This window comes from Sarcophilus harrisii, chromosome 1 (assembly GCF_902635505.1).
Source record: "Sarcophilus harrisii chromosome 1, mSarHar1.11, whole genome shotgun sequence".
Lineage (NCBI taxonomy): Eukaryota > Metazoa > Chordata > Mammalia > Dasyuromorphia > Dasyuridae > Sarcophilus > Sarcophilus harrisii.
In genome coordinates this window covers 544757582-545911014 of record NC_045426.1, presented here as the reverse complement: position 1 = coordinate 545911014, position 1153433 = coordinate 544757582, and the positions used below count along the sequence as shown (strand labels likewise).

General features: G+C 35.4%; 4 protein-coding genes and 1 long non-coding RNA gene across 14 annotated transcripts; 2 read left to right on the top strand and 3 right to left on the bottom strand.

The window, feature by feature from the left end:
• Positions 1-242407: 242407 nt before the first annotated feature.
• Positions 242408-242905, bottom strand: LOC116420649 (classical arabinogalactan protein 4-like). The gene has a single exon (XM_031946930.1). It carries the CDS (start codon positions 242903-242905, stop codon positions 242408-242410), a length of 498 nt encoding a protein of 165 aa, XP_031802790.1.
• On the top strand, positions 242693-267547 carry MYLIP (myosin regulatory light chain interacting protein). Its single transcript, XM_031946822.1, has 7 exons — positions 242693-242990; positions 244096-244286; positions 262058-262243; positions 262528-262725; positions 263206-263370; positions 264329-264749; positions 265996-267547. The coding sequence occupies exons 1-7, from the start codon at positions 242904-242906 to the stop codon at positions 266083-266085; spliced, it is 1338 nt and encodes a 445-aa protein (XP_031802682.1). The 5' UTR covers positions 242693-242903; the 3' UTR covers positions 266086-267547.
• Positions 267548-284119: 16572 nt separating this feature from the next.
• On the bottom strand, positions 284120-386139 carry LOC116420636. 2 transcript variants are annotated; one of them, XR_004231012.1, is made up of 3 exons: positions 385833-386137; positions 369517-369574; positions 284120-284630 (listed from the first exon to the last, which is right to left on the bottom strand). It is a non-coding gene; the product is annotated as an uncharacterized LOC116420636 (long non-coding RNA). The 2 variants fall into 2 exon arrangements; XR_004231013.1 differs by lacking the exon at positions 284120-284630 and adding an exon at positions 362097-362364 and having other exon boundaries at positions 385833-386139.
• An 18326-nt stretch (positions 386140-404465) lies between these two features.
• Positions 404466-494887, top strand: GMPR (guanosine monophosphate reductase). 5 transcript variants are annotated; one of them, XM_031946817.1, is made up of 9 exons: positions 404466-404872; positions 412412-412531; positions 416635-416718; positions 422903-423076; positions 453490-453571; positions 463161-463267; positions 477360-477402; positions 480408-480567; positions 490181-494887. In XM_031946817.1, exons 1-9 carry the CDS (start codon positions 404786-404788, stop codon positions 490359-490361), a joined length of 1038 nt encoding a protein of 345 aa, XP_031802677.1. In that variant the 5' UTR covers positions 404466-404785; the 3' UTR covers positions 490362-494887. The 5 variants fall into 5 exon arrangements, with proteins under 5 accessions (XP_031802677.1, XP_031802678.1, XP_031802680.1 ...); XM_031946818.1 differs by having other exon boundaries at positions 404863-404940; XM_031946820.1 differs by lacking the exon at positions 404466-404872 and adding an exon at positions 404883-404901.
• Positions 494888-496410: 1523 nt separating this feature from the next.
• ATXN1 (ataxin 1) lies at positions 496411-1004611 on the bottom strand. Of its 5 annotated transcripts, none has more exons than XM_031946815.1 (11): positions 1004396-1004611; positions 995258-995372; positions 953054-953118; positions 941069-941212; positions 879925-880049; positions 811354-811497; positions 735075-735135; positions 681331-681455; positions 624640-624729; positions 518445-520494; positions 496411-502472 (listed from the first exon to the last, which is right to left on the bottom strand). In XM_031946815.1, the coding sequence occupies exons 10-11, from the start codon at positions 520332-520334 to the stop codon at positions 501942-501944; spliced, it is 2421 nt and encodes an 806-aa protein (XP_031802675.1). In that variant the 5' UTR covers positions 520335-520494; positions 624640-624729; positions 681331-681455; positions 735075-735135; positions 811354-811497; positions 879925-880049; positions 941069-941212; positions 953054-953118; positions 995258-995372; positions 1004396-1004611; the 3' UTR covers positions 496411-501941. The 5 variants fall into 5 exon arrangements, with proteins under 5 accessions (XP_031802675.1, XP_031802676.1, XP_031802672.1 ...); XM_031946816.1 differs by lacking the exon at positions 1004396-1004611 and adding an exon at positions 1002836-1003861; XM_031946812.1 differs by lacking the exon at positions 941069-941212 and having other exon boundaries at positions 1004396-1004610.
• Between the last annotated feature and the right edge of the window lie 148822 nt (positions 1004612-1153433).

The window sequence follows — 1153433 nt, the reverse complement described above, 5'->3', positions numbered from 1 at the left end:
TACATACCTGTCATATTGGCTAAGATGACAAGAAAAGATAATGATGAATGTTGTAGGGGATGTGGGAAAACTGGGACACTGATGTATTGTTGGTGAAGTTGTGAACGAATTCAACCATTCTTGAGAGCAATTTGGAACTATACTCAAAAAGTTATCAAACTGTGCATTACCCTTTGATCCAGCAGTGTTTCTACTGGGAGTATATCCCAAAGAGATCTTAAAGGAGGGAAAGGGACCCACATGTACAAAAATGTTTGTGGGAGCCCTTTTTGTAGTGGAAAGAAACTGGAAACTGAGTGGATGCCCATCAATTGAAAAATGGCTGAATAAATTATGGTATATGAATGTTATGGAATATTATTGTTCTATAAGAAACAAGCAGCAGGATGATTTCAGAAAGCCTTGGAAAGACCTACATGAACTGATGCAAAGTGAAATGAGCAGAACCAGGAGATCATTATGCATGGCAATAGGACTTTACAATGATCAGTTCTGATGGACATGGTTCTCTTCAATAATGAGATGATTCAAACCAGTGCTACATGTTCAGTGATGAAGAGAGCCATCTATACCCAGAGAGAGGATCATGGGAACTGAGCATGGACCACAACATAGCATTCTCACTCTCTCTGTTGTTGTTTTCTTGCATTTTGTTTTCTTTCTCAGTTTTTTTTCTTCCTTCTTGATCTGATTTTTCTTGTGCAGCAAGATAATTGTATAAATATGTATACATATATTGGATTTCACACATTTTTTTTAACATATTTAATATATATTAGACTATCTGCCAGCTAGGGGAGGGGAATGGGGGGAAGGAGGGGAAAATTTGGAACAAAAGGGTTTTGCAAAAGTCATTGTTGAAAAATTACCCATGCATATGTTTTGTAAATAAAAAGCTTTAATAAAAAAAAAAAAGATAATCCACTGTGATGTAAGAAGAAAATGTTAAAATGTCTATTCCTACTTACTTTTATTTAAAATAAAAAAATATATATTCTACTAATATATAAAAAAATAAAAATAAAAAATATAATCTGTGTCATTAAGTTTGACCTTTACCCTAAGGACTAAGAAGACTTTCCTTTTCCCCATGATTTTCTAACAAATTGGGGTGTTCTATTTGTCCTTGGGATACATGTTTATTGCCATTTCTATTCATTTGACCTTGGATCTTTGAACTGCTCCATCCTTCATCCTTAAATAGTCCCCTCCTCAACATCTATTCAATACCATCCATCCTTCAGAGACGAATTCATCCATAATCTTTTACAAAGCATAGTTTAACTATCTAAGGCCACACTTTTCCTCTTCTAAAATCATCTGGTTTAAGATACTCATTTTGCATCAAACCATGTACCCCAGTATGTTTATACTGAACTTTTCATATGTTTATATTATGTCTGTCCAAGAAGATTTAAGATCCTTGAAAATAAGAATTTTGTATTATAGTTGTTCTTATTACTAACAAGGAATGTACAGGAATAGAATGATGATATATACAGATTATGAATTTGCTAGATATTATTACTTATTTTATTCTGAACTTAAGAGATAAACAAGTATTTCCATAACATAGTAAAATAGGAAAAAGATTAGGGGACATCAAACTTCAAATATCTGAGTAGAACTTGCTATTCTTTTTTAATATGTATTAAATTTATGGTGTAACTTTCCCCCACCCTTTCCCCTTCTCTTTCCCCTATCATATAATAGCTATCAATAAACACAAATATGTACATTATGTATTATCTTTCAACTTCTTGGCACCTATAAATTTAACTCATTAAATATTTATTCATATCCATTGATAAATGGACAAAAGATATGAATAGATGATTATTGAGTTCAATATTTAGATGCCAAGAAGTTGAAAGACCACAGATTATTTTCCCTCACAGGCAAATAATGAACAACTCTGTACAATGGAGTCAATTCTTACTATATGAAAAAAAAGAAAAATGTCTCTTTATAGAGATAATTGGGGACTTCACAAAGCAAAGTATAAAGGGTTGTTTAGATTCAAGTTTGGAAGATGAAAGTCTCAACTAAATAGTGAAAGGTTAAAAAAAAGCTTCAAAGAGATATCAAATTTCAAAGTTTAATGTATAAATGGAAGGTGCTGGTGACCAGAATCAGTTTCTACTATTTATCTACTAAACCAAGAAGACTTAGTCCTTTACTCTTCCTAAGAGAAGAAGAGCAGCAGAAGAAGTCATGAAATTATGGAGGCTGCCTCTAAAGAGAAGAAAAAATCTCCTTTAACGCAATTGCCAGCATTAACAACTTCCATCATGATGATCTAACAGAAGAGAGAGAAAAGACTGAGCTGGACTGTGCATCAACTGCTGAGTAATTGTTATCATTCTTGCCAAAGACAACAACAGCAACAGCTATCATTTATATCACTTTTTAAAATTAGCAAAATATTTTACAAATATTCTCTTGTTTGATAGACCAAACTGATGCTCCTTCTGGAGTGCACTGAGCTATATGCCCAATTGTCATTCTTCAGGTTATAAGAAGGAATGGAAAGATGGACAGGAACAGAATTCCTCCAATTCCTTTCTGAGGTCATTTACTTCAGACACTACTTTTAGTCCTTTGGTTCTTCCTAAGAAAGTTTAGTTTAACTAATCAATCAGCAAACATTTATTACATGCTTATTATGTGCTAGGCACTTTGCTAAGTATCATGAATACAGAGAAAGTAAAAAATGCTTCCTCCAAGAAGTATATATAAGAAAGACAAATTGTAAACAAGTAGGTGCATTCAAGATAAACAAAGGAGATGATGGGAACCTGAAAGGGGAAGGAAATCATAGACTCAAAGAGAGAACCAAAATTTAGGAATAGAAAGAAAGTCATGTATGAGTGTCACATAAGTATAGAAACCACTAAGAGGAAGTAACTAGTTTTCCTGTAAAGCACTATCATGTAGTACATCTGTACAACTGATAAAGATATTTGAGTAACAAACCAAATAAGCAGTCTATTTGAAGTCCTTCCATGATGAGCAACACATTCCACTTATGAACAGCCTTGTTAGGAAACTGTTGGGTTTTTTTTTTTTTTCCTTAGATTCAGTTGAAATTGGTGGTCCTTGTAACTTTCATTCATTTGTCTTCCTGGGACCAAATAAAACAAGAAAGACCTATCCATCTTCTACATGACAGCCCTTTAAATATTTGCATACAAGGATCATGTCCTTTCTCCCTCCCAGTCTTCTCCTATTTATTCCTTAGCCCCTTCAAGGATCCATCTAATTTGTGATTGTAAGATCTCCTTTCATATTGACATCAGTCTATTAAGCATAACTCAATGGGTCCAGTTATAGGGTCAGTATTGATCTAACTACAATCATTCAGTTTACATTTCTTCATCTTGTCCATAAGGAGAATGTTAGAGATTTGTCAAATATTCTTCTGAAATCTGGGCATATTATATTGATGGCAACACCCTAATCAGCACCTGAGGACATCTAGACCAATTGCCTCATTTTCCGGAAGAGGAGACTGATGAAGCTCAAGAGAGTTTAAATGACTTGCTAATATCATATAGGTAATAAGTGACAGTCAGGATTAGAACCAATGTATTCAGACTCTAATCTTGGAATCTCGGTAATACATCAAATTAGGAACTCTGTGAAATGAGAAAACAAGATTAATCTCCTATGATTAGTTCTCAGTCAACTCATGCTGCCACTTAATGGTTAATGCTTCCTTTTCTTCTTCTTCTTAAATATGCATTTATTTTAAATTTAAATACAAAATAAAAAAGGAAAAAAGAAATATAGAAAAAGACAAAAACAGAAAAAAAAAAAGCATTGCCACATACACAGCACAACATAAAAGTATTCAAAATATGAACCAATAAATTTCCCTTTCAAGAAAGCCTTTTTACTTTATTCCCCCCCGCCAGATGGCTATAATTAAGCATGGATATATTTATATATAGGGACACACATATACACATATATACTTTATAGATATAAATACACATACATATTGATAATCATACATACATATTACACATACATATTCATAAGTATCTATGTAAGGTCATACTATACTTGTATGTCTTCTGTTTCTCTGTAGGTAGATAACATCCTTTATAAGTCCAAGCCTTTCAATATTTTTCTAAATCTACTAACTCATCATTCTCTACAATACAGCAATATTTATTCCAACCTTATATCACTTAATTATTTTAAATAGTCTAAAACAATATTGATTAATGACTGTCTATTTTAGCTTTAACTCTATTTGAGATAAATGATTACTACCCATTTTTTCTAAAAAATTCTACTCCTGATCATTATTATTATGTGTATTACTTCTTATTTCTTATCCCTGCTGACTCCTCTGCTTTACTTCTACCTGCTACCTTGACTTCCTATCATTTAATTTACTACCTTATCCTTTCCCCCTACTCTTTCCCTCCCTCTTTATCTATCACATTCCCATTACTCTATACTCTTCCCCCTTTCCTACCTTCTTAAACTTTTATTCCTTTTTAAATCTAGGTTTTTTATACCCTTCCATATATATACATATATATATATATGTATGTATGCATGTATGTATCTATGTATGCATATATCATTCCCTCTTTAACCCATTCCTGATGAGAGTAGGGTTCCAGAACTACCGATCCTCCTTCATCTAATTCCTCAGTGTTTCCTATATATTTTACTTTCTAAAATTATATTACCCTTAGTTCTACCTCAGTCTTTCTTTTGAACTACCCAATTATTACTGAAAATCTTAAATATATGGTTTATAATTCCATGCATAAAACATAAAATGTTTGTCCTTATTGAGTCCCTTGTAATTAGCCTTTGATGTCTACTTTTTATTTCTCTTGAATCTTATATATCAAAATTTCTATAAAATTCAAATCATTTTGCAACAAAATCCTAAAAGTCTGGAAATTCACTGATTATCCATTTTTTTTCATTCAGGATTATGTATAACTTTCCTTGGTATGAAATTTTTGGCCGCAAGTCTAATTCTTTTGCTCTTTGATATATAGGGTTCCAAGATCTATAATCTTTTAATATAGCTGCTGCTAGGTCTTATGGGATTCTAATTGTGTTTCCACCATATTGCATCTGTTGTTTTTCTTGTTGCTTGTAATATTTTTTCATTGACCTGAGGGTTTCTAAAATTGGCTATGATGTTCCTGTAGATTTTCATCATAGACTTTTTCAGGTTATGATTAGAAGCTTTTTTTTTCCTATTTATAGTTTTTCCTCTTGTTTTAATACTTCAAGATAATTTTCTTTATTTCTTATATTATTGTATCAAGATTTTTTTTTTATCATAGCTTTCAGGTAGTCCTATTATTCTTATGTTTCTCTTGATCTGTTCTCCAAATCCACTGTTTTTCTTATGTAATTTATTGTTTTCATTTCTATTTTTCATTCTTTATATTTTATTTTGTTATTTTTTGGTCTCTTATAATTTCACTGACTTCTCCTTACACAATTCTAGTTTTCAAAAAGTCATTTTCTTCCTTAAGATTATGGATCTCCTTTTCTAGTCATTTAGCCTTCCTTGCATAGTTTTCTTATTTTTATTGAATTATTCTTATTTTTTAAAGTTTTCTCTCAATTTCTCTTATTTGACTTTTAAAGTCTTTTTTGAGTTCTTCTATGAATTCTTTTTTGAATACATGACATTTGACATTACTCTTTGGGGTATGAGGGGCTTTATTTTTTGCTTCCATATTTTCATCTGAAGATGACCCTTGGGCTTTCGTATTCCCATAATAATTTTTTATGGTTGTGTTCTTTCTCCTTTGCCTGATCATTTAAAAAATGTGTGCTTGTTAGCGTATTAATATGACTTGTAGTGCTTAATATGACTGAGCCTAGTCCTGGAGTATGGGAGATGATGCATCTGGCTTCAGTTCCTCCTTCAGTTCTTTCCTCTGATCTGGAATCTGAAAATAAGAATTCTGCCTGCCTTCCTGTAGCCATCAGTGTCTCTGCTCCACTGCTTCCACACTCACTGGTATGTGATGGTTTCTTCTTATCCAGTACCATGTCTAGGCAATACTGCTAGGCTTTTATCAACAGGGGCTTCCGATTTTTCCACACTCAGACTCTCGGTTCCCCAGCTTTCTGAGAGGTAAAAAGTCCTGGGTCTGGAGCTGAGGCTACTTTCCAATACACTTAGCCCCAGAGCTAGCTTCTTGCCTCGGCCTTCGAGGCAAAGTGTGTGGACCCTGGAAGAAAAGAGATAAGGGCAAGAGAGAGGGGACGTGCAAAATGGAGGCAAAACAAATCCATCTGATCAAGCCTCATTTTAATGGGTGCAATAGTACAGATATATATAGCAGTAGGAAAGAAGGCAGGGTTGTACAAACACAGTACAGGGTGGGGGTCCTACACAAAGGGTTGGTTTCCCACCCAAGGATGAGCTGCTCAGGTGTTTCTGGTGGTAGGAAGCTCTATGATGTAATTAGGGGATGCCTAGATATCTGCCTATTCAAAGTTAGGGCAGTGCTTGGATGTGATTAGGAGATTCCTATTCAGGAAGTCTTTGGTATGATGTGCTTAGGAGATTCCTATTCAAGGTTAGGAATGTGGCCTTATGTGGCCGTAGATTAGTGCCGGCTCCCCACAGCTTCTTACAGTTTCAATGGAACTATCCTCGAGGTGTTAACATTTCACAAGGGCTAGACCTCAGTCCTGGTATCTTTCTGTATCTTCTCCCATTGTCCAAGGAGGACTGCTGTTCTGCCCCCAGCTCTTGTTATTTTTATTGCTCTTCATTTGTCCTAAGGTACAATTGTGGGTTCTATATGGAGGAAATCTGGAGAGTTTGGAATTTTCTGACCTCTTTTGCCATCTTCTGAGAATCTTCTCTACTTCCTTTTCTAAGTAGTCAAACAATCACATTTCAATGAAGTCATTCAAGAATGTCTATAGTTTTGCCAAGAACAAATCTTAAGCTCATATATGTAGTTGGGAAAATCCATCTTCCTCTCCTACCCCTTTGAAAAACAATTGTCCAGAAAAAAATCATTCAATAAATACATTATGTACAAAAAGAAAAACAATTGTCCATTTCTGGTATTGTGGCACCAAGAATACTAACAATGGGGGCAGGAGTCAGAAGGACTTGAGTTAAATTTGGTTTTAGACACTTACTACTAGCTATGTGATCCTGGACAAGTCACTTAATCCCAATTGCCTCCAAAAATCAAAACAAGCAAAAAGAACACAATAATGATTCAGCAGTTATATACCTTCCTTCATTATCCTACATTGGGGGTCTATTTAGGCCAGAAAGTTAACTCACTGAGATTAATTAAATGCTCTTTCACCATCTTTATACTTTTGGAGAGTTTTAATTTAACTAATTATTTTGTGTTGTTTTTCCTAATCAAAGATCATTGTCCTTGGGGGAGAAAATAGAAGCAAATAGATATTGTCATTTTGCCTTCTTTTCACAGTTAATCATCATTTTTCCAAATGCTCCAAGTGGCAATTATATTAACTTTAATTTTTATCTTATCCTCAGCAAAGTTAAAAAGAAAACCATAGTATAGTTTATTTTCCATAGCATTCATAGCCTACTTATGTTGCTTTGAAGTTTAATGCTTCTGACATTATACTTACAGGCCTATGCAGATCTTTTGCATTGTGTATTAATCTTTAGTGCCCTTGTTTCTGCAGGCTAAACTCTTTCCCCCTACCACATTTGTGATTTCATTGGTATAAGGTGATCTCAATGAGAAACTTTCTCTACTAAATGTTGGTTGGCTTTTTCTCTGTGATTTGCAGTTTTAAAAAATTAATAGTTTTTTATTTCTCAAAATACATGCAAAAATCATTTTTAACATTCACCCTTGCAAAACCTTATGTTCCAAACTTTTCTTCCCCTCTCCCTTCTTCTCTCCTTCTCCTCTCCCCTAGATAATAATTAATCCAATGATTTGCAGTTTTAGAGAATACCCTGTGAGCATCAAGAGGTTGAATGGCTTGAGAAGAGTCACATTGCCAATAAATGACAGAAAAAGTCCTTGAATCCAGGTTTCACCTCTGAGGCCAGTTTATTTTCCATTATACCACATTCTCTATTCTTTATAAACTTTTCAGTCATCTGAGTTTACTCCATGAGTTCCCTAAATAACTACATTAATTTTTTAAGCTAGTTCTTCCCTCACTCAAGAGTCCTTTCCCATACTCATAATACAAATACTTCCAGAGTATTTGTATTAATCATTAGAATTATATTCTTGAAAGTATCTCATCTTTAATTGGCTGACTGCTCCTGTGCAGTCTTATTCTTTGGCATTTTACCTATTTTTTATCTGAATTCTTGAAATTATCAGGTTATGCTTTATATTCTACTGTCCTTTTCCATCATGAAGTTTAGATGAAGTGATCTTTTTCTCCCTTGGTTCTGTTTTCTCTTCATTAACAAATTCTTCCATATAGGTCAGAACAGTAGTGTGCTTTCTGAAAAGTAAAGATGATCATCTAGGAAATCAAATTATATATGGCAGAAGAGGATTTTGCTTTCACCTCTCTGCTTTTCTTACACCCTACAGTGCAGATGTTGCTATTTTCCATGGCAAAAAAAAAAAAAAAAAATGAATTCTACTATAGAGTTTGGAATTAGTTGGATTGGACAAGCTCTAAAACAAACTGATGTCAAGAAAAAATGTCAAATATGTATGATTTGGGGCTGGGTTTCATGTGATGAGGAGAATTTCAGATTGAAAACCAAAAATTGATTACCACCCAAGCTCAGCTTCTCAAGAGAATAATTCTTGTTAGAACAAACCAAATCTATCCATTAGAAATCTGTCTTCAGCACACATCTAGGTTTTATAAAAACTTTCTATGAAGAGGGCATCATTTCTGGTAATGTGGTCTAGTTACCAGGCTCTCCTCCAATCAGTTGCTAGTATGGACTTCAGCATTGTTTATCCTTCCTGTTATTTTCAAGCCCTTTCCTGTTCCCTTGATCTCTTTTCTAACCACTCTGCTATTAATTTCAGTACACTCATGGCTTTAATAAAACATGACTTTCAAATCCAGAGATGCCATTTGGAAACCTCTGGTGTTATTTTTGACCCCTCCCTCCCTGCTTCCCTGTGACATTCTGGAAAATTACCTCTCCAAATTAGTTTTCCCATTTGCCAGATTTGAGGATGAAAGGCCTTATGTTGGTTGAGTCTACTGAAAAACAACTCTTTTTAGCCTCTTGGGACCAATAAAACCCTGAATTTCTTCACTGGATTGCAAATAGTAAATAGCCTAAAGGAGTTATAAAAGTTCATAGACTTAGAAAGTCTGGAGGATATGAGTCCAAAGGTCATTGTATCCTTTCTTTTGTCTTTTGTGTGTCACAAATATAATCCCTAAGAAACTGGGGTCTGTTCTTAAACCTATCCAAGGAAAATGTAGCCTCCTTTGTTTTTTTATTTCCAGAGTTTTAGCATTTTTGAAATTAAGCAACCTTTAAGTCACACTCCTTAGTGCTCTAACAGTAGCCTAAGCCTTTCTTTCTGTTTTTGTCTCCACTGGAGATTCAACTTTATATATTATTGGTGATTTAGGTCTAAGTGGATAAGGAGAAGCAGGAATTAAAAAAATTCTTGTATGTTTGGTCTCCATTTGAAGATGAAAATAACTGTCCAAATTTCTACACAATTCATATTATTGTTTTTCAGTTATATCCTACTTTTTGTGACCCCATTGGGAGTTTTCTTGGCAAAGATACTAGAGTGGTTTGCCATTTTTTTTCTCCAGCTCATTTTACTAATGAGGAAACTGAGGCACACAGGATTAGGTGACTTGCTCAGGGTCACATAGCTATTAAGTGTGAGGCCAGATTTAAACTCAGGAAAATAAGTCTTTCTGACTCCAGGTCCAATATTGTATTCACTGTGCCACCTAGCTACCCTCTAAATGAAAAGACTAGATTATTTCTAAGGTCCTTCCAGCTCTAAATCCTACAAGGAAATGATAGGCCTACTATATTCTGCTCTGGGTCAAACCATCTCTGGAGCTGCTTAGTTCTTGGTTCCATAATTTGGGAATACAGAAAACAGAACCTGGAATGAAGGATGGAAGTTGAAGAGAGACAAATTTAAGCTTGCTGTTAGGAAAATTTTCTAAATGGAGCTTCCAAATAGTTTGGGATGTGGTAGGTTCTCCTCACTGGAGGTCATTAAGCAAAGAATGAATAACAGTTTAATTACAGAGGTTGTTTGTTCTTCATTCTTGAAGAGGTGACATTAAGGAGGTGATACCTTAACATGCAGGTAAATTGGATTTGAGTGAGGGAGGGCTGTGCAAGATCATCTGCCTCACTTTCCCCTCCAGAGCCATCTGGGTCCAGCAGCAAGATACAGGATAACTAGAGATGGCCCTGGATGAAATGGGGGACCTTGGTAATTATTTGTTTACAGTGACTGAACAACTGCAACAGATTTAAATAGGCACCAAAAAGCCTTCTAACTATAAAATTCTGGGATTCTGGGATTTTAGTATGATTGTACATTTGGGGAGATAAGTATAACTAACCTCTGTCAGGCAGGTCGGTGTTCTAGTACCGTTTTTAAAAGAAGAAATCCTCACAAAACATGGGACCACTCATCTCTGTCATTCTCTGCTATAGGTAGTGGGAGAGAATAGATGAGCAATTTGCCATAGCCACAGAAGCATGGTGGGGAAATGTTACCCCTGAGAGCACTTTCATCTGAAATTTTACACTGCCTACTACAAATGAGGTAATTTTTCAGTGACAGTCAGGACTATGGGTGGAAAGTTCCAGTTTGAAGACAGGAAGAAATATCATTTTTAAGAATATAAGTCCTCTGTAGCCATTTTAATAATACAGTAAGCCATATTTTGTGATCTCTCTTACAAATTTTTTGATCTGAGCATCTCAGAGCCCATCCATCAGGATCTGTTCTTAACTATTGTAATGGGGAATAACTCCATGTGACTGACCAAGGAGACCTTCACTTCATCGAGCAATTTTCCTGTAGTCATCAGAGCTACCTTTCTTCCCTTTAACCCTCACTGAGATAGTGTGTAAAGTGGATACCAAATGCTTGTTTTACCTGTCAAAATTTTGATTATGGTGGAAAGAAGGCCTGAGGTTCTTAACTTTTCCAAGCTCAATGAAAGTAGAATGCTAAGGGACAGTCTACACATCTCATCAACATAACTACAGAGTCATGGAATCATTGATCTAGTGTGGAAAGGGGTCTAATATTTAGTCCAATCCCCTCATTTTTACAGGAAAAAAAAACTTTGGGGAAGGCCCAAAGATGTTAAGTAATATGCCTAATGTCATACAAGTAGTAAATGGCCAAGCAAGGATTCATGCTCATAGATGACCTGAGTTGTTTTTTTTTTTAAACCATAATTCATGGTATTAGGAAGCATGGAAAATCTCATTATATTTGATGCTGATCCAGGTTATAAAAGTAATCTAGTTTTGCATGTTCCTTTTAAAGATAAAGAAGTTGAGGTTAGAGAGGAAAGTGATTGACACATTGTCAGGAAATAGCAAAAAGGGATTTTAACCCAAGTTAAACCATTTCTAAACTGACTCATACCAAGCTTCTTCATTCCATTATGTTACAGAGCAATATAGAAGGGTCTCTGTTGAGGAATAGTCAATAGAGGTTTTTTTTTTAAGAAGTAGAGCAGCAAAGGAGCTTAGAGATCATCCAATTCTACTTTTTCATTTTGAAAATGAGGAAATTAGGTCACAGAGATGTTAACTATATTTGCCTAGGATCCCACAATTAGTAACTAGCAGAGTTAGAAAGAGGAAATACACAAGAAAAGTTTCCCCTACCCTGCCTTTAAATATCTACCACTAAGAATCTGGATTAAATTTCTCTCTCTCTGTCTCTCTGTCTCTGTCTCTCTTTCTGTGTCTTTATCTCTGTGTGTGTGTGTCTCTGTCTGTCTCTCTGTCTCTCTCTTTTTCTCTGTCTCTGTCTCTGTCTCTCTCTCACTATCTGTCTCTGTGTGTCATCTCCCTCTGTCTCTGTCTCTGTCTCTGTCTGTCTCTGTCTCTCCCTCTCTCTCTTGATTCATACAGTGCCCAGCATATACTACTTAATAAACACTTTTAAACTTCAGGCATTAGCTTCATCATTTTGACTCTCATTACATTTGACTTCCAGAAGGTGTTGAGAGCAGAATACTTCATCCTAAATCTTTCATAGATAAATCCAGGCATAGAAAGAACTAGCTGATTAAAAAAAGGAAAGACTCTCCATCTCCTTGCCTGTGGGGCTCTGGTCAATTCTGTCTTCTACTTGTTCTCCAAAATGGAAAGATCCTTCTGGTGCTTCTAAAAATTGTGTTTTCTTCACACCCAATTTATGTACTAAGTTTAATCAAGCTGAGTATTCTTGTATCCGCTATTATACCACATGCTGCAGACATGTTCTTAATCTTGCAGTCAGTCAGCCTGCTATAATGGATACCACAACTAGGGAGGAAGAAAAATAATTTCTTCAGGGCTCGCAATAGTCACTGTTCAAACACCCTGACAATTCAGGGAAGTCTGCATCATTGACTATGTCCTTTGGAAAGCTTTATACATATACAAACATAGAATACCAATTCATTTTAAAGCTACACTGTACCACACACACACACACACACACACACACATACACACACACAAACACACACGTATAGTACCAAGTCATTTTAAAGCTGTATTTTACCTTAGACATAGATGTTACAATTAAAAAATAACTCATTGTTTTCTGGTTCCCCTTTCTTTCTGATTGATGGAAGAATTAATTAAAATTTATGGAGAGGTATTTCTTCAATCTTTATATTATTTTAAAAGAGTCAAAATCTCTCTGAAAAAGGAGAGATAGAAGAAAGAGGGGATTCTGGATATATTCCTTAGCCTCAATCCTTCCTCTATTTCTCTGTAAGTCAAACCAATCTGTGCTGACCACCTTCTCTGATCCTTTATTTATTTCTCTGGAAGGTCCTAGGTATCTGGTACAATCTATGAAGTATAATGCTCATTTATTAATTTGTGCATCTCTCTAGGAATGTCCAGAAGGGGGCTTATTAAGTTCAAAGAATCATTCAATACCAAATGGATATACCTACAGGCTTTGAAAAATACATCCTCTAAATGTAAATACCAAGTTAACTTTGACCTGAGAGAAATATCAAGCTCAATCTGCTGAATGTGCCATTTGATGTAAGGGTCATAAAGAAGATAACCCTGCATGAAAATGTTGCTCTAGGTCTGACTCAGCCAATATGAAATGCAGCCTCTTTTCAAGGTCAATCATGAGAAAAAAAATTACAAAGACCTATTCAATAAGAACAAATTAATGAACCCCAGAAGACTTAAAGAGATACATAAGGGCCTAGAATTTTTGGTCTTGTTAGTAATTTGTACTACTGAACTCAAGTCAGAGGTAAATTGCTTAATTTGTGTGTGTGTGTGTGTGTGTGTGTGTGTGTGTGTGTGTATGGCCCTAAATGATTGTTCTTCCTTTCAAGGCCACAGGGCCATTTATAGATTAATCAATCAAGTGTTTAGTAAAATCCTACCATGTATCAGGCACTTTAACAGGTGCTGGGGACAGAAAGACAAAAAAATAAGCTCCTAATGGATTTTGTACTCTACCAGGTGAGTGCTAAGATGTATATTCTACATGACAGCTTTTTAAACATTCAACAGCAAACTTCGATTACCCCTTAAGGCTACTCTTTTCTAAGACAAGCGTCATTAATTTCAGACTGCTTTCACCCTGTATATCTGAATTGTATCCTTTCTTCAAGGTTTTACTCAATTACTATCACATCTATCCAAGAGGGCCTTGCCTTTAGCAGTCTAATAGGACCTATTTCAAACTATATTACAAGACATTAATTATCCCAACAGTCTCATACTGGCTAAGAAATAGAATTGTGGATCAATGGATATACAAGAAACAGCAGTATAAATCCAAAGATCCAAGATTTTAAAGTAAAAAGTCATCATTTGACAAAAATTGCTTGGAAAACTAGAAAGCAGATTGGAAGAAACTAGGAATAGACCAATATCTTATACCATACACCAAAATAAGTATAAAATGGATAAATATTTTAGCCATAAAAATGATATGTAAATTAGGGGAGCATGTAAAATGGACCTGTAATATCTGTAGACAAGAATCAAACAAGAGATAGAGAAAATCATGGGAAATAAAATGGATAATTTTGATGAAATGAAATTAATAAGCTTCTGCACAATCAAATTAATGTAGCCCAAATTAGAAAGAATACAGGAAATGGGAAAATTTTACAAGTTCTTTGATAAAGTCCTCATTTCTCAAACATATGAGGAATGTGATCAAGATAATGATCCAAGATATTTCCAAAAGTCTCATAATGAAAAATGCTATCCACCTCCAAAGAGAGAATCAATAAACTGAGAATTGATAAACTCTAAATGCATAATTTTTTACTTTCCTTCTTTTTCTTTTTTGTCTGTTTTTTCTTTTGCTATATGATTAATATGGAAATATGTTTTTCATGACTTCACATATATAATAAATATCAAATTGCTTGCCTTCTTAAGGGATGAGCAGGAGAGGAGAGAATTTTTAACTCAAAATTTTAAAAAATCAATATTATTTTTACATATATTTGAGAAATATTTAATGAAATAAATGAAAACATATTAAAAATATTTCCTTGCCTTCAGCCTTAAAAATGCCACCTTTCTTTGAAGTCCTATACAATTTATTTTCTTTCCTGATCTATTTGGAACTTACCATATGCTGTTTTGTAGTGTTAGTTATCTCTTAGCTTATATGTCTGTCTCCTTAAGTAAATTCTAAGCCTCTTGGACGCAAGCATTGAATGAAACAGGCCTAATTTTCCATAGTTGTACTTGTTGAAAAAAGAAAGATAGAGAGATATGGGTGAAAGTCCAGTGATCTTGGAATCCCAACTCTATTCCACTCCAGCTCTGTAGTAGTATGTAAATCATTTAACTTCTGAGTCTTAGTGTCTGAATTTGCAAAATGAGGACAATAATATTTGTATCATTTATAGTCACATTTATTAGTCTGTTATTAAGGAATCAGTGCTACTACTGAGCAGATTAGGTTCACTATAATCATTCTTTTTATCAGCCTTTTTTCATGTGATCTGAACAAGTTTAGTTCTAGAGGAACCTGGCTTATAATGAAGATTAGATTCCTCTTTATCATACCTTTAGACTTGCTAAACCACTTCTTCAATGTTCTGGAGAATAATGATTTAAAGTTTAGATTTTTTTTGGTTAGTATAGGTCTCTACAAAATGGAGAGTCAAAAAAAGATACTCATTACATTGTATAAATCAGGAATAGGAGAGGTATTTATTTATTACTTATGAAAAAAGGCAAGAGTGTCATAAGTACACATGGTTACCTGAGCTAGAATTTGAACCACAGATTTCACTTTGCCAAGCCAATGTTATTCTCACCGCACCATACTATCTCAAGGGAATAATAATTCCCATTTCTATTGCATTTTAAAGGGTTTTATAAAGTACTTTCCTCAAAATGCCCTTATGAGGCAGAAAATAGGCAACTAGATGGTACAGTGGATAAAATGCTCTACTTGGAGTTAAGAAGACCTGAATTCAAATATTGCCTCAGACATTTAATAACTGTGTAAGCCTGGGCAGGGGACTTAACATAAAATGAAGATAATAATAGCATTGACATTAAAATGTGGTGAGGGGCAAAAGACCTTTGTAAACCTAAAGTGGTATAGAAATGTTTTTAATATTATTATCATTATTTTTATATCATTATGCAGAACTGAGTCCCTGATGGTAAGTGTGCCCAGGGTCACAGAATTTAGTGTAAGACACAGTCTAGATTACCTGGCTCTGGAGCCAACTTCTCATCACCTTTCAGTCAATACGAGTTGATGATGACAGTGATCATTAGACTGCTTCATCTAATGCTATTTAGTTTTCTTCGTGGACTTTATGCTCTGACTAAGCTCCATTATTCATACTCTCTGATTCTGTGTTTTCTGGCCTTTCTTGCTGTTGCTTATACTTGGAGTGCTCTTCCTCTCCATAAGATCTGCAGTAAAAGCAGCCTCAGAGGCTATTTGCTCCAACCCTCTCGTATTATAAATGTAGTAAGCATCAGAGATGGCATTTGAACCCTGATCCCCTGACTCCCCAATAGTGTTCCCTCCACTGACCATACTACCAGTCACCTTTTCCTGTTGAAACATTATTTTGTTCAGCTCAAGTGGTATCTACTCCTTGAAGTCCCCCTATCCCCTGACCCCTTTGAATATAATCTTCTCCATTCCTCCATTCTACTTTGGGATCCTTGATTACTCTCTTCTAGCACTTATCTAATTCTTCATGCTATAAAAAGGCTTTTGAAGGGGAAGGATAGAAAAGGAAGGAGAAGTTGGTTTCTGATCTCCTAGTATACAAGTTCATCTTTGCCCTTCACCCACATTTAGTAGATTGCTTTGTATGCAACAGGTTCTTGAGAATAGGGCAAGTCCATTGCCAATGCACTTGTTCCCAGATGGCTTATAGTTCTTTCAATGGATTTTTCTCTTCGTGCAGAATAAAAATAACTGTATCATGAATGGAATCCAGATTCATGGTTTATATTTATAGCGTATTTTAAGGTTTGCATAGTATATTCCTCGTGGAAGCTCTCCTGAGACTGGGCAGGTATTACCACAGCCCATTGTACAGAGAAGGAAACTGAAGCTTAGTGTTGTTGGGAAATTAGCGTTGTTGGGAAATAGGACTCAAGCCCGGGCTTCCAACTCCAAAACTATTGGTCTCTCCACTGTACCACACTGCCTACAGAATGGTGGATCCATGGATGTGATGCTTAGAGGCTTCTCTTCCTCAAGAGAAAACCAGGAGTTAATTGCTCCAGGGGAAGGGATACCCAGTTCTTAAGTGGCATATATCCCCCACTGGTATAAGTACCGTAATTTCTACATTAGTCATCTGGCTTCTACATTTAGCTGAGCCCTTGTGGACATTTGCATGCCCTTAACATTCTTCTGTCAATTTTTGTTATGTTTGTGGTATACCCCATGAGAGCCCCCTTTTAAAATAAACATATGCCTAGTGACAGCAGGGGCCATGCTTTTATACATTCTGTGCTATGAATTTCAGTAAATAACCACTTCAGTATTTATAGAGTAATATGACCCAGATCTTCACAAGCCAAAAAAGCTGGGCCTTGTGCTTATGTTTAAATTAAAATAAGATTCAGAGCACACTGACGTTTTTTTTTCTTTCAATTCTTAATTTTTTTTTTACCTTGGTTTTATTCTTTTTTTTTTTTTTACCCTGAAGTTTCTTCCCTCTTCCACACTTCCCTTCCTTTTCCCTTTACCCCTTCTCTACCACCTCTGAGAAATAATTATTTTTTTCAAGGGAACTAATGCAGAAACTTCTTTAGAGCTGCTATATTTTTCCTTAACCATCTCTCTCATCAGGCATTTTGCAATGCAATACCAAATGTGCTTTTGGGGTTTGATGCCAAGTTCTGTCTTGTTGTATTTATTCTATGATATATGAAAAGTTCAAGAGACATAGTTTCTTTGTAATTAATCATTTCATTAATAATTACTAGTGGATAATTACTAAAAAGGGATCAGTGATACCAAATATCCTCATGGAACCCACTCAATACTTATATGCCCTTGGAAGCATGGGTGTTCCTGAGGGTAGCAATCAATTCTGATTGATTAACAACTAAAGAGAAGAATGAATATTATGGATGAGAAGTGGACTAATTCTAATGAAAGGCTGGCCATTGTGACTTTGATTAGTCTCCCTCCAGAGAAGTGAGATTTCCTGAGCAATGACCACTATAATTTGTGTCCTTATGGGTAATCCCAAATTCCATAGCTGACTTCAATCTAAGCTCCCACTGCTTTCCTTCATAGATTGTGTGCTCTAAGTACCATTACTCATATTCCCTTACACTTTGCTTTCCTTTCTCTCTGCCTTTGTGCCACCAAAATCCTTGGCTCTATCAAATAAATAGTTCATCACCAGAAACTGATGTGATTTTTATTAGTAAAAATAACATTAAAAAAAAAGCATTATCATTGGTTTTGCAGTTGTAAGCCAAGGATCATGGGATCTTTGTATCTGACTTGCAGCTGAAATTTTCCATCTTATGTTGTCTCTCCACTATAATATGCACTCCTTGAGAACAAAGCTTGTTTTATTTTTCTATTTGCACTCCCAGTAATGATCATAGTACTTTGCACATAGCACATACATATACTTTTGTGGGGAGCCGGCACTAATCTACAGCCACATAAGGCCAACCTTGAATAGGTTGAATCTCCTAATCACATTATACCAAAGACTTCCTGAATAGGAATCTCCTAATCACATCCTAACTTTGAATAGGCAGATATCTAGGCATCCCCTAATCACATCATAGAGCTTCCTGCCACCAGAAACATCTGAGCAGTTCATCCTTGGGCGGGATACCAACCCTTTGTCATGGACCCCCACCCTGTACTGTGTTTGAACAACCCTGCCTTCTTTTATACTGCTATATATATCTGTACTATTGCACCCATTAAAATGAGGCTTGATCAGAATGATTTGACTTGCCTCCATTTTGCGCGTCCCCTCTCTCTTGCCCTTATCTCTTTTCTTCCAGGGTCCACACACTCTGCCTCGAAGGCCGAGGCATACTTTAGTTTATGTATACATATATAATATATATATATTATACATAGTATTATTAAGGGACAAATTAATTCTCCGAGAGCCTCCACAGCTGTGGATCATAGTATCTGAAGGTGTTGCAGGGCAGCTTTTGCTGACACAGGTGCTGCGGATTGGGAATGAGATAAATTGGAGGCAGAGGGAAGAGGAGGGAGGTCAGACAATGCAACAGCCTCAGTCAGAGAGGTCAGAGAACAGCAGCTGCCTCAGTCTCCTTGTATCATTCTCTCACAAGAGAATATCCATTCTGGGTTGGATCTCCAAGCAGCCACTCCAAGCAGGCTCCTGTGTATTCCAAAATAGTATATACATACTTTGCACTTAACTAATGCTTTATCCATCTATTCATTCTTTCTATGCTTCTCAGGCACTGATAATAAACACAATGACAAGAACAGAACAGTCCCAATTCTCAAGATGCTTCCCTGGGGATTGGGGGGGGGGGGGGAAATCCAATATATACACAGATCAGCATAATGCAGAGAAAGGAACCAAAGCGACATAAGACAAAATGTTCTGGAAAAAAATTGAGGCAGCAGAGTCCCCTAACAAATTCTGTTCTCTCTGAATACTGGAATAATTCTCTAGTTCTCTTATATCTTGCCATAGAAGGGTGGGAGTTAGAATTCTTAGATGAACTAAAGATTTTTATGGCTTTCCTGGAGAAGACAAGATTCAAAGTATCCATTTGCCCTTTTATTTTCGATTTTCAATCATGAGAACAATCCTTTTTTTTGTGCATGGGTAATTTTTCAACATTATTCTTGCAATCACTTCTGTTCCAACTTTTCCCTTCATTCCCGCAGTCCCCTTTCCTAGATGATAAGCAGTCTCATATTAAACATGTTAAAGAATATCTTATATACAATATATGTGTACATATTTGTACAGTTCTCTTGTTGCACAAGAAAAATCGGAGAAAGAAAAAAAAGATGCAAATAGTCCACATTCATTTCCCAGGGTTCTTTCTCTGAGTGTAGCTGATTCTGTGCATCATTGATCAATTGAAACTGAGTTAGATCTTCTCTTTGTCGAAGAAATCCACTTCCATCAGAATTTATCCTCATATAGTATTGTTGTTGCTGTATATAATAATGATCTCCTGGTTCTGTTCATTTCACTTAGCATCAGTTTATGTAAATCTCTCCAGGACTCTCTGAAATCATCCTGCTGGTTGTTTCTTTAGAACAATAATATTCTATAACATTAATATACCACAATTTATTCAGCCATTCTCCAATTGATGGGCATCCACTCAGTTTCCAGTTTCTGGCCACTACAAATATGACTGCCAGAAACATTTTTGCCCATGTGGGTCCCTTTCCCTTCTTTAAGATCTCTTAGGGATATAAGCCCAGTAGTAGCACTGCTGCATCAAAGGGTATGCACAGTTTGATAACTTTTTAAGCATAGTTCCAAATCACTCTCCAGAATGGTTCTATCAGTTCATAACTCCACCAACAATGTATCAGTGTCCCAGTTTTTCCATATCCCCTCCAACGTTTATCATTATTTTTCCTGTCATCTTAGCTGATCTGAGAGGTGTGTAGTGTGGTATCTCAGAGTTGTCTTAATTTGCATGAGGACAATCCTTTTAGACAGACCTTTCTAGCCAAATGACCTGTGATTCTGTGCTCATTTACTGAACTGTGGGTAAACAAAAATGAGAACGAAGTTCAGTTCATCAGTTGTTACTGAAACCATCAGCAAACCTGAGATTAGGGACTAGAATATGAAAAAATCACTCCTCAGTCTAGCCTTGTTTACTACTGGACAAATTAATTCTGTCACTTAGCTTTGGAACTAAGGCTTCCTTAAAGATGATCAAATATTAGGCACCCACCTTCAGTGGAGCATGGGATCAGAGGCCTTGAGAACCTGAAGGTCCCTTAGCAAAACCTTGGCTCTGTCCTATCCTTTTACAAGTGAGATGCAGAGCAACCAAGTTATTTCCCCAATAATACAAGGCTAATAAGGAGCAGATTTACAGTCATCCTCATCTTCTGATTCTAAATTCTTTCAAGTGTATTTTTGTGTATTAGTGATGGACTTGTGCTTATTCATCTATAGTCTCAACTAGCTTTTGTAAGACTGCTCATTAATATAAAAATTCTGCAGAACTCAGAAACACAGTCCCCTGGCCTTCCAAAGCTTACTTGTTTAACATAGTCTTAACCAACTGCTTCTATTATACTTCAAGGTCCAATCTAAATGCAACTATTTTTTCTGAAAATCCTCTATTTCTGGGTAAGTTTCTCCCTTCTGCTTTCTATTGCAAATGAATTACAATAATGATGAATTACTTGCTTTAAAAGGACATTCCAATCCAACAAAAGGAGTCATTTATTTTTATTTTGGTGGTGTGCTTGAAAAGAATGGATTTTTAACATGGTATTCAAGCAAATAGCAACATATTCCTTCAATGGATTAGAGTAAGAGGTAATGTTCAAAACAGACAAAACTACATCTCTCAAAATGGGATTGGCTCAGTGTGGAGTGTGTCAGACAAAATGATATCATTTGGAACTAAAAAGAATCTCAAAATCAAGGAGTCACCTGTAACTTTGACCACCATGCAACCTGAAAGGGAATCTCTGGGGGGATTTTGCACATAGGCTGGGTAAAGAGAAAAAAAAATAGAGAAATTGTTTAGGGGAAGCAAAACCAAGACAATAACACTCAACACTTTCCTAATAAAAGACAAGATAAGGGTCTATGGTCAGAATGTATTTCCTTTTCAGCACTGCCCTTTGGTATCTTTTGCCTCCTTTACTCATTTCATTCAGTCATGTCTGATTCTTCATGACCCCGTTTGGGGATTTTCTTGGCAAAGATACTAGGATGGTTTGCCATTTCCTTTCTTCTTGTCATATAATGTCATAATCAAACAAGAAAAGGATGTTTATTAAAGCCCCTAAATTTAAAAAAAAAAAAAAAGTTTGTTAACTGGAGAGACAGAAAAATGTAGAGACTATGTCTATTTGGTTGTGGTTGTTTGTCCTTTGTCTTAAAGATGCCCTTGATGTTAGGGAGATGATACCATGGCATGCAAATTTGGATTTGTGAGATTAAATTGGATTTAAGTAAGAGAAGGGTATGCAAAGTTACCAGCCTGGCTAAGGAAGGTGGGAAGTATTAAATTTGTTCCCTGCCTGTTCTGAAAAACAGAATGGGAAGAGAAAAACCCTAAGGAAAATACAACTCTATTCATATATATGTTATCTACATATTACATGCTGATTCAACCCAGCCTACTCAGCAAGGGTTGGCCCTCAGAAAGATGAATTGTGTTTTTTTACTCTGTTAATCATTAAGGTATGCTCCCAATGAAGCTTCTTATCAATAAAGCATATTTGAAATGATGATGGTAGACAATGAACTATTAAACAATTGGATGCTAGGGACTAACAGTTTACTTTCCAGACTCCAAGAGAACAATTAAAATAGAATGTTTCACTTCTCCTGAGGTGGTAAGAGTTCCCACCAAGCTAAACACTCTCAACAAATCACATTGCACATATATCTTGTACAAAGGGAAAAAAAGATCTTGCTTATTTGGACTAGTAAATAAAGATGCAAACTAAAAACAGGTAAATCTATAAATTTCAATAGGTCTGGTTATCCTTAGGTAGCACAGAAATCCTCTTCATTCAATACGTTTATATGTTGCCTATTACCTATTCCCCATTCCTGGAAGTAATCTCTTTCCATCTCTGCCTCAAGTAATCCTTAGTTTCAGAAAAGTTTCAGTTCAAGCATGACTTTCAGCAGGAAGTTTTTGCTGATGCCAAAGGAAAAATTCTTGAGGTTCTGTTCTTCCTTCCCTTTCCCTTGTCTTCCTTTTCTTCTTCTTCCTTCTCTTCCCCTCTTCTTCCTTCCCCTTCCCTTCTCCCTCTATACACTTTGCCTCACCAGTCTTATTCATTTTTGGAGTTCTGGCCATCTCTTCTTTAATATTGACTTCCCACTTTTCATCTTCAGCTCCCACCCTTTTTCAGAACTGCCTTTTTGAATGCCTGCTGGAAATCTTAAGAAGGTCATAGTGGACCTGAAATTACTAGTGCTCAAAATTAAGTTAATCACTTTTTCTCTTTAGAAATGGCTCTTTTTCTTGGGTGTTCAAAGGATATTCTAATGACCCATGCCCCACATCTCAGAGTGACTTTTGATTTATTCCTTTTATTTATCCTCTTTATCCAATAAGAAGGGAATAAAAAGAAAGGCACTTACTATGCACAGGCACTGTGCTAACTTTTACAAACATTACAAACTTTTACAAACTTTATCTCAAGTTTGTAAAACTTTTACAAACATTATCTCAATTGATTTTCACAATAACTCTATGAGGTAGGTGCTTTTATTATTCCCATTTTACAGATGAAGCAAATAGAGGTTAGAGATTAGAAAGCATCTGAGGCTGAATTGAACTTGTCTTCTTGATTCAGGGCCCAGAGCTCTATCTACTGAATTGTTTAGCTGCCTCAGTGGTGCCAAGTTTTTTAGATTCTACTATAAAAATTAATCTTAGATTTGTCCCTTATTTCCCATAATCATTACTATCATCTAGTTCAGGCTTCCACTTATTGCTTTTCTTCTGTATAAATGATTTTCTAACTGATCTCTCCATCTCCAGTGATTTCCCTCTCCTATCCTCTCATTTAACCTGTACATTATTAACTTTCCCAGCTCTTTGATTAAACCACACTCTACTTCAAGAGGTTTACATTTCATTCAGAATAAAGTCTAAATTCCAAGGGTTTTTTTTGGCTCAATTTCACAATGAAATTGCAAAGAGCCCCAGAATTTGATTCTGAAGATTTTGTTTCAAATTCTAGCTCAAGGGGCAGTTAGTTGGTGCAGTGGATAGAGCACCAGCTCTGAAGTCAGGAGGACCTGAGTTCAGATCTGGCCTCAGACACTTAACTGTGTGACCCTGGGCAAGTCACTTAACCCCAATTGCCTAAGAAAGAAAGAAAGAAAGAAAGAAAAAGAGAAAAAATATTCTAGCTTGACCATTTACTCCCTGTGCATTTCTGGGCAAGTCACTTAACTATCTGGGCTGCAAACTCTGGACCTATCATATGATGATCTGAATATTATTCAGTTTATTTTATTTATAAAAGTTATATTATAATGTATTTAATAAACATTTAATAAAATATATTGTTATATCTGTAACATTAATATAATATATAATTATATGCAATTTATTTTATTATTCATTAAATATATGCAGTTGGATATTACATATTGATGTGATATATAATTATTTTAAAATTATATACAGTTATTTTAATATGTGCTTAATAAATATATGTCATGTATTATTTTATTTTCATTTAATGTTAATACAATATAATATACAATTACATATTATATGCTGTTATATACAATTTATTATATTATTATTTATTTAATTATTTCTTCATGTTCTAATATTCCTAATGCATATGCCAGAATCTATCTTCTTATAGATTCAACTTATACCCTAGCCAAACTGGGCAACTCAGGGTTTCCTAAATATGTTCCATGTCACTTGCCTTCTTGAAATTTTGCCCATATAGTTCCCATTGCTTGGAATGCTCTTCTCGACATACGTGTGTTATGAAATCTATCTATTACTCAAGGGCTAGGTCAAATGCACTTCCAGAAAGTCTTCCCTCATTATACCCAACCAAATGTAATCTCTCTCTATCAATCAGATAATATTTATAAAGTGCTTAGCACCATGCCTGGAATGTAGTAGGTGCTATCAAAATGTTTGCTCCATTTCTTCCCTCCCTTCCTATGAAATTACATAGTATTTAGGGACTAACACAAAACTAGGAGGAATGATTAATGAACTATATAATACTCCACTATCAGATCCAGGAGACTTGACAAGTTAGAAAATGCATTGGACTGAATTTAATAAAATGAAATTCAAATAATTTATAATAAGAGCTCTTCTGTGACATGTCATCTTTGTATTGTTGTTATTTGTGTACAATTTTATTTTTCCCACTAGATGAATAGATTTTTAAAAGCAGGGAATATATGTATCTTTTATCTCCTGCATTGTTGTCTTGCACATAGAAGTTACTCAGTAACTACGTATTCTGAATTGAAGTAACATGATTCAGGAATGTCTCCCTCAACTGAGGATCTGACCAATATATGTAGGTAAAATCTCTATTTGTTACACTTCCACAGAAGGTCTTCTCTGGATACAAAAAGGGGCTTATCGCAGTCTTGGCTTCTCTCCCCCCATAACTTCAACATATGTAAGACAACATGTTTTTTCTTCATGGTTCCCAAAGGTTAGAAGGCAAAGATACCAAATTTCCATATCTAATAATGAGAAGTAATATTCTACAAATATAGTAAACAGCTTGACACTGTAGACTCCTGCATTGCTGACGATAAGTTAGTCTAAAGTGGACCAATTTTTTGTCCTTAATCTCTATTGAGAATCAGGTGCTATGGCAGAGATTCATAATAAACTAATAAATTTCAGTTAATGTAACTAAGATGCCTTTGTTCAAATAAGAGTTAGAATATTGAGTGAATTAAAGTGGACTATTTTAAGCATAGTGCAAATCCATAATAAGTGCTTAATAAATGCTGAAGTTTTTATTCTACTATTCTACAACCTTGTCAACCCCTGTAACCTAGTCTCAAAATTTTTTCATGCTTGAAAGAGTTTAAGCATGAAAAGGTAAGTTGTGATTATAAATGTGAATTATTATAATGCCCTAAAATATCATACTTATTGATCACTTATTGAGTGATTCATGACTTCTTGCTTGTCAATCCTCTGTGCAAAATAAAACAGAACAAAACAAAGCAGAAAAGAGCAGAAATTTGATAGCAGGAAAATACTGGCTTGGGGAAAGAGAGAAAACTAAATCTACTTCCAGCCTCAATTTGCTGGAGGAGCATCCTGTTCCCAAGAAGTTCATGGACTCCTTGACTAGGTTGGACTAGGTTCTCGAATCTCTGGAAATCTATCTCTGTGGCTCTCTCCACACACATCCTTTCCCTCAACCTAGTTTCATCCATCCATATTTAGAGTTGGAGGGGACTTTAGACATTGTTTATAAAGCTGAAGATGTCCAGAACACAAGCATGTTAGAAAACCATGGATGTCTGACCAACCATGCACAGGACAATAGTGTAGTAGAAAGATAGATAGATTTAGGGTTACAAGTTCTGAGTCTGAATTTGGGCTCTACTACCTGTATGATCTTAGGGAATTTACTCTGAGTCTCAGTCTCTTCATTAATTAAATAAGGGGATACAGTATGGTGAAAATATTTTAAAAATTGGATTTAAGGTCAGAGGGAATGCATTCAAATTTAGGATCTGCATCACTCAAGTCATCTTAGACAAATTAAATGATTTGTCTTAGATTCTTTTTCCTCATCTGTAAAGCAAAGGAGTTAGAATAAATAATGTGTAAAGTTCCTTGCAACTCTATGACCTGAGGACTCAGATGAGTTTGTAGTTTAAATCTAAGATTCTTTAATCCCAAATGAGGTTTGTAGACACTGACAGATAATTCAACATATCTAGCTTTCTTTTTTAATTTTTTTCAAATTTGGGGGTTTTAGATAAGTCTCCAAAGAGCAGGGTGTTTTTGTTTCATTTGCCTAGCCAGCATGGTGAGCATGCAGGCAATGAAGTTATTTATAGCATGGCATAGTGCTGATGATTACTCTTGGAGAAAGATCAGATGTGGGATTGGAAAATGTTTTTGTAGGCTGATTTGAACTACTTGAAAATTTTCAAAAAGTGTTTACAGAATATCCTAGTTCATATCAACAATAAGAGAAATGCTAGAGATTTGGCTTGCTGCTGCTGTTCCAATATTTTAATTGGCAAACATGTGTTTCCAATATGCCAGTGATTGGCTTAATTATACTTAATTAATTCTGGGCTTACGTACATTGCAGGAGATAGCAGATCCTGAAGCTTTATTTATTGACACCATATGGTATTTTGGCTTTAAAGATGGACAAACAGAGATTCTAATGAAGGACACAAAATGATTTGCTCCCGTATTTGCAAAATGGACTCTCAGGAGCTAACCACCCTGACTGGGGTTAATGGACCATGGTGTTGAATATTCTGCAGAAGTATTCACCTTCAAACCTGCATGCCCTTCATGCAGAGGCTGTGGGTAACCTCAATGTATAAAAACAGGGGTTAAGAGAGGGCAGAAGGATAGGGTGACTTTTCATTGTCTTGTGTAAAAGCATCAAATAAGGGTCTTCTCTGATGCCTTATTGTGGTTTGAAGGTCACCCTGATTTCTTAGAAGTTATCTTAATGAAGCACAATCTCCAACAGATTCTATTGTGCTGGAAATTTTAGGCCCCAAAACATTCCAAAAAATAAAAAAAGAATCCATATGTAGACAATATCAATATCATCTCTTTTTTGTGGTGGCAAAGTATTAGAAATGGGGTGGGGGTAGGGGTGGAGTTAGAGTAAAGCACCAGTTGGGGAATAGATACGTAAGTTATGATATGTGTGCATAATGTAATACTATTAAAATGATTAAAAGAATGATTCCAGAGAAATCTGGAAAAACTTCTATAAACTGATGCAGAATAAAGTAAGCAGAATCAAGAGAATAATTTACAGAATAACAACAGCATTGTAAAGATAAAAACTTTGAAAGATTTAACCCTGATTAATAAGAGAATTAATCACATAACAGATGATACAGCAGGCACTACTCACTCCTAAGAGTGATCTCAGCATGCAAACTGGGATATATATTTTTGGGAATATAGCCAATTTGGAAATTCATTTTGCCTCACTACATATATATATTAGAGAGAGAGAGAGACAGAGAGAGACAGAGAGAGCGAGAGAGAGAGCGCAAAGAGCTTTTTCCCCAATGAGGAGAAGAGAGAGAAGAAAAAATATATATAAATGTTTAATTGAAAAAAATTAACTTAGAAGAGAAGAAAGTATTAAAATACAGGAAGGAAGGAAAGAAGGATAAAAGGAAAGATGAATGGAAAGAAGGATTTTAGTTATAGGATCAAAAATAGCTTGTATTCTGCTGTCTAAGGATCAACCTTGCTAAACAAACTCATCAAGCTTAAAACTGCTATTCAGGTGATAAATTCTTTTCAGTCATAATAACTCATGTAATGAATAAAATCATGCATCCTTGAAGTACTAAAATATGATACACTGTTCATTAAATCACATAAATACCATATGCAGTATCAGTGTCCTTAGAAGCCTGGAGGCCTTCTGGTCTTCCAGAACAGATTTAATATATTATTCTTGGGGTTCCATTTATCATTGTGGATCAACTAACTGCCTGGTAAGCTGGTGCTTTCTTCACATCTACATGGTTAAGAGAAGGTCAGATATGATTGGGTTAAACAAAATTGGAGTTCTGTTGCATGCTTTGATTTTAGTGCAAAGATCAAGGGAAGCCATAATAGTGTCTTTTCACAAATTTTACCCATTGTTCCTAGTTTCTGTACTCAGGGACCAAACAAAAGAAACCTAATCCCTCCTCTAAATTGACAGCTCTTCAGATACTTTAAAGACAGGTATCATATCCTCCTTTGCCCCAGTCTTCTCCAGGCTAAACATTCTGAATTTCTTCAACTAATCCTTCAGTGATCTATACTCAAGCCCTTCTCTGTTCTGGATGCTCTGCAATCGTTTATCTCAATCCTTCCTAAATGGGGCTTTGCAATTGAACACAAAACCATCAATAAGGGGAACAGAGGGACTATCACACCCTCATTTCTGGTAGTGATGGCTCTCTTATCACAGCCTAAGATTATATTAGCCTTTATACCTGTTACTTCACACTGCTGACTTACTTTGAGTTTACGAGCCCCTAAAACATCCAGTTCTTTGGTATATAAACTATTCTCTAAACATTCCTACACCATCTTGAACTTGTAAGAAGGATTTTTACAGCTTACATTGATTTCTATTAAATTTAGCCTAGCATCCTAACCTTGTCAAGTCACTGTGAATCTCATAGCCAGTGTGTTAGCTGCCTTTCCTAGCTTTGTGTCATTTGTAAATTTGCTGATCTTTGCCTTTATGCTAAATAACTGTTAAAATACTATAAACAGCACAGGGCCCTGGGGTAACACAGGCAGGTATTATTACAAGTAGGCAGATTACCTACCCTATTCATATCAAACCAATAGGTTTCTGATTATATCCAGTCATCCAAGAAGTTCTGAATTCAACTGATTTTATTATCATTTAGTTTAGTGGAATAAAATTTAAATAGAAATGGGAGCCACTAAGTCATATACAAGGACCATTTATCCCTGCCAACTACATATTGACTTAGAAAATTGTTTATTAATGTTGTCTATGTTCTATTTTTTGTCTATGTTCTAATGTATTTTTATTTATTTTATTAAATACCTCCCATTTACATTTTAATCTGGTTTGGGCCACAGTTGGCAGTGTTGAATCTTGTGTTACATAACTGCTGATTTAATTCACATCTGTCTAACTTCTGTCACCATAGTAGTATAAGATACTTTATCAAAAGCTTTGCTAAAATCAAGGCACACAGTATCTACTGCATTCCTTTCATATACAAGTTCAGTAACCTTGTTTAAAAAAAAAGACCTATTCTTGATGATGTTTTATTGGGCTTTAATTATCACAACTTCTTATTTTAAATAATCACCAACTATCTCTTTACTAATTTGTTCTAGAATTTTCCCAGAAATTCAAGTCAAGCTCATCAACATATTATGAAAATCAGTTTATTTGCCAAACTCCAATCTCATGATACTTCTTTCTATTTTCAGCTGTCATTATTCTATCTACTCCAAATATAGGTTTTACTCCTTCTTTGAACTTCCCTTTTCTCTCAATATAGTTTAAAAATAAAATAACCACCACTTTCCAGGCAGCACACAGCACTTCCTTTTTCATGCCCCAGCTCTTCATCCTGAAGCCTCACTCCAGCCTTAGAATTCACATGTTGGAAATACTCTGCTCCTGGGGGCTTCTTTCTCTGACTGAATGGTTCCTTTCAGAATCTCCATTTAAGGAATGTCTCATTCTTCTCCATGTTGCACATTGGAGACTTTTGCACACTTTTTGCACACTTTTTACCAAATCTCTTGGCTTTTTCTCCCTTATGTCTTCTTCTATTAGAATATAAGTTCCTTAATGTCAAGGACCATGATTCCTTCTAATTCTATGTGTATTCCCAGGGCTTAACACAGTACCCGTAAGAGAGTAAATACTTAATGCTTGTGAACCTACTCAAAACCTACCAAACAAAAGCCTGACATTATTTTTACAGGTCATTGTCATGTTCTCATATTCATTCTCTACTACCTGGCCTTGCTTTCACATTTCATTTATATGATTGTTTTTAGAAATATAAACCCCCTCTCTTAGGGGGTTCACCACATATTCTGGACTTAGTAGACACCCAATCAGGTTGGTCCAATGAAACTCAGCATTCAAGAGCCCAAGCAATCTATCAGCCTCAGCCTCCTCCAGTAGTAAAAATCACAAGTGTACATCACCACACCTGGCTCATTGTGTATTCAAAAATGTCATGATTTAACATTTTCCAGTCCTGCTAAGCTGACTGTCTCTGTATCATTTTAGTCCATAGGATCCTGCCTATCCTTTCTCTGAACTCCTTGAAGTGTGCTTTCCAAAATCTAGGGTGCATGTCAAACTGTGCCTACATTTCCTTCCCTCTACCACAAATGCTAGAAGAAAATGATCACCCTCCCTTCATTATTTCCACCTTAGCAGCCAGTTCCTCCTTATTAGTGAAAGTCAGATCCAGAATAGAATTCCCCAGGTTGGTTTCTCTACCTTTTAGAGGATGAAGTCATGATTAAGACAAGTAAAAAAGTTGTTTGCTACAAGCCTTTTGGAACTTATCAGAGCATGTTGCACATAATGCACGCTTAATTAATAATTGTTGGGTTAGTGAGTGAATCAAATGAATGAATAATAGTTTCCCAAGAGACAACTGCATTTTGACAGGAATCTTGTTATCTTAACTCAATTTTTTAAATTCACGGTCTAATATTTTTCTTTACCATGAGAAATGCTTAAGACTGGGAGAATTGGGAGATGCATCTATGTATGGGTGTATGATTTCAGTATGAGTCCCATTCAATTCAAGATTCATTTTTGAGTGATACTTCCTTACCCCAAAGGAATGAGGATATAACAAGTCTTGGGTTTTATTATAGGGACAGTGATGGAGTTATTTTTTATCTAGGGGGCCTTTTTGCACTGTTCAGATCATATCACATGGATGGTCAACTGTCTGCTCTTCCTAAGCGCTCCTGGATAGATTCTGAATAAAGATCATCCAAATAAATTGGAAAACATGAGCCTTGTATGTTTAAATCCTAATTTTGTGTTAATCCAGAATGATTTGAAAGTAATTTCTGAACCACCTTCTTTAATAATATCTTACTGTTTTTTGTGTCAATCAAAAGCATTTATTATGTAATAATAATAGTAGCTAGTATTTATATAGCATCTACTATATACCAGGCACTGTTTGAAGTGCTTTCTAAATATCTCACATCAACCCTGGGAGATAGGTGATATTATTATTCCTATTTTACAGTTGAGGAAATTGACTTGCTCAAGATTCCACAATTAATAAGTGTCTGAGGATGGATTTGAATTCATATATTTTTTAAAATTATTATATCTTTTTATTTACAAGTTATATGCATGGGTAATTTTACAGCATTGACAATTGCCAAACCTTTTGTTCCAATTTTTCCCCTCCTTCCCCCCCACCCTTCCCCCAGATGGCAGATTGACTAATACATGTTAAATATGTTAAAGTATAAATTAAATACAATATAAGTATACATGTCCAAACAGTTATTTTGCTTTGAAAGAATCGGACTTTGAAATAGTATACAATTAGCCTGTGAAGGAAATCAAAAATGCAGACAGACAAGAATATAGGGATTGGGAATTCTATGTAGTGGTTCGTAGTCATCTCCCAGAATTCTTTCACTGGGTGTACCTGGTTCAATTCATTACTGCTCTATTGGAACTGATTTGGTTCATCTCATTGCTGAAGATGGTCATGTCCATCAGAATTGATCATCATATTGTATTGTTGTTGAAGTATATAATGATCTCCTGATCCTGCTCATTTCACTTAGCATCATGAACTCATATATTTTAAATTCCAAATCCAAGGCTCTATTCAATGTGTGACCTCTCTCATAGAACTTAAATTGTTCTAAGTACTATAATAATTACTGGAGTAAATTCTTGATCTTTTAAATTTTTATTCAGACTTTTGATTTCATTACGATCACAGAGTCCTGGTGGGGGAAACTCCCTCCACCAGTGAAGATTGGCACCTGTTCCCTAATTTAATTTTAGAGAATGGCCTGGAGCACTGATGGGTTAACTAATCTCCTGAATTGGCAAATCTCTTTCTATTTTGCAAAGCATTTTCATGCTTTATTGATTTGATCTTCACTTCAAAACTGTGTCTATGGTCCAAGAAAAAGCCTAATTATGTGCAGAGAGAGAGAGAGACCCACACCAGCTTATCTATAGACCAAAGAGTTTTTGATCAGAACACATCTCAATATTTTAAATCAGATTAGATAAGCATTTATTAAGCACTTATTATTTGTCGGGCATTTTGATAAATATAAGGAATACTAATATTAGAAAAAATACAAATAGCCTTGGCTTTCAAGGACCTTCATTCTAATGGAGAGAGAAAGCATAAAAAAGGGGGGCTGAAAAGGGGAAGAGGGGCCTATTATCCCCAGGGGAATAAGGGAGCCATCAGACTCAGAAGCTGAACCAGTTTAAAAGTGACTATAGCTGTCATGGGCACTTCTTCAAATGGAGGTTCTGAGTAAGAATACACAAATCAGAGGAAGAGGCAGAATGGGAGGAATGGCAGCATTGTTAATGTGAGGTCACAGGGCAAGGTGGAAAAGGGGTCTGTAGAATAAGGGAAATAGCCATTAAGTTGTAGGGAAGTCATTAGCTCCAATGCTAGAGAATCCTCACACATGAAATGACAAGTCTTTCAAATATGAAGTGTGTAAATATAGGTAGGTTAGCTAATAATAGCTAGCATTTCTGTAGCATTTAAGATTTGCAAAGTTCTTTGTTATTGTTTAGTCATTTTTTTCAGTTATGTCCAATTCTTCATGACCCCATTTGGGTTTTTCTTGACAAAGATACTGCAATAATTTACCATTTCCTTCTCCTGCTCTTTTTACAGATGAGGAAACTTAAGGCAAACAAGGTTAAGTTAAGACTTGACCAGGGTCACACAAGCAGTAAATGTTTGAAGCTAGATTTGAATTCAGGAAGATGAGCCATCCTGACTCCCAGACCTGATAGCCTATGCATTGAGTCACTTAGTTGTTCAGCAAAATACTTTACACATCTTCTCATTTGATCCTTGTAACTACTCAGTGAGATAAGTATTATCATTATTCCCATTTTACAGATGAGATAACAGAGGCTAAAAGCAATTATGACTTTTCCATAGTTGTCTGGGGAGGATTTGAACTCCTGATCCTAGATCTAGCACTCTATCCATTGCAATACCTGGCTTACAGGCAAGACACCTTGCACATAGTGAAGGATTGCGTTTAACCAAAAGTTACACATACTCAGGAGTCAGGTCTCATGACCCCTAATCTATTGCTTTTTTTGTTGTGTTGGGTCATTTCTCTCTTCCCATACACACCTACCAGGAAAAACATATGCTAAAAAGGGGAAGAAAACAGCTTCCCCAAATTAAGCAATACTTTCACCTGAGCTTTCTGATGCTTCATGACCCATAAATGACTGAATTCTCAGGCTCTCATGATCCCATCACGTTGGAAAGACTTCAGATAGAGCTCTGGCCATGCGTTGTTCTGCTGCCCAAGACGCAGCCTTGCTGCACATGTAGAACTACATCACCAGTGGGTGGGCTGTCAGATGGTGACTTCTTTGGTCAGGGTAACTCAGGAATCAATCCTGATTTTGTATTTATTTTGTGTATACTATTTTACAACTACTACAGTAACCACTGGGAATACAAAGGCAAAAGTGAAGCAGTCCCTGCCCTCGAGCAGCTTTAATTCTAGTGGGAAAGACAACTTGCATCTTTATATAAATACACAATCACACACACACACACACACACACACACACACACACATACGTATATGTATATATGAATGTATGCAATAATACAAGGGCAACTAAGTAGGACAGTTAATAGAGTACATGGCTAGGAATTAGGAAGACTCATCTTCCTGAATTCAAACCTGGCCTCAGATACTTAGTAGCTGTGAAACCCCGGGCAAATCCCTTAACCCTGTTTGAGTCAATTTTCTCATCTGTAAAATGAGCTGGAGAAAGAAATGATAAAACACTCCTGTGTCTTTGCCACGATGTTTCCAAATGGAATCATGAAGAGTTGGACATGACTGAAATGCAGCCAAAAAGCAGGAATATGTGCAAAATGAATACAAGATAGATTAGCTGCTGAGATGGGAAAAGTGTGTAGGAGGAGAAAAAGTCATGAAGAACATGGTATTTGAGCTGAGTCAAAGTTTTTATAGTCAAAGAATTTATAAAAAGTAGAGTATGAGGAATGGACAATACAAAGATTGTACATCCACAATTTCTCTCTCTCGTGTGTGTGTGTGTGTGTGTGTGTGTGTGTGAGAGAGAGAGAGAGAGAGAGAGAGAGAGAGAGAGAGAGAGAGTGAGAGTGTTGACAATATATTGGCCTTTGTGATCCATGTAAAAACATTATTTTGAAAAGGGATATAAATGTTTCACCACTTTTCCAAGGACTTCTGCTTTAGAGCAACTTAAGGAAATAAGTATCCATTAAATAAATATAACCTTCTTTATTTCCTAACCCTTATTCTTATCTTATTATTGAAAAAAATTAAAGCAACTTACTCATAAAAAGAGGCTGTAAACAAAATGGAGTTAATTAGATAAGAGATTCCTATTTTCTTATTAAAGTTCTAAAACTTATTTTTGCTATAGACTTGGATTCAAATCCAGCATTAGTTTATTCATATCTTAATGTAGATGAGTTCAATCATATTGATTTTCTCTGAAAATAAATCTGATATTGGTCAGATCCTGAGAAGATTGGAGTTCTGAGTGGGGAAGGAGTAGGTAGATAACTTTGGATCACAGGGAGTCTTAGGAACTAAGGTAGATATAAATGAAACTAAAGGTACTTGATATCTGTTTAGACTAGATGGTTACCAATTCTTGAATTCTGTGATTCTTTGAAATGCATTTGAAAGTAGAGAAGAGATTAAAAAAAGGAGAGTTTGAGAGAATTCCATTTTTTCTTCTAGAGATATAAACGTTTATTAAATTGAATTGATTTACTTAAAGAGAGATAATGTGCTCTTCCTCTCTTTATCTTCTTGCCCTCTACTCTTCCTTTTTACTCCTTGATCTCTTCCTCTCAGTCTTTTTTTTTTCTTCCTTTTCTTTTCCTTCCTGTTCATGCTCCCTATTACATAGTGGGATTTTTCTGCTTTCAGGACCCACAGCTCAAAGTACTAGTAGTACTCTATTATGACTATAATTCCAGTTTAAAAGCCTACTATGGCCTGGTCTGGGAACCTAATCACTGTCTACAATATAGCATCTATGGGATAATACACTCTGAGTTATAAACATTCTGTTCAGAAGTTGAGAGTTGTTTGTATAAAGCTTTGGTTCCATCTCTGGGTTTTTCCACTAAGATATTTCACCCCCCAAAAAGAATATATTTGCATGCATCTGTTTAAAAGAATTTTATTTAGCAGGATAATTCCAAAGAATTTATGATAAAAAATGCTGTCCACCTCCAGTGAAAGAATTGATGAAGTTTGAATGCAGATCAAAACATACTTTTTAAATTTTATTTTTCTTGTGTTTTTTTTTTTTTCTGGTCTGTGTTCTCTTTTGCAACATGACTAATATGGAAATATGTTTTGCTTGACTGCACATGTTTAATCTATATCAAAGTGCTTGCTTTCTCAAAGAGGGGGAAGGGAATGAAGGAGGCAATTTGAAACTCAAAAATTATTTTTTAAATGAATGTTAAAATTGTCTTTACATGTAATTGAGAAAAAATTCTTTTAAAAATTATATCTAAATAGGCCAGTCAGATTCTTTTTTCTAATGAACTCATGTGATTGTAGAGGTTAGATCAAACATTTTTATTTAAACTTTGAGTTTCAAATTCTATCTTTGTCTCCCTTTCCCTTCCCCTTCTCCCCCACCTTTTTTTGGTAAAGTAAAACATGCCTTAAATTCTCTTATCTTAGCATCTTATTATCTTGTATTATCTCTTATCTTGTATCTAATGATACAATTAATAAGGTAGCACCTATCTAGTTTGAACTATTAACTCTGTCTGACTTCCCTGAATTCCTTTAAGTTCCAACTAAAATCCCATCTTTTAGAAAGTCTTTCCCAAACTCTTTTAATTCTAATGCCTTCCCTTTGTGAATTATTTTTTCCCTAAATATAGCCTTTCTCCTTAGATTGTAAGCTTTTGGAGGGAAGGGTTTTTTTGTTTTGTTTTGTTTTGTTTGTTTTTGTCTCTTTTGTATCCTTAGTATTTAGCACAATGCCTGGCACAAAGTAAGTATTTAATAAATGTTTTTGATTAATTGATAAGCAATCTAGAAGGCTAGAGCCTTTAAAAGATTTTTTAGAACTTTTAGAATTTAGAATTTCATCTAAAAAGCATTTAGTAAGAAAGTGCTAATTTAGCCTCAGACAAATGGGGGGTTCGGTGAGGGAGGAGAAGGTGCTTAATACATACCTACTGTGTATGCACTCAAAATTCTCAGGATTAAGATCACCTCTAGTCTCTTACTAGTCCCCATGTTACCTTTGCCGTGGTGCAAAGGTCTGGGCGTGCTTCCCTTGAGAGGCAGTATGATGTTGGAATAGCAACTGCTCATCTTTAATAATTCTTTTTTTACAATAATACTGAAAAAACTGGAGATGGAAAGGTAAGTAGAGTAGTGCAGAAATTGAAACTCAGAGAGTTAAAATAAGTACTCAAGATTATACAGCTAAGAAATGTTGCAGTCAGGTCTTAGAGACTTTGCTTTTTTGTATTATGCTTGTCTCTGAATTAGTTATAAAGAGAATTGGGTTCCAGTCTTAATTTGGAACTGGTTAGCTATATAAGACCTCCTCCTTCACTTTTTCAAATCCTAATTATAAGGACCCTTTTCCATTAAGCCTTTTCTTACTACTCCCACTCTGATCTACCTTTCTGTTCTCTGTCTGTCTCTCTCTCTCTCTGTCTCTGTTTCTGTCTCTCTGTCTGTCTCTGTCTCTCTCTGTCTGTCTCTCTCTCTGTCACTTTGTGTATGTCTCTCTGTTTCTGTCTCTCTGTCTCTTTCTGTCTCTATTTCTCTGTTTGTCTCTTTGTCTTTGTTGGTCTATGTCTTTCTTTGTCTGTCTCTGTCTATCTCTCTCCATGTGTCTCTCTTTCTCTGAATTCATATCCCGGTTATGGTAAGTATTATGTGTAATTGGGTCAGCTAGGTGGTCTAATGGATCGAGTGCCAAATCTGGAATCAGTACAATTTGATTTCAAATCTGGCCTCAGATATTTATTAGCAATGTAACCCTGGGCAAGTCACTTAACCTGATTTGCCTTAGCTTCCTTCTCTATAAAATGAGCTGGGAAAAGAAATGACAAACCACTCCAGTATCTTTGCCAAGAAAACCCCAAATGGGGTCATGAAGGGTTAGATATGACTGAAAAAGGACTCAGCAACAATAACAATAACAACAACAAATGTGTTACTAACAATAGCAGAATCCTACCCACGCATTTAAAATTTTCCAGTTTCATAGGCAGTTTCATTATTTCAAGTATGTCATAAGCTCCCTGAAGGCAGAGACTGTGCTGTCCTAATTCCTCATAGCCCCTAGCTAAATATCAGGGCTATAATTAGGCATTCTTGTACTAGGGATACATTCAGTGGAGCACCAGAAGAGGGGAGGAGGAAGAAGGTCTAAGGACATGATTAAAGTAGACTAAACCTAAAGGTCGTGAGAGTGAAGAAAATGGAGAAAATGAGAGAGCAGAGTATTCACGGGATCAAAAAATTACAAAAGAGCCTGAGGTCCATTAAGTTTATTGGTGAGAAGGTAGCTGTGCCACATATCTGCATGGCTATAGAGATGACATTAAGGGCCCATCAGTGAGAGAAAAATAGATATGAATAGGATAGAATGAACTTTAAAGGAGCAGAGGTAGTTGATAAGTGATGGTAGCAGAAGAAAGATCTGAAAATGGCAGTGGTGAGCAAGGAATATATCAGCTCTTCTCAGCTTTGTGAGTCAAGATTAAGAGAAGTAGCCAGATCTTTAGGATCATGGGCAGGATAACAAGCTAGATAATGTTGTCCAAAGAAAACTAAGCTACATAGAGCACCAGAAGATGGAAGAAATACAAAAGAAAGAGATTTACTATGAAAGGAAAGTTTGTTAATAGTAGAGGAGGGGGGAGGCACAGAAGAAAGTGAAGGAAGAATTTTGGCCACTAAATGGGGAGAAGTGATCCTAACTCAATGGATCTTAAAAGGAGTAACTACTCTTTCTTGATTTCTTTATCTACCATTCAAGTCAGTACTCTTCAAACTTCTTTCTGTGAAGGTTAAGGAAAACACTGCTTTCCTTTACCTTGGCAGGAATATGGGACTATGGGGACATGGTAGCTAAAGTCTATGTACTGACTTAGGTGAGCTTAAGCTAAGGCTTTGGCATCCTGGCTTCCTTTTCAGCTTTGTGACTCTTTCCTGGGTATAGATGAGTAAGCAGCAATCCTGGGATACACATTTCCAGCTCTGAAGGAAGTCTTTCAAGTTCAAGAGTTCTGGAAAACTTTAGTCCTTCATTTAGGGCTAACTGGTAGAAGGAGGAGTTTCTATATGGTACGGCATGATCACTGGCAAAACAAGCTGACTTTCTAGAAGGCATAAATCTGGAAGGACTTGTTTGAATGATATAGAATCAAAGGAAAAGTGAAATGTCAGAAGTCCTGTAGTATGTTTCATGTTTTGGAGTTTTAGATATCAAATTTCTGAGGTGAATGCAATAATTATAAACTATTTTTACTGCCTTTGTGGATATATGATTGTGAGTCTCTTGTGTTAAGCATTTCTTTCATGTGGAGAAAAATAAATGCTTGTCTTATATCTGATTTACATTGTATATTTTTAAACTTTGTTTTGTTTTCATGAACAATTTTAATTTAACAAAGCAGCCAAACATAAATTTGCAAATTTTACTTCCTGAAAACAAATGAGCAAACTAACTCTGATGGTACTGTTCAATAAAAGAAATGAAAATTGTGCTTTTACCATAACAAAGTAATACCATTGTACAATTGTGGTGAAACCTTCCAAGCTCATATGTTCTAATCAGCCACAGTCAGACACACTATACCTTGACTTTGACATAAGGGTGTTACTTTGGTTCTCTTAAAGAATGAAGGACAACAATTAACTAACTATTTGTATTCAGAGTGCCTTTTTACTTCTTCCTTTTGGAGAGATCCTCAACATGAACTTGAATGTTAATCACTTTCCTAAGGTTCTGAGGTGGGAACATGAAAAGTCAGACTGTGAGAAAAACCCTGACTTCTCTCTTTAAAGATGCTCTCATCCCTATTCCAGCTTCAAGACTGAACCCTGTTCACAAAATGGATCTGAATGTTTCAAGGGCCCTTTAGAATTTTTTTAAATGAAATTCCAAAGCTAATACTTCTAAAATTAGATAAATATTGTATTTGTGGGTGTGATATAGGTCTAGCTTCAAATCCCAGATCTGCTACTTGGTAATTGTATAATGTTAGGCTAATTATTTTGCTTCTAGTTTCCTTGTTTATAAAATGAGGAAGACTAAATGATCTCTAGAGTCCTTTCTTTAAATCTGGGTTCCAATGTTTTCTCAATAAGGAAAAAAAATTCTTTAAATACCATATCACTTATACATGATCATTCTTCATTTCCAGTGGTGATGTTACTTGAAGGTACACAATGTGACAGTGGAAAGAATGTAGATTTGGAATATGATTTGGGTTCAAATCCTGAATCTATTAATTATTTTCTGTGTAAATTGGATGAATCATTTATCTCATCTGTGAAACCAGGCAATCGTATCAGCTAATTACCAAAGTCTTCTCTCTAATTCTAAATTCTATGATCTTATGATTGACTTTGGAAAAATTATTAAATTTTTTGTGCTTCAGCATCTTCATCTCTAAAATGAGGGTGCCAAAATCTGTTCTGCTTATATAGAGTTGTGAAGAGCAAATGGAATAATCCTAGTACCTAATGGCTGAGGGCAAGAGAAAAAAACAAATTTGTCTATCCATACTTGATGGAATTATTACATTTGACATAATTACTTCTCAGTAAACAAAGCAAAACAAAATCTTCTATATTATTCTCCCCCATTTTCTACCTTCAAACAAAGAAACAACAATAAAACCCCAATTAAATCAGTTAGGTCCATATTACTTTAGATTCCCCTATATGCATTCCTTGTTCAAAGAACAAACTCAATATGTGTCTGCTCTGAATTCTGGGCCATTTTCAGTTAGATACTGTACTACTGTCAGAATTTTCATTGGGATTTTAGACTAGAGTAAACTAGACTATTATATACAACCATATCATTTGATTCCCTGTGTCTTAATCCTAGTTTTACATAGGCAAAGCTCATTTTATTGCCCTTATTATTACACTTTACAGATATTGTGTTGTTGTTGTGGTTGTTGTTTACAAATTGAAGGTTCATGATAATCCTGCATCAATTAAGTCTATTGACATCACATCTCTGTGCCGCATTTTGGTCATTCTTGAACTATTATATTAAATAATTTTAAATTACAGTGTGTACAGCTTTTTTAAAGATGTAATACTATTGCATATGTAATAGACTACAGTAGAGTGTAAACATAACTTTTATATGCATTGGGAAACCAGAACAAATATATGTGACTTGTTTTATTACTATATTCACCTTATTGCAGTGGTCTGGAATCAACCCCACAATTTCTCCAAGGTATGGCTACCTGAAATGGAAGCTTTTCTAAGAACCAAGAAATTCAAAAGCACAATTTATAGCATTGACTGGTATTTATGGTCCAGCCAGGCTGGAGTATGAGGCCTGGTGTGGGGGTAGGGAAGGGGAGCCTGGAGCAGAGCAGAAGGGAATAATTCCACTCCTGTCAATCCCTCTTAGTCAGATCATTCAGAACCTATGAAATATCAGTCAACATAATTGAATTGGGAATGAGTTGTGTCCACTGTGAGCACGGAAATGCTGAAGGCAGCACATAAAAACCTCAAAAAAGAGAAATGAAGTCTGTTTTCAGCAATTTAAGGTGGAGCAGCACTCTCTTGGCTCCCCCTCCTCCATTTAGAAAAAAAAAAAACTTCAAGTAAATAAATCATAATTCTCTGTTTGTTTTTGTCTCTCTCTGTCTCTGTCTATTTGTTTTCCTTCTCTCTCCATCTCTCATCACCTATAATAGACAGCTTTTGCAGTGGATAAAAGCACCACAAAGAAATCTGAAATGCTGTTCTCCAAAGAGGCCCTGCTAAGGGACTGGCTATAGATTCAGCTGCCGAGAGTTGTCACACAGTGTGCAAGGAGACTGACATGCCCGCCCTGAAACTCTCTCAAGTGCCATCATTTACCCTGACTTGCACCATTGCCTGGAATCCAGCCTCCTAAAGATTGACAAGCCTTCTTGCAGCCTCCTGCCCATCCCCTCCTCCCTCTGGCTCCCTTAAGTTACCAGTTTGACTTTTTGGATTTCACACACTTGAACACCAATTACTGCCACTTGAAGCAGCAAATGGGGCTTGAAGCTGTTGGAAAGTCTTTTTAATTAGAACTAAGGAAAAAGTAACAGGTCAGGATTCCCATAGCTGTTTATTCAGGAAGTCATACATTTGACAGAATCAATCTAGCGAATATAAAATGGGCATGAAAGGGGGTTGATCTCCAAGAGAGAGGTACAGTTATGAGTGTTGTTCATTCATAGAATCATAGACCTAGAGCTGGGGGTGGGGTGGGCAGGGAAGGCAGACTCATAGGGAAATTAGTTCATCATTTTGTAGGTAAGGAAACTAGTCAAGTGACTTGTCAAGATCAGAGGTGGGATTTGAATCCGGATCTCCTCACTGAAAAGCCAGAATCCTTTCCACTGTACCCCATTGCATGACATGATCTTTATACTCCTATTGATTGACAATCAAGTACAGTAAACAAAATAATTTTATTTAACTACATTTCAAGATCCTTGGGATAGATACAAGTAGAATTTGAAAGAATCTCTGTTCCAAGCTCCTTAAGCAACACACCTACCATGGTCAAAATGAAAAGCACCCCCCAAATAACTGAAGAAGTGGTTTTCAAATACTTCATTTCAACTGCTAGTTGTGCTATGATAGAATGAAAGGAAGAAAGGAGGGAAAAAAGGAAGGAAAGGAAAGAAGGAAGGAAAAAAAGGAAGAACTGTCATAAATTTTAATTATAATATTAATTGTAATTATGTTATATTATGTAATATGTAATATTATGCTATAATATATAATCATTACTATTGATAATATTTCTTGATTAATATTAATAAATTTGAAGAAAATTTCTGATACAATGGTTAAGTGATTTGCTTAGGGTCATATAGTTGTTAAGTGTCAGAGGCCAAAATTCAAGTCTTCCTAAAGCTCAGTTGTATTCCCACTGTATAACTTAGCTGTCTCTTGGCAGCAAGTGTCTAGATGACTCTGACATAAGATTTTAACTTTCCTATCTGGTTCATTTGATGTTTGGGGGTAATTTCCCATCTGTATAGTATTTAATGGATTTAATATGATAATTAAATAGTTTCACAGTTTTAGAATTGAAAGGGATCTTCAAGGTCATCTAGTCCAATTCCCACATTTTAGAGATAAGGAAATGTGGCCCAGAGTTAAGTGACTTGGCCTAAATCCAGGTACTTTGATTACATATGGAATGATCTTTCCCCTATACCATACTAAGGACAAAACATAGTCTGACTAAGATTTCATTAGATTAAACATGTCCTGAAATCACAACTTCTGCTTCAAAATGGTGGTACCTCTCCTTTAGCAAATAAATCATTCTCAGTTTGAAAACCTAGAGGGTAAAGCTTTGGCAGATTAGAAAGGGACTGAAGCCACCATGGGTCAATGGTATTTTATTTCATTTGAGGCATACAATCACAAGTGAAGAGCAGATGTGTCAAATAGGAGGCCCACAGGTCCACAAAACTCTTAGTAGAGCCAGAACTAGATTAAAACATAATCTGAAGATATTTAACAAAATTAATAAAATATATTAAATATAAATAATTTGCATTTTAAAATTAAATCAACATGCAGCTTTAGGTTATTCAGAGATATGAAGATAATGGCTCCAATATCAAAGAATCTAAATTTCTTAGGTAAAATTACTTCGCATACACTGGGTGAGATAAAGTCTGCATTCAGGTAGGTTCAGTTGCTACAAAAATAAGTTATGATTTAATAGATGACTCCAATATTACTGTTTGAATCTCTAGAATCTGTTTTAGAATGTAATTTTTGGTGGCTCTTATTCTTACCCTTCTTTAGAGATAAGGTAGGGCATTTCAGGTGATCTCAAAGGTATATTAAAAACAATAGCTTTTCTATTCTATTTTTGGGAATAAATTTGTAGCACTTGTGTTTCTGAAGTTAAGTTTAAAACTGCACTAAGGCTTCAAGAACACTATGCATAGAAGAGAAAGCTAGATATAAAAGAAAACTTTTTAGAGTACATTTTAATAAAAACAGACATGAGTTAAGGGAATTAACAGACTCATCTTTCATTCAACCACAACCATTCAACAAACAATTATTCAATTTTATGTTACTGCGAGATATAAAGGTAAAGAAGTCATTGTTCTGGCCTTCAAAGGGCCTAAATTTCTTAGGTAAAATAACATTCAATGACAAGGGCAAAGTCTACTTCAGGGAGGTTCAGATCCTTTAAAAATTAGTCTTCATTACTCCATTTAAATCCTGCAGTCTGTTTTAGAACATCTCATACGGTTAAGAGCTAGCCCAGTGTTTCTCCAGTGACTATATTGTAAAATTCTCTAAAGAAAAAGAATTTTTATCTACATGACTTTTTAAAAAATAGATCTAGTCATGCAGAACCTTTCAGAGTGAGGTGGCCTGAGAATAATATAACACATTGCAAAATCAAGGCTTTGAATTAGGATACTATGAAAGAACAAAAGAATATAAAAACTCTAAAAAGTTTGGGACTCACTGCCCTATAGTCTGGGATTATATATTTTATTTTGCATAGCACCTGACCCTTGAGGGGAGGAGAGAGGCATATTCAGTGAGTCATTGAAAAAAAAAAGGTTTTGTGGAGGTAGTATTTGCTTCCTGTGAATAATACCTCCATGGCTCTAAGATCTATCTTTTTCCCAATATTTTTGTGCTATTTGAGGCTAGCATTTACTGGGTTCTTTACCTTTGAGCCCCAAATGCTAGATAAATAATAAAATATTATACACCCAGGTATAAAGGGTCATTATCCCTTACAGATTCTTAGGCCACTGGTGGAAGAACACTTCTGATCCCAGGGTTTCTCACTATCATTCCTAGCAACCAGTTCTACCTAGCTGCTGTTCTAGTCCATTTTAGAAACTACTGCTTTCTGTTTTTCTGAAGAGCTTCTGCTTCCCTGCTTCTCTGCTCCTGGGATCTGCTGGTAGGCTGCTTCTCCACTGAGCTGTTGCTGGCTTTTATTGTTGTTTTTCTTGCCCCTTAGTTGTTACTGGGAGAGCGAAGGAAGGAAGGAAGGAAGGAAAAGAGGGAGGAAGGGAGGAAGGAAAAAAAGAAAGAGGGAAGGAAGGAAGGAAAGAAAAAGGAAGGTGTTGGGGATGGAAGGAATAAGACATGAAGCACATTTAAGTTTAACTTGCATTGTGAGCATTTTGTTCACTCACTTAAGTCTAGAAATTGACAAAACTTTAAATTGAGATCTAATTTGTTTTTTTGTTTTTGTTTTTGTTTTTGTTTTTTTATTTAATAGCCTTTTATTTACAGGTTATATGCATGGGTAACTTTACAGCGTTAACAATTGCCAAACCTCTTGTTCCAATTTTTCACCTCTTACCCCCCCACCCCCTCCCCTAGATGGCAGGATGACCAGTAGATGTTAAATATATTAAAATATAAATTAGATACACAATAAGTATACATGACCAAAACGTTATTTTGCTGTACAAAAAGAATCAGACTCTGAAATATTGTACAATTAGCTTGTGAAGGAAATCAAAAATGCAGGTGGGCATAAATATAGGGATTGGGAATTCAATGTAATGGTTTTTAGTCATCTCCCAGAGTTCTTTCTCTGGGCGTAGCTGGTTCAGTTCATTACTGCTCCATTGGAAATGATTTGGTTGATCTCGTTGCTGAGGATGGCCAGGTCCATCAGAACTGGTCATCATATAGTATTGTTGTTGAAGTATATAATGATCTCCTGGTCCTGCTCATTTCACTCAGCATCAGTTCGTGTAAGTCTCTCCAGGCCTTTCTGAAATCATCCTGTTGGTCATTTCTTACAGAACAGTAATATTCCATAATATTCATATACCACAAATTTATTCAGCCATTCTCCAACTGATGGGCATCCATTCAGTTTCCAGTTTCTAGCCACTACAAAAAGGGCTGCCACAAACATTCGTGCACATACAGGTCCCTTTCCCTTCTTTATAATGAGATCTAATTTGTAGTGTTAGTCAAATTCATCAGCTTCCAAGGGTCTAGTGGTAACACACCACTAGTTGTTAATGATGGGGAGACTCAGGCAAACAGGGTTAAGTGACCTGTCCAGAATCATCCAGCATTTAAGTGTCTGAGGCTATATTTGAACTCAGGAGGATGGGTCTTTCCAACTTTAGGCCCAGCACTCTATCCACTGAGCCACTTTGCCCTGATAACTTTTAGAAATCTACTAATTACATTTTGAAATCTTATCAAGATCATAGAATCTCAAGAGTTGGAAGAGACCCCCTCGTCTAAACTAACTTGTATCTAGGAGGGAAGCTCCTCTGCAATATCCCCACAATGTATCCCCCAGGTACATTTAAAGACTCCTGGTGACATGGAACATAGTTCTTTGATGTGGTTATTTGGATGGGATGTGTATGTGGGCAAATATGTATGTGTTTTCATGCATGTATTAGATATAAGGAGGTCATTCATAGTGCAGAAGAGATAGGCAGGGGCCAAGATGGGAAGGGTTTTTTAAAGGTAACAATAATAATAGTAAAAGCTAATATTTATTTATCACTTACTTTGTAGGCAGCTAGGTGAAGGCCATAGTGTACAGAGTGCTGGGCCTAGAGTTAGAATGACTCATCTTCTTAAGTTCAAATCTGACCTCAGACATGTAACAGCTGTGTGACCCTGGACAAGTCACTTAACCCTGTTTGCCTTCGTTTCCTCATCTGTAAAATTAGCTGGAGAAAGAAATGACAAATCACTACAAAAATCATTGCCAAGAAATTCCCAAATGGGGTCACAAAGAATTGGACACAACTGAAATAACTCAATAATAACAACATGTGCTTGACATTATTTGATTCTTAAATTCTTAAAATGACACCGATAGACTGATAGACACAATTATTCCCATTTTACAGATAAGGAAATATAGGTAAACAGAAATTAAGTGATTTACCCAGTGTCACATGACCAATAAATGTCTAAACTTGGGTCTTTCTGACTCCAAGCATGGCACTCTATTCACTATGCCTTCTAGGATTTGATCCAATAGGCAACGGGGATTTTATTAAGTTTATTAAGTAGAAATAGGACAAGATTAGACTTGTACTTTAGGGAAAATATTTTGGTGGCTATAAGAAGGATTGGACTGAGTTGAGGTAGAAAGACCAAATAAAAGGTTATTGTACCTACCCAGGTAAGAGATGAGGCTTTGAATGTGAGAGATATATATGAATGGGGAGAAGTCATAAGTAAGAGATATTATGGAGCTAGAAATGATATGATTTGGCAAATGTATTGGATAACTTGTTTGGGAAAGAATGATACTAAGATTTGTGACCTCACATAATTAGAAAGCAGTAACTTGATAGTAGTAGGGATGATTGGAAGAGGGGTAGGTTTGGTGGGAAAGACAATGAGAACGATCACATCTATTTTGGATGTGAATAGTTTGGGGTACTTGTGGGACATCCAGTTCAAAATGTCCAATCCATACTTCATCATCTGCAATGAGAGCTTGGGAGAGAGATTAGATCAGCACAAAGACTGGAATCACAACCAGGAAAGGACATGAGGTTGTCAAGCATATAAGAAGAAGAAAAAATAACTCGGGACAGAAGTTGATGCACACTCTCAGGATGGGCATGACAAACCAAAAAAAAGCTAGAGAGTGTTTCATTAAGTAGAAGAGCCAAGAGAGGAGAATGTCATGGAAACCTAGACAGGAGGGAATATCCAGAAGGAGAGTGTCCACTTGTTTCAAATGCTGCAAAGAGATCAAGATTTTAAGATACATGGTATCATACCTCAGATTCTCACAACCTATAAAAGGGGGTAAGGTGGGGAAGGAGACTTTATTTCAGATGCTTTATTTATGCTAAAGTGTAAGTGTCTACTTTTAACTTTAAAACTTTAGCTTTAAACTATTATTCCCCTACAAATGTTTGCATTTGAATAAAAGGACATCTTAAACTGAGAAGTTAGAGTTGTGATGATGGGATTTAGACATAAAAAGTTGAGGAGAATCTGGGGAAGCTTTCATACCTTCCCAATGTCACTGCAATGACAATATTTAAATAAATCATTGTTTACTTCACTTTTGGGTAAGGGTGATATCATTTTGATTTTCTCCAAAATCAAATGACTTTTCTAAATGTATGTCTTAATTCTTATGTGGTATTGAGTAGAAACATTTCCTTAGAATTTTACACATCAGGACTCCTGTGTTCATTGGTGAGGATATCATGAGAGATATAGAATGCCTAGGAAAAAATGGTTTTCTACAAAGAGAAAAAGGAGTTCATAGGATAAAATCTCCTTCTGAATTGTTGGGTCTTTTATTGCAAAGTAGAATGCAAATGAGACATAGAAGGAAAAAAAAAGGTTTTGTAAAGTCTTCTTGATAAGGGAGAGGCAGCTAGATTGCTGAGTTTGAAGTCAGGAAGATTCATCTTCTTGAATTTAAATCTGGCCTTAGATACTATCATTGTGACCCTGGGCAAGTCACTTAATCCTGTATGCCTCAGTTTCTTCAGATATAAAATGAACTAGAGAAGGAAATGACAAACTACTTCATTATCTCTGCCAAGAAAACCCCAAATGGGGTCATGAAGAGTCAGATATGACTTAACAACAGTGGTAAGGGAACACAAATATTTCTGCGACTTGGCAAATCACATTCTCTTTTGGTGGCTCTATCTATAAATTAAAGATGATAATATCTATTCTACCTCCCCACCCAAGGGTGGGGTTAATGGCAGGTCTAGGGAAGGTGTAAGGAAGGGCTGAGAGCCTATCTTGAAGTAAACTATAATACCCACTGGATGGTCTGGTTCAGGTGCTACTGTTGGTGATACTAATAATTCTGATGGTATGGACCAGAAGAAGTGAAGGAGATATTGGAGGCAAAAAGGTCAGGTATTTTAAGGGAGTAAATAGGCAGAGTCAGTTGGGGCATTCACTACTTAAGACTACAGGTGAATTACATGGACTAAGGCCAGGCTAAGATCCAAGGTACCAGGAGTTCAAATCAGCTTACACTAATATAATACATATGTTTTCAATTTAAATTGCTCAGTGTGGTCACTGTCCCAATGTTCTTTTGCACCTTACCCCATAGAACCAATTCTGCCTTTTGGTATGAACAGTTGGCTTCCCAAGCCACAACTTAAGGAAGATGGGGAAAAAATTATGCTTTTCTGTGGACAAAGGCTTGTCTTTCCTTTGAAATTAAGTAAAGGAAATTTACGATTTCAATAAATTTAAGAAATATTTTCAAGGATGAAAATTTCAATTTCATAATTAAGAAATGTATGGAGGGGAAGGCAAAGAATGAATAACCATGGAATAAAAGGAGAGGCATAGGGGAAGGAAAGAAGAAGGCTGAAAAGGAAGAAGGAGGTAAGAGTGAGTAATGTGGTGTTTAAAAAGTTCAATGGACATAATTTCTGAGTAATTTAATCAATTTATTAATAATGCCAGCTTTTTAATAAAAGGACGGTCTTAGACCAAAGACCCTTCATTGGGGTGGGTTTCTAGTTTATATGTCCATAGAAGAGTAAATGTTCCTCAGGATGACAATCAATACTGATTGGTTAGAAATTAATGAGAAAATGAATATTATAATGAAACAGTAGGCTATATTACAGTGAGGGTATTGGGGTACATGCCTTGAGTCACCCACATCTTGGTCAGAGATATACCAATTTCCATATCACCTATCTGATAAAACACTTCTCCAGATCTGTCTGAGCAAATAGAAGGGGCAGGAATGCACCCATTAGCCCAAACTTAGAATTTTTTTTACTACTTGATTAAATCTTGGCCTGGCTAAAACACTGCCTAAGATTTCCCACATTGGTTTCTGGTTAAGAAAATAGAAAAGGGGGAAAACCTTGGTTCTAATACAATAATTAGCTATTAAATATAAGAGAGAAATATTAAATTCTCACAATAAAAAGAAAGGTATACCCAGAGAAGTAGTTAGCCATGATAAAGGAAGCAAAACAGTAGAGCTGTGGGATAGTAATACACACTAATCAGAGAGAAATATTATGTTCTATCTCAATGCATATCCTGATTCGTTTCTGGGCTTTTGGAATTGGGAGTCTGAGCTGACCCTCTCTTTATTTGCCTTCTCTCCAAGGACTTCTGGGTCCACTCCAGGTAATGGATAACCTAAACCATAGCATTAACTTCTATGAAATGTTGCTCTTTTTTTAAAAAAATTTTGTTTTTATTTATGTGGGCTGCTCATGCTCTTCTCTGGGCCACTGAGGGAGCCTATAATTTGTGACAAACCTCTCTAGGACCATTATCTATAATCTCTGATAGGGCTGCTCAGCTTCCTCACTTTAGTCCTACCACTAGGCCTGGGATTCTCCTGAAAATAATGCCTTTTTATGGTTCTGTGGACATTCTCCTATTTTGGCCTAGGAATGAGTGACAGTTGGAATTCAGCCAAGTTCCCAAGCGTTAAGCTTAAAGCACAGATCTGTTCTCTGTACAGTCTAAATCAAATCCCAATTCGATCAGAGATACTTTTAGAAGAACTTTATTGGTAGAGGTCATTGAATCCTACCAGCAACATTAGTATTACACAATGGGAATTGCCTGTTTTCCCTATAACCACAGAAGAACTGATGAAAATCATGCATAGGATGGGACAACAATTATAAAAACTGGCTTGTGCATAATGTGCAAGACTGAACCTTAATGAGACTGTGGCAATCTTACCAAATCCACTAACTTTAGTGACCCACTGTTTCCCTACCAAAACCTCAGGGGCAAATCAATTAATAAATATTTGTTAAGCATCTACTCTGGGCTACTACTGTGGGTAAACTCTCTGATGAGAAAAAAATAAACAAAGCAAAATAACTTCAGTATCTGTTTTCAAGAGTCATAAAATCTAATAGAGAAGACAATTTGCAGGATTCTATATGCACACATGATTTATACTGGATAAATTACCATAAATGTCTCTGGTCCTTTTAACACACATCAATCAATATTACCTGTAAGATTAAATAGCAAAATCATCAGTCATTCAAAGCCCCTCATAAACTAGTCCCCTCTACTTTTCCTTCCTCCACTTCGACAGCTGACCTACCTGGCTTCCTTTTAAGTCCAAACTAAAATCCCACTTTATACAGGAAGCCCTCCTAATACCTCTTAAGTATCTTCTCTCTATTATGACTTCCTAGTTGTTCTGTATATAGCTTGTTTTGTATATATTTAATATGCATGTTGCCTCTCTTTATATCCCCAATACTTGACACAGTGCTTGACATATAATAGGCACTTAACAAATGTTTATTGATTAATCAATTAATCTACAGGATCTAATATTAAATATTATTTCAATGAATCTATGATTTTTACTGATATGGGGATTCTCTTCAACAATTCAGAATGCAAACCTTCTCTGCCTTCCTACCCTATGAAATCCTTGTTCATGTTATCCTATCCCATGTGCTAGGGGTCTTTCCTCTTGATCTCTTGATATTTCATTGGTTCCAGTGAAGAACTTGAACTATTGATCATTTATTTTCTAGTTCGTATGTATCTACTCCATTTCTTCCCACAGTCACATATATCTCTGGCAATATCCCTAAATAATTTGTGTTTTGTTATATATTGTGATCTGATTACACCCTATGTCATCTCTCTTTTGCCATTTGGATGATTTCCCAAATTAATTTCTTTATAGACTACAGTATTCTCTAATTGACAATCATAAAATTTCTCCCCTTATCCAATCTGCTGCTAAGTCCTGCTAATTTTACCTTGTTTTAATGAAAAGCTTCGGGGTCACTATAAGAACACTCCAATTTCCCAAAGGTAATCTAGTCTGTTCTGTTCAATTCTAAGCCCAGTTTACTACTCATATGCAGGATTTATCCAAGCTATATGAAATGATGGACTAGGTTTAGGAATCATCCATCCAACTACATATCATAATTTGGATCACAGGCATTCTTTATTTATCTGGTTTTTCATATGGGAATAATTATGTCAAACTCTTTTGAATGACTATCTCACTTAAGTGCTCTGCAAAGCTCTAGGACTTGCTATGATCAGCACAATGTTATCCACAAATAGTAGGATCTGTGAGTCTATCACCTTAGGGAATACATCTTCCAAGATGGTGGCAAACTTCTCTAGTGAAAATATATCTTCCTGTTTATGCTTTATTTAATGTCATCTGATCGAGGATCATTAAACAATTTTTTTCTATTACATCTTTTCACATCTTGTGAAATTTTGTTATATTCGTGGAAGACATCTTATTGAAGGAAGCTATTTTGCTATACTGAATGAGATTCTTTTAAAAATAATCAACAAACAATAAATAAAATTGTATCTTTTATTCTCTATTTTTAGTCAATAGTAATATGACTGGAAAGAAGTGGTTTGCTGTAGAATGTTATTTCAGAAAGCTTTCTTGTTCCCTTTTCATATAAAATTTTCTCCTTGGCGTTTAAAAGCCTTTATAATCTGATCCTTTCCTAACTATCTCTCTTAATTCACAAACTCTACAATCCAGTTACACAAGTCTATTTACTGGACCTCACACATGACAATATGTATATCCTCCAATTCCATACCTTTTTATTGGATACTCCCAGGCCCAGAATGCTCTCATTCCTCACCTCTACATTCCCTGCCTTCCTTCAAGACTCAGCTCAAATCCCATCTTCTACAGGAGGACTTCTCAATCCAGCATCTGGAACCTCCTCTTTGAAATTACTTCTCATTTATACTATCTATGTGAATATGTCTTTATTTATATGCAGGTATATATATATATATATATGTGTGTGTATGCATATATAAATATGATATTTTAAATATAGCTATATTTATTTTTTATAAATGTAAAAAGATAATTCTTGCTTTATGTGAGTGGATCATTCCACATAATTCTGCAGTCATTTTTATCCTACATAAAATGAACTAATCCCTACCCATCCATTTCACTTAGCCTATACAACAAAAGTATACATGAAATATCTTTATGCAAGTCACAAAATAGAGACCTGTTAAATACTGCACCATAATAATAAACAGAATTATGAAATTAAAGTTAAAGGTCTAATAAAGTTAAGTACAATATTGTAAGCAAAGTTAACATGGATATACAATGTGTTGGCCCTTCTATACCTAACTGCATGCACCACTTATCAAAGATGGTCAACAGGGTAGTTTTCTTTTCTTTTTTTTTGAATAATAATTTTTTATTTTCAAATTACATGCAAAAGTAGTTTTTTAACATTCACCCTTATAAAATCTTATATTCTAAACTTTTCTCCCTTCCTTCCTCCCACCATCTTCCCTAGACAGCAAGTAATCCAATATAAGTTAAACATGTGCAATTTTTCTAAACAAATTTCTACTTTTAACATGCTACACAAGAAACATCAGATCAAAAAAGAAAAAAAAGTAAGCAAACAACAACAAAAAGATGAAAATACTATGTTGTAATCTACATTCAGTCCCATGGTCCTCTTTCTGGATGCAGGTGGCTCTCTTCATCACAAGTCTGTTGGAATTGGCCTGAATCACCTCACTGCTGAAAAGAGCCAAGTCCATCAGATTTGATTGTCACATAATTTTGTTGTTGCTGCGCACAATGTTCTTTTGGTTCTATTCACTTTACTTAGCATCAGTTCACGTAAGACTCTCCAGATCTTTCTGAAATCATCCTGTTGATTATTTCTTACAGAACAATACTATTCCATAATATACACATACCATAACTTATTTAGCCATTCCTTAATTGATGGACATCCACTTAGTTTCCACTTCCTTGCTACTACAAAAAGGGCTGCTACAAACATTTTTGCACATGTAGGTCCTTTTCCCTTTTTTATGATCTATTTGAGATACAAACCCAGTAGAGACACTGCTCGATCAAAAGGTATACACAGATTGATAGCCCTTTGGCCACAGTTCCAAATTGCTGATTGGATCAGGTCACAACTCTACCACAATGTATTAGCGTAGTCCAAGTTTTTCCACATCCCCTCCAGCATTTATCATTATTTTTCCTTTCATCTTAGCCAATCTGAAAGGTGTATAGAGGTGTATCTCAGAGTTGTCTTAATTTGCATTATTCTTAGCAATAATGATTTAGAGATATTTTCATATGACTAGAAATGGCTTTATTTTCTCTCCGTATCCTTTGACCATTTATCAATTGGATAATGGCTTGTATTCTTATAAATTTGAGTCAATTCTTCATATATTTTAGAAATGAGGCCTTTATCAGAGCACTTGGATGTAGATTTTTTTCCCCAGTTTTTGGCTTTCCTCCTGATCTTGTCTGCATTGGTTTTGTTTGTATAAAAACTTTTAAAATTTAATATAATCAAAATTATCCATTTTGCATTTCATAATATTCTCTAGTTCTTTTTTTTTTTTTTTGACCATAAATTCCTACCTTTTTTACAGATCTGAGAGGTAGACTATCCCATGTTCTTCTAATTTGCTTATATTATCATTATAAATCTTGAACCCATTTCAACCTTATCTTGGTATAGAGTGTTGGTGTTGGTCAATGCCTAGTTTCTGCCATATTGTTTTCCAATTTTCCCAGCAATTTTTGTCAAATTGTGAGTTCTTATTCCAGAAACTGGAATCTTTGGGTTTACCAAGCCTAGATTATTATTGTCATTGACTATTGTTACTATTGTCATTAACTATTGTGTCTTGTGGACCTAACCTATTCCATTGATCCACTACTCTATTTCTTAGCCAATACCAAAGGGTTTTGATGACCACTGCTTTATAATATAGTTTTATGTCTGGTAAAGCTAGGCCATCTTTGTTTGCATTTTTTCATTAATTCCCTTGAAATTCTTGAACTTTTATTAACAGTGCAATTTTCTAATTAAACTATGGGGACATGCTTGGATGGTGACTCTCATTTTTCCCTCATATATCTGACAAAAAAATCTTTGATTTATTTTTAGAAATTCCTTACATTTTTTGGTAAATTTATGTAAATTTACATAAAGCAAGAATTGTCTGTATATAGCTCTATGTGTGTATATGTATATGTATGTGTAGTTATACATATCTGTGTGTATTTGTTTGTTCAATGGTTTCAATGCCTGGCTCTTTACAATCTCATTTGAGGTTTTCTTGACAAAGACACTAGAGAGATTTGCCATTTTTTTCTCCTGCTAAGTTTACAGATGAGGAAACCGAGGCAAACAGGGTTAAATGACTAGCCAAGACCACACAGATAGCAAGTACTTGAGTCCATGTTTGAATTCAGGACTATGCGTCTTCCTGCATCATCACCTATCCACTATCCACTGTACCAACTAGCTGCCCCATGTATACAACTGCATAAATATAGCCACATATAAAATATCAGTTACATATAATATATATATATATATATATATATCAATTATATTTAATTATATAAGAGATAAAGATTGAGATAGAGGTGAGATATGATCTTATGAGATATAAATATATCTATATATACAGATATTTTATTTTTATATAGATCATATATTATATAATAGTATGCACATATATGCATACACAGATATATTAATACACATACACATATCTTACATAAGTATTTCTTTAATTCCCTCATTAGAATGTGAGCATTTGAGAGTAAGGAGCATGTTTTTATCTTTCTTTTTATATTTTCAGAGCTTGGCATAGTGCCTGGAACCAATAAGAATTTAATAAATGCCTGTTGACTGACTGACTCTACCAAGAAGATCCTTGACATATGTACTTTAGTCTCTTAAAATAATTTTAGTGATGGAAAAAAGGGGGGAAAATGGAATATATCCCCTCCTTGCATCATCTTACCTGAATGCATTTTGTTATTTTTCCTTTAGAATATTTGTTAGAATCATGACATTAAATATTAGTATTATTTGTTATCATTAATGCATAGCATGATTAATATTAAACATATTACATAAATATGATAAAATCAATTACCTTCTTGCTTAATGAAGTAAACCACCAAATTTCTCTCTTACACAATTAAGATGCATAAGGTCCTCACTTTACCTTTTTAAATTAAGAGATCTTGATCCTCATTCTGATAGCCATTTCTGAACTCATAACCACTTTTAGGAAAGAAAGAGGCAATTTGCCAGAATTGGGAGAGAAGAAAGGTAGACGGGAAGAGACACAGAAGAGAGGTTCAATAGTGTTTGCCATGTTAATGAACTGATTTTGTACTATGTCATTATCTCTTTGTATTGATTGAAACTTCAATCTAGGTATTGAATATGGATCTAATTTTAAGAAAGTTAACACTAATAATCTCATAAGCAAAGAAATTTTTTTAAAGGTTCAATCTTATAAGTATGTGCCCCATTGTTTTGTTATTATAAATCTATAGAGGCAATCTGACATCCTGGATCTTGCTGCTTTTACATCCAAGACATCTCTTGTGTAAGTCTTTTAATCAATTACCAAGGTACCATTTTAGTTCAGGTCTTCATCATCTCTGCCTAGGCCATTTTAGCAATAAACTCTTATTCATTTGCCTACCTACTTTCTTTCTACTCCAATTCATCCAAAACATAACCTAAAGGCTATGAGGCCCTAAAGTACATGTCATCCCTTTACTAAAGAAAAATTTTTTTGTGGTCTGTTTCTCCATGACTTCATTTTGTTTTGTTTTGTTTTTGCCAAAGATACTTGAGTAATGTATCATTTCCTTCTCCAGATAATTTTGCAGATGAGGAAACTGAGGCAAACAGGGTTAAATGGCTTGTCCATGGTCACATATCTAATGTTTGAGGCTGGATTTGAACTCAAGATGAGTCTTGTGCTCTATTCACTGTGCCAAGTGGATAGAGAGCCAAACCTGGAGTCAGGAGAACTTGAATTCAAATTTAGCCTCAGAACTGTGTGTCCCTAAATAAGTCACTTTACCTGTTTGCCCCAGTTCCTTATCTGTAAAATGAGTTAGAGAAGGAAATGATAAACTACTCCAGTATCTTTGCCAAGAAATCCCAACTGGGATCAAGAAGAATCAGACATGAATGGGGTCAAGAAGAATCAGACATGAATGAAACAACTCCATGAGAACAACTCTGAGGTGGCTACTATTATTATAATCCCTGTTTTATAGTTGAAGAAAATAAGACTAATAGAGATTAAGTTATTTGGGAGGTCACATAACAGATAAGTACCTGGTCAGATTCAAATTATTTCTACCAATAATGGCCAACATTTATATAGTGTTTACTGTGTGCCAGGCCCTGTGCTAAGGGCTTTATGATAATTATCTCATTTGATCTTCACAACAACCCTGAGAGAAGGTAGGTGCTATTAGTATCTTCATTTACAGATGAGGAAACTGAGGCAAACAGAAGTTAAATGAATTGCCTAAAGTCACACAACTAGTAAGTATCTGAGGATACTTACAGATCCTAGACCTATCATTCCACCTACTACATCACCTAGCTGCCTTGCTAGGACAGATATTATTATTCCTATTTTACAGATAACAAAATTGAACTTTAGAGAGGCTCAATCGCTTATCTTTACTCAAACAGCTAAGAAGTATTCAGGCTGGATTTAACTCTCAAAAGAACAAGGAAAGCAAGTCTAGTCCTGTTATTCTATTCTCTTCCTCAATAAACCATGCTTTTGCCCTCTATGGCAGTTGTGGAGGTCTGTTTTTCAGCACCATTTAAGAAATTCTCCTATTCCTTAGTTCCCTGAATAACTTTCATGTACCAGCAATTTCAAACATCAGGGTGTTTTCCTTCCTATTTATTAAAGTGCTATGGGCTGAGATGATTTCCTTTTGTTTCTCATTTCTTATTGTTTCCATGGCCTCAAAAATGAGAACAACAAATGCTTTGATAAATGGTTTGAAAGTAGACTGGTTTCACTGCAGTTTCTGTAATTACCTTGACATCCTCTGCAGAAAAGCAATTGGGTAACTTCTTCCACAGGGCTTTGGAAGGGGGGAGTGATGGGAGAATTTTAGTTGTTTTCCCTGTGACTGCTACAGAACAGTCAGTGAGTCTTGCTCTTATTTATTGTTCAGACAGGTAGATAAGGCCCACTACCAAGCAGAAGGCTCAGGCTCTGTTGAGGGAAACTTTAAGGGTAAGAATGGCGGACCCATTCATTTAGGCTGTCCCTGCGGGCCAACTATATTTCAGAAACTTGTGTGTAAATCTTTTAGTTCCTGACATTTATTTGGGGAATAGTTAGTCTTGTCCCTTCCCCAATAAGGAATCCCATATAAGCAATCAGATTATCAAATCATATGTTTTTTCTATCCCTTTCAATTTTTTTTGAGTGTTTTCATATAATGTTTCACTTAATTACTTGATTACTCATAATAATCTTGTGGCATCCAATATGACCTTGGGCGGGTAAATCTCTTAAATTGTTTGGGCTTAAGTTTCCTCATCTGTAAAATGAAGAGATGGTTATCAGAAGTCTTCTGGAATCCCTTACACATTTCACTAGAAATATCAGCCTATAGCAGTTTTATTCTCATTATTGAGTTGATCTGTAATTTTCTTGGCAAAGACATTTCAGTGGTTTGCCATTTCCTTTTCCAGTTCATTTTACAAAAGAGGAAAGTGAGGTAAACAGGTTTATGTGACTTGCTCAGGGTCACAACAAGTAAGTATCTGTGGCTATTTGTGAATTCATGAAGGTGAGTCTTCCTGATTCCAAACCTAATGTTCTATCCATTGTGTTACCTAGTTGCCCATAGCATAGTTAGGGCAGATATGATCCACCTTTTATGGATGAGGAAATTGGAGAATTAAGATTAAACAGAGATTGACTGGCAGAGAAGGATCAGAATCCAAATCACCTGACTTTTCAGCCCAGAATTAAAAGAGAGAGGAAGAGCAATCCATAATGAGTACAAGGATTTTGGGGGGAAATTTTTTTTTTTTAATTTTAAATGGTGTTTGCTTCTGACAGGCATATTGTTACAAGTCCTTCCTTCACTGGGAAACACTGTAGTGGAGATTAAGCTCTAGAAACAGTATTCTACTTGAGCTGAGTTTCAGTTCTTCTGTTGCTACATTTATCATAGATTTGGAGGTAGAAGGTATTTTAGACACCATTTAGTCCCATCCCCTGATTTCACAGATGAAAAAACTGGGATTCAGAATGGCTAAATTACTTTTGCAAGACCACGCACAGGAGAAATATGTGTTTCTGACTGGAAATCCACTGTTCTACCCATAGTTCTGCTTCAATAGCAGCTGGTAGTATACTAGACAGAGCACTGTTTGGAGTTAGGAAGTTCAACTTTAGCTTTAGACAATTACTAGCTAGTGACTCTATGAAGGTCACTTAATTTCTATTTGTCTCAGTTTCCTCAACTGTAAAATGGGGATTTTACAACCCCCATTTACATCCCAATGGGGGAAGAGTACCTCCCAGTGTTGTTATAAGGGTCAAATGACATAAAGTTCTTAGCCTAGTATCTGGCACATAGTGTTCTTCAGTTATGTCCAACTCTTCAGGATCTCATCTGGAATTTTCTTGACAAAGATATTTTTCCAGCTCATTTTTTACAGATGAACTTTTTTTTTTACAGGATGAACTGACTTGCCAGAGTCACACAGCCACTAAGTGTCTGAAACTGGATTTGAAACTCATGAGGAGGAGCCCTCCTGATTCCAAGACCAATAGTCTATCCACTGTGCCAGATACAATAGAAATGCTGATTATCCTCCTTTTCCTTTCCCTAAAAGAACTCACTTACAGTCCTGAGCTGTCACTGTTACTTCATGTCTCTAACAGCAGTTCTCCATCTTTGAAAATTCAGTCCTTTTGTAATGAATTCCTGCACTGACCTATATCCCCTTCTTTACTAGCCCTCCTTTATGGTTAGCAAAGGCATTTTCTTTTGACTGTTGAGCCCCTTGAGGCAGGGACTCTTACCTCTCTTTGTATCCTCAATATTTAGCACAGTGCCTGGCACATCATAAGTACTTAGGAAAAGCTAGTTGACTGATTGGTTTATTGGAGATTTCATATCTTATGGTGACATGTAAATAACTGAGAATTACAGAAATTTTGAGGTGACTGGTTGTGTTTATCCCCTGCACTGTCAACCTTCATTATATCCTGTATCCTCATCTCAAATCATTCCGTGGGAATTTAGCTCATTTTAAAAAAACCAAACTTATAATCCTCCCCCACCACCATATTAACTATAATAAAGCAGTTCTAAATTTTGGCTAATTAGGCTGAAAATTAAACTCTGATCTCATTGTGAATACAGGTTTCAGCCTGCTGAAAACTATTTCTTTTATAACAGCTAAATTAATTGAATATTGAATTGGGAGGAGTCTAGTTAATTTATCAAGGGAAATTTAATTTTTTGTTGATTAGAAATACTTTATCTTAGAAGAAAATCTAACCACCTCAGGTAAGAATAAAACTTCCAATAGGAGGGTGAAATTTAATTTTTTTTTGTAAGATGAAAATAGACAGAGCTGTATGTTGTTTACTCAATTAAATGAGGTGAATGTAACCATCTCCATAGAAACATGTTGTATGGAAAGGTTCAGAGTTAGGGAAGATTAACAGTCTCATGTAATGGAAGGTTTGTGTGTAGGTTACTTTTCTTATCATACCTACATAGTCCTATATATACCCAAAGTATTCTAATACTCCCTTAATACTGCTCATTAAACCCAAACCTGTAATTTTCTTTGAAATCCAAATGCAAAGAGAAGAAAAGGAGACAGATTATGAGAAGAAATAGATATACCAGAGAAGCATACTTTTTCAAAGATGCAAATCATATTATTTTATATAAATTATTTTTGCACTTATTGTCCCCTTGTGGCTAGGCTAGTGAGAGATCATTGATGGAAGGCATTGTGCTTCCACAAAAAAACTGAGGTCAAAATCTAGTTCTATTGCTTTCTATCTATGCTGCCTTAGGCTTATTTATATATGACTTATTTAACCTCTCTTGCCTTAATTTCCCTGTCTGTAAAATAAAAAGTTGTGCTGGACGACCTCTAAGGGTCCTTCCAGATTTAGATCTGAGACTCTATGTTTCATTAGGCCAAATGTTTTTTAATAGCAATAACTGAACCCTAATAGAATATGAGATGATCATGGAGGGTAGGAGGAGAGGGCAGTCTTATATGTCTACAGAAGTTTTGTCTAAACCCATAAAGGGTCTCTGACGATAAGTATTTCATTTACCAGAATCATTCGACCATCAATAACAAGTCAGAGCCAGGCAGAGGATGCTGGTTCTACCACTTATTGGAGGTCCTCAGTCAATAAATATTTAATAAATACCTACTATGTATCAGGCACTGTATTAAATACTTGGCATATATTTGTTGTTATCTGGTCATTTTTAAGTCATCCAAATCTTTGTGACATCTTTTGGGGTTTTCTTGGCAAAGACACTGGCGTGGTTTGCCTTTTCTTTTTGAAGCTAATTTTGCAAATGAGGAAACAGAAACCAGCACAGTTAAGTGAATTTCCAAGGGTCACATAGCTAGTAAGCATTTGAGACTGGATTAGAACTCAGATTTTTTTGACTCCAGTACTACATCTACTGCAGGCTTTGGCTACCTCAACTGGCATATAAAGAAAAGGAAAAAACAGTCCCTACTCTAATGGGGGAATCAATATGCAAAAAACTAAGTACAAAAAAGCTATATACAGTATAGTTTGAAAATAATCAACAAGGGAGGGCACTAAGATTAAAGAAGATCAAGAAAGATTTATTGTAGAAGGGGGATTTTAGCTGGAACTTGAAGAAGGGGGGTAGGGAGAGCAATAGGCAGAGATAAGCAGAGGGAATTGTTGTGAAAGTGAAAGGCTTTCAAATCATCTCTGATTCCTTCTAACTCTATGAACTTGGAACCTATAAACAGTTAGGGTTGGCTTTGCTGGATTTCTCTAAGTCCCTTCTACTGGAAGTCTTTTCTCCTTCCTAATTCTAGTGCTTTTCCTTTTAGTTATTGCTATTTCTCTTGTACCAAACTTACTATATACAAATTTTCATTCATTTGTTTATCTATTTACATTCATGTCAACTTTCCCATTAGATTGTCATTTTTTTTTTTTTTTTTTTTTTGGCTGAGGCAATTTAGGTTAAGTGACCTTGCCCAGCGCCAGGAAGTGTTAAGTGTCTGAGGTCAAATCTGAACTCATGTCTTCCTGATTTCAGGGCTGGTGCTCTATCCACTGCACCAACTAGCTGCCCCATTCCCATTAGATTGTAAACTTCTTGAAGGCAAGAACTGCCTTTTGCCTCTTTTTGTATCCTCAAGTGCTTAGTATAGTTCAATGTCTGGCATGTAGTAGGTGCTAAATAAGTGTTTTTTTGATTGATTTTTTTTTAAAGGAAAAGGAAGATTGTGACTAAATCAAAGAAGAAAATCTGAATTTGTTAGGTTCAACATGCTAGCTACCTCCAGGACTTAAAAGCCAGGGTACTCAGCTCTTTGTTCTTCTGGAAGAACCATATATGTGGGCAGCTTTTATCTTCCTTACATAAAAGAAGACATAGCTGTATCAAGATGGCAATGGACAACTGGCTAGAGTAGACTTCTCTTTCTCAAAATATGCACTGATTCAATAGCTAATCTTGTATTGTTTATGACTTTATTCAGTAGTATCACTTCTGATTTGGGATTCCACTCAAGATAAAGAACCAAATTTTGAAAGGTTAAGGGAAAGAAGAATGAGATTATGAAGGGTGATGTCAATATTTGCTGCCATTGGCTCTCCAGAAGGGGTAACCTAGGCTCATAGCCATGATAATCCATGGAATAGCTAGCCATATTTATAACCCTTTTGTTGAGAGGATACCAGATCCTAGACATTAAGAATCAACCAGTCAATTAGTAAACATTGTCTGCTATGTGCCAGGGACTGTGTCAAGTGCTGGGAATACAAAGAAAGCAAAAAAGAGCTCCTACCCATAAGAAGCTTATGATTTCATGGGGGGAGACAAAAATGAAAGCAAATATGAACAAAACAAGCTTATATACAGGATAAATAGTAACTGATGAATAGGCAATAAAATTAAGGCAATAAAAATTAAGAATAAGTAATAAAATTAATAAATAAATTAAGAATAAATAATAAAATTAAGAAGGATTGGAGAATACTTACTGTCAAAGGTGAGATTTTAACAGATGTAAAAAAAGCAAGAAATGTCATTAGTCAGATAAAGAATAGCCAGAGAGAATACTCACAGTCAAAAGATGGAGTTCTTAGAATAACCAAGAATACTTGTTGGAATTAAAGTATAAAAAAGACTGGAAAGGTATTCTGGCAGACCTCTCTGGGCAATGCAGAGGCAGGAAATTTTATTCAGTTGAGTCAATTTTTGATGCCCTTAATGTGTGTGTGTATGTATACACATTTATATATATGTATATATGTATGTTTGTATGTGTATATGTAGTTAGATAGATACATTATCTTTGTTGAAAAAACTTCTCTTACTATTGCTAAGTATTTTTTTTAATTAATGATTTGATGACCCATGAGTGCCTTTTTTTCATTTTATAATATGATGTAAACTACCAGAAGATTGATTTGATTTAGGTCTAATTCAGGACCCATGAACAAGATATTCATGTTCACTTCATGATCCTGAAGCCTCTTTTTCTTCATCTGTTAAAAAAAAAAAAGAGGGGAGTAGAAGGTAGAGTTTTGGGCTAGGTGACTTCTAAAAATCTTTCAGTTCTAATAGTCTATGATTTATGACATGATTTTTTAAACATAAAATTTATGATTTTAAGCCAAGAACCAGGCACCATAGAAGATGCATCTTAATATTTAGAATTATACATTATTATTATATTGAATTATTTAAAATCTATTGTTGATGTGGTCACTTGATAAAGTTAAGCTCTAATTAGCTTAATGAAATGATCCTAAATTTTCCTGGGGCTATTTCATCAAAGTTCTGTAAGAGAGGGCCATTTTAGACCTTTAAATAAGAGATGGGGGAAAGAAATAAAGAACATAAAAACAAAAAAAAAAATCTTAATAAAATTTGAAAAGAAAACAAAGGGGAGAGGCAATGATATTTAATCCCCCCCACACTGAATAAAATATTTATACAAAAGATCATTACACAAAACAGAGTACTTTCCAAAATTGTAAGTCATTAGAGAGGACGAAACATCTGATTTAAAATAATGAATATTTGAGGTCAGTTTTTCTTTTCATTTTTAGCCACAGTCAATGTGTGTACCTGTATGACCTTTTGACATTGCTAATTACTTGGGAACTTTGTACAGAGGTTTGAACTGACATACCAGGCACAAGAGAGAAATAGGGCTACCAGCTAATGTCTGGGCTGTTCATCTGCTCTCACTATCCTTTTTCCATTACATTGATTCTGAGTTCTAAAACTTGTTTCTACTAAAAGGATAACTCAAGCTGAAATCTACATCTTCCCTACCTAAGCAATAAGTAGGCTGAGCCTCTCTGTATCAATGCCCTCAGTTAAAAGAAATGGAAGTTCTTTTTCAATGTTTAATGGGCTCTCCACATACTATTTCATGCACCATTAACATAAGTGAATAATAAAATTGATTTTTCAAAAAAAATACTAACCCCCTCATCCGTGTAAAGTATGTATAAGTAGTAACACAGGAGAATGTGGCAAGAGAGGACAAAAGAGCAACAAAGGTCATGTTTGGAATGTCAAACCAACCCCCCCACTTTTCTCAGAGCAATGATGACTCCAAGAGATCCAGATTGCTTCACCATATTCTAAGACTTAGGTCCTTCCTTTCCTTTCCCTTTCTTTATGACATTGCTCTTATCATAGCCTTTTCCCCCTCTGTCCACAACTTTCAAAGTTTATTCTCATTCTTTGTAAATTCACAATACTGATAAAATTATTAAAAAGAACCTGGAATGGGAAAAAAAAGACCTTTTCCCATGTTTACATCAATCAATACCTTTTGTGGTATGATACTTCAGTCCTTTTCTCCATCTGCCTAATTTTATTTTCTTACATTCATCCAAATCTGCTGCCGGCATCCACAACCAGACCAACTAACTGCCCAGAGTTATAGAAGAAATCTTACTGAGATCAGTTAGTCTAACCCTTCCTCTCTACCTTTCCTACTTTTACATTACACCTTTAAGAATCTTCTTAGCTTTAAAACTAAACTACATTGGATTTACAGATAGAAGTGAATTCTGAGTAGTGTCAAGCTCAATTAGAAACAAATAGCCACAGGCCATATTTTGACTTAGAAACCCATAAATAAACATCTATGTCTTGTATTTTTATTTATTTTGTTAACCATTTCCCAATTACATTTTAATTTTTTAAATTTCTTTTTTATTTTTATTTTCCTCAGTTATATGTAAAAAACTTTTTGTTATACATGTATAGTCATTTTTTACATATTTGCACATGAATTATATTGGAAGAGAAAAATCAAAACAAAAGGGGAAAACTATGAGGAAAAAAATGGTGAAAATAATTATGTGTTGATCCATATTCAATCTCCATACTTCCCATTCTAGATGTGGATGGTGTTTTCCATCCAAACTTTATTGGGATTTCCTTGGATCAATGAACTGCTGAGAAGAACCAATTCTATCATAGCTGATCATTGAACAATCTTACTGTGCTGTATAAACGTTTTCCTGACTATGCTTGTTTTGCTCAGCATCAGTTCATGTGAATCTTTCTAGGTTTTTCTAAAATCAGTCTGATCATTTTTTATGAAACAATAGTATTCCATTACTTTCATTTATCATAACTTATTCAGCCTTTCCTCAGTTGATAGGAATTCAATTGTTTTCCAATTCTTTGCCACCAGAAAAAGAGCTGCTACAAACATTTTTGCACATCCTTTTCCCTCTTTTATGATTTCTTTGGGATATAGACCCAATAGTGACCTTGCTGGATCATAGAGTATGTATAGTTTTATAACCCTTTGGCCATAGTTCCAAATTACTCTCCAGAATGGTTGGATCATTTTCACAATTCTACCAATAATGCATTGGTGTTCCAATTTTTCCACATCCCCTCCAACATTTATCATTATTTTTTCCTGTCATCTTAGCCAATCTGAGGGGTATGAGATGGTACCTCAGAGTTATTTTAATTTGTATTTCTCTAATCAAAAGTGATTTAGAGCTTTTAAAATATGACTATAGATGGTTTTAATTTCTTCATTTGAAAATTGTCTGTTCATATCCTTTGATCATTTATCATTTGGGGAACCCAATTACATTTTCATCTGATTTAGATGCATTGGTAAGTTTTGCCTACATGCAGGTAGACTGGGAGCTTGACATTAATTAAGTACACATTCTTTGTAGATAAGGAAAATGAGTGCCCAAGAGTTTAAATGACTTACTTGCCCAAGATCCTACAGGTAATAAGTGGCAGAGATAGTATTTGAATCCAAGTTCCTTCTAACTTTAACCTCCTTGATTTTAATAGTCCCCTCTATAGAAAATTAACCACATTTGGCATGGTCACACAGAAGGAAGAAAGGAAGGGCAGAAGAAAAAAAGATAAGAAAAGAAGGAAGGAAGGAAGGAAGGAAGGAAGGAAGGAAGGAAGGAAGGAAGGAAGGAAGGAAGGAAGGAAGGAAGGAAGGAAGGAGATGAGGAAAGCAAGCAAGGAAGAAAAGAAATGAAAGAAGGAAGGAAGGAAAGAAAGAAGGGGGAAAAGAAGGGAAGGAGGAAGCACTAGATACTATGTTAAACACTGGGGAGACAAATACAAGCAAAAAAAGAAAAAACTGTCCTTGCCCTCAAGGAGCTTATGCTCTAATGGAGAAAGCTAGGCAACAAAAAGGAGCTAAAATTGGGGAAAGGAATTGAAAGTACCCCATTGTGGGGCATGATTCTGAAGTGCAGAATGTCAGTAACAGGACCAGGACAAGAATGTAAGCAGACTCTCTTGGGATCCTTCACAAAATGGAGACTCTAGGAAGAACTGACCAATGGGAGGCTGAGAGACTGACCTTATTTTAAACCTTATTGTGATTTTGTCTACTTTAAAATCTAGAATTTTGAATTTCCACTCTTTGAATAAAGCTCTTATCTTTCAATGCAATTCAACAAATATTTTATAAATAGCTACTATCTGCAATGTTGGAGATACAATATAAAAATAAAATAATCCCTGCCCTAAGAAGCTTACATTCTCCCCTTTCTACTCTCTCAGTCACACTAAACCTATTCTTTGTCCCTACTGTGACCCATGATCTCTTGACCCATTTGCAATATTCCAGTCCATCTGTCATGCCCCCCAGCTTGGTTCCATATGCAGAAAAGCCCCCGTGATCTTACACTTTAATGATCTACTATATTCTACCCTAGGACTCTTACCACCTGAACTTTTAACATTTCTGCCTGACCTGTTCATTCTTAATTTGGGAACTATCATGCATCAGTCTCTCAAAAATAAATGTATTACTTATTACACTTAGCACACTTATTACTACAAATTTATACTGTATAATTTCTGCTGAATATCACTGTCACCTCATTTATTAACATTAACAACAACAAAAAGAAGCTTTTATGTAGTACTTTAAGCCCTTTTGCATGTAGTATCTCATTTGATCTTCACAACTCTGTATAGTAGATGCTATTATTATCCCCATTTTATAGATGAGGAAACTGAGACAGAGAAATTAAGTTATCTGAGTCACACAGCTAGTCAGTATCTGAAGTAAGACAACAGCTTGTTACCTTCATATGACAGCTGTGCCTTATAATGTGTTGTTTAATCTTATGCATCTGGCCAGATAAATATTTTCTGCTTTACATTTTTACTGGGGACCATGTCTATCTGACTCATTGAATAAAGTATAGTGACAAATATAAGAGATAAATGAGAGTTAATAGAATTTATTTCATAGAATCAAAGTATTTGAGGTAAAAAGAGACCTTAAAAATCATTTAATCAAGTGGTGTCAAAGTCAAATAGAAACTGATCTTTGAAGCAGCATATTGACTTAGAAAATGATGAATCAACATTATCTATATTGTACTTTTTTGTTTATTTTGTTAAACTATTGCATTTTAATCTGGTTGGGGAGTACTGGGGAGTTTTGCAGGTGTTTATTCTATGTCTTTCAAGTTTGACACTTCTGATTCAGCCTAATCTCTCATTATTTTGTTGTTGTTCAGTCAATTCAGTAAGAGTCCACCTCTTCATAACCTCATTTGGGTTTTTTTTGGAAAACATACTGGAGTGATTTCCATTTCCTTCTCCAGCTCATTTGACAGATAAAGAAATTTAGGGTAACAGGGTTAAGTGACATGCCTAGACTCAAGCAGCTACTCGGTGTCTGAAGCTGTATTTCAACTCAGAAAGATGGATCTTCCTGACTCTAGGCTCAGTACTCTATCCACTATGCCATCTAACTACTTCTCTTATTACAGCTGGGGAAACTGAAGTTTTAGAAGGTAAAATAACTTGCTCAAAGTCATACAGCTTATTAGTAAAGTAATCCTACCATAATATATCTTAAGCTCTAAATTTAGGGTTCTTTCTTGTGTGTTTAATTGTAGTCCTTACATGTGTCCTTGATTAAATTAGTCCTTGATTATTCAAAAGACTATTTACTACTAATCCAGAGCTTCTTAAACTTTTTCCATTTATCACTCCTTTTCACCCAAGAAATTCTTATGCATTACTCAGGGTATATAGGTATATAAAATAGGCATACGTAGCAAGCATTTACTGATAACGAATCATAAAGAAACTTATTTTAAAACAATTCTTTGCCATACATTTAATTTTACCATTTATTAAAGATGAAAGCAAATTTGCATACTAATGAGATGGATTGCTTATTTTTTTAATATAAATAATTGAATCTTGGTGGAATTGACATAGTAAGATGTAAAGCATTCAGAAACCTTTTATTGTTGCCAAAATTTTTGCAACCTTACCTTGTTATGTAACCTATATGGAAACAGGACCCATAGTTTAAGAAGTTTTGTCTTAAACCATGTCAGCACACTGGTACAGTGTAACAACCTAGGGTTTGTCCATTCTCTTTGGATACTTTTGACTCAGATGGTTGTGGTAAACATTATTACAGAGAGAGGAAGTGTACTTGCTAATGTGCTTACATGTATACATGTATATATGTGTAATGTGGTTGGAAGAAATGAAAATATACAATTATATTCATTCAATCAACAACTCCCTTTTTTTTGTTCTAGCTCCTTAGGGGTTTCATAGATGGCAAAAAGTTCTGAAATATAACAGTAGAATGTGCAGTAAAATATGAATCCGAAATTAGAACTCTTTTCACTTTTTCTATCCATTTTGCTTAGAGAGAGAGAGAGTCCATTAATTAACAAGTTTCCTGCTTTGGGGAATGAATTTAGTGCACTTCATACAGACTGAGAAGTATTTCTTGACCCAAGTACACAAAAATATTGTCCAAAATGGTAATAGAGTATGATGATGAGGATGATAATAAAGAAGAAGAAGGGGTCATTGAGAGGCCTTTCCTAGTTATCTCTATCTCATACTGAATGAAGCCCAGCCCATGCCTCAGAAGGAGATGCCTTGAAGCAATCCATGGTGATTCCATCAAGAAAACTGATCAGCACAAGTCCCTGGAGGGAGTATGTCACCATCATGTCTCAGGATCTCTACAAACAACCCAGTGGACCTGACAGTGACTGCATGCTGCCTGCAATGAGGCCGTCTGGGAGGAGATTGTTTTGATTGCAAGTCAAAGCTGGAATGCCATGAATAAAGTTGCTGTTTTCCCTGAAGGCTGTTCCCAGCCTGATTATTCCTTCAGAGACATTTTGAATCAGGTCCCAGGAATATGCTTTGAGATTATTAAAAAGGCTTCTCACAAAAACTAGCAGGGAGGATAGTGATCAGTAAGTCCCCAGAGTGAGCACACTGAGTGGCTTTGTGCAGGGCAGAATACAGGCACTACAGGAAAACTCTGCTCAGAAGCCAATGATTTCAGAAGAAAATAACCCCAAGGAGGAGAGCATTTTATAGGGGAAGTGTTACGTCAGTTCTAACATGCACAGTACAAGTTTTGACATCAAATGAATCTGTTGTTTCAGAAATAATAGTACCAGTGGGTTAGTCCTGTTGCTTTCTCTGTGTGATAAGGAGGAAAAGGAGGGAAATAACAGACATTGAGGCAGAGAGAGATAAATACAAAGACAGCAAGAGGTTTATTAAGAAGTGTGAAAGAAAGAAGTCTGATGCAAAGGTTAATATTCTACATTATTCTTCAAGGGATGCATAACTCTTTGATGAGGCCATTTTACTTTGATGGATTAAATCTAAACTGTAATTACCCCGCTGTCATTGTGTATGACTAGCATACTAGTTATCACCACACAGTTGTGTCAGTAACTAGGTGGTAGGGGGTGAGAAAAGGCCTGTCAGGAAGAAAAGGCATATTGTGTGTGTGAACACATAAATGTGCACAAAATAAGTTCATACATATATGCGTATGTGTATGCATAGTTCTTGAAAACTCTGGGGGTTGTTAGTTTGATTCCACTCTCACTGGCAAGTGCTTATCTCAACTCCCTTTCTTACTGGCAAATGGGGTTTCCAGAGTAAGATTATCTATATGTCCCACTAAGAGTTCTATTCATAGTTTGGAAGGGTGAGTATCTTCCTAAGTCATCAGTTTAAGACCCCTTTCCAGTGTGTTCTCTCCAATATCAACAGCTAGTATCTATATCTCCATTATATCATTGAATGATCCACTATTTAGTATCCTAGTCATATTTATTTTGTACCCTAGTGTTAAATCTAATTTGCTTTAAAAAAAAAAATAATTCCATTTTATTTTCAATTTATGGAATAAAACAAGCATTGCAATAACATTGTACAATGCAAAAAAAAAAGATAATTATATATGAAACTGCAAATCTACTATATACAAGCTGCTATTCCTTTCAGATATACAACAAAATTTTAATGTATGTTTCATTTTTTTCCTTTCCCATTCCCATCCTAAAGGTGGCTAGTATTAGATACAAAAAAGGTGTGTGTGTGTGTGTGTGTGTGTGTGTGTATGTGTGTGTGTGTGTAAAATTATTCTATATATACTTCCATTTAGTAGTATTTTCTGTGGATGCAGAGAGTATCTTTCTTTATAACTCTTTATAGTTAAATTGGGTATTTATAAGAGATAAAATGACTTATTTGGTCAGTCGTTCTTGAAACAATATTGCTGTTACTGTCTATAATGTTCTCTTGATTTTGTTCATCTCACTTTTCATTGTTTTATGCAATCTTTCCATGTTTTTCTAAGATCATTGAACTCATCATTTCTTAAGGCACAGTAGTAATCCATCATTATCATATACAACAACTTTTTCAGCTATTCCCTAGTTGATGGGTATCTTCTCAGCTTCCAGTTCTTCGCCACCCCAAAGAGAGCTGCTATAAAGAATTTGGAACATGTAGGTTCTTTTTCTTTTCCCCTAACCATTTAATTTGATTTTGCAAAAGACTGAGAATATATATATAGCAAAACCAGAGGTAGAAAATACCCCCGCCCCCATTACCTGAAATTTCCTCACTGGGCATTTCCAAGCCCAATAAAATCATAGGTTGTATTATATACACACACATACACCTCTGTGTGTGTGTATAATACATATATATATATAACACATATACATGCACATATATGTACATATATACATTAATGAAATTATATATTTCATAATATTATAAAACCATAGGATTATATGAAATACATAATCATGTACATAAACTATATAATTTTATGATTATGTTGTTATTTAGTTACTTTTCAACCATGTTTGACTCTTCCTGACTCCATTTATGATTTTTTTGATACAGAAATGATTTGCCATTTCCTTGCCCAAATCATTTTACAGATAAGGCAACCAAGGCAAAGAAGGTCATGAAATGTGCCAGCTGAGGTCAGATTTGAACTCAGGAAAATGAATCATCCTGATTTCAGGTCATTGTTCTCTCTACTGGATTACTAGCTATCCACTAGTTGCCCTATATGATAATATAATTAGATATATATTTTAAATAAATTTTAAATTTAAATATTTAAATTTAAATAAATATTTTAAATAGATATAAATTTTAAATATAAATTAAATAAATTTTAAATTAAAAATAAAGCCTTTTTTTTTCCAAAATACAAACCAAGATAATTCCCAACATTTACCTTTGTAACATTCACCCAATTTTTCTCCCTTCTTTTTCCCTTCCCTCTCCCCTAAATAGCAAGCAATCCAATATACGTTAAATATGTACAATTCTTCTTTATACATTTTCATATTTAACATGCACAAAAAAAATCAGATCAAAAAGGGGAAAAAAACTAAGAAAGAAAACAAAAACTAAGCAAATAACAACAAAAAAGTGAAAATACTATGTTGTGATCCACATTCAGTTCTCACAATCCTTTTTCTGGATGCAGATTGCTGTCTCCATCACAAGTCTTTAGGAATTGGCCTGAAATACCTCATTGTTGAAAAGAGTCAAGTCCATCACAGTTGATCATCATTTGTTATTTCTATGTACAATGTTTTCTTGGTTTTACTCACGTCACTTAGCATCAGTTCATGCAAGTCTCTCCAGGATTTTCTGAAATCATCTTGCTGATTGTTTCTTATAGAACAATAATATTCCATACATACATATAGCACAATTTATTTAACCATTCTCCAGCTGATGGGCATCCACTCTCTTTCCAGTTCCCTGCCTGTAATGTTTTCTCTAAAAATGTAATGTTCTCTGTTGAGGTTTTCTTGGGGTCTCTGGGAGCAACCTTTGTTTCAGTTCAGTAATCACCACAAGTACAGCCAGGTATTAAAGTCTAAATCCTTTATTATCTCCAAGTCCTATCTCCTTCACTTGGGGCTCAGCTAATTTTCTGGATGCCTTTCGGAGTCTTGGTTTCAGTGGGGAAGTGAAGGAGGAGAGCCTGCCACCAAGGTGGTGTGAAATGGGATGAATCTGTCTGAGTCCAAAGGTTTGTGCTCTAACCTTCAGCCTCCAGCCTTCTGTCTGCTTGTCTCTGAATTTCTGAATCTCCTTGGCTGAGGTGTCTAGCTTATATGCTACACACTGAGTACAAACCAACCATTATATCACTAGGAAACCATTATTTATTGTAGAATTAAATCAATGCTAAACTAGATTTAACCATTGTCTCCTCAATTCCACTTAGTACCTTGTTTCAAGTTCTGGCCCATAACTTCTCCTTGTAGCATTAAATCTATCATACTGAACCATGCTAAATTAACTATTGTCTCTATCAATTCCACTGAGTTAATACCGTGTATGAATCCTTTGTTTCAAGTTCAGAGTTCTGGCCCATAACACCTGCCACTACAAAAAGGACTGCCACATTTTCCTCCTTTTTATGATCTCTTTGGAATACTGGCCCTACAGTAGATTCACTGCTGCATCAAAGGGTATGCACAGTTTGATAACCCTTTGGGCATAGTTCCAAATTGCTCTCCAGAATGTTTGCATCAGTTCACAACTCCACCAGGTTTCCCACATCCCCTCCAACAACTATCATTATTTTTTCCTGTCATCTTAGCTAATCTGAAAGGTGTGTAGTAGTACCTTGGAGTTGTCTTAATTTTCATTTCTCTCATCAATAATTACTTAGACCATTTTTTCATTTGACCAGAAATAGTTTTAATTTCTTTGCCTGAAAATTTTCTGTTCATATCCTTTGACCATTTATCAATTGGAGAATGGCTTGTATTCCTATAAATTTGAGTCAATTCTCTCTATATTTTAGAAATGAGACCTTTATCAGAACCCTTGGATATAAAATATTTTCCCACTTTTCAGCTTCCTTTCTAATCTTATCTGCATTGGTTTTGTTTGTACCTTTTTAATTTAATATAATCAAAATTATCCAGTTTGCATTTTATAATATTTCCTAGTTCTTCATTGGCCATAAATTCCTATTTGTCCATAAATTACAAATCTGAAAGGTAGACTATCCCTTGTTCTTCTAATTTGCTTATATTATCACTCTTTTTTCCCCCAGTATATTATCACTCTTTATATCTAAATCTTGAACCCATTTCTACCTTATCTTGGTATAGGGTGTTAGGTGTTGGTCAGTGCCTACTGACCATACTTATTTCAGTTTTTCCAGCAATTTTTGTGAAATTGTGAGTTCTTATTCCAGAAACAGCAGTCTTTGGATTTAGCAAACACTAGATTACTATAGTCATTGACTAATGTGTCTTGGGAACCTAACCTATTCCAGTGATCCACTACTCTATTTCTTAGACAGTACCAAATGGTTTTAATGATTGCAAGGCCACTTTTGTCTGCCTTTTTCCCCCCATTAATTCCTTTGAAATTCTTGATCTTTTTTTCTTCCATTTGAACTTTGTTATTAGTTTTTCTAGCTCTGAAAAATAATTTCTTGGCAGTTTGATTAGAATGACACTTAATAATAAGTAGATTAATTTAGGTAGAATTTTTATTATGTGGCCTACCCCTGAGCACTTGATATTCTTTTGTTTTGTTTAGACAAAACTTTATTTGTGTGACTTTATTTGTGTGAAAAGTGTTTTGTAATTGTGTTCATATAGTTCCTGACTTTTTCTTGGCAGGTAGATTTCCAAATATTTTAGATAATATAATTATATATATATATATATATATATATATATATATATATATATGTATATAGTTATATGAATAGACAAACAAGGACTGTTTGGAAGATATTATAAATAAACTGCTACTTTTTAAAAAATCAGTAGTTGCTCCCATAAGCAGCATTAAATATCTTGTATTTTTGAGTGGTTTTTGTTGTTGTCATATTCACAATAAACAAATTTTTTTCAAAAACTTGCAAAGGTGATAAAATACCATTATGAAATGTTAGCTTCTGTCTTATCTAAATCAGAAGGCTATTGCTCCTTTAGAAAAGGTTTTATAGATGATTTTGTTTTACTCACATAACTGTGATTTATGCCTTTCAGCATTCAAAGCTCTGGTTCCTGCAAAGCCATGCATAGAACACAGTGTTGAGCAAGATATGGTGTCCTATCCCCACAGAACTTACAGACTAGAAGAAGTGTGACAAGCTCACAAAATGCTGGAAGAGGAGAGAGGCTGTAATAAATACCATAGGAGATCACAGCCTCAGAGACCATTAGAGCTGGAAACTAATGCAACCTGCCTCTAGGGGTTTTGTAAAGAAAAGCTGTTTATAAGATATTGAAGGCAGCATGATGTATTACAAAAGAGAAATGGGAGCCACTAATCTGTATATAAGGATCTCAGCTGGCCGCATATTGAAAGTTTTAAAATAGAATAACTACATTGTATTGTATTTTTGTTTTGTTAAATATTTCCCAATCACATTTTAGTCTGATTCTGGCTACATTGGGAGTATTCTAGGCTGCATGTGGCTGCAATGCTTGTCAGATGCCTCTGGTATAATGGACAGTGCACAAAACCTAAAGTCAGGATAGAACTGGATTCAACTCCTGCTTCAATCTTCCTCACTCTGTTATACGGAGCAAGTCACTTGACCTCCCTATAAAATGAGGGTATTGTGCTTAATGATTTCTAAAGGTCACTTTCACCTCTAAAACTATGATCCTGGGTTTTGGAAGGATGAGTTATTATTATCCTGGAGACCATTTCTTTCATACAGTGACTTGCTCAGCAAGTTGACAGCAGAGTTGGAACTAGCATTCTGGTCTCTGGCATTCTGGAAGGTCTCTTTGCACCTTTCGTCACTTCTTTATAAGCAAAGCATGATAGAAGTTGAAGGGAAGAAAAGGTTTTTAGCTGAAGCTTCCTGGAAAAAGCAGCAACCTTGAAGAATAGGCAAAACTTTGATATATGGAGGCAATCATACTTTTAGCATGGAGATATTTTATGCCATTCAATTTGAAGTCACCAATTTGCATGAGATTCTTGAGTGGCTTGTTTACTGATTGCAAAAAATGATCTGCAAAATGCACCTGTGAACTGAAATTGGACATTATTCCTTCATGCAAAAAATAGGTAAGAAAAAAGTCTGGGTGGAAGCATAGTTCAATGTAGGGATTCTTAACTTGCTTTCTGTCCTGAATCCTTCTGGCAATCTTTTGAGGCTTAGGTACCCCTTAGTTTACAAATGCATACAATAAAATAGCTAGGATTAAAAATGGAACAATGCTATTGAATACAATTATTAAATATATATATATTTAAATACACTTCACAGATCTTAGGAAAAAAATGAATGTACACTAATGAAGGTACACTAGACTGGAAGTTAGAAATCACTATAAGATCTAGTGCCAGTTGTTCCACTAATTATGAGTCCTTGTGCAAATCCTTTTCCCTCTTTCCTAGTCTCAGTTGGCCCTACAAGACTGAGCCAAGATAATTTCTAAGCTTTTTTCCCAGAGATTCTGGCATTAGAATTCTAGTCTTCAGATCTCAGTATGGTGCCTTTCTTTACCTCAGGGAGATTTGGAATAAAAATAAATGTATGTATATAATTCATATACCCAGGATAACTGGAGACATAGAAGATGTACAATAAACAGATGCTGGTCTATTGAGAGAGTTACATGGTGCAGTGGACCTGAAGTCTAAAAGACCTGAATTCAAATCTGATCTCAGACACTTTCTAACTGTGAAACCTGTTGTCTTCCTCAGTTTCCTCAACTATAATTTTTTTAATTAAAGCTTTTTATTTTCAAAACATATGCATGGATAATTTTTCAACATTAACCCTTGCAAAATTTTGTGTTCCAGTTTCGCTCCCCCTTCTCTAACTCCCTCCCCTAGATGGCAGTTAATGCAAAAATGTTAAACATGGTAAAATATATGTTAAATTTAATATATGCATACATATTTATATAATTATCTTGCTGCACAAGGAAAAAAATGAGAAAAAATAAAATGCAAACAAACAACAACAAAAAGAGACCATTTCATACAGTGACTTGCTCAGTAAGTTGACAGCAGAGTTGGGTGTAGTTTTCTCTCTGGTTGTAGATGGCTCTCTTCATCACAAGATCATTGGAACTGGCTTAATAAATCATCTCATTTCCTCAACTATAAAACAGAGATACCAGCATCTATCTCACAAGGTTATTGTGAGGATCAAATGATTTAAAAATCTTTTAGCTCAGTATTTGGTAAATAGGGATAGCTAGAGAAGAACACTGGGACTGGAGTCAGGAAGACCAGCTCAAATTCAGCCTTGGACACTAGCTTTGTGACCCCAGACAAGTCACTTTTCTCCTATTTGCCTTAATCCTCCAGAGAAAGAAATGGTAAACCATTTTCATATCTTTGCCAAGAAAACCCAATGTATACTATGACACACAGAAGTACAAACATGACTTAATAATAGAACAATAAATACATAAATGCTTCTTCCCTTCACTCTTGAATAATCTATTGGTTGGCTATTGCCCTTTGTGCATGAAGAGGAACAAAATGACATCACTACATAATGGTCAAAGTCTGACTGGCTGATCAGACCAAAATAAACTAGAAATATTGTACCACAGGTCAAGCACAAATAGTCCATGTAAACATTTGGAGTGGAGGTGGATCTAAATTTCCACATCTCATGTTTCTTTTGAGCTACTGAAATTCTGCTCTGCTTTTAGAGCACAGTGCTTCTTTGTTCTGGGCGCATTATTCTGGGGAGGTTCTGTGCCAGTTTCTCCCATTTCTCACAATTGATTCCAAAGTTCTTTGGAAAGACCATCAGAGTGTCCTTGTACCACTTCTTTTGACCTCCATTTGAGTGCTTGCCTTGAATGAGTGCACAATAGTCTCAAGCAAAGGTACATTTGGCATTAGGACAATGTGGTCAGTCTATCAAAGTTGAGCTCTCAGCAAAGTTTGAGCACTTCAGCTCCAGAAAGGACCTCAGTGTCTGGCACCTTATCTTGCCAGATGATATTCAGAATCTTCCTAGGACAATGCAAATGGAAGCATTCAGTTTCCTGGCATGGTACCAATAGAAAGTCCAGGTCTCAAAGGCAACAATGAGATCAGCAGTGTAGCCATACCTGCTGCTTCATCACTTACCTATCACTACAGGACTATGAGGTAGGCAAAACTGTTAAATGATATGGATTATGTCTTTTGATTTATGTACAAATTGAATTTAATTGAGACTGAGTACATGAAGTCATTGGACTCACTCTTTCTTCCAGTCTAATGAAAAGATAAAAGTCAAGATGATCAGTGATGGTCTAGAAAACAGTGGATGACCTTGGGATCTTTACTATCTAACCGAGTTCTATGTGCTCTACTGTACTCCCACCTTCATGGCAAATGGAACAAATTGATCTCATCTGCACATTTGAGCAGGGGACGTCTTCACCTTCTTAGGGCAGATACCTTCTTAATTTACCAATGGGTATGAGGCCCCTCAGCTACCCTCAAACTAGGTTAGCCCATCTGCCAAAATGTTTTACTGGGCTGTGGCTGCTGAGCATATTACAACTTTTTTGAAGCCACAAATGAAAGTGGGGTGAAGGTGGAAAGCAGCCCTGAGAAGCTCCAAGCAGCCCTCACACCAGAGGTACTGATCTTCCCTGAACACCTATATACCCCAGTTAAAATGTGCCCTGGTTTCCTTATGATACATTTAGCATTCATTTCTTCTTAGGTGTATAGAGGAAAATGGTGATTCCCCATATTTTCTATTCCCAGGATCTAAAATTCCCCTATGGAGCTCTAACTATAGACTCCTGGGTGGTATACCAAGATAGTACATGTTATCTTTGGTAAGGAAAACTGTCCAAAGAATTAGAGTTTCACAGAAGTAGAATGGCTGGCCAGGGAGATAAGAGATTTTTATCACTGGAGATCTTCCAAGGAAGACTCAGTAACCACATGTTGGGAATGTTGTAAAAGGGAAAATATTGAGTACATTGAGGCAGTGAGTTGGTACAATCGATAGCATGTAGGAGCTGATGTCAGGTACTGATCTCAAATTCAACCTCAGACATTAATTATCTGTGCGATTCTAGGAAAGTCATTTTTTTTTGTCTGCCTTGGTTTTCTCATCTGTAAAATGGAGATAATTATAGCGCCTCTCTCCCTGAGTTGTAAAGATAAAAACAAAGTAGTATTTGTAAAGTGCTTTGTAAACCTTATACGATTAAATAAATGCTAGGTGTTATTATTAATTGTACCCCCGTCTTGAAACTCTACTAAACTATATATTTCTGAAGGTCAGGAACTTTCCTTCTTTCCATTCCCTGCTGCCTTGAACATAGCAGGCAATTACAAAATTTTACCAAATTGAATGGAACTGAAACATTTTAAGAAGCAAGTCAAGTCACTATACTGGGGCCTGACTGTGTCCAGAAAATATCCTTCATGAGTGCAAATCTCCATTGCCAGGAAGAACTAATTCACTGAGAATTAGGAAGGAACCCTGAGAACCTTTTTTCTCTTGTGAGCAAAGCCTGTGCTTGTACTGTGTCTCCAGAGGAAAAGGCTGCTTATGTATTAGTTTCATAATTAAAGGATCCCAGTAAACTAGGCTTCATTATTCAGCTGGGGAGCTGATGAGACAACATCTGGCATAGTGTCAGGTGTCTGTCTGCTACTGTAAAGCTGAGCCTCCCCAGGCATCCCATCCCTGTTGGGGAGGAGGGGAAAGAGAGGAAAAAAAGCTCTGAAGACACAGGCCTGTCTTTACTATAACAAGGCATTTTGCCCAGATGTTGCTTCCAGCTCTCCCCAATGTTCTTCTTTCATAATGATGACTGAAAGCAAATAGCTTAGCCACATGTCTCCTACTTTGTTTCCTCTTCTAACCAAACATTTAAATGGTGTTTCAGAAATAGACAGATCAGCTGCCTAATCCCAGGATCATTAGGACTGTTTCAAGGGCTGAGCTTTTAATAATTCCATTCAGTTAATGTATTGGTCCCATTGTGTCCAGTGTATGCTTCTAAGCACTAGATGAGGGAAAAAGTTATGATGAGATGTGTTTCCTACCTTCATGGAACAACAGAATGTCTTAATAGGGAAGTAAAATACAAGTCCAAAGGGTAAATGCCATAGACCCCAGTGGAAAAGAGGCCAGGTATCTTGTTCCCCTTAGAATATGAGTTTAACAGGAATAAGAAATATCTTTTTGATCCTATTTATACCATTTTAGTGTGGCAAGGTAGAAATAAAATTGACCTAAGAAGCCTAAGTTCTAGGTCTAGATTAGAAAAGAGCTAACTATAAGACCTTGGTCTGGTTATTTAAATTCTTAGGACCTTTGAGGAGATAAACTAATTTTCTTAAAAATTTCTTTGCATCCTGTGCAGGGTAATAGGAGATGTGCTCAATAAACGTTTGACCAAAGATCCATGAAGTCCAAGAACTAAACGGGAGCTCAGGGAACATATAGTCTTATTTATACCTGAAATAGGCATCCCTTATCGATCATCAATGACAATTAGACATTAAGCCTCCCTTGGAAGAACACCAATGAGGACAAATTCACTGCCTCTGATGAGGAGAAACTCATTGCCTCCCAAGTTAGGCTATTCCATTTATTCATCATTTTAATTATTTGGAAACCTTTCCTTATGTTGATCTGATATTTGTCTTTGCTATTCTCATTCATTGCTCTTAATTCTAGGGGGGGCTATGTTTTGCAACAGATAAAGCTCTGGGATTCAGGAACACATCTTCCTGAGTTCAAATCTAGCCTCTGCCACTTAATAGCTATGTAATCCTGGGCAAGTCACTTAATTCAGTTTGCCTCAGTTTGTTCATCTGTCAAATGAGCTGGAGAAGGAAATGGCAAATCACTCCATGATCTTTGCCAAGAAAAACCCAAAAGGGGTCATGAAAACATGACTGAAAACAACTGAACATCAAGAATATACCCTCATTCATTGTTCCTTTGGAACTAGGCAGAATTAGTGGAAAATCTTTTTCTAAATGGTAATTCTTCAAATGTTTGAAGGCAACTATCACATTCCCCTCAAGGCTTCTCTGATCCGAATTAAACCAAACAGTCACTTTCCAAGGATGATGCCCCAGAGCCACCAAAAGTAGAACAGAGACCCTCGGCTCAGAAATATAAGACTGGAAGGGACATTAGAAGCCATGTAGTCCTAAATTCTCATTTAATAGTCAAGGAAATAGAGGCCCAGGTTAGTTAAGCTACTTGCTTAAAAATCACATAGCAAACTAATGTCACAGGTGAGAATTGAGTCCAAGTCTTCTGACTCTTGGGATGAGGTTTTTTTTTTTTCTTCCCCATTGTACTGTTCTGACTCTCCATTTTCCAGATAAGGAAACTGAAACTCAAAGAAGTTAAAGACATATTCATGAGTACACAGTAACAGATCTCAGATTCAAAACCAGGCATTCTTGTCTAGAAGCCCAAAGCTCTATCTTTTCAGCAGAAAGGGAATGAAAATGGTATTTCTAGCAGAAAGCCTCTTTCCTTTTAATTTTTTCATCTATTCATAGGATTTTACATAACCTTTTTAGGTATCAAATACATGATTTATTTCTATTCTTCCTGCAACTGTTGTTTTCTACTTAAAGAAAAATGAAGAAATAAGCATCACAGCAGAGTTTCTTAACTTTTTCTGAAGCTTTTCAGTGTAGCACAGCCTGGGATTCTTTCTCAGAATAATATTTTTAAATGCTTGAGGTTACAAAGGAAATAAATTACATTCAAATGAATTTCTCAGAATATTATTTTTTCAAAAAGTCCACAGCCCCCAAGTTAAAAACTCTTGCTTTGAGAGTTGGTTTGATTCTCACATGGGGGTAGTCAGCTGGACCCCCCATGCCTCTTTTGTGCACTCAACTGCAGAGATCAGAGGCCATGGTTCTATATCACAGTACCTGTTTATCCCATATCTTTCTTGCCTTTCTTTCTGGACCAGGTGATAAATGTTTTTTATATATATACAATATACAATATAAAAGGGAGAAGCAGGGAATGGAGAAAAAGGAATGGAGGTACAGCAGATCCTATGATAGGTTGTCCTATCTTTCCTGCCCTGCCTCATTCAGGAAGACACAGTTTGGGGCAATAAAATGAAATGCATTATTACACCTGCACCACATAATGATAATTGGATGAATGCTCTTATTTTTTTCCATAATGAGACATTTCCTACATTCAGGAGAAACTGCTCACCCTGAGGCCTCCTGGTTAGCTCCCATGGAAATTGAATTATTGCCTTATAAAAAAGACTATCCCTAGAATTATCCCTTAGATGGTTTAACCATTTGCTGGACAATGATTCTCTCCTGGTTCTTAGGTCACATCCTACTTGGGGTCATCTACAATGCCTTTTGATTGCCTTCTAACCTCTCACTTGTTTGCCAGTTTCCTTTATTGAAGAGATTTGTCAGTAATTCAGGTTGGGAAAAAGCTAATTCCAAGTACTATGCATTCACCTGAAATGGAAGCATTCCTTCATTCTCTAATATTAATTGAGTACTCTATGATAGGGGGTGGGCTAACAGAATGGAAAGATCAATCACCAAGCATTTATTAAGCTTCATTATCTATACTCATCATTGTGTTTTTGTTAATGTTGATCAGTTCTTTTAGTCATGCCTGAGTCTTCATGACCCTACTTGGGGTATTCTTGACAAAAATAAAATGGCTTGCCATTTTCTTCTTCGGCTCATTTGGCAGACGAGGGAATTGAGGCAAAAGGGAGTAAGTGACTTATCAGGGTCACATAGATAATAAGTCACTGAACATTATGTAGTCAGGGAAAAAAGAAATACAAAAGCAAAACAGTCTATGTAGGGGATGACAATCTAACTGGGGAGCCATGTATGGAAATATATTTGTCCAAAATAGGGGTTTTGAAGAGAGAACACTAGCAGGTGGATCACTGGGAAAAGAGTCATGTAGAAGGAAACACTTGGGGTACACGATGAATGAAAGTCGGAATGCAGAGAGATAGAGATGAGCAGAGAGTTACAGACAAGGCAGAGGGGACAGTGCATATAAAACTTCAGGAGCAGATGGAGTAAGGGGTATGAGGAGCACCAAGAAAGTCAGTTTGACGGGACCACAGTATATGTGGCAGGTCAGGTCCATTTTGTGAAGGGCTTTAACTACCAAACAATTTCATATTTGATCCCTGGAGACAACAAGAAGGTTTTGGAATCTCTGAATCACATCATTAAATCCACACTTTAGAAAAATCAGTTTGGTAGTTGTGTGAAAAATGCATTAGAAAGACAGATTTGAGGCAATTAAGGAAGCTATTACAATAGCCCAGGCAAGAGATGATAAAAGCTGCAACTAATATCTAACATTTGTCTGGCACTTTAAGTTTTGTAAAGTATTTTAAAATGCCCATTTTGATTTTCACAAAAATTATGAGGGAAAATAATAACAGTAACTACCATTTGTATTGTACTTACTATGTGCTGAGCCAAGCATTTTTCAAATACTATATCTCATTTGATCTTCACAACAATCCTAGGAAGTAGGGGTTATTATTATTCCCATTTTATAGATGAGGAAACTGAATAGAAGACACCCACTTAAGTGTCTAAGGTCAAATTTGAATTTAGGCCTTTTGGACTCCAGCTCTCCATTTACTCCATTGACTATACCACCAGCCCATGGATAAGATACACATCCCCCAAAGTCATATGCAGCTCCTAGCTTGGCCCCTTACCTCAAAGGCCTTGAATTTTGGTCCCATACGTCTTCATAGGTCCCAAAAACATTGTGAGGTGATCCATCACGGTGTGATTCATTTTCCTGGAATACCTGATGAAAAATATTTGTGAATAGTTAGGAGGATGGGTGGGGGAATTCATGCTTTAACATAACTGGTTTCACTTCTTTAGAATTTTAATGAGAGTAGTTGAGTGGATTATTACTGTAATCCATATAGGTTTGAGTATTTATCAGCAGCATAGCTAATATGAACTAATTAATGCTAATTCAAAGATTTTTTTATAAAGCAGAAATATCAGAAAAGGTATTATGCAGCTCGGGCCAAATCTATATAATTTTTTTTTTTTTTTTTACAAAAACAACATAAAGCCTGGATTGCAATAATTATCTGCATGACCACTAAGGAGTTCATAGCATTCATAATTTCATAATTCAGTGTTAGCTGTACATGTCCAGATTATCCAAGATGGAGTTTCACGGCTTTCTAGAAGACCTTTTGCATCTTCCCACCACATGGGTGGAAACAAACCTTTTCCATGTAGCTAGAGTGGGATGTGTATTTGTAACTGAGACATTCTCCTTTTCTCTAGGCATCCAGAAAAGGTCAATGTCTTATTTATCCTCAGCGTGGGCATCATGAACAGAAGTAGGGGAAAGGACTGATTTTTCCCCTTTCTCTTTTACCTTGTAGTACAGAAGAATTAGGCTTGGAGCTCTGTTTGAGACTATTTTGTTTGTCCTTTTCAGTTGTAGACTCAGGGGGCGAAATCTTTGGACCTGGAATAGAGCTGCGGTGACCTTACAGTCAAGCCAACAAATACTACTCATCTAAAGCACATTTATACACACCTGTATTTATATTTGATACTCTTATTAATTTAGTAATATGCATTAGCACAATGAACAGTATGCCAGAAGCAAGGACAGGAAAATCCATAAGGCAGACCAATATCATAAGGTTATATTACTGTGCAACTGGTGATCAATATGTTTGATAGGATTTCTGGATGAGTTTTCTTTTTTTTTTTTTTTTTTAGGTTTTTTTTTTATTAAAGCATTTTATTTTCAAAACATACACATAGATAATTTTCAACAACTTGCAAAACCTTATGTTCCAATCTTTTTTCTCCCCTTGTCCCCCACTCCCACTCCTAGACAGCAAATAAGCCAATATATGTAAAATATGTGCAATTCTTCTATACGTATTTCCACAATTATCTTGCTGTACAAGAAAAATCAGATCAAAAAGGGAAAAATGAGAAAGAAAACAAAATACAAGCAAACTACAACAAAAAAGTGAAACACAGTCCATCCCCACGTTCCTCCCTCTGGGTGCAGATGACTCTCTCCATCACAAGATCATTGGAACTGGCCTGAATCACCTTACTGTTGAAAAGAGTCAAGTCCATCAGAATTGATCATTGCATAATCTTGTTACTGTGTACTATGATCTCTAGTTCTGCTCATTTCACTCAGCATCAGTTCATGTAAGTTTCTCTGAGTCTCTCTGAAATCATCCTGCTGATTGTTTCTTATATAACAATAATATTCCATAACATTCATATACTATAATTTATTCAGCCATTCTCCAACTGATGGCCATCCACTCAGTTTCCCATTCCTTACCGCTACAAAAAGGGCTTCCACAAACATTTTTGCATAAGTGGGTTCTTTCCCCTTTTTTATGATCTCTTTTGGACACAGGCTCTGTTTTCATGAATACACAAAGTCCTCTTGAAACATCATTGTGCCCACATTTTGTTTTGGGGGGTATTTTTTGGTGGGGAGGGAGTTAAGGAAATAGGATTTATTTTACCTTTTCAAAAAAGTCCAGGAATACTATGCTCAAAAAGTTATCAAACTTGTCCATACCTTTTGATCCAACAATGTTTCTATTAGGCTTATATCCTAAAGAGATCTTAAAGGAAGGAAAGGAACCTACATGGGCAAAAATAGTTTGTGGAAGCCCTTTTTGTAGTGGATGCCCATCAGTTGGAGAATGGCAGAATAAGTTATGGCATATGAATATTATGGAATACTATTGTTCTGTAAGAAATGACCAGCAGGATGATTTCAGAGAGACCTGGAGAGACCTACGTGAACTGATGTTGAGTAAAGTGAGCAGAACCAGGAGATCGTTGTATGCGGCAACAACAAAATAATATGATGATCAATTCTGATGGACATGGTTCTTTCCAAAAATGAGATGATTGAGGCCAGTTCCAATGATCTTGTGATGAAGGGAACATTTACACTCAGAGAGAGGACTGGGGGAACTGAGTGTGGATCACAACATCGTATTTTCACTCTTTTTGTTGTTATTCACTTGCATGTTGTTTTCTTTCCCATTTTTTTCTTGTTTGATCTGATTTTTCTTGTGCAGCAAGATAACTGTATAAATATGTATATATATTTTGGGGATTTAGCACATATTTTTAACATGTATAACATATATTGGATTATCTACCATTTAGGGGAGGGGATGGGGAGAAGGAGGGGAAAATTTGGAGCACAAGGTTTTGCAAGGGTCAATGTTGAAAAATTATCCATGCATATGTTTTGAAAATAAAAAAGCTTTCATTAACAAAAAAATCCAGGGATTTAGCTTTTGTCAATAATGATATTCATATTTTTGGCTGTCTCCTCACAAAGTCACATGGCACAAAACACTACTTTAGATTTAGTTTAATGTAAATGTATAGTGAGTGGGAAATATAACCAAAATCCTTTCTTACCAAATCATTTTCTTAGCACAACCCTCTTTCTGTTCAAATATGAGACCAAAATCACTTGATCTCTGTTCTTCTTTATGGTTGCCTCTAAAATAAGGGACAATTTACAGTCTGAGAAAGTTTTTTGTTTGTTTTTCAAAATTACATCCCACTGTCCCCCCCAAAACAAGACTAGGCTAAAAAAAATCATCTAGTTAAAAATACAGGCAACAGTGAAATAGTTGCTGCATTTAGTTGATCATCACACTATATTGTTGACACTGTGTACAATGTTTTCATGATTTTTCTTGTTTCATCAGTTCATACAAGTCTTTTCAGGTCTTTCTGAAATCTTCCTGTTTATCATTTCTTATTGCACAATAGGATTGTACCATCTAGTGCTGAGTTGGGGTTCTAATGCTGGTATTTGGTAGGTCTTGAAGTCAATGGAGTGTTTCTGCGTTGCCCCAGAGGTACTTTGAGATGCTTGGCTGCCTGGCCACTGAAGGTTGCCTGTTTGCCCCAAGTGAAACACCTGGCAGTTCATAGAGTTAGAGTCTACTATTCCCCCAACTGTGCAGAGACACAAGGGAGGTCCTCATGTTGAGATATGTCTGCTCCAACACACTGGAGCTTAAGATCTCCCACTGGTTTACTAAGGTGACTTGCTGCTGGCTTACTGGGACACTTTCTGTCCTGGATGGCATTGCCCTTTGCCAGAGTACCAGAGTGATCATCTTTCTTGATGATCTCCCAAGTTTCTTGGGTTAAAAGATTGTTTCACCCATATTTTTGCTGGTTCTGCTGTTCCAGAATTTGCTTCGGGATGCTCTTTTATGGTTTGAGGTGAATATGGGAGAGTTACTGTGATTTACTACTTACTCTGCCATCTTGGATCTTGGAATCATCTTCTGTTTTTAAGAAAGGAATCCAGAAATGTAGAATTCTTTCCCTATCCAGGGATAGTAGAGAAGGAGGCTTTGTTTTATTATTCTAAATTAATCCACAATACTCAGGAGCCAAATTAACAATAAATTTAACTCCTTAGGAGGGATACTGAAATCATTACCTAAAAATTAGATAGATCAGCATATTTATATTCCCTCAACTGAGGTGCACATGGAATCAGGCAATTTACCTAACCATAACAGGAAAACACACACACACACACACACACACACACACACACAAGTGCCACAGTGATTTATGGAGCACAGTGATGGAAGGTGAATCAGGAATTAACATGTTCCAACTGTTGTCAAAACAAATAAACTCCTGAGCATCTCTGTCTCAGCTTGAAATATCCCCAATTCTCAAGGCAAGACTGTGGGGCTGTTCCTCCCCACAACCCAAACTGAAGTTTGCACTTCTTCAAGATTACCCCTAATGCTCATTGTAACCTGATTCCAGTGGAGGAGAGAAAGGAGCCCAGAGTGTGATTCATCCCAACCAGCACTCCACCCAGAAATGGTCTTTGACCCTACGCTGTCACCCTTATGAATAACTCCCACATTTGACCCTCCATTTTACCCACTCACAGCCCACAGGTGGCTGCTATGTTTATATATATATATATATATATCAAAAGAAACTTAAAATTTAATAGAAAAAGAACTAGTATTATTTAACTATATAATATATATGTTAAAAAAAAAAAAAAAGGATACTGCATTTTGATTCAGATAGTGTGGGTTCAAATACTGGTCCTGCAACTCCATGGGGTTGGTTCATTCTTTCTGGATTCTAATATGCTGAAGAAGGAAGAAGGCATTTGTGTAGAGTAAAATAGACTAAGCCTAGGGTAGAGTGTCTATCTGTCCCTAGAAGTTTCAGGAAAATATTCTGTTTCTAACTGATCTTGAAGTTCTCAAGGAGAATCTAAATATTGGCAGGCCCAACACCAATTACAGGCATAGGGGCTGAGCCAGGAGGGATATTTGGTCTGGGACTCACATTCAAAAGAAACTTAAAATTTAATAGAAAAAGAACTAGTATTATTTAACTATAAGAGAAAAGCAACTAAGGCAGCTAGTAGTACAGTGGATAACCTGCTGGCCTGGAGTGAAGAAAAACTCATCTGCCTGAGTTCCAATGTGTGACCCTAGGCAAGTCACTTAATCCTGTCAACCTCAGTTTCCCCATCTGTAGAACAAGCTGGCAAAGGACATGGAAAACCATTCCAGTCTCTTTGCCAAGAAAACAAAAAATGGAGCCCTCTATCTATCTATTCATATCCCTATTGAGATTTACAAAATTCTTCCCCCACTACATTACTAAATTCTGTCCCCTGACAGAATAGCCTTCCTGAAAGAAAGGACTGTTTCATTTTCTGTCTTTGCATAACCAGTGCCTAACAAAGTGTCAGGAACATAGTAGGTACTCAGTAAATATCTATTAATTTATGGATAGTATTAATCTTCCTCTATACCCCAGTAGACTTGTCTCTTGTCTATTGTTTGAGACTTCCTCACTCTTTGCTTCTATTATTTAAGGCAGTTTCCCTAGCTACCCTTTCTAGCTCTGATCACCCTGATCACCTTCAGTGGGGATTAGATTATTCTTGGCTTTTAATGTCACTTCCAGGCATTAAGAACCTCTCCTATTATCAATCAGTAACCTTCTCCTCCTTTACAATTAATTACAATTACATTCAATTACAATTAATTCAATCTGTATTTATCATCCATTCAGGATTCTGGTGACTCTTGTCTACAGATTATAGGACGGTCTTCTTCCTTCTTCAGAGTTCCCTGGTTTCCTTCAAGTCTCAGCTAAAGTCTTACTTTCTGAAAGAAGCCTTTCCCAGTTCTGGTAAATCTTAAATCTCAGGATAACTTAATTTATCCTTATATATCTTGTGTGTATATGTATATGTGTATACATACATACATGTGTATGTACATACATATATACGTATATAGATTTTTTTTTTTTTTTTTTGCATTTTGCAATGTAGTTCCCATTAGACTGTGAGCTCCTTTTAGTAAGGATTGTTTTTCTTTGTATCCCCAAAGCCTGGTCCATAATAGGAGCCTAATAAATATTTATTAATTAACTGACCATACCAGGATTTCCAAGCAAGACTCTTCCCTACCTAGAGCCTATGTGGTTTGCATAATTTTACTGAGAAAAGTCTCCTGAATCTCCCCTTTGGGATTTGACTAATTAGGTGACAGTTCTCACATGTGTTAGAGAGCAAGCTAGAAATTCATTGTCATTGTTTTCTTTTTGAAAGTATACTGGGGATGCAGGAAAGGCTAAAGGGTGGGAAGAAGATGCAGGAAGAGAATGGCAGGGCTGAGGTAGGCACCCTGCCACGGCTTGTCACATTACATTCCCAAAGAAAACACTCAAATGCAACTGCAGAGAGATTATCTTCCAGGCACCCACAGGGCCAGAAATCTTGCTCTGTTTTTTGGCATCCAGATTTCAGGTTAAGGGGAACTGGGGGGAGGGACTTGAAAGCTTTCCGGCTAAACTTGTCGTGAATGTTCTGGGAATCTGGTTAGTTCTTCCCACCAAGAGACCTTATTGGAATTGTGGACAAGAGCTATTTCTTGCACATTTGTCTACGAATCCCCAAGGTTTAACACAGGACCTGACACACAGTAAGCATTTGACCAGTACTTATCAGGTGACTGAAAGATTGGTAAATCCTTTTTATGTACCAAATACTATGCTAATTAAACCCTGGGGAAACAAACAAAAAAAAAGTGTGTGGTGGGGGAGAAGGGGCAAAAAGTAGTCTATATTCTCTAGGAGCTCAGTCTAATGAGGGAGAAAATAGCAACCAACTACCAAAAAAACCTCATACAGGATAAATTGGAAATAATCCATAAAGGGAAGGCAGGCAATTAAGGAGTATTGGGAAGACTTCCTGTAGAAGGTGAGATTTTTAGCTGCAACTTGAAGGTAGCTAGAGAAGTCAGGAGGTGGAGTTGAAGAGGGAGAACATTCCAGGCATGGCAAAGAGCCAATGAAAATGCTGGGAGTCAGGAGATAAGAGTATCTTATTCCAGGAACTAGAAGACTAGAGACCCAGGTTATGACTGGCTTTGGATGTCAAACAGATTTTATACTTGATGGAAGTGATAAGGAGCTACTGGAATTTACTGGGGGAGGTGGAAAAGAGAAGGGAGGAGGAGGAGGGAGAAAAGAGCAGAAGGAGAGAGGGGAAAGAGAGAGAGGGGAGAAAGAGGAAAAAAGAAGGAAGAGAGAGAAGAGAAGAAAGAGACAGTGTAGGAGAGAGAGAGGGAAGGAAAAAGAGAGGAGAGAAAAAAGGGAGGAGGAGAGAGAGAAGCAGGAAAAAAGAAGAAGAAGAGAGAAGGACAGAAATGGAGGAGTAGGAGATGAGAAAGAGGAGAGAGAAAAAAGAGAGAGAGGTGAGAAGGAGAAGAAGAAGAAGAGAAAGTGGCATAGAGAGGGAGGAAGAAAAGGAAGAAAGAGAGAGACAAAGACAGAGAGGAGAAGGAGGGAAGAGAGAGAAAGACACAGAGACAGACAGACAGAGGCAGAGAGAGAGACAGACAGAGACAAAGAGAGAGAGAAGAGAGAAAGAGAGAGACAGAGTTAGAGAGACAAAGACAGAGAAATAGATCTTTACTTTAGAAACATTGCTGACAACTGAATGGAGGATAGACCAGAGTGGGGAAAGACAAACTGATTCTTGGGTAAATCAAGTCATCTCTCTGTCTTATACTCATCATCTATAAAACAAAGGGTTAAACTACTGAATTCAAAACTCCCCTCTAGTTCAAATATGTTAAAAAAATTCAAAATGAATTTTATATCAGATCTAGTCTAATTGCTATTTTACAGATGAGGAAAATGCAGCCCAAAGAATGAGAAGTGACCTGCCTAAGGTAACTGAGGTAGAAAATGTCAGAGTTAAGTAGCATTCACACATTCACAACTCAACTAAAAATCCTCCCTAAGAAGGATTATAAAGAAATTAATCACAACTATCAGAAGCGACAAGTTATTATATTTTAACTCTTGGTCAAGACACACTAAATCACAGGATAATAGGATGGCAGATACCAGGCTGGGAAGGATTATTTTAGAGATCTAATTTGTGTGTCATGGACCCCTTTGACAATCTGGTGAAGTTATAGACTCTCTCAGAATCATATTTTAAATGAATAAAATAAAATAATGGTATGATTACAAATAAATAATTATGATACAATTATCAAATTATTTTTTTTTAAGTTTATAGACTCCAAGTTACAATGTCCTGTTCTAATGCAACTCCTCTCATTTTGCAGAGAAGTAAACTGAGGTCCAGAGAGCTGAAGCTACTTACCTAAAATCACACAGGCTAAATAATTAAGGTATGCTGAATGAGCACCCCTGAACTTATTATTTTAGGGAGATATCTCCAGCAGGCCACTGCAAAATAATCAAAACATGCTCTGGTGCAAACTAGGAATTCAGAGTTTGGATTAACGATAAGATAAATTTCAAGCAATTGACATGGGATTGACAGGGAAGAATTTTATCCAAAGTATATTGGGGGAGAAGAAATCCACATTGGAGAAGACCATACACATTTCATGGAAGAAAAAAGCCAAGACTGAGAGATTTGCTTATCTGTAGGAAGTCTCCAAAAGGAAATATCTCACAGATAAAGCTGAGGCCCCCATGTTTCCTTAGCCCTTGTGATTTTTTCAGGGAAGAGTTGAGGAGTAGTACTTGCCACTGGATGAGTTTCCATTCTTTCATTCACATAGTATCGATCAATATACAGTTATAATCCATATATTATATACTGGGCTTTGTACTAAGTACTGGGAATTTTAAAAAGGCAAAAGACAGACCCTGCTTCTTAAGGAGTTTACAACGAAATGGGAGAGATAGCATGAAATCAAATGTATACAAAGCAAGTTTTATATAAAATAAATAGGATATAATTAAGGCACTGGAAGGCTTGAATTAAAAGGCACTGGAGGAAGGGACTGGAATTAAAAATTGTTAGGGAGGGCTTCCTGTAGAAGGTGAGATTTTAGTTGGGATTTAAAGGAAGCCTGGGAAATAGATAGTCAGAATAGAGGAAAGTGTTCTACTGTGGGGGACAGCCAGAGAAAATGTCCAGAGCTGAGAGACAGAGTGTCTTGTTCATGAAATAGCCTGGAGGAGGCCAGTATTACTACATCAAATAATCCTTGTTGGGAAATAAAGCATAAGAAGAGGAGGTCAGGTTATGAATGGCTTTGAACACCAAATAGAGAATTTTGTGTTTGCTCTTAGAAGCAATAGGAAGCCACTGGAGCTTATTAAAGTGTGTGTGTGTGTGTGTGTGTGTGTGTGTGTGTGTGTATGTGTGTGTGTGTGTGTATGTGTGTGTGTGTGTGTGTGTGGTGATGATGATGATGATGATAATGATGATGATGATATCTTTGTTTTAGAAGAATTGATCTAGTGGCTAAGTAGACAATGTATTAGAGTGAGGAGAAACTTCAAGCAAAGATGAAATTGGAAGGGCTTGGTAATACCTTGGCTATTGAGGGTGAAAGAGGGTAAGAGTGAGAAATTCTGAATAACTAAGTTTTGAATCTGAGCAATTGGGAGGTTGGTGATTGATTGATTGATTAGTGGGTGGGTATGAGAAACCTGTCACCATTAACTTCTTTTATGTGATTAAAAAATCATAGAAACCACAAATCATGGAGTACTTTTCTCAGAAAAGAGGTGTGTCAATAATATTGAAAGAATGAGAGACAACAGTGATCAACCCATTCAATAAATGGGTCATGTTCCCAATTTATAAGCTCTTGCTTCCCCTTCAGTCCCTTTTAGAGTGTGTTGTGGCAAGCCTCCTGTCTTTTTTAGTCTACAAATTCCCACTGTTACACAATCATATATAACATATTGTATAGCTTTGAGGAAGGACTTCAAAAAGTCATCTGGTCTAATCTCTTGCCTTCTATTTTGGATAAGAGAAAAAAGATTAGGGACATAGTTTCAGGCCACTGCTAAAATATAAACATATAGGCTCATAGAATGTTAAAGATAGAAAGGATTCCAGCATAATGTATAATTTACGATAGAGGTATAGTCCCAGGAAGAAAATTATAGGTTGCCTAAGGTCACACAGCTAGTAAATTGCAGAGTCAAAACTTGAACCCAAGACTTTATGCTTTGCACTTTCAAGAAAGTGTCTGGATACTTCTTCAGACCTTAATCCATCAACAAAGATCAATTCAACAGATTAGATAGTTATCATAGAAAGTGAGTTTCAAATCCTGAGGAGATGAGATACAAGAAAGGTAAGTTTTAATGGCAGATAAAAGTTAGAGGAGAATCTTACACAGACTAAACTACTTGAGTAGTTGGGACTAGGAGGGCATGCTCACCTATTAGATAGGTTAGGTTTGAGTGAGTTGCCTCATGTTATTTTGAGTCTCAAGGTCTTTGTACAGGATGAGTGTACCCATGTACAGAGGGATATATGTCCTAATTTTAAGAATTCTTATAACATAAGTGTATATATTGAACTTAAGATATAGTTGTCAGAAGTCTCATCAGTTACTAAGTCCGGTGACTACCCGAATCATGAATTCTATCCAAATACTCCCAATAAAAGGTCATCCAGCCTCTACTTGAAGACCTTCAGTAACACATTCCCAAGTTGGGTCATTCCACTTTGGGACAACTAATTGTTAACAGGGTTTCCCTATTGATGAGTTAAAAATCTAGCTCCTTGTAATTTCAGCCCATGGCTTCCCATGTGCCCTTTGGAACTCAAGAAGAACATGTATAATTCCTCTTCTATATGGGATTACTATATTTCATAACTGCTAACATGACATCCCTGAGTTTTCTTACAGAAAAATCCAGAGTCACTTAAAATGAACCATAATCAGAAATGTCTAGAGCAAAGTCTTGGGTTAGTGAATTTGGTCTTTTAGTATTTTGATATTGCTATTCCAACATAATTTATTTCCTTTACAGTCATTTATATTTTATGCATTTAAAAAATATGATTTTGAGATGTCCCTAGGCATCATTCACCAGAGAAGGGATCCACAACACAAAACCTGGCAAGAACACCTTATATAGAACCAAATGATAACCTTGTCCTACTGCCTTGTTTTTATAGCTGTGTTGGACTCCTCACTTTATAAGGCTTTATGTTATATAAGGCCAGATGTTTTTGTTTTACTGGAACATAAACAGGAATGAAGTAAATATGAGAAAGATAAATTAAAGTTAATTTTCCATTTTCATCATCTTATCTACCCATAATATATATATATATATATATATATATATATATATACTTCCCTGCACCGTCATTGCCATTTCTAAATGTATACAACTTCAATTTTCTGCATCCTAAATTTAGAAATATTTTTGTATTTCTGAAATAATATCTTTGAACATATTTTTGAATTCACCTTACTAATTCCCCCTTGCATTTGTTAAATTAATAACAAAATAGCTGGAATTTATGCAGTGCTTAAAAGTTTGCTTAAAGGACATTAAAGCAATTAGTTCATTTCCTCCTGATAATAACATGTGAGATCAGATTGAAAAGACCACACTGGCTTTGTTTTTTTTTTTTTTTCTTAATAGTATTTTATTTTTCCAAATATGCAAAGATAGTTTTCAACATTCACCTTTGCAAACTCTTGGAACACACTGACTTTGGGATCAGAACATGAGTCCAAATTCAAGTTCTACCATAGTACCTCTGTAGCCATGAGCAAATCACTTCCTCTCCCTAGGCCTCATCTGAAAACTAAGGGTTTGCAAAAATAAATTGAATTAAATCAGTTAAGAGATTGCTTTAAATGATCTTTGAAGTCCTTTCTAAATACTACAGCGTTCAGTTACTTCTTGGAATAAATAAACAGGTCCTCTCAATTCTACAAGTCTGTGTGTGTGAGAGTTTATATGCAGGCAAAACCTTTTTATTTTCCAGGGAGAGGATAAGGGAGGGATCCTGGCAGGGGAGATAAGTTAAAGAATAACAAGGTCTGGTAGAGGGTAGAAGCAAAGCAGTCATCCGGGAGAGGAAATAACAGAAATAACACACACATAATAATAACCATCAGGTATAGAACTTATTAGAAAAAAAAGCAAGGAAGGGTAGTAATTATTGATCTCAGACAAAGCTAAGCTAAAATAGATTTATTTAAAAGAGAAAAATAGGAAAACTATTATATGTGAGTCATATTAATCAATATTATTTTAGACTATTTAAAATAACCAGATACTATAAAGTTGGAATGCTGCTGCAATGTAGGAAAAGATGAATTAGTGGATCTAGAAAAATATGGAAAGAATTGGACTTATAAAGGATGATGTCATCCACCTTCAGAGAAATAGAGAAAAAACAAGCATAGATGTTTATTAATGTATATATGAATATGTATTTGATTATAAATACCTATGTATAGGTATGTATATATGTGTATATATGTATGTGCATGTATATGTATATCTAAATATAGCAACACTTAATTGTAGTTTTCTGGGAGGACACGGGGATGGATGGGGGGGAGTGGAAAAAGAATGAATAAAGAGTGCACAGAAGAAAACTAAAAAAAATCTTTAAGGAAGCATAGAAAAGATGGTCAGCTCTGAACAACATTATTTTCTTGAAATGGAAATTTATTATTTCAGATTTTGAATGTTCTTATGTTCTGCTGTGCACATAGCAATTTTTAAATTCTTTTTGAGGTTTTTTCTTTTTCTATTTTGTATTTGTTTTAAATAAATAAAATTTTAAAAGTAAACTTTACAGCTTTCAAATGACTAAGCAGTGAAGGTGTCAAGGACATCTTGAGCCATGGTCCTAATTATTGGCAGGGCCAATAGGCTATTTGGTTTTAGAATCTCAGTCAAAGGATATCTCAGATTTACTAGATAAAGAACTATTATAATTCAGTTATGGGCTCAGAATATCTGAATGATCCTGCAACTTGTTCAGTCATTTTCAGTCCTGTTCAACTCTTCATGGTCCCATCTGTGGTTTTCTTGCAAAGATATAGGAGTAGCTTGCCATTTCCTTCTCCAGATCATTTTATAGATGAGGAAACTTATCTATGAAGGGACTTGTCCAGAAACACACAGCTAATAAGTGTCTGAGGCTAGATTTGAACTCAGGAAGATGTCTCCCTAACTCCAAGCCCAGCATTCTATCCACTGTACCACTTAGCTTCCTTCCTTCTATAAGAATTGGATGAGAGCTTATTTTTTACAGAGTTAAATAAAAAATCAGAGAAACGAAACAAGCCTAAAAATTGAAATCTAAAGGTTAGGCTTATGTGGAACAAAGGAAATGAAATTTATAGCGGAAGCCATAAATTAGATAAGAAACACACCATAGGTAGATGCAGAGGGGGTATATAAAATAAGAGTAAAAGAAAATAAGGGGTAGGGTCCCAAAAATGTGGGGAATAAGGAATTATAGTTAGGGGAGGGACTTCCAATTTAGTCACTCACAGAGAACTATGACCAAATAAGGTGAAGTCCAATGGGAGATGTAATCAGGAGTGGGGACTTAACGTTCAAATAAGGCACTTCAGATGATAGGTTGTAACCTCTTTTATATCCAGCCAATGGGAAATCAGGGAAGGTACTTGCATTTTTGAGGGGAATAAGGGGACTCAGGGATTAAAAGGCTGTGCTTTTGCACTTCAAGAGTTTACCTATTAGCCTAGACACCTGTTCTGGCAAGAATGTAAAATAAGATCTTTCCTAGACTCATCAATGAGTCAGTGGAGTTCTTGGTAAGGTGATTATCTTTTACACTTCTCATTACTCACTCATTATGTCTAAACTGGACTCCCAGGCTAAGTATTCTATTTATAAGAATGGGAACTGCCAAGACAGTTTCTGATTTGTGCTAGTTGTGTATCTTTGAGGAGGTCATTTATTCTCTCTGTTGACTCATCTATAAACGGGGATAATGATACTTATACTACCTAGCTCTTACGATTGTAGAGAAATATTTCATAAAGCCTTAAAGGGCTATCTAAATTTGTTATTCTTATTATCATACATCATTAGTACATTTATGTCTTTAATTTTCTAACATAGATTATGATTTATACCTCAAAGACCTGATATTTTCATGTAATTCTGTCCCCAATGGAAAATGTATTGTTGCTTTAATGCTAATATTGACTCTGTTAGAACATGGCAGGTATTTAGAGAAATTTTCCTTTTGTTCTGGTTGGCCAAACTCATACAAAACTCAAAGGGTCAGGATCTAGTCCCTTTCATTCAGGTGACCTAAAAGATGTGGATGGACTCAATTCTTCTTACTGGTTAATTGCTTTGACCCCTTGATTTTCCTTTTGTCCAGGAAATTTGTAACCCTGGAACAGCTTGAAGATTGCCTCACTGAGCAAACATTGACTTAACCTTTCCTGTCCCTTGACCCTATTGGGGTATTCACTTTATAAGATAAAAGCTTTTTTTTGAAAGCAACACACTTTGATTAGTCTGCTGTGGTTGAAAGACTTTGTCTGTAAAAGGAATCCCTACTATTACTGTTAACAGAACTTACCAGATCTCTCAATATGCCATTTGACTTTCACAGCATAGATGTAGAAAATGTTTTTTTTTTTTTTTTTTTTTTTTTATGCCTCTTCCAGGGCTTTTATACTTCCTGGCACAAAGCTGTTGCTGATCAGTCATTTCAATTATATCCAACTCTTTTGACCAACTCCCCTTAGGGTTTTCTTGGCAAGGATATTGGAATGATTTGCCATTTCCTTCTTCAGCTCATCTTACAGATGAAGAACTGAGGCAAACCAGGTTAAATGACTGGTCCAATATCACACAGAGTGGCTAAGGCCATATTTGAGCTCTTGGTTCCACGTCCAATGCTATAACCATTGCACATTGTCCCTGGTACGTGGTATGTTTTTAATAAATGCTTGTTGACTTAACTGACAAGTAAGCTCGGTAAATGACTACTTTGGGACAGTGTCAATAATAGTCTCAATGGCATGGAAGACAGGTCCTTCAGCCTGTTCCCATTTGGTTCATATTTTTCTTCTAGATCCCTTGATATTTTGAAAGCTTTTTATTTCACATAGTGGAGAAATTATGAATATTGAAATATTGTTGTTCAGTTTATATAATGACAAAATAACGTTGTGCAGAAAAACAACTTTGAAAGATTTGAAAACTAATCAATGCCGTAATAAGCAATAATCTCAAAGGACCAAAATGACCCCCTCAGTCTACCTTATGCCAGAGAGGTGATAATCTTCAAATGAAGACATACTTAGAAGCTTAGGCAATGTGGGGACATGTTTTTTTGGACTATGCATGTTTATTATTAGGGTTTTATGATGAGGATTTGTTTGGGGTTTTGGTGTTATTATTCAGTTGAAGGCATATGTTATAAATCCATGTAGAATAATTATTTTTAATTTGCTCTTAAATTTTTATGGGTTGGTGTTGTGTCCAGGTAATTGGTTTGATGATAAACTACTCTTAGGATACTTTATTTACTGAATTCTCAGGATATTTGGGGTTCGTTTTTATACTATGGGGAGTTGTCTTTTTTTAATGAATCCTACTTGGGCAATTCTAGCCACCTAATCATGTCTTTCTAAGTACCTTATAAATGTTAAATTATTATTATTGTACTATAGTTGAAAGAGATGGTCGATTAAAAATCATCTTGCATAATCCTCTAATTTTATAGGTGAAGAGATTGTAGTCCAGGGAATGGCTCTCAAGAAAGGAGAAGTCTGGTTTATAGATTTTTTCCCCCCATATATCTCATTTGTCTTTACCAAATTTATTTGTATAAGACATCTACAATGATGCTGGCAAGGTCCAAATGGAAGAAGAATTCCCTACTGATATGGAAGTTCTGGATAATTTCTCCTATTTGTAGATTATTTCACCTATCTGTAGATGACATTATCTTGACTGAAAGCTTCATGACATTACGGGGCCTCTTCAGTGAGATCCATAATAATTCAAAATCAATTAGCTCACCATCCACATGGGAAAAACAATTTTTTTTTGTTTTTTTTTTGTTTGAGTGAATGAAGAGTGGGTATTATCCAGATTATGAAATACAATTAAATGAACAGTCCATTGAGTTCATGCATTAACATATCACAACTAGACATTGCAAACAGATGATAAAGTGGACATAGAATTGAAAAGGAGGAAGAGATCAAGCTAAGTCATATTTGGAAAATCACAACACATTTTTAATTGTCCCAAAATTCTCATTGATAGAAAAAGTATGCTACTAGATGACTATGAATAATACCAATAATAATAAATATTATTTACATAAGGCTTTAATATTCTAAAAGTACTTTATATAAATTATCTCATTTGGACATCATAATGACCTGTGAGGTAGGTGTTTATTATTTTTTTACAGATTTATTATTATTATAGCTGAGGAACCAGAGGCTAAGAGGGATTAAGAAATTATCTTGTAAATATCTTAGGCGGCATTTCAAGTAAAATCATCTTGATTCCAAGTGTGATGTTGACACCTTTTTGCTACTTTAGGGCAAAGGCAACAAGATGGGAAATGGTTCTATGTATGAAGAATAGCAAGAAAGACAGATTGACTGGACCATAGCAGGCATGGAAAGGAAAAGTAAGTAATTAATTTGGACCTAGAAAAAAATTAAAACTAGCACTTTTTCACACACATGTGCACATGCATATGCATGCACACATGCACACACACAGACGCACACATGCAAGGCTGAAATTTCCTGTAAAGAATCACCCTCCAGAAGAAGATCTGGCAGGTACTGGAAGCAACAAAGACAGAAGAGCTATTACTTCCAGAAATTCTTAGTATGGACTTCTCAAGGAGTAAGGAAAATGATCTGTGGGTTACCTAAGAATTCTTTCATGTTTCCTTTGGCACAGGGGAAAAATTAACCTGTCTTTTATACTTCGGTGCCTCCCATTCAGAATATAGACTTGATTGTAAAGGGGAATTGAATTAGAGAAAATCTTGGTGGTTTGTTTTTTATTTTAACATAACATTTTAGCTTTTTTTTTTTTTTTTTTAACAATGTAGTGATTTTTATTTTCAGTGGTTGAGAGATATCTGAAACAGGTTTGATCAGCTGTTGAGATTCTTAAATGAAATTTGTTTTCACCTGAAACAAAGATAGGTGAATAGTATTCTTAGTAATCAGAAGCGCTAAGAATGTATAAGTCTAGTTGTGAATAATAAGCTGCAGCTTCTAAAGGACTAATCTATAGCCAACTCTACAATCACTTGCTAATAGAGGTCTAAGAGTGAAAGTCAACTGAAAGGTCATGGGCTGTGAAGGAGAAGGCTCCTAAACCCTGCAAGGATTCCATTTTCTACCTTTGTTGATTATTCATAGCTATGTCTTTGGAGTCTCTTATAAGGCTCAGGGACATGGAAAAGATATTGTTTCCCCAGGACTCATGGTAAAGTAATGTCATAGGAAATAGAAGAAAATCATTTAAACATTGTACTTTCCCCAGTCAGTATGAATCACAAAATGTTAGAATTAGAAGGGATATTGGAGATCATCTGGTCCTGCCATTAAATTTTACAGATGAGAAAACTGAAGCCCAGGGACATTAAATAAATTGTCCAAAGTTGCAAAATAAAGTAATGTATAGTTGGGACTGGGATCCAGTGCCCTACTAAATTCTTTCTGCTTAAACTTCTCACAGACTTTTTCCCCCCTTTTCCTCTTTATAATGATTTCCTTTTTCTCTTTGGAATCATTCTGAAACAATGCAGGGCAAGGCTTTTAGATTCCTTTGTATTCTTTTGACCTTTGACTCAGATACATGTTTCTAGGGTTCCCATGAGGAAAGAATGTACTTGCTGATTTGTTTACAGAAGCCCTTAGAAACTAGTGCAGGGAAAGGAAGTATTGTGCTGGGCCATGGGATATGTACTTATATATGCACAGAGAACAATTGTAAGATAGAGGATAGATCCAATTATCTTCATAAGGTCACAGATTTGTAGACTATTAGACCTAAAAGAGATCTTAGAGATCATCTAGTAAATAAAAGATCGGGATCACCAAAGGTGACATGTGTATGGTAAGTCCTGGCTGGGGGATGAATATTGGGTATGGTGTGACTGAAAAAAAAGGCATGAAAATCAAAGCTCAGTCCTTACTATAGATCCTGGGTAACTTTGTGGTATCAAAGAAACACCAAATACCAGGTGTAGTACACTTGGTTGTCATTTCTGAGCTTGACAGCACCAAAGTAACAATGATGTTAACAATTACAAAAACAACAACACAGAACTATGAAAATGGTGTATGCTTCAATCTTTTTAGGGTGAAAACAGAGAAAGAATATTATAGCCCAATTTCCCTAATAAATATTAATGCAAAAATCTTAATAAAATATTAGCAAAAAGATTACAGAAAGTCATCTCCAGGATAATACACCATGGCCAAGTAGATTTTATACCAGGAATGCAGGGCTGGTTCAATATTAGGAAAACTATTACCATAAGTGTCTCAATAACCAAACTAACAAAAATCATATGATTATATCAGTAGAAGCAAAAAAAAAGCATTTGATAAAATGCAACACCCAATCCTATCAAAACCACTAGAGAGTATAGGAATAAATGGAGTTTTCCTTAAAATGATCAGTAGTATCTATTTAAAACCATCATATGTAATGGGGACAAACTAGAACCATTCCCAATAAGATCAGGAGTGAAACAAGATTGCCCACTATGACCATTACTATTCAATATTGTATTAGAAATGCTAGCTTTGGCAATAAGTGTTGAGAAAGAGATTAAAGGAATTAGAGTAGGTAACGAGGAAACCAAATTATCACTCTTTGCCAATGATATGATGGTATACTTAGAGAGCCCTAGAGAATCAACTAAAAAACTAGTAGAAATAATTCACAACTTTAGCAAAGTTGCAGAATACAAAATAAATCCACATAAATCATCAGTATTTTTATAGATTACCAACAAAGTCCAGCAGCAAGAGATACAGAGAGAAATTCTATTTAAAATAATTGTTAATAATTTAAAATATTTGGGAGTCTATCTGCCAAGGCAAAGTCAGAACACATGAACACAACTACGAAATATTTTCCATACAAATAAAGTCAGATCTAATCAATTGGAAAAAAATCAAGTGCTCAGGGATAGGCTGAGCTAATATAATAAAAATGGCAATCCTACCTAAATTAATTTATTTATTTAGTGCCATACCAAATAAAGTCCCAAGAAATTATTTTACAGATCAAGAAAAAATAATTAAAAAGTTCATCAGGAAAAACAAAAGGTCAAGAATTTCAATGGAATTAGTGAAAAAAAAACTGTAAATGAAGATAGTCTGGCTGTGCCAGACCTAAAATTATATTATAAAGTAGCAGTCATTAAAACCATTTGGTACTGGTTAAAAAACAAAGTAGTCAATCAGTGGAATAGGTTAATGTCACAGGGCAAAATTGTCAATGACTATAGTAATCTAGTATTTCACAAACCCAAAGACCCCAGATTTTGGGATAAGAACACACTATTTGACAAAAACTGCTGGGGAAATTGGAAACTAGTGCGGCAGAAACTAGGCATTGACTCATACCTAACACCACATACCAAGAGAAGATAAAAATGGGTTCATGATTTAGACATAAAGGGTGATATTATAAGCAAATTAGAATAACAAAGAATAATTTACCTCTCAGATCTGTGAAGGAAGGAATTTGTGACCAAAGAAGAAATGGAGTCCGTAATTGAACACAAAATAGATAAGTTTGATTATTTTAAGTTAAAAAGTTTTTGTACAAATAAAACTAATACAAGATTAAAAAGGAAGCAATAAACTGGAAAAACATTTTTACAATCAAGGGTTCTGATAAAGGCCTCATTTCTAAAATATATAGAAAATTGACTCAAATTTATAAAAATTCAAGCCATTCTCCAATTGAAAATTGGTCAAAGGATATGAACAATTTTCAGATGAAGAAATTGAAACCATTTCTAGTCATATGAAAGGGGCTCTAAATCACTATTGATCAGAGAAATGCAAATTAAGATAACTCTGAGATATCATTATACATCTCTCAGACTGGGCTAAGATGACAGGAAAAAATAATGCCAAATGTTAGAGGAGATGTAGGAAAACTGGGACACTGATGCATTGTTGGTGGAGTTGTGAATGGATCCAACCATTCTGGAGGGCAATTTGGAACTATGCTCAAAACATTATAAAATTGTGCATACCCTTTGATCCAGCAGGGTTACTACTGGGCTTATATCCCAAAAAGATCTAAAAGGAGGGAAAAGGACCCACATGTGCAAAAATGTTTGTGCAGCCCTTATTGTAGTGGAAAGAAACTGGAAACTGAGTGGATGACCATCAATTAGAGAATGGCTGAATAAGTTATAGTATATGAATGTTATGGAATATTATTGTTCTGTAAGAAATAACCAGCAGGATGAATACAGAGAGGCTTGGAGAAATTTACATGAACTGATGCTAAGTGAAATGAGCAGAAGCAGGAGATCATTATACATGGCAACAACAAGACTATACGAAGATCAATTTTGATGGATGTGGCTCTCTTCAACAATGAGATGATTTAGACCAGTTCCAATGATCTTGTGATGATGAGAGCACTGTGGGAACTGAGGGTGAATCACAACATAGCATTTTCACTCTTTTTGTTGTGGTTTGCTTAAATTTTATTTTTTTCCTCATTTTTTTCCTCATTTTTTTCCCCTTTAGATCTGATTTTTCTTAATCTTCTTCTTATAAAGATAATTGTATAAATATGCATGTCTATATTAGATTTAACATATATTTTTATCTTGTTCAACATATATTGGATTATTTGTCATATTGGCAAGAGGATAAGAGAGGGGAGGAAAATTGGAACACAAGGTTTTTCAAGGGTCAAGGTTGAAAAATTATCCTTATATATGTTTTGAAAATAAAAAAAACTTGAATAAAAATACAAAAAGAATAAATGTCACTGTTTGTTTTGGTTTATATATTAGGGATTTTCAGTTGGACAATCCATGCCTACCCAATGAGACTTCTCTAGTAACAAAGAAAAACTAAGCAAAACCAAAACATGATATTTGCTACATTCTGTACCTTAGTCCACCAGGTCTTTATCCCTAGGAGATTTTTGCATCTCTTCTACGTGATCAATTACCATAATTACTCAGTATTCAATGTCATTTGGGTGATCTTTCTCTTTACATTGCTGAAAGCACAGGAAAACCAGTTTTCTTGATTATGGCTCATTCTTGCTATGTCAGTTCAAACTAGTCTTCCCAGATTTCTCTGAATTTCTTATGGTCTTCCTTTCTCGTGGCACAATAATATTCCTTTACATTCCTACACATAGTTTGACTTTTTCTAAAGTCAGGAGAATATACTCCAATCTTGAAAAGATCAGTTAATGATTTTTGCCTTCACTGTGAGTAAAAAGAAGTCCACCCTTGCTGGAGTCAAACTGCTTCATTCAAGGAAGCATACCATGATTAAAATAGCAGAAGGATCTAAATTGGGCCAAACTATACTCTTTTAGAGGAAAAAGGATCTTTAAGATCTATTTCATCTCCATTTTACAGATGAGACTGAGACATAGAAAGATGAATTTACTTATTCAAATTCAAAGGGATAGCTAGTAGTATAGGGTTAAGTACAGCTTTCTTGAATCATCTATTCATCCATTCAATTGACATTGTGTATTGCCTGTATAAGAGACATTGCACTGGCTTTTAAGATCTCTAGAAAGAACTAGGTCAGTGTTCTTTCCCCTATATAATTCTGAATCCAAGCCCAGTTTTTAATGCATATGGGGTTTAGGGTGTTCTAGCTTATAGGAGATGGGATGAAGAAATATCTGTTTATTTGGCATATAGGATAGAATGATTTAATGCCTTGATTTTTCAGCATTTAAGCCTTAGGGGAAAAAAGGGAGGCTTTTAAGGACAGGTTTTAGGTGGGTGGGAAAAATATGCTTAATTAATTTCTCTGATTCCATCACAAAATATGAGCTGCCTGGGATTTCATCCACATTAGGAACCCAAAGAAATTGAAAGTGATTTGCCACTTTAATATAAATCTGAGTCAACCTACCATCTTATAAATTTTGCTGCTGCCTCTTCAAAATATGTCTTTTTGAACAAAAACCTAGCTGTTGTTGTCACTGAACTTGGACTCTCTTGGTCTCTATAGCAACAATGGAAAAATTCCCATAAGTCACAGGAAAAGGATACTTGACTTTTTAGAACACAATTGACAGAACCTTCACATCCTATCCCTTACTCTTCCTTCAATAACAACAATGAGGAGAGAGCTCTTTATCAAATGTGTGCCCCAGCCACAGAAAGAATGAACCTTTCCAATTCAGCTTGCTTCTCCAGCTTAGAACTGAATAAAAGATTACTTAAGAGTGCCACTCCATAGTGACAAACTCAAACTACTCAGGGAAAGAGAGGTAGACATAAATTGTGAACCTGATTGTCATGTAAATGATCTTTACTAATAAGTATTTGTTAGAAACAAAACTCATGAAACTTAATGCTGTATAATCATAATGTTCAAATGTATCCCATGAAGGGATAAGAAAATGTGCATTCCCTTCTTTCTTTATTAAGGAAAGGGACTATGTGGTTTTTTTTCTTCATAATTTTTTATTTTTGCTAAAAAGGTAGGTAGTCTCCAAAGTCCTAGGAATAATAACATCCACCAGATCACCAACCCTGCCTACTAGCCTGGTGAGTGCAGCTGACATAGGCAACAATCCTTGTAGACAAGGGACTGACCATCCCCACCAATTACCCACCAAGAGCCATCTATGGGGCAGGCAAGCCAGCCTTGATGCAGCAAAGAACTCTGAGAGAGAGCCAGAAAGCTGCATATTCCAGGTAAAAGGCTACATTATTTTTAAGTAGACATAGGGTTACAAAACATGAGAAAAATGATCACCACAACCTCCCTTCAGACCCTGATTGAGACAAACCAAGATTCTAAGTCTGAGAGTTCTAGGATTGTTATATACCCCAGCCTACCATCTTTATTTCCAGCCTGACCACTACAGTTATAGTTGAAAGTAGCAACCTCTATGGAAAAGAAGCCCACCATCCTTACCACTGTCATCAATTGCTGACCCACTGATTCAAAAAGGCAGGAGCCTTAGTAATAGCAGTGTATCAAGCCCTTGTGCCTGCTTCTAGCCTGGACCTGGTAGCCATCATTCAGAAATACAATCCTGACTCTTGCTCCTGCAGGCCCTACTTTCTCAGCAGACTTGGCTATTGAACTGGGAAAAGTAGTTATATTGCTCCCAAAGTCTTTAGCATTATCAAATCCTTCAACATCAAAACAGATATAGTTGAATCAGTGGAAATAAGATTAAAGGAAATGTATTACCCTCTGCTTTTCCTCTAAACCCTATGGAGCATGGGATCTTTTCATCTGACTTATTTTTGAAAAGTGAGCTTTCTGTCAAATCAGAGACTGTCCATATCCCTAATGCTCAGCAAAGTACTTTGCTTCGAGAAAATGCTGAATAAATCCTTTTTCAGCCATTCATTAAATTCATTCAAGAGATGGCCACTGGATAGATGAAAGAGAGAACTGACCATATTCACAGATAAAGGTAACATGAAAGCAGAAGGTTTTAACACATAAATAAAAACAAATAATGTTCTGAAATGAAAATGATGGCAATAATCATCACTAAAAGAATGATCACTAGGTGATGAATTGTTTGTCCCTGGAAATTCATAAAGCAAATAGAAATATAAACTGTCTCTTAGTCATGGGTTCCAAATTTTCTTCTCTAATATGGTGGCAGAGTTGTAGAAAGGAACAAAGTATACAAGGATTTATTGTTCCTACTCCTTGTGCAATCATTCACTTAAATTTCAGCTTTCTAATGTCAGGGATATATTTAACTGCCACCTATGGTGCAGGCAAGCCAGCCTTGGAGCAGCAAAGCATTCTGAGAGAGATACAGGTGATCAGTTACCAGAGGAACAAAACAACATCCATAGTCAGATTTTCAATGTGAACAGAACCAGAGCTATAATAAATTATAGGTAAATGGAAGGGGAGTTCTCTGGTTCTTTTAATAGGAGCAAAATGGAATTGAGAGTCAATTTCATGGTGCTGCCCAAAGGCAGCAAGAAACATGATTCAGGTGATACTTATATGTGTCATCTTGTAGTGTTTATGAAGATTCCATGAAGAAGAGAATACGATTTTGAGAACAATATAGCCTGGGCTATATACTGATAGGCACAAGGGAAGCTGCACAGACTATGCTGGGAAATATGGTTAGGGATCAAGACAAGAAATAGAACAAAGGTTTATAAAACATTTGCTGTTACAAGATGGATATTTCCTTCAAGAATACAGATGCTCTTCACTTGGGGAATGGCTAGACAAGTTATGAAATACTGCGATGGAATACTGTTGTGCTATAAGAAAGGGTGATCTCAATGACTTTTAGGAAAAAAATGGAAAGACTTGCAAGAAATAATGAAGAATGAAATGAGCAGAAGCAAGAGAATATTGTATATGGTAACAGCAATATTGTTTTAAGAATGACTTTAAGACTTTCAGTGCCACATGTAAAAAAATTGCCTTCAAATTGATCTAGGAGTAGGGAAGCAGCTTGCTAACACAACAGGAAAGGTCTGTTTCACTTGGGTGGGAGGAAATCAAGGTCCAAGAGCAGCAGCCAGCCTCATAGCAAGGGCCCTGCAGCAAGGCGCAAGCCTGGGGAAATCCTGCAAACCAGTAGCCCCCAAGGCAAGGGAGCAGTCAGTAAAGCACAGCAAGACCCCAACCCAGTGACTCACCCATAGCACAAGCCATCAGCAAGGCTTTGACCTTACTGCTGACTACTAGTAAAGCTCCACCCTGGGATTGGCTAGCAGCAAGATCGCATCCCAGTTGCAGGGCAGCCCCCATGGGAGGCCAACAGGAAGGCCCCACCTCTCAGTACAGGCCAGAAGGGAAGCCCACCCTCCAGTGAAAGCCAGCAGTAAGATCCTGAGCCCCAGGAGAAAAAGCTTTGGACTGTGCAAAACCAGAGCCCAACTCTCACCAAGTCACAAGAAAAGTAAGTAAAAATGAGGGAAAAAATGCCAAATCAAAAAAGCAACGAAAAAGGAGTTGACTATAGAAAGCTTCTATGGTGATAGGGAGGGTCAAGGAATAAATTTAGAAGAGAAAAACTATCAAAATGATAACATGAGAAGTCTCAAAGAAAAACGTAATTTGTTCTCAAACTGAAAAAGAATTCCTGAAAGAGCTTAAAAAGCAAATTAGAGAAGTAGAAATAAAATTGGGAAAAGAAAGGAGAGAAATGCAAGAGATTCATGAAAAAAAAGTAAACAGCATGAGAAAAGATATACAATAATTTACTGAGGAAAATAATTTCCTAAAAATAGAATTGGCTGAATGAAAAAGGAAATACAAAATCTCACTGAAAAAAAAATCATTAAAAATAAGAATTGAGCAAGTGGAAGCTAATGACTATGAGCCAACAAGATATAAAACAAAATCAAAAAAGTAAGAAAAAAGAAGAAAATGTGAAATTTTCTTTGGGGGAAAAAAACAACTGACCTAAAAAATAGATCCAGAAGAGATGATATAAGCATTATTAGATTACCTGAAAGCCAGGATCAGAAAAAAAAAATTTGACTGGATAATATTTTTCAAGAAATTATCAAAGAAAATTATTCTGATATATTAGAACCAATAGGCAAAATAAAAATGGAAAGAATTCACTGGCCACTGCCTAAAAGAGATCCCGAAATGAAATTCCTAGATCATGATAGGTTAAATTTCAGAGATCACAGATCAAGGAAAAAGTACTCCAAGAAGTCACAAAGAAACAATCCAAATGTTGCAGAACTGTCATCAAGGTTACCCAAGATTTGAAAGCTTCATTAAAGATGTGGAGAGCTTTGAATATAATATACTGGAAGGCAAAGGAGTTGGGATTATAATCAAGAATGACACCCAGCAAAACTTTATATAATCTTTCAGAGGAAAAAATTAACAATTAATGAAATAGAAATTTTTCTAACATTCCTAATTAAAAAATCAGAGCTGAATAAAAATTTTGACCTCCAAATATAAGACAAGGGAAACATAAAAGATAAAAAAGAATAAGAAAAAGGAAAGTGCAAGAAATTCAATAAGGTTAAATTGTTTATATGCTTAAGAACATCATTAAAATATATCATGTTCTGGATTTCAATTGTGATCTCAGAAAAAGCAAAAACAAAAATAGATCTAATTTTAAAAGCTAAAGAAAGAAGTTATATCTTACTGAAATGTATCATAGACAATGAACTCATATCAGTACTAAATATATATACACCACATAGTATAGCATCTAAATTTTTGAAAAAGAAGCTGAATGAGTTTATAAAGAAATGGATAGTAAAACAATACTAATGGAGGGCTTCAAATTTCCCCTCTCAGAACTACATAAATTTAAACAAAAAAGAAGTTAAGAAGGTTAATAAAATTCTGGAAAAGTTAGATATGATAGACTTTTGAAGAAAATTTAATGGGGAGAGGAAAGAATATACCCACACAAAAATTGACCATGTATTAGGATATAAAAACCTGACAACCAAATGCAAAAAAGCAGAAACAGTAAATGTATTCTTTTCAAATCATAATAAAATAAAAATATATTTAATGATGGATAATGTCTCATATATATAATGGAAATTAAATAATCTAATCCTCCCAAAAACAAACTAGGTCAAAGAACAAATCATAGAAACAATGATAATTTCATTAAAGAAAATAACAATGAGAAAACTTATTAAAATTTATAAAATGCAGCCAAAGAGGTACTACCAAATTCCTTTTATTCCACAAATATGCTAATACCTAAACCAGGAAGAGACAAAAACAAAGAAAATTATAGACCGATTTTCTTAATGAATGTTGGTGCAAAAATTTTAAATAAAATACTAGCAAAGAGATTACAGCAATTTTACATTATGACCAGGTGAGATTTGTATCAAGAATTCAGAATTTGTTCAATTATAGGAAAACTCTCAGCATAATTGATATATCAATAACAAAACCAACAGAAATATCATCCTAGAAATATTAGCTATAACAAATAGGGAATAAAAAGAAATGAATTACAATAGGCAATCAGAAAATTAAACTATCATTCTTTGTAGATGATATAATGCTACATTTAGAGAATCTTAGAGAAACAATAAAAAAAACTACTTGAAATTATTAACAATTTAAGCAAATTTGCAGGATATGACAAACTCACTTAAATCATCATCCTTTCCACATGTTAGTAACAAAGTTCAGAAGTAAGAGATAGGAAGGGACATTCTATTTTTAAAAACTGTAGATAATATAAAATACTTGAGAATCTACCTACCAAAAGAAACCCAAGACTTATATGATACCTATATGATATTTTCACAAAAATAAAGTCAGATCTAATCAATGGGAGAAAAATATTAGTTGACTAGATCAATATAATGAAAATTACAACACTAAATTAATCTATTCAGTAGCATACCAATCAAACTTTCAAAAAAAATAAAAACTATCTATAGTCATATCACTACTGATCAGAGAAATGGAATTAAAACAACTCTGTGGTTCCCCCTCACACCTATCAGAGTGGCTAATATAACATGAAAATGTTAGGTTTTGGAAATGCTATGGGAAAACTAGAAGGCTATTGTACTATTAGTGATTATGATCTGATCCAACCGTTCTGGAGAACAATTTGCTACCTCATGGAAATTACTGAAAATAGCACAAAATCAACTATATCTTAATAGAATGTTTTTGTATGAAATGTTTTCATAGAATCATAGAAGTCCCAGATTTTCAAATTTGGAATGCATCTCAATAACCAACCCTACTCTGAAATGTACTTGAACATGAATTTCCTTTACAAAATACAATTCTCATCTAGCCCATGTTTGCAGACCTTCCTTGGAGAGGAAGGCCCATTCCATCTTACATAGTCTCTTTACAACTTTACAACTTCCCCCTGTGATTCCCCTTTCTTTCCTCCAACAACAAAATTCAGGTCCCATGACATCAAATTTATTTCCCCCTCCCCCCAATTGTACCATAACATTTCCAAAATAACCTGTTGGATGGACCATTTTTCTGTGTAATTTTCACATAAACATTTCCATAAAAAGTTCTTTCAATCAATCAAGCCTGAAGATTATGGCCAAAGAAACAATACAGTAATGGTGCCTTTGGAACATTGCTTTAAACTCTTGTTTCTGGCTCACGTAGTTTCTAGACTGTTGCTAAATAGTATTTCCATCACTCTTGACATATTTTCTAGGATTTTGTCTTGGTTAGCACTGGGTACCATCGTCTTGTATTTGTTGTTTATATATTTGGAATGTGGGATGGGATGTGGCTATCTCATCTAAAAAAGAATGGCATGTATAGATAAATAACTACAATGGCTCTACCTGTGTATATCTCCAATGAAGGAATGGAATGTTATAGAGATTTGTCAACCTTAGTCTTTCCATCATTTTATAGATCGAGAAAGAAGGGTAATAGATCAACAATCCAAGACAATTGTGAATGATAGTTCATAAGACAGAGTCAAATGCACTAGAGATATCATATTAACTAAATATGTCTTTCTTATGATTTACAGATAATTGATATGTTGATATAAATAGGACAGCTTCCATACTTCAAACTGGTGCCTCCAGAAAGTGTCAGTTTTTCTTTGGCTACTTATAAGCATGAAATATTGCAATATCCTAACTAACCCCAGTTACAGTGGTTTATATTGATATTCCCTAATCAATCTGTGGGTAATTAGATGGCATAATAGATAGAACATTGGACTTCTAATCAGGAAGATTTGTCTTCCTGGATTCAAATCAAGTCTCAGACATTTACTAGCTTTGTGACACTGGACAAGTCATTTAATCCCATTTCTCTCAGTTCCTCATCTATAAAATGAGCAAGAGAAGGAAATGGCAAACGATTCCAGGATCTTTGCCAAGAAAATGGGGTCACAAAGAGTTGTACACAACTAGAAAATGATTGAACAATAACAACAACCAACTTGTAGTTCTTGGAAGAACTGGTCTTTCCTGGTTCATTTCTTTCAAGACCAGAATAGGACAACTAGGATCCTAAATGGCGAAAGCCAAATGGGGCCCATTTCTCTTATATTCTTTTCATCCATTTAGGATGATCTGCTTATTTTCAATGAATGTAATGGATCGAAAGTGTAAGTGAGGGCTCTGCTTCCATTTCTTGCAATTCTTGTTTAGACTAGATCTTATGGGATCTCTGAACTTTTGACTTTACTTGAACAGGATTTCTGAGAAGCTTCTGAAGGAAGAAGAAACTTGAAACTAGTGACTGTAAATAAATCACAGGAAGCCTAATTGGCCCAAAAGTTGCTATTGTTTTATAATCATTCCTAGGATAAGAATTGTTAAATTGTGGGACACATCATTAACTTCATGCCAAACAACAGATTAGAATTAATATTCTTAATGAATTTTTATTATACCTTTTTAAAAAGGCATAATATCAAAAAGAATTGCTTTCAGGAAATTCCAAAGTTCTTTTATTGACCTTAAACTTTCCATGTCAGCAAAGGCCCATTTTTTCAATATTAAAATTTCCTGTCATTGCTCTTTTGTAGTGAGACATGGAATGCCACTTTTAGTTCCAAAAAACTAAAAATGAATTGTCTTCTATAGGGCAATGGAAAGACACATGGCTGGGAGTCACATGGGAAGATGGGCAGGTGTGGATGGCTGGTGATTTGTTTGCTCACTGGAGACAACTTTCAAATCAATGAGATCATAGATCAATTTAAGTCTCATATTCAGAACCAGAATCAGGGAGTAGGCTATGGAAAAAATAAATGCTTCATAATTTTAAAAAATTAAAATAATGAGAAGATTTCCCATAATGCCAGAGAGATAAAAACATAGACCCATAAAGACAGCAAAAAAAAAAAAAAAAAAAAAAATACAGAAAATAAAATAAGAACAAAAAAAAAAAAGAAAGAAAGAAATTGGAAGAATGAGGGTTCAACAGAGAAATACACATGAGGGGAATAGACTAGCACAAACATACCTGCCTATAACAGTAAATACACACATAGGGATACAGTTGTATGTCAAGAAATAAACTTTACTATATTACTTTTCCTGTTTTGTTACCTCTGGTGATAACATTACTAAAGTCAACCATAGGCACAAATGTAATTAAATTTCCATCTTGACCCAAATAAAAAAATTAATATATAAAAACAATTTATTTAAACATAAAAAAGTTAGTGGCATCAATGAGGTATAAGTGCCTTGTGCTCCTACATTCATACCTTTCATTCTGAGCATGGTTCTATTTCAGTTTTTCCCTTTTGGCTCTGCCTTTCTCTGTCTCTTTGGCTGTCTTTTATCCCCTGTCCTCTATCTTCCCCATCTCGCTCTCCCTTACCAAATAAAATTAACCAAGTTTAACCAAATAAAAATTTTAAAATAAAGCTCCTCCTATATTGACAGTTATAGATTACAGTGCCAGGGTTGTGTGTAGAAAAACTTCCTCTTTAGCTAGCATTTTTTTTAGCATCTAGGATTATTCTTCTTATATAGCCATTGTTACAAAGACCTCACAAATCACAAATAGTCAACAAACATTTATTATTATTATTTTTATTATTGACTAACTAGGAAATAAAGGGAGAGATATTCATATGCCTACAAAACAAGAGTAAGGACACATGGAATGTAATGCAGCTCTTCAAATCTGTTTAAAAACATAGTTGTTTTTCTGTATTTTAATGCCTTTTCTGGTCATTAAAAACAAGCACACAAAAGCAAGATCTGGGGACAGAGATCTGTAACAGGAAACTAGATATAAAAAGGGGTTGTAGACTCCTGATATTATCAGGATAGGCACTCCCAACAATAGTGACTATTTTAGCCCTTCCATACCTCTTCATGCTGGGAAATCTTTGTCCATGGGTTTCCATAAACCATCCCTTCATAGAGGTTCTACTCAAAGTTATTTGAATTGGTCTTTTATTTTTAAATAAATCCTTTAAGGGTTACCCATTCAACACTAATCTCTCCTGTTCTCACTTTCACTGAATGAATTGTTATTTTGATATCTCTTTTTCAACACAATTGGTTTCCTTTGAAATCCTATGTATTTTATTTTATTTTTTAAAACTAAATACAAATTTTAATAAAGAGAAAAAGAAAGACAGAAAAAGGAAAAAAATACCAAACATTATTATATGCCTACCAGAACATTAGATTCAAAATATGTAACCAATTTCCCTTTCAAGAAAGTCTATATAACAATAGAACACATTATATTTATGACTATCCATCTTTTCTTTGCTTCCTTGTAAATTATTCTTTTGTTCTCTGCTGTGTACTTTTTACTTTATTCTTTTTTCCCCTTTTCATTCCTTTCTTATATATGTACATATACATGTGCATATATGTATGTGTACATGTATACATACCAACCCAGATACATACTTATTCAAATACATAAATGACATATATACTTACATGCATAACACACATAGATACCCACACCACACACATTATATATATATATATATATATATATATATATATATACATACACGTATATATATATATACACACACATACACATTTACACATACATAGATATGCATATAAAACAATATTAATATGGCTGACATATAATGTAGATTTACTTCTTGATTAAATCTTTAATTTTTACTTTGAGATCAATGATTACTAGCCCTACTTTTTTTTCCTAATAAATTCTACTCCTAGTCCTTATTGTATTTATGTATAGTTCTTATTTCCTATTTCTGCTTAACTATTCTACTTTAATCCTATTCCTTAATGTTCCGCCACCCATGGATCTCTTTCTAATCTTCTCTTCTCACCTTTTCCCTCCTTCTTTATCCCATTCTTATTAATCTACACACCTTATTCCACTCCCATTAATCTAAACACTCTTCTGTACTCCACCTTGTCTTATACCACCCTTTCTGTCTCACTTCATCCCTTCCCAATTAATCTAAATAGCTTGCTTAATACAACACACCCTTCTATACCCCACCTTACCCCTATTCCCTTCCCCCATATTTCTTTATTGAATTTGGGAGGTGATATACCCTTCTTGGTATACACACACACATTTATATACATATAGAGAGAGATGTGTGCTTTTGCATGTATATATCTATAGATATATATATAGAGAGATATTTCCTTATTTAAACCATTCTTGATTTGAGTAGGTTTTCAAAGCTACCAATCCTTCTCCCCTAATTAATAACTCTATGTCATTTTTTTTTCTCTGTAACTCATTAGGGTAACATAACTGCTATTTTTACCTTTTCCTAGACAATTTTGCTTTTTACAGTCAAATCATACTCAGCTCTGCCCCAATATTTCTTTTGAACTACCCAATTACTGATGTCAGTTTTTGATTTTTTTTTTGTTTGTTTGTTTAAAAGAAAGTTTGTCCTTGTTGGGTTCCTTGAAATTAGCCTTGATATTGGCTCTGATATATTAAATTTTCTATTGAATTCAAGTTTAGTTGAGACAAAATTTTGAAAATCTGTGAGTTCATTAAATATCCACTTTTTTCATTCAATATTATGCTTACTTTTGTTGGACATAATATTTTTGGCTACTGGCTCTTTTTATCTTCAATATATAATATTCCAAAACTTGAGATCTTTTATTGTAACTGCTGATAAATTCTGTACAATTATACTTGTAGCCCCAACATATTTAAATTGTTTTTTTCTTTGTACAATTTTGTAAAATTTGTAAAATTTTCTCTTTGATCTGGGGGTTTTGAAATTCAGCAAAAAGGTTCCCATGTGTTTTCCTTACAAGATCTCTTTGAAGTAGAAATTGGTGGATTTTTTTTCTATTTCTACTTTCCCCTCATGTTCTGTCATTTTAGGACAACTTTCTTTAATTATTTCTTGTAATATTGTGTCAAGGTTCTTTTTTGGTTATAACTTCATTCCAATTACTCTTATGTTTTCCCTTCTTGATTTGTTCTCCAGATCTTTTGTTATTCTTATGTTTCACATTCTCTTCTATTTTTTCATTCTTTATATTTCGTTTTGTTATTTCTTGTTCCCATAACTTAATCGCTTTCCCTTGCCCAATTCTAATTTTCTTTTAAAAAATTTTTTTTGCCAATTCTAATTTTCAAAGAATTATTTTCTTCCTTAAGACTCTGGGTTATCCCTTTCCCTTTGGTTGACTTCTTTTTCATAATCTTTTTGTTTTCTTTTATAGGTTTTTTTTAGTTTTTCCTCACTCTTTCTAATTTGTTTTTTAAAATCTTTTTTGAGTTCTATAAATTCTTTTTGGGTAGGTAGTCATTTAACATTTTTCTGTGGGATATGAGACTTTTTTTTTTTTACTTCACTGTCCTTCTCTGAACATGAACTCAAGTTTTCTGTATTCTCATAGTAATTTTCTATTTTGGGGTTCTTTTTCCTTTGCCTGGTCATTTTTTTTTTTTTTAATTTCTTATTAGTGTAAACACCTCTATTCCTGGAGTGGGTGGAATGATGCCTCTAGCTTCACTTCAGCTCTCCTCTCTGAAATGGAACCCCAGACGAAAAACTTCATTTTACTGAAAGTGCCAGCAGCATCCCTGCCTCACTGCTCCTGCACTCACCAGGTATGCTGATTCCTTTTGGCCCAGGGTGGAATCTCTGCAGCACAAATGGGCCCCACTTTCCTAATCAGCTGAGATTTTTTTCAGTCCTCCCAGACTCAGCATCCCATTCCCCTCACTCTCCAGGAAGTAAAAGTTCTGATTTGGGGCTGAGGCTCCCTCCAAACCCAGCTAGCTCCGGAACTCCCTCTTGCTGTTTCAGGGGTTCTAGCCTGGAGGCATTTATACGTCACACAGGTTAAAAGTCTATCCCCGGTCTTTATATAGGTTTTCTCAGGTTATTCCAGGAGGACCACTTTTCTGCCCCAAGTTTTCTTTGTTTTTCACCACTCTATGTTTGCTCTGAGGCACAATTTGGTTTTGTTTATGGGGTAAATCTGGAAAGCTTAGAATTTTCTGAACTACTCTTAATGTCTTTCCAGAATCTTTCTCAGTATTTTATTTTATGGTTTTAAAAGCATTACTCTGAGAAGGATTCATTGGGCTGCCAATGATGTTTGGTTCATCACACAAAAAAGATGAAAAACCCTAGACTAGATGCAATAGGGAGTCTCTGAAAAGTCCTAAGTGGACACTTTATTATTATTGGACTTAGAGAACAGTCATTTTGGTCACTTTGTGGAGGATGGATTAGAGAGGGGCTGATCAGAAACTAAAGGTACAACTAGAAAGTTATTGAAATAGCCCAGATGAAATATAAGGTTATTTGAATGAAAAGAAGAAAATAAGTAGAAGACATTTAATGAAGATAAAACAGTTAAGACCTGGCATCTGATTTAAGGATGTGGGGGAGAGTCTTGAAAAAGAAGAAAGAATCAAGGATCAATTAATATACATTTATTAAGGACCTTTGATGTGCTAAGGCACTGTGCTATGAGGATTCAAAAAGAAAAGGCAAAAGACATTCCCTGTCCCCAAGGAGCTTATAATCCAATAGAGAAGAGTAAGAACAGAGTAAGGCATTGGAATCAACAAATATTGGGAAAAGCTTCCAATAAGAGAAAGATTTTTTTAGCTAGGACTTGAAGAAAGCCAAGATAGAACAGAGAAGAAAGAACACTCTAGGCATGGGAGCCAACTAGAAAAAAATGCCTGGAACCAAGAGATGGAGTATCTTGTTCATTCAAAAGCCTGGAGGTCAGTGTCACTGAATCAAAAAGTATGTGATGGAAAGTAAGGTAAAAGAAAACTAGAAACATAGGAGGGGGCTAGATTATGAAGGAGGATACAACTTTCCTTGATTTTTAATCCAATTTTTCATGTACAGGTCATCACTAGTAACATAGTAACCTGATTGTATTCACTGTCTATATTATAGTTATCATATATACAATATTTTAAGATTTACAAAGTGTTTTATATATATTAACCCATTTGTCTCTCATCTGGGGTAGATGATCTCATTACCCCTATTTTACAGATGAATGAATTGAGGGACAGAGTATACTCAGCTAGGGAGTGTCTGTGGCAGGTCTTCCTAGCTTCAAGTCCTGAACTCTTATCTACTGTGCCACCTAGCTACCTATTTCCATTGTCTCTTTCATTACACACCATTTTTATTCTTCTAATCCCATCAAATGTTTTGATTTCTGAGGATACAGCATTAGTAGAAGAATAGTGGTTTTAAAAAATTTAGCTACTCATATCAAACAGGTTGACATTATTGAAAAATATAAACCTATACTGCTTTGCAAGTACAATGCAGCCAAATCAATCAATCAGAATCAAACGATCATTTATTAAGTGCTTATTCCTCCTCTGTTTAATTATGGACCTAACTCATAGCCCTAAATTCTGCCAGCATCTCATATACTAGTAGATTGACTTAATGAGGCACCTGTCCAAAGGATAGACAGGTTACTATATAGCAATCTGCAGTTGTTTTTCAAGTGAAGGTAATTCTGTTTTGAAAAACTATGAATTTAATTGAAGAGGATTTTTAGTATCCTGTGGCTCAATGCAATTAGAACAATGCTAAGAAATTGCTACAGAATCACTGTACTCAAATTATAGTATCATTAGCATAATCTTCAGACTCAGAAGGCAGAAAGTAAAGGAAAGAAGGGGAACTATTTACTCTTCTAAAGGGAAAAAGAATGGAGTTTTTCATCAAATAGAGTAAATAATTTTTTGTAATTTAAACTGTTTTTCTTCTTGGTCTGGCATTTTCTGTTATATTTAGGGCAATACAATAAGCTTAAATAGTTGGATTAAGCTTCTAAACTAGAGGTTTTTCACATCTATTTTGACATACAGAACCCAAACTAGCAATTCTTATGCCTAGGATTGGTATCAGGAAGAGTGCCTTCAAATCAACTTTTGAGATAAATTTAATTGTAAGGTACTAAAGAAAGGGAAATAGAGAAAGACCTCAAGTCTCAGGACACAAGACCCAGTTTTGAGAGAGATTCTGAGACACTGCCCCATGGATAGAAGACAGAGATCCCCATGATACAGCAAAGACACTGTTGCAGAGGATTCTACCAAGGGAGCAAACATGAGGCATGGTCAGGAGGCAGCCTAATGAATGGCTAAGGAAATGGGGAAATGTGACTGGGTTTAGAGGAGGACATTTGTTATCTGGTAGCTTCTTAATTTATCTGCTAACTAGTATCAAGCTAACGAGGTACTAGCTTTTAGTCATTTCTATCAGCTGAAGAAGTATAAGAACTGATAACATCCTCTAAATTTTGATGCCCTAGGAGAAATACTTGCTTGTATCACCTTAGTTAAGACTCCACTGGTACCTGTGTTCTCAAATTCATTCTTAACTATTTCAAGTAAATGATTAGGATAATAAGATCATGGATTTGGAGCTAAAGTGAACCTCAGAGAACAATGAATCCAATCTGGGATGTGTTGAAGCCAGTTCTAACCAGCTTCTAAGAGGCCTCTGTTTAATTTTCAGTGTTGAGCATTTATACCTCAGAAATAGGTCAATGGTTACAAATCAGGGCTTTATTTATTGTTTTATTCATTGTCTAGAGTTTTAAAAGGGCAATGCAATAATTCGAATGCCAAACCTAGAGTTAAAAAGACTCTTCTTCATGAGTTCAGATCTAAACTCAGACACTTACCTATTGTGTGACTCTTGGCAAGTCATTAACCCTATTTACCTCCATTTCCTCATCTGGAAAATAAGCCAGAGAAGGAAAGGACAAACCACTCTAAGATCTTTGCCAAGAAAACCTCAAATGGGATCACAGATCAGATACAACTGAAAAAACAACTAAACAACAACAACAACAAAGAAAATGTCAATAAAGTATATTAGATTTAATAATATTCATAATCCAGTTTTATTTGTCTGGAGAATACTGTTGATAATTTACCAGCTTCTGTTTTGCCCGGTAAATATTGCTTGAGTTCAGCAAGAGTATAGTAGAAGGCTCAGAAAATGAATTCATCACCAGACTGGAGGCTAATAATAATAATAATATGTGATTTTCATAAATATCATTATCATTCTATATATACTATATGTAATAATAATAACATCTAGCATGTATCTCATCTGAGACTCACAACAACTCTGGGAGATAAACTATTATTAGTCCCATTTTACAGATAAAAAAATAGACAAACAGCAATTAAATGACTTTTCTAGAGTTGTAAGCCAGTAAGTATCAGACTTGAACTCAGGTGTTTCTGATTGCAGGTCCAGAGTTCTATTCATTGGGCTATCATGTACTATCATATTAATTGTTACTGAAATTATTATATTGCAATAATTATTACTTTGCAAATAATTATTACTATTATTATTATTATTGCAATAATAATTATTATAACTGACATCTATATAGAACTTTGATATTTGCAAAGTACTTTCCCCCTTTATTTCACTTCTCACAGCCCCTCTGGGCTTACACCCCTTGTTTTATAAATAAAAAAGTAGACTCAGTGAAGTTCGTCAGGATCACACAGCCTAGCAGTTTCTTTATTGTATTTATATAAAAGTCCTCAAAATGGTTCTGATCATTTTACTCAACATCAGTTTATACAACTCTCCACATCTTTTAAAATTATCTTTTTCTTCATTTCTCACAGTACAATAGCTCTCTATCACATTTATATATCACAACTTATTAAGCAATTCCTTAACAACCAAGACATCACTTTAGTTTCCAGGGTTTGTTTGTTTTTTTGCTACTTTTGCCACTATAAATGTGTTTGCAGATAAGGAAACTTTTCCTTCTTAGAATTCTTTTGTATATGGGCCTACTAGCTACTGCTAGTTGGGTCATGGACAAGAACATTTTTGTAACTTTTTATGCATAATTTGTGCAATAATAATTTGTGCAAACACATAATTTATGTAACATTTTGTACAAATTTCTTTCCAGAATGATTATACTTATTCATAGCTCAACAAAACCATATATCAATATGCTTATTTTCCCACAGTCTCTCCAATATTTATCATTTTCCCTTTTCATTATCTTTGTCCTTCTGATGGTACAAGGTAGCACCTTAGATAATTTAATTTGCATTTCTATAATTAGCAAAGATTTGGAGTATTTTTTCATATGATTATAAGTAACCTATGTTTTTTTTCTTTTAAAGACTTTCTATTCATATCCTACACCATTTATCAACTAATTTTGAATCAATTTTTCACATATTTTAGAAATGAGATTATTATCAGAGAAATTATAATAAAGATTTTTTCCTAGTTGTTTTTCTTTTAATCTCAAATTTATTGGATTTGTTTGTGTAAAAACTTCAAGTAATGATAATTATCTATTTTATCCTTTGTGATCTTTTCTATTCCTTGTTTGATCATGAAATTTTTTCACATGCATAGATATGATTGATAATTTATTTCACATTTCTTTAATTTGTTTATGATATGAATTTTTATATCTAAATCAATATGGAACTTTTCTTGGTTTAAGGTGTGAGGTATTGGTCTAAATCCAATTTCTTCCAGATTTCTTTGCAAGTTTCCTAGCAGTTTTTTCAAGTAGGATATCCTTGTTCCAGCAGATGGAACAAAATAGACTAATAATCCATTGAGAGACCCCTCTATTTTTTAACCAGTACCAAATTATCTTAATTATTATGACTTTGTTGTATAATTTGAGATTTGGCATTATTTGGCCGCCTCTGTTACTATCCCTTTTCATTATTTCTTCTGAGATTCTTGACCTTTTTTTATTCCACATGAATTTTGTTTTTTATAGTTCTAGACAGTAATTCTTTAGTCCTTTGGTTGGTATGACATTGATAAAAAGAATTCATTTCATAGTATTTTTTAAGCTCCACTTTGAGAGTCTTTTGGGTAACTTTTAACTTTTCTGTCACCATGAATTATTAACTAGACTTCCCAAATAAGATCAAGGAAAGGATCACATCAAAAGGGTCAAGTAATTTATTCCTTCACCTCCCAAAATAAAGACAAACAAAATAAGAGGGTAAAATCCATATATCAACTAAATGTTTTTTTCTATAATGTCTTGAGAATGTTTCTAAACCCTAGAAGGAAAATGCATTTTTGGTGCCAAAGTAGGATCAATAAGAAAGAAGTTCATATACATATCAAGACATTTACAGCAGCATTTTTGGAGGCTCAAAACTAGGAAGACAAAGACTGAATGAATTATGGTATGTAAGTTGAACAAATAACATATCACTGCCCTGTTTAAAAAAAAAATGGGTCTGAGGAATTTGGAGAAATAATGGGGGAAAAAAACCTCTCTGAACTGATACAGAGTTAAAGGAGCAGAACTAGGTAAATCATGTATACAATAACTTCGTAATATTGATGAAAAGAACACTTAAAGGAAGTGAAGAACTCTTGAGTAATTATAATGACTGATCTTGGCCCAAAAAAATAGATGATGACATGAACCTCTCTTCTTTCAGTAGAATGATGGGGAACTACAGATGTGGAATGCTACACACACCGAATGGATATGGCTTTAGTCAAACTGAAATCTGTTAACGACTTTAGCTTAAAAAGGCCATAGTTGACCACTGCATCCAGGGCCTGGTCTATATCTGGCTACTAGGCCCAGATAACTCCAGAGGAAAAAGTGAGGCTGGTGACTTTGCACAGCCCTTTCTCATTTAAATCCAATTCACTTGCATATCACAGAATCTGATGTCATAGTCCTCTTCAAGAACAAAGGACAAATAACAGTAACAACAACAGATATGGTCACTGCTTAACAAGGAGAGCTCTAGGATGGGCCTAAGTTATACATATCCAAACTGATTGTGATATTAAAACAAAAGGCAATGATAAAACTTACTTTGCTGAGTTTTTTTTTTAAGAACACTATCAAAAAAAGCTGAATACCCACAATTGTATAAATCACTATCTCTTTCTAGGCATCTATTTCCTTTTCGGAAAAATTAGGGCATTTCTAAAGCTCTTCCCAACTTCTAAGAGTTCATAATTATGTATCATGGCTTCCCATAGCAAAACTTATTTGTCCAACTTCATTGCAACAGTTAAAAAAAAATAGGATATTGTCATTTTAAAATATTTTCCCCCTATCTATTGTACTCATATGACTTAAGGCAAAGGTGTTATAAAATGTTCCCACTTTTTCTAAATCCCCATAAGATAGGGAACAATGCAGAGTTCTAGTCATATAGCATCTGGGTCCAAGAAATAGAAACAGTTATCTATAGAAATCTCCTTTAGGATGTCTCCAGGTAAATGGAGACTCAGTGGTAAGATCACTCTGTTATGGTTTTCAGTAACAAGTGGTTTTATCATTAACACCATCCCCAGCTTACTATGGGAGTCCTACTCTTCCAAATTAAATTATAATAGTCATTTGGAAATTAGCCCAATAGATTTTTTGTTTGTTTGAGGAGATTTCTATTATGGTATTGACCTTTGTCCTGAACTAGTGGAAGGAAACCATCTAACTAAACAAAGCCTTAGCTAGTGATAGCATTTTCAGTGGATTGTTTAGAAATCTGAGGGAAATTTTGAGCCAAAAAAGGAAATGTATTTACGTACAATCAGACGTTGGCTATTTCCTTTCTAAACAAAGAAAGGTAGGTTTGTTTGGAATAGATTTTGAATGTTTTGTTCTCTGAACATATTATTTGTGAAAGCTTGATTTTTAGCACTTATATCTTGTGTCATGTTGGCATATGTCCATAGTAGAGGGTCATGCTAGACAACTTGTATAACAGTATATATATCTGCAACAGATAGTACAGCTGGACAACGAGCTAGGTCCAGAGTTGGAAAGGAGACTAGACAGGACTGTTTTCTAGAACCGGCAAGGCTCTTTTACTGACCCCAAGTTTTCCATGAAAGCAAAACCCATCTCTATCAGGAAAAATAGGAGTGAAACATGGGATATTACTGCCACTAAAGCAGTAAAGATCACATAAAGAAAAAATGGAAAAGCATATGGTGGGTTTGAGCAGGCTGCAATATGCAACCAATGAGGTATTTAAAAGGAGAATAGGACATGATGAATTATATGATAGAAAAAATAAGATAGTGCTTAGTGATTCCTTAGCAATAAAGACAGGGTACTCAAAACATTCCCTACCTCTGGATAACTTCCTGATGGGCTAAGAATGAACTTATGTAGAATAGGTAAATAAATTCAATCTTCTCTACCCAGATAGGTGAATCCTAAAATTAGCACAGGAATGTATGGGGGAATGGGCCATTCTTATTTGGAGCCATAAGAGATTTGGACATTGTGATATAGGGCTCTTAACCTGGGAAGAATTGTGAGTTGTTAGTCTTGGAGAATTCTAGCCAAGGTAATGATTTTCATACTTTATTCAGTGATGTGTTCCTTTTTCACCAAAAAAAGTTGTCCCATATAATCCATATTTGTCATAAAAAATAGAAAATCATTTCAATAACTATAGAGAGTACCAATGTGAGACTTTTTACACTTAGCAATATATGTCAAGTCATTTTCTTGATATCATAGACAGTTTCTGGAAAAAAGTTTGTTTTTGCTTATTAAAAAGCATCTAATTTTCTCTAGAAAATTTCTTATCTTGCTAACATTCTGTACTATACTTTCAGAGTGTCATTTCAATTTCCTAAGTTTTATGCTTTCTGCAATTAAAGCATTTGTACAAAGCCAAAAAAAAAAAAAAAATTGTCTTTCCTCTTTCCTTTTCCTGTGAATTTTAATGTTATATACAGTCCAGGAGTAGAAGCAGCAGCAAAAGAAAATAAATATCTTCAAAGTGACCTTATGAATGACCTATGACCTAGGTATATGAATAGGGGGCTATGCCTTGATGTGAGTAAGGATGATTTCCTCAACTTTGAAGAGTGAGACACACTCCTAGGCTACCATGTTTCTATTGTAAGGATGAGACAAACACAATTTATTCAAGCTTTATTGTGGTTTAAAATATTTATGTGGGCTAACCTGGACACAAAACCACTATGTACAACATTGTTCTCTCTGAGATTGCATTCTTCAATCTCCAGCAGTCAGTTTACAAATGAACTTTTGCAATATAACCCATTCATAAATTGATAAATCCAGTAATGAAAAATTCTGCACAGAAACAATATTAAGAAACCCAGAAATATGAAGATAGAACATTTGCTGAGGAAGGATGAAATGCAAATTATGTGTTTGCTTTAAGCAACTTGCAAACCTGAAAAGATTTCATCCAGGTATTCACTCAGGCATTTTTGCCTACCCACCTTTGCTCAGATTTTTTTGCTTGTCATATGTCTTTCTTCACTGCTTATGTAACTTAATCTGAGAAAATGGAATTTTATTCCTAGTTGATCCATAAATACCTGCAAAATTTGGGACAGGGAATAGCTAGTGTGGAAGTAAAAAAAAAAGAAAAAAATTAATTTCCTTTAAAACTTGTTGCCTGAATTAATTATATATAACTAGTCCGTGGATTGGTTTCCATAAAGCCCATGGACCTCTGTGAGCAGACATGGCTAATAGTTATTGTTGTCCTTTGTTTTCAAAGGGTACCATGATATTGGGGAGGTGATGTAAGTGAATTGGAATTAAGTGAAGGAGGGCTGTGCAAAGTCACCAGTCTCAGTTTCTCCTCCATAATTATCTGGGTCCAGTGGCAAGATATAGATTAGAACCACTGGAGCTGGCCAAGGGTACTTAATGTAAGAAAGGGAAGCATTTAAATGTTGTGCTAATTTTAACGTTGGTAGGAAAGTAGTTGGTGACTATCCTAGAGGCGTTTGGAATTTTAGGAGAGTGCCAAAGATGTCAACCCTCATTCCACAGAGTGAGACCATGTGGGAAGTTTAAAAGAGAACATTTAACAGTTTTCTCAGCTTTTCAATTAGCTTCTTGAAGGCAAGGACAATTCTGTTTTTGTCTTTATATTCTTAGACTGGCACACAAGAAGTGCTTAATAACTTAACATCATTGGGTCATGGGATCATAGCTGAAAGAGACCTTAGGAATCATGTAGTCCAATTCCTTTATTTTGCAGATAAGGGAACTGATTTTTCTGAAACTTTAAGTGATTTAAGCTCACATAGGCACTTAGTGGCAGATTCAGACTTTGAAATGAGGCAGGGTGATACAAAGGTCAGCTGTCCCTGAATCACTTAATCTCTCTGAGACTTTGTTTGCTCATCTGTCAAGTGGGAATAATTCCTATACTACCTCTCTATCTCAGAAGACTGTTAAAAGGAGCAAATGAGATGGTGTCAAGTGGTTTTACAAACTTTGAAATACTACATAAATGTCAGCCATCATTAAAATAAAGAAAGGACTCAGATGCTTCTAAACCAAGATCATATGTAGGATTTATGCAATAATGATGTCATAGAAGTAGGGAACTCATCAAAACGTAGGAGAAGAGGACTACTCCCTGTCCTTCTTTCTACCAATATCATTAGCTGGCTGAGCTGTCACTTAGAATCAGTGACTATTTTATTTCTATATTATATTGTTCTGGCTCTCCTGGTTGGCAGTGTAGCCAGCCTATACCAGGGGATGCAGGAATGCTGGAGGATGCAGGAGCCATACATCCAACCTCTCCCCTCCCATTCCCTGTCTGCAAATTCAGTACAAGAAAGCCTTCATGTTAAGGATTCAGAGTTGTTTTTTTACTTCTCAGGAAATGTTGAAGCAGCTCAGGGGATCTTGTCTTATCCATGCATGAACTGCTGTTACTCTATCTCTTGGCACCTTTTAAGTATTTGATTAGGGGAGGAAATTTCAGCTAGGGGTCTCTTACATGCCCAAATGAGACAATGTGCTATACCCAAGTCTAAATTATAAAACCTCCTCAAAGCTTAAGAGTGACTTGGTGGTCTTTTGTATTAGATTTAGAGCATTGGGGTTTTTTGTTGTTGTTTTTTAGATAGCAAGATACTGATTCTAATGAAAGATCTTTGCAGCAACAGCAGGAGAGGCAGTTGCCTGCCAGCTCTCAGCCTCGGCTGCCCTAATCCCAGGCCTCAGGGAGCATTGCTTTGTGACTAGAGTTTCAGTGACCCAATAATCTCCTCTACCTTTCATGATTGTGTAATGCTAAAGGCAGCATAGTCTGGCCCAGTCTCCTTGAGAGCAAAAACAACTATTCCCTATACAAAGTGAGGAGAATAACGTAAGAATAATTTATTAGTTGGACAATTGATCACAGATACACAAGGGATAAATGTTTCAATAGAAAAAGCTCTTTTTTGGACTTTTTTGGACCTGATTCCTCAGGTCTCTTCCAACTCCTCTTTCCCTTCTGAATAAAACTGGTAAGAGTCCCAAATATAATTTCTTCTTATTTCAATATTCTTTTGTTTCAAAAAGGCCAGATGGAGACTGATGGGCAATTGAAGGGGCAAAAAACAACAAAGTAAAGCCATGGAAAGGTGGATAAGTATTCTCTATGCACAATACCCTGATTCAGGAATAATCATAGTCATGGTAATGGGAATTACCAGAAGAGGATAGAAATTTAGAGATCAGTCCAATTCCTTTGTTTTATAGATAAGGAAGCTAAGATAAAGAGGTTAATTTGTCCTGGGTTATATAGCTAGTAGTATCATTAAAATTTGAACTCAAGTCTTTCTGATTCCAAGTGCAACTCTATCCACTATACCACACTAAATCAAGAAGAGTAAATAGCAATCAATCAAAAAATAAGAGCTAGAAATCCATAAGCTATAGACCCAAAGAGCCATGCCAGAGACTGTGGACTGAGTGTAAAGGGCTTTGGATCTAAAGCTGGGAGACACAAGAAAGGTGAATCAGAGGAAATAATAAATTGATTTAATTCATGACAATTTGCTTTTACAAAGAATTAGGCCATACTGGTGTGATTTTATGGTTGCTAGAGGGAAGCTTCCTGGAACTTATAAGTCATGCCTTTGTTGGGATATCATTAAGGGAAAGCCTCCCATCGATTTTACATAGAAGCCCACATGTTTATCTTAAGTTTACAGCCCTGGTTATCAGCTAAATACCAGAGGCAATCTCAGGAGGCTCTTTCTGTGAGACCAAGATCAGTTGGATTCCATATTCTTATCAACTAATTGATTAACAAGTAATGAGAAAATGACTATTATGAGAGATGGGCAGATTCTAGTGAAGGTCTAGGGATGGGATTCTGATCATTCGATCTTGCTCAAAGAAACCTGTCCATACCCACATCACCACATCAGATAATCTAGAAAAAGAAAGAATTCACCTTTTCCCAGATCTGACTAAAACTAAAATTATTATATGCCAGGGTAAACTAAGTGGCAAAGAGGATAGAATACCATATCTGAGTCAGGAAGACTTGAGTTCAAATCTACCTTTAGGTACTTACTGGTCATATGATCCTAGGCAGGTCATTTAACATCTTTTTGCCTCAGTTTCCTTATTGGTAAAATTAGCTGGAGAAGGAAAAAGAAAAACACTCTAGTATCTTTTTTTAAAAACTTTTTGTTTTCAAAACATATGAATAGATAGTTTTCAACATTCATCCTTGTAAAACCTTGTGTTCCAAATTTTTTTCTCCCTTTTCTTCCCCACTCCTCCTCCCCTAGACAGTAAGTAATCCAATATATGTTAAACATGTGTGATTCTTCTATACATATTTCCACAATTATCATGCTGCACAAGAAAAATCAGAAAAAAAAGAAACAAAATGCAAGCAAACAACAACAAAAAAATGAAAATACTATGTTGTGATCTACACTCAGTCCCCACAATCCTCTCTCTGGGTGAAGCTGGCTCTCTCCATCATAAGACCACTGGAACTGACCTGCGTCATTTTGCTGTTGAAAAGAGCTATGTTTATCAGAATTGATCATCATATAATCTTGCTGCTGTGTACAGTGTTCTCTTGTTTCTACTCATTTCACTTAGCATCAGTTCCTGTAAGTCTCTTCAGGCCTCTCTGAAATCATCCTGCTTATCGATTTTTATAGAACAATAATATTCCATAATATGGAATCTCTAGTATCCCCATTCTCCCCACAAGCACATTTTGATCCAGAAAAGTGGTCCCCTTTTTCTTCCCACTGTGTGGGATGCCCACTCTAGTATCTTTACCTAGAAAATCCCAAATGGGGTCAGGAAGAGTCAGACAACACACATACAAAAGTGAAAAAAGAGATAATAATAGTATATACTTCCCAGGAATATTGAAATGTTCAAATGAGATAATTATAAGGTGTTAGACACAGTACCTGCAATCAAGTCTCCAATCTTGCAATAACATCATTCTCTGAGGCTTCTAATGTACTACTGCTGAACTTCAGCAATGTTTATAGAGCAAAACAGAAGTATATTGTTTAACAGCAGGGATTTCCAGGGGGAAAATATTTGCACACATACTTTTAATTTTAAAAGGCATTATTAACACTGTAAGCCTAAACAATTAACAAAACAATAAATCAAACCCTGACGTAGCAATTGTCCAGTTTCTGAGGTGTAAATATTTACAATAAAAATTTTTAAATAGCCTCTCAGAAATGAAGTAGAACTGGTTTCAGCATACCCTTGAAGCCAGATGGTGATGATTCTTAAAAACCAAAGAGCATGTTAAATAAGCATAATGTACAGATTTTTAGCTGTCACCAGAATTGATCACCTATGCTTATGGATACTCTGAGAGGTGAGATAGTGACAGGGAAGCACTGAATAGTGATGGGTTTGGAGTCAAGAAAGCTCATCTTCTTGAGTTCAAATCTAGCCCCAGATACTTACTACCTGTGTGACTTTGGGCATGTTCCTTCCCCCTGAAGTTCCCAGTCTAATGAGGGAGAAACATATAAATAATTACATAGAAACAAGCTATTTAAAGGATAAACTGGAAAAAATTATGGGAAAATTATGAGAAATTAGGAAAGGCTTCCTCTAGAAGGTTGGATTTTAGTTGGGAATTGAAAGAAGCCAGAAATTGGAGAAGAGAAGGGAGAACATTTGAGGTATAGGGGACAGGCCAGCAAAAATGCCCAGAAATGGAAAATAGAGTATCTTGTTCATGGAAGAAAAAGGGGACCACTCTTCTGGATCAAAATGTGCTTGTGGGGAGAATGGGGAATTGATATGAGGTATAAGAAGAATCTAAAAGTAGGAGCTATGCAGGTACTTTTGTATTTGACCCTGGAGGTGATGGAGAACCATTGGAGTTTATTGAGTAGGAAAATGATATGTGCTTTAGGAAGATCACTTTGACAATTGAGTGGAAGATGGCCTAGGGAGGGGGGAAACGTGAAAATTAGCAGGCTGTTGTTGTAATACAGGTGTGGAGATGATGACAATATCAGAGGGGAAAAGGGGGTCATATCTGAGATTGCAAAAGTGAAATTGGCAATCCTTGGTATCAGCCTAGATTTGGGGGGGGGGTGATGATAACTAGGTTGTGAGCATGAGGAACTGGAATGATGAGGGTAGTCTGGATAGTAACAGAGAAATTTGAAAGCAGGGAAGATTTAGGGCAAAAGTCAATGATTTCCATTTTAAACAAGTGAAGTTTAAGATGTCAATAGGACACCCGGTTCAGAATGTCTAATAGGCAGGTGAAAATGTGAAACTGAAGGTCAGCATAAAGATTAGGACTGGAAAAATCGATTTGATCAGCATAGAAATAAAAATTTAATCCATGGGAGCTAATGAGATCATCAAGTGAAACATGTATAAAAGGAGAAGAGCAACAGGTCCAAGACAGACCTCTGTGGGACATCTAGGGTTTTACTGATAAATAGAATAAATAGATAAATAGAAATAGATATATTTCTATCTGATAAATAGATAGATAAATAGACCAGATAAATAGAAATAGTGATACTTTTCTTTTTTTAATATAGAGAAGAATGCATGATATAGGGAGTATATAATCATATACCTATATCATATTATATTACAGTACATACATGTCATATATATGATATACTATATGTATATATACTTGTATACATATATCACATGTGGTATATGCATATATGTATACAGGATATATACTCCACATTTATATACATATATCATATCTAGTATATGCACATGTATATACTACATATATACTACATACTACTACATATATATGCATACTATATATATACTACAATTGATATTTATATACATGTATCACATATAGTATATATATGTATCATATACTATATACTGCATATATATGGGGATATACACTTAAATACATACAATATACCATATATGCTATATACACTATATACATATATAATTACATACAATATTATATAGAACAATTATGTTAAAATCATATACAACCATGCACAATATTGTATACAATTATCTATATATAATATATACATACACACATATATACTATATACAGCATATATATACACTTATATATGGATGTCACATATAGCATATACATGTGTGTACATACTACATATACTTTGTATATATCTGGGGTGTATGCATTTCCATACATGCAATATGCATATATGCTATATATAGAATATACATGTATATGTATCTATCTTTATCAGATGGCCTTCTCTAGAGTGGATGGAGGGAGGAAGACAGTACAGAACTTCAGATAACAAAACTTTTAATTTAATTTAAAAATAAAAAGGAATGTTAAAATTCTTTTTAAAAGAACTGAGAAAAATAAAATATTAATCAAAAAATAATATAGGCAATGAATAGAGCAAGAGAATACCAAATATCTGAAATGAGAAAGTCCCAACCAAAAAGGGGAAAGCATAAAGGGGACAACACCAGGGATTATTTCCAGTTTTGCTCAGAATTGGACTTTAGTGGCAGGAAAGGAAAATAAACATTTATGTAGTACCTACTGTGTATAAATAATATCTTACTTGGTCCTTTCAACCTTGTGAAGTAGGTATAATTTTCATCCTTATTTTATAGTTGAGGAAATTGAACAAGACAAAGACTAAGTGATTTGCCCAGGGTCACATTGTTAGGAAGTATGTGAAATCACATTTGAACTCAGATTTTCCCTACTCCAGGCCAGAGCTCTATTCTCAGCAGTGGGGAAGCAGGGAAATTTCATGGAGAAATTCTCACGCCTACATATGTTGGCAGCACTGCTTCATACCATTTAAGAAGGTTGGTATTTTTATTGCAAGGATTTCAACTCTTACACTCCAGGTGATTAACATGAGTTCTGCCCTTAGACTGGGTTTATTTGGCAAGCCTAGAATCTGGCAGGAGGCTCTGTTTTAGAGAGAATGGGACACACTACTGATTAAAAACCACAAACATTTATTCAACACTTTCTCTGTTCAAGGCACCGTTGGATCCTGAAGATAACAAAGACAAAATAATAATAACCCCTAAATTTTACTCCAGGAATTAAAAAAAAAACTGAGTTTAGTAACAAATTAAAAAGAATAATTTATTAAACTAAAATGTTTCAAGATAGTAGCTATTATATATTCCCATCTTTGAGCTATAGAGTAACTAATTCCCTATCCCACTCAAGTAAATTTGTTTTAATTAGTTACTTGTACATCATGAATTACAAAGTGATTTGAAGTTATACTTCAAGCTTCTTGACAAGACACATTCTGTGCTAATTGTCCAAGGCACCAAAATTGCTAGTTACACTTCCAGATTCATATGACTCACTTCTCACCAGAGATTGTCCTAATTTATTCCTCTGAACCCAGTCATAATGTGCTCTGTGCACCAATTCAACATACCTCAGGACCTATGTCTAGCATTACATCCTTTCTAAAACCAGAGTAAGAAATAAGCCTTGCCACTTGCACAATATCCTGGTATCATTAGAAATTGTGAGCAACTGTGTGCTTCTTTTACCTTCTAAAAAAACAGCTGTTTACCTTTCATTGGCATGAAAATACTGTTTGGCATTCAAAGCCCCTACTTAGCCACCTTTCCAGTCTTCTTACACTTTACTCCTTAACACATCATCTTCAATCCAGTGATACTGGCCTCCTGGTTGTTCCACAAACAAAACACTCAACCTCTCAGCTCCAGGCATTTTCTCTGTCTGCTTCACATTCCTGGAAATGTTGACCCTTCTCTGCTTCACCTTCTAACCTCCTTGGCCTTTGTCAAGTTCTAAGTAAAATTCCATCTTTACTGGAAGCCTTTCCCAACTTTTTTTTTTTTAATTCCGGTGCCTTCCTATTATTAATTAAGCTTGCTATGTATATATTTGTTTGCATGTTGTCTCCCCCATTAGACTCCAAGCTACTTGAAGGCAGGGACTATCCTTTGCCTGTTTTTTGTAAACCCAACACTTAGCACAACACCTGGTATGTAGTAGATGTTTAATAAATGTTTATTGAAAGAAAGGTAAATATACTAGCTTGGCAGAGTAGTGGGAAACAGGAAACAGCAAAATTTTAGTTGCATTAAAATTTTCCTCTTAGAACATTTATGATTTGTAGTATTCTCAGTAATTCTATTGTTGTTCAGTCAGTCCATGTCTGACTCTATGAATTTTGACCATGAGGTTTTCTTGGCAAAAATATGAGAGCAGTTTACCATTTCCTTCCACAGTGTGTCCCCATTTTATATTGAGGAACTGAGGTAAACAAGAGTTCAATTAGTTCCTCAGGGTCACACAGCTATTAAATATCTCTAGTCATATTTGAATTCACATCTTCCTGACTCCAGGCCTGGTGTTCCAATCACTGCACCACTTAGCTGCCTACCTATACTTTACACACACACACACACACACACACACACACACACACACTCATCTATATATCTTCTGTGATTCTAGTTGTCAGCCCCCCAAACCAAACATATTTCTTAGATTAAGATAGGTAGTCAATTTTCTTTACCTTTCATTATTACTAATCAAAAAGTCAGTATCCATATAAATTTCTACTACCTATTAGAAAGGAATAAATCAATAATCATGAAATTAATAAGGAGAAATATACATTTCTTCTTAGGTTCAAAAAATCAATTCTACAAATGCAAGATGAAAAATCTACAGTTATATGACAGTTCATGTGAAAAACCAAACCAAACTCTGGGGGTTTTGGAGGAATTAAACTCAATATTCCTCCACAAAGCTTTCCTCCAGTCTCTCAATGTGACATAAAAATAATCTTGAATACTTAGCGGCCATAATTATGTAGTGCAAAATCAAGTGGCTTCTGTAATGCTGGGAAGGCTCCAAGAATGTTCCAGATGGCAATTCACAGTGTCTGCTTCTGGAAACCAGTCTATGTTGATGTGAAGACTCATCCCAGTAGTCTGGTCACTTGATAATGAAATGTTTTGGTCATAGAAACCCATGTTAAAGAGAAAATTATAAAATAACCTTCAGTTGCATAGAGTGCCCTTCCACTTCTGTAGTAACAGCAAGTCAATAGAGGAAAAGTGGCTATTGAGTGCTAAGAATTACCCACTTTTTTAGGCCCTCCATAAACATTAACTCACATCTTGTTAATTTAAATGGGAAATATTTGCCCACTGACCAAGTGAACATACTATTAAAAGGGGAGTGAAATATATCAACCTTGACATTCAAAGAGAAAAGACAAAAAGAAGTCACCGATAAATGGGAGAGTGACTTATAGGTCCTTCTAGGAGAAGCAAATAAAGGAGTGAATGGAATTCATTTTATAGCTTGCCCAACAGCAATAAGAAATGTCATTTCATGGGACATTTAGTTATCTTGTGTTTCAGTGCTCATGAAAAAGCATTTACAACAGCAAGATTATGTGATGATCAACTATGATAGACTTAGCTCTTCTCAGCAATGCGATGATCCAAGACAATTCCAATAAACTTGGGATGGAAAATGCCATCCGCATATAGAGAGAGAACTATGGAGACTGAATATAAATTGAAACATAGTATTGTCACCTTTTATTTGTTTGCCTTTTCTTTCTTATGATTTTTCTCTGTTTTGTACATGACAAGAATGGAAATATATTTTAAAGTATTGTATATGTATAACCTATATCAGATTGCTGTCTCGAGGAGAGGGGAAGTAAAGGAAGGAGGGAGAAAAAAAATTTGGAATACAAAAACTTACAAAAATGAATGTATTTGCATGTATTTAGGAAAATAAAATACTATTAAGAAAAAAGAAAGGAAAAAGTATGTGTAAAAAACAAACAAAAAAAATTTTTTAATAAATTATGACTAAGAGGCCAAAATCTTTTTCAGAGGATTAAGAGATAAAGAGATTCTATGAAGAAGTCAATAAGATCCTTCAAATTAAATCAATATATTTGTTAAGGTTCTGTGAGCTCAATTTAAAAATTTGTCTATGTGAGGATAGTCAAAATAAAAAAGATTTTGGAAGATTTGGGTCAAATATAAGGAAAGAAGGAACAGCTAGGTAGCACAATGAGTAGAACACCAGCCCTGAGTTCAGGGAGTCCTGAGTTCAATTCTGGCCTCAGATACTTATTAATTCCTAGCAGTGTGACTCTTGACAAGTCATTTAACCCCAATTGCCTCACAAAAAAAAGAAAGAAAGGAAAAAAAAATGAGACCAAACCCTCACAGGATACACAGAAGCCTCACTCTTATATATTATGAATATTTTTTTTTCAACAACAAAAAAAAAAAAATCAGAATTGATCAACCTGAGTCAGTGGGGTAACATGGGGATCAGAAAAAGTTTATGTGAATTTTGACTGCATTGAGAATTAGAACATCCACAGTAAAGGAGGTTATATCTCTATTACCCTAATCAAATCACATCAAGAGCCTAACTTCTTAAGCTATGGGTCATGACCCCATATGGGGTCTCATAACTGAATATGGGGGTCTCAAAATTTTGATTTATTATCAGTAAATGTTTGATTTGCATAACTATTTTACATTTTTACATGCCTGGGGTCACATGAAATTTCTTGGGTGAAAGGGATCATAAGTGGAAAAAAGTATAAGAAGCCCTGATTTAGAGTATTAAAAAAAGAATGAGACCAAACCCTCAGAGGGTTTGATCAACCTGATCAATGCTAAGCACTATTTTTCAGGAAGAACATGAAAAAACTGGAGTCCAGGAGAGCCAGCACTGAATGTCAAAACTGCAGACCATCCCATATGAGATTCAATTAAAGGAATGGGGGATTCTTAGCCTAGAGAAAGAAGGGCTCACAGGGAAATCTGATAGTTGTCTTCAACAGTTGATTAGAAAGGCTATTATACATGAAAAGGATTAGACTTATTCTGATTAGTCTCCAAAAAGCAGAATTAGGAGCAACAAGTGGAAGCTTTAGGGACAAATTAAGTCTTCAGACAAACTTTTCTTTTGATTAAAACTATCTAAAAGTGAAATGGGCTGCTTTGAAAGATCCTCAATCACTGAAAATTTCCAACTAGATCATGGTTTGATGAAGACTCATTGTAAGGCAGTTGCAGTGGGAATTTTTGCTTAGATATGAATGAGAAAAGCTGGCTTATCATATCCTTGTAAGTGCGAGTATTCTGTAAAGGAAGGAAGGACATATCCTCTGAGTCCCTAAGGTCTCAAGACTTGGATAACTTCCTATTCAGAGGAGGTACTGAACAAGGATATCTAGACTAGCCACAAATGTCATTCATAATTCATGTGGCATCAGTAAGACAGTCAGAAGCCAGGATAAAGTCTGGTCACCTCTTTTTCAACAAGCCCCAGAACAAAGGCTCCATCAGTAGGGTAACAAGATCTAGGAATTAGATTTAGAGCTGGAAGAGACTTTATAAGTAGTTTAGTCCACTTCAGCTGAAGTGGAGAAGCTTGAATGACTTGGTTTGAACAACTAGAAAATGGTCAAGAGAGAAACTGAAGCCAATGTCTTCTTGTCATCATTTCCAGTGCTCTATGGACTACACTATGTTACCTCTCATGATACAGAGAATTTAAACTTTATTAAGGAATTACCAGGGAAAACATTAGAAGGAGGGAGGATCTACCTGATAGGTTTATGCATTCCAATTTTGAGAAAAGGAAATCATTAATAAAAAATAGACAGTCACAGGACACCTAAAGATGTTCTCCCTCTCTCTATCTCCCCCAATCTCTGAGTGTCTTCCCTTCTCTCCTTCCTTTCCCTTCTTTTTTCCCATCATTTCCTCTCTCCCCTCCCCTTCTCTTGATTCTTCTCTCTTTTGATTTTAATGCTATTTATAAACCAGAACATTTCCTTAATTAATGCTGATATGCATGAGAATAGTGCTAAGGAGATATTTATATACATATATACATATACATAAATAACCTTATGTAGGAGAATGAAAATTATGTCTTGAAATTAAATTTAACATAAGAACCATTGTAACATCAAACCCCCCTCTCCCCAAAAATGTGATCAAAGAATCTTCAATATGTCTAAATGTGTCCATCTAGTTCCTCTAATCCCATTTGCCTTCTCTGTAATTTCATCATCTGGGCAATAGGTATGGTTTAAGTCTTTTTTTTTTTTTGGTATGTGTATGAGGTAATTGGGGTTAAGTGATTTGCCCAGAGTCATACTGCTAGGATGTATTAAGTATCTGAGGTCAGATCTGAATTCAGTTCTTCCTGATTTCAGGGTCAGTGATCTATCCACTATGTCATCTAGCTGCCCCATGTGTGGGTTTAAAATAGGGTGTCAAAGTGAAATAGAAATAGAGGTCACAAAACTATGAATAAAGATCCCTGTGGGCCACATATTGATTTAGAAAACCACATATTAATATTATCTATGGCCTATAGTATTTTTATTTATTTTGTTACCTATTTCCCAATTATATTTTAATTTGGTTTGAGCTGCATTCAAGAGTATTGTAGACTGCATGCAAGTTGCAAGGTGTTTGATACCTCTGGTTTAGAAGATAACTTCTAGAGAAACGGCTCAGATAAATATAAGTTAAGTGTCTAAAGTAGTACAGCTAAAGTCATAGGCAAAATTTGAATCCAGGTCTTCCTGACTATAAATTCTTTCTACTACTCCATATTGTCTCTCATTTTTTCCCTTAAGCAACAGTATTTAAAATTTTTTAATGTTATTTATTTTTTCCATTTTAATTGCTAATATTGCTATTTTCTACTTTTTTGTGGAAATGAGCTTTTCCCTATATTATGAGTTAACTAGATTCTCAAGAGGTTACTCTGGGAGCATAACCACCATGTATAATCTTGTTCCAACAGAAAATATTTATCTAGCTTATAATTTAGGGGTTGTGAAATGGGAAAGGAAGAATAGTCATCCCATTATATCAGTATTACTAGTAAGTATGAATAAATTCACTAGATACAGGCAGAAGTTTTCCTAAGAAAATCTTGCTTTATTTTCCCTGCATTAAATATTATCTTCACCCTAGTATCCATATCACTGGAAAGTCACAATATAACTTGAATTTGATTCGTGACTCTGTTATTTGTTACTGCCAATGTGATCTTAGATAAGTTTCTACCTCTCTTTCTCTCTCTCTCTCTCTCTCTCTCTTTCTCTCTCTCTCTCTCTCTCTCTCTCTCTCTCTCTCTCTCTCTCTCTCTCTCTCTCTCTCTCTCTCTCTCTATCTCAATTTCCTCATCTATAAAAATGAATTCATGGGATTAAGATGATCTCTACATTTCTTCCAACTCCAAAGTCCATAATATTCCATGAACATTTTAACAGTTTCATAGAATACACTAATTAATATATTTAAAGGTAAAGTTATGTCCTTAGCTCATTTCAATGAACCAAAGGTTTCAAAATATCTTGTGGGAGATTAAACTTCATTTGGCAGCCCACCAAGTAATCAAATCCAATAGGGATAGCTAAAAGGAAGAGAGCCAGGTGTGCATTATATTGTGTTTGCTGTGTTGGATTTAAAGCCAACCCCAAAATCTTCTATATGTCTAATTTTCACAACAACCTTTCCCAGGAGAAATGTTCCACTGCCATGTGACTAGGCTTGCCATGGTTGCTTAAGAATTTGATATTGTTTAAGAGGATTTATCAAGAGCAGCTACCTTGGCTCTATTTTGCAGCCTAATAGGCATTCATTGCATGGTAGTTCTTTACTCATTGCATTGTAGATTTTTCAGTATAGCTTGTGAATGTCGAATACTGAGGACACATGCTGGGCATTCTGGGACCACAGTAGGAAATTAATTGATTTGAGTAGGAATTTTCTTTATAGCACCATTTCTCCAAGGGTTATAAAAGCCTGTGTTATCAGCATATGTTTATGCAAATATTTTATGGCAGTACCTACAAGGGGTCGTGATTATAGATGAATTTTGAAACATGCAAGAAATCTGTATCTCTATCGATGCTTAAAATAATTTCATGTCTCTTTTCTGTATTAATAGTGCTCATTAATTACTTTAAAAACTGAAATGAATCTTTAAAAGAGGAACTGTATGATATGTAATAGGGGCATCTAGGTGGCAAGTAGATAGAATGCCAGGCTTAGAGTCAGGAAGACTCATCAAATGGGCCCAGACACTTAGTAGCTATATGACCCTAATTATGTCACTAATCCTTCTTGCCTCTGTTTCCTCAACTGTGAAATGATCTGGAGAAAGAAATACCTAACTACTACAGTATTTTTGCAAAGAAAATTTCAAATAGGGTCATGAATAATGGGAAATGATTGAAACTACTACAGTGCTACTGCAGTAGAATGCTAGCTATATATGTGAATTAGACATATGCTATAAGAATCATGTGACATTTTTGTTTGGTTTTTTCTTTCTTGTGTTTTTTCCATTGTGTTCTGATTTTTCTTTCCCAACATAACAATAGGAAAATGGTTTTTTAAAATTTTCAATAGTATTTTATTTTTCCAAATACATGAAAAAATATTTTCAACATTCATTTTTATGACTTTGTGTTCCAATTTTTTTTCTTTCCCTCCCTTATCTTCCCCTTCCCCAAGAAAGCAAGCAATCCGATATAAATTAAGCGTGTGATTCTTTTAAACATATTTCAATATTTGTCATTTTGTGCAAGAAAAATCAAACCAAAAGGAGAAAAACCAAAGAAAGAAAAAAAATAAAGGAAAAAATACCATACTTTGATCCATATTCAGTCTTCATAGTTCTCTCTCTGGATGCAGATGGCAACCAACGCCTATTGGAATTGCTTTGAATCATCACCTTATTGAGAAGAACCAAGTACATCACAGTTGATCATCACATAATCTTGTTACTATGTACAATGTTTTCCTGGTTCTGTTCACTTCACTCAGCATCAGTTGATGTAAGTCTTTAATATGGAAATATGTTAAAAATGATAGTATAACTATAATCAAAAAAAAAAAAAAAAGAAAGAGAGAAAGAAATCAGGTAAGCCCTTCACTACCACTCACCATCCTGACAAAGGAGGAATTCCAGGGTACATAAGAAGGATCACAAGGACCTTAAGAGGGAGACCCAGAGGGAAAGTTATACTACATAGACTGGGAGCTACTCCAGGTTTACAAATGGGAGTCAACATAAGATGCTGAGTTACAGAAGGATTGAGATTTGTGCTGAAAGTCACTATATGAATGTGGACTCTACCAAAAAAAAATCATCCAGCACAAGTTAGGAAAGTCAAACTGGAAACAAAGGGATGAAACATCAAAGGGGAAAAAGAAAGAAAAGGGAAAGGAATAAGCATTTATTAAGCATCTACTATGTGCCAAGTACTATCCTGAACCCTTTACAAAAAGGAGAAAGACAGGTTGATGCATCAAGGAATCATGGAACCAAGTACTAAAAGAGGGACCCAAGCCAAGTAGCAAAGAGTCTCAGAGCCAACTTAGATTTTCCACTCCTTGGTATTATGACTTTCTGTTATTTCAGGCTCAGACAAGGTAAAAAGGTGCTCCTCTCCAATGCTCTAGTGACCCCATAAAACATGGGGCACAAGGGAAAGCTACCAGTCAGAAGGGCTATAAGTCTCTTAGGAATCAAGGAGAATTTTCTTTTCTGTCTTAAACCTTAAATATCAGCTGCTCATCCCATCCTTCTTTCCTTCTTCTTAGTTCTGAGTCATTTAATCATCAAATCCAATGACTGTTTCTTTATCTTCATCCTTTTTAATCTTTCTGCAGCCTTTGACACTATTATCTTCTTTTTCTTAATACTCCTTTCTTAGGTTTTCATGGCACTTCTCTCTTCTGGTTCTGCTCTTGTCTCAATTTCTGATCCTCAGGTATCTTTAATAAATCTTTGGCAGGGTTTTGGTATTTTCTTTTTTTTTTTTTTTTTTTAGGCAATGGGGATTAAGTGACTTTTTCAGGATAATCACACAGCTAGTAAGTGTTGTGTCTGAGCTCAGATATGAATTCAGATTCTCCTGATTCCAGAGTCAGTGCTCTGTCCACTGCACCATCTAGCTGCCCCACCTTTGATGAATCTTGATCCAAGTCACAACTACTAATCAAGGCTCTCTCCTAGACTCTCTTCTTGATAATCTTAATATTATTTCATTTGGACTTCCATAGATTCACTTGTCAGTTATAGATAGATGATTCTAATATCTATTTGTCTGGTCCTAAAATTTGACCTATAGTCTCACATTTTTTAAGTGTCTTTTAGACCTCTTCAATTAGATATTCCATAGCTATCTTAAACTCATCATAAATCTCAACATTAGCATGAGACTCCTTTTTTTCTCTAAACCCGTTCCTCCTCCTAATTCCCCATTACTATCAAGAATACTACCATTCTTCCAGTTACCCAGGATCATTGGGTGTCATTCTTGACTCTTCATGCTCAATTACCAAACCCTGTCATTGCTATCTTGTTTGTTAATCAGTAGTTTCAGCTATGTCCAATTTTGTGACCCTATTTGGAGTCTTGGCAAATATACTACATTGATTTGCCATTTCCTTCTCCAGCTTATTTTATAGTTGAGGAAACTGAGGCAAAAAAATTAAATGACTTGCCCAGGATCACACGCAGATTTGAACTCAGGAAAATGAGTCCTCCTGGTTCCAGCCTCTGTACTCTATCCACTGTGCCACTTAGCTGACCCTTTTACCTCTCAGCACTTCTCACATATAATCTCTTTTCTCCTTTAACTCTTGCATTGCCCTGGTGAAGCCCTGATCACTTCACATATGAACAGCTGCACTATCCTGCTGTTACTCATCCTGATGTTAGTTATTCTATCTAAAATTTCTCCCTATTGCAGTCTTCCCTCCACTGAGCTGTCAAACTGTTCTTTCCTAAATTGCAATTCCTACCAAATTAACACGCTATTCAATCAATTGCTCCAACTTTCCATCACCTCCAAAATCAGGTACAAAATCTGTTTGGCTTTTAAAACCCTCCATGCACTGGCCCCTTCCTACCTTTCTAGTTTTCTTGTACTTTACACTTCCCCTACCCCTTGCATACATTGCAATCCAGGAATATCTTGCCTTCTGGCTCTTCAGTTGTTTGTATGCTACCTTCCTCATTAGACTATGAGCTCCGTAAGAGCAGGTACTAATTGTTTTATTTTTAAATTAAATTTATTTTATTCTGAATTTAAGCAGTAGCAAGCATTTCCATAACATAGTAGAATTAAATAAAAAGATGATTGAACATGAAACTGCAAAGCTATTATGTTTTTTGACTTTCTTTGTATCTCAAGTGCTTAGCACAATGCCTGGCACAGAGTAGGTATTTAATAAATACTTGTTGACTATGGGGTATGCAAAGCTGAAAATTGGAGAAAGCAAAAAAGACAAAATATTGAAATATAAAGGGAAAAATTATTTTAGATAAATGTAAAAAAAACCTGTACATCTTATGAAAGATTTAATGTTTGAATTGTTCAACTGCATATTAAATAGGCATCAGAAACAATGAAACTGACTAAGGGTACAAGCATCCTTCATACCTTTGTGTCCAGCCACTCTCATATGCCCAACTCAACAGGACCCTGAGAAATATAAATGCATCAATTGTTTTAATATAGGAAGAGTCTCTCCATGAAGGGTACCACCTCTGAAACTGAAAAGATCGTACCAGCTGATGCTAGACTTCTGTTTCTTGCCTGGAGGTGACAAACCTCAGAGCTGAGATCCTGAAAGTAAAAGAGATTTCTGCCAATTCTAGGCTAAGGATTGCTTTCCTTGATGAAAAAGCATAATTGTAGCTGAAAGGAGACCTGTAATACCCAGTGGAGTCAAAGGCTGGGGTTACTGAAAACTGCAGCTGCCTGTTGAAGACTGAGCCCAGGAATATCTGTGGATTATGTTACTCACCATTTCAATTCTGTGAAAAGTCCAATCACTGAGAAATCTACCCAGTCCAGTATGATCACAGCTGCCTAACAGTTGATCAGCTTTTTTGGTCCAGTCCAGTATGTGCCACAGCTAGTGAAGAGACTGTCTAAGCAATCAACCCACCTGCTCAGCCTAGGCTAGCAACAGATATATCCATTTAGCAAAGATACTGTACCAGAGAACCAAGCCCAGCTGAGGAGCAGAGTAACTTGTACAATGCCACTGTGTCATGTCACTCCACCATGAACTCTGTGTGGATTCTCACTGAAGAGGACATTAAAACCCTAAAGTGGTGAGATTCCTTAGCCAGGTGTGTTTCCTAGTATGTCTCAGTACAATTATACTATAAATTTGTGCTAGTTCTTGCCCCTTTGACTCAATTTGTATTTGTGGGAGAACCTACTTTAGGTTTTGGAGGAAATTTTTTGTAAATACTACTGTATTTACTGTAAAAAAAATACTATGCTTCCTGATTGATTTGAATAAATGACTATTTTTTTTTTTAACGAAACAAAAACCAAAAATAACCCAAGTAGTTGATCTATTGACTGATTATTAAGGGGAAGCAGACTAATGGGAGTTTGGCCACACCTAAATCTGAGGTATCATACATCCTTCTAGAGATTCAACTTGCCACAGCAAATTGGAGGAGTGAATCCAGAGGAGTTGTTGTATGTGAAAAAAAATTTTCTTTGTTTTATGCCTTTGTTAGCCTGAATGCTCACATTCAGAAACCAAGGGCAGTTTTTTAGATGAGTAAAGGTTATCAAATACTAAAATTTCTAGTATTTTTCTGGGAGATCTTGTGAGAAGCACCTCCATGGCTAGCTTTTTTTCTTGAATAATAAAGAATGTTCTTGGAAGCACCAACTTTGGGGACTGTATCCTTAGAAAGCTCAAGAGTTCCTGAAGGGAGACATGACTAGGGTCTGTTTTGAGATCTATGTTAACCTTTCAGAGACAAAGTGAAATGGACAAGAAGAGATTGTTTTCAATGGAGACTCCCTTTTTAGACCAGCACAAAGTACAACCAATTTCATGGTGCCATCCCAAAGGAGCCTGAACTATTCAGTTCATCTCTAATTACCAAGGCTCATCCTCCAAGAATTATTAAGAGCTATACCAAGTCTTCCATAGGAGGAAGTTACTCATCTCTCCATCAAATTGACCATGGAATTCCTTTCTATCAACTTGCTACAAACACAGAATGAGGCATGAAGTTCAATATCCCACACTTCTGATTCTTTCTCAACATTTAGTATCGGTCTGCCATATGTTCACTTAACAAATAAATACAGCTCAACATATTTAACATGTATAGGACTGCTTGCCATCTCGGGGAGGGGGGTGGAGGGAGGGAGGGAAAAAGTCAGAACAGAAGTGAGTGCAAGGATAATGTTGTAAAGAAATTTTTTTCAAAATAAAAAAAATCAAATAAATACAGCTCACATTTATATAGCAATTTACAGTTTACAAAGTTTTAGCTCCACAACACCTTTGTGAGGTATGGAATATGTGTATTATTGTCCATACTTTAGAGATGGGCTGTTGCAGTTTAGAGCTGTGTCTTTAAAAAAAAAAAAATGCTGTGAGACAATTAGGGCTGAATGATTTGCCCAGGATCACACAGCTGGGATGTATTAATTGTATGAGACTGGATTTTAACCCAGGTCTTCCTGACTCCAAGGCCAGCGTTCTATCTATTGTACCAACTAGCTACCCATAGAGCTATGTCTTAAACATTAGGTTTTCTGATTTCAAGCTCACTCTTTTTCCTCTTTATGTCACTTTCACCCTCTTTGAGGAACTGTCAATGACGGAATGATTTCTCATTATTATTTCTTTTTTTCCTATATTGGCTATCTCTTGATAACCATGCTATATAATTCATTAATGAAATAATTTTTTTTTCCAAAGCTAAAATATGATGTGATCAAGAGAGAGAGAGAATCACTTTGGTTCTTCTTGCAATGTCTTTATTCAGCTCCCAGAAATCTTAGTGATGTTTTTCACAACCTTCTCTTCCCTCTTCTTTGACTTTTTCTTCTTCAAAACTAACAGACAGGTGGTTTCTGAGGAGAAAGGAGAAAAATATTCAGGGTTGGACCAGAGTTTAGTTCTTTTTGTTACCTCAAGCCCTACTATAGGAATGTTAGAATTTCTATCTCTATCAAAGGCATTTAAGTACTAGTTAAAGGTAACTTACTAAGCTATTAGCTAGGCAATGAGGTGGTGTAATATACAAATTTCTAGACATGGCAAAAGGACTAATTCACTTCAACTATAGCTTCAGACACTTGCTATCTGTGTGATCCTAAGCAAATCATTTAATGTCTGACTGAAGTTTTTTCAGTTGTACAATGGGAATTGCAATAGTGCCTACCTCCCAGGTTGTTTAGAGGATCAAAAATATAATATTTATAAAGTGCTTTGAAGACCTTAAAGCTGAAAAAAAGATAATAACTATGTAAATACTAGCTATTGTTACTATAAATTAGTATAAATGATACCTTAGTGATTCAAAAATTTTAATACCTTCTGAATTAAGCTACTATACTCCTTTCAGCTAATAGAAAAAGGTTCCAGAAATGATACATCTTAAGTGTTTTGCCACCACAAACTTCTGGTTGCTTAATAAAGTCAGAATTAGGTGGGAAAGACCTTGATTTGGGAAAGATTGAAGAAAAAAGGAAAAGGGGACAGCAGAAGATAAGATGAACATATTATCATAGAAGCACCTTAGACAGACTTTGGGTGATAGTAGAGAGTAGAAGGGCCAGGTGTGCTATGGTCCATTGGGTAATGACTCAACAACAAGTAGCCAGGGGAAATAACATAAAAACTCAGTTCCATAGCTCAGTCCTATTTGTAGAATTAATTTCTAATTTATCCTTTCAGTGTCCTATCTGCCCTGGCATTTTAAAGTAAATAGAAGGCATATTGGTTTACTGATTCATAGGCAAATTCACAATCCAAGTTGTGAACAACAATAACAAATTCAAAACATAAGCATTGGTAACAAGGTTCTTGATTCTAGTGTAGTGACTGGTTACCCCCAACAGGCAGCACTGACAAAATTTTAATTGGCCAAATTCAAGTATTATCTTTTATGTCATTCATAGCAGCTTTAACAGTTGCCAACAAACACCTCTATCAGGCCAGATAACACTTAAGGTGTATGGCATGAAGTGTTAGCAGTAGGGAAGAATAGGGGAAAATGAAAGGCCTGCTATTGATTTAACTTGGAAGCAGAAAAATGGAAGGTTTATAGGGACAGGATCAACTGTAAAGATTTGAATACAAAACCACAGTCCTATGGCCAATGTTTCCTCTGATTTTTAAAAGTAAGTTGTCAACAGACAAACTTATGACACAAGGTACAAACTATGAAAGCTGACAATACATGGTATGACTAAAAGTAATAAATCTGGGCCCCAAATAGGCCATCTATAATTTGCTTCATTATTTTATGTCACACCTTGGTGTGACGTTCAGTGGTAAAATCAGATAAAGCATACAACAAAGATAAACTTACACAAATTCAATGCCTAATGAATATACTCCAAACTCCTTAGCATGATGTTCAAGACCCTCCATAATTTATGACTCCAACTTATCTTTCTAGTCCTGACTACCATTCTTCTCTCATTGAATAATTTATACCCTTGTTAAGTAGCTCTTTAAATATGTTCCCCTAGGCATTCCTGGCTCCATTATTTGCTCTGTTCTGTCGAAAATATTCTCCCTCCTCACTTGTAGAATGCCAGCTCCTATGCCATCTCCTTCACAAAGTTTTTCCTGTTGATCCTGGAGCATATGTTGATTATTTTGGTTCATAATCTCTATACCACTTGTCTATTATAGCATCCTAGCTATTCTGTGATATGGGCCTTTGTGTACTTTGTATGCTTACTCACTGACTGAATGGTCATCTCACCACTAGTACCCAACTGTAGGCATCCTAAGGACTGGTTTTGTTTCTCCAATTCATTTAATTGTCTCTTCATAAGACCCCTGAATTGAAAGAAAATTAGTAACATACAACACAAGCTCAACTTGATATGGTAGCTCAGACAAAGACAAATAAAAGCAATCTTAGACAGCAGAAAAGGGACTTTTTCTCAGAATGGGGAAGAGACTAGTTTGACTCTCACCTGATCAGACCAAATCTAGAATATTGCACTCAATTCCAGACATCATATTTTAGGAAGGGCGCTTGACAAGATTAAAACCATCCAGAAGAAGGCAGCCAGAATGGTCAAGGGTCTCAAGATCATACTGTTAGAGAACTAGGATATTTAGTTCAGAAACTGAACTAGGGATATTTAGTTCAGAAAAGAGTTCATGTGGTGAATATGATAATTGCCTTCAAATATTTGAAAAGCAATCATGTGGAAGATGAACAAGAGTTGTTTTAGTTGGCTCAGGAGGACAGAACTAGGAGCAGGAGTTGAAAATTGCTGTTGCAGCTGCTGCTACTATAGAACAACAACAAAAAAATAGAACATCTAGGTAGTACAGCAGATAGAACACTGGGCTGGAGTCAGGATATACCTTAATTCAAATCCAATCCTTAAACGTTTATTAGCTAAGTGACCCTGGGCAGCCACTTAACATCTGTTTGCCTCAGTTTACTCAATTGTAAAAATGGGAGTGATAATAATGCCTGCCTCCTATGGTTATTGTAAAAATCAAATGAGATAATAATCATAAAAGATGATAAAAGCTCTTAGCATAGTATTTGGCAGAGTAAACACTATATAAATGTTAGCTTTTATTTCTTTCATCATCATTATAATGATAATGGTAAGATAGTTCAAATCAGTATTTCCCAAACTGGAATACATATAGCTTCAAGAAGCACACAAGGTTTGTTGAGTTTGAGATGGGGAATATTTGGCAAAAAAAAAACAAAAAAAAAAAAAACCAACTAGTTATCCTATTGAAATATTCCAAAAATAGTAGTGCTTTTTAAAAGATTTGTGGATTGGAGAGAGAACAGTGAGAAGACTGGGTGGGAAGTAGAGCATATTAAAAAATAGCACATCTAAAAATTTTGGAAGAAAGTCGAAGATTTAATTCCTACTGACCAAAATGAAATGAATGAGTTCTTGATATGAAATCTTTCTCATATTGAGCTGAAAAAAATGGGCAAAGACCTAGTGAAATATGAGCCAATTGATTCCATGATAGCTAGAAACTTTAAACAGAGTACTGATCAATAAGGTTATCAATCAGTCAAGTACTTACTGAGAACTTACTCTATGCCAGGTATTATGATATGAATCATATTAGAGGATATGAATCCAATGACTGGAGAAGCTCAGTGCATTCTTAATAAATATAAGACTTAATTCTATTTGGCATAGAGCTGGAGAAGCTGGAGAAGCTGGAGAAGGAAATGGCAAAATATTTCAGTATCTCTGTCAAGAAAACCCCAAATGGAGGCCACAAAAAATTAGAAATGACTGAAAATGACTAACCAGCAACAAAGCTTGATAATAAAGAGCAAGCCCAAACTAAGGAAATAGTTTGTTCAACTACAGCTTATCAATTCAAAATAAGCTCAGAAGATTCTCTCTCAGGTTAGGCACAAATAGTCCACTTGAACATTTGAGCTGGAACTGTCTCTAGATTTGCAAACATCACATTTCCTTTGTGCTAATATAATTTTGCTTTACTAGAGAGTAGAGCACCTTCTTTGATGTGGACATGCCATAGTGGGAGCTCCTGTGACAGTGTCTCCCATGTCTCACAATTGATTACAAAGTTCTTCATAGAGACCTGGAGAGTCTTCTTTCTGACTTCCATATAAGAGTTTGCCTTGTGTGAGTTCTCCATAAAATAGTCTTTTGGGCAAGCATAGGTTTGGCATTTGAACAACATGGCGGGCATGTCAAAGTTGCACTTTCTGCATTACAGTTTGAATGCTTGGCAGTTCAGCTTGAGAAAGAACCTCTGTGTCCAGTTTATTTTGCCAGGTAATCTTCACAATCTTCCTAAAAAATCTGAAATGGAAGTGGTTCAGTTTTATAACATGGAACTAGTAGACTATCTAGGTTTCAAAAGCATACAACAATGAGGTTGGCACAATGGCTGTGTGGACCTTGAGTTTGGTAAGCAGCCTAATACAGCTTTTTTCCTCACATCTTCTTTCTCAAACACTAAACTTGTTATGGAAATTTGTTCCTCGACCTCATCATCTATGTGTACAACTCTGGGAAGTATACTGTCAAGCTAAGTAAATTTATCATCCAAAATTCAAAATTTCTCCATTTGCCGTATACAGTGGTTTCACAATTAGGCAGAGAATTTCACTTTCCTAGTGTTGATTGTCAGGTCAAAATTAGCACAAGCAGCTGAGAATTGATCCATAGTGTGCTTCATCTCAGCTTTAGAGGATGCATTAAGTATACAAAACAAACAAAAAGTTGCCCATGAAATCTCTCTCCACTTTAATTGTGGCTTGTAGCCTTTTCAAGTTAAGTAGTTTACCAATAGTGTAGTGACTATCCTTGATGTTTTTCATTCTCACTGAAGAACAATGCTGCAGAAAACATCATACTAAAAAGTATAATAGCAAACTCAGAGACCTGCTTCATTCCACTGGTGCCTGGGAAAGTATGAGAGCATCGTCCATTATCCAGAACTCAAGGAAACAGGCCTTCACAGAACTGGCATACAATACCAATGAACTTCTCTAGGCAACCAGTTTTCTTCCATAAGTCCTACAATTGACAATATCAAAGGCTTGGTCAAGTCAACAAACATTGTGTACAGACTTCTGTTCTGCTGCTGGCATTTCTCCTGGAGTTGTCAGGCAACAGACACCATGCCAACTGTTCTTTGCTTCTTTCTAAAGCTACATTGATCCATTCTGAAGCTAGAAGGATCAGCTGATTAAGGAGGACTCTGGCAAGAAATTTTGGGGCAATCTAGAAGATTTTAGTCACCTTTTTTATGAGCAGTATAACCCCTACCTTGTAGGTCTCTACTAGCATCCTGTTGACAATAATCTTAAGTCAAGGGTGTTTATACCTGATATTTTGGTGGAGGCTCTAGTCTTTCTCTCCTCTTTACTCCAGTTTCTAAATATGCAGCATGAGATGGCTGAGTTCCTACTCAAAAACCTCCATAATGTAGTTCTAGTTTATCTTTCTAGCCTTGTCTCCTATTATTTTTCTAATTCATAACAAACTGTCCATTGGGCCAATAAAAAGGATATCAGACTAGAAGTCAAACTGACTTGGGCTTAAAAATCTGGCTCTGCCATATTCTGTGTGGCCATAAATAAGTTAAACCTTTCTTCATATTTTATTTCCTCCATACTTACCTCATAGAGATTAAGATAATTGATCATTATATAAATGCAAGTTATTATTTTTTGTATATTCACTAATCCTCCCATTGTTGCCCCCATTCATAAATAATCAGTATGTGTTAATATTAGTATAGTGTCCAGAATGGGGAAGATAATATTCCCATTTGTTTCTATTCTGGTCAAGCTATATGCAAAGTCTTGTTTCAAGTACCACATTTTAGGAGGCACATTGGCAAATTGAAAAAGCCCAGAGAAGGGGCAACTCTATTGGTGAAGAGACTTGAAACTATGTCATATGATGATTAGTTAGAAGAATGAAAATGATTAAACTGGGGGAAAGAAGACTGAAATAAGGGAGAAGAGGGCAGTTTTAAAATATTTAAATAGATGCATGGGGAAGAGGGTGTATTCTGCCTGGCACAACTAGGAGTAATGGATAGATGGTAACAGAGAAGTGGCTTTCAGCTCAAAATGACAAATAAAATTGTCCCAAAATTAGAATAGGCCACCTCAAGTAGTGAAGAAGTAAGTTCTCCATTATTGAAATGTATCACATGAAGGCTTGGGGTAGTCATTTGCTGAAGATATTTTTGGACAATATTCATATTGGAAGGTTGGATTAAAATAGATGCTCTCTGTTGTCTCCTCCATCCGATCCAGTTATTTTTTCTAGGAGAAAGAAATCAAACTTGGTGTTTGGGAAAGTTCACCAATAAAGGTAATATGCTTTTCTTCTGCATTGAAATCCTAATTTCCAAGTTTCATCTAGAAAGTTTTTCTGAAATCAATCTCCTGGTGAATATTAAATTATCATAATGAATGTGTTTAGCAAGAAAGTGTTTAGTTTCAAGATACAAAGAAGTCAGGATGGTGCTGATCTCTTTAGAGCTCTTGACATTATACCAAGGAAGAAAAATAAATTATGGCATCTAGTACTACTAGGCTAGTACTAGTACTACTAGGTTGGCAATAGATTTTTACTATTTATTTTAGTTGACCTATTTGCATTGGTCCCTTTTATATATATCTGATGTCCCTCCCTTCTAAACACACACACACATATACACACACACACACACACATATACACATCTCTTCATCTTTTGGTGACCTCTGCTTCCTTCTAATGTCCACCTTGAACCATAGGTAAAGTATATTTTTGAAAACAATACATTTGGAATCTTCTTCCTCCTGTCTATATCCTATCCCAGAAAAAGGCATTTGAATAAAAGCTAAGTGGAAGAGAAAAAAGAACTGACGTGTTTAGTTTTTTTAATCCAAGTGGCCTTAATATTTTAAAGGACCTAAAAGGCTACTGCTGTGATCTCAATCACAGTTCTCTCATAAGATGATTTTCTTTTTAGATTTTATATTTGTAGACATATAAATGAAAGATAGAACTATTCTGGACTTGATTCTATTCAGGAACTAGAAATGACAGGAACTTTGAGATAAAAGGGTCATGCTGTGTATGTGATAAATAAATCATAAACATTGATTATAATGTAGATAGGAAGCATGAGACAGAACAATTTGAGTCCTAAATTCATGACTCAGGAAGATCTGAGTTCAAAATGGGTCATTGATATTGTGTAAGTATAGAAAGCTGTTTATCCTCTCTAATTCATTTTCATCTTCTATAAGATAATAATTGAAATTTCTAACTCATAAAATTATTATAAGGACTACATGTGTGTAAAATGATTTGCAAATCTTAGCATATTATTTGAATGTTAGTGTCATGATTATTTAATATGTTCCTAGATTTTAGGAGAGCAATTTCAGAGAATTCAAGTTAGAATAGACAGGATTCTTCAGCCTGAGTTTATAAAAGGGAAGCTTTTCCTTTAAAAGGAATAAGAGGCTCTCAAGAACAAAATTCTAGTGATTCAGTCTAAACTAGCTTCACTGAGGAACAAAAGAGGAAAAGTACATAGAAAGAAGCTGAGATGTCTGTACAGACATCTCTGTACAGAGAACTCATCAAAACAAATTAGATACTTTAAAAATTATGTATCAAATGTAGGCAATTATAAGTAATAAAAGAAAAGTTTGGGGAGGATTTTAAGAGTTTAAGGAATGCTAAAGCAATGGAGAAAATGTTAATAATGCAAATTAGATTTAAAAGTATGTCATATATATCTTATTTTTCAGAGAACTGGTTGTTAAACATTTATCAGCACACCAATAGCTATCTCCCAAGTTATTGAATGAAAGCAAACAAAAAAACTTGTAAATATGATTAGTGAACTAATATCAATAACTTCTGAAAGATCAGAGATAACGGGAGAGGTAACACTGAATTGCAGATAAACAAAATCCCTATCTTCAAAAAGTAAGAAAGAAGATATTTAAAATGCTATAAATTTATGAGCCTAAAATCAAGACTAGCTATAACTCTAGAATAGATCTTAGATAGTTTTTGAGTCCTTAGAAAAGTAAAAAGTAATTACTTCACAATAAAATATTTTCATTAAGAATGACTCCTACACGATGCTCAAAAAGCTATCAAACTGTGCATACCCTTTGACCCAGCAGTGCTACTACTGGGCTTATATCCCAAAGAGATTTTAAAGAAGGGAAAGGGACCAGTATGTGTAAGAATGTTTGTGGCAGGTCTCTTTGTAGTGGCCAGAAACTGGAAACTGAGTGGATGCCCATCAATTGGAGAATGGCTGAATAAATTGTGGTATATGAATGTTATGGAATATTATTGTTCTGTAAGAAATAACCAGCAGGATGATTTCAAAAAGGCCTGGAGATACTTACATGAAATGATGCTGAGTGAAATGAGCAGGACCAGGAGATCATTATATACTTCAACAACAATACTATATGATGATCAATTCTGATGGACGTGGCCATCTTCAACAATGTGATGAACCAAATCAGTTCCAATAGAGCAGTAATGAACTGAACCAGCTACACCCAGCAAAAGAACTCTGGAAGATGACTGTGAACCACTACATAGAATTCCCAATCCCTATATTTTTGCCCACCTGCATTTTTGATTTCCCTCACAGGCTAATTGTACAATATTTCAAAGTCTGACTCTTTTTGTACAGCAAAATAACTGTTTGTACATGTATACATATATTGTATTTAACTTACACTCCAAGTTTTAACTTATTTAATTTATACTTATACTTTAATTTAACTTATATTGGTCAACCTGCCATCTGAGGGAAGGGGTGGGAGGAAGGAGAGGAAAAGTTGGAACAAAAGGTTTTGCAAATGTCAATGCTGAAAAATTACCCATGCATATAGCTTGTAAATAAAAAGCTATAATAAAAAAAAAAGAATGAGTCCTAAAAGAATTATCCCCATTTCCTCTTTTGGAAAGAGATACTAGACTAGATCAGGGGAATATTACATGTTTTATGTATATTATGTCCTTTTTTTTATAAATATGTATATATGGATTTTGTATTTTTGGTAGGGAACTAGATAAACAGAATGTCATGGGCATATATGTATTTTGGCAAAGAACTTGACAAAGTTTCTTTCTTTCATTGAGGACAAGATGGAGAGTGGGAACATTAAAGAGGTGAGTGACTTTGGAATTAATTATACAGCAAAAACCAAAATGTACAAATTTTTTAAAATTCATTCATATTCAGCCTGTAAGTTAGTCTCTAAAGGAGAGTTATAGAAATCTGCCTATGGTCCTGTTCTGTCCAGAATTTTTATCAATGACTTTAATGATGATATTTTAAAATCAGATTTGATAATGATATAAAGCTGAAAGGGAAAGCTATTAACCTTGAATTATAGAATCAGAATCCAAAAAGATCTTGATAGGCTGGATAGGTGGGATAATGCTAACAAGATAAAACTTAATAGCAATAAATGTAAAGTTCTACACTTGGGTTTAGAAAATAAACTGCACAAATTGGGACATAAGAAATATAGCTAGAAATAAATTTTTCTGGTGAAATCCTAGGCCATTTATGCTTATTTATTACATTCAACTCGACAAAGTTGTAGTAGAGTGCCAACCTAAAATGCTTTAGTTCAAAAAGCAATATGGTAGTCAAAAAAGTGAATATAAGCCTACTTTGCATCAATAGAAGAGGTTTCTTGCTATATATTCTGTCCTAATCAGAACTCCCCATTGGGAATGTGATGTTCTATTCTGGGTATCCTATTTAAGGAAGGATTTTGACAAGCGCGAGCTTTTCTAAAGGAAGCCAACCACAATAAGAAGACTCTAAATCATTCCACAGGAGAATCAGTTAAAGAAACTAAAAATGGCCAGCAGAAAGAAGAATAAATTAAGTGGGGAAATGATTGCAGTCTTCAAATATTTGAAAGGTAAAATATGGAAGTAGGAAGAAGCTTTTTTTCTGCTTAGCTCTTTTTTGTTGTTGTTCAGTCATTTCAGTCGTGTCTGATTCTTCATGATGCTCATTGGGATTTTCTTGGCAAAGACTCTGGTTTGCCCTTTCCTTTAGCAGCTCATTTTTATGGATGAGGAAACTGAAGCAAGTGGTATCAAGTGATGTCCCAGGGTCATGCATTTTGTCTAATGCCAGATTTGAAGTCAAGTCTTCCTGACTCCAAACCTAGCACTGTCCTCTGTGCTACCTAGCTGTCAGCACAGAATTAGGAGCTATTAATAGATTGTTGTTTGTTGTTTATGTTGTTGCTGTTAATCCTTTATTCTCAAAGAGGACCCTTATGTTAGGAAGGTAATATCATGACTTGAAAGTGAATTGGACTTAAGTGAGGGACGACTGTCCAAAGTCATGAGCCTCCCTCTCTTGTTCAGAACCATCTGGGTCCAGTGGCAAGATATAAATTAGACTAGAGATATCCCCAGACACAGTGGGAGACCCTAACCTTTTAAAGCTAAGGTCTTTCCTAGGTCTCAGTTTTTCTGAATTAATGCCCAATCAGTGATTAGGGCTAAGTAAGAAATGAGGCAAAGAATGGCCTCTTTTAAATAATTTTTAAAAAATCAATTCAGGAGGGGAAGATCCTCAGGATTTATGGCCAAAAATAGAAATAACTGCTCTTTACACTTATTTTGAGGTTTCTGAGCTCAAATAATGACTAAATTCGCGCTTACACTGGGACCTATTGTTGGCCAATCAATGAGACCTAGAGTGATATGGATATAAGGCATGGTTCTTTTTTAAAAAATCTAGCCTGTAAGTCCCAACATATCTTGTGAAATTTTAGCAATCAAAATTTATATTCCTTTGGATAGAGCACCTGCAGGTAAGGCTATGTTTCTCTGTGTGAACACAGGGAAAGGAAGAAGGAAATAAGGAAGGAAAGATAAAAGGAAGAAAGGAAGGAAAGAAGGAAGAAAGGAAAGAAGGAAGGAAGGAAAAAAGGAGGAAGGAAGGAAGGAAGGAAAGAAGGAAAAAAGGAGGAAGGAAGGAAGGAAGGAATGAAGGAAGGAAGGGAGGGAGGGAGGGAGGAAGAAACAAAGAAAGAAGGAATGAGTGAGTTGTATTGTCCAACTGGACTACTATTCACATATGTTTTTCTTTTGTTCCCAAAGAGGACCATGATATAATGGTAATGACATAACTTGTAAGTGAATTGGATTTAAGTGAGGGAGAGCTGTGCAAAGCTGCCAGCCTCCTTCTCTCTCTGTTATTCATCTGGTGGAACAAGAAGTAAAAAGTCTAAGGCAAGATCTTAAGTATATTATGGCTCAATGTAAGAGAAAACTTCTTAGTCATTTGAATTGACTTCCCCCCCCCCCAAAAAGTGCAAAGAAATGTCTTCAGAGATGAAGATCTTTTCACTAGAGGTTTTCAAAAGAAAGTTACATGGCTTTGTCAGAGATTTTTGTATATAGGATTCATGATTTGCATAGCATTTGGATGGTGTCTTATGTTCTTTCTAACTCTTTTATTCCCTGATTCTTATTCTCATAAATGTTTCACACAACAAGTTTGCATAATGAAGAAGTACCTTGTCCTAGCCAGAATATTTTTCATAGTTAGAAACAACAACCCTGAAATGACTTTGAGAATATGATATAAAGTTCAACAAATGTATTAAATTCTTCTTATGAACCCTCAAACACACATAAAATCTGCACCATTAATTAGAACTTAAAATGGGGCAAGTTAAAGGATTATGATGAAATTTGGGTTTAATTTGTTTGGTTCAAAAAATGACAAGTTACTTTTAGACTTCTTGTTTTGATTCTTGTAAATCAGATCATTGACTGATGTTCATTGAATCACAATTGATTTTCCTTGTAGAAACATAACTTTCTAACTTGGTTTTTCCTGCCTCAAGCTTCTCCAGAATGTGAAATCAGAAGTGATATAAATTTAATTCTTTCTAGGGGTCCTTGGTTTTGTGTGAACAGACAAAAGGTCTTGTGCTATAATCTGATACCTGTCATAATTTATCTTTAGTCAGTGCTGGAAATGTTGGAACATAGTCTCCTAGAGACAGTTAGACATATTAAATTAAGGCACAAGAAGAGAAGCTGTCTCTCCAATGTTGATTTAGTTTTAGCATCAGCCAAAAACATGCTCAATATGTCCTCCTTACATCTTGTGGGATCAATCTCATGTAGAGGTCAACAGATTTTAGAACAATTATAATTGACTCCTTCTTGATGACATAAAATAAAAAGGTCACTTACTGAATATCATTAATCAGAAGAATGGTGAAGTTTTCACATCTAAAATAACTCTGAAGAGCAAGGTTCCTAATATTTTTGTGAATAAGAATTACCTTTTATTTTCCTGAAAACTTGAAATCATCAATGGGATTGGACAGTCTTTGGAGATAGGCAACAGTGATTTACAGTAGTCTCCTTGGAGACTTAAGAAAAGCTTTTCAGTACTCTTCAGAGATCCCAGAGTCTCTTAGTAGGGATTTCAGTAGTTGTTCAGTCCAGCCTATACCTCATTAACAACCTATTTTATGATACATTCAAAAAGAAGTCACCAGTCTTTGCATGAATGCCTCCATTATCAGGGAGACTTCTACCTTCTGAAGCCCCCTGTTCTCTGTGAGGAGCTAAATGGCACAATGAATAGAGCACTGGGACCCAAACTCAAGAAGAGCGGACTTCAAATCTGGCCTCAGATATTTACTAAATAAATGACTTAAATCTGTTTGTCTCAGCTTCCTCATCTATAAAATGAGCTGGAAAAGAAAATGGCAAACCACTCCAGTATCTTTGGTAAGAAAATCCCAAATGAACAACAACAAACTGTTCTTTGTGGATAGTTCTGATTGTTAAAGAAAATCCTCCGATATTAAGTCTAATAAAACCTGCCATCTTGTCACTTCCTTTTCTCACTTCTACTGTTGATAATGATGATCTTTCTAAGATCTATAGTACAGGGTTCTAATCAATGGGAGAATCTTTGTTTTGCTGATGCTTAATGAATAGACAAATGAGTGCCTCCAAAGAGATGTGTGAAAGCCTCTTAATGACAATATGCTGTATTGATTAAAAGTTAGATTGCAAATAGAAAAGATACCTTGCAGCTTACCCTATGGATGGCAGACAAGTCTCCCAAATATAAATACAAGAAATTATTTGAAGAGGATGGAAGGGAAGGAAGAGTAGTACTTCTTCCTCTCTGTCCTCACTGAAAATGAAAAGAAATATTCCATAGACCACTAAATAGATATAAAGATAATTCACAAACTAACTCTGGTTTGAACTTATTTTATATTGCCAAAGAATAATGGAAGTGGAAGGAGAATATGCTTTCTTGGAAATATTACAATAGAACACTTGATTTTGAATCAGAGTTCAAAATCTATGCTATGCTATGACTCTATCTATGAGATCTTGGGAAAATCATAATCTTTCTTGGTCTCAGTATTCTCATCTGTAAAATGAAAGTCTGAAGAGGAAGGGAGAGCTTGGAAACTGAAGAAGTTGAGGATGGAAAAGCCATCATCCCTCAGTCACTTTCACCAACTCTGGGATGGCAACAGAAACAGCAGAAACAGTTGGGCTGGTGATAAAGAAATAGATGAGCTGAAATCTGACTGTATGTTTTTTTTTTTCCTGAGTATAAAATTTCCCAGTTTCTCCTATTATAAATTGTGTCTCCCACATCAGGTGATACTGTTCACTCTATTCACCAGACAGAAGTGAGAAAATAGGACTCAGTATATTCTGGGTATTATAATAGCAGAACTGTTTTGGAAGTGTGAAATTGATAATACTATAGGCAAGTAGTCTGTGGAATGCCGATGTCATGGTTGAGTGGCTTGGGCATTCAGGTCTTAACTGCATTTCTCTTGAACTTCTTACCTTATAAAAGCAAACATCACTATATATCTTATCCAAGGACTCTGTTATTTAACAACCAAGACTAACTACTGCATCATTTTTGTGTGTGCCAGACATCCATCCCCCATCAGTTAAAGGCTGGAATGAACAGTAATTATTTATTAATACCATTAACTCTGTTGTCTCCTGTTATTATGTACACTCAAGCATAACTACAGCAAGTAATAACTCCATATCTAAAAATAGAAATAACACAGTAGAGGGGGTGTTCAATTTAGAGCCAAGAAGAGTAAGCTTGAATCCTACTACCCATAACTATGAGTAAATCATTTTTCTTTTCTGAGTCTCTTTCCTTATCTATAAAAATGTGGACCATGATACTTAAAATTCTGATCTCACTGGCTTGTTAAACTCTGTATCAATGTGAATTACTACAAACAATATATAGAAAAGAGACAGTACTAAATATTTTTCCTTGTGTTTTAAGATGAATAAGTATTTTATTACTTAGAAAATCTATTCCCTTTATATTGGAAATTATTATAGTTTCTTTTTTTTAATACTCAAGCTGTTTTCTAATTTTTTTATTCTACACTTGAACGTTTTTTCATTGATTCTCAAATCTTCAGCTTTTATGAAGGACTTCAGAAATTACCCAATTCTACTTATATATGTGCAGGAATTCCCTTTACAACATACCTGAGAATCCATTAGCCTTCCATTAGATCTCCATTGATGAATGACTCATTAATTCCCAAGTCATTACATCCAATTTGAAACAGTTCTAATTGTTAGGCAGTCTTTCCTTGTATCCTTTTAAAAATACATTTTTATTGATACTTTTGATTTTTTGCATCATCATAATTTCCTCCAGCATCTCCTTGTCTTCCACCCCCAGACATGGCATATAATAAAAGAATAGAGTAGGAATGATTTCACCTATCTCTTCTTTAGAGCCATGCTTGTTCTTAATAATTTTGCAACATTCACTTATTGTAGCTTAAATAATGTTAGAAAAGTAGTAAATAGTTTGGGGTTACTAAATTACAAACCGCACTATGGATTGACTTGCCTAACTTGGTTCCAATAAAATGTTCTCAATGGCCTGAAACCCTGAATGTTTATTCTGATTTTGTATTCATATATATATATATATATATATATATATATATATATATATATATATAATGGTATCTGTATCTCTTAGACCTAAAATTGGTTCACATGGAAATGGGGGAAAAACAAAGACTCTAGTCATCTCTTGAAAGGATAGACAATTACTTTCTGGCGACACAGCAAATTTAGAGTCATAAATAATACTCCAAAAAGGTAGTTTTTAAGTACTCATAAAAGAGAATGCTAAAGATATTCATATGGGGATTAAAGGAAAGCCTGGCAAGAATCCTCTTAAATTTAGGGGAACATTGGAAAATAAAAGTACCAATTATCCTCCATTAGTCAACCATTTCTCAGATCTTTTCCATCCATAAAATGGGGGAGGATATATGATTGCCCTTGCCTTGCCCATGTGAACACGGATGTTAGGAGGAAATACAAAGCCTGAAAAAAAATCAAAAATAGTCTGTTATTTGAATGAAATATGATTTGTAGGTCAAAATATTATTACTGTTCTTTTTCATATATAATTCTATTTCTATCTCTGAAGCAATAGGCCTGCTGATGACTTGATATTTCTATCAATCACATTTGACAAATAATCTTATTTCTTAAAACCAACTATTTTTAAAAAGATATTCCAAAATTTTCAGCCCTCTGTTTTACATTTAACAACTAAATATCTGTTTATTTGGTCTCCTATAAAATGCATTATTCATTATGGATAGAACATTAATAAAATATAATGGTAGTTAGTATTTACATTACATTCTAAGATTTGCAAAATGCAAAATATTTCATTTGATCCTTATAACAACCCTAGAAAGTAGATGCTATTATTATCTCCAAGAATAGATGGAGGAAAATATTAGATGAGGAAATTGACATAGACAGATTAAGTGACTTGACCAGGATCACACAGATAATTAAATGTCTGAGGCTGGATTTTAACTTACTTTCTACTCTTCCACCTCTCTGTTACCACTGGAACTCTTAGTAATTTAAAGAAGGTCAATCCTGAGTTTCTGTTCACACACCCCAGAATGATATTAAGCCCCAACAACTGAAAACATCATATAAGTGAATTGTCCATGGAATTGTTCTATAGTTATAGTATACAAATGAATTTTGCAAAAGGGTCAGTAAAAATGAGATTTGTTGGTACAGGAGATGAAAGGACAATCAATTGTCCAAAAATAATAGCTTCTCAAAGTTGGAAGAGGGAAGCTGGGTGGTACAGTGGATACACTATCAGCCTGGAGTAAGGAAGTTTTTTTCCTGAATTCAAATACAGCCTCTGACACTGAATAGCTGTGTGACTCTGAAAAGACACTTAATTCCATTTACCTCAGTTTCTCCATCTGAAAAATGAGCTAGGAAGGAAGTAGCAGACCAAGAAAACCCAAATGGTATCCTAAAGAGTCAGACATGACTGAAAAAACAAACAAACAAGAAAGTTTGAAGAAGCTTCAAAGGTTATTTAGTCCGCACTCTCACACATTGCAGTCATCCTTCCTTCTACCAAATAGTCAATAGGCTGTCATCTAAACTGGGTTGATCACTTACAATAATGGGCAGTCTGTTATCCAGCAAAATAGCCCATTGCACTGTGGAGTAACAGTAATTATTGGGAAAATATTTCTAAACTGAACCCAAGTATTCCATGTTACTTTATTTGCCCTCATACATGTGCCATCCTTTGGAACTACACAGAGTATCTGTTCCTTTTTCTATATAACAGTTTTTCCTTCATTTTCTCTGATAGTGTTGGTGTATCCAAACCTAATTAACTACATCTTCAAGTCCCTCCAAATCTTCTTCAGAATAACCATTTCCAATGACAAATGTTATCCATCCCTCGAGAAAGAATGGATGGTATCTGAATACAAACTGAAACATATTTTAAACTTTCTTTTTCTTGGGGTTTCTTTTTTGGTCTATGTTTTTTTTCAATATAATAATGTTGAAATGATGTTTTGCATGACTCTATATGTATAACCCATGTTAAATTGCTTGCCTTTTCAATGGGGGGATTTGGAACTCAAAAAAAATTTTAATTATAGCTTTTTATTTACAAGTTATATGCATGGGGAATGTTATGACATTGGCAATTGCCAAACCTTTTGTTCCAATTTTTCCCCTCCTTCTCCCTCCCCCTCCCCCAGATGGCAGGTTGACCAATACATATTAAATATGTTAAAGTATAAATTAAATACAATATAAGTATACATGTCCAAACCGTTATTTTGCTGTACAAAAAGAATCGGACTTTGAAATAGTGTACAATTAGCCTGTGAAGGAAATAAAAAATGCAGACAGACAAAAATATAGGGATTGGGAATTCTACGTAGTGGTTCATAGTCATCTCCCAGAGTTCTTTCCCTGGGTGTAGCTGGTTCAGTTCATTACTGCTCCATTGGAACTGATTTGGTTCATCTCATTGCTGAAGAGGGCCACGTCCATCAGAATTGTTGTTGTTCAAGTAAAGTATATAATGATCTCTTGGCCCTGCTGGTTTCACTCAGCATCAGTTCATGTAAGTCTCTCCAGGCCTTTCTGAAATCATCCTGCTGATCCTTTCTTACAGAACAATAATATTCCATAATATTCATATACCACAATTTATTCAGCCATTCTCCACCTGATGGGCTTCCACTCAGTTTCCAGTTTTTGGCCACTACAAAGAGACTTGCCACAAATATTCTTGCACGTACAGGTCCCTTTCCCTCCTTTAAGCTCTCTTTGGGATATAAGCCCAGTAGTAACACTGCTGGGTCAAAGGGTATGCACAGTTTGATAACTTTTTGAGCAGAGGAACTCAAAAATTTTTAAATGAATGTTAAAAATTGTTTTTACATGTTGTTGGGGAAAAAGAAAATACAAAATAAATAATAAGCAACAAATAAACAAAAACAATTTCCCCAGCTGAATGACCTTGGACAAGGCTTAATTCTCTAAATCTCAGCATCCTTAATCAATGAGTCAGTCATACTTTTTCTACATGTTCAGGCAGGTACTTGTGCTAATCACCAAAGATAGAAGTATAAGCAAAAAAGAAGATAGCCCCTATCTTTAAAGAGCTTACATTCTAGTAAGGGGAGAAAAACACATAAAAGGGAGTTCAAAAATGGGGGAAATGGAGCACATAGAATTACACAAAAGGAGGCATGGTTATAAAGTCTGGAAATTCAAAGTCAGAGCTGGTATAGCAATAAAGAATGGCTGACCTGGGTCCCCTCCTAAAAAGTTCTAGAAGAAATTCAGCAATAAGAAATGGGGTAGCGAGATGTTCCAGAGTGAGAAGGCAGTTAAGGATTGTAGAGAAATCCAGGGACTTATCTGTAAAAACGATGGGTTGGATGGATCCAGATGTAACATCACTTTCAATTACAAACTCAACAATATGATGTTATTAGAAAATAATCCTTCAGAAGTCAAATTAAATAATGCACTGGTCTGAGTGGTCAGTTAGTCAGTTCACCAGAGAGAGATGAGAGAAACTCCATAATATACCCAGAGATCTAAGGAAGGGGAGAAAGGAGCTACCACTACCAAAAATAGGGGGAAAGCCCAATTATATTAAGGCCTAGGGGAAGTAGAAGGACTTTTCCAAGGATGAAGTTTCACTGCAATATTAAACACCAATCATTTTTCTTCCATGGAAGACTTACTTCAAGGTTTCATGCTGTCACTTGTGTTTCTTGCCAGCTTTTATTTGGATGGGATAAAGTGGGACCACCCCAGGATTTGAGAGCTACCCTCTATTTTTCTGAGAAATGTTACCATTCTATTTCAGCTTCCTTGGGGCTCTTTGAGGCTGTAATTAGAAAGCTGCTTGGTGGATTTTAGTTCTTGGAGGACAATGTGGTCCCCTCTGAGGCGATTAACAAGCACAAAGAATGAGCCCCGCAATGGCCAATATGGCTTCTGGAATTCTCTCCACTTCACTGGGAGGTGAATTTGATCCTCTAAAGCAGTTAGTTAAAAGTAGAAGAGCTAATATTAGACCAGAATCTATCTCAACTAATTTGGTGCATGTTACCTTGCACCAAAAGCTTGGGCCAGGGTCATGATGCTAAGTAATTGTCTAACAATTGACTCTCTGATCACATGTGTGTGTATACATATATGACAAACTTCTAAGTTTAATCTTCATTATTTATATTTCACTATCACTTTCTTAAATCTAAGCAATCATTTAAACAATATATTGAACCCTGATTTGCAGTAATCTCTGAAATGCAAATATTCAGAACCAGCTCTAACACACACTTAACTTGAGCTCAAATCAGACCATCCATACCCTCAGATAATATGAGAATTACAAAAGAGTAGAGATCACCTGTTATAGCTATTCTTATTCCTTTTTATGTCCCAGACCTCTTTGACAGGAAAAAAAAAAAAGGTTTTTTTGATTCATGCCATATGTAAGATTACAAAGGACAACAATTATATAGAAGTATAGTTATTAAAATACCGTTTTAAAAAGTTCACAGACCCCAGCTCTGTGCTTTATCTAGCACAATCCCCTGATTTCACAAGTGAGCAAGCTAAGATCCAGAGTGGAGAATTTTTTCTTTTATTAGTTTCAGCTGAAAACAAAAGAGAAAAAATAAGGGCTGGGGAGGAGAATAATTCCCTTGTAATCATGGCTTATGTATATGCCAGTACAATGAACATGTGATTGACTTAGTGGTACATGGAAGAGAAGGGATTAGGGAATAGAAAAGAATGTTTAGCTCCCTTTAGGACATGGGTTATTAGGGAAAGTAAGAAAATGAGCTTGACATTAGTGGCTGATGAAAAGAGAAAAAAGATAAGCTCTAAAAACAGATATTTATAAATATATTGAACTGGATCTATGATCTCATCAAGGTTGGTATTCCTTCTACCAACACAGATCACAATTCCCTACCTTCCATCTCACTCTGCACAATTTCATTTATGGATTTCCATAGAAGACCCACTATATGTGCTGGAGATATTCCTTGGGGCTTTTTGTGGGGGAGAAATTGTTAATAGCCAATAATTTCAGGAGATTCAAAGTTCCTCCTCCTTCTAAAGTCTTATTTCAAAAATTCATTCTCTGAAGATTGAAACTAACTTTCTCTTCTATCATACTCAACCCAACTTTCTAGGGAATCTCTAATCTAAGGTGAATTCTTTATGATCAAGATCGGGGAGATCCTTTGTCTAGATTGCTCAACAGTGGGGGTGATCCAGGTATAGGGATAGTCTCTGTCCAAGAGTGACATGAAATCACTCTCAACCCCTCATTGTAATATTCATTATCTTATTAATTGTTAACCAATCAGAGATGATCACCATCCTGAAGAACATCCCTCTTCCAAATCACTACATTTTCTTTGCCAGGAAAACCCCAAATGGGGTTATGATGAGTCAGACACTAATTAAAAAAGGCTCAACCACAACAACAGCTGCTATCACCCAACTCAGTTTGAGCCCAATTCAATGAGTTGCTTCAATGGCTAGCACCATGTAAAAACTGAAATAAAATGTGTTTTATATTTACTTTGCTTTTGTTCCTTCTCTGAAGTGAATGATTAAATTGACCTTTTTCTAATAACAATGGATTTCACTAAGAATGCTTTGTAGTCTTATTGGATCAAATGCAATTCATACATAAATGATCACTAGCTTTCTTTTGCCCTCATTGTTTTCTAAGAGGTTTTGGCAGGCACAGCTTCCTGTAATTCCTCAGAAGAAGAGTTGGGAGGATTTTGGAAAAAGATGATAGCATAATTGCCATAACTGGGCAGGGCTTTTTCCTCCAATGCTTTTACCATAATCTTATAGCTATTTATCTTTATTATTTATTAATAATGTTAACATTATGCATGAATATAATTTAGTGCGATATACTATTTTAACTGTATTACAATTTTAATATAATTTGTTATTATATATGACATTTATTCTCTAGTGTTATATTTCATATGCTTAAAGATACAACAGCCAAAAATAATAATAAGTTTTATCTGCATTGTATTCAGTACTACACTTTCTGAATTTTGTATCTAAGGCATTATTCAACTCAACTGAACCAGAAAAAGAAAATGGCATAAACATAGAATAGTATTGCCAGTTTGTTTGGGGTATTTTTTCCCTTTAGAGATCTGGGCTTAGAAATTTGTTATAAGGTACAAAAAAGGTATACAAAGAAAAAAACTGCAAGCACTTCACATATTAAACAATAGAAACATTTTTAAAAAGAAATGTATAAGCAAATTTTGTAAATTGGTCATTTATAGTCTATTAAAGTAATTACTGCTTAAAAGTCCTATGATACCATTGCAAAATTTTTCTAAATTCAGTAAATATAGACTTTCATATATCATATTGACTTGAACTGGGAGACATTTAGATTTCCACTTAACAAAGGAGTAGACCAATTCCTGTGGTATTTTGTACTGAAATGACACTTGACCCTTTCTCTCTTTTGCCATCCTTTCATGAATTATGCATACTTGAAACATACTTGTTTTATCATATAGCATGAAGTACTTCTAAAACAGAATCAGGAAGGCCTGGAGTCAGGAAAAATTGAGTTCAAAATTCAGCCTCAGACACTTATTAGATATATGACTCTGGGCAAGTCACTTAAACCTATTTTCCTCAGTTTCCTCATCTGTAAATATGCAAGAGAGTGAGTAGAAGCAACTGACAAACTCTGCCAGTTCTTTTCTAAGAAAATCTCAAATAGAGTCATGAAGAGTTGAATGTGACTGAAACAACTGAATAACAATAATTGCCCTGTCATATAATAATCCATTGTGCTTTCAAAATACAAAATTAAAATAAATAGAGCCTCTAATGCTTATGTACCAAGACTAGACTTATAGTGGTATAAGTTAAAAGCATCTTGCAGCCAACTTACCTGCACTCTCTCTATTATCAAACTATCATGAATCTTTTTTCTATCTTGGCTTCTGCTGTCTTGAGTCTGAAGACAGCTTTCATTCTACTCTTCCTATTTCCTATATGTAAAGATTATCCATAGGCTCTAAGCATGCAATGCTCACAGTCTTCTATTTGGAAAGACCTTTTTGCCCCTATCGAAAATATGTGAGAAGACAGGGGAAAAGCTATTCCTATTTGCAAAGAACAAAGAATTCTCTTTCTGGTGCAAGCATTTCATATAAAAGGCTCTTAAAGTTCAGGTTCCTTTGATTGTAATGAAATACAAACTTAAAAAAAAGTTTCGGTGTTTTCAAAAATGCTAGAAGTAATACTCATAAATTCCATGAGTTTTACACAGCTGTGTCTGTTAATTTGCCCTACCTTCCTAGGCAAAGATCAATTTTGGAACCTTTGAGTTTGAATTAGAAAGAAAATAAGTCAAAATATAGGAACAATAGAAACCTCCATATAACTATCATTAACACTTAAAGCTGATCTAAATTTTAAAATCTTTTTCCATCTCTATGATGTTATCAACATGAGTACTCCCTCCAGTTGTGCTAATTTTAAGCAGTTTACAACTTTTGTGCTATTTGACTCTTTCAAGTCTCTTCCTTTAGAATGTGAGCTCACTAGGGGTAGGGATAGTTTTTTACCTTGCTTTCTATATCCAGAACTTAGCATGTGCCTCACATATTGTAAGTTAATAATTAATAATTATTATTAATTTTTAAGATTACTTAAATTTTTAATTAATTTAATTGATAAAATTTAATAATTTAAATATTTAAGATTAATTAAAAATAATAATAAAATAATAATTGCTTGTTGATTTGCTGATCTTCTCAAATCTAGCAAAAATCAGGAGAAGGAGTCTGTGGTCTTTAGTCAATTGGTTGGTCTTGTTTTAGAATTCCAATTTGGTATTTGTTGTAGTCAAGAACATTATACTCTGCTTTTGTCACCATGACTCAACTTCCTACTCACTCTATAATTTCCCTCAGGGATTGAGGTCTTCTCAGTCTAGAGAATATCCCTGTACCATGCTGACCCCTTCTACTGTTGAGTTTCTTCCAGGGGCCTCCATTTTAGTCACTGATATTTTTGTCTCTTTTCCCCTCTGAGCTGTGTTTTTTACCTCAGGACTTCAACCCCATGGCTCCCCCTTTATCCCACCTAACTTCTTCCCCACCCTTTAGAATGTTAGGCTCCTTAGAACAGGAATTGTCTCTTCATACTTGCATAAGTATCCCCAGGGCTTAGCACAATGCCTGGACACATAGCAAGTACTTAGTAAATGTGTGTTTACTAACTGTCTGTGTTACTTCTTGGTGACAGTTGCTATTAACAATTAGGATAATTAAATTTTACTTTTTTAATGTATACTGAGATGTCTTAATCACTTTACAAATGATTTAATACATAGTAATAGATCAGAGAAAGAGAATTGATTCACCATCAACATAAACCAGATATGCTTACTTTCTATTAAGTAACAGAATCTTGACTGGTTTTTATAAATCATCCAAACTAATCTAATTACTAGCTGAGCGACTCTGGGCAAGTCATTTAACCCCATTGCCTTGCAAAAAATAAATTAATGGATAAATAAATAAACAAACAAAAAAAACTAATCTAGTGGTTTTTCAAGGGTGAATGTTGAAAATTATCTTTGCATGAATTTTGAAAAATAAAAGCTATTATTATAAAAATAAAAATAAATTAAACTAGTAAGTGACTGAATAAATAGAAGGCTGAAGGCCTGGTGGCTAAACCAACAAAATAGAATGGGTAAGAGAAAAACAAAGGCATTGTAAATGCTTCAGTACCATGGTTTTACTGAGAAAATTTAATAGGTATGTAGAAGCCACATAAACTTACAGGCTTTTTATTATCAAATTCTCCCAGCAACTATTCCCTTAATATTTAATAAGAAAGTACTAAAAATCTATCAGTGCTCTAGTATATTTTTAGGGTCCCTTAATTATTACTATCCAAGAGAAAAACCAAAAAGATCATGCATCTGTAAGAACTGTCTTTGGACAAGAAATAGTTATTTTCTTGCTCCATAGGTAAAGCATATTCCCTCCCTAGGTTTAAATTCCCTCATTGTTAATTTAGAAAGTTGGATTAAAAGACCAATAATGTTTCCTTCAGCTTTAAAGGGTTAACTTTATGAATTTTAGAAAAAAAGAGTCAGAGTAGATCTATCTATACAGACTATCCCAATGAATATTACATGTACCCTAGGGCCCTCTTCATGTGTTAGGCAAACATGAGTCTAAATAATTTTGTAGCTTGGGTTAAGTTTAAAAAAAAAAAAAAAGCTTTGTTAGTGTAACTAATTTCTAACTAGTTTTTGTTAGTCAGAACAGTTGGGGTCTTATTAAAGACTTCTGGACTAGGATGGTGAGGTAGATGTAGGGGAAGGGGTCAAAGTTAGGAGAAGTTATCATCCTCCTGAAAAATCAGACTCTTGGCTAGATTTACAAATGAAAACTAAACTTTAAAAATATCCAGGAAAGTGGAGGGAAAAAAGAATATTCATGTTGTTGGGAAACTTTGGGATTTATTTTTCATTTTTTTTATTTAGTCATTTTTTTTGCTATTTGAAAGCTAATATTGTTAAAGTGATCTATATCTTAAGCAAATTTTATCAATTTATAGTCCTCAGTGTTTCTCAGATATGATATTCTGTTCCTAATATGCATCTATATCACTTAATACCTGAATTATTGTAATAGTCTAACTGATTTCTCTGCCTACAGTCTTGTCCTCTAGTGTATACTGTAAATGAAAGCCACATTTGTCCTTCCAAAATGCTTTAATCATTTCCCTCTGCTGTTTAAAAATCCAGTAGTTCACTTCCAAGAAGAGAATTCAATCCCAAATGTGTGCAACCAAAGTGTTCCCAGTTCTAATCCTACCTAAAGAGTCCAACTTTATTTCTTAGTACTCACTAATAAGAGCTGTCTAATCTAGTCAAGTTAGTCTCTTCATTGTTCTCCATTTTGGTCCCTAACCCTTTGCTCTTGTAATTCCCCTATATCAGAATGTCATTCTCTCTCTTCTCTGCTCACCAAATAAGTACTTGTTGAAATTAATTGCATTAACTCTTATTTTGGGTCCCCAAAGCAGTGACAGTATAATTTCAGTTCTTCAAATAGATAAACTTAAAAAAAATAAATCTTGGCATTTGATCAACTTTGAAACACAGTATACAAATCTATAAGCAGTAACTCAACTACAGTTTGGGTTTTTTTGGGTTTTTTGCCAGGGATAAGGTGGTTGCTGGTTTATTTTGCATTCTGCATCAGCAGTTAGTATCTTGGCTTTGTAGCCAAGTACAAAGCCAAGAGGGCTTTGTACTTTTTTGCTTGAACTGAAAAAAGAGTTTCTCTATATCAATAAGCTATAGTGAGAGAGATAAATAGATAAATAGCTAGATAGATTTGTGTACACACACACACACACACACACATATATTAAATAATCAAATTGATTCAGTAATATTGGCTCCTTGAGTTCTTGGGCTAGTTCAGACATATCAGAGACAATTAGATTAGATTTCTTATTTTCATTTGGCTTTGTTCTTTTGCAGAATATGGGATGAAATGCCTAGATAGAGAATAATTTCCTATATACTGTGCCTTCTGATATTGGATAGAATCTCAAAGTTCTCCCCCTCCCCGCTTTTTCAGTTTCTATAAAAAGAAGGGGTTGGGAGATACTTTGAGGCTGACAAAGACAATGCTCAACAGACTCCCATGATCTATAGTCAAATCTGCAAATTTAGACTCCTAGTTTGCACATGTTTTTTGGTTTGAAGGGGTTTTTTTTAGGGGAGGGGGGAGGCAGAGCTCTAAGTTAATGCCACTTTATTAAGGAGTTCAAGTTTCCCTTTAATGAAGTAATCCTCAGTTCTTATTCACAGTCTGAGATGCCTCCTCCTTTTAGAGCCCTATTTTTATTGGTCATATGTCCAGTCCTTCTGCAATAGCTGTACCAAATACAGAATAATTTCATTTAATAAGCAAAATAATATCAAGAGGGCCACATGTTGAGTGAAACAAGGAATATCTCCACACAAGGTGGACAGACTTCTCCTTAGATTAGGCAAGAAGAAGTGGTATAATGTATCTAGTGACCTAAGTGGTCATAATATGGTCATCTGCTCCTATTGGATTGATCCAGAGGTACAAACATATTTGGGGGGACTTTCCATGTAGTTGTGATCTCTACCATACTGAGTTGGTCACAATGAAAAGGCAAAACAAGAGTGGAAGACCTTTAGTTAACTTCCCATAATTAAGCAAATGAACTTGAAACCAGCAGCTCACAACTCTGGGGCCTTATATACAGAACTTTGACTTGATTCTATTAAATTGATTAATACTGATTGGAATAGAGATCTAAATGAAATATTTTTTTCAGGGCCATGTTTTACTCTAGAACTCTTGTTCTGATCTAAAAAAAAAATTATTGATTAGAATTCAGTTACTGTGAAGATTATCACAGTGTTGCTTTCCTTACCTCAGGGTACACCAACAGCTTTCAGAGTAACAAAATGTATACTTACTGTGCAATACAACTCTGGTATCTTTGAGCAGGGAAGGAATTTCACCAGAAAAAGCAAAAACGTTGGCATTTTAATTTAATGAGTCTTTTTATGTCACTGGCAATTTGTTTCATTGCACTAATAACTGGAGTGGTCTCTGCTGCAATATCTAACTGTTTCCACCTAATGCAAACATGAGCAAAATGCACAGACTTAACTAATTTGTGTGTGTATGTGTGTGTGTGTGTGTGTATAGACTAGAATTACAAATACTATTTGTCATTTCTACATGTCATTTCTACAATGGAATAAAAGGTTTCTTGATTTTATTTCTTTCTAACATTTAAGCTTTTTGTGGGAGAGTCAAAGTGGTAGAGTGAATTGTGGAATGGTATTAGAGTTACTGTTAGGCAAAGAATGATAGGAAGAAATCTGATTTAGATTGATAAATTTTCTTGATCTGCTCATTTCATATACATGCATACATACATACATACATACAAATACATATATATGTGTGTGTATATTATATATGTATACACCCATATGGTATCTGTAGATAAATAAATATGTGTATATTTATATATACATATATGTAAAGAGAAAGAGAGAGAATTTTATACACACATACATACATATATGAGGAAGAACTAAGTTCAAGACCTACCTTAATCACCTACTGGCTGTGTGACCAGCAGTCACTGAGCAGACAGACTGGGCAAGTCACTTATCTGCTCATGGCTCTAAGAACAATGAGTATAAACTACAGATTGTTAATTTGATGGATTTGCAAAAAAAAAAGTTTTCATACTGGAAATTCTTTATTCCAATGAAAAATCAGGTACTGCCATCTTTTCCTCCCATCCCACTTCCCAAACAATGTAACACTAAGAAAAATGTCATTTAGGAATTCTTCACTATTCATTTTATGTAGTGCCATTTCATATCAAGAATCCTTTCATTTACTTATTTATTTTTAGAATTTATCTTTGGTTTGAAATCACTCTTAAACAGCCACTGTCTAAATGAATCCTGGATAGAGCTGTATTTTTCATTTTCATTTTTCTTTGTTTCTTTGTATAATACAGGGTGAGATGTCCAGCTATAAAGTTATTTCTCATATACTGTGACTTAAGGTCCTGGGTAGAAGCTTAAAGTGCCCTCTTTTTCAGTTTCTGTACAAAGAAGGGGTTGGTATTGGGGTAGCTTTCCCTTCAAATTCATAGTTACTTTCAAGGTAATTTGAATTTAATTGAATGCATTTTTCATTTCTACTAAAACCCATATTTAGTTATATAGTACTTTTAGGTCTTATTTCTATCAGCCTTTCAGTTTCTTGACTTATGCCAATTTGTATGGACACATTGAAGGACTTCAGAACTTTTATATGTATAGAAAATGTCCACTAGCAGATTATATTTAGTTAATATTTCTATCTCCAAGATAAACTAGCATCAAAACACAGCTATAATTGTCTCCTCCTGTGTAAGACCTTTCTTGATTCCCCCAATTGTTAATACTATCTACTTCTTCAATTTACTTGATATTTCTTTAAAAATACTTTGCATTTATATATATATATATGTATATATATAAAATGCATATATATATATATATTATATATATATATGTATGTATGTATTACAAATCCTTAGTAAAATGTAAATTTCTTAAGGGGCAGGAACTGCTTCATTTTTGTCTTTGCCCAATGTAATAGGAAGTGTTCATTAAATGCCTTTTGAATCAAATTAAATTGAATAAATGATTAGTTATTTTTCTATAAACTGAGTTCCTTGTGTTGCAAGTCTCAGAGTCAGATGAACTCTAAATATAAAGAAAGGGTTAACTGGAGATAATGTCAGAAAGAAGAATAAAATCAAGGAAGATACACTTCTTTAACTGATGCCAACAAGAACCCACACATTATACATGGGACTAACAATTTTCCTCAAAAAAAGAAACTAGATTTTGCTCCATACTCTTATTTTGACTTTGCTTACATCTTTGAAATGTATTTCTCTTTTTAACAATCTTGTTAAAATCTACTTTTGAATCTAGTCTCTTTTCCTCTTACCTTTTATGGGTAAATTCATCCCATTTACATTCATGATTGTAAATTATATATTTCCCTCTATCCTATTCTCCCATACTTCTCTCTCTTTAAGATTTTGTTTTGCTTAAGCCTAGTTTGTAGGCTTATTTAATCACAAGGAAACATCCTACAAATCATTTCTAATGTATTTTGCTTTAGTCTACTGATGAGTTGAATGAGCTTTTCTCTATATCTTCTGGAAGCAGTCATCTTCAATTAATATAAAGTAATCTGTGTTGAAATAAAATCACATCCTTTTTGTTAGAAATAATAATGATAATAGTAATAATAGCTAGCATTGAAATAGAGCTTTAAGGTTTTTATGTGTTTTATACTCATTTGTATAAATTTCTTATTTTCACTACTGTATTATAAGTTTCTTAAAGATAAAGATTCTATTTTGTATAAGTTTATAGTTCTTCATAGTGCAGACTACAGTGAGTTCAATAAAGTAAATATAAAATTAATAATATTTATTCATATGAGGAAAAAGAAGGAAAGAAGGAAGGAAGGGTAAGGAAAGAAGGAAGAGTAACAATGTTTTGATCAAAGCAAACATAAGAGTAATATTCTATTAGAGAATGAATGAAGAATTTGTTGGTATGTTTTCAGCTATGTCAAGGGGAAAAGGCTCATAAAAATGTCTCATCCTCATTTCCTAGAAATTAAAGAAAGCATGGGAATATATATAATTTTTCTAAAAACAAAAGTTGGGTTAAACATCAAAATAATATATCCTGAAAAACTGAGCCTAATATCTAATTGTCAGTGAAAAAAACTGGATATTTAACAAACTACAGTAAAACCAAGGGCATTCCTTTAAAAGGAATTAGAATTGAGTAGGGTATATAATATGCAAATTGATTAAAAAGACAAAAGAAATTCAGATAGTGATGAAAAACTAAACAGTGAAATAATGCTTCTATGCATCTGGGACAAAATAAGGCTTTATGTTAATATCTACCCACCAACATTAAAAGTGCTTCTTGTTTTAAATGCATCTTTGCATTTACTTTATTTATCATTTAGAACTAGAAGGAACTTCAGAGGTCTTCTGGTACAGATCCCTCACTTTACAAATGAATGGATGAATAAATGAATGATGCATTTATTTTGCATTTACCATGTATCAAGCATTATGCTAAGGCCTGAAGATACAAATAGAAAAGTAAAACAATCTTACTCTCAAAGAACTCATGTTTTAATGAAGGAGAAAACACAGAAAATTTTGGCTGAAGGCCAGACGGTCACATAATCCTTAGAGAGCAGCATTAAAGCAGATGGTGATGCCTCTTCTTTAATGTCACTTCCACTGATGGGTTTGGTGACAAACCTCTTTGGGGATGCTCCCCAGACAATAGCTGCAGATTCTAGGCTCGAAGCATCGCTGTTCCAAAGGCTCTTGGGCTTAGTGTCCTGTGCTGTATCAATCAGTATCTGAAAGGCTATGGGGTAAAGGTGGTGATACGGGGAAAACTGGCTGTTTTTTCCATGTGAGATCCTTTCCAAGATGATGGCTAAGAGGCCTTGGCTGGAAACAGGATCATTAGTCTGATAGATGCTACCACTCCCAAAGCTCTTGCTTCTAAACACCTTTTGATGGTAGTTAGCCTTAAATTATTTCTAGTGGTGATGAATAAGGTAGACTCCTAAAGCTTCACAATGATTGCTCTCCCTTAATGATAGATTTGAGGACTGATCTGAAAATGGATCTCATTGATAATACCAAAACTCTTGAGTTCAGGATCCTAGGGTATCCCTATCAATAGTCAATAAGACATGATGATCAAGACAGTAGTGGAGGTAGTGATTTGGCTTGCCTGGAACATGCTGTCTCCTATCTCCCCCTCAGGGTATCCTGGTGCTTCAGCTAGACTGGCATGATGAAAAAACTTAATTCCAGGAAGACTGAGAAATCTGCCCAAAGTCAAAATAGAACTCAGGTCAATTGACTTCAGAACCAGTGATTATCACTCTCTACTCTATTGTCTCCTTTATCCAAATTGTCTCCCCCAAGTAGATCTTAAGCTCTTTGAAGGCAGGAGGTAGGTTATTCGAATTGAATTAGACTCCAAAGTAAAAAAAAAGCTGTTTCCCCAACCCAAGTCAAGGTCACAGAAACTCATAGAAACCATTTACTAAGCCATGGCCATGACTGGCAAGAGTAGAAATTGCAATTGTTGAGCTTTTATTTCATTTTATTTTATTGTTCAGTCCTGAAGTATAGATTGAGGCATCATAATGGGCTCTAGGAATACAAAGATAAGTTGAGCCAGATGCTGACCTCCAAAAAAGCCCTCCCTCTCTTCCACCCTAACAGCACAATCTCTATCCCCGTTTTTAATGTCCATGTCATTCCTGTGATGGTGAATTTCTGAATGTCAGTCTGTGAGTATTTGTGTGCATCTGCCTCTCATAATCTGTGATGCTATTAAATTGGGTGGTATTGCATATATCAATATGCAAATTTATTCAACAGCTAATGTATAACTTAGCATTTTACTTTGGAGCCAAGAGACTAAACAGTACAGCTCACAATGATTTTTTTTTATCCCAGTAAATTATGGCTATGCCCAGAACATCTAAATTCCCTCTGTGAATTTAAAGCATCTCTGCTTTATCTGTTTTCCCCATTGCTGTTTTAGTGTTCAGGAGAAGGAAATCTCTAAATAAATTATACCAAGAACCCCAAGATAAACAAAACAAAAATGAGAGATCCTTTAACTGTTGCTATGTGTATACAAAGAAGAAAAATCGTAAACCATATGTTATTCTCTATTTTAAACTACATTGATATGTCATAAAGCTGAAAGGGACTTTACTAATCATCTTATCCAAGCTCTTCATTGTACAGATGAGAAAACTGAGTCTCAGAGAAGGTTAAACAATTTGCCCAAAGTTTCAAGAGTCATAAGCCTCGAAAGCAAGATTCAAAAACAAGTTCTTTGATCCCAGAACCAGCAGTATTTCCACTGAAACATCCTAAATGCACTAAGAAGTATTTTGCTAACCAATCTCCAGAAAAGCAAATTTTATGCACAACAAAGATGGAATCAATATCTTCAATGGCCTAAAAATAGCATCATATGCTTGATAACACCCTAGAGAATGAAAGACTAAACTGCAAGCTAGAGCTTGCTGAATATTTCACAAAAGAAATAAGTTCTGCCATTGGTAATTTATTCCATTACAAAAGAAATCCATAGGTATCAAATGAACATGAGTAGGAATATTTATGACTTTACTTTTAAAAATCATTTCCCTATTCCTTATCAAAGGATAATCCAGGACAGCCTTCACTAATAAGAAATTTCCCCATGGGATGTATGGATATCCTAGACACAGAGAGTTGTCATATGATTTTAAAACTCAAAATCTTGTTAAAGTATTTCTGAAAGAAACTATAGGCCTGGTCAATCATTGGGTACAGACACAAAACAGGAGCAAATGATATAGAGGCATTTGTCAGTATAATCAGACTAGAAACTACTCAGATGAGAACAGATGCTAAATAAGAACTAGAAGAGGCAGCCTCTAAAATTTATATTATTTAAAATTCTGCTACCCTCGTTGATTTTGTATGGCCAGGATCTCGTATCTGTCTCTTTTTTCCCCTCCTTTCAACTTCATTTATTCAAGATTCCCATCAACATATTTTTATGGCTTCCACATTACCAATTTGACTACTAAATATCTAGGAAAGACCTATCATAACCATTTCACTGTAACATGTACAGTAGTTATATGCGAAGTACTTTGGGAAGAACCAAGCAGAAAGATTTTTCGCTGTCCTCAAGGACATTATAGTCTAGTTGGGGAACAAAGACATGCATATAAAAAACAATCAATAAAAGGACCAAGTGAGTTATAATAATAGTATTTACATAGAACTCTAAGGTTTGCAAAGCACATTACAAATGTTATCCCATCTTATTCTCACAGGGAGATAGATGGTATTATTAACTTCATAGTATGGATTAGGAAACTGAGACCAACAGAAAGTAAAGGACTTGCCCAGGATTGCAGAGCTAGTGATAGCTAAGGTAAGATTTGAAGTTGGGACTTTCTAATTCCAAGTCCAATACTGTATTCAACATATCCCCCAAAAAACTCATTTTCCCCCAAACTCAGTCTTTTAATGAACTTCCCTCCTATCAATAAGAATACCACCATTCTTACATTTACCCAAATTGTTAACTTGTAGTTATTATCCACTTTTCATTATCTCTTACTTCATATATTCAACCAATTCCCAAATCTTGTCTTTCTAAAACCATAAAGTGTTTTACACATTATTTTCTCTAAACTCACACAAACAAAATCCTATTTCCAGCTTTCATCATCTCTGATTTGGACTTTTCATAATAACCTCTTTTTTGGTATGTTTACCTTATTTATATTTATGAAAAGGTAAACTAGACACCAGGAATGGTATTGTGAAATGGATTTGGGAGAACATAATTGTAAAGAATTGTAAAGAATCTATTATAAAAAAATAGAATAATAGAGACTCAGTTCACAACCTAAAGAAATTACATAATAGGCATCCGTCACAGGTTACATAGGGGTGCTATTTTATTTAAATGAAAATAGCTTAATGGACTCCAGCTATATCAACCATAATCAAGTCCCAAACTGTCCTGTTTGAATAGCCATTAATTTATTTTTATATCACCTACATTTTCCAATCTCTTTTTATTCCCTCTCCCATGTAGGAAGTTATCAGATAACAAAGAATAAAAATAGGAAAAAAAATTAGTTTAGTAAACTGACCAACACCTCAAAAAAGTCTGGCACTTGTTTTTTTTTTTTTTTTTTCCAAGACATAGCCCCTATCTCTAAAACCAAAGGAAGAGATTGTCATCTCATATCATAATCCCTTCTTTCTCCTTGACCTCTTCTTGGGGCCAGCCTTGCTTACAAGAAATGCACTGCATTCAGTATCAATTGTTTTGTTGTTAGTGTTCTATTTATATTGTTGTAAACATTCTGTTTATTGTTTTCCTGGGTTTTCTTATTTCTCTCTGCATCAGTTCATATGCCTTCCCATGCTTTTCTGCATTCATATTCCTAGCATCTTAAAGTTCAGTAACATTCCATTTCATGCATGTGCTACAATTTAAGCAATTCCAAATAGACAAGAATCTACTTTGTTTCTAATTCTTTCTTATTATAAAAAGTGCTACCAGGCTGCCAAAAATATTTTTGTGTGTATGGAATCTTTATTAACTGACAGATTAGATCAACTGAACTGCCCCAGGAACTAAAAGTAATAGCAGTGGCTCTAGAATTTGAGTGCTAATAAGCACAAGGATTATAGAAGACATTCCAGGTGGAAGCATTGGTGAGAGCTATGGTTAGCTAAACTCCTTTGCCTTTAGCTCTCATGGTTTAAATTGCTTACTTTCAGTTACCTCTATGCCAAAAGCAAAGGGGTTACTCATAAAATACACATATGACTATGCTGTGACATTGCCCAATCCATCCCCAATATGATGTTGAACAATCATATTTTAGAAAAAGTTTCTGGATGTGATTCTCATACTTATGACTTTTGTAACTGTGGGCAAGTCCTACCTGTACTTTCATGTCCTCTTCTGGAGAATGAAGCAGTTGAACCAGAAATGTCCAAGATCCCATCTAGACTTAAATCTACAAGCTTATAAATTTCCATTGGATGTATTCATCTTGTAGCTCAGGTGTGGCAAAATCTTTATTAAAGGAAGAAAGAGTCTAATGGGGAAACATTTAAGCCTCAAAAAGTAGAGCCTCAAAAAAATTTCAGTACAAGAGGTCATCAGATAATAGATTTAGAGTTGAAAAGGACAGATAATATATTCTATTCTTCACAACCATCTTTCAATTTGCAGATAAAAAAATTGAGATCTTCCAAGGTTAAATAAATTATGTATCCAAGGCTATATGAGCAATAGGTAGGAAAGCTAAGGCAAGAATCTAGATATTTCTGACTTCACATGAAGTACTCTATCCAAGCAGCCTCTAATTTTGAATAACTGTTTTTCAGTGTTTATATATATGGATAAATATAGTTTTAATCTATAGCTTATTGAGCTATATGGGTGTGTGTGTTTGTACTAATTTTACCCTCAATAATCTATAGATTAAAACCATATTCCTTTTTAAAATATTTTAATTCTGCAAAAGATCCATATATACCTGGTATGAGCATTCCCTCCATGGATGCAGATTATACTTCTGCCATGCCATAGTAGGCAGTCTTCATGAATAGTGTGCTATTTCCCCTTCTGTGTCCCCCCCAAATTATCACCTAGTGATGAACTCTTTCCAAATTTAACTAGGGTGGCTCTTGGACAAAAATCATACAGTCCACCAGACCTTTATTTAAATAATCAAAATATTCCAATTTAGTGGGATTTTCTAGAACTTGGATTTCGCTGACATTGACAAGCTTAAATTTCCCTCCAAACCATAATAAAGTATTTGAGTACTTATGTGAGTAGAGGTTTGAGATATTAGATTATATAATCCAGGTCTTTCCCTAAATTAGCTTGTTCTTATGATCAATTTATTTTGAGTTTGCAAGTTTCTGGTTATTTTTATGCAGTTTTTAACTCCAAGATGATGCTTTCCTCTATAAAAGAATCTTATTTTTGAATAATTTTAGTAATGGCAAACAGGTTATAATGCATTATAGTTCTATCTTGTCCCTAGTCACCCACCCTAGGAAAGATGCCTCAATTCCCTTACACATCTTTGAAAATTGCTCATCAAAAGCTGACATGTGGCATCTGCCAGGCTGCTGTTTGAATTTCTGCTCCCTGGACATTTGAAGCCGCTTTTAACCAGGTTTGCACGTTTTTCACTAATAAATTACTCCTGCAGTCCTGCTGCTCTGCTGTAACTCATCAGTTTTACTGAGCAGGGCCCAAACGAAGGCATTTGTTCTTGTCATAAATCTGCCTGAGCAGCTTGGCCTCCCTCTGTGGGATACTGTCTCAGAAGCATCAGGATTTCTTTTGTGTGCAGGCAGACTCGAAAGCACCTTGCTTGAGACCCCAGGATCTATTTAAGGAGACCTGGAGGGTTAATCAGTTATTGACACTTTTAAATAATATTTTCTCACCCGTAACCCTTCCCAGAATTCTTTTTCTCTCTAGTTGGCTTACTAATAGTTGACTGGTGCCTGACCCTCATGCCAGTGCTAGAAAAGAAGAGAATAAAAAAAAATGGGAACAAGAAATAATTGAAGAATATTAGGCCTTATTGAAAAGAAGTAGGAACACATTCTGTTTAATGAATACCTGAACTATTGCTTTAAAAAAAGGCTGATTTTCTCTCAAGCATACTCCTTGCTTATAAACATAAAAAACCTAACATTGAAAAGATTTCTTTTCTCTCTAATTTGAGAATGTGTTATCCTAGATGAGTAAATAAAATGAGGATTTCTCTTCCTTTCTCTTCTACCTTTAAATTATTTTTTCAGGTAATTTTCTCTTTCATTCATTTTCTCTCCTTTCCTCCCCCCTCCTGTTATAGAAAAAAAGAAAGAAAGAAAAGAAAGAATGAGAAAAAGGAAAGAAGGAAGGAAGAGAGAGAAGGAGGGAAAGAGGGAGGAAGGAAGGAGATTAGGAAGGAAGGAAGGGGGAAGGGAGGAAGGGAATAAGGGGAAAGGAGGAAGGGAAGAAGGGAGGGAGGGAGGGAGGGAGGGAGGGAGGGAGGAAGAAAAAAAGACAATAGCTTTGTAACAAATATGCATAATCAAGCAAAACAAATTCCCACATTGGTCACATCCAAAAATATGAGTCCATAATTTCTTAGACAGACGGTGGGGAACATGCAGCATGATTTCCCTGGAATTAAATGACTGAATTTAACTCAGAATGTGGTTAACTTTCAAAATCATTCCTAAGAATTTAGTAGTATGTTTTCTCATATCTGATGAAAACAGGTAAGAATGATTGATTAAATAAGACTGATTAGATAAGAAACTGATCAAATAAATGTACTCATTCTGTTTTTTCCAACTCATACAATTAATAACATTAGCTAATATTTGAATAGTGCTTACTACATGTCAGACATTGCTCATTAAAAGTATGTTTTTTTATTTATATTACAGCAGTAATAAACAGATTCACAGACTTTAAGAGCTGGAGGCGACTTTAAAGATCATTAACATTTTGAGAGATGAAAAAAATGAGTAGGAATTCTTTCCAAAAAAAGTTAAGAAAATCTTTTAACCACATTGATTGATTGATTGCATCAAGCCTCAGAACATAATGAAGTCTTCTCTCTGAGATCCATGACTATTCAAATAAACATTTATATAGTTCCTACCATGTACCAGGCACTGAGTTAAGTACTTTTTACAAATATTTTTTTTTTTGGTCCTCACAGCAACCCAATGAGATTGGTTCTAGCATTATACATATTTTATAGATGAAGAAAATTAACTTGCCCAGGGTTATGTGGCTGATAAGTGTCTGAACTTGGATCTGAGTTCAGACCTATCTGACTCCAGGCTCAGCACTCTATCCATTGTATCATCAATTGCTACCAAATGAGATAAAACTAACCATTCATAAAAAGAAATTCAAAAGGATGAAAAAGTGCTATTGTCTAGACAATAGTCAAAAGGACAGTCCTTCAATTTAGCAAGTGAATATACATATTTAAGGACAACGAACTTGACCCAAAATTGAAAAGGAGAATAGGTTGGATTACAAATGGGAAATTGTGCTGGGCTTTTGATGGCTCTGAACTATTCCCTAGCCAAAACAAAGAAAAAATATTTTAATATAAATGTTCTCTTGGTTGTTCTTTGGTTTCAAATGTTAAAGAGTCCCACAATCTGAGAAGAATCAGAGTCACAGATAACTCAGACATTGGAGAGATGAATGATGGATGCCAGTACCCAAAGGCCCTTGGAGAGAGGTTCATGGTGGATACCAACACCTAAAGGACACTGGAGAGGTACATGATGGATACCCAACAAACTGTAGCCTATTCCTCATGACATGTATGTAAGGTATGGTAGTAGGAATATCATAAGGAAATTTATCACCATAAAACCCAGCAGGTTTGTCACAGAGCATGAGTGATGGTGCAGCTAATAGATAGAGGCAAAATGGACAAAGCCCTTCAGGGAGGGAGCAGATCATTTGTAGAGGATCTCTGGAGGACCTGAGAAGAATGGCATAGGATGGAAAGGGGAAGGGCTGCCATCTGCCATTGGTTGTAGAATTTCCATCAGTGAGATCACAAATACATCAAAGCACTGAAGCATAGTTTCTTAAAAAAGAATTTTCAAATAAATTGATCAATTCCTTTTTATGTATACAGCTGTCAGAGGTACTTAGGTGGCCCAGTGAATAGAGTATCCAGCCTACAATCAGAAAGACCAAATCTGACCTGGATGCATGGCCCTTGGCAAGTCACTAGACCCTATTTGCCTTAATTTCCTCATTTGTCAAGTGACCTGGGGAAGGAAATGGCAAACTACCCCAGAGTCTTTGCTAAGAAAACCTCAAATGTGGTCATGAAGAGTAGACTGAATTGAAAAAACAACTAGAGAACAACATACAGCTGTGACTTACTATAGGACAAGAAATCTGGGTTCTCTTCCATCTCTATAAAGATGAATGTCTAAGAAGTAATATGCTGAAGTAGATGGAGCTCTGGAAGAGCAGGGTTTGCATCCTGCTTCATATACTAGCTGGGTAATTCATTCAACCTCTCTGGGCAGATTTCCTTATCAGTCAAGTAAGGGGAAAAGATATTGGTTAACTTATTGACATACAAATTCTTTCCTTCTTCTAAATTTGATCCTATGAATTATAGAAGGGGCAACTAGTTGGCTCAGTGGATAGAGCACTGGCCCTGGAATCAAGACTCGTAAGTTCAAATGGAGCCTCAGATACTTAATTCTTCCTAGCTGTTTGACTCTGGACAAGTCACTTAACCCTTAAAAAAGGGATTATCCAAGTGTGTTTCACCTTGTTTGAAGTCTAAGCATAGCTCACAAGCAATCTTAGGATACAGAAGGATATGTAGGTTCTTTCAGGGCTATGAATGGGTTTCTCTCCAGTGTTCTCACTGCCAGTTTGTATAAACTGAAATCAAAAACGCTCAAGAGTTTCACAAACTGAGGGAATTCAACCAAGAATTTTCACATGACATCAGCTTTATAAGCTAGTTCTTATCAGAACAATTCTTCTTGCCAGACAATTTCACCTTACTAAATTCAATAACCTTTAAAATTCCCATTAAAAGCCTCAGCAAAATTAAACTATTTCTTTTGTCTCCAAGCTGCACAGCAGATTTCACACTGAGCTTTCTGTCAGCATCAGCAACAAGGTAGTGTTCTTGTCCCCACTATTATTTGGCCCTCTGGCTACAAGGTGATTTTGATTTTATTTATTTTTGGCAGGAATTTAAATGGCCAACCCTTTTTAAAAAATGACTTTAATCCACAGTCCCCATAGCTACCCTTTCCATTTTTTATTTTACTATTTTGCTGACGACTATGATAGTTTTTTCTTCCATTGTCTGACTTTTCATGACCCCATTGGGGGTTTTCTTTGCAGAGGTACTTCAGTGCTCAACATTTCCTTCTTCAGCTCATTTGACAGATGAACAAACTGAGGCAAAGTTTAAGTGACTTATCCAGAGTCACACACCTAGTAAGTATCCAAGGCCACATTTGAACTCAGGACAATGAGTCTTCCTAATTTCAGGCCCAGCACTTTATCCACTGTTAGAGAGAGTTCAAATATAAAGGAGATCAAGCAGAAATTTACATTATTAACACTGTTAGACCAAATGGACAAAATGATTTACAAGTCAGGGATGTGAGCAAATCCATTTAAACCCAGATAGTTTGATTGTTGGCCTAGTATATATAGTGTGCCAGACTTGGTATCAGGAAAACCTGAGTTAGATTCCTGCCTCAAATACTTAACTAGCTGTATGAACCTGGAGGTTGAACTGGGTGACCACCAAGGGTCTTTTAGCTATCAATCTATGATCCTGACATTTTGAGGTTGGGCAATAGGAATTATGAGAGAAGGGGTTTCCATGTTGGAGGAACAGAAGGAGAAAACTTGTGTTTCTGAAATGTGAAATAAAAAAGATACCTACTTTCAAGGGTTGTTATAAACATTACACAAGAAAATGTATGTAAAGTGTTTGGCGAGCCCAAATTGCTACATAAATGTAGTTATCATCATCATCATCATCATCATTATCATTATTATTATTATGAATCCAGACTCTCTCACATTCTAGTGTTACCATAGGAATGTCAAATTAGTAAATTAGGCCATAATATCCTTATCTGTTAAGTGAGGGGGATTGTTCTAGTTGATCTCCAGAGTAAAGATGACCTCTCGTTTAGCTCTAGATCTATGAAACTAAGGTAGTGAGCAAATCATCCTTTTTCATTAATAGATTTAGTCATCTTTGGCTATTGCTAATTAAAAAACTAAAAGTAGTCAGGTTATCTGGAATTTTGCTAGATTGAAAGTTTTGACCATAAAATACATACAGACAGTAACGTGGCTGTCAACCATTTTTCATATGTAGTTATTTCCCTCATGGGAAATTCAAGCACTGAGCAGAATTTATCTTTACAGCTAAAGTCCTTTTGGAGAAACAAGGAAAGCAATATTACTTTGAGAAGACTAAGCTTATATAGACACAGATGCATTCATCTATTTGAAAGTGACAGATTATACATGAATTCACTTTGCCCAAATCTGAACTTGATAAACAATGTTTCTTTTACCTAAAACCTGATTTTATACTCTGTTTTCTACTTCTCCTTTGGTTCCCATTGATACCCTATAATTGACCCACCATCTTGGAGAGTTCTCAAATTCACAAATCTCAGGTTTCTAATTGGTAATTGGTAATAAGCAGTGTTAGAAGTCATGCTACCTGCCTCTTGTTTCTGGTCTTTAAAAAAGAAGTTTTTTCTCTTTCTGCCCCATCTTGAAGACACTGAAGTATGACTTCAATTGGAGCTCTCAAGGACCCTTCAGTACAGCTCTTGGCTAAACCTGTCCCTCCTTTCATGTCTGCAGAACAGCACAGATCCCAGGTTTGCAATGTACTAATCCCACTGAGACCACCAACCTGCTCTCTATTCTTGCCTCCCCAGACACTAGTTTTATCTCAGATTTCCTTCCCAATCAGAAAGGGTTGTTTCAGAAGCACAGGGATATCTGTGAGGGGAGAGTGGATGTGAAATATCAGGAAAAAACACTAGGAATCTCAGGGGAGGCAGGTGACTTATTACTCACAGACATGTGGCTCCCTATTCTCTCAGTCTTGAAGAGCTGCTTGGCAAGCAGTTACTACAGCGCTGGGATGTAGTCAAGAGTCCAGAATTCTGGGTCTCTTTCCTTATATCTGATGGCAATTCCTGGGCAGATTTATAGGGACCAAGAGGAAGGAGTAGCTCAGGGTACTGGTCTCAATTCCCTGCTGCTGACCGTTTACCACAGCTCTGCATACCTAGCCTAGAAAAAGTCTTCATGAGTTCGATCCAGGGGTTCTCAAACTTTTTAAATAAGGGGCCAGTTCACTGTCCCTCAGACTGTTGGAGGGCCGGACTATAGTAAAAACAAAAACTTTGTTTTGTGGGCCTTTAAATAAAGAAACTTCATAACCCTGGGTGAGGGGGATAATAGTCCTCAGCTGCTGCATCTGGCCCACAGGCCGTAGTTTGAGGACCCCTGTGACTAGTCCATAGGAACTTCCCTGTACATAGACCAGTCAGTCAGTGGTCAAATATGGAGTCGTGTCTGTCTAGTAGGACCTCAGCCTCTCTCCTGGCAATGCTCCTCTGCTCGGTTAAGAAGAGCATTATTCCCAGGCCTATTTGCTCAGCTGATCTAGAGCCCTCAGGAATAGGGGGCTGTGAAAAGGCCATGTATTTTGAACACAATGGGCTCTGGATCTGGAAAGGCTAATAATAATTATTATAGTAGCTTACATTTATAGAACAGGGTAATCAGGGAACCAGACTGATCCACAGGATTGGGTAACTTCCCATAGAGCTGCACACAAGTTCTGATTCTTTGGCTAACCATCTTCAAGGTGTTGTGACCTTTGGGAATGGAAGGACTCTCTTCCTTACCATGTTACATTTATATAACTGTAAGAGGAGAAGGATTTTGCTTTCTCTGTCCTCATCCCCCTCACCTACCATTAGTCAACCCATCTGAGGCAGCTGGGGATAATGCAATAAATGTCATTCTCAGACATTTACTAGGTACGTAACACTGGGCAAGATACTTAATCTCTGTCTCAGTTTCCCCAACTGTATAATGGGGATAATAATAATAATAATACCTAATACTGACGATCATATGAGATAATATTTGTAAAGTGCTTAGCACAATTACTTGACAGAATAGGAGCTATGTAAATGCTTATTCCCTTTCCTATTCTCATTAGTCATAGCATTAGTAGAAGCACTTCTTATGCAAGCTGTTGTCTATACAATGGAATATCTCATAAACATTTTGTATTATAAATCCTCGTGTGTATTTTTATTTTTCATATATTATAATATCAGCTGGTTAAAAAAAAAAGTGGAAATGTTTTGGGTTAAATAACAGCACTATTATGAGAAACTTCAGAGGGCAAATCTCCAATGGATCAAGAAAGTGGGTTTGTGTAGCAACTCTGTGGAATGTTCAAGGTATCTCCTCAATGATCATTTCCATCACCTGCTGCTAGGATTAATGGGAAGTGTGATAGGAAGTTGAATCATAATAACATCAAGGATATTTGGCAGTGTGTGGGAAAAGGTGAAGGATTTACAGATTAAGCACATATTGATCAGAGGCTGTTAGCTAAAGTAGATCAAGCCTATAGGCCTCAGATTTGGCTTCTCTGGAGTCACATGATTTTAGAGAAGGCCTGGACTACATTCCATTGTCCAACGAAGGGATTACGTGGCCAAAGAAGCTGTACATCACCTTCTCTACTACATTCCACTGACCAACTGGGGAACAGACTTATGTGACCAATCACAACATATACAGGGTGGGATTTTGGAGGTTCTTTGTCTAAAATGTATAAAAACTATAAGCATTTTCATGGCTCTGGCCCTATCCTGCTGTGAAATTTGGCTCGCAGACCAGGATGGGGTCTGCTTCTCGAGATTCTAATAAATAATTCTGCTTTCTATGAGTGATCTCTGTAGTAGTCAATTTGAGTAGGTCTTTTTGTCCCAAAAAGCAGGAAAACGCTTAGAAATCAGGTAATCTAAGTTATGGGATATGATAACAGATTTTCAGGTCCCTAATATACTCACATTGACCCCAAAAACCTATAATTTAATCATTTAATTGGAAGGCTCTCCTAATATTGACAGAAAGATAATTCTCTGTTTACTAGATGTTTGGTAAATGTCTTAGTCAACATCTCTTTTACCAAATAAATGAATTTGTTTTTAAAAAGGCATAAATCATGAAGATCCATTTGTCATATTACAAGAAGCTAGGTGATACAGTGGAGAAAGTGCTGGGCCTGGAATCAGGAACATCTTCCTGAATTCAAATCTGACCTCAGAAACTAGCTATTCACACAGCTGAGCAAATCATTAAACCTTGTTTGCCATTTTTCTCATCAGCAAATTGTAAACTGGAGAAGGAAATAACAAACTACTACTGCATCTTTGCCAAGAAAACCCCAAGTAGGGTCACAAAGAGTCAGACACACTTGATACTTCTGAACAACAACAAAAATTTGTCATATTAAGAGAGTATAATATGAATTTTTTTCCTTGTAATAATATTAGTCTGTGGTAATCAGCTAATATCATCATCATCATGTAAATAGTGTCTCATATCAATATTAATTGGGCAGTTGTGTATGTCCTTTGAGGATACTGAAATGTTAATTAAGGAATTGGGGTTACAGGACTGAAAAAGCCGATCAGAAAGACTTGTGGAAGCAGTCACAAGACAGGTGCCTGTGCCTTGGAGATTCCCGAGGGTGATTTTTGGTTGTTCCCAAGAATATGTAGATTGGAAAGTGGTCCCAGGAACTGGGTCTGTTGGGCAAGTCCATTAAAATAAGAGGGTTCAGAGTTAAAGCAGAGCCAGAAATCACAGCCCAGCTGGAGTTGTGCAGGGTTTTAAAATGAATATACTATTGGTAATAAACCAAGCAAGGAGTAAAGACAAAAAGGACTGCAGGGAGACTTCTAAAGTGAACAGGAACTGGTGGTACTAGGAGTGGAACAGGTTGAGCTGCAGATACTTTAAAAAAATTTTTTTACCTCTTTTTTACCTCCCCAATATATATAATATCTCCCCAAAATATCTTGGAGTTTGTTGATGAGATTTCTTCCTTAAAGACCAAGCCTTAAACCTAAATCATTCGGACTTTCATTGATTGGACAACAATAGGTCCCAGACCAAGCCCCAATAGGTCATTGTTTGCATCCGGTTTGACTCAGAGTGAATGTAAACAGCAATTATTTTTGTTTTGGCCAGAAACCCAAAGGATTTTTCCCTCCTGGATTGATTTTTTTCTGGGTAGGAAAAGAGGCCATTCTTTACCTCATTTCTTACCTAGCCCTAATCACTGAATGGGCATTGCCTCAGACAAACTAAAAACAAACTTAAAAAGGCCATGGTTCCCATTGCATCCAGGGCCATTTTCAGTCATCCTGACCTACATCTGGCCACTGGACCCAGATGGCTCTGGAGGGGAAAGTAAGGCAGATGACCTTGCACAGCCCTCCCTCACTTAAACCCAATTCACTTACATGTCATGGCATTAACTCCCAGATGTCATGGTCCACTTTGACAATGAAGGAAAACAACAACAAGAACAATCTTTTATACTAGTGTAGTTTTATTTAATTTTCAAAAAAAAAAAATAGTGAGGATCTTTATAAATATTCTTTGTAATATCAAATGAGATTAAGAACCTTCACAATTGATAGAAATTGCTACAGAGTTTGACTGTTCTATCCCCCTACTATGATCACTTAACTCAAGCTAAGTTTTAATTAATTCATTAGAATACATAAAACACAACAGGCCAGGTAATTTGGGAGCCAGAAGCTTGGCTGGGGGAGGTATGAGCCTCTGGGTGTTATGGAGCAGGGGGGCCTTAAGTGCAAGAAACACTAGGGCTACAAGAAATGGGAAGTGTCCAGGAGCAAACATTCTTGCAAGAGATGCTGATGGGTATCTCATGGCAGGGGGAATCTATAAAAAAAAAAAAAAAAGGCCACCTGCACCAGCAGTTTACCTCTACTTCCAGGAAACTTTGAGTTGTTGCTATAAATAAGACATTTTCTAGGGGTAAATTACTCTCGACACTTTGTTCTTTTGTAGAGAGTGCATGGCCATGGGGGCATATTTTTGTTCAGTTTCACTCTGAATTCTATTTGAGGCAGGGGTACAGAGGACATTAATATAATTTTTTAAATGGAAACCTTTCTTGTAAATTGCAGTTTGATCTTTGAGTGACAGCTGAGTAGATTTTCATAATTCTTCTTTTTCCCTCCACTATGAAAATTATATCTGTCACAGAAGTGATTCCTTCCACTTGACTACTAACAAAAAAAGACTCAGTTTCATCATCTGACAGAACAAGTTGAATATATGAATATGCACCATTTTCTAATCAAGAACCGTCTGGTTGGGGAAAAATCCAATCTCATCCCAAGAAAGTACACCCAACAAAGAAGGAGCACTAACCAAGGAAAAAAAGTATTTTAAGAAACCCAACCATCATTAGTTATTATGTGAAGTCCCCACCATGAGCAAGGGGTCATGAACTTACATGGATTATAGAACAAATAGACCACAAAAACTAAATAGACAAGTCATTTCTGCTGGCTTCCTTTTTGTGTGTTCCTATGTGGAAACTGTGCTCCATTTTCATGCCCCACAAAAACTCTCTAGTAAAGCTAGATTTTATTAGGGAAAAAAAGCCATACACACAAACACAATTGCCTACTTTCCCTGTATCCAGTCTTATTTCAGCTTTTATAATAGCCCCTTACCCTTCTGTGCTTTGTCCTAATTCTTGCAAAACCAAGATTTGGCTCTTTTGCGATTCATAGCATGTGATGCCTGAGGCTCTTTTATTTTCTTTAGAAAAATGAAGTGATTATACAGTTCAGTTCTATTACATGGGACAAAGTCTATTTTTTTTTTTTTTTTTTTTAGTGAGAACAGAGACTGAGACTCTTGCTGCTCAGTCATTGCCTACGTGCTGATTATTGTTCAGTTGTTTTGCCTGATTCTTCATGACCTAATTTGGGGTTTTCTCAACAAAGATACTGGAATGTTTTGCTATTTCCTTTTCCAACATTTTACAGGTGAGTAAACCGAGGCAAACAGGATGAAGTAACTTGCTCAGGGTCACTGGGAAGTGTTCTGAGACCAGATTTGAATTCAGGAAGATGAGTCTTTCTGACCCCAAGCCTGGAAGCTCTCCACCATGCCATCTAGATGCCCTCTATATGTTGATAGTTCCAAATAAAACTCTATAATAATAAAGTCTCCTTTATTTCAGTTAATTGAAAGAAAAATTATGCTAATTTTTAAAGATGTTATAACACTTTCATTTATTGATCATAGCAAATGATGATATAGTCTCATATCATAGACTTTCTAATAGAAAAAAGCTAATGTAAAATTAGCACCACACAGCCTCAGGTAAGTCACTGCTATTATTATTGTATTGTTTGTATCATAATAGTTAGTTCTCAAGTATTTAAATTTTTTTCCATCATTAACTTTGCATTATTAAAAAGCAAGATTTGTTAAACAAAATTAGACTTTAATCTCACCCCTGGACAAATGGTCAAAATTCAGACTTTAAAAAGTCCAGATTAATGAGGTTCTATGAAGAGCATCCTTGAGCCATATTCTTCTGTTTATGACGGTCCTTGGGAGTTAATGAGGCTCTCTGAAAAGTGTATTCTTTCTATCAACTTGCTTGAATGCTGTAGTGAACATTAAATGGTATCCATGTTACCTTGAAAAACACCTATCCAACAAAGACCAGCTAAAGTTCCGAGACATGTTCCCTGACCATTCCATCCCACAATAATTTCTTCTTTCCCAGAACTCCTGCATCATTTGGCCATTTACTATTTTGTGACCTTTTGTCTCTATAGGGCAGCTCAGTGGTGCAGTGGATAGAGTCTCTGACCTTCAGTTGAGAAGATTCATTTTCCTGAATTCAAATCTGGCCTCATACACTTAATAGTTGTGTGACCCTAGGCAAATCACTTAACCCTATTTGCCCCAGTTTCCCCATCTGCAAAATGATTTGCAAAAGGAAATGATGAATCATTCCAGTATATCTGCCAAGAAAACCCAAATAATCAGACTGAAAGACTGAACAACTGACATTCTTATAAAATGCTATTTTATAATGTTAGTTAACTCTTCATTTGGATATGTCTTTTCTTCTCAACGAAATGATATGCTCTTGTATCCAGAGAAAGAATTGATAAATAGTATATATAGAATAATAAATAGAAAATAGACACACACCTCTGTGTCTAATGGGGGGGGGGGGGGGGAAGAAAAAAAAAGGGAAAAAAAAGAAATGTACATGATAATTTTATTGTGTATTTGAAAGGAATTGCAATTTTATTTGCAATCATCTTTTGTTATGTTGTAGAAATGCTAAAAATAAAATAAATTTAAAATATAAATTGCATGTTCCATGAACAAACGTTTACTTCAATTCTTGAAGAATCCATTTCTTTGATGTGGATGCTCCAACATAGGTTTCAACCTTCTGTGTCTCAATAAGTAATCTTGGAGAATATTTGGGCCAAAAAGAAGTTATCATATCTGATAAACATTTGCAAACTAAGTTAGGGTCATCCCTAAATGATTCTGTTGCTAGGATTATATTAAAAGATTTTATAGCTTGGAAAACCCGGTTGATCAATTTTGTTAAGTCATAAACTTCAGAAAGATTTTGGCACTTCTATACTAAAATAAGGCAGTAGAATAGTATTTTAATGAAGGAACCTATGGAAGATTTTATTGTTTGTTTTTTTGGAGGACCAATAGGGGTCAAGTGGCTTGCCTAGGATCACACAACAAGTAAGTGTCAAATGTCTAAAAGGAGTTTGAACTCAGGTTGTCCTAATTCCAGCACCAATGTACCACTTAGCTATTCCTTTATGTGTTCTTCAAAAGGCCATGCTGCCTTTTATGATAACACATTTCTTTTCTAAATGTTCACCCACCATCTCTTAAGTAACAAGTTCTAGGATTTAGTCATGAATCAGTCAAGCTTCACTGGCTTACAATTCACAGGCTCCCAATCTTCAGTAGTTCTTCAAGTCTCTGTGATTTTTCAAAAATCATTTTCTATGGCTCAGTGATTGAATTCAATTCAACTACTATGTTCTAGGTATAAGATACATTAGCCAGTTCTTTTGGTACCCTAGTTTGCCTGGGTGTGATAACTTTAACTCTAAAGGACAAGTGTCTTTTACTATCTTCTTGCTTATCTTGAGTATTAATACTCCACCCGTCATTTTTGTTCTCTCCTTTCCAGTTTAAAAATCATTCTGTTCAGGGGAAGAGAAAAAGAAAACCAGAAATGTGATAATAATTAAGTTGCTCTATTTTGAGTTATTATCATCTTGAGCTGTGGTCCTGTCCCTTCTTTAATTGTCTCTTTCTGTAACAGGGCTTTTCAAAAGCCCTCTTTCTTTGTTCATCTCAAACTTTTAGACTACTGACACTAATCTTACAAGGTAATGTCATATTTGGGGTGTTCATCCATTACCTGTCTTTGCTTCCATCTTTTGTACATCTTTATAAATCTGTATTAGTTGTGAACTTCCATGTTCACAAAAATCTCGTTAGACTCTTCCTTTGTCACATGAATAGATTCATTGGTATCATTTGAATTTCATTATTTATAGCTTCCTCTCCCTCCTTGATGGACATCCATTAATTCCTATTTATCCTTTCTCTTAATCCTTTGGAATATGATTTCCCAAAATCTAGGATGCGGATCAGACTACTCTAGACTTTTTTTCCTTCTTTATTAGAATTTCTCAAATAAAGTGATCCATTCCCTGAAAAGTTCCAATCATTTTCACCTCATAGCCATTTACTCCTTGTTGATGAAAATCATATCCCAAAGAAAATTTTTTCCCTTATTGGATCCTCCATCTTTGAAGGATGGAATTATTAACAAGGAAACACAAAAAATTATTAGATAGAGAAAGAGAGAGAAAAGCCCAACGGATTCCAGATAATTGTAACCATCCATAATTATTGTCATGCTTCTATATCAGGCATTCTATCTTTTGTGAACTCATTAATTTTCTCTTTTTGTCCAAATGGTCTATAATATATATCAGTGACAGTATCACTACTGCTTCACTGATCTTCATACAAAAATTATCTCTTCTCAACTGTAATTCCTATATTTTCCTTCATGATTATATATACCAAAGTACAATACACTCTTCCATTCACCCTTCCATTTGCAGAACCATATTCTGATCATGGGTCTCCTCCAGCCAGATTTCAGTGATAACTGGAAGGTCAAATTAACACTCCTGACTCAGGATATCTAGATTTTTTTTTTTTTTTTTGTTATCCATACTTTCTGTTTTTCTATATGGATATTTGTGACCATGGTTTTTCTGACACATTTTTAAAAATTCTGTCTCCTATGAAATTCTTAGTACACAATGTTAATCTTTCTCTTATATTTTTCTCTACAGTGTCTTTCTTGGTGATTATAAATAGAACATTTTTTCTTCCCCTTTTCTTTTCGGTTTAAAGCTTTTTTGATGAGATTTACAAGACTTAGGACAAATAAATTCTATCCTCATTTAGGATAGTCCATTCATAGCCGGGACCCTGTCAGTCCTAAATCAGAGAATCAAAGAGTTTCAGTTAAAAGGAATCTCAGCAGCAAAAAGGAATTCTAGCACAACACACCTGACATGTTATCATCATGCCTCTACTTGAAGACCTCCAAGGAAGGAGGAACTCATCATCTCCCAAGTCTGGCCCATTCCACTGTTATACAGTTCTAACTACTAAAAGATGTTTCTTTGACATGAAGTCTAAATTACTTCTTTGCAATTTATACTGATTGCTTCTGGTTCTATACTCTAGGGCCAAACAGAACAAATTTCATGTCTCCTCCACATGACAGTCCTTCAAATACCTGAATATATCTATCATGCTCTGAGTCTTCTTCCAGCCAAATATTCTCAGTTCCTTAAACTGATCCTCACATATATCACTCAAGGCCTTTCACCTCCTAATTGCCTTCCTTCTTATACACAGAATATGATACTCCAAATGTGTTGTGACAATGGCAAGGTACAAAGGAATTTGATAAGGATACTTTCTATGATTTTTACTCAAACCACCAATAAAATACTAAGCAAAGAGAGATGAAACACAAGTCTCTGGGATACTCTATTGGATTACTTCAAACTAATATTGAAACAGTAATGACCATAGTTAAGTAGTTTAATTGTTAAGTAGTTTTAATCGAGGCATCTTCCTCTACTCAAAGGGCAATGAAGCACACTACATCCTATGCCTTTAAAGATTAGTGAAAAACAATACTTAATCTGTCAGAGTAAAGTAATTCCTCTCAACCAAGTCAAAACATAAAGATTATGTGCCAGCTGGAGAGACTTATATGAATTGATGCTGAGTGAAATGAGCAGGACCAGGAGATCATTATATACTTCAACAACAATACTGTATGATGATCAATTCTGATGGATCTGGCCTTCTTCAGCAATGAGATGAACCAAATCAGTTCCAAAAGAGCAGTAATGAATTGAACCAGCTACGCCCAGCCAAAGAACTCCGGGAGATGACTATGAACCATTATATAGAATTTCCAATCCCTATATTTTTGTCTGCCTGCATTTTTGATTTCCTTCCCAGGCTAATAGTATATCATTTCAAACTCCGATTCTTTTTGTACAGCAAAATAACTGTTAGGACATGTATGCTTATATTGTATTTAATTTATACTTTAATATATTTAACATATATTGGTCAACCTGCTATCGGGGTGGGGGAGGAAATGGGGGGAAGGAGGGGGAAAAGTGGGACAAAAGGTTTGGCATTTATTTGGCATTTAAAATTACCCATGCATATAACTTGTAAATAAAAAGCTATTTAAATAATTATATGCCAGGTTGAGGTTAACTAATGAATGACAAATTTGTCAAGGAGTTGGGGGGGGGGGGGCTACTCCACACATATGAAGAATCTCCCAAATGGAATATATGGACGAAAGCAATTTGTTCCAAAGGCCATGAAAGTAGCTAAAGCAAGTTCTATGGAGTGTTTAGAGCTTGGTCAGACACTGAAGATGCTAAGGTCATCCACTGAATTCCATCCCATCACCAGTCATCCTGACTTTTGTCCTGCCACTTATGATTCTGAAAGGGTAAGACTGATGAGAGTGTGCAAACCACATTTATATCCCTTTCCCACATGAGCCAAGACATCACCCTGTGATGTCATTAACCCACTTCAAAAACAAAGAACAAACAACAACGACCAATTCCAAATCCATATAATTATATTACCTACCTATTTCTACAAATTAGTGTGATACTTTATGAAATACTTAGCCAATAGTTAGACAAGTTATTTCAAAAGGTTACTTTTATCTGGTAGTATCATTTGTAATCATACAAATCATTGGTAGCTTGAAGCCATACATTGTGACAAGTCTTAAAAGGTCCTCTGTCACATACTGGGTACATGTCCCAGAAAGGCAGCAGATTTTCCTGCTGTTGTATCTGATAGACAAAAAAGTACCCAACTGCCCCTTAACAAAGAGTCAATAACCACTGCTACTTATCTTTTCTTCCTATCATCTTTATGTGACAATAACTGGAAATCAATATTTCTTTGAGGGCAAGCAGCTTAGTCCCCCACCGTAGCATACAACATTAGACTCTGAAAAAAGTTTCATAGTTGTTTTTTAGTTTGAAATGTTTGTTAGTATTTTCTTCCCTTTTTTCTCTGAGACAATTTTTTTCATTTTCTAACCACCTGACACAGGTCAGAATTATCCTTTGCCTCTTCAGAGCCTTTTTCTTTGTTTTTATATCAAAACCCTTCGATTTTTATCATGTTGTTCTTGTCAGTGTGAGGAGCACTTCAGTCTCCTTAATAATCTTAAAAGGAGAGAAGCATTGAAGTTGGTCTAACATGAGCATAAAGGGAAACCTGAGGGGAAAATAGGGAAATATCACCCAAAAAAACCAACCTACTATCTGAAGGATATATGTATGGAAGTCAGGAGAAGGGTATGCATACTAGAAAGGCAGCAACCCTACTGTTTCCCTTTCTCATTTCTCCTTTGTCATTTATGGTTATATCTTATGTTTCTGAGAATGTTTGTAGGGCCATATCTTCTCCCCACACCATTGTCTCTTAGCAAATGCAACTGTTTCACCACTATAATAGCAAAGCAATCTCCCAAAACTCAGGGTACAGTCCTATATTGGCTATACACTAATAATTAAATGCCTTTACTATACTCAAGGCATCTATTTAGACTCAAAGAAGGAGAATTAAGCCCACTTCATTCTATGCCTTAAAAAAATAAAAGGCAATTCTTAATCTGTCAAAGTAAAGTGACTCCTTTTAACCAAGTCAAACAGAAAATTTATGTGCCTTCTATCCTTTCCTACATATCCCTACCCCATTCCAAATATACACTCTCTTGGAACTCCCCAGGAATTTAAATTTGACAGAAACACAGGAAATTTTTGGCAAGCTTAGACAGAAATGTTCATTTTCCACAAACATTCTCAGTCCCTAAGAGACTATCTTATCTATGCAGAGTAAGCTTTACTTTATTGCTGTCATTTGCTATGAGCTCCCTTTTCTCATCTATATCTCAAAATCCCTTATCATCATTCACCATTCTCTCCTTTACTCTAATCACTAATAAAAATGTGGCCCTCTGCTCTATCAAATTCAACTTTTCATTTGTGTCCATCATCCCAGCCTCTCAAATCTTATTCCCTCACAAATCATCTTCCCTTCTTCTAGTATTTCCTATCTACTGGCTCCTTCTTTCCCTGCTATCTACAAATGTGTCAAAAGTTATAAAAGGAAAGAGAGAGAAAGACAAAGAAAGACAAACAGAAAGATAGAAAAAGAGAAGGAAGGAAGGAAGGAAGGAAGGAAGGAAGGAAGGAAGGAAGGAAGGAAGGAAGGAAGGAAGGAAGGAAGGAAGGAAGGAAATCGGAAGGAAGGAAGGAAGGAAGGAAGGAAGGAAATAGGAAGGAAGGAAGGAAGGAAATAGGAAGGAAGGAAGGAAGGAAGGAAGGAAGGAAGGAAGGAAGGAAGGAAAAATCAGACCAAAGGGGAAAAATCATGAGAAGAAAAGCAAGCAAACAAAAAAGGGTGAAAACAGTATGCTTTGATCTACATTTATGCTCCATAGTTCTCTCTCTGGATGCATCTGGCATTTTCTATCACAAGTCTATTGGAATTGTCTTGAATCACCACTTTGCTGAGAAGAGCTAAGTCTATCATAGTTGATCATCACATAATCTTCCTATTACAATGTACAATGTTCTCCTGGTTCCAGTTAACTCCATTTAACTCAGCATCAGTTCATGCAAGTCTTTCCAGGTTTTTCTGAAATCTGCCTGTTTATCATTTCTTATGGAATAATAATCAATTACATCCATATACCATAACTTAATTTAGCCAATCCCCATTTGTTGGGTATCCACTCAAATTCCAGTTCCTTACCATTATAAAAAGAGCTCTTGTACACATTTTTGTACATGGTCCTTTTCCCTCTTTTATGATTTCTTTGGAATATAGACTTAGGAATGACACTGCTGGATCAAAGGGTGTGCACAGTTTTGCAGTTTTATGGGCATATAGAGCTTAAATTTCTAAGAAAGAAAAAATTCAACCTGGATTTCAAGTGCCAGAGGATCTTCTAACTTTAATTAGGAAGTCCTGCAAAAAGAGGTTTTAATGCCCTTTTTTAGATCTTGAAAATTGTCATACTCAGAAGCTACAGCCATCAATACCTTCCAGATCTTATGATTAAATTTTTTTAGTGATTTTTGGTGATTAAATAAGAAAGCATGGATAACTAAAGATGTTTTTAAAGCTTAGTTTTCAAGCTAATTATAGGGGTAGTGAGATGGCACAGTGCATAGAGTGCTTGGCCTAGAGTCAGGAATATTCATCTTCCCTAGTTCACATCTGGTCTCAGATACTTACTAACCTGAGCAAGTTACTTAACTCTGTTTTCCTTAGTTTCATCTATAAAATGAACTGTATAAAGAAATGACCAAATCACTCCAAGATATTTTGCAAGAAAAGTCCAAAAGGGGTCAAGAAGAATCAGACAAAACTGAATAACAATAGAACCTTTCAAATTATTTTAGCTTGACTGTTGAAAAATAATGCAAGGACAACAATATCGTTTGTGGTTAAAGTATTATTGATTTTAGGTAATGTTTCAGGTTATCCAATTACATTTGACTCATTATATGAGAAATGTGAGCTTGCAAATTTTCCAAAATGTTTTTAAGCTCTCTGACGTTAACCAGCATGTATATAGGGATTTAAATAAAGAGAAGAATTTTCAGTCTTCACTGATAAAATATTTTAAATAGCAGTAATGACAATTTTCATTATGTAATCATTATAAACTTATCCTTAAGGTACAATATACAGTGATTTTTAAACCGTGCTTTCTATAGCTAAACAAATCAGAAATGGCTTTTCTTATCCATTGTTGTTATATTAATAAACACCTTAAAAACTTATTTTTAAACATTTTCATTGCATATTTCCATGAGGCTGCAATCAATGATCACATTTTATATACATACATATATATCTTTAAAAAATGAAAATTAAAATAATGCAACTACTCTGTAGAATTCATTATTCACACTAATCAGGACCCAGCCTTACTCATTTTGCATATTGTTTTCTTGGTTCTATTTTCTTTATTCTTCATCCATTCATGAAAGTCTTCATATTTCTCAAATGTGGCCTTAACTTTTCAAATAACAAAGTAAAAATAAAGTATGATACTTGTTCCCTTCTTGTTAAGAAATTTTGAAGTATGAATTAAATAATTGAGCTCCATCCTTCTAAAAACACAACAAGAATCTGATAACCACTAGGCTTATAAGGTATAAGGCCCTGAGGTGATATGGTAGAAATATCAAATCTTTTGTTCAACAAGAATAACTTATATTATCTAGCTTTTCAAGATTTAATAAGAATAATTGGCATTTATCTATCATTGTGCATCCAATTTCTCATGTGATTCTCAAAACAACCCAGTAAGGCAGGTACTGCCTTTTTAGTATTTTAATACCCATTTTAGATATATGGAAACAGAGGTTCATGGAGATAACTTAACTTTCCAAGAGTTATATAGCTGGTAACAGAGGAAGAATTTGAACCCAAATTTCTCCTGATTCAAGTTTAATAATAACTATCTCATTGCTTTTTTCACCTACCTTTTCCCACCACCTCCTACCCTTTGTTTAGCCTTAATATTCCAGGACATACCTCTAGGCTACTTCAGGTAGCAAGTATATAGACACTTATTAGCTGTATGACCCTTGGTAAGTCACTTAACCCTACTTGCCTCAGTTTCCTCATCTGTCAAATGAGCTAGAAAAGGAAATGGCAAACCAATCCAAATGAGGTCACAAAGAATTAGATACAATTGAAAACAACAGACTAACAACAGCAAAAGCTATGTAAACCTGGGCAAGTGATTTAACATCTATTTGCCTAAATTTCTTTATCTGTAAGATGAGATTAGTAATAACGCCTACTTCCCATGGTTATAGGAGGATCAAATGAGATACCAATTGTAAAATCCTTAGCACAGTGCTTTCCAAGTGACCTTGAGTTACACACATAATCTGTCCACCCCCAATGGTAAAATTGAAATAATAGTAGTACCTATCTCACAGGATTGTTATAAAAATCAAATATTATAATATTTGTAAAACATTCATCACAGAACTGTTCTATTAAGCACTTAATAAATGTTTATTGCCTTCTCCTTCTCCAAAATGAAGAGACTTGACCAATTAATCAATTAATTCAATAAATACAGACAGCAACCTTGAATAATTCAAGTTTTACAAAAAGGTCTCTAGGGCCAGATATTCTAGTATGATTCTCAAAATCAATCAAACCGAACAAATTTCCACCTTAATTTATATTATGAAGAAATTGCCTCAAAGTAGGCATAAATGAAATCTCTTTTCTCCATTACCTCCAGTAAAATCCTTTTAGCTTAGTGCAATTGTGCAAACAATATCATTGAGCAACTAACATGACCTCATAGTTATTTTTTGATTTGATTAAAAGAACTCTATTTTTATTTCACTAAACATTAGAACATATAATATTCAAAATCCACTTTGATACATGCGCAAAGTCAAAAAGCTAATTAATAGAACTGTTAATTTTATAGTGGAAGTAAAATGACATTTCACCATTCTGGCCTTGAGAGTGCATCTGACCCAGAAAACTAGAATCCTCTCCTTCTGTGGTAATGACAGGCTGTCTTTTTGGCAGACAAAACTACCAAGTAATTCCCTGATTTCCTTTTTCCAATTAAAAAAATATGAATAGGATATTAAATCAAGCACAGTACAAAGGCAAGAAAAACACCAGTGTTACATTAGTATACAGCTCAAAGAGTGGTTTTCCATATCAATATCTATAAAAATAAAGAAATATTTACTTATATTGGATGCCTACAAGGGACAAAGCACAGTTCAAATTCCATCGATACACCATCTTTATTCATTCTTCCAATTGTTAGTGCTCCTCTATATCCAAATCCCTTTTGTATATATTTTGTATTTGTTTATTTATGTTCCCTTCCCCACCTCTAAAAAAAAAAAAAATGAAAACAACCAACAACAGAATGTAAGCTTTTTGAAGATAGGGGCTGGTTTTATTTTTATCTTTTTTTATGCCAGTTTCCACAAAAGCCCTGGAAGAAAGTGGTACTACAGAATATTTAATAAATGTTTAATTAATCTAATAATAATATTATACACAAATTTTAGGAGTTGTCTAGGTGACTCAGTGGAAAGAGTTGGGCCTGAAGACAGGAATCTGAGTTTATATCTGGCCTCAGACACCAGCTGTGTGACTCTGGGCAAGTCACTTAACCCTGTTTACCTCAGTTTTTTTAATCTATAAAATGATCAGAAAACGGAAATGGCAAGCCATTTCAGAATTTTTACCAAGAAAAATCCATAGATTGTTGGTCTATGGGTTCATAGAGTCAGATCTGATTGAACAAGAAAATAAATTTTAGCTATTATTATTATTTCTATAATGCTTACAATTATTCTATTAACAAGTTTGTCGACTATCTACCATTATTACCATTTTATAGATCTGGAAACTGAAAAGCAAAACATAATAAGGGTTGCAATCAGGTTGGAAACCAGGCTTCTTAATTTCAAATCTAGTGCTCTCTGTACTATACCACATCTACCCATCATTCAGGTTAATTTTATGTCTTCACATTAGAACACTTTCTACAAATACAGAATAAATCATGAGTAAGTAATTTTCAAGGTAATTAAATTTCAGATGTCTGGATGTTTTAAGCAATGATGTATTTGATAAAATAAGAAATACTCCCAAATTTACAATTTTTCTTAAATTGCCATTAAAAATGAATTCAGTTTACCTCCTAGGGCAGATACAGGTTAGGATATGTCCAGTTATTTTCTTGACCAACTCCTGTTAATGATTATTAAGTGAGAGTTAAAGGAGAAATCTGAAGCTCCAGACCAGAATAGAAAAACCTAATTCAAAAGGAAACCAGTTGTTTAGTCAATAAGTATCTATTAAGTGTATGCTTGGCACTGTGTTGAGTTTTTTGGATGAAAAAAAAGTTTTTAAAAAATAAACAAGATACAATCTCTTCCCTCAAAGAACTTACATATTAAAATGTAATATTAAAAAAGATAATACATCTCTCTCGTTGTATTAAAAAAAAACTAGGCTGGTAGAAAGTGCATATAAAGTAGATGGAAGGCACTTTGAGACTGGAAAGCATGAATATTTTAAAACAATATTTGATACATGTCAAGTGCTTACTAAATTTTGCTCCTTGACTGACCAGTTGAGAAACTATTGTGATTTGTTCTTCAGTCTCCAAGAGGAGCGATGACATTAGGAATTGTTGTCTTGACTTGCAAATGAATTAGACTTAAGTAAAGGGTGGCTGTGCGAAGTCATGGGCTTCTCTGTCTTCTCCAGAATCACCTAAGATGTAGATCATGTAGATGTAGATCAACCAGAGATGGTCCTGGATTTAATGGAAAGCCTTGACCTTTTTAAGTTAAGGTCTTTCTCAGGTCTCAGTTTATCTAAGGCAATACCCATTCGGTGATTAGGATTAAGCAAGAAAGATCCCTTTTACTTAGTAAAACAAACAAACAAAAAAAAAAAAAACAGTCTGGGAGGGGAAAACCCTCAAAGTTTCTAGGCATAATAAAAATAATTGCTATTTATACTTACTTTGAACCATAAAAGCCAAAGCAAAGATCAAGTGAGACTGGATGAGACCTATTGTTGACCAATCAGTGAGAGTCAGAGTTATTTGGGGTTAAAGCATGTTTTTTTAATAAGTAGGGAAGAGGGGGAAAAAAACCTAGTCTGTAAACCCCAAGATATTTTGTGAAGCTTCATTGATCACAATTTATATTCCTTTGGGCAGATAACACACAGGTAAAGATATGATTCCCTACGTGGGCAGAGGGAAATGAAGAAGGTGAGGAGAAAGGGAAAGAAGGAAGGCAGCAGGAAAGGAAGGAAGGGTAGGGAGACTAGAAAAGGCCTCCAGGTGGGATTTCAACAGAGTCTTGAAGGAAGTGAGAGAAGCTAAGAGGAAGAAATGAGGAATGTTATTCCAAAGTTTTGGAAACAACTGCAAAAGCTCAGAAATGGAAGAGGGAATATTGTGCTGGAAGAATGGCAAGCAAGTCAGTGTGGCTGAGGCATGAGTGAGTGGATGGGAGTAAAGTATAGCAAGACTGGAAAGGCAAGAAGGGGTTCACCTGAAAAGGTGTGCTGACCAAACTCCAGGGGAGGATGCTTCCTTCTCAGTATTGCCTCAATATTACATTTATAAAGGTTTCAGGCCAAAGATCCTCCTGGGTGAATTACAATTCTCTGCATATTTCAGGGCAAAAATGAACAAACCTATCTGTGTGCCGTGGACAGCACCCTGAGCCTGGAATCGGGAAAATCTGAGTTCAGATGTGACCTCAGATACTAGCTATGTGACCTTTGTCAAATCACTTAACCCTGTTTGCCTCAGGTTCCTCATCTGTCAAATGAGTTGGAGAAGGAAATGGTAAGCCATTGCAGTATCTCTGCCAGGAGAACCCCAAAAGGGATCACAGAGTCAGGCACAAGTGGAATGGTTGGACAACAAGTCAAAATGTTCAATTTTATTTCTTACTAACATGGAACTCTAAAAAATTGCAAGGCTTTCTCCTGTGTTATTGCTAAAACCAAGTAGGGCAAGTGTTGGCTTGAGCAGGGACACAGAAATGTATTACCATTGCTAGTACCATTTAGTCTCCCTATAGTCAACAGTTGGATTAATGTTGTTGAGAACAAATGTACACACATACATGGATGAGAGTTGCTGTCTGAGTTTGAAAAACTTTATAAACATCAAAAGTGGATGAGGGGAAGGAAGAGAGGAAGGGAGGAGGGAAGGAAAAGAAAGGAAAGGGAAGGGAGAGTATAGAAAAGGAGGGGGGAGTTGTTATAAGGCTTTAAGCATTAAAGATCATTCATTTAAATGTAAATACTAAGCAACTTTTATTGTCTGTATTTATGTTCAATAATAAGTTTTCAATAAAACATTTCATATAAATAAATAATCCATCTGGCTCACTATTTATGGACATAAACCTGTCACTTATGCACACAGACACTGTAAGCTTTTTATGCTCAGGCCATTTGGAATCTTTGGGAATCAAAAGAGCACTCTGAGAATAATGCAAACATACTTTGGGAGACTTAGCTCTGGGCAGCAAGCTAGGTTGTGTCTGATACATTGAACCAGAAGTTGGTGGGAGGAATGAGGCCAGAAAAAGCAAAGAGAAGAGAGAATATTAAATATGCTCTGGGCCTTTGGACACACCGCAGCTTGAGCCAATTTGTTCATTTCAAGTGCTGCAGTTAAATCATTCATATTTCATCATTTAGTAAGAAGAATTTAAAATGTCACTGAAAATGAAAGGTAAAAAAATTGTTGATGCTTGTTGTCTCCTCTTTATTCCTTTCCCCAACTCCTCTCAGATCAGCTGCAGTGATTAAAGTAGGAATAAAGATTATATAGTAGGGTGCAATTCATTTTGGAGTCTCTCTTCAATTAGGGTAGTAGCACCTCTTCCCCTCTCAAACTGAAACGTTTAACATATTACTTGTTCAAAATCTGCAATGTGATTGAATTCAGGATAATTGAGGTTTCTAGATTAAGGATATGGACAGGGACTGGATTTATGATTTCATTGGTATAAGCAATTCCCAGGTGAGGGAATTTCCTCAACCAATTCAGGTTGAATCATCACCTGCTCTGCAACTTAATGTTTTAGAGTGCTGCCTGGAGTAATGAAATATCTAATGACTTGCTCAAGGTATTAAATATGTCGGACCTGGAACTGGCCTTTCTGAGATTAGATCACTACCTGCTATGTTACTCTGCTTCTCTTCTAGACTATACATTAACTAATCTAATACGGCTACTTCTAACTCAATTACTGTGTTTTGGAATGATTGGGTTAATCAGAGTTTTGGGGAGAGAGGGGGGGATTTTTTCATAACTATTTGTTTCTGTGCATATTTCTAAGTATTTTTTTAACATTTTTCTGATTAAACCTTTTTATTTTCAAAATGAATGCATAGATAATTTTCAACATTCACCTTTGCAAAACCTTGTGTTCCAAATTTTTTTTCTTCCCTTTCCCCACCCCGTCTCCAAAATGGCAAGAAATTCAAGATGTTAAACATGTGCAATTCTTCTAGGAAGATTTCCACAATTATGCTTCACAAAAAAAATTAGATCAAAAAAGGAAAAAATGAGAAAGAAAACACAATTCAAGCAAATAACAATAAAAAAGGTGAAAATACTAAGATGTGATCCACAACTCAGTCCCCACAGTCCTCTCTCTGAGTGAAATGACTCTTTATCACAAAACGTTTGGAATTTATCTGAATCATGTCATTGTTAAAAAGAGCCATGTCCTTTAGAATTGATCATTGTGAAATCTTTTTGTTGCTATGTACAACATTCTCCTGATTTTACTCACTTTACTTAGCATCAGTTCATGTAGGTCTCTCCAGGCCTCTCTGAAATCATCTTCCTGATTGTTTCTTACAGAACAATAATATTCCATACCATTCATATACCTTAGCTTATTCAACCATTCTCCAACTGATGGGCATCCACTCAATTTCCAATTTCTAGCCCCTACAAAAAGGGCTGCCACAAACATTTTTGTACACATAGGTTCCTTTCCTTTTTTATGACCTCTTTGGGATATAGGCGCAATAGAAACACTGCTGGATCAAAAGGTATGCACAGTTTGATAGTTCTTTGGGCATAGTCCCAAATTGCTCTCCAGAATGGCTGGATTTGTTCACAACTCCACCAACAATGTATCAGTGTCCCAGTTTTCCCACATCCCCTCCAACACTCATCATTATTTTTTCCTTTCATCTTTCCCAATCTGAGAGGTGTGTAGGTAATTTGTATTTCTGATCAATAATAGATATAGAGCATTTTTTCATATGACTATAAATGGTTTTAATTTCTTTATCTGAATATTGTCTGTTCATATCCTTTATCTATTGGAGAATAGCTTAAATTCTTTTAAGTGTGTTTTAAAAATAAACTATTTGGAAAGGAAATATGTAGATTTAAAATATCAGTGGTTTTGGCACTCAAAAGGAAAAATTAGCAGTTCTAAGTCATTCCAATACACATGGTCCACGTAGCAGGGACCTGGAACTGAACAGAGCCCTAATGCAGTATTCTGCTGAAGCCAATCAGCAAAAATTGTCAGCAAGTTATTCAGCCCGTTTCCTTCTAGAAAATAATCCATTCTTAGACAAATTAATAAGGGAAACCATTCCATTTGTTAGTGTGGTTTTTGTTTTAGGGAAACCCAGTGTAATATAGAGACCTAAACTACCTGGAGTTCTGCTGGCCTGAGATTATGTCAACAGAAGAATTTATCTGTTAATCTCAATCATAAAAAATTATGCAGAATAAACATCTTTGGAATATCATTCAATAGAATTCTGTTTCCTTAAACATTGTCAAATAATTTTTTAAATGTTCAAAATTCCAAGATTCATACAAAGTAAAATTAAAAAAAAAAAACATTCAGTAGATACTTTGGCAAAATTAAAGAATAAATAATTCTGTTCTGATTTCAGTTCCTGAAAATTTGGGCATTTTTAATATGCTAAGTCCAGACTACAGAGCTTCTGAAAGAAAGGATTGAATGTATTTGACAGATGACTGCAATTGACTTATCAGACCAAGCACTAACAAGAAATCGTAGGTAAAGACAGGTAGTAAATACGGTCCAAACCAACCCAGGACATTTCGATTGTCATTGAAAATGAAGAATGTGTAATAAATTGCAACTTTGGCCCTTTAAATTCATAGTCCTTACACATCAAAGTAAAACATAAATGTCTGGGGTAATGTAGTCGAATTAGTTATATGGGCTTCTAAACTTCTTTCTTTGGACGTGGAGGTAGGTATGAAAGAAAGTGGTATGAAAACTCAAGGCTTCGTTTGACAGTTGAATTTGAATGAAGTTTAATATGGAGACAAATGGAAGTGAATGATACAGAGGATAAAAATATTAGTCTCCAATGAATATTTAAAGCAAATATTGGCTGCAGATACTGAGTGAAAACTAATGTGGAGATATTGCACGCAGTGTATTTTGGGACAGTTTAAAACTACAAATCACCATTTGGAATTTGAAAAGGGAAAACTTCCATTTGCTCTTTAATAGGATATTTTTCTACCTTGTTGTTGTTTAGTTGTTTTCAGTCTTGTATGACTCTTTATGATCTCATTTGAGATTTTCTTGGCAAAAATACTGGTGTAGTTTGCCATTTCTTTCTCTAGTTCATGAAGAAATGAGGCAAACACAATTAAATGACTTGGCCAGAGTCATACAGCTTGTGTCTGAGGCCAGAACTGAATTCACAAAGTTCAGTTTTCCTGATTCTAGGCCTGGCACCCTATCCAGTGTACTACCTAGTTGCCTCTCTTGAAACAGAGGGGAAACTTTTTTTTTTTTTTAATTTCATTGATTCATTTATACAATTACTATCCAAATGGAATACTACGGTGCTGTAGGTAATGGCAAGCTGGTTAATCTTAGAAAAATGCTGAAAGACTTGCATGAAATAATGAAGAGTGAAATAAGTAGAACCAAGAGAAGAGAATATTGTACACAGTAACGCAATATTGTTCTAAAAGCAACTTTGAATGACTAAGTCATTTTGAATGTTATAAATACCCAAATCAATTACAAAGGACCTGTGAAAGAAAATGCTATCTACATCCAAAGAACTGATAAATAGAAGCACTATAGTATAGTTTTACATTGATAGATAAATATAGATAAATAAAAATATAAACACATTTCTTTCTAAAGGTAGCCTTTTCCATAGTGGGGTAGAGAGGGATGGAGAAAAAAAATAAGTTCACAGGACAGAACAAAAGAAAACTTAGAAGCCATCCCAGAAAAGCAGAGTACCTTTAGAAATGATGTGTAGTTTTATTAAAGTTTTTCAAAAACGGTAAATAATGTGAAATGGAAATCATGATTTTGTAGTGTATCTTTTTATATCATGCTGTGTATGTGGGAAATGAATAAAAGTTAAAAGAAAAATATGAAGAAATGAATGAATAAATAAACATTTTTTTTAAAAACCAAACACTCCCCACCAAAATTTTACTCATCCTAAATATAATACCTTCCATAGCCAAAAATAAAATATTAAACAAAACCATCTGGTACTTTGCCTACCAATGCAACTAGTTGGTGTAATAGAAAGAGCCCTGGGCCTAGAGTCAAGACGATCTGAGTTCAAATTCAGTCTCAAACATTTTCTAGTTACTAGACTTACAGGTACAAATCATTCAACACTGTTTGTCTTAGATTCCTCATACCTAAAACGAGCTGAAGAAGGAAATGTTTAATCACTCTGTTATTTTTGCCAAGAAAACCCAAAATGGAATCACAAACAGCTGGACATAATTGAAAAACCGTTGAGGCAGAAGACACTCCAATAATATTAGGGACCCCAGGTCAGTGTCACAGATATGGCAGAAGAATTCGCAAGCTCTATTTGTCTCCCAGTTAAGGGGCAAAGATTTATTCCACTGTTGACAGCAAGCTAAATTCCAAAGGAATTTAGCAAAGAGCCAGAAGCAAAATGATTTTATAGGAAAGAAAAACATACATCAGGTTTGAATCACTGATATGTTCATTTTATGGCTTAGAGGTATAATGGAGGAGTGGTAAGGTTGGAGTTGCACCCATTATTGAGTTCTTGAAGAGTATGGAATAGAGGTGGAGCAGCTCCCATCATTGAATTCTATGGCTTACTGACCAACATATTATTCTCTGAGACCCAGCACTCACAAGCCCAGGAAGCTTTAGGCTTTCTCAGAAATTGCTACATTCTCCCTGGGAGCTTCTATCCATCAACAACAACAAACCTAGCCTGCCCCTGTCAGAGGGTACAATGGTCTGCACAGTGATGTACCTGAGGGCAGCAAGATCAGGTACTCTCTTACAGATCTCCTAAGTTTTCTCAGACTGAGAAAATGTTTCACCATGACCTTTTGTTGGTTCTGTTATGCCAGAATTTGATTTTAAACATTACTTAAAAGTTGTTTGGAAGACAATGTTGAGAGTTCAGCTGAGCTGCTGCCTTTAATCCATCATCTTGACTCCTTTCCCTCCAGTTTCTTTCAAAGTTCCATTTAACCATTATCTTCTACCTGAGGCTTTTTATGATTCACCAGATGTCAGCACATTGCCCTCTTAATTATCTTACACTTATGATACACTAATTGAGAGAGAGAGAGAGAGAGAGAGAGAGAGAGAGAGAGAGAGAGAGAGAGATAGTTGGATAGATGGATAGAATGAAAGCTCATTGAAATAAATAACTATTTACTATTTTATTTATTTTTTATCCAAAGTTCTTAATATACTGCCTGACACATAGTAGACACTGAATAAGTATTTTTAATTAATAAAAATGGGAAAAAAAAGCTATAAACAGTTTTTGTAACGTTCTTCATATCATTAAGGACAAGGGAGTTGCCATATTTGGAAACTTAGACTACAATCTTGTAAGTGTTTCTCAAAGACAAGGAAATGTCACTGAAATAAACTACAATGGGAAAAGCAGTTGGACTGGAGATATAGAGGTCTGTGCTAAATACCACAAAATTGAAGGTACATGATTGTCATTAGGTGTAGAGAAAATCTTGGATTTATATATATATCCCCAACCCTATCCGAAAAGGGAATAAAAAAGTATTAATAGCTATTAACCTCTATGTCCCCTTCCTCATCTATTTAACATTTTTGTGAGCATAATCTACCTATGTATTCTTAATGGTGGAATGTGAAAAATACAAGATGACTTCTGCAATTAACACTCTATAATATATCATATCAGTACCAGCATATAAATTTCTGAAAGGTATAAACTACAAGATCCTACTGCTTCTGAAAAAAAGCATTTGATTTGGGAGAGCAAAAAACTGCCTCAACAGCTCTTTTTCCAATAAGGTGTTCTTGATGAATGTCAAAATTACACGAGACCCCTTAAAATATTTAACAAAAAGAATAAAATTAAAAGAAAAATATAACTAAATGAATAAATGAACATTTTTTTAAAAACCAAAGATACTCCCAATAACACTTTACTCATCCTAAGCATACTACCTTTTATAACCAAAAAGAAAATATATAAATTCTATTTTGAAACTATATAATTATTCCTATAAATTCAGAAATGAAATAATGTATCTCAAAATTCTGTCAGATTTTGTTTTTAGAAAACTGAAATGATAGTTAACATTGTAATGGTTGACAGGAATCTTTTTATTCTTGTCACTAGTTATTCTAGCTTCAACAAATGTTCATTTCTTTAAGCAATTTAAGAATACTTGATAGAAAGAAACAATAGCAAAGATAGTTTTCTTATGTCCTAGAACTATACAGGAAATCAGGCATATGTAATTATTCTATCATTAATCAGTGAATGGTTGAGTAGGCATCATTTTACACAAACATTTAGGGGAAGAAAAAACAGTTCCTTGAAGAAATTGTCCTCTCTTGTTCCTATTTTATGTTTAATTCCATAACACATGATAATCTTTGAGTGAAACTATGCCAGTCCATTTTGGAGAAAAATAAAATTTTACACTCAAGTTAGTAAACATTTATTAAATGCCTACAATGTGCCAAGCACACAGGCAACTGATAATACAGAGAATAAAGTGCACAGACAAAATCAAGACATTTAAAATTAGGTGGGAAAGTTAACTAATGAAAAATATTTGGAATAAGTTTCTCTGATCAAGATATCATTTGCAAGATAAATAAGGAAGTAGTTCAAATGTCTAAAAATGAAAGTCATTCTCCAATAGATAAATGGTCAAAGGGTATGGATAAGCAATTTTCAAAGTTAGAAACCCAAGCCAGCATCAATCATATGAGATAATGTTCCAAATTACTAATAATAGAGAAATGCAAAATAAAACAGAGCTTCCATTTCAGATTAGCAAAAATTACAAAAATGGAAAACAGGAACACAGATATGCTAATGATAAAGCTGTGCATTGGTACAGACATTCTGGAAAGTAATTTGTACAAAATTGTGCATACTCTTTTACCCAGCAATATCATTACCAGATTTATAATCCCAATGAAATCAAAGAAAGAGGAAAAGGGCATCAAGGAAGATAAGGATAAGAACACAAGCACAAATATATTTATAGCAAAGTTATAGCAAAGAATTGGAGCCTATAAAAAGTTATCATCAGTTAGGGAATGACTGAAAAAAAATATGTTGCATGAATGTAATACATTATGGTGCAGTAAGAAATAACAATAAGAATTTTGGGGGAAAAACCTAGGAAAACATTAAGAACTGATACATAGTTTAGTGAGCAGAATCAAGATTATAATTTATGCAATAAAAACAACATTGTAAAGACTACTCTGATCAATGTAATGAATATTGTGTGGTACCACAAACCCCAATTTAAAAATACTCAGAGATATCTCAAAATGAAGAATAGAAGTTTTATTAGGAACTTGAGAGAAATGGACAATCCACTCACTGGAGTTCTCCAGTGAGGGGAGGCTGTGGTGACAAAAATTAAAGGCGATTATATAGTCATAACCCACAAGAATCCATGATCTCCCCTCCTCTTATCCAATTAATTTTCACTGCCTGTTTAGATGGAAATAGCACAGGTTTGTTAAATTCTAGCCAAGCTGATATAATTAGTTTATTGCAGATATGTTTACCTGAGTTTAGAATGGTCATTTTCACAAGGTTTACAAATATTTGCACGTGTATTTGCCTAAATTTAAACTAAATTCAGGTTATAGGTTCAATCTACCTTAGTTAATATAAGAGAAACCATATTTAGAGGTAAGTAATCCATTAAACTAGAATAACCAAGGAGATCTAGTTTACCTAAAACTTCTTCAATCAACAAATAGAGATTAGCCAGTTTGTTGACTTCTGAATATCTCCAGGCCATTAAATAGTTAGTCAGATTCTTCTCTAAGCAGTTAAATAAAGGTCCCAGGAGATTATCTCAGAGAGTTCTTCTGGAAGAGCAAGTCTTTTGTTTTTCTTTCCAGAGCCTAAATGATTAACAGATTTTTGAAAATGAGTCTGGAATTATCAAGTGATTATTTTGAGAAGTCCTCAGTTTTCCATTTCACTCAATATCCACAATTCTAGAATACTGATTATAAAGTATGCTACCCGTCTCTTGACAGAGAAGAAATAGACTCTACAGGCATAAAGAGATAGACTCTTCATACATGCAATTTTTTGACATGAAAAATATGAGAACTTGTTTTGCATGACTGTGCATATTTATATGTGCACAAGAATTTTATCTTTTTTTCTTTATAACTGATAAGTATAGGGTAGGAAGCAAGAGAAGTATTGATGATAAAGTTACCCCCCCAAATGAGAGAACATATGGAAGACCACAAGGAATCAATCAGGATAGGCTTGACAATTACATTTTAATTGTAATTTGAAAAGCAAAAATCTGCATGATGGAGATTCATTGTTGTTGTGGTTTATCCTTTGTCCTGGAAAATGACTGTGATATCAGGGAGATGATAGGGTGACATGCAAATAAACTGAAATTAAGTGAGGGAGGACCATGCAAAATCACTAGCTTTATTTTCTCCTCTGGAATTATCTGGGTTCTGTGGCCAGAATGAATGGAGAGAGACTCAGCTTAATGTACAATTTCCTCTTGTTCTACAGTGTGTATGAAAATATTCATTTTATTTAGTTATTATTGATGTTAGAATTTTAACAATTAAATGTGTTTTCTTTGAAAATAAAGCATCTTGTGATGAAATTGAAACTATTTCTACCCATATATACCCAAATCACTATTGATCAGAGAAATGCAAGTTAAAACAACTCTGAGACACCACTATACACCTGTCAGATTGGCTAAAATGACAGGAAAAGATAACGAAGAATGTTGGAGGGGATGCGGGAAAACTGGGACACTGATGCATTGTTGGTGGAGTTGTGACCAAATCCAGCCATTCGGGAGAGCAATCTGGAATTATGCACAAAGAGTTATCAAAATGTGCATACACTTTGATCCAGAAGTGTTACTACTGGGCTTATATCCCAAAGAAATATTAAAGAAGGGAAAGGGACCTGTATGTGCCAAAATGTTTGTGCCGGCCCTTTTTGTAGTGGCTAGAAACTGGAAAATGAATGTATGCCCATCAATTGGAGAATGGTTGGGTAAATTGTGGTATATGGATGTTATGGAATATTATTGTTCTGTAAGAAATGACCAGCAGGATGAATATAGAGAGGATCAGTGAGACTTACATGAACTGATGCTAAGTGAAATGAGCAGAATCAGGAGATCATTATATACTTCAACAATGATATTGTATGAGGATGTATTCTGATGGAAGTGGATATCTTCGACAAAGAGAACATCTAATTCAGTTCCAATTCATCAGTGATGGACAGAAGCAGCTACACCCAGAGAAGGAACACTGGGAAATGAGTGTGAACTGTGTGCATTTTTTATTTTTCTTCCCAGATTATTTTTACCTTCTGAATCCAGTTCTTGTGCAACAAGAAAACTGTTCGGTTCTGCACACATATATTGTACCTAGGATATACTGTGACATATTTAACATGTATAAAATTGCCTCCCATCTAGAAGAGGGGGTGGAGGGAAGGAAGGGAAAAGTCAGAACAGAAGTGAGTGCAAGGGATAATGTTGTAAAAAAAATTACCCATGCATATGTTCTGTCAATAAAAAGTTATAATAATAAAAGAAAAGAAAGCATCTTGAAACCATCCAAAAAATCACTAACTATATATCTTTGTTATGACAGAGAACTGAAAGCATGAGTTACTGATCAATTGGGGAATGGTTAGACAAATTTTGATATGTTAATGTAATAGAATATTCTTATATTCCCCCAATACTTTCAAGGTAATATTGGAAAATTTGTAAGAACTGTTGCAAAATAAACAGAACCAGGAAAACAAGACATTCAGTATTCAAAATCTTAAGAACTCTGATCAATGCAATGACTAGTCCAGACTAGACCAATGCAATGACTAGACCAGAGGACCTGTAATGAAACATGTTATTTACCCCCTGGCAGAGAGATAAGTCCTCAAGTTATAGAAAGAGACAAACATTTCATTCATGTTTTCAGAATCTGTTTTGCTTGACTATCCATATTCAAAATTAACATGGAAATTTGTTTTGCTTAACTGTGCATAGTTGTTACACAGGTTTGAGGAGTTTGTTGTTGTTGTTGTTGTTCTTTTTTCTTATTTAGGGTGAGAGGAGGAAAAAGGAAGTTATGAATAGGATTGCCAAAAAAGAAAGGAAAAAAAAAAAGAAATAAAGCCTGTTTTTTTAAAATATAGAGAACAGAAGGAAAGCCAGAAATGATCATAGAGAAGGTTAGATTTGAAAGTAACATTTTAAATTCATTATATACTCTAAATAAAAAATAAATAAGCAACACATATCAATTGTTCACCTACATATCTAAATGAACTACAAGAACCAAAAAATATATTGACTGTTTTGCCAAAGAGATACACGTGTCTGCAGTGCACAACCACAAATTCTATAAATCAATTGATCATGATTTCAGCATCTGTCAAGAGTTGCATTAGGTATTAAAATGGCCCAAATCCCATTATGTCTCCCCAATGCTTTTTTTTTACACAATTGTATTATTCACAAATTGTAATAAATCATCCATCCTAATGGTGTACTCTCTCCACCTAGACTTACTGTTCTCATTAAAAGTTACTTCAAGAACAGAGGCTAAGAAGGCTATAAACCATTCCAATTGTAGGATTCTGGTCATTATTTCCTTCTATGCCACACTGCTCTAGCTTTATAAATAGAATCTATGTTTTTTGTGTCTCCCAATTTTTGTAATTTATGTTACTTACTTTCCCTCTTTTCTTTGTAATATTCCTTTATACCTAGCTTTCTAGCCTTGTTATACCTCAATCCCCTCTCCTCAGCTTTCTCAGAGCCTCTCTGCAAAGTGACCTTCTTATTGTTCCCCATACATGATACTCTATGTCCTACCTCCATATCTTTGCACTTGTTGTACCTTCTGCCTATAATTCCCCTCCTCACTTCCACCTTTCAGAATCCCTAGTTTTCCCTCAAAGATAAATTCAAGTGTCACCTTTTATAGGAAACCTTTTTTGTTTTTAATCCACAATTCCAGACCTAGGGTCTTTTCTCTCAAAATTAACTTGATTTATTTTGTAGGTATTTTGAATATAATATTCAAATGCTTGAGTGTTTTTTTTTATTTTCTTCTTTTCATTCAGTCATATTCAACTCTTTGTGACCTCATTTGAGATTTTCTTGGCAAGGATTCTGGAGTGGTTTATCTTTACCTCTTCCAGCTCAGTGAGTAACTGAGACAGAGAATGAATTGCCCTGGGTTACACAGCTAATAAGTGTCAGAGGCCACATTTGAACTCAGGTCTTCTTGACTCCAGACCCAGATCTCTAAACACTGAATCACTTAGTTGCAGTATAAACAATGTGTTTACCTCTTATGTCAAATACTGACAATTTAAATTTTATACTAAAAGCAGATAAAGCTATTTTAAAATATTTTGCATGCATATTTGCATGCACCCAAAAATCTTGTGATTATAAGAGTGAAAATTACCATAAAATTAATTATCTGACAAAAGCCGTGAACAAAATATTTTAGAGATTATTTATCCAAACATGCAGGTGTACATGTAATAATAATATTAATTATCATTTTCATTTTCATATGTACTGTGGCTTAGTGATTTGAGAACTAGTCTTGGAATCATGAAGACCAGTGATTCAAGGAAATACCAATCGTCTGTGGATGGAAAAGGCAAATGCATCCGGAGAGAGAACAATGAAGACTGAATGTGAATAGAAACGTAGCATTTTCACCCTTTTGTGCTTGTTTTTTTTTTTTCTTTCTTGTATTATTTTCCCTTTTGGTCTGATTTTTCTTATACAACATGACAAATATGGAAATATGTTTAAAAGAATTGCATATAACCTACATCAGATTATTTGCTTTCTTGGGGAGGAGAAAGGGGAGAAAGAGAGGGGAAAATATTTTGAACACAAAGTCTTAGAAAAATTAATGTTGCTAGCATTTTCACTTTTTGTTGTTGTTTGCTTATATTTTGTTTTCTTTCTCATTTTTTCCCTTTTTGATCTTTTTTTTTTCTTGTGCAGCAAGATAACTGTATAAATATGTATACATATATTGAATTTAACATGTATTTTAATATATTTAACATGTATTGGACTGCCTGCCATCTGGGGGGAGGGGGGGAGTGTGGAAGGAGGGAGAGGAAAATTTGGAACAGAAGGTTTTGTCAATGTTAAAAAATTATTCATGCATATGTTTTGAAAATAAAAAGCTTTAATAAAAAAGAAAGTATTATGTAAAAAATTAGTGTCCAAAATTATCTTTACATGTTTTGAAAAATAATTTTTTTTTTATTTTTGAGCAAAAAAAATTCTTCCTCTAATAAAAAAAAGGGAAGAAATAAAAAAGGAAGGAAGGAAGAGAGGGAGAAAGGAGGAAGGAAGAAGGAAGGAGGGAGGGAGGAAGGAGGAAGGGAGGGAAAGAGGAAGGAAAGGAGGAAGGAAGGAATAGAGGAACAGAAAAAGGAAGGGAGGAAGAAAGGAATGAAAAGAGGAAGGGAGGTAGGGAGAGAAGGAGGGAGGGAGGAAGCATAATTTCTCCCCTTAAAAAGTTTCAATTAGAAATAGCAGTGCCAAAGTAAAGAATAGTACTCTTGCTTTTCTTATGTTTAATAAACAGGCAAAAGTGGGACAGAGAGAATAAATTGTATTTTTTTAAAAGGTAGAAATACAGCCTAAGGTAGACTTTTTGAAGTGGAAAGAGTGGTAAATTTAGAATCAGAGGACCTGTGTTCAAATCCGAAGCTGCTATTTACTCTCCCATGTGACCTTGGGCAAAATCACAACTTCTATGCACCTCAATTTTTTAATTTGTAAAATGAATAGATTGGATTAGTCAAGTCCTTTCCAGCTCAAAATGCATGATTCTTTTATATTAAGTTAAATATCTACTTTGTCCTCTACAAAATTAAAGGTATTAGATTAAATGCAATTATCTTTATGATAATATTTTAGAAGTTTGAGGATCTTATATGAGACCATATAATGATAACTGAACTAGATAGAATGAAATGACCCAGATATTGAAGGCTAAATCCTTTGGGTTCCTTGGCTAAAATAAATATGCTATTTCAAATTTTACATGATGCATTTTTTTAAACCAGCATAATGTCAAAAATGTTTATTTCATGTCTTTTTATAAGAGAGGTTGAGGCTGTATTTGCAGTTCATTTTAAATTCAGGTGGAGAGCAGAAATGCGTGGTATTATGATGAAAAGGACACTGAATCTCTTGAGAATCTTAAGAATTATAGAAACTATTTGATTACACTGTCAGAGCTCTCTGTGCCTTTAATCTTGAACTACTTGTTCAAGTGTATAAGTAAATGTTTTTAAATTTTTCATTTTTTTTGGTGCAGACCTAGAGGCAATGGGAGGTGGGAGGAAGAGAGAACTCCCAGTGTGGTTGCAGACTGGTAACTCATCTGTAACTTGTCCTTCATTTTCTTTCCTTTTCTTTTCTTTTTTTACTTAATAGTATTTTATTTTTTTTAATTACATATGTAGTTTTCAACACTCATTTTTGAATTCCAAATTTTTCTCCTTCCCTCCTTAAGACAGCAATTCAATATATGTTATTTAGGTACAATCATGTTAAATACATTTTCATATAAGTCATGTTGTAAAAGAAAAACCAATATGGGAAAAACCACAAGAAAGAAAAAACAATAAAAAAGTTAAAATACTATGCTTCAATCCATATTCAGTCTCCTTAGTTCTCTCTCTGGATGTATATGGCTTTTTTCCATCATAAGTCTATTGGAATTGACTTGGATCATCATATTGCTGAGATGAGTGAAGTCTGTCATAGTAGATCATCACACAATGTTGCTGTTACTGTGTACAAAATTCTCTTGGTTCTACTTATTTCACTCAGCATCATTTCATTAAAGTCTTTCCAAGATTTTCTGAAATCAGCCTGATCATCATTTCTGATAGTAAAATAGTATGCCATTATATTCATATACCATAACATATTTAGTCATTCCCCAACTGATAGGTATCTCCTCAGTTTCCAATTCTTTGCCACCATAAAAAAAGCTGCTACAGACATTTTTGTACATATGAGTTCTTTTCCCTTTTTAATGATATCTCTAGGATACAGACTCAGTAGTGACATCTACCCATGGGGAAAGTCTTCACATGTTCAAGGTAAACATTGCCCTAATTCACCAATGAAATGGGTTTGAAGTCTGTCAGTTCCCCTCTGGTTTAAGTCCATCTGCCTAGATGGTTTTAACTGGGTGTAGCCTCTGAGTATGCTACAATTTCTTGGAATTACAGGTGAAAGTTGGGTTTCATGGGTGGACACCAAAAGTGGATGAGCAAGTCCTGAAAAGAACTCAGCAAGCCTTGACACCAAAAGTGCCAATCCCCTAGGCAGTGAAAGATTAATGACTACATAATCGTGTGGTAATATGTATAGAAGGCAGGATTTACATTTAGATCTTTGTTACTCTACTGGGCACTTTCTATAATTTAATTCAACAAATTAAGTTATATGTCAGGAGCAAAGGCATTGTGCTAGGGTCTAGAAATACAAAGGCAAAAGATAAAATAATCCTACATTCAATGAATAAATTTAATGGAAATGGGAAGTGAAAATGGGAGTTATAAGAAGTCCCCAAGTAAATTCCAAATGTATCCAAAATAACTAGGGAAGGGTAATATGCTAGTAACTATAGATATTAGGGGGAGTCTGGGGAGATACCTGAGCTATGCTTTAAAGAATCAATTGGGAAGAGGTTAAAAAAATACATTGGAGTCTTGGGGAACTAAAAAAAAACAACACTTCATATAAAATACTCAGAGAGACAGTTGTAAAAACTGAGTTTATCAAGAGACCTTGAATTAGAAATGAAGAATTATCTTTTAATATTCATTTGTGGTTCTTTAGTTTTTTTCATTCATGCCCAATTCTTCATCATCCCATTTGGGGTTTTCTTAGAGCAATTTGGCATTTCTTTCTCTAATTCCTTTTATAGACGAGGAAAATAAGGCAAACATGGTTAAGTGACTTGCACAGGTTCACACAGCTAGAAAGTATCTGAGATTAGATTTGAACTCAGGAAGAAGAGTCTCCCTAACTCCAAGCTTTGGGTCTCTGTTAACTTAGGCTTAAAACTAACGGCTAATCTTAACAAATTGAACTGAAGCAAAATTATCACATTAGTTGTAGTGTTCTGGTTGGTTTTCTGGAGGTCTCTGGACCAGCCTTCATTTCAGTTCAGTAATCACCATGAGAATAGCCAGGGATAGAGTCCAAATTCTTTATTGACTCCTTGTCTGTGACTGAGCTGTCTGTGACAGCTTTCTGAAGAGTCTTTCAGATCGGCCTTGGTCTCGGTGGGAGAAGTGCCGGAAGCCAGCCACCAAGATGGTGTGAGATGAAGTAAATGAATCAAGCTCTCCTTGGGTCCTAGAGCTTGAGCTCCCGCCTCCAGTCCACTTGTCTTCTCTGGCTCTGAGCCTAGCTGAGTTTGTCCCAGCTTACATGCTCTCTTATAATTACATCATCATAGGTGTGAATCTTGTGGAACTATATTAAGTACTAAGTACATGTACTGAACTTGAGAACTATTAATCAACCATGTTAAACTAGATAACCATTGTCTCATCAATTCCACTGAGTTAGCACCTAGTAAGAATCTTTGTTTTAAGTACAGAGTTCTGGCCCATAACAATTAGTGATCTGGGAATGTTTTCTATGGTACCTAATTTTTACATATATAGGAGCAAGGGTATGACCAAAATACTTCCATAAAGGAGAACACTCTACCCCATTTTAGATACTTTGTGTTTATCTGATTGGAATGATACATTGTACATTGAAGCCAATGTCCTAGCTATAAAGCTAGATATGTTTTAAAGCAGTTTTCCAACTACTGAGAACTGGGATTAAAATGATGTATCTGGTAGAATACCCAAATGCACATACTTCTAGACCTGTTCCTATCTTACACAAATTCCTACTGCCATATGTAACTATGCTTGTGGAAAATGATGAGAGACCTAACTAAGCTTCCTTCCTTAACTACCTTATATTTAACTACCATGTGAGTATGTAGCGATAGCATTTATGCTGCATCTATTTATTCTGTTGCATACATTATGTCTCCTCCAATACAATGTTTACTCCTTGTGAGAAGAAAATGTTTTATTTTTTCATTGTATTCCCATTTTATGGCACATAATAGGAGCTAAATAAAAGTCTGTTAATTGATTGACTGAGATATTTGTCTCAACAGGTAAATCTAATGATTTTTTATGAATTTACATGAATATCTACAGTCACACAAAAAGTGAAGAATTATATTTATATTAACATGCACCATCTATAAAACAAAAGTATGAGCATTTTAAATGTAATTATTTTGCTTGTTTGATTTTTGAAATATTTCATGATATATTATTATAGCATAGAAGCCATCTTAGCAGGGAGACTGTATATAGAAATATTCTTCTGGGTGCAAGGAACCTGCTAACAACTTGCAAGATGCATATAGCTTTCTTTACAAAATGTTTAGGGCAGCAAATATATATTGTTATATATAAATTGATAGTTATGTTTATTACGTTATTATGTCATACTTATGTTTATTATGTTATTATATACTTAATGTTGGGATTAACAGTTCACTACTTATGAAAGATTAGACTGATGATGATCTTCTAAAACTTTTATTTGCCTAGAAGTTGCAATGGATGGTAAGATGGTTTGGGTTTGGGGTTTGAGAATAATACCCAAATTACTACTAAGATTATCAAAAAATTTAACTTCCTTTGAAATTTGACCACAGATAGAATTTAAATTTGTCTCAGTGAACAAAGAATGAGACTTCATAAAAATTCATATGATTTTAACAAAAAATATTAGGTACCATCTAGCCTTTCTTTTTTTTAAATTTTATTAAAGCTTTTTATTTATAAAACATATGCGTGGTAATTTTTCAACATTACCCTTGCAAAACATTCTGTTCCAAATTTTTCCTTCCTTTCCCCCACCCTCTCCCCTAGATGGCAGGTAGTTCAAATCATGTTAAATAGGTTAAAATATACACCATCTAGCCTTTCAGTACTAGGAGATAAAAATTTTGAAAGTTTTGCTCTGAAATTAAAGGAATCAAATCATGATACTGCAGATACAAAAATAACAATCAGTGATGCTTTTGTACTAACTGAGCTTACTAAAGAATACAAAATGTTAATTGAATTGATGACCTGGAAAATAACCTCCCATTAGGAAAAATACCATTCTACAGGTACTCTTTTTTTTTTTTAAACAGAAATGAGGAAGAAATGCCAATTTCCCCTCAACATGTAAAGAGGAAGCACTTTGAAATGTCTCTGAACTATTGGCTGGTGGAATCTATAGTATTCCCTATAGGGAACCCATGTAATGTGTTATTCAAGTTGCAATCAAATAGGGGGAGACTAAAGACCCTGGAGAACTGTCATCTACTGCATTGAAAATGTTCATCTGAATAAAAATAGAAGGATTCCCTCTGTGCCTCCTTCCCCACTCCCAAACCCTACAAAGATATAACTTTTGAAATGCAGGGTATATTTAAAATACTGAATTTGTTCTTAAGATTAGTTTTGACAGTTTAAAATCCTTTTCTCAAAGACCTATTTTGCTTTTATGCCAGAAGATTTAAATATTTTTTAAAAATCACATTCTGTCTACTTTTATCTATGCCAAACAGAGATGAAATTGTTAATATCACCTAGATCAGGGGATTTTTATTGTTGTTAATAATCACATATGCCTGGGAAAAAAAGAACCTAAAGGTAGCCACTGATTAAAACTCTAGTCAGCTCTTGAATATCTGCCATTATCTTAACAGATTTTCAGGACATGCTCTAAGAATGTAGTCCCGTTATAACCAGCTGCCACATTATCTGAGATTGTGATAGCAGTTTGATGCTGTGAAAGAATTATAGTGTCCATGCCAGAAAATGCTGATAGGACACAAATCCATGAGGCAAAGGTTACATAGGTGAGTCATAGTTGAGGACAACAATGAATATTGAATAGTAGTTGCTAATCAAAAATCAAGACAAGCCAACTAACATTTGTTAAGCATCTACTATGTTCCAAACTCCATGCTAAGTGCTAAGTATACAAAGAAAGACAAAATACAGTCTCTTCTCTTAAAGAGCTCACAGCCTCACAGGGAATACAATGTGTAAACCACCGTGTACAAATAAGACATATACAAGATAAACTGAAATTAGTCTCAGAAGGCAAGAAACTAAGATTAAAGAGGCCTGAAGAAAGCTTCTTGCAGAAAGTGAGACTTGCTGAGATCGAAAGGAATCCGAGAAAATTGGGAGACAAAAATGAAGAGGGAAAACATTCTAGTCTTGAGGGATAGCCAGTGTAAAATCATAGAGTTGTGACATGGAGTATTGTGCTTGAGGAACAGCAGAGACCAATATAACAGGCTGCAGAGTCCTTGGAGGGAAGTGAGTTGTAAGAATTCTGGAAAGGTAAGAAGAGGCTAGCAAGGTTATGAAAGGCTTCAAAAATCAGACAGGATATTTCATTTGATACTGGAGGCAACAGAAAAAAAGGATTTATAAGTTTTTATTTTTAATATATCCAAGAAAATATGTTAGAAACAAAATGGAATTCATTTGTGGCACCCAGACAATAGATTTTTTGAAAACACCAATAAAATTTTGTTTTCATCATTTCTCAAGAAATTACCACTACATTACGAATATATTGGGGAAAAAAAGACTTCTCCTAGAATGGTATTCTATGATAGAAGGGATTTTAGAGGTCAAACTAGTTCAACCTTCTCATTTCACAGACATGGGAGTTGAGATTCAGAGAGTTAAGTGATTTCCCAGGGTCAAATGGTCAACTAGGACTAGAAATCAAATTTTTTGGTCATTTCTACTATACACTGCAACCTCTCTTTTCTTTCAAATCCTAAATAATTCTGATGTACATTCACCCTTATTCAATCCCAGTTTATTTTATAGCTGATGATCCCTCTTAACCACTAGAATTTGAATATGACTTGAGACATCACTATAATTAAATTTCATTGCTTTTGTACACCAGGAAAAAGTGACCAATTTTCCACACAATTTGAATCTGAAACAATTAAAAACTAGATCATTTTAATCCTATCAAATATACAACTATATAATTTTCTAAAGATACAACAATTTGCTGATGTTACTTATTTAGCATTTGTAACTTCCCTATTTGTTCAAAAAAAAAGATTTGAAGCAGCTATCTTGTTAATTATATATTAAAATATTCTAAACTCTTTTTAGCTTTGAATTAAAGGGGTCTGAATAATCAAATATAGCATCTTATATTAAGGAACATAAAGCACTTTGCAAACTTTGGACCAACCTTACTTATTTGTAGGGGGCAATTAGGAGGTAAAATGGAAAGAGTGCCAGGTCTGAAGTCAGGAAGTTGTTTTTTGTTGTTCTGTCATTCAGATTTTTTTTAACTCCATTTGGATTCTTGGGAAAGACACTGAAGTATTTTTTTCTTCAGCTCATTTTATAGATGTGGAAACTGAGGCCATCAGGGTTAAGTGATTTGCCCAGGGTTACACAGCTAACAAGTATCTAAGAGGCCTGATTTGAACTTAGTCTTTCTGACTCTAGGCCCAGAACTCCGTCCACTAGGACATGTATCTGCCCTGAAGTTAGGAACACCTGAGTTCAAATCTGGGTCATTAAACCCTGTTTGCCTCAGTTTCCTCATCTATAAAATAAGCTGGAAAAAGAAATGGAAACCACTCTGGTATCTTTGCCAAGAAAACTCCAAATAGGGTCAGAAAGAGTTGGACACAATTGAAAAACTGAACGACTTATTTGCCAGTGGGGAAAAGGAAGTAATAAGAGAGAAAGGATCTATTTACAATTTATCTATTCCACTGATAAGAAATCTAAGTTATTTATCAATAGTTGATTGACTCCAGAGTAAATACTTTCCTTTGAGTTTCTTATTGGTAGAGTTGATTCTTGGTAACCATCCATTTTTTGAGAATGGACATACCTTTGGAACTACCTAGGGTCATCCATTCTCATTTTAAACACTTTTAGTGAGAAGGAACAACTAGCCTTCCAAAGCAATCCATTTATTTCACTTTTGCCTAGTTCTAATTATTAGTAAGTTTTTAGTTACATCAAGCTTAAATCTGCCTCTCTTCAAATTCCACACTATGTTCTTTGTTGTCCCCAATGAGGTTAAACTGAACAAGTCTAATCCTTTTCATACATCTTGGCCTTTTAAATATTTAAAGACAATTATCATAGTTTCTCTCAGTTTTCTCTATTTCAGATTCCACAATTAATCTTCATATGACATGATCTTGGAGCCCTTCACTATACTGATCACCTTCCTCTAAATGTATCTTTCCCAAAACTTAGCACCCCAAACTGAACACAGATATGGTCTTTGCAGAAGAATGTATAATGGAAATATCACCTGACCCATATCTATCCTTCAAGGTCTAGGCTTATTGCAATGCAACTTAGGATTTTTGTGTGTATGTGTGTGTGTGTCTAATATATCACGCTGATTTCTCATGCCCAAAACATTTTTTATTCAAACTGCTATCTAGTTACATAGTGTTTTTGTGAAGTTGATTTTTTAACCCAACTCTGTGACTTTATATTTATCTTTCCTTATTAATTTCAGACTATCATAATCTACTGAAATATTTTTGAATCCAGACTCTGCCTTCCAGGTTGCTAGATGTCTCTTCAAGGTTAATGTCGTCTGAAATTTGATGAACATGTCATCTATGCCTTCATCAAAGTAAATGAAAAATATATTGAACTAGCCTAGAGCCAAGAATAGATTATTTTTTCCAAGCTGACATTAAATAATTGGTGACTATTCACTGGGTCTGGCCATTTGACCAATTATAAATTCACCTGTTATCTAGTCCATATATTGCTAGATTGTCTATGACAGGAACATGAGGTAGTTGCCAAATATTTTGCAAAACTGTAGGTAAATTATATCCATAGCATTCCTCAATCTACCATTTTATATTTGGTTGAATTTGCCTACTTAAAGAGAATTTACATTCTGTACTTGACTTGGCCAATTTTTCAAATATCAGAAATTAGAATTTTTTTCTTCAAAATATGATAGAGCCATACTGACTCACTGACAGCTATCTCCTTTTCTAGAGATACATTAATCATACTTTTAATAATATATTTTAAATTTTTACTAGAAATTGATATTGAGTTCACTAGCCTATAATTTATAGATTATGATCTCTCCATTTTTTTTAAACCTGGGAAAACACTTATCTTTTCCACTATCGTGTATACCTCTCTGGTTACTAAATGTTATCACTAATAATAACAATAGCTAATATACATATAACATTTCTATGCTATATAAATATACTATCTGCCAGGTACTATGTTAAGCATTTCACAAATATTATCTCATTTGTTTATTGCAAAATTCTGGGAAGTAGATGCTATTATTATCTCCATTTTACAGGTGAAGTTAAATGACTTGCCCAAAATTACATAACAAGTATCTATGGTCTGAATCTTAATTTGGGTTCTCCCTGGCCCTAGGGCCTGTGCTCTGTCCAATGGGCCATGCCATTGCTTCAAATCATTTCTAGTTGATTTTTTTCAAGATCACCAAGAGTAGCTCAACAACCAGATCAGTTAGTTCTTTTAATAACTTGGGATGTAGTTTGTCTGGACCTAATGAATTGAACTCATGAAGCATTTGAAAAAAAGTTGTTTGTGCCTGTGTGTGTGTGTATGTGTTGTGTGTGTGTGTGCTTTTGTAAGAAATGGTCTGATATGTCTTTATTCTAAACAAATTTAAATTTTCTTTACCTTCTTCTATATTTAAAACTGAATGTGATGCCCTAAGAAGAAAAAAAAGTCAATGATTTAGCTTTAATATCTGTTGCTAGAGCGGTATGATATTACTGCTATTATAGTTAACTAGATTCCAAAGATCTTCAGATAATGAAAAGGTGTTTGTTTGTTTTAATCATCATAATTGTCTGGCAGGTCATAAAGACAACTAGAATTTTCTGTAATTTTTACTTGAACCTGATAAATATTATTTTGAGACTCAATCTGGATTGTTACTTGACACCAATACAGTCCTTAATTACTTCTTTGTGTCCTTTGCTATTAATTCTGGAGGTTTATGAAAATCCTTTGCTTCTTTCCTTTAAAATGCCTTTCCCCCTTCCAAACTGCAATCCATTTTAATAAGGTTCTTCAAATTCATTCAGTTGCTCAAGTTAAATTTATAGATTAAATAAAGAGAACATTATCTCCAAAGCAATCTTGCCTTTATGGTGCCTTGACCAGCACCTGCACTCAATTGTGTGTCTCTCATAGACATCTTTCTGGCTCTCTATGATTAGCACCTAAAGGCTCAGAACATCAAATACCCAGGCACAGCATAAAATAGAGCAAAACACAAGCCACCTTTTGTAACAGGAATCTAACCTTTTTGTTAGTTGGTTCATTGATCTCCTATATTTTGGATTCTGTTTGTTTCTATTTTTCATAAGCTTCATTTTGTTGTTCTTCATAGTGATATATAGCATTATTTCTGAAATAATCTCCAAGTTTCTAGGTCTCTGACTGTATAGTTCAACTAATAGTTTCAATGTGGTCTTCATGAAAACAATTTGGAAAGATGTGTTGCTGATTTTATATGTTCTCTCCTTCCTCTTTCAAAAGACATCCATTGTCTTTTGAAATCAACATCAAGACATACATTGGATATAAGAAATAATGAATCTAGCATGAAAATCTATATGACATAGTTCATCACTGCTTTTGGCACAACGCATTTCAGAATGCTATGTTATATGAATAGGATAGGAGTCATATCAAAATTGAAATTGCAATCGGGGAAGATAGGTGGTACATGAGATAGAGTGCCAGGTTTGAACTCTTCCTGAGTTTAAATCTGGACTTAGAATCTTGCTCTATGAATTTGGGCAAGCCATTTAACTTGGTTTGTCTCAGTTTCCTCATCTGTAAAATGAAGTGGAGAAGTAATTGGCAAACTAATCCAATATCTTTTTCAAGATGGGGTCATGAAGCATCAGAGATAATTGAAAACAACTGAATAGTAACAAAGAACAGCAATAGTAATAAACCAGCAGTTAACTTAAATCCTTCCACTGAATTTTTCACAAGAATGCACAACAGCAGAGATGTAGCTAAGAGAGGTCTCTGTGCAAGAAAGCTTCATTTGGAAAAATAGAGAGGGAGCCAACAAATGTATGATTGGCATAGGTGAACCACCAGCCACCTTTTTGAATTTGAAAAGAGTAGCATTCAATCATTTGTGAGTACTATTCTAGAGCAGTGCTGCTTTCTAAGAAGAAAAACATGATGCAGTGAAAAGAGTAGGAAAAGCCATTATAAAGTTCCTGCCAGCTCCAAATCTTATGAACTAGGGCAAAGCAATTATTGAAGTTACTATAGCAAGTAGACTGACCATAAAGCCAGCAATAGATCACCAATGCTGTCAGTTTGCTAACATTTTTTCAAAAGAAATGTTCTGCTTTGAGGGAGAGTCCATAGTTGAAGGACCTGGCCTCCAAAACACAGAATCACATGACCAATAAAGTTGCTTCTAAAGTAAAATCCATAATCCTATGACCTCCTTCCTGACCCTAACTCATCCCCAGCTGTATTGTGTGGTTTTCAGCCTAATGTAGGATTATGGTTAAGGATGTGTATATTGTCTTTTGTGTGTTCTAGAGAATGGAGTCTCTTGGGGGAGGAGGGACAGGTTCCTTTTGGACTGTGTGTGCTTTTCAGGATTGGAGAGATCTGGATTGATTCTGTATTAATCAGTCTTTACCAGTGGGTTGGTGGCTTAGAACAAAAGTACTCAACTTAGACTGTTTGTCTAAGACACACTGGGCTGAATTCTCACTTTTTCAAGAAATCAATAAACATTTATTAAGCACCTACTAAGATCCAGGAACTAAGATAAGCCCTGGGGACACAAAAGAAATAGAAAGATAGTCACTGCCCTCAAAGAATTTACAATCTAATATGCAGGACAACTTGCAAACAGATATATACAAGCAACCTATAGAAAAGATTAAAAAGGAAATAATGAACAGAAGGAAGAATTGGAATTCAAAGTGGTTGAGTAAAGTTTGCTGTAGGTGGGATTTTAGTTGGGATTAAAGGAAGCCAGGGTAGTCAATAGTAGGAGTGGAGGAGAGAGAGCGTTTCAGGCAGGGTGGACAAATGGAGAAAATGCTCAAGAAAGAGGGGGTCTTATCCATGGGACAGCCAGAAGGCTGTTCAAAGTGTATGTATTAGAAAATAAAGTATAAAATTGATGAGTTAATGGCAATCAGAAAGTTGTGGAAATCTCCTTTTGGTCGGAGGTGCAGGTTCTTCTTGAAAGAATTCACAAACCTGAAATATTAATGGCAAAAATGGAGATTTATTGTTGGATAGAAGCCAGCTTTGGTAAGAGACTGACTTCCTCAGTGGCAGAGTCCTATTAGGGAAATGGAGGGTGGCACTGAGAAGAGAAAGGTAGGAAGGGGCTACATTATAAAGGACTCTGAATATCCAGAACCTATCAGAAGCTACAGAATGATTGTGAAATAAGGGAGCTGGTGTGTTAAAAACAGACAATGTTGCTTGAAGAACCCAGACAATCTTTAAGAGCCTATCAAATTTGAAGTAAGTGGGTCTGACACTGCAACAGATATCCCCAGATAGCCTACAGTAAGGTAGTATTATCACCAGTGAAGTGGCCCCAAATAGTAAAAGTTCTTTGGCAATCGTATTACACAGAAATGGGAATTAACTAAGAAAGAAGAATTTAACAAATTCCATGGGTCTAGACAGATAATTGACAGAGTCATTTATTCTAGGAAAGAAAAAGTCAGCATGAGATTCCAAAGGTAAAGAAATGAGTCCAGTAAGCAAATAAGTACAAGGTCCAGGAAGCCTGCTAAGGTAGTGGAAAGAAGTAATTGATCCAAAGTCTAGAGAAGAATAAGAGTTAACAGAGTACAAGAGATCAACATTATGATCCTTGATCTCAGGGCAGAGGCCTTATAAGCTTTAGAGCTGGAAGATCCCTTAAAGATGACCCTCATTCAATCCTTTTATTATACATAGATCAATCAACAAGTATTTTATTAAATACCTACTGTATGCCAGACACTGAGGCAACTGAAAGAAGGCAAAATTAAATGATTTAATCAGTCATACAGGGAGTAAATATCAGAACTCCTTTGTCTTCTGCCCTAAATAAGTAAGCAGGCAAGGCCATGCAGATGAGTGGGTAGAAGTGGAATCCCAGAAATGCATAGATTATAGCAAAGACAGGTGTTTTTAGGGGATTCTGTGTAACCTAAATTCTTTCACTGCCATTATTGGCCTTGTAATCTAACCAAAGGAGTTTCCTTGGGGTTCCTGAAATGTATATAACACATTTAGGTACATACCAGGTACTCAGTTTATTGTGAAATGATTTCCCTGACTTTATTTATTCCCTTCCACCAACACAAACATTATATTTCTATAAAAAGCCCATGTCAAGACTCAGAAATCTCAAACAGTTCTTGATGTTCTACTTCACACATACTTTGAATTTGTATTATACTATTCTTATTTATTTATTGCATTAGAATTATTATTTCAAAAATATATTTGGTTACTCAGCTAAGATATAAATCCCTCAAAGTCAGGGACTGTGCTTATTACCTATTACAGTTACTTTTAAACATATTAAAGAAAAATCAGATGAATTACTAATCTTTGGTGATGAAAAAATGTTTTGAAATTGCTTAGTTTGAGAACCTTGGCTGTTAAAGATAGGCAAGGAGAGGGTAGAAATAACATTAGAGACAGAATTTGATTTGAATTCTGATGACTATTTGCTACTGTTGGGGTCTTGAATACATCACTTGATCACATTGAGCCTTAGGTTCTTCACATGAGCATTATCCTTGATGACTTCTAATATTCCTTCTAGGTTATAATCCTATAATCATAAATGAAAGTATATAACCAAATGTATTGATATGAAACTAAGCAATGTTATCAGCTTTTAGTAGGCTGGAATTGTTAGAGATGACCAAAGGTTATTAAAAGAAAGAAGTCATGGGAACTGAATTATTATAGGTATAGGAGTAGGGGAAAAGGGAGGAAAAAATGTGATTCCATTTTTTTTGTGAAAGGATATACTTAGGCCATTAATGAAATGTTTAATAAAGCATAGGTTAATTTCATCCATTCTAAAAGCACCCAAAGGTTAGATTTTCATCTATCATTAAGCAGACTCTCATGTTAACCAAAAAGATGCTAGGTCTGATCATTTATGTACTATCTGACATATATCACCTACAAAGTAGAGCATTTTTTGGTCTTTATTAACTACTTGATATTTTTTCTATGATGTATTATATTTCTAAAATATTTGACTTCACAATGTATTTAAAGCATGGCCTTCATTTTTTTAAAAACTGCATCAATGCATACAATGTATATATAAGATCTATAAATAAGTAATTTTTTGACCAATATAATGACATATTCTAAAAAATTGAAGAATAAAACTGCATATATAATAAGGAAATAATTCCAGTCATATTTACCTGACATCACTAAAAAACAAGTTCTGTCAGTTGTTAGCAACAATTGTATTAGTGTTAAGTGAACAAAACAGGACATTTTTTTTGATAAGGCAACTTGATAGAGGTAAAATAACATACACTCTTTATTTAATGCTTCTGTTTTAGGAGCACATGTAATTTTAAAAATGTTTTTGAAAAAATAAAACCTAATCAAAGATTTCTTGCTAATAATAGTAAGAATAGATGAGGAAAAAGAAGAAAGGTTTATTTTACCTTCAAAGTACCTACCCAAAGGGTTTATTCTCAACCTGTTATTATACAATAATCTAATGATTAAATAGAAGTTCCTCTAACTTTTTGGTAGAAGGGCCTCTTCACACTGTTAAAAATTATTGAACTCCTTTCCCTTGCCTCTTCATCCCACTCCCACCTGTTCTCCTGCCAAAAGCTTTTGTTTATATGGGTTATATCCATGGATATTTGCCATATTAGAAATTAAAACATTTTAGTATTATTATAGAAATAGTTTTGACTTTGATGATGCCATGAAAGGTCTTGGGGATCCCTTGTAGACTACACTCTGAGAATCACTGAAATGGACTACTTCCTTTAAACAAAGTACAAGATGATTGGCAATCATTTAATAAAAATCTCGTTCCCATTAGTAGAAACATTTTGTTCATGTAATATAGAATAAATCTGATTAGGATCTTGTAATACTAATAACTTATAACTATAAAGAGCTTAAAGATTTTCAAAGTACTTTCCTCACAAATATTGAGGCAAAAAGTACAAACATTATTACTCCCATTTTATAAGCAAAGAAACTCAGTTTGAAAGGTTATTTGACTTATACATGATCAAACAGCTAGTGTCTGAAATAGGATTCCAGCCTTGGTTTCAGACTTAAAGTGAGTAGCACTCTATTATACCACATTGCATATCCTAGTCTATATCCTTCTAAATTAGATACAAGGATATAATATTTTACATTAACCTTAGTTATCTTCTGTAGTTGATGACCCAGCTTTGAAAGTGAAGAGTGCAAATGGGATGACGTGATAAGAAACTAGATAATGATTTTTAAAGATGGGATCTAATTTCCATTATTCTAAAGGAAATGTAAATTTCCATATGGAGAAGCTGGAAGGGAAAGCTGCCAAATAAGAACACTGCCAGCATTTCCCCTTTGTAATTATTCCATGGTGCTTAAAATCAAAATATTGGGTAATAGAACCAAATATCTTACTTTCAAAGTCTTTAACAGCATGTCTCAAATACTAGCTAGAGAGCTTATCTGCAGCAGTTCATTTCTTCATTATAAAGCTAATCATTGACTTAGTTAAAATTATTTAATTGAACTACTGTTGTCCATAAGTTTTTAAAATGTGAATTGCACACTCATATTTAACAGCTTACATTTTTCTGACGTCTAATTACTTGGGCAAGTCACTCCCTGTGCCTCAGTTTTCTGATTTACAAAATGAAGAGTTTAGACTGGATACCTCTGAGGTTTCCTTCAGTCTATAATCCTATGCTCCTAAAGAAGCATTTATATAGATGTTTCTTTTTCTTTTCCTCCTCCTTCTCCTCATCGTTTTTTCCTTTTTTTAACTTCTTTAACAGCAAGGAATTCAGACTCAGCTGATAACTTAATATATTAATAACATATTATTGTTGATGTCTAGATTCAAGGAACTAAATAATGGGATTAGGGTTCCTGGTGGTCAGGGAGTTAAATGATGAGGTTAGTGGTAGGTTCAGGGTTCTGGGAACCAAATGGAGAGGTTTGGCTCCTCTAAATCCCCTTAGGATTTGGTGCATGGCAGGGAGTTGTGGGAACCCCTTTCTGGCAGCTTAGAGGTCCTTCATAAAGGAATTTATGAACCCAAAAAGCTAGACTAATAAAAAGTTTATTATTGGCACTGGGAAATCAACCTTTGCTATGCATGAACAGAAAGACTAAATTCCTTAGTGGCAAGGTCCTGGCAGAGAGATATGTTTCTAGTGGAGAAATCCTGACAGAGAGGTATAAAGTCTTGTTAGGGAAATAGGTGGGGAAGATAAAGAGAAGGTAATGCTGAAAGAGAATATCATTTCAGAGGGCAGAGGGTTCCTTGGCATAGCATGCCATGGCATGTTAGGTCCTCTTGACTCTTTTTATAATAGAAGCCTTGGCTACAAGCTGGGGTTTGCTCTTGATGGGGGCAGAGTTTGATCTGGAATCAGAATAGACAATCTTGGAGTTGAATGAGTGTTTCTTAAATTCAATAAAGTTGGAATCTCCAGCTCCTGACTCAACTAGTCCTACCTAGATAAAACACTTTACTTGATTCCCTGGGGTGGGTCTCTCACAGAGGCAGGTTCAAGGAGAATCTCTCCTTCAGGGAGCTTCAAGTGCTTTATCTCATGGCTCATTCCCAAAGTCAGAGAGAGAGAAAGAGAAAGAGTTTCAGGGCTCCCTTCTCATAAGTAATGGTCATAATTTCTCTAAGATCAAATCTTTATATTTCATAAAGAAATATTGTTATTTAGTCATTTTTCAATCATGCCCAACTCTTTACAACCCCATTTGGGGTTTTCTTGGCAAAGATATTGGAATGGTTTGCCATTTCCTTCTCCAGCTCATTTTTTCAGATGAGGAACAGGGTTAAGTGGCTTGTCCCAGGGTCACATAGATTGTTGTTCATTTTTTGTTCTCCAAGAGGACAAATGACAGTAGCCTCATTCTCTCTTCCAGAATTATCAGAGTCCAGTGGCAAGAAAAAAATCAAAATGACTGGCAATGGTTCAGGTGGCAAGGAATAACCTTGGCTTTTTTCAATTAAGGTTTTCTCCAGGTCTCAGTTTGTCTGAAGCAATACCTAAGTTTGTCTGAATCAATGACTAAGAACTACTTAAGAAATGAGACAAAAGATGGCCTAGCATCACAAAAATATAGATCTAGGAGGGGAAGACCTTCAGAATTTCTGTTCAGACCAGAAAACAATTGCTAATACAAATAATGAGCAACAGAGGCTTGGGCTCTGGCCTATTATTGGCCATTCAATGAAAGTCAGAGTAATTTGTGTTTAAAGGCATAGTCAAAGAGAATGACATATTTGTGTTTAAAGGCATAGTCAAAGAATTTGAATCACAATGGGACTTTTTAAAGCCTGTTTCTTCAGAGCTATATTTCAAGAAATCATAAATGAAAACTGCACAGAATGAAGTAAATTATTCCAGTTTTGTTTTTGCTTTTTAAACAATGGTAACTAAATAAAATTGATTTTTAAAAAATCTAGTTCCCCAAACCACATCTTACAAAAAAGTGATTAAAAGTGATAAAAAGCTAAATTTCTTTGGACAGAGCATCCACATGTGTGGTTATGACACCCCAAATGGAGAAAGGGATCTCATGTGGCAAGAGAAGAAGATGAAAAGAAGAACAAGAAAAAGAACAAAAACAAGAAGGAAGAAGAGGAGGAAGTGGAGGAGGAGAGGGAGAGGAAGAAAGAGAATGAAGAGGAGGAGGAAGAAGAGGAAGAGGAGAGAAAGAGGGAGAGAGAGAGAGAGAGAGAGAGAGAGAGAGAGAGAGAGAGAGAGAGAGAAGGAGGGAGGGAAGACAAAAAAGAAAGAAAGAAAAAGACAGCAAGTAGCATTCAAAAAGCTTCTCTCTCTGCTCCAGAGTTGAGTATCATACTCCAGGGTGGGTCATACAACTAGTGTGTGAGGCCAAATTCCAGACTTGGTACTCTAGTTCAACCTTTCTACTCATAGAGAAGTATAATAAAATATATTTTTAAAAAATATAAAAAGACTAATTTTTCTAGTCATAATCTACATTATCATATGCTACTCAAAAAAATAGTATGGTAGTTCACTTTATAGTGACATTCCTTTTCACTTGAATGGTGTGTTAAATTTTCTAAGTATTTTAATGACAAATTCATGGATTTGATATCTTTAATTCCTTGACCACAGATTTTCTTCTCAAAATTATTGAGCCTCCTATAATGAATGGTAATTACTGAAGGGGAGTATGAATGGATCATCACAAATCAATTACAACTACTGAAAAAAAAAAATAAGGCCCATGACATATTTTTGATATCAGTAGTAACTGTGGCCAGCAGAAGGCATGGTAAACCCCTCCATGTATTGAACTAAAAACAGGCAGGAAATTATTGTGTTCTCTCTATATGAGCATTATGAAGGGTCAATCCAAACTTGCTATGAAAACTGAGCCCTCATTGCCAGTTCCCATAATATGATGTTTAGTTGTTGTTCAGTCATTTTAATCAAGTCCACCTCTTTTTGACCTTATTTGGGGTTTTCTTGGCAAAGATACAGAAGTGGTTTGTCATTTCTTTCTCCAGCTCATTTTACAGATGAGGAACTGAGACAAATAGGGTTATATGACTAGCATAGACTCACATGACTAATAAATGTCTGAGACCAGGTTTGAATTCATGAAGAAAAGTTCAAGGCCAGGTGTTCTATTCATTGTGCCATCTTGCTGCCCCTCACAATACATTATCTTCATATTAAAACACACACACACACACACACACACACACACACACACATAGAATTACTTATTACATAAAATATACCTAATTGGAAATGTTGTCCTGATTACCTCTGCCTTGAGGATCTCACAACCAAGTGGCAAACCATATGGTATTGTGTAAAGAGAAACAAAATAAGCTACCTTGTAGTAGTATATTGAAAAACTAATGAGGGTAAAGGAGAGAAAGAAGAAAGCAAATCTTAAAAAATGTATTTTTGAAGGAAATAGAGATGGAGAGACACCAATGTGGTTATTCTTTCCACACTGAGATTTTCCTCATCACAGTTTTGACATATCTCATGTTGGCAAAAGAAATTAAATGGAATTTTGGGGGGAGTTCTGTGGAAGTTGCAGGCAATGTGAAGACCAACAAGTGACAGAAAAAATACATTAAATATATTCATATAGTATTGTATAATATCAACATATTTTACCTGTAAATACATAATACTTTACATTTTCTTCTCTGGTATGAAGGGCGGGCCAAAAATTTTACTTAGATTTTCTAGTTTGCTGAGGGGTAGGTGAGTAAGTGCCCTGTTTCTACCCTCTGAAATGTGGAAGGGTTAACAAAACTAAGATATCAGCAATGGCCTCAAAAGGATTTTTTGGATTTTTTTCGGTATGACTTTACTGATTAGCCTTTTATGACAACATTTAGATGAGTTTACTAACAGTCTCTTGAAACTCCAAAATGCTGCCAAAGAATTAATATATAATATTTAATTACCAACAAATTGTTGCAACTCTAACAGATGTAAATAGAAACTTCAAAGAGCTAAGAGAAAGATTTAATTGAAATAAACAGTCTTAGCTCTGAGGTTGTTTACTGTCTAGATGCAATAAAGACAGGCTGATTCATGAATTATCCTTACTCCTTATCTGTACCCTTTAAACAATCTGCTTATTTTTGAAGCTACCAGGTTCTAACTTGGTCATAGACCATGAGTAAATGAAATTATTTGACCTTCCCAAGTGTGTTTGGATTTCAGAATTCTCATTTCAAACCAAAACCCTCAAGTCAATTATACTTTCAGTGATGACATTTTTGATTAAGACATAAACCATAAATTTAAGCAATTGACTTTGGGGACTTTGGAGGAGTATAAACAGGAAAGCATTTAACAATATTGATAATTGTTATTTTTCTTTCACAACAGTATAAACATCACAGTACATTTTAGAAAGGGAGAGGTTTTACGGGTAGAGGAAAGGGTAGAGGAAAAAACATGCTATGTGGTATGTCTCAGAAAAACTCAAAGCAGTTTCACATTTTACTTACCTTATATTTTTGTGAGGTTAAAAACGGCATAGGGAAGTTAAGTGAATAATGGAATCATAACTATACCCTGCCCTATACTCCCAATTCTAAATAAGAGATCAACAATATGGTAGAGGTTTACCAGTTGTATGACCAGGAGATGTGTAGGCTTAACAAATGGCTGCTGCAATGGTGGGTGTTTACCTGAACATTTTTATATCACACTTTCAGTTTGACAAATGCTTTCATCACAAGAGCCTTGTGAGGTAAAGAGTACAAGAATTCATTTTACAGCTGAAGAAAATAAGATCCAAAGAAACTACACTAGTACACATTGGAGCTAGTATTCAAACCTAAGTGTCATGCCTTCAAATCAAACACTTCCCATCATATCACAATTGTCATAATTATATAGATTATGTTTACATGACCATCATTTAAGAAATTTTTTTTCTAAGTACTCTGCAATAATTATACTTCACCAATTTATGTAGTGTAGGATGCCTTGATATGATTACATAGTCATGGATAACTGGGTCTACCAGAGATAAGATTATTCTATTCTTCTAAACAATCATATTTTTCAATATAACAATTCTTGAAAGGGCTAAGGTTAAGCATTTAAAATAGCATTTAATGATTCTAGTTAAAGATAATATGATGGAAAATTCAGAGAAAGATTTAATCTAAGTCTTAATCTAGGTGGTTTCTCAGGTCTTAACTATCATTAGTCACTGTTTAATCCAATTTCCAGTGTCTTATCTTCAGAAGACCTAACTCACCCATGATCTGATAACTTGGAGCCAGCATTTGAAGATTTTATAAAATGTTGAAGTTTCAGCTTACAAGTTTACCTCTATACTCTTTCTTCTAAAATATTGGCTTTATGTTTTCTAAGTATAGTCACACTAAGTGCTTTCTCGCTTATCTAGACATTAGGTAATAATACTCTCTCCCTTTGTCTTTCCCAAGGAGAAAATACCCTTTCTAAACTACAGAAAACAGAATAGAGATTATACTAAACATACAAGCCATGTTTGTCAAATGCTTAGTATATTGTAGGTGTTTAATAAATGCTTATTTCCTTCCCTTCCTCCCAGTGAAAATTATTCTTTTCTAACAACAACAGCAATGATAATGACAACAGACTCTTTTAAAATTTCTTCTTGGAGAAAAGAGAAACATTTATGTTATGTTATGTTATGTTACTATGTTCTAGACACTTTATAAATATCTTGTTTGAGCCTCATTACAACCCTAATAGGAGCTATTATTGCACCCATTTCACTATTGAGGAAACTGAGGCAGACAGAGGGTCGGTGATTTTCCCAGCTTTCATAGCCATTGTGTCTAAGGCTAGATTTGAACTAAGGTTTTCCTGAGGTCCAGTGTTCTATCTCCTGTATCGTCTGGCTGCCCTTAGGTGAATTCCACCTCAGTGCTTATCCCATTTGATGTTGGCCTTGCATTTATACACATTTGCATGGAAATATCTGTCCTAAATATGTATTGCTTTCTCAAAAAGAGTCTGGAGCTTCAAAATCCTAGCCTATAGCATTACATAGTTTGTTTTGAAAATGGTTTCCCAACACCAAAGTAAAAACAAAAAACTGAAAGACTGGAGATATCTGACCAATGTAATAACTATCCATGATTCCATTATACTGATGATGAATTACTCTAACCACCTCCTGGCACAGAGATGATGAATGATGATACAGAATATCAACAGTTTTAGGCCATGACCAATATGGGAATTTGTTTTGCTTGACTCTATTTGTTACAAGGGTTTGTCTTTCCTTTTTTTTTTTTTTTTTAAATTGGTGTTTCAAAATGAGGAGAAAAGGGATAGACAGAATTTCAAAAAAAAAAATGTGGAGAGAATAACAAGAAGGATAAAAGGAATCACTGGCAAATAGGACAGCTCTGAAAGTTACACATTGAGTTTATATACTTAATATAAATAAAATACATATAAACAAGCTCTATATTTTAGAGATTCATATGCCATCAAATAAAACCCCTTTCCCCCTTTTCTACAATGCATAGGGAAATGATCTTCTACTTGATGTTTTTTAGTTGATTTTTTTTAAGCGTCTTTGGGTAATTTAAAATACAAATCACCCCTGCCACTACAATTCTTAAATCGTCTTTCCAGGATAATAGGAAGATGAGGAAGATGGGAGTCAAGCACCATTTTAAAACCTCCATTAAAATGTGGAAATTACTTGAGTCTGAAAGAAAAACAATAGAGCTATTACCTTTCCATTAATATTTGTTATACCATACTTAGAGAACCCCAGAGATTCTGCTAAAAAGTTATTAGAAATAATCCACAACTTTAGCAAAGTTGCTGGTTATAAAATAAACCCACATAAGTCATCAGCATTCTTATATATCACTAACAAAATCCAACAGTCAGAGTTACAAAGAGAAATTCCATTTAAAGTAACTACTGATAATATAAAATATTTAGGAATCTATCTGCCAAGGGAAAATCAGAAACTTTATGAGCAAAATTACAGACCACTTTTCACACAAATTAAGTCTGATCTAACCAATTGGAAAAATATTAAATGCTCTTGGATAGGGAGCAAATATAATAAAGATGACAATATTACCTAAACTAATCTATTTATTTAGCGCTATACCAATCAGACTCCAAAAACTATTTTAATGACCTAGAAAAATAACAACAAAGTTCATATGGAAAACAAAAGGTCAAGAATTTCAAGGGAATTAATGAAAAAAATCAAATGATGGTGAGCTTAGCTGTACCAGATCTAAAATTATATTATAGAGCAGCAGTTACCAAAACTATTTGGTATTGGCTAAGGAACAGATTAGTTGATCAGTGGAATAGATTAGGTTCAAGGATAAAACAGTCAAGAAATATAGCAACCTAGTCTTTGACAAACCCAAAGATCCCAGCTTTGGGATAAGAACTTACTGTTTGATAAAAATTGCTGGGAAAATTGGAAACTAATATGGCAGAAACTAGGCATTGATCCATACTTAACGCGACACCAAGATAAGGTCAAAATGGGTTCATGACCTAGGCATAAAGAATGAAATCATTAATAAATTAGAGGAACATAGGATAGTTTACCTCTCAGACCTGTGGAAGGGGAAGGTCTTTATGACCAAAGCAGAACTAGAGATCATTACTGATCACAAAATAGAAAATTTCGATTATACTAAACTGAAAAGTTTTTGTACAAACAAAACTAATGCAGACAAGATTAGAAGGAAGCAATAAACTGGGAAAATATTTTTACAGTCAAAGGTTCTGATAAAGGCCTCATTTCCAAAATATATAGAGAATTAACTCTAATTTATAAAAAATCAAGCCATTCTCCAATTGAAAATGGTCAAAGGATATGAACAGACAATTCTCAGATGAAGAAATTGAAACTATTTCTAGTCATATGAAAAGATGCTCCAAGTCATTATTAATCAGAGAAATGCAAATTAAGACAACTCTAAGATACCACTACACACCTGTCAGATTGGCTAAGATGACAGGAAAAATAATGATGATTGTTGAGGGGATGCGGAAAACTGGGACATTGATGCATTGTTGGTGGAGTTGTGAACTAATCCAACCATTTTGGAGAGTAGTTTGAACTATGCTCAAAAAGTTATCAAACTGTGCATACCCTTTGATCCAGCAGTGTTACTACTGGGATTATATCCCAAAGAGATTATAAAGAAGGGAAAGGGACCTGTATGTGCACGAATGTTTGTGGCAGCCCTTTTTTGTAGTGGCTAAAAACTGGAAACTGAATGGATGTCCATCAGTTGGAGAATGGTTGAATAAATTGTGGTATATGAAAATTATGGAATATTACTGTTCTGTAAGAAATGACCAACAGGATAATTTCAGAAAGGCCTGGAGAGACTTACATGAAGTGATGCTGAGTGAAATGAGCAGGACCAGGAGATCATTATATACTTCAACAACAATACTAGATGATGACCAGTTCTGATGGATCAGGCCATCCTCAGCAACGAGATCAACCAAATCATTTCTAATGGAGCAGTAATGAACTGAACTAGCTATGCCCAGAAAAAGAACTCTGGGAGATGACTAAAAACCATTACATTGAATTCCCAATCCCTATATTTATGCACACCTGCATTTTTGATTTCCTTCACAAGCTAATTGTACAATATTTCAGAGTCTGATTCTTTTCCACAGCAAAATAACGCTTTGGTCGGGTATACTTTTGTGTATCTAATTTATATTTTAATATATTTAACATCTACTGGTCATCCTGCCATCTAGGGAGGGGTGGGGGATAAGAGGTGAAAAATTGGAACAAGAGGTTTGGCAATTGTTAATGCTGTAAAATTACCCATGTATATATCCTGTAAATAAAAGGCTATTAAATAAAAAAAATCTTTGTAGAAGTACTAAACTAAGGTTATACAAGTCAATTAAACTATTTTTTATTAAATAACCTTAAATGAAAAAAAAAATATTTGTTATACCAATATCATTCATTAAGTTACTTCTTGAGAGGAAAGCTTGTCTTAGTATATGGAGAATTAGCTCTCCAGCCAGAAAGACCTCAGTTTAACTCCTGCCTTCTGACCCATGCACCAACCAAGCCTTTAACCTCTCAGCCCTCTCGGCAACTAACTCTAACATTGCATATTGCACTGGTAGAAGGAGTTTTTTTCTCACTGGGGAGTTCTGACTTCAATAAAACTAAGTCTTGCCTAACTCTTGACATTTAATCTTGTCTACAGGAAAATGCAGAAGGACTAGAGGTATTGACTGGGTTAATAAATTTTGATGGAATAATAGAGATTCAATAGGGTAGAAGTACTTCAGTGGGTAGGATTGCCATATTAAATAAATCAGCATCAGCAAGAGGGGCAGGGCCTGAGAAAGAGCAGACCAGGAGCTGATGCAGTTTAGTGGTGGTGGCAATCCATCAGGCCTAGTTGACATAAAATAGTGTTGTCCTGACCTTGATAGTATGATAGCTGGGATGTTAATGTCATGGGAATTGAGCAAAGAGTTGAGTGTTCACAACCTGGAATATCTCTTAAATTCTGGGGAAAAAAAGTGGTGTAAAAGAAAGACAGGAAGAATATCTGCTTGATTCAAGTAAAGGATATTGGCAGGACGCTAGCAATAAGGCCAATTAGGTCGGGTAGGCTGACAGCCTTAAAGTACGGAGGAAAATATTTCGTATTTTAGGAACAGCAATGACCAAGGTGCTGCAAAGTATGAAGGATTCATTTGCCAATCTGCAAAAACTTTTTAAAACACCCAGGCCCGAAGATAACCTCTGGCTACGTAAGGAGCTGGGGAAAAGCACTGCAGTTTCCTCCAGGGCTTGGCGCTACCCTTTTCCCTTCGTGTTGGAAATGGTTGCTAGAGTGGCCTATTAGAAACCCTGGGTTAGGCTCGGCGCAAACCCCCGACTTGTGCGGTTCTAATTCATTGCTCTTGCAGAAAGAGCTCCGCCTCCGAGCCAGGGGATACTGTATCTCCAGACTCGCCCTCTCTGCCTCCCTTTGGCTGCCCGGGAGGCGCCCCGGAGCAGGCAGCCCGGGGCGAGCGCCCCGGCTCGCTCAGGCTCGGGCCTGGAGACGCGGCCAGCCTTCGCGATTGGCCGATCGGGGCCGAGGACCAAGGGAATGGAGCCCCGTGATTGGCCGGCACCCCATCCGGAGGAGGCGGGGCCGCTATATCAGAGGGAGTCGCTGACGGGGGGCAGGCAGTTAAGCTGCTGGAGTGCGGCGGAGCTGGGGCCCGGGGGGGAAAGCGGGGGAGAGAGGGCGGGCGGGCGGGCGCGCGGGCGCGGAGAGGGGCCGCCGGAGTTGTTCGCTGCGCTGAGCTGCTGCAGCCCAGGCCGGGCCGGGCGCCGAGCCTCTGTGGCGGAGGCATCGGCTGAGCCGCACATCCCAAGCGGAGCTCGCCGCGGGCCCCCACCATGCTGTGCTATGTGACGAGGCCGGACGCTGTGCTGATGGAGGTGGAGGTGGAGGCGAAAGCCAACGGCGAAGACTGTCTCAACCAGGTGAGTGCGGGGCGGGAGGGGCCCTGGGAGGGGGGCGGCCAGGCGGCGCCGCCGCCGCCGCCGCCGCCCCGGGGAACGCGCGGGAGCCTCCTGGCCGCGCGCCCCGCGTGCGGCGCGGTTCCCCTGCGGGCGTGCGGCCGCCGCCGCCCCCTCCTCCCCCTGCCGTGCGGCGCGGGCGGAGAGCTGGGGGCAGCGCGCCCGGGAGGTCTGTGCGCCGGCGAGCCGGCCCCCCGCGATGGGGGCGCACCTGCTTCAGGTGTCCGCCGGATTCGGCCCCCACCTCCCCGCTGCCAGACCCCGCAAGCTCGTTTGGGGCCAGTTGTCCCGTAGTCCTCTTGTTGTCCTTGAGATGCCCAGGAAGGATCCTTTGTTGAACGTGTCCTGCTTCCCAAACATCTGCCGTCGGGTTTAATGTTTTGCAGAACTGTCAGTGGTTTGAGGAACCTCCTGGCCCTCACACAACCCCACCATCTCCCGGCCCTAACCGTTGTCCATTTGGCATCTTTGCTTTTGGAACTTGTAAAAAGAAATTAAAAAAAAAAAAAAAAAGGAAGATTTGCAAAAAAATATGGGTTACAGTTTATCCCAAACAGCAAGTTTGGCTCCTATTAAAAATCACAACTACATCCAGATCCTAAGATCTGAGAGGTCTGAAAAACCTCTTGGAGAGCTTTGCTGACACTTGTGGAGTGTTTGTTTCCCCGGCTTGTTTTTTTCTAAGTGTCCATATGGCTAAAATCACCCAGATACTGAATTGAAAATTCCTCTGTACAGATTGTGCTGGTGCAGAGAGTTCCAGTGATTGGAGTCAAATGGAAAATAGCCAGTGATTGGCTTCAGTGACTTTTCAGCTGCTTTTGAAGGTTATTGGCAAGCTTGCTAAGATATTAGATCAAGCACAGTTAAGTTCGAGCACCGTACCTGAAATCTCCAGAGTCTTTGAGCTTTGTTTCCTGGGTTAGCATAGGAAATTTTCCATGCTGCAAAACATGCTAGAGTGGCTAGAGTCTGGATTTGTTTTTACATATAATCTATACATTTAATGACGTTGATCTAGCAGTATTACACATCCCGCTTAAGTGATGCGCACATCTTTTTGTTTTAGGTTTGCAGAAGATTGGGAATTATAGAAGTTGATTATTTTGGACTGCAATTTACGGGTAGCAAAGGCGAAAGTTTATGGTTGAATCTGAGAAACCGAATCTCCCAGCAGATGGATGGGCTGGCCCCTTACAGACTTAAACTAAGAGTCAAGTTCTTCGTGGAGCCACATCTCATCTTACAGGAACAGACTAGGTAAAATGAAGCCAAAATAAACTAATGTAAAATGTGACTGTGGTGCTTTTGTACTAAAACTCTTCTACCTCCTCCAGACGAGATATGTTATATCTTACATGTTTCTGGACAAGATGTAGCCAGTAAAAAAGTAGTTTAAAAAATTAGCTTGAAGTCCACAATTATCCAACTTTTTGTTGAGGTTAGAAAGGGGTTGCTGAATATATTGATCTGTTTTAGAAAATCTGAAAGGGGAGCTTAGAGACTTTGTAGTTCTTTGAAAACTTACTGAAGAGCAGGATTGAATTCATATGAAACGCTAGTGTTTAGTGTTATAGAGTTCTGGGTGGCTAGGACTTCTTCCTCCTAAACCTCTGAATGTCCGATAGTAACCTCTGGCTCAGCAGTGTTACTCTAGGTCATTGTAAGCTGTTCTAACTGAAAAACTGGAAACAGTTCCTCTTAGGTTACTTAAACTTGGTCAACTTCTTCAGTCTAGTCTCAAGTTACAGTGGCCATGAGTCTGACTGAAAAAAACAAAATAAAAACTTCTAACAATTCTGTCTGGCAAGCATTATAAGAATTCTCTGAGTTTTTCCTGATTCTAAAGATCATCATTAAGCTAGATTGTTATATTTGGAGATTAAAAAAAAAAATCTATAATGTGCATGAATGTTTTACATTCACGTAGTGTACAACACAAAATGTCGTTTTGGATTGGTTGTAATGCTTTCCTTCACAGTAGCCCAAACTAGGGCTGCTGCTTTTAAGTATTTGTTGATTGAAATTCAAGAGACTTCCCCTCTCTGTGTAACTGGAATCCTACCCTGATAATTAGTTTAAAAATAGTACATTGAAAAAATTATTATTTTCAAACACAGTAAAACTTGGCTAAAAATTATTAATACTTTCCCCAGTATCTTACATTTCAGCTTACTCTCTTGCCAGATACATAAAGGTGTATTGTGTAGTAAAAATCAGTTTCCAAAATGGCACTTTTTTTTTTTATCAATAATCCTGATATTTTCAGCCCACAAAAAATTTATCAAAATTTTTTAAACGAATAAGTTTAAAGTAAGATTGCATTGTGATGTAGTGAACTGAAGTTAGTGGGGCCTCTGTTCTGTTCTACTTATTTTTTGACCTGGAGCAAGTCAATTAGCCTTTGTGTACTTAATTTTTTTTTTCTTAAAAAAAAATATGGAAGGGAGTTGAATTAAGAGGCATCTTAGATCTTACCAGTTGTAAAGCTTATAAATTCTCAAGTTTATAGAAATAGACGTGTACAATATTCAAATCCTATTTCAGTCCCATTAATTTAAATGCTATTTACATGATTTTAACTTGCAGATGCTTTGTGAAAGCTTAATTTAGCAATTAATAACTTGGAGGTCAGTAGAAAATCAATATTTGAGATTTTTGGTTGCATTTATTTTGTTGTTGGGTTTTATTTTTTTTTGGGGGGGGGGGGGGAGTTAGATTTGCTTTTAATATTCCTCCAGACCTTTCTGGGCTTCTGGATGGAAAAATAAATTCCAGCAAAATCAAATGTATTTTTGAATCTGTAGAAATATGGATGAGTACTTTAATAATTTAATTGTGTGATGAGAGTATTTTTATTTCACCTTATTTTCACAGAATTCTAGCTTAAATTATTTCTTAGATGGTTGTTACCACCATTTCTGTATTAAGAATTATAATATAAAACATCAAATTCATTTTACACATGAAAAAATGTGGAGACTTTTTGCCAAATAATTTAACTTTAGAATTATAATTAAACCATTTTGTAATCTGCTAATGACAATGTTAATATTCAACTGAGAGAACAGAACTAAAAACAAGGATTTACCTAGGAGCAGCTTGTTCATTTTCATTGAGCATCTTTTTAGAAGCTCTTTTGAAACGAATAAACATTAGTTATGTTATTTGTTTACACTGGAATTTATTCTATTTATAATCCAATGATTAGTCAATCCTGCTCCTTCTTGACCTTTCTGAAGCCTTTGACACTGTCACTTACTCTTTTCTCCTTTTACTCTCTCTTCTCCTGATTCTCCTCCTACCTATTAGACCTCTGACATTCTTCTCAGGCTCCTTTGCTGTATCTTCATCCAGATCATTTCTTTCAGATGGGGATGCCCCACACTCAGGCCTTCTTCTACCTCTGTACTATTTGGCTTGATGATCTCATCAGCCCCCTTGGATTCATTTGTCATCTCTCTGCTAAGAATTCTCAAATCTACCAATCCTGCCCAGCCTTTCTAGTTTCCTATCTCCATGTGCCTTTTAGATCTTGAACTGGATGTCTTTAATCATGAACTCAATATGCCCACCACTGAACTCACTGTCTTTTCCAGACCTTCTCTGCTTTCTGCTTTTTCCCACTATTGTTACACCATCTTCTTGAGTTCCTCAAGTTCTCAATGTAGGTGTCATTCTAACTCCCAAGTCTCTTTTCATATCCATCCAATCTGTAGATAATGCCAGCCAATTTTACCTTGGTAATATCTTTCAAATTCATTCCCCTTTTCTCCTCTTATACTGCCATCAATTTAGTGCAAGCTCTCATTTCTTCACTCCTGGACTTTTGCAGTGTCCTCCTGGGTGTTTGGCTATTCAAGCCATATATATTTTCCCTTCAGTTCATTCTCCACTCAGACACTAAAATAATTTTCTTAAAGAGCAGGTCCAACTGTGTCTCCCTTCACTCAGTAAACTCTAATGGGTTGGCTCCCTGTGACCTGCAGGATCAAATAAAAAAGACTGTTTTCTCAAATCCAGCCCAAATTTCTTGTCTTTTTGCATTCCACACCCCAGTGTCATTAGCCTTCTTGCAGTTCTTCAGCTCTATCCAACTCCATCTCTCTTTCTCAGTTCCAAGTATTTTCTCTGGCTGAGCATCATGTCTGGAACTCTCTCCTTCCTTATCCCTGTTTACTAGCTTCTCTGACTTCAAGTCCCAGCAAAAATCTCATTTTCTATAGGAAGCCTTTTCCAATCCCTTTTAAATCTAGGGGAAGTCCCTAGGGACTTCCCTGTGTTGATTATTTCTTATTTATTCTTTATGTAGCTCATTTGTGCATAGTGGTTTGTATGTTATAATTCCTCCCACCCCAAGATTGTGAACTTCTAGGGGTTGGGAGAAGTGAGGCTATCTTTTGTCTTTCTTTGTATCCTTTGTATAGTGTAAACTCTATCCTTAGAGTTTATCATAGTGGTGGCACATTGTAGGTGCTTTAATAAATGTTTTTGACTGAATTAATGATTAACTTCTATTGTCCTTTCCTTACCTTCCTCCTTACCACTCTCTACCCTTAAAGAGATTTTCAAAATCCATTTCAATACATTTGAAACTGGGCTGATAAATCTATATTTGTATTTTGGTGGCAGAGGAAATTTTGGTCAGGCATTTATTTATATTCCTAATCAGCCCAGTTTGAAAGTCTTGGCATGTTTCATGTCTTCCAATGCAAATGATAAAAGAAAATTTCTGAGGGAAATCTGGCATATTTCTTAGAATGGGTGTTCCAAAGACAAACTGTTAACATACCTCCAAATTCTGCCTACAAACTTAAATTCTGCCTGTAAAGTTACATTTTAAATTTTTAATTTTTTTTGTTGTTGTTATTTTTCATTCAGCTGTATTTTAGAGAAGCAGTATGATACAATGCAAAAACACATTATTTGAAAGGGAGTTCTACCACTTAGGTAAACTATTTGAGCTTTTTTTCATTTGTAAAATGAAAATACTTGCTCTACAAGTTGTTTGTGAGAATCCAATGAGATATTTAGGAAAGCATTTCTTAAATGATTATATACATGTAATTTATTTTTAAAAATCTTTGTAGCTTTATGCCTTACTAGTTTTTATTGATCCCTTTTGCTTTTATATCACATTCATTCTTGAATGTATTCCATCTTGCACAACTCTTCACTCAAATCCTTAGCATATTTGCTCTGATTTAAAACTTGATGTTCTAGAGACTTTATAATAGTTTTGTTAATGGCTTCACTTATAGCATATTTAATGCTAGAAATCATATTGTTTTACACTAAAATCTCATTTAAATGACATCATTCTAATTGTGGATTCATAGTCATTTGAACAGGGTTGAACTGAAGTTTACTTACAACCTTTTTGGGAGGAGGGTCGGGAGAAGAATGGCTTGCCAAGCAAATGAATAATGTGGAAAAAGATGCAGAGGGGTCTGATTTTCTGTGCTTATGAAAAGAAAGTGTTTTTAAGGACTTGAAGTATCCATTTACACATAAGTATATAATTACAGTGTCAAAAGCCAGAACTGCTTTGTTTTATCAATTACAAGTTACAAATTATAATTACAAATTTATCTAGTCAGTAAAGCAAGACTATATTCTTGGAAATAAAACTGTTTTTCTCATTTAAAAAAAAAAACAACTACTATGCTTTTTAAAAACTTAAGTTCATGTAGTCTTCTTCCATGTTATTCTAAATCACCACTCTATATTATTGAGATTTTAGTATTAATTACATTCATTTTGGAAAAGGTTTGGCTGTAAATACTTAAGTATTGTAAAAGTTTAGGAATATATAATTTCTGTGGGGAATCTTTGATTGTTTTGAACTTTTAAAAAATGTTTTGATTCTAGGCTTGTTGCTAATTTTTACATAATATACTAAATGTGTTGTCTGTTAGAATCTAAATTAGTGGATGAAACCTGACATTTTATTAGACTGTAAACTAATCATAAAGTATTTTATATATAAAATAATGTAATTTTATTATAGTAACAATTCTGATTGTGTGTGAAGTCATCTTTGACTTATACTTATCATTTATAATAAATAAGTGCTTATTTCCTCTTTTAGAATAATAAAGAACTATTAAGATTGTTTACTACAAAGTAATTTAAAGCCCTAGATGATCATAGGATCATATATTTAGAAGTAGAATAGATATCAAAAGATTATCATCATTTTACAGACTGGGAGGGTTCTAGTTGTTAAGTGACTTTTTCCTAAGTTACATCAGTATTATTCAAACCCAGCTTGTCTGACTGAGTTGTTCCCTGTGGACTAAACTTAGTCTACTTAAAATGACAATAATAATGGGCAGCTAGGTAACTCAGTGAATGGAGTACTGGGCCTGGAGTCCATAAAGACTCACCTTCCTGGACTCAGATACTGTGTGACCCTGACCATGTCATTTAACCTTGTTTGGTTCAGGTCTCCATCTGTAAGTAGCTGCAGAAAGAAAATGGCAAATCCCTCTAGTATCTCTGCTAAGAAAACCCCAGATGTGGTCATGTACAATGGACTGAACAACAACAAAAACATAATAAACCAATAGTTAATTTATATCCTTCTTTTGAATTTCATCATTTTTACCTGATATTTCTTCATTGAATTTCTTCATTTTCACAGGTCTTTTAAGGATGAATGATGGGATGGGAAGAACTCCTAATGGACTTTGGAAAATTTGGATCTGTAGCTAGATCCCTGAATGACTTTGGTCACATTATTTCAGCTTTCTGTAAAATGAAGGAGCCTCTTTGCTCCAAACTTCTATTGTAAATTCTTCTGTGTCACTATTACTTTCTGTGGGTATTAATACAGAATAGAATATAACTGTTTTAAATATATTTCATTGAAACAAAAGGAAGGTTCATAGGGAAGATTACTGATGTAGTTCTTGCTTGACTTTGGTTTGGGGTAGAGTAATGTCTAAGTATTACAGTGTTCTTCATAATTTAGCTTAAGTAAAATATTAAGACCCACATGCAGAATTCAAAAATACTAAATAATCCTCCTCATAAAAAAAAAATTTACAATGTAGTATGAAGTAGAACAGGTAGATATAAGGGTAAATGTCTTCAGGAAATAGAATGACTCAGCGAGCTTCATTGAGAAATCAAAGTAAGATCAGGGAAGAGAAGAAAATATAGCTTTGGAGCTAGGTCTTAAAGAAATTAAATTTCAGTAAACACAATGGGATGAAGAGGTCATTTACTGGCACAAAATATATATATTTTCATAGTCGAATTTAGAACATGTTGTAGGAGCAATGAAATCCAGTTTGTATGGAACATAGTGTAGTGAAAAAAGGCTAGAAAAATATTTTAAATTTGGAAGAGGGGGCACCTAGATGACAGAGTAGATTGTGCACCTGCCCTAGAATCTGGAGGACCTGAGTTCCACAGGGGTTTCACACAGTTTAATTAAGCTGTGTGACCCTAGGCAAACCATTTACCCTTGATTGTCTTCAAAACAAAACAAACAAACAAAAAAACTGTGGAGTGGTCCTATAATTTCCTTAATAAATAAATGTTCTATCCTCTTCTTTAGGAAATTTCTTCTTGAAGTATTGAATTTTGGAGTAGATCTGTTAGGATACAAATTATATCTTCTTGTTGGTCCTAAATGTTGCTCTTTGGAACAAAGTAGAGCCAGATATATGAAATGGTTGTGACTTGCCCATGCAACTAGTAAATGTCAGAATTGGAAATGGAATTTATGTTCTCTTAGTTCAGCACTCTCCCCACCACCATGTTATGGAACAACTAGTATATCACTGGAAAGTGGCTAACTCTATATAGGGCCTATTAGATGCCATGCACTTTACAAATGCCATCTCATTTGATCCTCAAAAACATTCCCACAAGGTAGGTCCTATTATTACATCCATTTTACATTTGTTAAGTTTCTATTAGGTGCCAGGCAGTGTGCTGAGTCCTGGGGAGAGAAAGAACAGTCAAAGACAGTACTTGACCTCATGACAGTTAAGTGACTTGCTCAGTATCACATAGCTAGTAAGTGTCTGAGGCTGGATTTCAATTCAGATCTGGAGATCAATTCGGGGTGGGGGGGGTCCGGGGGGGGGAGTGACATTGGGAATGAAAAGAATGAGACTTAGTTGACAGATTCAATTCCCCTGTTTTTATGATGTTTTCATAAGAATCATTGCTGCTGTTTGAAATTCAAACTTGAAAGCTGGAATTAATATAATAGATATGTATTTTAAATTATAAGGACCATAATAGGTGTTTTGAGACTTTGAGAGTTTCTAATGTAAAAACAATTCATCAGATTTAATTGCTGACAACATTTAGGAAAAAAGGTATCAGAAGATTAGTACATTTTATCTATCAAGTCTATATTATAGTAGAGACTGAATAATTTGTGTTTTTCTTCACTCCTTTACAGTTAAGGATGTCCTGGTGTTTTTCCTTCTAGTTAGATTAACCCAACACTCTTGGCTAAACCTCTAATAGTTTAATCTTCATTTTTAGATGATTCAGCTTTGTCATGAATTCAAAGTATTCAAAAAGAGAACAATAGCAACCAAAAAATTGGAGCAGTGAGCCTAAATACTTCAATTCCTTGCTTGAGGTGTAGTGATAAATTATCATGAATACATGACTAGGAACTAACATGAACCCTATTTTTGTTATTTGGTGTGTAGTCTGAAGGTTGATTCAGTTATCACAATTTTTGGCCATAATTTTCACGGAGAATGTTTTACATTTCTTTTTGTATGAATGAATGAGAAAACCTTTATTAATTGTACACTGTGTGCCAGATATTGTGGTAAGTGCTAGGGATAGAAATCCAAACTAATAAGGCAGTCCTTGCCTTTAAAGGAGCTTACGTTTCTGATAAAACAGGAGGAGGCAATTGGAGCATGGTTTGGAAACAGCCTGAAAATAAGTGATGAGTTCTCCAGAAAGTTAAGGCAAAGGCTCACCTAGAGCAGAGTCCAATACTTAAGAAAGGAGAATGAGCTTGCTGACCAGGATAGAGGAGATATATAGTTTGGAAATGGCTCAGAATGGGAGCAGGTTCTCCATTAATGTGTATATAGTTTAAAATTTTTTTTGAATAATAAGTAAATTAAATCTTAACTATTCTAAGTGGGCATTGTATACTAAGTGTTGGGGATACAAAGAACAGCAAAAGACAAGCCCTGGCCTCAAGGAATTCTGAATCTACTGGGTAAGACAACTAGCAAAAATATACAGAGAAGCTATATACAGGAAGAATAGGAAATCTCTAAAAGAGGGAAAGCAATGGAATTAAGAAGAGCAAAGGAAGACTTCCTCTAAACTTGAAGAAAACCAGGGAAGTCTGTAGACAGAAATTAGGAAGGAGAGAGGTCCAGGGCTAGAGTACTAAGGAAGAAAATGCCTAAAGCTACAAGGAGTCTCTTATTTGTGGAAGAAGTGGGAGGCCAGTGATTTAAAGAGTACATTATAGGGGTAGTAAGGTACCAGAAGATTGGAAAGGTAGAAAGAGCTATATTTTGAAGGGTTTTAAATGTCAAACAGAACATTTTGCATTTGATTATGGAGGTAACAGGGAGTTATTATGGTTGATTGGAGAGTGAATTGAAGAACAGACAGGCAGACCCTATCAGTTGACTATTATAGTAATCTGAGTATGAACCGATGAGGGGTGTCCAGATGATGGCAGTACCTAATGTACCTGGTAATATACTTAGTCTTTCTGTGACTTTCACAGATTAGTGATAATAAAGAGCTCAGAAAAATATCTGTTTAATTCATATTGAATGTGATATGGTATTTAACTTTGTTTCTTTTCTTGGGGGAAAAAATTAGCAGTAAAAATTTATTTAAATCTGTATTTCCCCACTGTATATTACTCCTTCCCCCATCACAAAGAGCCTTCCCAATATAACAGGGGTATTTATCTTAGAATTCATAGTTCCCATGGTTAAATGTCATGGAGACCATGAACCTGAATAGAAAAAAGATTTCTGGCATTTTTTTTTTTTTTTTTATGAAAATAGGCAAGAAATAGTATTCTGAAAAAGGGTTTATAGACTTCATCAGTCTGACAAGGAGAAAAGAGATGGGAAGTTTCTTGACATAAGAAAGGTTAAAAACCTCATCTTGCTGCATAACAGTGAAATAAAAAATGGGGAGAGGACAGTTCATCAAAACTAAATCATTGTGTTGAAGTCTTAGCATTCAGGTTTCTATACTCAGACTTTCCTTCTCATCTCTGCAAAGAAGTTCTTATATCTCTTCTTAGCAGCCAGTCATTATTATTTTGTAGCATTCTCTTTCATTGTTTTCATTTACATTGTTTTTATTGTATGTGTTGTTTTCCCCATTTCATGAATCTTTTTATGCTTTTCTGTGTTTGTCATTTTCTTAGTTTCTTACCATAACATTCCATAATTCATCTACCACTTGTTTAGCCAGTTCCCCAATTGATGGGCATCTACTTTGTTTCCTGTTCTTTTCTTCTCCAAAAAGAGCTGCTATAAATACCTTGGTAACTTTTTGTCCTTAACTGCCTTTTGGTATATCCCTGAAATTGGCATCTGTGGTTCAAAAGAGATGAATATTTTATTCATTTTGCTAAATTTCATATCACTTTTCAGAATAGCTGGTCCACTTCACAGTTCCATTGAAGAGTACGTTGCAATACCTATCTTTCCTCAGCCTCTTTAATATTGACTACTCCCATCTTTTGCCAACTTTGTCATTGTGCTGGACATGAAGTAAAGCCTCAGTAATTTTAATTTGCATTTATCTTATTAATGATTTGTGACATTCTTTCATACTATTATTGATACTTTGCATTCTTTTTGAAAACTAGTTGTTCATTTCCCTGTCCAATTTAATGTGTTAGAGAGTGGCTTTTGTTTAGTTTTATGTGTAATTTATTGTTTATATATCTTAGATATTAGATCCTTATCAGAAATATTTAATACAAGGTTTCTTTTATCCTAGATGAATCAATTTAAAAACCTTTTTAGTTCCATATAATCAAAATTATCTGTCTCATTTTTTGTAATCACTGCTATCTCTTCTTGGGTTCAGAATTCATCCTCTGGCTATGAAAGGAGGTTCCTGGTAAAATTTTCTTTTAATTTTTTTTTAATAGTATGGTCTTTAACTTTCAAGACATGTATCCATTTTAAATTTATTGTGGCATGTGATCTGAGCCTAATAGCCTATTCTAATATTCTATTAATAGTCTATGCTAATTTCTGCCACACTTCTGGTTTTCTCAGCAGTTCTTATAGAATAGGGGAGTTCCTTCTTAAGTAATTTGTTTTTTCAAGTTTATGATTCTCTAGGTCATATCTAGTTAGTTCTGGTTCTTCTTTGTCTAGTATGTTTCATTGATCTCTCTAAACAATTATTTTGAAAATAATTACTTTTTCTTTTTGAGTCTAGAATTATTATTCATCATTCATTCTTCTGTTATTTTCCTTGTTACTCAAGTTTTTATGCACAGTCATGGTTTTGTCGATTTGTTTTTTTAAAAAAATTAGAAATTTTTGGACATGTTTTCTTTTCTCCAATTAATCATCTACACAGTCGTCAGTAGCTTTCCCAAAGCACAGTTCAAATGTGTTATTCCATTACTCAATAAACACCAGTGTCTGTCTCTTACTTCCAGGGTCAGATGCAAGCTCCTCTGTCAGCCTAGCTCCTATCTTTTCATATCTTACTCCCCTTCACAATCCCTATACTTTAGCCAAATTAACCTTTTTACTACTCAGGCCTCTTTCATGTTCCTCTATCTTATTATTGTCTCCACATTTTTGTATACGCTAACTCTTATCCCCAAGAATACGCCCTACTGTCATTCCTTTACTTCTGAGAAGTGTCTTAAAAGTACATTGAAAGCTTATCACATCACCTTTGCTGATTGTGTTTATTTCACATATGCTTAACTATGCATATTATTCCTTTATAGATTATAAATCTCTTGAGAGTGCTGCCTCCTTAAAAGAGTCTAGTGATGAAGATTGCCATTTATATCATCTTACCTTTTAGAATTCTTATATCCTTCTAGAAATCTCAATCTTGACCATCAGTGTATCTCTCTTATTCCTTCCTTTGCTCCATTACTGGTCCACTTCTCTAGTCATGTAGTTCTGATAACTTTTTACATCACTCCCTAATATACCTTTTATCCTGTTAACATACTGCCATCAATTTACTGTTTCTCTTCCTTGTCCTTTGGGCAACTCAATGATTTGATTTTCTATGAAGATTGTTTTATTCTGTGATTCACAAAAATATAACACCACCAAAAGGATATTTAAATTTTTATCATCAAAAGAATATTGATTTTAAAGGGCTGCTTTCTGTTTTGGAGAGAAGCTTGAAATCCTTAAAAATGCCAAGCAGTTTTCTAACTGTAGTCCCATCTCCCATCTTGCTATTGAGTTGTTGTTGTCTGTTTGCATTATATATCTGTGATAGATGTAAAGATGCAAGATAGCTTTGGGATTTACACATCTAATTATATATATCACATCTTTTTCATCTACTGGCATCCTTCCTACAAACCCTTGAATGGTCTTAGACCTTATTGAGCAGATTCAGTCATACTCCTTACAAGAGTCCTAATGTTGGAAGTATGAAGGATCTTAATTCTAAGGAGCTGCTCCTCCAGTTGGAGTCATTACTCAGTATCCACATGGCAATAACTAAAACTCTGGAGAACATACATCTTATAACAAAATTCTCTATTGTGTCTGTCAGGATTACTTTGTACGTTCTTAAAACTACAACATAGTAGTCTGTAGAATATCTCTTTCAAAAAGATTACCTATTTCCATCAAAAATGGCCTTGATAATATGTTAAGATTATTTACATAAAGATGAAAAATTAAGCATATGGTCCATGTCTACTTACATTTGTTAACTCTTCTATTTCTGTATTTTTTTTTTTTAATTAATGCTTCAACCACCTTAAAATTGAATTGTCAATGGCACAGAGTTCCTCTGTGAATACTTGGTCTGATGCAGCTCTTCTTCCCAATTTTATTTTCTTTGCTAGTATTTCTGCTCCTTAAATGTTTGTCATATTCCATCAGGAACTACATCTCAATGTGGCTTCCTAGTCATTGTAAAGAAATAGCTTGGAAAAGCCATATCAGCATTTTGATAACATTTTTTTTGTTTGTTTGTTCCTTTGTGTTGTCATTACTCCCAATTTCATTTTAACTGTTTTTAAAATAATCTAGCATAATTGAGTCTCAGGTTAAGCCTTCATAACATTTTTGTTTTTCCCTCTTCTCCCTTTTGCTGTATTGAGGCAATATTGCTCTTAAATTTCAGTATCGTCCTCTATAAATTAGTTTATATTTTAGATAGCACAGTGAATATATCTCCTAACCTAGAATGAGGAAGATTCTAGTTAACTTCTGATACTTCCTAGCTATGTGAACCTGGACAAATTAACTTCAGCTCTGTTTGCTTTAACTTCCTCAACTGTAAATTGAAGATAATAGCACCACCTATCTCATCTGAGTTATTGTGAGAATCAAATGAGATCTGTTTCTTAAGTGCTTAGAACATTGCCTGACATCTAGTAGGTTTTATATAAATGTTTATTCCTTTCTCTCTTTGTTTGCCAGGTTGGAGCTGTTTTAATTGTATGCCATGACTTCTTCATTTTGATTTTTCTAATTGATTTTTGTTGTGATGTTATTTGACTCTTGCTAGGTTCAGCATCTCCCAACTCTTTTCTTAAGGAACATGTTCATAATACACAGGAGTTTTATCAAAGATGACTACTGAATGTCTCGGGGCATGGACTCTGGCAGCATTCAAGAGAAAGAAAACATAAAAAACATTTGAAGATCTCTTCAAAAGAAATAGTCATTTCTCTCCAACCTTTTATGAACTGGGGGTGAAAGTTTCCTCCACAAGAGTCCTCTGTCTTTGACACAGTTGCCCAATCATGGGAATCAGTCAGGAATTTAGCTCCTTAATATGGGCAAAACATTAGTGAATGTAAAGGGCAAGTTGCCTTCATTGTGGTCTTTTCAGAACCTTTAAGAGCACTGTGTTTGAGGGGAAGGAATGATGACCAAGAGCTTGCTCACTGTCCCAACAATACCTTCCAAGAGTCCTGGATTATGTCTACCATTTCTTTATGAAACACTAGAATAATAGGACTTTTGTCTGTGTTTACATTATTAATGTGTCTTAGCTAAGACAGCAATAAACAGTAAATATAATGTATTCTTTAGCTGCAGGATGAAAATTAATTGCCTTTGTTTAGTATCATCTTAATAATTTTTGATCTTTATGAAAACTAAGTAATTTAGTAATCTCTATTTTTGTCTTAGGCATGTCTTAGCCAGGTTCATTGAAAAAATTAGAGACTAAATTCATGATTTGATCATGTAAAACTCTTGCATCAACAGTACTGCAATATTGTTTTTTAAAGTATTACAGAATGTTTTCATAGTCTTCTTTATTTGATTAAACAACTGGGAATAGAGTAAAATAGTTATTTTGGATGCCAAACACAAAGTCAACACCAAAGAAAGAATATATAAAGTAATGACTTAGTTTAAGGTTTTTGTGAATTAGTGGATTTAGTGTGGTGTTGTAAGTGATTTTTATTCACTTGATTATGACTTTATTGAAGACGGGCTGTGTTTTTCCTCTTTTTGTATCCCCATTGCTTTGCTTATTAGTATCTGGCACAGAGTATTTAATAAATATTTATTGACTGACTGACTGACTTATCTTCATTGATCAACAAATACTGGCAGGTTTGTATTCTGGTTGGCTTTGTATTCTTGGTATCCTGTACCAGTGACCTTGTTGGCTTTTGATAACACCTCATAAGTGGATATATCGCAGCACTAGGTTAAAAACTAAAGGAAGCCCTAAAAAGAAGATACAGGAACATTAATTTAATGCAATATGCATTAAAGAAATGAGTCATTCCATTGTACAAAACAGCTCCATCTAAACAAAGCACAATTAGTTTTAAGATAATTTATGGTTAAGTAGGCTTAATATAATTAGAGATAGGTTGTTGAATGGAATAGTTGATGAAAAAGTTACATTCATATATTCTTGGAATATATACTATTTTATTTAATTTTATCCAACACTCTGTTGACTCCATTTGAGGTTCTCTTAGCAAAGATATTTGGAGTGGTTTGCCATTTCCTTCTCCAACTAAATTGATAGATGAGGAAACTGAGGCAAAAAGAGTTAAGTGACTTGCCCAGAATCACACAATTTATAAGTGTCTGAGGTTGTAATTGAACTCAGGAAGATGAGTCTTCCTGACTCCAGTCCTGGCACAGTCCATAGAGGAGTTTTTATGTCATTTTATGAGCAACAGGAAGTCACTAGAGAAGATTGAGTTGGAGAATAAGATGGTCCGATATGTACTGAAGGAAAATTACTGGCAGCAGTGTTGTGGATGGACCGAAGGAATGAAGGACTTGATTTTTCAATAATTTAGTGAGTCATAATGAGAACCTGACTAAGATGGCAAGTGTGAGATAAGTGACAAGTAGAGGCAGAAATAACAAGATTTGTTAAGTGAATTACTGTGTGGGCTGAGAGAAATCGAAGATAAGTACAAGATTATGAATCTAGTAGACTTGAAGAAAGATGGTAGTTTCAACAGAAATAGAGAAGTTTTAGAAGGGGAATGATTTGGTAGGAAAGACATAGTGAGTTCTGATTTGGACATGATGAATTTGTGATATCTCTAGGACATTGGTTTTCATATGCTTTGAAGTTGTAGAACAGGGTCTCTGTCATTAATAAAATGACATGTCTTGCCCCCCCCAAAAAAAAAAAAAAACCCAAAACACATATGTATCTTTTATTATCAATGAATCAGTTTTGATCTATAGTCTAGAGAACTGTACATTTTGAATTATTTAAACCTCCATCCTAGGTGATAATCAAACCTTATCTAAGAGGAATTTATTTGTTCAGTACATTGAACAGTGTAGCTCAGTTAATTTTAACTATATTAATTCTTTCATGTATCTTTGGTCTTGCCAGTTTCACAATATTGGGTCACAAGGAGACTGATTAAGACCACAAAGTCTTAAGGCACAAGTGGCCCTGGAAATCCAGTTTTCTATCATGTAACCTGCTTATAGTTGTTTAGTATCTTCATAAATGGACAGTATTGGGTTAATTACTTCTTCAAGACTTAAGTTCAGCTTAGACTTTATGAGTTAAAAAAAAAAATTGTTTTCAGAGTTAGTCATTATAGGAACATTGGCAAGTGCAATTTAACATTTAGTTTTAAGTGAATCTTGGTGTGGCTGTGGATGATATAAGATCCTTAGTAATTGGGAAGTGTAACTTTAGGTCAATGACTGAGAGTAACCCCTTAGTAATAAACCTGGCATTTGGCAAATTAGCAACTACTATCCCAGAAGATTTCCAGATATCAAAAGAAATCTAACTCCTAATTAGTCTGTGAGTCTCTTCTTTTAAGCAAAAGGGGGCTTTATTAAAAAAAAAAAAAAATGTGAAAGAAGTCAATAGAATTGAGAAATGTTTTAAATTTTAACAATAGCATTTGTGCCAAGCTTTATAAAGGGACATTGTGGAAGTAAGTGTAAAATGGAGGAATTCTCGTTGTCTTACATTCTCAGCTTTGTTTTTCAAAAAAAAAAATGCTCATTTTACAATTAAATTTTTTGCCATTAAAAATAACTGCCTTTGAAATACCTCCAGTAATTTGAAATTTTTATTGTTCTTTTGTTATAAGAAAATCTTTGTAGTGAAACTGTGAATTAAGTAGTACCATGAATCAAGTAATTTAATGAACTGAAAATTAATGTTTATTAAGTTTGGCCGGAAAATGTAGCTCTGAGTTTTCCAATATCACTTTTGAGAAACATTTACAGACGTAAGAGAATTTCATATTTCAAGGTTTAACTAGCATAATGTTTAGAGTAATATTTCTCAAACTGTTTTCTAATGAATCCTGAAGATTTTTAACAAATCCTGATGGCATTTTTAGGGCATTAGGAGAATATCTATACTGATAATATTTTTCCCTTCTAAAATATCAAATACTTAATTTTGCATTGGAAACAGAATTAGTTTCTTTCTCTCACTTAAGCATTAAAATTTGGGGGAATATTGTGTTTTAAGGAATACAATTTTTTAAGTTTTGTCTAGAAAGTTTGCACTATCTTTCTGGGCGTTTATTTAAGAATAAAGAACTAGCAAATGCTTTGCAGTTTTCTCTTTGTGGTTCCAGGATATCTCTAGGACCAGAGTAGATATATTGTCTGCTATCTTCTGTGAAAAGAAACACCCACTGCAGGCATGAAACAGTTGTTTGAATACAGCTGCTTGTTTTGATAGTGTTCAGTGAACAGCCTTGAGTAACCTTTCACCTGCTTTACTCAGGACAAAAACAAAGAGTTGCCATTCCAGATGGTTAGAAGGAAACATAATTGGGAAAAACACTTCTCCATTACACTGAGTGATCACTGAATCACCTTATTGAAAAATATTTTTAGATTAAAAAACAACAGTGTGTTCTCACAAGTCACATACTTCTTTCTCTTAGTTAAAAGAATATAATATCTAGAGAAAGGGCCAATGTTAGGAACACTGCTGAGTTTTGTTAATAGAATTATTTTATACTTGGTGGTACTTTTTCTCTTCTTCCTTCCCCCCATCTAAAAATTTGAATCCCTTCACTTAGTAACCTGAATGATAATATGATTTTGGCAGGAAAATGCTTGGGAAACTGTAAAAACTATATCGTACCCTTTTGGGAAGTCTAAACACAAAGTGTGTTTTCCCCCTTATTTACTTTGAGGGGAAGTAACCAAAAATTATTTCAGATCCAATCTAGAAGGTGGACATATCGAATGGTGAACTACAGATTTTTTACTCAAATGCACACAGGGGGTCAGCATTAGTGACTATTGACCACCTGTTGGGCTTGACAGCTGCCTGTCTAGACATATGCATAGATTATCTGTGTGAAGTTGATGATATTGTTTGAAAGCTCCTTGCTGCCTGGTGACCAGGATCTGATTACCAATTTAAACTTTAAAAGTCAGTTCTGAAAGATTTTACATTGAGACAATAAAACATTTAATGATTTATTCTTTCCTTATGACTTTAAGCAATAGTTCTCTCCTTCAAAGCTATTTTAAATTATTTACTACCTAATAGTTTTTCTCTTTGAGGGTTGGGACTGAGAAGCAAACAAGCAGGGTGGAGCTTCCCTAATCTTTGTCTAAGGCTGTGTCATAATGTGGTTTTTATGGAATTGCTGCTAGAGCAGGGCCCTACAGTCACTATTACAAAACTAGTTTTTAATGGGTTCGTTTTTCAGATTTAGCATCATTCTCAACAAGCACTAAAGACTAGCAGATGTCTGCGTTAATAGAAACCATATTTACCTTCTTTGAGCACAGTTTTCCTGTGGCTTATTTACAGGAGCTTGTGAGTGAAGGAGCTTTGCTGTTCTAACTTTGAGGCAGCTTTCTTTGGCAGTATTCAGTAACATTTTTTCATCATAGAAGTCACAAAATTGAATTAAATAATGAAAAATTAATTCTCAGAGAAATGATTTAATAGAATTGGGATGCAAACCTAGAACTTGACTCCAAATTCTTTCTGCTCCAACTGATTGATTTTCTACATATCCAAAACACTCTTATTTAGAATAAACATGACTATCTTATAATGCTTATCAAGTGGCAGTAAATCTTTTGTTCTAGCTATTTGAGAAATAACTTCCATATGTGTTTTAAATAGCAGGGTATGTAAAGTTGTGTTACTAAGAATAATTGATGTAAAATATCACAGGGATTTTTAAATTGTATCAGAAAGAAACTTTTTGTTTTACTGTGATTTAATCTAGTTTAAATTGTCTGTGTTTCAGTTTCAATATTAAGAACTTTCACTTATTTTAATTACTCAAAATTTTGCTTGTGTAAAGTTTTCATGTTAAAATGTCTTTACAGTGTTTTTAACTTGGGATTTTTAAAACTAAATTCATTCTTTTGTAGGCATATATTTTTCTTGCATATAAAAGAGGATCTTTTGGCTGGCAATCTTCAGTGTTCCTCAGAACATGCTGTTGAACTCAGTGCACTCTTGGCACAGACAAAGTTTGGTGACTATAATCAAAACACCGCCAAGTATAACTATGAGGAACTGTGTTCGAAAGAGCTCTCGGGTGCTGCCTTAAACAGGTAATTATGGGCTTCTACTTTCATAGACTATTGATATAATCTATTGGTCTATCAAAAACTGTTGAATATTTTATTGTAGCTTTCAAAAGAAGTGGAAATTCAGCTTTAAAGCAACAATTCATTTAAATCATGTCAGATTTCTGTTAGTGATGCATTAATATAGTTTATCAGTAATCATTCATGTAATGCCTAGAACTTATTATCTTCAAGTTTAGAATATCATAAAATGGTGTTTCTGGATAATTCTTTGCTGATAGAGCTTAATTTTTTTTTTTCTTCTATAGTATTACTGCGAAGCACAAGGAGCTGGAAGGGATGAGTCAGGCTTCAGCTGAATACCAAGTTTTGCGAATTGTATCAGCAATGGAGAACTATGGTGTGGAATGGCATTCTGTTAGAGACAGTGAAGGGCAAAAACTGCTCATTGGTGTAGGACCTGAAGGAATCTCAATTTGTAAAGATGATCTTAGCCCAATTAACAGGTAACCAAAGTCTTTAAAGTTCTGAGCTGTATTAGTATAGCCTTGATTATAAAAATAGAAAAAAAAAGACTTGATCTAAAAAATTATCACCCATTGAATAAAATGCATTCTTTTGGATACACATTAACATTTTCAGTCATCTGTTACTATTTAATGTACTTTAGAAAGTGGACATTCACTGGCCTGGTATTAGTAAAGTATGTGGTTCACTGCTAAGGAGACACCTTACTTACCCATAAATAGAATTAGATTATTTTTCAGTCTGAATCTATTTTGGGTAAATGCAAGGATATACTTATATGTTCATAAACTTTTTTTCTTATTTACCTTAACATATTAGTGGGTTGTTTGTCGTTGGCATGTTAAGTAACTATGTTTTATTCGTGACTAAAGTGTTTTTGCCAAAATTTAAGAAAATATTTATGGCTCTTAAATAAGCCATGAGTTTCATATGTTCATATTATTTTCTCCTTCTTTTAGGATTGCATATCCTGTTGTTCAGATGGCAACTCAGTCGGGAAAAAATGTGTACCTGACAGTCACTAAGGAATCTGGTAATAGCATCGTTCTTCTCTTTAAAATGATCAGCACCAGAGCAGCAAGTGGACTTTACCGGGCAATTACTGAAACACACGCTTTTTACAGGTATATATGGCTGTATATGTGATGGTAGGGCCCTGCTCTACACACGCTTTTTACAGGTATAAATGTCTACTTATATGAATAAATCCTTCATAACAAGGTTAGTTGTTGGGTGGCGCAGCCAGGTTGCTTAGTGGTTAGAGTGTGGACCTGTAGTTGGAAAGACTTGTGTTTCAAATGCAACTTCAGACACTTAGTGTAATCCTGGGCAAATCACTTAACCCTATTTATCTCAGTTTCATTATCTATAAAATGAGCTAGAGAAGGAAATGGAAAACCACTCTTATTATCTTTGCCAAGTAAACCCAAAAATTGGGCCACAAAGAGTTAGACATGACACAAGAACAAACTTATCAGTAGCAGTACACCAAAAATCAAAATTCCACAGAATTCTCCATTTTCATAGAATGTTCTTCCCATTATTCTCTAATATAATTTGAGAAAAGTTTGCTCTGTGGGAATGTTTTACTCTCATGGCAGCAGAACCACATAAGATCAACATAGTTATCAGTTTGGTTCTGTTTCCCCTTCCCCCCCTCCAAGAAATACATGTGTATGAATTATAGAAATATGTTTTCTTTTTTTTTTTTTTAACTTTATTTTGGGTTATCCCTTCTCCCTCTGAACTTGAATCATTGGGCTAATATAGCTGCTACCTTTATAACGTTTAAAAATTCAATTATCTTTTCTTCAGCATGTGATAGTTCTTTAAAAATTCAGAAAATTAAATATTTTTCAGTTTTGTGGGACTACTGAGGACCCCTTCATTTTAAAATCCTTACAAAGTAGAACTATCAAAACCATTTTCAGACCAATATAAAACATAAAGAATCCCTTAGTAAAAGTAAAAACCTAAAGTTTTAAATGTCTGTCTTATAGCATTTAGTTGTCTGAATTCTGGAAAAGCACATATAGTATCTTTAAGGACCAAAGTAGACTTTTGTTCACTCTGTTGTTGCAGGTGTGACACAGTTACCAGTGCTGTCATGATGCAGTACAGTCGAGACTTAAAGGGGCATCTGGCATCTCTGTTTCTCAATGAAAACATTAATCTTGGTAAAAAGTATGTCTTTGACATTAAACGAACATCCAAGGAGGTGTATGACCACGCAAGGAGGGCTCTTTATAATGCCGGGGTCGTGGACCTTGTTTCAAGAAGTGACCAGAGCCCACCCAATTCTCCCCTGAAATCTTCAGAGAGTAGCATGAACTGTGGGAGCTGTGAAGGGCTCAGCTGCCAGCAAAGCAAAGCACTCCAGGAAAAATTACGGAAACTGAAGGAAGCCATGTTGTGCATGGTGTGCTGTGAAGAAGAAATAAACTCAACATTTTGTCCTTGTGGTCATACTGTATGCTGTGAAGGTTGTGCTGCCCGGTTACAGGTATGTGAAATGTCAAGTCATCTATGATGGTTATGACATTGCATGATTTATGCTTTTTCCCAAATTAAATATGGCCTTCTCCAGCTACAGAAATAAATGACTGACATATGTCTCTTAGTAAGTTATTGTTTAATATTTCTTGTATTGGCAAAATATTTGAATTTACATATTGATGTTTATTTGGCAATTATGAAAATAAGGGAAAGTACCTTTATCCTATACTTGAAATTTGAAGTCAGACAGGATTTTTAATTTATGTAACAATTGTTTCATTGAACTAGAATCTTTCTGCTCTCCAGTATGCTTAAGGGGTCACCTCTGTGTGTTTAAAAGAATTTACATTAATTTTCATATCTAATCAAACTTCAAAAATTCTTTGTAGTAATTTGTGGTATTTTTATGGCTTTTCTTGCTACTTTTTGACATTGGGTACAAACTGTTGAAAATTGTGCTCACTTTTCAGTGGTGGATCATCAATTTTATGTAAACTTGCCATGAAGAGCAAATAATATTCCCTTCCCAGGCTACTGATCAGTGGTGGGATCCATAGCTTTGTGATGGAAATCTAATCAACAGAGTTGTCTTCTAATGTGTGAAGATGCCGTTATTATTGAGGGACACACTTGATTTGTTTTCTGATACTGAGAATATGTGTGTGCATATTCAATTCACTCACTTCTTCTTGTAATCAAGAGCACAGATTTGCAAAACTCTTGGCCAGGTCTAGGGATGTGCAGCCCAATCATTGATCAAATAAAACTGAGCCAACTGATTTACATAATCATCCAAATATTGGCTTTGGACTCATTTAGCATTTTATATTTACCTCCTCTATTACTTGCCTTAGCAAAGATTAGAGGATGGATCTGCAATATTTCTGTATTTTCCTACACGTCTCCAATACATTGGAGGAGAAAGGTCTATAATGGTCACTCATTGACTACAGCATTTATTTATTTATTTATTTTTTTTTGAAGTTTGATAGAAATCCTGGTTAGTTTATTTCCTAAATTTTAGGATTTTTATAAAGATCTTCTGTTTGTAACATTTCTATCCAGGCTCCAGGAAAGCATAAAAGAACTAGACTATGATTGAATCAACTATTTTTGAATTATTTATTTGCTAACTACCATGGATAATTGATTATACTTTTCTGAAAAAGAAATGTGTTATATATGTCTACTCCAAAGAAAAAGCCAGAGCATAATAAAAAGGTGTTCTAACAGATATTCTTTATTTTTTTTAGTCATGTCCAGTCTGCAGATCCCGAATAGAACATGTTCAGCATGTGTATCTTCCCACCCATACAAGCCTCCTCAATCTTACAGTCATCTGATATGTTGTACTGATACATTTACTTTATAAGCCACATTTCTAAAAACTGCACTATTATGAACTAGGAAAAAAAAAACCTGTGGGGAAAAATGGTTACTCCAATGCCTACCTGCGATGAAGAATGTTCCCCTGAAGGAAACATTTCTGAATACACAACCGTGTTTTAAACCAACTCCATTTGTGGTACCCAAGGAAAAGAGAATATGAAAGTCTCAATGAACTTTGCTATCATCTTAAAGAGCAAACCTATAAGAAAAAGTTTTCTTCAGTGACAGATAAAGTGATACTAGTGCCAAAAATTGGGCACTTGTAGGGGATTGATTATATTGGAAACATGTTTAATATCTCTGAAGAAAATTTCCTACCCAGAGCAAATTGTTTAAGAATTGATTTTAAAGATTTATTTTGTTTTCCTTTTATGTGGTCATTCCAGACATTTATAATAGGAATTTTTTTGTAAGTATACATTGTTTTGTCAGTTTTTGCTTTTATAAGTTGTTTAAGGATTGGAGGGTTAATTAATAGATTCTAAAAATCTGTTTTGTGACTTTTAAAAAAAGTAATTGCTGGTTAGTGTCAGATTCTGATCTGTCTATTAGAAAACAGATGATTCAATTCAGTGTGAGGTAGTTATTTTTTTTCCTTAACAATACTTCCCTCCCCCCTTCCATGTTTTAGAAAGGTAACTTCTGAAAAGTAAAATTCTTGGTTAAATAATTTCCTGATCATTGTTAACCACTCCTTTGGGTCCTTGGTTTTGTGGAAAGTCATTTCTTCTGAGTAAAGGGAGAACATTTTCCCTAGAAAGACTAAATTACACAAGCCTAGACTATTCCTTGGTTGGTATAAACTATGATGGTGGTTATAGTTCTTTCTAGCTATTTTCTCCAGCCTCATCGAGGTGGTGGTTATTTTTGCTTGAACTTATCAAGCCTTACTTAAGATCTTATCCTAAGTATCATAAGCATTGTATAAGCTTTTTTTTTTTAAGTGCTTGAGTATTAACCTTTTGTTGTCCTCTTTTTATATTGGGGGTGCAGGGACTGTTTTGTCTTTGTCTTCTTAAGCCTACCTTCCACTCCCCATTTGGGCATTTTGGATTCTGATCAACTAGTGGGTTTTTCTAGGACATAGGGAAACCTAGATTACCTTCTTGGGTGCAATACTAGCTAAATTCAAGCTAGAAAACCACACTGTCACTTTACTGAGATTTTTCTGAGTATACTTTTCATATTGCCTTAATGTAGCAGTGATGTGTTTATGCATTTGTTTCTTTGCACAGACATTTTGTCAAAATATTAAAATTCTACTTTTTTATGGCACATTAGCATATAAACCTTTATTGCAAGAGGTATTTATTTTTTCACTTGTAAAAAATTGTTTCCACATAAAGAACTCTGTTATATCTTAGATTACATTTCTGTCTTTTTATATTCAGGTTAATAAAGACTTTAAAGCAAATACATAGTTTCTTTTCTATCTTTGTCCTTAAAATAGGTTTTACTTTATAGAACACCTGATGAAAATTGTCATAAATAATGTAATGTTATTTTATCTTACTAAAACTTTTAAGTATATCTGGTTCTAATAGGCAATTTTTTTCTTTTTAAACAGTATTTTATTTTTCCAAATACATGCAAAGATAATTTCCAACATTCACCTTTGCAAAATCTTGTGTTGCAAATTTTTGTACCTCTCTTCCTCCTTCTCAAGACAGTAAACAATATAGGTTAAACACATGCAGTTTTTCTAAATATGGCTGATATTTCCATATCCTTCTTACTCCACAAGAAACATTGGATCAAAAGGAAAACAAAAAACAAACAAACAAACAAAAAACCCAAGAAAACAACAATAACCCCAAAAAGATAAACACTATGTTTTGAACCACATTCAGTCTCTACAGATCTTTCTCTGGAGGCACATGGCATTTTTCACCACAAATCTGTTGGAATTGAATAGACAAAAATTTAAAGCATTTATACAATGATTGTTTATTTGCCTCTTCAAATTACCCAGCTTCCCTTTAGAATGCAAGTTGAAAATAGAAGTTTTTTTCTCCCCAGTTAATTTTCATGTTTTGAAAAGATTTATATGATGAAAAAAATATAGAAGGGATCTTTAAAATGAAGACAGAATAGTAGTTACCCTTAAAGAAGAAAACTTGATCCCAAGCTAGAATTTAAATTGGCCCACAAAAGAAACATATCTTGCCCAAAGGATAATAAAGCCAGGATTTCAGTCCTAGTCCTCTTCTCTGGAACTACCTAGTGTTTCTTCCTATTGTATCCAGCTTAAGGTCCTCACTGCTCCAGATAAAACTGCATATTATGCTAATTTGTGAGGTTCTAGAACTACCTCTAGGATTAGAGAAATGTAGTCAACTGTAATCAATGGAAGTTGTCAGGTAAGATTAAAAGATGCTTCTTTATTTTTTCTATTAGAGTGCTTTACAGATTTGGTAATCTACTTTTTTGAAGCTATGTTTTACATAATTAACTTTCCTTAATTATGAGTAGCTAAATGGTAAGAGGAAATTGAACAGCCTACTAAGTTCAAAAAAAAAGTAAGAATAGCTATTAATGAAGTCATTGAGAGTTAAAACTACTTTCATTAAATAAAATTTTATTTTATATTTTTATTTATTATTTATATTTTATATTCATTTGTTTATAATATCTTGGAAAATAAGAGAAAATTATACAAAATAGTCAAATATGAATTTCAGCCTTAATTAGGATTCATCCAGCACAGTTTAAATGTTATTATGTAATACTTTCCTCCAAAAAAGTTTTACTGAATTTGCAGAGCATTTTTAGTTTTTCTTTTAAATTGAAATGGAATACATTAAAACAATTTTTGAACTAGGTCTGTGTCTCCTAGATCCACTAATTATTTTAAGTTATATTTGGAATTTAAGAATAAAGAATTAAGAATAAAACTCGTTTAATTATGAAGTATGTAGTTTCTAAAACACTGTATAAATGAGTTAAATGTATTTCTTTGTCACAGAATTACTAAGGTTTTGAACTGGCACTGACTCTCAGAGGTCATACAGTTAAGTGGCACAGTACATAGAGCATTAGACTAGAGTCAGGAAGACGTAAGTTTAAATTCTGACTCAGATGCTTGATAGCTTCGACTTATATTTGCCTCAGTTTCTTCATTTATAAAATGAGGATCATAATCCCTACTTCCTAGGATTGTGAGAGCAAAATGGAAAAAAAAAAAAAAAAAAGCACTTTGCAAAGTTTGAAATACTGTATAAATGCTAGTTATTTATAATCCAATTCCTTTAGGTTTACATAAAGTTCAGTCAACAGAATTTGCTTCTGGCTTTTCAATTTAAAGTTGCAAAAGTTAACCACCAAACTGCAGGTTCTTCTTTCTGATTTCAACATGATGTTTGATGAGATTAATTTCAGGTTCAATAATTATATCCTATAATTTGGTAATATCTCACTCCAGAACAATCATTAGGCTCAAGTCAGTTTTGAAGCCTTTGCTTATGTGTGCCAGTAAAAATACCAAAAGAGAAAAATCTGACTAAAACATGAACTCTTCTAAGAAATGAAATGAGAAAATCTCTGGATGGTGATTTGGGCAGCCAAGTTCAAGTATAAAAGATCAATATGTACAAGTTGGAACTAGCAAAGGGGAAAAGGGGAGAAATCTATTTTACTTCAAATTTAGCTTGTAATAGGAAAGTAAAGAAATACAACAAAGTTTTGCTTAGCCATCCCAGTTTGTGTAAAAATATCCCAAAGATTCTAATAAATTTTTAGAACATTAATAATACAGGATTAGTCATAAGTATAATAACACTTGGTGTTCCGGTCGGATCTCACGGCAGTGTTATCTCCCCAAAAATATCAAATACTGCAAATTCTCTTAGTTCATCTTGGTAGTACTTTGATTGAAATGAAGAAAACTATTCAGAAGGAAAGAAGTAACAAACCTACAGCATAATGTTGCAGGCCTGAAGAATGGGGAAAAAAATGAAAAAATGGGTCATTAAAAGAACTTTGCAACTTGCCAAAAATCCATCCAATCTGCTCTCTCTTTCCCCTAAGCAATTTTGGGCTCAGTTTCTAACCATTTGGAGAATCTGTATTATAGTCCATATGACAAGATTTCTAGGTTGCCCAACCAATTGCAATGAACAATCTAAACAATAGATATTCTTCACTGTTTTTCTCCTATGTATCCGATTAGGCTAAACTTTTTTGAATGGGTTTAGATTTCATTTAGGAGATTCTGAAATGTTACATGCCTTGATAAAATCATAGTATCTGCAAACAGGAACATATGGAAAACCTCACAATCTACAAAGAATACCTCTAATTTGGATCCAGTATTTGATTTCTTAATGGTAATAAGCATCTTGTGTAAAAAATCTGTTTTATGCTTGTTTTATGAAGTTAACCTCTTGACTCTGTTAACCTTTGTTGTCAAAAATCATTCTTCCACTGCTTGTTACTCTCCCCACTCCCCTTTGTCACTTGATGTCTTTCTTAAGGACCAGACCTTAAACCAAATCCAATAGGTATGAGAGATAACAATATGGTAGAAAGAATTGAAATATTTGAAATTAGTAAAGACCCTCTTCTTATATGACCAAGGAAAAATTATTTTTATACCCCAACATAAGTTTATTTTTCTTTATTATACATTAACAAGTGCCACAAAATCACAAAAAGTATTACTAAGGCTTTGACATTTCCTTGTCTATTAGTCAAGATCCATCCTGTTACTTATTTTCATTTTTTAAAGCATCCTCTCTCAAAAATACAACTGTCAGTAAATAATCCTAAGGAGCTCAGATATGAGTTATCAGCTGGGTTACTGGCCTTGCCAAGTTTCCTAAAGTCCTCCCAGCTGCCACACCTTCCAAAGGACTTACAGCTGGTTCCTGTTTTTAATCCATTCTACTATCCACTTCAATTTTATAAATGAGTTTATCCCATTCCCATTTATATTTATTATAACTGTATTTATCTCCATCCTATTTTTATCTCATTTATTTTCCTTTCTTTTTCTTACTTTTACCCTATTCCTTCTTACAAGTGTTTTACCTCTGATCACAACATTCCCCTACCAATCCACCCTCCCTTCTATCAGTCCTCACGTCCCCTTCTCTTATTACTATCACTTTTTATTTCCCTGAAGAATTAGATAGATTTCTGTACCCAGCTGAGTGTGTGTATTATTCTTTGAGCCAATTCTGACGAGAATAAAGTTCAAACTTAACCCACTTCCATTATAGTAGCTCTTTAACATTTCTTTTATGTCACATAATTTACGCCAGTCTGACTTCCCCTTCCCTCTTTTAACAGTGTAATGTTTTTTCTTATCTTTTAATTTTATTTTTGTTGGGGAGTTTTTGGGGAAGAGAGCATAATCCCATCAAAGCCATCTTGTATCTATATCCCCTGGCTATGTATACGTCTTCTAATTTTCCTTGGATTAATAAAATTTTTAAGAGTTATGAATATTATCTTGATGTATAAAAATATAAGCAGTTTACCCTTATTGAATCTCTTGTTTTTCTTTCCTTCCTTCCTCCCTCCCTACCTCCCTCTTTCTCTTTCTCTCTCACTTTTCTTTTTTCTTTTTTTCTTTCTCTTTCTTTTTTTCTTTCTCTCTCTTTCTTTCTTTCTTTCCCTTTTTATGTTTCCCTTGAGATTTAAGAGATAAAAATTTCAGCCTTGGTGTTTTAACTAGGAATTCTTGAAAGTCTTCGATTTCATTAAATATCTACATTCTCCCCCTGAAGGATTATATCTAGTTTTTCCTAGTATGATGATTCTTGATTGTAATCCTAACCTCCTTGATTACCAGAATATCATATTCCAAATATTTTTTGGCTTATATTATAAATTTGATCAGTTCTCCATATATTTTAGAAATGAGACCTTTATCAGAAACGTTTGATATAACTTTTTTTTAAATGTGAGAGCCCCTAAACTGTGTAATCCTGATTATATCTTCATGATATTTGAGTTGTTTATTTCTGGCAGCTTGCAGTATTTTCTCACATACTCAGATGCTCTAAAATTTGACTATGATGTCCTGGGAGTTTTTATTACAGAATCTCAGGTGGTGATTGGGGGATTCCTTCAATTTCTATTTTGCCTTCTGGTTATAGGATATCGGGGAAGTTTTCCTTGATGATTTTTTGAAAGATGTTTTCCAGATCAAGATGGCAAAGTAAGCAGCAAATCACTGCAACTCTCCCAGATTCACTTCCAGACAATCATAAAATAGCCCCTCTAAGTGAATTCTAGAAGAGCAGTGCCAGCAAAAAGAAAGGTTGAAACAATCTCTTAGGTCAAGAAACTTGGAAGGTTGGAAGGAAAGGTCTGTCTTGCATTTGCTAAGGACAGGAAGCATCCCAGTAAGACAGCCACAAACCAGCAGGAGATGCTCAGTGTGATGGAGCAGGCAAATGCCAACACCAAATTTTTGCATGTTCTAGTCCAGGACATGGGCATTTGTTCTGAGAACCATCAAGTTCTTCAGGGTAGCCTCAGGAAAACAGGTAACCTCAAGCAGCCAGACTGCCACTTGCTTCAGCCTAGCCCTGGGCAGAGAAATAAATGCCTAAGAAAATGGGCAGATGCCAGCACTGGGTCCCATCTCTCTCTTCAGTGTAACCCTGGGCAAAAAAGCCAGGGACCACATGTTTCAGTGTAGCTCAAGGAAATAGGAAGAACACCCCTCTGGCCTCAAGATATATACCAGACACCAGCACTGGGACCTGGACTCAGTACTAAATAGTCAGATGTCTCCAGCCTCCAGCAGCACCAGACATCCATCACTCACCCTCTTAACACAGCATCAGACTCTGGGGTCCCCTGTGAGCCTCAAGGCACACCAAGTAAACAGCTAGGGCTTGAGGCCTCTGGCACAGGAAGCCTGTGATAATGTTCCTTCCACCATAGGATCTGAGATCAAATTTAAAAGGGAAAAAGTCAAAAGAAGATAGACAAAACCAATACCAAAAAAAAAAAAAAAGGATCTGACCATATAAAGTTATGGTGACATACAAGATCAAGATACAAACTCAGAGGAGGACAACAGTATCAAAACATTTATGGCAAAACCTCAAAGAAAAACAGTAAGTGGTCTCAAGTCTAGAAATAACTTAACGGAAGAAAAAAGGAGCTTAAAAATCAAGAGAGGTAGAATAAAAATTGAGGGGAAAATGAAAATGATGCAAGAGAATTATAAAAAAGTCAATAGTTTGGAAAAAGAAAACTGCTTAAAAAGGAGAATTGGTCAAGAAGAACTAGAGAATATTATGAAATTCAAAATGGATCATTTTGATTATATTAATTTTTTGTAGAAAAAACTAATGCAGCCAAAATTAGAAGGGAAGCAGAAAACTGGGGGAAAAATTTATATCCAAGGTTTCTGATAAAGGTCTCATTTCTAAAATATATGGAGAACTAGCTCAAATTTATAATAATATAAGCCATTCCCCAATTTTTAAAAAGTTGAAGGATATGACCAGACAATTTTTCAGATGAAGAAATTAAAGCCATTTCTAGTCATATGAAAAAAATGCTCTAAATCACTATTGATTATAGAAATGCAAATTAAGACAACTCTGAGGTAACACTACACATTTCTCAGATTGGCTAAGATGACAAGAAAAGATACTGATAAATGTTGAAGAGGATGTGGGAAAACTGGGACACTAATACGTTGTTAATGGAAACTGATCCAACCATTCTGGAAAACAATTTGAAACTATACCCAAAGGGCTATAAAACTGTGCATACCCTTTGATCCAGCAGTATCTTACTGGATCTGTATCCCAAAAAAATCATAGAAAAAAGAAAATAATCTACATATGCAAAAATATTTGTAGCATCCCTTTTTGTAGTGGTAGGGAATTAGAAACTGAATGAATGCTCATTAGTTGGGGAGCAGCTAAATAAATTATGGTGTATGAATGTAATGGAATATTATTGTTCTTTTTTTTTTTTTTTTTTAATAGCCTTTTATTTACAGGATATATACATGGGTAACTTTACAGCATTAACAATTGCCAAACCTCTTGTTCCAATTTTCACCTCTTACCCCCACCCCTCCCTAGATGGCAGGATGACCAGTAGATGTTAAATATATTAAAATATAACTTAGATACACAATAAGTATACATGACCAAAAGCGTTATTTTGCTGTACAAAAGAATCAGACTCTGAAATATTGTACAATTAGCTTGTGAAGGAAATCAAAATGCATGTGTGCATAAATATAGGGATTAGAATTCAATGTAATGGTTTTAGTCATCTCCCAGAGTTCTTTTTCTGGGCATAGCTAGTTCAGTTCATTACTGCTCCATTAGAAATGATTTGGTTGATCTCGTTGCTGAGGATGGCCTGATCCATCAGAATTGGTCATCATATAGTATTGTTGTTGAAGTATATAATGATCTCCTGGTCCTGCTCATTTCACTCAACATCAGTTCATGTAAGTCTCTCCAGGCCTTTCTGAAATTATCCTGTTGGTCATTTCTTACAGAACAGTAATATTCCATAATTTTCATATACCACAATTTATTCAACCATTCTCCAACTGATGGACATCCATTCAGTTTCAGTTTTAGCCACTACAAAAGGGCTGCCACAAACATTCGTGCACATACAGGTCCCTTTCCCTTCTTTATAATCTCTTTGGGATATAATCCCAGTAGTAACACTCTGGATCAAAGGGTATGCACAGTTTGATAACTTTTTGAGCATAGTTCAAACTACTCTCCAAAATGGTTGGATTGTTCACAACTCCACCAACAATGCATCAATGTCCCAGTTTTCCGCATCCCTCCAACAATCATCATTATTTTTCCTGTCATCTTAGCCAATCTGACAGGTGTGTAGTGGTATCTTAGAGTTGTCTTAATTTGCATTTCTCTGATTAATAATGACTTGGAGCATCTTTTCATATGACTAGAAATAGTTTCAATTTCTTCATCTGAGAATTGTCTGTTCATATCCTTTGACCATTTTGCAATTGGAGAATGGCTTGATTTTTTATAAATTAGAGTTAATTCTCTATATATTTTGGAAATGAGGCCTTTATCAGAACCTTTGACTGTAAAAATATTTTCCCAGTTTATTGCTTCCCTTCTAATCTTGTCTGCATTAGTTTTGTTTGTACAAAACTTTTCAGTTTGGTATAATCGAAATTTTCTATTTTGTGATCAGTAATGATCTCTAGTTCTGCTTTGGTCATAAAGACCTTCCCCTTCCACAGGTCTGAGAGGTAAACTATCCTATGTTCCTCTAATTTATTAATAATTTCATTCTTTATGCCTAGGTCATGAACCCATTTTGACCTTATCTTGGTGTCTGCGTTAAGTATGGATCAATGCCTAGTTTCTGCCATATTAGTTTCCAATTTTCCCAGCAATTTTTATCAAACAGTAAGTTCTTATCCCAAAAGCTGGGATCTTTGGGTTTGTCAAAGACTAGGTTGCTATATTTCTTGACTGTTTTGTCCCTTGAACCTAATCTATTCCACTGATCAACTAATCTATTCCTTAGCCAATACCAAATAGTTTTGGTAACTGCTGCTCTATAATATAATTTTAGATCTGGTACAGCTAAGCCACCATCATTTGATTTTTTTTCATTAATTCCCTTGAAATTCTTGACCTTTTGTTTTCCATATGAACTTTGTTTTATTTTTCTAGGTCATTAAAATAGTTTTTGGGAGTCTGATTGGTACAGCGCTAAATAAATAGATTAGTTTAGGTAATATTGTCATCTTTATTATATTTGCTCAGCCCTATCCAAGAGCATTTAATATTTTCAATTGGTTAGATCAGACTTAATTTGTGTGAAAAGTGGTCTGTAATTTTGCTCATAAAGTTTCTGATTTTCCCTTGGCAGATAGATTCCTAAATATTTTATATTATCAGTAGTTACTTTAAATGGAATTTCTCTTTGTAACTCTGACTGTTGGATTTGTTAGTGATATATAAGAATGCTGATGACTTATGTGGGTTTATTTTATAACCAGCAACTTTGCTAAAGTTGTGGATTATTTCTAATAACTTTTTAGCAGAATCTCTGGGGTTCTCTAAGTATACCATCATGTCATCGGCAAAGAGTGATAATTTGGCTTCCTCATTGCCTATTCTTATTCCTTTAATCTTTTCTCAGCTCTTATTGCTATAGCTAGTGTTTCTAATACAATATTAAATAGTACGGTGATAGTGGGCAACCTTGTTTCACTCCAGATCTTATTGGGAATGGTTGCAGTTTGTCTCCATTACATATGATGCTTACTGATGGTTTTAAATAGATGCTGCTGATTATTTTAAGGAAAAGTCCATTTATTCCTATGCTCTCAAGTGTTTTTAATAGGAATGGATGTTGGATTTTATCAAATGCTTTTTCTGCATCTATTGAGATGATCATATGGTTTTTGTTAATTTGGTTATTAACATGGCCAATTATATTGATAGTTTTCCTAATATTGAACCAGCCCTGCATTCCTGGTATAAATCCTACTTGATCATAGTGTATTATCTTGGAGATGATTTTCTGTAGTCTTTTTGCTAATATCTTATTTAAGATTTTAGCATCAATATTCATTAGGGAGATTGGTCTATAATTTTCTTTCTCTGTTTTCAGCCTACCTGGTTTAGGTGAATATTATTGTTCTTTAAGAAATAATCTGCAGAGTGAATTCAGAAAGGCCTGGAAAGAATTACATGAACTGATGCTAAGTGAAATGAGTAGAACCAAGAGAACATTGTACACAGTAACAAGGTTATGTAATGATCAACTGTAATGGGCTTGATTCTTTTCAACAATGAGGTGATAAAGGCAATTCCAATAGATTTGTGATGAACAGAGCCATCTGCATCCAGAGAGAGAACTATGGGGACTGAATGTGGATCACAACATAGTATTTTTGTCTTTTTTTTTGGTTGTTGTTTGCTTGCTTTTTTTTTTTTATTTCTCCTTTTTACCTTTTCATTTGTTTTTTGTCTTGTTCACATGATAAAGGTGGAAATTTGTTTAGAAAAACTGCACATGTTTAACCTATATTGAATTACTTGCTGATTAGGGGAGGAGGGAGAGAAGGAAGGAAGGAGAAAATTATGGAATACAAGGTTTTACAAGAGTGAATTTTGAAAACCATCTTTGCCATATTTTGAAAAAATAAAAAAACTGTTTTTTTAAAAAGCCCATCTTGCTAAAAGTAAACAGCTCATTCTAGTGATAACTAGAAAAGCACAAGAACTTCATTCTTTATCCAGAACCTGTGCAAGCAGGCAGTCATGGAAGTGGTGTATAAAACTGATAGCCTTCTCTAGGCAACCAAATTTTGCTAAGATCTTCTATATGCCCTCACAATTGACAATATGAGGCCTTGGTCAGCTCAATGAAAGCTGGATATATACTTCACATTTCTCAGATTGGGTAAGATAATGGAAAAAGATGATAAATGTTGAAGAGGATGTGGTAAAACTGGCATTGAAAGAATCCACCAATAACCTCAGGAAAAAAGATCCCAAAATAAAAAGTACAAGGAACATTTTAACCAAATTACAGAACTATAAAGTCAAGGAAAAATTGCTGCAAATGGCCAGAAAAAAACAATTCAAATATTAGGGAGAGGCCAAATGGGGTAAATTATTTCACATAAAGAGGCAAGAAAGATCTCTTACAGTGGAGGGCAATGGACATACTAATTTCATTCACATTGGATCAAAGAGGGAATAATGTGCATAGTTAGCTGAATATAAAAATTTATCTTACCTGAAATAAAAAATAGGAGAGGAAGAGATTAAGTAAAAAGGGGAGGAACAAAAGGGAGAGCTGATCATGAAAGGTGGTAGAAGAAGCAAAACACTATTGAGAATGGAAAGGGTGAAAGGAGAAAGAGCAAAAACTAGGATAGAAGAAAATACACAGTAATTATAACTGTGAATGTGAACTTTCCTATAAATCAGAAGTATGGCAGAATGAAAAAAAAAAAAAAAACCAAAATCCTACAACGTGTTTATAAGACACACTTGAAACAAAGAGATAAATAGGGAGTAAAGGTAAGGGATTTCAGGAAAATTTATTTTTCTTCAGCTGATGTGAAAAAGTCGGAGTAGCAATCCTGATCTCAAGCAAAGTAAAAGCAAAAACAAACCTAATTAAAAGAGAGGAGTAAGGAAACTGCATCTTGCTAAAAGGTACCATAGTCAATGAAGCAATATCAATACTAAATATATATGTACTGAGTGGTATAGCATTCGGATTTCAGAGAAGTTAAGGAAGAGGAGAGAAGTTACAGGAAAAAACAAAAAGCAAAACTATACTAGTAGGAGATCTCAATCTCCCCTTCTCAAAACTAGATAAATCTAACCACAAAATAAATAAGCAATACCTTTACTAAGTCTGGATCCCAAAGAGATTATAAAAAAGGAAAAAAGACCTACATATGCAAATATATTTATAGTAGCCTTTTTTGTGATGGCAATGTACTCGAAACTGAGGGGATGCCTGTTAGTTGGGAATTGACTGAACATACTCTGGTATGAATGCAATGAAATACTATTGTGTAATAAGAAATGATGAGCAGGCAGTTTTCAGAAAAATCTGGAAAGATTGTAAAAATTGATGCAAGGTGAAATGAGCAGAACAGGAAAATATTGTATTCAGCATCAGCAACATTGTGTGATATCAACTTTAAATGACTTTGCTTTTCTCAACAACACAATGATTCAAGACAAGTATAAAGAACCCAAGATGGATAATACTATTTACTTCCAGATAAAGAACTGATAGATTCTGAATGCAGATAGAAGCATACTTTTTTGCAGTATTTTTTTCTTTTGATTTTTTCTTCCTTTACAACTGTGACTAATATGGAAATATGTTTTATACAACTGCATATATATAACCTACAAATTGCCTAATATTTTCGAAATTGGAGAAGGAAAGGAAGGAGGGAAAAAAATTGGAACTCAAAATCTTGTAAAAATTAATGATAAAGATTGTCTTGACATATAATTGTGGAAAAAATACAATTACATTAAAAAACATTTTAAGCTCTTCCAGGAATTCTTTTTGGGCCTGAGAACAAATTACAATTTTCTTTGAGACTTAACATGTAACCATTTTGATAGTGTTGTTCTCTTCTAATTTGCTACCATTTTAATTTTCTATTATCAGGGGGTTTTTTGTTTGTTTTCTTGTTTATCATTTTTTTTCTGTCTATTTTATGATTGGTATTTTTATGTAAGGGTCTGGCTTTGGTCTTGGATTGTCCCAAGCTTTTTGTACTGGGGGTCTAAGCCTTGCTGCTAGTTTTCACTGAGCCCCAGGGCCTACCTACTGAATTGTCCTGGGCAGGAGGAACATCCCTGTGCACCTTCCTTGGATATAAGGTTTTGCTACTGTTCTGTGCCGGGGGGTATAGTCTTACTGCTATTAGGTTACAGAAGCAGGACTTCACTTGGTCAGCAATAGGGATGATGTCTTGCTGATGGCCCTGGTATGACACCTTGCTATGTTGCACAGGTTTGTCTCCTGGATTGCTGACTTGCACAAATATGGGGAACTGATGATGGATTTCCCTGGGGCTTGGAGCTTCACTGCAGATACCTTACTGTCCAGTTTGCAGATACTTCTCTTGGACCTTGCTCCCCTTTAACCCCAGTGACACAGACCTTTCCTGCTAAGCTAATAAGCTGCTTTCCATTCCTAAATCAGTTCAAGGGCAATTTTCAAGTCTTTTGAATAGGAATGTGGGAGGGCTCTGGGGATTCTTGCCCCATACTACCATCCTGGTACAGAAAGACCTATGTTTTCTTTCAAATATGATTAATGTAGAGATTTGTTTTGTATAACTGCCATGTATAATGTATATCAAATTGCTTACTATCTCATGGAAGTGGGAGAAAAGGGTTGGAGGAATAGTATTTGAAACTCAAAATCCCATAAATGTTAAAAATTGTTTTAACATAATTGGGGAAAATATATATATATACATATATATATATATATTTTAAAAATAAGCTAGGATCTCTTTTACAGCATAGGAAGACATTGCAGTAGGTGTCTATGAAGTTCTTGGGATTCAAAATGTAATATTTGTTGGTAAAGTAACCTGTAAGTGATGTGGATGAGTTTATCCTAGTGATAAACTCTTAATTTCAAAGATAGCTAAATGGCAAAGTGGATAACATGGGGGTCTGAAGTAAGAAAAATTTTACCTTCTTGAGTTCAAATCTGGTTTCAGATACTTACTAGCAGTGTAACTCTGGGCAAATCACTTAACTGTATTTGCCTCAGTTTTTTCCTCTCTCAGTATCTTTGTCAAAAAACAAACACCAAATGTAATAAAAAAGAATTGAACAAGATTGGGAGATAACTAAGAACCATTACATAGAATTCCCAATCCCTCTATTTTTGTCTGCCTGCATTTTTTATTTCCTTCACAGGCTAATAGTACACTATTTCAGAGTCTGATTCTTTTTGTACAGCAAAATAACTGTTTGGACATGTATACTTATTTTGTATTTAATTTATACCTTAACATATTTAACATGTATTGATCAACCTGCATCTAGGGGAAGGGTTGGGGGAAGGAGGGGAAAAATTGGAACAAAAGGTTTGGCAATTGTCAATGCTGTAAAATTACCCATGTATATAACTTGTAAATAAAAAGCTATTTTAAAAAAAAGAATTGAACAAGGTTGAAAAACAGCTCAACAACAACTTAGACTTCAAGTGATTATCTTAATGTTCCAGCAGAGCAGAGGTCCTCTGGGTTCAGAATAGATTTCAGTGGCTCTGTGAACTTGTATAGAAAAAAAATTACATTTTCCCCTAATATAATTGGTTTCTTTGTAATCCTATTTATTTTATTTTATCCATTTAAAAACAAAAGGATTCATAGGCTTCACCAGACTGCCAAAAAGATCCATTCCCCATTAAAGATTAAGAACCCTTGTCATAGAAAGGAATGGAAAGAAATCAGCTGAGGCATGAATATAGTGTCACTTATTAGTAGTATCTTTCCCAGTTTTTCCTAAATGGTTAGAACATGCCCTATTCTCCTATTCTTTATATCACTGTTCCTTTTATTAAAGCTGTCTATTTTTCTGTTCTAAATCCTATGAGGATTTTTTCCCCATGAATTTAACATGACTTAGAAAATTTGCTCTAGGGCAAAACTTTGCATAAATTGTCTGAATAAAAAGTCTGAATAGACCGTTTAATAAAGAGACCAGTGTGAATCATGTCCTTTTCTTGCTTTGAAATTTATAGTTACCCAACTCCATCCTTATCCTCTTAATTATTCAAATTATTCATAATGGAACCCTTTCCAAAGTTATCCTGTGTGGATAGCCACTACTGATGCCCTCCATACATTTATGACTGCGCAAATAGACTGTCATAATCTCTGAGGCCTTTTTCTTTTTTCTTTTTTTGGTCACTTCATTCTAATTTTAATTTACCTGGCCAAAAGCTGTAATTTCTCTTCCTGGCAGCATCCCTCCCTTTCTTCAAAGTTCAGTTCAAGTGCTACCTCTACAATAGGGCATTCCCTATCCCTTTAAGCTCTACTGCTCTTCTCTCCAAAATGTTATTTTACTTATCTATCTATTTTGTATTTACTTATTTGTATACATATTTCTTCCCAAGAAAAATGTAAACTATTTGAGGGCAGAGATTGTAGTCCTATTTTTTTGTCTTTTCATTCTTAGAACCCAGTCTTGTTCCTGACACAATACATGCTTATTAATGAATGAATAAATGAACATTCAAATGAATGGATATAATGATAAATGTCCATGTGATTGAGGTTATGTATCTCGGAGTATCATATCTTGACTTTTTGCTCAGGTTCCCATAGCTTTCTCCCTATAAATTCTAATAATTCATCAAAAATACCTCTTGTTAATTAACTAAATTTAAATGAATATTAATCAAAATATTTAAAGACTAAGCAAACAGACAATCTTTGTTACAATTAGATATTCTCTATCTCACTGCTATAATTCATAATACACCCTTATTTCGTCTCATGTTCAGATTAAGAAGGGATAAGTTTATTACTATATCTTCTATCAAAGATTTCCATAGGCTTGTAATGCCTTTCAGGATTTTGATTGATCTTACTTACAAAGCTTCTTCCGGTTTTTCCTCTTAGGTGTCAACAACTTTAAGGTATAGTGGAGAAAGCAGTATACTAAAAAGCAAGATACCCAGGTTCTTGTCCTGGTTCTGCTGGGTGATTTAAGAAAAATCACTTTACCTTTCTGTGCTTTGGCTTCCTTGACTAGATTTGGATCAGATGGTCCTTCCTGTCTCAAAAATTCCATAAACCCTTTCTAATGGCTGCTTCTCATTAAGTTTCTTTCTCTCAGAATAAAAAAGTCTCACTAATTGCCACAAATCTCCTTGCTTAATCAATGGTTTTTCAGCTCTCTTGTTTCCTTAGTGAGGAATTATATTCTCCTAAGAGTCAAGAAATATTTCTTTTGTAAGATCTGAGAAAGATGTATCACCAGGACCCTTTCCTGGGGAGTTTTAAATTTTTCCTGAACTAGTCTGATCAGTTATAAGTCTTTTTCAATAAACCATCTCTTTGGTTTTCCTTTTCCTTTTCTTTTTTTTGGGGGGGATGGAGGCGGTGGTGAGTAACAAAAAAGCACTGCCAGATTCCTTGGTTCTGGTTTTGCGTTATCCCCTGTAATCCTTAAATGTTATTGTATAAAACAATATTATTTTTTAAATGATACTTTCCTTTAAATGATGTGGAAGAAGGTAGTCATGGGGACTTGTGACCTTCTGGTTGGGGCCAGGCCTTCTGTAGCTTAAAAGCTTTTTAAAAAAATACATTTGAGACAGTAAAATCTCTGGGACCATGAGTGAAAAAGGGATAAGGTTGGCAAATATTCCCTTACTTTCTCTTACACATATTTTAAGCCTACATAATTCTACTGTAAAAAGAGAGACGTTGACATAAGCACTGTAGAAAGAAGATAACAAGTGGGACTGGAAAAAAATTAAAAATTAAATAAAAAAGAGGAACCAGGTAACAACCTTCAATGGCATTCTGAAGATATGTTCTTAAATGAATTTCCTGCCTGTTTCAGCAACAATTATTTCAGCAATAACAAAAACAGCATAAGTATTGCTGTTAGAATTGAAAATAACAACTTGTGAATAAAGTGTTTATCAAGATGGGTGTTGTTCCTATTTCTCAATCTGACCATCAGATTGAGATTTTAGGCTCATAGTGCCTGATTACTTTTACTTTCTCAATTCTACCATAGCTCTTCAATGCTTTTTTCACAAAGGAAGCCCAGAGACTTAGCTCAATAGTGTAGATTATTTGTTTGGGTACCCCTGTCCATCTATCCCCCTGTATTCCAGGCAACCCGATTCAATAAACACAAAAAAGGTGCTTCCGGTCACCTTTCTGCTCTTTTGCTCATTTTCTCTCCTTTTCCCCCAAGCAGCCCATGAAGCATGATTAGCTGCAACAATGCCCATCCTAATCAACGTCCTCATTACTCAAAAAACATCCAGTTCCGATGTTGCTACCATTTGTGACTCAGTACCCTAAAGTGAAGGTCCCAGAGCCTCTTCTGATTGCCCTTGTAATACTAGATATGGGTTCAGTAGTAGAGCAAAGCAACAGTTTTTTGTTTTTGTTTTTTTTTTAATGCTTACTATGTGCAAGGCTCTGGCCATAATAAATACCCAATAAAAATAGCCTTGGAGAAACTTACATTCAATTCCAGGGAGGGAGAAGAGACAGTATGTTCCTGACTTCAGGCCTGGTATTCTTGCCACTGATTTAGAATTGGAAAGGATCTGAGAGTTCACTTAGTTAAATATTCTTCATTTGGAGATGAAGAGCCAAGATCTCAAGTGAAAATACCAAAAAAAAAAAAGGCAGGGGGTCAGCCCTTGCTCTCCAGAAGCTCACATTGTAAACGAGGGATTTAGAAAAGGTCTGAAAAAAAATTTTTTGACAACTATGTTTCAACATAACTGGTTTCCTTTATTATCCTATGTTTGATTTATATTTGATTTCTGCATTTAGAAACGTTCTTCTAAGAAGAGGTCCATAGGCATCTCTAGACTTCCCAAAAGATACAGGAGACAGATAGATTAGGAGCTATTAAATAGGAGGAGACAACTGAAATAAGAGGTTTCATTTGCAACTCAAATAAAAGAGCCCCACGGTTCTTAGGATAACATAGCAAAGCCTCTTCTATACAGTTACTTTTGCTGACAAAATTAACATCTATTTCAGATAATCCACCATTTGACAGGCCCAGGGAGTTTGATGTTCAGAGTCCCCCACATTTTCAATAGCTCTGATGGCTGAGGGGTCAGAGTCTGCATTGCTTCCAGAGCCTTGCTTCTCCTCATGATGCCCTCAGTGATGACTGGATACTGGCCATATGGTCTGTGGGGATGCAGGGATGCAGTTGTTAGCAGGTCCCTTAGCCTTGGAGAGCTGGGCTGTCTCCAGTTAGGTCTGGTGGTGAAGGTAGTAAAGTGACTGTAGAAACAAGCCAAATATTATTTTAAAAAACAAAAAACTCTACATTTATAGAATGTTTTTATAATTACCTCAAAAACACCTGAAACATACTGGGGTTCAAAGCTGATTTTAAGTGACTGGTCCAGGTCACCTAACAGCAGGCAGGAGCCTGGTCTTGACTTCATATTCAATTTTCTTTCTCTGTCTCTGTCTCTCTTTTCTCTCTCTCTCTCTCTCTATCTCTCTCTCTATCTCTCTCTCTCTCTCTCTCTCTCTCCCTCTCTCTCTCTCTCTCTCTCTCTCTCTCTCTCTCTCTCTCTCTCTCTCTCTCTCTCTCTCTCTCTCTCTCTTTCTCTGCCTCTCTTTTTTTCTCCGTCTCTCTCTGATTCTCTGTCTCTATCTTATCCATGTCTCTCTCTCTGCCTTTTTCTGTCTCTCTGTCTCTTTCTCTCTTACTCTTTGTCTCTCTCTCTCTCTCCGTGTCTCTTTGTCCCTGTCTCTCTCCATCTCTGATTCTTATTCTGTCTGTCTCTTTCTGTCTCTCTGTCTTTTTTGGTCACTGTCTCTGTCTCTCTGTCTCTGTTTCTGTCTCCCTTTCTCTCTGTCTCCCCCTCTCTGTCTCTATTTGTCTTTCTGTCTCTCTCTGTCTCTGTCTCTTTCTGTCTCTGTCTCTGTCTGTCTGTCTCTCTGTCTCTCTCTGTCTCTCTGTCTCTGTCTCTCTCTCGATGCCATTACAAAAGCAGAAAAAAGGAGCCCAAAATATGGAAAAGAAACAAAAAAAGACAACATAAAAATGCTTCAGAAAAACAAACATTCAAAGCAATTCTTTTCTTGGGATAATTATAGAGGTAATTAAGCTTTGATGATAGTGGTTTTCAAAATCTCTTGAGAAAAGTAGGTTTATAGGAAAATTATGAGATAAAAGCAACTGAAACACTAAAACATTCTTAGTGTTTCTCTTTAACTTTTGATCATGTTCTGCAGGGGTTAGAATTGAAAAAGTAAGGGCAAAGGAAAGTTGCCTAATAGAGAGCTTTAAGCTATATAATCCACTCCTTTCAAAAATTCATTGGAAATTCTGAGTTTTTTTTTTCAAGGAGAATGCAAGCCTCATCCCCATATAAAAGCCTTTCCTGAGGCCTTGTTTAATAAAATATGTTGAAAGATGGAATTCAAGTATTTCCTCCCATGTATCCCCTCTCTACTACCCTTATATGTTCAACTACAGCTGTCCTGATGTGCATCTTTGGTCTATTCTCTCACTCCTGTACAGACCTTGATTATGTGCCTTGAGCCCCTAGAATCTGGGGGGCTCACTGCTGAAGAAAAAGCAAGAAATTCCTGGAGAGTCTAAATATTCAAGACAATACTACCAGTTTGTTAATGCATCCTACTTATTGCTCCTCCTTGTACCCAGTTAGGCAAGTATCGATTTAGCTTTGATAGTCGCATTTAAGACAAACAGAAAGAGAAAAAAACCCTTCATTTTACAAATGAGAAAAATGAGGCTAATTTAAGTCAGGGCTTCTTAAACTTTTTCCATTTATGATCCTTTTTTACCCAAGAAATTTTTACATGACAGATACAGAGAGAGACAAAGAGACAGAGACAGAAAAAGAGAGACACAGATACAGACACAGAGAAACGGAGAGACAGAGACAGAAAGAAGGAGAGAAATAGAGAGAGAAGAAGAAAGGAGAGACAGACACAGACACAAACAGAACCAGAGAAAGACATAGAGACAGAAGCAGAGAGCCACCAAATGCCTCTGCAATAGCCACCTGTGTTTTAATTCTACATATCTCCTCTGCTTTGAATAGATGCCATTCTAACTCTTAATTACACAGCTGTAAGGCACCAAACCATGTGGACATGTTTGTAGATGAGAACCTTAAAGGAAAACTCTAGGTTCATAGCCATCCTAATTGCTAAATCTAATTAGAAAGAGTAAATCAGTTAAATTAAGGGTTCTTCATCTAAGAGGACCAAACAGGAAGCTGTTAGGCAAAGTTTTTCATTCCTCATTTGCTTCAATCAGCTTTCTCAGTAGGAAACACTGGCTCTCAAAGATGCTATGTTGTGTGGTTTATTTTTGTGAGAGCTTTTATTTCCAAGCTGGAGACCTCACCAATTGGCTTCCAATAGAATGCTAATTCTGTTTCAGAATAAGAGGAATCAGACCCCTTCCTGATGCACCTGAGAGGGGGAGTAAACTCATCCTGATCACCCCATTATGAAAGACCTGACGTGCATACAATAATATGGGAGCCTGGATTTAGAGCTGAAGGGAATTTAGAAATCATGATATCATAAATCTAGAGTCAGAAGGCTCCTTAGAAGATGATTAACCCCTTTATTTTACAAATGAGAAAACCGAGGCTAATTTAAATCAGGGCTTCTTAAAATTTTTTCCATTAGTGATTCCTTTTCACCCAAGAAATTTTTACATGACCCCAGATATATAGGTTTATAAAATAGGCATACAAATCAAATATTTATCAATAAGAAATGATAATTCTACAACCCCACATTCAGTTATGAGATCCCACGTGGGGTTGTGAGTTTACAGTTTAATAAGCTGGGGTTTAAATGACATCCAGTATCATCCAGTCAATGAGGATCTGACCCAGGTATTGAACCAGGATTTGTCACAGTGATTGACAAATAGTAAGAACTCAATGTGCTTGTTCATGCTGAACACTTCACATTTCTAAAAATTCAGCACTACATACCACCTCACTAAATGAACTTTCCTGGAAATTCTGTGAATTTTCCTTTAATTCTTCTGTTTTTCTTTCCCTCTTTCTTTTTTTAAAACTATATGTATCTTCATTCTTATCTAACTCCTGTTTAACTTGAAATGTCAACTGATGCTGGGCAGCAGAGAGTTGTACTGTAGCTGAAAAGTGTTGCTCAACTGTCCCTGGGAAATGCCATTTATATATGGGACAAAGGATATCAATAACTTTAGTAGCTTGTTTTTGTTGTTCTTGTTTGTTTTTGTAAGGCAGTTGGGATTAAGTGACTTGCCTAGGGTCACATAGCTAGGCAGTATTTCGTGTCTGAGCCAAATTAGAACTCAAATCCTCCTGTCTCCAGGGCTGGTGTTCTATCCACCCTTCCCATCTAGCTGCCCCTAACTTTAGTATCTTGTAATGATAAATAATTCCATAAACATACAATGAGAAACAAGCTGGGATGGTTGATACCATAACACTGGTATTATATTATTTTATTATTATTGATCAGAAAACAACAAAAATCAAAATTTTGTTTTTGATCTGAAACATATGAAATGTACCCTTTTCTGTAAAATAGCTTAGTCCCAAAGGTGACAGAGTGCCGGATTTAAAGCTAAGAAGATTCCTTGTAATGCGTTCAAATCTAGCCTCAGATTATTTACTTACTAGCAATGTGAACCTGGGAAAACCCCTTACTCCATTTTACCTCAGTTTCCTCATCTGTAAAACAAGGTGAAGAAGGTAAAGGCAAACCACTTCTGTCAATTTGCTAAGAAAACCTCAAATGAGTTCTCAAAGGGTCACATAAGACTGAAACTACCGAACAATAACAACAGCAACTAAGGCCAGAAAGAATATTTGCCCTATAGAGAAAAAGTGAGGTTTAGTTACATGACAGTTATTTCAGATAAAACCTTGTTTTATCTACAGAGTTTTAAACATGATCATTGAACAGCAGGCATCTGTCTGATAAGATGGCAGAATAGCAGTATTTTTGAACTGGCAAGGATCTTTAGAGTCCCTCTAATTTGACAGGCAAGAAAAATGAAGTCTGTTGAGATGAACACTCCTCTGTGATGGAACCAATGATAGAGCTCTGGTTCTATGTTCCAATGCAGCCTTGGACACTTCTTAGCTGTGTGACGCTGTTTGTCACAATTTCTTCATCTGTAAATGAGCTGGAGAAGGAAATGGCAAAACTCCAGTATCTTTGTCAAGAAAGGCCCAATGGGGGCACAAAGAATTGGACATGACTGAAGGGACCGAACAACAATATTATCCATGTGCTTAACTGAATGCATGATCCGTGACAGGCACAATGCCTTCGTTATGTTTGTTTCTCTCCCAGAGCATGGCATGGAGTTGTTGGGTGTGTTTTTTTCAGTCAGCACTTTTACCAAAAGATTCTTGAATAAATGAATATAAAGCTCCCAGAATTGTCACACTAAAGAATAGCCAGCCCATCAGCGTGTCAGCTGGCCAGCTGGGTCATAATGGAATTATGTATAACACTATAATGCCCAGAGGATGAATGTAGGACTCCTGACTGACAAAGAAGAGTGGGAAAAATGCTTTATGATTTCACATATGGAAGACACTCAAGCTCGTATATACATCCACACACACAAACACAAACACATAGATATCTCTTTTATCAGCACGTCTTGCTGGTATCTTGGCACAAATATCTTGGATAGAGGGCTAGACTTGGAGTCCAGAAGTTCTGGATTTTTTGTTTGTTTTTTGCTGAGGAAACTGGGGTTAAGTGACTTGCCCAGGATCACACAGCTAGGACGTGTTAAAGTGTCTGAGATCACATTTGAACTCAGGTCCTCTTGACTTCAGGGTTGGTGCTCTATCTACTGTACCATCTAGCTGCCCCCAAGTCCTGGATTTCAATTCCACTTTTACCATTTACTAGTCAATCAGTCAACTTTTAGTACTTATTTATATGGGATATTTTATTTTGTTACTTATGTTAATTATCATTATTTATAATAACAAGTATATATTACCTCATAGTAGGTCCTTAATAAATGTACTCTGAGAAATCTGCCTCCATTTTTTTTTATGCTTTGTCTTTCCCCATTAGAATGTAAGCCCCCTGAGGATAAGATCTATTTTCCCTTCTACTTGTATTTGGATTCTCAGCATTTTGTAGTGTCTGGCACATATTAGGGCCTTAACAACTGCCTGTTGATATGTTTGACTCAAAAAAAGAAAGTTCTACAAGGTTTTGCAATGGTGAGTGTTGAAAACTATCTTTGCACATATTTTAAAAATAAAAAGTTATTATTAAAACTTTTTTTAAATTGGAAAGTAGCAAAAAAAAAAAAAAAAAAAGAAAGAAAGTTTTTATCACTAAAAGTCTTGGCATTATCAAATCATCCAATATAAAAAAAAACCTGATATAATTTTTATCAATGGCATGATATTAAGGAAAAAGAATTGCCATCTTCTCTGCCATTGCACTCCAAGGTTCATTTGTTGTTCATTCATTCAGTTATGTCTGACTCTTCATGGCCCCACATACCATTCTATTATCTACTGTCTCCCCGTAGCTGTCCAAGGTCATGTTCAATACTTCCATGACACTATCTGTCTCACCCTCTGCTGTCTCCTCTTTTTGCCTTCAGTCTTTCCCAGAATCACAGTCTTTTTCAATGAGTCCTGTCCAATCACAAAGTATTTAAGTTTCAGCTTCAGTATTTGCTCTTTGAATTAGTAGTTTGAATTAATTTCTTAGAGTATTGACTGGTTTGAACTCATCCTCTAAGGGATTCTCCAGTCTTCATTCAAAATTCAACAATTTGAATTATTCAAATAATTCTTAAGCAGCAATGAATCTTTATTTTTGACTTGTAGCTGGAACGTTCCATATGTATATTGTCCCATATTAGAATGTGAGCTGCTCAGAATTCTCTAACCTTTCTATCTATATCCCCAGTGTTTAGCACAGTGCTTTATATATAGTAAGCACCTAATAAATGCTTTGTTCATTTATTCACTATTTCATTCACTGTATTTGAATCCCTAAGACAGTATATAATGGGAGTTTAAGAAATATTTGTTAATCTATAGATATATAGAATTTAAAATTTTTATGTCAGAGAAGGCTAATGATGGACCAAAGGGGAAAAAATGATAATCCAAAAATGTTAGCAATAGTTTCAAACTCTTAATTTTTAAAAGTTCATTTATTTTTACAATTTCTGAATGCAATAAGATGATAAAACAGCACCCCTGAAAAACTTTTGCGATGATTTTATGGTACATAGTTTAAAAGATTTTCATTTTTAATTTCTTTTAATAAATTTTGTTGTTGCTATTCATTCTAGAAAGATCATTGTGTTAGAACCATTGAATGCTTGTCTTGGAAAGCTCCTGCATTCCATGGCAAAATGTAAAGGAGAAGGAAAAAAGCATTCTTGGTATTTCTAGGCTTTTGGAGCTTATTTGAATTCAAAGTATTCTATGAACAATATAATATAAATCATGATGACATTTTGGGGATATCTGCACAATGGTCATTCGTATCTTTCTCCAGTTGACAATGTGTATCTAAAAGATACAAACTTTAAAAGCTTGAAGCTAATAATCACTTATAATCCTGTTTTCAGATTTGGATGGAGAGGAAAGGTTATTTATATAAATATAAAATAAAGAATACAGAAGTGAAAATGGAAAAATCATTTCCTGAAACTTTGAGGATATTTGCAGCTACATTAGATTATCTCTGAAAGAAGATCTCAAGGGGGAAAAAGGTTCTTCAAAGTATCTTTTTTAAGGGTTAAATCAGCATTCTGTGAAAAAAGAAGAAGGAGAAGGAACCTTGTATCCAATGTGCTTTATTGTTGTTAATATTGTTGTTCCTCAGCTAAATTCCACAGGTAATAATTTCTTTGGGGTAACTTCATTCATGTTACTATTCCTACCTCCGGCTTCAAAGGAACCCTGACTATTATTTGGCCTTTGGAGGAAAAAAAAACTCTTGGTTAATGAGTCTGGCTGTAATTACACAAATGCTTAACTAATAGCTACTTTTAATTTAATTTAAAGGAAAACAACATTTAGCTCATTTGTACCTTACATTTAGTAAATTCAGTTGCTCTTACTATGGGCATGAATAGTACTCATGTTTCAGATGAGCATCTGCTTCTTAATCATTTCTGATATATGTGCATGTGCCGTGTGTGTGTGTGTGTGTGTGTGTGTGTGTGTGTGTGTTGAGACATTCTCTAGCACTAGAATCTCTGAAGAACAAATTAATTTTTTAAAAATTACGATTTTCCTTCATTTATCAATTCCAAATTCCAAGTCCCAATCTCAATTCCAAATGAAATAATATCTGTATTTAAAAGAAATGGTTGGAAGAAGGCCAGGTGGATGAAGGTTAGGTATCACATTTCTAAACTGGGTTGATTTCAGGGCAAGTTTGAAATGTCCATGAAACCATTTATTTCAAATCCACAGAGCATTTTGCAAGCGTAGCTCATTTAATCCTCACAACAGCTCTATGAGGTAGATGTTATTATTTTCCTATTTTACAGAAGAGGAAACTGAGGCTGGGAGAAGTTCAAATGATCACATAGCTAGTAAATGCCTGAGATGGAAACCATTCCTGGATCTTTCTGATGCCAGATCTACAGCTCTTCCATTATCCTAATGTCTCCATTCTCTCCTGTTATAAAATGCCCTCTTCTTCCTCATTCCCTTCTGTCTCTCTGACCCCTTATTTCTGGGTTATTATAATTCACATCCACTGTAATGGGCTGAAGGGTCTCATTATGCACAAACCTCAGCATGGGAGGTATTACACAAGTACATAGCAATAACACAGAGGCTATTAGGGATGACTCTCCCCACAGTCAGTGCAGGCTCGATGTGGTGTAACAAACATGAATTGTACATGCAAGTAGCGGAATAGCAAACAATATAAATCAACATGGTGTTGGAAAAGATCACCAGAAGTCCTAGAAGGAGGGTATGTAAACAGTCACACATACAACTTCTTCAGCAGCCAAGAGATAGTCTAAAACCAATCTATTGTCCATTGCTTCATGTGTCAGGGAATCCAATAATCCCCCTGAGTTTTTGAAGTTCTGTAAAAGTCTTTTTATGTGTTAGGGAATCCAATGATTCCAGAAGATTTTGAAGTCCTGTAACAGCCTTATCATTTCTCAGAGAATCCAATGATTCCTGAGAGTTTTCAAGTCCTATGTCTCAGAGAATCCAATGATTCCTGAGGGTTTTCAAGTCCTATGTCTCAGAGAATCCAATGATTCCTGAGGGTTTTCAAGTCTTATGTCTCAGAGAATCCAATGATTCCTGAGGGTTTTGAAGTCCAATAATCTTTGATGTGCATGAGTCAAATGGCTTAACTGCCACACTCTTTCAATGGTGAGCACAATCAGCAACAGAACCACCCGATATTTCTTGGGTCGTCTCCTTTGTTTCAAGGGTCTGCTCCGTCTCTCTGCGAAGGACAAGGTGAATACAGCTCATTGGCACCCATCTGATTCCTTCTTTACCTGTAGAGATACAAGCAAACCCTCTCCCCAAAGCAGTTAGCCTATCTGGTCCATTCCATTCACCACTTTCTGGGTCTCTCCACATCACCTGGCGATTATCTAAAGATAGTGGAGCTGCTCACACTGGACACTGCCCTTCCGGTGGCTTATAAAACCTGTCTGCCAGGTGCATCTTTGTCAGAAATCAAGAAGTTAATAGTATAAAGGGCTAGATTTAGAAGTTCTCTAGGATTACCTGTGGCTCCCCCTTTCTTTTGTTTTTGGAGGAGCGTCTTAATATCTCTGTTTCTCCTCTCTACTATTGCCTGTCCTTGAGGATTAAAAGGTATGCCCGTGGTGTGTAAAATCTTATACTGTGCACAAAAGTGTGCAAAATGTTTCGAAGTATAAGCAGGACCATTGTCTGTTTTTATTGCTTGTGGCACACCCATAATGGCAAATGCTTGTATGAGGAATTCAGTGACCACTCGGGCTGTCTCTTTTGCTGCTGGTATTGCAAAAGTGAATCCTGAAAAGGTGTCTACTACAATATGGATAAAAGATAGATGACCAAAAGATTTATAATGGGTCACATCCATTTGCCAGATTTCATTGGGTCTCAAACCACAAGGGTTCTTTCCTGGAGGCAGTGTAGGAGCATGGAAAGGAAGGCAAGCTGTACAGGCTTTTACTATGCTCCTCGCTTCCTCTCTTGTTATTCCAAATTGTAAATGTAAAGCTCGAGCAGTCTGGTGATATTTAGAATGAGATGCCTAGGCTTCTTGGAATAAAGGGGTATTGACCAACATAGTTAAAAGGCTATCTGCCTTTGAATTGACATCAAAAATGGGACCTAGAAGTCCACTATGAGAGTGGACATGTAATATATAGATCTTACCTGGATGCTTTCTCACTTGCTCTTGAAGTTTCTTAAAGAGCTGATATATATTAGAGGCTACAAATTTTATTTGGGCTGTGGCAATTCTTTGTACCACACCTACTGAATAGGCCGAATCAGATATTATATTTATGTCTCCTGGATAATAAGTAAGAGCTAGAATGATCGCGTACAATTCATTCTGCTGAGTGGACTGAAAAGGAGTTCTGACTACTCTCTTTATAGTTAGATCATGAGAGTACACAGCACAAATATTATGCTTGGATGCATTCATGAAGATAGTTGGTCCTTTAAGAGGAACTTTAGAAACTTTTTCTTCAAGAATCCATCGCCAATTATGTAATAGTCTGGTTATCTTTAATGGAGACCCATGTGTAAAATTTGGAGCCATGGCTAATAAAATTTGCCACTCTGGGATGGTCTCACAACACACATTAATTTGTGTGTTGGTATAAAAGATATATATCTTGTCAGGTCTTGTCCCAGATAATTGTACTGCTTGCTTAGTGGCCTTTAATAAAATTCTAGCCACAAGCACTGGGTAGGGAGTAAGGCTTTGTTCTGGTTGTGCTGGGAGGTTCACCCACTCTATCACACTGTCTCCTTGATGAAGGACTGCTGTGGGTGCCTCTTGTGTGGCAAAAACTGATATTTCCAAGGGTTTTTGAGTGACTCTTTCAACCACATTGGATAAAGCCAGTTCAACTTCTCTCAAAGCCTCTTGAGCTTCTTTTGTAAGCTGGCGTGGTGAATTTAAAGCACTGTCTCCCCTTAAAATGTCATATAACAGTTGTAACTGATAGGTAGTCAAGCCTAACACTGGTTGCATCCATTGGATATCTCCTATCAATTTCTGAAAATCATTCAATGTGTTTAGCTTCTCTGTTCTTAAGGACAGTTTTTGAATTGTAAGCACCTTAGGGTATACTTCATATCCTAAATATTGAAAAGGAGCATGTCTTTGAATTTTTTCTGGTGCTATGTATAATTTGTAATTCCTTAGTGTTTCTATGGTCTTTTGTAGACATGCTTCTAACATTTGTTCCTCAGGTGCACATCCCAATATATCATCCATATAATGTAATAGCATAACTTTTGGGAATGCTTTTCTTACTGGAGCAAGAGCAGCAGCAACATACATTTGACACATAGTAGGGCTGTTTTTCATTCCCTGTGGCAAAACTGTCCATTCATATCTTTTATAAGGCTCAGCTAAGTTAACGCTGGGCACTGAAAAGGCAAATCTTTTCATATCCTCCTTATCCAGAGGGATAGAATAGAAACAATCCTTAATATCTATGACCCAAAGAGGCCATTCTCTAGGCAATTGAGTAGGAGATGGAAGTCCAGGCTGAAGAGTTCCCATAGTTTCCATCTGTTCATTCACCTTTCTTAAATCTGTTAACATCCTCCATTTTCCAGATTTCTTTTTTACAACAAACACTGGGGAATTCCAAGGACTTAGAGAAGGTTGTAAGTGTCCTTGGTCAAGCTGCTCCTGTACTATATCTAATAAGGCCTGAATTTTATCACTACCTAAGGGCCACTGTTCTATCCACACTGGTGTATCAGTTTTCCATTGGATAGGAACAGGTGAAAGTGTTGGCAGGCCTTCAACAGCAGCCCTGCTTAAAAAACCGAAGTACTCATTTTTAACCCTAATTGCTGTAAAACATCTCTTCCCCACAGATTGATGGGGATTTTTTCCACTATAAAAGGATGATCCACTTCCTGTGCAGCCAGGACATTAAAACAAACACAGAAGTACCTAATAAATTTCCCCCAGGAATATACTCTTTTGCTCAGTTAGCTAGATCTTGCTTTCAGATAACCTCCAGAAGTAACTAAATAAACAGGAAGAATTCAAATAAACTATACCAAAAGAAATGTACAAAATATACAAAATCCCAGATTGGGAGCCCTTTTAAAAAACAGGCATCCCTGGGTTTGATTCCCTTTGGTGTCCATTGGCTAAGAGGAACAAATCAGAAGACCTCAGTATTTGCATATGGAGTGACCCAGAAGACCTTTAAATATCAGTAGAGTAGGGGTACTGAGAAATCAGCCTTGAACAGTCTCTTTCCTCTGTTTATTTATTTAATGAAAACTCGGAAGTCTCAGCGGAGTCACAATTCTCCCAGGGAGGGAGTATGATCCAACTGAGAGCAAGGAAGAGCATGGGAAAATGTGCTGGGTGGACAATCCCTTCACAAGTAGCCCAGCAGAAGATAGCCCCATTCCCCATCCTTCCAACCCCTGGCCAATCACTATGTGCTGGGCTTTGAGGGCCCTCATAAATCTCCTGTGCAAGGGTCGGCTTGGCCTAGGACAGGCAACAAGGGGCCTATGTGTTTACCTGACCTTTTTGACCTACAGGCACTTCAGAAACTGTGCTCTGCTGGAGGGATGGAGTAATATTTAAAATAAAGCTGAAGGCAGCTGCAGTTTGAGATTAAATAAAATGGGCAGAGTTTGGGAATTTTTTCCCTAAAAAGTAGCACTGAGCCATCAAGATTCATGTTTTGATAAGAAAATAAGTTTGTAATCTACCCCACTCACATGCATTTCTCAGTAGTATGTTTCTTTTCCTTTTTTAATTTTTTCCATATCAGTGATTGGCTATGTGATGTTGAGGAAGTTGTTTCATGAGTGTCATTATGAAATGAGAGTGATGGACTGTATTTTCTTTAAGGTCCTTTCTAGAGTAGAATTAACATAATTTTAGTAGAATAATTAGAATTAAATTTTTGTTAACTATATTTATGTAGCACAGAGTAAAGATTGTATTTCCTTTTATATCTTTAAAAGTCTTGTATCTCTTTTTTTAATCTGTTTTTTCTTGTACAGCAAGAGAATTATATAAATATGTTTATACATATTGGATTTAATATATATTTTAACATATTTAACATATATTGAATTGCTTGCCATCTAGGGGAGGGGATGAGGGGAAGGAGAAGAGAATCTGAAACACAAGGCTATGCAAGAGTCAATGTTGTCAATTTATACGTGCATATGTTTTGAAAATAAAAAGCTTTATTTTAAAAAAAAAGAGTTGTATCTTTTTAGTTGCTATAGTTGCATGTCGTTGTGGTCTCTAGAGTAGTTGTTCAGCAAAAAGTTCATTCATGTGTGCTGTCTTGCTAGTCACTATTCAGGAAATGCTGCTCAACTACTATTAAGGCCAAACAAATCTTGGCTATGTCTTAAGTGCTATAGATAAATAGCCTACACTGTCTTAAACTTTGGAATATACCGTAGAGATTTGTGTTGTTCATCCAGCATATTGGGATGCAAAGGAATTAAGGAATCTGTGAAAAACATTTAGTATGCATTTACTGCATACAAAGTGCTGTGTCAAATGCTGGGAGGTTATTTAAAAAAAAAAAAAAAAAAAAAAAAAAAAAGCAAAATACTCAGACCCGGCTCTTGTGGAGCTTACATTCTCATCGGGGGAGACAACATAAGAGAGTCCAGCTCCAGTGTGATTCTGAGGCTGCTGTCACAGGAGAAATGATGAAGCCCGGGGGACCTCAAGGTACAGTGACAAGAAAGATGGCAGCAAATCTTCTTTAGATCATTTTTACTCATTTAAAAGCTAAATGCATTTCTGAGGTGGAATCATTTGACTTTGGAGATTTGATGCTGAGAACATTCTTCAGGAACTGTGGTTGCTAAAGGGCCAAGGTCTGAGGGATCAACAGAGACAATGACCAGATCTTTATAGGGTTCCTCCCCTGGACAATAACTATAGAAAAAGGTTGGTGATTTGGTGGTGTGAGAAGGATGGAACTGCTATTCCTGTGGCTCTCAGGCATGGAGTTCTAAACTGTCCTTGCTAAGGTCTGAGGAGGAATGGTAATCAGGGTGGTTTGGATGGAAGTAGTTTGATTCGCCCGGAATAATTTGCCTCCAGTCTCTCTCCCATGCTGGACAACTTCCTTGTCTTGAAACAAAATAAGCTTTGCTGTTAAGAAGATTTCTACCTACTTCAGCTTGCCTGAGATATTTTATTTTTTGTAGCCAACTATAAGTGAATTATTAGCCTTCCATCCAGATTCATTCTGAGTAATGCCTTCTCCTTCAGAATTTCTGTAGACACTGGATTTTCCCAGAACTTCATTGAGGCTCTTTAGGATAGGATCTTAGGAGTGGTAAGTGCAATAATACAATGAATTCCTGAACACAAGGTCAATGGAGGATGAATTTATAAAAATATTTTAGCAAGTTCTAGATAATACATAACTATCTAAAAGAGAAAAAGAAGATGGAAACATCCAGTATACATTGAAATTTTCTAAAAGAATCTGTCCCCATGTCGCTGGTCCATCTTACCCAAAGTTAGGTATGAGAGAGAACAATATGGTAGAAAGAATTGAAATATTTGGAATTAGTAAAAATCAAGTTTGAGACTTTCGTCTTTTTCTTATATGACTAAGGGAAAAATTACTTAATATCTTTGAGTCTTGTTTCCTTTTCTATAAACAAGAATGATATCTGTAGTATTGATCTGATTGAGAACCAAAATACATAATATGTGTATATGTGTACAAAACTGATCTAAGATAGACCAAATCCAATTCCTCCTTAATGCTAGTGCCTTCTCTTTATTGATTATGTCTAATAATCCTGTTTATATCTTGTTTGTGCATAGAGATTTACATGTTGTCTTCCCATTAAACTGTGAGTTCCTTAAGAGCAGGGATTAGTTTTTTTCTTCCTTTCTTTGTACCCTATACATGTAACACTTAGCAATGTCTGGTACATAGTAAGTGATTAATAAATGCTTGTTGGCAGTTTGGCAATGGGGAAATCATAAGATATATACATTTTCTGAACTCACAGGGAACTTATATGAAATTATTTTTATATGACTCATTAAATCAAAAAGATAAAAATATAGGAGGGTAGCTATTTTATATTCTACGTTTATTGGTCATATTGGAAGAAAGCTAGTAACAAATAATAACAAAAAAGTATATGGGAACTAAATATATAAATCAATAATCTTTGGATAAAAGAGGAAGTTATAAAAATTAGCCTGACTGGATAAAAGTTAATGCCATTAAAATCTATAGTACATAGCAAAATGCTAAGCAAAGGTAAATTTGCAACCCAGAGCATTTCTTTCTGAAAATAGAAGAGAAAGCTAAAGAGATGAATCTGCTCTTTGAAAACTTTATAAAAGAATGAGACCATACAACAAAAGAAAATAAAAAAAGAAAAACTAAGATAATAGATGGAGGAATAAGGATCGGACTTGTGATTTCACTGGTATTTAGAAATCCCAGAGGAAGAACCTCCATTTACTATTGCTGCTATAGGGGCAATTCACAGTTTTAAAGACATCCTTTCAATAATCAAGATAATAGATGAGCTGGATTAAATTTTTTATAAAAATTAAAATAATAAATCCATGTATTTATTTTTTCAAAAAGTTAGTAATTAGTACATTAATAAACAAAAGAAGAAAAAGTCTATTACCAAATCAGAAATGAGAGAGATCATAATAAGGGCAAAGGAAATCAGGAAAATCATAAGGGATTACTACAAACATCTATAAGTCAATCAATTTGAGAATCTGAAAGAAATGGATGATTATTTTCTTTTTTATTGAAGTTTTTTTATTTTCAAAACATATGTAAGGATAATTTTTCAACATTGACCCTTGAAAAAACCTTATGTTCCCATTTCACTCCCTTTCCCTCCACCCTCTCCCCTATATGGCATGTAATCCAATATATTTTAAATGTGGTAAAAATATATGTTAAATCCAACACAGGCATACATATTTATACAATTATCTTGCTACACAAGAAAAATCAGATCAAAAAGGAAAAAAAATGAGAAAGAAAATAAAATTCAAGCAAACAACAATAAAAGTGAGAATGCTATGTTGTAATCCACCCCAAGGCTCCCATAGTCCTCTCTCTGAGAATAGATGGCTCTCTTTATCACAGGTTTATTGGAACTGACTTGAATCATCTCATTGTTGAAAAGAGCCATGTCCATCAGACTTGATCCTCATATAATCTTCTTGTTGCCTTGTATAATGATCTCCTGGTTCTGCTCATTTCATTTAGCATCATTTATGCAAGTCTCTCCAAGCCTCTTTGAAGTCATCCTGCTCCTTTCTTAATATTCATTAATATTCATACACCACAACTTATTCAGCCCGTCTCCAATTAATGAGCATCCACTCAGTTTCCAGTTTCTGGCCACTACAAAGGTGGCTGCCACAAACATTTTTGGCACATACAGGTCCCTTACCCTCCTTTAAGATATCTTTGGGATATAAGCCCAGTAGAAACACTGCTGGGTCAAAGGGTATGCACAGTTTGATAACCCTTTGGGCATAGTTCCAAATTGCTCTCCAGAATGATTAGATCCAATCACAGTTCCACCAACAATGTATTAGGTCCCAGTTTCTCACATCCTTTTCAACATTTGTCATCTTTTCCTGGCATTTTAGCCAATCTGACAGGTGTGTAGTGGTATCTCAGAGTTGTCTTAATTTGCATTTCTCTGATCAGTAATGATTTAGAGCACCTTTTCATATGAATATCAAATAGTTTCAATTTCTTCATCTGAAAATTATTCATATCCTTTGGATATGAATCCACTTAATCAATTGGAGAATGGCTTAAGTTCTTATAAATTTAAGTCAATTCTGTATGTTTTAGAAATGAGGTCTTTATCAAAACCCTTGAATGTAAAAATGTTTTCCCAGTTTATTGCTTCTCTTCTAATCTTGTCTGCATTAGTTTTGTTTGTACATAAACCTTTTAACTTAATATAGTCAAAATTATCTACTTTGTGTTCAGTAATGATCTCCAGTTCTTCTCTGATCACAAATTCCCTCTTTCTCCACAGATCTAAGAGATAAACTATCCTATATTCTTTAACTTTGCTTATAATATCACTATGTCTGAATAATTAAGCCATTTTGACCTTCTCTTGGTATATAGTGCTAGGTATGGGTCAATGCCTGGTTTCTGTCAAAGTAGTTTCCAATTTTCCCAGCAGTTTTTGTCAAATAGTGACTTCTTAAAATGATTATTTTCAAATATATAAAGTGCCAACATGAAGAATAGATAATCTAAATAGATCAAACTCCAAAGGAGAAATCAGGAAAGTCATTAAAGATGTGTGTCACAGAATGACATTGAGATACTGGACTTGATGGTCCATACCTATAAATTCTGCTACCAGGGAAGCTGAAGCTTGTAAATCTCTCAGGTTTAAGAGTTTCTGAGCTTCGGTGCACTAAGCTGATAGGATAGCCACATCAAGTTCTGCATCAGTATGAGGAGCATCTAAGGGTGTGTGTGTGTGGCTGTGTGGTGGGGAGACTCGCAGGTTGCTCACAGAGGGTCAAAATCATCCAGATCTGAAGCAGAATAGCTCAGTATATGTCTTAGTAGAATGATCAGACCTCACAATATCCACTGCACTTCCTGTCTAGGCAAGATAAGAGAGACTCAGTTAAAACAAGCAAAGAAACAAACACTAATTTCAGACAGATTCACAAGCAAATCCTTCCAGATTTTAAGAACAAGCCACTTCTATATTATATAGACTGTTTCTAAACAGAACAGACTGATTATGCGCAAATTAATAAGGAAGCCCTTTATGTTATTCCAGAAGAAGTTTTTCATCCATGGCACATTGTACCATTATAGTTTTTATTGAATCATAAGTCTCTTATAGAATGTTTTTTTTAATGACAGCTTTTAACATTCTTTTTTTTCAAATTTGAGTTCCAAATTAGGATTCTTTTTATAAAGTAGTTACACCTTTAATTGTGCTATCACATATGCTGTTTTCCTCTCTCAGATTACGACTATATTGTTGTTTTTTCAGTCATTTCTGACTCTCTGTGACCCCACTTGTATTTTTCTTGGCAAAGGTACTGGATTGATTTGCCATTTCCTTCTCCAGCTCATTTTACAGATGAGGAAACTGAGACAAACCGGGCTAAGTGACTTGCCCAGGATCACACAGTAATATGTATCTGAGGTCAGATTTGAACTCAGTTATTCCTGACTCCAGGCCTTGCACTCTCTCCACTGCACTATTTAACTATTCTTGCCTGTATATTTGTCTGCAATTATAATATCACATTTATAATCTTTATCATTAATTTTGATATTATTTGGTGCCGTTTACAAATACTGGAAGTTTTAATGTTAGGAAACTTCTGTGATTCACTACTGATCTTCAAGTATTTGCAAGGTTATTGTGTGGAAAAAGAATTATACTAATTCTGCTTGGTCTAAGACTAGAAGCAGTAGGAAATGTCACAAGAAAGCAAATGTTATCTTGATGCAAGGAAAAGCATCCTTTTTGTTAGAGGTAGAAAGTGGGATGGGTTGCTTTGCGAAGTAGTGATGCTCCTTCACTAAAGGTGTTTAAGCAAAGGTTGGGTGAATCATCGGTTGGGATTTTGTGGCAGGGATTTTTGGTTAGACCCAGGATGGTCCAAATGGCCTCTAACGTCCCTGTAATTCAGTCACATGACCATATCCCACCCCTTTCCTGTCCCAGCTAGGTCAGAGCAGAGTCTAAATCCAGAAAGGCTGCTATTTGTCAGTGTTAAACCGGGACCCCATCAGAGAAGGTCCTGTGTTCTACAAGCAAACCAGAATTGGAGTTGCTCAGAAGAAACATGAGATGCACAGTTAGAAAAAAACACTCCAAATGTTCATAGGGACTGTTTGCATCCAATCTGTCATAAAGCATTCCAAATTCATATTAGTCTGATCAGCCACAGATGGACACAACAACCTGACTCTAATATAATGATGTCATTTTGGTCCTCTTCAAGAACAAAGGACAACAGCCAGACTGAACTTGGACTCCTACACAGGATAATCAAAATAACATTCTCATGGTATTTTATACTGTCTTACCTCATCCTCATCAGAATACTCTTAGGTTAAAAAAAAAAAAAAAGTATCACTATCCTTATTCTATGAAGAAAAAATGAGAAATTTAGTTAAAGATACCAAGGGTCTTACTCCTGATAAGACTACAATCAGAACTAGAGCCAAGGTAACCTGAGAGTATTTTTTTCAACTACAATTCAAAGATAATACATGTGATAGAGAGCTACTACCATGATAGATATGCTAAGGTTGAAAAGGATATTGGACATCAACATGCTTAAAACATTATTATTAGGGCTTGTACCTCAGAGCTTATTTTTAAAAGTTTCTAAAGGTGAAAAATTATTAAGTTATTGTTGTTCACCTATTTTTGACTCTTCATTCATTTAGAGGGTTTTTTGGCAAAGATAACAACCGTGGTTTGCATTTCTTTCTTCAGCTCATTTTATAGATGAGGAAACTGAAACTAAAAGAGTTAGGTGACTTTTCAAGGTTCACATAGCTACTCAATGTCTGAAGTCAGATTTGAACTCTAGAAGAGTCTTCCTGACTTCAGGCTTGGTACTCTATTCACTGTACCACACAGCTTTCCCTAGAGCGTTGTTTTATTCATCAAACTAAATAAACTAAACTTAACTTTTAATTGATTTAAACTTTCCTTTAAAATATAAACTTAAAAAATAAGGCACAAGTCCTCCCCACCCCAAGACTGAGATATTGGGGTGTACCAGGGCATACTTGACACTCCCAGAATTTACACTTAGTGCTGAATTTGGAGTCAGACGACCTGAGTTCAAATAAACCTATTTCTGCATCCTGTGTCAAGTTATTTAAACTTTATGGATCCCTGTCAATCCGCAAATATTTATCAAAGCACTCACCATATGTGAGACACTCTGCAAGGTACTAGTACAAAACCAAAAGCAAAATAGTGCCTGCCCTCAAAGAATTTACATTCTAAAAAGAGAGACAGAATGCACATAATAGGTACAATATGTTTTTAAATAACTGTGTTTTGTGTATAATACAAGAAGTTGCATAGGTTATGTGGGGCACTCCAATCTCTTAGCCTGCTACCTGACACATTTTCCTGTTAATCTTACCTGGGGACCTGAACTACTCACATAATGCACCTTGCCCTCCAGAGTTCAGAAGGATCTTCCCTTCCCAACAATGTGCTTCAAGGACACTTGGGGCCTTGCCATCCTCCTGACAGCTGAACCCTCCTACTATAATAGGTCTGCTATCTCTCCCAGGTAGAATGTGAGCTCGTTGAGAGTAGGGACCATCCACTTTTCTCGTTCTATCCCTAGTGCTTGGCTCAGTAATTGGCACAAAGTAAGGGTTTAACAAATAGTTTTCTATTCCATTCCAGGAAAAAGAATAGGACCCAGGAGTCATCTACATAGAAATGATAAATAAGCCCAATTCTTCCTCAATAAATGTAAAGGGTTGTCTAGGTAAAGGAAAATGGTAGATAGAAGGAAAGAGGAAGAACAAAGCAATGATTTGTGGATGTGAAAAAAAAGCTAGTGCACAAAGTCAGTTATCCCTGGAGGAAGACTTTGTATAATGTGCTTTATTCTAAATTGTACGGTTGGGGAGGCTTTTAAAAGAAAGGCAACACAACCTTTTAGGCAGCATTTCACATACTATTTCTGGATCAAACCGTCTCCCACAAGCAGTCTGGGCTCTGATCACTCTGTAACAACTGGGACTAGATCTGTGGATATGTTCTGTCCTCCCTGTGCCTCATTAGCCTCTGTTTTCAGCAACCTGTCCTCAGAAACCAAACCTGCCCACTCTTTCTTTACAGGTCAATTAAGCAATTACCAGAACCTATTCCCTTCCCCAAATCAACTGAGACTGTCCCTGTTTTTATTGCTCTATTATCCTGACAGCCTTAACAGAATAGTAAAATCCTTTTCTTTTTCTTTTCTTTTTTTTCACCAGCAGCAAAAGCCAAGCTCTGAAAAAAGCAGGACTGATGGTCTTCATATATCTACCCACGCCTAGGTTTTATTCAATCGAACAATTTAGGTGCCAGGAAGTCAATTTATCAGTGCTGGCTACAGATAAGGGGAGACTGAAAAAGCTGTTCTAGGCTTAGATTTAAAATTGGGTATCAGAAAATGAGATGGGGGATGGGGAGAAACAAAACCATAATTAATAATTATTATTTTAAATTTTTATTAAATTTATTATATATATAATTGTAAATAACATCTATTTATTAAATCCATTAAGCATTTAATTTTTGATGGAAAATTCTGGTCCTGAGCAGCATGGAGAAGCAACTATTCTCCCAAATGTTACCCAAAATACAAAGCCTTCCTTTTGCCCTAGTTTTTTATGTTGTCTTTGTCCAGTTATTTCCGTCCTGTCTGATTGTGACCACATTTGGAATTTTCTTGGCAAAGATATTGTCTCTTTTTATGTATAGTCTCCAGCCCCTCAACCCCCATCAGATTGTAAATTCCTTGAGGGCAGGTGTTGTCTTTCTTTTTATCAACTTGTATCCCTAGTGCTTAGCAAGATATTTGGCTCTTAGTAGATATTTAATAAATATTTATGGAATCAGGAATGAAAGTGAATGTGTTGGAATGCTGGGATCTATGTACCCAGTCCTAGTCTTCCTTATGGAATGGAATAGAAAATTATTTGTTAAACCCTTACTTTGTGCCAGTTACTCAGACAAGATACAAGATTGGCTTGCCATTTCCTTCTCCAATTCATTTTATAGATGAAGAAACTGAGACAAACAAGGTTAAGTGGCTTGTCCAGTCATACAGCTAGTAAATGTCTGAGACCAGATTTGAACTAAGGAAGATGAGTCTTCCTGATGCCAAGCCTGACATTCTGTTCTCTGTGACACGTAGCTTCCTAGAGCTTTTAGTACTCCCCTCGATTTGTATATTTATTGCCTCAGAGATATATATATATACAGATATATGTATATTCTCTCTTTCCCTCCCTCTCCCTCCTTCTCTCTCTTTTCCCCCCTTTCTCTCTCTCTCTCTCTCTCTCTCTCTCTTTCTCCTTCCTTCTCTCTCCTTCACTCTCTAATTCACTCTGCTTCAGTTTTCTGAATAAATTCATCCCATTCCCACTCAGTTATGATTAGTAATTGTTTATTTTCCTCTATCCCATTTTCTTCTAATTTATATTTTTCTCTCTCCTTTCACTCTGTCCCTTCTTCCTAGTATTTTGCTTCTCCCGTCTCCTTCAAATTAGCTCTCTTGTATAATTCCCTTCTTCTCTCTCTCTCTCTCTCTCTCTCTCTCTCTCTCTCTCTCTCTCTCTCTCTCTCTGTCTGTCTCTCTCTCTCTCCCCTTCCCCTCCAGAAAAATATAAGCTTCTTGTAGCAAGAACTATTTCATTTCATATAACAGGCCACTTAAAAAATGCTTGTGGAATTTAATTTAGGAGGCTTTCTTTTTGTGATTTGCCCAACATACTACAGAAAAAAATACTAAGAAAGCCACAATACATTTTCTTTCCAATCTCTTTATGTCTGTCTTTGTGTGTATGCTTCTGTAGGCTGCTGGAGACGGCTCCTACTCTGAGAGCTGACTGAATTTCTACACTTTGACCTTGGTTATAGATATTTACATATTCTGGCATATTCAAATCAAATCAAATAAATAAACACTTATTAAGGTTTACTAAGAGTCAGGGAGCTAGATGGCATGGTTCCATCCAGTACCTGGAGTTGGGAGGACCTGAGTTCATATCTAAACTCAGATGCTTACTAGCTGTGTGACCGTGGGCAAATCACTTAATCATGTTTGCTTCAGTTTCCTCATCTGTAAAAGGAACTGGAAAAGAAAATGGCAAATCATTCCAGTGTCTTTGCCAAGAATGTCCCAAATGGAGTCTCTGAAGAGTCAGTCATGATGGAAACTAACTGAACAATGACTAGGCCGGGCGCTGTAGCTAGGGATATTAATGTGAGAAATACTGAAAAGTTAGGTTTCCACAGAGTGGCAAGCTTTGAGATAGTGTAGGATAGTGGATACCACTGACCAATAGGTTTTCAAAGTGTGAGAGGTTAAGGAAGGCTAAAATTCCACAGAACAATGAAGTTTCAATCTCTCAGAAGCCTTGAGCAAACAAGGAATTGGGGAGATAGCCAGGTGCAGATGGATTCAGCCAATCAGAAAGACATGGTTTTGAGAAAACTACAAGCTTAAGATAATAACCTTCCAGCCCAAACTAGTCGGGTGACAATGATCTGACTTGGCCAAATTGCTATTGTCCTTGCTTACAGGGCTAACTGAACATTAAACAATACACCCAGGGAAGAGTTTTGCACCGTTTTTGAACATGGGATGTATGACAAGGTAGGGGGACATGCTTATTCATATTTGGGGTAGAACAAACATATAGTGGATAAATCAGAACAATTGTAACTGGGAAGGGAACCCACCAGTCCTTGCTCAGGGCTCCCTCTTCTCTAAGAGGAGCAGAGCCTGTTGTTGGACAGAAACATTACAATTCCTTAAGATTCTTCTTTAATAAATTTTTCTCCCTATCAGATTTTCAGTGTCAGGAATGTGTTTTCTAACACTAAGAAAGACAAAAACAATTCCCTGCCCTCAAGGAATTCACATTCTAATAGTGAGGTCTAATTCAAGTAATGTAATTCCAACATATTCAATTTCATTCCTAATCCAATAAACATTTATTAAATTTCTACAAAGAGCCAAATACCTTGCTAAGCACTAGGGATACACTCGATAAAAAGAAAGTACCTGCCTTCAAGAAACTTACAGTTTAATGGGGGTTGGAAGCTGGACATTACACACAGAGACAGGAAAGCTGGGGGTGGAAGGGAACACCTGGAGGATCTTTTCCCATAAAGTTGAAACCAGATGAAAAATGGAGTGAACTGGAAGTGGGAAAGGAATGAAGAGGCTGAGAGAAGTAGTATCCAATTAGAAGTGATGAGCATATCTTCAAAGGGCCATCTTGTTCCCTGGAGTTAAAACCAGGCAAAGCAGCAGATGCCAAGTGGAATCACATGCTATCATGATTCAATTAAGAAAAAAGAATAATGTCAAGCATGTGGTAGATTTTTAATAAATGGTTATTGACTGATCAATTAATTTGTTTTAATTCCAGTGAGAATGTGAGATTTTTTTTTAAGTAATTTGAATCAATTTTGATGGCAATAGAGAGATCATGTCTGATCTGGAGTATCTGGAGGAACAGCTCATTGATTTGGAGCATTAGTTTCTTTGTTTTACGAAAAACCCACAGAAAACCAAAAATCATATATATATATTTATTTTTTATTTATTTTTTTTTTTTTTGCTTAATGGTATGAGGACATCAAAGAAGGAGGGAATATTAAAACTGTGGATTGCCAACTGTCTGATGACACTGATATGTCTGTGAGTGTGTATATAGGTTACATACAATATACATATATTAAAAGTAATAATACTCAGATGCTATCCATGTTGCTAGTTTTTTTCCCCCCAAAGTCCTAGTACAATGATTAAGTAAGCTCCTCACAACACCCTTGTAAGGTAATGGATAAAACCCCATAAATACTATTACCTGAAGCCAGAGCTACTACTTGAGAGCCAGTTTTGAGGGAATGAACCTTGAACTCACTTCCAGACAAATTCTCTACCTTCCCTTCTATTACACTATACCATACCTTCCTCTCCTCTTGGGTAAGTTTGTATATTTTGCTTTGTCAAAGGACAAGGCCAAAAGAAATGGTCAAGCAGGATTTAGTGGTAAGGAAATAAACTGTTTCCCTTCATTTCTAGAAAGGTCACTTTTTCTGTAATAGGGAGGTTGGTTTGCTCTTCTCCATAAATATTGAAATCTTACAAAATAGCATCTATTGAAGGGTTTGAAAGGAAAGGAGTTTGAAAGGAAAGAAGTAAGTACCATAGCACTGACACTAAAGCCAACCCTCAAACTGTCCAATATCAAATTTTGAATCAAGATCGAAAGTCAAGTTTTACATCATTTTTCATTTTTCTTCCTCCAGGCACAAATGACTTTTAGCTTGTATATGTCAAGAAATTTAATTCAACAGCCATTTCACTTCATGTTATATGCAGAGCATTGTGCTTAGTTGTGAGAGGAGATATTTCAGTTCCTACCTTCATGGGGTTTATCGACCAGTATTTCATTCCACTTCACAATTGTATGATGGGCTTCCAGATGGGTTGCCTGTGTATGTGGTATGAGTTGAGGAAATTCCTTCCCAAAATGTTTGCCCCAACCAACCTGGCACAGTGCTTGCTATCCCATTCCACTGCAGTGAAAAATCAATGATTCACAAAACAATGGAAACACAAAGTCAAAGAATACCAAAGCTGAAAAGAAGCACAATCATTCTCATTTTAGTGAAGCCCAGAAAAAGCATCTAGGTGACATACTGGATAGAGTGCCACCAGCTAAATGACCCTGGACAAGGCACCTAACTTGTTTGCCTCAGTTTCCTCATCTGTAAAATGAGCTGGAGAAGGAAATGGCAAACCACTCCAGCATCTCTGCCAAGAAATCCCCAAATGAGGTCACAGAGACTGGGACGTGACTGAAATAAATGAATGTCAACAGCAAAAGGGAAAGCAAGGGATTTGTTCAATGTGATACTAAGTTCAAGGAAGATCCAGGGCTACAGCCCAGTCTCATATTTCTAGGTCATCTTACCTCTTTATCCAAGGATACTGCCCCTCATGAATGGGAAGATAGATCTTCTTCTTTAGTGGAAGAATTAATCCACTAAAGCTAATGTTATTCATTAAGTGAACTAGTTTCACTTATTACTTTATTAGTTCATTTCCAATAGGAGAAAAGATGAAAACATCAATACATTTTAATAGAGGGAAAGCTGACAGATAGGGACAGGGTGTCAAAGAGCAGATTTCATATTGGAATTCCATATTGGAGTGTCAATCAGGAACTTTGGCCAGCTAAGAATTGGAGACTGGATACTGAGCAAAGAAAAGAGATGTGGAATAATTCTGTTTACTTCAAAACTTTTTTCTAAGATTGACTTGATTTCAACATCTCTCTGATATCTAATATTATGACTAACTTTAGCTTACTACAATGTGACAGGCAAAGAAAAGAAGAAAAAAACACACCATAGAATATAGATTTTCCTAGCATTGATATATAGGAAGTTTAGCATTTTTAAAGATAGATTTTATTGATTGTTTTTGCCTCACAATCCTTTGTATAACAAAGATTTTTTTAAAAAAAGAAAAATAGCAAAAGAAAAAAAATTGTCAATCAATACATAAAAAAATTTAAGATCATATATGTGTTCTACATATGAATTGTGCCCCCTGTGGCATTTACAAAGCTTTGAGAGACATTATTCTGGGAATTTAATCATTTTATTAATAATGCCATGGTCATTTAATAAAAGGATGGTCATTTGGCCATCTCTTTCTTAGACTAAAGAGAATCATGACATGGGCTCAGTCTTACATATGTGGCCCATTGGAAGAGAATTGTTCCCAAGGGTGGCAATCAAGTCTGATTGATTAGGAATAATGAGAAAAAGAATTTTATAGTGAGGGACTTTTTGATTATGTCACATGATTACCAGCCTTGGGCAGTCTATTCAAAGAATTTATCCCCTTCCAAATCTGAGTGGAACACAATGGCTCTCATATCTGGGTGGGGTCTGAATAGAGGTTAGTTCAACTTTAAGAGACTGAAATCTTGAAATTAGGATAAAAGAAAAAGGGAGACATTTGAACTTCCCAATTCATTAGTTATTAATAAATCATTGGTAATTAATTAATAATATTGGTTATTAATAATTTCTCTCACCCTCTACTTTGGCAAAAGTGGAAGGAAATAAGACCTAGGTTTTAAAAGCTCCCAGGCAATTTCCTGTAGGTGTTAAGAATCCTTGTTCAAATGGTCACATCAAAGCCCTGTGAGTTGTGGTTGCTATGCCTACTAAAAAATATCATTTCTCCTGGGAAAACCAAACTCACTTTGCCATTTCAAATGGCCCAGCTAATACCTGACAGTAGGCATTGTCTTGCTGCTAGCTTGCTGACAAAAAAAGTCTCCAATCTCAGGACACAGGATTCACAGGCACAAAATATCTAGATATTCAGAGCTCAGGCTGATATTGACATTCCTATTGGAGATGAGGTATGAATCACTTTTCTACTGAAATGCTTTTAAAATTCAGTTTGGTTGGATAGCTGCTAAACTCCTTTTTGAGCCTAGGAATCAATAAATTAACAAACAAAAACATTTAGTAGTTAAGCTTGACTTTCCTCATCAATACTTTTAATGAGATTAAACAAATCAGCTTCTGCCCCCCCCCCCATGTTTTTTTAATCATAATTGTACTGTATGTAAGGACAATATTTAATTAAAAGAAAAATCAAAGCAAGGTGCTTTGACCAGCTTCTGTAGTATCTGAAATGGAACCATTACAACAAATAACAGCAGCAAATAGCTAAATAAACAATATAGCAAGAAAGCTAATTGCATCTAAGTAGCCCTTAGAGTTAATGGCATGATTGTGTAGGGAAAATAAGGATTATAAAGTCAAAGAAAGGATAGAAAACAATTACGTTTGGAGAACTGATTGAGGAAAGCAGGAATGAATGGGGAAGAAGAGAGATGGAGAAGATTTAAACGTGACTCTATATAACTAGGTGATCTAATGCAAAGCTTCTTAGCTTAGTCTAGCTTCTTAGACTGGCGACCCCATATAGTATCCTGTATCTGAATGTAGGGGTTGTAAAAAATTTAATAACAGTAAAAGGTTTCTGAATGCTTTACATCCTGCAGTATCAAATATCTTTATGTAAAAATAAACAAGCATATCCATCTAATTTGCTTTAAAATTATTTTAAAATAAATTTCTTTATGATTTATTATCAGTAAATGTTATTTGATTTGTATATTGTTTTATATACCCATATGCTCTTGGTCACATTAAAATTTCTTGGGCAAAAAGGTATTGTAAGTGAAAGAAGTTTATGAAACCCCAAGCCAGTGGATAGAGTTCTAGATGTGAAGTCAAAAAGATTCATCTTCCTGATTTCAAATCTGATCTCAGACATTTACTAGTAGTGTGACCTCAGACAAAGCACTTAATCCTGTCTGCCTCAGTTCCTAGGAGAAAGAAATAGCAAACCACTCCAGAATCTTTACCAAGAAAATCCTAAATGGAGTTACAAAGAGTCATAAATAGCTGAATAAAAGTAGTTTCCAAATTTTTTTTATTGTATCTCCCTTTTAGAAAAAAAAAATGAGCATGCAAAACTAATATGTATATTTACTAGAAATTCCTAAATATACATGTTAGTTATGCATGCTCATTTTTTCTAAATATACTATGATTATAATAATATATTCTTATAATATATTGATATCAATATATTATATAATAATGATTATAATAATATAATTTCCTATGATTATAATAGTATAATTTTCTAAATATATTATGATTATAATAATTACATATACTATAAAGCTTTTTACATACATAGAAATTATATACATTATAAAATTGACATTTTTCAAAGGACGAAGTTGAAATAATATTTGATTTTAGAAATAATAGAGAACAAATGGTTCTTTTTTTAAAAAGCAGAGTAGTGACCAGATCTGACTTGCACCTTAGGAAAAATCACTTAGACTTTTGTGTCTAACCTTTGTGTCAGATTGGAAAGAGAAGGGACATTTGAAGCAGAGAGCCCAAGCAGAAGGTAATTGCAATAGCCTACAGGAGAAGTGATGTGGGTCGGAACTAAGGTGCTGACTGGGTGATGTGTGGGAGGGGTGCTTGACCCTCTTTCCCAAATTAACTAATCAGAGACATCTTCAGGTACAAAGAGAAAGCATTTATTTAGTCCCTGCAGGGAGAGATCCAACTCCCACCATGTGCCCTTGGAACCTGAGAGCCAGAAATAACAGCCAGTTAAACAGGAAAAGAACCAAGACTTTTCATTGGATAGACTAAAAGGACTTAACCTTCCTTGACCAATGGTCACCAAGGGCTTATTAGAATCTTAGAATCTCATGAGAAGCAGGATGTCCACTAACTGTAATCACAAAGAGCCAAGATTGAATCCACAGAGGTTGAAGGGGGTTATATCGTCACAAACACAAAAATCCATGACATCCCCCTTTCCCTAATGGATCAGTTCTCACTTCCCTGCTTAATGGCACGAATTTGCCAAATTCCAGTCAGGATCTATGCTCAGTTTTACTGTCTGCAGGTGTGTTTTCCTAAACTTATAGATTTATGGTGGTCAGTTTCACAAGGTTTACAATTGTTTACTTGAGCCAGTATGAGCACCCTATTTCATTTTCCCAAACCCCTCAGATAATACTGAATCCAAGTTATAGGTTCAATTTACTTTAGTTAATAATTTTATAAGAAATCATATAATCCCCCCTAATAAGGAGATGTGTTCAGAGGTGAGTAATCCATTAAACTAGAATCACCAAGGAGACTCAGTTTACCTCAGGCTTCCTCAGTCAACAAATAGAGATTAACCAGACTATCTCAGGCCATTAAATAGTTAGCTTCTTCTCTAAGCAGTTAAGTAAAGGTACAGGAGATCACCTCAGATATTTCTACTGGAAGAGCAAGTTTTTTGTTCTTCTTCCCAGAGCCTTAATAATTAACAGACCTTTGAAATTGAGACTGGAATTACCAAGTGACTATTCTGAGAAGTCCTCAGTTTCGCTTTACATTCAGTTGGGAGATTAGGAGAGAAAAGGGTTAAAGAGATCTTGAGTTAGGTCCTGAAACAAAAGAGGGTGGGATCCTTTCTCAGTACTTGCAGATGAATCAGGGAGTGAGATGTGGGGTTGCTGAGCTAGTGGCAGGAAATTTGACCTGCACACCTGCTGCTGCTACAGATGCCTGGGTCACAGTTAGGTTATAACCACCTGAGGAGCTTGTTTCTGGCCCAGCCATCAAAGGTCTGCAGTGGGAGGGAGTGGAGGGGGAGGAGTGTTGAGCTACAAACAATAAAAGGTATAGTTACTTTGGAGACAGGTTAGTTAATGGCTCTTTTGGGAAGGGTGGGATACGATGCAACTTCCAAATCTCTTATTGGTTGACTACAGACCCCTTGGTATTATTCTATGTTGTATTAGACCTCCACTTTGGGGAATACTGCTCTGTTCATGAATAAAGATGACAACATGGCTAGAGGGCTTATTCATTGGAGACACTCAATAAATATTATTGTTGAATTATCTGTTTATTCATCCCAACAATTAATATAGATAGCCCTTCATCTAGTTCATTCTGCTGCAGCAATTGCTGTTAATTGTGAAGACATAGCAAGCAGACTTGAGTTTCCCCGTTCCATTATTCAATACCTGTGTGATCTTAAATAAAAGTCATTTTACCTGGCTGACCTTCATTTTCATCATCTGAAAATCGAAAGGGTTTAAGTTCCCTCTAAAGTTACAAATTTATGATCATGTGAATTGAACACTGACTACATTTTGGTTTGGCTCAGGAAACGCAAAAAAGACATCAAATTTGACCCAATAATTATGTTAGTTTTTCAGGAATTTGGCAGTTATGATATTGAGAAGAAGCCTATTGTACCTTGTATAAAGTAAGGTTGACTGGGAAATCTAAGGGACTCTATCCTCCCTCCCCCTAGACTTGTCCCTAACCTATAATAATCATTTCAGTCTTTTCAGTCTTGATTCTGAGTTTAAGGGGAAAATAGTTTTAGTCTTCTTTGTCCTATCCATTCCTTTGGTCGAGCCCATTCTTTTGTCATTATTTGGTTGGTCATAAATATTAGAAAGGAGTCTGGGCTGAAAGTTTCCAGGTCTTCTCATGTGTGCCAGTATAGCCTGGTATATATAAAAACGTTTTTTCTTGCTTTTTCCCTCAAAAGTGAATGTGTTCATCATGTAGCTGCTTAAAGGGTAGGCCAGGGATTCCTAATATGGGGTCCTTTAATAGATTTTAGGAGGTCCCTGAACTTGATTGGGGGGGTGTTACATTTTTATTTCAATATAATTGGTTTTTGTTATAATCTTTTATTTTATTTTATGCATTAAAAACATTATTCTGGAAGGGGTTCATTGACTTCAACAGGTTCTTCAAGGGGTCCAGGATACAAAAGAGTTGAGAATCTAGTTGTAGTATAGAATTGTAATGGAATTCTACTATGCTAAAAGAAATTATGAGGCCAGCGGTCTTAAAAATGGATACATGCACAAAATAATAAAAAGCAAATTGAGCAGAATCAAGAGAACATTGTATATAGTAACAGCAATATTGTTTTAAGAATACCTTTGAGTGAAGAAGTCATTTTGATTATTATAAATATCCAAATTATCTACAAAGGACACATGAAGGAAGACACTATCTGCATCCAGAGAAAAAACTGATAAATAGATGTATAGAATGATTTTACAAACACATACATACATACATACATACACACACCCTACATATATATCCATATATTTGTGTCAAAAAGTAATTATCCCTAGGGTGAGGAAGGAGAGGAAAAAATAAAAGAAAACAAGAAATCTACATGATAACTTTCTTATATATTTAAAAGAAATAGCAAGATATACATGATAAATTTATAGTTTTATGTGAAATCATCTTTTTTGTATTGTCCAATGTTATAGAAATGCTTGTTTTATTCCATAAGTTGAAAATTTTAAAAAAAATTTTTCAAAGAAACTCTAGTTTGGGGAGATAATTTCACTCAATTGCCTCAGTATATTTTTGCAGCTTAATAGAACTAATTAGGGAGAAACGGGTTCTTTGTCAGGGTTGAAAAAGCAGAGAAGTTTCACACAGGTGGGGAAAGCATCATTTCTGAGATACGCAAATGGTATTCTGGTATGTATTTAACAATCTTCTTATGGTTGTATTAGAAGTACACTCGTGACACTGAAAATCAGATATTGAGGAAAATTTATTCAAGAAGAATCTTAAGGAATCATCTTAACAGGATCAAGGAAAAAGGGAACACAGAGCACAGAAGTAAGGATACTTTATAATTGCTAGTGTGGCGCAGCCCCTCCCTTCAGAGAACCCATTGGTCCATTTCATCCAGATTACAATATTTCTGATATTCCCACTATATGCCTCCTCTTAATATGTATAAAACATGTTTTCCCTCCTCATCATAGATCCCATGTTCAAAAATGGCAGAAAACTCCTACTCTGGGGTTTGTTGTTTAATATTCAATTAGCTTATTAAGCATCAATAGTGATTTGGTTAAATTCTGTCATTGACCCCAACGAGTTTGGGTTGGATGGGCTATTATCTTAAATTTGTGGTTTTCTGAAAACCATAAGATCCTGTCTGATTGGCTGAATCCATCAGTGCCTTCCTATCCTCCTCCCCCCCAATTCCTTGTTTGCTCAAGGCTTCTATTGATCACTTAATTGCTCTGTGAATCCTAACCTTCTTTAACCTCTCAAATTCTAAAAACCTTAGTCAGAGGTACATACTACCTCAAAATTTGCAACACTGTGGAAACCCAACTTTTCAGCATTTCTCACAGTTGTTATAGGAAGGAGGGGAGGATATACAGCACTATTTTAAAATATAATCTGCATTATTAATATTTTCTTCATCACTTCTTAAGACTAGATAATCAACAAAACCATAAATCAAGTCCTGATATGTAGCACTTGTTGATTTCTGGGGTGTGAATGGTCATACTGAAAGTTTAACCCTGGGTTCTTAGAACCTATTCCTGTTAGTCCTGGAACACGGAGAAAGAGACTTTAGGATTTGTATTGATCCTCTCTGAATCTGATGCTGGTGACTGAAATCCTTAGAATTTTAGAATGGCAATAGTCCCATTCCTGGACATGGTTTTGTAAGACCAGGCATTAGCAGACTCAGATAAAAGAGAGAAGATGGCTGCACTTCCCTACATCAACCATTACTGTATTAAATGTTATGCAAGGAGAACCGGGTTTCCTGTCCAGTGGGGAACACCCTGGGGAAGTTACCCTCTATATGTCCCAAAATAGAAATTTACTCCAGATGAATGTAAATTATAGAGTTTAGCAATCACACTAGTGCCACTTTGATGGAGAGTAATTCCAGAATTAAGGAGATGCCATATACACATTTTTCCAGATTTCTTGGTTGGGGAGCTAAAAGAGAAGTAAGACTTTCCCAAAGAGTACTAGGTCATGAGAATGTCTGACAAAGATTCAAAGGAAATTCCATGGAAGACTTTATTTTAGTTTTATTTCCTTTCTAAATCCAAGTTAGAGATCAGAAATTGCTTTGTGTGATTATTTGCAAACTCTCTTTTTTTCCAGAAGTTGGGCTTTTTCTGGGTCCAGTTTTCCTCTGACATGAAACAGAAACAACAGCTTTTTACATTTCTGAAAGAAATTTAATCTAAGTGTTTGGTTCATTTTGCTATCAAAATGCTATTTGCTTGCTGATATTTAATGTCTACAAACCTTTCCATTGTAAACAAGTTAAAATTACAAGACTGGAATTTGGCAGCAATTTAGTTCTGTGTTAAAGGTTCAAGTGAGGTCTAAGCTAAATTGAACATTCTCTAAGCCTCACCTTCAATCCTATGCTTGAGCTGTGTTGTTGGCACTGAAAAGCCTCCCAGTTTCTGAGAATCAAGAGGAAAAAATGCAGACACTTTGCCCCAAGTGATACTGAAACCACAAGGAAATGAGTCAACTTCTCGTGAGTCCTTGCAATACTCGGAGACCCTGCTGTTTACCTTCTTTGTGGGCAGACTTGCTTGTATAGTGCTAAAAGCTGGTTTAAACTTATACCACCACTAAAAAGGCACAGAACGAAATTGCAAAGAGGATAAAATATTTTAGGGTCGGTCATTTACTGTCAGAGATGAGCTCTCACCCTCCAAAGAGCCTTCTGTCTCTTGCCTCTCCACATTGCCAATTCAGGTTAGGGCAGAGGCCAAGGGAGATTTCCCAAAAAAGGTTGGAAGAGGTAGATGTTGAGTGATCAGGAATAAAGGTCAGCTTCAAGATCAGCACTTTCTTCAGCCTTAAAAACAGCAAAAATGAAAATGATAGTTCCTGAGCCAATCAATAACACCCTTTCCCAAGAGATGGCCATGTTATTCCCTCCTTGTTCTTGGGGAGAATTGATAGGGAGATTGAATTAGGGAAATGAAAGAAGGAATTGAAAAAAAGGTATGTGGGGGGGGGGGGTAGTTTGAAATAAACTGTCGTTCACTCAGAAGGTTAAATGCATGTTTTGCATGGTAATTTTAAAAATCAGAAAAGAGAATTCCCCAGTGAAAAACTTTACCAAAGTAGAGAGGCAACTGATTTTCCTAGAGCACTAAATTAAGTGACTTGTACAGGGTTACACAGCTAGTATATGTCAGAGTTGAATTGGACTTTCTTTTTTTTTTTTTTTGATAATAGTTTTTTATCTTCAAAATACATGCAAAGATGGTTTTCAACATTCACTCTTGCAAAACCTTGTGCTCCAATTTTTTTCTCTCCCTTCCCCAACTTCCCTCTCCTAGACAGCAAGAAATCCATGTAGGTTAAATGTGCAATCCTTCTAAACATATTTCTACATTTATCATGCTGCACAAGAAAAAACAGATCAAAAAGGGGGAAAATGAGAAAGAAAAAAAACCAAGCAAACAACTGCAAAAAAAGGTAAAAATATTATATTGTAATTCACATTCAGTTCCCATTAGTCCTCCTTCTGGATGTAGATGGCTCTCTCCATCATAAGACTATTGGAATTGGCAAGGTGTCAACTTTCTAGCCACTGTATTGCACTCCCTCTTTTATGCTGTATTAACCATTATTATATGTAAAATCCAACAGAGACAAAAGTGGGGGTTCTGTAAAGTGGAGCCAGGGAGCATGAAACTCTGGAGAGATCAAGAGGCCTGTTGTAGGAGAGAAACAGGGTAGACAAGCCAGGGAGGAACTTGCCATAAAATGAGAAATCCCCTAAGATCTCACCTTGAGGGCCTATCAGATTTAACCACTTGTTGATAGATAGGTTTATTGTTTGAATTTTGGGGAGAGGACTTTCCAGGGCATGTAACCTGTTCCACAATGAAATTTTCTAGTACTCTAGAGTATTTAAGTTCTGAAGAGACTTAGGTCTCTTTTTCCCTAAGTAGGTAGAGAATATTGAAGAAATACAAAGAGGGAAAACCTGGATATCATCTCCCTCGATCCATAAATACACCAAGAACCTGCAGCAGACAGACTGGATGGCAGACCCCTTGGTGCCAAAATATCAGCCTGGCCCTGAGAAGAGAAGTCAGGGTCTTTCTGGTGGATGCCTTCATCCAGGTCAGGCAGGAGATGTGAGGGGCTGGGACAGCTAAGATATTGAGACTTTAGCTTCTGCACCAAGACCTTAGTACCCTCCTCCATTTCCCCTTCTTATCCACCCACCTCATGTTCTTCAAACTCTGTTTACCTGTCTACAGGTTCTTATGGTAACCATCCTCTTGCTGAAGTATCTTGAGCACACTAAAACTGAAGCTTTCTGAAACAGTCTGGAAATTTTCCTTTCAGAAAGGGATTTGTTTCTTACTAGAAGCATCTGTGCCTTGCTAAGGGTTCATTAGGAGCTAAGGCCCAAACTCATCACAATTATTTTTATACCTCAGAGGATTCCCCCAAAGGCCCAGTTGATAGGGTGAATATGGTAGTAACTTTTCAACACAACCCTTTGGAGTTGTTTACAGCGTAGATACCAAGTATTTGTTGAGGTATTGCTTTCAAAAAGTCTTCTTGGAATGTTTAAGAATAAACAGGGCTTTTAGTTAATGTTGACTTGTCAGATTAGAGGAGATGAGTGGATAATAAATTCTCATGAGTATTGAAAGTAGAAAAATTTAGCACCAAGTATGAGGAAATGTCATGCTCTTTAGACTAGTAGTTTAGGGAACAGAAAGATAATGTTTCTATTAGTCTGATCCCTTTAATATCTATTGTTAGTAACTAACTAGTCTGTGACCTTCATCCAGCGGAGGTAGAGACAGGGAGGGAGAAAAGTGGGACACTTCTAAATTTTGGTGTTTGCAGCAGCCCTAAGGTGGTACAGGGGATAGAGTCCACATCCTGAAATCAGGACTCATCTTCCTGGGTTCAAGTCTAGCCTCAGTCACTTACTAGCTGTGTGACACTGGGGATGTCACTTAACCCTATTTGCCTCAGTTCCCCATCTGTAAAATGAATTGGAAAAGGAAATGACAAACTACTTCTTTGTCAAGAAAACTGAAAGAGGACCATGAAGAGTCAAACAAAATGATGACTTTATTTGCTCAACCTTGGTTCCCTCTGGATTTTATTCTACAAGGTTTTGTGCTGACAAATTCTTACGAGGATTCATGTTAAGTTACAGAATTTCAGAGTTTGGATAACAATATAGTGAGAAAATATTGGCTCCCACATATAAAGAGGTGATTCAAATCTTTCCTCTGACACTTAATAGCTTTATGATCTTGGACTAGTTCTCTGAGTCTCAGTTTGTTGATCTGTAAAATTAGGAATTGGACTAGATCCCAGCTTCTTAAATTGTGATTTGCACCTCTATGTGGGGGCTTATAACTGAATGTAGGGGTTGCAAAATTATGACTTACAGTAAATTTTTGGTTTGTATGCCTATTTTATATACTTATAAACTTGGAATCATGTAAAAGTTTCTTGGGTGAAAAAGGGTCATTAGAAGAAAAAGGTTAAGACGTCCTTCACTATATGAGCTCTGAATTCATCAGAGGGTAGTTAACTCCTGCCTAAAGATCTCCAAATGAGGGGAAATACAGTGTGATTTAAAAAAAAATAGAACATATCATATGGATAGTTCTAAATATTGAGAGTTTTTGTCTGTTCCAAGCCTAATTTTTTTTTTTTATTTCTAGCATCTATCCATTGCTTTTAGATCTGCTTTCTGGGGCCAAGTACAAGGAGTTTAAACATTTGTCTCCAAGACACTACTTGAATACTTGCAACTATCATGCCCTCCTCCTAAGTTTTGTCTTCTCAAGGCTAAACATCCCTAGTTCCTGCAACCTATTTTCAAATAACACCATCTCTATTTTAACCATCATGATTAACTCTCCTTTTAGATTCTCCTATTAATCTGTCCTTCCTAAATCGGAGCGCTCTAAACTTCCCATGGCACTCCAGATTTGCTATGATCACAGGACCCTACCACTTGAGCTAGCCCTAGGGGACTATACTATTATTCCTTCCATACATCTCAGAGGTTAGGGGCACAGTGCCCTCATGATCTGGAAAATCCATGTAAAATTTTTTGGCTCCTCCTTCATGCCAGGAAAAATGTCTGAATTTTTATTTTATATTTTTATGGAATGTTTACAGTACTTTATTGTAAAATCTGGGTGAAGTACTTGACTGGACTCTATATCCTCTTCTGGCCATCATATTCATCTGGGGCTTCCATAAAAATCCCCCAAAATTCCCATATAATTTCTTATGAACTTGTGATATATTGAAACTGTGAGGGAGAAAGTGAAGGGATAATTGTAGTTTTTTTGTTCCTGGCCTGGGTAGTCACTTAAAATAGTAAATACTAACTAGGGAAGAAAAACTTGTGAGTTGTTATGCTAGAAACTAGTTACATATTACCCCTTAGGAATGAAGAGGAATCCTTTTGCATTATTTTTATTCCTATATCCCCAATTCTTGGCTTATTGTTAGACTGGGAGTGTAGATCACGAAGTGGCCACAGAGTTTCTTTTTTATTTCTCTTTTTAAAAAATTTTGTGTGTAAAAAAGACATGTAAAACAATTTTTACATTGATTTTAAAATTTTGAATTCTAGATTTTCCCCCCTACTCCCTATACCCCTGCCCCCACATTGAGAAGTCCCATGTGAAGTTATACAAAGCATTTCTATAAAAGTTTTATTGCAAAAGAAAATACATATCTCTCTCCAAAAAAACCCTCAAGAAAAAAAATGTTTTTTAAAAAGTGTGCTTCAGTCTGTATTCAGACACAATTAGTTCTTTCTCTGGTTATTTGTGCATTTTCATCATAAATCTTTCAAAGTAGTCCTGGATCATCACACAGCTTTGCTATTATATTTCACTTTGCTTGAACTCATGGAGACTTTCTGAGTTTCTCTCACAGCATCCTGCTCTTCATTTTTCAAAGAACAATAATATTCCTTCACAACCACATACCATAACTTCTTCAGTCATTTCCCAATTGAGAGGAATTCACCCAAATTCTAATTCCCTTTCCTGAAAAAAAGAGCTTCTAAAAACAATTTTAAACTCATAGGTTCCTCTCCTTTTTAAAAATCTCTTTGGGATTCAAGCCTAGAAATGATACTGCTAGATCAAAGAATATGCATGATTTTACAACCCTTTGGACATAGATCATACTTTTTAGTCATTTATCAATTGGGAAATGGCTCTTTTGTATTTTTATAAATTTAACTCAGTTTCCTATACATTTGTAAAATGAGGCCTTCATCAGAGAAACTTGCTTCAAAATTATTTTCATAATTACTCTTGCTAACTGTATATCTTCCTCTGTTTATTCTATTCTCTCTTTCCTTTCACTCTATCCCTTTTCAAAAGTATTTTGCGTCTTACTAGTCCCTTTCCCAATGTGCTTCTTTTCTATCATCCTCCCCCCTTCTTGGATCCCCTTCCTCTCCTACTTTCCTGCACAGTAAGATAAATTTCTATACCCATACTGAGTGTGTATGTTATTTCCTCTTTGAGCCAATTCTGATGAGAGTAAGGTTTACTCATTCCTTTTCTCCTTCTCTCCTTCCCCTCCATTGTAAAAGCTTTTTTCTTTTCTTTTTTATGGTAGACAATTTATACCATTTTTTTTTTTTTTTTGATCAAGGTTTTCAAGTAGACCAGTAATGTTTCAATTATTCAACTATTTTCCAGGTCAGTTGTTTTTTTCAATGAGAAGCTTCACATTATTTTCTATTTCTTTTCATTTTGTTAGTTTTGTTTTATTGTATCTTGATTTCTTGTAGTCATTAGCTTCCATTTTCTCTATGTTAATTTTTAAGGAATTATTTTTCTCAGTGAGTTTTTTTAAGCCAATTTGCTTTTTAAATCATTCTTTTCCTTATTAGCTTTTTATATTTCTTTTTTCATAACTCTCATTTTTCTTCCCAATTTTTCCTCTGCCTCTCTTACTTGATTTTCAAAAATCTCTTTTAAGCTTTTCCACAGTCTGAGATCAATTCTTATTTTTCTTGGAGGCTTCACATATAGGAGTCTTGATTTTGTTATTTTCTTCTGAGTGTGTTTTGATCTTCCTTGTCACCATAGTAGTTTTCTATTTTCTGTTCTTTACTCATTTTTTTTGTGTGTGTGCATTACTTGGCTTTTAACTCTTTGTTAAAGTAGGACTCTATTTCCAGGGTGAGGGTTCAATGTCTCAAGTTTCAGGAGATTTGTGCAGCTGTTTTCAGAGATCCTTCTAGGGACCTACATTGTGAGACAGCATTGCTACTCAGATTTGAGTATGGGAAAATCAGCAGAATCTTGCCTCAGTGCCAGCGAAGCAGGATCTCTGAAAACAGCTGCACAAAAACAACCCAAATATTAAAAAAAAAAAAATTATTCTAAGATATAATCTGGGAAAATGTGTTAAATTGGCAACCTCTAATATTTCCAGGAATTTGTATGTGTGTGGGTGAAACTATTAAAATGTGCCACTGATTTGGTAAGATTGCTTATCGTATCAAAGTAAAAATAAAATTAATGTTTTCTCAACCATCAATTTCAGTGACTGAAGTGATTATCAAGAATTTGAAGCTACCTCAGAAGATATACTCTAAGTTTGGCTTAGCTTCCATTCTAAGGTACCCTAGGAAAGGAATGATGTATATTGGTTCAGTATATCTCCTGACAAAAGGTTTTGCAATTGTCAATACTGAAAAATTACCCATGCATATATCATGTAAATAAAAAGTAGTAATAATAATAATAATAATAATAATAAGGATATCTCCTGGAGAAGCTTCAGGGGCTCCAGATTCAAGATGCATTCCCAAGAATTTTTATATAACATGTAGAAATTGCTTAGAGATTGTTAAACTGGATAGTATTTGGAACTTTGAATATTTTGATGAATGTATTTCAGTGTAATTATTTCCTTTGTAATCCTATACATTTTATTTTGTGCATTGAAAAACTGTATTCTAAGAGGGGATACAATCTTTATCAGATTACCAAGGAGATCCATGACACACACAAACACACACACACACACACACAAAAAATGATATTAAAAAAAAAAAAAACCTCATATTTTGGAGTTTTATGTCAGTTACCTAAATGCTTCTTGCGCCTCATTGGTCCATTAATTTTAACATTTAGTACCCCCTACAGGGTACTGAGACCTGTGCTCCCACAGCCTGGTCTGATAAAAATCTAGCTTCTCAATGACTCTTGTGTGGGCTTGTGTATGTGCATGTATACCCATGGAATATATAGCGTGCACACCAGTGAGCCTCTGGCTTTCTCATATGTTTCTGGGTGGTGTTGAGCCAGCAACTCTGTCTCCAGCGTAATTTAAGGTTTAGAGAGAAAAATTAACTAAACTTCAAGAAACTCTTTCTTTCTTCTAAATGGAAAATTTCTAAATGAATATCTTGCAGATGGTTTCCATTCACATTTAACTGGAAAATGGATGTTTTTTGCCGAAGTTGCCCGTTTTGATTCAGAGAGTGTGGGTACAACCCTGAATAATCATCTGCAGGGAAGCAACACGCTCGTTTGTAATGGTGCCAGAGGCAGAGTTGGCTTGAGAGATTTAAGAACATTTCATCTTTCCACTGAAGTAAAACTTCATTAGCTCCATATTCTGCTTTGAAATATAAAGACTAGGAAGTTTACCAAGGCGCTCTGCTAGTAATTAACTGCCTTGGGGCCAGGAGTCTGCAGACTTGTCCTTCTTTCATTTCCAGGAAAACCATTTCAGCCCCTTCAGATACAAGTGACTGAGGCTACCCTTGGGAAAGATGGGTGCCCTTTGGTACCAGGAGCAGAAAGTACCCGATGAAAGTGCTTCAGAAGTCCTTTTCTGTTGATAAGGCCAGCAGAAGGAGCTTGGGAAGTGTTTTATGTGAAGGAAATCCTATCTTAGTGTATCTCAGCAAAATATGGAAAAAAATGTGTTATTCTCGGGGTTTTGTTTAAATGCTAAATGCATTGATTTAGCTTAGGACGACACTCTTGGAATCAAATTTTATGTTTTTAAGTTTCAATCTAGTATAATAATCCATAGTATGGTAAGCTGTTTGAATTCTGAAGTGGCAGCTCTTAGCAGCTAGGTCTGAAAGTGGTCCAAAAATTCCAAGATAAGGGTGGGGGGGTGGGGGAGTAACTTGGTTGGAGTAGGGAGGAGGCAGAACTTCTTGCCTGGGCAAGATGATGATGACTGGGCAAACAAAGAGGGGTGAGGGCTGAATTAAAGTGGAGCAGAGACTGGAGGCAAATCCTGATGAGTAGAAGACTAGAATAGGAAGGGGATTCTCCTTTTAAGGTCAATTACCTGCAGTCTCTTATGCCATCCAGAGGGATAGGGGTGGGGAGTTGGTTCAAGAACACGTTTTTGCTTCAACATAAATACCTTTTTATCATTCCCATAGTATTACTTACTTTTATTACTATGTTCCTTGCAGGATCTAGCTTTAGACTTCTGTAGAGTCTTTGCTGGAAGAGTATAATTAGAAGTCAGGCGGCCACTTGTCTGAGAGATTGTCAAGAGGATTCAACTAGAGGTCTTTCCAATTCTATTAAGATTCTGAGTCTAAAACCAAAGATACTGGCAAGACAATCAAAACCAGGGCCTAAGGTGAGGTTGTGCTGTATAGGAACTGATATAAGTTATAAACCTCATTCTCCTCCTATCCCAAAAAGCTGAAATGATGTAAAGGGAAGGATTATGTTCCCTAGGTATTTTTGTATATTTGTTCTTGCTGTGTTTTTGAAGTACATATTCTTTTGGGGGGAAAAAAAAAGCATATGCTAAGTGGTTAAATAGAACTGGAGTGCTAACTTCTCTGTCCCTAAAATTGGGTGAATACAATTTTGACCCAATTGCATCCTACGGCAGCTAGGTGGCAAAGTGAATAGAGCACTGGGCTTGAAATCAGAAAAACTTGTCTTTGTGAGTTCAAATTTGACCTGACACTCACTAGCTATGTGACCCTGGGGGAGTTACTTTAACTGCGTTGTCTATAAAATGAGCTGGTGAAGGAAAGGGCAAACCACTCCAGTATCTTTGCCAAAAGCAAAACAAACAAACAAACAAAAAAACCCACCCTGAATGGGTCACAAAGAATTAATTGGACAGGAATGAAAATAACTAAACAATGACAAGATACCTCCAAGGTGCTTAAGAATACTTAAAGATACTGAAAAATCTTGATTTGTATAGGACAGAGATTCGATTTTACATGTTGGCTCAGATTGTTGCTAGAATCATTAGTTTGAGGACCCATTTCCAAGTATGACTTTTTAATTGGATGCTTCAGGCTTTTGTTGGTAATCCCCATTCTTTGAAGTAGTTTCTTTAATAACGGAAAACTTTTCTTGGAACAATATTCTATTGGTGTTGTGCAGCTTCAAGCCTGGGAACACAAACCATCTCCAAAGAATCATAATGATTGGAGCACAAAGGACAGAGGAGAAGTAGGTATGTGGTGAGTGTTAGCAGACCTCCACATAAAATGTTCCAGTGAGGAATTTGGAAGAAGAGGAGTGAGAGGTGCCTTCAAGGAAATGTATGAGAGGAAGAAAAGATGGGCTGGACATGTGACAAAGGTAAGAGAGATGTAGGTAAAAAGTCAGAGTGCCCAATTAGTATCCCTCAGGTGTCACAAATAGCAAAGAAGTCCTCCAGCATATCAGGAGGATGGAAGGCCAGAGTCAAAGAGTCATCCAAAATGGGCAGGCATGGATAGATGGCCATCTTACTCTAAAGGCACTTCAAGAGGCAGCTAAGTGGTTCCGTAGAGAGAACACTGGAAGCAGAAGGACCTGATTCAAATATGATCTCTTTAAATTATGTGATCATGGACAAATCAAACTTCTTAGTTTCCTTATCTCCTAGAATAAGGGTCAAATAAAATATTTATAAAGTGCTTAACACAGTGAATGGTGAGTAGTAGATACTTAATAAACACTCATTTCCTTTCTTCCAAATTGATAAGATTATAAATCCATTTGCATGCTTACTTATAAGTAAGAATTTACTGTGATTAATATTCTCATAAGATCACAGGATTCTGGCCCTAACCTTGGGAGAAAGATTAGACTATATCATAGATTTTTTGGTGCTTTAAAGAAGGAAGGGACCTTAGACGCCTACAAGGTCAGTGCTCTTATTTTATAAAGGAGAAAACTGAGACTCGTAGGTTGAATGTTTTACCCAAGATCATGTAGAGAACAAATAGCAGATTCAGGATTTGAATTAAAATGTAGTGTTTTTTCCATTGTCAGTTAATAAACATTTATTAATCACCAACTATGTCAGACACTGTGCTAATCACTGGGAATACAAAGAAAGGAAAAAAGTGTTCCACTTTTTCAAGATCTCATGATATAGTCACAGGAGATGACATACTGGGACAATATGAAAACAACTATCTACAGACAGGCTAAATTGAATATAAGGAAGAGAATGCACTGGCACTAAGAGGGATCAAGAAAGGTGTCCTGTATTGTTATTGTTGTTGTTTGCTCATTTTTCAATGGGGTCTTTGTGACCCCATTTAGGATTTTCTTGGCAAAGATATTACAGTAGTTTGCCATTTCCTTCTCTAGATCTTGAGGAAACTGAGGCAAACAGGGTCAAGTGACTTTCCTAAAGTCATACAGCTAGTAAGGATTCGAACTCAGGAAGAGGAATCTTCCTGACTCTAGGCCTTAGCTGCCCCCCAAAACAAAGGAGGCTTTCTCTAGAAGGTGGAGTTTTATGTAGGTCTTAAAAGAAGTCAGGAAAGCCAGGAGATGGAGAAAGGAGGGAAACTATTACGGGCATGAGGGACAGCTCTGAAAATGCCCAGAGTCTGGAGGAGAAATGTCTTATGCAAAGAATAGCAATGAGCCTAATGTCATTGGGTCACAGAGGATGTGGGAGGGAATAAGGTATGAGAAACCTGGAAAAGAGGGGACTAGATTGTGAAGGGCTTTCAATGCCATACAGAGGGTTTCATAGGCAATCCTAGAGGTGATGGGGAGTCCCTGGAGTTTGCTGAGTAAAGGAGATGGCAGGATCAGGTCTGTGCTTTAGGAAGATTAATTTGAGAGCTGAGTAGAAGATGGACTTGAAGAGAATTGAGCCCAACCATCTACCAGGCTGAACCTGAGCAATGGTAGTGCCGGAGGAGAGAAGGGGGTATGCTAGAAGTAGTGTGAAGGTCAGATGATCTGGACATGGCAAGAGATTGTGTTTATCATTCTGCTTCCCCTAAAGTCCATGTGGTTGTCTCTGCTGTCTATATTTATATTATTCTCTTAATCTCCCTATCCTTTAATGTTCTTCTCTTCCAAATATTTTAAGTATTTTTAGTAGGAAAAAATTATAAATCCATTTAAACTGGTGTGAAAATTATTTTTCAGGATTTTTTCCTTAAAGATCTTTATGACTACCCCTTAATGAAGTACATAATGGAAGATTCCAGAAGAGCAATTTCTTCTGGGTTTCATAAACCCTATGGGATTTCAGGAAGGAAATATTAATCCTTGCCTTTCTCTGATGGCAGAATGGTCCGTGAACTTCACTGTACATAGACTCACTTCTTTCCCAGAGTTCCAGATAGACTTTTTGGCCTTCTGTGGCAGCAGTGATTGATGGTAGCTATTATTACAAATTGATTACAAACATTCATTGCAAGCTTATAATGTAGAAGGCCATGATATAAAGCATAAGGCCCATGGGATTCACCATTTATCATTTCTATGGAAGATTTGAAGGGAGCTTTATTTCCCCTAAAGATCTCATAGTGTTTTACAGTGACTGTGTCAACCTCCAAACACCTCCCTTAAAGCCTTAATAATACTTTACAGGCATATGACACCAACAGTTTACAAAGTTCATTATCTCATTTGATCTTCACAATAAATTATTCTGTGAGAGATATAGAACAAATATTTTTAGCTTCATTTTGCAGATAATAGTAGAATTTATATGGAGTTTTAAGGTTTGCAAACTGCTTTACAGTATTATCTCATTTTAATCTTAGAGGCAGGTTACCATTAGTAAGTGGTGGACACAAACCTCAAATCCAGGTCTTGTGACTCCAAGGAATCCCTGAGTTTTTCTATCTGATTCATTATAGAAACTGCCAGTGTGTGCTGTCCTTCCTATTAGAATATCAACTTGTTGATATTTCTATTTGCATGCCCAGCTTTTAGCACCATACTTTGCTCATAGTAAGCATTTAATAAGGTTTTTTTTTCATAAATGTATTTTCATTTTATCATGTCACCCTTATAAGCATTATTTCTCTTACAGACAAGCAAGCCTGTTATTTCATCAATATATGTGATTTCAAGTAAAGGAACTTTATCAATATAAATCAACATCTGCTTTTCAACTGAGTTTTAAAGAATTGGCACCAAGGCACCAAGGTGATGAAAGACACCAAGAAGAGAAGTAGCTCTTTAGGTGTCACACGGCTAGTATTAGATAACTGGACTCAGACATGGTTCTTCCTGACTTCAAGGTCACTTTTCTATCCACTATTCCAGTGGTTCCTATTTCTGTGTGTATGTGTATGTGATAATCTGTGGAACTGTTACAAATATGTTACTTTTTCTTTGACCAAAAAATGTGCATGTTAAAAATATTCTAGGTTTGTTTCTGCAGTGATTTGGAACCATCCTGATTATAAATACAATAATTGTAATATTCATGTGGTAATTACATCAAATTCTGACCATTTGTCATTAAACACAATTTTTTATTATACTTTCTTAACCTGTGATCAAACTGTTCCCAAATTAACATAAAAGCTGAATATTTGACAACAAATCAATTCCCAATGAATGGGTAGATGCATGCACATACACTCCTTTCTTTTAGGTAAAATGTATAATTCCCTTGTTTTCTTCTGTTATCTTATAATTTTACCTCATTAACTATTTTATCACCTGATCAAGACATTACCAATCTAACATGTCTAATTAGCTTTACTCCCCAGACTAGACTCCACCATCATAATGCTTTCAAGAGATTTTCACCAAAAAATTAATGATATTACAAAACTGTATGGTTTTGGTACTCATACTTCTTCAGTATTTTCAGAATCTCATACCCCTCTGATTGGAGTGTTGGAAGGCAGGGCAAAGAACTCCTCCCAAAACTTCCATTGAAAGAGGGCTCATAGATCAATCAATTCTTCATTTCCCACAAGTTGTACTCAGTGAACTGGATTCCATTTTGTCTCTGTGTCAGTTCCCTTTTTCTCCTGTCACACCCTCCACTAATATTTTTGAACTTTATTTTGTGTTGTCCTCCTTCATTAAACTGTAAGCTCCTTGAGAGCAGGAACTATCTTTAAAAAAAAATCATATCCTTACCATTTAGCACTAACTGTATCTGGAACATAGAAGGTGCTTATCTAATGTTTATTAACTGACTGACAAGTGAGTTCTTGCAGCACAAATGTAAGCTGATTTAAAACCATTATGTCTGAGCACATGCATTACAAGTCATCTTGAAATCATCATAGACTGTAACAAATGCTTTACAGAAAAAAATTTTATATTGCCTGTAATTGAAGGATTAAGACTATTTTTCCATTTAAACTTATCTTCCAGTTGGGTTGCTATTTTTGTATTTTCAAATGAACTGGTTGGCAACACTGGATAGTCATTTAGTAAAGTTTCTGCAACAATGTGGCTAGAGTTACAGTGGTAGAAGAGACATGTTTGAAGGTATTCTTTTCTTACAAAGAGAGTTTATATAGAAATGTCACTGAATATATAAATCGATGTATGCAATAGAACTTTAAGTACTTCATCTTTTAATGAAGAGCTTGTAAATAGTCATTAGAAAAGTAAATATTTTAGATCATAACTAGATACTCATTTTCACTGATTGGTTTGGTGGCTAAAAAAAATTTCCTCCACCTTTTTTATTATTATTTTTTCACCAATTACATGTAAAGCTAGTTTTCAACACTCATTTTGACAAGATTTTGAATTCCAATTTCCCCTCCTTGCTTTTGTCTCACTCCCCTCCCCAAGACAGCAAACAATCTGATATAGGTTATGCCCGTTCAATCACTTTAAACATATTTCCATATTAGTTATGTCGTAAAAGAAAAATTGAAACAAAAGGGAAAAAATCATAAGAAAGAAAAAAACAATGAAAAAAGTGAAAATAGTAAGCTTTGATTCTCCTTCAGTCGCCATGGTTTTTTCTCTGGATATAAATGGCATTTTCCACCACAAATCCAGTGAAATTGTTTTAGATTACTGTATTGCTGAGAAGAGCTAAAGTCTATCATAGCAGATCATCATACAATCTTGCTGTTACTTTGTACAATGTTCTTCTTGTTCTGTTTACTTCACTCAGCATCAGTTTATGTAAGTCTTTCCAGGTTTTTCTGAAATCCACTTGTTCATCATTTCTTATAGGATAATAGTATTCCATTACATTCATATACCACAATTTATTCAGCCATTCCCCATTCATGGGCAAGCTTTCAATATTCCTTGCTACTACAAAGGAGAGCTGTTAAAACATTTTTGCACATGTGGGTTCTTTTATCTTAAAAAAAAAAATTAGTTTTCATTTCTCAGCTGTAAGCTTATAAAACTTTCCTGCCATTTTCTACTTTATGTTTATGTGAATAAGCATTTTTGTTTTATTCTTGTTTTTAATTAAAATACAGAAATAACTTTGGAACAGACAAGATTTAAGACTGAATTTAGTGGTGAACAAAATATTGCAAACCTTTAAATAAAAATAGTCCAAAATACAAATCAAGTTCATATATTATTATTATTTTATCCTTAAGCATCTTCTAGGTTATATTTATTTCATTAAAATGTCATTTTTATTCTATGAAATTTGTAAAATAAGGAAATCAAATATGAAATTTTATAGACAATAGTAAGCATATGAACTCTTACTAGATTTCTTTCTTTTAATTCTTACAGACTGTAACACATAAAATATTTGTAATTATTAGAGTTTTATAATGTTATACTCAGTTTTGGGGTCCTATATTTTATAATTACTATTATATAATGTAAACTTGGGGGGGGGGCAAAAGCTGTTACTGTGTTATTGTAAGTACTTATTGAATAAATCTAAAAGAATATTGTCCATAATATATTAAATTACCTGGGGATTTATACATACCTTCTTTTTTTGGTTAGAAGTAGTTCATAGAATTTTTTAAAAAGAGATCTACTGTACTATGTTATTTAGGAGCACTATTATTTACATTAGATGACCACAGGGAAAAGACAGAGATGAGAGGAAAAGGCAGGTAAGTGTCATAGCTATATCTTGGGAGAGTGACAGAACATTTTGGAACAAAGTAAACTCAAAGATGGGGATAAAAATACTGATGGAATCCCAGAGAAAGAAGAGTATGAGATGTCGAACTTTAGGTGGGGAAGAATGCAATCTATTTTGGCATCTGAGACAAAACCCTGATCATTCTTCCTGGTTATTGCACTGTGGATAAGCTGAAGAAGTCTTGTGTTTGGCTGTGCAATCAATGAATCTATGATTATAAATTTCTGACCCTTTGAAAAGGAATTTCTGCATTACCTTAACTCTTTCAGAGAAAATTTGAGGTAATATAAAAAGTATTCAATTTGAGCTCAAAAGACCTAAATTTCAAAACCTACTTCCTAAATATATGACCCTGAGCAAGTCATTTAAATTCTCTGAGTTTCAGTTTCCACATTTGTAAATGGAGATAATAATATTTTCATGTCCTTCTTTATAAGCTCATAAGAAAAATATATTGCAAACCTTAAAAGACTATGTTAATATCTTCTTATTGATTATTATTAATATTATCATTTAGCCTTCCATTCTAAACTCATCTTACTCTAGCCATTAGAAAATATTTAAAAAAAAGACTTTCAATTAAAAAATTAATAACTTAAAACAAATCTTTAAATGTGCTAAAAATTTTTTTTCATGTGCTCCCAGTTTCAAGCTAATCCATCCCATTCCATATTCTATGCCAGAAAATTAATCTTAGATTTAGGGCTGAAGAAATCTTAACTGTCCTCTAGTCAATTTCAACATCTTAAAAGGAGGAAAATGAAATTCAAAAAATTAGGTGACTTGCCCATGGTCACAAAGCTAATAATACTTAGTTTTTAGGAATAGACCTCTTGTCTTATCTTTAGCAAAGGCCTACCCACCCTGCCCTGGTTGATTGATATCAGAACAGATAGAATGGTTTGTAATATCTTTCTATCACCACTAGTCTTTAGTTTGGACTCCCTTGATTGATTAATGTTTCTGTGGCAAAAAAGCTTTCAAAAAAGATTTTTCTAGTCTGGTTGCTGTGTGGATGGGATATAAATCAAACTATTTTGTAAGTATGACAGGAGCCACATGGACTGCTAGAAATGATAAAGGGAATCATGTTGGGTTTGGACAAAAAAAGATACATTTGAAATATAGTGCCTTTTTTTCCTCTTCTGGGGTAGGAGGCATTATTTATATTTTAATAAGAGATTGTAGAAGAGAGACTCACAAAAGAAATTTTTTTTTTTTTTTTAATGGGCTTTTTAGAAAGTCAGTGTATGAGCTATAGAGCAGCCTGCTCTTTTTTGGTTCCTGGCAAAAATCACTTCGAGAAATATAAACCATCTGAGTTCACAAAACAAAAGCTTGAGTTCCAATATTAGGGGCTTTGAGCAGATTTCACTGCTTTCTCTAGAACAGAGATTTGAATGGAAACAAACAAAGGTTCAGACACAACTGAAGAGAAGTCCCATCATGCCTGAGGCCCCCAGGAGCCTCCAGTCAGGAAGTCTGAAATATCAGCCATAAGAAGAGGGACATTTTCCTCTGTTCCTTTCCTCATTAGGCAATGGAATGTATGCTTAAATTGTCAGAGGATTTACTAAACCTTGGCAGACTCTAGAAGTCCAAAGGAACAACTGTGTTTTAGTTTAGATGGCAGTAAAAAATAATTAAGTAAATAAGTTGGCCCTGCTTTGATATTCAGATGTTTTCTTTTTGCTAACTTCAGTAGGAGGGAAGGAAATTGTAGCTGAATAAAAATCATTTCACATATATTAAGTCTTCTGTTTGTGGTGGTTATTGGTCTAATGACCAACAGAATTTACATTGACAGCCCTATTGGCAGAGCTTACTCTGAAACCGTTAAATTTTTTAAAAATCGTGAGCATTTATTTAGTTGTTCTTTCTTCTTTAGCTTCATAACAAACTTTCGTTGGACCCCATTTCTTTCCTACGTCCCACAAGCATACTTGAATCCTATCACAGACATCTTTCCTCAATCCTGGGGAGTGGTGGATGGGCATCACAGAACTTCAAATTAATTTGATCATCCCCTCTGAAGCAGGACCTGCTAACCTCCAACTGCCAAAATTCATCCTGTGATGTCTGGTTTCTGACTGTTTTGTTATGCTTTCCCATAATGTGTTGGAAGTGCTATGTTTTTTAACCTACCCTTCAATTTCATTGGTTTAGAGAGCTCTCATTCAGAATTCTCCTCTGCCAATGTAAATCAGCATCTTTCTCTGCAATTTATAGTCCTGGAGAATTGCCTGGAGACTTTGAGGTCAAGTGACTAGCCTGGGGTGAATGTGTAAATTTGTGGCAGAGGAGAGATGTGAACAACATGTCTTACTGTCTCATAGGTCAACTCTATCCATTCTGCCAGGATGCAGCTGTGTTTTCTATTTAAGATATAGGCCATTGCAAGTTCCACCCTCCTTTTGTGAATGTAAACAAACTGACATTTTCCTATAAGGAAATGTTCTCGTTTAATATTGGCTTAGGAAAACAGTTGAGAAAACATGTCTCCCTCCCTTCATTCCAGAAGAGAGGGAGTATAGGTGTGGAATATTGCATGTATTGTCAGATGAAGTTGATGAGTTTTCCTTAAGTGTTCTTCTTTTTCTCTTTTTAAAAATAGTGTTCTAAGGTGAGGGAGAAAGATAAATATCTGGAATGAAGGAGATCTAAAGAGCAAATGGCATCAATAACGTTAAGATTAAACTTTTGAGAAAGAAATATATGGATACATTTACAAATGAGCAATTGCCAGCTGTCCCAAATTTAAGATAGCTTAGCATATGAAGTAATGAATAAAATTCCTGAATGAATATTATGGTATAGATAATATTACAATTTAGGTTTATTGATTCTATTGCATATTTTAGAATATAAAAGCTGGTTTGGGAAAGTTGAAGTAAATCAGAAAAATGAAAAAACTTACTGATAATTTTGTTCTTTATTATACCATGAAGCCTCTAATATATTTTGGTGACCTGTGAAAAAGGATGAGCTCCTGGGCTCTGCACATACTATGCAGAGAGTAGGTGCCAAGTATATGTGAATGTGTTAGCATTGCCACGCTATTGTTTATGTCTACTTATAGCTTTAAGAAATTTACAGATAATTGGTTTTTGTTTTTTTTTAGAATCCACCCAAGGCAAAAAAAAAGACTTATCTTTATGAGAACAGGTCTCTCCAACTTCCCACTTTGTCAGGGAGTATAATCAGTTGTCTCTCTACTTCCTCTTTTCCCTCCATTGTACTCTTTACCATTTAAATGCCCCAAAGATGGATTCTATGAGAGCAGAAGAACCATGTTAATGTCTTTTTTTTCCTATCAATTACTCCTCAGTTGGTTGACTGAAAAACTAGAATGGAAAGTTTCATGTTAATAACCATAGCACAAGATAATTTTGAAGTACATGCTCCAGCCACATGGACTTATTTGTCATTCCCTGAACACATTTTTGCTGTCTCCCATCATTTCTCCACCTAAGACACCTTACCCCTTGCCTTTCTCACCTTTTGCTGTTGAAATCCTATTTGTCATGAGCAAATTACCCATCACCCCTTCCATGAAGCTTTCCCTGATCATCCCAGATGCAAATGATTTCCACTTTCCTTTGAGCTCCTGGAATGCTTTGGATAATTCTCAGATGACATTTATCATCTTTTGTTTGCATTTACAATTATTTGTGTACAGTCTTTAATTGTCTTATTAGATAATAAGCTCTTTGAAACAGTAAGATTTTTGCTCAGAATAAGAGTTTACTTAATAAGTGTTTTTTTCATTCATTTATTGAAGGTAAGGACTTATTTTTATTATTTGTCTTTATCTGTCACAAATATCTTTATATCCTACACACCAATATCAAACACAAAGACTTTTATTTAATATACGTCCACTATTGTTGAATGAATTAAATAATCAAAGTGGTTTGCACCGAGAACATAAATGAAACACAAGAGACTCAAGGAAGGAAGGGCTGAGTCAACTTTCTTCCAAATACTTAATTAGAGCTAAGTAACCAGCCAGTTCAGCATGCCTATTATCTGCCATTTGGAAAAATCTGCAATATTCTCCTGTCTAAAAGACCTTCTCTTCATATTTTCAGAATCCCTGGAGTCTGACTTGATCTGAACTTTCCTTCTTGGCTTTTTAGTGCTGATTTTTCAGGCTTCTGATTCTTAGCACCAAGTTCCATTTCTTTAGGAGGAGCTTTCCCATCTATATTGGATCCAGTGTTGATCTTTGCATTGCCTAAGAACATCTTCAAACAACAAGGTATATAAGCTCCTATGCTGATATCATTAGTGATGGATTGGAGTTCCCTCTTTCTAGGACTTGAGAATCTGATTTCCAGGTCACTTATTAGTTTGCTGTGGAATATTGGCCAGGGCATTTTGCTTCAATTCTGTTTCTAAAAGAGGTCTTATAATTAATCAGATGAAATCTGTGATTCACTGAATATGAGAATATAAGATTTGTTGGGGGGTGGAAACCTACCTAGGGGTGGCTAAGGGATGTTGTGGCAGAGGTGAGGGCTGCTAGTATAGATGATTTCTCCAGAACAGGGACATTCTCTTGGCTTCAGGGAACATCTATCTGAGAGATAGAATTAATCTATAGCCCTGATTCATCTGCTTAGCTCTATGCTTAGCTTTTTGCTTTCACTCTGATCATTAAATCTTCTTATTGACCAAATCTTCTCTGAAGATTTAGAGGTAGATGATGGCATAGTGGATAGTGTTGGGCCTGGAGAGGAAAGGCATGCTTCTAAATATGGATTTGGATACTTACTATTTGATCCTGAGGAAGTCACTTAACTGTAATTTCCTCAAGTGTAAAATATCTCAATGAGAAGAATTTTTTTAAAAATTTAATTTATAGAATAAAACAAGCATTTCTATAACACAGTGTAATTAAAAAGGTGATGGTACATGAAACTGCAAATCTTTTTTATTGTACTGTTACAGAAATGCTTGTATTATTCCAAAAATTAAAACTTAAATTGAAAAATCTACTATGCTCAATAAGTTATTCCTTCCAAATATACAACAAAATTATCATGTAAATTTCTTTTTTTTTCCCCCCATATGGTTACCATTAGTCACAAATAGGTTTTATATATATATATATATATATATATATATATGTATGTATATGTTTGTATACATACACATAAATGCATACATATATGTATATAAATACATATATGTATCAATATAAAATTATTCTATATACACCTCTATATTCCCTTCTGTGTATTAGTTCTTTCTCTGGATGCAGGTAATGTCTTTCTTCATATGTCCTTTAAAGTTAATTTAGGTATTTATAATAGACAAAATATGCTCAAAGTCATTCTTAAAATGATTTTTATTAAAAGAAAGTACATGCTTATTCCTTCTCCTTCCTTTGCTTATTACATCTTCAACCATCTACTTTTACTGTCTTTGTTTGCCACATTTATTCCTTATCCATTACCACCATATACATCTGTGCTGCTGGAACTAACTCTGATGCATTTTGGAATGGGTAGGGAAAATAATACATTCAGGAATGGTGTAAAGGAATTTCCATACTTGGAAAAGTTATCTACTCAATCTTAGATACTGGTTGTTCTGGAAGTTTACCAAGTGGAATCTAATTCTAAGCAAAATAGCTTTTCCAATTGTCATGGGAATGGTTTTAGTCTTGGTTTCACCAATCAATCGATGAATCAATGAAAAAGCACTTATCAAGTGTCTGTTATATGCCAGACACTGTGCATTTTCTGGAGATACAAAAGCAAAAATGAAAGCATTCCTGCTAGGAGCTTACTTTCATAGGGAGAGGTAATGCATATACCCAAATATGGCCAAAATAAATACAAGGTAATTTGTAAGATGAGGCAGGTTGGGGTCATTAGGAAAGCTTCAGATAGAAAGTGATCCTTATACTAAGCTTTGAAAAAAAGAACAAGAGTTTCTAGGAAGCGGAGGTGAGGTGGGACTGCACCGGCCATCTGCCATGTTCTAATTAGGTTCCCTAAATTCTGGCCACAAACTCCTTTTTTTTCTCCATTCCCCATGTGGAAGCAACAACAAAAGACAACATTTCTATATGATAGAGTTTACAGCTTTCCAGGACTTGGTTACAGCTTTGCATTTTTTCCTCTGTTTATCGAGCAAGATTTTTTTCTCATCCAGATTCTTTTGCCAACTTGCAAACTCTTCTCATACCACTACAACCCAAACTTGCCAGACAGGCTGATGGAAAGGCAATATGTCATGGGGTGCCACTAATTCTTTATTCTTTTACTATAGAAAAGGACAACACAATCATTATAAGCCTCATACAACCTTTGTACAATTGAGAAAACTAAAGATCTAAAAGACAGTTAAGATATTGACCACTGAAAGGTATTATGTATTTTCTTTGATAATTAAGAATCCAAGCATTTTAAACTATTTTAAAAAAAAAACAGCATAACTCTCCAGTATCAAGAACAAACTTTCAGGTTTAATAGATTCAAATAACACACACACACACACACGTGTGTGTGTGTATATTTACACATATTATACATACACACATATACATATGTATTTGTATATTTACACATATATATACACACACATACACACATATATACTGTCATTTTATCCTCATAACAATTCTGGGAGGTAGGTGAAATTCTTATCTTCATTTTGCAATTGGGAAAAACAAATCTGATCAAAGTTAAATGATAAGATCACAGAATCATAAGTGTCTTAGGATGGATTTGACTAACAGTGTCTGACTCTACCACGAATTTACATAGTGACCTTGGACAAATTATTTCACAAGTAAAAGATGGGAGAAGAGTGGCTAGACAGCAGTTCACCTGAAAAATAGTGTTTTGGGTAAAGAGGATGCTTCATATAAATGAATGGAATACTAAGAATGAATGATAATGCATTTATTAAGCACTTACCATGTGCCAAGAACTTTACTAAGTGCTTGACGTACAAATAAATGCAGCAAGATAATCTCTGCTCTTAAATCAAATCCACGAGCATTTATTAAGGGCCTGCTATGACCCAAACACTGTGCGGGAGATATAATAAAAGGGAAAAAAAAACAATCTCTACTCTCAAGTAGCGCATATTCTAGTATAATTAGCAACGAGGAGCCACAGTGAATAGAGTGTTGGAGTTAGGAAAATCTGAGTTCAAATCCAACCTCAGATACTTATTAGATATGTAATTCTGGTCTTGTCACTTAATTTTAATCAGCCTTATTTTCCTCAGTTGTAAAATGGAGATAATAATTATACCTATATATAATCCAAATCACTCCAAATCACTATTAATCAGAGAAATGCAAATTAAGACAACTCTGAGATAACACTCTACACCTCTCAGATTGGCTAAGATGACAGGAAAAGATAATGATAAACATTGGAGGGGATGTGGGAAAACTGGGACACTGATACATTGTTGGTGGAATTGTGAATGAATCAAACCATTCTGGAGAGCAATTTGGAACTATGCTCAACAAGTTATCAAACTGTGCATACCCTTTGATCCAGCTGTGTGTCTACTGGGCTTATATCCCAAAGAGATCTTAAAGGAGGGAAAGGGACCCACATGTGCAAAAATGTTTGTGGCAACCCTTTTTGTAGTGTCCAGAAACTGAAAACTGAGTGGATGCTCATCAACTGGAGAATCACTGAAAAATTATGGTATATAAATGTTATGGAATATTATTGTTCTATTAGTAACGACCAGCAGGATGATTTCAGAGAAGCCTGGAGAGACAAGAAGTGATGCTGAGTCAATGAGCAGGACCAGGAGATCATCGTACATGGCAACAACAAGACTATAAGATGATCAATTCTGATGGACGTGGCTCTCTTCAACAATGAGATGATTCAAACCAGTTCCAATTGTTCAGTGAGGAAGAGAGCCATCTATTCCCAGAGAAAGGATTGAGGGAACTGAGTGTGGACCACAACATAGTATTTTCACTCTTTCTGTTATTGTTTGCTTGTATTTTTATTTTCCTTCTCAGTTTTTTTTCTTTCTAGATCCGATTTTTCTTGTGCATCAAGATAACTGTATAAATGTATATACATATATTGGATTTAACATATAATTTAACATATTTAACATGTATTGGACTACCTGCCATTTAGGGGAGGTACTGGGGGAAAATTTGCAACAGAAGGTTTTGTAAGAGTCAATGTTGAAAAAATTACCCATGCATATGTTTTGTAAATAAATAGTATAATAAAAAAGATGATTGCACATGAAAATGAAAATCTACTATATATAACTAGCTATATTTTTAAATAAAAAGTTATCATGTAAATTTCTTTTTCTTCTTTTTTTCCCCTTTTTTCCTTCCTTTCCCTCCTCCTCTCGTAGAGATGCCATCATTAGAAACAATATCTGTATCTATATCTACACATACATATGTAAATGTATATAATAATTTTACATATATACATACACATACGTATTTGTATAGAATAAATTATCATATCTACATATACATATGTGTATACAAACGTATAAGTAGATAATATAAACATATGTATATTCTGCATATAACTATCTCAGTTCTTTCTCTGGATTCAGAATGTCTATATATTTAATCTCTTTATTTTTAACTGTCAAAATAACTTATTTGTTTTCTTAACAATAATATTATATTATTGAAAATATTCTCTTGGTTTTGGTCATTTTGCTTTACATTATTTCAGGCAAATTTTTCCATGTTTTTCTAAGGTCATTGAGTTCATCTTTTCTTATAGCACTATAGTAGTACTCTATCAAAATCATATACTACAACTTATTCAGTCATTCGCCAATTGATGAGCATCCCTGAAATTTTCAGTTTCTTGCCACCACAAATAGAGATGCTATAAATATTTCAGAACATTCTAATGGGGGAAAACAAGAGGCAAAAAGCTCATCTCCCTGGTGTAGAATAGTTCCAGGGACAGAGTTTAAGATATGAGTGGGGAAAAGATGTAGAAGTTAAAGGCCCATGGCCAGAATGAAGACATTATCATTTGGCAATGGCTTGTAAACTGGATGTCTGATTCTGGTCAAGGTAAAGTAAAGAAAGGAAGATGAGAAATGAATGAAAAGGAAGATGAGAATGATAGAAGGAGTTAAGATAGAATGATTTGGAAATGGTTGGCAATTGATAAGAAGATATGACAAATCTCCCTTTCCCCCCACAAAAATCTACTGGGAATTTTAGTTGCAATAAAAACGGGATTTATTTTTCAGTCATTTCAATCATGTCTGACCCTTCATGATCCCACTGAGGGTTTTCTTGGAAAGGTTTGCCATTTCTTTCTCCATGTTGAACTTGTAAAAAATAGAGGCTTTATGTAAGGAAAGACTAAAATGAAAAGGCTGCTTCTGGTCAAAGTAGATCCTCACACAAAGACTAGGTAAGCATTTGTCAAGTATATTATAATCAAATACATAAGTATATTATATATCAAGTATAATATCATATAAAATATATATATGAATATATATATATATATTCAGGGGAAACTTGATGGATCTTGGTTCTTTATGACTCTTATATCTATGACTTCCTAAGCCTCAGTTTCTTTATATACAAAAAGAAGATCTTAGATTAGATGATCTCTGAGCAGTAAAACTTGTGATTCCACAAATAAAATTCATATTCTTTATCTTGGCATTCAAATCTTTCCACAAATTTAACTTTTGCCTACATTTTTTAGCCTAAGTTCACAGCATCCCCCTTTGCTCTAATTATGCTGAATTCCTCATTGTGAGAATGTCTATTTCACCCTTGAAATAGAAATAGTAACCTTTTCTTTAATGTGGATAACGTCACATTTTTCTGATTCTTTCAAAGTATCTTGATATTTCTTGTGATACTGAATAAACTTTCCTTTTTCCCTTCTCTCATTTCCCCCCAGCCATGATAAAGGAAATGAGCAGATTTGCCTATGGGCAGTTTGGGGTAGCTATTGTTGACACAATCTCTTCCACCTTCTCCCCAGTTCTTTGAATAAATCAAAATTGTTCTCAGATGACTTGATTTGGTAACCGCCTCTTAGCAAAGATACCCACTTTGAGTATTGCTGGCTTCAGTCTCTATCTTCAACATCAAAAAAGTGAAGGAAAATATTTGGAAATGCTAGTATTTCACGTGTGCCAAGAACATACAAAGCTTAGGAAAACAAACTTGTTCCCTAGCATTTCTCTCAGAACCCTGGCATGTGGACCCTTGTATTTTCTCAATTAATTGAAACATTTTGTTTACAAAGTAGGCATACTATAACCTGCATTGACCATTTGGAATTTAAAATTAGCACAGTAATTATATTTGCTAGGCCACTGATTGAATGGAAATTGCATTCTGCTGGTGAATTTGCATATTGTGAAATAGGTCATGGCAGCAGATGGCCTTCCAAGAAGCAAAAAATAACTTTGGGGTTGGCTGCTCTTTTTCTTTGGCTTGCTTAATTAAACCCCAAATGACAGTAGGAGTGTTGAAATCAGGTTTAGGTGATCTAGGGAGGAGGGAGGCTGGAGATAATCAGGGGGACTTGGGAATTTTCAAGGGAGATAATTTTGCTTCTCAGAATAAATCATCGTCAAATAAAAGCAGAATACTTGGTATTTTACCAAGCTTTTCATCTAAATTGAGCTTTTTCTCCAATAGCTTTTATCTTTCTTGGCAGATAAGGGCAGATAATATGATAAGACCAGCAAAACACACAAATAGCAATGCAAATATATACTTATAGTAAAAGACCTGAGACCACTTGACAAATCCCAGAAAAGGGTTTATTTATTATTTCTGATGCCACAATCTGGACTCCTGAGTCATAGATGTTAAAGAAACTAGATTCCTTTTCAAAGTCTTGCTCCACTATTTGTTATCTATGGACCTTTAAGCAACTCACTAATTAAAATGAGAATAGCCCACAAAATTATGTGGCTCTTATACATCTAAATCATTTGGTTCTTTGATGAAGATGGGTTTGATGACTGAAAGTCTTAGAATGCTCAAGAGTTGGATTAAATTTGTAATTTAATGCAATTATCTTTAACTTCTAGTATTTTGTGCCTCATCAAAGTATGTTGAAAATCCCTAAATGCATAAAAGTAGATAGAATCTCAAAAAGTACCTACCCAATTTATTTATGAATAGAAATTCTTTTTTACTACTCTCAGACAAACAGTTATCAAACCTCTGCTTGAACACCTATAGTGACAAGGAACTCACCATCTATTGAGGAAACTTATTTCATGGGAATATCTAAAGAAATTCCAAGAATTTCTTTCTTATCCTGAAACTCACCCTGCTTCCATATAATTTCCACCAACTGAAACTAATTTCCCCCTATTCTCTTGATATTTTGGATTACAGTACCACTGTGAGTTATTTCTGGGTTTGAAAATCTGCCATAAAATACATAGTAAGATAATCTTGGAATAATACAATACATGGTTTCTTCTATCAAACCAACTTTGCTAAGGCAGAAAATCAAGGGTAAATGTTTATTCTTAGTCATCAAAGGTATGAAGGTGTCCTGATCCAAAACTAAAGTGCGATCTGTTCCACGATTACAGTTGTATTCATTTTAAAAATCTAATTATATAAGCTTATAATTCTAATAATATTCATTATATAATTCTAATTATATTTGTTATATAATTATATAATTCTCCCATTGTTTTTATTGTCATCCCTTGAGAATTATTTAAAAAAAACAATTGTTTGGTTTGCATAAGATAAAATTTTACTGAAAATGTTAAAATTAATGAGAACAGATTTTATTTTTGGTTGGTTAGAGTAGTATCACTTGATTTCCTGAATTTTTATAGTTCTGCCTTTTTAATGGCAGAATCCAAACTTGCCCATGGCCTCTAAGATAAAATATTAACTCTTCTATTTAGCATTTAGAGTCACTTTCTCATGGTGTTTGCTACAGGATTCAAGCTTATAATGATTTCAAGTCAATACTCCATTCATTGGGTCAACTAGCCTTCCAGAAACAAGTAATTATAATTACCTAACTTATTATCATCCAAGTAATTATAATTATGTTGATTTGTTTTACATGAGTGGTTTCTTCAACTGGAAGTTGTTTTTATGGATTCCCCATCTCCTTTCCTTTTTAGACAAGAATTTCTTGTCTTTTTCTATTAGGGACCCCTTTGGAGACACCAACAAATCATGTTTTGGAATTTTTCTTTATTATAGCTTTTTATTTACAAGATACATGCATGGGTAATTTTTCAGCATTGATCCTTGCAAAACCTTCCATTCCAACTTTTCCCCTCCTTCCTCCCACCCCTTCCCCTAGATGGCAGGTAGACCAATGCATGTTAAATATGTTAAAGTATATGTTAATGTTTTGAAATGTTTTAAAGTTTTTTAAAATATCAGAATCATGTTTTTAAGCATATAAAAGAAAAAAACATAGGATTACAAAAGAAATCAAGTATATTGGTTTATTTATTAATTTTTATTTATTAAATTTTTATTTATTTATTAAAATATTTATTTTATTTTTTATTATTTATTTATTTTTATTAATATTTATTAAAATATTTATTATTTATTGAAATCTATTTTTATTTATTCTTTTTTAAATTATTTGTTAAAATATTCATTAAATTTATTTATTAAAACCTTGCGGATCACAGGTTAAGAACTCTCATTTTAGATTATTATATACCACTGGACTCATTTGGACAGTTTATTAGACAGCATCAAATTGCTGAGTAACCACAGTGAGGATCAGGGAGAAGAACGTGGTAAATATATTGGTATGGAACACAAACCAAGAGACCTCTTTCTTAGATTCTTCTCTATGTTCACAAGGATAGTATGGCCAAAGAGGGGTGAGGTGGTGGGGAAGGTGGAAGAACAAAGAAACAACCTATGTTATGACATGTTAAATGACAGTGATATATAGAAAAATTCAATAGGTTCTAACACTAAAAGACTCGGGTTCACATTCTATCTGATTACAAGTGTGATCTCAGTTTCCTCATTTGTAATGAGGTGATTGCCTCAGACATCTTTGCTAGCTCCAAAATCATGACTCTATATGTAGTTCTAGTCATCTTTTGGCTTCCAACATCTAACATCAAATGTGCAGGAGGCCTATGAACCAGTGCTGGATATAAATTGTTGAGGGGCTTATTGAGAAAGGGGTAGCCTCTGTATACCCTATGCTGAGTGGGGCATGGAACTGCTAGCTATTTCCTGGTCATTTCTCATTCAACTGCACTCCTTTGGACTTATCCATCATGCCCCAAATTGAGTATCTTCTCTTCTTCTCTCTCCCCTCTTTTTAGCTTCCTCTTATATATTGTCTTCCTCCATTAGATTGTCTGTTCCTTGAAGGCAGATATCTTTCTTTAAGAAAAAAAAATTCATATTCACAGAGCTAAACACAGTGCCTGGCACATAGCCAATTGTTAATAAATGTTTATTGAATGAATAACAAACTCTTTAAGGGTACCATTAAGTAATCTTCAACCATTATGTATGTTTCTGAAGTTTTCTTAAAACATCCCCCTTCCCCAGTTTAATATACTGTTACTGTAAGTTTTTCTTGGGGGAAGAAATAGAAAGAGGAAACAAAATAGATTAACAGTTGCCAAAATACTCTCCGAGCTAGAATTTTCTCTGGTTACTTTTACCTTTATCATCCCACATTCATTTTGCCATAGTTTAATTCTGAGCTTTCCATTTAATGGTACCATGATTCAACCTTGTCTGTTGCTATAGCAGCCAGCTCCACTTAGGGGCAGGTCTGGACATTTTTGGTTCTTATTTATTAGCTGCTACTTCAGCAAGCATAAAGTATTAAATGCAACAACATAAATCTGATCAATTTGACTAGGAAAACCACTTAGCCAAAAGTCCATCTTATCAAACTTATTTAATACACTGGCTAGTTCTTGAGGCACCCCCCAGGATGCAAACAGCCTCATCTCATATTTAGTTAATTTGCATTCAATCAATCAGGATTTAGGTTTTTTACTATTATCTCAAAATGTGCATATGAGAGGTTATCTATTTAATCTTACTAGGCAAATAAAAAAGTCCTGACTTGTATCATTCACTCAAAAAGCCTTCTCACTCCTGCTCTGAACATATGCTTCCTTCTCCATTGGCAGCCTATGTCATCCCCAGGGCATTCTCACATGTCCTTGGAGATTTGTATCTGGAGATGACAGCAGCACCAAATGGCTTCTTCCTGTCGTCCCTGATTCTGTCACTGTTCCTTTCCTCATGTGGCCTTTGGTGACTGTGTGGATTCATTATCCAGGACTTGGGGGATGTTTTTGCCCTCCTTAAACTGGCTTTTCAATGGTGATAGTGTCATTTGTTCTGACAAAAATTTTACCAAAAAAAAAAAAAAAAAGGAGTTGGATATCTCCCTAAATGATCTTCCATTTCCTTGGGGCTTGTAGAGCTAAACTAGGAATTACTAATAATGAATTTCATACTTTCCAATGTGTCATTAAAGAATGACCCCAATATTTTTTCCCCAGTAATTTTTGCTTCTTTCCCACTCATCTCCTGATTGTTTTCCTCTCTCAGTTTCACACTCCACTCCTCCATTCTTTTCTGAAATTCCTTTCTTTTTTTTTGGCTTTAATTATTCATGTCATCTCCCCCTTTAGATTGTAAGCTTCTTGGAGGCTGCAACTGTCTTTAGCTTCACTTTGTAGCTCCAGAACTTTAGCTCAGTGCCTAGTACAAAGTAAGCACCTAATAAATATTGATTAATTAGTTGGTTGATTAGGGGAAGGAACCTCCAATTTCCTTCTTGAGTTGAAAATCTAAAAGGATGAGACTTGAAGATTGTGATTTATGTTGAGGGCAAAGGGAGTTAGTTGCTAGTGAGAATTAGTCTAACTTGGAATTGAACCATTACTTTAGGGGCTATCTAGCTCGTTCAGTAAAATGATTACAAATTCCTACTGAAACAGAATGGGAGTGAAAGATTGAAAGAAGAGTTAGGGCTGGAATTGGTCTCCTAAATCCCAAAGTCAGCTATAGCTCACTAATTCAGTATTAGGTTAATGGGAGATTAATGGGAAAAGAAATAGAAATTGGGTGCAGAAGAGCCTTAGGTAGAAAATTAGTCACTTATTACAGTTTTAATTATAAATAATCTTTAAAGAAACTTTATCTATATAACAAGATGGTTAATGTCAGGGATCATCTGATGATGGGAGTTCTATGTCTGGAACTGGACCCGCCTACAAAACTAAAAAGCTAGGAGAACTGAAAGAACAGAGGTAATGGGATAATTCTTTTGGCTCCTGAAAATTGAGATTGAGAATCTCAGTATTAGACTCGCAATAGAGACCAAGAATGAAATACTCTCTCTGTTTGGCTTGCTACTGTTCACATTTATCCCAGATTATATTTTCAGATGATGAGCTAGCCTAGATGAGAATCAGTCAGAGATTTCAGTTCCTAAACGTACTAGCAATCAAAGGTTGTACTTCATACTATTCCTCCATTCCCAGGATGGGAAAAGTTCCAAGTATAGCTACTTTAGCACTATTGAATCTTCATCTGATGACCAAGTCTATTGACAACATAAATTGTGCATCAGTTTCAAACTAGTTGGATTAGCTAAAATCTTAGCTAATCTCAAAAAAGGAGCACCCACGGGAATTAAGCAAGCTGACTCTGTATTTCCTAAAACCACTGTGTTCAGGACAACTATCTCTCTGGGAACAACTAGAAGAAGCTAGTATTCAATGTTCTATTATAATTTTTTTTAGTATTATATATTGTTTATTTGCTTTTATTGATTCTGTGCCAAGGATAAAATACTGGGTACAGTTAACCATATTTTCTCTATTCATGTTGGGAATCAATTCCATCATGAAACTAGGTCTCTGTGAAATATTGCAAAGACAAGTAAGAGTTAGGGTTTACTAGAGGTAAGGGCTGAATTTGATGCGGATTGGATAAATACATTAGAGACAAGCTCTCCATAGCAAATCAAAACTGACCTACAGAAAGAGGTGGAGTTGGATGATAGAGAATTGTCCATTCTTGCAGAATTATAGAAAGGTTAGTACTTCTACCAATGAAAGTATACCTATATAAATGCCAGTATGAGCATGCAATATCAGCTCAGATCCTAACCCTACCTTGTGAACAAAACCAGGAAGTGACTAGCTATGTCATCTGGGTGTTAAATAAAATATAATTGTACATTGTTTAGATAAATGGAGTTTTGTTACCATTAGCTATGATACTTATCACAAAAATATAGTAGAAACTCATAAGTGTCATACAAGGTAGTTTGTCAGAGAGCGTAGAGAATAAGACTTGAAGTCAGAAAGTAATCTTGGTTCATGCTCTTGCTTGACACAAACTCTTGAATATAGGCAAGTCCTAAATACCACAAGTATCTCTGGAAGGAAGGAAAAAAGCATTAAGCACCTATTATATGTCAGGTACTGTAAGAAATAACTTTACAAAATCGTATCTCAATTGGTTCTCACAATAATTCTGTAAGGTATTATGATTACTACCACACCCATTTTGTAGTTGAGGAAACTGAGGCAGATGAATATAAATTGACTTGCCCAACATCATACAGCCAGTAAACATCTGAGGTAGAATTTAAACTCTTCTTCCTGATTCCAAGTCCAGTGCCCTATCTATCACACCACCCAAGTTGCCCCTATTTAGTCTCTGGGACTATCAAAGAAAAAGGTTTCTAGCATAAGATGGATTTGTGCAGAATCTTAGAGAAGCTAAGTGGCTAAATTGAGAGGCAGAGTATTCCAGGTCTGGGGCAAAGGCAAAGAGAACAAAATGGAGAGTTAGTTTCATGTGAAGAAAAGCAAGTAAACAGCAACAATAAGATTATGATGCTCAACTAGGATGTACTTGGCTCTTTTAAACAATGAATTGATTCAGAGCAATTCCAATGGACTTGTGATGGAGAGAGCATCCAGAGAGAAAACTATGGAGAGTAAATGTGAATCAAAACATGGTATTTTCACCTTTTTTTTTTTTTTTTTTTTTTTTTTGTTTGCTTGCTTGTTTTTTTTCTTTTTCATTTGTTCCATTTTGATCTGGTTTTTCTTGTGCAATAAGATAATATGTGGAAATATGTTTAGAAGAATTGAAAGTTTAACCTATATTGGATTACATGCTGTCTAGAGGAGGGAAGGAGAAAAATTTGGAACACAAGGTTTTTCAAGGTGAATGTTAAAAACTATTTTGGCATGTATTTTGAAAAATAAAAAGCTATAAGTATTATAAAAAACAAAATAGGAAAAAAAGGAAATCAACTAAAAAGGGCCCAGGAGTCTTGATTCCTAATTTAAGTACATTTCTTTGTATTATACTATATATATAGTTGGGAGAGTTCTGAGTTAATACTTTCACAATTGACAATATTAACCATGAAAGATGCTGGATTGGTCTTAGATAGTCCAGATTCTCAAAGTATGGTTCAGGGATCCCTGGTGAGGTCGTTTCAAGGGGTCCAAGATGTCAAAACTATTTTCATAATAATAGGAAGATATGTTCATTTTAAATATGATAAATATGGATAGATTTTAATTCATATTAGCAAAAAAGCTTTGAAGAGTACTTAATTTCTTAAGTGTTACATCAGGAGGTCAAACAATTTGAAAAGTGTCAACCTAGGAAAACCTAGGTATCAGAATGATTTTACTATTAATTAGCAGGATGATCTTGGACAAATTACTCAAATGTTATGTGCCTCAGTTTCCTCATCTGTAAAATAAGGGGGTTGGATAAGTTGAATTCTAAAGTCCCTTACACCTCTAAAATCCTATATTCTAAATAGGAATAGGATGGAAAAATTATGATTTACAGGATAAAAGGTTTTCCCCTAATACTTTGATATATCTAGCACATTTCATCTTTTTTTCTTGTTTCATTTTTATGGTATATCCAACAACAAATGCCTTCATCCCTCTGAGCTGACTTCCTTTGTCTCTAAGTTAAGGCTTGCCACTAATCCAGATCTTGGGTGAGGCTAACAGAAGGAAGTCACACATTTATTACCAGGAAAGTGTTTTGAGGCCCTAGAGTTAAGGCTGTAGGAGGAATCTTAATGACTGGAACAACCTATGCTTGTTTTTATGATGAAGAGTCTTTCAAGCTGAGTGATTCAGGATCCCTTTTAGTGTTGGCCCAGGCGCTGCCTACTTTTCCTGAGGTCTCTGTAGATGATTGCCTCTTTCCATGTTCAGAATTATTGATGGTGTGCCAAGATCTCCTTTTTATAAGCAATACATTATTTGAGGCCCCTGCAGTCTGGCTTCCACCTATCTTTCTTGACTTATTTCATATTTCTCCTCTTCATGTACTCTCCGTTCCAGCCAAACTAGACTGCTGATTACTCTCGGAATGCAGCATAACTATCTCCCATCTCCATGCTTTTGTATGAATTGCTGCCCTTCCTGGAACGTCCTCTCTCCTCCCCTATTTTTTTGAATCCTCAATTTCCTTCAAGATTCAGCTCAGGGGCTATCTCTTACTAATAGGAAGCTTTTATCGATTCCTCTTATGTTGGTGTTTTCTCCCTTCTGAAATTACTTGAATTTATTATATTTGCATACGTATTACATACTTATACATTATATCTTAGAACAGTAGTTCCCATTTACTTCACAGGACAATACACTAAATAATTGTAAATATTAAAAGCTACTAGTATCTTGTTACCCTATGGATTCACAACACATTTATTTTTTGTTGTTATTGCTGAAAGGGGTTTGAAGAACAACAATAAAAAACAGAAGTTGGGAACCACTGTTTTTGGAAAGAAGATTCTTGAGGATAGAGAACAGATTTCCATTATTTGCCCTTGTATCCCCAAAACCTAGTACAGTGCCTGGTTAATAACAAGGAATTTAATAGACCCTTGTTGTTGAGATTTAATTAGAGTCCCTACACTCTGCAACTGTGCAACCTAATCATTAAGGTCAAAGGAGTTTAGCAATTCCTATGGTAAAAAAATAGAGGTGAGGCTCTGACAGCTGGCATTTCTCCTCCTAAATCAGACCTTTTACCAGAACTGTGATCAGGGTACAAAACATGTAGGTTTGAATTTCTCTTTAGATTCCTTTCTTCCTCTTCACTAGACAACTCAGACATGAAGGGATAAACGGCCAGGAAACTCTAAAGGAGGAAGAGGAGGAAAACCCCCAAAACACCAACAACAACCCAGGTCACCAAACAACCAGTACTTCACTGTATAATAAACACCTTTTACCACAGGGAGCCTCAGGAGGACCAAACAACTTCAAAATCTCAGCAAAGATTTTCTCTGGGCCCGCATTCCCTATTCAGGGTTCTCAACAACCCTCTTTCAGTTCAAACGTCTTTTCTCACAAGGAACTGAATGTGAAGGGGACTGGCTCAGATAACAAGAGCCCCCTCCTAGGTCTGGGTGTTTGCTTCAATGAAAACAAATTTCTGCCTTGGCTGGCAGAGAGCTGAGCCCCAGCATTGGAAGCAGGGGGTTCTTGAAACCACATTTTTTGGCTCATTAAAGCCATTCTACCCTTGTTCCCCGCATCATCTAACCTCTTTTCCAGCCATTTTGTCAGTGTGTACTTCAGGGAGTTTGGAAATGGATGTTTGCAAAGGACTGGATCCCATCCACCAGCTTTGCCAGAGCTGGTCTATTTTGACTGTTGGCAGCCTTTGAATGGCCCTCTCACCTTTTTAGTCTCAAGCACAAAAGCCCCCTTTGCTCGGTTTGTCTATACCCTGGGATGCTTATTTATCTATTTTCTGAAGTTGTTGGTACCACTTGATGCCGTTCCAAGATTCAGAATCATGGCAGTTTCTACCGAACAATGGAAGGTCATGGCAAATGTGTCCAAACTTTGAGAAGTCCCCAGACCTTTTCCTGGGAAGGCCAGAGAAGAAATTGTAGAAGTCACAATCAAGAATGATTTTAAAGAGCCTACAAAGATAGGCTTTGTAGGTTGCTGGAGGCTTTTTTTTCCTGAAAAGAAGGGAGCCCAAACCACACAACCCAATCTTTGAAATACATAAGAGAAATTATTTTGTAAACTCCAGAGTCCAGCTGGTTTTGGGTGGTTTGGCAAAAGCCATGAATCTTATTCATCCCACAGTGGAAAATATTGATAAACAAAACTTCTAATAAAAGCTGACACTTTAATAGTGTCATATAATCTGCAAGAGTATCCCCTCCCCTTTGAGATAAGTATTACAAATATCATTACCCTCATTTAATGATGAGGAAACTGAGGCTCAGAGCCAGGTCACACAGCTTCCAAATCTAGTCTGTGAACTCCAGTCTTGATATAGTGGAAAGAGCACTGGGTCTGGAGTCAGATCACCTGGATTCAATTCTGTTTCTGTCCCCAATTCCCTGTATATTTTGGAGCAGTCAATTAACCTCTGGCTTTCACGTTCCTTACCTGTACTAGGACAAGTTGTCTAATTCAAGGCAATTCCTAGTCTAATTCAAGGCAATTCCAACAGACTTCAGATGGAAAGAGCCATGTGCATCCAGAGAGAGAAGTATGAAGACTGAATATGGATCAAAGCATAGTGTTTTCATCTTTTTGTTGTTGTATTTGTTTGCTTAGTGGTTATTTTTTTTTAATCATGGTTTTTTTCTTTTTGATCTGATTTTTCTTGCACAACATGATGAATATTGATGTTTAGAAAAATTGCATATGTTTAACCCATATTGGATTGCTTGCAGTCTTGGGGAGGGATAAGGAAAAAAGGAAGAAAATTTTGCTGAAGTGAATGTGTTTGCATGTATTTGGAAAAATAGATAATCCACAACATAGATGTCAAACACATGAAATAGATCACATTGCAACAACATTTGAAAGCAGCTGAAATGGATTAAAATGTAATTGGGAAATATTTAGCCAAAAAAAAAAAATACAATAGAATTTAAATAATGTTAATATGTGGTTTTTTTTGAGTCAATATGCAGTACAGCAGGGATCATGAATAATTTATTCCAGATTTATATTAAAGTTTATTTACATATTCCAGATATAGAAATGAAAATGTTTTTGTAAACTACAGAGCACAGTGGGAATGGAGAAACACTGTTGTGATGAGATTCATTATTGAAGGGTTTTAAGTTGTTGGGGTTTTTTTTATTTTAGGATAAGAAATTAGCATTTCTTTAATTGTTCAGTACAAGTTATATTCCCACACCCTTGCTCCTCTCCACCCTGCCCCTGGATTGGAGGGGACATCCAGGCCACCACATGGTGGAAATCATAGTAAGTCCTAGAACTAGGACTGAGAGGAAGGAAAGATGTGGAAATAGAAAAGTTAGGACATTTGGGGACACTGAACCTTTTCCCCAAAATAATTAAATACTTCATCTTCATAATCATATCCCACATTGAATTATGTAACATTTTAGATATATAACATTTAGGAATATAACATTTGACTGTCAAAATAACTTCAGGAAGTAGCTAGGAATAATATTAGTAGCCACATTTTACAGATTAGGGAAAGGTAACTCAGAGAATTTAACTGTAACCCCAGTTTCTTGACTTTTACTCAAATGTCTAATTAATATTTTTAAAATGCATTGATTTTAGGGGGAGAATTGTTGTGGGGGGAGTGAGACTTATTGATAAATATTTAGAAAAGTAATTGTTATACTATGTTACAGAAACATTGAACTATATAACACTTTGGTACACAATCTTATTTGATTGTCAAAATAACTTCAGGAAGTTATTTTGTATTTAATTAATTAAGATTTTAAAAGTTATTTTAATGCATTTTATGCATAATGCATTTAATGTATAAAATAATAATTTTAAAATGCATTGATTTTAGGGGGAGAATTGTTGTGGGGAGAGTGAGTGAGACCTATTGATGAAGATTTGGAAAAACAATTGTTATGCTCTATTACAGAAATACTTGTTTTATTCCATAAATTAAAAAGATAAAAAAAAGTAAATCAACAAAACATTTATAAGAAATGGGAGTAGAAGGGCCTTCAGAAAACAAACAGGGCATAGCTTAAAAAACCCAAGTTGTATATATGTATGTATATATATGTGTGTGTGTGTGTGTGTGATATATATTTATACGTATACATACATATGTACAACTTGGGTTTAGATATATGTGTGTATACACACACTATATATATATGCATATATATACCCATATATAACCTATACACATATATGTATATATAAATATACATGTACATATATGTGTATGAATGAATATATACACACAGAGACATATACATGTATAAATACATATATATTATATATATATATATATATATATGGTTTCCCATTTTTTTCTGTTCTTGTTTTTATATTAAAATGTTCATGTTTGTTGATCAGCTTTTTAAAATGGGGGAAGTGCATTGAGCCTCTGTTATGCTTTTTTTTTATTATAATAACTTTTTATTGACAGAACCCATGCCAGGGTAATTTTTTTACAACGTTATTATCCCTTGCACTCACTTCTGTTCCGACTTTTCCCCTCTCTCCCTCCACCCCCTCCCACAGATGGCAAGCAGTCCTATATGTGTTAAATATGTCACAGTATATCCTAGATACAATATATGTGTGCAGAACCAAACTATTCTCTTGTTGCACGCCTCTGTTATGTTTTAGCTACCTTTTTTCTCTTCCCCTACAGTCATCTTCTCCCATTGGAAAGTTACTCTCAGATTTTTCATTTGAATGAAGAGCCCAGATCAGCCATCCTTCCTAACTTGTGGCTATCACACTTCTCCCCTTTTCAGATTCCCTCATGAGAATGTAAACTCCTGGATGGTAGGAACTGTCCTTTTTGTTTGTATCTATATCTATACCCTTAGGACTTGAAATGTGATAAGGACTTAATAAATGCTTGTTGACTGAAAGACTAGGGGTATGGAATATTTCATATGCTCTAGAGTTGGATGATGTCTTGGTCAGTTTTGCTGAATGAATGGCTTTTTTTCTTTCTCTTATTAATTCTTTGTTGCAAAGGATGATTGGAAGAAGAGAAATATTTGGAAATGAAGATGACGTAAAAACAAGACATCAGTAAAATATTAAGAAAAAAGTTCACTGAAGTCTGGGTGGGAAGGGGAACTGCATCTAAATTGCCCCTTTATGCTCATGCCTTTTCTCTCCAAGTAGATTGTAAGCTCTTTGAGGGCAGGGTTGTGTTTAATTCCTTTATATTTCAGAATTCTAGCACTAATGCTAGAAGTTAATCCTGTGTGCCCAATATGCCCATACAACATCTTTCATTCTCACCAAAGTTCAGTAGCACATAAATACACCCTAACCTCTATAGCATTTAGTACAAGAAGAACCTTTCTACTTCACCTCACAATTAGGATTGCCCAATATTATTAAGAAATCGTACTCAGCTATAATTCCTGCTGACATTACCAAATGCCCTCAAAAGGATCAGAAAATCTGAGGGTTACCTGGGCTCATCTTGTCATTTTGCAAATAACAAGTAAACTGATACCCAGAAAGATCAGAGATATTTATTTGCCTGAGGTCTCTCAGGGAGGCAGGGACAAAGTTGGGTCTGTATCAAGGTCTCCAAGCCTCAGGCCAGAATTCTCTTCACTCCTGCTTCGGGTAAGTATTGTATTTGGGCCAATAGGAATTCCATCTCTTTGTTTATCCATGTTGATGGTTTCTTTTCTAGAAAATTGCCTGAGGCTAAGGAAAAAGCAGGCCCTCATTGGTAGTTTGCAAAGGCACAAGTAAATCACATTTTTTATTAAACTCCTTCTTACCTTCACATGGAGACAACTAATACTTTCTGAACCCTACTTCCTGTATGGATCCCTAGCTCCCCGGAGAATCAAATCTCAAATAAATGTTTCAGTCAGAAGGCTGCATTCCCAGCTGTGCAAATTGGTCACAGATGTAATTGCATTTGCCCTATGCCCTGGAGAAAAATATGACTGTGGTTGGAAGTATGGGCTTCTTCCCGCTTTCTCCCACCAGTGAAAGGCCCAGCTTCTGACTGTGTGTAATATCCGTGAAGGCTAAAATAAGCTAACAGAGAGGAGCCCAGCACTGCCAGATGTACTGTACGTACCGTTGCTAGCCAGAACCAAGCCTGGACAACCAGTTCTGGAACCGCGGCCACTCATAGGCCACATTGGCCCAGGCAAAAACCCACAAGCTTTGTCATTGGCTCCCGACATTTCTGAAATTCATCCCCAACCTTCCCCCACCCCCTCGTTCTCTCATCCTTACCTAATGGCCCCAGGACAACAGTGAACTCTGCCAAGTCTGTCTGTCGAACTACAAACAACAGCGGTTACTGCATATCATATAAAAAGTCAGCCAAGCTACAACTGGCAGGAGAGTAATAAAGCAAACTTTAAAAAAGAACTAAAGAACTCCACCCAGTACTGTGAAAGCCCAGACACATTGTCTTATTTTTTTTTTTAAAGGCATTTCTGTAAGAAGTATGATGACAGGAAAGATGATATGGTGGAAAGTATCTAGAGGCAAATCCTGGCTCCACAATCAGGGCAAATTATTTAACTTCCATGAACTTTAGAGCTTTCATTTGTAAAAAGAAAAAAAGATCAGGAGAAATCAGGGCTTCTTAAGTCAAATTGTCAAATATTTATTAAATATCAATTACATTCTAGATATTGTGCTAAGTCCTGGGGATATGAAGAAAGGTCAAAAATAATAATCCTTAACTTGGGGTGTCGTATTTTTTCAAGGGCTAATGAAATTGCGAAATGATAGTAGGGAAGGGGGGAGTTGATGATTATGCCAGACATCTGACTAGTCTTAGAAGTTAGATTGTAGATTGTGTTAGAAGTAGATTGTGTGTTAGAAGTAGATTGTGATTGACTTGTTGGGAACCCATTAAATAACCCATTCCCTAATTCAAGACTTCCCCTTATGATAGAATGCTATAATTGTGAGCACCAATTTCATAATTCAGATGATAATATCAATTCATTTCAACAAATAACTTTTAAGTACCTACTGTGTGTAAAGTACTGTATTAGATGATGGGTATATATAGATGAAAAACCAAAAAGATTCCTGTCTTTCAGAAACTTCGCAATCTATAAAGACAGATCTGAAATATACACAAATAATTATAGTAGAAGTTAGGATATGATGGAACAAACAAGGGATCTACATAAAGTGTTTTAGGAAAAACAGAGGAGGGAGAATATTATTTTTTGCTGTAGGATCAGAAGTTTAACTTTTTAAATTAAGGGAAGAATTTCAATAGATGAGATTTTTTTCTATTTCTTCTTTACTTTCTTGTCCTAGAACTTCAGAATAATTTTCCTTAATAATTTCTTGTAATATGGTATAAAGATTCTTTTTTTAAATTTTAATTTTCAGGTAGTGCAACAAATTTTATATTGTCCCTCCTCGATCTTTTCTCTACATAAATTGATTTTCTGACGACATTTAACATTTTCTTTTATTCTTTTCATTCTTTTGACTTTGTTTTATTATTTCTTAGTGTCTTATAATATCATTAGCTTTTCCTTTCCCAATTATAGTTTTCAGAGTTATTTCTTTAAGGTTTTTTTTTTTTTAATTTTCTTCTAGTTGATTGACTTTCTTTTCACAATTTTCTTATTTTTTTTGTATTGCTTTTATATTCCCCTAATTTTTCCATGATCTCTCTTATTTGATTTTTAAGATCTTTTAAAAGTTCTTCAGGGAACTCATTTTGGGCTTGTGACCCTTTGACATTTCTCATTTAAAAAGGAATGTCTTTTCTTTTTTACTTCTACTATTTTTGAACCCAGAGCCTTTTTATTCCCATAGTAGCTATCTATGGTTGGGTTCTTTTTCCTGTGATTACTCATTTTTGTTTTGTTTTGTTTTGTTTTTAGAAACTTATTTTTGTAATTTGTTTCCAATCCTAAGATATGGGAATGATATCCCAGGCGTCTGAGCTAGGCATGCTATCCAGCAAATGCTCTTGCTCCCTGTGGTCCTCCTACAAATTTTAATTGTCCTCTGCCCTGAAAACTGAAGCCAAGACTCGGGTCTCCTGTAAATGCTCACATCAGGTCCCCATACTTCTGCTACCATACTCACCATGTTCCAATAGATCTTACTCTTTTTGCACAGCCCAAGACTGTGTCTGATCAGCACAACTCTGGTTGTGTCCCTTGTCAGTGGAAAGTTCTTCAGTTTTCTCCTACTCAATTCAACCATCCCACCCCCACAATATCCATGTGGTGGAAATTCTTGAGTCTGAAGCTCCCTTCCCAACCCAGCTGCCCCCAGAGCTCACTATTTCTTGATTCCATGGAGTAAGCCTGGAGGTATTTGTACTTCAGCAGCCAAAATACCACCCTGAGGTCAAATCTTTCCTATGGGGTTCTCAAGTTGTCTTAAAAGGACCATCACTTCACCCTGACTTTTATTCCTGCTCTACATTCACTTTGAGATGATATTTCTTTTTGTGGAGAAAATTTGGAGACCCTGAGGTTTTCTGACTTATTCCATCATCTTCTCAGATTCCTCTTCTTAAGACTCAGAGTAGAGAAACTGCAGAAGTCCATTCATACCTTGAATATTTCCCCTTCCTTTTATTCTCACCAGGAACCTGATTGTATTTTGCCTTCAGTTTTGGGTCTAGAACCAAAGAAGAACTGAAAATGCCCTTCTTTATGTTCATCTATTTAGATTTGATTTGTCTTGTAGAGAAAAATATTGGGTTGGGTTTAAGCAGTTGTACCTTCAGCATTGATACTCTAATTGTAAGAAGTGAGATTTCCAGCTTTCCAACTATCAATTAAACTAAGAGCAGGTGGTGAACTAAGCAGTTTTTAAGCAACATTTAACCATTGCTGGAAGTTGTATTTAAATCTTACTAAAAACTTCCCTTCTGAAGCTCAACTTTGCTTTTCAGTACTTCACAACAAAAACTCAGCACTCCAGCTAGATCATTTTACTTTGGGTCCCCTAAACATATCACCATACATTTTTGCCTTTGCCTAAATGCTCCCTCCTACCTGACATGACTTTTCTCCTCCCTCCCAAATGCCCATATTCTATCAATTCTTTAATGTCCAACACAGATCCCCATCTACCATGACACATTTTCCCATCTTTCTCTGAGCTGACATTGATTTACTCCTGTGGACATATAATACCAATATCAACACCATGCTGTCATATTAGTGAAAAATAATGAATTAAACAGTTTTATTTGGGTTGTATTTGGAAGGACATGTAAACAAGAGAAACCTTGAAGAATAGTATTAAAATACTCTTTCAACTAACCAAATATAGTATCTTGTAGGGAGTGATATGGAAAGAGCATAGAGGTGATTAGCCAGAGAAGGCTTGTGGAATGATCAATGGAGTCTGGAGCTCATGAATATTGCTCCCTTGCTTATGTGTTGTGTATGTAACTTCTCAATGATTCCTGGAAGAATAAATATGGTTTGTGTTTGTTTTCTTTATATGTATAAGGGACCAATGACTGTGTGATTGTGCTCTTCCAGGAGACAGATAAATCATCCTCACTAGGGGAGTTAGGAGAGGACAAATTCCTTAGATTTATCATAAGAGCTGTATATCTGAATATATTAGCTGAATTTGTCTCCATCTTCCAACCCTGAGGAGGAATGCTCTGTTCTGGGACCTGTGTTAGAATAAGTTTGCACTGAATAATAAGTTGCCTTGTGATATCTCTTGTCAATCAGTCAACAAGCATTTATCAAATTCCTATATCTGGCAGGTACTATGTTAAATTCTGAAGATACAAAAAAAAAAAGTGTCAGTCCTTCCTTATAAGGAATTCATATTCTAATGAAGTGAGACAATATGTAAACTGCCATATACAAATATCAACAGAGAGAAAGCCCTAGCATTAAGGGGTATTAGGATTTTATCTGAGACTTGTATCATACTTGTGTGTATTATGACCTAACTTATAACATATATAACTTTGCCTATTCCTGTGTAATTTTTTTGATAATTATAAGCAACTTGTGACTACCTAATAACTCTCCTTTGCTCTTCAGATCGCCTGCAATTTTAATTCTTTGGATAAAAAAATTGTTGTTTTCCATTATTTGCACTTATATAGCACAACTGGAATACTTTTTTTAGGGGGTGGAGTTTTGGCTGCAGTGAAGTGCAAGCTTACTCTATGGAATCAATAAATAACAAACCCTGGAGGCAGCTGGATTGGGAAGGGAGCTTCAGCTTCAAAAACTTTCACATCATGGATATTATGGAGCTGGGATAGTTGAATTGAGTAGGAGAAATATCAATGTAGGAAATGCCCAGGCACTTAATAAGCCAGCATTAAAGTCCCTATTATATGCTAGACACAGAATGCTATATGCTGTGATTATTAAAAACAAAAATGGGGAAGACAACACATTATATAATTATATGTAAAATAATATATGAAATAAATATAAGGTGCTTGGTAGAGGACACTAGTAGCTGAAATAGTCAGGAGAGGCATCCTGGAGATGATAGTATTTGAATTTTTAAGAAAATAATGGATTCTAAGGGGCAGAGGTAATAAGCATGAGAAAGAGTCAATACAAAGGCAATTGACTCAGGAAATGGAATGTCATGTGAAGAACAACAAATAGCATCTTAGCCACATTTACTTCAGCTTCCTCATCTAGAAAACAGGTATGATTAAAAATACCACCTAACTCTCAGAATAATTCTGGGGAAAGAATAAGATAATATTTTAATTACATTGCAGATTTCCTTTAATAAGGGGCTGAAATTAGATCCCCAGCTCACTCTGTTTTGTACCTACTGTTCTACCTCATTTTCAACTCCAGGAAACAATATGGTTCTTCCTCACTTGATTGATCTCCCTTCTCTCAATTATTTCTCTCCTCTGTCCAGAAGGATGAAAAACCAGAGTACCAAATTCCTCCCAATGGCATCTCAACTCACTCCATTTTGCAAATGATTTTCATCTTGGTTTCATCTCCATTGAACAAGATGTTCCTTCTTTCCTTTCCTGCCTCCTTTTGTGTTATCTCACCTCTCATTAGATTGTAGGGACTATATTGTTTTTATTGATTGTATCCCCAGTACTGAGCACAGTGCTAGGCAAATAGTAGGCACATAATATTTCTAGTTTGCTTATTCTTTTCACTTTCTTATTGTAGTAACTGACTTAAACAATGGTTTGAACTTCCTTAGAAATAGTAAAAATCTATGTTAATATTTGTCCTTTTATCCATTTCCTAATTTTTAACTTCAATAATTGTATTCAAATAGTCAAATTGGAATTGTTTTAACTGCACACCATTATTTCTCATTTTTATTCTTTCTTCAAATGGGATATTTATTTTGATCTTTGCTCTAATAAGATAATAGATTGAATGTATGTAGTTATCTAATTTGGAAATGACTTCCAGACTGGATTAAATTGAATTTCTACATGTTAGAAAATAGTTTAATTTCTGTGATTTAATTAGAGTTCACTATTTTTGACATCTTCCAATCAACCACTTACCTCTAAATTTAGAGATATATTTTCAAACATCCTCCCTTACACTCATCTTTGAATCAAAATAATTGATTATTAAAATATATTTTTTTATTTAATTTGGATGGTGCTATCAAAGTTTTTAGGATTTTTTAACTTTTCCATCCTCTGCATAGATGTTGATTATGTGAGTTGCAATAAATATCATGATGGTCTTTCTGTAAATGCTCATTATGTATACTGCAAGGTGAGATATTTTTCTTTTTTAAAAAATAATAGATTATTATTTTCAAAATACATACAAAGATAGTTTTCAACATCCACCCTTGCAAATTCTTGTATTCCAAATTTTTCTCCCTCTTATCCCCCATCCCTTCCCCTAGACAGCAAGTAATCCAATATATGTTAAACATGTATAATTCTTCTATATATATTTCTACTTTTATCATGTTGCACAAGAAAAATTAGACCAAAAAAGAGGGGGAAATGAGAAAGAAAATAAAAAGCAAGCAAACAACAATAAAAAAAGGTGAAAATACTATTTTGTGATCTATATTTAGTTCCGATAGTCCTCTTTTTGGATCCTCTCCATCACAAGTCTATTGAAGTTGGCTGAATCAGTGAGATATTTTTTTCATATAATCAGGATCCTTATTTCCTTCTGACATAAAATGCTTCCAGTTTCTTTCTTTGTTTATCCATGATGAATTCATAGGTCATTTTTTCATTTCATTGCAACTTCTTTTTGTCTTCTTTTCTATTTGTAAAGCAAAAAGAAAAAAAAAAAAAAAGAAAACCCAAACTCTCAATACTTTTAACAAAAGTTTGGAAGAATATGTTGCTATGAATATAGTAAGGTCAATTATTCAGTTTGATAATCTTCTGTGTTTGGATATTTCCCCAATGACTGCAGTTTTTTGGACTTTATTATCATGCCTCTGGGAAACTGAGTGTCCTATAAGATCTCTTCAGCCCTGGAACTCATACTTCATTGATTCCCCCTACCCCTGGGGTCCCTCCTTTTGATTGGAGAGAGTAGAAATAGAGTCAGTACCTCATTTTAAGGAGGGTACTCCACTAACTAATGCTCTTCATTTCCCAGCTGGCTGTACTACTCAGGAATTCATTATCATGCTTCTGGTCCTTTCCTCTTCCTCTTTCAGCTTCTTTTTGCCTGTTGTTTTCCCTCATTTGATTGTAAGCTCCTTGAAGACAGGCATTATCTTTTTCATCCTTTTTTATTTCCATTGCTAAGTCCAGTACTAGCACATAGTAGGTACTTAAATAAAATGTTTGTTGGCTGACTGAGCACATAGCCTTTTAACTTATGGTATTCATGAATTGCTATAAAATAAATCACCTTAAAACCTTTAAAGCATTTTTGGTTTAATAGGACCTGCCAAAACTGGTGCTCTGCTCCAAAAGCCTTGCAGTACTCAAAAGTTTCCTCAAAAGCACAATGTTGTATCCAAAGCAGGACATAGCTCAGGACAGAGAAAGACAACTCATTATACACAAATTAATCATCTAAAGAAAGGAGGATGTGAGTACAGAACTTGAACTTTTACTTCTCCTAATCATTGAGATGAATAGCAAGCAATATAACTGGGTAAGATATACTTTGGGAGGTTGTTTTTCATACTCAATACTTTATTTTATTTGCAATATACAACAATCAACCTTCATTTTTTATCATTCTATTCTATCCTTCTTTTCCATCTTTCCATACAAATCACAAAGCATCATTGTTTTAATGGAGCTTCATTTATGGAGCTCTTTGAGGCTATGTTTTGTTTATACTCTTTCTAGATCATATTATTCAACTTTATTCAACAATTATCAATTAAATATCTAATAGAGAGACACATTTTTTAAATGATAGTTACTGAGCCCAAAGTATCTATTTCCTTCAGGAAAAAGGGATGGGAGATAATATATGCATACAGACAAAGAGTTTGGATTTGGAGTCAAAGCACTATCATTTGAGTGTTGGTTGCGATTTTTACAGTCTGAACCTTTCTGGAACTCAGTTTCTTCATCTATAAAATGGGAAGGTTGAAATGGGTGACCTGGAAGGTCCATTCTAATGCCAAACCTATGATCCTTTGAAATATGCCAATAATTAGGGACTGATGAAGATCAAGATGAGATTTAGAAAACTCAAGGAGGGAGCAAAGATGAAATTGGGCATTATTCAGTAATGACTTCACAAGGAAGTGATTAGCTAAAACCTAAAGTTTACAAACTATTGGAGGCAAAGTCTATTATCTTTAGAAGTATTTATGTTAGATAATAAGAGCATTTTGGTATTCTGAAAGCAATCATCTCATTTTCCACTAATTCCCTTTCTGGATCTGTGTGGCTCTTATGGTGGATAATTAAATAGATTTACAGTTACAATTCCTACTCTTTACTATTTCACATATTAAATACCACTGCCTGAAGTCATAAAGTACATCTTGATGCTCCTGATGTTTCTTCACATTCAGTTTTGTTTTCAGCATATTAACCTTTTGATTATTTTGGGTGGCTCACTGCTATCCATGCCATTGAGCTAAGAAGGGAGGAAGTCAGCAGTTGTTACTAATATACCTAAGAAAGCCTTAAGCCTCTTTCCTAGTCTGATGATGCTTCTAGCCAGCATATGAAAGCAATCACCATGACTAGATAATGCTATAAGGTGACACTGTAACAAAGACAAGGTACCAGAATGATGGTAACAGAGGGAAAATGGGAACGATAATATGGGAATATAGTGATAGTGATGATATAATGATAGTGATGTGGTGAATAAGAAAAGTTGCCACAGTGATGGAGACATATTGGTCATCACCCCAGTAATAATAACAAGGTTATAAAGCAAATATAAAATGGTGATGTGATAGAGTGATGGTAATTATGTGCCATGAAAATAGTGACATCAGGGTATGATGTCATTGACACAGTTACATGATGATGATAACAAAAACTGTGCACACTCTTTGATCCAGCAGTGTTACTATGGGCTTATAGCCCAAAGAGATTTTAAAGAAGGGAAAGGGACCTATATGTGCAAGAATGCTTGTGGCGGGTCTCTTTGTAGTGGCCAGAAACTGGAAACTAAGTGGATGCCCATCAATTGAAGAATGGCTGAATAAATTGTGGTATATGAATGTTATGGAATATTATTCTATAAAAAACGACCAGCAGGATGATGTCAGAGAGGCTTGGAAAGACTTACATGAACTGATGCTGAGTGAAATGAGCAGAACCAGGAGATCATTATACACTTCAACAACAATACTGTTTGAAGATCATTTCTGATGGATGTGGCTTTCTTCAACAATGAGATGAACCAAATCAATTCTAATTGATCAGTAATGAACAGAACCAACTACAACCAGTGAAAGAACACTGGGAAATGACTGTTGACCACAACATAGCATTTACACTCTTTCTGTTATTGTTTGCTTGCATTTTTGTTTTCCTTCTCAGGAAATTTTCTTTCTTTCTAAATCCGATGTTTCTTGTGCATCAAGATAACTGTATAAATATATATATACATATATTGTATTTAACATATACTTTAACATATTTAACATGTATTGCTCTACCTGCCATCTAAGAAAGGGGGTGGGGGGATGAAGGGGAAAAGTTAGAACAGAAGGTTTTTCAAGAGTCAATGCTGAAAAATTATCCATGCATATGTTTTGTAAATAAAAAGCTATAATAAAAAAAAAAAATCAAAACTCAGGACTATTAGAAAGAATGAAGGAGAGGGAAAGACCTGGCTACAAAATCACAATGAGTAATGTAGCGATAGTGATGAGGAAATAAAATAATGAGGTGATAGCTACATCATGAACAGGTAACTTCGTGTAGGTGACATCGTTACAGTGACATGATGACAGAGACAGAGGCATCACCATGGTGATGATAACATGGGATGGTGATAGGAGAAAATGATGATGGTGACAAATGGGCACAATGCTGGTGAGTCAATGGTAGGTACCCAGTCACAATGACAAGGTTACACAGTGACCAAGTGACGGAGCATAATGACAGGAACTCTGGGACATGATTGTGGTGACACAGAAACAATGACAGGGAATGGTGCCATTGAAACAGAGATACAGTGATGGTGACAAGGTGACAGTGACACAGGACCATGACGACAGTGACTAGTTTCTCTTCCCAAATGGAAACAGATTTAAGCTCAGGAAGATGACATCATGCTCAACATTCTATCCACCTTCCCTGTCTATAAACTGAATAGGAAGGAGAAAGAACAACAGAGCAGAAAAGTACGGTTCTGGGAAGTCTTAATATTGTGATGAAGTTGCATTTACACATGATGATTGCACTTGTTATTTTATGTCCTAAAGAAAGATGTTGTGTCTAGGCTGGGCTATGAGCTTGCTTAGCTTTTAGGCTTTTAAAGAGGGATAAGCAGTGACTATTTCATAAAATTAATGCATCGTTGACAATATCTTTTGAGCCATTTATATTCTCTTGGTTGAACTTATGTCAATGATCTTGTAGTAGTCAGTAGTTTGATTCAGTAGTCAATGGTTGTGGATACTCCAGTGGTTCTCAAAGTATGGTCTAGAGAATCCTGGGGATCTCTGAAATCCTTTTAGAGGGTCTACAAATTCAAAAATAGTTTTTATTTCCAATACGGTAAATGTCTATAAATTTAATCCAGATAAACAAAAACGTTTTGGAGAGATCCTCAATAATTTTTAATAGGATAAAGATACTGAAAACAAAAATTTGAGAACCACTGCTCTAAATTGTTTAGAATATAGTATCTTCCCTCAACCCCTAAAGAATCAAAAGATTTATTCCCTCTAATCTCTCCCAATCATTTTAACCCTGGATAATTAATCACTCTTGTTATATTTTTATCTGATTTGTCCATTTTCCTCTTATCCTTTCTATTCTAACACATTCAAATTGATAGTTAAATGAGTCCCATACTTGTCTTTCCGGGGGTTTATTCTATTCCTTTATCAATCAACATTCTAATTTTGTTTTTCTTATCAATGCAGAAAGCTAGTGAGCACTATTGATTCCAAACACTATTGTAATTAGTATTTTATGACTTGTCACCTTGAGCAACAGTTTTATGCTTTTGTCCATGTCATAGGTAGTATAACAGTATCACCTACTGATGACGTTTCTACCAAGAGCTTAGCTTAGCTAAAGCTTAGCTAGACTGAACATATAGACTCTGACAAATAAGGCTTCCCACCTAGGTAGACTCCTGGTGTGGTAGTACTGGAAAGAAGCTGAGAGATCATTTATTCCTTCATTTTACAAAAATAATCTCAAATCCAAAGAAGTTTAGTGACACATTTAACTTTGTGCAGCTAGTACATGGAAGAGCTTTATCCTGAACTCAGGCTTCCTTAACTCTAGGGCCAACAACCTGACCACTGCACTGGTATAACCTGTGAGAATCCAGAATTGACATCAAAGGTCCCTGGAGGAGGACTTTGGTAGCATTTCATCTCTCTGAAGGTGAGCTACAGTTATATTCCCAGATCAATCCCCATTTGAATTTTCTTCTTGCAGAGATCTCACAAGACAATTGTCTTCCACAATTGCACAGATCCCACACTCAGAAACTAGTCCTTCCCGGTAAAATTTATGCCTGCTATCAGCCCACCTACAGCTTCTTGACTTTTTTGATGATGTGGGAAGGGAAGAGAATAAGCATTTATATAACAAGGTAGTGAACCAGGATTTTGTTTTCATTTTTGTGAAGGTGTTTTAAAATTACCTCCTAAAATCCTCATAATAACTCTATGAAGTAGTTACTCTTATCACTCCTATTTTACAACTAAGGAAACTTAGGAAAATTGAAATTAAATTTCTTACTCAGGATCACACACCTATTATCTGAGGCTGGATTTGAACACAGAGCTTCCCGATTCCAAGCCCAACACTGACTCTCTAGCTGCTCTCATGACTTCAAAGAATCTAGGTTCACCAGATTTCTATGATTTCATTGATAATAAAGGATTTTTATTCTGGCTGCTTATTGTAAGTTAATACTCAATTAACTACTAAATACACATTTTTTCTGGTTATTTCACCAGAGGCATTATCAGCCCAGTAATTCATGAATGGCTTTCCCTGTGTATCCAGTTTACCAGTGCCCTTCCTAATATGTGGACTACACAATAATTCCAGTTGCCATCTTCTCCTTTATACACTAGTAACCCATTTTCATGGGCATGACTGAGTATGTAGGAAGGCACTAAGACCAATAGCATTACCATCAATATTAGAAACCAATATCTATCATTTTTGGTGAAGGTCTTGTGCAACTTAATGAATTTCATCAGAACCAGAAGAAAGTTCTGTTGATTCCTGGGCATTTTGATAATCGACATATACTCATAGTAATGATCTTAAACTCTAGTTTAAGTCTCAGACTTCAGCTTCAATATCAAGTGTCAAAGTGCCCTCTAGTGGTATAACAGGGCAGTGTAATTAGCAAGGTATCTGCAAAGAGTAATTGGGAGAAATGATAATAAGGTAGTATTGAAGATGCTTTGTGAATTCTATTTTTAACTTACCTATTTTATTTTTATCATTATATATTATATTTTATTATTTTATTTATTATCTATTTCTATTTCCAGCTTGCCTGAAGGGCTGTCTCAGAATTGTTGTAGCCTTGCCTTTCTGGGTGTTGGTAAAATTTTGCTTTTAAAGAATCTGCCTGAAATCTAAAAAGTAGAGATCAAAATATTTGAGCCTTGTGCAGTAAAATGAAGCATATACTTCCTCCATTATGTGCTAAGTCTGGCTGGCTATTTCATTTCTGAGAACTTAAGATAAATCATACTTTGGGATCTGCTGCTCAACTAGGAAAGATTCACACCACTGGAATGGCTAACGGCATCCTTAAGGTAGGTAGGTAGGGGGTAGAGCAGGTTTAGAGTTAGAAAGACTCAACTTTCTGAGTTCAAATCCAGCCTCGGCTGAATTCACTAGCTGCGGGACCCTGGGCTGGTCACTTAACCCTATTTATCTCGGTTTCCTCATCTATAAAAATGAGCCAGAGAAAGAAATGCTAAACTACTCTATTATCTTTGCCAAGAAAACCCCCAAAAGAGGTCATGAAGCATCAGATGCAACTGAAAAAAACCAACAGAACAAAAAAAGAGACATATATGTTGTTTAGTAATGTGTTAGTCTGGACAGACTGTTTGTCCTCCCCAAATTTGTTCATTGGTGATCAGCAGCCAACTGCCATCAATGACCAAGTAATGACTTGCAAAAAAAATCCTTCTAGGAAACAAGAATTTCTTTTTCAGAATTGGGGATTTTCTGTTCAAAGTAATCAGATTGTATAAGTGGCAACCAGAATCAGGAAGCCAGCACATAACATCTGCATGTGTACTTTTTAAGAACCACAGTCCTTCCAATTGGAACCCAGTGCTAATCAGGGTCAGTGTAGCACAATAAAGGGAGCAACGCCTGGGAGTCAGAAGGTCTGGGTCCTAGCTAACTAGCTCTGTGATTTAAGCATCCCTCAGTTTCCTCACCTGTAAAATGAAAAGGGTAGACTAGAAGTACCTTTCAACTTTAATATTTATGCATAATCATACTTATTGTGTATCTAAGTTATATTTTAATATATTTAACATCTACTGGTCATCCTGACATTTAGGGGAGGGGGTGGGGGGTAAGAGGTGAAAAATTGGAACAAGAGGTTTGGCAATTTTTAATGCTGTAAAGTTACCCATGTATATATCCTGTAAATAAAAGGCTATTAAATAATATATATATATATATATATATATATATATATATATATATATATATATATATATATATTTATGCATAATACAATGGAAAGAACACAAGTTTGGGCTGCCTATGACATGAGCTCAAATCCAGAATCTGTACTTACTTCCTGTATAACCCTGGCAAATCAGAAAGTTGGGTTCCCTAGTCTTCTGTTTCCCCATCTGGAAGAAAACAAAAAGGGAGGTTGAATAGGCTAGTTGACTTCTAATGTTCTTAACTGACTTCTAACAACCTGACAGCTGTTTCTATAAAAGCTGTTCAAGAAGGTCAGAAGTGCTGCTTATACAGATGTCCTTCATTTGTTTTATGATATAACTGGGTTCTCCAAAGATCATGTGTGTTCTGAATCAAATTTTAGGAAAGTTAAAAGTACCTAATTTTTTTTCTGCCATCTTTTTGGCTGTAAACTTCCACAGCTCTGTAGATATCATGGAACTGATGGCTAAGAAGGGAGACACTTGCCTTCCTCTGTATACCTGTTTTCCTTGGCTTACCATCTCTGAGAAATGGACCTGATGGTGGTTGTTTCTGTGCCATGATATTTGTCCCCAGTTCTTGTTGTTGTTTGTCCTTTGTTCTGGAAGAGGGCATGATGTCAGGGAGGTGATACCATGCATGCAAATGAATTGGATTTACGTGAGAGAGGGCTGTGCAAGGGCACCTGCCTCACTTTCCCCTCCAGAGCCAACTGGGTCTAGTGACAAGATATAGATTAGGTCGACTGGAGATGGTCCTAGATGAAATGAGAGATTTTGGTCTTTTTAAGCTAAGGTCTTCAACAGGTCTCAGTTTGTCTGAAGCTGCACCCATTCAGATAGCAATTGAGGCAAAAAAATCTCTTTCCCCTAGTCCAAAAAAAAAATCTAAATAAATAAATGATAGATAGTTAGATAGATATTTAGATACTTAGATAAAGGTGTAAGGGGAAGACTGAGGATTTCTGGCCAAAGCAGAAATAACTGCTATTTACATTCAATCTGAGTCAATCAGCACCCAAACAATGATCAAATGGGACAAGACCTAGGACCTGTTGGTGGCCAATGAAAATCAGCTTGGTTTTGGTTTAGGGCGTGGTCTCAGTTCTAGATGCTAGAGATCATCCTTACAGGATTTAGAGTTTGAGCCATGGTGACCTTGGAGCTAAGATTACAATAGAATAATGCAGCAGCCCAACCCTATCTATGTAAACCTTGAGGTATCAGGGTGCTTGAGGCTCAAACCTGGTATTGGAAGTCAAGCTAAACTATGCACTTAATCCCCACATAGAGACTGAGGAGTTCGTGGGGAGAATATTTATTGGAGGGGAATATATAGATAGGTGACTATACCTGAAGTAAATCATTCCTTTATACATATATGACATTCCATTATACATATATGACAAAAGAGAAATGATCAAAAGATATGGACAAACAGTTCTCAAAAAAGAATTACAAAGTATTCACAACCACACGAAAGAATGCTTCTAAATACTAAAAACAGGAGAAATATAAATGAAAACAATCCTGAAGTTTGCTTTATGTCCTACAAATTGGCAAAAATGGCAAAAAAAATGACAACAGTCAATACTAGAGGGATTGTGGAAAGATAGACACCCTGATACTTGGTTGATGGAGCTGTTAAATGATATAACCATTTTGGAAAACAATTTGGCATTGGGCAAATAAAGTGGCCAAATTATTTATAGCTTTTGAAACGGAGACTCCATTACTGGGATTTCCCCCTAAGGAAGTCATTGATTAAAAATAAAGTCCTATATACTCCAAAATAAAGTAGATGTCCATGAATGTGTTGTAAGAAACGAAATGTAATAAATCCAGAGAAATATGGAAAGATATATATGAACTGATGTGGAGTGAAGCAAGCAGAGCCAAGAAAACAATATTCACAGTAGCTACAATAATGTAAATGAAGAAGGAGGGGGGAGGGGGGGGGAAACTATACACCAAAATGTAGAGGGCTGAAACTATTGGGTTGATGCACTGAGGTCGGGACTGCCGAGCACTTGAGGCTAACTACCAATTGGACCATACTCTATGGGCATATGCTTGGAAAATGGTCCTTCCCACTATCAGGAGGGACTAGGGAGTGGAGTAAGACCAGCCAGGGACACACTCTTGGCCATAGAGGAGGGAGAAGGCGGTGGCCGAGATTTTGCTTCTATCCTGTTCAATCCTGCGTCTGGGGACCAAGAATAAAGATTGAGGACTTTTGCTTATCCTAACTCCGGCTAATTCTGAGGTGTTCTGGGTGCTAGTGTGGTCGTTACAATAAATGATTAAAAGGTATGAGTAGGCAGTTTTCAGGCAAAGAAATTAAAGCTATTTATAGTCATGCAAAAATGCTCTAAATCACTATTGATTAAAAAATGCAAATTAAACTAATTCTGAGGTACTCTGAGGGAAAAAAATGATAAATTTTGGAGATGGGAAAATTGAGAGACTGATGCATTATTGGTAGTTGTGAACTGATCCAACCATTCTGGAGAATAATTTGTAACTATGCCCAAATAGCTATCAAATATGCATACCATTTGATCCAGCAACACCAGCAAAAATTAAATAGATCAGTATCCCAAAGATCATAAAAAAGGGAAAAGGACCCACATGTGCAGAAATATTTGTCACTCTTTTTGTAGTGTCAAAGAATGGGAAATTGAAGGAATGACCATCAAATGGGGAACAAGTTGTGGTATATAAATGTAATGGAATACTAGTGTTGATGAAGAGTAAGCTGGAAAGATTTATATGAACTGATGTTGAGTGTAGTGAACAGAACCAGGAGAACATTGTGCACAATAACAGCTACACTGTGTGATAATCAGCTATGATAAATTTAGCTCTTCTCAGTAACACAATGATCCAAGACAATTCCAAGGGATTCACAAAGGAAAATGCTGACCACATATAAAGAAAACTATGGCATCTGAAGCCCTTTATTCTCACTTGTGTTGTTACTCTTTCTTTCTTATGCTTTTTCTCTTTTGTTCTGATTCTTCTTTTACAACATGAGTAATATGGAAACATGTTTTACATGACTATACATCTATAATCCATATGCTTATTGTTTTGGGAAGGGAAAGGACGGATGGAGAAAACTTTGTGACTCAAAATCTTACAAAGATGAATGTAGAAAATTTTATTTACACATGATTAGAAAAATATTACTAGAGGGGGCAGCTAGGTGGCACAGTGGATGGAGCACCATTTCTGAAGTCAGGTGAACCTGAGTTCAAATCTGATTCAGACATTTAACGCTTCCTAGCTGTGTGACCCTGGGCAAGTCATTTAACTCCAACTGCCTGAGCAAGAAAAAGAAAAATACTATTAGGTAAAAATTAAATTGAATTAAAAAAAGAAGACCAGTCCAAATCAGAGCTCTAATATTTACTAACTCTATAACTTTGGGTAAATTGCTAAAATTCTCTGTCTCACTTTCCTCTTCACTAAAATGGAGATGATAATACTTGCACTGTCCATTTTATGGAGTTGTTTTGAGGAGTCTTCTAAGGTTGCTGCATCTAAGTGGCACAGCAGATAGAGCATTCTCTTTGGATCAAGAAGAGCTTAGTTCAAATATGACTTCAGACATAAAATAGCCCCAAACATTTACCTTCTGTTGGCCTCTATTCCCTCATTTGTAAAATGAATACAGCATTGTAGAGGACCAGTATTGAATAAGCCCATGAACAGCAAGAGTCTGGTCCAGATATTACTTGAGACCTGCTCTCTGTTAGAGCAAGCCATTCAAACTATTGGCTCATCATCTTCCTAAAAATGACTTATAAAGACATATTTAGAATAATCTTGATGGAGAATGCATGTGAGAGGAACAAAGCTTCACCACTATGCTATTTGCAAGTCTGTTTTAACAAATACCTTGCCATTGATAATTTCTCCTATTTACAATCTGTTTTGACAAATACCTTGCCATTGATAATTTCTGCTATTGACAAGCCTGTTACAATAGATATCTTATCATTGCTAGTGAAGGTGAATTGAAATGTCAAAGTTTGGTATATGTATGAACCCTGGTGTGGGGAGCCCGCACTAATCTACAGCCACATAAGGCCACATTCCTAACCTTGAATAGGAATCTCCTAAGCACATCATACCAAAGACTTCCTGAATAGGAATCTCCTAATCACATCCAAGCACTGCCCTAACTTTAAATAGGCAGATATCTAGGCATCCCCTAATCACATCATAGAGCTTCCTACCACCAGAAACACCTGAGCAGCTCATCCTTGGGCAGGATACCAACCCTTTGTCTAGGACCCCTACCCTGTACTGTGTTTGTATAACCCTGCCTTCTTTCCTACTGCTATATATATATCTGTACTATTGCACCCATTAAAATGAGGCTTGATCAGGTGGATTTGTCTTGCCTCCATTTTGTGTGTCCCCTCTCTCTTGCCCTTATCTCTTTTCTTCCAGGGTCCACACACTCTGCCTCGCAGGCCGAGGCACCCTGGAAGGTATATAGTGTCACCTGGAGGTAGCTGTTGTTAATGTAACACTAGTCTAAAGAGTTTATTAACACTGGTGCTCAGATTAATAAACAAAGATTACAAAAGATATCTTCCACCTGGCCTTGGATATTCTCATTCACCCTCTTGGTATTCACTGGAGCTGGAATCCAACATAGCACATAACTCCTAGAGGTTTTTATGAGGACTAGATGTAATAATATTTAGAAAACACTTTATAAACTACAAAACAGTACATACTTTCTATTATTTAATCATTGGAAAAGTACTCTGTAAACCTTAAAATACTAGAAAAATTCAAGCTATTATTACTAGACATCTGAGTTGGAAAGGACCTTGGAGGTTATCTCTTACAATATCTTTCTAAAGTACAAACTCTCTCAGAAATATTCCTAATAAATTGTCATCCAACTTCTGCTTGAATATTTTCTACGATGGGCAACTCATTAATGAGGCATCTCATTTTATTTGTGGACAACTTTAATTTAATTCAGATCTTTCACATAGAACTGTGGTTTGGTGCAGAGGAGACTCTCTCTGCCAGAGCAGATCAACAGCTTTCCTACCACTGGAGTCTTGAGTCATATGAAGCCCTGATGCCTTTAGTGACTTATTTCAGAGTCACATGGCCAGTATGTGTTAGAATCAGGAGTTAAACCCACGTCTACTTGATTTTGAGACTGCCCCTCTACCCCTTTGTCATACCACCTATCATCATTTTGATTTGCACAATCTTGTTCGACAAGTTGAATGAGTTTGACAGTTGAATTCCTTACTTGCTCACCCTTGGAGAATAGAGCTCAAATTTAAAAGAAAGGGGAAAAGCTCCTCCACCACCCACCTGAGCAAAAAGTTGCAGAAAAAAAAAATATGATCACAGAAAATTTTTAGGGTGACAGGTAAGACCAAGAACCAAATTCACAAGAGGACAACAATGTCGAACATCTATGGGCAAAACCCTAAGCCCAGAAAGAACGCATGGAAGAGCTCAGAAAGGAGTTTTAAAATCATATAAGAGAAGTAGGAAAACTATTCAGAGGAGAAATGAGAGTGATGCAAGAGAATTGTGGGAAAACAGTCAATAGCTTGGAAAACTGTTTTAAAAGAATTGGTTAAATAAGTAAAATTGTCCAAATGGAAAAGAAAGTATAACAGCTATTTGAAGAAAATAAGATCTTAAAAGTTAGAATTAGACATGTAGAGGTAAATAACTATTGGACATCAAGAATCAATCAAACAGATATAACTGAATGATGCAATGGATAGAGCACCAGCCTTGGGTTAGAGTCAGAACTGAGTTCAAATGTGGTCTCAGACACTTATCACTTACTAGCTGTGTAACTCTGAGCTTAAGCTCAATTTCCTTACAGAAAAAAAAAGGATCAATCAAAATTCAAAAGAAAATATAGAAGAAAATATAAAATACTTTATGGGAAAAACTAGACCTGGAAATTAGATCCAGGAAAGATAATATCAGAATCATTGGACTACTTAAAAGCCATAATCAAAAGGGGGAGCTTGGGCAGTATCTTTTGAGAAATTATCAAAGAAAAATGTCCTAATATCCTGAATCCAGAAAGCAAAGTAGTCATTAAAATAATCCATTAATCACCTCAGGAAAGAGATTCTAATAGAAAAAATGCCAACAAACTTCGTAGCCAAATTTTAGAACTATCAGGTTAAGGAAAAAATATTACATGTGACCTCTTCATCCTTGGAAATAGAGATTAAGTGCATAAAATACAGTATTCTCTTTGCAAACATTTATCAAGGAGCAAAAGACAGCTAAAGATAATGGAAAGCTGACCTTTGTGTAAGGAAGACAAGCATTCCTCTGACACTCACTGATTAGATAACCATACCCAATTCTTAGTGCCCCAGGCAATTATATATGTTTACAAGTTGCTGAGTAGTTATTTATCTAAGTTGGTAGAGGGATTTTCTCAAAAGGAGTTATTTAGAGCAATGAAAACACAATTCTGGACCAAAAACAAATGAAAAACTGAGTCTAATAATAAGAAATGACCAAATGTTTCATGAAATGATATTTCTTGATTCCTTCTTTTTGCTCTTCTGAGAACCTTTAAACCAGTTTTTCATTTAGCTGAAACTTCTTGTTTCTGGTTCAATTTATAATAAAAAGATCCAAATTTAAATTTGGATTCAAATGACTTGGACCTTCTCATAGTAGGTCTGTCTGTTTGGTTTTCCCTGGACAAGGTTCTTAAGTTTAAAATACCACTCAGTTCATATTTATAGACAACTTAAAAACAGTGTGGTTCTGCTTTTCATCCAGAGCTCCTGAGATCATGTTCAAAGCCTTTCTCACATTTTGGAGTCTTCTAGAGTTTATTTTTACTTTGTGGGTATAACCTTCAGCAAACCAGAGTCACCTCCATAACACAGTTGAGTAGGAATTTAGTGGAGGAGAACTTTACCTGAAAGAAAGAATATGTCGTGATTTTGGATTTTGAATAGAAATAAAAGGCACAAAGGAGAGGTGAATGGCAACAGGGAAATGGGTAAACATTCATTACTGCAATGTTATAGTAGTCTAGCAAATTATTTATGGAAGTAATGAATATTTAAAGAGAAAAGTTAAAAAGAAAAAGTATTGTATTACTGAGAAGAGCTAAGTCTTTTATAAGTCTATTATAGTTGCTGTTACTGTGTACTATTCTCCTGGTTCTGTTCATTTCATTTAGCATCAGTTCATGTAGGTCTTTCCAGATTTTTTGAAATATGCCTTATTCATCATTTCTTATAGAACAATAGTATTACATTACATTAGTATATCACTATATCTCAATAGATGGGCATCCCCTCAATTTTCAATTCTCCGCCACCATGAAAAAAGCTGCTAAAAATATTTTTGTACGTGTACAATTTCCTTTAATATGATCTCTTGGGATAGAGACATAACAGGGGTATTGCTGGATTAAAAGGTATGGACAATTTTAGAGCCCTTTGGGCATAATTCCAAATTGTTCTCTGGACTGGTTAGATCTTAAAACTGCCTGTTCATATTCTTTGACATAAATCTGATAAGCAAATTATTCCTGATTTGATTATGGCCTAATCATGCACTCATTTTATCTGGACATAGGTTGTGAGATGTTGGTCTATGTCTAGTTTCTGCCATATTATTTTCCATAGTTTCCCAGTAGTTTTTGTCAAATAATGAGTTCTTATCCCAGAAGCAAGAATCATTGAATTACTGTAGTAATTTATCACTTTCTCTTGTGTAAATAGTAGCTTTCTTTACATAGTTGAAGGGCTGCTACAAGGTAGAGGATTAGATTTGCTCTATTTGCCATTGAGAGTGATACTAGAAACAATGGGTAGAAATTTAAAATACACATTTTAAGGTGGATATAAAAGGAAAATCCATAGCAAAACAAAACCTTATCTAAAAGTACAATAGACTGCCTCCCTCAAGATATAATGTCCCCTCTGGTTATCTCCCCATTCCTTCAACTCACACTCACAAGAAAAGTCCCTGGGTTGAACAGCTCTAGATTCAAAGGTAATAAGAGACAGATTCAAAAGTTAAACTGAGATCCTTGGATTTTGGCTCCACCATACAGCCTTCTGTTACTTTTATGGTTTTCCTTTTCCTTTCACTGTCCTCTTCTTGGTTATATATTTGTTGGTCTATAATCCTAAAATTATAGCTCAAAACCCCACCCATATGTCTACATTCAATAAAGTCAGCCAGAAGACACAGGTAGCAATGGCATAACTGAAATATAAGAGTAAGGACAGCAACAACAAAACATTGTCTGGTATAGGTTTTCTCAAAAATACATCGATGCAGAGTAAGGAAGAAATGTAACTAAACAACGCCTAGTGTTACAACAATACCTTTCCCAATGTTTTCTTCTGACGTTGTTTTCTAGAGTGGTCAGTCACAGAATAAGGAATTTCTGCTCAGCAAATAATAGGTCTATGGGACCCAGCACCAACTCTATCTATAGCTCCAATCCCTCCTGGGATTAATCCCAAATGTCTAAAATGCCCCACTCATATATCCCATCATCTGTCCCTGGAAAAAAAAAACCAAAAACTCTTACTTAGAGCAGCAACTAGGCTACCTGGACCTTCCCTCACCTGAGGGAACTGAAGAGAGTGCAAAAATTTAATACATATACTCCTTCAGCAAAGTAGAAAGAAGTAGGAGAGTGGGAGGTCAGAAGCTAGTCTTGGGTTAGGGAAGAAGTTCAGGTTCTGGCCATCAAAGATGATAATATTTCTGTTCCCCCCAGTTTCCTCAAGAAATCCTTAACTCATCCTACTTCCCTTTTCTTCCATCCTTTCCAGGTTCTCTTTCTCACCTTTCCTCTAGAAGCAAGCAATGACATTTGCTGTCAGTGAAAGTGAGTTATAGTCCCAATGCTACATGTGGGAACAAGCCTTCTTTCTGGAGTAAAAAGGACCTGGAATCCCAAATCCTATGTGTTGGACTGGATGGCTGCTATAGTCCCAATTCTGTGATTCAAATCAATAAGTGACTTTAGTAATGAATGTTTCCTCCCACTTAAATGAATTTATCACAATCCTTGTCTAATTTTCACATCATGAATTGCAAAGCTAACCTGAGGGTTAGCTGCAAGACAATTGTGGTTAGGTGACTTGCCAGGATCACATAGTAAATAAGGATGAAGTGTCTAAGGTTAGATTTGAATTTAAATCCTCCAGTCTCAAGGGCTGGTGCTCTAGCCACTGTACCATCTAGGGGCTCCTGTTATCTAAATTTCTTGGATTGGTTCTCTATACATTTTCCAATTTATCATAACAATTTAAACTCTTTTTCTTGAATATACTGTTCATAGTGGCATTGCATTTTATATCTTGCTTTATGCTTTTGTATTTTTTTTTATGATTTTAAAAACATTATTCTGTTCTGAGAAGAAACTCATTAGTTTCATCAGAAATCAATGAGGTTCCCACATCCCCTCAAGCCCTACCAACAAACCATAAGATAGTGGGGGCAGCTAAATGGTATAGTGGATAGTGCACTAGACTTGGAGTCAGGAGGACCTGAATTCAAATCTACCCTCAGACATTTACTAGTTGTGTGACCTTGGGCAAGTCACTAAACCTCGTGTTACCTCAGTTTCCTCATTTGTCAAATGAGCTGGAGAAGGAAATGGCAAATCACAACTATATTTTCTTTCCTTTCTCAAAGAAACCTATTTGCCTAAGCAATAGCAAAACAGAAACCTGAGAAAGTATACCTAGGAGAATATATACCAGACTATATAGAGTAAAAAAGCTTTTCCATTAGGGGTAACTTAGCATCCTTTCTAGCTCTAAAGCAACTTGCCATGGACCCTTTCTCAAGAAAAATGCATAGAATTACAAAAGAAACTAAGGATTAGTGAGAACAGAAATAATTTTTTCCCAGCTAAGTTCATAAGCCTTTTGAAATCTATCCACAGAATCCCATCTGTGGATCTCAGATTAAGGATTCCTATATTAAATTCCATGATTTTATGAAACAGGCACTATAAGTGGCACCCAACTAAAACCTTGAAATTCTTTCCCATCTTTCTGCTCCCATTCTCCCCCTTGTGGTTTGTTCTTCAGAAAGTTCAGTACAGTGCTTTTTCATCTCTGCTCCTAGAAAAACCTATTTTTAGGAAAGGATTTCACATCAGCATTTACAAATTAGTGTGAATTTGAGTTGACTGCTACCCCTCTGTGTTTATCTATATTTTAAGTTTTATTTTTAAGGAATTTCTTTTTTTTTTTTTATTTAATAGCCTTTTATTTACAGGATATATTATTTTTAAGGAATTTCAAAGAGTGTTCAGAAAACAGAAGGCTCATAGATCTATCTGAAATCACAATTTGTAGGTTGTCATGTATGTGACTGATAGCAGAGCTAGGAACAGAACATGTGGGGAGGAAAAAAAAAGCTTGTAGGTTTTCCATTAAGTCCATCTATGCTAGTGACTATTGTCCAGAGCCTCATCTCAGATTTACCTGAAGGTTGCTTGGACTAATTCCCCAACCCAGTGAGGATGAGCTATTCAAATTATGTCATGGTAAGATATCAGAAGCTTGAACTTGCTGAACTAACAGCCTTGCAAGAAAACTGAAAAAAGTGCGTACATGGCAGGGGGCAACAAATAAATATGTGTCTCACTTGAAACTAACAGGACCAGATAATACAATAAGATATAAAAGAAAGATTCTACATTGATAGGCCCTTTTTTGCACAAATGAGCTTAAATCAACTCCATTAGCCCTCTAAGGAGCCAGGAACACACATGGGTAATTTCAGTTATAAAGGGAAAGCTTTCTCTTAGGCATACATCCAATTCCCCTGAATCATCTTTAATAGGTGTTTTTTTTTGTTTGTTTGTTTTTTTTTTAAATCAGAGCAATAGTCATTACACAGGGGACAGATAATTTGGGAAGGAGAACAAATGAAAATAAAGATGCCAAATAAAAGATTGAGTCAAAAGTAAGTGAGCCAAATGAAAAAAAAACAAAACAAAACAAAAAACAGGTGGGCTGGTACTTTTATTATTTTTATCCTATTTGAAACCTCTGATTAAGCTTAGCTGGGTAGGCTTGTTTCAAGGCAGCAATGTGTAAGAACCACAATGGTTCTTACACAGCTTGCCTAGGCCCAGGGTATTGTTCAGCTAAGATACTTTTTGGTTCTGATAAGTACTCTTCCCTCTCCCCACCCCCTGCCCATTTCCATTATGTTTAGCAACTTCAGCAATTACAGTGAGTCAGGGTCAAGGGAAGAATGGAAAGAAGAAAAAAAGAACGGCTGGTTTGGGATGCTTAATGAAGCTAATTATCCAGGTTCCCACAGGCAGGAGCAAAAGGGCCAGGAGACCAGAGTGAACCAGAAGAGAAAGAGCTTCTACATAGGGAGCCTGGGGATGGAGATTGTTTGGTTTCCCACAGTTTGCTGCTTTCAGAGAAAGTGCCACTCTTCTTCCGAAGCAGGATGGGAAGCAACAGAGGGATTTGGAGTACATTCTCTCTCCCCTCTTCTTTTCCCGCCCCCACCTTTTTGTACTTGCCATAATCCCAGAGGGCAGAAAAAGTAAATTGGTTCTGTACTTTACAATGGCCATAAGAAAGGGATAAAGTCACACAAACATTAGAAAATGGGGCAAAGGAAAGAAATTTGAAACCATACTTGATTTCAGATATTTGAGTGTTTGTTATAAGAAAGATGTACAAATACACAGGGAATAATGGAAAGTAGAGGTGAAAGCTAATGGGGACAATGACCAAAGACTGGAGTAATCACATTGACTTTTAGGCCTTGCTTTATTTTATTTTACTTTTTTTAGTGGCTGAGCTAATGGAGCAGAGCCATTTCTTGAAGCTCCAGTTATCCTGACCATCATGGGGCTTAACATTTGGCAACTTTCATCTCATAGAAAAGGATTACAGGTGTGTCACAAAAGATCGTTTTTCTTGTTGTCTAGAGCTTTGATTTCATGAGCATCAGAAACTCTCTACTTTTGAAACCCCCTCCACAGGTGCAGATGAGTAACTCTCTGACAATTGTACTATTATTAAATTGTCTAGCATCACTTAGAGGTAGTCTCTTGTCAATAGGAACCTCATAAACTCAGGGCTCCCTAAATAAAAATTGAATTTATATCCACTACACCTCTTTGTAAAATGTCATCATCATCATTATCAATTAATCAACAAGTGTTTTTTAAGCCCCTAGTATGGGGATACAAAGCAAAGAATAAAACAATCTCTAGTCTCAATTTCAATGGGGAAAAAAGAAGGGAAAAGTAGGAAGTAAGTAATAATGCCTACTATGTGCCAGGCTTTGTGTAAGTGCTTCACAAATATCTCATTTTATTCTTAAAGCAAGCCTAGGAGGTGTCATGATTACCTCTTTTTTTATATCCCTATTATTTATCTCTCTATATGATAAAACTGAGGTAGACAGGTTAAGTGACTAGTACAGGTCTTCCTGTGATAAATTTGATCTTATTTTAACTCAGGTCTTCCTTAATGCTCTGAGATTCACTGAACTGCCCGGTGGCTAATTGTCCCAGGTGACAAGTTGATATACAAAATAAATAAATATAAATATATAATAAAATAGGCCTCAAATCCATAAGTGAATTAGGAGGATGTGAAAAGGGGACTCCTGAACTTGGAAAATCCTGGAAGGAGAAAATGTTCAATTCTGTCTCAGTAAGAGACTTTGCTCCATGTCTTTTTTCCTTAAATGAATTTAAGTTCCAACTGCTTGAGGGGGGAATTATGTGGGAAACTTCCCATCTTTGATTCCCAAACCCCTCTAGTGAATGTAATTGCTCTTTGACTCACAAATTCTGGTCCCTTTGAATTCCAATGGAAGATCCGGACCTGTCCCAGCCCCACCCATATCTGAGCCAACTTTGGGGCTACACCCAAAAGCCCCTCAAGCTAAGTCTCCTATTATAAAAGGGCCACGCTGGGAACCCCCTCTTGGCAGAGATTCCAAACATGCTAGCCATGTGAGGACCTTCTGTCCCCTGGACCCTCTGTCCAGTGCCCTCCTTATCTCTACCTATCTCTACCTTCACCTATCACCTACTTCTAAACTCAAAAATAAACCTTTTTTTACCAATGTAGCTCTTGAGCCAATAAATTCCTTTATTGGGAACTCCCTCCACTACTATACCTCATTTACTGTCGTATCCTTGCGCCGAATCCAAGGGGGTTACAGAGGAGCTCTGTTTGACTCCCTGTACCCCAAACCTGCCACTAGACCTTAACTAAACCCTAATTTCATTTAGGTACCGCAAATCTAGACCTCAACAGATGGTCTATCCTAAAGATGTAAATAACTGCCCCCCTCAACCTCTTGGAATGAGTAGATAAGAACAATTTATTGTGCTTAAAACTTGTTCAGACATCAAAAATGCCAAGGTCATGCACTGCACCCTGGGCCATCTTGATTTTTGTCTTGTAACTGGCAACTTTCTGAAAGAGAATGAAGTTGATGACTTTATGCAATTCTGCTTCACTTAAATCCAATTCATAAACAAGTCAAAAACATCAAAATCTGTTATAGCAGACACTTAGACTTTTCCATAACAAATGGGCAAAGTTAGTGGTATGTTTTCAATATACTGAATCCTGAAGCATCGTTTTTACATACTATAGAAATGATTATTTAAATTTATTTTGGAGAAAGAAGGTCGATATATGTTGGGGTGTGAGAATTGAGGATTGAGAGATCCCCTAACAACAATGGGATCCCTTTTGGCCAGTGGCAGATTTTGCAAAAGAATTCACAAACCCCACTGAATACAGGCTCTACATTTGTGGTAAGAATGAGTTTATTTACGCTTAAAAAAAACAAAAACAAAAACAAACAAAAAAAAAAAACCAGCCTTCTTCATGGGCAAACTCCTGATTAGGAATTAGAGATGGATTGCAGAACATTCAGTTTTACTGGGTTTCTCTTGCCCCCAGCTGGGGAACAGTTTGGTTGGGATTTCCAAATGAATGAGATTACTTCTCTGGGAGCTTCCCTTAAGAATGGGTGTGGCCAATTAGTCAATAAATATTTATGGAAGTGCCTACTATGTACCAGGCTATGTAATAGATATTGGGGATATAAAGAAAGGTAAAATAAAGCTTCTGTTCTCAGACTAATTGACTAAAAATATCTAAGAAAAGATACTAAAATTAAATATACTAAATATACTAAAATATATATATATACTAAATATATATAAATATACTAAAAATATATAAATATAAAAATGTATATTAAATATATATAAATATACTAAAATGTATAAATATACAATATAAAATATATATAAAATATAAAAATATATACTAAATATATATAAATATACTAAAACATATAAATATAAAATATATAAATATAAAAATATACACTAAATATATATACTAAAATCTATAAATATAAAATTCATAATATAAAATCTATAAATATAAAAATATATACTAAATATATATAAATGTACTAAAAATATATAAATATAAAATACATAATATAAAATATATATAAATATTAAAATATATACTAAATATATATATAAATATACTAAAAATATACAAATATAAAAATATATACTAAATATATATAAATATACTAAATATAAAAATATATACTAAATATATATAAATATACTAAAATATATAAATATAAAATACATAATATAAAATCTATAAATATAAAAATATATACTAAATATATATAAATGTACTAAAATATATAAACATGAAATACATAATATATAAATATATAAAATATATACTAAATATATATAAATATACTAAAAATATATAAATATAAAAATATATACTAAATATATATAAATATACTAAAAATATATAAATATAAAATACATAATATGAAATATATAAATATAAAAATATATATATAAATATACTAAAAATATATAAATATAAAAATACATATAAATATACTAAAATATATAAATATAAAATGCATAATATAAAATATATAAATATACTAAAAATATATAAATATGAAATACATAATATAAAAATATATAAAATATCAAAATATATACTAAATATATAGAAATATACTTAAAACATACAAATATAAAAATATATACTAATATATATATAAATATACTAAAATATACAAATATAAAAATATATACTAAATATATGTAAATATACTTAAATATATAAATATACAATACATAATATAAAATATATAAATATAAAAATATATACTAAATATATATAAATGTACTAAAATATATATAAATATAAAATACATAATATAAAATATATAAATATTAAAACATATACTAAATATATATAAATATGCTAAAAATATACAAATATAAAAATATATACTAAATATATATAAATATACTAAAAATATATAAATATAAAATACATAATATAAAATATATAAATATATACTAAATATATATAAATGTACTAAAAATATATAAATATAAAATACACATTATAAAATATATATAAATATAAAATATATACTAAATATATATACTAAAATATGCAAATATAAAAATATATACTAAATATATATAAATATACTAAAATATATAAATATAAAATGCATAATATAAAATATATATAAATATAAAATATATAAAAATATACAAATATGAAATACATAATATAAAAATATATAAAATATAAAATATTAAAATATATACTAAATATATATAAATATACTAAAAGCATATAAATATAAAAATATATACTAAATATATATAAATATACTAAAAACATAAATATAAAATATATATATAAATATAAAAATATATACTAAATATATATAAATATACTAAAAACATAAATATAAAATATATAAATATAAAAATATATACTAAATATATATAAATATACTAAAAAAAAATGGGTGTGGCCCCTCCCAGAGGCAGGCAGGGTTTGAGACCCAGGGGCACCCTTCCCCCACAGATTCCTTTCTGATGCTCCCCCCCAGATTAAAGGGGACGCAGTTTATATCAGGGCCTCCCAAAGGTTAAAGGGGACACAGTTTATATCAGCTACACTGGGATGTATATGTAATATGACAGCTCTTTCCTCATCACTCGAGATCTCTATGAATTTCCTATTGTGGAGTTGGCCCTTGAACCAAATCTTCGAACAACAATTTTTTGTTATCTTTTGGTAAGTTTGGATTCTTCATCATTTGTGAAATTCATTTTTAAAAGCGGACTCTCAGTTTTTATTTATGCTTTGGATAAAAAAAAAAGAAAATATACTTAAATCAAACGGTGCCCCAAGAACCACAGATTCAGAGCTTAGAAAACATCTAGTTCCATCTTCTCATTTTTATAGATGAGGAAATGGAGACACGGGGAAGTTAACGCCTCTGCTCAAGGTCACAGGGATAAATCGCACAGCGAGTATTCAAGCCCACGTTCTCTGACCTGCAGCGCTCTGCCTGTAATCCATGCATTTGTCATTCATTTCAGATCCTCTTTGATGAATAACGCCCCACATTGCGCATCCTGGCATTCGCAGCCTTGCCCAGTTCTTCCTGCTGCCCAAACCTGTGAAGTTTTCTCAAAAAGACTATGAGATAAAGTAGGTCAGACCTTAGGCCTAAGTCACATGACCCCTGTTCCCAGAAGCCTGCGGGGCCAGAAGGTTGAGCTTTAGGCCCAGGTTGCAGGAAGTCACATAATCTCAAGGCCTAGGACAAGAAAGGTCAGACCTAGGTCAGCTTCAGGAAATTACAGGAAGTGACGTCAACCACAGGAAGCAGACAGCCTTGGTGATATTGGTCAGTAATGATTACTTCCTTTTTAGTGCATCCAATGAAAAGACTTGGGTCTTTGCTATTTAACCAGCTTTACTGTTTCCTGTTTGCCAGGTAGAGCCCGAGTTGGGAGCTGAGATGCCTCCCAGGTGTGCCGGGGCCTCTCCCTGCAGGGACTAAGTCAGTGCTTTCTCTTTGTACCCGAAGATTCCCTGGGTAGTTAATTTGGGGGAGGGGGTCTAAAATCAGTCCCACACAAAACCTACCGCCATTGTCTGTGGCTTCCGTCCGCCGGGGAATGCGCTTCCAGAATCCCTGCGTCACAGCTCCGTGTGACCCTGCTTGCCCTCAACAACTGGAGAAGGAAATGGCAAAGCACTCGAGAAAACGCCTTCTGGGGTCGCAAAGAGTGCGCTACAACGCAACAAAAGCTTCAGTCCTTCAGCAGTGTTCCTTCTTTCTCTATCGGTCCCTTCTGCAGGACCAGAGACGTCGAAAAAGCGCACCAGTCTCTCTCCAATTGCCATTCTCCCTCGGGCATCAAGTCATATTATGCCGGTTACTCGGGGATGCTTCCTGAAATCTCTGTGAAAGCCACAAACTGCTTAGGGGAAAGAGAAATATTTCTTATTCCGCCTACAGTTAAAATTTGTTTTTCTTAGATAGTAAATGATTAACCAATAAAGCTCGTCTCTGAGTATACTTTTCTGGGTCTCTAAACTGGAGTGATTCAGATCTATCATTCAGGATTAAGATCAAAGATCTCAGATTCACTGGAAAAGGATCCACCCTGGGAAGTAATCGGGCATCTAGTCAAGGTTTTATAAGGTGACTTGCACTGGAGGCAGTTTTAGATTGAAGAGACTGGAGGCACTGTTCAGTTGGCTGAATTAGAGATTTTGCCTCACCTTCGTTGTGAACATGGAATTATATAATGTGAGAACTGAAATGTGTATCAGCAATCTGTTATTTCAACCACATCATTTTGCATGGAAAAAAAAAAAACTGAGTCAGTGAGAGAGTATACGGATATACCCCCAAATTTCATAGCTTGTTAACAGTTTAATTGGGACTAGAAGCCAAATCTTCTTAAAGAAGCTGAGATATTCTGACTCCCAAGAGTGGGTGCTGGTTATTTAACACTACTTTCTGTGATGCTACATTACATCATATTTTATCTCAGTTCTTTTTTCTTTTCTTCCTTCCTTTCCTTCCTTTCCTTCCTTCTATTCTTCCTTTCCTTCCTTCCTTCCTTCCTTCCTTCCTTTTCTTCCTTCCTTCCTTTTCTTCCTTCCTTCCTTTTCTTCCTTCCTTCCTTTTCTTCCTTCCTTCCTTTCTTCCTTCCTTTTCTTCCTTCCTTCCTTCCTTCCTTCCTTCCTTCCTTCCTTCCTTCCTTCCTTCCTTCCTTCCTTCCTTCTTTTTTTTTTTGGCCGAGACAATTGGGGTTAAGTGACTTGCCCAGGGTCACACAGCTAGGAAGTATTAAATGTCTGAGACCACATTTGAATTCATGTCCTCCTGACTTCAGCGCTGGGCTCTATCCACTGCGCCACCTAGCTGTAATCAACCTTAATCACTGAACGAGTAGTGCCTTAATCAAAGTGAGCCTAGGAAAGACCTTAATTTTAAAAAGTCAAGGTCATTCACTGCCTTCTGGGCTGTCTCTGGTCATTTTGACTTTCATCTTGCCACTAATCTTTGGATGACTTTGGAGGAAAGAGTGAGAATAACTTTGTACAGCTCTGCATCACTTGAATTCAATTCATGAGCAAGTCAAGACATCATTCTCCTAACATCACTGGTCTTCAAAAATAAAAGATAAAGGGAATATCTAGGTCTGAAGGGAGGAAAAGTCTTAAATATAATCTTGTAAATAGTCTATTGTTTTTGTAAATATGAAACTGAATTTATGAGAAAAGGGAATCTTTTGTGTAGAAGGGGCTGATTATCCAAAATTCCTGAGTGTAACAGAAAGCTGAGGACTTCCCAAGAATAGTCGTTTGATAATTCTGAAGAGAACCCCAAAACCTAAGCTTCTCACTTGATAATTCCAGAGCCATTTCAAGAGTCTGTTAATCATTAAGGCTCTGGGAAGGAGAACAAAAGACCTGCTCCTCTAGTAGAAATATCTGATCTTCTGGACCTTTATTTAACTTCTTAGAAGAAGTTAACTAATTGACATTCTAAAGGATTTGTAAACTGGGTAATCTCTATTTGTTGAGGAAGCCCGAGGTAAATCAAGTTTCCTTGGTTATCCTAGTTTAATAGATTACTTACCTCTAAACAAATCTCTTTGTGAGGGGATTATATGGTTTTTTATAAAATCATTAACTAAGATAGATGGAGATTTAGTTTATCTGGGGAAATAAAATAGGGTAAACAGTTATAAGCTGTTGCAAAACTGACCATCATAAAATTCAGGTCAGAATTTAACAAGTTCATGTTACTTCCAAGCATTATTCTTTTGATCACGACTATATAGCTCATTTCAATCTCTGTGGAAATTAACGTCTCTAGACTGGTTTGGAGTTCAGTCTGGAGAAGTTCGCTTCTTGCAAGATTCAAAGAATAAATTTTTCTATTCTTCATTGAAGATATCTCTGAGTATTTGTAAATTGGATTTGTTATACCCCATATTTCCCAACAAAAGAAATATTTGAAGGCATGAATTGAAATGATAATTATGTGCTATTCAATAAATATCCATTTTAAACCTTATTTTTACTTACAAGCACCTTTCCTGAGAAGTTTCTTGCTCATGTCTTTTATATAAGGTTTTGGGATATGCATGCCTACATTTCCATGGTATTCTTCTATTGTTTATTTATGCCTTGAGTAGCCACTCTCTCCCTACCTCAAATACTTTTATGCTTCCAGAGCTGATTTTACCCATAACCCTTCATTTAAGAGATTTTTCCTGTGAAAGAACAAAAACGTAGCTCATTATTTTCTACTAAGAAAAGAAGACATGATTCTTTCATAATCCAAGGAGTTTCTCCAATTCAGAGTAAGCCTTTATTTGTTTTTTTTTAGTCAAAAAGAACTTTTTTTTTTTTTAACTGCCCAATGATGGGGTCACAAGGTATTTCAAAAGAATTTGTACGCTTAGACCATCTCCAAATCAAGAGGCAAAGAATTTATTAACATGACACTGATTGCCAGGCTAAATTCCAAAAGTGAATTAGCAATTAACAAGGGAAAGGCTTGGACTGTTTCCTAACAGAATTTGCAATTAGTAAGGGGGAAGACACCAAAATAAAGGGGAAGGAATCCAAAAATAGTTGACAAATCAGAAGATAAGGCCTTATTTAGTCAAGGAATAACACTAAGGATTGCATAGTAAGGAATTTAACTAGGGCCTACTGAAACAAAGGCCCATTTAAGGACAACAAAGGTCCAATAAAAGACAAGATAATCCTGTTAATACCTCTCTAGCTTTCCCCTGAGAAGAGCTAGGTTTCCCAGAACCAGTTTCAACAAAGGCCCACTTAAGGCTCACTTAAATTCAAAAAGGCTTTCTTCTGTCTATGCTCCTCCATATACCCCACCTAGCTACCAAGGGCTTGGTCTTTTGCAGGAATTCTGTTCACCCCATCAACACCACTGCCCAATCCATTCAGCATTTAGTTCGGTGTCTGGGTGTAGCAGTTGCTTAATAAACAGTTGCTTAATAAACGCTTCTTGATTTGATTTGAAATCCACTGCTAGTCCATAAATTTCAGTAATATTGACTTTTTTTTCTCAATTATAATCTGACCAACTCTGGGTTTCCATACAGCCTCTCATAGAAATACTGCTGTGTTTTGTTTAGTAATGACAATTTATCTGAGGGCAAAATTTTCCTGATGGTTATTTCTGCTGGAGAACAAAACTATTTATAATTGGAGCACAGGGAAAACCTGAGGGAAAGTCAACTATTCCCTTCATTTTCAATAAATATTTTTTGTGGGCCTATTAAGGTCAAGGCAATACGGTGGTTGCAAAGATGACTATGCAACAGGATCACAAAGCATTGGATTTGAAAGAATCATAATGGCCATTTAGTCCATCTCATATCTGAACCAGAAATCTATCTACCACAAATATCCAACAAGTAATCATCCAAGTTTTACTTTAAACAACAGTAAGGGGGAAATCCATTACTCTTGAAGTAGCCTATTCCACTTTTGGCTGGTTCATATTGTTAATATTAGGCTTTTACAAAAGGTCTTAACCAGGCACAGACATTTTTAATGTAATAGATAACTCCTTTCCACAAATACATCATGGTTACTTTTTTAATCAATCAATTAATCAATTTTTAAAATTTTGGAATAAAACAAGCATTTCCATAGCATAGTATTGATGGGGATGAACCCTGAAACTGTCCAAACTCTCCTCTGGAAGAGGCCCAAGGGGGAATGACATAAACTGAGATCTTTTGGGGGGCCCGCAAACTGTATCCTGTTCAAGAGCTCCCAAACCCTGGGAAAAGCCTGCAAACTCCCAGTTAAATGGTTTCATTCAACTGGAGATCTGGCCAGGGATAGGATCAGACTCTCTATTAAGTTGAAGATTAGTCCAGAACCATTCCCAGTAGTTTGAGCTACTAAGATAAGAGATCTCTTTTCAATTAGAGATCTGAGGTCCAGGCATTCAAAACATTGAAGGAATCTCATTCAATTTTGAATTGAAGCTAATAAAAGACAACTCTGAACCCTAAATCTTTGCAGAAGTCCTAAACAGGATTATGTTTGCTAAGGAAGCCCTCTTCTTCTTCTTCTTCTTTTTTTTTTTTTTTAGCGACAATTGATTATGTTTTAGAACATTCTTGTTTCCATGGGAAATGAGAGGGGATTTATTTTTAATAGCTTTTTATTTACTAGATATATGCATGGTAATTTTTCAGCATTGACAATTGCAAAACATTTTGTTCCAACTTTTCCCCTCCTTCCCCCAACCCCTCTCCCAGATGGCAGATTGACCAATACATGTTAAATATATTAAAGTATAAGTTAAATACATTAAAGTATAAGTTAAATACAATATAAGTATACATGTCCATACAGTTATTTTGCTGTACAAGAAGAATTGGACTTTGAAATAATGTACTGTGAAAGAAATCAAAAATTTAGGCAGAGAAAAATAGAGGAATTGGGAATTCTATGTAGTGGTTCAAAGTCATCTCCTAGAATTCTTTTGCTGGGTGTAACTGGTTCAATTCATTACTGCTCTATTAGAACTGATTTGGTTCATCACATTGTTGAAGAGAGCTACCTCCATCAGAATACATCCTCATACAGTATCGTTGTTGAAGTATATAATGATTTCCTGGTCCTGCTCATTTCACTCAGCATCAGTTTATGTAAATCTCTCCAGGGCTTTCTGAAATCATCCTGCTGGTCATTTCTTACAGAATTATAATATTCCATAATATTCATATACCACAATTTATTCAGCCATTCTACAATTGATGGGCATCAATTCAGTTTCCAGTTTCTGGCCACTACAAAGAGACCTGCCACAAACACTCTTGTACACATAGGTCCCTTTCCCTTCTTTAAAATCTCTTTTGGAGATTTTAAAGGAGTAGTACTTTAACTAGTAGTTACACTATTACTAACAGTAGTAACACTGCTGGATCAAAGGGCATGCCCAGTTTTATAATTTTTTGAGCATAGTTCCAAATCACTCTCTAGAATGGCTGGATGTGTTCACAATTCCACCAACAATGTATCAGTGTCCCAGTTTTCCCACACCCCCTCCAACATTCTGCATTATCTAGGAAGCCCTCTTCTTGGCAAAACTGTCTGCCAGGATTTTTGCCCATTGTGAAGATATTCTCTTCTCAGTGTTAACTTTTGCTATCTAACAGGACCTTTTTACCCACTAAGAAATTTGTCTTCCTAGCAGGCTGGCTTCTCAAGTGTCAATAAACCCCTTTTTTTCCACACAGATTTCAGGGTTTGTGAATTCTTTCGCATTGGACAGAGGCACAGGCCTCCAATCAGGGGATTTCCCACCCCAATTCTCACACCTCTTCACTACTACTAGCCTCATCATTTGCACCTCATCAGTATAATAAAAAAGATGATTGCACATGAAACTGTAATCTATTGTGTACAACTTGTTCTTCCTTTTAAATATATAAGGTTATCATGTAAAACTCCCCTCTCCCCTCCTTTTATTTCTTCCCCTCATCCTGCCCTAGAGATGGTTGCCATTAGGCACAAATAGGTATATATATGTAAAATTATTCTATGCATCTGTTTATCAATTCTTTTTCTGGATGCTGGTAGAGATTTTCTTCATAAATCCTTTATAGATAATTTGAGTATTTATAATAGTCTAAATTACTTATTCACTCACAATCATAATTAAAACAATATTGCTGTTACTATGTATAATGTTCTCTTGTTTTTGCTCATTTTGCTTTTCCTTATTTTGTGTAAGCCTTTCCATGTTTTTCTAAAATTATTGAGTTCATCATTTCTTATAGCATAATAGTATTTCGTCACAATCACATACGACAATTTGTTTAGCCATTCCCCATTGATTGACATCCCTGCAACTTCTAGTTCCTTGCTACTATATAGAGAGCTGCTAATAACATGCTAAAACATAAAGGTTTCTTCCCATTTATTTAATAGCTACAGGACTTTCTCAGAATAATCCTTTGTGCAATCAGTTAGCTCCCTTCTGATGTAGCTGCTATCTTTTTCTGAGTCTTAGTTCCCCATCTGTAAAAGAAGAGATTGAATTAAGTGATCTCTGCAGTTCTAAAGCCTTGATATACCCATGAATAGTATTTATGCATAGTTCTGGGGGGATGCAAAGAGGTAGAATAATAATGACTAGCTTTTTTTTTTCTTTTTTTTTTTTTTAAGATTTTAATGTTTGCAAAGCACTTTATATACATTTTTTCATTTGATATTCTTAACACCTTAGAAGGAAGATGCTACAATTATTTCCATTCCATTTATATTTCTTGTTTGTTCATAGTTGTTTACATAATATCTCCCCCATTACAATGTGAGTTCCAGGGACCATCTTTTTGCTTTTCTTTGTATGCTCAACAAATAACACAGTGTCTAGCACACAGGAGATAATTTTTGTCTTGTCATGTCTGACTCTTTATGACCCCTTTTGGGTTTTTTGATGGTTTGCTTTTGTTTTTTTCTTTTGCCAAAGATAGTTGAATGACTTGTCATTTCCTTCTCCAACTCATTTTACAGATGAGGAAATCGAAGCAAACTGAGTTAAGTGACTTGCCCAGGATCACACAGCTGGGAAGTGTCTGAGGCTGGATTTGAACTAAGGAAGATTCTTTTTTTCTTACCTAAGATCAAGCACTCTATCCACTGTGCCACCTAACTTATTGTTGATGGTGATTATAGTGATTTTATGAATGAGGAAAGGTTAAGTAACTTATTTAGGATTATATAGTTAGTGCCTGATGCCAAATCAAGTCTTCCTGACTATAAGTCTAATGCTCTTTTTATAACAGAGGTAACTAGGTAGCACATTATATATTTACAAGGCTAGACCTGGAGTCAGGAAAACATGGCCTCAGTCTCTGTTCTGTGACACTGGGCACATCATTTTACCCCTGTTTGCCTCAATTTCTTTGTCTGTAAAATAAGGATAATAATAGCAACTATCTCCCAGGGTTTTTGTGAGGATCACTTGAGATAATATTTGTGAAGTGCTTTGCAAACCTTAAAGTACCAGTTACTATTATTTTGGGGGGCTGCTAGACAGCACAGTGGATAGAACAATGGGCCTAGACCCTTCTTTCTGAGTTCAAATCTGGCCTCAGCCATTCATTAGCCATATCATTCTGGGCAGTCATTTAACTCAGTTTCCTCATTTGTAAAATGATTTAAAGCAGGAAATGGACTGCAGTATCTTTGCCAAGAATTCTCCCCCTCCCCCCCAAAAAAATGGAGTCATGAAAACTCAACAACAACAAAATCATTATTATTTTCCCCTGAGCTACCTGGTTTTTCTAAGAGTTCTCTAAAATATCCCTTTGTGCAAATACATGATTTAATTTTTATAAAAGACATGCTCTACCAGTTTCTCCTCTAATTCATTTTTGGTTAATGGATAACTGAAGTATGGTATTTCTTGCACTATATTGTTTTTTTTTTTTTCTTCCTAAACTGCTGTGAATAAAAAATCTAGGCACTCCACTGGAGATCTTCAACTTTTGGGGGGTAAAGCCTAAATTTTCAATTTATTCAAAGCCTGACCAGTATCACTGACCATAAAGTATCTAAATGGTTTTTAGGGGATATCTAATAGCTCAGTCCCTTAGCAGGTACTGGTAGAGTCTGTAAGAATAGCTGGGGATGGATGGGTTTGCTTTCCTTCCAGAAGTGAAATTCTGATTAACCAAGGAGCTGGAACATATCAGAAAGAGGTGTTAAGATTTACTTTCATTTTTTTTCCTTTTTATAACATACTGATACACACCTAGGCACATAAATAGGGAATGGGCAGAAGGCCAAAGATCTATCCTTCACTATAAAAGAAATTCAATCCTTTCTACATATAACCTTATTTTAAAGAAGAAAGCGTTTTGTGGTCTTTACAAGGTTAAGGACTGTGAATTAAAATTATCCCTTCTACATATGGCAGCCGTCCCAATCCCCTAGTCCCTGAAATCTGGAAAATTCATGTAAATTTTTTTTGGCCTTCCCTTGATACTAGGGGAAAAAAAAACTGAATTCGTTAAAAGCTAAAATATGTCAATATCATAGAATATTATACAATGCTATACATATAGTTTTACACATTTCTGAATTTCCAAACTTTTTCTGTATTGTCTATGGCTTCTGCAAAACTCCCCTCAAATTTCCCATATAATTTCTTATGCTGACTTGCAATATATTGAAATTACCTTGTGGAAAGTCATGATGTAGAAGGGATAATTATGCTAATATTCTGATTCTTACTTTACATGATTTATACTTGATTGTATATAGCCCTGGATCCATTCTTCTCCCTAATGAATTCTTAAGCATTCTTAAAGGGAAGAAGGACTACTAGACTTGTAATTTCTTAAATATAGGGAACACCCTCACGAAGAAATGGTCTACAATTCAGGTTGATTCCTTCTCTACAATTTAGTCTTGGAACGTTTCCCAGAGACACCAAGAGGTTAAATAATTTACCTGGAGTCAGGACCGAAACCTTGGTTTTCTTAACTTTGAGGCCTCCCCTCAATCTACTATGTCACACTGGTCAGATCAAATGCTACTTCTGCCAGACAATCTTCCTTGATCTCCATATTTATAAATACCTTCTCACTCTAAACCCCACTTATTTATGTATGTGGGCCCATGAAGTCCCAGGCTATAATCCTATCTAAATTTTGCATCTCCCTCTCTACCAGTGCCTCCACAGTGGTCTGTACAGTCTGTTCTTAATGGAAATTGAGTAGCTGAATTAAAATGAAAAAGGTAATACCATGACCCACCCAACCTCCTCAATTTATTCTTCAGCTGGAATGACAACTGTACAGTTGAAAGACAAAACTTCACAGAGAAAATGCTATTCTGAGTTGCCAACTGAGATGGGCCAAGTATTATAGCGGCTTGTAAATAGCATCAGGAGAGATTGTCTTTGTCATCACCCATAGCCACCAGAATTGAAAGAGGAAAAATAGATTGGAACATAGATTATTAGAAGACTGGCCATACTAGCACAAAACTAGCCACTTATTAACAGCTTGAATACTTTGACAACTTATCTGCCCACAAGGTATGTGAGGTAAGTTCAAACTACAGCCTGGTTTGTCTGTTTGAAAAATATGGTGCCCATTAAAACTTGGGCTGTTTAATCACTAAAGCTTTTTATTACCTCTCTTTGATCACTTTCCAAGATAAAATTTTTGATACTTTCTGTAACTGTTAACTGAACTATTCAAATTCAAGATCATGGGATATGACACTTGTACAGTAACTCTAGACAAAGAGCTTTATTGATAATAATTTCATCTTAAAAATGAATTTGCGTTTATGTATCTAACTGAAACAGTGAGTTAATCTCTAGCCAGGAACACCATTTCATGAGAAGTCCCATTCTGCTTCCTTTACTCCCAGGTCTATTTATTATCCAGATTGATCCATCTTTTTTCCCACTCCTAAATTTTCAGCTCCCCATTAATTTTTGTCACCTTTTATAAGAAATTCCTTGAGGTTAGAGATACCTTGTTTTCTTATATTTGTGTCTTCAGCATTTAGCACTGTGCTGGAAAACAGTAAGCCCTTATCTGTCTGTCTGTATCTATTTATCACTGCCTGTCTTTACATCAGTTTGTCTATCTATAGTGATCTATATACCTACCTATTAATTGATCTGTCTTTATATCACTCTATAGATCTATCTAGTGATCTACACATCTATATCTATTGATCTATTTTTGCATTGAAATTTCTATAAATGTATCTAGTGATCTATACATCTATCTACCTATAGATACATATATCTACTTATCTATAGACCTATATCTATTGGTCTATTTATCAATTAACTGGGTTATCTATTTACTGTCCCCAAAGAGATAGAATATTGTTCTCTCTTCCTACAAAGCACATTACAAATGTTATCTAATTATTATCTTTACAACAGCTTTGGAAAGTAGTTCTATTATTATTATCCTTTATAGTTGAAGAAACCAAGGCATCCAGGGTCTCTGACTTGTCCAGGGACATAGAGTTGGTAAATATTGGAAGTAGGATTTGAATTTAGGTCTTTCTGGCTCCAGGTTCATCACTATTGTACTCCACCATTTACCTGTCTTCACTTTTATTTTTCATGGGGGTCAGTGTAGGAGAATTGTGAGGATATTTTTTCTTTTTTCGTAAATGAAAGCATTTATTCAGTTAAAAAGAGCAAAATAAATGGCAGTGAAAGGAAATGAAGGTGGTAAACTAAATGAGAGGAGGGAAGAAGAGGAAATAGCTAGTTATGAGCATGTCTGCTGGAAAATTAAGAAACTAAATAGGATGATTTTTATCTCACTGATTTTTTTTTTAAATAGCAATGATAGATGACAATGCTAAAAAGGGTTTTAAAGCATGTTGCCAATTTTTTTTCCTGTGCATTAATTGGTTTTGTTGATTTTTTTCTCTTTTGCTTTTTTGTTTAAAAAAAAATCTTTGTGTTAAGAGATAGGTCTCTTGAAAACAGAAGGGGAAAATTTAGATAGTGTAAAAATCAAAAGATAACAACAGAATTTATCTTAAGAAGAAAGTTTGCAAAGTCTTGGTTTTCTCTTTATAATAATCCTGTGAAGGAATAGGCCATTATTATTGCCAGTTTTACAGATAAGGAAACCAAAGCTTAAAGAAGTTAATGACTTCTCCAGAGACACTAAGTAGACATTAAATATCTATGGCAGGAGTCTCACTAAGGCCTTCCTGATCTCATGAGCAGTCCTGTTCTCACTATACCATGTTACCATATATTTACAAGGATGCTTGATTAGATTTCTCTCAAAATAATGACTCTCACATGAAGCATTCGTTAGGAGGAAAAACAACACATAGAAAAACTAAAAAAAGTTGCTTACATCATTCAGTATTAAGATAGGTAATTAAATTTACTTAAAGATGAGCGTCTCTTCATGTAAATGTATAAGAAAAAGTTTCTAATGAAATTACTGAACAAAAATAGAATCCAACTGGGTTTCTACTTCCAGGAGCCAAGATGGCTGAGTAAGCAGTGAATTGTTGTAACTCTTCCATGTTCACCTTATAAAATGTTGTCACAAAACAGGTCCTGGAATGGTGGAACCTTCAAGGATATGGGGCAAAACAATTTTTTAGCTGAAGAAACTTGGAAAAATGGCAGGAGGGGTCCATTTCACTTGTGTAAGGATAGGAGGGGGTATCTCAGGCACAGTCCAGCAAAGAAGCTTTTCAGTGAGTTTGTATGGAGTTTTACCTCAGCAAAAATGCAGGTGATGCTGAGACCCAATATAGTTGGGCTGGCATAAGAAGATCAATTCTGATGGATGTAATGGCTCTTTTCAACAATGAGATGATTGAAACCAATTCCAATGATCTTGTGATGAAGAGAGCCGCCTGCTCCCAGAGAGAGAGGAACTGAGTATGGACCACAACATAGCATTCTCACTCTTTTTGTTATTATTTGCTTGCATTTTACTTACTTTCTCAGTTTTTTTCCTTTTTGATCTGATGTTTCTTGTGCAACATGATTCTTGTATAAATATTTATACACACATTGGATTTAACATTTTAATGTTTATATTTTTAACATGTTTAACATATATTGGATTGCTTGCCATCTGGGGGAGGGGGGTGAGGGTAAAGGGGAGGAAATTTTGGAACACAAGGTTTTGCAAGGATTAGTGTTGAAAAATTATCCATGCCTGTATTTTGAAAATAAAAAGCTTTAATTAAAAAAAAAAAAATAAAGCATAACCAGGGCAGCCTGTGGATTACAGCTCCAAGAACCACCATGTGCTCTGGTGTGGCCCAGGGTTGTGTAGCTAACTCTCCAAGTGTTTTGGTGCAGGGCTGCAGATAGATGGCTGTCCTCTGGAGACCAGATCACCACTTGTTTCAGTGTAACTCCAGGGAAATTTGAAACAACCCAACTGGCCTCAGCACACGCCAGTTACCAACATTAGGATCTTAATTCATCACCTGGAAAAATTTCTTATCCCTACAACCCCCAGCTCTGCCAGTCATTCCCCAAACCAGCCTCTCAATGAGGCACCAGAGTTCATCTTGGGAAAGGGATTCCACCCCCCACCCTACCCCACCCCCCAAAAAAACCCTCCAAAGAACATTATAGTCAAATTTCAGAGTTATCAGGTCAAGGTAAAAGTACTACAAGTGTCCAGAAAGAAACAACTCAAATATCAGGAAGTCATAATCAGGATTATATAGGACTTGGCAGCTACAACATTAAAGGACTGGAGGTCATGGAACATGATATTCTAGAAGGCAAAGGAGCGAGGACTACAACCAAGATCAAGTACCTGGAAAAATTAAGTATAATACTTCAAGGGAGAAAATGGAATTACAGAAAGTATTTTAACTTTTCATAAGAAGACAAGAACTAAACCAAAATCTGACTTCAAATATCAAGACATAAAAGGAGTATAAATAAGTTAAAATGGGAAAGAAAGCATGAGGAATTAAATAGAACTAAACTGTTTATATACAGACATGGGAAAGTAATATTTGTAATTCTCAAAAATTGTACAACTAAAGGAATATACATAGGGAGAATATATGAGTGTAAGGTGAATTTGAGGGAATGACATAAAAAACAGCAAAAACAAAAGCAACAGTTCAAACCAAAGTTCACAGAAATGTGGAGCTTCCCTTTGGAAGATTATCCTATGTCCTTTGCATACTTCATCCATCTTTCCATTGTTGCATCATCAGAGTTAAGAATAATTGTGGAGAACAGATAGTGTACTAATACTATAATAAGAAAAACACCTAGGTTTTAATACTTATTTCCTTCCATATTAAACAATCTGAAGCCCAAGCTTTAAGCACCTCTTAAAATAACCAAGTTTGAATATGAATGTTCCAAAGATAAATCTAAATAAATATACTTTTTAAGCAACTGAATTTGCCCCATGAAGAAACAAGGAATAAATTTTAGGGAACTAGAAATCATATCTGCTTCTGCTGGCATTGTTTTTAAATGGTAAACTGAAAGGTTGTTATTCAGAATACACTGGGCCAATGATTGTTTCATTGTTCTTGTATGTGGAGATCAAAATGACCAGACATAATATTTCTGCTGAATCTTTTCCCACATGGTAATCCTGAGCCTCAGAAACAATTCTTGCATATTTGTGTGTATTGGAGGAGGAGTGTTAGCCAAATTTCATTGGTTCCCTTGGCTTTCTTTTATTTAAATGCACCTTGTATTTACATGCAGGGTCTTAAGTCTAAGATTCATTGATATTTTAAAAACAAAACCCTCACCCCGGATCATACCATTCCAGTAGTTTATACAAATGGCATGGTGGCTCCCTTAATTAACTTATACTGCAAGATAGAGAAACTATCTACAGCAGTTATAGGACCTGTAATAGGGTAAGATGACCAGGGCTTTGCCCCAGGATGCCATTTTGGGAGAAGAATTATTCCTTCAGGCAGCAGTGCTCTGAACACTATCCATCCTTAAAGAGGACTATATTTATTTCCTTACTGACTCTCTTCTGGAACTCCCAGGAAACTATTAATGTGCCTCTCCAAAGGCCTGTTTCCCAATATTCTCCTGTCTACTATCTGCTGCCTCTGTATCTCTGCTTTTTTATGTTTCTCCTTGGAATTTAAAGGGTAGAAGGTCACTCACAATCCTTTAAGTCTGCAGTTTGGCCTCTCTTAGCACACCTATAGTGGACTTTTTGACCTGATAAAAGTGCATTCTTTGCCCTAACAACATCTCATTCACAGTCCTTCCCTATGTCCACCTGAATTTGTCTTAGCACAAGGACTCCAAATTGGGGATCTGGTAGGTAACACATCCTGTATCATTAACCCAGCTCCTTAGTGGTATCACAGTGTGCTATCAGTACCTGAAGTTCTCCACGGAAGTCCCATGGGTTGTCCTCTACATATTCTATTCTAGTTAGTGACATCATTTGTCCAGCCTGCTGAAGGTAATTATCCAAAACCAAAGTATCTTGGCAATATACTCTTCAGGTATATACACATAGATGATGAAGTTGTTACATACATTGTCAGAGTTAGTTCAGCATTTGGGAGGTTTCAAAAGAATGTGTGGGAGGATGGATATTAGGCTGCCTACCAAACTGAAACTCTGGAGCTGAGCTCATTGTTATATTCCTGCGAAACCTGGATAGTCTACCAGTGCCATGACAGGAAACTGAATCACTTCCATTTGAAGTGTCTTGGGAAGATTCTAAAGACCACTTTACAGGATAAGGTACCCTACACACTGAGGTCTTTCTCGACCTGAACTGCCAAGCATTCAAACTCTACTGCAAAGAGAGCAACTTTGATAGGCTGGCCATGTTGTTTGAATGTGGTGTTTGCTTAAAGACTATTTCATGGAGAACTCATATAAAGCAGGTGCTCACATGGTGGTCAGAAAAAATGATACAAGGACATTCTCAAAGTCTTGCTGAAGACATTGGCACAAGACCACCCAATATGGTCCCTGCATTAAAGAGGGCATTGTGCTTCATAAGCAAAGAATTATATCTCAAAAGAAACATGAGAGGTGCAAATTGAGATACATCTTCTCCCAAATGATCATGTGAACTATCATGTCTGACCTGTGGTAGAGCCTTTCAAACTTATATTGGTATGATTAGTCATAGCTGGACACACTGTCCATTGACTCTAACAGTGATGGCATTTTGGTCCTCTTTAAGCACAAAGGACAATAACAAATCAGATACTTTTAAAATATGATCATTCTCTTTCTTTTCCACCTATTCTGGTCTTTACCCCACTTGCTAGGGCTGAAAATTTTCTTTCAAGGTGGCCAACCTTTTGATAATGGATTTCTCCAAATCTTCACACAAAAGATACACAATCCTTCTCCAAGACTGACATTAAACCTTTTCCCATATGGTAGAACGTGCCAGCATGTGTACTCTGCTGACACAGCTGCTGAGAACCCATAGTTACTGCCAAGCCACAATGAGATTTCAGAGAAGTAGTGGGGGGGGGGGCGGGGGGGGGGGGAGAAGAGGAAGAGAATAAGGAGTGTGACTAAGATGAGAAATATGATCCATGGAAAAAAGGACAAAGCAGAACTAAGAAATCTTAGTGTATCTCATAGGCAGAGTATCAAACGCTTATCTTAGTGTATAAGGGCTGCATTAGCACCTAGCGATCCATTTGCTTTATTTTGGAGGGATATGTTGGTTTAATATGCAAAACTAGTTAGTAGTAATGCCTTTCTTACCAGAGCAAATACTGTAAAGAAGATTATTATTGATTTAAAAAAAAAAGACTTGAGATGGTATGGTGTAGTGGTCAGAGTTCTTACTAGCTTTGGTGTTAGCTCCCATCACTCCTATTTTCAAATTATGTGACATGGAGAAATCATTGATTTACTATCTATAAAATAACAGGGTGACTTCTAAGATTCCTTTTATCTTATAGTTCTATAAAGTCAACGGGTTTGTTTTATCATAAAGGCAACACTGATAGATATTGGGTAGTTAATTTGAAAACACTCTTAAATATTCAGGAAACTGGTATATTGTCTTTTGCTTCCTTTGACTGAGAAGGAAGCGAGGAGAAACAAGGAAAAGGATGTGGAAAGCTCCATAATATTATTGATTGGTATTTACACTAAAATTTATGTAATTTACTATTGTGTATCTTTATCATAGGATCAATAATCTGGGACTAGAAGAAACCTTAGCATTTAGCAAAATTATCTTATTTAGTAGATAAAAACTGGTGGTATTTTATCTAGACTTTATTGAATCTATTTCTGGCTATTAATGGGATCATGAAACTGTGGGACCCTGGGCAAGTCCCATTTTTGCCTCTGTTTTCTCATTTATATAATGAACTGGAGAAGGAAATGACAAATCTCTCCAATATCTCTGCCAAGAAAACTTAAAAAAGGAGTTAAAAAGAGTCCCACATGACTGGAAAAACAACTAAACAACAAAATCCCTGGATTCTTGGAAAATTACAAACTTGGGGTCATTGAAAACCCTCACATGCAGGATCTATACTCACCACTCTCTTCCTTTCTTTTGTTTATTTCTTTTCAGCAGAACCATTAATCATTAACCAAATGGAATTTTAAAAATTCCTTTATTAATATGCTTAGTGGAATGAGAATTCCTCAACTACCTCCCACTTTCCTCCAGATGCCTTAGGGCTATAGTTCTTAACCTTGTTTGTATCATGGACCCTTCTCTGAATGTTTTTAAACGAATTAAATGAAATAGAAAGGAAACCAACAGTACAGAAATAAAGATGTATTTTCCTCTCCAATTTCATTCTCTGCCATCCACCCACAGATATGGACCCCAGATCAAGAACCTCTGTATTAAAACTTGATTTTCTTATAGATCAGAGGCCCTGCTAAGCAATTGGCTGAGAAATTGAGCTTGATATAAATCTGTAGAAAATAGGCAAGAAGGTGGAAGGCTTTCTATTCCCCTTTAAATTCAACAGGTAGGTGACATGGTATTTAGCATCTAGGATAAACATTTATGTCCCAGTGTTCAACAAGAGTGTTATGTTGTTAAACTGAAACAGGAAGCAAAATGGGAAAGATAAGAAAGGGCAATATTATATAGCATATCCATGTGAGCAAGTGCAGATATATATGTATATATAAAACCAAAATTATTATTATGTATATGCTATATATACGTGGTAAGACACTGAAAAGGGGAGGGAAAAAGGTGAAAGGGAGGATGAAGAGGGGGAAGAAGAAAGGGAGGGAGAGAGAGAGAGACAGAGAGAAAGAGAGAGAGAGAGAGAGAGAGAGAGAGAGAGAGAGAGAGAGAGAGAAGAGAGAGAGAGAAAGATTTTTCCTGTAGTAGTTTTTCTACATTTTTTTTAACCTAAACAGGAAGATAATAAAAAAGATAAGGCACATGTGTAACAGTTTGTGCTTATAAACAGATAAATATGTATTTACAATTTACAAATAAATATGTTATATATGTGTGTACACATGTAGGTATTTGCATATATGTTTATTTGAGGGAGACAGAGACAGAAAGGGAGGAAATGATTAAGACAGAAATAGACCAGAAGGGGGGAAAGAAGGGGAAGTGAGAAAGAGACTGACAGACAGAGACAGAAAAGAGGGACAAGGAGAGATTGACAGAAACATAGAGGGGAAAAGACAGAGATGGGGGTGGGGGGGAGAGAGAGAGAGAGATACAGAGAGATAATCAGAGACAAGTGGACAGAAAGAGAAAAGAAAAATACATCTTTTTTCTTCTCAAAAAGAGAAAAGTGGGGGCTGAGAGGTCAGTGAGGCAGAGATACTGAGGGATACAGAGACATAGCCAGAGACAGAAAGGCTGGGGGAGGGGAGAGTTGTTTGCCGGGGTTGAGGAGCCGGTGAGTTGCCGCTAGAATGGTGTTCTTTTACCATCAGCTTTTCCTTAAACTGAGACTTCCTGTAGGATAACCATCCCAGCCCATCCCGATTCTCTAGACCTCCTCAGCGCTATTGATCACTCTGCTGCAATGTCCCGGCTCCCTGGGAGCCCCACTTGGAGGGAACGGGGATGAGAGGGGGGCGGGGGCGGGGGAGGGGAAGGAAGAAGGGAGGGAGGGAGGGAGGGCCGGAGAGAGGGAGGGAGAGTGAACCAGCAGCTGAGAGAGCCGGAGCAGGAAACTGGAGACCGCGAGCCGCCGGGCGTGCGCTCTGCAGAAGCCCGTTCTAAAAACAGCCCTCTCCTAATAAAGCGATGGAGCGGCCGGCCTCCCTGTAGTACTCGCCGGCTGCAGACCGTCAGCGCCAGCAGTCCCGAAGGCTTGGCAGCAGCCGGCCCCGCCGCGCAGCCGGCCGGCGTCCCCCTGCCCCTACCGCAACCAGGGGGCTTCTCTCTCCCAGGGCCGAAAAGGGAGAGTCCGGCGGAGAGGAAGAGCGAGGAACCCTGCCTGCAGACCCCACAAGATGCCCCGGGTAGATGCAGACCTCAAATTGGACTTTAAGGATGTCTTGCTCAGACCTAAGCGCAGCAGCCTCAAAAGCCGAGCCGAGGTGGGGGCCGAGCCCGAAGCCGCGTGATGGTTGTGTGCTTTGAGTTCCTATTTCTTTCCCTTTCCTCGGTACCTAACGTCAGAGTTCTGTTACATTGTTTTCCTTTCTGGGACTCCCGAGTTTAGTGCTGGGTTATTTCCCCCCGACCAGATGTGGTCAAGGTCGGCTGTTCCTTGCCAGAGCAGGAGAATGCCTTCCCGGCAGAGATAAAAGGAAAAGGGAGAATGAAGAGTTCTTCTTTCCCAAGACCGGGACTGGGCATTGGGGAATGGAGGGGAGGTAAGGCAGAGAGAAGACAGATTGAGAAATGGCCCTGCCGCAAGTGAGCGAAAGAATTGTTTCTGGGGATACCTTTGGACCGGACTTTTTATGTAGGGGTTTGTGTGTGTATTGGGGATGGGAGGGGACGCACAACACCTCTGGGTTTTTGCTGCTGTTCTCACTATTGAGAGCTGCTGTGGGCTTTACACTCGGGAGTGCCTGGAGTTTTCTGACTTTGGAAATGTAGCTCCAGATACATTTTGGTTGCTTGTGGAGCTGGTGGGCTTGGTGGGGGGCTCTTCTTCTGGGGTGGGATGGGGAGATATATTTCCGTTCTAAATATAACACTAAGGGATTGGGCAAGTTCCAGTCAGAACCTAAGTGTGGGAGAAAAATGTTGGGGGTGGGGAGGAAAGATCCCAGCAGGTGGTTGTGCTTTTTGTCATTTCTTCTTGGAATGGAATAAAAGCCTTCTTAGCAGACGGCAAGCCTTGTAAATGGCTTAAGAGGAGAGAAATTGAAGAGGATGAATGGTTGGTATGAGAACCTGGTGAGGGAAGGGAGAGGTCGAGGTATGGACAACCTAACTGATTCTTTGTGCATATTGGTGTTGATGACATAGCCTTGTCTTGGTGACTATAGTAGCTTAGGAAACTGGACACCATCACTGAGGCTAGAGACATAGGAGTAAACAGAGCAAGCCAGAACCAAGTTACTGCTGCATACAGTTTTAAAAACAGGAGCCTAAATCCCTGAGGCAAGCACACGTATCTGGCTACCCTGGTACCGGGCTTAGCATGACTTCTTGGTGGTACCTGGTACTGCCAACGAGGGTGTCTTATCCTACCTGAAAAAGGGCAGCTTTGTGCTTTTGCCCAGGAAACAGAAGTAAAGTCACCTTTGTGGAGTAACGGGGCTAGCTGGTTGGCTGGGGTGCGGTGCAGTGTGGTACAGGAAGAGGCTGGTCTAGAATTAACTCTCACCACTCTAGCTGGCAGAAGCTTAGTGCCCTTCCTTCCTGGTACCCTTCCATAGAGCCAGGGATGGCAAATGCTTTGTACTAAGCAGGACTAGTAGTGGCTTGCAAGATAGGACTTCAGGGCCCCAGGGAAATTTCCCTCTCCTCCTTTTGTGCACCGTAGGCCATTAAAAAACAGCTTCATTCATGTCCTGGCAGATTGCTGTAATACCTCTAAGGGACAAAATTTTAAGCATTTCCCAACTGGAGATAAGGGTCAAAGTGAACTTGTGGATAGGAGAGGTAATACCATTCTTCTGAAAGGCCATTCATCACTTATTCAGGAGCCTGTTACGGGCAGATATTGGGGTGAAGATAACTGTAAAAAGAGATAGTAATGGAGTGCTGAAGGTAGCACTGAAGGATATTGTAGAAACTAAAGAAAAACAGTTTATTACACAATAAACTTTCTGGGAGCTACCCCAGATGATGGGGCAGGAGGCATTGTGACAGAAAACAGGGCAGAGGGAACAGAATCATATGGCTTGGTCAGGTATTCTCAGGCTTCTGACTGGTTGGGCCCCCTGGGGAAATTGTAGAATAAATTCCAAGTGTGATTACTAGAAAATAACAGTGTTCACAAAATCCTAAACATAGCACATGACTGGGCTTCTTAGTGCCTAGACAAACCTGTCATTTGATGATATCCCTCCCTACCCTTGACTTGTCCTTGGCATCCTAATAAGAATATTACTGAGGTGATGCCTCAGTTGAATCACAGAAATTCAGAACTGGGAAGGACCAACAGCCTCTAGTTGTAACAAACCTGATGTAGAATCATCTAGCCTTCTTTGGAAGGCCTTAATAAGGATATAATAAGAATAAGGAAATAATAATAGAATAAGGATGATAGGCTCTCAAGAGGTTAGATGATGTGTCCAACATCACATATATAGTAAGTAGCTGAGCAAAAATTTGAACCCATTCCTTCTGGGAGTATTTCTCAGTCCCCTTTCTACCAGGTAAAAATGGCTACTTCCTAAGGCAATCCATTCCGTTTTTAGAAGGTACTAGGAAGGATGTTTTTCCTTCTGTTAAGCCTGAATTTTACTCTTCGCATCAAAAAATTAGATAAATGAAGCACCTATTAAATGCTTACTGAATGCCAACATTTTGCTTAGTGTTGGGGATGCAAATACCTATAAAATTCCCAAATGAGTTCTTACTCTCATGGAGCTTACATTTTAATAGAGGAAACGAAAAATATAAATGGTGAGCTGGACAGGGAGAACTACTTCTGAGAGAGAGGCTGAACCTCTCTCAGGAAATGGTGATCCCTGCCTGGGACTCACTTGTCTGGAAGACAGGCCTCAGACTTAGCTGCAAAGATTCCTTAGAGGTAATTTAGTTCATTTAACAAGTGAGGAAATGGGAAAGTAGGTGACTCTTATAAAGTAACAAAGCTAGAAAAGGTTATGCCCATGGCTGCCAGTTCTGTCTTCTGGGATGAAACAAGAAACCTTCCCTCTTCTACATGTATACAGATGCTGCTGCACAGTGAGAATGTCTCCATTTCATTCATGCCCTGGGTTCTTTTTAAATTTTAAATTGTATTCTACATTTTTGACTTTGATCTTCCTTGCTTTCCATCTGGATCCTTATAATGATCCTGTGAAATAGATGCTATTATTTTTGTTTTAGAGCTAAAGAAACTAAGGCGCACTATATCTGAACCTGGATTTGCACTCCAGACTTCCTTACTCGAAGCCCAGCACTATATCCACAGGGCCCCCTAGTTACCAGGCAGGGGCGTGTGCTGGATTGTTAAATTCAGTTGTTAGATTTTTAGTGAGAATGCACAAAAATGTTAATAATCCAGATTAAACTGAAAAGTGAGTCTTGCCTAAATTTGTTTTCATGGAGAGGGTTGTTGAATATTTACAAGCATATCACCAGATTATTTTGGCTAAGGTCTGCGTCTGTGATCCTCAGTGTCCTAATCTGTGTAATGAGAGTTGGACCATACAACTGTTGGCAGCTTTAAGATCCTATGATCTTTTAAACTTCTGTTGGACTTCAGAACTGCTGGAGATGCCTTCTGAATCTTGGAAACTGAGGGTCATAACTTCCCGAGGGATCTCTCTGAACTGACACTGTCACTTAACATATACTGTTTTAGGCCAGAGTCTTATTCAAAGATCCAGATTAGATGGGAGCTCCACCTACTTCTCTAGCTGAGGAGCCAGGGACAGAGCTATTTGAATGAACATTTGTCTTCTCATTGATCTTAAGGCAGTGAGTTGATTGATTTATTTTCTTGCTTAAGGGGTCAAAAGCAGGCTTAATAGCTTGAAACAGGGGTCAAACAGGGGTGTATGTGCCTTGTGGGCCTGCTCCAACCAGAAATCAACCACTTCATATTAAATGTCAGCAGTTTCTTAAATGCCACTGATGTTTTAGAAATAAATTCTTTCACTATTCATCTCCATATACTAAAAAAAAAAAAATAATAATGATAGTTAGCATGTATATGCTGCTTTGAGATTTGCAAAACATTTTACAAATAAGATTTTGTTTTAACTTTACAAGAGCCCTGGGAGGTGAGTACCCTTATTATTCCCATTCTATAGATGAGGAAACTGAGGCACAGAAGTTGAATGACTAGCTAACAAATCCCTAAGGCTGGATTTGAACTCGGGTCTTCCTCGTTCAAATACAGTACTCTATTCACATTTATAAATGGCTTAAACATTGCAAGACACTATTAATACATTATCTCATTTGATCCTTACAACTAACTACCTAACAAGGCATGTGCTGCAGGTATTGTTATCTTATGAAAGAATAAATTGAGGCTGAGAAAGATTCTGCCAAGAAAAGTTCAAATGGGGTCACAAAGGGTCTGATGCTTCTGAAAACTACTGAACAACCAACAACAAATAACTCAAGGCCAGATTTTGTCCTTTTTTTTCCTTTTCCTTTCCTTTTCTTTTTTCCTTTCCTTCCTTCCTTTTTTCCTCCCTTCTTTTCTCACTCCCTTCTTCTCTTCCTCTCTTTCTCTTTCCCTCCCCCTCTTTTTTCCTTTCTTCTTTCTTTCTTTTTATCCTTTCTTTCTTTCTTTTTTTTTTTTTTTTACAATTGGGATTAAGTGACTTGCCTGCTATTAAGTGGTAAATATCTGAGGCTACATTTGAATTCAGTGATTCCAGGGTCAATATGCTATCCACTGTATTATCTAGCTGCCCCTTAGGCCAGATTTTGAAGTCAATTTATCCTAATTCCAATTCTGTTAACCTACCCAGTACTTTGCTTTAGAATGAAGATTAATGACACATATCTAGATCTGTATCTAGATATAAAGGAACAGTTTCCCTAGAAGCAAGAATTCACTTTACATAAAGATCTAGAGATTATCAGGACTTGTGTTTTCCACAGCTAGTTCTGGTTTGTATATGTTGCTAATAGTTCTTGGATTGCCAGGGCAATAACTAGAATGCACAGCATGAATTAAACTATGTGTATCTTGAAAATATAATTGTAGAGGCAGTTAGGTGGCACAGATATTTGACATGTACTAACCGAGTGACCCCAAATAAATTATTTAATCCTGATTGTTTCACTTAAAAAAAAAAAAGAAAAGAAAAAGTATAACTTCAAACTTAGTTTTTGAAATGCTAATTATTTAGGCCAAGACAACCAAAGGACAGATCATTCTCTGTCCTGATTATGGCTAATCTACTTATTAGATATAATCACTGTATTTCAGAAATATTTTCTTCGTGGAAGTAGAACCAAGATTGAGGGTGAGGAAATAAACTGCCACGTGCTTATGCAATTAGGGCATTATTTCTTTTCAATGTTTTTTTTTTTTTTTTTCTGTTTTTAACAAATTGGTGTGTGTTACATATAGCATTATTCATTGTGAAAAAAAATGAACTTCATATGAAGAAACCAGGCATGTGGCTAGCTAGAATGGACAACATTTAAAAAACTTTTCATCCTAATAATAAAGCCAAAATAATTTTCAGGGGTGAAACTCCTATCTACATAGTAAGATAGTCTCTCATTTAAGTGGATCTCTTTTTCCCTGAACAGATTTTGGTTACAGAAATAAATAGTCACTATAAGAAAAAACACTGATCTTGACCTTCATTTAGGGATTATTGGTCCAATCTAGTCAATAAATTTTTCTGTCTGAGTAATGTGCTTGAAATATGAAATTATTTTCAATTGAAAGGGAGAGGTCAGGGAAAGGACAAAACTCTAAATATATATTGTTAAAAATGAACACTCTTGCTAATGAATTGGGATGTAGAGAACTGAATTATGGATATAAATGTGATAGAATGCTATTGTGATAAAATAAATGATGAAGGGAGGTGGCTTCAGAAAAAACTTGAAAGAACTTATATAAAATGATGCAAAATGAAATGAGCAGAAACAGGAGATATAATTAATAATAAAAGCAATATTGTAAAGATGATCAGCAGTAAAGATTTAGTAACTCTGATTAACATAATGATCCATCACTATTCCAGAGGACTCATAATGAAAAATGCTATTTACCTCCAGATAATGTATGGACTTAGAGCATAGATTGAAGTATATTCTTTTATCTTTATTTCTTTTCCTTAGGTTTTTGTTGTTTTGTTTTCTTTTGGAGGGTTTTATTGGAATTGGCAAATGTTGGAAATATGTTTTTGTGCAACTTCATATGTATAATAGGTATTATATTTCTTGTCTTTTCAATGGATTTGGGATAGCATGAAGGGAAGGAGATAATTTGGAACTGAAAAGAAAAAGAAAAAAATTAAAAATAAATGAAAATGAAAGCTCTTGATTTAATTAAGAGCTATGGGGTTAGTTTAGACTTTGTTCCAAAGTACTTTAAAAGCAACAGAACCAGGGAAACTAGGTGACACAGTGGATAGAGCACCAGTCCTGAAGTCTTCAGGACCTGAGTTTAGATCTAGTCTCAGACACTTAACACTTACTGGCTGTGTAACCTCGGGCAAGTCACTTATCCCAACTGCCTCAGCAAAGAAAAAAAAATGTAGAAATACAACCAGCCTTTCATTTATTCCACCATTTCACCTGTGGTATCTTCAGCATGGCATCCAAGTGTCATTTGAGAAGAGCTACAATTGTTCAATTTATTGGCCAGGTGTATGTAATTTTGCAAGTGTTTGGCTGAGTTGGGTGCTGATAAACATATAATAACTGGCTTTCCAAAAACAAAATAAAACCCAAACCAAACCAAAACAAAAAGCTTGTGCTCAGCTAAACACTTAAATTTTATGTGTATTATTAATATTTCTTCCATTCCTTAAGTCTATAAATCAATAAAACAAATCAATCAAGCCCTGATTAGTAACATCGTCTTCCAAGATATAAATGCTTATACAACAAATTTAAGTTTGCCCTCCTGAGCAGATCTGAGATGTCTCCAGTGTACTCTTGGTTTGATCCCAACTCATTGCTCTTGATCAAGCTACCACTGTGTCTGTCATATTAGATGTTCCTGATCTTGGGATTAGACAGTGGCTGCCTAATCATGTGATCTCAGAATTCCAAAAGAAGTAATGTCCCTCTTCTCTAACAACTTGAAATCCAGAGGGATCAGATCTCTGACTCCCTAATAGACTAACCACAGCTTTATAAAATAAACTCTTAAGAGTAAAAAAAGATGAAGAACTAGAAAAATAAAGGGTAAATTATTTGGAGATAATGTAACAGTGATTAAAATGTCTGGGTCTGGATGGGGTTAGTTAAGAAGGAAGTGATTTTGAAATTGAATCAGTTTCAAAAGAGGCTTGGCAAAGAAGTTGGTGGGGAGAATTCTGGTGCAGAAAGGTTTGGGCAGTGTACAAAGTGGGCAAGGGTGACAGATGGCCTTTCAGAGCTGGAATGAAGAACATGAACTAGAAAGTAAGGTTAGATTTGGGAAGTTAGGTAAAGAAGGGCTTATTAGCAAAAGGTCTTAATACCTGATACTGAGCTTCATTTTGTGTCAGAATATTATTTTTGGTCTTTATGAGTCTTGCAAAGAAATAATTGTAACAGACTTACCCAGCAGAGATTTCAGCATTTAAACTAGAAGTAATCCATTGCCTTTTGTTCTTGGTGATATACAGAAAACAGCTTTTATTCCTTTGTGGAAAATAAATCTAACATCAGAATGGATTCACTGAGCCATATTCTTCATTTATGTTCTGCCCCCCAATTCCATCTTCATTAAATCCCTATGTTTTGAACAAGCCACATGGGAAAGTTAGAAGAAACATGGAGAAAGCACTTAACCTTTTCATTTTTCCCTATAGGTAGATCTTAAATGCAGCTTCACATTTCGCAACTCCAAGCAGACCTACTCAGGAATCCCTGTCATTGTGTCTAATATGGATACAGTTGGTACTTTCGAGATGGCTGTGGTGATGACTCAGGTAACTTGTTGGGGAAGGAAGGATTTTTCTCTCTTTTCTTTATAGTTGGGAATTGGAAAATTGCCCTCTGGATGTTTGCAGAGTGAAATAAGTTCCAATTGGTGTTTCATCAGTCAGCTATGGATGCAGCAGTGATGGGAGGGAAAAAACCAAGGATTTAGCTTATTTCATTAGGAGAAATAGAGCAGTTCCATTGTCCATAATGATTCTTCAGCTCAACTCCTGGTCAAGAACTTAAGTGAGATGAACCTCTTCACTTGCAACAATCAAATAATAGGAACCATTGATTAGCATCCTTTCTTTCCCTACCCATGTGTTATAAAAACTAGTTTGGAGAGCTTGAAGTATTAAGAAACTCGATTGTTTAGTTGATGCTAGAGAGAAGAGCTATGATGTCAAGATTTAAAGCCTGCACTTTAAATTCTATCTGTAAAAACAAAAACACATTTTGATAGTGCTAGAAGGCTATCTCTTCTGGTGTTGTGAATTTTTTCTTTTTATATTAAACTTGAAAGATCAATATAACATAAAAGACTTGTTACCCCACCCCACCCTTTTCCAGAAAATATCTCTCCTATAAGTTATAGTTCTGATTTAGAATAGTTAAATACCCCTTGAAAAACTTGTCTTTTATTTCTTTGGCTTCCAACTGTACAACACAGTTCTTTGCACATAGTTGGTCCTTAATAAATGCTCCCTTGAGAGCCATGATATTGCATGTGATGATTGCGAATCTAAAAAAAAAAAATCAAAAAAAAGAGGGAAAAAAATCTTTGGCTAAAATAAAATGAGTTTTTCCTATGAAGGTAGCTAATATAGTCACAGGACTTACTGAGACTTATTGTTATGATTAGAATGAAATTTTTTGGAACAATTTTTATACTTAGCAAATGAGTTGGATCACATCATAGCAATTATATGCTTGGCCTTAGAAGTCATTGAACATAATCTTCCTCTTGTCCTGGATAGTTAGTTATCTATCTTATAATTTAATACCTCCAGCAAGTAGGGTATTCTTAATGTCTCATAAAATCAAGTCAACAAGCATTTATTATATACCTGCAATGTGTTGGGCATATTGCTAAGCTCTGGGAAATACAAAGAAAAGAGGAAATAGTTCTTATTTTCAAACAGCTTCTTCAAGGCCTTTAATGCTTCAAGTTTTTCTCAACAAACAAGCAAGGTAAATAATTCAAATATCATCATCATTATTATTCTTGTTAATAGCTAACATTTGGATGGCACCTATTATGTTCCAAGAATTGTGCTAAACACTTTACAATTATTATCTCATTTGATCCTCACAAAACCCCTGGGAGATAAAGTGCTATTATAATCCCCATTTTACATTTGAGGAAACTGAGAAAAACAGAAGTTAAGTGACTTGCCCAATTAGTAATTATCTGAGGCTAGATTTGACTCTAGGGCTGATGCTCTCTACCTAGGTTATCATTTCTATTTTACAGATGAGGAATTGGGCCATTCTGATTTTATTTTATTTTATTTTTTTTTTAATTTAATTTTTTTATTTAATAGCCTTTTATTTACAGGATATATACATGGGTAACTTTACAGCACTAACAATTGCCAAACCTCTTGTTCCAATTTTTCACCTCTTACCCCCAGCCCTCCCTAAATGGCAGGATGACCAGTAGATGTTAAATATATTAAAATATAACTTAGATACATAATAAGTATACATGACCAAAACATTATTTTGCTGTACAAAAATAATCAGACTCTGAATTATTGTACAATTAGCTTGTGAAGGAAATCAAAAATGCAGGTGTGCATAAATATAGGGATTGGGAATTCAATGTAATAGTTTTTAGTCATCTCCCAGAGTTCTTTTTCTGGGTATAGCTAGTTCAGTTCATTACTGCTCCATTAGAAATGATTTGGTTGATCTCGTTGCTGAGGATGGCCTGATCCATCAGAACTGGTCATCATCTAGTATTGTTGTTGAAGTATATAATGATCTCCTGGTCCTGCTCATTTCACTCAGCATCAGTTCGTGTAAGTCTCTCCAGGCCTTTCTGAAATCATCCTGTTGGTCATTTCTTACAGAACAGTAATATTCCATAATTTTCATATACCACAATTTATTCAGCCATTCTCCAACTGATGGACATCCATTCAGTTTCCAGTTTCTAGCCACTACAAAAAGGGCTGCCACAAACATTCGTGCACATACAGGTCCCTTTCCCTTCTTTATAATCATTCTGATTTTAGACATCACAATTGATAGGATATTCTTTTTTATATTGACTTGAAATCTGTCTCCATATAACTTTTTCTCATTGGTCTTGGTTTTCCCTATTGAAGCCCCAAAGACTAAGTCTAATGAATTAAGGATTTTGTATTCCAACACATATATAACTTAATAATAATTTTCCCTAAGCTCAGATTTCAGTCAGCTCCAGTGGTTTCCTATTGCCTTTAGGATAAAATACAAACTTTCTTTAGCTTTTAAAGCCTCATACAACTTGACCTCAGTCTATCTTCCAGCTTTATTGGACATTATTTTCCCTTCTATACTCTGTGATTCAGTCAAACTGGCCCTCTTTTTCTTCCTCACACATGACAAGCCATTTCTCATCTCCAATCTCTGTGTCTCTGTACTAGACATCCCTACTTCTTGGAATATGTTTCCTCCTTACCTTTGCCTCCCAGAGTCTCTTTCTTTAAGATATAGCAAGTTTCTCAACTCAAACAACCTTTTATTTAGCTACTATGTAATATTTGTATTTATTCCTTTTACATTTGTGCTATTTATGTTTATATATGTGGTTTCTATGTACTCCTTAAAAATAAAAAAAAATTTCATTCTTTACTACTATCTAGTACAGTCTCTACACAAGTGCTTAAATACTTGACTGTTATTAATCGTGCCCTCCAGCAGTATAATTTTAACCCTTCTATACCTACCTATCAAATGTGATCCTCCTTATTCATGTCTTTCAATTAGTTCACTACTGGGGCTCTACCTTTTGTTCTGGGGGACTTTCTTGCATTCTCTTGATATGAAACAAGTAAGTCTTTATTGGCAATCCCCCATTCTTAAAATGTGAACAGTCTGTCTCTTTTATTTGAGTAGGATCACGGTCATATATTTCTTTTGACTATATCTTTTATTTCATTTTAACCAGTGTAATAATTTTTTTGGAGGAAACATGTTGCTGTATTTTCATACCAAATTTGTGGGCTTCAATTATTCTTTTGATCTTCAGTTTCAGTTATTCAAAGATGGTAGTACTCTCTGTTTTAGTCATTTTAATTCAATAAACATTTATTAATTAAACATTTAATTCAATAAGCATTTATTAAGCACCTACTATGTGTCAGGCCCTTGAGCATACAATCTAATCTGATAGCCATGCAGCGGCCTTTGTTCTTGGAATGCCATTGGAGTTCCCCCTTCTTTTATATACTTCTGTGCCCTCAAATTATGACCTCTAGGATAGATCTCTTTTTGGGGGGCATTTAATCTATTCTGGTTGTTCTTCTCCATCTTTGTTTTCTTCAGTGCTATTTCCACTTCATAAGACCTCTTGGCCTCTACAGAGCCCTTACTTATCACATCCCACTGTCTCAGGAACTATTCTAGGTTTAGGTTAGGTACAAGAAAGAACTTACTGAGAATCAGAATTGGAATCAGATACCAGCTAATGCTTTTTCTTGGTGTAGCCTTGGCTGAACCACAAGCTTGGCTTAGAAACACAATGAAAGCTTCTCTTGACAGGGATGATTCTTTTGACCATTTACGGAGGTGACATGGAATTCTGAGCAGGAATTCTGTACAGAATCTCTAAGGACTTTTTCATCCCACTCATGGCAATGTCTTACTGACCCCATTATAAACGCTAATCTCATTGCAGGCACCTCCCAATCAGGACAAAATTGCAAACATGGTTTTGTGAATGTCATTACTTACCCAGACACCTTAGCTATCTGCTACCTCTTGGGAATGTATTCAAAGCAAGGTACATGTGAGTGTCAGGAAAATGGATACTTTGAGGCTGTGAGATAATAACTGCCATATGGCCTGAAGGAAAATGGGCTGACTTGGCTTCTAACCCTAATGATGTTGTTTTGTTTCCCAGCATGCCATGTTTACAGCGATTCATAAGCATTACACCCTGGAGGACTGGAAGCTGTTTGCCACAAATCACCCAGAATGCCTGGAGGTATGATCACATTATGATTATTGATCATTTGACTCATGTCAAGGTGTATTATGTTATATTGGGAAGAAAAAATACAATACTAGGTTTTCCAAGGTATTTGGAGTAGAAAGAGAGAAGCATGATATTTTGAATGTAGTGTATATTTTTTATATAGAAAGCTGGTTCAAGTGGAGTGTCATGTGTAATTCTAAGGATTTGGATTAGATGACTTCTGGCATCTCAGTTTTGGGATTCTGGGATTCAGTTTTATGATTCTATGATCCCATCTCTATGAGATCTTCCAATAGTAGACTCAGTCAAACAGAGAATGCTGCCTCTGGGGAGAATGAAAACCTAAAAATGGAAGAAACCAGATTGATTTTTTTAAAAAGGCACTGGTAAAAGCAGAAGATGATAGGTATGTCTATTGTTTCAAAGTAAAGAAAATCTGGTAGAGGTCACTCAGTTCTATTGATAAGATGGGGGTGTCAAAGAATTAAAAGAGAGGAGCAATAACCTTAGTAGAAGGAAGCAGTGAAACAGTGGAAAGAGCACTGCTTCTAAAATCAGAGGCTCTCAGTTCAAAAAGTTCTTTTGATATTCAACTACCTATGTGAGAATAAGTGAGTCATTTTCCTTCCTTGGTCCTCAGTTTAATCAACTGTATAATGAAGAGATTGAACTAGATTGCCTTTGGAGTCCCTTTTATGTTCCTTTGATTGATCTTATGAATATTTATTTTTCTACGGACTGGGCTCCAAAGACAGACTCTGAGGTCATCAAAAGAGGGAACTGTTTTCAGATGGTTTTTGATATTATGTGAAATTACTAGCAAACTCTTCAAAGAATTATTTTTGTTAGACTAAAAAGTATTATAGATTTTTGTATGAGAGAGAAAACTCCTTATCTTTTTTTTCCTCTTGGAAAACCTGTTTTGAGTCCTAGCATGTTATAGCAGAAACAACACTGGATTTTGCTGGTATAATAAATAAAATGCTGTACCTGGAGTGTAGAAGACTCATCTTCCCGAGTTCAAATTGGCCTCAAGACAATTCTTTTGCTAGCTGTGTGACCTTGCAAGTCATTTAATACTGTTTGCCTTAGTTTCTTCATCTGTAAAAATGATCTGGAGAAGGAAATGGCAAACCACTCCTTTTTCAAGGAGTGTCTTTTCCAAGAAAATCTCAAATGAGATCATGAAGAATTGGATATGACCGAACAACAACAAATATGTGTAATAATACTTGCAAATATCTACCTTTCAAGGTAGTTGTGGATAATGTGTATAAAATGATTGTACATTTTAAAGTACAATATAGATTTGCAAAAGAAAAACAACTTGAGTAGACAAAGAAACTGTCAGAGAATCAGTATGAGAAGGGGAATTAATATGTTTACAGTATTAGAACAGAGACAATGGGGATTAAGAAATCCAGTCATGTGCAATAGGGCCTACTTAAGTTTCTTAAAGAAAATGTTTTTGCTTTCCCTTGGGCCATTAACAGTTCTGAATGGGAGGTTTGGGGAGTATAACCTCTGTTTCTAGCCTGAAACTCCAAACCAAATCCAATCTTAATATAACTTCTGAATATAAAAGCAGCAACTAGTCATACCTTTAAACAAAGAAAATGTTAGCATGGTAGAAAAGAAAGGCAAACATGGCCAGCTCTGCTTCTTCCTAATTCATTCCTAAGGGTTTTTTTTCAGTGGTTTCTGAGGTAATGCTAACAGAAAATTTATCATAAGCCACATAAGAGATGCCCTTCATGGGACTAAAAAAGGGTCACTTTGTGACTGCCAAGTTCTGTTGCCTCATACTGATTGCTGCTGTAGAGGTCACATGTAGTTCTTTGTTACCTGAGTCAGTACATTAATTATGCCTGGATTCTGTTTAATGAGAAGATAGTTCCCTAAGATAAAAGATTACAGTGACTCTACGTAACTGAACAGCTGATATTTTGTTTTCATTTTACAACTTGCAAGTGATTGATGTCTATTTTCTCCTCCTTCCCCTTTGTCTTAAAAAAACCTTTTGAGAAACCTGTTAATGGACAATTGATGTTTCCCCTCCCCCCCAATCTCCATTTCTGTAAATACAGTTTTGGACACTTCATTAATCAGAACCTCAACTTTTATTATGAATTCTGAAAATCTGATTTATTCTGCCCAGAGTCTAATTAGAAAGTGAAATTTTAAAAGCTCATGAGTCCTGAGGAAAATTAGTAACCTAAATTGATAGAATCTCAAGAGTTGCAAAAGAACTATTTAAACCAACCTGGATCTTTTCAAGAATCCCTTTGATTGATAGATTCCATTAGTGGTCATCTCATCTTTTTTTGAATTGAGACCTAAACTTATTATCTTCCCAAATGGCTCAGTCTATTGGGGATTACTAATTGTAAGTGAGTCTTCTCTTTTGTTGTTGTTCAGTCATTTTCAATTATGTCCAACTCTTCATGACCTTATTTGGGGTTTTCTTGGCAGAGATACTGAAATGGTTTGCCATTTCCTTCTCCAGCTTATTTTACAGATAAGGATATTAAGGCAAACCAGGTAAAATGACTTGCCCAGAGTCACACAGCTAGTAAGTGTCTGAGGCCAGATTGAAACTGAATCTCCAAGCTGGGATACTGCATTTACTATACAATCTACCTATTCTAGTCTTTCCTTATATTGTGTTGAAATCTCTCTCACTTTTATCCATTATTTTAGGTTTTTTCCCTTTGGCACCAACAGAAGAATCTAAACCCATTTCCACATAGATAGATAGAGATAGGAACTGGACCTAATCATTTAATTGATATAGAGAACTTACAGATGAAGAAGTAGCCCTTCCCTTGCCAGTGCAGGTCGAACGTTTGTTGTAGCTTACTTATGGTCTTGAGTTGCCTACAGTAGTGGCTTCAAACTCAAATCGAAACAGGACAAGGATCCTTGTGGATGCATATTGACTTAAAAAACCATATATTTACATTATCTATGTTCTATTCTATTTTTATTTATATTGTTAACTATTTCCCAATTATAATCTAGTTATAGCACTCTGAGAAATGGTTGATACCTTTTGTCTAGCACTAAGATGAAAATGACTTAGCCAGGCTCATACAGCCAATATTTGTCAGAGGCAGGATTTGAACCAGATCTTCTTGATTTCAAGACCAGATCTTTATGGACTTGTCATGTCGTTTCCACATGACATTCTTTCAAATGCTTAAAAAAATTTATTAGACCTCCCCTAATTTTGCTCTCCAGACTAAACATCCTTAATTAGTATAACAATTATGATTTGATTTCTAGTCTTTGACCATTCTGGTTACCCTTTTCTAAATATTCTTTAACTTCTTAGTGTTGTTTGTGAATACAATTCCCAGAACAGAACAAAATATGCTCTATATAGTCCGACCAAGACAGCATATAACAGGCCTGTATGTCCAAGTGATCTGTGGTAAATGCCCTTATATCTGTTTCTGCCTCCATTGACACTGCTCCAAATGTTTCCCTGTCTCTGATTCCTGGAGGTCCCCCATGAATCTGTCTTTGCAATATTCAGTGCTATTCTGTAACTCCTCACCGCCTCCTCAGTCCTGCTGTGTGTTAACTGTCAGTGAAACATATGAGATCAAATTTGCTTCCTTTAAAATTTAGGAGTAGCTAGGTAGCGAAGTGGATAAGCACTGGACTGGGAGTCAGAACTGAATTCAAATTTGTCCTTAGATACTTACTAGTTGTGTGACCCTGCACAAACCCTTCCTTTACTCTTAAATAATAATACTTACCTCCCTGGCTTGTTGTGATGATTAAGTGAATGACTGTAAAGTACTTAGTACAGTACATGACACAGAGGTACAATATAAATGCTAGATGTTGTCATTACAATCATTGCCATTATTATTTCTTGTCCACCTTGCTTATCACCAATACTTTTCTGTATCTGAGCCTGTCACTAAGAGTCAGGAAGAGGGGATTTGGGGCTGATCATTGTACCAAACTCTGGCCATACAAAGACAGGCAGAAACATTAATTTCAAAGATACTATAGTTTAATAGAAGAGACAATATGTAAACAATTATATAAATGCAAGAAAAATATAGTAAAAATGATAAATATTTCTAGAAGAAGGAACTAATGGGAGGGAAAAATTTCATGTAGAAGGTAAGATCTAAGCAGAAATGAAAAAGGAGATCATTCCAGAAAACTTACAGTCAAGATGGTGTGGTTTGTGTATGGAACAAGGTCAGTGGCTGGATGTGGATCATAGAATACAGAGGAAGGGAATAAAGTATAAGAAGATGGGAAAGGTTGGAAAGGGCCAGATTGCAAAGACCTTTAAAAGACAGACAGGGTTTTATATTTGATCTCAGAGGTAATTAGGAGGCACTGGAGCCTGTTGAGTATGAAGGTGACTTACTTACACCTGTGATTTAGGAAGATTATTTTTGGTAGGTGAATGGAGGATAAATTGGAGTGGAAAGGGAGGCCAATGAAAAGGCTACTGTTATAGTCCAGGTGTTAAATAATGAGGGTCTGTCTCAGGCAGCCCAGTTGTCAAAAAGGGAAGTGTAGAAGTTCTAGAAATAAACTTTCTTCAGTAAATTGTAAACTCTTTTAAGGGCAGGGCTTGGGGTGTGCATGCGTGTGTGTGTGTGTGTGTGTGTGTGTGTATCTATCTTCAGCCACCTATTGCAGTACCTGGGATGAAGTAGGATCATAAAATCATAGATTTGAGTTAATTCGCTTTCTTTCCTAAGTTTAACATAAAAAGAATTCTGCAAAAAATAAGTGAATAAATTCTAATTGAAGAATTGAAGTTTAAAAAAAAAAAGATTTAGAGCTAGAAGCTTACTGAAGCACATAAAAATAGGATTTGAATTTGGGTCTTTATGACTCAACTTGGCACTCTACTGTATTATCTAGCTTTCTATGTTTTAGATAGATGAGTGGAAAAACTTTGAAAGCAGATGACTGTTTCATGGAGAGACATGAAGATTTAATGTTACCTTCTTTATCAACTAATATTTCTGTAGTACTTTTAACAGTACATTATCTTCAATATTAGCTCAAGAGATGGATAATGCAAGTATGATTGTCCCTGCTTTAGAGATGAAGAAATTGGGAGTAAAGATAATAAAGGCCTTATTTCAGATTTGGGATTTCAACCCACACAAGCTTTCTGACTTCAGGCCCTAAGCACTCTCTATGGCATATATCTCTTCCATTTATTGAAGTGATATATTATGATGGTACACTAGAAAGAATGACAATTTCAGAGCTAGAAGAGCTAGAATTAAGTCTCACTTCTGACATTCTGTGGAACAAATCTCCTAAGCTCCATGGGCCTCAGTTTTCTTATCTGTAAACAAGGAATTGGACTAGATAGCCTTTGAGGTATTTTTAAAAATTTAACTCTATAACTATGATCTCTGTTAATATTTCTTGAATTATATTTCCTCCATTAGAACATAAGTTACAAGGACAAAGACTGCTTTGTTTTGTCTTTGTATCTCTATTATTTAACATATGTGTTATTGTAGGTTAGTCATTTCATTAATTTCTGATTCTTTATGAGTCTATTAGACTTTTCTTGATGAAGATAGTGGAGTGGTTGCCAGTTCCTTTTTCAACTCATTATATAGATGAGGAAACTGAGGCAAATAGAGTAAAGTGGCTTAGTACTCAATGTCACATAGCTAGTAAGTACCTGAAGCTGGATTTGAACTCAGGCCCAGAACTCTATCCACTATGTCAACCCAGCTGCCCTTTTAATATATTTACTATCTATATATTATACTAAATTACATATATATATATATTATATATGTGTGTATGTGTATATATATATATATATACTGTTGTATAGTAAATGCTTATTAATTGATTGGTTGATCCTTGCCAATGCATGACCTAATTAAAGAAAAGAGGAAAGAGGGGAGGAAAGAAAGGCTTCCAAAATAACCAAGAACTTGTTCATTTCTGGAAGAATCCTAGTCTAAAGATAGTGGAGATGGGAAGTAAACTTGGGCTTTCTGGTTTAATGACCTGGTCAGATACTTTTACACTGAGCTTTGTTATTTCAAAACTGGTTAGTCACAAATTGGTGAGGAAGGTGCCTCAAAAGATTGTTGGTGACTGGCCTAAAATTGGGACTATATTTTCCTGAGCACTGACATTCATGTCTGTTTTTTTTCTTTTTTTTTAATTTGTCTAGCATGTAGCTGTGAGTTCAGGCAGCGGGCAGAGTGACCTGGAGAGGATGAGCAGCATTCTGGAGGCTGTGCCACAAATTAAGTATATTTGTCTAGATGTGGCCAATGGGTATTCTGAACACTTTGTGGAATTTGTGAAGCTTGTCCGAGCCAAATTCCCGGAACACACCATTATGGTAGGTATGGCAAAACATGCTGTGATTGGTGGAGAAGGAAAGGAGAGAGGAATGCTGGGAGGGAGCAAGGAAATACTGAACTAGATTTGTGCTCTTGCTTGCTTCAGTGCCTCTTGTAAAAGAGAATGATTAGGAAAAACTCAAACAGCTGCTGTTGAAAACCTTATTATTCTTCTCTGTCTCTTACCCAAATGAAGTCTATTAGACTTTTTAAAACATTAGCTCTTTTAATGGCATTCCCTTTTCTCTTTATTAAATATTGTCAAATATTCTGGATCAAGTCATACTATTCCTGAGCATGTCATTTGGTCTCTAAAGACATATGATAAATTTTATTAATGTAACACTTCAGAAGATCTATAAACACTCCTTTATTGTTACAAATTACAAACTTCTTATACCTTAGTATACAACTTATGATTTTGATGATATTTATGCTTTATGGTATTATGATATTATATTATAGATATTATGCTAATCCTCTGGTGAGGAACCTCAATGAGCTTAGTTGGGCTAGTGCTTAGAGGCTAACCGTCCCCATTATTAGTGGTCTCCTTATATTTGAATGCTTTCTAGGTCATAGGCTCATAAGCTTACATATTTAGAACTGATCTTAAAGACCATTGAGCCTATTAACAAAATTTTACTGTTTTGGATTCTAGGCTGTGAATGACTGGAGCTGTATAAAACAGGCCTAGAATTGGGTTTTAGAGATCAAGTAGGAATTTAATTAATTATTTTCAGAATAAGGAGTACAGTTTGCAAACTGTAAGTTCTCCTGAGCAGAAGATCTCCATCTGTTATAGGAAAGGAAGAGATTTTATATACAAATCATAAATGAAAAGGGAGGGAAAAACATGGTTTACAGTACAATCATTTTCAAGGCCTAAGTAGTTTCCCATGCCAACCCCATGAGAGAATAGGACAATATAGGTATTCTCCAATCCTGTGAGAACATTTCTTAAGTGATTGTTTCAAATTCTTGATGGAGGAAGAGGACCAGAGTTCTGTGATGGGAACAGGTTCTTCAATCTTTGATTCACTTCACTTAATACACACAGGAGAACTTATATTTCAAGCTATGTTATAAGATTATAAGATTCTGACTCCCAAGTCTGAGTCTGTTGGAAAATGGTACTTCTAAAAAAAATTTAGATTATTAATATATTCATTACACATATATTGATAATTATAAAAATCATAATGATTTTCTTCACAAGTATAGCCCCTCATTTAACAATTGAGAATGAGGAAAATAAAGGTAATTTGTCCAGCTTCACGCAACAAATAAATTTCTAGGGTGAGATTTGAACCCAACTCCACCTGCCTTATTCTATCCTATATAACACAAGTAACATTTTAGAATAATTTACAATCATTGACAAGATTCAGTGTTCTAGTTTTGATAAATCTCTGTCCCAGAGGTCTTCAAATGTTTTTGTTCATAGAATAGTATTATTCTTTGTTGTGAAGAATCTTGGCTTAAGAGAGAGACTCAATTAAAAATGTAGGTTTTATGTAATTGGGAGAGAATGGAACATGCAAGTAGAAGCTCCAAATGATTCCTGGGACACAGAGGAAACCTGAGTAAATGAAATACTCTGAGAGCCAGTGTTCTGAGCCAGTCAGCAAAAGTAATAGGAATAATGATTATAACAACAACAATAATAACTAGCATTATATAGCACCTGCTATATGCTGTGCAGAGTGCTAAGCACCTATAAATATTTCATTTTATCCTCACAACGACCCTGGTAAATAGGTACTATTATTGTTCCTATCTAACAAATGAGGAAATTGGAAGATGTAAAGTTACTTGTGAACTCAGATCTTCCTAATTCCAGGTCTTTCATCCACTGCACCAGTCAGCCATCTCTGAACACATTTTCAAGTGAACACTTTTCTCCTTCATCAGTTATGGTTTCTTTGTGGTGTTGTTTAGTTCAAACCTATGGAACAAAAGCATAGTTGAAGCCAATAATTGATTGCTCAACCCAGTTTAAAGACCATCAAATGATTGTCTCCACATTCTGGAAAGGAGGAAGTGGTTTGGGTTGTCAACCAGAAAGGGAAGATAAAGTAATAGTTCATTTTCTCTGCTTTTCTGGGGAGAGAGAAATTGGGAAGAAACTAAGCATTTGATTAGAGGTAACTATTTTGCAAGCTTTTGGTTCATATATATCTTTATACATGCACACTTTTCATTTTTAAAAAATAATTTTACTGATGCTTTGTGTGACTGTGGTTATTTCCCCTTTGTGTTCTATCCTGCCCCCACTCCATCCCCATGCCACTCCTTTTGTAATTAAGAATACATTTAAACAAAATAAGATCATGATTAGTAGACCTGAGCTGACCAGCATGTACCACATTCCACATTTTAGGCTTATCTTTAGACTTATTTTTGTTTCTTTCTTCTTAGTTAACATATCCAGTTCTGGATCAGTGATACAGATTAATTTTATCAAATATCTTTATTGAACTTCATGAAACCTTAGTTGATGTCTGTGAGGTAAATTGAATTAGAATCGGGGATTCTTAACTGTTTTTGTGCCCTGGACTTCTTTGCCAGTATGGAGAAATCTATGGGCCCCTTCTCAGAATAATGTTTGTTATTTACATTCATAATTGAAGGAAATGCTAAAATTTCCTTGGAGATTAGTGAAAATAAAGATATATTTTTTCCCCATCCAAGTTCACAGACTCCTAAAATTTGACTTCCTGTGAAAAACTCTTGCCTAAATAATAAATAATTCCTTTTTATATCACTTTTGGTATCTAGCACAGTAAACTCCATACAATAGTCATTTAATAAATATTTGTTGAATACATTATCCTTTTATTTTCTAGGTAGGAGGTACTTCCATGGCATCTCCAGTCTGAGATGTTCCAAGAAATATTTGGGAACAGAGATCAGCAATCTTATTTCAAAAATTTTTAGATAAGCATTTCCTATAATATTGTTGAATACCCAAGTTTGTATTTACCCAATTTATGTAATTGTATTTTGAAGTTAGATATCTGGAGATCATTAAATTTAGGTTAATTCAGGGTTAATTCCTCACTTAGACACTAACATTACTTTCCGTATTATTTTTCAATTTCATTTTTTTCTTATGAAAAAATTATTTTTTATTACTTAATAAAATTTAATATTTATTTTTAAATTTTTAATAATACCTCTTGTTTCCATCTTTATTTCCCAATATATCCTCCCTACCCCCTCTGCAAAAGAAAAAACTTTATAATACCAAACTAAAAAGAATAAAAACCAGTTCAATAAAACTAACCAAGTAACTAACAAATCCAATATTACATGTAGTGTTCCAAATTCGTGATCCACTTTCACCCCCACCTTTGCAGAAAAGAGGGGAAGGCATGTTTAGCATTTAGAACTCTTCACAATTTGACTCCAGCCAACTTTCCAGATTTATTTCATATTACCCTTCCTGATACACTTTACATTCTATAGCTAAACTAGTCAACTTGCTCTTCCCCATATGCAATATATCCTATCTCAACTCCTTGATTTTTCATGACCCTGAGAAGAAAGAACTTTTGAAAGAATAAGAACATTTTCTTTCCCCTGAATCTCTAGATCCCTTCATATCTCAGCTTGGGTCCTACTTTTTACCTAAAGCTTTCCCTAACTTCCCCAGTCTCTTTTTCATAATTACTTTGCATATATATTCTTTTTTTTTTTAAAGATAATTTATTTATTTTTAGTCTTTATCTTATTTTAATAATTTTAATAACATTTCTTTATGAATCATGTTGGGGAAGAAAAATCAGAGCAAAAGGGAGAAACCATGAGAGAGATAATTTAAAAAAAAACAAACAAAAGAAGTGAACATAGCATGTATTGATTTGCATTCAGTCTTAGTTTTTTTTCTAGATGCAGATGATATTTTCTGTCCAAAGTCTATTGGTGGGATTACTTTGGTTCACTGATCACTGAAGCACTGAGAGGAATCAAGTCTTTCATAGTTGATCATTGTACATTCTTGCTGTTATTGTGTACAATGTATTCCTGGTTTTGCTTGTTTCTCTTAGCATTAGTTCATGAAAATCTTTTCAGACCTTTTTAAAATCAACTTGTTCGTCATTTTTTATAGAACAATAATATTCCATTGTCTTCCTATCCCACTTGTTCATTCCCCAATTGATGGGCATGTACACGTTTTCCAATTCTTTTCTACCACAAAAAGAGCTGCTATAAAAATTTTTGTACATATGAGTCCTTTCTCCTCCTTTATGATTTCCTTGGGATATAGATCCAGTAATGGCACTACTGTGTCAAAGGGTATGCACAGTTTTGGAACTTTGGGCATAGTTCCAAATTGCTCTCCAGAATGGTCGGATCATTTCACAACTCCATTATTATGGATTGCATTAATGTTCTACATCCCCTCCAAATTTATCATTATCTTTTCCAGTCATCTTATCCAATTTTAGAGTTGTTTTAATTTTCATTTATCTAATCAATAGTGATTTAGAGCATTTTTTCATATAACTATAGATGGCTTTAATTTCATCATCTGAAAATTATCTGTTCATTCCTTTGACCATTTGTCAGTTGGAGGATGATTTGTATTCTTATAAATTTGACACAGTTCTATATATATTTTAGAAATAAAACCTTTATCAGAAACACTGGCTATAACATTTTCCCCCCCAGATTTCTACTTCCCTTTTAATCTTGTTTATGGTGGTTTTGTTTGTGCAAAACCTCTTTAATTTAATGTAATCAAAATTGTCCATTTTGCCTTTCAAAATGTTCTCTAGTTCTTTGGTCACAAATTTCTCCCTTCTCCAAAGATCTGATAGGTAAATTATCCCTTGTTTTCCTAATTTGTTTATGGTATCATGCTTTATGCCCAAATCATGTACTCGTTTTGACCTTATTTTGGTATGGGATATGAGATGTAGGTCTATGCTGAGTTTCTGACATATTATTTAACAGTTTTCCTGGCAATTGTTTTCAAATAGTGAGTTCTTATTTCAGAAGCTGGAGTTTGAGAGTTTATCAAATATTAAATTGCTAAAGGCCTTGTTTATTGTGTCATATGTATCTAATTTATTCCACTGATCCACTACCCTGTTTCTTAGCCAGCACCAAATGATTTTGATGAGTGCTGCTTTATAATAGACTTTTATATTTGGCACTGCTAACCACCATCCTTTGTATTTTTTTTCCCATAAATTTCCTTGTTATTCTTGACTTTTTGTTCTTCCAATTGAATTTTGTATTATTTTTTCTAGTTCTATAAAATAATGTTTTGGCAGTGTCATTTTTATTATATTAGCTTGGCTTAGCCATGAACAATTTATATTTTTCTAATTGTTTAGATCCAATTTCATTTGTGTGAGAATTATTTTGTAATTGTGCTCATATAGTTCTCTGGTTAGTCTTGGCAGGTACACCCAAGTATTTTATTTTGTTTAATGTCCATGTTTAAATGGAATTTCTTTTCAATCTCTTGCTAATGGACTTTCTCAGTAATAAGTAGAAATGCAGATTTTTCTAGTCCTATAAAATAATTTTTGGCACTTTGATTTGATTTGAAGTAGACCAGTTAATTTATTTATTTCTTTATATATGCTTTATATAATATATATGTATACATATAATTTATTTATATATGTTTATATATGTATGTGTATATAAGCAAGTATATCATCTATCTATGTATGCCATTTTGTCCCAATAATATCTTATTTTTCTCCAAAGAAGAGAGAAATATTTTTATTGTCTGTTTTCTGGAAACATTATTTGTTATTGCATTTAGTTGAACTTCCTTATGGTGATTTTTCATTTATATTACTGCAATAAGATGTATTATTCATTTTTTTCCCCCGAGGCAATTGGGTTTAAGTTGCCCAGGGTCACACAACTAGGATGGGTTAAATGTCTGAGAGCAGATTTGAACTCAGGTCCTCCTGACTTCAGGGTTGGTGCTCTATCCACTGCGCCACCTAGCTGCCCCAAGATGTATTATTCTTTAGGTACTACTTTGCATTAGTTCCCACAAATCTTCCTAGTCTTTTCTGAATTCCTTATATTAGTAATTTCTTATTGCATAACAATATTCCATTGCACTTATATCCACATTTTATTTAGCAAGTTCTCAATTGATAGGCTTCTACTTTGTTTCTAGTGCAAAACGTGGTCCAAATAATATATTATGACTTTGTTTCTCTCTTCCACAAGATATGTATGTATACATTAGTTGTGAGATGCTTGTATAAAGGAGTATAAAACATTTAGCCAATTTTCTTATATAATTTCAAATTGGTATTCCAAATATTTGACGAATTTGCAATTCTATCTAAAGAACATTAATGTTAGTCTTCCTACAACTCATTGAACATTGACTTTGCTTGATTTTGTCACTTTTGGCAATTTTCAGCAGGTATGATGACAATTCAGAATGGTTTTGATTCACATTCCTCATTAATCATATGATTTTGGAACATGTTTTCATGTGGCCATTTAAAATTTTCAATTCCTTTGAATTGCATTCCCCCCAACCCCCATTTCCTTTGAAATCTGTGGGAAATCATTCTTCATTCTGTGTGTGTGTGTGTGTGTGTGTGTGTGATTTCTCTCTAAATATTGAATATAAGATTTTTATCAATAATAAATCTTATCAATAATAGGATAAGAATAGGTTTTAGATCTATAATTTCACTGAGATAGGTAGTTCTTGGTGAGGGATTTCTTCTTTCACTACAGGTAGAGACCTGTTCAACAACTTAAGAGTCTTTGAGATTTGCCTAGATCTCTGAGATATTAGTGACTTTCCTTGGTCACATAGGGATATTAATAAACATAATAACATAATAATATACACAATTCTTATAGATCTATCAATTTAAACAAAATAAAAATAAATTCTCTTTTAATTTTAATGACCAAGTTTGGCCTGAAAAAAAGATAAGACAATACCTTCTCATTTTTTTGCAAAGAAGAAGGATCAAAGATATGAAATATTATATGTACTATCAAATTCTGTTGATGTTTTGATTCTGCTAAATTTTTTCTTTTCTTTTTTGTTCTTTGCTACAACATATCACTGTCTGGTATAGTACGTAGCGCACAGTAATCATTTGATAAACACTTTTTGTCTTGGTTAGGGAAGAAGAAGGAATATATTTTGACTTACCCAGAATCACACAGCTAATTAGTATCCAGTCTGAGACTGGATTTGAACTCAGATCCTACAAACTCCAGGACCCCTGAATTACCTATCTGCCCCAAGAAAAAATATATTTTGAAGTAAAGATAACATAGAAACAAAAGGTATCTAAAGTAACAAAAAACAAAGAATTATTTCTTTAATTATTCTCCAATTTTAAAAAATGATTTTTTGATTGGAGATTCTTTATCCATTTTCAGTATTGTGGTCAAAATTAAAGTATACCAAGATACAAAGACCCAATCATAATCAATTTATTAGTAAATCACAAATTCAGCAGTTGTTATAGGCCAGAACTCTGAAGGCCTTCTGGAGTCTTGGTTTCAATGGAGAAGAGCAGGAGGCCAGGCCAGCCACCAGGAGCCTGACCGAAGATGGCATTGAATCTCTCTCTTTCCCCCCAGGAGAGCCACCAGGAGCCTGACTGAAGGTGGAAATGAATCTCATCCAGTCCTTGTTGGCTATTATATACTCCATTATCATAGGTGTGAATCTTGTGGAACTATATTAAGTACTAAGTACTTGTACTGAACTAGAGAACTATTAAGCACCATGCTAAACTAGATAACCATTGTCTTGTCAATTCCATTGACTTAGCACCTTGTATGAATCCTTGTTTCAGAGTTCTGGCCCATAACAAGCAAAAAATAGGATTTTAGCTTTCTCAGAAAAGTTAAAACCAGGACATGAGGCAAGCTAATTTTTTTGTTTTTTTTTTTTCTTTCTGGGAAATATAGAACAAAGTAGCAGACTTCATAGGTGAGACTTTATAGACAGGAAATAAGTAATGATTGGTTACAAAGGCTAAAGAAAAACTATATGATTGGTAACATTGGAAATGGGGGGACAATATGATTATCTGGAAATTGGGAATGTAGAGCTAGTAACAACCCCTCCTTGCCATTAAGGAATACTGATTGATTTTTGGAGCCCATCTGCCTCCTGAAGGGCTTGTTAAGTGGAAGAGAAAAAGCAAAACTCCTGATGACCATCTGCATCATGCAGGGATTGTTAGTGAGATAATAGAGGTCCCTTAATTGTACATGGCTATGTAAGGTTCATCAGTAAGATAACAGGTTGCTTTTAATTGTACATGGCTATACAAGATTTATCAGGAAGATTACAGGTCTGCTTATACACAAGGTTATACAAGAATCATCAGTAAAATAATAGGTCTCCTTTAATTGCGGATGGACAGTTAGGTAGATAATATATTCTTTTGAATTAAGATTTGATTTATGGGGCAACATAGATCAAAGAAGGCCAAACTTCTGAACGTATGAACTTCTTAACTCAGAGACAAAGAAAGGGACTTACAGAATAAAATCAATTACAATTAGAATTAATTTTAAAATAGAATCAATAAGAAATAGAATCAATTTTATTTTTTAGTTGCTTACTATGGTATGTGATATAAGCTACTGCTCTATAGCTAATTCCTGCCAAATTGCTTTTAAGTTTTTCCAGCATTTTCTTTTTTTTTTTTTTTTGTCCACAGAAGGAATCTTTCCTCCATTAATTTGTAATTTGTTTTTCTTGGGTTTACCAAATATTGGGCTGCTGTTTTTGATTGTTTCTACTTTATACTTACCTGATCTGTTTTATTGTTCTGCTTTTCTTTCTTTTTTCCTTTTGACCATTATCAAGTAAGTTTGATCTTTATTGTTTCCTAATATAATTTCAAGTCTGGTAATGCTATTTTTTCTAAATTTTCACTTCTTTTAATTGTTGCCTTGGAACTTTTATCCAAATGAATTTTGTTATCATTTTGTTTAGTTCCACAAAATGTCCTCTTTGTAATTTGAATTTACATTAAATGTATAAATTAATTTAAATGTGTTAACATTTTTATTATATTGGCATATCCCAATCTTCAGTGTTTGAATATTAGTTATTTTATTTTATGTTTTGTAGCAGTATTTACATAGATTTTGCATGTGTGCTTTGAAGTTACTTCTTAAGTACTCCAAGCACCTTCCCCCCCCCATTATTATTTTATTTTAAAATTTTAACTGATTCATTTATTTGCATAATACTTTTGTGCCACCTCCTCTACCCAAAGAGTCATTCTTTATCATAAAACTGAAAGGGGGGAGGGGAGAAGGGAGGGTAGAGAATTAAACGGTTAGCAAAATCAACTAATACATCAACCAAGACTAATAGTATAAAATACTCCACAACTTTGTTCCTTCATTTCTGTAAAGTCAAGAGGGATTGCATCCTCTTATCCCTTTTCTGGGATTAAGCTGGATCCCTATAATTGCACAATGATTAGGTTTTTTGTTTGTTTCACTTCCACTACTATAGTAATTAAGTATATTGTTTTCCTGGCTCCAATTACCATACTTTACATCAGCTTATGTAAATCTTCCTGTACTTCTCTGAATTCTAAGTATTCATCTTTTCTGACAATGCAATAATATTCTATTAACTTCATAGATCACAATTTTGATTTTTTGTTACAACTTACTTCACTCTACATCAGTTCATGTTAATTTTTTCCATGTTTCTGTCTTCATTATGTTTATTATTCCTCATAGCATAATAATATCCCTTTACATGCTTATGTCATAGTTTATTTTACTATTTTGCAAATTGATTGTCACCCGTTTTGTTTTTAATTCGATATGACAAAAATTTGCTACTATTAATATTTTGGTGTATATAGATTCTTCTTATCAATTATCTCCTTGGAGTCTAATGAAGTGGTCTTCTAGTAATGCAATCTCCAGTTAAAAGATTATAAATATCTTAGTCATTTTATTTGTTTAATTACAAATTGCTTTTCAAAATGGTTATATTGATTCACAGCTCCACTAACAATGCATTAGTGAGTCTACTTCTCATTCTAATGGCTTTAACATTGCAAGTTGCAATCTTTTGAAATGGGGCTTTTCCAGTCTTCTTAGCTACTTGCCTTTTTCTCTCAATATATTTTTCACTTTCTCCATTAGAATATGAATTTCTTAAAGACAGGGTCTGGTTTGCTTTTCATTGCATCCATAAAATTTAGCATCATTATTGGCAAATTAGTAAGCTCTTTTTATTTTTTTGAAAATTTTTAAATTTTGTTTTTTTTCCAGTTACATGTTAATCCAATTTTTTAACATTATTTTTTTTTACTTTTAAATTTAAATTCCTCCCTTCCTCATTCCTTTGGAAGACAAGCCACTTGATATAAATAGTACACATTCAGTCATATAAAACATTTCCATATCAGGCATGTTGCAAAAGGAAGCACATACTCTCCCATTCCCCCCTCCCCCCCCCAAAAAAAAGTTTAAAAAAAGTATGCTTTGATCTTCATTCATACTCCATCAGTTCTTTCTCTGGAGGTGGATATCATTTTTTCTCATAAGTCCCCAGAAATTGGATCATTGCTGAAAATACCCAAGTCTTTTGAAGTTGATCACTATATAATATTACTGTTTTACTGTTTACAATGTTCCCCTGGTTCCATTAATTTCATTTTGTATCAGATCATGTAAATCTTTCCAGGTTTTTCTGAAAGTTTTATGGCTCTTTGGGCATAGTTCCAAATTGTACTCCAGAATGACTGGATCAGTTCACAACTCCACCAACTATGTATTAGTATCCCTGTTTTTCACATTCCCTACAAGATTAGTTATTTTGCTTTTTTGTTACATAGCCAATCTGATAGGTGTGTGGTGGTACCTTAGAATTGTTTTGATTTGTTTTTCTCTAATCACTAGTGACTTGGAATATATATATATTTTTTAATTTATGGAATAAAACAAGCATTTCTATAATATAATACAGTAAAAAAGATGATTGAACATGAAACTGTAAATCCACTATGTACAAGTTGCTATTGCTTTTAAATACATATCAACATTATCATGTAAGTTTCCTTTTCCCTCTTTCTTTCTTCCCTCTCCCATCCCTGATCTGAGTGAGATGACTATCATAGGCACTAATAGGATGCTCTCCCTCTCTCTGTCTCTCTCTCTATATATATGTATATATATATATGTGTGTGTACATATATATATATATATTTGAAATTGTTCTATACATACTTCTATTTATTAGTTCTTTCTATAGATGCAGGTAGTATCTTTCTTCATATGTCCTTTATAGTTAATTTGGGTATCATAATAATCAAAATGACATTTCCTTAAGGTAATTCTTTTTTTAAAATAGTATTTTATTTTCCAAATATATGCAAAGATAGTTTTCAACATTCAGCTTTACAAAACCTGTGTTCCAATTTTTTTTCCCTCTCCTTTCACTTCTCACTTCCCCAAGACAGCTAGGTGAAATAGGTTAAACATTTATAATTCTTCTAAAAATATTTCTATATTCTTCATGTTGTGCAGAAAAAAATGATATCAAAAGGGAAAAAAGAAAAAAACAGGCAAACAACTGTAATGGGCTGAAGCTCGAGTTGATGCACTGAGGTCCCAAGCACATGAGGCTAAATAGTAATTGGACCATACTCTATTAATATATATGATTGGAGAAAGAATGGCTCCCACCCACTCCTTGTGCAAGTCCTGATGTGTTGTATAGGAAATGACAATTTTGGTGGGGGAAGGCAGAGGGGCAGAGAGAGGCGCGGAAAGAGACGGCTGGCTGGCTTCTGGTTTAGCTGGCTTCTTGATTCAGCTGCACACATTGCTATTGTGATCCCCCCTTCACCTCCGATCCTTCTTCACCTCTACTGAGAATAAAGATTGAAGATTTTCCCTTAACCTGAATTCCTGACTCCGGCTGATTTTAAAATATGCGGTCATCACAAACAACAACAATAAAAAGGTAAAAATACTATACTTTAATCCACATTCAGTTTTCATAGTTCTCTCTCTGGATGTGGATGGTACTTTCCATCACAAATCTGTTGGAATTGTCTTGAATCATCTTATTGTTGGAAAGAGCAAATCTATCATTGTTAACCATTACATAATGTTGTTGTTAACTGTGTAAAGTGTTCTTTTGGTTTTGTTTCACTCAGCATCAGTTCATATAAGTCTTTGCAGGTCTTTCTGAAATCATTTCTTACAGAACAATAATATTCCATTACATTCATATACCAAAACTTATTTAGCTATTCCCCAGCTGAGGGGCATCTACTCAATTTCCAGTTCTTCATTTTTTCCCCCCTTCTGAGGCATGTGGGGTTAAGTGACTTGCCTAGGGTCACACAGCTGGGAAGTGTTAAGTGTCTGAGATCAGATTTGAACACAGGTCCTCCTGATTTCAGAGCTGGTGCTCTATCTACTGCGCCACCTAGCTGCCTTTCTCAAGGTCATTCTTAAAGAAATATTGCTGTTACTGTATACAATGTTCTCTTGGTTCTGTTTATCTTAATTTTCATTATTTTCTACAAGTCTTTCCATGTTTTTTCTAAGATCCTTAAGTTCATCATTTTTTTTTTGTCCTCAGTAGTATTTTATTTTTCCAAATATATGTGAAGATAGTTTTCAACATTTATTTTTCTAAAGCTTTGTGTTCCAAGTAAAATTTTCTCCCCCTTTCCCTTACCTTCCCCCTCCTCACCTCAGCAGGCAGTCTGATATAGGTTAAATATATGCAATTAGTTTAAGCAAATTTCCATATTTGCCATTTTGTGCAAGAAAAATAAGACCAGAAGGGGAAAAAAAAAACACGAGAAAGAAAAACAAACAAAAAAGGGAAAAATACTATATGTTGATTCTATATTCTATAGTTTTTTTTTCTGGATATGAATGATATTTTCCATTCCATTCTACTGGAATTGCCATAAATCTCTGCATTGTTGAGAAGGAGCTCATCATTTCTTATAGCACAGTAGTATTGTATCTTAATCATATTTCACAGTTTGTTCAGCCATTTTCCAATTGATGGCATCCATGCAATTTCCAGAGTTTTTTTTCCTACCACAAAGAGAGCTGCTTTAAACATTTTAGAACATATAGATTCTTTCCCTTTTTCCTTTATCATCTTTGGGAATAGACCTAATAGTGATATTGCTAGATCGAAGGATATAAGTAGTTTAATAATATTTTGGGCATTATTCCAGATTGCTCTCCAAAAATTAGATCAGTTCACAATTCCATCAACAATGAATTAAGTGTCATAATTTTTCCACATCTCCCTTAACATTTCTTATTTTCCCCTTTAATCATTTTAACCAATATGAAAAGTGTGAAAATTCATTGTTGTTTTAAAGTGCAATTCTCTAATCAGTAGTGATTTAGAGCATTTTTTTCATATGACTATAGATAGCTTTGTCAACTTCTGAAAACTGCCTGTTCATATACTTTGATCGTTTATCAATTGGGGAATGATTTGTATTCTTATTTTTTATATATTGAGGAATAAAGCATTTATCAGAGAAATCTGCTGTAAATCCCCCCAGTTTTTTGCTTTCCTTCTAATTTTGGCTTCATTAGTTTTGTTTGTGAAAACTCTTTTTATTTTGATGTAATTAGAATTAGTCATTTTATATCTCATAATGTTCTCTTTGTCTTGATTGGTCATAATTTCTTTCCTTATTTATATATCTGACTTTATATCTAATCACCCTTTATATTTAACTCACACATCCATTTTGACTTTACCTCAATATTTAGTGTAAGATGTTGGTCTGTACCTTGTTTATGCAAAACTGTTTTTCAGTTTTTCCAGATATTTTTGTCAAATAGTGATTCTTGTTCCCAAATCTTGTACATGTGGGTTTTTCAAACCTTAGGTTAATATAATCATTGTGTATTTTTGTATTTAATCTATTCCACTGATCCATTATTCTATTTCTTAGTCAGTATGAGTTTATTTTGATGATTACCTGTCTTTTTAATACAGATTGGGGCAGCTAAGTGGTTCAGTGAATATTGTGCTGGATCTGGAGATAGGAAGACTCATCTTCCTGAGGTCACATCTGGTTTCAGAAACTTACTAGGTGTGTATCCTTGAGCAAGACACTTAACCCTATTTGTCTCAGTGTTCTTATATGTAAAATAAGCTGAAAAAGGTAATGGCAAAATTCTCTAGTATCTTTGCCAAGAAAATCTCAAAGAGTTGAATATGACTGAAAATGACTGAACAACAACAACAAAATACAGTTTGAAATCTGATACTACTAAGCTACTTTTCTTCACATTTTAAAAATTGATTTCCTTGACATTTTGACCTTTTGTTCTTCCAGATGAATTTTATTATTTTTTCTTTTTCCATAAAAGTTTTTTTTTTTTGGGGGGGGGGGGTAATTTGATTGGTGTGAGCTAAGGAAGTTCTTAATAAATCATTATTGACTATATCTTTTTCCTCTTTCTCTTGACTCTTTAAAGGTGCTCAGGGAAGCTGTTTTCCTGAAAGTCTAAATGTTGTCCTTGCCTGAAGAGAATCTTTTTTTTTTTTTTTTTTTTTTTTTTTTTAAATTTAATAGCCTTTTATTTACAGGATATATACATGGGTAACTTTACAGCATTAACAATTGCCAAACCTCTTGTTCCAATTTTTCACCTCTTACCCCCCCACCCCCTCCCCTAAATGGCAGGATGACCAGTAGATGTTAAATATATTAAAATATAACTTAGATACATAATAAGTATACATGACCAAAACATTATTTTGCTGTACAAAAAGAATCAGACTCTGAATTATTGTACAATTAGCTTGTGAAGGAAATCAAAAATGCAGGTGTGCATAAATATAGGGATTGGGAATTCAATGTAATGGTTTTTAGTCATCTCCCAGAGTTCTTTTTCTGGGTATAGCTGGTTCAGTTCATTACTGCTCCATTAGAAATGATTTGGTTGATCTTGTTGCTGAGGATGGCCTGATCCATCAGAACTGGTCATCATCTAGTATTGTTGTTGAAGTATATAATGATCTCCTGGTCCTGCTCATTTCACTCAATCAGTTCGTGTAAGTCTCTCCAGGCCTTTCTGAAATCATCCTGTTGGTCATTTCTTACAGAACAGTAATATTCCATAATTTTCATATACCACAATTTATTCAGCCATTCTCCAACTGATGGACATCCATTCAGTTTCCAGTTTCTAGCCACTACAAAAAGGGCTGCCACAAACATTCGTGCACATACAGGTCCCTTTCCCTTCTTTATAATCTCTTTGGGATATAATCCCAGTAGTAACACTGCTGGATCAAAGGGTATGCACAGTTTGATAACTTTTTGAGCATAGTTCCAAACTACTCTCCAAAATGGTTGGATTCGTTCACAACTCCACCAACAATGAATCAATGTCCCAGTTTTCCCACATCCCCTCCAACAATCATCATTATTTTTTCCTGTCATTTTAGCCAATCTGACAGGTGTGTAGTGGTATCTTAGAGTTGTCTTAATTTGCATTTCTCTGATTAATAATGACTTGGAGCATCTTTTCATATGACTAGAAATAGTTTCAATTTCTTCATCTGAGAATTGTCTGTTCATATCCTTTGACCATTTTTCAATTGGAGAATGGCTTGATTTTTTATAAATTAGAGTTAATTCTCTATATATTTTGGAAATGAGGCCTTTATCAGAACCTTTGACTGTAAAAATATTTTCCCAGTTTATTGCTTCCCCTTCTAATCTTGTCTGCATTAGATTTGTTTGTACAAAAACTTTTCAGTTTGGTATAATCAAAATTTTCTATTTTGTGGTCAGTAATGATCTCTAGTTCTGCTTTGGTCATAAAGACCTGCCTGAAGAGAATCTTTTGTCATTGAGTCAATAAATACTTATGAGCCCCATTTATTCTCTGTGGGACACATAGTAGGAGTTCATTTGACATTTGTTGAATTACTAGATATGACAAGAAGAATGCTCTCTTTTTCTGTGCCTAAGAGCATTCATTTCTTATATCCTCTTAAAGCTAGGGGAGGAAAATGGCCTCAGTAATTGCTTTTAAAATCCCTTCATTTATAGAGAAGAAAGCAACCATAGAAAATTTGTCTGGCAGTCCTGTGCCACCTTTATCTTCTTTTGGGTAGCTAAGGACCTTTCTGGCCAGGCCATTTGGCATACAATCTGTTCCTCATTAAGCTGGAAATATCCTTTTATGCCCCTTGACTGAGAACTTAGAAAAGGAAGAAAATGTTATTTTTAAATGACAGAATGACAAGTAGGATTAGGGCTTGTTTGCCCCAAGTTAGACATTAGGAATTAAATGGGTTCAGTCATTTTCATTTCTTTGGAGAAGCCATTTAAACAACTTCCAGCAAGTTTTTGTGCCCTTGCTTCCCTTGTACTTCTATCCCCAAAATATTCTATCAGCCAAAGCAGAAGCATATATAGGAGTATTGTTATTATCTCTCTTGGGATTGTTATGGGGCAGAACTCTGAACTTGAAAAAAAGGATTCTTGCAAGGTGCTAAGTCAGTGGAATTGATAGAGATAATGGTTATCTAATTTAGCATGGTTCAGTATGATTGATTTAATCTTGGAACAAATAATGGTTTCCTAGTGATATGGTGATTGGTTTATATTCAGTGTAGAGCATATAAACTAGGAGCCTCAGCCAGGATTCATTCGGAGAGATTCAGAAGTCAGAGAAGGCAGGTGGGAGCTCAAGCTCTTGGAACCAAAGAGAGAGATAGGCCTCTAAGAAAGCTAACTGGGCTCCAGGAAAGGAGATAAGACTTTGAAAGAGATAATGGATTTGGACTTTTAACTCCTGGCTACTCGTGTGGTGATTACTGGCTGCTCCCAGAGACCCTAAGAAAACCAAACCAAGAGAACATTACATGGGATAAAGAAAGAGCCATTATGTTATAGTAAATACTGTACCATGCCAGGAGTTGGGGAGACCTGAGTTCAAATCCCAAACACATGTTAGCTGCTCATAGTCTCTTAGTCTCTTAACCTCTCAGCCTCAATTTTCCCACTTATAAAACAAGGATAATAATGCTTGAAGGGTCTGCCTTACAAGTTATTGTGAAACTCAGATGAGATGGTATATATAAAAGTGCTTTAGAAACTTTAAAGTGTTACACAAATATCAGTCATTTTCATTAATTTTTATAAGCCCCAGATAAATTAAATTGTGCAAAAGACTAGGATCTGACAGTTTATGAAAGAGCAATATAACTTCAGCATAAACAGGAGGAGGGCAGTGTGGTATAAGGGAAAGAACATGTCTTTTGGAATCCTAAAATTTTAAATTTGGATCCTGTTATGCTACTGTATTTCATTGGGTAGGTCATTTCCCCTTTCTGAATTTCAGTGACCTCATTTGTGAAAGGAGAAAGTTGAACTAGATTAACTTTTGAGGTCCCTTTCAATGTCAAATCCTGACATTATAGAAGATGATTTTAAAAATAGCCTTTTTTTCTTTTATAAAGCAATGGGGAAGAAGGAGTGAAAAATTACTTGGTGGGGAGTGGGGAGAAGTGGGGAGGACACAAAAAAATCCATCCAAAAGGTCTCATTCTCAGCACAGGGCTCTTTAGCACACTCTCCAAACAACTAGTAATGAAGTTTCATTGACAGCTGCCTTGGCTCACAGCCAGGCAGTCTGTGTAACTCTGGGGAGCTTGAGCTTGAGTTCTTTAACTAAAAAACAGATCCAGAAGAGAGGGCAGAATAAAGAAAGGAGGATCATGGAAAAAGACAAAGGGATTGTGCCCTCTTAGCATCATAGGTCTGCCTAGGACCTATCTGGTTTGAGTGGAGGGAGTAGGATTCCTGTCATCCTTAGGATAATCACTGACAACAGCTTGTCCAGTATCTGTATGCAGGCCAGAAATGTGTTTTCATGTCTCTCTGTTGGTTACTTAGAAATAGAAGGCTGACCCTCCCCTTTGGCTAGGAAAATGTTTATTCCTAAATTATTCCTTTCTTGTTCTAACCTCTACCTTGCCTATCATCTGCAATTCATTAGGAAAAATGAAATTCTCCTGAGTTTTTTGATGTCATTTTCATTTGTCATTTATGCCTCCCATGATTGTTGTGAGAATGAATTAATGTTTGTAAAGTGTTTTGGGGATGAAAGATGCCTCACAAGTGCTAAGCATTATTATGATCATTACAATACAGTGAACAAAAGTGATGCTCAAGAATGTCCTTGGCAAATGTCAACAGATCCAGGCCTTCTCATGATAGGATGGTGATTACTGCTAACACACACACACACACACACACCCATGCATGCTTACTTCTTTATTCTTTTGTACTATGGCTGTGGTAATGATGCTTACAGGTGGGGTTAGGAATATAAACCTAAATGTCTCCTTGACTTTTGAACTCATCTGAAATCTGGGTCACTTGAAAATACTGGGGTAAACAGACAATTCTCAGATGAAGAAATTAAAACTATTTCTCGTCATATGAAAAGATGCTCCAAGTCATTATTAATCAGAGAAATGCAAATTAAGACAACTCTAAGATACCACTACACACCTGTCAGATTGGCTAAGATGACAGGAAAAAATAATGATGATTGTTGGAGGGGATGTGGGAAAACTGGGACATTGATGCATTGTTGGTGGAGTTGTGAACGAATCCAACCATTTTGGAGAGTAGTTTGGAACTATGCTCAAAAAGTTATCAAACTGTGCATACCCTTTGATCCAGCAGTGTTACTACTGGGATTATATCCCAAAGAGATTATAAAGAAGGGAAAGGGACCTGTATGTGCACGAATGTTTGTGGCAGCCCTTTTTGTAGTGGCTAGAAACTGGAAACTGAATGGATGTCCATCAGTTGGAGAATGGCTGAATAAATTGTGGTATATGAAAATTATGGAATATTACTGTTCTGTAAGAAATGACCAACAGAATGATTTCAGAAAGGCCTGGAGAGACTTACACGAACTGATGCTGAGTGAAATGAGCAGGACCAGGAGATCATTATATACTTCAACACCAATACTAGATGATGACCAGTTCTGATGGATCAGGCCATCCTCAGCAACGAGATCAACCAAATCATTTCTAATGGAGCAGTAATGAACTGAACCAGCTATGCCCAGAAAAAGAACTCTGGGAGATGACTAAAAACCATTACATTGAATTCCCAATCCCTATATTTATGCACACATGCATTTTTGATTTCCTTCACAAGCTAATTGTACAATAATTCAGAGTCTGATTCTTTTTGTACAGCAAAATAATGTTTTGGTCATGTAAAAAAAAAAAAAAAAAAAAAAAAAAGAAAATACTGGGGTAAGGGACCAGAGCAGGGCAGGAAGTCGAATTTGGAAGGATCTTAGGAGCATAGATTTAGATCTGGAAGAGTCACAGAGACCATTTAGGTACTAAATTCTAGTTTAATCCTCTTATTTCCCACATGAGGAAACTGATAGGCAGCAAGTAGGATGTTTAATAGAAAGCATTTAGAAATAAAAGAAAAAATGAAATTAAAATAAAAATTAGTTTTAAAGTTAAAGGAGCTGTGTAAATCCTTTACTCCTGTGTGATCTTGGACAAGTTCATTAACTTCCTGGACTCCAGTTTCCTTTTCTGTAAGACAAGGGAGTTGTTGACATCCCTTTCAGCTTTAGAGCTTTGATGCATGGAATCTAATGCAGTTATATGACTTACCCGGGTCACACAGGTAAGAAATATCAAAAGTGGAATTTGAACCTGGGTTCTTGGACTTTAGAGCCAGTGCTCTTTCCATTGTATTTAAGAAACAGCTCACTGGGTGAAAAGGGTTATTGTAGAAAAGGATCATTAAACACTTGTGATTTTCTGGTTGGAATGCCAGGTCTGAAGTCAGAGAGACTCATCTTCCTGAGTTAAAATCTGGTCTCAGATATTTCCTAGCTATGTGACCTTGGGCAAGTCATTTGATCTTGTTTGCCTCAGTTTCTCCATCTGTAAAATGAACTGGAAAAGGAAATGGAAGACCTCTTCAGTATCTGCTTAATAGGGTCATGCATGACTGAAACAACTGAAAAACAGTCATCCCTCATGTAGGGATTGGTAGGGACTGGAAATGTGACAGAGAACCATAATAAATTCTCTGGATTTATGTGGTGTATGTTTCTGAAGGTCATATAACAAGAAATCTAAATTAGTCATGCACCATGAAAGATAAATGCTGCCTGTACAGTATTCTAGCCAGAGGTCCCTGTGCAGTGATGGTAACCCAGCAACAGGTGAATAGCTATTTTCTGAACTCTCAGGGAGAGAGAAGACTCAGAACATTCTCCTATTACATTCTTTGATCGGCTGTGAATAAACCCTTTCCTCTACCAGGGAAGGAAATTCCTCTCAGTTAGGGGTCCTAGAGGAGTTAATAAAAGTAAATGAGAAAGAACAATATAAAGGTAACACAAATTGCCTATTGCCACTGGCTAGGGATAAAAATGGGAAGAAGGGTTGAGGAGTTGTTTTTTCTATAGGGCATTTTATTTCTGTTTTGTTTTTTTAAAATTGAGGGGAAAAAAACTATGCCTCTATTTTCCTCTGTTCTCTAAGCCTTCATATCTCTACTTTTAATGTGTTGAAGATCAGTTGTTAATATCAAAAACATAATTGAACTTGGACACTGTATCCCATCACCAGTGGAAAAAAGCAACTATTGGCAGAGCCCTCCCCCATCTGTCTGCTATATTACACCAAGAAGGAACTCCCATGCTTTCTTTACTTGGGCTCAAAGAGTAAATTGAATTTTTCATGACTATTCTAGCTTGTGCTATTTAGAGGCTCCAGGGGACAGGGAAGAAACCAATCAAGTGCTTAAGCTCATTGTGTGTCCCTCCTGCTGTATGATACCATGTTGGCAGCTCTGTATTTGTTCATCCATATGAGATAATTTGTCAGAGATAAAATTAATCTTTCTAATTTCCATGCTAATGGAATGCTTCACTACTATGGAATATGTGGAAATGGTGGAAATCTTAGGGAGTGACTAAGAATCTGTGATGGAAAAGAGAATGACCTGACATAATTTGAGTTCTTAATGAAAGTGATATTCCATCTAAAATGGCCTTCTTGCTATTCTTGGAACTTGGTACTTAATTTCTTGACTCTGGGCCTTTATATGTGCTGGCTGTTTCCCATACCTGAAATGTATTTGTCACATACATTGACCTCCTCTAATCCTTAATTTCCTTCTGGACTCAGCTCATGAGACCACTTCCAAGGGGAGAAAACCTTTTTTGATGCATTTAGTGGTTGATATTCTTCTCTGTCTCTTTAGATTATCACATCTATACCAGTCTGTTAATATATTGTAGTAATGTCCTTTCCCTACCTTCAATAGAATAGATGCTTCTTGAGGGCATGGATTATATTTCAGTACCTTGAACAGCACCTCTGATTTTGAAAGTAAATTCTTTTTGCATTGGATTAGATATCAAGGAACTCACCAGCTAACTAAATTTGAAAAAGAAATGTACACAAGATGAAACAAAGGATGAGTGAGAAGGCATTCTATAATAAATTATTAATAAACTCTATAAGAATAAGGTCTATAAGGCTCAAAATGAACTTAAACTGGGCAGAAAACATAAGGATAACAAAATGGGAATTGAATGTTTTGAGCTATGTTGGAGGAGACTAAAAGGTGACTGTGATTCTCTGATTTCAAGTTCAGCAGTCTTTGCTCTGTGCATACTTTCATCCTCTATCAAGGAAGAAATAGAACTATTGCTTAGCATAGATGGAGATTACCCATCTGTCCTTGATAAATAAAAGTCATCAGACCCAGCTGAACTACATGCCAATGTACTGAAAGACCAGGTAGATGTGATTGCTGAACAAAGATGCAGTGATCTTTGAAAGATTGTGGAGAAGGAGAGGTACCTGAGGGCTTTTTTATTTGTGACACTAATGGAGGTTTTCTTGGCAAATATACTAGTATGGTTTGCTATTTCCTTCTCTAATTCATTTTATAGATGAGGAAACTGAGGCAAATAGTTGTAGTCTTTTGACATCAACTTGGAAAGCTAGTAGAGTGTCCCAAAAATCTGTGTTTAGTTCATTGCTGTTCAACATTTTTTATTAAAGATTTGGATAAAGGCACTGATGGTATTTTTTCTTTTAATTATTAATAATAACAATAGTTTTTACAAGCCAATCATTTTCTTTTTTTCTTTTTTCTTTTTTTAATTTAATAGCCTTTTATTTACAGGATATATACATGGGTAACTTTACAGCATTAACAATTGCCAAACCTCTTGTTCCAATTTTTCACCTCTTACCCCCCCCCACCCCCTCCCCTAAATGGCAGGATGACCAGTAGATGTTAAATATATTAAAATATAACTTAGATACACAATAAGTATGCATGACCAAAACATTATTTTGCTGTACAAAAAGAATCAGACTCTGAAATATTGTACGATTAGCTTGTGAAGGAAGTCAAAAATGCAGGTGTGCATAAATATAGGGATTGGGAATTCAATGTAATGGTTTTTAGTCATCTCCCAGAGTTCTTTTTCTGGGTATAGCTAGTTCAGTTCCTTACTGCTCCATTAGAAATGATTTGGTTGATCTCGTTCAAGCCAATCATTTTCATAAAATTACATGTAGATATTAATGACAGAAAGCGACTATTAATAATATTGATATGTTGCATGGACTTCTTTTTAGTGCAAAGTTTCTCAAAATGTGGCATCTTTCATGACATTGTTATTCATAATTTTTTCAAATATTTATATTTTCTTCTATTTCTTAGTTTTCTTAATATTTCTCTGGTTCCTTACTCAAGTGAGCATGCAAAGAATAAAGAATAAAACAATAACAAGAAATCAGGCTCTCAAAAAATACATGTATAGTCTGGCAAAACAGATTTCCATATTGGCTATGTCCTTAAAAAATATAAATTTCTTTCTTCATTTTAAATTCATTATCTCTCTGAAAGAAGTGAATTGCATGTTTCATCTTTATTCTTTTGGACTAGACATATTTTCCTCTGTAACGTTGTTATTATTTATAGATTTTTTTTTTTTAGTTCTATTCACTTTGCTCTGTGTCAGTTCATAGAAATCTTTGCAATTTCATCTGAAACTGTGTTTTTCCTTGTTTTTTACAATACAATAATATTCCTTTACAGTCATATATCATTATTTGTTTAGCCATTCTTCAATAGGAATATGTTCCTTCACGTTTAGTTTCCAATTTTGGGTTACCCTAAAAAGAGCTGCTATAAATATCTGGGTATATAGAGATTCTTTTTTCTCTTTCTTTGATTTTTTTTGGGGGGGATTTAAGCATAGGGCATATAGCTGGGTCAAAGGGTATATCCACAATTTAATAACTTTTTGACCATAGTTTCAAATTGCTTTTCAGAATGGCTGAATCAATTCATAGCCTTACCCACAGTTCACTAGTGAAGCTGTTTCCCCACAGCCCCTCTTTGTTCAGCAATCACATCTACCTGGTCTTTCAGTACATTGGCATGGAGTTCAGCTGGGTCTGATTGTCATTTTTCTCTTTTTTTCAACATTGCCAGTTTAATTGGTGTGAGATAGAATTTCAAAGTTGCTTATTTTTCATTTATTTAATTATAGTGACGTAGAGCATTTTTCGTTTGCTGCAAAGATTCCCCTCTACCCCCATTTCCCAAATATTGTACCTTCTAATTTTAATTACATTAAATTTGCTTGGGCAAAATGTTTAAAAATTTTCTATTTTGTATGATCCAGTGTATCACTTCTTTAGTCATGAAATATTTTTTTATCTGTAGATCCAAAAAGATAATTTCTTTCTTGCTCCTCTAATCTGCTTATGATATGATCTTTTAAATCTAGGTTATATATCCGTTTGTAGTTTTCTTTGATTTATGGTGTGAAGTCTTTGTTAAATCTAATATCTGCCAGACTATTGTCCAGTTTTTATCATATAGTGAGCCGTATCCATTCTGACTGAAGTTAAAATACTACATTATTCTGTTTATTTGCTTCTGTATGTTGTATACCTAGCCCATTGATCAATGTCCCCCTCCTACTTTTAAAGCTAGCATCAAATTGTTCTATGATTACTGCTTTGTAGGGCAGTTTGAGAACAGATAACTAGTAGACCACCTTCCTCCCACTTTTCTTCATTATTATCCTTGAATTCTTTACCATTTATTCCTATATATGAATTTTGTTATTTTTTCTATTTCTATAAAATATTCTTTGGTAAATTGAGTGGCACAACACTGATTATGTTAGTTACTTATATTTTTATTTTATTTTTTTATCATATTGACTTAAGCTACTCATGAGCAATAAATGTTTCTTCAATTATTTAGGTCTCTCCATTTCTGTAAAGTATTTTATAGTCGAATTCATGTAGTTTCTGGGTGAATCTTGGTAAATACTCTTTTCAAAATTCCATAGCTTCTGTAATTACTTTCTTTATACCCATAGACACACACATACACACACATACACATGCATGTGTGTTTTTCCTCTCTGTGTATGTAAAACCATATGATGCGTACTTCTGTTTATCAGTTCTTTCTCTGGAAGTGAATAGCATCTTCCTTCATAGATTCTTTGTAGTTTATTTGAGTGCACTATTCTTAATAAACTAGTCATTTACAATTATTCTTTGAACAGTATTGCTGCTATTGTTTACGTTGTTCTCTAAGTTCTGCTCATTTTACACTTTGATTATTTCATGCAAGTATTTTCATGCTTTTCTAAAATCAACCTGTTCATCATTTCTTATGGCATAGTAGTATTGCATCACAATTAGATCCTACAATTTGTTGAGCCATTCCCCAGTTGGTAGGCATTCCCTCAATTTCCAGTTTTTTGCCATCACAAAGAGTGCTGCTATAAATATTTTAGAACTTCTAGTGGATTTTCTTTTCCTTTTGTCTTGATCACCTTGGGAAACAGATCTAATAGAGCTTTTACTGGATTAAAGGATATACACAATTTTATAACTCTTTGGGCATGCTTCCAGATTGCTCTCTAAAATGGTTGAATTAGTGGACAGTTCCACCAACAATGTATTGTGTTCCATATATTACTTTTTAAAAAAATGTAGTAAGTTTATTTATTTTTAATATACACCATGTATTGCTTTCAATAGAATTTCTCCTTTTAGCTCTTCTTGATATGTTTTGTTGGGATTATGACAGTGCTAATGGTTTATGTGGATTTGTTTGCTAATAGTATTTTCCGCAGTTATATGTAAAGACAATTTTTAGCATTCATTTTTACAAGATTTTGAGTTCCAAATTTTTCTTCCCTGCTTCCTTCCTCCTTTCCCCTTTTCTTCAAATGGTAAGCAGTTTGATACAGGTTAGCTGTGTTCAGTCATATAAAACATATTTTTGTATTAGTCACAGCTGTGAAAGAAGAAATAGACCCAAAGGAAAAAAGAAAGAGATAAAATAAATAAAAATAGTATGCTTCAAACTGCATTCAGAGTCCATCAATTCTTTATTTAGATAGGGATGAGATTTTCCATCATGAATCCTTTGGGACTGAATCATTGTAATGCTGAGAAGAGCTTAGTCATTCATAATTAATAAGCACACAATATTGCTGTTACTGTGTACAATATTTTTCTGGTTCTGCTCATTCCACTTTGCTTCAGTTTATAAAAGTCTTTCCAGGTATCACTTGGACATCATTTTTTATTGCACAATAGTATTACATTACATTCTCATATCACAACTTATTCAGCCATTCCCCAGTTGATGGGTATTCATTTAATTTCCATTATTTTGCTACCACAAAAAAAAAAAAAAAAAAAAAACAACAACTTATATAAGTATTGTTGCATATATAGATCCTTTTTCCTTTTTAATGGTCTCTTTGGGATATAGATCTAGTAGTAAACTAGGGCATGCACAGTTTGTTTACTCCTTGGACATAGTTATAAATTGCTCTCCAGAATGGTTGTCTCAATGTACAACTTTGCTGTGACTGGGGCTGTAGCCTGATGCAACAGACCTTTCATGTTGACATTCTAAGTTGTCTTTGGCTGGAAAACTATTTCACTCCCCTGTTTTTGAGTTCTGCTGCTCCAGAAAAATTTTAATGGCATTATTTAAAGATGTTCACACGTTTTTGGGGGAGAGCTCAAGTGAGTTTCTGCCTTTCCTCCAACATCTTGGCTTATCCCCCTCCTTCCCCTAGTCTTTGTGCAAAACTTTTTAAATTTAATATAATCAAAATTATTTATTTTACATTTTATATGTTCTCTGGATTTGTTTTACATACTGTAATTGAAGTTGTTTCAATTAATTTTTAGTTGGTTGTCTGTTGTTTTCTAAGTATACATCACATCATCTGCAAAAAACTATAATTTTGTTTTCTCTTGGCTTATGCTCATTCTCTCAATTTCTTTTTCTTGTCATAGTGCTATAACTAGAATTACTAGCAATATATTAGATTGTAGTGGTGATGGTGGGCATCCTTGCTAATTTATCCATGATCTTAATCAAGGCCTCTAACTTCTCCATTGCATGTAATATTCTTTGACTTGGAGAGATATTATTTACTATATTAAAGAAAAGCTCTTTTATCCTAAATGTCATTTTTATCAAATTTATTAATGACAGAAAACTGAAGGGAATAGCTGCTATGATCTAATTTTTTTAAGATTAAAAAAAATCCTGATAGGTTAGAACATGGAGAAAAATTTAAGAAGATAAAATTTTCTAGGGATAAGTAAGATTTCATAAATACAAGGTAGACAAAGTATGGCTAATCAGGAATTTATCTAAGAAAAAATGTTGAGATTTTAGTGAATTAGAAACTAAATATGAATCAACAGTCTAAGTTAGTAGCCACAATAGCCAACTCAATCTTAGACCATGTTAAGAAAAATGTAGTATTCAGTATTGGGGAAATTATAGTCCCATTATACTCTGCCCTGGTCAGATTGTATCTAGAATTCTAGGTTTTTTAAACTTTAATTAATTAATACTTTAATTAAGGATATTAATAAGCATGTGGGTATCCAATGGAGAACAACAAGGATGGTGAAAGGATTCAAAATAATTCCAAGTAAGGGTCAACTAAAGGAATGAGGTATGTTTAGCCTGGAAAAGAGAAAACCTAACAGGGACATGATCGTTTTCTTCAGGTATCTGAAGGATTTCTATGTAGTTGAGGGACCAGATTTGTTCTGTCCCCAGAGGGAAGATCTAGAAATCCTCAGTGGAAGTTGCAAAGAAGAATATTTAAGCCTGATATCAGGAAAAGGCTTCTAACAAGAAAAGCTTTTTAAAAGTAGAATGCATTGCCTCAAGATGCAGTGGGTTTTTCCTTGACTAAAGTTTTAAAACAGAGCTTGGATGATCAGGAATGGATTCTACTGAATGACCTCTGGGCTCTTTTCCACTATTTAGATTCTATTATTTTATAGAGAAGGATCTGGTTCTCTTTGCCTCCATGACTTAGTTTCCTCTCTTGGTGGCAAAGCTGAATGTATAGTTTTTTCTTCTTAGAAGAGAAGCTTATATACTCAATGATATGTAGCTTTTTAAAAATTGTATCATTTTTCTTGATTGGTAGAGAGATTGGTGCTTTATAACCAGGGAGTGAATTGCATATGCTTTCTTTTCCTGGCAAGTTTGGTTTTGGTCTTGCCTTTGATCAAGAGGCCATAGTCTTGGATTATTGGTAGGGCAATATGCCTACCGATCTCTCTATCAATCAGAACTGGTAGAATATTTGGTACATCTACTTAGTGGTAAATCTTCAGTCCAAACATCATCTTTTTTGGATAGACTAAGCCATTGCTTGGCTTTTACCTTGAGGATAAATGAATCTATTTTAAGTCTGGCCTGAAATGCATTGCTATTGAATGAATTTCTGCTGCCTGTAGTAGGTTTTGGCCACTGCCAAGTAAAATTCTGTTCTGTCCAGATGGCATCAGAAACTCGTTCTTAAAAACATGTCCACAATTTTAAAAAAATAGCCACGTGTTTGATTCAATGGAAAATCATTTAGAGAGTCAGGGGATTATCTTTTAGAACCTTTATTCTCACTCCTTTTAAGTTCCCTCTTCAAAATAGTAAGCATGTTAGAGCATGGATGTGACTGATAAAAAATGGCCAGCATCACACACCAAATATGTCCAGTCCCCAGCACTCGGCCCCTTTCCAAGTATGCTATTCATCCTTTTGGGGAATCTCCTTGTCAGAGGCTTCTCATAATTTCTCATGAAGGCCTTTTCTGAGGAACTACTATCTCTGACTTCACACCCATGCAGCAAGAGAAGCTTGGACTATTGCCAACCCAGATGCATGTTTGAGGTTAGTAGCTTCTTCAGACTTCCTGGAATCTCTTAATTTACTGCAAATGGATTTCAGAAATCCATATTGTTTTCAAAAGAAAGAAAGTTACGTTTCAGTGCCTATGGTCAGTGAGAGATTTTTTCTTCAGGTAGGTACTGATGACTAGAAGCAGTAAGATACAAGACTACTAACAAGAGGTGTGACATATTAGAAAGAACATTGAGGGGCAGTGAGGTGGTGCAATGGATAGAGCAACAGCCCTGAAGTCAGGAGGATCCGAGTTCAAATGTGACCTCAGACCTTTAATGCTTCCTGGCCGTGTGACCCTGGGCAAGTCACTTAACCCCAGCCAAAAAAAAAATAAAGAAATAAAGGACATTGAAATAGTTACCAGGGCGCATAAGTTGTCCTCACTAGGGTTTTATATACACCAATTCATTGTGTGACCTTGGTAAAGAAGCTGGCACACTCACTCATGATTTACAGTTTTTTAAATTGTCACTCACTTTAATCACTGTGCTATGGTTTGATCTTTCTCAAATGAGAGACCTTTAAAGTCTTTTCCCATTGATATTTTTTTCTAGTGCCCCAGCTCCTCTAGTGACCTTATAGAGGTTTCCAGATGACACAATGGATAAAGCACTGGGATTCGAGATAATAATATTGTTATTCAGTCATCTTAGTTGTGTCCAATTCTATGTGACTGGGTTTCTCTTGGCAAAAATACTGGAATGGTTTGCATTTCCTTTTCCAAATCATTTTTACAGATGAGGAACAGAGGCAAATGGTGTTAAGTGACTTGCCCAACTAGTAAGTGTTTGAGGCCAGACTTGAACTCAGGGAGATGAATCAGAAACTGTTTCAAAAAAAAAAAATAATACCTGTAATACTGGCTTAAATTAACTCCAAGTAGAAGTTTATTTCATACTTGCAAAATTTTGAAAGAGAAAAACCCCTGAAAATATAGTCCTTCCATCAAGTTCTTTTACTAAAGGAAACAGTTGTTTAAAAGCTTGAAAGTCATGACAAGTATTACAAGGTGAATTTGGAACTAATTTGAAGAAATGTCAGTGCTACAAAATATAGTTGAAATTTCATTTGAAAACAGTGCTTTCTGTTTCATATTTGATCATCACAAGTTTAATGTCATACCTGAAAATTTGCTTAAGACTCTTAGAATCCTTTATGTAAGTGCCTCATTTACACTGCATTAATGAGTTTTCACTTCATTTTGAATCTTATATAGTCTTCTGAAGCAGTGTTTTGCCATACTAAAAAAAATCCCTTATGTTACAGCATCTAACAGAGTTCAAGAAAAGAAAAATTGATAGGATAGGTCTTAGATCACAGGACATGGCAAGAGAGCCCTTAGGCAAGGCATTTCATTTCTCATAGACTCAATTTCTTCATCTGTAAAATGGCATAATAACAAGACCTACTACATAAAATTATAAAATTCAAATGAGATAATGTATATAAAGTGCTTTGCACTTTTGCATTTAGATGTATTATCTAAATGTTAACTATTATTATTGTTCCTCAAGGTGGCTTATAGAGATCTTAAAGTCAAGTATCCAATCTTCTTATATCTTATGCTATTATGCCCAACCCCAACCATTTATTCTGCAGTAGAGTGACACTGTTCTGTTTACTGTTCCTCAAACAAGGCTCCATCTCCAGACTTCAGACATTTTCACTGAATGTCTTCATGCCTGAAATGTTCTCCTTCTTCATCTCTGTCTAATGTCTTTCCTCCTTCCTTCAAGTGCCAGCTAAAGTTGCATCTTCTGCTGGAAACTATTCTTTATGCCCTTTAATTCTAGGGTCTCCCTTCTGTTGATTAAATAGTTGATCCTATATAGAGCTTGTTTGTACATAGTGGTTTGCATGTTGTCTCCCCCATTAGAAGGTTCCCTTCTTGAGACCAGAAACTGTCTTTCCTTGCTTTCCTTTGTATCCCCAGTGCTTAGCATAGTGCCCAGTACACAGTAGGTGCTTAATAAGTGTTTATTGAGAGATTGACTTATAGGGGAGGAAGCTAGGAGTTGTGGAGCCCAGATGTAGAATCTTTTCTACACCTTCTAGGAAAACACCTTGAGTTAATAATGCTGTTCTTTCTGTCTCAGGCAGGTAATGTGGTAACTGGAGAGATGGTAGAGGAGCTTATTCTTTCTGGAGCAGACATCATCAAAGTGGGAATTGGACCAGGTAAGGACTGCGATAGTGTATGACAGGGGTCCTCAAACTTTTTAAATGGGGGGCTAGTTCACTGTCCCTCAGACTGTTGGAGGGCCGGACTATAGTAAAAACAAAAACTATGAACAAATTCCTATGCATGCTGCATATATCTTATTTTGAAGTGAAGAAACAAAACAGGAACAAATAAAATATTTAAAATGAAGTTAAGTCAACAAACTTACCAGTATTTCAATGGGAACTATGGGCCTGCTTTTGGCTAATGAGATGGTCAATGTATGGTTCCATATTTGTCACTGCTAGTCGTAACAAGTGATGCAAGTGTGCATCCGTTAGTCTTAATCTGGTTGGAGATTTCAAATGTTTCATTCTAGAAAAAGTCTGTTCACAGACATAAGTGCTGCCAAAGATGGTTGCCATTTTGAGTGCATGGTTCTTGAGATGAGGAAATATCTCAGAGGGGAGAGATGCATAGAATTGTGAAGGCTGCTTGACTTGAACACGTCTTTCAGAGAGTCACAATTCTGCAGTTCAGCCAGTTCTATTTGGTAAATTGTATCCACATTTTCAATGTCAATAAAAAATGGGTTACGGAAAAGCTGTATGTCCTGTTCATGGAGATGAAGCTCTTTAAATCTAAATTGGAACTCCTTTTGCAATTTTTCCAGTGAATCCACACATGTTTTGTTTGGGAATGCAATCAGCGGTTTTTCCGCTAATAGATTTTGAGTTGCGGGGAGATGGCAGAAGTTTTCCTCCTTTACTTGTTTGATGAGGAGGCCTAATTTTACTTCAAATGCTTTGACATGTGATTGCATATCACAGATGAGCTTCCCCTTTCCTTGAAGTTGCATATTGAAATTGTTGAGTAGCTCTGTTACATCTGTCAGAAAGGCAAGGTGCTATTTCCATTCTGCATCATTGAGCTCTGGTACTTTTTTGTTTTTTGAAAGCAGAAAAGTTGTAATCTGTGGAAGTAAATTATAGAAACGTTTTAAAACTCTCCTTCAACTCAGCCAATGGACTTCTGTGTGATATAGAACATCTTCATACTCAACATTTAGCTCAGACAGAAATTCCTGAAATTGTCTGTGATTTAGTGCATTAGCTCTAATGAAGTTAACACAAGATACCACAATTTTCATAACAGAGTTCCACATCAGTGATTTACTCCACAGCGCTTGATGGTGGATGAGGCAGTGTATGGCTATTGGATGAGAATGGTTATGTTTGTCCATCTCTTGGTTAATGTGAGCAATTACTCCTTTCTTAGACCCCACCATGCTAGGAGCACCATCAGTTGTCACGCTGGCTAGTTTAGCCCAGTCCAGCTCCAAACCATTCATAGTTTGGCAAACCTTTTCATAGATATTCTCTCCTGTAGTTGTTCCTTTAATGCTTTGTAGTGCAGCAAGCTCTTCTATGACTTCAAAATAATCATTCATCCCACAAATAAAAATTAGAAGTTGTGCAGAATCAGGAACATCATTGCTTTCGTTGAGTGCCAAGGGAAAATAAGAAATTTTTTTATGGAATTTTGCAAATGCTGATGCAGATTGTTCCCATTTCTTCAATCCTCTGTGTAATTGTAGGTCCTGAAAGACTCACTGTACTAAATAAATTGGTCTTCTCTGGACACATCTCTTTGGCAACAAAAAGAAGGCATTCTTTAACAAATTCTCCCTCCATGAATGGTCTGCCAGTGCATCTTGGCAGCTTGAAAACTTGCTTGCAGTGATGAAATATTTAGTTGCTTCTGCTTCACAAAAGTATTTTGCTGAGTTGTCAATGTATTTTTCAGTTTTAATATTTTATCTTTTCTCACTTCTCCAATCAAACAATCATACTTATCTTTATGTTGAGTTTAATAGTGTCCATGCAAATTATATTCTTTGAACACAGACACTATATTCTGGCATATGAGACATACAGCTCTCTCCTTGTACTGGATGAAAAAGTAATCATAAGTCCACTGTTCTTTGAATATCCTACACTCTGAGTCAATTTTTCTTTTTCTTGACATCATTATTTCCTAGGGATTCCAAATTGCTATTAGTAAAATACCAATATACATATATGTAGCACTACAAAAACAATATACCAGCAATAACTTTGCCCACACAGAGACATACAGACTGCAATGCCCAACTTCCTCCAAGCTGCCACTGTGCTGTGATGCCTCCATTTCCCACACTCTCTCTTACTCTTCACGCTCCCGCTTCCAACCTTCACTGCTGCAGTGAATTCCCCCTGCAGCAGCCGTGACATGCGCAGCATGCACTGTACATCCTTCACGCCTGTCTGTTGTGGCGGCTGCCGTTACTGTACAAGGTGGTGGGCCTTCAGTTCTCCGTCTTCTGCTCCCTTCCCCACACCACACACCCCAGCTGGGAACTCACCTCACCTCAGTATCGCCTCACACTCTGTCTCCCCCGCCTCAGCCCAGTGCCGGAAGTGTGCGTTGCTAACACAAGTTTAGGTCGAATGTCACTTCCGGTCTGATTTTGCCATAACCCAGCGGGCCGTATAAATGTCCTCAGTGGGCTACATCGGCCCGTGGGCTCTAGTTTGAGGACCCCTAGTGTATGAGAAGCATATTGAGGAGAGAGGAGAGAGTAGGGAAGAAGTTCCTATTGTTAGGGAATGAGTCATTGATAGAAAAATGGCCACTGATCTTGGAGAATCTTTAAGTGAGTTTATCCAAAATTTGGATAATTGATTGTGATTTTAGTACATGTGTACCGAAGGAAAGAATGCTGGCTTCATTGATTCCTCAGACTAAGACCCTCTAAGGGGGAAGGTGGAACATCTGTGGCAAAAATGTTTTACTCTTTCCATATTAAATACAAAAAAATTCTTAAGTACTTTTGTATGCAAGGACACTTTTAGGAAGTGGGCATACAAAGATGGAAAATAACATAGTATCTGACCTCAAGGATCTTATAATCTGTTTGAAAAGGGAAGATTAAAAATATGTTTTTAAAATAATGACACGAAATAGAATGTTATAGGAACAAAGGAGAGCTAGCATAAATGTTAGGAGAACTTAGGAGAGAAAGGACTGATTGGAATATGGATCCTACATATGGCTAGTTCAAATCTGAAGTCCACATTTAGCTTCATATCTTGGGCTTTTCCACATTCACATTTTTCTTGTTAGGGCTCTAATTTTCCAGCCTGTCCCAAGGTGTAAGACTTTTGACTACTCTTCCTGTGGATAGAGTGGAGACCATACTCATTCACAAGGGCCATCTCCACAAAAGTTCTGACCTTAGCTTAACTCTCCTAATGCTTCCTCTGAGTTAACCCTTGGAGCCCAGATGGCTCTTTTCTCTGAGGAAGAACCACTGGTCTTGTGGGAGAAAGTATATGATGCTAGCTCTGCAACTTTGCTGTATCCCCCAGGGGCCCTTCGGAACTAGTTGGAAAGTACCCAAATGAAGTACATAGTCCAGAATGACTAGAATGGTTATGTGGAGAGGTGTTCCTTATCTGTATTCTATTCATTTATTCAATATTAAGATCTTGCTAAACCAGGTAAAGGGCTAACAATAATGGGATTAAGATAAGATTTTTATTGAATAAGAATGAATAAAATAATATTTTTATTCCTCAAGAACTTAAAACTCTGCCAGCAGGAGAGAGAGGGATGAAACTCATGCAAAATTACAACATGGGCAGTGATAAGTTCAAAGAAGTACAAATTGTTATGAGGTGAGACTGGAGGGGGGTCCCTTCTGACTGAGAAGATCAAAGAAGAAGCTTCTTGAATGGCATTTAGGCCATAATTTCAAGGACAAGTAGGATTTCAGTGGACAAAGAAGTTGCATTCTAGGCATAGGGATCAGGCAGTGGTAAGAAATCTGAGATGCCTATTTTTAGAATTCTCCATGATCCCCTATTTTTCTATTTACTTTTGCTTTCAAAGATCTAGAGCTGGAAGGGATCTTAGAATTCACCTAATTCATCTCCCTTATTTCAAGGAAGGAACAGAAACTGATAGCCCAAGGTTATCAAGGGCAGGATTAAAATCTAAGAATACTCCTTTATACCTAACTACTGTCATTTAAACTCATTTTCAAGTCAAGATAAGAGGCATTTATTAAGAATCTATGTTTCAGGCACCTTGCCAAGTGCTAGAGATATAAAACATGGCAAACAACATCTTTGCTTTCAAAGAGTTCACAGTATAATTGGGGAGATAACATGCAGACTCATCTTATATGTACATAGAAAATATATACAGGATAAATCAGATACAATCTCAGAGTCAGGGCCCTAAGATTAAGGAAGGCTGGGACAAGCTTCTAGCAGAAGGGGAGACTTTTCCTGAAACTTGAAGAAAGTCACGAAGAGGAAATGAAAAGGGCAATCCCAGTTTTGGGGGAGCAATCAGTGAAGGTGCACAATGAAATCAATGTCACGAGATCACAGAGTTACTGAGGGGAGTGAAAGATATGAAGACTAGAAATGCAGGAAAGGGTTAAGTATTGAAGGGTTTTAAAAGCCAAGCAGAGGATTTTATATTTTATTTTCTTCTGACTATGAATTAAATGAAGAGGTGGTAACAGGAGGTAAAGATATTTTCAGATAAGCTTGAGTCAGATTGTGGAAGGTCCTGAAGTCTCAGCTAAAGCATTTGTGCTTTGTATAATGGACAATAGGCAGTCATTAAGAATTCTGGACAGGGATATTACAAGAATGATCTCAAATATCAATATTAATCTGGCAGTGATGTATGGATTGGAAGGGAAATAGACTGAAGGTGGGTTGACTAGTTAGGAGACTGTTGTAATAGTTCACATGAGAAGAGGGCAGAGTTTTTTACATTTTTGGAACTACCTTTCAAGGAGCAGAGTCATAGGAACATAGAATTCTTCTTTGTAATAACTAGGAGAGGCAATCAGTAGGAAGTGATGAGTGTCTTCCTTATCCCTGGCCCTATGAGGAGTCTCCTACCAGAAGGCTAACAATGAACCATCGTGCTTCAGATAAAAGCCTTGCTAATTTGTACCCCCCAAGAAAGGTAGCCACTTTTATGGTTTTGGTTGAAGGAGAAGAATTATATCTGAACATTTTGGTGACACTAAAATCTTGTTAACATGATTTAGTTCAGTGTCAAGTTGCTTTTTTATTGTATTATTTCCCATTTCTCTTCTCCCTCTGTTTTGCCGCCCAAAAAGACTAATGGGAAAGGAAGGAAAGCAAATTTCTGTTTAAAGAATTTCTTATATATGTCAGAAGAGAAATAAGCTTAAGAAATCTTGATTAGGCATAAAAAAGTATTTCTTTGTTAATCTCAGCTGTCACTAACAATTAAACATTGGGTAAGTCACTTAAGCTTTTGGTCCTTGGCTTCTTCTTCTGAAAAATGAGGAGATTGGAGTATATGGTCTCTCAGGTTTCATCCAGCTTTGAACCAATGATCCAATGAAAGGGTTGGAATAGATGATTTGGGAGAAATGATGAAAAAAGATTTCTTGAACTTGATTTTCCCTCAGACTGCAGTACACTTTTAGTGTGTGCTTTGTCCTTATTTTCAAGATGTTTGATCTGTGTGCCCTCAACTTTTTTTGGGGGGAAGTACATGGACCCCCTCTGACAGTTTGATGAATCTTATGGATCCCTTTTCAAGATCATCTTTTAAAATATATAAAATTAAATATATAGGATTACAAAAGAAACCAATTATATGGAAATACAATTATCAAAATAATTTTAAAAACAGTTTCCAGTCCTCAGGTCAAGAATTCCTTTTTTAAAGAATTAGAAAATGTCTAAAGAGCTAGAGTTCAGGACAATGGATATTTTTCAGATGTTTTGGAATAAATGAATGACTAACAAACATATAGTTGGAGCTTCTTAATAATGAATTAGATATCTGTTGGTCTTGGATGATTTAAGATCTCTGCCTTTGGGCAAATCTACACTTGACTGGTAGATTCCAGAGGTCTCTACAATCTACTGAGGTATGGCAGAAAAACTAGAATTTTTAGATTTTATTTTGGGCTGAGTTTGGTCCCTTTTAAGGTTTAAGTATCTATGACTTTTCACCTGTAAAGCATATTGAATTGGGATAATCTCTAAGAACCCTTTGAATTCTAAACTTGTATGAAATTATTCTTGTATGGATGATAATTATCAAATACATGTTCTTCACTTCTCCCATTTATTTCCTTTATTCGGGTCAGTCAATAGTTAATAATAGTCATTACCATTTATTCAACATCTACTATGTGCTAAACACTGTGCTAAGCACTAGGGATACAAATACAAAAAAAAAAAAAAAAAAGAAAAAAAGTCTCTGACCTCAAAGAGTTTACAATTTAATGTAAGACAACATCAAAAGAAAGGTGAAAAACTAGGGGAGAGAAGGTTGGAAAGGGTGGTGGATTAGAAGTATAAGGCTTGGAGGGCATGATGAAGAACTCATTGAAGTCCCAAATGAATGCAATAGGTAGCCACGAGAGAATGAGCTGTGTGCACTGTCCCTTTCTCCTTAAATGAGAGATGAGCAGTTAATGCCTCTACCTTTCAGAGGGTCAGAGGGTACTGATGAGAAGTGAGTTCCAAGGCTGTTTAGTTCTTGCAGGATGACAATATTTGTCATGAGGTTCCTGGGGATGTGGTGGAAAAGCCAAAGAAGTTCAAAACATGAAATAAGGCAGAAAATAAGTAAGGGCAGTGGAGGAGTAGCAGTTGGCGACAGATAGGGAGGGATAAAATAATTTCTTTAGGATACTCAGAGCTGTTTGGCTCCTGCCACAATCCTGTTTGCTTTTGATTGAAGATACTTCACTGAGGTAAAGAGATTCAAATAATATAAAATAGCTATTAAAGGCAGGACACATGATAGAAAACTTTAAAGTTACCACCCACTTGGCCAACTCTCCAGAACCCCATGGAAAGTTGAGGCTGTTCTAGTATTCTGAATCCTTCTCTGTGGCTTGACTTGGGCTATTTGGCCCCACCCCTGATTTAAAGAATGACTGCCCTGGAGATGTCCTGGAATTCCCTATCACTCAATCAATTAACAGACACTTTTGAAGAATGGATTATATGTCAGATACTGCTCTAGATGTGGAAAATACAAGTTCCAAATTTAAATAACCCTGCCAACTGGAGGAATCAACAGGTACATACATAGGTATATGTAAAAATAGATACAATTGTAGGAGAAAAGCATCAGTAGTTGAGGTGTTCAGAAAAATCTCATGTAAAAGGTGGCATTTGAATAGAGATTTGAGGAAAAATAGAGATTCTAAGAGATGGGTTAAAGAGAAAGTACTTTGCAGGCATGAGGGACAGCTAGAGAAAGACATAGTAGAAATGGAATGCCCTATTGGGAGGAATGGCAAGGCCAATTTGAGTAGACTTTTGTATATAGGAAAAGGAGTATATGTAACAGAGCTAGAAGACAGGTTGGGGGAAAATTGTGAAGAGCTTCAAGTGACAAATATGGCTCAATTAAACCTTTACATGAAGGGATTTGGGAAGGAGAACTACCATGGTGGGAGGAGGTAGCTCCAGTAGGATTTTCCTGACATGCAGGGCTTAGATGGTGCCTTTTGTTTTCTTCATTTACTCCACTGAGGCTGGGCTGTTTAATCCTAGTTTCTATGAGAAGGCAGACTAATTCCACATATCTGACAATTTGCATTTCTACCAAAACGAATATAAACCTTGCTAAGGAGATTCGGCTCTGAGGCACAATTTTCCATTTGTCCTCCCCTTTTTTATTCAAGGAAGACTCATGGTATATCGTGTCATTTTACATGTGAAAGTGTATGTATATGTGGTATTTAGCTCGGTTTAAAGTGACTATCATAAAACAAATTGGACAAAATGCAATGATACTGGCCAGCCATCAGGCAGAGTTGCTATGGGCAACAGGTCTTGCTGTATCCCAGGTGATGAGATGTGGCAAGAGGAGGACCAGGTGAGAAAATAGGAGACTAATTTATATGTGTGTGACCTTGTATAAATTATTTTTCCTTTAAAAGTTGTAGTTTTTTCATCAATAAAATAAAGATTATAATATCTGTATCCATCTTATGTTGATTGAAAAGAACAAATGAGGCATTTTGAAAACTCTTCAAGTTTGCAATTAAGAATCTTGAATTTAGGTCCTTAATTTGGCATACTGACTGGCTGTGTAATCTTATGTCACTTAATCTTTCTGAGCTAAACTACAGAAACTAAAGTTTCATTTACAGAATTAAGGTGTTTGATCAGTTGATCTGCTAAAAAGTGCATGGTACAATAGGAAAAACACCAGCCCCAGAGTCAGAGGATCTGGTTTCAAATTTTACCATGTTTGCTTTTTATGTAGGCAACCTTGGGCAAGGCAGTCAGCTTCCCCGGGCTTCAGTTTTCTCATCTTAAAAAAAAGAAGGTTTGACTTAAAAACTTTGAGTTTCTGTTCAGCTTTATAATGATGATCCAATGATCTAGTTGCTCTAATTTTAATAGTCTGTGCTTTACAAATACAAAATATGATTATCTCTTTTCCACAGTTTTTTTTTTAATTTGGCCGTATTAATGAAAACTAATTTTAATTTTTTAATCATAATAGCTTTTTTTCCCAAATGTATGCAAAGATAGTTTTCAACATTCAGCCCTGCAAAACCTTGTATTCCAAATTTTTCTCCCTATCTCCCCACATCTTCCCTCTCCTAGACAGCATGTAATTCAATATAGATTAAAATGTATAATTATTCTAAACAATTTCCACATTTATCATGCTGTGCAAGAAAAATCAGATCAAAAGGGGAAAAATGAGAAAGAAAAGCAACATAACGACAACAAAAAAGGTGAAAATAGTATGCTTTGATCCACAATCAGTCTTCTTAGTTCTTTCTCTGGATGTGAATGACTTTCTCCATCATAAGTCTATTGGAATTCCCTTGAATCACTTCATTGTTGAAAGAGTAAGTTCATCACAGCTGATCACACAATCTTCTTGTTGCTATATACAGTGTTCTCCTGGTTCTACTCACTTCATTTAGCATCAGTTCCTGTAAGTCTTTCCAGGCTTTTCTGAAATCAGCCTGCTTATCATTTCTCATAGAATATAACATTCTATTACATCCATATACCAAATCTTATTCATCCATTCCCCAACTGATGGGCATTCTCTCATTTTCTAGTTCCCTACTATTACAAAAAGAGCTGCTACAAACATTTTTGTACATACAGGTCCTTTTCCATTTTTAATGATCTCTTTAGGTTAAGTCCAGTAAAGACACTGCTAGATCAAAGGGCATGCACAATTTGCTAGCCTGATATGGTTATATTTTAAAAAATTGTAGGGTAGCCTTACAAGGATATTTTGATTGATTCACTTGATACTGAAAATGAGTGTGTAATGTGTAGCATGTGTGCAGAGAGGGACAGAGACAGAGAAGGAGAGAGACAGAGACAGAAAGAGACAGAGGGAGGGACAGAGACAGAGAAGACAGGGAGACAGAGGGAGAGACAGAGATAGAGGGACACAGACAGAGACAGGGAAAGAAAGGAAAAGTATTCTTTTGTTCCCTCACTTGGTGTCAGTGAGTGTTCCTTAATCTTCTCACAATTGGTCTTGTCTTCCTCTTGACAGGTTCTGTGTGCACCACTCGAACCAAGACTGGTGTGGGCTATCCTCAGCTGAGTGCTGTTATTGAGTGTGCTGACTCTGCCCATGGTCTCAAGGGACACATTATCTCTGTAAGTTGGGACTTTAGTCTTGTGGTGAGGGTGGGATAGAGGCAGGGATGGGAGCTATGAAGGGAAATTATGCTTCTCAGCCTTAGCCTAGGCCATTGTACTCCCTGTCCAATGTCACCTGGAGCCATTTGTGGATCTAATCTCCTGGGACATGTAAAAAAAAAAAAGACATCATAAAACTATAAATGTTGCAAGAAAACTTCACTAATGCAGACTAAATGGGTGAAATGATTTGAACAAGTTAGTGAAGAGTCCATATTAGAGTACAGCTCAAAAAGAAAGGTGTGGCTTGTAGTACTTTTATATTTTATTTTATTTTACTGTGAGTGTATTAAGTGGTTTGTATATAATGTCACACAATTAAGAGTCAAGTGTCTGAGACAAGACTTGAACTCAGCTCCTCCTGACTTCAGTATTCTATTGGGTACTGTACCACTGAGCTGTCTCTACCTTTATATTTTAAAATAAAAGCTATGTAAATATGAATGAATTTGGTGACCTTGAAAAAATTACTTTAGATTTCTAGGACTTGTTTTCTTTATTTGTAATAATGAAGGGATTGAAATAAGTAACCTCTTAAGATTGTCAGGTTTATGGACAAATAGACAAAGGGCTGGACTTAAAAGTAGGGAAGATCTGAGTTCATAATCTTGTCCCAGATATTTCCTGGCTGTGTATCTCTGGGAAAATCAATTAACCTTGGTCAAGTTTAGTTTCCTCATCTGCTAAATAGGGATAATAGCATCTACTTTATAATGTTGTGAAGATCAAGTGAGATAATATATGGATAATACTTTTCAAATCTTGAAGTTCTATACAAACAGTAGCTATTATTATTTTGAATGATCGTTCTCATAAATTAATTATGTTAATGACAAATGCACGTAGAGTTCCAGAACTTTAAAATTGGAAGGTAATGTAGATAATCAGTTGCCAGGTCTCTTTGATTCTACTTTCACAGCATATCTCATATCTGTCCTCTGTCCTCCATTCATATGGCTACTGCCTTAGCTCAAGCCCTTATCAGTTCTCTACCAGATTATTGTAAGAAGCTGTAACAGCTTCTTAACTGTTCTCCTTAGCACTGCTCTCTACTCTGCCTTCCATATAACTGCCAGAATCATCTTCCCAAAGCACATGAATGAACATAAAACTCCTGTACTTTCAACCCTCTCCAGGTTTCTTCCATTGACTGGAAGAAAAAAAATACAAATTCTTGAGCCTGGCACCTAAAGACCCCTATAATCTGGTTACCACTTACTGTTCCATATTGATTTCATATTAATCCCCTTTATGAACTCTGTGTTCCAAACAAACAGAATTGCCAGTTGTCTTTAGAATTTGGCATTCTTCCTTCTGTTTCTTTTCTTTCTTCTCATGAACTGGACCTTGGGTTCCGTCCTCATCTTCACCTCTCAGAATTCCCATCTTCCTTCAAAGCTTAACTCAGCTCAGCTGTTACTCTTCATGTGAAATGTTCTTTGATTCCCTCCCAGATATTCATGATATATTCTCTCTGTTTCTTCCTTTGCCTCTCTTTCTCTCCTCCTTCGGTCTTTTTGCTCTCTCGTCTTTCTCCTCCTATCCCCCTTTCCTCCTCTCTTTTCATCCTTCCCTCTCTCCTTCTATCTCTATCTGTTGTCTTTCTCTTCTCTTTTCATATAACCTTGTATTTACTTATATGGTTACATGCTTTATGCCTAAGTAGACTATAAGCTTCCTGAGGGCAGACATTTTGTTTTTGTCTTTGCATCCCCAGCTTCCAACATGGAGCCCTGCACATAATAAGTATTTAGTAAAAATTTGGTCAATTGAGTTAATTTTGAGTACAATTCCTACTCAATGAAGAATCATCTCTTCACCATGCTTACCCATAGCCATACAGTTTCTGCTTAATTGTACTGAGTTAAGGAAAATTCACTACCACTTTTGGAAACTTATTTCATTGTTGAATAGGTATATTCATAAAGGGGTTCTCCCTTATGTGGAAATGAAATCTGTTTTTCTGTAGCTTCTGCTCACTGAGGTAGCTGAGATATAGTTAGCATAAAGTGCACTTGACTTTGGAGTCATATGACCTGGGTCCAAACCTAACTCTTTCTCTTATTACCTGGGTAAAACTTAAGAAAGTCATTTAACCACTCTGAACTATAATTTTTAAAACTACAAAACGAACATAACAATACTAGTATTTTATATATATATATATATATATATATATATATATATATATATTATGGAATTGTCTTGTGATGAGATGATGTATATGAATTGCAAAGTACCATTTGACATTGGCTTTTATTGTTGATTCCTGTTCAGCCTTTAGGAGCAGAGTAGCAGAAATTTATTTCTCTCATTCCTTTTATTTTTCTAGATGTTTGACAGCCCTTCAAATAGTTAAAACGTCATAGTCTTTTCTTCTTTAGGCTGACCTTTTCCTTATAAAATTTGTCTCCAGGACCCCTCACAATGTTGCTGTTGGATTTATTTTGGTTTATCAGTGGCCCTCTAATAAGGTGGCAAATGATCAGGATCAAATACAATGACCCTTACAGGTGTGATCTGATCTGTGCAGAGCATACTAATTTATAGTTCCCTACCGATCAGTATAATACATCTCTACCAATACAACCTTAAACTGTGTTTCCTTTTTCAGTGGTTGTATTATACTGCTGGCTTCTATTAAGACTGTGATCAGCTAAGTCCTGAATATCATTTTCACATGGGTGTCTGCAAAGCCAAATCTTCTTCCTGTACTTGTGGAATTTGTTGTTTGTACCTAAATGTCAAACTTTGCATTTGTCTTTGTTGAATTTTCAGCCCACCATCCCATTCTGTTGTCATGGTGCTAACTAGCCACATTAGCTTTGTGTTCTGTATGATTTGATAAATATGATCTTTTGTGTCAGCCCCCTCCCTCTTTATAAAAAATTAAGTAGTATAAAACCAATAGCAGATCTCCATGAACCCTTCACAAGAAAGAACTTCCTTTAGAGTTTTTCAATAACTAATCATTTAATCAATCAATGTTTATTGAATTTCTACTCTGTGTGTGTAACGCTACTGTGATTACAACCTCACAGTAGTCTTTCTGTTCTTTATGGAGAATATGCTTTTACATCTCAGCAGATAACTAACTGGAGGCCAGTTATGTACTTCATCCTGTCAGAGATACGTGAGAGATCTGGGGCTTCTCCATTAGAGGGGCTGGTGGTACGAGGGACTCTTTTTTGCTTATTGTTGTATCCTGAAGACTTAGCACAGTGTCTCGCACATAATTGTCAGATGATTAGCACGCTGGGATCCTCCTCCTTGCCTCCAGCCAAGCAGAATGTACATTTTGGATTTTTCCCAGCACTGGTAATGGATTTTATGGACTCAGCCATGCTTCCTCACATGGCTCCCTCTTATTACCAAATACACATTTGTGAGACAGCTGTGGCCACAGAACAAAGTGATGCTAACTGGCCTGCAGAGGAAAGGAGCCCATAGCCTTGGCCTTATTAGCACTGAGCTAACTAGTTGAACTAGCTAAGGTTCAAAAGGATCATCACTCCACAACCACTTTCTAATGTTGTTTCACAATTACATTTTTGTTGCCAATAATTCTGAATCCGCTGGAAACCCACCAGACTTTTTGGTTACTGCCTTTTTGTTCAATTGCCAGCTGTCTCATTTTACACTTTAGTTGCTGAAAAAGCACATCTGCTCTATTAAAGTGAAGAAGCAAGCCACAGCAAGGAGTCAGTTGGGCCCAGGGGGCTATGCTTGGGATAGTGTTTCTGTTTATTAGAACTTTTCTTCCATACTTAAAAAAGCAGGAGTGTTTTCCAGTAAAGCTCAGACCTGAAAAATTCAGGGTAAGTCCAGCAAATAAAAAAAATATGAAGATTTCCCCCCTCTCTCCTATATCATTTACTAGAGCATGAGTTCATCACCTTTTTTATGTCTTGGACTTCTTGGGCAAATTGGTGAAGTATGTGAACCCATCTCAGAATCATATTTTTAAATGCATAAAATAAAAATACCCATACGACTGCAGAAGGAAACAATTGTATTGATATACTGTTAAAACATATTTAAAAAACAAGTTCACACACCCTAGGTAAAGAGATACAGAAGGAACAGAAATTAGAAGCTGGAAAATACTTTCAAAATATGTAGCACATATGTCTCATTTTAAAAATAAAGAAACTGAGGCCCAAAAAAATGAAGTCATTTTTATATTGTCAGATGGGGGCTGAACTGAAAAAGACCCAGATTTTTCTGACTCCCATTTCTACATTTTTTTCATCATATTATGCTCTTTCTTTTAAAAAAAATAATCATTCCTCTCCTAAAACTCTTCAAAATAATTTTTACATTTTCCCCAATACCAGCTCTGCAATGTGAGTGACAAAAACAACCAAGTCTTATGTAACCATTTACAAGAGAATAGTAGTTTTATTAATTTTTTAAAAATATTGTTCATGATGCATTTTTTCTGTAGCAGAAATATTATTTTTATGATGCATTTATTTTTACTGCAGCAGACCAACATTATTAATTTTTTTTGATCAAGCTATTATTAAGTTTTACTTTTGGTCCTGCCTTCTTCAATATTTTTTTAATCAATGAAAATATAGTTAGCCTAATTATCAGACTGAAGAAGACCAAGAAAAACTTAGAGGAATAGGTTATATCATGATGACAGAATGAAGGCTATAATTTCATTTCAAAAAGTTATTAATCCTGAACCTAAACTATGAGATAAAAGCAAATAATGTAAAACATTACATTTAGGTTTAAAAAATTGTACAAATAATATGGAGCAAAATTGACTTGCCAGTCATTCATGTGAATCTCAGGATTGCAGTTGACAACTAGCTCAAACTGAACCAATACAGAGGTTGATTGAATTAATAGAAATGTAGCATTCTGGGATGATCATGGGAAATAATAATACTGCTGTATCTTGCTACTGTCAGACCACATTTGAAGTATCTTCAACTCACTGTTCATTGGGAATATCTCATATTTAGAATCGCAACCATTAAGTGAATGCTTATTGATGGTCTAAAAATAATGTGATTCTTAATATTCTATACACATTTTCCCTACATAGCTTTTATTATAGCTAGTGAAAGGGGACCACTCAGGAATAAAGGGCCTTTATATTTTTTTCTTTCTTTCATGGATTAACATGAACCAAAACCTTATCACTATATAACCAAACTACTGAAAATAAGGCTCTTGTTTGTAATACAGTCATTTTTCAGTTGTGTCCTACTCTTCATGACCCCATTTGCGGCTTTCTTGGCAAAGATAATGGGGTGGTTTGCAATTTCCTTCTTCAGCACATTTTACGGATGTTGGAATTGAAGCAAAGAGTTAAGTGACTTGTCCAGTGTCATATAGCTAGTAAGTGTTTACACCTAGATTTGAACTTAGAAGATGAATTTTCCTGACTACAGGCCTGGCACTCTATTGTACCACCTAAGCTGCCTAAACCTCTCTATTAATATTTATTTAGATTGTTCTTTAACAGAAGACTGTTCTGTTGCCAGGACTGTCTTAAACCCTCTGAGATTGGTAAGACCTTCTAGAACTCGTGTCAGTCTTTGAAGCTTGTCTGACCTTCAGAAACCCAGTATCATTTCTACCCATGGCGAGCATCATAAAATCATAGGTTGTGAGCTGGAAGGGATGTCAGAAGCCATCTGGTCCAATTCCCTCATTGGATGGATGAAGAAACTGAGGCTGAGGAAGGTGATATAGCTTCCCTAAGATTGCACAAGGAGAGATGAGATTTGTACTGAGATCCCTGATCCCCAAGGAACTGTTTTTCCCCATGTTCCATGCCACCTTCTTTAACTAATAATGACAATAATTGGTAATTTGTAAATTTATTGTTATTTTTGGAATGAGCTACCCCATAATATAGTATATTTCTTCTCACTGCAGTATTCAATTACAAGCTGGATGATTCTTGTCAACAGTATTTTGCTGTGCACTTGGGTGGGAGATTACCTAAAGACTTGGAGATAACTTGGTGACACAGTGGAGAGAGTGCAGACTTGGAATCCGGATCTGAGTTCAGACACTTACTAGCTGTGTGATCCTGGGCAAGTCACTTCACCCTGTTTGCTTCAGCTTCTCATGTATAAAATGATCTGGAATGGAAATGGCAAATCACTTTCTTACCAAGAAAACCCCAAGGGGATCACAGAGTTAGAAAATGATTGCACAAGAGCAAACCTTAAAGCACTTTGTATAATATTACAGGCTTCAAAAGAAAAAGGCAGGTTACAAAGAGAGGAATTTGATCTTCTGGACCACAGCTTAAAATCTAAAAATGTCAGGTTAATAGGCAAATATATAGTATACCTAACAAAGTCTAATAATATTCCTTGTCTGGTATCTTATAAATTGAATCAAAGGGACTTTTAGAGGAAAAGAAAAACTTAAAAACCCCATTAATGTATATGGACTAAGTATAGAAAGAATAATATTAGAGATATTTAGATGTTCACAAAAGACAAAGAGAGTAGTAAAATCCATGGCTTTTGTCATTTATATATAAATATACAAAGTTTGTGTAACCCCCCCTCCAAAAAATGGTGAACAAGAAGGTAAAAAGGAATTGGGTTGGAGAAATTAGAATAGGATTGGATTTAAAGTTGGTATATGAATGTGAGGAAATTTAGAAAACAGAGGAGGAAAGTATAAAGGAACAGTTGGCTAAATGTCAATGAAGGTAGGAATAGAAGTGATAATGCCATTGGACATTAGACAGAAACAAGACCTAAACAGAAACAGGAAATCAATGAGGTGTTAGGGACACAGATCAAAAGCCTGGCAGAGAAGTAGGATAAAGTAATAATGGTGGGATCTCCGTGATCCCAAATGTACTTTATTTAGCCTTCTCTGCCAAAATCAGAGCAACTCAACATATCCCGACTTGCCTTCAAAAGATGGAAAATGAACAAGGAGAAATTCTATTTTGGATGAGATTTTCACCTACCAGGAAGGGACTTATTGTTGGCAAAATAAATTTTGCAGGTCTTAGGAGAGAAAAGGCTAGTCCATTTTAGAATTGGGAAGAAATATGCTCCAAGTTTGTAATGAACTCCAGCTTTGAAATGAAATCCAGTAGATTTCAAAAAGTTTAGAGAAAAGATAAGTCAGATTTCATGGACTAAAATTCTATGAATCAAGTAAGCATGGGAGGGATAAACAAAATCCTGAAGATGAAAAGAGAAATAATGCTGTTGAAGAGCAGAAAGAAATATTGCTTAAAAAGGCTGTAGTGGATCAGATAAATCAATAAATACCCCTTTACTTTGTGCCTACAGCGTTCCAGGCTTTGTGTTAGGAGTGGATGTATAAAAAGAACAATAAATAGGAAATAAGAGATATACACAAATAATAATGATCAGGAGTAGAATTTATTAGAAAAAAAGTAGGGGTGATAAAATATTCATTAAGCTCTTAATTTATGTCAAGCAGAGTGCTTACCTGCTGGGAGTAATTATAGAAAAAAGGAGATATTCCCTGATCTTTTAGATTTCTATCCTTTAAGAACTCAATATATCTTATATCCACTTAATTATTTATATGCTGATTCTCCCCTTCCCATTATACTTTGTTTTTGTTGTTGTTGTGTTTGAGTCTTTGTGAAATTTGTGGTCATGTTTAAAGTTTTCTTGATAAAGATACTGGAATACTTTGCCATTTCCTTCTTCAGCACATTTTTACAGATGAGAAAACAGGAAGTGTCTTCCTGAGTTCAAGCCTGGTATTCTATCCACTGGATCACCTAGTGTCCTACATTAGAATGTGAGATCCTACAAATCAAAGATTCTTTTGCTTTGCTTTGCATTCTCAGTGCTTAGCACAGCGTCTAGCACACAGTAAAAATTTAATTAATGCTTGTTGAATGATTGATTTAAAAGAGTTTACACTCTAGTGGAGGGAGATCACATATAAAGGGAGATCATGGTCAGAGGGGAGTTTTGATCTGGATGGTGAATGGAGACACAGCAAATGGATTGATGTGTTCTTTCCAGGAATTGTAAAATGAAGACTTCAGAGCAATAATTCATTAGATAACTAGACTGGGAAAAGGGAAGGCTGAGAGGTTTGGTATATATGAAAATCAATTAAAAGGATACTCAAAGGGGAAGATGACAATAGTACAGTGTGGTTAGTCTTGGGACAGTCCACTTGATACAGTAAACTCTCACTAATCACGAGTGCAAACCCATATTTATAATGACCAATTTAGACATTAAAATGACATTTAGAAGATAGAATCTGAGTCCTTTTGTATACAGGAGTGTCCTGATCCTGTAGGAATAGTATTGTGAATGCTAATTCTCAGAGCAATCTGAGGTGGGAGAAAAAAAGCTAAGAATAGCAGAAAGTAGATTTTTAATAATAATATTGGAATAGAAGGATGAATCAAAATGGAAATAGGTTGAACCAATACAGCGGAACACAATAAGCATTTATATAGCACTTACTGCATGTGGGTGTTTAAATTTGTTTTTACCAGATATAGATTTAAAGAATTCTCCCATTAGGAATAATGTAATTCAGTTCAAATGAGAGAGTCCCAGATTTTATCCAAAGATAAATTCCCCAAAGTCTCTAGAGTAGTAAGCTATGGATAGAGACATGAGGGAATCTGCCAGCTCCTCTTATGTAACTTCTTCCCAAAGTCTTTCTTCTTTCATGACCCTGAAGAGAGGTTGAAATTCCCCATGTCTTTCCTTTTAATGCTGGAGGCCAGAAGAATCCCCAAAGAATAAAGAGCCTGATTATTTTTTTCACTCTTACCTTGCTGCTCTTCCTCTCTGTACCACATCTTTGTATCAATGAGGAAATAGTCCCATAATAATGGATATTAAGGCTTGTGTCACAAATGGATAATGTAGCTATAAATGTGAGCAATTAAAACAGTAATATCAGACAGTATGACCTTTAAAGTTTACTCACAAATCCCATGAAAAATGTTATTACTTGTAACTACTTGTAACTGTAGTTACAGCCAGCCCCAGGCAAAATTAAGTAGGCCTATTTTATTCTTACTGACCCTTACCTACTTCGCCTTTGAGTATCCTTTTAATTGATTTTCATATATACCAAATCTCTCAGCTTTCCCTTTTCCCAATCTAGCTATCTGATAAATTATTGCTCTGAAGTCTTCCTTTTAGGAATGAAAGAATTTGATAAGTGTGTGTTTTAAGTCAAAGGCACTTAACCTGAGGTCTATGAAATTAAAAAAAAAAATAACTATTTCAATTTAATTGGTTTCCTTTGTAATCCTATGTATTTTTTTAATGCATTTTAAAATATTATTCTGAGTAGGGGTCCATATACTTCACTAGGGGACCCAAAGGATCCCAATTACAAAAAAGGCTAAAAATTCCTGCTCTAAGTTGTTATTGATTCAATGTATCACCCCTATCAGGAGTACTTGTATTTAAAACTAAGGGAGCATGGCTCTTCGATGATGGAATTTCAAGCATTGGGTAGAAAAATGCTTTTGAAAAAGGGGCTATTACATTCTAGAATTCTGCCAGAAATCAAATGATTCTTGTTTCCATTGTTTCAGTCTCTCTTGAGAAGCTGTTATAAAACAGTATAAGTTGTTGAGCTATAGCAAGTTTGCTTTATTTTTGCATATGTAGTTTTTTTTTTTTTTTTGGTGTGTGGTTATTTGCTAAAGGCAAAACATGAAAATTGGACTCCTTTAATCTATAAATATGAGATCCTGAATGATCTTTTCCCTGCTTCTTTGCCTTTCAACAACACTCACCCCTTCCCCCCAAAAAACAAACAAACATAATGAACTTTTAAATTTTCATTCTTGAAATGGTAGAAGTGAGAACTACTGGGAAAAAATAGTTTTAAAGAGAGCTATAGGGAAGCTATTCAAATGATTCCCTGGGAGTTGACCTAAAGTAAGCAGAAGCAACATATGAACAGAACTATAATGGATGGTTATAAATATGTATTTGTGTAAAAAATTATCTGATATACATATATATATATGTATCATATATTTATATATTACATATTATATTGTACTCATTATATTATATATTACATATTATATATGCATATACATATTTAATTATATTTAATTTTGGTCCAGATTTATGATGCCATTGGTGTGGATTACTTTTTGTGGAGTAAATCTCCTTTATCACTTTTGATCAATAACAACAGCTTATAGGAAAAAAGGAAACATAAATTTATTAAGTGCCTATTGTGTCAGGCACTGTTCCTTACAAATATTGTCTCATTTGTTCTTTACAACAACCCTAGGAGGTAGGTGTTATTTTTATTCCCATTTTACAGATGGAAAAACTGAGACAAATAGTAGTTAAGTGACTTGCTCAGCCTTGTACAATTAGTGAGTGTCTAAAGCTGGGTTTGAACTCAAGTTTTCCTGACTTCCATCTAATGTGCCAGCTAACTATTTCTAAGGACTTCCTTATAATTTTTGCTAATGATATCCTGAAGTTCACTCAGGCAGGCAGCATGTATAAGAGAAAGATTTTGGACCCAAGGCATTCTGGACAAATACTGACTGAGGCTGGTCCTCTGTGTCCATTTCATTCTCAATATGAGGCAAGTATCTTTGCCAAGGAAATCCCGAATAGGGTCACAAAGAATTGGATATAGCTGAACAACAACTTGGAAGTTGGATGGCAACTCAGGCTTCTGTCATAGTTCTGATTCCTTGTTGGCAGTCTTAGGATCATAACCTTTTTGAGTCAGAAAAGATCTTATAGGTCATCTACTCTTGCTGAAATGTGAGTCCCTACAACATCCCAGTTTGCTGGCCATATTCAGTCTTTGCTTGAGTACTTGAGGTAAGGGAGCTCTCACTACTATTTCATGAAATGGCTCCTATTTTTAGACAGTTCCAAGTGGTGGGAATTTCTTTCCTTATATTGAGCTGAAATTGACCTCCATATAACATTTATTCATTGGTCCCTGTTCTATCCTCTGGCGCCAAGAAGAACTAGTCCAATCCATCTTGCATGACATCCCTTTAAATATTTGAAAACAACTCTCATGTGCTCTCTAAGTCTTCTCATCTTTAGGCTGAACAATCCTAGTTCCTGTGTTAGTTACTATTCCTCCCTTAGTTCTGGTTGCCTTATTTTCAGTGTTCCAGTTTGTCAAAGTTCTTCCTAAGATTTGGAGTCTAGAACAGGTATGGCACTTCAGGGCAGAGCTCAGCAGTACTTTATTACACTAGGCTTCTTGTAATGGAGACTACCTTCCCATTAGATTCTTTGGCATTTTCTGTCCATTGCTGGCAGATACTAATTTCCTAAGTAGGTTTTTTTTTTTTAACCACTTGAGCTACTACTGAACCATGTTTTTTCCTATATTGTAATTTAGATTTCCTCCCTCCTTTTCTCTATCTCTTCCTTCTTCCCTCCCTCTCTCCTTTCCTTCCTTTCTTCCTTCTCTCCTTTCCTTCCTTCCTTCTTTCCCTTCCTTCTTTCCCTTCCTTCCTTCCCTTCCCTTCCTTTCCTTCCTTCCTTCCTTTCCTTCCTTCCTTCCTTCCTTCCTTCCTTCCTTCCTTCCTTCCTTCCTTCCTTCCTTCCTTCCTTCCTTCCTTCCTTCCTTCCTTCCTTCCTTCCTGGTTTTCCATCGGGGTTAAGTGACTTGCTCTAGAGTCAAATAACTAATCTGAGGTTGGATTTGAATTCAGGTCTTACTGATCCCCAGAGCCAGTGCTCTATCCACTGTGCCACCTAATTGCCCATCTTTTTACTTCTAAGCACAGTCCTGATCGACACCTAGACATATCTGAGTAAATGGCATGAAGGTATGAAGTTAGCCAACGTCTTGGTCATTTTGGAACGATTGCTAGACTTGGAGTTATGAGGCTTGTGTTCAAGTCCTGACCCTAACACTTAATAGATTTGTGACCAAGTCCCTGAATGTCTATGAGTCTCATTTTTCCTTTCTGTGAAATAGTGGTATCTGCTTGTTCTTAAACTAACTGTGTCACAAGGTTGTTGTGAGGAAAGTGCTTTTAAACATTAACAGATTCATGAATTAGTAGCTATTATCTCATTTTGATTGGGGAAAAAATAAATATCCTTTCCCATCATCCCAGTGCCTTGCTCTGTCTCTCCTCTATTTCATCTTAGAAATAGAGTAAGTCATATGTTTAAATTCAATTCCTCCTCATCATTGTAGACTCATATTTGCTCAGTCTTCACAGAGAAAACATTGTACTGTCTTCTTGCTAAATATGAAACCACTTTGAAGGGTTAGAAGTGGGCTATATAGGAGATGCAGTGATGTGCAAGTGGGTTGGATGATCTACATTGCCCCAAATAATTTTTGAGTTGTATTTAGAGGGATGGTATAAATTATATAAGCATGATAGCATCTGTGTGAAGTGGAAGGTTTTTTTTTTTTTTTTTAATACAGGAAGTAACCCAGTATCCTTTTCCCTTTCCCTTAAATTAATTTTCCATTTGTGCCAAATAAAATCTCATCCCATCTACCATCCAGTTGTGAGCACACTTCAAGCAGGGAGGGAAAGACTAACAATTAAATCAGAAGCTGAAAAGTGTTAGTCCTGTTTTATAAACATGAACACGAATGACCCGGGGAGAGGAAGACTCGAGCAGAAATAGCAGTGCCTGGCAATGGATTATGTAAACCACTCATGTAGGATGAGGTCAGAAACTATTTCTAACCCAATAGTACACTTTCCCCACCTCCTGGGTGCACTGTGCATACACAATGAAGAAGCTTGGAATGATGACTGGCTCTGGCTGTATAAAATGGGGTTTGCTAGAATGAAAACCAAAATAAACTCAGGGAGGCCATAGGCAGAAGTGAGACGTGCTGCTCCCCAGGGGCAGAGGAGTCAGAGGTCCTTCAGCAAATGAGGCAGACCCCTGCCAGGGTAATGGGAAAAGAACTCCAGGGGACTGATTTGATTTCTCCCTCCTCCACCCATATCCCCCCCATTCTTCCAGTGTAGTAGCTCCAGGTATTAATTGATCTTTTTTATAATTGTGTATTTGGCTTTCTCCCATTCTATTGTAAGCTCACCAAGCATAGGTCTGAGTTATATTTGGCATCTTATCCCTAATATCTAACACAGTGCTTTCAAATAGTAGGGATTTTAAATATGGTTGTTGGAGTAAATAGAAGTGATATGCTTTAGCATGGATGTTATATTTTAGGAAAACTGAAAGTAAATTAAGCAGGGGGAGGCATAAAAGCTCTAGAATCTTTTTGGTTGTAGAGGTGAAAGAAAAGCATAAAGGTCATCTTCAACCTCTCATTTTATAAATGAGATAACTTAGGTGCCTTTTCTATTATATTTATTGTCAATATCCTGTCTAAAAATAATTTTCTCATTTCCCCTACCACATATTTATTTGTCTCCCTCTTCCTGTTTTCTCCTCTCTATTTGTCTCCCTCTTCTTCCATCTCTCTTTTTGATTTTTCTTTCTCTCTCCATCATCTTTTTTCCCTTCTCCCCTATCTCTCCTTTGCCTTCTGTCTCTTTCTCCCCCCCCTTCCTTCTCCTCTGTTCTTCTCTCTCCCTCCCTCCCTCCCTTCCTGTCTCTCTCTCTCTCTCTGTCTCTCTCGCTCTGTCGTCTCTCTTGCTCTCTCTGTCTTTGTCGCTCGCTCTCTCTGACTCTGTCTTTTGCTGTCTCTCGCTCTCTCTGTCTCTGTCTCTGTCTTTCTCTCCCTCTCCCTGTCTCTCTGTTTCTCTCTCCCTCTCTGTCTTTCTCCCTCTCGTCTGTCTCTGTCTTGCTCTCTCTGTCTCTGTCTCTCACTGTCTCTGTCTCTGTCTTTCTCTCCCTCCCTGCCTCCCTCCCTTCCCTCTCTCCCTCTCTCTGTCTCTCTCTCTTTCTCCCTCTCCTTCCTCCCCCCCTTCCCCCCCACGTCTTCCCCCCTGCCATAGCTGAATGTGACCCAGGCTCTGGGGCTGTTTGTACATGTATCCAGCACAAATTCCCCCACAGTTGCACCAATCCCAGCGGGCACCGAGAGGAAGACTCTCTCTCTCCTGCCTGGTTCTGACTGACTGGCTTTTTCTTTTCTTAAGGACGGAGGCTGCACTTGTCCAGGAGATGTCGCCAAAGCATTTGGTAAGCGCGGGAACGAGGGTTCCCCAGCCGCATCCTTGGAAGGAGGGAGGCTGAGGGAGGGACAGGCTCTGGGCAAAGAGGAACCAGAAGGCCGGAGCTGGCTTGGAGAGCTCCGCTGGCCAGGGCGCGATCAGGATCAGGAGGGGAGGAGTTCTCAGGGCTTTCCTCCCAATGGGCTCCTGTGTACATAACCTTGCTCCATTTCTCTTGTGCCTGTTAGGGGACAGATGATGCGGGAACCAGCTGCAGAGCCCCTGAGCCTGCCCACTCTCCTAAGCCAGAAACCAGCATGTAGGATTTTTTCTTAAACACCACAGACTCCGAAGTCATTAAGTTTCAGGCGCTCGTGTGATTAACCCAAGCTCACACAGCCAGCCAGTCCCACAGCAGGGACCTCTAGTTCTCATAGGCCCCATGGATGCGCCCCCTTTTCCTGATCGAAGGGCGAGGAAACCTTTTGGGGAAGCAGTTGCAAAAGGTCAGGGGCGACGAGCTCTCTGCTTTCAGCCCCCCTTCCTCCGCCCGCCTGGCTCTGTTTCAGGATGGGAGAGAGCCCTTCCAAGCCTCCTTTGAGGCACACAAGGGGACAGCAGAGGGCGGTGCTCAGAATCACCGCAGCCCCACGGGCAGGTGCCCAAGGACGAGCTGTTTGACATTTCTGCATCTGCCTTCTCGGTCTCCCTCATCAGCCCTAGGTGGGTAGGTAGGGAGTTCAGGAGCGGCTGCTCTGAGTTCTGCCATCAAGGTTATGGCACCTTGAATCAGCCGGGCCTCCTCCCTAGGCCAGCCTCTCCTCGGTCCCATTGGAGAAGCCAAGGAGGAAGCCATGCTCCCTCCCCCCCCCCCCCCCCTCCCCACTGCGCTGAGCAGCAGGGGAGGAAAGTGCTTTGGTGGGCCGATGCCTGACTCCTGGGGGCAGGGGCTCTGTCCAGCCTTCTCTACATTCTAGTCAAGAACCCTGAAGGTAGGAACTACAGCGTGAACTCTGAATGTTCTGCTCTGGGTCACTCAGAGTGCCTGCCACAAACCACTGGGCTACCATTCAGCCACAGACACCACGGTTTCCTCCAGCCCCCTTGCCAACCTCGTCCTTAAAAGCTCAGATAAGCCCAGTGCATAGAGTACTGGCTCTGGGAGCAGGATGAGTCTTGATCCTGGGCCTCCCATTTGCCTTAGTTTCCTCATCCACAAAATGAACTGAAAAAGGAAAGGACAAAATTATTCCAGTAACTTTGCCAAGAAAACTCAAAATAGGGTCATGAAGAGTTGGAAACCACTGAACAAGTATTGATATTTTTTTTTTCTTTATAAAAATTCATTAAATCTTTCCCAATTACATTTTTAACATTTTTTTAAAAATTTGAATTCACATTTCCCCCCCTCCCCAACTCCTTGAGAAGACAAGTGATAGGACCTCACTTATCATACGAAGATAGAGCATTAATATCTTGCCCTATACTCAGAATTCAGGCTTTCAGTTAAATTTACTCTGTAAGTTTTGTATGAATTATTTAATTGAAAGAATCCCCACTTGTACAGAACAGACACAGAGGTAGTTAGTCAACTTTGACTATCAGTGTCCTTAAAGACCTGCTTGCCCTCCAATCTCTTAGTGTGATGACTTGATGAAAATCTGATGCAATTTAATATTGGAAATGGACAATTATTTATTCTTATTATGATTGCTTCATTTTTATAATATTGTAGGCAGCTAGGAGGTGCAGTGCATAGATTTATGGACCTGGAGTCAGGAAGATATGTAGTCAAAATCTGTTTCCAATATTCACCAGCTATGTGACCCTGGACAAGTCACTTCATCCTTGCCTCAGCTTCCTCATCTGTAAAATGGGGTAAAATAAAGCACCAATCTCCCAGGGTTCTGGTGAGGATCAAATTTTATATATATATAAATTGTTGAGGCAATTGGAGCTAAGTGACTTGCCCAGGGTCACACAACTAGGAAGTATTAAGTGTCTGAGACCAGATTTGATCTCATATCCTCCTGACTTCAGGACTGGTGCTCTACCCACTGCTCCACCTAGCTGCCCCCAAATGAGATATGTCTCCTTTAAAGTGCTTTGCAAACCTTAAAGTGCTATATAAATGTTAATTATTATTATTATTCAATGGAAATTTTAAAGTGAGAATATGATGTCTGAGAAATCTAAAGCTTTTCCAACCTCCATGGACTTTCCCCAACATTTTCAACCTTGTCATCTTATGTAAATGTTATGTAACATGTAATGCACTTGAGTTCCCTTCTGAAGAGTCAGATGAGAAGAAGACAGTTATAAAGGCACAGTCCCTTTCCCTGGAGGGTATTTAAATAGGCACTAGAAAATCAGTAAATCAATAATTTATTAAGCACCTACTATATATCAGGCACTTAGCTAAGCTCTGACTTGTGGGTTCTCAACTTGAAAGAATTCTTTAACTTCATTTAGTCTAGTCATTTCATTTTACATTTGGGGCAACCAAAATTCAGAGGGAAGTGGCTTATCTAAGGTGATACAGTTTTTTGTGGAACAAATAAGTAAATTAGCAAACAGTAAATAAACAAATAAATGACATGAATTTTAAAAGAGAATAAATGAAGTCATAAAGCCATGAATTAAGTGACTTTGAGTCAGAACGTAGCTCAGATGACCTCTAAGAGGGCCCTTCTAGCTCTTATATGTCCATGAGTCTATATGGGAGTTGGATTTCTGTTTGTATGGTAATCACTCTTTCATAGACTTCTCTCATCAGCATTTTGAGTGATAACCCACAATACCAACCATCAATTTTAATTAACCTGCCCATTGCCTCTGCCATTCAGTGTTTGGATTATGTGTTGAAAGCTAGAGCCTTCTGACTCCTGGGGGACATCAGTCTGTCTCATTTAGGTGGCCTAGGTGGACTTCCTGGTTCTAGTAACACTTGATAGTGTGTTGTGTCCACATTGGTCCCAGAGGAGATTTTGAATTTGCCCTTTAGATCTCTCTATTTTTCTTGTCCCTTTGCAGGAGCTGGTGCTGACTTTGTCATGCTGGGAGGAATGTTCTCAGGTCACACGGAATGTGCTGGTGAAGTGATTGAGAGGAATGGTCAAAAGGTAAAACTCTTCTACGGGATGAGTTCTGAAACAGCAATGAAGAAACACTCAGGACGAGTTGCTGAATACAGGTGAGACAGCATCTGGAGCATCTGACTTTGAATTGGTTCGGTCTTAAATTTCTCCAGCTGCTTGGTGTCCTTATGTTAGGGTTGATGGAAATGGGATGGAGCTCAGCTAAAAGGAAATGAGCTGCATATCTTTCTTGTCTATTTTTCTTTTGGACACTGCTCTGGGGAAGGGCTGGAAAAATGTACCCTGAATTGATTTAACTAAAGAGAGACCTGTTCTTTCTTTTTTTAAAGTATAGTTAAAACTTTTAGGGGACCTGATTTGGGAGTTAGTTATGATGCTTCCTTGCCTTTCTTCTAGAAACTTGTCCCAAGGATCCCTTCTCCCTCTTTAATTTTCTGACTTTCCTTGTTCCCTGGCTCCTTCCTTTTTGCTTAAAAATGTGCCGAATGTTCCTTTAGCCTTAAAAAAAAAAAAAAAAAAAAAAAAAAAGAAAAAACCAAACCTTTCACTAGATTCTACCATCTCATCTCCTTATATTATTATCTTATATCTTCCTTTTTGGAGCCAAACTCCTAGGGGGAAAAGCTGTTTTCACTTTTCTCTCCTTTCTCACCTCCCACTCATTTCTCAATCCCTTGGAATCTAGCTTCATCCTTCATCACTCACCTAAAACTCATTTTCCCCAGATTACCAGTAGTCTCTTAATTATCAAATCCAATGACCTTTTTTTTTTTTTTTTTTTTTAAGTCATGCTTATTAACCTCATGGCTAACTCTCCTTCTCCTAACTTCCTTTTTTCTTTTCAGGACATGCTTATCCTTCCATCTGGGAGTTATCTTTCATTCTTCACTATCCTTTATCCCTATTATCCATTGAGTTGTCATCTTGTTGATTTTGCCCCCATATTCTCAGATCTGTTTCTTTTTTCCCCCTCATATCACAGCCAACCTACCTGGTTCAGCTTTCTATTATCTCTTCCAATGTACTTCTAACAGTAGTTTCCTAATTGGTCTTTCTACAGGTCTATTGGTCTATCTATATTTCTATTATCTCTTCCAATGTACTTCTAACAGTAGTTTCCTAATTGGTCTTTCAGTCAGTATTTTCTCCTTTCCATCTTCCATACAGCTGCCAAATTGTTACTCTCAGGTTAAATCAGGTCACTTCCCTGCTCAATAACCTTCAATAGTTCCTTATTGCTTCTAGAATAAAATACAAAGTCTTATGTTTGGAGTCTAAACCCTCTATAATTTGGTTGCAACCTACCTATCCAGGCTTGCTATCAATTACTCTCCTCTTAGAGAAAGCTACGTTTCACAGTGGCTAGAACACTTGCCTTGGAGCAGAAAGTGAATTTAATTCATGGCGCAGATACTTGCCAGCTGTGGGATCCTGGACAAGATATTTAACCCCGTGCCTCAGTTCCTTCATCTATAAAACAGGCATAACAGCTGCTACCTCACATGGTTGTTGGGAAGATCAAATGAAGTAAAACGTAAAGTGTTTGTTCATTGTTGTTCAGTTATTTTAAGTCTTGTCCGACTCTGTAATTCCATTTGGGGTTTTCTTGGCAAAGATACAGAAGGGGTTTGCCATTTCCTTCTCCAACTCATTTTTCCAAATGAGGAAACCGAGTAAATGGAGTTGCCTAGAGTCACACAACTTACAAATTTCTGATGCTGGATTTGAACCTTGAGGGGAAATCTTCCTAATTGTAAGCCCAACACTCATTCACTGTACTACACAGCCACCTTTGAAGTGTTTGGCCAACATTAAAGCACTTATTTGTTTAAATGCTATCTATGTCACACAATTGATATTCCAGCCAAATTGGTCTTCTTCTGTTTTTTCATATATAACATTTAATCTCCTGCCCCCATGTCTTTGCATAAACTGTCCTTCATGCCTAGAATAAATTTCCTTTTCAGCTCTGCCTCTTAGAATTCCCAGTTTCTTTCAGAGTTTGGCTTAACTGGTGTTAAGCCTACCTTGATCTCACTCTGTAGCTTCATCCCCTACCACTTGATTGCCCCAAGAAATTCTTCCATTTGTATGTATTTATATATATACATATATTTATATATATATATACACACACACACACACACACACATGCATTTATTGTGTATATGTTTTTTTTTTCATGTGTGGTATATCTTTTTTCCTGGATCCATATTGTGCCTCTTCCTTCCCCCATACAATGTAAATTCTTCAAGGGAAGGATGTGATTTATTTTTGTCCCTTTGTCCCCAGTACCTAGGCCAGCTGTCATATAGAAGACGATGCTTTTGAAAAGGATGCTTTTTGTAACAGAATATAGGCCATCCTATCATTTAGAGAAGATTAGCCCATCAAGGTTAAGAGGATCACTTGGGGTAATAAGTGGCAAAACTGGGATTTGAACCCATTGCTTCTGACTCCAAATTTAGAACTTTTTTCATGCTAACAAGTCTTCTGGGTGACAATGATTATTTTGGGACCTAGGATTTACACTAGCACTGCTAGGTCAGGAATATCCTGGGAGCAACCTTCCTAGCTTCAGTAAGATTGTGACTGGTACTGTCTTCCCTAGGAGCATTTGGGGAATGTTGTAATGGCATCACCTCCAGTCTGTAGGGAAGTCAGATAGCAGTCACCAGGCTTGGAAATTATGGCTTTGGGTGTTTCATAATGTAACTGCTGTCTAGACCACAGGGTGGTATTCAGATAATTTCTTAAATTTACTTAAATGTAGCCAATTTTCAAAGCTTCCTTGAGGCACAGATGGAAAAACTGGACAGTTGATGGAGGCAGTATAATTAAGTATTAAATTATGTTAACTTATTGCCAAAAGAGACTTTCATGAATAACCACCAATGATAACCTGGACTATGTGTGTGTGCGTGTGCGTGTGTATGAGATAAACCCTATAATACTATTCATAATTTATACCATTCCACAGAATATCACTTTCTGTTATTGTAATTTCTCCTTCATTCACTTCCTGATACAAAAGAGGAAATAAAAAACTTTACAAAGTAAACTGGATAGCTATCAAATTCTGATAGTTAAACTTAATCCAATTCAATAATTATACATTAAATGCCTACTGTATACAGGGCACTGTGTTAGGTGCTGAGGATGTAAAGCTAATATTCTATTAGGGCATACAATATTTAATAATAGTAATGATAACATATAGAATTTTAAGATTGTAAAGTACTTTACAAATTTGATTTCATTTTTATTCTCACTTCAGTGCTGGGAGGTAGATGATATTATTATTTTTTGTTGTAGCTATTAAGCTGTTAGGTCCCTCAGTGAAATGAAAGAAGATCTGCATTCAAATTCAACCTCAGATACTCACTGTCTGTGTGACCCTAGGTACTTCTGTTTGCCTCAATTTCTTTATTTTTAAAATGGGGGTAATAAAGCATCAGTCTCCCAGGATTGTTATAAGAATCAAATGAGATGATATTGTAAAGTACATAGCACCGTGTCTGGTACATGGTAGTTTTTAAATAGACACTTATGTCTTCCTGTTCTTCATTTTACAGATGTGGCTATTGAGAGGGGTTAAGTGACTTGCCCAGGGTCCCACAGACAATAAGCATCTAAGGCTGAATTTGAATGCAGATCTTCTTGAATCCAATTCAGTACTCTCTCCACTATTTCACTTAGTGACCTACTTACATGAAAAGAGTAAATATGATATAATTTGAATAGGAAAAAAGGATTAAGGAGTAGATGGATAATAGGGATCAGGAAAGCTTTTTAGTAGAAATGGCACTGGAGATGACTCTTTAAAGAACCTGCCAATTCAAAGAGATCCTTTCACTAAACGTGTACAAGTCTACTTCAGGCACGTGGGAGCCTGGGCAATGGCATAGAGGTCACCAGGGGAGTGCCAAAGTTGGACTCAGTGTAGGGAGCATGAAGGACATCAGTAGGGAATAGGTCAGAAATGTAGGCTGGAGATGTATTGGGACATTAAAAGACTACTTAGTGGAGTTAGTGTTTTATTGCAGAATTAACAGAGAACTGTAAGTAAGTGGGCAACTAGAGCACAGTGCCTGGAGTCAGGAAGACCTAATTTCAAATCTAGCCTTAGATACTCCTTAGGTGTGTGATCCTGGGCAAGTTCCTTAACTCTGCCTCAATTTCCTCATTTGTCAATTGGGCTAGAGAAAGAAATGGCATACTACTCCAATATCTGCCAGGAGAATGCCATTTGAAACAACTGACAACAAGTGTTGCATATAAGTAAAGAAGCTTTGGAATCAATTAGAAAAACCTGTTTCTTTACAACTCACTAGCTTTTGAGCTAAAGTATATCATTTAATTTTTCTTAGCCTCGATTCTCTCCTATGCAAAATGAGGCGGATGGACAAGATTACTTGAGACCTCTCAGTTTCCAAATTTGTAATCCAATGTTGTTGCTAGGGAATTTGAGCTTTAATACTCTTTAAGAAAGATATCCTGTAAACTACCATCCTGTCAGACTTCTATTCTTCTCTTTCTTATTCTCTAATTTATGGAGTTGGAAGGTAAGGTTGGGGGCTTCAGTGGCAGGAGGATGTTATGCAAATGCTTTGGAATCTTCCCTATAATTGAGAACAGGAGACACAGTTCATCCTTTCAAAGTCTCAATAGCCTCAGAGAGACCTCCTTTTCCCATGTGGTAACTGATACATCAGGTTACACAGTGCTGCTAGGGAGAGGAGGGCGGAATTCCTACCGCGAGTGGGAGCCTGGGCCTAGTGCCAAGAAGCTTAATGATCTATCAAAATTCCTTGTTCCTGTTTGAGAGACTGGTGCTACTCTGCACAAAAACAGTTATATAAACAGGACCATTGCAGAGAAGAAATGGCTAGCTCCCCTACTTAGGACAGATTTAATTTTTCTTTGAACCAATTTCTTTAAACCTTCAGTTGTTGCATCTGCTTTTTATTCAGAGTCGGGCCTGAGGAGGGATGGACTCCAATTTAGCATACCAAAATAGAAACTGAGGAACTGAAAGAAACAAGTCTCCTGTAATTTCAGCAGGGTTTAAACATAACAGAGAATGAAAGATTCACGAGTATCAAGACACAGTTCTAGAAAGAAAACATTGAAATAATTAAAGTCCCACTCAAGCAAACCACTGGCCAGGGCTCCACTTACATGGCTAGGGGCCCTGGAGCACTATTCAAAATGCTAGAAATGACTTATGGATAAGAGATGCTTATTACAATGACCTCTCCTTCATGAGGCAGCTTCTCCTATTTTGACATTACATTCAATTAGGACACAGCTCCTTATGCTTTAATAGTTCCTTGGCAATCATTCACCACTTATTCCTTGGACCATCCCTGTGAGGCTGATCAGTTAGGGTAATTACCTTCATTTTATAGCTTTAATTTTTCTCCTGAGCCCCAGTCCCAACTATCTATTGGACGTTCCATCTGTATGTCCTCTAGGCATCTCAAACTCAATATATCTGAAATAGAACTGACTAATTTCTCCTTTTGTCTCCCCAACCCACCCTTTTTCTGAATAGTTGATAACACCATGTTTCCAGTCTCACTGAGATTCATAACCTCTTTGTCATCCTTTATTCTTATAACACATATACAAACAAACAGTTTGACAAATCTTGTCTTTTCTACTCCTACAACACTTTTCATAACCATCCATATGTTTCTACCCATGTTGTCAATCCTTGTTTAAGCCCTCTTCATATTATACTTGCCCTGTTATGCGGTACAATGAATAAAGCACTAAACCTGAAGTTGGAAAGCTATTGTTGTTATTGTTGTTCAGTTGTTTCAGTCATATCCAACTCTCTGTAATCCCATTAGGGGTTTTCTTGGCAACGATATTGCCATTTTCTTCTTCAACTCATTTGACAGAGAAAGAAACTGAGGGCAATAGGGTTAAGTGACTTGTCCAGAATCACATAGCTAGTAAATACCTGAGGCCATATTTGAACTCAGGAAGAATTATCTACAATAGAGTTCCCCAACTCAGGGAGACCAGAGTTCAAATCTATCTCAGACACAAACTAGCTTTGTAACCCTGGCAAGTCATTTATTCTCTATCTACATCAGTAGCATGTTTAAAGTGGGAATAAGAATAGCTCCCACCTTCCAGGGTTGTTGTGAGGATGAAATGAGATAATAATTGTAAAACACTTTGGAATCCTTAAAGCTCTGGACAAATGCTAGTCATTAATTGGTCTCCCAATCCCCTGTTCCAATCTGTCTCCATCATAAGCTACTAGAATATTTTTCCTTTTTTTTTTTTTTTTGATTTCTATTTTTTTTTTTTTAATTTAATAGCCTTTTATTTACAGGATATATACATGGGTAACTTTACAGCATTAACAATTGCCAAACCTCTTGTTCCAATTTTTCACCTCTTCCCCCCCCCCCACCCCCCCCTAGATGGCAGGATGACCAGTAGATGTTAAATATATTAAAATATAACTTAGATACACAATAAGTATACATGACCAAAACATTATTTTGCTGTACAAAAGAATCAGGCTCTGAATTATTGTACAATTAGCTTGTGAAGGAAATCAAAAATGCAGGTGTGCATAAATATAGGGATTGAGAATTTAATGTAATGGTTTTTAGTCATCTCCAGAGTTATTTTTCTGGGCATAGCTAGTTCAGTTCATTACTGCTCCATTAGAAATGATTTGGTTGATCTCGTTGCTGAGGATGGCCTGATCCATCAGAACTGGTCATCATCTAGTATTGTTGTTGAAGTATATAATGATCTCCTGGTCCTGCTCATTTCACTCAGCATCAGTTCATGTAAGTCTCTCCAGGCCTTTCTGAAATCATCCTGTTGGTCATTTCTTACAGAACAGTAATATTCCATAATTTTCATATACCACAATTTATTCAGCCATTCTCCAACTGATGGACATCCATTCAGTTTCAGTTTCTAGCCACTACAAAAGGGCTGCCACAAACATTCGTGCACATACAGGTCCCTTTCCCTTCTTTATAATCTCTTTGGGATATAATCCCAGTAGTAACACTGCTGGATCAAAGGGTATGCACAGTTTGATAACTTTTTGAGCATAGTTCCAAACTACTCTCCAAAATGGTTGGATTGTTCACAACTCCACCAACAATGCATCAATGTCCCAGTTTTCCGCATCTCCTCCAACAATCATCATTATTTTTCTTGTCATCTTAGCCAATCTGACAGGTGTGTAGTGGTATCTTAGAGTTGTCTTAATTTGCATTTCTCTGATTAATAATGACTTGGAGCATCTTTTCATATGACTAGAAATAGTTTCAATTTCTTCATCTGAGAATTGTCTGTTCATATCCTTTGACCATTTTTCAATTGGAGAATGGCTTGATTTTTATAAATTAGAGTTAATTCTCTATATATTTTGGAAATGAGGCCTTTATCAGAACCTTTGACTGTAAAAATATTTTCCCAGTTTATTGCTTCCCTTCTAATCTTGTCTGCATTAGTTTTGTTTGTACAAAAACTTTTCAGTTTGGTATAATCGAAATTTTCTATTTTGTGATCAGTAATGATCTCTAGTTCTGCTTTGGTCATAAAGACCTTCCCCTTCCACAGGTCTGAGAGGTAAACTATCCTATGTTCCTCTAAAGAATATTTTTCCTAAACCATAGTTCTGACATGTTACTCCCCTAACTCATCAAAATCCAGTCATTCCTCATTACTTCTACCATTTTGGCATTCAAATCCCTTCATAATCAAGTCCTGCATACCTTTCGAGCTTTACTTCATACTGGTCATTTCACCCAGTTATGCAGTCCAGTCTAATTTTAATCCAGCTTTTTTACTGTTCTTCCAACACAGTACCCTATTACCCTTCTTTATGCCTGGTCCTTTTTCATTCCTGGAATATATTCCTTCCTTCCTTCCATTGCTTAAAATCCCTAGCTTCCTTTACACCTACATGAAGGCTTTCCTCATTTCCACTCCCCAAATCACTATGTATATATTTTGTGTAAACCTATATATGTTCACGTTGTCTTCCTCAGGGGAGTATAATCTCCCTGAGGGCAGGAACTGTATCATTTTTGTATTTGTATCTCCAGTAAAGCTTTGTGCCAGGCACATAGTGAGATGTGCTTAATAAATGTTTGTTGATTGATTGAGGAGACACACTGAATTCAATTCCATTCAAAGAATATTTCTCAAAGTTCCTTCTGTATCTCAAGTACTGTGCTAGGTACAAGGGATATAAAGACAAAATATGCTTTGCTCTGAGGTAGTTTATAATCTATTTGAGAAGATCTTATGTACATATATAAATAGAAAGCATATTCAAATTAATTTCAAGAGAGAGAGATTGATAACAATGGGGGAGAGGGGTCAGGAAAGATCTCCTGTAGGAGATACATGTGAGCTGTGCATTAAGGAAGCTAGGGATTCTAAGAAGTGGCAAAGAAAAACTGTATTCCAAGCATGGGGGATAGCCTGGATAAATATGGTATAACTTTTTTTTTTTTAGTAGTATTTTATTTTTCCGATTATATGTAAAGAGTTTTCAACATTCATTTTTGTGAAACTTTTATATTCCCAAATTTTCTCCCTCTTTCTCTTACCTCTTCCCTCTCCAAGGCAGCAAGCAATCTGATATAGCTTAACTATGTACAATCCTTTTAAACATATTTCCATTGTCATGTTGTGCAAGAAAAATCAGATCAAAAGGGAAAAACCATAAGAAAGAGAAAAAAGTCCAAGCAAACAAACAACAACAAAAAAAAAAGGTGAAGATACTATGCTTCCATCTATATGCAGCCTCCACTGTTCTCTCTCTGTATGCAGATGGCATTTTCCATCCAGTATATTGGAATTGCTTTGAATCATGTGGTATAACTTATTTGCAAAATGGTGGTGATGGGAATACAGGTAATCTAGCATGAGTACAATGAGAAGCAAGAGAGTCCCTATGTGAAGAGGGTGGGAGTGGGGGGTTGGGGGAAGGATCTTTTGCATCGCTAGCAATCTAGACTTTGGGATGGTAGATCTTCTACCTTTCATGCTGCTTGAGGTGAGCAAGGAATATCAGTTTTTGTCTTCAGCTTTCCCTCTCTGTCCTCAAAAAGCTCTGGCTGGGCAGATATCCTCAGCTTAATTCAGGTAAGCTTCAAATTCTTGGTAGAAGGTCTTACCCTGTTGTAGCTTCGACATGGGAAGAGTGAGAATATCTATTAAAGTACTAAGTAACATCTTTCAAAGCTTGGGGGAAAAAGGAAATGTCTGCCTAGAAATAAAACAATGTATTGCCTCCTCCCTAGAAACAATAGCCAATGTTCTGGGCTATTGGCAATTCATAAGATGTCTATGGGTTAAGATAGAATGGAAATTTAGTTACCTTTCAGGTTTGGTGTGGGAGTCTCTTGTGAGGACACACATTTCCTGTTCTCTGTGTTGTTCTAATCTCAGCTTTACACTGGAGTCAGAAGTTGTTATGGAAGAATGTTTACTTGCTCAATATGGGGATTTGATAGCTAGTGGTAAATCTCAGATCCTGGAGACTTTGCTTTTATTTTTAGCTAAGATTTCATGAGTTTCAGGCTTTGTATGGGCCCAAAGGAGAAAACCTTGCCATCTTACTGAAATGCTAAAGCCGAGACTTTTAAAAGCAAGGCGTGAAGAAAAAAAATAAACCCAGAATAATATTTTTTTTTCTTCTGTTCCCAGGGCCTCAGAAGGCAAGACTGTGGAAGTGCCTTTCAAAGGAAATGTGGAAAACACTATCCTGGATATCTTGGGGGGTCTGAGATCCACCTGTACCTATGTTGGTGCTGCCAAACTCAAAGAGCTCAGTCGGAGGACGACATTTATCCGGGTTACCCAGCAGCACAACACGGTCTTTAGCTAACCTGGGGGAACCGAAAACCCATTCAACTAGAGTGGAAGCTTTGACATGCACCCGCTTTGCCCACAGTCTCCCTTCTTGTCTTGTGTAAGAGCTTTCTGGCTCCTCATGATGGAAGATGCCTCCTCTTCTTGCTCATTCTCTGAGCAGCAGGAGGGCCTCTGGAGCCCATAACTAGCATCTCCTGCAGGCATGTAACTGGGGTGGACTTAGTAGCCAAGCCCAGTGCTACAGTGCAGAGTGTTTGCTGCCTTCAACAAGCACTCTCATTGTTGAAATCCATGTGAGATCCTTCCATTTAAAAAAAAAAAAAAAGAAAATAGTTTTCACTTTAATATAAAGCTGTGTCTTCACTGTTGATGGCTGGACTTTCCACTTGCCAGAATCAAGCCCACTATTTGGGAATTTTTCTGTGTGTCCTTCAGATGTGGTAACCAACTAGTATTTACCAGTATTGGAAGTCAGACAGTGTTTCCCTAGTGGTGACTACTGCCCAGTGGTGTCTTGGCAGGCTCCCTGGGGAGGAGGAGGTCCCAGCAAAGCCAGTCAGATAGGGTAGTAACCTTGGTTCCTGAGAAAATACCAAGGGAAGATTGTAAGTAAGACCATGAAACCTGGATCTTCTAAGGGAGCTTCGAGATGATTATGGGTTTGGGCCCTCATCTTTGATCTGTGGAGGCCAGAGGTTCATTACATGTGCCTTCTAGGGATGTTGTCATAAGTACATCTTCCATTGAGCTTGTTACTGGGGGAAGGCTGGGCTGGTGTTGGCTTTCCCCTCTTTGGATTTTCCCCCTTTTTCCTCAACCCCATCCTTTACAAAGAACATGTGTTTAGTTGTGTGCTCACATTAAAAGTACTACAGCCTCTTGTAAAAATCCTAGTGAGACCTTTGTAATGAAGAGACCACCACTGCTGGTAATGGGATGGAGCTCCCATTAATATAGCTCTACTGGAATGTAGAAGGAAGATTCTAAATTAAGATACTTCCCTTGGATATGGTAATGACTATTTCTGATAGTGGATAACATGTAACTACTATGTAATGGTAAGAATAATTGTCAGATTACAATGACATTTTTCAGGAAGTACCTGTGGTCCCCAGAAGAATCTCACAGGAAATCATGGTGACAAATTAACCAATGAATAGATGGATCAATGGCTAGCTCCATGTTTTAAAGAGTTATTTGGATATCAATACACTGGAAAGTTTGAGCAACTGAAAGCAGCCTTTGTTTTTTACCAGTCACAAGACAATACCCAGAAACTGAGTCTCCTTAGAGATGAGGGAGGCTTTTGGGGGGGAAAAAAAGAATGTGGATATAATAGGAAACGTGTGTTTGATTGCTCATTGTGATTTTGACCAGTGAAATAAGTCTATCTCTGGTGCTTGACCATGCAGAATATCAAATTCAGCCTCATTTTTTACTTACAGGTGTTTGAAACATGAGGCATAGACTGGAAAATTATCCATCTTTCCAGGACTCCTGAGGCACATATCTTGCCAATACCTTCCAAGTTTAGTGAAGGCAGTTTTACCCCTTGCCTCTCCCCAAATACATGAACATAGCTTTTAATGTTATATAAAGATAAATGTGTAAGTGAGTTACTATTGGGAAAACATTGCAACTTCTGGATAATGTGAGTGATGGATGGGGATTCAGATTTGGAAAGAACCTTAGTGCAACTGTCTCATTTTATGGGAGGAAACTGAGACCCAGAGAAACTGACATGCTCATAATCATTCAGATCAATTAATGGTAGAACTGGGATAAAGCAGGGTATGAACCTGTCCTGAAAATATCAAAATATCACACTTTTAGTACTTTTTTTTTGGGTGGGGGAAGAGTATATGCCTTATGAAAAATGGCTTTCCTTTCCCCTATCCTCTTTATAGTTACTGTTTCTCTTTTGAAATAATTCATTCTAAGCACTAATTGAAGAGAGATTTTTGGGGGGTAGGGAATGGGGTGTTGCTACTGGATTTGGGGGAGGTAGAAGGAAAACATGAAAGTAAATTGTTTTTTTAAAAACTCCCTTTCACCCCTAGCAACAAACATCTTTTGATTATAGCTAATTTTCTTCACTTTGGTCTTCTCTCTCACCCCCAAGGTGAAAACATGATGAGACAATAGTAAATCCCACACCTAGAAATATGTGGTTTATTAACTTATGATTCTACTGACTTAGGGCTAACTATTGCCCATTTTGTGGGATAATGGGGCAGGGTCCTAGATCTGTCTCTCATAGGACATGTGTGTGTGTGTGTGTGTGTGTGTATTGAGTGTGGGAAGGGACCATAAAGATGGGGCCACAAAGAGTTGAACAGAACTGAAAATGACCAAACAACAAATGTTGCTTCAGTAGCTGGGCTGAATTGCAGATAGAAAGAAAGGAATCTAAGCTGACCCCCCACTTGGCATTGACTGAATGGACAGATGACTTATGTATCCTGCAAAGGTTTTTCCATGTGTGAGTCATAAGAAAGAGCACTGGAGCTGCCCTCCTAAATAAAGTCGAGCCAAGAGATGTTGACACAGTATTGGGGTTACTTACCTTGCTCAACAGCTGCCTTAAATAATATGGATTCTGAACATTTCTCTTGATTTTGGCTGAACTGATAGCATTTTATAATATTTCAAAATCCTCTCTATGCAACAGATTGGCTAAATGCTCTTAGGCTAGCCTAGCCAACTCAGTAAAGAGTTGCCTATTGTCATGGACCCAAATCTTCCTGTCAGCATTGCTCCTGGCTATGTTGTTAAAATAGGATTATCTCCCAAGGAGAGCAGGGCCATCCTGGTCAGAATGGTGAGAGCTTGGTCAGGATGCTTCAGGAGAGGTACCTAATTTTAGTAGCTTGTAAATTTTAGCCTGCTGGCTTCCAGGGTGGGAGATGACCAGAGGCTTTCTTTAGTTCCAGTTGAAAGTGATTCAGCCTTTCTTTACCGTCTGACATGTGGGCACCAGTATTTCTCTGTCATTTACTCCAATCTTAAATCTGATAAGCAGTGAGAAGTCCAATCAGACACGAGAACGTTACCTGAGAAGTAGAGCTAAAAAGCATAAGTAGTGTTCCAATTAGGCTAATAGAATGAGCTTCCTAATGTGGCTTAGGTAAGTTTTTGCTTGGGTATTTTCTGGTGAAAATGTCCCCTTCCTCTTTCCCACCTGCACTGGATGACTAGCAGGACAGCAAACATCCTGGTGCCAGGGAAGCATCTATCTTTCATCAGAAGGAAGCTGATAAATGATCATTTTTGGTTCTCCTTGAGCTTGGCTTACATAGGCAATTTCTAAAAGACATACGTGTATCATCAGTCGGACTATGGTCCAGCAACTCTTTGAGATGAACGAGTCATGCTAGTGGAAACCCACAATGGGAAGTGTAACTACTTGTGCTTTTGTGAGGCACTATGAATGACATGAATGAATGAATTCTTCCTTAGAAGTCAGTTCATAGCAGGACTGTATACAGTGTATCTATAGCAGAACTGTATATAGTGTATCCTTCACGCCACATAAGTTCATGAGCTGCCAAATGCTTGTTTAAAACAAATATTCTTGCAAATGGTACTGTTCAGTTCTTGAGAAATAAAAATGTTTAACTGGATGAGCCAAGATGCCAGATGTGGAAATGTGCCTGTTTTCTGTGAACTATGTCTCAAGGAGGCAAAAATGAAGTGAGGTAGGTATTAGACTTGGGAAGGGGAACAAGTCTTTTCACTTGTGCCTTCTTGACAGACCTGCCCTATGAAAGACTATGGTCAAGCTGGACAAAAAAGGGGGGAAAGATAAAACCCAGATTGCTGATTTTTCTCTGGCCCATTGTTTATCTTTGGGAACATAACAGAGAGGCAGAAAGACAAACTTGCAATTGGCACTGTTATTTTATTAGTACGAGTATACTGAAACAATAAACTTGTACTGGTATACAGACAATTTCTTTAAAACAATTTTGTTCAAATTTTGAATCAAACATTGTTTTATTATAATAATGAAATAATTTCTATCTAGAAAACCTGCAAGCACCATCAAAGAAAGGGACCATAAAATTCAATAAACAGACTCGAGTGTATCCTACAAATAGACACACCACGATTAGAAAATAGAATATGAATTCTTCCATTTTTTTAATATTTGTTTTAAAAAAGCTAGTGCAAGTACAATATTTTACACTGGAATTACAGAGAGTATGCACGCATATGGAAAAAAGTTCTCCTGTCACAATAAAAGCTCTTAACTATGTATGCACTTAAAATTTTTTCTTTTCAATAAGGTGCAAAACATGATTCCCTCCCTAGTTCTCCTTGGTACTGGCCACATCAGCCCAACAGTGCCCCCAACACAAATCTCCAGTGTCTCTTTTCACTTGGCCCGTGGGAGGCAGAAGATTGGAAGTGTGATGGATGACCCAACAGGAAAACATCCAACAGGACAAATCTCAGAATGGTTCTAGGCCCAGAATGGATGACCCTGGCTAGAAATGAAGATTTTCTCTTTGTGCCTAAGGCCACGGAAAATACTGACAGGGCTAAGAAAAAAAAAAAACAATAAAAACTCCTTTTAGTTGACACTGTAATTTGAGTTCATAATTAGTGGGTAGAGAGTGGGGGTAATGGGGAATCCCTATTTTAACACTGCAGAAAGGCAGTGTTCATGGAAATAACATATGCTTAAGAACGAAGCAAGACTATGATCTGAAGTGTATAAATATCGAGTTTCAACATCCATTGACTGTCTATGAGGAATACTCCACTCCTTAACCATATAATAACTTAAGGGCAAGTAGGTCATCTAAGCTTCAGAGTGGGGGGGAGGTGAGAAGGAGGACATGAACCTAGACTCTTGGGGTAACTGCTGATTAAAGCCAGCTGACACTTCAAGGTTGTTTTCTCCTGTGGTACTTTGAAGGACAGTATCTGCTGCAGTGAGTATGACTGTAAACAATGCTTCCAATACAGGCCTACAGATTAGCCAAGGGAAAGGAGACAGGCTCTCTGACCACCCAGAAAGAAAATGACTGTCAAATAAAAAAAACAAACTAACTTGGATAAAGTCTCCAATTTATGCTCAGTGGAAGACTTGAGTCATTTTAGATAACAAGAAAAGTTACTGAAATCCTTAAAGACTATTATTGTATAGAAACTACCTATTGGTCAAATGCACTTAAATGTTAATACAGTTGAGCCATTTTATGAAAGTTTTGGGGATATCACAAAGTGACCCCCCCCCCCATGCTCTTCGCCCCTTCCCAAAATGTGGCCAGACAAATACCAAATATAAGGGAGGGGGAAAGAATCTGAATTTTAAGAACTGTGGGTAGGTTTCAATGACCCCCAAACCACCCCCATTCACTCCACAGCTGTTCAGGTTTCCTGCTCTCCAACCTGATCTTTGGACCAGAACAAAAGGGCTCTTTTCTCAGAAATTGTTCCACATTCCATTTATTTTGGCCTCTGAATCACAAGAATTAAAAAAAATTAAAAGTAACCTGTTGCAAGTAAATTGTGGCTTTCAAATCAAAATCCATGTCTTTACCACGGCCCCCATTTCAATGAGGTATGAGGGGAGGGTGAGACAAAAGGCCAACTTTTTTTTTTCTTTTCTAATGAGTCCTTTATTTATTGGTAGCTAGGATCCTTTGTTACAAACACTTCTTGTTCAAGATTATATTCTTTGGATTTGTTGGAACAGGAAGTGCTGAAAATATTAAACATCTCAAAAAAAAGAAAAAAAGGAAAGGAGTTGCAATGGCTTACAAGTCAAAACTGGGAAGGGTGGGAGGAGAGGAGGGAGAAGCTCTGAGTATCTGTAGCACAGATACAGGTGGACAGTGCTCTCTCAGCTCAGAATAGAGTTCCTCCTCCCTCAAATGAGGGACTTGTGTAACAAAAACATAACATTAAGCATAGTTGTAGTTTAAGAGCTTTTGAAATAGTAACTCCTCCTGGCCATAACCATACAAATCCCGTCATCTAGACACGACAAATTTCTATTTACAAAAAAGGAAAAAAAAATAACCAACGTGTAACTTTTAATCTTTCTCTGCTTTTTTTTTTTTTTTACAAACAAGGTATGAAACTCACTGTTTCAACAGATCCATGTCTTTCAAACACTGAATGAATCATTTCAACATTCATTTTTCTTTTGTGCAATTTAAAAAAAAATTACCTGTACTCCTCAATGTGAGTGCTTCAGAAAAGTTTTTTTCTTAAGCTTTTCAAATTAGGTTTACATTAAAAAAAATATCTCCACAAGGTATAGTGCTACAAGGAAAGATTCTATCAGTAAGGTAACACATCTGAAGCGAGGTCTTCTATGTAAAAGAAATTTTAGCTCTGGAGTAGAGGTGTGCAAGTTGTTTGGAATTTCCCTATCAAAAGAAACACAACACTGTCCTTGGAAAATAGAAGAAACCAGCTGAACACAATATTATATTGTATGTGCTTTTTTTTTTTTTTTTAAAAGAAAAGTCATTTCTCTCTATATATATCTATTACTCAAAGTGTTCTTAAATTTTACATTTCAGAAATTTGGGATTAAACACAAAAAAGGGAATTAACAGCCCCCACTCCACTTACAAAAGTATAATTCATTTCCTTTGCTTTTCACATCACCACCATAGCATTGGGCAGGACTGCAGATTACGCAGATCCTATTCTTCTCGGGTGCCATTGTAGGTGACACGAGAAAGGAAGCGTGAAGGGTTTTAGCACAGCCTAGATCACTGTTTGTCCTGTTGCCATTCCCTCCACAGGAGCCGAGACAACTGCCAGATCTTGTGAATGGGGCCTTCTAGCCTAAGAACTCTGGTTCGCCCATCTCTGAAATAACACGGCATTAGTGTCTTAGAAAGCTTTCCAGATTTGTTTTTCACCAAAAGGAATTGATTTGCTTTAGTAGTAGTCATAAGTGTTAACAGGGTATTGTCAATTGTTTCCTTTGAAAAACAAAAACAAATAGACAAAAGAAAAACCCAAAGTTTTGGCAACAGATTTCTGTAAAGATAAAACTTTGTGCACAGAGTAGATTTTATGATCTCTAAAAGCTACAGTTCATTCTGAACATGTAGCATTGTATTGCAACCTATGCAGTCTCTAGGAAGTAGTCCACATGATGCAGGAAATCCAAACTCTCCTTGAAATTGAACAACCCTACCCCAGAGCAGACAAAGTGCTGCTTCTGGACACATCAGTGCACCACACACACGCCAGCCCCATCCCTGAGTTAAGAGGTGTGAAAGGTTCCGCAACGTTCCTTGATAGGGGAGACAGAGTAGTGATGCCAATTCCTGGTACACACATACACAAAAAAGTTGACACGAGAGGAGATTCACAATTCAGAGTTACAACTGGGATTGGAAGAAAAAATCGTCCCAGCCTGAATTCAGATGACTTGAAGGCGAATAGAGGTAAGATGGTAGGGATAGGGAGGGGGAAAAATCAAGAGAAAGTCATTATATGAATTTAAATGAAAATGAAATTTGGATTTCCACTAAGAAGGACTTGAGGTAAGTGGCATCGAACTCTATATCCCCCCCACCCCGATGTGGCCCAGACAAACTGAAACGATTCCTAAGTTAAACACTCTAAGGAACAGTCATTTATATATTTAGAAATCCCTATAAAGAGAGGTTTTTGTTATTTATTATTATTATTATTATTATTATTATTATTAATATTATTATTTATGTTTGCCCTGACTAATTTCTTGGTGATTGTGTTCCATTGTAAACGAAAAGGCCTGCTATTAGTTAAAACAAAACAAAATGAAACAAAACAAAAACCCAACTTGGTAAATATTGCAAAGTGGGCATTGTACAGAGAGGTACATGACTGATTTTCTTAAGCTGAATGATACCTAAATATTTCTATGCCTGTAATCGTTATTTTCACTACAGAAAACAAAACAAAACAATCCAAAACAACCAAAAGTGTGAGTTCATTGTATTGGGAGCAACAGTTCTGGAAGCCGTGAGCTAAGGCTAACCAGTTTCTGCCAGTTGAAAGAAATCCTCCCACCCCCAATACTAGTGAATCTTCTGTAACAGATGCTATTGTTGCTGCTGCTATTGAGTAAGGTGCCGCTACCATTTGGCTTGGGTTCCAAAAGCGAGTAGCTGACAGCACAGTCCTGAAAAGGGCACCAATGCTTGTGTCTGGACAGCACCCAGGATACACTGGGACCTGCACTCACCCAGAGATACAACTTCAGGCAAGGATACTGGTTCTACTTCTACTCATGTAAAAGACCATTTAGGATATGGATTGATTCCTGGCTAAACTGCTGATGGATCCATCACATGAATCTGCGTCCCCTTCATTTACCCTTTACATCTATACTATCACTTTTGTTGTCACTGGGGAAACTACAGCTCAGTCTTTTCTTTTTTTTTTAAATTTCTTTTCTCCTGGGTCTGGTCTGCATTTCTGTGTTGTTGGTTGTTATTGTTGAAATGTGAAGACAAATAGGACACTTCTTCAAAAGGTGAAAAGTCTCCTGCCCCTGAGTTGTGCATGCAGTACTCAGTGACAAAAGCAGGAAGAAGGGTGGTAAGGAATTATTTTTTAAATCTGCCCCATGTCTACAGAAGGTTCTGGGGAAAGAGAGCAAGAATAACCAAAAGAAAAGAGTATGAAAGGGAGCTATCAGCACACTGGTGAATCTACATTGGCACATGAAGTATTGCACATGCTAAAAAAAATAAATAAAAGCAAGAGAATCAAATAGGATAACATTGAAAAAGAACCGATTATTCTGTAATTCCTATACCTGAAATAGAAAGCACATAAATTATGATTATGTTCCTATTGCTCCAAATGGTATATGTTTTCCCATTTTAGTGTTGAATAATTCCATAAGTCCAGTAAGTTTGAAAGTCCTTAATTCTTGGTTTGTCCAAAGGTATGTGTCTTTCTGAGTACGTGTGAATCACCATCTATAGTAGTGCTGATGAAAGATAAGTCTGGACTGTGGCCCTATGTTTCTCTTACTATCAAAGATTAAAAAGAAAGAAAAGAAAAAGGAAAAGAAAAATAAAACCCATTGAATGCCAAGTGCCCTGAGCAGAGTGTATGGAAGATTAAGCTAGTTCTCCGAGCAGAAACATTTAAAAAATACAGCACTAAACAAGCAGTATGACTGCTATTTGCTAACATGCTGAGAAGTTAATAAAATTCAAGGAAATTCGAGAAGAGTTTCAAGCTATTTTAAACTTACTCAGATGTTTTTGGTACACCTCAGAAAATGGTACAAAAAGAATGAGTTCTGGTTTGAGCTAAATTTCAAGTAACAAACAAGAGAGTCAAAAATTAAGTTGATAATTGAATTTTCTGAAAATTTCTATAAGGACTTGGAAGTACTATGTTAAATGGCAGAAGAAATATCAGATGAAAATTTGTTCCATTTAGTTATTACAAGTCGAATATAGAAACAGTAAATTTGGTTTCTCCCCCTTATCTTTCCTTCCCCCCCCCATTGGTACAGTTTCTTAAAACCACTGTAAAAATGCAAACTCAAACCCCCAAATATTTCAGATTTCTGGGAATGAAAGACTGAAAACTCTGATACCTTTTCCTGTTTTGTACCAAACTCTGAAATCTAGATTTTATTTCAAATGGAAAAGAAGTCATTATTAAAATAATAATAACAATAATAACAATAACAATAATAATAATAAAATAAGTTTTCTTTAACAAAAAAACTTGATCACATATAGAAATGTCTATTACGGAAAACTTTCAATGAATCTGAAGATTTTCAGAGTTGTCCTGCTAAGTCCTGGTTCTTTGTGATAGATGTGATATAAAGATCAAAATGAACTCTGAAAGGAACATAACCTTATAAAACAGCCTAAAGCTTAGGCAGGTTAGAAAGAAATTGCTACATTTATTTATGCTCTTTCAGCCCCCTCCCTTTCCCATAATATTATTGGATAAAAACTGAAGGAACACTACATAAATGATAAACTCAAGATGTGCAAATTGCAAGACTCTTTAAAGTCCATTCTTTAAAAAAAAAAACACTGGACAAAAATGAGTATTTTTCCTCTATCCCTTTTCTCTCATTTTCTCTGATTTTCTGTCAGCTCTGCATTTTATTCTTTCTCAAGCATCAGAGCTTAAAAGTGCTCCTTTCAAGTTGCCCATGGTGGACGTTTACTGTCACATACTGGTTCATAATTCACATTCATCCCTTTAAACCACATAAAAACTTTCAACATCTTGCTTATGAGAAACTCTCCCTAACTGTACTAGAGTTGACAGTGTTGGGGGCAGGGAGGAATGGGAAAATAACTTCTCCGTGTATTTGTTTTTCTTCCCAAACAGATGAAAAGTGAGATACAGTACTAGTTGAGTGATAGACCAAGATGCTCGGGAATAAAGTGTGAATAGCATTTTAGGTGCTTAAAGACATTCTGTTCATTTTCCACATACCATTTTATGTGTCACGCTGAAATCTGAAAGAGTGGCACCGGTTCGTCCATAATTATGAACTATAAACAGTACTAGAGTCAAGAAAGACAAAAGATTTGCCAACTGAAGTGCAAACAGATTCGGTTTGCATTCTGTTGAAGGGGCAAGACATTATCTACCTCTTAGAAGCAAATGTCCATGGAAAACCCGATCTGCTTTTCTAACACTACATGGAAACTGAGAGTAAGCCTGTGCTGGCAGCTCGATAGAGTGTACCACTACCTCTTTCTCCATTTTCCTTAGGAGAAAACCCAACCCAACCCAACCTCAACAATGTAAGAGGAGGACCAGATTTTTTTCGTGAAGTTACACCCTTGCAATGTCATTAGCAAAGCAGAAATGGAATCCACATGTGGCAGTTGCTCTATGAAAAATATCAGTGCAGTCAGGCCCCATGGGGGAAAATATTTGTTTATATATAGATATATATTTATTGGATTAAAAGTCATTTTCATTGTAAAATAAGTTGAAGAGAAATGTGATTTTAAATTATTTGCTTCCTGCCTGATGCTTCTTGAAGATGCCTTAAAGCTGGGATCCTAATGTTGATTTTGTGTATGAGGACCTCATAATGACAATTGCGATGGAGCTTTAATTTCATGCTGTGAGTGAGAGAGACAGAGAGAGGCAGAGAGAAAGAGATAACTGCTTACATCTGCATCCATACACATGCACACACACACAAACACACATACATACAGACACATACAAGCAGAGGCACACATTCTCACACACTCACTCTGATTCTTCCATTCTAATTCCCTTTCTGTGGCCTCATGAGAAAGGATCAGCAGAAGTCAGCTGGACACCAGGTGTTTCTGCACTGTCAGAAAAAAGGCAGGAGCCAGGACGGATGCCATGTTTGTTTCCATTTAGACAGCTCCTGCCTTAGCTCCCAACCAACCTAATCACCGACAAACGTTTGTGGAAAAAAAAAAATGCACCAGTCTCCTGCATAAAACCAGCTGCAACTATAACAACAAGGTTATAACATAAACCTAAAATAAGATGATAACATGTAAATACTGGGTTATTTAGCCTACAGTACAGTAATCTGGATAAAAATGACAAGGGAGAGCCTAATTTCCTTTCCCCCAAAGAGCCTTTACTTGCCTACATTAGATCGACCTTCAATGCAAATCTTAACCTCCTGAGGAATAAAAGAAGGCTTGGGAAGAGTCAAAGGCGGCTCCTCATCTGATTTCTCTAGTTTCCGTGTTTCAGGTGCAGACCACCTCCTCTTCCTCGTTGCCATGGGCTTGCTGGGTTCTGTTTTGGTGAGCAAGGGTGCTGCAGGCAATCCTATTTTGTCTGGAAACTTTAGTTCCCCGTTCTCAGCTAGCATCTGTGAACTTCCCTGATTAATCCCATTTTCCTGCTCAGCATACCTGTGTCTACTTCCTCCTAGACTGTCATTCTTTGAATGCTTCAGCAAGATGCTGGCTGAATCCATGGGCTGGCCCTTTTTAACAGAGCCATTCTTCAGGTTTTTGAGGGTGAGCGAGATGCAGACATCCCCGACTGAGAGTTTGGAACATGGCAAATCAAAGAGCTGGCTGGTTCTCTCGGGGCAGCATGATGACCAGCCTTGTCCAAATACAAAAAAAGGATATTCTACCAAGACTTCAACACTGACCTGTGGAAAGAAAAGAGAAAAGAGAGAGAGAGAGAAGACAGAGAGAAGGGGTGGGAAGAAGGAGAAAAAGAAGGAAAAGGTGAAAAAAGAGGGAAAACAACTATGAAAATGTTTGTTTTTTAGTCATGGACATCAGGTGTAACTAGCCACCCAAACAAATAAGAAATGATTACTTTATAATCATATACTTACCAGATATAGTGATAGCAGAAATAAATGGCAAAGTCACAAATTCTAAAAAGCTACTCAGCATCTTTAATGATAACACATTGACATGACTGCTAGTATTATTTCTTGTTGAAATGAATCCATTAGCAAGTATTTAATGAGTTCATGCTATGGTCTTAGCCCTGTGCTAGGCACTATGGGGATTTATGAAAGTAATGTAAGATATGGTTTTGGTTGTCAAGAAAAGCACATATTAGTTGAAGATACATGACTAATAACATGAAACAATTGGAAAATAATCCACAAGAATATGGATAAGCTATTATTTCTTCAGGATGAAGAACTGTAAGTATGGCAGCTTCTCTAACCAATGCAGATCATACATCATCCTTGATTTAGTTAAGTCTTAGGGAATTGCTTGAGGCACATAAAGATTAAAAATGACTTGCCCGGGGTCAACAAAGCTAGGGAGGTTCAGAAATAGGAGATGCAGATGAACTCAGCTTCCTAACTCCATTCTAGAGTGCTCCTAGAAAGTGGGTCAGAATTAAAGTGAAAGATTTTATTATAGTATCCTTATTTCACCTCTTTAAGATATCAACGCAGAGAGACCGTATTCTCTTCATGGCTCCCTACCTTTAACTGGGTCCAAATTAATTCGCATGGCAAAGATAATGTTGAGAGGGAATTGGACTTAACTGTCTTAGTGTCCATACATATACAAAAGAGGTGGCCAAGGTATAGTATGCCTATAGTATAGACAAGTCATAACTTCTAACCTCTAACATTGTAGAAACCCCCTGCTTCTAGAAGGCAGACTATATTTAGGGCTTCCATGGTACAGTTTAAGTAATGTATTGTCAAAGAAGGCTTCCTGAATTGGGTTTACCTTGAAGAATGTGTAAAATTTGGAATAGTCAAAAGGAAAAAGGACACCATTCTAAATAGAATATGGTAGTGTCTAGGCAGATGCAACATTAATTTACTCTGTCAAAGCAATCCATCCATACTAGAACCACAACATTTCTCTTCATTTGATTGGCTTGTAGAGAAACAGAACTTTATTTGCTGGGAATAGATAGCAATGCTTAATAAAGGCAGAAACATGGACTGAAGGGGATGAAGGTTGCTATCTGTGGCTTCTTCACCCGGCCCAATCCAATCAAAGAGACTTTTGTCATCGGGGTTTACATAGGCACCCCAGCTTTTTGGTTTTGTTTGAAGTGGAGTTCCCAGGAAAGATTTTTTTTTTTGAGACTCAGTATAATGGGAACAACAAGGATCATGATAAAGTTTTAAGAAATTTCCTAATTTTAAGAAATTAAGAAGTCACATAAGCTGTCTGAGACTAGACACTTGTAACAATATCAGATAGAGAATGTTTAAAGAATAATCTTAGTCTGAGAGGTTCCCCCCTCCCAACCTTTTGTTAGTTTTCTTTGACTAGGTATCGTGAACCACAGTCTCAACTATGTAGGAAGAGAATGGTTGAACCACTATGTCGGAGAAGGACTTTCTAGTCACCACACCTTGGTAGAGGGATGCAGAGAACAGCTCAAAGGTTAGAGCATCTAAGAAAAAAGCAGAGATAACATGATAAATATTCGAGAATACCACCAGAACATCATCAGACAACATGAGCAATTCTACAGTATTAGGGCATAACTTGTCTCTGCTACACTTACTATACCTTGGCCACCTATTTTTTTTTTTTTTTTATAATAAATGAAGACTGGGACAGTTAAGTCTGATTTCCTCCCAACATTCTCTTTGCCATGCAAATTAATTTGGATCTAGTTAAAGGTATGGAGCCATGAAGAAGTTACAGTCTCGGTGTACTGATATCTTAAAGAGGTGAAATGAGGATATTGTAATAAAATTTTTTCACTTTAATTTTGACCCACTTTCTAGCCATGGCTTGTGGGATAGTCCCACTAATCCCTTTCCCACAACTATATTTTTTTATTCAGGTATTTTTTCATGTTTGAGGAACCATCATTTTTCCTTAGTCATCTATTTTAGCACCTGCCTTTTATTCCTTTGTATCCTTACTTATTTCTAGCTGTTCTTTCAAAAGATACCCTTTCTGGAAGATTTTAAGATTGAAGATCAGACTGTCATAATTTCACAAAGAAAAATCCTCTACTGATTGAATGTACCATTGGGAGAAAGTATATCCTCTCACATATTTTCTTTGCCCCCACTAATGTCTATCTTTTCATTTAGGGGAAGGAAAGAAATTTTTCCCATTGCAAAGTAGAACAGTGTAGTGATGTGCCTGGAGGAGATGAAAAAAAGAAAATGGATTGAATGCCTCCATTTCCTTAAGTAAATTTTCTCTTAATTCAACCATTTTTTGTGGGGGTGAGGATGAAAAGTTTATCTTTATCTGTTATTTTTAGCTTATTAGGCTGATGGACTGAGATCATGTTCTTTTTCTGCTTTGAACTAAGAAGTGTCTGAACAATAAGTGATCAGACTAAAACATCCATAGGAAATCAAGTGGTTGTGTGCTTAAGCGGACTTGAGACAGGTGATTTCTCTGAAATATTTAATCTCTTCAAAGTAATGTTACATATGGAAAAAAAAGACCAATATAACCATCTAAAGACATTAACAAAAGCACACGCACTTCATAGCAATCTGCATTTTTGGTCTGAATAAAGAAGGAAATACTGATTTGATACTCACAAATAAATCTGTATGGCAATTCTGGTATAGAAATTATTTTCCTCGTCAAGTTTCTATAGTCTCATTAGAATGGAGTTTTTCAGAAGCTTTCATATCTGAATATGTTATTTGTCACTCTAAGAGGTAGAATATAGATGAACCACTTTGATCAATTACTTCCTAAATTATTCCTGACATCTTACAAGTTAGAAAACTTGTAGCTTTTTGTTCCTTCTCATTACAAAACTCAAATAGTGGGTGGTAGGGAGAGAAGTTTTGCTGTAATTTCAGAGCTCAAAAATATACTTATAGGAACTGTGGAGAAGAGAGGAAAGGGGAAGAAGGACAATAAAGGCCATACTTTAAATCTACTAAATATGTTGATATCAATATCTTATGTTTAGAGAGAGGATGAGAGAAAAATCTTTGTTTTCATGTCAAAAGTCTTTTATCTTTCCTTTTAAATTCTGGATATCTCATTCCAAAGGTATTCCTCATGGTCCTAGAAAAGTGGGGACTCTGACTCTACTCTTATAAAAGCTTCAGGTTAAATTTAATAACATCATATATGCACTTAGTCAACAAGCATTTATTAAGCACTTACTACAGCCAGGCACTGGGGTAAATGCCAGTGATATGACTAAAGTGAAAATGTGGCTCTTGCCCTCAAGGAACTCCTATTCTAATGGAGGACACAACATGCAAACTATTTACATACATATGAGAGTTATACAGGATTGGTGGAAGGCAATCACAGAAAAAAGACATTAATGGGTGAATAGAGGAAGTAGGAGAGGTCAGGAAAGATAACCAGCAGAAAGTGAGAATGTATGACACAAGCACTTATTAAATACCTACTATGTGTTAAGCACTACACTAAACACTTTACAAATATCTCATTTGACCCTCATGACAACCTTGGGAGGTAGGGACTATTCTTACATCCATTTTACAGCTGAGGAAATTGAGGTTAAATGACTTGTCCAAAGTCACAGGGCTAGTAAATGTTGGAGGCTAGATTTGAATTTAGGTGTTCCTCATTTTGCCCAAGACTTGAATCCCATGAACTACTTAGCTCACCAAGGAAAGAAGGAAGCAAGGAAAACAGTTATATAAGTAGAAAGAGTATAGGAAGTAGATACATGTGAATAGTTCAAAGACCTGGAGTCAAGAGATAAGAGTATTATGTCTGAGGAACAGCAAAGTGGTAGACAGGTATTCCTGGATTATTGAATAAATGGAAGGAATAAAGTATAAGAAAACAGAAAAGCTAAGACTGGGCAAAGTTCTTAAGAGTTTGTATTTAACAAACTCCTAAGTTTTTGGAGGCATTTAGTCTCCAAAAATAGAGTAAGAAGAGACTTGAGGCAGGATGATCACAGAGAAAGCTACGGTTATAGTTCAGGTATGAGATGATGAAAGAAATACTAGGGTGGAAGTTTTGCAAGTGTGGAAAAGTGAACAGTTAGACGAGATACTATGAATATAGAAATGAAAAGATTTGGTAACAGATTGACTATATGGAGTAAATAAGTGGAAAGATAAGTTGACAATGACAGTGAAGTTAAGAGCCTTGATGATGTGGAAGATGGCAGTCTACTCAATAAAAATGGAGAAGTAAAGAAGAGAAGAAGGTTTTGGGTAAAATATAATGGTCTCTGCTTTAGACACATAAACTTCAGGATGCCTGCAAGATATACAGTTCAAAATATCCCCCCCAAAAGAGTTGGTACTAGGAAAATGGGGCTAAGGAGAAATGGGTCAGACATATAGATATGGGAATCATCTGCACAGAAATGATAAATTATCTCATGGGAGTTTTCCCTAAGTGAGACTGTGAGAGGAAGAGAGAGCTATGAATATCTAGAGAGGAGAAAATATCTATGAGAAGAATGTGGGCAATGGTGTCAAAGGCTGCACAAAAGACAAAGAGGCTGAAGCTTGAGAAAAGGCCATCAGATTTGGCAATTAAGAAATTACTGGCAACTTTCAGGATCAGTCAAATTAGGGTATGGAGCCTGATTATAACTGAATTAGGACTGAGTGAGGGGAAAGGGAATGGAGGCATGGATTAGAAGGTTAGCTGATAAGGCAATGAGAGATATGAGACATAGAACTGCTTGAAGCTCAACAGAAATGTTCTCTATAAAAATCATAGAGATAGCATGGTACAATGGACATGGGTGCTAGATGTGGTAACCTATCTTTGAATCCCTATTCTGCTACTTCCTAGTTGAGTGACCTTGGGCAGGCATTTGTCCTGTATTTCTCCCTCTGAAAACTGACTGAACTAATAGACTAATAAGGTCTCTTCTAGTCCTCTATTTATGACCCTATGAATTTAGACAAGTAGTCATTTAGGTTTTGCTTGTAGTCAGGGAACTCATTATCTCATGTTATATCCATTCTAGTTTTGAACAAGTCTGACTGCTTTTCCTAATATCAAGTATAAATCTTTTATTCTGCAATTTATACCAACTTCCTTTTTAAGAAGACAGCTTGATTAGTACAGCAAATTGAAAAGGATTACTCATTCTGAATGTCATCTCCTTTACCCTCCCCAACCCTCTAGCAGTTTTTTGAGGACCTGAATTATCTGGGTAACTATTTCCCATGTGAATTTAGCTAAAATATGTTTTCTCCCTCATTGTCATTTAAAAATCTTCTTTTATGTAGTGAAAAAACATTTCAAAACCTTTAAAATGAATAAATTTATATCTCAGAATTGCGCTCACAATCAGAATTTGTAAACAACCCAAATGTGAATTTAACATAAGATAATATTACTCACCAAAAGTAATTTCCAAAAGAACATGAATGCTATGTTCTGTTCTCTTAGAATTCTAAACCTAAAAAAACTACTGTTAGTTAAACTAGCCATTTTCTATTGAATAGAGATTATATAATAATATTACTTTTGAAGCTAGGAAGCATGTGTAATATTATTTTAAGCCACTGAAGTCTTTACGACAGCACTTCCCCCTCCACTGATAGCTCAATAACTATCTAATGACCAATTGTTGACTATTAAATTATTTTAGGTTTTGCATTTTCAAACCAATTCAACAAATACTTAGCGCTTACTATATGTAAGTCATTGTGGGAAAATAGAAGAGAGTAGAAAACAGTTCTTGCTCTGGGGGAACCTTACAGTCTGGATAAGAGGACAGTCATATATACATGGTACAATACATATACTCCAACAAATATTTACTACAGATAACAGGCATTACCACATATAAAATGTAGTGCAGAATTATATGAATAGCAACAAAAATGCTACAGAAGTTCAGAAGAGTAACAGGTCAATGAGTACTAGAAAGTTAATGGAACAAGGACTTCAGCTGGATCTTAAAGGATATAGTGGGATTTCAGTTGTAAGAGAGGAAAGGATACTAAGAATGGAGAGGGAATAAAAAATAGGAAATGTAGACATAAGAATAGTATGTGTTTTGGGTAATGTTTAGAAAATGATGGCATAAATATGTAGAATTATAAAAAATCTTTATACAAGTTAAAGCCCAATTTGCCTGGTTACCAAATGTTCTCATTTGTCTATCAAGTCAAAACAACTCATGATAATGGAAAATGAGTTGGATATGGAGTCAATCATAAAACCTGGGTTTGAATACTGGGTCTGCTTATTTATGTGATGCTGAGTAAGACACTTTTACCTCTCTGGATCTTTGTTTCCTCATCTGTAAAATGAATGATTTGGACCAGCTGACCTCTAAGATTCCTTCTAGCTCTAAAATCTCTGATACTTTTTTTGGAGAGATGGGAACCAGAAGAACTTAGTTTCTATCCTCTCATTTCCTCTTAAGGTCCTTCATACCTTCCTGTAAGTCCTGTCTCCTTGTCTCAGCCTGGATGAACCTTCTCTCCATTATCCATGGTGTCATCTAACCTACTGACATAATATTAGGACCTTGGAACCTTACCTTTTGCCCCACTTCTGAACCATAAGGACTTCTGTGCTTTCCTTTGCAACCTGAAGCTGAACTTTTTTGCATGCATTATCTCCTTCAATTAAAGTGTGAGCTTCTTAATAGCAAAGACTAGTTCGTTATTTGTTTGTATCTTTAGCACTTAAGTAGTGTTTGAAAAATATAAATGCTTAATACATTTTTTTCCCCACTCATTCAGGAATACTATAATATCTATTTGCCACCAGAGGGCAATGTTCTAACAATAGGCTCGCTCCTTTGAGATCAATAGCACAGGGTACATTTCTGTTTGTGCAAGCCATTCACTTTCTTGGCACAACTACTACTGACTCTATTTACCTTGATTCATTGTAATTGAATAGAATCTATAGGTCTACCCTGTCTCTCAAGAATGAATTTTGAGAGTAGAAGACGCTAAACTCCCTTATGACCAAGACCATATTTCTTGGTCATGAGTTTGCTGCTCTATTTCTCTCTTCCCTTTAGTAACATTTGTCAGATAATGAGTTATGATTTTATTGATGAAATTTTAGTTATTTCCTATTTATATTAGTGGCTTCTATGTTTCTTCCTTTTATTTATGGTACTGTACATTTTAAGTATCTTAACCTTTCATCTGATTTAGTTCATCATTTGATGAACTAAAGAAAAGCAAGATAACACAAAGATCAAGTTGGCTTCATTTTTCATCTTTTGGTTTAATTTCCTACTCATCCCTTTCCCACCTTTAACACACACATACACACACACACACACACACACACACACCATATATAGCACGCACATACATTTAGGACTTGCAACAGCAAAGGCAAATTGGAAAAATCATTTTTTTTGGTATTTACATCAACATCTAAATTCATCTTTTCCAAACACCCTTTTAATCTACTATTTATTATTCTGGCCTCATCACTACTTATTTTCTCTTCTAAGCCTAATATTTTTTAATCTAATGAAACCTGAAACTAGAAACTGAGTATCATAGGATTTATTGCTGAAAATGACCTTAAAGATCATCTCATCCTATCTCTTTATTTTACAAATGAGGAGACTGAAGTCCAGGTAGATTAGGTGACTTTTTTTGAGGTTATATAAGTGTTAAAATAGCAAAGCTGTGATTTGAACTGATTCTCTAGAATGGGAGTTAGAAGACTTCAATTCAAATAATAGCTCTATCATTTACTGCCTAGGTAACGTTAAGTAAGTCGCTTAACTTAGATGGGTTGTTCTCTCATCTGTAAAACAAATGGAGTTGGACTAGATTATATCTCAGATCCCTTTGTGTTCTAATTGTATAATCCCATGTGATTTTCACTCTGCCAAACTTCCTCTCCCTGCTGCTGCTGCTGCTTTTTATAATAAAGCACCCTTCCTTTCCCAACCTACCATAAGATCTAGCTGCATCACCAGTTCATGTGCTCATTCATAAAAGAAACACCAGGGTGGAAAGGAAATCCTTACCTGATGTTATCTAAAGAAGACCTAATTATATATCATCTACCTGACTGGCTGGTAACTCATCTTCTATGCAATTTCCAAATCCAGTGTTTGTATAATCAATCAAGAAATTAACCTGGAGGTATTAAACACATACTCTGTATGTGTGTGTGTGTGTGTGTGTGTGTGTGTGTGTATTAGGGGAGGGAGGGAGAGAAAAAGAGCCAGGTCCTGGGGAGTATAAAATTGCATGAAAAAAACCAACAGTAAACATCTTCTTTATCCAAGCAGCTCTACATATACACACATATATTTATATTTTGTTTGATTGTATATTTCAGCCTTAGATTAATCTATGTGTATATACACACATATGTACACATCACCAGAAACAAGATGCAGAGAAAACAAAACGTCTGTTGTTAAAATATGTCTCCCTTTTCCCTACCAAGAAGGCCATGTTTTCACAAATGGGAAGGGCATCTGTTTTATGCCTGGTGCTCTCCAAAATAGGAATATCCTGCCTAGAGCTGGAGAGTAAAGAAGTCACTCTCAGGCTGGGCCACCGGGCAGGCACCCTTCTTTCAGGTTTTGATTTTGCCTTGGAGAGTCTGTGAAATTGAAACCTACTCATTTGGGTTCCATTGGTATGATTTCATCTTGTTTATACCTGTAGAGAAGAGCCCACTTCTCTTTTAAGTCCCCTTTTCTTAAGCATCCTTTTGAAACTATTAAAACCAGAGAATCCTGTGTCAGTGGTGAAGGGGATGAGAGAGAGAGAGATCTATTTATTTCAGTGTTTAAAAATCATTAATAAAAACAGTCAAAACTTTTCTGTGGAAGATGAGAATATTTGTGAGTGTTTCTATTTAAGTCACTTAATCATGCTAATTCCAAGTGTGACTCAGTGTTTGCTGGAAGCCTTTCAGGTTGTTCAGTAAACCCATGTCCTGGTGGGCACCCAAATGATGCTGACAAACCATGCTGTAAACACAAACTTTAAATGAAAATTCCATCAGGACATGGAACACAAACTACGGTCACACAAAGCTTTGATTGTGCTAAGACATGCACATTAGGACCTTAAGTGCTGGCTCTCTGCCATGCTTCATTTGACAAATCAGGAGGTGTAGATGAAAAGGGATTCTGACATGACCGTTTTTCACTGGACTAAAACATGCATTCAAATGGTCCCACTTCCTTTTTCCTGGGGATCTACAGAGTTTCCACAGAGACCTGATACCTAAAGAAGGCACTGATAAAAACTCAATCAAAAAACATGCACGTTGAAAAAAAATGATGCTCACTTCTCTACTCCACTAAATTGGCATAGATGTTTAACATAAAGACTAGCTTTAGTAGAAGAGCAAAACAATATAAAAACACTGGCCCTTGAGTCAGAAGACTTTGATTCAAATTCTCTTTCTGACCCTATCTCAGACCTTAGATAAATTACTTAAACTCTGGGTCTCGGTTTTCTCATCCATAAAATGATGAATTTAGACTAGATGGTCTCTGAGGTCCCTTTCATCTCTAGATCTATGATCCCATGGTCACAAAAACACTTGTGATTGTCATTCTTCTACTTACTGTCTGTATGAGAATGCTGACAAGGACAGACACAATTGTCACCAGGAAGGCATTGCTAAGGTCAAGCAGGATCCTTCCCCAGAACTCAGCACATTACTGCCACTCACAGTAGGTGCCCACTCCATATTCCTTGATTTGAAGTCTGGTTAGTATATTGCAAGGTTGGCAAACAGATGCATATTGGCGGCTAAAAGACTGTGTGGGCTTATATGCTGTTTGCATTAAGTCTCCAGTTATTTTTAGGTGCTAACTAATCCATGAAATGCATAAAGCTGCCATTGATGACTCATAGTCCACAGCAGTCAAATTAAAAAATAGTGGAGTAGAATAAAAGCCATTGGTAGGCATGGTGCTTTAGGACACCAAAAGACACACACTAATCAGTCTCCTTTCCCTAGCATTCACACACACACACACACACACACGTATACACACACACAAACACAGGAGACAGAGAACAAGAGCCTGGGATATATTAAGCAGTTGCCTAGTCAAGTAAAGGAAACAGTCACTAAGGATCTAGGAAGTTAACAGACAGGTTTTTATGATACATAAAGTATAATATTTAAGAAATAATCATTGAGAAGAATCAACAATCTTGAAACATTTTATAAATGATATTTATTATAATTTATTATATTTATATATATAAAATTATAATTTATTATAATATAAATAATATAATTTTTATATGTGTGAACGTTAGTGAAAGAAGACTGATTAGTGGTCAAGACAAAGAATCCCCTAGTCTTTGTATGGAAGCAAGGGAGAAGTAGCCAGCCACAGGTCCTTCTGTGGGTGACCAAGTCTTCCTGGAAGCAGGAATCCACTTGGACAGTTTCGGTTTGGGTCTTTTCATTTGTTTAGGATGAGACATCTATATCCCTGGCCTAAAGGTCAGCTCTTGTTGGGTGTTTTACTGTTCTCTGTAATAGACTGTTATTAGTCTGTAATTAGTAATTAGACTGTTATAGTCTATTACAGTGGGGATCCTGATGGGGCATACATAGACATATATACTAGAATAGCTGCTGATGTGCTTTACAAGTTTAAGTTCCATGATTCTCTTTTTAAACAATTAAAAAAAAACAAAACAAAAAACAGAGAGCCAGTATACTGCATTGGATAGAGCACTGGACCTCGAGTCACAAAGGCCCGAGTTCAAATCTTGCCTGAGATACTTACCTTGAGCAATCCTTTAACCTCTCTAGGTCTTTTTTGAAAAAGGAAGTGGTTGGACTTAATGTTTCTAATGGTTATTTTCACCTCTACCTCTATGATCCTATAGCATGCTGTCCCAAAAGGTATATGTGTGGGGACAGGAAAGATAGTACATTTGGTATTTATTTTGTTTGTTTTTCTATGGGGTTGATATGATGGAATAGACAAAATGGGTAGGGTGGTAGAGAAAAAAATATCTAGTTCTAAAATCCCTAATCTACTGTTATTTTCTCTGTTTATGATTTACCATTTATTGTTAAGTTAGACATAGGCTTTCATGAAAATGAGCTTTTCAGTTTCCCTTCTTTTAAGATGTAAACATGTGTAGCCTAAAATTGGTCATTTCTTATTATAAATTACTTGAGTAAAACAGGGTTAAGAAATCTACTGTGTTTTTAGTTAAATTAAGTCTTCTCTGTCAGCATTTTGGTATAAAACTACTTTTCTTCGAGAGGCTTAGACTGGAGGACACAGACAACATAATGAGGGAAGATCAAGTTCAAAAGACTCATTATGTTCCCTACCCACTTTACCCAATGTGGAAGAAGTCACTCTGTGATGCTTACCCCTTCTTTTCTAGGTTGCAGCTGTTTCAATTGATGATGATGCTCTAGCTCAAGGGAAGGAGGCTGCTATACAACACATATCTGTGCATTAGGGGCATCACAGTAGGCAGTGACTCACAAGAAAGCAAGTTCTGTCTGCCAGAACACTGGATTGCTCACCCACCAACAAAAGACCTTATGGCCACAGACCTGCTGGCTCTGAGTGGTGGGCGGCTCATGCCAGTGATTACCGTCTTTCTAAAAAGAGTGTATGCTGACCCTTTGACTAGAATAATTAGTGAATGCACAGTGATTGTAAAAAGGCCAAGTGAATGCCTGCAGTGGCTAGTAGTGGGTAATGACTAAAACTTTCTTTTGTTTCTCCTTTTGTTCTGTAGACTAATGAACAGTGAGAAACAACAAGGTTTGGGAAAGGAGAAGAAATTGTGTCCATGAAGGAATACTGTGTTGGGAATGGTGAAACTTCAGAGACTGTAGTGAATGTGTGAAGGATTTTTTTTTTTTTTTGGTCATATTTCAGTGTCTGGAACTTCAACTGGAGAGAACATTTTACAGCATCTTTCCACAGCAATAATTAAAAACTTGACTCCTTAAAAATAAAATAAGCCCACATTTTATACTGTATGGGTTTGATTTTTTCTGCATAAGCCAATCTAACATGTCATTGTTTAGTTATTTCAGTCGTCTGACTCTTCATGACCCCATATGGAGTTTTCTTCACAAAGATAATGGCATTGTTTGCAGTTAACTCATTTTGTAAATGAAGAAACTAAGGCAAGGTGGGTTAAGTGACTTGGATAGGATCACATGGCCAATAGGTATCTGAGGTTACATTTGAACTGACTCCAGATCTGAAGCTCTGTCCACTGTACCACCTTATTACTGTAATCTAAAATGAAGGTAGGACAATAGCATATCTCCCCATATCTCCCCCACCCTATGAAGGTTATCTGTGGTGATGGTCAGTATTGGTAAAACTACAAAGAGTTTTTTTAAGACAGGAAGAGAAGCAAAGAAACTTGGAGCTTGAAGGGACTATTAAAGATTTAATCCTGGGGTGCTTGATTAACCATCTAAGCAATGTTTTAAACTTACTGTAATGCCAGTAATGTTGGTAATAACCTCTTCTCCTTGAGCTCTAGATTGCTTGTACACTTCTTTTATTTATGTACTTATAAGATGTTTTTTTTTTTATGTTAAAATTATTTGTGCATGTGCCAAATCTCCCTAAGAAACTTTAAGTCCTATGAGGATAAAAGCTCTTCTTCAATTTGTTTATCTCCCAGTGGAGGGAATGCAACAGATCAATCCATCTGTTGGATGGAAATGAAAATATAAAATAAGGAAAGATAAGGCTCAGAGAAATGTACTGCCTTGTCCAATGTCACAATACTAAAAAGCTGCAGAGCTGAGACTAGAGCTCATACTTGTCAACTTATAGGTCAGTGCCAAACTCTACTTTTGTAATCAATGAGTTAAAGAACATGGAAAAGATGCACAATTATTTTGCACCTAAGAATGAAACAAAAAGATACATAGAATAATAAAGGTAGGAATTTTTGTGAAAATAAATATTTTAGAACTTTTCTTTTTTTGAGAATTTAGCCATAAGATGCTAATTCTATTCATTTTTGATCACTCTTTCCTCTCTTCCCCACAAAAAAGCAAAACATCACAAAACATTGTAATTCTGATAATTTACCTAAATAATGTCCCATGGTTGGAAGCATTGTCAATTTTTTACCCACTGAGATAAAATGGATTCCTCAGGCATCGAGAAGAAATTCCACACTGAGAGACACCACAGAGCTGGACAGGGACTCCCACAGTATAAAAGCTAAATTAAGCCCATAGATTAGTCATACTTCTGTGTGACTTTTTCTGCGGACTCTGGAGCCATCCCTTGTGAGAAACACAGCTGGTGAAGTATTTTAGCTGTGATGATGTAAGCCTGATTCTGATATGGCTCTCAGGAAGGTGACAAATCGTTTGTGGAGTTGGTGTCTTGCAATTCTGTTCTTACTGCAAGAAATCCACGACACCCCTTTTAGCAGTGCACATCATGTTCTTCCCTTCTATATAGAAGATTTTCCCAGCATGCACTGTGACAACACAGGGGGCTGTGCTGACAGATCTGTGAACAAGATTCCACACAAAGTCTACCTTCTAATTTGCACCTCTGCAGTGTGACTAGTGGTCTGGCTGCAAGGAGAGAAATGAGAGCAAAGAGATGACTCCATGTGGAAGCTGATATTCTCTCTCTTACATTCTCATTTTGAAGAGTACTGAAGAGGGAAAAATACAAATAGATATTTCCTTACTAAGAGCTGCCTAGCGGATCATGAAACCTGAAAAGGAATGTGAAGGTTACATAATCATATGCTACTGATGCCATTGGGGATTTATCATGTATATACTAAGTAACATATTACTTCCCTTTCTTCTGTCTCTTAAAAAAAAACTATCAAGGAATATTTTTTATGATGGATTTCCTTTTCAAAATCACTATTGCTAAAACTATAGTAATAAGAGAGTTGTTCATGGGGGCAAGCTTGGCTTAGATGAGTGACCTCTGAAAAAGTTACCTGGGCAACTCTCTAAGATCCTAAGTCACAAATAAGTTGTTAATATGAATAGGGCAGAGAGTTTCTATCCTAGGAGTTCTATGAAGAGGGGTTCACAATTCTTGAAACTCAAAAATTAAAAAAAAACTTTAAAATGCCAGGAAAACCCTAGTTCAATCCACATTTAAAAGAGAGATGTGTGTTTACTCTACAGGCTTAGTTCAGACAATGAACCAAGAGGTGCCCTACTTATTAAAGGTTACTTGTGCTATGTGCTACACTGTTTGTTATCTTTTTAAAACTTTTTTTTAACCCTCAAGAAGAGGTAAGTATTAAAATGGAGAAAGATGTTAAACTTTGAGAAATTCATGTTTACTGTTGTTTTTAAAAAATAAATATAATTAAAATGTCTTTTTTTTTTTTTTTAAAGATTTGAACTTTTCAAAATCTTCCTGGGTATCATTATAGACAAGGGCAGCTAGGTAGTACTGAGCATGGAATCAGGAAGACTTAATCTTCATGAATTCAAATCTGGCCTCAGAGATTTACTAGTTGTATGACCCTGGGCAAGTCACGTAACTCTATTTGCCTCATAGCTTGAGCTTGAGAAGGAATAGCCAACTAATCTACCATCCTTACCAAAAAAAAAAAATCCCAAATGGGATCACAAAGAATCAGGCACAACTCAACAACAACAATAGTATCACTGTAAGTATCATGCAGAAAAATATTTGTAACAGAGTCAGGAAATTTGGGATGGTTAAATCTGGGTCCTGAAATACTCAGTAATAGATGGGATAGCACCTAAAACTAATAAGACCATTACTTTGGATCATTCAAGTAAAACTTCTGAAAATATATTGTAAAGTTATCATTCCTCCCATCCCAATCTTCTTAATTTTTCTCTTTAAAACACACACAAATACACACACACACAAACACATCAATTCAAATGCAGCACCATGTATGAGCCTTAAGTTTTCAACATATCAACTCTATTCCCTTTAAACCACTTAAAATGTGAAGGGGATTCTGTACTATTTTTGTTCCTTCAAAGTATTCAATAGAAACATTTCAAGAAGATTCTTTGATTTCTAGTCATGGAAATTTCAAGTGTTGATTAAATCAAAGCCATTTGACCTAACAACTGATTTAAAACAAACTGAACAAGGTCATTGCTTTTCTTTACAAATGAGCTATCAAAATAAGTGATTTCAAAGGATTTAGGGAAAGGGTAGGAAAGAGGGAAGGAATGCATGGAAAGCAGGAAGGGAAACATTTAATGGTGTCTCAGTTTTAGGTGTCATCCTATTCTTGCAATTCATAGTTCCTACAGTCAGGAAGCTCACTCATTGTAGATCTGGTTTCACTGATGTAGCAGTGTGCTACAGGGACTCATTGACCTTCATAAGATGATTTAAAGGCAGAAGGGACCTTAAGGGTCTTCTAGTATGATTCTATCATTTTTCACATGAGGGAACTTAAACCTCAGAGAAATTTGCTCAGTCACACTGATATAAGAGTCAAAGCTAGGATTTACCCCCTGACTCTAAATACAATACCAGTTTACTTCACCATCCTTCCTCACCTATTGCTTCATTTCCTCTTGAAATAGGAAAAATAGGTTGGTTATTTAGGCTTAGAGAAGATAGACCCTTACATGGGACTTATTCCTAAGCACAGGTGAGAAGATAATTTCCCCCAAGCTTGGCCAAGAAGTCTGTCCATCTTGTAAGAAAAAAAGTGGAGCATTTTGAAGAGGGTGTATTAGTGCCCCTTTCTGTGAGGGAGGTCTGGGGTAGATATTACCTGTGCTCGATGTTCTCCCACTGCAAACTGGATCACTGCAATGCCTGGGGTAGGACTGTCTTCAATCCTTTCTACGGTGCTGGAGTCTATTTTCAGGTCGTTGCTAATCTCAGCACTCTGGATGAAGTCTTCTGTTTTCAAGTCCTCCACCTTCTTTAGCTCTCCATTGGCCAGTTGGATGATTGACCCTTTCATGAAGTAAGGGGGCAGTGTTGGGGGAACCGCTGTGGAAGATGCAATGGACTGGACCACGGGGAGGTGGATCTGGGCCTGCACCATGGCTGGGTAGGCTGCCTGAGTGGCCAGGGACTCGGCGCTGAAATTCTCGCTCTTGGGAATGGTGGTAGTGACAAATGTATGAGGCACTGCTGCAAACTGTGGAGAGGAAGTGACGATCGCAGGGGCTACCCCGGACGGCTCCATGTCAGCGCCGCCCACGGGGATGAGCAGAGGCTGGGTCCCGGGGATCACCAGGTGTTGTGGCAGGTTGCCGGCGTAGCTGATTGCTTGTTGTTGGCTGCTCAGGTAGCCGATGACGGGTGGCTGAGTCCCTGCATAGAAGGCCGGAAGTCCAACGGGGAGAGGGTCTGAAGCACTGGGGGTGGTCTGGATGACAGTGTGTGGGGACAGTGTGGCCACTGCGGCCTTCACGCCCTCGGGGCCCAGAGCCTGCTGCGGGGACAGAGCGTAAGACCGGTGGCTGGGCTTTCCCAGGTGGAGGCTGCTTTTGTCATTGAGGGTGGACGGGGAGGCCTCTCGGTGAGTGACCTGTTGGACTTCCATGTCTGTGGTAGGTGTGTTGCTGTTGGGGAGGACCATCACGGAGGTCCGCGCGCCCGAGGCGTCGCGGGTGCTGTAGTCAGCGGGGCCTGAGTGGACCACGACGTGTCTGGTTTCATAGTGGTGAGAGGCCGCCTTCCCACTTGCCTTCATGAGGCCCAGGTCTGCTGAGGAGGGGACTCCATATCTCCGGCTCTTCTCCATCTCTCCATTCAGCATCTCCTTGGCCTGCATGGCCTGCTGCAGCCTGCTGCTGTCCGCCTTCTTAGTGGATTCCCGGGGAACAAAATGACCACCAGAGTCTGTGTATTGCACCACCACCTGAGAGGAAGGCCCCAGGGTGAGCGTGTGGGGGATCATTGTCTGATGGGGATGCAGGTGGACTGGGATGGCTGGAGGGGACATGGTACGCCCAGCATTCTGGGGAGAGCTGGAAATATGGACATACTGGTTCTGTTGGGTGGGTGGTGGGGATCCTGCCGTGATAAGCCCTGGAGTCCTGATCAAATGCTGTTGCTGCTCAACCTTATGCCCTGGCTGCTGGCTCAAGCTGCCCACGTTGGCTAGCAGAGTGGAGTAGGCCTCCAGGTGGGAGCGCTGCGATGGCGTGGTGGCCACGGCGGCAGAGGCCACGCCACTGGTGGCAGGGTTGGCTGGAGGGGAGATCAGCTGGGAGGGGATGAAGCCAGCATAGGGCCCGCTATACTGGGAGGACCCAATGAACTGGAAAGTGTGCGGCAAGTGTGTGTACTGCACAGGGGACACTGGGGTCCCTGACTGTGGGGGAGGATAAACCGCAGGGAGCGTGGTAGTGGCTGGAACAGACCTGGGGGCACTGGGTGGAGAGTAATCCATCCCTGTGGACAGTGATTTGTGTAAACCTATTCCCTGCTGTAAACCAAGCTCTGCTGTCGAGGTCCCCCCAGGACCAGGCCTCCCCCCCATGTTGCCTTGTCCACTCTGAGTGCTGGGTAGCCATGTTAAGCTCTCGGCCCTGTGGTTGTCATTTGGCACGACCACTGGCTTCTCCTCCGATGGCCGGCTAGTGGCAGGAATCTCACGTTTTTTGGGAGGCAAGCATTCATTGCTCCGTTCTTGGTTGGATTTCATTTTTCGCCGTCCCCCCTCCACTGTGATTGCTTCACTGTCTGGCTAATTCTGGTTTCAGTCTGGTAAATGGAAAGTCGCATTTGATTTCTGAAGGGGATCCAGAGACTTCATGAGGAATCATCTCCCTAGGAGCACAATCTTCCAACAGCTGCTCTGGATTCTGGAAAAAGAAAGGGGGCAGTGAGGCAGGGGGGAAGGAAGGAGGGAGAGGAAATCACAATATCAATCCCGGAGGTGGGGTAGGGAATCCCAAACAAAATTAAGAAGAGCTCTTTAGTTATTAAAAATATTGCCAAGATCCTATTTATAGTCATAGTATTAGAGACAACACCAGCCATGTCAGTTTACACATCATGAAACCAAATCAGAACCTTTACAAACAATAATTTTGTTGTAGTTAAAACAACTTCTCCTCATAATTCATTTCTCAGTCTTTGTGGTCAGGACACTCTGCATCCCATATACTCTCTCTTCAGGATTAACCCCATCTTTTCCCCTTGCCTTAAACACACATCTTACCCTTTGCAACCTCCCTGGGTGACTGGACAAAATCCATGGGAAGGGTACTCTAAGTCTTTAAGTTCAGGACAACTATATGAGCTCCCAAAAGATCCATGGGCTGCAAATGAGATTTCTTGAAACAATCTCAAAGGTTTACTTCTGCATTCTTATCATCTTCCAGGGTCCATGTTAAACATTTATTAGTTAAGATTCCTTAGCACATACATACAAACACACACCTATAATACCCCTCCCTGGAATTCAGGATGAGGAGTCACAAATAATTCCATCTCTAAAATATATTCTCAGCCTGAGTAGTATTACCATTCATTACCAACGTGCAAAAGAATTGCTGCAAGCTGACAAGGACTGATCTTATTTCTTTACATAATAGGGTTGGCAGTTTTAAAGCTTTCCTGGGAGGGCTTGCTTATTGGCTACTCCTTTTCCTTCTCTTCTCCCCCTTCTTCTCTTAATATCTGTAAAAATGTCCACTCAGCATCAACTCAAACCAAGAAATCCAAAAGGAAGGGAACCTCCTTCAGATCAACTATACTTGCATTCTTAAAACTATGAAGGCACCAGGATGGTGATCCCAGAGCTAGTTCTTTACTGGATCTTATTTCTGTTTCTTAGTAACCACTGAACCATGAGTCACCACAACTCAGCTCAGCTGTTTCCTGTAACAAACAGGTTTCCACCTGGACAAGGGCAGAACATTTAGCAAACCAATAAAAATGACTATAACAAGAAGCAGATTGAATTTAATTTCTACAGGAAACAATGGCTCAAGTTAGCAATCGGTGCCACAGGCCTGGAGAAGTAATAAGAACTGAAGCTTTGCAATTTAAAATAGTCTTAGCAGAAACTTGCTGCTGGCATCCCTCATCTATATACTCTTTTTTACCTGGCTTAAAAACAAGAGCAGTTATTCTATCCCTTCTCAGTTAAGAGAGTCAGGGGAGAAGAAGAAAGAGATATTATTCAATGCTTTCCTTTTTTGCAGGAGCAAATGATGTACTTACTCATCTGGCCCCACCCAACTCTTCCCTTCTATAGGACTGCATTTCCCTTCTCAAGTCTCACTTAGAATTTTCTGGTATTGGTTGTCAGTTTTTGTTTTTATTTTTGGCTAGAGTTTAGTATTTCTTATGCAAATTCTTTCAAGGGCAGATCCAAATACAGAATTATTTGTTAAATTTTTGCTGTACCTACAGCTTTGTGCTATAGACTGTGAATATAAAGACTAAAATAAATAAATCAACCAACAACAACAAAGGTTTTTGCTCTACTTAATATAAGAGGTAAAACTGTACAATCTGACTTTGGAAGTCCCTCCCTCCCCCACTCCCTTACTCACTTCCATGATCGATGTTAGAGGTGACATCTCACACTAAAGGACTTTTAATCAATAAGAGCACTCCTTGAAAGGCAGAGAGGTACTTTATCGAGTAGATATTTATGGAAATTGAGGATGATGTGTAAGATCTAAGATGATAAGAGAGTGTATTTTAATTTGTGCCTGAAACTGAGTTTTGGCAATTGCTGCCTTTATAAAGTGTGTGGATAAAGAGCTTTTTCCAGACTGACCTATAATGCCCAAGACATAATGCCCAAGTAACTGTTATTTTTTTGATAATTTTGCAGCATTTTAAATGTTAACATTGAAATTAAATCTATCAACATACATTAATCTAAATTATAACCTAATTTTAAATACCTCAAGTACCACTACCCTTTCCTTTTTTTTCTGTGATGGTTTTAACAGTTATTTATTATTTTTAAATCTACCAAAGGGAATATAAATGTATATGTAGATATGTATATACATACATATGTATTTGCATACCCCCACATATACTCTCTTTCTTCCTCTCACCCCCAACTCACCTCATCCCTGACCCATCTCTTCCCACATCAAGGTCACAAGCTATACCAAAAGTGCTCCTCAAAAAGATTATCCTCAAATTAAATGTTCTATGCTCCCCCTGCTGGCTAGACAACAACACTGACCTAGTAAAGGCTGATAAGATTTAGTTCAATTCCACATGCATTTATTAAATGCCTGTTATGTGTGAGGTACTGTGCTAAAGTATTGGGACACAAATACAAAACTGAAATGTCTCTGCCCTCAAGAAATTTACATTTTGGAAGATATAAGATTTAAATACATAAATATATGGAAGAGGGTTCAAGCACTGACACTTGAGCTGAGGATGCCCTGAAGGAAGCGGGAGATTTGAAAGGCTGGAGATTTGAAGGGCTGGAGAAACTCTAGCATGAAGCTAGAGAAAAGAGTGTATTCCAAGTATAAATGACAGCTGATGTAAAGGCATGGGGGATAGAGACAATGTCAAGCTCAGGGAATAGTAAATGGGCTAGTCTGGCTAGAATGTATCATTCATGAAAAGGAATAATTTTAAATAAGTCTGGAAAGATAGGCAAGGATCAGACCATGAAAGACTTTGTATATATATATGCAAAGATGAGGGGTTTGCAGACAATAAGTAGGAACTGAAGCTTCTGAAATAGGAGAGCCCCGAGGTCAGATTTCTGTCTAAGAAACAATTAATTTGGCATGATTTTGGCAGGTGTATCAATTTATGAAGAGAGACAATGAAAGTAGGGTAGTCAATTAAAAGGCTCTTTTTAATAGTCCAAGTCAGAGGTTATGAGGACCCAAACTAAGTAGTGGTCATGCAAATAAAGAGAAGGGGATGAATGCAAGATAAGTTATGGAAATAGAACTGAGAAGTGAAAAGACTTGCCAACTATTTGGATATATTAGGGTCACGTGAGTGAGGAGTCAAGGAAAAAGAGTTGTGAACCTGGGTAATGTATCAAAAATAGGGAAACTTGGAGGAGTTTAGAAGGCAGATAATGTGTTTCACTTCAGACATGTTCAATTTGAGATACTGATAGAACATTCAGGTTGGTGATAATTAGTAGACAATTGTCCATGTTGAGCATGTTCAGGCGAGGGATGAGAGTTGGATAGATATACAGAAGTCATAGGTTTGAGATGATAATTGAATCCAAGGAAGCATATGGAAGTGCCAAGGCAGAGAAAACAGTAACAAAAAATACAATATGTTTCAGAACAGAGTCTGGGGGACATTTACACTTAAAAGGAGGGATATGGGTGATGCTACAACAAAAGGAATCAAAAACAATAGTAAGAAAAGCAGGACAATACAAAACCAAGAGAATTCAGAATCATGGAAGCCAAGAGGGGAAGGAGAAGGAGTGGGGAGACAAAGTCAAAAGCTACATTTCCTCTTGTGCAAAAGAAGGGTTTATACCAGATCATTTAATGTCTCTGATATCCTTTGATTACCTTTTCCCTTTTCAAGGGCAATCTATTTGTGCCCTTGAAATAAGAAGATACCAGGATACAAATCCAGTCTCTCACACTTACTGTGCAATTGTGGGTACATCATTTTCTTTATCTATAAAATGGATATGATTTTAATACCTGTCACATAGAGTAGTTGTAAAACTCATAGTGAGATGATTTCAGTAAAATTCTTTACTAGTAAAAGTAAAATACTTTTACTAAATTCTTTACCTTAAGGTGCTATACAAGCTTGTACCCCAAGACCCAATAACCTTTTATGGCTGACATTCCACATAGTTGCTTACTTTACACCAAGACTCCTAACTCTTTTCTTATTGATGATTATTTAACCACACCTCTTCCCATCCTTTATTTGTTCTTTTATTAAAACAAACAAAAAAACCCTTACGCTTTAATTTGAATTAAATCTGCCTTTATTATTGGATCTCAACTTTCAGACAACATGTTAGCTATCCTATCCACCTTTTTATCATTCATAAACTTGATAAGCACGCCATTTGCATTTTCAATGAATTCACTGATAAAAATATCGAACAATTATAGGACAATAAGTCTAGGGTAAGAAATGATCTCAAGGGTCATCTACTATAATTTTATAAATCAGGAAACTGAACCCCAGAGAGGTTAAATAAATTCCTCAAGATTGTTGTAGCTTGTCCTTTATTCTCAAAGAGGACCAATACATCAGGGAGGTGATGCCATGACAAGCAAGTGAATTGGATTTAATTCCACAGGTGATGAAGCCAGAATATTAAGACCCCATTTCTCAGTACTATGGACAATTTTCTAAGACTGTAAATTGAAGAGAAGGTGCCAACCTACATTGATAACAGGAGTTTCCTAGACCAGGGAATTCTTTATATCAATGAAATCATGGCTCCAATATCTATCCCTTTAAAAAGTGTACATTAACTTTAGTAAAAGTAGTAATAAAAATGTTCTATTGGCTTCCTTCTGATGTCTTTTAATCCTTTTAATAATGCTTTTCAAATTATTATTAATGTTGTTCAATGGTAGCATGATGTAGTGTCTAGAGAACCGGTCTGAATGCCTAGAAGAATGAATTTCAAGTTTTGTCTGACTGATACAGGCTATGTGTGTTCCTAATTAAATTAATTAACATTTCAATGATTTAGGCAGAGAAGGTGTCAACTTGCATTGGGTAGAGGGAATTTTCAAATCAATGAAATTACAGGTGGCAATGTACCTAAATCTTACCTAAAGCAGATATATGTATGTATGTGTATATGTGTATATAAAATCAACTAAAAATAGCATTATCAATTTAATTCCTAGCTCCATGTAATTACATGTCTATTGAAGGAAACTTAAGAACAGAAGGTGCTGGGTTTTTTTCCCTCCCTAATTTAGGAATCCTAACAGAATTTATATTTCCATACTTTTTCAGCACTGCCATCCTCTTGTTGTGGATCTACTAAATTTTTTGATTTGTCATATATTTGTATTTCTATTTCTTTCACTTTTCTATATATTTAATAGTAAATTTTGGTCAGCAACCACAGTTGTTATCATTACTATTATTGAAGATAATTTAATTATAAAGCATTTTAAGGTTTATAAGGTACTTTCCTTATATTAACAGGATGAGGTATATATCATAAGCATTATTATCTCCATTGTAAAAAGGAAGAAGTTAAAGCTATAGAATTTGAATGATCTTTCCAAGATTACAGAGATGAGGGCCAAGAGGTAAACCCAGGTAGCCCCATGTCTATGCTCAAGGATAGTATGCTTTGGAGAAGGCACCTGGGACTATGGCTATACAAGTCTATGCATTAGAAGAGATGACATGGGGTGCTCAGGACAGCAGCTGGGCTCTGATATCCCTAGAAACCAGCACACATGGAACGTCTCTGCAGTGTCTGGGTAGCCAGTGTCCCCTGGCGGTCTGCCCATGCTAGAATTCCTGGAAAGGCTCAAGGCGGAAAAATAATCACTAGAAGAAATCACCATCTGGATATGTAATGGTCCCAACTGAATTGTTCAGCAGAGGTCAGAATCTGTGTTTTCAAGAAAAGCTGGAAATGCCTTTCTGTAAAGACCTTCCTAACTCAATACATGCACAAAGAATGTCCTGCTTTAATGAATAATTACATGCCAGATTAACTATCCTGATACTCTAAAAACCCTATGTTTATCCACAGTGCTGACCAAAGGCAGGGAAGGGAATCATTCTCTATGGCACCCATAATTAATGTCTTATCTCTTACCTGGATGATTTGTGTCTAAGAGTGAAGGTGATAATTCTGTCTTTGTTACCCATCCAATCAACAAACTTGGCACAATGACTCTACTGAAAGGGCCAATGTAGAAAATCTTTAGTTTTTTTTGTTGTATATTGTGTTTGTGTTACATTTTTCAAATAAAAATAATACATTTTTGATGTAGAAGGGAATCAGTGGTTTATTTAATGCAACTCCATATATTTTTAAGCAAAGAAACTGTAAAAGTAAAGGATTATACAATTAGGCAATGGCATAATCAGGACTAGGATTGAGGTTTTTCTGATCTCAGGATCAAAGTAATGTTTCCCTAACACCATAGTTACCCTTTATATTTTCAATGTGTTAGATTTTCATCACTAAAGCAGAAAATAATTTACTACTTACTAAGCAGTTATAGCTTTGGGCATTTTTAAAAGTTTCAATTTAAATTATAATAATTCAATAACTTTAATTTACAATTGACAATCAAGTCTATTCTTTGCAAGTTATTTCTAACTCCGAATTAAAATGGGAATCTTGATGATTCATTAGAAGAAACTCTTTCTACTCACCTTCTGAACTAACCAATAATTTTTCTCACACCTATAATTCATACAAAAGAACTGATTTTTAATACTTAGTACTTTCTTTCCCTCCTCTATCTGATTGATGCAACTAGCATTCTCATATTTTCAATGCATGGTTCATTTATTCACACCTGTTGAACAGGTAGGCATTATTTCTGTCCAACCCACATATACAAACGCAATAAAATGAAAGGTCAGATGCTGAGCTAAGTAGTCTGACTTTTGTGAGTAGTGGTGAGTATTATACTTCCTTGCCCCATCCTGCCTGCTTCTTCCATAATACTTTTTTTTTTTTTAAAGAAAAAGTTCCAAAAGGTTTGGTTGGGAAATGCTGAATCTTTTATCAATAGCCTAGTGGAATATACTAAGTCTTCCAAAAGGATGCCCAACAGTTGTTTATTCTCAAACATTAGTTTTAGTTTTTCTTCTTTTCTTCTTTGCTTAAGAATGACCTAGTGATAATCATACAGGATTAAGTTTAGAGCTTACCAATCACAGGATGGAATGAACTCCTCAGAAAGAAAATAGTTAAGGTTTATTAATAGGGAATGTGAAAATAATAGAGTTTGAAAAATATCTTCCCAAGGCTGAGAAATCCCGAGTCAGGCCTGAAGTATGCATTGCTCTTGCCTAATTCATGTGTACAATGAATATAGGTAAAGCACCCATTTGCTATAGCAAGTGTGTTACAGTATTATTTTTACTAGTGAAAAAAATTAACTATTTTAAAGCATCAAATCATTATTATAATCCTGTCCCAAACTGAAAATTATTCAACCAAAACTTTTTTCAGGGCATTAAAATGTTTTTTCAGTATTTCTAAGAGATTCATTCTCTTTTGCTTTCTCTGTAATTTTTTGGAAGTGATTAGTGTGCAATTCTGAACTTTAGTCTAATGACCTGAATTCAAATCCCAGTACTATTCCCTAATGGCTGTGTGATCTTAGGCAAGTCATTTTTTTTCTCTGAGGTTAAGAATTTTCACCTCTAAAATGGGTTTTTGTACTTTATTCAGAATTGCTGTGATGAGGAAAGTACTTTAGAAGAACTAAAAAATAATATAAATGTCCTGCTACTACTACTATTACATTTATGAATTATCCTCTTCTTCCTCCTCTGGTAAAATAATCCAAAAGCAGACAGTAGAGAATAAGTAAAGAGATATAAATAATTTGTCAACTAAACTACTGGTTTTCCTTTTGATATTTTTTAGTAACATACATATACATATATACATATACATATACATATACATATACATATACATATACATATACATATACATATACATATACGTATGCAAAGGAAATAAATGCCCAGAACCTTCAAAGTAAATCAGAGATATAAACTTAAGGAAACACATTTGACTTTATAGGTATTACAGAGACTTAATGGGATGGGATCCCAATACCTGTATATGGATGAAGAAAATTATGCTTTAATTTTTACTTTAACTTTTCAAAAAGAAGCATTACATATTAAGGGGATATATTTGTGAGTAAATCTAGGAACCTGAGGGGAGAGGGAATTCAAAGAACATTGGGATAAAGAACAATGTGGGTAGAAACAAAAATGATATTATCTTATGACTATTCTACATCTCACCCAGACAAAAGAAGGAACCAGTTGGGACATAGCCTAGCATGGAGATGATGTAGGTTTCAATTATACAAATATCTTCTGGGGATTCTTTCTGCCAAATGCAGAGAAGCTTAAAAGCTTCTTGGTGTTCTGGGTGGCCCTTTTATTGGTCAGCACATTATGTGGTCTGGTGTAACTCATCCCACAATTTGATGGGTCACTAATATATAAATTTACATTTTTAGAAGTGAATCTAAGTATTAGAACAAGCCCATGTACAGACCAGATTCATTTATAACTTACTATATGTTGAAAATGCCAGGACAATCACATGCATATTTACTTGCATGTTTAGGGGGAAGGAAGAAGGGAACAAACATTTGTATAATGTTTACTATATACTTTGTTATGTTCTGTACAAATACTTCATTGGAATAGCAACCTTTGGTATTAGGGGACATTATTATCCCTATTTTATGGTTGAGGAAACCAAGGTTGACAGAAATAAAAATCACTTGCCCAAAGTCACAAAGCTCATAAGTTACTGAGGGTTCAATGAACTCAGGAATTTCTGACTCCAGATCCAGCATTTTATCTTCCACCTATCTGCCTGATTAAAAATAATTGCAAGTATATTATTTTCCATATCATCCATTGATTTAAAATTTACTCACTAGAACATCAGGGGTTCAGCATCCTCTCTTGGAAATAAAAAGAAGTAGGATTTCTCACTTGCTCAGCTTTTTAAATGAACCATTCATTGCTTGAGAGTCAGAATTTAGTCATCCATTCATTGAATATGAATCAGTCTCTTATTTAAGAGTCTTATTTTTTAAAAGACAAACATTGCTGTCAGAAAGAGTTGTTAATAGTATTCTCTGAAGTAGATCATAGCCACTTATAATGCGTTATCTTGTCTATTAAAAGCTTGACAACTTCTGTCCCTTTTATCCCCACTTGTAAGAAGTCTCACTGTACAGGTTTTGTACTCTTCTCCCCAAACCACACAGATACTCTCTCTTTGTCTCTGTCTCTGTCTATCTCTGTCTCTTTCTCTTTCTATGTCTCTGTCTCTCTCTCTTTCTCTCTTCTCCCTCTCTTTTTCTCTCTCTCCTCTCCTAGATAATGGTAGCTACTTCAAAGGATATTTAAAGAATAATTTGTAGCACTTGCATTGGCAAGCTATGACAGGACAGTTCCTAAGGTTGCCAAATGTGCAATCTTTAGACTAATTATGAGAAACTCCCAAGTAAAGGTCTTTCGAATGGGCAATACCCTAGTCTTTCTTAGCTTACTCAAGGATATTAAAGGCATTTCAAAGTTGAGTTTTTTCAAAACTAATAATTTTATAATAATTTCAGAAAGATTACCCACAAGCTCAGACATATGTACATTGTCCAAGAAAAACTTTTCATACTTTCAATGTTAGAGAGAAAAATGAGAATTTGTGGATAACCACATCACAAACAAAGTCTTTATAAGCAAAAGCAGCTCAGTCTGTCATTGATCAACCAAAGATTCATTACTTCCAAAGAACACTGAATTGTCTTTCTTTTATACCATAGATATGGTAATTAATAAGAAAAGGAGGTGCCTTAAAGACTCAGAAGGATTATCAGAGACGATTATATTCCAATTCCTTCCTTTTTCATCTTAGAACCCAACTATCAGTGTTATAACCTTCAATAAACACTACCCACATTATTTAAATTATGCCCTTGGTTCTGATTTCATTTTTTAATAGTATGATGAGAACTCTTACCACCTAACAATTCAATTCAATGAACTTTTAATAAGTGTCTACTATATATCAGGTACTGTGCCAAGTGCTGAGTACTTGTTATTAAAAGTTGATAATTGAACAAGGAAGAGTGAATACTGCTTCAACCTATGAAATGCTACTCTCAAACCCAGGGCATTTTTGCCAGACTTAAAGATGATTTCATCATTCAAAAGGTATAAGGAGAAATGTAAGGAACTCTTCTTAGTCTGGACCAGTTCTCACTAGTAAGGAGGGACCAGTTGATAAAATACAAATAATACTAACCTCTGCGTAAAGTGATCATCCCATCTTATAAATTATGAAATTCAGCATAATCTAACATGTTCCTTATATTTTTGAAGCGCATATTTGAAAAGGATTTGTAGAAATAAATTGTGATGGATTAATGTGCTTTGTGAGAAGTCACCTGATAGGGATGGGAAGATGTTAAAAAAAGTTTTTGTGGACATAAATTCAAATAATATTGGCAAAGAGAAAAGAAGGGAGATCTAATGTGGATGCAATGGGAAGTCACCAATCAATTTAGATTAATTGAAAAACAGGACAGATGATGGAAGAAAAAGTGGTTAACAGAGGATAGATCTAAAAATTCCTCACATACTGTATTAGGTAATAGACACTAGTTTTTGGAAAGGTCATCAGTAGGGTAGTTAGCTTCCAGAGGAGGTGGCTACTATGGTTCAGGTTTTAGATCCTTGTGGAGGAGATAAATACTAGAATTTTACAAAAAGCAGAACACTAGAGGTTTTCATGAAAGGCTGAATGGCCGTTTGTCAGGCATATTATAGAATAGATTGTTTTGATATGGGCTGGCTGTTTCAGTCTTTTCCTGATTCAGTGAAAAGTTGTTACACTTTTATACTCTCTCTAGCATAGGATGCAAGTATGTTATGTGAGATGTCTAGTTTTTGCTAATTTTAAACACTGTTGAAATTCCACATCCAATTAACCCAAACTATCAGCAGATACTCTTGGTTAGAATTCCAAAACAACTTTGTAAATTCTGGGGTTTGTTGAAAGCAATGTGTATTTATAAGTAGCAAATTCTCTATAACCATCTTGACTAAGTGTGGAAAGTGTCATGGGTAAACTAAGTATTTAACTGTAAGAAATTAGCAGAAATAAGAATTCTTTCTGACAGCCTTAAAAAAATCAAGAGACTGATTCATATTCAGTGAATAGGAGGCTGAAGTCTGACTCTCAAGCCATGAATGGTTTATTTAAAAAGTCAGCCTAGTGGGAAATCCTCATTTCTTTCTACCTTCTATTTATTTCCAAGAGAGGATGCCGAACCCAAGATGCTCTAGCGAGTCAATTCTAATCACCAATGAAATGGACAATGGGATGACTTGCTACTTGCAGCTGTTTTCAATCAGGCAGCCTGGTAATTACTGTAGCCCTCTCCTGTGGCTCACAGGAAGCCCAGCGTGGAGCCTCCAAACACACTCCGTGAGTTGAATACGCTGCCAGATCTCCTACAGCAGTACTCTGCCGCCAAGTTACTCTTCCCGCCCCCTGGCTCAGCTTCATTAACTTAATCAGGTATTCATTCAAAAAAAAAAAAAAAAAATGACACACTCTCTGGAAGTTAGCCAATACCCTCTACACTGGGTGAAGAGTCAAAAAATGGCAGCAGATAAAGACTGTCAGCATGGGGTGTGGAGAGGTGCAAAATCTAGAGATACACTTAATAGTTACTGTTCTTTGATATGAACTCATTTTTCTGGGATGTTCTGCATTTGCCTCCAGGAGTGTGGTTCAAATGACAATTTGTCCTAAATGCAGAACATTTAATTCAGTTCAATAAACATTAACTGAACCCTTACTGCATGCATAATATGGCAATAGACCGTGGTGATACAACGATAGGAAAAGGAAAATAGTCCCTGCTTTCATTAACATAAGATACTTAGGAACTCAGATGAACAAATATTCAGCAAGTTTCTACTATGTACAAGGAACAGTGATAATAACTGAGGATATAAAACAACAACAAAAAGGAAGACCTAAGACCTACCTTCAAGAAGTTTGTAATCTATTTGATAGATAATAGGCAATAATTTAAGTGTAAAGTATAATCAATAGATCTGGAGTAATATAATCTGGATTTTAACTCCTACCTGTATGATTTTGGATAACTTGATAACTTTGTTGAACCTTGATTTCATCATCTTTAAAATAAGGGAGTTGGATTAGATTTTATCTTTTGTTTCTATATTTAAGACATTATCCTGAGAAGGGGTCCATCAGCTTTGCTACGCTGCTCCCTGCTGGAGGGACTAACATAAAAAAAAATTAAGAAACTCAGGATTAGAAGTTCTGAAAAGTCTTTTCCACTCGAAATCATATATTCTGATGAAAGAGAAAGAGAGTCTTATGCATTAATAGTAGCTGTGTTGTTTGTTGTTGTTTGTCATGGGGTTTTCTTGATGGAGATGGTTTGTCATTTCCTTTTCCAGCTCCTTTTCCAGATGTTGCTGTTGCTATTTGTCCCTTGTTCTGGTAGATGGCCACCATGAAGGTGATATCTTGAATTATTCATGAACTGGATGTAAGTAAGGTAAAGTTGCACAAAGTCATCAGTCTGTCTTCTCCAGAGTCATTCAAGTCATTCCCAGTCCAGTGATAAGCCAGAAGTCAAGATGAAGGACTGAGGGAAATAGGTTTAAGTAATTTGCTCAGAATCATACTGCTAGGAAGTGTCTGAAGCTAGATTTGAACTGGAAGATTAGAATTCTGACTTCAGACCTGGCACTTTGTCAACTGTGCCACCTAGCTGTCCCAATAGTAGCAGAAAAGTGAGAATTTGATTATGTGCAGAGGTCAAACATCAGAAATTCAAAAAGGGAGGAATCGCTTAAGAGGGGGAAGAAAGTTTCCAGTAAAGACTTTATGGAAGAGGAAGTACCTAATTCAATTTAATTAAAATTCATTAAGGCTCTACTATATGCAAGGGATTCTACTAGATTTAAACAAATCCTTGCTGCCCCAAATATGGTGGAAAGTGCATACAAATACGGAGAGAAAAGAAAGGGGAAAATGAGGTTTTTAAAGCTAGATTTTTATTTATCTCTTTTTTACCTTACCTAAATTTCCCACTGATTACCCTCCTTCCTGAAGAGCCATATTTTATAAGGCTTTTTTTAAAAATTAAAAGTAAAATGGGGAAGAAAAGAAAAATCAACAAAGTCTATCAACATACAAAAGTAATTTTATATATATATGCAGAGTTTCACACTCATGGACCCCCTTCTCTTCAAAAAGGAATGGAAAGTACTATCTTTTTATAGATAAGATTGTTGAGTTCATCAAGAGAAGTAATAAAATTGAAAAAGTCAGTTGAACCTATTTGTAAACTTGAAGGAGTATTTTATTTAGGAGTTAATGAAAGTCACTGAAGGCATTTTCTTTGTTTTCTGAAGGAATTCACTGGCAGTGAGAATTATATCAGGAAATGAACAAGATACTAAAAAGATACCAATAATTTTTTTTTTTGCTTTTTTATACTTTTTTCTGGTTATATATGTACATCAAATTTTTAATACATATTTCTTTATGAATCATGTTGGAAAATAAAATATTTGAAATAGGAAAAAGATACGTTAAAGGCAAACTCATTAGGAGTAGGTAATTTAGTAGATGTGTGGTATAAGGGAGAAAAAGAAGTGGATGGTTACTGAGATTCTGAGTCTAAGAAAACTGGAACAATTGGGGGGTTTTCATCAGAAACAATGAGAGAAGTCAGGATGAAGAGGAGCAGATTTTTTGGGAAAAGCAATGAGTTCAGTTTTATATATGTTTAATTTATGATGTTGGTAGTGAGTTATGTTACAGTTAATTATGGGAGTAGAAATGAGAAATAAGAAGTAGAAGGGTTCATCCAGGGATGGAATTAATGGTGGAAGATCAAGTAAACAAGACAAATGGCTCACTATAGTGTGAAATGCCTATAATTCCAGCTACCAGGAAGCTGAGGTGGAGGGTGGTATATCAATTGAACTCAAGAATTATGAGCTGCTGTTGGGTTATGACAATTGGATGTCTGCACTAAATTCAGCACCATTATGGTGAAACGTTGTAGGGGATGGGAGGAGGGGAAATCACTAAGGAGTCATATTATTATCTAGCCTAGGTAGGAAACAAAGCAGATTAAAGCTTGTAGAGATATTTAGTTTGTGAGTGGTTGATGGACTATATAATAAAAGGGAGGAAGTGGAAAAGGAGGGAAAGGGCTGAAAGGGGGGAAAGACAGAAGGGTGAGGGGGAAAAAGGGAGGTAAAGAGACAGAGACAAAGACAGACAGACAGAGACAGAGACAGATACACAGAGATAGAGTCTAATGATTTTTAAGATAAAGATGGAAGGAAGGACAATAAGGACCAAATATAGGTGATGGGCTGGAAGAATAAGAGTTTCTTTCTTTTTTTTTCCTGAGGCAATTGGGGTTAAATGACTTGCCCAGGGTCACACATCTAGGAAATATTAAGTGTCTGAGACCAGATTTAAACTCAGGTCTTCCTGACTTCAAGGCTGGTGCTCTATCCACTGAACCACCTAGCTGCCCCTGTGAGAATAAGTGAATAAAGATTATGAGACCAGAGGAACAAAAGTGTGGGAGAGATGGAAAGAAAATTGTGGTTGAAGAGGAATTTCAGAATTCAAGATCTTAGATCTGCAGCAATTTTGAGTGGCGGTAGATTCTCAAGCAAGATAACCCCAGGGATAGCTAAAGTAGGTAAAGATGGAAGTAAAAAAGCTTGTCAACATGAATATTGGATTTACCTGGAATGATAAGGGAAATGGAATAGAATCAAAGTGCTTAGAAACCATTTCCCCTCTGACCTTTGTAACTGTGCACACACGAAATACCCATTTTAAGTTTCACACAACAATCACCTATCTCCTGAGCAATATCTGCTTGTCAGTTTCCTTCACTGAGTTCAGTTTATACCTGTGAAAAACATCAAATCTTCTGAGCTACTGCCAAAGGAACTCACTCTCTCTCTCTGTCTCTCTCTCTGTCCAGGAGAGTCCAGGAAACAGTTTGGAAATCTCTAATTGGATAGTTCATTGCCTGGCCTCCATTACTTTGGAAGTTCAAGTTTTATTTGTCAATTCATAAAATTTACCAATTTAACTCAAATAATCTTATTCCACAAATCAAACCATCCTGATGCATTTTTACTAAATAAGGTTATAGTCTAGTCTGCTGAATAAGACTCTAATTATATATCTATTTTTAAAATATGAGACAGTTGCACTACTGCTTATAATATTGAGTTGGTTGTTTCTTATTCCCCAGTTTAAAAATGAAAAGGTCATTTGGCTTTGCTGAACACAAGGCACAGTATGATTTATGGACAAGATTTAATAAATACAAATAAGTTCTTATTTCTTCATTGGTTTCTTTTTTTAGATTAATCATGCCCTACTTTAGACTATCAGAAACAAAAGATTAGCCCATTTGTTTTTTTGTTTGTTTGTTTTTTATTTAAGCAACTCATGCTTTTGTCTTCAATCAGTTACTAGATGCTTAATAAATGCTACTTCTTGTTGTTTTTCCTTCATTTTTGAAAAGGATCAATGACATTATAGGTGATGTCTTGACTTGTGTATTATTGGATTTAAATGAAATTTAAGTGAGGCAGAGTTGCACAGTTTATCAGCCTCATTCTTTTCCTAAGTCATTAAAAAATTAAGCCAAAAGTCAAGAAGACTGGGGATGGCCTGGGATGAAGTGGATAACTTTGGCGTCTTTGATGTCTGATTCTAAGCATTCCACAGCACCTGCTTCAGCTGCCTTCATGGCTGTTGAAACATATTGTTTTCATTCATCCATTCTACCAAGTAAAGTTTTCAAGTGCTTGGAGCAGATGCTTCTCGCAATTCACCATTAATAAATTTGAAGCCTGTAGTTACCCTCATCTTGGTTTAGCCCATGTGAAACAGCCAGACCAGGCTGGGCTACTGTGCATAGTATGGCTTCTTAGAGCTATAGGTAAGATTTAGGTTAAGATAGACATCAAACGTGGATGAGCAGCCCTGAAAGGCTCAGGGAGCTCTCCTACCAGATATACTAGTCCTCCCTGAACACCTCATACACATACCTTACATATTACATACCTAACAGTAGTTCTGGGAATAGGTAGAACATTTTGTATCTCAAAGTAAGTCCAAGGCTTATAGAGTCTTTAGGTTGCAGGTGAGACTCACTAGAATTACTGTATTGAAATGAAAATTCCATTAACTACTTAGAGTCTAGCATCAGCCCTTTTCTTTGCATTTTTCATGGGAATATTAATGGTTATCCTTAGAAATTGTTGTCTTGAGTGCTTCTCTATTTCATCAGAATCTGTAAAGATCTAATAAAGGTATATTTTGAAGTTCACAAAGGAAACTCTGGGGTGAGGCAAAACAAATCACAGATAAAACTTTTGAGAAGTCTTCTGAGATTGAATATTGTCCAATGATCCATCATTATACTTGCAACCATATCATGGTAAGTAATGCCCTGGATCTCTTTTTTCTCTTTAACACAGCTCTTGAGGTTCTAGTAATTCTCTGTCTCTGTTTCTATTTGTTTATACACATATACATAAAAACATACCACACACACACACACACACAGACACACACACACACTCTCACTCCACTGTTTAGATGAAAACTCATTCATTCTCTACTCCATAGAGAACTCCTTTAAAAAAGAAGCTCTAGTTCTTTGTCTTCAAAAGCCTGATAGATATTTTCTCTTGAATTATCTGCCAGCATCTCACACTCAGCTAGTATAAAACTGAATAATATGTTTCTTCTTCCAAACAAACTCCTCATTCTGATCTATTCATTTTTCTAAATTATTCTCAGTTGTCCAGATTTTGGGACCTCCTTCACCTTTCTACCAATCTAACTAGCCATCTATTAAGGTCCAGTTCAAGAAGGACTTCTGCCATAAAGCCATCCCTGACTGCTCTAACTTACGGTACTTTTTGAAACTTGAGAGCATTCATTGTCTATTTTGCTTTCATTTGTCATTGTAAAGGAGAATAACTTTTGAGTTATGTGCTATGTAATTGCTATTGAAATTTGCCAACCACAATGCAGGAATTATGTAGGTCAAAATCCAGGTTTTATTATTATGTTTAAGTAAAGGTTCAGAACTCAGGCTTAAAAAATAAACTGGAACAAATTAGGATTCTAACAAGGTCTCTTCTAGACAAAATCACACTAGAATTACATAGAAAAAAATTATTTTACATACTGCAATTTTATACATTCCTTTTGGGCCATGAAAGTTGAAGAAAAACAGATTCATAAATGAATGTTTCCTTCAATGTAATAAAAGCTGAACATATTTCGTTAAGAGAGTCATGATCTCATATATAAACAAGTCTATTTAAATAGACTCTACAAGTAAAATAGGTCAGTTTACAGATTAAACTACATTTAGAGGGTTTGCAAAAAGATGACTTGAGGGGGAGATTTACAAGTCACCAAGATAACCATGAAAATTGGTGTCAGCAAAATCCTTCTTTATATAACTATCAAGAAGAGCTAATAAATAATCAAATAACCTTGGGGTGATTTTGGCTTTTATGGAAGGAATATCAAACAGTCTCCCTTTAAATTTTTTAGGAGTAAGGCTTTGGTCAGATAAAGTTAATATTAACAGAAGAAAGGTTATTAGTTAACCAAAAGTTGTATGAGGAATGACCTTGATTTCTAAATAGTAAAAATTAATAAAAAATAATGAAAAATTCTTGTTTCTATTTTGAATGTGGTCATTTTAGATGCAGTCATCTCATTTAGATTACAAGCTTCTTAAGGGCAAGGGCTGTGGTTTATACTTGTTTTAATTGCTCATACCACCCTGCAAAGCTTTCTTGTATACAGAAGGTTTTCAATAAATATTTGTCATCTAGTCCTTAATAATGATTGTTTTGGGGTAAGAGATATAAACCTGAAGAAATTACTGAGTATTTAACTTATTATAAACCTATTAAGATTTATGTAATATCTCATTGTCCAAAGATCATGATAATTTAATAATCTTAAAACATCTACCCACCACCATTCTTTTTTCTGGTTTCAAGGTTAATGAAACTTCATGTGTTATAAGTGGATTCAAATATATCACTTAATAAAAATTAATAGAATTCATAATAAAACTGCATATTTTATTCTATGTAACATCCTCTCTAACATTACAGAATATGAGGGCTTTGTTATTCAATGTATTATTGCTAAATTTTGGCCACTAATTAACAATCTAACGTGATCAAGCCCAACAAAAACTATCTCACTGTTATAATACTCCTTAATGATGGATCCCATTAATATGTAAAAAAGCAAATAAGCAACAACAACAAAAAAAACCAACTGCTAATCTGGTAAGTAAATTTGCTGATTGTTGTCACATATCATAGAGCTGTAAGACTAATGCATGTCCCAGAAACCTCCAGGATGCTGTCTGGGATGCCTTTCATTCCAAAAATGTTTCAGTAAATCACATAGATGTTTAGTCAATAAGCTAGTAAGAACTAGTCAATAAACTGATGAGAAAAGTAGAAACAAAATAACTTGTAAGAAAAGTTAAAGCCATAAAATTTTTAAAAGTTTTTATCATCTTAAACATCCATAAGTATGGTGTAAGGCAGAGTATTTTACCACCAAAATAATGAGTTAGGCTTTCATGATCAGAACTCTTATTGTGGTATAGCAAAATATTAATTGGTAATATCCTGAGTGCTGCTAATAACTGGTTGAACAAACCACCATAGGCTTGTATTTGGTGTATGGATTCCTATACACCATAATATTTCAAAAATAATTTGGAATTTTGAGTCTCATTTGAAACGTTTTTATTTCTTAAATTTAGTTATTTCAAATAATTAAGTTTAGCTAAGTTTTAGCTACTTTTGTTTGTTTAATGAATTTAATATTACACTGTAATCTTAACAGTTCAGGGATTCCTTTCAATATTACAGGTTATAACACATCCATGACTATCTCTCCTACATGACACTTGCCCATGTCCTACTCCTAAAAATTCATCATAGGGTTTTCATCTAATGTGTTAGATGCATTTCTTACTTTCTTCTACTATTTTGAGGGTACCAGTGCAATACTCTGACCATCTACTGGTAACTCCTTGCTTCTATCATATAATTAGACCATCTTCTCATTCTGTCATTGTCATGCTATTCTTAGATGTTATTTTTTATATTCTTTACTCTTAAATGTTCACATTAAAAAAAATTCTCTAGGCACTCATGCTAATAAAGTATGCTACAACTGTACATACAAAAAACTACTTCCCTTTCCTTGTTAATTTTAAAGTCTGTTCAACTTAAAATCAGTATTTCATTATATTAAAGAGCCTTATTAAAAAATAAAAAGAGAATTCAATTTTAATTTAATAATGAAAGTTAGGGGAGAAATTTAACTGAAATTAACTTTCCAACAAACTTTGCCAAACATCTGTTTTCCATGAGGAAATTAGTCCTATATTTGACTACTTAATATAAGCACATTGTGAATATAAGATCCTGCATATTGCAAAGGGTAGCAGAGCTGTGGCATTTCACACTGGAATTATATTTGGGGAATTGAAAAGACATGATCAAAGAAATGAAAATGATCAACCAATTGAATTATATTCAGCAAGATAACTCAGTTTATGATTTTTTGATAGGGCAATAGTGGTAATAATGGTAGGTAAAAGAAGGTACCTATGAAAATTGAGTGTTAATAATTTCAAAAAGTATGGAAAAATTCAAAATCCTGAAAACATGTCTGTGTGACTTGATGAATCCTCAAGTCAAAGGACCCGTCTCCAAAATGCCAGGAGAATTAGTTTATCTTTTTATAAGCTGAAGTTCTGTTGTCATTTTTCTTCTATCTTATCTATGGTGGAATACAAGGGTTAGAGGAAGTCCATGGAATCCACAAATTAACTTTTCTTATTCCCTAATTCCCCACAGAATCATAAATATGCTTAGGAAATAATAGACAAAAAGTATATTAGATCCAAAATAAAAGCTGGAGTACCAAATGCAACAAAGTACTATATAATAATATGTGAGCTAGTTCTACAATTTATGAAGTACTTTCTAAAAGTTTATCTCATTTGATCTTTGTGAAAACTTTTTGAAAAAACAGAGGAGGTATTACTTTCTGCATTTGACAGATGACAAAAGAGAGGCATAGTGAGTTTAATTGATTCACCAAAGACATCCACATCAGAAAGCAAGCTTGTGCTTCCTTGCTCATCCATTGTAAGTATATTTCACCACCTCCTGGACATTACAGAGCAGGAGTTCTTAATCTTTTTAGTGCCATGGACTCTTCCGGCAGTCTGGTAAAGTCTATGGAACTCTTCTCAAAACTCACATGTTAAAATGCATAGCATGAAAACGATTACAAAAGAAATCAATTATATTGAGACATAATTATAAAATTTTTTAAAAAACCAGTTCAGATTCCATACTTCTGGTATAGATGTATACAAATCATATGCAAAATGGATATTTCATAAAACATCAAATTGTAGATGGTGATGACGGCTAATAAATGTTGCTTTTATAATAATTTTCTTCTAAAATTCCTAAAGAGCACAATTAGATTTGCAAAATAGCGTTGGGCCAAAGTAAGTGTGCTTCATGTGCTTGCCTGATGACTTTAGTTTTCAGCCAATTAGAGAATTTCCTCAAGGATAGTGTGGTACACAATGATTAATTAAACCCACAGGTTTATAAACACTATCAAACTGGCTTTGCAAAGATTGTGTGGTATATCACATTACACCACTTATATTACACCATCACCTTGCTTGATGGTCAACAAACTTCAGAAAGTCTAAGGCTGCTTAGAGATATTATTATAACCAAATAAACCATAAAAACTGACTTCTGCAGCTCATGGAAAGTTGTGATGATTAATGTAGGGAAGTGCCTCATACACAGAAAAAGGTGCCAAATAATCCAGCACAATGCTAATTTTAACACAGTCTTAAGATGTTACTATCATGAGAGCATCCAAATAATACTCCTATTCAAAGAGGAAAACTAGTTTCATGGATGAAAAAGTGGCAAAAATAACTAGGGAATAGCGAAGGTATCCAATTAGTTTGAATGACTGAATTTCAAGTGCTGTAAGACATTAAGAAATAGCAATTAAAAATATGGAGGATGAATGGGGTAAAAATATAATAAGAACCACCCAAACATACCTTATCATTAAAGTTAAAAGTACAAAAGCTATTTAGCCTTAGAGAATAAATAAAACTACTCTGTAACAAATACAGACCTCTCAGATCCTAGTTGTACAATAATTATGAAGACAGAATAGCTGTGTTAGCAAAAAGGAATGAAATTGCATATTATTAACAGATGAAAGAGACCAGCTCTAGAATCTTAAAAATAAAACACCAGACTAAACTACTTAATCTCCAAATACTCATTGTCTTTAATCAATTAAAATCATGTGAATAACAAAGCTCTAGGATTTGAATGGGGGTTAACATGGGGGGAGGGGGAGAAAGAAGTAAATAGTGAGAGTAAAGAATGATCTGTCTTGCAAAAACCTAAAAATATCTTAGGTAGTACTTTTTAGTCATTCTCCCTTTATCTTTACCTCTTCTCCTTTCCTTCTCTCTTTATTGGTTCTGGCTTAGGTCCAGGGTGGTTGTAGTTAGGGATGATGATCAGAAGCAATGATGGAGTGATAAGGTCAAGAAAAAGATGAGTGATGAGCAGTAGGTTGGTCGTTCTTAAGCCACTTTAGTTTCTTCACAATTTTACACCGTGCAGAAGACCATACAAGATGACTTAAAGCACACTTAATACAATGACCTATTATTCTCCTAAGTGAAAAAGCAGCTCTTTAATTAAAAATATATTTTTTTGTCTTTAAACAATGACATATTTTGCCCAAAGGAAAACAAAACAAAACCTCTCAAACTAAGAGGGATAAAATATGCTCTCAAAAATTTTAACACACTACACATTCAGCCACGTGCCATTTTCTGGACACTTTTTTTTCTTCCTTATCTTCTAAAGTCTTTTTTGAATACCATTTTCTCTGGAGATAGAGCAGCTCTCTGGTAAAACAGCATCAGGGTATAATGGGTAAGAGTTCTTTATGTGGTAGAGAGTACACATGACTCATACAAATCTAATAAAGACAAAAGTTAGCAAGAATAGATTCCTCACACTGGAACCTGAGGATAGCAAATCTGAACTTTCTACTTCTTGATCATTTTTATCTTTTCTACTCAAGCAGCAACCAGGTTGACACTATTGCCATATTTATATAGAATAACAGAACTGAAAGAATTTTGAAAGACTTCCTAGTCCCACTCTCTCATTTTTCATGTGAGGAAACAGGTTTATTAAATATGTAAAGTCACTTAACCCAGGACAAACCACAAATCTGCAGTAGAATACAAGCCTACAGTCTCCCAGTTTACCTTTAAATACTAAACTGCGTAACTTTGGGAAAGTCACAGGCTTCTAGATCTCAGTTTCTTTAATCTATAAAATGAGAAGGTTGGACAAAGGATCAATAGAAAGAATGACACATCTGGAGTCAGAAGACCAGGGTTAAAATCTTGGCTGTGTCATTTTTGATCTATGTGGCTACTAGTTAACCATTTGACCCCTCTTAGCCTCATTTTCTTCAACTATAAAATTAGGTAATTAGACAAATTGATTTTTGAGATCCCTTTTAATTCTAAATCTGTGATTTGAAAATAAGTTTCTAAAGTTCCTTTCTGCTCAAATTCTGAGTCAGATTTTGATGGGACTTGTGTGTTTGCATTTATCATTAAATTGGGTTTGATGGTTTTTATAAAGTATTTTATTATAAAAGGCCAAAATATTCGATTTGTAGGGTAATATAAATGAAGTTAAAACTAAGGTACTAACAAATGTGTATCAATAAATCAACAAATATTTATTAAACACTATTATGTATTAAGCACCGGAGAGTCAAATAAAAGAATGAATTTCTACTCACAAGGAGATTATATTCTAGTGGAGAAGATAGCAAGCGTTTATATAAGTACACATTTATGGAGACAAAATATAGAAAGTCAATAATGCAAATTAAACACAAAATTTTGACACAGAATGTAGTTTGAGAGGGAGAGCATTAACTACTGGAAGTGAGAGGAAGGGAGGAATCAGAAAAGAAAACTTATCCATAAAGGAAGAGGGAGTGAATTCCATGCATGCACAAGAACATGGAGATGGAGATAGAATTTTGCCTGTGAAGAATGGAGAAAAAGACAGTTTGACTGAATTGCAAAGTGAGAGAAGTAGAGTAATTTTGAATGAACTTTGAAAGAGAGGTTGGGATCAGGTTGTAAAGGGCTTTAAAAGCTAAACAGAGGAGTATGTATTTTATCCTAGGGGAGACAGTCATTGGAACTGATTATTAATCACTTATTGTGTGTTGCTAGAGATGATGACAGGAATATATACAATGGTACAGCTTAGAAATGACTGGGAAGTGTCAAGGTAACCAGTATGGTTAAGATAAGACTATTAGAATTCAGGGTCCTAGGGGGCAGATTGCAGTTGCAGTGGGAAGGAGATGAAGAAAATAGTCAGAATGCAGGCAGCATGGTTTGGAATGTCTGTGAAGTAATATAATAATCTTGCTCTAGGAAAGATAATGCTCACCAATCAGAGATCAGAGTACAAGCAAGGGTCAGAGGAGAGCAGTGACACGGTCATATCTTTGTGGACTTAGGAAAAATTACTTTGCCTGTCCAGTCTATTGCATGGACTAGAGGCAGGAAAACCAATTAGAAGTCTGTTGAGAAAATATAGATGAGAAGTGACAAGGTTTTAAACTAAGGTGGTAGTCATGTGAGTAGAATGGATTGGAATACGAAATATATAGAAACAACAAAATTTGGCAATTGATTAGTTTTGAGGGGATGCAAGAGGGAATGAGGACTAAAGTATAAAGCCTTCATTATGAATCTATGAGCCTGGAAGGATAGCAATGCCTTTTGACAGAATTATGGAAGTTTGGAAGAGGGTATGGTTTTGGGGAAAAGATAATGAGTTTAATTTTGGACACATTGAGTAGGTCTCCAATTTTACCCTGCTTCACCTGAAATATGCTTTGAACACTTCCTCTCACTTTCAAAAGAAATGAATTGAGCTATCTTTTCTCTTCAGATATTTGCCACAAAGTTCAATTTATCACATTATCCTAGATCATATTCCTAGACCAAGGTGCTCATAAATGGAACCCTAGGACATATGTATATATACATATACATGTATATGTATATATTTGTATATACATATATATATATGTATGTATGTATAAAGGCTAGAGGTGAGCCCTCCCTACTTCCCCCATTTAGGCAATTCCCTCACTTCACTCTAGGAAGCAAGCACAAGTTTTATTATAAACACAAACATACTATATATATATATATATATATATATATATATATATACACACACACACACATACACACATAGTGGAGACAGAAAAAAAAAAAAAAAAACAAACTACTGCTACTGACCTGGTCTTGTAACTTTCAAATTACAGGCACACATGAATGATCCAGAACAAAGATAGAGAATCCAATACCATGCCTATCAATCAGCTCATGCTATCAATCAGCTCATGAACTTTCTGTGTCATCATGCTGTTATATAATACTCTTGATTTAGAAGGCTCATATGTTGTGTGCCAGAATCTCTAATCCTTTTTACTGTTGTCTCTATCTCTCTTCCTACTTCCCACCCTCTCTCTTTCTTTTTCTTTCTTTCAAGTTTGAAGGCCTATGATGATTGTCCCATGTCTGTTGGGCAACATAACTGCCTCTTAAATGAAGAAAAGGGCAAAACAGGGGTGGCAAAAAGGATCTCATGTAAAGATAAAAACATTTCTCCAGATTGCTCTCAATTCTCATGGAACAATTTCTTCACCTTTAGCACCTCAGTTGCTGATTACTTGATGCCAGAAAATAGCAAATGACAATAATTCAATTGGAAGGATAACAGGAATGGTGATTTCCCACCTCCCTTCCTTTTCTTAATGACAGGTGACTCATTCTACACTCTTCAATTTGACTCCTCTAGCTAAAGAAACATAAAGCCTCTTCTGATCCTGACAGATGATCTTGGTGATGGAGGGAAAAAAAACAGGCTAATAAAAAATGCTGGCTCTTTTCCCTCTGTCCTCATTCCTCACCTCATGATATCCTTTCTTATCCAACTAGATTTTTCTAAATAGTTACCCAACTTTTGCATTAACAACTCAATATGCTCTGATATGTTTGGAGATCCTTATTACTAACCAATATTGCTTTTGAAAACTTATGTAACAAAAAAAGATTATTTAACACTAGAGTGGAAAGGATATTTAGCAAATATTCAGGACAGATCCAGGCAGATGCAGTTCCCTATGTCTCCGCAAAGGAAAAATGTTTGGCCAGAAAGGTATTTTCAACAACTAAATGAGTTCTTAAACATAATCCATCAACATGCATTGGCATGCACCAATATCATGTCACTAATTTCCATTTATTATTTACTCAATTTATTTTTATAAGAGCTATCAAGGCATTAACCCAGGGAAATAGCTTAGAAGTGCAGTTAGACAGTTTTTCCTGTTTATACTAAACATACTGAACTTAAAAACTTAAGCAAACACTGGATTTTAGCTTCTTTGTATATTTGGGAAAATATTACCAATGTGATTTTTTTTCTCCCTTCATTCTCTATTTTTTTTCACAATTCCTACAAAGATGCATGAAAAACACAGGATTTTATTAATGGGGAACTCACTTATCAAATAACTTGATTGGCTATGATATTTCTGTCTACTCAACATTTAACTCATTTGCAACAACCTCTTGGAAACTAAAAGCATAACTTTTTCAGACCTATCTTATTCTTTTCCTTTTTAAGGCAAGAAAAATTTTACAGGCATTTATAGCTCCCTTGCCTCCTGTTTCAAAGCAAAACTGAACTGAACACCAGCTCTGTTTTATTTTGAGGGCATTACCTCTGCTATTGGTTTTAGCCATGCTCTAAGAATAGACAATTGCAGTATTTCTCTTAAGTCAACAGAAGTCATAGATTCTGCTTGTAGAGCCTACTATTGTTTTTAAATTTTTCAATTGTATTAAAAACTACTAAATCATAACTTAATTCATATCAGTCTCCATTTGTAATATATGGTGACAACAAGATTCTATATCTCTTTATGGAATAGAAATGTGAAGACCTAAGAGTTATTATTAGCCAAGTTGTCTAAAAATCATTCATGAAAGACATTTAGCACCTATTGACAATTCTTGCTTAAATGGTTTTTCTCCAAGCTAATGGAATCCTACATTCTGCTTGATTTGGGACTGATTCCCTATATGGTCACTAAATGTGTTAAAGGATTGAAAATTAATTTTCATATTACTTTAGCAAATGTCATCAAAATGAAAAGTCTGTGGTAAAGAGAAATCATATAATACCAGGAAGAAGCAGAAAGGATATTTTGATTATCCATTTACTATTATGTAGACGAATAAGAGATGACATGATGTAGGGGCTCTAAATCATAAAAAGAGAAAATGATCAATTTAAAAGATTATGGTACTCTTTACATGTACTCTATAACATTCTTTTCCCACTTCTGTTTTTAAATGTTGGCATACATATACATATGATTTTTTTTTAGGTTTAAACTAACATAGAAACACAGGATCTTGGGAACAAAGAAGTACTTTAAGATAATCTAACCTGACCTTTTTATCTGCATAACAAAACAGGATTCCAGAAACTAGCTGGAGCTAGAGCCTAGGTCCATTGATATACCAAGTTTAATGGTCTGTTCATTGCAGCACCCATCCTCTCTCTACTGTGAGTAGCTGACAAAATCTAAGCACACAATAATGAGGGACTAGATTGTAAGTCTAGTAAGGAAGAGATCAATCAAAGGCAAATGTTGAATTGACAGAAACTGGTGACTGACTTGGGAAAGAGTAGGTTCTGGAACATAGTAAGGTCAAAATAAAGAATAAGAAATAACATCATGCTAATCATTGACCCAAGGATGTAATGGTGTCTATAATCTAGAATTACCAGATTAAATATTGCTATGCTAGTGTTCTCATGTAATGCAGAAAGAGGTAGAATCCACCTGCATCCCCCACAGCCTGTAAAGCAGTGGTTCTCAAACTTTTGTTTTCAGTATCTTTATCCCATTAAAAAATTATTGAGGATCTCTCCAAAGAGTTTTTGTTTATCTGGATTATATTTATAGACATTTACCATATTGGAAATAAAAACTACTTTTGAATTTGCAGACCCTCTAAAAGGGTTTCAGAGACCCCCAGGATTCTCTAGACCATACTTTGAAAACCACTGCTATAGGATCTAGACATTAAAAGTTGACTAAGTTCATTCCATGGGGCCCGGAAAGGATCCAGTTGACTCTGTTTTGGGTGTCACTCTATCTGCCATCTGAACGCCATATTGGTTGTTTCATGATGGCCAACTTATCAGCTTCTACTTTTTGTTTGAGAGCACATGCTGCCAGTATATTAAGATGCAGAAGTAGGAGGTCTTTATGGAACAATCTGAAAAGAGGACATTTCAAGGAAAATTTTGCTAAGTTGGTAATGTAGAAGATTTTGAACCAGCTCATTGTTAAGTACCATACCATGCTACCAAGAGGCACAACTGTTAACTCTTGTAGAAAGAGTGATATTCTTACTACTTCAAGGCAATAACTTCCAAATCTCACATGCAAAATCCAATTATGAGTTGACATCATTATTTATTTTCAAAGTTGCACTCATTGATGAGTATCAAAGCACATGTATGAAGAACAGATATGAAAGTTAACTAACTCTTTTGTCTGGGGCTGTACTTGCAGATCCTCCCACATCATCAGGCAAATGCTTGACTGAACAGATGGGCTCTATACAGGGTCCCGAGAGCCAGAAAACATGGGCCGTGTGTCAATTAAAGAGAGTAAATCATGGGAAACATTGTTCTTGCCATTTACTTCCTCCCTACCTCATTTTTAAATCTGGGAATGATTAGTAGGCACATTCTGGCTGATATCCACTTCCATGATGTAGATGAGTGGGAAAGATCTCTACAATAACGTAAATCATCATTGTTATCCAATCATTATACCAGTTAACAAATTTATAGTGAAAAGTACATTCCTGCACACATATATACATATACACATACAAATTCCTCCAACTCCATCCGCCTCATTCCAACATGTTTTCTGGGTCCTTCTGGATTTCTACAAATCGAGAACTGGGTATTAAAATAGCTCTGAAACTAGAACACTGTGCACTGAAAAGGAGAAATACAACAAGGAAACAGCTTTGAACTCAGCACAAGGGAGAGCTTTGCAGAATCTTCAGCTGTACCATCTAAATGATTCCCTGAGAGAATGCTGAAAAAATTTAAAGCAATCACATGCAGCTAGCAGCTTCTCTGTGAATGTGCACTCCTATTTACCACTCACATTCAATTTGCTTCTATCTATAAGAATATTTAACAGAGGAAACTTTTGGATTCATATGAAAAGAATGTAGCAACCTAGGATCTGAAAAACAGGAAGGCAAGGAGAAGGGAAATGTCCATATTTAGAGTTATATTGATTTATGGGGCATATGCAATTAAATTAATTTCAATGAGGAGCAAAGAAAGGGAAGATTAATGAGGGTAAGAGATTTATAAAACTTACAAATCTTTCATTAGGGGTTCTGTTCTGAAATAGGATTGGAAAAGGATATTTGTATCATTTGGTTTTCATTATTCAAGTCTGTATATAAGGTTAATTATTGGCATATTTAAGATTTATTTATAACTAACATGTTTTGTACATTCACACTCACTTCTTAAACTTATCTTTTTCTCTTCCTTTTCCTCACTTTAAGGCCAATGCTCTGTCTACAAAGTTCATTTTAAAAAATGGCCTACAGAGATTGTGAAGGGGAGTAGCAGGAACAGCAAGATGGAAAATGTGGCACTACAGTATGAAAAGAATAATGGACATAAAGTCATTAAAACTAGGTCCAAGTGTCAACTCTGACATTAGATATTGGAGTAGTCACTTCCTTTATCTGAGGAAAATATTCAAAGAATTTGCTTAGGGGCAGTTCTCTGGAAGTAAATATAGATTTTTATGATAAAAATGTAGCTTATCCTCAAAACTTGTATAAATAAATAAAAGTACTTAGCAGTTCCTACTGTATAAACAAAATGATTCTTAAATTTCATTTTTAGAAATTCTTCACCTTTAGCTCACAAAGAGCATTTCTCTATACTGTTTCCCTGTATCACCTCTTCTTTTAGACCTATAATTATTTTCTTATTGGAACCCATCATTCCCCTCAGTCTTCTTTGAGTTCATACATCTTCCCGTTTTTCTGAAACCATTTCTTCATTATTTCTTACAGCACATTAGTAAAATAATTTCATTTTTACTTTCACTTAAGTGTGGAGGGACATGAATTTTTTACTTGACTGAAGAGAATGAAGCACTGAGTGACTTTTCTGAAGGGATTATAATATTTTGTTCACCCAGTAGTTGTACTCACATAGTTGAACTGAAATAATGGTTGCATAGATAGCAGCTGAAATTGAGCACTCCCCACAGCCAAACTAAATCATTCCATAAATAAAAAACTAAATAATAATGCTTGAAGCACCTAAATGTCTAAGCAATTTGAAATAATGGGAGAAGTGTCTTTTAAAATCATATTCATACAAGGGTAGTGCTGGATGAAATTAATCTAACATCCTCAGTTTAATAGATGGGGATCCTTCCTTCCTTCTTTCTTCCTTTTTTCCTTCCTTCTTTCTGTCTATCCATCCATCCTTTCTTTGTTCCACTTTTCTTTCTTTTTTGTTTCTTTGTTTCTCTCTTTCTTTCTTTTCTTTCTTTGTTTCTTTCTTTCTCTTTTTCCATCCTTCCTTCCTTCCTTCCTTCCTTCCTTCCTTCCTTCCTTCCTTCCTTCCTTCCTTCCTTCCTTCCTTCCTTCTTCCTTCCTTCCTTCCTTCTTTTTTTCTCTCTCCCTAGAGAAGAAAATAACAAACCATTCCAGTATTTTTTCCAAGAATGGCTCAAATTAGGTAATGAAGAGTTCGACAGGACTAAAATGATTGACTGATCATGTCCTGGCCCTCTCAATTTTTGTCTTTTCTAGGCTAAATATTCCCAGTTCTTTCAAAAAATCCTTTCATGGATGAACTCTCTACCATATTACCATCCTAACCCACCATCCCTTGAACATGCCTCTTACAATGTTCTTTCTAAAATGTGATAATCAGAACTTAATATAATACTTCAGATAGCATTTGACCAGGGAAAAGTACAGTATGATTATCACCTGCTCTGCAATGTCATTAATGTTTTTGGCTGTCCCATTATAGTTTTAATTTATATCTTAAGCTCCTGGCTCACTGAAGGCTCAAGGGCTCTTCTCTTTCTTAGTCACACATGTCCTCTCTTATACTGGTGATACTGCTTCTTAAAATACAAGAATAGGAATTGATATTTAACCTTAGTAGCATTCATTTTATAAATTGTCTATTGTTCTGGAATTTCAGGATAATTTCATGATCTTCAAACAACTAATAATTTCTAGTATTACAACATACAAAAGAATTAAGCAGGAGAGTTAAATACTAACTCTGAAGTCAGAGGGACTAGGTTCAAATTATGCCTGTGATGTGACTTTGAGCAAGAAGCCACAATTTCCTCATTTTTTGGAAATGAACAATGTAGTTTTTCTTGACTGTGCTTATATGATACAGGGGTTCTGAATTTCTTTTCTTCTTTTTCCCTCCAACCTCCCTGGATGGAGGAATATATGAAGAAAAAAAAACAATAATGAATTCCTGATAATTGAAAAAAAATTCCTTATGTATATAATGAGGGAATTGTACTAAATGGCCTATGAGTTCACTTCTAGCAGTATTGATCCATGGTCTTAGGATCTATTTCAGATGGGGATTTTGAGCTCCTTAATGTTTTGAGGAAATTCCAAATGAAGTCACTTTGGTTTCTGCTTTGTAGTTCTATATTCTCTTTCTCTCTCTCCTCTCTTTCTCCCCCTCTCCCTTCCCCCCCTTGTCTTCCCTCTCCCTCCCCCCCTCTCTTTTTTTTCTCTCCCTCTCCCTTTCTTTCTCTTTCCCTCTCCTCTTTCCTTTTCCCTCTCTCTCTCTCTCTTTTTCCCTCTCCCTCCTTCTCCCCCTCTCCTTCTCCCTTCCTCTCCCTTTCTCTCCCTCTTTCTGTCTCTCTCTCCCTTTCCCTCTCCCTCTCTCAACACTTTCTCACAGCTTCCCTTTTTTATGGCTAACAGCCCTTCTCCCATCACTATTGTTGTTACTATTTGTTACTCTGGCACTCCCCTTCTCAAAAGCATGTTTTAAAAAATATTTCTTTCAAAACTGTTGGAGATGTGGAAAAGACTGAGACGTACAATGTCAGGCCTATTGTTCAACCCAAATATGCCAAAATGAGACCTCCAAGTGCTTTCTCTCAAGGTATTGATTGTGGTAGGCTTTCTTAGCACTGTGCTTAAGAGGGCAAAGAAAAGGCTGAGTTTATTAACAAGTTCCCATACTTAATTTAATTCCCAGAGACATTCACTGCTTTCTTGTTTTATTCACTCATTCTTACACTGAACATTTATCAGGTGCTTGCCTAAGCAAGGCACTGTGATTATCTCTGGGGGGGAAATCAAAGATGAATATGAAAGGATCTGTACCTGTGAAAAATTTATAATCCAATAGATAATGATGTACACAAAAATATATTCTTCTCTTGATTCCTGACCTAATTCCACCAGCACTTTTTCTTCATTTTCCCATTCCCAAAGGATTTCCCTCTCTAAGACTGATGAATTTAGAACCCCAACCCCTTCATTTGAATACAGCCCTGCCATTGTGTGATCTTGTATAAGTCACTTAACTTCTCAAGAGTCTCAGGTTCCTCATCTGCAGAAAGTCTCTATGATAGCTACTAACCCTTGATTTATTATTACTGTCTTTTTTTTTAACTCTATTATATATATTATCTGTAAGATACACACACACACACACACACACACACACACACACACACATATATATATATTTCTGAGGCAAAAGTGATTTGCTCAGGGTCACACAGCTAGGAAGTGTTAAGTGTCTGAGACCAGATTTAACTCAGGTCCTCCTGACTTCAGGGCTGGTGCTCTATCCACTGTGCCACCTAGCTGTCCCTGTAAGATTATTTTTGTAAGATGTTCACTTATTGTGGTTTTTAATTTTGTGTAAATAGAGACTTCAAGTTCCTCAAAAGGCAAGGGCTAGCTTTCTACCCCTCACCATCCCCAACTCTAACATAATGTCTTGTCCTTAGTAGGTGTTCAGAAAAACCCATGATGCTCCTGTTGATGTTGATACAATAAAAAAAAAAACTATACTTAACATTACCATGAACAAAAATAAAATATACATAAAATTTTAGTTTATAATTTATTAAATTTATTTATAAAAAGTGAGAGGCAGCATGACATAATAAATAGGGAGCCAGCCTCAGAATCCAAAAGAATTCTATTTCAATTCTACCTCTAATATATCACTTTAGTATGACCCAAGGCAGAACACTTCATCTCCCAATGCTATGGCCAGCATTTTGAGGTTATGAATTGCAGAGAAAATGTTGCTCTGCATAAATAGAGGAAGTTTCCTCACTTGAGATTTTCATTTACCAATAAAAACACAAGTCTAGTCCTTGTCCCTTTAAAAAACAGGCGCTAACTTTCACAAAAATTGTTATTAAAAAACATCACATTTATTTTCATGTGCCCTTCTGATCTCTAATGCTGTCGATTTTTCCAATTAGCACTGGTATTGTCATGATTATTTTTGTTATCCATTTTTTTGATGCACGGAGCATTAGCCTAGGAGAAAGGAAAACACATGTTCAAGTACCACGTCTGGGACATTCTGGTTTTGTGACACTGTGTAAGTCACTGTGCTCCAAATAACTCTTCAGGACAATAAAATTTTAGAGAAGACGCTGAAGAAGGGTGTGATCATCTGGGAGTTCTGGGAGTTCTCTATATTTGTGAAATCATAGATAAAGTCACCATCATTCTCTTTACTATTTTTGCTGTTGTCATTATTATTACCTTATCAGTTTGTAGCTAGTGCAATATATTACTCTGATATACCATTTTGAATATTGCAAACTAGGTTTCTGTAGAAATGCAAAGCAGTTTAATAAAGCTGAGAAAAAATTCAACGTGACTTTAACAAGACAATGTTTTTCACACAAGACTCATGCACCTACTATGAAAAATCATATTGTAATATCTTGGTTTGATGAGTTTTATAGACAATTTAAAATCTATTATCTATGGAATTCATAGCACTCTTTATGACCTACACTAAGAGGTGAATAGTTGGTTCTTGGATTATTGCAATAGTTTCTTATCTAAGTGTATACTTCCATCCTTAACTCCCTCCATATGCTACTTGACATTATTGCTAGAGTAATTTTCATCAAGTATTCTTATGACCACTGGATCATAAGACCAGAGACTTCTCTTCCTGAGTTCAAATCTGTCCTCAGGCACTTACTATCTGGGTGACTCTAGGAAAGTCATTTATCCCTGTTTGCCTTAGTTTCTTCATCTGTATAATGAGTTGGAGAAGAAAATGGCAAATCACTCCAGTATCTTTGCCAAGAAAATCCTAGATGGGATCATGAAGATTTAGATATGACTGAAATAACTGAAAAAATACAACAAATCTAATAAGTGCCAGGTGTTGGGCATGCAAAAACAAAATGAAAATCTCTCTTTTAAGGAAATCTCATATTTTATTGAGGGGGAAAAACCATGTACCCAGACAAGTAAATATAAGATCTCTCTCTCTGTGTCTCTCTGCCTCTGTCTCTGATCTCTATTTCGCTCTATTTCTCCATGTATGTGTGCACGTGAGCCCACCTGTGCATCTGTGTGCTGCATGGGGGGAGGTGTATACCTGAGGAGAAATGTGCTACTCAATCAAAAGAAGAATTTTTTCTTTCCTCCTCATTCTTAGAGTTTTCTGGGTGTGGCCTAGAGTTGTGAGATCAAGAATGATTGTGTGCATAGTTAATTTTACTTTGGACAAAAACTGGAATGCTTTAATTAATAGGCCACCAAAGAAAATGCCAGGACTACAGCAGGGCTATACACACCGAGAACAAAGTACAAAGTGAATTTTTAAATAATGTGAATCTAAAATAAGTCTTGACTTGAAACAGCTGAGTAGGTAAGAATCTGTAAGCTTTCAAATTAAGCAGGCTTTAAATGTGATTATGACTATGATAAAATTCATTTTGCCAGCTGGATGCTAGCATTTGTTTTATAGGCTCAGATCTTAAAAGTATCAAGTTCACATAGTTCGCCTGTTAGAGTCAATTAAACACGGCCACTGAATGAAGACTGAAAAAAATTCAGAGTTTTTAATCAAATAATGTATTGTCACCTGGGAAGCTGATAAAGCTAAGGAATATTCCTTATACCCTACCAGGGGTCCTCAAACTTTTTAAATAGGGGGCCAGTTCACTGTCCCTCAGACTGTTGGAGGGCCAGACTGTAGTAAAAACAAAAACTTTGTTTTGTGGGCCTTTAAATAAAGAAACTTCATAGCCCTGGGTGAGGGGGATAACCGTCCTCAGCTGTTGCATCTGGCCCGCGGGCATAGTTTGAGGACTCCTGCATACCTTCTTCTTCATAGAAAGATGAAGGCCTACTGATACAAAAATGTTGCATACATACCATTCAGTGTTCTCTTTTTGCTCAAGTATTTTTCTTTGTTACAAGAAAATATACAAGAATGAGTAAGACAGTCGAGAGTGGGATAGGGAGGGTAAGCAAGCAAGTATTTGTTAAGTACTTATTATGTGCCAGCAGGACACTCAATGCAGCAAAGATACTAATATAAGCAACTGAGAGACAAGATAGTTTTTTACATTCTAATGAGGGAAGATGATATATAACCTGGAAGTTGGAAAGGGAGGGGAAGGCATTTGGGAAAGTGTAAGTCTGCTGGAAATGAGTTGAAGAGGAAACTTAGAGAGGGAGTTGAGCTAAAGGAAGTAAATATGGCTGGTGCTCCCTAATGTAATGGTGATCTAGACCAGAGCTTATTAAACTTTTTTCCAATTGCCACTCCTTTTGCCCCAGAAATTTTTACACAACCCTATCTTGAATCTGAGCTGAGGTGTTTCTGGTACCTTTTTGAGTACAAAGTATGCATGTTGTGTGAGTTCAGAATCAAGGCTGCAGGGAAGTCATAACACAGCCAAACACTGCCAAAACACTTGAAGTCACTATGTATTTGATTTTGAATTAATTTTTGGTTGGTTGTTCAGAAACCTTTTACTATTGTCAAATTTTTTGTGACCCCCCCCCCCACATTCAGTTTTATAATTATAATTTAAGGAACTTTGATCTAGATTCACCAATCTGGAGTGGAGACCTTAGGGTGAAGGTATGTCTTAGGTGGGAAGCTGCTGAGGAGATAGGAAGGCAGTAGAATTGGGAGTGAGGAAATATATTAGAAAATTAAGGGGATATTAAAGTAAAAAACATTATATATATGTATGTAGAAAAAATCCTTATAAATCTCACTAAGAATTAGAAATGCAATTTTAAAATAATTTAACATCGTGTTCCAAAATATAACTATTCCTTTGAGGCTCAAGGGAAATGGATTTTAGTTTCTCATTCTACTAGAAAAATCAATGATAAAAAAATCACCTTTACCACTGCAAAGCTTGTTGCTAAGAAGTGGTGGAGATGCTTTTAGCAAAGGAGCTGGTGGGGCTTTAAAATGGCAGTGAGTGTTTGCCCTCTAATCTTCCTTCTTAAAAGCTCCACACATTGTTTTGGCTTTGATGACTTAGAATGAGTATAAATAGCAAATGTTTTCTGTTCTGCCCAGAAACTCTGAGGGTCTTTCTCTTCTAGACTGTTATCTTTGGGATAGTAAATTGGGCCATATTTTGTCTCAATACTTACCTAGCCTTTAGTCACTGAATGTATATTGTCCTTAGACAAAGGAAAACCTGGGAAAGACCTTAATTTAGAAAAGACAAAGATTACTCACTGCATCCCTGGCTATCAATATATTTTTTTTTTACTTCTGTTTTGCTATTGGACTCCAGTCATTCGGGAGGTGAGAGTGAGGCTGTCAAATCTGCTCAGTTCTGCCTCAATTAAACCCAGTTCATGAGTAATTCACCCTCATAATGTTATTAGTTTTCTTTGAGAATGAAGAACAAAGAACAATAAATAAAAGAGTATGTGAACTTTGGAGGAATTTAAATCATTCCAAATGTATACATATAAGGTGTATGTATATGCATATATACATATCTATATCTATCTATAGTTTTTTTTGTGTGTATCTATTCTAGCTCTTAACCATTCCAAAGTGAATGTGTGTGTGTTGAAGTTAAGGATAGTTTCATGTTGGTATGTCCAGTACCTAACGCCATGACTGGAAGATAGAGAGTGCTTAATAATATTTGTTGAACATTGATGAATGAATACACACAGAATGGAAGAAAATCACAAAGCAGCCAAATACTTAATTTTCTGAACTATTATTAAAGATAGTCTTAAAAATAAATTTTTAGAATTTTAAAGTTTATCCAAATGATCTTTGTTATATCCTACCTATGTGATTGTGGATAAGTCACTCTATTTAATTCAATTGAATGACTATTTAATCAGTCTCTACTATGCCCACAGTATCAGATACTAGGAATACAATGATAAATATGAATCAGACTCTGTTCTTAGGGTATTTATTTTCTATTATGGAAAGACAATTATACAGATAAATAAAAGCAAGGTAAGAGAAAAGTGACTAATAAGAGGTTCAAAGAAAGAGTCACAGAGGAAGTAGAACCTGAAGTGAGCCTTGAAGAAAGATCATTTTGAGAAACTGAGGCACTTGAGTATGGAATATGCTCCAGACAGAGTGAGTAACTCATATGTAAACAAAGTGAGGAACTCCCACATGTATGCAGGAGAATGGAAATAGCTGTGAGTTCAATCTAGTTACATTGAAAAGTACATGAAGGGAAATAATATAATCAAAAGCTGGAAAGACAGATGGAAGTCAGATTGTGATGGATTTTCAATACCAGAGAAGGCTGTGTTTATCCTGGACACTACAGGGAGCCAGTTCAGCTTTCTGAGCAGGATAGTGACCTTGGGATGATTATCTAGTCACTGTATGGAATAGATTGGAGATGGTAGGAGATGGAAGCAGGAAGGCCAATGAGGAGGCTATTTCAGTATACTAGGTGAGAGATGACAAGGACTTGAATTTCATTGGTGACTATGGGAATGAAGAAAAAGGACTGACTGCCACAGATTGGAACATGGTAGGTTTGTTGAGAGAAAATGATGACTCGGATTACAAACTTGGGTGTGATTCCCTAACAATAATAGGTAACTCTGGAAGAGGGCCAGATTGGAGGAGAGAGGGAAAGTGATAACGGGCCTTATTTTCCTTTATCTATACAGTGAAGGCATTGAACTAACTGTTTGATCTTTAAGTCTCTGAAATATCCCATGGCCTTTAAAATTTGACTTAGTCTCAGGCACACATGCTAAATGCCCATGACTTCCATACCTAGCTAGGTTTACTTCCTGTGCTACTCTCCATATTAATGAGATATAATGAAAGAATGGAAGAATCTGGCTATAGGAAATATAGCCAGTTCTCCTTCAAATATAAGGAAAATAGAAAGATTTTTAAAAAGATGAGATTCTTTTTTGTCTTGCCATCCTCTTGTCCTTCTTAGGATGCTCCAGAATTTCCCTGGGTCCTCCCTGTTTTCTCCCAAAGACTTGCAGAACATTGAAAAAGAAGAACTACTCAGGATTAACTCTTTCATGAACTGCTGTTTGTTCTACATTCTCAAAGAGAACTGTGACATCAGGAAAGTGATGTCATGACATGCAAGTGAACTGAGAGTGAGGGAGAGCTGTGCAAGGTCACCTGCCTCACTTTCCCCTTCCAGAGCCATCTGGATCCAGATTAAGATGACTGGAGGTGAGAAAGTCTGACCATCCATTATAATGAGATGAAGAGCAAGAAGTACTGTCATTGCAAATGTTTACTTGTTAACATAAAACTGATAACGAATAAATAAATAAATAAAAATCCTGAGCTTCTCGCTTCTGGAGGTCAGCCATATTCATCTGGCAGTTTCCCAGGAAACATGATTACATCACCTAGCTATATCACATTCATCCAGAGCATTCCACACAGCTGAAGTCTGATTCCCTGCCAACCAATCAGCTGACCTCATTGCTACTGTTAAGTACAGGAGAGAGAGAGAGAGAGAGAGAGAGAGAGAGAGAGAGAGAGAGAGAGAGAGAGAGAGATTGATTCTGTCATTTGATCAGACAGGGGACCAAAGAGAATCTCAGAGAAAACTGGAAATATGACATCCTAATATCGCATCACATGCCAAAAGATATGACTTAACATAATGTAGCAAAATGACAATGAAATATAATGTGTATTTGGAAATCAAAGCAATCAATATCCATAAGCATCCACAAAGATAATGAATATAAGAATCAGAATCAGAACAAGGAAATAGAAATTAAGTCAAATATTAATACAGACACAGGTGTATTTTTACAGTGGCACATTTGACTTATTGTTTAATCTAACAGAACCATGTGATTTTTTAAAACTTCTTTTGAGACCATCTTACTGGGCCTTAGAAGAAAAAAACTACACATCCCAAATATTTTAGTGACTTTCTTTGTCAATTTATCCAGGGGAAAACCTACCTCCCAGGAATAAACATTATAGCTTACACAGCACTGAACAACATTGCTGCAATTATTACCATTGGTGCTGACCTCAAATAACCTCAACAGGTGCATTGCTCTGCAGAAAATACACATTGGTCTGTCACTGTTAATAAAATGAAGTGTGAATAGTGCCAGGGTATGTGTATGTGCCTGAGACTGTTTGTGTGTGGGATCATACATTATTGAGTTACTGTGTTTACAGTCATCACACTTTGCATAAATGATCTTATTTCTTACAAAAATAAAACAACCCTAAGGAGTCTAATCTATGCCTACAAAAACCTACACTGATTAAAAAAGACTTAAAGCCAATGAAACTGTATAGCCCTAGCTGGGTGATGTGCCCTTATGGCAATTCTGATTTCTATGTCCAAATAATTATCCCAATGTCAAAAATAAAAGAAGTTTAGCGCTTAAAAGGACCTGAAAGGTCATCTGGCCTAAATTCTTCATTTCAAAGAAAAACTAAATTAAGAGATGTGGAGCAAGTTAATGAATTCACTCAACTAGTCAGTATATTTGCATTCACATTTTCTAGTTTCTGGTGGACTACAGAACAAGTGATAAATTTACTGGATTTTTAAAAATAGACAATAATTTAAAATTTTATTTCAAGCTTTTTGTGGCTGAAATGTTTTTTTTTTAATCTTTAGTGCCTTATATTTCTGTTCCATCTCTTGGTTAAAACAATTTGACCTTTTCATTAAAAATTTGAAAATGACTGCATAATGCTCCATACCCCATTAAAGAACAAAGTTATGAATTAATAAAGAACTCATAAAGGTGAAAAGAAAGATTGATTTGTTATACCTATATATATGATATATGTACAAGTGCATACTTATTGAATCATATAAATATGTGTGTGTATATATATATATATATATATATATATATATATACATATTTCAGATATAGATCTATCTTGATCTAGTATGTATCTAGTCCAAGTAAGACTACTATTTTGGGGTAGTTAGATGGTGCAGTAGGCAAGTCACTTAACCCCAATTGCTTTGCAAAAAAAAAAAAAAAAAGGACTACCATTCCAACTGGATTAGATATGTAATACAGAAGATACCATGTGCTACTACAAATATAAAATCCAAACCCTACCAAATTCACATAATAACAATTCCTTATTGACTCTTTGTGGCACATCCTTCAAAGTATCATGCTTTTCCTCTTGATACTGAGTTTCTGTGGGTTTCTGTGGGATACTTGGGTTTCTGTGATACTATGTCATCATGATTTTCTTATTGATCTTCATTGGTAATGATAAGACCAATGATAAAAATAATTAGAATTTATATAGTACTTAAAGGTTTCCAAAGTAACTTACAAATATTATCTTATTTGATTCTCACAACTCTGGAAAGTAAATGCTATGACTATCCCTATTCTGCAGATAAAGAATTAAGAAGGAGGTTGAGTGACTTGTTAGATAGCTTGTAAGCGTCTGAGGGAGGATTTCAATAGAGGGCTTCCTAAATCTAGGCTTAATGCTCTATGTGTTGTACCATGTATTTCTTTCTCTCCTCTCAGCTTCTCAAGAACATAATTGTTAGAGTTGACAACATTCACAATCTTTTTCCCTCAATGATATCATTCATTCATATCGATATCACTTTTACTTTTCTGCAGATGTCTCCCAAATCTTTATCTCTACTTCTCCTAAGAGTTCCCATCCTCTATTTACAAGTGACTCTAATTGCCACTACTTGAATGTCTCACTGATAATTTCAAACTAAACATATTTAAACTGAATTTATCATCTTTTTTCCTAAACCTGACCACCTTATAATGTCTCAATTTCTGTTATGGGTACCATTTTCTTTCTACTACTTAATGAGCTAACTTAATGAAGCCATACAACTATATTTGAAGGGAAAAAATGCCTTGGCAATCAAAATATAAATACAACTATAAATCATTAACTTTCTATTTATTCTTTGGTGCTATGAGTATTTCCTGGTATTTGTCTTCAGCAGAAAAATAAGGCCTCACTGGACAAGAGCTGGGAAGGATTGTCTAATACAACTCATTTACTTCACATTAGAAGAAATTGAGGTCACAATAAGTAAATCGTAGAATAAGAAAATTAACTCAGGTTCTCTAATCTTAAATTCAAAATTATTTCTACATACCACTTTCCTTTAAAATGAATAACTCTCTCATCTTTATCTTCCCCCCCCCAAATCTAGCAATGATTTTTTTAAGGGATCTAATTTTAGAAGGCCATGGGATATTTATTATATGGAAAGTTCATATGCTATAGTCCTGTTTTTTCTGACAACTTTTTCAGAATAATTCTGAAAGGTCCTAAGAAGACAATGGATCATACTAATTGAAAAAAAAAATCAACCCAATAGTTTTATTAAATTAATCTGCTGAGAGGAAAACATAGTTTCTTCTTTTCCTATATCCCTCTTCTATCATCTCATATAACTTCCACAACTGACCACAAAATTACTTCTGCAGCTTTAGTTCTGTATCATTCTTCCACCTACTGGACATCTCTCTTCCCATGCTGCAGTATCCCAGAACTGGCTCACATTGGCTACCATATTGGAATGCCTTGTCTCTTCCTTCCCCAAAGAGGGGAGGATTTTCTTGGCAAAGATATGGGAGTGGTTTGCCATTTCCTTCTCCAGCTTATTTTACAGATGAGGAGACTGAAGCAAACAGGATTAAATGACTTGTCCAGAGAAGCAGCTAGTAAGTGTCAAGTCAAGTTTGAACTCAGGTCTTCCTGACTCCAGGGCCATTGCTCTATCCAATGTGTCATGTAGCTGCCCAACTCTTGAGTATTATAGCTATTTAAATATATCAATATATGTTAAATCTATTGGTTCTTGGTATTTAAATATTTCTTTTGGTTTCTTAACACAATAATAATATGCAATAAGGATATACTTGCAATTACAAAACCAATCTCACCTTCAGATAGTTTATATTCTAATAGGGGAGAATTAAGTGAAGGGATGGTCCAGAAGGAGCATTTCAGTTTGTAAAACTTCAGGATCATTAGTGAAACCATAGTAGATTGACACATCTTTTCCTATAGGCTTCACAAGGTCAGTGACTGGGTCTCTGAGATATTTTGTATATTTCCAAAACTTAGCACAAGGTTAAGTATATAGCATGTACTTAATAAAATTAGTTGCTAATTATTGTTGAATAACTTCCCTGCCTCTTAGGCTTGAAATTGGTCTGTTAGTATACTTATCTATTGCCTCAAATATCAAAAAATAAAGACAGAAAAGTAGGGAGTACTATATCTTCCTACTACATTTTGGACTGGGACATGTTTCCCAGAAACCTCTTCTTCCTGTGCCTTCAATTGAACCAGATGCTTAGGATCCTAGTAAACCTTATTATCAGTATAGTTCATTTTTTGGCAAATAAATCTAGATTTGTGTATTTTATTTTCAGATGAAAATAATAAGCCAAAGGCCAGCAAAAGATTAGTTGCATCAGATAAATCGATTGTTACTTATTTATGGAACAGTTGTGCCAATGGACTAACCTCTAATATTTTCATTTTCCTATTGTTTTTCAATTGACTTCCCAAGAAAGTTTGCAATTCTTTTAGAAACTACTGAAAGGGCATATATCAGCAACCTTATTTCCTTCAAGCATCCTTGATTATCTTTCATCTTGGCCAAACTACTAGTTTACCTTAAATGCAAAGGGACATTCTCCGTTCATTCCACCTGGACTGGATCTCTGCCATAAAATTATTTACTCCCTCCCATAAAAGATGATGGTTTTGCTAATGATCATTGAAATACTAAGAGGAACCAAGAAGTCACTTGTCATAAATTATGACAGTAATTATCTATGAACAGTTCTTTTTCAAGTCTGAAAAACTTGAGGGCAAGAGTAGAAAAAAATATCAGCAGCTAGCTGTGATTGTGGAAAAGACATTTAATCTGTTTGCCTCAGTTTCCACAACTCCAAATGAGGATGATAATAGCAACTACCTCATAGGGTTGTCATGAGGATTATATTAGATAATATTTGTAGAGCAGTCAGTATAATACCTGGCACATGACAGGCAACATATAAATGCATTCTTATAATTGTTGTTATTGATGTTGTAATGCTGGGGTTTCCTTATTTTTTTTTTATCCAGGCACTACCTTCTCCTATTTTAGGATAGGAAATATTCTATTATTGGTTCTAGTGACACTAGACGCAGTTCTGAAAAATACAGATTTAAGAAAAGTAGAGCAAGATTTGAAACTTTTTTTTTTTTTTTTTGCTGAGGCAATTGGGGTTAAGTGACTTGTCCAGGGTCACACAGCCAGGAAAATGCTGAGTGTCTGAGATCAGATTTGAACTCAGATCATTCTAATTTCAGGGTTGGTGCTCTATCCATTGAACCATCTAGCTGCCCCAAGCATTGAAACTTTTATCAATTGCTTTTATGATTTATGTTGAAAAGAAAAATAGAAAATACCATACAATGTTGATCATGAGTTCTGGTAACTGGGGTCAATGATAATGAAAGACAGAAGTTGATCTAAAAGTTAAGGTGTTTCAAAAGAAATTTCACCTATGGGATATGTTCAATACTTTCCCCTCACCCCATTTGCTTAGGCCAAATCTCTAGCTTTGAATAACATTTTTTTTAACCTGGGGAAAAGATACAAACTTCCCCTTTTTTCCTCAACAAAAAAAGGGAAACTTTTACTGCAATATCTGACATCTAATCATCAAATATGGCAAGTATTTTAAGAGTGATTTTCGCCCCCTATTTTAATGGATCTACACTGTACTAAAATGTACTTTGAAAATTTGAAATTTGTGATCCTTTGCCTAGGATTGGGCTTAAATTAGCGTTTGCACCCACTATCTGTGAGTATTCTAAGTCTGCTTTGTAAAACCTAGTTGAACAAGATGGCAAGAATAATGCTTAATCTGTTTAGGAGAACAAAAATGTTTAAATTACTTAAACAATATGCATTTGTACATTACATATATTTCCTAATCACAAAGAGGGCAAGTAAGTGTCAAAGTAGATAGAGTGCCAGACTTGGCACTGATGATCCTCAGTTTAAATTTAGCTTCAAACACTTATAAAGCTGTGTGACCCTAGGCAAGTCACTTAATACTGTTTGCCTCAGTTTTCTCATTAGTAAATGAACTGGAGAGGAAATGGCAAACCACTCCAATATCTTTGCAAAGCAAGCCCCAAATGGAATCATGGAAAGTCAGATATGATTGAAAAATTACTGAACAAAAGGAAAAACAATTACAATGAACCCTCCATTAAAGCAGATCTAAAAGGATTTCTACTTGGCAACTGTAGGAACAGATGATTTGCCTTATTACGTGTATTTTCAAGTTTAAAAAAAGTATACATTGATACAATAAGAATTTTAAAGAACGTTTGGCAGCAGATCCAATTAAATCACAGAATTCAGAGAGAATTTAAGGATGACTGTTCTTTCTTGGTTTTTCTTGCTCCTATCTCACTGTTTCTCATCTCCTTTCTACTCTCCTAACTATGGGTATATTTTAAAGTTTTCTCCTGGGCCCTCTTTTGTCTCTGCACTCTCTTCTTGTGACCTCATCAATTCCCATAGATTCAACTACATCCTCTGTGCTGATGACTCCCAAATTTACATACTTGTACACATCTCTGACTGGAATAGGTCCTGCATCACTGATAGACATTTCTCTATGAATCCCATTGGCATCTCAAGCTTGATATGATTAATACAAAATTATTTTATCCTAAACCTATTTTGCTTCCTAATTTCCCTATTTAAGGTGGGGACATCATCATCTTCCCTATCACTAGGGTTCCCAAAATAAGAGTAATTTTTGACTCTTTACTCTCTCTCATCTCATACTTCCATAAATTGTCCCATCTTGTCAATTTCTCCTCAACATTTCATATTAATCCTTTTCTAATTGCATGTTCAAACTCTCATTCTCCTCAATTAGACAATTGTAATGACCTCCTAATTGGCCTCCTGCTTCTACCCTCTCCTTCCCACAATACAACTTCCTCAATTTTATAAAACTGATAATCCCAAATTATGGACTTGACCATTGCACTCACTTGCTCAAGAAGCTTCAGTAACCCTTTATTACCTTTAGGATAAAACGCAAATTCCTCTGTTATCATTTAGAGGATTTATTATTTAAACAAAAGCATTAGCAGTTAAAGTCCTTCATAAAATGCTCCAACATCTTTCCCAGTCTGATTTCATATTTCGGTCAAACTAGTTTATTATGTAAATGGTACATAATATTCCATTTATCATCTACATGCTTTTTGTATATGTTGAAATTCATGCTTCAACTGTTCTCCTTTCTCAATTCTGCTTCTATCTCCTTTCCAGTTTCAGTACTACTGCCTATATTTAGTCTTTGTAAGAACTCCAGTTTTTTAGTTTCTTTTCCTTTAAAATTATTTGACATTTATTTTTTTAAAATATATTTTGTTTTATTTTGCAATGCACACAGCCCATTCTTACCCTCCACTTCCAGCAGGATGTAAGCTTCTCAATGATGGGGACTACGGACTACTTCCACATCACTGCTTTCCCCATCTCTGTTTTAATATGTTGTGGATTGGCTTAAGAAACTTAATGGGAATTTTTTGGGGGGTTTGCTGGAGCTGTAAACAATATGTGAAGGTCAGCAGACAACACAGAAAGAGTTTAGAAAAAAAGACAAACAAATTATATGTATAGTATCATATAAACATTTTATCTTTTAAAATCAGACTTCTCTGTTCAAAGGGAGAACTAAAAATTTTATGTGGATTTTTCAGATTGTGGGGGTACCATTCCCCTAACATGTGGAAGGGATAACTATATTTCCTTTTTGTCATTGGATTCCCAGTGCATAATTCAGTGCCTGTCACATAGTAGGTACTTAATAAATGCTTGTTGAAACTGAACTGGAAAGTAGACAGAAAAAGTTGACAAACTGAGAAGATCTGAAAAAAAGTCTATTATAAGATGTTTTCTCCATGAATGGCAATGGAACTAACATATTTGGATTCTATCCTAACAGTCCTTAATACATGACATTTGGAAATAGGCACTAAAAAAACCAAAAATAGACAAAGCAGCTAGTCTTGCCAAAGGATCCACAAAGGAAGTACATGCTGGAGGTGACACAACTGTGAGTGTTAAGGAATGAATTCTTAAGATAACTGAAACATGGAAAACTAAATGTTTCTTCTTTTTTTTTTTTTTTTGGAGGGGGAGATCATGAGTATTATTTTTGCCAAAACAAAAAGCAAACAAACAAGACTGAGAAAATACAAGTAACTACTGATCTATAGATCTACTTCTGTGAAGTTTTTATCAGATTATCTATCTACATGTAGAGGGCATCCTTGATTAATAAAACTAGATTTAAAAAAAATTCAATAATTTTGAATGGCCTTTTCACTCAATTAATCTAAATTTATGAGGTTTTATTATACAGTACTGACAATAATGATTTTAACTGAAAGGCATTATTATTTCTAAGTAGAACTAGCCCTATTTCAGGTGGGCAATAGAGTGGTGGGGAAAGTACATTATATTCTAATCCCTCCAGCAAAAGATAATGGTGAAATAGAATTGGCATAAGGATTTCAATTTAGAATCTGATCCTAGGCTCAAAAAGAGTAAACAGAAATATCTTTATTTCTGTGAGTTAATAATTTAGTGGCCTAGCTCACAAAATCTCAAATTCTTGTAATCTAAAATAGCACTTTGCGAGTACATATCAGACCAAATATGTGGCAACCAGGAGTTAAATTCTACAGTATACTACTAATATAAAAGTCTTTGAATTGGAGACTGACAATTTTAGTAAATCCTTCCTTTTGTTCTTTCCTTTCTCTCTTCCATCATCAATATGCTATAATTTTCAAAATAACATTTCCTTTTGCATAGAAAACTTAAAAAAGATGGAAAATATAAATAACTTTTAAGACTGTTAGGTTTGAAAATGGAAAGAAAAAAAACAGGAAAAGATTAGTAAAAGGTGGCAAAAATTGATTAAGGCCATGTATAAACATTCCTAAATATATTTTTTAAACCAAGACTTTGATAAGAGAGGCAATATCACACAATGGATAAAGAATTGGGCCTGGAATCAGGAAAACTTGGAGTCAGGTCCAGTCTCTGAACCATATTAACCTTGGATATATCCCTTAATCTCTCAGGCACATTTTGAAGATGATAATTGTCTAAAACATTGCATATCTGCATTTGGTAATGTCTCTTTCTTGGGGAATTCCCAATATAACTGAAAGGAGAAACATGGCCCAAAATATAATTTTAAAAAGGTATCTATACATTAAATTCTTTTAATATATATGAAATAATGTAAATCTGTGTCTTTTGAAATACTTATCTCCCAAATACTTTAGTGACCATGTTTCTTGCATAAATGCAAGGTTGTAGAAAGGAACTTATCCCCAGGAGTTCATCATGCTCTATGGTTAGAGTGAGGTCAAAACACTGGAACCGGAAAACCTGATCTCAAATTCTTTGCTGTGTGATCATGGATATGTCATTAAGCCTCTCTCTTGGTCTAAACTTCCTCATATGTTAATTGGGGATAACAATATTTGTACTATCTACCCTGTAGGATTGTCACGAGGAAAGCTCTCTCTAAGTAAAGACTCCCGTTTATGAAAGGTAACTGACACATTCAAGGTATTACTGACAGACTAAGTGGTTTTTAAGAAGTGTCTTCAGGAGCCACCCACACCCGCCTCAGCAAGGGAAGTCAGACCCCTCAAAGAGTAGAAGGCAATTCATCTTTAATGAATTAATAGTACCTCCAAGTCCAAAACATCATGTTCTTATTAGCTGCATTTCTACATAAAGACTGCAGAACAGATTTCTATTGCAGGGAGAATGTTGCAATGACTGTATATTCTAGCAATAGCTTATTGGCACTGACATTTATATAGGATAGTTTCCCTCTTGGAAGAGTGAGCAAAGAAGCTCAAGAAATCTCTCTTCACTCCACAGATTAAATGTTCCTTTAAAAGTAAGAAACAATATTTCAGAAACAAAATAAAGTTAGAAAGTTAGTGACTAGAGGAAAATTATTTTGGAAAAAACAAAACAATTATTGATCACCTACTGTAAGCTAGGCACTGTGCTAAGCACTTTATAAATATCATCCTCACAACAACCCTGGAAGGGGGTAAGTGATATTAAGTTAAGTGACTTGCCCAAGCTCTCACTGATTTCAGGGCTAAGTCTCTAATCATTTTTAGACAGCTAACTTAGAGGAACAAGAAGGAGCACTGACGCTCTAGGTCAGTCAGTGGTCCTCAAACTTTTGTTCTTAATATCTTTATCCTATTAAAAATGATTGAGGATCTGTCCAAAGAGTTTTTGTTTATGTGGTTTATAGTTATAGATATTGATCACATTAAAAATAAAAACTAATTATGAATTTGTAGACTCTCTGAAAGGATTTCAGAGATTCCCAGGATGCTCTGGACCAGACTTTGAGAACCACTGCTAGGCTATGAAAGAGATTTAGTCTGTTCCTGAAGAAGATGAAGTGGGATGCTCTAAAGAGAAAGTGGTCTGTCTTTTGAGGAATGATGACTTAGAGCCACAGGTGGTGCTGCTGGCACCTGAGCTGGCAGCTGAGAGATTAGCCAGTAAGGGTCAGAAGAAGAAAAGATGAGCCTCTATAGTTAGTGACCCTTAGGTAAGAGATAAAGGAAGCAACAATTTATCAGCCTAATTGACAATAATAGAGGTTGGTCTGTATTCTTGGGACACATATTTAAGATATGAAAGAGAAGCTCCCATGCCCCAAAACAATGACTCTTAACTACTTCTGGTTATTCATTCACATGAGCACAAATGAATTTGGAAAATACTACTATAGATTGAGGATGTTTTGAAAGCAGGAAACTGAAGACCCTTAGGAGCAAAAATGATGTTTTCCATCACTGTTGCCAAGGGAGGGAAGAGAATCAGAACAGAAAAGATTTAGGAAGGATGCAGCTGGCTAAGAACATGGTTTTTGAAAACTGAATTTGAATAGCTGTAACATGGCTTAGAAAATATAAGAATTACATGTTCATGGCCAGGGAGCACCTCTTGCTGGATCATATCACCCATATCACATGCCCTAACGAAAAAGTTTGATCCAGAGCTTGTCTCTCACTGTCTGTGTCTCTTGTCTGTCTCTGTCTGTATTTCTATTTGTGTGTCTCTCTGTCTCTGTCTCTTCTCTCTCTATGTCTGTGTCTCTGTGTATGTGTGTATGTGTATGTGTGTGTGTGTGTGTGTGTGTCTGTGTGTCTTCTCTCTTTTGTTCCCTTGCTGTGTGTGAGCTCATCATTTCCCATTCTTTTAACTATCCTTTCTCCAACTGATTACCAAATCCTTATTTGGGAGCTCTACTTTCTCTACTAAGTTCCAATCCTATATCACCAATTATATTGGTCTTTTTTTGGTTTTTACATTCTTGTTATTGAAAAAAAATGTTCTCACTATTCATCAGTGCTTTACAAGTCTTCCCAGGTTTCTTTGAAACCATTCTCTTCATAATTTCTTACAGCATATGGTGTTCAATTATATTTATATGCCATAATATTGCTAGCCATTCCCCAATCAAGGAGCATTTTCTTAGTTTCCAACTCTTAACCACCACTTAACGACTTGCCCTAAGTATTTTTGTTATATAGCTTCTTTTCTTTTTCTGTTAATTAAACTCTCAAGACATAAGCTGAGCAGTGGTGTTTCTGGGTTAAAGGTTATGCACAGTTAAGTAACTTTTAAGTCATAGTTACAAATTACTTTCCAGAATTTCTTTTTAAAAATTATTTAAAGTTTTGATTTCTATATTCTATCCTTTCTTTCTCTTACTCCTCAAGACAGTTAACTATCAGATATAGTTTACATATTTGTGTTCCATAGGTTTCCCCAAACCTAACATCTTCAAAACATAAACTATTACCTGTTTTTCTCAATGGAATCTTCTTCTGAACTTTCCTTTAACATTAAGTACATCATATCTCCTTCAGTTATCTGTTGAGGCCCTAAAGCTGAGATTTTGTGAATGTTAATTTTTCAGGAAAGGATTAATGCCCCTGCTATGAGTAATGGCAGGTATGAGTAATGCACAGTGTTTTCCTGAGTTAAAATCTAGCCTCAGACACTTATTAGCTATGTGACCCTTTAAACCCAAATCATTCTGACTCTAACTGATTGCCCAACAATAGCTATTGTTTCTTTTCTGGGCAGAAATTCTGAGGGTCTTCTCCTTTCAGACTGATTCTTTTGTAAAGGCAAACAAAGTCATTTTTTTTTTTTTTTGCTACAATTCTTACCTAGCCTTTAATCACTGAATGGCTGTTGTCTCAGATAAGCTGAAACCTGGGAAAGACCTTAATTTAGAAAGGCCAAGATCTCTCACTCTATCGGGTGCCATTGCCAGTCATCCCGACCTATGTATGTCTTGTCACTAGATTGCAAGGACTTTGGAGGAGAGAAGGAGACTAATGACTTTGCACAGCCCTATCTCATTTAAATTCAGTTCACCTGCAAGTCAAGACTTTACCCTCCTGATATCTTTGGTCCTCTTTAAGATTGAAGGATCAACAATAACAACATTATGACTCTGGGTAAGTCACTTAACCCTGTTTGCCTCAGTTTCCTCATCTGTAAAATAAGCTGGGGAAGAAAATGGAAAACCACTCCAGTATCTTTGCCAAGAAAACCCCAAATGGAGTCATGAAGAGTAGGATAGGACTAAACAAGAATGAATCGATGTACTTCTACTCTAAGTAGTTGTCCTTTGGAGAGTGGAAGAGGCCATGATTTAAATAGCTGGTAAAGAGGAAATAACCCCACACTTGGAAGTTAGGGGATGTACCTCTGTCCTAACTCTGCCACTTAATATCTGTATGACCTTGACCAAATGACTTAAACCTTGCTAGGTCTTGGTTTCCTCCTCTTTGAATAAGAGGGTTGTAAAAGATGGTCTCAAATGACTTTACTGGCTCTTGAGTTTATGTTAGGATGCTTTTTTTAAAAGTCATGTAATAACGAGCTGTTATAAGAGTTCTACTTATGTAGCATTCACTCAATTAAGTCATTTATAAATGCCTACTAGCACTGTTTTAAGAGCTTAGTGGGAGTGTGTGTGTATAACTGAGATATTAAGAATTATGTGTATCTATAAATAATTTATATTCTTGGGGAGAAGACATACAACTAAGAACAGTTCTAGAATAAGACTGCATAGTGTATCATGTAAAATCTAAGTTCTACAGTTTGGCATGTCTGAATTTTCTTGCTAGATAAACTTAGAGCTCAATCTTGCTTAACAATAAAACCCCATTTCCCATGATTGATTAGTTGGAAAGTGGTTTATCACAACAACAACTCTTTCTTTAAATTCACAACTCACAAAAGCTTTACAAAGCAAGCTTTTTAGAGCTCCTTCTTTCATTTCATAATGATGAGATATCTACCAACTTGTCTAATCTCTTATTTAATGAACACTTTTGGATCTTAATGAAATATCATATTTCAAAACCAAACATTAATATAAGAATAATGTTTCCAAAGTTATAAACTGGCAGAATAGCCAATGATTCAACACCTGGAGTTCCATGCATTTAGGGAAGACTTAAAAAGGATGATTGATATTTTTCATGGACTAGTTAGTAGTTATTATGTTTTCATTTTACAGATATGTTTGAGATAGAGCTACTTCACAGAATGAAATGAAATATGAAGCCAGTGAATTAAATGATAAAAATGCTATTAAGAGAGGGAGAGAAAAGGATGATGGAAGACAGAAAGCATAATGTTTGGAGAGTTCATTTTCAATCAGATTTTGGATAAATGTGGTCCATGGAAATAAATATCTACAGAGAAATGGAGTAAGAATAGGGAAAACCAGAAGTCCTTGGAAACATCTACTTAGGGTGTTTCAATCATATTTGCTTAGATAGTTTGGGAAAGGTTTTTCAAGGTTAATATTATCACTCTCAAAGAACAATATTTAAGAGTTGACACTTTAAGTCTTACAAAATTCCCAACATATGTTTGTTTGTTTGTGTGTGTGTATGTATTATTTCATCTGATCATTACAACAGCTCTATATGGTAGATGCTCTTATTATCTATTTTACAGATAGGAAAATTAAAACTGAGAGATGTTGACTGAATTGTTCCAGGTCACAAAGCTAGTTCCTGAAGCCCAGTTCAAAATCAGTTTTTCCTGACAGCAGGACCAGCACGATATGCAGTGGGCCACTGATTATGAATACCACTGTTTGTACTCAGTGACTATCAGTGATAGCAAAGAAATAACAAATGCACTAGTCTATGAAGTGAAAAGAGAGTGAAAGGTCAAAAGTTGGACAAAGACAAATATTCTACAGAAAACCTCTTAATTTTTTTTTCTCTCTCCTTGTCTATCCTCTTCTTTCTCCCTCTTCTCCCTCCCGCCCTTCCCCTCTCTCTCCCACCATCTTCCTACAATATTTATTTCAGTGTCCAAGTCTAAGTAAGCTTAGTGCTTATGCTATGCCTCTTTTTCCCTTCCACATGGGATGGCACCACCCACATCAGACAAATGTTACATTAGAGTAGACACAGTCTGCGCCATTTGCCTTTGAAAATACACATCATTCCAACAGTAAAGCCCACAGAAACACTGTTTCCTTCTGTTACTACAAAAAAGAAAAGGAGGCTGAAAGAAGGGGAGGGGGAGGAGGAAGGCAGAAATTCAACACAGATCCATTAAAAGAAATAATGGGTTTATTTCAGTAACTCAAACTCTTTAAGCACAGCATTGGGACACTAGTACTTTTAACATTATGACACGACAGCCTGTAGGATGATAACCAGTACACTAATAGCACGTTTATTATTAGATTTTCTGCATGGTTACATAAGTCTATAAAAGGGAAAAAATGTAAATGATTCAAGAAGATATTCTTCATGTAGTTCTCATGAAATCTTTAGTATCTTAAGACTTATGAAGAACCCCCTGGCAAGACGCATACAATTTTCATGCTTCATTAGAAAAGTTCTTTTAGTAATTTAAAAAAAATGGCAAAAGAAGGGGGAAAAATTCTACTTTTGCCTTGACAAAATTCAAGCTCTTTAAGTTAAATCCTACTTTCATGTGTCCTCATTGATGGTATCTACAAAGGAGGAAAGTATTTACTTGGGGTGTTCAGGGATTACATTTTGACTAGTCAAATATTTGGCAAATTTATGTCATCCAATAATGAAAATGCTATCCTGCAAAGTGAAAAAAAAAAGAAAGTCTACACTAGAGAAATTTACTTAATCCCCTAGAGCCACATTATGGCTCAGCATATCATTATATGGATTTGGATAGACCACAGGATAAATTACATCCTCCAACATAGCAATTACATGTAGAAAAAGTCTGATATAACATGGTAAGCCTATAACATGAGTATTACTCCTGTCTCCCAGCACTAACATATCTTAAAAGTGAAATTATATTTAAATGACAGAAATTTGTAAGCTATCTTCTCTTTTTCTTCTTTCTGACATTCCCTCAATCTCCTCTACACTTCAAACAAGTAATGTTACATAATTAAATATTATTGATTTTAGTAATAGAAAGCAACATGTCTGTTGTACAGGACCTTGCTTCACATCTTTCCTCTATTTACTTCCTGAGCTTGAACATGGAACTCTCTGGGCTTCAGTTCCTTCATCAGCAAAATGAAAGTTAAACTGAATGCTCTCTAAGGCCCCTTACACTTTTAATTTATATAACCTAGAGTGGTTATCAATAAGACATTTACATCATGAAAAAAAAGCATCTTTTCTACAAGAAAAACTTAGTAGATTGAATTCAGGAATATGGTGTTATTAGAAAACCTATTCTATTTGTGTAAGCAAGGAAAATAATAACAATTACCTGACTTCTTGGACACCTTATATTATCACAGAACTACTTTTATAATCAGGTCTCCTAATCTAAAAAAGTGAAAAAGCATATCTTTTATTTCTAAATAATTGACTATATCTTTTAAAATACTAAAATAAAGATGCTGGGTTCTCTTCTTTCAAATAGGTGATATCTGCCTCTTTAGCATGATAGCAGTACTTTCACCTGAGTATTCAAAACCCTGAGAAAAGGGCAAGATTAAAAGGGGAATGGACAATTTATGTTGTCTGATTCAGACACATCAACATTCCTTTCCTAATCTGGGTTGTTTAACCAAAAATCTATATAGCTCATCCACTCCACCCAGTGGCTGGATTTCTTTGCCTGGTCTGTCAGAATCACTTCCATTCAACCATAGTCTGGACTGCACAACAGAGACTAGAATCCATATTTTCTTTCTTTCTTTTTTTTTCTTCCTCATATTTTCTAATAACATTAAATTTTCTATTTCTGAATAACATTCAGAAAGTTTTTCTTATAGAAGGATTTCTACTTAGCCACCATTTAGCCTGCTTAGATTATGTGAATTAGATATTCCTGAGAGAAGATCTTCTGGGTAAATGCCATTTTTTTCATGTTTAGGAAAGAACTGAAATACTACTTTTATCCATCCTTGAGGAGAACGGCATCTTCTAGAGTCACTCTTATAGTTCTTGAAGCTGAAATAACTGAGAAAGACTTTGCCCTGCAGGCCCATGGGGGCCAATTCATACTCCAAAATGCAATTTTATGTGATCAGAAAACTACCCTAAAGGAAAACATGTAGCTTTGAGAGAAGGCATCCTAGTCTACCTATATCTTATCCTCCAAATTTCATACAATATGTGGGTGAGCTATCAGCTTTTTCAGTCCAAGTGAGCTATTTTTTTTTTTTTTTACTTTATTTGTGAAGTTTTCCTGCCAATTAGGCCAAGGTAAGTTTTATAATGGCAAAGATTCCATGTTAGGTTAACTATTTGGTTATGTGACATATAATTAGGAAGAATCCTTCAGTAGATAAATTCAGAGTTTCTACCTGGATGCCAGGTGGATTTTTGATAAATCTCTTCAAGCTAAAACAACAAAAAATGAGATAAAGATAAAATGAACAGAGCTAAAATTAACTATATTAATTTAACTAAATTAATTTGAACTCTTAGCCAAGAACTTCACTGGAATGAAATACTGTGTGCAGAAAATTTTTTGGATAAGATGTCTAATTTAATCAAGAATGAACTAACAGAGAAACTAGCATCCTCCTTACAGTCATATGTATGACTATAATGTATGAGGACTGAGCAGTATTTACAATTCAAACATGGGGAGAAAGCCACCTGAATACTCAGTTCCAACATTACTATATTCCATCTTCTGAGAAACTAAATTTAAGTGAAACAGTGAGAGGAAAAGTTTGTGACCACAAATGAGAACCCTTCCTCCCTCTACTTTACACAAACACACACATGTGCTCAATCACAAAGGCTGAGGACCCCATCCTATAACATGATCAACTTAATCTTCATGATTTTCCTGACAAAGGGCTTCAGGATACAATCAGGTAATGTGTTCAGTTATGTGATGACCCAAGCATCTTAACCATTACATTTTCTAGATCTGAGCCCTGTTGAATTCTGAAGCTTTCAGAAAGATTACATATTATAATCTCAGTCAGTATGGATATTTCCCTATGTTGCCCTGTTCCACAGTAGAGGTAATACAATAACTAATAACTAACTTCTTCAGATGGTGGGATACTCCATTATTCAAATCATCCAATCCAGGTCCACATAGATAATCATCAAAAAAATCCTCACCTTCAAAAATACCACTTATACCGGCAATTCCCAGTGATTCTTGAGGTCTACTAGATGACCCACGATGAAAAAAATACTTTTAATAATATGCTGGGACATGGAGCCATACAAACTTCTTTGATACCTTACTCTTTAGATGCTTGGGACTTGCCACTCTGTCTTGGACCATGATCATTGGTACACCTAAAGATTCCCTAAGCCTTCCTTCTCTTTCTTTTAGCCCTCCTATGTAGTTTTCACCAAATGAGAAACTATCTTGTTTCTTATTTGTATCCACTTGGTAAAATGCTTGCTACATAGTAAGAATTTAATAAATACTTTTTCTTCTCATTCATCTCACTGTTTACAGCAATATTTCTAACCATTTCACATGTTTTACCAATTACTCTTCTTTTCTTTCTTTCTTTTTTTGTTGTTGAGGCAATTGAGGTTGACTTGCCCAGGGTCACACAGCTAGGAAGTGTTAAGTGTCTGAGACCACATTTGAATTCAGGTCCTCCTGACTTCAAGGCTGGTGCTCCATCCACTGTACCACGTAGTTGCTCCTTACAAACTACTCTTAATTGGCAGTCCCAAACTGTATTCATGCTGAAAAGTCAGGATACCTTCTGCACCAAGAACTTTCACCCCATTATGTCAATAACTATGTAATTTATCCAGTCCCAGAGATTCCTATCTACAATAATTTATGGACATTTACATCATACAGGAGAAGCAGCTAGGTTAGTGTAAAAAGAATTAAGCTTCAGTCAGGAAAATTGGGTTCAAAATTCATCCTTAACACTTACCAGCCATGTAATCTTGAGCCTATGACTATTCTCCAAAACCTATTGACAAAAGGTGCCAATCTACATTGGTTATGTGTGTTTTCTCACTAGAAATTCTTAAGATAACAATATCAGGACCAGCAAAGACTAGCCATGTGAAATAGATTTATTTCAATATTGTTACTGATAGTTAAAAAAATGTGACTGTGCCACTGGTTATTTAATACTCTGACAATGAAGGACTTGTACCCATGTCTCCTTTCTGCCAATTTTTTTGATCATCTAGAAGAGAATGGGGCACCATTTTTATGAAAATGGGCCTCTATGAGTCACATACTTTAACTTGTAGCCACTAAATAGATAAATGGAAGATGGCTCTCCAAATCCAATTTTTGTAGTATGAACATATAATTATGTCCTTTGGACTTTTGCTATAGTCTAGCAATTTATAAATTTAGCCTTCTAGGAAATACTGGACTGTGGGAAGACATGCAAAAGACCAGGAGGATCTCATCATTGCACATAGTTATTTTTCTAGGTGATTATAGTCTATATTTGCAAGCATCTGCATTTATAATTTGACAGAGAGAAAATCAAATTTCTTAGGAAAGTAATAGGCTGAAAAAGAATAAATTTAGAATTGCAGAAAGTGAATGAGATGATAATATGACGGGTTTTCACAGCACTATAGCATTCCATTACCTTCCAATAAACCATTCAGCCATTTTTCAATTTAGTTTCCAGTTCTTTACCATCACAAAAGGACAATACAGAGCCTCTTTGATCTCTGTAGGATATAGACCTACTAAGGATTTCACTGGGTCACAGAATACAAACTCTTTATTAATTTTGGGGGCATAATTCCAAATTGCTCCCCAGAATGTTGGACCAATTCAGAGTTCCACTAAAAAGTGAATCAATGTGTCTGTTTTCCTCCAAATCCTCCATCATGTGCTTTTTCTTTTATCAGTTTTGTCAAGCTATTGATTTATAAGGTAGAAGCTCAGATCTACTTTATTTTGCATTTGTCTAATCATTAATGATTGAGAGAATTTTAAAATATAGCTTCAGGTAGTTTGGGTTTCTTTCTTTCATTGAGAAGTGTTTGTTCTTATCCTTCAATCATTTCTCAAATGGAAATGGTTCTTATTCTAATAAATCTGAATCATCATGACAGAGATTCAGAATAAGAAATGTATTAGATGTGGATAGCATGAGAATTTATTTTGTTTGACTGTGCTTTGTATAATACAATGATTGTTCTTTTCTTTCCTCCCTTTCTTCCTCTCTCCTTCTTTCCCTTCCCTTTCCTTTCTTTTTTTTCCCTTCCCTTGTTTTTGTTTCCAATTATTATGGGAACTAAAGAGGAGTTTTACTACTGCTTCTCTTTTGGTACATTAATATTCTTTTGTGGTGGAGACTGAGGTCTTCAAGGTACCAATAGGGGCTATCTTTTTCCAGACAAGCCCAGTGAACAAGACTATTATGACTTTATACTTACTACTCTAAGGAAAAAATGCTTGGAATGGAGCACAACTATAGCATTTGAGGGAAAACAAAAAGTTCATGTGAGGGTATATAATATAAAACTAGTATAACCACTTGTCACTGAAACATAGCATGTCTCTCTATCCTGAGATTTCTACAACTACCAAGCCTCCTCTTTAGAGGAACGATAAGATCGATATAGCTGAATTTTGTTAACCTCTGATCCCACCTTAAGAAAAACACATCTTAGATGGATTCTTACTATATATGTGAATATGAGGCATCTTTTAAGTTCCCTCAGTGGACAAGGACACTAACTGCAAGGCAGACATATGGTTTGTTTACAACTCTACATCTGATTATCAGGATTTTTGGTTGCTGTGGACCCACCATAATAATAATAAGGAACCCACTTTTTACACAGTAACTCTGAAGTAGAGTACAAGTATTATTAACTCCTCTTTTCCCTTTTTTAACAAGAAGGAAGGTGAAGCCTTGATACTTTAAGTGATTTGCCCATAGTCAAACAGCTAATAGGGTGACAGAGGTGGCAATCAAACACAGATTCCAAGTCTAGTGTTCTATCCAGTTTCTAACATATGTGCACACTTCATACACACACACACACACACACACACACACACACATGCATATATGTCGACCAAGAGTGTGACTAGGAAACTGGCAAAATTCCTCCAACTTCTTCTTAACAATAATCATGGCCTTTCATCTCAGAGATTTCACAGAGTTGCCACCCTCACAAAACCAGGATGCCAGCAATCCTAGCAATATTTTTATAATGTCTTCTGATAAACTAAATTAGCTTTAAACTCATTCATTCCTTTCTCATGGTGTGGAGAGCAGAGTAATTATATAAGCCATTGCTCAGTCCTTTAAACATACTCTCAGTATTCCCACATCTGCTCCTTTGCTGTTCATACCTTCCCCCTTGCTAGTAAAGTGCTGCCGCCTCCTCCTCTTCTTTGCTTTTCCAAATCCTGTTCTTCCTTCAGAGGTCATTTTAAGTCCAACCTCCTTCATGAAGTCTTCCTGGACCATTTTAGACTACTCTAGACACAGCGACTTTTCCCATCCCTGAACTCATGGTTTTCAGTCTGTCCCAACCATTTGGCATTTAATCACACACTGCCTTGCGATCTCTCTTGTACTGTCGTCACTTGTTATTTGGCAGATGTGTTGCTATTTAAAATGGTATGTATTTCTTTTCTCCCTGGTTAGATTGTAAGTTTCTAGAGGAAGGGGCCAAGTACAATGAAGTAAGAAAGAAAGATGCAAAAGGGGAGAGGCAGAAATAGAGAATAGGAGGGAGGAGAGAGAAAGACAGCAAATGTGACCTCGCATGGACAATGCTTCTTTCCACAGAGGTGAATTGAACGTCTCTTGTTCCCATGTGCACACATTGTGTTTGGCCACAGTGCCTGTGTACAACCCCCCATCCAAGGGAGCTCAGAGCTGGCCAGAGAATATTCTCCATTGGTTTGTCCAGGGCGCATTCTTGGCTCCTTTCACTCACAGCTAAGGTTCTCACAATCCATGCAAAATGTGTACACAGTGGGGTGGGGCATAGAGATGAGAAGCAGCTGGTTCATGTTCCTTTCCTCCCTCCTCCTTTTTTTCTTCCTAACCCCAATCCAACCAGGAGAAAAGGGTGAATGCAAGCAAGGGAATGAGGAGATCTTTTTATATCCAGGGCTGGAGAATATACATTCTTTTGCAGCGAGAGGAAAATTAAGCTGAACCAATTCTCATTATATTGCTGAGAGGTAGAAATTATTGTCTTCATTTAATGTGTGGAAAAATCAGGCATGTGGGAGACTGACTTTTCTGTGGTCAAGCAGCCACTCAGCACTGGGAGTCAGTATTTCCTGATTTCTGTTCTATGGCTTTGTTGGGTAGACAGTGAGGAAATGACATCCACATGATACTCTTTAAAAGCTGTTGTAGCTGAAACTGCCAGACAGTCAATCTTATTTCAGATGCACAAAGCTAATGGGAAACTCCAGGTGGAATGAGCGATCCATGTGTGTGCTATGAGACGGGTGGGAACAGCGTGACTTCTTTTGCTTGTGTATATGCGCTTGCGCATGGCGTGCACACACACACACACACTCACACACACACACACACACACACACAGTCTTGAAAGGACAAAAATAGCTCTTAGGGCAGCAGGAGATTACATCACAAACTAAAGAAGCTACTATCTAAATCAAGGACAATTTTGTAGTCATTCTCTCAGAACTCTAATTTATTAAATAAAACTCATATGTATATATGCGTGTATATGTGTGTATATGAAACCATAGAAACCATTATTTATGGGAGATTATGAGATTGTTTGTGTGTGACAGAGCAACAGAGGTTCTGATTAGAACCAATTTACTTGTGCAACAAGGTATCTGACATTCACTTAGTCCCTTGGTTTATTATTTGCCTAGTTATGCAAATGATGGAGTTCTTATCAGAAGATAGAGGTATTTGGACTATGGGGGATTTGGTTCCAAATAGGCAGGTATTTATGGTAGCTTATGTACATTGAATGTGTTCTGTTGAGGATGCTATCATCCTCCTGGTCACCCATATCGCTACTATATACTATCCTTAAAAAATTCACATTTTACCATTGAAGAAACTGAAGCAGGCAGAGGTTAAGTGACTTGTTCCAAGCCTCATAACTAGTAAGTATCTGAGGTAGCATTTGAACTCAGGTTTTTCTGATTCCAAGTCTAGAAAGGCTCTGTATACTTTGGTGCCCCTTGGGCATCTCTGCATTTTTGCATAAGCTGACTCTTGTGGCTAGAACATCTTTCTTCATTAGCCTGCCTCTTAGAAATCCTAGTTTTCTTTAAAAGCTTGACTCAAGGGTACATCCTACTAGAGGCCTTTCCTTATTTCTCCAAGCTCTTTTTCTTAAAATTACTTTGTTTTTATTTAATATGCATTCTTATTTGCTTTTTTGTTTATATATTGTCTACCCCAGTAGATTGTAAGTATCTTGAGGACAGAAATGATTTAATTTTTGTCTTTCCATCTCCCAGAGTCCAGCATAGTGCTTCACAAAGAGTAAATGCTTACTAGGTCTTTTCCTCTTGATTTACCAGTTTAAATTTAGAGAATTACCAGTAGAGAACTGTGCCCTGTTTCATATATCTGACAAATATGGGTCTATTATTACCAGTCCTATATTAATTCTATATAACTTTTCTTTGTCTCGATTTTTTAAAAATTATACCCATAAAGTATTTATGTTATTTTCAACATGCAAAAAGATTATATAAATTTACATTCTACCAATAGTTTTCTCATCATTCCATGAAGTAATTATACTTAATTCTCCCTTTGGAAGATCTAGAGAAAAAGGACTGGCTACACAAATTCATTTATAAACATAATTCTAAAGATGAAGTAAGAAGGGAAAAAAGAAAGACAAGGATACTTAACCTATTTAAGTGAACAAACTTTTCAAGTACATTACCAATACTTATTTACTTCTATGTTTGTCTCAAAATGACTTCAAGGTTCCCCTGAAGTAGGTTGGAGAAGATTTCTGCTTGAGGATACTTTTCTTTAATATATTCTTTTGTTTTATTTTGAAGTGTTTTGAAGTAATGGAACTATTTATTAATCAGAAACAACAATTCAAATAGTTGGCTAATTTAGATCAGCTATGTGTCCAGGTAGTACAAATTTGAAACAAAGATACCATTTAAAAAAGTTATATTTTGAGGTGATATAGTGGATAGTATTGAACTTGGGAAGCAGGAAGACCTGAGGTGAAATTCTTCCTTAGAGTCTTACTAGATGTGTGATCCTGGGCAAACATTTAAGCATTCTCAGCCTCACTTTTCTCATCTATCAAATAGGTCTAACTTTGTAACATTGCTTTAAGGATAAAATGAAAACATGTGAACCTTAAAGTGTTATATAAATGCTAGCTATTATTGCTACTTTAAGTTAAACAAAGTACTTTCCTTATAACAATGCTGTGAGTGTTAATATAATCCTATTATCTTCATCTTACAAATGGCAGAATTATGTCTCAAAAAAGCACAATTCTTTGCTTTACCTTAGAAATGGTAAATGGAGCATCCAGGATTTATATTCAGGTATTCTTCAAAATCGAATACTTCCTATATTTCCTATAGTCACCTAAATTTTCCTGTTCAGGATCACTGCATTTTAATTTTAGTTCATTCTTGTAGAGAGTAAGATACACTGGAAGGTACAGTTTAGATAGGAATCAAATGAATATATCTACTACCAAAAAGACCAGAGGGTTAGCTTGTCTTTGGAAAAACTCTCAATGAAATAATAGCTGTAGTAAGCTGCATAACTATAAAAATCACCCCATTATAGAATTCTCAGGTGGGCCATGCTGATATAATAATAATTGACATTTACATAGTACTTTTAAGTTTGAAGAATGTTTTACATATTTTATTCTTGGTTTTGATGAGTTGTTTCAGTCACGTCTGGCTCTTTCTGATTCCATTTGGGGTTTTCTTGGCCGAGATACTGGAGTTGCCATTTCCTTCTCCAGCTCCTTTTAGAAATGAGGAAACTGAGGCAAACAGGGTTACATAACTTGCCCAAGGTCATACAGCTTTTAAAGGTCTGAAGTTGGATTTGAACTCGGGTCTTTCTGACTTCAGGAAAATGTGTCCCTTAAATCCTCTTTATATTATAACCCTCATTTTACAGAGTTATTAAGTAACTTACCCAATTCAAGCAAGTAAATACTGGAATTTAAAGGGAGGTTTAAACTTGGGTCTTCCTTTCCCCAAAAACAATACTCTTTCCCTCACACCAAAATCCTTCATGTGAGCAAAGTAAACAAATCTTTTGAAAACATTTTCAAATAGTCATTAATTGATAACAGAAGCGGTACTATGAATCCCTTGACATTCCTGTACTCTTAGTAACATCTCTCACATGTGCATTTTAGTCAAATAAATGTCAGGAAGCATATTAAAATATTCCCTATTTGTATCTTAAGTATATCTGAAAAGCTTTTGAACCATTATACTAAAAGCGTACCTGGCAAAATCAGCCAGTTCACCTCTCAAAAATCACACAGTAGTTAACTCAAACATGTCATGGTTCATGCTTGCTTACCCACACATCTGGCTCACCTAATTTGTTCAAGCCCTAGATCCTTTAAGCATATTCTACAGCCATCATGTCACTCCTACTAATATTCCTAAGGGTAGATGTAGAGTAAGGAGAACACTGACCAAAAAGCTATATAAAGAGTGCCCCTACGGAATGATATGTCACTCACCTAATGCTCCATTCAGTGGCAAAGATAAGGAAGGGATGGAAGAAATTGTAGGGGGCACAGAAGTAGAGAGTCATCTGGAGAACATCTAAATTTACCTTTGAAACATCTCATATCTCTTTACTCTTTCACTCACTCTGAAACCATTTTGGTATACTATTCCCCACCTCCTTTTTTCTTAGTTTGGGTCTCACTGTCTTGCTCAGGCTGGAGATACAATGGTCACCCATAGACTCAACTCCACTGCTGATTAGCATGGAAAAACTACTAGTTTTTCCTTTCCTTAGGGATCCTGGTGCCCAGGTACAACCCTCCCAAGGGATCACCCCATTAGAATAAGATTTGGTAAGGATACTACACTGGCTTTAACCTTGCCAATGGTCTGAATCTCCCTAAATACAGGGATTACATTGTGTGCCAACATGTCTGACTAGTAAAGGGATTTACTGATTCATATTTGATCCAAAAGCTTTCAATTCATCACATCACCAGGCTATCTTACATATTCTTGCAGGAGTGATATTCCAAAGACACTACGTCGAGCATTTGTTCAATGAACAATTATTAAGCATGAAGACACTGTGGGAGACATAATTATGATGTGGACATAATTATAACATGCACTTCTCCAACAACTACAACCACAACCATAACAACAACATTCAATAGCTTTCTGTTTTCTAAATTCTTTTTAGTCTACCATTCAAAATACTCTACAATTTGTTCATAACCTTCCTTCCCAGACTAATCTACCATTATTTCCTTCCATGAAACTTCTCTTCCAATCCCACTGCTTCCTTCAGAGTTCCTTAAACTTGACTGTTACTTTCTTACTTACTTATCTAAGTTCAAGACCTAGCAAAATCCCACATACTTCCTCCACTTCCTTAATTCAATTTAGACTGACCTCCTCTGAAATACTATAGTAAGTAGAGTCTGAATAATTAAATTCATAATTATGATACCTTTTCTACTATTATTATCTTAAATTTTAGTCGAATCTTTTATTGCAATTGAACTTTCTTACAAGTCAATACCTAAGTTGATAGTAAGCTTCTTGAGGTCAGGGTCCTGTCTTTAATATGCTAGCATCTTCAGAGCCAAAGACAGTTCTAGCTGCATGCATTTAAAAAAGATCCGTGAATTTGTTCTTATTTAATTTGAGGTTCTTAGATGGGAGCCAGGAAAACACATTCTCCTTATGAAAATGTCAATATCTCTCCAATGGCAGATGTTTAGATTACCACTTCACCTCATTGATAAAAGAAAGAAGTTTTAACTTTAAAGAGAAAGATAAGCACAGGCAGTTTCCTGATAATATGTGCTAAATCTCACATGCATTTTCCATCCTGATACAAGGCTATGCTCAGTTCATCTGATTATCACCAATCTTCCCTCTCCTTCCTGCTCCTGGATCCCCACCTCCATCCCCTCTGGCTATTAATCTTCATTATATGCTCACTGAGTCATCCTAAGGATCTTGAGGTAAACTCAGGACAGCCCTTTGGTCCCCAAAGACCTACTGGTTATCCTCACACAAAGTGACATCTCCACTATTTAAAAACCAGTATATATTGTTAGATTATTTTTCCCCCAGCAAGGCTTCTAAAATTCAGTAATTGATGCAAAAAATAATTAAGTGAAGCTTGCCCCACAACATTTCCATCAATCATTTCTCCTCACCATTCTGTCCTTACTCAGATGACAATGTGACAACTGCTGTTAAAGCTATCTACATCAAGCTCCTGTTCCGACTTTGTAGATTGCTGGGTAGTGATGACAGCCTGTTAACCATGAAAGATGTGAGTTCAGGAGTGGAGGTGGGCTGAGAGAACATTTTAACATATTTGCAAAGGTACAAATTTGGCATAACAGTTATATACAGAGAACTTAAGCCCTCCCTCTCAGATCATGCTAAGCCCTTAACTCATAACTTCTGCATAAAAGAAATCAGTAGAAATCTTTGGCAATGAACTCCTTACAGTACTATTTGGAGCCTTCCCAAGAAAGCAGATGTGAAGGCTAATGAAGGGATGAGTCTGCACATCAAATGATGTGAAAAAAAAACCTATTTATTAAGACCCTCTCAAGTAAATAAAAAGTCCTATGTTAGATCTTGTTTGGGAAATCAAGTTACCTTCAACTCAAGAAGCTTACAATTTAGGAAAGGGAATAAGATGGATGTATAAAGCACTATAATACAAACTTAAATATGGTAAATACCTAATAGGTATATAAGTAAATTTCTATGAATTACCCAAAAAAGGGAAGAATTATTTTTGCTAAGGGGGCATCAACATCTAGATTAAAAGAGCAACATCTGATCTGAGCAATAGTAAATGAATAAATTGTTCACAGTCAGAGATAGGAGAAAAATGCATTCCAAGCACAGAGAACAACATGAATAAATCAGGGTAGCAGGGGGGAAAAAGCAGGGTGATTCCTAGGATCAGTGAAAAACCCAATATGGCCTAATAACAAAGTAAATGAATAGAAGTAGTAAAGAGAAAGTTGTAAAGATAGAAGCCAGACCTTTGAGGGCCAAGAATTGTTGGAAAAAGATTCTAGGCTTTATTCAGTAAGCAATGGAAAAATCATTTTTGGTAATAAAGCTTCTAAAATGACAATAGCATGATGGGAAACTGAAAGTGCTTTCTGCAATAAAAGCAGAGGAAATGAAGATCAAGGAATACAAAAAGTGTACTTTCGGAGATAAATCAGATTCATGGAGCAATTTGTATCACTGGCCATCCTCATATATAGAATGCCTCTAATTCTGAACATGGCACTGTTCTAGGGACAGGGCTCTTAGAAAGTCTCAGTATTTGAGAACAATTACAGGATATATGAAGAAAAATATCTCATCACAATCAATGATGGCTGGCATCTTGCTCTCAAGTTTTGGGAATCATTAAAACCAAAATAACACATCATCTTTCTGCTTCATTCAATGATTACTGCTTCCTCCTAGGCCGTTAGAACTCTTGTCCAAGGTCTCAATCAACACTGAAAAAACTGCAGATCATGTCCTTCTGTCTATCATTCATAACTCTGGATTAACTCCAAGGCTAGCAGTAATACAAAGTAGGCAATTGATAAAGTCCATCACCAAAGTGATGGGTCTCTCAGGTCCTTTTTGGCTAGGAATGATTTTATGATTTGACTTTGAAGTCTTTCCAAGATGATAGGAACTGTAAAAATGGACACTTTTTCAGCTAGGTGGGAATTGGTCCATACTGACATTGCAGGGACTTCAAGGAATTCATTTCATGCTATATAATTAGGCAATTGAGTAGGGCTTAAAATCAGCTCCAAAATATTCTTTTTTAAAAATGCCACAGTCATCATTGTAAATTTTTTTTTGTATTTTTTTTTATTTAATAGCCTTTTATTTACAGGATATATACATGGGTAACTTTACAGCATTAACAACTGCCAAACCTCTTGTTCCAATTTTTCACCTCTTACCCCCCCCCCCCAACCCCCTCCCCTAGATGGCAGGAAGTCATCATTGTAAATTGATAGCCAGAATAAAGAACCTTCCTCTGGAGAGGGAAAACAATCAATGTTCAAGTTCTGCTAGTCATGTGACCTCAGGCAAGTATTTTTGTTTCTTGAACTCGTTTCCTCCAATGCAAAATGGGAATTAAAAGGAAAGTCAGTGTGGACTAGATCTTAAAATTTTTAATATAGCTCCACTGCCTGATTTCCTCCAGTTTCTTTGCAACCTTAAAACTTATGTTCATGGATTAAGCTGTGAAAACCAGTGAACAAAGGTACCTTGCTGCAGTCTAGATTTCTCAGCACACTGACAATTCTTTCACTGTGAGAATTGTACAGCAGATAATAAGCTGGTGTGCGGCATATTTTCTATTCATTTTTCTTATAGAAAAAGCAAAAAATAACCATGAAGAGATGATCAATGGAAGACATTAACATAAAAAATCCCTCTGCTCTGTGACTAAAAGGGGTATTCCTTCATTCTCTTTCAGATAAGTGGGACTGGCCTCCTGGGGTTGGCCCGGTTCATGATCTGCTCATTCTGATGAAGCTATATAACCCACTCAGTACAGAAGGAGGTGTTAGTGGTAAAAGTGTGAATCAGAGAACTTGGATCCTGGGAAATGAATGGTAAGTCCATTAAACTCTACGTTAAATTCTGCACAAATTTCTCCCCTGAATTAGAGATCCATGTAATGTTATCAACATTCATAGTAACCATACATAATTTTACCATTTATATCAATGTATATAAAATCAGAGAACCTTACAGAAGGCTGGAGCTGGAAGGGAACAAGAAATGATATTGTCCAACTTAATGACATTAGTGGGTAGAATTAGGAAGGTGCAATGACTTCAAGGTTGCTCTCTGGATTCTCTTTGTTCTACCACAGGAAAAGGATAAATCACCATGAAGGTTTCAAACTTTTTTTTTTAAATAGGTGGTTTTAAATAAGTAGTTAAATAGGTTAAATAGGTGGTTAAATAGATGGTTAAATAGGTGGATAAAATAAGTGATTTTATCCACGAAAGGAATTCCCAGTGTAGAAAATCATTCCAACAGTGCAGATCAGTAAATCACTACAACTTTTAGTTTTAGAAAATTGCTTGGGGGAGACTGAGAGGTTAAGTAAAGGGCTCCAGAATCAAAAAGCTAGTATATGTCAGAAACCTATACTTGAAGTTAGGTCTTCCTGAGTCTAAGCAACTGAGCCATGTTGCTTCTTAGATAAAATGATAAAATGGAATGTACATAAATGACCTTATGCTATCAGTTAATAATAATGATAGCTAACATTATACAGTGCTTTAAGATTTGCAAAAAGCTTTACTAATATTATCCCAATTAATCCTCACAACAAATCCATAAGGTTGATACTATTATTATTATCCCTATTTTGCAGATGAAGAAACCACTGTTTCTTGGGTCTTAGAAAGCAGAAGAAATAGATAAGGGCATTAATAAGTAACAAAATTATGGCCCCCTTTCCTCTGTGCAAGTAGTAACATCTAAGCTGATATGTGTTTATCAATCCTTCTGAGAGTGTTAGCAGAGCTTCAACATAAGGGGAAAAGTGGGTTTTTTCATTGTATTTTATTTATCCCAATTTTTTCAATATTCATTTTTATAAGATGAGTTCCATATTTTTTCCCTCTCTTCCTTCCCCTTCTGCAAGATGGCAAGCAATCTAATATAGATTATAATGTACAATCATATTAAACATGTTATAAGGGAAGAAATATTTTTTATTATAGCCTTTTATTTACATATGCATGGGTAATTTTTCAGCACTGACCCTTGAAAAACTTTCTGTTCCAACTTTTCCCCTCCTTCTCTCTATCCCCTCCCCTAGATGACAGGTAGACCAATACATGTTAAATATGTTAAAGTATATGTTAAATGCAATATACGTATACAAATTTATACAGTTATCTTGCTGCACAAGAAAAATTGGATTTAAAAATTAGGTAAAAATAACCTGAGAAGGAAAACAAAAATGCAAGTGGACAAAAACAGAAAGAGTGGAAATGCTATGTTGTAGTCCACACTAATTGCTAAGGGAACAAAATCTTAAAGGCATAAAGACCAAATTATCACCTCTAGGTTATCATGAGAGACTGGAAAAATAAGATTTAAATTTTTTTCCAGGCCATCCATGTCAATAAACAATTATTTATGAAATGCCTACTATGTACTAAGCACTGTGTTAAGTGTTGGGGATATAAAAAGGGACAAGAAGCAGTTTCTGCTTCAAGAAATTTACATTCTAATGGGGAAAAGACATGCAAACAAATATATTACAAAGCAAGCTACATACAGGATTAATAGGAAATAACTGACAGAGGGAAGGGACTGGAATTAATAGGGAATGGGGAAGATTTTCTATAGAAGGTGGAATTTTAGCTGGGATTTAAAGGAAAATGGTAGTTAATATTGAGAAGAGAGAACATTCCAGACACAGGAGAAAGCCAAAGAAAGCACCTGGAGTCCAGAGATGAAATGCTTTATTTTTGGAACCTGAAGGAAGTCAGGAAGTATTATTGAATGGAAGGGTATGTGGTGGAGGGTAAAGTATGAGAAGATTGGAAAAATAGATGGCATCTAGGTTAGAGCATTTAGGTGGTGCCATAGTACCTGGAGTGCAGAGCATAGAGTCAGGAGTTTGAATTTGGCCACAGATACTTACCGGTTGTCATTAATCACTTAAACCTGTTTGCCTCAGTTTCCTAATCTGTAAAAATGAGCTAGAGAAGGAAATGGCAAACCCCTCCAATATCTTTGCCAAGAAAGCCCCAAATGGTCACGAAAAGTTGGACATGACTGAACAATAAGAACAAGTTATAAAAACCTTTAAAATGCCCCCAAACAAAACAAAACAAAACAAACAAAAAAAGTTTGCATTTGATCTTGGAGACAAGGGAGAGCCACTGGAATTTATGGAGCAGGACAACAAGTGTAGTTGGAGCTGCACTTTAGGAAAATGATTTTGGTAGTTGGATGGAGAATAGATTGGAGTAGGAAAAGACCAGCTGGCTGTTGCAATAATATTTCAGGTATGAGGTAAGGCAATGGACTAGGGTGGTGTCAGGGGAAAGAAGGGCATATTTAGGAAATTTTGCAGAGGTGAAATCAACAGATTTTGGCAACAGTTTATATATGAGAGGAGAGAGATTGTAAGGAATCCAGGATAACTTTAGGTTGGAGCCTGAGGGATAGGGAAGATAGGAAGCAGGGAGGGTCCAGGGAAAAGATAATGAATTCTGTATTGGATATATTGAGTTTAAGATGTCTTTTGGACATTGTGAGATTGGAATAGAGTGAAGAGCTTGGGGTAGTAAAGGTTCAGCTTATAACATAAAATTCTACACCCCCAAAAGTCAGTATTTCTTTTTGAAACATCCCCATTTCCTCTATGTCAAATTTTTGTCCAAGCTGACTCATCTGACTCACTCTTAATAGCCAGTTAATGCTGTAATTTCTCCTAATTTTACATTGCCATTATTCTCAGCTTGTCACTAATATCAAAAGACATTCTGCAGTAATCCACAGGACCAACACATTAATAAAGAATAAAAGCACTTTCCTCCTCCCTCCAAACCTTGAAGAGCAGATTCTTTCTTTGTGGTAACTTAGCAAAGCACAAACCTCAAAGCTGACTGACTTTTGTTCTCCTAGGGAAGACCATTTTCATACACCTACTATATCATCACACTTTTTCCAAGATCATGCTAGTACAGAAACTATACATAATAGAAAGGGAATCTGTGTGAGGATGTGTGTTTTAGTTTGTTCATTTTTAATTTCCAGTAAGTTTTCTTTCAGGTTAGAACATTATATTGTTCCTTTTTGTTCTTTTTATTATTGTTATTATTCAGAGTGATATGATCAAACTGATACTTCATTTAGTCTCCAAGAAAATCTGACTAATTCTGTTATATACATAAATTCCCTTGAAAGCCAAGAGTCAGTCTGGTATAGTAGATAAAGTACTGGTCCAGTAGACTTAGATACAAGGGCTGTCTAGGTTAGATACTGGCTATGTGACCTTGGGCAATTACCCTAGACAACTTTCTAAGACTATTAAGTTGCTGAGACAGTTCCACTTAATATTACTTCTCTTCTTGATAACTGAACAGCTTACTAAGTGATTGAAATTGTCTTGCCTTTCTCCAATCCATCCTGTAGAATTATCTTTGTAGTACTGTTAATTTGCAACTTAGATCATATTAATCCTCTACTCAAAGCATGCAGTGTCTTACAAATGATAATTAAATAAAGTATAAAGTTTTTAGTGTGACGTTTAAAAGTTCAAAAATCATAATTTCTGGGTAATTTAATATTTTTATTGGTAGGACTAGCATGTTTATTAATAAAAAGAGGTTAGTAATCCTCTTGAAGGCCAAAGACATTTCATGGAAGTGAAGTTACAATTCATATGCCCCTAGAAAGGTGATAATCAACTGACTAGTCAGCAATTAATGAGAAAATGAAGGTCTGGGTTATATTCCACTGAGGTTCTTGAGGTACATGACTTGGATAACCCAAGTCTTGGTCAAAAAGACATCAATTTCCATATCATCTGTCTGAAAAAAGAGAGAATCCACATTTTCATAAATCTTTCTGAGTAAACAAAATAAGCAAGAATTCTCCCATTAGAATTTCTTTTACTGTCTGATTAGATCTTGGACTGGGCAAATCTTTGAGAAAGATTACCTACACTGGTTGATTTCTGGATGAGAAAGAAGAAAAGGAGAAAAACATTAATCCTAATTAAATAATTATTAAACACAGGAAAATAATCATTTCACTCATTAGCCTGGCATTTACTTCCTACTATAATATCCACAATTGATAATCTATCTTTTCACCTTAATACACTATTGACCATCAGATATACCTATGTTCCAACTAAAATGGACTTATCCTTTCCCTTTGTTCCCTGTTTTCCCCCGTTTTCATGCCTATGTTCACTTTATCCCTTTAATGCTCTTATCTTACTCCCATCACACTTTTGTCTGTTGAAATCCAACTCTTCCCCCAACTTCCAAATCAGCTTTTCCTCTCCTCTATGGGGCTGGATTCATGCAACTAGAAATTACCTCTCTCTACACAAATTTCTCATAATACCTCTTCTTAGAGCTTATCAAATACTGCCTTTTTCATATGTTTTTTATTTCCTATTGGATCTTAAGTTCATTTAGGATGGAAATATGTTTAAAAGAATTGCACATATTTAACCTATATCAGATTTCTTGCTATCTTGAGGAGGGGAGAGATAAGAAAGGGAGGGAGAAATTTTAGAATATAGAGTTTTGCAAAATGAATGTTGAAAACTATCTTTACATGTATTTGGAAAAATAAAATATATTGAAAAATCAGTTCATTTAGGAAATGTAGAGAGTATATAACATTTCTTTTTGTATCCTCAGTGCTTATCACAGTACCTTGCATATAGCACTAGGGGCTAGACCTACAATCTCACTAGTGTAGAGAACTCCTTGATGAGGAAATTTCCCTCTACCAATGTCTCTATCTAGACAACTAATTAATGCTTGTTGAATGGAATGGAATTAATGAGATTGGCAAGGGAGAGAATATAGAGAAAAAAGCACCAGGGCTTGAGACACACGTACATTTCAGGACTGGTAGAAGGAAGAGAGGCTGAAGAAGGGGCCATTAGAGAGGTAAGATGAGAATGATGAAGATACAAGGTCAAGAACAGAATCAAGGAGAAATGGAATCTTAATGATGTCAAGTGAAGCTGAGATATCAAGGTTGAGGAGAGTGGGAAATTCTATTAGATTGGATTTAGCAATAAGGAGATCATTGGTGATATTTGATAAACCTGTTTCAGTGGCTTAGTGTATGAATGGGAGACTTTAGGAGAAAAGAAATCATTTATTTCTAAACTCACTAGGATGGATTTTATAGCAGTCTTGGATTTGTTGATTAATATGAAATTTTTCTTTTTAATTTGGGGGGCATAAAGTTTCACCAATATATCCTATTCTATGTTTCAAACTTTGGCTTTGATTGCTTTGGATTAACCACGGGGGTAGTAGAATCTTTAAGATGGAACAGAGCTCAGATGTTATACAGACCTACCCTTCATCTCATGCATCAATCCCTGCTATAATATCCTTATGGATATTAGTACTCTACTTGCCTTGTAAATCATGATAGCCCTATGCAAAAAAAATTCATTGTTGCTGCTAAATCTCACAAATTAACCCATTCTGTTTACTGATGATAGTATGATTTAGGGTTTGGATAGAAGAGTTTTGGTGGCCTAGGAGGGATGTAAAACCTCAGGAGTAAAGAAATCATTTAAGTCTTAATTATTATATGAATTTATAACATAGTCTTAAATTGGCTAGTTATGCTGAATCCTAAACTGCTCCCATTTAACACCTTCCCATTAAATCTAGTTCTACCCCCTGGAGCTAATAGGGTTTTAGTTTTGCCCTCTTAAGTTAAGGCTCTCTTCCTCAGGATAGACTTTCAAGTGCTTGAAGACAATTCTCATGTTCCCTAAATCTAAAGCTAAGCATCCCATCTCCTTTCCACCCCTCATAGGAAATGCCTTGAAGTCCTCTCACCTTGCTACTCCCCCTTCTCTGCACACACTTTACTTTATCAATATAGAGTTTAATATGTTGTTATCCAGAATTGAATATAGTACTCCAAATGAGGTCTGACAAGTACAACATAGATAAAAGCAATGACCTACTTAGATCTGAACATTGTGTAAATGTAGAGTAAGATCTCATTAGCTCTTCTGGCAGCTACATCATACTTCTGACTCTTACTGAATTTGTAGTCAACCAAAACCCCTTAGTCTTTTTTTCTCCTCGTGTACTATTGCCCAGTCACATTTCTTCTATTTTACTTCTGCTGGTTCCTTTGGTTTAAACCTAAGGCTTAACATTCTCCCTTATTAAATTTCAATCTTTCAAATTCCAGCCTGTCAAGATCTTTTTGGATTCTGAATAAGTCAATTTTTTTCTCCCCTCAGCTTCACTTCACCTCTAAATCTGATATGAATACCTTTTACATCTTAATTTAAATCGACAAAAAATGCTGGACAATAAAGGAAAAGTGCCCTGTGGGATATCACTAGATATCTTGATCTAGGTTAAGCTTGTTCAACACAAAAGTCCAAATACACCAAGTAATCAGCTTAGAGCATTTTCCAATCTATCATCTTAATGAACTCCTCAATACAGGAAATGAGGATAATTGGATATTATTTGTTTATATTGAACTCATGGTGCCTCACAAAGATCATCATTTGATTTTTGCTGGGGAGTGATGTCTAAGTTGCTAATTCATGTAATCTACCTCCTTGCAAACTGGGAAGAAACTTAGACTGACCTTTTGGCATTTTTTACATAGTCCATAATTCCTCCAGGCTTACTGATGACATTCTTAGTGCCTCTTATTGTCATTATGGTTGTTCTTGGTAGCATTGCTTTTTCTTGAAAGAATACACACTAGAATTAATTTTTGCATTTTCTCGAAGATTGCAATTCCTTTTTAAAATAACTGAAAGGGGGCAGGAGTTGTTGCAGTGGATAGAGCACCAACCCTGAAGTCAGGAAGACTTGAGTTCAAATTTGGTCTCAGACACTTAACACTTCCTAGCTGTGTGACACTGGGCAAGTCACTTAACCCCAATCACCTCAGCAAAAATAAATAAATAAAATAACTGGAAGGCAGGTATATGCTACTGTGATTAAAATGTGGGGATTAGAGTCAGGAAGAGCTGAGTTCAAATCTAGCCTTAGATTTACTAGCTATTTAATCCTAAACAAAGTACTTAATCATATTTTACTTTGGTTTCCTTAATCTGTTAAAAAAAATGAGGATAATATCCAGAGTTGTTATGAGGATGAGACAATATACATAAAATATTTTTCAAACTGTAAAGCATTATATAAATGCTTGCTGTTATTATTATTTTTCCTTACCTATGCATATATACACTTATGCATATATGAATTAAAGGCAGTTAAGTGACCAGCAATTAGAATGCTAGACTTTAGTGACTGGCAAATAGAGTGCTAGATTTGGAGTCAAAAGATCCAAGTTCAAATCTGATCTTGGACACTTAGCCTTGTGATCCTGGGCAAGCCAAGTAGCCTCAGTATCTCAATCCATAAAATGGGGATAATAATGTCATCTACCTCTCCAGGCTATTGTCATGATCAAATGAGACACATTTGTAAATTGCTTTGCGAACTTTAAAGCATTATAAAAATGTTGACTATGATACTATTTGCTAGCTGTTAGCATAAATGAATGTATGAATAGCTCAATTTTAAAGAAAAATTATCAAATGACTACTATGTGCCAAATAGATATATAGAGTTAGCTGGGTAATTCAGTGGATAAAGCACTGGGGCTATAATCATGAAGACCTGAGTTCAAATGTGGCAGACATTGTGTTAAAGCATTGGAGTTAAAGATACAATCAGCAAGGACTTATTAAATGCTCACTCTGTGAGAGGGAAAAGTGATAGGTTCTCATTTGTGCAAATAATGAAAAGTGATTATCTGAACACCTACTGCACATTTCTATTCTATGTAATACTTTGCATAATTATAATTTCAAATAGTGGGTATGTTACTGCCCTCCAGAAGCTTAAATTCTAAAGGAGGAAACAACAATATGTGGAAGGGAAGGGAAGGTGAAGGAAGTCCTTGAGATGGTGAGTTGACCCAAAGACAATCAACTGATTCAACCTTTGCAGCACAATAATGGCAATAGGTTTGTGTTGCCAATTGGAAATTAGAGGCACCTGCACCCAAACCTACAGTCTGCTAAGGGTCCAAAACTTTGTTCTCCTTTTCCAACAACTCATACGGAAATCCAACACACATCCGGCTTCTTTTATGCCAGGTCCTATATCTCACTTATATTTGAATTCCCTAAAGAACTGCAGGCATGTGAATAGACCTAGGCAGTGCTGTAGGAAGGATCTGTATATAAATCACTCTCACCAAACAGAAAAAGACACAACCTCTAGTTTGGAATTTTCAACTCAATTAAGTCTAACAATAGATAAAGAAATCAAGTCTTTGAAATAGTTATATATTCAGACGTGTCAAGTGAGAAAAAATGAAATGAGTCCTATAGAAACTAAAAAAGTTGCTTTTTATTGAATATGTACACATTTCATCCTTGCAATATGTCTAAAATGATTTTATGACTAAATCCTGGGAAAAATGTGAAGCATGCTTGGCTAGAAATTTGCTTTTCCAGTAAAAACACAAATGGCTTATTAGCTGTGGCATTTGGAAGGGCCTTTCCAATATGATGTACACTTGTAAGGGAGGAGGGGAAGAAGACAAGGGTGGGGGTGGGGTGTTCTGAAAGCTGAAGACCAAAAACATGTGTCTAAATCTAAGGTTTTTTTCTTCCAAGTCTAAATGCCTGTGCATTAGTGGATGAACATTCGGGCACTTATATAGACATTTGTCATGGGGTATAAATGAAGTGTGAGAGCATTAAACATGCTTCAATGCTGAGAATCTCAAGCCAGGGTCAAAACCTTGTGACTTTTTCTCAACCCATTAAGTAAAGATAACTATAATAACTGGAAAAAGTAAAACCATCTGTCACCTCGTCAGAATTCTTGTGGTTGTCCAGCAGTGACCCTGTAATGGGAAAGCTTTTCAAAATCTCTACAAGAAATTCTAAATGTGGTAGTAGACTGGTGAGAAGTAAACCCTGCAGCTCATGAATCACTAGCTTCATGCCCTATGAGAAGGAATTAGGCAGTCCATTCGATCTCAGCTTTGGGGTGGGTGTGGAAGGATGATTTTAAGTGATGTCAGGTTACCCAGCCTACATTTTCTTGGAAAGGAGTTTTCTCTGGCTTTAGCACAATTGCTAGCAAGTAGTGAGGAGCCTTGGGATCATGTTTAGGACATTTGAAAGTTATCAGATTGAAAATTAAAAACGGATATTTTCTTAACATTTTTTTTTCAGGCCTGAAACAGTGGAAGGCGGCCTCTGTTTTCCTGAATACCATGGCCAAGCTAGTTCTACCTCATGGAACTAAAAGATCTCAGAAGGCAGGGACTTCCTTTCTGGATGAATGCCCTTGCTACAGGAATTTTATTTTTTAACAGCAAAAAAGTCAATGGCGTGGATTTTAATCTGTATCTGCTTTTTATCATTTATGTCATCTTGATAAAGTTTCCTAATTCTCCTTTACCACATGGGGTCATGTTTTTAGTCTTATAGAAGCATCAATGCTTCTACACAGAAAGCTATTGTGCTATGCATGAAAACCCCAAACTTCATAAAGCTCATCCACAGACTGCTAATAATCTCGATCTCTTAGATTCTTTGTGTGCACTCTCTGCTGCTATTAGCAGATTTTAAGAAATATAGTGAGAGATGAACAAGGAAGAGGAGAGATTTTGAGAATGGAATCACTGATGATACTAACCTAATATGCATTTTTCTCACCCATATACCTGCCAGTTTGAAAAGAAAATGTGAAAATGCAGGTAACTTGGCAGGTAACAAGTTAACTTGGCTTTTGTTTCAATAATGATATGAAATCTCTTCTGAAATATTACTTCCATAAAGAACTATGGAAATAACTGCTTAACTAAATTCTATTTTTTCCCTCAGCTTACCAGAATACTGATTTCATCCATTTTGTTACCAGTGTATTTCCATGAAAGAAAGTAGGCAGATTAACCACTTATTTGGATTGATTTCCTCTTCCCTCTTTATTCATGAAGGTGCTATAAACTATGTTGCCATTAATTAGGTAGAAAATTTTGCTCTCTGGACCATAAAACAGGTAAGGACACTGATGTTATATCACAATGTCAAGAATATCATAAAATATTTTATTTGCAGGAATCCTAATAACTAAAGTGTTTGCTCCTAAAGGGAATTATGTTGATATTATTTACAAAGCTGTTGAAAATGAAAACAGCAGCAGGAGAAATTGTAACTCCACCCATTTTTCTATTTGAGTTAGATAAATCAACTTAAGTATTTTCAAACATTGTTTTCAGTGGGAAGAGTGCCCCCTGGTGAAAATATTTTCAGCCACTGGCTAGTAGAGTTATAATTGATTATTAATTCTATTACTATTTAGTCTCCAGCAGTGACAACACAGTTACCAGATTTGAACCTTCTGGGCAGAGACCGTTCTGGGTTCTCTCCTCCTCTGATACAGGAGCTCTGACTCAAGGATTACATGACTAACTACAAAATATGAGACCATTGCCTTCTCTCAATTTAAAAGTCATATTTCCCAACCCATTAACCCCAAGCCTGATGTAAAAAAGGTACTGACAAAATGTGGCTAATTTGCCTCTCAATCTGACAATCATCTAATCACTTATCCTACTTTAAGAAGGACATTATTGATTCTTAGTATTTATTCCTGTCCTATCCTCATTCCCCCTTTTTTAAAAAAGTGGATCCTTACATTAAAAACAAAAAAAAATATGGTGCCAGGTAAATTTTAATGTTTTTCTATTTTATTTAAAAAAAGATTAGTAACAATTAGCTTATGATCATTTTTCCAGTTAGCAACAGCCACACATCAAATGAGCCAAGAAGCAGAGAAAGACAGAAAACACATAATATCATTGATGTGCTCATTTCTACTCCTGGAGAAGCTGAGTTAGATTTGATGCAAGAAATAGCTGGAATAAATTAAAAAAGCTGTTTTTCCTCCATGTGAAAATCATTTACACCAGTCCACTCTTAGTCAAAGCTCATTTCTCTGGGATCCAGCTTACATTGATATTATGCAGAAAGGGATGGATGTCTGATGTCAGAGCCCCTGCTGGGCTCAGCATTATTACTGTTTCACCTCATAGTAGTGACCAATAATTTCCAAAGAGGAAGAAAAAAACAAAAAAAAAGTGAGATGCTTCTTCATATTTAATGTTTCTTTCTCCTTTCCTTCTAGTAGTTTATGTATATTGTAAGAAGATTGAACAAAATATATTTTTGATCTCTTTCATGTAATGTCTCCATATTTTTTATACTATAGGGAACCCTCTCTCCTATTCCCCTAAAATTCATCACTTTTCTCCTATCCAGCCAAATTAGTTGTGCAGTGAAGAGGATAAAGAGTCAGATTCTACATTAGGAAAACATAGATTAGAATATTGCTTGAGAAGCAAGTTTATTCATTTCCTCATGCCTTAGACCTTAGCTTCTTAAACTGTGGATTGTGACTTCATATGAGATCTTGTAACTGAATGTGGGGTCTGAAATTATGATTGGTTATCAGTAAATCAGTAAATTTGTTATCAGTAAACAGTATCAGAAATTTGTTATCAGTTTAATTTGTACACCTATTTTATATACTTATATACTCAGAGTTGTATAAAAATTTCTCAGGTAGAAAGGGGTCACAAATAGAAAAACGTTGAGAAGCCCTGCTTTCACAAAGAAATTACCCATTTGTAGCAGGTAGAGAAATAATCTCTAGCTCCCATCACAAGTCCAGTGGAATCAAATATGAAAATAAACTATCTCATTGATCTATTTAACAGAATCTTAAGTTTTGACATTCCAAATGCTCTTTTTTGTCCTTCCTCTCCTGCTGCAGACTTAGTGTATGAAAGGGCTAGAGAGGGGAGTCCCCACTCTAAGCTTTATTAGCCAGTTTCCAAAACTATCAGTCCCAATGCAGCCAAAGAGTTCTATAGAGATCTATCTCATGGAAGGGGAGGCAAGATTTTAAAATCCTAGGCCTTAGTCAATTCAGTGCATATATTAAGATTATGTAGGTTTCATTTTCTTTAAAGAGAAGAAGTTGTTAGGAAAGGGAAAAGTGTGTGAGAAAGGTTCAATTCCTAGGCTAGGCAGCCTAACACATGGGGCTATCTTGTCCCAAATTCCAGCAGACTGATCAGTTACTCCTATAAGCTTCTCTGACTTACCTTCTAGTCTCATAAGATCATAGAATCTAGAGTTGGAAGAATCATAGATTTAGAGATGAAAGGAACTTGAAAGACAATCTAGACCTAACATCTCATATTATGAGATGAGGAAAATGAAGTTTAGAGAGATTGACTTAGCCAAAGTAATTATAGATGCAACCTGAACAAAGGTCTTCTAATTCCAAATCCAGAGTTTCTTCTGCTAAACCCTACTGTCTTCTTTCCATTTATTCCTCTAAAGCTTTCATTGGTACTGCTGACATTACATAGTCTGGGATACCCAATATGTAGTTCCAGTTTCACATAAGGCTCTAAAAATAGCTGCAAGAATGGTCCTCAAAGTCAATATAAAGTAAAGTAATATCACACAAACTGTACTGATATTGTGGTTTAAAGTATATATGTCTTTCAAAAGACTTAAATTTCATTGCGGAAAGAGGTGAAGATGCTCTAAAATAAAATGATTTTGATGACTAATTTAAGAAGAAAAAAATGGCTCTTTTTGATGACTGGTAAATTTGGACTTATGCATATCGCTTAGCTGTCTATCTTTGATATAGTCTTAAGGAGGATAGTCAACAATATCAAGAGAAATTTGAAAGAACAACAAAAATTTCTCATATAAGAAACTTGGACTATTATTCTTATTCTCTCCATTGATGTTAGAAAGCACAAATAGTCTATACCAGGTTGATGAAGTGTTATACCTAAGATCTGAGACAACAGTGAAATAAGAAATCAAATTTCTTCCCTAATTCAAAAGTATCTTTTTTTTTGTGAAGTGTCTTCTTTTTCTACTCCCAATTTACTTATTACTCCTTATATAGATCCCTTTCTCCTTGTCCCTGGAAACAAGACTGTATATAATACATTGCTATCTATTTTTCTTATGCTGGAATGAAGTGGCTTCCTCACCACATTTGTCTTGTCATCTCAGATCCTAATCTGCTGCTTGGAGTGCCAAGTTTCATCATGGATGGGTGTGTGTAATATTGTCTCAGGCTGGTTTTCACTGTCAATTTTAGCATCCTGTTGTACCTTTAAGGGTACACAATGGCAAATGTCAGGATCAATGTAGTTTCTTCCTCTGTTGTACTTCCTTTCTTTATCCGCAAGTGTTCCTTTCCTACCTTCATGCATAAAGTAATCCTTTTCTGACTCAGGGTTACCCATATCATTTTTTTTTTTACTTCTTCAAGGCTGAATTGTCTGTACAATAGCAATGTCCTCCCAGTGGAAGCTCATCTTTGAGGGGATAGTCTTAGGAAGAATATACTAGGTAAGCAAAACTTGGCGACCACATTGAGAAAGTCATCTAATCTTGAAGTGTCAAACAGTATTTTATAGTCAGAATAATTAAAACATTTTGAGTGGGAATATTTCTCCTTCATACAACAGTAGTAATTGCAACTTATAGGTACACAGTCCTCTAGGAAATGAGGAAGACTGGCTATTCTTCAAATTCTGGAAGCAAATCACTCTTACTTGCATAACTCTGATGTAAGCATGACCATCAGCAAGCACCATTCTCATTTATATACATTTGTAGGATTGTGCATTTAGAGCTGGACTGAATGTTATTAGAGGCTCAAACCTTTATTTAAAGAGAAGAAAAATAAGGTCCAGGGATATGGAGCTAGTAAGTTTCTGAAGCGAGTTCCAAATCTATGTCTTTTTGTACAGTGTCTCTTATTGCTGTTTGTCTTTTGTTTTTGAAGAGAATCATGACATGCAAGTGAATTAGATTTATGTGAGAGAAGGCTGTGCAAGGTCATCTGTCTCACTTTCCCCTCCAGAGTCATCTGAGTCCAGTGGCAGGGTATAGATCAAGATGACTGGAGATAGTGCTGGATAAAATGGGAGACCTTGGCCTTTTTAAACTAAGGTCTTCAACAGGTCTTAGTTTGACTGAGGCTGCACCCATTAAGTGATTAAGGCTGGATAGCAATTGAGGCAAAGATTTTCCTCTTTCATTTAGTCCAAAAAAACCCTAGAATCTAAGTAAGAATATAGACACTAATGATACAAAGCACAATTATATAGCTAATCTTTAAAGAATTTCTCAGTGGACACACCTGTCAGATTGGCTAAGATGACAGGAAAAAATAATGATGATTGTTGGAGAGGATGTGGGAAAACTGGGACATTGATTCATTGTTGGTGGAGTTGTGAACGAATCCAACCATTTTGGAGAGTAGTTTGGAACTATGCTCAAAAAGTTATCAAACTGTGCATACCCTTTGATCCAGCAGTGTTACTACTGGGATTGTATCCCAAAGAGATTATAAAGAAGGGAAAGGGACCTGTATGTGCACGAATGTTTGTGGCAGCCCTTTTTGTAGTGGCTAGAAACTGGAAACTGAATGGATGTCCATCAGTTGGAGAATGGCTGAATAAATTGTGGTATATGAAAATTATGGAATATTACTGTTCTGTAAGAAATGACCAACAGGATGATTTCAGAAAGGCCTGGAGAGACTTACACGAACTGATGCTGAGTGAAATGAGCAGGACCAGGAGATCATTATATACTTCAACAACAATACTAGATGATGACCAGTTCTGATGGATCAGGCCATCCTCAGCAACGAGATCAACCAAATCATTTCTAATGGAGCAGTAATGAACTGAACTAGCTATACCAGAAAAAGAACTCTGGGAGATGACTAAAACCATTACATTGAATTCCCAATCCCTATATTTATGCACACCTGCATTTTTGATTTCCTTCACAAGCTAATTGTACAATAATTCAGAGTCTGATTCTTTTTGTACAGCAAAATAATGTTTTGGTCATGTATACTTATTGTGTATCTAAGTTATATTTTAATATATTTAACATCTACTGGTCATCCTGCCATTTAGGGAGGGGTGGGGTAAGAGGTGAAAAATTGGAACAAGAGGTTTGGCAATTGTTAATGCTGTAAAGTTACCCATGTATATATCCTATAAATAAAAGGCTATTAAATAAAAAAAAAAAAAAAAGAATTTCTCAGTGGAAAGACTCCTTTATGTTAATAAGCCATTACAGGTACAGACTGTCTTAACATTAACTCCTGATTATAGGAAGGATACAGGTCATATCTTTAAGAATGAGCAATCTAGATTAGATAACACAGATTAAAAACCCAGATATTTTATAATTACATGCTCTGGATAACTAAGCAGTGAGAGAAAATATTATAAATAACTGAAACTATTTTTTGGATTCTAAGTAATAATTTTATTTTCATTTTTCTCTTAATTTTGCTTCAATGCTAGTTACGATTATTTTTGAATCATTTTTCCAATGACAAAGTCCTTTGTATAGGGCCTTGTTAACACAGATGATCTATGGCTGAATCCAAAATGCCTATTCGGGGACTTAGGAACAGACATGAAATAAAATAATAATGTAGACGATGGTTTTTTTTTTTTTTTGAAAAACAATCTATTCTAAAATTGTAGAGCATGTAATTTTAGAACTGAAGGTATCCTCAGAGATCATCTCCTCATTTTAGTGATGAGGAAGCTGAAGTATAGATCGATTAAGTGACTGTTCACAAATTCATTAATGTAAGAGAGAGAACCCAAACCCAACTCTCTTAAATTCTAGTCCAGCAACAATCTCCCCTCTCAATTTGAGGTTAATATATTTGTATCCCTATGAATAGAAAATTGGTTCACACTCTTTAAGGGTTTATACAATATATAACAGTACAGAACAAAAACTAGAGGCAGACACTTATTAGAAGAGAAACTGCTACAAAACCTGCAGATAAAGATCAGGGATGCTCAGCAGATGTTAGCAGCAGAGGGGAAGCAGGGAGGTAGTTCAGTTCTTTGGGGACTTTTAATTCTGTTCCCCCATTTCCCAGTAAGTACACAGCATAGTTTATTTTCTGTGGCACCAGGACAAGTGAAACGAGAGGCACATTTTTGGTAGCTTAAAACCCAAATGTCATTTGGATATAAATTGTCTTTGGTTTCAAGTGAATGTTTGGCTCCTTAAATATCAAAGTATCTCAGCACGATTTGCCCACTGCCTCCTTCCCTTCTACTCTTTTATTTCTTCTCTTTAAATTGCCTTCTTTCTACCTCATAAATCCTGTGCTAAGGTTGTTTTTTCTAAGGACAGGTAAGAAATTTTGATTCCCACTTTTCCTCTCCTCATATTCTGCCTATAAATTTCTCATGGCTTACTAACATATTAAAGAATTTGTATTTTATTAATTTATTACATTTATATTATATTTATATACTTGTGACCTTGTTATTTACCCCAGTAGAATGTAAACTCCTTGAGAGTAAGGGCAATTTTCATTTTTTTGCTTTGTATCCCCACAACCTAGCATAACAATTGGCATACAGTGGGTGCTTATTAAGTGCTTGATAAATGAATAAGCGTAGCATTGAAAAAGGACCTTAGAAGTCATCTAGCTCAATAGATTCATTTTTTTTCAGCGCTTAAGTAGCTTTCCAAGGTCACAATGATGGCATGTGGCAAAACTAGAATTTTGAACTCAGACCCAGGTTCTCTATTTCCAAATCCTGTACTTTTCTCCTAAGTATTACAAGATCTCTACCATTCAAAGTGGCACAATGAACAGTATTCATCACATAAATTGATTAAATATACATCCAGCCATTTAACATAATAGAAACAGGCTCATTGTAACAGAACAATGTCACAAGATCAATATCTCCTGCTAAGGAAATAAAGGACTCTGACTTTGCTTTGACATTTATTTTCCAAAACTGCCTTTGCTTTGCCCCGACATTTATGTGACAGCAGGAGACCATTACTCCGGGACATTGTTCTATTCCACAGAATCTCCTTTGCTTTTGTTCCCTCTCCCCCCAACACAACAATAATAAAAGAAAATACAAATCATGGTAATTGTGGTTGTTATAGAGCACCTACTTTTTAAGGCAAATTAAAATTCTGATTTGATGTGTATACAATTTAAAAAGCAGGCTTGTGTAGGGTTGAATTTGTTTTAATCAAATTTATACATCTCTCACTCCTGCAAATCATAGATGGCCCTCTTTTATCTCTTCATTTTTTTATTTCTGCTTTAAGTGAAGAGTTTTTACCCCATATTGTATGCAATATTAATACAATATTAAATTTCCATTTGTTCCTTCTTTCCTGTCCCATAGTGGAAAGAATGGTGGTTTCAAGTACGGAGCAATATATTCAATTATATATTAACTGAATGATATAGAATGGCAAAGATGCAAGGGGATAATCACAACTTGAAGGTGTATGACAATTTTTCTAGTCTAAGCCTTTATCCAACTGAGATCCCAAGAGGGAACTTATCCAAGATAATATCATAATAAAGATTAGAGCTAAGATTTGAATCAAGGTTGTCTATCTTCAAATGTAATGTTCCTTCTACTGTACATGGGTGTTTTACATAAACAATAACAATATCCTCTATAATAACTGTTAATAATAACTATGATTCACTGGGCAGTAAGTAGTAAAGACTGACAAGAAGTGGATGCCATTGTAGTTATCAAATATAACTGAAAGTGGTTTATTTCTTTATGGAGAATATGAAATGTCCAGGTTTCAAGAATGAATCAAAAGGCCCTTAGTAGGTGACATCCCCATCAACTCAACCAACAATCTGTTAAGAAAAAAAGCTTTGAATAAACAGCTGAGTCATGTGGATTTCTTTATAGAAATGGAAGAACTTACAATGGCAGCTAAGGATCATCTGAATAGAACCATCACTACTGGAAATTATGAACAGATTATCTTTAAGCAGTAATGACACTGAAGTAATCGGTATCGATGCTCATTTTATAGACCATTATAACTGATTTTGTTCTATATGTAGGTCTGATTGGCTTGAAAACATATCTGAATCTATATAGCCATGAGCTCTTTTTTTTTTTTTAGCATTTAAAAAAGCTTTTTATTTTCAAAATATATGAATAGATAGTTTTCAACATTCACCCTTGAAAAATCTTGTATTTCAAATATTTTCTCTTTCCCTTCCCCCTAACCTCTCCCCTAGACAGCAAGTAATCCAATATGTGTTAAACACGTGCAATTCTTCTGTACATATTTCTCTTTTTTTTTTTTAAATTTAATAGCCTTTTATTTACAGGATATATACATGGGTAACTTTACAGCATTAACAATTGCCAAACCTCTTGTTCCAATTTTTCACCTCTTCCCCCCCCCCTCCCCTAAATGGCAGGATGACCAGTAGATGTTAAATATATTAAAATATAACTTAGATACACAATAAGTATACGTGACCAAAACATTATTTTGCTGTACAAAAAGAATCAGACAGCCATGAGCTCTTTTAGAATAAAAATGTCTAAAGGGGAAATCACTGATGTTTGTTTTATATAAAACCAACAGGCAAAGATTCTAAATTATAATACAGATGCTTTAGAATTAGATTTTTTGAACTAGAAAAGCCCCAATATTGCAGGATTCCTTTACACTACCAGGATCATAATTTTGGAACTGAAAAGCAACTTACAGATCAAATTCTTTAAGCATACTGAGTCTCAGAGAAGTAAAATTAACTTATTCAAGATCAGATAGCAAGTAAAGAGTAGAACTGGGCAGTGGTAGTTAATAAATGTTTAAAAATTTACTCTCCAAAAATGCAACACATTTTAAAGTTTAATTTACATTATTAACATTTTGTACATTACCTTCTTAAATTTAAACAATTACTAAAATAAGAAATCAAGTCCTAATTTTTAGTGTTTATCAATTTCTGAAATGTGAATGCTCACATGGAAAATTTAACAATTGGCTTTCTAACCCTGGTATGGCTGGATCTAGAAATCAAAGTTTTGATTCTAGAGAATAGATAATATTAATTTAAAGATAATATTAAATATCAAAGATAATATTAAATTAGCTAAAATTGGTTTAATAATAAATAGCTGTTTAGGAAAAAAAATCTGATAATTATAGCATGAACATGGACCACTATGTACTGGATTAATATCTGCTATGGTTCTTGAAACTGAACTGGATAAGTTCCAAGATGGAAGGGCAGGAATGGATCCTCTACAGAAGGCATCAGTGTCTTGTTTCCTCAGCTGGGGGAATCAGTGGTTTACATCGGTGAATTCTTATCATGGCTATTCTAGTTACCCACATCATTGCACTAACTCTTACCATAGGCATGTTGAATGAATTTATGAAACTATGAAAATCGCTCTCCTCAAAAGTGCAATGCATTTTTGGATGAGTATAAGAATCCAGAGATTCAGGGGAAAAAAACCACAAATGTTCCATAAAACCCCAAAGTTGTTAATTATTTTAAAGGAGGAGCAGCTAGATGGTACAGAGCACAGCATTGGTCCTGGTGTCAGGAGGAACTGAATTCAAATCCAACATCAGAGTCTTGACACTTATTAATTGTGTGACTCTGGGCAAGTTACTTAACTCCAAATGCCTTGGAAAAAAAGGAAAAAAAAATTCATAAGAGACACTCCTGTCCTACTAATTCCAAAGCATGTTATCATGGAAAACCTTGGTTCAAATTCTGTCTCAGATACTTAATAGTTGTATTACCTTCTCTGTAAAAAGAGAGAGTTGGATTTAGAATTCCTTCCAGATTTAGAACTACTATTTTATATGACTACTCTTTCAGCTTATCATTTCCAGGTCCTATATTTAAAGAAATGAATGGAAAAAAAAAGAGAGAGAGAGAGCTTGACTGGGTACCGCCTTAACATGAGGCTATTAAAATGATTAAGCTGCCTAACAGAGCACTGTGGCCTGCCTTGTCCCCTAAGGCCTCTATTTCTGTATTGGAACCATTGCTGCCTTACCTCATGAGCCCATTAAAACATTTACAACTAAGATTATGCACACTCCACTCCACCCACTCAAGTATTTGATTTATATTATTTTTCCTTCTTTTTTTTTCTTTAAACACATGCACACACACATTAAACTTTACCAAAACCCCAAATGAAACAAATCTCTACAAAATTGCATCTATGACAAAAGTCCTATATTTCAAACAGCTACCTTTTAAAGCCCCTCAACCCAGTGGGGGATATACCTGTTATAAATACTGACAGTCAAGAAAAAACTGTCAGTACTCTAAACCCCAGGACTTCTCCAGGAAATAATTAACTCTCCCAGGACCTCATCTATACCCAGCAAAATTCTGACACTACAAACTGTTAATTCTCTACCAAATACCATAAAAGTAAAAATGAACAAAACATGCCCTTTAATTTAAAACTTCATCATCTATGTCTTCCCTTATCCCTTTTTCTCTTCTCTACCTCCCCATTTCTTCTTCTTTTAAAATGCTATAAGAGTTCCAAATTCTACAAAAACTTCATTGCTTGGTAATGGAAATTGGGATCGTGTGAGTGTGTGTGTGTGTGTGTAGGTATAATTGAGTCTTCTCTTGGCTGTTTTTCAAAGCAGTATCTCTCTTGGGTGGAGGAGGCGTCGTTAAAGTGGATGCACATAGAACACAGGGGAATAACTGTGTCCAAGGGGAGTGTGGTGTGCCAGGTAAAGGCAAACTAGCTGCTGTGATGTGCTGAACCTGGCAATTTGGTACCTAGATGCTTTCACCAGTGGGATTATCTATACAGGAAGAATACTTCAGTTCTTGGGGACTTGGAGTGATAGGAACCTGCTTGTTCCCAGCAACAAAGAAGCCACATTTCTTTCAGACCTACATCCAATCCTGAGAGTAGGAGGAGACTAAAAGATAAAGTGGTCTTCAGAACAATTATGAACCATACTAATGTTCTTTTCTTTGTATAGAAAACATGTCCCTCTCTACCATATCATCAATGGGATTTGTGTTCAGAATTATTTTAAGAGTGGGAAAAACCCTATTGTGCTTCTTATAACAACAGCAACAACAAAAACTATGCATGCAGCTATCTCATCATCTCCACCAAATTTGTATCTCCATCAAATATAAGAAAGGAGAAGGAAAGGAAGAAGGAAGGAAGGAAGGAGGGAAAGAAGGAAGACAGGAAGAGGGAAAGGGAGGGAAAGAGGAGGGAGAGAGGGAGATAGGGAGGGAAGAAGTGAAGGAGAGAGAGAAGAAGAGAGGGAAGAAAGGAGGGAGAAAGGAAGGAAGGAAGGAAGGAAGAGGGAGGAAAGGAAGGAGGGAAGAAGAGAGGAGGAAAGGAAGAAGGAAGGGAGGAAGGGAGGAAGGAATGGAGGAAGGAAAGAAGGAAGAGCAGGAGAGAGGGAGGGAAGGAGGAAGGAAGGAAAAGAAGGGAGGCAGGGAAGAAAGAAAGGTTAGAGGGAGGGAGGAAAGGAAGGAGGGAGAGAGGAAGGAATTGGATTTAGGTGAGGCAGGATTGTCTGGCTGGGAATGGAATCTCTGAGTAAGAACCAAAATGAGGTTGAGAGACCCATATAGGGATCAAAGCCAGTGGCTATCTGGTCCAGTTTCCTAACCCATATGTCAGGATATACTGATGTAGAGGGATGCCCTGGGTTGGTTGTGAGATCATACTTTTCCTCACTACCTGCAGAGGTCTGAATGCTATAGTATTGTTTTTTAAAGTCACCATGTCCCATTCCTAATCTTCACCATCAAGACAGAAGTTCTTGCCTTAGAAATTAAGGGCTGATTTTCTGGGCAAAAAAAAAAAAAAAAAAAAAAAAAAAAATCACATTTTGATCAAAATTTCCAAACTAAAAAAATGATCAAATATGCAAAGTCATTATAGAAAAATGCTTGCCTTAAATATATATATATGTGACTAAAACATTTTTTATTATATGTGGGAAAATGAAACATTTTCTGTTAGTTGCAAAAGTACTAAAGTTTTGCAGAAGCAAGAGAACTACTTTAGGGGCACCAATTAAAAATGGCAGGGGTGTGCTAAATCATGCTGGTACTTATTTTAACAGTGGCAACAACAACAACAACAACAACAACAACAACACAATATAAAATTACAATTAATTCCTGCAGGTAGCTGTCCTTGTATCTGCATCAAAAAGTAAACTAGGTCTGATATAGTATTGGAGTGCTAACCATTCCAAGTTAAGCTTCAGCAATAATCACATCCCTAGACACATTTTTCTAAGTGTTGAAACATTTTTAAAAATCAAAGTTAAATTTACCTCTTACACAAACCTGCTATGCTGTGATTAGTCCAGTTATATTGCGGACTAACAGGGGACAGGAGACCCTTGGTGTAACTATGGTAATGATGACATTGGGTGTCTGGAATCACACTGCTGCTGTCTCAAAGCATACCTCTTGTCAAATTCTGCACTACAGGAGCCCTGATAGTCGCTGAATCCTGGGCTTCATTCTTTCTTCACTCAATATTTACTATTATATACAATAAGCTATTCCAGGAAAACCCAAGGTAAAATAATTTCTGCATCATAAAATATTCAGCCCCAAAAAGGGTGACATCTATCACACTACTAAACACTAGATCAAAGATCACCAAATTGTCCAAGCTTATTCAAACTGGTTTCTGCTGGTTTTAGCTTGGGTTTGCTGCTCTGTCATAGTTCATGAGTTACATTTAACAAATCATATTATAAACAAAACAAAACAAAACAAATGGGGTCTTGGACCTCTTTATCTTGAGCCATTTTATATGGGTATCTAGCCAAAGACAGTAAAACCATGATACTTGTTTATTCAAAATAAGGCATAGTTGGAAGCAACTGATATTTCCCAGAAGAATAGATGTTGTTTAACTTTAAAAATAAAAAAAGAGGTAGTTTGTACATGTTTTGTTCAAAGTTCATTTCCTCTTCCCTATGTATATTGAAATAATTAAATTTTACTCTATAAGAAAGAACTGTGAACTAGAAGGAAGGAAATGTGACTTTTAATAGAAGATCTAATAACTAACTAGTTAATGCTGATAAAATAACTTTACCTCTTCTATCCATCTACCAAATTACAATCAGTTCATTAATATAGAATAGCTTAAGGGAGAAGAAGTTAAACATTCAATGAATATTATGCATAGATTCAAGAAGTAACCCTCCTAAGAGGTCTATATTGTTAATATTCTGGATTAATTAAATTAATAATTAATTGAATCTCCAAAAATGGACCAAGAAAATACAATTTCTAATTTAAAAAATCTATATACAAAATTTTGCATACCATTTGGAAATAAATGAGTAAGTTACTCAAATCTCATTAATTTGGAATTATCAGCAATTTTGATACGGCTGATTTCATATACCTTTGTACTATCTATGAAAATGAAGTTCAATAAGCAAATCATAATTTGTTCATATAAATTAGATGCTTTACTTCATAATATTTTTACTCTAAAATGGGAGAAGGAAATTATTCCAAGATGGGTTTCAGTCTAACACTGCTCACTAACTATATGGAATAACCCTATAACTCTACACTTAATCTAACTTCTAGGAGAAGCACATTTTTCCTTCAAGTGAGGAGAAAAAGGAATGACAAGGAGATGGATAAAGTGAACATTTGCTTTTGCCTTACTAGTCATGCTGAGTGTAAATGATGAAGCTTGTTTCTACTTTAAGTGACTTTTTGTTTATGAAAATAAAATGTTAGGCCAGAACACTGGGCCTAGAGTGAGTAATACTTGAGTTCAAAATTGATCTCAGGTAGCAACTAGTTACATTTAACCTCTGTTTGTCTATTCTTCCTGTAAAATAGGGATAATAAGATCACCTACCTCCTAGATTTGTTATGAGGATTAAATGAGATAATCTTTGTAAAGTGCTTAGTACATTGCTTGGCAAATAGTAGGAACTATTTAAATGATTATTCCTTTGTCTTTATTCCAGATGGTAAAAATGAGGTACAACAAAATAACATATAAAACAAATAAACCTTCATTATTTGCTCAAAATTTGATCACTATGCATCCAGCTATGGAATTGAATGATATCCTTCAAGATCTTGAATACAAAATTATTGCTGCTTTAAGGTAGGGGGGAAATGGAGAAATGAGAAGATTATACAGAGAAACACTTTTTCTTGATTTTCCTCCCCAAAATGGAATGAAAGAATTATTCAAGAAGTAAAAAAATATCAGTAAATATATTAATATGTAAGTGAATGGAGGGCAGGTGAAATGTTTAATCTACTTCGAGAGAATGGATAATTTTCAAGCTACCATCCAATAGTCCTTTGTTATGAGAGAACTTGCCAATGATAAGTATCAATTATCTGTGATTAAAGCATTTTTAATATGGCTTCCATTGATGAATCTTATTTATTTGAAATTAATAAAATTTATGTAAAACCATTTTATTATAATTTAGTCTAATTAATTCTAACAGGTTCTGCTCCAAAATTCCATTATCATTATCATCATCATCATTATCTCATCAAAGCTCATATTGATATAGCCCTTTATCATTTACAAGGAGTCTGACATGTATTACAACTTTGTGCAGAGTGTTGTATAAGGGCCATTATGTTCATTTCTTGAGCTGAGGCTAGAGAAGTCTCTGGGATATTGAGGCTTTCCTACAGTGATAGAGTAGCTTCTGAAATTATGTCCCTATCTCAGGTCTTTGTGGGTATTATGATTCAGTGTGTAAAAAGCAAAGCAACTAGAGTTTAGGGTTTGAGTATTAATTCTGATACTAATTATTCCTATGATCTTGGGCAAGTCACTCTAATTATGATACTCAGTTTCCTTATCTCTAAAAAGAAGAGGTTGGAAGATGATGTCAAAGGCTCCTTCTGGCTCTAAATCAGTGATTACATTCTAGAAAAAGAGCCATGTTCTCACTATTATGACTCACTGCTCTCAATTATAGAGTTATTTTATTCAAAGAATTATTATTCTCTTCTCTCAAATTTGCCTTCTCTTCATAACCTATATTCAAGGAGCTTTGTTATGGACAGATTTCCTGTATGAACAAAGAATAACTTTAAAAATATGAAATAGTTCTAATTTATAATAATAAGTATTAACATTTGTGTAGCACTTAAAATATTTTAAAGACAGTTTATAGATAAATAAAAACTTGAGTTTAAATCTGGCTTTAGACACTTACTAGCAGTACCATCCTGGGAAATTCACTTAATCTCTATTTGCCTCAGTTTCCTTATATGAGAAAAAGGATAACGTTTATTTGGTAGGGTTGTTGTAAAGATCAAATAATATAAAATTTATAAAACAGTAAGGTGCCTAACATAGTAGGCACTATATAATGCTTATTTTTTTTTTACTTCCCTTCTCTACCTAACTCATGTTCCATCTTTATCAACTTATTCTCATTGTGATCACAGTACTCCCATACCCAATACTCAAACCTCCGAATTCTAGTTAATGTGACAGAAGTTTTGCATTAGAATCAAAAGATCAGTTCAGGCCATTTCTATTTGTTACCACTGAAGACAACAGAACCCTTCCTTGTTAGACTAGGCTCCATCATGGTTTTCTGGAACTTGATGGCAGATTTTCTAAGACTTAGATAGAAGAGAATAATTAAATACCTGACTTTTATAGTGTTTTAAGATCTGAGAAGCATTTTAAATCTATTACTCAGCCAACAACAAATTTTATTAAACACCTACTATATCTGCCCAGTGCTATGCCAAGTGTGGGGGCACGAAGAGAGTTAAAAAGCAAGACAGTCTCTGATCTTATAGAGCTTCTAGAGCAGTGCAGTGCTGTGAAAAATATCATGGCTTTGATGTCAGAGATTCCAATTATGGCTCTGGGTGTGAGTTAAAACAATAGGACTCAGTTTCCTCATTTGGAAAATAAGATGGCTGGACTGGATGACACCTGCCTGTTCTAAATCTATAATCTGATGATGATATTTAATTCTTATAACAATACCATGAAGGAAATACTCTGGGTATTATTTCCCCTATATTATAGATGAGGAAACTTAAGTGACTTGATTATAACTAATAATATCAGAAGTGGGAAGGAAATGCAGGTCTCTTCTGAATCTATGTCTCACAACCTTTTTATTGGACATTGCTGTCATTTAGGAGAAAAGCCACTAGCATAAAAACAAATAAACAGTAACCTCTTTTAAGAATTTCAGAATTAGCTTCATATGGAAACCAGAACAACTATTTGAAAGCAATAATCTGTGAATGGAAAAAACACTGAATTTGTAGTTCAAATCCCACTTCTCTTACTTCTTTAGGTTTTGTAATCCACTTTGGAGTTTTCTTGGCAAATACTAAAGTGGTTCACCATTTCCTTCCCCAGCTCATTTTATACATGGGGAAACTGAGGCAGACCTGGTTAAGTGACTTGCTCAGAGCCATACAGCTAGTAAGTGTCTTAGGACAGATATGAACTCAGGAAGATGATTTCAGAAGATTAATTTCAAGCCCAACACTTTATCCACTGCACCTACTAACTACTCCCTAGTACATAGTAAAGTCTTAAATAATGTTTATTGATTGATTGATTAAAGAAAATAAATAGCTTGCTAAAGATTTAGTTATAGTTCTACTAATTAATCTGTCCATGAGGATGACAAGGATGCTCCAGCACTACATTCAATATTTATTTATCTTAGGTTTGCTTCACAGATACTACTGAAACAGAAATTCCTGGGAGGAAGGTATATTCACAAGAAAAAAGGAGTATGCTGCAGAGTAATTATGTCCCAAACTTATTACATATAACAAGTAATGATGGGAAGGTCAAATGATATAGCATATCAGAATGATGAAATTAAGAACAATATGGTCAACCTATAATATTTGTGATAGATCTCTCCCTCCAAAATATAAATATAAAAACTGAACCTTAGCAAAACTGGAGAAAACAAAATATTTTTGGATCTCACATTATAGACTCTTATTCAATTTCATGCCTTTTTGGATCCTCCTCTCTTCTACTTTGTTGACTCTGATCCTATCTAGTTAGCATCCCAACGATCTGAACATTTTCTTATATCATGACTACTTATACATTCTGTGTCTCATTCTCAAACTGTCCTGCTCTTTTCTTGATGAGCAATGGAATAATTAAATGAAGTAAATTATACTTTACATATTTCCAAAAATTACACCTGTTATCATGTTGTCCCTATGGAACATTGTGTTTGATATCTCTACACTAGAGATGGTTTCAACTTCAAAGAGTTACTTATTAAAAGTGTAATGTCATAGAAGGAAAACAGAATTATGTTTTTAATTTTTCTTATCTAATTATGTAGAACAAGTAAGAACTGAGAAATGAAGCTACCTTTTATAGTCTTGGGCTTATATATTTATTTTTTTTTTAAAGATCTACCTTTTAAAAAATACTGGACTTGTTTCTCAGCTCTGTGAAAACTTACTTGCATGGTCTTATCATCTCCATGCAGATGATTGCCAAACCTGCATAGATAATCCTATGCTCTCTCCCTTGACTTCCAGTCTAGCACCACAAAATGTTTTTTTAGACATGTAGAACAGAATGTCCAATAAATAGACATCTAAAACTCTACATGAAATTTATGATTTCCCCCCAAAAGCCTTCCCCCATTCAATTTCCCTAATACTGTTGAAGACATTATTCTTTTAGTAACCCAGATTTACAACACCTATGTCATCTTTAACTGTCCTATTACACTCACTTCACACATGCATTTGTTGCCAAGACTTATCCTTTCTGTTTTCTACCTTCAAAATGTCTCTTATAGTCACCCTTTCTCTCCACTCTTACAGCCATTATCCTGGAGCTCCAAACCTGGACTATAGCAAAAGCCTTCTAACTGGTCTCCCTTACTTAGGTCTCTACTAAAGCATAGATATGGCCATGTTGTCTCTGTCCCCTCAACTTTCCCTGCTACAATACATTCCAGTGGTTCCTTCTTGCTTCTACAATCAAATGGAAATACTATGTTTAGCATTTAAAATCCTTCCTAATCTTGCCCCTTCCTATCTTTAAAGTTTTCTTATGTTCTACTCCCCTCAGTGTATCAATCCATCAAAAGCTGTCTTCTTGTTCCTCTCAAATGATATTACGTCTTCTAGTTCTGTGCCTTTTCAATGACCTCCCCCATATCTGGTATGCCATTCCTCTTTACCTCTACCTCCACCTCCTGACCTTCTTTGCTTCCTTTAAAATTCCTCAAATTCCATCTTCCTCAGGAAGCCTTTGATTGTCTCTACCATTTCTAGTACCTTTCTCCTGAAATTCCCCTCTTTGTGTGTTGATATGATTAGTAGTTGTATGTAGCCTTCCTTACTAAACTAGGAGTTCTTTGAGGGCAATGACCATGTTTTTGCCTTTCTTTGTATCCTCAGCAGTTAGCACAGTGCCTTGCACATGGTAAGTACTTAGTAAATGCTTGCTGACCAACTGATCTCTGGAGAAGAGCCAGATCTTATCTTAGTGGATTTTCTCTTAATCTGCTCCTAGCGAGCATCTATGGTATCTGAAACCTCTATGTCCATTTACTAATTGTGGTGAAATATATATATATATATATATATAATATATACTATATATATATATATATATATATATATATATATATACACATACATATACATCCACACACACACATACATTGTGGTTATAGAGTAATTTTTTTCAGTTGTACATGATTCTTTATGATACAATTTGGGGTTTTCTTGACAATGATACTAAAGAGATTTGTCATTTCCTTCTCCAACTCATTTTACAGATCAGGAAACTGAGGCAAATTGAATGAAATGACTTGCCCAGAGTCACATATCTAGTAGTTTCTGAGGCCAGATTTGAACTCATGAAGATAAGTCTTCCGTGACTCCATGCTATGTGCCACATAGCTACCCTATGTTTACACATACAGAGACATCTATATATGTGTGTATAAATGTGTTTTGTTTTTCTTCCATTATGACTGCCACAGAATTTAGAGATAGACATTAGATTTGTGATTCCATTGGCAGAGGGAACTTCTGCCAATATAGATTAGTGCCTTCTCTGTAATTTATATTCTTATAGAGTTATCCAGAGAGTGTTTAGGGCAGTTGGAATGTTAAATGATTTGCCAAGGATCAAATGGGCAGAATGACTCTAGATAGGTCTCCGTGGTTTTGGACCAGCTTTCTATCTACTATGTTACACTGTTACAGGATCAATGTGGCATATTAGCTATTTTAAATGTTGCACGTTGAGGAAACAGAACATAAGTGCAGACATGTGTTTGGAATCTGCATGTCACAACTATAAGTTAGATCAAAGAATAAACAGAGAGAGTTTACTTATTAATGGGGATTGGATTTATATAACATACAGCACTTGAAAAATGAAAAAAAATTCCCTAAATGTATAACATTACAAACCTCTATTTGTCCTGAGTAAGACAATTACCAAAGCTCTTTTGGATATTTTGAAAATTGTGCTCTTACAGCATACACATTTATCACTGTTTAGAAATTAATAATTTCTAAGGAATAGGATTTTGGAGCTATCATCTAATGTAAAGAGCTCCTGAATCAAAAGAAAATAAACCTCAAGGTAGCTTTGTGTGGCGAAGGAAATCCTAAACCTGAATTCAACAAGTGTTGAAGGGGAAGGGGACAGAAAAGGACAATTTCATCTGGTTTGCTTTGGTCACAGAGGTGTTTGTTCTGAGGAGCTGATTACTTATAAAAGGCCCTCACATTTAAAAAAAAATTACCAGCTGGGAGTTACCTCTTTTCCCTTCATCTATCCCTTGAAGTCTTCCTCAGGCATTGGCTAAGCATCTTTTCTTTGGTGCCCTGACCTGCCCTACCAACTGTTGAGTCTGATGAATCCGTCCTGATTTGCCTCATTGTGTGGACAACTCTAGGTAGTATGGTGAATAGAACCCATGGTCTGGAATCAGAAGGACCTGAGTTCAAATGTGGCTAAGTGTGTGACCCTGGGCATGTCAGTTAACTCCTATTTGCCTCAGTTCCTCATCTGTAAAATGAGCCAGAGAAGGAAATGGCAATATCTTTACCAATATCTTTACCAATAAAACCCGAAATGGAGTCGAGAACAGTTGGACATGACTTTAAAAAAAAAAAAAAAGGACAAAACTCGAAAGCTCTGCAGAATAAAGGGCTTGCAAGACAGGGGGAGTATAGCATATACATTGGGAATCTGGTGGGGGAGGGTATCCTGTTGTGGTAGGGAGGAATATGTGAGTTCTGTGTGTGGAGGAGGATGTGTGTCTAAGGAGGCTTTGGGGAACTTTTCCATAGCAAAATGTTCAGTCAACCAAAATTCTGGCATAAAATATCTATGCCAATACTTACTTGTAGTTACTTAAATGTAATGCAAATGACAGGGAGTGACAAATAAACACAGAGTACATAAATACCCACTAAATGCTGTGTATCAAATGAGAATTCCAACAGCTCAATGTTCCCTAGAATGTGGGATGGAGTGTTTTGTACTGCGTTATTTGTGCGGTATGAAGTCTGTTAGAGAAACGTGGAATGACTACTGTTGTCCCCTGGGGACCCTCAAACAAATGAGCTATCTTGTGAAGCAATCCCAGGGTGCCAACTTTAAAAATAAAATTAAAACACACTTACTATCTGTATTGTTAAAGAGGCAGAGAGAGGAACAAACTAAAGAAACCAAACACTCACATGCTTTTCATTTAATGCTAGTTCCATTATTAGACACATTAGGAATACATTGAGGAATGTCTGAATGTTATGATGGTGTGGTAGATATGTCTACAATACACTAAGCAAAGAGGAAATCTGACAATGGCATTGTTCATTTAAGCATACCACATAATTTGGGCTAGGAAAATCTCCTTTCTAGTAATACCCCAAAGAAGGCCCTAATGTAGACTTACCATGCCAAGTTCTTACTATCAAAACTGAAGCAATGACTGGAAAGTGAGAAAAACAGACATCATATTCAGAAAGCTGGAAGATAGTTTTATATTCTGAATTGCCATGGGACAGAATGACCCATGAAAATAATAAAGAAGGTTCTTTCCTTAGGGGATGTCTAAAATCAAACACCTTATGTCTTTCCTAGAGAATTGGGACAGTATTTTAATTAAAGATTTTTGAGTGGCTAAGAAAAAAGACTGAGAAACTGAAAACATACGTGATTTTATTTTACACGATTTTTATTTAGCAGCAGAGTTGATTGTCACACTGTATTCCTGAGTTCTGTATTCTCCTTAGATGTCTTAGAGCACATTAAGACCCTAGACTCACATGGAAGCAGAGCTCTCTGATTTTTTAACTTTCACGCTGAAACCATAAGGCTCACAGCTGGGAACCAGTGGAAGCACATGAAGACAGAGAATAATATTTTACTTGTATCAATTAGGTTTAAGTGCCTCGAGTTAGCAGCAGGATAGTGGTCTTAATTTTTTTCTTGGCCACCTCATTTTAGTTTTTGTCAAACATGGCATGAGAACACATTTGTGTCTAAAGTAAGCCAAGAGAACTTGGAACTGATACCAGCATTGATCACTGGAATTGTTGAAGGTTGCAGTGTGTATGTGTGTGCGTGTGTGTGTGTGTGTGCATGTGCACATGTAGGGGGACAGCTTACCACATCATCATCTGCTCATCCCACCCTCTCACAGCCTTACATAAACAATGACTAAAAAAATAATTTAAAACAGCATATTTGTGTTGCTCCAAGATCAGGAGAATCAAAAGCATCATACTAAAGTTGTTACTTATGCTTCTTAGGTTTGAAGTCTTTTTCTTTATTTTTTTTGAATGAGCAACTTTCAAAAATGTTTTGAATCCAAAAATCTACATTAAAAATATTAGGCAGACACCTGTCTTTACTATTCCTTTCTATATCTTTGTCTACTCCTCCACCAGCCTCACAGAGAGACAGATACATTCCAATGCAAAAAGCTGGTATTATTAATCAGGACAGTCACAACTATCACAGATCAAATCAAATGCAGCTGAGTTTTCCACTAAAGATTTTGTATAGAAATAAGTATTAAAAACCAAATTCATTTTTATTCAAAAGAACTAACAGTAAGTACCATGCCTAGAAAAGTTTATCCTGAGGCAACTTCCCATATAGATTTTAAAAATATTCTGTCCTCCCCTCTTTCAAATATCTGTCTATCTATCTATCTATCTATCTATCTATCTATAATGGCTTATTCTATTCAAGTGCACGAGGCTTTTGTTTTATTTTGGTTTTTGCCTTTCTATTTTAATGAGTCATTAGGTTTTATTCCCACTTATTTCAAGTCAGAGAAGAAATGCTTCACTCTGACAACTTTCATCTTTAGAGAAATCTGCATTCTAAAGCGGGGAGAGCAGGAGACGGCAACATCATCTAACATTCAATACTGAAGTACTAAGTCAGTGAGATGTGGAATAGTTTTTATATCAAGTCAATAGGATGCCCAATTTTATTCACCTATCCTGGTGTAATAATAGCTCTGGTTCTCTTTCTTCTAGATGAAGAAAAAAATTGGATTAGAGTTAGGTTACTCAGATTCAAATCTAGCTTCATACCAGTGACAGTGAACAAATTAAGGGTCTCTGGGTCTCATTTTCCTTATTTGTAAAATGATGGGGTTGGATTTGATATGGAGTTAGTAACTCCAGTTCTAAATCTATGGGACTAAGGTGCCAGAGAATATTGCTTTCAGTGATCAGAAACCACTCAGACAGATATAAATAACTCTACTGAGTATCTCCTGGGCTTTCTATCCTGACACCTTTCAAATCTCTGTCTTCTATTTTTTTTTTCTCTCCCATTTGAAGAGAAAGACTTAAAACAAAAGAGATCTGGAACTCTCTCAAATACACAATTTAAGGTCTCAAACACAGAATTAATTAATCCTCTCACTACCTCTAAAGAATTATTTCCTTAGAAAATAAAGAAGTAGAAAGATTAAGAGATTCTGCCAATCACCCAGCAGATCAGTTAGGAGACTGGAACTTAACCACCTAGATAAACCTTTCTTATTCATTCCTTCTCAATTATACACATTCTAAGAGAATGACCTCCACAAAGCATCAGTTTCCACACTGATAGTAATGTGTACAACTGACATTCATAGATTTTTTCCACATAATGTCTCAACAAGCATTTCTTAGAAATTAATATTTATTACAAGTTGTCAGGCAAGAAGAAAGATGCCCCCTCCACTCCTATAATCATACATACATTGAGTCAATTTCATTTGTGGAGAATTTATGGGAGAACATGGACAAGAATCTCATAGAATGGCAGACACAGAGTCTTTGATCTATATCACCAGAGGGATCAGCCACATCATTGAGAAACCACATCCAAGTGAGTATTTGAATATAATGTCCCTTATGCCTTGATGTATGTTGTTGCTGGATTATGGATTAATTTTATGACTCTCCCATGTAATTTTCACAAAGGAAAGGTCAGAAATATTCAAGGTGACATCAAAGATATAGTATTTTACATAAGGAATGTTTTTTGACAAACTGGTATTATCATATTATAGCGGAATCTAATTCAGGTAAGAGGTTTTAAGGGGAGCTTGCTCTAATTCATTTTTAATGGAGGGGAAATCCATGGGGTTTCCCTAAGGGGAAACCCTAGTAGCAGCAAATCACTTATTTGGCAAGCTTTCATTTGCAAGTAAATCAAATGTGAAAATCAGTATTTATATCTCTGCTGCATTACAGTTCAAGCTGGTTCTGTATCATCTCCACTGTCCTGCACTGTCTTCCGTTGATATCCTGTATCATTATTCATTAGAACCTGAATATGTGCCATCTTTTCTTCCTCACACTAAAGAACTCAACATTTGCAAGCTCTATCTCTCATCCTTCTATTAGGGAAACAACACACAGGAGAGAATGTCCACTTTCCATGAAAGTTTAAGTGAATCCAAAGTATACAAATGAGTCCTAAAATCTATCATTCAATTAATGTTTTCTGAACATTTACTAAATGAAAGTTATTAAAATTCAGAATAAAATGTCATTGTGGTTTATGTAATTTTATCACAGGTTGTGAAATCTCCCAACATCCTAAAATTTTTTAATTGCTGAAATACTAGTCCTATTTAGATGCAGAAGAAGCAGGTTTACAAATTGTAAAGTATTATATGCATTTAAATCATATTAAAACACTCTGAGTTTATTAAAAGCTTATAGATTTTTCCTCCTTTTATCTAACTGTGAACATTCAGTAAGGTAACTCCCTCTACCAACCAGGACAGATCACTGAGTTTTTTCTTGCAACTCTCTTGCTGCCTGGGATTTTACTAGATTTATATCATTAATAACGTCTGAATAGGACTTGAAACAGAGTCCCCTTGGCTTCTGCTCTATCTACAATGCCATTACCATAGGCAACGTGCTATCTCTAGAACAATATTGTGACATATTTAAGTTGTATTATCTCTTTTTATAGATGAAAAAAGTTAAGGTTTAGCAAATGACTTATTACAGTAAATAGCTGGGTGACAAATTAAGGGCATGTATTATAAATGAAAGTCTGATTCCTCCTTCTAATTCCCTCTCCACCCATTCTCTTCCCCCTCCCTCAATTCTATGTTACCCAATTTCTTGAATAAATGGAGAAGGTCTAAAATATAATTTTTTTTAAAGTTTGATTTCAGTGTTGCCCGTGGGGGAAAATAGTGGAGTAAGCAACAAGTGGTCTGTGGGAGTATTTCAAGAGAATTGAGATGCATAAGCCCAGAAAACTGTTAAGAAAACTTTGGCATGGAAGCGGAGTCAAACTGACAAGCAGTAAGGGGAAAATTGTACAAACCTGTGCAAACCACAACTTTTCAAGCCATTGTCTGTATTGGGCTATTAGCTTAGGGAAGAGGATTTCTTTAATGTATTGATGCATAGGATTAGTTAGTGTTGTCTGATTACCTATCATAACATTTAATGGATTGTTTTTATGAGTTACCTTCTTACCAGTTTACCTTTGATTAGCTTAAAGTTAATGGAATATGTGATTGTACTGTATTCTTGCAACTGAATTTAACACTTATTAAGCATTTGTTACAATGGCCTTCAAAATTTTTTGGGGGGTGGGATGAGGAAAGTCTTATGGCATAATGTAATTCTTGGTTGTGAAGACTTACACATGCATATGTATTTGTAATTTCAAGTTCCACAGGACTCATTCATTGGATACCTTTGAGAACTATGGCTATACCACATGAAATACACCATATGGCAAGAATACAAACATGAAATAGTACCTTCCTTCAAAGTGATAGCTGAAAGTAGGTATATTACATATCCAAACAGTAAATCTAATTTATGGAGGGTTTATGAAAGGCTATGCACAAGAGCCACATATAATGGGAAGGAAAGGCTGAGATGAGTAGTGGGTGCTCTGCATCTCTGGAGAGGATATTTATATAGATCACAAATCCACTGATATGAATCAACAGAAAGATTAAATAAACTGCAGAAGCCATAGATGTTGGTGGCCTGGCTGGGACTATAACCCAGGTCTACTAACTTTCAATCTCTTATTCTTTCCACTAAATACTTTTTTCCCCTTAATCTCATGGATATGTTTACATACAAGTGGGGAGAAAGGATACATATGCTGTATGGAAAGGTTGGCTATAGGGATTCTTCGGTAATTTTTAAACACTTCATATATACAATCTAAAAATTTAGAAAACAAAATGGATTTTCACATTGTTTAGCTTTGTAAATGGCCCTAAATTCACCGGATTTAATACTCAGTTTTGAAAGCCCCGGTTTTGAGGTCACTGGATCTAAGATTAAGTCTCACCTCTGATACTTACTAACTCACATAATTCTCTAAGCCTTGATTTCCTTATATGTAAAATACAGTCACTTTAATCTTCAGCCCTGGCTGAGATTCCTCTTACAATTGAGAGAAGGAATTTAGGAGGAGGGGAATGAATTCTTTTAAAACTTAAGGCTAACTAATAGTCTGGGATATATAAGACAAAGTTGATGCTGTCCTTCAGTACAAAACAATTGTTCAGAATGTTGTCAAGACTGTCTCAGAAGAGTAATACATGGTATATATGCATCCCTTCAGTGTGATAACAGCAAAATTCAACTTCACAATCAACAACAAGATTTATGGATTAGCCACTATCTATAGCAAGTACATGGTGAGAAAGGGAATGGAAGAGATAGATCCTAAGTAGGGAGATTCAACAGCATGCTTGTCTACAATGTTCCTAAAGAGAAATAACTTAGAAAAAGCGTGAGAAGAGACATCCAACCTCCATCACACACTGGAAGGAAAAACATCTGTAAACCTTCTGAGGACAGAAGGCAATGTTGCTTTACACTTATGAGTAACAAGCCGTTTGAGGAGAAGTAGGGCTAGATGATGTCTTCATGGGTGACAGGACTTCTTAACAACAAAATAGGGGTGGGAGAAAATGAAGGGGGGATAGGGAGGGGGACAGAGGGATGGAACCAACCAGGGAAATGGAATGAAAAATTGCCATTTGGGACCGTATGGAAGAGCTGCTGGTAAACCACCCTGGCCAAAGGAAAATGTTGATTTGACCAACTTTGTGAGAGAAACAGACAGTCCTTATGCAAGCAGATGGATGACAAATCTCTAGGAGAAGGCTGTGTTGTTCATGTGTGAAATACTCCAAGCCAAAGAATAAGGGAGCCAAACCATGTATGTAAGCAGAAACCACCTGGCTTGTATAGGGGGTGGGTGGGGACAGGATACCCTTAGCATATCCTCTTTTTCAAAACACTGGTTCCGTTAACCAAGTTAAACCTCTATTTAGACAAGGTCTTCGCCCTCCCCTCTCCATTGTGTTTCTTACCTCCTCCCTCCACTGCAACCATCCACACACTCCACTGCCCTCTCTTCACTTTCAGGTCTTCTTATGTCTTATGGGCCTATACAATGAATCCTGGAGATAGGGAGAGGAGAAAGGCAAATTAATAATTAGATCATGTCAGAGAATCTCATGTCAGAAACAAATCAACAACAATAAAAAAAAAAACTCAGAAACTAAACAAGACCAAGTTTAAAAACAAAAACAATGAAGTTGATTTCTTTGATTGACTGTATTTTTGTTAATAGGGGAGACCCAGCAGGAGAAATTTTCCCTAGCCTAAAAAAAGGAATTAAAAATGTCTCCTTGTAGAAGAAGTTAATACCGTACTTCCTTTCTAGTCCCAAAGCTGCATAAAGTATAGGCATCTGCCAGTCTCATTTGCTTTTGTTTCATCTTATCTAGCTGGATATGTGGGGATAAACTATTCCATTCTCTGAAATGCAAATTGAACCTGGAGATGTTTTTGCTGCTAGAATGAAGGTGAAGCACATGCAGTGAGTCCCATTCTAGAAACTCTGAAAAAAAAAAAAGGTTAATCTCATTTCAGAGTATTCCCATTCTGTCTTATACTTTTTCTATAAAAGCTGAAAGAACCTAATTAGTACATGAAATATCACATTTTCAAAAGGATCTCAACATTTTTCTTCCTCAGTGTTCTAGGCACTTAGTTTGATGGTATGCCCTAAACATTCATCTGGAAACACTGGGGCTAGACACATGAACTCATTCACCAGCTACAAATTAATAAGTCTGTTGGCTTATGCAGGTGTAAAGCTGCAATTGCATTGAATTTTGTGCCCCAAATTGAAAGCTAAGTTAAGGCTACTTCTGAAAATAGATTCTGTAAAATTTTTATGGTTGTTTTGAAATATTCTGATTCTTCAATTGTCTTCAAAATTAATTTTAATGATTTGGTTTTTTGGAGAAAAGGGAAAAAAACCCTTTTCTTTCCTATTTTTAGGCAACTTTAAATCAGAACATTTAAATACAGTTTGATTCTAAATATCAAAAGGACTACATATCTTCCTAGGAGCCCTATATTTGAACTGCAAGTCCATTGACTTAATAAAGCACAGTGCCAGGCACTGTGCTAAGATGCTGGAGCTACCAAAACCCCCCAACAACAACACTAACAATAACCACCAGTCCTGCTCTCAAGGTATTCAGTCTAAAGAACTCCAGGGGATTTATATTCTATGGAATATTTTCTGTAAAGGAATTTCCCTAAGTTTCTTTTGCCTGGAGAGACCTTTACCTGCAGACTCTCCAACCTTCAAGGTCTTTTTTCCAGCAGACTCTTGTCTGAATACTTGGCATGAGTCATTTTAGTAAAATGATAAAGTTTTACATTATTTTCTCTCAAATGATCCACACAATAAGCAGTGATACACCTAGTCAAGGCAGGTGGCAGTTATTAATACTAAAGCACAAAGAAGAATCACAGGAAGAAAATAAGCATTTTTATGCATTGACTTTGAGAAAGATACTCTGCTAAATACTTAAAATATTATCTCACATGATCTTCATAACAAACCTGAGAGGAGGGAGCTGTTATTATGCCCATTGTACAGGTGAGGAAAGTGAGTTAGTCGAAGAGAAGTTAAATGCCTAGGATTACCAGCTAGAAAGAGTCTGAGTCAGACTTCTGATTCCAAACCCAGTGCTCTATCCATTGTACCACCCAGTTTTAACTTTCTCAATATCACACAAACAGTTAATGCCAGAGTCAGAATTAGGTCTTCAAGATTTTAAAGACAGAGATAAAATCTGTGATTTCATTGATATAGGGGATTTCCTGGAAAGGAAATTCCCTCTATCAAAGGAGATGGACATCTTCTCTGCAGTTTGGTTTCAGAGTAACCCAGAGAACAAAGAACTTAAATGATTTGTCTGGAGTTGCACAAGCCAGTGTCAAGTCTTCCTGATTCCAAGACTATTGCTAATGCATCCTCTGACAGTGAAGGACTACAAGTAAAAGGCTCTTCATATCATAAAATCCTGAGGCACATATACCTGAAAATTTTGGTATTAGGTAAAGTTAGAAAATGGCAAAGAACAAAGTAGGAAATTAATTCATTTAGAGTGAGTGGCATTTCATACATGTTTATACAGTCATTTATAAAAGAAAGGAATAAAAAAAGACAAAAGTTGTATATTTAAAAAAAATTAAACACATTGTATTCAACAGTCCCCTTGTTACTCTGAGGTGGCAGGATGAGTCAGTCCTGTAGTGAAAAGCTTCATCTGCCCATTGTTATATTTCAAGAAATGAGTCACCAAACGCATAAATTTCTGCATAGTTTTCCAGATAACATGAACTACCAAAAAGAAACTATGTGCTTTGTACACACACACACACACACACACACACACACACACACACATACGGCAGAAAGACAATGAGAGGAAAAAAATACAAAAAAACGAAACACCCCACCACTATTGCCGATTAATACCAGAGAAGCCCGTGCAACGTAAAGCTGACAGTTATTATGTATAATTAGCACAAGGCAAGTTTCTGTATACACACCATCTCCAGACATGTTTTCGAAACAAGGGCTTTGCCTTTTGCCACCAATAATTTGTCTTGTTGTATGTTGTTACTTACACAGATGTTCACATAATTTTGTGCATATGTCCGAGCCAAAGGAGAGTTTCTTTACCCCTCCCCACTCCCACTCTCACAACTACCCTTCCTTTTTTGGGGGGGAGAAAGAAGGCAGTGTCTGCTCTAGAAACCATGTGTTGGGAAGAAGCAATTTCTATCAGTTATATACAACAGTGGTACTGAAGGAGGTGGGTAAGTGGGCATGTTTTTTGGTAACGAGATTCCAACCCCATCCCATCTGAAAGTATCTCCAGCCTCTCCCCAAGTAAATAATTCCTGGGGGATTCAAGAGCATTAAGCACGTTCCAGGTCCACAGTGTTCGCCGGGATAACACATTAACAGAAGTCTCTCTAAAAAGGGTTTGAATATTTAAAGAAGGATAAAAGGGAATGAGGGAACATAGAATGTGAATACACTTGAGATTTTTTTTCTTTCCTTTTTTTTTCTTCCCCTTTTTGGCAGCCTTCTCATCTGAAAGCAGTAGAATTTGCTCCCATTTCCGTGAACTTAGTCAGCTTAGTGCAGTATGCACATATACGGTATTCAGAGAGCAAGCAAGCAGCTCTGTCTAAATACATGGTGAGGAGGGGGTGGGAGAGGCATCAGAGGCAAGATGTGAAAGTCAGACATACTGGGTTTTTACAATAGAGAAATGCAATTTTGGCTGAAGGGGGGGTAAATTTTTAAAATATCTTTGCTTTTATTGAGATGCCACCAATTGGGAGAACATTCTGCTCAGGGGGATGTCTGCCAAGGACTTCTAATTCAGCTTGTTCCACTCATTTTATTTTTAAACCAAAGTGAAGAATTTTATTCCTGGAATGAAACAGGACTGGTGTGGGCAAAAGATGGGTAAATTTACTTCAGAGGTGTTTTATAACTACTTGGGGAGAAAACCCTCTAAAAAGTGTCTTGAATATTTAAGGAAGGTATTTAATTCTTTCAATTATTAAGTTCTTCTTGAAATCTCTACTTCTTTTAAGGAAGATAAAGGGAAGAGAATTGATTTAAGAGAGAGAGAAGAATTCAGGGGAACACATATGTGTATGCACACACAGAAACACAGACACACACTCCCTAGATTCCAGAAATTTGACAGTGGGCCTTTTGTGACAGTCAGAATATTACTCTAGCAGGCTGATTACTTAAAGAAGGCAGTTTCCTAACTGAGTCTCTTAGTGGGATTGGGACAATGAAAAATATCATAAAGTACCAGAACTGGGAAGTAATATAGAGAAGGGAGAATTGGTGGGTAAAAAGAGGAACTGATTTTGGAATAGTACAACTGCTAAATTTACTCTGTGTAAGATTTATAGAACAGTATTCCATCCCTTTACTCTTTCTCTCTCACCTCCTTTCAATGCATTTACTTTAAAAATCGATTTCTTCTGTCACTATTTATTGCTGCATTTTGCACAGTGGTTCTGAGAACGCTAGTGGAAAATCACAATGTTACACTTGCTAAATTGACCCTTCAGGGCCCAACCAATAGAATATGCCTCATCTGCAGAGGTAGAAAGCAAGTCTGCTAGGCTCATGCTGGGAATATCATCACCCAATCTACAAGAATATGCAAATCTTCCTGTTCTGTAGCTCATTTGCATAGTTTTTCATTGGTTTTGTATAACCTCTATACTGAATGTCAATTTGCTTTACTTTCCTGAAGCTTATTAGCAGTATGAGATGTTTACAGCTCTTAAAGCAAACAGGTTTAATAGTTAAAGAATTAAAAGATATAATTAAAAGGCATCTGGGAGAGAAAAACCAGGCTTTGTTGTGATGCACGAAGCGTGGAGATTTCATTGGCCAGAAATATAATTTCCATGTTGGGAAGATGTAGAGGTCCCATACATGTATGTGCCTACACACATATGCCACAGCATTTTCTTAACCTTTTTTTTTTTATTTTATTTTTTTTTTTTTTGCCATATTCTAGAAAATTGGAAAGATTTGCTTGGAATATACAGAGGGCCTGAACCTAGTCACTGAGTACACATTTTACTCACAATGACATCTGAATGGTTGCCTGCCAGTGTCTGGGCTGACATTCAAACATGCTGAGTGCCTACGGATTCCAAGTTCATAATAACAATAATAATAAAGATAATAATAATTTTTAAAAACCTCCTCAATAATTTCTAAGACACTACAAAGTTTTGTCAACTAGCTCAGAGAGAGAGAATGTAAAAAAAAAGTTCTTTTGCAAAAATGCGCATGGGGTCTTAGAACTATGTAGTACTTGGCTTTATCTGGAGTGTCAATGAGTATAATGGGTTTGTAACCAAAGCATTTTTCCCATGTCCTGTGGGCCAGGAACAGGGTGAGAAAGGCCAGATGAATCCTTTTGGTCCATAAACTCTGACAAAACAATCATTTGAAATAAGGGAGACAATATCTGAGTGGATAAAACTCCAAGGAATGTAGGTCTAACTCTTTCATAGTCTAGATAATAGTCACCTAGAGGATGAAATAGAGTCCCACCTCTTGCTAAATTTTACTAGTTCAGCAACAAAAAAAGAGCTGGATTAGTAATAAGAAAACCTGCATAGACTCTGATATTTTTCTCTCTATGAACTTGGGCATCACTTCTCTCCAGGTCTAACTTGCCTTATATGAAAATAAAGAAATTACTTTCTTCTTGGCTTTAAATTGATATACCAAAAATACCATGAACATCTAAGTTGGTATATACTTGGTAGTTTATACTACCAAGTATGTCTCCAAGAATAAAAGTCTTATTGAAAGTTGCCAACATGAATGATTTTTCTTTATCTATATATGGCTTGCTTTGTATATACTGGTTTGCATGTTATATTAGAGTGTAAGCTCCTTGAGAGTAGGGACTGTTTCTTGCTTCTTTGTATATCCTCAGTGCTTAGCTGGCACATCCATAAGTGCTTAATAAAAGTTTATTTTTAATTGATTGAATTTTCACAAAAATTATGAGAGAAACAGATTCTGTACCAAATTGCCAAGAATGTTGAATCTTAGAATAGTTGGCTTTTAGAGAATACAACCATACACATATACACACATAGACACATCCTCAGTAGTATCTTTTAATATAAAAAATTTTAATCTGGGATCCATAAACATGTTATAAAAATATTCTGATAATTGTATTTCAACATAATTGGTCTCCTCTGTAATCCTATATATTTTATTTTGTATATCTTAAAATTTTAACTCAAAGAAGTCTATGTGTTTCACTAGATTGTCAAAGGGGCTTATGACATAAAAAAGGTTAAGAATCTCTGTTTTAAAGAAATAAAAAAAAAATATGTGTTACAGCAAAAATCTTCCCTCCTAATTATGTATCTCATTGTCTGGGAGTACACATGTGAAGATGAAGTAAAAGCACCCAATGGAAGTTTTATGCATTTAGGTGTAGAGGTTCATTCATGTTTTGATGGTCCTCAGCTGTGGGGAGTCTTATCCTCAAACACAATTTATCTTATTTTACATTCTTTTTCTGTCCAACTGTGATAGACATCTGTATGAAACAAACTGCTTTAACCTATACCAGATAGGATTAAAGGAAGAGAAAATATTTCAAAGAACAATAGGAGAGGTAGGGTTGGTAGAGTTAGTAACCTGACCCTGATATAGCCCTCACATGTGACCTCCATCCAAGTCACAATCTGAGCTCTGAGATCAACCTGTGAGGAGGTCTGAGAGGTTGGTGGGTCTCTTTTGGTTTTTCTCACATATAAAGAAAAGGTCATCTTGTCTCTTCCAAATGAACATTACTCTGTATAAAAATGAGAAGATTAAACGTATTCTTTCCCCCATATACCAAATATTATTATGCACTATACTTTACATGAAAATATTCACTCATAACTGAATTAGGTGGAAACAAATGAAACTCCAAATTAATTTTCATTCTCTTGTCATCAACTACATTTTCCAAAATGTACTGTCTGTATTTGTAGGTTCATCCCTTTCCATTTAAAGAAACCTGAAAGTTTATAAATAAACAGTTAAATTCTGATTGCTCTAAGGAGCACTTTCAAAGCCTTCTTCTTGCCCATCTTTTAGCCATTTCAGCATTTTCTTTAGGATTATGGAGAGTAGATGAAACTCCAGTCATCTGAACTGATTCATTAATAATAATGATGCCTTACATTTGTATAAGTGCTTTATGTTTTCTAAAATGTTCCTATAAACTTGATCTTACTTTAGCCTTCTGATAACTCTGCAAGATAATAAAGGAAAATAAAACGAATTTCCTCATTTTTGTAGCCACATGCACAAATCAGAGAGGTTACAGTTCCAAAGCCATTAACTGAAAGAGCTAAGATTAGAACCCAGGGTTTTTTTTGCCTTTTGGTTCTGATATGATTATAATTCCCTACAATGCAACAATGTATATAGCATGTTGTTGTTCAATCATGTCTGACTCTGTGAGCCCATTGTGTTTTCTTGGCAAAGATATTGGAGTGATTTGCCATTTCCTTCTCCAATTCATTTTTCAGATAAGGAAACTTGTAGTGTCTGGACTAGTTCTCTGGAGGATCTCCGGACCAGCTTTGATATTAGTGGAGGAGTGCAGGAGGCAGGAGAGCCACCAGGAGGATGGTCAAAGATGGAATGTCTCATTTCCAGTTCTCTCAGCCATTAAATACCTCAGTATGATTATATCATTATAGCACACTAAGTATGTGTGAACTAGAGAACCATTACATCATCATACCAAGTATTTAAGTGTATATGAACTAAAGAACCATCATCTCATCAATCACACTGAGTTAACACCCTGGTGTAAGTGTCTTTGCTTTAAGTATACTTTTCTCAGAGTTTCCCAATATCTGTGGTCCTCTACAGAAACTGAGGCAAAAAGGATTACAGCTAAGTGTTTGAGGCTAAATTTGATCTCACAACTTCCTGACTCCAGGTTTGCTCTCTCCTACTGTGCCACCTAACTGCCCATAAAATGCACAGCATAGCCTGAATCTGTTTTGGACTTTTGCCAGTATCTTTCCTCAGTCTCAGTCTATTAGTTGCCACTTGTCATTCCTATCATTATACTTTCTCTCTCAGCTTCTTAACCCCGTTTCTTATTTGCTTGGAAAACATACTTGCTAAGAATTGAACTTTAAATAGTAGCCAGTAAGACTCAGGATGCACAGTAAATGGCCCAGCTTCAATGCATGAGCTTTGTGATAGGTCTTCAGGGATCTTCACAGTTCTTTTAAACTTACTATCATATTTGGAATTTCTGTAAATTCCAAAGGTTTGAGTTATCTTAGGTCTGACCTCCAAATAGCAGAGTATTTTTGTACAATAATTTAGATGTGTTTCCACAGAAAATTGTGTCAGTGTGTCACACTGAATAGAAAGTTGGCCTCAAAGCCAGTAAGACCTAGATTCAATACCTGTTTTTGACACATATCTGGGGAAGTGGGAAAATAGGTGCAATAATGTATTGTTGGTTAAGTAGAGATTCTAGCCATTCTGGAAAGCTATTTGGAATTATGTCCCTCCAAACTATTAAATTGTGTATCCAATACTACTATATCTCAAAGAGACTGAAAAAAGAGGAAAAGGAGCCATATGTAAATAAATACATATAATATACTCTTTTGTGATGGCAAAAAGTTAGAAACTAAAGGGGTATACATCAATTGGGAAATATCAGAAAAAGCCATGACAAATGAATGTGATGAAATACTATCATTGTGCTATAAGAAATGATGAAGAGAGAGGCAGCTAGGTGGTGTAATGGATAGAGCACCAGCTTTGAAGTCAGGAGGACCTAAGTTCAAATCTGACCTCAGACACTTAACACTTCCTAGCTGTGTAACCCTGGACAAGTCACTTAATCCCAATTGTCTCAGCAAAAAGATAAAAGAAAGAAATGATGAAGAGGATGCTTTCAAGTAGAGCTGGGAGGACCTTTTTGAATAGATGCAGAGATACATGGCAGAATCAGGAAAACAACTTATACAATAACAAAAATTTTATAAAGAAAAATAACTCTGAAAGACTCAGGGACTCTTATTCATCTAAGAACCACCATAATTCTTGAGGGCTCACTGAAATAACACATTACCCACAATCTCCTTCTAGTCTCTCTCCCTCCCTCCCTGCCTCCTGTCTCTGTCCCTCTGTCTGTCTCTCTCTGTCTCTCCCCCCCCACACCTACAAAAATATATTATATATTTATGTATGTATATATATATACACATATATGTATGTATGTAAATACATGCCTCAATCTGTACTAAGTCCATCAACTTTCTAAACAGTCCATTATTATATACCCATATCTATCTATCTATCTATCTATCTATCTATCTACCTGTCTGTCTATCTGCCTGTATGTCTATCTACACACATGCATACATACACACATACTACAGATTCTAGAAGAGTTAACTGCATTGATCTCCTTAGCCATTTGTTTACATATCTCCCTTGGATGAGAGATAAACACTTGTTCTATGACACTTGTTGAAATAGTAAACTTGAGAAATTCAGATCAAAGTCACCAAAGTCTCCTGGCAAGACAAAAAAAAAAATGGACAACTGAGTCAAGCTCTACATGACAAGAACCTCTCAGCTAAGACATAATGCAACACAATTATGAGCGACTGGGATAAAAAGGTAAGTGCAGGGTAGGCCAGTGAAAAATGGAAAATTTATTTGGAAAATAAAGTTCAGGATCAAGGAATGAAAGACGCCAAAAGCTTTTTTGGATATTTCAGAAAACTCTAGCATATATAACATTATCTTCAAAAAGAGAGTCAAAACAAGATGTTTTCAAAAAAGACAATGAAAAAATGTTAATAATCATTTAAAAAACACAAACTCACAAAGAATTGAAGAGATGCTTATTGAACAGTTTTGATGTACTACACTGCATCCATTCATTGGCAGAAATAATGAAAAGTAAAAAATTCAGTGCTGGATTGGTATGAGGTAGTGATGTATTGTGGAGAAATATTAGTACCTTCATTCATTTCTGGTAGAATGCTGTACATTTTTTATGTCAATTTAGCACAGGACTTACAAAAATAAAAATAATAATACCCTTTGATCTGGCAACTCTATTGATGGTAAGATATACTGAAAATGGTATCCCCCCCCCAAAAAAAAACTGTAAAAGATTTATCCACACAAAGTTATGCATTGCAACATCATATGTAATTGTATGTAAAAGTACAAGGCAACCAAAATGTCCAACATGATGAGAAGAGTTGAATTGTAGAACATTAATATAATGGAATAATATAATGCAATTAAATTACAATGTATGAATCATACAAAAAAATCTGGTAGGGATGGGGACTTTAAATAATAAAAAGTGAACAATGAAAACTTGAAGATTAAAACATCTCTATAAGTGACACCATAAGAATGAATAGACAAACAATAAATCCTGATGGGACACTGAAGGAATAATTGAAGAATTATAATATCTTATTCATTTAAATGAATCAATTTGAATATAAATTGTTATTAAGCAAGTTTAATTAATTCTATTGATGTCAATATTAATATTTTAATAAACAATTTATTAAAAAAAGAGTTGGAAGACAGATGTGAAAAAAACTAAAAAAGAAAATTGAAATTGAATACATCTCAACAAACAGGAAAACAAATGATTACTTGCAGACAGAAGAGTCATTTTAGAACCAGCTGACTGTGTGACCATCTAGTCTGATTATCCATTAACTACAGACAAGACCAAACAAATACTAAATGAGAAGAAAGTATTTTGTTGAGAAGAAGACACTGTGTGACTGAAATGGCATCAACTCATCCTATTTAAAACATATGTTAGCTTTGAAAAAATATTGTAAAATGAATAAAATAAAGACATTGAATCTATTAATGTTTCTTAGAGAAGTGTAACTGTTACAAAAGTCAATATAGGAAGGTAAAAGGAGTTTGAATAATACAATACTAACACTAATTTCCTTTTGCAAGATATAACAGAGAAGATACTACTGGTTTATAATACAAACTCATTTCTAATACACAAAAGAACAAGTGAAAGAGAGGAAGATGGAGGAAGATGAATTATCTCCTTTCAAAATGATGAAAAGCTATTGAGATGAGCCTTGCAGAGAGTTTGGTATATGGTCCAGCTAAGCAAGATCCTCTCCAAAGTCTCTATGAATGAAATCAGAAGTAGGGAGACAACACAAACATTAGTTAGAGACTAATTTTTACTTGTCCTGAGAGTAGAAGCACCACATCTGGATTCAATCATTATCTTAAGAATGTCACTGATTCAGTACCTGATAGAGTATTTGAAAAACTGGCAAGTGGCGATTAAGAAGTTGAGAAAAGCAGTTGAACTGAATAAAATGTTTACAGAAGAAATCTTTGGGAAAGGGGAGGGATAATAGATAAGAATACAATTTTACAGTTATAGAATGATTTTATATACAGTTCAAAGAGGATATAATTCCAAAAGAATGAAAAAAATCACAAGCAACCAATAAGATGCTAACAACTTCCATACCAGGTAAATACTTTCTCAGTTCTTGAAAACTCCAAGAAACCAGCCTATATATGCCAAAGAGGGCTTCTCAATGAACACATGAGAAGGGAATAGGTAGGCTGTCATAGATAATTTTCAACATCTTTACTGAAACAAAAGTGGCTAGGAAAGAAATTGAACAGAATATATTTTTAAAAATTAGTTTTAGAAAAATTTGATGGTAGAATAAAATGCAGAGTAAAAGACTCTCTTCAAACAAGGTTTTCCCCAAGTATGTCTTAATATTACAAAAGATTCTAAGAAAAAACACTTGACTTCCATACTTCAAGGAGCTATGAGTTTGCTGTTCGAAATCCTTCTACTATATAACAAACAGTCTCTGGGGCCAGCAAGCTATAAGCCTCTCAGAGCTCACTCAAAGTCTTTTCAGCTTGAAACTCAAAATTTAAAAAGCAAAGAATATTAAAAATAATGAATACTATATTTTTAAAAGTCTATCATCCAATAACATGTCTCATGCCATATCAAGGACCAAATAAAATTCCCTTAAATTAGATGCAACACAGATAGCTTTGTTCAATGATCCTATGATTATTATCATCAAAAAAAGCATAGAACAAGGAGACAAGTACACAGTAAAGTAGTTTGCCTCCTAAATGGGATCTATAATGTCTCAATGGAGTTTGGCTTAACTGTCTACAGGAAAAAAATAGTAATGATTAAAGAATGTATATTGCCTATACTGTGTCACACAGTTAGTAGAACTAACTGTAGAGCTGGTCTATTAATGCATATATCTTGGATAGTAATCAGAAATAAACAGGAGGACTGTTTGCATCAGATAAAATAGGTAGCATTTTCAGCGACTTTCCTTCCCTCCATTCTAGCTTCTCCCGCAAACAAAAAACTATATATCTCTATAAAATAGAGATATATAGATAAATGCCAATATTCTTCTGGTAATCCTAAAATGCTAAGTATAATAGATTGCTATAACTTTCAGGGCCTAAAAATTATAAGGCATTTAAGGGAAAATAGAGACAATAGCATATCTCCCATGATGAACTTCACTAGAAGTGAAGAAAATGCTTCCTTTGATAACATGCAGAGAGAAGATGGAATCTGAACTGGGTGTTAAGGAAGAGAAAGATTTTAAGCAGATACAAATGAACCCATTTCAAATGACATGGAGGCCATTCATCTTTTGTTTTTCAATCTTAATACATGACTGGGCACGTTTCCTTTTCTAGTCACACCATCTTCTCTCTGCATGTTATCCCAGTCCCTACTCCCAGGTGACAATGATCTCTGCCTTCTCAAATTTTCATAGTACCTTACAAGAACTTTTGCTTGGTATTTATTAAAATCTTCCCTATGAGTAATTGCTTGAGTAATACAATTTATAACTTTATATTATAAGCTTATTGGTGATAACGTCTATGTCATATTTACTGTTGTATTGCCTGCATCTAGAACAATGCCTTTATATGTGACAGATACTTAATAAATGTTTGTTGAATTGTTGAATTAAGCTATTTTCAAATATCCTCATATACTTAAAATTTCTAGCTTTCTTCAAAATTCAGCTCTAGGGCCACCTCCTAGAGCAGGCCTTTATTGATCCCCGGAGTTTTTAATGTACTTATCATCCCTCTCCAAATTACCCTGTGTTTAATTTGTGCATATTTTACACTGAATATGTGTATCTAATGATTTTTCTTAATAAAACTAAGTTTCTTAATGACATCTAGTTTTTCTTTTTGAATCCTTTACTAATAGAGAAACTTGCACAAAATAGATGCATGTTAGATTAAATGTCAACTTATTTAAAAACAAGTAAAATGTAAACTAAAATATCTTTTTAGATAGAGGCTGTTCCAATAATCCTTTTGAGCTAGAACTGGCACTCTAGTTCCATTTCCTTGAATAGTAGTAAAAGTACCTTTCTTAAAAAAAATCAAAAGTACAATTCTTTAAAAAATATTCTATAATTCAGGTTTTGTAGTAGTCTTTCCTCTCAATTTACCTGAATCAGTGAAGTCTGACTATATATAGAATGAATCATTTAAAACTAGAAATGAAGTTTGAAACAAATGTTTGCACACCATTCAAAAAGATACCATCTGTATGGGTAAAATGGCATCTAGCCATGGAAAAAAACTTAATGAATTCTATACCAATGTTATAGCAAATATAAAATGCAATAAGTTATTATTATTATTCTTTGCCCTTTAAAGGTGGATAATCTCGGGGCAGTGAGATAGTACAGTGGATAGAGCACCATTCCTGAAGTCTAGAGGAAGAGTTCAAATCTAGCCTCAGACACTTAACACTTCTTAGCTATGTGACCCTGGGCAAGTCACTTAACTCCCATTGTCTCAGCAAAAACAAACAAACAAACAAACAAAAAAACGGTGGATAATCTCAAGAATAAAAAAAAAAGACACAATTACCATTTGACTCATTGGGAAGGGAATAGGTCCAAGAGTATTACACTTATTGGCAATTTTTCTAGCACACTGAGCTAAAAGAATGATAATCATAATAGTGGAATATAAAACTATTTTTTCAAGCTTGAATCCCTGAATTACTAATTGTATTGACAACTTAAAATCATTTGTAATAATCCACATAATTGCACATACATAAACAAAATGTCTTTTTGCTAATTTGTTATTTATTCTCCATCAAAATATAACAGTCAAGTCCAATTATATAGCCTAAATTTTGTCAAAAGCAATGCAAAGAACATTACCTGCCTATAGGCTAGATTACAACCTTAGAAGAATATTTTTCTTTACCTCCTTTATTTACTCCATGATTTTAGATAGTTTTTTGGGGGGAAGAATGATCTAACATCTCATATAAAATATTCATAATTTAAAGAACAAAGTACTTTTCCATGTTGTCCCCTCATCTATAATTATGAAAGCATTACTATTATTATTCACTTTGCTATTTGTAGTTTTCATTGAAATGATTTTGATAGTTTGGGCAGTGAGGGAAGGGGAGCAATCACAAAAAAAGTCAGGTAGAACTCTTGAAACAGACCATTATTAGGTACTACAGGAGACACCACCAATAGCTCTAGAGCCTTATGGTTTATCAAGGAATTCCTAAACAAAAACAAAAACAAAAGCAATAATATAGCCAAATTTCAGCATATTGGACTTAGAAGGAAGACAGGGCAGAAGAGGATGTTATGAAATGCATGAACACAAGATAATGAATGAAAGTATTTTATTAATCACATGGAGCATTACATGGATAAACCCAAAGGATGAAGCCTGAAATCCCTTCTCACTACAGATGTGAAAGTAGGTTTGAACACTTAATAGACTTTAACAGCAAAACTCCTGAAAAGAAATGGTAAAACAAACAAACATCAACCTGGGTATATCTTTCCTTACTGAACATCACTTCTCTGGCTACTGGAGAACTTAATAGATAATTCTGGACAAGTCTTTAACCTCTAGAGACTTTGGCCTTTTTACCTTCATTTGTGAAATAGTCACATATCTCCTAAGTCTATTTAATGAGCAAATTCTTTGAAAGATTTAACATTATTGAGAGTTTGCACTTTGCATGGAATATATGTGAAAATGAAACAGTTAATGACTTTACTCATCACCTTGATTTGCTCAAGCTCCCTTACTATCCAGAACAGGCTGGACTGACCTGTGAATCAGATAAAACTGATTATTCCTTAAGCTGGGCATATCAGAAGTTCCTATCCAATATCTAAAAAGTATTCCTTAACCAGTATAATTCCTTCAGAATTCTCACAAACCCATATACTTCTTATATATAAAATTTACATATCATTTGCAGTTTAAGAACCAGATGACTTCAGGATGCAAGTTGATAATCTGAAGTTTACTTGTTGTTGTTTGGTTATTTCAAATGTGCCTGATTTTTGTGACCCAACTTGAGGTTTTCTTGGAAGAGATATTGGAGTGGTTAGTCATTTCCTTTTCTAGCTCATTTTATAGATGAGAAGACTGAGGCAAGCAGAGTTAAGGCTCAGGATCAAACAACTAGTAATTTTTTGAGGCCAAATTTGAATTCAGAACCTCCTGATCCCAGGCTTGCTACACCACTTCATTCCCATGCTGTCCTTGGAATTTAATCATCTGTTTATAACTAATTTGTCCTAATCACGTCAGCAATCTTTTCATTGTAGAAACTTGGGATGCTTCTACAGTAAAGCATCATCAGTAAAATGGGCAACATGCAAGCTCTTAGAAAATGAATATACTGATTTTTAAAAAAATGGAATCCATGCAAAACATGTCACAAACAAGAAACAGAGCCATTATCTATTAGTATTCACAGATTGAATCACAGTGAGAAAATATTTGTACATATCATGAAGAACCACTCTACTCACAGAAATACCATTTGGCCTAAGAGCTCATGATGGTATATTGTTAAGCTCTTGTTTTTTAAGGACACTATTGAAGCTAAAAGATAATTAGTCATTCATAAATTTGTCACCATGCTGAAGAATGATAGTTGGCAATATGTCATTTCAGCAAGCACACATGCTACAAATTTCACAATGAAGATGTTGAATGGAAATTCAGGGGAAAAACTGATAAGAATTCTCATCTTCACTATGACCTCTACATGAAATGGTGACTAAATATTTTCTGTGGGGAAACCATAAAGAATAGATACTCATAATCCTCAAAGTCTAGAAAACTGAAATAAACATCACATTGCCTATCGCTAGAAAATACTTATAAAAAGAGCTTTCTTTTATTATTATTATTATTATCGTTTCTTTTAAAAAGGTACTTTTGTCAAAATTTTTCTGATATTGTAAAATAGGAAAAAAAGTCTAAAATTCTCATTTATATGTGTGATATAGTCTAACTCTAGGTATATACCTATTAATATTAAGTCCAAACTCTGCCTTATTAACATGAGCTAGATGGTTTTAACATGTCAACTACTTCTGGTTAATAGTAAAGATCTGAGAATCAAAAAGAAATGTGCAACATTATCCTTACCAAAGTGGTAAAACTTAAAATCAGCAATTATCAACACTAGCTGCATACATATCACACCTCTCCTAAGTCCAGTTAATGAGCAAATTCTTTGAAAAATTTAACATTATTGAGATAATGCACTTTGCATGTAACATATGTGAAAATGGAATGATTAATGACTTTTCTAATCACCTTGATTTACTCAAGCTCCTTTATTATTCAGAAGGGTCTGGTCTGACCTGTGAATCTGATTAATCTGCACATTTCTTAATTTGGGCATATCAAAAAGTCCTTCCAATATTTGTACAGTGGAAGTTCCTTGCAGTATTGACATACTGAACCCAGAACTTCCCCTGCTATATATAACCAATTCAGACTGATTCATGTCAACTCCCAGTTCAGAAAAAGAAACAAGCAAGTCCAGGGAAGACCTGATAAGACCACTATGAAACTACACTCCCATCCCTGTGACTTTTGCCTTTATTACCCCCCATTACCTATGCCCATCCTGAGCTAAGTTCTAATTGCTCCCATGTGTACATGTCCACCTTCTTAGGAGATATAAACCCATGGATACAACCTGCTTTGTCTTTCTTAGACCAAATTTTGGGGGGACAAAAGTTTGATATATATATGTTATTCTGACAAATCCTGACAAGTCCTCAAACAAGCACCTCTCATAGAGTTTATGAGGATGATTGAGAAAAGAAAAGATACTAAAATCATTAAATTTCCCAAAGAAAGTTCCTCATGATTAAGACACTGTAAACCGTAAAAATACTATCTAATATTTACTTCACCTAACAGAAAAAGAAAAATCCTTCTAAGGCAGATCTTTTCATTAGACTGATGAAACTTTTGCATAGTTCAGTATATTAAAGAAAACTAAGAAAAATACTATATTCCTCAGTCATAGTGCAATTTACTATCTTAGGGGGAAAATATGGTGACACTGGACACTGATTAGATACAGATGATTGTAGGGTTACAAGGGCATGGCTTATGGCAAAACTTGTTCTGAGGAAAATACATTTTCAAGGTAAACAGGATAAGAAAAGGATCCACTATGTATAAAACATATATACTTCAGGAATGCATATATTCCCAATATTCCCAGTCTTTTCTTCCTATTTTAAGAAAGGTTCTCTGTCCCCACTGCAGTTTGAAAACTTTTCCAGAACATGAATGGTTTTTGCAAAGTCTAAATTTAAACTCCAAAGACAGCATAGTTTCCACCATCAAGAACAGGAAGTGACATGCACTCTAAGAAGTAGGCTTGTTCAGCCCAGGTCTCCTTGGGATGAAGGCCCTCCAGGAATCTGGCTGGAAGGGACAGAAAAGAAAAGCATATGCTTCCTACTGTGTCTATCTGTCAGTCTGTCCTCCTTGGCCAAAAGCCCAGGAAAAAATAATGTTTGCCAATGGCAAGCTGGCAAACACATTTTTTTTTAAAGCTGCCATGAGGCAGACTCTTTGAAAGCCTAAGCAACTCCCATGGTGTTGGTTGGGCATTAACTACGGCAGGCAGAGCCAGAGTGCCGGCAAGAGGGAAACAGTGACTCACTGACACATACTCTCTCTGTCTCTTGATACTTGTAGCTTGCAGATAGTGAAAGCTCAGTCCTTCCAATGTGTAGAACTACTTTGGATATGAGAAACAAGAAGAACCGAGGAGTACTTTTCAGAAAGAGGTATAATAAACTATTTCTCCTACCTCTGACAGTCTTGTGGACTTACAGAAAGGACCCAGAAATCATCTAGCCCAGTCTCTCCATTTTATAACAATAGCCACATTCATATAATAACTTAAGGTTAACCAAACACTTTCCTCATATCATTTGGCAAAGCAGATAAAACAAGTTCTATCAATCTCCATTTTTAGAGACTAAATGATGAGCCTAAGATCACATGACTCATGATTGTCTCTTTGCACTTTCTTACCTTACCTTTCCCATTCCCTCCCATTCCCTCCTTGGGAAGAGCCGTAAGATTTTATTCTGATTATAATCAGTTGGGATTTTTTCTGAAAGGAAATGAAAAGTAGGATCATAAAGTGAAAAATATGGATTTTAAAAAAAAATATAGATCTAATGGATTTAAATCCAAGGTTTCTTATTTTAATTAATCAATCAATTAACATTTATTAAGTGCCTATAATGTGCCAGGCATTGTGCTAAGCACTAGAGATACAAAAAGAGGCAAAACATAGTTCCTTTCTTGAAGGAATTTACACTCTAATGTGAAGAACAACAAGCTGACGAAGTATATGTACACACACACATACACACATATATAATAAGTTATACACACATACTCACACAGGATAAATAGGAAATAATTAAGAGTATTAAAATATTAGAATTAAGTGGGATTTGGGGAAGTTTCTAATAAAAGACGAGATTTTGGTTGGAATTTAATGAAACTCAGTGAAGTCAGTAGGTGGAGCTAAGGAGGGAAAGTGTTTCAAGCATGGGGAATCTCCAGAAAAAGGAATTTTTATTTTTATTTTTTTTTTCTGATCTCTCTGGTTCTCTTTTTTTCCTTTCATTTATAAAACAAAGGGGATGAACTAGATGACCTCTAAAGTTCCCTTTTGACTTTATAATCTAAGATCTTATGCTCTTGTGATTCTAAGAACATCATTTAACTTCCTTCTTCCCTGGATCCCTTTAGTACTTATTTCCTTAAACCTTCCATCAAAAGTATTTATCTTTTGTGCACATGCATGAAGTATGTTAACCCCCTCTTGACCAGACTGTGGTCTCTTGGAGAGAAGATGAAATTAAGCATCTCTGAATTCTCTCAGTGCATAACATGATGTTTTACACACAAGTGGAACTCCACAAGTATATGCTGATTGATTCAGATCATTGCAGTTTTCTATTATTATTATTTTTTTCTGCTTCCCAATGCGTCACAGACAGAAATTCTCTTACAGACTAGCTATGTTTAGCTACATAAGTGAATAAGGAAAAGGTAACTATACACATGCCTATTTTTATTTTTCTAAATCACAGCTTTTTGTTAATGTGACCTGATGAAGGTAAGATTGTGGATCATGAAAAAAATCTCCTGAGATCAAAAGCACAGCTGATTGTGGCGATGATGGGTATAAATAAGGTGGCACAGTAGCTACAGCATTGGACCTAGCATTAAAAAGAATCGAATTCGAATCCTGTTTAGAACACATAGCTATGTGTTCCTGGAGAGGTCAGTTAAATTTTCTCTGCCTCAGTTTCCTCATCTGTAAAATGATGACAATTATGGTACCTAACTCCCAGCACTGTTATGAAAATCAGATTAGATGATAATTGTAAAGTACTGATGTGAATCCTATTCCTTTATTAAGTATAACCAGGTCTATCTCCCACATTGTCTAGTTAGCATTTTTAAAGACAATTACAACAATCTTTTGATAAACTTTCCAGACTGTATAGAATGATTAGAAGTTGGAGCTCATCTAGCTTTTTCCTTGTTGATACTTCAACCTTGATGGGAAACTTAGGTTTCCCAGACTTATCTTTGGGACAGTCTCAACATCTCAATACATATCCTTGTTACTCCCTAGATCTTGCCCCCACAACTTCTCTGTCTCCCTTGAGCTATAAAGTGTTTTCCCAAACTAAAATGCTCATTCAGTGTGACTGCCTTCTGTATTATATTTGCTTGAGCCCATGAAGCTATTTTCATATAAAATAAAATAGAAATGTTATACATACCTATGACATAATTTCTTTATGCCATGAACTGAATCTCTTAATCTATTTTTATATAATATTCTTTTACATCTATTGCTCTCCTGAATCTATTTCATATTACTACTTCCGGTACCTTCTTTATATCACTTCAGTACTTTGCAAACCTCGAAGTGCTATATAAATGCTGTTATTATTATGTAATATAATATGATTATTATGTAATAATTTTATATATTTAATAATGCAGCAATAATAATGACTGTAGCATATTATACATCCTGGTGTATAGGAAGTGGCATAAAAGACATGGTCCTAGAAATTTATGACTAGAAAAGAGCCTACCATATGAAAAGAGCAAGGAAAACTAGCAAGTCAATTTGAGTTCTGCACAGTCCTAGGAGACTATTAAAAGACCTAGAAGGAAGTTCTCCAGCATAAAAGAATGTGGATCAGTACCAGAAAGGTTGAGGAGTGGATGGGTTTTGATGTGTGCCATTGAAAGAAAAATCTACATTGATGAAACTTTGAGTTTATACTGTTATTATCCCCTTTTGGTCTATATGTCATGGATCATAGAGGATCAAGTTATTTTTCTTCTTGGTGTCCTCAGAAGCATATAAACATAATAGATGTTTAATCTATGCTCATCAACTTGAGTCACTTGGTGATTGTTTGAATTCTGATGACTCAGAGTGAATGTAAATGGCATTTCCCCCCCTTTTGGCCAGAAATCCCATATTAAATTTATTTTATTTTTGACTAGGTAAAAGAGGTCATTCTTTGCCTCATTTTCCCTCACTAGGTACTAGCATCATTCAGACAAACTGAGACCTGGAAAAGACTTGGGCTTAAAAAGACCAAGACCTCCCAACATCCCAGCCCATCTCCAGTCATCATGTTTTATATCGTGCCACAAGTTCCAGATGCCTCTGGAAGAGATTGAAATTGGTGACTTTGCACACCATCCCTCACTTAAATCCAATTCAGGTGAAAGTCATGACATCTTCCTGATGTCATGGTTCTCTTCACAAAGGAAGGACCAACAACATTGATTTGAGCCAGAATAAAAGAACAGGGAAAATTTTATTCTTTTCTCCTCTATCTTTCATTCTTCCTCTACATTATTACTTAATATTGAATGGTGTATTAAAAATGACAGTAGATTTTTCCCCAAGAAGATGTCTATGGTGTTGTTGCATGTCATTGGGAAGTTATTATATATAAAGTATCTTTAACAAAGACTCCTGAACGATTAAACAGTGGATCTCTCAGGGATTTTAACACTATATTTTTATAAATATAAAAAAAACCAACTCTCTTTTTTGATATTAAAAACTCTTTAGTCTCCTTTGAAGTTGAAGAGCTAGGTGGTGAAGTGGTTAGAGTATTGGGACTAGAATTAGGAAGACTAATCTTCTTGAATTCAAATCCAGTCTCAGACACTAACCTACTGACCTTGGACAAGTCACATACTAAGGACTTTCTTATTCTCTTGACATTATGTGGATACCAGTGGTACATACATTTTGTCCAAAATGGATACATGAAAATGCTAATATATATATATATATATATATATATATATATATATATATATACTTTATTTTTATTTTTACTGATTTATTTTTTACTGATAATTCTGAGTTCTTCCTAGAAGACTGTGAGAAGAGGTCTGACAAGTCAGAATAAACCAATCTGACAGTTATGGCATAGGTTAAAAGACCCCCTCGTGAACCTGGATCATATGATTAGTACTTCATTTTACGTATTCTATTGTGTTCAGGCATTTTCTGGTGCTATTTTTTGAAACAACACAGGAGAAGCCAAGGATAATTTCTGCACCTGCAGCTGTAATGCTAAGAGAAAACTACTTGCTATGTTCTATCTCTTAAACTCCTATTTTGTTCTGCCTGCCCACTTTCCAGGAATGTCATTATTTAGCCAAAAGCCACAGAGATTTTAATTCTTTGCCAATCTGTAACTAGGTTCTAAAAGCCCACCCAGCTCTAATAGGGATTGGTCTAAGTGTGATGTGGACTGTACAGATTTCCTAAGGAGAATTCCCTACCAGATAAAACACTAATTTGGAATTGCCAGCTTGTTCTTTGTCAACTTAGATTGTACCTGCTGGTAATTCCATCTCCTCAGCACCTATTTTACCCAACATAAAATGTAATTAAATTTTCTAAAAATAAAAAAGAGAGAATATTAGTAAGAAATCTTCCAAGATACCAGTGATTAGTGTAGGTAAGAATGCAAGCTCTCTTTGTATTGACTGTTTATTAGTTACAAAAAAAGAATTTGACTTAGTAGAGCAACAAAGCACAGTTTTAAAGGCTATTATACAATGAGAAGTCTCTCAAAAAATTTCAAGATGGCACAATATTCATTAATAAATACAATGATGCTTGCTTCTGGTTTTTATGACATTGTGTGAACATGCATCATATCCTAGAAAAAACAACAACTGAAAAAAACCAGCATTTAAATAAGAGTCTACTATGTGCCAGGCATTGTGCTAAATGCTAAGTGTACTAAAATATTATCTCATTTGATCCTCATAAAAACATTGGGAGGTAAGTTCCTCCCATAAGTGCCTCATTTTATAGCTGAGGAAACTGAGGCAAACAGGTCAAGTGACTTGTACAAGATACTATTAATAACAATATTAGCTAACATTTATATAGTATCTACTGACAGGCACTAAAAACTAGGTATGGTTGGCAGAGAAAAATTGAAATATTGATGGAACTGCTCCCTGGGACAAGCAGGGAAGGACACTAATGGGGATCAGTTTCGCCTTATATTCCACCATCTGTGGAGGTTGTGGGCAACCTCATCTTGCTAAGTCTGGCCAGAAATCCAAGTTATGTCAAACCCCTGAAATTAAATTTCCCCTATAAATCTGTGTATGGCTCCCATCATCTTTGGCTGAACCCTTTTTGAGTTATATCTGCCTCTTGGTGTCTTTCCCTTCCCCCTTTCCCCCATGCCACGTGATTTCTCTCCTATCTTCAGTCACCATGCCTCTATTCTTCCTCCTTCTTAAAACTCTTTTAGGGTGCCCCACCTCCCAAGGTAGCTATAGACTGCTAAATATTCTCTATCCCCCATCCAAAAAAGAGGAGGAAGTGAAAATTGATAGTTGTTCTTACAATACATGATAAAACTAGTTTAAAAAGATTCAGAAATTTTTTGAAACAAAAAGCTCTTACTTCACACAGCAAGAATAAACAATGACAACAGATATATGTTTCTGGATCTGCTGACTGTAGCCAAATAAGGTTACTTTCCACACTAAGCTTATGTAGCAGCTGAGGTACAGGAGTGGAACTAACAGGCACACTCCATGGGTAACATTCTCATGAACTCAATCAACCATCTGTTGAAGAAGAAGTGTCAAACAGATTAGAAGTACAAGAGACACATTTTCAGGCAATGTGTGGATTTGTTTAGCCTGACTACACTTTTGTTACAAAAGAGGGAATTTCTTTTTGGAGGTGGAGTGGAGCAGTGATAGTGATGTCAAAAAAGAAAAAAAGAGCATTAATAAAATATATTTTTTAAAAAGTACACAGTAGTGACCAAAAGGAAGTTCAGAAGAGGACAAAGACAAGCAGACTAAGGATAGAACTACTGTTAAATTGAGTCTTTATTTTTATTCTTTTTTTCCCCCAGAAAAAAATTAAACAAATGGTCTAGTCATGCTAATTTTCATATAGAAATGGAGGGGTATATAATAATAATACTTCAGATTAAGTCATCAGAAATTGCAGAAAGGCTATTCTTAAGGTGCCAGTATTTTTTTTTTTTTAATATGGGCAGATTACACAATGTCATGAGAGAAACTCTTCCAAATGTCACTGACAGTTGTAAGAGTTTAGCATCTGCCATATACCTAGGAAGATATAATCAAATGGCTAGATGTGTATATCAGAAGTTCAGTACCTAATTTGTTTTTGGTGAATCATTTCAGTTGTATTCAACTCTTTTTGACCTCAGTTGAGCTTTTCTTTGCAAAAATAGTGGAGTGGTTTGTCATTTACTTCTCCAGCTCATTTTACAGATGAAGAAACTAAAGCAAACTGCATTAATCGACTTGCCAAAGGTCACCCAACTTAGTAAATGTCTGAAACCTGATTTAAACTCAGGAAGAAGAATCTTCTTGACTTTAAGCCTGACCATCCATTGCATCACCTAGTTGCCCATGAGTTAAATACATACATAAAAAATGTCTTTGATTAGTCTATATTTAAGTCCACCCTTAAGTCAGTACTTACATCTTTGTCTTTCAATTTAAACTCCCAAGTGTTTAATAAAGTAACCAGAACTAGGATATGTTTGCAGACAGAATTATTACCCATAACTACCTTGAGAGAATACTGATCCATAAAAATTTAAGAGTAGCTTTTTAAAATATTGTTCCCATGCAAAATATTCATAATAATCTCCAAAGTATTCAGAATTTTAAGATTGCTTTCAAAATTTAGAGAGACCCACTAAAACAAATTAAATCATGTAGTTAACAGAGCTAAGTTCGTGTTATCCCTGTCATCCTCCCTGTCACTGGTGTTTTCCTGGAAATGCCTTCAGAAGAAAAACTTACATGCCAATATTTCCATTCCATTACTTCTATCTAATTATACAATAGTCTGTACAACATTAAGTATAAAAAATGATAGCAGGATAGCAACTAACCCTTGATGTCTTTATATAGGGTCTAAAGTTTTACAATGAATTTAGCACATCATATCTCAACTCCACCACAACCTTATAAGATAAGTTTTACGTGTATTATTAATTTGCAGATGAGAACACTAGGGTTACATGATTTGCCTACCATGAATTTAAAGACTCACCCATTGCCACGTTAATAAAAAATACAGTTTTCATTGGCCAAATTAGTCAAGGAAGTAATCAAGTTGAGCTGCTGGTAGATATGTATAATAAAGACGGGAACTCTAGGCTGTGGGAATAGAACACTGGCTTTGCCTCCAGCCTATCATTTGTTTAGGCTCAAATTGATTTCCAACTAAGCCAGATCTTGGCAGTGTATAAGCACTTATAGATAGAGAGTTATCTTTAATAGCAGACTTTAATCTCTAGCTTAGACACTGAGATGGTAAAGACCAAATTTTTCTCTTGAGAGATTTCTGTCATGGTTGTTAGATGGGAATAATGGCTAACTAAAGATCTGTCAGGCTGCTCTTATCAAGAAGACCTGTTAGTCACTATACCCTAAAGTTATGAACCTATAATATACTAAGACTGAGATGACTTGACTGACACTAAAAATGAGTCCAGATGAGAAAAGTAGGGAACAATGCCCCAAGACCAGCAAAGGAATGTGCCAGTGGGAAGAAATCCCATCGAGCAGCAGGCTCAGTGAACCTAGTGAAACAACCCATCCAGTAGAGAAACCATGACAAGCAAGACTGGAGAGAGTAGCATGATGACATTACAAGAAGACATCAGAGGTCCTGAAGATTGCTCTTCCACATCTATCTTTGAATGCAGAATCCTTTTGTATGATTCTTACACATGCTCACCCTCCCCACCCATACTATCTATTTTTGAGAGAAGGTGCACTAGTTTTAGGGGGTAAGAGCATATTAATGCAAAACTATTTAGTATACTATTTCTCAAATATATTTGAACAGATTTTGCCTTGTGACTAAAAAAAATAAAGACCATCATAGAGGCCCACAGGCTATTGTTTTGAAAAGATGTGAACCCATAGAATTTAATGAACATTGAAGTAAATGCTTTAGTGTCCCATGTTTGAGAAAGTATTGCCACAGGTGTTAAACATACTGTCACATTGTTAGAGGAGGTATATTCATCCCAATGATTCCAATGTGATTCTCACAATCCTTATTTCAGGAAAATGTTTCCTACCTAGTGTTTCCCATGAATAAATGCATTTATTCACTCCCTTGGACAGATATTGCAGATAGAGAATTGGTTTCTGATCTGAATCAAAGGAAGAAAATGGGCTAGACTACATTTGGGAAATTAGACATTGATTTTAGCAACGCCAAGGCATTTTCTAATCCCAAACCCCACCATTTTAGTACTGATATTCTCTCAGTGATAGCTGTGGATCACAGAATACTATGATCTCTTAGAAATTAAAATTGTGAATGACAATTTTGAGTTATAGTTTGTGAGCAGGGGCGAGATACATAGTGGGCCTTCTATGAAGGATTTATAGAATAGGTTAGACAAAAACAGCACAGGACAAAAAGGCATCGAGTTTCAATCTGTATCAGTGTAGATGGAATTGATAAATTGATAAAAAATCAATAGCATTTTTGATTGATAAATTCATAGATTCCTACATTTGTTAAGATATCACAGTAAAAAGCAAGAAATGCTGTAGAAGTTGGGTCTCTATGGCACATAAACTCAGGGATAATATGGCAACAATTATAGATGTCTTCCCTACATAATATCAAATATTTTTATTTTTTTTATCTCTGGAACATAGAAATGATCATTAGAATATTTTGGCTTCTTTTCAATGCATCTCCTGAGTTTTTGGTAGGGTTGGTATGATTTACTACTGATGTGATCTCTGTATCTCTAAGTGGTAGCTGCTTCCCAGAATAAAGAGATGAGCTCAGGAATGAGTATATGCCAGTAGAACCAGCAAGGTGACAGATAATGTATAGAAAGTAGGACTCAGAAGTCAATAATATCTCAGTTCAAATCCTACCTCAGACTCTTAATAGCTATGTAAACCTGGGAAAGTCAGTTAAACTCTTAGCTTTGGTTTTCTCATTTGTAAAACAGAGATAATAATAGTACTTAGCTCAGAGAGCTATTGTGAAGGCGAGGTAAGGTAACATTCAGAATAGTTTGTAAATTTTAAAATGTTACACAAATGGTAGCTATTATTATTTTGTAATAGTATTGATTCTCTTTCCAAACCATCATTAATCCTCTGCTACTGCTAAAGGGTAGACAGAATGTCCACTTGTCATCTCAGCCAGTCAATGTTACCATAGAAATGGAACATCATCTCATGTCAGTCCTTTGCACATGGTGTATGAATTCTACAAAGATTCTTTTTCCATAGAATTATGTTAACTCCTCATCTTGATTCAGTAAGTACTCTAATATGATGGGCATCTGTGATGGAATCAGATCTAAAAGGATAGAAACACATGTTATAAATGCCACCATCATATAGAACTAGCTTAATTATAAAACCCTAAACACTGGGCACTGGAGACTATTTCTTTTGTTTAAATGATGCCAGTCTCTTCTGGGCAATGAATAAGGCACCTTCTCCTCACATTTAAAAAGCAAACGTTTACCCCTCCAGCCATACAAATTATATAGGATTGAAAATAGTCCAGCTGAAATGTGGAATTGATAATTAGAGCTCTGTTGGTTTTGTTTTTTTTCCCCCCAAAGCAAACACGAACAAACTGAACTGAAAAGCATTTGCTCAAAAGGTTAAAAGGTTTTCTTCCCCTATCTGCTATTTAGTTTCACTCTCTTTTTCTTTTTGCAAAGATACCCATAATGTGTTTCCTTTATCTACAGAAACAATTCTAAGTAACAAATCAGCAGCAGTGGTAGTCGTCTCTAAGGCAATCCTCTCCTCTAGATTATCAAATGTCAAGCTGTATTTAGATTTCTTTTAATACAATCTACAATAGACCCACTGTAGTTAATGAGTACTGTGAAAGCCCAATATACCAACCAGCACGCTAGACTCCATATAACACCCAGACTCTATGCTTACTAATTAACTTGTAGGAAAATGAGCCTTTCCAAGTTCTGTGGGTGGTTTAAGGATCTTAATCCCACTTTAAATCACAGTAAAAATCACTAGGCTGGTTGCCCTGTTCCTCCCTCCTTCTAATTGTGGCCATTTACCCTCCAACCTGTTCAAGAACTAATGTGTTCCCAGCCAAAGTACCCAGGGGGATCCTAAACTCAGAACACTCCTGTCCTGCTCTGATCACAAGAGTGTTAATCACATTTAATGGATTTTAGATGTCATGTAATTCAATCCCTTCATTTTTCAAATGTGGAAGCTAAAACTCAGGAGAGGATATTTGACTTGTCCAAGATCACAAAGAAAATAGTAAATAACAGAACCTATGTAAAACATTGAGGTCTTTTGATTCCAAATTCAGAATTCCTTCTACAACGTTATATTATCCTGGTTTGAACTGGGCTCCTTTTTTTCTTGGTCTTCATGACCATGTCCATTCCTAATAAGAATCTATTTTACTCTTCTCTGCCTAAAGTCCTTTTTTAAAAGTCATATGTTATAATGTATTTTTCTGGTACTAATGTCTGCCTTGCTCCCAACATAACACTGTTACTAGATGTAGCAATCTTTGATTCAATGCACTACAAGTTATTATATATCATTACTGACTTATATGAATAATATTTTATATCCTATAAGGCATTTTTGCCATTATATCCCCCTAAAGTTGTTGTTGTTTCTTGAAGAAGAGCATGAGATGAGGGAGGAGATGCCATGACAGATCCCTATTCTTATTCCCATTTTCAGGTGAGCAAACTAAGGCTAACATAAATAATTTCTCTGTGTTTATGTAGCTTGTTAGTATAAGAGCCAGTATTTAAATCCAAGAATTTTTATTGAAAGTACAGTGCTCCATTGTGTTCCTCTTCACAGCACCACTCCCCAGCCATCATGCTTTCTTTACTTGTTATGTGTAGAGCAATATGCTTTTGGAGAGGTGGAAAATATGATAGATGAACATGATTATCGTTGCCTACAAAGAATTCATAATCTAGAAGGAGATGCAATACATACAAAATAAACACAACAAATTTCATATGATAACTATATCAAAGATATATAAATGAGGAACTAAATGGGGAATGTTTTGCTCCCACCAAACCACAGCCCATGTGGTGGGATCTGTATGACCTCCTCCTACCTACCATCTTTTTGTCTGAATTTTCTAGTGATCACCTCTGGATGACGCAGATGTTGCATGCTTCTACTTCTCCTGCTTGGAATGGTACTCACCACTAGAGATTATCCTCTGCCTATCTGAATACCCACCTGACTAAGCATTGAAATGAAAAGAAAGTTAAAAATAGTTATTGTTTCCCCTTCTCCTACCCCTAGCTAGAGATTTTAGAGATATTCCTTCCTATCAGGAGATCATATCAAATGTTTTTAAGGAGTCTGTTTATACAAAACTTTCTTCCAGCTTACATATTTCCTGTTCTCATACTGTTATCTATTCTGATCTCATTTTACCACATTGTTTCATAACAGCATACAGGTTTATTATTTCATTGTTTGAGAATGCCAGACAATTAATTCATGGCTTTATTAATTTGGAACCCAATAATTTTAAAATGTGATCATTTGGATAGGACTTGAATCACAATTTCATTGCCTTTTGGTATTTTTTTTTTCTTTCTTAAAAAAAGGATTGGTAAGCAAATGAATCATGCAGTATTTACACAATTTTGTAAACAAAACAGACTAGTGTATCAGTGCATGTTTATTCTACTTAGACACTCAAATAAATGTCTTTGACATTACCTGCTTAAATGCCAGCAGCATGCTGACTTTAAATGATTCTTACTTAGTGCAGTATATCTTGAGCAGTAATTAGTTGGCTCTGAGCATTCAACACATGTACTTGAAAGTAGTCTATAACTATTTCACTTTTAGTACATGGACAATCCCTCACTAAGGTCAGCTAATAATTGTTTTAAATTCTAGATGTATGTTGTAATAGAAAGAGTGCTCAAGAAGTACTATGAAGGAAATTATTAAGGGTTAGTATGACCAGTAAATAGACAAAGAGAGATAATATTGTCCTGGTATCCACAAAAGATTAAAAGAATTTGTGAAAATGACTAATATGGAAATGTTTTGCATGACTACACATGTATAATATCCATCAACAAGATTATAAATACAGCAGAGCATCAAATTCTGGTTACAAACTTTCCAAGTCAGGCTACTTACCAAAAAAAAAAAAAAAAAAAGATGAACCTGAACTAAAATAATATATTAATATTATATTATGATTCAATTACTTTGGTTTCATAGTCCTGCTCAAGGCATCTCCTCAGATGCTCATTCCTATCTTGCATTTATCTTGTCTGTATTTGGTATATATGTTTACTTACATATGTATTTCCCCCCCACCGCCATGTAGAAAATGTAACTCCTTGAGGGAAGAGATTGCTCTTTGTATCCTTAGAGTCTAATATATTTCCTGGTAAACAGTAAGCATTTAATAAATGTTTGTTTATCGATTGATAGATATGAAAAATTTACTGAAAGATCCAGGTTGAAAAGGAAGGAATACATTCCCCAATGCCTGAAGTGGAAATAGTACCCAATAGTACTTATAAATTATTTATGCTGGTACTCAAAGAATAGAATTAGGGTTCCAGAAATGAGAAGACATGAAAATAATTAGAGAAGGTTGTGTGAAGGAAGTTAAGTGCAATGGATAGGGATTTCAGGAGGTCAGAGCACTGAATTATGTGAATAGGAGAGTCCTGCTCATGCAATCATCACTGTCCTACATTTCTCTATCTCTAACACCCTTTTTATTCTTTCTAAGTAACAAGGATTAGGGCACGTGCTTTCTTTTCTATTTTCATTTGGTGCTTCTGGGGAAAGTAGAATTTAGAGAGAGTGGAAAAAGTAAGGGAAGGGGAGTTCCTGAGACCTGTACCCAGGGAGCAGAATTGTCTGTTCTAGAATGGTTGTATGCACCTAAACTCACAGAATGCCAGGGCTAGAAGAGATCTTGTAAGATCACCTAATCTAGCTTTCTTATTTTATAGGCCAAATAAAGAGACTGCCTTTATTCTCTAGTTCACATTGGCCTTTCCAATATGAATGCTTTTATCTTATTGTTTATAATTCCTGAAACTTCATACTACCCAAAATAAAGTTTTACTTATCTTAGAGCAATGTCATAAATATGTAATAAACCAACAAGTCCAAATAGCCTTTGTGGGGCACGAAATGTAAGAAATATTTTGCAACAAACACCCAATTGTCTTAGAAGGGGAAAAAAGTTTGGAATTTTAAATAGTGGGAAATATGATATTCATTAAACTCATCATCCAATTCAGGTTATAAAAATTAATATAAAGTTATTGTCTATGCAGAATAATTGCCCTTCTTTTAAATTTGAGATCTTTACTTTTGCCTGAAAGCTTAGGTACTACAATAAAGGAGGAATTTTGACATGTAAATAGAATGAATAACATCAATACAGAATTGAACTAATTCACAAAGCAAGGTACTTTGGAGAGCAAGGGAAAACAGAAGAGGAACAAAGGGGAGGGGAACCAAAAAACAAGCCACTGATCTATATTTTATCAAGAAATGAGAACAGGAAAAGATGAGTCAGTCATTCACCATTTATTAACACCTTTTGCCTGAACAGTCCTGTATTAAGAGTTAAATGAAGTTACAATAGAAAAAGACAGTATTTTTCCCATGAGTGTCTTCTCATTTAACAGAAATGTCAGAACCTACATGACTGAAAAAGTCAGACATGTAAGTTATAGCTTTTCAAATGTTAGTATTTGGTGGAAAAATATCAGAATCACTGGAATAAAATGCCACTATCTTAGGAAGACTTTTTAAATTAAGTGTTTTCTGGGCAATAAGCTGGAAGAAAAGAAGGGAAACTGCCACAAAAAAGATAGGGGGGACATTCCAGATTCTGGAATGATGGAAGATTTGAGATGGGACCCCAAGTTGTGAGCTGTAATTGGAAAAGCAGGTTTGTTTGTCTGAGGTGCAGATCAGGAGCTAACCGGTGCCAGATGATGACTGCAATTAGGTAAAGTGGAGGGGCGGGGGGGGGGGGGGGTTTGATAACTAATGTTAGATTTAATTGGATCTGAGAGAAAACCATGAACCTCTACAAACTCTTCTTGTAAGTTCCTTTATGTAACCAAAATGTGTGAAAAAGAAGTCTCACTGGGAGTATGGAAGAAAAAGAAGGGAAGGTTAAAAGAGACAAGACCTTGAGTGAAATAGCTCATGAATCACTGACTGCTGGAAAAGGTTAAAGAGAGAGAAGGGGAGAAACAAACAGACAGACAGAAAGACAGAGACAGAGAGAGACTAGGACTGAGATAGAAAGGCAGAAATAGATGTTTTGACAGAGAGTATGATCTGGACAAGCCACTGAAAACACTGTACAAAGAAGGTGGAGGAAGAGGAAAAATATTTTTTTCATTCATATTTAGGACAAAGCAGTAGCATGAAAATGCAAAATACTTGGTTTTCTAAGTTTATTTCTAAGCATTTCTCTACACAGACAAAGGATGAGGAAAAGAAGGTAGAAAGAAAGATAACTGAGGTAAAGGTTGGTAGGCAAAGGAGAGATACATTAGGAAGTTTATATTATGGGTGAAGTAAAAAAAAAAAGTAATAATAAATGTATGATCCTCTGCTTTTGATTCCTGAGGACAGAGTCTGTTTTTGCATTTTTTTTTTTTTTTTTTTTTTTTTTTTTTTTTTTTTTTTTTTTTTTTTTTGTATCTTACCACAGTGTCTGGAACACAGTGAATACTTAATAAAAGCTTGATAATTTACAGATTGTTTTCAAATCATTTATTCCTTGTTCCATCAACAAACATTCATTATTTTAACAAGCCTTACTTGAGTGTCTACCATATACTAACACTGTGCTAGTCCTAGAAAGACAAACATGAAAAATTGTATAGTGCTTCTTCTCAATCAATCATTTAATCAATCAGCAAGCACTGACTTCGTGCCAGATACTTCAGATACAAAGAAGGCACATACAAAACAAAACAAAACAAAACAAACAAAAACTAGTCCTCAGATCAAAGTAAGATGAAGTACAAGGGGCAGGTCTAGGCAAAGGATGAGGGGGGAAAAATCTAAGGATGAAGAGTAAATTTTAGTGGGGCCATCAGGGAAAGCCAGAAAAAAAGATTCGGAAGCCTCTAAATTGGACTCTGGAGGAAGTGAGGGACTTCAGCAGAGTGAGAAATAGTAAAGGAAGAGGAATTCATTCTAGGTGTGGGGAATCAGTGTGACCAAAGATACACAGGAGTGGAGTGAAAACTTAAAACAGAGCCAGTCTCGTTTGGATGTTATGCAGAGTACAAGAGAGCAGGATGGGTATGAAGTATGTGATTAGTACATAATTGTCATAGATAACAGTCAGTGCCTGAATCAGATTAGTCTGCTGCCTATCATGATGTTAATTACCTCAAAAGCTATGTCCTAGTACAAAAGGAATGAAAAAAAAATCAGTGGAAATTCCTTCTAGCTAAAGCCACAGACAACAATAGAAGCAGCAGAAAACAAAATGCAAACATCATTGGTTAAAAAGGAGACTAAGACTCCCACACACCTCTAACATTTATTTCCTTGACTATGGAGGAGGTTTCTTGATTAGTTTAGATTTTAAATGTCGCTATTACCAAAAAAAAAAAAAAAAAAAAAAAAAAAAAAAAAAAAAGACTGAAAATAGAACTAAAATGTACAAGGATGAAAAAAAAATTCCCATGACACAAATTACTAATTTGAAGATAATACAGTGGCAGGACCAGAAGCTAGTATGAATTAGAGTTATTCTACAACTGCAGTGCTCCCTACCATTAAAACCACAGGAATGGGCTGCCCAATCGCCAGGGGTCAGATTTTTACATTTCCTCTCATAGCTTTCCTATGTTCTATTCTTACTTCATTAAATACAAAAGAGGGTGTGGATGAGAAAGAATATTTTTAATGACTCCATGAGAGATCCCATCAGCCTTATCACCTCTTCCAGAAAGAGGCTATTGTATCATGAAGTCCTTCCAGGACAGGACCTTGATTCAAAGGCCTCTAGTTACAAAGCTCTCTTCCTGTAGTCTCTTCAAATAAAATTTATTGTAGATCAACTGTCCATTATTCAAGAACAGATTATTTAGCCTATTAATTATTTAGATTTGGCTTCTGCCCTCAATTTCCCCTCCAGGTTTTGCCTTTTAGCTATTTTCATTTTTCACTGGCATCTCTACCATACCAGGAACAACCTAGAAGGAGAAAGGGAAAGCAGAGAAAAGAAACCATTTAGATTTACTATTAGTTGCTAATAATTCTGTTTCATGTTATGCCAGGACTTTTTTTTTTTTTTTTGACTCTGGCAAAGAGCAATTAGTGGAAGGAGGGGTTGAATTTGTTGGCTAAAATGGAGTTTCAAATTATTCAGGTTATCACTGATCTTAACATATATATATATATATATATATATATATATATATATATATATATATAACAGAGTAGATGATACTTTAAATCTATAAGAGATTAACTGTCTAGTTCCCTGGTTTTATCTGTGTTTTGTGTCATGGACACAATCTGGTGAAAAAGCACATGGATTCCTTAGAATAATAAAATACATAAAATAAAATAATAACCAGATTACAGAGGAAACCAATTATACTGAAATACAATTTTCAAAACATTAATTTTTTAAAAAAACATTCACAAATTCAGTAAAAAATTCCTTATCTAAACCACTTCCCCCCTCTTCTTTTTTTTTAATAGATGAGAAAATTGAGTCTTAGAGAGGTCAGTTGACTTGCTGAATGTTTTACAAATGGCAAACTTCAGAGCACCACCCCCCCCCCCCCAAATCACAGGTTTTCCCATTACATCTTGTGGGGAGAGGAGGAATGTCAATATAGTCATAGCTAGGCTAAGTCAACATTTATTTAGGTAACCAATGAAATTTCCTAGTCCTGTTTATTAAATATTTAATTGTAATGATAATTATAGTAATGACAACACCAATTACAATAAAAATGTCGAATAATAATTTGTCTCCTCTTAGCCCTAATAATAACAGCATTAAAAAATATCTCTTAGACAAAGGCCTACAATAATAATTTAGTCCAGGATATGGTTATTACTTCACAAACAGGAAGTACTATCAAATTGTTATTGAAATAACCAGTGTTTTTAAAGAAGTCACTGTGGGGTTAGTGAGCAATTACTAGAGTCAGTAAGAAAAGCTATGTTCCATTTTAATTATATCCTGAAAAGCACACCTTCACATAGACTGCTGTTTGTGAATCAATGCAAAGTCAGTGAGCTGAATGAGTCAAATTCAGTTCCATTTCTAACAGAATTGCTGGTAACAGCATGCTAAGTAAATGCCAGCTTCTGAACAATGTAGTTTACAAAAATGTAAATTCCTTGCAGTGGAAGAACTAATTATGGAGAGTCACTGTGAATATCAGCGCCGGAATCTTACATTAAGAATGGAGCAAGATTCCAGGGGAAATGCAGAGAAAATTAGGGCCAACACCATGACAATGTGGTCTCCATCAAAGAAACTCTAACTCCAGCTCCACTGCAGAGACTCCCCTACTAATATTACTTTGTCCCTTGTTTCTAAGACTTGGGGTCAAACTACATTTAGGCTTTTTTTCTCTTTGTTTGATTTTGGTAATAAATGTTTATGTTGGAAATGTTTATTGGTTGTCTTGGTTGCTAGCAGGTGGCCAGATTCAAATAGCCAAGAAGTGAGTTAACTTTAGATAATCCTAGATATATTTGTATGGAGGCAAAACATGAGCCTAAAAGATGAGTTATTACTGATATGTCTCCCTGTGTGAATCTGGCCTTTTCATCCTTCATTTCACACAAGGGCTATATACTCACTCTCTGTCTCTCTCTCTGTGTCTCTCTGTCTCTCTCTCTCCTCTTTCTCTATCTCTTCTCTCTCTTTTTTTGTTTCTTTCTCTCTGTCTCTCTCTCTAGATATTTATATATATATTTATATATCTGCATACATATGTATATATTTACAGATATAAGCTATCATTTCTATGTCTTATAGAACTTAAAGACATATTAGGTATAAGATATGAGACATAGTATATGTATATGTAGGTATGTATATATGTATCTATATATATGTATATTATATTTATAGATATAAGCTCTCATTTATCTAAATCTTATATCATATCATATCTTATATATCATAATATATATAATATTTTATATATCATATATATAAAATCTATGTCTTACATCTATAAATTTGATATGTATAGATATAGATTAAAAAATGAGAGAGAGAGAAGCAAAGAAAAAGAGAAAGGGAGGAAGAGAAAGAGAGACTAAGAATATACATTGAGTTTGGCTCCAAGATCAAGGGGGAAATGATGAATTTAGAAAGAATGAAATCAGTTTAAATTACAAGGCTGGAAAAAATCTGAAGAAGTAAACTAGTATATTCTGCTCACTGAGGACAAGGAGAAAACTAAGGCAGCCCAGATGGATGCTATCTCAAACAGAAGGATAGAATGCTTAAAAGAAAAAATCAACCACAAGTAAAATCTTCTGGAAATCGTTTACTGCTTTGTAAAATGAGGAATTATACTAGGCCTTGTCTTTATAGGCTCTAACATTCATAGAAATTTAAACTCTAAATTGTGAAGAAAGAGATGTTTTTCTTTGGCAGAAAAAAATAGTCATGCTGCTCTTCAAAGTATGATTCTCCAAGGGGTAGTGATAGTGAATTTTAGGCAAAAGCAACAGGTCTGGGGAAACAAATACTTTGATGACAGTTGAGAAACGCTAACTCATATCCCACAGATAACTCACATCTGCAAATAAGGTCAGCGCGGACCACAACATTGTTACAAAAAGGAAAATGGAAATCATTTGTTTGTACTAAGTAGATTTGATCTTTTTCCATTTCATTTTTAGGTGTTTATTCTGGTGCCCTTTAAAGTAGAGGACAATAGACTAAATATTTCTGTGGTGTTGGGGTGATATGCAAATTGTAGAAACATAGTCTTAAAAGGCTCTAAGTAGACTTTAAATATACTTTATATATCTTGAATTGAGTAGGTAGTCAACCCTATTATTGTGATTTGAAGAGTGCCAAAAAGGCCATTCATCCTAAAATATCACTTTCAAAAATATCTGGGACAAAAAGACCATAAAAGAGGGGAAAGGACCTACATGTACAAAAACATTTGTAGCAGCTCTTTTTGTAGTGACACAGTATTGGAAATTGAGTGGATGCCCATCAGTTGGGAAATGGCTAAGTTATGGTATATGAAAGCAATGGAATATTACTGTTCTATAATAAATGATAGGCAGGCTGATTCCAAAAAAAGTCTGCAAAAATTTACATGAACTAATGTTGAGTGAAGTGAGTAGAACCAAACATACACAGTAACAACAAAATCATGTGATAATTAACTGTGATGGACTTGGCTCTTCTCAGCAATGTGGTGATTCAAGACAATTAAAATAGATTTGGGATAGAAAATGCCATTCTCACCCAGAGAGAGAACTATGGAGACTGAATTTGGATCTAGCCATAGTATTTTTATCTTTTTTTTTTCTCATGATTTATTCTCTTTTGATCTAATTTTTCTTAAACAACATGACAAACATGGAAATATGTTTAAAAGGACTGCAAATATTTAACCTATCAGATTACTTGTTACTATTGGAAAAGAGATAGGAGTAGGGAAGGAGGAAATTTAGAAAACTAAGTCTTATAGAAATGAATGTTGAAAATGATCTTTATATGTATTTGGAAAATTACTATTGAGAAAAAATATCTGGGATTATATAATTATGCATGATTATTTCCCTTGTGTCAAACATTACCCTTCCCCTCAGTTCCTTTTAAAATGCAAATATTCCTGAAAGGGGTCATACATTAAATTCCTAATACATCAATGTGAATGAGTTTATGCTGCAGATCAGACAAAGTTGTAAGAAAGGGAGAGGGTTATATATTGGAGTTCTGGGTTACAGATAGGATGGTGAAAGCAAATTTTACCTATTTAATAGGGTGGTTTTTTCCTGATAGCTGGGAAAAAGTACCATGAACATTCTTCACTAGACCCTCTTTCCACAACCATCTTTCAATTTTTCCTTCCTCTCTGATACCAGAATATGGTATTAAAAGTGACAACTCATAACACAAAAAGTGTTATCATATTATGAATACATCTTCCAATGCATTTAAAAAAAAATATGGTCACATAATTGACTCACTGTAACCAGTTTCAAATTCTTGGTTTCACATACTGAAATAGAATTATTTGGCTAGTGTGCTATCATTGAGATAAATTTAAATAAATGAAAAATGCAAAATTTTTTTTGCAAATTTACACATGTACATGTGCATACAAACATGCATTTAGAAGAGGTAATTGAGCACAGTAGGAAAAGCAATGAATTTGGAGTAAGAATTGGATTTTAATTCCATCTCTGTTACTTATGTGACACTGACCAAGCCACATAACCTCTTTCCTCATTTGTAAAATGAGGGAATTAGGTAAGATAAATTACTTGTTCACTTAGTTCCAGTTCAATTGCTTATGATTTTACTGAAATTAGCTCTCTTATTAGTTTTGGGTCCTTGAAGTATGTAACTATGAGCAAGTCACTGAACCTGAGGAAGGCAAGACAGGAGAGGAGAGGAGAGGAGAGGAGAGGACAGGAGAGAAAAAAGAGAGAAGAGGAGAGGAGAAGAGAGAAGAGAAGAGGAGAAGAGGGGAGAGGAGAGGAGGGGAGAGGAGAGGAGAAGAGAGAAGACAGAGGGAAAGAGAAGAGAGGAGAGGAGAGGAGAGAGAGGGGAGACGAGAGGAGAGAAGAGGAAGGGAGAGGAGGGGAGAGGAGAGGAGAGGAGACAGAGGGAAAGAAAAGAGAGGAGAGGAGAGGAGAGGAGAGAGAGAGAAAGAGAGGAGAGGAGAGGAGAGGACAGGAGAGGAGTGGAGAGAAGGGAAGAGGAGAAGAGAGGAAGGGAGAGGAGAAGAGGGGAGAGGAGGGGAGAGGATAGGAGCAAAGAGGAGAGGAGAAGACAAGAGAGGACAAGAGAGGAGAGAAGAGGAGAGGAGATGACAGAGCAAGACAGGACAGGAGAGGAAAAGAGAGGAGAGAAAAGAAGAGAAGAAAGGAGAGGACAGGACAGGACAGAACAGGATAGGAGAGAACAGGAGAGGATAGGGGAGAAGGAAAGGGGTGCTATTATTTATTCTTTGCTTGGCATACAACATTCTATTACTGCAGGTAGTAGCCATGTGATATAAGAGAAAGAATACTAACTATTGAGTCAAAGAAACAGGGTTTTCATATTGATTCTACTACTTAACTATGTGTGTGACCTTGGGGAAAATGGAAGAATTTGATTCTTTTCCTCATCTATAAATTGAATGATCTCTGAGGTCCCTACTATTTCTAAACCCTATAATGATATAACTCCCACTATAACAATATGCAGTTTTTGAAGAAATTAGAAAAGGACAAAAATCACTAGATGGAATTTGATAGCACTTAAAGAAAAATGGATTAAAATTATTATCTTTTGATATGGCAATAAGCCCAGAAAATTCTGTCTCTTGTTTCTATCCCTAAACTAGTTACAGGGCAACCCTCTTCTCACCTGCTCACCTTAAAAGAGTAATACTATGTCTTAGTCTAAATATGCACAAAAATGTATCCAAACACATGCACAAAACACCAGTGTTAGAGTACCTAGAAAAGGGGTCTCTCATATCTTCCTCCCAATACCTAAATTTGTGTGTGTGTGTGTGTGTGTGTGTGTGTGCATCTTTTCCTTCTCCCCTATCCTCTCCTGTTCTCTCTTATCCTGATCTGTCCTGTCCTGTCTTCGCCTCTCTTCTCTTCTCTTCTCCTCTCCTCTCTTTTCCTCTCCTGTCCTGTCCTGCTCTGTCATCTCCTCTCCTCTTCTCTCCTCTCTTGTACTCTCTTGTCTGCTCCTCTCCTCTTTGTTCCTATCCTCTCCCCTCTTATCTTGCTCTTGTTATGAACTGGGTTAGAGTGACTGACAAACTGGACCCCTTTGGGGATATCATAATCAAGTACCTCATCAAACTTTCTAATATTTTTTTCTGAGTTCTTGTAGATCACTCCATCTGTTTTTCTTTTAATTTAGTTTAAAAAACCATTTAATATATTAGCCTTTTAAAAAATGTTTCAACATTTCAAATTTAATTTAACTCAGAAAGTTTTTAAAAAGAGGATAGCCGGAGGTGGTAAATTCAGTTTTTATCAGGAATTTAATGATACAATCACTTTTCTTGATGATTATAGCAGCTCATAGCTTACTATGATAAAAACATAACAAACAACTCCAAACTCAAATCAAGATGATGAGACTTCAATCTGGAAAAGAAAAGCATTTGTTAAAAAGATACAGGGATGAAAGGACATAGCCAAATGTAGCATCTGCCTTCTTTAGCACAAACACATAGTGCATAAAGCTCTGGGTCTGGAGTCAGTCTTGACTTACACAGTCCACTGTGTAACTCTGGGCCAGTCACTTAAGTTTGCTGCCTCAGATTCCTTAACTGTAAAATGGGAATAATAATAGTTTTAACCTTGCCAGATTATTGAGAGAATCAAATGAAATTATATTTATAAAATGATTTATTAGCATAATTCCCTGTATATTATTTTTTGGTCATTCAGTCATGTTGGACTCTATACGATCCCATAGACAAAAGTCCAAGGAGTTTTCCTGTCAAAACTACTGAAATGGTTTGCCATTTCCTTCTTCTGTGTGTCCTCCTTTTACAGATGAGGAAATGAAGCAAATAGGGATTAAGAGACTTGCCCAGATCACAGAACTAGCAAGTAATTAAGGGTGGATTTGAACTCAGATCTTCTTGGTAGTAGGGTTAGTGCTCTACTTATTGTATCACTTAGCTGCCCTGAATATCACAGGCCCTTATTAAGTGTTTGTTTCCTTTTTGTTCTTTACAAAACAATTGGAAAAATACCTTTCCCCTTATGTGAGACATCTATACTCTGAATAAGAAGGACCAAAAATAAAAATGTTAAAATATTTCCCATTATAATGGTGCAAGATGTGCAAAGCCCCATCTTGCCCATGTGCAATAAAAGATAAGCTCTAAAGGTTAAACACTTTATACTCTGGACTGGGCGTCAGTCTGTATACTAAACATAAGTTCTATAAGCAAACCATTTCTTCCTTTCAATACAAAATGCAATGAGTCACTCTGTGTGCAAGGATCTAGTATTAAAGTAAGCGAGCAGAAACAGGAATTCCGAAACAAGCCATATCTTTCTTTCCATTTATTGTGACTGTGGACCTTGCCAAACTTGGACTTTTTAAACTATGCAGTCTCCTATCGTATGTTGCTTTATCAGTGTGCTACATAATTGTCCAAGTGAGACGCCCTGATAAGAACTTCTAAAACTTCAGAAATGCTGTTGGTAGAAAGCAGGCCCATCAGAGTCTCATCTTTGTCTTGCTTAAAGTGTCTTCCTTATTTTCCAAACTATTTTTCATTGATTTAAGGGTACCTGATGATAACACCAGCCATTTACAGCAGTGGGGCTACTGGCGCCAAATATATAGTAAAACTATACTTCATTCACCTGCAAACCTGACATGATGCCCTGGCCTTGGACAGGGTGACAAGTGGTGCAAAGGAATTCAATGGATAGAAGACCTTCAGCATCTTGTTAAACAAAATACAAAATATTCTTGTGTATCCTTGTTTTTGTAGGGTTTTTTTTTTTTTTTTTGCTACAAGAAGCAAACATATGTGAAATTATAATATTCTTTGAGAACTGTGCTTTCTACATATTTAGGCTTTTCTTTTTCAGTTTTATTTGAATACAATGCTGCTTCAGGGATTTTGGTTATAACCATGAATAGAGAAAAATACCCTGTCCTGTCCCTCCCACCAGGTTTCAGGAAGTTTCAGTGACAACATGAACCCCACCACCACCAAGGGTTTGGTAAAACCACAAGTTCTCACTCTTTGTGCCTTGAATTTAGTCAAATGAAACAATCAGTTCTATTTTAGTAAAACTAAATTATGCTTTGAGGTGTGGTTAGAAAAGCAGAGTCCATATTTAGTGAGCAAGCCTTAGATTTGACTGAGGACAAAGGAACATTGTAGGCAGCACCTAGGGATCCTTGGAATTAAGAGTGTATATTCAGTTTTTGGGGGGGAACCCTGTTGAAAAGCAATAAAAGCTTGAGCTGGGTGCCGGCTCATTATTACTGAGCATAGTCCATTTCTGGACTATTTCAAATCTCAGTGGGTCAAGGCAATTAAGATGAGTGCCCACAGTGCCCAGCAGTAGTGCTGGTACCTTGAAAAGAGTAATTTGGTGAATGACAGTGGCAAAGGAAGGATAAATTTCTTTAGCTTTCTTCTAAGCAAATCCAGATATCGCTAAACAATAATAAAGTATGCTTTTTCCTTAGTTTCTGACTTTCCTTACTCATCTTTCTGAGATACCACCATTTTATATTCCCTTAGATACTTTTTCTTTAATCAATCAATAAATTAATTAACCAGCATTTATTAGGGACCTACTATTAGCTTAATATTGAGCTAAGATACTGGAGGTACCAACATAAGGAATGAAACAATCCCCAATTTTGAAGAAATTATATTCTGATGGATGAGGAAATTAAGCAAGGTATATTTATATACATACATACTATACGTAAATATGTATATATGTGCATAAATATATATGTGTATATATGTGCATAAATATATACAAACTAGTGAAGGAAGGAGGAACAGTTGGGACCAGGAGCAAGGGCATGAGGAGGGGATAGGGAGCTTGGGGAAGGAATCCAGAAGTTTTTTGTATAATGTGGTACTTGAACTGTGTCTTAAAGAAAAAGAGGTGAGGTAAAGATGGAATGCATTCTAGGTGTTCAGATGGAGTAGAGCAAAGGTTTGCCTATGGGAGATGGAGTGACACATGTGAGAAAGAGAATGAAAGTTGACTTGTTTGGATTGCAGAGTATGGATAGGAGGGGGAGTAATGTATACCAAAATTCTGAAGACTTAGCTCCAGGAATTTATTAAGTAGGGGAATGACATTGTTCTGCTCTTAAGGAAAATCACTATGGAAGATTTAGGGAAGATAAATTGTAATGAGAATGATTTGAATCAGGGAGTTCAATTCAGAGACCACTGCAATAATCTATGTAAGAGCTTGAATGCATAGGAAGAAAGGGTCAGAGATAAGAGATATTAAAGAGGTAGAAATGGCAAGTTTTGGCAAGCGATTAGAAATATGGGATGAGGGAAAGTAGGAGTCAAGAATAAAGAATGTTAATATAAATCCGGGAGAATGGTGGTGCCTTTGATAGAAATAAGGAAATGTGGAAGAGGAGTGGATTTGAGAGTAAAGATGAATTATGTTTTAGATACCGCAACTTGTCTTCCTTTTTTTTTCTTCCCAAGAGATGTTTTTTTCCCCCCTCCTTCCTCCACTTTCATGCTTTTATTTGTGTTTAGACTAATAGGATTTGGGTTCCATTGAGATTAGGTTTTTATATGTTTTGGCATAAAACCCAAATCTTTGTTTTCAGTACTCCTTTTCCCAATACTACTCTCTGTCCCTCTACGCCTATAACATACCCCATCCCTCCATACACACTGCTGAGAAAATCTGTTTTTTAGGTGTCACTTTTGAAAATGCACTGGTTTTAAAAATGAGAAGAACATGGACTCCTATCCTGGTTCTGGCATTTATCAGCTTGTGAATTTGGTCAAGCAATTTAAACTTTCTAAATCTCACTTTCTTCATTTATAAATGAGAATAATACAATATTAACTACTCCATGGAATCACTGTGAGGAAAGTATTCTTGTCAATACTGCCAGCAATGGTGGATAACACTTATGATCTGTGCTATTTGGAAGAACGTCTTTCTTGAGCTAGAGCTGAAATTGAGTTGTAGTGGGATATACTGACATGAACTCTGGGGTCCCTACAAGGAAGTATGTGTGGGAAGGTAGAAGGGAGATGTGTTTTTCCCACACAAGTAGCTGAGATAAGTTCTCTATAGCCAAAGAAACTCCCATTATTATCACCCTCACCATTACCATCGCTACTAATACAATTATTACTGCTAATAATTACTACTACTACCTCTATAACAATTAATAATAACTGTAATTACTACTACTACTACTACTAATACTACCATTTCTGTTATTCTAATTGCTACTACTTCTAAAAAAGTACTTTCATTTTGGTAATCCACTGTATTCTATCACAATATAAATCTCTGTATCCCAAAAAAAAGAATTTTAACTCCCAGTTGTTGGGCCCATATCAAACAGATATATATATATATATATTTTAATTTCATAACAATAAAAAAACCCTAGACAGCTATATGGAGCTTAATGCAGTAGGAGTAAACCAACCATAATACTGTCATATTTTAGCTTTATAGATAGACAGAGCAGGTATTTTTCTAAACCTCTTTTTATCCATGATGCATATAAAAGGAAAATTATTCTTTAAAGTTGAGGACAGGGTAAAGGAGAGCTCACAGAGGCAATTAATGGGACTAGAAGCCATAACTCCAAGTCCAAGGTTCAGCTCAGATGCCTTCCTATATTTAACTATTTCTGCTTTGGCATCAGCAAGGAGCAGAAATAAATTAAATAGAGATAGAGATAAGGCTTCCATTGTAATCATTGTAATTTTCCAATTCAAAACATTGTCCATCTGGCCAAGGTGTGAAGATCCTGAGAGAGGCTGGTGAGATGACAGAGGGGTTTAAATCAAATCCAAAACAAATAGTTGTTCTAATCAAGTCAGTCTGCTTTACTTAAAGGGAAGAGCAGGACAATATTCAAACCTTAGTTGAACATATTCTAATTCTTTTTATTATTCATATTGAATTGGGAGAAGATATCTCCATCACCTATTTATCATGGTGAATGAAAAACATTTATCACCAAGTTTTTAGTCACCTAAAACACTCTCAAACTTTAGACAATGGTGGCAGGTGTTTATTGCCTCAATCACACACACACAGTATGTGCTGCTGTTTAATCTCTTAAAATAGTTGAGAAGAGGGATCTGCTTGGACATACTGTCTTCTTATTAAAAAGAAACAGGCTTTATTTTTATTTTCAGGAAACCTATCCAAACCAAAGCATTCTGTTAACACCCATTTGTAACTAGTTCTGATTTTTTTCATCCCCACTGACACCAAAAAACAACAAAAACCTTCTCTTTCTTTAAGCTCTACCCTCTGCTCTTTATTATCTTTCCCCACATATCATAATTAGCTTCCTTTGAATGGACAAGAAGATCTCTGATTTGTACTAGAGAAATGAATCTGTGTAATAAGCTGAGATGAGTGCAGGCCCTCTTACAATTAAAAGAATAAGGAAAGAGAGCTCTTCCTTAGATGGAAGTCCAGCATGCTTTGACCAATATCCCATGCAATGATGGCATTACCCTGTATCCAGCACCTTGGCAAGATATTGAGAATCACCCACCCGTGAAATGTTTGTCTTCCACTCTGTGAAAAACTTTCCATCCCTATTCCAGACCACTCACTCTAGAATCACTTTTTTATTACAGCTTTTTATTTACAAGATATATGCATGAGTAATTTTTCAGCATTAACAATTGCAAAACCTTTTGTTCCAACTTTTCCCCTCCTTCCCAGGAATTTTCTTTTCAGCAATATCAGTGGGAGGCAGACTGGTATATACCATAGATCACATATAGAAGGAAGTCCCCAATACATCCAAAAGCAACTTTGATGTCCAGCAAGAGACCCAAGTGAAAGGATAAACAATCCAGGAAGTTTTAGGTATTGATCCATAGGGTTTCTTTCTAATCACACCAGTATCAGAAAGATACTGTTATAATAATATGCCTGTTTTTTCTTTTACAGCAAATTTCTATAACCAGAGAGAAGACATGAGCACAGTGCAAGACTGTAAGATCTTGCTGTTTTCAATCTAGAAATATAGCAGTCATTATATCCTGAACAATTAAGCAAATGAGTATTTGGCCTAGTCATCTGCCTGTTACTATAAATATATATATCTGTCTAGTGTTGGATGAAATTAAAGGGAGAAGAATAAGCAAAAAGAAAAATAATGAGGACAGAGTATGCACAAGGAATTTTACTTTATAGGATTATTTAGATAAATTATTGGAGCTGGGTGAAACTGCAGCTCCTCCACTTATAAGGGTCTACTCCCAGCTCAAGTTTGTCAACAGGAAAAGGAGCCAAAAGCAACTGTAGTAATTCAGCTCTCCCTACTTTTGACCTCCATGCCCGAGATGCCTTCCAAACATCCATCCGTGTCCATTACTCTGAATGCCAGTGCTGATTAACAACCAGAAACATGAGCCTTGTTCACAAGAAAAAAATTGATACCATCTCATTTTCTGAGATCACGTAACATCCTGCCTGACCATTCCTGAATTCTACAGGCAGCTAACAAACTGGAATAGACATGAATGCCTTTGTTATTCTCCATGGGATGATATTGCAACCAGTAGGGCTCTATGGGCCATGAGTCACAGTAAATGACACTCTCAAGATACCTACTTCTCTTCCTGGAAGCCTGCCCAGCTTAAGGAAATGGAAAATCCTCTTATGAAAGAGTCTAACTCTTAACTTCTTTCTGACCCTCCTGAGAACTCTTAATGCTTCTGTTATCCCTTCACTCGTCCTTAGAGGTGTGTCAGCACTTGCTAGGTGTTAATGGTGTCATCAGTGGAACACAGAAATACATCAGCAAATTGCAAATTCTGATGATACTACCAAGATATGAGGGATCAGTTAATCAAATCCTCTAGAAGCAGTGCTACCCAAAGTCACCTCTCACCTCACTAAACTATCTAGAGCCTTAATATACTGTCCTTGAGTTTGAGGTAAAGGCTAAATGGGATTAAAAAGTTAAAATCCTCAAAAACTGACAGATTTTAAGAAGAAAAGAAATAAACTGATAGAGAGAATATGCCCTGACTTTATGAATCTCAAATAGTCATCCTGGAGAACCCCTCCCTCCCATCTACAACAACAAACACCAAAAAGAAAATGCATCTTTTTTCCTTAAAAAAAATACTTTCGTGTGGAAAAATGTTATACTATATGACCAAGTTTCCAGAAAAGAAATCTTAAAGCAGGAAGATGGCAATGAGAAGAAAAAAGGAGCAGCTAAGGTTGACAAAAAATACATCTATTTGTTCAGATACAGCCATCCCCTTTCTAGAGTGTTAAACTTGCAAACCCCTCTCCTTGGAAGACAAAGAAGAAAAGGCAAAGGTGACTGAGGAACTAAGGTTTTCAGTGGTAAGGGAAGAGAAAGAGTTTTTTGCCCAAATTTCTTTGTTCAACAATGCTCACCACCAGTAGCAACTCGTAGTTGCCCCACGCATCAAGATTGCCTATCAAAGTCTTGAATTTTAGCCCAGGAGAAATGACAACTTTTCCTTTCTTTGGAAGCTACAAAGGTTTGAGAGAAAAAGAAAAATGAGTCAAAGAATAATTTAATAGAAATTAAAAAAAAAAAACCTTCAACAGAGAAGGTCTGCACATTGCCAGGTTTGCAAGAAATCAGCATCCTGACACTCACATGCTTGATATCACACCCTGTTGATGTGAAGAACCATTGAAGAAATGTCCAAAAAGCTGAGCGCCTGCCCAGGTTACCTGAGTGGCAAATGATGCCGGAATAATGAGATTCTGTACTGGGTGCCAAGTGGGTATGGTCTTGAGAGCTAGTAGGTAAATTGGGAGGCACAAGCAGAAAGAGTTAATATGATGAATCTGGACAGAAAGGAAAGTATCTGAAGAAGAAATTGGGCAGAGGATTAGACCAGAAGCACCTGCAGATGGGTACTTGAAGGAAGATTTGTTCCTGCTCAGTTTTTTCAATTGTATCTTTCTTTTCATGACACCATTTGGAGTTTTCTTGGAAAACATGATGGAGTGCTTTGCCATCTCCTTCTTCAGCTCATTTTACAAATGGAGAAACTGAGGCAAACGGGTGCAGTAACTTGCCCAAAATCACACAGCTACTTAAGTATCCAAGGCCACATTTGAACTCAGGTTTTCTTGACTCCAAACCTGGTGCTCTCTCTACCGTGCCACTTAATTGCCTGAATAAAGATTTTAGGAACAATTAATTTTGGAAGCTCTCAAAATAGGAGGAAGATGATCTTTTGTATGTAATCCATGTTTTAGATTACTATAACATGCTCAGGAAGAATACTGATGTGCTCTTTCAGGCCAAGAATATCTATAGTAAATTATCTCATCAATAACTTATTAGCAAAATTCAGAACTGATATAGAGATGTTATATTTTGCTAAATATTTCTCAGGAAGTAAACGGAATACTTTGCAGTCACAAGAATTGTTGACTTGAAATTGTTTATTTTTTTTCCAAGTACACAGTTCTAGACAATGTTCCAAAGGAGGGATTGTTAAAGATAAAGGTTATTATGAATGTAAACTGCTTGCATTTTTATTTTTCTTCCCAGGTTATTTTTACCTTCTGAATCCAATTCTCCCTGTGCAACAAGAGAACTGTTCAGTTCTGCACACATATATTGTACCTAGGATATACTGTAACATATTTAACATGTATAGGACTACTTGCCATCTGGGGGAGGGGGTGGAGGGAGGGAAAGGAAAAATCGGAACAGAAGTGAGTGCAAGGGATAATGTTGTAAAAAATTACCCTGGCATAGGTTCTGTCAATAAAAAGTTATTTAAAAAAAAGGATAAAGATTATCGCTTTGTGCCTCAGTTTATCCATAACTAAAGTAGAAGCATTCAGACCTATTGTAGAAGTTACTTAAGAACTATTTGGAGTTTTATATTCCTTCAAAACTGATTACATAGCAAGCAACGAAAAATGTATCTCAACAAGTTGAGATGGCAAAACATGATAATTATTGAACCTCCTCAACTTGCTGAATGTTTGCATCCCAATGTCTCTCCAGGGTGAAGAAGGTAGCAGGAACAACTAAGGTACTAGTGAAGTATGACTTGCACTAAAGCCATTTTAGAGATATATCATTAGGGAAAGGCAGTTTTAGTTATAGGGTATGGCTCCCATCCAGTACTTACTTTGTAATGCTATAGTACTCAGAGCTTGGAGGCAACGGTTTTTCTAGGGGTCTGTGTTCTTTCTGTGACCTTTTTCTTGTGAATATATAAAATATCTGCAGGGGAGGGCATTATTTTCAAAGAGCTGCAAGTTTCAGTTTTATCTGTCAGTGACCACATGGTTTCTGATAGAAAAAAGGCCTGTGGCCCTGAAGCTATTAGTACACAGGAGGTAAAGGCAGCTTGCAAACCAACTCATTCAGAACTTCAAACGGATTGTCAAAATTTTCCATCTACTCTCTATCTGGATTTTAAAATAGCTCATCTTTGCTCAAGTACACATCGGAGCATCACTTCCACCCATGTGGCAATCCTGCCTCAAGGGCTAGAACAGCCCTAGGGAGCTTTGGGGCAACCTCAAAACACCACTAATAGGAGGTTCATTAACATTTCCTTTCAGAACTTGTGGGTGTTCAGGGTTGTTTTTCTCCTCCCTTCATTGATGTTGCCAGTGCTATTGTGCTTGGCGAGACCTGGCCTTTGGAGAAGGTGAAGAGGTGGGGGGGAAAGGGCGTGCCGGGTACGGGCTGAACCCTGCCAGCCAATTCAGGAAGCAGCTCTGACATCAACTCCCAGAAGGAGCTGTTCACTAACAGCCCTTGCCAAAGACGGAGGTGCTAGAAAAAGAGCTTAAGGGAAGCAAGGGAAGATGGTCAGCATCAGGGCAGAATGTCAATGAGAAAAAAAATGAGGGAGGTGGAAATTCAAACAACTAAGAGTAGCTAGCACTTATATAGCATTTATATAACATTTATCTACTTCTGACTCTGTGCCAGGCCCTAGGCAAAGTGTGCCATGAGCCTCACAACAACTTTGGAAGTTGGGAGTACTAGTATTATCATGCAATTTTTTTTATTATAGCTTTTTATTTACAAGTTATATGCATAGGAAATTTTACAGCATTGATAATTGCCAAACCTTTTGTTCCAATTTTTCTCCTCCTTCCCCCCACCCACTCCCCCAGATGGCAGGTTGACCAATACATGTTAAATAATATCATGCAATTTTTGCACAGGAGAAATTGCCCAGTGCTCTCTCCACTGTGAAGTAGAAGTCTCAAAGAAGTTTAGCTACTAGAACAATCCAATTGTCTTTCTACTGCATTGTTCAAGAGTCGTTCTTCTTTCCTCCTAGCTCTCGGTTTCTTGATCTTTCTTAAGTCACACCATAAAGAAAATTGGTAGCACAAGTGGAGAAGGTTAGCAATCAGGGGAATGAATCTGGAGGTAGGAAAAACTGGAATCAAACCTGCCCAGCTAATTAATGACTGATCCTCGACATATTACTCAATCTCTCTGGTCCCCAGCTTTCTCATCTCAAAATGATGGAGTCAAATTCAATAACCTCTAAGTTCCTTTCCAACTTGAATTCTAGGATTCTGGGTTACTTTGTAAAATGTAACAAATCCACACAAGCACCTAGGGTATCTCCTACACTTCTCTGTGTGTGTATGTGTCTATTTGTGTTGGACAGGGGAGTGCACTTGTTTAATTCTCTCACCTCTAAAAAACAATATAAGATAATTCCTTTCTGAGAAAGCATTTTTGACCTCTTCCTTCCACACTGCAAAGGCACTGGGAGGACTAAATTTGTACCAGCATACAGTCCTTTTATTCCAAGAACATGTATTGTCCAAATATAAATAGAACAAAAATTACGTTATTCAATAAACAGTGAGTTTCTAGGCAGAGAAAATACATTAGAGTCAGCTCCTACTTTGGGAATGAATGTCTATGTAAATGGTGATGAAATGATTTGATTACGAGGAAAAAAAGGCACCAAGGGTGACCAGCCAGGTTTCTCTCAAACATCTAACAATGTAAGTCACTGAAATAAAAAAGGGGAGGAAATCAAGTTATGGCATAATTTTTTATAGCTATAAAGCAGCCACCTGGGATTCTCTACTGAAAATCACTTTAAAAGAAAATCTAGCCCTTCATTTAACTACCTATATTATGTATCTTCAGCATTTTATCTCTGGAAGGAAGATGAATTAACTGTGCTTCACTATATTACTACCACTAAGACAAAATGCTTCAAATATTCCACCTTGGCTGATGGTCAAGGTTTTTTCATGAACCAGTTCTGATATTGCTTACTTTTTCCTTTCAGGATCTCTCTTCCTGGTGTGGCGGAGGCCTGCATAAAAGAAGCCTAGTCACATACACATACCATCTGTGGACATGGCAAGTTTTACTTATTTGAAAACATGAAAAGAAAGTTCAGGAAAAACCCCTGGCTAACCCTTTGCTTCTACAATTGACATCCTCTAAAATATCACTTGGAACATTCTGGGAATTTGGAGTAACTTTTGAACCAATTAATTTCAAAAGTGTCACAGATTTCACATTCCAAAAAGGACTCCAAACTTGGATCCATTAAGAATTATTTTTACTAAAAACTATTGACTTATGAAAAAAGAAAATTAATATCCATGGATTAGCAGGGTAAGGTAGTTTACTAAATGGCACCATGGTGCTTTGATAGAAGACAAAGATGATCTTTTAACTGCTAGGGAGTAATTTACTTCTACTTTTTTATGACAGGATAAAACCTGAGTTTTTAGAGTGACTGAGAATAAATGTTATGAAAAACCTGAGTAATGTAGCAAACAGACTCCAGATCTGAAAATCAGATCAGAATCACAGAATAATAAAACATAGGGTTTTAGGGATAATCTAGTTCAAATTGCTCATTTTACAGATAAAGGTCCAAAGGGATAATGTTATGAATAGGGCACCCAAAGTTCCTCAGTGGCAGAACTGGGACAAAACCCAGGTTTCCCAATTTCTATTCCAACATTTCTTCTACCAAATCAACTTGCCAAATTTCAGCTGAATCTCTTTCCTAAAAGGAAAATCCTAAATTCTTAGCTTTGGCCTTCTGTGAGCTAAGCCTGCTGTGTACTAGGCAGGTGTTCAAGGTGGAAAACAAGGATTAGTAAAAGAATACTCCCAATTCATTTTGATTGAGTTATTGTCTACAAGGAGCTCTGAAGATGGAAACATAACCCACAGTGAGTGAAGGGATAATTATTTAAGCCACCACATACCAACTACTTTTCTTCTTCTAAGCAAATACACATTTTCATCACTGGCTTTTCAACTGTAATGACATACAAGAACTGACTTCAGGGAGATCATTGTACTGAAACAAAGGGAAAATATGATCTCAATATCATAAAAATGCACAAAGATTATGAAAGATTAGTAATTTCCAAATTTACTAAAAAAGCAGAGCAAACCCCCAAGAAAAGTGCAGTTTGACAAAGAAAGCCTGGCTCCTCAGTAATGAGGGCGTTCACTGGAATTTGGCCCTCTGTACTGTCTTTCTTGACTTATTCAGTTTATAAAAGTATTTTAAAATTACTTTAAGCCTGTGCTGTGGCATCTGAAAGTTTATAGTATGTAACTTTGAAAACTCTTCCTTATGCCAGATGTTTGAAAGGGCATCATATAAATTATGTAAAAGAATGATTAAACAAAAAAACAAATTGAATACCAAAAGTTAACCTGAAGATAATATAGTACAATATAAAATAAATCTTCTTCCTACTTGCTAAGCAAAAAGTGAAAATGCCCTTTAAAATCTGATGGTGGATAATTCTTAATTATTGCTTGACTCTGGAAACATCTCACAATTAAAAATATTCAAGTATCATTATGATTTTCTTTGAACCCAATTCCCCAAGGGCATAAGTTATTTTCTGCCAATAAATTAGCTAGCTTGCATGATGCATTAACTTTTTACACACACTTGGGAAGTGTTTATTACCAAGGAGTCTCAGATAAGACTGTTGTTATCTGTGGTATATAAACCATACTTGCTAATGGACTAAATGAGTCCATCCTGTTGGTATATACATATATAGACATACACAAAAATATATACTCTGTGTAGTAATATATATGCTAATATATAAATATATATGTGTATAAATATAAATATATAGGAGAAGGATCAAGATCTACAAACAGATTTGACAGGTAGAAGGAGATCTAGCAGGAATGAATTTTGGAAAATGTGCAGTGTTTTCAATGATTCCACATTGTTTATAATTGCATAATGCATCCCTTTAGCCTTAGTGTTCTCTTGGTGATACTTGATGGTTGCTAATCATAGAAAACATAGTCTCAGAAGAACTGAAGTTACAAGTGACCCAAAGAGTAATGGGAAGATATTTGATGAATTCAAACAAACTTAATGACAGGAATTATCTCCTTTTTTTGCAATAGTACCATAAGCATCTAGCAAAATTCTTGTAGGTGTGTAGCAACTACTACATTGGGGACTCTTTGAAGTATACTGAATAAAAGGCTGGATCTCAGCTGAAGCATAATATATTTTGTTCTAGCGTTTTACCTTTACTCTGTGTATGTGCCTGTACTCCAAATGTGTTTCTTGTAAACATATTGTAGGATTGTGGTTTTTTATCTACTCTGTTATTCACTTTTATTTTATGGGAGAATTCATTCTATTCACATTCAGAGTTATGATTACTAACTGTGTACTTCCCTCAATCTTTCCCCTCTTTTGGAACTTTCTCTTTCCTTTCACACACACACTCTCTCAGTATCTCTCTGTCTCTGCCTTTCTCTGTGTCTCTGTCTCTGTCTGTCTTTCTATCTGTCTGTCTGTCTTTGTCTCTGTCTCTCTTTTCCCCTCCCATTAGTATTTTGCTTCTGACTACTGCATCCCCCAATATGCCATCCCATCTATCAGCTTCCTCTCCTTTATTCTTTTTCTTTTCCCTTTTTACTTCCCTAATAGGCAAGATAGAGTTATCTTCCCAATTGAAAATGTGTGTTATTCCATCTTTGAGTCTAACTTCGAAGAGAGTAAGGTTCAAACAATGCTCACCTCTCATTTTTTCCCTCTAATGTAATAGTTCTTTTACATCTCTTAATGGAATATAATTTATCCCTTTCTACCTCCCTCTTTCCTCTTCTCTTAGTATGATTTTTCACCCCATCCCAATTAAGTCAACTTTTACCTACACTTCCTAAGGATACTCTTTCTAATGCCTTAATAGGGAAATAGTTCTTAAAAGTTACATCCAATTTAGGGATGTAAATAGTTTAACTTATTGAACATTATAGGTTTTTTTTCCCTTTCCTATTTATCTTTATATGCTTCTCTTGAGTTTAAATTTGAAGATCAACTTTTCTGTTTAGTTCTAGTCTTTTTCTCAGGAAAGTTTGAAAGCCCCCTATTTCATTGCATGTCCATCTTTTCTTCTGAAATATTATGCTCAATTGTGCGGGGTAGTTGATTCTTTGTTATAATCCAAGCTCTTCTGACTTCTGGAATATCATGTCCTCTGATCATATAAATTAATAGGTATATTATCCTGTATGATCCTGACTGTGGCTCTTTTACATATGAATTGTTTTTTTCTGACTGTTAGCAATATTTTCTTCTTGACCTATCAGCTCTAGAATTTGGCTACAACATTCCTTGGAGGTTTCATCTGAGGATCTATTTCTGGAGGCAATTTATGGATTATTTCAATGACTTTACCATTTAATTCTAGAACATCTGGGAAACTTTCCTTGATGATTTCTTGAAAGATGTTGTCAAGGCTCTTTTTACTGATCATGGCTTCAGGTAGTTCGATAATTCTTAAATCCTCTTTTTCCAGGTCTGTAGTTTTTCCCACTTTTTACATTTTTACATTTGTTTACATTTTCTTCTATTTTTTTTATTCTTTTATTTTGTTTGATTCTTGATGTCTCATAGAGTCATTAGTTTCAACTTCCCCAATTCTAATTTTTAAGGAATGATTTTTCTTCAGTTAACTTTTGAATCTCTTTTTCCATTTGGGGAACGGGTTGCTGATTTGTGATGTGGCTAAGAGCTTCCTACTGGCTTGCTTGGATACTGCTTGTGGTGGCCTGCATTCTACTTTTACCCAAGTAAGACAAACCATTTCTGAAGTCTTTCTAAATGATTCTGTGCTGGAAAATTGTTTCTCTCCATCTTTTTGTATATTCTGTGACTCTAGAAATGATTTTAGGAGCTTGATTTAATATTGTCTCTAAGAGGAACTTGGGAGAGCTCAGACAACTTCCTGGCTTCTCTCTGACCTCTTGGCTCAGTCTCTCAATTCCAGTTTCTTGATCTGCAAAATGGGATGACTATAGCCTGAAATTCATGCAGTTATTGTAAAGATCAAGTGAAATAATATATGCAAAATACTTTTAAACCTTCAGGTACTATACAAATGTTAATTGCTATTACTATTTGCTATTGATAAATTCTTACTCATAGCTTAAAGTAGGCTAAAAACATGAAATAGGTTAAATCAGCAATGGTTGGATAAAATAACAGATCAGAAAAGAAAGTAAGCTATACCCGTATTTATTTTTTCACGTGAAGAATGAAAACAACATATTTGCTTTATTTACTTTACAAAAGCACTTTGTAAACATTCTAGTGCAATATCAATAACAGATAGCCCAAGTAGTACAGTGGAACTCAGAAAGTATTAAAATAGGAGTCTTTAACCTGGAGTCTGTGAATTAAAAAAATTTTTTTTGATAATTATATTTCAACATAATTTTTTTACAATCATGTGTATTTTCCTTTATGCATTTAAAAATATCATTCTGAGATTCCTTAGGTTTCTTTGTTGTTTTTATTGTTTAGTTGTTTTCAATCATGTCTGTCTCTTCATCATCCTTTGTAAGGGTTTTCTTGACAGATACTGGAGTGATTTACCATTTTCTTCACCAGATCATTTTACAGATGACTAAATGAGACAAAGAAAGTTAAGTGACATGTCAAGAGTCACATAGCTAGTAAGAGTTTGAGGCTAGATTTGAATTGATTCAAAATACTGACTTTAGGTTTGACATCTCATCCACTGTACTACCTAGAGACTATTCTAATTTCACCAGATTGCCTGCCCATCCCACCTCTCAAAAAACAAAAAGGCTAAGAAGATGCTGAACTCGAGGAAATTCTCCAGTGTTTTAAAAAGCATATATACTTTGTGAAATATTTACAAAAGAGTATCAGTAAGGATAAGAAAGCATAGGAGGTTGCAATTACCCCAGGATGATTTCTAAGTATTACTAAGTGTTCCCCAATATTGTAATATGTGAATTCCCATTCCTAGCCCTGAATAATTTTTTTGTATCTATTGAGTAGTTTATTTTAATGGTGAACACTTTCTTCTAAATATCTTTACTTTACACATTTCAACAAAGTACACCAGAGCTCTTGAGTATACCCTCTCAGGATACAATAGCTAATAGTAAGCTACTTCTAGGCCTCATGTGGCTCAACTAGGGCAGTCCTCTTCAATTCCCTCAGTACTCAAATTAAAAGTTTTTTTTTTTTTTTATGAAAATTAGCTATGTATTGACACACAGGAACTATTTAACTAATCTCAAAATCCCAATCCAGTGACTCAATAAGACTGTCCAAAGTATGCCAAATCTGAACCAAAGAAACAATAACAAAACATTCATATTTTCATGCCTTCAGTTTAGCAAAAGTCACAAGCCTATTTAAATCCACTGAAGCCTCACAAATAAAAATGCATTTTCAAAAAATCTTGGCTATTCAATGCCAGCCTGAGACCTATTATTCTTTTTCTTTTCTCATTAATTGCTCTGTGATAACTCTTCAATAGCCTGATTTTTGAAAGCCATTATAAAGTACTTTAATAAGAGCAATAGAAATTATGGGTTTGTTTGAAACATGGGAAGACTTTGTATTGCATCCCCTTTCACTTCATACATTGATAGTAAATATTGCCCAAGAAAAGTTAAGAGAAAAGATAATAAATTACAAATGTAAACAATCTCTTCCCTCCATCTATAATCAAAGAAATTAATTGATAATAAGTAATAGTACCAGCCCTTCCTCCTGACTCAGTCAAATCCAGTGATTCAGAATATTTGGCAAATCATGTTACTACAGATGCCATACTAAGGCTGTTAACTTACAACATTGACTGTGTTCTTTTGCAGGTTGTCCTGGCTTATTCTTCACCACGAAGATTTTTCAGAAGTTACTGGATTGCTCATAAGTTCAGGTACTTTTTCTCTTTCATAAGAAAGTGAGAAAAATCCTAATTTGAAGTGAATAGAAAGAAAGAAAAAAATCAAAAAGAGGAATACGTAACAAATTATTTATGATCTGAGCAGTTATATTTTCCCTTATTAGCTAGGTTAAATATATTTCACTGGTGTCCAATTTTCATTGATTTTTTTTTTAAAGTTAAGATTCTAAGATTCTAAATGAATTCAATATCCTATAAGGCCAGTGGATTGAGGATTCTGGTAGATCCCTCTGGAAGACCTCATTTCAAGATGAGTTTGCAGTATACTCTTATAATCTGCCACCTGACCACTTAGTTTTACTGTGTGAAGTAGAGTGAAATGAGACAATTATCTTTTGTACCTTCTAAACCTCTCTGGGCTATTGGGGGTATTAAGAAGATCATGTTTGTAAAATATATTCTCATTTCCTGAGAAGAAAGCCCCTATGTAAATACCAAGTAATTATTAGTGGTCATAAGCTTTTTATTGAAGACTGTGCCAGAATATAAAAAGCAAGGATGGCTCAGCACCAAGAATCATTATCTCTCTAGCACCCAAACATCTTCCCCATCAACAATGCTGCATCTTTTTTTTTTTTTTTTCCTAGAGAAGGGGTGGGTGGGGAGTGGAGGAGATACTGAGGAATTCTGAGTTTAAGAGAAGAAGACAAAGACAAAAAAAGGGTAGAGACCGGGGTGGGGAAAACAGCAAGGGAGGAGGGAATGGATGTGTAGAGGGAGGGATGAGGCAAATGAAGTGCTTGGTAGTGCCTTATTACTTCGAATATACTCTGTGAGTGGCTGATATTGTTAGTCTGCTGTGTTGTGTTCATGGTATGTGTCTATGGTGCTGTGAAATTTTCCACTTGGCTGTCCTCCATATCCACCCACTAAGAATAACACTTACACATACTGAAAAGTGTCACAGCAAGGCCATTTCTCAAGGAAGCCTGGACTTTATTTTATTTTTACAGAAAAGACCTACTCATGTCCTAATCATAAGTGTTTTGCACGCCTGAATTTCTGATATTTCTTTTTTCTTTTAAAGTGCAGCCAGGAATAGCTCTTTCTGGGCCAATACTATCAAGTTATTTTGACTTGCGTGCCCTTGAGAGGCATACTTGAGGTGAAGGAACTCACATTAGTGGTTTTGGGGTTTAGGGACTCTGAAAAACATGGAATTTTAAGTGCTAAGCTTAGGGTCCTTCCCTTTGCCACTGTCCCCCTTGCAAGCTCAATCACCTACAGCTGACATTCATTATTATGAATTTTTCTAAGATAACAAGCTCACAGAGGACACAGGTGGGAGTTGCAGTGTCATCACCAGGGGCTTGCTAATATTTGCTAGAGAGACAAGTTGCCATTTAGCTCATCAAAAACAAGAATGAATTACACTCAAACCTTATGCCTGAAATTGACACATTGAAAGCAAAAGTGAATTATACTCCAACTTTAGACCTGACAAAAGGCATTGGCAAATGTAATTACAAATAAAGAATTTAAAAAATACACCTGAGGTGAAGGTAATGAGTAGCAGTATAACCTAGTCTTTTTTTTTTTCTTTTTTTTCCTCTCACTCAATAGTATTTTATTTTTCCCAATTGCATGTAATGATAGTTTTCAACATTTATTTTTTATACGAATTTGAGTTTCAAATTTTTCTCCCTTTCTCCCTCTTTAACCTTCCCTTCCCAAGACAACAAGCAATCTAAATTATAAATGTTCAATCATATTAAACACATTTCCACACTGGTCATGTTGTGAAAGAAGAGTCAGAATAAAAGGGAAAAACCACTGGAAAGAAAAAAAAAGTGAAAATAGTATGTTTCGATTTGCATTCAGACTCCACAGTTTTTTCTCTGGACATCACAGCATTTTTCATCATGAGACTTTTAGAATTGTTTTAGATCACAATACTGCTGAGAAGAGCCAAGTCTATCAAGATGGTTCATCTATACAATGTTTCTGTTACTGTGTACAATGTTTTCTTGGTTCTGCTCACTTCACTCAGTATCACTTCATTTTCTTTCCATATTTTTCAAATCTTTCCAGATAATCTAATTCTTTCATCCACTTCTTTCATGCATATGCTCCTTAAGGGAAGGGATTATTTTTTTTTATCTGCTTCTCCAATGACAATAATTCACTAGTAGGTGGAGTTGTGAATTGACCTGCTCATTATAAAGAAAAATTCTGAACAACAATTTATTTTTCACACGAAAAGTCTTTGCATATTCTTTAATCCAACAATACCTCTGTTAGGTCTGTATCCTAAGGAGATTAAAAAAAAAAAAAAAAAAAAAGAAACAAGAATCTATTTGCACAAAAATATCCATAGCAGCTCTTTTTGTGGTGGTTAAGAATTGGAAACTAAGGGGGTCCCATCAATTACAAGAATGGGCAAATTGTGGTCTTTCTCTCTCTCTCTCTCTCTCTCTGACTCTCTTTCTCTCCCTCCTACTCTTCTCAAATAAAATGATTAATATGGAAATGTTTTATGAGTATATAGTATAACCTATATCAAATTGCTTATCATCTCAGGGAGGGAAGATGAGAGGAAGGGAGTGATAAGATGTGGAACTCAAAAGTTTAAATGGCGTTAAAATTGTTTTTACATGTAATTGGGGAAAATAAAATGCTACTAAAAATAACATTTTTATATCCTCAATACTTAGCACATTGTCTAGCACTTAGTAGGCACTTTATCAATGTTTACTGAATTGAATTATATCTGTGTCATATGCTATCCACTAAACTACAAGCTACATGAGGGCAGAGTTTGGTCTATATCTTATTTGAACTTTATACTTTAGGATCTTGCTCTATAAAGAAAAAGGCATTTAATAAATGTTTAATCATTGAATAACTAAAAGTTAGAATAAAAAAGAATATGATTAAAATGAAAGACTTAAATATAGACCCAGTACATGTAAGCCTATGAAAAATCAACTTGGCAATTCAAGGTTAGATGCCTTTCCTTAGTTACCTACTGTTTATTCATTCTCCAATAAGAGAAGCCTTTCATAATTTCTCTCATGAGTCTAGGATTCACTTCATTTCAATAACTATTTATAAAAATAATTTCAATTCACATGGTACTTTCAAGTTTATAAAAGTATGTTCGTTAATGGAAAAAAATGAAAGAAGCAGTTGGTTTAATTAATATACTTGCTTTTGCAGGTGAAAGAACAAGTTCAGAATAGTTAAAATGACTTATGACATACACACAAAGCGAAAGTATCAAATCTTTGGAGTCCAGGGTTTTTTTGTTTTTTGGGGTTTTTTTGCTACTATCCTAGCAGTTTTCTTTCCTGGTCTTGAAGTTAGTATTCTGTTTTCTTAATAAGATGAGCACTTTGACCCACCAACATAAAAGGCACTGGAAATGTTGTGCTCATCTGGACTTTCTCCACCACTCACTCTATTACAGGAGTTGGCCTGGCTTAATCTTTCAACTGACATAAATCAGTAATCCTCTCCAGCACCCCCCTTTCCCCTTAGTTTCCCTAGAGCAGCCTGGGACAAGTTCATTCATGTTTTCCTATGAATGAAGAAACCAACTTGTACCATTCTCACAACTCATTCTAACTTTATTGATTTCCTAACAAATATATCATTCATCATACCTTTAACGTAATTGTCATTTTGGAGGTAGTAATTATCAGAGAGATATAGGATTTAAACTTTGTTTGAAACAAACCAATCCACTAAAAAGGATATAAGAATCTTTTTTTTTTTATTAATTTAATAATGAGTTTAAGATCATGAGGGAAAAAATTCCTTACATCCCAGACTACTAAACTTTGCATGGTCATAAGATAGATATAGACTGAGTTTACAACCATTCACTGAGACAGTAATTCTTGGTGATTTACCTGCTATGAAAAGACAAAGAAACAGAAAATAGAAGAAAGAACTATTGGAAGTAATTGGTTCAATATCCTGCCCAAAGGTGAGTATTGAGAAAACAGATTTTTTCAGGTTGACAACTACATCTTCTCTCCAGAAAAGGAAATTATACAGTCAACATTCCTCCTCATTCTATATAACACTTTGTGTTTGTATCAGAGACTTTAGGTGTTGATTATATTTAATTTACTATTACTCAGATATATGTGTGTATATATACATACAGGTATGTGAATGCTCGTGTATGTATATGGAGGAAGGTAAGTGTATTGGTCCTGACTCATGATTTCATTTTTTTAAGGGAACTCCTCAGAATGGAAATGTGGAAACTCCTTTTTACTAATAACTTCAGCAACTCTTCTATAACTTAAAGTCTATAATCTGAGGCACTTGTATCAGAGACGGAATTTAAATTTATCTCTCATTGATTGTATGGTTGGATATCCACCATATCCACCTCTCAGTGTACACTCATGTAAACACACACACATACACACTGTGCTGAATTGTTCTTGTTTTCATGCATGTAACTAAATCTCTAGGATAAGGAGTATTCTAGTGGTAGAGTCTTGAGCATGGGACTGTTACCCAAACTCCTTGAGAAACATCTTATGGGAATCTCTACTGCTATAATTTATGCCCATTTCTAACCCCCAAGATCAGAGGGTATCAAGTTACCATCCTCCAAATAATAGTCTATCACATAACTGGAGTAATTTTATCTTAAATTTGCCTTCTTTAGACTAAACAATCTAAATGACTTCAAACTTTCATTTTGGAGTCTGTTTTGCAATCTTACACATATTTTAGATGTTCCCTGAAAATGACTTCTCTAAGAAACCAAGTTCTTTATTTAATAGAAATATAGAATATAGAATAGAATAGAAAAATCAATTATAAAAAAGAACCAATAATCATTTATTAACTACTTATTAGATTCTAGGCACTGTGATAAATACCTGGGATAAAAAGAAAGGCAAATTCAAGATCTGTGTCCTTAAAGAGCTCACACTCTAACAGAGGGGTCGACATGCCAACAACTATGAACATACATATTCAGAAGAGTTGGAAGGTAATCTCAAAGAGAAGGTGGGACAGCAAGGGGTTAGGAACGCATGGCACGGAAAGGCCTTCTGCAAAAGATAGGATATGAACTGAGTCTTAAAGAAAGCCGGGAAGCCAGGATGGAGGTGAGGAGTTAACATATTCCAAGAATGGGGGAACAGAAGACTGACTGCCAATGAGTCAAAAACTGCATGGGTGAAAAACATGGAGGGCCAGAGAGTATGTACATGGGGTAAAGTGTAGGAACACTAGAAAGGTAGAAAGAAGTCAGGTTTTGAAGGGCTTTAAATGACAAACAAAATACGTTAAATTTCACTGGTGTTTACTGAGTGGGAAGGGGAATGAGGTATTTAGACTTTCACTTTTTAAAAAAAAAATCACTTTTTCAGCAGAGTTGAAGACAGATTGGAGAGGGTAAAGGCTTTCTTAAGGGCGGTCAATAGGAAGACTAGTTCTGTAGTCCAGGTGTGAGGTTATGAGAAGCTTAACTAGAGTGGTAGACTGTGAATGGGGAGACAAGGACACATTTTTTGTTTTATTAGACACTTTTTAGTTTTGTGCAACTCTTTTTTTGGGGGGGAGGGGGCGGAATTTCTTGGCAAAGATAATATCATGATTTGCCACTTCCTTTTCCAGCTGAGAAAACTGAAGCAAAAAGAGTAAAGTGATTCGCCCAGGCTGATACAACTAGGCCAGATATGAACTCAGCAAGATGAGTCTTTCTGATTCCAAGCCCAGTACTCTATCCACTGGGCCATGTAGCTACCTGAAGGAGACAAATATGTGAAATATTATGAAGATAGAAGTGGTAAGAACTTGGCAAAAGATTGGATATTTAGAATCTATGTGAAAGAGATGTCAGAAATGATACTGAGATTTACGAAGATGGGAAGGCCCTTGACAGTAATAGTGGATTTGGGGAAAAACAAAAAGAACTCAGTTTTTATACATGTTGAGTTTGAAATTCTGATGGTATTTGAGATATCAAAAAGGCAGTCAATGGTGAAACATTGGAACTCAGAAGAGATATAAGGCTGGATATACAGATCTGGGAATCAACTTCACTGAACTGATGAGTTCAGCAAAAGAGATTGTATAAAAAGAGAAGAGAAGAACACTCAGAAGAACCTCAGGAAAATATCCATTAACTACTGAACTGAGAGGTCTTTGGGGTTTCATGCTGCTTTTAAGCATTGTGTCAAAGTGTGCATGTGGGAAGGAATAATATTAACAAACCTAAAAGATGACTGGTCACTAGAGAAAGAATGTACTTTAAAAATAAGGAAATACTTAGTTCAATTTTAAAAAACTTGATATAGCAGTTTCATATTTTCTTGTGCATATTTATTTGCCCTGTACCTATGTTCCACTTTGGCATCATATGGGGAATCCCCCTCCAGTCACTTGCATAAAAATCAAGGAAAATTATAAAAACTCTAGTAAGCCAATAAAAAGTTTTCTAAGAGTCTCTTTTTCCAACTCAGAACTGAAGTTTTCTTGAAGACCTAATAGAACTGCTGGTAACTGCCATGTTAGGAAATGTTTCTTCTTCAGGAGAGTTTGAATCAAAAGAATTATAAATGTTATTCACAATAGTCAGGGACTCATAGATTCCCCAGAAGGTTTGAATCCAGGACATCTATAACAGGACAAATTCCTAGAAAGATTTCAAAGGGAATTTCTTTAAAGGTATTTACTCTATTGGGATAGAGAAAGAAGGAAAGCAAAGGCAGAAACTATCTCCTTATGAAGGCCACACATTTAACCTAATTTGAAATATATGATTAAGCCATCATTGATATCCATAATCTTGATTATCTCCATGGCAATATTTTCATCTCAGATTGGCAGTCTGCTGGCCTCTAGGATGCCTTGGGCTGTTTCCTCCCTGCTATGAGTTAGAATATGCCCATGGAACAGAAATTAATTTTAGTATCAGCTCATGGAAAAAAAAAAAAAAACTAAGAGTCAATGAGGAAAATCAAATGAGGAGAAACCCAGACTAGGAATAAGAGAGAGAGGAGAATGAGAATGGGAGGAATGAGAACAGTCCAATTTGTTGAGAATATTAAATATGTTCAATTCATTTTTAAAAGATTTTTTTAATTAATCACCAACTAAGTGCCAGGAAAGAGAAGACAGTATGGCACTATAAATAGAGAACTAACTTTGGAGTTATGAAGGCTTGAGGTCAAGCCCTGACAGATACATACTGGTTTGGGCCAGTTAATTAATTTCTCAGTGACCCCAGGCAACTCTCTCTGACTATAAGTTGCAGAGGAGGTGCTAATTTGCATGGGAAAAATAGAATTCCTTTGGGGAGGGTGGTGTGAACATTCAATGAAAAAAACAAAAAACCACCAGGAACTATGCCAGATTCTGAGAAAACCAAAATGAAACAGTCCCTGCCCTCAAGGAACTTAACAGAATCACAAAGGGAAATAACAAATATGAAGATAAAGAAACAAAGAAATAAATGAATGAATGAGATAGCATTAATTAAAACCTGAATATGTCAATCACTGAGAATACAAATATAAAAAGCAATCCCCCTCCTCACAAGAAGCTCACAATCAAATAAGGGAGACATAAGAAAGTAGCAAGAAATCATCCCATAATAGTAAATGAGAAGCAGATTGTGGCAGTCCTTGAATGCCTATATCTAGCATTTATATTTTTTTTCCAAAGACAATGGAACTTCACCAGATGTTTCTGAATCAATGAGTCATATGAAGGGAGCAACTAATTCATTGGGAAAATTCTCAGTCAACAAACATTTATATTAAGTGCCAGGCACTGTGCTAAGTATTAGGGATGCAAGAAAAAAAAAAAGCAAAACATTCATTCTCAAGGATTTTATAATCTAATGGGGAAGACAACATGCAAACACCTATGTACAAATAAACTACAGAAAGGATAAAGTCAGAATAAACTGAAGATAATCAACACAGAGGGAAGACACTAGGATTAAGAAAAAGTAGCAAAGTCTTCCTATAGAAGGTGGAATTTTGACTAGGACTTAAAGGAAGCTAGAAGGTAGAGATCAGGAGAACATTTCTTATGAGAGACAGTTGTAAAAATGCCCAAAGTCGTCATAAGATAGAACATTTTATTTAAGGAAAATTAAAGAAGTCAGTGTCATTGGGCAGCAGTGTGTGTGTGTGTGTGTGTGTGTGTGTGTGTTGTATGTGTGTGTGTGTTGTATGTGTGTGTGTATTGGGGAGGATAAAAAGACTAGCTCTGAAAGGGAAATCTAGTAGACATAGGAGACCAGTTTGGGAGCTATTATTACAGTATATGCACATAATAATCAAGGTTTGAACTAAGCTGGCTGCAATGTGATTGGAAAGGATAGGTGGAATCAACAAGCCTTCACAACAGTTGTGAGTAAAAAAAATGAATGAATGAATGGGGAAAAATTAATGAGTACTCATTATTAGATGCTATAAGCATTTGAGATAAAAATATGAAAGTCAAAACAGTCCCTGTTCTCAAGCACATGAGAGAAGTTTCGATGTAGATAGAAGTATGTGGAATTCCAAGAGTGAAGGCATATCCCAGTAATTCTTAGGTTGTGGCAGAAGATCAGATGACAAGGCTAGGGTCTAAAGCAGTGGTTCTCAAACTTTTGTTTTCAGTATCTTTATCCTATTAAAATTTATTGAGCATCTCTCCAAAGCGTTTTTGTTTATCTGAGTTATATTTATAGACATTTACCATATTGGAAAAAAAAAACTATTTTTGAATTTGTAGACCCTCTAAAAGGGTTTCAGAGATCCCCAGGATTCTCTAGACCATACTTTGAGAACCACTGGTTTAAAGGGTATGGAGGGAGGGTAGATGGTAAGGCTTGGAGAACCTTAGGAGGCAATGAAGGACAGGAAATAGTCAAAGGAAATGACTCCAAAGTTATTACAAACATACATTTTTAGATGGTAATGCCATCTAAACAAATAAAGTTAGGGGAAGAAAGAGATCATAAAAAGAAGGAAAAAGACCCATTTCTATAAGAAATGATGAGCAGGCTGATTTCAGAAAAGCCTGGGAAGATTTATATGAAATGGTGCTAAGTGAAGCAAACAGAATCAAGAGAATGTTGTATAGTCACATTATGTGATAATCAACTGTGATGGACTTGACTCTTCTCAAAAATGTGGTGATTCAAAGCTATTCCATTAGACTTGGGATGGAAAATATCATCTGCATCATGAAAGAGAACTTTGCAAACTGAATACATTTTCACCTTTTTAATTTTTTTTCTGGTGGTTTTTCATGCAAATGACAAATATGAAAATATGTTTAAAAGAATTGCACATATTTAACCTATATAGCTTATTTGCTGTCTTGGGGAGGGAAGGGGGAAAATTTGGAACACAAAGTCTTACAGAAATGAATGTTGGTAACTATCTTCACATGTATTTGGAAAAATAAAATACTATTAAAAATAAAAACAGTAAGAGGAAGGAGAAGGTCTAGGAGGAAAAGACAATGATGAGATGGAAGAAGCCATAAATGATCTAGGCTGTACTGAATGGCCTCTAAATTTAATATGTGTCTCCTAAAAGACACCTATGAAGAAGAGTTAGCTTCTCATTGACAATTAGGACATTGTCCCTTTAATCACCATGTTGCCAAAAAGGTTATTAGAAGGCCTTGAAGAGATAAGGAATACTAACAAACCATGAATTATCTTAGCACATATCATTATGTTGGATTACCTTCCTCCTTTTAGAACAGAAGGATTTATCACACACGTTATCCTTTAGGTACACTCTAAAACTCTTGCTCTACTTGAAAGGATTATCATTTAGTCTAAGTATTGGGAGAAATGTATTTTGTCAATTCAGAAATAAAGATGGATTTACATATTCTATCTTAATTTATAGGCATCTCTAAATTAAAGGTCAATTAGCCAAATAAATGATTCTTAGGCAATTTTCTCATATGGCCCTCTACTTTCCCATTTGTAAGAAAGTCAATAAAATCTTTAAGAGACCTACAAGAGACTCCACCAAGTAAATAAGCATTTATTAAGCATCTACTAGATATGAGATAGTGGGGATAAAAAGAAATATAAAATCAGGCCTCAAGGAGTTTACAATATAATGATTAGGAGTTTGTTGATTATTTTTAAATAACAACAATAAAACAATTCTAGAAAAATTAGATACTCACCACAATCTTTTCCCCTTTGAGAGATTCTATTACCCAAAATCATAATAGTAACAGCCTAGAAAACTCTAAATCCTAACTGAAAAGCAATAGTTAATGAATTAGAGAACATAATGACCTCAAGGCTACTAACCACAGAAATACTTTCTAAAATATAAAGTTAATGATACTTTTAATTATGTAACTTCAAAGACATTCACTGATCAGTGGGTATTTTACAGTTTCATTTACATCAGCCTCATTGATCTTCCTTATGTTCTTTTTTCTTTTTATGAATCCAAAACCAACCAAATAGGAAAAACTGTGGTATTTTAACCTCTTTCCTATTGTTACTGGGGAGAGAGCCTACGTGTAGAAGTACTATGACTCTCCAAGAAAACTGGAACAAGAGCACTATTGAAACCATCTCTTCTTTGCAGGGTGGTTTAATAAAACTATTCTAGCACAAAGCAAAGCTTTCAACAGGGCCAGCCATGAACACTATGTAATAGAGATAAATACCGCTTGGCATTAAGTGCAGGGATTACCTTTTGAAATAGTCAAGGCAGGTACACTTTGATGTGGGTTGCTTGGTATGGTACAGAAGCCAAGAAATGCGATTATTCACTCTTTACTTCTTCCTTTCTATGAATGGAAGATCTGATTCACTATTTGGGGAATGGATCAGTATGTGGCCATTTATGTATGCTCCTGCATGTGCACACATGCCTTTTGGAGAACGTTTTAAGTAAGGCTGCAGAGTAGAAGCCTGCAGTACATGCTGGGAAAGCAGAGCATAATAAGCCCAAGGAATGGGACTAATTGAAATAGAGCAGTCAATGACTGGAAGGCTCTGGAAAAGTTATGGCCAACCTCTGGAAGGCAGGACTTGATGATACTAAGTCCTTTCTGTTCTAAGAAACTGACATTAGTGGTTGAACTCAAGATTTCATCAATGATACCCAGATAATTTCCAATATCCTACTTATCCTAGATAAGGGATTTAACAAAAGGCTAAACTTTTGTTGTTATTGTTTGCTTTGTTTTGTTTTTATGTCATGATGCTCATTTAATATCAGAATCATGTTTCTAAATGTATAAAATAAAATATAAAGAACTACAAAGGAAACCAATTATATTTAAATATAATTATCAATTTATTTAAAAGTTCATAGATCTTGGGTAAAAAATCCGTTATAGATGCTTCTTAAATCTTAAAAAAGGGGAAAAAAACTTAAGCTATTTGTAAAAGAATAATTGATTTTTGTTAAATAGCTCTAGAACATACACATACAAATACATGGCTAATGTCATGCTCTTTTCTTTTGTCTGGGGAGGCTAATGGGTTTGATCTCTTCCCTCCCCAAATTCAACCTTCCAGATTTACCCTAATATCAGGGCTCAGGGGATTCTCCCACATACAACTCCCAGTACATCAAAAGGGAGACAGCCTCTTTCCTTAATTGTTTTGTAGAATGAGCTCTCAAAAGTTCATTTTTGTTACCTTTTTCAGGCAAAATAAGAGACCTTTTAGAAAAATTCTATTGCTAAAACAATGAAATTCTCCTGGGAATGACTTCGTTATGAAAATGAAATGACAGCTTCTTTTATCTAGCCAGGCAGAATGTCTGCATTTATAAAAGGCATTCACAGTGCACTCAAGTACAGTGAGTGGGAGGACATAAAAATGCTATTTTTAATTCAGATTTTAGCATTCCTCCCATATAGGTCTTCTGGTATAATAATAATAATAATTAATAATAATAATAATAACACAAATACCAAAAGAAAAAGAAAGAAAGAAAAAGGGGGGAGCAAAGATTCGCATTTGTGCTGACCCCAGCAGGAAAGGGGAAATTTTTTTTTAATGATTAAATCAGCCTCTTTTCATTTCAGTGACAATTCTTCCAGCTCAGAGATCAATTTGAAAGCCTTACAAATTATACTATACATTATACTTTCAATTAAAACATTTAAAATTCTACTAGTAAAAGTATTTCCTTAGACAAATTTGCATTTTCAGAAGTGTGATTTTTCAGTACAATGAGTGCATTAATTTTTTTTTTTTTTTTTTTTTTTTTACACGGGCTGGAGTGAGGATAGGAGTAAAAGAGACTAAGGGGACAAAGGAAGCACTTTTCTTTGGAAAACTTTGAAAAATCCTAGAGCTGTTCCTGAGGCACACAATGGGACCTAGAATTAAGAAATGCCTTGGAGTGTTTTTGATGGATGAAGCTAGTTGCCGAATGAACAGAAATGAAACCCCAATGCCTAATTTAAACAATAGGAGGGTGACTCAGATAAGCAAAAAGATACAGGAACATTGGCATCTGCTTGGGTGAATGCAGATCTTGCTTGTTCAAATATGAAAACACATGGATACAAGTTGTTCTGTGTGTAATCATGCATTCATCAATTTTTGTCTTGCCCAAGAAGGCTAAGCATTATGCTAAGTATTCTCTGTGTAGCGCCTGTTCACAGGAGACTATAAGTATTTACTGTGGAAAGAGATATTAGCTGTATACTCAGAGAATTCTAATTGTGCATTTTCCTCTTCAGCTGTGTGATTATGGCTAAGTCATTTTATCACTCAGTAAGTCAAGAAATACTTATTAAGCACCTACTGTGTGCCTGACATCATGCTAAAAATAGATAATATAAAGCAGTCTTTGTTGAAAAGGAAATCACAACTAGGAGATCATTATATATACTTCAACAACAATACTATATGATCAGTTCTAATGGACATGGCCATCTCCAGCAATAAAATGAGTCAAATCAGTTCCAATAGAGCAGTAATGAATTGAACCAGCTATACCCAGTGAAAGAACTCTGGGAGATGACTAAGAACCATTACATTGCATTCCCAATCCCTATATTTTTGCCCACCTGCATTTTTTATTTCCTTCACAGGCTAATGGCACAACATTTCTTTTTGTACAGCAAAATAACTGTTAGGACATGTATACTTATATTGTATTTAATTTATACTTTAACACATTTAGCATGTATTGGTCAATCTGCCGTCTGGGAGAGGGTATGGGGGGAAGGAGGGGAAAAACTGGAACAAAAGGTTTGGCAACTGTCAATGCTATAAAATCACCCATGCATATAACTTGTAAATAAAAAGCTATTAAAAAAAAAAGAAAAGGAAATCACAATCTGATTGTGGAGACAACATATAAACAAATGTACAAACTATATATAGGGTAATTAGGAAATAATAAACAGAGGAAAAGCACTAAAGTGAAGAGATATTGGGAAAGGTTTCCTTCTGAAGGTGTTATTTTGATTGGTATTTGAAAGAAGCCAGAAAAACCAGGAGACAGAAAGGAGAAATGAAAGCATCTCAAGCATGGAATTGGAGATGGAATTTCTTGTTTGAGGAATAGCAAATAGACTAATGTCAGAGTATGTAGTGAGGATTATAAGGTGTAAGAATTCTAGAAAAGTGGTGGGCAGAAGAATGAAGTCATGAATGTCTCTGAATATCAAATAGAGGATTTGTTTTCAGTTCTAGAGGTGATTAGGAGTCTTTGAAGTTTATTTAGTAGTGAAGTGACATGGGCAGACCTGCAACTTTTGCCATTTTGACAGTTAAGTGAAAGACAACAATCTACATCAGGGTGGTGGCAACCATCATAGATGAGAAGAGAGTATATGGGAGAGTTATGAAAGTACAACTGAAAAATTTTGCAGTAAGTTGGAAATGGGAGGTGATAGAGAGTGAGGAATTGATCAGTCACCATTTCCTTACTTGTAAAATGGTAGTGAAGTGATATCACGTCTTATCTCGCAGGGTTGTAAGGAAAGTACCCTGTAATCTTAATACTTTACAAATAAACTATGTACTATTAAATTTAAAGAGAACTATTCTGATCTACTAAAGTGCCATTTGAAATATCTCATCAATAAGGAGGCGACCTTGATTTTCCAAGACTTTGCCAGCAGGGGGCAGGGTATGGTAGGTTCTGCCATTTTGGAAAAGCTAAGAACCAGATTGAGTTTCTTTTTCAAGAACTAATCTAGCACAGAGAAACTCATCAAAAAAATAATAGTTTCTCCCAAAAGCTACTAGGTAATGAATTATTTGGACACAGAAATTTACTAAACACATAGAGAAAAAAATAAACCCCAGTCTTATGGAATTACTTCATCATTTTCAAAAATAACAATAAAACACTTATGAAGTGGCAGAAAAGGGAGAGGTTACTCAATTCAGCAATCTGTTCCCAAAGAAACAGAATGTTAGAGGGAAAATAGTGCTGGATTTGAGCCAGAGGTCTGGGTTTTAATCATAGCTCTCCATAGTCTTCCTGTGTGACCTTGGGCAAGTCAATTAACTTCTCTGTGCCTCAGTTTCCTAATTTGTAAAATGAAATGTTAGATTCAAAACCTCTGAAATCTGCTCTGCTTCTAAGTATATGATCCTATGATTATTAAGAATTTTATTACTAGTATAATAACATTATTACTGATAACATGTATTCTGCTGAACTAACTACTCCCTTGCTCACCCCATTTGCTTTGGTAGTTCAATTTATATGAAACTGGTAAATTTAATATTGGTGTTATTCATTCTACTAGTAGGTTAGAGCAGAGAAAAGAAGATAAATGTAAGAGTTGTAGTCGAATAACTGACAGGACTTGGCAACTAATTGTACATAGAAAGTGAGGGAGAGGGAAGAATTAGTTATAGATCAAGATGATTGAAAAGACAATGGTTTTTTTTTTAAACACAAAGGTTCTTAATCTTTTGGGTGTCATGGGGCTCTTTAGCAATTTGATGATGCTTTTGTATTTTTTTGGCCAATCATATTTTTATTTTATTTTATTTAATAGCCCTTTATTTACAGGATATATACATGGGTAACTTTACAGCATTAACAATTGCCAAACCTCTTGTTCCAGTTTTTCACCTCTTACCCCCCCTCCACTCCCTCCCCTAGATGGCAGGATGACCAGTAGATGTTAAATATATTAAAATATAAATTAGATACACAATAAGTATACCTGACCAAAACGTTATTTTGCTGTAGAAAAAAAAAGACTCTGAAATATTGTACAATTAGCTTGTGAAGGAAATCAAAAATGCAGGTGTGCATAAATATAGGGATTGGGAATTCAATGTAATGGTTTTAGTCATCTCCCAGAGTTCTTTTTCTGGGCATAGCTAGTTCAGTTCATTACTGCTCCATTAGAAATGATTTGTTGATTCGTGCTGAGGATGGCCTGATCCATCAGAACTGGTCATCATACAGTATTGTTGTTGAAGTATATAATGATCTCCTGGTCCTGCTCATTTCACTCAGCATCAGTTCGTGTAAGTCTCTCCAGGCCTTTCTGAAATTATCCTGTTGGTCATTTCTTACAGAACAGTAATATTCCATAATTTTCATATACCACAATTTATTCAGCCATTCTCCAACTGATGGACATCCATTCAGTTTCCAGTTTTTAGCCACTACAAAAAGGGCTGCCACAAACATTCGTGCACATACAGGTCCCTTTCCCTTCTTTATAATCTCTTTGGGATATAATCCCAGTAGTAACACTGCTGGATCAAAGGGTATGCACAGTTTGATAACTTTTGAGCATAGTTCCAAACTACTCTCCAAAATGGTTGGATTCGCTTCATAACTCCACCAACAATGCATCAATGTCCCAGTTTTCCGATCCCTCCAACAATCATCATTATTTTTCCTGTCATCTTAGCCAATCTGACAGGTGTAGTGGTAGTATCTTAGAGTTGTCTTAATTTGCATTTCTCTGATTAATAATGACTTGGAGCATCTTTTCATATGACTAGAAATAGTTTCAATTTCTTCATCTGAGAATTGTCTGTTCATATCCTTTGACCATTTTTCAATTGGAGAATGGCTTGGTTTTTATAAATTAGAGTTAATTCTCTATATATTTTGGAAATGAGGCCTTTATCAGAACCTATGACTGTAAAAATATTTTCCCAGTTTATTGCTTCCCTTCTAATCTTGTCTGCATTAGTTTTGTTTTGTGACAAAACTTTTCAGTTTGGTATAATCGAAATTTTCTATTTTGTGATCAGTAATGATCTCTAGTTCTGCTTTGGTCATAAAGACCTTCCCCTTCCACAGGTCTGAGAGGTAAACTATCCTATGTTCCTCTAATTTATTAATAATTTCATTCTTTATGCCTAGGTCATGAACCCATTTTGACCTTATCTTGGTGTACTGGCGTTAAGTATGGATCAATGCCTAGTTTCTGCCATATTAGTTTCAATTTTCCCATGCAATTTTATCAAACAGTAAGTTCTTATCCCAAAAGCTGGGATCTTTGGGTTTGTCAAAGACTAGGTTGCTATATTTGTTGACTGTTTTATCCTTGAACCTAATCTATTCCACCGATCAACTAATCTATTCCTTAGCCAATACCAAATAGTTTTGGTAACTGCTGCTCTATAATATACAATCATATTTTTAACTGCATAAACTAAAATACATAGGCATATAAAGAAAATTAATAATAGAGAAATACAGTTTTCAGAATAGAAAAAAAATCAAGTTAATACACCACAGGTTAAAAAAATCCTGCTTTAAAAGAAATTTATTTTCTTTTAAAGGATATTTGAAGGAAGTCTAGTTTTAGGAAAATAATAAGCTATGGTTTATACATGCTAAATTTCATATATGTATCTCTGACAGTGAGATGGATATTTTCAACAAAGAGTGATGATAACCAGGTACTCTGGAGAAAGATTAAGGTTGGATATATGAATTTGGGAATCAGTGTGTAGTGATGATAATTGAAGGCTAGAGAGTTAATGAACTCACTGAAAGAGTATATAGAAAATGAAAAATAGATTCATTACACTGCTTTGAAAGGCAACATACTCAAGGGACAGAAATATAAGATAAACTTGTAAAGTTCACTAAGGGTCAGCCAGACAGGTAGAATAGTCAAGCTTCTCAAGAGCATAATAGAAGGAAGAGAGCATCCAGTATAGGATGGTTGATCTTGTCAAAAACTGAAGAGGCCATGAAATATAATGGCTGAAAAAAAAACACTGGCTTTAACAATTAAGAAACTGTTGATAAACTCCAAGAAAACAGTCAGATTATGGAGGTTGAGAAGTAAGTAAGAGGTAAGGAAGTGAAGGCAATGAGTAGGAGGCTGGAAAGCAGAGGACAACAAATGAATAGAAAATGAAACTTATGTGCCAATGTTTCTGTGATGATCTATTTTCCTCATTAGGAAGAACAAAGGAATTATTACTTTTGGGCTGTAAGAACTCAATCTCCCATAAGCTTTACAAGGAAGTTTAAATGGCACTTAACGATTGATGATAACAGAGCTTAAACCAGAAAGAGTAAAGGCATATTAGAAGCAACATAATATTGACAGCCTTGAAGAATTGTTTTATAAGATAAGGAGGGGATGGAATGAGAACAGAATAATCAAGTAAATAGGAAAAAAACTCACAGATGATTTTATTACCTCCCAAAAGGCAAAGTAATGGCCTGTATTTAAACCTCCCCATTGTATAACATTTTTATGAGAATGAACTATATATGTATCCTTGATGAAAACATAAGTCAGTCAACAAGACTTGCTAAGCACTATGTACTGGATAGACTCCCTCAAACAATATTCTATTAACAGACTATATAGCCACACAATTGACTAAAGGGCACGGAAAATATGTGATCCCATTGTGCTTAGTATTAGCTGAATATTTTTAAAAAAGCATTTGATTTATTAGTTTCTCCTTTTATATCATATTTATATTATATTTCAATATAACAAGTTCTGAATTTGGGATTTGTAATTGTTGTTCAGTCATTTCAGACTTTTTATAACCCCATTGGGGGTTTTCTTCCAAAGATACTCTAGAGTAGTTGTTATTTCCTTTTCCAGCTCATTTTGCAAATAAGGAAATTGAGATAAAAAAGGCAAATTCATTTGCCCAGAGTCATGCATATAAGTATCTGAGGCTGGATTTCAACTCAGGGGGATGAATCTTCCTGATTCCAGTCCTGGTACTCTTGTTGTTATTGGTCCTTCAATTTTTGAAGAGAATCATTAACATCACAAGGATGATGATGTCTTAAATTTTGCATGAATTGGCTTTAAATGAAGCAGAGCTCCACCAAATCATTAGCCTCACTCTCTCTTCCACAATAAGTCCAGTAATAAGATAAAAGTCAAGACCTGGCTCACTATCCACATGGATGAGTTAAAATTCTAATACTGTCATCTCTACGTAGGCTCAGGAAAATTGTTTAAACTTTCTGAAATCTGTAATATGAAAGAATTGGACTAAAAGGTCTATGAGATCCCTTCCTAAATCTATGATCCTGTAATCATAGAAAAATCCTTGAGAAAAGCTTGGTAGGCTGCATTGAACAACTTTAACTCTGTTCAGTGATTTTTTAATAACTAATATTGACTGAATCATAAAACAGGAAGACATGCTCATCTGAGATGACTGCCACTGTCACAGAGAATTTCCTACACAAGGTTCGAATGGACAAGAAAGTACTTTTAGACAGCAGAGTCTTGATGCTGTAATGTATTATGTCCCAAAATATTACCCAACTTTTTCAATGAGACCAATGATTACACAAACAACATTGGTCTAAAAATCCATACTGAAACAACCAAATAGACAATAAATTATTATTGCTGAAATTATAATATATACTTAGGTAGCCAGTTTTTTTGAGTTGATACTTTAATAGTACATATATTTGTAACAGACACTTGCAATGAATAATAAATATGATTCAGAATAAAGTGAGAGAGAGAGAGAAAAAGCTGATTTTCACTGGAGACCCAGCATAAATGCTTTTAATGATCCTGTGCTTCTCCCAAATTTGAAACCTAACTTTTTAACACAAATGTTCTGTTTATGTTTGATATGATTGTAAACAATGGAAAGTCATAATTTTCAAAGAACCCAAGTTATAATATGAAGGAAAATGAAAAGCTGTATGGAGGGCCAAGGAAGGTTGTAGCATATTTCTACGAAGCAGGCACTTGTGATGTTAAGAAAATATATTATTAGAAAATAATTTAGACCAGACATGTGATAGGTATGAAGAATAGACATGGACAGGCCAAATGTCCTGCTCATAAAATAGAAACAATCCCTTCCCCCACAAAATTTTCCCCTCCCTTACAATGCAAATGAATAAAATTGGAATAGAATTTCTTACCCTGGTGTTCATGAACTTAAAAACATTTTTATAACTGTATTTCAATATGATTGATTTGTTTTACAATTCTATGAATTTCATTTTATTCATTTATAAGCATTATTCTCAGAAAGGTTTCATAAGATTCACCAGATGATTGCCAAAGAATTTTTTGACTCAAAAAAGTAAAAAACTTACCTCACATATCTCAGATTGGTTAATATAACAAGAAAAGATAATGATAAATATTGGAGGGGATGTGGGAAAACTGAGACACTAATACATTGTTGGTGGGGTTGTGAACTGATGCAACCATTCTGGAGAGCAATTTGGGACTATACACAGAGGGATATAGCCCTGACCCAGCAATGTCAGTACTGGATTTGTATCCCAAGGAAATCATGAAGGAGGGAAAAGAATCCACATGTACAAAAATGTTTATAGTAGTTCTTTTTGTGGTAGCAAAGAATTGGAAAATGAGTAGATGCCCATCATTTGGGGAATGGTTGAATAATCTGTAGTATATAAAGGTAATGAAACATTGTTCTATTAAAAAAATGATGAACAAGCTGATTTTAGAAAGGCCTGAAAAGATTTACATGAACTGATGCTGAGCAAAACAAGCAGAACCAGGAATACATTGTATACTTTAACAGCAAGAATATACAATGATCAACCTATGGAAAACTGGTTTCTTTTCAATGGTTCAGTGATCCAAATCAATCCCAATAGACTTTGGACACAATATGCCACCTGCATCCGGAAAAAGAACTATGGAGATTGAATGTAAAGCAACATACTATATTTACTTCTTTTTTCTGTTTTGTTTCTCTCGTGATTTTCCCCTTTGTTCTGATTTATCTCTCCCAATATGATTCATAAGGCAATGTGTGTTAAAAATAGGTAAATAAATAAAAAGTAAAAATCTCTTAGACTAGAAAGAGCTAATATTGTTTGAATATAGACTGTAGCATGCTATTTTTCATTTTGTTTCTTTCTCTTTTATTCAAGTCTTCTTATTCAAAATGACTAATATGAAAATGTTTTCCATGACAAGGAAGGGAGGAAAAAAGAAATAGAATTTGGAAGTCAGAACTTCAAAAATTCCCAGAAATGTTAAAAAGTGTTTTAATATGTAATTTGGGGAAAATAAAATTATGTATGTATATACGTGTGTGTGTGTGTGTGTGTGTGTGGTTTCCCTGGATCACATTTGTTTTAAAAGTGTCACTAAATAACTGATTACAAAGATGTTTGGTGTTCACATTCAAAAACTAGCTTTTTCTTCCACTTAGTAGGGCATCCCAGATAATCAATAACTGTCTCTAAATTCCAGATCACAAGTCTGGCAGGCTTGTTACAGGAAACCTACTAATCTCAAAAAAGGATCTTATATGTAGAACTGGAAGAGATCCTGAAAAGAGGCCCTGAATCCAAGCCTCTGACTTTATACATGAATACACTGTATGTTTGGACTCTATAGTGTTGTGCTGCTGGGTCCTGCTTTTCTGACTGTAAGTTGGAAGCTGTAGATTCCTTGGCTCACAGACTCATCCTCAAGTCCCACCTCCAGTAAACTCTCTGAGTCTTATTTTTCTCATCTGGAAAATGCCATGAATACCCTCATCTATCTCACAGAGTTGTAGTAAATGGAGATATCAGATGAAGGTATGGAAGTATGTAAAATCACTTTTTATAATGGGAAATATTATACAGATATTTGACATTATTTGTTATGATGATGTGATATACGATCAGCAGTGGTAGAAACATTACAGAAGATGTGTGACAATTTGCTTTGCTAAGGACTAGGGGTTGGGGGAGGGGTCTTTGCATTTGACTTACATCTGAAACCTCCTATAAGTATTATCTTCCCTATAAGAATATGAATTCCTTGAGAGCTGGGACTGTCTTGTTTTTCTCTTTGTATACAGAGTGCTTTTCACATAGCAAAAACTTAATAAGGGCTTTTTATTTAACCATTCTCTTGTTCAACTATACAAAATACTTTGCCATTGCTTAATAATAATTATTATTTTTTAACATTCACTTTTTTATTTTGAGTTCCAAATTCTTTCCCTCCCTCTAAACCCTCCCCCACACCATTGAAAAGGCAAGCAATATGATGCCCATTATACATGTGAAGTCATTGCATAATAATTATACTATTTTGTTACTTGAAGTGTTAGTTTTGAAATAATAATCTTTTCAACCAGGCCAAAGAATTTTTAGTAATTGGTTAAGTCATACCAATAAGAAAAAATGTCCATTTTTTTTAAAGCAGCTAGTGGAGAAACATGATTTCTAAATATGTGGCCATAAATTAATCTCCTCCCCCCCACTTAACCAGGTAAAAAATTAAAGCAATATGAACTCTGGACAATTAAGGATTATAATTAAAAACTTGTCCAGAGAAAAGACTCTCAATTGATTTAGCAACATATCCACCCTTTCATTAATGTGGTTCTAAAGAAGGTTTTCAACTTGTTATGCAAGTCCTGTTTTTGGTTGTCACTTTTATTTTCCAAAATATTAAGAGCCCATTTTTTCCTTTCTCTGAGACTAAGTTATACTGTAAATCATCTTTAATGCTTAATTTCATTAGATTCCCTTATCTCTACATAATCTCTACATAATATCTCTACATCTCCCTTTTCTCTAAATGAACTTTCATTTAATTAGGCATTCTTTTTTTTTAATATCATGATTTTGTTTAAAAAAGATGTGTGTGGGGGGGTATTTCCACCCAGTTTTCTGATTGTCCACTTTGTTTGATCCTGAGTATTATCAAGAATGTTGTTTCTTTCCATTTTGATAAATCAACTAGCTGGATATTATTGCTTTCTTACAAGGACTGATTTCCAAGAGCTGCAAATAGCTCAAAAATGCTTAGTTTCATATTTCTTCAAGTATCACTTGTCTTGAACCCTTGAGTAAAATGAAGAAATTTCACATCTGTGGAGCTAAATGCAACTGACACAAGATGGTCTTTCGCTCTTGAATTTTGGGAGAAAACAGGCTTTCACAGACATTAATTATTCTAGTTAGCTAATAGTAACATTATTTAAAAAAACAGTTTGGGTTTTATCTAGTCAGAAACAAAGATGTAAAAGATTTCTTTTTTATGGACATAAAGAAAATAAATTTTTCCTATTTTCTCTTTTATTCAAAAGTTGCGAAAATATCTTTACTTTTTTCAAGATTAAAAAAAAAAAAACTTCCTGTTACTTATAGAGTTGAGATGTTCCATCTAAAAAATGCTTCCTTGGCTATATTCTGTAGGTCTGAAGCCAGTTGGCCCTAAACTAAACCGCATCTCTCAAGCCTTAGACATCTATTGTCCACAGGTTCTCCCTTATTTTTCTTTCCATTTCTAATAAAAATTTCAGAGAGCAGATGATAAATTTGTTCATACTGATATATAAATTGAGCCTAAAAATGTTTCTATTTTGACCCCATTCATCTTAAGTCAAGAGCATAATACTGTAATTAAGGAATGTTGATAATAACTTAAAGTGATAAAACATTTTCAGGTTTGCAACATGCTTTCCCCACATTTTTTAGATGAAGAAACTTAGGCACAGCTAATGAAATGCCCAAGATATCACAGACCAGTATAAGAACTGGGATTAGATTCCTGACCATCACCCACTCACCCCCAACTCCCCACCAACTCTGCCAGGAAGACCTTGATCAAGGGGATCATTCAATAATGTAATTGAAGTCCTTTCCAAATCAGATATTCTTTGCTTCAATGAATCTAAGTTTAATGCTCTTTCCACCATATTATTCTTCCATTTTGACATTATTCTGTCTACTCAGAAAGCTGTTTCTACCAGGCAGCCCAATTGTACTAAGGTAGTAAAAACAACAACAAAAACCCAGAACCTAGATGTGAGCACTTCAAGAGTATGAAGTTTGAAATAGAATTTGGAATGGAAAAAATTTAAATGGAAACTTAAAATAAGAAACAGAAAATAAGCACAAACATCAAAAATTCACTTAGGAAAATGAGATTGAGAGAGACAAAACATATTTATAGTGAAAAAGACAATATTAGTTTTCTTCTATGAAATAAAGGAGAACAGTTTTTAATCTTTTTATTATTCAAGCCTATTTCTTACATGTTATGTTTCCTACATCCTTGGAGTTTTGGAACTGCTCTATCTGGTGATTTAGAGGAGTTACTTATAATTCTCATTTGATTATAATCAATAGCAAAGACAACAACAAAAACCTGAATTGGTTCTACTGTTGCTCAAACACTACTTATCATAACACTTTGATATATCTTAAATATATTCTAGGTTTCCTCACTCTTTTTTGCTATATTTTGACAAGAGGTAGATTTGGTGATAGAGGTGACCATGGGAGAAAGAAGAAAAAAAAAAGTTCTGATAGTGTGGGGAAAGCAGAAGAATAAAGTAGGTGGGATGTGAGGGCAGGCTGAACATGGGTGACTGACTGGAAAAAGCTGTAAAATATTCCATCACAATATCTGAGGCAAAGTTATAAACACTGAAGAACTCATTACTTCTTTTCTTCTCCCAGGCCTTAAAATTGTTCCTCATCTTCACCTTCATCCCATCCTCCATGCTAGCCTGAGGTAGAATTCTAGTAGAATGTAATTCCTTGAAGGCAAGGAATTTTTCATTTTTGTATTAATATCTCATACATCTAGAATTGGACTGGCACATAGATGGTGCATGAATAGTTTTTGTTGAATTGCACATTGATATGAGATAGAAGAACTATAAGGTATGAAAACCCATATGTAACTGACTACTTGAGACCTGGAAGGCTGCCTAAATCAATAACACAGTATGCCTGCAGTTTAAGTTCTTACCCTGACCTGAGCTGGATGTCCAGTAAACTTCAACAGCGGTGTGGCTGTATTTGCTGACCATGAATCTGTTAACTATACTTCAGGGTTACTCCTTGATAACCCAGGAACTCAGTTCTGGTTTTAATTTTGACTTTCTACCTTGGACTTTGTGCCCTAATTTAGTTCCTCTAAATCCTAGTGAATGACCCTTAGTGCTTTGGCCCTAATTCAAATATGTTCCTTTACTGACTTTAAAGTATTTATCTACTAAAGATTCAAGGTTCTAACAACTTCACTCTGTTCTTAATTTTAAAGGTCTTATCAACACTCTTTTTATGTCATTGTTACTCTGAGATAACCTCCCTCTTTCACTAAATCACCCACTTGGGGAGGGTTATCACCCACCCATATATAAGTGCAGTTAAACAAAATAATGAATAATGACTAGAAAAAAAAGTGTTCCACATCTCTAACCACTGAAGTCATAATTGATCACTCCTTTGATCAGAATTCTGAAATCTTTCAATGTTGTCTTCTTTGACATTATTACTGCAGACATTATGTAAGATTTTCACTTATTTCTATGTTGCATCTTACAGTATAATTTTACAATTTCTTACAGTATAATATTACATTATATTCATATACCATGATTTCTTTCTCCCTTTCCTAATTAATGGGAACCATTTAAAAAATATCTTTCTATCCTATATACCATTCTATTGTAGTGAGAAATTATAAGAGTCTCTCAGTAAAGAGAGGGGCAAGTGATGGAGAATATTTGTAACTAATCACTTGTTAGCTAGTTAACCTGAAAATACTACTAGCACATGTAAGTGATTCTCCAACAATATATGGAGAAAGGAAACCGAGAGTCTACTTCCCTCTTTTAATCTAGTATTCATTACAATACACACATATACATAAATATATATGTACCCACATATATATATGTATATATATGATATATATGTACAAATATATTTGGTCTTAAACATGTTTTTTGGTGTGGGGTGTGTGTGTGTGTGTGTGTGTGTGTGTGTGTGTGTAGTCAATATGGCCACCTTTCCAGGAGGATTATTATGGCTTGATGGCAGAATTTTAGTCACTGATGTCCATTAAATCCAGTATACTAAGCTAGGTGAACAGTAAGGCAGCTAGAGTCTCTGTTGTAGGCTTTGTAGGCCAGCAGAGGAAGCTATTAGGTGAAAAAGTGTTCACAAGTGGGAGCTGAGCCTGATGCAGTCCTAATTGTAGTGAAACTGTCAAATTTCTTTCTCCTGTTTTAAGACTTTAGACTTCAAAAATCATTCCTTGTGTGTTCTGAATTGCTATACTTTTAAGCTAACTACTTCTCAAAATGCTGTTTAAAAATTGACATCTTCAACCACATTTCATGCTCAGAATACATCTGAATTTTCAAGGTCTCATTGGTTCTTATGAAAGTGCTACCTAAAAAAACTACAGTTGACAGCCAATCTCTTGAAAAAGATTTGTGCAAAAATTTTGCTCAAAATTACTTTATACCAAGACATTTAAAAGAAAATGTGGATTTCTTTGTGATAGTCTAAAAATAGCCAAAGCCTTCATATTTGATGGAACATGTACATATGTTGTATACACTGCAACGTTTAAACAAATTGCAAAACAGTAGGTTGTTGGCTTCAGTCCACAAAGAAACCAAACTTACCCAACATATCATTGTAGTCATTTTTAAAAATGAGATTAGCTATGATTTTTCATGAAGCTAAACCCTTCACAAAGAATGAGAGTTGTCAACTGAATCCGAGGCATCAAATCATAAAATTCCTGTGTCTCAAAAAACTTTGACAGGTAATAATAACACACAGCAAAAGTAATTACTGTGGACCAATCCTATATATATCTATATATAGGAAAAAATAATACATGAGATAATTCAGGGAATTTGATTTCCACAAATTCCCATTTACTTGTATGGACTGGACAATGTGGCCCTAAAGTCCATCCCTCATGTCATAGCACATCAATCTTATCCTTGAATATATAAAAGTCTTTGAAATCCCCTTCATAGCACCTATACATTGTCCCAGATCTGTTCTACTTGATAGCTCATCCAAAAGAAGCCATGGGCAAGAATGGCCTAATGTCATGGTAGTTTGGCTTGCCACCAACTGATGTGAGATTTTGGTAGTATTATGGAGCATTCTCATTAGGAACTGATCATGTATCTGTGGCTCACTCACACACTTTCCTTTCCTCTTCTAATCTTATTGTCTAAATTTTCACTTTTTCTTGGCATACCAATCAATACATGGACAAAGAAAAGGTGGATAGGTAATTTTAACATAAACCACGCAATTTGGTGATTTAGTAGCATAGCTGGGTAATGAAAGGGACCTTTCTAGTTATTTTCCCCATGTTTTCTCTGGTTCCACTTGACATCAATTATTGGAGGCTGAATGTAGTCTTTCAGTTTTGTTGAGACTATAACATTTTTTAGGAATGGAACACTTCCCAAAGGGGAGTGGCTTAGGGAAAGAAGGTATAACAATGAATTTCAAGATTTGGAAGAGTTCTGAACCCTTTTTGTGTTTATCATGAACCATTCTGGAAATCTTGGGGAAATTAAGAAATTCTTTATAATAGCTGTTCATTCCTTTCCAGGATCCATTCCTGACTCTCTGGACAGTCTCTAAACTATGAGACATAAAAGCTTTCTCACTGTGAAAGTTTACTGCATGTGAAGTGTATTAGAACCAATTCTAACTGGTTCAAAAAAGTTAAATTGAAATTTTCAGTGTGAACATTAACATCTCCAAAAATGGCAAACACTACAAAGCAGGGTTAGATTTTTTGTTCTATTGATTGTCTAGACTTTAAAAAGTGATGGAGAGAATGTGAAAAATGTAAATTATACATAAAAATGTGTCATAGTACATTTTTGGGTCAAAGAGTTGGGGGTAGGACAGCCAGTTGTTAAACATAAACCAGAACTTCTGCCTCCACTTAGACTTCTCACACTGGAAATACTCTCTGAATGAGTATTATTAAATGTTTTGATTGGCTATTTCCTCCCAGAATGTCCATTTAAGGGTAATGTCCAAAACAACCACATCTTTATTCTTTTCCAGGCTCCTTTCCTGATTCTCCAGATATTGTCTACCATGAATCTCCTGGTACCTTTCTTCCTACTACCTTTGCAGATTGCTTTTATGTGTAGCCTTTCCCTCTTTAGAAATTAAGATCCTTGGGGACCAGGGCTGTCTTTCTTTCTGCTTGAATCTGTATTCCCAGCATTTGGCATAATGCTTTAATAAGTGCTTAGTACTTGTTTAATAACAGCAAGTTAGATGTTCCAGCAGATAGAGCACAACGCTTAGAATCAGAAAAAATAATGCTCATGAGTTCAAATCTAGCCTCAGATATGTACTACTTGGATGACCCTGGGCAAGTCATTTTACCCTGTTTGCCTCAGTTCTCCCTCTGGCAATTAATCTGGTAAAGGAAATGACAAACCACTCTAGTATCTCTGCCAAAAAAAAACCCAAATAGTGTAAAAAAAAAAAATTGAACATGCTTGAACAACATTTACAATGACTTTTATAAGAGTAGTAGAACAATGCCTAAACCAAAATGCAAAAACAAAAAAACAAAAAAACAAAAAAACAACCCTGGATTCAGTCCTGATTTTGCCACAAATTCATGATATGATCTTCAGCAATTTTTTTTATGTCAGAGGACTTTCAAGGACCCTTCCAATTCTAAGATTCTATGACTTTTATTCATTGTGATATCCAAAACTAGAGATGATGGAAAATACCTTTCCTTCTGCTCTTTTGGGTGACTAGTCTGTGATTCCATGCCATGGGAAAGAACCTTCTCCTCCTCTCAGAATCCCAAGCATGTGACTCTCTTTTTCCCTTCTTTAATTCAGTTCTGTTTTCCACAGATAATTGCCTTTGCTGTCTACCTCACAAGAGCTAATAATAAATTCCCTCTTGAGGCAAGTATGTCCATGGCCCCAAGGACTGGATCTCATAGAAGCAATGCCAGAAAGGTTTCTTTCCAACTCCAGCCTGCTCAAAGACCCAGCCACTAATCAGAAATCCAAACAGTATTTGCTTGAAAGAAGGTAATACATCAGTACTTTCTGACAAATGATTCTTCTTGGCAATCTTGATTAACCAGATATCATTACATTCAAATCACTATAATACTTCTTCCCATTTTATTAAATTTAAATCTCTATCTAGGGTGCCAGCTATAGTGCTAATTTTGCATTTTCCATCACTAGATCCAATCAGGAATTCCCAAACTCAAGGAGTTAATGAGGTATATAACTAACATATACATTATGAGGGCAAGCAAACTGGGAGAATCAAAATGAATTGCTAAATGCAGGACTGAGCTTCTGAGTTTTCTATTCTATATATAGTGTGTGTGTGTGTGTGTGTGTGTGTGTGTGTATACAACTAAACATTAAATGTTTTCATAAGTTCAATGTTACCCTTCCTTGTCTACCAATGCTACAATGTCTGTTTTTCCATGAATGAAGGAAATGTCTAATGATATCACGATTCCCCAGAATTTCACTTTCTAGCCGTAAGAAAGTATGCTCCCACAAGGAAAGCTTACTTTCCTTTTTTTTTTTTTTTTTTTTTTTTTTTTTTTTTTACTGTAGATTCACTAAGAGAAGAACACTGAGCTAAGAACAACTGAGATTTAGGCAGTAAGCTCTCAGGAGGCCTCAACATTGGCATTTTACTACAAGGCTCAGCAGCAAACAAATAGGAATATAAGGACATCAGAAGCACTGGAAAAACCCAAGACCTGTTTCTTAAGGTAAAATGGAAGCTCAGCTTTTTAGAATTAGATGCTTTTCCAGGTGGTGACAACATCATCTCTGAAGCTAATCACATTGTTAAGCACAAAAATCAATAAAAGAAATGTTTTAGGGATTCCAGTGAATTCCCCCTGATCAAGGCAGTTGAGTGGTTGTCACAATACCAATCCTCACTACATACCCTATATACATCCTAGCCAAATAAAATCTGCTCTCTTGGCAAAAGAGCCTGAGCACCAGAAGGTCTTGGCATTAATCTAAGTTTGGACTTTAAATTACTGTTTTAACCATGGCTAAGTTATTTAAATAATCTGTGAGGCATACCATGGGGAGGTATGGGGAAGAAATTTTAATGTCTCTCACAGAGATGTTGGAAGGATCAGTTGGTTAATATTTGTAAAGTGCTTTACAATACTACTGACAGTATCTCAGTGAAGAAATGAAATTTGGTGGGCATAATTACGAGGCTGTTGCTTATGTCTTTGGAGTAAATGAATATCATTTAACAGTACCTGCTTAGGCTTAACTTTTTTATTTCCTCTGCTAAGAGAGACTAAGAAAGCTGGCAGACATTGCTGATTTTGTATTCAACACCATGTGGCACCCTGTTAAATGTAAACTAGAGAATACATACACACAAACACATATACAATAAAGAAGGATACAGTGAAGTACTCCTATATCTTAGAATGACAAACATCAAGAATGAAGGTACCATGGTGATACTGTCCTCATGGGCTTTCTGAGAGCAAGACACTCTAATTCTCAGCTAACAGCATTTTCTCTGGCTGTCCCTTGTGCCCGGAATGCTTCCCCTTCTCCACTGTGAGTATTGCCCTCCTTGGCTTCTTTTAAGTTGCAACTAAAATTGTCCTTCCCCAGACCCTCTTCCTCCCCCACCCATGTATGATTTATATGTATGTATGTATAATTTTCTCCTATGAGATTATAAACTCCTTGATGTCCCAGATTATCTTTGTCCCCCTTTGTATCCTCTGAGTTTAGCACAAGTAGACTAGGCATTTAATGAAAGTCTACTGATTGATTGATTGAAATGAATCCTTCTTCTCCATCTCATCACCAGAAAACCAAATATAATCTTTTTTAAAATAGTATTTAATTTTCCAAATACATGCAAAGATAGTTTTTAACATTCATTTTTGTAAAACCTTGTGTTCCAAATTTTTGTCCCTCCTCCTCCAACACAGAAAGCAATCTAATATAGGTTAAACTTGAAATTCTAAACATATTTCCATATTTGTCGTGCTGCACAAGAAAAATCAGATCAAAAGGGAAAAACATGAGAAAAAAGTAAACAAACAACAACAACAAAAGTAAAAATACTATGTTTTGATCCACAATCAGTCTCCATAGTTCTCTCTCTGGATGCGGATGACACTTTCCATCACAAGTTTATTGGAATTCAGGCTTATAATCTTAACAACATACTTCTGGGTTGGGTTTTTTTGTTGGTTTGTTTGTTTGTTTGAACCAAATCTATCAGATTTCCAGATTGGAACTCCCAATTCGCTTGCCAAGAAAAAGAGTCAAGTTATTTTGTGGTAATGAAGATCTTTTGGCTTAAATAAGATTTTGTTTTTCATCTCTGGCAAGATACCAAGATCCATCAGATATCCCATTTGTACTACATTTAAAAGCTATAGGGAAATGAGACAAAAAACAATTGTAAAAATATAGGGTCAAAAGAAATGGAATGATTAACTACTCATTTCTAAGAATGATTAAATTTCAAACATCCCAGACAACATGGGTTTTTCCCCTAATAACCCATTCAGTTCAGTTTGAGCCCCCTATTAGATTTAGAGTTAGAAGAGACCTCAGAAGTCACTGAATCTAATTTCACAGATGAGTAAACTGAGGTACCACTGGAGATGGGGATAAGGTATGACTGGGAAATATTGATTTGATTAAGACCAACAAGGTACTAAGTACCAAATCCAGAATTTGAGCCCAAGTCTTAGACTTCAAATCAAACTCTATTTAACTGTCATTCTGCCTTCAAATATAACTATATTCCTCTGAATTAGTACTAACTCACATTCATATCCAATAATTTGTTCATCCCCCATCCAGGAAGTATCTACTTGGTTTCCAGTGTTCTATGATTGCTGCTATGATTATTTTGTTACATAGAGAACCTTGCTGTCTTTGATCTCAGCAGTAGGATCACTGGGTCAAGAACACAGTGACATTTCTTCCATAACAAAAAGATTTGAACTCAGGACTTAGCAAGTCCAGTCATTTAATCAACTAGCAGCCTAGTTGGGGGAAATGTGGTCTTAAGTCACAAAACAGTTAAGTAAGCACATTATTTCACTGGGCAAAGGCAGGAAATCAATGATTTCACACTCAAAAGGACTATGTACCAAGGGAGGAAAATAGCTGTTGCTCGGATTTATAAAAACAAATGATAGCTTTCTGTATTTATTCAAAGAGTAACTGTCTGACTCTTCTATCTCCCTTTGACTGAAGACATTCAGGAATAAGTCACAACTTGTTTTTTCTTGCAACATATTCAGGATTTCTATTAGCATGAATAAGTTTGAAAAGAGGCCAAGCCAGTCCAGCCAGCTATTATTGATACATTCTATTTCATTCAAGTGAGTCACCTCCTTGTATTCAGCTGTATACAATGAGTCTTTCCCTGTCTGTACCATCCCAGAAGCAATAAAATACTGTATCACTGATGCTACTGATACTACTACTAAACAATCAGAAATTTCAATATGCTTCCTTAGCTTCTACCCTAAAAAAATCATGACTTTCATGACTTTGAATTGAACATTTTCCCCCAAATAAAATGTCTCCTCCCCCACAAACAGGAGTGGGGGGAAAAGAGAGCTAAACAGATTTATTTATTAAGAAGGAAATAGAAAAAGGCATCAATCCATGGTTGGTTAGTCAATACAAGTAAAAACCTCGTTGGTCTTCCTACCTAAATTTTCTCTGTTCTTCTGACACTGATATCAAAATGATATCCCTGACACAGAGACTTTATTCAATAAACCCCACTGTCCTCTTATAACCTCTAAGATCAAATACAAACTTTTCATTGGATATTTTAAAGCCATTTGCAATTTGGATCTAACTTACTTTCCCAGCTTTATTCCACATTCTGTGGTTCAGTCAGATAGGACTTCTTGTGGTTCCTTACATATAACTTTCCCTCTTTCATCTCTGTGCCCTTGCTAAGGCTGCCCCTGATCCCTAGAATGCACACCCTCATATTTTTGCCTCTCAGATTTCTTCTGGTCTACTTCAATTCTGCTTTGCTCATAGAGCACAGCACCTTCTCTGATGAGGGCAGGTCATCCTAGGTGGTCTCTGGAGTCATACAATCAATTCTAAAGTTCTAAGTTAAGAACTTAAGAGCCACCTAATTAGTGAAGCTTCTTCAGCATAAGCCTAAAGTGCCTAAACACTTGGTCCTTTTCCTCAGGTGCCCCACCTCTTCCTTCAACAAGCTCTATCAATCTCTTAAGTCATACTCACCAGGTCTGTTGCTAATTGGCAATAAAACACACAGGCCTTCTCCTCCATTTCAGATTTGGAGAGGGGCTGTTATTACAGCAATAATTCCCTCCCTCATGAACGCCACTAAAGCTAATATTAGAGATTTTTTCACTGCACAGTATTCATCTCTAACTCCCTTTCCTCAGAAGGCCCAATTTGTCTTTTGAGCACAAAGTCTTATATGCAACTCTCTCAGAAGACACAATTTGCTATAATAATTTGAAGCTACAGATGGAATTTATTATGATTAGAGAACTAGGGATTTATGTAATGTGAAAACAGGGTCTCTCAAATCATTCTTTACCTCTAGGGAAACTCTTGAGTTTTAAATTAAGAACAAAATAGTTTTTCTCCATTTTACTGTCATCCGTCTATTTTCTATTTCATGAAATCCCTGTTCCATCCAACATTTTTATCAATGACTTTTATATAGGCAAAAAAAAAAATCAGTAATAGATATTTCTCACTGAATAAGCTAGAAGAGGTTGATACCCCTAGCTAAGAAGATAAGGCCCTGTAGTTGGATTTAAAATATCAACTCTCTAGATACAGAGTAATAAGTCATAGCCAAAAATAAATTTTAAAAAATCATGTGACTATTTAAAAATAATCTGGGAGTTTTAGCTGAATGAGAGCAATATGGAATAGTCAGTCAACAAGTATTTATCCAGAGCCTACTGTGTGCCAATAATTATGCTGAGCCTTGGGGATAAAAGATATGACATAGCAACCAAAAGAACTAATGCAATCTGAGGCTGCATGAATAGTAGCAAAATGTGTAGAGAGAAAGACCATGTTCCATTGCATTCTACTCTGGGTATGGATATCTGGAAATATGTCCAAACTGGGAGCCACATACAAAAAACTGTAGAATTTGAAGGTGAAGGTGCCCTGGAAAGTATAGAGGTTAAAAATTAGGAGTAGTAAAAAGAATTATAGACTTACACCTTGGAAAAATAAAAAGACTGAGAAAGAATATTACAGCAATCTTCAATAATTAAAACTTCATTATGTGGAAGAGAGGCTAAAGTTAGTTTTGCTTAACTATCTTTGCTAACTTATCTGGATTTGGAAAAATAAAATACTATTGAGAAGAAAAAAGAAGTTAGAGGCTGGCATATTTAAGGTTCAGATAAAGAAAAAACTTTCTAGCAATGATAGCTATCTAAAAATGGAATTGGTTGCTTCAGGGACTCCAGTGAGATTTTTTGAACTAGAGGTACTTATGGGGAGATAGACTGTCCACTTGTAAGGGACCTGTATAAGTGAAATTCGTACTTTGGGTATTTGCTGGAGCAGATGCTTTTCTGGAGTAGAAATTTGGATTTCAGTCCTGCCTCCAGCACTTAATAACCGTGTGAATATTTGCAAGTCTCTTAACTCATTTGACTCTCACTTTTTTCATTTGTAAAGATGGAAATATTAATAATTACACCATCTACTTCATAATGTCATTGTAAGAAAGTGATTTGTAAAGGGCTACTTTCATTTTTTAGGATCTTTTAAAATCCTCTTTAATTTTTATGTTCAGATTCTAATTCATACTCTAAAGATGCCACCAACATTACAGTTTCTGTAATACCAAATTCTGTTTCTTTACAAAAATTTACTTTATTCCACATTCATAAGAGCCATGCTCTTAAAAATATGACCCTAAACTACAACTTGCTTTTTTCCCATGAACATGCCAAAGAAGCATTAAAGAAATCTAAGCAGTACTCAAGCCAAAAGGATAGAAAGTTTTGCAAATGATCCCAGTGTAATTCATCTCCTTGATGTGTTTTCCATACAAAGCAATGGTGATCATCAGCCCAAAGCAATGGGACTTTCCCTCCAACATAGTGAAATGCCAAAAGAACTACCAACAGCTTTAGGATATACTCCAAGCACAGTTACACTAAATTTCCTAGATTCAACCTGAGTTTAAAAAACAAAGTCACCACTACTTTCTAGGAATGACCCTGTCCCTTTGGTTCTGTGCACCCTCACACTCAGACTTCTTTTGGCCATAGTATTGGGTGACAAGAACGAAGATGAGGCTGAATGGTCAGTCCTTAGAGCATGTATGTCTCAGTGGAAACTCAAATCCGAAGCAAACCTCTCTCTCAGCAGCATTTTCCTCTTTTCTTTTCTGTTCTTTTCTGTCCGTTTCTTTCCCTTTCTTTTCAGCAAGCATATTTCAATATTTTAGTCATTGGCTGATAAGATGTTTAGGACATTCAAAATCCCCCTCACACAAAGAGGTGTATCTGCCAACAGAGCTCAACTCTGAGCCTAAATCCTTTCAGCTCTTAACTTGCAAAGATATTTTAAATATCAACCAACATGTTTATCTTCATTAAACAGTGAACTTCCTTTCAAACAAAATCTAACAGGACAGAGATTACTGTTTAATGCTAATGGAAAGTGATCAAAAGACCCAGGATCCTTTGGCTAGCATACACTGAAGCCTTTTTCCTGCTTTATTTTCCGTGAAAAGTACATCAAAAGATTATACATATCAATGGAGATTTGGATTTTTTTTTAAGTCTCTAGTACTACTGGGAAACTGCACTTGAAACCACAGCAAATGAGGAACAAAGCATTAAACATCAACCTCCACCTTCTTCCTACAACACTGTATAAGGCCTATAAATAGACTGGCCTCTGGTTTAAATACACATGTCTTCCAAAAAGAGATAGCATCTTCTCCTCTTGAGCCACTGCAAATAAAGCCCTTATAAATTAATCTCATAAAGCCTGGTGATTTCATTGAGATATTAAAGGGCAAGTTTCATAGGAGCTCAGTCAGAAATACAAAGCTTCCTTCCCCTTTGCTCAGAGAGGAAGTCTGTGGAAAGAGCGCAAGGCTTTGGACAAGGAAAAGCATTTCAATAAGTGCTTGGGCCATCTCCTTTCCCCACCTCTCCTACCTTATCTATGGTGTTTCCCTAATGTCCTCGCTAGAAGGAATGAGGAGGTGGTAGTATCTCCTACTCTTCCAAAAACAAAAAAGCAGAAAAGGGAAAATGGATGGTTAGATAGAGAGTCCCTTTTGCTCAAAGTGTACTCATTTTAGCTCCATAACCCTGTAAAAAACTTTCCTGGAAGAAAAAGAATGAGAGTGATATTTGAGACTATAGGCACTCCCCAATCAAGAGAAACCCAGTAACTTTAGATTCCTTGTTCTGGATGCAAGCTACAAATGATTGTTGCTTTTCTCATTATCATTTCTCTTGCCATCATAGTCAGGCTTATATAAAAATTGACATAGCAGTTGTAAATGAAAATATGAAAATAATAAGTTTTTTTGCTTCCTTCTCCTCCCCTTAATCCATTGGCTTTTCTTGGTCTAACTAGAAAGCAATGTGTAGTAGTCTCAGAAAGAAAGAAAAAGTGTCACTGGCATTCAACTTCCCTAGCTCAATTTCAAGAATAATAGGCAGAGATTCCTCCCTTAGCAACCTAAGGATATGTGTTCCTATAGGCTTTTCCAGTATCTTTACCATGAAAACCTTAAATGGAGTTAAAAAGATAGTTACAACTAATCAAAAACAATAGTTATTTCATATGATATGAAATTATATAAGTTCATTAGAACGATTCAGAACAGTTTATGAGGTCCAAGGGAGAGAATTTGTTCCTAATAGGAGGGTCAAGGACTTAGAAACTAGTCTGCTTTTCAGATATGAAAATAGAAAAGGCATTCACCTTCAACAAGACACATTATACATAAAAATAAGAAAAAATAATACATGATACACATAATATATAATACACATACAATAATACATAGTAAGGAAGAAAATGTACTTAGGAAAATGAATCCACCAAAAACAATTACTTGATGCATTTATAAAGGCCAAAAAAAAGTTATTTGTGCATAATTTCCTTTTATTCTATATTTTTCTATTATTCTGAATTATCAAGAGTTAAGTGGAAGGTCTAAGCAGAAGCTGGGTGATTTATTATGTCCATAGCTTAGTATAATATGTATTCGGTAAATATGTTTGCTGGATAAGGCCAGCTTTTCTTACCTTTATCTAAACAAGAATCCTGTCAGCAGCATGAGGAAGGGTCATTCTGCATTCACATGAATATATCCAGAGGTGGGAACTTGTTAGATTTGCTTCTGAGGCAACACATTCTACTTTGGGAGAACTCTTCAACTGTTAAGAAGGCATTTTCTCCCTTGCCTCTAATTTTAAGCTGAAATATGCACCTGTCCAATAGATACTCAAGCTCCCAATTCTATCTATTCTAGCCAGTGAGCATAAGCCTATGCCCTCCTACACAAGAGAGTCCTTTTTAAGCACTTGAAAATAACAGTTATCCAAATGAATTCATAGCAGGCACTTAATAAATTTATTGCCCTTTTCCTTAATGTCCTTGACTTGCAGCCTCATTTATTTTAGGCCCAACTTATTTTTCCCTCAGACCCAGGATTCTGGAGTCACTCTGTTGGTAATGGTTGACATAAATAACTCCCTCAACCTTCCAAAAGAGCCAGCTTTATGTGGATAGACATCTGGACCTGGAATCAGAAGACCTAGGTTCAAGATTGGTCTCAGATATTTATTAGCAGTGTGATCTCGGCTGTCACTTAATATATAAAATATTTTTTAAACTTCAGGTTCCTCATCTGTAAAAGAGGGATAATAAGTTAATCTATTTCCTGGGGTTGTTGTAAAGGATCAAACAAAATAATATTTGTATATCTCTTAGCACATGTCTGGTACATAGTAGGTGCTATATAAAATGCTAAATATTATTAATGTTATTGTTAAAAACATAACATCGAAATAAGCTTCCTATGCTGACTGGGATTGTTGTTTTAGTAATAGATATAGAAAGAGGGAGAAAGAAGAATAATTTTGAAAAATAGAAAGCTTCACTGATTAAAATTTAAGAAGTCAATGAGAAAACAATGAATTCCAAAAACCTATTTGAAGTTCTCTGACTATAAAATTATATACTCCCAAAGTTCAGGATATGAAGACATGCTGATTAATCCATTACAGAGATTGTTGAAATAGCATTTAAAAAACAACAACAACAACATTTTATTTTCCCCCAGTTACATGTAACAATAATTTTAACATTTAAAAAAAAATCCAGATTCTATTCCTCCCTTCCTCAAATTACCTCCTTTAGCTGGTAAGCAATCTGATACAGGTTTTATATATATATATGTGTGTGTATGTGTGTGTGTGTGTGTGTATGTGTGCATGTATGTAGTGAAGTAAAAACATGAAATTGTATTTAAATAATTACAAGTCTAAGAAGGAGATTGGCCAATGGGATCAATTCTTAGGAGTATGCACAAATGTTTTGCTGATTTAAATACCAGGTGAAATTCCATACACAGGTATACTCTTCTATAAGCTTCTCACAGGAAAAAGAGGAGCACTTTGATTGGCTACTAAGCAGAAACTGACTATGCTTAATACAAGCCACTAACTGGATGATTTGGTTCAAAGTGATTGGTGTTCAAAGAGACAAAGGGATGCTATAAGACTTGTGGCAGGGAGAGAAGTCTCAGGTCTTCATTTGTCCACCTATATGCTATTGCCATGTGGTCTGATGAACACATAGCCTTGCTTCTGTTTCTCATTCTATAGTGTTTTTCTTTCCTGCTTTTAGGTGACAGAGTTTTGGATAGAGAAGATATTAGGCTACAACACTGTGAGATTTGAAAAGTTGGAAGATGCTGCTTTCTGGACCAACTTTCTCTAACAGCTATAACACATTTGGATGTGAACTTGGAGGAGGAGAAAGCTTCTAGTAACTGCTTTAAGTCTGAATTCACTATCTCCAAAAATTAAGATGTTATAAGAAAGAGTGGCTCCTTAGGTATATAAGGGAATGGTTTGTCCTTCCAGTTCTTGCTATATTTTCTAAATAGAAATCCCTTTGTAAAAGCAAACTGTTATTAATTGTTTAAATGAAACTAAGGCATTAATCATTGAACAATGTCTATGATATGAAATAACTATAATGCTAAGTTAATATTGGGAAGAAGATACTAGAATGATAAGCTGACAATAGTAGATAAAGGTACCTTTAGTCCCTCAGTGATAGTCTAAGAAGCCTAAAGGGGTGATGTAGCCCATCTCATTCTGAAGAACTAAGTCCAGATTCTTGCTATATCAACATGATCAAAATGAAACATATACAAATCAACAAATTCATACAAAGGAATAATTGTATCAATTTTTTGGCTTTGATGCATTTAATAATCCAAGGAGTTTTTCAAAATAGCTAAAATGCCATTACTTATACTTTTTAATCCATCTAGCATATTATTCATCACTGGATAGTATTAATTAAAGGGACCATGCCCTAAAGAATCCTATCTACAACATAAAGGTGAAGTATTTATCTGAGCTTCTGGGCACAAATTACTTAAGAAATTGGTCCAGTTCATTAATTTATAAGGTACTACAGAATGATATCTGAAATTTATTCTTTCCTCCCCCCCAAAAAAAAATTAAAGTATTTCCACAAATATTGCCATTTTATCATGAAAAAGTTCCTGTGAGATGGGAAAATGAGATATCAATATAATTAGCATCATAACATGAGCAAACATATATGAACACCTTCTTGAGTCTAATTAATGCCTATTGCTAAGGACCTCAGCTACAAAGAGATGGAAGGCAAATCCTCTGTCCTCAACAGATTGACATGTCCTAGAAGTAACACTTTATTTAAATGGCATGCCTCCCCAAGAAGAGAGTTAGGGAAGTATACCATAGCAGTAATGAACAAAATATACAAAAATATAAGATATCAATGAAGGGTGCAAGCAATAAATATTCGAGGAGTTCAGAGAAGGTAGAGTTCACTGAGGACTACAGCAGCCAAGAAAGGCTTTACTTACAAATGAAGAAAAACGAAAGAGCAGTGTTTCTAAAATTTGCCTGAATTCATATGACTAGTTGCAAGTCAAAAATGAAATTAGAACATGATGGATCTCCTTTGCATATCATGATGTGTGTACATATGATGTGCACAGACATATAATAAAATGTCTATGTATACACCTACTACATGCACATGCACATGTCCACATGAGTACTTTTGCATATATGTACATGTGTGTACATATATAATCATATTATATCAAAGTTCCATTGATGCCTTTCATGTTTTTTATCAGAATAATTCCCCCAATATACTTTCATCCATAAGCACTTTCCTTTGTAAGAGAAAAAAATTTGTGAAATCAACCAATGCAATAATCACATCTAATAGTATTATTCAGTATTCTATACCCAAAGTCACTCATCTTCCCCTTAAACGGAGTTCAATTCTCCAGAGCCAAAACGGCATAACTAGATCATAGCTCCTAAACTGCAAAGGATGTAGAGATCATCTATTCTAGTCCCTTAATTTTTTAGTTAAGGAAACTGAGGTCCAGGAAAATCAAAGAATCTAAGATTATACAAATGTCAGAGGTACAGAGTTCAGCTTAATTTTCATATTCCTTTCATTCATGTTGTTGCAATAATTGAATATTTTTTCCCTGGTTCTGCTTACTTCACTCTGCATTGATTCATACCAATCACTTAGAGTTTCTTTGGATTCTCCAAATCTGACCTTCCTTAGAACACAACAGTATTCTGTTATATTCAGATACTATAATTTGTTCAGCTATTACTTATTCCATGCAAACAAGTTTTTTTTTTCCTACTACAAATAGTACTTGTTCTGCATATCTTGATATATATGGGAACATTCTCACTGTCCTTGACCTTCTTGGTGTATATACCTAGCAATGGGATATCTGAGTCACAGGATAAAAACAGCTTAGGGACTTCTCTTACATAATTTCAAACTCTTCCAGAATGGTTGGACTAATCCACAATTCTACCAACAATAGCTTAGCTTAAAAGTGCACAAAAATTTATGGGATACCTTGATCCCATGATCCCATGATATTCTCTCTTTTCTACCTCTCAGTAGCGAGAAGCAGTGTAGTATTGTAAAGAAAACACAGGATTTAAAGTCAAATGACTTGAAAAGTTTAGGTTCATATAATTAAGAATCAGAAGCCAGATCACCCAGAAGGAGCCTTGTCTGGAGTCTGAATCTTGCTTCTGTTCTTTACTAGCTATGTGACCTTAAACTAATCACTTAATCTCTTTGAGTTTCAATTTTTTTTCATCTCATGGATGATATCTGCATTGCTAGATTCATGTCACACTGAAGTCAAAAACCTAGGCAATCTTAGGCTGCACTAAAAAGACAGTGTCCAGAATGAGGGAAGTGTTAGTCCTATTGTTCCATGCTAGAAAGGATCAGTTGGGGTCAACACCTTTTTGGGAAGAAAACTGGCAAACAAGCCAATGCAGAGAATGGGAATGATCAGAGGATTAGAGACCTTGCCATAAAAAATCAGTCAGTTATCTAGCATAACATACCTACTATGTGTCAGGTTGCCAAGTTGAGACAGCTGGATGGATCAGTGGATAGAGCACTGGGCTAAGTCAGGAAGAACAGGGTTTAAATCTGGTCTCAGATTTCTAGCTATGAAACTCTAGGCAATTCACTTAATCCACTGGAGAAGGAAACTGCAAGGCACTCCAGTATCTTTGGCAAGAAAACTCCATGGACAACATTGATGTGCTATGGCCCACAGGGTCATAAATAGTTGGACAAGATTGTATGAATGAACAGCAAATATGTCAGGCACTTTCCTGAGCCCTGGAAACAGAAAGAAAGGCAGAAAATCCAAAACAAACCAAAACAACAATAAAAAACCATATCCTGCTTTCAAGGAGCTCAAAGACTAATGGAAGAGATAACATACAAATGCACAAATGAACAAATAACATATGTACAAAATAATATATTGAGAGCAATCTCAGAGGGAAGCATGAATTGAGGACAAAAAAAGGCTTCTTGTAGAAAGTGGGACCTTAGCTGACACTTGAAAGAAGCCAGAGGAGCCAGGAGAAGGAATGAGTAGAGAGAGAGTTCCAAGCATGGGGCTCAGCCAGTGAAAAGAAAGTCTCTAAGCAGGTAGACAGAAGAGTAGCCAGACTCACTGGATCTTACAGTATACAAAGGGGAGTAAAACAAGAAAGGTAGGAAGGCACTAGGTGATAAAAGGCTTTGGGAAAAAAAAAATCAGTTGAAGGAACTGCGGATGTTAAGACTGGAGCAGAGGTTTTTAGAGGAGAAACAATACCTGAATTTCACAGGATCTAAGGGTTTGTCATGAAAAAAGATTAAGATGTTTTTTTCTTCTAATTCCAAAGGGCAGATCCTAGATGAGTTGCTAAGAATTAAATTGTAGCTCAAAAGAAATAAGAGAAATGATTGTTAATAACCAATGATTTGGAGAGATTCCGAATTCCTCCTTTTTCTATAATTCTCATTTCAAAGATCAGTCTCTTAAAGGACATTACTGATAATGAGATTGGATTAACTGTCTTGTTTATATATTGGACTAACTGCCATCTAGGGGAAGGGGTGGAGGGAAGGAGGGGAAAAGTTTGGTACAGAAGGTTTTGCAAGGGTCTTACCCATGCATATGTTTTATAAATAAAAAACAAAAAATTAAATAATTAAAAAAAAAAAACAACCTGTTTTGTTTAGATTATACCTAGGTTTGGATGAGGATGGATTCTTTGAATAGACTTTCCAAGTTTGGTGTTAACTTAGAAGTAAATGATGTAATCGAAGTTCATTAGAATAGATCTAGCCCCTCATTATAACATTCATTCTCTTAATAATTGTTAAACCAATCACAGTTGATTGGCACTCTCAAAAACACCCCTCTTTCAAGGGCATATAAGCTGTGAGCCTGCTGCCATGATTATCTTTGGTATTCAAGAGTATCACTAACCTTTTATTAAAATACTAGCAACAATAGTAAGATGACTAATCACTCAGAAATTATGTTTCTCTAACTTTTTAAATGTCAAAGAATGAAACACTAATTGTCTAACAATGGAGTGGACTTCTCAAGAGCTAACAGATTTACCATTATTCATCCTCAGGCTGGATGACAAGTTATGGGAGAGATTTAAGAGAGAATTGCCTTTTAGATAGTAGATCTACTATAGGGCTTTTGGGATCTTTTCCAACTCTGTGAATCCCAGAATCACATGGGATGAATCCCATGATTCTGGGATTCCATCTTCTCTGCTTACTGTGAGGATCAGGTGAGAAAATGTATATGAAAATGAACCACAAAATAATAAAGAACTTTTCAAATAGTGAGTTCTTTGAGGGAGGTGCTGAGTTTTCAATTTGGCTGAATTTAACATTTATTATGCATCTATTACATGGAAGATATTGTGGTTGGTAGGTAGGTGCTATGACTATAACAGTCTTTGACCTCAAGGAAGTCCTTGACTTTTTAATAGGGGAATATAAGAAATACATAGCTAAGTAAAGTACAAGGTAATTAGAGGAAGGAGAAAGCACTAATGATTAGGAGCCTGTTCTCTCCTTCCTCCAATGACATCCAAAAAAGTGCTAAACACCAGTTGGTGCTCCAAAAGTGTAGACTGAATGAGATACTCGAATGAATGATTGTGTTTTAGTATTTACCTCCTCCAGAATTTATCTGGTTCCCTTTCACTTTAAAAACAACAGTCAGCATTCCATCCAGGGGCGGCTGACCATGAAGCAAAGGGAAAGCATTTCCCACTGTGCTGTTCTCGCTGAGCTGCCTTGCCCCAGTGATGACTGAGAGCACATCCTGTCCATCTGCTGACTGTATTATCACAGCCTGACTTTGCCAGTCCTAGCTCATTCAAAGAAGGGAAGTATTTATTGTAGACACCGCCTTTTCCTTACTCTATCCCAAGCCAAACAACTTAAGAAGGTTCACACAGCTCTAGAAAAGGTAGGCTGTCACAGGCTAATGTTAAGAACAATGTATTTTAAATTCTTAATTTGTACAGAAATCTGTTAAAAGCTACTGTGAATAGGAATGATGGAGAGAAGAGTAAAGAAGGGTACCAAGGAAGTCAAGGAGTTTTAAAGTGGAAAATTATTTACTACCTATGTGATCCTGGGTGAATCTTTTCACCCTGTTTGCCTCAATTTCCTCATCTGTAAAATGAGCTGAAGAAGGAAATGGTATCTTTGCCTAGAAAACCAAATGAAGTCAAAACGAGTTGGACATGACTGAACAACAAGAACATTATGTCAAACATATAACAGGATGCTATGCAAGGCAGAGAATAGGCTTGGGACTCTGAAAATCCATGATCAGAGGATTAAATGATTATAAATTTGGAGCTTAAAGGTACCACATTTATATTACCCACCAGCTAGGAAGCACAACTGGGTAGAATTCTGGCCTTAGGCAAAAAGTTGAAATCTGGCCTTAAACATATATTAATTTTGTGACCCTTACCTTAACCTTAGTTTCCCCAATAGTAAAAAGATAGTATCTACCTGGCAGGATGGCTGTGAAGATTTAATGAGATATCTGTAAGGCTTTTAACACAATCCCTGGCACATGGTGATTTCTTAATCCTTATTCCCTTCCTTTCTTTTTTTTTGCCTGTCCCTCCCACATGACCTTAGGCAAGTTACTTTACCCCTCCAGGCCTCAGTTTTCATATTTGTAAATCAATGGCATTGGATTAGATGGATGTATACAGTTCTTTAGCTCACAAGGTGACTCAAAGGATAGTGTTAAACCTGGTCTCAGGAAAACTCATCTATTTAGTTCAAATCCAGCCTCAGACACTCATGAGTTCAAACCCAGCCTCAGACACTTATTAGGGTCACCCTGGATAGGTCACTTATCCCTGCTTGCCTCAGTTTCCTCATCTGTAAAATGAGCTAGAGAAATTTCTTTCCATTTCTGGAAAACAATTCCAATAATATTTTTGCCAAGAAAACCCCAGAACTGGGTCAGGAGAAAATGGATATGACTGAACAACAACATATGGTTCTTTCCAATTCTAACAATTTAAATAGCTTTTTAGTAGTTCTTACAGAGATTATACATACAGATTAAAGATTTAGGGCCTGAAGGCATCTTACAGATCATCAAATCTAAGATTCCTCATTTTACAAATGAAGCCACTGACACCCACAGTTATTTATACGTGGTTACAAAAGTAATATGTGTCCAAGGAAGGATTTAATCCCACATCTTCTGAATACAGAATCCACTATACCATAAAGCAGTGTGAAGAAGAAGAAGAAGAAGAGAGACAAAAAAAAAATGAGCAATGACAGAAAAAAAAAAAAAGATAGCACTGGTAATAGACCTTAGATTTTTTTTTCCCCAGAGTGATATCAACTGTTTATAGACTAGGCTTAGCTGATAATCTAGGCATCTGAAGTACATGTTATTAAATCGTTGTCCAAAACACCCAGCAGGAATTGCTGAAACTAGCTGAGCTTCATGCTGGTCCTAAGAAAATATCACCATCTCTCTTAGAATCCAGCCCAACATTCAATTATCAAATGGCACTCAATGCCATATGTTTTATGAACTGTGTACACATGTGGTACATATGTATGTTGTATCCATGATTGAAATCATGGTTTCTGAGTTCTTTCTAAAGATAACAAGCATGTGCCTTCTGTTATCACTAATTTGGATCCAGAAATTGACTTGGACTTTTTTTAAAAATAGGAATTGGCATCTCTTGAAAAACTTATCCTTAAAGCAAATGCAGATCACCCAACAGGAAAAACTGGTGGCCCTTTCAATTCAATGGGCCCTAATGGACATATGCTGGCTCTAGTTTAGCTCAGTTTCTTCCTTCATTTTTCATTTCCTTCATTACCTCTTTACCTAAAAACAAACTCAGTTTTATCCCAAAATATAGGACTTAAATTGGGCAACTGGCTCAGGGCCATGCTCAGTTGCTTAGCTAATGTGAATAATATTTTCCAGACTTGCCTCAAGACACCTAATCTCTTTAATTCATCCTCTTAATTTCACCCTTATCCATAATTATAAAGGCAGGAACATATCCCCAAATCTCTGCTTTGTGCAAAACACATATACTTACATGCATATGACTATACAATGTATACATACATAAGCATAATGTACATACAAATATAACATTATATATTATACACATCATTTACACATTTGTTTTTTGGAATGGAACATATTTCATTGTTCTAGGAAGCTCGCAATGAAGAAACTCCCTATATCAACGAAGATTGATGTCTGCTTTGTAATTTACAATCTAACATTCTTAAAGAGCTGTCTATGGGCCCTGAGAGATCAAACGATTTGTTCAGGATCACGTTGCCAATGTCCAAGAAAAGACAATTTATGTCTAATTTTAAGAAAGGTTCTCTCTGCTGTCACTGAAGACAAGTGGTGATTAATAAATGTTTATTGTGAAATTAAATCATCTCAGGTTTCTCTTTGTTTACTGCTGACAGCAGGGGAGTCCCACATGTTCACACTACTAATAGCTCTGAACATCTGTGCAAAGTGAGCTGCCCAGGGCTGCAGAAATGCAGACACTTCTGAATGAATCACCTGTGCCTGCTCTGGGGCAGAACATAGGCAGGTGCATATACTTTTTTCTTTCTCTCATAAGTCAACACGTGGGTATGTCATGTTCCCTCCTAATTGGTCTAGTTAAGGCAGGTAACTGCACTTTTAACTTGGAATAGTTGTCCCATTTGCTGAGATGAAGAGGCTAAATTAAGGCAGAACTAGACAGAAAGCTTACACGTACAACCTTTATGGAGGAAAACAAGCCAAGCAGGGCATCTCAAAAACATAAGAGAAAGCATGAGCTGAGATGAACAGATTTGTCTTAGCCGAATGAGCTTCTCAGAATCCTAACTGGGAATGATGTACAGATAGAATAAGCAAGCCACTTCTTAAGTGATCCATATTTGAAGTCTAACTCTGCAGTAGCAACATATGGGACCTTAGAGAAGTCAATCATTTTGCTGCATCTCCATTTCTTCATCTATGAATCGAGAAAATTGAGCTATTTACTGTTTATTATTCCTTCCAGTTCTAAAATTTGTGTTCCTTCTGAGATCTGATTTAGCTCTTGCTGATTGATGAAACCATTCCTGTGTCAGCCCTGATCTTGATGGTCTAATGGTCTTGCTAAATTACATCTTCTCTTTACTGCACATTGGCTGATGAAGAGGTAATATATTTGTAAAAACTGCCTCTATGATACTAAAGTTTAAAACTCCCCTGGGATGAGAATTAGTGACAGTTAGCAGGTGCAGTAAGAGGTGGGAGATAATCTGGCAACTAAGCAGCTCTAACAAAACACACATATACACACGCACATACAACACATTCTAGGATGTCTTCTGTATTTACAGCAGCCATATTTGCCTATCTCTGAAATCTGAGGGTTTAGGAATAATTTACAGAAAATCTATCCACCAGAACTTTTATATCATAAAGAAACTTTCAATTAATTACTGAGAGCTAAATGGATTTGGTACCTCTCTTCTGTTAAATAACCCAGCTAAACAGAAATATTCCTCGTGCTATAAATGGCTAGGTGATGCATTAGATGGACTACTTGGTCTTGTGTCAGGAATGCCTGGTTTCAACAGATACTGGCTATGTGACTCTTGGCAGGTTAAGTAACCTCAATTGCTTCAGTTTCCTCAACTATAAAATAAGGATAATAATAGCACCTACCTCCCAAGATTTTTGTAAGGATCAAATGAGATGATGTTTGTAGAGTGCTTTGCACAGTACCTGACACATAGTAAAAATTGTTAGCTATTATTAATCTTAATACAATACTAAGTTATACTATTATACCTTGGAGAATCAGTTTATGATAAAAGATGAATTTCTGTTATGGGAAGAGCACTGGGAAGGAAGCAAGTTCACTAGGTTCTAATCCAGGCTCCACAACTAACTGCTCACTTCACCTTGGGCAGGTAATTTAGCCTCTCTAGTCTCCAGTTTCCCTATTTCTAGCCCAGTCTAGGTCTAGATTGGCTCTAAAGTTCTTTTTAGCTTTAACATTCAATGATTCTCCATCATGCTACTCATTATGCAGTGTTAACACAGATTCAGAGCTGGAAGGAAATTTATAGGTCATCTAGTCATTAAGTCAATAAAATCAATAAAAATTTATTAAATACCTAGTAGGTGCTAAGCAGGAATACAAAGATAAAAGATAATTTGCCTCATTAATCATAAAAGAAGATGAGAATAATCTACTGAAGATCAGTTTTATGTTATTATTACTAAAATAAATTAATAATGATGGCAATTGCAGATGGATAATAATAAATGTTATGATTTTTGTTGTGCTATGAATGAATACAAATTCTACATAACAGATGAGTTAAAATGATTACTTCTCAAACTATAATAATAATTATTATTGTTGATGATAATTCATATTTATATATTCACATCAAGGATTACAAAATTTTTTTATTTTTCACAATCCTTTAAGTAGACAGCATAGCTTCTTGTTATTTGTCCTTCGTTTTTTAAAGAGGACCAATGGCATCATAGGGTGATATCTTGACTTGTGGATGCATTGAAGAAGAGGCAAAGTTACATAGGTGTGAATACCTTTAATGAATTAACCAAAGGCATTAAACTAGGTATGAAAAGTCCTTAATATATAACTAATAAAAGTTATCATTGGATAAAATACAATGACATTGCATAGGAATATTTTGGATTGGTTGAAGAAACTCAGTCTCATTTTCTGAGGTTTGTAAAATATAGCAAACTATTTCTAAAATAGGTATTTAAGCATCTGGTCAGTTTAGTGATGCAAGGGATCCTAGAAAACTAACCCTTAGAACACTGAGGAGTTATAGGAAAGGAGGAAAAAAGCTTTTATTAAGAGCCTAATATTTGTCCAGTGCTAAGTATCTTATATATATTCTGTCATTTGCTCTTCAGAATCCTGGCAGAAATATGTATACATACATACACACACACACACACACACACACACACACACACACACACACAAACACATACATATAGAGAAATGTTGGATGGGAAGTGATATAATGATGCAAATTTATACATAATGCAAAATTGTATCCAAAGAGTGCCTATTAATGGATTGTTGCCAACTTAGTGGGAGGTTTCTATAGGCACACTATGGAGCAACTTCCTGTTCAGATTCACATTTTATAAAGGACTTGGATGAAGACATGGAAACCATGACTATAAAATTGGCAGCCACCAAGATAACAGGGCTAATGGACTGGGTGATAGAATTAAGATGCAAAAGTTCTCAGTAGAGTAAACTGGTGAACTGAAGAAGACAAAATTTGATTGATATAAATGCAAAATGCCTCATTTAGTTGTTTTTGTTGTTCTTTTAAAGAGTATAATGTAAAAGAATAGCAAGAAGAAGAAATGGCACTTTATATATCTAGAACTTCTCCATTGAATTAGATCCCTTTTATGGCAAAAAATAATGAGCCAACTAGGAAGAGTCACCTTATTTGAATTCATGCTTCATATTCCTATTGGTCTGGAACTGATGATATTATTCAACTTAATTATATTTCTGAATAGTGTGAATTCGAATACATGCCACCAATACATGGGATTCACTTCTTGCACTATTTGGAACCTAACTATATCAGGCTTCTCATCTGTAGTACTGGAGTTCCAGGGCCCTTATTCTAGAACCTTGCCCAAGACGAGAGTCTCTGATACCTGATTTCTTGCTATTAGATTTTGTCTAAGAGTAGGTAGGCTTACTTACACTCACCTCTGTCTTCTTCTTTTCTTGTTCTAACAACAGATATAATTAATGCCTATATCTGACATTGTGGGTAGGCACCTCAGTTTAACAGTAATATATCTTTTGGCTAACAAAGTCCCACTCTTGTTTCCCTAAATCTAGCGAACCAGTAGCTAGTTGTCTAGGTAAAAACAAATAAATAAAACTAAACTAAACTAAAAACCTTTCCCCTGCTACCACTTACCAATTTCTCATCTGCACCTATCTCAACTCCACTACTTCAATGTTTCAGTCTGGTTTCTCCTTTTTCCTTTGTAACCACTGCAATTCCCCTCTGTAACCTCTGTCTATGGATGACATCTTAGTCATCTTAGACTTTTTTCTGCCATATTCGTACTTAGCAAAACCTTAATTTCCCTGGAAAACATTGAATCTTTAGTTACCCTCTTTAGTACTGAATCACACAAATCTACTTTGTTGGGCCAAGAGAGAAAGCATATTCCTGACTCCCTGTGGCCACTTCTAGTCCCCCCTCTTCCACTAGATTCTCTCCATTCAAATATAACTCAAATACACCCAACAGCAATTATTTCCAGGTTATTGTACTTCCTTTTCCACAGTATTCAATAACTGGCTCACACAGTCTTCTCCATTCCACCTTCTTTATGCTTGGAGACTTCCACATTCATATTGGTATCAATTCAAACATACTGGTCACCTAGTTCCCAGGTTCCCATGACATGACCTTTCACTTTATCCCAGATACACATATGGATAGTCATACCCTTATTCTCACCATTACTTAAAAGTGTTCCAGTTCTATGACCCAGGATTCTGAAATTCCTCTGGCAATAACCACTTAAATTTCCACATCTTCCCATATCTCACTCCTTCTTTACCAATTCTCTTTCCTTACCATGCTTTTCAAATATGTCATATCTCCCTACTCTTTCTTGGTTCCATAGCCCTGTTCTGGCTTTAAATTTCTCCTTTCACAATCCTGATACTAAAATAAAACAGTATACTTGAAGAAAGTCGTTCCCTTCACTTTGCTCTGCTGGTACCTTTCCAAAACCTCAACTCAAGTTACTCCCCAACATCTATCTCTTTCTCTCTTCCTCATGCACTGTTTAATGTTGTCAGAAGAAATCTGCCAGTGGCAACTGAGCATACAACAAATTTATGTATGGGTCCTCACTGTTGCATAGTTATCTTTTTACTCTTCCCTATCACACTTCCCAAAGCAGCTGTTCCACACATTCTCTTCTTCATCAAGTCTCCTATACCACCCTTCTCTACTCCCTACAAAAGACTTTGCCTTATATCTTATTGAGACTATACAGGCCATTTAGCATGAGTCTCTTCATATATCATATTCTATATCAATATCCCTTTGACAATATTTCTACCTGGATCCTCTTCTGGACTTCTTGATCTCCAGATATCACTCCCTTTTCCAGAAGGGCAAGGTAGATGACAAGATGACTGGAAATAGCACCAATAGCTTGGGGTTCATTGTATGAACCTTGATGTCTTCAGTATTTCACCAAGCTCTGAACATTCCATAGTGCCTGCTTCAACCACCTTCATGGACATTGGAACAAATTTACATCCACCCATTCTGCTGGGGGAAGTCTTCACATGCTTGAGGTGTTCATCCCCATATCTCACCCACAGGCTTGAGAGCTATCCATTACCCTCAACTGGCTTAGCTAAACCTTTGAGACAATTTACCAGTGTGCAGCTGCTGTCATGTCATAACTTCTTGAAGCCATAGGTGGAAGTTGGATGAAAGTAGATATTAAAAGTGGTTGATCAAACCTGACCCAGCAATCCTCATACCATAAAAGCTAGTCATCTTTTCTTTTTCCCTTCTTTGTAAATTTAATTAATTAATTAATTGGAGCTAGTCCTCCCTGATCACCCTACAGATTTCTGACCCTCTACCATTTAAGGAGGAATCAAGGACAGCTACCTCATAATTTCCCATTCTGGCTGCAGGATTTCATCGTGTCTTTGTGCCAGGTTCCTTTCTCTTTTCAGCTGTTTTTTTATGTTGTCTTCTCCTATAGATTGGGAACTCCTTAAGGGCATTCTTTGTATCCTAGCACCTAGCACAGTGCCAGGCTAGGTACTTAACAAATGTTTACTGACTATTGACCTCTTTTACTTTGTTCCAACTGCTACAAAGAGGTTAATCTTCCCCCTTCCATCTCTCCTTGAGAAGATTTAACTCCTTAATCATTTCCCTTTCTATTCCTTATTCTCCTCCTCTCTTCTTAGTCCATTCCCCTTCTTGTAAAACACTTACATCAATTCATAAAAGTCCTTCATTTGACCTTGTCATTCCTTCACACTATCTTTGCTATCTTCCCTCTGGAAGAAATCTAATCTTCATTCTTGAGTTTTCGTTAACACTTCCGTTTTTTGGTTCTCTTCCTACTTTTCTGACTATTTCTCAGGCTCCTTTGTAAAACTATCATTCATGTCCCACCTCCTAATCATGGATCTATATCTATATCTACCTATCTATCTATCTATTCATTCCCAGGTTCTGTCTTAATCTAACTCTGCTCCCTCTATTTTCTCTCTTCTCTCTTTTGTCTTGTTCTCATCAAATCCCCTGGATACAATTAGTTCTTTATCAGTGATTATCAAACCCCTATATCAAGCTCTAAACTCTCATTTGATCTCTAGTTTCACTTTATCAACTGGATGGCAGATATATATAAATAGATATCATGTAGGCATTTTAGATTCAATGTGCTCAAACAGGAATTAAACACATTGTAAATATAAACCTGCATTTATTTATTAATCATTCGTCTGTTTATTTATGTATTTGTTTAATAACACAATCTCTCCTCCAAATGATTTTTATACTTCACAGGTTTATGACCTTAGCATATTTCTTGACTTCTTCCCTTTATTTCCCCCACCCATATTCACTCAATTTCCAACTCTTGTCAACTAGATTGCCATGACATTTATAACATCAGTCCTCTTCTCTTCTCTAACTCACATGGTTACCACCCTACTTCAGTGCCTCATTTCCCTTTGTCTAGAGGGCTACAACAATAATCTGGCTGGCAGTCTCTTACTTCTCTAATCCATTCTCCAAATATCTGTCAACAAATTCTTCCCCAAATGCAAATCTGACCATATTACTCCTCTGCCCAAGAATCTTCAATGGCTCACTATTGTCATTAGGATCCAATACAGGAGCCTCACCTTAACATTTAACATTATTCACAGTTTACCTGCAGCCTTTCCAGGTTTTACATTCTAGTCACTATGGCCTTCATGCTATTTTTTGAGATCAACATTCCATTCTTTGCTTCTATGTCTTGGCCACAAGCTGTTCCCCAAAGCTGAAATTTATTCTTTTCTCACATTTGTATCTTATAAAAAGGTTCAACTTATCCACTATCTCTGAGGGGGAAGTCTTTTAAAATGCCTTTTATTGTCATTGCTCTCTCTCCTCTAATTATCAGATATATTCCTATCTAATTACATATTATAAGTCACTCCCTCCCTCCCAAAAAGATTTGTCAGGCTATACTGGGTATGGACTAAATGGATTGAGAGCTCTATATGAGCTCTCTATGTATTCTCTGCCCTCATCAGGTTTTATTCTCAATTCCATATTTAGGAAGTACACTGACAAATAGAAGTGGAATGAAGTAGTATTTGAAACTCGAAACTACATTATTTGAGGAACAGTTTAAAAATTTGAAGTTGTATAGTCTGGAGCATACCTCTGGAAAGGCACTAGGGAACATGTGATAGCCCTCATCACATATCTAAAGAACTATCTACTGGAAAGAGGAAGTGTAAAAGATTAGGATGGTGAACATAAAGGACCAATGGACAATAAGGGGTTACTGAAGCAAGACAGAACAGACTGTTTCATCTGTATTGCATAAGGAACTATGTTAAATAGCCACCATTCTGTACAGTTCCAGATGGTAGAAGTAGGACTAATGGGAAGTTATAAGGAGGCAGATTTTGGCTAAGAGCTTTTAAAACAATTAGAGCTATCCAAAAATGGAATGGGTTGTTATCAGAGTTAGTGAAATTTTCATTTCTGGAAGAATACCAGCAAATGCTGGATGACCACTTGTCTGAAATTATTCTAGAAGCAGCTCTTATGCTGGTCAGTTAGAGATCTTAAAGTTCCTTTTTAACCAAAGAGTCTAATTCTATCTAGAATGATGGCAACAATGGTACCAATTAACAATAAAACATATGGATGGAAAAAAGTAGCACAAGAATCTAGCCATTAAGGACAAAACCCCACTTCTGTGAGACTTCTGATAGTGAGGACTGAGGAGCTAAAAATACATTTTGTCACCTATAGGTCCATTTATTGAACACAAAAAGTACAGGGGGAAAGCCTACTTAAGCAGCTCAGCTAGGAAGTATTATAAAAATAACTTTTTCCTTACAGAACTATACCTGAACAAACATTTTCTGTGAAATTAAAAAAAAAAGTATAAGATTTAAATGATAACTGACCTTATGGAAAAAGCACGTTGCCTTCTCTTCACCAAGGAACAGGTTTAATTTCTTTGGAAAACTGAAAGAAAAAAATAAGATAAGATCAAAACCAAGATTAAGTTGATTCTGCAAATAAGCACAAATCAGTAGTCCTGAAGCCCTAAATGAAATAAGGGCAAAAACTAAATGAAGTCAGCAAAGGGAGAAAAACAAAAAACAAATAAAAATCACTGTACATGCTAATACATTCTGTAGAATGTGAATTGATAAATACATCAGAAAAACTTTCAACTGTACCCAAAATGTCACTAAATTTTGAATACCCTTTGACCTACAGAAATTACCATGAGACATCATTCTTTCTATAGCACCAAACTACCCTTCAGGTACACCTTCCTTATGACCTAATAAATTAGGAAAAGAAAATCATGGTAGACTGGGAAAATTTCTATGATCTCTTTCTGACTCATTTTTTTGTATATATCCAAGAGGTTTTTAAAAATATACTTTGGTAAATATGATAGTACTTTTTTTTTTGGCCATTTTGGGAACTGATAAATTGCTGATGCTAGTAAAGGAGATTACAGAAAACAGGAAGCTAGAAAGGGGAAATGATTTTGCAGTAAAACTGATGAACTCGTCTTGAACACATTGAGCTTGAAGTGATGGATACTAAAGTGGAGAAAAATTGTAGGGGATGAAGTTGAGTTGAAAAGTTAGAGCTAGAAATGGCAACACACAAATAATGTTGATGATAAATCTCTGACATTTCATATATGAGATCTCATCTCCTATGGGATCTCTGAAAAAGTTAATTTGGAGGAAGTAAAGCAGAGAAGAGGAAAAAAAAGAGCCTTAGTAAAAATTAAGAGACAGAAAGAAGAGGCCCCAGACAGGAGGTGATGAGATCTGAGAGGTAGGCAGAGAAGGATGTCATGGAAGCCAAAGAACCAAGAAGAAAAATCATCTAAAATACCAAGTTCAAAAGAGGGGGAAATAAAGACTGCCAAAAGCTGGACCATCTCTCAGGAATGCTATAGAAGTGATTCCCATACAAGTCACAGTCTTTTCTAGTAGTTTCTAAGGTCCTTTACAATTTTGAATCTACAAAAACATGAGATTTAATTAAATGTCATTCATTCATTGCACCTAATACTCCATCTCCCAATTACATGCATTTCCCCTGAATGTTCTCCATGCCCAGAAAGTTCTCTTTTATCTTCTCTATCACCTAACTTCCCTGTCTTTCAAGTCTCAGCTATTATCCCAGCTTCTGCAAGAAGCCTTTTTCAGGTCCCTCAATGCTTCCCCAAAGAAATTACTTTTCCTTTATAGTCTCTATTTTTTTTTATGTACATAGCTGCTTATGTGTCTCCCCCATTAAAAAGTGAACTCTTTAAAGGCAGGGACAGTTTTTGCCTTTCTTTATAGCTTCAGTGCTTAGCAAAGTGCTTAGCATATTTTAACACCTTAATGAATGTTTATTTGCTTGTTGACTGGAGGAGGAATTGCTGACCTTAAAAAAATTAGTTTCAGAGAAAAATTCTTGGTAACAGATGTTTCCATGTACACATTGTGTTCATAGCCCTCTTTATGCTCATCCTTTGTGAAATACTTTTTTCTATTTATCTAAATTCTGTCCTTCTTGAAAGGCTTAGCTCAATTTTTTTTTAAACAGAAATTTGCCATTTATTTACATGAAAGAGCACAGGGGCTCAAACCAACCACAACTAAACAAGGCAGAGTCATAGGTGATTGAGCATCAAAATTTCTACTAAAGGCCTTTTCCAAGTGTTTTAAAAGTTATTGAGTTTCTTAACTCTGTGGTTACTTTCTATATACCACTCATGGTAGCATGTAATCAGTTAATGAGACTGGTAATGTAAGGACCATATTCTAAACTTTTTTGTACCCTCAGAGTATATAGTTCCTTGGGCTTAACAAATGTATGATAAGGCACTACGGCATAAGAAAGTATCTTGTATACAAAATTCAAAATTTGTGGGTTCAAACCCTAGTTTTACTGCTTATACAACTTGTAGGACAAAACAAACAAGTAATAACTCTGTCCAAACACACACACACACACACACACACACACATACACACACACACATACTTTTTACAAAATCAAACTAAAATCAAAATAATTTCAGAGGATACTTGTAATTAGATGAATCAGAAAAGGCCTTATTATCTCATTTGCTTAGATTTATAAGAGTGGACACGATATTTTTAAAGTCTGGTGATAATTTTGGACAAAACTATTTCTGGTAAGCATGAAATCATAAATTTGGAGTTAAGAAAGATGAGTGACCATCTTGATTTCATACACACAAATAAGTAAGAAGTAGTTAAATGATATAGCAGAAGGTAAACTAGAAATTATACATCCCTAAGTGACCACAGATATTATATAAATCTTTCATTTAAACTTGGATACCTGTAAAAACACTGGAAGATGTCAGAATATTTAGACGATTGCCAACTAGTACATTTTGAAGTACACATTTTGTCAGGGTGCGAATTTTCTTCATAAAAGACTGGTTAGCTTGGTAGATGATGAGGAATCAATCAATGTAATATGTTTTGAGTTTCAAAAGAATCAGGATTCTGTGTCTTAACTTCATCAAATATATCAGAACATATCATCTGTAAAAAGGTTTAGCAATGGGTTAAAGAATGTCAATCTGACATCTGACCTTATCACAACTAAAATTGCTTTCTCTAAAATTACATTGGTAACTTTGGATCCTTAATTGCCAACTCCAAAGGCCTTTGCTCAGTCATCCTTCTTGATCTCTCTGCAACATTTGACACTGGTTGACTCTTCTCTGCTTCTGGATATTCCCTTCTCTCTGAAGTTTCATAATGCTATTCTCTGGTTTTCTTTCTACTTAATATTTCTTCTCAATCTCCTTAGCAGTATCATCATTCATGTCCCTTCAGCTGTGGATGTAACCTAATACTCTGTCCTGGTTCTTCTCTGTCTATATCTGTTCTGTTGAGGACCTCATAAACTCCCAGAGTTGAATTATTGCCTTAATATAGATATTTAAACTTATTCTCACTCTCAACCTCTAGTGTTCAATCATCAGAATTCAACATCACAAAAAGATACAACTCAACTCCTTTGAGAAGCATCTGCCAATAGCATATAGATGTTCCATAAGCACATCAAACTCAGTATGTCTAAAATATAATTCATTCTCTCTACTACTCCACCTCCCCTGCCCCCAGGAAAAATCATCTTTCCCAACTTCTCTTATTCTGCAAAGAGTACCACTGCATCTTTCATTATCCCTATCATTTTAATTTTCCCTATCTACCATATTAAAAAGTTGGTCACCTTGCAATTTTATCTTCATAATATCCCTCAAATTCATCATTCTCTCTCTATTTAGGTCACTACCACTCTAGTTCAAGCCCTCATAAATATTTACTTGAAACAATCTTGCCTCAAGTTTCTCTGTTCTTTAATTAATCTCTTATCCAGATACCAAAAAAGAATCGCTGAAGTATGAGATTAGGTACCCAGTCAAAAAGCTCCAATGCCTCTCCAATGCCTCTAGAATAAAATATCAATTTCTTTGTTTGGATATTCACAGTCTGGCCTTAGCCTTTCTTTCCAGTCTATATATGTCTTCAGGCATGCTAAATTAAAAAATATATATCTTGGTACACCTTATATACAACATTCCATCTCTCATTTTAGTAGTGTCTTTCCATAGGTTTTCTGTCCTCTACTCCAGAATTCAGCATCACAGAAAAATTCAACTCAATTCCTCTGTGAAGCAGCTAACAATAGCATCAATGGTCACCAGCTGGTCATTTTTTCAAGTTCATGCCTTTCTAACGTGAAAAGAGAGGTCACTCCCAAGAGAGTAAGAGTTATTCATGACTTTCTGCAGAAGTCACTGAAAAAGTCAAAAGGTACCATCCAGGCAGCATAGGTACAGCACAACAGAATAAAAGTCCTGCCAGTCTTACCAGAAAAAGGAACAAATTGACAAACATCTCTCAATTATTTTGAATCTTTCTGATTGTGTGTCATAAGCACACAGTCCTATAATCAGCATATAGAAGATCTTGAATAACCCCTATTAATATCGTGCTTAAGCTATCAGAGCGTGGCAGACAGAACACACTCTCATCTGACCTAGACTCAGAGTTAATCATTGAAGCACAGTCTTTCAAAGCAGCTCAGAGAAAGTCATAAACAACAACAAGGCAAGAACTTGGTCTTATTTAGATGCCATTAGTCACAGTAAGTACACTTGATATCTCCCTTGTCTGTACCATTAGACCTTCAGCACAAGTGAGTGAGTTTTATACATATCTCTGGACAACCAATCATTTGAAGGACTGATTGAAATGAAATAACTAGACTGAGTCTGTGAGCAAAACATGGGAGTCCTTTTAATCTTTATTAATGATCAGGTGATGAACAAGAGAGTTTGCTCATTATGTTCCTATATGAGATCCAGTTGGGAGAGGTGATAAATCACCTCAGCAAAGGACATGATAAGAATTCAAAAGAGCCATGATAAATTGGATGTTATAGTAAAAAATAAAAGAAAGTTGAGTCCAAGCAAATTTAGAGCCATGTTCTTAGCAAGCAAAAATATCATACAAAAATAAATGACAGGGAACAACTAGTTATATGCTATTATGGAAGGGGAATCAATCAATGAGCATTTATTATATGTATAATAGATAAAAGAACTATGTCTATGGGAGACAAGACAGAAATGAAACAATGACAACATAATGAAGCCATCATTGTAATGGGAGAGAAAAGATGTATTTGTCCATAATTATCTGTGTGTTTTCATACATACATGTATATTTGAATTTATATGTGCATCTTATATATACATGATATAATTTATCAATATTATATAAAACTATAAATAATATTCTATATATTCATCTGTATATATATCATGTGTATATGATATACACACATACCACATCACATAATTATGAGAAAAGGGTTCATGTAAATGGGAGTACTTAAGCTGAGTCTTTAATGAAACACAGGATTCTAAAAAATATAGTTGAGGAAGAGCTATCTATATTCCAGTCACAGGAGCTTGTGCAAATACACAGAGAAAGAATCTAAAAATCTCCTATGTGAAAAATAGCACATAGGCTCAAAAGGCTGGATGGCAGATTTCAAAAAGAAAGGTAATGAGCAAGAAGGCTGGAAAGGTAGGAAGAGACCAGACTGTAAAAAGCTTTAAATTCCAATTAGGAGTTTGTCTTTCATCCTAAAGGGGAACAGTGGTGTTTGGTGAGCTGATCATGCTGTGCTTCAGGAAAACCACTAAATAGCTATGGTGAAAAATGGACTGAAGTGGGAAGAGACTTGAAGCAAGGAGTTCAAAAGGCTCCTACAACAGCCCAGGTGATATAGAAAAAAGAACTGCTTTAGAGTAAACTTTTTCCACTCAGAACTCTTTTTCATCAGAGAAATTTTTATGTGACCCCAAGTACATAGGCATATAAAATACATATACAATGCAAAACATTTACTGATAATAAATCATAATTTCATGACCCCTACATTCTAATTATGAGACCCCATATGGAGTACCAACCCACAGATTAAGAAGTTTTGATCTAGACTGACTACAAAGGAGAAAGAATGTTTGTGATATGAGAAATAATGTAAAGGAAGAAGCAACAAAATTTGGAAGTTGATTGAATATGTAGTAAAAGTGATACCATGGTTCTAAACCTGGGGTGGGATGGTGGTTTCCTCAATAGTAACAAAAAAATTGGGGAAAAGATTGAGTTTAAAGGAAAAGATACTAGTTCTGGTCTAGAAAAGCTACAAATTCTGGTATAAACACATAAAGTTCGAGATTCCTATGGAATATACACAAGGAAACTGTCCAGCAGGTAGCTTGTGATCCAGGACTAGCTCAATGTCATTTCTAATGTTATAGCCTATAATTCAAAAAGAATATAGTAATTTGGGAATAAAGTCAAAGAAAACTACAACTAAAAAAATTTAAGTACTAGCACATGAAACCTAGAAAAAAAAGTTTAAAGTCAAGTCAAGAAAAGTTTATTAAGTATCAAGTACTGTGCTAAGTAGTGCACTACCCTCAAAGAATCATGTCAGAAATCTAAAGAACTTGGAAATTACTATCATAGAAAATTCGGGAAAAAAGGGAAAATACACATTATTACTAGATTGAAGGATAACACATTATCCCTTAAATTTTATTGATATTTTTTGTTTTTATATCAGTCATTTCCTGACAAAGCACTTCCACCCCAGCAATGATCCCTCCTTTATAACAATAATAGCAGCAGCAACAGCAAGAACAACAATTCAGCAGAAATTAATAGAGTGACTAAATCTGACAGTATATGCAGCATTCTTTCTCCATAGTGTTTGGTTTCCCTTCAACATGAAATGAAATAGGTATCAGTATCTGCTCCTAAGGAGCAGGTTGTTTACCACAACTTACTAGATACTATCTCTTTGGCTATGTTTTTCCCTCCTTTCTTTCTCCATCTTAGTTTAAAGTTGGAGAAGTTCCAATCAAATTTAGTATGAAACATATGATCTGTCCAGGGAAATTGTCAAAGATTGGGTAAACTGTACTACTTAAGAAAAGGAAAGTATATCTACAAAGAATATCTGCATTTCACCTGGCCACTATATCATCAGTGGTACCACAGAATGGAAAGAACCCCCATTTTATAAAAGCAGGAACTGAGGTTCAGAATGGCCACATAGTATCTTACTCCTGCTCCAGATCTCTTTCAAAATTATGCTATATTGCATCATACTAGTCAGAAGTCCTTCATAATTTAACAAAGTCTCCTTAGGACTATTAGGATTTCCTGCAGTATGTGGTAGAGAAATATTGTTGCAGCACCTAGAAGGGTATACTCTGCAGGTTTAACTAATTCAATGAATATTTTCCCTCGATCAGTATTTAGCACTCCACTAGACAAAAAAGGTAGAAAACATCAGTGAACTAGATTGTCAGTGTATATATATCTCTTTTTCAATTTTCTTAGGTACAGCATAGAAATAATAATAACTACCTACCTCCCAGAAGGTTTGCAAAGATGTTAACAGGCTTTAAAACAATCAGTAATACAATCTTCAAGGTATTATCAATATTACTTGTTCTACTAGAATCTAAATTTGAGTTAGATCAAGACACCATTGGCATTTATGTAGTGGTGACTTACTAACTCTACTAAAAATGAGAAGTTTAAAAAATGTTAGGCATAATTTAGACTCTAGTCTAAGTGGAGATTAAATTAAATGATTTCTAAGATTCCATCGAATTCTGAGATTATGGGTCTACCCTTTCTCTATTTCCCCTCTCTGGCAGTAGCTAATAATTGTGATGGAAAGATAATGCATAACATAAACATAATGCATAAGAAAGCTTGAGAAACAAAGGAGGTAGAACTGAAGCCATGGTCTGCATATGTCTTAGTAAAATTAGATCAACTATTTTTGTGCTTTCTTTTAAAAGCTGCAATTCAAAGGCTCAACTTTGTGGTAAAACTGCAAGGTGGAACAACTTTGCACCAAGAAGAGAGTTGTAGCTTTGTAAAAAAAAAAATCCAGAGGGGTGAAATATCATTATTTTTATGACATAGAAGGGAGGGAAGCATATTATTTGGGTGAATCAAATTTTGAGGACTATAGATTATATGAGTAAGGCCTATGGGATTAAAATTAGAAACCATCATTTCCTATTGAAATGGGAAAGTTTTCTCTCTCTTCTCCTTAACTCCCATTACTTCTACATTTGGACATACTATTCTATATATATATATATATATGTATATATATATACATATATATATTCATAGAAATGTTAATATGTGTATATATTCAAATCTATACAAATATGTGCATATATGTATACAACTCTGTGTTGCAAATTCAATTAAATCAGGAAGATCAAATTATATTGAGAGTCCCTTTTGACTTTAAATACTAAAGTATGAAATATAAACTTTTGCAAATTTAAGTTTGCATCACACCTAATTCAATTCCATACATTTGGATTTCATATAAATAGCTTGGAGACTATATTTGTTGTTCTGGGGAGATTCTGGATCTGTGATATCATCATGATGAAACTCTTTCCAGTGATCCAGATCAGCAACTAGATTCTGGTTTTTCAGAAGACTTAGACACACCTGCCCACGGAGATGGGCGTCTAAGAGATGAAATGATTTCCAAATGGTTCAATTAATAGCATGTGTCAGTAGCAGGGCTAAGTTTCAAGTTTTCCTTCAGGTCAGTCCTCTATCCACTCCACTCCACTGCCATCTCATTACGATATTAAGAGTCTTTAATTCTATGACATCCTATTCTCCCAGGTGCTACATAATAAGCCTTTTCCATATAAACAATTCTTCTTAAGTCAGGACAAAGATATAAGTCAAACTGATAAAGTATGCAGTCTGTCCCTATTATCATGCAAAAAGATACTATTCATTCATTAATCAACTGGAAGGTAGATTATCTAATTTCATTACATAATATTGAAGGGAATAAATGCACACTACTAAATCAACTCAGTAAGAAGGGACACCTGTTCCTTGAAATAAATAATGACCATGTGTGACAATGACTCTGTTTTGACACCTTGTCTATTATAAGGCCATGTCGATGAAGTCAAAACAAATTAGAAAGTTACATAATTATCTGGGAAATCTCAGACCATATGGTTCTGACTCAATTATCCAGATGGGTTGAGACTGTCCCAAATTTACAGGGTAACTGCAGAATCTTCTGTTTTGCTTGGCTGGCAATGCAATGGCCAGTGAGTATAAATAAGACATTTTCATTCACATTTTGTGAACAAAGGATAGGTGATGATTTTTGTTGTTGTTTTTATACGTGGCAGACAAGTAGCAATATTAGAATCTATATGTATACGTGTGTGTACAAATATACATGTTTTTGCATATATATAGATGTCTGTAAGTTAAAGAATTTTTTAAAAATTCAAGGTAGAATATTGAGATTTTGATAATTAAGTCATTCTATGCTATCCCTACTGCCTCCCTATAAACCAGGGGGGTCCTCAGACTATGGCCCACAAGCCAGATGCGGCAGCTGAGGACGATTATCCCCCTCACCCAGGGCTATGAAGTTTCTTTATTTAAAGGCCCACAAAACAAAGTTGTTGTTTTTACTATAGTCTGGCCCTCCAACAGTCTGAGGGACAGTGAACTGGCCCCCTATTTTAAAAGTTTGAGGACCCCTGTTCTAAACAAACAAACAAAAATCTAGAGAATTATATTAGATTTCTTAATAGCATACTATGAAGGAACACTGGGCAAGGAGTAGATATAACTGAGTCCTAGTATCCAATCTTTCACACACTCAGTTTCCTCAGGTATAAAATGTGGATATCAAACTACATTAATTCTAAAGTGCTGCCATACTTTATTAGTCTATCTATTATCTTTCAGAGATCCCAATGAGCTCTTTACATTTTGTTCCCATTATTGCCTCCATGCTTTGCTCATGCTGTTATCCCAGTACAAGATTTCTTCTTTCAACTAAAACAAAAATTATATATCTTTCAAGGCCTTGTTCATCATCATAATCTTTATCATCATCACCCATTATTTTCATAGTAACTAGAATTAAAGTAGCACATAAAGATTTGTATTAAATATACATGTGTCTGTATACATACATACATATATATAATTACAATGGTTCTCTAATGAAGGCAAACTATTTTTGATAGACAGCCCAAATGCATTCATTGCTATTGACAAAATGTCAGGATAACTAGAGAAATTCTGCTCCCTTCACCCTCAGCATATTGAGTAGATCCTTCTCCCCACTACCACCTCATATACTCTTTTCAAGGATTCATGGAAACACATGAAGAAGAATCATAAAAAGAATAAATAAATTGACATTATGGGAGGGGTACCTAGACACTTTAGACCTAGATAGATCAAAATATTCAAATATACAATTTTTAAATAGAAAAATACTAATACATACAATACAATTCATTTTTTATAGTTATATTATCATTAAAGTTTCTGTTTAGAGAATAAAATTGTATCTAATACCAGCTTGTAAGTTGTAGGGCAGGGACTATGTATCTTTGCACAATGTTAGCAATAACAACTGCTTACATTTACATAATACCTTAAGATTTACAAAATACTTTTTTTCTTTCAACTATCTGAGGTAAATGATACAAATAGTCTTATCCTTATGTTATACTGGAGAACACCGCTGTTAAGAAAGATGAAGGGACTTATCTGACATCATACAGAAAATATCCCCTACAGCACCTTGCAAACAATAGCTTCTCTCTATTTTTTTTTTTTAATTTAATAGCCTTTTATTTACAGGGTATATACATGGGTAACTTTACAGCATTAACAATTGCCAAACCTCTTGTTCCAATTTTTCACCTCTTACCCCCCCACCCCCTCCCCTAGATGGCAGGATGACCAGTAGATGTTAAATATATTAAAATATAACTTAGATACACAATAAGTATACATGACCAAAACGTTATTTTGCTGTACAAAAAGAATCAGACTCTGAAATATTGTACAATTAGCTTGTGAAGGAAATCAAAAATGCAGGTGGGCATAAATATAGGGATTGGGAATTCAATGTAATGGTTTTTAGTCATCTCCCAGAGTTCTTTTTCTGGGCATAGCTGGTTCAGTTCATTACTGCTCCATTAGAAATGATTTGGTTGATCTCGTTGCTGAGGATGGCCTGGTCCATCAGAACTGGTCATCATATAGTATAAACAATAGCTTCTCAATAAACATTTCCTGAATAAAAAAGTTCTAAGATCTGGAGAGCTGATTCATTAATAATATCTTTGAAATTTAGTCTTCCTTCTCCTTTCACCCTGCCAGCATCCTATTTCATATCCATATCAGCTCAAGCTTAAACTAATCCAAATTTCTCATCAATAAACCCTGTTGCAAGACTCTTCTTGCTGAAGTCAGAGACAGTGTTCATCATAAACAGGGTCCTGGGAAGTGAGGGCCTGGTGTTATAGAACTGGTGACTCTCTGAGGGAGTGTCTATGAGAATTCCATAACTGGCCACAGTAGTAGATGCTCAGGACACTTAGAAAGAATTACAAATTCTTTCAGCTGGTAGACTGGTAACCTCCCAAGATTTCTGGTGCATAACAAATTGTTTATGGACTGAGAACTCCCCATATCTCATGTCAATTTATATTTGATCTTGCAGGTAATAGAAACTCACAGGAGTTAATGGAGTGTTGAAGTGATATGGTCAGACTTGCATAACATACACAAATACTCTTTGACCAATTGGAGAATGGCTAGATAAATGATCATATATGAATTAATGGAATATTATTGTGCCATAAGAAATGATGAGTGCAATAATTTCACAGAAACATGAAATGTATATTAACTAATACAGAATGAAATGTGCAGAGCCAGGAGGACAACTGATAATAAAATACTGTAAGGACAAAGAATTTTGAAAGACTTAACACTAATTAATGCAAGGGCCAAATACAATTCTAGAGGACTGATGATATAGCATGCTACATAACACCTTACAGTAAGGTATTGGACTTAAAAGGGAGAGTGAGAAATACATTTTTGAACATAGTCAATGTGAGAATTTCTTTTCCCTAAAAATCACTTTTTTGTCATAGGGGATTTGGCTTCCCTCTCCTCCCATTTTTGCTGTTTTTTTTTTTTTTTAATTTTTACTTTTTTTAATTGGAAATTTAGGAGTAGGAAAAAAGAGAAAATTATTATCGAAAAAAATAAAATAAATCTTATATAAAATTTTTTCCAATGGCAAAATTCACTCCCTTATTTATAAGCAAAAAAACATAACAGCCCTATCTTGGTTCTTTCTGGGTCCTAAATTAGGACTCATCCTGAAATTTTTTCCCTGGTGGATAAATACTTCAAAGTTTTGGCCATATTAGCCAAAGTTTAATAGGTAGTCTGTGTTGGATATTGAGAAAATAATTCTCACCCTATCTGAAAGGTCAGAAGATAGCCCTACATTATTACTAAAACAAGGTGATCAAGAATGATGTAAATAGGTATCAACCCCATATGCCAAGTCTGCCTACTTTCTCACTTCCATAAATCTTTACTAGAATGATTTACATTTTCAAGGAGGGGGTACTTGATGCAAATATGCAAAAGGCTTTGGTTCTATAGAAGAATATATTTTATCATCACACATTAGACTGAAATGTGCAAAGAATACAAAATTTCAATATAAAAAAGTGCTCCTTGTTGATTGACTTTTTAAAAAATAATTTAAAATCATGGATTCATTACAGCAAAATGCAACTTTAAAAGCTCTCTCATTTAACAAGGTGTCTCATGAATGCTTTAATATCATTTTAGATTTCTTGATAGATGCAAAAATTGGAAACAAGTTTATTTGAGAGTCCTCTCATTAAAATCATGGAACAAGGAGAGGCGGAGCCTCAACAAAAGAATTTGCCATTATCATGCTGACTCCAAATAGAACTCCCTATAGATAGAGAAGTCCTCCAGATGTTTCTATTTGCAGATAACATTGTGATGATTGGCTCAAGTCCAAGAACACCACAATCTCCTAAAAAGATATCTACAACCACTCAAAAGAACATCTTAACAATCCACACAGGAAAACCAAGTAGATGAGGAATGTTTGCTGTATAGACTATCCATGATATATAGTCCACCAGTACATTTATTTTGAACAGATGTTGCAAACAGACAGTGAATGGGGTTCCAAATTAAACAGGAGAATAGTAGCAGGCTGAACTGTATTTAACAAAATGCATAGCCCTTTTAATGACCCAAGCCCCTCCCTGAAACAAAAGTCTACCCTTTTAAAAAACATCAATATCTTTCCAGTGACATGATATGGTTGTTAATCATGGAAGACCACAGCCTTCAAAGAATCAAAATTGCAGGCCACCCACAAGGCAAAATGAAGAGTTTTAAATAGTGGGGAAAATGGACTGCAGCACATCACTGATGGTGAATTGCATGCAGAAAGTAGTATAAAATATATCTTCAAAGAGATGTATAATCAGAAAAGGAGATAGAGAAAAGGGTCAGACACATAAAAAGAGAAGATAAAATAACTTGAGGTTTGTCCTGAGACTTGTTTAATTTTAAGAGACCTTCAGAAAGTCCTTTAGCTTATTGTCTATAGAGAATTTATAGCAGGGTATGGATAAATCCAAGAAAATATGGATAAAATTGTGATCTATACCCTTGGAAAGAGTACCTATATTGATAAGGGTACATGTCTATTAAGGTACTGGTATTTGCAGTTCTTTACCTGCTACAAATTAATCTAGGTTAACACTAGCAACCTGTCCATGCTTGTACAAAAATGTAATTGCCACAAGTCAAAGTCAAAGCTATGTCATCCTTTTGACATTATTCTGGTTCCCCTAGGAATAAATTGGAAAATAATGAGTCCAATCTATCCTTTCAACTAAGCCTATCTAGTCATAAGACATCTATGGACCAGCCTACCTTTCCCTATAAGTACAGGGAAATTTTTTTTTTTTTTTTACTTCCTCTCACAATATTTTCACATTGATGTCCTTATGACCCAATTTATAAGCCATTTGTCAAAATTAAACATGATATTTCAATTTTGGTGGACTTGGAAATCACTGTGATTTTGATAAACTTGGTCACTACTCAGAAAAAAGTATCCCTCCAGCCATGTAGCTCCATGGTATTGTTGAAAAAGTAGATGAGGGTCCAGTTTGGTCTGTACTCAACTGATGATCCAAAAGACCAAATTCATACAGGCCAGAGTGGAAGTCACTAGGTAGCATTCACTCTGAGCATAATCTACTCTTCTTCTTTCCAATGGGCCTGGGATTTTATATTAAAATTAATTCCTGATAATTGAGTAAAATCGAATTCTGCTTAAAGCATGTAGCAGATACATGCACTCTCTGGCTATGATTCATAATGGACCTTAAGTCAGAGGTCCCTCACTAGGACCAGAACTTTTGTGATGTTTTTATATAGATGTGAGAGAGAGGAATTTTAATTTTTTGGTAACCTACTATAGGGAACACTGGTTCTAGCCACCTGGATCTACTTGTTGACAATCCCAGAGATTTGAGTATGAAGGAATTTCTAAAAAAATAAGTGGAATAAGGGATCCACCTGGCTCTTTATATATTTTACTGAACTCCCATACTGTATTTTAAGAAATACCATTAAGGCTTTCCCACAACTATAGTCCTAAATGTTATGACCCTTCAAACCTGATATCCTCTGCCATGGAACTAGTGGAATAGTTGTACCAAACTGAATATGCAAGGAGCATTTAATCTGATTCATATATGAGAAAGTGATGAATGAAAAATGGTCCTTCAGGTTCATGATGACTTACAGAAGGTCATAATTATAGCCTTCAGTTGTACATTGCCCTAACAGTTTTTCATAGGTTCGAGTCAAAACTTGTCCAATCAGGTTATGCTCAGTTATTTCAATGTTATATTCAACTATTTCTATGGCTGTGCCACACTTAGGATAAAGCAAACCTCTATAATCCACAACGGCCTTTTTTTTTCTAAAGTGGAATATATATGGAATATATGGATTAAATAATTGGTTAATGGTGAATCACCAAAGATCTTTCAGTTATTCCTCACTGAAGTAGATAAATTTGGAGTTAGAAGATCTGGGTTGGAATCCTGCCTTAGATACTTACAAACTTTGAGTCCCTGGAAGGCGATTGGGGATAATAATGATAAATATCTTGCTGATCTGTCAAGAGGTTTGAGTGAAAAAAAGTTGTAAAGCTTTTAGTACACTTTAAAGACCAACATATATTTTAACTATTATTGTCATTATTATTATTAGTAGTAATAAACATTTTTGTCTTCCTCAAATTCATTGGAGTTCAGAAATAAGTAGTCCTCTGAAAAATAATCTATCCTACTACTGTTTTTTTTTAAATGTTTAAAATGTGTGTGCATGCATGTCTGTGCATATGTGTTGTCTCCCCTAATTAGGATGTTAGTTCCTTGAAAGAAGGGATTGTCCTGCTCTTCTCTTTGTGTTCCCTATATTTCACACAGTACTTGGCACAGACTAAGCGCTTAATAATTGCTTTAACATTCTATTCCAATCCATTGTTTAGGATGCTATTGTGAAAGTGAATAAAATGGTTGCTTTTAGTACTTTAATAGAAGTGTTGGTATGTAAGCTCATCTTCTTAAAGCATGTCATCATTGTCATCTATATACTTCCTATCCATGGTTTCCATTCTGTCTGGGCCTCTCAATGACATGCTGAAATAATTCAAGATTTTCCAGTGGACAACAAAGAATGAAAAGGGATATTTAACAAATTTAAGAACAGCTTTAACTTGTTCTCTGTCTTGATCTACTTGGAGGCATATAAACATTTCTTGGCAGAGCGCATCACCATGAGGGCTGTATACTTACTCACTGGCTTTTCTACTCCCTCCCAATGCTGCATTATAATGCTATAGGAACCTTTAACACAAGCTTACCAAAGGCACAGTTATCATATGGGAAAAGTTGGGGGAAATTATAGAAATACCTGATATCTGATTAGTAGTAGTACCTCTAAGATTAACCATTAGAATCAGGAACATCTTTAGACCATCTAGCACTGAAAGTAATGTCATGAAAGATGACTTTCACTCCAATTATTCATTGTGTTTTAAAAACTGAAAGTCCTTTATAGTAGTGAAAAGAATAAAAATAGAAACAGAGGCCATTAATTCCTACATAAGAATCTCATAAGGTTGCATATTGATTGAGCTTTAAAATGTAATGCTGCTTATGCTTTATTGTGTTTTTATTTATTTTGTTAAGTATTTCCCAATTACATTTTAATTTGGTTCTAGATGTATAGATTATAAGTCACATATGCTTTATAGCATCTAGCCACAAATTTTCCTAGAGGATGATTTGTAACGAACCTGTATTTGCAGAAAACCTATGAACAACTGATTTTTGTTCTATGGTTGCTAAGTTACTTGAAACCAAAAACAATCACCCATCATTACAATAAAATAATGCACTTATTTATCTGGCCCAATTGTATGTCTGATTATTTTTTGGCACCATTTTTTTTTTTTTTTAGCAAGGATACGTTTTAGAGAAGACCTAAAACATAATTTCTCTTCTTTTTTCTCTCTCTCTTTTGCAAAGACTGCCTACTTTGGCAGAGAAAGATGAAATCTTTGCCAAGGTTTTTATCTGTACATCCCTCAAGTACTTTATCAAATAATAAGCACTACACTAATGGATATTAGTATATAAAAGGTAAAATTCAATGTCTGCTGAGGAAACTACTCAGCTCAATAATGGTCACCAGTTTTTACCTTATGGATAGCACATTGGCTTTTACTCTATCCAATATTTCAATGTTGCTTTGGAAAGATTTCAACACCTTCCTTTGCAATACAAAATATACAGTTATTGCTCCACCAAATGGACACAGTAAAAGGATGGCATCTTAAAAACAAATCTGTAACTTCCATGACTCCTACTTGTTGGTTCCTCAGAAAGTCATCATTAAAACTACTATTCCATTTAATACATTTTAAATATTCCTTGAAATCAGCAATCTATCTCCTGTTGTGGAGGTCCACAAATGTAATGAGATTGTTGCACCTGCTAAATTTTGTTGCACCTGTTGGATTGAATTGAATTATCTTCATTCAATCATTGTCAGCTTTGGGAAAGGGAAAGCAAGAGAATAGGTATTTATTAAGCTTCAGTTCCTTGCCAAGACTTTTTAAAAAATGTTTTAAATTTTGTTAAGAGTTTTTAAAAAATGTGTGATGTGATCTTCACAACAACCTCATTTTACATTTAAGGAAACTGAGGTAAACAGAGGTTAAAATGACTTGACCAAGGTAAGCAAAAGTGACTTGATCTGAACTCAAGTCTCTGTAATTTCAGACCCAGCGTTGCTTCCACATTAAAGTTTTTTTTTTCTCATTAAGGGGAGTAGAGGTAGATTTTGATTACTTAATACTCAACATCTTCCTATAAATATATTTACGGCAATCTTTAAATCACAAATGTAAAGTTAAATGGCATCTGGAAGCTCATTTTACATAAAATCCCTCATTTTGCCCATAAGAAAGGCCCAAAGGAATTAAATTACTTTTCTAAGGTTAAACAGCCTCTAATTAACAGAGTCAAGATTCCAAGCCAGGGCACCAAAGGAGGGGAAGAATATAGGCTCAAATCTATATTGAAAATACTTGAGTATCATCATGACATTTGCCCAATAAAAACAAGTACCCGTAAGAAACAAATATTCTATGTCTTTGTGGGACTTCAGGCCTAGTCTAGACCATCACTTACTTTTTAAAAATGCTAACACCAACTATTTCCATCTTGTCCCTAATAATCTCCTCCACCCAAGACTTAAACCTATTTACAACATGGAAGAAACCAGATGGGAAAATGGCAGGAGTATCTGACACATAATTTCAAAAAGTCTTATTTGATTGTATAATATGTTTAATCTAAAGAAAATTTCTGATGAAATAAACAGATCATTTATAACTCTTTTTTGAAGCCTTTTCATAAACAGACTCTCTTTATTAAAGAAGTTTTCTTCTCTGTCATCATCATTGCTAACATTTATGTAGCATTTTAATATTTACAAAGTTTATTGGATTTCTACAACACTTCAAGGTAAATACTGGGCGCCATCTCTACTTTACATATGAAATAATCAAGACAAAGAAAGCTTGACTTTCTCAAACTCGGAATTTGCTCAAACTTGGAATTGTCCAATGCTGGATTTGAATACAGATCTTCCTGACTTCAAGTCTAACATTTTCCCTATTGAGCTACCTAGCTACTTGTATTCATATACGTGTGTGTGTGTGTGTGTGTGTGTGTGTGTATTTTACAAAAAAGAAAATAGCCAAACTTGCTATTAAAAGCCTATATATGATGCTATGAACTTTACACCAATAATTTCATAAACATCAATATTTAAAAGAAAATTTGGGCCAAAAGAAAAGGGTGGGGGGATATACAAATAAAGAAAGGCAAAACTCACCTTGAACATTTTCACTGAAACCTGAATGGTTCCACAAATATTAATACTGATTTTTACTAGGGCTCATGTAGCACACTTGTAGTTCTATTTTTTTTAAGTATATTAAAACTTATCCAGATTTAAATGTAGACATTTTGTAACCAGTCATTCACCTGAGTTGCCAGGTCAATTGATCTGCCTCAAGGTCATGTACTTGAGTAACATGATAAGGATTACATCATTCCTCCCACTATAGAACTGTCATATCATCAATCGATACAGGAGATCTCTGCACAATATCAACAGACAGACATCATCTCAAAGGAACATTCCCTCACTGATCAGAATCAAGTTACAACTTTAAAGGTGGATTGTACACCAACAACAAAATAGCCTTTCACCAAGCAAAGCCACAGCTTGATTTGGGAGGAATCCCAAGCTCAAACTGGAGGAAAACAAGAAAGAGAAGAAAACCTGAGTCTGCAGAAATCTCAGGATCTTTACACAGGCTTTCTCTCTTGGGCCTTTTTCCTTTGTCCAAGTGAATGTACACACTGGTATGCTGGACTAAGGGTTATAGTCTGGTGATTCACAGGCAGTGTGAAGCCTGAACCCAGAAGAGAAGAGAAGCAAGGAACTACCACAACTAACCTGTGAAAGAGAATGAGGGGACAAGGATACTTAGAATCTTCCTCAAGTATTTCATTCTCATTTATCACTTCTCCAGATGCTACCATGAAATTGAAAGACTTTAGAGTCAAAGGCACTACAAGCTACTGAGTGGCAGCCTGTGGACTAGAATTTTTAACTAGGATTTAGCAAAAAAGTGACTTCTCTTCGATTTATATTTTTTGGCCATTGTGAAGAATAGCAACCCTCCCTTGTCCTAGCAGTCCTTTTCTTTTCCTCCTGAATAAAATGCAAGGCACAGGGTTCTAAGATTACAGATCTAGAACTAGGAGGGACCTCAAAGGAACTCAAACTCATTTTATTGAAATTAAGAGAAATTAAGCAGCCTTCCCCAGACATTAAGAAGAAAGCTATAATTAACATCTAAGTTTTAATTCTAAATTCAATTTTCTTTCCTTTATACTATATTGATAAATCGGATAGTTCCAGGCACTGTGAGAAGTGCTTAGGAAAAGCAAAGAAAGACCAAAGACATTTTTTGCTCCCAAGCAGCTAAAGATCTAATGAGGGAGAGAAAAAAAATTTTTCTTTTTCTTACCTTCTCTTCAAATATACTTATATCTTTTTCCTCCATTTTCTCTAAATTCTTGAATATGGGGAGGAAGGCTGACCAATAACAGCAGACAAAAGTGAGCTAAAAAAATCTTTTGTACTTTATGAGGGTTATAAGTTAGAATAGAGTCATTTAGAGAGGTATTAATTGGAAATAAGCATTGCTGCTTAGGGTAATGCCTCAGTATTTTTTGATCTAGCACTTGATAGGAATCCTGATTGACTCAGAAATTTTTTTAAAAAGCCAAATATGAGGAAATAGGAGAATTCTATGAAGGTCTTGTGTCAGGGACAAAGACTGCAAATGGATCTAAATTCTGCAGCTGGATCTAAAATCTATAGCTGCTTAACTGTAGCAGGCAATGATATCTAAAATTCAACAAGTTTTAGATCTAGGAGAGATGTCCTCTAAGACATGCATTCTGAAAGTAAAGGTAGGAGGCACAGTTTATTGGAAATAGCACTGCCTCTGGATTCTACTTCTGGCTTTGACTAGCTGGACAACATTTGGCTAGTTACTTAACCAATATGAACCTTGGCTCCTCATCTGTAAAATGGAGGCTATGACATGATGGCTTTTGAGATCCCTTTCACCCTTACGGTCCAGATAATTAAACAACTTCTTCAAGTCCCATAATTTACTAATAGCAGCATTAGGACTAAAATCTATTACTTCTAACTCTCATTCCAAATGCTTTCTAAAATAGCACATTATCTCTCAAAGCAAAAGACTGAGTAAAAAAAAATTAGAATTCATTAATCCATTCAACAAAAATTGGTGTTGCAGGCATTACAAATATGAATCAGATATGGTCCTTGCTCTAAAAGAATGTATGACCTAATAAGCAGATAAAATATACATGCAGGTAACTATTACTCATGGCAGAAAGAGAAAGGTATCGTAAGAGTTATTTTTTAAATTGGTATGAAAATTCACAAGAAAGAGAACTTCTGCCTAAGTGTAATGAGAAAAGCTGAATTGAACTTTGAATGATAAATAAAATTTCAGCAAAGAGAGCCAGGAAAAGAAGGAAGGCATGTATGGCTAAAGGAATGAGATAAACAGAAAAGAGAAAATAAGGAGCAGAGACTGAGGAAAAGAACACTGAATAGTTTGACTCAGTTGGAACACAATAGGTATTTGAAGAGGGATAATGTGAAATCAAATCAAAAAAGAAGGCCAGGAGCCATCTTATAGCTTGAACATCAAGATAAAGTGTGTAGACTTTTATTAAATTAGCAAACATGGAACCACAGAATGTTTCTGTGCAGAGGTGGGAAAGGATCAGGCCCAGAAAGGGGATTGAAATTCAAGTTTTCCTGGCTTCCAGTCAAAAAGACTTCACTTCCAAATCCCCTTTTGATGCTTCCTAGCGATCCAGTAGTTCAGTACTCTGCTCATTGCCAACTACCTCTACACAGAAACATTCTGTACTGCAGTGTTCTAACCAAGTCTAGTGTTGTAACTATTCCACCACAGTGCCTTTCCAGAAAAGGTAGAGGGTGAAAATCTAATCATCAGGACATAGTCTAAATGATACCTTCCACATAGCTGGGCAACTTTCCTATGCACCAAGCAGAAAATAATTCTGATCTTTCAGAACTATTTTAACTTTTCCAAGTGCTTTGAAGTCATTGGATTTCTGAAAGACATACTAGAAACTGGCAATATGATTCAATTTCTTTTCACTGCTTGAATGACATCCCAATGGCAAATGTAGATGACATTAGTTGTTCTCATTCTCCTCTCTCTCTCTCTCTCTCTCTCTCTCTCTCTCTCTCTCTCTCTCTGTCTCTCTCTCTCTCTATTTCTCTCTCTCTCTTTCTCTCTCTCTCTCTCCTCAGACTCCTAGGTTTCTAGTCAGGGCTTTTATTTAGATACAGATAATATCATTCACTGCACTGCAGTAGTAAAGCACTGCCATCTACATACACACATAATCATTAGCATATAAATCTACATGCACTCTAGATGAGATTTCATCACCACATCATATTTATTCATTCCTTAATATAAATCTAAATTGCTCTCTTCAAATAGCAACATATACTATGCATCTTTAACAAGCAAAAAACGGCATCATTCCAAGTTGTGATACATTTCTAGTTCATGTTCTTTTCTGCCTCGCAGGGCATAGATAATAATAATAATAATAATGGTGGAATAGTGTAGTGGTAACAGTAGTAGCTAGAATTTATAGAGAGGTTTAAAGTTTGTATAAGATTTTACACATATATCTCATATGATCCTTGTAACAATCCTGTGAGATACGTACTATTAGCTTCATTTCTGTTGTTTCAGTCATGTCCAACTCTTTATAATCCCACTTGGGGTTTTCTTAGCAAAGACGCTGAAGTGGTTTGCCATTTCCTTTCCCAATTCATTTTACAGATGAAGAAACTGAGGCAAACAGGTTTAAGAGACTTGCTCAGGGTCCCACAGCTAATGTTTTTCTGAGGTTAGATTTAAATTCAAGTTTTCTTGACTGCAGACTTGACACTGTGCCAGTGAGTTACCCAATTATTTCCAATTTACAGATGAAAAAAACTAAAGTAGGAAGAAGTTAAGTGATTTGCCCATGTTCATATATAGCTAGTAAGTTTCTGAGGTAAGATTTCAACTCAGGTTTTCTTGACTCCAATCTAGCAAGCTACTCTAGATACTTCAAGACTAGAACTCAGTCTCAGTTGGTCAATGCTTAACCTAAGACTTACTATGTAAGATTTCAGTTTCCATTGACAAAGAACTTAATGGTAGAAATACACTAGATTAACATTCTTTTAAAATGATACCACCCTTCCAAGTTTAGGATTATAGGAGTAAAAAAGGAAATTTATAATTCATCTAGCCCAATCCAATAATCTTATGGATATAAAGACTGAGATTCTAAGAAAAGTTCTATTAAGATCACATGGGTAAAGAGCAGCAGAATGAGGATCTGGACTTAGGTCTTCTGAGTACAATTCACTTTCCACTGAACTATTCTATTTTTCCAAGTACTGTCCTAATTGAAGATGGGCATCTCCATAGCAGCTAAATAAAAACAATAAGCAGGGGGGAGGGAGGGAAAGATACTGAGGAAATTATAAAAGCATGTGTGTGGCTCAGAGGTTTGTATTTTGCACACAAAATGCTCTGTGATCTTGGAAAAGCTCACAGAGAAATAAAGAACAAATTCTTCACAGATAATGAAGCATTTAAACACAGCATGTCCACAAATAATCTTTGGGAGTGACGGGACATGTAGTTCATAAAATGGAAGACTAGAAAATCAAACAAAATCCCAAACCCAACTACATTTCTGTCAGTTCTCTACCGCTCACTCATAGCTACTACCAGGTTCTGTGGGAGAGACAGCATGTCATTGGAGTACAGTTTTTCCTTTGATGGAAAGTAATTTACTGTGCAGCCTTGTGAAAAGACAACTGATAGCATCATCTAGTAGTTTATATCCCACAAGTACTGCTTCTAATTCTATTCAGTTGAAGAGGAAAGGGCAAAATTTGCTCATTATTTTTGAAACTATGGGTGTGAAGAAAGAAAAGTCAAATTCAACAAATATATTAAGCACCTACTATCAATCAATAAAACAGTCAATGGGTGAGCATTTCTTAAGTACTTTTTATGTGCTAGTCACTTTGCTGGGGACAGGAAATGTAACAAAAAAAAAAAACTAGGCTTTCTCTCTAGTTTACATTCTTGTAATTTGTCAGTATAGATAAGATAAACATAAAGAAAATAAATACAGATTAGTAAAATACAAGAGATTTGGGGAGGGTAGGCATTGGGTTTTTAGAAAATTATGAAAGGAATTATAAGGAAGGAAATACTTAAAGGTAGAGAGGAATTTTGTGAGCTGGAGGAAAGGAGGGGGTAAATTCTTCTTCACATGGGGACAGAGTGCAACAGCAAAGAGATACAGTAAAGAACATGAAGAAGAAAGAAAAGGCCAATTAAACCAGATTGCAAAGTGTGGGAGGGGGATTAAACTACAATTTAAACATGAAACACAGGTTGGGGCCAGATTGTTAAGGACTTTAAAGGGGAGTATGTTTATCTTATGTACATGGTCCTAGCAGGTACTGTGGTTACAGAGATGAAAAATAATAGAGTCCCTACCCCAATGATTTTACAGTGGGGGAAGGAGGTAGTGGTGATTGTCAAGAATGATCTGCCAGGCACTCAAATATAAATAATCTGAGGTGGAATGTGAAAGGAGTCTCACTGGCCTGCAGCTGAATGAACAGAGTGAAAAGGAATGTACAAGGAACTAAACTAAGAAAAGGCATTGAGAAGAATAGAATGATTTCTCATGTGTAATCTGAACTTCTAAAATTATGCTTTCTAAACCCATAACATAAGAAACTAAGTGTCACCCTAACCCCACAATCTGATCTGCCATTTCAATGAAATCTTCAAGTGAACAGCCTGATGAGCTGTGATTTAGATGTTTTTCAAACATTAAAATCTGAAGATTTTAAGTATTTCCAAATTTTAAAAATAGATATTTTCATGATTAAAGGATAAGACAATAAAAATCTTTCTCAGACTTAAGGTCTTGATATTAGAAACAAAGTATTTTTACTAAAAACAACAGGGAGTGTAAAAATTTGATTAACTTCTTGTATTCTAAGTGTAGCATTTCCTGCAGGAATCCACTGCCTTACTTGAGTTTGGGTCCCCAAGGAGATGATTACTCCTTTGAATCAAGTCACTCTGTGCTTCCACATTCCTTAAACTATATTTCACAAGCCGTAGTCTACCAATGTTCGTAATTTTAGTAGTCAAATAGTAGACACAAATAGGTCAAAGCAAAGATATTTACTGAGACTGAAAAGTAAAAACAGTATCTATAAAACATTTCTCCCCTAATCTTGGGACATATATTACCTACCAGACTTATAATATCTGTGGGAGGTGTGGACACATACAGAGCATACTTTAGTAGTATGGTATTTCCAGAGGGAGTTCATGAAAAAAGCAACTCATGCCTCTGGCACTAAAGGGCTCAGGTCTTTTTATACTCGTGGTATCCTCAGGATGCGCCCTACTAGATATAAAATCTCTTCTGGGCAGGTTACTCAGTTGGATCGCTGGGCCTGCTTCTCTTTGTGGCTCCACTTGCAATTCTAATTCTCTTTAAAATCTATAACCGTATCACTTCTTTTTTTTTTTTTTTTTTTTGCAAAAGGCCACACATCATGAAACTTCCTTCACTGGTTCTAGAGCTGGCAAGCTTGCTTTTTAAAGACCATGTGTGACAAAAAATTGTCAGCTAATGGCAACTAACCCTGTATTTCTATTGTTTGCTTCTAATCAGTTCTTTATTCCTCATAAAAGAATAACAAAGATATGTAATTTGTCCCTCTACATTTCTTTTAAAACTTTAATACTCTATTTTCTCTGCTATCTATATCCCATTTTTTTGTGTTATACAACAGGCATAGGGAATAAAAGGGTCAACACTACCATTACTACATGAACATGTGATAAAATCAAATTAATACTTCCAGCAAAATCAGTTTCACCATTCTTCAAGAAAATTCCAGTTGATTAGAGAAGAGTATAGTGTGGTAGAAAATGCACCATGTAGAAAGTCAGATGACCTATGTTCCACCCTAGCTCTGTCACTAGCTAATTATGTGATATTAGGCAATCATTCATTCAATCAACAAGCATTTATTAAGAGCTATTATGTGCCAAGCACTGAGCCAGGCAATGGGGATAGAAAGACAAAAAAAAGAGAAATAGTTCGTTCTTTCTATGACCTTATATTAAAACACTGAAAAAAATTTGTGTGTATGTGTGTTTTTACAGAATAAAGGTAATATAGTTACATAGATTGTGGTTAAGGAGAAGGGGTACTTGGAAAGCTTGGAGAAGGCAGGATACTGGATCTCTCTATAATAAAATTTCCTCATTTCTAAAATGGGGGAGGGGAGGCTGTGGATCATTCTAAGATCATTCCTTTCACTTCCAAAATAATCTTTCATTTTCTTTGCCAGCAAGGGCCCAAAGTGTTGGGGGAAGTCATGCTTTTGACCCCTGAGGAATGTGACAAAAGCTTTTTTGACACTGTTCCCACAGTAACCAGAGTCAGCTGTCAGGGCACATGGTCCAAATCAGTGCATATGAGCTCATAACTGGGGATACTGAGGGATTCTACCTCAATGCCAAACCAGACTTTCCCCAGTTCCATTATTTCTAGACTGAAATGTTCTGAGAAGAGTAAGACCATGGCAAAGCCTTTGGCTTTAAATTTCCAGTGAATTCTGTAAGGAAGCAATTTCAGGGAAAATTTTACAGCCTCAATTCAAGTTCCATCTGACACATACTTATATGACCCTGGGAAAGCCAGTTAAGAGTGTTCTAGGTAAATTGCTCTAGGTAAATAAGCAATAGGGAAAATGCTAACATGCATCTCTAAGCAGGGGTTTCCTCATCTGAAATTTCCCTGTCAAGGAAACCAGAGGTCCAATCTTTTATCTTTTCCCCAGTAGAAGTTCTTCCCCTCAAGTTTCTGGATTGAAATCAAGGAACTTGAATTTAAATCCCACCTTTAGAATTTACCATGTGTGTGACTTGAAGCAAGTAGCTTAACTTTCTGAGATCTCAGTTTCTCTATCAGTAAAAATAAAGGTTGTACTATCAGGGATGGGGAACTTTTTTTTTTTTTCAGCCAAGGGCCATTTGGATATGAATGACATCATTTTGGGGCCATACAAAATTTTGAACTTAGAGAATTTAAGCAGTAGGAAGTTGTTGTACCTAGCTTTCAGGTCACCATCACCTGCCATTGCCTTGGCAAATGATTTCACAGGCCTAATATGGCCCATGGGCCAGACATTCCCTACCCTAGCGATGGTTCCTGAAGTTCTGTGATCCTAGAGCTCATCCCTTCTCTTCTTACCAACAACTCCAGTCAATGATTAATTACCCTTACAGAGCATTTTGATATCCCCCAGTGTAGCCAGTGTAGTGTTTCCATGGTTAACAAAATAGGATTCAGTCTCCTACTACTCACTAAACAAGCTCTTTACTCATAAAACAAGGGTAGCTAGTTTATTTTTTGCTACTGGTTCTGCCTCCATTTCACTTTGTTCTGATTCTTATCCCCTCATTGAGAAAATTGACATGGTCTTTGCAATCTATGTTTCCTACTCTTACTGAAAATTTCTTCAGTTTTTTTCTCTAATTCACATCCCACACACCTTAAGAGTCCATTTATTAAAAAAAATATAATGTGTTGACTAACTTTCAGGCTCTCTGGGAATGCAAAGATAAACCTTAAATAATAACTGCCTTCAAGAATCTTATAGTCTTCCAAGATGTCAAACTCAAATAGAAACAGATCTCTGTTAAATATAATGAATATATAGACGTAGAAAGCCACAAATTAACATTATCTATGTTCTACGGCATTTTGATTAATTTTGTTAAACATTTCCCAATTACATTTTAATATGACTCAGGCTTCCCAGAGGAAGTTGATGGACCTTTGCCTGGGGAGCAAGCTTGATATCTCTGCTCCACACAGATAAGTAAAAGTGAAATGCTAACAACAAGGGAATTGTGGTCTTTTCTTTTCTAGGGATTATTCTATTGTTGCTTTAGAGGCTCCCTATTATCTCAGGCTAGCCTTCGGCAAAGCAAGATAATCTCTAAATTTTCTTCTGTTTCTAAAATCCTTCTTTTTACTTGCCAAAAGTGTGCATATCATAAAGCTATTTTGACAAGTATATGAGCATGCTATGAAATGATCCAAATAGGCTGAATGAAATAAAGGATATATTTTTGTTAAAGGCAAATAACTAAATAGCATACTCATTTTATTTTATTTTATTATAATAACTTTTTATTGACAGAACCCATGCCAAGATAATTTTTTTACAACATTATCCCTTGCACTCATTTCTGTTCCGATTTTTCCCTTCTCTCCCTCCCCCCCTCCTCTAGATGGCAAGCAGTCCTATATATGTTGAATATGTCGCAGTATATCCTAGATACAATATATGTGTACAGAACCGAACAGTTCTCTTGTTGCACAGGGGGAGTTGGATTCAGAAGGTAAAAATAACCTGGGAAGAAAAACAAAAATGCAAACAGTTTACATTCATTCCCCAGTGTTCTTTCTTTGGGTGTATCTGCTTCTGTCCATCATTGATCAATTGAAACTGAATTAGGTCTCTTTGTCAAAGAAAGAGAAGTGGATTCTCTTCCACTTCCATCAAAATACATCCTCATACAGTATCGTTGTTGAGGTATATAATGATCTTCTGGTTCTGCTCATTTCACTTGGCATCAGTTCATGTAAGTCTCTCCAAGTCTCTCTGTATTCATCCTGCTGGCCATTTCTTACAGAACAATAATATTCCATAACATTCATATACCACAATTTACCCAACCATTCTCCAATTGATGGGCATCCATTCATTTTCCAGCTTCTAACCACTGCAAACAGGGCTGCCACAAATATTTTGGCACATACTGGTCCCTTTCCCTTCTTTAGTATCTCCTTGGGGTATAAGCCCAGTAGTAGCACTGCTGGGTCAAAGGATATGCACAGTTTGATAACTTTTTTGGGCATAATTCCAGATTGCTCTCCAGAATGGTTGGATTCGTTCACAACTCCACCAACAATGCATCAGTGTCCCAGTTTTCCCGCATCCCCTCCAACATTCATCATTATCTTTTCCTGTCATCTTAGCCAATCTGACAGGTGTGTAGTGGTATCTCAGAGTTGTCTTAATTTGCATTTCTCTGATTAATAGCTGTGGTGTTCTTTTTCCAAAACACAGCCAGGTGATAAAAGTTCAGGTCCCTGTTCGGGCGCCAAAATGTTGGTGTTTTTTCTTCTTTAAATAATAATATAATAATAAGATCCAAAATCACAACCAGCCGATACAAGTTCAGATCTTTTATTGTGTCCTTCAATATAGCCCGGTTAGCTTAGAGGCCTATCTCTCTGCTTGGTTCCAAGAGCTCTTGCAGATTTGTCCTTGGCTTCTGCCTCTGCTTTCTTCAGCCTACAGCCAGCACCAAGTTGGAAGATGCAATGAATCTCTTGCCTCGAAGATAGACATTGTGGGCTTCCTCCCAGAGTGCTCCTCTCCAACCCCAGTCAATGTTCCCAAAAAACTCTCTCAAGTTCTAAGAGCTTCCTATATATATATGATCTCCCAAAGGTTAACTCCTCCTTCTGGAGAGAGAGGGATTCTGGGTTATCTCCCAGAGTGCTCTCTGGACCTAAGGGAGATATGAATTCGGATATCTTATACTAATCCCTGAAATTTCCCAAACCTGTGAACTCCATTGAGTACTTAGACACTTATGAGCTCTCTAAAGGTGTGAACACAAGCATCATTTCTATCAGTTGTACTTAGTACCTTGTTTCAAGTTCTGGCCCAAAATATGTCCTTCTAAGATCAAATCAATCATATTGAACCATGCCAAATTAGATAATTATTGTCTCTATCAATTCCAATGGCTTAACAGTTTGTAAAGATTCCAACAAATGGTGATTTGGAACACTCTTTCATATGAGTGGTAATAGTTTCAATTTCATCATCTGAAAATTGTCTGTTCATATCCTTTGACTATTTATCAAATGGAGAATGGCTTGGTTTCTTATAAATTAGAGTCAATTCTCTATATATTTTGGAAATGAGTCCTTTATCAGAACCTTTAACTGTGAAAATGTTTTCCCAGTTTGTTAGCATACTCATTTTACTCCTCTTTCATCCCTTCCTTCCAACATAAAAGGATGATGTATACAAACAAGATAATTTACATTTTGGATAAATGGGTTAAAATGAGAGCTCAAATGAAATATCCCTGAGGAAGAGAAGCAATAATTTTTCTTAGTAATAAAGTTCTATTAGAGTTTGCAGAGGAATACATCTGAAGTCCTAATATTGGTGGTTAAATAGAAAACATTAGCTGTTCTTGAGGAAGAAGTTTCAAAGAGAGTAAAAGAAAGGACTTTCAGGGAGCAATTGGTGGTGGGGCAGGCAGGAAGGGTATCATAGCTTAATAAAAAATAATGAGTTTCAGGATAATTAAGTGTTTTCTTCCAGCTATTTTTGCTCTATGATTTCAACCAGAGTTTCCTGGTATGATAAGACCAGATGAATATTTTCAACACCAGACAACTGCAAACATGGCATAATTTGAGGGAAGATATAAGATCCCATCAGGATAACTAAGAATGATTTCTTCCTAACTGATTACTTTCTTAGAAACCACCTTGTTTTGTACAGCTTCCCCTCACCACATTTGCAAATGGAGAAATCTTTCAGAAAATGGTAAAATCACCTAAAAAACTGGGTGATTCAAATTTCATTTAAACTTCTAATTTAACTTTCATCCTCACTGAAGAAAAAACAATTCTATTACACATGAATTTATAAACATGGCATATACAGATTGACTTCATTATTTAAAGTGATTAATAAAACAAAGCTTATTAAATTTGTCTTTCTAAAAGAAAACAAATCTCAAAAAAGAGAAATTGACAACATTGACTCCCACTGAGCCAATAGAATAAGAACCATTACAGGGTCTTCTCAAAGCTTTAGTTTTCCCTATTTTTAAAATGGAAGTAATATACTATTAAACTATTTACCACAAAAACTATTCCAAGAAAAGCACTTTGTCATCCTCAAGGTAACAAAGTATGAAGTATTATTATTATTACTAATCACTATTATTATTCATTTATCCAATGCTCTGTCAGTTATGCCATGTTGCCTATCTGGGGATTTTTCTGATAAATCAGACAATAGTAATGGTGAGGTTATATGTGAAAGTACTTTAGAGACTTGTGTTAAACAATTGTACACTTATTTAAAGAAAAGAAAACTTGTTTCTACCTATGTAAAGTTTTCAACCCTGAGTCTTACATCTTTCTCACATCTTCAACTTCTGAAGACATTGGGTCCTCTGACTTTTGGAGTTGTTCCAAGAAACCTTGAACTGAGTTGTGTTTTTTTTTTTTTCTCATACAACTTACTAAACTTCTTTGATCATTGAACTACACAACTCAAGGAAGTTCCTGTACTTCCTTGTCCTTCCAAGGTTCCAAGCTGGCATGATCCATGGAATTCAGAACTCTGCCAGCCCCAAACCTGATCGATCACCTTTCCTCTTCCTTGTACTTTTGTACAATCTTTTGGAGCTCAATCTCAAGTGCCTATTTCCTTCTGTCTGCCTTTACACAGTCTAGAACCCCAAAGGATTCTGCAAAGCAAAAAAAAAAGTGTGTGTGCTCTATAATTTATTTTCAAAGGAAAAGAATATGAGCAAATTCAAAAACATTGCAGTAGGGTAAGATCATTTAGAAGTCCAGCTAAAACTGTTATGCCACAGTTCTCTTTTATTGTCCTGACTCAGTTTCTCTAATTATCTTGACTCAGTTTCCCTAATTGTTCTGTCTCAGTTTATAATTGTTCTGCTTAATCCTGCAAAATCACTCCTTCCTCTTCATCAGAATATTTGATAAGGATAAAAGATCTTTTGTTTTAGAATATCAGAATGCCTCTCCCCATCCCAAACTACCAGAATGTCAGATACTATCTTATCAAGATGCCTCTCCCCATCTCTGGGGTGCCTCCCTCCATTATGTCATTTCATCTCACCCCACCTTGTCAGAGTCCTGCTCTCAGCACCCTGACTCCATCTCTGCCTCAGTCTATCCCCTGAATCTGAGCCATGTGTATATAAATCATTGACAATTCATATTGTTTGCTGGATTCTTGGTACGATAGTCTTATTCGGACCTGGGACCAAACCATGAATCCATTTGGTCCCAGTAAATCTTTCCCTTTTAAATAAATTATTAAATATTCTCTAATCTGTATCTTGCCTCAGTTTCTCTGGCATTACAAAACAACCTAGTTCCAAAGTGAGTGGCAACTATACTTTCTAATGTGATCCTTAACTAAAATCCCACACCTTTGGCAAGAAAAGAATGGCATCTACACTGCAAAAACACACTTGAGACCAGATGTGAGTTTTATCTCTCTGTGTTCAATGATATATTCATTTTTTTTCTTTTTTAATCCCAGCTTTATTCTAAGCCAATCAGGAATCTTCCTAGTGTCTCTGGTAAGGTTGCAGTATTTCACACATGTAGAATTAGCAATCACTAAACTGCATGACCCAAAGACAGTCCATGATGAGATAGAAGAACCCCAACAAGAATTTTTTCCCCTTCCATCCCCATCAATCACCTCAAAAATCAGAACAATTCAATCTAACAAACTAACATCACCCTGGAAAGTCCCCTTAACAGACTCTTTCCAACCAGGAAACCAACTAAATAAACTCTAAGTTCTTTGAGAAAGATATTTTCATTGGAATGGTTACTGATAAGATTTTATGGAGCTATAAAAAGAGTAAAATTGAAATCTTCAGATCAGTAAAACTCTTCTTACAAAGAAGGTCAGTAAACTGTCCCTGTTTTTGTTCTGACTACCAGCTTAAAAAAATGTTTTTTAGATTTTTAAGTAAAGTTTTATTGTGTTTTTTTGTGGGCCAGATTTGGCCCTCAGGCCTTAGAGTTTGCCAATTCCAATTCTAAACCTTGCATTTAAATACTGTCTTAGCAGAACCAAATGCCATTTTAAAATAAAAGACAAAGTTGCCCCTATTCTCTCCCCTCCTCCTCTCTTTCCTGTTTCTGTCAAGAAACCCTTATCTTAGGTTTCTCAACTCATCATCCTTGACTTTTTGGTCTTGTCAACTCTTTATTCCAGTCTGATTATACAATAGCCTGCTTCATCTACTCTACATTCTGCCCCACCTTATCTATATAATCTTTTTTGTAGAATCATTTAACTTCTCTTTGCTTCAGTTTCTTCAACTTTTAAAATGAAAATAATAGTGTCTCTCCCTTCCATTGCTATAAAAAGCACTTAGCACAGGGCCTCAAACAAAGCAGATACTATATATGTGCTTATTTCCTTCCCTAATTACCCACCCCCAAATTATTTTGTATATATTTTTGTATTTATATCACTTTCTCTAGGTTTTCTTTCCTCTTTACTAATATTGTCCTTTCCTCCAACATCACCATCTCCACTGTAATTTTTAAAATTTATTTTATTAAATATTTCCCAGTTACATTTAAAATTTTTAACATGTTTTTAAAATTAGAGTTCCTAATTCTCTCACTCCTTCTCACCCTTCTCCAACCCCTGAGAAAACAAGCAATATGATAATCAACTATGCATGTGCAGTCATGCAAAACATATATGCTATATTGTAAAAGAAAGCATACCCAAACCCACACACAATGAAAAATATTGAAAGTGAAAAATGTATGCTTCAATCTGCACTCAGTTCAGTTCATCCACTCCAGTATAATTTAAGGACTTTAATTTGTTTTGTTTTGTCTTTTTTTTTTTTTTTTTTTTTAATCTCTACTCTGGCCAGTTAGCACAATGCTGATACACAGTAGGCACTAAACTGCTGGAAGAACTGAATTGAATGCCAAGTAAGCAAATAAAGCAAAGAGTCAAATCAACATCCCTGTGGCAAGGCATGACACATCACTGAGACTGAAATATGAATTCTAAGCTAGGACTTGAATTTTAAATTAGAACAAAAAGGAGGCTTGGACTGAACATGCAAAAGTTTTGGTGGTATGTTTAAATGGGTGCTAAATCTGCACTTATGAATAGTTTAGATCTTGAACAGGTGGCATTCTGTAGCAAATAAAGTACTGAAAATATGCCCATTTAGTGAATGCAGTTGTATGTGTAATTAGCTAGGGTTTATTTTAAAAAGCACTCTAATCTTTTGTATTCTGTTTCCTATAATTCAGAATAGTGAGGAAGAGAGAGCAGTTCCTGAATCCATTATGCAAACATTGTCATCTTATACATTTTTTTAAAAAGAAACATCCAAAATACATTATATACCACATAGAGGTTGAAGAGGAATATATTGTTTCAAAGGAAGAAGTTAATATACTTTTTAAATTGGGAGTGGGAGAGGATACTTTGGTTTGTGGAATGGGAAGCTATATAAGAAGCGGTCAGTATTGTTGGAGAATAGTAGGGATGGAGGAGGAAAGAGAAAAGAATGAAATAAGAAATCAAAAGCATACTTTTAACATCTTAAACCTTGAAATTATCTACTTAGCATCACTGAAATTAATCCTATTTTCTATTTTCATAGATCAAAGTATTGCGCTTCCTGAAAATCTTCAGATCTTAGTTTTCTTAGATTTTAGGTGGAGAGATTATCCAATATAGAAAAGTATAGCAATGCCTAAATGGTTATCCTAGGAGTCAGGAAATCTAGTTTCAGGTCTTCCTGCCTTTTAAACATCCTGGCTATTTGACTACAGGCAAATCACATAATCTCTCAGTGTCCTAGGACATTCTTTAATACCATAACTGGAAGAACAGTGGAGAGAGTTTCTCCACCAGACATTCCTTAATGGGTTGAAATCACAGATTAAGGTTTCTCCACTCTCTACCCCATAAAACCAAACCAAAACAAACAAACAAACAAAAACCCTAGGTTATAAGTAACAAAGGACACTTTTAAAGATTTTTGTTGTTTTTAACAGTAAGACTTTCAACTTGAAACAATCATATGTTTTTACAGAGAGATGGGCAAAAAGCAGTTGGAAGCCATCAATTTTGCAAAAACGGATGCTTTCAGTTAGATGATGCTGTCTATGTAACTAGTACAGGGCAGTCATCATTATGTAACTGCACTCTGAGAGCCTTTCCATGCAAAACTTATTTATTTTTCACATATAAATTAGAACCAACTATTTCAACATTTTTATGCTGAAATGGAAATCTCTATGAAAAACAAATGTTCCATATAATAAAAATCAACATTTCCTGAAGAAGGCAGGCCCTCTCCCTAGGGGAACTCCAACCTCTTTCATAGGAAGCCCAAGCAAGCTCAAAGAACTGAGGGGGTGGAGGTGGGGGTGTGGGGGGAGTGTAGAGGGAAAGGAAGGGAAGAGATAATGGGGGAAAAAAAACAAGAAAAGAAAAAAAAGGAAAAGTCCTTCTTTCTGTTCTTGACTTGCCAAACCTAGAACCTAAATGGAAGGCTTCTGAAAATTTTATTACAAAACACTCAAAATTCTCAAAAGGTTTCCTTTTCTTGAACTATAATTTAAAAGGAAAGTGACCAAGCATAGGAAAAAAAGGCTTAACAGCTTCTTGGATATGGGATTGAAATACATTGCTCTGATACACTCATTTTCCCTTAGAAACATAAACCATATAAAGATGGAGTATGGGGTGGGGAGGAGAGTGTGCAACCTGGGAACCAAAAAAGAAAGATAATTATAATGTCTGCAAAATCCTGATCTAAATGAACCTTAAGATTAAGTTTTAAATGCACTTGCTTATAAATGTAAAACCACAGGTAAATTTTGTCAATATTAATACATACTGAGTCCCAGGTTGGTGCCATGTGCACAATGGCTATAAAAGCTAAACTATGTGCCAAATCCCATGGAGAAGCAGTTGGGATTAGTGGGAAAGGGCCATTAGTTTATTGCTTCAAATTGGAAGACCACCTGGCATGGCTCAAGGCTGGTGGGTAAGGAAAATCTGGCAGCTATACTAGGCCATAAGTAAAAGAGTTGACCTATACTGCCACGTGCATGTATTAGGTGCCTGACTTCCTCCCACCCCTTAGAATTTGCAAGAGTTAGTGTTGGCCATTGCTTAGAGTGAACAATGAGATATCATTTGTATATCCTGTTTCCATACATGCTTAAAATGGCTCTTTATAACAGCTACTATACCAATTACTTGTAATCTAAGAAATACTGCTTTCTAAAAAGCCTGCTATGTCTGGTGGTTGCCAAGAAGCTATAGCATATTTATACTATTGTCTAAATACCTAATTCACTGATTTGTTCTTATGATCGCGACCTGAAAAGCCTTTCTCCCAAATGTGCATCCTTTGTTACATGTTCACACTAACTTAAACTCATCTATCCACTTCTCCACTTTTAATGCAAGACAGAAATGTGAATTAAGATGAGAATCAAAAAGAATTCCTACCTTACATGAACAGTCTCACTTAAAATAGCTAATGGGTTTCAACAATGTTAGGCCAAATAATATTAAAAGAAGGATCCAGTTAAATAAAAATGATGTGACAATTTGGGAGATACATTCCCAGGAGGCCAAACTTAAACTATGCAAGATCTTCATAACATCTGAGACTATAAGATCTTTATAATGAATTGACTCCACTTGTTCCCCAAACTTCTCTTTCTCCACCCCAAATACTTCTGAGATTTCCCACTTGGTAGGCAGGGTGAGGAGAAAGAAAAGGTGCTTGATGCATTCAATTCCATTGGTTTCAACAAGCATTTAATCACTGATTATTCTGTAACACCCACTGGGCTTGGTGCTAAACCCAAACCATACGAACTCATTTTACTTGGGAGATTGAGAAAGGCAGAGAAATACATGTATACAGAGGAGTAAAAAAAAAAAAAAAAACCAAAATATATGACAAGGACAAAGTAATTGTGAAGAGACTAGGAGAGAATAAGGGTATCATCTAAAAGATGTCACTTGCACCAAGATAAGCATTCTAAGAGTGGAGATAATGAAGAGCTAGATATGGAAGACAAAGACATGGAGGTGGAAGATGGAATGTTATATGGAGTACAAAAAGTAGGCTAATTTGGCTAGAAATAAGAGTGCATGAGGAAAAATGATGTGAAACCAGTCCACAAAGATAAATTAGAGCCAGATTTCAAATCCCAAGATGTAGAATTTGCATTTTTTTCTTAGAAGCAATAGAAAAATAAGAATATCCTTTATAACATATACAACTAGTGGTCATCCAACCATCACATGATTGACCTTCAAATACTTGAAAATGGTGATAATGATATCCCCAAAGTCTTTTCTTTTTAAGCTAAACATTTTCAATTTTTCCATTGATATTCATATAGCATAATCTTTAGGCCTTTGCCCATCCTAGTAGAAAGTTTCAAGTTACTCTCCAACTTATCAACATTCTTCTTAAAATTTGGCACATATGCTGTTGTTTGAATAAGACTGAGTATGTTCAGATAAACATCTCCTTTGTCTTACACAGAATCACTCTATTAATGCATTCCAAGTTGTTTTCCTGATTGCTTTCACACCTGTCAAAGTTGAAATATACTAACCCTGACACCCTAAGATGTATTTTATGTCCTAAATTCTAGCTTGTTGAGATATTTTGAATCCTAATTCTAATTCCCAATGGATTAGTTATCCTTCACATCCTCTGAAAATGTAGTGACTCTACCACAACAATAATGAATGTTCACATTTATGTCGCACCTTAAGGTTTGCAGAGAGTTTTACACGTATTACCTCATTTGATGCTCACAACAGCCCTGTGAAGTAGGTATAATTATTACCTTAATTTTACTGAGAAAACTGAAGCTTGAAGTCAGTAACTTTCTCATGATTACATAGCTAGTATATATCTTAAAGTAAGAACAGAATCATATCTATGGGAATACAAGTCTAGTCTATTTTCTATATCCCATATGAACTTCAAGCACACATATATCCAAGTCATTTTTAAAAAGTTGTTAAACAGCACAATGCTAATTTGGAAGAAAATAGATCCTATAAGTCAATGAGTTTCCCTTATATTTTTGGGAAAATTCAATTTTAGGCAATAATATCAGTAATGACTTCCCTTTGGTTAAATTCATTCAACCAAGTCCAATCCAGTTAATCATACAATCATCTAATCATTAGAATCTAGTACATAAGAATAATATAAGAAATTGTGAAATGCTTTGATAAAATCTAGATAAACTACATACCATTTTCCTACTCTATTAGTCAAGTGGAAATGGAAATGGAAATGGAAAGCAGGTTACCTTACTATGATCTGTTCTTGAAGCAATGTGGGCCCTTTATAATCACTGCTTCATTTTTGTTTTTTGCCCTTTACTAATTATTCCTTTAATAAAATAGTCAAGAATTTTGCAAAAAATGCAAATGAAGCTCACTGACTTACAGAATCTATTCTCTCCCCAAATTTTAAAGTGGAGATATTTGCCCTTTTTCTAAACCATCAGTACCCCTATTTTCTAACATATTTAAAAAATGAAAATCATTGACAGAAGTTGAGCAGTGTATCTTACAGTTCCTAAAAACTCAAGGACACAGTGATTCATCCTGACATAATGATATGAACTTATCAAAAACAGTCAGAAACTCTCTTACCATCTCCTTAATTATTTTGGTTATCAACTCCCATTTAATCATTTTTGTTCTGTCTTTTCCAATTGTTCTTCTTGGCAAAGAAAAGCAGTAATTGAGCATTACCAAAAGAGAAGTCATTTAATAAGAAACAAATGGTGGAATAATAAAGCATAGACTATAAAAATAAAATAGGATAAAGAATAACTTCTCAATTGTAAATAATATAGCACTATATTGATCATAAAACCATTTATTTAGAAATGAATGGGAGTTAGTTCTGAGATCATCTGGTCTAACTTTCATTTTGCAGCAGAAGAAAATAAAGACCAGAGAAAATAACTAGTACATATACACGTGAAATAAGATTCCAAACCCAGATTCTTTGATTCCAAAGTCAGATCTTTTTCATCACATGCACTAATGATATAGAACCTTTTAAAATTCTTTTTTCAAAATATGACACCTATCATTTTATCATATTCTCTTATTAACTGTTTTTATTCTCATCTTATTGCCACAAAACTAGAGTTAGGAAGAGGTTATATGGCTTATCCAAAGTCACAAAATGAATCAATAATGGGGGAATTACTGCAACTTAAGTCTCTTTTGCCTCCTAGACCAATGTTCTTTCCATGGGACCAATGAGATATTCTAATATTTCCTCCAATAAATAGAGGGAAATTTCTTTCCCTCTATTAGAGAGGGATTAGACTTTGGGGTAGTGGGAAGGAGTAGGGAAAGAATTAGTGAATCCCGTACTATCTATAAGTCTAAATATTAAATACTCCATGGTATACAAATAGAAAGAGATAACAGGTAGCAGCTCAGTCCTAAACTGCAAACTTGAAAACCTGGTGCTAGGTGTTAAACATTTAGAGCTTACAGAAATCTGTCCTCAATTTGTTGCTGGCTTACTCATTAGGCAATGCAGTCCAATTCCTTCAGGTTACAGAACCTGGGCAATATTGCTGTCACAGTGGAATGCAGGATGCAATCCAGAGGGATGCTGTCATAAGCCCCACTTTGTACAGGTGGTTCAGATAGGGAAAGGGTCTAATGGGATTTCTGCTCTCTTCACTGGGGAGAGTGGAAATGGATGAGGGAAAAAAAAGAAGTAATACATGAGGGGAGAGAAAGCTGAGAGAGCAGCACACTGTGCAGAAAACCGTTTTAGTCAACTCCTTCCTTGTCCGCCCCCACCCTACCTATCCACGAGATTTTAGACTGATACAGAGAGGGGGGAAGGGTAGGGTATTGACAAAGTGCTGTCTGAGTGCACTTAACTACAAGCCAGAATGACTTTCACTGTCACTCAGAGCTGCCATCCAGCTCTCATAGATGCCGGCTCAAGAAACAACAACTTAATGTGCAGAATAAAATCTTGAATTGCTGAAATTTTCAAATCTTCAATGCTATTGTACTAAAAATAACTCTTTAGTTATTCTCTTCTCTCCCCTCCCTCTCCTCAATTCTATCAACCAAGTAATAGGTGAATTATTCTGATTCTGGGTAATTTGTTTTCCCCTGAGGATGGTAAAAAGGCCCCTGAGATGCCTCTGAGTTTAGTTTCCCCTCAACTTCTTTCCCCCTTTTGCTTGATCAAAAAACACTATGGCACCCAAACCCTCCCTTGGGCAGAAAGAAGAGATAAGTGGAATCCTCCACAATCTACCTACATAGCTTCTTAATTCATTGGAAGGCCTCAGGAGAAGAAGGAAGAAGCAGCCATCAGTAAGACAGCTGCCCCTTACTTTTGGGCACAGCACAAAATTCTTCCTTCACAGTCTTACTTTGAATTGATTCTCCTAAACAGAGGAAATGAGGTGTTGATTCCTACATACATATTCACTCTACTGAATTCCCCAAAGCTCCTCACACTTTTCACAGCATGCTAACCACCCCCAAACACTCATCTTTATTTATTTCAGCAGTGATTTGGGCTTGTGTCATACTGTTGTCTCTGAATGTGTAGCTCTGTGTCTCCATGTGCTTTTTATATGTTGGTTCTTGCCAATGTTGTCCATTTGGGGTTATAGGCGTTCAAAAGGCAAATGTGACATCTATTTAAGTCACTCTGAGGCTCCACACAGCATGTTGCTCTAGGAAAAGTTTTAATTCAAAAGGATTTGGTCCTAGATCGGGTATATCAGGATGGGGGGATAGAATCCTTTCTAGGTCATACACTAATTAAACATTACAAGGTAAGCAAATTGTCTTCTGTTTTGGTGACTATTGCCTTTGGGGCACTATAAATATGCCACTTTTTCCTATCTGTTTCCAGAATTTTTCCAGTGACATCTGTCAAACCTATCTAGCAAAAAAAAGCATCTGCCTACCATGTTTAGAATGACAGGAATTGGACCCATGGTGTTTTCTTTAGATTATAATCTCTTTGAAAGGAGAGAGCATCTTCTGCCTCTTTTTGTATCCCCAGAGCTTAGTACAGTATTTAACAAATATTCATTTATTGATTGATTACATAAGGTATGGAAACTCCTTCTCCCAAAGCAGACTGCTGTATGTCTACAATTTATAATCTTAAACTATGTTTATAACACTGGAAAGTTAAGTGACTTGCTCAGGGTGACATTGTCAGAATATCTCAGAGGTAGAACTTAAATTCAATTCTCCCTTGTCCCAGGGCTGGCTCTTTTATCCATCAGGCCTCTGCTTGAGCCATTATTTATGCTTCACCAAATTCACAATAGTGATGCAATAATAGATAGTAAAAGACTATTCAGGGAATATAGTGGTATGCCCCTATATTCACTATGTATTGGACACTATATGTTAAACACTACATGTTTAAAATTCTATTTTTTTATTTTAAATCCTAAAATCCTAACTCATGGACTCTGAATCTAAATTTAAGCCAATTGGCCTTAACTTCTAACAACTAAGATGGTTGCTTCAGTAGAAAGAACACTGCTTTTGGAGTTCTAAGTTCTAGCTTCAGCCTGGCCACTAATTTAGTATGCTCTTAAATAATTAAATTCTTTTTTCTCTGTCTCAGTTTGTAATCCATAATATGAGGAAACGGAACTAGACGATTTCAAAGGTTCTTTCATTTCTATACTCTATGACTCTCACTTATTATTTAATTTCCATATGACCCAATATGCTACTAATTGACAAGGGGATGTTAACCCCTTAACCTTGGCTTACCAAGAGAGAAGCTTACCAAGAAGAGAATGACAAGGTGTCATTGGGAATATTTCAACTAGTTTCCAATACAGTTTCAGTTAGCTTCCACATGTGGTTGATTCACCTCTCCCCTTTATTATTCGTGAGTGTGTGTGTGTTTGTGTGTGTGTGTGTGTATGTATGTGTTTTAAACAAACTATTTTGTCATATTGTGTTTCACACCAAATCAGAGCATGGTATTGTAAATGCTGTATCTGTGACTTATTTAACAATTCTCTTCAAAAAGAATGCCTTCCCAAGTTATGGATTCAATAATCCTTATTTTAAATATCTGACCTTCAGTTTGCCTCTTGTTCCCAGATGTTGCCACAATCCTAGTCCCACCTTTCTCCACTGACTAACTCCCAGAGGTCCAGTTAGCAACAATAAGTTACTATAAGATTTTGTGAAAGAAAGTTTCTCAACCATGACAGGCAGCAAGCCGTAAGGAAAAGAGTACCCATGTTTTATTCACAGAATCACAGTAATATCGTATTTAAATCTAAGAAGAAATGTAGGGATCACCTATTCCACGGATTCTTAACCTGAGGATCTATGTACTTGCTTATAAAAATATTTTGATAACTATCAATCAAACAACAAATATTTATTAAGCATCAATTATGTGCCATGAACTGTGTTAAGTGCTGGATTTACAAAAAGAGACAAAAGATAGTTCCTGCCCTGATAATCTAATGGAGGAGACACCATGTAAACAAATATATATATAAAGAAAACTATATATTTTTAAAAGAAAAAATATATAGCATAAATAGGAAATAATTAACAAAGGAAAGACATTGGAATTAAAAAGGATTAGGGATGGGAAGGCTTCTTGTGGGATTTTATCTGTGATTTAAAGTAAGCCAGGCAGGTCAGTAGCCCAAGAAGAGGAAGAAAAGCATTCCAGGCAAGGGGAACAGATAGAGAAAATGCCTGAATATAAGACAGATGGAGTTATATACAGCTAGTAAGCATGTGAGTTTGAATTTGAACTCAGGTCTTTTAGATTCCCAACTCAGTGTTCTATTCACTTACTCACCTAACTCAAGAGGGGTCCAGAGGCTTCACTAAGCTGCCAAAGGAATCCATGACATAAACAAGGTCAAAAAGATAGAGTATGATCTTATCATTTTACAGATACAGAATTAAGACTGCTTCAGAGAACAATATAGGATTTTTCCCGAGTTCCCTAGAGATAAATTCCAGAAATCCCTGGAAATAAAGAGATCTGTGAAGAATGTACTTATTCCCATAATAAAGATTTATGTGCAAAGAGGGATTTATAGGGAGAAGAATACTGATGACTTGCAATACTCTGCTCTATGCTGCACTGCCCTGCAGCAGTTTGAGTTTGAGTAACACACTTTAGTATGGACAAGAGTACATCAGAGAACATTCAGGGAAAAATAACCAGGATAGTAAAAGGCTCTTGACTTCATAGCAAATGAGGTTCATTGGAAGGAACTGCGAATGTTTAGCTTCAAAAAGCAAAGCCTCGGGGGGAAAGGGGTTAATAACCAGTTTTAAGTATTATAGGGTTGTCAGAGATAAGACTTTTTTTCTGTATGGTCCCAGAGGGAAGAACCAGAAACAAGAACCAGGATAGAAATTACCAAGAAACAAATCTAAATCTGTTGTAAGTTATCAGGTAAAACTTCATAAGAAAAAGAACTATATAAAAATGGAAGGTATTGCTATTTTTCTTCCCACTGGAGGTCTTCACAGATAAGCTAGACAACTATGTACTAGGTATGTTGAGTAAGACTTCTTTCTAAAGAATATGTTGTGCTAGATAGTCCCTAAGGTCCTTTTAAATTCTTAAATTCTGTCATTCTGCAGATGATGAGAAACCAAAGCCATGCTAATTTAAATTTTTATTAATATGTGCCTGAAATAAAAAACATAGACTCTTATATTATAAAAGTGGAAAAAGGAAGAAGAGTCATTTGCCTTGGGTCATGTGGATGCCTTTAAAGGTGATCAGTGATCACCATACCAAATGTTAATGCCTTATCCTTAAAATGACACTCAAGTGAAGGCAGCAGATAGGAAGGTATACAAAAGAAGTATGTGCTATGGAATTAAGATGACAGTAAGACAAAACATAAGCACAAAAAAGGTTTCTTCTCTTGTACTTTTTTCACTGAATGCCCAACTGGCCAATGTGTATGATGCTAAGCCACACATTAAGATTGTATGATTCATGCAAAGGCTTGGTTTTAGTGCCTTTTGTTTTTAGTCATAACACAGGATAGATTATACACCAATGTTGTATGCTAGCTGTTTCCAACAAACATCAAAGCTTCAATTGTTGCTGGTTTTTTGGGGGATTTTGGGTTATTCTTCTGCTATGGCAAGGGACAGCCTGTTCTAATATTTATTACCAGAGTAATGTCAAGTTTGGGGTTAGAACATAAAATACCTCTCTGAATTGGATCTCTTTGGAAGAGATCAAAACACTTTTTATGAAGGCAACAAAGGAATAAACACACACATATGATTTCTGCAGGCATTCTTTTCTCCTTCAGTGATGAATGGATTTCTCAACATGCTAAACCCTTTATTAGCTTTATTTCTACTGATTAAGTATTCTTGCAGGGAAATACTTCTGTCTCCTAAGCCTTTGTGCAAGCCTCTTTAGACTAACTATTTTGTGAGTTTCACATGACATCATCTTAAGAAGAAATTATTCCTAAATACTTTAATTTGTCACCTTTTTAATGGACAAACATGGAATTGTTCCCTGGCAAAAGTCTTGATGATCCTCTGGGTGCTATACATTTCCATAGACTTCTGACTGTTTTCTTTTGATTGGCAAATGGAAAATGGCATGAAATTAAAAGATAATTGCAGAGTTCTTCCTTTATAGCACGGACTTCCCACTCATAAACTCCTGTCAGTGTTAGCGAGGAAAATCAGTCTACGATTTTATCTCTGCAGGAGAATTAGCATATCATGCCATATCCTTGCACTACTCGATTATATTCAGCATTTACAAAATGCCTATCACTCATTATAAACCCCAATTGTACAACATATCTACCTATAAAAGTCAAATAAAGAAACTAAACATGGCAAGGTCTCTGAAATCCAAACTGAGAAAACTATGCAATCTTATTTGAGTAGAGGTTTTCTTGGATGTGTGTGTGTGTATTTTAATTAAGTCTTTTCTGTTCTCATAAAAGATACTAAAATGGGCCACCCAAGAGACCAATCTCTGCTATTCATAGAACAGATGCAACAAGTTAAAGAACAGCACAAGCTTACTATACACATCACCAGATTAATGTACCTAGCTCTAACAAGGATGAAGGGAGAGACCACCTCCAGGATTAAGAGAGTAATTCGGTTTTTATAACTCACTTAAATATGGCCTCTGCTGGGATTGGAGAAGTGCCAAGACAAAAGAAGGGGAGGTAGATTTGTTTAGAGGACTCAAAGAGGAAAGGTTCTTTATTTTATTCTTACTTACTTACCTAGTTGTTTAGATCTCCCACTGCCCACCATCCAAATTTAGAACAAAGCATCTGTAAAATGCTTTGGCAATCACAGGAATGAATGCATCAATTAACTACATCATGTATTTGTGATTTAAAAAAAAAGGGAAAGAGAAGAAGGAATTTTGGTAGACTAATCTTCCTTAATTTCTTCTTTCACAAAAGAAATCTTAGCATTACCCTTAGCCCAGTTGTACAAATTTGCCAGCTTATAATAATTTGGTACAAATAAAAGAACATGGATCTATATAAAACTTTTCCTTCCGGCCCTCCCACAGAGAATTCTGTACTTGACTCCTCAGTGTTTTCAACTCTTTGGACAAGTAGCCCCATTTATACAAGTTTATGTTTCTGAAAGACAATACGGTTCACTACACATTGCTTGGGTGACCTTCCTTCCCATTTAGCCACCTCTCTATTATCTGCAGTGACAGGGGCCCATGTGGTATATGTATAGCCAAAGTTCACAATTAACTGAAAAATCATTATTTTAACCAATGCTTTCAACTTGTTCTCCAGACAGCCCTTTTTTTGCCCCTAAGTCTTCAAGAAATATCAGAAAACCACTTAAAAGTCAAGAAGCAAGGGGGAAGATGATAATTAAGGGCGGATAATCCACAAACTAAATTAATATTTTTAAAGAATATTAGAAAAGATACTCTACAAAACAGATGCTTCCCATGTAAATGGCCTTAGTATAAATGTTTTGACCTGCTGATTTCCTAAACAAATATATATAGCCTTTAGAAATGTGAGAGGAGAACATTGGAGGGCACTCTGGGGGCAATTCCAGGCAGTAATAGGTTTACAAACTGTTATTTGCTATTTTCAGAGCTTGGGAGTAATTTGAGCATTACCTTAAAAGTATTGAAATAATAAGATAATAGTACATTAGGGAATGATGATCTTCTAACACTGTTGTGGGTATTAATTATTTTTATTTAGGCTAAATAATGTAAAACATAAATCTAATCAGATTTCCTTTTCTGCATTGTCAGTCAGATAAACAAAGTATAATAACTACAAGCTGTACATACCCTGATTATGGCAACATATTTCTGTTTTATTCTATACTCTGTGAACATTATCTTGCCAATGCAACTTTAAAAAGACCTCTTTAATCTTGTCACTGCAATATTTAGGAAATAGCAGGTCAGAGTAGAAAGGTAGAAGTTTTATTAAAGTTCCAATCTGACTCCAGTATTAAAGTGAAATCTCTTTCAAGTGTACTGTGCTAATCACAATAGCATTTTGTTAATTTACTTCTACTCAAGTAAGAAAATCACAAAAGAATAGGGGAATCTTTCACTGGGGAAGTAATTCCATTTTCAGTGAAGAAGCTCAATTATATTTAGTATGATATCCTATGAGAAGCAGCCTGATGTAATGGATAGTGGGCCATTCCCCAAGGCAGGAAGACTTGGAGTCATGTGTTGCCTCTGATACATCCTTGATCCTGGGAAAGGTGTTTAATCTTTTCAGTCAATGCTATTTTCTCTGATAAGGGGTTGGTGGCCTGAGAACACCTACAACCAAATAAGCAACTGTAAAGATGCATACAAGCCTACTGGCTCCTCGCTAATCTAAAGACAATGCTTTGATTATGTCACACATGACACCATCTAATTAAACCTTCCTACCATCTTGTGATGATCCACAAAAAGTGGCAGGGTATCCATCAGTATATCCCCAGTTATAATGCATAGCACACACAGAAGAGATAGTACCTGGAATCACACATAATAGGGGCTTAAAATATTTGTTGGCGATATCTGACACAACCTTAGCCAAATCCCCTAGAAGATACAGAAGTAATATGAAATGAAACCTTTATTGCAAAGGTCAGGAGGTTCTGCAAACCACACAAAGTAATATCTAACTGTTTCATGAAAATGTCCAAGGATTACTACAGTATTGCTGCTATTCCTTTTCTTCATGGTAGGTAGGAAGGCAGGAGACACATATTTATTAAGCACCAACTGCTTAGCACTTTATAAATATCACCTCATTTTATTCTCACAATCATCCTTGAGGGGTAGACATTTGAGAAAATGGAGATAATAATCAAGTTTTTTTAAATGCTTCTTTGTCTCTTACTACCTTCAACTGAAGCAGCAGAGTACAAATGAAGGTTATTCTCAGCACTAAGTCCCCAGATACTACTGTTGTTGTCACTGGAAGGATGCCCTATTGGGAGGGTACAAGCACAACCCTTTCTTGAGAGTTTAAGGAGGGATGAAGATTTTGAGACAGATAGGATCTCAGAAATTATTCAGTCTAGCACTTTCAACTTTGGTGGTACTCAAACACCTCTACAACACTTCACAATGCTTCAGTTTACCATTCTGGATCTCATGTTGTATTAGAAAGATACCAAAAGGCTGGAAAAAGGAACCTTATACAAAAGAATTCTTGAATCCAAGGCACACATAACTCAATTTCCACCTGGAAGGTTATAAATTCTCTGATTCAAGTCTCCGATTTATTTTAGAGAAGAGGAAGCTCAGACCCATTAAATGATGAACTCATGAAATATATCCTAGTAGCAAGAGCTGTTTAAGTTCAGAATGGAAGCCAAATACTAGCCTAATAGAAATGGACCATCTCCCAGAGTTCCATTTCCTTCTAAACAGCAAAATGACCTTCTACTGTAAACAGATACCAAGTCCCACAGAACTACTCTGGAGAAGATTTGGATGGCTTGACATCATATTAAAGTTAGCTTTGGCCATATTTTCAGCTTGTTATAAATAAAAATGGGAAGATAATTTTAAAATGATATTGTCCAAGCAGTAACAAGTCTCACATTGAGGTCTTGGTTCACTGTAAGAAATAGTTGTGTATTAAGTTATTTTACTTTTCAAGGTGAAAGTGGCGATTTCCCCTAAAGAGAAATAGAATTCACTAAGCAAAGGAGAATCTTCTGGAATATATTAACCCATAACAACTCTATTCTCCAGGTAATTTTTGATCTCAAGCAGGGTAAAGAAGAGTGAAGGGAGGAAGAAAGGGAAGAAAAATTATGTGGCAGACAAGTTCACAGAAAGAAAGAATAAATATGGGATGACTAAGCCTTCAAGATGTTGTCTCAATTCACTCTTTTAAAGTAAGCTACACGATTCATGACACTTTCTGCCCAGTATTTATGAATAAGGAATTTTCCAACAGATTCAAAATCCAAGGCAAGATAACCACAACTGAAGGATCATATAAAAAGTAGTGTTTCAATCTGTTCTTCATAAATAAATCTGAGAAGATATTGATCTTCTACCTCCTGAAACTCTTAGCTCACTAAGTAACAGAAGCCATGTCCCCAATCTTTTCTTCTTTATCAGATTTATTCCAATCTGGGTTATCCCATGTATTCTACTCTTCTGAACACTATAATCATAAATCAGCGTCCAGTTGATATTTTACAGTCACATACTGTTGGCTCCCATTCACGTTTTTCACATATATTTTCAATCTTATAAACAAAGCTAAGCAGATAGTTCTTAATAATGCATAAATCTCCTATTTATTACCATTCCCATATAGGAATGGTTAGATGGCAAAACATGCTTTGGTCATTCTTTTTTGCTTAATAAGTAATCCATTTCAAAGAAAAAAAGTACTAAAATCCATCTCTATCTTTCATGGTCTCTTTGCTGACCATGCTTACAAGTGACCAATTAGAATTAATGTTGATGATAGCTTTGTGAGGTACAAAAGATCAATTCCGTTCACATAAAACCATAAATGTGACAGTGGCTTAAAAATATTGACTTTTGAGTGTATTATTTTTCTGCCTTAACATTTCACAAATCAAATGAAAAAAGCATAGAATTTCCAAGTAAAACCATTTCTAAGTGTGGGGTTAATAAAAACCCCTACATTAAATTTTAAACAGTGTGGCTTCAAACCAAATTATAAAGCATGATGCTTTATAACAGGTTACTCAGGTCAATGGAGTGTCAGCTGCAAAACATAAACTACTGAGTCGAGCACATTCAGTGACTATAAAGTAGACCATTGGGCCCAATTTTCACGAAGAGGTGCCAACCACATGTTAGGTCTGAAAAATGTACGGATAAATACAACAGCTATTGGAAAGGGAAACTGGAAGCAAGTGGCTATCTGTTGTGTGGGCATAGACTAGAAAGAAACTTACCAGAATGATGAATGGGTAATTTTCCCACATTCATTCTCTCTCTCTCTCTCTCTCTCTCTCTCTCTCTCTCTCTCTCTCTCTCTCTCTCTCTTTTAAAAACCAAATTAAGCGTAGATAAAAGAGCCTTTTAGCCTGAATGGCCCAATTAAAGTTGCCATGTGTAGCCACCAAACACTAAAGCAGAAGAAATCTATGAACCTGAGTGGATTGACAAAGGTGGGTTCATTGAATTTATAGATTTATAACCCTTTGTTAGCCTTTTACTGCTTTGCATGGTGTGCCTGCTTTATAGAGCAAGACACATACTGATGGCATTCAGTTTTTGAGGAGCCTGAAGAATTAACTTCAGAATTTTAACCTCCACAATGACTTTTTAACAAATAATCTACCCAGTCCTAGGCCCCAAACCGTTTGGGTGCAGCATAAAGGTCACTTTCCCCATTTTGACAATGATAGACTCTGACATTTCCATTTATGAGAAAATAGAATATTTCGGGGTTTCTGGCTATGTTTGCCACTTAGAAATATTCTTTATAGCCAAAGTGGATTTCGATTTAGGTTTCCTCTTGTTTTAATATTTCCATCTATTGAAAGTATTTGCAATTCGCTTTTAGCAGGGGTCTTATAAAAGTACTTTCATATATAATTTTTTAAGACCCCCAAAATCAAACATGAATGTTTTATAGAACTTGCAAGGACAACATGGGTGCAAATGGTTTTAGCCTGGTGATGAAACCATATTGGTGGTTAAAAAGATTACTGTCCTCATTCCGTTAATGGAGAAAACCCATCAAAAAGCCCAACCATAATATATCAAATTATAATAAAAAGGGAACAATTCTTTCACTAGCTGCAGTGCTGTTTTAAACTGCAGAGAGAGGTCATTAAATAAAACTGTTTATTCCTATTCACTAAACATTAACTACTTTAGAGCCAAAACCTAAGTCTCTCCATGCAGGACAGAGTCATTGAGGAGAAATGGTTCACCACCAATGATAGAAATTGTTTTTTCTCCATATGGAGAAACAGATTAGCCTGGTATTCATTTGACATCTCTACAGTTCCAAATGCTCTATTTTAACCTTCTAACAGAAGATCAAAGCTACAGGATCTGACATAAGAGTCTGCCAATTTCCATGTTTTCATTTAGAATTGTAACAGATTTGGAGAATATATTCCTTTAGATAATTTGTCTAAAAAAGGAAATATAGTATAGTGGAAAGGCCTGGGTTTGAATCTCACATCCAATATTCACGTGCTATATGATGATGAACAAACCACACATGTCTTTGTGACTCAATTTCCTCATTTGTAAAAATAAGAATAATACCCAGAGTATCTACTTTATGAGATTGCCATAATAAAAATGTAAAATAGTATATAAATAATAATAAGTAGCATTTAAATAATTTTTTAAGATGTATAAAGCACTTTTCAAATATCATCTCATTTGATTCTTACAACAATCCTGGGAAGTAAGTGTTATTATTGTTTCCACTTGACAGATGAGGAAACGGAGGCATATAGTTGTTAGGTGATTTGTTCAGAGTTATAAAGCTAGTAAATGTCTCAGTATCAATTTGAACTTAGGTTTTCTCAACCCCAAGTCTAGCACTTTATCCACTGTGCCTCCTAGCATTATTTAACTACTAAATCTTGAGGACAAGCCATCTTATGAGCAGTTTCTTCTTACTTTTCTTAACCCAGGAATTCCTGAAACATTATTAAGCACGTCATACTTACACAACATATATTCCTTGATATGGATGGCTTTTCTGTATTACACAAAATAGCTCAAACTCTTGAATAAAATGAAAGGCATATGACATGCAGATTAATCCCATAGAACAAATAACTCACTTTCTAGATTTTTGCAAAAGTAAATGTCAAATCTCTACAAATTACATTTATTGCCAACCACTTAAAATAGTCTATAGTCTTACTTCAACAATGTATTTTGCTTTGAAGTGTCATTTCCCCACTTAGTATATGCAGAATATCTACTTGAAAAAAAAATAAAAAGAAAAACTAGAATCGAGGATACATTAATCTACCACAGCAATTACTGAGCAAAAAACCTAACAACCATGAAAAAATCAAAGAAACATTTTCCCCCTTTAAAACAGATCTCAAGTTTTTCTACAATTTACCTTCTAGCTGCTCACAATACTTGAAGTCTGCTGGGAGATAAACTGAAATCACCATGTAAAACTACAAGAGTTGAATAGTACTTCAAAGAAACTGTATCTCTCTACTGAATGAAAATAATAAATTTCAATGAAGAGTTTGTCATTAAATGAAACAATGTTTTAATCAATTAAAAGTGAACACAAAAAACTTATAACAATAAAGCACAGGTAAATGCTGTCCTGTGCACCATTTCCAGTTCAACCAAGTAGGACTCAGCTCATAAACAGACTTGTTCCAAATGTATTCTTGATTAAACACATTGCCTAGGACTCAAAATATAGTATGATATAAAAGTTTTATAATTTACAAGGTTCCCAGGTCAACCAACAAAAGCCTATTTATTTAAGCCATAATGCAGCAGAAATAAGAGGCACTTGACAATGGATAGAAGAGTGAGCTAGCTGAATCTGAAAGTCCTGGGTTTAAATCTCACCTCTCAAACTTATTGTCTGCAGAATGCTAGATTTTTTTTTCCCTCTGTTGATATATCCAATTTATCTGGCACATATTTTACTTGAACATAGTTGTTTGTGGGTTGTCTCTCCCATTAGATTGTATCTTCATAAGGTACAAAAGATTTTTTAGTCCCCTCCTGCTGTTAAGAAAAACCCTCCAATGTTGGGGAGACAAGATTGAGGGAAATGAGGAACTGGATACAGATGTTTTTAAAGAGCTAAGAAAAAGGAAAACTCTTCTGTGTTTCCCTTCATTAGACAGGGTTCTGTGTTTTCTTAGTATCTTCACCTTTTAGCACAGAACCTGGCACATAGTAGGTGTTTAATAAATACTTGTTGACTGATTGACTTATCTTATTACCTGAATAATACTTTAACCTCTAGATGCCTCTCTAGATTCCTCACCTGTAAAATGAGAAGCTGGATTAAATGGCTTCTCAGGTCCTTTCTAATTAAAAATCTATGATTCTATGATTCTCTGTGAGCCTAAGGGAACTTTTTAGTGCTTAGCCAACCACGTCATTAACAAGCTTGTAGTCTGCCTTGGTGGAGGAAGTTCCCACAGCAGAATTTTCCTGTACTGACCAAATGACAGATACTTTGGGGATCTTTTGCGTTTTCTTGATAATAGAGAACTTATCCTGAAATAGATCTGGGATGTCAGAAGAAGGACCATACTACTCAGGGTAGGGTATATGAGTTTGCTCTGCTTTCCTTGCCTTGAGTGATGGCCATAAGCCAAATTTTGAAATAAAGTTTATTTGGTTCTTTTTTATTTCATGTTCCATTCCTTACATTCCTATACTGCCTATCTCTCCAGTTCTTCAGACAGTGTCCCCATGATTTCTCGAATTCCCCTTTCCCCCAATCAGATTATCCCATTCCAGGTTTTCCTGAACCCCAAATGTTCAATATTCTGTATTAGTAGCCTGACTTCTACTTGTCCTGCAATTAAAATTACAGCATGATTAACTTAAGCCACCCGGCTAAAGAGGACAGAAATCTGATTAAGCAAATGAGCAATACCATATAAATGAAAAAAAAAAGCCCCTAAACCCTTTAAGCTTTATAAGGTTTAGGACAAGAGTTCTTAAAACTTGTTGAAGCAGTATAAGACATTATAAAACAAAATATATAGAATTATAAAGAAAATCAATTATATTGAGACAGTTATCAAAATATTGTTAGATATCAACTTTATACATCTTAAGTTCAAAATCTAAGAGATTTAGAGATAGAATGGACATCAGAGGCTAACTATCCAACTCCTTAATTTTACAGTTGAAGAAACTAAGTCCCAAATGCAATATGACTTGCTTAAGAAAGTACTGAATATAGATAAGTGGACCTCTAACTGAGGTGGAGGGGGAAGGATTCAGACTACATAATAAAAGCAAAAAGTAAACAAGGTCAAATGATAAAGGGCAAGATATTCTGGGGCAGTTATATTTTCTACTGCCTAGGAGCCTGCTCTTGGCATCTTGAAAAGCCGATTATGTTTCTCAGGGTCTGCCCTTCTTGCAATCATTAATGGTTTACTGTTCTTTCTTCATTCTTGAAAAGGATCAATGACACTAGCAGAATGGTGACTAGACTTGTAAGTGAATTGGATTTAAGTGAATCAGGGATGTGCAAAGTCATCAACCTCATTCTTTCCTTCAAAGTCATCAGAATCCAGTGTTAAGATTGGCAATGGCCCTGGATGCACTGGAAGACCTTAGCCTTTTTAAGCTAAGATCTTTCTCAGGTCTCATTTTGTCCCTAGACAACACCCATTCAATGAATAAAGTCCAGGCAAGTAACGAGGCACAAGAAGACCTACTTTGCCTTTACAAAAGAATCAATCTGGGAAAGAGAGACTCCTCTTGGGTTTCTGGTCCAAACAGAAACAATTGCTATTTACACTCAGTAGGAGCCATCAATACCCAAACAATGAGCAAGTTAAGGCTGGGGCTGGGATTTATTATTGGCCAATCAGTGAGAACAAGAGCGATTTGGGTTAAAAGATGTAGTCAAGTAGCTCCAAATTAATCTAATCCCAGTGGGTTCTATCAAACTCTGGTTTTCCAGAGCTATATTTCAAAAAATCATAAATGAAAATTACACAAGAAAAAGAATAAACTTAAAGTCTCAAGATTATGGGGAAGATGGTGATAATGTCTATGTATGTGGGGGGAATAGTTATTTGTATCAGGTGTTATTTTCAATTCAGGAACTTTCTGTACTGCTTAATTAGTGCCTATGAACAAGCATCTAAACATGACATGTCAAAGCACTGGACTTTGTTCTTAGAATATGTATATTCTGTCTATCACTGAATTCTGTTTCTGTCCACATTCCAGGAAACATATTCCCTGAAGATAATTATTTTTCATCCATTTCCAAAGCTATGTCAAGCAAGCGAATATTTGTTTCTAGAAATAATCCAGGGGGATATATTAGCTTAAATGTAGGAAAACAGGGAAAAAAGAAGAGGAAATCAGGCATGTAAAACTGACACATTCAATACACTAACATTATAGTTATCTCTCATTTAGATGATATTGTATAAGGTGGCCATATTCTATTTAAATGAGTCTTTCATATAACTGAAGCTTTCCATTTTTGTTGCCATTCATGTCTGACTCTTCATGACTCAATGGGCCATAGCAAACCAGATACTTCTAGCTTGCACCATTCCCCAGAAGTCTGTCCAAGTTCATATTCATTGCTTCCATGATACTTTCCATCTCATCCCCTGCTGCTCCCTTTTCCTTTTGTCTTCGATTTTTCTCAGCAACAGGATTTTTTCCAATGAGTCTTATTTTCTCATTATAGGACCAAAGTATTTAAGCTTCAGCTTCAGCAACTGTCCTTCAAATGAGTAAAAGCTGTCCATTTGAGTGCCATTAAAAATGAAGTCTTAATGATTCACTAGTAGAATAATGTATTTAGAGCTGGAAGGTAAGATAGAAGCCACTAAATCTAATTCATCTGGTGAAAAAAATGAGAGTGAGAAAAGTAAAATGACTTACCAAAAACCACATAGGATAGTAAAAAGAGGATTAGAATCCAGATCCTCTTATTTTTAATAAAAAGCTCTCCCTACTTTATCGCCTCAGCATTTTACAGTATGCTTTACATAGAGAAGGCACTTAATATATGCTTGTTGCACTGCATTACATATTTTGGAGATAAGAATTTCAAGTATTAATATCTCCCGTTTACTGACTTGTCCAAAGCCATAAAGCTAGTTTTTGGGTAAAAATAGTGTAATGACGGAGAAACTGAGGCAAGATAGAGATTAGAGAGTTTTTAATATTTTATTTGAGATGGAGATATTGTCTGGGGCCAAAACAGGATCCATATTGACCCCAGCAGACTGAATGGGACTTGAGTCTCAAAGCATTCAGCAATGAGTAAAAAATTACAGGGATTTTTTTTTATAAAACTTCATCTATCAGGGAAACAAAGGCAGGGGTGGAGTGAGCACTGGTGAGTGGGAATTTCCAGAAACAGACCATAATTTCGGCTCTGACTGATTGGGAGTAAGGACCATAAATTCTGTTAAGTTGGGAGTGAAGAAGGTAGTCAAGCTAGAGACAGGAAGTATGGAAAAAGAAAGATAGAGGGTGTCAGCTAGGTATCTGAGATGAGTGATCTGCTCTTATGGAATGTTAATGGTTAGGGCTTTCAGCCCTAATTTATATCAGTCCTAATAGTCAGAAAGGGGGGGGGGGTTTGCAACCATGGGGATTGAGGCAGAACAATTCAGGGAAACTGAAGCAGAGCAATTCAGGAAAACTGAGGCAGAACAATTAAAGGAAACTGTGGCATAATATTAGTACTATAATTCATGTCTTCTGATTTCCCTTCTTATAAAATTCACTCATGGTTTTTTATTATAATTCAATTTAACTTAAGTATTTACTGAGTACCTACAATATGCTGAACATTGGAGGAAATATATAGTAGATAAAGGGCTGGATTAGGAGCTAAGGAGAAGCTGAGCGCTAATTCTGACTTTGAATCCTCTCTGATCTTAGGCAAATCATATGATATCTCTAGGCTTCAGGTTCCTCATTCATAAAATTAGGAAATTTGAATGGATAAATGAATGAAATTTATTAATTAAGGCACTTACTATGTGCCCAACACTGTGCTAAAAGTTGGTGATACAAGTACCGAAGCCAGATGGTCCCATCCTCTAAGAGTTTCCATTTAAATGGGGGAGGGGAGGAAACACATATAGGGGAATGGTGGATTAGGAAAGAAGTCATAGTCTTGGAAATCACAAAGAATATGAGTGGACCAGTATAGTAGTTTATTAACACATTTTCTAGCAGCAAATATAGCTGTGATTTGATTACACAGTTCTCAAAGAAAGATAAAAGCATTCAGTCACAGCAGGGTAGACAATGGTCAGGGTGAAGATTAAGGAATGTAGGCCAAGTGGCTTAATTCCTTCCAGGCAATTTAGTTGAAATAAATGATCTCTTAAATCCCTTTCAGCTCTAAATCTATGATCTTATTGTATTAGGGGTTTGAAAAATGAGTGGCATCCTGGGATTTGTAGTTCAGAGAGACAATTCCTTTTAACAATGAAAGCAATTTGAAACTATTGAAATCTCTGAGTTGGAAAGTAGACTCCAGTCACTCATAGGAGATCTTAGAGGTGTACATACATATAGTCTTTGAGATATCAACTGAGAAGAAAGGGGGAAGGAATGGAGACTTTTAGCATGAAGCAGCATCAGCAGTAGGAAGACAGTATTTCTCATACCAAGAATTTAATGACTTAGTCATAAACAATTCACATTACAAGAACGATGGACAAAAGAAAAAAACTAAAAAGAGTGCTGGGTTGTAACAGAGAAGAGATTGGGGAACGCCACTGGTCCCCCTCCAGGTATCTTAAGGAGAAAAGTTGGGTCAATGCTACTGGTTGCACCCACCCACCTAAAGATCTGCTCTTTTCTCAACTTCCTCTTACTGTATTTATGCAATAATAGATAATGCAGTATACATTGTTCACATTCTTTACTTAAATATTTCCTGTATCCTGACGTTTTTCTTCTTAAACATAAAAAAGTCAGGAGTCTACTATAAATAAATATAAAATCAAATTAGAATATAGACATATATCTGTCTTAATGTTAGGGATTTTTCTAACTGGGGTTCTAAGCGATTGTGATTATAAAATTAATTTTTTCCAAGTGATATAAACTCCATAAAATGGCAAAAGAGAGTCCCATATGGACCTGTGGGATATTTGACTGCCCCTACTCAAGCTCACTAGCTAACAAGCAAATTAGCCAATATTACAACAATACATGATTGATTAAATCTCCAAAGAGGAGAAATTAAGAAAGAGAGGATTATAACTTAACTCCAATCCACTTTAGGAAGGCTATAGAAAAGGCCTAGGGGAAAAAAAAGAAAACAAAAAAAAGGCCTATGAAGGATTTAGCTCTTTGTTATCTATCAGGAAGAAGAGAAGAGAAATGATTGAGTGCTGAGCAGTCAACTCTACTCTGTACATAGTCACCTACCCATGTTTCATTGTCTAAAGGCTCATATGTCAAGTTTTAAACAGGTTGAAAAATTTGAGATTTTAGTTGGTGAAGGGTTTTGCCTTCCCAGGAGTTCCTTTTGCTGAATGATTCACAGATTCTACTGTTTCAGAGGCATTGTGAGGAGCATTGGGAATACAAAGATAAAAAATAAAATATCTTCCTTCATGAAGTTTACATTTTACTGAGCAACAGATAGGTCACTTAGATAATTAAATGTAGAAGTTTTAATATGTCACATTTAAGTCACCCTGATGGGGTTGTATTGGCAATCAGAGAGTTGTGGGAATCCCCTTTTGGTCAGCGCAGGTCCTTTGTGAAAGAATTCACAAACCCGAAGAGTTTTAGGTGGCAAAAAGGGAAGTTTATTTTTGGATGAGAAGCCAGCTTTGCTAGAAAGACTGAATTCTTCAGTGGCAAAGTCCTGGAAGAAAAATAACAGGTTTTTCCCAGAGAAGAGGGTCTCTCCACAACAAGCCAGAAGTCCTGGCAGGCTTTGGACATTCTGAAAAGAAGTGAGTTTAAAACTGCCCTGAGTTTAAAATAGGGCATCTTGAGGCTCAGGTTTCAGGTTGAAAAGAAAGCCAAAGTCCTCAGGCCTAGATCTTCAATTGAATGGAAATCACTTTGAAGGCTTCTGGAGTTTGGAATTTCCTGAAAAGGGTCTGTATCTCCAAGAGATCAATGGGGTGATTTGCCTTAGAATAATGCTGCTTATCTCACCCTGAGATGATGGGCCTTCCCTCTAGACTTCTTGAAGCCTGGGAGACCCTGATCTCTCTTTTTTTGCAGATCAAAGGGGGCATGGTTTCAGTGATTATTATAGAGTTCACTCACTTCATTTAAAGTGATTATTTTACACAGTTTTTACAGAGTTCATTTGTGTCAACCCCACTTGGAAAATTATAAATTAACCACAGGTATATCAGGTCCTTCTGAAAAAGAATATGTAGAAAATGAATCTTTTTTTTGAAACATTTTCATATTGACTCCCTTTATAACTATGAACATACAAGATCAAAGGATTTCAAACTAGAAGAGATAATCTAAAACAAACCTCCCATTTCACAGATGAAGAAACTGAGGCTCAAAGACAGTAATTTGTCCAAAGTCACATAGGGTACAAGTCAAAAAGCCAGCACTTCGCCTGGGTCCTTTGACTTTAAAGCCCAATGCCCTTTCCATTGTACTATAAGTTTCCACTGGGGGGTTGAGGAAAGGGATAGGGAAGTTGACCCTGGTATCTAAATAAAAATGAGATGAAAGGCCTCTGCATCCTTTCAATTGTATTATAAACCATCAAAGCAACACACAGAAAGGAATTCTAATATTCACTTCAGAAAGTATTTTTCTGAGACAATAGACCATCTATATGCAGTTATTTCTTCCAGAAATTGGTCACAGCTACAATCAATTAATATTATTCTGAGCACCTTCATTTAAAACATACTGTAATAAAATATACCACATAGTAAATTCCCATTGCATTGGGAGCTTTGACAACAAAGGGCTTGTAGGTTTTAAGAGGCCATGCTGGCTCTGCCAAGTATTCAGCTAAAATCATTCCCTGGATTAGCTGCACTGAAGATACTACTTTCAGGAAATGTGCCTGCTATCAATAGATGTTGACTGATGCCAATAACTGATAAATGTCGATTCAATTGAATTAGCATTTATTAAGCATCTACTGGGCAGATCACACGATGATTACCTAATGGGAATAGAAGGACAAAAATGGAACAGTCTCTAAAAGAATAAAGCTTACATGGTGAGGCAGGCAAAGAAAATAATAGGTGTGCAGGAAAAACAGTCATTGCAAAGTAAGTGGAGGTGAAAGAACGCTAACAGCCGAGGAAGGGACTTGCAGACAAGATTTGGGAAGGCTTTCTGCAGGAGATGGCATCTGAGTTGAGCTTTGAAATAAGACAAAGATTCTGAGATGTGGAAGGAAAGAGGGAATGTTCTGAAGCAGCATTCTTAGTCTTTTTTTTGTGACACAACTCTTGGGCAGTTTCATGAATCTCAGAATCATGATGTTAACTGCATAACAGAAATGCATATGATTACAAAGAAAATCATAAGAAAAAGAAAATTATGTTGAAATAGCACACATGACTAATATGGAAATATTTTTTGCATGACTTCACACATATAACTGATATCATATTGCTTGTCTTCTCAGAAGGTTGGGGAAGGGAGTGGGAGTGTAATTCAGAACTTAAAAAAATGAATGTTAAAAATTTATGAAATATTCACAAAATAAATTTTAAAATATTTAAAAAATTAAATATCTGAATACCATAGGCTAAGCATTTCTCTACTACAGTTACAGGAACCAGCTAAAAAAATATAAAAAAGTCAAGTTCAGAGAACAGAATCAAGGAGAGTAATGTAAAGTTAGGCTGGAAAGGCAGTTTGAAGCCGGAGTACTTAGGGTTCTTGAATATTAGGCTGAAGATTTTGTATCTGATTCATCTCAAGTATGATGGATATTTATTATGTCAACTGAGATGGGAGATTGGGCTAGGAGAATGACTTTTTTCTGTGTTTCTGGAAGTACTTTAAGCCTTATTAATGTAATTTAATGGATGTATACTTTCATACATTTGGGTTCTCTCTTCAGTGACAAATAATAAGGATAATAATAAACATTCTTCAATTTTTAAATAAATAACTTACTATGTGCTAGGTATCATGCTAAAAATACAAAAAGCAGCCAAAAAAAAAAACCCCAACAACAAACCCTCAGGTCTTATCTGCAAAGATCTTGCAATCTAATGATGATGATGATGATGATGATGATGACCACTAGTTTTTTATATAAGTGCCAGGTACTGTGCTAGGTGCTTTACAATTATTTTCTCATTTGATCAAGATCCATGAATGTTTGTTGATCTGGTGAGATTCTTAATTGCATATTCCCCCAAAACAAGAGAAAAGAAATTAAGGAAGCAATTTACTGTGTTAACAATTTACTGGACTCAATTTAATAAATGGATGGACTTCCTCCAGGTATTTTCTTGATATTCCACAGATGCCACTGAAGCACTTTGGCAGTCCACAGGTTATCTTCAGCTCTCCTTTCATGATTATCTAACTTTTTTCTTATCATACACAATCCTATTTCTCTTGCCCAGCTCCTCATTTATAATACATGGCACTTCTCTATTGTCCAATGGTCCTCAACTGTAGAGGGCTAAAAATACTGAATCGATGCACTGAGGTCAGGACAGCCAAGCACCTGAGGCTAACTACTGATTGGACAATATTCTATGGGCATATTCTTGGAAAATGGTCCTTCCCACTATCCTGTGATGGCTCAATGATTGGTGTATATATAAGATTGTAGGAGGGACTAGGGGGTGGAGTAGAACTAGCCAGAGTCACTCTTTGGAGGTAGATGAGGGAGAAGGTGGTTGTGGAGATTCTGCTTCCATCCTGTTCAATCCTGCATCTAAGACCAAGAATAAAGACTAAGGACTTTTGCTTATCTTGACTCCAACTGATTCTGAGGTATCTGGGGTGCTAGCGTGGTCGTCACACTCAACTTCATTTCACTATATCAATATGAAAATTATATATCAGTGTTAGTCTTTATAATAGGTATATATCCATTTTCTTTTTCTTTTTCCTTTTTCTTTTCTTTTTTCTTTTTGGTGAGGTAGTTGCTGGTAAGTGTTAAATGTCAGAGGTTGGATTTGAACTCAGTTATTCCTGATTCCCAGGCCAATGCTCTATCCACTGGACCATCTAACTGCCCTATACATATATAAATTTACAAAAAAAGTGATTGTGCATAATAAATATGTACCTACACTGCATCAGATGATGGCAATAAGAAGATAATTTTTCCCAAGCTTTATTTGATACAGAATAAGTAGGCAAGGATTTTGCTTTGGGAGCTGCCCTTTCTATCTAAACATATTACTCTTTATCCACAGATCGTAAGATTCTCTATTTGGACTTGGATGGGACCTTCAAGGCCATCTCTCATCAAATTCATTCATTTTACAGATGAAAAAACTGAGGCCTAAAGAGGTTAGATGGCTTATCTAAGATTATACTCTCTCTCTTTCCATATATATATATATACTCAATTCAACCAATTCTGAATCCATTTAACTTGTATTCATATTCAGGTCATATCTATTTTTTCCTGAAAGAATAGTATCAAGTATTTTATTAAGTGCTTTGCTATAATCTGTGCATATCTAAAGCATTTCTGTGATCTACAATTTAAGCAATCTTGTGAATAAAAGTAAATAAGGGTAGTTTGACATGACCTTTTCTTGGTGAAGAGTAGCTTTTGGTGATATTTTCTTGGCTCTTCGTGATTACTTTTTCCTTTTTTTAAAATGTTCCTGAACCATATCATTCTTAATGATCTGTTTTAAGATTCCTATCAGGAAATCAGTGTCTATTTTCTGTTCATTCTATTCTTTCCCCCATTTTGAAAATCCATACATTTCCCTTTCTCCAAACCAATGTGCCCCTTCAGGACTTGACCATCATACTAAGCAAAAAGTCTGCTAAAAGAATTGTAATCATTACAACTTGCTTTCTCTTTCTTTTAATAATCTATAATTAGACTGCCATTGAGTCTGGTAGATTCTTTGAAATATTCTCTCCAATTTATCATTTCTTCTCATGCTAATTATTGGCTCTATGCTTTTGTCCATGCTCCTTCTCTACCTGAAATCTCCTTTCCCTCTTGCTCTACCCAAATCCTACTTCTTCTGGGAAACCTAGATCAGTTTTTATAGCTTGTCAGAAGGGATCAAAATAAAAAAAAATTCACCCTCAAGGAACTATAATTCTAAGTTCAACTCTGCCTTCTCTAAACTGTTTCATATAGAGAGTATATTACTCCATTCAGCACTTGATTACATATTGTCTTGTTTATATGTGTCCATTTTGTCTTCCTAAGTTATAAGTTTCTTGAGAGCAAGGTCCATTTTTTCACACCTCTATTGTTTCCCCATTTTCTTATTTTCCCCATTGTACTTCTATAAATGATTACTGAAACGATATAGCTATTAATTATACAACTCATTTAAATAGCATTTAAGATTTACCTTCCCTTCTAAAAACAACTTCATGAGATCAGTAATGCAAGTATTATTCTTTTCATTTTGTGGACAATGAATCTTAGGATCAAAGAAGTCAACTTGCCCAAAGTCAGAGCCAAAAAGTGTCAAGGGTAGATTTGAACCTAATTCCAGTAGTCTTTGCACAACAACAGAAGAATAATACTTATGTTATAAATGGATTGATAGTCAGGAAATAGGTTAGGCCAAGTATTAAGCTTTGAACAAGTAGGGAAATAAATATTGAGTTGGCAATGAGCTAAATATCCCAAAATTATAGACTGTTTTTTCAGAACTTCCATTCAGACTCAGATCATAGGCTCAAGGATTTCAGAACTAAAAGGTAGAGATTCTCTATTCCATCCCCTTCATCTTACAGATGATTCTGCCATATTGTTATGCCTTAAACAAGAGACATCACATATGGTCAAACTTCTGATAATTAATTCTGACATAGGAAGTAGAAATATTATTATATAGGTATAGCACCAAAGAATTCAAAATGGAATTCCAAAACAAAGCATTTCAAGGAAAAGATGATTTCAGACAAGTTTATTTCTAAAAACAGATGGGAGCTATTGTTGGTATGGGCAGCATGATTTAGCACTAGCATTTGGCTCAGTTAAGCCATTTCCCTCATACAAGCATCTCCATGGGCTACAAGTTCTCCTAGAAGTCACTTAGTCCTATTCTAAGTTTCACCCATTCTTCTCTGCTCTCCTTCGCTAGTCACTACATGGCTAAAGTAGGAAGCATCAGCTTCATCCTGTCCCTAAATACCCATCAACTTATCCCCAGAGAAAGGATGCTTGATACTTCTTGTAAAAACTCTGCAGAATATCCTCTATTGTGTAAAGAGACAGCCAGACCAAAAGTCCAGGTCTCATGAACCTGCCTTGCTTGTTGCAGAGGTAAATATATATTTTTTAAATTGACTCAGATCTGTAACTTCGTTAGTTTAGCAAACTTACCATATGAAAAGTCTATCCACAAACTGGGGGCAATCAAGAAGTTACATAATTTACCCAGGATCCCAGTGCTGGTATATATGAGAAGCAAAACTTGAATCCACTTATTCCTGACTTTAAGAGTGGTCCTTTAGTACTCCTCTACATAGAGGGCAAATGAGAAATCTGAAGTCCAATAATATTTGAGCAAAATCATTTTCATGAGATCACAGATTTGGAACTGGAAGGAATTTAATCCCATCAAGTCTAACAACTCTCTCTTTTTATAGATCCAGAGATGTAAAATTAATTGGCTAACTTCACACAAAAACCAAGATCCAAACTTAGATTCCCCTGACCACAAACTTCAGTCCCTTTTCTCTATCCTATACTTCATTTGCCTCAAAGAGATGGAGCCCAAGCATTATTGTTGATCCATCTGACAATTCTTGCACCAATCCTAAGTATTTTAAGCAAGTCAAATATCTACTTATTAGCCTCTCAGAATAAATGAATTTTCTAAATTCTGACAGCCTTCAATATCTGCATAGCTTAATAAGAAAAGCAGAAAGTAGCCAGTAATAATAATAATAAAAAAATCCACCCTCTAAAGTCATTTATTTAAATCTAGTTTTCAAATCCAAACTCCATAGTTCTTCCTTCACAGGGAATAATGAAGAGGAAATAAGAGATGTTTGCAATCTGAAAGGAACTCACTGAGCTTCTTCTGTCATTCCATTTTAATATAGTTCTACTCTAATTTGCAAAGATATGCTTTTCTATAGGCAAATAGTTCAGGCCCACAAACATCCTAAATGATAACATCCTGAATGATGAGGCAAATTTTCTTGCCATAAATTATATTCGGCAACATCCTTTATTCAAAACATTTTGCATTCCAAGCAAGCAGAGACGCATCTGAATAAAGTACAGTACCTTACTGCCGAACTCCTCACAATAGAGAATTTGTACTCCCAAGCTTTTATTGACGTTTAAATCTGTTAAATATTAACTCCCACTATTGTTCTAAGTGATGAATAAGCAAACTCTCCTGCACATACACACAGGCAGCATGTTACATCATCATGTACTTTATGATAGTAAATTCTGAAAGCATTTGCTTTCTTTGCTTCACATGGCTAATTCCTAATTAATGTCAACCTGAGTCTCTGCCTTTCTACAATACGTTTGGTAGACACACCTTTGCAGTGTATTAGAGGGTTGTAGGATTGATCAAAGGTCTACTCTTGAAGATCCTCTGGTCCAAACCTCTCAATCTACAAAGGTGGCCACTTCAGTCCAGAGAAGCCGTGACTTATTTAAGGTCACACAAGTGATAAGTGGAAGGGACAGAATCATAACCCAGGGTCTGACTCAAACGCAGAGTTCCCTCACAACTGACTCTCAACATTCATACCTATAAACACACTTGAACACACATGCAAGCACTAGCCTATGTATATGATTACATACTCCAAACATTAGTTTCTCTTCTTGGGCATGCACGTGCATACACACACAGTTTAGAATCCAGCTGAACTGATTTCCTTCCCTTAACTTTTGTGGGAGATCAAGATAAAAAGCTAAAAAAAGACAAGTAGACACTTCATAGAGTCTGTGATTAAGAGACAGAAACTAACGAGACAGATGGGCTGATGCATAAAAGAGAACCTCAGCCTGCAAGCCCACACTTTTTTTTTTCCTTTAAAGATCTACAAGGCTGTACCTTCTCCATTTCAATTTTTATATCTATCAGCATCCTACTCAATTTAACTCTTGTTCATAATTCACAATACCCCCACCCTTTCCTGTTCAGACCTCTTTAAATGAGGATTATTCAATTAAGCCAGATGATATCATAAGTAAAAATTGAATCAACTGCCTTTATTCCACTTTCTTTCAACTTGTAATTCAAGACTTATACAGATGCAGTATTCACTATCAAAAAATTTGGTTTCTATTTTAGTAGGAGAGTGGGTACTCCACATAGAACACTGTGTTACAAAACTCAACAGAATGATTTTTTTTAAACATCTTAGGAATAAAAATTCAAGACAAAAAGAAATGTACACTAAATATATATCTTGATTTTGCAGCCATGTTTAATAGACAATAGTCTCTGCATAGGCTTTTAGTTCCTGCCTTAAGGTAAAGTTTACTTTGGTGGTTCCTATTACAGTCACTAATAGTCTATTCCAAACATTAATGGACCTTGCAGACATTTTTAAAACTGCACACTACCTTCCTTGATTCTACTTTGAATCTATTCTAATTCCATTTCACAACAATATCAAAATTTATAGCTATTTCCTTTCCAATTCTGCATTTACCTTGGGATCCACAATCTCCAAATTTCTCTTAAAATACTCTAGCTTAAAAAATAATATCCCTCCTTTATGTGCTGTTCTTTTCCCCCAAAATCTTCATTCTAAAATAGGAAGCAGTATTCATAAACTTTCAACCAGGGGTTCATTATATTATTAATAAAAAAATGGAACTGTATTTTGGTATTTACTATAAAGCTGAAGCTTTTCTTTAGTTTTTAAGACTTCTGTGACTGAACTAAAATCTTTTCAGCTGCACCCTTGACTAGTTCTGATTTTTTTTTCTAAACTGCCCCATATGCTTGCTCTTAGGTCATACTTTAGCAGAATTCTAAATTTTTGCCCAAGTTCCATTCAACTTTCCAGGTACTTTTTCATGATCTTCCTTTCCCAGAATTTCCCCAATTTCTTCTTTCCATTCATAGTGGATCCCCAGGATCCCAAAACCTATAAACAGAAATGCTCTCCATTCTATTCTGCTATTTATTCCTCTCTGAACCGAATTCGAATGATGCCCTCCTACAATTGTGAAACTTACCCACAACCTCTTTGCCAGTGTATTCTCTTGCTCTAAAATACTCAATGGTGACAATATTGTATGCATTGGGCAGGGGGAGGAGGCTGGTTATAAAAATAGGAACTACTTATGTGCACACAGAACCTGATAATTAGCACACAGAAATGATATGAGGAAAACAAAAGCTATGGCACGAAGAGATCCTAGACTAGCCTGAATATTTTGGGGTATGTGGGAGATTCCTGACTGGAGGTCAAATTGCCTTCTGTGCATCCCCACAGCCTGCATTGGTAGTGCCTTCCTATTGCAAAAGGATTTCATTAAAGCTTCTCAAGCTGAAATCTACCTAATTTAAACAGAGAAGAAAGAAGCCGACTTGGGGGTACACCATCCTCTCCCTAACTTAACTCTCCCTTCTGTTTTAATTGGATTTATTTTGGAAACTGCTATTTCTGTTTCACTCCTTTCCCTAAACTGTCAAAATGAGTATTGCAGCTTGGCTATTAAACAACTGCCAAATTTACTCCAGAAATGGATGGATTTCAGTGGCAAGGGAAGTGAAGATCTCTCAGTAAGGTTTGTGAATCAGTTTACAATCTTAAGTACTTGGGGAGCAGAGGATTCAAAATTGAAAGGAGTATTTATATCATCATCCTGGGAGAAACTGGTCATTAACTCCACCTGAATATGTTGGAGGAAAGGAACAAATGAAAAAAAAATTAAGAAACTAAAATGCATAAAGAGGTTATATAAACAATACTCAGCAAGGACCCTGAAACATTAAGCAATAGAAATGTAGAATCAAAAATGTGGAATATTTTTAGATCTGGAAGTAGCCTTAGAAATAATTAAAAATTTCTTTGAACTGAAAAAAATTGACCATCTTTTAAAACCCTGGACAATTGGACCCCACCGATCTCTAGCCCCTTATTAAGCATCACTCCTCTTCCTCTCGACCCATGCTCCTATTCTACTATCCAAAGTGGTCATCTTTCTGTTCTTTATACATGACACTCCGCTCATCTCCATTGCACTGGTCATCTCATATGCATGCAAACTACTCTCTCTGTATTTCCACCTCATAGAATTTCTCCCTCTTTCCTCCTATCCCTCCTCCCCATTCTTTTAAGATACAGCTCAAGGCTCTATCTTCTGCCTGAAGTCTTTCTTGACTCTCCCAACTTTTAGTGCCCTACCTTTAACCACTGTCTACATATTTGTATTTATTCACACTGCATATATGTGTGTGTGTGTGTGTGTAATGTTTACTTTTCATCGCCCCATTTGAATGTAAGCTCCTTTCAAGTAAGTACTGTTTCTTCCTTTGTTCTTGTATTCTCAGCATCTGGCACAGTTCTTGGCAGATAATATGTGCTTAATAAATACTTAAGAGTCAGCTAGGTGGCATACTGAATCGAATGCTAAATCTAGAGTCTGGAAGATTTGACTTCATTTGAGCTCATCTACTTAATAGCTGTGTGATTCCATGCAAATCACGTAACCTCTGCCTGATTCAGTTTTCCCACCCATAAAATAGGAGTGATAATAGTACCTATCTGTGTTATTATTGATCCTTTTTGCCTTTTTACTTTTATTTATTTTAGTAAGGCAATTGGGGCAAAATGACTTGACTAGGGTCACATAACTAGTAAATGTGAAGAATCACAGGTTATATTTGAACTCTGGTTTTTCTGACTTCAGGACCAATACTCTAACCACTGCACTATCTAGCTGTCCCTATTGATCCTTTTTGCAATGGGAAAACACTACTGAGGAATGTTGTATGGATGCACAGAGGGGTGTTGTGGAGATAAAATGATGTCTGTCTCATTTTTAAAGCACTTTGCAAATTTTAAAGCTGTGTCTAAATGCTAGATATTATTATTATTTTTAGAGATAATAGTGGCTCAGGGAGGGTTAATGATGAATAAAAACACAAGACCAGTTAGTAGCAAAAGCAGGGATATGATCCAAATTCCTTTTCCCAATATGCTAGGAGTTCTTGTGTCATGGACTTCTCTGACAACCTGATTAAGCTTATGCACCCCTTCTAAGAACAATGATTTTAAAGCATAAAATAAAATATACAGTACTGAATAAAATTAAATTGATAAAATGTACAGAAATGGATTAAAATCAAATACAGTTATCAAAAAATTTTTCTTTAAAAAGTGAATAGATCACAGGGCAAGAACTTGAGCCCAATATCATCAAGTATTTGGGCATTCCAAAAAGGCACTTAGAAGATTCATAGTAAATGATACTCTATTATGCTCTACTGGCAGATAAAAGTGTCGACCTAGAACCATGATGTCATTACAGCTTATTAAGATCCCAAGCAAAGGAGAGGCAATGGATAGTGGGGAGAAAAGTAAAGAGCAAATGTTTCTTGGCAGAGAAATACTTTGTGGGAGTAGGTGGGGGAACAGGAGCAATTTGCAGAATATCATTAGCAATAATGCAATTTGGTCAGACAACAGGCAACAGGTACTGCTGTGATTAATCATACTGAAAAGTTCATTGGGCACATATATATGCCAATTCAGTTTTCTTGAAGTACAAACTGGCCCATAGGGGTATACGTTTACTGTTTCTTGATGACTTGTATCTGAGAGTTTGAGTCCCAAAGTCACAAGCCCTTCTTGTTACCTCTAAAGCATGCATTAAGAATGATTATGTTAAAAATTGATGGCTGATGATCTTATTTCAACAACATCGAAACTAAGTGTTGAACAAAAAGTTGGATGGCCATAGGACAATCAATCAAAGCGTATTTATTAAATACTTACTATGTGCCAAGTAAAATGCTAAGCACAGGAGAGACAAAGAGAAGTCAGAACAGTCCCTCGCCTAAAGAAGCTCATATTTTAAAGAGGGAAAGAAAATGTAAATAACTAAGTACATACAAGACAAATACAGAGTCTGTGGGAAATAGTCCAAAGGTTGTTTGTAGGCAGCAGGAAAGGAACCAGAAGTAAAGAAATATCGAATAAAAGAGAGAATGGAGAAGATAGCTGGAGCAATCTGGAGGAGAAGATAGAAGGAGATGGGAGCAAGAGTACATGTCCAGGGATTGCTTTGGCAAGTTGAAGAATGTATCACCTCTTCATCTGAGACTAGAATAAAGAGATACTGGGAGAAGATATCAGAGTAGTTCGAGACAAGGAAGACTAAAGAGGAAGCTCTTGTAAAGAGTCAGACATGACTGGAACAGCTGACAACAATCACAACAACAGTAATTTATCTTGGTAGAGTAGGTCATTAGCAGAATGAAAAATAGAAACACCACTGGAGTCTTAAAGAGTTATGGGAAGGGTTTGTTTAAGGGATTTCTGTTCTGGGTGCTAGGTTGGCTTGGAACACCTCTAATGTCACCCCTAGCCCTAAGATTCTATTATAAGATATGCATAATTTTGGAAAGTAACACTAAATAGAGGAACTGCCACATGCACAACTTTCCTTTCAATCTATGCTCCATGCCCTTTGCTCTGATATAAAATAGCAGAATTGGATCCAAGGAGAAAAAAAAATCACTGAAGCTCTCTGCCTAATAAGGTCAATGTAGAAAAGCCAACAAAGTTGCCTTAATCTTTCAATAATGTTTTACTGTGGCAGTGACAAAATGTTCTACATTATTCTATGTGAGTTTTTGTGGCTCAATGGGCATTTGTGACCAGGTCAATTAAATCTTGTACAAAACTTTCAAAGCATAAATTGATTTATACCTAAGCTGGCAAATTATTTTAAAACTCAAAATACATTTCAAGACAATTTTATAAAGGTTGTGCCTTCATGGAAAGAGTTATTTTCTTTTGAAAAGTGTTTTCTAATATGAAAATTTTACTTTGCCAGAAAAACAGAACTGTCAAATGTCACAAGACATGGTTTCATACACCCCATTTACCTTGGGGAAGGTAGGACTGAATATTAATATGTAGTTTTAGTGGACTAAATATGATATGAATCATAGTGAAAATTACCTCAGACACCAAAATGCCTAAATATGGAAGCCAAGAAATTCAATTCACAATTAAGTTTTATAAATAGCATCATAGTATCCAGGCCTAGGGAGGTGATTGTTTCAATACATTCTGCCTAGGCTGGAATATATCTGCTATTTTGTGTTCAGTTCTGGGTATCACATTGTAGAGAGACACTGATGACTTAGAAGGGCCAATCAAATTGTTGAAGACTTCAAAATTGTGCTGTGTGAAAATCAATTGGAAGAAGTTTGGCCAGAAAAAGGAAAGTTCTAGGCAGGAGCTAATATTTGAAGCTATGATTACAAGGAAAACCTGACTTGTCCTGCCTTCAAAAGATAAAATGTGAAGCAAGTTATATAAAGGAAAATGTAGAGTGTAGAAAATTTTTTTTAACAATTAGCTATACCAGAATGAAAAAAAGATTAATTTTTGTCTTACTAGAAAACCTTAAAGAAAAGTATTATCCATGTTATTGGAAGAGCTTGCTCAGGTATAAACAGGATTGGTCACCAGGATCCCTTCTAACTCTAAAATATTGTGATCACTTAAGAAATGTCTCCAAGCTATAGAGAACAAACAAGCCAAAGATAAGGAGAGGAAAGTAGTGAGAAAAGGGAACAAGAGAAAGTTGCTAAATTAGAAGAACAAGAGTCCAAAATATATTTTTGTCCTACTAATATAAAAAACACAAGTGGAATTTATGTATAAAAAAGTGCTTTCAATCTTTTATTTCTATAGAGGACTAGGAAAAAAAAATAATGATTTGTGACCTAGAAAGTCATGGAATTATGCTTAAAAGGAAGGCATATAGTTTTAAATTAAGAATCAATGTTAATGTTTTAATGCAAAGAAGTTGCTTTCAGTCCAAACTGAAGTTTAGAAGCTTCTCTATTTAGAACTATCTTTGCAGAGCAGTATGACACATAGTGAATATAGAGATACTGGCTGCAGAGCCCAGAGAACTTGGGTTCAAAGGCTGCCTATGACCTACAATGGCTGTATGACTTAAGCAAATTACTTATCCTTTCAGTATTCAATTAAGACAAGAAGTTGCAGGAAAGGTACAAATCTATAGAAATCTATCTTACCCTGCAGAAAAGTAGGAGGGGAAGGGGGAAGGATAATAGAAGAGAAGGCACATTGGGGGAGGAAGTGGTCAGTAGCAAAACACTTTTGAGTAGAGTCAGGGTCAAAGAAGAAAGAGAACAGAATAAACAGGGGAAATAGAGTTAGCAATAGTAATTGAGAAAAGAATTTTGAAGCAAATTTCTTTGATGAAGGTCTATTTTTCAAATGAATAGGGAAATGAGTCAGATTTGTTTTAAAAAAAAGAGCAAAAGAGCCATTCTCCAACTGATAAATGATAAAAAATATGAAATATGCTCAAAGGGCTATAAAACCATGCCTGTCCTTTGACTTAACAATACCACCCTAAGCATGAATCCCAAAAGAATTTTTTTTAAAAAAGGAAAATGACTTATGTGTACAAAAATATTTATATCAGCTCTCTTCTCAGAGCAAAGAATTGGAAATTGAGGGGATGCCCATCAATTGGAGAATGGCAGAATAAATTATACTATGTGATTATGATGAAATATTATTGTTCTATGAGAAATGATGAGCAGGCTGCTTTCAGAAGAACCTGAAAAGTCCTCCATGAACTCAAGCAAAGTGAAATGTACTATATACAAAGTAATAACAATATTGTGGGATGATCAGCTGTGAATGACTTTGCTATTATCAGCAATACATTGATCCATGACTACTCTGAAGGACTTAAGAAAAATGCTATACATACCTAGAAAAAGAACTGATAGTATCTCAATATAAATTGAAGCATATTTTTTCCTTTATTTTTCGTGAGGATTTTTTTTGGGGGAGTGGGGAAATCTATGTTTTCTTTCATAAGATGACTTTATGGACATATTTTGTATAATTTCACATGGGTCTTCTTAGAGAAGGTGGAATGGGGAGAAAGAGAGAATCTGGAATCCAAAGTTTTAAAAACATGTTAAAAATTTTTTTCCAGAAAGTTACAAAAATAGTACAGATATCTGGTTAAAAAAAAAGAAAAGTTACCAATCATCATTGATAAGGAAGAAGAAAAGGCAATGAACATTATATAATTTCCATTATATACTGTGTTAAATACTTTCTTTCATTTGATCTAAACAAGAGCCTTGTAAAGTAAGTGTTGTTCTCCATTATCCAGGTGAAAAAACTGAGATAGAGAAGTTAAATGACTTGTACAAGGTCACATAGCCAGTAAAGCCAGATTTAAATTCCTGTTTTACTCTAGTCCTAACATTCTATCCACTAGCATTCTATCCACTATCCTGTCTTTATACATTGGGAATTTTCTTATCTGGGAGTGTCCTTTAACAATTTAATTTCATGTCTATCCCTATCCTGATTCCCTTGACTGAGTTCATTCTGAGAAAAATTCCTTAATTAAAAAAAATTCCTCAAGAAAAAAAGACATCATGACAAGAATGTTGTACTTAAAGTCAGGAAACACAGGTCTGAATCCTAATGGACATTTACTAACTATGTGTGACCTTGGCAAATCTTTGTTGGGATTTGGAAACAATGACCTCAAAGAACCCTTGAAGATCTAAATCTATTTCTGCATTTAAGCATTTAAGCAATCTGATCCTCAGTTTTCTCATCTCTAAAATGACGTCAAAACGCATACAATATCTCCTTTATAGAGACATTGTGTTTATAAATATTAAAATGCCATATAAGAGCATTTACTGTGGCTTGCTATCATGATGCCAGATAACTATTTAATTATTCTTTCTCTCTCTGTCTTTCTGTCTCTCTGTCTCTCTGTCTGTCTCTGTCTCTGTCTCTCTCTTTGGCTGAGGCAATTGGGGTTAAGTTACACAGCCAGGAAGTGTTAAGTGTCTGAGGTCAAATTTGAACTCAAGTCCTCCTGACTTCAGGGCTGGTGTTCGATCCACTGCACTAGCTGGTGCAGTTGCCCTTCTCATTTTTCAAAAACCAAAATATGATTTAACTATATTAAGTTAGATTAAAGATTAGATTGAACAAATGCACAGAAATGGGAAGCTGAATAATATGCATAACATGTAATCTGCAAAAGTAAGGTCGGTTTCTCCCTCAAAATTAATCTGTAACAGACATATTGAGAGATTCATGAGATAATCTCTGGACACTAGGATATCAATTAACATATGTATAAGATAAGAAGGAAATAGCACTATTATCTAAATATTAAATCAACCACTAGTGTTTAGAGGATTTGTCCACAACAATTATAAATAGAATATCCTAAATTTGAGGCAAATTGTGACTATTAGACTTCAGATAGTTCAATCATGTCACAGGTCCTTAGTTTTGTCATCAATAAAATGATGAGATTGGATCAAAGAATTTTGAAGGATTTTTCTTCTACATATAATATTCAAAAACTCTTTTGATTCTTGAATTAGAGCTAGAAGGAATCACCAAGTCCAACTTCTTCATTGCATATATGAAGAAAGTAAGAACCAGAAAGATAACATTTTTCCAAGGGAGAGTTGAAATATTTAAACATAGGTCCTCTACCTCCAAAAAACACTTATTTTCTTTCTGCCATACAATTCCTGTCATATACTATCTTTGTAAAGAACTGTTCATGGCAGGTATGAGAGCAGCACTTAAGACCTAACCCTATCCTACCTAAGATTTTCTTTATCTTTCTCCATCCAATGGGCCATTCTGATAGGCAACCAAATATCTCTCTATCTCTGTCTCAGTCTGTCTGTAGGTCTGTCTCTCTCAATCTCTGCTCTTTCACCAAGTGAGGCAATGAATACTTCTTAACAGGGTCAGGAGTGAGATAAAGAGCAATTATTATTATATTGTAAGAAAAAAGGCAGACACAACTTTGCAGAATAGGTAAGAGGGTCAGGTCTTGAAATCAGTAAGTGTCTTAATTCTGGCACATTGACTGATAAATTAAGGAACAGTTGCTGATTTGCACCAGTAAAAGAGTTTTATAGACTAATGAAAGAGGTCCAGCCTCCCCACCCCACCCCCAGCCTACAAAATTGAAGAATTCTGAGATACAGAGGAAGACTTGTATGAAAGTGTGCTTAGTGAAAAAAAAAAAAAACAGAATCAAGAATATAATAAACACAAAGATTTTAATAATATAAATTTTTAAAAACCTGCAATCTTGATTCTGGGGGAAAAAGGAAGTGAAAAGAAATCCCTCTTTCATTGAAAAGGTAAGAGAGTAAAGGTATGAAATATGTTGCCACTGTCAGATGTGGTTGCACTTCCATTGGTTTTGCCTATCTGTTTTTCTTTGTTTCAGGGGATGTTTCAATAAGTTATATTGGAAAATGGCTGCTAAAAGGGTTCCTAAAAGTACTAGGTTAAAAATCAAAGAGTATTTTGGATGCTAAGACTATCTGTCTCAATATGTGAAATCAGCATTCTTTTCTTTGAAAATAATCTGCCCAGGAAAAATTCTAAAATGTGGATGTTATAACATAAATTTGGGGACTCAGAAAAATATCTGTATCTATACATATATTCTCTCTTTGGATTTTTAGATCTAGATCCAAGAAGAGTTTTGATCTAAACTTCTACATTTTTTTAGGATCACAAACAATCACACCCCTACACTACTTGAATAAGCGCTATTGTCTGGGTATCTAGACAGATATTTTATCCTCTTTAAAAAACAAAGGAAAAAAAGACACCACATGATAGCTTTCAATTTACATTACATTTTAGAGAGAAAAATAAAATTGGTGGAATTTTCTGAATATGAGTGACTGGGTCTAAGTAATATAATAAATAGGATTTGATGTAATAAACAGGAAAGGTAACTTATTATATATTAGAAATATATTGTGGCTTATCAACATGGTCCCATTTTTGAAGTGAACAATAAACCTCATGATTTTTGTTGTTCAATCTATACAGTGTGTCCAACTCTTTGTAACCCCATTTGGAGTTTTCTTGGCAAAGATACTAGATTGGTTTGCCATTTCCCACTCCAATATATTTTATAGATGAGGAAACTGAGGCAAATAGGGTTGTTACTTGCCTACGATCGATCACTCAACTACATGATTATTTACTCAGAAAATTTATAACTTCTAGCAAAATTCCAAAGATCCTCATTGGATCTGTTTTATTGTGTCAAGAAAATTAAAGATGTACCTGTTTGGGGGAGAAGGAAAAAATAAAGGAAATGTGCAAGAAAGTATCCATGCCCTTTCTAACTTCATCCTTTCTTATCTTTACAATCTTTATATTCTCTTTCACACAGTCAATCCTCTGGCCTCCATGCTCTTCCTCAGAAAAGACACTCCATCTCTCATCTTTGCATTTTCATTGACTAGCCCCTGTGCCTAGTTATTTGAATGTTGTCTCTTCCATGAGACTGCGAGTTCCTTGAGAGCAGGGAATATTTTTGCCTTTTTTTTTTTTTTTTTAATCCCAAGCTATTAGCACAGCGCCTGGCACATAGTAGATGCCTATTGAGTGATTGATTGCTTGTGATATTAGAACTTCAATCTTATACATGTTTGCCTCTCTCACATTTATGTACTGACTTTAATTAGTAAATATGCTTTCCAATTCAACCAATCATAGTAAGCACAGGAAAAAATTAAGAAGTAAATAATATTACGATAGACTCAACTTTGTAATTTCTCCATTTTGAGTTTTAAAGTATTATTTTTATTTAATTTCCTGTTTGTTTAATTGAATAGTAAGAAATCAGCATAGAGAATGTTGAAAGAATGGTCAGAATTCTTGGTCAAGCAGGCCAAGTCTGAATTGTCATTAGACTGGAAAGTGTAAAAAGATTAGTTTCTTGACTACAGCTTGATTACAGTGACTAGATCAGTGACTCCACCATTTATCCATCTATCTGGGTGCTCTAAAGGTCACTGTGGTAAAAACAATAGACAACAGACTTGGTCAAGATAGAATCCCTGAAAATCCTGAAAGAAACCTAGAAAATCAAGAATGTGCCAAATGAAAGGTTTGCTTCCATTTCTATCTGAAACTCACTGAAGGTCCCACTCTATTAGGCAAACATTTCCTGAGCACCAGTGAGGAGCCAGGCACTGTTCTTGGCACAGAGGAAAAAATGAAACAATCTTTGTCTTCAAAGATCTTATACTCTGCTGGAGAAGTAAACATCTACAGAGATTATTAAATATAAACTATATATAAAATGATACAAAATAATCCCTGTGGTGAGAGGTAGATTATAAAATATCTCTAATATTAAAACTACTCTTTGAAGGAAGTAAAAGATTTTATTAGGTAGAAATGAGAAGGGAGAAAATTCTATATACAGGAGATACATCTATGCAGAATCAAGGAGGATCAATCACAGTTATCTGCATTGCTACTGTCTTGCCTTCAAGTTTCCATAGACTGCCACTGCCTAAAGACTTCAAAACTACCCTGTTGCATAACTTTGGGCAAACAAATACTGATGCTCTTTATTAACAAGCTTTATTCTTCCACCCACCCCTTTTTAAAGAAATAAAATTTCATTATTTCAGACACACAGAATATGGGCAGTGAGAAAAGAGTGAAAAAAAAACTCTTGAAAAACTTTAAATCTCTGTTTTCTCACAAGCCTAATAAGCTTTGAGACTCTCACTAAGCTTCACTCACACCACTGAAAGTTGTACAAGAGTTCTTAGGAATAAAAAAATTTAATTTGTTTCTCTGACTTGTCAACTATTCTCCTATCTAACCATTCAAAATCAGTTCCATTTGATTTTTACCAGCCACATTTAATACCAATGTCATGCTTCTGGAAGTTTTTATTCTAGTATCATCAGAACAAAATGGCAATGTATCCTAGAGCTGGAACAGAGCTGATGTTGGGGTGGGGATTACCTGTATCATGTGCTTTCATCACGATGAAGAGGGTGGGAGCATCAACAGTGAATTCTTTCTCCCTGGAAGGTCTTTTCAGGAAGATGCTGCTTGAGTAGAAAGCAGTGATGGAAGGGAAATTCAATAAATATCAACTGCCCAGATCTATAAAATACAATGATAAAAGAAAAATAAATCAATTGCAAAGATAAAAAAATTCATCATCCTTAATTTTCAGGTTCTTTCATTCTCTAATTTAGCTGGAGTCTCTCTCTCTCTCTCTCTCTCTCTCTCTCTCTCTCTCTCTCTCTGTCTCTCTCTTTCTCCCCCATCTATCTGTCTGTCCATCTCTCTCACCAATCTTTCTTTTTCCTCCTTTTCAAAGTAAGGTGATTACAGTTTCCTAGAACATATTCCAAAGGAACATAGCTCTTACAGCTTCCAACAAACTGGAAAGTCTATATGCCTGTCAATCAAGGCCTAGTCTACAGAAGTTTAAAGAAACTTATGACCAGATTGGCTATTAGATGATGAAATTTTCAGATACAACAATTTCTAAAACTATGTAGTAAGTTGTAGACTCAAGCTGAGACCCAGATCAGAGGTAAGAGTTTCTACATTTGTTATAATTGAGATTTCTGACCTACTGGGGATGAATTATAAATCATTAGGTCAAGAAGACTCAAAAGAATATTTTAAATAAAAGAATTCCATATGACAATTTTTAAAATGACCTAATTAATGCAGGAAGATAGGTGCTTAGTGAATAATGTCAGGCCTGGTGACAGAAAGACTCTAATTCAAATCCAGTCGTAATAGTTACTGGCTATGTGACTCTGGACAAGTTATTTAACCCTGTTGGCCTTAATTTCATCATTTGTAAAATGAACTATGAAGGAAATGGCAAAGCATTCTAGTTTCTTTGCCAAGAAAACCCCAATTGGGGTAGGAGTTGGCTATGATTTTAAAAAACAAAAGAAGAAAGAAAGAAAGAAAGGAAAAGAGAGAGAGAGAGAGAGAGAGAGAGAGAGAGAGAGAGAGAGAGAGAGAGGGTATAATTTAAATTTCATGAGAAAAGAAGGAAGGAAAGAATGAAGGGAGGGAGGGAGGAAGAAAGAAAGAAAGAAAGAAAGAAAGAAAAGAAAGAAATGGTGGATTGAAAGGCAAAATTTTGTAATTATTTAGACTAGATTTTGCAGTCAATCTTTTTGCCAAAATCCAAATGCCAGAAATAAGTTATTATAATTTAAATTTCATGAGCTTTTAGTCTAAATAATTACAAAATTTTGCCACATATTGTTTTTGTTGCCAGGCAAACAGAACAGAGGTCGATGTTCATCAGTTCCCAGTGATTGCAGGGCATAATAAGGCAACTATAAATGTCACTAAGTTATTTGTCTAATTAGTATTCCATAAAATTTTATGAATTGTAAACTGTTTTTTATGTGTGGTCCACATATCAAATAGCTTGCATTTATGTAGCACTGGAAGGTTAGCATAGCATTTTACAGATATCTCATTTTGGAAAATAGGTGCTATTATTATTCTTATTTTATAGATAAGGAAACTGAGGTAGGCAGAGCTTAAGTGACTTGCCCAATAAGTCTATGAAATCATGCTGAAAGCACCTAGCTGCCTCCTAAGTAAAATGAAATAAACTATAGAAAGGAGAAAGAAAAAGTGGCATTAGTTTTATAACCATTAGTTAGATGAGTCACAACCTCTGTAAATTTCAGTTTTCTAATGTAGAAAATTATGGGGGAGGGAACCACGTTGGAATTTGCACGTCTCACTGGAATAAATGAACTCTAAGGTCTTTTGACTCTAACTCTTATCTTTTGAAAGTTAAAGTCACAGTGACCATGAACTGAAGTAAGATTACCCCCTCATTCAAAATATTTGGTGCTTTATCAACTTTTGGGTGTGCCACATTTTGCACTTAGAATTTACTAAAAGGGAAGAGCTGGAGAAGGAAATGGCAAACCACCCCAGCATCTTTGCCAAGAAAATCCCAAAGAGTTTCACACAAGAATCAGATACAACTGAACAACAACAACAACAATAACAACAACAACAGAATATTTCAAGGAAACGCGTAGATGACTCAATGGGCAATAATATGGGCTCATAATCAGGAAGACCTGAGTTTAAATATAGCCTCAAATACTGAGTAGCTCTGTGATGCCAGGCAGGTCAATCAACCTCTAATTGCCTTAATACACTGGAGAAAGAAATAGCAAGCCATTTCAGTGTATTTGTCAAGAAAATCTCATATGGAGTTGTGAAATCAGTTGAACACAATTGAATGACACAATTGAACAATAAAAAAGTATAAAATTATTGTAGAAAATAACAATTTGTGATTCAAGATGGGGTTGGAAAGAAAAGAGAAAAGGTGGGGGTGAGAGAGAGGGAGACAGACAGACAGAGACAGAATCAGAGAGAAACACCCACAGAGAAATCCTCTCTAAATAAAACTCGGCTTTGAACAGGTCCATGTTCACTAGATGCTTTCATGCAGATTTACCCACTCTAAACCTGATTTGCTAGAACTAAGTGACAGAGCTAGCAAAAATGGAAGGGATCAAACAGAAAAAAAGAAAGAAAATACACAGAAGAGCACAATTCTAATCATTACAGCTACAAGGAAGGCTACACTAGGGCAGAGCAGCACACCTTTGAAAGGATCTTGGTAAAGAAATATTCCCACCCATTCTACCAATGAAGACCTAGCTAAGTTCTACAATGTGAAAGATATTCATACGTTCACCAAATGGTTTCTACCTCCTTCTCAACCAAATCCTTCACTAGACATGTTGAAAAGAGCCAAAATAAAAATCCTTTGTTGATCTCCTTTTCCTACCCCAAACCAGATTTTCAGCGTTAGTACTTAAAGCCATTTATTTGAAAACAGATTAAAATTACATCTTAATTGAAAGCATTCGGTACTTTAACATCTAATAGAGTCCAAATCAGAATTAGGGTTTACTGATGGCCAAAAGAGCATAAAACTCAGAATTGGGATTTAATAAGGACCAAAAGAGTATAAAACTTTAATGTAAAATAAAACATGATCAACTCATGAGTATTAAAATAAAAAAGGAGGAGATAAGTAAAAATGGACCAAGAACAACCTAAGAGAAAGCTTTTACTTGGCTTCTGCACATACATGATTTCTGTCTTGCAGTAGCTCTACCAAAGCAGATTGCTTTGCTTAGGGATTTTCTTCATTGAAATTAGTCAAGGGAAGCACAAAAAAATGCTCCTTATGGGAAAGGTGGGAAGGAGAACAGTTACAGGTTGACAGGAAAAGGAAAAGTATCTGGATAACCTGGACACTAGGATAATCTGCCTTTGAAAAAGTTCACAAAAGGACTACAGGAAAGAAGAAATTTGAAACTGAAAGGAACCTTGGAAATTATCACATCCAACCCCCATGCCCCATTTTTTAAAAATGTATGTGCTGCCAAAGCAGGCACCGGCCCCTTTATTTCACAGATATAAAGAAGGGATTCTTCTCCTCACCTCAGTGGACGTAGTCCCAGAATGTTATCATTTTAAGGGAGGGAGTATGAAGCAATAGAATCTCAATCCAAATGCAGCATTCCTCCTATTACACTAAGCTTTTTTTTTTTTTTTTTTTTTTTTTATGCTTGATTTTGGGTGCCTAATAATTTGGTTATCTGAGGATTCAGGTTAACATCCTGAATTCTTTTAAGTCTCTTATTAGGTTTTCACACTATCTTAATTAAGCATGGTTCCAATATGGCTCCCTCAATTTAATCACAGCACTGGTACTTTCCCTTTTCAGTCTGGTAAACTCATTGGAATGGAGCCAGATAATAACTATGGGAGGGAACATTCCCTTCTCAAAAGAGGAAGCTCCCAGGCTTCAATTTGTTTACTATAAGGTACATAAACAAAGTGTCTGCATTTTGTTTTTAAAGTTCTTGGTGCTGTCGCTTAAAAACATGGGGGAGGGGGAGGATTTTGTCTGGAACCATTCAGGTGAAACTCAAGACTATGAGACAGCTTTCAAGAAAGATAACTTTTCTAACATCAGCATGTTCTGAAAGATCCCTTTGTGCTGTTATGTATAGGGCCCATTAAAACATTGTAATTTTTCACCAATGTGAAAAAGAAGTCTTTGATTTAAAATGACTTTGTATTCTAGTGCTATTTTAAAGGTGAGTCTGGCTGGCTTTTTATTCATCTACTAGATTATCTTTTCAGGAGAATTATCATACTTCACTGTAAGTACTTAATGAGGCACTAATTAGTACTCTTTTTTTTTTTTTTTTTTTTCATTTATAACTCCTCTGGGAAATGAGGTCAGAACCTGTTTTACTGCACTAAGCAAACCTTTCTGAGGTTGTATCAAATACTACATGAGCACTTGTCGAATTCTTTTCTTCAGGAGGGGAGTCCTTACCAAACTCAAAACAGATATAAAAAAGGAATCTTCGTTAAGGACTATTTTCCTAGCTTCAATTCTCCCCGACATTACAAGGCACTCCTCAATGTTTAAATTAATAAGCTACAAAGCTGCTGCTCAGACAAGCTGGGCCAGCTGCCCCCAGATGAATCTAAGCAAACCCCTTTCATTTACTTACTGCAACAGTGACCACCTTTCTGTTTTCTGATTGGCCTTCTGGGTGGCCAAACATGCAAACATCCAGAGCAACTATGCGAGAAGGAATGGTTGTCCCTCGTTCGCCAGAAAGTCTGTCTCCTGCCTTATTTGCATCCAGTGCAATGGACAAGCTGGGAGATGAGCCCCACCTTTCTGAGGCCCAGAGTGTGCAGCGAGCTCAGTGGCAGTCTGCCAAAGGACTGAGGAGGGGTGAGCAAATTAGAGGTTATAAACACCTCTGGTGGAAAGAAAATTCCTTCGGGCTTTGTCAGGGAATTTCATCAGTAGGAGGGAGGAAGGCTGATCCTGAACTTCGTCAGAGACGGGTGTCTCCAAGGTGTTCAACCTACATGTTCACCCACACTCCACAGCCCTGCTGGGTGTGTTTCCATTGCACTTCAGACTGCAATTAGAAGAGCCAGTGGCTATCCAGGGGAAATGATGTATCTTTGCAACATAATCTCTTGCGAGCTCTGACCTACCTGGCTGGCCCACAGAGAAGAAGCAGCAGAAGCAGAAGTAGAAGGCTATTCTGGAGTTCAGAGGGGGACATCTCGATAAGCATACCCAGACAGTGGGTGGATATTTTATTTCAATGAAGGATTACTACAATTCCCAGTTCTAGAACTGAGTAACTACTGGGCGGGGGCAGGGTGGAAAGGACTTACACACAGGCATCCAGTGGCACAAGTAACATGAACAGGATAATTATGTGAGGAGACTGAAAGAATTAACATTTCATCATCCACAGAAAAGAAAAGCAACTGAGGGGGCAGGTGCAATGGATAGACCACCAGCCCTGAAGTCAGGAGGACCTGAGTTCAAATGTGACCTTAAACACTTAACACTTCTTAACTGTGTGACCCTGAGCAAGTCACTTAATCCCAATTGCCTCAGAACAAAAAAAAAAAAAAAAAAAAAGCAATTGAGCATACAACTATGAAGATGGTATAAAAGAGCCATGTTCCTTAATTTACATAAGGAATATATATTTAGGGAGGAGAGTGATATCCAAAATCAGTCCCTAGACAGATACTTAAACTGGCCGTTGATATAGGTCCTTGGAAATTACTGCTATTATCATATGACCTTTTCAAAAGGAAGCAGCATGGTATAATCTAAATACCCAGAGGATCTTGGATCAAATCCTGCTTCTTACGATTTTGACCTCTGTTTTGAGCAAGTCACTTTTCTATGGCCCTCAGTTTCCTCATTTGAAAAATGGGGGGAGTGAAGGAAATCATCTCTGAGGGTTCCTTATAGTTCTAGTTTCTGAAACTAGATAATTAGAGATTCATTTATTTGATTTAAAAGTTCTCAGAATTCCAAGATTAAAATAAACTATACTCAGGCAAGAATTGGTACAACATATTCATCAAATGGTCATGTAACCTACATTAAAAGGCCTCAGGTGAAGGGGAAACCACAATCTCCTGAAGTGACTCATTCTATTTTTGGATATTTATTTATATTTGTTAGAAAACTTTTTTCCTTTATATCAGTCTAATTTATTTCTTTACAACTTCTGCTCAGTATTCCTAGTTCAGACCACTGAGACTAAACAATGAATTTAATCCATCTCTTCCACTACAGTTATTCAAATACTTAAAAGTCATTATCACCCATAACTCTAACATCTCCTTTTTAGGATAAAGGCTGTGGATATTTTACTCAATATTTCTATGGCTTCATCTTAAGGTTGTCTTCTGGACACATCAGTCCTTCCTAAAATGTGGTGTCCAGAATTGAAAACTATACTCCAGGTACAGTATGACCAGGAAGAATACAATGATCTAGCACCTCAGTGATTGAACATGATGTCTCCAATAATGCATTCTAAGGCTGCATTGGCTTTCCTGGTCGTAATATTATCTTGTTTATTTGTAATTGAGTTTCCAGTTTCCTAAAACCCCCATATCTTTCCCAAATAAACTATTATCTTGCTATACCCTCATCTTACAAGTTGATTTCCAAGTGTAAAAATTTTCATCTATCTCTACTGAATCTCATTAGAACTGATCCAATATCCTAGCCTATCAAAATTCTTATCTTTGTCCTCCAGCACATCAGGCAAGCCCTACTACTTAGTATTGTCTGCTTATCTGATATACATAATATCTATGTTTTTATGGAAGTCAGTGAGAAAAGTGATTAATAGTACAAATCCAAGAATACATTTCTGGAGCACTTCACTGAAGACTTTCCTCCCTGACAATATCAAACAAATTCTTTAGGTATGGTCAACCATTCAACTAGTTCTAAATCTATCTAATTGCACTCCTCAACCTGTCCAGAAGAAAAGACTGAGATTTTATTAATTGGTTTATTATAACTATAACTAAAACATTCCTCTGATTTACCATTCTAGTAAGCCTATCAAAAAAGGAAATGAAGTTAGTCTGCCATGAACTCCTTCTAAAAAAGTTATGCAGTCTCTTTGTCATCACTGCTTCCTTTTCTAAATGTTCACTAACCATCTCTTTAACAACATATTCTAGAATTTTCCAGGAATAGAAAAAAAGCTCATTGGCTCTTTAGGATGCAAAATCCATTCTTTTCCTTTTTTTTTTAATATTGAAATATTTGTCCTTTTCTAATCCTTTCTTACCCCTCCAATATTCCTCAGTCTTTCAAAGCTGGCTAATGGTATCTCAGAAATCACAATTTTTAGTTTTTTCTATCAAAAGAAGTAATTTCATGAGTTAAGACATAAAATAATCAAGGTCAACTAAATACTCTCTTATTATCTCTCCTTAGTGATCCTAGAGATGAATTAAGTCTCTATCAGCCATTTTGACTTTGTCATTTCCAGTCCAAAAAATCATTCTTTTGGCAGAGGAAAAGAAAAGTTCAGTAGCTCAATTCCTTCTCCATTGTTGGTTATTATTTTCCCATTCACGCTAAACAGTAGTTTTCTCCATCTGTTGATTCCCTCTTTCCCCTAACATAATTCAAAAGCTTCTCTTAGCTATAGTATTAGCTCTCTTCACTAGTCTCAGCTCATTATTACCATTAGCACTCTTGATATTTTTTATAACCCTGTTACATTTTAATATTCATCCTTCAATAGCTGCCTTTGCTTCCATCTTTTGTACATTTGAAAATTTAAGTGGGTTAGTGAATTTTCTGTTCATTTATAGCACTCTCTTTAGGCAACTCCCCCTTTTTCCTTATTAAAAAAAATTCTCCTACTATCTTTAGACTTTAATTCTTGAGAATTGCCTATCCTTCTTGAGTTAACTTCCCCTATAGAATTATATCATATGAAATTCTAGATATACTCTGAATGAAAGCTGTTCTCCCCAAATCTAGCAGACATGAAAGACTTTTCCCCATATTTCTTCTTCTTTCTCTAACATAAATCCCACTCCAACAATCAGTTCTTCTCTATTGTTTATGAAAATCAGCTCCATAATAGCACATCACTTTATTGGTTCCTCTTTTTATTTAATGAGTTGGTGAATCAATCAATCAACAAACACTTATTAAGCTTCTATAGAGTTTCCCTGCACTGTGCTGTGCCTAGAGATAATAAAGACAAAAAAAAAAAAATGAAAGAATCCCTGCTATCAAGAAATTTACATTCTAATGGGAGGAATGGAGGATAAAATTATAATTATGGCAAATCAAGAAATTATTATCAGGCTATGCTTTTGGCAAAAAGAGAGAAAATCAGAAGCAAAAACAGAGTCACAGACCTCCTGGAGATGAGCTCCATTTTCTAGCTTCTTATAAAGCAGAAACAAAGCCCTAGCAGAAGTAATATAGTAAGGTCTCTCAGTGTATCTAAGATGTAAGGAATAAAGTCCTTACCTAAGATAAAAGTTTTGATGAGAAAAGAAGATGGAAGGAGCTTGAAGGCTCTGGGTGAAATGGAGGAAGCATAAAGGAGAGCCTTAGAGTTAGAAGAACAGCTATCTACTTCACAATTTTGCCTAGGCCTGTTCTTGCTTCACATGCAAATTCAGAAACTGGGAAAATCTTTTAGATGACATTTAGTAGTTTTGACCAGCCTTCCCATAAGGCCAATTGTTCAATGAAGAACTTAGAAAACCTTTCTATACTAAATGCAAAAAAAAGTAACCTCCCACATGCTTTTAGGTCTCTTCCTGATGAGCTGTCCTATGCAACTCACCAGCTGTGCTCCCTGACACCTGCAGAAGTAGGGGGAGGGAGAAAAGTTATGCTTTCTTCAGCATACCCCAATAAAAATTCCATTTTTCAATGAACAGGATCCTTTATAAATTCTGATATCCTGTGAACAGGACAGAAAGACTCTATAAATCATTTACTCAGGGATAGCAGTAAGCAAAATAGTTGAAGTACTACTTATCTTCAGAGTTCAATCCATTTCAGAATCTACCTTTCTGCCTGATAAAAATCTCATCAGACAGCATCAATTTTGTGCCTTCTAATAATTTGATTATTTAGGATGATGATGATGGCATTTATATGATACTTCAAGGTTTGCAAAGCCTTTACATATATTATTGCATTTGTTTCTCACAAATACTCTGGGAAGTAGATGCCATTATTATATCTCTATTCTATAGTTGAGGGATTGAGGCAGAAAGAGATTAAGCGACTTCCCCAGGTTTACATAGCTGGTAAGCATCTAAGGCTAAATCTGAACTAAGCTTTTCCTGATTCCAGCCCCGGGGCTCTGTTTACTGTGCTACTTTGTTGCCTCTAAAAGATAGGTATTTAAAATCTTTAAAAGAGAAAGACTAAAAATTAGGAAGCAGTGTTATGAAAATACACATAAGCAATATATGTAACTCATTCTACTCCCCTTCTGTAATTATAGTATTGTGGAAAGAACACTAGGAGTCAGAGGTCCTGGAATTAAATTTTTCTGCTGTTTACCATCTATGTAGTCTAAACAAATGGCTTCTTTTCTTAGGGTCTCTACTTTTTCTTTCTATATAACAGTGAGATAGCATTAAATGACAGCTACATTTTCTTCTACCTCAAAATTTATGATGTATACTGAAAATAGTAACCCATATTTGTGAAATGCTTTAAAATTTGCAAAGCACTTTCTTTACAAGAAATCTATAAGATAGGTATTATAAGTTTTATTGTCTCCATTTCACTTAAAAGTAAACCAAGAATCAGAGTTTAGATGACTTGCCCAATATTATAAAACTAGTAATAGTCCAATGCCAGGATTTGAATCTGTACCTACTGATTTCAAGTCTAACTTTCTACTCCACTATACAATGTCTTCTAGCTGAATAAGGGTGATGAAATAGAATCACTCATTCACTAAATCACAACCAGGCATGAATATTGATGTAAGAATGCTTCAATTCCTAATCAAGTGTCTCAGACCATACTGCTAACATCTTTGAACACTCTCTATGTATCTCCTGCTAAAGAGGACAATTTGGATTGACTATTATCCAGACTAGGTGAAATAAGAAACTAAGGTGTGTTTGTTCCAGAAATTACAATGGATGTCCAGGAAAATATATTTCCATCATTATAAAAGTTTCTGATAAGTTCATGATTGCGTATTGCTATTAGAACTTTTGTTAATATCAGCAGTACAAAACATATTTGGACCATAAAGTTAATTATTAGATGTCTTTTTCTTTAGGAGAATGAGAGACAGTTATTCAGATATGACAGAGAGATTTAGAGAGATAGAGAAATGGAGAAACAGACCACTGAAAGATTCACAATCTATTTTAGTAACATAACAACTAAATAGCAAGTAGCTATCACAAGCATTGATATTACATGAGCTCTTACATTTGGCAATAGACTGACCTCCATCCTCAGACAGGCGCACTATTGAAGCTTGAATTTTTTTTTCATTAATTCAGGAGAAACACATTTCATAAGTAGAAAATTCTAATTCAAGCTTCTGTAGCTAGATGGGAATACAGGTCTCATTTGGAGTAATAAATTCATAACAACAAACATTAACTCAGCACCTGCTATATGCAAGGCACTTAAAGTAGGTTATGAGACAAAAAGAGAAAAGCAGCCCCTATCCCAAAAAATCTTTATGTTTTAAAAATATTTTATTTTTAATAGTGTTTTATTTTCCCCTTAGCTACATGTCAAGAAAAATTTTAGCATTTAGTTTTATAAAAGTTTAAGTCCCAATTTTTTCTTCCTCCTCTCCCCTTTTCTAAAGATGGTAGGTAGTTTAATACAGTGTATACAAACGCTATCACATAAAACATATTTCCATATTAGTCACAGATATGAAAGAAGAAACAGATCAAAAGGGGAAAAACATGAGAAAGAATAAGGTAAATGAAGAAAATAAGCTTTGATCTTCATTCTGAGTCCATTGGTTCTTTATGTGGTTGTGGAAAGCATTTGTGAGTTCTTTATACTTCTCTGGGATCACTGTGTTTTTGAAAAGAGCTGAGTCAATCACAATTGAAAATCACACAATATTTTTCTGGTTCTGCTCATTTCACTTTGTATCAATTTGTACAAGTCTTTCCAGGTTTTTCTGAAATCTGACTGTTCAACTTTTCTTTTTGTACAATAGTATTCTATTAAATTCATATATCAGAGCTTGTTCAACCATTTCTCAATTGATGGGCATCTCCTCAATGTCCAATATTTTGCCACCACAGAAAGAGCTGCTATAAATCTTTTTATACTTGTAGAGCCTTTTCTCTGTTTACAAACTTTTTGGATACAAACCTCAAAAACCTTATTTCTTAAAGGATGACCTGATATGTCAGCCAATAAACATTTATTAAACACCTACTATGTGCCAGAAGAATACAAGGACAATGTTAAATTCCTTCTTTTGAGGACCTCAGAGTTTAATAATGGGATAGAGAACAATATGCAAATAACTGTATGTCCAATATATGTAGAGTAAATTGGAAATACTCATCAGAAGGAAGCCATTAGAAATAAGGGGATCCAGAAAGACCTCCTATTGAAGGTGGGATTTTAGCCAGGACCTGAAGGAATACAGAGAAGTCAAGACATGGTCTAGCATATGCACAGATATGTAAATATAAAATAATATGAAGAAGAAGAGGAAATTAATAACTAACCTGTTGGATCAAATTAGGTCTCTTGTAGGAGACAGTATCCTGAGCTTTGAAGGAAGATAAAAATTCTGAGTAGAGAGCACATTTGAGATATCTGCATTCAGATGATGAAAAATCAAAAAAACAGAGCTGGGGGCACTGGGTTTGGGAGAATATCATTCCTATGGGGGGAAAAAGTGTTATGATTTCAAATATTCTACCCACAAAATGATTTTTGGATCACAAACCTCTGCTAAATTGGACATATAAGTATATTAAAGTAATATAGAATAATAGATTTAGAACTGGAAGGAATCTTAGAAGTTACTAAATCCAGTGTCCTCATTGGAGAAACTGAGACACACAAGCAGTTAAGTGATTTGTCCTGGATCACACAGGTAAGAAAGTATTAAAGGTAAATTTGAATTCACATCTTATCCATGTATACACACAAATCAGAAATGATTAATTTCTGGTCTATGAGTAGATACATGTGCAACACATATGATATACAATAAAATGGATGTTCATTCAAATTCATTCTATCAGCTATGTGTCATTGATGTAAATTCAGAAAAAAAAGAGAAAATGAGACAGTAGAACTAGATGGCCTCTAAGGTCCCGCTAATCGTCTCTCATTTTCTCTCTCTCTCTCAAGGCAATCAGGATTAAGTGACTTGCCAAACATCACACAATTAGTACCTTCACACACACACATTTGAACTCAAGTCCTTCTGACTCTGGGGCCATTGCTCTCTCCATTGTGCGATCTAGCTGCCCCAAGTCTCTTATTGCATTATTCCTCATGTACAAACAAGGAGATAAGAGTTTTTGTCATATCTTACTGACTTGATCCTTTGTCAATCTAATCATATAGCTATCAAAAGTCCTATAATGTAAGAATGAAGCCATAGGAGAAACTTGAGTGTCAAGTAATTTTGAGAGATTCACAAAATGTCAGAGCTTTTCCTAAACCTCTCCCCTCATCAAAACAGGAAAATATGTGATATCTTTTGCTTACTGTAATGGATAGACTACAGTTATAACAAGTTTTAGTCACTGTTTTATCTCTCTCAGTCACTTATTCATGTTTTACTTCTGTGATAAAATATGACTTTTATGAAATTATAAATGGACTTCCAGTCAGCAAGCAAAAGGGAAGGTGAAGAAGGCAGAAAAGAGTGAAAAGAGGCCAAAAGTATTCAAGTTGTACCTGAAACCACATGATTTTAGTTTTAGTCATGCTGAATTAGACATGCATGAGGTGACATTTTAACATCCCACTGGAAATGACTAGCATACAACTATATGAATGGGATTAGAATTCAGGAGAGATCTAGAACTGGATACGAAGAACTGAGAGTTATTTAACAATTTTAACTGAATCCAAGAGAGCAGATGTGATACCCAAGAAAGAATGCTGAAAGAAAAGAACAAAGGATAAAGGACAGACATTTTGGAATCAAGCAAGGAAAGAAGGAAAGAAAGAAGGAAGGAAGGAAGGAAAAAGAAAGGAAGAAGGAAGGGAGGCAGGAAAGGAGGAATGAAGGCATAAAGGGAGGAAGGGAGGGAGAAAGGAAGGAAGAAAAGAAGGAGGAAAGAAGGAGGAAGGAAGGAAAGAAGGAAGGAACAAAGGAAAGAAGAAAAGTAGGAAGGAAGGAACAAAGGGAAAAAGATGAAAAGAAGAAAAGAAAAGAAAGAAGGAAGGAAAGGATGAAGAAGTAAGGAAGGAAGAAGAAAGGAGGAAGGAATGCAGGTAAGAAGGAAGAGAGACAGGAAGAGAGAAAGGGAGAGAGGGAGGGAGGGAGAAAGGAAAAAAAGAAAGTAGGAGAGAGGGAGGGAAGGAAGGAAGGAAAGAAGACAGGGAAGAAGAAAGGAAAGAAATAAAGAGGGGGAAGGGAAGGAAGGAGGAAAAAAGGAAGAGAGGGAGGGAAAAGTCAGAGGGAAGAAGGATTTATTAAGTGGCTACTATGTGCCAGGTACTGTGCTATAGGCAATGGGAATTAAGTGATACCCCCACTTAACAACTGAGGAAATTAAGACTGATAGAAGTTAAGACTGTAATATACCCAGAGTCACACAATTGGTAAATATCTAAAAATGGATTTTAACTGTCTTCCTGACTCAAGGTCAAACATTCTATCCACTGTGCCACCTAGCTGCTGTGCCATGTCTAGCATGAACAAGAATGTGAATCATAAAAGATGACCGAGCAGGAACAGTCAGATGGGTAGGAGGAAAACGATAAAGACAGTGGTATTATGGAAGTCAAAGGAGGAAAAGGGATCCAGCAGGAAAAAGTCAATGGTCAAAAACTGCTAAAAAATAAGGGAGAATGAACATTATACATCGTCCACAGGAATTAGAAATCCCACACAGAGAGAAAAATTTAGAGCAATTGAGATTTCAAGTGTCATTGGACCAGAGGGATATGGATTAGCTAGAACCTGCTAAGATATCTCCCCTTTTATTGTGGAAAATGAATTCTACTACCATTACTCCCAATGTACCATATACTTCTCCTCCATACCCACAGAATTCTCCCTATCACAAAAAAGTTGAGAGACAGAAAAAAGAGAGAAATACAGATAGCCTTAGATATAAAGCAGACAGATAAAGAGACAGAGATAAGGAGACACTCTGCTCTAGAGTTGTTTATGATCTTGAGTATTAGAATATACCAGGAAATTATCACCCAGAGAGCACATACACACATACTCACATACTCTCTTTCTGAGTCACCCTGGTCAGGTGTTAGTAACTGAGGTCTAGCAGAAAAAAAGGGTACAGACTAAAGTCAAACACTCTACCATGATGATGGCTAAGTTGAGGAAGGGGTTCACAATCTATCTCTGCCCATAAGCACTTTGCTTCTATTTGGATGCTTCTCAACACACTTCATTTAGATGGCAAAGAAACTTTTATTTCCCCTCCCATTTTTGTAGAAAACATGTAATGCTATTGTTCTTTGTTTCCTCAAAATCCATTGGCATCCTTGTTCTCCAAAAGGGAAGGCCTGAGGGAGTACTGAAATGGATGTGGTGAAGAAATTTTCTGAAAGGATAAGTAACCAGAGCCCAGTCACCAGATGACAGTGGGAGGAGAGCAAAGGGCAAAAATGGGTGTCACTTCCTAACCATAAACATTATTATTGCTGGCAAAGGCACTTGGGTTTTCATTAGGGTACTACTCTGTACCTATTTGGACTGCCAAGTACTATACTTTAGAGACCTATTATATAACCCCTAAGTGCCTCACTTTATATTAAGGCATTGCCTCTAGAAAGTTATAAATCCAATTTTTGTAGTCTGGTCTATGTTTCTTACATGCATTTGATAAGATCAGTCTTTAAAGGAATCCTGAAATCCTTCTCTATTGCTAACAATTTGTTTTTTAAATTCTAATTCCCACATATCAGGTTTTCCTAAAGAAAGACTGTCCATAATGAAGGTGAAAAGGGCAAAGTATCCCCAAATCTTGAGTAAAAGTCAAAGAAAAAAACACATATGCTGGGGTTGGCCAAATTAGTAGGAAAAGGGGAAAAATAGGAGTCTTGAGGGGCAGGAAGAAAATGGTCACAGAAAAGTATTCTCTCTTCCCACAAATCCATTCAGAGAAGACACTGTTCTATGACCCCAAGCAAAAGCTCATAGAGAGAAGATATGCAGTATAAACCTGAGTCAATGAAGATCTGCCAGTATCTTCTCACAACTAAACAGGAGGGCCAGGCAAAGGTCCCTCCCAAAGAAAGGTTGGAAAACAGTACGTTATTCATCAGAAGATCAGTGCACAAACACCCCCCAGGAGAAGCCTACTCCTGAGGAACATATAGCAAAAAAAAAAAAAAATGCTATTGGATAAAGTAAAAGGAAATCAAACTGTTCTACATATTCTTTCTTGTGCATTTGACACTTTATTGCCCATCTCTGTACCTTTTCATTGTCTGTCTGTCCCTCATTCCTATAATGTCCTCTCTTACCAATTCTCAGAATCCCAAGTTTTACTCAAAGGTTAATTTAAATACCATCTTTAAAAAAGCCTTTTCTGAGTCTCTTAGCTGCTTAAAGATTTCCCTTAGAATAAACTAATAAGTCAAGTCAAGTCAACAAGCACTCACTATGATCTATGTACTCTGTTTATATGTATGTGTGCATCTATACCCACATTTATACATGTACATACATATATGATAGATTTATATGTATGTACAGATATATGTCTATATATAGACATGTAAATATGTATATGTACATGTAAATATGTGTATATACATATATGCAATATATATGATAGATTTTGTATATGTAGAGGTATAGACATGAATATGCTTATGTATATATACACGTAAATATGTGTATACACATGCACACATGTGTACATACATGTGTATGTGATGTCTCTGGCAAAAGAATGCAATAACCTTAAAATCAGACATTGATTCTTTGCCATTGTATCCTCAGTGCTTGGAACATAAAATAGGTGCTTAATAAATGCCCACTGATATGTAGATTGAAAGGGAAGGAATAGCTAAGAACCAACATATTCTTCTCACAACTAAACAGGAGGGCCAGGCAAAGGTTCCTCCCAAAGAAAGGTTGGAAAACAGTACGTTATTCATCAGAAGATCAGTGCACAAACACCCCCCAGGAGAAGCCTACTCCTGAGGAACATATAACAAAAAAAAAATGCTATGATGGCTAAGTTGAGGAAGGGGTTCACAATCTATCTCTGCCCATAAGCACTTTGCTTCTATTTGGATGCTTCTCAACACACTTCATTTAGATGGCAAAGAAACTTTTATTTCCCCTCCCATTTTTGTAGAAAACATGTAATGCTATTGTTCTTTGTTTCCTCAAAATCCAAACATACCAAACAATGAATTAGACAGATAGTAAGGAGATTCGAGTTTCAGTGGTCCACTGATCAGCTGATTCTTTTACTTCTCTGGACCCTCACCTATAAAATAAGGGAATTGATCTACATGGTTTCTAAAGTACTTCCTCCATTAAAAAGAATTATTAACACTTTGCAAATAAGTATCAAACTACAGTATCTAATCCTGTGAGTTTTTAAACATCAAAGCAAGTCTTTGTATTTCAGACTAAAACAAATTAAAAAAATAAATTAAAACATCCCAGGCATCCCCACTGTTTATGATATTTTCACTGATTATGCCATTTCCATAAATCTAGCCATGTATAAAGCAGCAAACGAATCCTAAGTAAAGACCAAGCATGTACAGAGCACAAGGTCATTAGATACCATTAGGAGCAGCATAACAGCACATGCATTTAGAAGACAACATAACTGAGTGGATTATCTATAAATCATCCTGGCTCTTCTCGCCTGCCTGTCAGTTTCACAATTCCAGAGCCACTATATTGTACACTCCAACCTCGCTTTAAGAACTAAGACAATAGCTAGTATCAAACAAAGCTGGAATGCTAAAGCATTATAAATGTTTTAGTTGACTCTGAAACATGGTAAATTCCCACATCTGCAAGACAGTAATGGCCCTAGTGATGTGCATATTTGTTTATAATGAGAGTACACTCAGCAATACATATAAAGGATGATTGAAAAGGGAAAAGAAGTATGCAACAGATAATTTCACATAAAAACCAATAAAGAGTGCTATCAAACAAGAAGAGGAGAAAAAGAAAAGTGAAGGAAACAGGGAGGATGAAATTGATCAAATAATTACAACAAAAATAATAAATAAGGTAAGATTTTATTGCTAAACTTAATGATCTTTTCCCCCAGTATTTTCTCTTTGTGACCTCTGTGCATTTTTAATACAACTGACCAACCCCTTCTGGATTTTCTCTCCTCCTTGGATTATCCCAACACTGCTCTCTATTGACTTTCTGCTACTTTATTCTTAGTCCCTTTTACTGAATTCTTTAGCTTTGTCTTAGCTCATAGATCTGTGTATTTATGCATGAGTCTTCTTATTAAATATTAGAGTGGAATGATAGCTAGATGACCCAGTGCATTTAAGCTTTAGGCTTAAAGTCAGAAAGAGTTGAATTCAAATTCTGCCTTCATAACTGTCATGCTGAGCAAGTCACTTAATATCTGTGAATCTCAGTCTCCTCCTCTGTAAAACAGGGGTTTTAGACTTCTAAGCCCCTTTTAGTTCTAATTCAATGACTCTATGGCTTTCTTTCTCTTGACAATCACCAGTTCCTATGAGGTTCAATGATCATTTCTATTCAGATGACGATCAGATGTACTTCACCAGATGTCATCTCTATTTTGAACTCTAATCTTTCATGTCTACGCTTCCTAATCTGGCTTTCCCATGAGCATGTCAAACTTAACATTTGTAAAATGGAACTCCTTAGAACAATGTCTATTCTACAGTATTTTGCAAAGATCAAAAAACAAACCATGTGAAGTACTTTGCCACCTTAAAGTACAATGTAAATGTGGGCTATTGTTACTAATTTCAATTAATCTTCCATTAAATTTAGTCCCTTTTCCTAGTTTCTCTATTGATGTCCAAGGTGCCATCATCCTTCTAGTCATCCTATTTCAAAACTGTTGGTATTCTTCAAGTCTTTCCTTTCCTTTGATCTTCCTATTTCATCAGTTGCCAAGTCTTATTGATTGATTCTTCCTATGCAATGTCTCTCTATTCAGGTTTTTTTCCCCTCAAATATGCCTATCTATGATGGTGAAAAGAGTATAGATCCAGAGACTCAGAGGAGCAGTGCAACAACACCACTGCAATATTGGAGGTCCTAGGGTTTGGTGTCTTGTGTATAATTTGTTCCTGTGTTGTTTTTGTCTATTTGAATCATGTGTTTGTACTTTTCCAGAGGCTACATATCATGTCAAACAGACAAAGGGAAGTTGAACAATGAGGATGCTATGTTTCTGATTCAGCTTCTGACTGCCCAAATCTACTAGCTAAATACCTTTTTCCTCTTTTAAACACGTGTCCTGTAGTAGGAATTAGGGTATGATGCTATGAGCAATCTGAGAAAGGAGATATAGATCACTTCCATCTAAGGAATCTGGAAAGGTTTCATGGAGGATAGAATACCAATACAATTGTCATTTTTTCATTTTAAAATCATAATTATTTTTCAGTTGTACTATCAGCTTCAAATAGTTCTCAAACATCATATAACAAAATCCATTTAGACACCAAATTTGACTTCTCTTGATAAGAGATTACATTTTTAGCAGCTTAAAATATTTTCTAACAAAAATTTTCTGGAGAACTGTATATCTATGCTGGCCCTAATTTTTGCTTTTTACTTGCCTATACTGTGGTATGATGGCAAAAATATTGGTCTTACAAGCAGAAAGACCTAGGTTTGAATCTTGCTTGGGGCACTTGCAAACTGTGAAAACTTTGTCAAGATATTTAAGTTCCTTGAGCCTCAATTCATTTGTAAAATGGAGAAAATAATACCTACCCCACACAGTTGAGAAGATCAAATAAAACAATGTATATAAAATGCTTTGTACATTTTAAAGCACCTTATGTTAGCAATTATTACTGTTATTTTTATTATTGCCATCATAATTATTATTTACCAAACATGTTTAGTAAAATGTTTAGAAAATTCCATAGGATAATAGATTTTAACTTTATATAATTTTTTGTTCCATGAAAACCATGTTGTTTCTCACAACAATTTTTTTTCTCTCTTTTTTTTGTAAATCCAATATAGGCATACATATTTATATAATTATCTTGCTGAATAAGAAGAATCAGATAAAAAGGGAAAAAATGAGAAAAAAAATTCAAGCAAACTACAACCAAAGAAGTGAAAATGCTATGTTGTGATCCACCCTCAGTTCCCACAGTCCTCTCCTTGGATGTAGACGGTTCTCATCATCACAAGATTATTGAAACTGGTCTTCATTGTCTCATTGTTAAGAAGAACTGCATCCATCAGAATTGATCCTTGTATAATTTTGCTGTTGCCATGTACAAGGAAATTCTAGTTCTGCTCATTTCACTTAGCATAAGTTTATGTAACTCTCCAGGCCTTTCTAAAATCATTCTGCTGTTTCTTATACAACAATAACATTCCATAACATTCATACACCATAATTTATTCAGTAATTCTCCAATTGATGGCTATCCATTCAGTTTCCAGTTTCTTGCCACTACAAAAAGGGCTGCCACAAACATTTTTGTATATGTGGGTCCCTTTCCCTCCTTTAAAATCTTTTTGGGATATAAGCTCAGTAGAAACACTGGTGGATCAAAGAGTACATGCAATTTAATAACCTTTTGAACATAATTCTTAAATGCTCTCCAGAATGGCTGGATCCTTTCATAATTCCACCAAAAATGTATTAGTGTTCCAGTTTTCCCTCATCCCCTCCAACATTCATCATTATCTTTTCATATCATCTTAGCCAATCTAAGAGGTGTCTCACAATAATTATTCAGGAAAGGAGTATAAAAGGTTTTATTCCTTCATCTGGGAAAAGATAGAGACACATAGGGTTGAGGAACAGAAAAGGAGTTTTTTTTCCCCTGGCTACCGCAGTGAAAGCAACAGGTACTAGGCAATGGTTAGCAAAGCATCAAGCATTAATGTAAAGAAAGTTCAGCCTAAGATGAGAAAGTGAATAATGGCCATAGGCAAGTCAACAATTTTAATAAAAATCAATAATGTGTCCAGTTGGCCAAATTCAAGGAAAGTGTCAGTTAGGCTGCAATCATAGATCACATACCCTAAGAATAGAAGCACAGCCCAAGAGTCATGGGAACAAAGAATAGACAAGGTTAGAACCCTTCTCTTAACCTAGAAAACCAAAGTTCTTTATATGGTTTGGAATGACCTGTCATACCCAAAGGGCTGTGCTGCCAAAGGACTATATATCATGTAACCTACAAGATCAACCCAGTGATATCCTGACTTCCAGTTCAAATTAAGTACCTATTAACTAAGGTCATGTATTAGGTTATACAAATACAAAGTGAGAAATAAGACAGTCTTCGAACTCAAGTATGGTGATTTGTGTAAAAAAAGACAGTAATGTTTCAATGTGAAAATTTTATTTTGCTTTTGTTTTGATTCAAAGTATTCCTTCTCACTGCCCCCCACCCTTACTTACTTTGTCCAAAGGGCATTCCATATGCCCATCCTCCTACCTATGACCTTGACCAACTAATACTTGTTACAAGGATTTTGTTTTTCTTCCTTTTTCAATTAAATGTTGATGGGGTTAGCAGAGAAAGAAGATAGATTTTCATTCATTTAAAAATTTTAAAATTTAATTTAATTTTTAAAAACCCAATTCTATCAATATATTCCAAAATATTCTGTAGTCAAATTATTTTGGAAAACTACCAGAATAATACTCATACTATAAGAGAGTATTTTAAATAGAATCATTAGCATTTTCATTTTTTCTTACATTATAAACTTAAAAGGTTATGAATATACCTTAGCACTTTAGAAAAAATGCTTTCCAGATTTTTTGTTGAGGGGGACCTGTTTTTAACTAAATATGAAATGTCATTTTTATAATTTAAGAAAAGTCTTTTCTTGAGCAAAGGAGCACTTAGAAAAATACTCAAATGACTTGAGCGGTAGGTATATTTTCCCCTAACTCCTTGCCAGCTCAAAATTGGTTTGTCCACAAACTTGGCCTTTCAGGAAGAATTCTAGTTCCAGGCAGTTTTTGGAATAAGAAATCAAAGTCATCAATAGTCACATGACAAAATGCTACAAATTATTATTGATTAAAGAAATGAAGTTAAAATAACTTTGAGGGACCACCTCACATCTATCAGATTCCTTAACATGACAGAAAAAGAAAATGGTAAGTTGGAAAAGACAGAGAAGATGTGGGAAAATTAGAACACTAATGCACTTTTAATGTAGTTGTGAACTGGTCCAATGATTCTGGAAAACAGTTTAGAACTATATTCAAAGGGCCACCAAATTGGGCATATGAAGCCTATAGAAGTGAAGTCATTGCCCAACATTCCTGAGTAATAAAAGAAGGGCTATCTCCTGCTCCTTCTATTACCACTCCAAGGTTTCTTAACTTTTTTGGGAAGAAGGGGTTACATCTTCTTGGTAATTTAGTGAAGTCTATGAACCCCTTCTCAGAATAAGGTTTTAAATGTACAAAATAAAACACAATATTACAAAGGAAATTAATTATATTGAAATATGGTTGTGAAAATATTTTAAATGTATTCATGAATCCCAGGTTAAGAGCTCCTGAATTTTATAGTATTGTCTCAATGACATTTTAAAAAAAATTATATTTTATTTGTTTTTTTGTGAATTAAAATCCCTTCTCTTTCTCTCTCTTGTTCTCATTCTTGCTCTCTCTCTCCCCTCCTTCCTCCTTTCTTTTCTCTTCTTCCTTCTTTCCTTCCTCTTACAATATCTGGCTAAAAAGGAAAAAAAAAAACCTTTTAACAAAAATGTAGAACTGAGTAAACCAAATACCTACATTGCCAATATTATTTTTTAAGTCTTGATCTGGACACCAAGTCCATCGTCTCTCTTTTGAAAGATAGGTGCAATGCGTCATCAAGAATCCTCTGGAAGTGTGATTAATCACTGTTTTGATCAGTAATCTTAAATCTCTCAAAATTCTTTGTGTTTGTAATGTATTATATAAATTGTTTTCTTGGTACTGTTCGCTTTCCTCTGTATCACTTTATAAATGTTCTTCCAAAGTTTCACTGACACTGTCCTCTTCAGCACATTTATAAACCTTTGTTTGTTTAGTTATTTCCCATTTGATAAGCATTTCTCTAGTTTCTCATTCTGTGTCACCACAAAACAGTTATTATAAATATTTATGTACATATGTGTCCCTTTTCTCTGTCTCTGATCTCTTTGTAATACAGATCTAGTAGGAATATCAAAAGAAATACACATTTCAGTAGTTTCTTAATGGCATTTTAAAATTAGAGCAGTTCAATGAAAATGTTAAAGTTATTTGAGGTCTAAGGGAAAAGGTAAAGAATTTACCTGTTTCTACATTAAAGTGTCTAAAATCAATATGGCTTGGTTCTATTCCAACATGAAAAAGTATTTAAAACATCATAACATATTTGTAGAGAGATTTAAAGTTTGTAAAGCATTTCCTGATAATAACTATAAGATAGGTATTGAAAGTACTACTTTTCCTATTTTACATTTGAAAGAAGTAAGACTTAGAAAGTTTAATTGCCTTACCCAATGTCATACCTCTAATACTTAAATTCAAACTGGGGTCTCTCAGAACTCTAAGACCCACTCAATTTCCAGGCTACCTTAAGCATATTAACATTTCAAATGTGCAAATCACATGGAAAACCCCTCAGGCTGAGTATTTCCCTTATTTAAAAAATTTTTATAAGCAATATAAAATTTAGTTCACAAATGAACCTACAAAAGCATGAGCTGTCATAGTTGAGAATGGTAGAAAAATTTAAAAATCACAGAAGTTTAAAGTTATTTGCTCTTATTGCAACCTCAACACAACAACTTTGCACATAGAGGGGCTTAAACTTAACAGAATATGCCACAATTCAGAAAATACTACTACCATATGCCCAAGGGGACTGAGTCATGCTTGTAGCTAAACTTTTGAATTTTCTAACTTGTGCATATTTAAATTTTCAACCATATGACAGCTTCGACCTTTAATTTTGCTTCTGAACATATAATACATTTCTTCTCTTTTACATAGTCTATACATGTAATGTTTATGTTTTGGACCGCTTTAGGATTAATGGACACCCAATAAGTGTTAAACAATGAAAACCATGCAAGGTTTTCGGAAATAGAACAGCCAAATCTTCTTTGATACTATCCTTCATGCCTAAGAACAACCTCCCACTCCTACTCCCACAGCCATCAAACTAGCTACATCTCATTCCTCTTTCAAAGCTCACCTTAATTCACTTCTCTGATTCTATAATGAAACCTACTCCAATTAAAGGAGAGGTAGGGAATGTATTCTTAAGAACTGTCAGGGCACATAGAGTGGGATTAATTCAAGTCTGCAAGGACAAGAAGGGTCATCGAAATTGCCTTCTCTATAATAGCCTGAGATGCTTTCTAATGATAAGATACCATGATTCTACCACATATATATACCCTTTTCTTTTTCTTTTCTACCAAAGTGGCTTGGGATTTCCAATGCTTTTTGTGACAATTGTGATTGAGTTAACCAGTAGTGACTGGACAGATCATGTCCCAATGTTTCACACAATATTAGAAAATTGATCAATCCTTTTTTCTAATATTAATATGAAGTACCCTTCACTCCTTGGCTCCCAGAAAGTTAGTCCCTAGGTTCTGGGTACTGTGTGAATCAGAATCCTTTTTAAGCCATAACTTACAAGTTTCCGCTAGTATGTTTATTTTTATTAGTCAGCCAGGGAACACACAGTTCAAAGAAACATTTAATGAAATAGCATAGTAATGAAATAACAACAGAACATTCTCCTAATATGGTTTTGAGTTCACTCATCCACAAGCACACACACTATCTATGGAACATTGGACAGATATAGGCTCCTGCCTTAGGCATACATAGCCAGGGAAAAAAATGGAACCAGAGTATCTGCATGGGATATATAAATGCAAGAATTGTGTGTTCAAATACATGCATGGAAAAACAATTCATGGTTCTAATGCTGTAATTGCTAATTTGTTCTGATAATGTTCTTTGCGGAGCCTACTCCATAACTGATGAAATATCTTCACAAGCTTTCCCATTTTTTCTTCTCCCTGCCTCCTCTTCCCAGAGTGACATATCCTTGCTTCACCTAGTCTTAAACTATCTTGCTATTTTTAGAGCCACCTAATGTTATGTTGACCATTCACCCCAATGATGTTATGGTTAATAAATTTCTCCTCTACAGTTTAAAGTTACATTTCTTTAAGGTAGCTCTTTTAGCTATATCCACCATTTACTTGATAGGGGGTGTGGTGGTTGGTATACCCTCCTACTATCTCTTTCAGCTTCCCTTTGGGTAAAGTTATAGTGTTCAACTGAGGTAATTTTCAGGGGCAGCTGCTACAACATCTGCCATTCACAAAGGTTTGGGCGAAGTGCTATGATTAATATACATCTCTGCCAAGATGGTGAGCTCTTTCAGCCAGCAACTATGAAACAATTCTCTTTAGGCACACTGTAGCTTATAATATAAACTAGCAGAAATCCAAGCTAAGATTACATCAGCTCTTCAGGCTCCTGTCCTCTGTACTATTTCCACTTATAATCAGGAACACATTGGAATTTCTATTGTTCATTCATTTCAGTCATATCCAACTCTTTGTGATTCCAATTTAGGATGTTTCTTGACAGATACTGAAGTGGTTTGCCATTTCCTTCTCTAGTACGCTTGAAAGATGAGGTTAAGTGACTAGTCCAGAGTCACAAAGTTTATAAGTTTCTGAGGTCAGATTTGAACTCAGGAAGACGAGTCTTCTTGATTCTAAGCCAGTGCTCTATCCACAGTGCCACCTAGCTGGATTTCTTAGTTCTCATCATACTCCTCATGGTTCAGGGGTGGGCAAGTATTCATTCTCAAGGCATGGCTTTCTTAAACAAGAAAGGTACTTAGTGAAAGTGTGTAGGAAACTCTTTCCATACTTTTCTCACCATCATCTCTCCATACTCCTCTACTTCATCAAAAAGACTGATGACCAAGGTAGCTACATGGCACAGTGGATAGAGCACCAGTCCTGGAGTCAGGAGCACTTTAGACACTTTAACACTTCCTAACTATGTGACCCTGAACAAGTCACTAAATCCTAACTGCCTCACAAAAGAAAAATATAGGTTTTTTTTTTTTTTAAAAGGCTGATGACCTTTGTCTTACTTCTCTGCAACAATAAATCAGAGACTCATCTCTGACTGGTCTGTCTAATCAATCATTATGATAATTATTAATTATAATTGATATAAATGACTGGGTAAGTTATCAATAAATACAAAAAAGAAGGCAGTATACTACCATTTTCTGCTTCAGAATCAATCATCAATATTTCCTGACTGCATATTACATTCCAGATTCCGACAAAATACAAAGAAAAGGACATGCCTTAAGATTAGTCTATTAGTGAGCTAAAACACATATATCAAGAAACAGATCAAACTCGATTTATGTTAAGTCAATTAAAAGTCTACTACTATGTGCAAGATTTTATACTAGGCTCTGAATATAGAAAGTAGGAAGCAAAAAAACAACAACAACAAATCAACAAACAAAAAACTACTGTCCTAATACCTAACAGGTTAGAACACTAATGTTCAAGAGGATGATGACTGTACTCACAAAATATTGTCTTCAATTCAAGCCCCAGATGGAAGGGAGAAACATGGGTCTAGTACTAAATGAAAGCTAGATCATTTTTTTTTTCTCCCTGTTGTGGCTTTGCCTCCTACTGCCCTTAAGCTTTGACTTTTTCTTGGTCTCAATGTACTCCACAAATTTTTCCTTCTCTTTTCTCTGGTCTGGAACTCTTTCATCAGTCTGCATTTTCTCCCCTACTGCAATATTGAAGGCAAAAAGTTTTCCTAGTGGGCAAGGAGAGGGTGGGGCTACCCAATTATATATGTTTCATCTCTTCACCCTCACATCTCTGTGAAGTACCTCTCCTGTCATTCTCTTTTCTGGTACGTGCTACTTTCCAGTTCAAATCAATAAATGATTATCATAGACCTGTTATATGCCAGGTTCCCTGTTAGGCATTAAGGTTGATAAAAAAAATGAATAACATTATCTCTGACATTAATAATAATAAATATAGCACTTCAAAATATACAACTTACTTCCCTTACAACAAAACTATAAAGTAAGAGAGGGAAGTGATATTATCCTAATTTTATTGATGAGGAATCAGGGTTAAGTGACTTACTGATGTTCACACAGCTTAAGTATAAAAGAAAGGATTCAAACTCAGACCCCCTGATTTTAAGCCTAACACTCTTTCCACATTATGCTGACTCTCTAGAGACTCACGATTTACTACGATGGACAGATAGAAATAAATGTGATATAAACCAAAGTTTCAAAATGTATAAGAAAGGTGTAAAGTGTATTGGAAGATTCAAGGAAAACAGAATCATTTCCTATTGGGAAGGAAGAAGATCACTAAAAACATACATAGGGGTGCACCTAAGTGGAAACTAGAAGGCTGGATAGGATTTCAGTTTGGGGAAATCTAAGACTAGGACATTTCAGACACAGGTATATGCAAAGGCACAGTAGATGACAAGTTATACCCATGTTGAACAAGAAACCCAGTTTGGTCACAAACTTAAGGTAAATGAAAGAAGTAATGTGAGAGGAATCCAGAAAGGCAAGTTGTAAACCTGCTTTAAATGATAAGTAGTTTAGACATTCATTCAAAATATAAGTACTTACTCTGGCAGCCAATGAATAAATTCTATCCTCCTTAGTCAAAGACAGAATTGACAAGACTTGAAAAATGACAGGATAAGAGGAGTGACGAAGAGGAAAAATTGAAAATGAGTCCAAGATTTTGAACTTTATTAACTAGGATAGTTTTCCTTAAATACAAAAAAAAAAAAAAAAGAAGTCAAGAAAAGGAAAAGATATGGGACAAAAGAAATGAGTTTTATTTTGGACATTCTTTGCTATAGGATACTATAGAATCATAGCTCTAAACCTGGAAGGAACTTTAAGGGTTCTAGACCAACTCTCTCATTTTACAGATGAGAAACAGAAAGACAGAGAAATGTAGACCAAAGAACTGCCCAAGATCACAAAGATTCCAATGTAATGTATATAAACACAAATTTGAACTCAGATCCTTTGAATCCAAATTCAGCATTCTTTTAATTATATTATGATTCAAAGAAAGAAAAAACCAATCCTAATTTGAGGAAATCAAAGAAGGCTTTACAAAAGATCCAAGATTTGAATTTATATTTTAAAGGATAAATATGATTTCCATAAACAAAAAAAGGTACAAAGACTTTACAGGGAGGAGGAAAGGTGTGAGTAAAGGCATAACAATGATGTTATATATTTTAGAAATCAAAAGTAAATCAATCTGGATTTGTGTAGTAAATAAGTCAGAAAAGTAGACTGGGGCCAGACTGTCAAAAAGCTTAGGTGCTAAGCTAAGGTATCTGAACTTTATTCTTTAAGCAATGGAGGAGAGGTGAGGAGAGGTCATGGAAAATTGAAGGCTTTTGAACAGAGGAATTACACGATGAAAACAATGTTTAAAGAATATTATTCTGGCAATGATGTGCAGATGAATTAGAAAGAAGATAAACTGCAAGGGGATGGCAGCTCCTCCAGTAGTTTAGCCATAATATAACAAAGGACTGAATAAAGATAATAGCATGGAATGGATTTGAAAGGAAAAGCCCAAGAGAAACTGTGAACCAAGAAAACTTGATGATTGATAAGAAATAGGAACCGAGTGAAGAGATGATTCAGTCTTGGAGCCTACACGATTAGAAAAATGTATTTTTTTTTTTATTAAAATTGAGATTTAGCCAGAAATAAAAAAAAGTAACTGGGAAGATGCCTTTAGATACCTTTAGAGTTAGTTTACTTTATTATTTCAAAAAGTAGTTTTATTTACATTTTGCCCAATTTAACTTCTTGACAATAAATATTTTAAAATTAAGATATTTTATCTGGGGGGAAAGAGCTAAGCAAAACATACTCATCTTGTAATCAATCCAAAAATTAGGACTATCCCTTATTCTTCACACTGCATGGTTACGGCACACTACTACCATAGGGTGGCAGTATGCCTAATTTAAAAAGCACAGATATTTGAAATGTGAATAAAATAATTTCCAATCTGAATTAGTAAAATGACAGTTAGTAAGAGACCTTGGACAAGGGAAATACCTACATCATGTAGCAATCAAAATGAGCTGATAAAAATAATTCAAAAGGAAATGCACCAGTTATATTTGAACTGTAAAGTTACCAATATCACAGCATTCCTACAGTGAGAGAAAATATATTCCGATAAAAGCACCATGTTTTATTCTGAACATATTTTCCATCTTACGATCTCTCTCTCTCGTTCTGTCTCTCTGTCTGTTTCTCTGTCTCTCTGTCTCTCTCTCTCTGTCTCTCTCTCTCTCTCTTTCTCTCTCTGTCTCTCTCTGTCTCTCTCTCTCTCTCGTCCAGGCAGCAGATGGTAAAATAGATAGAGTGTTGGCCAGGAGTTAGGGAAGATATATTCCTGAGATAAAATCTGGCCTCAGACATACTATAGCTACATGACTCTGGATAAGTCGCTTCAGCCTGTTTGCCTCAGTTTCTTCATCCATAAAATGAATTGGTAACAGGAAATAGCAAATCATTCCAGTATCTTTGTCAAGAAAACCCAAATGGGGTCACAAGAGTCATGCATAACTGAAAAATAACTAAAAAACAAAATAAATAAATGATATAAGGATGTATGCATGTATAGTATATAAGTATATATGTATGTATGTGTATACACATGCAGCTAGATGATGCAGCGTTTGGAGTAGTCTGGAGTCAGAAAATCCTGAATTCAAATATACCTTCAGATACTTATTAGCTGTGTAGCCCTCGTCAAGTCCCTTAATCTTCTTACTTCAGTTTCCTCAACTATAAAATGTAGATAATAGCAGCATCTCCCTCACAGGATGGTTATGAGGAATAAAGAAGATATTTGTAAAATATCTGGCACAGTGCCTGTTATGTATTAAGTACCATATAAATGTTTTTCTCCATACATTTGTATAGTTAAGTCTTATTCCAATATTTTTGTGTTGAAGAGATAACCCTAGGCTATCAAAAGCTTTGTCAATAGAACATAAACTATGGCTGCTCCTCCAAAGCTGGGAAAGATTCAAATGTAGGCCTGTTGATGGACTATATGTCTATTGTACAAGCACCAGTCTAGCTAAGTTCAGAAAGATTTATTATTCTATAGTAGTCTAGTGTTTGATAAACCCAAACACTCTAGCTTCTGGGATAAGACTTCACTATTTGACAAAAATTGCTGGGAAAATTTAAAAAAATAATATGTCAGAAACTAGGCATTAACCAACACCTAACACCTTATACCAAGATAAGATTGAAATGGGTTCATGATCTAGACATAAAGGGTGATAGTATAAGTAAATTAGGAGAACAGGCAATAGTCTACTCTTAGATTTGTGGAGAAGGAAAGAATTTATGGCCAAAGAAGAACTAGAGAACATTATGAAATGCAAAATGAATAATTTTGGTTATATTAAATTAAAAAGTTATTGTACAAACAAAACCAATGCAGACAAGGTTGGAAAGAAAGCAGAAAATTAGGAGAAATTTTACATCCAAGGTTTCTGATAAAGGCCTCATTTCTAAAATATATGGGGAATTGACTCAAATTTATAAGAATATAAGCCATTCTCCAACTGATAAATGGTCAAAGGATATGTACAGATAATTTTCAGGTGAAGAAATTAAAGCCATTTCTAGTTCTATGAAAAATGCTTTAAATCACTATTGATTAGAGAAATGCAAATTAAGACAACTCTGAGGTACCTCTTCACACCTCTCAGATTGGCTAAGGTGACAGGAAAAGATAATGATATATGTTGGAGGGGATATGGGCAAAACTGGGTCATTAATACATTGTTGCTAGAGTTGTGAACTGATCCAACTATTCTGGAGAGCAATTTAGAACTATGCCCAAAAGGCTATCAAACTGTGCATACCCTTTGATCCAACAAGGTCTCTACTAGGTCAATATCCTAAAGAGATCATAAAAAAGAGGAAAGGACCCATAGTATGCAAAAATGTTTGTAACAGCCTTTTTTGTAGTAGCAAGGAACTGGAAATTGAGTAGATGCTCATCAATTGGGAAATGACTGATTGCTTGTGTTTTTCTTTCTCATTCCCCATTACTTTTGATCTGATTTTTCTTGTGCAGCATGATAAATGTAGAAAAATATGTTTAGAATAATCACACATGTTTAACCTATATTGGATTACTTGCTTTCTAGGGAAGGAGGAGGTGAAAGAGAGAGAAAATTTTGGAACACAAAGTTTTGCAAGGGTGAATATTGAAAATTATTTTTAAAAATAAAAAGCTATTATATATATACATAATACATATATAATGTATATATATAATATAATATATAATAATATAATATATCATTAATAATAATCAATAATATCATTCATTTGGCTACAGCATGATGAATTTATCTGGCATAAGCACTCTCACATGGAAAATTCCCATAAATTGTAAATTTCTGAAGGGTAGGAACTATGGTTTTTTTGGTCCTTTTGTCTTTTGTACCCTAAGGGTTTAGCATAATCTTTGGATGTTTTTTGTTGTTCAGTCATTTTCAGTTATAGCCTACGTTTAATGACCTCATTTGGGATTTTCTTGGCAAAGATACTGAAGTGACTTGCCATTTCCTTTTCTATATCATTTTACAAATGAGAAAACTGAGGAGAGTTAAGTGACTTGCCCAATGTTACACAGATAATTAAGTGTCTGAGGCCAGATTTGAAGTCAAGAACATGTCTTCCTAACTCCAGGTTTTGTACTTTATCCATTGTACCACTTACTTGCCCTGCCTTGGTCAATAAATGTTTGCTCAACTGAATTGAATTAAGGCATTGTAAATTGAGTAAGGAGAAGAAGTACTTATATTGATGAAAAGGTCGGCAAACTGTTGATGTGAGAATTCTAGACTTTCGTGTGTCTGTACATAGTCTAATTTTAATGGTGTTGGATGTGAAATTAAGTTTTAATGATCTCAAGACAAATCACAGACAGAGAGATCAACTGAGGATCTCACGCACCTTCCAGTCAAACCAATGTGCTAGTGTCAGTGGAAAAAGTAAGATTTTTATTAGATTTTTAAGCTGGGACCTATACTCTCATTTTCTGATTCAAAAATTCTGTGCTTTTTTTTTCACACCATTCAGACAGATCAGGGAAGCCTCCCTGGAAGTGACTCCCTTTTTATGTTATCAGATTGACTGTGTCCTAAGATCTTGCAGCTGGATTTTGCTCTTTAATATTAATCTTAATTTTCAGATGAGGCTAAAGACACCTCTTAAGAAGCAGATAAAAACTCTTAGAGATGCTAAGTGTAATTTGTGTGTAGCACAATGGCAATGACATTTGACAAGCTAATTATGATTAGTTATTTAACTTCATTGGCAACAGGGCAGCTAGGTGGTGCAGTGAATAGACATTCTCATGACCTATCTAATCCTGGTGTCTGCACACATAAAGTCAGGCACATGTGCAGGAATACTGAAGATCACCACCAACTCTGTAAGTACAAAGAACAGGTGATAAACCTAACTGCCAATATTTACCTGGAACAGAGAAATCATGTGGAAAAACTAAGGATTTCACAGTGGCGCCAGCCTCAGTACTACCAGGGAATTCTGGTTTCAAGGCTTTCCCCTCTTTCTGCGGCACTATTCCCCACAGAAGCTGAATCTAAAATGATGATGGGCGTATCTTTTAGAAGACTAGCATAGCATAGCTCTATTGTGTCATAAGGTTCAAAAGCAAAATCTAAATGGCCAAAGGCAGTACAGAATGGATTGTCTTCTAGTAGTCAAGTGGGAAACACACAAATCACACATAGCATCTGTAAGAGTTTTGGTCTGCTACCTAAGAGGTATCTTTAATCTCATCTGAAAATTAAGCTTAATATTAAAAAGCAAAATCCATCTGCAAGGTCTTAGGACACAAGCAATCAGGTAGCATAAAAGGGGGGGGGTAGTAAAAACACAGGATTTCTGAGTCAGATAATGAGTACACAGGTCTCAGTCATATCACTTAATAGATTATCCTCAGTTTCCTCATCTACATAAAAGTACAGATTAAATTATCTATAAGACTTCTTCCAATTCTAACAACCTCTGTCTCTATAGCAAGAAAAGAATGAAGAAAGGGTGGATAGAAGAAATATAATATGGATAATCAGAAGAATGAATCTACAAGCTCTTTAATGTTGCTGAATTAATAACGATTACTCATTTTAATGTGGTGTATTACAGTTTACAAAACATGTTCCTTGGAACAACCTAATATGGTAAATATAAAAGCTCTATTACTCCTGTTTTTTATGGATGATGAAATTGAAATTCACTCAGTTCATTAAACAAGCATTTAATGAATGCCCATTGTGTGTATTTGGCTTTACTAGATGCTATGGGCTATGGATTCTAGCTCAGAGCCAAGTGAAAATCTGTAAGAGAGAAAGGAAGGTTTAATACAGAGGTTCCTGAACTTTCTTGGTTCATGGTACCCTTAATGTCTCAGTGATTTTTCACAGAGGCTCTAGGCCAAAGGAAATACTTAACAGTTCTATTTATCAGTTAAATCAAAAATTTAAATATCCTGGTGCAACCATCAGTTCACTCAAGGGTATACAGTCTGGGAACCAAGTGCTTAATGAAAAAAGAACTGGACTGGAAATTAGGAATATCTGGATAAATTCTACCTGTCTAGTCCTAGGGAAGTCCCGAAAGCTCTCAGCAACTCAGAGACTAAAACTTTTGGAGCAGACACAGCACTGCTTTGGGAGAGGGTGTTTCCTTCCTGAGTTTTCCCTATATCAGGGAAATCCAGGTTCAATACAAAAATATGTGTGGTATGCATAACTCAGTAACAGTTTCATGAGCCTCCTTTGGCAGTCTCACTATTTTATACTTATCTCATATATATATATATATATATATATATATACACTTTATTCTATATGTAAAAAGAAAAAAAACATCATGTATGCTCTCTTTCTTTCATATTAATACATAAATTCCATGATGCCTGGTCCTTTTTTATTTTTGTCTTTTTATTTTTTTGTCTCCCATATATCTTGCATATAGTAGTTATTAATAAATATTTTTTTTATTCAACTGAAAGTGACACAGTGGATGGCTTGCTGGGCCTGGAATAAAGAAGACTCCTCTTCCCAAGTTCAAATCCAGCCTCAGACACTTACTAGCTGTGAGAGCCTGGGCAAGTCAACCCTATTTGACACCACTCCTTCAACTATAAAATCATCTGAAGAAGGAAATGGCAAAGCACTCCAATATCTTTGGCCAAGAAAACCCCAAATGTAGTCATGAAGAGTCCTACTTGACTGAAAAATGACTGAACAACAAACAACAAAACATGTGGATTTGGAGATAACTTGGTTAAAATTTAAGTCTAAAACCAATGCTAAAGAAATGCAGGAGGAAAGGTGATTAATGTGAGGATTTACTTAGAACAATTATTTTGATGCAGATTTGGGGGACAAAAAAGAGTAAAGATTTGGGGAATCCAGGCCTAGGAGGACATTGTCTACAACAATGTTACCTGCTGAGCTATGTATCTGTAGAGGGAAGAACATAAGCAAATACTGTAAGTCTCTACTTTGACACTAAAGTTGCTAATGATTGCAGATGAGTTTCCTAGGTAATGAACTTTAAAAAGTGTTCATGAAGTCACCAACAGTGGAACACAAAGCAGAGTGCTGAACACATAATGATATTTGTCAGAAGACATTAAGCAGGAATGACAGTAACAGGAATCTGCTCACAGAGAGGGCAATTCAAACCATAAAATAGTCAGATTTAATACTGAGAAGTGTGGATATTAATAGAAATAGTATTAAATGCATTTGGTTATGCAGTCTGTCTGCTTGCCAGGATTATACCCCAAATTTTGCCTTCTTGCTATAGCAAAAATTAAAAGGATCTCTTACTAAGTTTGAGGAAGAGCACACTATACTTTTTGTGATTGCATATGATTATTACCTGTCCTCTCTTTAAACTCTTGTATTTATTTATTTTTTATTTATTCTCTTTATGTTTATTCTGTATACATGCATATAAGTATATATGTGTATGTCTATCTGTGTGTATATACGTATACAAACACACAAAAACATACATATATCTTGTGAATGATTGTATATATGTGCACAGGTAGTTAGTTGGTATAGTGAATAGATTGCCAGGTCTGAAATCAGGAAACCCTGAGTTCAACTCCAGCTTCAGACATTTACTAGCCGTGTGATCCTGGTAAATCACTTAATCCTGTTTGCCTCAGTTTCTCATCTGTAAACTGAGTTGGAAGGAAAAACTGGCAAACCATTGTAATATCTTTGTCAAAAAAAATGCCAAATGATTGTTGGTGGAGTTGTGAAATGATCCAACCATTCTGAAGAGCAATTTGGAACTGTCTCTAAAAGGATACAAAAGTATGATACCCTTTGACTCAGCAGTGCAATTACTGGGTCTGTATCCCAGAGAAATCATAAAGGAAGGAAAAGGACCCACGTGTAAAAATATTAGTAGCAGCTCTTTTTGTGGTAGCAAAGAATTGGAAAATGAGTAGATGGCCATCATTTGGGGAATGGCTGAACAAGTGGTATATGAAGACAATGGAATATTATTGTTCTATAAAAAATAATGAACAAACTGATTTTAGAAAGGCCTGGAAAGACTTGTATGAATTGATACTGAACAAAACAAGCAAAACCAGAAATACATTGCACCCAATAACAGCAAGAATGTGTGATAATAAACTATGAAAGACTTGGTTTTTCTCAGTGGTTCAGAGATCTGAAGCAAACCCAGTAGACTTTGGACAGAAAACACCATCTGCATCCAGAAAAAGAACTAAGGAGACTGAATGTAAATCAACACATGCTATGTTCACTTCTGTTTTCTGTTCTTTTTTATCTCTCTCATGCTTTTTCCCTTTTGCTCTGATTTTTCTCTCCCAACATGATTCATAAAGCAATGCATATTAAAAAGAAAAAAAAGAAAAAATGCCAAATGGAGTCACAGAATCAGATACAACAGATAAACAATTTAAAAATATATGTGCAAAGGGGTGTGTGTGTGTGTATAAACATACAAAATGTCTCCTTGTGTTCCCCAGTAAAACGTGAGCTCCTTGTGAATAGGAACTGCTTCTTCTTCTTCTTGTTTTTTTTCACTTATTAACCCTAGCACCTAGCACAGTTCCTGATGAGTTGGTACTTAAGGAATACTTGCTGATTGACTTAATGATCCTGGTAGCCCTATAATTACTGTGGCTGACAAAGCTGCAGTACAAGAAGTCAGAGAAGTAGGGTCCTAATTGTACTTATTTATCTTTCTCCAAACTTCCCATTGGCTAGTACTACTCTATGACTTTATTGCTTATATCTTCTAAGAACATTTTTATATGCCACAAAATCCCCTTGAAAATAACTTAACTAACTCAAGTCAAGTCAACTATTGGAATATTTTGTGGATTAGAAAACTACAATATTAATTAATGAAGCTTCACTAGAGCTCAAGAAAAGCACCAAAAAGAAATGCTACAGAGTAACATTCAAAATGGCCCACTCCTGATCTCCTATTCTTTCAAGCCTTTAAAACTTTGAGATAGATATGTATGTGTATTTATTTACATTTTGTCCTCCTCTGGAAGGGAAGCTTGAAGACAGGGCTGTTTGTAAATGCCATGCAAAGCAATGTGCCTGGCACATAGTAGGTGTTTAATAAATGTTGATTGAATTAATGATTGATAAATTGGGAGCTATGCACAAAATTCCAAAAATCTCCAAGAGCAAATTATCATCTCTATATATCACCTCCTGAATGCATATTCTTATATCTTGCAATGCTGAAGGAAATATTTATGCTACCAAGTGGAGTAGGGTGGAGAAATCTCTAATTACCCAAAAAGTATGTATTATTATTTTGAGAACCCCATAGTCTCAGATTTGGAAGGGACTTTTGACATTATCTAACTTGTACTTGAACAGCAATGTCTTCTATAATGCCAACAAATAGCCAAGCAGCCATGCTTGAAAATCTTTGTAATTAATAAGAAACCACTTCTATGCCATGTTGCAGTGAAGCTAATTTTTCCAGTGCAACAGACCTATGACTTTGTTCAACTACTTTAGTATGCTTCTCTGCTATGCTCCCAGGAAACTTACTCCACTTCTGAAAAGCATTACTGAAGTCTGCTTTTCTACAATCTGTTAATATCTCCCCTCTGGCACTTCACTCTCTTATTTATTTATTTATTTAATTAATTAAAGCTTTTTATTTAAAAAACATATGCATGGGTAATTTTTCAGCATTGACCCTTGCAAAACCTTTTGTTCCAACTTTTCCTCTCCTTCTCCCCAACCCTTTCCCTAGATGGCAGGTAGAATAGTACATGTTAAATATGTTAAAGCATATGTTAAATGCAATATATGAATACATATTTATACAGTTATCTTGCTGCACAAGAAAACTTCGATTTAGAAATAAGGTAAAAAAGCCTGAGAAGGAAAACAAAAATGCAAGCAGACAATAATAGAAGGAGTAGAAATGCTAAGCTGTGGTCCACACTCATTTCCCATAGTTCTTTCACTGGGTGTAACTGGTTCTCTTCATTGCTGAACAACTGGAAATGATTTGGTTCATCTCATTGTTGAAGAGAGCCATGTCCATCAGATTTGATCATCATATAGTATTGTTGTTGCCATGTATAATGATCTCCTGGTCCTGCTCATTTCACTCAGTATCAGTTCATGTAAGTCTCTCCAGGCCTTTCTGAAATCATTCTGTTGGTCATTTCTTACAGAACAATAATATTCCATAACATTCATATACCACAATTTATTCAGCCATTCTCCAATTGATGGGCATCCACTCAGTTTCCAGTTTCTGGCCACTACAAACAAGGCTGCCACAAACATTTTTGTACATGTGGGTCCCTTTTCCTCCTTCAATATCTCTTTGGGGTATAAGCCCAGTAGTAACCCTGCTGGATCAAAGGGTATGCACAGTTTGATAACTTTGAGTATAGTTCCAAATTGCTCTCCAGAATGGTTGGATCCATTCACAACTCCACCAACAATGCATCAGTGGCACTTCACTCTCAAAAATTTGTATACATAATTGTATGTATACAAAACTGCAAGACTTCATGTACATATATGCATGCATGCACATACATACATTTGAACCTTCCCCACCAAAACTTCCATTAGAATTATTAAGATATTATTTAAGTTTTCCCTACCTTAATTTCACCAATTCTTTGAGAATATATGTATGTAAATGAGTATAAATTTTCAGTATCCTCTGGCCCCAGAGCTACTAGACCACTACCACCACTGCAGAAGCAAAAGAAGTCTGTTCAGGACTAAGGAATTTTCTGTATTTTCAATTGGTACAGAGTTGCCACAGCCAAATCATTTATCACCTAGTGGCTAACTTTCTGTTATCCCTCAGTTATTAGGCATAGTCTCTTGCTAGGGCCAAGCTGAAACTAGCAAAAACTCTGAGAAACATGAGTTATCTTCTAGCTAAAATATGTCATAAGAATAGGACATTTGTTAATGAATGTCCTGAAGTCCTTGCTTATTTTTTTATCTATTAGTAAATCCTCTTGTAATAGATTAGGTTAGGGACCAGATATCAGATTTATTGTTCAGTCATTTCAGTTGTAACCAATTTTTTTGCAACTCCATTTGGGGTTTTCTTGGCAAAAAATAGTGGTTTGTTATTTCCTTCTCCAGCTCATTTACCAAATAAGGAAACTGAGACAAACAAGATGAAGGGATTTGGCCAGGATCATACAGTTAATAAGTGTCTGAGGCCAGATTTGAACTCGGGAAAACTCATTTCCTGACACCAGGACTGGCATTCTATCCATCACACCATCTAACTGCCCTGAATATTAGATACTCGAATGTAAAAAAGAAATAGGTCATAGTAATCCATGACCTGGAAAATCTGTAGTTCTTCATAAATACACAGTTGACATTAATAATAGATGCCTACATGAGTTGCTTTATCTACTAGGGGGCCACTTTATTTTCTACTATCATTACTTTCCACATGATCATTTGTCAGTCCCTATTCTACTCGACCCATGATTTGGATGGCACTGCTCAGAGATGAGTTACAGCTTTTGTTCTACAAAATCTCATCTGAATTTTTCTGCAGGAAGAATTCTTGTTAATTCTCAAGTGCTCAAGTAAGTGGGAGAAATAGAGAAGCAACAAATGGGTTTCCAAGAAAGACATGGGCCTACTGCTCTAGGAACAGGCTCAAGAAATATATGGCTACTAAGTCATTGACATGTTATCCATAAAGGAGAAATCCAGAGGGATTTCATGTGAAATCATAAGCTACATAAACATCACTAGAGTTTCTTCAAAACACTAAAAACACCAGTTTTCTCTCTCTCTCTCTCTCTCTCTCTCTCTCTCTCTCTCTCTCTCTCTCTCTCCGTCTCTCTGTCTCTCTCTCTCCCCACTGGGGTCAATTGACTTGCCCAGAGTCACACAAGTAGGAAGTATTAAATGTCTGAGACTGAATTTGAATCAGATCCCCCCTGACTCCAAGCCCAGTGCTCTATCCAGTGCATCTTTTAGCTGCCCCTGAAAACACCAGTTCTCAAAACACCAATTTTAATAGGTTGTAATTTAAAATTTCCTAAAATTTTGAAGCCAAGAAACCCCCCAAATCTTAGACATAAAATTTAAGTGTAATACTTAGAAATGAGTATCTATATAAATTTTAAATGAATATGGATTCAAAAAAGATCTGAATTCAAATTTCATCTCTGAAATGTACTAGCTATGTGACTGTTAGCTATTTTGCACCTCAGTTTACTCATCTGTAAAATGAGTAATAATACTACAGATCCTACCTAAAGTTGTTTTCAGAATAAAATAATATAATATATGTGCAACAGGCATGCTCCAGGAGATATAAACCTCCTTATGTCTTCTTGACAGGCTGTAAATTGCTATGATAAGGCATGAGTTCCCCATGTTCTGAAGCCATCTTGTCAAACTAATTAAGGTCTTTACTCTCCCCCTGAGGCTCAAGTTCAGAACTAATTCACACCTCTGAGTTACACTCTTGGGATAACATCTCATGGGAAGCTGGGAAAAGGTCAGACACTGAACTATGCAATTGCCTAGAAAAAAAAAGAAACTTTTCAGTTGGAGATACATATAAACTCGGAGATGTAGACTGAGAAGGAGGCAGAAACATGAAAGTAGAGAAAGAAAAATCACAAAGGAATATCATGGAGCCATATCTTTACCAGTACAGTAGTTCAGGTGAATTATGTTTTTATTTGTTGTGTTATTTGTTCTTTGTTTTGGAAGGTGATGCATAAATTGAATTTAAATAAGGCACAAAGTCATCAGCTTCAAAAGTCTTCAAAGTCTAGTGGCAAGACAAAAGTCAAGATGACTGGCAATGGTCCAGGATGCCCCTGGTGTATCTGATGTCTGACCAAGTTCTAAGTGCTACACAATACTTGCTTCAGCTTTTAAAACAAATTGTTCTCATCTACCCATTGTTCTGGAGAAATCTTCACATTGGAATAGACAAGTCCTTAACTCATCTAAGGCTTTGAGATTTGTCAGTTGCTCTCAATCTGGTTTAGCTATCTACCTAGATAATTTAGTGGGGTGTGGCCACTGTGCATTCTACAGCTTCCTGAAGCCATGGGTGAACACTGAGTGCCAGGTGATAACTGGTGGATGAGCAGCCTTAAAAAGGGCTTACAACAGAAGTGCTAGTCATTGAGAACTAGGGGATCTTCTCTAAAAAAATAATATAATCCTAGGAAAAAGGCCTAATGGTGAAGAAGATACAATGTTAATTAGAAGGAGGGCGGAAGAGTATTTTTTCTTTTCCTTTTTATATAAAGATTTTTGGAGGGAAAAATTATCCTTAAGGGGGGAAATCATCCTCCTCTCAACTTTTATGTTTTATTTCTATCCTTTACATCTCTGACATGAAAGGAGTGGGTGGCTGAGAAGAATTCCCAATTTCCCAGGAGGTCCTGCAAGACCAAGATTTTCTTATTATCTTGGCCAGAACTAGGTCTCCATTTACTTCCTGTTATTTCCAAATCCTGTCATCATGCATGTTTGACCTCTCCCATTTTTGCCTTATGCTTTATCTTTCCCCACAAAATGTAAACTCATTGAGGGCAAAGATTGCCTTGCTAACTTGTATTTGTATACCCAATGTTTACCATATTGTCTGTACCACACTATATTTAAATATTCATTCAGTTCTGAGCCATGAATACCTCTAAAAACCTCTTTATAAACCTTAAAGAGTTATATAAATGTCATAGATGTGTACATAACATTTTTTCAATATAGCACTATAAAAATGCATTGTGCACAATATGGTTTACATATACAATGATCAAGTATATCTGGTAAGCTTAATTATGTGAAAACCTAATGGTGAAGAAGGCACAGTGTTAATTAGAAGGAGGACATAAGAGTATTTTTTCTCTTCCTTTTTATATAAAATTTTTTGAGGGAAAAATTATCCTTAAGGGGGGAAATCATTCTCTTCTCAACTTTTATGTTTTATTTCTATCTTTTACATCTCTGACATGAAAAGAGTGGGTGGATGAGAAGAATTCCCAATTTCCCAGGAGGTCTTGCAAGACCAAGAAAATAGGAAAATGAGATCCCTTACAAATATAACTTCTTCAAATTCTCAAAATATTCTCCTTGCCCTTGTCAAAGATCACTTGTCAAATATTGCTATGGAAAACTCCTAGAAGTATTGCATTCCAATCTTTGTGTTGCTTCTGGTTTGACAATAGATATTGCTACTACCCATCCCAGGAGTTGGCATTCCAAAATATGGTGCCTCTATGTAATTTTGGCCTTGGGGGAAAGTAGCATATGACATCTGAAAACACAAATATCCCAAGAGTTCTTTTGCAATTAAAGCAACTATGCCCTGGATAGTCTTCAAATGACTATGTTGTGCTAATTAATGGAAAATGTGAAGTAAAGATGGTGACAGCTCAATTGCAAGAAAGTGAAGCTCATATCATTTGACACCAGAAACCCAAGATGAAATCTCTCTAGGGTATGACACCATTGCATGTAGCTTATTTGGTTACCAGACAACTACTGTTTGTTTGAAATGTGTACTTACATTTGAAAGATGAATTATATCTTACGTATTCTTTCATATATTGACCTGATACTTAGCTGTGAGTCTGTTATATTTTTTCTACATTACACTAAACAATTTTTTTTACATTTACTCCCTTCTATAAATGGATGATACTCCATGTCCCATCTTTATACAAGCTTTTCTCCATGCCTAGAATGCATTCCCTATTGGTATACCTGCTTTCCCTTAAGAATCACCTTCTACAGAAGCCTTTCCTGGTCCTCTAGATACTGCTGCTTTCCTCTCCAAGTTAGCTTGGATCACTACTGTATATGCTTTGGATACACACACACACACACACACACACACACACACACACACACATATCATCTGTAGAATGTAAGTTACTTACGGGTAAAGACTTTTTAAAAATTTCTTTGTAGCCCTGGCACTAAGTCTGGTGCATATCACAGATGTAAATGCTTATTGGTTGACTGATTGATTTGTTCTAGACCTACTAATTACCTCTTGATCTATTATGCTCCTATTAATGTAATGTAGTTATAAAGGGAAGTGTGCTATATCACATTTTCCAAGTCAGAGAAACTGTGTACAAATCCTGGCTCAGGTACTTACTGCTGGGTGATGAAGATACACTGATTTGCCTCTCTTGACCTTTTTCATCTATAAAAAAAGGGAGTAGGACCAGATGACAACTAAAGTCACTTCCAACCCTGATCTATGATGGGGCATCTAGGTAATGCAGTGGACAAAGTGTTCGATTATAGTCAGAAAGACCTGAATTCAAATTCAGTCTTAGATACTTAACTACTGTGTGATGCTGAGCAAGTCACTTAACCCCTCATCTGTACAATGAACTGGAGAATGAAATGGCAAATTCCTTCAGTATCTATGCCAAGAAAACTCCAAATGGGGTTGTAAAGAGTGAGGCACAGTTGAAACAACTGAACAACAACATGATGATCTTAAGATCATCTCAGCCAAACTAGCTTATTTGTCATTTACACTTCCTCCTCTTCACTTCCCTGCCAAATAACCTCCTCCTGTTTCTGAGCCTCCACATATACTACCTTCCTTGCCTAAAAGATCTTTTCCCCAATCTCTCTACCAAATTGTGCCATTTCTTCTTTCCAAAGTCAGCTTAGGACACTTAGTCTATTGTGTCTAACCAGATTACATCCACACAGTTTTACTCTCCCCAGCAAGTCCTCCATCCAATTTCTTAGCACCTCATCACTGTCTGGATAATTAAAGTTTGCTATGCCAGCTTGGTCTTTGTTACTTGGATTTAAAAAACAGATATTTACATTTGTCAATTTCTTGATCACAGAATCCTTGAAAGCAGAGAATATGTCTCCTAAACTCAATAGATCATCTAATATGGCAATTATTTGTCTCAAAGATCTCTAATGACAGAAACTGTGCTGTTCTTCATTTTTTCTATTTTCTCCATTGCTTAGAACATAGTCTCACACATAGTTGTTGCTTAATGTTTGTTGAATTTAATTAAATTGTTTTGAATTCAGTTATATTGCAAATTATACAATCATAGATCCTATATTTAAAGCTAAAGGGGACCTTAGAGGTTATTTAAGATTAATCTTGCTTTGTAGATGAGGAAACTGAGGTCCAGGAAGGTTAAATTACTTTCCAAAAGCTAATACATAAGTAATAATTATCTGAGTCAAGCTCAGCCCCAAATCAATAAATGTTGACTGAATGACTAACTAGGTTACTTGGCAAAGACTCGAGATAATTCAGACAGCACGTACACTACTGATAAGAATAGCTCATTCACATATGGGGAATTCAGCCACCAACACATAGAAATGTATCTAATTCTTCTGAGCAACATAGTCTAAATAAAACAGCAGAAGAATAGATCTGCATCATTTTTCAGGTTTTCTGTAATTGCAATAAAAATCCCCTATGGCCTGTGAGCACATCCAGAAGAAACCTGAATATGGGAAGATACAGCTTTTGGAAAGGAATGCAAGAGTGACAAAAGGGCAGACAGGCAAAAAGTTACCAAGATAAGTGTTTATGTGTAGGGATATCATGCAATCACTGTCCCTTAAAGGAAGCTCTCAAGGCAGAGTTCAGAGAAGCTACTGTGCCTAACAGAAAGGAAATTAAACTTAGACATGGGATTGGTATCCTTACTCTTGAGCACATCATTTTGTCTAACTGCAGGTGTAAAATAGGAATGAAAATAGTTATTTTATCTTCATTACAAAGGTATTGTGAAGAAAAGGCTTTGTAAGCTATCACATGCGCTATATGAACAGACATTCTGCAACTAAATTCTGGATGCTGAGAACATGAAGTTCTCTCCATACAGGAAACTTCCCCATCAGCTGAATTCTTAATGGGAGACATTATTCCCTTTTCCAGGAATCTTTCAGCTCTCACATTTGTCTTGATAATTTTACAGTGAAAAAACCATAACCAAGACTCAAAGACATTGATTAAAGTCTACTAATCAATCAATCAATTAGTATTTAAACTGATGACAACATGATAAGTGCTATGGAGACATAACCCTTGTTCTCAAAGAGTTTACATTCTAATGAGGAAGATCACATGTTTTTCTTTAAGATAAAAATACTTAATAACTGTACTAAGATTTTTAGGACACCTGGTATAAACAAAATATACCAAATAAAGAATACATGGTAGATTGGGGGAGGGATTAGGAGGGAGGTGGGGAGATGGAGAGAACACTAATAGTTGAGTAGAGGGTAGGAGCAAGGGAATGTCCAGAAGACCTACAGAAAATGATGTTTAAATAAATCCTTGAAAGAAAGCAGGGATTACAAAACTCACAGGTGAAAATATATTGAACATAAAGGACAGCCAGTATAAATAAAAGCACCAGAGATGGAGGATGATGGAATGTTTTGTATATGGAACAAGAGGAGGTCAGTATGGCGATATTGCAGTATGCAATGAAGGAAGTTATGTTTAAGAAGAAGAAATGGAAAGGGAGGAAGGGACAGATTGGGAAGAGATTTAATGGTTTTTTTTAAAGGAATTTATATTTGAGCTTTTAGGCAGTAGTAAGCCACAAAAGTTTACAGAGAGGGAGACAGAGCTTACATGATGTGATTAGATCTACATCTTTGGAAAAAACACTTCAGTGATACTTTGAACAGATAAGTCTGAAGAACAAGATACTCTTTTGAGTAATAGGCCATAAGGGCTTAACAAGGGTTGTGGTCACATGAGTAGAAAGGAAGGAATGTTGTGAAGATATATATAGATTGATATGACAACTGATTGGTTAGGTGGAGTGAGTAAGGGGAAGAAGTCAGGGATGACAGCAAGATTTAAAACCCTGGAACCTGAAAGGATACTCAAGACATCGATAATGTTAATATTGATGATATCTGAAGATATCAATAATATCTTCAGAAGAAATTGGACATAGTAGAAAAGAAAATAAGTTCTGTTTTGGACATATGAATGGAAAAACTGAGACTAAATTTCAGGTCAATTGGACCACTCCTATGTTCTTTTCACTATACCCACTTCCTATTTACTTTGTTCAATCACTAGGATATATTTTAGTGTCAAGTAGGTCCTAGTAACAATCATTCTACTATATGAGAAAACTGTGGATGGCAATTTTCCACTTTGGGACTTCTTTACCTGTGAACACATAGACATGACATTCATACCAAATGTTCTTTAATTCACTGATTGATTGACATAACATCTTTCTATAGTTTTGTCTCTTAACCAATTTCAAAATTCTGGGACTGAATAAATTTTGTAGGAAAAAAAACCCTCTCAAGCTAGTATCCCTAAACATATGTACACCTGTTTCCTCAAAAAGATCAAGACATATTTTCTGGGGTCTTTTCCTCTCAAGTCAGAGTAGTGATATTTTCTGCAGGAAATTTCACAGCTTGAATACCAGCTGCATTTAAAAAAATAATCTAAGCTAAATTAGTTTTTACACCTAACAACAGCCTGAGAACAATAAAGGAAATCATTTAAAGAAGGGAAGAAGGGGGAAAAAAAACTAATTCAGCTTACTAGAAATCAACAGCTGTTTCTCAAATCACAGGATCACCTACCTTCCCTATGTTTCAGCTTATATCTTATCTTGAATAAGTGGGTCATTACTAGGGTAATTATTTACCTTAAATAACAGTGTGTCAAGACAAGAAAAAACTTTTTAGAACATGACCATTAAATTAATTTTGTTCTGAGTGGTGTATGAAATGATACATTTTAAAATTCCTGGTGGTGGTTTCTTTTAGTGGCACTACTACAGCACAAACTCTAATTGAAATCAAGAGGAAATGATTGAGAACAAAGGAGAAATTACTTGTAATATGAGTCATTATTAATATTCTATCATTTTAAAATGTTAATACCAGGGTTTAGTTTTTATTCACATCATTTATATTTATGTAATACTTTAAGGTTTACAAAACACTTTCAACATGTTATCATCAATCCTGTCAAGATAAGTATTATTATTTCCATTTTACAGGTATGAAAGACTGAGGTGGAGAGTGATTATGTGACAAGTCTATGAGATTCCTTCCAGCACTAATAAATAATTGTATTACTTGCCTAGGATTTCACAAAGATTTTCTTTACCAGGGAAGCTAGAATTTGAACACAGTTCTTCTAATTCCAAATCCAATACTCTTTCTATTATACCTCCTTGCATTTTCTCTTATTATATACTATGACTGCCAACTCTGCTTCACTTAAATCCAATTCACTCATTAGTAAAACACATCTCTTTTGTGATGCCATTGGTACAAAAAACCTTCAACAACAGCAATTATATGACATCAATTTCTTTAAAAATCTCAAAGTGAAAATCTTGAGAAATCCAGGACCACCTTTCAATTTTCACTCTATTAAGAAATGAATAGAAACTGGAAACTGAGTGGATGCCCATCAGTTGGAGAACAGCTGAATAAGTTATGGTATATGAATGTTATGGAATATTATTATTCTGTAAGAAACGACCAGCAAGATGATTTCAGAGAAGCCTGGAGAGACTTACATGAACTTATGCTAGGTGAAATGAGCAGAACCAGGACATCATTGTGCATGGCAACAAAATTATACAATGATCAATTCTGATGGACATGGCTTTTTTTCAACAATGAGATGATTCAGGATAGTTCCAATAGTCTTGTGATGAAGAGAGCCATCTGTACCCAGAAAGAAGACTGTGGAAAATGAGTGTGGATCACAGCATAGTATTTTTACTTTTTGTTGTTTGCTTGCATTTTGTTTTCTTTTTCATTTTTCCCCTTTTTGACCTGATTTTTCTTGTGCAGCACAATAATTGTGGAAATATGTATAGAGGAATTGCATGGGTTTAACATATATTGGATTACTTGCCATCTAAGGGAGGGAGTAGGGGGAAGGGAGGGAAAAAATTTGGAGCACAAAATTTTGCAAGGGTGAATGATGAAAATTATTCATGCATACATTTTGAAAATAAAAAGCTTTAATAAAAAAGAAATGAATAGAAACATGACATTCTGAAGATAAATTTGAAATGAAAAATGTAATATCATATCATGTGTGTACATTTTCTCTCTGTGTGTATGTATACATAATCATCTAAGGACATGTTTAATTACAGTGCTCAGCCCCTCTACACTCTCAATATTTACCAAATTGAATTGAATGAATTAAAATATGAAGTTTTTATATTACTTTTTAAAGATAAAAAGCACTTTTCTTTTTCATTAGCTCAGCTAGACATATTCTTCCAAAAGGTATCAAAGAAAAAGGTAGTCCACAAGGATTTGTTTTACAAAGTGGTACATATTCTGTACTCTATATTGCCTAAGCAACTGTTGGAAGTAACTATTTGTAAAAGGGTCCCTTGAGTAAGCATACAAAATTAAAAAAACAATTCAACCAGGTCATTGAAGGAGAAAGCAGAACACAAAATGGAAGAATAATAAACCTGATGTACTTACAGCACAGACTAAAGAGAACCAAACCATATGGTCAGATCTTCCCTGCCCATTGCCCTTGACATTAACATAGTTGGTTTGCAGTGCCAAAAAGGAGATGTGAAATGCCAAAGAGGAGGACCCTCTCTAGAAAGTACTTCTGTTGCTGGGCTCTAAATCATATCTGAAAAAAAAAGAAGCTCCAGCTGATCAGATCTGTCACAACAGTGAAGGAGGCAGAAAATCTTTTCAAGAGTCTCAATCTTAAATTAATTCATAATTTCCTTTCCTCAAAAAAGAAAAGAAGTTCTGTGAATAGAGATTCCTGAATCATTTTGTTTTCCCCTACACTATGGCAAACCCTTACCTTGTCCAGCCAGAATGATACTACTGCCCCACTAATTTTCAGAGTTGGTAAGGCCTTTCTTTGGCTTTTGCAGAATCACAGAATCTCAGAGTTAGAAGGGACCTGAGAAGCCATCTAGTTTAAGTTGTACCTGGATAAGACTGCCTTCCACAACATCTCCAACAAGTCAGTATTCAGCCTTTCCTTAAAGACTCCCAGTGAGGAGGAGCCCACTAAACTCCATTCCCCTATGGCAAGGCATCCCATCTCACTGTAAGAAATCTCTAATTGGCAGGAAGTTTCTACTTAGCATAGAACCTAAATAGGTCTCTTTCTAACTTCCACCCATTTCTTTCTTCGGGTTTTTGAAATATCAACATGGTGCCAGGGCAAAAGAGCTTACACATTCACTTTGCTATGCCAACTCACTATTTTTAATTGTGGCTCATGAAAGACCAGACATAAATAGAAGAATTATGTTCACCTCTACTACAATTCCACTGCTACAGTAAAATTATAACACTTTGGACTTTGCCCAGAAAGACATTCTTAGGCTTAAATGATAGCGCAAGTAGTTCAGGAGTTACACTTATTTTGTCTATCATTGAACACAGGCAGTCAGGCAGATTGAGTCATTTCAGAAGTGAACAAAGGGAAGAATGAGAGACTTGTCAGTTGAGAGGTGGGGTCTTGAAAGCTTGTCTTTGTAAACCTTAATCTTTGCTATATCATTTAATTTTATTTCGTTTATGGATAAAGAAAAAAAGGTTCTCACTTCCTATCACTTTCCATTTTAGTTATGGGCTAGCTTCCAAAAGTGTGATCAGAATTATATAAATGTGCTTTTACTTTATACAACAAATATATTCTTGAAAAGGATTTGTGCGAATCAAATTTCTGTAAATCAATCACATTTTAAATTCCATTTAAATAATCATATGGCAAAAATTTCAAAGTAGAATGCCAAGGTGAAAAGCTCTGTCTTCCTGGCAAGCTGTAGGAATGGTGACTTTTGACACATCTTTAGAAGTGGAAATGAAGGGGATGTGCCAATAACTCCACATTGACTTTCATCAGAAAAACTGCCAGTCCCTGCTTTAGATGCCCTAAGGGAGTTTGGCATTTAACAAGGATTCTCTAGGGAACCCTAATTTGAAGAGGATAATCACCCCAAATTTAACAATTTTGTACATCTAAATGTTTAAATATTGGGTTTGTTTCAAGAGAGATTTGGCTATAAACTCTATATCATGGCATTTTGGTGGCTTGTATTCGATTTCTCTTTTAACTAAGTGTCATTTCAAGCTCAGCTTAGCACTAAAAAGGCAAATACTGGTTCAACCATTCTAGGATATGTTTTTATTGAATTAAATTTGGATATACTCAGGGGAGATGGAGGGTTAAAGGAAGTGTTTTCTTTACCTAAAGATCTGAATAGCTTGCCATGTTGATAGCCCCAAGCTACAACCTAAAAAGCTGATTCACTTTTCCTATCCTAGAGTCACAAGTTCCTGGGAGATAATGAAGGTGTGTGTTATACTGAAAACCTGTGGGTCTTCAAATGCCTACTTGTCAACAATGTCCTTGGGGGAAATGAAGGCAATGTTCTTTACCATGGGGACTGAGGGAGGAGATATAAAAGGCAAGACATCACCCAGTTTCTATCCTTCACAGTTCTATATTAAGTCCAGGAGTCAAATTTGATTCAACAAATATTTGACTTGTAAGACAGTTGGCTAAGAATTATGGGAAAATACACATATAAAATATAATCCCAGTCCTCAGTTTTCAGTTTAGTTCAGAATAAAAGATGTGTACAAAGTACAAGGCAACATATGCTAAGTGTGGGTTCTATGAATGATTCAGGCTAATAGTTCCGAAGCTTTTTGGCTTAGGACCCTTTTACACTCTAAAAATCCTCCCAAAAAAGCTTTTGCTTATTTAGATTATTTTTGTAGATATTTAACTAGGTGCTACAGTGGATAAAGCACTAGTCCTGGAGTCAGGAACACAAGTTCAAATTTGGTGTCAGAGACTTTCTAGCTATGTGATCCTGGGCAAGTCATTTAACCCTGTCTGTCTCAATTTTGTCATCTGCAAAATGAGCTGGAGAAGGAAATGATAAACCTCTCCAGTATCTTTAACAAGAAAACTCCAAATGAGGTCACAGACAGTAGGACAAAACTGAAATAACTCAGCAACAAAATAAAATATTTATCATATTAGAATTAAAATGTTTTAATATAATTGTGAAAATAGTTCTAACCTCAAAAATCCTTCAAAGGGGCCTCAGAGGGGTCCCTCTGGATCACACTTTGACAACCATTATAGAGATAATAAGTCGTGTATTCATTTGCTGAGCTATTAGTTTTCTCAGAAACTTAGAAGTCATGTGGTAAAATAGAAAAAACACTGGGCTTAGAATTACAAGACATGTATTTGAATTTTTTTCTGATACTTTTGTAACCTTGAAAATCACTTTAATGTCAGTAAGCCTCAGCTTCCACTTCATTTTAAAAAATGGGAATAATTACACTATCCTAGTTACTTTGGAGTCTAAAAAAAGATGATGGAAAAGAATGGTATATTATTATTGCTGTTATTATTATCAGAATTGTTCTCAAGATTTTTCCCAGAGGATTGAAAAAATCTCATGTTAATTTAAGCTTTTATGTTTTGTATTCAGAATATAAAGTAAGTCCTTAATAATTTCTCTTTCCCTGGTTTACTTATATGAGCTTAGCATTACTGACATTTATTTTTATTAATGATTTTCTTTTTTTATTATAGCTTTTTATTTACAAAACATATGCATGGGTAATTTTTCAATATTGACCCTTGCAAAACCTTCTGTTCCAACTTTAATCCTCCTTCCCCCCACCCCCTCCCTTAGATGGCAGGTAGTCCAATACATGTTAAATATATTAAAGTGTATTTTACATCATATATATATATATGTGTATATATACACACATATACACACACATATTTATACAGTTATCTTGCTGCACAAGAAAAATCGGATCTAGAAAAAAAGAGAAAACCCAAGAAGGAAAACAAAAATGCAAGCAAACAATAATAGAAAGAGTGGAAATGCTATGTCGTGGTCCATACTCATTTCCCATAGTTCTCTCTCTGGGTGTAGCTGACTCTCTTCAATACTGAACAATTGGAACTGGTTTGAATCATCTCATTGTTGAAGAAAGCCACATCCATCAGAATTGATCATAGTATAATTTTGTTGTTTCCATGTATAATGATATTCTGGTTCTGCTCATTTCACTTAGCATCAATTCATGTAAGTCTCCCTCTCTGAAATCATCTTGTAGGTCATTTCTTACAGAGCAATAATATTCCATAACATTCATATACCACAATTTATTCAGCCATTCTCCAATTGATGGGCATCCATTCAGTTTCCAGTTTCTAGACACTACAAAAAGGGCTGCCACAAACATTTTTGCACATGTCAGTCGGTTTTCCTTCTTTAAAATCTCATTGGGATGCAAGCCCAGTAGAAATATTTCTGGGTCAAAGGGTGTGCACAGTTTGATAACTTTTTGATCATAGTTCCAAATTACTCTCCAGAATGGTTGGATTCATTCACAATTCCACCAACAATGTATCAGTATCCCAGTTTTCCCACATCCCCTCCAACATTCATCATTATCTTTTCCTGTCATCTTAGCCAATCTGAGGTGTGTAGTGGTATCTCAGAGTTGTCTTAATTTGCACTTCTCTGATCAATAGTGATTTGGAGCACTTTTTCATATGACTAGAAATAATTTCTATTTTTTCATCTGAAAATTGTCTGTTCATATCCTTTGACCATTTAGCAATTGGAGAATGGCTTGATTTCTTATAAATTTGAGTCAATTCTCTATATAATTTGGAAATGAGGCCTTTACCAGAACCTTTGAATGTAAAAATGTTTTCCCAGTTTATTGCTTCCCTTCTAATCTTGTTTGCATTAGTTTTGTTTGTACAAAAACTTTTAAATTTAATATAATCAAAATTAGCTATTTTGTGATCAATAGTGATCTCTAGTTCTTCTTTGGTCACAAATTCCTCCCTCTTCCACAGATCTCAGAGGTAAACTAACCTATGTTCTTGTAATTTATTTATAATATCATTCTTTATCTTTAGGTCATGAACCCATTTTGATCTTATCTTGGTATATGATGTTAAGTGTGGGTCAATGCCTATTTTCTGCTATACTAGTTTCCAATTTTCCCAGCAGTTTTTGTCAAATAGTGAATTCTTATCCCAAAAGCTGGGATCTTTGGGTTTATTAAACACTAAATTGCTATAGTTATTGACTATTTTGTCCTGGGAACCTAACTTATTCTACTGATCAACTAGTCTATTTCTTAGCCAGTACCAAATGGTTTTGATGACTGCTACTTTATAATATAATTTTAGATCGGGTATAGCTAGGCCACCTTCATTTGAATTTTTTTCATTAGTTCCCTTGAAATTCTTGTTCTTACAGATAAATTTTGTTGTTATTTTTTTCTAGGTCAGTAAAGTAGTTTCTTAGGAGTTTGATTGGTATAGCACTAAATAAATATATTAGTTTAGGGAGTATTGTTATCTTTATTATATTCACTTGACCTATCCAAGAGTACTTAATATGTTTCCAGTTGTTTAGATCTGACTTTAATTGTGTGTAAAGTGTTTTGTAGTTTTGCTCATATGGTTCCTGACTTTCCCTTGGCAAATAAATTCCCAAATATCTTATACTATTGACAGTTATTTTAAATGGAATTTCTCTTTATATCTCTTGCTGTTGGATTTTGTGAGTGATGTATAAAAATGATGATGATTTATGTGGATTTATTTTGTATCCTGCAACTTTTCTAAAGTTGTGGATTATTTCTACTAGCTTTTTGGTAGATTCTCTGGAGTTCTCTAAATATACCATCATATCATCTTCAAAGAGTGATAATTTGGTTTTCTTATTACCTACTCTAATTCCTTTAATCTCTTTCCCCACCCCCACTTCTTGCCAAAGCTAGCATTTCTAATACAATATTGAATAGTAATGGTGATACTGGGCAGCCTTGTTTCACTCCTGATCTTATTGGGAATGGTTCCAGTTTATCCCCAATATATCTGATGCTTACTGATGGTTTTAGATAGATACTACTGACTATTTTAAGGAAGAGTCCGTTTATTCCTACACTCTCTAGGTTTTTAATAGGAATGGGTGTTGGATTTTATCAAATGCTTTTCCTGCATCTATTGAGATGATCATATGGTTTTTGTTAATTTGGTTATTGATATAGTCAATTATGCTAATAATTTTCCTAATATTGAACCAGCCTTGCATTCCTGGTATAAATCCTACTTGATCATGGTGTATTATCCTGGGGATGATTTTTTTTAATCTTGTTGCTAATATTTTATTTAAGATTGTTGCATCAATATTCATTAGGGAGATTGGTCTATAATTTTCTTTCTCTGTTTTTGTCCTACCTGGTTTAGATATCAGTACCATGTCTGTGTCATAAAAGGAATTTGGTAGGAGTCCTTCATTCCCTATTTTTTCAAATAGTTTATATAGTGTTTGAATTAATTGTTCTTTAAATGTTTGCTGGAATTCACATGTAAATCCATCTGGTCCTGGGAATTTTTCCTTAGGGAGTTGATTAATAGCTTTAAAATTTTCTTTTTCTAAAATGGGACTATTTAAGCAATTTACTTCCTCCTCTGTTGACCTGGGAAGCCTATATTTTTGAAGGTAGTCATCCATTTCACTTAGGTTATCAAATTTATTGGCATAAAGTTGGGCAAAGTAACTCCTAATTATTGCTCTAATTTCCTCTTCATTCATGGAAAGTTCTCCCTTTTCATTTTTAAGACTAACAATTTGATTTTCCTCTTTCCTTTTGGTAATCAGATTCACCAAAGGTTTATTTATTTTTTGTTTTTTTCATAAAACCAACTTTTAGTTGTATTTATTAATTCAACAGTTTTTTTTACTTTCAATTTTATTAATCTCTCCTTTATTTTTAGAATTTCAAGTTTAGTGTTTGATTGGGGTTTTTAAAAATTTGCTCTTTTTCTAGCTTTTTTAGTTGCAAGCCCAATTCATTGATCTTCTCTTTCTCTGTTAGGCAAGTAAGCCTCTAGAGATATAAAATTTCCTCTTATTAACATTTTGGCTGCATTCCACTAATTTTGGTATGTTTTCTCATTATTGTCATTCTCTTGGATGAAATGATTAATTCTGCTATTATTTGCTGTTTCACCCATTCGTTCTTTAGGATGAGATTATTTAGTTTCCAATTACCTTTTAGTCTATTTTCCCCTGCCTTTTTACTGAATGTAGTTTTTATTACATCATGATCTGAAAAGAATGCATTTACTATTTCTGCCTTTCTGTATTTGATTTTGAGGTCTTTATGTCCTAATATCTGGTCAATTTTTGTTTAGGTTCTATGAACTGCCTAGAAGAAAGTTTACTTCTTTCTGTCTTTGTTCAAATTTCTCCAAAGATCTATCATACCTAATTTTTCTAGTATTTTATTTACTTCTTTAACTTCTTTCTTATTTATTTTGTGTTTGATTTATCTAATTCCAAGAGTACAAGATTGAGCTCTCCCATTATTATAGTTTTGCTATTTCTTCTTGTAGCTCTTTAACTTCTCCTTTAAGAATTTAGATGCTATACCATTTGGTGCATATATATTTAGTATTGATATTGCTTCATTATCTATAGTACCTTTTAGCAAATTACAGTGCCCTTCCTTATCTCTTTTAATTAGATCAATTCTTGCTTTTGTTTGATCTGAGATCAGGATGGCTACCCCTGTTTTTTTTTTTTTTTGTTTGTTTGTTTGTTTGTTTTTTACTTCACCTGAAGCATAGTAGATTCTATTTCAGCCTTTTACTTTTACTTTGTATGTATCATCCTGCTTTAAATGTGTTTCCTGTAAACAACATAAAGTAGGATTCTGGTCTATCTACCTCCACTTTATGGGAGAATTTATCCCATTCACATTTATGGTTAAAACTATTAGTTCTGTATTTCCTGCCACCTTATTAACCCCAGATTATATTTTTCTCTTTTCTTTCCCCCTTACTCCCCTTCCCAGTATTTAGCTCATGGGCACCGCTTGCCTCAAGCAGCCCTCCCCCTTTCTTATACTTTTCCCGTTATTTCTGTATTCCCTTTTGTCTAGTCTACCCCTTCCCTTTTTGCTTTTCTCCTCCCACTTTTCAGTAAAGTGAGAGAAGTTTCTCTGTAAACCAAAATATCTAATATTTTCTCTTTGAGCCAAATCTGATGAGAGTAAGATTCACACAATATTCATACTCCTCTCTTCTTTCCCTCAAATACAATAGGTTTCCTTTTCCTCTTTGTGAGATGTAATTTCCCTCTTTTTGCCTCCAATTTTCCCTTTTTCTGATACAATCCCCTTTCCACCTCTAGTTCCTTTTTTATATTATAACAATAAAATCAAATTATACATACACTCTCTATGTATACCCACAACAGAAATATAGCCCTCAAAAGTTCTTTTTGCCCTTTTATGCTTCTCTTGAGTCCATGTTTGAAGATCAATTTTTTTTTGTTTAGCTCTGCTCTTTTCATTAGAAATAAATGGAATTCACCTATTTCACTGAATGTTCATCTTCTTCCCTGATAGAAAATGCTCAGTTTAGCGGGGTAGTTTAATTCTTGGCTGTATTCCAAGTTCCTTTGCCTTTTGGAATATCATATTCCAGGCTCCTTAATCCTTTAATTGGAAGCTGCTAGATCCCAAGTAATCCTTATTGTGGCTCCTTGGTATTTGAATTTTTTTTTTCTGGCTGCTTGTAATATTTTTTCTTTGGTCCAATAGTTCTGAAATTTAGCCACAATATTCCTTGGAGTTTTAATTTTGAGGTCTCTTTCAAGAGGTGTTTGGTAAATTCTTTCAATGGCTATTTTACCTTCTGATTCTATAACATCTAAGCAGTTCTCTTTGATCACTTCCTAAAAAATAGTGTCTAGGCTCTTTTTTTCATCATGATTTTCAGGGAGTCCAATAATCCTTACATCATCTCTCCTATTTTCCAGGTCTGTTGTTTTCCCAAGTAGGTATTTAACATTTTTTCCTATTTTTTCTTTTTTCTTTTTTTTGTTTTGCTTGACTGATTCTTGATGTCTCACCAAGTCATTTATTTCCATTTGTTTAGTTCTGATTTTTAATGAATTATTTTCTTCATTTACTTTTTTGTTTTTATTATTTTTTTTTGTATTTGTCCAATTGAATTTTTAAATGAGTTGTTTTGTTCTATAGAATTTTTTCCCATTTCACAATATTTTTAAGGAGTTATTTTCTTTGTCCAATTGACAAATTCTGTTTTCCTGGGAGTTCTTTACTTTTTGCAATTCATAAATTCTGTTTTTCAGGGAGTTGTTTTATTTTTCCACTCTAACTTTTAATAAGTTATATTCCTTTTCCAAATTCTCTTGCAAAGTTTTTCTTTCCTTTCCCCATTTTTCTTCTAGCTCTCTTTTAAGATCCTTTTAAATTTCTTCTAGGAGAGCCTTGTGTGGTGGGGACCAAGTCATATCCCCCTTTGGGGCTTTATCTGTAAACAAGCTGCTTTTAGTCTCCTTAGGGTTTGAAATCTGTTCTTCTGTTTCACTATAGAAGCTGTCTTTAGTTTGAGGTTACTTTGCCTTTCTACATTTTTTTAAAAGTTAGGATCTGCTTTTAGGGCAAGGAAGGCTTTCCAGGCCTCCTCTATAGGCAGCACGAAGCAGCAGTGGACTTTTACACTGGGATCATGCTGATCCAATTCCAGTGCTGGGTGAGCATGGCCAGGTCCTGTGAGACTCCAGTGCTTGGGGGTTCACTCTTTACCTTTTGCATTTGTGTTGGATGTTTTAATAACTTCTCTGCTGATCTGCTGGCTTGCAACCAGGGTGGAGTAGACAACACTGTGGTAGAGTCCTTCCTATAGAACCTCCTCAGCACAGAATCTGTACTGCCCTGTGGAGACCACACCTAGCCCCGAGTCTGCTGAGTGTGTGCTGGCCTCTTTGCTTTGCCTCCCTGCCTGTCCATGGCCTCCTCCTCCCCTACCACCAAAACAGACCTTTTCTGGAGATCTTCAAAATTATCTTTTGCTGGTAATTTGCTGCACTCCCAATATTCATGAGTTCTGCCAGTCCAGCACTATTTCAGAGGCTGAATTTCGTAATTAATGTAAGGGTAGTAGGAGAGCTCAGAAAGAAGCATGTGTCCTCTCTGTCATCATGGCTTTACCCCATAATTTTCTTTTTTTTAAGAGAGAGAGTGACCCTGAATGTAACTAGGAAGATTATTCTTTGATGGATTATTTTGATAGGTCATCAAGTGAAATATCATAATATTGGTTCACTGGATAATGCTTTGCTAAAAATGGCTCAAAGTGGGTAGAAACCATGTTAGATACCTGGAAAAGGAAAACTGCAGCAGTTGAGTGCCTTTGTCACTGCACAACTAGAATGCTTCCAAATAGTGACAAACACAAAACCAATGCAAGTGAGGGCAGCACCCATCTTAAATCAAATGCACTGCAACAGTAAATTATGAAGACCACAGTTGTGTGTCATTTTAATGTCTTCAATGTTAGAAAATAACTCAGAACATCCTTAGTCATGTCAGGTCATACCAAAAACACTGCCCAAGGATCAGAAAATACCACAACAGCAACAATACAAAATAAAATCTCAGGCATTTCTGTTATGAGATTTCTCAAGCAGAATGTGTGAAATGGAGAAAGAAATCTACATAAAACATTTAAAACTTATGTCATTCATTTCAATTCAACAAACAACTATCGTATGCCTATGATATGAAAAGGATGATACTTGGCACTGAGAAAACCAACATGAATAGGACATGTACCAACAATGTTTTCAAGGAATCAGACATCTATTCAAGAAAATAAGACAAAATGATAAGACATAATGATCCAGTAAAACACAAAAAAGATGTTCTAAATGCAAAAAGTCCATATAAATTATTATAAGAAATCTGACTTATGAAAGATGACTTTCAATTGGGAATATGAGGAAGGCTTCATGGAGGAAGAAAGGGATTTTTGAAAGGAATAGGAGTCCATTATGGGGTGAGGGATGGAATAAATATGCAATGAAAGGAAAGAGCAAAATAATGTGTAATGGTCTACTTTAGTTAGACTTTAGTTAGTTAGTTAGTTAGACTTCCACTGAATGTGGAAGTAGCATAATTTAAAAGATTTAGAATTATAAGGGACTTTAGATTAGAAATCACCTAAAAGTCTAACTCCTTCATTTTATAGATTAAAAAACTGAGAAAAAAAGAGAAAGTTACTTCCTCAGGGTCAATGAATAGGAAGTGGCAGAACAGGTATTTGAACTGAGGTGGCAAATTGGATGGAGTGAGTCATCTTCATGAGTTCACATCCAGTCTCTGACACTTAGAAGCTGTATACCCCTGGGCCATTCACTTAGCCCCCTTTTGCCTCAGTTTCCTCACCTATAAAATGAACTGGAGAGGGAAATAGCAAAACACTTCAGTGCCAAGAAATGCCAAGAAACATTCCAAATAACAAAGAGTTGGATATAACTAAAATGACTAAATGACAAACTCTACCTCTAAATGTAAAAGGGTTTTGTTTTAATACTATATGATATTGACTTATTCATAAAGTAGCATGCAACAAACCTAGAATAAAATAGATACTGAATCAATATTTTATTCTAAAAGAAACTAAAGATTAGTGAGCAGGATATTGATATAATCAGGTATGTGAGTCATCTTGCTATATTATGTGCTATTTTCTATTACATTCAGTTCAGTGTTATGTTTCAAGCAATTGAGCTAAAGAACAGTCCAGCATTTTCATCCTAATTTTGTAGACAAGAAAATTGAGATCATTTTATAGCTCCTCTATAAAATGAGGGGGTTGGACTAGACGACCTTTTACAGTCACTTCTAGCTCTAAATTTATGGTGTTAAATTTGATCCTATAAGCATATATAAAGCCAAAATTCTAAATTACTGATTAAAATTTCTCTACAAGATTATTCCCTATCTCTCATTTGGATGGGGTTCAGGGAGAGGGAGAATATTCTTTGAAAAATTATCCTTAGTATTAGCATTCAGGTCCAAATAGAGTATGTTTACCTTGCCGCTGGCTTTACTTATCTCAACAAAATTTTGTTTCCTATTTTTGGTTCACATCTGTAAGTAAAAGGTTTTTTTTTAGTCCTATTTTTCATCTAGTAGTGTTGAGGGTAGGGGGATGGGGAAGAATCTTCCTATTCCCTTTCAAAAGAAACTTTAAAGGATGCCAAAGTAATTTGGATAATTACTTCTAATTTTATTCAAGTCAAGATAGCTTTCTTGTTTTCTGCTATATTTGCCACATAGGTTTGAGGAAACAACAAAATAGTAATGAATATATTTCTATATTTTACAAATGAAAATGATGCATTTATCATTTATTCAGCTATCAAGTTTTTATTTTTTCCAATTCCAAATTCATCTTAGGAAAAACACAAATCCATATAATACTGTTAGTATATTGGGCATGGCAATCTGTGATCTAATTCATCAGACGTGATATGTATTATTTAAAAGCAATTCCCAATAACCTTAAAGATTAAATTTAATTTGTCCTAATTAAAGACAGAATTCACTAATGCTCAAAACTCTATCAACCCTAGGATCTTAGGATTTGGAGATGAAAGAGTCCTTAGAGATCATCTGGTCCAGCCCTTCAATGGACAGGTCAGGTAACTGAGGTTCCAAAAAAATCAAATGACTTCTGTAAGAGCACACAAAGTGGAAAACCTACTAGGATTTGGATGCAGAATTTCTGATTTTTAGGGGAGGTGGAGACAGCTAGTGCCATAGTGCACAGAGTGCTAGACCTGAGGTCAGGAGGATATGAGTTCAAATCTAGCCTCAGACACTTACTAGCTGTGTATCCCTGAGCAAATCACTTAATCCTGTTTGCCTCAGTTTCCTCATCTGTAAAATAAGCTGGAAAAGGAAAAGACAAACCACTTTAGTATCTTTGCCAAGAAAACACCAAATAGGGTCACAAAGAGTCAAACATGATTGAAACAAATGAACAACTTCTAATTCTAAGTACTCTTCCTAACATATATCATAGCCTCTTTAGAATTTGGTCTTGTTTCTTGAAAATTTGACAAGAGTTATGATCAGCAAAACGAGCATTAGTCTGGATACAAATCCCAGTTCTACTACTTAACTACTTTTTGTGTGACCCCAAGTAAGTTACATAACCTTTCATGACCTCATTTTCCTCATCTATAAAATGAAGGAAATGGATTAGCTGACCTGGAATGTTCCTTTTAGTCATAATCCATGATACTTTGGTGTACACCTCAAAAACCTGCTCTTTGTCATTATAACAGAACAAAAGGCACAGCTGACTTTATCTGACAGTTCATCTAATGACTCACTACAAGGTTCATCTAGATACTTCTGGATGATCTTCTTCCAAAAGGGACTCCAACAATATGCAAGTTAATTCTGAATTACTTCCATTTCACTCACAGGCAAATACCTCTCTTCAAAACTCCTTGACAGTTGCCAATGTGAAAAAGCTTATAAAATAAAGAGGCATCTGTTTGTATGTTTCTTAGTGTCAGAAAATTCACCCAATTTCCTGAATTAGTAAGATTTCCTAACAGCCCTGACAAGCCAAATAGCTTTTGTGAAATATAAATACATTTATTCGTTCTATGATTTTATCATTAAAAAGGTCTAGCCAGAAGGGGTCAATAGTCATTCATTCATTCATTAAAACATTTAATAAACAATAAAGGCCTATTACATGCAAGAGTCAGCTAAAGACATATTTTGTAATACTTTAGGAAATGAGTCTCTGAAGCATCGGTCTGGATATTTGGAATAAATGAAAGCCACTTTAAATAGGAATGCCTCTGAACAGCTTTTCAGTGACAGGCAAAGGTAGAGAGTGGGGAGAGGGAGAGTGGGGGAGGAGGAGAATGAATTGCACTATGGACTAAACTCCATTCATATTGATAATCTTCAAAAAGCTGTACTTACAGTTTAAAGAGCTCCATGGAAATTTACTTTCTTCTTCTTCTTCTTCTTTTTTTTTTTTTGCTTTCAAGAATGTATTATGCCAAAAACAAGTTTTGTGGGGTCTCCAACTATGTAAATATATTTTCAGCATCAGTTTATTGTTTGTTTTTAAAGAGTCTATGGCTACTAATAACAAAGATATTCAATGAACAACTACACAGTGCTAAGCAGGTCCTGCAAATTAGGAACCGAAACTCCTGGTGTCTGACAGAAATTATGGCTTTATTATATCTATACATTCTTTCAGCTGCACAACCATGTCCCTATTGTCCCTTTACCCAGAAACCATTTAACAAAAGCTTACACATTTATGTAAACAAATGAACGATTTTATAATGGGGCTAAAAGAGCACTTGCTCTCCTTTCAATTCACAAAAGAAACATTCCTCCCCTCCTTTGAAAGAATCCACACCGAAGAACCAAAAACAGGTCATCAGGAAGCACACATATTATAAAAGCCTCATTTCTACTTAACACCAGTTGCTTTGGGAACCACTTGAGTTCATTTCAAAAACATCTTTTCCCCCCTATTAGCTGAGGGAAAAAAAGGAGGAAAAAAAACCCCTACTTCCTATTTAACTTGGGTTATCTTCTGTCTAAGTCATATTGGATTAGGTTTAAGCTTAGAATAAAGTGGGAGTGACTTTACCCCCTATATGGAGAAAATGAGTTCATTTTATTTTTTTTTAATCTCTAGATTCAAACCAGTTCCAATTATCCAGTAATGAAGAGAACCATCTATACCCAGAGAGAGGACTATGGGAACTGAGTGTGGACAACATAGCATATTCACTCTTTCTGTTCTTGTTAGCTTGATTTTTTGTTTTCTTTCTCAGGTTTTTTTTTCTTTCTAGATCCGATTTTTCTTGTGCAGCAAGATAACTATATAGATATGTATACATATATTGGATTTAACATATAATTTAATATAATGAACATGTATTGGACTACCTGCCATCTAGGGGAGGACATGGGGAGAAGGAGGGGAAAATTTGGTCAGATAAAAACATATATATGTTTTGTAAATGAAAAGATATAATAATAAAAAAATAAAATCCCCATCTAAATTAATAATTAAATTCAGTTCCTTCTAGTAACAGTATATTTATACAAAAGTCAAAATTTGATGCCAAACTATAGAATAACTGATGAATTCAGTCACACTAGTGGCTATCTTAGTAACTAACTTAGTAATTAATAATTCACCAAATGTACAAGTGCTGTTTCTTTCTCTGTCATACAAAGTAGTCTAAAACTCTTTCTATTAGTTCCTGACTGAATAGTATTCCTCCTAGTTCTAAGATTCTCATCAGAAATGAAGAAAAGATAATCAGGGAGAACAAAAATTATACAGTGGAAAAAAATTTTAGTGACCCCAAACATAGGCTCTTGACCCTACTAGAAGAATGGAAGAAGGAAGAAAAGAATAAAGTAGAAAGAAATCACAATTCATAACATTTATATGATACTTCATGTATACCAGGCACTGTGAAAAATTTACATTTAAAATTTTTATCTTATTTGAGCTTTATAACAGCCCTGAGAAGTGTACTATTATAGTCCCCATTTTATAGATATGCAAAATTCAGGTTTCACTGACTCCTCTACCCTTCATTATTTTAAATCTCAAGGTCTAGTTGCCCAAGCCAACCTGAATTTTCTAATTTGTCCCTATTTCTATGTCCTATGTTTTTGAGTAATGAGAATATTCGTGGCAATGAATTAACAACTCCAAATCTCACATTTGAAATTGACAAATTAAAATGCTAAGAGAAGCAGAGAAGACTAAGGCCTTCAAATTAAAAACTGTCTTATAGTATTAATGAAGGAATTAATTAATGAAAAAGCATATATTAAGTGCTTATTATGAGCAAAGGCACTCTGTTAAGTGTTGAGGAAACAAAAAGAAAAGCAAGTTAGTGCCCACATGCAAGAAGCTCACATCCTAATGAGGGAGACAACACACAGAAAAAGTTTCAGTTCAGTGTTGGACAGAAAAAGCCCTTGATCTTCAGAATACAGCAATAAAGTTGCTATCTACTGAGTACAAAGTAAGCCCTTTACTGAGGAAATAATTTATTTTTCTGATGTTGAACCAAATGACAATGTCAAAGACTCTGGCAGAAACTTGTTTTTCCAGAAGCTATGTCTGCAAGCACCCACAGAAAGAGAAGGCAGGACATATGTCCACAGGTATTGTTTCCTGGGATAATGGCGCCAACTGGGGGAAGCAGATCAGAAGATAATACTGGTGGTGGCAAGAAAAGTGGACCACTTTCTCCATAGAGATTGTTTCCTTTATGATGCCTACAGGATCTGGTCTGGCAATGCAACCAGTACTCTGAGGGACACAACTAGTCCCAGATATCTTGCTTCATGGTGTTGGACACCAGGATCTGTTGGAAATGAGCAGTCAAAATAATGGTGACATTGATTTTCCTGGCACATGGTGCTTCCTTATTATCCCTCAGGGGGGTTTGCTGCTTCACCTTGGCTGACTTGCTAGCCCTTTATATAGTGTCATGGAATACTGGATAGTTTTAGCCTTTGAGTCAGAAATATCTAGGTTCAATTCCTAGGTAAAATCTCAGATACTTATAAGTTGAGTGACTTTGGACAAGTCACTATCTTTACCTCTCCTCATCCATAATGAAGATTGGACTCAATGCCATTTAAGGTCCCTTTGGTTCTTAATCTATGATGCTATAAGATAGGATCTTCCAAATCTTTAGAGAGGCCAGGTGTGGCATTGAAAGAACAGCTATGTTAGTAGTCCAAAGAACAAGGTCCAAGTTCAGATCTGTTCCATACTACCTAAATAATCTTGTGTGAATCATTTACACTCTCTGGATTTTACTTTTCTTACTTGTAAAAGGAGAAATTGCCCAAAGGAAATCCTATGGTCCCTTAGAACTAGGAATCCTATAATACTCATTTCTGATGTCTATGGTTCTAGAAGTGGCAGGCTGATTCCTGGTGCGGCACCAGCTCTCTTCAGAAGGTGCTATCTCTGTTGGAAGGTCAGAAGTAGATGGAGAAAATATTGCAGAAGTTCTAAAAGAGATGGACAGTGTTCTTGAAGGATTATAAATGTCACTAAAATGTCTGTAACTAGGAATCACATGGATCAGACAAGTAAATAAATAAAACACTGCAGAGTAGAAATGGGTAGGGGCAATAGAGATCACTGACTCAGCAGAATGATGAAATGAGGATGCACAAGAGCTAGATCTTAAAGAAAAAGGTTTCAAAATGGTAGAGAGAGAATGTCCTAAGAATGTGGTATAGCTGGTACACTACTTTGGCTGGAATGCGGAATGCATAATGGGGAATGGGATTTAAGACTATAACCCAATGGTGAAGTCTGTAAAAGTCAGGCTAAGGAATTTTTGTTTTGACCTATAGGCAACAAGGAATCAATGAAGGATAATGAGGATAAGAATGACACAGTTAGACTTTTAAATCAAGGAGGCTATTCTGGTCAGTATAACTATATTGTATAAGTACATTTAGGGAAATAAAATATAAGAAGAATAGAGAGGTAGGAAGGGACAGATTGGAAAGGATTTTGAATGCCAAATAGGATTTTATATTTGATCCCAAGGTAAGAGAGCTGTTGAAGTTTATTGAATTGACAGAAGGAGGGGGTTACATGGTCATAAATGCTTAAGGAAAATCACTGGCATCTGAGTGGGAGACAAATTGAATTAGCATTCTGAGTAGAGATAAGGATTGGTTCTGATAGATGGGGAACAGAACTTAGCAAATGGTTGGATGTGGTAAGTGAGAAGAAAACAAACAAAGATGAATACTCAAGCTTGGGTGACTCAGAGGATATTAATGCCATCAAAACAAATAGGAAAGTTAGGAAGGAAGTGGGAAGATGATACATTGAGTTTGGGACAAGTTGAATTTGAGGTGCCATCAAGATATACAGATAAAAATACATAGCAGACTGTTAGAAATATAAAAGTACTAATCAAAGGAGAAATTGAAACTGGTGATAATATTTGGCAGTTATCTTCAGAGAGATTATAATTAAAGTCATGGAAATGGTGTCTTCAGTTAAAAAGAGTATAAAGAGGCAAAGAAGGAATGGGGAAGGTCCTAGAGAGAACTTCACATTTGAAGAACTGAAGGAGGGAAATGAACAATACTTAGAAGGAACAGTCAGGGAAATAGAAAGTGAACCAGGAAGCGACAAAGAGAGAAGCCAAAAAGAGAGGATCAATGAATCAGTAGTCAATACTTGTCAATTGCTGTAAAAAATATCCCCAAAATAAGGACTAACAAAAATCCACTAAATTTGGCATTTAAGATGTCAGAGAAGACCACAACCCAGAATTGTGATTTCATTGGTAAAGGATAGTCTCTTGAATAATACAGATGAATAACTATTCTTCCACTTAAAGTACTATGGACTAGTATTGGGAAAAACAATTTCAACAGAGATGGGACAGGGAACTTAATTTACATGTTTTTAAAATGAATAGATGATAAGGCAATAAGTAAAGACTATTATTCTCTTTTGAAGTTTAACAGTGAATAGCTAGGACATATAAAGTTTGAGGGAACAGAACAATGAAGGGAAGGTTTAGATTTTTCTTGCATTTGTTTTTCATACAGAATGATAGGATCAAAGATTTAGAGCTAGAAGAGCACTTAATGGAACTGATATCACTCTTCTTGTTTTATGGATAAGGAAAAACTGAGAAGATATGGGCAAATAGTAGACAAAAGGAACCAGTTTTTAAAAAGAGGGAAGAGAAACAGACTGATACAAAGACAGAGATAAAGAAACAGAGACACAGAGAGAAAGAAACAAAGACAGACACTGAGAGACAGAGACAGAAGGAGACAGAAACAAAGACAAAGAGATAGAGATAGAGATACTGACACAGTGACAGAGACAGAGAGACAGAGATAGAGAGACAGAAACACACAGATACAGAGAGAGATACAGACTCAGAGAAAGAGAGAGACAGAAAGAGAGATGGAACAAGATCTCATAAAACATAGGATGAGAGCAAGGATATGTGGAATGTGGCAAGAAGGAAAACTATGTTATCCTCTGAGAGTGGAGGGAAGGAGCAAAGGATAGATGAAGACATATAGAGGTATATGATTAAATGCTAAATTATGTGGTGTAGGCTGTGGGTTATAACAGTTCAAAGGAAAGGGAGATTAATGAGAACTAGAAGAATCAGCCAAGATTCCATGAAGTTGAGCGAGGTCTTGATGGATGGGTAGAATTTGGATCTCCAGCAGGAAAGGGAGGGTAGCACACAATGGAGCATGACCAAAACTTATGATTCAGTATGATATAGAAAACATGTGCAGATGCAGCATAAATGGAGATGAGGATATTATGACACATACAACTCATGGAACTGCAGCAGCCCACAGGTAAAATGTGCTTTTCACATTGATTTCAGGGAAGATATTGTTACCAGGAGAATTTTAACACTAGCATTTTCTGACCTAATTGGGTTTGAATTTTCTATCTTAATGTTGCATTCATGTGGTTTCCTGCACTTCATAATTTAACATTTGTAAGAGAAAAAATGCAGTTATGAAACCCAAATAAGGCACCACATTCAGAGGCAGGCAGCCAGCTGCTAACCAGAGTGACATCCAAGCATCATTCAAAGTGTTGCTCTCAGTTCAACTTCAGAAAGAGGATGTTTAGAAATAAGGGGAAAAATAAATGCCACTAAATATAAACAGCAATTACAGATTTCACAGGGAGAAAGGGTGGCAGGTAAGCTATCTAGACCATGAAAAGCAGCAGGGAAACTATAGATTTCCTATAGAAAAGGAAATAGCAAAAGCCCAAATGAAGCCTCTTTGTCATTTCTAATCAGCTCATTCTATAACTATCTCTCTATCTCCTAAGTGGGGGTATATTATCACCCTTAGAAAATGTAGTTTCTCACTTATCAAAGAACTGGGTCATTAGTATTTGTAGTAGCAAGGAATTCCACAAGTTTAAACTATAAAACTTAACCATTTTGCAAATAACCATTTCTCATTATGTGAACAATGATTGAAAAAAATCATTTCATTCTTTTTACTACTTGTATTCATGAGAGGGAGGCAGTTCTAAGGGCACATAGGGTGATGCATTTAGTTTTCTTGTTACCTATCATGGTTTTAATGATTATTGCTATAGCTAGTTTCAGGGGTAGTTTACTTCCTTCCTAAAACTTCTGACTACTTCTAACTAGCTAAAATTGCCGCCCAAGGAGTAAAGGACTTTGGATGCTCTGAATAAGAGGTACTTTCCCATTCATTTCATGATGAATTGCCACGAAAGATTATCAGATCTAAAGCTGGAAGAATCCTTAGAAAGCACCTAAAGACAGTCAAGGTCACACAGCCAGTCAGTAAAAAAGTTAGATTTAATTGCAGGTCCTCTGACATAGGTCTTTTACTAAAATTCATGTGGCTAGCTCCAGTCAAGCCTTCTGATTATGTTCATATAAGAAAGAAGGAAGAAAGTATTCATTAAATGTAAATTACCTGTCAGACACTTTACAAATATATTTCATCTGATCTTCACAAATCAAATGATATGGAAAGTAGGTAATATCTTCATTTTACAGATGCGGAAACTGAGCCAGACAGAGCACAAATGACTTGTCCTGAGTCACAGAGTTAATATGAATCTGTGGCCAGATTTGAATTTAGGCTTCCCCACTCTATCCACTGCACTACCTTGTTGCCTAAGATAATTAATCTTCCATGTCTTGGCAAAGATTTTCCTCTATGCCTGTAATTTCTGTCTCTCTCTGTCTATTGTATCTCTGAGTCTCTGTCTCTTTCTCTCTCTCATATCTCCTTCCTTCCTCTCATTTCAACTTCTTGAAGCTTCCATTTCTTTTCAAATCTTAGCTCAAGTACTGCTTCATTCAGTATGCTCTTCCTGATTCCTTCAAATGACAGTGTTTATTTTGCTTATATCTCACTCTTACTTGTTACATCTCTCCTATAAGCTCCACGTAATATAAAATGTAAGCTCCATGAGAGGAAAAACTATCCCATTATTTTTGGTCTTCATATCCACAGCAAAGTGCCTGTCACATAGCTAATATTTAACATATGCTTGCCAATAAACTGACTGACTCATTCTCAGACATTCCAGTCCAAAGAAAGGAATCTCCCTTAGTGATAAGATTATAGACCTAGAGTAGGGAGGGGCTTCAGAGGCCTTGAAGTCCAATTCACTCAGTCTTATCTATTTGAAACCTGAGAAAACTAAATGATCAATATGAGGTGAGAGGATTGAGCCAAAGTCCAACACATGATAAGTACCAGAGGTAGAATTTGAACTAGATCCTACTCTTTGTTTTGTTAATCCTGGTATTCTCACATAAAATGGCAGCTGGATATGATCTTCCTACCAACAAAAAAAACATTTATTCAGATAGTATCATTTTGTTAATTTCTGAAATAAAGACACCATGTACCGGGTTGTATTACTTGGCTTTTTCATTAAGAAAACAAATCTTCCAATATCCTACTGCTTGTGTTGGACAGAAATAACAGAAATAGCTACACACTCTAATAAGATGTTCTGGGACACAAAATAAATGATAGTTAATGAAATTAAAAGCCAATATGTACTATCTTTGTGTTCAGAAGACTTACCTAAAATCATGTATTTTTCAAGATCATTCGTGTAGCTTTTTTCTATCCTTGCTCTCCTTCTTACTGGGTACAGCTGAATTTCTCCTGAGGCCTGGGAATAAACTCTTTCATTGTGCTCCAATATTCTGTGGTATAATAAAAACAAAAACAATCAAGACAAGACGTCAGAATGAAAATGCCACTTCAAGTGTTTGTTTGGTGGCTCTGGGGAAATCCCTGGCCTTTTTCAAATATGTATCTTATAACCTCAAACAAGCATGTTCATCACTAGCATACCAGCTATCAGACAACTGATCTACATCAAGTCCTTTTGGGGTAACTTTTAGTGACAACCTAAAACATCTGAAAATAGTTTTTAAACCCTAAGGCAATAAATATTAGTAAATTAAATAAACATCAAGGTATATATACTCCAATTGAGACAGTTATAAAAATGAAGACTTACTTGTGGAAAAAAATCAAATATGCAAATTTAAAGATGAGATTAGCCTTCAGAGTACAGTTCTCATTCTTTAAAAGTCTGTGCAAAGTCTGAATGGCTGCCTAATGACATGGAAGAGTTTAGCTCCAGAATGTGTAAGAAATTGATGTGTTTCAAATTAATTCTTTCTTTCATTCATTCATTAAACATGTATGATAGCATGTGCAAAACACAATATTAGATATACTGAGAGGAACACAAAGATGAACAAAACACAGGCTCAACCTTGTAGAAGATAATAGGAGAGGTTCTAGGGGTCCAAATTTGTGATAACATCAGTGACAGGAAATTCTAGTGTAGAAATACCCCTCCAGCTATGCAAGTCTGCAGCTTCTTGGTAACTTGTAATCTTAGTTGTTAGGGGGCAAAGCAAAACTAAGTTTGCCATCATGTTGGCATAGCTAGTTATGTGTCAAAGGGCAACACTTGAATTCAGGTAATCCTGACTCAAAGGTCAGAGACTTCTATGTACCAGGCTTCCTCTCAATATGGGAGATAAGTCATGAAATTAAAATTAATGCTAAAATAGCAGAAACATCATTTAGAGAGCTACCAGATGTCAATGAGGTCTTGGGATAAATTCTTTCAGCATGACATATTATGACAGCAAAAGGTTGTAAGGGATTATCAAAATGATTTAAACTATAATTAATATCTTGATACGAGGTTTTTTTTTAAAACTTATGTAACTTGTACATAAGGCCTTGATAAGTCATAAATTTGCCTGATAGCAAAGAGGGGACTAAATAGAGAGGTTAGGTGCCAAGCAGTGGTTGTTTTTATTAAGTTTTCATTTGCTCAGTTATTTTGTGATGTTTATTGGGAAAAGTATAAGAAAAGACAGTACTAACAATTGGAGATAAAGAGTTGAATGGGTTTTGGATTTGCAGTCAGGAGAGCCTCACCCTTATGGCTAGTTGTGTGATGACAGGTAAGTCAGTTAAGCATCATTTTCCTCATGAGTAAAATGAGGATAAAATGCAAAGACAGGAGGATCATAAGACATAAGTTACATAAAGCTACTCAAGCCTATACACCTGAGCCACAACAGATCACTGTCCTTGTGTTCACCATGCTCATGACGGAGTATAAGTCTAAACGATGGTTTTTCTAATGTTCCATTAAAAATATTTTTTCCCCTTGTTTGAAGAAATAGTATAAAAACATTATCTTCATTTTTTGGCTAACGTGTTTGCTCTTTCCATTTTAATCAGGAAAGTAAGTGGGGTACAGTTTTCAGCCCTTACTCATAGCCAAGGATGAGCTGCCAGTCATCCCCTGACCTCCAAACTCTACCCTCTCTGCTTCTAAGCTTCTGAGTCAATCATTAATGTTCTCACCTCAAGTGTATCAACTTTAAACAAAGAAAGATAATACCTGTTTACTACATATAATTCACTAATACTTGGAAAGTCCTTTGAAGATGAAAAAGTTTTATTTTCTAGAACTCCCACTTCCCCCTCCCCAAGTTTTACATATAATCCTACTCAGGCATAACGAAACCATTTAATAAATACTTTCTAATGGTAATGAGAAAGATAAAACAAATAAGTGAAAGCTAAATAGATTGATTCATGTGATTTATGTTGAATTCTGTTGCCAAGCCAATGAATAGAATGGAGGGGATAAAATTATCTGAAAATGTCTAAGAGTAGTTTGGGTGTTTTTGTGTCCTCTTACCTTTTAAAGACTATGATAGATTCCTAAGACTCTTATCCGATCTCCTGATAAAACCTAAGGAGTTTTTGGCTTTGTCATACACAGTACTGCCGCAGCACCAATGGGCCTTTATAATTTATTCCTGGCTAGTCCATCTCCCCTGTATCTGAACTGTTTTTCACTTTCTGTCTTCTTTAACTAGCGTAGAAGCTCCTTTAAAGCAAGGACTGTCTTAGGCATAGTCTTAGTGCTTATAGTAAGTGGCACATAGTAAGAACTTAATAAATGTTTTTTTTTTTCCATTCATTCAGCCAATAAATTTCTACAATGAAGTAGTATTGTATTGATTTCATCTGTTCTTGGAGCTCTTTTTAGCTCTTTTCACCATCTTAGCACCCACTCAAATGTTTGAGGAAGAGTTAGCATGTTGATACACGATTAAATCATCCTAAATCATAATTCTGAAAGATAACAAGGAAAGAAAATTCCATTATGGAAACAAAAGTTTTTTTGGGGGGGGGGAATATTCAGATTCATGATGAATTAAGACTTGGTTATGGATTTACATTTTAATTCCATAAAAAATACCTGCAAAACATTATTTAAAGAAGTTAATGCTAAAGGAATAGATATAAATAAAGGGAAGTTGAATCCTGCCAGGAAGATAGCAGGGGTTAAGCACAAAATGAAGTGTGATGGAGTTCAGGAATTTGTTATAATGTCTTATTGAAATTATCATAAAACTTCAAAGTTCTATAAAATAGGCCTTGATTTTCTGCCATAGCCTTCATGTGATTTAAATGTAATTTTAACTTTTTTTCTCTTAAACTTTATCAATATTATTTTACATCATTCATTGTAGGGTTCTCTTCTGAGGCCTGTGCAATATGTGTGGATGGATATATATATATATATATATATATATATATATATATATACACACACACACACACACACATATATATGTATACATACTATATGTGAGTATGTGTGTATATGTTAAAAATAAGGAAAAATTGGTGAAAGTCATCTCTGTTGTTATAAGAAAAAAATGGTGAAATTCATCTCTGTTATTGCACTCTTTTCATATGTCTCTTCAACCAGTCTTCAAGGCAGAATGACTTCATGATACTACAATGTCCTTTTCTGGGGGTAAATTCCCGACTTGTAGTATGAAAGAGATTATACTGCTTATTGAGAAGAATTAAACTAATCTCACTTGAAAGTGTCTCTAGTTATGATGATTACTTATCTCCACAGAGGTAGGGAAGAAGAGATGCAAGTGATATGTCATATGAATTATAGTCAGTTTTAAATTACACCTGCTTTGGGGGGATCTAACATAAGTTGCATAAAAGAAACCTCCCAATAATTCTCCAGACTTCATTTTAAATAAGAATTTCAACCTATGTTTCTGCCAAACCTTTTTTTTTTTTTAATGGAACTGATTAATAAATCGTAACATCAAGAGCTGAGGGTTTCATCTCCATCCTCCAAAACTATCTGCCAACTGAGGCAAGCCTGCTAGGCTAATTTGGGAAAACTCCAGAAAAGAAAAAAAAAAAAACCCAACCAATCTTCAAGAGGCCTTGATAAGTCATAAATTTGCCTGATAGCAAAGAGGGGACTAAATAGAGAGGTTAGGTGCCAAGCAGTGGTTGTTTTTATTAAGTTTTCATTTGCTCAGTTATTTTGTGATGTTTATTGGGAAAAGTATAAGAAAAGACAGTACTAACAATTGGAGATAAAGAGTTGAATGGGTTTTGGATTTGCAGTCAGGAGAGCCTCACCCTTATGGCTAGTTGTGTGATGACAGGTAAGTCAGTTAAGCATCATTTTCCTCATGAGTAAAATGAGGATAAAATGCAAAGACAGGAGGATCATAAGACATAAGTTACATAAAGCAATTTATAACTTTAAAAGTCTACAAAAATGCCAAGGCTATTCCAGTGAAGTTCATGGTGCCTTTCCTAGCTCTTCCATCAATTTGTTTGTGACCTTGGACAAGTAACAAGATTTCTGGATGTCAGTCTCCTATCTGCAAGATAAAAGAAGCTGAACTAGACTGTCAATATGGGTATATTTTCATTTCTTCCAGTAGAGTACCAACTTGCTGGTCAGTGAACAAAAATCACAGATCAACTATCAACAAAAACATTTAAATTCATGTTTTTAGATGGCCAAAGACCCATATGATTCATTGCATTCCCTGTTTTATCATCCTTAGGGCAGAAGGCTACTTTGTATTTCTGTCTATTCTACAACCAAACAGGAAAAAAATCCATCACTGGCGAAGAGGGACTAGACATTTTCTCTGATCCCCATGACCTCTAAAACTTCTCTGAAACAGAAAATATGCACCAAAAATAAAACAACTTTAGCTGTCTCCATAGTCTAGGATATCCAATATCCAAAAGAAGATATAAAAATGATGCTGATGCTGTTATTCACCAATCCTGAACTCACTCCTCTGTGTCCCACTACCTGCAATACTCACTAACAGATCCAAATACCCAACACAGGTTTATGACAAAACTATCTACTCATACTCAGGTCACCATCCTTCTCCACAATGTTGTGGAGACTTCATGCTCAAAATGAGACAAACAGCTAACATAATCCCAGTACTAGAATGAGAAATAACTTCCTAGAAGCTACTACATCATAGCACCAATTCTGCAAAGTTCTGAACTCTAGGAACCAGGGCAAATAAAACCTTGACAGTGGCATGGTAACTCTTTCAACTGCTAGAACCAGACTACTGGAAGTTTTTCTGAGGAATATAGGGAATGGAACAATACACTGTAGCAGGGGATAGAAGGAAGCAGACATATTAGGGGGAGATGTTTTTGTAACACTCTACTAAACCTGAGAGAAAAGAGCTCAGCATCCAGTTAGTCCAGTTCGAATGACCCAAAAGTTACTTGGAGCAGAAGTCCAGGCTAGTGAACTATGAATTAAAGAGGCTGATACACTTTGAGATTCAATTCCTAAGTTAATATCTATCACAGGAGATGAAGTCAGACAAACAGGACAGGAAGGGAAAGACACAAATTACCTAAGATTTCAGAAAAAAGAAAACTCAGAGAACATGAACATGATAACAGACAAACCCAACACAGAAAACTTTAACAATTGAAGTGAATACAGGCTTCAGATTGATTAAAAGAGTACCACCATCTATAAGTAAATTATTGCTATTGTTTAGTTGTATTCAATTCTTCATGACCCCTTTTGGGATTTTCTTGGCAAAGATAATGGAGTGCTTACCGTTTTCTTTTCCAACTCATTTTTTTATAGATGCGAAATTTGAGTCAAACAGGATCAAATTATTTTGGACAAGGTCACACAGTTAATAAGTGTCTAAGGTTGTATTTGAACTCAGGTCTTCCTGATTCCAGGCCCAAATTCTATATACTGTGCCATCTAGCTGCTCTATGAATAAAGGAAAATGATCTAATGCTGGATGAGGCAGAGAATTCTGTAGAATGTGAGAATATGCATCTACAACCCATTATTCCTGAGTAGTTCAAAAGAGAAATGAGAAATATGACAATAGAATTTATGGCCTGCACAAAAAAATAATGTGGACAGAATAGAAAAACTAGAATTTTTAATTTCAAGTCTCACCAAAAAACAAAATAAAATCAAATGTACATAAGTAAAGTATTATGTAAAAGAAAAGAAGCCCCAAACAATAGCATTAAAAGAAAATGTGGTCATGGCAAGCAAGACATATTGATCTCAAAGAAAAGATACAAAAAGACAACCTAAGGATCATAGATCTCCCAGAAAATCATCAGTAAACACTAAATCACATAATGCAGGAAACAATAGAAGAGAATTACTCAAAAATTCTGAAAATACAAAATGAAAAACTAACTGAAAGAATTCATAGATAACCTCTAGCAAAGAAAAAAAAACAAGCTACAAACTCTAAGACAGTGTTTAAATTTGCCAATTCAGATCTGAACAATAAGTTCTATAGGCAATCAGAATGAATCACAAATATAAAGGAAAGAATATTTGAATAATGCAAGACTATTCTGTAGTGACCAGAAAACACAGGAGTGAACGCAATAATATGTTCCTAAGAGCAATAGAGCTCAGGATGCAGTCCAAGGTGACCTACCTTGCAAATATGAGAGTAATCATAAATAAAAAGATTAATGCTCAATAATAAAAAGGAGTTTAAAACTTTTTTGAAAGAAAAACAAAATTGAGGAGATTGTTTGCTTTTTTAACACCCCTAAAAATAAAAATAAAGGAAAAATAAATACATGCAATAGCTAAAGACAGAGATGGCAGAGAGGCCACTAAGAAATCAGGCACAAAAAGAAAAGGGAATCTAAGGGGCAATCTCTACAAGGCAATGACAGAAACTGCCTAAAAGGAAGAATCTAGAATTAAAACATTGAAAACTTTGATTTCAAGAAGAATATGAGTGGTGGGGATAAGACAGACAGACAGACATGGTGGAGGAAGGATGGAGGGTAAAACAGACACACAGAGAAACAAGATAATTATAGGGGTCAAGAATCAGAAAATGAGACTGTACAGTAGATTAAAAAGAAAAGATGGGTAATGAATGAGAAAAATCTTTTTTGAAACAGGGTGAAAAACTTAAATTTTAAAAGTTAATGGACAGAATTAGTTGAAGAGAAAGAGAGGAAAGGAGAATCAATTTGACTGAGAGTAAAGAAGAGGGAAAGAAACATATAACCATTTTTTAAAGTAGGGATAAAATAACTAATGAACAAAAAATCAAAGGGAAAGGGGTAACCAACAAGAGGAATTCTAGGATAAGGGAAAAAGAGCAAGAGAGAATATGAACACCTTAAAAAGACTAAGGTATGTGCAGAATGATAAATGTGAAAATGTGTTTAGAAGATTTGCATATGTTTAACCTATATTGGATTACTTGCTGTCTAGGGGAGGGAGACAAATTTGGAACACAAGGTTTTGCAAATTGAATGTTGAAAATTATCTTTGCATGTATTTTGAAAAATAAAAAAAAAACAATTATTATTTTTAAAAAAAGACCCATATTAATATCAAATTAGAAGAACAAAAATGAGGAGAATTTTTTTAATTAAGGTAAAGTAAATGAAAAAACATAATATCATGTTTACATAGGAAGAGAGAATAATCATAACAACTTTAAAATATATATTCAAGATAAAGGGAGGAAAATATAAACTTAAAAGTCTCATAACTTTGAATGTGAATGGATTAAACAATCCAATAAAATGAAAAAGAATGACAGATTGTTTAAGAAAACAAAACCCTACAAGTGATGCTGCTTGCAAGAAACATATTTAAAAAACAAAGTACACAAAATAAAACTGAGGGGATGGGGGGGAAATCCCATTCATCAAATAAATCCAAAGAAACAAGAATTACAATCATGCTACTGGACAAAATGAAAATAAATGTCCAAGAAATAACAGTGGATAAACAAACACAATGTTTTACCTAGCATTTAAAGTTCAGGATGAGCTTCTCTTTACTTTGATAGATTTGTCCTTTATAGAAGACATACAGTCTGACAACAAACCCACAATGGAAACTTTTCCAGCTTTGTTAAGATCTGATAGAATTTGAGCTTTCCTTGCATAGTGGTCAAGAACCCAGGCTCGCTCACTTCTATGTCATAATGAAGTATCCAAGTAGGACTTTTGTAAAAGTAAACATTTTTATGAAAGGAAAAGTATTCAAAATATAACAGAATTCAATTATAATACCTCATTCTCATATTGGTTCACCTATACCATATATCAAATCACATCTCTTACCACTTCTCTCATACACACACACACACACACACACACACACACACACACACAAACTATAGCAAGATTGACATAATAGAGCTTTCATGGTATAGTTTTGTAACTATTATAGATCTTTGTTGAGTAACCTAGTTGAATTTTGTTCAAATGTTTTTAAATGTTCTTGGAAAATAATACAGTCCTTTCAAAAATTAGAAGCAAGTAGGGAGGAACTTATTAGCTGTGGGACCTTTTCAAATTTCTGTCAAATAAGGGATTTGAACCAGTTAACTTCCTAGGCTTTTTCCAGCTCTAAAAGTCTGATCCTAGCAGGGTGAAGGGAGAGGAAGATGGTAGCTTCTCTTCAGCCCAATTTCTTTTTTAAGCATGAATTTTTCATATCTTCCTTTTCCCTTAGTATCACACTCACCTTTGCTCCTTTGCTTACAGATAGTGCTTACCAACTTTATTACAAATATAATAAATCGATTTTTATTTCTTCAATCTTTGTTCAGTCATCCCATTTCCTTGATATATTTGCCACCAGTTTTATGCATCTTTAATGGTAAGTTCTGAGAAGGTGAGTTCTAGATCTGCTGAACTCAGTTTTTACAATGTCCAGGCACATAAGCAGAGCCCAAAAGCTTAAAAGTGCATCATCAGTACTTTTGCTAAAGCTAATGATGGATCATACTCAGTAATTCAAACTCCAAACATGACTCACTACTAAAATATGAATCCCATGACAAAGCACTCTGGTAAGTTTCAGTATTTTTTTCAACTTTTATTTTTAGCTGTGGTTATTTAATGATCCCTTGGGAAGTAAAATCTAAGTCTATATGCTCTCTCAGCCCAGGCCTGTCTACATGACGCCAAAAACAACTGTTTAAAAAGTACAAGGTTCAACTCCACTGATGGTTGAATTTTCATGACTGCAACCTGTTTCATAGAGAGCTTTCTCTGAATTGGCTTACTTTTCAAGGAAATTAACTCTTAAATTTATATAGTGCTGCCTTTATAACCAATGAGAATTGGTTGTTTTCACATTGTGCACATACAAGCTAAATCTTTAGAAATTAGGCAGCTGGGTGACACAATGGATGGAGCACTGGATCTGAAGTAAAGAAAATCTGAATTCAACTCTGTCCTCAGGTATTTTTACTATTGATATATTCTTGGTAAGTAATTTAAACTTCATTTATCTCAGTTTCTTTAGCTCTAAAATGAGACACAAATAATACCCACCTCACAGGATTGTTGTAAGGATTAAATCAGATATTTGTAGAACACTTTGCAAACCTCAAAATATTATATAAATAACTTAACATTTAACATGTATTGGACTACTTGACATCTAGGGGAGGGGTGGAGGAAAGGAGGGGAAATTTTGGAACAGAAGGTTTTGCAAGGGTTAATGTTGAAAAAATTACCTATGCATATGTTTTGTAAATAAGATTTAATAAAAAAAAATTCAAATATTATATAAAGTCTGGCTATTATTATGATGATCTGGCAATCAATGATTTTTGCCGCATTTTTCAAATGCTGAAGCATCTATAGCAAGTCTGTCTGCCTTTACATACATATATATTGTATGTGTACTAAATACTTATGTATTCTAAAAATCAGTGGCAATATAGCCTGAGCTGTATTGTCTAAGAATATAAGAAACTGAATGAAATATCACCATATGGCTTCCACTTTAAAATTAAAAACAGAGAAAAATAAGGAGTAGACCTGTGATGGAATCCATACAGAGAATTTCCACGTGAGGAACCTTCTTCTAGCAATGAAGGTTAGCATTTCCTTGGACCTTTTAATCATAGAATTACCTAGAATACTGAAGGATTTAATGACTTGCGCATGGTGACTGAGTAAAAAAACGAAACTAGAACCCTTGTCTTCCTGACTTCAAAAGGTCAGATCTCTATTCACTACACTGTTTCCTTTCTTGGAATAAGGAAGAAAAATGACAATTCTAACTTGGAAAGATGGAAATTTCTAAAAAAAAAAAAAAAAGAAACAGTATCAAACTTCTGAGTAGATAGTGTTAATATGTCTTGCAAATGAGTACTACTAAATAGAAATTGACAAGAAAAACCTTGTTACTATACAAATATTTTGGAAATCCACTGAAAATGTGATCTCATAAATGTGTCACTACCAATGATCCATATTATCAACCACCCATGATTGCCTATCTTGAGCAATTTTTGTTCTTGTTCTAATGTAACTATACAAAATGTCTCTGAAGTTTCTTTTAAACAATTAAGACATTATTCACTGTGTGGCTGCCTGTCTCTGACAAAAAATATAGAAGCTTAAAGAAATTAACTGCACTTTTGTCTGAAAGGGGTTCACAAAGACATTGCATCTGAAATTAGTAAACTTCTGGCAGTTTGCTCTAAATCCTTATGTTACCAGCAGGGCCATGACTATAATCAATGGTCCAAGAAAGTGTTCCTCTTCATATGGGACAAAATAATTTCCTTTTGTTTTAAATATTAAGATTATGACCACAACCAGTGGAAACCACAATATTGGAAACAAAGACTCATGAAAAGGAAACACCACAAAGCCTGCTGACATTTACAAATCTAACTGTGGCAACAAGTTACTCTTTTCATAAAGGCATGTGATACATTATGAAAGTTTTTTTTTTGTTTGTTTTTGCCACTTTAAAATATCCCATAGTAGTAATGCTTCTACAAATAAGCTGCTACTACACCACCTGTTAGAACAATGTGAGGAGGAAGTAAAATTCCTTTGTCTCCTTATACAAGAAAAGGAAAGGATTCTTATTAAAATTGGACAATAAAATATTTTGTTAACTTACTTTTAGGAGTTAATCATTCATTTTAGAAAAAAATGCTAAAATTAGATGAAGGGAGGGAGGAAGTATAAAAGAAGGAAGGAAGGAATAGAGGAAAGGAGGGAGGAAGGAAAGAAAGGAAAGAAGGGAGGGAAAGAGAGAAGGATGAAGTAGGGAATAAGGGAGGGAAGTAAGGAAAGAAAGGAAAGAAGGGAGGGAAAGAGAGAAGGAATGAAGTAGGGAATAAGGGAGGGAAGTAAGGAAAGAGGAAATGAAGGAGGGAAGGAGGAAGAAAAAGCAAAAAGGAAGGAGGAAGGGAGGAAGGAAGAAATAAGAATTGAGAAAAAGGAGGAATAAAAGAAAGAAGGAAGAAGAGAGGAAGGAAGAAAGAGAGGAATGAAGAAGGGACGAAGGAAGGAAGAAGGGAGGGATTATTATATGCTTACTATGTGCCAGGCAACGTGCTAGTGGTTAATGGTTAAAAAACTTCCTGACCACATCAGATCATTGAATGACAAACTTCAGAAGTTACATAGTATAGTTAAAAAAAAAGCATCAGAGCCAAATGAGCTAGGTTCTTATCTGTCCTCTATCACTACTTGTGTGACCTTGAATAAATCTCTGAACCTTTCTGGGTCTCGGGTCCTGTTCTATAAATGAAGTTATTTTAAATGACCTCTTAAGTTCCTTCTAACTCTAAATCTAAGAACCTGTGATCTTATTTTTCCAAATAATTTTGAGTTAAGATGGCAGTCTGATGATACTTTACTGAAAAAAGGATTTCCCTAGGCTTGGGCCTGTTTTTTCAGCACCACACTCTCCTGTCCAGTTTCAAAGGATCTCCTAGGATTTTGTGATTATAATAGTTAGATTATAGTTATAGTTTTCAAATCAGCAGATGAATAAGCAATGCTAACTTTGGCCAGATATCTAATAACTTTGTATTCTTTTTAAACATTTAAATGACAAGTCATTAATTCAGATTCATTCACAATTTATAAAAACAACAAAATGAAACAAAAAACTAACAACTACAAATACTGGGTAGACTAATGTTTTTATTTATTATATAAGATATCTTCCTAGAGAGGTTTTAGAGTATAAATAAAGTTATAGGGAAGAAGTTTAACTTTTTCATCATTTCAAAGAATCTATGAACTTGCTCATGTATGCTCCCATCAATGACATCACACGGATATTATATACAGATTATAGTCTAGGGATACTTTTTAACACAGTAAGATTTTGATTTATGAGCTCCTATAAGTTCTTCAAAGGGGGATTCACCCACAAGCTTCATGCATTCTTTTCTTTTTTTCATTATTAAATTTTATTTTTAATTCATGGAATAAAATAAGCATTTCCATAACATAATTAAAAAAAAGATGACTGCACATGAAATTGCAAATCTAGTAGTTGTCCACTGATTATTCATCTTTTGCACCTACATTATTTCTAATCATACATCTCTCTAATGATTCTTTAAAATTTTCACCAATCTTAATTGCTAATGTGTTGCCAAACTGTGATCATCACCCTAGTTCAAGCCCTTGTCACCTCTAGTCTTCAATTCTCTGGCTTTTTTAAAGTCTTCAGTTAAGCCCCTTTTGTAGTAAGCAGCCTTTCCCTTTCCCCCCAAATATACAGTTTCCTCAGTTACTGGGGCCTTCACATTTACTCTGCATAGATATTGTACATTCCCAGTTTACATATAGTCTTTCCCATTAGAAAGCACACTTCTTAAAGGCAGGTACTGTTTTTATCTTTCTTTGTTTCTCAGAGCTTGACACTGTCAATGCTTAATGTTGTTTTGTTTTTGTTTGGATTGATCAGTATGAAGATTTTTAAATATAACTTTTTATGTATAACTGACATGCTTATAAAATGAAATTGACTTCTCTCCTCTTGAAATTTCTTATAGTATTTTTCCAGACTTCTCTGCTATGATCACATTCTATATTGTGTCTTCTTTACTTGTGCATATATTTGATCTTTTTTACAAGAGTATAAATGTATTGAAAGCAGGGCGCACGTCAGTTTTCTTCTTACTGGCCCCATTGCCTAGCACAAGGCCTTGTACATGAAAGGCTATTAAATTTTTTTGAACTGAAATAAATTGTTAATTTCAAATCATTTGATTTAGTCATTAATAATAACCAAAAGAACTCAACTAGAAAACATGTGTTAGCTTGGTTTGAGTTTTTCTACAGTATCAAAAAGTTTTTTTTTAAATCAAAACCTTCCTCAATTTAAAATATTTATCAGCGTAAGCTTCATTAATTCAGACAGTTCTTCCTTGAAATTTCTACAAATTAATGAGATTTTCTTACTGCTTTTTTAAAAAGAAGATCTGCCTGCTGGGGTATTCCTACCTGCTAAAGACCAATCAATAAAAGCTCCTTTGCCTCTAACAAGAATATTCACTAATAACTTCTAATATGAAAAAAGCAAATGTTTCCTATTGGAGCCATTTATTTCATATTCTACAACAGAAAAACTTGAAGTCCTTTAATGACATGAAGATTAATTAGTACATGGGTGTGCTCAGTGTTCAAAATAAAACCAAAAAGATACGTATTAGCTCCACTATCATCCTTCCCCCACCTACATCAGATTTATTTCTTCACATACCTAAATCCAATGACTCTACTCTGTCTTATAACAATCTCCTCACTATCTCCCAAACTCCTCATATTCTTTGGCATGCCATCTGTTCAACTTTTTTATCAATGATTTGAATGAAGGCAAAAATAATAGTTCATTAAATGTGAAGATATCAGAGATGGGAGAAATGGCTAATACATTAAAGGACAAAGTTGGGATCTAGAAAACATTTTACAAGTTAGAACAATGGGCTCAATTTAAGATGAAATTTAACAGAGATAAATGTAAGATTTTACACTTGGTTAAAAAAAAAATCAACTGTAGATGGAGGTAGGGAAATAGGATGATGAGAGTGGCTAAACAATTGGTCATATGAAAGTGACAAAGTAACTGATATATAATATCAGTCATAATGTAATTATGATGTAAACTCAGCAGTTTAACAAGGCATTGTTGGGCCCTAGTATACAGCGTTTTCAAACTAGATAACTAGATAATCACTTTCTGAAAGTGTTGTTAGGAGAGAAAGGAAGGTAATAATCATGCATTTATATTATGTTTATGATGTGTTAGACATTACGCTAAATGATTTACTATTAGAATATGATTTGATCCTCACCCACATACAGGCCAAAAAACAAAAACAACAACAACAACAAAAACTCAGCCCCTGAGATAAAGGTTGTTATTATCTCCATTTTCCAATTGAGGAAATAGAGGAAAACAAAGACTAAGTGACTTGCTCTTGGTCACACATCTAATAAGTGTCTGAAGCAGGACTTGGAATAAAGTTTTCTTGATTCTGAGTACAGCATTCTAGCCACTGGGTCACCAGTTGCCTTAAGAGTACTCGTTAGTATTGATTGGACTACAAGGCCAGTGATTAGACTATTAGTGATTAGTCTTAGTGATCATCTTCTATGATTTGGAGCTTACTAAGGGAAAAAAACTGTATTTCAGGATAACTAATTAAAATGTCCTTCTATCCTATACAGACATAAAGAAGTGAGTAAATTCATATAATTTCACAATTAGACATTATTTCAGAGATCATTTAATCTAACCTATAACTAAAAACCTATATAATTCCCTCAGAGATGGGTATCTGGGGAAGGTAGGTCACACAGTGGTAAAAACACTAGCCCTGGAGTCAGGAAGACCAGAGTTCAAATCTAGTCACAACTTAACATTTTGGGGGCAAGTTGCTTAACACCAATCACATTGACCAAAAAAAAATTTTTTTTAAAGATGGATGTCTGGTCTTTTCTCAAAGACCTAAAAAGAAGCCAAATATGATAGTGAATAAAGAGCACAGTGATTCTAAAATAAGAAAGGGCTGAATTGGAATCTGGCCCCAAATATGACCCTGGCATTTCTCTGTACTTCAGTTTCCTAAACTATAAAATGAAGATAATGATAGCAGTACTTCAAAGGGGTAATATATGGTTCAAATGAGTTAATGTATGTATTTTGCAAATTTTAAAGCACAATATAAATAGTATTAAGACCTCCAGTGGGGGGAGACCATTACATACTGAGAGAAGATTTAAAAAAAAGGAATCTAAATGCATACAGAATTACCACAAACCTGTCTTAAATACTCTCTAAATACAATGCAAAGGCATTATGCATTACTGTTACTACTATCTACTATGTTTCCCTTTAATTCTGATTTTTTTCTTGTTTTCATTGTGTTTCTCTGTGAGCATAATACAAAATAAGTGGCAGTGACCTTTTCAAGGAATGCCATTGTTTGAACTATATACCACAAGATTCACGGACTTTGGACCCAATTTACCTGTTTACCCTCCTAACTCCACTTTAAAAACTTGTACCCAAGGTTTCTTTAAAATAAAGTTTAATAGCCCAAAGCAAGAATAACAGTACTGTGTATATATGTGTATGTGCGTGTATGTGACCTGTAGGAATTTTTATCTTTCTCTCAGACAAACCAAAATACCTCTCAAAGTGACCCCAGTTACTGAGGCTCATCTGTTTAAAATGTTAATGGTCTGATGTGGATTTATGTCTTTTTCCTTTTCAACCTTCTGAACACAAAGTGTCAGGGACAAGCCATTCTATAAGCACAAACCTGCTTCCTTTCTTAATGTCCTGTGAAATTTTTTTTTCTCTCAACTCAGCCCTTGGATTTCCCCTTCATAGTCCCCATAATTAAATTTGTAGAATCATTAAAATGTTCATCTTAATTTAACTGTAACACTCTAACCTTTCCCTTCTTGGAATATCATAATGGATTGAAAGGAGAGTGATAATTATTATTTTTGGTTCAACTTTACCAGTCCCACATACAATGCCTTACACTCAGCACCTTTGTTAAATTTTAAAGTCAGTAATCCTTCCTAGCATTACTGTCTTCATCACAAACACACACACACACACACACACACACCCCTTTTAAAACAATGTTAATTTTCTTTTTATCTAAATAGACTCCTCTAAAGGTTTAACATTTGGTAAAAATCATGTTTTCAAAAATCACAAATTAAAATGTTAATTTAAGAGTAAAATTTATAGCTCTTAGTAGGGCCACATTTCATATTCTCTTCTGACACACTGATGATGTTTTAAATGTTGAATACCTTCCATACTCCATTCACATCCCCAGTATTCTTGCCCAAGAACAAACCTAAGTTTGGTCAGTCACGAATAAAAATCTATGGAGTTCAGAATGGAAGAGAGGTTCCAGGATGGCAATATGGCAATACATAAAGAATATATGAATGCATTGTATCTTGTGATACTATTAGATCCTTTTAATGAATACATAAGAAAGGGAAGCAGAAGTATATCGATGTCCTAGGTGCTAATTAATGTCAATGCAGTACAAAACAAATTTCATTATTACAAATTTGAAAAAGCATACTTGGGTTTGAGTAGCCACCTGTAATTTTGACTAATTATTAAAATATAATTTGACTTTTAATAATTCCAAAGTAATCCTAGTAACAATCTGTATTAGTGCTAAATTTTAATGATGCATTTTACAACTGCCTCAAAAGTTAAACAATAAAAACAACACTAGAAGCAAGGCTGAAAGAAATAAAAATAATTTCTCCTTTTCAATGGCTCTGTCGCACAGAAATGAATGGGCCATTTTTAAGACCTCCAACCCACTGAAAACAATGCAGAACTAAAAAAAAAAAATCTACATTCGTTTTACAAAGTAATGCAGAATAATCATTTCTGCTTTCCCAAGTCATATTGGGTGACTTTGGATGTCTCGTTTATTTCAATTTGTTACATAAACTGAGAGGCTTCCTAGGAATAATCCTGGACTTGAACCCTGAAGATGTGGGCTTGACTCCAGCAAAATTTTAACATTTTATTAGAAATTTGACCTTGGGCAAGTCATTTAAGCTACTTTATTTATTTATTCACATATTCACACATTTAGTTTAAAGCCTTTTTCTTTATTTTCAAAATGATGAGCTTCATGCATTTCCTAAAAAATGAGAAGGAATAAAGACATCTGAAGTTTTCTGAGAATTTGACTGAAAAGTTGCTCTGATTCCAAATGCACTGAAATTAATGAATTTATATGTAAATATGTATCTATTCAACATATTCATTCGGTTGTATTGATGTTCAATATTAAGTTTCTGGGCAGCAAGGTTGCACAGTGGATAGAGTGACAGGCATGGAGTCAGGAAGACTCATCTTCCTGAATTCAAATCTGGCTTCAGACAGTTATTTGTTGTGTTACCCTGGGCAAGTCACTTAATCCTGTTTGCTTAATTTTCTTTATCTGTAAAATGAACTAGAGAAAAATGGCAAATCATTTTACTCTCTTTGCTAAGAAAACTACAACTAGGGTCACAAAGAGACAGATACATCTGAAATAATTGACCAATAATGTTAATTAAGTAATGATATTAATTGTAATAATTAATAGTAATAATAGTATTACTTTTAAATAAAGGGTATCGACTCATCCAGACTAATTTTATATTAGTACCCTCTTAAGTTCTATATTCCTGCCACAAGGACTGAATTACTGTTTTTCTTCACTATATTGAATCCCATTCCCGGAATGAATTCCTTCCTTCTCACTTCTGCCTCACAGAATCCCTAGTTCTGTTCAAAGTTCAGCCTAGGGGTAACATCCTATAAGAGATTCAGTTTCCTGATCCTGGCTCCCCTTGCACCAATTTGTTTGTATTTCCCCCTAAAGCTGATTTGTATCCACTGTCTGCACATATAAGCAAACACTCCCAGGGTAATGTAAACCCCCTGTAGGCAGGGATTATTTCATTGAAGCCTTGTTCATAGTTAGCACTTAACAAACCATGGCTGAATGGCTGCAGAGTTGTCCCACTTAAATTATCTCATGTCGCTGTGGAAAGAGTCAAAGATAATTCCTATGAAAGTACTTTGTAAACCAATACATAAATATAAATTGTTATTATTGCTATATTATTACAAGAAAACAAATTAATAATACTGTATTTTACATAAATCTTAATAAAATTAAATGTGCCTAAATTTGGTTTTAAAAAATTCACAAGCCAAGACATTTATTTTTTAGTGTTTTTCTACAGGAAATAAGATACTCAATACATAGGAAGAATGTACCTCCGCTTTGCTAATTCTTGTTTGTTTTTAAGTTGTTTTTCAAATGTATCTTACTCTATTTGGGATTTTCTTGGCAAAGATACTGGAGTGGTTTATTATTTCCTTCTCCAGTCTATTTTATAGATAAGGAAACCGATGAGAACAAGGTTGTGACTTGCCTCGGATCACACAGCTGGTAACTGTCTGAGGCCAGATTTGAATTTATGAAGATGAGTCTAACTCCAAATTTGGAGTTATATTTCCTGCAGCCACTTCAGTGCTCTGCTAATCTCTGTCACCTAAAAATTAGATCTAGTACCCAAATATAACCTCTAGACAGAATATTGGAGGAGATGCCAAAGGATTTCTGCTACCTACAATTTGTCTGACTTTGTACAAATAAATCATCTGGGTTTCAGTTTCCTCATCTGTAAAAATGAGAGTATTTTATTAGATCATATCTAACCCTTCTTCCAGGTCTAAATTCTGGAGGCTTTTTGCAGTTATTCTAATCCCTCTGCATCTCAGTTTAATTTCTACCTCCATCACTGGCCTCATATTTTTACCTTCCCAATATACCCTTTACAACTTCAGTTCTTTTAGAAATTATTTTCTTATCCTTAATATATTCTCATTACACACTGACTTTAGTTGACAGTAGTATAGTCCCTGAGGATCAGCCCTTCAACCACCCATCTTTCCCCTCCTCATAAAACCAGGAACACACATATTTAAAACTCTCCAATATCACTTTCAGACTTTGGTTTAGACACCATTGCTCAATATCCTTTTTCTGAAGTTCACACTGTACCCCATATCCTTTCCAATCCTTTTCAGTCTCATCAACCAATTGAACAATTGTTAGAAACTTGTCCTACCTCCTTTAGTGACTTATAAGCTTGTAAACCTGCTTCCTTTCCATTCCATTCCTGGTATCACCCTCACTAACTTCAATAAACCTTTCAGCTCTTTAAATCCCAAGATCTCTACTCCATTTTCCTTACCCATACCTTAGACCTCACCTCACTTTAAAAACTGCTACAGCTTCAAAATTCTGAGCTCTGAAATTCCCTTCTCTGATAACAGTTTCCTATCCTTCAGCTTTTCCCATACCCTCACTCTTCCTGACATTCCTCTTTCTTCTAGTTCATTAAATTTGCTCTGACTCTATTTTGTTTTGTAAACTTGATAGTATGGGCTCTGTCCTTGAACATCTGGCCCTTTGATCTTTTGCTATATCTTCTTGGATAATCTCCATCTGTGAGTGTCCCAACAACAGCACCACTACCACCACCACCACCACCACTAGCCTTCTCTAATCCTATTCTAGAACTGCGAAGTACTTTGAGAAGTAACAAAATCTTGATGTTTAAACCCACTACATATTTATTATTGTCTAACTTCAATCGAGACTTCACAGCTACACAAAAATCCTTTTCTTGACCCCACTGAGATGATGACATTCAGTCCTAAACCTCCTCCTTTCATAGCCTGTAATATCACGCCCAACTCTTTCTCTCAATAGGTAAAATTGCTTTCTAGAGCTTTCATTGCTTAGTCACCATCTACTGACTGACACCATACCTTAAGTATTTAAGGTGCCTCCCATCCAATAGGATACAACTTACTTTTCAAATTTATATTCACATTTTTTATGTTCCAGACAAATTAGACTACCAAGTACTCCCTAATCTTATCTTGTCCTCTTTTAGTATTGTGAAAACATGTGTGCTGTTCTCCCAAACCTAGGATGAATTCCTTTTCAAATCTCAATTCTTTTCCTCTTTCAAAGTCTAAATCAGATGCTCAGTTTCCTCCATGAAATCAACCTTAATTGACCTATCTAGAGCCCTTCATCCCTAAATTTCATGCCTTTCTAGTATAACTCATTTCTTTTCAAGCTGCTTATACCTACTAGACTATAACAGGGATTAATTATTACTCATTTCAGGTTTGTAAATGTTGAGGCCCTTTGTAGGCATTTAGGATCATAGAAGCATAGAGTGAAAACTGGGGAGAGGCCATTTGTCCAGTCCCTTCATTTCATAGTTAAAACTGATGCATAAAAATGTTAAATGATTTGTGATAAGACCACACAGGTAGTAAGCAACTAATAAGTGTTTGTTGAATTGAACTGAAATAAAGACATGCTACATTGATCTGAGAGTTTTGTGTAATTTAATTATAACCTGACAAGACTTGTCAAGAATAATAACTGGGTCTTGGTATTAAAAAAAAAAACTACTTGGTATGGGGGAGACTATTGTTTGTTATCACTGAGTCTATTTCTTCTTATTCCTACATTCCCCTTCACCTGTAACATAATTTAGAGGGATAGGGATAGATATCAGAAAGATTATACAGAGAAAAAGAGTTAGGAGAGAAAGCACATCAAGGTATCTGTTATTCTGTGACCATAAAGCTTGCTCATCCTGTTTCTTCCCTACTCCATATTTTAGCCTGGGAATGGAATATATCACCTCTACAAATGCAAAGGAGGGGGAAAAACAGTTTTTCATAAACTCTCTTGACTATTCATATCTTTGATGGACTAATTGTTTTGGCTGCAAACCCTTTCTCTTCTGGAACATTTCATCAAGCTTGTGTTGAATATTGTAAAAGAGTTATTTTGTGTTCCCTCTTTGTTCCTTGAGTCACCACAATGCCCAGATTTATAACTTCATGGAGACAAGTCTCCCCTAACTCAGGTAGAATTTTCTTTAGATGACAGAGCTTTTCTATTGGGCTCAATTACACTAACTCTTTTTCATACAAGAAGGTGGACCAGATTTGAACATCACTAAAATGAAGTATTTGAGTTGGACATTCACAAAAGATTACACATTTAATTAGAATGAAGTTGGCTCTAAAAGTAATTACCAGAGACAAAGTAAAAAAATATTTTTACAAAGCATGCCAGTCTTATGAACCCTTTCTCAGAATCATGTTTTTTGAATACAGAAAACAAAAAATTTAAAGATTACAAAGGAAATCATATTGAAATATAATGATCAAAATATTTAAAATTTTAATTCATAGAAGCCAGGTTAAGAACCTCTGATTTAAAGGATACTTTCACATGTAATATTACATCTGAGAACTGCTTTGAAGTATGAGGGGCAATAATTATCAACATTTTATATATGAGGAAACTGGCTCAATGTGATTATGTAACTTGCCCTGAATCATCCTGCACCACACTGGAAGAGCATCCAATGTTAATTCCAACTATACCAAATTTGAAACTCTAAAAGATATCTTATAACATGAGTTTGCCTATTCCGAGAGACAAATCATATCCCTAAAGATAAACATATATACCAACAAGTCACATATGAAAAGATTCTCATGTTAAAACAAATCTTAGCCATACCTCCTAAGAGCAGTATTATAAAGGAATTCTACTATCAGATTCATTATACTTCCAAAATATGCATTTTATAATAGAAACAGATTTTCATTTACTTACTCATATTTCTAAGCTGTCTACCCTTATCCATCTCCTTGTTTTTTGCTTCTGACATACAAATTTCTGTTTTATTGGAATATGTTTGTACTAGTATTTCTTAACACTATGCAAAATGTTTTCTATGCTATCTACATTAACTAAAGGAAAAATTGTTTCTAAGAGTGAAATTACACTATTAAATTTCTAAAAGATGGTTTTTACACTCTTCTCATGACCCCTTTGTAAATCTAGTCCAAATCAATGAAATGCTTTAGTATTAACTGTCTTTGCCACTTCTTTATAGAAAGCGAAAGTAAAAGCTCAGGTCATTTCTAGCATGAAAGCCTTCTCAAAGCAGCACAAATATGTTTCAATTTTAACAAATTGATTAAAAGATGAAATTCCATAGTTATTTCTCATATTATTATATTACATAAAATTATACATTATGTTAATATATTATTTATATAGAACATAATCATATATTATATTCATATATATCATATAATATAAATATTATATTCATAAAACTCTGGGATGACTAGAATATTTAACTACTGGGTGGCCTCTTTTATTCCCCCTCACTCCCATCCCAGGATCCCATCCAGATATCTAGTCTTTCAGTCCTGTTTTACTCTGCAAAGCTAGATGTGGCTCCTACCCTATTATGTTGCAGAGTACATCTCACCTTGGAACTCTGTGCAGCTGGGAAGATCTTGCCATGTCCTTTTATTCAATCAGCTCCTGCTCTACTATTTTGAACTTCTCCCAGACAGGAAAAGGGTTCTGAGGCATCTGTTCATATTTGGATTGAGTCTGGTCTAACCCATTAGTTACACTTTGTCATAACTATAGCAAAGAAATGTCAGCACTCAGTTCCAATAGCCTTGTGATGGAGAAAGCCATCTGCACCCACAGAGAGGACTGTGGGGACTGAATGTGAATCACAACATAGTATTTTTACTTTTTTATTGTTTTTTGTTTTCTTTATCATTTTTCTCATTTTGATCTGATTTTTCTTGTGCAGGATGATAAATATGGAAATATGTATAGAATAATTGCACATGTTTAACATATATTGAATTACTTGCCATTTAGGGGAGGAGGTGGAGGGAAAGGAAGGGAGAAAAAATTCAGAATACAAGATTTTGCAAAGGTGACTATTGAAAACTATCTATGTAATGTTTTGAAAATAAAAAGCTTTAAAATGGATATGATTTTAAAAAAGAAATGTTAGCTTTTATAAAAGGCTTTGTCAAAATTCAATCTTAGGGACATGATGAATAAATCTTCATCCATAGGCTATGAACAGATATATGCCCTATTATTAACTTAACTTTTTAAAATACATTTTGCTGTCTTGCATAGCTGATATATTTGCTGAATAAATAAAGGTATAATGAATTAAACTAAGTTTCAGCTTTTTTTTTCTGATCATGTAATACTAAAAACTGTCCACTGCATGTTATACTCAAGTCCTGAATTTTGGAATTTCTAGAGATATCACAAGGGGCAGCTATGTGTCACAGTGGCTAGAGTGCTAGGCCTGGAATCAGAAGACTTGGATTCAAATCCAGCCTCAGGCACTTAGTACTGTATGACTCTGGGCAAGTCACTTAACCCTGTTTACTTCAGTTTCCTCATCTATAAAATGAGCTAGAGAAGAACATGCAAATGACTCTGGTGTCTCTACCAAGAAAATCTCAAATGGGATCACAAATAGTCAGACACACCTGAAAATGACTGAACAACAATAAAAGAAATATAAAAAATTATTCAGCTGGGGAAAAACAAACCAAAGGCCAACTGACTACCATTTGGCTATATTCAAGTGATACCAAGAGATTTAGTTGATGAAAATAAAAATCCAGAAAATGACATCCATGGCTGGAAGGAACAAAGAGTCATAGGTCCTTAGATTTAGGAATAGAAGTTATATTTCATATATACATACATATATATTTGCACATATATATATATACATACACACGTACAGATAAAGAAAGACACTGAGACACACACACACACACACACACACACACAGAGTCTCCAATATTTTTTCCCACCTTCTGCATTTTACAGAGCAGAAAATTAAGCATAGAAACTGGAACTATGAATCTAGCATTCTTTCAAATGAACAAACTAATAATACAGTTAATGACTGATAATGAGGATACTGATAGCTAACTTTTTTTTTAATTTAATAGCCTTTTATTTACAGGTTATATGCATGGATAACTTTACAGAATTAACAATTGCCAAACCTCTTGTTCCAATTTTTTACCTCTTACCCCCTCCTCCCCCAGATGCAGGATGACCAGTAGATGTTAAATATATTAAAATATAAATTAGATACACAATAAGTATACATGACCAAACTGTTATCTTGCTGTACAAAAAGAATCAGACTCTGAAATATTGTACAATTAGCTTGTGAAGGAAATCAAAAATGCAGGTGGGCATAAATATAGGGATTGGGAATTCAATGTAATGGTTTTTAGTCATCAACCAGAGTTCTTTCTCTGGGCGTGATAGCTAACTTTTGTATATGATTTTCAGTTTTACAAAACAGGTAAAATAAATTTTCTAATTTGGTCTTTATAACAACCTAGTTAAGTGTGTGCCATTATCCCCATTTATTGTTGAGAAAACTGAGAATGCAGAGAGATTAAGTGATTTGTCCATAGTCACTAAGATAATTATGACCAGCACATATCAGGCACTTAGTACTTGTTGACTGAGTAAATTGTTGACAGGGATGAGAGACTGTTTTAGCTCTCTTGTTGTGTCACATAATGCTATGTGACCATGAGTTCTCAAGGGAAAAGAAACTTTAGCATGCCCTACCAAGTTAAAAAGGCTTTGAGTTTTAAAAAAAAAGATTGTCATTATATCACTTAAATATCACAAGTTCATAAGGTAAGAAGTATGGGTATTCTTCCTATTTTATAGAAACTAAGACTCAAAGAGCTTGTTAAGTGAGCACCAGAGACAGGATTTGGATATATGTGTTTCTAACTCTCAGTCCATTCTACTATCTTCTATTCTACATTGACTACAATTACAGCAATTGATCAAATATCTATCATTTTAGGAAAGGCCCAGCTAAGTGAAGCACTGTTAACAGAAGACTGGCTAACAAGGAATGGGTTTTGTTTGTTTGTTTGTTTTGGGGGTAGCTCACAAAAGTCATCTATCAAGGCTTATAGAACTTGTGGTCTGTGTCAAAGGCACATAAAAACAAAATTAATTTTTGTTTTTGTATTAGGGCATCGTGACTGTTCTATGATAGAAGCATCATTACTAAAGAAACACACATTTCTTTGCAAGCCACATGAAAGTTACAGATTTAAACTACTGAAAACCTAAAATATGTTCTCTGAGTGCTTTTCCATTCAGCCCAGCCCATAAAATGCAATGCATAATTTCAACACTGTTGCAAAATCGTGGCATAAAGTTATAGACTACTAATTTTACTGTGTTCTGGAGCAGAAGCACCATTCCTCAAAGTAGATCTAAATGTGTGGTAGCTATATTGGCCCAAGTAAATGAAGATTAGTTGGATTCAATGAATTTGTATAGAACATATAAGATACTACAGGCAGGGAAAGGACAGATTATTTCCCCCCACCCCACACACCCTATGAATGGGATGGCAGAATGAAAACACAGAGTCTTTTAGCTGGACTAATTCTTTCGAAATGCTCATATATCAAGCTTCAATCTATTATTACCATATTAACAATGACAGAGACTTCCTAATAATAGCTACTTTCCATTTATTTCTGACTCTTTGTAATCTTATTTGAGGTTTTCTTAGCAGATACTGGATTGTTTTTACTATTTTCTTCTCTAACTCATTTGATAGATGAGGAAACTGAGGCAAACATTGTTAAGTGACTTATCGAGGGTCACACAGCTAGTAAATGCCTGAGGCTGGATTTGAGCTTAGGAAGATGAATCTTTCTGAATATAGTCCTAGAATTCTATCCACTACATCACCTAGATATCTAAATAGCAACTTGATTCACACATATTTTTCTTGGCTTTTTTCTCATATTTTCTTTGAGGAAGAGAGAATATGGGGTAGGGAGTGTCTTGGATTCTGATTCATTAGTATAAAAGAATTCCAGGTGTGGAAACTCTTTCCACCAATCAGCAACTGGACTATAACATATAGTACTTGAGAGTTACCTGGAACTTTCCCTTTTGTTGCCTTTAATTATAACTCCTATTTTTTATAACACTCTTAAAATTTTCAAAGCAATCATTTTACAACAGCTAGATGAAGCAGTATAAAGAGCACTAATTCTGGAATCACAAGGATCTAAGTTCAAATCTATCCTCAGATATTTATTAGCTATGTGACACTGGGAAAATCACTTTACCTTTACCTGCCTCAACTTTCTCATCTGTCAATCTGGGATAATAATAGCAGCTATCTTACAGGGTTGTGCCCTGATGATAAAATGAAGTAATATTTATAAAGCACTTTGCAAACCCATAATGCTATAAAAAATGCTAGTTATTGTTATTATTGCCAATCTGATGAAGTAGAAAGTTCCAAATTAAGGCTTGCATAGGTTAAATAACCTGTCCAAGGTCACAGAGGTAGTACATGTCAGAGATAGGATTCCTACTCAGATTTCTTAACTCTAATCTACCATATTGTCCCTATCCATATCATACCTTATTTTCTAATAAATAAGATATTAGGTAATGACATTAATAAAGAATGCTGGTTTAGTTTTACAGAAAAAATATTTTTCTATAGAATAATGTACAGCATGGCATATTATTTCAAACCACAATTTCTGATATATTAAATAAATCCAAACTATTCTGAGATCTTATCAATTTTAGAATAATTTTGAATAGGACATTGGAACTGAAAGCAATCTTGGAAATCAACTCTTTCACTTCATAGGTGATGAAAATGAAGATCACATAAGTGACATAAATTGTATAAGATTATAAAGTTATTTGGGACACACAGAGAGACAATAAATTCAGGTCTACAAGCTTCCAAATCCATGCATGTTCTACGACACCATACTATCTCTCAGGATTTACTGCTACTATTATTGGGGTTTATGGGGTGGGAGAGGGAAATATTCTCAAGAAAATGGAAACATTTTATGTATTAGAGCCTAGTTGTAGAAGCTCTTCTTTATCTTCTTTAGGGGGTAGGGCAGAGGATGTAACCAGAAGGAGGCTTGATTAAGACTGACAAGGTGGAACATATATCTTCTATTGAATATGTTAGGTACTCAAAAAGTATTATTTATTAAGCAGCCACTACCTTCCAGGCATTGTGTGAAATGTTGGTCTTACAAAGAAGAGCAAAAGACAATACCCACCCCACTCACAAACTAATATGGAAAAACATGAAGATAAACTTGAACAAACAAGATATATATATATATATATATATATATATATATATATATGACAAATAGGAAATACTCAACAAAAAAAGACATTAGAATTAAGAAGGGTGGGGAAAGGCTTCCTGTAGGAGGTGGGATTTCAGCTGGGATCTGAAGGAAACTGAGAAATCAGGAGGCAGAGATGAGGAGGAAGAACAATTCAGGTATGGGGGGTATAACCAGGGAAAATTTGATGTCTCATAAAAATAAAAAAAAATAAATCTACTTATACCACATTTAGGAACTCAAAGATATTTCCATTGAGGATAGTTACTGGCCCATTTATATCATATTAATGGTGATTGACTGAGTCATATAAAAGTGTCTATCTGAGTCACACCTTTGGACTAGGTCTTTTAAAAGGAATACAAGGAATAGACAAAGCACAGAGATAAGTCAACAAAAAGAGAAAGGGTTACATACAGGCAGTGGACCTCGGTTCCAGGTAGGGAAAAGGTTTATTCCTCCATATAACCATTCCCAAGAACCCCTACACAGGAGATAACAACAGTGATGAGGTAGTGGAAAACAGTGAAGATAATCCCAGGACGAGACACAAATTAAAGGGAATGACCTATAACAAAGACCTCAAGACTGAAACCAATTTGTGATAAACCTGGTTCTCAGCCATGGATCACATGTATAAAAACAACTTGACATTTTGTATTTCCTTCCTGATTTCTGGGACTTGAACTGCATCATCAGTTGCTGGATGCTTGTGGTATTACAGGTATTTTAGCATGATCCTTTTTGGTTAGAAACATTCAAAACAGCTTTCATAGAGCTACAAAATTTGACTGTGGTTGGTTTCCTTCCTGAAACATGCATTCAACAAACTTATAAACTGAAGAAGAAATGTTCCACCCTGGCTTCAATAACCCCATCTTCTTCATGTAGGCTTAGATAATACACATCTCCAGAGCAGTTATTTCTAAAATTCTGATGGTTTTAAGTATATATATGCACATGCATATCTATGTATCTCCATGTACATATATATCACCATTACAAGGAACAAAAAGAGGGTTTCAAAATTACTTGACCATATTCTACATTATTTGTAATAATAAAAAATAACATTATTTCAGATATAAACTTTTGGTTAGATTTTGTTTTCAATGAACTATTAACAAAAAAGATTCTTTGGGTATTTTGTTGTCATTATTCAATTATATACCATTCTTTGTGATCCTATTTGGGGTTTTCTTTGCAAAGATAATGGGTGGTTTGCCATTTTCTTCTCCAACTCATTTTATAGATGAAGAAACTGAGACAAACAGGGTTAAAAGAAGTGGTCGCACAATTATTAAGTATCTGAAGCCAATCTTTTGGGTCTACCTATAAAATTAAAATCATACATACAGTATGAAAAACTAAATAAAAAATTTTTGAATGTTATGCCTTTAGTTACTGAGAATTAGTTCTTTTGAAATTCCCCAATAATTTTTGTTATTTGCATAGCAGTGTTTTGGTTGTATTTTTAGTACGACTTGCATCCATAAAAGTAATTAAAAGACCTATCAATTGCTAATTCTCATTAAATAATAAAACACATTTGTAGAGAATTAAGCAAACACCATTCATTTTCCCCTTTATTTTCATTCTTTTCATTCTAAATTCATCTATTCAGCACAGTTATAGCTGGTTTTTCAAAGTACTTAACCTTATTCTTCATGGAAGCTCAATATATTTGTCTTTCTAAGCAGCTAAACATGTTCACCTACATCTATTTTTCATTAGACAAATAATTGTGAATGCAAGCAAATGATAATTGACTGAATTCAGACATACATTTTTACAATTTATTCTTAGTGGTCTTAATTCAGTTTGTTTTTGTTAAACAATTTTCAAACTTTATCTTCTGTATCCACAATACACTTAAATCTATCATAAGACACAGCTACAACTTAAAACAGAAAATGACCATCTAAAAAATAAAACTTCGTTCATGATTAAAGACATTCTTATACATTCTTAAAATTTTAGAACTAGAAAGGACATTAGAGTTCCAACTCAATACTCTCATCCTTCAGATGTAACTCAATTCAATAATCATATAATTTCTGTTCTATTCAGAGCACATCATTAATAGAGCTTATTATGGGAGAAGTACAAAGTTTTGGATATTATATCTCAATACAGAATGTCCAGAAGCACAATGAGCTACTTTGAAAGGTGTTACTCTCCCCACTGCCAGGAGATTTTCAAGAGCAGGTTGGATGAGCATTGTTTAATACACGATAGTGGGGATTTCTTTCAAGCTAGATGGTCAAAGAAGTCCCTTCTTCCTCTATAATGACTTTGCACAGCCCTGCCTCCCTTCAATCCATTTGCAAATGTAGTCATCTTCCTGCTGAGGTCATTGGTCCTCTTCAAGAAGGAAGGACAAACAACAACAAATAATGACATTCAGTCCAAAAGGGTAATAAAATGCTACTAGATAACTTACAACATTAATGTTAATTAAGGATGTTAGAGAGGAGCAAAATAAAGTACAACATGAGTTTAAATGCAAAGTTTTACCAAAAAAAAAAGGTTAAAAAAGGTTGCTTGGAAGAAGTGACATTTTAGTTATTCTCTGAAATATGGGTAGCAATTTAACATGTGAAGTGATGAATGTTATTTTAGATACAAGGAATACTCAAAAAAGAAAAAGGGACAGAGGTAGGAAAGTTTAGGAACCATTTTGGAGTGAAGAGCAGGCATCACTCCATGAGTTCTAGCACTGTTAACAATGAAATGCTCTCTTCCTGACAGATCAGTAATCTATCTGACTCATATAGAGCAAAAGGAGGTAATGGGGGGAGGGGGGAATGGAGTGACTGGGTAGGGCCAGACCGTGTATTCTTTGAATATTAGGCAAAGAAAATTGAACTTTATTCAGTAAATGGGGAGCAGAGTTGCATGACCTGATCTATGTATGAGGAAAATAAATCTGGCATGGTTGGACAAATAGGAAGGGGAAAGAGATTAGAAACAAAAGCACCTATTGATAAAGGTATTGAAGACAGTTTCCATTAATCAAATTAATGAAAAAGTAGAGATTCAGATGTTTGGGCTCCCAAACAAATATTCTTTTCACTAGATCTTATCCCACAATTTTTGACAGGTATTCATCCCCTATAAAAGCCTACATATAGCTTGCCTGCTGAAGTATTCATCAAATCAAAATGCCATTCTTCTGAACACCAGTCATTATTTAGAATGTATTTTTCATTTACTAACTCTTTTTTTAACAGATAACTTTTAATAAATCTTGTCACCAAATGGATTACATGTTTGCTTAAACTTTAAAAGCCAAGAAATGCAATTAAATTATGGACTCTATATTCCATGGTAATAGGGAGTAAGAGTTGCCAGTCTATGGCATGTAGATATTTTACCTCAAATTAGTACAATATTATTTCTGTGAACTATTTTAATAGTTTTTGTCAAAGTTCTTATGTGCCCCTATCTGAGCCCCATGGTCCTAAAATAATTTGTATGTCTATACTAATAATGAAAGTCCAGTCAATTCTTGATCATCTGAAGTTATTTAAATAAATGCATTTATTCATTCAACAACCATTTACTTAGCCCTGCTGTATGCAAAGGAAAATAATATTGTCATGTTCATATTCATTTAATCTCCTACCTAAGTCAGATACATAAAGCCTTTCTTTATTCCTCTTGGGAAAAGAAAGAATTCCAAACTAAAACTATTACCCTCTTATTCCAGTGATAATGCTATCTAGCACATTAGATGATATAGTTCATCTCTGCATTAGACTCTGCCCTTGTATCAGTGGGAAAAACTGATAGAACTTTCCAAAGGAAAGAAAGAGGAACAACAGGAATAGGTGAGCAAAAAATCAGGAGAAGGGAAGGTACATAATCAGACCTTTAAAATCTAATTTGTAATTTTTAATTTTGTAAATTACTTACTTATTTAAAAGACTCTTGCCCTTCAACAGCATATTTAAGTATTTTTAAACTATCATAATCTACCATTGTGGTTCATAACCATATTTGAAAGTCAAGTATTCCTGACTCTATGCCTCACTCAAATATGGGGGGGGGGAGAGGGAGGCAAGAGATGGATGCCAATAAGCATTATTCTCTAATATCCAGCTTCTTAAACTATGGTACTCAACTCCATATGGGATTTCATAACTGGAAGTCATGAAATTATGATTTATTGCCACTAAATGTTTTATTTGTATATGTATTATATATTTATAGACCCAACATCATATAAAATTTTCTCAAATGAAATGTGGTTACAAGTGGAAAAAGTTTAAGAAGCCACTCTATATTACATGTGTGATACAAAGTTAAACTTGAAAAAGAAGAGAAAAGCATTATTTTGTCCACATTTCCATCACCACTGATTATTTCTTTGTTATTTCTACAAATGACCTAAGATTGACTATATTAGTATTACAAATTTAAATAATAAAATAATTAGAATTTATATATTGCCTTAAAGCTTTTCATGAAAAGCATGTACTTTACAAATATTGTCTCATTTGATTATCATAGCTATTCTTCCCAGGATTTTTTGAGCTCTGTGGTTCCAAAGTAAATTGTGGCATGGGCTTCATGAGTATAGAATTTATAATCCTAGAACTTAAGAGTAGACAGAATAGGCAACTACCTAATTAGCATCCTGTGACGGATACAGGAAGCCCCCACCTACCTCGGAAACCTTTCTTTCCCTCTTCCCTCCTCATCTATTCACTAATTCCATAATAAAAATAAAGGTTTATAAAATGTTTTTCTCACAACAGCCTTATACCATGTGAGAGAGAGAGAGATAAAATGTCACAAAATTCTATTATTAAAAACTAATCTATCGCTTTTTAAGGCTTCCTCTTAAAATATAGCATTACTACACCATAATTCACTTACCCATTATATGTTGCACCTCAATCATAAATTTTAAATATTAGGGTACTAGGTTGAAGTTTTCAGTGCAGTGGGGGAAGGGAAAGAAAGAAAGAAACAAGCATTTATTAAACAAGCATTTATTAAATTGTTAATAAATGCTTACTGTGTGTTAGGAATTGTTGAGTGCTTTAAAAATACAATTTTATTTGATCCTCACAACAACTTGGTAGATGGGTGCTATCATTGTTCTCATTTTATACAGTTATGGAAACTGAGGAAAGGGGACTAGAATAAGAAAAGGAGACCAAAAAGAGGAGGTGAGGCACCAAAAACAAAACCTGGATATTTATTTCCTGGAATATCTCCAGGAATATCAAGGGTTCAAAGGAATAAAAAACTTTCATTAGCTGTTATTGTTGTGTTATATTTCTGGATGGTGGCTGTGTATATAGAGAGAGAAGGAGACAGGAAGGAGACATTTTGAAGTAAAACTGACAAGACCTGGCCAAAAAAAAAAAAAAATGGATATGTGGATGAAGTGAGGAAAAGTGAAGTTCTTTTTTTTTTTCTTTGTGGTTTAAAGAACCCAAGCAACTGGAAGAGTAGTGGTGCCCTCAATAGTAATGTAGTAACAGAAAATTCACCAGAAAGATGGATTTGGAGGGAGGTAGTTTAATAATGTCTGAGATCCAGACCACAAGCTATCTTATCCCTGTTCATGTTGTGCACTTAACTTTGTCCAACTCAAAATAAAAATTGGAATCTTACTCATTAGTCCATATCCAAAAGTATAAAGTCCCCCTTTTAAAGAGCAACTGCCACAGACCACGGTAACCTTCAGAGGCATTTCTTCTAATTATAGTTCTCCCAGTGACATTTGGGTAGCTGTTTGGATACTGGCTAATTTGGGTGATAAATGCCCTGAGGGAAAACTGGACTGAGAAGGGCTTTGTGGTATTGGGGTTAGGGTTGGAGTTGGAGTGAGGAAGGTTGGGAAGACCCAACAGAAGGAAAGGGAAGTGAGAAAATGTTGGAGGATAAAGACAGATGTGACTATGTTGAAGACAATGCCAGGCCTGAATATCTTAGTGAGGGTGAGCTCAGGCTTTAGCTCCTATTTAGAGACTATTGGCTTTAGAACGACCATCAAAACTTTTTTCCTCCTCCCTCGTGACTCCAGGACAGAATATTTCGCCAAGTGGGTCCCTCGGTTCCCCATCTCTTCATGCCTGACCATTGTCTTGGAATTAAAGAAAAAAATATGTTCAGTATTTTATAAGACATGATATCTCATCATCATTTGTTAGCCAAGTTTCAAAGCATACTTGGAAAATTTTCAGTGCTATTGCAGCAATTTATGGATGATGAAAGAGACTGGTTTGCAAAGACTTTGATTTCTTTTTTTAAAAATCACAGAATGAATTAGTGATAGGATCTAGAAGAGAAATCAAGGACTCTAATTTTGTGTCCTATAACAATGAAAAGAAAATCATTATGAAATTTAACTATTACCTAAATGTTATGTTACTTTTTTATGACCATAATTGGGTGGGTTTTTTAATTTCCCCTGGAAAAACTGTCCAAATTCCTAATGAATTTAGTGGCCCACTACATTTAATTGCTTTTTTGGAGATTTGCATTTTATCCACTATGCTTCTTCGTGGGTCACTGTTGTGATGAAAAGGTTGCTCAGAAAATTGGACAAAAGTCTATGCCAATCAACTGTGCTCCTTTAACAGGGCATTGAAATTGGGCTGCAGAAACAAGCCAACACACTCTCTTCCCCTCCTCCAGGAACTGTGCGTGCTGTTTCCATCATAATTCTCTCCTAAGAAACAAGAGAACGGGGTTGGAAATACAATGTCAGGCTTCTTGATGAGGTATGCAGAACAATGCCATGAAGGCTTCCAGACAGGATGGTGATATAAATATTTGTCATAGTCAGTATTTAAGGAAAAAGGGGAAAAAAGTTGTAACAAGTGTAACATCCACATCAAGGACTATCCAGCCCCCAATTAGAACTACAATTTGGCACTGTTCCCTCATGCATATGAAAAAGGATAAGCCATCAATGAACCTTAATGCATGTATGGGATCTGTGGGAACAGCTCTTACTTCCATACATCAAAGGATTTGCTATACACCTCCATCTTTTTGATGCTCATTAGCTCACCCTCCTCTGGATAAAAAGAATTTCACAGAATCAGTTGCTTATGTTGAGTTGTTTATATATTTTCAACAATCCTGATTAGGCCATTAGTCACTAAGCATATTGCAATGAACTGGATGAACTGCAATTATCCAACTACCCAAGTTCACACACAGGCCATTAAAGGGCCATATAAAATGCCAGCAAAATGTGAAATGGAGAGTATCAGCTGGCAATTTTATGGACCAAGAATTTAAACACAATAAAGGGGGGCAGAGGAGAGAGGGAGAGAGGGAGAGAGAGAGAGAGAGAGAGAGAGAGAGAGTAAGAGAGAGAGAAGCTAAAGGAAGAAATAGCAATAATTTCAGTATATAATGCTACTGGCCTACACTACCTGAGTATCATAATCTCCTCCAAATCCTATTATTCTAAGTAATCTGGGCACTTCCCAAAGTGGCTGGAAGTAGTTTTTTTTTTTTTTTTTCAATTTACTCAGATGCCACTCCTCCCCTCTCCAACACCATTTTCTAAAAGATTCAGGTATTACATGCGCTTGAAACTAAAAGATCAGTTTTAATCCTGACTTTGTTAGCTTGAGTTTAGCAGCACTGGAGACTCCCTGAAAGGCTCCATTCAATCTCTAATGAACTTTTTTTTCCCCACTTAATAATACTTTATTTTTCCCAATGACATGTGATTTAGTTTTCTAACACTTACTAAGTTTGTGATTTCCATTTTTTTCTCCCTTCTTCTCTCCCTTCCCCTCTCCAAGAGAGTAAGCAAGATATAGATTATACATGTACAATCATATTAAACATATTTCCACATTAGTCATGTTGTGAAAGAAGAATTGGAACAAAAGAAAAAACTATGAAAAAAACAACAACAAAAGTAAAAATAGTATGTTTTGATCTGCATTCAGATTCTATAGTTGTTTCTCTGGATGCATATAGCATTTTCTATCACGAGTCTTTTGGAATTGTCTTCAGTTATCATATTGCTAAGAAGAGTAAAGTCTATTAAACTTATCTTTGTAAAATATTGCTGTTACTCTGTACAATGTTCTGGCTCTGCTCACTTGAATCAGTATCAGTTCATGTAAGTCTTTCCAGGTTTTTCTGAAATCTGCCTGTTCTTCATTTATAGAACAATAGTATCTAATGAACTCTTCATTTGTTGTATATCTAATTAATATCTACTTCTGAATACCATCCCTTGTAAGAGTCCTGCAGAAATCTTTTACATCCTTCCATCTATTCTTACCACTTATTCACAAGGAAATATATATCCCACATTACCCAACAAATTAATATCTTCACATAGACATAAGCTTAAGATTTGATAAATGAGTAACTAGAATGTTTGTGGTTTTAAAAAGGGGGAAATGATAAATGATAAAATTTAAATAAAAATTTTGCAAAAACTTTTGAGATCTCAAATTATGGAAAATTTCACAATGAGAAAATAAAAAATTATAGAGATGGGGGCAGGATCAGATTGTCATTGTCAAATCATGTTGAACCCTTTGTGATCCCATGGATCATCACACTGCCCATGGGATTTTCTTGGCAAACATACTGAAGTCATTTGCAATTGCCTTCTTCAGTGGATTAAGACAAATCAAACTTAAGTGATTTACTCATGGTGACACAATGAGTAAATGTCTGGTCTTCCTGATTCTAGCCCTAGTACTCTAAACACTAAGCCATCCAGCTGTCCCTACAGAATCGAATATCTAAACATAGAATAAATAGTACAAGTAAGACCTTTATAAAAGTGTTTTATAATTTTTTTTCCTGAGGCAATTGGGGTTAAGTGACTTGCCCAGGGTCACACAGCCAGGAAGTGTTAAGTGTCTGAGGCCAGAGATGAACTCAGGTCTTCCTTACTTCAGAGCTAGTGCTCTATCCACTGCACCACCTAGCTGCCCCTTATAATATTTTTAAGTCAAAATGATTATGTTTCTCCCTGTTAATTTTCCTATTCCTATTTCTATTCCCATATTTTATATGTTTATGTGTCTAGTGATATATTTTACTAAAACTTAATGTGATAGTTCTTTTTAAGAGTTTGCCAGTACATGTCTCCAAAGACAAAATGCATTAGAAAGAGAATCAGAAACCTGGCAGTTATTCTATTATGATGATCTATACAGTCAAAATGAACTAAAGAGTTGATGAAACTCAGATAGCATCTTTGTAAGCAATACCCAGAGAGAAAGTGTGCTTTGCCTTGCAAAATGTAAATTCCTGCAAAAGCATATATAAATTGAAGTTTATTTTCAATGTAGCAAATAATTTACTATTTAACAAAATCCAAGGGTACGATTCCCACCCCCACCCCCATAAATCAAGCAGTTCCTCATTTTTTAAAAATGTAAGTGTGGATTTTCAAATATTGGGTTTGCTTAAAATGAGGCACACCTACAGTCTCCACCTAGTACTTAGATAGGGATGCAAACCAATGTGCCCAATCAGAGCACACTGGTAGCTTCCAATATAGCAGCTCCCTAAATTAACTAGTGCAAGCATCTCCATTGACAGCCATCCAGAATTAATTGTAGTTGCCAGGTTGTCTGGCAGTTTCTCAGACTGAATGCCCTAAAGGTTACTACAACTTTCCAGAGCTCTCAAGTACCCTAGAGAGTCTGTGGAAACAGCAGTACCTCCCTGACTATTCATAAGCTGGAATTTTGTTGTGAGTCATGAAGGAATTCCCACCCCTTATTAAAAGAAGCAGGGTTCTAAACCCTTGCTCATCTTCCAGATTTTTTTAAAAATCCCCTTTTCAAGACTCCTCGACATAGACTATGTTGATACCACTGTGAAAGACTCATTAAAAAATCAATAAGCTTGCTAAGCAGCCCTCCCTTCTTCTACAGGGAGCACTATGGAAACTTCTCCGGCTTATGATGAGAGTAAACTAACCATCACACCTTTAACCTTCAAAAATAAATAAAAAATTTAAGTGTCTGCTTTCTATTTGTGCCCCTGATTTCTGCATTAGCACAAAGGAATCACAATGGTTTAGACCGAGGGTGGATTCTCTGTGGTATGCGGGTCAGAGGGTGATCTATGAGTTTATTCTGCTTGGCACAGAGGCCAGAAGGCGGCTGCCACCAACTTGGATACTGCCGCACAGTCCCTGCCACTCTCCTGATTCATAGTCACTGTACCCCACACCAAGCAGCAGAGGCACAGTGCCAAGGATCTGTCAGCACTCCAGCAATTACATGGGACAGGCCATACTCCTTCCACCAGCCCCCTCCCTTGTCCTGGCCTGGCAATAGGAAAAGTCACTTTGAGCCATCAGCAGTCCAGAATCCCTGACTTATACCATAGCACCAACAAATCAGCAGTGGGGATCTCTAAGGGTTCCCCCACAAACATCAGGGTTCCCTGTAGTACAAAAAGAATAATCTGTTCAGATAGGTGAGAAGGACAGTTCAGGAAAAAGACTTTAGAAATATTACTATTAATTTAGCTGACTCACCATACAGGACACTGACACCTATTACTCCAGATCAGAAATCTATATCTTTTATTAAGTGACTAATGCTCTTGAGAGGCATTTAAGTGCTTTGGTTGATAAAGTACTGAGGTGAAATCAGGAAGATTCTTCTTCCTGAGTTCCAATTCAGCCTTACTTACTAACTTGTGACCCTGGGCAAGTCACTTAATTCTGTTTGCCTCAATTTCCTCATCTGTAAAATGAACTGGAGAAGGAAAAGGCAAAGTGCTCAAGTATTTTGTCAAGAAAACCCCAAAGGGGCCTTAAAGAGTTGCACACAACTGAAATGGCTGAATACCACCAACAAATGATCTTAAACAAGATTTCCAAGGCATTGGCTGCCAAAAGACAAATACGAACTCATAAGTAAACAAGAGAACACCAGTGATTCTTTGAATTCCTAAACTTTGCTGAGAAAGGATGGAGAAAGTACAATTTTACTTTTTTTCCCCCATTCCCTCTGGTTCCATAAGGCTGTTTTTCCCCCAGTGAAGAGAAATACAAAACTCTGCTACCTTTTCCTCTCCATTACTTTGGCAAAGATCCCAGGGTATTCTGAAAAGTAGCAGAGTCTACCCATTCTCAATTAGATTTAGTTTTCTACCCAACAAATAGCTAAACTCCCTAGAGAGGTTACTAAAAGAAGTTAGTAAAATCTCATTAATACAAATTTAGAGAACTGTAGATTGTTAAAAAAAAAAATCTAATCCAATGGTCTCACTCTGATGGAGGAGGAAGCTGAAACCTAGAAAGGTAGGCAATTGTCCAAGGTCACATAGGTACTAATAAGAACCCTTCAAACATCACTGAGTATTTATTAAATAATTACCATATCTCAAACACTGGAGAATAACCAAAATTTAAACACAAATCTTTAGATTCTAAGTTCAAGTACTGAAGAGTTTTCAGTAATTCATACTATTTTGAAACTTCAAATAATTTCCTTCTCTAAAAACCATCATGGTCTTACTAGAAAGTTAGAATTATGTAGCCTTGTGCCAGTAGCTTTTGGAGTCAAGAGCTCAGATAAAGAAACTCCCTGACCATGCAGTAACTAATTTTTACATATTAAAAGACTTCGTTGCTGTACTTTGATGGATGAGGTTGATTTTGAGGGCTTGACAAGATACTTCTACTCTTTTTTAAAAAAATTAGAAACCATTTATTTCTTAGTCTATACAAAATGCAAATTAAATCATTAAATAGGCCAACCTACTAGATGTGGGGAAAACAAATTTGAAAAACACAATCCCTCCTTTCAAGGAATTTACATTCTAACTGGAGAAAGGAGAATATGGATAAATACAAGTCAAAATGTGAGGGGACAAATGGGAGATTTAAACAAAATGATGCAGGAAAATGTGAAGAATGAGTAATCACTTTTAACTAAAGAAATCCTGTAAGGCATCAGGAAAATGACATCTGAGTTGGGCTTTAAAGAAAGAAAAAGCTGTTAAAGAATGAGACAGAATATTATAGGGGAGCTAGTTAGAGTAGTAGAGTGCTAGGCATAGAATCAGGAAAACCTGAGTTCAAATGTAATCCCCTGATACTGACTTGTTGCTTTATCCTGGGCAAATCACTTCATTTGTGTTTGCCTCAGTTTTCTCATCTGTAAAATAAAAATAATAATAGCACCTACCTAACAGGGTTGTTGTAAGTATCAAATGAGAAAATATTTATGAAGTACTTAGCACAATACCTGGCACAGATAGTAGGTAAAATATAAATGCTAGTTGTTTATTATTATTATTATTTATTAATCAATCATTATTTTCTAGGGATTGGAACACCATCTAATCAAATGCATGGAAGTGAGAAAGGGCAGGATTGTGTGGCTAGAAAATGAAACTGAAATAAGATTAGAGAAGGCCTTAAATGCCAAGCTAAGCAGTTTGCATTTTAATTTATAAGTAATAAGTCTGTAGGTAATAATAATGGCTTTTATTATTGACTGTAGAATAAAATGTTTATTATCATTATCAACATTTATATAACATATTAGATTTGTAGAGTTTTACATATAGTATCTCACTTTATCTTCATGACTACCTTGTAATGTAGATGAAATAATTGTTCCAATTTTAAAAGTGAAGAAACTAATGGTGACAGAAGTTAAGTGTCTTATCTAGGATCCCAAAGCTTATCTAGATCCCAAAGAAGCTATCAGAAGGAGGTAAAAAGGATTCACAATAGGTTTCTAAATAGAGGAAACATGACATTTTGGAAACTAGGTGTAAGATAGACTAAAGAAAGGAAAGAAAGGATTAGGCTACAGGAGTTTAGGTGAAAGGTGACCGGGACCTAAAAAGTATGAATAGTATTGTGTGGGACAGGTCTGGTGCAAGATTCCTTTCCCAATTAACTAATCAGAGACATCATCAGGTACAAAGAGAAAGCATTTATTTAATCCCTGCAAGGAGAAGCCCAGACACACCTAAAAGCCATCCCAGCTCCCACTATGTGCTCCTGGAACCTGGCCAGCTTTCGGCTTGTCCAGGGTTTAAAAGCAAAATACTTGAGCCTTCTCACTGGATCAGCTAAAAGGACGTAACCATCCTTGACCAATAGTCAACAATGCTGGCTGCCTCCTACAGGTCATGTACTGAGAAGTACTTCACCTAATCAGTCCCATTCAGTATTATGTCCACAAGACCCTTTATGTCTCAAATCTTAGCCTTTGAACTAGTCATTTCCTGTATCTGAATGCCCTCCTCTTCACCTAAATCTCAAATTCTAGGTTTCTTTTAACCCTTAGTTCAAGTACTACCATGTACACAAGAACTCATCCATCCACACCCTGTGGCTACTGCCTTTCCAACAAGATTACATTGAATTTGTTTTACATATACTTTCACTATAACAATGTATTTATAAATTGTCTTCCTTATTAGAATTTAAGCTCATTAGTGATTAAGGCCAATTCCAATAGACTTGTGATGGAGAGAGCATCTGCATCCAAAGAAAGGACTGTGGGGATTGAATGTATTTTCACCTTTTGTTGTTGTTTTTGCCTTGTTTTCTTTCTCTTTTTTCCTTTTTTGATCTGATTTTTCTTGTGTAGCATGATAAATGTGGGAATATGTATAGAAGAAAAATTGCACATGTTTAATACATATTAGGTTACTTGCAGTTTAGGGAAGAGGTGAAGGGAGAGAGAAAAATTTGGAACATAAGGTTTTGCAAGATGAATGCTGAAAACTATCTTTGCATGTATTGTGAAAATAAAAAGCTATTATTTTAATAGCTTTTAAAACTTTTAAAAAAGAATTTAAGCTCATTGAAGGGGTGAAAGTAGAGGGGAGGACTATCATTCAATACATGTTTGTTAATTAATTAACTGAAAGAAAAGAAGTATCAGAAATATGGTAGAAATGGAATCAATAGGAACTAACTGTTTGGAATGGGGACGAAAAGTTAAGAAAGAAGGAAACATCAAAAGTTTCAAGCCTAGTGGATGACTGATGGGAAGGTATTAATGCCATCAACAGAAATAGGGAAGTTAGCATGAGGGAAAAGATAATGAATTATTCTGATGGAGATGTCTCCATCAGGCATTAGGAGATAGGATTAGAGCTGCAATAGTGAATTGAGGGTTGGGAGAAAGAGAATTAGAGATACAGATTTGGGAATCATTTAATCCCAAACTTGTAAAACTTCTTTTTATTTTCAAAAATTCTGTAATTCAGATCTTTCACTATATCAGACTAGTCTCTATCTTTCTCTCTCTCTGTGTGTCTCTGTCTCTCTGTGTGTCTCTGTCTCTCTCTGTCTCTCCCTTCTTCCCCTCCCTCTCTAATATTCGAAATTTGAATGAGTTGGAGTTGGGGTTTTTCCCTTTTTTCTGGTGAACTACAGCTGTATGAGTAATTAGTTATAGCATTTCAGGTAGTTTCCCCACCCACAGCCAATGATGCATCTTGCATTTTTAAAAAGAGACATGCAAAGATTACTGTGGCACTACCACTCCAGAAAACTCAAGACTTTACATGACATTCACCCCTAATTAAGACATGAAGTAAAAAAGAAATCTACTTTGGGAAAGGTAGGTGGAGAAAGACAATTAAAGGTAACAATAATAATAATAATAATACCTCATATTTCATGGCACTTTAAGGTTTTACAAAGTATTTTTTTCACAATAACCCCATGAATTAAGTACTGCTAGACCCAATTTATAAATCCAGGAGTGACTTGACCTGGGACACACTATTAACTGGCATCTGAGACAGAATCTAAACTCGTATCTCTTCCAATCCCAACTCTACATAGGCTTTGACATGTTTTTTTAAGAATAAAATAAGATCTAGGTACTAGCTAGTATATAATGTGTTTATAAGTCACAAAAAGAAGATGGAATTAGTTATCAAAATGTGAAAAAGAAAAGAAAAACCAGCCAATGAATGTATTAGTCTCAATTTACAGTCAAACACTGAACTATTTTGCATAGTTTTGAATAATTCTTTCACTGGAATGAAGATGAGGGCATTTACTTTGGCAAAAATATCAGCCAGAAAAGCAGGGTCTTCATCAATGCTTTTTCTAAGAGCCTAATACAGTTGCTGGAACACTTAATGTCCCTTTTAGGGTATCTGTTTTATCTCTATATATTCCATGAAAATTAATAATTTCAAATACTTCTGAAGACAGAATATATCTGAACTAATGTTAAATATTTGTAATTCCTTCAAGCTATTTTTAATAAAAAAATCTCTCAATTATTTATACTAACAAAGGTATCTGAAGGCCTCTCCATTCATGCATACATGCACAAATTTTGAAATTCCAATGACTCACTCAAAGATAATATGACGTTCCCCAGAGAACCTCTCTGAAATTGTATCTTAAGAGTACAATATTCCCTTAAGAAACAGAATTTTACACACACACACATATATATATTTCACTACTGAAAAGTTCATGACCTCATACTATAATGCAAATGATGACAGAAGCTAAACATTTATAAGCACGTGTCAGATAACAAAGTATTATTTTATCTCCCTATGGAGAAATCTGAAACCTTGTTGGCAAAAATACATACTTTCTGAAGTAATGCCTCTAAGAAAATAATAGTCATTCTACTATTGGGTAAGTCACTTCTGGATTCAGAGCTACCTTAGCTCTGATTGCCTCAGTCATCACCAAAGTAGAACACTAAAGAACTCAAGTTTTCCATCTTTATAGACCATACTGTCAAAATTTCTGGTCTAGGCAGAAAATTCTATGAGAGGATATCTCTAAAGTTGATGATTCTGTGTCCCACCCTAACAGCCCAAAACCAAGTTTGCAAGTGAGGGGAAAAAAGACCAAAATAAATATATTTCTATAGGCCAATAAATTTCATAGATAATGAAACATTTTTTATAAAATAAAACCATATTTATGTGATAAAATATAGTGAAAAATAAACACAAATATTTCAAAACATTGCAAAATAAGATGAAGCTATCCCCCACTAATAATCAAGTGTGCCTATATTTGTTAACATATGCCTTTTCTAATTGCTTTTGGAAGCAGGAGTAATAACATTAATCACAGGCACTTAGTTGGACACTTCAAGATGATAATTTAATCTGTGTAGATTCTGCATGCACACAGATGCAAAGGATAATCCATTCATACTTCAGAAAGGGATTCTCAACTTGGGGCTGAGAACTTGGTTGACTAGTTTGTTTATCTTAATATTTTGGTAACTATTTCAATACAATCAGTTTCCCTTTGTAAACTGATATATTTTATTTTGTGCTTTTGAAAACATTCTTATTCTGAGAAATGAGACTAACATTCGACTTCCAGACTGCCTAAGAAGTCCATGACACAAAAAAACAATGTTAAGAATCCCTGCCTCCTTAGGAGAGGGTCTTCTTGAATGCCTATGGCCAAATCAATCACCTGGCAAACAATCTTAAGGTAATGAGCCTCTCCAGCATCAGCTGGGCTGATCCTTGGATACCAAATAATCGCTCTATAGCTGAGGTTCCTATGCTCTCTGAACAGAAGCTTCTAAAGCCAAAGTTTACCTTGACAGCATACTAAGACAGAAGAGCATTAATTATTTATAAATAATTTATGCATGAAAATACTAGTTTATGTGCAACCTTGCTACATATACCTCCATACTTGGGAAAAAATGCATGGATTAAATCATTTATCCAATAAGTATTGACTGAGTGCCTTTTGGATTGCCCAAAATTGTACTTCTCTTCAAGTTCCTTGAACTTTCAACACAATGAAAAAACTATTATTTTAACATTTAACTTTATAATGCATTTTCAATAAATAATGTATCTTTCCATAATGTGCATAAAGCTGTAATTCCATCCTGTTTCTGTAATGATACTCTACCCCATGGATGAAATTACAATCTTAAGGTGAACAATCAGAAGTACTACACTCAGAGAATCCATGATGAACTCAACTTTTAAAATAATAACCAGTAAAAACCTGGAATGTAATTACAACCAGTAAGACAAACTGTTTGTTGGATTGTGCCTTGTGAAATTCTCAGAAATAAAAATAAAGTTCATCAAAAACGAATAATGTATTTTAAAAGACCCTGGCCCCAACCCAGAATCCTTCCAACCAAAAACAAAAATATGTTCTTTCTTTAAAAAAAAAAAACAAAACATTCTACCATTGCCCCCATGACATAGATAACCACAGAAGTGACTAAAAAGGAAGAGTAATAGTTGTTGTTTTTGTTCATTTGTGTGAGATTTTTTATTAATCTATTTAGGATTTTCTTGGCAAAGGTACTGGAGTGGTTTCCTAACATAGCTCCCTGGCCAATTAAAGGGGAAAAAAATCTCAGACATGTGGACCAAGACCCCTTGGACTTGGTGGATTTTAAATTACCATGTCTTTCATCACATTCTATGTGATGACTAGGCTCTTTTCCACAGAGGGGTAAATGTGAGGATCAAATGAGACAATATTGGTAAGGTACACAGGATAGTGCCTGGCACATAGTTAGTATTTAATAAATGTTAATTCCTTCTATCTTTATCAATATGTAGAAAGACAGGGAGGAATGTAGACAGAGAAAGTAAGTGATGCTGTTATACTCTTGTTGCATATTCATGCCCGGTTAAACAAATAAAACATTTAATTGTCAATTGTTTAATGGCTTGTGCCTCATTTTATCCCTAGTCTGAACCTAAACTAAGAGAGTCTTACTATAGAGCTGTCTCTATGAAGACATGGATAAGGATTGAGAAAGTTATATGCTCTAAGGAAAAGAGCCTTGAATTTGAAATCAGAAAGCCATATTCAAATCCAAAGGAATCAAAAAGGCTAAATATTGTTTTTATGCTTAAATTTTGGTGGCTACTCTCTCACTCACTAAAGTATTTAAAAAGTATTTAAAAAGGTAACATTTTCAGATAATTATAAAGACTAGACTGATTTTGAATCTAGCTCTTTTATTTGGAGGGTAGTGGATGAAAAGATCTAACATCTCACCCCACTCAAAAATTCTATGATGCTCCATTATATCTAGCACAATGATTTTCCATGGCTCATATTAGCAAGGGGCAGTGATGTAATTTTGTTCTACCATTTTTTTTTATCTTTGTGACAAAAGTCACTTCACTTCCTTAAGTCCTGGATAGGACTAGACTGAGAAGATCCCTTCCCTCCTCAAAAATTCCATAATAAATATTTAGCTCTCCCTACTGAAATGACTTTCTATAATAGAAAGAATATGGGTTTACATTCCAACTCTGATATTTGTTCATTGTGTGACATTAGGTAAGTCATTTCACTATTAGTTCTAAATCTCATAGTTCCAAGCCTGGTTGTCTCTTAGTACCGGAGCAAACAAATGCCAAAACTGAAGAAGATGAGATGAGCAAAGCTCAGGGGATATCTAAAATCTTGGACTTGGGTCTGTAGAGCTGCCACTAAATTCAGAATGGGTCACTTAGCACCTGCTTAACATTGTGGGTTGAATATTTTGTGAGTAATAAACATCAAATGTGACAAGTTGTAATACCCTGTGACAGGATATAGCCTGATTCAGCATAACACCACAAACCAAAAATGTAAGAGTAGTGGGAAAAATAGGGAGTTTTTTCTATGCCCACTTCCCACAAAATATTCTGGACCATATCCAAACTACTTTTTCTTATGCACATTTTAATGAGTGGGACTCCCTAAAAAAGCAATGCTGTTTTAAAACTACCAATAAACTCTTTCAATGAAATGGGATTAAAAGCTGAAGATTCCCACTAATGACATCCTTGAGAACCACCAAAAACTGGTTAGAAGTCCATATTTCTTTTTCTAGGCTGCTCACTGCAGAGGAAGTGAGGAAGTTCTAGAGAGATTCTTAGTGATAAAACTATTGCTCCTATCTTCCCTATAGGTAGCAAACCTTTCTTTTTGGACCTATCTTAAATGTCCAAGCATTATCCAATGATAATTGCTATTTACCCTAAAGTATGGGTTCTAAGCCATCAAGAAAGGATGTAGAATGCATTAGGAATCAGAAAAGGTAAGCATTGTTTATTTTAAATTTCTGGGCTCTCTCCTATCCTAGGTGCAAAAGTATTTAAAAGGGTAGCATTTGTAGAGAATTATAAAGACTAGACTGATTTTGAAGCTCGCCCTCTTATTTGGAGGCTAGTGGATGAAAATGTAAAAGGATACTGCTAAAGTCTCTCTCCACTCTTCTATGATGCTCCATGCCATCTAGCACAATGGTTTTTCATAGCTCATATTGCTAAGGAGCAATGATGTAATGGTAAGAAGATAGGATCCAGTGTCAGAAGAACTGAAGTGGAATCTCAGCTCTCTGCCATGTAGCACTTGTGTCATCTTGGACAAGTCATTTCTGCCTCTTTAGATAGTTTTCAATTTCCTTATCTGCAAAATGCAGATAAGAAAACCTTTCCAGTTTTAAATTTTATGATTTCTGGACAAAACTAAGAAGAATCCAATTCTGATTATTTATAGTACAAAAAAAAAAAAAAAGGATTTACTGTAGAATACCCTTAATGGCATGGCTTCTCCCTTTCCTCAAATGTTTTTCTATAGGCATCATTAATTCCTTAAACTTTAACCAGAGAAACTAAGTTGCAAAATATTTGGAGCCAATCATAAGTGGTGATAAATCCACTGAAATCAATTTAAGATACTAAAAATTCATGGCAAGTCTATACATATGTGCATGATTTAATGCTTCAAAAATACATAGTTTTATCAGAATAAAGAGAAGAATTCCCTCCATCAATACATTCACAACTTAGCCTTAGAGTCACTGAAACCCAGAGATCCATCATCTTAGGACTCAACTGAGTTAGTCAGAACATAGTTGCTATAGCCTTTCATTCCTATACTTAATAGCTCTATTATATTGTGAAAAAATGACATCCTTTCTGAACCTTCATTTCATCCATAAATGAAGGATAATAATACCTGAGTTACTGATCTCAAGGCTGTTGTTTAGATCTCCCCTTCATCCATTCCTTTTCTATTAAATCTTAAAACTATGACTTTTGGGATACATTGTATATGGATATCAATGCATACACAATTTCAGAGGAACATTTGAATTCAAGCATTCTATATTTTAGCTAAAGTGCTCTTTGGGTTCATTTCTCAGATATTCACTGCATGACCACATATTTGCCATAGGCAAGTAACTGAATATCCCTGACACCCATTTTCCCTATCTGTAAAAAGGGGGTGAGGAAGGAGAAGTCACTTATACTACCTTACAAGGCTAGTATGAATTTGAAATGGAATAATGTATGTGGAATGCTTTGTGAACTTTAAAAGGCTTATACAAATGTTCAATTTTATTATTAGAATTCCTGGCTCCCTCTAAAGCTTGCATCATATATCCCCTATCAGTAAGTCTTTCCTGATTTTCCTAATTGTTAGTGTTTTATTCCTATTTCAAATATAATGTTTACTGATTTCTAAATGTTCACACTACAGTTGAAAGTAAACTTCTCAAGAAGTTTTTCATTTTCATTTCATTAAGGATTTTTTAAAATTTCTCTGTGTATTTCCAGCACTAAGAAATTATTTATTTGATTAACAATTTATCATAATTATACATTATAAACACAAAAAATGCAATCAAACCATAGAATAATAGTGCTGGGAGCTACTTTAGAGATTTGCTTTTCTCCAGATAAAGAATGAAATGGAGGCCCAGGGAGTGTTATTTATCTATCACATGGCTAATTAAAGTTTCCTAAAGCAAGTAGTAATAATAATATAATAAAGCAAATTATAAAGTCTCTTTATATAGAGCTCTAAACTTTTCAGATTGCTTTGCAAATATTATCTCATTTTAACCTCATTAGGTTAAGGTGCTGTTACTATCACCAACATTTTACAAATGAGGAAACTAAGGCAGGTGAGGTTAAATGACTTGCCCAGGGTCACACAGCTAGTAAGTTTCTAAAGCAGGATTTGAACTTGGGTCCTAACACTGAGTCACCTAGCAAAACAAAGCAGATGTAGATTCAAGTCTTACTTCTGAAACATGCTGATAAAATGACTGGCTAGTTTCTTAACCTCAGAGTACCCCAGATAACTTTCCAAAACTGTGAGTAATCCAATGCTTTGTGACCTGCATTGGTAAAGGGAGGTTCTTTATCAAAAGTTCCCTATATCATTGAAATCACAGGTCAGGGGGGAAAATAGTAAGGTACAAACCACAAAGGAGTAAGCCACAGCTAACTGGGGAATACTGTGTGAAAAGGGAGTGCTGGAAATTTTGTATATTCAGAAGGTGTCTGGAAAATCATTACTTTTCCAATTAGCCTTACGACAGTTATATAGCTGACCTGAATGCAAGTACAGAAATTAGTCATTTTGTCTGTGGGTCCCTTTTTTGATTCTAGCCTGTAATTTAACAGCTGAAAGATAGTCACAATAAAATTTTAGGCCTGATAATGCAACAGATAATTTATATGAATAGATTTAGAAAGAGGAAGCTAACAGTCTGAAATCTTAAAATACAGAGCTTGGCACATAATAATGTTAAAAGGCTTAATTTTTTTTTTTTTACAAATATAGTGAGTAAATTATATTGACACAATAAATAAAAAGAAGAAAGTTTTAGTTTTTTTTAATAGTTTAGGATTTTTTAAATGTAATTATTTTCAAGATAGTTCCTGATCTCACATTGATTCTATGAGTTAAATGAATAATGTGACAGTTTAAAGAGATATTCACACACACATATATATACATATATATAAATATGAATAAAAGTGCTAACCTCACAATATATAAGAAGTTACCTCCACATTAAACTATTCAGCTACAGATTCAAAACCAAGAATTGACATGAAGCGCCTTGAACTCTAAATCAATAAGGCAAATGTTTTGTCATTCTATCATGTGAAACTGTTAATCACCTTCCTTTTACATACCTATAGTATCAAGATAATTTCATGATTATCCCGAATTCTAAATTATAATATAGCTTATAAATCAATCATCAGAGAAAAATTAAATTATAATCAGACTAATTTTAACAATAAGAATGTTTTATTATCTTCTAATTCTTTGAAAGTTTGCTATATGAGTAGAACATGCTACCATATGATCTACACTAGAATCCTTCTGACTCCTTGATATCCTTTACATGCAATACTTTGCACCTTTCTTATACATATTTGCATTATTTTGTGTTAATTATTTTAAAATATATATGCTGCATGAGAACAGAGATGATGTATTAAGCAGTACATTTTTTAAATATCTTACCCACAGCAGTCAGTACAAAGTATATAATTAATAAATGCTTGTTTAATTAATTGGTTTAACTAAAGAGAAAATTTACTGTGGTCAGAAGAATCCTAAGGGATTGCTGTTGTGTCCTAGTCCCTTACAATTACTGTTGTTCAAAGCACTTTCCTGAAACACTTTTCATTAAGGAAAGGAATTGTTTCAGAGTCTTCCTAAAGGGACCTAAGGGACAGCATCATCAAAACAAATGTTTTCTGTCACCTTGTTCACAAATCAGCTGACCTCATTGGACTTCACGCTGTTCCTTGGGAAACAGTTCCTGTTGGCTACTAAGGCATTTTTGGTTTGTTGAGGATCACTTACATTTTCTTTTCTATCTCACCACTTTCTCTCTTCAAGTGGTTCTAAATAGTTAACACAATATTGGTAATAACAATGTTAAAGTAGTAACTGATATATGTATATCTATCCATCCATCCATCCATTTATTTATTTATATATTCATTTAATAATCATTTATTAAAGACTATGCTAGTCACTGAAGATACATAGACACAAATGAAAATGTTCCTGGCCTCAGGTAGCTTGTGATCATTGAGTAGAAACATGTATACAGAATAATTTAATATAAGGTAGACAAAATAGGCAAAAAAATCCACCTTAATATGGGGACTGAGGTCACTTAAAAATTGAACACATGATTAAATTTGCTTGTTTTAAGATTTTAATGCTTGCAAAGTACTTGTGAACTCTATTTCCTTTGATGAACAGATTCAATAAAACCTCCCATCTTGATATCCTTCCTTAATGGACTCTAACCCTATATAAGAACTATAATTAAACCATTTATTTAAAGTTGGCACTAATATTCTCAGAGTCATTCTGTTAGATTTTGATTTGTTGTTGTTCAGTCATGTCTGATTCTTTGTGACCTCACTTAGGATTTTCTTAGCAAAATACTAAAGTGATTTGACATTTCCTTCTTTAGGTCATTTTACAGATGAAGAAACTGAGGTAAACAGGGTTAAGTGATTTGCCCAGGGTCAGAAAGCTAGTGTCTGAGAACAGATTTGAATTCAAGAAGATGAGTCTTCCTGACTCTAGTACTGGTCATCTATCCCATTCAACTGACTTTTTAACTTTTTCCTTCTCCCTTATATAATTACATATATTCGCATATATGCGACTCTATATTGACTTCATGTCTATATATAATATAGAAAGACACACACACACATATACGAATTTCTGTATTATGTATGTACACATATGTATGCATATCATGTATATAACTTGCTATATATATATGTATATATACATATATATATATATATATATATATATATATTTGTGTATTGACTGCTCTGTTAGATTGTGAACTCCTTAAGGGGTGGGGCAGTCTTCTGCTTCTTTTGTACTCTTGTATTAACTATATTTGTATCCACTTATACTTTATATTGTATTTCTATGTATTGTAATTGCAATATTGTATTACATTTCTATGTATTGTAATTTTTATCCACAGTATTAATACAGTACCTGGCACATATCAGGCACTTAATAAATGTTTATTGATTGACTGCTTGATAAGCTATTCCAATCATTTATTTATTCCCAACTTTCTATTCCTAACCTAATATAGGTCTTCATTACTATCTGGTTGAATTACTTATGGTTTTTTTTTTCCTACTTCAATTCTTTCTACCCTCTAATCCATTTTTCACACCACTACTAAAATCATTTTTTTTTTTTGTATGAACTGATAATTTTACTCCTCTGCACAAAATTCTTCCGGGGCTTCCTATTATCTCCCAGATAAGTTCAGAACCTTTACCAGCTATTTAATAGCTTCTACAATCCAGTTCCTTTTCAATCTTGTCTTATATTACTTTCCTCTAGGCAATTTAGGCTTTATCTAGTCTACTCTTTCTCTCCCATACAGGTCATGGACTATCCCATTTCTTTGCTGCAATCACATTTTTCATGTGCCCAACATGTCTTCCTCTTCCCCTCTATCATGCACTTTTCTTTCAAAAGCTATCTTAAACAATGCCTTCTATGAGTCCAAATGCTTCCCCACCCAAAAGATTATCTTGTATTTGTATATTTATATTATCTCCAATCATATGTTCATGTGCTGTTTTCCTCAACAGAATGCAAACTCCTTGAGAGTCAAGAATAGTTTCATTTTTTGCTTCATATCCTCAGCACTTATACCTATCAGGCCGGGCAGGCAGCAGACAATGAATTCCTGTTGGTTGACTGATTGATTGATTGAATTCCTATCAACTTTTTAAAGAACAATTCAAATGCCATCTTCTCCATTAAGCATTCCTCATCTTTCCTCTACAACTCCTAAATTTACAATAATTATCTTCTTCCTTAAATCTCACATAGTATTTTATACCTTTTTAATGTGCTTAATATGCAATGATTATTATAGCTTTCTGTATTTTTGTATCTTCTCTCTATAAGAATATAAGAACGATGAGGGCAGAAACCATGTGTTATGCATCTCCTCCCCCTTCCCCCCCCTCTACTGCCCTGGCCCATCCCCAGTACTAGACATATTATTCTGGAACAGAGCTCTCACTTTAATAAATGTTTGTTTAATGAATGAATACATGTTTCTGAGTCTGAGCTCCAAAGGGGCAGAGTGTTGGCTTTTCTTCCTTCTTATCTTTACAGCCAAGCACTTAGTGTACCACCATGTGGGTAGTAGGTGCTCAGTAAATGTTTGTTTCTCTCTGTTACTTATTGCTAATGTTGATATGCTGATTCAATAAGAAAGTATGTTGGCTTTCCAGAAGGAAAACAAGCTAGACTTTTTTTTGTTTATCAGGCTACATCATCTCAGTATTTCATGTGAATATTATCCATGATATTTGTGCTGCTGTTGAGTCATATCTGACTTTTTGTGACCCCATTTGGGGTTTTCTTTGCAAAGATACTGGGTTTGCCATTTTCTTCTCTATCTCATTTTACAAATGAGGAAGCTGAAGCAAATGGGGTCAAACAACTTGCCCAGGGTCACATAGCAAGCCATTGTCTGAGATGGGATTTGAACTTAGATCCTCCTGACTTTAGACCTGGCACTGCATCCACTACACTAGCTATCTACTCATGATATTTATACTTTACATAATTAGTTTTAAAGATACTAATAAATAATTAAAGAGGAGATTGTTCAAAATTCCAAGTCTTATGTGTAATGGTTAAAATCAGAAGTCATCTGCATTTCAAAGATTTTATCTTAATCAAATAAGAATCAATTCTGGGTGGTTATTCTATTCGATATAGTTCACCTATATGGTAGTATACCTATTATGTAGAAAGTATGGCTTAAGGTCTAAGAAATATTCAAAGAAAATGTACCAGGGTCTCTGCTTTTAAAGAGCTCACAGTAAAGTAAGGAAGATAACACAGGCACAGAAATTAATGTCACATGAGGCAAAATGTGCTCATGAAAAAGTAATGAGAGTTTAAAGGAAGGGATGATCATTTTCTGCCTTGGAGGGTGAGAGGAGAAATGAAGAAGAGGAGGTAAGCAAGAAAAAAACTTCAGAGAGAAGATTTCAAGTAATTCTGACATTGAACAACAAATGAGAAAAACTACAGTAGGAGTGAGTTGAGGGGAACACAGAAATAAAAGAGGGAAGGAGGGAAGGAAAGGTTTCTAGGGATAGGCAATAGTGTGAACAAAGAAGAAGAGGCTAAGGAGAAAAAATGTAAGATGTGTCCGAGTTCTCCTTTTATAATCGTGAAAGATCATTAATCTGAGTAAATGTTCGAAATTAAAGTTTTAAAATGCTGAATATTTATAGCTGCTTAAGAAGCCAGAGCCACCTGCCTATAATTTTCTTAGTGGTAATATTTAATTTAACACAAACAATTGATGAATTCATAAATAGAATAGAATCTAAAACCTCTGGGAACCAAAGTTTAAGAGGGTATTATGAAGTATAATAAAGTGAATAAAAGATTTGAGTATGATTGTCTCTGAGATGTAAAGGGTAGATTTGAGCTGTTAATTTTTTTGTCCCCTATAAATAAAGGAAAAGAAAGAGTGGAGGGAAAATTATTTGCATTTTCTGAGATAGGATTCGGCTGCCTTTGAGAGCCTTTGCTAGGTTTGCCCATTTGATCATCTAAGTTATTTCACTTTTAACTCAACAATTTTTCCTCATATAACTGACTGAACTCAGGAGGAAATTTTTTTTGGGAGGAATGTATATGGCTTTTGTTGATGTTATCATTCAGTAACTTAATTCTTGTCACACTCTTCATGATTCCATTTTTGGTTTTCTTTGGCAAAGATACTGAACATGCTTGCCATTTCCTTGTCTAGATCAATTTATAGATGAGGAAACTGAGGCAAACAGGGTTAAATGACTTGCCCAGGGCCACACAGCAAGTGAATGTCTTAAGTCGGATCTGAACTCGGGAAAGGGAGTCTTCTTTACTTCAGGATCAGTATTCTGTCTATTGTAATGCCTACCTGCCTGTTGCCTATGTAGGGTTAAGAGCTAATATTACTACTTTACCTAAATCATGGCTTCTGTGAGCTTGCCTAGAAAGCTAAATACTAAAATACTAAAAATCTAAATAAAGCTAAATAGTGTTAGAACACTATATCATGAGTAAATGTGCTTTGAGAAACAGAAGAACAGTACATGCCATCATGTCAAGGAGGTAAGTGAAAGTAACATTAAAAGCTTTCTGAATTCAGATAAAATGCAGTCTCCAGTCTTAGAAGTCCCAGAGGACAAAATAAGGAAACAAATCTCCCTCCTTTTGGCAGAGAAGTAGGGCACCACAGGTGTGGAATGTGCCAGTGCTGTCACTTTATTGGCTGATTTTTCGGAATTGTTTTTCTTTGCTAAAAGGGAGGGTTATGAGAAGTGGGGCATATTAGGAAGTGATGGGTTAAAAAAAGTCATCAATAAAACTTTTTAAAAAAGAAAAGAAAACCGGACATGTAGAGCTGGAAAGGATTTCAGGGGCCATCTAGGCCAAACTGTCATTTCACAGATTAGGAAACTGAGACTAAGAAAGATCCATAATTTATGATAATACAGGTAACCATCAATTTACAAACTTTTGGACTTGTGGTAGAAAATGCTATCCACATCCAGAGAAAGAACTATAAAATCTAAAAGCAGATCAAATCATACTATTTTCACTTTAAAGTTTTTTCTTTCTCGTGGTTTTTCCTTTTTGTTCTAATTCTTTTCTCAAAACATGACTAATATGGAAATATGTTTAACAGGATTGTACATGTATAACCTATAATGAATTGCTTGCTGCCTTGGGGAGGAGGAAGGGAAAGCAGGGAGAAAAATTTAGAACTCAAAATCATACAAAAATGAATGCTGAAAATTATTTTTTACAAATAATTGGGGTTAGTACTATTAAGTGCAAAAAAAAAAAATCCTGATTTTGAAACACAATATACTCCTGAATGAGGGCCTACTTTCTATTATTTTTACATTTGGGGAAATATTTTTTTCCTTATTAAAGCAAATTAAAATTCACTGCTCTCTGATCTCATTAACTGAATAAATGATCTGGTCCTCTGTATGCAATTCTCACTTTCCTCCTTTCTCATCTTCTTGATAGGGAAACAGTACTATCCCAAAAGCTAGCTCTCCTCTATCCTAGCAGAAGCACACTGCAGATACAACTTCTTCCTCCTTGTCTTAATCCTAGAACCACAGATAGAGAATTAGAAGTCACCTATCAATCACCTGTTATAGATGAACATGCTGAGACCCAGTAGTAAGCAATAGAATGAGGGATTCCAACTTTGGTTTGCTAGTTTCCATACCAGGGCTCTTCTGTCACATACATTCCTCTCAGTTTACCTATGAATATGAGTTATATACAAGGGCAATCACTGTGACCACTGCCAGTGTTTGAGAACATGCCCAACAGACTCTGAACAATTAATAAAACAATAAAACGGGTACTGGCATGCCCCCACTTTATACATTAATTAACTTCCAGCAACCTCATAACTTTAAACATCCAGAATACATGAACCCTCAAATCCCAAGGGAGGGCTTAGAATTGGACATAAAATGAAGCTTTTAGATTTAACAACCTTAGTGATCTGGTTTCCCCTCAGGTTACAGGCTATTAGAAAGGCAGAGGGGGTGGAGCTGTTAGAAACTGCAATACTGAGTAGTGACAGCTAATAGTGAAAGAAGGAAAAAGCAGAGGCAGCAGAATCACAGATAGAAAGCACCCTTCACATAATATTTAATGTAGGGGAAAACATCCCCCACTCCCACACAAACTTCAGGAACCCCTAAGGGTGTCACACTATGAGACATCTCAGTCTAATAATTGATATTCTAAGTGAAGACCCTAAATTTATAAAAAAAATACTTAAATTATATTAAACATGCTCATTTTAAAAAGGCAGAGAAGGAAATTTCCAATACATTTTTTAGGAAATATTTTTGTCCAATTTTGTTTTACGCTTAGGTGCTTAAAGTCTAAGCTTTAATTATCTAAAATACGCAAACTCAGTAAGTCATATTTCTACATGACTTGAGAATGTACAATATATTTTCTTCATAACGAACCTGTGAAGAAGGTAGTAGAGATATTATTATACCCACCTTACAGAAGAGGGAACTGAGGCTCTGAAATGCTTAAGTGACTTGCTCAGTCACACAAGCAGTGAAATGTGAAACTAGAGATTCTAATTGGAACCTTTTCTTTTGCCAAGCCTCACATCTAGCAATGCTAATTAAATAAAGTCGGTCTACATTTTGAAACTAATTTCCAATAGGTTGTAGCAAGTGCACATATGTGATATTACTGCTGAAGTCTTATATGCAATGACTTTGATGCTGTGCTGAAAAAACACTGAAAAAACCTGGGCTCAGATCCTAGTTCTGTCCTGTACTAGTCGTGTGACACTGCACAGGTAAATTCATCTTTGTGTTGTAATTTCCTCATCTATAAAATGAGGTAGGGGCAGCAATAACTAGGTAGTACAATAGGTAGAACATCGGCCCTGGAATCAGGAGGTTCTGAGTACAAATCTACCTTCAAATACTTGACACTTATTAGCTATGTGACCTTGGCCAAGTAATTTAATCCACATTGCCTCCCCACCCCAACCCTCCCAAAATGAGATGATTATACTAAAATCAAGCAGTCATCAAGCCAAGTTCTAAGTATGACTTTTCAATTACTTTGAGGCATCTTGACTTCCACTTAGGTGTCTCCCCTACATGCCTAATCATATGAAAGCAGTAAAGGTGCAACAGACAAATTTATTTTAAGTAGCAAATTAACCACTGATTTAACACATCCATATTATTTATTAATAAAAATAAGAAGGTATAATTTATATATCATTTTAAGGAATGCAAAGAGCCCCTAGAAATATTTTATTCTCATAACTATCCTGGGAATAGGTACTATTATTATCACCTCTACTTTATTGATGATGAAACTGAGGCAGGCAGTGCTTAAATCACTTGTCCAGCATCACATAGCTTGAAAATATCTGAGGCTAGATTTTTTTCCTGACTTCATTCAAGTCCAGCACCTCTACTTCATTGCCTAAATGCCACTTGTTTAAACAAAAGCACAATTCAATTCAACCAACATTTGTTACACTCCTATCATGTATAGAGAGCATTATTAGATGTCCAGGGAGAAAGGTTATATATGAAATAGTTCCTGGCATTAGGTAAAGAACACACACACACACACGCTCATATACACACAATCAAAGTGGAAGTGGAAGTTCAAGCAAAGTCCTAGTGAGATCAGATAAGAAAAGGTTATAGTTAGAATGAACCTTGGAAAGGATAGGGATTCAATGAGTCTAGAGAATGTGGAGGAAGATGAAGTAGATTATAGGAAACAATGAATACAGGTAGGAAAACGCAGACAAGTAAAAGTCTTCAATGAATCTAGTTTGACCAGCACGTGGATTTTATGGAGAAGGTGATAAACCTGGAAAGGTTAAGAAAAGCCCAATGCTGGAGAGCTCTGAATTTCAGGCAAAGAAGTTTAAACTAACAAAATAATAATAAGTCTTATCCCAACTATACTCACCCCCCCAAAAAAAACTCATCAAATTTTATACTGAGAAGTGACATTGAACTGAATATGCATATAAATAAATGAGATATTAAAAGTGAAAGATAAAATTCAGGTTCCATTTTGCACACATTTGAGGTACTAGTGAGACCTCTAAATATAGACATCTTGCAGGCAGCTGGAAAATTAGTTACCTTCATATTCAAGCATAAAATTCCAAAACTCCCCACTTAGCACAAATGTGAAGAAATCAAAAACTCCGGAGGACAATTAACTATCTTGTCACTGAAGCATCATAAGCTCCACTATTCTCAATATTTGTTTATTTTCTCCCACATACAGGCTGCTTCTGGCCCCTTCTGTTCCAGTCTATATTTAATTATATTAAGAAAACAGGTTTTAATTACCTCTTTAATCCTGCTCTTTGCACTAAATGCCCTCAATTCAACAAGTCTGTACTGTTTATTATATGTGTATAGCAGCTTTCAATTTCTCTCAACCAAAGATATCTTGCCTTCTAAATCTGTCAATTTCTGGATCAATTGATAATCAATCAACATTTATTGAGTGTCTGCTATATGCTAGGCACATAGTAGAATATGTGCCTAGATCAAGGATATAAAAAGAGATAAAAGAATGTCTCATCCATCAAAGAGTTTACAATGTAATGGAGGAGACAACAGGCAAACAAATATAAACAAAGAGTTGTATACAGGATAAATTAGAAATAATCAAGAGAAGGAGGGCATTGGAGTTAAAAGGGGTTGGGGAAGGCTTCTTGTAGAAGATGGGATTTTAGTTGCTGTTTAAAAAATGTCAGTCATCAGAATGGAAGAGAAAGAGCATTACAGGAATAAGGAATAGCCAAAGAGAATACCCAGAGCAGAAAAGATTGAGTATCTTATTCATGGAATAGCCAGGAAGCCAGTATCATTGTATTGAAGAGTACATGGTAGAATGTAAAGTGTAAGAAAAATGGAAAGGTAGGAGAGGACTAGATTATGAAGACTTTGAATGTCAAATAGAGTATTCTTTATTTGCTCTTGGAGGCAATAGGAAGTCACTGAGTGCAATATGGATAACATCACTGAATATGTCCCCAGATGTTCCTGATTCAGTTACTTGGGACATAGTCTATTCCCTATGGTTGAAAGACTCAAACTGGCTTTTTAATGGAGGAACCAACTACTTAATTAAACTAAACATGGGTTAAAGAAATTCGACAGGTTGGTCTAAATAGAACAAACAAAGAGAGTCAAAGGACACTAAATCTGCTCTCAGTGACCTTGTGACATCCTTCTGGGATGACATCCTACTGAGGCAGTGCCCCCGCTATTCACCACGATACTCTACCATAAGGAACAAAAGGTGATTCTTGCACCTCTCCTTAAAGCTCAGGACCACATCTTTTTTTTTCCTTCTGGGAGCCTAAAGGGAATTAGGATAGACTGCCATTTCATAAACATCTATGCAAAGTCTATTCAAGGAAAAAAATACAGAAAAGAGAGAACACGTGGCCCTCAAGCTCCACCACATTATGAATTTTTCACATGAATCCCATGTGCTCACTGAATTAAATATGTTCTTTATTTGAAGAGCACTCAAAGAGCTTATACTATCATATCTAAACATAACTAATCACATCTTTCTTATTATCATTAAAGGCTCTGTTTTAGCAAGAATCTCTACAGAAGTTTTACTATTGAACATGTGACAGAAATCAAACTTCTATTCTTTGGAGATGTCACACAATGCTTATAAAATTATTCATTCTCCTTCCCCATTCCTCACATATTTATTCCCTAGCACCTAAGAAGAGACATATTATTATGTTTGTACAAATTATCCAATAATGGGCTTCCATTAATTAAATCTTGCTTTAAAGAATGCATGATGGCTAGTAGCCTCTAAGATTTCTTCAATGTTTAAGGGAAACTTAAAGCTTTATTCGGTCCATTTCAAAAATCATCTTTTATATTCTAGAATGTTAATTTTAATTTATGAGGAACAATTCCATTCTAATTTTTTGAGGATGGAATTAAGAGTAAAAGAAATGATTTTTATAAGAAATTTTGAAAATAGTAAAGCAATGCTTTTCTTAACCTATATTCTCCAAAACAGCACTAAACACAGAATCAGGCCCTGGATTTCCTTTACCCAACTCTATGCCTTGAATAAAGTCCTAAGAATACTCATTTCTAAAATAAAAGAATTGGTCTAAATCAGGGATATCAAACTTAAATAGAACTAGGACTACTCAAAGAAAACATAGATAGGAATCCCCTTAAGACATGCAGATTGTCTTCAAAAACTATATTAACATTACTTGTATTTTGTTACATTTTTATCTATTTTGTTGAATATTTCCCAATTATAGCTCAATCTTGTTTGCACTTCATCTAGCTTATGCTTATTTATTTGACACTTCTAATTTAGATAATCTAAAATCTCATCTATCTCTAAAATTCTCTTTTATGCAGCAAAATATGGAATGGAATCAATATTATTCAGATTTCAAAATAAAATCCTTTTAAAAACTATCTCTAAATACAGGGTGTCCCAAAAGTTTTAGTGTAGTAGTTCTCAGTTTTAAGACTTTGGGGATACCCTGCATAGAATCACGCCTGAAAACCAGCTAACAAAAATGTAGAAAAGCACCATCAGGTTTCCTTAAGTTTTGCTTTAGAAACTTTATATAGGAATTCATTTTTGGCCTATACTTCTGGAGAGAAGAGAAGGAAGGAGAAATACATATATTCCTTCAACGACACTCAGGATATCATCAGATACAACACAGCAAAATATATGCCTATTGTAATCCATCTGCTCAGTGATGGATTTCACTCAGAAACTCCCTCCACTGCTGCAACAATCTCTCCATTACTCACTATTAATCACCATTTAAAAAGTGGAGTGGGGGGGGGCAGAGTAACTAAGCAAAATCTTTCAGCCATCTGTCTGAAACTATTAGCTAAAACAAACTGCGGGCTAATTTCAGACCCTCTGGATTAAAAAATCTAAGTTTTTAAACAGTTAATTATTTTCTTGTCATCTACCCCGGAGATGGTAATTTTTTTTTTAGGAAGGAGGAAACCCTCCCCCCTTCCTTTCCTCTCAACCTCAAATCAGAAGCAGAATGAGCACAAGCCGAAGCCCACTTCAGGGAAGGTTAAAGCCCCCAAAGTAAAGATTTTCATTTTCACCATTTGTTTATTTATGGCTATGCCTCCAGATCATCCATTTGAAAGACCCAAAACTGTTGGTGGGGCAGAGTAAAAAGAGAAGCCTGAAACAAAATGTGACTTCCAGGGAGGGCTAAGTAAGACCACAGTACATGAGTCAGCAGCACAGATACTGAAAGGTGATAAGGAGAAACAGATGCAGCTGTGCTTTATTAAAACAAGAACTTACAGGCCTCTCTAGACTTTCCAAAAAGAAGTTTCAGACTGTTGTCATTTTATATTTCAATAACTTTTATCTCAGGTAAGAAAACCAATTCAGTAAATGTGAAAATATGCATCTTTCATTTTTACCAGTGATATCTTCTCTGTCTTCTGTCTCTCCCTCTTTCTCTCATAAAGAAACACACACACACACACACACACACACACACACACACACACTTGCATGTTTCAAAAGAAAGCAAAGTAATGAGATTAAAAAATAAATCCTGTTTAAACTACTTCATATGAAAAAACACTTTCGAAACTAAATGGCAACTAAATGCTCTACTGAATAAAAGACAATCTATACTAAGATATAAAATAAAATATTAAGCCATCTATGGAAACTCACAATGCATTTTCACTCCCCCTTTCAATCACATTTTTATTAAACACATGTAGTAGACTAGAACTTGTAGTGCAGAAGAGAAAACTCTTAGCAAAGTCCCTAAGTAAATCCAGTGATTTTGGCTTATTGACATTTATTTCTCCTTCTAGCAAAGCAAGCCCAGTAGGAAAGAAGGAAGGCTAGACCCTCTAATATTAATTCTGGCAAGCTGAGGGTAGATCTATATAGCATGTAGATCAAAATAGTCTTCTCTCTGTTGTTATTACCTTGCTGCATTTCCTCTTCCCTGCATCCAAGGCCATCTCCAATTGTTCTGATCTATATCTTACCATTGTACCTAGATGGCTCTGGAGGAGAATGTGAGACTGATGACTTCACACACTTTTCCCTCATTAATGGTACCCAGAGATCTGGAAAATGGCAAAGAGGAGTAAAAACCAAATTCAGTGGTTTAGCTTTAACAGGAGGCTCTAGTGATAGAAAGGATCCAGAATGGAAGAAATTATGAGATAATGATTGAATCTTTGCCATTTACAGGACCACACAAAACAAGTCCAAATTCTTTTTATTGCTTCTTCTGTTACGGCTGCCCAAACAATGAGATGGTTTTCAATTGTCATCCTGAGCTACAGTTTTTTTTTTTTAATCACCTCCTATAGAACTTAAATGTGGGCATGAGAAGATGCAGCTTTAAGGGGCTTTAAAAGGAATTTAAAATGGGGACCAGCCCTAATATAAATAAGATAGTAAGCTAATCATATCTCATAGCTACACGAATCTGCTTCATTGAGCTTCCACTTAATTTTTAAGTGGGAAGATATCATGGGAAGGAAGGTAACTACATAAGGACCTGTCTGGGTCTAGAGAAAAGCCAATGTACCTTTTAAAGCTTCTCCCAATATAAAGAGAAGCACACACAGAAAAAATACATTAAAAAAAGTTTTGTAGCAGGGTTTTATCTGAAAGGAGCAGTGTTTTAATGGAATCTACACTTCTCTGTCTGGTCAAAAGTAACATTAAATTGGGGAAAGTGGGGAGTAATGTTGCCCTCTCCGTATAATAAGTATATTTACACACATAATATATGTTATGTGGGAGTGTGTACCCATATAAACAAATAAATAAATTATACATATACTAGATGGATGGAATTATTAGAATAAATACAGGATGTTTTTACCAAAGTTTTTGAAATCATTCAAATAGCCTCTGAGTTGAGACAAGAATACTGGGGTATAACACACACCCATCAATTGTTGAACAAGAGACTAGGAACTGGACAGAAGGTTTATGGAACACATCTTTTCAGTCATTTTTATATAGCCTTAAGTTACTAAGCACTCCTTTCTCTCTCAATTCCAAAAAAAAAATGGCTTTCACTCTACACAATCACTCAAGTGCTACAAACCACTTCTAAAGGCACTATACAACACTCCTTCCTATCCTCCCTCTAAGAACTTCAGATAAAAATCCATTGTGCTCAATATCTTGCTTGGTGACCGCTAAAACTTGGGGTGTTATTTCTTAAGAATAAAATATAGTCTAAACTGATGAAAGCAAATGTCTTTTTGACATTTTAGTACTTGAAGACTCTTTGCCATGAAAAAAAATACTTCCCACACTAGGTTTAGTAGTTTCTTTCTTTTTTTTTTCTTTTGAACTTCCAAGGTAATGTGATTCTACTCCATATGTAAAATGATTCATTAGACAGATTTATACAAAGGCTCCAGAGACAAGGGAAAGAGAAGAGCAATAATAAAGCTAATCCACATTCAAATAGGAGACGGTTCGGGGCTTTTCTCTCTCCAAAAGAGTTAAAAAAGAGTTCTCTGATTTTTTTGTTTCCATATAATAGCATTAATATCTTACTGAAATACCAGTGATAGAGGCATTTGTAAATACTGTTCCAAGGAGCAAGGAGTACATGTGAAGTCACTATAAAACTTGTTTTGTAGGCTTTTACAAATTTCTCATTTGGACTTTGATGCAAACAAAATGCAGTAGAAATAAATACATTACACAGTAAGGAAATAGGAATTTAGATGTAGTTCACATTCTGCTACAAAGGAGCTGTATAACTAACTTGGGGTAAATCATTTCACCTGCACCCCTTTTCCCCTAATTTCCTCCTGTGTGAAAACCCAGTTCTCTTGACTCTCAAAGATCTTGCCACTATGCTTTACACATTTAGCCTTGTCTGTGTTAGGCATTGTGCTAAGCACTGGGAGTAGAGTCCCTGCTCTCAAAGAGCTCACAGTTAACTTTATTATTTTGTATTTTCTATTCACTGGCAAATCCAAAAGGCAAGTGTGCTAGATATGGGAGTCAGAAAAGTTTTGATTTCGGCCCCTGAATTACCAGTCATGTTATCAGGGACAAGTGATTTAATTTCTCTGAGTTTTCAATCTCATTGAAAAAATATGAATAATAATGCCTGTACATGCACTTCACAGGTTTGTTATGAGGATGAAAGGAAACAAACCAGAAACGGCTCGACAAGCTAAAACTACATCAATAAAACTACATCAATTTCATTTATTTTCTTATCTGTAAACTCACCCAAAAATGACCCTAAAGAGGGCTAAATACGGAGATAGATGCCTTCAGTCATGAAAAGTAAAATTTAGATGTGTTTAAGTTTGTCATGTCATTATAAGTAAATTTTATTGTATTTTAATTCTTTGAAAGTTAATTGTTCACATCTGGATGAGTCACTTCCCTTTTCTGGGCCTCAGTTAATTGATTCATTTAGATGATGAATGGATTGAGCTAAAAGATCTCAAGATTCCCTTCTAATTCTAGCTCTATGACTTAATTTTTCTGGATCACTGGATCCAATCCCAAAAGTCCAGATTCAAACTACCAGAGTGGTTTCTTTGAACAATCACTTTTCAAGTATAACTACCTAAGTTTGTCATCTCTCTCTTCCAACATCCAACCTAACCACAAATGCAATGCTATTTGAAAATGAAAGGAACAGGAGGTCTTAAGAAAGAAAAAGTATATAACCACAGAGCAAAATATGACCCAGCCATGGTATATGTCATTACCATTGCACCATCTCACAATGGTGGTGCTGAATGGGCCATTAGCCAGAAAAACGGTAGTTGAAGACCATAAAAGGACAAAAAGAAAGAAAGAAAAAGCTCTTCCAAATCCAACAGTTATATCTAATACTTTTTCTTTTTGTACTATTTTGAGTACATAGTAAGAACTCAATGAATACTGATTTGCTCAAAGTGGAATTCAGGCAGAGACACAGAGAGTGCTTGTGCTAAGAAGTATTTCATGATGGATCAGCCAGAAAATTACATTAATTAATAACTCCCCAAAATGCTTTTAATTGCATGTCTATATTAATCATCCTTACCTCTGCTTCCATCTTCCCCCCAATTAAGAACCAGCTCTTGAGGATCATGTGCTAAAAATCTTGAATCTCAAACAAGATTCTGCCCAAACCATCCAGGACGATCTGAGTCACCTCCTCCCATCTCCCTACTACCCAATTGGTGTTCACTCATGAAATATAAACTCCTTTTAAATTAGTGTAAGCTAAGCATAATTAAGGAAGGTAAAAATCTGTCAGAAAAAATGGTATATTCCAATCAAAACAAAACAAAACAAAAATGAATGCCAGTTTAGATACTCTATGCAATTGCTTCCCCCTTTTAAAAAAATGGTGAATTATCTGTATTTTTAAAAGTTTAATTATGGTAAAAAGATGATTTAGCTTTTAGTAACTTTTATCATTATGTGGGATCAACAGTTGTCTGACCTTCCATTTTCAAAGAAAAAAAATTTGCAGCCTCTTAGAAAATATGCATGTTAAGGATTATGAGAAAACAATTTTTCTTTATCTCTCCAGGTGAAAGGTAGGATAGCCCAGTAATCTAGCAAGAAAAAAATTAGAATATAAACAATGTTAGTGCCCTGCTCTCCAATATTCAGCTTTTCAGATTAAAATATTATTTAAGGAACATAATATAACATATTAAAAAGATCACTTCAACATACTTAAATGAGACAAATTGTTAATGGTTATATCGGGGTGACTTCCTGTTCAATAAGTCTACAGGCCCTCAATCTTTTCTAGCCTTTCAATACTTTCTACTCAACTGCAGTTTCATGGTTCCCATGTTGAAATGAATTCATAGAGAGGTGTCATAGCTGATATTGCTTACTAGCTGAACAATGTAGGCAAATTTAAAATAATTTCTTATACTTGTTTAGTTTTATGCCTTCACATAAGTTAACATTGGTCATTTGTACTCCATAAAAATAATAATTTGTAAAATTGACTAATAAAATTATTGATAGGGTCAATTTTTAATAATAATAGCCTTTCAATGAGGAAACCAAACTATCACTCTTTGCAGATGATATGATGGTATACTTAGAGAACCCCAGAGATTCTACTAAAAAGCTATTAGAAATAATCCATAACTTTAGCAAAGTTGCAGGTTATAAAATAAATCCTCAAAAATCCTCAGCATTTTTATACATCACCAACAAAATCCAACAGCAAGAGATACAAAGAGAAATTCCATTCAGAATAACTGTCGACAGCATAAAATATTTGGGAATCTATCTACCACAAGAAAATCAGGAATTATATGAGCAAAATTATAAAAAACTTTCCACACAAATAAAGTTAGATTTAAACAATTGGAAAAATATTAAGTGCTCCTGGATAGGTCAAGCAAATATAATAAAGATGACAATACTCCCTAAACTAATCTATTTATTTAGTGCTATACCAATCAGACTTCCAAGAAAATATTTTAATGATCTAGAAAAAATAACAACAAAATTCATATGGAATAATAAAAGGTCAAGAATCTCAAAAGAATTAATGAAAAAAATCAAATGAAGGTGGCCTAGCTGTACCTGATCTAAAACTATATTATAAAGCAGCAGTCACCAAAACCATTTGGTATTGACTAAGAAATAGATCAGTTGATCAGTGGAACAGGTTAGGTTCACAAGACAGAATAGTCAACTATAGCAATCTAGTGTTTGACAAACCCAAAGATCCTAACTTTTGGGATAAGAATTCATTATTTGACAAAAACTGCTGGGATAATTGGAAATTAGTGTGGCAGAAATTAGGCATGGACCCACACTTAACACTGTATATACCAAAATAAGATCAAAATGGGTCCATGATTTAGACATAAAGAACGAGATTATAAATAAATTGGAGGAACATAGGATAGTTTATTTCTCAGACTTGTGGAGGAGGAAGAAATTTGTGACTAAAGACGAACTAGAGACCATTATTGATCACAAAATAGAAAATTTTGATTACATCAAATTAAAAAGCTTCTATACAAACAAAACTAATGCAAACAAGATTAGAAGGGAAGCAACAAACTGGGAAAACATCTTCACAGTTAAAGGTTCTGATAAAGGCCTCATTTCCAAAATATATAGAGAACTGACTCTAATATATAAGAAACCAAGCCATTCTCCAATTGACAAATGGTCAAAGGATATGAACAGACAATTTTCAGATGATGAAATTGAAATTATTACCACTCATATGAAAGAGTGTTCCAAATCATTATTAATCAAAGAAATGCAAATTAAGACAATTATGAGATACCACTACACACCTGTCAGATTGGCTAAGATGACAGGAAAAAATAATGACGATTGTTGGAGGGGATGCAGGAAAACTGGGACACTGATACATTGTTGGTGGAGTTATGAACGAATCCAACCATTCTGGAAAGCAATCTGGAATTATGCCCAAAAAGTTGTCAAACTGTGCATACCCTTTGATCCAGCAGGGTTTCTACTGGGCTTATACCCCAAAGAGATACTAAAGAAGGGAAAGGGACCTGTATGTGCCAAAATGTTTGTGGCAGCCCTGTTTGTAGTGGCTAGAAACTGGAAAATGAATGGATGCCCATCAATTGGAGAATAGTTGGGTAAATTGTGGCATATGAATATGATGGAATATTATTGTTCTGTAAGAAATGACCAGCAGGATGAATACAGAGAGGCTTGGAGAGACTTACATGAACTGATGCTAAGTGAAATGAGCAGAACCAAGAGATCATTATATACATCAACAACGATACTGTATGAAGATGTTAATCTGATGGAAGTGGATTTCTTTGACAAAGAGACCTAATTCAGTTTCAATTGATCAATGATGGACAGAAGCAGCTACACCCAAAGAAAAAACACTGGGAAATGAATGTAAACTGTCTGCATTTTTGTCTTTCTTCCTGGGTTATTTTTACCTTCTGAATCCAATTCTCCCTGTGCAACAAGAAAACCGTTTGGATCTGCACACATACATTGTATCTACGATATACTATGACACATTCAACATATATAGAACTGCTTGCCATCTAGGGGAGGGGATGGAGGGTGGGAGGGAAAAATCGAAACAGAAGTGAGTGCAAGGGATAATGTTGTAAAAAAATTACCCTGGCATGGGTTCTGTCAATAAAAAGTTACTATAAAATAATAAAAAATAATAATAGCCTTTTATTTTTTAAAATACATACAAAGATATTTTCAACATTTACCCTTGCAAAATCTTGTGTTCCAAATTTTTCTCCTTCTTTACCCCCTCTCTCTCCCTTAGGCTGCAAGTAATCAAAGATAGGTAAAATAAATAGGGTCAGTTTTTCACCCTTCTATGTAATTTATGGTGATCTGTGTTAAGTGTCTTAAACTATGTCAGTTGACAAATCAAGAAAATGGGGATAATGAAAATGAATCTTTTATAAGGTACTGTGAGGCTTAAATAAAATAAGAGGAAAAACTATGAAATTCTGTGATTTATGAAAGGATAATAAAGTTAAGTTCAGAGCATAATTACTAAGGGTTAGGTTCTAATTTTGGATTTTCTTGTTAGAGATTTAAAAAAAATAAAAAGTATTAATGCCTTTAACTAATGTAGATTTGCTTTCTGTTATATTTTAGTTTTGCCTTCATCTACCTGGGAATTTCTAGTCCTGGAAGAAATGTGAACTTCTATTTACTAAGAGGATATGTGTGTATGTGCATATTTACATAAATTGTGTATAAATTTATATGAACACACACATATATCTATACACACATTTATACATATGCACATATGTATACACACATGCACATATATACATATATAGATCTCTCTTCTTGTTCTCACTCTCTCCTGTTACCAGAGAAGCAATATGACTTAGTAGAAAGAAATTTGGCCTCAAGTTCAAGTTCTGACACACTCTATCTCTATGAACATCGATGGACACTTAGCTTCTTAATGCCTCGGACAACTATCTAAACCTAAATATTATAGAGGAGTTTGCTCATTGGCATCAATAGAGAGAGGGTCCATCCACTGTTAGGATCTCAAAGATCATTTAATTCAAACCCTTTGTTTTACAGATGGGGAAACTGAGTTCTAACTTTCAGAGAGAATACAGCATGCTCATGGGTACACAGCTACTTATTATCAAACCTGGGATTAGAATACAGGTCTCTTGAGTCCTCATTCAGTTTGTTTGCCAATCTATCTGAAATGGAGATTTGGTACATTAATCTATCCATACTAAATCACAGAGCTGAATTAGGAACCAAAATAATAATAAAAAAATTCTTCCACTCACACCTTCAACCCCCAAGACGGAACTGTGAATAGAAATGAAAGACTGTGGATGGACTCCCTTAGTTACAGTATTAGTTGCCAGGGGAGAGTTTCCAACCTACTTCAATCTGAGAGAAAGTGAACACTTAAAAGATTCAATGAAAATTGTGGGGAGTGCAAAAAAAGAAAGACACAACCAAATGGCTCTCCTTCATCTATTGGTTAGCAAATTACTCAGCTAAACTGAGAAGAGTGTTGAGGAGAAATCTGGAGTAGTATTTGCTTTATTCTGCTCCAACTACCTCCTACCTAGTTAATCAAATTAAAAGTAGGTGAAAAACAATCCAGTGAAGAAAAATCAACTAAACATACTTTTTCTTTTTTACTTTTCATCGTTATGAAGAAATCTTTTCTTTTCTGTCAACATCCCACCTATGACATTAGACATGCCATTATAGTCACAAGGTAAGTGAGATTTGCCTTTTATGCTTCTACTCACACAAATTTGTGTGATGAGGTTTTGTAGTCTGTTCATTTCCTTAGTGAATGAATGAAAATATGACCACAAACACTTCTAAATGTTATACTAGTCTGTTGAAGATCAACCTTGCCCCAGGAACTAAATAACTTTTTTTCTCTTTTTACTTAGATTAATGAGACAATTGAGAGATGACTCATATGCATGGTTGATGAAGCAATTAATCCCAACTCTTCCTCTCTGAATCATCTGAATTCCTCTACTGGGGGAAAAAATTAATCCTATATAAAAAGTAAAAAAGTGTTCATATTAAATTTTACAGCACTCTGGAAAGGGAATAGGAGAAAGAGGCTGATTTTTTATTTCATCTCAATTGTATCTGTCTAAGGAAAACTATGTGACTATATGAACAAATTTCAACAAGATCATGCTGATCAGCATTGCTTCCTTTATTTCAATTCACAAATCCTGTGTTTACAAGAACAGATTTCTGAGACATTCCTATACAATTAGCTTACTCACTATTTTTTTTAAAGGAAAAGGGAACAAAAAGATAACACCCCCTTATGGGTAAAAATGTATATTGCTGTGTATTCCTCCATAAAACCATTTTCTAAATTCCAATTAATACAGGACTAAAGGGTGAATATGATTTGCTAATATCATTAAAGTGGAGGCAATGCTCAAAGCCATATGCACTCATTCTCTACACAATATGATTGCCCTCTATCAGCCATAAAAAACAGAATAAAATCTTACTATTAGGATCTCAAAGATTATTTAATTCAGACCTCTTGTTTTATAGAGAAACTGAGCTCTAACTCCAGAGAGGATACAGTATGCCCATGATCCCACAACTAGTTGTTATCAGACCTGGGATTAGAATACAGGTCTCTTGACTCACTCATTCAGTTTTCTTACAATCTGTCTGAGATGGAGATTTGGTATACTTTTTTGCTTTTGAAAGTGAAAAGCCAAGGATCAAAGTTTAAACTATTTAAAGATTAAATTAGGTATGTAACCAGCTTATATGTTATTATTCTAGTTTTGCCTCATGTCAACTTATAAAGAAGTCATCAAAATGTAAGCAGCCATACAAAATTCAAGTGGCCCTAGAAGTATGTTATACTGAAGGATGCACTCAACTTGAAATCCAAGTGTATATGGGCTACTTACTTCCTGTCTATATGGCTTTGAGTAAGTCATTTGACTTCTGTGGTTCTTAGTTTCCTCATATGAAAAATGAAAGGTTTGGACTAGATGCCCTTTTAGGTTTCTTCTAGTTCAAAGTCTATATGAATTCATTACTACCAGTTCAATCCTGCCCATTTCCCCACCATCCTTAACCCCCCCTATCATTAGGTTTAGGAGATTAAGGTGACTGGCTATAGTCAAATACAATCCAATAGAAGCATCCAAGAAAAGTAAACAACTTTGCAACCTTTAGTTGCTGTCTTTTAAGCCCTCTAACATGTACCCATTTCTTTATTTTAAATAGCCTTTTATTTTTCAAAATACATGCAAAGATAGTTTTCATCATTCACCTTTGCAAAATCTTGTTTTCCAAAGTTTTCTCCCTTCCTCCCCACTTCACCTCTACAATGACAGTAAGTAATCCAGTGTAGGTTAAACATGTGCAATTCTTTTTTTTAAAAGCTTTTTATTTTCAAAACATATTTCACCCTTTCAAAATCTTATGTTCCAACTTTTTTCTTGCTCCCTTCTCCAACCTCTGTCCCATGACAAGTAATCTAATATATAACATGTATCCATTTCAAACTATACAGCTGAATTAACTATTTTGGGGAATCAATAATGGTCACTTACTATCTAAATACTCTAATTTCAGCATTTGCAAACAAGAATCATTAATGAAATGGATATCAATAATGAAATTTTTCCTAAGAGGATGCTTTAATAGACAAGCTTCAAGATTCTAAACCTCATAAGGAAATACATAGTAAATAAACCTGGATATTAAATCATTAGCTTGAAGAGCAATGCCAGGGGAAAACTGGGTCTAGAATTCACTAGACTATACTTCCCCCCCCCCCCCCATTTAGTGAGTGATAGCTAGGTGGTATAGTGCATCAGGCTTGGAATCAAGGAGACATGAAATCAAATTTTACCTCATATAATTACTAACTGTGTGCCCCTAACAAATTATTTATCCCTCTTTACTTCAGTTTCCTCATCTATAAAATGTGTTGCAAAAGAAAGTGGCAAACTATTTCAATATCTTTACCTGAATTCAAATTTGACCTGGAAAAGAAAACAGAAAACCATTTTAATACCTTTGCCAAGAAAACCCCAACTTGGTCATGAAGACTTGGACATGATTGAAACAACAGCATAACAGCAAGTGTTTGAGTGACTAGTCACTTCATTGTAGGAGATAATGCTGTTAACTTCCCCAAAAGTGTTTCAGTACCGCGACTACCTACTTATCAGCTGAATTTAATTGGAAAACTCGGTTTAGGAAATAAAACCCAACAAACTCATATTTGCATTAGCCAGCAAATCTTATCATCTGCCATCTATGAGAATCACAAATCTCCAGAATGTCAATATGTGGTTATTGAAAGCATAGAACTTGGAATCAGAAGATCCATATCAAAGTCCCTACTCTTAAGATTAATTATGTGACCTCTGAAAGTCATAAATCTGTGCCTCCATTTCCTCACCTATAAATTCAGAATGGGGCTAGTGATAGGAGAAGTTGAAATAAGGGCTCTCTGAGGTTCTTTAGAAATCCTAGCCCATGTCCCAGTAAGGCAATTAAAGCTCAGCAAGACTCTAACTCTTCTGATACTCAACACACACACACACACACACACACACACACACACACACATCTTCACATCTCTTCATGACCTTACCTAATAGTGTTAGTCCAGGTATAGCAGCCAATATATTTTAAGAAACCTAATTCTCCTAGGGATTTATTTAGACAATGATAGAACTAAGCCCAGTCTCCCTAGGGATAAAAGACACAGTTCTTAACTTTGTATTAGGCTAATTTCTCAAATACAGACCATTGCTCTAGCTTCTCCATTCAGCAGCCTGAAAACCAACACAAAGAAATTATGGACAGCAGATCAAATATGCCCTGATCCCAGTACTATGATGTACTACTTTGGACAACAAAATCTTTATGATGACAATTCATTCTGAGTGGGGGAAAAGGGATATTAGAGACTTTCAAAAATTGACATCAGTTTTTTCCCCACTGTTGATGAGCAGCAGTTGCTTAGTATTCAGAAAAATTTTTGCCTATGAGCAAAACAATGAATTTTATTTATTAATATTACTAAGATAAAAAGAGAAAGAGGGCACTAGAAGTTTACTAACTGTCTTCCCAACCATACTAGCATTATGCAAAGCCAAATACCTCTTCAAGGAAGGAAAAACCAAACTACAAATGAACAGGAATGTGAAGCATCTCCTTTCCTGTCAGCTCTTCCTTCCCAAAGTTTCTAACCTTCAGGTCATGCTCATACCCAGTAACAAATAGTGGGAATTTCTGAGCTGCAAGTCCTAGAGGAAGTGCTTTTATTTTTATATTTGAGCTGTTTTACTAGAGCTGCTCAATTCTACTGCAAAACTCTACCAGGAATTAAATATTATGTACTCTTTGGTAAATTATCAAAATGTAAACCAACAGCTATAGCAGGACCAAGAAAGCTGCCAAGAATTTTAATATAGCGATTTTAGTAAGAAAGAACATTTTCCCCCTGCTGTTTTCTGCAGCTGTATCAACCTCAATTCTCATAGTCTTTTATATGTGTGAATATAAATCTGTACATATGAGTTTATATGTTTTTTCATTCATGCTTAGGATTTCATATGGAAGCTCCAAATGGGAGAAACAATAGAGAAATAGGAAATGGTTAAATGGTTAAAAATCACTGTCTACTTTAATTATTCTAAATTGTTTGGATGTCACTGATCACTACATGCCATCAAGCCCAGTTAACAAGAAATGCAATGCCTCCAATGAATATACAAAGCAAATGCTCCTTAGCAGACAGTGTCAATTGTCTGAAGTCATCTGTTTTCATTCACTCTCTGCTATTTTTATTATGCATCATCACCAACATTATGACATTAGGAAAATTCCCCTGGTCAAGGTAAATATGCATATTTTATATACTTTAAGAAAACAGAAAGAGACAGTCACTTTACCTTGCTTTCACAGACTGATAGATCCCATTTTGCCTTCATGATAGACTGCTAAACATATTAATGCCCTGTCAAAAAATGTCAAAGGAAACAATTATTGATTAGTGCATTCAAATTTATTATGCATATAGAATAACACATGCCAATAACTTTAAGAAAGCTTGTAATATTGTAACAGAAAAATCATCAGTCAAATCTGCCAAGTAATTGTCAAGCTAAGAATGAACAATCAGAAAGAAAACAATGGCCTATTACAAAAAATTGATCAAAAGAGTCCCATGTGTTAATAGGCTATAGAATAGCTCCCTTAATTAAGCTTGATCCTACACTTACTGATAAGAATCTCACTCTTTAAGTACAGTTAAAACTTCATCTGACCACAAACTACTCAAGATGTCTTTTGAGTTCTTAAGGCTACTATGGCTTTTCTGGTTAAAGTTCATGTTTCTATTCTGTTCAAAACATCACAATTTTTTTTTTTTAATGATACTGGAGATCTCAGCAGAAGGATTATTTTTGTTTTGTTTTGTTTTGTTTTGTTTTTGTCACGGCATATTAGACATTTTGAATGAATTTGAACATATGGGTAAAAAGGACATAAGGAAGAAGCCCTTCTTGGGGCATCCACATGTGGGGACACCATAAAGCATAGAACACACACACACACACACACACACACACACCACTTCCTTCCTTTTTTCATGATTACCATTTTTTTAATTTTCTTTACTGAAAATTGGCAAGGAAAAGCAAAAAAAATCTGGACTTCTCAATATGCTGAGAAAACTGGAAAAAACTGATTTAGGAGTCTTCCCCTCAAAGTAAATATTAGTTGTCTTCCCCTCAAAGTAAAATACCTCCTTTTCTCAAAAAATGTGATACTTAATGAAACTCAGGAAACAATGTCCACCAACCAAATCTTTGCTCTCTTTTTTTTTGCCTAACCTTAGAAGCCTTTCTGAGAGAGAGAGAGAGAGAGAGAGAGAGAGAGAGAGAGAGAGAGTCTGTTTGTATGTACATAGTTGCTTAAAATTGTCTCCCCTATTAGACAGAACTTCCTAAAAGTAGGAACTGTTTTTGCGTTTCTTTGAATCCCCTAACTAAACATAGTGTTTGATACATAGTAAAACCTTAAAAATTGCTTATTGACTAACTGATATGAAATAGTCACATTATATAGATAGCCATATAAGGGACTCTACAGATTGGTTCCATTATATTTTTGTTTTCAGTACATTCCTTCTCCATGTCCTGTATAAAGGCATAATTAGGGAATAAGGTGATATCGCCAATGACTCCAATCCAATCCATTTAGAAATTAATGTGTCTCCACCTAACCTGGGAATTCACCACACACAATGTGAGAGAACTAGAATTTCACAGCAAGATAACCTCTATGTCACTACCGATCTAGTATTCTCTCATTATTCAAAGTCCTGCCTGCTTCAAATTCTTGGCCTTTTACTTGTATGGCCACACAGGATAGCATTCAAAGAAGTTAATGATCCTTTATTTAAAAGACAAATAAAAGAACTTCACAAACTAATGCAATATTTACTCAGAAATCAAGAATTTTCTGTTTTCCTGCCATTCTTGTTCTCTTCTTCCTCCAAAATTATAACTACTGTCTTAATATTACTATTAGAAGAAATTAACCTAAGATATTTTCTTCAGTAAATTAAGCATACTACCAACCATTTGCTATCTAAAAAGAATTTTGTTTTATTTTTAATGATTTAACCTTTTGGGTTCATTCTACACTTAAAAGAACTATTCCTAATTTCCATTTTATGACTGTGGTACTGTGGTTGATGCTTTTTAGCCCTAGCAAGTTATCAATCTTCCCCACAGCCCTCCTATTTCCAAATCCCTGAAAGCTCCTCACTTACAAACTTCCTGACAAAACAATACACAAGGGGAGTCAGCAGTCATCAACTTCCTTGGTCCTCATTCATTTCCCCAGTGATATAGAACTGAATGCTAACTTGGTGTGGTGCAAGAGCACTCACTACATGAGGAGTCAAGAGACTTGCATGCTAAGCAATTTAAGTGACTATATTTATATACATTGCAACCATACTGCCAAGAAATCATTCATACCATGGTATTCATAGCCTCATATAGTATTAGAGGTAGGCCCTTAGAGATGTTCTAGTTCAATTCCCTCTTCTTATACAAGAAACTTGAGGTCCAGGGAAGTTAAATGATTTAATCATGAGCACAGTTGAAGTAATTAGATGGTGCAGTGGATAGAGTGCTGAGCCTGGAGTCAGGATGACTCATTTTCCTAAATTCAAGTCGAGCCTCAAATACTTGCTGACTGTTTGAGCAAGTCACTTAATTCTGTTTGCCTCAGTTTCCTCTGATAGAAAATGAACTGGAGAAGAAAATGGGAAACCACTCCAGTATCTTTGCCAAGAAAACCCCAAATGGGGCCACAAACAGTTAAACATGACCAAAAATGACTCAACAACAACAAAAAGATCATAAGAGTAGTGAATAGTGAAGGTCAGAGATGGGACTCTAATCCAAGCCCTCTTGACTGAGTTTAATACTTAGTGAATTATCTTAGTCATTTATTAATTCTCTTTGTAGACTTTCTGTTTCTTTACTATGTTTCTACTTTATTGTTTTAAGAATTATATAGAAATATGGGGGAGAATTTATGGAATTTTATGGAAAATTCTAAAGAATTTCTTATATTTGTTGTAGAATTGCTCACCCAAGGCATTTTTCCTTTCTCTGAGCTACACAAATGCTCCTCCCCTCTATCCCATTAGACTCCCTACTCAAAGTATCATCTCACCTATTATGATACCATGACAGCAAGATTGAGGAAATGAAAAAAATTGCAAATTCTCAACAAATGCTCTGTAATTCTCCAAAATGATATATTACAATTGGGTGTTAGTGAATAAGCAATAGAATGTACATGTTTCATCTCATTCTATAAATGCATAAAAGGATCAGAAGTTAGACCAATAGGAAATATTTGAAAATTTACCAAAAAAAGTAGAATAAGAGCCATATTTGAATCTACTAAAACAAGTAGATATGTTTTACTTTGCACTAGATCAAAGACCACTTCCCAACACTACTCAATACAGTTGCTGAAAATGTCTAAGAAAAAAAATTCATTTAAAAAAAAAAGTCTAGATGTGGAAAAGCACAAGGAAGCACTTGCAGAATATGTGCTAAGAACAAATGAGAGGCTTTCCCATTCTGTCTGCAAAACTGATTCTGAAAAGGGAGTCACTAAAACTACCGCTTTTCTTGGCCCTTTTTCTTCTGCTGAAAGAAAGCACAGTGACATGGGAAAAAGCTAAAATTACATGCAGTGAAAATATCTCATATTATGAAAGCATTTTTGAGTCATAACTGTAATCGAATTCAATTCTGTATCAGCTTTGCCAAACACTATCAATGGTTACTACAATAAAAATTAATATTTTGTCACTTGGCATCTGTAGCAACTTTGGTATATTTGACATGTTGGAGCTATGGCCATTTGGCTTTTCCAGCTGCCTTCCCATAATCTCCATTCATACAGGATGATTTTATATATACAAGTGGCATCTTCTAAACCAACAAGGAAAAAGAATGATACAAGGATTTTTCTTACACCAGAGAAGGCACACATATATGTCCATCCACATGAGTATTTGGTTACTTCAATAGGGCAAGTTTAGTAATCAAGAGTATAGCTGTTTTAGATAATGTTCTAAGTAGGTTTGAATAATCTTTCTAGGCTATGCTTCAGATACTTGAGACTTATTTAATGTTCCATGTATGTCAGTCTGCTGTTAAAGAAAAACAGTTTGCAATTGAACATTTTAATTATTAGCATGTTCCAGGAACTAAAACAACTTAAAATGGTAAGACCACACTATTTGTGATTATTTTTAAAGGGAAAGAAAATTATTTTTTAAATAGTCATTTTATCTTTTCATGTTCAAAAATCACAAGTATGCCCAGATTAAAGGACTCTTTGCTTTATAAAATGATCACACAGAGAATTTATTTTTTAAATGGAATTTCCTTATGCCTTTAGAAAATAATTTGATTTGCAAAAATTAATTTTACATATAACTTTTTAGGATTGTTTCTACAGTTTGAAGTGAGAGAATTGTACTTAAGAGACACACCAAAAGAAGACAAATCAATGTACATTTATAGCCACACAGCATGCTACACATTGCCCATTTAACTAAACCTTTTATTTAGAAATCTAACAAATTCCCCTGCGTAGGCTAAGTTTCCTTAAGCTTGCCTGGCCAGATTCCCTACATTCAACAGAACAGGATCCAATGTTTAGTCAGAAAAGAGGCTCCTTCGTATTAAGATAATTACACAATTTTAACTTCTCAGTATGTGTTTTTTAAATTAATAACAGAGTGGACTTCTTTACTTAGAAGAAAATTTGACTTAGGCCATGTGATTTCCTTAATTGCTAAACCTAAAAGCCATTAAAAATATCCCCTCAGCCAAACAATTTGAACAAATATTTAACATAAGTTGATCATTTCTGTTTAACATGTTATTTATCTCCAAATCTGTATTCCCTCCATATTCTACTGAAAACATGGCTGTACTAATATTGGCTGTTATGAAAGTTTTGAAATAGTGAGGACCTTTCATGGCTTAATTTCAAACAGGACAACTTCAATTTTGAAGATAAAACTCTTAGATGCAAAGTCATCATGTTTGAAGTAACTCTCAGAATTCTTTATTTATTATGGCTTTTTATTTACAAGACATATGCATGGATAATTTTTCAGCATTGACTCTTGTAAAACTTTCTGTTCCAACTTTTCCTCTTCTTCCCCCACTCCCTCCCCTAGATGGCAGGTAGACCAATACATGTTAAATATGTTATAGTATATGTTAAATGCAATATATATAAACATATTTATATAATTTTATCTTGCTGCACAAGAAAAATTGGATTTAGACATAAGGTAAAAATAACCTGAGAAGGAAAACAAAAATGCAAGCAGACAATAATAGAAGGAATAGAAATGCTATGTTGTGGTCCATACTCATTTCCCATAGTTCTTTTGCTGGGTATAACTGGTTCTCTTCATTACTGAACAGTTGGAACTGATTTGGTTCATCTCATGGTTGATGAGAGTCACATCCATCAGAATTGATCATCATACAGTATTGTTGTTGAAGTATATAATGATTTCCTGATCCTGCTCATTTCATTCAACATCAGTTCATGTAAATCTCTCCAGGCCTTTCTGAAATCATCCTGCTAGTCATTTCTTACAGAACAATAATATTCCATAACATTCTTTTGCCACAATTTATTCAGCCATTCTCCAATTGATGGGCGTCAATTCAATTTCCAGTTTCTAGCCACTACAAAAAGGGCTGCCACAAACATTTTTGCACATATAGGTCCCTTTCCCTTCTTTAAGATCTCTTTGGGATATCCCAGTAATAACACTGCTGGATCAAAGGGTATGCACAGTTTGATAACTTTTTGAGCATAGTTTCAAATTGCTCTCCAGAATGGTTGGATGTATTCACAACTCCACCAACAATGTATCAGTGTCCCAGTTTTCCCACATCCCCTCCAAGATTCATCATTATCTTTTTCTGTCATCTTAGCTAATCTGAGAGGTGTATAATGGTATCTCAGAGATGTCTTAATTTGCATTTCTCTGATTAATAATGACTTGGAACATCTTTTCATATGGCTAAAAATAGTTTCAATTTCTTCATCTGAAAATTGTCTGTTCATATCCTTTGACCATTTGTCAATTGGAGAATGGCTTGATTTCTTATAAATTAGAATCAATTCTCTATATGTTTTGGAAATGAGGCCTTTATCAGAACCTTTGACTGTAAAAATGTTTTCCCAGTTTATTGCTTCCCTTCTAATCTTGTCTGCATTAGTTTTGTTTGTATAAAAACTTTTTAACTTGACATAATCAAAATTTTCTAATTTTTGATCAATAATGATCTCTAATTCTTCTTTGGTCACAAATTCCTTCCTCTTCCACAGGTCTGTATCTCAAAGTTCTTTAGTGTTTCTTGCATTAATAAAATAAAAATCCACATTTATCTTAAATCATTCTATTTAGATTCAAAGTTTTTTTTGTAAATTATTTATTACAGGCAGGTGAGCAAAGGCTTTTGTTGTTGTCGTTCCCTTGTATCAGACTCTATTGAGGGTTTTCTTAGCAAAGAAATTGGAGTGTGTTGTCATTTCCTTCTCCACCTCCTTTTACAGATAAGAAACTGGGGCACACAGGGTTACGTGACTTGCCTAGGGTCACCCAGTTAGTCAATGTGTTGAGTTCAGGTTTGGACTCATGAACATAAGTCTTCCTGATTCCAAGCCCAGTGCTCTGTTCACTATTACCACCTAGCTGCTCCTCAGAAAAGCACAGAATCTTTCAAATTATAAAAGGAAAGTTATCCTGTTTTAAATTTGACAGGGAATAGAATAAGCCTCAAAGAAACTGCTAAAATGAAATAGAAAAAAATAATGGCAATTCCTCAGTACTATTATCCTAAAGAAAATTCATGAAATCTAAACTTGTAGAAAAGCTGAGAGTGCCTCTTTAGTATGGGAGACAAGCCAAAACTCTGGCAGGATGGCAAAGTAACTACTGAATCCAAAATTCTATTGCATGCTCCATAATTATGCCACAACCTGGGAGATAAATCTTTTCATCCCTCTGAGCTTCCAACTTTCCACCTGCTACAAGGAAAAGCAATCCAAAGAGTACCTGCCCCCAATTTTCAAAGCATCTTTCAACATACTTAAAATTATTTTAACAATAGAATCAAATTAATAAAATAGGGGTAATTGCTCTCATTTCTATACCATCCATCCTTGCTGGCTGAGGTCAATTCTCCCAGAATTCCTTGGAGACACTCCATCAAGTGAATACAATCAGCCAGAAGCCACAGATAGTACATCCACTTGAGGGTATTATTTTCCAGAGAGAGGTATGGTTAACAATAGTGGGTCATAAAAAGAATACCTTTTGTATCTTAATTTTAACTCCTCCAATTTAATCTTGGCTGAAATGTAGAAATTATGATGGGGGAAAAGCTTTCCTAAACAAAACTTGGGCAATAGGCTACTGGCAGAGCTGAAAAGCAAAACAAACAAAAAAACTAATGGCATGGCCCTTTGGGCCACTGTTATACTGTGTAATGTTGTAAATGCCCTTTCCTCATCACTAAGAGATCGTTCAGAATAGTTGCTAGGCAAAAGAATGAAGTTAAAAAATGTCCAAATCAAAGCTGTGCGTAGATGCACCTCACTTTTATAAACCATATCTACTAACTGAAAGATTTATTATTTTTTGGAGATGTCTTGTCAAAAGAGAAAGATTTCTGTCTATGGAGTGGAAATGATAAAAATTATTCCGTGCCCTTACTTTGTTATCCAGCCAAATTTAAGAAGGAACAATGTTACAATTCACTCATTCCTTGGTTCTCCAGAGTCTTTCTTACATCAAGATGTACTTCTTTGTATTTTTTGGATGCTTGACTCATTCTCCAGGGCCATCTCCAAAATACAGGCTGAGTTTTCAATGTTTATTCAGTTCTCCATAACCTCTAGTAGTAACTGCTACTATTAGTAGCTAGTATAACATGTTTTCACTCCAGATGAATGATTATTAATTTGTTAATGACAGATTTCTTAAGGAAACAGGACACTAACAGAAAAAACATGAACTACCAAGCAAAGAGGGCTAGAAAATGATCCAACAAAATATATATGAATTTCTGACAACATAAAAGATATGGAGAAGCAGCTCAGACCTGTTCAATTTTCAGATTAAATCAGCTCAGATGAAACAAAGTCAACTCAAGACATGTCCCCAAAGAGAGTCCAAACTGAAATAAAAAGTTCTAGATCAAAAATCTGAATGTAAATTTTTTTTCCAAAATAATAGAATTAGTTCTAATGTCTCTCTCTCTCTCTCTCTCTCTCTCTCTCTCTCTCTCTCTCTCTCTCTCTCTCTCTCTCTTTCTCTCTTTCTCTCTCTCTCTCTCTGTGTGTGTGTGTGTGTCCGTCTCTGTCTCTGTCTTTCTCTCTCTCTGACACATGGTTTATAAAACTGGGGTACACTGATACATAGCTTTGACTTGGACATTTTTTAACTTCATTCTTTTGCCTAGCAACTGTTCTAAATGATCTCTTAGTGGTAAGGAAAGGGCATTTACAATATTACATGGCATAGCAGTGGCCCAGAGGTCTATGCCATACACACAAATCCACATTGTAACTAAGATTTATATTGTACTTCATGATTACAAGGTATTTTCCTCATCCAGTGACAGGCGCTGCAAGATTGTTACTATTCCCATTTTTCAGAAGAGGAAGTTGAGGGTGAGAGAAGTTAAATGACTTGAATATGATATATTGTATATAATAATTGGCAAGTATTTAAATTCAGGTCTTAAAATATCTAGTCTAACATTCTTGCCTCTCTAAGTAAGAAAATAATTGTAGAGTACTTAACATAGTGTCTGGCATATAGTAAAAACTCTATATTAATGTTAGCTATTATAATACAGCTGACATTTATTTTTATTAGTTTTTTAATTAATCAAATACATTGTTTTGACTAAAAAAAATTTAAAATATACATGTCCCAAACACCAAAAGGGATGCCCCTTTTCCCTGGCCACCCAAGCAGAGTTGAAGTTTTATTTTTTTAAAACCATCTTAGGAAATTTCAAATTTCTTCATTGACAGGGGCTGCCTGACTGACTTCAGGGACTGACTAATGAAGCTACGCGTTTATATAACAATGTCTATGTGCCAGGCACTGTGTTAAGTGCATTACAATTATTAATTACCTTCTTCTCTTCCCTTCTACTCCGTCTCCTTCTTCTTGTTAAACATGTATCTGTATCCTCCAAGCAAGATAAGGCATTGCCTCAATGGAATGCTAATATTTTTTCTAGTCTAAAAAAGGGACTTTTTCCCCAAAGAGATTATAAGAAGAAATAAAGTTGTCTCTGTTAAGCATGACCTCAAATCCTGGAAATATCTGTGTTCATAATTCTTTTTTTTGTAAATTTGACCCCTAAAAGGAAACTTCTATGTTTAGTATGTTGCAATTTTAATTTTAATCAGAAAAGGAATTGCAGCTTTATTTTTTAAAGTTTTCTTTTGAAATTGTCAAAGCTGGGCAGCCATCAGAGCCTGACCAGCAAAGATCATAAATCCAAGCTGAGATACAGGTCACAGACCCACATGATGTGCTTAGAAAATACAGCAGCCAAACAAGAGAATAGGGTAGTTAAGGGCAAGGGAATTCCCCCGTAGAAATCTGTGTTGGCACTGGAGAAATGGGCTGTTTAAGATTCAGTATTGTACAAAATATCCATGCTCAATTAAGCTGTGAAGAATAAGAAGAATTGCTAAGTACTATATACTGCCATTAAGAACATTTGATCACTCAGAGCAGTGTCATTATCAACATATCTTATAAAATATTTTGTATATGTTAAGTTAAATATAAGTATGAATTGCAAGCATGGAATCTCTTTTGGGTTTGCCAGTGGGAAACACATAGAAAAATTTTCCTGACAGGACAGTCTTCCTCAATTTTAGACCAGGATCTATGATTTCAATAAAGTTAGTACTAATTACAAAACTTTCCCCTACCACACGGATGGGGATACTTTTAGCTAGCTGCCTCAGAACATGAGAGAAAGGCTTTTGTCTCATATACAAATATATGTGTGTACATGTGTATGTATATGTGTGTATATGTGTATACATTGTACATATTATACATATGTATGTGTATATGTATATATATTGCATATATGCATGTGTGTATATGTATATATATTGCATATATGCATGCATGCATGCACACGCGCGCACACACACATATACACATACATGGAAGGAATTTCAGAGAACAAGTCTCACCTCCCTCATTTTACCAATAAGGAAAATAGAGAAACTTGCTCAGGATTACACATCTAGTAAGTGTCCAAGGTGCCTTCAATCTGGAAGTCTTACAAAAAGTGTAGTTGTTAATATATCATACCATAATGTTCTTTCTTCTCTAGCTGAAACTCTAAAATGCTTAAGTCACATAGATTCTTGATATTGATAATACTATCTCTGTAATCAAAACTAATATGACAAATAGTCTTCAAAAGATTATTTGTCTTCAAGTCTATGGGAAGGGAGCTTATTTATTAAGAATGTTCTTAATTATTTGCTGACCTAATAATATAATATCTTCAGAGGAAGTTACAAGTTTAAAGCTGGAGGCTAGATTCCCATTTCATAGAGTTATAGAAGAGCTCATTCAAAGTTGGCAAGATCTCAACCAAAATATTCTTTAAATTATTAATAAATTATAAGAAGAACATTGAAAATATTATACTGGCTAAATAAGTCTTCAATTTTCAATTAAATAAACTCATAGAGAATAGAATAAGTGAAATTTGCAAATAATTCCTGTTTCATTTTAAACATAAATTTTAGCTAAATTAATCACATCTTTTCCCAGTAACAAACAAATTCAGATAAAAAATAGGGATTGCTGATCAGAATTAAATTTGTTTCAATTATAGATTTTTTTTCTTTAATAAATGCAGCCTTATTACTTCTAAGTGCATACAGTATCAGTATCTAATGGCTAACAAAGTGTTTAATGAATAGATTAGGATTAGTTATAATTATTCCATTGTCTGGATGCCAGCAGAGACTTTTAAAGTACTTGAACACAGTTTTCTTCTCTTGAGTCGTCTAAACATTTACCCTTCTCCATGTTATTTACACTACTCATTAGCAGAGAAATGTTTTTTTTTTTCCATAGATTGAAAGTAAATTTAACCTAGATCCTCTCTAAATTATCACAAATTCTAAATTAACAAGGGGTCAAAATTAATGATATTTTCATGCAATAAAAGTGGAAGATTTAAATTTTATCACTAAGTTTTCCTCAATATATTATCAGGTAGAAATACTAATGAGCAGTGAAATGGCAAATATCATAAATGAGTAACCCAAGAAGCATCTGTAAATATATTTAATTTTGAGGCCTTGGATAGAAGCCAATTTCTAATACTTTGACACACACAAAGTGGTCACTCAGTATTACATAATAAAGAAAAGGAGACTATTCACATCGGCAAAATAAAACAACTCTAAATTATCCAGCCCAACTACTGCCAGTGTTAGGCACTCTTTACCAATATTATTCATTGGATTCTCACAGCAACCCTGAGAGGAGGGTACTATTATAACTTGATTTTACAGCTGAAAAAAATGAGACTGAGTTTAACTGACTTATTCAGAATCACGCATGTGGTATCTAAGGTTGAATTAGAATTCAGGTCTTCTTGACTGGAGGTCTGAAACTCTAATCACTGTTTAACTCCAGAATTAGATGGCACCACCAACCCCGTTATACATGTTTATTATAGTTGTCATCGCCCCCTCCCCCTTAACATCTTATTACAAGGGATGTTTTCTGAAGCTTACCACAGTAGATTCAGAGGTTAGCTAGCCAAAACTCTACCAAGTGTCTCAAGTAATCTGACTTCCAAAGACACTTTTAGTGATATTACAAGACCTCCTTAGCAAATCAGAAATAACATGATATGCAGTGTCTGGCATATAATAAAATAATAAAGTTAATAAAACAAAGCTTCTTGACTGACTGATCCTGGCCTACTTGGTGGTTGGGAAAGAAGAAAATGCTATTATTAAAAGACCTTATCTAAAGTATACTCACAATTTGTTATCAAAAGGATCATATAATCAAAGGAATCTCTGAGGACACCTGGTCCAATCTCTCTCTTAAACTCAAATTCTCTCTACAGAATTCCCAGATGTAGTCACCTACCAGTGACAGGGAAATTGCTATCTAGTAAGGCAATATATTCCATTTTTAGATACTAATAAACATTAGGGAGTTTTCCCATTATAGTGAGCCTATATCTGCCTGCTTTTATCTTCTACCTATTTCCATTCATCCATTTGGTAATTAATCAACAAGTATTTATTAAATAAGGCACTGATAAGTATTGGTCCTACTTCTGTCTTTGGGGGCCACTGGAATAAATCTAATCCTTCTTCCACATGGGATTTCTTCAGATACCTGAAAGCTGGTTCTTATGTCCTCTGTTTTGTCGTTTGTTTTCCAGGCTAAGCAACCCTTCCTCATATAACATTGTTGTGAAAGAACCAAGATCAGAAATCATGACCTACCCGTTCCATCCTTTGACTGAACCACAGTTCATCACCCTTCCCTCACTTTCAAAGGTGTGTGTTTATATTTTTGCTGAGCAGTCAAAGAAGTGCAATGAGACATCAAGTGGAAACTTTCTGTGAAGTTAACAGTAAATGATACTAAAGAGAGTTATGAGTCATAAATATTTTGTTAAGTATATGGTTGTTTTTCTCTAATAAAACTTGGATCATATTTCTATGTATTATTCACTCGCACTAAAAATTCCATCTGGAAGTCTAGAGCCAAATTCTTCCAAATAATTATGAATCTCCTGATCTTCTGCTTAAATGATGGGCATCCCAACTAACCCTTACATTTGTCTCAGTTTACTTTGGGCAAACGAAATGGCATCACCAAAGCGAAAGGCTTTAAAAGCTTTCCAGTCTAAGTTTCCAGCCCAGTGTACCCTGAGTTGTGCTGACCAGTCAGTAGTTCCTTATTACAGGATCACATGACCTCTGAACTGAAACTGAGAGAAGCTAAACAACATTAACTAAAAGATTGTACTGGCTGCCCCTCTGCTTAATTTATTAAATATGTAGTCCTCTGCTTTGGTTGCATTTTTTGTTCTCCTAGTCCTGGACATCTGTTGGGCATTTTGGGAAACAATTCAATCTATATCCAAAAGAAGTTAGATCTTTTGTATCGGGCTCAGAGGCAGGAGGAAATTCATGGCTTACACCATTCTTTAAAATAAATATTTTTAAAAGGTATAACACTAAGTTATATTTTCAATAACGTCAAAGAGAACTTTTAAAAATATTAAATCAAGTTGCCACTGCTTGCCATTTTAGAATTAAAGCTGCAACATATTGAAGACAAAAGGTTCCTTTAGGGGTAAAACTTACAGGAAAAGAATTATGAACACAAAATATTCCAGGATTTGAGGATGAAAGATGACTGCTTGTACTTAACAGACAACTTTATGTTTCCTCTCACAATCAGTCTCTTTTTGCAATTGGCAAAATATAACATCAGTGTTCCAGGGAACCCCCACCACTTTTGGTTGCTACACATCTTGGCTCTGTCCCAAAACCAATGAGAATCTCAGGCAAATCTAATAACTTCATAGGGTCTTAGTTTTGTCATGTATAAAAAGAAGCGTCTGGACTGGATGACCTCTGAGACTTCTTCCAGTTCTTAAATTTTATGACTGTGTACCAAGACTTGCTCTGCTTAACTAGAGCAGGAAAAAATTGGCGATAAGAGAAAATTAGGTTAGAAGAGGCAAAATTAAGTCTGAACTAAGGAAACAATTGCTAACAATTAGAGACATCCAAAAGTAGAATGGAGTGTCTTGGGGTGTGGTGGGTCACCCAAACACCCCCAACCTTATTAGAGATCTTCAGACAGAAAATAGATGACTATTGGCTAATTATGTTGTGAAAAGAATTCTCATTCAAGTCTTTTAGAGTAGCTGGCCCCTGAGATTCTGTGATTTTTCTGATTCCTTAATGTTATATTCCACGGGGCTAATATGTATGTGTGTGTCTTGTCTTTCCATTTTAAAAATGTTTTCCTGAGTGTGTGTGTGTGTGTGTGTGTGTGTGTGAAAATTTAATCATCACTTTCACACTGGTTCTTTTAAACATATGCATCTTTAAAGCTAAATAAAGCAAAGACTTGCAATAAATGGGCTCTCTATGCAATAGGACAATATTGGAGAAATTAAAAATTATTTATTCAAGTTCAAATAGGAAGCCAAAGACAGAATCAAAAATATAGCTTGTGTCCCTTTCAGTCCCAAAGCTAGTGTTCTAGGTGCTATTGCAACCTAAAGACTCTTGACATATCCTCCAGTACTTAAAGGTGTCCTTATTGAAAGGCAAGAGGAAAGGAGTGAAGCTTTGACCTAGCCATTAGAATTTCACCAATTTGGACTCTGAGACCAATCCAATTCCACACACAAATTTGTTTACATCCCCTACATTTATACTCTCATTTAAGGATACTGGAATTTACTGAAGCGTCTAGAAACAGGAGAATACTTCCTCAGCCTAAGACATGGCTTCATTCTCTCTTAAATACAGCTGGTTAGCTAAGCTGCCTGGTAAGCATTTTGTGCAGGAAGGAATTCTCTACAGTTGGGAGAAAGAGCATACTGCTTGAAGACTCCAATCTAAGATAAAACTAACATTAATCATGTTTGGGAAGTATGGAAAGAAAGCTCTAAGAATACTAGATGCATTTGGTGGAAAAAAAGAAGAAAAAATGGCTGCTATGAAAAATAAGGTCAATACAGCTGCCCTTTAAAAAAGAAATTGCACATACAGATGCAACAGATAATGTGGATTCTTTCTTTAAAAAGGTCACTTTTGCATTTAGTACCCCAGAAAATGAACAACTATTACCCATGGCTAACGAGTACCTGGCAGGTCCCAACTGCTTGCTTAAGAAACCCTCCAGTGTACATCCTTGTCTCCTTATATTAAAAGGGGGCAAAGGGCTATGATTCAAGTGAGCAATTATATTTTGCTTTAACCTTAATTGGGCATTTTTCTGAAACATAGTTTGAAGGAAGAGCTTCTAAACTTTTATTTTTATCTGATCATTTTTGCTGCTTTCTCTCTTACCTCTGTCTCTCTGCCCCACACCCCAACCCCCACCCCTCACCCCACCTACATTGGCATTCTCTGTGGTCAAAGAATCTGTTTCAGTATTAGTGTTCAATATTTTAAATGTCAAGTATAACACACTACACATTTCCTGTGCTATTTAAAGCACCCCAAGCAATTATTTGCTCCAAAATATTAAACTATAATTTTTTGTAGCTAGTGGCAATTTATACAGCCTTAGTTGTGGCAGATTTGCTCTTGGAATATCCAAGTGGAGTTTTTAAATCAAATGGATTATTTCTGCTACTTGATGGACATGGGATATTTTGCTTTTTGATGTTAAAAAATACACTTAGAAAAGATTTTTAGAGTCTTTCTATTCTGATGGAATTTTTGGAGATAATATGTAGACTATGCTAAAAGAGTTTTTTCCCATGTAAAGTCTTGCATCCCTTTAATACTTAATAACCATCTCAGGGACTTTGAATTTGACCCTTACATCTTTCTGTAAGCAAAAAAGATACAAGTATATATTTGAACCCCGTTGTAGTATCGTTCATCCAGATTTGGTCATGACTTCCTAAGTATAACTACATGGACAAAATAACTACAACAGTTTAATACAATAGGATTAACTTAGAAGAGACTTGAAATCCTGTTCCTCAGCAGCAGCATTATAAAGTACCACTATATTTATATACATAGATACACCTGAGAAAATGTTAACCCACATCAAGAAAATAAATGCATAGATATGTATGAATTATGTGTGCACATCATCTTTAGAACTTCAAAATCCACTACATATTTTGTAATTAGCTAAATTGTGGTTATTTTGAATGTGTCTTTAATTATGTTAGATATTTTTGTTAGAACATGTAGGTGTCTCAAAAGTAACAGATTTGCTTTTGCCACACAGCTAAGGCGGCACTAAATTGCCACCCCCTCCTACGTTGTCGGGCGGCATTTAAAGGAGCCTTCATGCAACATCGTACAATTTGCAAATAATGAATGCGTCCTTGCTTGTTTAAAAAAAGGAATAAATGAATTATGGGAATACATTTTCTTCCTGATGAAAGAATTACCTTACTAGCACTGGGCCAAAACATATTGGGACTTTCATGCACCATCTTGCATATTATTCTTTCCTGAACTATGACATCATAAAATCTGCTAGGTAAGAATGAAAAATTATATTATTTCAATGGGTTCCATTTCATGGCTTAATCATATTGTATAGTATTGAGACATAAGGATATGCCATTGTCTCAAATGTGATCCTGTTAAGGGACTATGTGTCTGCAACAGCTAACATGTATGAATTATAAATATTGGCCTGTGATTCTATAATTACATCTGTGTCAATACTGTCATCATATACTTTGCCTTCTGTATATTACAATGATATGTGTTTATACATATATATTTTTTCACTTTTAACAATTATGTATTATTCATATATATATATATGTGATCTATTATAAAAATTTATGTTATATATGCATATTCCATATTCCATAGATCTGTAGACAGATATGGGCAGCTAGGTGGTGTAATGGATAGAATTCTGGCACTAGAGTCAGAAGAATTTGAGTTTGAATTTGATCTCAGACATTATCTGTGTGACTTTAGGCAAGTCACTTAACCCTATTAAGTGACTATTGCTCATCTATAAGCTGAACTAGAGAAGAAAATGGAAAATTGTTCGTGTCTTTGCCAAGAAAACTTCAAATGGGAGTCATGGAAAGTCACACATGAGTCAACAATATATTGACATAGATATAGATACATTTAAATCAGCCCATCCATACTGCCTCTTGCATAGCTGAAGAGTTTCTTTTTGCTCCAAAGGTACTCTCTCACTTACTGAGTTTCCTCAGCTCTGATCTTAGAGGCCAGATGTTTGCTACCAAGATGAAAAATACCACTCTAATGTCTGAAAAATTCTAAGCCAGTACTCATGTTAGGGAAAAGCATTCTAATGTCTAATGTAAGAGGGGAGTATTTTTTGCTTGTTATGCTTTTCACACTTAGCTAAAAAATAATATACTTTATTTTTACAAACAATACAATAGACATAATATTGCTTCTGAATTTTTTTAAAGTGGAAGTATACAGTTTCAACAACAGAGAAAAGGATGACTTCTATATATTTACTTTCCTTAAATATATATTTTGATCCCTATATTTAAATGATCAATTCTAGTAATTTTTTTATAAAAAAATTGTATAATTCATTAGATGCATTATTATGATGAAATCACTGAATTAACTGAAACCAAGCTCTGCTACGTATGACTTATAGTGGATAGAGTTAGATTTAAATATAGATTTATGATATATGATATAGAGATTATGATATATAATATAGATATGAATACATGATATTGACATAAATTTAGAGATGGAAGGACCTAAAAGATCATCTAATCCAACCCACTCATTTTGCAGATGAAGAAGCGAAGGCAAAAGAGACTTTCCCATAGCCACATAGCCAGTATGTGGGACAGAATTTGAATCCATATCTTCCTGACTGCAAGTCTAGCATTCTGTCCTTTAGGCTACATAAACTTTTAATCTTGGTTGAGCATGTCACTTCACTTCAGGAATTTTGTTCTTTCCTCTCTGCATAAAGAAGCATCTCTACAATCTTTTCTAGACCTCAATCCCATGATTAGAAATTTTGTGGATACCAACACCCAGTTCTAACTTATGACTGAATACCATCTATAAGATTCCTTAGTCTTCCAAACTATTTGAACACTTCCAATAACAGGGATAGCTAGGTGGCAAAAAGTACAGCTAATAGCATAAAAATTATCTTCCTAGGAAGTGAAAGAAAAAGAAATTCAAACTAAACTAAGTATCTCTCATCTTTCTACATTCTCTTTGAGGGAAAAGATTGCAATTAGTCATGACAACTGATAGAAGCAGGGAGGGTAATAGATAAAGGATTAGACCACTGTGAGAAATCAGAGTAGCATTTACCTCACTATAGTAATATTAATATTTAATATTCTGTGGAATTTTAAGGTTTGAAATGGATAGAAAACTGAGCTTAGAATCAGGAAGATATGGCTTAAGCATCCTAATACATGAAGCCTTTCCTGATCTTTCTCCCAATATTATATTTCTTGAAAGTATGGATTGTTTCATTCTTTGTGTTTATGTCCCCAACATCTGACATAATACCTCTCTCATAAAGGTAGTTAATATTTGTTGATTGATTAATTGACTAATCTTCCATGCCTTTCTTTTACAATCAGTGCAGTGGATAAAAGCTTTTAGACTGTTGTCTGAGATCCCAGGAATGAAAACTTTGATTTCTTCCCATCAGTATTCAGACATCTAATAGAAGTCTGTAAACAAGTAAAAAAAAATATGCCCAGAGATGGAAAAATCATATGGGTATATATTATACATACACAACCTGGAGAAACTATGTCATTTCATGTCCCCTAGGGGGCATAGATCATTGGTGTTCTTTGGGTGCTATATATCTGTTAACACTGCAAACCTAGCAAGAAAGGGTTCAAACCATAAAACACAGACATAAAAATGGAATGGAATGAGTTCACTGGAGTAGGGGGAAGCAACACAGAAACAATAGAACCAAAGCATCTTTTGTGAGAAGGAAAAATATTGGTAATAGAAAAATTCCAGTGAAAAATTTCTACATTAAGTAAAAGCCAAAACATTTTTCAATAAATTTTTTTCTTTTAAAAAAAGTCATAATATAGTCACAGAAGTAGCCAGAAATGAGCACTCTCTGAGGAGATCCAGCTTACCCACAAGAAAGCTGAAGAGTTTAAATTCCCTTCTAAACCAGTCACCCACTTGTCTGTGTCTATGTCACAAGAGTGTCTCAGAGCCTGCTGTGCATGCATTCCAGGCACAAACCAGTTTCCAGTTAACATCGATTGCCTAATCTACCATCCTCCCAACTGGAACCTCATTCATCTGTATTTTGCATACACAAAACTAACATTTGAAAGCGATTGGCCAGGTCCACCTTTGGTGGAAGTAGGGTCAAAAGACCCTACTTTTTTTTTTTTTTTTTACAAAGTTGAATATAATAAGAAAACTTTCTAAGATAACAAAGAAATTAAAAAAAAAAAAAGAAAGACCATAACAGAAATGTGTGTGTACAAGACTCTAGGCTACTTAACTTTTCATTTTTACTGAGCAGGACTTTGAGGGAATTAAATTTAACAAGCATTTTTATTTTTATTAAGTGACCATTCTATTACAAACACTGTGTTGTATCTTTGTGCCCTGAAAATTCAAAGCAAAAATACCTGTTCCCAAGAGCTTATGTTGTCAGTGGAGAGGAGATATAATGGCATCTCCTACACAAATAGCTGACAGTCAGAAAGTCCTTCAGAACAACATATAGGTTGTGTGTGTGTGTGTGTGTGTGTGTGTGTGTGTGTGTGTATTTTTAAATGAGAGAAATGCCAACGCTGATATTATTTAAATATCATGAAATATTTTGCTAACCACGCATAGATGGAAGTACGGACATTTCTGCCCACAGCCCAGTTCAGAAACTTTGCTCTATTTTTAATTATTTGGTGTGCAGAGGGCCTGTTTGCTGATTAACTTCTGTGCTGGACGTCAAAGACAGTAAAGCTCCTGACCTACACCTAAGAACACAGAAGGCAGCTTAATTATTTTTAAATAGCAAGTGTAATATTGCAAACCAGTGTGTAGGGACAGCTAATTTACAAAGGACCTTTTGATGGCTACTGTTGTCTATAGTCAGAGTATATATTAGGAAAGCTGAAAAATCTGTGGATCACTCACATAAGATAACCAAGAAAAGGGAGTTTTGAAAGAGAATAAATGTTCCTCCTTGAATAGTTACTGGTATTAAATAGAGAGAAGGAGAGAATAAAAGTTTTGTTAGGTTAAATCACGTTATCCCTAGAAAGTTGAGCTTTGACTATCTAAAGGAACTAAAATGCCAGCAGTTTTAAATAGGAAAAAAAAAGTAACCCAGAACTAAAACATTTACAGTAAAGTACAGGAAATGGACTCAGAGGCAAGGAGAAGAGGGTCAGAAATAAACAGTAGTACTCAGATACGCCACACATTAGAAATGCTGAGCAAAGTGAAACCCCCGAGAGAAGGAGAAAAGGAGGGAAATTAAAGCAGAGGAAGGAAAAAGTCAAGGTATAGGAAAAAATGCATGGCAAGACAGAGATAGTTTGCTTATGTAGGTAATGCATTTTAAAAGAAAGATTTCCAAGTTAGAAAACAAAACAGGTCCAAGAAATAAACTATGGCTGCACTAAAAGGAAAACATAATTTAAAGTATCCAATTAAGGCTCTGAAAGCAGTGTTAAATGCTACTGGCTTTATCATATTCCTAAACAAACTTGACTTTGATCAATATCCCCAGAAAGTTGAGTTACTGTATTTAATAGCCTCTGATTTATCTGGAGACCTCAGGCTCTTCTCAGATACAGATCAAACCCTAATATAACAAATTTCACAGAAAAAAAATCACAATATTTTTGTGCCATCATTATACATCCCAGGTACTAAGAACTATCATTACCTTCCTGAATCTATCAGAAAAAAAGCTAGGGATGAAATAAAGCAGCACCTTAAAGAACACAGAAATGGACACGTACATATCAAAGGCATAAATATTTTTTTGCCCGAGATATTTCTCTTGCTCTTTGAATTATGTCTCTGAGGTCACTGACACTAATACAGATGCAGGCAAAGATCTTAGAAGTGGGTTTCATCATTGTGTCAAGACCCTTATAAAGACATATCCATGTTTGGGGATGATTTTTTAAAACCCTCTAGTAGGAAAAATATATAAATAATAATCAAATGAGAAAAAAAAATGAGAAAACCCATTCTTAAGAATCTTTCTATATTATGCAAGTTAAGAGTTGGTTTTTGGAAGTGGGGATAAGTTTGAATGTTAGTGATATTAGGGAGTGAATAATTTTTAAAAAATGTTTATTAAGCACTATGCTAAGTATTGGGTATACAAACTGAAAAGGGAAATGATTCCTGTTCCCATGGAGCTCATATTCTAAATGGGGAAGACAACACCTAAAGGAGAATTCAGCTGAAGATGAAAAAATTGATGACCCTTAGAATATCAAGCAACCATCATGGTCTTTCAGAAAGAGGAAATAGATGGATAGACAAATGGGGAGATAGATGGATAAATAAATAATTCATATTCGGTAAATTTTATAAAATTTAATTATATCACATAATCATAATTAATAATGATAAAATATTCAATTCACCACATTTTGTGATAATGTGAATAGGTTACTATAGGTCCTTAATCAAGACTTGGAAATGTTTCTGTTAAAATAAAATTGTTTACTTTAACATATTCACATAATTATATTTGACCTGTGGCTATAGCCTTATATACTCTTACAAAATAAACAACCACTGAGTTCAGATTTTTTAAAAGTCAGAAAGAGCAAAAATTTAGTTGTCCAAACATAAACACTTTCCGTGGGATCTTCTAGTTAAATGAGAGCTATTCAACTTGCTTCAATTGCTGTGACCATTCTCCAATACACAGCAGATTTATATTTCAGAAGGTTTTTTGACAGAGAACAAAATGTTACTGAAATATCTCTTCCATTCCTTTTGTCCTACATAACATTCCATGAGCCAAACTCACAACAAGGGGCATATATTTGTCAGCTTCTGTTTACTCTTGTTTCATTCTAGTTTGTCCATGCTGCAGTTTTTTCCTTTTTTAAAAATTCTTTCTTGGTCAAAATTTAACACATTCATTTCTACCATGTTGTATTATATACTGAAAGATAACTTTTCACATTACACCATCATAAAATACCTATTTTCCCCCAAGACTCCTATTGAATTTTGACCTATGAGAAAAATGTTTATGGCTCGGGATAGAAACACTAAAAATCTATGTTGAAAAGCAATTCTAATCCAACAGTCAAGACACCCTATGTGGTACCACAATTTAAAAGATCTATGAGGAAGAAACAGGCTAGAACTAGCAAAAACAGATGCAAGATAAATCTGTCTTCTATTACCTCTGTTCCCAGTCATTCCAGGTCTGAACTTGTGCTCAAATGACAACATCAAAGGCCTGAGTTTGTGTCTTTTTCTCAACATCTTGATATTAAGACAAAATTAGGCATCCCTAATCAAAAAAGTAACAAAGGTGTATAGCTTTATGTCTTTGGGAGTAGAAAGTTTTTCATCATGCTAGCCTTTTCACAGGTAATTTTAAGCCAACTGCAAGCCATTTGGAAATAGATTTCAAATAGATAGGGGAAAAACCCAGAAAAGAAATATGTGGGAGAGAGGTACACAGGAGAGTAGGTCCAAGAGGGGATCTCTGAAACAGGTGGTCATTTACATAAAATGCCTATGATTCAAAAGTGATATTCTTTTGAGAATTTCATGCATGTACATGCCCTTGCACACACACACACACACACACACACACACACACCACAATTTTACTTAGGGGAAAAATGACAAATCCTGGAGACTGGCATCATAATGGATCCTGGGGAAAGAAGAATAATTATTCAGCATCCTTGTGGGCTATTAGAGGTAAATCACTCTTAGTTACTCCACTAAAGCAACAAACAAAATTTTCTACTAGAATAAAGGGTCATATATGGAAGATATTTGTCTCTATGCTGATACATCAGTTTAGAGAGATGGGATTTGTGTCCAGATTATTTACTCAAACTACTAGTTTAAAATTTAGATGTTAAGTCTATTTAAAGATTAATATGGATTCAGGTTCCTGATATTCTTAGAGCTCATGCTTTTGACCTATTGAATTGTTTCTGTAAAAGAAGTAACTCTTTTTAGAAAATACCAATTCATAGTTTATCAATGCTATATAGTAATTCTTTTTGGCATCCAAAATAGTATTTGGCACACAGAAAATGCTTAATAAATATTTACCAAATTGAATTGAATAGAGTGGAAGAAAAAGTGATTATTGTCCACATAACTAACTTGAAAGGAAGGACAGTCTTATAAATAAAATATAAAGAAATGCACTGGCTAAGAAAGTAGGTAGATAGCTATCATTGAATGAGATTCTAGTGCTTGAGACAGAAAGGCTCACTCTTTCCAGCCACAGTAAGAATCATTGTAATTCAAAAGTGATTATGTGAACTTCCTCTATTTTTCTCTGAAGAGTCTTCTGGAAAAAGAGGAGTAAATATCACCAGAACAGTAACTACAAAGGAAGACAATTCATTACAGATGACATCAGATCATAGAATTCAAAGATGGTGTCCATGTTAATCTTACCAGCACTGTGTTAGGAAGATGAAGCAGATGAAAAAAAAAGGAGAAAAGAAAATCTTATGCTTAAATTTAGATATCTAATAACTGAAAAAGCAATTTAAAAGTGTTGAGGTCATTAAGACATTAATATACTGAGCAGTTAGTCAAGTTCTTCCTTTTTCTTAACTTCACATTTCCATTTCAAAATCTGGGTGTTTAATTAAACAAAACTCTCTCTGCTCACAAAAGAACTAGTCTTATAAAGATTCAAAGAGTAACTCTATCTCCTGGAGCCCTCTAGCTGTATATATTCCTGTAAGATAAGGAGACTTGGTGAAAGAAACATCTTCTGGTAAGTTGTTCCAATCTGCAGATGAACAAGACTCCCAAATGAAAATGGAAGGGAGGAAGAGAAGTATCTAGATCGAACTGTTACAGCAGACACCATAAAAAAGGATGGAAGGGTATAGGAGAAAGAATCAGTTGTAGAGGAGCTAATCAATGAAGAATATCAAAGGACTACAGCTCTAGACATGGAAAGACCCTTTAAAAACCTTCTAACCCAATCTCCTCATTTTCTAGATAGGGAGGAATGTCAGAAATGATGCTCAGATTTTATGCCAAGCCACTAGTAAGCAGCAGAAATGACAGAATGATTGGCAGTTTGGAACCATGCCATCTTATTCTGACCTGTACCCTGCACTTGAGGAGAACAGACTTCAAATAGTTGAGAGACAAAACACATAGGATTCCATAGAGCGAAACTTGGAAGTCAGTTGAAAGCAGAATAGGAAGCACTGAATTAGAAATTCTGAGAATTTGAATGAAATTTATTCTGATGAATAAGAACTTAGAAATAAATCTACACTTTAAAAGGCCCTCTCTAAGAGATGGAAACAAGAGTGGATAAGTGAGGTTAAATTTTAAAAGCAGAAGAGTCCTATGCAAAACAGGAAGGTAAAAAAGCCCAATATAAGCTAGATTTGCAATAAGTACTGAAGACAACAAAAAGAGCTTTGCTTAGCTGAGAAGGGGGATAAGTAAAATATTAAGGAAGAAAAGAAATAAACAAAAAAAGACCCAGATGTTTGGGAAGATAAAAGAGAATAGGTAGAATAGAAGCAATGTAGCAGAATGTAAAGAATAAACTTGGAATCCAATGCTGAAGTCAGTCTCATCTTCAATAATTACTTAGGAGATGGTGCATAAGTCATTTTCCTCTACTAGTCTTAGTTTACTCAAATATAAAATGAGGAGAATATGTGTACTGCCTGCTCATAGGGTTGTTGTGAAGAAGTTTTGGGTAAACCTTAGAAGATTATGTAAAATGGGAGCTCTGTAGAGAGAAAGAGAGCTGACATGGAAACTAAAATAGATCCAAGTTCAAGTATAAGCTTCTGCCACATACTTATTGTTTGATGTCAGATAAATAATTTAACTTCCTAGTACCTCCAGACAACTCTCTGAAGCTGGAAGTAGCAGAGAAAGGGCGAATCTGCCCTGACAGGAGTTCATCCACCTCACCAAGAGTGCCATAAACCAATTAAATCATTATTCTAATCAATAAAATTAGAATAGGAGAAGAACTATCTTCTTTGCTTACGTTTACATCAATAGGTCAAGACCAGATCCTTCCTCAGGTCATGAAATGAGTGAACATGATTGTTGGGGCCATGCTAATGATCTCTGAAGAGTCAAGGTGAACAAAAAAGTCAATTACCCAGAGGTGAAGATCATACTATTTTCAGAAAAAGGAAAAAGACAGCTCTTTCAGTGAGCTTGATACCCCTTTCCTGAGAAAATTCTAGAAGAGGATGGTTTTTGAGCAATGAAAAGGACCCCCATCAATTCCTGTGACTTTTTTCAGCTTAAATTAGGACAGATTAACCTCAATTTCTTTTATGAAAGGATTACTAAATTAGCAGTTCAAAAAAGTATCATGAAAACTTCAAGAAAGTACTTGACAAAAGTCTCTCATATCTTTATCGAAAGGAAGCTATCTCATGATATAGCCAATAAAGTGCTGGAATTGGAGTTGGGAAGTTCTAATTCAATCTCAAGCACTTACTGACTATGTGACCCTGGACAAGTCACAATCTTTGTTTGTCTCATTTTCCACAACTATAAAATGGGAATAATAATAGCACCCATCTAGCATGATTATCATGAGCATCAAAATGAGATGATAATTATAAAAAGCATTTAGTACCGTCTTGCAAATAGGAGAGGTTAGGTAAATATGCATTTCCTTCATTTCCCATTATCTGGACTTATGGAATTATATGAGCTAGTATTACTATTTGATAGACGCATATGTGGTTCGGTTAAACAGAACCAAAGACGTATTAATTGATCAATATCAATTTACGGAAAGGACTTTGGATGAGTGCTGTAGCACTTCCTCATTGGCCATGTTCTACTCACAGGTCTATTCACAGATCTCCCTGAACTTCCATGTTAGCTCTCTAACACGCTTGGTTCAAAGGACAAATGTACAAATTTAAGATAGGGAGATAAAGATTCATGCAAAAAATACCTGAGTCTTGGTTTACTACGTGTATAGTACAAGTCAGTATGATAATATGGAAACTCAAAATGTTCCTATGTTCTTATTTTTGTTATTATTGTTTTAGACCTGTGAGTTTATCAGTGTGAATATTGCTTCAACAAACACAGATCAGTAAGTGAGCTGGAACTTATAGTCTGAGAGTGCTACTGAGGACTCTGGGAGATTAAGTAACCTGTCCCTAATAAGACAGTTAATATAGATAAGGGGAAAGACTTGAAATTAGGTCTTTATAACTTGAAGGCTAGTCCTCTATCCACTAAGTCATTCTGACTTCTCAGGCTATATTGATTATAGTATCCAGATCAAAGAAGGATTATAATCTGACTAGACTCTATCCTGATTAATCATTTCATTCCTTTCTGATGCTATTTGGAGTTTTTCTTTCTCCAAGTCATTTTATAGATGAGGAAACTGAGGCAAACAGAGTTAAGTAATTTTGCCCAAGGTCAAACAGTGAGTAACTAGCTGAAGCCATATTTGAACTCAGAAAGATGAGTCTTCCTAAAGTCAGGCCTGTAACTCCACCTACTGCCCTAACTTATTCTTTAGGAATATCATGTTGACAGCTATATAAAGGAGAGATTAAAGAGAAAAAAGACTTAAGGCCAGGAAACCAATTAGGAGACTACTGTAATAGTCCAGGTGAGAGATAATTCTGAATTAGACAGTGGCCACAGATAAGGGAATAAATGTAAGAGATGTTGACAAGACTTAGCAATTAGGCTATAACTTTGAGTGTTGATGTCCTCAAAAAAAAAAAAATAGGGAAGTAAAGAAGGGGGATGGGGCTTGTGGGAAAGATATGAGTCTGAAACATCCAACAATAGAATGCACTACCCCATAATGATGAGTAAGTACATTATCACTAAAAGTCTCTAGATAAGAGTAGATAAAAGACTACTTTCTATGATGCTGTAGATGGAAGTCATGTTTTCAGTAAGTTTTGGTCTAGATAAACTCTGACATCCCTTCCAGCCCTAAAATTCCATGATTCAAAGGTTTGTATTGCATAAACTCCTGGAAGGGAAATGGAAAATTTTTTCTCCTCCCACCACAGGAACAGCAAACCTAGGTTTTTTCACTCCTTTGTAACTTTGAAGAGTACGTTGTTGAACCTTACAAAACTGGACTGAGAAAAGAAAGCTGGCTATGTTTAGAACTGTTCCCAAGATTCAGAGGAGAGGACAGAATTAAATGTACCAAAGGGACAGAAACTGCTAGATCATTAGGCCACCAAGTGTTCCATTCAAAGCAGTAAAACCAACAGCCTGTATTTATTCTTTTCCATGGGTTAGTAACCACCCTTGTATACAGAGTGCAAATCTATTGATCTGATAGACTTGCTTCCACAACTTAGTTAGGTGAAGGATCAGACTTGATTAACATGATACACATTTCAAAGTCATTGTCAAAATATATATTTTTGCTATTTTATAAATAGTTTCTTACTTACCAGCATCTACAATTAATCCCTGGGAAGGAAGAAATAGGTCTGTAACCTTGAAGCGTAGAAAGAAAAAAAATTGGGCAGGGGGAAGAATGTTTCTTCATTGCATCTGTTTACACAGATTGTTATCACTGTATTGCTCATTTGGATATAGCTAAAGTAATGTTTTAAGTGAAAAAACAAAACCTGTACTGTTTAAACAATAGATGGTAAATGTCAATTATTATAGTAAAGGTTTTAGAAAGCACAGGAAAGCCAGGTCAAAATATCAGACTTTAGGCTTATAGTGTCAACATGGTTTCCTTCAGGCTCAACAGAAATCAAAGTTTATGGACAAGAATGTTTTGTAAGAGATCAGATCACCTTTCCATCAGTAGATAGAGAGAGTAAATGTACCTGCTTTATCAGCCTGTAATCATCTTATCACCTAGATAACCTTGAAGAAGTGGACAGAGGGACTGAAGGCCTTTACCTCTTTCATAAGCCAAACCAAATCACTAATTACCTTAATTTTTTAAAGAGAGGCATTCTTTAAGCACCTATGGTCCACTCAGAATTGTGGTAAGGAAGATACAAATCACAGTGTAATCCTTTGCAGACCATAATAAAAATTATAATTAATTAAGGGCCTTTGAAGAAGTGATTCAAACTTAAATGAAGACTAAATGACATAATCTTAAAGAATGAATAAATGGGTCAAGAGTACACTATGAGTTGCAAAAATACTGGATTTAGAGTTAGAAAATCTTGATTCAAATCCTACCCAGTTGTTCTTTAACAACGTGTGCAACCTTAACCAATTTGCTTGGCCTTTCTGGACATCCCTTCCTCATCTGTAAAATGAATGTGTTGGGCTAGATGACATCCAAGGTCTCCTTCTAGTTCCTAAGTTTCATGAATATAACTCTAGAACAAAGATGCCTAACAAATATGAGCAAAGATGAAATTAAACCAGAGGAAATGGATCATTTCTGGCTTTACCAAATGGAGCATCTGTTCTCTTACAAAACATTCTTGCCCATAAACCTTGATTTCTGTTGATCCTGAAGAAAACATGTTGACACTATAAGCCTAAAGTTTGATATTTTGATCTGAATAACAGTATTCAGTAGAAAACCCTAGGAGAAAAAAAGAGAGGAGGGGGGGAGAGAGGAAGAGAGAGAGAGAAAGAAAAAGAGAGAAACAGACAAAGACAGTGACAGAGAAACAGAGAAAGAGATAAAAACAGAGAAAGAGAGAGAGACACACACACAGAGACAGCGACAGACAGAGACAAAGACAGAAAGACACACAGAGAAAAACAGACCAGAGATAGAAAGAAACAGAGAAGAGAGACAGAGAGACACAGACAAGAGAGGAGGGAGGCAGGGGGGAGGGAAAGAAAGAAAAGGAGAGAGGGAGGGAAAGAAGAAAAAAGACAAAGGAGCAAGAATTGAGGAGAAAAGGGAGCTAGAGAAGTAGGATTCATTGGCAAGATAAACTTGAAATGAACTAACATCATAGAATTTGGAACTAAAAGAAACTATTTCAGAAATGATGTAATCTAGGAGCTTTTAATCTGGAATTTGTGACCTTGTTTCCTTCTTTATATATTTAGAAAATTTTGTTTCAATATTAATTTCCTTTCTGATCCTGTGTATTTTATTTTATGCATTTAAATGTATTCTGAGAAATTATTCTGAGAAGGTCCATAGGCTTCACCAGACTGCCAAAAAGGTCTAGGACACAAAATAAAAAGCTTCAGAGCTCCTGCTGTAACCAAAGCCCATTATTTTAGGTTCAAAACCAAGGCTAGAAAGATGAAATGACAAATACACATGGCAAAGAGCATTGGGATTCAAACACATTTCCTCTGATACCAAATCTAGCACTCTCTGCAAGACACTACAGCTTCATAGACTATATACCTGCAGCTGCTTAGACTATATGCAGCAGCTGATGACAAGGTCAGTGTGCTCTCCACAGGCCATTATTGTTCAGCAAGGTGGGGTTGTTCCAAAGCTAAACAGACAAAGATAATTTCCAAGGTCTTTCTAGTTTTATTCCCATGATCCCTTTCCCCAACTTCCCCATCCTGCCCCCAAATGCCCAGAATTCACCTTTGCAAGACCATATTCTGGAATTAAAATTTAGTTCTTTTCATCCTGAGAAAGAAGTCTATGTTTTATCCTGGGAAGCAAATTCCAGTGGAGCAAAGGAGGGGGATGAATTACAGCTATTAAAGGACCTTAAGTAGACATCCCATGGAACTAACCAGGGCTGGTGTATTATATCCATAATATTCATAGCCCCACAGAAAGGTCAGCTCAGTTCAGTACCACCAGATGGACCCAGGATCTAACCCTTGCCCTAGTCCTCATGGGCTGATTAATATTCAGGTCCAGGAAGCCCCAAATACAAACCTGGAAACCCCTTCTTGACATTGTCCTTAAGCTTTAATGTCCCCTGGGGCTCTTTCCATAGGTCCCTAAACATACCCGGCATGGCTTTTGTTTTATTCATTCATTCACTTATTATATTTTAAAATTATAGGATAAAACAAGCATTTCTATAATATAGTATAATAAAAAATGATCACATATAGCACTGTTATGTACTACTTGTTATTCCTTTTAAAAATGTAATAGCTATCATGTGAATTTCTTTTTTCCCTCTTTTTTTTTCTCCCCTCTCCACCATGGAGATGGCTACTATTGTTCTTGTCATTGTCTTTCTTTTAAAGTGTCTTCCCTCCCTCCTTTAAACTACTAAAAAGCTGATCCATTACTTAAGGTTTGGGAGAATCCCTCCTCCATGAGGGCTTAGCTGAATACTAGGGCCAAAGTGATCTTTTTCCTCCTCTCCTTTTTTCAGCTTTTTGTTTGTATCACTCAGAGAGCATTTATTCTATGCTGACTGAGAGTGTATTTATCTGTGCATACATCTTATCTCTCCTACTAGATTATGTGCAGTTTGAGAAGGTGAAACTTTAATCCTTTCCCCACCTAGTATAGAGGATACTAAATATTTTTAATAAATCAAAAATATGGACTCTTGAATGCCAAAACATTTAGGAGGAAAAAAATGAAAAATTCACACAATAATCCAGAAGCTCTGACTGCATGATATCAAATATGAGCAGGAAATAAATTTTATATCAGAGATAACTGACTTATTAGTAGAAATTGACAAATCTTACGTTATTAGACATTGATATATCTATGTCAATAAATCTCACAAGGAAATTGTGATTTCATCAATGTGGGAACTCCTTGTGTCTATGCTAATTGTAGCTGTCCACCTAATAATAGGTAGATTAATAGACAAAGTACTAGTCAAGAGTCAGGAAGACCTGAGTTCAAATTCAACCTCAGACACTTACTAGCTGTATGACCCTGACAAGTCACTTAACTGCTGTTTGCCTCAATTTCCTCAATTATCAAAAGGGAATAACAACACAACCAATCTACCAAAGTTGTTGTGAGATATGAGATAAAAATTATAAAGTGCTTAGCACAGTGCCTGGCACACAGTAAATACTATATAAATGCTAGTTATTAATTATTTGAGGCAAAGAGAGGTTAACAAACTGACCTATGGTCATATAATTAGTATAAATGTCTATAGACCAGAATAAATGTTTTAACTTTTATGTGGATACTTCAATATATTTGGAAAAATAACCTATGTAACACCATTTGGAATTCTTTGGGTATGTCATATCTTTGTACTACAAATTTAAAATTATAAGCTATCCTATGTAATCTTTTATGATAAATGGGTAGTTATGTTTCTGACAATCATATTTATAATAAGAGTGCCTAGCATTCTTTAAATATAAAATCATACCCCCTTCATTTATAGCTGTCTAATATTTAAACTTAATGGGAAGAATTAATTAAAAGAAACAATTATGTTCACAGTACCAGTAATGAAAAAAAGTAGTAGTTTCAGATGAGAAATTACTAAACTATCTCAAAAATGTCAAAAAATACCAACTCCGCAACAGTATCCGTTAACTCATTTTCTAGTGAAATGTGGGAGAGCCAAAAACTTATGAGTCATTCATAGTTTTAAAACACACTTAAGGAAACTTAGACAACTTTATTCTTTTTCATATTTCCAATTTACCTTCACTCAATATATAGTTTTTCACTGTTCTTTAAAAGCTATAAGCTTGCAATGTTTTCTAACAGAATGTGAGAAAAAAACAAATGCTATATTCAAATTCTTTCCCCATTGAAAAATAAAAGTGAGCTGTTTATTCCACTGTAAACTAAATATCTGTACTAGCTTACAAGGCTTTCAAAGGTCGCAAGGGGTCAAAAATTTCCATATAGCTTTTAATAAGTTAACAAAGAAGACAATACAATGTCATGAAGTTTTCTTTATATTTTATTGATTTTTAAAAATTTCTCTTTTGTAGGAAAAAAAAAATCACCATGTCTGGCCAAATATGGAAAAGCTTTCCAGGTACTATAAAAGTAATTCTCAATGGAAAAGTAGATGCAGATTAGAAAAGGGAAGACCACCCAGTATCTCCAGAGATCAATACCCAATGACACCAACTGGATTTGCATATGCAGTTCAGTGAACAGTATGGCCTCAATTACTGATTCTAATCACAACTCTAGTTTTGCACTGTCTTTTAAAAACAGGCTAAAGCCATAAGTTGAAAGTTATTTTCCATTTGCAATATAGTTCAGCTTCTGAAACTGGTGTCACTTCAGGCATTATAGTTAAGAACAGTAATAGCTGGAGGAACCCTCATTCAAGAAGTAAAAAAGAAAAAAGATAAACAGTCTCAGGTATTTTAGATGACCTACCAACTCTTTACAAATAATCATGAATTCACACAATGTCAGAATTGGAAATCAACATCTCTTCTAATTTGTACCCTAAATTACCTACTAATAATGAAAATAGAACTTCTAATTAAACAAAAATACAGAAACAATTTTTATGTCACAATTGGAGGAAGAAGAATACTGAATACAATCTTTTATTTAAGCCCTTTTGTTTCTAAACCAAAAATTTAAAAAGATAGCTAATTTTTTTTTACAGATAGCAAATCCTATGTCCAATGCAAGTTACATGAGCAAGTAAACATTTTTTTTAAATCCTGGCTTTGATTTTTAAAAATATATTTTTCATTACTTAGTACTAAGACTGGTATTAAGTAAAATATTAACAGGCCATATAATGGTTTCAGTGTTCCTCTGGAAAATCTCAACAGAATTCATATGCTCCCCTCCTCCCCAAGGTCTACAAGGCAGTTTTAGAATCACACATTAAACTCAATGCTCTGTTCAACAAGCCCATCACTGTTAAGTAACTCGTCAGAAAATAAAGAGGGAATTAGCAACTGGGAATTGCCAAGCAATTAGTTCTCTGAAGCAGATGACATACAACTGTTACAGGGAGGAGCCTCCCCATTAGTTGTTATGTCATCAGAGCCCAATCTGTAAATTAAAATGTATTTTATAAGACTACAGCTGTTATGTGTGCTGGAACCATTGTGATAGGTTCATAATAAATCTTTAATGTTGTTGAATGATCTAATGAAATGAGAAGCTTTGCCCTTAAAAAAAACAAAAATAACTCCTTCTCACCCCCACCTCCCCTAAAAAAAGAAAACCACTTCTGCTATTTTTAAATAAGTGGCTATAACTCAATCTGTAAGACAGGAAGACCAATCCAATCAAACCTGCCAGATATTGGGCTATGTGATGGACATGATACAAGGACCAAAGGCAGGCAGTGCCTGCCTTCAAGGAACTTATATTTGTATTGAGAATCAAAAACATGTTAACATTCATGTAGATGTAATATATTATGAGAGAGATACAAGAGGAAGAGTAAAATCCACTCTTTGTTTTTAATCAATCTATTTTGGAGAAAGCATTTTTCTACAAAACAAATAGTAAGAGGAGAACAGACAAGTGAAAAGAAGACAGGAGAGAGACAAGATCTGGGCTTCAGATCATCCTCCTTCAGAAAGTATGACCTCCTTTCAAACAGCACACTTTGTTCCCAGGGCTTACATTCATCACCACCACCACCACCACTACCTCTCAAGCTGTAGAGATAAATAGTTTCTATCAGCCAAATCTTACAAGCCAAGCAATGACCCAATGAATCCTTTAAGAGTCAAAAGTTCAGCATTAGCTTAAGACTTTCCTGCCTAGCAGCACTGAAAACCTTGCTTAGGTGTAATATATACACCCAGAGAAAAGTAAATACATCATCCTCATTGTCATATTTGGATACTGAATGTGCATCCTAAGCATGGCAATGGACTCAAGCATCATCAGGGAAGAAGGGAGAATATATTGCAAAAAAGGACTTTAGGAAAGAACAGAGAACTGAAAGTGAGCTCAAGAGACATGGGGCAATAACCAAGAAGCCCAACTGTCAAAGCTCTGCCTTAAACACCACTTCATTTCAATTCAACTCAATTCAATTCAGTTTTAATTATAAATATAATTTTGTTATACAAAATTAATGGAGGTAAATTTAGAAAAGAAATAGTTATCTGGGGGGAAATCTTTGCACTATCTTTCTCTCATAAAAGTCTTTTTCCAAGCTATATAAGGAACAATTCAAATTTGTAAGAACAAGATGCAGTCTCAAATTGATGTGTTCAAAACATATGACTAGAAGGTTTTAAAAGAAATTCAAGCTATGAACAATCATGTAAAATTTTAAATCTCTAATAATTAGAGATGTTGAAATTCTATCTCATAATCAACAATTTGGCAAACAACTTTTGAGGAACTGCTGAAAACAGGCATATAAGAGCACTATTGATGGAGCTGTGAACTTCTCCAGATATTCTGAAAAGTTATTTAGAATGATGCAGATAAAATGATGGTAAAGATGATTTCAGGAGAAAACCTGAAAACTTGTAGAACCTGATACAGAGTGTAGTGAACAGAACCAGGAAAATAATTTATACAATACAACATTCTAAAAACAAACAGCTTTAAAAGACAAGAATTTTGGTCAAAAGTGACTAACTACAACTCCAGAGTACCAATAATGAAGCATGTTCCCAGCTCCTAACAAAAAGAAAAAGTACTCAAGCTAACTCAATACGATATACATTTTTGGATATGAACATTGAGGGAATTTGCTTTACTTGACTGTGCATATTTGTTACAAAAGTTTGGTTTTCTTTATTATCAGTTGGCAATGGGAATATGTATACAAGGAAAGAAAATAAATGCTAATTAAAAATAAAAGTTAACAACAAAAAATATAGTATCATTAGAATTCTTTTTAAAGCAGTCTTCCTGTTCAAACTTTGTAAAGTCTCTTACATACTTACCTCATGTAATGTCATGCATTATAATTAAATGTGTCTTACTTCTAATATAAAGTTAGTTTATGAAGACAAAGTCTTAGCTAAACTTTCTCTTTCCCAGAGCCCAGTAAAATGCTCCATCAACAAAGAGCATTTAATAAATATTTGTGGGATGTATGAATGAATGGCTCTTGATACTTCTGAGTGCTGGCATTACTCAGATTCAGCAGAGCTCAAAATGCACTCTGGCAATTGTTCAGGGAATTTGGATAGTGTAGATAGAAAATCCAGATAACTCTGAGCATTAAAGAAAATGTAGTTCCACACTTAAACAAAATTCAACAGATCATTACCTTCATTTCACTTTGTATAATGTAGATCTGGCCTAATCTTCCCTCTAGAAATCAGGCATTTATTTCTTTTTGCCCAAAGTTGTTTTCCTTGGAGGGGAAAAATTGAAACCAGAATAGTTCTAAGTGTGTAGCACATAGTTAAGGTTTTTTAATGCCATACTTAAGAAAGTTCATATGAACCTCCAGCAAAAGATACCAAAATTAAGTAATAAAATTTTGAAAAACATAGTCAATAAATTGCTAAATAAGCAGTTGTTACAGGGTCAATGAGATGCTGCAATATGATTTACAGATGTCACATAAGATGAATAAATTCTGATCAAAGGAAAGTCCTATAATAATTGTTAAAAAAAAAATATATATATATATATATATATATATATATATATATATACTGTGCTTCACAGAAAAATATCCAAGAAAAAAATGGTTAAAAGAAAATGGAGGGATCACATTTTTAAAGGGAGATACTGTACAGTCTAAATTACAAAATCAGCTTTCTCTCCAATAACATATATGTTAATTTCAAATAAAATAAGCTCAAGATTCTTCCAATACTGTTCTGTTTTCTCTTCCACTAGAATATAAACTCCCTGAAGGCAGGAGCTATCTGTTATATCTGTAACTCTAGGACAAAGCACATAGTAAGTGCTTAATAAAAGCTTTTTAATCATTCATTTCAATTTTCCCCTTGGTCATCGAAGGATTCTTGTTGGACATTGATCTATCTATTGTCCTTACTCTTCATTATACCTTAAACCTTTCTCTTCCCAATGGGATACCTTCTCTGTCTGGGAATGTGTCCAGAAAGCTCCATAATTTGGGGGGGAGCGAAACCTTCTTAGCAGCTTCTCCCCTTTATCTTCAACCTGCCATTCTTTCACAGAATGTTCAATATTATGTGTAAAATATTTCCATTTTTACTGTAATTATTATATTAATGTTCTCTGGAAATCAAAAATTTTAAATAAACATTAAAAAAACACCACTTTTGGATTTTCTGGTTAAGAAGTTCCTGTTGAAAGCAATAAACCAGGAAAACATTTTTACAGTAAATGGTTCTGATAAAGGCCTCATTTCCAAATATAGAGAATTGACTCTAATTTATAAGAAATCAAGCCATTCTCCAATTGATAAATGGTCAAAGGATATATACAGACAATTCTCAGACGAAGAAATTGAAACTATTTCTAGCCATATGAAAAGATGCTCCAAGTCATTATTAATCAGAGAAATGCAAATTAAAACAACTCTGAGATACCACTACACACCTGTCAGATTAGCTAGAATGACAGGAAAAAGTAATGTGGAATGTTGGAGAGGATGTGGGAAAACCGGGACACTGATACATTGTTGGTGGAATTGTGAACACATCCAGTCATTCTGGAGAGCAATTTGGAACTATGCTCAAAAAGTTATCAAACTGTGCATACCCTTTGATCCAGCAGTGTTTCTACTGGGCTTATACCCCAAAGAGATCTTAAAGAAGGGAAAGGGACCTGTATGTGCAAGAATGTTTGTAGCAGCCCTCTTTGTAGTGGCAAGAAACTGGAAACTGAGTGAATGTCCATCAATTGGAGAATGGCTGAATAAATTGTGATATATGAATGCTATGGAATATTATTGTTCTGTAAGAAATGACCAGCAGGATGATTTCAGAAAGGCCTGGAGAGACTTACATGAATTGATAGTGTGTGAAATGAACAGGACCAGGGGATCATTATATACTTCAACAACAATACTACATGATGATCAATTCTGAAGGACATGGCCATCTTCAAAAATGAGATGAAACAAATCAGTTCCAATAGAGCAATAATGAATTGAACCAGTTACACCCAGCAAAAGAACTCAGGGAAATGGGTGTGAACCACTACATAGAATTCCCAATCCCTCTATTTTTGTCCTCCTGCATTTTTTATTTCTTTCACAGGTTAATTGTACACTATTTCAAAGTCCGATTCTTCTTGTGAAGCAAAAAAACTATATGGACATGTATACATATATTGTATTTAACATATACTTTAACATATTTAACATGTATTGGTCTACCTGCCATCTGGGAGAGGGGGTGGGGGGAAGAGGAGGAAAATTGAAACAAAAGGTTTTGCAATTGTCAATGCTAAAAAATTACCTATGCATATATCTTGTAAATAAAAAGCTATAATAAAAAAAGAAGTTCCTGTTGACCTCCTAATCGATAAATCCAAAGTTATTTTCTTATGAATCAACCTCCTAGACTTCAGTGAGATTTTGACTCATAATCACAGTCCATACAGAATATATTCCAGTCCCTGCTTTCAAGAAATTAATTCTTTATCAAAGGAAAAGACAAGGACATATATGATTAAATTCTATGTACACATATACACATATGTTAAAAAAATCTATTAAGTGTCAATTATGTATCAAGCATCATGCGAGCTATCTGGGATACAAGTATAAAAAAAAATTTGAAAGAAACACTCTTTCACTCAATAAGTTCACAATCTAATGGTGGGAGAAGTAGGAATATTTAGTTGCATTATACATATTCATCTATACATATATGCCTATATGTATATATACACAGAATAAATAAAAACAATAAATGAGGTGATAGATACAAAGTAGTCTGGGAAGAAAGACATTAGAAGTAGAGAAGATTCAGAAAGGCTTCATATAAAAGATGATGTTTAAAGTACATTTGAGAGAAATGAAGGATTCTCTGAGGCACATATGAGGAGAGCATTTCAGGATTGGCAATTGACAGGAAATGCAGTACCATGTGGAAGTAATAGAGAGTTTGACTAAACCATAGAGTGAGAGAAGGGCAAACATGTATAATGAGGCTGGAGAGATAGGGTGGAGTCTTTATATGTGAAATGAATTTGTTTTATCCTACAAGCCAATAATGTTCTGGCTACTAGAACTTTTTGAGGAGAGAAATGAGATAGTCAAACTTCTGCTTTAGAAATATCATTTTAGCAGTAGTTTAGAGAATGGCTTAGATAAAGGAAAAATTTAAAACAGGGAATCAATTAGGAGAGCTATTGCAGTAGCCTCTTAAAGACTTGAAATAGATATTAGTCACATGATTAGAAAGAAGAGGACAACTCTTAAGAGATTCTATAGAGCTAGAATTATTAAGGTTTATTAACTGACTGGATATTTTGGTGATCACATGCATTCTCAAAGCTACAACTATCACTTTTATGAGGATGGACATGTCCTTTGACAGGGATATTTGGACACATCCAAATGGACATGTACACTCTGATATTTCTGTAAACTCCGAGTTTCAGTATTCAAGATGTATATTTCCAACTGTCTACTAGTTATCTCCCCATAAGGTTATTTTACCAGCTACAAATTGATATTGGTTTCAGTCAGTTTTATTAATTTTCAGTTTAATCTCCCATGTATTAATACTGTGATGGCCAGCAAGACTGAACTACTGCTTAATATTCCATAGAGAAGCTCTAGGCTTTTCTTCCTCCATACCTTTCCTCCTCTACCTGGAATTCAATTTATCTCAATTAAAAGCAATTTAACATGCAACTGATTAAACACCTACTATATACTAGGTACTGTACTATATACAAAGACAAAAAGTGATATGATTCTAGTCCTCAGCAGGGGAAGATGGAACAAAGGGAGAATGACATTTGCTCATATAAGAAAATGCAAAAATATACGCAAAGTCAATTCAAACATAGGGAGGAGTCATACTTCCAACTAAGGGGATCAGGAGGACCTACTATAAAAGTTAGCCCTGTGAATTACAAAAGATAGAGGTGAGGAGATAGAATATTCCAAGGAGAAAGAATAATCTACAAAGGTCTAGAGAGAGGAAATGAATATTGTGTATAGGGAAAAGCCTATAAATAACTTTGATCAGAACATGTAGTATCTGAGCAGAAATAATGTGAAGTAAATCTGGAAATATATCCAAATTGCGAAAGGCTTGAAATGACAAAAAGACATGTAATAGGGCAATAGCAAACTACTGACACTTTTTGATCAGGAGAGTAAAATGGTTAGTCATATGTGCATATGTACTTTGGGGCTTTCAATTTGTCAGTCTGGTAGCTATGTGGATGGATGATGGATCACACAAAGGAAAAATGTCTTCTTCCTCTTCTCTTCCAAATCTATTAAAACTCTAACTGCATTTTCAAGCTCCAGTTCACATGTCATCTTCTTCATAAAGCTTTCCATTATGAATCCAATTGGAAGAACTCTCCCTCTTGTTCCCTTCCAGAACACTTTGTTTTTAGTACCCACATAGTATGGTACCAGCCTCAAAGCCTACTTTTCTGGGTATACATTTTATCAACCATTCCAGACAGAAAACTCCAGGAAAATAGGGTACATGTCACCTCCATCATCAGATCCTTGAAAGATCCATACTCAGTGGTTTGTACACAGTAGGAAGTCAATAAATAGTACAAAATAAATGAATGAATTAAAACTGTTTTCAACATATTACTGTCTCAGTGAAATTTAAATTCTGACTTCCTCAAGCTAAAAAGCATTTGTAAATAAAGCAAAAATAAATATCTGTGTTCAATTAAAAAAAAAATCCACACACCTTAATGATTACTCTAAAAGGGCAATGTGGATGACACTGTTTGCCTGCCCAGGTTTAATAGTCAATTGCACTGTCTATAATAAGATCATTATTTATGCAAAATGTTTAGATAATGCTTATAATATTGCTTTACATGCAATCACAGGAAATGTCAGCTGCTTGAAAATCCAAGGTGACTTTGCATTACATTGTCAGTAATACAATGTGGGTATTCATCAGACACTAGACTTGATTAACACACTATGAAGAACTGTGTTTCTTTTCAGCAAGTTGCATATATTGGCCAACAAACAAGAATTTGTCTTTGACTTCCCTTTTTCACAATAAAGCAATTTTCTAAGACCATAAGATAACTTTGTTAAAAGTGATCTACTCTCCTTAATATTCCAAGCAAAAAGACAGATTGCTTCTGGCCTGTGTGAACCACATGCAATTAAGTTATTTTCCCACAGAAATTTAAGGCATGAATTTGTTAAGTGTTGGAATTCTTTGCCTAACATTTAACTCTTCCAGTGATGGCAAGAAACTATTAATTTAAACCAACTTGCAACAGAAGGTAAAAGGCATGAATTTGAATGGAACAAACTATTCCTCGGTGTATTGGGTCTATTTTCATTAAAGAACAATACCCTGCCCTAGAATTAATAAAATGTAAAATAATGTGTTTTATATTCTACAATGATCCAGTATACATATTAAAAAAGTTATTCCACAATTGGGATTTCCCTAACTGACTTTTCTGATGTAGAATTCAGTAAGATTCTGGAGCTAGTAAGGGTTTATGGCATAAAACCAAAACTTGCTTTGGGGTTGAATTCCTTATATTATAATACAACAATATGAAGGGCATTTGATTTCTATGGTTACTATATGGTTGACAAATAGAATTTGTATATTATTTTTATATTCTATATTTGTATTTATATGTTCTTGGCTAAAAGAAAGATCTAAGAAATTCACAAGACACAAAATGCTGGCACAATTATTTTGCCCAGCTTCCAACAGTCTGCAATATTAATAAAAGGAAAGAGAAATCAAGTATAGTTATTTTCTTGGAAGCATTTATGGATCAGATGGGACACCTGTAATGTTAAAATTAATGAGATGATAAATAGGTACATAGATACACGAATACATAGATAGAGATAGAAGTATGTAATCTTTTTACAATGTTTTCATCAAAAAGTATATACATCAAAATCATATTTTCAGTGAATAAGTAGATTTAACACTTTCTACTTAGGAAAGTATTCTGTGAATCTTTTTAAGGCTACAAATATTTTTAAAGTAATTATTTCCTAAAGTTTAAAAAATCAAATTATGGTATATCATGCTTATTCAAAATGGGTTACACTTAAAATAAGATATAGGAATAGAAGTATAAGACAACTTTATCTAGAGTTTATCTTTCCTGAACTCTTGTCAAATAAACAAATTATTTTTCTGAAAATCTTAGATTAACTGAAATACAAGCTAAGATTCCATTCCTTAAAGGCCAATTCAAATGCCATCTCCATCCTAAGGTCTTTCCAGATTCATACTCTGCCCCTTTGCCTATTCATAAAGACCCGCTCTTCTGAATTACATCCTGCAGTGTACTTTATGTTTTTCTAACATATTTATCACATATTGCAGAATACATGAATTATCTGTGTTTGTAATATATATCCCTACTAGATTATAAGTTCCATGAGTACAGGGACAATGTTAAATTTTGCTCTAGCATAGTGTCACATATATATATATATACACACACACATACACACACACACACACACACATACATACACACACACACACACACACAGGAGGAAGAACTTCATAAAGGTTTAATATAAATATGCACTTATTTTGTTCTAACTTGTATTATAGTTATTTGTACTCATATCCTTTAACTTAATAGGTGGTAAATTCATTGAAGATTATGTATCATTTTTATCCTTGTATTCCCACAGTGTGTTGCATAAAGAAAGCACTTAATAAGCACTTCTTAAACTCAATCTAACCATTCCAGAGTTCAACAAACTTTGCTGCTAGAAAGTTCTCTCTTAGATCTAACTTGATTCTCTCCTGCTGTAATTCAATTTCCTCTTTTCCTGTCCTCAATGAAGAACAATGAGTCATCAGCCTTCACAAACACTCCGTATCTAGATGACTGTCCAAGTTTACTGTATGTGAAGAAATCAGGAAGTTGTAAAATGCAAGCAGGCTAAGAGAAAAAAATATAGAGTCACAATGGGTGTTTGCTACAAACCGAACAGATCCTTTGTATTTTTTCCATTTTCTACAATAATCTTTCATATTATTCTATAGCAAAGTCTAAAGGATTAAAAACATTGTATTCTCATGATAAACCATTTGATCACAAATCTTTTTGTTTCTTTGGTTAATAAAAGTAACCAATAAAATTATTAAATGATCCTATAACCACACAACAAGAGAATGTTTGAAGTGGTTAATTATCCCAAATAACTCCATGGCTCCTCCATGAACTGTCTATCCTCCAAGGACCAGGACTATATTCAAAAATACTCATCCCCAGAAGGTGGGCTGAAAGGGAAATGGATTTTTTGGCCATAGCAACTGCCAAAGACAGAGTACCAAGAAAGGTTTATGATCTGTGCTGATGGAAGGGCTATCCATATGGAAGTAATCACAAATCCCTAAAGCATTTCAGCAATAAATGTAATAAGGCAAAAAAGTTTGTATTTCCTTGGTAATTACTTCTACCTTCCTTTTCACTTTAATTATATAGACATTGCTATTCCTAAACTAGAAACAAAGAAAGTGACATGATTTCACTTTTGAAAGATAAGTTACATAGAGCTTTTCTAGAATATTTTTCTTTATGAGCCAGACTGCCTAAACCCTAAGATACAAAATAAATAGCATCATGAAACTCTTACCTGATTTATAGTATACTTCCCAGTAGTGATGATGGCAGAAGGGACTGCTGTACAAAGACCATGAATAAATCCAAAATCTGAATGGACCACCCTGCTGGTTTGCCTTGTGATGCAACTGCAACAGTCCAAAAGTAAAGGAGATGAACATCAAATGGAAAACAAAATAAGTTTCCTTTTAGGGTTCAAATTTAATTTTAATGGATTGTAAGAACAGTAACTTCAGAGATATTATCAAAAACACAGAAACACAGAGAATCCCTCACTTCATTGTCTGCCTACAAACACAAAATATTCTTTTTCTTCAGGAGAGATGCAGAGAAATACAAACTAGCTTCAAAAAAGCTAAATTTGTTTTCAATTAACAGAACCAATGAGTGATATACCAAAGGCATATCAATCAAATTATGACCACTAAAGTGGCTCAACTGCCTAGGTTAATGTTTGGTCCTTCCTCCTCTATACTTTGTTTTGTTCCACAGCTCCATATTCTCCCTCTAAGTTTTGTAATTCAGATAAATTCATGATCAATCACAAACAGAATCAGGCAAGCCTATGCATTGATGCTAGCATAGAAAGCCCATTACACCATTTAATCAGTATCTAATATTAGACAACATGCCAATTCATCCATTTATTTAGGGACTATCTATATGCACTATAAAATGTGATTTCTCTTCCTTTGTAGAGAGTATATATGCAGTCTAATATAATTTGAGAGACAATCATAAAAAAAATCATTGCTAAGATCAGAATTTTTATCCCACAAGACTAAAAGGGTAAACAAACAGCATTTCCTAAAACTCAGAGGATAAAAAAATTTACAACTGTTATCTATTGGTTCTCACATCTTCAGAGAAATAAATTTCCTTCTTTTTTTCACCCTAGCCATCAAAAACCTTGGTACTTCTAGTAATTTTATGGCTTAAACCCTAACCCTTGTTAGGCTAACTTTAACCAGACTTTTTAAGTGCAGGTAATCTTTAGTTGTTCACACTAAGCAGGACAGACAATGGATATAGTTGGCAATTCCCAAATCATATTTTTGGTATTACAATGAGGTGGTACAACCTTTGATGCTGATGTGCCTTTCCAGTTATGTTCTGCTTTTAGCTTCCTGATTGCATAGGCAATCAAGTCAAGAAAACAACATCCCAGAAGCATGTTGGGTGTCAGGGAGAAACTAGTTTGGGGTTAAGAATATGATGGTAATAATCCCTCACTACAAATAATGAATAATGAGTAACTGAGTCAATTGTCCTTGAGAACATGCCAATGTATAACAGTAGTCAAATCCATTTGCATCCATTCTAAGAATCACCAGTTTGCTTCAGACCACTTTCAGGAATCCAGTCTAATCTAGAGCATTTCTAGGATGGAAAGAAAAACAAATCCATTCCATGTCCAGTACTTTTCAAGGACAATGAACAAAATGACCATTTTTTTCTATTATAAATATGCATTTGAAAAAGAGTACTAATTTATATCAATATACTGTGTGCTTAGCACTGTATTCAATATCTATAAGGATAAAAAAGTAACCCCTTATAGACACAATTTCTTTGACATCATCTCACTGGAAACTTATAACCCTCAAGTGAAATAAGTATTAAAGGTATTATTGACCCATTTGACAAATTAGGAAACTGAGACCCCATGTCAAATAGCAAACAAGTATCAAAAGCAAGATTCAGATTCAGAACTTCCTGCCTTCTCCTTGTCCTGCTTTCTCTCTTTTTAGAGCATGCTGTCTCAGCATGCAAAATGAAAGTGCTGGACTTGATGGCCTCTCCCTTCTTTTCCACCCTAGACATTCCAAACAGAATGGGGGATACAGAAGCCCCAAGCCTTGGAGAGTTTACAAATGAATCAACAATTGTATGGAGATTGCTGAAAAAAATTCTATTCAGTGTATCTGGCTTTCAAAAGACCTCATAAATGGGTCTTGCTATCACCCAAGCCCATCTACAGTGGAATATTAAACACTTGAACATTTTTTGAATAGTGTGCAGCTAGTGTGTTTTAATAGATGGCTCTATGACTTCATACTTATTGGTGTATGCCTTACTAGTCATGCATATATTTTATTTTCACCTATTACCTGTAATATAAGGTTTTTAAGAGTCTAAATTACAAACCTTCAACATATCTCACCATAGTGCCAAAAATTAATCATGATACCAATTATATAAAATAGTAATGCCTATGAAGTTAGTATGTCTACTACTTCTGGAAGAACTGGGTCTGCTACAGACTACAGGAATTAAGACAGTCAACACAACCTATAACACATCATTAGAAAGGAATCCTAAAATGAAGAGAAAATATATAGCCAAAGAATTATAAACTTTTAAACGATTACATTTATTAGGAAAGTTTGCATTATGAATAAAACTTTTAAAATTTAATTACACAGCATAACATAATGTTCTTCATAATGCTTGATATTCAACAGGTGTAAAAGAAAAGTAGAAAAAGGATATAGATAACTTCCCATGCATTTATCAAAAAGCTCTGAAAGAATTTTAGAGACATAAATCCTTACATAAACCCTGATGACAGTCATCTTCAGCAATTTCTGAAACAGCACGAGATTGCTTAAGGAAAACTCCCAGAAATTGGACTCAGCCATAGGATATTACACTTCCTTACCCAGTGATCTTTTGCCATCTAAAGTCTCAGTGTTGATTACACTAAGACAAGTTTGCTACAAAGTAATTTTCCAGCTGCACAAGATTTACATTATGATCATTATGAGCCTAATTTTCATTATTTCAGGAATTAGAGGTAATAAAAGTTATGAAATATCAGTGAAACCTTTCTACTGACACCACAAATTTAAAATAATATATTATTGTGACACATCTAGGCATTTTTGTATAATTTAGGGACAGAGATAATATTTAGTTCAAGCATTTCTACTATACTGCTCTGGGAAATAGATAGATAGATATGTATGTATAACATAAAATATATGTGTGCATATTTATGTGTGTTTCCATGCACATATACGTTTTATATTTACTATACCAATTTCCCAGTGTGCATGTTTACATACATATATGTATATATATATTTATACTTATATGACTACACACACACACACACACACACACACATACATATATAATTTCTAGGAAAAGTTAAGAAAAACCAGAAAATGCTTCTAGCAATAATGATCTTGTTATCTAAATAAGATTACTATTTATATTGCTGCTACAGTTTTAAATATTTAAACAATGGAGGGAAAAACTGTTAAATCCTGGTTACATCAAAGCACATTTAAAAATAAAATGAATCTATATAATTTTTAAAGTATCTTTTTTTTTTCATCCTAGGCATTATTGTTCTAGGCTATTGTATTTCTACCCACAAAACAAAAAATATAGACAAGTAAATGTGTTTCTATTTAAAGTTTGGGTGAAATCTAAAAGAAATTAACAGGTTAATAATTTAATGTGATAACAAATTGCAAATGTCCCATACTAATCTCCAAAGTTAAAACATTAGCTTGTATTGATTTATTATGATGATATGTTTTGAAAATCTAAAGAAGAGCTATTATTAATGCAGCTAGTCTCTTATAGCTAATGTACACAACCAACGATTATCTACATTTTAATAGGTGGTTAAGATCTGTCCATATTATAAAAATCCCCATAAACTATGACAACTTCTACAACATGGCCTCCAGTAAACTGTTGTTTTTCCTTTTTAATGATTAAATTATGCCTATAAAATCAAACATTCAAATTCTGTCCCTTTATTTTAGAATTATACCTGGTAATATTGCTATGGGAAACCAAATATTAGAGACAACATACATGATTTTGAATTTTAACCCTAAACTTCTAATAATATCCTCCCATTATTGACTTAGCAACACCTATCCTCCTTCCCAAGATATATTATTTTCAGGAACTCCAGTCTATTTGTGTTGCCTCTAAAGTTCTATTACCAAGACAGATATCTAGGCATTTCGGAGTTCAAAGTATGTGTTCACTCTCAGACATCTATATTTTAGGTATCAACATCTATGTCTTTCTTTATTAATAGCGTCAAGGGTTAAGCAAAGAAAATTCACTAACTTTAGTCAGAAATTCAAACAGGGCACTGGGGTGCTAGGGTATGTGGGCTGTTAGAAATCAAACTCATTAAAAAAGTAATGCCCTTTTGATATATCAGAATGGAAGAAAAAAATGATTTCATAAAAAGAATGTGAGTCCTTGAACTCTATAGTGACAAAGAAAACACCAGTCATAGAAATTTTTTTTTTTTTTAACTAATATTTTAATACTCTCTTAAGGCTATCCTTTCCCAAGACTCCGTGGGCAACTGAATCAAGTGTGTTGAAACATAAACTTAAATGAGGCTATCTTCAGACATTTGATACATAATCTAAAGGCTTCAGAATTTTTCTTTAATCTGTTTCTTGGAGTAAAAGAGACTTTGTACAGGCCCTAAGGCCTTGCTATAGTATTTTCAATAAAATACCACTCCTTTTGTCAAAACTTTCATAATGATGACTGGGGAAGGGGGAATCATAGTTTTTCCTAGTCCTAATCAGATACACAGTGTTCCTTCTTTTACCATAACTTTACCTGGGCTATCCAAAATACAGATTCACTTGGTACAATGAAGCACTACAGACACAATAATGCTGGAAATTATAAAACAGTATTAGTGAGAGCCGGACAGATGCAGCAGCACCCACAGTCATTCTGTACAAACTTGTTTTCTCTTCTGAGGGTGATTTCTTTTTCTCTTGTCCCCAAGACACTTTTTTTTCCAGCTACTTTAAAATAAATGTCAGGCAAGCTTTTTTTCTACCTGTGGCCCAATGATAAATAAGCCAAAATCTTAGCAACCTCTTTTCAGCTAGACCTTACAACAAAGAAGTCTCACAAATTCAATGAGAATAGTTTCCTAAGCCTCTATAAGCAAAATGAGTAACTCCCTTGCTTCCAGCAGTTCAAAAGAACTACAAATTCAGATGAACAACACCTAGGATTGTAAACTGACAGAATCATAATTTCTTCATAGGCACCAGTAACCACTGTCGTTTTTACCTTCCTGTATAAAATTGGCACATTTAGCTTATTTAAATGTTTCCTATGATTTTCTAGATATCAAGTTTTAGAACTACCAAGCTCTTGCAACAAATTTTTCTTTGCTCTGTCTAAGCATTTAATAGTGTAGTGGTCTAAATATAGTATGAACAATAACATATCAACATGTGAAATCCTCATTAAATAATAAAGTGCCATAGTACAATTGAATTAAAGGGGAATAGTTATTTTTATATGTTTATAGTTATATTTTATGTATATATATATATATAATTATATTTTATATAATACGTAGTTAGCTTAAGAGACAGGGACATTTCCATGGCTCAATTATGCCCAGAAGAAAAAGATATATTTTTTTGAAATTAACATAAAAACATATGTAAAAAATAATTTACCTTCACTATGTAGCCTAAGAAGACTATCCTGGAATATGGATGTCTTTTTTCCAATACAGCTGTTATAACTGCAGGAAGATTGTTAATGTGGGCAATGTGGACTCTTTCCAAGTGATTTGGTGAACCCCTAGAATTTAATCCTGTCAATTAAATTAAGGAAATGTGTGTAACCTGCAAACTCTAATGGTTTATGGACACTCCAAAACCAAAAAGGACCAGATTGCAAGAGAAAATTTCTCTTTAGTAAGCTTTGAAAAGGTTGGCTAACAAGTACCAAATACTTGTTGATCTGTTAATAATACATGCCAATTGGATTGTCAAGTCCCATTTTACTTGTGGAGAGATACATTTACATATTGCACACACAGTAAAATTTGATTTACTGTGGAGTAGTATTTCAAGAGTGTCTTTTATAAAAGGAGAATAACTAGAAGCTTAATACAATATCTTCCATCTAAATTACTGAAAGAAGATACAGTAAAAACAGTGAAGTCCTCCTCTTAGAGTTGGTAGGCACAAATACAGTGCATAAAACACTTGGAGTAGCCTAGTCATAAGACAAACCCACCTGAATGGACGAGAAATACTGTCTGTTGCCATGGTAGCCTGATCTAATTACATGACTGATCAGGGCTGGAGTAAGTGCACTGCAAACCTACACCATTGACATGTATCTACATGATGAAAAAGACAGTCAGACAGAAGGTTCAAGAGAACCCATCAACCTCTGCTTTATATAGAGGACGGTATTAAAGTCTATTTATTAGAGAGAGCTACTAACTAGTAAAATATTGAATGATGCATGAACAGTTAGAGGGCAGAGAAGATTAAACAGCATGGTATTAGAAGCTATGATGCAACCTCTTTCCAAAAGCTTATTGTGGGATTCCCACCCCCTTCCCTTTTCTCTGATAGCTCCCTCCGTCAATAACCTTCATTCCAAGGAGTCAGCGGATCAAACTATTTTCATCCGCTGAATAATGCAAAGAGGTTGTCGGAAGATGGCAGGGGTCTCTGTTAACTGAAGGTTTCTTCAGTAACCCAAATGCAAAAAGCTTACCTAAGACGTTAGCAAAAGTATGCCTAAAAATATCTGATAAGTAACTAACAATTACTACATAATCTATAACAATGACGATTAAATATTAAGTGCAATCTACGTTATAAAAAACAAATGTCACCGAACTGAGACTACTCTATTTCTGAAACTGAACTTAAGTCACCTACGGACACACTGCTGTGTAGTCAAGACTATATTTGAGGAGAGAATGATATTTCAAAGCATTAGCTTTTATTCTTTATGCACAAAGGGGTCTTCTGATTTTGTTAACTGAATCCTGAGCATCTTGTGGGGGAAGCTCAGAATCTCATCCAGGATAGATCCAGTTTGGAGGAGTCCCTACTGCACAGCATACGGTAAACAAAATAAAAATAGCTTGTTCTTGTTATCCACATAGAGCATTATATAACCAGCTTCCGACTTGCTTTTTTTTTTTTTTTTTTTGCCATTACTACTCTTCAGCAATTTCCCCATCTGCAAAAGTATTTAAATGTTCCCAATTTTTGTATGGTTGTAGCTATCAAAAACAACAAAACAAAACAGTGTTGGAACGGGTTTTAGCTGATTCTCAATGTCCTTGGAAACTGTGCAGTGTCCCCCCATTTCCTCCTCCCCTCTACTCCCCCCCCCAATCTCCAATCATCACCCTCAATCCCTCCTCCTTCACCCCCCACTAAGGTTCTCCCTAGAAAATCTGAATTGTTTTACCACTTCTAGCAAAAAACCTGCATGGCCTGAAATAAAACGAAAGCCCAGCACAGGAAGTTTGAGGCCAATTGAGGTGGGGGGAAAGGTGAAGAGGTTGAGGCTGGTGCAGAGGAAACCAGGAGAACAGAGATGCCCAAGCTCCCGATCTCAAAGTCTCTCTCCAAGCATGACCCCTTCCCCCAATACACACACACACACACACAGAGAGAGAGAGAGAGAGAGAGAGAGAGAGAGAGAGAGAGACGCTCCTCTTGTTACACCTCACTTCTACCTCTCCCCTTTTGGCCCAGCTTGCATACCCTCCCCCTCTCCCTCGCTTGCCCTCTGGGGACTGGCCTGCACTCACTCAGCACTGGAACAAGTAGGAGGCTGTGGTAGTGGTAGTGGTGATGGTGTCTCCGGCCTGGCCCGGCCCTGAGTGAACAGCGGGGCTACTGGGCGCATCCCAATCCCTGCAGCGCCTCCTCCTTCTCCTTCCCCTCCTCCTGGCTTCATTCACCCTCTCAGCAACCACACAACCCTTTCACTCTAGGCACGGGGGCAGGACTTGCCCCGCGGCCACCAGCTCCTCTACTACTCTCTTACGCTCTCTCCCGAGTAACGTGTAGCCGGCACAGCGAAAAGCCTTCCCCCACCCCCCAGAACCGAGTGCTGGCCAGGCACCGGGCAGCCGCCGCCGCCGCAGCAGCAGCAAAGCAGCGGCGACGGTGGAGGCAGCAGCAGCAGCAGCAGCAGAGGCTCCACATGATCAGGAAGCAGCCGCACAAACAAGGCAGTAGACAGCCAGGGCCGCCACTCCAGCCGCCGCTGCTCCGGGCACCCACAGACACACTCACGCGCGCGCGCGTCCCCTCCCCGTCACCCTTCTCAGCCTCTGTGTCTCTTTCTCTCTGTGTCTCTGTCTCTGTCTCTCTGTCTCTGGTTTTCTGTCTCTGTCTCTCTGTGTCTCTGTCTCTCCGTCTCTCTCTTGCTGTCACTGTCTCTCACACCTCCCCCGAGCCTACGCCCCCTCCTTAATACTCCCACCCTTCTAGTCAGGGCAATAGGTCTTGGCCACTTACAAAGTCCTGGCCAGACACCCCCTTTCCCCCACACACTTCCCCTTGACGCGTACACACACACACACACACACACACACACACAGAAGGATAGTCTTCCCAGGCTTAGCGACCCCCAGCAGCAAGGAGGAAGAAGCCGGTAAGCTGGGAGTCCAGCCCTCCCCAGAACGAACACATACCTACTAGTGCACGCTCGCTCACTCACACACATACACACACAGCACGGAGTCCCTCCTCCCCAGTCTGGAGAGTGCAAAGTGGGGGTGAGTGGGGTGAATGTTGCGGGGGAGGGGGTTGAGGTGGAGAAGAGTGCAGGCTGCCCTGACTCCCCACCCCAGGGAGGACATTTCTTTACTCAGGGCCATGGGCAGCCGGAGCAAGTGGGGGTCAATGAATCTCCCCGGGCACTCAGGGACAGTCCACCCCCCGCCCCGTCCCTCCAGGGGCGCGTGTCCCCCACCCCCACTCCCGCCTACACCTATTCCATCTGCTTCCTGGCCTGTTTCCTTAGCCAATTGCCCCAGCGCTGGGAGTGGGGGTGTTGGCAACAGAGAGGCTGAAGCGTAGGAAGGTTGTATGTACACACACGCACACAACATACACACACACAACACAACGCGTATTATTTTCTTCTCTGCTCTTCCAGCTGTTGTTGGTGCCGCCGCCGTTTGAGGGTTTGGGTTGGATTTGTTTGTTGTTGTTTTTGTTGATGTTGTTCCCGGGATAGCAGAAAGAAGGGTCTTAATCTATATAAGGGGAGAAGAGGACGAGGAGGTGGGGAGGGGGGAAAGGGGGGAGAGTAAGAAGGGGGGGGAGAAAGAAACAGGAGGAAAAAAATAGCCACTTACTGTAAAGTGTAAATGGATCTGGGGTTGCTTGGGAAAGGGGGGCAGAGGGAGAGAAACAATGTCTTGCGGCGGCTGTTGCTGCTTGCTGCTGCTGTTGCTGATCCACAGGGCTTGTTTTTTATCCCCCTGCAGTGAAACAGGTCCTGGACGTCTCTGCCACTGTAGTAGAAATGATGTCTGCGGTATACACTGCTCTCTCCTCCTCCTCCCTCCCTCCCTCTCCCCCCCCCCCCCCCCCTCTCTCTCCCTCTCTCTCTCTCTCTTCTCTCTCTCTCTCTCTCTCTCTCTCTCTCTCTCTCTCTCTCTCTCTCTCTCTCTCTCCTGCCTCTCTCTCTCTCTCTCTCTCTCTCTCTCTCTCTCTCTCTCTCTCTCTCTCCCTCCCTCTCTCTCTCTCTCTCTTGCTTGCTCGCTTGCTCCAGTATGTAAATGTGTAATAGAAGCCAAATATGGAGCAGTTGGCTGCCGCTGCAACCGCTCAAGGATCCTACTGGGGGTGGGGGGGTGAAAAAAAACAGGGGGCAGGGGCAGAGGAGGCCGGACCAGGCGGTGGGGGGAGGAGAGGGGAGGAGAGCAAAGGCAACTCTTTGGCTAACATCCAAGAGAGCCACACAGATTATTGCATACGCACAGCAGAGCCCGGCCAGCCGGGCTTAACCCTTCCTTGGTCTGCACAGCCTTCTTCTAAGAATTTACTGGGAGGGATTAGGGTTGGGCGGGGGCGGGGGGGTGTCATGGGGTAGGGGGAGGCGGGAAGCAGTTTTCATTCCTGAAGCTGCACCCACTAACTACTCCTCCGAAAAAGTAGCTTTGTGGGTGGGAGGAGGTGAGGGATATGATACTGAAGAAAGAGTGTCAGAAAGGAGAGGTCAAGGTAGTGGAGCTGTCTTATTTAAACCTCGGAGGGTGGGTTCTTACGCCGCCGCCGCCGCCGCCGCCGCCGCCGCCACAGACATCCCCCTCCCCCTTCCCCACACACACTTCTTTCACTTCCTTGGCAAGCTGGCAGGGAAAAGTCTCCGGGGAGCTCCGACTGACTTTTTTGCCGAAACCCCAAAGAGGTTACAGAAGTGTCGGCTAGAGGAGGAGAGGAGGATCAAGGTGAGAGAGAATTACTCAATTGTCACTGGCCTAACCAAACTCACAGCTCTGCTGGACACTGATGCTCAAAGTATCTTTGCCTCTGCTAAAGGAACAGTTCCTGTCAACCGTGAAACCGGTTGGGCAAGCAAGTGGGTTAGGAATTTAAGGCTTGGGAATTCATTCTTTAATGCAGAAAATCTAGGGTGAGTACAAGGTCCCTGAAATCCTTACTAAATTCTACTGGGGAAACTTTGAGAGACTCCCCTTATCCTAAGTATACATTTACCACCACTACCTCTGAAGCCTTGTTAGTAACTCCCGACTCTATCCTTTTCCCTTAATCTCAAAAGCAGGCCCAGAAAGATTCTTTGGACCCGGATGTTCTGTAACTATTTCTAATGTCTAATGTCTAAGCAGAGCAGCCAGCTACAACAGATAACATCGTCTTCACCTGGACAATGTCAAGTTCATTGATTTAATAAAAAATGAAGTTCTAGTGAGAGATGGGGAATGGCAAGCATCAAGTAAACTTTAGAGGGCTTCAAGCACATCCTCTGGCTCCGTGGTAAGCTCCTTCTTCAAGGTTGTTAGGGTTTTCTTTTTCTTTTCTTTTCTTTTCTTTTCTTTTTTTTATCCTTTAGTTAAATGTTACCTCAGTAGGAAGGAATCTCTTTCTGAGAAATATTCACCTTGCCAACAGGTGTGGCACATATAAACTAGGAAAAGAAGCCACATTCATGCTGAAGCAAGCTCAGCTTCCTCTTGCAGCAAATAAATGGGAACCTATAGGTGTTAGGACAGTCAGACCCCTCTCAGGGAACTAGGCTGGAGAAACAGGCAGCATACAGTTCAAAGATAAGTTTAACATTGCTGTTTAATACTCTACTTGTTGCCTGTATGTTGAACTTGATGAATCTTTCAGCTTCATGCATGTGTAGCTGAAATACATTAGTCAACATGTCATGCAAATGCAGAATCATCAAAAGAAATGTGGTGTCAGCTTGGAGACCCCTTAAGGGTTGCAAAGCTTTATACTTTAGATAGGAAAATAAAATAATATGTAGAATATGAAAAATCACTTTTTCTATTATGCTGAAAACCCAAGCACATAATTTGTTACTCATAAAGAGTGATTGATCATCACTACTCATTTTAACATTTTTATTTATTTTTACCATTTGAAAATCCAGGGTCTGCTGTACTATGACATTGTTGGTCTCATTACAGCCTCTAGTGGACAGTTATGATCCATTTCTCAAAAAGCTGTGATCTTTTTTGTTGTTTGAATTGATAGGCATTAGCAAAGTGAAGGTTATTATCAAATAACATAAGAAAACCTAAAATTTTAACTTCCTCATCAAAATGGGATTTTGAACAAAAACAGGAGTCGCTCCTCTTTTGTAAGCCTCAGGTATTATTACTGGCTTGTGAATAAATAGAGAGCTGCTGCTATTCCTTTCAGCTTCAGACAGCTTTCATAAAAACTAAATTCATCTAAAATATTTTTATAACAGAAAATATTGGTTGCCATGTTTTTGGCTTAAGTAAGACATTTTTATTCCAACTCATAATCTGCAGACTGTCCAATCCACCTCCAGTCTATTTTTAGTCATCTTGCATTAAGAGAAATTTTTTTTAATAAAGAGAGCAAATATTTTTATTATTTCATTGACACAAGCAGTTCAAGTTATTTTAACAGTTTTCAGAAATTAAAACTCATAATTCAGATTAAAGTTGGTCAATTAATTTAAATACACCCTTAAGGAAACTAAATCTGTATATTACTAAGATAGTAAAACAAAAGAATGTGCCATTAATTTCTGAGATGAACACCAATAAACTATGACTTGAATCTGTAACTATTTCTTCCTGCTAGTCTAAAAGCTAAACATAATTCTCATATACTATTTCACCATCTAGGATATTGGAGGCAGTTGTTTTCAGATGAGAAAGGATTAAATTACAAATAAGAGAGATCTGGCACTGTCTCTTTAAAAGTGAGACTATCTCATGCAAATAAAAGCTTAGTCAAAGAGGAGTACAGCTTTCATGAAGCAGTAAGCAAATGTGTAGTACTATAGTACTATTCACAAACCAGATATTACATTCACACACGGACAAGGCAAACTTTAAAAGGCAAGGAAATGTCTAGTAAAGCCTTCCATTCTGTCCCCTACTACCATTGTACTCCTGGATTCGGGGAAGCTTCCTACCTAACATATGTCCTGGATTACTTAGCTATCAGGAACATATAAAGAATTCCACCCATTAAATTTTATTGGCTGCATGTTTGTAGGATTAGAAATATTGTATCAAGAATGGTTTTATATTTTAAATAATTGGCTGTAAAAGAGTAATTTCCAAAAACAACTCCACAATATCCCACTTGAGTCCTCTGTTCATTTCCCCACCACCACTCTGTCCCCTTGTCTCTTTTGTGCCTATTTCTAGATTCCTTCAAATTTTGCCTTTAAAGGGTTGGAGTTTTTTTTTTTAAAGAAATAATTATTTTCTTCTACTTCTGTGTTCTAGTTCATGACCCCCCCCCCCCCCCCCCCCCCCCCCCCCCCCCCCCCGCCCTGATCTGCACACACAATAGCACCCCACCCTCCTGTGAAGACACTCTACCCCGCTGAGGAAATTGTACTGAGATCTTGATGAGTTAATGTTTCCATCAAAGCAGTAGAGGGAGCACAAGTGTGCTGAATGTAATAATTGTATGGGTATCCAACTTAATGGCAATTTAAAAATCTGTTTATTAGCAGTCACCAGATAGATATGCTTTGTTTAATTATTGACAGAGATATGGAGTTAAAATATTTACTATCAGGTTATAGCAGTTGGAGATTTGGACTGATGTAGGTTTCTTTTCAAGTTTAAGGCTCAGCACATATACCTATTTAGAGTTTTTATTTAAATTCTTTGATGAAATTTGGACCTTATTCCAGCATTGAACTCCCAAATTCACAACAGACCAGAATCAAACACTGCAACTTGGGATAGGCTTTCCTTAAAAATAAAGTTAATTCATAAACAGTCAACCTTATCTGATTTTAACTGAAGAACTTGGAGCAAAAAATACATTTACATAAGCAAACACCAGATCAAAATCATGTTGTTTATAATAAAATATTATTTAAAGAATACATAGGTCTGTGAATTTCCTATAAGTTCAGACCATTTAACTTCAAAGCACATGATAATAATTTATTTTATATTTATATAGCACCTTATATACTTAGAATGTGGTCTTACTTTTCACCCTTGTAGTCTTTTGAGATAAAATAAGATGATAAATGAGGCAATTGAGGTTAGATGATTTAGACAAGATTACAAAGAAGCCTCAGAATTTGCTGGAAAACCCATATCTACTGAGTAGTGGATCAATTGGATTTTTTCAGGATACCTGTAACGAATTCATTTCCTACTGATCTATTCAAGAGGCCTGGGTTCAAATCTTGACTCTAAAATTATCAATATCTTCACAGGGTAGTCATTTGACCCTTCTGAACATCTTTCTTTCTTTCATCTATATTTCCCTGAGGGAACCAGTCTGACTCTTTAGATGGTGAATATTTATTGTGATGAATGAGGATGTCTCTGAAGAACATCAGTCCTATACTCCTGCTCAAATCCTATTTAGTTCCTGAATCACTTTCACAGCAGTGCTCAGATTCATTGGGTAATGGGGTCATGAAGGGTCAATTCAGCAAACTAATATAAGCTGCAAACCATACCATTTAAAATTTTTTATTTTTTTAGAAAACAGAGAATAACTGATCAATACACCACTTGTGATTCAAAAACTCAATTACTAATTTGAAAAAGTTAAAAAAATATAGGCATATTATATATGTATCTTTCCTCATTAAATTGGTATAAAATTACATTAGCAAGCTCTTGTGTTCTTTAGCTGGTAAACATATATTTATTTTTATCTTTTTTTAATTGCTGAAAATAATTTCCTCCTAACTGAATATAAGCAATGCCAAGTTTTTGCCTGCAGCAATTTGCTATGGCTGTATAATAAACCTCAGCAAGCAAGACTTTATCATGGAAACATTGACAGACCCTTAACTATGCTATAATAAGTAGGGTGTTATCCTACATGTGTCATTACAAAATATGAGCAAATCATAATGCCCATGGAAAACAAATACACTTTCCTTAGATTACACTCCCAAATAGAACTAGGCTGACTAAAAAAAGCAAAACAAATTTAAAAAAAACCCAAACCACAACACAATAGACACTAAGGTCAAAATCACCACACCCAGACTGAAGTAGTCGGGCTGTATGCTTGGCATAAGGGAAGCTTAGGGAACATGCTTATGAATCATTTTCCTTTCATCATCTACCCATAATGTGGGACAACAGGCTGCTGGGTAATGAAAATGACATCACTAATACTTAAAATTAAAATATTTTATATAAGATAATTTGCACACATTTCATGCTTCAATAGTGTTGGCCTTAGGGTTAATTTAAAATAAGTATATGTTTGCAATTAAAAACATACACACTTGGAATCTGTAAAAGTTCTAAATGTCACATTGGCCCATGATTAATACTGAAAGTTGGAAGATAGCCCAGGGATTGCCAAGGAACCCAGAGAATGGTGTATGGAATCCAGACTGGGAGATTTGGGTTCTCATCATGTCTCTGTCTACAAAGTAAGGGCTGGCCCATGTTAAATAAATCATAACTTGAATGTCTTAACTTCCCTCAGTTTCCCTAAATGTACACATGAATATGAATTGCTTTCTGTTATACTATGTTTTGGGGGCCTGAGATGAACATAATAGTATGTAAGAGCCAAATGATACTACTTCTGAACAGATTTTGGTCTGTCAGAGAATGTGTGTGACTTCTTCATGACTCACAATTAGTGGGTCTCATGCTTAGAACTTTTGAAGAAAAAAAAAAGCTTAAACTCCATAAGCTCTGAACTGCCACAGCATATTTTTTTAAACAAATTGAATTTACTTGCTAGGCTTGGGGCATGGTACCAGCTACTCAGCAACTTGGGGAGATTGATGTACAAACCTTTGCTCCATTTAGAAAGCATAGGCCCTCTAGATTTACAGCTGTTCATGCTGCTTTGGGTTGAATGGTCTTGGGCTTATACCTTCTAGTAACAGATGGTTTATGCACTGTGCTGATAATGAAAATGAAATAATTTGCCTCCTAACTAGAAAAGAGAACAAAACCACCAGAAGGGGAAAAAAAAAAGATTGTGGTTTCTGTTGTTGTCATGGTATATCTTTTAACCTTTCTAATGAATTTCAGTCCCATGTGAGATTTGGAAAGAAAAGAGGCAAAAGTTTTAAATTACTCTTTGATTTTAGAAGCAAGTTCTAGATAAATTTTCATCCAAACACACAGAAACATAAACTGTATTAAAATTTAAATATAAGTTAGTAGCCCTTAAATGCTAGGATTTCTAAATATTAAAAATCACATCACAAAAAAAGTGGAAGCAGTTCATATACCCACAAAACAGATCATTTTGTTTTCATGAAAGTGAAAGGATTTTGTATAAATAAAATTAATGCATATCATAATAAGTGAAGTATATAGGCAAAGAATCTTTGTATCATACATTTCTTATAATGGTTTGGTATCAGTAAGCTTTTAAGTACCTACTATGTGTCATTAACTGTGCCAAACACTGAGGATAAAAAAACTAAGAAGGATCCGTTCGACAGGTAAGAGGAAAACCAGGAAAGAAGAATATAGAAATCTAGAGAAGAGAGAGTATCTAGAAGAGGGTGCTCAACAATGGTAGAAGTTGTAGAAAGGTTAAGAAAGATGAGAATTGATAAAATACTGTTAGAGCTTGCAATTAAGAATTTGGTAACTTTATAAAGAGTAGTTTTAATCAAATGAGGAGTTTGGATGAGAGACTGCAGAACAGACTGAGGAAAAAAAAAGGAGAGAGGCAATATCCAAGCTATATAGACAATTTACAAATATAAGGCCAAAAGCCTTTCCCTAATCAAGAGATATAAGCAATTATCAAAAGAATACTTGCAAATTAATAGTCATATGCTAAATGTTTCAAACAAAAGAAATGTCCATCAAAACAGTTCTGAGGTTTCACCCATATCCAGAAAATTGACATGGGTAATAAAAGATGGGAGCAACAAATGCTGGAGTGAGTGTGAAAAATAAAGACCACTAATGCATAAGTTAGCAGAGGTATGAATCTGTACAATTCTAGAAAGTATAATTCCAAATTTATGCAAAGAAAATGATTAAAATGTCCATACCCTTTGACCCTAAAGTTATTCCACTAACAAAAATAAAAGCAAAATAATAATAATAATAATAATAACAGAACTTTTGTGGTCATAGCAAAGCAGATTTCCATCAATTTGAGAAGAGTTAAACAAGTTGTGGTATATGAATATCATGAAATATTATTGAATGCAAGAAGATATGAACATACATAAATACAAAAAAGCACAAAAAGACATTAACTGATACAAAATGAAGTAAACAGAGCCAGCAAAACAATACACATAATGACTACATCAGTGTACATGGGAGGAACTGTAGCAAAACGACAACAAATAGACTCGACCCCAAAGACGACATATGAGAATTGAGAAGTTCATAGATATGGAAAATATAAATAATGTCAGATTGTTAAAATGGATTAACTAGTTTTGCAGATTTTTCCCCTCTATTTTTTCAATTCTTTATTACAAAGGATACCTTTTGGGTGAGAGTGGTGAGAGATGCAGGAAAATCTAGGCAATGTAAAAATTAAAGATATTAGCAAAATGTCATTTAAAAACAACAAAATAAAACAAACTATCATATTGTATAATCTTGATCTTTTAATGTATCTCTTTTTGCACAAAGGAAAAACAGGCAGCATTTCAAGGTTTAGAATGAGGGAGTTGAACTTTGCTTGCTATTGGCTAGGAGTATTTTGAAACCTACTCAAGCATTCCATTAAAATCTTGGCATTATGCTACTACAAAAGAAGTCCATTCTTCAAATTCAAATGAAAGCCAAAAGATACTATTGGGCTATTAGAAGAGGCATAATTTAAATGCAAACAACCTTTTGATGTTTTGAAAATAGAAAGAACAGGTAAAAATACCCAGTATTAAATATTTGATGGAACTAGCTGTGTTTAATTCTTCTGTAATCTCTTGTGACATTGAAATGAATGGTTATAAGATGTCAATGCAGCACAATATTTTTTTTCTTCCTGATTTGACTTCTGCCACCAAAAACCTTCTGAATAAGGGTTACAACTGGAGTGCCATTTGCATGATCCAATGGGAGAAAAAAGATATTGGACTGAAAAATCAGAAGACCCATTCTTTCTTCAGCTCCAGAATTAATTTATTTTATAAATAATTTATAATATAAATTATAATAATATATTGATTATTATTAATAATTAATTAATTCAAATATATTCCTTTACTTTTATGAGTTACAACTTCCTTATTTGAAAAATTAAAGGTTTAAATAAGTTGGACTTTAATGTTCTTCTAGTACCTACAAATTTTAGGCCTCCACTATTCTCTATCTTTTTATTTTTAAAATATAGAGACAAAGTGTTATGATGGTGAGAATATTAACTTGAAGTCAGAAAGATTTATTTGTTTTCCAATACTAACTCCATGGCCTTGGGCAAATCACCTAACCTATGTGAACTTCAAACAACTTCCCTACCCATTAAGTCTAGGAAAGTTCAGAGAAAATGTCTTACACTAATAGATTCAGGAATACCTTAACTACTCTTAAAATATTTTCCACCATAAAGAATTGGAAACTGAAGTGTTGCCCATCAGGTTGGAGAATAGCAAAACAAGTTAAGGATTGTGGTGGAATAGCATTATGCTATAAGAAAGAACAAGCAGGATGCTCTCAGAAAAACCTTATATGACTTATATGTCTTTTTATAAGACTTATATGAACTATTGCAAAGTGAAGTGAGCAGAACCAGAACTCTATGCATAATAATAGCAATATTGTAAAATGATCAACTGATAATGACTTAGTCTCTGTGATACAATGATCCAAGAAAATTCCAAAGAACTCATGATGAAAAATTTTATCTACTCTGAGAGAAAGAACTGATGGACTCAGAATGCAGAAATAAGCATACTTTTTTAACTTTATTTTTCTATTTTTCTTTTGGGCTTTTTTGGCTGATGTTTTCTTTTTCAACAAAGCTAATATAGAAATATATTTTGCATGATTATATATGCATTATATATATATATATATATATATATATATTGCTTTCCTTCTTAAGGAGAGAGGAGAGGGAGGGAAAAATTTGGAAGTCAGTTTTTTTTAAAAGAATGAATGTCAAGATTTGTTTTTACTTGTAATTGAAAAAATATAAGAATTTTTTAAAAAATAAAATATTTGTCACCAGGACTATCATCACCACTAAAGTTCAATTTCTTCCTTTCTCTTCTTTTCAACAACTTTTTGGAGAAGAATCCACTGGCAAATTTATATATTCAGGAATACTGCCCATGTGAGGATTATTGGGGGTTGTCACACAGTATCTTTCATTCTTGCAGAACCACTCACTACTGGAGTCTGTAAAATAAGTATATTTAACCACTATTCCGTGGAAAAGATGTATAATACTCCTAAGATTGATTATTGAAGATACAGATTTGCTTTGTATCTGTGGCGTGGACACAGGAAGAGATAGCTACTGCCACTGATGCTGTTTGACAGAGAATAATAGCCCTCAGCCTTACTGTAAATTATAAACAATCCTTTTCTAAGTACAAAATGAATGCATAGAACGGGGGACCCTGTCAGCTAGAATGTGAGTAAATCAAGTAGAAGAAGACAAATTATTCACTAACACCACTGTAGCCAAATTTTTATTCAGTTAGTGGTACTGTCGTTAGATCGCTTTTGTTCTTTGTCAGAGAGCTGGGAGAAATTAATACATTATAATTATAATAAATGTGCAGTGGTATCTCAGTAGCATCTCCTTTTTAAACCAAGCACATTAAATTATCTCTCTTCCACTCTGCTTCCCCCCCCCCCCCAGGCTTAAAATGGATTGCATAGAAATGAATAGTAAGAAAATTCCTCTCCTGGGGCTAACATTTTCCCACTTGATTTCATCATTTTATTCCGAACCCCCAATATTTCCCCCTTTCCCCTGCAGTGACTCATATTAAATTTAAGGCATCTTAGATGACCCAGAATGCCTTTAATGCCCTCCTGTACATTCTTGTGCCAAGATGAGAAGTTGTTCCTGAGGCGGATCTGAGCACACAGTCTACCCTCCCCCCCTCTCCCCACCTCCGTATCTTGTAAGATCAGTGAGGAGTTAATTTTCCTAGATACATAGTGGTGATTCATGATTGTTTATCTCAGTTCAGGATCAGGTTCTTAGGAGCCTAGTTCGACCCTTTTTGTAGAAACGAATACATCACAGAAAAATGTTGGCAGGTCTCTGTGTGCAATCAGGGCAGAGGAATTTATACCACATTCAGCCCTTTGATTTTCACGGATCTCACTGTGGGTGGGGTTTCCACTTTTGTGCTTTGACAAATGGGCCAATATTTAACCCCTTTATGTGCTTCTGCATGAATCTCTACATATGACTCTTGATTTATCATGGGTCAACTGCAAATTCATTCATTTAGTAATCATTTATCGAATGTTTCTTGATGATTCAGAGCAGGAGACCAGCACTAAAAGGGCACAAAAGTAGTTGAAGGCACAGGCCTTTTCTTTGAAAAGCTAACTGTGATGCATATAGGACATACCTGCAGATACAAGAAACAGCCAGAGAATGTTACAAAAGAAGTATATATGTGACATTATGGCACAGATTGAATTCATAAATACTGAGAAAATTCATAGAAAATCAAGAAAGAATATTATCATCAAGTGAGATGAGCCAGGGAAAGCTTATTCTACAAGGAGAGTGTTACACTAAACTTGTAAAGGGAGTTTATAATTTGAATTAGAGATGGAGAGATAGTATGACATAGTGAGGATTGTAAAGTTAAATGACCTGTAACCCTGAGTAAAGCAATTCATTCTCTGGGTCTCAAATTTACTCATCTCTGACATGGACTGGATAATCTGTGAGTGAGAGACCAATGACATGAGAAGAGGCAGAGGTGTGTAGAAACTCATTAAGGCCAATTAAAGAAACTAGTCTAATAATAATAAAAGCTTTATGTTATACAACAATGTAGTTCAAAGAGAGGCCATTATTTTATTTTTTTTATTTTTGAGGCCATGGGTTTTTTTTTTAAGATTTTGTATACAAGATAGAATAGAGGAAAGGGAGGATGTAGACATTTATAATTCTCCACATTTTTAGTGATGAAGGTCTGATTTGAGATGGTATTTCCTTCCCTCCAGGGGCAGGTAAATTCTTGGAGGAAGGCCTGTTTTGTTATTATTTTGTAACTCCAGAGCTTATCATATATACCTGGCATACAATAGGCACTTAAATGCTTTTTGAATTGGAGTTGGGGAAACATTATAGAGGAAAAATCAAGAAGATTTAGAAGATATAATGGTCTGCCATTATATGGCATTATATGGTCATAGCTCCAAGAACTAAATCCGTGGAGAGTAAAAGACCAATGTCTCCTTAACAAGGATAGGAAAATTGAAATCAGTATCTCTAGTTTGGAAGCAAAGTTGATGACTTCATCTCTTGTTGAAATAGCTTCAGTGAGCAGTGTTTACTAATTAACTGAATTAAATGTTGAGTGTTTAATTGGCAAAGTTGGTAACTTTAGTTCTAGTTAAAAGAGCTTCAATGAACAATGTTTACCATGCATGAAATGATGACAATGTCATCAACCCTATCATTCTCTTAGCAAACAGTGTCTGAGCAAGTCTTTTAGAACTTCTGTGTGAATCAAAGTCAATGGCTATTTTTTTGCATTGTTCCATTTGACCTATACACAGATATAGAACCTGGGGGAATAAATGGAATACACCAATGTAGAAAGGAGGAAGAAGGTAGTTGAACCTGCTCTTTCTCCTAACTGGCACATAAGGAAAGTTGAGGGAAGAAGTATACAGATATCAAGGAAGGAATGGGAAAACAAAGATCCACTGAACCTCCCCTTTTCTGAACCAGCCAAAAATGAGCAGAATTCATGCAAAAACTCAAAAGTTTTGATCAGAAATACATCAAATTCAATAGGGAAGCAGGTAAAGATGGGAGTATGTAGGAGAGAGCATGTTGTTATAAGGGAAGACAATATATTGATAGAGCAGACCAAACAAAATAAGCTTCCTGATCTATAAAGGGCAATTAAAATGAAAAAAAAAAAGATAATTTGAAACTAAGGGGTGGGTGTGCACTGTCTGGGAAATAATTGAACAAATTATGGTATATGTATGGAAAGGAATATTATTTTACTGTTCTGCCTTTTAAATCATAGTGCCACTATGTCACTAAATTAGAAAACAACATCATCAGATGAGAAGAAATTTAAACTGGGAATTATGAGACTTGGGTTCTGATGAGTCATTAAAAAATAACAAGCCAACATTAATGCAGTGCTTAATGGTTTGCAAATTCCTCACAATTACCCAATGAGCTAAATAGTGCAAATATTTTGTCTTCCATTTCATAGATGAGAAAACTGAGGTTCTTAGAGATTAAGTAATTTGGCCATTCTGGATTTCTGCTTCCTCATTTGTATAATGTATTAAGTTATCTTTTAAAGTCCTTCTAGTTCTAAAAATTTATAATTCTAGATATAGGATGGGGGATATTTGACTTGGCAGTATTTAGTGTGGAAAAAAAATAATCTGAGAACTTTAATCAACCATCAGGCTAATAAAAGCCAACAGTATAACTTGTAAAAATTGAGGAAAATTGAGCCTGCATCAATAGAAAAATTACTAGAAGTAATAGTCCCACCGCACTCTGTTCTATTTAATCCTCTAAGAAATTTTCAATTCTGGTGTCCAAATTTTAAAGACAATATACAGCAAGCTAAAGTAAATCCACAGAAAATGAAATTCAAGATGGTGATGGATCTGGAAACTATGTCATAGAAGAAATGATTAAAGTAACTACATCTATTTTATTTTTCATGAAGAATTACTTCTAAAGGAAGATGTGATCATTTTCTTTAGCACTGTGTAGAAGGTTCAACCAAATAATCTCTAAGATAGTTTCTAGAACTAAATATGACTATTCTATAAATTCTGATCTCTCTTCCATCATTTTTTCTTCATTTCACAGAATTCCAGAACTCATAGTTAGAAGGGACTCAGAGATCTAATTCATGTCTAATTAGGAATTGGCTCTACAACATTCTGGATTATCTAGAACAACATATTAGAACATGGCCATTGGCTTTGATTTATCCTATTCTAAACCAATATTTGAGTCTCAAATTGAACAAACTACATCTGATGGCAACTCTCCTATTATTGTTGAGGCTACCACCACACTCACAATATACCAAATTTACAGTTTAAATATGATCAAAATTTCACTTGTACTCACCTCAGATATTTAATCTGTGGCCAGATCTTATGACTGTTATCTTCATAATATCTCTGAATATTCTCTACTCACATAACCATCACCACCAGACCTTCATTATCATTTCTCATGCTTAAATTATTGTTGATTGTTCTCTCTGCTTCAAGTATCGTCTGACCACTCTAGTTCATCCACCATTTACTGGACAGACTAATCTTCCTAAAATGCAGGTCTGGCTGTGCTATTCCCTACTCAATAAAAAATTCCAGTGGCTTTCTATTACCTGTAGAAGTGTGTGTGTGTGTCTATGTTTGTGTCTGTGTATGTGCACACATACATAAAATACAACATATATATGTATATATAAATATATACTTTCTTCTACTTTTTAAAGCCCTTCCTAACTTTTTTTTTTAAACCTTTCTTTCTAATTTTGCTCCTTCTATCACAATCTGTGATTCAATCAAACTGTTCTTCTCTTTGCTTCTCACACAGGACACTCAATCCCTTCCAGATCTTTGCTTGGCTTTCCCCAATGCCTAGAAGGCACTCCTTTTTTGTATTTCTCTTTTAGAATTCCATTCTTTACTCAAGATGTAATCTCAATATCACCTTTTCCATGAACCTTTCCTGATTCCATTAACTATTAACGCCTTCCCTCTCTACCATACACCTTACCTAGAACTACATTGTATTAATTTGTATTTTTCTCTTTATATTTATTTTGTATATTCTTACATACATCCATATTATCTAAACTGTTTGAATATAGGCTCTTTGCAGAAGTAATAATTTTATATATATAAAGTTTGTATTCCCAATGCTCAATAATGAATATTGTTGATTGATCTGAGGTACACATCTATAAAATGAAAGGATTATTCTAGAATCCATCTTAAGTCCCTTCTTTCTCTCCTTTTGTGATTCTTTTAAGATCCTTCCAGCTCTTCTTTCTATGATATGATTCTATGATCACTATTTTTTATGTCTGGTTGTTCAACCTTTTCTAAGTATATCTGTTCCCCAAATCATCGCTGAGCCCTCTCCCACCATTCTGCTCACAGGGATAGCATTATAGACTTTGCTAAATGCCTAGAAAATCAACCAAATCTCATCTAGGACATTCCTCTGATTTCCAACATTACCTTAAACTTAGTCATGTTAAAAGTGAACAGAAGCTCTGGTGCTTCTTCCAGGCTGTCAAGATTTAGAGAAAGGCCTGAAAACAACACATGATATTGGAGGGTCATCCAAGCTTAATAAATTGATGCTTACTACCAGAAGACTGTTTCCAGGTGATGAATTATTTTGGCTGTTAAATAGAAACATAAAGTGGCTCTCAGTCCCATTCAGTGCCCTTCCCCTTTCAAAATGCTAGTGGTTGGTTGGCAGGACAAGGGAAGGGGACAAAGAAAAATTCCATTTTTATATCATCTACAACCATTTAGTTCACTGTTGGCAGTCTTAACATGGGATTTCTGTCCAACAACAAATGACTTGGCACACTACTAGAGGAATTGAACCCCATCCATATTGAATATTTTTGCTTTAAGTGAAATCAGAAACTCTAAAGTATTTACAAGTAAAAGGAAAGACAACCCACAGGCTCACCTCAGAGAGATTAAATAGAACCAGAAGAAGGCTAACAGATCACTGGATATATCCTCAGAAGACAATTTTAAGGAAAGCAAGAACAAGAATTGCATAGATTAAGAAAGCATGAAATGTATTCTGCACAAGCACATTGATCAAATCCTACCTATCTATATCAATTTCAATCATTATTCTCTATGTCCCTTATGTCATTTCCCTTTCAGCTGAGCAGATCAGAGAAAGTGCCAATAAGATGGAATTTGAGCTAAGTATTCAGAAATGGATAGGGTTTCCTCTTAAAAAAAACTATTTATTTTTATCCAGAATTTAAGAAGCATCAAATTAATTGGCTCTCTCTCTCTCTCTCTCTCTCTCTCTCTCTCTCTCTCTCTCTCTCTCTTTCTCTCTGTATTTTTATATACATACATATACAAGCACATACACAAATATATACAAACATGCATATATGATATATATATATATACATATATATATAAAAAGGAGACACAGAAAAAAGAATATTGTACATGATGTCTATTATGTACAACTTGCTTCTTTTCAAGTATTATAAATTTAACTTGTATTTTTCAAAGCTATACTACTTATCTGTTTTCTTTCTGCCCTTCATTGTTCTCCTCTCTCTCTCTCTCTCTCACACACACACACACACACTCACACACACAAGAACAACAGGAAACTTTGATGATAGGAAATCCAGGACTTTTGATCTATGGGGGAAAATGGTAAATAGCTTCACTGAGGTAAATTTACTGAGGCAAATGACCTCACTGAGTCTTTGTCCTCATTTGTAAACTAGGAGTAATACTTAAATAATATTTATCTTATATAGGGTTCATTATATTCAAGTAAATTAATAAAAATGAAATGTTTTGAAACTTTATAATGCTTATGTGATTTATATAATGATGTTTATACATTTATATAAATGTCAGTTGTATCATTATTGTTTGGCCACAGTATATGATATGTATAGGTGAATAGTAAAAGAAAAGTTGAACCTTGTTCTGTAGGCAATTATGTACAATGGAATAGCATGATCAGAACTGAATTGTAGGAAATTTAATCTAGTAGTAGTATGCTACAAAATCAGAGGAGCAAGGAGATAATTTGGTAGGATATTGTAGTAGTCCTGGAAAGAGATAATGGATAGTAAGGCCATTTCTTGTGACACAGTGAGAGGTCATCATGAGAAATCAATGGCTATAGCCATGATTCAAAGATTTGGATAGGCAAAATACTCACAAGTCATGCAGGCAGCAAAGGATCCAACAGTGTTGGAAGGGAGCTAGAAATGTTCAGACAATCTAAGGGAAAAGGCGGGGAGGAAATGGAGCATAATCGAAGTCAGATAAAACAAGATATCAAAGGAAGAGACAGAAAAGATAGAAAATGAAAACTAGGCAAGGGAGTAGCATAGTAAACTCAGTAGATTACAGGGCATCCAAATTACCACTGATTAAGACAATTTTCCTTTGAGTCATAAGTAAAGGATACTTTCTACAACCCTTAGATCTTAAAAAAGATACCATGGTGGAATATGGAAACCAATCAAAGAGACTATCAATTGTGGTGGCAATGTGATTGGAAAAGAAAGAGCTTTCAAGCATTTTTGAAGATAAAAATTTTCCACATATGATTAAGATGGTTAATTAGCTACAGGAAGCTAGAGAGAGAGGAAAATCAAATGTATATATTGTTAATTAGATTTAGTAAAGTACTGACTTCATTAATAGAAATAAGGGAGCCAGGAACTAGCTTGAACTAGCAAGAGCTAATATAGTTTCTTAAGCAAGGGAGTAATATGATTTTGGGAGGTTCATTAGGTACCAATGTGGAAGATGGATTGAAGCATTGAGAGAGAATGTTTAAGAAGCATGACATGATGAACACATGTATAGAATGGTTGCAGTAAGACTCAAGTAACTAGAGAAGTAGCAAGTAAATAACAAACAAGAGAAATTAAAATAAAGTTTTTTTTTTTAGCATAACAGTCTCAAATGAATGGCCAGAGTAATAAAATCACCAATCAAGCCATGTACAACAATATAATTAGTTCAATACAACTTAGTAAACATCTATTATGTACAAGGCCCTATATTAGATGCTGGGGACACAAACATGAAAAATAATACTTAATTCCTGTCATCAAGAACTTTCTAGATAAATAGTGGAGGGTGGGGGGTATAATCCTTTAAGGAAGGCATTATTTTGTCACTTTGAATATCCCACAAAATGTCACTTTATTACCATATATCACCTATTTAAATTTTATTGTTACAATTTAAAAATACAGGGGGAGAGAATATGAGGGAGAGGGCAGGGTGCAGGCAGACAGCAACAAGGGGAGTGAAGGTTGTAGTCCAAATTCAGTTTCTGTACTCTCTGGGTACAAGTGACTAAAAAATTTCTTTTAAAACAATACTTTAGTATACATATAATTCTACTATTTATTAAAGACAAAAGCAAATTGGCATATTGAAAAAAAAGAATAAACATGAGGAAAAGTTGCTCACTAGTCTTTTTTTTTACATTTTAATTTATTAATTTAATATTTTTCCCGATTACATTCAAAGCAATTGTTTTTTATATTTTTCAGATTTTTGAGTTCTAGGTTCTTGCTCTTATCCCTACCCACAATGAAGAAAACGTATGTGAAATTATGTAAAATATTTCCATAAAAGTCAAGTGAAAGAAAACATAAATTTCCCACCCTAATGAAAATAAAAACTTTCAAAAAAAGGTAATTCAAAAATAAAATATTTATTTCATATTTTTTTCTTTCAAAGTTATTCAGTGATATAAGTGTTCCATGTGTAGTTGATAAAAATGTACATTATTTGCTTTTCATTAAATCTGTCCCATATTCCTGGCCAAGTTCAGAAATTCTCAGCATAAAAAGGTTTATGATAATTTTTTTCAGTCACATCAGAACTGAAATTTAAAGTATAAAGGGGTTCTGATCCAAATTCTTAGGGCTTGGTCTAGTATACCTAGCATTGGGTTTTTAGTAAGAAAACTTGAATATGAATATCAGTACTACTTCTAATTAGTTATATGACCATGAATAAATTTATTAACCTTTTTGGGTCTCAATTTACTTATCTATAAATGAAGAGGTTGTAATAGATAATTTCTCAGATCTCCTCTAGTTCCCGTACTCCTACCCACACCAATGAAGAACAATGGATCTTTGAAATAATATCACTATTATTATTGTTATTATTATTATTATTGTAATAATAACTTAATTTTCTATCTTAGTCATACTAATAAGTTTTTTAAAAATTGGAATTTAGCAATACAAAAATCTTTGAAAATTCTTTCTTCATTAAAGTTCAAAATCATGTGGATATTTTATTCAGCATTATATGGGGATGTAGTGTGGTATAGTAGATAGAAAAATGAACATCTAATCAGGTAGATTCTGAATCAAATTCCATCTCAGACATTTGCCATTTGTGTATTTGTTCAGTAGTTTTGGTTGTGTTCAACCTTCAAAACTCCATTTGAGGTTTTCTTGAAAAAGATATTGGTTCAACATTTCCTTCTCTAGTTAATTTTATAATGAGGAAACTGAGGCAAAAAAAACATAAGTGATTTGTCTTGGGTATCAACTAATAAGTGTCTGAGACCAGATTTGAAATCAGAGAAAGGAGTCTTCCTAACTCCAGGCCTGGTATCCTATCCTCTGTGTACCATTCATGTAAACCTGACCAACTCACTGAACTTTTCTCTATCTCAGTTGGATCATCTATAAAATTAATAGTTGGGTTAACCTGACTGAGTTCTAATGTTCCTTACAGCACTATCATTCTCATTGTAAAAACTAAGTGAAATAGGAACTTTTTACACAATTAAACAAAATAAGTTATTTTATATAATTGTTAAATTTAATTGGTTTAACATTGTCCAAGCCTTTTTTTATTGATGTTTTTATCTATATTATTGAGTATATAAAACTCTGTTATTAACATTTTTCTTCATATAAATTTGTAATTTTTTCCCTTTCTAAAAATAGTTACTCTATTATTTGGTACATATATTTAAAATGATGTATTTTTGGCATAATATACCTTTAAGAATAATATAATTTCTTTAACCTTAGCACTTTCAAATTTTAATTGGATTTTGACAAATATCATCAAAGTACTCTAGAGTTTCTTGAGTTACTTGCAAAGTAATAATTTTAATTCATATTTCCTGTTAAATATATCTAAGCAGCTAGGTGGTACAGTAAAAAGAGCTGTGGGCCTGGAGACAAGAAGACCTGAAAACAAATCTGGCCTCACATATTTATTGGATGTGTGGCTCTGGGCAAGTCACTTAACTAAAGTGTACTCAAATATGAAATGGGGTTAATACCATTACCTTATCTGTGAGAGTTGTAAGGATCACTGCCTGGTGCATAGTATATATGTAATAAAGCTTGTTCCCTTCTTGATTCCCTCCTAAAGCATTCTTTTCATTAGGTATATTACCCACAGATATCACATTTTTTTGAATTCTGTTTTTAATACATTTGGAATGCTATTTTTTCTTTTTATGGGAAAATTTAAGCCATTTATGTTTAACTTTTCAATTGTTACATTTAATGTATGATTTATCATGAAAAAAATAGATATTTTATTATTAAATCCTTTCTAGAATAATATCTAGTGTTAAAACAATACAGTTCTGGTGTGTTATCTGTAATATGTATGTATGTGTACAAAAATGTATACACACACACAGACACACACATACATACACACATACTATTCTTTGCCAAGGACAATTGGTTTTTTGGTAGGATTTTCTCTCCTGCTCTCTCTGCCTTACTTTTCTGACTTTTTAGTTACCTTCTTTTTATACTAATAGCCTTTTGTTTTTCAAAATACATGCAAAGGTAGTTTTCAACATTTATCCTTTTTTTTATTTTCCAGATTTTTTTTCTTTTTCTTCTTTTTTATGTTCTTCCTTTTCTTTTCTTTTCTTTTTTTATAGCTTTTTATTTACAGGATATATGCATAGGTAATTTTTCAGTATTGACAGTTGCAAATTCTTTTGTTCCAACGTTTCCCCTCCTTCCCCCAGATGGCAGGTTGACCAATACATGTTAAATATGTTAAAGTATAAGTTAAATACAATATATGTATACATGTCCAAACAGTTAATTTGCTGTATAAAAAAGAGTTGGACATTGAAATAGTGTACAATTATCCTGTGAAGGAAATAAAAAATGCAGGCAGACAAAATAGAGGGATTGGGAATTTTATGTAGTGGTTCATAGTCATTTCCCAGAGTTCTTTCCCTGAGTGTAGCTGGTTCAGTTCATTACTGCTCTATTTGAACTGATTTGGTTCATCTTCATTGTTGAAGAGGGCCACATCCATCAGAATTGATCATCATATAGTATTGTTGTTAAAGTATATAATGATCCTCTGGTCCTGCTCATTTCACTCAGCATCAGTTCATGTAAATCTCTCTAGGCCTTTCTGAAATCATCCTGCTGGTCATTTTTTACAGAACAATAATAATCCATAATATTCATATAGCACAATTTATTCAGCCATTCTCCAATTGATGGGCATCCACTCAGTCTATTCAGTTTCTGACCACTACAAAGAGGGCTGCCACAAACATTCTTGCACATACAGGCCCCTTTCCCTTCTTTATGATCTCTTTGGGATATAAGCCCAGTAATAACACTGCTGGATCAAAGAATATGCACAGTTTGATAGCTTTTTGAGCATAGTTCCAAATTGCTCTCCAGAATGGCTGGATGTATTTATAATTCCACCAACAATGTACCAGTGTCCCATCAACATTTATCCTTGCAAAACCTTGTGTTCCAAATTTTTTGTCTTCTCCCCTCTCCTCCTCCTGTCCTAGAAAGCAAGTAATCCAATAAACATGCAATTCTTCTAATCATATTTGCACATTTATCATGCTGCACAAGAAAAAATAGATCAAAAGGGAAAACATGATAAAGAAAAAGATAAGTAAGCAAACAACCAGCACATCAAAAAATATGAAAATACTATGTTGTGAACCACATTCAGTCCCATAATCCTCTCTTTGGATGCAAATGGCTCTTAGCCTCACTCACCTCATTGTTGAAAAGAGCCACATCCATCAATCACAGTTGATCATCACACAATCTTGTAGTTGCAGTGTATAGTGTTTTCTTGGTTCCACTCACTTCATTTAGCACCAGTTCATGTTAGTATCTCCAGGCCTCTCTGAAATCATCCTGCTGGTCGTTTCTTGTTGAACAATAATCCATTTCATTCATATATTACAATTTATTCATCCATTCCCCAACTGATGAGCACCCACTCAGTTTCCAGTTTCTTGCCACTACAAAAAGGGCTGCTACAAACATTTTTGCACATATGCATCTCTTTCCCTTTTTTATGATCTCTTTAGGATACAGACCAAGTAGAGACACTGCTGACTCAAACTGTATGCACAGTTTGATAGCCCTTTGTATATAGTTCCAAATTGCTCTCCAGAATGGTTGGATCAATTCCCAACTCCATCAACAATGATTCAAAGTCTCAGTTTTCCCATATCCCCTTCAACATTTATCATTATCTTTTCCTGTCATTGTAGTCAATATGGGAGATATAAAGTGGTACCTCAGAATGGTCTTAATTTGCATTTTTCTAATCAATAGTGATTAAAACATTTGTTTTTCATATGACTAGAAATGGCTTTAGTTTCTTTATCTGAAAATTGTTCATATCCTTTGACCATTTGTCAATTGGAGAATGGCTCATATCTTACAAATTTGAGTCAATTTTCTATATATTTTCAAAATGAAACTTTTATTAGAAAACTTGGATGTAAATTTTTTTCTCAATTTTCTGTTTTCCTTCTAATCTTGGCTGCTTTGATTTTCTTCGAACAAAAACTTTTAAATTTATATAATCAAAATTATCCATTTTGCATGTCATGTTTTCTAGTTCTTCTTTGGCCATAAATTACTTCCTTCTCCACAGGTCTAAGAGATGCCCTTGTTCTCCTAATTTGCTTATAGTATCACCCTTTATGTGTAAATCACGAACACATTTCAACCATATCTTGGTATTCAGTACCTAGATTCTGCCATGCAATTTTCCAGTTTTCCCAGAAATTTCTTGTCAAATGGTGAAATTTTATCCCAGAAGCTGAATCTTTGAATTTATGGTATCTTGTGAACCTAACTATTCCCCTCTATTTCTTAGTCAGTTCCAAATGTTTTGGTTATCTTAAATGTGTTTTTAATTATGGTTTTTCTCTTCATCCTTTTATTTCCCCTTCTTACTCTTTAAATCTCCTTTGCCTTATCCTCTCCTTTTCCTTACAGTATTCTTTCTTCTTTTCCTCTTACTTATTCTTTTTTTTTGCTGAGGCAATTGGGGTTAAATGAGTTGCCCAGGGTCACACAACTAGGAAGTGTTAAGTATCTGAGGCAACATTTGATCTCAGGTCCTCATGACTTCAGGGCTAGTACTCTAACCACTTCATCAACTAGCTGCTCTTCTTCTTACTTATTCTTTTATTTTTCCAAGACAAAGATCATGTAAGAAATGTAAGCACAGTCACACAAGGTGAAAATGTAATGTAAATCATGTGCACATTATTCACCCAATCAGAACAAGATTGCCTTATATAGCATTTTCATTAAGTGACAATCCAGCCTCTGTTTTAAAATTCCTAAAACAGCCTTTCAACATTTTGGACAACTCTATTAGTGAATTTTTTAAAGTTATAATTAGTATGGTCTTTTTCAGTATCTCCTCTTATCCCTTCTATTTCCTCCCCCTTTCTAGTCTCTTCTTTCTGAGAGAAATTTCTGTTTACAATGCATTTATCTTATATGTAAGAGATAGATGGGTGATGCAGTTGATAGAGCACTGGGGCCACTGGGTGTGTGTTTTTGGCAAACTTATTAGCTTCTGTCTGCCTCAGCTATAAAATGAGGATAATAAAAGCACTTCTTCCCAGATAGTTGTGAGGGTCCAATGACATATTTGTAAAAATTGCTTGGTATAATGCATGACATATAGTAGGCACTATTTAAGTGCTTATTCCTTTTCTTTATGTACATAATTATTTACATCTTAATTATTCTATTAGAATATAAGCTTTTCAAGAACAAGAATATCTCTCTGTGTATGTCTAGAAATTAACATGTGCCTGAAATATAGTAAGTACTTCATCAATGTTTGTCAATTAAATCTATCTCTCTGTATCTTCAATTCATCACTTTGGGATCAAGTAGAAATGGTTTAATTGCACTTCAACATGTGTGTCTTTCAAGTACTTAAAGACTTTTTTGATGGTGTCTCCCAAGTCATCTTATTCTTCCCCCAAGTTCAATACCCCCATATCGTTCAACTGACCCTAATTTTGGTAGTTTCCGGTTTCTTTATCATCCTAGTAGTCTTCATCTGAATGAGCTAGTTTGATAATATGCCTTCTAAAATGTGGAGCTCAGAACTGAATATGCTTCAGGTGTGGACTGACTAAAACAAAGTACAAAGTTCAAAGGATTATGACCTTCTAATACTCTCTGAAGAACAAGGAGGAGGAAGAAGAGGAGAAGAAAAAGGAAGAGAAAGAGGAGGAAAAAAAGGAGGAAGAAGAGGAAAAGGAGGAAGAAGAGGAGGAGAATGAGGAAGAGGAGGAGGGGAGGAGGAGGAAGAGGAAGAAGCAAGAGAAGGAAGAGGAGGAGGAGGAGGAGGGGAAGGAAGAAGAGGAAGAGGAGAAAGAAAAGGAGGAGGAGGAAGAGGAGAAGGAGGAGGAAGAGGAGGAGCAAGAACTTTTAGTGGGAGACTCAACCTGTGATTTCACTAACAAAGAGAAATAGAAGATAAGGAAAGTGGCTCAACCAATGTAAGTTTACACTTTCTTTGCCATTTGAATTCTTTAATAAAACTTATACTTAAATAGTTCATCACAATGGAAACTTTAATGGAAGAATGAACATAGAGGATAAGGGTTAGGGGCTAGACCTATAATTTCACTGGAATATGGAGTGTTCTATTGAGGAAACACCACCAATGCAAGTTAAGTAATTTATAGTTTTTAAAAGCTGCCTAAAATACTGAAAAAAAAAATGATGACTTGCCCAGAGTTATGCAACTAAACTTGAGGCAAGACTTCAATCCAGATCATTCTGGCACCAAGACCAGTTTTCTATCTCACTGATTCCTTTGGTATCCTTGAGCTTTTGTTTTTCCAGGTGGATTTTATTTTTTTCTAGCTCTCTAAAATAATTTTTGATAGTTTGATTGGTATAGTATGAATAAACAAATTAATTTAAGTAGAATTGTCATTTTTATTATATTGGTTCAACCTACCCATGAGCAATTAATATTTTCCCATTTGTTTAGATCTGATTTTTTTTTTTGTATGAAAAGTGTTTTATAGTTGTATGCACATATTTCCTGGGTTTGTCTGGGCAGTAGACATCCAAGGATTTAAATTGTCCACAGTTACTTGTAAATGGAATTTCTCTATCTCTTCCTGCTGGGATTTGTTGGTGAAATTAGCTAAAAATGCTGATGATTTATGTGAGTTTTTTTTTTTTTTTTTTTGGTATACTGCAACTTTGCTAAAGTTGTTAATTATTTCAAGTAGTTTTTAAACTGATTCTCAATTTTCTAAATATAACTTCTTATCGTTTGCAAAGAGCAATGGTTTTGTTTGTTCAGTGCCTATTCTAATTCCTTTCATTTCTTTTCTTCTCTTATTGCTAGAACTAATATTTCTACTATAGTATTAAATAGTAGAGATGATAATTGACATCCCTGCTTCACTCCTGATTGCACTATGAAGGCTTCTAGCTTATCTCAATTATACATAATGCTTTCTTATGTTTTTAGAGAAATATTAATTATGATCTTTTAAGGTAAGCTCCATTTATTCCTATGCTATCTAGAATTTTATGGTGGTTGTTGTTATTTATTAAGAATGGGTGTTATATTTTGTCAAAAGCACTTTCTGTATCTATTAAGATAATCAGTTGGTTTTGTTATTGACATGGTAGGTTATGCTGATAATTTTCTTAATATTGAAGCAGACCCTGCATTCCTTGTATAAATCGTATAAAACCTGGTCACAATGTATGATACTTGTGATTTATTATTAGAATAGCTTTGGGAGCATTTTGTTTTAAAGTTTTGCATCAATATTCTCTAGGGAATTTGGGTATAGTTTTCTTTCTCTGTTTTGGTTCTCCCTAGTTTGGCTATCAGCACCATATCTTTGTCATACTGTGTCATAAAAGGATTTTGATAGGACTCTTTCTTCACCTATTTTTCCAAGTAATTTATAATATAGGAATTAATTGTTGTTTAAATGTTTTGTGAAATTTGCTTTTAAATTCATTTGGCCCTAGGGATTTTTTCTTAGGAAGTTCATTGATGGTTTGTTTAATTTCTTTTTTCTAAGATTAGGTTATTAAGTACTTTATTTCTTCTTCTGTTAATCTAGATAAATTAGATTTTCATAGATATCATCCATTTTATTTAGATTTTCAAATACATTGGCATATAACTGGGCAAAGTAGCACCTAACAATTATCTTAATTTCCTCCTTATTCATGGTTAATTCACCCCTTTGTTTTTGAAACTAATGATTTGATATTCTTCTTTCCTTTTTTAAAATAAAATTAACTGGATCTGAGGGTGATCTGGTTGTGACATCTGTCATCCCAGTCATCACCAGGGATGATTCAGCTATCTGACTGGCTAGGCAGGTGTCCCCTTCCACCCTCACCACTCCATCTGTGTCCCTCCTGAAGCATGGAGAGGAAGACTGTTTCTGGTTATTTTTTCCTTGAGATTATAGTTCTGGAGTTTTGCAACAATGTTTCTTGTGGTTTTCCTTGTGGAATCTCTTCCCAGAAGTGATTGATGGATTCTTTCAATGACTATTTTGCCCTCTTGTTCTAGTATATCAGGGGAATTTTCCTTGATGATCTCTTAAATGCTAACCAGGCTCTTTTTTTGATCATGGCCTTCAGTTAGACCAAAATTTTTAAAATTATCTCTCCTGGATCTATTTCCCAGGTCCACTGTTTTTCCAATGAAGTATTTTTACATTTTCTTCCATTTTTCCCATTCTTTTTAGTTAGTTTGACTGATTTATTATGTTTCATAGAGTAATTAGCTTTCATTTGCCCGATTCTAATTTTTAAAATATGATTTTCTTCAATTAGCTTTGTATGTCCCATTTGAGTAATTCTATTTTTAAGATGTTCTTTTCTTTAGTGGATGTTTTTTTTTTCAATTTGGCCAGCTGTATTTTTTAAGGTATTGTTTTCTTCGGTCAATTTTTGACCTTTCTTTTCTAAGCTGTTGCCTGTCTCACATACCTCTCATTTATTTTCCCAATTGTTTTCTACCTCTTTACATCCTTTATAAAAGATTTCAAAATCCAAAAAGCCTTTTTGGGCTTGAGACCAATTCACATCACCTTTGAGATTTTACATATGGACATTGTGTCCTTTTCTGAACTGGTGTTTTGATTTTTCCTGTCACCATAGTAGCTTTCTATGGTTGAAGTTCTTTTCTGTTTCTTCATTTTCTTTCTTTCTTTTTTCCTATTTTGTGACTTTTAAGATCAAACTCTGCTCTTGGCCTATAGAGAGGGTTGTACCAAGTTTCTTGTGCAACTCCGAGCCTTGGTTTGGAGCACAATGGTCTCTTGCTAACAGTAGGGGTTAGCCCTACATGCTCTGTCCAGGCAACAGTCTGGTTTCCTGAGCTGGCAATTTGCCTTCTTCACTGAGACTGGAGGCTTCTCCACTGGCCTGCTCTGCTATTGAGCTAGGATCAAGGGTCTCAGTTGCTGATCTGCTGTGATTAAAACCCTCTCACTGGCTTTCCCAAACACTGTCTGAGTTGGGCTGAACAACCCTTTCACCCCAGTGAGACTGACCTTTCTTGAAGTCCTTCCAATATATCTTGTTTGGAGAGTTGTTTCATTCCATTAGACTCTTCAGAGGTTTGAATTCATGTGGTTTTTGAGGGAAACTGGGAAAGCTCAAGCAATTTCCTGGATTCATTCTGCCATCTTGACTCCACCCTCAGAACTCCTAATAATTTTTAATATCACTTTTCATTGTCCATTATTGAATGTGATTTTTATTGTATTATAATCTGAAAAGGATGCATTTACTGTTTTTGTTTTTCTGCATTTGGTTGTGGGAATGGTCAGTTTTTGTGTAGGTGCTATGTATTGCTGAAAAAAAAAAAGTGTATTCCTTTCTATTCACATTCAGTTTTCTCCATCATATCTAACTTCCAGAATTTTATTCACCTTCTTAACTTCTTTCTCTTTTATTTTTTGGTTTAATTTATATAGTTCTGAGAGGAGAAAATTTAGGTTAATCACTATTATAGTTTTATTATATAATTTCTTCTGTAACTCATTAAACTTCTTCAAAATTTTAGAAGCTATACCATTTGGTGCATATATGTTTAGCATTGATATGACTTCATTATCTATGGTAACTTTCAGCAAGATATAATGTTCTTTATCTCTTTTAATTAGATCTATTTTTGCTTTTGCTTTCTATGAGATTTTGATAGTAATTCTACTTCCTTTGCTTCAGCTGAAGCATAATAAATTCTATCCCCCCCACCGTTATCGTCACTATCTGTATCTCCTTATTTCAGATGAGTTTCTTGTAAGCAACATATTGTAGGATTCTTTTTTAATCCATACAGCTATCTGTTCCTGTTTTATGGGTGAATTCATCCCATTCATATCTATAGTTATAATAACTAATTGTGTATTTCCCTCCATGCTGCTTTTTTCTTGTTTATTTTCCCTTCTCTTATAGTACCCTCCCCCATTGTTTTCCTTCTCATAAGTGTTTTACTTCTGATTTTTATCTTCCCCAATATAACTTCTCTTTTACCAGTCCCCCTCTCCTTTCTATCATCCCTTACATTTAGGGTAAGATAGAGGTATATATTCAAGTGAGTATGTATGCTATTCTCTCTTTGAGCTAATTTTAGTGAAAGTAAGGTTTAAGCTTCCTGACACTCCCATCCCTATCTTTCCTTCCATTATAAATGTCTCTCTCATACCTCTTCTGTGTGGGATAATTTACTCCCATTCAATTTCTCCCCTTTTTCTTCCATTGCAATTTTTTTCAGGGGTCTCATCCCATCAGTCACCTTGTAACCACACCCTCTGTCAACATATATTCTTTGTTAATTGCTCTTATAGTATCAAAATTAAGAGTTGCAAATATTATCTTGACATATAGAAATATAAACAGTTTAACCTTATTCAATTTCTTGTTTTCTCTTTTTTATTTCTTTTTTTACCTTTTTATGTTCCTTTGTCAGTAAGAATTTTTATTTAATTCTAGTCTTTTATTTTGAAATGCTTGAAAGTCCCCTTATTTTGTTATTTTATTTTCTGAGATATTATATACAATTTTTCTGAGTAGGTGATTCGTGGTTTCAGTGATTCTTGGTATCATATTCTGAGCCCTCTGGTTCTTTAATGTGACAGCCTTAAAATCCCGTGTAATCCTTACTGCATGCAGTTCCATCATATTTGAATTGTTTCTTTTTTTATTGCTTGCAATACTCTCTCCTTCATCTGTGAGCTCTGGAATTTGGCTGTGAGTTTTCATTTTGGTATCTTTTTAAGGTGGTGATTAGTGAATTATTTTAATTTTTATTTTTCTGCCTGGTTCTAATATATCAATGCAGTTTTCTTTGATAATTTCTTTTTTTTAATCATGAATTTCAGGTAGTCCAATAATTTTTATAGTATCTTTTCTGGATCTATTTTTAGGTCAATTGTTTTTCTAATGAGAAATTTCACATTTTCTTCTATTTTGTTTTTTATTTCATTTTATTATATCTTGATGTCTTATAGAGTCACTCTACTTTCAATCTTAATTTTTAAGGAAAATTTTCATTAGTGAGCTTTTTAGTATTTCTCTTTCCATTGGGCCAATTCTATTTTTAAGGAATTATTTTCCTCAATAAATTTTTGTATCTTTCCCCATGCTACTGATTCTTTTTTTTATGATTCTTTAGCATTAATCTAGTTTCTCCCCCCAATTTTTCTTCTTTTTCTCTAATTTGCTTTTTTTTGTTGTTGTTGTTACTGAGGCAATTGGGGTTAAGTGATTTGCCCAGGGTTACACAGCTAGGAAATGTTAAGTGTCTGAGGCCAGATTTGAATTCAGGTCCTCCTGACTTCAGGACTGGTGCTATATCCACTTTGCCACCTAACTGCCCTAATTTGCTTTTAAAATTTTTTTCAAACTCTTCCAGAAAATTTTTGAAGCCTCAGAACAAATTACATTTTTTTGAAGCATCACATAATGTCCTTTTCTAAGTTGATGCCTTGTCCTCCCTATCACCACAATAACTTTCTACAGCCAATCTCTTTTTAACTTATTTTTCTGCCTTTTTTTGTGGTTTGGTGTTCCTATTTGAGAGATAACCTGTGATCCTTTACTGTCCTAAATTTATTGTGCTGTGTTCTGAGTCCTACTTCTGGCTTTCATTGCGCTTCAGGACTTGTCTGCTTGCTTTTTCTGGAGGGTAGGCTTTCCTTTTGACTTGTATTGGGGAGTATCCCCTTTGGTCTCCTATGGATGTGCAAATTAGGTTCTGGCCTTCTTCGAATGTGGGGTTTTGCTTCTGGATTGCTATGGTAACATTGTTTTTCTGCTAGCAGCTGCTAGCTGGGAGAGGGACTTTATTGCTATTCTGCACCAAGGATGCGATCCTGGTGTGCTATGGAAATAGTGTTTCTCTGATGGTACAGTTGGGGGGCAGGATCTCAGTGTTGGCCAACCCCGAGATGCTTAGAAATGGTAAAATGGTATAGTGATGTCTTTTTATTAGTGTGTAAATTGGATTTAAGTGAGGCAGTTGCATGAAGTAGTCAGCCTAGCTCTCTCTTACAGAGATATCATTGTCCAGGAGATTGAATCAAGATGACTAGTGATGACTCAAGATGCATAAGATGACCTTTGTGCCTTTGATGTCTAACCAAGCTCTAAGTGCTCCACAATACTACCTTCAGCTGTCTTCATGGCCATTGGAACAAATTGTTCTTATTTGTTCATTTTACCAGGGGAAGTCTTTACATGCTTGGGGTAAACACCCCCCCTCCAGTTCACCATAGGATTTAAAACCCCATGGTTACCTTCATCCTTTTTTAGGCCATCTGCCAGAATAGCTTTCCAAGGTATGGCTGCTGTGCATCCTACAGCTTCTTGGAGCCACAGGTGAGAATTAAGTGGATCCTAAGGTGAACACCAAAAGTAGAAAGCAGTCCTGTAAGTCTTGGTAGTCCTCACATCAGAGGTAGAGTCTTCCCTGAACACAACCAACATCCTACCACAGGATGGGGTTTCACTGCTGGTTAGTAATGGGACCAAGGTCTGACTGGTGACTTGTGCTGGGGGTGGGATTACTGGGGTAGGACCTTGTTGTGCTGCACAGACCACGAATTTGCCTAGAGATCTGCTGGCTTGCAGGAAGGTGGGGATTTGGGTGGGTTGCCCCAGGCTTGGAGCTTTGCTTTAGTCCCCTCCTGTGCTATAGGCTTTACTGCTGCTGCTGCCCTTGGACCTTGCTCCCCTTCAATCCCAGGGACAGAACTTTCATGCTGGACTAGTCAATTACTTCCTTGCTCTTAGATCAGTTCTGAGGCAATTTTCTAGTAGTTTAGAGGGGAATTTGAGAGGACTTCATAGAGCTTTTTCTTCATTCTGCCATCTTGGTACCAAAATTACTGAATCCTATACTTTTAAATATCAGTTGTGATAAAAAACATCACCCATGCTCCTAACCTCTTAATTTTCTTGCCAGAAACTTCATAAATTTTAAGAGTTTTTCTTTTTCCTTCCAGATTCCATCTGGTAGTTTCATTTTTTCCCACATGGATATCCAAGAATAGATATTGACTACTTCATTGTGTTTTAGGGAACTCTCCGTTACAGGTGATTTATCTCTAGTTTATGTCAGGTCAACAGTTTTCTCAGTAGTCTTACACCAAGGCTCATTGACAACACTTGGTCATTCCTCTTTCTCTAGCCATCACTAAATGATCTTTTTACTGATTAGATTTGGGGAGCTACATCATTATTCCCTGGATCTCAAGAAGTTTTCTCCAGAGAAAGTACATCTCTCTAGTCTATGAAAAGAGCCTCATAACTACTTCTAGTTGCAAGTGCTGAGTAAGAGGTCCTTTTATTTTCCTTGCTACTGTATTATGTTTTTCTACACTCCACCTTCCTGACACAAAATTGGATACCTTTCCCTCTCCCTACCCCTTTTGAAGCACATCTTTAATTATTTAAAGCTATACTTGATTCTCCCTGATAATATGAAGAGTAGAAATATATTTGTCCAGTCCTTTCATGTTCTTTTTAAGATTTAAGGCCAATTCAGCACTCTTTGTAGTGGCTAGAAGTGGCTAGAAACTGGAAAATCAGTTGGAGAATGGCTGAATAAATTGTGGTATATGAATATTATGGAATATTACTGTTCTGTAAGAAATAACCAACAAGATGATTTCAGAAAGGCCTGGAGAGACTTACACGAACTGATGCTGAGTGAAATGAGCAGGACCAGGAGATCATTATATATGTCAACAACAATACTATATGATGACCAGTTCTGATGGACCTGACCATCCTCAGCAATGAGATCAACCAAATCATTTCTAATGGAGCAGTAATGAACTGAACAGCTCTGCAGAAAAGAACTCTGGGAGATGACTAAAAACCATTACATTGAATTCCCAATCCCTATATTTATGCCCACCTGCATTTTTTATTTCCTTCACAAGCTAATTGTACAATATTTCAGAGTCTGATTCTTTTTATACAGCAAAATAACGGTTTGGTCATGTATACTTATTGTGTATCTAATTTATATTTTAATATATTTAACATCTACTGGTCATTCTGCCATCTGGGGGATGGGGTGGGGGGGTAAGAGGTGAAAAATTGGAACAAGAGGTTTGGCAATTGTTAATGCTGTAAAGTTACCCATACATATAACCTGTAAATAAAAGGCTATTAAATAAAAAAAAGATTTAAGGCCAATTTGAATTTTGTCCATATATTGTTATCATGTGTTCTTTTTGGAAAGTCACACATAATTCATTCTCTAGAGATGCCTACAAAGTTCCCCTTTTCCCTAATACTATATTGATCACATCTAGAACTATTTTAGTCTCTTTATTAATATGTTTACATCTTCACTTTAATTTTACACAGATATAGCCACAGGGTGGCATAGCAAATAGTTTATCTTAATGCCTGGAAGACTTAGGTTAAATTCTGCCTCTGACATATACTGACCGTATGACATGGGGAAAGTCACTTAACCTGTCAGTGATTTAGGTGAAAGTAGGTTGCAGAGAAGATGCTGACATTTGTGATAAGAGTTGTCTCACTGAAAAATTTCCTATATTAGTGAAATCATATATCCTATCCTTATCCTTGCCTCTTATATATATTTTTATAATAAAATTTCTGCTATGATAAAATCAAGAGAAGGAGGGAAAAAAAGGAAGGGAGGAAAGGAGGGAGGATATGAGGACCAAGTTAGCACCCTGGATACTTTAGAATCAGCTGGAGTGAAGATAAGTAAAAGTCCTTGGTCTTTATTCTTGGTCGAAGTGAGAGGAATGGATATAGCAATCTCCACACCTCTGCTCTTTGTCTCTTGGCCAGAAGTCACTCTGGCTTGTCTTACTCTACCCTCTAATTCCTGCTCCAATTTTTTGTATACACCAACAGATCGAGCCAGCCCAGGATAATGGGGTGGGCCATTTTCGAAGCATATGCTAATAGAGTATTGTCCAATCAGTAGTTAGCCTTAAGAGTTTGGTTGTCCAATCTCAATGCTTGAACTCAAGAGTTTCAGCCCTTTACATCTCCCATTTTCTTTTGTTTTAGAATGCAGATGGTCATGCCATCCCTGACTTCTCAGGTAGGTGAGAGACTCCAAAAGGAGGTGATCATGCCCTCCCTGACTTCTGGAAAGGAGGTGAAAACACCAAAAAGGAGGTGATCACTCCCCGACTTCTCAGGAATAGAGGTGAAAGCACTAAAAAGGAAATGATCACAGCCTCCCTGACATTTCAGGAAGAGAGATGAAAAGCACCAAAGGGAAGTGGGGATTGCTAGTGGTTTCTGGGCTGAAGGGTCTTACTAGAAACAGGTATGCACAAACTCATTAACATGGGAGGTATTACACAAGCACATCGCAATAATGCATGGGCTATTAGTGATGACTCTCCCCACAGGCTCAATGTGGTGTAACAAACATGAATTGTACATGCAAGTAGTGATATAACAAACAATGTGAATCAACGTGGTGTTGTAAAAGATTTCCAGAAATCCTAGAAGGAGGATATGTAAACAAAAGTCACACATACGCCTTCTTCACCAGCCAAGAAATAGTCCAAAACCAATCTATTGTCCATTGCTTCACGTGTGAGGAAATTCAATGATCCCTATAAGTTTTTGAAGTCCTGAAACAGTCTTTTTTGTGTTAGGGAATCCAATGATTCCAGCAGATTTTGAAGTCCTGCAACAGTCTTATCATTTCTCAGAAAATCCAATGAGCACTTTCAAGTCCTACAACAGTCTTGTCATGTCTCAGAAAATGCAGTGATTTCTGAAGGTTTTCAAATCCTACAACAGTCTTATCACGTCTCAGAGAATCCAATGATTCCTGAGGGTTTTGAAGTCCTACGCAATCTTATCATGTCTCAGAGAATCCAATGATTCCTGAGGGTTTTGAAGTTCTACACAATCTTATCATGTCTCAGAGAATCCAATGATTCCTGAGAGTTTTGAAGTCCTACAGCAATCTTTTCATGTCTCAGGGATTGCAATGATTCCTGAGGGTTTTGAAGCCCAACAATTTTTGATGTCCATGAGTCAAACGCTCTAACTGCCATGCTCTTTCAGTGGTGGGCACAATCAGCGATGGAACCACCCAATGTTTCTTGGGTCTTCTTTGTTTCAAGGGTCTTCTCCATCTCTCTTCAATGGACAAGGGGCATACAGTTCCTTGGCACCCATCCGATTCCTTCTCCATCTGTAGAGATGTAATGGGCTGAAGATCAAGTTGATGCACTGAGGTCCCAAGCATGCGAGGCTAAATAGTAATTGGACCATACTCTATTAATATATATGCTTGGAGAAGCATGGCCCCCGCCCACTCTTTGTGCAAGTCCTGATGTTTTGTATAGGAAATGATGATTTTGGTGGATGGAGGCAGAGGGTCAGGAAGAGAGGTGGGGAGAACCTGCTGGCTGGTTTCCTGTCGCAGATGCTCACATTGCTATAGCGATCCCCTTTCACCTCCAATCCTTCTTCACCTCCAAAGAGAATAAAGATCAAAGATTTTCCCTTAACCTGAATTCCTGACTCCAGCTGATTTTAAATACGCGGTCAACACATAGAGATACAAGCAAACCCTCTCCCCCAAGCAGTTAACTTATCTGGTCCCTTCCATTCACTACTTTCTGGGTCTCTCCACATCACCTGGCTATTATCTAAAGATAGTGGAGCTGTTCGGACTGGACACTGCCCTTCCAGTGGGTTATAAAACCTGCCTGCCAGAGCCAGTGCATCTTTGTCAAAAATCAAGAAGTTAATAGTATAAAGAACTAGATTTAGAAGTTTTCTAGGGTTACCTGTGGCTCCCCTTTCTTTTGTTTTTGGAGGAGCATCACTGTCTCTGTTTCTCCTCTCTACTATTGCCTGTCTTTGAGGATTAAAGGGTATGCCAGTGGTGTGTAAAATCTTATACTGGACAAAAGTGTGCAAAATGTTTAGAATTATATGCAGATCCATTATCTGTTTTTATGGCTTGTGGCACACCCATAATTGCAAATGCTTGGATAAGGAATTCAGTGATCACTTGGGCTGTCTCTTTTGCTGCTGGTATTGCAAAAGTGAATCCTGAAAATGTGTCTACCACAACATAGATAAAAGACCACCAAAAATTTTATAATGGGTCACATCCATTTGCCGAATTTCATTGGGTCTCAAACCATGAGGGTTCTTCCCTGGAGGGAATGTAGGAATGTGAAAAGAAAGGCAAGCTGTACAGGCTTTTACTATGCTCCTAGCTTCCTCTCTTGTTATTACAAATTGTAAACGTAAAGCTCAAGCAGCTTGATGGTATTTAAAGTGAGATTCTTGGGCTTCTTGAAATAAAGGAGTTTTGGCCAACATAGTTAGGCTATCTACCTTTGAATTACCATCAAAAATAGGACCTGGAAGTCCACTATGAGAGTGGGCATGCAAGATATAAATCTTACCTGGATGCTTTCTCACTTACTCTTGAAGTTCTTTAAAGAGCTGATATATATTACAGGCTACAAATTTTATTTGGGCTATGACAATTCTTTGTACCACACCTACTGAATAAGCCAAATCAAATATTATATTTATATCTCCTGGATAATAAGTAAGAGCTAGAATGATTGCATACAATTCATTCTGCTGAGTGGACTGAAAAGGAGTTCTGACTACTCTATAGTTAAGTCACAAGAGTATACAGCACAAATATTATGTTTGGATGCATCTGTAAAGATAATTGGTCCTTTAAGAGGAAGTTAAGAAACCTTTTCTTCAAGAATACATTGCCAATTATGTAATAGTCTGGTTATCTTTAATGGAGACCTGTGTGTAAAATTTAGAGCCGTAGCTAATAAAATTTGCCACTCCGGGATGGTTTTACAGCACACATTAATTTGTGCATTCATATAAAAGGTGTATATCTTGCCAGGTCTTATCCCACATAATTGTACTTCTTAATAGCCTTTAATAAAATTCTAGACACAAGCACTGGGTAAAGAGTAAGGCTTTGTTCTGGTTGTGCCAGGAGGTTCACCCACTCTATCACACTGTCTCCTTGATGAAGGACTGCTGTGGGTGTCTCTTGTGCACCAAAAACTGATATTTCCAAAGCTTTTTGAGTGACTTTTTCAACCACATTGGATAAAGCCAGTTCAACTTCTCTCAAAGCCTCCTGAACTTCTTTTGTAAGCTGACATGGTGAGTTTAAAGCACTGTCTCCCCTTCAAATGCCATAAAATGATTGCAATTGATAGGTAGTCAAGCCTAACACTGGACACATCCATTGGATATCTCCTATCAATTTCTGAAAGTCATTTAAGGTGTTCATTTTCTCTGTTCTTAAGGACAGTTTTTGCACTGTAAGCACCTTAGGGTATAATTCATTTCCTAAATATTGAAAAGGAGCATGTCTTTGAATTTTTTCTGTAGTTATGTGCAATTTGTAGTTCCTTAGCGTTTCTATGGTCTTTTGTAGACATGCTTCTAACATTTATTCTTCAGATGCACATCCCAATATAATATCATCCATGTAATGTAATAACATTATTTTTGGAAATGCTTTTCTTACTGGAGTAAGAACAGCAGCAACATACATTTGACACATAGTAGGACTGCTTTTCATTTCCTGTGGGAAAACTGTCCATTCATATCTTTTATAAGGCTCAGCTAAGTTAACGCTGGGCACTGTAAAGGCAAATCTTTTCATAGCCTCCTTATCTAGAGGGATAGAATAGAAACAAGCCTTAATGTCTATAACCCAAAGAGGGTTCTCTAGGCAATTGATGGAAGTCCAGGTTGAAGAGTTCCCATAGTTTCCATCTGTTCATTTACCTTTCTTAAATTAGTCATCATCCTCCATTTTCCAGATTTCTTTCTTAAAACAAATACTGGGGAATTCCAAGGACTTAGAGAAGGTTGCAAGTGTCCTTGGTCAAGTTGCTCCTGTACTATATCTACTAAGGCCTGAATTTTATCGCTAGTGTTCTAGCCACACTGGTATATCAGTTTTCCATTGGATAGGAACAGGTGAAATGTTGGCAGGCCTTCAATAGCAGCCCTGCCTAAAAAGCCGAAGTATTCATTTTTAAGCCTAATTGCTGTAAAATGTCTCTTCCCCACAGATTGATGGGGATTTTTTCAACTATAAAAGGAGTAAAAACTCCTATTTTGCTTTCAAAAGGCTATCTCAAAGGGGTAGCACTAACTTCAGCTGCTATTGATCCTGCTTGGTGGACCTCCAAGGTGTCTACCTTGATCTTTGGCCAGTGATTGGGCCAGTTGGCACCTCTGATGACTGTACAATCTGTGCTTGTGTCTACCAATCCTTCTAATAGTATGCCATTTATAGAGATAGTGAGCATAGGTCAGTCAGCTATCACAGCTACTGTCCAGTATATTCCTGGATTCTGTTGCTTGGAGTCAAAATCTGGGCGACTATCACCAGGTAGCTTATTAGGATTCTGTATCAGTAAATCTGATGCTACTACTTCTCCTGGGTGATAAGCCACACATTGTCTAGCTGTATTAGTGACTGGGATATTATCTACACATTCCCTAGTTTCCCACATCCCACATTTTTGGATGGACACTGTTTTATAAGTACTCTCAGGAGATGAAATGGTCAAGCCTACTGTGCCTGGAGGCAAAGTTGTCCCAGCTGCATACAATTCTATTCTCCCTTTCTTCCTTTCAGGAAGAATCCCTTTTTTCCCATCAGGCTGCTTCCTGGCTGATTGATGGTGTAATCCTTTTCTCCCATCAGATGGCTTCCTAGGTGATTGGTCATGTCTGGATACTGGACTTCTAGGCACTCTCTGGGTGTAACATCGGCTGCCATCATGCCCCAAGTGTTTTTTGCCTGGGGCCCTGGAGCTGGGCCCCTCATCCTGTTTCCCTGAATCAATATACATTCTGAGACCCAATGGAAGCCTCTGTTGCATTTTGGACATGGGGTATTTGATCTTGTTCTCCCATTCTGCTTTCTCACTCTGTCTCTATGTCAACATTGAGCTTTCAGATGCCCTACTTTACCACACTGAAAGCATTGACGAGTCTTTCTGGAAGTCCCTTGCCAAAAGGGACCTTGTCTTCCCATGTTGGGATCTTGGAAAGTGAAAGTTTATATCATAGCCTGGCTATAAAAGGCATTTGTGCCCACTGTGGCACAGCATCTTATGAGCTCCTCTAAAGGAGCATCCTTGTGCAGTCCTAGTATAATTCTTCTACAAATCTCATTAGCATTTTCTTTAGCAAGTTGCCTTATCAAAATGTCTGTTACTGCATTTTCACCATTGGTTCATATGATAGTTGTCTGCAAATGTCCCACAAAATCAGCAAAGGGTTCATTTGGTCCTTGGGCAGATTTTGTAAAGGCCTCACCCTTGTCATTTTTATTGGGGAGAAAAGCCCATGCTTTGATAGTAGCAGCAGCAATTTGCTCATATGCTGCTATGGAGTAATTAATCTATACTGAAATTTCTGCATAAGAACCTACACCTGTTAGTTGGTCATAGGTGATTGGAGTATTAACTCCACTTTGACTATTTTGTTGGGCTTGTATCCTACAGAGCTCATTGTATTCAGAAAGCCACAACAAGTTTTGTCCAGCTTCTATTCATATCCTTGCTATAGATTTCCAGTCACTAGGGACTAAGACTTCATAAGCCCCAAATTCTGTAATAACATCTTAACATAGGGTGATATAGCTCCATAAAGAGTGCAAGCCTTTTTCAAGTCTTTGAGGATTTCTATATCAAAAGGAATGTATCTTCTACTTTCTTGACTTGAAGAGTCAAGTGTTGTCGAAGTGTTGAATCACAGGATACATTTCTAGTTTCAAATCAGGTATATTCTGCCCTTCTTCTGTAGCTTTAAGTACTGCCTTTTGCAATCTACTCATAAGAGAGGGTGATTGCTGGGGGGAAGATGCTGGTGGTATCACTGCCCCTCCCACTACTCCTCCTCCCTCTATCCTGGAAGGTGGAGTTGATGGGGGCATGCCAATTATCTGCTCAGTAGCAGAGGGTTGAAGCTGCCTTGTGAGAGGGAGAATCACCACACCCTTGAACCTCATTTAAGTCCCCATGCCCTCTGGAGATATGGTCATTAAACTGTTCTTTGTCTTCTTCTTTTTCTTCACACTTCCTCATCTGGCTGTTCTGAAAACTTTTCTTTTTTCTATAACTTGCAGGATTCTTTAAGGCCAATTGTATTATGTTGTATATATAGAATGTTTCTTTGGAAATTGAATCAGAACCATTATCATTATAATATTCACATAGCTGATCTCCTACTAGTTTCCAATTATCTGCCCTTATAGCTTCTTCATTGAAAAACCAAGGGGATGTATGTTTCTAATGTATCCAGGAACCCATTAATCTGCTCCCAAGTCATAATTAAACCCTATCTCTTTATTAGTCTGAGTATGCTTCCTGTAGGTCTCCTCTGGGGTGGGGTTGGGAGTGGGGGTGGGGGTAGGGGAGAATCTTTTCCTAATATCTGCCCCATTTCAGCTAGAAAAGGTTACTAGTTTAGCCTTTAACAAAGTAAGTTTCCTGTTTGTCTATTAAAATACTAACCCAATTTCCTGGTCACCAGGACTTCTGTGAAAGTAGGGTCCTTGGTCCACACATTGGGCACCAATTGTGAGGACTGAGTTAGCACCCTGGATACTTTAGAATCAGCCGGAGTCAGGATAAGCAAGTTTTTGGTCTTTATTCTTGGTGAGAGGAATGGACACAGGAATCTCCACACCTTTGCTCTTTGTCTCCTGGCCAGAAGTCACTCTGGTTTGTGTTACTTCACCCTCTAATCCCTCCTCGAATTCTCTGTTTACACCAATAGATCAAGCCAGCACAGAATAGTGGGGCAGGCCGCTTTCCAAGCATATGCTAGTAGAATATTGTCCAATCGGTAGTTAGCCTTAATTGCTTGGTTGTCCCACCTCAGTGCATGAACTCAAGAGTTTCAGCCCTTTACAGGAGAAAGGAAAGAAGGAAAGAAGGAAGGAAGGAAGGAAGGAAGGAAGGAAGGAAAAAAAGAATAAAGGAAGGAAGGAAGGAAGGAAGGAAGGAAGGAAAGGAGAGAAGGTGGGAGAGAGAAAGAGGAAGAAGAAAGAACTGTTCAATTCATAGCAGGGAATTGTCCAATACAAACTGGCTATAGACCACATTTTTGACTTTGAAATATATTGATGGTTGAACATTGGTCTAAATGTGGCAATCATGGGATATGGGATATATCTTCAGTGAATATGAGTAGATAAGTTTTTGGGGAAATAGAACAATTTACCTTATTTTCATTCTGATTTTTGATACATATTTCATAATGAGAGAGATGGTGTGTACTTGGTGAGTGTTCCCAGGTGCTACATGAGGGCCTACATACACATCATACTACTTTTTGCATGTCTATAAAAATACCAGCTACATGTACATATTTTAAAGAATTCTAATAGAAACCCAATGCTTTTTTCCAAATGCAGTTCAAGAGACTTTGTTTTGAACAAAACCACTGGGAACTGATTAATTAAAAAAAAACCTTTTTATTTGGATGCCCCCTAACTCCTTCTTCAAAAGAATTTATCTCTCTCTTTTTTTCAAATGATTACAGGCTTTATATCTCTCTTGTGCTCTTAAGAAGTGGGGAAAGAAGCTGCTCATGTTGTTTCTTAGGGGTCCAGTTTAGTCATTATGACTTTATGTCTTCAGTTTTCACTGTTTGTTGTAATTCTTTCCATTTATAAATAAATGCTTGTATTTTTACTTCTGTTTACTTTATTTCAGTCCATATTTCTCTGTATTTATCATATTCACAATTTATTAGAGCACAATAATACTCCATTATGCTCATGTATCCTAGCATTTTTATTCATTTACAAATCTATGGGAATCTATTTTGTTTGCTCTTCTTTGTTTCTACAAAACATGCTTCTATAAATATTTTGATCTATATGGTGCTTTTCATTTTATTGTTGACCTTCTTGGGCTATATGCCTAAGTATAGAATCTCTGCATTAAAGGGAATAATGAAAACATTTCTTCTATTTTTATTTTACTTTATACATTCATTTGCTTTCTTAGCACAATTACAAAATGCTTTATAGACTGTTTAGACCAATTTATAGCTCCACTATTTGTGCATCTAGTGAGCCCCAGGCCTCAGAACATCATTCATATTTTATCCAACTATCTACCCTATTTTCTTGACACTTATCTTGCCGATTAGACTACATCTTTTGGGATCTTTATCTGGATGTTAATCAAATCATCTCTTAGAACCACTATCCTGGGGCCATGTTTTCCTGATTGGTGTATCAGCTAGTGTAGATGTAGATGGCCAGCTGTATGTAGCCTAATTCTGATCATGCTTCACACCTCATCCAACTTTATATTTCAGTTATCTCTTTCCCATTGATCTTGCTGTTCCTCTCCAAATCCTGTCCCCACGCCCAGATTTTTTTTGTTCTAGATACAAGAATAAAATTAATATTAAAATTGCTTTCTAAATAATCTGCCCTTCCCTGGCCACCATTCTCTCTTTTTTTTTTTTAAATTTAATAGCCTTTTATTTACAGGATATATGTATGGGTAACTTTATAGCATTAACAATTGCCAAACCTCTTGTTCCAATTTTTCACCTCTTACCCTCCCACCCCCTCCCCTAGATGGCAGGATGACCAGTAGATGTTAAATATATTAAAATATAAATTAGATACACAATAAGTATACATGACCAAAACGTTATTTTGCTGTACAAAAAGAATCAGACTCTGAAATATTGTACAATTAGCTTGTGAAGGAAATCAAAAATGCAGGTGTGCATAAATATAGGGATTGGGAATTCAATGTAATGGTTTTTAGTCATCTCCCAGAGTTCTTTTTCTGGGCATAGCTGGTTCAGTTCATTACTGCTTCATTAGAAATGATTTGGTTGATCTCGTTGCTGAGGATGGCCTGGTCCATCAGAACTGGTCATCATATAGTATTGTTGTTGAAGTATATAATGATCTCCTGGTCCTGCTCATTTCACTCAGCATCAGTTCGTGTAAGTCTCTCCAGGCCTTTCTGAAATCATCCTGTTGGTCATTTCTTACAGAACAGTAATATTCCATAATATTCATATACCACAATTTATTCAGCCATTCTCCAACTGATGGACATCCATTCAGTTTCCAGTTTTTAGCCACTACAAAAAGGGCTGCCACAAACATTCGTCTGGCCACCATTCTCATATGTATTACTTATCCTAGTATAACATAAACTTCCTGAGGTCAAAGGCTAGTTTGTTTTTATTCCCAGCACTTCACATAGTACTTTGCATATAATATTTATTAAATGATTTTTAAACTTTTACTGATTTTATACTTCATTCACACTTTGAGAAGTCTTTTGTAACAAAGTAAAACAGATAAATAAAGATAATACCAAAAAATCATCTGAAAGTACATATAACGTTTCAAATCTGTAATACTTCCCTACCTTTCTATTTTTTAAATTAACAAATTTATTTTCTTTCCTTCCTTTAGCACCTACTTCACAGGGTTGCTGTGAGAATTAAATGGATTAATATGTATAAAATATTCTTAGAACAGATCCGGGTACACAGTAAACACTACATAAATACTCATTCTTTCCCTTCCCTTCTCTCTTCATACCATAACATATTCAACAAGAAAAAAAAATTAAACAAATTTCTAGTAACAAATATGCAGAGTCAATCAAAACAATTCCCCTAAATGGCAAGTGTGTGTATGTGTGTGTGTTCTTCATCTCATCTGTGGATGGATAGCATGTTTTTATCATTGGACCTCTGAAATTGTATTGATCATAGTGTTTATGGATTTTGAAGTAATTTATTTTATAGTGTTATTATTTTTCTGATTCTGCTTTTTCCATTATTCCTCAATTTATAAAAGTCCAAAATTTTTTTCTGCTTGTATTCACTTCACACATTTGTTAATCCCATTCTTCTTTGTACTATGTTGATTCATATAATATTTTCTTCTAAAATATATCCTCATATTGTAGTCTACTAACACAATACTTTATAAATAGTAAACAATCATTAAGTATCTATCAAATATCACAGACATGACTTGATCCCATCTATCCCAAGAAGACTTCCTTAAAGTAATAAGAAAGATCCTTAGTCTCACACCTGGAAGTAATTCAGGGGAATCAATTCTACCCTATCTACCATTGAGGAGGTTATTTGAATGGAACAATACTCTAATGATACATTAAAAACATCCACTGAGAAGTTCTTATTTGGAAGACACTCTGAATCCTGAATATCCTGAATAATTAGTTCATTATTATATTATGATCATTTCATAAAAAGCTTATCCTAAGCAAAAATAACTTTCAACTAAACTGACATTATCATCTACTGTACTAACAAAATTTTTTGAACTGACCCTTACTTGTGGTGCCAACTGAATCAGGCTAGGAGGAGCTCAACTGATGAGAGGATCACATCCAGAATCATCTTCCATGAAAGGATCATGAGGTTGTCTAAATCTTACCTCCCCTGACTTAAGAAAATATAAGGAATCAATCAGGCATAAAGGTAGGCTGCCATACTGGATAGAGCACCAACTTTGGAATCAAGGGTATGAATTCAAGTTCTGTCTTTGATATACTATCTGCATGTTCATAGGCAAGATGTTTGTTTTCTCAATGACAACTTTTTCAGACTATGTTGTTGCAGGCAACATTTCAATCAGTGGAATTTCTGCACCCAGAATTCCTTCACATAGATAAATAAGATTACAATTTTGGACCATCCTTTCCATCTCACTCAAAAAAAAAATCAAGTGAGTAACAAATCCATCTTTAAGAAAAAGAAAGGAAGAATGGGTATTAAGTTTCAGTTAGTACCTTGCATCTTTCTTTAAAAAACAATCTATTTCCATCCATATTGAGGATTTTTAATTATTAATTAATATTAACCATTTAAAGGAACTAGGAATTGATAAGACAACATAGGGCAGTGGATCTAGAGACCAGAAAACCTCACTTCAATTTCGAGTTTTTACATTCAGTAGCTTGATGATCCTAGTCAGGTCACTTACCCTGAGTCTGTTTCTGGTTCCTCATCTGTAAAAAGAGACTAATAATCATACCTACCTTTCAGGGATAATGCATGCAACATTTCACATCTGTAACACTCCCCTACCTCTATTTTTCAAATGAACAAATTTATTTTCTCTCCCTTTCTTGGCACCTGCTTCAGAGTATTGTTCAGAGGATAAAATGAGACAATATTTGTAAAGCACTTTGCAAATCTGAAAATGCCACATAAATGCTACCTGTTATCATTTATCACCACTTTTATCAGGAGAGAAAATATTGCATTCAATATCTGTCCCTGATTTCACTCTAGAGTAAAAGTGGCACACATATCAGCAAATAAAGTCAGTTTTCTACTGAGAAATAAGTTTCTATATGACCCAAATGATCTTGGATCATCATACCAGCTGGCCTCCAAGCTTCTCAACCGTGTCTCTGGCTCATCATCTTTATTCTGTCTCCTTTTTGGCAAGAAAAGTCTGAGACTTTAAATCCATTATTGCAGTCCTGATCTTCTTTTCTCCCAGGAGGAATCTGACTCCCATCTGGTCCACCATGATATGGTAAGGTCCAATCAGTTTTCAAATCTTCCTGAGAACATAACACTTATTTCAGTCTTTGCCCAAAGTCTGCTGCTTCTTGCTTGTAATTCCTTAAAGTAAATTTTTGATAAGCATATTATGGCTAGTGACAGTAATGAAAATCAAAGATTTGTATGTGTGAAGAGTTACTAACCAAGTGTGAGGCACTATTTCCTATGTTTTTTTCATTTTTAGGAAAATAGTTCTAGAATACAAGTTCTGTCTATCAACTTACTTTAAAAAATAAATGTTTTGATAACTAGTTCAATATAATTTATTTATTTTGTTATACTATGTATCTTACTTTATGCATTTAAAGACACTATTCTGAGAAAGGTCCAGGTGCTTTCTCAGACTGCCAAAGCAATTCCTTTGACATACACTTATGTGCAAAGGTTAAAAACTCTTATCCTAGATGCAGAAATGGTAAAAGAGGACCTATCCTCTTTTGACTATCACTCTTAGTCATTTAGACAGTCAAACAAAATGGATCTTCAAGAGATGTGGGGGGAAAGAAGCTTACTCTCTGAAGCTGGAAAGAGAATTGAAGACCCTATTTGTGGCTGCAAAAGAGGAAGGAGCCCAGCAAGGAAACTACCAGCAGATGGTAAATACATTTTTAATTCCTTCTGTCATACTGTGTGGACTTGTGCACATTTGTCCTGCTGTGTTAGGCGCCTTAAATAGCTAGCCATGGATCTGAGTAGCAGTTTTGCTTCTGTCTGAAATATAGGAAACCATGCTAGGCTGACAGAAATGGAAGAGCTGAGAGTCAGACTAAGATGGCTTTGCACTTCTGAAATATGTCATGTGCTGTAGTTCTTAATGCACTGGGGATGGATTTCACATTGTATCCTCTTCTACACTGTTATGAAAGTCAAACAAATCAGAATATTTTGAATTCTACTAGTAATTCATTTATATTGAGGCAGGAGACTATTTTTTGAATGGATAATGTCCTTATGACAACTGTCTAAGGCTCAGTCTTTAGATCCATTTAATTATGGAAGCCATGTCCTCTGGGGAGTATCTTAGTCACATATGATAGCCCTGAGTTCTAGACTTTGTACTCTGATACATTTTATTCTTGATATAATATTCTCAGCAAACTTATCAGTAATTCTACAACCAGATTTAAAATTGAATATTACCTTGGATAAAGTAGAATGAAGAATAGAAGGATAGGTTAATAAACAAATCTTTATTGACTCTACAGCTGAGAAATTTCTACAACAATGTATTGATACTTGGTTAAGGACATGCTGATAATTAATAGAAGAGATGGGTTTGGAACTAGTCCTTTATTTTCTTATTCATTTCTTTTTGGGATATTACATATAATATGGAGCCTAATGAAAAACCAAGATGGAGCAATGGATAGAGCACCAAGCCTGGAGTCAGGAAGACTTAAGTTCTCAAATCTGACCTTGGACACTTACCAGCTATGTAATTCTGGACAAATCACTTAACTTTTTCTGCCTTAGTTTCGTCATCTATAAAATGAGTTGGATAAGGAAATGGCAAACCCCTCCAGTCTTTTGCCAAGAAAACCCCAAACAGGATCATAAAGAATTAATTATAACTGAATAACAATAGCTATTTTTTAACAGCTATGTGATAGAAGAGTCTCAGTTTTAAACAGACGCACTCATGATCATCTTCAGCTAATTAGCAAGGCATTGCAAAATCAATGACTTTGTATGAGATACAGATTCTTTTGAAGCAACATACAAATAAATGCAAAGGCAGTCTTTGCACAAGAAGCTTTGTTTCATATATATATATACACTTAAAGTTTTAAGGGGAAATATATCAGTTCATTCCTGTCCCAGTCTCCTGGGTATATTTGTCAAGATTTTAAAGTTGCTAGATTCCTTTACACAGATAGCAACTTCTGTTTGTGAAAATGCAAGAAAAATTGTTAGGTAAAAACTGAAAATTGGTGATAGAAGAAAATTAGGAGCCTCACAAAACACCTCCCCCCATTCTGACTACTGCTGCTAAATTCTTGTGAGGGACATCAAATTTCACCCTCACTGAGCAAAAGAAAAGAAAGTATTAAAACCATCTCTGACCACATTGCACAACTGCACACATAATTTGCTTCTATGTGGCAGCCCTATTTGTGTTTTTACACAAAAATAACTTTTTTGATTTTTGCTTTAAATACTTTCATAGTATTAAGCATTTATTAAGCACCTATTATGTATCAGGTGCTATAAAAAGTGCTGGGGATACAAAAGCAAAAATTACTGCTTTCAAGGACCTTACCTTGTAAGGAATACTGTGCACAATTACATAAATATAAGTTTAATAAATAATTTCAGGCTAGTGGAAACAGTGCTAAAACTGGGTGGGACCTTTGAGAAAGGCACTAGAGCTGAGCCTTGAAGTACAACAATTCTAAATCATGGAGGTGAGGAAAAGAGGAGCTAGAATGTTATAAATGTCAGTTTGGCTGTACCATAGAGTACATGTAGGGGAATAATATAAGACAAAGTTAAGAGGACAGATTGGCACTATTGGAAATGGTGAATGTCAATCAGGAGTTATTGAGGATTGTTTCTACTTTACCCTAGGGTCAATACAGAATAACTGAAGTCTTTTGAGAAAGGGAGTAACATAGATATGTGCTTTGGAAATATCAGTCTGGTAGGATGTCATGCAATATTTCCAGTGGTTTCACTTCTAATGTCATTAATCAAAGATATTTCCAAGTCAGCAGTTCAAGAAGTTTTTATATTTCAGATAAAATGGAAATGGTATTAGTGAACTTTATAACTGACAACATTCCCATATAGTAACTGTTAAATTCTAGAAATAATTATTATAATGTGAAGTTTACAAATGCTTCAAATATGAATTACAGGAAGAAGTCCTCTACTTGTGGGCTATGTGCACTCTGAATCATTTGTTAATAAGGTAGAAATAAAAATTTTGAACATTATTGTGGTTACCTCCACTAATATCCAACCCTGATGCTTTCAAGTTTGATTCCAGTCTCTCCAGGGCCATGTCACCATAATATAAGCTCTGGGAGATTCCACCAAGCTGGAAAGGTGACAAGGACAGCCCTGCAACCAAAGAGTGCATCTGCCATTCAAGGACCAAGCTAGCTAAGTTTGAAGAGCTTCATCACCAGGAGACTGGCCACCAGGTGATAACTTTGTTCACAGATACTACTTAAGACCTTTTCTTGATAGAGCTAACATAGAGAGAAGGTAATTTCTATCAGTGGAGGGCAGAGTCACAAATAGGAAATCATAGATCTTTGCAGTATTAGAAGTAGAAAGATGCTAAGTTTATTGAAAACTACTACAGCAGTCTCAGAATGATGTTCTGTGAAGAATTGTCTGAACTGAATTATTTTGAATAATGCATCAATGAACAGATTTTGGGTTACTCCATCCCTGAGCTCCAAATTATGTTATCTAGTTAATGTCATTGGGGAGATTTGAAGCCTTAATAATTACAGCTCAAGACCTAGCATTTTTAAAAAAGAAATTATGTTACGTTTATTCATAGTTACCTTCTGACAACTTGTTGACTTATTTTGAGAAATAAATTAAAATCAAGACTCTTTAAGAGTTCAAATTCAATTTATTTTTTATTTAATATTTTTTACAATTAAGAATTATCTAACATAGAAAGCAAAAGAATTACTCATTTCAAAGGATGGAAAAATATTAGATATTGCTTTCACCTTCCTGCTTCCTGAAGAAGTTTTCTCCTTTCTTTGCAAAGGAAATCAGGTATTCTAAATTAAAGTATTCTTTTCATCTGTGTACATATACAACTCTGAAACTGCTTCTGCTTTGATTGAGGTCAAGGGCTCTCCCTATGGCTGGGTGCCATTTCCCCCTTGTACTCCCATGATCCTCTGAAATAAATCAACTTTCTGTTGAAATCTTTTGCCAGTTCCCCTTCAAACTAAAGTGTGCTGACTGGAAACTCAGCTCTCCTTTGTGCTTTTGTTGAAGAAATAGGGAAACAATACAGCTCCTGTCACTGAGAGGCAGAAAAAAGTGAAACCACTATTGTGGGTGTCAGAGGACATTATGGGGGTGTCCTACAAACCTTTCCCCCAAATTCAGCATTTATTATTAGATGCCTTGGGAAAAGAAGAGGCTGTGAATAATGGAAGAGAATTCCAGGATATATGCAGCATTGTTCACAAGGATCTCATGAGTCAGAGAGCTTGTTAGCCAGTTTGCCCACCTTTGTGTAAGTAGTTCCCTAAAAGATAAATAAAAAATGTGACTTGCCCTCTCAGAGAATAATTCATCTACAATCCTTGCCCCTTTTCATTTCATTATAACTATGAATAAATATTCTATAGGCTTTTACATCCTGTGGAAACCTAAAGCCAAAGAGTAGTTTTCAGGAAATTAGAACACTACATTGATTCTTAAACCAAGCTGTTGAATGTTGCCACAACTCCAGGGAGACTATCTTTTTAGTTAATAGTGCTCTTTCTTTCCCCAAAAAGAAACAATATTATTCCACACATGCAAAATGCTATATTTTCAACATGGTCTACAAGTAACATTTTCACATGAGAAAAAATGAGTTTTCAGAAATAAAACTGAAATCTCATTTCCCAAATCCCTTTCCCTGCTGAGCATTGGTACCTTTAAATAACCTTCCAGTCGATCCCCAATAGGATAGCACACATCTCCCAGTTTTTAAAGCCTACTAATAAAAATTACTTGTGTTTGTATAAATGTTTCATATGCCCCCTAAGCAGTTTCACATCCAATATTGTATTCATATCCAATGAAACATTCTTCACCTTCATCCATGGACCAATATTTTAAAGTAAAGGAGAAATATGTATTATTAAACCCACTTTGTATATGAAGAAACTCAGAGAAGTTGTCATTTGCTTAATATCATACAACAAATTAGTGATAAAAATCATTCATCTGAATCTCCTATTTTAAACTTAAATTCAATATTCTTTTCACGAGACCATTGAACTTTAAATAAAATTAAAGAAAAAACCAACATATATTTCCCAAGTGTCCAAATGTATATACTGAAGTAAAAACTGGCTGGCACAAATCTTGCCATCTGAGAGTTTACAAATTAATGAAATAACTTTATACACTTGCAGTGGAACATAACATGTTTACAACATATGGATGCATATACTCAGATATGCACACACACATACTGGAAAGTGTTTTGATATTTGTTGATTCCTTTAATTCCTAAAATCAGTTATGTCAGTCATTATAGTTCAGAAGTGGGGATGTGTGTCAGGTGAAGGTAGGTACTAATGGATGTTACAGGAGGAAAAAATGTTACTATGTGAGGTGAGTACTGACAGCAAGAGTAAGAGACTTGGAATGAATGAATTGAAGTCCTAGAATCAAGACCTAAAAGGGATTTTATAAATCCTTTAGTTCAGTTTTTTGCACAGTATATTTCCCTCTTCAATGTCCTAAAAAACCACCCTCTACTTGAACATCTCCAGTAAGAAAGAACTTACTATCTATATTTGGAAATATTACAGGGGAATCTGTGTTATTCTGTTTCAATGATATTATCCTGCATTAATAGTAACACGTTACAGAGATCCTCTTGGTCAGCTAGGTAACAGTGTTAGAGTGCCAGGCCTGCAATCAGGAGGATCTCAGTTCAAATTTCAGTTGAAGACACTTCCTAGCTGTGTGACTGAACTAATCCCGTTTGTCTCAGTTACCTCATCTGTAAAATGAGGAAGAAGGAAATGGGCACATACGTTTTCTTTGCCAAGAAAACCCCAAATAAAGTCATGAAGAGTCTGATATGCATGGAAATGATTCAGGAAAACAGTGATCCTTTTGGATCCACTAATATTCTTCTTAAGAAAGTTAGTTTAGTCAGGAGAAAGCAAGTGGAGATCTAAAGAACAGAATAAAGTCCTGGAAGATTATTTAATGTCTCCTTTGTCTTATACATTGATAACTCCGGGCTCTACACTTTCTGTAGGTTGCTTTTATCACAAGGAAACAGAGACTAACGAAATAATTTTTTGTACTTCATAACCATAAAGACCAATAGAAGTACCAGAGGGTAATAGTGGCATGTGGATGACTTTCCCTGTATTGCACTTCCTCCCATGTAGCAGGGATGGGGGGGGGGCAACAGGTGCCTACTTCATCTATTAAAATCTTCCATGTTATCAGGCATCATGGAAATTTTCCTGGTTTCCTTTGCAAACATGTCCTGGCCCAATTGAGAAGCATGATTATTTTTGTTGTCCCCATATGATCATTTGACTTTGAGTATAGAGTATATACGGAATGAAAAGAGATCTCAGGGCATCCAATGCCAATTCAAACCTAAGTAAAATTTCCCTCTTCAGCATCTGTAACAAGTGCTCGTGTATCATCTTCTTGAAGACATCAATCAACAATCTATTAGCTCTCAATGTAGGCCATTATATTTTGTGTACTCCTCAGATTTTTAGGAAGTATTCTCTTATATTGAGAAAGAAAACCTGTCTCTGTAAAAAAAAAACAAAAACAACTCTGTTTTCCCTATTCTGTAATCTGAATCCAAGTATCCCCTTTGGCATCCATCTTGGGACTGTACAGATCCTTCCTTAGTGTTTCAGTCTTTTTGGTAGGGTCTGTATGCCCTGTGCTCAAGCCCTATTCTCCAGTCACAGTCCATGACCTTGGTTCGGGCCTTGCTATTTCTTTCCTAAATTATTTCAATAATTCTTTCAAAGATTTTCTACTCCCACTCCCAACTTTTCTATATTCAGTTTATCCTAAGGATCCTAAAAATCAGACCTCCTTTTCTATCTTCATCTATTAGAATCCTGACTGCCTCAAAACTCACTAATATGTCCTCTGGGGAAGACATCCTTAATCTCTTCTGTTGTAAGAATGCTTTCTCTCTGCAAATTACCCAGTAACTCTCTGATAGAATGTGAACTCTATGAAAGCTCAGTCTGAGACTGACGATGGGAAAGGAGAGAGATTATAGGATTGAAAAGGGTACATTCTTCCTGGTGAGACTTACATGAACTGATGTTGAGTGAAATGAGCAGGACCAAGAGATCATTATATACTTCAGCAACAATACTATGTGATGATCAATTCTGATGGATGTGGCCTTCTTCAACAATGAGATGAACCAAATTAATTCCAATAGAGCAATAATGAATTGAACCAGCTACACCCATCGAAAGACCTCTGGGAGATGACTATGAACCACTACATAGAATTCCCAATCCCTCCGTTTTTGTCTATCTGCATTTTTTATTTCCTTCACAGGCTAATTGTACGCTATTTCAAAGTCCAATTCTTTTTGTACAGCAAAATAACTGTTTGGACATGTATACGTATTTAACTTATACTCTAACATATTTAACATATATTGGTCAACCTGCCATCTGGGGGAAGGGGTGGAGGGAAAAGTTGGAACAAAAGGTTTTGCAATTGTCAATGCTGAAAAATTACCCATGCACATATCTTATAAATAAAAAGCTATAATAAAAAAATAAAATTCCCATATGCCCCCCAAAAAAGAAAAGAAAGGGTACATTCTTGATTTTCAGAGTAGGAATAAAGAATGTAATCTGAAATTGATGGAGCAAAGAACTTGGCAATTTTCGTTTTAGTCTTTTATTTGTGCTTATTATTTTTTAATAATAGATTTTATTATTATTTTATCATTAAAGAGACAGTGAGTGAACATCCAGAAAAGGAAAAAAATAATCACCAAGAACTAAAATAGCTTCATACCAGAACAATCACATTTCCATTCTTGATAAGATTACTAGAATGGTTGTATAACTGTAATATATGTGGATTCTGGCAAAGAATTTGAAAATATCTCTTATTGTTTTTATGACAAATATATACAGGTGGGCTAAATGAGACCCTAGTTAAGTAGATTCAAAAATAATCAAATGGCCACATCCATTGATGATTTGATTGTGAAGTCTTTAGTGGAGTTTCCTGGGATTTATGCCAAGTATAAATGGCAAATTCACCAAATTTACAGATGGCATAAACCTGAGAGGGTTAGCCAACACATGTGATATGTATAATCATGATTCAATTTTTTTTCACAAACTAAAATATTGGGTTAAATATAGTAAAAATCAAATGTATAAGTAAAGGAAGGCATTAGTAAATTCCCTCTAGGTTCAGTTTACATTCACAGAATATAGTGACATATTATGAGGTTTTAAATGTATTATCAAGGTATAACATCCCTTTGGTGGAGTCAAAAAGGGAGCAAGGTGATTGAGCAAACACACTAGTCATTCCTCTGTGGACTTTAAGTATCTAAGTCAGGGAAGAAGAAATCATCATTCAGAAAATCTTGGAGGAAATAGATTTACTGACGAATGGGACAGGATTTCTGTCCATGCTAATAATATCTGCTATATGGTTTTGAAGGGGAGATGGTTGAACATAGAATATGGTACATTCAGGTAGGACAGAGACAAACTTCAGATAGACACACACCTGAAGAGGAAAGCATTATTATACTTGATAACAGAGAAGAGAGCCAGCCATGAAGAGGAGCAGATTCTGGGAACTCATCTAACAACCCATGCAGTGGAGACCCTGCACTGAAGGGGAGCTGCATGAGAACTATACAAAGAGAGAAAACCTTGCAGTAAAAGCATTGTGAGTTAACTTTGCTGTCATTATGGGCAGCTGAGTGGTACAATGGACAGAGCCCTGGTCTTGAAATAAGGAAGACTAATTTTTGTGAATTCAAATCTGATCTCAGCTTACTAGCTGTGTGAAACTGGGCATGTCATTTGACCATGTTTGCCTTAGTTCCTTATCTGTAAAATGAACTGGAGAAATGGCAACTCAATCTAGTATTGCTATAGAGAAAACCCCAAACGGGAGTCACATTGAGTTGGACAATACTGAAGTGATTGAACAACCAATCCTACACATATATCTCCCCACCATTGAACTCTTAAGTATGAGACTACTTCCTATGGATGCTATGTATATGTGTGGAGAATATACTCCATATGTATGAAGGTTTTTTTTTTGCAGTTATAGTTTTTATTATGCCATCTTGGTAAATGCCTTTAATATGAATTAGCTGGGTATATTGGCAGGTTGTTAATGAGAAGCACTGTGACGACTGCACTAGCACCCAGGACACCCCAGAATCAACCGGAGTCAGGATGAGCAAAAGTCCTTAGTCTTTATTCTTGGTTTTTAGATGTAGGATTGAACAGGATGGAAGCAGAATCTCCGTGACTGCCTTCTTCCTCATCTACCACAAAAAGTGACTCTAGCTAGTCTTACTCCACCCCCTCGTCCCTCCTACAATCCTCTGTATACACCAATCATTGAGCCAGCACAGGATAGTGGGAAGGACCATTTTCCAAGCATATGCCCATAGAGTATTGTCCAATCAGTACTTAGCCCTAAGTGCTTGAACCGACCTCAGTGCAAAGACTCAAGAGTTTCAGCCCTCTACAAAGCACACCAAGCTCGTGAGTTAGAAGTGCAATCCCACAGGATCAACTCTTGAATCCAGAGAGTAAACACTGCTTTAGAGTCCCAAAACACAAGTACAAATTCAATTTTAAGAAATTCATGGAATGATGTGTAAATTTAATAAAATATATGTAGTCTTATACTTATGATCACAAGTAATATATAGAATTCATCTGAAAGGATAGAGGTTCTGGTGGATTGTGAATTCAATGTGAGTCAACAATGTGATATAGCTTCTAGGAAAGCTAATATGGTCTTAGGTTGTATATTGTATTCAGGCCTTGAAAGATAATAGTGCTATTATAGTTGGCTTTCTTTAGACTATACCTAGATTATTGTATTCTGTTCTGGGTGGCACATTTTAGTAAGAACACTAATAAGTTGGAAGGTGTTAAGGAGAGTACAATCCTGAATCCTGTTTATATGAGAATAGATTTATGGCATTGGGTATGTTTTAGAGGTAGGGATACGGGTGGCATAGTAGTTTCCCAATATTTATATATTAGCTTCCTTTACCCTATTTTATGCCAACTAATTACCTTTACTAAAGAAGTAGACAAAAGATTAATTTATATTTTGTATTGTTCTTTGTTTCATTAATTGCCATGGCCAAAGAGTCCATCACCAAGTAGTGACCAAGTGGTGACTTGGTCACCAAGTGACCAAGTAGTACTGAGAAAGAAGCCATAACCTGTGACCAAGTCCAAAGCATTATCAGAATAGTGGAGCTTATGTTTCACCAGCAGCACTTTTACAAACCCAGGATCACATCCATGGGAGAGTCATTAGAGTAAACTTTGTGGAGTAATGAATATTACTCCTTATAAGTTAACTTCAAGTGTGCATCTATCCATATTTTGGACATTAAATCATTCCTGTTCCTTGGAATTGTTCTTAACAGTAATTGAAAAGGAAAAAAAAAGTGACAGTGCCCACTGAGACTAAGTAATGGTATGGGTATTATTTCTATTTTTTCACATTTAACATTTTAAGCCAAAATCCAAATACCTCATTAAAGAAAATGTAACACAAATTTCAGTAATGATATCCCAGTGCTGTAATACATAAAGACCCCAATTATCCAAAGGGGGTTTTAAATTTTGCATAAATTATTTATATACTTAGAATCTGGATTTCAGGAGGATAACCTAATTATATGACTTTAATGTGCAAAGGTGTGTAAATGAGAATGGCATTTCTAGGTGTAGACACAAAACGGAAATACAAAGATGATAGTAGTAGTAGTAGTAGTAAAAATCATCTGAGTAATAACCACATATAATTTTTTCCCTTAAAGATTCATGATCTTATTTAATTTGCATCATAATTTTTTTTTCATTTCCTCAGTTCCCTTCTCAGCAGAACTGAAACAATGTTCCCAGGGAGAACTCCTACCATACTATAAAGAGTAAATTAGGTGGGTGAGATGACAGATTCTTTTCTTTTATTCATCATGCATTTTCATAGAGTTTTGAAGGACACTTGCTTAAAAAGCTAAGTTTTCTTAGAATGGACTTTAGATGATAAATTATCAAAGAACTGCATTTGATATTTATATGTCAAAAAAAAGATCACTTCAGGGAGATTCACTGTTATGTCTGCTTTTGTTCTGTCATTTGTACAAGCCTCCAGACAAAACTTCAATCATTCTGGGAAAAAAAATTCCATCAGAAAGAAAATAATGCCATTGGAAATACTGAGAGTGTGGCAAAAACTAAAAACTGACAGCTGATTATATAGAACATCTTGTCAGCAATTAGTGCTATTGTGATATTGATATGTGTAGTCTTCTTTGAACCATAATTCAGATGACCTTTGTCTTTTTTGTATCTTTGTTTTTAGAAGCTACATGACAGTAAACTTCTCTGTCCTAACACCCTTCTGAGGATTCAGTAATGGGAAAAAGTAATCTATCTTCCAAGCTTTTGTTATTAGATTGCTTTGAGTCCCTCAAAATTATACATTCCCTCATATGTTTAGCTATATCTACCTCAAAGCGTGACTTTTGCCATATTGGCCACTTAATTAGGTCTAGATTTCTGTACCCATTCCCACAGATATTCCAAAGCCAATCTTTAAGGTTTATTAAAGCAATCACAATGGCTGCATTTTTCTTAAATTGTCCACACACCCAAACAAATTAATACATTTTTAGAATTAGTTTGCCAGCATTAGATTTGTAATGACACTGATCCCTTTGGCAGAGAAATATCAAAACATCCTGCAGAAAGAAGTCTATGAATCTTAGAAACCACTTTGAAGTCTATAGGGGGTGAGTGCTGCTATTTCCATAGAGAGAGAAACTGGGGCAGAAGGAGGTTATGTGACCGTTACGCTTAGTCATGTGGCAAGGAGGTGGCAGCTGGGATTGGAACTTTGGCTTTTCCAAACTCACAGTGCAGTTTTTGCTAACCACAGGACTCCATTTCTAAATTCAGCTGAAAAGAACTCAGCTCTCAGTGTCTTCTGTTATCGTCTGAGTCATTTCTCCCTTTGAAGATACTGGGCTTGTCTTGAACTCTAAGTTACCTCTGGAGACTCACACGGCACTTCTGAAAAATAATGCAAATGGAGAGGATGACTTTATAAATGTCCTTATGTCTCCAGTAAGGGGATGTGGTCTCTCAGCATTTAGGAAGTTTGTTTGACACTTTTTTAATTTGTACTCACTCATGTATATTGTGTTGTAAATACCCTTAATCATTTTCATATGTACATAATGTTTGCATGTGAATGCCTTTAGGAAGTAAGAAGATGGGAGTCTTAGGATCAGCAGTAAAGTCGGTAACAATCAACCCTCTTCTCGAAAAGACCTTACCATTGACTGTTCTCCACCTCCATCCTTCCCAATAAATCTGATCTCTAAGACCCCTCTTCTTTCTCCATCTTCCTTCTCAAAGAGAAAAATCATCTTCCACTGCATTCAGGGCCGTCTCCAGTTGTCCTGATCTTTATCTGGTCACTGAATTCAGATGGTTCTAGAGGAGAAAGTGAGGATGATGACTTTGGCCAGCTTTCCCTCAGTTAAATCTAATTCACTTGCATCATCTTCCTGAATTATGATAATCTTCAAGAAGGAATTACAAAAAATAATAATAACAATGAAAAGAAGGATTAGATGGATACTTCCTGAGTATTAAAGGTGCTCACCTTTAATAAAACCTTAGAAAGCTAGGGGTAGAAGGGACCTTTGAAACTCACTTGATCAATTCTGACTTGTAGGAATTCAGCTGAGTTTACACAACTGAGATCTGTAGAGGTTGAGTGACTTGCTCCACGTCATGGCCACTTAGCATCTAATACAGGATTTGAATGAATTGCCTGTAGGTCTCCTGATTTCCCACTCTAGTACTCCTTTATTTGACTCATTAACAGTGATTCTTGGCAGTCTGAGCTCCTTCACTCATAGACAAATCTCTGCCGAGCTCTACTGCTACTATTCTATTTGGGAATAAGCTTTTTCACTATTAACATTCTTAAATTTAAAGGAAACTCTCAGACTCACTTTTCAATCATTCTTTGTTTAAACATTCTTTGTCCGATTCAGGGCCATCTTAAGAAACCAAGACCCAAACTCTTTGTCCCAACTTAAGCTTTCACAGCCAGACAGCAGCAAAAAAATCTTTCTCATTATTTTAGTGGAAACACTTCTGATGATTTGGGCATCATGAATATTACAGAAATTTTCCTTAGAACATGAAATTCAGACACAGTGAATCTATTAATTTATATCTTACAATCATTTTGGTGTCTTTGAATTTAAGACTGAACCTTGAATTCTTATTAAAGATCCCCTATGAAAATTTAAATCCTTATTGGTTAAGCTCTGGTTCTTCTTCACTCTCCACCCCCTGAGATTTGCAGGTGCTGAGTCACACTGTTGGCACACAACAAATAATAATAATGATAATTAATGTTAAGTCTGAGATCCCTTATAAAAAAAAGAATCCCCTGAGTCCTTGCATGTAGGAAATCACAAATGTAATTGCTACAGCAAGCAAGCAGGGGAAGAGAAAAATTAAATAATGAACCATTCACTTTATATTGTATATTCCTATGACTAATATCCACATAGAATGACATTTTCATCTCCCCTCCCATTTAAAACTATACAGATGTTCTCCATAGAAAACTGTATGAACAAACTTTAACCTCACGACCGCTATTATTTTGTAACAAAAAGCTTACAGCATAATGTGAGCTTTTTTTAGATTATAAGTTCCATGTGAGCAGTGTGTTGTTAATTTAATATTAATGCAATGCACCCGCAGGAACTCAGCACAGAATCTAAGGAAAGAATCCCTTTCCTGCAGTTGTTAGATCTGGTTGATCTAATTATTTTTGAACTACCTTTCTTCAGACAGTTGGAAGAGGCAAGGGTTTCACTAACCATTTTGAAACTGAAAAATGGATAATTCAAACCAAAACAGCCTCTCTGCCCTGTCATGCTGTAAGTGCTTAACAAATGTTTATTGTTGATGATGAGTTACTTTTTATTCTTTTTCGGTGAGGTTTGGATATACAGTGTCTTTTAAATGTTTAGTAGATATACACATGTATCTTCCATTAATACACATGATTATTTAGAGGCAGGTAGGTAGTACAGTGGATGAGAAAATTGGGCCTGAAGTTAAGAAGCTCTGAGTTTAAATTTGATCTCAGATATTTCTTAGCAGTGTGACCTTGTACAAGTCACATGACTCTATTTGCCTCAGTTTCCTCAATTATAAAATGGGGATGAAAATAATACTCTGCGAGATCTTAAAGGGGGGAAAGGGACCCATATGTGCAAAAATGTTTGTGGCAGCCCTTTTTGTAGTGGCAAAAAACTCAAAACTGAGTTGATGTCCATTAGTTAGAGAATGGTTGGTTATGGTATATGAAAATTATGGAATATTATTGTTCTGTAAGAAATGATCAGTTGGATGATTTCAGAAAGATTTGGAGAGACTTATGTGAACTGATGCTAAGTGAAATGAACAGAACCAGGAGATCATTATAAACTTCAGCAACAATACTATATGATGATCAATTCTGATGGACATGGCTCTCTTCAACAATGAGATGATTGATGCCAGTTCCAATGATCTTGTGATGAAGAGAGCCATCTGTACCCAGAGAGGGGACTGCGGGAACTGAATGTGGATTACAACATAGCATTTTTACTCTTTTTGTTGTTGTTCACTTGCATTTTGTTTTCTTACTCATATTCTTTCCTTTTTGATTTGATTTTTCTTCTGCAGTAAGATAATTGTATAAATATATTTACATATATTGGATTTAACATATATTTTTAACATGTATAACATATATTGGATTGCTTGCCATCTAGGGGAGGAGGTGATGGAAAGGAAGGGAAATCTGGAACACACAAGGCTATGCAAGGATCAGTGTTGAAAAATTATTCATGCATATGTTTTAAAAAATAAAAAGTTTTAATAATTATAATAAAAAGGAAATAATACTTTACAAGATTATTGTGAAGATCAAATGAGATAATATTTTAAAAGAGCTTAGCATAGTATATGGTAGATGTGTGTGTGTGTGTATGTGTGTGCATGTGTGTATTTATTCTTTTTTCCTTCTCTATTAGGTATCATAGTCTTTTGCACAATACCAAAATTTTACTATTTTCATATAGGCTGCCTATTAATGAGTTTCCTTTTATAGAATAACCTCTAAAATAAAATTTAGCCAGCACATTTTTCCCCCTGAAAAATCATTAAGGATTAAAAAAATCTTTGGAAAAATCTTCATTAAATTTCTCTATATTGAATTATAAACACTGCCTCCCTAGATACCTATGAATGAAGCCCTAGTACTTTATCCAAGTTCAAGTTTTTCTACCCACTCATTCCCCAGTGTAGTCAATGTAAAGCTTTTTCTCTTAGTGATTCCTATCTTACTTATTTGTCACTTAGCAAAATCACATGAGATCTCCACTGGCAGTTTATCTTTTTTCTCTTGCCTGTGTCTCTTGGTATTTCCTCTGCTCCCATTTAATTAGATGCAGAGTTTCAGACTCCAAACTGATGGGGAAACAAAACACCAGAAAGGACAGAAAACATCTCCCTTGAGATTAACAGGGTCTTTCCACCTCCTTGAACTTCACCCTCTTCTCCTTCTTCAAAGCTTTTAATAATGGCTGCACACTTCCTGGATAAAGTGAGAAAGCTGAAACTTGATCCAATTACTTGAGAAGCATGACATCATTAATGAGTGGTGGTAGCAGGGAAGGAGGAAAGAAATAAGTATTTGTATAGGATCTACTATATGTTAGGCCTTAAGTGAAGAACTTTTTTTTCCCAAAAAATATTATCTCATTTGCTCAAAATGAGATATAATTATATTCAATGCAAACTTCCGAAAGGTGATGGGCCAAAAGAAACCTCAGTTCTCTTTGGAATATTTAGTAAAAGAGCAATTACTTCTGATGAAATGGCCTGTTTCCTTTTTCCACAGATCAACTTCACTTGACTGGTTCTCCCTTACCCTCAAGCCCCAGGTTTCTTTTGACTTTTACCTTCATTCTCTCTCTTTTTTAAATTGTTTTGTTAAGTAATTTGTTTAAAAATCCCCTACTTCTAACCTAATGAATAATAAAAATTGTAGATCTTTCTTCACAGGGTTATTAACAGGAACAAGTAAAATAATGTTTGCACCTTGATGCCCTATGGAAATGTCAGGTATAATCATGATTGTTAGTGAATTCATCTAAATGGAAAAATTTGTGAAAAAAATTTTGAGGGGAGGCTGAAATGAACAGTCAGTTGTGTTTTTATTTAGTTTTAGTCACTGGGAATACTTTGCTCTCAATGTAGTCAAAGCAAAGTTGTTGGGGTTTTAGGGTTTTTTTTTTTTGGTCTAGATTGTGTAAAATTTGTTGAGAGCTTTCAGAGTAGCGATCGGAATATATGTCCAAGTGTAATGTATAGACCAGTTGGGGTCCCTAAGTACGGCTTTTAGGAGATCCATAAGGTTAAAACTATTTTCATCATAATGCTGCAATATTATTTGTCTACTAAAATGATACTTATTTTTTCAAGTACATGTCTGCAGGAGACCAGATTTTCTTCATATACTTCAACTGAAACAACATTTCACAACAGATTGAATATAGAAGTAATTTGAGAATCCAACTGTATTCTGCTAAGCCAGACATTCAAAAGATTTGCAAAAGTATATAAAACAATGCCACGCTTCTCAAAATTTTTGTTTTGAAAAATATCATTATTTTCGTAAGTATGTGTTAACATGTAATGGGCTTATTATTTTAAAGGAATTAATAAATATTTAAGTTTTTATCAATTTTAATTTCAAATATGGCAAATATCAAGAGATAGTCTACATAATCAAAAGCTCCTTGAGATCTTCAGTAATTTTAAGAATGTAAAGGAATCCTGAGACTAAAACATTTGAGAATCTGTTTTAGAGTAACCATCTGTTCAGTGTGTAGCATAGCATCATGGGCACTCAGACACTAGATAAGTAAATAACTATTTTTTAATGATGCTGATCAGCTTTATAAATAGCTTTCAGCTATCATAAAGCCTGCAAAAACTGTTAGATTTACCAGTTATATTCTCTCACATTTGTCATTGCATCCTCATCCTCTTCAGGACTAATTTCCAGACCTTAGTGCAATATTCTTATCACAATGACCATTCCATTTTCATGACTGGCTGTCTGACCTCCTGCCACTATTCTCCATATCACCAGACTGAAGGAAGTGATTTGTTCTTCTGCTCCTTGCCTTTCTTTATTGAACCTTTACCAAATACTTTCTTTACTGCTCCTTTCCCCTCTCCCTCAACATTTGGGATTAAATGTTGCAGTCATACAACAATTTTAGTCAAGCTTTGTTCCTCCTCCACACCTACTGTCTCACCCCAGGAATCTGAGGCTGTTTGGTCTGGCTTCTGTAGTTCCTAATAGTAGCCAACAACTCCTGGGCACAGCATTCCTCATTTAGCATTTTTAATTAAAACCCACTCCCAGACTGAGACTTGTGTGAGTGATCCTGCTGGTCTAAAACCGTCAGCCTTGTTGTGGTATTTATTATTACACCTGTCAGGCAGAAGGCTCTCTGGAAAAGCACTGAAAAGGGAGGGGACAAGGATGAGAATTAATAGTTCTTGAAAAATATCTGATTACTGGTGTGGCTGTTTCGTGAAGAGGACCATCAAAATGCTGGGTGTCCAATACATTCCCCCCCTCCTTACTCTATTTTTTTCCCTCTGTCATCTGACAACCACCTAGCAATTTTTCTCATGAATAATTGGCAAAAGAACAATTTCTAACAACAATCTAAAGATAATAAAGAGGATGGTGCTCTGTTTTTATAACTGATAAGAGTCTTTATCCCAGATTTCCCTGGTTTTAAACCCCAACAGCATTAATTTAAATGCTTTCTTCAATGTCATCTATGTGGAAAATCATGCCTAGAACTAAGATGATAATTTTACTTTTGTGATTTTCATTCATGTACTTTTATAAATATTTTACTTAATAAAGGTACTGGGTTAAGTGAGAAATGCATATGCTATGTATATATGCATATGTCATGAGTATATACACATTCACACATGTATATACACATACATGTCTGTGTTTATCCATGTATATATATATATATATATATATACCCATAGATATGCTGTTAAATGTTTAGTAACTGGCTCTCAAAAAAAAAAAAAACTCAGTCTACCACCATACTCTGGAAACATTTTAAAATTTAATCTGCATTATGACTATTTTCTCCATCATCTTTAAGTCTAGAGGGTTAACAAAATAAAAAATCAATGCCTAGAACTAAGATGATAATTTCTACTTGTGATTTTTATTCATGTATTAAATATTTAACTTAATAAAGTACTAAGTTAGTGATGAAATGATATGCTATGTATATATGCATATGTCTTAAATAACTTCCATTTTATAACTGGAATTCTTGTTTATCCAATACTATATTAATATATCATATTACCTACTATGTGCTCTAAATGTTTGTAACTGTCTCAAAAAAAAAACTCAGATCTACCCCATACTCTAACATTTCTAATTTAATCCATTATGACTATTTTCATCATCTAACTAGAGGTTAACAATAAAATCAATTTAGTAGTTCAGTGATTTCCTATAAGAGTTTTTTGATTCAGCCAAATATCTTCAACAAAATTAATTAGCTCGATATTCTACCCATGCTGAATTCCTTTAGAAACTCTCATTTATAATGAATTTGTCAATACTGAATTGACATTTCATTCCTACCTAAAAGTAAGTTCCTTGGAGTATGTGACTAGATTTTTTACTAACTTTCTCTATCAGAATCCTTAGCCTATTGTAAGCCTCAATTTGTACTCATATCTAAGGAAGTCTTTCTGTCCCCAAACCAATTATAAGTGTTTCTCATCACAATTCTCTCATATATTATTTAATAATATAGTAATATTATACACACTACCATACAAAAGTAAAATCTATGAGTCAAGATGTTTGTTTATTATGTAATGTTTATGCTACAATCAGTACTTTGCATGTCCTATACATTTAAATTTCTACAGATGTATATATATATATATATATTATATATATAAATATATATAAAATACACATGAAATATGATATAGTATGTTTATATATTATATACCTATACAATATAGAGATAATTAATATATAAGGTGTATATATAAGTAGCTAGGGGCAATATTAGCAAGTCAGAAAACTCATCTTCCTGAGTTCAAATCCAGCCTCAGATACTTATGGATACCCTGGAAAAATTCTCTTAATCTAGTTTTGACTCAGTTTTCTCATCTGTGAAATGAGAAGAAAATGACAAACCATTCCAGTGTCTTTGCCAAAAAACAACACAACAACAACTTTAAATGGGATCACAAAGAGAAGACATGACTAAAAAAAGACTGACCAGCAACAAATCATACTTCAGAATGGATTATGTGAAATTGGAGGAATGATTGGAGGAATGAAAAATGATTCAAGTAAGAGAGAAGTCTTCCTTGAAAAGGACAAAGCAATATTTGTTTTGAAATTTGAGCACTTACTATGTGCCAGGCACTGTGCTAAATGCACATATACAATTATATATAATTTATATACAAATTTAAATTAAAATTAAATTAAAAACAGACAGCTTTTGTCCTCAAGGGGCTTACAATCTAATAAGGAAAGACAACACATAAAAGAAAGCTAAAAAATGGGGATAGAGAATTTTTGGTCTTAATAAATCTTTGTTAAATAGACTAGATAACATTTTCTTCTCCTGAATTTAAATAAGGACTTTCATAATTCCAGGAAAGAACAATTATACAATGTGTCCTGAAAGGGAAACCTCAAAGCATTGTACCTGGTAGAAAATAAGGTTTAAAACTATGTTGAACTTCCTCTTTAAATTGAGTCCCTTAAACCCACGGCGTTGACCTCTATTCAAAGGATCCACTCAAAAGGGCAGAGGACATTGATGAGTTGTGAGGATCAGGATGATTTCAGGCTTGCAGTATAGTGAGATTTTCTAATTATGTATTTCCTGGGGAAGGAAGGCTTGATGGAAAGCTCCAAAGAAATTCCAAAACAATAGGACTAGAAGGAAAGTGGGAGAAGAGTTTCAGTGGTCATAGACTAATGGCAGGGGTAAAAAGGGGAATCAGTCAGTCAAGAAGCATTTACTAAGTATTTACTATATGCCAGGCACTGTGCTAAGCAATATTTATACTAAGGGAAAAAATTAAAAAAAAAAAACTAGTACCTGCTCTCAAGGAGCTCACACTCTAACTAGAGTGACAACAAATACAAGATATATACAGATTAGATGGAGAGTAATCTCAAAGATAAGGCACTAGAAGATTGGGGGGAAGGATTATTAGCTAAGGAGGTCTGGAAAGGCTAACTGAAGATGAGATTTGAGTAGGATCTTGCTCTACTTTAAGTGAATGAAACCAAAAAAAGCATAGGGAAAGAGGGAATGCATTCCAGGGAAGAGCACATCCAGTAAAAAAAAAACCTGGGAGCCCCAAATAAACCCACATAAGTCATCAGCATTCTTATATATCACTAACAAAATCCAACAGTTAGAGTTACAAAGAGAAATTCCATTTGAAGTAACTACCGATAGTATAAAATATTTAGGAATCTATCTGCCAAGGGAAAATCAGAAATTATATGAGCAAAACTACAAAACACTTTCCACACAAATTAAGTCTGATCTAACCAATTGGAAAAAATATTAAATGCTGTTGGATAAGGAGAGCAAATATAATAAAGATGACAATACTACCTAAACTAATCTCTTTATTTAGCACTATACCAATCAGACTACCAAAAAAACTATTTTAATGACCTAGAAAAAATAACAACAAAGTTCATATGAAAAAACAAAAGGTCAAGAATTTCAAGGGAATTAATGAAAAAAAATCAAAAGAAGGTGGCCTAGTTGTACCAGATCTAAAATTATATTATAAAGCAGCAGTTACCAAAACCATTTGGTATTAGCTAAGAAATAGACTAGTTGATCGGTGGAATAGGTTAGGTTCAAAGGACAAAATAATCAATAACTTTAATAATCTAGTGTTTGACAAACCCAAAGACTCCAGGCTTTTGGGATAAGAACTCACTGTTTGACAAAAATTGCTGGGAAAATTAGAAATTAGTATGGCAGAAACTAGGCATTGATCCACACTTAACACTGCACATCAAGATAAGGTCAAAATGGGTTCATGACCTAGGCATAAAAAATGAGATTATAAACAAATTAGAGGAACATGGGATAGTTTACCTCTCAGACCTGTGGAAGGGGAAGGACTTTATGACCAAAGAAGAACTAGAGATCATTACTGATCACAAAATAGAAAATTTTGATTATATCAAATTGAAAAAAATTTTGTACAAACAAAACTAATGCAGATAAGATTAGAAGGGAAGCAATAAATTGGGAAAACATTTTTACAAAGGTTCTGATAAAGGCCTCATTTCCAAAATATATAATTGACTCTAATTTATAAGAAATCAAGCCATTCTCCAATTGATAAATGGTCAACGGAAATGAACAGACAATTCTCAGACGAAGGAATTGAAACTATTTCTAATCATATAAAAAGATGCTCCAAGTCGATATTAATCAGAGAAATGCAAATTAAGCCAATTCTGAGATACCACTACACACCTGTCAGATTGGCTAGAATGACAGGGAAAAATAATGCGGGATGTTGGAGGGGATGTGGGAAAACTGGGACACTGATACATTGTTGGTGGAATTGTGAACACATCCAGCCATTCTGGAGAGCAATTTGGAACTATGCTCAAAAAGTTATCAAACTGTGCATACCCTTTGATCCAGCAGTGTTTCTACTGGGCTTATACCCCAAAGAGATCATAAAGAAGGGAAAGGGACCTGTATGTGCACAAATGTTTGTGGCAGCCCTCTTTCTAGTGGCAAGAAACTGTAAACTGAGTGGATGCCCATCAATTGGAGAATGGCTGAATAAATTGTGGTATGTGAATATTACGGAATATTATTGTTCTGTAAGAAATGATCAGCAGGATGATTTTAGAAAGGCCTAGAGAGACTTACACGAACTGATGTTGAGTGAAATCATTATATACTTCAACAACAATATTATATGATGATCAATTCTGATGGACGTGGCCCTCTTCAACAATAAGATGAACCAAATTAGTTTCAACAGAGCAGTAATGAACTGAACCAGCTACAGTTACACCCAGCGAAAGAACTCTGGGAGATGACTATGAACCACTACATAGAATTCCCAATCCCCCTATTTTTGTCTGCCTGCATTTTTGATTTCCTTCACAGGCTAATTGTACACTATTTCAAAATCCAATTTTTTTTGTACAGCAAAATAACTGTTTGGACACGTATATTAATATTGTATTTAATTTATACTTTAACATTTAACATGTATTGGTCAACCTGCCATCTGGGGGAGGAGGTAGGGGAAGGAGGAGAAAAATTGGAACAAAAGGTTTGGCAATTGTCAATGCTGTAAAATTACCCATGCATATAACTTATAAATAAAAAGCTATAATAATAATAAAAAACTGGGAGCCCCAGAAATGGGAGGAGAGTCCTCTGAGAGGATGAATTTTTTTTTGTGTGTGTGTGTGTGTGTGTGTGTGTGTGTGTGTGTAAGGTTGTCCAGTATAGAAAGATTAGAAAGGTATAAAAGGGTTAGATTACAGGGAATCCCATATGACTTTATATTTGATTCTGGAGGTAATATTGAGCCAGGAATTTGTTGGGGATAAGGCTGAGTGAAAGACCTATGTTTACAGAAAATCACTTTAGTGAGTAAAAAATAGCATGGCGTGGAAAAGATTTAGGACAGGGAGACCAATTAGAAAGCCATTGCAATAATCCAGACAGTTAGGCAATAAGGACCTGAATTAGGATGGCAATTGTATGAGTAGAGAGATGGCAATTTATAGAAGAAATGCAGTGAAATTAGAAATTACAAGATTTTGCAAAGGGTGAGCAATAATCATTATAATAACAATTAATAATAATAAAAAATAATAAAAAGGTTAGCAAAGGGATAACAATATAACATTTATATATGTTATAAAACATGTTATAAAACATAAGTTATTTATAAGTTCAAATTTATAAGTACATTTTGTGTATATTCATATAAATGTGTATATGTATATGTATAAATGTGTAGGTATATACACACATGCATATCTATCTGAATCACCTGTATAGAGGTAAAAATTTAATCCACGTCAGCTGGTGAAATCATTAAGTGAGATAATATAAAATGAATAGGTAAAAATAGCAGGACACAATTAATTAACAATTAATGAGCATTATATAGCAAAGAAGACAAGATGAGTAGTCAATGAGGAAAACAAAATGAGAGCAAGGTCAAAAAAAACCTAAAGAGTGAATATCTTGGAAAGGGTGAAAAACAGTGTCACATGCTGCAGAGAAGGGTAAAGATTAGTAAAAAGCAAGTTATGGGAAATAGCCATTCCTCATTTAAAAAAAATTATGAGATTTCAGGTCTCTTTTAGCTTGAAAATTCTTATCTAATTTATCTAATCTTTTAGTCAAGGTATGAATAAGGCCAGAATGTTCACTGAAATTGATAGAGGTATGGATTTCAAAGGAAGTGGTAGAAATTGAGTATTATCCAGATGAAAAGTTATGTTGAACAGAAGATATCTATCTATACACATAGATCGATCAATCGATCGATAGATATTAATAGCATCAAGTACATGGTAAGGATCATCTTGAACTTCAAATCAGGATTATTCCAGGACACAAAATCATCCTGACATGGAGACTCTAAGACTTTTTAAAAATTGGACTATCTCTTTTCTAAAATCTTTTTTAGTTTAAATGCATTATACATAGTAAGTACTTAATAAATGATTGTTAAATTAACTAAGAAAAAATTCCTTCTCCTGAATGCCAATAAAGAATATTATATTTTCAATAAAGAAAAGAACAATCATACGACAAGCATCCTGAATGGGAAAATTGATAAACTAGCTTTCTTTTCTCCTTTTCTCCTGATGGTATGTTTATACAAATACTTTACCTTGTTCATAAGTATCTTATCAGATAGTAAACAAGAGTTTCACCTACTAAGAATTTATGGAGGTAGCCTTGGAAAAGAAATGCGTCATCTTTTAAGCTGATTTACAACCCCAGATAATTTTTCCTACATGCAAAGCCAGTTTCTTCCTTTAACAGGCTACTTTGAACGAAAAAAAAATGGGACAGATGGGGGAGGGTAAATCATCATTAAAAGTAGTTGATGAAATCTTTTTCTCTTCTACCTCCCCTTTCTTTCTATTCTCCTCCCTGATTACCTTAATTCTTAAAAGCATCAAGAGCCCCCAAAGGAAAAGGAATCTAACGTGGAAGACAAAAAAAAAAAAAAAAAAAAAAAAGGCAATTGCAGTTTCTGCATTAGATTATAAAGTAGAAAGGCTTAGGGAAATTCACAACTGCAGAACTGCACAATGTCATCATTAGGTGTTTAGCATTGACTCTGACCTGTAGTACCCCCAGTTCTGCAGCTGACAGCTCAGCCTGAAATTCCCTCCCCCTATCACTTTATTACTATTTCAGCTTTTTGGCTTGATTTGATTGGCTCTGACTTCAGGCTTCTCTGATTGGCCCTGGCTTCTCTGACTTAGCAGCCCAGTCCAGCAAATCAATAGACTGCACTCAACAGCATAAAGATGAATTGTCAAAGCCCAGGCCCCTGCAGGGAGAGAGAAAAAAAATAACATAGAGACTGCATCTGGAAGGACACTAAGAAAGCCTTTTCTGTTCTGACAGAAGCCTTCTGGACTCGGTATGTTTGCACATCAACTTCATGGCATCCTTCCAAGATAATTTGTGAACCCTAGTTCACACTATTTTCAAAGTAGGTCATTCAGTGTAATCTCAGCAGAGGAGGGATATATTGTCAGCAGCAGCCACCAGAGACTGTGGGAAGGACAGGACTTTGCAGGCAGAGAGCTGGGTGAAATTAATACCGGACAACCATGAGGCTGCATGCTCCAAGGCCAGCTGGATCAAGGTGTGTTTGCCTGACAGCTGACAGGCAGTAATAATACCAACATGAGAAAAGTGAATCTAATTGCACCAATATTTCTTTTGTGCAAATAGAACAGCTTCTCAAGTGAGCTCCCTTCCTCTCTCCTTCTTTTCTATGCAAACTACCTAAGGGATTGCCGTTTACTCATTCTCAAAGGGGTTGGCTCTGTGTTCATCCAGATTATGCCCAGATACAATGGCTTTTGCAGAAATGTTTCATGGGCAGAGTGGTGCTGTAATTCTTCCCTTCATTATGTGCTTGGAAGTGCCCCCTTCCAGTTTTATTATTGCTGTTATTTGACGTCCTTTGAATAAAGCCCATCAGGATCTGCTCCAAACTGGCAACATGGAAACACTTGGCATATGCTTTGATGTGGTTTCCAGATGCCAGGGCAAGTTCCTTTAGTAAAGTCCAAGTGCAAAAGCAGGGTCTTTCTTTGCCCCCTTTCCCACATGTCTTATGCCTTACTGAAGAAAAAGCTACTGTATACTTTGCTATCTTCCTGTGCCAGCCCCACACCAGCCCCCTCCCTCAATATAATCACAGATCTGCATGTGCAAACATGCACATATGTGCCCAAACACATTTTCAAGGTACTCATTCTGTTGTTCACAGTTACAGAAACAAGACTCCCTATCTGTCAAATTCCATAAATCATTTCCCAGCTAAGTCAGGCCGGATGAATCTCCAAGCATAAGTTAGCACCGAAACACAGTCATAGGTCAAAAATCTTGCTATGGAGAGCCTAATTTTCTGTCCCTGACATTAGTGTGCTGCAAATATCTGTTGTATCCTTGCTGGATACCTTATTGAACACTCCAATCATTGTTGACATGGGGGTTCTGAGCAAGTGATGCTTTTCTGTCATAGAACTTCGGTCTCCAAATTGTCCTAATTTAGGTTATAATCACAGCAGATATATTTGAGCACCTACTCTGTGCCTAGTGCTGTGCCAGGAATGCAAGAGAGTATAAGACAAAATAATCTGTGGCTCTGTGAATTTTACTATGTACTTTGGAAGATGACTTGGATTTAACAGAGGAAGAATTATAAATTAATGTGTTATTGTTTGCTTTTCAGTTATTTTCAGCCAATACTGGAATATTTTACCATGTCTTTCTCCAGCTAATTTTACAGATGAATAAACTGAGGTAAACTGCTTGAATAACTTGCCCAGAATATTACTACTACTACTACTAAGTGTCTGAGGTCAGATTTAACTCAGGAAGATGAATCTTGCTGAATTCAGAGGCAGGACTTTATCCATTGTGGCACCTAGCAGCCCCCATGATTAGGGAGACCTATTGGAGTATACAGAGGGACATCACTGATATCAGAGAATCATTAAAGAAAGGAAGCCTTGAACTGGGCCCAAAAGGTAAAATAGAATGAGAATCCTTAGAAAGAAGGAACAAATATTCTAGACTGAAGAAGTAATAATGGAGGCTGTTTGAATACATCAGAATTTTGAATATAGACTTTGACATGAAGTCAGATCTATGTAATATAGCATTTTATACCACACTATACAGTTTATGAATAACTATCTTTCTCTATATATATTTATGCATCTCCATATAGCTGTAAACACACATATATGTACATATAACATATATAACATATACACATGCATGTGTGTGAGAGGGCTTTTGCATTCTATGAATGTTTGGGTTCATGGGTATGTTTCTCAAAAGATTATTTGAGAATATATTTTGAATGTACATATCCACTATACTGGCCTTGAGGCTTATCATACATTCTTAAACCAAACAAACAACTCCCAAATCCACAATAAAGAAACAACCATGAATTATCTGGTAATATGGAACAATGAATAAAGATTGCATCATACTCTTCATACTGAATTTTGATCCTGGTTAATATTTAATCGATACTAATTATAGATAACCCAAAGGAAAAGTTGATTTCTATACAGTAGGATCAGGAAATGTCTCTGTCTTTTTCGTTTAAAGATATCAACATTAACAATGGATCATCCTCTGGGACTGGATTTCCTGGGGGAAGACAATATGACCTATACCCAAACATACTTCTAACTTGTCCTCCTCATCAGTTCCTACTATTACAATGCAATTTATAAAATGCACTTTTCAAAATCAATAGTAGTTCACAGTACAACATCATGCACATGGAGACAACATTCATCTGGAATTACAGGATATGGGTTCAATTCTGACTCTGCCACTTATTATAAGTGGCCTTTGTCAACTCTTCAGTGTTTTCCCTCTGATAATTATTTCCTATTTGTCTTAGAGTTTCTTTTGTATATATTTGTTTGCTCTTGTTTCCCCTTTTAGTTCACAAGCATATTGAGGGCAGGATCTATCTTTTTGCCTCTTTTCATGTCCTCAGCTCCTAGTACAGTGCTTGACCTGCAGCAGGCCCTTAGTATTTTCTGACTGCCTGATTAACCTTGACCAATCATGTAACATCAAATGACCTCAGTTTACATTCCTGCAAAATGAGGGGGGTTAAATTAAATGAATTCTAAAGTTCATTCCAGCTCTAAATTTATGATCCTATAGTAAAAAAAAATAAAATTTATACATAATATAGGTCTATATATGCATACATGTGTGTACATATACACATACACACATGTGTACATATATGTCTATGTGTGAGAATATATCTGTGCACGTGCAAATATATTTATATATACATATTATATGTGTACATATCATGTCTATGTATATGTCTATATCATATGTCTACATATTTGTATATATGAATGCTATGTAATTATAATGGCCAAGCTTGCAAGAAGCCCTCTCTCTTTTCTTTAGAGCAGTAGGGCACTGTATGATATCTATATACTTGTCAGACCTGGTTGATGTTGGCTATTTTCATTAGAACTACTTTTAATTTTTCTTTCTGTTTCAAATCTTTTTTTCAAGGTATGGCTGAAGGCAAGGGTCATTTGGAAATAAATTTAATATAAAATTATTATGGAGCAATAAAAATAAGAAAAATATATTTTAACAATAAATATAATGTCAGTATTCAAATAAGTGGTGAATCAAAAGTTGGTTTAAAACAAGTTTTGCTTTGGATGAGTGTGGAAATGAATAACAAAGTAGGTAAGCAGCCACTAGAAAAATAAATCTCTGAACCAACAGCTAATATATGCTTCTTTTATCAGGGGCCCATTTAACTGTTCTATTTCCTCACTTGGTCCTCAGTTTGCTGAAAGTTTAAAGTGTGTGCTATGTAACTGTGGCTAGTTGTTTCACAAGAAATGTCTCTCCACACCAAAGGTCAAAAGGCCTTGATCTCCTGTTGGGTTATAGCCCTTTGTGAGTCAGAACTGGAAAGAATGAGGTTAGCTGGACCAAGATCAGGTGTTCTTTTCTTATCTGGCCTAGTACAACTCTTTAGTTAGAATACTTGGCAGAGGCCAAAGGAGCACTGATGAAACACTAAAGGAAACTAAAGAAAGCACTAAAGAATACAATCTTTGCTTTATCCTAGCTATATGTTCTGCATGATTGCAGCCAGAAATTCAGTTGGCTGGCTTTGTGGAAGGTACTCTTCCTGCTTCCTGGTCTCAGGCAGCTATTGTATGGTAAGAGGCCAGAAGCTGCTTCCCAAGAGGGTACAGAGTAAAACTGAATAAGATCAAAATTACAATTCCCTTCAGGGGCCCATTTGTATGATTTTCCTAAAGCAAACGATCACATGCAGCAAGCCTGGCCAGGCGAGAAAATAGTTTTGTATGTGTGACTTTGTGCTTCATTGACAATTTCACTGCTAAAACTACTCCTATTACCAAACATCTTGTAAAAAAAAAAAGGCCATGAAATTCTTAGATTAAAAAAACTTTATCATTTTGCATGGTTTTTGTATAAAATTTACATTTGTTTTTCACTTGTGCTGATTCATTGTGATTCCCATTTGGAGTTTTCTTGACAGAGATACAGGAGTGGTTTGCTATTTCCTTTTTCAGATCAATTTACAGATGAAGAAATTGAGGTAAAGAGAATTAAGTGACTTGCCCAGAGTCACAGAGCTAGTAAGTGTCTGAAGTCAGATTGAACTCAAAAAAATGAGTCTTCCAGACTTAAGGCCCAGAACTCTATCTGCTTGGCCCCAAAATTTGCATAGGCATAAAGACCTCCAGACTTGGTGACTGGTAAATATGATGAACAAGGGTACAATGCAAAGGATATTGGTTCTGAACGAAGAGATCGTGGTCTAGATTTAAATTCCACTCACCTATGACCCTTACTCACTTGTGTGATCATGGCAAGTCATTTAAACTATTTGAGTCTCAGTTTCTTCATCTGTAAGATGAGACCTTAATCTCTTACCTTTTGATATAGTTGCTTCATTCAGAAAGATATTCCCTAATATCTACAGAATTCTTAGGTGTATTTGAAATTTATTTTAGTTTGGCAAAATTAGTAACAAACATTAATGTTGTTTTCAATTCTCTTTGAGTAGTTAATACATGGAAAAGACTTTTAATAAAAATACAAATAGCAATGCTCTTTATTTATATTACTCATTCCCCTAACCTAATATAAAAATAGTGTGACTATTTAGAGCTATTTTTTCCCTATATGGCATTCCCTAGATTATTCTTGATTTCCTAGAATCACAAAATTTTAAAGCTGGGAGAAAGCTGAAAAATCACCTAGTTCTGTGATCTCCAAAGTGAGGGCTGCAGACTCATCAGGGGACCATGACATGACTGTCAGAAGAATATGATAGGTTTCATTCCAACCTCCCTGTTGGATTTATCTTCCACACAATCACATCACTACTTTAACACATTAAATCAATCATCTTCTCTCCCTAAATCCATGTCTATGCAAGCTACCCACCTCTCCACTCTTCTACCTGGTGCTGGTCCCTGAGACACTTATAGAGTAACCATGACCAGCACCCACACCATCAGCTACATCCAGCTTCCCTGAAGTTTGCTCTCCAGATATCTCACAACTACTGCAGGCTCACTTAGCAGGGTAGGTTCTGCTCTCTGAGGCAAAAGAGAGTGATCACTTTAGTAAGACTAAATAAAAGAATCAAACAGGAAAAGTAGACATGAATGGTTAGTGATCAGACCTCAAAAGACTTTTTAAAAAGTCTAATCCACAATTATTTCAAACTTTTCTGTTTTTTTTTAAGACAGCAGAATCCTCCTAATTATTTAGGTTTAAATCCTAGGTCTTATTTCAACTTTTCTTTTTCATTTATCCCATATATCTAGTCAGTTGTGGAATCTTATTTCTATCTCTACAAGAGCTCTTAAATATCTTCTCTTTAACAGGTATGTTAAAATTGACATTATTAATTTTCCAATCCTTCCCCTCTTCCCAACTTTCCTTTGTCAAAGGTACCACGATACCCCCTCCCACGCACTCAAGCTCTTAACCTTAGTATTCTTTTCTTACATTCACTCAACATCTCCATTCTGTTGTCAAATCTTGTCATTTCTACCTTCACAGAATCACTCACATTCCAGAATTTTTAAAGAATTCCAGAATTATTAAAAGATGTGTGAATATGAGTATTTATGACAGTTTGCAGTCTTTGAAAAAACATAAAGATTGGGAGAAGTGTGCATAATTAAAGATTGGCAAATATTCTTTTCAAAAGGGAAAGAAGGTTGACTTTTCAAACAAGAAGGTTGAATTTAATTTTGGCAAGATTCTAAAATGAATTATTGAAAGAGTGGTTTGTGAATACTTGGAAAGGGCATGTATAGTCACAAAGAACCAGCACTGACTCACTAAAAACAAATCCTTCAAAATTCACTCATTTCTTTTCCTTTCTTGAAATGATGGCTAGATAGGTACTATATCTAGTACCTATAGATAATCTAGTACCACTAGATAAATGAGACAGAATTTCTGTGCATTTAAGATGAGAATTTCTATGAGTTTTTTTTATTGGATTTGACATTTATATACTTCATCACTCTGGTAGATCAAGCAACACTACATCCTAGCTACAAATACATATTTATTCTATATATCATGGGAATTCAGAGATGTAGCATAGCTGAATTTGAGCAAACTATTAGGTAAAATGTCACATGATAGCCTTGCAGACAAGATGAGATGTGGGGTGGATGACAAGGCAGTTAGATGGATTTAGAATTATCTAATTGACTGGAACTAATGAGATGATAAATGGGTTTAGGTCATCAGGTAGGAGGTCTTTATCGAGTAATACAGGTCTTATTTTTGGTTCTATTTAGTACAATTTTTTAAAATTTAGCATATATTCCAATATGTAGCAATGTTATGGGATCACTTTTCCAATTTTATTTTCATGCCAGGTTAAGGTCTTAAAGCTTGCCAATTGCATCTTTCCCTCAGAGTTCTAGAGATACCCTAGGAATGAAATAGGGTTCTTTTAGTACTATTAGCATTAGTTCCCATCTGGTGTTTTCCTTCTAATATCAATCATCATTGATTATTGTCCTAATAACATTTGGCAGTGCTATTTATTATCTCCCCAGTGTCATTTAACACATTGATATCTTCTTTATATCATGGATAAGTAATTAATATTAATTATCTTTGTGAATATTGGTGGTAAATACCTATAATTCCTACTACTGAGTAGGCTGAGACTGGTAGATCACTTGAACTAAGCTATACTATAATTTACATATGTATATACAAATATATATATATATATTTATACATATATAAAGATGCATATATACACACGCACACATTTATACACACACAGATACACATATGTATTTATGAACAGATAAAGAAAATCAGTAATGTACACTAGGTCTAATACCAATAGTGAGCCCCCCAAGGATTGGAGAGTGACGGGGCTTCTGCCTAGAGATAAGCAAATCAGCCTGTGTCAGAAAAACAAATGAAGTATAAAGCTCATGTAGCAATCAATGATAGGATCAGATCCTTGAGAAGAAATTTCACTTCTGACTGGTAGATATGAGAAGAGTCAATCTCAAAACTTACCAACAAACAATAACCTATAAATTAGCATGATTTCCCACCTAGATGGCTGACTGCACAGAAGGTAAACCAACTGGCTTCTACATATCTCCTCCAACAAAACCGTGAAATTCGTAGTGATAAAGTTTATATTTGGGGAACCCAAATGAAATTAGGTTTTCTGGTGGTCAGGGAGTTAAATGAGGTCTAGTGGCAAGTTTGGGGTTCAGGGAATCAAATGGAGGGGTTTGTCTCCCCTGCAACCCTTTGGGATTCGGTACAAGAATAGGTTCTCTGTAAAGGGATTTACAGGCCCAAAAACCTAGATTGATAAAAGAGGTTTATTATGGGGATTGGAAGTAAGGTTAAAGTCTGATTAAGGAAATAGGTGAGAGTAAAGAGAAGGCACTGGAAAAGAGTATTCCAGTGGGAAGAGGCTCCTTGGGATGCCAAGCATGTTTGGAACCTCTGCAAAGAGAGGATTTTAGTTTGGCTCTTTTTATAATGAGATATTTAGCTAAAGGGGCCCGTGGGTGGAGTCCCAAGTTGGCTCCTCACTGGGTTTCAGTGAGGGCTAGAATTTGCTTGGCGTGGGCGTTGGGAAACCCGAGCAGATAATCAAAACAGGAACTGGGATGGCCCAAGTTGGCTCAGATCCGATGGGGGCTGAGACAAGCCCGGATCTCCTATTGGAATCCAAAGGGATGCTTTTGACCAGGATTTGTGAATCAAAGGTGCAGGCTTCCTGATAATGCATCAGCCAGGAGGGCCTGGGAGGAATCTGAAAGGAATCACAAATGCAGTTTCTTAAAGGAACCACAACCCGCCTCAGTACCAGACCAAATAATGATGAAGAAATAAAATGAGAAAACTACAATAAATTATTTCTTGCATCTCAAAACTATTATCAATCAGAAACCTGAGGATAATTAAAGAGAGGTCCCCTTGAAAAGTGGTAATACATTTTCTCAACAGTGAGACAATTCAGGCCAGTTCCTATGATCTTGTAATGAAGAGAGCCATCTACACCCAGAGAGAGGACTGTGGGAACTGAGTGTGGATCACAACATAGCATTTTCACTTCTTTTGCTGTTGTTCGCTTACATTTTGTTTTCTTCTTCATTTTTTTCCCTTTTTGATCAGATTTTTCTTGTGCAGCAAGATAATTGTATAAATAGGTATGCCTATATTCAATTTATATATATTTTACCATTTTTAACATATATTGGAGAACTTGTCATCTGTGGGGGAGGGAGAAATTGGAACACAAGGTTTTGCAAGGGTTAATGGTGAAAAATTATCCTTGCGTATGTTTTGAAAATAAAAAACTTCAATAATTTTTTTAAAAAGTCTTCTTCAAGGAGGTAAATGATGGAATATGATCATTTATATATAATGCCATGCTGGGAAATATATCTAGAAAATAGGATATAATGACTGAAACTTTAAAGAAAATATAGAATATCAATTCTTGTATGAATGTGTGTTTATTTCCCAGTAATACAGCAAATGTCTATCAGCAGCATATCCCAAAGAAATGATGAGCACAATAAAATAATGCATAATCTCCTTCCTAATTTTTAAAATTCCATTAAAACTGGCTTTGTTCTCCAAATACCCCCAATTAAATTGATTTGCTCTAAAAAAAAAAAAAAAAGAAGAAGAAGAAGAAAGAAAAGTAGTACTACAACAACCAGAGTTGGGACTTGTCTTTCAGGAATGTAGCTGCAAAAGAAAGGAAGATACCCCTAAGAAAGGTCCCATGGTGTTGAGAAAGCCTCAGGGACAGGACCTTAGAAGCCCCAAGGGACAAGTAGGAATATAATCTGGTGCTGCAACTCAGAATAGAACTGCTCAAACCTAGGAATTCTACAGTTACAAACATTAGATCTAGAGACACCAGACAGGTAAGATCTAGGAATTCAGGAACCAAAGCTGAAGAAATGAATAAATCAAACAAATACTGACTAAAATAAAAATTATTGCAAATCTTGTGGCTGTTTGTGCTTCATTCTGAAAGAAGACCAGTGACATCAGCTGAACTTGCAAGTGAATTGGATTCAAATGATGCAGAGGTAACAAAAATCACCAACCTATTTCCCCTCTAGAGTCATCTGAGTCCAGAGTTCAGGACAAGAGGCCCCAGAAGCAGTGATAGACCATGACCTTCATAAGTTAAGGTTTTCTCCCAGGTTTCAGTTTGTCTGAGCAACAGCCATTCAATGATTTAAGGATAGGTAAGAAATGTAGCAGAAGATGACTTAGTTTGCCTATTCAAAAAAAAAATCATCCTAGGAAGGGAAGACCCTCAAGGTTTCTTCCTAGAACAGAAACTATTGCTATTTACATTCACTTTAAGTCACTAAAAACCCAAATGATGACCAAGAACAAATCAAAAGATCCCCAGCAAAGGAGAGAGTAACTCCCATAATGACTGTGAGAAGAGACTTAAAGGGAAAAATTAGCTTTTTCACAATGACTACATAACTATCCAGGGAAAAATATGAAGCAAAAGATTAAAAAAATGAAATAACAGCTAGTGAAGAAATAACTGGAAGGAGAATAAGTAGCTTAGAAGATAAGTGGAAAGCCTTATCTAAGAAATGGAATTCCTGAAAACTAGAAGACAAGTGGAAGTCAATGTTTCCATGAGACAACAAGAAATATTAGAACAAAATCAAAAGCTATAAAAACTTGAGTTCAAAGAAACTTAGAAAGGTAAATTACAATTCCTTCAGGACCTTAATGTCGTCAAAAGGTAAGAAGTAGTTAAGAAAAATAGAGGCAATTATATATAGATTGCTTTTGTTCTGAGGATTTTAATAGAGAAAAGAGAAAGTAAGGTATAAAGAATATAATAGTATAGAAAAAAGGAAGAAGAGAATGGAACCTGTTATTTTTTATCATTGGGATGACTGAGAAGAATATTCTAACATGGAAGAAGGAATGGGGATAATGGAAATTAGATGGACTCCATTCTTATATAAAGCAGACAAAGGAAGTTTGAACATATACAAAACAGTTTGTTGGAGAAATACTTCAGACTCAACAGGTAAACAAGTGAGGATAAGGAGAAGTGTTAAAAATAAGAATTATACAAAGGATGAAATGGTCAAAGCAAATCAATTTTTTGATCCTTAATGGGGGATTTAAAAAATGGAGTAGGGGAGGAAATAAAGAACTGGAATCTAGAGACTATCTGAGATTGTTTTAGACAATTAGGGAATGGCTAAACAAATTGTGGTTTATTAATATGATGGGATATGATTACAACATAAGAAATGATGAAAGATGATTTTAGAGAATCCTGGGATAGTTTGAATTGATGCAAAGTGAAGCAAGCAGAAAATAGGAAAACAATTTAGACAGGACAACAACATTGTAAAGAAAAGTAATTTTGAAAGTCTTGAGACTTGAGACAAATATCTCCAGTAAAAGCCTTGAGACTTGAGTTTCCAGTGAACCTTTGGTGAAACATTCCACTTACAAACTGGTGATGTACAAAGTACTATGACATACATTTTTAAAGTATTGCTCCTCTGTGACCTTGTTTTGCTTTACACGTTGTTTAGTCATAAGGGATTTTTTTCTTTTGGTTTTTAATTGTGTGAGGGGCCAAGGGCAAAAGGTGTTAGCAATAGTAATACTTTTTAAAAAGATCATAGTAGCCCTTTTATTTAATGAAAAGAAAAGAACAGAAAAATTGTTTTGAAGGAAGCACAAATAACTATTATAGTTTTGAATGTGTGATGTATTTTATTATATACTTGAGTGATGATTTTTCATGTAGCATCCTCCATGTATGTAAAAATGTTCTTTTTGTATGTTTAAGTGCAAGATTAATTTTCTTTAAATCAATTAACTTTTTAAAAGGAATATTTACTGAAAAGTCATGGCAAGACTAATTAGGAAACTGTTGTAATAAGAAAGGCAAGAATTAATCAAGGCTTGAACAAAGATAGCAGATATGGGAATTGAGAGATAGTGTCAAATATGAGAAATATCATGAAAGTTGAAGTGACAAGATTGGTCAGATGATTTTCATATATGCGGTATAAAAGACTAAAAAGTATAGGATAATGCCTAGATTACAAATCTGATATACTACAAATAGAGTAGGACTTTTTACAGAAATAAGGAGACTTAGAAGAAGGTACAATTTAAGAGAAAGCTAATGAATTCAGATTTAAATTTGTGAAGTTCATCACTTCCTAGTGTGGCGTACTCACTAGCCAAGTCATTTCCTTGCCTACAGGACACAGTATGTCAGCTGTCAAGTATATTCATTTCTAGCATAGGTCATGAAGAGTATTCCTTAGAGAGCACTGGCTCTTTCCCTCACTCAGCTTTGACAGTTATGATAGTGTCTGCTCTGGACTTGTCATTAGACCTCTCAATATTCACAAAGTGACAGCTTACTTCTCTCTAACTAAATACTTATTATTTAAGAAAAAGAAGGAACAAATGTGAAGAGAGAAAGAAACAGAGGCACCATGTGTTCACAGCCACATGTCAGCCCAGGTGGGGACAGTATGGCAGCTGAATCAGCTGCCTCTTTCCCCATTTGAGAGCTTATAGCAGTTTTTCTTTTTCATTCACCATCAGGGAAGAAGAGACTCCCAGGTTCTGCTGGAACCCTTTGTATACATTCATAATTCCTGCTCAACATGGGATAAACAGGCAGATAGCAGTCACAGAATATTGCACATTGCATGTACCCTGAATCTGGGACCTTGCAAGACTAGTCATCATGTACCTCCAGGAGCAAGCGCACCATCTTTTCTTCCCTTCCACCCCCACACTCCATATGAATTGGCAGCTGGCAGAATCCCCTAGGTATGCTTTGATGACTGGACTCCCATTGACTAGATCTCTCATTACACTTGGATAAAAACCACTGAAGCCATGCTTTTAAAATTTACAAATGGAACCATTATAGAATGAAGAGCAAACACAGATAACAGAATAATCTTTCAACAAGATCTAATAGGCTAGAATGATGGGCCAATTTGAAAAAAGTACAATTTGATGCAGATAAATAGAAATTTGTGCAATTGGGTTTTTGAACCAGAATATATCAGAACGAGGAAGATGTACCTTGACAGCAGTTTATCTGAAAAAGACCTCTAAGCTTTTGCAAATTACAAACACAATATGAGTGCATATTGTGCCAGCTGCAAGTTAATGTAAACTTAAGATACATTAAAAGAATCATAGTGACCAGAAAACAAAACCTTTTACTGCCAGATTTTGTCCTACTTCGACCATGACTGGGAGGTTAGTTTCTCTGAGGCAGCCCATTCCACAAGTTCTTCCTGTTATTGAGCCAAATCTGCCTCTCTAAAACATTCCTGCCAAGGTTTTTGTTCTGTCTTCTGGCTTTACTGTGATTATGTCTTCCTTAAGTCATCTGTTCGTCAGGCCAAACAACCCTAACTGTTTCATCTGATCTACATGTGATAGTTTTGGGGACTTTCTGGAAATGGCTTATTTCGCCGTATCTGTCTTTCAGTGTGGCTCTCAAAATTAAGCACCACCTTAAGACCTTAAGACCTAAGTCATGTAGTCTGACTAACACAGAGTAGAGTGCGACTATTACATCCTGCCTTAGGATTATTATGCTATGATTAATGTAGCTTAAGATAGCATTGTTTATTTTGATAGCTAATTCAAAATGTTGATTTGCTTTGTGCTTATTTGTAATTTCTACAATAATTGTCTATCCACATCTACCCTCTCATGTATTCATGCATAAAAATATATTTTAATGGTATATTATTTTTCCTTGAAGTTGATTTTTTTGAACCTAAGTGCTGGACTTTACATTCATGCTTATTATATTTCATCTTACTATATTTGACTTTTCATTTTGAATCCAGATCCTATCAATCAACTCTACTCTTACAAATGAATAGTGCAAATAAAAGCATGGTTATAGGAATAAAAACTAATTTTCTTGTGAAGACCTCTAAATATGACAATTTTCCACTTTAGAATTAGTCTATAGTCCCTAACATTCCACCAAACATATGGCAGAAGTAATCTGGAAACTTTCAAAAAAAATAGGTGAAAAAAAGTTATTTTGTCTTTTAACATGAATTGTTTAGATTTAATTCCTGGTTCTATATACTTCCTCCCCCCCAAAAAAAAATAACCAAAAAAAATTTTCCAGCTGGAAATAATTGAAAACCTTCAGATTATTGGAACATTTTATGTAAATACTGTAATATTTTTCCTAGACAGATAAAAATTTCTGACTAAAGCAGCCATATTCATTCTAGTAGTTGAAAAGAACCAAGAAAAAGCCATCTAGTGGACACAAAAGAAATCATGCTAAATCAAGAGTTAACTCTTCATTAGAAAAGGGTCCACTGTTATATTTGTTAGTATATCAAGGAATGTTAAATACAGAGAACAGTTCTGAAAGTCTTTTTTAAGGTTTCTAATGATTATAGAAGTTTGAACTTGATGCTAGATTATTTTATATAATCATAAGGAATCTTGCATGTAGCAGATGCTTAATGAATGTTACTGAAATGTTTGTACCAAATGGATGATCAGTGTTAACTTTTCTTCATCTTCCACCCAAGGGAAATTAAAACTGGAAAAGGCATTATTATTATTATCAGTGATAATAAGAGAAAGATAATAGTGGACTTTTATAGTCTTAAAATTTGCAAAATCATTTTACATTCATTCTTTTAATGATAACTGAAATATTTGTAAAGTGCTTTGCAAATCTTAAAATATTATACACATGTTACTATTATTTATTAAAACAATTGCTATCATTATTTTCTTACAATAGATTTACAAAGGCTTACGAGATAGATACCGCATATATTATTATTATTCCTATTTTATAAATGAGGAAACTGAGACTTAGAGAGTTTAAGTGACTTGTATATGGTCATAGGATATTAGTGGGAATTTGAACCTTGGTCTTCCCAACACTAAATCCAGTACTTTATCACTTATGCCAAACTGTCTCTCAGTCTTGTCTAGGTAGACTCACTCATTTTATAAATGAGGAAACTGAGAATCCACTTAGATAATAATATAAAATTCATCCAAATCATAATATACTCTAGTTATATCTTCTATTATGAAGCCATACTCAATGTAATAATGTTTAATTTGGTTTTGATTTTAAGATATATGCTGTCATTTATATAAATAAAGTGTATCTATCTGGAAAGAGACATGTTATCTACAAACTGGTTTATTTTACTTTGCACAAATAAAAAGGACAATTAGTGTCAATCAAAACTTCTTATTATTGGGATAATAATAGTAACATTCACATCTTGTTTTATAGGCCACTTTGAATATATAAATAATTAAATATATATATATATATACATATATATAAAGAGGTAGGTAAGAATTCTCCTTAAGAAAGATCCTCACTGAGGTAGGCATTATAGTGATCCCCATAGTAAATAAAGAAATTGAGATTGAGAATTATTACATTACTTTTCCAGGGCCATGCAGTATCAAATCCAAGATTCTATTGAATTCAGATGATTCTAAGGCCTGCACTCTAGCCTCTAAGTTACCTTGCCCAGATATATTTAATAGAACTAGTATAGCTGATATGAGATAAGCAAGTACAACTTTAAAGTCCATGAGGACAAATTTTTCTGCTATTGAAGATATCAAAGTAAAATTTGCAAAGCAGACTTATCTTTTAAGCATCTTTTGATGAACACAATCATTAGCTTTGGGTAGCACAAGATAGAGGTAACTTTAATTCTTTTCATTTCTGTTCATTAGTATTAAAAGGTATTTATTTCATGTCCAGGGTTATCTGACCAATGGAACAGACTAATTTTTTTTGTTTTTATTTACAAGATATATGTATGGATAATTTTTCAGCATTGACAGTTGCAAATCCTTTTGTTCCAACTTTTCCCCTCCTTCCCCTCACCCCCTCCCCCAGATGGCAGGTTGACCAATACATGTTAAATATGTTAGAGTTTAAGTTAAATACAACATATATATATATATATATATATATATATATACATGTACATACAGTTATTTTGCTGTACAAAAAGAATTGGATTCTGAAATAGTGTACAATTAACCTGTGAAGGAAATAAAAAATGCTGGCAGACAAAAATAGAGGGATTGAGAATTCTATGAAGTGGGAACAGAATAATTCTAAAGTGGAAACTGCCATATTTAGGAGTCTTCACAAAGAAATTAGTTTTTTTTCCTATAACCCTGTTTTCATCTGGACTATTCATTTGTAGGAGTACAGTAATTAATAAAATCAGATTCTGGAATGAAAAACCAAATCTAGTAAGATGAAATATAATAAGCATAAATGTAAAGTCCAGAACTTAGGTTCAAAAAAAAATCATTGCTTGGTAGGTTTCTGCTTAAAGAATGAAACAGAAACTTATTATATTTGCCCATGAGATTTAAAGATGAGATGGTTAATAGGAAACATTTAGCACTAGGTTTTCATGAGGCTAAATGAATTCATTACATGATTTCTTGGGCTCACAGATGAAGAATTGTCATCATTTAATGGTTAGAAAGTTCTCAACCAATGAGCTGAATGATGAAGCATGTGCTTCATCAGTGTTCATTTCTAGGGTAAAAACCTGAGTCTTGGCAACTGAGCTAGTTCTGGGGCAGCTAGGAAGACAAAGTAGGCTCTTTCTTATTCTATTTCTCCTGTCCCTGAAGCATTATGAAGCAAGCAACTTTGATATTACAATGGAGTGAAAATGTTGAGCTAATCTTTAACTTTTTTAAATTTACTTTTCACAAATGTGAGGTGCTAGACAATGAAAATAGACTGTGATCTTAAAAAAAAATTCTACCAGTGAAACTTGAAAAGATAGCACAGTCCTTCACTAAGACAATTTTCAATTTTGTTTCAAATCCTATGGGTTCTCTTAGCTACAGATAGGTCCTACCTGCTTCTCTGTAAATTTCCTGACTATCTTTTAGAAGGTTTTTCTTGAGTTTTTTTTTTATTTCTTCTTCTCTCTTTTTTCCCTTTGTTGCTCTGAGTTCAGTTAGAATCTTGACTCTGACACTGAGTGACCCTGAAAACTATCTCTGCCTCTAACTTTTCTATAATGTGTTTCTGACTTTGTATAGCCTCCTCTCTAGACTCATCAACTCTTTCTATACTATAAAAGTAGATCTCTGCATTCTCCTCCTTCTGTCTAATGGTTCTTTCAAAGATCTATCCATCTGGAATCTCTTTCAAGTCTTACCAGATGGTGAATTTACTACCAGATAGTAAATACAGGGTGGGAGTAGGGGCAGGATCACATATACTGAACATGGGTAACAGAGTGGTTGAGAGAGCCTGGTTCCTTGTTTCTCTTCGGGATTCTTCAGAGCAAAGATTGGAGAGTTGAGCTTGAAGATTTTTCACAGAATTCCTTTCTCCTTTGTCTCTCAAATTGAAAATACATGATAAAATTAACTGTTTTTATATAACTGGGGTTTTGGAAAAGATATTCAGGATTTAAGTTATGACTTATAACCAAATATAAAAAGGCCCAACGTATACTCTTGCTTCTTCTGAAATCAAAGTTGGGGAGATGGTTATAGAAATAAGCCATTTTTAAGTTTCAGAAAGCCTTCAAGTGCCTTTGTTGTCAAGGTGCCACCTACTGGTTGTTTATGGCTATGCAAAATTGACATATTTGTTTAAAATTAAATCTGCTCAGTTTTTCATAACACCAAAGATCTAGAGCTAGAAGGAACTTTAAGAGGTCATTTTTGTTCACATCATCTATCATTTTATACATGATGAACTGAGGCATACATTGCGTAAGTGGTTTAAGCATAGTCCTATAAGTCACAAAAATGAGATGTGAACTCAGGTCCTGTGACTCTAGGGCATCTAGGTGTACTTGAATCTGAGTCAAGAAGACCTGAGTTCAAATATGACCTTAGACATTTATTAGCTGTATGACCTTAGACAAGTCACATAACCCTGTATATCTCAGTTTCCTAATCAATGAAATAAAGTAGAGAAGGAAATGGCAAATTATTCTAATATCTTTGCCAAGAAAACCCCAAATTTGTCAGGAAAAGTCATATATGACTCAAATGACTGAACAACACAACCTGTGATTCCAGATCCAGTGCTCTTATTGTCATACCATGGGATTCAATCTCAGGTAGATGATATAGTATATAAATTTTCCATTCTTTTAGCCACAGGCATCAGTTTTACCCCTAAAGTATCAGAGTTTGAGTCAGGAAGGTTTTACTATGAATCTTGCCTAACATACTTATCATATGACCTTGGGCAAGTCATCTCAGGTATTATAATAGTACCTATCTCACAAGATTGTTGTGCTAATCATATGAGATAAAATATATAAATGTTTACAAATATTATTATTATCCAGTTTCATAAGAAAAAATATTTGTATATTCTGAAAAAATATCATAAGCTTGAACTTTAGAACCCAAAGCGAAAGTTAGACAAAACTTGATTAATTTCTCCTCTGTAACTTCTTGTGTTCAGCACTGGCATGAAATGTTTCCTTTTTATTTACCTTTCTTTTTTCTCTGATTTTTTTCTCCATAATTTAGCTAAAGGGTTAAACTGAATTCTAAGCTTTTTCTTACTTTAATATTTTAAGGGGCCATAATTTCATTAGCAAAGGGTTCCTTCTAACAATGAACACTCAGACCTGCCCATGTTCTAGATGGTTTTATAATCTTTTGTGACTAAAAATTCATCATCTGATGGCCAGCCTTCTAGTAATGAGTCTTTCTGAACTTGGTAGACTATTTTTTGGTCAAAGGATAAAATCTATTCCCACATTAGCACACAAAGTTCTTGTATCTTGATAGAATCTGCCAGTACTTAAAGGCATAATGTTTTAAAATAGGATCTTAAGGAGGTAGAGTCAAGATGGCATATTGGCAGAAAGAAGTACACCCTTGCTTCCCAACCAAACTTCTTCCACAAAAGATCTAGAAAAAAGCATCATTCGTAATTCTGATCAGGAAATGCAAGAAAAAGTCATAGAGAATCACTTTTCTAGCCCAGGGTAGCTTAGAGAGATAGAAAGCTCTGTAGACCCTGGGGACAGGGTCTGGAAAAGAGTAGATTGCACATGGGGTATTCCAGTGTCCAGGCAATGAAAGGAAATTTGGACTGGATACCAGGGCAGGAAAAGACACTAGAGGACAACTAGCTCAAGTTTCAGGAATGGGTGCCATTTGGCAGCTCTATCATTCCCTAACCAATTTCTAAATGGACCAAGAGAGAAATCAACACATAGGACTGGTAGAGAAGAATAGGTTCTAGTCAGCAATAGCTGTATACTGAACAAGGGATAAGTTTAGAAGCAAACTGTAGCTGTGTGACTTTGAACCCAAGAGTAGAGAAGGGACATAGGCTTGGCATTCAGACCTCGATGGAATCCTGCAAAGAAATAGCAAAGTTTGAAGTCTTAATCCAAAGGGAAACTTGTCATTCAGTTGTTCTGAACCTATAGAGTCTCTGAGCAGACCAACAGTAACTGAGTCCAGTTTCATTCTACTTAAATATTTAACAGGTAACAGGTCAATAGACTCAAATGGATCAGGAATTTATAGACCTCATAGCAGGAAGGCAAAAAGCATACTTACTTCACCCTAGATCTTATCACTTTGCAAACACTGAAAGCTTGTATCGCCCAGACTGAGCAATGAAAGCAACAGAAGAACAGAAGAAAACAAAAGGCCAATCCAGATAGACAGCATTCTCATTCTACCCTGCCATGCCCTCAAGAAGTATATAAAGTCTGGCACAATCATAAAATCTAGAGCCAAGAAGTAGACTAGAAGAATGAGCTAATAAAGAAACAAACAAAAAAATTCCACCATAAAGAACTATTATGGTATCTGTAAGTTCAAAGCACAAAGCCAGAAGAAGAGAATAATTGAAAATTCTGTTTTTCTGATTAACTTTTTATGACATCATTTGGTATTCTGTTGACAAAGATACCAAATTGGTTTGCTATTTCATTTTTAAACTCAATTTATAGATAAGGAAACCAAGATAAACTGATTAAGTCATTTCTCAAACAGGTTAAGGAGCCTATAGTGAATGAGTTCTGGATTTGAACTCATGCATGTCTTTTTAATTCAAGGCCTGGAACTCTCAGCACTGTGCCACCTAACAATCCCTAACTTGAAAATATCTACAAGTAAAGCCTCAAAAAAAATATGCTGATACAGAAATCCAACCAGAGTTCTTAGAAGAATTAAAGGAAAAGTGTCAAAGAGAGCTAAAAATTATTTGTAAAAGCAAATGAGAATTGTAGAGGGGAAATGTTAAAAGAAACAAGAAAGATATGAAAAGGAAGTAACAACTTGGAACAAGAGATACAAAACCTTATCCAAGAAAATAATTCATTAAAAATTAGAATTGATCAAATAAAAGCTAAAATTTCATGAAAAATAAAAGATATTAAAACAAAGTCAAAATGGAAGAAAATGCGAAGTATCTCTTAGCAAAAACAATTGACTTCAAAAAGTAGATTAGGAAGAGATGATTTAAGAATCATTGGACTATTTAAAAGTCATGACCAAAAAAATAAAAGACCTAGACATCATATTGTAAGAAAGCATAAAAGAAAACTACCCAGATCTTTTAGAACTAGAGGGCAAAGTAGAACTTGAAATAATTCCAGCTACTTTCTTAAAGAAATCTCAAAATGAAAATTTCAGGAATGTTATTGTCAAAATCCAGAGCTTTTGTTCAAAATAAAAATACTTCAAGCAGCTAAAAAGAAAGAATTTGAGTACTGAGGAATAATGTCAGGATCACACAAGATTTAGTTGTTTCCACTAGAATCCAGAGATATTTCCATGTCATGATGGGGCACAGGAATAGGACTTTAGTGAATTAATTCTTAATCACTTTGCAACAGTCAAGTATCATTGTCTTTTTGACTTAGACTTGGAAAGGACTTTAGAAACTCTCTATTCTATACCTTTCTAGTCGCTACCCCTTTTTTCCATATAACATTTGTATACTCTGATTATGAGATCGATTATGAAGCTGAAAGAGGAAAAAAAAAGGAGGAAATACTCAAATAATCCCTCTTTTGGCCCCCTACCTTTGGAAAATGGGCATAACCAACCATAACCAACCACATCTCTTCTCTTCCCACCAGGCCAGAAGTTCCTACTTACTAGCCACAGACCTCAACACCACTCCCGCAGAGAGGTTTTTCTGCAGAAACTTTGTAGAGAAGAAAGGAGAGATGTGAGTGAGTGAGACCACATGACAATAACCAAGCCTTGCTTCCTACAACAACAAAAAAAAGTCATTCTTCCTCACTGTAGCCTCAGAGCCAACAAAAAAAAATCCAGATTCAGCTTCATTCTGCCTTTTGAGAAATTTATCCAAAATCTATAAATCAGAACCATAAGATTCATTATCATTTTAGCTCTGTTCCCAGTCAGGCATTTTGGAACTGATCTGGAGCCTTGGTCTTTAATGCATCTCTGCATATCAAAACCAAACAGTGTTCTTCCCTAGTGCAGATTCTGTTCACAATTAAGGACAGAGAGGAATCAAAAGCAGTTAAAATAGGTCAGATTTTATCTATAATGAGTTGCCTTTTAAAAATACTACTTAAGATAGAAAATAAACAACTTTAAAGAATGGAAAAACCTGGATTGTACAAGACTCTTCTGGGATGAGAAAAGGGGAATGTGGTTTCACCAGCTGCATGGATTCTCAGCCAGAGAAAGCTCACCAGCAATCACACACTCTCCTGTCCCTTCTGCCCCAGGATTTGAAGGTGCCAGCTACCCTGGTGCTCCTCTCTCTCACGGTTTCCTTCTATGTGACACACACCATTGCTCTCTCCACGACCAGCCATCCCTTCCTGTGCACCCACTAAGACTCAGTTCCAAATGCCTGCCTGCCCTGCCTTGGAGCATCATTTCTACTAAAATCTGAAGTCAGTTCCTGGCAGGAAGAAGACTCCTCTGTCTTCTTCAAACCACATCTTCCAGATTCCCAGGCATCCAGACTCTTGCCATAAAAGTCCATTTCTTTCAGATGAAGAAGAACATAAATGACGTGACTCTCTCCAGAGTCATACAGAAAGTAAATAGGAGAGCTAGGATTAAATCTAGGTTCAAATTCAGTCAGTCAGTGGACGAGCATCTATTAAATATTTGCTATGTGATAAGCATTATGCTAAGTTTTGGAGTCCCACGGTAAAGCAAAGACCTGTCATTGCTATCAAGGAATTCATATTTTAAAATGGGAGATAACATATAAAGGAGACCCTTTCTCATGAAAGATAGTGTCCTCTGGGATTCTCTGAACAAGAATCATAATTTTTGCTTCTGGAAAGAGTGCAATGGAAAGAGGGATTTGAGTCACAGAAACTGGGTTTGAATTCTAACTCTCACTAATCTTCTATGAGATCCTGCTCACTTCTTACAGTCTCTGGGCTTTAATTTATTTATCTCTAAAGTGGTGGGGTTGAACTAGGGATCTCTCAAAGCTCTCTCTCAGCTGTCTATGACTCTAAGCAAAAAAATTTAATTTTAACTTTAATTTTTCTTTTGCTGATTTTCAAGCACACACATACGTACACACTCTCATATGAAAATACACTGACATATACACACTAAATACCTCCCACATAAACACATTAACATACCCATACTCACACACAAATACTTACACATTCACATGTACATATAATAACATAAACACACACTGACAAGCACACAAAGTCTGTGACAACTGGCCAACCTCTTGGGCCAAATTATTTTGTGTTCTCAATCTACTCTCCCAGATTATAGAGCTTCCTCCAAATTCACGTAGATCAACAGGGGTCATGGTGTGGCTGAACTTGAACCTAGAAGCATGTTACCTCATACTCTAATAACCCTCAGAGATAGGAATGGGATGGGTTTAACCTTAAGTTTCAGTCCCCATGGCCTAGATAGATATATGACCTAGAAAGCCATTAAACTTTCTTTTTATCCTCTCCACAGATTACAGATATTCATGCCCAGTCTACTTGTGAGAGAATGAGGGGGCATGGAAAGTAGTGCAGGACAGGTTTTTAATTTTCAGTATGTCTTCCTAAGAGACTGTTAATCAATCGTTGTCCTAATTTCTCTCCAATTAAATAAGAACACAGGAAATTCTAATTAATTCAGATTCTACTAATTCAAAAAGGATGATCATAGCAATAATGTTTTATGTTTGTGTAAGACTTGAGAGGTATTAAAGTGCTTATCATAGATTATCTCAACTGAGTATTAGGTGAGTATACAGTACAGAGAATATATTCTCCACTTTATACACTTTATTGACTTAGAGTGGATAAGGGTCTTGTACTTGGGATAAGAGGTGCATCCAAAGCTAGATCCCAGGACTTCTAACCCAAGAGTCCAGAACTCTTTTTACTGAAGCAGCTCTATAAAAGAATTTGATGAGCAAATTAATAATGAAAAAATCTAAATCAAACATGGAGGAAAGTATAACTTCAACAAGAAAACATATTGTTGTCTTCTTCCTTTAAATACTGGAGAATTAAATCTAGTCATATTCAAATGACAGATATTCTGACTTCAAATCATTCTTATTTCTTCATGAAAGTAAATGCTTTCTTTAGCAATTAAGGGAAAAGGAGGTGTGGTAAAGAGAAGAGGTGCTTAGTAAATAAATGCCTGTTGAATTGAATTAGACTGTGATTGGGACCCATATCACACTTTCTTAATCTAGTGTCAGATAATATTATATCTATCTATCGTCTATCTATCTATCTATGAAAATAACAAAGTTTGTTTTTAAAAAGTATTCTAGGATTTATTCAGCATCTTCATGAATTCAGGTGGGCCTTCTTCCTGCATTAATGTGAACTGGAGAGTTTTTACTCCCTTCACACAGATAGGATGGGAAGGTCATTTATAAGAAGCTTTGAGAGCATTTGACCTCTAGGTAGAATGGTCCCTAAAAACCCTTTAAAACTCCTTATTGGTTTATCCTTTCCTCCGGTACCTGTATCTGTTTTGTTGTTGGTCTATTCCTATGAGACTGCTAGATGTAGCCAGGCAGAGTCAGGAAATCCTGAATTCAAATCCAGCTTCAGACATTTATTATTTAGGAGATTATGGGCAAATTGATTGGTTGGTTGTTATCCTTCATTCTTGAAAAGGATTAAAATGATGTTGAATTACAGTGTGTGTAACTGTGGCTAATCAGAGCAATACGAGCTTGGAGTAGTCTGCCACAGATTAGACACAAATAGTCCCTATGAACATCTGGGGTGACTTCTCTCTAATTTTGCGTATTTCACATTTCTTTTGGGATAATTTAATTCTGTTTTACTCATAGAGCACAGCACCTTCTCTGATGAGGGTATGCCATGCTGGGCCATCCTGTGCTAGTGTCTCCCATGTCGTACAATTGATTCAATGTCCTCAATGTCCTCACCTGTAAAATAGGTATAATATTTGTGCCTACTTCCCATAGTTTTTCTGAGGATCAAATGAGTTAATATTTGTCAAGCATTAAGCACAGCACCCAGTACATAATAGGTGCTTACTAATTCTTCCTTTCTTCCTTTCTTCCAGTGACGTAAGCTGCATAAAATGTTTTCAATAAGGATATTGGGTCTTCTGTGGCTCTCTTCAACAATGAAATGATTGAAACCAGTTCCAATTGTTCAGTGATGAAGAGAGCCATCTACACCCAGAGAGAGGCCTGTAGGAACTGAGTGTGGACCACAGCATAGCATTTTCACTCTTTTCATTGTTTGCTTGGATTTTGTTTTCTTTCTCAGTTTTTTTTTCCTTCTTGATCCAATTTTTCTTGTGCAGCAAGATAACTGTATAAATATGTATACATATATTGGATTTAACATATATTTTAACATATTTAACATGTATTAGACTATTTGCCATCTAGGGGACAGGCTGGGGGAAAATAGGGGATAATTTGAGACAGAAGATTTTACAAGGATCAATGTTTAAAAACTACCCATGCATATGTCGTATAAATAAAAAACTTTAATTAAAAAATAAAAAAGGATATTGGGTCTTCAGTGAAGATCAACAACTATTCTGCAAGATACAGATCTGCCTGGGCCTCAAGAAGGTTAAGGGATTTATGTCATAGACAGGACTTAAATCTAGGTCTTGAGATTGCCTCTCTATACACTATTTCATTTGTATAAATTTTATTATAAAATAATGTTACTTAGAGATTGCTTTATCTATCAGTTTATTCATTTATTTACTTATTTATTTAATGCAGAGATCTGGAATTCTTCCTCATTCTTCTCTCCCTAGAGTGTCCATGAAAGAAAAGAATCAGTGTTAATATTTTCATCTGACAAACAAGATATTAAGGAACAAATAGAGTATCTGTCATTTAGAGAGTAAACTGCACATTTACTACTTTTCACTTTCCTGAATTTATTGTGAAGGTGATTGACAACTTCTTACACTCAATTACCTACGAGACTTTTCTAAAGAACAGTGCTTGCTCTTTCTTGCTTGGATATGTGGGAGCACAGGCTCTGGTGACTAAAGAATGATTTGTCCTGCATATTTGAAAACTGGACAGGCAGGACAGGAATGTGAGGAGGGAAGCAGTCAGGTGAGAATGGATGGGAAGCAGAGAGAAAGGTTTTTCTGGCCTTTTCTTTTATGCATTGTATAATACCATCCCCAGTTGTCCAGCAACCTCCCCTGACCTCCAGTTCAGTCAATACTGAATTGGAGAAGAAACCAATTAAATAGGAAGTCAATGTTCCTTTGCCTGAAACAGTGAGGGCCATGTGCTGAAAAGAAAGGCAGTCAGGACCAGAGACACAGACTTTCCTAGGTCCCAGGTTTACTATCCACAAGGGACTCTATAGCTTCTGACATAGACAGCTGAGATTACTGTCAGTTACTACTGATCATTTCTTTTGACACTGCATGTGTTTGCCTAGTAAGACAAATTCCCACCTGGATTTTTTGGGTGAAGATGCTGAACTACTACTTGTGAGGTCATTTTGTCATGTTTTTTGGCAGAGGCTAAAAGTATGAATTAAATGGGTCTAATAAGGATTACCAAAATTCAATATGTCAAAGGAAAAAAGAAGGATGTTGATCTTTCAAGGTATAATGTTTTTCTTCTTTTTGGTTGTTCATCACAAGTCTATAGAAATATATTCATTCATGTTTGTGGAAAGAAAGAAAGGCAGATAGGCAGGCAGTTTCATTTATACAGGAGATAGAGAGATATCTTTAGACTAGCAAGTCTTTGACATATAATGACTATGTGACCTTGGACAAATCCCCTAACCTCTTAGTGTCTAGGGAAACTTTCTAAGACTTCAAGTTACAGAATAATTGTTAATCTGAATTGTTGAGAGAATGTCCTCATAGAAATTCTTTACATTAGAACTTTTTAAACTTTTCCCACTTGTAACCCTTTTTAATCCTAGACAGTTTTATGGGATCTTGGGATTATGGATATATAAAATAGGTATACAAGACAAACATTTACTGATAATAAATCATAGTTTGTGCTCCCCCACATTTAGTTACAAGATCCCATTTGGGATCATAAAACAATTTTTTAAAATAACTTTTTATTGACAGAACCCATGCCAGGGTAATTTTTTACAACATTATCCCTTGCACTCACTTCTGTTCCAATTTTTCCCCTCTCCCTCCATCCTCTCCCCCAGATGGCAAGCAGTCCTATACATGTTAAATAGGTTACAGTGTATCTTAGATACAATATATGTGTGCAGAACTGAACAGTTCTCTTGTTGCTCAGGGAGAATTGGATTCAGAAGGTAAAAATAACCCGGAAAGAAAAACAAAAATGCAAGCAGTTTACATTCATTTCCTAGTGTTCTTTCTTTGTGTGTAGCTGCTTCTGTCCATCCTTGATCAACTGAAACTGAGTTAGAGCTTCTCTTTGTCGAAGAAATCCACTTCCATCGAATACATCCTCATACAGTATTGTGGTTGAGGTATATAATGATCTCCTGGTTCTGCTCATTTCACTCAGTATCAGTTCATGTAAGTCTTTCTAAGCCTCTCTGTATTCATCCTGCTGGTCATTTCTTACAGAACAATAATATTCCATAATATTCATATGCCACAATTTATTCAGCCATTCTCCAATTGATGGGCATACACTCAGTTTCCAGTTTCTGGACACTACAAACAGGGCTGACACAAACATTCTTGTGCATACAGGTCCCTTTCCTGCCTTTAAGATATCTTTGGGATATAAGCCCAGTAGAAACACTGCTGGGTCAAAGGGTATGCACAGTTTGAGAACTTTTTGAGCATCAAATTGCCCTCCAGAATGGCTGGATGTGTTCAAAATTCCACCAACAATGTATCGGTGTCCCAATTTTCCCACATCCCCTCCAACAATCATCATTATTTTTTCCTGTCATCTTAGCCAATCTGACAGGTGTATAGTGGTATCTCAGAGTTGTCTTAATTTGCATTTCTCTGATTAATAATGATTTGGAGAATATTTTCATATGGCTAGAAAGAGTTTCAATTTCTTCATCTGAGAATTGTCTGTTCATATCCTTTGACCATTTATCAATTGGAGAATGGCTTAATTTCTTATAAATTAGAGTCAATTCTCTATATATTTTGGAAATTAGGCCTTTACAGAACCTTTGACTGTAAAAATGTTTTCCCAGTTTACTGTTTCCCTTCTAATCTTGCCTGCATTAGTTTTGTTTGTACAAAAACTTTTCAATTTGATATAATCAAAATTTTCTATTTTGTAGTCAATAGTGATCTCTAGTTCTTTTCTGATCATAAATTCCTTCCTTTTCCACAGGTCTGAGAGGTAAACTATCCTATGCTCTTCCAATTTATTTATAATCTCATTCTTTATGCCTAGGTCATGAACCCATTTTGACCTTATCCTTGGTGTACAGTGTTAAGTGTGGGTCAATGCCTAGTTTCTGCCATACTAATTTCCAATTTTCCCAGCCATTTTTGTCAAATAATGCATTCTTATCTCAAAAACTGGGGTCCTTGGGTTTGTCAAACACTAGATAAAGTTATTGGCTGTTTTGTCCTTTGAACCTAACCTATTCCATTGATCAACTAGTCTATTTCTTAGCCAATACCAGATGGTTTTAGTAATTACTGCTTTATAATATAATTTTAGATCTGGTACAGCTAGGCCACCTTCATTTGATTTCTTTTTTCATTAATTTCCTTGAAATTCTTGACCTTTTGTTTTTCCATATGAACTTTGTTGTTATTTTTTCTAGGTCATCAAAATAGTTTTTGGGAAGTCTGATTGGTATAGCGCTATATAGATTAGTTTAGGTAGTATTGTCATCTTTATTATATTTGTTCGTCCAATCCGAGAGCATTTAATATTTTTCCAATTGGTTAGATCAGACTTAATTTGTGTGGAAAGTGTTTTATAGTTTTGCTCATAAAGTTTCTGATTTTCCCTTGGCAGATAGATTCCTAAATATTTTATACAATCAGTAGTTACTTTAAATGGAATCATAAAACAATTTAAGAAACTGGTACTTAAACCAAAAAAATCATAGATACATACATACATATAGATATGGGTATATTATATTGCTTAAATGCACACAATATTCACATCTGCATATGTTTATATGTATTTTTATCTAGCTTCACTTAGAACATTGCCTGAGGGGATCGAATGGGACAAGGGACTTGCTCAATGTCACATAGCCATTATGTGTCAAAGGTGGGACTTGGACCCAGGTCTCCATGACTTTAAGATTGACCTTCATTTACTATGAGATCCTCTTACATATATATAGGGATATAGATATAGATATAGATATTTTCCACAGCAGTTGTATTCTTGATTCATTACCATACTGTAAGAAAAGATGAATTTGGTGAATAAAGAGAAAAGTATGAAGATTTAGATGAATTGCTATAGAGTGAAATAAGCAGAACCAGGAAAACATTATACACAATGGTTGCAATAATATAAAGAAAACAATTGAAGCTATATACTTATGATGATCAGCTTTGATCTCAAAGAAAAAAATCTACATATGTATCTCCCTTCCTCCCTTCTTGGTAGAAGTGGGAGACCATTGGCTTGGAATATTACATATAATGTTGGATTTCTTTGATGAGTTGTTAATTAAGCAGTTTTTTTTCTTTTTTCCTTCCTTTTCATTATCTAAGGAATGGTTCTCTGATAAAGGGATGGAAGGTACGCTTTGATAAATAGAAAGTATCAAAAAGGAATATCATTAAATAATCATAATTCAAAGGAAAGGAAATTGCAAATACTGGTGGACTCACTTGTGCTGAGTAAAGCCTAGAGGAAACAAAATCCTCTCAGGGCATGGACTGTGCCCAGAGAAGGGTTAGGGAAGGATAATGAAACTGGAAAATGGCCAGACCATTGCTGGCAAGGTGTCCAATGGCACTATTTTTCTCTCTTAGAAAATCCCAAGGGACAAGCTTCCCACATGCTTTCTATACACAGACACACACTCTCATTGGAAAGGGGTCAGATTGCTGGGCTTTTTCCAAGCTTACTGTAACTAAAATACTTCAAAAATGTAGATGTTATCAGTAGATGTTCACAGATCAAGTAAGTACAAAGGATTTGGAAAATTTTTGTCTCAGCCAATCCTTTTTTTTTTTTAGTTTTTTTTTTAATTTAATAGCCTTTTATTCACAGGTTATATGCATGGATAACTTTACAGCATTAACAATTGCCAAACCTCTTGTTCCAATTTTTCACCTCTTACCCCCCCACCCCCTCCCCTAGATGGCAGGATGACCAGTAGATGTTAAATACATTATATCTCAGCCTATCCTGAGCCCCATCAAATAAAGTAAAAGAAAAAAAATAATGATCTTTTTTTCTTTCAGAAAAAAATTAATTTCTTTTTTTCCCTTCCTTTAGTCAGCAATGATGAGAGACTTGATGCCAATTCAAAAGTTCCTTAGGGCATTTTCTTGCAGATTCTTAAAAGCACATTAATTTCAAGGGACATCATTCTTTTGCTTATAGATCCTTCTCAATTCATCTTAAGAAAAGATTTTGAGTTATTTAGAGTCTCTTGTGACAGAAGGAGATTGAAATAACATGATCCCTATACCACAGAATATTATATACCCTTCCTGAAAATCTCTTTATGATGCAACATTATATAATCAGGGCTGAATGTTGATCCTATTATCTAAGGATGAGCAGCAAACTAAGTTCAGGAAAGATCCATGTCAAAATTAAATAACTATTCTCTTCATAGGCCAGTAAAAACATCACTGGCATATTGTTTGAAATGCTTCTGAGTAAAACAGAGATAAGAGGACAGGTTGGAAAGTCTTACTCTGACTTCAAATGAGTATAATTGGTGCCTTATTAGGGCCACATATTCTAGAGGAATTTCTTATAACAACAGGAAATTGAACATTGGCTAGATGACATTGGCTAGATATATGTATGATATATAGAGAGGATTCAAGTTTCAAGATAAAGTTGGCATTCTGAAGAGCAATTTGGAGCTATGCCCAAAAGGCTATCAAACTGTGCATATCCTTTAATCTAGCAATGCTCTCTACTGGGTCTATATCCCAAAGAGATCATTAAAAAGGGGGAAGAACCCACATGTGCAAAAATATTTGTAGCAGGCCTTTTTGTAGTGGCAAGGAACTGGAAACTGAATGGATCCCCATCAGTTGGGGAATGGCTGAGTAAGATATATGAATGTAATCGAATATTATTGTTCTATAAGAAATGATCAGCAGAATAATTTCAGAAGGGCCTGGAGAGACTTATATGAACTGATGCTAAAAGTAGAATGAAAAGAACATTGTACACAGCAACAACAAGATTATGTGATGATCAGCTGTAATGGACTTGGCTCTTTTCAGCAATGAGATGATTCAGGCCAATTCTAATAGTCTTCACTCTTGGGATGGAGAGTGCATCCCAGAGTGCATCCAGAGAGAGGACGATGGGGACTGAATTGGATCACAACATAGTATTTTCACCAATTGTAGCTGTTTGTTTGCTTGTTTTTTCTTTCTCATTTTTCCCCTTTTTGATATGATTTTTCTTGTGTAACATGATAAATGTGCAAATATGTTTAGAAGAATTGCACATGTCTAACCTATATTAAATTACCTATTGTCTAGGGAAGGAGAGGAGGTGAGGGCAAAAAATTTGGAACACAATATTTTACAAGGATGAATGTTGAAAGTTATCTTTGCATGTATTTTGAAAAATAAAAAGTTATTATTATTTTTAAAAAAGATGAAATTGAAATATATGGCCTCCGGAGCCCATTCAGATTCTGAAATGATGCTTGTTTACTAATAGAGATTTTATTCACATGAAATGTGCATATGTATATATTTATGTACATATTCACATCTATGTATATTTATATACATATTGATATATATTTATATTATGTATAATGTATATTTTATACATATATATGTATAAAATATACATTATGTATATATATGTATGTCTATTTATGTATAGACATATATCTTTAATAGATGCATATCTATAATATATACTAATGTAGATACATACCTATAGCTATATATGTCTGTGTATACATGTTTATATATATACATATCTATAATAATATAGATACATTCTACAGAAGATATATTACATATGTTTGTACATATGTTTGTAATATATAATATATATTTGTATATAATATACAGATAGACATATAAGGTATATACATTATATAAGCTATCCATTAAAATTCCAAAATTCTTTTTCACATGAAATGCTGTATACTTTTATCTTCTATATCCTTTACTTAACCAATTAAATTTTGACTCTAATTGCTACATTTTGAACTCATCCAAATTAAATTTTATCTTATTAGATTTTATATATGCTTCTTGACTTTTGAATTCTAATTTTTTCATCTCTCCACGCCCCATAACAGAACTATGTTATATTATTCTTTGAACCTATAGATATACAGAGATTACACACAAGTAACATGGCTGCCCTCATGGAGTTCTTGGTCTATTGGGTGTATAGGACCCCTATCATATATAAAATATTAACTTAGATAATTATAATTTGCAGTGTTTTCAGGTACATTGGAGAGTTAGAAAAAGTGCTTAAAATCACCAAGAAAGATCATAAATGCTTAGTAAAAGTATTTTAAAGCAAGAATTACTACAGAATATTAGACTGCAGTAAGAACTTCTGGGACATATTAAATGAATCAGAATTAAGATAGGATTGTGAAAACCCAAGATCCCTGTTCATGAAGGAAGTTTTAAATTTGTATTATAAAGGCAGTGAATAAGCAAAATCATCTGAATTGTCTTCACTTTTACCAGAAAGTTTAATCAGAAAGATCACCTAAATAAACAGAGTTGGAAAACTGCAGCTTTGCAAAAGAACTTGATACTATGAGGAAACTGGATCTAATTGAGGCTAACTGAAACAAAGAAATCATGGGGTGCCTTCTCTTAAAGGGAGGTTGGTGGGTTCCCACGTGTGCTTTGGGGTGGTAAACAGTGTTATATAAGCCCATGAACAAATTGAAATGAGCTTGTGCCATGCACCAGTACTGGGTTGTTTCACCAACAAGCTGTGAATAAAGCTATAATAAGTATTTAATTTAGAATTAGGGAATTCTAAAGATGGTGGTGGTGGGAGATATTTAGAGGCATCAGGGCTAAATGAAAAATCTGGGAAATTTCTATGTTAAGTAGCATTTGGTTTTAGGTTCAAAGTGTGGGTAAAAATTCAGTAGGCAAAAATGAAGGTGAAGGAGGACATTCCAGGTTTGGACAGTGGCAATCAATCAACATTTTAAATGCTTATTATGTGCCAAGAACTGTGCCTTTCTTTGTTAACAGGTCAGGTCCAGTTTCCTCCTAGGATAAAATTACTTTTCAAAGCTAACTCATGTACTCTGTTTATTTATGTGATCCTTCTGATTAAGCTTCCTGGTAAATAGGTGGTAAAGACCAATATGTATGTTGAAATTCCCTGGTAAGAAGGCAGGAGTTAAGAGAGGAAAGAAAAAATTTGAGCCAGGTAATAAATTCACTGAGGAAGGAAAAGGAGTGATCTGAGGGTCTCTAGTCAGTAGCTACTAGGATTCTAACTGGATGATAGATATGAATAGCATAAATCTCAAAGGAGTAATGGAGTGATAGAAGAAGGGGAAGAACCTGAAAGTGGCAATGGAGAGCAGAGAGTATTCTAACTCTCTGTTACCTTGACCAGTGAGCCAAGGTACAGTTTTTGCTTATGGTACAGTATTCCAGAGGGTACAGTGAAAGCACTGTGTGGGGCTTGGTTGAAACTTTGGTGTGGAAAGATTGAGGGAAATGGAAATGAAGAATAGACTGTTAGGAGGGATGTGAGGTGAGGTAGATGACAAGGTTTAAGAATGAGCAGAGGTACACACATAAAACAGCATTTGAGAAGGCTCAGAAAACAGTTCCAATTTTACTAGAGTGTAGGGTATATGAAAATAAGTAATATGAGGGAATACTGAAAATGCAGCTGTAATATCAGGTTGGAAATGGGTGACTCTTAAATGGCAAGCTAAATAATTAGGTATTTTTTTTATTTGGTAGGCAACAGGAAAACAATGAAGAGTTTTGAGAAAAAGAATTATGTTATCTGTAAATCCATAAAAATAATTCTGGCAGCATTTTGAAGGTTCTATTGGAATGTGGGAAAAGTAGATATAGGAAAATCTGTTAGCAGACTATTGTAATAGTCTGAATAAGTAAGCACTGAGGATCTGTATTAGAATAGTTGTGTTCTGACTTTACTGGGATGGTATGCCCATGTTCTCTTGATGGTAGTTGTCTTTTATGTGTACACCAGATTTCATTTCACTCAGAAATATCTTCTCATCCTTTCTTAGTTCTGGAATCATAATTTTGTCATTGTTTCTAGAAAAAGCATATCAGTCTAAATCCCTATACTTTACTTGTACCTATAACTTTTCAATTTCTCCCTGGCTACTATATCCCTAAATATGTTGTCTTTCCCTATTAAGATGCATTCTCCTTGAGTATTATTTGCATTCCTAGTTCTTGGCACATTTTTGTAATTCAGTTGTTTTAGTCATGTCCAATTTGGGGGGCTTTCTTGGCAAAGATACTAGATTAGTATGCCATCTTCTTCCCTCAATCATTTTACAGGTGAGAAAACTGAGGCAAACAGGGTCAAGGACTTGGACAGAGTTACATAGCTCAGAAGTATATGAAGTTAAATTTGAACTCAGGTTTTCCTGACTACAGCCCTGGTTTTCTATCCACTGTGCCACTTAGGGGGGTTATAGATAGAAGTACTTAAATCAGAATGAGAAGAATTGGGTAGGAAAAATAATAAGTACAGTCTTGGACAGATTGAGTTTGGGGTACTGCTGGACTATATAGGTAAAGATGTGATGGAGGCAGTAAGAGATGCAAGTTTAGAACTCAGAAGAAAAGTCAGGACTAGAAATAAAGATTTGAGACCTGTTAACTTAGAGACTATAATTTAAGCTGTGGAAGTGAATGAAACAGACAAAGGAGAGAGTGTAGAACAAGAGAATAAGGGATGAAGTCAGACACTGAGGAAACAAAGGAAGAGGATCCTAGAGATCTCACTGGGTAGAGCAGTAGCTTTGCCAAGAAAACTCCAAATGAAGTCACAAAAAGTAGAATATGACTGAAAAATGATTGATCTGCAACCTGAAGGAAGAAGCATCAAATGAATGGTGATGGTAAGTCATTTTGAGAGATGGAGAAATTGATTTGGAGAAGAATAAGTTGAAGATATTGGACAAGAGAAAACAGGAGGAACTACTTATTTCCTATTTGGCTTCAGTGTTCTCCTCTAAGAGAAAGAAAATTATAGAGTAAAAAAAACCAAGAAACTAAAACTCAAAATAAGTCTGTGTAAATGAGCTCTTATCTGACAAGCTCCGTGTTCTTCATGAAGTAGTAAGTTAGATCATCTCCCCTGTGTGGGAGGTTTAAGTATGATATTTGGGGTACACCTAGCTTCATGCTATATGCAAATTTAGTAAGCAGGCTCTCTATTACTTTATCTAAATCATTGATAAAATGTTGAAAAGAATAGGGCCAAGGAAAGAGTGATTCATTAATCACTGCTCATTATGCTTAGTGGTTCAACCAGTTCTGAATTCTTCTAATTATAATGTAGCTTCATCTTTGGCACATAAATTATATGAGACATTGTCAACTACCCAAGGAGGTAACCTAGAACAATGGAAAGGTCATCAGCTTTGGAATTAGATAACAACTTGGTTCAAATTCTCACCTTGAGATATATTACCTATATAACTGAGGAAGTCACTTAAACAGTCTCTGAGCTCAATTATCTCATGTATAGAGTAAGAACTAAACAATGGTGAAGTCCCTTCCAGCTCTAGCTTTATGGTCTTTCTATAAGGGTCCATGCCATTCCCCTCATCTAGCACTGAGTTAAGATTAGCATGACTTAATGAAAGAATGGTGATTCCCAGTGATTTCTCTTTACAATTATTCACAAACTACTTCTTTAACATGATCAGTTCTAACATTTTCCCCCAAATCAATATAACATTTACCAGTAGGGAGAATGCCATGCCCACTCAACAGGAATGAAAAGATCTTAAAAATGAAATCTCGATCATTTATTTGTGAAATATTCTGTGGGAGAAAATGGGACAGATTTCTAAAGAAAGTGATTTAGCTGCACTAGAATTCATATAATATACTCTGATTTTAAAAGGTCAATATTAAAGAGATTTGAGGCAAGTAAGTGAAGATGAATATAGAAAAATGGGATGACCTTTTAAGAGTATCAGATATTAAAGTCTAATATGAGCTCAGGTTTATGATAAATGCTCAGCACAATTTTTTAAGACTTTTTAAGGAGGGAAGAAAAGGAGAGAACAAGAGCAGAAAGAAAAAAAGAGAATTACTAATTTGGAGAAGAATGGGTTGAAGATATCAGACAAAAGAGATGTGAGGAGCTATTCACTTTCTGACTTTAGTTTTCTTTTCCAAGAGAAAGAAAAGTATAGAATAAAAATTAACAAGCAATTGAAACTCAAAACAAGGTAAGAGATAGTTAAAAAAAAATCAAAACACCTACCTGCTGAAAATGGAAAGATTACTGCATTTCAAGTTGGAGAACTGGGACCAGAGCTCTCATTCTGTCTTTTAACCAGCTTAATGAATTTGGACAAATCATAATTCAGCAGAGCTCCAGTTTTTGAGAAATTTAAAATAGGGTTAATAGTCCCAATCCACCTGATTTTTGAAGATTTAGAGCTAGAAGGATTTCAGAGACCGTCTTATCCAACCCCTCATTTTGGAGAGGTTTAGAAACTTGCCTTAAAATCACTCAAGGGACATCTAGGAGGTACAGTGGATAGAACATCAGCATTGAAGTCAGAAGGATCAGAGTTCAAATGTGCCCTCCCACATTTGACACTTATTAGTTCTGTGACTCTGAGCAAGTTGCTGAACCCTAATTGCTTCCCTTCTCTCAAAAAAATCACTCAAGAATTTCTGTGGCAGTGATGGGACTTTTGACTTCAAATATAGCATTCTTTTCCACTCTTTCTAAAGGCATATATAAATGTCATCTATTACTAGACTCTGCTCCATACTCTTAAGATGGTAAATTTAACTTCCTTTAAGTTTAAGAAGGGATTGGTGGTAGAGATTTGGCCTAACAAAAAAAATAAAAAAGAATATGGATCTTGGAGAGTTTGAGATTCAAATCTTTCCCCTGATACTTATTAGTTATGTGACCACAGACAATTCATTTAATACTTCAAAGTTTTTAAGTTTCTTTGAAGATTTCTAAGATAGGAATAAGAGATAGGTTGGTAGTCAGAGAGCTGACCCAGAATCAAGTACAGCATGTTTCAAATCCTTTAAGAAGTCATTTAACTAGGAGTGCAAGTGAAATAACTTATGAGACTCAATTTTCATATCTGAAAAATGGGGACAATAATATCTACATCCTATTTCCTAGGGTTGTCTGGAATAAGCTGCAAATAGATAATGTATAAAAAAAGGGCTTGTGTTAATTTTAAATTGCTATATAATAAATGTCAGTTATTATTATCATCCCATAAAATTCCTCTTCACAATTTCTCCCTGCTCTGTGAAATACCACAGGAGTCCTTGAATTTCATACATAAGCATGGACTATACAGAATTTCTTTAAGATTTAAATGGCCTGCCTTTGCAGGATTAGCTAGGCAATGAGCCTAGTGTGGCTGGGAGGTATTTATTCTTTTATAAAAGTGAAGTTCTATTCTAAGAAAGGAGAGTGGCCAAGGTGCCAGGTATTATTATTATTTTTTCCACAGTGAGAACGTAGAGTGGGAAGCCTCATTCCCCACATGGGCCAGCTCCTGCCAAAGACACATTCCAGAGACAGGCTTTTTGTTCAACTTTCTCCCTTTCAAGGAATGACTTTATTTCAGGAAGCACACCAGTGACTCTTGTCGTTAAAGCTACAGGCTCCATTTTGTTCTGACCTCTTCTTTTGGTTTAGCCACAATACCTGGGTCTCTGGATGCCCATGCATATTCTCAGTTCAAAGAGGAGTTTTTAAAAGTCAGGGAAAACCCAAAAGACCTTTCCTTTCCTATATGTAGCTCACAATAATCAAAAGGAGAGCAGAAAAGATTTAAACCACCTAATTCATTTCTGTGACATGCCAGGATTGATTGTAGCTAATTTCTGTTTTATAATGTGTTGCCCAATCTTGGTTCAAATGGCTTCTTGCTAATCTTACAAAGAACTATATACAGATTCAGAGCCCACTTTGTGCAATATATATATCCACACACACACACACACACACACATACACATACCCAGTGTGAGAGGTGAACATTGCTTCTGTCTTTTTTTTTTTTTTGAGAAAGTTAGAGAATTCAGCTATCTGCTCTAAGATGTCTCATAATTCAAAATTTAAGGAAAGTGTTGATTTCAAAACAGATCCATGCAGTAATCATAAGGCCACAAGACAGACCAGAAAACATTCAGCTGAGTGCCCACATTTATAAGATCACAGATTTAGGCCTGCTATTTAATGGTCCATGAAAGTTCAGTCAGTGCCTGAGCCCCTAAAGCATGGGATTTGGTGGATCACAGGACCATCCTGGACCCTGCCTTAGAAGATTTAGATGCCAGCTGTATGAGGGTGATAGAATTTTTAGACCTGGAGGAGACCCTCAGATAGCAATCCTTTCATTTTAAAGAAAAATAAACTTAGATCTAAGCTTAACAAAAGCATAAAGTGAGTTAGTGGCAGAACATAAACCTGAAGCTAGGCCCCCAGGGTACCATTATATCTATATTTTACCAGGACTTAGCGAGATCATAAATATAAAGCTGGAAAGGACCTTAGAAGTCATCTAATTGTAAAATGAATTGAGTTCCAGTCCTGGCGGTGAGTTCAAATCTGACCTCCAATGTGTACTAGCTTGGTGACCTTGTACAAAATCACTTTATTTCAATTTCCTCAAATGTTAAATTGGAAATAATAAGAGCAGTTGCCTCCCACGGTTGTATTAAGGATAAAATGAGATATTTGTAAAGTGCTTGGTACAGTGTCTGGTACAGAGTAGATAAAATATAAATGCTAGCTATTATGACAATTATGATTATTTTCTAGATGGGAGAGGGAGAAGATTAAAGGTATTTCAAAGCTAATCATTGCATCTTTGGGGAGCCAAGGCTGACCCTTTTATTTGAAACACTTCCCATTCCATCTTGTCATAGCAGCCAATGTAGGGAATTTCGACTTCTTAGGAAAGCCTCCAGATGAACTGCACTCACCATGGTTCCCAGATGAACTCCTATTGAAACAACAACTAGAAAGCATTGCAGAGAGTGCTGCTGCTGCATTTGCCACCTACGCTAGACCTGAAAAGTCTAGATGTCATCATTTCTTCTCTTTCCTTGTCATCTCTCTCATCTTTCCCTTCATGAAGCATTTTAAAAAATCTTTCACCTCAGAGTTGCTCACAAATGAACTCATGTATAACCTTCTGGGGGATTTGGTTCCAAAAAAACATGCTGTTCATGCCCAGACATACTCCCTTATGGGAAACAGTCTATGTAAAGACATGGAGGCAGGAGTGGAAGGTCAAATTTTAGGAATGGCAAGTACATCAATTTGGTTGGAACGAAATGCTTGTGAAGAGAACGAAAGAAAGGAGGGAGGGAGAAAGGGAAAAAGGAAGAAGGGAGAAAGATAGGAAGAAAGAAGGAAAGAAGGGGAGAAGAAAAACATTTATTAGACACTTATTATATGCCAATATATTATATTGTATTGAATAAATAACTCATTTTATACTTTCAACAACTCTTGACAGTAGGTGTTATTATCATCCTCATTTTACAGTTGAAGAAACTAAGGCAGACAGAAGTTAAGTGACTTGTTCTGAATTACATAACTAGTATTGACTGAGGTTGGTTTTGAAGTCAGGTCTTTTTGACTGTGGTCCAATGCTCTACAAACTTGCCACCCAACAGTGAATAGAGTGAAATAAGTGAAAAGGTAGGTTGGGATCCAGTTGTAGAAAAAATTGGTATGTGAAGGGGAGCATCTGGTATTTTGTTTTAAAGTAGGATTTTTTAAATATTTTTTTTCAAGGCATGGATCTCTGAAAAAGTTTTTAAATGTATAAAATAAAATATATAAGATTGCAAAAGAAATCAATTATATTAAAAACAGTTATAAAAATTTTCAAAAAAATAAGTTATCTCTTATTTTAGAGGCAAAAGGAAGTCACTGGAGGTCTCTAAAAAAGAGATTAATAAGGTCAGTGGTGTGCTTTTTTAATTTCTAATTTCTAATTAGAAAAAATCTTTTGGCAGCTATATGGAGGATGGATTAGAGAGGAAGCAGGAAGATGAGTTGTGATATTTTACAGCAGTCTAAGTGAAAGGTGCTATGAGCTCAGGGATATGCTGGTAAATATTTAACTAATGACTTTGCAGAAAAAAGTAGCTCAACAAAGTTTTAAAGTTAATATGAATTATTAACATTTTCTCTGTCGCTAGACAATCAACAAAACAACATATCAAGCTCTGACTTGCAATCTTTGATGAGGTATAAATGAATATTTAGCAATTTAACAATATTAAAATGTAATGATGACAATTTAACAACTGGGTCTCAGGAACCAGTTGGAATTTTAGTATTTCCTTGAGTATGTCTAAAGTGGGACAGTGGAAGTGAGTGGATAGAAGGAGGTGGATATGAGACTACAATAAGACTTGGCGTTAATCAGGAACATGGAGGAAGGGAGAGTGAGGAATTGAAGATCAGTGCAAGACTGCCAGCTTGGTTGATGGGAAGATTGGTGGCAACCTAGACCAAAATCGTGAAACTCAGAAAATAATTGGGAAGTAGAGGGACAGGAAGGAAACCTTTCAGTACATTGTCAAGAAAAAGGTCAATGAAGACTAAGATTTGGATATTCATGACTTGGGAAGATAGTTGTGACATGATGTACCCTGCTTTCATCCAATGCCCATTTGTTTTGATTTGTTCTTTGGGTTATTTGTAGATACTGGACAAATTTTACATACATGTGTGTTTATATGTATATATGTATGTATGTATGGTAACAATTGTTATTGCATCAGGTTTGAAATTGAGCTTCTATGCTCAGCCATTTTGGTTTGTAGCAATAAAGTTGACAAAAATGAAAAGAAAGAAAGCTTTCAGAGAAAAGGGGACTACATAGTCTTCAAAAATGGAATATTATTCAAACTGGAAGGAGAAACATTTGCCTGAATTTATTCCTTTTGAGTCTGGGTTAGACAGCTAATGTTCACTCTGGGATGTACATGGCTACAACATATTTAATGATTTGTGTTTGAGAAGAAGTCAGAACTCCCTGTCCCAATTATCCAAATGTTCTGAAAAAAGTTAGCTTATCCATTTTGGAGAAATATTACAGCAAGTGATACAGAAATTTGAGCTTATATGAATTCTATCTTCCATTGAGAGGGAAGAAGCTCAAATAATTATATGTATATATATATTCATATCTAGATATAATAATTTTATCTATAATATTATCTTAACTGATTTCAGGAAAGCAAAATTGTGAAAGAAGCTAAGTTTGCCTTCAGCTTTTGTTCTCCCTTTTCTTTACTCTTTCTGTGTCTCAGACCTCATCTCATCTCTTTTCCAGTAGCTAAACCCTCATAGGCTCTCCTTCTTGTGATTTTAACTCTCTCATGAAAAGAGACAAAAAAAGAAAAGAAAGAAGAGAGAAGGGAAAGGAAAAGAAGAAAAACAGCTCTTGGTAAATCTCATTGAAACCTTGATGATGGAATCTCAGGTAGTAGCCAACAGATCTATATGGGGAAGGAAGAGACTTAATAATGTATTTGAGGTTCAGTACCAAATGTTGCGATTTAGAAGAGCAAATGGCACCAAATGTTGGCGTTTGGCACCAAATGTTGGGGTTCAGCTATATTCAACTCACAATGGCCTTTTTCTTTAGCAAAAGGCAGATTTATTTATGAGAAGAGGTTATAGACAAAATTAAGTCATATAATACACTCTAGAAGGGGGAAGTATGAAACAGAATTTGGAGAGCAATAGGATTACCAAGGAAAGGAGTTTGGAAGAATCCATTAAAGGAATATGCCATGAGATGTGAGTGGTACCATTAACTGGTAGGCTACATCCATAGAGGGACTGAGCATCCTAAAAGTTGTCAGCTATAAGAAGGAGAAAGATGCCATGATGCATGGGAAAGGAGGGGAAGAATGCATGGTGGGCTAATTCAAGAGGAATTCAGCAAAGATAGGCAGTTTTTAAGGGGAAATTGACAGGGGTTTGACATAACCTAAACACAGCAAGATGGGGCTACCCAAGACTTCCATAGAGGGTAGAACTATAAGATTGAACTGATCCTGAGCAGTGCCCTTCCCTGCTTTTGCCTCTTATCAGTACTTCAGGCTTTCTCTGCCAATCCCACCTAGTTATCCAAAACCCCATCATTAGGAAGTGAGGGGAAAAGGAACATATTTCAAGAATGCCCCAACCACTTCTGTGACTAGTCACTTATTCTGCCTATGTGTAAGTCCAGCCCAGGACTAAAGGGCATGGTTAATGGCATGAAATGTTGCTTCTCCTCTGCAAGGGGCAGAAAGCTGGCCTAAGTAGGTATTCAGTAAATAACTGCAGTGTTAATTCAGGTCATTTGTCATTTTTCCTCCTCTCCTGCCCTCTCTCCTCCCCAATAAATAAATAAATAAACTGGTAGCGTGATTTAATATCTTTAAGAAATTCGAATGAATAACTTGTTTTAATTGCATAGAGAAATAGACTCAAATAAGTGATTTTAGATACTCAGGCAGAAGTTATTGATCTCTCACACATTCAGCATTCCAGAGAATGTCAAAGACTTTCAAAAAACAAAAACAAGTAAAAGAAAGCCTCCTGGGTGAATCTTAGGATAAGATGGAAACAATCTAAATAGGAAATTGCCTTCCTCCTTTTTGATTTTTCTCATACTTCTAATTTGCAAATCTCTCATGTGTGAGTCTAACATTCTTCTTTGTGTTTGGAGTTATCTGAGGCTATCAGCTCTGCTTTGGTATATGAGTCAGTATCCATATCCTTCTCATCAATAACAACAACAAACATTTCTTCACCAGCTCCTGTGTGGGTGTTGTGTTAGGTATTTATACCAAAAAGGATAATTTCTGAATTAAATGAGCCTTGTAAGAATACATCAAAGCTAATGTAAAATAAAAAGATCCTTTAGTCTTCTTGGAAGGATTACAAATGAATTAGACATTGTTACAACTTGGACAGGGCTAGGTTTTATCAGCAGAAATTAAGAACCTGAAACATGTTAGAGGTATGAACTTTAAATAACAGACTTCATTCCAACGTCCTATAGGTTAAGGGAAGCCCTCCCATGATTGTGGAGAAAAGAGATATTATCTAAGTGGGTTTGGAAGAAGGGGCATTACTAGAATTGAAGAAAGGCTTGGCAACTGTTCTTGGTGTATCACCCAAATTGGTTGCCTACTCTTTATGGAGATGAAGGAAAAGGAGAAGAGAAGAGAGAAGGGTAAGAGGAAGTGAAAAAGAAAAAGAAGGGTAAGAGGTACAGAGATCTCACTTCACATATCTGCTCCCTGACTTGAATTCCTCCAATGCTTACAGATTTAGTGTTTAAAATCTTATCAGAAATTCAACAAAACTTTTGTTAAGTCAATACCAAACTATTTCCAATTCATTTAGAGAACTCCTTCCCATTTCCTAAAGTACTACACAAGTCTTTGTAGTGAATAGAGAAAACAAGGTGTTAATGTTATCTGTCCCTTACTTTCTGTGATTATATCTACCGAGAGAAATTAAATCCCAATCTCTAATATATATCACACACACACACATATACACACACACACACATACATACACACACACACACACACACACACACACACATATATATATATATATATACTTGTTTCATTACCAGGTGAAATTTAAGTGTGTTGTGCATAGTGTACCAGATTTGGAATCAGACATTTCTCTGCCTCAGTTCCTTCATCTATAAAATGGAGCTAATAATAGCACCTACCTCAGGGTTTTTGTGGGAATTAAGGGAAATGATGTTTGTAAGGGTCTTTGAAAATCTCAGAAAGCAGTGTGTTAATACTAGCTATTATTATTGTTTTACTGCTGTTGTCATTGCTTTATTTTTGATCTTTGGATTTGTCAAGTACTGAGTCCCTTACATATGTTGTTCAGTCAGATCCTATTTCTCAGGACCCTGTGGACCCTAGTATGCCTATGCTGTCCACAAAGTTTCCTTAGCAAAGATACTGAAGGGGTTTGCCATTTCCTTTTCCAGTAGATTAAATACAAATAGAGATGACAGAACTAGTAAATGCGTGAGGCAGTATTTGAATTCAAGTCTTCCTGAATCCAGACCCATTGCTCTATGTACTAAGCTACCGTACTCTCCTTTACATACTTTCTTGAAGTTTGGAATCTGGGAGGAAGCAGCCCAATGGAACCATCATTTGCCCCTGGAGTATAGTTCTGTAGTAAGAAACAGAAACAGTTAGAAAAGCAGTTATTTCAGGATCAGGTCAGGGTGCCACTGCTATATATAGGGGACACTAACTATATCATCAGCCTTCTCATTTGTCTGTTTAGTTATTGAGACTGGTTTTGGAAAATTAGGTTACTTTTAAGTAGGACATAGACAATTCTAGCTCTAGGCAAAATTATGAAGCAGGTGTGGCTCTTCAACCATTTACCAACATGAGGTGGGGATGGGCAGAAAGAAGCAGAATTGGTAAATGATTTAACAACCAACTCTCTGAAAATTCAGGGCTCATTTAAAATCTAGCCTATATTTTTATTATTTTATCCATCACTTTCTTGAGTTTGGAGAATCAGCAAAATGATAAATCAAGTCATCATTTGTTACAAAGTTAACATTTGGTTCTTGGAAACCAGGTGGTTCCAGCATACCTATGTTTCACTCCCTCCAGTAACTTATAACAGTCCAGTTTCATTCCCACAAAATTTTTTCTTGTCCAACTTATGCTAAAGTTTTCAGATGCTCTTCCTACCAGGAAACATCTTCCAATTTTAATAAGAACCTTCTAGACTTTAACCCAAAGATTTTTCTTTTTCTTTTCTTTTTTCCTCTCTTGGATCCCAAAGCCTAAAGATTCATTTTAAAACTAATTATTTTAAATGCACATATTAAAATACAGTGTTACAAATGACAAAATCTCAATTATACTGAGATACATTTATTTTTTTTTTCTTCTTAAGACAAAGTTATGGACATGCAGATTAAGAACCTCATCTTAAATTAAAGGAATTTCTCTGATCCTAAATCAGAGAAGTAGGAGAGACAATTTCAGTCAAGCAAATCTTAGTATTTATCAGGGCCAATCCTCTGCCTCTTTACTCACTTAATTTTTTTCCCTTTTTAAAAAATAGCTTTTTATTTACAGGTTATATGTATGGGTAACTTTACAGCATTGACAATTGCCAAACCTCTTGTTCCAATTTTTCACCTCTTACCCCCCACCGCCTCCCCCAGATGGCAGGATGACCAGTAGATGTTAAATATATTAAAGTATAAATTAGATATACAATAAGTATACATGACTAAACCATTATTTTGCTGTACAAAAAGAGTTGGATTCTGAAATATTGCACAATTAGCCTGTGAAGGAAATCCAAAATGCAGGCAGGCAAAAATATAGGGATTGGGAATTCAATGTAATGGTTCTTAGTCATCTCCCAGAGTTCTTTCCCTGGGTGTAGCTGGTTCATTTCATTACTGCTCCATTGGAACTGATTTGGTTCATCTCATTGCTGAAGATGTCCAGGTCCATCAGAATTGATCATCATATAGTATTGTTGTTGAAGTATATAATGATCTCCTGGCCCTGCTCATTTCACTCAGCATCAGTTCGTGTAAGTCTCTTCAGGCCTTTCTGAAATCATCCTGTTGTCATTCTTACCGAACAATAATATTCCATAATATTCATATACCACAATTTATTCAGCCATTCTCCAATTGATGGGCATCCATTCATTTTCCAGCTTCTGGCCAGTACAAACAGGGCTGCCACAAACATTCTTGCACATACAGGTCCCTTTCCCTTCTTTATGATCTCTTTGGGATAAAAGCCCAGTAGTAGCACTGCTGGATCAAAGGGTATGAACAGTTAGAGAACTTTTTGAGCATAGTTCCAAATTGCTCTCCAGAATGGTTGGATGTATTCACAATTCCACCAACAATGTATTAGTGTCTCTGTTCTCCCACATCCCCTCCAACATTCTGCATTACCTTTCCCTGTCATTCTAGACAATCTGACAGGTGTGTAGTGGTATCTCAGCATTATCTTAATTTGAATTTCTCTGATTAATAATGATTTGGGGCATATTTTCATATGGGTAGAAATAGTTTCAATTTCTTCATCTGAGAATTGTCTGTTCATATCCTTTAACCATTTATCAATTGGAGAATGGCTTAATTTCTTATAAATTAGAGTCAATTCTCTATATATTTTGGAAATGAGGCCTTTATCAGAACCTTTGACTGTAAAAATGTTTTCCCAGTTTATTGTTTCCCTTCTAATCTTGCCTGCATTAGTTTTGTTTGTACAAAAACTTTTCAATTTGATATAATCAAAATTTTCTATTTTGTAAGTCAATAGTGATCTCTAGTTCTTCTTTGGTCATAAATTCCTTCCTCTTCCACAGGTCTGAGAGGTAAACTATCCTATGCTCTTCCAATTTATTTATAATCTCATTCTTTATGCCTAGGTCATGAACCCATTTTAACCTTATCTTGGTGTACGGTGTTAAGTGTGGGTCGATGCCTAGTTTCTGCCATACTAGTTTCCAATTTCCCCAACAATTTTTGTCAAATAGTAAGTTCTTATCCCAAAAGCTGGGGTCTCTGGGTTTGTCACACACTAGATTGCTATAGTTATTGACTACTTTGTCCTGTGAACCTAACCTATTCCACTGATCAACTAATTTATTCTTTAGCCAATACTAAATGGTTTTGGTAACTGCTTAATATAATTTTAAATCTGGTACAGCTAGGCCACCTTCTTTTGATTTTTTTTCATTAATTCCCTTGAAATTCTTGACCTTTTGTTTTTCCATATGAACTTTGTTGTTATTTTTTCTAGGTCATTAAAATAGTTTTTTTGGGAGTCTGATTGGTATAGTGCTAAACAAATGGATTAGTTTAAGTAGTATTGTCATCTTTATTATATTTTATATAACTTTGATACCTAAGCTTTCTATGTGTAAGATTCTATGATTTTATTTCTATACCTCTTAGCTAGAGTATTGTTTTAATTCCTACAGAGCATAAAATAAAAATTTTGTTTTGTTTTTTAATTTGCCACAATAAAGATATAAATTTAGATTTAAAGGAGGACTTTCCTGGAAAATGTCAGATACTCTTTGAAATATTGGAACCAGAAAGAACCTTATAAATTCTCATTTAACACCTTAATTTTATTTATGAATAGCTCAGCAGCAGCTAAGCCATGGTAATTGTAAGGCCCAAAGTGGTCTTTGTGATGACTGTTTTTCTTTTTTAGCATATAGGAAAATCTACACTTTTGTGATGGATAAATGCTTAAAAAAAACAATGCTTCTGTTGCTAGCAGGCAGGCATATTAAGACTGAGATGCAGAACCAAGATGAAAACATAGACCCTCTGGCTTTCTAGCCTTTCCCCCCCTTTTTTTTTCTTTCACCAAGGCTTATTTGCTTATTAATCAGGCATCTGGAGGGAGGCTAGTCACCCTAGGTGAAGGGTAGCACAGCCCTTCTATGATTTTGTTGGCCAGAGGTTCCAATACATTTTTTGTTAGTTAACAGGAACTAAAAGGAATTCTCTAATCATGAGTTAGATAGTTGGCTGGGTTCAGGGACTTTGGATCAGTACTTGAGGAAAATGTATGAATATATGAGATTTAATCTTAGCTGGGGGGAGGGACTTTTACCACTGTTGGTTAGCCGGCTGGTTAGAGTAACTCCAAGCACTTGACTATACATTTAAAGAGCTTTAGCTGTCCCTTGGCAGGCTTAATAACTTCTTTACCTGAACACTTTGTAACAAAGAGAAAAAGATAGTTTCAAAGAAGTTCAAGACCAACAGATTATATTAGAGAGCAGCTCACCAATAATAACACCTTTAGAAATCCCCACCATAGAGTAAGGGCACAAAATAATCCAGAGACATTGCTACAGAGAACAGAGATACAGTATCCAGCAGAAATGATATGACATCCAGTGGAGAGCCATGAATGACAGCCAGCCTAAAGCAGCACAATAATACCACTAAAGATACTGAAGGCTCCTTAGTATCAGTGTCTGAAATGTACCCTTACACTTGTGTCCTCTGCAAGTATTCCCTAAGCAAGTATGTTAACTGCACTTATGTTCTCTACCACCAGTGGTATGATAACTTGTAAAGAATGTACTGCATATTTTTGTAGAGAGATTTACAATTAAATATTAATTAAATCTTTTTTGCTTTATACTAATGTGTCCTTGGGAAAATGACACTAATGTATCATTGGGAAAAAAGTAAACAACACATTTGTGGAAGCTTATAAACTATTTATTGTTCTGAATGAATTCTGTCCCACAAAAGTGCTTCATTTCTGCAGTAGCTTGTGGAAATCATCATGAGAAAGGAAGGGGATATATATTTACATTAGTGCCTCCTGGTGCCAAGTTTTGTGCTAAGATTTTTTTTTTTTTTTACAAATATCTCATTTTATGCTCCCAATGATGCTGTGAAATAGGTCCTGTTATTATCCCCATTTTAGAGCTTAAGAAAGAAGCAGACAGAGATTAAGTGACTTGTCCAGAGCCACACATTTAGGAAGTATCTGAGGCCAGGTTTAAAATTTTGTCTTTCTGACACCAGGCCCAATACTTTATCTATTGTGCCCCTTGGCTGCCTTGCCTGGGATTCCAGGTGCCATAATTAGAAAAGAGGTTCAAAATTACAGGGATGGCCTAAATAGCTCTTCTGGTACTGAATAGTACTAAGGGACTAGAGAGAATCCTTATTTCAGTTCTAGCACACAAAAAAATAGGCACCACCTAGTTCAATTCACACAGATAAAAGAGCACAGAGCACCTAGTACAAAATAGTGCAATCACAATGCCTTTTATTAAATATTGAACCAGAATCTGTTCTCTTCCTCTAAGTTGATTTCTGACAGTACCCTACCATCAAATCTTCTTTCAGTCCCAGAAATAGTGTTCATCCTAGGTTAGTCTAATACCCAGTGGTTAAGATTTATGGACGCATATTTTCAGAGTTATTGTATTTTTACTAGTTCTATCAAAAAGCTAAATATTTAGAAATCAGAGAACATACCCTACTGCCAAGTTATAGCCATTTAAATGAAAAGTCCTATCTGGGGTCTGATACATTAGACAACATTCCTTAAAGAGATCAAATACAAACTTCATGTGTTATTTTTAGAGCTGAGTGTTTAGAATACTGTACTCCTCCCTTGCCCTGCCCCCAACTCCTTACCCCATGTTTTGAGACTAGAATCAGCTAAACTTCTCTATGGATACCTTAATTTATCTAGGGTTCTGATGGTTCTCCCCCACCTCCTTTCTGATCTAACATAGAATCCTCCAGTCCTCCCTTCACACAATAGGAAAACTCTTTCTCTTGATCTTAGTTATAAAAGTGGGTCACCGTGGTGCTAGCTTTTCCATTTCTGGGGATTTTTAATGTCTTCCATATTCTTGCCTGGTAGTTTTATTTCCAAAGGAAAAGAAAGAAAGGAATAGAATGCCCTTTTGGTATATGAAGAACACCACAGTCCGCTATCCTTTACCTTCAGAAACAATCAAAGAAGCAAGCCAGGGACTGGGATAAAGAACTGACAGCACCCTGTCCCAGAAAAACCTAGGAATAGCTGATTAGCTCCCTCATTCTAACAGAGCTGTTTAGGGATGTCCCCAATCAACCTCTTCACTTTGTTCCAACATCCCCCCACAGTGATGTCTATTTAGGGTCTCCCTTCTCTCCCCTCAGGTTCCCCCACCCTCAAACCCCACCTTAGGATCCCAGAGGAGGTTTTCTATTAGTGATGAATACTGGAACCCAGGTAAAAAAAAGCACAAATTGGTTTTGCAAGCAGTGAGTGACTGGCTTTCTTGATACAGCTGCTTTCTTCATTAGAAACTAAAAATAGCTCTGATCATAGCAAGCTGGTTTCACTTTAAGCTTTCTGCCACATCCATTTGTATATTCCATTCAGGGTTTCTGTGTGTCTATGACACTGTGATACTATTTCAGACTTAAAGTACATTGAAAAAAATGCTTGTTTCCTCCCCCCCCCCCTCCATGTTCACTCCAGATGTCCCATAATGTCCAATAGTGTTTTATGTTTGGGGAACTCACAGGAGTCTTTTTGGCATTCTTAATCCATTCCCATCTGCTCCCCTGATTTCTGGAAAAATAAACATTATCCAAATTTCTAGCAAAAATTCACAATTAATAATTTCTCAAGAAAACATGTGTGACTTTCTATGAAGATCTCATGAAATCTCGAGTCCAGTTATCTCTTCTAAAGGGTACTAGATTCTTTTCGTGGTTTTGTCTGAAAAGAGAAAAGTTCCCTTGGGTTAACTGTTTTTGGACCCTCTGGGAAAGGCAGATTTCTTGTGTGGATATAAAACTGGTGAAGGAAACCAATATACAGTATCTTATACTACAATTTCCCTTGATAGTACTTCCCCAGGAATATTGTATTTGGATTTGTAAAGTGGTGTTATAATATCAGAGCAAATTGAGCATTCAATTCTTCCATGGTTGGGTGGAGCCACTCTGCCCATTTTCCATGATAACCTTCCTTGAGTTTGAGAGACAGGATATGGCATTTCCCTCATTCCATCCTGGAAAAGGTTGGTAAAATGAAAGTGGAGTTAAAGAAATGAATATTTTAAGCAGTATGCTTTTATGAAAGATATATGTGAGGGAATTTTAATTAAAATGGAGAAAATCAATGTGGTAGAAAAGAAAAATACAGGTTGAAAAATCTACCGTAATACCTGTTAATTGTGGGACAATAAGCAAATCATTTAACTTTTTGGTGCTTTCAGCAGCATTCCTAAAATGCATTATCCGCATTCTTTAGGGGCTTTTTCATACTAAGAGTTTCCTAACATCAAAAATTAGAAAACTAAAACATAAAATGAAGCTTCTTGGTGGATGGGGAAGAGCTTAAGTGGAAATGACTAGTATAAAAACAAATACAACACTAAAACAGAAAAAAATTAAGCTATTTGTAAGAAAAAAAGTTTAATTCAATCATGGTTCATATACCACCGGAATGGAAAGCTTGTTTTAATGGCTTTGTAGAACTGAAAATGCTGAAGATGTGAGCTAATGTTGCTATGGGAACTTTTTCATTTCTCAATTATGGTACTTTTATTTTAAATCTGCAATCGGAGTCTCACATTAGCATTCTTTTTCCCCCTTTTCTTTCTTCTTTTTTTTTGCTTTCAGTTGCTAACTGTTCTCTTAAAAAAAGATAAAAGGAGAAAACTAGATATCATATCAGTATTTTTATTAAGTTTATAGTCTGAGAGGGTGGTTGGTGATCTTTTCTCCATTCTTTGTAATTGCAAGAAAACCTTTACATGGTGACCTGACAAACACCATATCTGAAAATGATCTCATTTTAAAACATGACTAACAGGTCACAGGTTTGGGGCTTTGATTATTTTTTTTTTCCTTCAAAGTTATAGCATTTGATTTTTCCTTCAGGGTCAAAGTGAATTAGTAGTCCAGAACTGGTGAGAATATTCCTCTGTTTTATAGATTTGATCCATGGAACCCTTACCAAAACTCAAGGACCAGTTGCCAAAGATATCTTCCTGCTTTGACCTAACAGGATTCATGTCACAACATACCATGCCAACTTTGTGAGTACAAAATCATTTGAAGTAGAGTTCAGGAAATCATTGCTTAACTGAAATTCCAAAAGGATGAGTTTCTATTTAATCCTGGTGATCAATCCTGTTTAACTAGTGGGCAAACATCTGTCACAAATCCCCTCCTCCCCCTCTCCTTGTTCTTCAATAAATGCATCTGTGATAGGGGGATAAAATTAGAGCGAGATGCCGAGAAATAAATGCTACTCTACAGCAGAGCCAGAAGGAGTCTCAGCAGCCGTGTTTCCCAAACAGTGGATTCCCATGATTTGGTTTGTTGAGAAGAGGCTCGAGTTGTGTCAGAGCAAACTAGTGAACTTGAGTCCCAATTTAAATCCTGTTCCTTGTCTTTGTTGTTTCCTTTCATATTTTCTCCCCGTCTTTCTCTCGTTCTACCTCCTCTGTTTTCAGCCTTCCTTATTAGAATTAAACAGGGTTTTCTAACCTTTTTCCCTGAAGAAAACTGCTTTTCACTTTCCAAATGCAAAATTAGCCCTGAGGTGGGAGGAGGTTATTAAAAGTATAAAATGGGGGGAAATGGGGCTGGGGAGAGATAACCAGTAGTTGGGAAAGGAGTTGGGATAGAGTTTAGAGCAAGAGGTTCATTGTTAGCACTTTTCTCAACAATCAGTAAGCATTTATTAAATTCTTACTACATATGCCAAGCACTGTACTAAATGCTGAAAAATATAAAAAGAGGCAAAAGAAGGCCTCTGTCGTCAAAGAACTTACAATTGAATCTGATCATTGATATAAATCCATTAAGTATAAGCTGGATGGTTGGCAGCTAGTTACCATCTTCCACACCCCTCCCCAGCCCTTGGAGCAGAAATGTCCTAGCTAGCTGGATGAACTTTGATAAATTGCAAATGTTTCTGGAGCTAAACTGTAAAACTAGAAGTTACCTAAAATCCCTCCAGGTATTAATATGCTATAATTTTGTATCATCTCCCTACTCCATATGAAAGTGACAATGGCAAATCAAGCTCTTTTGAATATTTTATTATAAAATCACTCTAAATTCAGAGTCATATTACTCTAACCTAAAACTGTAATGAGGTTCATGGAGGAAAAAAAAAAAACAACCAAAACTCTTTAATGCAGAGTTTTAAAAAAGAAAAAAAAAAAAACAGAATTATCGCCCACTTCTGCACTTCCTGCTTTTGGCAGAGACTAGAAGTGGAAATCTGAAAACACTGTGAGACAGTCTGTTCTCATGGTATTTCTAGCTGAGAACAGGAAGGAGGGGAAATCTCATAAGAGCGAGAGAGCCTGTTTTTCAGTGATTAGCTGGCCAAAGAAGTTTCACTGGGCAACCAAACTCAACAGTACCTTTAAAAGTGTTGGAATTCTTTGCCTCTTTGGTCATTATAGATAATTCTATCGTTACCACCTATAAACATTTAAAGCATGTCTGTTTTGTGCAAGGCACTGTTCTAGGTGCAGGTATACATATGTATGAGACATAGTCCCTGACATCAAGAAGTATATGCCTTAGCTGGATGGAGGAGATATGTGCTAAAAAAAATAATTATAATACAAGACAGCATCTAGAGAGTGCCAAATGAGTGGAATAGATATGTGATCCAGGAGTTCAAAGGTGGGATTCTTAATCTGCCACTGAGAGAGAGCTCATTTTCTGAGTAATGTGAAGGGAAAGAACAAATTCAGACTCACAGTGTGAATTTGAGAGTGAATTTGAAGTCTAAGCATATGAATTGATTATTCTTGATTACTCTTTAAAACCCATGTGACCTTAGGCAAATCACTTCCATCCTCCAGGCTTCCATTTCCAAATTTGCAAAATGAGGAGGCTAAACTAATTGATCTCTAAGGATGCTTTCAGCTCTGGATCCTGATTCCAAAATGCATGGGACCCACAGGCACCAAGACTTTTTTTTTTTTGGTAGGGGCATATTTCTTCATAGTTATTACATTATTTAAAATTAAATACTGGTTTTCTTTTGAAAAGATCTTTGAATAAATGATCCTCTGAATATGTTAGGTAGTTAATCGTTCTATGATTTAATTTAAATCTAGTTCTAACATTTTAGTGTAACATTAAAATGTAAAAAATAAGTCATTGACACTGCTAAATTTTTATTTTTAAAGCATACTAAGTATTTGAAAAGTTTTAATAAAGTTATCACAAAATGCAAAAGTTTAATCAATTGGAAATTGGATGAAGTAATTTAATTCAACATTTAAAGGCCACATAAAAGTGACCTTTCTATCAACATAGATGACAGATCCTTAATAATTCATAGAAATTAAGGCAGAACTCAAAATTCTCCTGGAAACCCGCAAACTATAAAGTGTAGCCTACTTTAACTAGATACTTAACTTTTTGACAGAGCTTTGGAAGGCCAATTGTTCTATGATTTCAACATACCTTCTAGAGAACTTCTGAAACCTGCTCTATTCTAATTCAAGACTTCACATTCTCTCAATGGGCCAGACTAATTGGTATGATAACACAATGAAAGTTAAACTCGATTTATTTCATGACATAATCCAAGAGGTACAAAGAAATCTCCATTGCAACAAAAATCTGGGTAGTCCTTGTATTTGTTATAGGCTTTGTTTTTGGAAAAATCACTGTAAATCAATATGATACATCTCTGTCTTTTATTTCCCTATAGAAACAATGATAAAACAGAATAACATTTTAAACTAGTTAATTAAACTAGGGGCAGCTAGGTGGCACAATGGAGAGAGCACCAGCCCTGAAGTCAGGAGGACCTGAATTCAAATATTCAGACACTTAACATTTCCTATCTATGTGACCCTGAGCAAGTCACTTAACCCTAATTGCCTCAGGAAAAAAAAAAGTTAAACTACAAATTATGTACTTATGCATTACCTAAAGTATTCTAAACTATATATATACCAATTTAAAAGGAAAAATAATAGATTACATTAAATAAATTTAATAATATAATAGAAATCAAAGCTTATTATACATTGTTTATCTTTATTTTTATGTTTAAGATATTATTTATGCTTTAAAAAAATCTTTGTTTTCTTGAACTGTCATATCTGCTTTACTTTATGCTCTAATGTTACATGGGACATATCTACCTCTAAAAATACAGGAAACAACTTTTATTTGTATCGAATTTTCTTGTCCTTTGAGTTCTTACTAAGTTGTAGCTGCATAGTGTCCAAAATTCTCAAAACTTCATCTTGAATGATGACAAGACTAAGAGCACATAACATTTCTGAGTTTGAATTTGATCTTGAAACTATAAGTTTAAAATTCTATCCATTTTAGACACAAATCATATATATATATTGCTTTCAAAATAGTATATTGTAAATGATGTTGAAACACTACTTCTTTTAACTATTCATTTTAAGAACTGATGGTAAGGTATAACTATAAAATAAAGATCTTAAAGGTCCCTTCCCTAGAAAACATTCTGGAATTTATGTGGTCAAATAAATATTCCTAATCCAGAATAAATTTATTTTTTATTATAGTTTCTTATATACAGAATATATGCATGGGTAATTTTTCAATATTGACCCTTGTAAAAACTTCTGTTTCAACTTTTCTCTTCCTTCCCTCCACCCCCTCCTCTAGATGGTAGGTAGTCCCTTACATGTTAAATATGTTAAAGTATATGTTAACAATATTTGTATACATATTTATACAGTTATCTTGTTGCACAAGAAAGATCAGATTGAGAAAAAGGTAAAAATAACCTGAGAAGAAAAACAAAAAATGCAAGCAAACAATAACAGAAAGAGTAAAAATGTTATGTTGTGGTCCATACTCATTTCCTAGTGTTCTTTCTCTGGGTGTAGCTGGTTCTGTTCATTACAAATCAATTGGAACTGATTGGGATCCTCTCGTTGTTGAAGAGAGTCACATGCATCAGAATTTATCATCATGTAGTATTGTTATTAAAGTGTATAATGATCTCCTGGTCCTGCTCATTTCACTCAGCATCAGTTCATGTAAGTCTCTCCAAGCCTCTCTGTATTCATCCTGCTGGTCATTTCTTACAGAACAATAATATTCCATAACATTCATATGCCACAATTTATTCAGCCATTCTCCAATTGGTGTGCATCCCTTCAATTTCCAGTTTCTAGCCACTACAACAAAGGGCTGCCACAAACATTTTTGTCCCTTCCCCTTCTTTAATATCTTTTTGGGATATAAGTTCAGTAGTAAGACTGGATCAAAGGGTATCCACAGTTTGATAACTTTTTGAGTATAGTTACAAATTGCTCTCCAGAATGGTTGGATCCATTCACAATTCTTTGAGTTTGATAGAATTCACTTATTTTTATTGATTTTGAATTTAGTAATATTTTATTTTCCCCATTATATGTAAAAACAATTTTTTAATAGATAGAATTCACTTGAGATTTCAGGTTTTATTTTTTTCCCTTTGGGATTTCATTTATGTCTTATTAGTTTCTTTTTTCTATACTGACTTATTTAAATTCTCTATGTTTAGTTCTGTTAATGTGTACTATATATATATAATTTATATATATATATACATACATATATTCACATATATTTATTTAAGCTATTGGCTTGATTGGTATTATGGGCTAGAACTCTGAATTTGAAAGAAGGATTCTTACAAGGTGTATAACTCAGTGGAATTGATAGAGACAATAGTTATCTAATTTAGCATGGTGCTTAACAGTTCTCTAATTCAGTACATGTACTTAGTACTTAATATAGTTCCACAAGATTCCTACCTATAAGAGAGGATATATAAGCTCAGACAAACTGAGCCAGAATTAGAACTAGGGAAGACAGAGAGGTGGTGGCAGGCTCTCCTCCTTCACTTCTCCACTGAAACCAAGATCTGGAAGGCCTCCAGAAAACTAGCCGAGCTTCAGGTGAAGGAGATAGAACTTTGAAGGAGACAATAAAGGATTTGGATTTTAATCCCTGGCTACTCATGTGGTGATTACTGAACAGAAATGAAGGCTGCTCCCAGAGACCCCAAGAAAACTTCAACAGAGAACATTCCATTTTAGAGAGAACTTTACAGATTGGGTGTAATTGGGCAAAATAGTTTCTAGTAATTTTATTCATTCTTCATTTCTTATGAATTTTTTTGTTTTTGATTCTGGCACTTTGGCTTTCCTCTTTTTTCTTCATTTGATTTGGTTTTTTTTTTCTTCAAAAACTTTTACAGTTTTATTTATTAATTCAAGGCTTTTAATTTTTTTTGAATTGTACTCATTTTCTTTGATTTTCAGAAAAATAAAAAACCCTGCAAAAATCCAGAAAAATAGCTTATATACTAGGGAGCTAGAGTTGAGATGACATAAGACTTGGCAGTCATTACTAAAAGAAAAGCAGAACCTAGAATATGATATACCAAAAGGCAAATCAAAAAAAGTCTACAAATAAGAATAAATCAAGTAAAAAAATGCTTCAAACTTCATTCTGCATTTACCAGTTCTTTCTGGATATGGCTAGCATTTCCCTTTGTTAGTTTTTTGTATTTGTTTGGGATCGTTGTGTTGTTGAGAAGAGCTGAGTCGGTCATAGTTGATCATCATACAATGTTGCTGATATAAGCCCAATAGAAACACTGCTGGATCAAAGGATATGTACAGTTTGGTAGCCCTTTGGGGTTAGTTCCAAATTGCTCTCCAGAATGGTTGAATCAGTTCACAGCTCCACCACCAATGTATTAGTGTCTGAGTTTTCCTCCAACTTGTCCCCTCCAACATTGGTCATTATCTTTTCCTGTCATCTTAGCCAATCTGAGAAGTGTGTAGTGGTACCTCAGAGTTGTCCTAATGTTCATTTCTCTGATCAGTAGTGATTTAGAGCGCCTTTTCATATTAGTATCTTTTTATTAAGCTGTTTATTTGCCTTCCAAATTTTTCCTGTAGAAGAGAGATTCTTCAACCCTTTTTTGTAACATGAAAACTTTTGGTAGTCTGGCAAAATCTATGGATGATGTTTTTAAGTGCATAAAATAAACTGTATAGTATTGCAAAGCAAACAATTATATTGAAATGTGGTTATCAAAATATTTTATTAAAAATAAATTTATGAATCCCATATTAGGAACAGTTGATCTAGAACTCTCATTTATTTTCTTGTTCCTTTCCCTAGAGCTCTTATTTGAATTTAAATCTAATTTTAAAACTCTCACTTCATTTTTTCAAAGAATTTTGGTTCACCTTTTGGCTAAGTTGTATTTTTGTTTAAAACTTTGCTTGTAGACATGAAGGAATTCTCTTCTTCTAGGTTTGTGTTTTGGACATCCTTGAACCTATAATTTTTTTATCATTAGTATTTATGTAGTCTACTCATTTTTCCAACCTTAGTCCCTGAATCAGGACTCTATGTCAGGTCCAGATTTTGTAAACAATTTTGGAAGGCTTGATAATACCTTGTTAGGTTCTGGTCTATATTATCTGGGATTCTGCTACTTTTTCCTTTAGCTATTGAATGTTGTGCTCTTCGATGACTTTAGACTAATGAACTGCAAACTTTCAGTGCCCAACTGGTCTTATCTGGGTCATGATCTGATCACTACCTTCCTGGGGTTTTACAGTCCCTTAACCCTCTTTGAAGTATGAATAAGGCATCTATGGGATCTTCCTCTTCTGGAACTCCAATAGATACTTTCTGGTCCTAGCCCTTATCACCATCCTAGAAATCTCTTCTGGATAAGACTGATAGATTTACAGTGTCTCCTGGTCTATTTTTCCCTTTCATGGTACAATGCTGCAGCCTCCAATACAAACTCATGAAAAGAAAGCTTTGAGGTTGGAGGCACACTGATTACTACTTTTAGCTTGTGGTTTATAGACTCAGATTCTAACCCTGAATTTCCACTTGTTGGAAAGATGCTGGATTGGCCTTCTTGGCTGAAGTCCTTCTCAGGGTCCACAGGTCTCTGCCCATCTCTTCATTCCAATCTGGGCTAGAAACTGACAACCACTACAGTTTATTCTTGCTTTACTTGATCACCATTCAGTCTGGAGCTCTTCCTCAATCTTTGCTGGGGTGGTTATGCAAGAAATCTGGGCTGCATGCTTCTTCTCACTCTGCCATCTTTGTCTCTTTCAGCTGTTAATACTTTTAGTGATGTTTTCTTGGATTCTTGCCCAATCTAACCCCAAAGAAGAGAAAAAAGATTTAATAATCTGTCCCGTGAGGAAACTCTTTTGATTTCCTGGGATGAAGAAAGTTCATAATGATAATTTTACATAGTGTTTATAATATGTATTAGCATTGTTATTTGTAAAGTTGCCAAATCCTTTCTTACCCATTCCCTTAGCACTCTCTTCTAGGAATGGAGACCAGAGGGAGTTTGGGCTGTTACATGATTTAGTTAAGTAGTATTTGAATGAATTTGATCTTATAACTATCATAATAACTTGCTCTTACTGATATACTCTGTAGTAGAAGGTATTAAAGTAAAAACACACACACACACATAAATCTTTCTAGAGACAAAAACCCATGAACAACTCTTCCATTCTCACCTCTATACAATGTGCATGTGTACATGTGCACATACAATATGCAGGGGCCAGATGTGGCAGCTAAGGACAATTATCCCCTTCACCCAGGGCTATGAAGTTTCTTTATTTAAAGGCCCACAAAACAAAGTTTTTGTTTTTACTATAGTCCGGCCCTCCAACAGTCTGAGGAACAGTGAACTGGCCCCCTATTTTTTTTTATTTAATAGCCTTTTATTTACAGGATATATACATGGGTAACTTTACAGCATTAACAATTGCCAAACCTCTTGTTCCAATTTTTCACCTCTTACCCCCACCCCCACCCCCTCCCCTAGATGGCAGGATGACCAGTAGATGTTAAATATATTAAAATATAAATTAGATACACAATAAGTATGATTATGCATAAATAAATTGAACTTTTAAATGAGTTGTTTTGTTCATTGGATTTTTTTCTTCCATTTCATCAATTCCATTTTTAGGGAGTTGTTCTCAGTGTCCATTTCACCAATTTTGTTTTTCGAGAAGTTTTCTTTTCCATTTTTCCAAATCTATTTTTAAGGAGTGAATTTCTTTAGATAATTTCTGAGTTTTCTTTTCCAAAGCTCCCAATTCCTTTCCCCATTTTTCTTCTGACTCTCTTTTAAGATCCTTTTTGAATTTTTCCAAGAAAGCCTTTAAGTTGTAGAGCAACTCGTATCACCCTGGAGATAGTTTGCCTGAATGTCCTCAGGGTTTGAGGTCTGTTGTTCCCTGTCTCCATAATAATTAGTCTATGGTCAGAGCTCTTTTTGCTTTTTTGCTCATTTTTAAAGAGCATTTTAAAAGGTTGAGGTCTGCTCTTAAGGTAAAGCAAGGATTGTCCCAAGCAGCTTCTCACTGCCCTTGGGCTGATGCTGCTGGCTTCCTTCCTGTGCTGGATGGGTGTGGCTAAGTCCTTCTTATGCTGGGATTCAGGGGCTTACTTTTGCCTTCTAAAGTTGTGTTGGGGGTCTTACAACTAGTCTATTGATCCACTGGCTTCTGAAACAGGACAGAGCAACAAATTCTACTGTATTTTGGCTAATTGACTCCTAGTAGATTACTCTAGAGTGCAGAGGCCTCTCTGCTACCCCTGCCCAATTGAGGCAAGACCTTTTCTGAAGTTCTTTCAATTTATTTTCTGCTAGAAAGTCATTACAATCCAAATATTCATGGGCTCTATCACTCCAAAACTTATTCAGAGGCTTTATCTGGTGTTGATTCTGAGGGAAGCCAGGAAGAGCTCAGAAAAAGACCTGTCTACTTTCTGCCATCTTGGTCCCATCCTTCTTTACCTTCTTTATTTAAACATATTCTGTCTTGCTCTCTTAGTCCCTAGCTCCACGGTATTTAGAAATGGAAAGGGAAAAAAACCTTAGGAAATATTTTCTCCAAAACCTTCATTATGCACATAAAGGAAGCAATTCCCAGAGAAAAGAGGTTACTTATTCAAGATAACAGAGCTAGAAATGATCAGACCTGGGGTTGAAAATTGAGTATTCTTACTTCATTTAGGTGGATATAATATTGTAGAGTCTTCAGATCAGTCAGATGATCTGGGTTCAAGTCTTAGATCTCACTGTTACTTGTCATAAAAGACTTTTGACAAGTTACCTAACAACCAATTAAAGCCAATACTTCCTCATCTATAATATAGAGGTAATTATACTTATAGCATGTGCTTCACAGGGACAGTCTAAAGAAAACTTCTAAGCGATATACATATATATGCATACAATATATACACATTTATACATATATGCATACACACATATATGCACAAACATACATTCACACATCTACATACACACAAATGCACAAACACACATAGACACCTGGATAACACATATATTTGAGTCATACGTTATTTTTCATTAGGAAAGAAGACTATATAGATATACATATGTAGATTATGTACGGAAACACACATATATGCTTATTAGCCATATGACCTAGTCACTTAACCTTTATCTGACTCAGTTTCCTCATCTGAAAAATGGAAACAATAATAATAGTACCTACCACCCAGTGTTGTTATGATGATAAAATGTTAGAATATTTGTAAAGTACTTTGTAAACCTTAAGGCACTCTGTAAATGCTAGCTATTAATTTAAACTATATGTATAAATATGAAAGCTCATCAATATCATAATATATATTATGATTAAGGGGAACTAAAGATCCAGTTTAGCAGTTGAGAAAAGGAAGAAACAGGTATGTTTTTTGTTCTATTCTTCCCCTATCTCTTATAATGTGAGATCTCTTCTAAGGGCAGAGCACTCAGATCATATTTGTAAATACCATCTTAATCCCATCTTTCATATTGTTATTTATTTGATTCACTTATATACAATACATATAATTATCCTTTCAAGAAATGGAAATGTTAGATTGCTTAAATCTTTAGGAAAGGAGCTACGTCTGGTACTTCATACCCTTACCCAGAATCTCACTGAAAATACCAGTACATATTAAGAAGGGTTCAAGACTTGTTGGTGGAATTATGTGTTAGTTCTATTATTCTGGAGACACATTTGAAACTATACCCAAAGGTCTATTAAACTGAGCATATTCTTTGATCCAACAATAACACCATTAAGTTTTTAATCCTAAAAAAAGAAAACAAAAGGGGAGATTAAATGACCTATTTGTACCAAAAAATATTCATAGCAGCTCTTTTTTGCTGTGGCAAAGAATTGGAAATTGAGGAGATACTCAGTAGCTGGATAATGGATGAACAAATTGTGGCATGATTTTGATGGAATAGTTTTGTGCTGTAAGAAAATATGAGCGGGAAGACTTCAGAAAACCTGGGAAGACTTATGATACAAAGTGATACAAAGTGAAGCGAGCAGAACCAGGTGAACATTGTATACAGTATTGACAATATTGTAAGGATGATCAGCTGTGAAAGACTTAGGTATTCTGATCAAGGCAACAATCCAAAACAATTCCAAAGCATCTTGATTTAAAAATTCCATGCACCTTCAGAGAAAGAACTAATAAACTCTAAATGCAGATTAAAGCATATTTGCTTTTAAATTTTATTTTTCTTGTGGTGTTTTTGTGTGTATTTTCTTCCGCATTGTGGTTAATATAGAAACATGTTTTGTATGACTTCACATACATTAATATTATATTACTTGATTTATCAAAAGGTAGAGGGAGAGAAAATTTGGAACTCAAAATTGTAAAAAATGAATGATTTTTGTGGAGGGGTTGTGGGGGAGGCAAAGACTTTATTTTAATAAATTATAGGACACAGCTTTACAATCCTGCATTTTGTTTCCAATTCCTTTTCTATATGCTAGTTTACAAACTTGTAAGAATTTCATATTAAACATGGTACACAAATAAAGCAATGGGGCACCCCAGTTCCATGGGATGGGGCTTTCACCTATATTCATGCTCCAAATCAATCAACCCAGGTGATGTGAGAGCTCTGGCCAGTGGATCCATTTCATTCTATGAGGCATATCCTACACGAGCTTCTTCTTCCAAGGGTTTTTGCCCCGCATCAGTTGAATGAAACTCATCAAAAGTTTTATTTAGAAAAAAAAAAAACATGGTTAGATTTGCATGAAATAATGAAGAGCAAAAGGAACAGAACTTAGAGAATGTTGTATATGATAATATTATTTTAAGAACAACTTTGAATGAATAAGTAATTTTAACTATTATCAATATCCAAATTAACTACTAAAGATACATGAAAGAAGTCCTTTCTTTATCTAAAAAAAAAAAAACTGATAAATGGAAGCGTATATAGCAAGATTTTAATTATATATGTGTGTATATATATAAACATATGTGTGTATCTACTGGTAGCCATCTTAGGGCAGGTGAAAGGGAAGAAGAAAAAAAATGTACATGATAAGTTTAGTATATATATTTAAAAGGAATAGCAATTTGTACATAATAGATTTGCAGTTTCATGTGCAACATTTAAAAAATATATTCTATTATGGAAATGCCTATTTTATTCCATAAATTAAAAATAAATAAGCAAATACAATTTTAAAAAGAATGTTAAAAATTTGCAAGTAATTAGGAAATATTTAACAAAATAAAGAAAAAGACATTTTAAAAAATTCCAAATCATAAATATTAAAATAAATTCAATTTTATGAGAATAAAGTAAGTTTTATTTCATGTGTGAAAAATCCTCAGCAGATCAAATTACCTTTGACTATTTGGAGATTGGTAGAAGAACTAAAATTGATTTAGAAGTATGTGTGTGTGTGGTGGGGGAGGTGCAGGGTAAAAGAGGAAGTCAGCTAGAAATTGGTAATTTCTGAGCACCAAAAATTAAGATAATATGTCATATATCTTGATCCAGTGATGCCTAGCCTAATCTAAAAGTAGGTATACATGAAGGCAGTCATTTTAAATCTTAGTATATTGCCATCTTTGTTGATAACAACCTGTCTTCTTGACAAACAAAGAACATAAACAAAAATTGATCACTATTGGTTTTTTATAGTTGAGAAATCTGCACCACCAAATCTATAAATTTCTTAGATAATAAGCCCTCAGCCTTAAATTTCATCTATTTTTAAAAAATCTAATAATGTCAAGTTATTCTTCTGAGAAGCCCTATCAACCTAAGTAGAACTTTTTTAGCTTTTCAGATACAGTTGCAGAGAGATTTCAGCATGATTATAGCTAGTAATAGTCAGTGAATGACACAAAGGATTACCCCTACAATCAGAAAATCTGAGCTCCAAGTGTTGAAAATTCTCTAGGAAGTACTCTATCTATTAGTCATATCTGATAACTCAGAGACTTCCAAGAGTTGGTCAAAGAACATGTAAAGATACCAGCCCCTTCCTCTCTAACATACTGGGCATAAATGCTCTTACCATTCACTCATATCTCTTCACTAAGTTTGTGTCTGAGGGGAGCAGGGGAAGGGAAAAAGGAGGGGAGGATCTTACTATATGCCAGGCATTGTGCTAAGAACTTTATAAATCTCATCTCATTTGACTTTCACCACAACTCAAGGAAGTAGATGCTATTATTATCCCTATTTTATAGTTGAGGAAAGTGAGGTAGATAAAAGTTAAGTGCCTTGTTAAGGCCTCCCACTCTCCATGTACCTTATTCCATTCTCATCTCTCCCTAGATGCAACATGGCTATTACAAACATAGACATGGTAGGAAATCAGAACAGAGACTGCTAATTCTCAAAAAAAGTGATTGCTCTTATAGCACAAAATGGGATACAACCATGGTAAATGGACCATGTGTCAACAACTTTGCATGTCCCCACCCACATATTGTATGTGTGAATATTGTAGATTGGTGGTCTATGACCCACAGTCCCAATTTTCAGATATCACCAAATAATAGAAGAACTCTGATTGCATAATATAATATACAAGTATTAGGTCAACTACTTCAATTACTTTTGTCATTAGACTATGAATTCTTTACTGTAGGAAGCAGAAAACTTGGTCATACTGCCTTTTGCCTAGTTTACCTAAAAGTGGGACTTCATATACAACATTATGCAATCAATGAGATTATAATTCTGAGAATGTGCTTACATTTTACAATTGATTGATATTATAATTCAGAGAATGTAACTACATTTACATAATGTGACAGTATATTATCAACTTTACAACATAAATTCATATCACTCTGAGCTTCAATGACCACAATGAGCATTTTATGTGTATATATTAAACTGGAGTTGCAAAATTAGTCAGACATTTTTCAGTAGGAGTATTCAGTATAATCCAGCAAACATTTATTTGCATCTACTATGTGCTGGACTAGGAAAGATACTGAGTTTAGATGAGATATGGATTCTATTCTCCTATAGTTTATAGCTTGCAAGAATGCTCCTCATAGGAACTGCATGTAGACTCCAGTATGCTGAGGAAACCAGATTAAAATATTATCAGGAAACATTTAACAAAATAAAAAAGAACAACATAAGTAATGCTAATTTATAGTTTTCTAAATCAATATATGGTCTACAGGGATCCAATTTCATTTGAGTTTGACATCACTGGCATAGTGGTTTAAACTAAAGATAACCTTGTTTTGAGTCCTTTCTCTGAGAGGATACAGGTTGTGTCATCCAGATTTAAGTCACTTATCTTCTCAGTTCCCCACATAACTCTCTAATGTGATAAGTTGCAGAAGCCTATCTACCTTGTTAAAATGAGCTTCCTTACGAAGTTCCCTATACCAATGAAATCACATCTGGTCTCACTCTTTACACCCCCCCCCAAATTATAAACAAACATATATAAAATATATTACAAATGTTATACAAACAGTATAAATAGATTCCAGATATACAATTAACTTACGGTCCTTTAACACTTCACTAGCCATAGATAGACAATGCTGGTCTGTGGCACAATTTTTGGTGGTTATATAAGAACTAAAGATTTTGCAACAGAAAAAAAAAATCAAAAGATTATTTTTTTGTATTGGGATGCAATAGATTGAATAACTATTACATGTAGGCATAGTAATGTTGAAATATTTTTATTTAAAATTCTACAAGTTTATCATATAAGGCAGCCTGCTGATTTAGCAAGTAGGATACTAGACTTGTCAGGATGACAACCTGAATTTAAATCCCATATCAGATACTTAGAGAACATTGTGGACCTGCGCAAATCACTTAATCTTAATTTTCGCATCTGTAAAATTGAGATTAATAATGGCACAGAGCTACAAGGTTGTAGTGAAAATCAAACAAGTTAAAATATGTAAAGTGCATCACAAACCTTAAGGCACTATATAAATGCTACCTATTATTGCTTTTGTAATTTTTATATTATTAAGGGAATAAGACACCATAGATAGAGTACAGGGCTTCTATCAAAACATCCCGAGTTCAAATCTACTTTTGTTTCTTACAAACTGTGACTTTGGGCAAACTGCTAAACTTCTGTGGGTACCTAGTTATGTACTATGCCACACATATATCAGGTTGCAATCTACCTTTTAAAAGGAAGTTACCATACCAGGAATTCCATATGCTAATGAAATCGCAGAATTTTCAAGAATTGGTATATCATTTAGCATTGGAATAATTTGAAACTGTTAAGGGGGTGAGGTCAGTTTTTCACTAAGATAGGAGGATTTTTGCTGGAAAGATTTACATGAACTGATGCAGAATAAAGTGAGCAGGACCAGGAGAACATTATACATAAGAACAGCAATATTGAATGATCAACAACTGTGAATGACTTAGCTATTCTGAGCATTACAAATAATCTAAGACAATTCCAAAGAATTTATGATGAAAAATGCTATCTGTCTCCAAAGAAAGAACTGATGGAGTCTGAATACTGACTGAAACATACCATTTTTATTTTCATTTTCTTTCTTTTTTTAGTTTGAGTTTTCTATCAAAAATGACTAACATGGAAATATGTTTTGCATGATAGCACATATATAATCTACATCAGATTGCTTACTGTTTAAGGGGGAAGGGGAGAGAGAATTTTAAAAAATGGAAAAAACTTAGTTTTAAAAAAAGAATGTTAAAATTGTTTTAACATAAAATTGAAAGAAAATATAATTTAAAATAGTTTTTTTTAAACTCAAATACCATATAGATATGAAAATATGAGTTTTTAAAAGATCAGAAAGTTTTTGAATACCAGGGAAAATTAGGATGTTTAACTTTCTGTGTTTATCAATATTCTATTGGGTTCTTATTCTATAATTCTACTATCTTGAGGGAACATAATTTGATTCATGACATATCTAATTTATGAAATCATGACCTCTGGATGAGATTTTATTCCACTTAAAATATCACAGTTTCTCCTTCAGTTTATAAAGCTTCATCTTTTCTGAAGTGCTTATATTCATACTGCATGCCTTATTTGACTTGTTAATAATCACTAGTTTCATATTATCCCCACTATCATGTATGAATGCCTGCTTTGGAGTAAAATGCCAATGTGGGGACACTGGTATCATTAATGGCCTTTCTTAACTGGGCTGACATTTCAAAGTCCACACAAGGGAACGTTATTCTCTGTCCAAGAATCTTTTAGTAAATCTGAATGGATCATATAAATGCTGCCATGTTTTTATTTTTAAAAAGGGAATGACTCATGTATTACTCTGAGAAGCAAATCTGATTCTTATATTGTGTTACTTTACAGAGGCACACTATGTCTTTAAAAGAGACTCAGCCTCTCCCCAAACCTCTGGTTGGCTCCTGTGTCCCACCCACAAAGAAACCCAAGGATCCACCAATTGGCTAGAAGTGCCTTGGTAGATGTGTTGCGGCAGTGCTAATATCTGTAAGCCAAATTGTTCAGAAATGTCTTTATTTCTCAGTGGATGAGTTGATATAGCATCTTGGTTACAAAACAGACTTTTAACTAGAGAGGCAGATAAAGCTAGTTTTTATGTGGTTTACTGGCAGTAACCACAGAAACCAAGCACTCCCCGTCCTCATTCATCAGTCCTAATTATTTTAACCCAGTTCAGACTCAAGTTCTTCCTTGTGTCCTGCGGGCTTCTCTCCTTGACTCTGATTGTATCACACTCCACAAATACATTGCTAACATTTAAATACATCTGTTGCAGAGATGGAAGCACAGAGGACACTAGGAAAATTTCGGACCACATTTCAGTACTGAGCTTATAAAAGTGCCATACCATCTGTATGAATTTAGCTTACATGCTTCATTACAATCTAGGTGGGGGGGGGGGGTAGAATGGAGAAGGATTTTCTTTTTAAAGATGGAAAGAAAAAGAAAAAACTGTATAGCAGTTAAATGCAAAATTGAGGTGCTTTTATAAGATATTCTTCATGGTTGACATTTGGGTTTGTCAGAAGTCTACAGGGTTGGTCTCCCACTGTGGGTTTGGTTTGTGAAGTTCTAGCTCCCTGACTGCCCTCAGATTTCTTCCCTTATGAGTTATATACTCTATGCATTAAAAATTCTAGATACTTTATTGCTGTGAACTTTATTATACAATACACACACACACATACACAGTGTGAGCCTCTCACTGCTAGCTCCTGCTGTTGTCCTGAGGGTTATATCTGTCAGGCTTCTGCACTCCTGTCATTTCCTGGGCAAACCTGATTATTTTTTGATAGGCACTTTACATTTCTATAACTAGAGATAAGAAGGGAAATTTCTTCAGCATCCCTTTAATAGATGATCACTCTCATTGTCTAACAAGCTTTTCATTGTTTGTGATTTTCATTTCTTTCCATGGTTCAGGGCACTTTGAAAAAAATTCTATTCAGCAATTTCCCACTCATAATTCAAGAAAAAAGAGTCACACAGTATAATAAGGATAATTAGCTCTGACTGAAAATAATAAGCCTGGCACCACATATCCCCCACTACTGCACACAGTATCCATTTATTGTTTTGTGTACTCTCCGTCAAGGCTAATTACTGCTCCTGTAATTACTAACCTGTTGAAAGAACAAAGGAAAATGCATCTAACTATGTATTTAAATAAATACACTGTTTCTTCTAATATCATCTCAATAAACTCTATGGGAGCAGAAACTGTCCTTACAGTCTTAAAGTTAAACATTGTTGCTATTTGTCCTTAAAAATACAATTTGCTATTCTAAGACTAGAACCACTTTAATTTTTTTTTTATTTCTGGTTTACATGCTTGGAGGATAGAATGCCTTGGAATTTGGTCCTTGAAAAGGAAAAACTGCTACAAGTGACCAGTTCATTCAGACCTGATCAAACTCAGCTTTGATGTAGCACTTTTCCTTTCCATTCAATAAATTGCTACTCCAGGCAAGGCTTGGCAACCAATCCCTGGGAAATGATCGGGGGCTGCCTCTGTAAATGAACCTTAATCCAGCCCAGCAGTCCACACTTCTCTTCTTCAGAGGAAGCTTGTTGCCGATTGTGACAAATTAAGATGGGGAAAAAATCATATATATATATTTCTCTGTTTTCTAGGGATGATGCATGCTGGGAAGTATTAAAAGTTTCTAATTTTTAGCCACTTCATTCTTTATTTAGTGTCCTGTCCTTCCTGCTCCCATGTTCCAGTTTTGGTTCCCCAATGACCTTCTTTTACTTCTTGTCTATATGCTCTGGGCTTGATCTACCAGGAAATAGCTATTGCCTTTGGCACCATCAACTACCCAGAAGGTTACAGACTTTGGCTTTCGGAGATGCAGAAGTCTGCTGTGGCAATACAACACACTCTTTCTAAACCAAACTTGGAGATTCCAGAAATAAGTTTATACAGTATAAAACATGTCTTTGACAGGCAGGCATATCTACCTTAGTGGGTTACTCAGAAAAGATGTTTTCCCTCTCCACCCTCTTGCTTATAGGGATCACAGAGAATTAAATGTGAGAAGATGAAGAGATGATTTCCATGAATAAACTGACCTTGCTACCCTTATATAAACTGCCTGAACTCCATATGGTTCTTGCTCAGAAAATTATGAGGTTAGTACATTTATCTGGCTAGCTAGAAATTGGAGTTCTTCTCATTGACCCATTTGTAGATCTTTCTGGCATGGTTTTTGAGCCAGAATCCAGCCTATAATCTATTTTTGTTAGACCTTTTCACCATATCACACTGGAGAGACTTGTAGCCATACCTCTTTAGGACTACTTCAACAAAGAGAGTATTATCTAAATATTCAACTAATCTTCAGCTTGTTTGGATTTTATTAGTCAGCTCATCTAACTGACATTTTTATAGCACATCCATTACATAGTGCAGTAGTTAGAACATTGGGCCTTGAATCAGGAAGACTTGGATTCACATCTAATCACTAGCTGTGTGACTCTGGGCAATTAACTCTATTTGCCTCAGTTTCCTCATCTGTAAAATGAGCCAAAGAAGAAAATGGCAAATAATTCAAGTATCTTTGCCAAGAAAACTCCCAAAAGGGGACATGAAAAGCCAACAGCTGAATACCTAACAAAGATGACTGAAAAGGAATAGTCACATAGGTAAGAGCTAGGAAAAAATGGTGTTCCAGAAATCTAGAGAGAAGGGATTATAAAGTAGGAGATAGCGATCAAAGGCTGCAGGGAGGTCAAGGAGAATGAGAATTGAGGGAAAGACCGTTGGATCTGGCAATTTTGAGACAATTAAATACGGAGGACACATATAGAAGCAAAAAAAGAAAGACTCTGTCCTTTAGAAGCTTATGGTTTAATGGGGTAGATAGTATAAAAGCAGGAGCTAAAAGCAGAGGAAGGAGAGAGGATACCCCTTATAAGGACATAATAGCCAACCCCAGATAATGACGTGGATCTTCATTTGGATCCTTTCTCCAAATCAAGGTTATGGGAAGAATTCACCAATGGGAGACAGGACTGAATAGAAAGAGTCAGACAGTAACTGAGGCATGGCTGCTAAATCCTGAGAGTTGAGGATGGTTGGTCAAGGTTCTTCCCCAAAATAGAGATTCTAGAATAATTCATTATTAGGAGAAAAGGAGCTTGCCAGAGCAGAAATAGGAGGGAGCCAAGGTATGATGCCATGGATTATTCTATTCCCTTTAATTTTCACCTGTAGATGACCCCATTATTTTTCTCTTCCTGTCAGTCCCCACCATTTTCAATCTTTCTTTTTCTTCCAGCTCATTTCCTATTGTTATAAACATGCCCAAATCTCCTCCATTTTTTTTAAAACTAACTTTTGAAATAACTACATACTGGTATCCCTGCTGGCTTCTGATCTCTCTCTTCCTTTTATAAGTCACACTGGCTGAAAAAAAGACATGCCAACTCTCTTCTATATTCTGGCATCATTCAGCTGAAACTACTCTATAGAACATAGCCAATAATCTCTTAATTGTCAAACTTTACATGCTCTTCTCATTCCTCATCATTCTCCAGCTCTTTTCAGCATTTGACATTGGTACTTTTTGCTTGTTGCTTTAGTTGATGCTGGGCTTTTTGTAGGTTTTTTTGTTTGTTTGTTTTGCTTTTAAAATTAAGGGATAATTATCCTAGACGAGCTTGGAAGTTTTAACAATGCAAGTAAGCCCTGTAGGGTGACATGAGAGTTCCTGTTTTAAGTCCAGGAATTCCTGGTTCAAGTTAGAAGTTGCAGGAGCCAGAATGAGTAGCAGTAAAACACTCAATGACAGTGACAAAGAACAAATTCCATCTTACCTTTCATTGGTTTTATTTTTTTTTTGGACTATAGAAATTGAAGGACTATATTGACCATGAAGCTTTTTTTTGTTTTGTTTTTGAGGGATGGGGGGATGGGCATCTCAATTCTGGTTGGTGCTCTCTAAAAATATGCAGATCTCTAAGAAAGGGAGTATATATTGTGAAGGAAAATTGTCTTGATTCTCTATATTGTTTTATTGTGTTAATAAATAAATAAATTTCATGCCTTGTTGGTTTGGTATTTGCATGAGAATTGAGGGTCTTGTTTGACATAACCCAAATATTGATGTTCTCAGGTGAAATCTTTGGTAAGCGTAAAAGCCAATGAGACTTAATAGAGACTTTTGAGACAGATTGGACATTGTGAACTCAGAGTTTCAGTAATGAGATAAGGGTTACATCAAGAATACAAACTAGCTTTTCCTGATTAGAAATAATGTCAAAAGAGAATCATAATTGGTAGAAGTAGAAATGACAGTGGTTTCTCTGTCCATAAAATTCATTGTTACTAATAGTTATAATAGTGATAATAATCATTTGTTTATTTAAATATATTTCCATATTAGTCATATTGTGAAAGAAAAATCAGAACAAAAGGGAAAACCCATGAGAAAGAAAAAGTAGTGAAAGTAGTGTGCTTCCTTCCACATTCAGTCTCCATAGTTCCTTCTCTGGATATGAATGGCATTTTCCATCCCAAGACTATTGAAATTGTCTTTGATCACTGTATTGCTGAGAAGAGCTAAATCTATCATAGCTGATTACATAATCTTGCTGTTACTATGTTCCAAGTCCTATTCCTGCTCACTTCATTCAGCATCGGTTCATGCAAGTCTTTCAAGGCTTTTCTGAAATCAGACTGCCCATTAGTTCTTATAGAATAGTAGTATTCCATTATATTCAAATACTACAGCTTATTCAGTCATTTCCCAATTGATGGGAATTCACTCAATTTCTAATTCCTTGCCACCATAAAAAGAGCTGATAATAAGCATTTATATACTCCCTACTCTGCGCCAGGCATTGTATTTTAAAAAAAATCTATTTGTTTTCATAATAACTTTCAAGGTAACTGCTACTAGATTGTGAACTACTTGAGGGTACAGACTGTTTTTGCTTCTTTTAGTACTTAGCATAAGGTATTTGATAAAAATATGCTGGGTTTTAGTGATCAGAGCTTTCCTTTCTAAATGCTTAGAAGTTATCTTTATGATCAAGTGTTTTAGAATTTTTCTGGAGATAGACATCAAGATTAAAGTTTTGCAAAATCTATCCTCATGCTCTTTTTGAAAACTTGGAGAATATTTATTTGCCTTTCTTCAGTTTTGTGATACTTTTCCTATTCACCAAGATCTTTCAAAAATTACTAAAAAGCCTCTCAGCAGTCCCTTTTGCCAATTTTTCAATATCCCTGAATTCAATTCATTCAAGATGAGTCAGCTTAGTGAAAGCAGTTAGGTATCCTTCTATCTTTATTTATCAGGGAACCCAAGTCTCTTTTTAACCATTTTCACTCTGGTCTTCTCAGTCTAAAGAGCATTTGTTTTGGAAGAAAACCTAAACAAAAGTTGTGCTTAACCTTCACACCATCATTTATTATCTCTGAAATTCAATATTTCCCTTTAATTTTTTCTCTATTTCATTACTTAAAAAACAAACTTTAAAAAAACTTTCATAGTTAGATTCAGGTCATTTTGTGGTTTAGTTCTTCTAATGCTATTCTGTCAGAATTGTTACTTTGTACAGTCAATATTGTTTTATATGGATCCTTCATTACTTTCCCTTGATTTCATTCTCTTTGGAGAAAGTTTATAAAACTAAATTTGGTAATGAGTTTTCTGTATAGCCATATCAGTCTTTGTAAAAAGTTTCCTGTTTTTCTATTATTCAGGATAATTTCTGCTGATGTCTAGAATTTCATTTTTGAGAGCTTCCTATCCTTACTGGGCCAATCTCTCTTGCAAAATATTAGGTCATTTTATTCTACTTATCCATTGCCTGAACCTTTTTGAAATTCATTTTCTCAAATATAGGTTGCATTTCAGACTCTGCCTGGCTTTTCTCTTTTCTTTTTCCCAAACATTACAATGAAGTGGCCATTTGCTTCCAAAGGTCCCTCACTTACTATTTGTTGTCTTATTGGTTGGAATTGGTTCCAAAATTGCATTTCCCTTTCCCCTTTCCCCTAACATTTAAAAAGATAAAATTAAAATTAAGGTAAATAACATATTCTCTAGTTATTCTTCATTTGTTTCCAAAAGACAAAAAGGTAGGTTAGAGTTAAAAGTCAGAAACAAGAAAAGTGTAATATAAAGTAGGGGGAGGATTCTGGGAAGATGATGGATTAGGTTGGTAAATTTCAAGCTCTCCCAATTTTCTTCACAAATAGAAGAAATTTGTACCTCAGAGTGAATACAGACTGGTGAAAAATCAAGATTTAGGGCAGAACAGAAGTCCTCCTGATACAACCCAAGAAGATCTTGGGGTTAATCCCAGGATTAACCTATCTGAAGTGCAAACACCTCTGGGTTAGCTCCTCAGAAACATTAAGTGGGGATCCCCTCAGTGTGGCTGGATTCTCAGCAAGAACCACAGAGGCTGGATTGTTTGTTGAATGGGGCTTTGAATCTGATGAACCTTGGCTGATTGGGAGCTCCAATTGGGAACAACTGATTGTGCTGCTGAGATATGGCCCTGAATGAGAAGGAACCTGTACCTAGTGAGTACAGAAGCAGCGGAGGTAAGCTCCCTAGCTATGCGTACTTGCAGGAGGGTGGAGTTCTTGGTTTGGGCTTCCAGATCAGAGTGAAGAGCTGAAGGGAAGCTTGAGGCATCATTTCTCCACTCCATGATTAGAGATGCTTACACTAATACTTCTTATTAAAAAAAAAAAAACTATGCCAGCAAAGAAGAAAAAATCCCATATGTCCACTGGGAAAACCAGAGTTCATGTTCAGAGAACACTTTAGTAATCAAAGCTTCTACCTCAAAGACTAATGTGAAATGGCTACCTGCCCAGAGAGAACTTATAGAAGAACTAAAAAAAAATTCAAATACCAAACGAAAGACATTGAGGAAAAACAAAAGAAAAAATTAAAACCATCTAAGAAAAACAAGAATATTATGGGAAAAAACAAACAATTAGAAAATGAGGCACAGAGTTTCAAAGATGAAAATAACTCTTTAAATATTAGAATTGGGCAAGGGGAAGTCAGTGAAGCTATGAGAGACCAAGAAATTAAAAAAAAATTATAATAAATGAGAAAATAAAACAATGTGAAATATAAGAAAAAGAACAGATCTGGAGGAAAGATCAAGGAGAGAAAATATAAGAATAATTCCAAGAAAATAACTGATATAATATATTTAAAAGCCCCAATTTGGGAAGCTGAAAAAAATTCTTGTTAAACTAAGTTTTGAACCAAGCAGTAGCTCAGGCTGCACCCTCTATAACCACAATATCAATTTTCAACTTGAGAGTAATAAGTGGTCTTTATTCCCCCCAATAGAGAGAAATCAAACTGTGCAAGCTATAGGGAAGAACCTTTGGAAAAGTCCTTTAAAAGCCAAGACTCTGCCTATTTTTCATAAAAATTAGAACCCCATTAACCTTTGGTATTCTTTACTAAATTTACTAGTTTTGTCTAAAAACCTAAATGACTGGACTATCACTGCAGTGTACACTCTGTTGAAAAGTTAGAGTACCCTATACTTGGTGACATAAGTATGAGAGATGCCACAAACTATATGACTAGTAGCCAGATCAAGTATACAGATTCTAACTCAAACAGACTTTTGGAAGCACATTATTTCATCTACTTAAGTTGCGGACTCTCCATTCAAGTACTTTCTTATGGAAGAGGAAGATTAGAGTAAAAGAAGAAAATCTATCATGATAGATCTGAAATGAACCATGCAGTTGAACCCAATTATTTTATTTTTTTAATTTTTATTTTTCAAAACATATGCATGAATAATTCTTCCACATTAACCCTTGCAAAACTTTGTATTCCAATTTCCTCCCTTATCCCACCCCTCCCCTAGCTGGCAAGTAGTCCAATATATATTTAACATATATGTTAAATCCAATATATGCATACATATTTAAGCAATTATCTTGCTTCACAAGAAAAATCAAATCAAGCTGGAAAAAATGAGAAAGAAAATAAAATGCAAGCAAACAACAACAAAAAGTGAAAATGCTATGTTGTGAACCACACTCAGTTCCCACAATTCTCAATCTGGATGTAGATGGCTCTCTTCATCACAAAATCATTAGAACTGGTCTGAATCATCTCCCAATTATTTTATTGATGAAGAAATTGAGATTCAGAGAAAATGAAGTGATTTGGCCAATTCTGACTTATTTATACAGACGTATATAATAGATAATATGATAAACAGATTTTAAAATTAGAGGATCTGGATTAAAATCTTGGATTGGTCACTTAATTCCTGTGTGGATTGTAAGCAAGTCATTTAAGAGCCTGCACTCTCACTTATCCCTCATGTCTAATCTGTTAGCAAAGCTTATTAATTTTACCTTAATAATAACTCTTGAATACACTGCCTGCCATCTCTCCTCTGACACTGCTGCCATCTTAGTAGAGACATTCATCAAGTCAAACCTGGGCTATTGAAATAGCTGGTTGGAGTGCCTACCACAAATTTCTCCTCATTTTAGTCCATCCTTCATTCACTTGTTAAAGTGTCCTTCCTAAAGCCCAGGGCTGCCTATGACAACCTGTATTTAATAAATTCCAATGGCTCCCTATTACCTATAGAATCAAATATCAGGTCCTCTGTTTGGCATTCAAAACTCCTTATAATCTGTTCCACTCCTCACCTCTCCAGTCTTTCTATATCTGACACATCTTTCTCCTCCCCCTCCCATCTCATATACATTGTAATCCAGTGATACTATCCTCCTTGTTATTCCTTTAATATGATGTTCCATTTCTTAATATGTTTACTGTCATGTTTGCTGATTGAGTTCTACACCTGGAATGCTCTCTTTTATCATCTCTACCTACTAGATTCCTTCATGTCCCAGGTAAAAATCTACCTTCTAAAGAAAGCTATTCCTGTTCCTACTTAATTTTAGTGCTTTCTGCTAAAATTTTCTTTTAAACACGTTAATATTTTATTTCCCCCAATTACATGTAAAAACAACTTTAACATTCTTTTTTTCTTCAGTTTTTGAGTTTCAAATTTTCTCCCTTCATTGAAAAGTCAAGCAATTTAACATAGGTTATGAATGTGTAGTTATGAAAACACATTTCCACATAAGTCATATTGTGATAGAAATCTGTTGAAAATTTCTAGTTTACCTTGTACATAGTGTGTCTGTGAGTAGTTGTTTTTGTGTTGTCTCCTTCATTAGAGTATGAGCTTCTGGGGAACAGAGATTATCTTTTGCCTTTGTATTCCCAGGCTTTTTTTTAGAACACTATGAAGCACAAAGTAGGTGCTTAATAAATGTTTGCTAACTGACTGACTGAGCAACACTTAGGTCCTCAGTTTTCTTATCAGTGAAAATGATTAAATTTGATTAGATAGCTTCTAATGTCTCTTTTTACCTATAATTTTCTAATGTCATGATCATGAGATGCTATGCAGATAGAAGGGATAATTGATTGCATTTTTAGGACACTTTTGGGGCTTTAATTTTATTTTTCCAGTTGCAAAAGACAATGAGATCAATGAGCCAAATTAAGCAAATAGAATCATTTTATAGTTGATCTAGTGGGTTCTATAAATGACTGATGAGCGAAGTCAGAGAACTCAGGAAACTGACATATCACTATCTACAGAATAATACTTACTTGTATGTCCATATTGACCCCAAGAGCCATATGGATGGCCATTTGGCTAGACAAGATGAATGTAGCACTTACATGAAGGACTCTTAGCAATCAATTAAGAGAAATCATTTCTTATTACTCATTTAAAAATTGGGATATTTGTATTTGCCTGTGAGTCTACCATGTGCTTAAAGCACCAGTACACATTACCAATAAAGTTACAGCTCTGATTTAAAAGAAAAAAAAACCTCCTTGGGAAGCTTAAAGCCCAGCTTTGTGGAAGAGCTGGGGGATGGAGGTGTAGGGATAGAAACTGTTAGGGTGACTTGACTTTTCATTAACAATTTTAAGAGGAGAGTTTATAGTAGGATCTGTGACCTGCAGATCCAAAAGTGTTAAATAAATAACACAGGAAACTGCAAAATGATCTTATGTAGAGTCACTCTACAAGATGCATGTTTAATTAGCACCTACTAATAAAACAGATGTATGTGAAAATATTTCAGCTGACTTTTACTATTCTGAACAATACAATATCAGCTCAGGGTGTCATGGGCAAGCAACATAACCTCATTTTAATTGAGCATTTTATCACCAGAAAAAATAAGAGACAGCTTGTGTTTTATACTTTTTTTTCCCTTGTAGTGCATCACTATCCCACAATAAATGCAAAAATAAACTTCAAATCAAACTTTAAATAGGAATTTATGAAAAGGCACAGATTTGGAGGATTAGCAATCCATGGGTTTTTAATGTGAAAACCAAGAGATGGATAGACATCATATTGGTTATTTTAAAGGGAAAATTTAGTGCTTAATTATTCTTTAAAACTTGACCACAGAGAAATAGTTTCAATAAATTACATGGAAAGTCTTTGAAGAATAACCCGACTGGTCTTAAAAATGCAAAACTCCCATGTCCAGGATTTATTTTGTTTTCATAGGAACTTCAAGAGGAAGTTTACTTTTCAATGGACTAGATGATTTTTACTGCCTATTATGAAAAAACCATCAAGAAAGCAAATGATGTGTCAGATGATGAAAAATAGGGAAAAGGAGACTATAAACTTTAACCCTCTAAAGTAGGACTATTTACTTTGCTCTGTTTTGATGACAGTTAAAGGTGGTTATGTTAAGCAGTTTTGAATTGGCTATTTTTATGTGAACCTTAGTTCTTTTTTTTTTTTTTTTTAAGTACCTTTTGATTCATTTCCCTCCCTTTTCTAGCAATACAATTCTTTAGATACTAAGGAGAGCTAGATGGCGTAGTGGAGAGACAATGAATTTGGGGTCAGGAAGATCTAAGTTCAAATCTTGCCCAGCTACTTAGGTCACACACTACTTATGTGACCATGGACAACGTTCATAAGTCGTGAGACTCAGTTTACCAAACTGTAAAATATAGACAATCACCGCACCCATCTCCCAGAATTGTGAAAGAACTCTCAAATGATATCTATCAAATGAGATTTGTGTAAAAAAAACTTTGCAAATCTTAAAGTTTACAAATAACTCCAAAAATGATTCTCTGCTGGAATATGATTATATAAAGTTATGAATTTTAATCTTAACTTTAGAAATTTGTGCTTCAAAAGTTAATGCAATATTTCCTTTATTCCTTGTTATAGTAGCATAGAATTAGAGCTGGAAGGAGTCTTGGAAGTCATCTAGGAATTGTAGTTACTGGCATAGTTGCCAATAGAACATTAGTCTTGAAGTCAGGAGGACCAGAAATAAAATCCAGTCTCAGACACTTACTATCTGTGGGACCCTAGGCAAATCACTTAACCATGTTTGCTTCAGTTCCTCATATGTAAAATGAGATGGAGAAGAAAGGCAAACAACTTTGATATCTTTGCCAAGAAAACCTAAGTGGAATTATGGAGAGTCAGATAGAACTAAATAGTGAATTGTCTAAGCAAGTTTTTAGAATATTATGCTGGCTGTGCCATATTTAACTTGTATAGGACTGCTTGCCATCTGGGGGAAGGAGTAAAGGGAGGGAGGGGAAAAGTCGGAACAGAAGTGAGTGCAAGGGATAATGTTGTAAAAAAAAATTACCCAGGCATGGGTTCTGTCAATAAAAAGTTATAATTAAAAAAAAAAGAAAGAATAAAAAAAAAACAGAATATTATGCTGGGTTCACACAGTCCTTTCTGAGTGTTAAACAAACTACATATATCTCTTTGGAATTCTTTAGGATGGTTAAAATCTTTATCAAATGATGCATTATTTGGGGCTACTATACTATATACTGCAGGTCATAATCCCACTTATTTTTTTCTTCATTTCAGAGATTCTTCTCTCCAAGTTGTGTTCTGTGCTCTTTGCTCCAATATTTCTAGGATAGTTGTCTGACACTGTGTAAGAATTAAGTAAAGTTGAAATTTTACAGTGTTATTATTACATTTTTAATTATATAAAGGAGTTTTCCATTTAAAGGTATACAATAGTGAATCATTTTTAAAATAGAAAAATATATTTTTAGAATCTGATCCAAAAAGCATTGATTAAGCACCTATTATATTCAAAGCACATGAGTACTAGGCATTCAAAAATAGGCCTTGGGAACTGACAAGGGACTATTATTTAGTTCTATTGGAGGGCATGTGAAATGTAAATAAATGCATCTAGATATTACAAATTTGAAGAGAGTATTATCAATTAAGAATATCAAAAGTTCCTAAAAGAAATAGTATCCTGAACCGAGCTTTGAAGGTGGCTAGGAATGAGTCCAAGAGGTATTGAGGAAGAAGCATCAATAAAATGACAACTGGCTAGAGAAAGTAGCAAGGATGAAAGAGACAGAGCAAGATAGAAAGAGGGAGAGTAAGAAACAGGGACACAGAGAGACAGAGTGAGACAGAGACAGAGAGATAGACATACACACACAGAGGGGAGAGAGAGAGAGAGAGAGAGAGAGAGAGAGAGAGAGAGAGAGAGAGAGAGAGAGAGAGAGAGAGAGAGAGAGAGAGAGAGAGAGAGAGAGAGAGAGAGAGAGAAGCATAACTGTGAGGTTAGAGCTTAAAGGATCGGAGGGATGATTCCCTCCAGAGAGATAAAGAATTTTGGACAAGGTCTAGGTTTTAATAGAAAGGTAATAAATGAGTTCCATTTTGGATATGTTGAAATTCTGAAGTAACTTTGATTTCTATGTACTTGGATGTCTTTAGATTATACCAATATAAGTCAGTATATCTGGGTATGGGTCCCATGTTCTCATAGTTCTTGGGACCAAGAGATCTTTGCTCAATGAAGAAAGTTGGATTGCAACTCCCAGGAATCTCTGCATGAGTTCCATAGGTGAAACATGTAATGCTCTAATTAGATTGGCATTCATTCAAGGTAAACAGTTTAATAGGACTAGCCTAGTGTAGGGGAGATGAGAGAGGGGAGGGAAAATGCAACTAAGCCAAGTAAT

Bases quoted from the DNA above. Each gene is read 5' to 3' on its own strand.
- LOC116420649 (XM_031946930.1), bottom strand. From the start codon at position 242,905: ATGGTGGGGGCCCGCGGCGAGCTCCGCTTGGGATGTGCGGCTCAGCCG.
- MYLIP (XM_031946822.1), top strand. From the start codon at position 242,904: ATGCTGTGCTATGTGACGAGGCCGGACGCTGTGCTGATGGAGGTGGAG. The intron at 242,991-244,095 runs GTGAGTGCGGGG...TTTTTGTTTTAG, and splicing joins GCGAAGACTGTCTCAACCAG to GTTTGCAGAAGATTGGGAAT. The intron at 244,287-262,057 runs GTAAAATGAAGC...ATTCTTTTGTAG, and splicing joins ATCTTACAGGAACAGACTAG to GCATATATTTTTCTTGCATA.
- ATXN1 (XM_031946815.1), bottom strand. From the start codon at position 520,334: ATGAAATCCAACCAAGAACGGAGCAATGAATGCTTGCCTCCCAAAAAA. The intron at 502,473-518,444 runs GTAATATCTACC...TTCTTTCCACAG, and splicing joins TGGGAGAACATCGAGCACAG to GTCAGTGTTGAAGTCTTGGT.
- GMPR (XM_031946817.1), top strand. From the start codon at position 404,786: ATGCCCCGGGTAGATGCAGACCTCAAATTGGACTTTAAGGATGTCTTG. The intron at 423,077-453,489 runs GTAGGTATGGCA...TTTCTGTCTCAG, and splicing joins TCCCGGAACACACCATTATG to GCAGGTAATGTGGTAACTGG. The intron at 480,568-490,180 runs GTGAGACAGCAT...TTCTGTTCCCAG, and splicing joins GGACGAGTTGCTGAATACAG to GGCCTCAGAAGGCAAGACTG.